This window comes from Pleurodeles waltl, chromosome 3_1 (assembly GCF_031143425.1).
Source record: "Pleurodeles waltl isolate 20211129_DDA chromosome 3_1, aPleWal1.hap1.20221129, whole genome shotgun sequence".
NCBI lineage: Eukaryota > Metazoa > Chordata > Amphibia > Caudata > Salamandridae > Pleurodeles > Pleurodeles waltl.
The window spans coordinates 920,554,192-921,707,624 of record NC_090440.1 but is presented as its reverse complement, the minus strand read 5'-3'; the positions used below and the strand labels follow the sequence as shown (position 1 = coordinate 921,707,624).

General features: G+C 45.7%; 1 protein-coding gene across 1 annotated transcript; it reads right to left on the bottom strand.

The window, feature by feature from the left end:
• Nucleotides 1–511,059: 511,059 nt before the first annotated feature.
• Nucleotides 511,060–1,142,623, bottom strand: LOC138284760 (uromodulin-like). Its single transcript, XM_069223898.1, has 9 exons — nucleotides 1,142,488–1,142,623; nucleotides 1,078,193–1,078,210; nucleotides 1,048,915–1,049,094; nucleotides 967,825–967,926; nucleotides 712,377–712,594; nucleotides 658,069–658,232; nucleotides 559,573–559,818; nucleotides 558,168–558,327; nucleotides 511,060–513,250 (listed from the first exon to the last, which is right to left on the bottom strand). The coding sequence occupies exons 1-9, from the start codon at nucleotides 1,142,549–1,142,551 to the stop codon at nucleotides 513,233–513,235; spliced, it is 1,170 nt and encodes a 389-aa protein (XP_069079999.1). The 5' UTR covers nucleotides 1,142,552–1,142,623; the 3' UTR covers nucleotides 511,060–513,232.
• Between the last annotated feature and the right edge of the window lie 10,810 nt (nucleotides 1,142,624–1,153,433).

The following is a 1,153,433-nucleotide window of genomic DNA, read 5'->3' as shown; positions in this document are numbered from 1 at the left end:
AGTGTGGGACATAAACAGTTAAAGGGTGTCACATCAAAATGCTTTCACATTGACTGATGCTTACACTAGCAGAAGCCGCGGCTTCCAAACAGCCGCGCAAAACAGCAGTCATAGGATCCTATGTGGCAGAAAAATATGCAACTGGCCTGTTTGTTCCGCCATGACACAGCGTCAAAACAGAAAGAGCACAACCATTGCGCTTGTGACAAAACAGTGCAAAAACTTTAATGTAATCAGGCATTCTCAGAGCTGGAGCTCTGCATAACCTCTCTCTAAACTCAGTGAAAGCTTTCATGCATTCTTCTTCTTTGAAGGGGACTGGATATGTAACTTCCTTATGTGTTAACTTCTACAGTGGTTTGGAAATTGCTGAAAAATTGGGGATTCATTGGTGACAAATGCTTACAATTCCCATAAGCAGTCAGACATTTCTCTGTGTAACTGGGGGATTCATTTGCATAATTGCTGCAACTCTCTTTCAGGACACTTTCCTTGCTCCTTTCTCAATTTGGTGATCCAAATTCTTCACTTCTTTTGGACAATATTGTAACTTAGCAGTGGAATCTTGTGTCCGTTCTCACCCAAATGATTCAATAAAGCTATGGTATCTTGTCTGCAAGCTTCACGTGTATTAGACCAACCATCACATCATCAATGTACTGCACTAAAGCATACTAAAATGGCATGTTCAAGGACTCTAAATTCTTCTTCAGGATCTGATTAAAAATTAATGAAGATTCAGAAAATCCCTGTGGAGTATGGCACCATGAATACACACAATTACTGAATCGGAATGAAAAGAGGAACTGACTGTGCTCATGCAAAGATACTGAGAAAAATGCCTGTGACAAATCGATAACTATAAACCATTCTGCTTTAAATTTAATCTGAAATAGAATTACTGCTGGATTTTGCACTACGGGACAACAGGATTCCACAATTTTGCTCACCTTTCTCAAATCCTGAACTATGCGATATTCCCCACTTGGCTTTTGCAGACCCATAATTGGCAAATTACATGGGCTGCTCATCAATTTCTTTAACACTCCTTGCTCAACAAAGTCTGCAATTACAAGGGCAATTCCTTCAATCACTTCTGGAATCATGTTACACTGAGGTGTTCTGGGGAAAACTACATTTGGCTTTACAGTAACTTTGACAGGTTCAACACCTCGAATAAGTCCAATATCTTTTCCAGAGAGATCCCAAACTTTCAGTGTTACTGTGTCTTGTAATTCATCAGGCAAATCTTTAACTGTCATAGCAGGAAACAAAGTAATGAGAGGATACATCTCATCAGTTTGACAGGAAGTCTCATTATCACTATGGGTCTAAATTGCTATCCTTTCATGTGTACAAGAGGTGGAATGTTTTCGTTTGCATAGTAAGTCTCTTCCTAGCAGACTCACTGGGCTCGAATCACAAACTACAAATCGATGCAGGCCCTCAAGGGTTCCTATTTTTAACTGGAATGAGATCTGTAATGGGGTTTACCAAATGCTGGTTTGTTTACCCTACAACCTGTACTGTTCTTCCTGAAAGGGGCACATTAAGGACTTCTGCAGATCTGACAGCAAAACAAATTGCTCCAGTGTCAACTAGGAATTAAACATCATGACCCATAACACTTGCATTCGCATAAGGACCATACTGATCTACCTCCAATGAGACAGCCAACACACATTCTTCTTCTTCTGAACTCTTGCTCATGCATTCTTCACTCATTTCATCAGCACTGAAATCAATCAATGGGTATTGTGTGATTAACTAATTTACATTTGCATTTGTTCACTGGATCGCATTCTGCTGAGGCACCATCACCTGTTGCTATGCCATCGAAGCTTGTTGAATCTGCATTTGCTGGGGGACATGGATTTGCTGTTGGGAAATTGTACTTGTTGTTGGGGAACCTGCATTTGGACTACTCCTGTAGGAACATTTGTGCTTGGATTTCAGGGCCTTTGAACTCTCTGATTTTGAAAATGGACTGTTGTCAACCATCCGTGCAACACCACCACCTTGCATGAAATGATTTGCATACCTAAATGGACACTCCCATTTCCAATGTACAACATTACCACACGCATGACAAGGAAGCATTTTCTTCATGTTGTGAATATCAGCACATTCACATTTGGATCTACTCGAATTCCACAACCTCTACTTCTGCACTGAGGAACCATATTGCCTTGCTGCTGTGTTCCCTGCATTCCTCCTATTTTCATAATTCCTTGTGGTCCCTGCTCACCTGCTGCTTAGGCAGACTTGATTTACATCACCATTGCCTTTTTTCAATCTTTTCTGCTTCAAATCAATCTCATCACTAAAATATTTTGCATATTGCAACACTTCATCAATCAGCTTTCCTTGCCAACAAATCAAATGATTCTGAATCATGGGCCAGATGTAGCAAGTCGGCAATTTGCGACTTGCAAATTGCGAGTCCCTGCGACTCGCAATTTGCAAGTTGCAAATTGCTATGCAGTACGGTGTCTCAGACACCGACTGCGACTCGCAATGGGGTCGCAATGACCCACCTCATGAATATTCATGAGGTGGGTCGCAAATTGCGGCCCCATTGCGAGTATAGGCACTCGCTAACATGGAGGCCTGCTGTCGTCAGCAGACCTCCATGTTTGCGACCTGCTTTTCAATAAAGCAGTTTTTTTTTTTTTGAAGTGTAGCCCGTTTTCCTAACAGGAAAACGAGCTGCACTTCAAAAAAACCGAAACCTTTTGTTTCGGTTTTTTTTCAGGGCAGGGAGTGGTCCCTTGGACCACTCCCTGCCCTGAAAAAATATTTTGGGGTCCAGTCACAAACTGGAAGGGGTCCCATGGGGACCCCTTCCAATTTGCGATTGGGTTACCATCCACTTGAAGTGGATGGTAACTGCGATGCCATTTGCGACCGCATATGCGGTCGCAAATGGTATTGCATCCCAATGCGACTCGCAAATAGGAAGGGAACACCCCTTCCTATTTGCGAGTCTGAAATGCATTTTGCGAGTCGGTAACGACTCGCAAAATGCATTTCTGCATTGGGATACGCGTTTAGCGAGTCGCAAACGGCAAATTTTGCCGTTTGCGACTCGCTAAACGTTTGCTACATCTGGCCCCAGATTACTAATTTCAGGCTTCAATCCTTGAACAAGTGTGATCACAAAATGAATCATGTCTCTTGTTTCAATAATTTCTGCATCATTGTATTGTCACAATGCTTTTTAGCAGTCTCTCATAATAAGCATGAACAGACTCCTTTGCCTCCTGGAATGTCCTGTCAATCCTCTGCCAGTCAATATCTGTGGGGAAAACACTAGTTTTCAGAAACTCAATCACCTTGTAATAGTTTTTCATCACCTCTTCAGATAGCAGACCTGTTACTGCACCTCTCGGCGGCTCACACGTTGACCAACCAACACTCCTCTTACACTTAACCCACAAATCTGCTGGAACCACAATCTCAAATAAAGTGTTCAAATCTTCTCACAGGCACTTTGTAAGCTTAAAAAACCTTTCCGTTTGCTGGTACCATTCCACTGGTTTGTCCCTCAACTTTGGATAATCATTTGTAAATGAAAATATGTCACTTCTGCTCCAAGGAACCCAAACAAAATTCCCTCGAGGAATTTCTCTCATTGGCATCATTTTTACAGCTCCTTCAGCCTGCTGTACATCATTTGAAGATGCAGACAGCTTTTTCTTCTGATCTATTTTCTTTGCCCATCTACCTTCCCATTCATCTAATGCTCCCCAAGTTTGAATGCATTGAATTAATTCCTTAGTGTGAATTTACATTCCAAGTGATCTCATGTTCGCAGTGTCTTTCACATTAAATTCTAATCTATAATTCTTCTTCAACTGTTTGGTTTTATTGATTTCGTATTTCCCAGACAAATTAGCTTCTAGAAGGGTAACATCCTTGCACATGAAGTGCAATTTATTTTAATTGTAAGAATCTAATCTGTCCAATTCAAGTGTTCCTTCAATCATCTAATTTAGCTCCAATTTTAATCTAGCCATATTCAATGTCTTTTCTCCCCCAGGAATGTTTGCTGAGATTGCTGCTCCACTCATATTGTCTAACCATTCAGTCAACTGTTGTGCTGACAACCCTTGCAAACTAATGTTATTCCCTCTATCTTTAGGCATAAACTGTGGTACTTTACATGGGGCTCTCATAGCTTGCCCTTGAGCCATCACAGATGATCCCATTGAGTGCAGAGGACATGTCACATCAATCAGTGGACCCACTCCATTGTGTGTCTGATTCGAGCCAAAAAAATTCATAGGGGACATTGCTGGACCAGTAGTGCTCAGTCTCTCCATTTCTGCATTAGTTCCGAAAGGTGCATTAATTGCTGATACTGGATTTGGAATCTGGGGCCCACTCTTGTTATTACCCTGGGCATATAATGGGACTACTGGACCTATGGTTACAGGAACTGTTAATGTTCCGGTCCGGACAAATTCAAGTGACTTTGCGGGAACATTAATCCTTTGTTTTGGCCAGTCCATACTGTATCAAAAGCTTGATGTGACTGATTCAGGGAAACTTTCTGTGATGTCATCACAGGGGAATACATAAGCATTGTCTGTCTCTGATTCCCAACTTGTACAGGTGTCTGCACATTAGGTGTGGACTCGAATTGAGTAATTCCCGCATTCTGAATTGGCTGTGGAATAACTGGATCTGTGACATTCTGAGCTTTGTCAACATTAGGGACTGTCTGATAGCACGCTGGCACCTGCAGCATTATCTGTAGGCACATTAAGAGTCATCTGCATCTGACTTTGTACAGCGCACCATATTCTGACTGACTGTTTGAACTGTATTATATGGTGGGGGTGATTCTGCAGAAACTGTGTTATAAATTCACCCTCTTAATCACTTTCAGTGTTTGCTACACTTTGACTTTCACCTGATTTCTGCTCTGTGCCTTCCTCAGATTTCTTTTTGGCTTTAGGCTTAACTTTTCCATCACCTTGCAGCGTGATTTCTAGGAACAACTTCACTACATGTAATGTATTGGCTCTTCACATTCTCTGCTGTGCATCCTATCTAGCGTCTGCTAGTGTCTTCTCTGCTTTCTTCATTCTCCTTTCAAATTTCTGATACTCTCCTTTTGTCTCGCAACTAATTTCCAAATAGCAAGTGCTTCACATTGTGCAGGTCTAGGAAGAGGTTTTGAGTCATACAACACCTTCCTCAAATTCTCCAAAATTCTCAAATTAAAAGTTCCATAACTAAGAAAAACTAAGGCACCTTCATTCTCAGTGAATTTGCACCATTGATATACCCAAAGACATGCTGAAACTCCTCTCTCTTCCAATACCTCGAATGCTGGTGCACTCTCAGATGGAGTAGGGTCACCGTCCCTAACTAGAATAAAAACATCCCCTCTCTACACGCTCCTTAAAGCTTTGAAAAACTTCATTTTTACACAAATGTAATCCTCAAATACAAATTCTACAAAACCAGGAAGTAATTTTCAATCCCACAAATCTTTTCATGAGCTGTTCTTGACATTAAGCAGCTCATTCTTGTCCACCAATCCACACATTATTATCAGATACAGCTTTATTAATCAATTTCAAGGCTGGGCCATCCTTATCACTAACACAAATTGGAACTAGCATGTGTGGGAACGGGCAAAAGCAAAAATATAAGAAAGACAAAAATAATTACACTGGTGTAAGTGCCTGACTGAAGAGGAATACAAGAAACCACATTCAGTTATACCTCTCCTCATGGGACAGCAGACAGTGATGATTCATCAAGCAGGACGGTCACCTTCTTCCAGCATCAGTTGAGAGCTGCATCCGCACAGTGCAGAAAATCTAGTTATACCTCTCCTCATGGAACAGCAGACAGCGATGATTCGTCAAGCAGGACGGTCACCTTCTTCCGGCATCAGTTGATAGATGCATCTGGGAAGTGCAGAACATGGGCTGCACATAGGACAATTCAGCTGTTGAGAATTAGTTGGGCCTATTAGTATTGAACCCGCGCAACAATTGGGGCAATTAAGATTATGATGAGAAAACTCATCTGGGAACTTAAAAAGTAGGAGGATGACAGGAGACTAAAGCAGACTCTGACAGGGTTCTGAACAGCATGGAATCAGGCATGGAACTAATTCAAAACTCTAAGGAGATCTCAAGTCAAACAGCTAACGAGAAGAATCTAAAGGGAACTGCCCTCTGTTTCAGAGTTTTGCACTAAGTAAATATGCTCAATTCTTGTGATTGGACCTTATGGTGGGCACACTCTGGGCATCAGTTTCAACATCCAATGGCTAGCGGTGGTGCCACTAAGTTTGCAACAATTCAGAATCCTCTCAGGGAAAGTCCATTCTTAATTCCATGACTTCACATAATTACACTGAAATATAACATTTTCTAATAATTTGTTACTTAAAATCCTTTCTCACGACACAATAAACTAAACTAATACTCTTTCACATGAGAACTACAAATTTCCTGTCTTGTTCAGCTGCTAGAACAAATACTGCAACATTATTAGTGATAAACATGCTCTTCTGCCTTCAGTATAATAGGACATTCCAACTTTACATTAGCATTATAAAAAATAATTCAGTTCCGAGGCGAAACAGAATAAACAAGCAATTTTCCATTACTGCTGCAAAATGAAACTTACAGGCCTAGTCAAGCTAAAAAAGCCTAAATGCACATTAATACAATTAAGACATTTAATACATTAATAAACCTTATTGTGCACCTTACAATTTGATTCAAATATGCAAAGCAAATTATTTAATTGCAAACATTATCTGTGTCATGTTAAGGCAACTTTTAAATACGCATTTATTTTTCTACACACATGTAACTTGCATTAATAAAATCCATTTAATTTCATACTCCCAGTTTTAATATCTTACATCTTAATAAAACACTCTTAACATTAATTCACAGTAATACTTCATTTAATATAAATGCAATACTCTCACGTTAAAACATGGTGCACAATATGAATGGTGGCCACATGGTTCATCAAATTTCAAACATGCACATTTTACAACTCACCTTATTTCCCTGTTAGGCCTTTGAATGCAGGTCAATTCATCACATATGCTACATTCTATGCCACTAATTTGTAAATACATTTTGATCTTTCTTACTCTCCATCCTAATAGACACCAAACAATATTTCATACATCATGAGGAATCACCAACCCCAATGCAGATTTGAAAAGCAAAGACCGTGGCCACACACCTCATAAGGATGGATGACTGAGCTTCTCTATCAGATATTTAAAATCAAAGGCCTCAAAAATACAAAGAACATTTTCAAAACAGCCTCTAAACATATCTCGCACAGCTTGAAAGCATTTAATTTTTTGCAATTAAATTTAAACAATTACGTGAAATTTCAACAGAAAAACAGCATTGTATCCAATAGCAGCACTGTACAACACCAATCAGCCTATACCAGTGCAGCACACTTTGATGTAGCTCTCGCTCCTTGTAGCAGTTCCCCTCCTTCACAATCGGCATGTGCACTTGCTCTGTAACAACACACATGTATGCAAAATGCAATGTTTTTCTTTAAATATCTTAAAAACTACTGAATGGATTTACACCAAATAACAAAAAGGGTGCTTTACCGACCAAGAACTACCTTTCTGCCAAATGTGGTGTAGTTCTGCCCAGCGGTTCGGGCTGTAGTTAACATGGGAAACACACTTTTTTTTTTACCTTGCCTCTTTTTTCTCAGCCCCTGCTTGATGGATCACCCTGAAACTTTTCATGCACAACAAGACCTTAGAGGAGACTTGTTTGGGAAGATTTCATGAAGATTTGTCAAACTATGCCAAATATGTAGCCTATCTCTAACTACCTACTGGTGACAACAAGTATATTTTATATATATATATATAGATATATATATATATATTTTTTTTTTCACTGAACCAAAACAAAGATTACAGGACCGTTATAATTAGGTTCTGAATTTACTTGTACAAAACCATAGAAATTCACCTGTTATAGTTAGAGTTATCTAAAGTAACTATAACTCGTGCCCTGATGTAACTATAACCTGCGCCCGCTCCAGGGGCTCTCAGTGCCAAAGGAGTGTCGCCCCCCTCTGGCTAAGTCAGGAGATGAAAGATAAAACAATATTTTATTATCATTTTATCTTTCATCTGCTGGCTCAGCCAGCAGTGTGTTCAGGGTGGGGCGGGGCTGTGATGTAGGAGGTGGTAGGCGAGAGTGCACTAAGTGCACGTGTGTTTGGCCAGCCATCTGAGGCTGGCCAAACACATGTGCGCACTTAGGCTTCTCCAACTCAGCTGTATACACATATGGGCTGGAGAATCAGCACAAACCCCAGCCTTGTGTCTGAGCAGTACTCTAAGCCACTCAGGCCAATTCTGACGCTGCTTACATGCTATGCTTAGCATGTAAGCAGCGCTAGGATTGCTAGGGAGCCTGTGCTGGTGACCCAGCGATTACTGGGTCACCAGAAGAAGGCCAGAGGAGCAACGCAGCAGGAGGAGAGAAAAAGGCATTTTTTTTCTTATTGTATTCTTTATTAGTCGCCCCATTCCCTCTCCCTTACCTCTCCCCTTGAGATTTGTGGCAGCCGCCACTGGCCCTCGCCACGCACAGGTATCTGATCAATAATTTTACTGCAGATGCTACTGTGACTTTATCAATGATGTTATCAAAGATATCATGAGCACTGTAATTTGTGGGATAGTTAGCAGTGCATGGCAGGGCAATTCCCATAGTTTGGCTGCTTGAACAGAGAAAGATGTACTACCTATGTTTTTTTTCTTGTATGGTGGGATTTTGAGGTGAAGTAAAAACCTGGAGCAGATGTTTCCTTTGTTGAATGTATTTGGAGATTTTATTCCTGATGAAAAGCGGTCCTGTTCCATGCATTGCTTTGTGGGTGATATAAAGCAGTTCGAAGGTGGATTTTCTGGCAACAAGTTACCAATGTAGGGCCCTCCAGGCAGGGTAGATGTGGGCTTATGGCTTTACATGTAGGAATAGTCTGGCAGCAGAGTACTGAATTTGGTGTAGTCTTTTCATAGCAGATAAAGATGATCCTTGGTAGAGGCCATTGGTGTAATTCAGTTTTGACAGTACTAGACAAATAGTAGCCTGGACCTTGTGTGGAAATCAAAGTGGGGGAACATGCGTCGCAGAGTTTTTAAAGTAATGAAGCGTGATCTTGCTAACTTGTCCACTTGAACACTGTGATCGGGCGGACCCGAACACATCCTCGGCACTGGCGGACACCAACGTGTCGGGTAGTCCCGACACGTCACTTCCACGTTCCCACGTTTCCGTGGGAACGCTCCCTGACCATGGACAGCGTTGCCTGGTTGCCGGGGAGACACAAGAAGGCTTCCGGGCCGCGGCGGTGAAAAGGAGGTGTGGCCGCGATATCGGGGAAGGAGAAGGAGCGAGAGGAGAGACGCCGAGAAACGGAACCCGAATAGAGGAACTGACGAGCATAGCCGATACCCTGAACAAGGACGTGCCGGAGGGAAAAGAGACTGTCGACGGAGGAGACCAGCTGACAGAACGCTAAGGTACGGTCTTTGTGGGATAATAGAGGAAATACACAGGTTAAGAGGGCACTGGGGAAGGGACCTGGAAAGGAGTAAGGGAGGGCTGGGAAGGGACAGTAAAGAGCACGTATATAGGCACAAGGGAATCATAACACGTGCACTCTAAGGCTATTATTTACGCTGCCCCAACACGCTACCAGCACAACACCACCCCTTTCTCCCCTTCCCCTTTTAGTTTTATAAAATCCAAACCCAGACGTAATTCCCCACTTACCTTAGCGTTTTCCTTCTTTTCCCGGTAAACCCCGCTGGAGCCATACGGGAGACCGAGGAGCCACCAAAGAAGAAAGAAGAATAAGACCTAATGAGAAGATTAGAAGAAGCTATCCAGAGACCTTAAAACCCTGTAAACAGAAGGAAAGACAATTTAAACCCAAACTCTTAAATAAACCACTTACCTGAGCACCATACCCTTTCGCTGTTGCTTTTATACCGTTCCGCCTGCCACAGACACTCATTGATAACTTGGAGTCCATGTTAATTCCAATGTTTTTTACTTCCTTAGGTACTTTAGGAGGTGGTCCCAGATCATCAGGCCAGGAGCAAATTAGGTCATAATTTTTCCAATCACCACATGTGAGTATTTTAGTTTTGGAAGCATTCAATTTGAGATGTAATCCACTGATCAACGGCTCCGAGGAAAACTGAAGATTTTTGAGTTTCCAATGTCGTTTGGGCTTTCAGTTTAAGGAGTATTACTCTGTCATCTGCATAGTCATAGCATGTGAGCTGAAATTTATTGATCATTGTCGGTAATTACTTCATATAGATGTTGAAAAGCATGGTGAAATGACAGAGCCTTGATGATAAACATGGCAAAAACCAAACAAGGAAACTGTTTGTCAGATCATGTAAAACTGCACATTCACCTAGTAAGCCTTGGTTATTTCGAGCATCATCGAGAACTGTGAGAAGTTCCCCCACATCTGCAAAGAAAAAAAAAAGATCAGATTCTTTCTCCTTCACAGATTCAAAAGCCCCTTATATAGTAGGAGCTAAAGAGGGAATCCATATCAAGGACGCCCTCCAACCAAACCAAGTCATTTTCAAAGAGCCCTTGATACGTCAGCACACACTCTCTCTCTCACTTTTTGAAGTATCCCTCTGTTGCTATGGACTACCATTCAGGATGGGTCTAGTCCGAGTACCCAATCTTGCGACAACCCAACTGCCTGTGTTTTATGCTTCAGCCAGGTCCAATGACCATGGATATTCACATAATTTCACTCACAATTGTGTGAAAAAATGTAAACATATATATAGGACGTGCCTCGCGTAAACGACCACCAGGAGCTAATTGGCTGCTACTTGCCAATTTGCTCTCTTTCTCATCATTGGCAACTTAGGGACACTCTAAAAGTAAGAAAGAGGTTGTGTGTTAACTTATCAAGGACTCTTTGAAAATGAACCAGTACAAAAGGGCCACGCCTTCACATACACAAATAAATAATAATTCTTCAAGGAGATAATACTTGTGACCTACTGTAGACAATCTCTACTTAAGCAATCATCAAAGTTATGAGTATGGAGAGTCAGTGGGTACACTACTGGCCCTTTGTACATGACAGCAAGAAGTAGACAGGGACATTGAGGCTATCAAAGGCTAGGGTGGCAACCTGTCTGTAACCTCAGACTCCATTAGCAAACTATGCAAAGATTAATATGAAGAGCTTCATCAAGCATACAGATCCTCATCAGTGGTCCAGATTGACATTTTTTTAAAGGGAATCAATAATGAACATCTAGAGGTTAAAGCATGGAGTCCGCCATCACTCTTGATGAAGTCAGGGAAGACCTAAAATCACTCACGTCTAGCAAAACTGTAGGGCCTGATAAGCTACCTTTAGAGTTTTATAGGGTATTCTTTCTGAAACTGGCAAAATACCCGATAGATATGTTTCTAGGTGTTCAGCAGGAGCCGCCCCCCGGATTAATGGAGAAGCTCAAATATTGTCATCTTCAGGAAGAAAGGGAAACTCCCCAGTGAAACCTGGGTCATACAGACTGATTTCATTAATCTATTCTAATGCCTTCTTATAATCTACATTTTTGTGATACGACTGGGGAGGATCATGACCAACTTACTCTCACCCTTGCAGCACAGTTTCAATCCCCACAGAGGGACTACAGAGCATATCAGGAGAGCAATAACGTTGTTTGATGTTGCAGAAGTGACGGGGAACCCTCTGGCCATGATTCTCCTTAATGAAGAAAAGGCCAGATTTAGCTAGATTTACTGGGGGTATCTTTGAGAAGTACTCAGACGTGAGAGGCTTGGGGAAGGCATGATCAAGGTCACTAAGACACTTTATCATAATCGTACTGTCCAACTTCAAATCATGGGTATAGAATCAGGAAGGATCACAATAACAAGAGGGACAAGACAGGGGTTTCCGTGCTCCCCTCTCCTGTTTGCATTGTATATTGACTCATTTATCACACAACTCTTAAAGAATTTGGCTATAACACCAGTTGGTATAAAGGGGCATGATACCAATGTCTTAGGGCATGCAGACAACATTGCCCTGCACCACAAAACAGGTAGAATAATTGTTTGGGGTAATATCAGGCTATCACTTTAACAAAGAGAAACCCATATTGATAGTACTAGCAACATTATAATGATGGATAGTAGAAGAATTGAGAACACAACCTATCTGGGAATTAAACTCACTGCTATGTAGAGAAAATAATCAAAATACTGTTATACTCAAGTACTGAGAAAAGCCAGGCAAGATCTCAGGATAATTAACGAGCTACACTTAACTTTAGCAGGCAGATGTAATGTTATTAAAATGACTCAACTGTCAAAGGTCATCTATTTGTTCAGCACTATACCTTTAGAACTGGAAACATTACAGCTCAAAAAGTTAGACTCAATCTGCTCCAATTTTATATGGCTGTATAAAAGGGCTTGACAGGCACTGAAGTATCTAGCGCTTCCCAGAAACAGAGGTGGTTGAGCTGTCTCTAACTTTAAATTATATTATTGGTCGACACTGCTGCAATATATGGGGATCCTCATCACAGACAGGGATGGAATCGTCCCATTCTGACTAGAACCACCATCTATATACGAACTGACTCTGGGTGATGATGCCTGGGGTTGTTTCGTAGGAAACATCACACACAGTTATTTCAAGAAGGTTTATTTCAAGATAGTTTGAGCAGCCTATAATGTCTGGAAGCAGGTCAAGGGTAAAACAGCATTCACAAGATATAATAGGTATACCCCATTGTGGAGATCTTCTTTATTCTCATCAATATTCCAGGATGGAGATGATAAAATCTTGGAACAAGCAGAGGGCATCAGACTTGGTGAACTTTACTGTCAGGGACGTCTATGTTCATTTGGCGACCTCCAGATAAAGCATGGCTTGGGCAGGAGAACTTTCTTTAAGCATTCACAGATAACGGATTTTATATTAAAACGTGGGAGTGGACAACTATAAGTGGAAAAAATACTACTTTTGGAGCTCATGATACAGAGAAATAATGTTGGGCAGATCTATAAAGCTTTGAGCGAGAGGACATTGGATGATCTAGAGTCTCATTTGGGTAGAGGGGAAGAAAGGCTGGGCATCCAAGTTATAGCTCTAGAGGAATCACTTCAGGCTGGCATGGAAGTTTTGCTCACAGCAAGCCTGAGGAGCCATTATTACAAGACTATCCTTAATCTGTACTACACCCTGGCAAAGCTGTGTAAATGGGGTAAAAGACTTGATGATAAATGTCATCGCTGTAGGGTGGGGGGGGGCGCAGACCTATTGCATATGTTATACAGATGCACAAAGCTTTAGGTGTTAAAAGAAGGAGTTAGGTCTTTCTTGAAGGTGGCTCTTGAAGAAGAAGTCAATATCATGCCATCTCTGATGTTATTAGGCATTGACCGAGGTATCTTAAATGACAAGGGAAAGCTCTGTTTTGCATTTATTGCCATGGCTGTAGCACATCTTCTCATAACAACAACTTGGTTATATAAGGAACTGCCTATGATACACCAATAGCTTTCTTGATTGTTAAGTATGTACAACTTGGAGAAGACCCATAACAATTGCAAGGGAAAGAGGGTAAAGGAACGTCGGGCCTGATATGGGCGCTAACAGCAATGTTTTTTAGAATAAATTGGGAATACGGGGTTGGCTCGCTTCAGGGGGGTCGGGTTGACTCCTGTTTAAGCTTAGAGCCCTGCTGTAATCACACAGGTCAAATGACTCAGGAACTAACATTCGATTTGCAGGGCACAGTACTGGGGAAGGATCAAATCTTTCTTCTTCCCTGATCAAGTCTAAAGTTTTGCGTCCAGCATATTGTCTTACTGTAATAGATAATTTAGGGCCAGATGTAGCAAACGTTTTGCGACTCGCAAACGGCAAAATTTGCCGTTTGCGAGTCGCAAAACGCGTATCCCAATGCAGAAATGCATTTTGCGAGTCGTTACCGACTCGCAAAATGCATTTCAGACTCGCAAATAGGAAGGGGTGTTCCCTTCCTATTTGCGAGTCGCATTGGGATGCAATACCATTTGCGACCGCATATGCGGTCGCAAATGGCATCGCAGTTACCATCCACTTCAAGTGGATGGTAACCCACCGCAAATTGGAAGGGGTCCCCATGGGACCCCTTCCAGTTTGTGACTGGAGCCCAAAATATTTTTTCAGGGCAGGGAGTGCCCTGAAAAAAACCGACACTAAAGGTTTCGGTTTTTTTGGAAGTGCAGCTCGTTTTCCCTTAGGGAAAACGGGCTACATTTCAAAAAAAAAAAACTGCTTTATTTAAAAGCAGGTCGCTAACATGGAGGTCTGCTGACGTCAGCAGGCCTCCATGTTAGCGAGTGCCTATACTCGCAATGGGGCCGCAATTTGCGACCCACCTCATGAATATTCATGAGGTGGGTCATTGCGACCCCATTGCGAGTTGCAGTCGGTGTCTGAGACACCGTACTGCATAGCAATTTGCGACTTGCAAATTGCGAGTCGCAGGGACTCGCAATTTGCAAGTCGCAAATTGCTTTTTTCCCACATCTGGCCCTTAGCCTCATGTCTGTGTGTTATGTAAGCAGAGAACATTGTTCCATATGACTAAAGGAAGATTAATTCATTTGTTTGGCATCAAAGCATTCCATGATGTGTGAAAATGTATACGGGAAATGTATATGGAATAATAGTGGACAAGTAGACAAGATTCTTTCTGAATGTGGATGGTTTCTTTTTGTCTTTTTCCTTCTTAATATAAAAAAATAAAAAATAAAAATGACACAGTCAACCATTGTCCCTTCTGAAAATCATGGAAGAAGGCATTGTTCGAATGTGGTTTGAGCACTAGATTGGCAATTGTTCACTAAAGAAGCTCTCAAACTCTTTCCAGCCACTAGTAGCATCTACAAAGAGCTCCTCAAGAGTCCATTGTCTCCCTCAAGCATCTCAACTTTTACATGCAGACGCTAAACTCTATGTTGAGAAGATTAAACATTTTTTTATCTATGCACTGAGGACATTAACTGCACTTGAAAGTCTCCTCACTAGCGACCATACAACGGGCAACAAAGACTCTAAAGGACTTACGGTCATCGATGACTCAACATCATATTAAATAGAACCCAAAGAAAATGGAGTTCACCTAGATATCCCACCTTTCCTTACAACGACACTCCACCTAGCTTAACCCAAATCTGCCCAATGGAAAACCCGGAATTGTCAAAATGTTAAATCAGGGCTTTATCCTCGACAATGACCTGAATTTGCAAGCTCACACTAGTGCCATTGTAAAAGGAGTCAAATACCAAATAAGACTATTTCTGGGCATCAAGTCACTCCCATCAACAGATGAATTTAAAAAAGGTTCTATGTAAACCGAACTACGCCACTCACTATTAATAGGCATACCTAGAATCCACCTGGCCCTTCTAGAAGCTGCCCTCAATGCAGCGACCTGACTGGTCTTTGATGTCAGAAGATCATTCCACATTACATTAAACATGATCAGCTTAAAGAGCTTCTCATTGAAAACAGGTGACTGTCCAACTCAGCATGACTATTTCATAAGGCCGTGAATGGGGATGCAGTGGACTACTCTCTCAGAAATTAACAACCTCTGGAGGCTCTAGTTCACGTAGGAAAAATTAACTGCCTTGAAATTCTCCTCTACTGCAAAATCAGAACTCTGAAGCAAGTTTTTCAGAAACTCAATCCCTCTAATTATTTGAAATAACCCATCTTATGCCATTTTAAGGAAAGAGTTGAAACCCCTACTCTTCAAGTGCAATTTGTTTTGCTATTTCACATATCCTGTAAATAAGAAGTGTTCCAGAGATCAACCTTAATTATACCCAGTTTTTCAGCTAGGTTTCATATCTGTTCCCTAAATTATATAAACAGAATTCCTACACAGTGCAGAGAACTGGCCTGTTTGACAACATACATGTGAAAGCATATTATGTATATTAAGTAGAATATAGAATGCAATAACAAATCAACTACCAGATCTCCTTGTAGTGCCCTGCCACCTCAGTTTCCATCTACCTATTTGTCTGGCTGTTTCCTCCACCACTTGTGGCGTGGACCAAGAATAAAGTACTGTTGACCTAGTTAATAATATCTCTCTCTGTCCTGGAAAAGAACAAGATCTTGCTCATACAGAAAAATGAAATAGGGCCTGGCATTCTCTGAAGTTCACGAAAGTTGGAGTGCATACATGCATTGAGGGAAATAGTGTATTACCTCATGCTGCTTTCTTGAAAAGATCTTTGAATAAATAGTATAGAAGAGGATCTTTGCATATCCATCAATACAAATAGCACATTAATGTAGAAGCACACACAGTTGCCAACTAGTTATTTAATCTTTGCACGTCATTATACAAACAGATGGGGCCCAAGTCACAAAGTAGTACATCTGCACTTATAGTACTGCTTGTAGTACAGATGCTCATTTAACTACTTTTAGAAATTCCCAAACATTCACTTTAGAAGGCCCAGAAAGTCACCCAAACCATAGCTTTTGAAACACACTTCTAGAACTATCATGTGACATTTCCTGCATGTGTCTATTTACCCAATGTGGAACTGTACACAGTGTGCAATTCACAGTATCAAATTGCACACTACAAATACATCATTTGTTCATCTATCTCTATGAGGAAAAAAAGTCACCATTGAGAAACTCCAAGGGAGGAACCTCCTCACAAGAAATTGGGTTTTGATTGAGGGGGGTGAAGACCCTTCTCAAGCAACAACCACAATATTTGTCAGAATGAACCACAAAAGCCACTAAATTAACCTATTCTTAAACGTCTGGTAGCTTGGCACAAAAGCAGTCAAGTCTAAATATTTATGCTGCACACAAGAAGTAATAAAGTGAAAACACAACACATGAAAATCCCCCACAAGTTTAGAAAAATAGAGTAACGTTTAATATATAAACGGACACCCAAGCAAATTAAATTTAACCAGTAGAATTGGAGATATGAATTGTTGAAGTTTTAAGTGAAAAATATCACCTAAGAGATCAAAGCACCCGACACAAGTATCTGGTCAAGTGAGACTGGGACAAATTCAAAGTTAAGGCTGAGCAGGCTGGAGCACGGTTTGGCTACATGAGGTGGAGTTTACCTCAAACTTGAAAGTCCATGGGAATGTGCATTTAGCAGGGTAAGGCAGCCGGTGCTGCCTGAGGAGGAGGTGTCGTTGTCAGAGAGTCGCTTTATGAAGTTGCGGTAAAGATTTCTACATTTGAACTTTGTCACTTTTTTGGAAGTCGAAAGTCTCTAGTAGGATAAAGCTGCAGGCTATAGCTGACAATGGCTCCCGAGGCCTCCTTCCCGAAGGTCCAGCTGAACATTACTTGCTGCTGCAGTGAAGAATGTAGCAGGAGCTACTGTGCAGTCAGGCTGACCGGCGATGCACCTCAGGCAGATCAGCGAGCAGGTAGGTCCCAGTCTCCTACTGGTTCTCAGGTTACTCTTCAATGATTTTGTTTCCAAGTCCCAAGTTTCAGGTTTTGGCTACAGGAGCGCACGCCTTTTTCAGGACTTCCCAGGGTCCAGAACGGGTTAGGCACCACCTGGGGGGTCAGGGCTCACTCCAGACAGATTCCCAGTGCAGGATTCAAGGCCTCTGGAACTTGATATGTCCCTGTAGCTCTTAGAGGAGGCCAGTCAACTAGCCCTTTGAGTTACTCTGGTAGCCCTGGGATCAAGTAGTAAAGCAGGCCTCAAGCAGCAGGGCAGTCCTCTGAGGGTACAAGGCAAGCTTCAAGCAGCAGGGTAGCCCTCTTCTAGCAACAGGACAGTCCTCTGAGGTACAATTCAGGCCTCAAGCAGCAGGGCAGTCATTTGAAGTACAAGGCAGTCCTTCTGGGGTTTTTCCGCAATCCAGGAGTATACTGAAGAGTTGATCTGAGGGCCCAATATTTAAACCTGGTGCCATTCTTTGAAGTCTGGGAAACTTCTAGACAATCCCCCATCTGGTTCTGGAAATGTCTTTCCTTTCCCCCTCCAGGTCCTACGTGGTATAGGGTTAGAAAAGGCTAGTGTCAAGTTCCTCTGTGAATGTGCTGTAGGCAGCCCTTTGAAATGTAAGTGCGGCAGTTAACAGTTCCAGGATGCACATCCTGGCATGAAGACCATTCTATAAACACTCAGTCGCCCTTTGTCTCACTCTCTGGGAGGAGAGTACATAAAGATTAACTGCCAACTATTCACAGTCATGTGACCCAGGACACATGCTTCAGACACCTTTAGGCCAAGAAAATTACAACTTTCCAAAAGCAATCAATCATGATTCGAGCCTGTTGGGAGTTGACGTATCTTTGGTGAAATTACATTGTCCTTTCTTTATACTGGAGTAACTTACTAGTGTTGTATGTGCCAGATGAAAAGGAGCAAGCAGTTCTGTTCTAGGAAAGCAACAATTATTGTGATTTAATCCGCTTTGACGCATTGTCCTGAGGATGGTCTCATAGACGGTTTGAGCCTTGAGAAACCAAAACATCTACCTTATACTCTCCATGACACAATTCTTCGCATGAGCTGCTGGAGTCCCTTAGGAGTGATTTTATGATTGTTTGAAAGACTGCATATAGGACTCAAACCTTTTGTGGTTGGAGAGTCAGGAGGGTTGGTGCTCTCCTTCTGTCCCTTGGATGTAAAGGGATTGTAGACAAGAGGGGTCACCAGTGCATTTGTATAGAAACACAAAACATCTCTTTGTTGCTTAGCTATGTTGATATATATGTTATTAGTGAATATATAAAAAATATTCATTTTACCAGAAACAAATTACACGCTGTTTGAAGATTTATTCATTTATGGAATTTAATCTGTGGTTAATTACAACATTAATAGTATTTAATATTGCTGAAATATTTGTATGCAAAGGATTCCTCCTTGAACATTGAGTGCTTTAAAGTTTAGATTACCCAGTTCTGTGGGGAATATTGGGTTACACTGTTTTTTGTAACAACTTTCTAAAAGTGGCATTTTCAGAATTGTTATTTAAAGTTTACTTTACCATTAAAGAGATTTAAATAACAATTCTTTTGAGACCAAACATGACATTTCCACTTGTTCTCAATCAAAAGTTAGCACTTATTATATATAATACAGTAACCCAATGTTATCCTATAGGTAGTGAAAATGAATTTGGGAGTTTTTCACTACCAGGACATGTAAAACTTGAAAATACATGCTGTACCTTTTAAATACCATATAACTTCCACTAAGGGCTGTTTAGGACCTACCATAGGGGTTAGTTATATGTATTAAAAAGGGAGGTTTGGGCCTGGCAAAAGGTTTATTTCGCCAGGTCGAATTGCCCGTTAAAACCTGTTCTTGGGGTGCAGTGGCAGACCTGAGACATGTTACAAAAGACTTATTTAGGGGGTGGCAAAATCAGTGCTGCAGGCACACTAAAAGAGTTTTTTTACAGGCTGTGAGGAACTGGTGGGCAGATTCAGTCAGTGTATCTTCCCTCCAGGGATGACTCTGGCAGTTGCAGGCAGCAAACACAGAGTGCAAAAACAAGGAACACACTACCCAATGTCAGGGTAAATCGAGTTGGCCTCTAACTTCATTGGGGCAGCAGAGATAGAGCAAAGGTGTAGGCCTGGAGGTCGTAGCTGCCAGATGAAAGTAGTGAGTTATATGACTAGTTGATGGGGCAATGCCGCCTTTGGTGTACAACTGCTGAGTTAAGAGGTACAAATGCGGCCTAGGCCACACAGAAGTCTCAGCGTGCCTTTAAAGGCACATGGGCAGCGTGGCAGTACAGTCCGTGTGTAGCAGTCAAAGGCCACAGTTGACAGTCTACACATCCGTGGAGCTGCAGTCCCAGAGGAGGTGCATTAACTCCTCGGGCCAGCAGAATGTCTATCTCTCACTCACTGAGGGTGTCTGAGTTGCGACAGGCTCTGTGTGGCAGTTCGCAGGTGACCGCCCATGTTTCTCGCGCCTCCGGCTAACAATCCACGGACCCACAGCAGGGTAATATCACACCAGGGTATCCCTCCAATACTCCTGACCGCTGCATCCCTACCAGATATATAGAAAGGCTGCACTGTCTGCTATTGCAATGCTGCACACAAGTAAAGAGGGTGCCCCTGAAGGAGACCAGTCACTGCCGTAACCCTGCAGATCGGTGATCCCTCGTCTCGCTGGTGTTGTGCGATTTATTGCAGATGCTTCTCCACGGCCAATAGATGTACCCCACTGCCAGAATGAATGGGTTCAGGCCATTGTTGCATTATTAGGCAGCCCTCAGCTTGGCAGAGCCATCCATGGGTGGCCCAGTCCAAAGTTTTGGAGCATCTTTGCCAAGAGTTAACAGGTGAGGAGCCGCGCTGCTTGCCACACCAGTTTGTCTGTGCTCCTAGGCCTCTTGTTCCCAGCAAGCGGGCATGACACACAACAAGGATCAGGTCACATAGCTGGCGTGATTACTCACTGCACAGCATCCCAGAGCAGATTATAATGCCAATAGAAGCTACAAGCTTGGTGACAGTCATTGGGAGGATGTCCTGCACAACCAGACCGCCCATCCAGGTCCAATTCAGATTACCTCGCTGAAGGCCTCACAGGGCTCCTTCAATCAGGGAGCCATGGTGCCACGCGAGCAGGCCAGTGCTTATGTTCCCTGGCAGCAAGTCTCAGCTGGGGTGGTTGCAGGGTGCAAGGGAGACTGAATGGGCAGGATGAAGAAGGATATTTATTACCGTCAGACACAGAGCTGTTCAGAAAGCGTCCGTTGCGGATGCCATCTTGGCCACACCTCTAACTTCAACCCTGATGACTCTGCCCCCCTCCCTGTTGCACACCTTGAACCCAGGTTATGGGATCCCAGAGAAAATAGCTTCAATTTCCATTACCGATTTACGATGTATATTCTAATTTGCAGGTAGGTGGGTGTAGAATCCCAAATGTGGATGACAGCTGTAAATTGTGTGCGTGTTGACGGGTTTGTGCTGTATGCCTGAAGAATGTGTGTGCTTCCAAAAGATTCAGTAAAATGATTTTAAAAAGAATATCATTTTGACATCCAAGAAAAGGCAACGTCAAGGAGGCAAGGCAGAGAAATGCTGGTGATGAAGGGAACGTTAATATAATAACAGTAGAGTTAATTTCTGCTGACATCACATGAGTTCCCAGGCCAAAAAGTACCCAAACCAGAAAGATGAGTGCTGATTACCAATTAGTTGAATCCATTACACAGAGAGAACATGGAGGCAAGGGGCCCGCCAAGGATGGATGGACAAGTAACATAACAAAGCCTGACTGTCTGGTTACAAACGGTCATGGAACAGGAGAGGAATATTTTAGATGAGGCAGATCTACCTGGAATCAGCCCCAGCCTAGACTACAGCAGCTGGTGAGTGTACGATGGGGTTCGAGCCATTTCAGCCCAATAGACATTGTGTGCCTAGATTGGATAATGGGGCATGCTATGAGTCCCCTTGTTACCGGTATGATCTACCCTCTTTTCACAATCAGCACTTATGCCAAAGTAGAATCATCCTTCCTCACCTAATAACTGCACTTCAGTATTAATTGACCACAAATCCTGTCCTTATTAGGTCCAAATTTGTAAGGTAACACCGACCTTTTCACAAATTCAGCACATAAGTTACCACACTCTGGTACATCTTCCTTCGTATCTCATGTCTAAATGATACATTTTGCACTTAGTGTGTGTTTGCAATGTTAATCCAACTTCTTCCCCTTAACTCCAAGCTCATTGAGACCAGTGGTATTCTTATGAAAGATATGAGGAAAATATTCAGAATGCTGTGCCTTCTCCTTCCAAACACTGCAGTAAGATGGAAGTATTTCACACTACTTTAGAATAATGTGCAGGCACTTTTTGCATTTTGACTAGAGCATGCTAAGCTCCTCCAGAAACATCAGAACAAGGGTGGTGGGGTAGTAAACTTTGCATTTTTGTTTTGTACCCACAAATATTCCGAATCTAAAGAAAAGCTAATCAGTGCAAAACAGTCAAAACAAAAATCCCAACAACACTGCACAGCATAAATAAACACACAAAAACTCCAGTCTTTGATAATACACTCAAAATGTTGTGTTTTTCGAACCAGGAGGCATCTGTGTAGAAGGCAGTCCTTAAGAAGTGTACAGACACATGCAGTGTTCTTTTGATTCTGTGTAGATTAGAATATCCAGGTCTAATAACAGTAGTAATCCTTAGGGCATCTCCACAACAATTCCACCACAGACCTGGGAAACAGCAACCTAAAGAAGCAGCAATGGTAGCACTTGGAAAGCAGTGTGCCAGTACCAATGACCTTAGTTAGAAGCCAATCAGGGCCCGCTCTTACAATGCGTTACCTATAACATGTCTCCATGAATCAACAAGGCAGATGATCTGGAAGGGAGAATGTGTAGAGATGCTCAAACTCTTGCACAGAGAGTTGAGGGTCAAAAAGGGATCAAAAGAAGAAGAGTATCAGTTATTCAAGAGACCTAAGCTGCCTCTGACCATAAAAAAAACTGGATGTCAGCCTTCTTAATATATGCCAGCTTATATATCATGAAAAGCACCCAGAGAAGTGCGTGGTGATTTTTAAGTACATGGATGTAATAAGGAAAGCGCAGATTAATGTTGGGGGATATGCGTGGGCCCAATGTGAGAACGACATCCTGGCTTGCATGTCATTGGATAATGAGACACAATGGGGGGAGATAGACTCTGTTTTATGGCAACATACAATACAATTTCAGGAAGACCATCTTGATGGTAAGTGGACTGCCGATAGTGTATTGGCCCTTTAAAGGGCACTAACCTCGGGATGGGTGGGAGCAACAAGTAAGATACAGGGTAGTCAGATGGGAGCCTGTTGGGGCTTTATTAAAGGCTTGTGCACAAGGGAATACTGCAAATTTTGTCATGAATGTTCCAAATACGCAGGGAGACAAGCCCTTGTCCATTGTTATGGAGCGAGGGGGCATGCAGGCACATATGCAGGGAATCGACAGCAGCAGCAGGGACCCGCAGGGCTTCAGCAGCATGGACAAACGTCAAGTTTCAGGGCAGGTTTGGGGACACAAGGACCCGGGGGTAAGAGTTCGTACATCAATTAAATTGGAAAGGCTCAATATTTGGAGGTAGCAATACATTCAAAAGGAGGATGCTGCTTTACTGAGGGAGGGGTTCAGCAGGGGATTCTGACTGGGGTAAGAAGGTCCCGAGGGGACATAGGTGGGCAAACAATCTTAAATCAGCGTGTACGCACAAGCAGGTGATGAGGGACAAGTTACATAAAGAGATACAAGAGGGCAAGATGGCTGGCCAGTTTGTTGACTGGCCCATGCCTGATTTGATTGTGTCCCCTATTGGTGTTGAATCCAAGAAAGAAAAGGGATAACTCAGGCTAATACAGCACCTATCATGGCCGGTTGGGAACCTCAATTAATGATTTTATTCTGGAGGAACAAGTCTCAGTGTCATACTCCTCGTGGATGTGGCACTCTCCCTGGTGGAAAAGGGGATTCTGACTGGGGTATAAAGGCCCGAGCGTCTGTAGGTGGGCAAACAATGTTAAATTGGTGAGTGTATTCAAGCAGGAGATGAGGGACAAGTTACATAAAGATACAAGAGGGCAGGATGGCTGGCCGTTTTTTGATTAGCCCATGATTAATTTGATTGTGTCCCCTATTGGTGTTGCACCCAAGAAAGAAAAGGGGCAAGTCAGGCTAATACAGCATCCATTGTGGTTGAGAACCTCAAATAATGATTTATTCTGGAGGAACAAGTCTCAGTGACATACTCCTCAGTGGATGTGGTGCTCTCCCCAATGGAAAAGGTGGGAAAATGGGCACTCATGGCCAAAAGGGACATCAAGTCTGCTTTCTGCTTGCTGCCACTACACACAGAAAATTTCCAGCTGTTGGGCATTCAGTTTGAAGCACAATTAATCTCTTGTGCCCTCTTTGAGTGTTTTAGTACACTCTTACAGTGGCTGTTCTCATGGATTACAGGACACAAATACTTCACACACTATCTGGATGATTTCTTTTTGTGGGTAACCCTGGTTCCAATGACTGCCAGTAGCTGCTGGTAAGTTGTCAGCAGCTCAATGGTGATAGAGGGGTGCTATAAACACCATAGAAGGTAGTTGGACCCAGTACTGTGCTGTCTTTCTTGGGAATTGAGATTGATTCAGAGGCTATTGAAGCATGCCTTCCAGCAGATAAGAAAATCACAATGCACTTGTTTTTGGATTCCATGTTGGCTAAGGCCAAGGTAACAGTTATGGAGGCACAGGTGTTGCTAGGGCATCTGAACTTTGCCTGTATAGTAGTGAGAGCAGGGATGACATTCTGTAGGCATACAGGAATGTCCCTGTCTGGTTTGCCGTTGTTACATCATGATGTGCAACTGACTGCAGGGGTGTGGGAGGACTTCTGAGTGTGGCATTTTTTCCTGGAATCATTCAAGGGTGTGCTAATGAGGGCACTTAAAGAAATTGGAATGGGATGCACAGATCTACTCAGACTCCACGGGAGGAACGAGCTTCTGTATGTATTGGCAGGGGGAAATGGTGCACAGAGGAATGGCCCCAGGCACGGAAACAAGGGGAAAAGGAGCTTTGCCTTTTTGAAATGTTTTCCACTGGTGGTGGTAGTGACCCTATGGGGGCGTTGTTGGCACAAAAGAAGGTTATGTTTCAGATTGATAACATGGAAGTGGTAGAAGCAGTGAACCAGCAGTCTGCAAGAGATGTGCAGGTGTTGAAGCTGCGGTCGGTCTTTGTGTTGAGGTGTGTGACGTACAATATTTTGTTTAGGGCAAAATATGTGCCAGGGGTGGACAATCACACTGCAGATGCTTTATCTCATTTTCAGTGGGAGAGATTCCATGGGCTGGCCACGGAGGCGGCAGGTCAGGACATGGATACCACAGGAGCTTTGGATAGTGGGTGACAGAGGATGCTCCAGTTGGTGGTAGGGTAATTGGCAGTATCTACGAGAACGTTATATGCACAGGCTTGGAAGAAATTTCTGGACAGCAGGGCTCAAAGGAGGCAGGAGGGATGGGCAAGGACAGAGGATTTAGGACAGTTCATTCTGTCATTAATTGAAAAAAGGCTGTCAAGGGTCACAATATCAGGGAAACTGGCTGGTATAGCACTCATGGGGAAGCTGTTTTGGGGTTACGCCCCATCAGCAGGTGAACTGAGTAGAAGGATGCTAGAGAGATGGGCAAGGAAAGCTGGCAGAAGGAGGCTAAAGAGGAGGCCAATGACCTGGGTCTTGTTTTGTGATGTAATGCGCAGTCTGCTGGCGATTTGTCAGGGGTTCGACGAATATGTGTTGTTTTTTATGTTGATGGTATGGATATTCTTTGGTGCATTTTATGTGCTGGAGTTGTTAGGCAGTCGGTGGAGTCGGGATTTGCTCTGGAAAGAGGTGAGTTGGAATGGCAAGGTGCTTAAAGTATCGTTGCACAGGTCAAAAACAGATCAGAAAGGGAAGGGTAAGTTGATGTTATTTCGCGAGTATCCTCTTGACATGTTTTGCCCGGTGTGGTGGGCCATATCACTCTGGGAATGGACCAAGGACTCAAGAGGGACAGTTTTCCAGCATGAGATTGGGTAGCCAGTGACATCATCTCAGCTGTTAGCCATTTTGTGCAAGGTGCTTCCCTATTTAGGGGTCAATGCTAGGGACACCTTCATTCTGAATAGGAATGGCAACATAGGCAGATAGGAGGGGTTGGAGTTCAGAGAACATAATGGGGTTGGGTAGGTGATCTTCTGAATGTTTCCGGTGGTATGTTCGGGTGGGTGACGGGGACTGTTGATTAATTATCACATTCTCAATTGCTGTTGCTGTGTTTCAGGATCGGTACCCGGCCCAGCGGCAGCCGGCTTATCCATATGGATTATTGGGCACTTATTCATGAAATGGGCAGAGAGGCAAGTGAGTCAAGAGTTACAGAACAAATTTGGGGCTCAAATACAGCCTTTTTCATGTGTAATGGCATAGCAAGGTGTGCATGCATTGGAGGGAACTGTTGGTCTGCCTGAAAAATTGTTAATAGGAGGAAAGTTGCCAGATGTATTCATTCTGCATGTTGACCACATGGTACTATAGAAAGGGTTAGCTCTCGTGAGGGCCATGAAGGAGGACTTAAGAGAGATAAAGAGAGAGTGGTCAGGGTGCTACATACTGTTGATGAAGTTTATTCTTAGAAGAGCATGGTGGGGGGCTATCAAGCTGACAGCGATTGATAAAACCAGGAGAAACAATAACAGAGAGATGAGAGTTTTTTGAAGGAAGCTCAGAGCTGGCAGGATTCGGCATGCCAATCTGCAGTACAACAATGCTGAGTTTCACCAGGGGATGGGGTTCACCTATCTCATTATGTTATAGTGCTATACCTTCTGCAACATAGGGAGGTGTTGGCTATCATGTTGAATAATCAGCAGTGAGTGTCGGGGGAGAAAAAGTCTAGGTAGGACCTTTTTTACTGGGTGGCAGTTGGCAGAGAAGTTGCCATGAGTTTTAGGAAATTGAATCCAGGCTGAAAAAGAATGGGTGGGCAGGCTCTTGCCTGGGTGAGGCAGGAAGTTAAAGGTTCAGTAGGAAGATAAGTTAGTTAGATGTTAAGATGTGCATGAAAGCATAAGAGGTCATAGGTCTCAATTGAAGAATATCAGCATAGGAGGAAGTGGAGACTTGCAGGTTTAGGTTTTGTGGGTAGGGAGGGACATTTAGGGGTGGGTGTAGTTTAACATAGGTGAACATCTTTGTATTGTGAGTTTTTTTATTTTGTAATGCAAAAGGTCTAGTGTATGTAAGTGAAGTGCACCTGTTTCAATAATGTGGCCTTTTCTACACAAAGTCAGCGTCAGCTGTTTGTGCTGTGCCCCCTCTCCACCAATGTCTATCTGCTCCAGGGCGTGTCAATGTAATGGGTTCACGGTTTGTGTGCCCCCTTGTTTTATATGGGAGGATTTGTATAATAAATCCGATACCAAAGGTGAAAGTACTCAAGCCAAATGCCTCATGCAGCTAGTGACATAGCCCTTAAGGTATAGTAGGGTTACAGTGGAGATTATAGTAAACAGGAAGATTGAGAATAACAAAACATATCAGAAACTAGACCGCTATACGCTACATGGTGAGAGTCCACTTTTGGATAGCTGTACACTTCCGGGGTACTTTAGAGAGCTGCAGTACAAAAGTCGACCAAACCATGTGTTTTTGTTCTAGCAAAGTGGTATGTATTTCCTTGGTGTTCTGCTCTCTATAGTTCACACCATCCGTCCTGTCTCGTCCACCTATGTTTTGGTTTTCCCTGTTGGTTCCTTGGGTTAATTTCTTCTTTGGTTTCTGCCATTCTTAATTGTATTATTTTTAGGAGTCTGCTCCTTTTGGTGTGCATTTCTTCCAGCAGCTGCTGTTTCCCAGTTCTGCTCATTCTGGAAAACAGTGAAAACACCACACAAAAAGATCCTACACCACGTCAGAAAAATAGAGTAAAATGTAATAAATAAAACAAGATCAAAACAGAAAAACTCCAATCAGTAGAAGCTGGGATATGAACTTTTAAATATGTTAGTGAAAATAACACCAATTCGGAATATCTGGTAGCACTGGACCAGGTCAAAGTCACACTTTCAGGCTGACCGCGACTTAGCGCAGGTTGGATACAGTCACCAGGTTAGGCCTGCTCAAGTTTTATCTTCTCAAGTTTGGATAAAGAGTAGAGTTCACATTGGGGAGTGCCATGAGGAGCCGTTAGTGCATTGCGGGAGGCTGCCAGTGTAGTGCGAGAAGCCGGCTGGCATTGCTGGAGGTTCACTGTGGCAATCCTTGCAAGCTGTCGATGCTGCAATGCAAAGAGCCTGTTTGTGGGTGTGAACAGCCCATAAGCTTGTTATTAACACCCATGAGCCACACCAAGGTGCCAGGACATGAGAGGCACCACTTGGGGTGTCAGAGACTTGCTACAGCTGGGTTCAGGGGCTGGTGCAGGATTTTGAGGACCTTTTCATGTGCCAAAGTATCAGATCAGGAGTCCAGCAGACTAACCCTTGGAGTCACCCTGGTTTCCTGGTTTTACATCCAGTTCTCCTTCTCCAGGCAAGAGTACAGTAGGCAGCAGGTAAGCACAGCAGGGCAGCAGTTCCTTTTGCGCAGCTGTCCGGCAGAGTGGCAGTCCTTGTAGCAGCACCGCAGTCCTTCTTTCCAGCAGAGTATTCACAGGTCCAGAACTGTACTGAAGAGTTGGTGTCTGAGGACCAGTATTTATACACAGTTGTGCCTTTGAAGTGGGCAGAGGCTTCTAGAGTCATGCCTTCGAAGTGCACAGTTGCCCTGACTTCCTGGCCCAGTTTCTACACCACCCACAGGGTGTATGCAGCCTTTTGTGGAGCCAGTCTATTCAAGTGTAACTGTGGCTGTGTCCAGTTCCTCCCTCCCATCACACCTAAGCTCCCCATTGTGTGTGGTTGTCTAGGAACAATAAACAAAGCCGAACTGTCAGCTACACCCAGTCAAGTGACACAGAGAGGGCTGCAAGCACCAAACAGCTAAGGCAAGAAAACGCCAATGTTCTAAAAGTGCATTTTCAAAATTGTAATTTCAAATCTAGCTTTACCATAAATTAGGGTTTTAATTTTCAATTCTAAAGACTCCAAACATGAACTGATTACCTGTTCCCATTTGGAAATTATGCTTATAATATGTAATAAGGTAACTCCAGTTCATCCTAAGGAAAATGGTAGGCCTTGCAGTAGTGAAAAATGAATTTAAGAGTTTTTCACTAACAGGAAGTGTAAAATTTGAAAGGTACATGTCCTGCTTTTTAAATACATTGCCCCCTGCACTCTTGGCTGTCCAGGGTCTGCCCTAGAGGTGACTTATATGTATTTGATAGGAAGATTGGGGCTGGCAAAAGATTTAGGACCTGACTACGAGTTTGGCGGTCGGACCATCATATTGGTGGCCCCAAAATGACCGCTGCACCGGTGGTCCCCAGACTGTTGTATTACGAGTTATACAGCCAGGGCCACCAACCGCCAAGCAAAAAAGTAAGCCCGCCAGCGGCACGGCGTTCTTATGTGGGCGGTATGACCTCTAGCACTGTCAACAATGTGGCCAACCAGCAAGCCTATTAAAATCACATAGCCACCATGGCAGTCTCCTGGCAGCGGTTAGCCAATGGCGGTCGACAACCGAGGTATGCGGTCAGCAAAGTAACAGACAACTGCACATTGAATGAATTCAAAAACAACACAGCTGACACACATTGCTTCAGTGGACACACTTGCAAAGCATCCTATAAAACACACCCTTTCACAGACTACAATTCTTTGCTTCTCCACTGGAAGAAAAAGAAGCCCAAGTACCTTTTTTCATATACTACATAGATTAGGCACCCCTTTTTTTACCATCCCATAGAACACCCTGCAAATACTTTCGTCCATTCACTCTCTATTGCACTTCCCCATTAAGTAAGTCCCTGTCACACATTTGTTTTTGTCCACCATGTCAGGTTCCAAAAATCCCTATTTCTGCAAAGATGAGTTGAGAGTCATGGTGGATGAAATCATAAGAGTAGAGACACAATTGTTTGGATCCCAAGTCCAGCACACTCCTCTCAGTAGGAAAATGGAAATGTGGGACAGGATCATCGACAGAGTGAATGCTGTAGGCACCACTCCGTGCACAAATGAGGACATTAGAAAGAGGTAGAACGACCTCAGGATCAAGGTGCATTCCGTGGTCTCCAGGCACCAGCTGCAGGTCAAGAAGACTGGTGGCAGCCCTCCTAATACCCCATTACAAGGGTTTCCTTGGGAGGAGAAGTTGTTGGCCATCCTGTATCCTGAGGCCCTGACAGGAATACCTGGGGGAGTAGAGTCTGGTAAGTTACAACACAAAAAATGTCACAAAAATGCAATGTCATGCATGCTCACAGCTCACCTTTTCCCACTGTCTTGTTCTTTTATTTTTCCATCATTCAATGCCCGGAGTTTCTGAGCTGTAACACTGTTAATGTGTATCATTGGACCCAACAGCACAGTTACCAAGGGCCATCACAAGCCATAAGTCCAAATAGTGCCTGTAAATCTCGCAATGTCAAAAACACATTCCAAGATCCATGGTATGCCCCAGAATGTAAATGTATGCTCAACCCTAAATACAACCTGCATACAGATATGTAATACACATCTGTTGTCAAGTTCACATCTCCAAGGAGGCTCTGTATCTGTAATTCCAACCCCCAGCACAGTGCCCATGTGCCCATATACCACTGTTTGTCAACTCTCAAATGAAGTTTACTCACCTGGGAGGATACCATTTGTCAAGTGTTGGGAAGTAGAGGGACTAACCTGACTGTAAAGCCCAATAGGTCCTGTTGTTGTAACCACAAACACGAGCCCAGTGGTCACTTGCTCCAATTACCCCTGTGTCTGCATTCTCAATTGAAGGTTACACACCTGGGAGGATAACATTTGTACAGTGTGTGTAGTAAAGGGAGTGAACATACTGCCTCTCTCATTATGACTCCAAACTCCAGCCCAGTGGTCACTTGTCCAAATACCCTTGTTTGCAACTCACTAGTGAAGTGTACTCACCTGGGAGTATACCTTGTGTCTATTGCTGGGAAGTAGAGAGAGATACCTGATTGCCAAGCCCAATAAGGCCTGTTGTTGTGACTCCAAACACCAGCCCAGTGGTCACCTGTCCAAATACCCTTGTTTACCAAGTCTTGATGTTTACTCACCTGGGAGTGACCAAGATATAAATCATGTTCAAATCAGAGGCGTGTCTGACAACCTAGCTACATCTTGACTTGCCAACCCAACATGAAACTATTGAGGCCAAGAAGGACACCTTACCCATTGTGTTCAACAAGGATTCCTAAGGCCTCAAGATGCATCACCAGATTGGTACTGGCAGAAGACATATTGACACAGCACTGTGCACATGATGAATCCAGTCACATATACAACAAACTCCTGGGTTTGTCTGCATCCCACTCAACTTGGCCTCCAAATGGTCAAAACCATATGTTGCCTCTCCACTGTGTTGGCCGCACTTGTGGTAAGATGTCATTTTCAGGCCATTTTCCAAAGTGCAAATGATCAGCAGATCTCATCAGCTGCTTGAGTCAAATAGTTTAGGCAAGCTTCACATATCATGTCAAATCACCCAATACCTTGGTTACTTGGCACAGTTGGATTACCTACAAATCACCTCGGTTCATGGTCTCTGCTTACTGTAATACAAAACCTTTGGCAGTAGATGTCACAAATCAACCAGTAACAATGTACGTCTCTCTTCAATGGGTGGATCTGCCGTTGGGCACACCGAGCCCACAGAAAAGACGACTACCACTACCCCCCTGGATGAAGCCCTCAGTGACTACAACACTCCTGGACTTGTGGAGGTGGAGAAAGGTTCTGTCCCATCTGGGCATCCTGGTCAGACGCAGCAGTGAGCCTCACTGTGCCCACATCACCGCCCAGCCGTGTTGCATCAACATCACAGGAAACCATTCACCCCCCAACCTGTGTACCTACCACAGTTTGCATCATCCTGGGCCCTCCCAGTCCTAGATCCTGAGGTGCAGCTCCACACTACGGACACTGTAGTTCCAGGACCCAATTCTTGAGGCCACCCTGTGGCAGGCTTGTAGGGGTAGGGTGCATGGGAGGGATGCTGTGGGCCAGCAGAGTGAAGACACTGGTGCTGCTGTTGGCCAGAACACAAGGAGTGATGGGCCAGGTGTCTACCGAACACCGGGATTTAAAGCAGCTACAGAGGCCCACAATTTCAACATGGCCTCCCTAAGAGGGATGCTGAGGGACATACACACAACTCTGAGCAGGGCTTTTGAAAACCAAACTTACCCTTCCTTTGGCTCATCAACAGCAGGCCCATCAACATCAGCACCTGCCACAGGAAGGGGGAGGGGAGGCCCTAGAAGAGGAACAACCAGCCACAGACCCCTGTCTCTGTAGCAACTGAGTCCCCAAACTCCGCAAGCGGTGACGTCCAGCATAGAATCTAGGAAGTGCGAATGGCAAGACACCCACCACTGCCAGCAAATAGCCCTCTTCCTTAAGGTCCTCCTTTTTGTGTTACACATTCACTCTGTGGACTGATCCTGAACCAAATTCCATTTCCAACAGGAAGAGTACTCCAGACTGTGGACTTTCAATGGTGTGGCATCTACCCAAATGAGTTCATTCACCATGACTGACCCCTTCACATTTCTTAATTTTTGATGATTTATGCCACATATATCTTCCGTTAGTCGCAGCTTCACAATAAAATCAACAATCACTGATTTTGATTGCATATTTAGCGATTTAGAGATGTCAGACCATGTGAACCACATGATGATGTTTCAAGGTACTTGTTCAAGATGGGATATGTTGCATGGTCACAGTGTCCAGCTCAGGATCACAACCATCCCACACAAACACTTATATACAAGTGTCTGGTCAAACTAAAAACTGTATTTCAGTGCACAGCACATAGTCTGCCAATATGTCTGAACTATAGGAAATCAGAACTTTTTGACCCATACTGAGTAAATGAACATATGTACAGGTACAGATCGCCAGACCACAGAAGGAAGGGATTTGCCAGACATTGTCCTATAAAATAGTCAAACATTGAAGTGGTTGATATCCCCAGCTTGAGCCTTATCACATACCACACAAAACGTATCCAACATCACACAATCCAAGATTCAGACAGATGGCAGTACAATAGTTTCTGATCATAGGGTCATCATAATCCAATGCTCATGCATCTGGTGCACACAAACATATGTCATTGTTTTGACACAGGCACTGTGGCCTACAATGATGAAACACAACTACAGCTATATACAAGTCATACAAAAAGAGTGTTTAGCAAATGTGAAGGGGAACTGACATGGTTGTGGTCTAGGACTACATATATATACACATGATGCATCAGGCTCACCACAGGAGAAGAAACAAGTCCAATGGGCACTTTTGAACTTCCACCAAACACTGTGCAAGCTGTCTTGGTACAAGTCTCCTACACCCAATCTCTGTGATCTACATTACCTGGAACAATCCATGTCCACTTTGTATGTCAGAACAGCGTCACATACCTGCCAAAGTCACAACTCTGAAAAGCCCACATGAAGATGTCATGGTGAAGGTAGCTGTACAAAGGACAGAACAAGGAATATAGGTTTTGAACCATACATATGACACAAGTCACATAGCAAGCACCTGGAGAACAAAGTACTTTGCAAGGAATCTGACAAAAACAAAGAAACATCATCTATGTGGTGATTTGCCAAAAGCTGACTCATCAATTAGCCTTTAGATGATTTTTACAGCGCATCAGCTCCCTAACTGTGTAAAAAACACTAAACTCCACACATTCTCACAACTACAGTGTAGTGTACAGTCACAGTCACAGTCAAGATATCACATGACATACTTACACTCATGAGAAGTAGCTGGATGAGATCTTCCTACAAGCCAGCTTCCTCCTCTTCACCACTATAATCTTCCTCTGCAGGGCGATGTAGAGCATACAGCATGCCACAGTGATCTGACACACTTTCCCGGGTGAGTAGAGAAGGGATCTGCCATTACTGTCCAGACTGAGAAATCTCACCTTCAGGAGCCCAAAAGCTTGCTCCACTGCCCGCAATGTTCTTCCATGGGCCTCACTGAAGCGGACTTCCCCTGGCGTAGTTTGATTCCTCAGGGGCATCAATAATCAAGGACGGTTTGGATATCCAGAGTCTCCTGTTAAGGAATGAGACATAAGTGCAACAATGAGTCACTGACTTCATGATTGTAGCACCTGACATTGCTCACACACAATCAGGATAGACATGACTTACTAACTAGCCAGGCACTCTCTGGTTGCAGTTTTGACATCAGCTGGGGTATGGTGTTGTTCTGCATAATAAAGTAATCAGGGCCTGATCCAGGAAAACTGCCACATACATTTGAGAGGTAAAGATCTGCCAAACAGACAACTTGCATGTTGATGGAATGGAAGTTCTTTCTGTTGAGATAGATTTGTTCAGTGGCCTGCGGTGAAACCAAGCCAACATGTGTGCCATCAATGGCCCCTACCACATGTAGGAGGCAAGTAAAACCAAAGAAGTCAGCCTTCACATTAGCTAAAACTTCACATCAGGGAACCTGATATAGCTGTCAATGTGGCTCAACATTTCTGAGAGGAAATCTCTCAACACCAGACTGAATATAGGTTGGAACATACCACCAGATAGGACCACAATACTGACATGACTTGAATAATGGGCGGTATGCAGTATGGATTCCTGATAGCTGGCATCAGATCTGGCTCCAACTGATTGCATACATTCCCCATTGTCGCACCCTCCCTCTCCCAGGGTACCTATGTGTGGAAATACATAATTTGGAACATTAGTCACTGTGTCCACAGCATGCATGCCAACAATATCATGTAACAAGTATTTCTGACTGACAATGCATGACACCCAGTACACATCACAGCTGACAACTACACAGGGTTCAAATGTGACACCCATGGTTGTCCACACGTGTCCACAACATGGATTCGGATAACACCCAACTATCTGCTACCCAATTGCCCCTTGAAATGTGACTGTTTTTGAATTGCCAAAAATACTGTTAGCAGAGGTGGACCCTGCGCTGCCGTCATATTACATCTGTACCCTGCAACACACTACACTGGTGGTTGTGTTGTCAGATCTACACAGCAAGACAGATTGGGGATGTTTGTGGTGATCCTAAACATATATTGTTGTTGTGATGCATTTACCAGGGCCATACAGTTTTTCAACCCGCCAAAATGGCGGATTCTTGACCTACCTGACTACACATCAGGGACTGCCCACGTCCGCTGGCAGAAGTCATCCCCACCTGTGGGTGGTACCAACTGCGGCGGACACAGCCATAGGCTTACGCTGTTGCCCGGGGTGGTCACTGCCCAATGGCTGTGTCCGTCGGCAGTGATGACCGCATACGTGGCGTACGTGTATGCCACCTTGTGCAAAATCAGTCACTTAATTCCTTACACTGCTGCCAGCAACACCTCCACCACTTAGCTGCTGTTTGCCACCTCTGGGAGCAATCATGCCACGTCCAACAGGTGAACAGCAGAGGAGCTGGAGAGGCTTGTGAGCGAGGTCCTTCCCCTGTATGGTCAGTTCTATGGCTCACCAGCAGAGCAGGTAAGTACCTCATATGCACATCGACTCTATTCAACACCATCCTTTCCCTCCTGACAGGATACAATGTGCCCCTGCGTGCCAGTTAGACTTCTTGTGTGTCTGTTGCTACAGTTTGTGTGGGATGTACATGTTGCAGGTACTCGAGACCATTACTATATGTTGTGTTCATTCACATTGTGTTGTGTGAGGTTCTTTGAGGCCCTAGATCCTCCTTGTGTTGGATGCACATTACTAGGCAATGATAATTTACTGCCATATAATAACATTTCTTTGTTTATGATGGTTGTAAATGTTAGACATGTATATGTACGACAGCATGAGCTGTGTATGCACCTTGTCTGCGTCATTTGAGGATCTTGTAAGCAATGTGTATTGTGTCACAGATCTTTCACCCCACATTTGACTTTGTCAAAATGTTGTCTTAAAGGCATATCATGACTCACTGTTCCCTTCATGTTGCCACATGAGCCACATTGCTGATGGCCACATGATTTACTGTCATGTATGGAAATGTGAGTGTCATGTAGGTTCTGGATGCTCAGTCCGCAGAGGCCAGGGCCTGTCAAACGTATCTCCCATTATGGGATATACTCCAGGATGTGGGAGTCACTGTGGCTTTGCAGCCATGGCACTGTGGCCATTCCCTGTAGACCTGTATATATTGCCATGTCACCAATATGAGGTTCTAGTGGCAAAACTTGCCCTGAAGGCCTCAGTCCATTGACTAGATCACAGATTGGTACTGAGGTAAATCCCTGAACTAGTTCATATGTGCATTTTTGCATCATTGTCAATGTGAGTTTTTGACTCATGTCGGGTCACTTACTACCACGGCTCTGTTGTCACCTTCACATAAGTCATATTTGTCCTGTACAAGCGCATTACACAAATGACAAACCCACAGTGCAGACAGTGGGTAGATTCTTGGGAGGCAATGACATGTGACTCAGTAGCTTGGTGACATAGCTGAAAATGAACAAAACCTAACTTTGTTGCATGCCATCTCTGTAGGTTAGCAACCTATGATCAAAGGTTTGTTCTGTGGCACAGGTAAATACCACAGAAACCCACCCTGAAGTGGCATGAGCCTGCATTTGGTAGGCCACATGTCCACCCATGCACAGGGAACACACTTTCTGACCCACCAGGCCAGCCCTTTCATTGTCACTCAAGTGTAAGGGTGAAGTCTGCACTATGGTAGTTGCCTGTAGGGACTGTATGCATTGACTCAATGTTGCAGCATGTAAATGTGTTTGTCCAGTCAGGCATAATGAGTTTACCCTTCAGAAGCCACATTGGTGTTTTGTATTTCATTGTCACTCACATCACAATACATGTTGCTGGAGCATGGGCTACCTGATGTCAGTAGGCTTGCATAGTCATTGTAGGCCATGAGCATGTTAGTGGGTTAGTCTGCAGATGACTCCAAAAGTCCCTGTACTTACTAACATACATGCTTTACACTTGTGGTGTATTGACAAATTGGCCATTTTGTGCTTGGTGTTTCTGATGTGTGTGACACAACCATTTGTGCAAAAACTTGTGTTTGAAATCATTGGATTTGTCTCTTGCATCCATACAGGCCAACTCTCATCAGAAGAAGGGGATTTGGAGAGCCACTGCTGGAAGGTGCGGACCCTGGGGGTCCATAGCTGGCAGAGCACCCACTGTTGGAAGAAGTGGAAGGACTTGAGATGCTGGGCCTGGAAATTTGCAGAGTTCCAGCTGGGTTGTCCTCCCAAAGTGGATGGGGCGCATGTCGAGACCTGACCCCCCAATGGCTCACATTCTGGTGGTGGCCTCCCCATAGGTGGATGGGTGTTTGAGGGGAGCACAGCATCCACAAGGGTGTGAGTACAGGGTATATTCCTGCCTGTCACATAACCAAGTTGATGTGCTATATTCTGCCATCTCCCCCGGACGACTGGCGATGGGCCATGTGTGACACACATGATAAGCAACTGTTTGTGTAGGTATGGTATTTGGTGCAAACTGATGTACCTTGACTATTAGCCCCGGGACCTAAGACACAACCAAGTACACTCCACCATGAAATTGCTCTCCAGGAACAACACATGGCTTTGTACATTGTTCAATCAAGTAATGCTTGTTGTTGTAGTGGGTCTAAATTCTATGCAACAGACCTCTACCCCTCAGTGTCACAGCCCAAAGAAAAAGAAGTGATGGATTACTATCCTCATCCATGTGTCTGATCAAGTGAGTAATTTGGCATCTGCCCCCCAGAGGCCACTTTGCCTTCAGAGTGTGACAAGTGCTGGTGCCTTACTACTGTCTGTCATGTGAAGGTGGCTGTTAGAAATTGGGTTTCTGGTTGGCTAGGTTATGCACCTAAGTCAGGCAGAACGCACCCCCACTAGTCAGGGCAAGGGAGTTACACATCCAAGATAACCCCTGCTCACCCCCATGGTAGCTTAGCACGAGCAGTCAGGCTTATCCCAGAGGCAATGTGTAAAGCGTTTGCCCAACACACACAACAACACATGACGCACTATCCCCACCACAAAGGAAACACAGCACCAAGTTATATAAAAATAAACTGCATTTTATACAACATTATTAGACCAATCACAACATGTCAGTAGTACCCTGCTACCCAAGCAGTTGTCAGAATGTTACACAATACTGTTGCTCCGCAGAAATCAGCAGTAGTCTCACATAACACACAGGTTACTCATTATTCTGCAACATAAGCAGCAGTCAGGAAAAACAATACTGTAAAAATGCACTTGTCATGAAAGTTCAATAAATGCCCATACCTGGTACATTAAAAACCATATGGCAAGTCATAAAAACATATCAGCATGTCATGCCCATAAAAGTATCATCAGCAAATATATGGCACATCATAAGAGAAAACAGGTTAACATACCAGTCCATAATGCCCATACCAGGAACATTAGAAAAGTGTGTCTGTCCTTATGATGTAAGAGACACCTCTAGTGCCATGAAGAATTGGGGGCCCCCCGCTCTCCTCTGTGCTAAATGGGGACATCGCTCGTGATTGGGGGTTGGGGGTGTCATGCACCCCCTCTGGTTTTTATATTGGGGCCCCTCCTGGGGCCTATGAACACTGGGGCCCTGCTGGACCACTACGGGCCCCTCCAAAAGGGAGGCAAAGCCAAAGCCCCTACGAGGAGCAAAAGAGGGGACCTTGTGGTGCGGGGGGCCTCCGGTGAGGCTTCCTCCCCGCCCACGATCTCCGTGGGAAGCCACAAGCCCAAAAGAATACCACGGGAGCGATCATGCTCCTAGCGCAGGGACCCCTCACTTCCCCAGTGTCCTGCTTACAGGGCGGTCCTGGGGTTCAAAGAAGACCTCCGATGAGATCTTCTTTCCTCCTAGTGCCACCGGTGTGCACTCGCCCACACCCGTTCTGGTGCACGAATGTCTCGGCTCCCTCCCAGGCTGCAGCGGTGATCTGGCAGTAATTGGGGGCTGGTTGGTGCCCTCGGGGCACTCCCCGGAGCACACTTTGCCCCGGGAGCACCGGGCACCGTTAGGAGCGCGTTTGCTCCAACCTTTGTTTAGCGTTGCCCCGGGGGCACAGCACTCTGCACAATTTTGATGCGCAAGGGCTTCTGAATATGCCCGGGTTGCGGCTGTGAATTCGGGACACAGAAAGCACAGAAGGCGTTCCCAGATGCCTACTGATAAAACAAAAGGCACTCTCAAGGCAGTCTAGCCAACAAAGACAAAACGCTCTCCAAGCGCTTACAGCCACATCATGAGGCTTCCCACACAGCGCTGTCCTTGCGCTGGGAAGTACAAAGCTGCAGAGGGCAGGAGCCACAGCACCCAGCCTTTGGGGGACACACAGATGGAGCACAAAACAGCAGAGCCCAGCAACAGGCCAGCATAAAGGGTTGCAGTCAGTGGCAGTTCCTCCAGGTGACCAAGCAGGTCACAGGTCAGCACAACAGCAGCAGTCCAAGGCAGTTCCTGGTGAGTCCTTCCAGCAGCATTCTGTGTCCTGTTACAAGCATGTTTCAGTTCCAAAGAGTTCCCAAATTGTGGGGGAAAATCCCCTGTACTTAAAATCAGTTTTGCAATGGTTTAACAAAGGAGGGGAAAGGACGTTCCAACTTGTTACAACTGGTTCTGGGAGTGTCCCCCTCCCACCTCCAGCACAGGCTCCAAACATCAGCTTGGGGTAAATGACCCCTTTGTGTGAGGCCAGGGCACAGCCTTTACAGATAAATGTGTGCCCCACCTCCCCCTTCTCTCAGCCCAGGAACACCATTCAAAATGCAGATGCACCTCTGTGACACCTTCACCCTCCCTGTGCACAAAGCCCAACTGTCACTCTGCCCAGACGGGGGTTGGAGTCAAGCGGCAAAACACTAGAGTCATAAGCACAGAGAAATGCTCACCAGTAAGCAGCATTTCTCACTATCATTACAGCCATACCAAACATGCCTACGCTACCCCTCAGAAATCAGACAATACCCCCTAGACATCAGGCAGGGCATTTCCAATGCAATCCTATGAGAAGGCAGCACTCACATCACTGAGAAATCAAATAGGCTGTTTGTCACTACCAAAGTGCTCAGAGTCCTACAGCCAACAAGAGGTCAGAAAAAATAGGAGGAAAGAGTCAAAAAATCTGGGGATGAACCTGCAAAAAGGACTTGGTCCAACAGTGGCCATCACGTTTGTGACAGAGTTCTTTGGGTGTGTTAGACTTGACATCCTTGGCATGGTCTCCTCTAACTTTTTGCCTCTGCTTCCCAGGTTGTTTCTGTGTGCTGGACTCTGATTTTGCTGTTTTGTTTGCCCTGGACACTTTACCACTGCTGACCAGTGCTAAAGTGTTAGTGTTCCTTGTATAAATTATATGTGTAAATTGGCTTATCCATGATTGGCATATTTGATTTACTAGTAGGTCCCTGTAAACATGCATGGCTCAGACCTGCCACTGAAGTGTCTGTGTGTGCAGTTTTAAACTGCTAATTCGACATGGCAAGTGTACCCTCTTGCCAGGCCTAAACCTTCCCTTTTTATACATGTAAGGCACCCCTTAGGTAGGCACTAGGTAGCCCAATGGGCAGGGTGTGGTGTATATTAAAGGTGGAACATGTACTGATGTTTTTACATGTTCTAACAGTGAAATACTGCCACATTCGGTTTTCATGGTTGCAAGGTTTATCTCTCTCATAGGTTAACATGGGGGCTGCCTAATTATTAAAGTTCAGATTCCCTTTGAGAGCAGATAGAAATGTAGGGTTTAGGGTCTCTGAACTCACAATTTAAAAATACATCTTTTGGTAAAGGTTATTTTTAGATTGTGTTTGAAAATGCCACTTTTAGAAAGTAGGCATTTTCTTGCTTTAACCATTCTGACTCGGCCTGTTTGTGGATTACCTGTCTGGGTCAGTTTGACAGTTGGGCTGTTAACTGAGGGTGATTCTCCTTTACCCTGACTAGAGTGAGGGTCCTTGCTTGTACAGGGGGGTAACCTGGCTGCCAACCAAAGACCCATTTCTAACAGGGTGCAGCTACAGATCAATACTTTACCTTAGTCAGTGAGGAACGTCCATTGACAAGATTTATGTACTATCACTGTTGCCAACATTCATTATGAGTAAATGCTAACATGCATCCCTTTCTCTTTTGACAAAATTTGTACACTGATGTTTACTTTGTAGTAATTTGCGAAAATGATGAAGTTCTATTATCTTCATGTACTTTAACCTGATTGGTTGCCCGTGTGGGAATCATTTGTAGGGTAACAAGTGTTTGAAATTAGTGATTTAAGGTAATGCAATGTAGAAAATTCTCTAGAAGGCTCTGCCTTACCCTTAGGCAGATGCCCTTTCACTTTTTCACTCTTGGGAGAACTGATTTGGCTTTACTTTCCTTTTGAGACTATTTTATATTAGTTTGTCTTGCTGTTACGACTTTGAATTGCTTTGAATATATTGACTGACTCATATATATATGGATTATCAATTTACAACCAATGTGATGATTTGAATTTGTAGCTTTGCTAATCCTTTAATAGACCTCAATGGTTTGAAATATAAAACTTCCTGTCTTCTTTGTTGAGCTTAATGTGCTTCATGGTATTGAATTGTATTGAAGTTGATGTTTGACCAATCATCAGTTGATTCAAACTTCTTGCGGCACCTAAACAGTTGCTGATCACAAGAGAAGTAGTTTCTGGTCAACTCTGTTTCCAATCAATACTGTTTAGCAGGAAGAAAGGGAATTGGCAGGAGTATGCACCTGCAAGGGATTAATCGCACGATGGTGTTTACAGCCTGAAAATGTGTAGCATAGGGTGCACAAAGTTCTGTATTACAGTTTAGGGATACATTTTCAATCCAAATGCTAGCTGGCTTGGCACCTACAGGTTGGCAATAGGAGAGTGCCAGGACATAGGTGCAATGAAATAAATGCATTGCTGACAAACAGGCACCATCACTAATGACACGGTGGAAACGACATGGACGATAGGAAGACTAATCACTGCAAAGTGCAAACAAAGAACATCTGAAAATCAGCAGTAGAATCAAAACTGGCCTCTTCATCAAACTCTTCCGTTGGAACTGTAGGAGCCTGAGCACAGCCATCTTTGTACGAGGCACGTATTTGCCTAAGGCCACCATCATTGTGAAGGCGACGAGCATTTGTCATATTCCTAGTATGTAGCACAAGCTATTTGTCAAGTAGTGGTTGTGCTATGTATACATTTATTGTAAAACACATTATCATACAGGAATGCAGAAAATAAGTAGGGTGCACCAAGTCAAGTACCCAGCAATTAAGTTCAAAGTTAGACAGTGGCAATGCAATTACTTGTTAGGAGGGTGTTCCTGTGTCTTTCCTATTAGTCAGATGTCTGTTATTAAGGAAGGGGTATCTGCAAGTAATGTCCCTAATAAATACAGGTTTCGATTGTGTTTACATAGTGACTGTTATATATACAATTGTGGAACAAACAGAGCTTGTACATATATATGTCCTAAATGGGAAAACGATTCCTCTCATCAGATTGCTTCTGCTCACTCGGACTGAACCAGATATCCCAAAGTGTTTCTATTTCGTGCCAATAATCTCAACTGAGAAAACGAATTAATGTCTATTTATCATTTCTCGAAATTTAACACACACTAGGGCCCTCATTCTGACCTTGGCGGGCGGCGGAGGCCGCCCGCCAAAGTCCCGCCGTCAGGTTACCGTTCCGCGGTCGAAAGACCGCGGCGGTAATTCTGACTTTCCCGCTGGGCTGGCGGGCGGTCGCCTTCAGACCGCCAGCCAGCCCAGCGGGAAAGAGGCTTCCACGATGAAGCCGGCTCGGAATCGAGCCGGCGGAGTGGAAGCTGTGCGACGGGTGCAGTTGCACCCGTCGCGTATTTCACTGTCTGCGCAGCAGACAGTGAAATACATGTAGGGGCCCTCTTACGGGGGCCCCTGCAATGCCCATGCCAGTGGCATGGGCACTGCAGGGGCCCCCAGGGGCCCCGCGACCCCCCCTACCGCCATCCGGATCTCGGCGGTCCGACCGCCGGGATCTGGATGGCGGTAGGGGGGGTCGGAATCCCCGCGGCGGTGCAGCAAGCTGCGCCGCCGCGGAGGATTCAATGGGGCCGCGGTACACTGGCGGGACCCCGCCAGTGGTGCCGGTCCGACCGCGGCTTTACCGCCGCGGTCGGAATCCCCATTGGAGCACCGCCGGCCTGTCGGCGGTGCTCCCGCGGTCCTCCGCCCTGGCGGTCAAAGACCGCCAGGGTCAGAATGACCACCTAACTCCTTTCCCTCTCACAGCCACACGCACAATCTCACTGCCCATCCATCCACTCACTACAAATCGAGTGATTGGCCAAGTAGATATTGTCAGTCTCCTTCCTGATGACGAAAACTCAGCAAAAGAGGAGTAAAAATGTACCAAGCCACTAAGGGCCTGATTTATGAAAAGCTAGCGCCGTCATTGTGTCATTTTTTGATGCAAAAGCATCGCAAACACAAAATATAATTGTATTTTGTACGTTTGCAATGCTTTTGCGTCAAAAGATGACGCAAAGGCAGCGCTAACTTTTCATAAATCGGGCCCTAAGTCTCTGTTTAAAGTGAACGGCCCTTATTCTGAGGTGCCTAGTAATCTTGATTTGGCTGGTAAAGGGAGTTACCAGACCCTCCGCAGCAGTGCTTAATTTGTAAATAAAAAGATGCTGGTGCCCAAAGCCCTACTCTTAAAGACGCGGCTGCTGCAGTTAAATGTGCGATCCCTGAATACTGAGGCAGCGTAATCCTGAAGCCATCTCGAGCCTCTTCCATCGATTTAATGCCACTCCCGCCCCTTCAGCTCACTCTTGCAGCTTTCTACTTTCCCCCTTTGTGACGCTTTTTCGTTTTTCTCTTCCTCCGTTCCTCCCATATGTGTCTTTTGCTCTCAGAAAATGCTTGAGGTGGAAGACTAAGCGCTGGCCCTAAAAAATAAGTGCAGTGCTCAGCACCGGAAACAACAAGCACAAATTAAGCACTGCTCTGGAGTTATCTGAGAGTATTTCAATTTGAGTCTATAGGTGTGCCAGAAAAACACCCAAAAACAACTGGATTCCTACATAAGTTGAAAAATATGATGTAAATGTATTCAGTGTAAGAGCTCAGTAGGGAACAACCACAGCATGCAGGTGCAGATCTTCAACAGCCATGATCCGTCAAGGACCATCAACAGCATGGTCCAAGCGAGACAAGGTAGTACATCAAATGTACAAAAAGCACATGAATCACAGAACAAAATACTTAATAAATTAAGTTAGTGAGTGATAAAAACTAGAATACGTAAAAACTCAACATCCCATAATTTGAAGTATTTCCTCCCTCAGGAGTGTCTGGAGAAACACTGGAGAAATTTGACCAATTTGTAATGGTCATGGGTGACATTGTGTCTGTGTCTGTGTGTGTGGGTGTACATGTGTGTGTGCATGCACATGTAATACAATAGTGAGTATACAAAAAGTGGTGGATAAAATGCTTGAATTAATTTCAGCCACTGGTAATTAATCAAGCCGCAATCCCAGTCCATCATTATTTTTCACATCATGCCACATCAGTTAGAACCCAGCCATATGCAGATCAGTCTTGACCCTGTTCCTGGAAACAGTCAATCCCAAACTGCCATGCCGAGTGCTCCCTAAACCAGAGCCCAAGCAACTCAGGGCCATTTTTACCAGCCATCAGCCAAGTATAGATTGCTTCAAGTGACACAAGGTGAAAAGGACCCAGGTCTGGGTGTACCCTTCCCACTGAGGTGTCATGGTGTGCAAAATAACAATGGACGGGAATGTGGCCCTGAGTACAGATCAGTGGCAGAGATTAATTCAAGCATGCCATTTATCACTTTTTGTATACTTTTTTCTTTAGTTTGTGTTTATTGAGGTTTACAAGCTATAGGTGAACAACTTACAGCAAGGAACATTGCCATTCCAAACCCCGTAGTATCATGCAGTCGCTGTCATGAGTGCCCATTTCTGACATTCATTTCAGTTACCTCACAGCAGCAATGTAGATCAGAGCAATGACATAAGTCACCAGAGCCACCAGAGTACTTTCTCCTCTAAATGTAAATTTTCAAAGCTCTTTTAACATGTAGCATAACTGGAATGGATTCTTGGGGCTCTGTTGTCATTACCAGCAATACTATTTCATGTGAGAAATGGACTGTTAGAACTGGGGTCTTTGGTTGGCAATAGGATTACCCCCTGTCCAAGCAAGGACCCTCACTTTAGTCAGGGCAAAGAAGAAACACACAGTACAAGGGGCTGCGACTAGGTCGATGAACCTTTTGACTCGCAATTAAGATGTTCTCACCATAATTACAGTACATAATCAATAAACAATACACAATAATCAATAATCATTAGTAATCAATGAATCAATAATCAATGGAGTCAGTAATTGACACACACCATGACCTTTGAGTCATGAATAATCACACCTTTAGTAAAAGTTTAGAATGTTTATTTCCCTATATTAACAATGCTAAGGTCATGTAAATTAATCTTAAAATCAGATGAAACTCATACAGAAACAACAATGGTTGTCCAAATCAGCGAAAAGAAACGCAATCTAATCAAAGCTTGAATGACAACACATTCTAAAGTTATGGTGCAAATCAGTAGCAAAGTCAGCTGCGTCAATGAAATGAAGTACATGAAATTCTGCAGAGAAATTCATCAAGCATTTGTCCCTGTTCTCATAATCTATTAGAAAGAATTTAGTAACACAAATTTGAAAAACGTCTAACTATGGTTCTATCAAAATAGCACAGTTGGTACCTAGAAAGAAAAAGCAAATATGCATAATAATCACAGTCTAGATATACCTATCCTCAGGGTGAATCAGCGAAGCAGAATCAGTCTTCGTCCTCAGGACATAATTCGATCAGCAAAGCATCAGGCTGCGGCATCAGAATTTTAAAAGGGCAAAGTCTTTAAGCATTAAAGTTAAGTACGTCTCTAGTCAAGATGCATGAGAAATATCGACGTTTCGGTCAGCAAGCAAGTGGGCAATGAATCTCTAAAAAGGCAAGGGCAGAATGAGACAGAATGTCCTCGAGTGTTCGTCCTCTTACTGTGCATTGTTGTTACATTAAAGTTACCTAAACTATCCCCTAATTCCTTATTGGTCAGTTAATCATATGTTCACACTCTGTCCAATAAAACGAATATCCTTCATCTATGAATTCTAATATTTCTCCGTTCTCATATTGTTGATTGGTTCGTTTTACGATGTCCTCATCATCCGGCTTGTAGGGTAACAATATTGTTGCAGCTTCTACTCTAGTCAGTATCTTCATTGTTCTTGTTCTGGGAAGTCAGTCTCACACACATTACACATAAAATGTTGTATTAGCAAGAACATCATCTCCTAGCAGTTGGTTCACACAAAAAGCTTTCGTTGTGAGCACATTTAAACAATACAATAGACATTCATAGTTTAACTTCTCTTGGTCAGCATTTTTCATTAAACGCTAAGAAATACAGCTTTTACATGAGGTCTGGCAAATAGGCCAAGACACTCTATAAGTTAATGCCTACAATTAATAAAGTCAAAGTTTAATTCATAACTTTCAGTATGACATATTACTACATTAGTCTAACATATGTTTGACATTTCATAATATTTAATCATTGATTAGTACATTTCGTTAACATTGGTGGCCATTTTTCGTGATCACATTTTCAAATGTGTGCATTATTTTTCTACGTTATTATTTTTTCTACACAAACTTATTATTCAAAATACATAAACACTCATTAATAATTTTTATTAAGACACCTGCGCTAGCACCTCCACTCACCCCCTTGGTAGCTTGTCACGAGCAGAAAGGCTTAACCCAGAAGCAATGTATAAAGTATTTGTACCAACACACATAGTAATGCAGTGTAAACACTACAAAATGGACACCACACCAGTTAAAGTTAAGAAAAATAGGTAATATTTATCTAAATGAAACAAGACCAAAACTACATAAATCCAGCTTACATAAGTCAAGATATGATCTTTTAAAAGAATAAGGCCCTCATTACAACCCTGGCGGTCGGTGTGAAAGCGGCGGTAATAACGCCAACAGGCGTGCGGTTAAAAAAATGGAATCACGACCATGGCAGAAACCGCCAACATAGACAGCCATTTTAACACTCCAACCGCTACGGCGGTAGAAACAAACACCGTGGCGGTAACCGCTGATAACGCGTCCTTTATGACAATTTATTACACATCAGGACTCCTTTTAGGTCAATGAATCTTTTGACCCAGTTGGGAGACACCTTAGGACGAGATAGCTAATCAATATGTCAATCAATACGTCAATAATGTCATCAATATTTATCACAACAATGCATTTCACTTTAGTCAAAGACATTAATCAATTCAGGACACTACCATGACCTTTCAGTCATGAATAACCACACCAGTTTAGTAGAATTTTATGAGATTTATTCCCTATTAATTACAATTCTAAAAGCAGGTCTGTTAATCTCAAAATCAAAACACTCAATATCATTGTCATAATTTGGCAACTTGAATGTAAGACTTCATCAAAGCAAGGTAAGCAATTAATAGGACATAACACAGCACCAACATAGGTCGATTTCAGCAGAGTGTCATCAATGCGTCAGTTCAAAAAAACATGGATTCTGTCGTTTGTCTATTTGCGTCAGTTTAGTGAACCCCTCTGAACTAACCCCTAATTAGCATTGGCATGTTGGGCTTCATGCAAAACAATTTAGAACACCAATTTGGAAAACATCTAGCTATGGTCTCTATCAAAAGTAAGCAGTTGGTACCTAGAAAGGAAAAGCAAACAGACGAATCACAATTTCATTGTCATAGTTACCCTCCAAGGTTTGGGTCAGCACTCAGGTTCAGTCTTCATCTTCAGGACATCAGTTGATTCATCATCAGTCAAAACTCAGCTCTCAGGAGGAAAAGGGGCACTTTCCTCATAAGGAGGTAAAGTTTGAAATGGGCAATCTAAGGAAGAGGATGGTTTAAGTAAAACCAATAAGTCACCAAACAGAGTGACAACGTTTCTGGATCAAATCGACAGCATTTCCCTAACCAAATCTAAATGGCTCCCCATGTTATAGGTTTTTATCCCTTTTTCGTTGTACATTTCCCTAAAACTTGATTGGACGGATGTTGCACCCCACTATTTTTAACCAGTTGAAAACAGATTATGTCATTAATCCTTTCACCTCACATTGATTCACAGGCAGTTTGTTGGTCCATATGATTGACGTCTTCAGAGGTAGCACGTCCGGTATGATTTCATTCTTCTGTAATTCTTTGCACATCTTTTGGTCAGTAGCTCAATTGTCTGTACCAGTTTGAGCGACCTTGTACATTACATTAATCTACATAGTTGCCTTTTAGCTAGTACATTTCTACAAGCAATATGAATTTCATGAGAACGGATCTATTATAGTTACATTCAGCTTCTAGTTCAAAGAAAACAAGAGGTTCTTTTGCAAGTCAGCACACTTCACGTTCAGGAAAAATACATTTAATATGAGAGCCAGGCAGCTAAACTTCGGCTCATGCTAACTTAAGGCCTACAAAATTTATTTAGCAAAACTTTAATAACATAATCATTAATAATTAGAATAAAACTATTCAACTACAATAATTCATAAACATTAGTCGTTTTCATTAGTCCAGGTATACATTCGCGGCCACTCCCCGTGGTCACATTTCAAGTGCATGTTTTAGCAAAATATACTAATACAGTTTCTATGCGGCATTATCACACAACAATTCATAAACATTTCATGTTAATATAGATTATATAAGCTACGCTCTCTCAGTTCCTCCTCTGATGACATTCGTCATCACACAAGCCTTCCCCTTTCAACCTTTCACTTTAAATTTTTCACCTTGCACATAATGCGCATTTCAACATCTTGGGCCAGATGTAGGAAGGCATTAGCGCCTTGCAAACAGCGAAAAACGCCGTTTGCGAGGCGCTCATGCCCTCACGCGATGCTGAAACACATATTGTGAGTCGGTACCGACTCGCAAAATGTGTTTCAGACCCACAAATAGGAAGGGGCGTTCCCTACCTATTTGCGAGTCGCACCGCGATGTAGGGTTGATTTGTGACTGCGAAAGTGGTCGCAAATCAACCTGCAGTTACCATCCACTTCAAGTGGATGGTAACTCATTCGCAAACGGGAAGGGGTCCCCATGGGACCCCTTACCCTTTGTGATAGCTCACAATAATGTTTTTTCAGAGCAGGCAGTGGTCCTACGGACCACTGCCTACTCTGAAAAAAACCGAAACTAAAAGGTTTCCTTATCTTTTTCTATTTGCAGCTTGTTTTCCTTTAAGAAAAACAGGCTGCAAAGAGAAGAAAAAAACTGCTTTATTTAAAAGCAGTCACGGACATGGTGGTCTGTTGTCTCCAGCAGGCCACCATCCCCGTGAGTGCCTAGACTCGCTATGGGGTCGCAAACTGCGACCCACCTCATAAATATTTATGAGATGGGTCTTTGCGACCCCATAGTGAGTCGCAGAAGGTGTCTGAGACACCTTTCTGCATACCAATTTGCGAGTTGCAAATTGCGAGTCGGAAGGACTCGCAATTTGCAACTCGCAAATTGGTTTCTACCTACATCTGACCCTTAGTCCTTTGTGTGAACTTTCCCAGATTTCATTAAACATTTTCTCCCTTTCATTTTCTTTGTTTCTGTTACTTCATTTTGTCCAATTTCTTTTAATTCTGTCATTAATTTTGCATAGTCCCTATAAGCCCAATAAACAGATCAAGACAATTAATAGACCCCCTAGTATTTTTGCAAGAACCCTGTTCCAAATATTGCTAAACCAGCTCCCTACTCTGGCAATTCCTTTCCCGACTTTTTCCCACACTCCAGGTTCATTCAGTTCCTTCAAATCTGCGCTATCTCTCTTTAGCTTAGTAAGCATACCTCTAATCATTTTGCTATTATCTGGAATAAATGAGCAGCAATGACGCTCATTAAGGATCTTACAGACTCCGCCGCTCTTTGCTAAAAGAATGTCTAAAGCAAGCCGATTTGGAAGAGTCATAGCTCTTTCCGCAGCAAGTTCAGTATCCATCAGGAGTATGGCCCCTGTAAAATTTGCCAACATGTTATCCACAATAGTAGACAACTTTTGAATCTTTATGGAGTTTAAAATAACCCCTACTGAAGGGATTATGGCTCCAAATATGTCACCAACGACAGCAGCTGCTGTCTCGTTTTTGTCTAGCATGTTGTAATTCAGACATTTTAGGTATTTGCTTTAAGTCATCAATCTGGTAAATCTTTGGGAAAACTATCCCCAAATAACATGTCCCATACCATCCCTTAGGGAGACAGTAATAAGCATTAAGCCCACAGATATAATAGATCCCAGGGATCGCTGGATCCTGTCCATTTAACATGAATGTCCATTTACTCTGAAACAAAAACACATGCCTGCATTCACTTGTCCCCACAAATAAAGTGTCATGATCTGATTTTGGACTATATACACAAAGCCTGCCTACATGTAATGCATCTATAGCTAATTTGCCCTGCGTCTTTATTGCAGTGTAAGCATAATCATTTGCGTATGCACGTTTCTCTAATCCCTTTTCTAGTCTCTCTTTCAATGCTTTGCGTCTATCATCAGTGTGATCTAAAAAACTTTTCTCTACAGGCGTTAGTAACCAAGTCAGATTGTTGCGGTGTGCATAAGCTGTCCCAAATGTCAGTGTTAGTTCAAAGAAACCTCTAACTAGTTTTATACTATGCTCCTTAGCTAATTTGTTCAGAAACTCAATCACAGGCACAAAGGAAAACACTACATCCAAATTAGAATAAAAATATTGCACATGTTCCTGATCATAAAATCTTGTTAGCAGCAAACTACAACTTATCCCGTAAGTTAATGGCAAGCTATGGTAAGTGACCCCTTGTTGTACTGATGAAGGAATCTTTGTGCACACATAACAGTTTCTTGCATCCATTGTATCAACATACTCATTCAGCAAGCGATAGAAGACATTAGTGGAAAGTTCCCCCTTTGAATTAGTTCCCTCATGCAAGGTTTTGTATCTTGCTCAAACTTTTCCCACGGTGTTAGTGTAGCGGTCTCAGGTTTTGCATTGTTAGTCGCTTTCTTATCCAACCTTAGCATTCCCACAATCACACCCACGATTAGTATTGCATATACAATACCTAAGATAGCACTTAACCAACCACACACTTTACCCTTTTTGCTACTACCTCTAGTGTAAGCCATGATCTGTAAAGAATCAGATAGCAAACAATAAACTTAAGGACAATTTAAAGCTCTTTTTTTTTTTTTTTTCTTAATGCAAAGTCTCTCTTTCTCTCTGCGTGTATTTACAGCGTTTCACTCACCCCAGGACCCTTTTGTCAAATCAGGTTTAGCAGCTTGTCATAATCGGGTTTCAAAGTCAATTCAGGTTATCAGTGTCACATCCGGTAATTTATTAGTCTCTTTTCTCAGCTTTTCAGCTTTCAATTTCAATTTCAATTTTAACACGGTTTCTTGCTCAAAGTGATTTCAGGTACCGTAGTATTGGCCTGACACCTCTCGATCAAAACAAAACGCTAAGAATTCTTGTTGTCCTTCAGATGTCGTTGCATATGCCCTTTCAGGACCTGCGTACCTTCTATTTGCAACTCTTTTTCTTTTCAGCCTGCGTTCACTTTGCAATTCTCCTTCACTTAGATCCTCTTTTCTGGTTGTATCAATTTCTTCCACTATTGTTTCACCTGGAATGACCTTTTCTCTTGCAGCTTGTTTCTTTGGCCAGTTGTCACCTTTATGCGTCTTCTTCCTGCTTGGCCTTTCAGGACGCTGAACAGCACCCTCCTCTTGTGCTATGGTGTTTTCTCTTGATGGACCTGCGACTGGCTCAGGAGATGTCGGTGTGCATTGACTTCCCCCTGCTCTTTCCCCCTCTTCTTCTTCTGGGTCTGTAACAGGTTCAAGCTCTAACTCGTATCCATCTACTTCTGGGAGAACCCCTCCTTGACTTAGTTCTCCTGCTACCTCTACTGAGAAAGGCTCATTGTCACCTCTCTCGAACTCGTTTACTGTTTGAGGGACTAGGCTGTCCTCAGTGGGCTCTCCTGCAGTCTCAGTTCCCCTTTGAATACTGTCTGGCCCTGAGACTTCCTTTTCTGGGATTATTGTTTCAGGCACTTCAAGTTCCTCATCAGTTGGACAGGTCACCTTCTTTGTGTGACTGGCATGTATCCAATTTGGAACACCCACGCATTTCACAGCAGTGGTTGTTGTCAGTATTACTTGATATGGCCCCTTCCAGCGCGGCTCCAAACATGACTTCCTTACGTGCTTCTTGACAACCACCCAGTCACCGGCTTGCAGGGTGTGACCTGGATCACTGATCGGTGGCAATGTGTTGGCCTCCACCTGGTGGGAAAAAGAGCGGACCACGTCAGCCAAACCCTTGCAGTAGTCCAACACCATACCATCCGTGATATTCACAAGAGCATTTGCAGGTACTGCGGGTAACCTCATAGCTCTGCCCATGAGTATCTCATGGGGGGACAGTCCTATCTTCTTATCAGGTGTGTTTCTCATTGACATCAGCACTAAAGGCAATGCATCTGGCCACTTCATATTGGTAGCTGCGCACATTTTTGCCATTCTCGACTTCAAGGTGCCATTCATCTGTTCTACTAGTCCTGATGCTTCTGGCGGTAGCTACAATGCAGCTTCTGTTCAATTTCTAATGCAGCACACAGGAGCTTTATCACCTCATTGTCAAAGTGCCTGCCCCTATCTGATTCTAAAGAGACTGGAAATCCGAACCTTGGTATTAATTCTCTAAGCAACAGCTTTGCTACTGTGAGACTGTTATTGCTACATGTAGGATAAGCTTCAATCCAGTGGCTGAAAACACACACAATCACCAACACGTACTTCAAGCCTCCACACATTGGCATCTCAATGAAATCCATCTGCATCTTGCTAAACGGACCTCCAGCTCTCCCTATGTGGCTCAAAGTCACCACAGTCCCTTTTACTGCATTCATCTGTTGACAGATGATGCACCTATGACAGGTAACCTCTGCGGCATGTCTGAATTTTGGATTGAACAAGTCAATTTTGAACAATCTGATCATTGCATCTCTCCCAAGATGCGCCTGCCCATGATAAAGACTGGCAAACTGTGACAAAAGACTGTTTAGCAAAACCAGCTTCCCCTCCTCTGAGACCCACAAGTTGTCAGCTCTTTGTACACATTGCATTCTCTGCCAGGAGCGTTTTTGCAAAGTTCAAGCATGTTTCATTTTCAGTTTGCGGTAACAATTCCCACTGATCCTTGAACGATATACAGTTCAATTAGCAAAATCTTGCAACTTGATCTGCATAGCCGTTTCCCATTGACACAAAGTCCTGTCACTTAACGTAAGCATTGCATTTCACCACGGCAATTTCAAGAGGTAACTGAATTGCATGCAACAAATCCTTAATTTGTTCGACATTTTTCACTGGTGAACCAGAAGAGGTCATGACACCCCTCTGTGACCACAAATGGCCAAAATCATGTACAATTGAGAATCCGTACCTGCTGTCAGTATAGATAGTGACTTTCAGATTTTCAGTTGCTTGGCATGCCTTAGTAAGGGCAATTAATTCAGCCACTTGTGCGGAATAAATTCTTTCGAGCCAGGAAGCTTCTATAATACCGGTGATTGTACACACAGCATAACTGGCTCTCAGTATTCCGACTGAGTCTCTCAAGCAGGAGCCATCAACAAACATGATGCAGTCATTTTCTTCTAACTGTATATCTTTAATGTCAGGTCTGGGTTTGGTACATAGTTCTGTTACCTCAAGACAGTCGTGCTCCACTTCCTCTGCATTGTTAATCTCAGTGTTTTCAACAGGAAGTAGAGTTGCCGGGTTCAACACAGTACATCTCTTCAAGGAAACATTAGGTGATCCTAGAATAATTGTCTCATATCGGGTAAGTCGGGCATTTGTCATATGCTGAGTTTTAGTTCGAGTCAACAGAATTTCAACTGAATGTGGAACCATTACTGTTAAGGGATGTCCCATCACTATGCCTTCACACTGCGTGAGGCTTTGACCAACTGCTGCAACCACGCGCAAACAACCCAGTAAGGCTGCTGCGACTGGGTCCAAAGTGGCTGAAAAATATGCTACAGGGCGGTTTGCACCTCCATGGAGCTGTGTTAAGACAGACAAAGAACAAGCATCAAGTTCATGACAAAACAGTAGAAAAGGCTTTGTTCAATCAGGCATACCTAAGGCTGGTGCCCTACACATGCATTCTCTCAGTTCCATGAATGACTCAAGCTCTTCCTCGGACAGAATTATGGTATACGGGTCATCCTTAGTTTCCTTGCCTGTCAGCTTTATCAATGGTTTAGAGATAATCGAAAAGTTGGGAATCCACTGACGACAGTAGCCCACCATTCCCAAAAACATCCTGACATCTCTCTTTGTTGCCGGGGGGTTCAGCTGCAGAATGGCCGTCACCCTTTCTTTTGATATTCTCCTAGCCCCTTTCTCAATCAAGTGCCCTAAGTATTTCATCTCCTTCTGACAGTACTGCAGCTTCTTTGGGGACACCTTATGTCCGTTCTTTCCCAAATGATTCAATAAGGCAATTGTGTCATATCTACAGTCGTCTTTTGTTCTGGACGCAATCAATAAGTCATCAATGTATTGCACCAGAGTTGAACTGAAAAGCAATTCTAACAACTCTAGGTCCTTCTTCAATATCTGATTAAAGATGGATGGTGATTCAGAAAACCCTTGAGGAATTCTGCACCAACTGTACACCTTATCCAAGAATTTGAAACTGAAGAGAAATTGGCTATCCTCATGAAGAGGCACCGAAAAGAATGCTTGAGACAGGTCTACAACTGTGAACCACTCTGCATCACACGGAACCTGAAACATGATTACTGCTGGATTTGGCACTATAGGGCAGCACTTTACCACAATATTGTTTATTTTCCTCAAGTCCTGCACAATTCGAACCTTCCCACAAGGCTTTTTCAGACCCATTATTGGTGAATTAAATGTGCTGCTCAATACCTCCTTCAAAACTCCTTGCTTTATAAAGTCCGCGATTATCTATGACTCCTGAATAAGGACATCTTGTGCCATGTGGTATTGCGGCACCTGGGGAAACACCGCATTTGGCTTAACCTGTACTTTAACCGGTTCTGCTCCTTTTATCAGTCCCACTTCCTTTCCTGTCAGGTCCCACACTTTCTCTGTCACCGTTCCCTGCAATTCAGCTGGTAAGTCAGTCACTGTAAGCATCGGGAATAAGGTTATCAAAGGGTAGTCTTCGTTTGTACTTTCCGGCTCTAACTCTGAAAACTGTCCATCATCCCCTTCATCATCACTGTTTGTTTGCACTTCAATTCCTTCATTAGAACAGGTAATCAAATATTTCGTCTTGCACAGTAAGGGCCTCATTACAACTATGGCGGGAGGCTACTGCCGCCCGCCAAGCTGTAACCACCGGGCGGCCGCCAATGCGGGCGCACTCCCGCGGTGCCCATTCGGACATCCCTGCTGGGCCGGCGGGCAGAAACTATGTTTCCGCCCGCCGGCCCAGCGGGGATGGGGGCCGCAACATGGGAGCTGGCTCCAAATGGAGCCGGCGGTGTTGCGGCCGTGCGACGGGTGCAGTTGCACCCGTCGCGGTTTTCACTGTCTGCATGGCATACAGTGAAAAGCCGCATGGGGCTCTGTCAGGGGGCCCCTGCACTGCCCATGCCAGTGGCATGGGCAGTGCAGGGGCCCCCAGGGGCCCCATATCTCCCCGTACCGCCAGCCTTTTCCTGGCGGTTCAGACCGCCAGAAAAAGGCTGGCGGTCGGGGACTCGTAATCCCCTGGGCAGCGCTGCAAGCAGCGCTGCCCTGGCGGATTAGGCACCGCCAGCCTGTTGGCGGTGCTCCCGTCGTTTTGGCCCTGCGGTTGTAATACCGCCAGGGTCATAATGACCACCATAGTCTCTTCCCAGTAGGGACACAGGACTAGAATCACAGACTACAAACTTATGCAGACCCTGAAAGTTTCCAATCTCAACCTGAACAGGATATGTAATCTGGTTCGTCAAATACTGATTTGCTACTCCTACCACTCTTATAGTATGCCCTCAGAGTGGCAGTTTCGGGACCTCTGCACTTCTGACTGTAGAGCGTGTAGCTCCTGTATCAACCAGGAAGGAAACCTTGTGACCCATCACCTTTCCCTCTACATAGGGTCCCCTCTGATCTACTTCTAGGGACGCCGCAAGCCTGCACTCCTCACTGTCTGAACTATCATCTGACCAGTCATCATTTGTTCCATCCTCACCACGCAATGGGAATTGCTGCACTGTGTTATTTGGACTCATCATTTGGCCTGTGACCTGCTGAGGAAGCATCGCCTGTTGCTGTCCCATTGGAGCTAATGGTAATTGCATTTGCTGTCTAGGTACCATGGAAACCAGCTGTTGTACCTGCTGCATCTGTGCCGGTTGAACACAGGGCATTTGTATTTGCTGCATGGGCTGCAACCCCTGCATCTGAATCATGTTATTTTGGAGGTTCTGATTTTGACCTCTCACTTTCGGACCCCTCACATTTTGAAATGTACAGATGTCAGTGCTTTGTTGAACGACACCATCCTGCACCATATTTGGGCATTCCCGCTTCCAACGCCCCACGCCCCGCACACGTGACATGGTGACATCTTTTTGATCTCCTGTGCATCATTTTGAACCACAACAGTATTCAAATCTGGACCACGATTCACAAAACCTCGACCTTGGCCTCTCGGTTGCATCTGAAACACACCATTTCCTTGCGGGTGCTGTTGTATCATCTGCTGAATCCCATTTCCCTGCATACCTGCCTGCGCTGCCTTAATCTGCATCACCATCACTTTCTCCTTCAACTTTCTCTGCTTCAGCTCAATCTCATCACTGCAGTATTTTGCATACTGCAACACCTCATCATTCGGCTTCACTTGCCAACAGATCAAATGATTCTTAATCATCTGGCTCACCTCTGGTCTCAGCCCTTCAACAAATCTGAATACAAGATGGTTCATGTCTTTCGGCTCAATAGTTTCAGTGCCACTGTAATGTTTGAACGCTTTCAACAATCTCTCATAGTAAGCATGAATAGATTCTTTAACCTCCTGTGAGGTTCGATCGATTTTCTGCCAATCAGTCAATTTCGGCGACACTTTCTGCTTCAAAAACTCAATCACTTTATGATAGTACTTCATCACCTCCTCAGACGTTGCTCCAGTTACCTTATCCCTGGCTGGATCCTGTGTCGGCCAGTCCACACCTCTCTTGCACTCAAGCCATAAGTCAGATAGTACAATGATCTCAAACAAAGTATTCAAGTCTTCCCAGAGACATTTCGCAAGCTTCACAAACCTATCTGTCTGCTGGTACCATTCTATTGGCTTTTCCCTTAATCTGGGATAAACATTTGTGAATGATAGAATCTCTTCTCTAGACCAGGGTACATGGACTAGAACCCCTAACTGTTTCCCTCATTGGTAGTATATTTACCGCCCCGGTGTCCGGCGAGGTTTTAGTCTGACTTGATCCCGGACTGTCACCTTTCTCCTTGTCTCTTTTCTTTGCCCATCTGCCTTCTCACTTTTCTAAGGCTCCCCAAATCTGCGCACTTTGCAGTATTTCTTTAAGATGCACTTTTATTCGGGCCGATCTCATGTGATCAAAATCTTCAGAGTCGAAGTCCAGTCTGTAGCTTCTCTTCAAATGTTTAGTGTTCTCAATATCAATATTGTATTTATCTGCCAGGTTCGCCAACCTCTGATGTACCTTGCCTACCTCCTTAGTGATTTTGGGGCACAGATACCTTAATTCTGCTTCTGTGTTTGATTCTAATCTGTTTACCTCTATTGTTCCTTCCACTAGTTCAGCAGCTTCCACACCCAGTCTTACAAAGTTCAGATATTCATCCCTTTCTGACTTATCCGTGGTTACCGCAGTATTTTGTGAAACATATGTTTTGTCTAACAATCTTTCAATTGTTGCACGGAAAAAACGTCCAGCAAAATATTCCCTGCATGCATCACTGGCGACTGTGAGGCATTCGTACCTATTGTCTGTGGGGTTCACAGACCTAGCCCTGCTTGTCTCATTGCTTCCAAAGGGGTTTCAATCGGACTATGGTCTAACAAGGACCTGAGTCCTTCAGCTGATTGCTCTCCTGGTGCCATTAATTGGGGAGTTCCGATGGACCCTCCTCTTATTGCCTCTTGGGTCATCACACCCTGATCACATGTGGCAGGTTTACCCTGCGCATACAGTGGTACAGGTGGACCAACAGTAATTGGTAATGATATGGCAGCTGGTGTCTGACCTGGTCCCAAACCTCGTGGAGCAGTAACTCCCAAAGCTTGACTCACTGTAGCTGGTGCAGGTACTAACGGGGATCCTGCTGCTGGACTATAACCCGGAATCAGCTGTTGCTGCGGCTGAGGAGCAATTGCGGAGTTGGCTCAATCTGCACTAACCTCGATTTTGTATACTGTATATTGGATCAGGCAGCACTATCAGACTCATAGTAGTTTCCAGTACTGGGACGTCTAGATAGATTATCTGTATCTGCGGTGGAGGTTGCAAATGTATCTGCATGTCTGGCGCAGTGGATACACTGACACCACTCTGTATCAAACCCGTATCACTAGTCTGCACTGTATCTGTAACTCCCTTGTCCTGTGTCTGGATCCCAGGACCCGCACTAGTGCTTGGGGCATTGTCATCTACTGCATAAGGTGGCGGGCGATCATGCAATAATTGATTAAGAAACTCTTCATCATCTGAATCATCTTCTTCTATCCAAGACCTCTTAGTCTCTTTAGGTTTATCAGAACCCTTGTCTGTCTTACAGGTAGCTTTCTTTCCCTGCGTCTCATCTCCCTGTGTTATTGCTGGAAACAATATGAGTCTGTCAACTATCCCCCTTCTCCACATTTTGCTCTCATTGTCCCATCTAGCCTCAGCTAAAGTCTTCTCTGCCTTTTTGATTCTCCTTTCAAATTTCTGCTGTCTTTGTCGTATGGCCATTAAATCCCAGACTGCTAATGCCTCATACTGGGCTGGCCTCGGAGGTGGCTTTTGTACACTTAACATCCACCTCAAATTCTCTAAAATTCTCATATTGAACGTTCCGTGTTCCGGAAGCGATAAACATCCCTCTTTTTCTGTAAATTTGCACCATTGTTTCATCCATAGGCAAGGCGCGACTCCCTTTTCCTCCAATACTAAATAAGCTGGAGTACCCTCAGGCGGTGTAGGCTCCCCTTCAATCGCCATAATGTATGCGTCTCCTTTCAGAGTGCTCCTAAAAGCTTTGATAAAATTCATCTTTGCGTCTTCTCTTTTGTTTGTATTTAATCAGGAAGTGACTTTAATTCCCAGGACACTCTTCACCCACCTTTCTCAACCTATTGCCTCTCACGGACGGCTGCCAATCCGTGCGCGACCCCTCTCGGCAACTGACCTATCCCAGCGCAGCACTACTGACGTGACACTCACACACTGCAGCTGACAAAGTCTTACGGCTTGTCCTTCTTACACTAGATTCACACCAAACTAATGCAAAATTACTGCGAGCACCATTAACAACAACAACCCAAATGTGCCGGTTTACTACAGGAAGGGTACACAATCGCTTCAGAACTTTACAGAGATTTCACTTGAAGCCTCGGCCGCTACTCTCTCCTTCTCAGCTCCCACACCCGCAAGCAGAATTCGACCAGCAAATCCTACTCTCAACTTGTCAATGGTTTGTCCTAGTGCACTTTTGAACTTGCCAAATCTCCATCGAAGTTTTCACACATACAATTTGACTCAAACTCGACTTGTCAACCACGCTCGATTGACCTATTAAACCGCACAAATTACAACATAAACCCAAGTGTCTCCTACACTGGTCAATAAACTCCAGAGTTTTGGACCACAATGGGTCCGTACATTAACTACCAACCACGTGGATAATTTTTTAGCACAAAGCGCCACACTCACATGAAGTACACCGACTTCCCTACTCTCATACTGCGGAGTACGCCCACTCCTACTAAAACAACATTTCCTGGCCTAAACGTACACAAACTTCACAAATCACCTGCAAAATGCATAAGCTGAGCAAGTGCAAATTCTACACCACACATGCTAAAACACCGAGAACATTCCCAACTCACTTAGGCAGGCTCCGAGATCCCGGGAAAGTCATGGGGAATTTAGAAACACATCATATCTCCAATTTGCATTATCTCAGAAAAACAATCTAAACAGTAATTCTCCGTCCTATGGCCCCAAAGGGCCAAACCGTCGCTCTGCTACCAGAACCGATAACGCGTCCTTTTATGATAATTTATTACACATCAGGACTTGTTTTAGGCCAATGAATCTTTTGACCCAGTTGGGAGACACCTTAGGATGAGATAGCTAATCAATATGTCAATCAATATGTCAATAATGTCATCAATATTTATCACAACAATGCATTTCACTTTAGTCAAAGACATTAATCAATTCAGGACACCACCATGACCTTTCAGTCATGAATAACCACACCAGTTTAGTAGATTTTTATTACATTTATTCCCTATTAATTACAATTCTAAAAGCAGGTCTGTTAATCTCAAAATCAAAACACTCAATATCATTGTCATAATTTGGCAACTTGAATAAGACTTCATCCATGCAAGGTAAGAAATTAATAGGACATAACACAGCACCAACATAGGTCGATTTCAGCAGAGTGTCATCAATGTGTCAGTTCAACAAAACATGGATTCAGTTGTTTGTCTATTTGGGTCAGTTTAGTGAACCCCTCTGAACTAACCTCTAATTAGCATAGGCATGTTGGGCTTCATGGAAAACAATTTAGAACACCAATTTGGAAAACATCTAGCTATGGTCTCTATCAAAAGTAAGCAGTTGGTACTGTTAGGGTTTGTGCACAGCAAAGAGCATGTCCCCTCTCACTGCACTAGTGGGTTCTGTAATAGCTCCCTTTTAAACTTACTATTGAAAGCCTTTCTTGTTATCTCACCTTCCCCCCCCCCAGGCTTCTGTGTATGTTGTTTAATGTGCTGTTTTGTTTACACATTGGGCCTTGTTCTTACCAAGGCTTCTTTAAAACACTCCTCCCTAGGCCATGTGTTAATTCAACTCATTTGCATAATAACTGAAACTCTGCACACCTTTCAAGAACATGTGCAGCATGTGAGGACCACACCCAGCTCTTTAAACCACACCCAGCTCTGCACACCTTTCAAGAACATGTGCAGCATGTGAGGACCACACCCAGCCCTGTCTATAAAAGGCAGCCCCCGAGCCTCACCCAGTGCTTGTGCTCGTCTACCTCCTGCTTACCTGAGACCAGATCCCTCGGCGCTGGCACTCCTGCTCTCTACAGACTTTCATTGGCTTCAATGGGTGCAGCTGCTGGCTCTTCCTTCCTCCGGTTTCCGGTTCCTCCTTGCCTCAGCCTCTCTCCTACAAGCAACCTGCAAAAGAGAAAGAAGACAAGGTTAGACTGATCAGTATCTCTTGCCAGCAGCAAGTAAGTGCAAAACTTTTTATTACCTGAAAGAACTTTGACAACAATTTCTGGATTCGTGTATAGACAATTTGAAACAAGATACCTTCCACGAACATTGTGATTCAAACTCTTTGTTACAAGAATACCTTGCGGAACTTTGTGAAGCAAACATTTTTTTTATGGAACTTTTAAGAATTGAACAGTGGAAACTATTAACAGCAAGACAAACAGTAAATCAAGGACTTGCACAAATTACATGCTGTATTTTGATGTAAAAGTACAGTATTTGTTTTATAATAGATTCTGGAAATATGGGAAAAGTGAGTCTGCTATTGGGAGTTTAGGCTTTAGTTATATTAAGATGAATGTTAGATATTGGTAATTCTGATAACGGTATTTGTTTAATGTTTTAGAAGCTTTACAGCAATAGAAAACACATCCCAGAGTAGTAACACATTCCAAACCTGGAAACTAGAGACCAGGATCCAAGAGGTACTTTTAGAAGAGAATTTCTAATAAATAAAGGGATAGTCAGGAACCCATTTAGGAATAGGTTGTACTTATCTGTTCTTTGTTTATGTTTTATTAGGCACCAGTTTCTACAGAAGTCAGAAAGGGCCGCAGATTTGTGCAGCACTTCAACAGTGGAAACGCAAGAACGGTGTTGTCTCTCTATTGTATTTTATCCACTTCCCCCCTTCCCTTGAGCTTCTGTTCTTAGTGCACTGTTTTAAAAACTAGTGTGCTGGAACAAACAGTTTCAGGGTGGGGTCGGATTGTCTTCAACCTCCATCAGAACTGAACAAGGACTCAGGTGAGCTGGGCTTTGACAGAAGCACAAGCCTTTAAAAAAAAAAATATTTCAGTTCTGGTGGACGATGAATACCGGGGAAGTAATAGAGGGCATTGACGTCACGGATATGGCGCAGGCCCCAAATGAGGACTTGGCTCATAATGAATCAGTGTCTGGCATCTTGCAACATATGCAAGAGGAAATAGAGAGATTAAAGATGGAGAATACCTCTTTAAAACAGGATTTAAGCAGGTATAAATTTAGGGGATCTCAGTGGAACACAGCTTTTACGCCTTTGTTTAAAACCTCCTCAGAGACAGGGGCGCCATCAAAACATACAACTTTGCCTCCCCCAGTTGAGGTTACTGTTAATGTTCCTAATGCTGTGCCCTTAGCAGCACCTGAACGTTTTCATGGAGATAGTAACAAATTCCATGTTTTTATCAATCAATGTCAATTACACTTCGTTTGTAAGCCACAACAATTCCCTACTGATGCTACGAAAGTGGCATTCGTCTTGTCTTATTTGGGTGGCACAGCAGCCAATTGGTCAATTCCTTTCGTGGAGAGAGATGATCCCATCCTCCATAATTGGAATCAATTTAAACGTACCATGACCAGCCTTTTTGCAAAACACACTTTCATGCAGGCAAGTGATAATGAGCTTTTAAATCTTAAACAAGGTAACAAGGATTTATTGACCTATCTTACTAGTTTTAATCGTTTACTCACCGAGACACAGTGGCCAGAAGAAAAGCGTGTCTCCCTTTTTTATAAAGGTTTGAGAGACGAGTTAAAAGACGCGCTCGCTCATATCGTTGATTTGCCAGAAAACTATTCGGACTTTGTAGATTTAGTTGTGAAATTAGAACATAGACTAGGAGAAAGAAAGGGAGATAAATACAAACTGGAATCACGGTTAACTTTTATTAGACACGAGAAGAAAGACCCAGATAATAAACTCCCTGAACCTGAGCCTATGCAAATAGGGACACTCAGAGGTCCACTCACATCAGAGGAAAAAGAAAGAAGGAGAAAACTTCAATTATGTTTATATTGTGGCAGGGCGGGTCACTTTGCCAGAGAATGTCCAGTAAAGCCTAAAACTCCACGAAAGGGTGCTGTTTCCTCCACCTCCTCAACTGAATCGGGAAACGATTAAGCTCGACAAGGGGAGAGGTTACTTGTTCGAGAAAACATCTTAATAAAACCTCTAATGCTGCAGCCTTCATGGTACCGCACATACCTAGACATTTCATAATTCAGGTAGTTTTAATTGTTACTACCCAAGTGAGGCATTCTCTCCCTGTCCTACTGGACTCAGGCGCGACAGGAAATTTTGTGGATAATAAGTTAGCTGAAAACTTAGGACTTCCTATGTGCCTAAAGCCTTGTCCAGAAGCAGTATGTGCAGTGGATGGGTCAGAATTGACCTCTGGATTAATCACAAAACAAACAAGTCCACTTGTTATGGTCTGTCAGAACGGGCACACAGAGGTGATTAGCTTTGATCTGATAGATACTCCTAATTTTGGTTTGATTCTCGGGGTACCCTGGTTAACAACTCATAACCCAAAAATTGATTGGGTGAATAGAACTGTTACTTTGGATTCCTCTTTCTGTAGAACCAATTGCTATCAAGAAGCAGGTAAAGAACAGAGCACAGTATTACACTGTGCTAGTCTTACACAAGATGAACCAAGTCTCCCTCCTGAATATTCTGACTTTAAAGACGTCTTTGATCCAGTAAAGGCTAGTGTGCTGCCCCCACATCGGTCTTATGACTGTCGTATAGATCTTATCCCAGGGGCCCCTTTACCTAATAACAGAGTATATGCTTTGACTGACGAAGAAACCAAATACTTAAGAACCTACCTAGATGACCTACTACAGTCTGGGTTCATCCGTCATTCCACATCTCCGGTGTCATCTCCACTCTTTTTTATCCCGAAGCCGGATAAATCCCTGCGCGCGTGTATCGATTATAGAGGACTAAATAAGGCTACAATAAAGAATAAATATCCTCTTCCTCTAATACCTGTGTTGTTGGATCAATTAAGACATTCTACTGTATACACTAAACTAGATCTGCGGGGAGCTTACCACCTGGTCCGAGTAAAAGAGGGGGATGAGTGGAAGACAGCTTTCAAGACAAAGTTTGGTTTATTTGAGTACACAGTAATGCCCTTTGGGTTATGTAATGCCCCTGCGGCCTTTCAGTTCTTTATAAATGAGGTCCTACACGAATTCCTGGACGTTTGTGTCATAGTATACATAGACGACATCCTCATTTACTCTAAGAACTCAGAAGAACATACCCAACATGTTCGTGCAGTATTATCAAAGTTAAAAGAAAATCATCTTTTTGCTAAGTTAGAAAAGTGTACTTTTAATGTCAGCAAGGTGGACTTTTTAGGATACTGCCTGTCACCTCAAGGAATAACTATGGATGTAAAGAAAATCAGTGCTATTGCTGATTGGCCAGAACCATCCTCTGTAAAAGATATTCAGAAATTTCTGGGTTTCGCCAATTTTTATAGGAGGTTTATTGCACATTTTGCAGACATTGCGGCCCCAATAACTACCTTGTTGCGGAAAGGGCAACGATTTCTTTGGACTGATGAGGCGGCACACGCCTTTCAACTCCTAAAACAAAAATTCACTTCAGCCCCAATTCTGAAACATCCTGATCCTGACTTGCCCTTTTTTGTTGAAGCGGATGCTTCACAAGTAGCTTTAGGAGGAGTTCTCTCTCAACGAGATGCAGTAGATGGCCAGTTACATCCTATAGCCTTCTATTCCAAAAAGTTATTACCAGCTGAACAAAATTACACTGTGGCTGAAAGGGAACTACTAGCTATCAAAGTAGCCTTTTCCGAATGGAGGCACCATTTAATGGGAGCCAAGTACCCAGTTACAATCTTTTCTGACCATAGGAACCTACAGTTTTTTGGATCACTTAAAGCACTAACACCACGTCAGATGCGCTGGTTAATTTTTTTTAGCACATTTGACTTTGTAATAACCTATAGACCAGGTGCACAACAAATTCAATCTGATGTGTTATCTAGATACGGACATACCTCAGACATGAAACAAGATAAAATCGGAGAACCCATTATTCTTCCCCAAAAGTTTTTGGCACCAGTACAACAGAAGGATTTCATCACAGATCTATATAATGCACACATGAAAATAGCATCTCAGGATTGGTTAAAGGATTCCCATAACACAATACAACGAGGTTTATTGTATCACGACAACATGCTGTTAGTGCCCACCTCTGAATTACAAACACAGGTGATAATGTGGCATCACGCCTCACCGTTGGCAGGTCATCCTGGTTGGGTAAAAACCCTGGAAAATGTGCAAAAACACTTTTGGTGGGACACTATAAGAAAGGACGTTAAGCAATTTGTCACTACCTGTCCAATTTGTGTAAGACATAAATCTTCTCATAAGGCCCCTGACGGCTTGTTAATACCAATGCCAACACCCAAACAACCTTGGCACACTGTGAGCGTAGACTTTATTGTAGGTTTACCACCTGTAAAATCTTTCACAACAGTGTTGGTTATAGTGGATTTTTTATCTAAAATGGCACATTTTGTTCCATTACGGAAATTACCCACGGCGGCAGAATTTGCCGATATTTTTATAAGGGAAATTGTGCGTTTACATGGTTTGCCAAGCAAAGTGGTGTCAGACCGAGGGAGCCAGTTCAACTCTAGATTTTGGAAAAAATTATGTGAAAAACTGAAAATAGATGTGGCATTATCCACTGCTTTCCACCCAGAGACAGATGGACAGACTGAGCGACTGAACCAAACCTTACTTCAAATGCTACGTTGTTTATTGGCTGATTATTCTAGTGAATGGTTGGAAGCTCTCCCTGTAGCGGAGTTTGTTTATAATAATACTGAGCATTCAGCTCTACTTTGCTCACCATTCTATTTCTTGCAGGGGTATCATCCAAGAGCTATACCCATTTTGTTAGAAGATTCCCTGTTACCTACAGTAACGGATAGACTAACGAGGTTAGGTGACATACAAGACAAAGCCAGGAAACATTTATTAAAGTACAAGGAAAGCATGAAAAGACAAGCAGACAAACACAGATCTGAGGCCCCAATGTATAAAATTGGTGACAAGGTATGGCTCTCCACAAAGAACCTAAACATAGAGGGATCCCGAAAGCTGCAACCACATTTCATTGGACCCTTTAGTATAACTGCCATAGTAAACCCGGTAACAGTAAAATTAGATTTACCAAAAGAATATCCAGTACATACTACATTCCATGTGTCCTTGCTTAAGCCGTACAACCCAAAAACCCGACCTGAACCACCACCTCCACCCATACCAATTAAGGGAAATCTAGAATATGAAGTGAAAAGCATAAAAGACTCAAAAAGAATTAGTGGACGTCTGTTTTATTTAGTAGAATGGAAAGGATATGATGAATCTGAGAATTCATGGGAACCAGCATCATATGTACATGCCCCACAGCTGATTAGATGGTTTTATTTAAAAAATCCAGGAAAACCCCGTCCTGTAGGAGGGCCTTTGAGGGGGGGGGCAACTGTTAGGGTTTGTGCACAGCAAAGAGCATGTCCCCTCTCACTGCACTAGTGGGTTCTGTAATAGCTCCCTTTTAAACTTACTATTGAAAGCCTTTCTTGTTATCTCACCTCCCCCCCCCTAGGCTTCTGTGTATGTTGTTTAATGTGCTGTTTTGTTTACACATTGGGCCTTGCTCTTACCAAGGCTTCTTTAAAACACTCCTCCCTAGGCCATGTGTTAATTCAACTCATTTGCATAATAACTGAAACTCTGCACACCTTTCAAGAACATGTGCAGCATGTGAGGACCACACCCAGCTCTTCAAACCACACCCAGCTCGGCACACCTTTCAAGAACATGTGCAGCATGTGAGTACCACACCCAGCCCTGTCTATAAAAGGCAGCCCCCGAGCCTCACCCAGTGCTTGTGCTCGTCTACCTCCCGCTTACCTGAGACCAGATCCCTCGGCGCTGGCACTCCTGCTCTCTACAGACTTTCATTGGCTTCAATGGATGCAGCTGCTGGCTCTTCCTTCCTCCGGTTTCCGGTTCCTCCTTGCCTCAGCCTCTCTCCTACAAGCAACCTACAAAAGAGAAAGAAGACAAGGTTAGACTGATCAGTATCTCTTGCCAGCAACAAGTAAGTGCAAAACTTGTTATTACCTGAAAGAACTTTGACAACAATTTCTGGATTCGTGTATAGACAATTTGAAACAAGATACCTTCCACGAACATTGTGATTCAAACTCTTTGTTACAAGAATACCTTGCGGAACTTTGTGAAGCAAACATTTTTTTTATGGAACTTTTAAGAATTGAACAGTGGAAACTATTAACAGCAAGACAAACAGTAAATCAAGGACTTGCACAAATTACATGCTGTATTTTGATGTAAAAGTACAGTATTTGTTTTATAATAGATTCTGGAAATATGGGAAAAGTGAGTCTGCTATTGGGAGTTTAGGCTTTAGTTACATTAAGATGAATGTTAGATATTGGTAATTCTGATAACGGTATTTGTTTAATGTTTTAGAAGCTTTACAGCAATAGAAAGCACATCCCAGAGTAGTAACACATTCCAAACCTGGAAATTAGAGACCAGGATCCAAGAGGTACTTTTAGAAGAGAATTTCTAATAAATAAAGGGATAGTCAGGAACCCATTTAGGAATAGGTTGTACTTATCTGTTCTTTGTTTATGTTTCATTAGGCACCAGTTTCTACAGAAGTCAGAAAGGGCCGCAGATTTGTGCAGCACTTCAACAGTGGAAACGCAAGAACGGTGTTGTCTCTCTATTGTATTTTATCCACTTCCCCCCTTCCCTTGAGCTTCTGTTCTTAGTGCACTGTTTTAAAAACTAGTGTGCTGGAACAAACAGTTTCAGGGTGGGGTCGGATTGTCTTCAACCTCCATCAGAACTGAACAAGGACTCAGGTGAGCTGGCCTTTGACAGAAGCACAAGCCTTAAAAAAAAAATATATTTCAGTTCTGGTGGACGATGAATACCAGGGAAGTAATAGAGGGCATTGACGTCACGAATATGGCGCAGGCCCCAAATGAGGACTTGGCTCATAATGAATCAGTGTCTGGCATCTTGCAACATATGCAAGAGGAAATAGAGAGATTAAAGATGGAGAATACCTCTTTAAAACAGGATTTAAGCAGGTATAAATTTAGGGGATCTCAGTGGAACACAGCTTTTACGCCTTTGTTTAAAACCTCCTCAGAGACAGGGGCGCCATCAAAACATACAACTTTGCCTCCCCCAGTTGAGGTTACTGTTAATGTTCCTAATGCTGTGCCCTTAGCAGCACCTGAACGTTTTCATGGAGATAGTAACAAATTCCATGTTTTTATCAATCAATGTCAATTACACTTCGTTTGTAAGCCACAACAATTCCCTACTGATGCTACGAAAGTGGCATTCGTCTTGTCTTATTTGGGTGGCACAGCAGCCAATTGGTCAATTCCTTTCGTGGAGAGAGATGATCCCATCCTCCATAATTGGAATCAATTTAAACGTACCATGACCAGCCTTTTTGCAAAACACACTTTCATGCAGGCAAGTGATAATGAGCTTTTAAATCTTAAACAAGGTAACAAGGATTTATTGACCTATCTTACTAGTTTTAATCGTTTACTCACCGAGACACAGTGGCCAGAAGAAAAGCGTGTCTCCCTTTTTTATAAAGGTTTGAGAGACGAGTTAAAAGACGCGCTCGCTCATATCGTTGATTTGCCAGAAAACTATTCGGACTTTGTAGATTTAGTTGTGAAATTAGAACATAGACTAGGAGAAAGAAAGGGAGATAAATACAAACTGGAATCACGGTTAACTTTTATTAGACACGAGAAGAAAGACCCAGATAATAAACTCCCTGAACCTGAGCCTATGCAAATAGGGACACTCAGAGGTCCACTCACATCAGAGGAAAAAGAAAGAAGGAGAAAACTTCAATTATGTTTATATTGTGGCAGGGCGGGTCACTTTGCCAGAGAATGTCCAGTAAAGCCTAAAACTCCACGAAAGGGTGCTGTTTCCTCCACCTCCTCAACTGAATCGGGAAACGATTAAGCTCGACAAGGGGAGAGGTTACTTGTTCGAGAAAACATCTTAATAAAACCTCTAATGCTGCAGCCTTCATGGTACCGCACATACCTAGACATTTCATAATTCAGGTAGTTTTAATTGTTACTACCCAAGTGAGGCATTCTCTCCCTGTCCTACTGGACTCAGGCGCGACAGGAAATTTTGTGGATAATAAGTTAGCTGAAAACTTAGGACTTCCTATGTGCCTAAAGCCTTGTCCAGAAGCAGTATGTGCAGTGGATGGGTCAGAATTGACCTCTGGATTAATCACAAAACAAACAAGTCCACTTGTTATGGTCTGTCAGAACGGGCACACAGAGGTGATTAGCTTTGATCTGATAGATACTCCTAATTTTGGTTTGATTCTCGGGGTACCCTGGTTAACAACTCATAACCCAAAAATTGATTGGGTGAATAGAACTGTTACTTTGGATTCCTCTTTTTGTAGAACCAATTGCTATCAAGAAGCAGGTAAAGAACAGAGCACAGTATTACACTGTGCTAGTCTTACACAAGATGAACCAAGTCTCCCTCCTGAATATTCTGACTTTAAAGACGTCTTTGATCCAGTAAAGGCTAGTGTGCTGCCCCCACATCGGTCTTATGACTGTCGTATAGATCTTATCCCAGGGGCCCCTTTACCTAATAACAGAGTATATGCTTTGACTGACGAAGAAACCAAATACTTAAGAACCTACCTAGATGACCTACTACAGTCTGGGTTCATCCGTCATTCCACATCTCCGGTGTCATCTCCACTCTTTTTTATCCCGAAGCCGGATAAATCCCTGCGCGCGTGTATCGATTATAGAGGACTAAATAAGGCTACAATAAAGAATAAATATCCTCTTCCTCTAATACCTGTGTTGTTGGATCAATTAAGACATTCTACTGTATACACTAAACTAGATCTGCGGGGAGCTTACCACCTGGTCCGAGTAAAAGAGGGGGATGAGTGGAAGACAGCTTTCAAGACAAAGTTTGGTTTATTTGAGTACACAGTAATGCCCTTTGGGTTATGTAATGCCCCTGCGGCCTTTCAGTTCTTTATAAATGAGGTCCTACACGAATTCCTGGACGTTTGTGTCATAGTATACATAGACGACATCCTCATTTACTCTAAGAACTCAGAAGAACATACCCAACCTGTTCGTGCAGTATTATCAAAGTTAAAAGAAAATCATCTTTTTGCTAAGTTAGAAAAGTGTACTTTTAATGTCAGCAAGGTGGACTTTTTAGGATACTGCCTGTCACCTCAAGGAATAACTATGGATGTAAAGAAAATCAGTGCTATTGCTGATTGGCCAGAACCATCCTCTGTAAAAGATATTCAGAAATTTCTGGGTTTCGCCAATTTTTATAGGAGGTTTATTGCACATTTTGCAGACATTGCGGCCCCAATAACTACCTTGTTGCGGAAAGGGCAACGATTTCTTTGGACTGATGAGGCGGCACACGCCTTTCAACTCCTAAAACAAAAATTCACTTCAGCCCCAATTCTGAAACATCCTGATCCTGACTTGCCCTTTTTTGTTGAAGCGGATGCTTCACAAGTAGCTTTAGGAGGAGTTCTCTCTCAACGAGATGCAGTAGATAGCCAGTTACATCCTATAGCCTTCTATTCCAAAAAGTTATTACCAGCTGAACAAAATTACACTGTGGCTGAAAGGGAACTACTAGCTATCAAAGTAGCCTTTTCCGAATGGAGGCACCATTTAATGGGAGCCAAGTACCCAGTTACAATCTTTTCTGACCATAGGAACCTACAGTTTTTTGGATCACTTAAAGCACTAACACCACGTCAGATGCGCTGGTTAATTTTTTTTAGCACATTTGACTTTGTAATAACCTATAGACCAGGTGCACAACAAATTCAATCTGATGTGTTATCTAGATACGGACATACCTCAGACATGAAACAAGATAAAATCGGAGAACCCATTATTCTTCCCCAAAAGTTTTTGGCACCAGTACAACAGAAGGATTTCATCACAGATCTATATAATGCACACATGAAAATAGCATCTCAGGATTGGTTAAAGGATTCCCATAACACAATACAACGAGGTTTATTGTATCACGACAACATGCTGTTAGTGCCCACCTCTGAATTACAAACACAGGTGATAATGTGGCATCACGCCTCACCGTTGGCAGGTCATCCTGGTTGGGTAAAAACCCTGGAAAATGTGCAAAAACACTTTTGGTGGGACACTATAAGAAAGGACGTTAAGCAATTTGTCACTACCTGTCCAATTTGTGCAAGACATAAATCTTCTCATAAGGCCCCTGACGGCTTGTTAATACCAATGCCAACACCCAAACAACCTTGGCACACTGTGAGCGTAGACTTTATTGTAGGTTTACCACCTGTAAAATCTTTCACAACAGTGTTGGTTATAGTGGATTTTTTATCTAAAATGGCACATTTTGTACCATTACGGAAATTACCCACGGCGGCAGAATTTGCCGATATTTTTATAAGGGAAATTGTGCGTTTACATGGTTTGCCAAGCAAAGTGGTGTCAGACCGAGGGAGCCAGTTCAACTCTAGATTTTGGAAAAAATTAGGTGAAAAACTGAAAATAGATGTGGCATTATCCACTGCTTTCCACCCAGAGACAGATGGACAGACTGAGCGACTGAACCAAACCTTACTTCAAACGCTACGTTGTTTATTGGCTGATTATTCTAGTGAATGGTTGGAAGCTCTCCCTGTAGCGGAGTTTGTTTATAATAATACTGAGCATTCAGCTCTACTTTGCTCACCATTCTATTTCTTGCAGGGGTATCATCCAAGAGCTATACCCATTTTGTTAGAAGATTCCCTGTTACCTACAGTAACGGATAGACTAACGAGGTTAGGTGACATACAAGACAAAGCCAGGAAACATTTATTAAAGTACAAGGAAAGCATGAAAAGACAAGCAGACAAACACAGATCTGAGGCCCCAATGTATAAAATTGGTGACAAGGTATGGCTCTCCACAAAGAACCTAAACATAGAGGGATCCCGAAAGCTGCAACCACGTTTCATTGGACCCTTTAGTATAACTGCCATAGTAAACCCGGTAACAGTAAAATTAGATTTACCAAAAGAATATCCAGTACATACTACATTCCATGTGTCCTTGCTTAAGCCGTACAACCCAAAAACCCGACCTGAACCACCACCTCCACCCATACCAATTAAGGGAAATCTAGAATATGAAGTGAAAAGCATAAAAGACTCAAAAAGAATTAGTGGACGTCTGTTTTATTTAGTAGAATGGAAAGGATATGATGAATCTGAGAATTCATGGGAACCAGCATCATATGTACATGCCCCACAGCTGATTAGATGGTTTTATTTAAAAAATCCAGGAAAACCCCGTCCTGTAGGAGGGCCTTTGAGGGGGGGGGGCAACTGTTAGGGTTTGTGCACAGCAAAGAGCATGTCCCCTCTCACTGCACTAGTGGGTTCTGTAATAGCTCCCTTTTAAACTTACTATTGAAAGCCTTTCTTGTTATCTCACCTTCCCCCCCCTAGGCTTCTGTGTATGTTGTTTAATGTGCTGTTTTGTTTACACATTGGGCCTTGCTCCTACCAAGGCTTCTTTAAAACACTCCTCCCTAGGCCATGTGTTAATTCAACTCATTTGCATAATAACTGAAACTCCGCACACCTTTCAAGAACATGTGCAGCATGTGAGGACCACACCCAGCTCTTCAAACCACACCCAGCTCGGCACACCTTTCAAGAACATGTGCAGCATGTGAGGACCACACCCAGCCCTGTCTATAAAAGGCAGCCCCCGAGCCTCACCCAGTGCTTGTGCTCGTCTACCTCCCGCTTACCTGAGACCAGATCCCTCAGCGCTGGCACTCCTGCTCTCTACAGACTTTCATTGGCTTCAATGGGTGCAGCTGCTGGCTCTTCCTTCCTCCGGTTTCCGGTTCCTCCTTGCCTCAGCCTCTCTCCTACAAGCAACCTACAAAAGAGAAAGAAGACAAGGTTAGACTGATCAGTATCTCTTGCCAGCAACAAGTAAGTGCAAAACTTTTTATTACCTGAAAGAACTTTGACAACAATTTCTGGATTCGTGTATAGACAATTTGAAACAAGATACCTTCCACGAACATTGTGATTCAAACTCTTTGTTACAAGAATACTTTGCGGAACTTTGTGAAGCAAACATTTTTTTTATGGAACTTTTAAGAATTGAACAGTGGAAACCATTAACAGCAAGACAAACAGTAAATCAAGGACTTGCACAAATTACATGCTGTATTTTGATGTAAAAGTACAGTATTTGTTTTAGAATAGATTCTGGAAATATGGGAAAAGTGAGTCTGCTATTGGGAGTTTAGGCTTTAGTTATATTAAGATGAATGTTAGATATTGGTAATTCTGATAACGGTATTTGTTTAATGTTTTAGAAGCTTTACAGCAATAGAAAGCACATCCCAGAGTAGTAACACATTCCAAACCTGGAAACTAGAGACCAGGATCCAAGAGGTACTTTTAGAAGAGAATTTCTAATAAATAAAGGGATAGTCAGGAAACCATTTAGGAATAGGTTGTACTTATCTGTTCGTTGTTTATGTTTCATTAGGCACCAGTTTCTACAGAAGTCAGAAAGGGCCGCAGATTTGTGCAGCACTTCAAAAGTGGAAACGCAAGAACGGTGTTGTCTCTCTATTTTATTTTATCCACTTCCCCCCTTCCCTTGAGCTTCTGTTCTTAGTGCACTGTTTTAAAAACTAGTGTGCTGGAACAAACAGTTTCAGGGTGGGGTCGGATTGTCTTCAACCTCCATCAGAACTGAACAAGGACTCAGGTGAGCTGGGCTTTGACAGATACCTAGAAAGGAAAATCAAACAGACGAATCACAATTTCATTGTCATAGTTACCCTCCAACGTTTGGGTCAGCACTCAGGTTCAGTCTTCGTCTTCAGGACATCAGTTGATTCATCATCAGTCAAAACTCAGCTCTCAGGAGGAAAAGGGGCACTTTCCTCATAATTAGGTAAAGTGTAAAATGGGCAATCTAAGGAAGAGGATGGTTTAAGTAAAACCAATAAGTCACCAAACAGAGTGACAACGTTTCTGGATCAAATCAACAGCATTTCCCTAACCAAATCTAAATGGCTCCCTGTGTCATAGGTTTTTATCCCTTTTTCGTTGTACATTCCCCTAAAACATGATTGGACGGATGTTGCAGCCCACTATTTTTAACCAATTGAAAACAGATTATGGGGGTCATTATGACCCTGGCGGATTTCCTCCGCCAGGGCCGCGGGACGCGGTGGCACCGCCGACAGGCCGGCGGTGCCCCGCGGGGCATTCTGACCGCGGCGGCTTAGCCGCTGTCAGTAAAGGGAAACCGGCGGTCTCCCGCCGGTTTCCCGCTGCCCCCAGGAATCCTCCAAGCTGGCGCAGCTTGCTGCGCCGGCTTGGGGATTCCGACTCCCCCTCCCGCCATCCAGTTCCTGGCGGTTCTCCCGCCGGGAACCGGATGGCGGGAGGGGGAGTCGCGGGGCCCCTGGGGGCCCCTGCAGTGCCCATGCCAATGGCATGGGCACTGCAGGGGCCCCCGTAAGAGGGCCCCTACAAGTATTTCACTGTCTGCTTGGCAGACCGTGAAATACTCGACGGGTGCAAATGCACCCGTCGCACCTTCCCACTCCGCCGGCTCGATTACGAGCCGGCATCCTCGTGGGAAGGTCTTTTTCCCCTGGGCTGGCGGGCGGCCTTTTGGCGGCCGCCCGCCAGCCCAGGGGAAAACTTGAAATACCCGCCGCGGTCTTTTGACCGCGGCGCAGTATTTTGGAGGGCGGAATTCTGGCGGGCGGCCTCCGCCGCCCGCCAGAATCAGAATCAGGCCCTATGTCATTAAACCTTTCACCTCACATTGATACACAGGCAGTTTATTGCTCCATATGATTGACGTCTTCAGAGATAGCACGTCCGATATGATTTCATCCTTCTGTAATTCTTTGCACAACTTTTGGTCAGTAGCTCCATTGTCTGTACCGGTTTGAGCGACCTTGTACATTACATTAATCTACACTGTTGCCTTTTAGCTAGTACATTTCTACAAGCAATATGAATTTCATGAGAACGGATCTATTATAGTTACATTCAGCTTCTAGTTCGAAGAAAACAAGAGGTCATGTCCTTTTGCAAGTCAGCACACTGACGTTCAGGAAAAATAAATTTAATATGAGAGCCAGGCAGCTAAGCTTCGGCTCATGCTAACTTAAGGCCTACAAAATGTATTTAGCAAAACTTTAATAACATAATCTTTAATAATTAGAATAAAACTATTCAACTACAATAATTCATAAACATTAGTCATTTTCATTAGTCCAGGTATACATTGGCGGCCACTCCCCGTGGTCGCATTTCAAGTGCACGTTTTAGCAAAATATACTAATACAGTTTCTATGCGGCATTATCACACAATAATTCATAAACATTTTATGTTAACATAGATCATATGAGCTATGCTCTCTCACCGCCAACAGACATGCGGAACACAATGTACTGCCCACTGTATTACAACAGGCCTATCCACCACCTTTTCCAGGGCGGTACCAACGCCATCAAAAGCACGGCGGAAATAGGACTTGGAACAGAAACCACTCACCTCTCGACACCCAACAAGAAACTTGGACGCCATGGAGCCCGAGTTACAGGTCCTGCCCATGTTTGTTTACCTCCTTCTCTACCAGGAGCAGCAAAGACGCTGTTGATGACCACGGTGAGTACTGCACGTAGCACACAGGGGAGGGGTGGAGGAAAGAGAGAGTGACACACACACACACTCAACACGCAACACCTCCAACCCAACCCTCACCCACAACAACATACACACAAATACATGCAGCAACATGACATTTACACCCTGTCACCCCCTGGAAGAACGCAAGGACAAAATTAAATGATTGTAATGAGTGTAATCATCGAAAAATCAGATAGGCCAAGATAACTTTAAATCATCAGTATATACAAATATGTACAGCAACTACACAAGTCCTGATAATGTTCCAATCATTGTCCGTGGACCAGTGGTCCCAAAATGCATGGGCGAAGCCCACACATGATACCTGACTCAAAACGGAGAGAACACAGCTGGGGCATCAGATCGAAAATAAACAGGCAACTCAGGGAGAGATGGAGGGGGCACACCTCAGCCGGATGAACGGACAACGACATTGCTCAAAGAAGGGGCTCCATGCCCACAGTTTGGTCCCGGGGAGTGCAGAGCCATGGTCTCCCAAGTCTCTCAAGTGGGTGGGTTGCTCACTGCTTTATCCTGGGGAGTGCAAAGCCACAGTCTCTCAAGCCTCTCAAGTGGGTGGGTTGCCCACTGATTGGTCCTGGGGAGTGCAAAGCCACAGTCTCTCAAATGTGTGGGTTGCCCACTGATTGGTCCTGGGGAGTGCAAAGCCACAGTCTCTCAAGTGGGTGGGTTGCCCACTGTTTGGTCCTGGGGAGTGCAAAGCCACAGTCTCTCAAGTTGTTGACATGTTCCACTGGTTCTTGAGGGGGGTTGGTGCTCAGAGTGCTTCATCCTGTCAAGTATTGGGGTAGTGGATGTTTTTCTTCACTGGTTCTGGAGGAGGTTTGGTGCCCAGAGTGCGTCATCCTGCCAAGGATTGTGTGAGTGGATGTTTTTCATCACTGGTTCTGGATGGGGCTTGGTGCCCAGAGTGCTTCATCCTGCCAAGGACTGTGTGAGTGGATGTTTTTCTCCACTGGTTCTGGAGGGGGCTTGGTGCCCACAGTGCTTCATCCTGCCAAGGATTGGTGTAGTGGATGTTTTTCTCCACTGGTTCTGGAGGGGGCTTGGTGGCCAGATTGCTTCATCCTACCAAGGATTGTGGTAGTGGATGTTTTTCTCCACTGGTTCTGGAGGGGCTTGGTGCCCAGAGTGCTTCATCCTGTGGTGTCCTGGGGTTGTGGATGCTTTCTCCACTGGTTCTGGAGGGGGCTTGGTGCCCAGAGTGCTTTACATGCAGTGTGGCAGGTCCCATTTCCTCACCTGGGTGTGTGTGCCACAAGATTGCCTGGGAACAGGCAGCATGATACTCCATGGAGGCAGAGACACACTCCACCCTGCTGCGACTTTGTCTGCCACCTGCTGGTACAAACAGTGCTGGGTGTCGTGCCTCATATGCGCTGTGCAGGGTCCAGGACATCTCCTGCAGCCTCGGACGGCTGTCCACTGGTAATGTTAGCCATGTCGGCTGTGATGGCACTGTCTGAGCACATTGCGGGGCTGGTGGCGGTGGTTGCGGCGGTGTCTGTGGCAGAGATTTTGCCAGTGGTGAATGTGCCAGCACCTGTGGAGGGAGACAGCAGGATGTCTCCTGCAGCCTCGGATGGCTGCCCACTGGGGATGATGCAGGGGACTGTTGCTGAGGCAGCAGATGTGCAGGTGGCGGTGCAGGTGGTGGTGCAGGTGGAGGTGTCCACCACCATACAGGTTGCTGTTCTGGTTGCCAGAAGGGGTGACTCTAGTCCTCAGCCGGAGGCTCCGTGCCCTGTCTTGACTTCCCCTTAGCCTTTTTTCCCTTTCCCACCTTGGATGTCTCTGCTGGTCCCTTGGCACTGACCCCTTTTGGCTTGGAGGAGGCCTCACTTGGTGGTTGGTGCGGCTTTTCCCTATGGCATGTGGGCACCTTCTTCACCTTGGCGGGTGTGGGAATGGGTTGATCCTTGGCCTCGCTAGGTGGCACACTGGCAGCCCTGATGGGTGCTGCCCGCGATGTGACCGGACTTGCTGAGTCCACAGTGCTGGAGGATTTGGTGGCTGAGGTGCTGGGCTGGGGCCTGGACATCCTCGCCCTAGGGGAAGGACAGGGGGAGGTGTAGGGAAGAGGTCAATGTTAGCCAGGAAACGTTTTTTAGACACACTGGGACAGGAAGATGGAGAGGGTTTGGGATGGAGGAAGAGGTAGTGGTTGTAGGAGGTGTATGTCTGCTGAATTTGGGTAAAGGTACATGGGCCGGAGGCTGTTGTGAGGTGGATGGCTGTTGGGTGGGTGTGTGTCTGTGTTTGTGCACTTTGGGAGGAGGGCTCACAGACACATTGGGAGAGGACACAGTGGACGTGTGCATGGTAGTGGGGGTGGTGAGTGCTCGTGAGCGGTGTGTGGTGATAGGTGTGCTGGTGATGGAGGTAGTGGCTAAGGATGTAGTACATGCAGGTGTGAGTGTAGATGAGACTGGGAGGGAGGAGGAAGACGTGGAGGAGGGGGACACAGTGGAGGCAGTGGATGTTGGTGTGTCTGCATGGGTCTGGTGCTTGTGTGAGTGCCGGTGGGATGTGTGGTGCTTATGTTTGCCATGCCCATTCTTGTGTGTTGATGAGTATGCATGCTGGTCTGAAGGTGTGCTTGGGATAGGCTGAGGTAGAGGGGATTGGGTCTGGGTAGTGGATGTTGGAGGGGGGAGGCTGGACACAGGAACAATGGCTGCCATCAGTGCTGAGGCCAGAGCCTGAAATGCTCTCTGTTGGGCCACCACGCCAGAATGAATGCCCTCCAGGTATGCATTTGTTTGCTGCAAATGCCCCTCAACACCCTGGATGGCATTCAAAATGGTTGATTGCCCAACAGTGAGGGATCTCGGGAGGTCAATAGCCTCCTCACTGAGGGCAGCAGGGCTGACTGGAGCAGGGCCTGAGGTGCCTGGGGTGAAGGAGATGCCCACCCTCCTGGGTGTGCAGGAACGGGAAACTCGATGAGGGGCTGCTGGGAAGGCGGTGCTGGTAGGGGGTGGCGGCTGTACCTGTTGTTGTGGCGGGCAGAGAGGTGCCTGCCTCCGCAAGGGAGCTCCCATCAGAGGAGGAGTTGCCGTCGCTAGTGTCTGCTCCTGTCCCCTTCGTGGAGCTCCCCTCGCCCTCCGTCCCACTGGTGCCTTCAGACTCCGTAAATTCACCCTCCTGGGCCATGTGGGTTACAGCTCCCTCCTGCTCCGGTGCCAATGCTCCTCCGACCAGATGATGCTAATGCACACAAGAACAGGGTGACAAAACAAAAAGGGGGGAAAGACACAAGAGACACATGGCAAATGTCTGCAACACCACTACCGTTGGTGGACACAACACACAGGGAGCAGCCCTATGCACTAGTGCATTCACTAACAGTGCAGGGAAAAAGCACATGCCCATGGGGGTGTAGGAAAGTACCATCTTGCTTGGCATGTTACCCCCATTTTTTACTTATATGTGTGTTTGTCTTTTCCTGTGTCACCGGGATCCTACTAGCCAGGACCCCAATCCTCATAAGTTGTGCCCTGTATGTGTTCCCTGTGTGGTGCCTAACTGTATCACTGAGGCTCTGCTAACCAGAACCTCAGTGGTTATGCTCTCTCTGATTTTAAAATTGTCACTGCAGGCTAGTGACTAATTTTACCAATTCTGATTGACACACTGGAACACCCTTATAATCCCCTAGTATATGGTACGTAGGTACCCAGGGTATTGGGGTTCCAGGAGATCCCTATGGGCTGCAGCATTTCTTTTGCCACCCATAGGGAATAGACAATTCTAACACAGGACTGCCGCAGCAGCCTGAGTGAAATAACGTCCACGTTATTTCACAGCCATTTTACACTGCACTTAAGTAACTTATAAGTCATCTATATGTCTAACCCTCACTTAGTGAAGGTTAGGTGCAAAGCTACTAAGTGTGAGGGCACCCTGGCACTAGCCAAGGTGCCCCCACATTGTGCAGGGCAATTTCCCTGGACTTTGTGAGCGCGGGGACACCATTACACGCGTGCACAACATATATGTCAATACCTATGTGTAGCTTCACAATGGTAACTCCGAACATGGCCATGTAACATGTCTAACATCATGGAATTGTCCCCCAATACCATTCTGGTATTGGGGTGACAATCCCATGCATTCCCGGGGCTCCAGCATGGACCCCAGGTACTACCAAACTAGCTCTCTGGGTTTTTTTCTGAAGCTACCGCTGCTGCCAACCCTCAGACAGGTTTCTGTCCCCCTGGGGCCTAGGCAGCCCAGTACCAGGAAGGCAGAACAAAGGATTTCCTCTGAGAGAGGGTGTCACACCCTCTCCCTTTGGAAATAGGTGTTAAAGGCCTGAGAGGAGTAGCCTTTCCTGGCCTCTGGAAATGCTTTGAAGGGCACAGATGGTGCCCTCCTTGCATAAACCAGTCTACACCGGTTCAGGGATCTCCCCGCCCCTGCTCTGTTGTGAATCTGGACAAAGGGAAGGGGAGTGACCACTCGCCTGTCCATCACCACCCCTGGGGTGGTGCCAAGAGCTCCTCCAGTGTGTCCCAGATCTCTGCCATCTTGAATGCAGAGGTGTGAGGGCACAATGGAGACCTCTGAGTGGCCAGTGCCAGCAGGTGACGTCAGAGACCTCTCCTAATAGGCCCTTACCTGGTTAGGTAGCCAATCCTCCTCTGAGGGCTATTTAGGGTCTCTCCTGTGGGCTTCTCTTCAGATAACGAATGCAAGAGCTCACCAGAGTTCCTCTGCACTTCTCTCTTTGACTTCTGCCAAGGATCGACCGCTGACTGCTCCAGGACGCCTGCAAAACCGCAACAAAGTAGCAAGAAGACTACCAGCAACATTGTAGCACCTAATCCTGCCGGCTTTCTCGACTGTTTCCTGGTAATGCATGCTCTGAGGGCTGTCTACCTTCACCCTGCACTGGAAGCCAGGAAGAAATCTCCGGTGGGTCGACGGAATCTTCCTCCTACTAACGCAGGCACCAAACTTCTGCATCACCGGTCCTCTGGGTCCCCTCTCATCTTGATGAGTGTGGTCCCTGGAACACAGGAGCTGGATCCAAGTGACCCCGACAGTCCAGTGGTCCTTCTGTCCAAATTTGGTGGCGGTAAGTCCTTGCCTCCCCACGCCAGACAGTAATCCTTTGTACTGAATTATCTGCAGCTCCTAGGGCTTCTGCGCAGTTTTGAAAGACTTCCTTTGTGCACAGCATAGCCCGAGTCCCCAGCACTCCGTCCTGCACCACTCGCTAAGTTGACCTCCAACTTCATGGGGCCCTCTTTTGTTGTGCTGAGATGACCGCCGTGCTCAGATTTCCTGAATGCCTGTTCAGGTACATCTGCGGGTGCTGCCTGCTTCTGCATGGGTTCTCTGTATTGCTCAGCTCCCTCTCTGTCTCCTCCTCCCAGGGGCGACCTCCTGGTTCTTCCTGGGCCCTGGCAGCACCCAAAACCTTCAACTGCGACTTTTGCAGCTAGCAAGGCTTGTTTGTGGTCCTTCTGCGTGAAAACAACTCTGCATCCTCCAGCACACCGTGCAGCATCTTCTGACAAAAGGAGAAGTTCCTGGCACCTTCCGTTGTTGTAGAATCTTTGGCTTCTTCCACCCAGAGGCAGCCCTTTTGCACCTTCATCCGGGGTTTAGTGGGCTCCTGCACCCCCCCTGGACACTTGCACGACTCTTGGACTTGGTCCCCTTCCTTTGCAGATCCTCAGGTCCAGAAATCCGTCTTCAGTGCTTTACAGTCAGTTGTTGTGTTTGCAGAATCCCCTATCTGGACTTTACTGTCTTTCTGGGGTAGTAGGGTAACTTTACTCCTACTTTATAGGGTCTTGGGGTGGGGTATCTTGGAAATCCTTAGTGTTTTCTTACACTCCCAGTGACTCTCTACACACTGCACTAGGCCTGGGGTCCATTCGTGGTTCGCATTCCACTTTTGGAGTATATGGTTTGTGTTGTCCCTTGGCCTATTGTCTCTTATTGCATTTCATTGTGTTCTACAGTGTTTGCACTACTTTTCTAAGTGTTTTACTTACCTAATTTTGGTGTGTGTGTATATTTTGTGTATATTACTTACCTCCTAAGAGAGTATATCCTCTGAGATACTTTTGGCATATTGTCACTAAAATAAAAAACCTTTATTTTTAGTAACTCTGAGTATTGTGTTTTCTTATGATATAGTGCTATATGATATAAGTGGTATAGTAGGAGCTTAGCATGTCTCCTAGTTCAGCCTAAGCTGCTCTGCTATAGCTACCTCTATCAGCCTAAGCTGCTAGAACACTACTAATCTACTAATAAGGGATAACTAGACCTGGCACAAGGTGTAAGTCCCACAAGGTACCCCCAGATAAGCCAGGCCAGCCTCCTACAGGGGGACTCAGCCTAGACCCATTTAATGCACAGCTGGAACCCATAGGAGCCTGACTAGGTGTAAAGGGCAACTACCACCTTTGGGGTTGGAGTGGTACTGAGCCTGCAAAGCAAATGGATGTACCTTGCCACGTCTGCCCTGGCCTAGGGGAACCCACATCCCACCTCCCCCACCCAGACTCCTGGTCAAGTGCGCAGAGTCAGCTGAATGAGACTGTACTCACCCCCTTGTGGCTGCTGTGATGCCCTCAAGCGCCCATACAACTCAGGATATGCCACCACCAGGATCCGGTACATCAGGGGGGTCATGATGCGACAGACACCCCTTCCACGTTGGGAAGCCATCCCCAGCTGGGCCCCCACCGTCTTCCTGCTCCCCCGGCGCAGATCCTCCCATCTTTTCCAGCAGTGGGTGCTACATCTATGGTAGACTCCCAGGGTCTGCACTTCCTTGGCGATGGCACGCCAAATACCCTTCTTCAGGTGGGCGCTGCCTTAGAGGAATAGTGAAGTAAATATGGATGTTACTCCCCCGTCCAGTTCTTCTCACTCATTGGCCACATACCTCCCACCCTGGCCCAGAAAAACATCTTCACATTCTGGCCTGTGCCCCCGTCTCTTCCATCCACGACACTCCATACAATCATGTGCCATACACCATGCACACAGTTTACTCACATGTTTGTCTGGAGGACCGTAGAGTACAGTGTACTGGGGGAGGACCCCATCCACCAGTTTGTCCAACTCCTCCGCAGTGAAGGCAGGGGCCCTTTCCCCAGACACTGTAGCCATTGTCGCTTCCAGACTCAGGTCACAGCGGCACTTGCAGTGTAGGTCCTCTCCAGTTGAAGGTCAGGTATCAAGTGAGGGAACTGATAGAAAATGGTGGTCACGTCCACGGCGGTGTGTACCATCACCGCCAACGTACATCGTCATTGGCTCCTGGAACCCATAGGGCCCAATGATAACCAATGCTGAATTGCGCAGCAGTCTTCGACCGCCTACCACAACGCTGCACAACGCCAGTGCAGTTACCTCATTTCCCCTTGTCCCTCCTTACAGGTCAGGCCGCCGCCATTTCAGGTAGCCACATGGCAAGCCAACTAACTGCGTCACAGCACTTTTGGCCAGAAATACGGACAGACAAAGGCATATAAAGATTATTTCAAGATTGTGCTAAAAAGCCTTGTGAAACCTATGTGGTGTATTACCCTCTGTTCACCCTTCTCCTCCATGGGGCACGTCTGCTGGGGCAGGTGATGAGATGGCAGCATCCGGTGTACAGACTCCTGGTGGACATGTCGAGAATGGAAGACAGACACATCATTATCACTTACAGACTTGATCGTGCCACAATCCAGGAACTGTTGCCCAGTTGGAGCCAGACCTGATGTCAGCTATCCGCCATCCCACAGGAATACCCCCTCTAGTGCAGGTTCTGTCAGTGCTCCATTTCCTGGCAAGTGGCTCCTTTCAAACAACAGTGGCCATGGCATCAGGGATGTCACAGCCAATGTTCTCTAACGTGTTGTCCAGAGTGTTATCTGCCCTGCTGAAACACATGCGCAGCTACATCGTGTTCCCTCAGGTGGAGGATTTGCCCACAGTGAAAGGTGACTTCTATGCCCTGGGAAATATCCCCAACATTATTGGTGCCATTGATGGTACACATGTGGCATTTGCCCCCCGTAGGAATGAACAGGCAAAAGCTACCATTCTATGAATGTGCACATGGTGTGTTTGGCAGACCAGTACATCTCCCATGTGAATGCCAAGTATCCTGGCTCTGTGCATGACGCTTACATTTTGAGGAATAGCAGCATCCCTTATGTGATGGGGAAACTTCAGAGGCACCGTGTGTGGCTAATAGGTGAGCCCAAGATCCAAACACAGTTTAAATAGGTGTCTGGGTATGGGAGATTCCCTAATGGTTGGAGGATGTCTAACAGTTGTTCCTCGATATTTGCGGGTGACTCTGGTTACCCCAACCTGTCATGGCTACTGACACCAGTGCGGAATCCCAGGACAAGGGCAGAGGAACGCTTCAATGAGGCACATGGGTGAACTAGGAGGATAATAGAGCACACCTTCAGCCTCCTGAAGGCCAGATTCCGGTGCCTCCATCTGACAGGTGGCTCCCTTTACTACTCACAGAGGAAGGTGTGCCAGATCATCGTGGCATGCTGTATGTTGCACAACCTGGCTTTGCAACGCCAGGTGCCTTTTCTGCAGGAGGATGGGCCTGATGCTGGTCTTGTGGCAGCTGTGGAACCTGTGGACAGTGAAGAAGAGGAGGCAGAAGAAGAAGATATAGACAACCGAAACAACATCATCATGCAATACGTCCAGTGAGACACATGTAAGAGGATGGCACTGCTTCTCACATCTCATACTACTGTAGGACATAGCATAAATCTGCCTTTTTACCTCTGTGTATGGACCCTGACATGTCACTTTTGCTTTCCATTTCACAGATCTGGATCCCACTTTGTGCTCTCTGATATGTTTACTGCTGCCCAACAACTGTGTAACATTGGTATGTGAACATGAACATTGACATTGCTATATTTCCGAAAGGTTGCAATTACACATTTGTAAAAGTACAGACTGACTCCAGATTGACTTGTGATTCAAGGGTGTTTATTTCTGTGCTAATAAGTGGAGGGGGGTGTGCAATGGGCTGGAGTGTTGTTGGAGGAATGTCCATGGTAGAGTTCAGTCTCTTGGTCTCATAAGTGCATTGTCCAAGGGGGCATAGGAAGGGGTGCAATGGCAGTTTAAGGTGGGCAGGGTGACAAAGTGGGACAGAAGGGTGACATCAGGAGAGTGTTATTTCCTGGCGGGGGTCTTGGCAATGTTCTCTGTCTTGTTCCTGGATCTCAGGGACCGTTTGTGGGGTGGTTCTCCTTCTGCAGGGGGTGGGGTGCTGGTGGTCTGTTGTTCCTGTTGCGGGCCTCCTGTCCACTAGCGCTGGTGGAGGTGGAGGGTTGTTCATCGTTCAGGCTAGTGTCAGGGGCCCGTTTGTGTGTCACTGTGTCCCTCATGGTGTTGGCCAGGTCTGGCGGCACCCTTGCAATGGTGACCAGGGTGGTGTTGATGGACTTCAAGTCCTCCCTGATCCCCAGGTAGTGTTCCTCCTGCAGCTGCTCCCATGATGTTGGAGAGTGCCTCGTGGAGAGTGGTTTCCCTGGGCCTGTCCTCCCCCTGTCACACAGCAGTCCTCCCATCTTCCCTGTTATCATGTGCCTCTATCCCCTGAACCGTGTGCCCCCTGCCACTGACCCCAGGTCCCTGATTGTCTTGGGTTGGTGGGTTTGCCTGGGGTCCCTGTAGTGGTGGACACCCTGCTGATTGATGTGTCCTGGGGACAGAGGGATGGGCCCGCTGACTGGGTGCTGTGCTGGTGTCTCCTCAGGGGGGAGGATCTGTCGTGGCTTGTGACTGTGGCAGGGGAACCGACTGTCCAGAGGTCCGTGATAGGCCGGGCTGGTCATCCAGATCCAGGCGTGCAGAGCTGCTGTTGTCACTGTGGGCCTCTTCTGTGGGGGGACTGGATATGTCTGACACCTCCTGTCCGGTGACGTTGGGTATGCGTCCTGTTGGGGTGTAAATGCATAGTTTTAGTATCGGTCAATGCTTGCCTGGTTGTGTTTGCCATTGTGTGATTAGTGTTTTGGGGACTGTGTGGGTGTCTGTACTGACATGCTTTGGCAATGGGTGTCCATGCTTCGGTGTTGCATGCAGGGCTTGGTATTGGGCTGGCTGGCTTGTGATAGTGGGGCATATGTGAGGTGTTGGAGTGATGGGGGTGAGGGGAAGGGTGGGGGTATGGGATGGCATACAGGTGGGATGGGGGAATATGGTAATTAAGATTTGACTTACCAGAGTCCAGTCCTCCTGCTACTCCTGCGAGGCCCTCAGGATGCAGAATTGCCAAGACTTGCTCCTCCCATGTTGTTAGTTGTGGGGGAGGAGGTGGGGGTCCACCGACACTCCTCTGTACAGCAATCTGGTGTCTAGATACCACGTAACGCACCTTCCCCCATAGGTCGTTGCACCTCTTCCTGATGTCATCCCGTGTTCTTGGATGCTGTCCCACTGCGTTGACCCTATCAACGATTCTGCTCCATAGCTCCATCTTCCTAGCAATGGAGGTGTGCTGCACCTGTGATCTGAAAGGCTGTGGCTCGACCAGGATGATTTCCTCCACCATGACCCTGAGCTCCTCAGAAAACTTGGGGTGTCTTTGAGGTGCCATGATGTGGTCTGGATAATGTGTGAGGTGATGTTTGTTGTGCTGTGTGAAATGTTGTGTTGGTGTGTGTTATTTGAGGTGCATGGATGTTGTATGAGTGATGGTGTGGTGTGCTTGTGGATGCTAGTGAAGTGTTGGCTATTCTCTCTCTGTGCTTCTTCACAAAAATGTTGTTGTAAGGGGTTGTGGGTAATGTGGGTGTGTGTTTTATAGTGGTGTGGGTGTGGTGTGTGTATGTGTATCAGGTGTGTGTATTTTGAATTGTCCAGTGTGGTTGTGTTTTGTAAATGTGTGTGTATTTTGAGCGCGGTGTTGTGTACCTCCAATAGATTACCGCGGTTGAAAGACCGCAGCGTTGATTCGTGGGTTGTGATAGTGTGGGCGTATTCTTGTTGACGTGATGGTGTGGGTTTTGCTATCGCCAGTTTATCACTGACCTTTGGTGTGGCGGACTTGTGTGGGTGTCTGTATTGTGGCAGATTACGAGATGTGGGTCGTAATACCTGTAGCGGATTTCCGCCACGGTACGTTGGAAGCCTTCAGCACGGCGATAAGCAGGATTTACCGCCAGGGTTGTAATGAGGGCCTAAGAGTCTTACTCCATAAAAAACAATGGAAAATGTTGATTTTACACAAAATACCTGGTTTGCGTCAAAAATAAAGCTTCACGTGTGAGCGTGCGTCAGAAAAGTCAGTGATGTGTTGATTTCTTACTTGCAAGTGAAGCCGTGCGTCATTTCTTCTCTGGTCGGGTGGGCGATGTGTCATTCTTCTCCCTCGCAAGCAGTGATGCATCGATTTTGGGACAGCTCGGATCTGCGTCGATTCGCGATGACTGTGACACCCAGGGATGATGCGTCAGAAATCCGGTCGCACGTGTTCCCAAACAATAGATAACAAGACATGCTTGGGGCGGTAATTACATAAACAACTCCCTCGAAAGCACAAAGTAGGAAAGAACCTAATGTAAATACCAGTGGCGGTGAAAATATTCCCAAACCTGTGTTTGCGTTTAAGAGGACCACCAACATAAAAGACATATTGGTACACACCCGACCTAAACCTACCATCATCCCCTCTAGACAGAGGACTTTATGGGATCTTCCCCCAGTGATGGGCCATTTTCCATGCGGAAATTGCAACGTCTGTTCACTCACCAAACGTACAGACACTTTACATCTTGGACCCTTCCTTACTTGGCAATTGAGGAAACACACTAATTGCAACACTCGGAATTGTGTGTATTTGATTACTTGCCCTTGTGAGCTACGATACGTAGGGATGACTACACGACCTGTTAAAATCAGGATAAATGAACACCGGAGTAATATCCGATGTGGACGTGCCACTACCAAACTCAGCATCCATTTCACCGAACTCAAGCATACACAAGATGACATGTGGTGGGTGGTGTTACAGACTTGTGACCTGACAGGCACACATCCACTTTTTGAACTTGAACAACGCTGGGTATACCGTTTGAACACCCACCGTCAGGGACTCAATGATGACATTCCCTGGTTCCATCTGTCAAAGTAGGCAGCAGCAAGGTTATTCTGACCACATAACCCCCCTTTATTGACCCCTATATGATAGATTCCCTATGACAACACCATTTATGTTAGTCTCTAAACACTGTTATCCCCGTCTTTTTCACCGCATAATTTACAAAGTGATCTGACTTAGTTATCGTAGGATTACCAAGATTCATATCACTGGCATAATTAATGATCTGATTCAGGTCCTGTCAACCACTGCAGACTCGGTTCCTTACCGACCCTCTGTGGCCACACACCATTCTAAGATGGCCGCCATAGACGAGTGGTTCTCACCACATCGTTTCCATAGTCCATCGTTTGTTTCTATACCTGTCCGCAACTCACGATGGGGTTGCTAAGACACCGATCACCTAATTAATCCATACGCGCCTAGTACGCGCTATATTTATACCCGCCGGTCCCCGGGCTCCGACCACATCCGGGAACGCGACCCCAGGGTAGGTGCTACTGAGGACATCGGCTACCTGAGAAGTAAGTGCCTCGACTTAGCCTCTCTTGCTGATTCTTTCGACTGTTTCAAGACGTACTCGGTCTTGATAGATGGTGCTCATATCTATCATTCTATGGGACGTTTTGTCTAGCCGAGCGATTGAAGGAGTAACTTATTTACCCCGCACTCGTATCTGACATGTTTTCAATTTTGGGCGAGTGAGACGCACTATTTAGAGAGGGGACACTTATAATGGACATTTCTTTTCTGTTGCTTCTTTCTCCTCGCATTTGCTAGTTACTTTTGACGTGTGTTACTCCGCGTGATTTATTTGAACGAACTAGCCTTTTGATCTGCCTGAATGTGGCTGTACCGGTCACCCTACTCCACATTTGATCCTGAGGGTGACGTACTATTATTATTTTTTGCTTAAATTTCCTTGTTTTTTTACATTGTCATTGGTGTGTTTCTATGGGATGTCTGCGTAGCCTGGTTACACTTGTGAGTTATAACTTTTTGATCTCCATTTCCACGTCGTGGTTTACTCATACCCAGCTACTCTGCTGAGTATTCCACAGACCACTGTTGAACTATAACATGCAGTCCTCCTCTCGGTATATGTTTTTCTAATAACCAGATTTTCGGTGAGCCAGGCAAGAGGCCAGCGTGATCCCATGGAGCCTGTTCTTTAAGTGAAGATGGTAAGCCTTCCTATGTTTTATTAGCATGGCTTGCTTTCACCCATCTGATCACTGAGTGTTGCACAGTTTGTCACGATTTTGACTTTATCACGAACCTATCACTCTCTAATACTGATGGAGTGATTGTGTACAGTGCTAATTTGAGCCTTTTTTTCCCCGTGTTTAGGGCGACTAATAGGAAAGAAAAGCCAGTCCGGTTTAATCTTAGTAAGTTACTGATGACGCCTTGACTGTGAGCGTTAGTCAGCAGGAGTATAGGTATATTGATTTTTTGAGAGTAATTTTATGATTTAGTAGGTCCCGAAGAAGCGTCACTGGATCCTGTGGGACCATCAGAGACGCGAAACATGTCGACCGCATACTAAGGAGGACTGGATTATTTCCACCATCCTCTACTTTTGAGTGTTTTGCGTGAGTGTCTGAGCATTACCTCTGATTCCACTCCCTGCATTCTTTTAACCTTGACCATTTCCCAATAGCAAGCAATAAATCATTGAGTGAGGGATCTGAGCCAATTTTATTTCTCTCTCTTGTGGATTTGTCCTCTCTCGGATCCATATTAGGTTCTGCGGCATCATCGAGTATATAAAAGATCTCCGGCACAGAGCCCCCCTCCGGGGGGTGCCCGTCAGACAGTGCAGCGCCGGTCTGACGAGGAGCTGTCCGATGATGAAGCATGACACCAATTAAGGTGTGTGAGGACCATTGCTCCTGATTTTCAGGACTCCTTTTCTTTTCTCTCTTTCTTCTTAAACTTATTTCAGAACTGTGTACTACTTTATATTAGCATAGTATTGGGAGAACGTACACTGGACCGCCCAATCCTCCCTTTCCCCCCTTTTTTATTGACCTAATGTAAATACCTACATCTTATCTATCTCTGGCGCTGATAGTGACGCCTTAGCAGGGTGGCACTGATAGCTGGAAACTAAACCATTGTCTAACTAAAAACAATGCAGCCATCTTGGAAAATATAATTATATAATTGCGCTAAAACAGAGCAAACTAAGGCCCTCATTCTGACCCTGGCGGTCTTTGACCGCCAGGGCGGAGGACCGCGGGAGCACCGCCGACAGGCCGGCGGTGCTCCAATGGGGATTCCGACCGCGGCGGTAAAGCCGCGGTCGGACCGGCACCACTGGCGGGCTCCCGCCAGTGTACCGCCGCCCCATTGAATCCTCCACGGCGGCGCAGCTTGCTGCACCGCCGCGGGGATTCCGACCCCCCCTACCGCCATCCAGATCCCGGCGGTCCGACCGCTGGGATCCGGATGGCGGTAGGGGGGGTCGCGGGGCCCCTGGGGCCCCTGCAGTGCCCATGCCACTGGCATGGGCATTGCAGGGGCCCCCGTAAGAGGGCCCCTACATGTATTTCACTGTCTGCTGCGCAGACAGTGAAATACGCGACAGGTGCAACTGCACCCGTCGCACAGCTTCCACTCCGCCGGCTCGATTCCGAGCCGGCTTCATCGTGGAAGCCTCTTTCCCGCTGGGCTGGCGGGCGGTCTGAAGGCGACCGCCCGCCAGCCCAGCGGGAAAGTCAGAATTACCGCCGCGGTCTTTCGACCGCGGAACGGTAATCTGACGGCGGGACTTTGGCGGGCGGCCTCCGCCGCCCGCCAAGGTCAGAATGAGGGCCTAAGTAGGGTAAACGTCACTGGGTGATGGGGACACAAGTCTATAAGCCTGCTTTCCATTAAAACAAGATAGGATTCACTACACCCTCCCAATTGCGGTAAAAACTTATCCTTAAAAATGTGCTTAAAAACATGTTACAAACTAGCTAAAAACATACAAAGAGACATAGGGCCTGATTCTAACTTTGGAGGACGGTGTTAAACCGTCCCAAAAGTGGCGGATATACCACCTACCGTATTACGAGTTCCATAGGATATAATGGACTCGTAATACGGTAGGTGGTATATCCGCCACTTTTGGGACGGTTTAACACCGTCCTCCAAAGTTAGAATCAGGCCCATAATGTTGATCATCACAAGCACAGCAGGCCAAAGTAAGGGCAAGAAATGCAAACTTTGAATTAGGTAAGATAAGCCAATCATCAAATCCATTTAACAATAGTCATGATCTTGAAGAGCATCTTCAAAGCCATTGAAGGGAAAGGACCTCAGGAAAGAGGCCACATCGTCAGATGTTAGATCGATGACAGGATAGGCAGATGGATCCATGGAGCAGTAGTGAGGGGCAGCCTCTTGTGCAGGTTCACCTGCAGGAGTGGCATTCTTCACAGTGCCAAAGAGAGCCAGTTCGTTCACCAATGGTGACTCACAAGTAGTCTCATGAAACAGCCTTAGTCTCAAGGGGCACGACCGCGAATGAACCCTCATCGGGGACACCAGCAGTTCTTGGTCCACAGGAGGCACTGGCAGAACAGCAAGACACACTGTAGGCAGGTGTTCGAAGAGACGCCCTACGCAGCGAAAGACTGGCTGCATGCACCATAGGACTGGTCTGAATGACAATGACCAGTCACGCTCCAACTCGTCCAGCATGCGTTCACTGCACAGTTGAGCTGGTGGTTGTGGCTCCATTATTCCTCTTAGCTGGAAAGGCTCAACCACTGGGAATCAGAACCAACAGCAGTAGTATTCTGCCTATTAACAGCAAAATTATAGGAAAGCCGCCAAACACACGTGAAAACAGTGAATGGGTGGCTGAAGGAATGACTCTGAAGATAGTCTGGAAGAGGGACACAAATCCAGACCCAACAGCCTTAAAGAAATGGACGATCCCCGCAGTGCTCAAATCATTGAAAATACTGGATACCAGCTCTCCAAAGTACTTGGGGAAGTTGGTATTTAATAGGGATTGCATCTAGGCTGATGATCTTGTTATCTGGAAAGCATACGTCTCTCTAGCCGGTCAACGCAACTTGTTTTTGAAACAGTAGCGCCTTTAGTCTGCTCAGCTTGTCATAATTTACATTAGCAGTATCAAGTGAGGCCACATTTCTGATACTTTTATCTCTCTTGTGAGGGGAATAAAACATGCCCTCAACACGTACTGACCTTGGAGAGTGAAATTGCGTAGGCAATTCCTGGTCGCATACCGCAACAGCTTTGGTTGCTCATCACCACATAACCACTTTGTAAGTACATGAAATGCTGGTCGAATCAAAGGAACGGGAGTACCCTTCAGAAAACAGGCCAAGTTTGAGATCACCGCAGTGCAAAGGTCGTGAAGGGACACCTGCTTGCAGATGAACGAATGACTAACAGTAGTCTCACATTCGCTTTCACTAAGAAAGACCTCTGTTTCACAGTTCAGACATTTGTATTCAAAGGGCAATTCCCACTCTTCTTTAATATAGCTATCGCCTAGCCACTCGTATCTGCCCACGGCATTTCGAAAAATGAAAAGTGAAAAGGGCAGATTTATAATGCCATATAGGAGCCATACTGTTGATGGACTCTCTGCAACCGTGACAGGCAACTTCTCTAACTTTTCTATGTGAAGCATAGTGAAACTCGCTTCCCTTTAGCCATTGCCTGTTGTTCCTTGGATAAATTAAAAGCAGTAAACAAGTCACTACCGTTAATATACTTCCACAGAACGCAGACGTTTTTTCAGAGTCTGTAATGTCCAACCTAACTGCATGATAGAACACAGCAGACTTTGCCCATGATATAAAAGGGACATGTCTGTCTGAATTATTTCAATCGCAGACAATACTGTGTTTGTCAGGGAATATATCCTGTTGGACAGAGTGTTCTTGCCGTTGTCAACAACTGCGAAAGCCTTCTCTAAGTTTTCTTTAGCTATCTGCCTTAAATGTGCAGCAGCTTCTATCTGAGAAAGCTTCCAGATCTCATTAAATATGGCATAGATGAATCTTTTAGAGCGTGGCTTTCTAGGACCTAACAAGAAGTCCTGCAAGTCTTTATCTTCTGAAAGAGTGTTAAGATGTTCCTTAACTATGGCTAACATGTTAGTCTGTACCCACTGTTGGCACAGCTTCCCCACACTGTATGTTGTAACTATACCCGTGTGTTGAGCCGAGGCAAAGCGAGGGTCTGGCCAGCTAATCTTGAAACCCCCTGAGGAATTTACAAAATGTGCCTGACACCCATTTGTGGCCATTGGCCATAGTAACCACCTGCAGGGACTAAAAATTCAAGAGCTATAGGTACCAGCCTGAACCTTCGCATCTAGATCTTCCTCAGTGACATTCAGGAAGGATTGCCAGTTATAGAATTTCGCTGGTGAGGGGATACTGGTCGCATTTAATTCCTTCATTTTCGCCAACCCCATACAGGATGTCTGCTGAATGGTATAATTTAAAAAGATGATTTGCACAGGAATGAGGCACACTCTAAATCAAGTTTCCCTACACTGTATTTGCCAATCTTGTATTCCTCATACACTCTTTAAATCAATAGTATTCTTCCAATATTCGTAACCTTCAACTGCAAGACAGGAAACAAAGGAATCTGAATAAATCAGTTTTGTATCAGCTAGCAAAATTTTCCTAATTTTTGAAGGTGGTAACTTTAAATAATATGACTCTGTATTTTTTGAGTCATGCCAAGAAAAATAGGTACATTTATCCACAAAATGTATGGGGCTCCCCACAGGTAGAGTTGAACAGTGTTCCTACTGTGTATAGTTAAATATTCATCCATGTCTAGTTGCACGGTGCAGGTGGTAATGTCCCCAGTTGTTATAGCAGAACATTTTCCCATAATTCTTTGTATTGGTGTACACATTATCACTTTCAAATACTGAATAGTTCTTCATTTCAGTTAACATTGAATCCACTGTCTGGACATCCCAATCATCAGATACAACACCTGGTGTAATTACATTAGTCATAGATATTTTGAAAACATATGGAATTTTAATGACCTCAGGAGGCCCGTATTTATGTTGAATGGAACTTTGTCCCACACAATCCCATTAGAAATTGGTACAGCTGAAATGTTCACAACGGACAAGTCTCCTAGGACCTTATGTGAGGAATGATATAGAGTTAAGACTTCATCCACAGGCTCAACAGAGGAGTGTTCAGGAAGGTAATGACCATTTATAAACAAAAACAGTCATGAAACCAATCCATAGAGACAATGCAAAAAATGTGAAGCAGAACCATAAATGGTTACATGGGTGAATTAAATAGTTATTTATGAGCCACAGATACAGGTTACGTGTCTTTGAAATATTTTCAATTGCAGGAGTTGATGAATCTGAAGAAAAGTCATCAATGAAAATGAAGTAACCAGAAGCAGTCTCTTCAAACGCAGTAGCAGGTGCATAACCAGTGGATGGATCAATTTTGTGTGGAGGCTCATGGTAGACGATGTCGTCAGTTTGTGTTGTGTTTGGTGTAGAAGACAGCCAAATCTTGAACAGGTGTTGTCATTGAAGAGGTAACTGGAATCAGCAAGAGCTCATTTTCTGCCCTCCCCACGGTTGAGGAGGTAGTTGTAGCATTGTTGGACATGCTTGTGTAATCAGAAGTGTTGTTATTTCTTCTTTGAAGCGGTATGTCCTGTTGGGTAGTGAGAGGGGCCTGGGAACTACCCAACGAACCTCTGGGTCTACTGTGCAGGATCAGACACATGGTGAAGTTTGACGTCATCAATGGAAATGAATCTGTTAGCTTTGGAGCCTGGCAGCGGTGGTAAGATGACAATTCTGGTACCTTATATTCCCAGGACTGGGATCGGTGCTCTGTAGGATGGACCGAATTCCTTCTTCACAGCGATCTTCTCACAAACCAAATCCCCAACTTTAGGAATCTAGCCATTAGAAGTTGTTGGTAAATCCCTTATTCCTAAGGTGGCAACACTGGTGGATGATTTATCATCACAAAATTGTTGGAGCTCCTATAAGACAGTGAGATGTCTATTTATGTCAAAAGGTGTATCTGCTGTCACCAAACCAGGGCCATCTAGATCTGGGACATACATAGGTATCTCAAAGAGAACCTCATAGGGAGTGTGTCCCCCCAAGGACCGTCTTGGCAGATTATTCAGTGCTCTCTGGACCCCATATAGGTGATGAAGCCAACTGCAGCCAGATCCTAATACTCTAGCTGTTAAGGACTGCTTTAGATTACGATTCCTCCTCTCCAGAATCAAATTTCCCTCAGGATGGTATCGTGAGGAGTAACGGGGTTCAACACCATTCGTCCCCATGGTGTCCCTGAATGCCCTAGAGGCAAAGGCAGGGCCCTGGTCTGAGTGGAATGCTGCAACCGCATATGTACTGATAAAGATCAGCAAGTCTTTTATACCAGTTCGAGTGTCAGCCGACTGCTGAGGCCATACCCACAGAAATCTAGAACAAGAATCTACAGCGACTAAGATGTATTTGTATGCACCATCAGGTTGAAGTGGACCGCAGTGGTCCAGGTACACACTTTGTAGTGGCCTGTTGGAAACTAAGAGGGATGTCTGCGGAGGGAGTTGGATGTTGGAGCCCTCAATGTGCTAGCAAATGTCACAACAAAGGAAGTCTAGACTTGACTACCAGAAGCATTTCCGTAAGAGTGTTACTGTGGCCGAAATACCAGCATGAGCAGATGCGACTGCCTCAAGTGCTGCTTTTATTAGATCTAATCTCTAGTCTCGGTTGAGCATAACTCGATCTCCAACCCCAGGGAGTGTTGCGTAGGCAATATTCTGAGGACTGATATGGTAACAGTATTTTGTAGTATATGCTTTTGGGAGAGGCTTGCCTTCAGTTGAAGCTTTCACAGCAGCCATAATTTAATTATCCAATCTCATCTGAGAACGAGTCACTGCAGCCACAGAAGCCGTAGCTACTGCAGATTTGGCCGCTTCAGCTGGCAAAGTGTTGTTGATAACGTGTACTCCTACACATTGGTAGTCCAATGTATGTACTGCATGGACACAAGGTAGTTTATCCTTGAGATCAGCCACCCTCCTCCACAGAGTTTTGTGTTTTATGGTGTTCCCTTTGGAGTTTCTAAAACCATTCAATCAGCAGTGATTAAGATAATCATTGCAGGACTGGACGCAGTAATATGAGTCACAGACAATCAAAGTCAGTAGGCCTGGCTCTGTGTGTTCTAGCGCTAAGGTAAGGGCTTTGAGCTCAGCCAGCTGAGCTGTGCAGTCCCCTAGGGTCTGCGTGAAGGTATTGTGAGGATGGAATAAACCATCCTTCATCACTCCACTCACAGCTGCGCAGGTGGGTGAGTATTGATGTTTGGTACCTACACCTGGTTGTGCTGAACCATCAGTATAAATGACAGCATGATATCTGTCAAGCGGCAGAATATTTAGAGGTGTTGGGTACTCCTGTTCGTATTGGAGAAATTCTTGTGTCTGAAGTTTTGGATCAAAAATGTAATCAACATCAGTGGCAGTCAGGGATGTTGCCCACTGAATCTAGCGTGAATGTAACGTTTTAGCGTTAGGAATGCTAGCTTTGGTGACGGCCTCTAAGGCTGGCACTGAGGTAATGACAGTGATGCGTTTCCCTTGGGCAAGTGGCCTCTCCTTAATGACAGCCATCTGAACTGCAGTTAGATTTTTTTCTTTGGGTGCAAATGTTCTGCATTGGAGTATAAATGTGATTTATATGCTATGGACACCATGGGGGTCATTCTGACCTTGGCGGTCTTTTCGCAAGACCGCCGAGTTACCGCCGCGGTGAAGACCGCCGACCGCGGCGGTATGCCGCTGTGCGCATTCTGACCGCTGGGAGCGTTCCGCCGGAAAACCGCCAGCAGCCACACTGGCGGTCGGCGGGAAAGTGGAGACTGGTCAACCTCCACCGCCACGCCAGCAGAACACCGCCCACAGAATTACGACCCACATTTCTGTGTGGCGGTCTTCTGTTGGCGGTCTTCTGTTGGCGGTCACCTCCCCATGGCTCCTGTCACCTCCCGGAGGACCAACGCACAAGGTAAGTTGATCGTCCGTGAGGGGAGGGGGTGGGGTGGTGTTGTGTGATGTGTGCGTGCATGGGGGTGTGCGTGTGAGTGTGTAGAGGGGGTGTGTGAGTGCGTGCATGCGGGCGGGGAGTGCTGCTGTGCCTATGGGCAATGTGTGTAGTTCGGCGGGTGCGCATGTCGGCATGTATGTGTGCGGGTATGTGTCCCCGTTGTGTATGTGTGTGTGTAGGGGGTGTGGATATGTGCATGTTGGGGGTGTGTGCATGTCGGGGTGCGTGTATGTGCATGTCGGGATGGGGGTGGGGAGGGGGTTCGTACCACCTCTGGGGGGTGGCAGGGGGGTGGAGGGTGTGGGGGGGAGGACTCGGGGGGGCAGTGGGGGGTGGGGGAGACCCCTATCAGTGCCAGGGAAGGAATTCCCTGGCCCCGATAGTGCCTGCCGCCATGGTTCGCATGGCGGTTCCCGAACGCCAGAAACCGCGGCGGTGAGCAGGGTCATGATACCGTTGGCGGTCTTGGGTCGACCGCCGGACCGGAGTGCGCAGACTCCAGCCCGTCGGTCATGACCGCCGTGGCTGTCGGAGTGGGGAAGTGGCGGTCGGTCGCGGCGGTGACCGCCGCGGTCAGAATGCCATTTTTAATACCGCCGGTCTGTTCGCGGTCCGACCGCCGCCTCTCCGCCGACCGCCAAGGTCAGAATGAGGGCCCATGTCTCCTTCATTAAAGGTGACATAAGTGAACCCAATGGCACCAGCAATTATTCTGATGGCCAAATTTGTTTTGTTGTCATGGGTGTGCAAGTGTTTTGCTTCTAGCATGTCCTGTTGCAACTCCCTAAGGATGAGTGTATGTTCAACTGTCCAGTGTCTGCTTGAAAAATCAGGGTGTATTAACCCATTAAGTAGCTTAATACGTTGGGCATAGTCAGGAATGTAAGTTCTGAGAATGTTAAAGAAACCAAGTAAAGACTGTAGTTTCTTGATTGTATTTGATGGCTGGAGTTGAGCAAATTTTTCTAGAAAGTGCAGGGCCAGGCTCTTGCCCTCGTTTGATAGCTCATATCCCAAGAACAATTCGCTGAGAAAGGCTATTTTTGTTTTCCTAAAATTTAATTTGTAACCAATGGCTGTGAATCCTAAAACGAACCGATCGACCCTGGCAAGATGAATGTTGAGGTTGTTATCTGGGAGACAGATGTCACCTACGTAGGACAATGCCTCGGGATCAATATCACGTAATATTGGTGTTACAAGGGCTGAGAACAGCCCTGGGCTGTTCTTATAGCCTTGGGGCAAATGACAAAAGCATTTTTGTGAGCTAAATGAGAACACACTCAGGTCCTGAATTCTATGTGCTAAATTCTTGCAGAAAAAAATGTTGTAAATATCCAATGTTGCTTTATATATTTTGTGCACTATGTTATCAATTAGTGCTGTGCTACGTGTATTTTGTATAGTGTATGTACATGTACGACTGTTTAAGTGTCTATAATCCAAGACTATTCTGTACAAATGGTCTGGTTTGCAACGGGGAATAATGGGTTATTCATTGCAGAGACCAAGGGCTCAATTGCACCCTGGTGCTCAAGCTGAGTGAGGATCTCCCTCACTGGAGCCTTTGCTTCATTTTTAACAGGATATTGTGGCTGAGGGTGGGGTGTAGACCTGATATGTATTGCATGACAAGGAGAATCCTTGTCCCAACCTACATGATTGTGGTATAATGCTGGTGCCTGCACTAAAGCCCAATTGACAGCGTAGCCTTGCTTTACCGCTTCTGGAACAAGATCAGAGAAAGAAGGCAAAATTACATCTTTCCCATGTGGGAACTTACTAACGTCCTCTGGTGGCCAGTCCCTCTTGGCCAGCAGGATATCATAACTAAGTTCATCTCAGAACATCACACCAATGGTGTGCTCTACGTCTCACTCAATTTGGATATTTAAATCATAAACCCTGTTAGATGGGAGGACGCCCATCCGCAGTCTCGACTGCAATGTAATTGCTAGTTACTGTTGCATCCAGATGATTTTAAAAGTAGGTACGTACCTAATGTGAATACCTACATCTTATCTATGCAGCCATCATGGAAAACATAAATAAATAATTGCGCTAAAACAGAGCAAACTAAGGGGGTGATTCTAATCCTGGCGGGCGGCGGAGGCCGCCCGCCAGAATTCCGCCCCCATAATACCGCTCATTATGAGTTTTTCCCTGGGCTGGCGGGCGGTCTCCAAAAGACCGCCCGCCAGCCCAGGGAAAAACTCCCTTCCCACGAGGATGCCGGCTCGTAATTGAGCCGGCGGAGTGGGAAGGTGCGACGGGTGCAGTAGCACCCGTCGCGTATTTCAGTGTCTGCAAGGCAGACACTGAAATACCTTGCGGGGCCCTCTTACGGGGGCCCCTGCCGTGCACATGCCATTGGCATGGGCACGGCAGGGGCCCCCAGGGGCCCCGCGACCCCCCCTACCGCCATCCTGTTCATGGCGGCTTTCCCGCCATGAACAGGATGGCGGTAGGGGGGGTCAGAATCCCCCATGGCGGCGCAGCAAGCTGCGCCGCCATGGGGGATTCTGAGGGCAGGGGTAAACCGGCGGGAGACCGCCGGTTTACCCTTTCTGACCGCGGCCAAAGCGCCGCGGTCAGAATGCCCTGCGGGGCACCGCCGGCCTGTCGGCGGTGCTCCCGCCGACCCTCGCCCCGGCGGTCGAAGACCGCCAGGGTTAGAATCAGGGCCTAAGTAGGGTAAAAGTCACTGGGTGACGGAGGCACAAGTCTACAAGCCAAAGGGCTAAGCTAACTCCTGCTTCCCATTAAAAAAAGATAGGATTCACTACAAACCTCAGTATCTGGTTTGATTCAAGGCTCTTGAGATCAGATCACGATATTAGTGGGCAGTTTTTTCTGGATCTTAAAAACTTTAAAAAAGATCCTTGGACTACTCCGGGAAGCTGCTAGAAAGACAGTAGTCCAGGCCTTAATTATGTGCAGGCTGGTGTATTGTAACGCTCTGCATTTGGGAGTCTCTCAGAATACTGCAGCTCATCTGTTGTTAAATTTGCCAAGACGCTCTCCTACAGGTCCTGCTCTTGTAAAATCGCACTGGCTGCCTTTAAAAGGCTTATGTTAAAGCCATGTGTTACTGTTATAGAATTCTTAACAATAAAGTCCATTGATAACGGCATCCTCTTGTCAAATCCTACTTCCCCAGAAGGAACTTAAGATCAGCAGGGGCTTCCCTACCCTTAGTCCTGGCCCCTTGACTTACCCCGGTAAAAAACAAATATTGTCCAGAGATTTTCATTTTTGATTTGTGTTTTTGTATCATTAGAGAAGAAATTTAGCTGGGGTAGACATTGCTAATCCGGGCCTATTTTTTCTGGAAGATGTTTTTAAAAAAGGGATATGTGTTGCAGTGCTGATGTGATATTTCAGGAACTGTGAGACCTAAATAATTCATTTTGGTGTCAAAACATATACTTTGGGGGTCCAGTAGTCTTATAGAGACAGACATAAACTCCTCAGGGCAAACCTTTCACCAGTTTCCAAAATGGCGGCTCTATAATGATTCCTACCACCCAGTATTGTTGCATCTATACTGATAAAAATTCTGCCCCACTTGTCAGCCTAAAAGGTTTTTTTCAAACTGCCTTTTTGGACACGCTTTGGTTCCCCTTCATTTTTAACCTGTTTTTGTCTCTTCGCTGTCACAGGCACTTGGCTCACCTACAGAAGTGAGGTATCATTTTTATCAGGAGACTGAGGGGAACGTTGGGTGGTAGGAAATTTGTGCCCATGCAGTGATCCCACGCAAAAATGTGGAAGAAATATATTTTTTTAGCACAATTTTAGGTTTGCTGAGGATCCTGGGTAAGAAAACACTGGGGGATCCACGTAGGTCACACCTCCCTGGACTCCCTCGGGTGTCTAGTTTTTAGAAATGTCTGGGTTTGGTAGATTTCCCTATATGGCTGCTGAGCCCAGGACCAAAAACGCAGGTGCCCCGCCCCGTAAAAACAGGTAGTTTTGTATTTGATAATTTTCATGTGTCCACGTAGAGTTTTGGGGCATTTCCTGACGCGGGCACTAGGTGTACCCACACAAGTGAGGTACCATTTGTATTGGGACACCTGGGGGAATGCTGGGTGGAAGGAAATTTGTGGTTCCTCTCAGATTCCAGAACTTTCTATCACCGAAATGTAAAGAAAAAGTGTTTTTTTGCCACATGTTGAGGTTTGCAAAGGATTCTGGGTAACATAACCTGGTGAGGGTCCCACAAGTTACTCCATACTGGTTTCCTCTAGGTGTCTAGTTTTTAGAAATGTCCAGGTTTGCTAGGCTTTCCTAGGTGTCGGATGAGCTAGAGGCCAAAATCCAAAGCTAGGCACTTTGCAAAAAACAGGTCAGTTTTCTTTGGGAAAATGTGATGTGTCCATGTTGTGTTATGGGGCATTTCATGTTCGTAGGCACTAGGCCTACCCACACAAGTGAATTATCAATTTTTATCGGGAGACTTGAGGGAATGCTGGTTGAAAGGAAATTAGTGGCTCCTCTCTGATTCCAGAACTTTTCATCATCGAAATGTGAGGAAAACTAATTTTTGCCAAATTTTAAGGTTTGCAAAGGATTCTGGGAACAGAACCTGATGAGAGCCCATAAGCCCCCCATCTTGGATTCCCCTATGTGTCTAATTTTCAAAAATGCACAGGTTTGGTAGGTTTCCCTAGGTGCCAGCTGAGATAGAGGCCAAAAGCCACAGCTAGGCACTTTGCAAAAAAAAGGTCTGTTTTCTCTGGGAAAATGTGATGTGTCCATTTTGTGTTTTGGAGCGTTTCCTGTCGCAGGCACTAGGCCTACCTACACAAGTGAGGTACCATTTTTATCGGGAGACTTGGGGAAATGCTGGGTGGAAAGAAATTTGTGGCTCCTCTTAGATTCCAGAACTTTCTGTCACGAAAACGTGAGGAAAAAGTATTTTTTGCCAAATTTTGAGGTTTGCAAAGGATTCTGGGTAGGAGAATCTGGTGAGAGCCCACATGTCGCCCCATTCTGAATTCCCCTGGGTGTCAGTTTTAAAAAATATACAGGTTTGCTAGGCTTCCCTAGGTGCCGGCTGAGCTAAAGGCCAACATCCACAGCTAGGCACTTTCCAAAAAACACATCAGATTTCAATGTAAAATTGTGATGTGTCCATGTTGGCTTTCCTGTTGAGGGCATTAGGCCTAACCACGCAAGTGAGGTACCATTTATATCGGGACTTGGGGTATTGTTCCTTGTCTTTCTCTACATTTTTTACTTCCAAATGTAAGACAGTGTTTAAAAGATGACTATTAGAGAAATGCCCTATAATTCACATACTAATATGGGGACCCCTGGAATTCGGAGATGTGCAAATAACCATGTCTTCTCAATACCTTATTGTAGTGAAAATAAGTATGTTTGACCACTGACTTTGTGTTTCACCACTGTGCATATTAGGTGTTCAATGTTCACCAGTTGCAGATTACATTTTTTATTCAGTTTAGCTGCCTATTGGCTTTATTGTGGCGTTAGACATTACATTTTGTATTCAGTTTAGCTGCCTAGTGGCTTTATCGTGGCGTTAGACATTGCAGTTGAGACATTGCAGATGAGCTGTGTTTTTCCACATGGTAAACTAAGCTTGTATTTTTCGTATTTTCTCTTACCAAACACAATAGCATGATAAGGAAGCGCATATTTTGTGTTTTTCTTTAGTGCAGAAAACAGTTTGACCTTTAAAGGTGTGTCTCAGAACGATGGCCAGCTTGCAACACATTACTGTCAAGGTTTACCTAAACAAGCCAGCATTTTTTAATAATTCACATCTGAGAGGGAAGGGCCTTTCAGAAGGCTTTTTCCCATTATTAAGGTGTCCCTGGGCAGCAGCGAGGGGAATTTTCAGAGACCTCAGTCAGGATTGGACGTCAAATGCCTGACACAGTCACTTGTCCTGTGAGGGTGGAAAACTCTTTCTCACAGTTGAACAGGGGTCATCAACTTGCTGGCATGAGAAAGATGAAGAGCAGTGGCAGGCCCTACGGTGATTAATTTTGACTTTATTCTTTGCTTTTCAATTATGCTATAATATAATCACATATATTTGCTGTGTACATTGCAGTTAGGAATCACTTTGATATATTTTCTTTTCATTGCTGTGACTATTTTTAAACGTGTGCCTCCAACCTACTAATCGCCTTTCTCAGGAACCTTGTGGTGAAGTAGTAATAAATGTCTTCTTTAAACTAAGAAGTGCATTCCAGAGATTTTTGTCAGCTCGGTCATTAGTGAAAGCAAAACTTGTTGACGTAGTTCTCAGTCTGAGAATGGAATTGGAGATTGGAAGTGCACGATTGAAAAGTGTAATTTTTTTTTGTTGTTTAGAGAATTAAAGGAAGCACCGCAAACCATGTTTGAAAATGCATGTGAAGTTAAACTGCCTTAGGGTGCTGTGACAAAAATGTTTTCTTGTTTATCAGGACTTTCTAAGTTTTGGGATGAGTGCTTGGATAAAACTAAAGTGTTTTCATATTTAGAAAAGGTGTTTTTTTAAAGGAATGATGTCTCTTTTGTTCTTGACAGGAGAGTTTCGATACTTTTGTCTGCTTACAGAAAAATACATGAAAGATGGAAACAGTAAAAACATGAAAATAAGAATTTACGGGAGCAAATTAGCCAGAACAAATTAGTGCAAGATAAAGCTGAAATTTACAAAGCTGCTACAGGAGAATCTGACGTTTTCCATTCCAGTAATGAAGAGGTTAAAAAGGTGGGGGCCAGTGTGAGCCTCATGAGCAGAGCGTAGTTCTCCGTGCGCAGAGCAGCCCACAGTTTTTGGCAGGAGTTGAAGTGCATTCTTTAAAAGATTTCACTGAGCAAGAAGTTGACGATGTTACCGGTATATATAGACCACTTTTACAGAGTACGATGTGAAAAATTAACTGTCGCAAAATGTGCAGTTTCTGGGAATTCAGTGGAAGCAAGAATATAGACTGATGTTGTTACAGGTAAAACAAAAGATTTTGGAGTTTGCTACTATTTGCACTAAGCAAGAGATACCGAGTTTCATAAGATTGTTTGATTTTTGGAAACAGTATAGTCCTCATCTGAGTAAAATCTTAACCCTTTGGTACAAAGTAACTAGGAAAAAACAAGAGTTTGAATGGAGTGAGGAACAGCTGTGTGCTTTTGATTTGGCAAATGAAATAATTCAATAGACTTCAGATTTGTGTGCAGTGCAAGAGGAAAACATTGATGTACATGTAAATGTTCAAGGACATTATGTAAACTGGAGTATGTGACAGAAACAGGGGAGGACAAGGGTGCCCCTGGGGCTTTGGACCAGAAAACGACTTGACTCTGAGAAGCACTGTACTCCTTTTGAAAAACAACTTTTGACTTGTTATTGGGCTCTAGTGAATACTGAGCAAATGACACTGGATTATAATGTAATTCTGAAACCTGAATTATCAGTCATGCAGTGGGTGATGAGTTCACTTAAATCTCTCCATATAGGACATGCACAAGAGGCTAGTATCATACACTGGATCTGGTACATACAAGACATGGCTCGAGTAGGACCGACAGGCACTGCAGCCCTACATGAACATGGGTCACAAGCCCCTTTACAGGAGGAGGAGAGAGTGCAGAAGGTACCACAGGTAAAAGAGTCACCAGTGAAATTGAGTGCACCATTTGAATTCTTGTCCCCTGAGGATAGAAAGCGTGTTTGTTTTACTAATGATTCATTGAAATACGTGGGTACTAAAAGACATTGGAAAGATGTGTCATACAACCCAGTTACTGAAAAGTCGTTGTCTACCACAGAAGATGGAAAAAGTAGCCAATATGCAGAGTTGTACACTGTGTGTGAGACTTTAAAGCAAGAGCTGCCTGAGACGTGTCATTTTTACACTGATTCTTGGTTCACTGCCAATAGATTAGGCTTTCCACATGGCATGCACATAACTGGTTCATTCGTTCAAAGGAAGTGAGGAGCAAAGAGTTGTGGCAGGAAATTTGGGAAATGTTAGAACAGACTAAAGTCATAGATGCTCATTGCCCCATTGACTCATTAGAACGCTGGTTCAATTCCCTTGCAGATGTTAAAGACAAAAGTGCAGAGGCAGAAGTGTCAACCCAGAATTCTGACTTGGTGGGGATGCCTAAGTGGGCTCACCAGAAATGTGGACCCTGGGGAGAAAAAGACACTTACAGGTGGGCAGACAGTAGAGAGATGCACATTCCCCTAGACTTGATATAAACTGTGATTTTGCAATGTCCTATTTGTCAGCACACACAACAGAGATCTGTCCCACAAAAGGTCAAAAATCAATTGGGGAGAGGAAAGCAACCAGGACAGATATGGCAAATTGATTACATTGAACCACTACTGATTAGTAGCGGGTGTCAATTCGCCTGAACCGTAGTGGACACATATTCTGAGAACTTGATTGCTGTCCCTTTCAAACGTGCTACCTAGAACAATACTATCAGAACTCTGAACTTGTTAATGTTATACTATGGAGTACCACTTCAGATCCAGAGTGACAATGGGTCACACGTTAAAGGCAATTTGGTGCAGGACTACTGTTCTCAGCACAATATTGAGTGGATATATCAAATATTCCTTATTATCCACAGGCCTCAGGACTGATTGACAGAATTAATGATTTACTGAAATCTCAATTGCGAAAATTATCTGATGAAACTTTGAAAAACTGGAGAGAGCACTTAAATGAAGCCCTCCAGATTCTGAACAATGGACCAGTAACAAATGCTGAAATTCCTTTAATGCAAATGTTAACTCCAGCTTTGTAAATACAACTACATGTGGCCACCAATACCAACACATACTGGGAGATAAGACCTGGAGCATTAGCTCCTTACAGAGCCACACCTGAATCTGCAGGTCTTGACTTACATGCTTCACAAGGTTACAGACTGAAACCCCTAGACATAGCGTTGTGTGAAACAGGTGTTGGATTACAGATTCCCCCAGAGCATTTTGGATTGATTGATTCCAGATCTGTTTTGGCCCTTAAAGGTATTCAGGTTTTAGGGGGAGTGATTGCTGCAGATTACCAAGTAGAAATCAAAGTTATTGTGATAAATAGTAAAGAATTTGATTTATTCATACAGATTGGAGACAGAATTGCCCAACTTGTCATAAGTGCAGTGAATGGATGTTTGGTAAGGAAGGAGTATGCCCCAGCCCTTCTGACAGTGCAAGGAAAGGGAAGCTGTGGTGCAGCAGACAAAAACCTCAGTGCTAAGGTGTGGGTTGAATCCCCAAATGGCCATCCAGAATATGCAGACATTATAGCAAAGGGCCCCAATAACGTCCTGCTGATTATAAAACAAGGAAAGGAAAAAGGAGAGCACATTTCAGATGACAAATGTTATTTGCAAGAAAAGTCATACTTGTTTCTTTTGCAGATCCTACTACGACTGGCCACTGACCATGAGTGTGCTGTGTGGCCTCCCTTCGGGCATTTGCGTTTGGGGTCGGGGGAGGGACCGCACCCACAACCTGAACCTGATTGATAACCTTTGTGCAATGTTCCTGCTGCTTTTAAAGTACAAAACCTATGGATCCATTTTGCGCAACTTGCGACTCCGGTTCAAGTTTTGCATGGGATCAATACAGAGTACCATGGAAGTTCTGGCAACTTGTTTGATTACTTTTTTCCACTGGAGCTATCCCATGGCTTGTTCTCATTGAGCAACATTGCCAGTTAGCTGTCTGTTATTTCGTGTGGAAGCCTGACTTTCACTTACATTTCAGCAAACCTTTCAGGTGGACCGTGTACCTTTTCATGCTACATCAACTTGCTATATTAGAGACACTATTCTGATTGGAAAGGTTATGAGATCAATATGTTAATCCACTTCCATTGCTTTACAGTGATTGCTTTTAGCATTACATTCTGTTGCTGTATACAATGCAAAACTTATTTGCTTATAATGTTTTTGTTTTTTCTTTGAAATAAGAGAAAAGTAAACAAACTTCATTGGTCAGAGGGTGGAAATGTAGTGAAAATATGTATGTTTGACCACTGACTTTGTGTTTCACCACTGTGTATATTAGTTGTTCAATGTTCACCAGTTGCAGATTACATTTTGTATTCAGTTTAGGTGCCTATTGGCTTTATTGTGGCGTTAGACATTACATTTTGTATTCAGTTTAGCTGCCTATTGGCTTTATCGTGGTGTTAGACATTGCAGTTGAGACATTGCAGATGAACTGTGTTTTTCCACATGGTAAACTAAGCTCGTGTTTTTCGTATTTCTCTTACCGAACACAATAGCATGATAAGGAAGCGCATATTTTGTGTTTTTCTTTAGTGCAGAAAACAGTTTGACCTTGAAAGGCGTGTCTTGGAACGATGGCCAGCTTGCAAAACATTCCTGTCAAGGTTTACCTAAACAAGCCAGCATTTTTAAATAATTCACATCTGAGAGGGATGGGCCTTTCAGAAGGCTTTTTCCCATGATTATTTAATCTATAAAAGGTGTCCCTGGGCAGCAGCGAGGGGAATTTTCTGAGACCTCAGTCAGGATTGGATGTCAAATGCCTGACACAGACACTTTCTCACAGTTGAAAAGGGGTCATCAACTTGCTGGCATGACAAAGATGAAGAGCAGTGGCAGGCCCTACGGTGATGAATTTTGACTTTATTCTTTGCTTTGCAATTATGCTATAATATAATCACATATATTTGCTGTGTACATTGCAGTTGGGAATCACTTTGATATATTTTCCTTTCATTGGTGTGACTATTTTTATACGTGTGCCTCCAACCTACTAATCTCCTTTCTCAGGAACCTCGTGGTAAAGTAATAATAAATGCCTTCTTTAAACTAAGAAGTGCATTCCAGAGATTTTTGTCAGCTCGGTCATTAGTGAAAACAAAACACTTATCTTGTGCCCAAATACAAAGGTTTCCTTGATACCTATTTTTCACTTTTTATATTTCACCAATTGAATTGCTGTATACCCGGTGTCTTATCCAGGTGTCTGGTTGACACCTGTTCGGTATAAGTCAATAAGGACGCTCAATGAAGGACCACACGCCAATTATAAATACAATTTAGCTTTACTAGAATTGCAGGTAAAATGTAGGCATTTAGCACATTAACAATAGTAGAATAAGAATAGCAATGAAAAGCATCTATTTATATATATAAGCAAAGAATTCATTGACAGATATAAGTTTTAATTAACTGTATACTAAAATGCATTGCACTACGATATTTAGGAAGCAGAATACAAATGAGTTGAATACTTCAGATAAGCTTTGATTTACTGCACACCAAAATGCATGTTTCAATTACTGCAGCAGGTTCTCACTACGATGTTCAGGAGGCAAAATATAAACAAACTGAATACTTCATTTAAGCTTTGATTTACTGCACACCAAAATGCATGTTTCAGTTATTGAAGCAATTCACACTAATAGGTTTAGAAAGCAAAATATAAACAAGCTGAATACTTCAGGTTATAAACACAGTGCAGGCATAAATAATCAGTCATAATAATAGAGCAGAGAAACAAAGGTATTTTATCCCTGTGTGGAAACTTAACTTAATCCACGACATGCTGGGGAGCCCTCTACCGCCTGCTTGGACCTCTCTCCGCCTCAAGCACCACGAGCAAACAGGGAGGCAGCGCTGGGCCATGGCAGCTTCCACAATTCCATCTGCAAGCTTCCAAATCCCTCACCCACACTTCAGTGCTTAAATAACTCAAAGCTTGGATTCTATCTCATTCTGGCATTTTCTAGTTATGTTATCAGTACTTGGCTGCTCTGCTGTGCTCCAGCCTTTGTTTTCATTCCATCTTCTCCCTGTACTCTCGTTCTCAAGGTTGAGACGGAGTCTTCTACACAAACAAGCGTGAAAATAATATCATGAACTTTTCCACGATGTTTGGGAGGGGGTTTCAACAGGCATTACGCTCATCTACACTGCTCAAGCTAATTAACCCTTCGCGTTACAATGTCTTCCGCATCTTTCCCTAATACTGAACACCCGGTATACACTGAAAACCTATTGCAAGGTGCAGCTAATTTTTTGGATCTGGGTACCTAGGGTTCTTGATGAACTTACAAGCCCTATATATCCCCACAACCAGAAGATTCCAGCAGATGTAACGGTACCTCTAGAATCCCTAGGATGTTGGGAAAAAGGACGCACATTTGGCATAGGTAGTTTATGTGGACAGTAATGAGGGCATAAACGCGAACTGCCACAAATAGCCACAAAAAGGCTTGGCACCTTAGAGGGAAAAGGCCTGGCAGCGCAGGGGTTAAAAGAGATAATGCAAAGCCAGGCAATGTTCAATACACTGATTCAAAATCAGAAAACCTGAAAACAATGTTTATAGACTTTGTCAAAATATGTGAAGAAAAATCAGAACTTTGCAAGTACTGGGGAAATGTTTTACATATGATAGCTCTAGTGAAAAACTTGGGCCCATATTTATACTTTTTGATGCAAAACTGTGCAAATGCAAAAAGTATAGCGCTGGCTGTATCATTCCAGAGTGAGAGCCGGGCGCCAAATTTATGGAATCTCAGAAGCTGGCGCAAAGGGTGGGCTAGCATCTGGGAAAATTACGTTAGCTGGGTGGGGGTGGCAGTATGGGGGAAGGGGGTTTTGCACCAAAGAATGATGCTAGGCTGGTTAGAGGCAAACAAAATGCCTTTAACTAGCCTAGTGTCATTTCCTGACACAAAACCATCCATACCACATCCTTACTCTGTTTCGCAAATTAGATTGCATAAACTACCTGAGATATGAGTCCTCGTAATTTGGAAAATAAAGAAGCTAGAGGGCAAAAAACCATACCTATACAGAAAATTCATCCAAAGACATTTTGTGGTGAAAGACAGTGAGGGTTCAACGCTGTGGCTCAAGATACGAAATTGGAATGGACAATCCAGAGATTGCAGAGAAAGCTCATTGTTGGTCAGACACGTAAAAGTGAATATGTTGCTCAAAGGCAGTTAGTCTACCATGAAGTTCTTTCTATTTGCAATGTTTTCAGAGAGATAACAAATTCAAAATTAATGGACCATCATGAAACTGTTCCTCACCACAAACTTGTGAGAGGGAGAGGGGAATGTTTTAATAAACATGTTGGCAGCCTTCTTCAATTCATGCAGCAGCAAGGAAAACTCTTTGAAATGACGGAGCCTTTGTGACTATACAACTTCGTGACCAAACAATGGCCCTCATTCTGACCTTGGCGGGCGGCGGAGGCCGCCCGCCAAAGTCCCGCCGTCAGGTTACCGTTCCGCGGTCGCCTTCAGACCGCCAGCCAGCCCAGCGGGAAAGAGGCTTCCACGATGAAGCCGGCTCGGAATCGAGCCGGCGGAGTGGAAGCTGTGCGACGGGTGCAGTTGCACCCGTCGCGTATTTCACTGTCTGCGCAGCAGACAGTGAAATACATGTAGGGGCCCTCTTACGGGGGCCCCTGCAATGCCCATGCCAGTGGCATGGGCACTGCAGGGGCCCCCAGGGGCCCAGCGACCCCCCCCTACCGCCATCCGGATCTCGGCGGTCCGACCGCCGGGATCTGGATGGCGGTAGGGGGGGTCGGAATCCCCGCGGCGGTGCAGCAAGCTGCGCCGCCGCGGAGGATTCAATGGGGCCGCGGTACACTGGCGGGACCCCGCCAGTGGTGCCGGTCCGACCGCGGCTTTACCGCCGCGGTCGGAATCCCCATTGGAGCACCGCCGGCCTGTCGGCGGTGCTCCCGCGGTCCTCCGCCCTGGCGGTCAAAGACCGCCAGGGTCAGAATGACCACCTCTGTCCCTTGATCTTCTACAACAAATGCGTTATTTGATGGAGTTGCTGCCAACAAACCAGTGAAGCCCAAACTTGTACAACAGTTCGGAAAAAAACTTTCACATGATGAATTTCAATTTGAAAAGATGTCCTCATTGAAAACTACTGTTGTTGAAGACTATGGCCCTCATTACAACATTGGCGGTAAATGCAGCTTACCGCCGTACAGAAGACCGGCAACACACTGCTGCTGCGGCGGAATTCCGCTACAGGTATTACGACCCAAAGGCCGGAATCCGCCAAAATCCAGACACCCACACAAGTCCGCCACACCAAAGGTCAGTGATAAACTGGCGAAAACAAAACCAACACCGTCACGCCAACAGGAATACGCCCACACTATCACGACCCACGAATCCACGCGGCGGTCTTTCAACCGCGGTATTCCATTGGCGGTACACACCGCCGCGCTCAAAATACACATACATTTACAAAACACAACCACATTGGACAATTCAAAATGCACACACCTGAAGCACATACACACACCACTCCCACACACCCAATACAATATAAAACACACACCCACTTCACCCACAACCCGGATGACAAAAATTGAGAAAGAAGCACAGAGAGAGACACCACTATCAACAATACTAGCATCCACAGCACACACCATCATCACTCACACAACATCCACGCACCTCAGACAACACACACAAACACATCCCCTCACACATCACAACACCCACCACCCTACACATCACCCACACCACATCATGGCACCACAAATACACCCCAGGTTCTCTGAGGAGGAGCTCATGGTCATGTTAGAGGAAATCGTCCGGGTAGAGCCACAGCTATTCGGATCACAGGTGCAGCACACCTCCATAGCTAGGAAGATGGAGCTATGGCGCAGAATCGTCAACAGGGTCAACGCAGTGGGACAGCACCAAGAACACGGGATGACATCAGGAAGAGGTGGAATGACCTACGGGGGAAGGTGCGTTCCGTGGTCTCAAGACACCAGATTGCAGTTCAGAGGACTGGCAGGGACCCCCACCTCCTCCCCCACAACTAACAACATGGGAGGAGCAGGTCTTGGCTATACTGCATCCTGAGGGCCTCACAGGAGTAGTAGGAGAAATGGACTCTGGTAAGTCAAATCTTAACTATTACATCCCCCACCCTACCTGCATGCTATCACAAACTTCACCCTCACCCCCATCACTCCAACACCTCACATATGCCCCACTATCACAACCCACACATCCCAATACCAAGCCCTGCATGCAACAACAAAGCATGGACACCCATCACCAAAGCATGTCCACTACAGACACCCACACAGACACAGACACCAAACCAAGTATCACACAAGGTCCTAGACAAGAATGCAAGCACTGGAGTACAGGGTCACCCACCCATTGCACACAATGGCACACATAGATGCAATAATCATGCCTTTACACCCCTGCAGGACCCCTACCCAACGTCACTGGACAGGAGGTTCCAGGCATGTCCACTCCCCCCACAGAAGAGGCCCACAGTGATAACAGCAGCTCTGTCCAACTGGATCAAGATGACCAGCACGGCCCATCTGGGATCTCAGGACAGTTGGTTCACCTCACACTGGCACATGCCACCACATAGCCTCTCCCCTCGGGAAACACCAGCACAGCACCCTCCCAGAGGGCCCATCCCTCTGTCCCCAGGACACATCAAGCAGCAGTGTGTCCACCACTACAGGGAACCCAGGCAAACCCACCACCCCAAGAAAATCAGGGACCTGGGGGCAGTGGGCACACGGTTCAGTGGACAAAGACACAGGATAACAGGGGAACTGGGAGGACAGCTGTGCGACAGGGGGAGGACAGGCCCAGGGAACCCACTCTCCATGAAGCCCTTTCCAACATCATGGGAGCGTACCATCATTCCCAGGAGACAATGGCAACGGTACTGGCCAAGTTTCAGGAGACCCAGCGGCTGCAGGAGGAACAGTATCTGGGGATCAGGGAGGAACTTAAGTCCATCAACACCACCCTGGTCACCATTGTACGGTTGCTGAAGGACCTTGTGGACACCAGGATGGACTATGTGGCACAACAAGGGGCCCCTGACACTAGCCTGGATGATGAACAGCTCACCACCTCCGCCGGCGCTAGTGGACAGGAGGCACTGCCAGAGGACCACAACACCAGCACCCCACCCCCTGCAGATGGAGAACCACCCCGCAGACAGTCCCTGAGATCCAGGACAAAGACAGAGAACAATGCCAAGACCCCCGGCAGGAAATGAGACCACCCTGAATGTCATCCTTCTGTCCCACTTTGTCACCCTGTCCATCCATCAACTGCCCTAGCGCCACTTCCTATGCCACTTTGGACAATGCACCTGTGCAACAAATAGACTGGACTCTGCCATGGACAATCCTCCACCATCACCCCTGCCCATTGTACAACCCCCTCCACTAATTTGTGCTGAAATAAACACCCTTGAATCACAAAACAATCTGGAGTCAGTCTGTGCTTTCTCAAATGTGTATTTGCAATAACTAAGGAAAATAGCAATGTCAATTGTATTGTCAACATACCTATGTCATACAGCTCTAGTCCATGAGGTAATATAGCAGAGGTCACACAGTGGGACCCACATCTGTGAAAGGGAAAGGCAAAGTGACAAGTCAGGGTCCATACACTGGGTGAAAGTGACAGACTTATGATAGGTCTAACAATTGTATGGGATGTGTGAGCCAGTGACATCTTCTTACCTGTGTCTCACTGGAAGTATTGCTGGATAACGTTGTTTCAGTTGTCGATATCCTCTTCTTCTGCCTCCTCTTCTTCACTGTCCACAGTCTCCACAGCTGCCACAAGACCTCCTTCTGGACCCTCCTCCTGCAGAAAAGGCACCTGCCTTCGCAAAGCCAGGTTGTGCAGCATACAGCAGGCAACGATGATCTGGCACACCTACTTTGGTGAGTAGTAGAGAGAACCACCTGTCAGATGGAGGCACCGGAACTTGGCCTTCAGGAGGCCGAAGGTCCTTTCTATCACTCTCCTAGTTCGCCCATGTGCCTCATTGTAGTGGTGCTCTGCCCCTATCCTGGGATTTCTCACTGGGGTCAGTAGCCATGACAGGTTGGGGTAACTAGAGTCACCTGAAAAATCGAGGGACAACTGTTAGACACACACTAACCCTTAGGAACAACCTCAGACCCAGACAACTATTCACAGGGTATAGGGTCCTTGTCCTCACCTATTAGCCACACACGGTGCCTCTGGAGTTGCCCCATCACATAAGGGATGCTGCTATGCCTCAGAATGTAATCGTCATGCACGGAGCCAGGAAACTTGGCATACACATGGGAGATGTACTGGTCGGCCAAACACACAATCTGCACATTCATTGAATGGTAGCTCTTCCGGTTTCTGTACACCTGTTCACTCCTGCGAGGGGGGTACCAAGGCCACATGTGTCCCATCAATGGCACCTATGATGTTGGGGATATGTCCCAGGGCATAGAAGTCACCTTTCACTGTGGGCAAATCCTCCATCTGAGGGAAAACAATGTAGCTACGCATGTGTTTCAGCAGGGCAGACAATACTCTGGACAACACGTTTGAGAACATAAGCTGGGACATCCCTGATGCAATGGCCACTGTAGTTTGAAAAAACCCACTTGCCAGGAAATGGAGTACTGTCAGGACCTGCACTAGAGGGGGTATTCCTGTGGGATGGCGGATAGCTGACATCAGGTCTGGCTCCAACTGGGCACACAGTTCATGTATTGGTGCACAATCAAGTCTGTAGGTGACTATTACGTGTCTCTCTTCCATTGTCGACAGGTCCACCAGCAGTCTGTACACCGGAGGATGCCCCCATCTCCTCACCTGCCCCAGCGGACGTGCCCTATGGATGAGAACAGTGAGCAGAGAGTCAGCTAACACTGAGATATTAAAAAAATGGTTATTGCACACATTTGTCAATCCACACTGTGCGTGTCACTGTGTGTATGCAAGGCCTAGATAGGTGTGACATATTTAAAAATAATGCCATGTGGCCCCCTGAAATGGCAGATGCCTGACCTGTAAGGTGGGAGAAGGGGTTATGAGGTAACTGCGTTGGCGTTGTGCTCCATTGTGGTAGGCGGTCGATGACCGCAGCACAATCCTGCATTGGTTAACATTGGACCCTATGGGTCCCAGGAGCCAATGACGATGTACGCCGGTAGTAACAGTACACACCGCCGCGGACGTGACCGCCATTTCTGTCTGTTCGCTCACTTGATACCTGACCTTGAACAGGAGAGGACCTACACTGCAAGTGCTCCTGTGACCTCAGCCTGAAAGTGACGATGGCTCATGTGTCTGGGGAAAGGGCCCCTGTCTTCACTTCGGATTAGTTGGAGAAGTTAATGGATGGGGTCCTCCCCCAGTACACGCTACTTTACGGTCTTCCAGACAAACAGGTGAGCACACTGTGAGCATGCTGTATAGGCAATGCCCGTTTGGAGTGGTGTGGATGGAAGATACAGGGGGACTGAGGCCTGCATGAGCGGACGGTGAGTGTATGTGCGTCAGGGCAAGGGTGGGAACGTGGGTCAATGGCTGTGACGGTCCGGACGATTAAAGATTTTCCTTTTCCCCCTGTACTATTCCTGTAGGTCAGCGTCCACCAGAAGAAGGATATTTGGCGTGCCATCGCCAAGGATGTCCGGACCCTGGGGGTCCACCACAGACGGAGCACCCACTGCTGTAAAAGATGGGAGGACATTCGCTGCTGGGGCAAGAAGAAGGCGGAGGCCCAGCTGGGGATGGCCTCCCAACGTGGGAGGGGTGCCTGTTTCACCATGACCCCCCTGATGTACTGGATCCTGGCGGTGGCCGATCCGGAGTTGGATGGGCGCTTGAGGGCATCACAGCAGCCACAAGGGGGTGAGTACAGTCACATCCATCTGACTCTGCGCGCATTAAGAGGTGTCTGGGTGGGGCAGGTAGGCTGTGGGTTCCACTAGACCAGGGCAAGTTTTGTAGGCAAGGTCCCTTTGTGAGGCAGGCTATATGGCACCCCAACCCCACCAGTAGTAAGAGCCAACTACACCAAGTCAAGCTAATGTGACTTCCATGTGTGCAGCAATCGGGCATAGGCCTTGTACCCCATGTCCCTGTGATCAATTAGGGAACTCTAAGTGCATGGCGTAATGCAGAGGGCTGCTGTGTCTGTAGTGTCCACCAACGGTAGTGGTATTGCATGCACTGAACATGTCTTTCTTCTGTCTTTCCTCCACTCTTTTTGTGGTCTCCCTGTTCTTGTGTGCATTAGCATCATCAGACGGAGGAGCAGTGGTACCGGAGTCTGAAGCCACCAGTGAAACGGAGGGCGAGGGGAGCTCCACGTCGGGGACCAGAGGTGACATCAGCAACAGCAACTCTTCCTCTGATGGGAGCTCCCTTGCGGTGGCGGGACACTCTGTGCCCCCGCGTTAACAGGTACAGCCGCCACCCCCCCCTACCAGCACCACCCTCCCAGCAGCCCCTCAGCGTGTGTCCCATGGCCGCTCACCTAGGAGGGTGGGTATCTCCTTCGCCCCAGGCTCCTCAGGCCCTGCCCCAGTCAGTCCTGCTGCCCTCAGTGAGGAGGCTATTGACCTCCTGAGATCCCTCACTGTTGGGCAGTCTACTATTCTGAATGCCATCCACAGTGTAGAGAGGCATTTGCAACAAACAAATGCATGCCTTTAGGGCATTCATTCTGGCCAGGCAGCCCAACAGAGAGCATTTCAGGCTCTGGCCTCAGCACTGATGGCAGCCATTGTCCCTGTGTCCAGCCTCCCCCTCCAACTTCCTCCACCCAGACCCAATCCCCTGTACCTCAGCCTATCCCAAGCACACCATCAGACCAGCATGCACACACCTCAACACACAAGAGTGGCTCAGGCAAACATAAGCTCCACACATCCCACAGGCACTCACACAAGCATCATACCCATGCAGACATACCAACATCCACTGCCTCCACTGTGTCGCCCTCCTCCACGTCTCCCTCCTCCCTCCTTGTCTCATCTCCACTCACACCTGCATGCACTACATCTTCAGCCACTACCTCCATAACCATCACGGCCATCACCACACACTGCTCACGTGCACTCACCACCCCCACTACCATTCACACATCCCCTGTGTCCTCTCCCAGTGTGACTGTGAGCCCTCCTCCCAAAGTACAGAAACTCAGCCACACACCCACCAAAAAGCCATCCACCTCACAGCAGCCTCCAGTCCATGCACCTTCACCCAAAGTCAGCAAACATACATCTCCTACAACCACTACCTCTTCCTCCACTCCCAAACCCACTCCATATACCCGTCCCAATGTGTCTAAAAAGCTTTTCCTGTCTTCTGTTGACCTCTTCCCTACACCATCTCCCCCCGTCCATCCTCTAGGGCCCACCTTTCCAGGTCCCAACCCAGCACCTCATCCACCACATCACCGGGCACAGTGGTGCCAGCAAATGCGGGCTTTTGGAGTGCGGCAAGCATCAGGGCTGCCAGTGTTCCACGGAGCGAGGGCAAGGTCATTCCGCCACCTCCAAAAGTCAAAAAGTTGTCCACATCCCAGAGGGAGAAGGCAAAAACACCTGCCACCAAGGGCTCAGGCAAAACAAAAGTGGATAGTGGAAAGACAGCTGCGCCACCATCCAAGGTGGGGAAGGGCCAGAAAATCAAGGGCAGGTCCACGTCGACGCCAACCTGCATGGCAGACAAGACTGCCACCAGCACCGCCACCTGCACCGCCACCAGCACCGCAGTCACTGAGCCCACCACCAGCACCGCAGTCACTGAGCCCGCCACCAGCACCGCCCCCACAAAGACCGGCACCAGCACCGCCACCACAAAGACCGGCACCAGCACCGCAGCCACAAAGACCGCCGCCAGCACCGATGCCACAGAGCCCGCCACCAGCACCTATGCCACAGAGCCCCCCACCAGCACTGACATAGCCGCCAGCACCAATGCCACTGAAATCGCCACCAGCGGCCCTGTGACATCCTGAGCCAGTGGCACTAACGCAGACATGGCTGCCATCCCCAGTGGTCAGTTGTATGAGGCTGGTGGTCATTTCCAGGAGTCTGGGCAGCTTGCATGTTGCACCACCGTCAGTGGAGTATCACATCCACTACCTCAGTCCTTGGCAGGATGAAGCACTATGGGCACAAAGCCCCCTCCAGAACCAGTGGAGAAAGGCATCCACTACCTCAGTCCTTGGCAGGCTGAAGCACTCTGGGCACAAAGCCCCCTCCAGAACCAGTGGAGTATCACATTCACTACCTCAGTCCTTGGCAGGATGAAGCACTCTGGGCACAAAGTCCCCTCCAGAAACAGTGGAGAAAGGCATCCACATGAGAGACTGTGGCTTGGCACTCCCCAGGATAAAGCAGTGGGCAAACCACCCACTGTAAAGACTTGTGAGACTGTGGCTTTGCACTCCCCGGGATAGAGCAGTGGGCAAACCACCCACTGTAAAGACTTGTGAGACTGTGGCTTTGCACTCCCCAGGATACAGCAGTGGGCAAACCACCCACTGTAAAGACTTGTGAGACTGTGGCTTTGCACTCCCCAGGATACAGCAGTGGGCATGGAACCCCCTCGTGGAGCTGGCGTTGTGCACTCATCCGGCTGAGGTGCCCCCCCCCTTCCCTTCCCCCTGAGGTGCCTGTTTCATTTCCATCTGATACCCCTGCAGTCTTCTCTCCATTTGAAGTCTGGTATTGAGTGTGGGCCTCGCCCATGCTTTTTGGGCCCAGTGGTCCACGGACTATGAATGGTGCACTATCCGGACATGTGGAGTTAGTGTACATAATTGTATATACTGTATTTAAAGTTCTGACTAATGGATTTTTATTTATTACACTCATTCAACTCATTTCCTTTTGTCTTTGCGTTCTTCCAGGGGGGGTGTAAATGTAATGTTGCAGCATGTATTTGTGTGTATGTTGTTGTGGGTGAGGGTGGGGATGCGGGTTTTGCGTGTTGCGTGTGTGTGTACCTCATTTTTCCCTCCCCCCTCCCCTGTGTTGTAGGTGCAGTACTCACTGTGGTCATTGCCGCCGTCTTTTGTGCTCCTGGTAGAGGAGCAGGAATACCATTGCAGGGAGTATTTGGACTTCTGGCTCCATGGCGTCACGCCGTGAGTGTTTTCCCTTCTAAGTCCTGTTTCCGCCGTGTTTTTGTTTGCGTTGGTTCCGCCCCAGAAAAGGTGGCGGATTGGCCTCTCATAATAGTGTGGGCGGTACATTGTCTTCCGCCGCAATGTTTGTTTCTACCGCCGTGGTGGTCGGAGTGTTAAAGTGGCTGTCCATGGTCGTGATTCCATTTTTTTTAACGCCAGCCTGTTGGCGGTCTACCGCCGCTTTAACACTGACCACCAGGGTTGTAATGAGGGCCAATGTGTCACAATTGCGAATGGTCAAGATTCTATCCATGCTAAACTTCGGAGAGGTCATTCAGAGTGTTCTACAAAAATCAGTGTGCACCTTGCAAGAACTGCACATTGTCTTTGACAGTGATCTTGAAGTATCTGTCAAAGAATGTGAGAGAATCAGATGAATCAAGTGGAACAATTGACCTTGCCTCCATCAAAAGTTCAACACTATACATGCACAACTTGATAAAGTCTGGTCATCAAATATGAACAAGATGAACTTTGAGATGTTAACTCGCCAAAACATTGCTGATGCTTCAGTGAACACTGAATTTCCAATTATTGCAAGTGGAATAATTGTCAATGAGGAGTTGGTGCCTGCAGAGATATATTCAAAAAGTATGGGCCATATTGTTCAAGAACTTAATAGCAAATTGGTGGAAGCTGATAGCAAATTGTTGGAAGCTGACTTTCGTATAGTGCCACATGCTGATTGGGCTGTTGAGTTACTGTACTGTCAAATGACACAGATGGTATTATTGTGCTACTTAGAATTGTTGCAATGTTCATAAGTCAAGGATTGTCAGTGAAGACTGCCAAATTAAGAGTTTGGCGCTTTGGCTGCAGCTAAAACACCAACACTCTGCCCGTCCCGCCTCTTTTCCACAGTCCGCCAGGCTGGAGGAGAGCACCTCCAGCACGGTGAATGCCGTAATACCGCTTGCGGTATTACGACACAGGAGACCGCTAGCATTTTTCTGGCAGTCTTGCATCCTGGCGACAGTAATACACTCGCACACATGTCCACATACCCGCACACATGCACTCACATACTCCCAAAAACAAATAAACACCCCCCACTCACCCACTCACTCGCGCCATACAACCCCATTTACACTAACATATATACACAAACACCAAAGTCACACACGCATTCACTCCCCCCGCCCCCCATCAAGCGCATACATACACTTATACACCCCTGTCGGATGATCCACTTACCTTGTCAGTCGAGGAGGTCGCTTGGGAGGGACAGGTCCCGGCGCTTCCACCCTCAGCAGAGCCCCGCCCCAATCAGGACAGCGGCACGCCATATTACGGGTCGTAAAACACCATGTGGCATCCTTTTGGCATGGAGGTGCCGGCAGTGGAACCACCTATTCACCGCCAACCGCCAGCACAACTGATGTTGGAATTCCACCCGATTTTGGGTGGAATTCCAAAATTGGTTGTAATAGGGCGGGCTTAAGACTGCCAGCACTGGTAGTCTTTTGGTGCCCCCTGCTTCGGCGGTCTTTCGTAATGAGGGCCTTATTCCTGCTTCATATTCTGTACGAGAAGCTTGACCCAGAGATACCCAGTGTACTTATCAAGGCACATATTCTTACGGGTGATGACATTATGAGCAAAACTGGAAACAAAGCTTGGAGCTTCAACTACGGAACCTGTTAACTTTCTAAAAGGATTTGCTCAGATAGAAGAAGAATGTGATTTTAAAGAAGTAGAAAAATACCGTGTGTGTGTGTGTGTGGAAAATGAGTTTTGACTGTCACACAGTTGACAATCTTTGTTACAGGGAGTTCAAGAGATCAGTCCCACCAAGTGGCCTTCCACCGACGTCACATGCTGTGCATGGACACATTAAAAAAGCATTCTACTTGATCAGAAGATGTGTAAATATTTTGGATCATGCATATGTAGAAAAAGATCTGTGTGAATTTTGTTGGGAAGGTATTGATGGGTTGCTAAAACTTAAAAAATTTCTAAAGCCTCTAGCCACAGAACATACATACATGTACTTGCAAAACCTGTGCCACAAAACAAATGTCTCTGTCAATATGCTCTTCTCAAATGTTCAACATTATGCAAAATGTACTGCGATCGATTGCTGATACAAATAAATAAAATGAACTATGAAAATGTGTCTAAAACAGGAGTGACAGACATTATTTGTTTCATATTCAGATCATAAACATTGTTTAGTGCGTACATAAAATGATTGAAAAAAATTACTATTTGCTTCATTTCTATATATGTCCGCCATTTTAGAAAATGGTAGACAGGATGCTCTGAGGAGTTATTTTCTGTCTTTATACAACTACTTGATCCCCAAAACCTATGTTTTGACAGCAAAATGAAGTATATTGGTCTCACGGTTCCTGAAATATTACATCATCACTCCAACACAAATGCCATTTTTAAAAATGTCATCCAGAAAAATTTGCCCTGGATCACAATGTCTGCCCAAACTAAATTACTTCTCCAATAATCCTGCAACATAAAAAACACAAATCAAAAAAGAAAATCTCTGGACAACAATTTTGTTACAGCGGTGTATCAGGGGGCCGGGATTACCTGTATTTCCATTGTTAAAAGGGCACACATCCGAGGATGCTCCTTTAGTTTCTTAGCCTTCGAGATGTGGAATTCGCTTCCTCTTTCAGTTCGCCAGGAAAAAACTGAGCTATCATTCTGGAAGAACATAAAAACCTGGCTTTTCAGATCAATCTGATTGAGTTGTCGTTTAGCACTATGGTGGTCATTCTGACCCTGGCGGTCTTTGACCGCCAGGGCGGAGGACCGCGGGAGCACCGCCGACAGGCCGGCGGTGCTCCAATGGGGATTCCGACCGCGGCGGTAAAGCCGCGGTCGGACCGGCACCACTGGCGGGGTCCCGCCAGTGTACCGCGGCCCCATTGAATCCTCCGCGGCGGCGCAGCTTGCTGCACCGCCGCGGGGATTCCGACCCCCCCTACCGCCATCCAGATCCCGGCGGTCGGACCGCCGAGATCCGGATGGCGGTAGGGGGGGTCGCGGGGCCCCTGGGGGCCCCTGCAGTGCCCATGCCACTGGCATGGGCATTGCAGGGGCCCCCGTAAGAGGGCCCCTACATGTATTTCACTGTCTGCTGCGCAGACAGTGAAATACGCGACGGGTGCAACTGCACCCGTCGCACAGCTTCCACTCCGCCGGCTCGATTCCGAGCCGGCTTCATCGTGGAAGCCTCTTTCCCGCTGGGCTGGCTGGCGGTCTGAAGGCGACCGCCCGCCAGCCCAGCGGGAAAGTCAGAATTACCGCCGCGGTCTTTCGACCGCGGAACGGTAACCTGACGGCGGGACTTTGGCGGGCGGCCTCCGCCGCCCGCCAAGGTCAGAATGAGGGCCTATATCTGTTCTATATCTCAGGAGTGAAACCGTAGCGCTGGGACACTTCTTTAGAAATAACAATGTACTTTATAAATAACTTTATTTTCATTATTATTATTATTATCTGCTATCAATACTGACTTGTTAAAACAAGGGGCTGATGTATCAAAAGGCATTACCCATTCTGTGTCTTTGGGTAATGTCATAATACCTTTAGCTAAGGATCTTAAGAAACAGTCATTTTACTAATCAGTGAAATACTTAAACACTGTCAAAAGATAAAATATGATTTTAATGTTCCCAGATTCTCTACAGTGTATATAATAATAAGAACAAACCTAAACCATGCTTCTAAACCATGCACCTTTAATCTAATAATCTAGGCACACAAAACTGGAGGAAACAAAATGAAGAATAAACAATATTTTAGTGACATTCTTAAACAACACGACTCAAGGAGAATAATCTTAGGCCAGCCTTTCTTTCTGCTAATTTATATAACAAAGTTACATTGTGTTGCTCCATTCAGAAAGAAATAAAAGTGACTAATTATCTCTCATATTCATTTATTTGAATGACATTTGATTTGTGGTTGTGCAGTTGTTCTTTGGTGCTTATATGTTTACACTGATGAGGACTGTTTCCCTTCCAGTCAGTTTTTGTCAGGTATCATAGGTTTAATGCTAAAACAGCAATGCCTAAAAATGCAATAAAGAAATAAACAAATAGGCCAGAGACTCAGGAGATCTTTGGAGTGCTCAGCTACTCCAATGAGAGTGTACCACAGCATTTCACATGCAGGGGCCCACCCTAATTTTACTGTGGTCTTGGAAGTGGTTGTGGTCCTTGCACAACATGTATACTAGAGAACCGTGGTGGCAGTAAGATGCTTAATTTGCTAGTCTCCTGTCTAAGCACTACTTGCACTCAGCAAGGAATACTTGAGACACATGGCAAGAGAGTACAAAAAGGGGTCCACAAAGAAAAGGCATGGGGTACTTGGAACATCGTTGCAGCCTGCATGAGGCTCTTATGGCCCACAGACACAGTGAGGATCTTAAGGTATAGAGACAGTGTGAGGAGCTTGAGTCATAAAGGGAGACAATGAAAGGAACTTTAGGCACATTAACATAATGTAGACATTGTAAGCAACAAACAACAAGGTGTGCTTGAATTAATATCATCTATTGGTAATCACTCACAGCCACATTTTTCTCACACTATGGCACTCTGGACAGAGACATACTATATGCAAATCAGCCTTGCTCCTGCTCCAATAGAAATAGAAACAGTCCAACCCAAACTAGGCTAGGTCACTGCTGCAAAGGAACATAAACAACCTCAAACTGATTTTGACATACTTATGTCTTGCTGGTAAGTTTTGGCCTGAGTCCTGTGGCACAGAGTAGAGAAAGCACCCCTAGAGATACCTGTTGGACCTACGATATCCACTGCAAAAAAGTGATAGCAGAAATGCTTGAGTGAATGTTAGCCACTGGCAGTCACTTGAGGCTGCATTCCATACCTGCATTCCAGTCAAAGGGGACCTAGCCTGACAGTTAGGGCTGGATTATTTTTTATTGGAGCAGGACCAAGGCTGATTTGCATATGATTGGCTCACGTTGGGCAACACAAATGATGGACTGATTACTACTCAAGTAATTATCAGTGTCTGTGACTAACTTGAACAGTCCAACCGTCACATTTTTGTTTTTCTCTGTGTGATATACTAAGAGTGACAAGTGTGCCCAGGAATGAACCCTGGGCTCACTCTGCCATGTGACGCAAGCACAAGGTCCATATAGGCTGAATCTATTCTGTAGTTACATGTGTCTGGAGTTGCTCGTGCTCCCGTTCTGAGGGGACCTAGCCTGACCGTTTAAGCTGACCTGTTCTTATTGGAGCATGACCAAGGCTGATTTGCACATAGCTGGTCTCTGCCTGAAGTAGAACGGAGGCTGCCAAAAAAGGATGCACTGGATTGTGGACCAGAGTAATTGCCAAGTGGCAGAGATGAACTCATGCAATCCACTTATTGCGGTTTTGTTTTTCTTTTCTAGAATATTGAATCACATGGATAGATAGCGTGAGTCAAAGAGACAATGCAATGATCTTGGGACACAGAGACAGATGGTGTAAGGACCTTGAGACACATGGAGAGATAGTCCCTAAAGCTTGGGGGACATCAGAAGGTAAAATGATCAGCATCTAGCACGGACAGCTAGTATGATAAACTGGATCTATAGAGACAGTGTGAGGGGCATGAGGCATTAGGGAAGACTGTGCGAAACTGAGACAAATATTGAGAGTATCTTACGGCACACGTGCAGGTAGTTTGAAGGGCTTGAGGCACACATGTAGACAGTGTTAGGAGCTTAAGGCACATTAAAAGAGAGTGTTATTTTGAGGAACATATAAAGCGTGAAGTGACCAGGGCAGCGTTAGAATCTTGAGTAACAGACAGAAAGTGATAGGAGATTTTGGCATATAGAGACTGTAAAGATCATGAGGCAGAAGGACAGACAGTACAACAAGCTTGAGCGATCTGACGAGGCAGCATGAAAAGCTTGGGCGTTCCAGGGCAGATAAGCTGAGGAACTTGAAAGATATGGATAGACAGTGTGAAAAGCCTGACAGATATATTGTGAGTAGAATGAGGCCAATTCATTGGCAGTGGGAGGATCTTAGAGTGACATTTGGAGACAGATAGCCTCATTACAAGTGTGGCGGTCTAGACCGCCAGGGAACCTCCAGCACTGTCAGGATCCATATTTCCGGTGGCATGGAGGTGGCGGAGATCATAATCTGCCAGAACAGTGCTGCATGCAGCGCTGCCCTGCGGATTATGACCTTGTTCTCCGCCAGCCTTTTCAATGCAGTTTCACCACCAAGAAAAGACTGGCAGAGAACAGGTGCAGGGGGTCACAGGGGTCCCCTGCACTGCCCACTCACTTGGCCCCCCTATCCAGCACCATAGCAGTGTTCACTGACTCTTTTGCAGACAGTGAACATACATTGCAAGGGTGCTGGTGCACCCTGCGAGCTACAGCATTGCTGCTGGCTCGATTACAAGCCGGAGACAATGCTGTAGCCTGTTTCCCGCTAGGCCAGAGGGTGGAAACTGGGCTTTCCACCCGCAGACCTAGTGGGACACTTTTAATGACTCAGGGAGAGAGGTCGCCACAAAGGCGACGGCCACCCTATCAGGAGTTTTGTGCACGAGCTTTCCCATCCATCAAACTCGTAAGAGGACCCACTGTAAGAATCTTAAGGTAGGTTGACAGATAGTGTAAGGAGATTGATATGCAAGACAGTTTTAGGATCCTTCAGATGGAAGCTTGAAGCACAGAGGTAAAGCTATGAGTCAGAAGCACAGAAATAGTGCAAAAAACTTGAGCAAATAATGTGAGGTGATTGAGGCACATAGGGGGCAGTGCTCTAATTACTTTAAACATGCTTTGCTAAGTGGCCTTCTATGAGTCAACATAAGGAAGCCCAAACAGATACAAGGAAGAGGAGCACGGCAAAAGGTGCAACTCATGAGTGATATAGGAAAAAAGTGCAAATTGGTCCTTTATCTACATGGCAAAGAAACTGAAAGTGGTCCCTGGTGCGATTAGGAGAGAAAACCAGGGAACTACATACAATCTACAAAGAATATTTGACCCTCCTAGCTTCTAAACAAAAATAAAAAAATTCAAATATCTGCATAAAATGCTCTTTTTAATTTAAACCATGCTCAAAAACATAAATCTTACATTTAATACAATCAAACAATTAACATATATCCATCAATTAAACTAACAGATGACAGGACAACATAAACCCAGACCAACCACGCATAAAACTAACAAAACAACATCTCAAGAAAGACATAGAACAACAAAAGGAACAATAATGGACTTATGTGAAAAACTGCATTGTTTGCTATTTATCTGGCCTCTTGGCACTATTGGCTGCTTTGGACACCCAAGTGATTCTCTATTGCTTGGTTATTTCGATTCAAGGAAGTTCTGCAGGGGGTTATCGTCTCCCATCTTCCATCAAACCTATGGAAGTGTGATTAGTGTGTAGGAGTAATTTTCAGTGTGGGCACATAAAAACATCAGCAGGATTTGGAAGTTCATGGCAAAATATAATCATTGATGATGGCTTGGCATACACAAGTGTTGGATCTGGACCTCTCCACAGGGTCTCCTCAAACTTTTTGCCTTTACTCCCTTCCTCGGCTTTTGGCACACTGTGCACTCCACCACTGCTATGCAGTGCTAAATTGCTTGTGCTTTCTCCATAAAACATGGTAAAAGTGGCCTACAAATGAATGGTATGTTTAACTTACTTGCAAATCTGTAGTGAACACTACTATCCATGCCTGTAAAGTAAATGCTACTAGTACACATGCAGCACTCATTGTGCCACCCACAGAAGTAGCCTTTAAAAACATACATCAGACCTACCTTAGCAGCCTGTAGTGAAGTTTTAAACTGTCATTTTGACCTGGCAAAATAAATTATTTGTCGGGCCTAATCCTTCCTATTTAATAGGTATGGGCAGAGTGCATTGTATTTAATAAGTAGGATGTGTACTTAAGCTTTACATGTCCTGGCAGTAAAAAAATGCCTCAAGTCATTTTTCACTGCTGTAAGGCCTATCTCTCCTGATGACTGACACTGTGTTACCCTATTACATTTAATAATTGCTAACTTTGGATTGGGAGCAGATAGAGATATGTTGTTTAGAGTTAAGCAAATTACCATTTTACATCCTTTTTAGTTGTAAAGTTGGATTTTAAGTCACAAATCTGAAAATGCCATTTTTAGAATGTTGGGGTTTTCTTGTCCTAGCCATATACACCTTCTGCCAGTTTTGTGGGTCACATGACTGGGAATGGCTCTGCTGTTGGGGTTTGTGTATTCCTCCCAGACAGTGACACGAAGGAGGCTAACTATAATCATGACGGGTCATCCTGCAAGGATAGCCTGGGGGGATCTTTATTCTATCCCACTTGTACTTCGAAGGGCTTGCCCACAGCACACAAAGAAACCTAAACACCAGTCTTATTCCACCCCAGTTGTCTTGGAGCCTTGATAAGGGGAAAAGGAAGAACTTTCCAGAACCAGATGTGGTGCTAGGACATGGAGTCCCCACACAAAAAAGCTGTCACAAGTATAAATATCGGACCTCCAGAGTCACTATTCACAACAATAATAGACCTGTGGACATTGCAGAAGAAGGGATGCCCTGCTGCCAGTGGAATGCTCTGCTGTATGAGGACTGTCTTGCTGTCTTGCAAGGAAGACTGGACCTGCTTGCCTTCATTTCAAGCTAAACCAGAGTGACTTCCAAGTGTCAGTTGGCTGACCTGCTGTGTAGATACAGGGCCACAAAAAGCTTCGGAGGCCTCATTACAACTGCCCTGCTGCAATTGGACCTGCTGCTTGGACCTGCAACTTGACCTACCTTAGCCCTGCTGGCCTCTTCTAGAGTGAGTTTCTGATCACAAAGAGGTGCCGCCTCAGATCCAGGACACTTGCCTGGCATCAGAGTGCTCTCTTCCTGAAGTGAAAATCTGAAATCATAAAGTTTGGACTCTCTGTGACCACAAAGGACCCTTTTGAACTGCATCTCTGCAACCCACAATGGTTGCCAATGTGAAGCTCCCTTGAAGCCCTGCTATTTGGGCTACAGTCACTGCTAGAGAAAAGCGGCAACCCGAGATCTGCACTTCGAACTACAGCAGCCACAGCCCATGGTGACCGCCCATATGAAGCTACAGCAATGACCATCTGCAATGCCCGACCAGCTCTTCGCTCTGCAGCAATGACAGTCCTCGCTGTCTGGCCTGCTCTACGCACTGTATCATGATCATCTGTAATCTTCTGGCTGCTCCTCGCAGCCTCCTGATCAGCATATGGAACTCTTCATGCTGGACTTTGAGAATGTAACCTTTTCACCTGGACAAATCTGGTTGCTGTATTTGGCCCATACTCCATCGTTGTCAGCCTGAACTTGTGACTTTTGCCTGGTCTAGCACAGCCAGTTGACCGCCAGTGGGTCTTTGTGCTTTTAGGCACTGTATTTATTTAAAACTTCAAAATAGAATATCTCTTGTTCTACTGATTGGATTTTTGTCATTCTGGTATAATTTGATTTATTAAAATGTACTCTCAAATCCTCAATTGGTTTGGGATTTTTCTTGTGATGTGTTTTCACTTTACTACTATTTGTGTGCTACATACATTCTTTGCAATTTGTCTCTTAAATCTAACTGCTCGGTGCCACGCTGCCAGAGGGCTAAACACAGGTTAATTTGTTTAATGAATTTCGTGGTTCACTGTGACAAGGACTGTGGGTGTTGCCTGGATTAAATTTACCTCCTCCTCATCAACCATTCAGCCATTTTCTTACAACAACCGTATGAGCTTTAGAGGCTACAAAAGCAGCTTCCCTAAAGTGTATCTGTCATTGGTATGGCAAGTGAAGGGCACCAGTGCCCAGGGGTTTGAGGGATCCATTGTACCCAAATTATGGTTAACTTGTACTACAAAACAGGGCAGCCAAAAAAACATGTTCCTCGATTGTGTTAGAGTCAATAGCACCCTTTTTATACCAAAGGGTTTGAGCTTCAGTCTAGTACAAACAGGTAGCCAATGGTGGTTACTCAGAACAGGTAAATTGGTGTCTGTTTGAATGGTTGCACGGGAGAGGATTGAACTGGTAGTCTAGAAGTCCAGACACAGCCTCCACCCATACTAATTCAGCTTATCACCAATCATACTGTACTGCGTCTCCATTCACACTCATGTCTCCTACAGTAAACCTGATTTTTAACACTTTTTAAATTGCAGATGACCTGGGCTTGAGCTCGAGAGGGGGGTGCAGGGGATTGGAGGATTTAGTTAGAGGATGGGGAGCTATAAGCTATAGGAAGGAGATTTGAGTGAGAGGTTGGTACAAGAGGAGCTCGTCCATTGTTTCAGCGCCCAGAGAGTGAAACGCAAACTTCTGCTTTTCCGCAGTAGCTACTTTGACACCTTCGAACTGTGGCCGCTCCACATACCTTTGAGAGACTCATATAGATCTAAAGATGTCATGGTTCCCTGTTACATTTCAAAACTCACTTACTCTAGCCCTCAGGGTTCCAAAGGCTTGGCAATAGCTTGTGTACAAGGAATTAGTACTGAAAAGAGCAGTAGGGCAGGTTGCACTAGATTCTAGTGATGTTTTTCAGCAACAGATTCCAACGATCGGACAAACCTAAAATGTTTCCGCCCTGTCCTAACTTATGGCGAAGACATTTTTGCTACTCTGTTAGAGAGTAACGAGTTATTTCTTTGGAAGTTACCTCCCTAAGTAGAAATTCTGAGTAGAGTGATATTACTTCACGTGCAGCAGTACCTCAGAAATTTCCAGACACAAGACACATTGTGAAAATTCTACCTGGAAATGGACCCGGCGGTGGGGAATTAACCTTTCTAATCAGTGTGGTTATTTCCCTTTACATGGAACAACAGTAAATTCGAAAGGTGGGTGGCTGTGTGTATCTGTGCGAGATTTGTTAGGAAGCTGAGTGGACACAACACAGGCTGCATTATTACACCACTCTCAAAAAGGAAAGGAATAACTAACTGCTTAGTGAAGTTAAAAAAAAGCGAACGAAACCCAAAGCACGTTACTCATATTCCTGCAGTTTTAGAGAAGATTTTTGTAAAACTGTTTTTTTTTTTAACCAAGAAAACGAAAATATTACTCAAGTGCACACATACATCACTTTGGAACGGTGATTTGACAGATCTGCATTTAACACAGATCAAAAAGCTCTTAGTTTTTCAATATTTATCGTTATTACTAGATCATCATTCAGTGTCCATTATACATACATTACCTTCTTCTAGTTGTCTCTGGTAGGTCCTCTATAATCACTTAATTCAGCCAGAATTTCATAATTGTCCTCAAAACCGTAATAGGTTCTGGATTTACCCACATTATTTTGAAATTATGTGCGCACCCCATACTTTCAAACACAACCTTCTCTGGTGCTATGAACATGTACATGCCCTCTTTCCCTTTCTTTCCCCTATGATAAATCCCTGCGCACAAAACGAAAGCATACTCCTGGGCAAGCCTACATCATTTGGCATCCTTAATGTAACAAATTGAGGGGTCATCAGTATTTCACAATCTAATAAATAGGACAATTAAAGAGGTCCTGGAGCACACCATGTCCTCACACCAAATGGTTTGTAGAAAGGTGCCCTCGCATATGTTATATTTTATGCATGTGGGTGTCTATACTTTACCTTTGTTTAAAGACTCTTCTTCTGAGTCGTAGTCTCTATTTAATCACTACTTCTCTTGAGTTCATGATTGCTGGTTCCAGACTAGGGCTTTGACTAAGACTGGGTTTGGTGGACTTGGTGTTCATCTGCAGGTTCGACAGAGTACTCTGCCTGCCAACCTCTCAGTCCGCCTGCCTCATCTAGAGATGGGCAGACCTTATGTGTTTCATCGACATAGCCCCCATTGCCTCCATCGATGGAACACTTTATCTGAGGGCCCAATGGAGAAGGGGCTGTCGGAGGAAGGACATTACAGAATCTGCCTTACTTAGGGTGGACGGTGTACCGCCTTATTTTTCCTGTTCCTAACCACCAGGAAAAACCTGGAGGTAAGGGACAGTGTAGTGGATTGTCCTAGCATAAACATTGTCACTTCTTCCAGTGTTACATCTTCCTCTCTAGTCAAGCTGTCTTACTCATTTACCTTTGGTAAGTTTAACTAGTCTAGTAGAATAGATTTTCCTCTTCCTTCGCTGAATATCTAGGCTTTTATAGTTATGAATAATAGATTGTAAAGACTTGTGCTATTTCTAAGTCTGTCATGGTTGTTTCTCATTACCTTTCCTTAGTTCACCCAACAATCTAGCCTATCCCTCCCCGGGACTCAACCAGGCCAGTGGGTGTCTGTTTTGACTCCGAGTTCATGCAGCTCTTTTTGTGTTCTCAGGGATTTCAAACTCACTTCATAGTCTACTTAATTTTTTTATTATTTTCCAATTATTTCTAGCTTCCTTAGGTCCGCATCCATCTTTATCTAGGGACTCTACCTGTTGCCATTGTAAAGCATAAGTATTAAGTATATTCACATTTCTCCTCCACCCATTAACATTGGACAGCTGTGTAGCGTCCATTTGAGTCTACCCATTTTTCTGGATCTGGAAGGGGGGTGCTTTTTTAACAATTGCTACTTCCTGTGTTAATCCTTTGTGTGTCACAGAAATGGATATCCCTCACCCAGGAAGTTACAGTCTGTCTTCATAAGATGTGTTTTTGTAACATTACCAAGTCCAGATCTTTAAGGACTGTATATTAGGTCCTCACACCCCTCTTGATCTTGTTACCCAGGCTGTTAATGTTCCAGGAAATGTTCTTAATTTTGTCTTCTCTGCCAATGACTTACATTTCTTACTTCCTCTGTATTGTTCAAAGTTGATTGGTCTATTTTTACCTTCCACACCCTTCCATGTTCAAGTTCCCTCCATCTGTGTCTTAAACAATAGGTTGTTAAAGTTTTAACTTGCCTCTTCCTTCCAAAAACTTCACCTACCCCACCCCCTTTTTCTTTATGTGAACTTCTAACTACGAGATTCTACAGATTTGGAAAACCAGATTTCAGAAGGTTCTTATTTGATATAATTCTTTTCTCTGACTGTTTTTAGGAAACTTTCCTGATCCCTTTAGTTCAGGAATCTATCAATAATGGGGGTTATGTTGAGTCTTTGTGGGCATGTTTATGGTCAGCGCCCCTTCAATCATCAAATAGATAGCTTGGCATTCTGGCAGGAACCTTGTCCCTATCCGCCCTTTCAATAATTCCTCATGGTGGTTTCCTTCCTTCCCTTCAGGCAGTCCTACAGAGCAGAAATTGTTTGTTCTCACTCTTCCTTCTACGTCTTCATTTCTTTCTTCTAAGGAACAGGTTGTTGTGTTCAACTGTCTCAGTTCCACTTGGATCATTTTTGTGCAGTCATCTATTTCTGAGATGCATTCTTCCATTTCAGTCGTCCAATCAACTATGTTGCATGAATTTTGCCATAACAATGTGATGTCTATTCACAATTGTCCAAACTGTATTTTAAGAGTGCCTTTGACCTGCAGTATGACTTCAGTTTCAGTGTTGCCAGGTGTTTGGTATACTTAGTGTTGCTCCATTAACAATGTTGTTTGAATATTTTGTATTGTTTCCTTCTCCACTAACTGCCCTCATGTAGTTATCCATTTTCCCTGATTAGGGATTGCTCCTGTTTTTCTCTTTGACATTGTCCTGTGGATTATGTGGATGGTGGTTATTGCCAGAGTTTGTATAGGTACAATTTATTTTCTGTAAGATTTCTCTAGTTTTCTATTTTCTTTAATCACTGTTAGGTTTAGAGGGTCTCTTTTTCCTTCTGTACTGGAGTATTTCTCTTCTCTTTCCAAACTGTCACCCTTTCACCTGGAGTGAATCAAGTTCTAGTTAGTCTGTTGGTCTGTTCAGCTCTTCATTTGAGTGTTTCCACTCTCTAATTCAGGCCTCCCATTCAGATGGAGGTATAGGCAATTTATTGTCTGTTGTACACTCTATCAGTTTTTACTTTGGGTTGTATCTTAGCCTTTTTGGAGTCAATTTGTGTGCTCTAATTTCAGTCTCATTTATTGGTTAAAGGGTTGGAGGGGGGTTCGTGGAGGACCAAGGCAATCTCAAGGAGAAGTACCTGTTGTCTGTTTTTTAATTCTGCGGTCAATGGTGTTTATGCCCCTGGTTGCATTTGGTTGCTTCCCCTCATCTTGACTCTTGTTGGTTCTCTAGGGTGGTTCTATAGGAGGCATCAACAAAAGGGTGCTCAGGCCCCAACACTCCTCAATTCCCCCTCACCTCACTTGGCTTCCCTCAGATATTATCAGGAAATTCAGACCTCCAAGTTCCCTTATTTGTCCTTTCCTTCTCTGGCACAGCCTTCTTCCTTCGCTCAATCTGCACAACTCACTGTGTTTTCTCTCATTCGGATGGCCCAGAATATTTCTGTCCTTTGGTTGGTCTCAGCACATCTGTGGCTCCACCTCTTGTCCTCAAGCTTCCATCTTTTCTCCTCCACCTGTCAGCTTTCCTAACACTCTCATCTGAGACCAGGGAGAGAGGGTGGCAAGCTCTGAGGGCCACTTCGTTGCTCACTGGCTCTCTCGTTCATCTTCACCTGCCTCTCTCAGCCAGCAGCATTCCAATCCACACCGGGTAGCTGTCTCACTCCGCCACCGAGCCCCCATACTGATTCACAGGCTCTCTCCATATTGGAGCCCATTTTGTCCCTTGTTAATCTATTTGCAGTGAAACGAGGGGTACTAATTCTGCCTTTGACCCCGAACCTCTTTTTTTATCATTTCTGCAACCACTGCCATGGCTCCTCTTTGTTCTAGTCTCACTTCACCTCAGTGTTTAGCTTTTCTCTCTGCAAAACAAACAATCTGTTCCCACCACTGGTAGCCGAAGACACTCCTCCTAAGATTCTTTCAGATGCTTAGGCCCTGATTTATACTTTTTTTGTGCCACATTTGCGTCATTTTTTTACTCAAAAGTGGCGCAAACTTACAAAATATAATTGTATTTTGTAAGTTTGCGTTGCTTTCGCATCAAAAAATGACACAAATGTGGTGCAAAAAAGTATAAAACAGGGCCTTAATGTTTAGAAGGACATTGACATTTTATTATGGAAAACTGTTCTGAGTACAAAAAAAGGAGTGTTTGCCATGTTGGCTGTTAGTTCACACACACAATCTTGGGAAAATTGCAGTTTATTTTTCAAATCATATACCCAGACACCTTGCCTAGCCTTTCCTGTGCCTTTGTGGGGGTCTACTTATTAAAGCTGAAGTAGAAAGGGTTGGACAGACTGTCCCTAATGGTGACATGAAATAGTGTTCAAGGCACACTTATATGGATAAAGTAGCGTACACGCTGTTATTTTGACGGATATGGTCTACTGGTATTGTGGAGGTATTTACTTGACTTCCATTGACTACGCACTAGACAGTTCTGCAAGAGACTGGTGAACGGATACCTTCGGAAATTTTGGAAACAATGTTTTTTTTTTACTTGTCTCAATCAGTGGAGCCTTGATTAAGTCAATGGGAGGAGTGGTCGCGTGACAAAACACGTGTTGACTGCTTTTTGGATGTGATTGAAGAAGGAAGCTGCATTAAACAAAAGATAACCTTTCATCTATGGATCTGTGGACTGAAATTCTTTAATATATATGAGTGCCTTGGACACTATTTTGTTTCAGTTTCCTTTTGGAATTTTGGTGGAGTGGGGTGTTTTCTTCCCCTCAAGAAGCACCGAAATATAATAATTGAATGTTGTCACTTGGGTGGGATATTCGTGAGTGCAGTTCCTTATTTCTAAAACACATGTTTTGTTTGCCTAATGGTGACATGGCTTGACGTTTTATCCCGGTCAGATAGCAAATTATAGCCCTGTGTCCAGCCTGTTGTAGCACAACATGATTTAAAGTAAACATACACATATTCTTTGAGGGACTCTGTTAACTTACACCCTCACTTAAATAGTGTTCTGTTATCAGATTGCACAGTCAGGTTTTTCTTAAGTTTTGAGCATGTGTAGAAACTCATTGTTTGGGTATCTTAAATGTTCATTGAACACCACTTGACAGCCTTTTATTAGTCAAAGTCTGCACAGACACTCTGCCACCATTGTGAGCTTCATGCTGGAGTGTAAATGGTTGTGGAGTTCTGGTCAGATGGGACAAAATGCAGCTGGAAAATATCTTCTCCACTAGGTTATCCGTACATAATAAAGACTAGCCCATAATATCATTTAAAGAATGTCTGGCCATTGAGTTAATACATGAAAATCTACATTCAACGGGATGATATTTTTTGAAAACACAGGCAGGACACCATGGGGTCTAGTCACTAAGGCACTTTGGAGTACATGAAGTAGTACACCTGTAATATAACCTCTTTTATGTACTCTTACATGCCTTTATGAATTGGCCCCAAAACATGTAAAATTGAAATGAAATGGGAATATTCAAATACAATTAGTGCAACTAGAAAGTACCCCTTTACACTTTTAATATTAGGGAGTCCTACTTTTTGGACAGCATTCACAAAGGGTTTTGAGATTACATTAAAAAATATGCCTTTAAAACTACTTCCTGTATTCATAAATGTTTTGTGCATCAATCCTATTATTTCCATCAGACTAAATTTCGGTTAATGATATTCTGACAAAACCATCCGAGGTACCTGGGTGGAGGGCCAAACAAAGAGAGGCACTGTCACTCATAAAGCATATACACGAAATAGACTGATAGAGAATTACATATTTTCATCAACATTATTTAATTAGGGACAGCATTTTGTAACTCTGAAGAAGATGAAATTGCCTTTTCTACATTTCTCTTGTGCTCTTCCTTTTCTCAGCAATAGGCTCATTCTCATTCCATGTATTAAAATATTTATATGTAGATTTGGTACCAAAGCTATATTTCCCTGCATTACCCTGACAGAGTTTTTAGCTGCAAAGGGAACAAATGACATATTGGCTTCTTTTGACTAGGCCTGGGTGAAATTTAAGCTTTGCCATTGTAATTTGCGTAATTTTGAATATTTCCCATTATGCTTGTTACATGCATAATTATGTCACTGTTATGGGCAAAATTATAGGAACAATGTAAACAACCAGAACGTGGGCAGCTGTCTTTTGCAGTGGTGTATTTTGCACTATTTTTTACAGCAAAATGCATCTTGCCTCAAAAATTAGCATGAGGACGCTTTTGACCCTGAAATAGAGTGATAAATTATAAGTTTTCAAATCACATAATTACATGTAGTTTCACCTAATTTTCCTGAAAGTTTGTGCAGATTAGCAAAAACGAATTATTCAAATTCTATGCACCCCTACTTTTTACCAGAAGGAATAGTGAACATTCTTCAGTCAATCAAATCAAAGATTGGTAGAGCACGGCAAATCACCCGTGAAGGCCTCAAGGCACTGGAGTTGCTGGTTGCTTTGTGGTGATCTGTTCATTTAAACAGCCAAGTGTCAAGAAGTTTCCTGAATTGCTGTAGAGATTTGGTGGTTCTGAGGTGCAGAGGAAGGTTGTTCAAAGCTTTGAACATTAGGTATGAGAAGGAGCATCCTCCACTGTTTCTTCAGCTAATCCGGAGGGTGTTTGCGAGGAAGAGTAAGAGGGAAAAAGATTGCAGGTGCCTGGTTAGTTGGTGGAATGTTAAGAGCTTGTTTATGCAGGCTGGTCCTTTGTTGTGTGGGCCTTTGTATGTGTGGGTCAAAATCTCAAACTTGCATTGCTTCTGGATCGGGAGAAAGTGTAGTTTTTTTACATGGGGTATGATGAGGTTGAGGATGAGTCTAGACACTGAGTTTTGTATTGTCTGTAGTCTGTTCAGGAGGTGTGCGATAATTCCTACATAAAGCGTATTCCTGTAGCCCAGCATGCTGGTGAGGAGGGTCTGAGTGATGGTCCTTCTGGTGTTGACTGGGAGCCATCTGAAGATCTTGTGGAGCATGCGCAGGGTGTGGAAGAGGCATATGAGACTGCGTTTACCTGTGTCTTCATGGAAAGCTTGCTGTGCAAGATGATGCCAAGGTTGCGGGTGTGGTCTGTCGGGGTGGGTGTTGGGCTGAGTTCAGCAGGTCACCATGAGTTGTTTCATGGGGAGGTGTTGTTCCCAAAGACGAGGACTTCCATCTTGTTGGTATTGAGCTTGAGACAGTTGTCCTTCATCCAGTCTGCAACGTTCATCATACATCTGTGGAAGTTAGCTCTGGTGGTGGAGAGGTCATCTGACAGCAAAATGATTATCTGGGTGTCATCGGCGTAGGAGATTATGCTGAGTCCGTGTGATCTGACAGTGCTGGCCGGGTGAGTCATGTGCATGTTGAAGAGAATGGGGCTGACAGAAGATCCTTGGGAGACGCAGCAGATGATATTTTTGGGTTCTGAGGTGAACGTTGGAAGGCTGATTCTCTGGAGTCCTCTGGTGAGATATGAAGTGATCCATTTGAGGGGGACTCTCCGGATTCTGATGTGGTGGAGTCTATTGATCAAGATGTGATGGGAGGCAGTGTTGAAGGCATTTGATAGGTCAAGGGGGGTGAGGGCTGCCATTTTGCTGGAGTCCAGAAGGGCCAGGATGACATCAATGGCTGCGATCAGGGCTGTCTCAGCACTGTAGTTGGCTTGGAATCCAGAATGTGAGGGGTCCAGGACGTTGTTGCAGTCCATGTGTTCAGTGAGTTGCTGGTTAATTGCCTTCTTAAGAACTTTTGCTGGAAAAGACAGTAGGGAGATGGGCAAGAATTTCTTCAGATCTGCTGGGTCGGTGGATGGTTTCTTCAGGAGGGCCCTTACTTCAGCGTGTTTCCAGTCCTCAGGGAATGAGGCCAAGTTGATGGAGGTGTTCAGGACTTTCTTGAGCTCATTGCCAACCATTTTGCTCCCAAGGTTGAAGACATTATGGGGAAATGGGTCAGTGGGTCCACCTGAGTGCACAGAGTTCATGATGGAGATTGTGGGTTGAGTTGTGAGAGGGTCTCAGTGGGTGATCAGGTGTTCATGGTTTGTGTTCATGGGTGTGACCAGGCTGATGCTGTTGGCACTACCGAATCAGGTGGAGTTTTTGAGAGGTTGTCTACTATAATTTTATGTTCTTACTTCTAACTTTCTCCTTATTCTGTAGTTCTGCCTCAATCCTGCAGTTTTTCTTCTGCAGAAGCCATCTTAAATACTAAAACATATTTGTTTTCCCCAGAAGGATAAGTGTTAGAAATGAGGTCTCTAGTTGGCAGTCAGTTTACACCCTGTCCAAGTAGGGACCCTCACTCTAGTCAGGGTAAGAGAGATACACAGCTCAGATAACCTCTACTCATTCTCTTGGTAGCTTGGCACAAGCAGTCAGGCTTCTCTCAGAGACAATTTGTAAAGTATTTGCACAAGCACATAGAGTAACACAGTGACAACACCACAAAAGGGCTCCACACTAGTTTAGCAAATTAGCCAATATTTATCTAAATCCAACAAGACCAAAACTACAAACATCCAAAATACACAAGCAAAGATATTAATTTTCCAAGTAAAAAGAGCCTTAGGGCCTGATTCTAACTTTGGAGGACGGTGTTAAACCGTCCCAAAAGTGGCGGATATACCACCTACCGTATTACGAGTCAATTATATCCTATGGAACTCGTAATACGGTAGGTGGTATATCCGCCACTTTTGGGACGGTTTAACACCGTCCTCCAAAGTTAGAATCAGGCCCTTAATCCATAAGAATCAATGGATGTGTTGTTTTAGCACAAAGTACCGGGTATGCACCAAAAATAAAGCCGCAGGGGTAAGGGTCCATCGGAAAAGCAAGCAATTTGTCAATTCCTTACTCACAAGTGAGGCCATGTGTCGATTCTTTCTCCGCTGGGTAAGCGATGCGTCAATTCTTTCCTCACAGGGAGGTGATGCTTCGGTTTCTGGACAAGCAGCCTCAGGTCCGTGCGGTGATGTTAAGCATTTTTTATGTGCAGGGACGATGCATGGAAAATCCAGATGCATGGCAGTGATGAATGCACACTGAGATGGAGATGGATTGATTTTGCCGCCACTGTGTCAATTTTTCAGCCACGGTGCTGGCGCTGTGTAGATTTTTCTGCAGCTCGGCTCCGTTGCGTGGATTTTCACTCAGGTTTTACCAGCTTTTCCTTCCAAGGGCCCAGAAACTGGAAAGGGCAACACTTGGCAGGTCAGGGGTCTCAGCAAGAGAACCAAGGTACTGGCAGATTAAGGTGGTCATTCTGACCTCGGCGGTAAAAGGCGCCTACCGCCGGTCAGAAATCCTCCATAATCCCGCCGCGGTCGCGGAAACCCGCCACGGTCATTCTGACCCGCAGAAGGCAAACCTCCGAAAATCCGACCGCCACAACAGACCGCCAGACCAGCGGTCGGCGGAAAGGTGGAGGTGACCAAACCTCCACCGCCACGCCAACAGAAATACGCCCATGCCATTACGACCCACGAATCCACGCGGCGGTCATTCAAACGCGGTATTCCATTGGCGGGACACACCGGCGCGGTCAGAATACACACAAACGAACAAAACTCACCCACATTGGACGATTTGAATCCCACACACCTGATACACATACACACACCACTCCCACACACACAATACAATATAAAACACCCACCCACATCACCCACAAACCCCTACGCTTAAAAATTCGTAAAGAAGACAAGAGCGAGACACCAGCATCCAAAACATTACAGCCACAGCCACTCAACACCATCACCCACACACTATCCACACACAAAACAACACACACCACCACACTCAACTCACTTAAATACACATACTCCACCCCACACATCATACACACCACCCCATGGCACCCCAAAGACAACCCCGCTTCACAGACGAAGAACTCAGGGTTATGGTGGAGGAAATCGTTCGGGTAGAGCCCCAGCTGTTCGGCACACAGATACAATACACCAGCATTGCCCGGAGGACGGAGCTATGGCAGAGGATTGTCGACAGGGTGAACGCAGTGGGACAGCACCCCAGAAATCGGGAAGACATCAGGAAGCGATGGAACGACCTACGGGGGAAGGTGCGTTCCATGGTATCCAGGCACAACATCGCCGTGCAGAAGACTGGCGGAGGACCCCCACCTCAACCCCCACAATTCACATCATGGGAGGAGGAAGTCTTGAACATCCTGCATCCTGACGGCCTCGCAGGAGTCGGCGGAGGAATGGATACTGGTAAGTTGAAGCTTCAATACTGCTTCCCCCCCACCTGCATGCCAAATCAGACCCCAACCCTCACCCCCATCCTCGAACCCCACCCTCACCCCCACCCCCATCCTCACCCCCACCCTCACCCCCACCACCATCCTCACCCCCACCACCATCCTCACCCCCACCCCCAGCACACCTATTCCCCGCCAATGTCTCACCATCACAACCCACACATCCCAAAACCTAGGCCTGCATGCGTCCACTAAGCATGGACACCCATCACCAAAGCATGCCCAATGCATATACACATCCCCCCCACAAGCCACCCTCACCAAAGCCCCCACACACGAATGCCAGCACTTGGGGACACGGGAACCCACAGATACACCCATATGCCACACATTGAAACTATAACCATACCTCTATACCCCTGCAGGACCCGACCGTCAACACACCGCGGCGGAGGGGCCAGAATTATCCACACCCCCCACCCAAGAGGCCGTCAGCGATGACAGCAGCTCTGTCGATCTGGACACCGATGACCAGCCCGGACCATCGGGGACCTCTGGACAGTCGGTTCCCCTCACACAGGCACAGGCCACTATAGACCCTAACCCCTCTGGGAACACCAGCACAGCTCCCACCCAGCGGGCCCATGCCTCTGTCTCCAGGGCGCGTCAATCTGCGGTGTGTCTACCACTACAGGGCACCCAGGATAACCCACCACCCCAACAACAACAGGGACCTGGGGGCAGTGGTAGTGGGCACACCGGCCAGGGGGCAGAGGCCCAGGGAAACAGGGCAACTCGGCGGGCAGCTGTGCGACAGGGGGGGAGGAGAGGCCCAGGGAACCCACTCTCCACGAGGTCCTCACCACCATCATGGGAGCATACAACCGCTCCCAGGAGACGATGGCGACGGTACTGGCCCGGTTCCAGGAGATCCAGGTGCTGCAGGAGGAACACTATCGGGGGTACAGGGAGGACATCAGAGCCATCAACACCACCCTGGTTACCATGGTAGGGCTGCTGCAGGACCTCGTAAACAGCAGGGCGGACACTGAACAACACCCAAGGGCCCCTGCCACTAGCCTGGACCAAGAACAGCCATCCACCTCCGCCGGCGCTAGTGGACAGGAGGCCCCCGCACAGCAGCAGCCCACCAGACCCCCACCTCCTGCAGGAGAAGAACCACCCCGCAAGAGGGCCCTGAGATCTCGCAAGACAGAGTAGGATGTCAAGACCCCCGCCAGCAATGGATACCACCTGATGTCATCCCACTGTCCCACATTGTCACCCTGTCCATCCTTGAACTGCCCATGCTCCATCTCTCCACAGGCCTCTGGACAATGCACCTGTGTGACTGTTACTCTGGACTCTGCCATGGACATTCCTTCACCATAGCCCCCACCCACTTGAAACCACCCATCCCATTTTGAGCACTTCAATAAACACCTATTTTGCACCAAAATATCAGGAGTCTGGCTGTGATTTCAATAGATTGTAATTGACATGACAGTGCAAATATGTCCTTGTACATGGTGAAGTCAACAAACAGCTGCCACAAAGCTGTAGTCCATGGGGAAACGAAGCACAGGACTCGTAGTGGGGACCCCAGATCTGAAATAGGGAGGGAAAAGCCAAAACTCAGTCATCATACACTGGGGCAAATAGACAGGCAGTAGAGATGCTGCAGAGTAGTTAACATTTACTAAATTATCTTTGAAATGTTACCTGTGTCCTATTGGAAGTACTGTTCAATGATTCTGTCCCTGTTGTCTGTTTCAGCCCCGTCGTCTTCCTCCTCGTCACTCTCCTCAGGTTCCACCGCTGCCACAACACCACCGTCTCGACCATCCTCCTGCAGGAAAGGCACCTGGCGGCGCAAAGCCAGGTTGTGAAGCATGCAGCAGGCCACGATGATGTGACACACCTTCTTAGGTGAGTACATTAGGGATCCACCGGTCATATGCAGGCACCTAAACCTGGCCTTTAGGAGGCCAAAGGTGCGTTCGATCACCCTCCTAGTACGCCCATGGGCCTCATTGTACCGTTCCTCTGCCCTGGTCCGGGGATTCCTTACTGGGGTCAGTAGCCACGACAGGTTGGGGTACCCAGAGTCCCCCACTAGCCATACACGGTGTCTCTGTAGCTGTTCCATCACGTAAGGGATGCTGCTATTCCTGAGGATGTAGGCGTCATGCACTGACCCTGGGAATTTGGCATTTACATGCGAGATGTACTGGTCAGCCAAACACACCACCTGGATGTTCATTGAATGGTAACTTTTTCTGTTCCTATACACCTGCTCCCTGTCTCTTGGGGGAACCAAAGCCACATGGGTCCCATCAATGGCACCAATTACGTTGGGAATATGTCCAAGGGCGTAGAAATCACCCTTCACTGTAGCCAATTCGCCCACCTCAGGGAAAATGATGTAGTTCCTCACGGATTTCATCAGGGCAGACAACACTCTGGATAACACCTTCGAAAACATGGGCTGAGACATCCCGGAAGCAATTCCCACGGTTGTCTGAAATGACCCACTTGCCAAGAAATGTAGTACTGACATGACCTGCACCAGAGGGGGAATCCCTGTGGGTTGGCGGATGGGGGACATCAGGTCGGGCTCCAGCTGGGCACACAGTTCATGGATAGTGGCACGGTTAAGACGGTAGGTCAGGATAATGTGGCGTTCTTCCATTGTCGACAGGTCCACCAGCGGTCGGTACACGGGAGGATTCATCCGTCTCCTCGCCCAACCCAGCGGACGGTGCCTAGGAAGGACAACATGGAGCACACAGTCAGGCAACCCACAGGTACGTACTCACAGCTAGCACAGTATACGATTCTCTATGCAGTGAATGGCGTGTCTGAGTGGCTATGCAAGGCCTAGGCCTGTGTGACGCAGTTGAAATTGAGCCATGTGGGCCCTGGAAATGGCGGCTGCCTGACCTGTGAAGTGTGACAATGGGATGTGAGGTCAATGCGCTGGTGTGGCACACCGCGGCGGGCGGCGGGCGAAGACCGCGGCGCGAAGCCGCATTGGTTAACATTGAAGCCTATGGGTTTCAGGAGCCAATGGCGAAGGGCGCCGGCGGTGGCGGGACGCACCGCCGCGGTACGCACCGCCGCGGACGTGACCGCCATTTTCTATCTACTTATCCACTTGCGACTTGAACTTTCACAGGAGAGGACCTATACTGCAAGTGTTGCTGTGACCTCGGTCTGGAAGGGACAATGGCTGCTGCGACTGGGGAAAGGGCCCCTGCCTTCACTGGAGAGGAGTTGGAGAAACTTGTGGATGGGGTCCTCCCCCAGTATGCGCTACTCTACGGTCCTCCAGACCAACAAGTGAGTTTAATTCAATATGGATTTGGGGCCACTGGCTGGCTTGGGGGCCTGGCGGGGATGGGGGGCATGTTGGGGCTGGCGGGGGGCCTGGCTGGGGGCCTGGCGGGGATGGGGGGCATGTTGGGCCTGGCGGGGGGCCTGGCGGGGATGGGGGGCATGTTGGGCATGGCGGGGGGCCTGGCGGGGGGCCTGGCGTGGATGGGGGGCATGTTGGGCATGGCGGGGGGCCTGGCGGGGATGGGGGGCATGTTGGGCATGGCGTGGGGCCTGGCGGGGATGGGGGGCATGTTGGGCATGGCGGGGGGCCTGGCGGGGATGGGGGGCATGTTGGGCATGGCGGGGGGCATGGCGGGGGGCCTGGCGGGGATGGGGGGCATGTTGGGCATGGCGGGGGGCCTGGCGGGGGGCCTGGCGGGGATGGGGGGCGTTGGGCCACTGGAAAGGAAAATGCTGAGTAACTTGAACGTGGTATTTCTCCCTCCCTGTACGTGTCACATAGGTCCGCGCCCATGAGAAGATCGGGATTTGGCGTGCCATCGCCAAGGAAGTCCGGGCCCTGGGGGTCCACCATCGACGGGGCACCCACTGCCGCAAGAGGTGGGAGGACATCCGCCGCGGGACCAAGAAGACCGCCGAGTCTCTGCTGGGGATGGCCTCCCAACGTAGGCGGGGTGCCTGCCGTCAACTGAGCCCCCTGATGTTCCGGATCCTGGCGGTGGCCTACCCTGATTTGGATGGGCGCGTGAGGGCAGCACAGCAGACACAAGGGGGTGAGTACAAGCATTATCTACTCTGTTGTCGCGCAGTGGAGGTGTCTGGGTGGGGGAGGAGGGCTGGGGGTCCCCCTAGGCCAGGGCGATATCTGTAGGCTGGGCACCCCCGTAAGCCCCTGTGTCCCCAGCCACCACCCTCAGTAGTTTGTCAGTACAGCCATCCCTGGGCCGTGTCATCCATGGGTGCAGTTGTCAACTCTAGGCGTGTAGGGCATGTTCCACGGAATGCGTAGCGTACCCCATGTGCGCAACTTAGTGCAGGGGGCATCTGTGTCTGTCATGTCCGCTAACTGTACCGGAGATCCATGTACTCAATATCCCTTTATTTCTCTCTCCCCCCCCCTTTTTGTTTGTCTTTCTGTGCTTGTGTGCATCAGCATCATCAGGCGGAGGAGAAGTGGCATCGGGGCAGGAGGGAGCTGCATCTCACATGGCCCAGGAGGGCCATGCCACAGAGTCTGACTGGACCAGTGAGACGGAGGGCGAGGGGAGCTCCACAACAGGGACGACTGGACCCTGCAGCGACACGGACACGTCCTCGGAAGGGAGCTCCCTTGCGTGGGTGGCACCATCCGTGCCCCCCGCCATAACAGGTACAGCCGCCACCCAGCGCACCATCTCCGCCCTCCCAGCAGCCCCTCAGCGTTCGCCCCGTGCCCTCTCTGCCAGGAAGCCGGGCATCTCCTTCGCCCCAGGCACCTCAGGCCCTGCCCCTGTTACCCCCGCTGCCCTCAGTGAGGAGGTCATTGACCTCCTCCGAACGCTCATTGTTGGGCAGACTACCCTTTTGAATGCCATCCAGGGGGTGGAGAGGGAGGTTCATCGCAGCAATGCGTACCTGGAGGGCATTCATTCGGGTCAGGCTGCCCATCAGCGATCGTTCCAGGCTCTGGCCTCAGCACTGACGGCAGCCATTGTCCCTGTCTCCTGCCTGCCTCTACTAACTCCCTCCTCCCAGTCTCCTGTTCCTCTGCCTGTCCCACCCACACCATCAGACCAGCCTGCACACACCTCAACACCCAAGAGAAGCTCATCCAAACATAAGCACCCCAGATCACGCAGACATTCACACACGCAACATTCCGATGCAGACATGCCAACAGTCACTACCACCTCTGTGACCCCCACCTCCTCGTCTCCCTCCTCCCTCCCTGTGACGTCTACACTCACACCTCCATTCACCTCACCATCAGCCAGTGTTTCCATCACCAGCACACCCTCCACTCCAGTCCGCACACGTGCAGTCACCACCCCCACTGCCATTTACACGTCCCCTGTGTCCTCTCCCACTGTGTCTGTCACCCCCTCTTCCACACCACACAAACGCAGCCACCCACCCACCCAACAGCCATCCACCTCACGACAGCCTATCCCTCCTGCACCTGCACCCAAAGACAGCAAACGTGACTCACCTACAACCACATCTTCTCCCTCCACTCCCATTCCCACTGTACCTACCACTCTCCATTGTCCCAAGAAGCTCTTCCTCGCCACTATTAACTTCTTTCCTGACCCTGAGCCCCCCCTCCTTCTCGTCGGGGTAAGAAGAGCACCTCAGCCACCACCAGCCCTGCAGCCCCCTTGACAAGGGTGCAGGGGTATTGGAGCCCGCCAGCCCGCATGTCTGGATCTTCGCCCAGCAGCAAGGGGACAGCCAGCCCACCCCCTGGGAAGAGGAGCAGAAGGCGGAAGGGGCGCCGCAGGAGCCTGCCTTCTACATCCCCCCCGGACACCACCCAGAGACAGTCACCAGCCACAGCTCCAAAGGGAGGAAAGGGCCACAGGCCGACGACTAAGGAGGGCAAGGGCAGCAAGTTGGAGAGGTCAGGCAGCAGGCCTGCTGCCCAGGAGGAGCCCACAACCCCCATAGCCGCTGCCCCGGGAGGAACCGGCACAGCTGCCCCGGGAGAGCCCACCAGCCCCATAGCCGCTGCCCAGGGAGGACCCAGCCCAGCTGGCCAGGAGGGCCCCACCACCCACAGCCCAGGTGGGCAGTGAAGGAGCACCATCCCCGCTGCCCAGGAGGGCACCACCAGGCATTTAGCAGTTGGCCATAGACCGTCCGCCGTCTCAAGAACCGCTGAACTGGGCCCTTCAAGGCAAGAACCGCTGAACTGGGCCCCGCCGTCTCAAGAACCGCTGAACTGGGCCCTTCAAGGCAAGAACCGCTGAACTGGGCCCTTCAAGGCAAGAACCGCTGAACTGGGCCCCGCCGTCTCAAGAACCGCTGAACTGGGCCCCGCCGTCTCAAGAACCGCTGAACTGGGCCCCGCCGTCTCAAGAACCGCTGAACTGGGCCCCGCCGTCTCAAGTACCGCTGAACTGGGCCCCGCCGTCTCAAGAACCGCTGAACTGGGCCCCGCCGTCTCAAGAACCGCTGAACTGGGCCCTTCAAGGCAAGAACCGCTGAACTGGGCCCTTCAAGGCAAGAACCGCTGAACTGGGCCCTTCAAGGCAAGAACCGCTGAACTGGGCCCCGCCGTCTCAAGAACCGCTGAACTGGGCCCTTCAAGGCAAGAACCGCTGAACTGGGCCCTTCAAGGCAAGAACCGCTGAACTGGGCCCTTCAAGGCAAGAACCGCTGAACTGGGCCCCGCCGTCTCAAGAACCGCTGAACTGGGCCCTTCAAGGCAAGAACCGCTGAACTGGGCCCTTCAAGGCAAGAACCGCTGAACTGGGCCCCGCCGTCTCATGAACCGCTGAACTGGGCCCTTCAGGGCAAGAACCGCTGGCCCTTTGGCAGACGTGGCAGGGCAGGATCTATCTGGGGCAGGGCTGCAGGATGTCCTCTGGCCAACTTGCCTCCTCCAGTGGCAGTGGGGTCTGTTATGGACTGTATGGACTGTGGCTTTGCTCTCCCCAGGATGGCCCAGTGGGCAGGCCACCCACTGTATGGACTGTTTGGACTGTGGCTTTGCTCTCCCCAGGATGGCCCAGTGGGCAGGCCACCCACTGTATGGACTGTATGGACTGTGGCTTTGCTCTCCCCAGGATGGCCCAGTGGGCAGGCCACCCACTGTATGGACTGTATGGACTGTGGCTTTGCTCTCCCCAGGATGGCCCAGTGGGCAGGCCACCCACTGTATGGACTGTTTGGACTGTGGCTTTGCTCTCCCCAGGATGGCCCAGTGGGCAGGCCACCCACTGTATGGACTGTATGGACTGTGGCTTTGCTCTCCCCAGGATGGCCCAGTGGGCAGGCCACCCACTGTATGGACTGTTTGGACTGTGGCTTTGCTCTCCCCAGGATGGCCCAGTGGGCAGGCCACCCACTGTATGGACTGTATGGACTGTGGCTTTGCTCTCCCCAGGATGGCCCAGTGGGCAGGCCACCCACTGTATGGACTGTATGGACTGTGGCTTTGCTCTCCCCAGGATGGCCCAGTGGGCAGGCCACCCACTGTATGGACTGTATGGACTGTGGCTTTGCTCTCCCCAGGATGGCCCAGTGTTCATGGAGTCCCCTCGTGGATCTGGCGTCGTGTACTCAAGTGGCTGAGGTGCCCCCCCTTCCCTTCCCCCTGAGGTGCCTGTCCTATTTTCTTTCTGATGCCCCTGCAGTGTTCTCTCCGTGGAGTTCTTGTCGTGGGACTGGGCCTTGCCCCTTTGCACAGGACCCCTGTGATCCACGGACAGTGGTTGGACTACATTTAGTAGCTGTATATATTTTGTACATAGTTTATTTATTTATTGGGATTAATGGCGTACATATTTCAATATATCTGCCCGTTTATGATCTCTTCTTTTGGTCTTTGCATTATTTCGGAGGGGGGTGGTTTGTGGGTTGTGACAGTGATCTGTGGGAATGCATTGATGTGTGTGTTGTAGTGGGTGTGGGTGGGTGGGTGTGTGCCGGTAATCTTTTCCCTCCCCTGTGTCGTAGGTGCAGTACTCACCGATGTCTTCCGCGCCGCCGGGCGTGCTCCTGGTATATGAGGAGGAATAGGAGTGCGGGGATGACCTGTAACTCTGGCTCCATACTGCCGGAATCTCGCGTGGAGTGCGTAGAGGTGAGCGTTTTCCCGTTCGTAGTCTGTTTCCGCCGTGTTCTTATCGGCGGTGCTCCCGCCCCGGAAAAGGTGGCAGATTGGTGGGTCGTAATAGGGTGGGCGGTACTTTGTCTGCCGCCGGGCTGTTGGCGGGAACCGCCGCGCTGTTTGTTTGTACCGCTGTGGCGGTCGGAGTGTTAAGTTGGCGGGCTGTGTTGGCGGTTCCCGCCAGGGTCAGAATTGCATATTTTAGACCGCCGGCCTGTTGGCGGCTTGGCCGCCGCTTTATCACCGACCGCCAGGGTCAGAATGAGGGCCTAAGTCTTTCATGTCCCCGAGGCTTCTTACCAGGAGGCAAACGGTCCAAACCCTTGGAGAAACTTCAGAAGCAGGATACACAGCAAAGCCCAGTCTGTCCTCTCTAAGGCAGAATCAGCAAATGCATGCCAACCCAGCAAAGCACACATAGCAAAAGGGCAGTACTCCTCCTCACAGCTCTTCAGATCTTCTTCTTGGCAGAGATATCTCTTGACTCAGAAGTGTTCTAAAAGTCTGGGGTAAACGGTCCAAAACCTATACTCATTTCTGCCTTTGAAGTAGCCAAACATCAAAGGAAAGTCTTTGTAGTGCAGAAGACCCTGCCTCTTCCTTGCCCTGCCCCAGACACGCTTTAGGGGGCTGGAGACTGTATTGTGTCACAGCCCTTTCAAATGCAGGTGTCAGCTCCTCTCTCCCACTCTAGCCCAGGAAGACTCATCTGGATATGCAGGACATACCTCAGTTCCCTTTGTGTCACTGTCTAGAGTGAATTCACAAATAGCACAACTGTCAGAATGACCCAGATGTGTATTCAGCAGCCAAGCAGAGGCACAGAATGGTTAAGCAAGAAAATGCCCACTTTCTAAAAGTGGCATTTTCAAACTGATAACCTAAAAAAACAACTTTACTAAAAGATGTAGTTTTAAATTGTCAGTTCAGGGAACCCAAACTCCATCTCTCAATATGCTCCCAATGGGAAATTACAATAGATATTTAAAGGCAATCCTCATGTTAACCTGTGGGAGGGATAGGGCATGCAATAGTGAAAAACAAATTTAGCAGTTTTTCACTATCAGTACATATAAAATACATCAGTACATGTCCTACCTCTTAAATAAACGGCCCCCTGCCCATGGGGCTGCCTTGGGCCTACCTCAGGGCTGACTTATGTGTAGCAAAAGGGAAGGTTTGGGCCTGGCAAGTGGGTACATTTGCCAGGTAGAATGGGCAGTTTAAAAATACACACACAGGCACTGCAGTTTGAGACATGTTTGCAAGGCTACTCATGTGGGTGGCACTATCAGTGCTGCAGACCCACTGGTAGCATTTGATTTACAGACCCTGGGCACACATGGTGCACTATACTAGGGACTTCCTAGTAAATCAAATATGCCAATAAGGGATAACCAATCACAATCACAATTTACACAGGGAGCAATTGCACTTTAGCACTGGTCAGAGGTGGTAAAGTATCCGGAGTACCAAAAACCAGCAAAACCAAAATCCAGCACACAATCAAAAATACAGGAAGCAGAGGCAAAAAGTCAGGGGAAACTACGTCAAGGATATCAAGTCTAACAATAAGGCACCACAAAAAATCTGTGCAGTCTTCCTTCCTGAATGACTCCAATGAACTGCTACATACTCGATAACGATTTGAATGCGAATAACATTAGCGGGTAATCTCAAGTGCCATGAACAAGCACCCGAAATACATCAAAGTCTTTATTGCAGTCATAAAAAAAAATTACGTTTTAAAAAAATGAAAAAATATTAAACATTTTCTTCATGAAAACGTTTTATGAAAAAAAATGGTTCCATGTAGTAATAAAACAAAGGAACAAAATGTCAGTTAAATAATCAAAATCATATAAGAAGGTTCAATTAAAGAATCCAAAAAAATCACAGTATAAAAAACGTCCAGTTAAAGAACCAAAACAAAAATATGCAAAGCCTATATTGTGCACCTGAAATGGCTTACATGTAGGACACCGCTATAAGCCAGGCCCTGCAGAACCCAGGTGCGGCCAAACGCTATGCACAATTGATGTTGATTGAACCCAGCGTGTTGGACACACTGCCAGGACCTGCAGACAACTGTTCATGTACATGATGGAAAGAAGGGATCAGTCAGCAGTGGAGGGTTGGGCTCAGACCCAGACCATAGACCAGGCCTTGGGGACCACAGAGTGTTGTCCAACAGGCAGTATTATTTTGATCTGTTTGAGCTAGTAACATGGAAGCTCATTCGCAAAGCATTTTCAGTACATAAGTAGAAACTCCAGTATGTACCTACACTTTGCATTCTTACAAATGATATCCACAAAGTTTGGGGCTTGCCTGAAACTCTCCTATCTCATCAGCAGAGTTCTCTGCTACCAGAAAGATGCAGATTCTACTTTTTTGGTGTAAATTTGTAGCTATGACTCATATGCACTTCCCGTTTGAATACAATAGGCATTATTTGACTTGCTAATAACTAAGAGGGTCATTATGACCCCTGCGGACAGCGTTAATATGGAGGAAAGTATTGCCAACAGGCTGGTGGTACTTTTCTCCAGATTAAGACATTGGCGGTTTGGCTAAAGCCAAACCGCCAATGTACCACACCGACTGCCATGGCGGTAACAACTGCCGGGCTCGAGACTTCACTCTTCAGCCCGGCGGCCATCACTTGCCCACCTGTGGGATTATGACCCCTCCTACCGCCATGGTTTTTGTCACAACCTTACCGCCACAAAAACCATGGCAGTAGGTACTATAAGTGACAGGGAATCCCTTCCCTGTCACTGAGAGGGGTGTTCCCCACCCCATTCCCCTCCCCTGCTTTCCTCCCCACCCCCCTTCTCCCCAGATCCCCCACTACATACATGCACCTTCATGCACAAACAAACACACGCATACACACACTCATACCCACACATCCACACACACTGACATACATACAAGCACACAACCATTCACACAACACAACACACACGCACTCACACAGCCATACAAGCACACACTCTTACAGCACGCATCATACACAAGCAGACACGCACGCACAGACATACACACACACACACACACAACACCCCCCACCTCCCTCCCCTGTCGGAGCACCTGACTTACCTGATGTCAGGGGGTCCTCTGGCAGGAGACGGGGCGCTGCTGCCAGCAGCAGCTTCCGCCAGCAGAACACCGCCAGGCCGTATCATGGGTCATGATACTGTCTGCGGCAGTCTACTGGTGTAATGCTGGTACTGGCAGCAGTGCCACCTTACCGCCATCTGCCGGCGTGACCACAGCTGGTATCCGCCAACCTTCTGGTGGAAATCCGGCTGTGGTCATAATAGGGCGGATGGCTGGTAGCAAAATGTAATGTGCCCCTCAGTAACTGTGTGAGGAATCTCCACAAACTTGTGCAATTTTTGGTGCACCAAGTATAGTTTCTGCATTCCAGGATTTGTTGTTCTTATCTGTCCAGTTGAGGGTGGGAGTGGGTGGAAATTCAAATCAGAAGAGCTTTCCATTTTAACCCCACAGGTGAGTGTGCGCTCTGCTGCAGCAAAAACCTGCAGGTGCATTTGAATGAAACTTGGCATAAAAGCTTACATTTCGTTAATTCCAGTAATAAAACATGAATTTTTAGTGAGATGCAATTGGTTTGATTAAGAGCTTGAATTAATTGTTTTTTCAAAACTCCAGAAGCAGGTGCGCTGGGAAAAATTATTCTAGAGTAACGTGGAGGCATGATGGCTATTATAGAAGAGAAGAGAAGAGAGAGAGGTTATCCAGCAAAGACTTTCAAAATACCTTTTTTATGTATAAGGCTGTGAGCAGCAAAAATTGGCTTCATGTGAGTAGTTGGCTATTAGTCCAATTTAGAATATGGCCAAAAAAAACGTAGAAAATTGCTTAAAAAGTCAAAGTTAAAGTGGCATTCTGATGAGGAGATAATTTTTACAACGATATTTAGGCCACAAAATTCTGGTAACATACTGTTCTGTTGTTTACCTGTTGGCAGGATTGTAGTGTATTCTCCTTGTGCCAAATGCTATCCTGGGTGGAGTTCCAAGTGTTGCCTACCTAATACATGAGGATGTTTGTGCAGTTTCAACTTTATTACTCTCTTCCTGCAGGTTTATTGTGTCATGAGAGCGACAGTGGCACTGCCAACTCTGTTATAGCTCTGGGTTACTATTCTTGATGGGTTTTTGCTGTGGTTTGGTGATGCACTACAGTGATGTGTTGTACTGATTAGCCTGGTGGTATGTCTTGCTGGTGGTTTTGTGGATCAGGATAAAGTCACTCTTTGGCATACCCTCTAGGAGAAAAGAATGGTACGGGAAAGTGGATGAGGAGGTAAATGCTGGCTTACAGGTAACCTGCATCATCATATCTAAGTTCCCTTCCTCCCTCCTGGAGGTGGGTCGTCTAAAATACAAATTGTTGCTTGGCAGGTAGTGTGTAGCTGGACCCGTCTTTTATGCGGGCAAATATGAAGACATGAGTTGTGGAGGAATTAAAGCAAAACACCTTATTTTTAAATAATTTAGGGTGCTTCACAAAGGGCACCAGGCCTAAGGGTCCAGTCTATCCTCCTGATCAGGGCACAAGTGCTAAAAAAAGAAGTGGGGGAAAGTGGGGGGACTAACCAAGCTAGACATTATGCAAGTGACATCATGGCTTGTGATATCACAGCATGTGACATCATGACGCATGACATCACAAGTGGCAACATAGGCTGTGACATCACAGGATGTGGTATTACAACCCATGGCCTGACATAACAAGAAATGACATCTGATCTAAAGACCTCACACTTATGTTTAGTAGGTCGGTAAGGAGTACATTTGAACAAATTACCAGATTTAACAAATAAGATTTTGCGTTGGGGTTGTACCAAAAAAGTGACACAACCCTGGTGCGAATTTTGGGCCTCAATTTCAACATATACATTTTTTAAATTTCTGCCACAAAGAAACTGACACAAGGAAAACGTGGCAATAAGTCTGTTATGCTTAATTTGTTGCAAAGGCTGCATTTAAAAAAATCTTATAGGGTTAAGTCACCTGCTGGAGGGAGCTTCGTATGCCCCATAAATCTCAGGGAATAATAATAATGGCAAGATAAGTCTGGTGCTTAACACATTTGCTGGAGAGATGTGTGTTGTGTCTAGTTCCAGTTTTGAATCAAAGTAGCATAGAGGGTTAACGTGTCTCCTGTAAGGCACATCATGACTGATTTTTATTTTATGTAGGTAGGTAAGTGCGCTACTGCTTTTAACATGGAAATCCTTTTGTTACTTGCAGATCATAAACTGTAATTATTCTAATATAATACAGTGAGCTATGAAGGACATGTGACTCCTACACCTTGTAATCCTCACTATCCTACGTAACACATCCTGTGCATACACATCTATACACTTATATGATTTATTGTCAATGTATAATGGGTACCTGTGATGTAAAGCGCTCTGATACACTGCATTGGGATAAGTAGCGGTGTAAAAAAAAAAAAAAAAAAAATACTGATATTTAAATTGCTATTTGTGTAAATACAGGGATAGATCAGCGTATCTTACATTCTTACTGTTCATGCATATCTCTTATATCGAAGGACTAATCAAAGTCAAAATCATGCCTCTCTTAAGTACCAGTGAAGTAGTCCGGCCATTACCTGTGCTCCTTCACCCAAGCTCTATTATGTTTCTTAGTCCCCCACCCTGGCCAAGAATGCATGTGGTGTTTAAGCCCCAGGCAGCAGAAATGTTGAAAATGTTCTGGCCTTCACTCATGCCATGCTGTCCGCCATGCTCACAATATCCTCGATCGTGAGATTAATAGGGGGAACATGACAAAGGTTGAGATAGCGTGGGGCAGGTGGTCTCTCATGTCTTATCTCAGACTGAAACCTGGAGGTGGCTGGTCTTCTTTGAGTAAGGGCAACTCTTATATCCAACTGGTAGTGAAAATGCCACAAATATCATCTGCATACTGCACCTTTGTGTCCTCCTCAGACTCCCTATGTGGAAAGGGCGGTTCCATCCACTCTGGGGCCCGCCCTGGAGAAGGGTCACTGTTCCGCTCCAGTGCATGTGGAAAAGACTACTTTATTGGAGCTTGTGATACAGTCGTCGACTTAACTGCACGCTCTAAAAATACTAGCTTCCTATTGAACAAAATGTTCTAACCCCAGTCACCCTTATCTAAACATTTCCTACCTTAATTTGAGCCCTCCTTTTCGCTTGCTTCAAGCCACAGTCACCATAAAAAAAATTACCATCTTCCCAAACCTCCCGACTCTATCCCCTAGCCTCTAAAAGGGTACCAGGGATGGGGTGGGCCATTCTGTGCATAGAGGGAACTGTTTCTTTCCCACGCATGCATGGTGAAAGCAGTGACGCAGCGGCGGCACACCCGCCCACGTCATCCACATACAGCGCCTTCATGCCCTACCCAAATTCCCTCAGCAAAGAAGGCGGTTCCCTCCCCTGCCCTCCTTACGATGTCTACAGTGTTCGGGTGTGCTGTAAAATGGAAGGTCACGCGATTGTGTTGTGAGATGGCTGGTACTGGGGTGCTCTGGCAGGGTTACTGTATTTCCCGCTGGACATGTTTGTAAGGAAGATAGTTGTTCTGTGAGACGTCTGACCTCTGGATGAGTTAGGGTTGTATTGCAAATGTGTGTGCCGTGAAGTGACTGGCCTCTGGTTACGATGGGGATGAATGTCAGGTAAGTGTAGTTTCAGATGATTGGTCTCAGGTGTACTAGACTATTTGTCGGGTAAGTACGCTATTGGCTGACTGTTAGTACGACAGTAAGGCACAGGCGCCATATATATAAAGGCCTTACTTTGCGGTCAGCAATAGCGTTAAAATTGGAGGCAAATGATGTGTACGCCTATTTTTATTCGTGTTTATTTAAGCTGAGTGCTATTAGCGCCACTCGTTCATGTTCTGCTCTCCATGCTAGCAACAGATATTGTGTGGTGTAAATGCGAACTGTGCATAACCTGGTGCAAAATCGGTGCAAAAATTGTACTCATTATTATTATTTTTACAATACACTCAATCCTAGGTTTACTAATGCTTCACCAATGCTGTGCAGCAACCACATTTGCTGTACTGCTTTGCATAAGGGGGAAGCAGCACAGAACCTTTTCTACTAAAATTGGCCTGCAGCTACTGTCATATTGTGCGCTGATGCTCTAACAAGGCTGTCTTGCTTGACATACAGGATTGCCCCTTGGTACAGAGATGAGTGTTTGCAGTCTAACATAGGATTTGCATTTGAAATATACCCTTTCGGTACAAATTCCTATGGCTAAGCTAAGACAGATAGATGCTATATCTTGGATATGGGTGGTGTGTCATGTAGTGGAGATTCATAGAGTATTGTAGAGTGAAGTGGCCTGGTATACAGTGGAGTGGCCTATCATACAGTAGAATTGAGTGTCACACAGTGGAGTGTCGTCGACTGTGCTGTGGAGTGGAGTGTTGTGGAGTGGAGTGTCCTCGAGCAGGGTGTTGAACAGTGGCATAGAATGGATTAGAGTGTTTTACAATGTACTGGGTGAGAGTCTTGTACCGTGGAGTGGCATACAATGGAGTAGTGTAGAATGGCATGTCGTACAGTGGACTGTGGGAGAGTGTTGCAAAGTGAAGTGCTGTGTTATATAGTGGAGTGGTGTGTTGAGGAGTGTCATACAGTGTAGTATAGTGGCATAGAGTGGATTGGCATAGAGTGGCATAGACTAGTAGAGTCTTGTAGAGTACAGTAGGGTGTCGTACAGTGGAGTAGCATAGAGTGGATTGTCATACTGTAGATTAGAGTAATTTGTCATGCTGTGGAGTAAATTGGAGTGGAGTTGAGTGGAGTGGCATAACACAATGCAGAGTAAAGTATAATAGAGTGCATTTGTGTGTTTTACAGTAGAGTGGCATGGAAAGGAGAACTCTAGAGTGGTGTCACGCAGAGTCAAGTAAAGTGTCAGAAACTGAAGTGATGTATTGTACAATAGAGTGGACCGCTGTGTCATGGAGTGTTGCAAAGCTGGAAAGTGTCATAGAGTGGAGCAGTGTTGCACAGTGGAGTGTACAGGCACAGGATGGAGTAAAGAGTTTTACAGTAGAGTGTATGGGGATAGAGTGTAGTAGAGTGTCGTAGAGTAGTACAGAATATGGTAGAGGTTTGTAGAGTAGCGTTATATAGAGTGAAAGAGTCTCATAGAGTAGAGCGGCGTAAAGTGGTGTGCCAAACAGTGGCATAGAGTGGGGTAAAGTATCGTACAGTCCTAATAGAAAAAGAAGCATGGCAGGCCACAAGCACAGAAACACAAACATTTCCAGGACCACCTGATCTGAATCCAGGACCACAGAGGAGATAAGTGTGCAAAATTGCAGGTGGCCAGTGAACAATGAAACATGCCCCAGTTACCCATACAGTGCTGACAATCACCGAGAACATGACCGGCCCTGGCAAAACAGAGAATCCCAGATAACGGACAAACTGAAAGGATCTAGCCAAGAAGGCAATTGCAAGTTCCCTTCGACATAGGGGCTCAGCGTCAAAGCCGGCCTTGTCATGACCCAATATAATTGGACATTCAGTCCTGTGAACATAAAGAAGCTGTCACAATGGGACAACTACAAGAGACAAGCACCCTTATTCCATTAGGAAAAAAGGACTCACCCAACAGTGGTCTACTCTCGCAGCAGGCCACCCCACATTGCAGTCCCAGTGATAATATTGCAAACATGGATCACCAGCGCCCTGCCCATGCGGACACCAAAATGGGATGCTAGGGACCGGAACCCGGCCCACAGATCAGAAACAGGAAGTACCACAATGGATACTGCCACAGAAGAAATGAAAACTGAGCACATGGCACCTCGTGCAGGAGAGGCAAAGGGGAGTCATGTAAATGCCATAAGCACACCAGATGAGAGGAGAAAGGCTCAGAGGGCCGTCCAGCAGTGCTTCATTTGACCTGGTGGTTGCTGGTGGGAGGCACTTATTTTTGAGGACCGGCACTTATTTTTCTGCACCAGACATTTACTGCGAACAAAAGACACACATGGGAAAATGGAGCAAAGAAAGATGGAAAAGAGTCACAAAGGGAGAAAGCGGAAAGCTGCAAGAGTGACCTGAAGGGGCAGAGAGTGGCTGTAAATGGACTAAAGATGCCTGAGATAGCTTTAGGATTACACTACCTCAGTATTTAGGGCTCGCACATTTAAATGCAGCAGTTGCCTGTTTCAAGGATTTCCTGCACTGGAGGGTGCACTTCTGTGGGCCTCCTGTCATCTTTAAGGCAGCCCTGCTTTGCAGACTGTCTTAAAAATATAAAAGGTATGCAAAGTCAACTTTGGAATTGAAGGTACTTCCAAAGTGTTAATCATCCTTATGTTTACATATGTCACCCCCAAGATCTCCCCTTGATGCCCCAGGAGTAGGGGGCCTTGTAACTATAAGCAGGGACCTTATAAAATATGTTTTTTATGTCCTGGTGAGGGACAAACTGCACCTTTTAATTTTTCCCCATTGCAGAAAGTCAGCTCCCTGGGCTAAAATGGAAATATTATTCTTAAGTGTATCAATGGCTAAGAAAAACATAAAAATGTCATAAGAGGACTCAAATGAATGGTAATGATAAAGGCAACAACTTGCCATTGTTGAATTTATCATAACATATACAGAGAATAAGTTATAAAACTTTCTTTTCTGTAAGCCAAATTCCAGCCTGCTCTTGGCCTCACCTGATTGGCCAGCCCTAACAGGATTAGCTTGGATGCTTTGATTAGGTGATATGTGGCCTGCTCTGAGCAGAGGTTATCTGGTAATGGTACAGTCAGGCCAGGAAGGGGCTGAGTGAAGCAAGCGGAGGCTTCAAAAGAATACTGTCAGAAAGGCATCCAACCAGGCCTGCCCTCTCACCCTGCACCCCACAGATAGCTTAAGAGAGGAATGTACAGATATCCAGGGAAGGAGCTGATGGAAATGAGGTGCACACAGAGGGATTGGTTTAGCCCGATCTTGCTCCTCTAGAAAGAGATCATCCATCTTGGGATGCTAAAGTACAGTTCTTTATGGAACAAGAAGATGCCACACTTGGAGGAAGTTGTCATACCTCTGGGTTGTGCCCTGCAGCCCATTGGACAAGAATCCCCAGGGACTGTCCCCCAAGATAATTGAATAAAAGTGGCTGATCTGTATTGGAATTCAGATCTTCCGCCTGAAACCACAAGAAGAAGAAGGACTGCCCTGCTAGAACGCAGGTCTGCAACCCAGAGGACTACACACTGAAGTGCCACTTCTGTTGCACACTGGAACAACAGCCCAGAGGACTTTGCCTTGCTTCAAAAAGGACTCAGGAGAAGTATCCCGGAAAGCAACAGGATAAAGGAGCTTCACTGCACCAACTTCCATGAAAAAGGCCCTAGAGTGGAGTACGCCTAGTGGACTTGCAAGGATTTGGCCAGGTGCATTGTGGGAATTATAGTCCCAAAGACCCATGGAGCAACTCAGAGATTCTGGAACCTTAGACTGGGGTTGTGGATCACGTTCTCACCAAGAAACCCTTCTGGATGTAAGTGTAAAGTGTGACATTGCAGGAGGCTGGAACTCTTGACTGTGACCCAGTCCAATGCAACCTTCCCTCTAAGCGCTATTGGCTTCTAAGTGCTAGTTACTTTTAATCTTAACAAAACCGTATCTCTGGTTTCTTATATTGGATTCTTTTCGCTTTGGTGTCATTTTAAAGATATAACTATTTACTTTTTAAAACAAAATTGGAGTGGGATATTTATTGTGTGTTGTATCTTACCTATTTACTGTATTGGTGTATTTAAATGCTTTACATACCTATCTCCTAAGTTACGCCAGGCTGCTCATTGCCAAGCTACCAGGGGATGAGCCATGGGCTACTTTGTGGGACCTTGACCAGGCATACTCTGTGTTGGTTGGGGGTGTACTGCCAGTGGTAGTTCTGACCTTACCTCTACCAGTACCCAGCCTCTAACAACCGTCATCACTGGGGAAGCTAAAAGAGAGCCCTTCCTGAACACAAATGGTCCCACCATGGATACCCCAGCCTATTGAACAAACATCAGCAAGCCTCACCATGGCAGTCACAGACAATTTTGTTATTATACTTGTAGGAGGCTGGCCTGGTTTGCAGTGGGTACCTTGGGTTCTTACACCTTACACCAGGTCCAGTTATCCCTTGTTAGTGAATGTAGTAGTGTTCTAGCAGCTTAGGCTGATAGAGGTAGCTATAACAGAGCAGCTTAGGCTGAACTAGGAGACATGCAAACCTCATGCAATACCACTTATAGTTTCACATTACTTATACACAAGTAAAGACAATACTCAGTGTTACCAAAAATAAAGGTATTTATTTGGGTGACACAGTACCAAAAATATCTTAGAGACAATACTCCTTCTGGAGGTAAGTATTATACACAATACAGTATATACACTAGACACCAAAATTAGACAAGTAAATAGTCATAGAACAATGCAAAAAGTAGGAAATCCTATAGAATGCAATGGGAGAAAATAGGTCTAGGGGCAACACAAACCATATACTAAAAAAGTGGAATGTGAATCACTAATTCCCCCCCTAGACAAGTTTAGTGTGTGCATAATCGCTGGGAGAGTAAGAATACAGTAAAGGTAAGTAAATAACCCCACCCCAGAGCCCAGAAAAGCAGGAGTAAAGTACTGCAAGTTTCCTTAGGACACACTACACCTCGTTTTTGGGATTTTGCAGCAGCCAACCAAGTCTGAAAAGACCAACTGCTGGATTATTGGACCTGAAGTCCTGCAAAGGAAGGGGACCAAGTCCAGAAGTCAAAGAAGTTCCAGGAAGGGCAGGAGCCCATGCCAACCTAGAAAAGGGTGCAAAATAAGAGTCCCCAGTTAGTCGAAGACTGCAGAAATGCACCCTAGGGTTTCTGCATGATGCAAAAGATGTCCCACGGCGTGAAGATTGTTGCAGGTGAGATTTCGTGTTGGAAGGCACCAACAAGCCTTGGCTACGGTAAAAGTGCATTTTGTATAAAAATGGCGCTGGATGGACCCAGGAGGGACCTGGGGGCCTCAACTCTATGTGAGGAGGAAGAGGGGGCTCTCAGCACTTTAGAGAGCTCTCAGGATGCCAGCCAGCACCCCCAGAAGTTGCAGGATCCGGGTTCAAAGGAGGTGCAAAACACAGTTGATGCAGCACAACAAAAGAAGGTCCCATGCCGCCGGAGAACAACTCAGCGAGTTGAGCGTCACAGGGTGGAGTGCTGGAGACCTGGGCCAGGCTGTGCATGAAGGAATTTTGAAAAGAGTGCACAGAGGCCTCCGGCGGCAAAGAAGACACAATACACAAGGGTACTGTTGTTCTCGGAGAAGGTAAGGTCTTACCTCGTCCAAATTGCATCAGCAGGACATAAGGACAGTCTATGTCGATGATGTCCACCCTCTGTGTCCTTAGGAGCACGCTCGTCTCCATGAGAGGAGTCCCAGGGTACCGGTCGTCGCCTTGGAAGGTGCCTGCTTGGAGCAGGGGAGTGATTCCGTCACTCCACTGGAGATTTATTTGGTTCTTCTGGTGCAGGATGAAGACAGGGCGTCCCCAGAGGGTACACACCATGGAAACTGTTGCAGTTGCTGGCTTGGAGCTGAGGTTTCTGAAGAAAAGTGTCTCTTGTAGACACTTTGTTGCAGTTAAGGCGTTTCTTGGAGCAGGCTGTGGTTGACCCGAGGTCAGAAGAGTCTGAAGTTGTTGCAGAGGATTCCTGAAGGAAACTTGCAAGCAGAATCTAAAGAGAACCCACATGAGAGACCCTAAATAGCTCTGAGAGGGGGATTAGCTACCTTATGAGGTATGGACCTGTCAGGAGGGGTCTCTGACGTCACCTGCTGGCACTGGCCACTCAGAGCCCCCCAGAGTGCCCCTACACCTTGCAAAGCAAGATGGCTGAGCTCTTGGACACACTGGAGGAGCTCTGGGCACCACCCCTGGGGTGGTGATGGACCGGGAAGTGGTCACTCCCCTTTCCTTTGTCCAGTTTCCCGCCAGAGCAGGGGAGAAAGGATCCCTGAACTGGTGTAAACTGGTTTATGCATGGAGGGCACCATCTGTGCTCTTCAAAGCATTTCCAGAGGCTGGGGGAGACTACCTCTCCCCAGCCTGTAACACCTATTTCCAAAGGGAAAGGGTGTAAAACCCTGTTCTCAGAGGAAATGCTTTGTTTTGCCTTCCTGTGGCTGGGCTGCCCAGACCTCAGGAGGGCAAAACCCTGCCTGTAGCTGCAGTGCAAGCCTCAGAGAGCTGGTTTGGTGGTACTGGGGGTCCATGGTGGAGCCCCCAGGATGCATGGAACTGGCTCCCCAATACCAGATTTGGAATGAGAGGACAATGCCATGATCTTTCTTAGACATGTTACATGGCCACATTGGGGGTTACCATTGTGAAGCTACATGGCCGGGCAAATGGCCCTGAACTATGTGGGGGCACCTTTGCTAGTGCAAGGGTGCTCTCACACTTAGTAACTTTGCACCTAACCTTTAGCAAGTGAAGGTTAGACATATAGGTGACTTATAAGTTACTCAAGTGCAGTGAAAATGGCTGTGAAATATTGTGTGCACTATTTCACTCGGGCTGCAGAGGCAATCCTCTGTAAGGGTTTGTCTTAGCTCCCTATGGATAGCAAAAGAAATGCTGCAGCCCATATGGTTCTCCAGGAGCCCCAATGCCCTTGGTACCTAGGTACCATATACTAGGGAATTATAAGGGGGTCCAGTATGCCAATTGAAATTGGTAAATGAAGTCACTGGCCTACAGTGACAAATTTAAAAGCAGAGAGAGCATAAGCACCGAGGTTCTGGTTAGCAGAGCCTCAGTGGCATAGTTAGGCACTACACAGGCATACACATTAGGCCACAAACTATGAGCACTGGGGTCCTGACCAGCAGGATCCCAGTGAGACAGGCAAAAACATACTGACATACATGTGAAAAATGGGGGTAACATGCCAAGGAAGATGGTACTTTCCTACAATACTCCAGAGAATTTGCTGGGTATATTGATATGGAATGGAATTCAGTCAATAGAATGCTTTTACAGTGTTGGGTCCAAATATGAAATCGATAGAACATGTATTGTTATAAATATTATCCCTAATGAATATTGGGTGCTGATACATTACCAGTCGAGACAGACCAAGACAAAAGAAAATGGAATTAATTTAACCTTGTAATTGACGGCATCGGAAGTGACAGTCTCTACATAGTATTGCACCATCAGAAGACCAGAGATTATTCCTAACTTGGAGGCCTTCTGACATAATATTATACAAAAAGTCTTACATTTGAATATAAATCGGCCTGCATTTCTTCTGAGCTGTCATTGTTTCACTGCTGGCTGATGGTGACAAGAACGAGGACACCACTGAAACCCCTGGAGCAGATAATGGAGACAATCAGGCCATGCCTCTGCCACTTGGGGATGGGCACATGGACCTCCATAAAATGAGAAGCAGTTGTGAAACAACATCAAAGCAGTCAACCAAGGTGCAACACATGAGTGGCCAAGGCTGTGTACTGCAGCTACAGGGAATGAATCGGATCCATGGGCTGATGAGTTGAGAACCAAGCACTGCACCAAGCTGGCAACTCATGTGCACACACACCACCACAATTGACCAAGTGGGAAAATATCCCTGAAAGAACCACAGTGAGTGACCTCATTATAGTCCACGTTTGATAGCATGCAGCAACTTACACTGCTGAGAAAATAGTTTGAAGGCTTCAAAGCAACAAAAACAAGCCAGAAAAGAGAACAGCTATGGAGAAACAGAGCCAGAGGAGAACTTCGAGGAGGCCCGCAAGTGCAATTTCCCAGTCAGTGAGACTATTTTTTTATTTATTTAGTTATTTATTCTTACAGAGCAGAATCAACCCCAGGGTATCAGCATGCTCTGCATAAAACAAGATGAATATATCTTTCAAATTTCATGTAATAAGAAACTTTTCAAAAGCTGTGTGATACAATAATAAGCAATAAATATAAAAATGAAAGATAGAAGAGGATAGGCGAGTTATGAACTAGGAAAGCAAACTGGAAATAAATATTAAATGTTTGACAGAAAAAAAGAAGTCGGAAGAAAAGAAATGAAAGTGGAGTTGAGGTATTACTAGAAATAAAGAGGTCTCAGATGCAGCAGTGGTTGAATAGGAAAAGATGTGTGTGAGAAGGTGCAGCTAGATTAAGGGACTGATAAAGAAGCAGTAGGGAAGTGGAAGCAATCCAAACTGGTGATCACCGTACATGGTGGGCAACAGAAAGTCTGTGGGACCACACACTGTCTGAGTCAAGGTTACACCACTCTCCATGACCATCAGAAAAATAGAAATATGCATCCAAAGCTGCACCATGAAGGACAATTTGCAGGGGAACAGCACCCACGACATGCACAGGCTTCTCATCACAGCATCGGTTGACAGAAAGCAGGACTGCTCCACAAACATGGTCGGCCAATGAAGGTCCTCAGTTCAGATGGGAACCACCAAACTAGGTATAGTAACATTCCATGGGAAAGCAAACCAGAATTGGAAATGGCCAAGAGGCTTGATGAACCGGCCACCATGTACAGTTTAGGATCACACCTCACGAGTTATGACAGCCCTACTGTTGGAGTACACATGGAGACACAGCAATCCTAAAACAAAAGTAGTGACAAGAACAATGTGAAGAGTACCATCCGTGTAGTAGTACACACTTGGAAAACAATGCAGGCCCCAATAAGCATCCTATATGGCCCACAAACATATGTGCAAGCTAATGATAGGAACTGCACCATTATGCACTACACACTCACATGGGTCAGCATGCCTCAAGTGTAGGTAGAAGTTCAAACTAAGACAGTGGCAGAGGTAGAAAGAGAGTAGCCATTGGCACTTCCCCAGAAGCAAAGGTAGGCAGGGAGGAGGGAGTAAACAGGACAGCAGGTGCTGACAAACACATTAACCAGCTAGACAGACCAGAGCTGCCCAAAGCACATGTGTAAAACTCCAAGATAGTGTCTCCAACTGTCTATAGGTGAACCAGTGCAGCTAAAAGGGAAAGTCCACAAGAGAAAGAAGTCAGTTAACCTATTTGAAAGGCAGCCTAGTCAAATGTGCATCTGTGAATTGAGGGAATCATCCTGGCAGTGGCATAACCAGTCCACTGCACACCATTGCCCAGTAGTCCAGTGATCTAGAGGTGTCCAGGAGGTGCACTGCACTGTGCACTCAAATGAACAGGGCTGTGGAACCGTCCCTCATCACCAAGTAGTGAACAAAGGCCTCACTGATTCCCCGATCTGCACCAGGCAGAGCATTAGTGGAAGGCATGGTGAACTGATATCATTTTGCACATCAAGCCCACCCCGTGAGATGATGACAAAAATAAAGAAATTGGAGCCCCAAATTCACCAGAAGGCAGGGTGCCCCCCCATGGATTGCCACACAAATAGACAACGGGCAGTTGGTCAAGCGGGCCAGCACCTTATGGTGGGATATAGGGAAGCCTGGCCTGTGAAGGGACTGGAGCAAAACATCCATATATAATAATTTAGAAAGCTTTGCAAATAGTGGCTGGCCTGAGGAGGTATATATGGGGAAGCAGACTTTCCTACAAGACTAAGGAATGGAATGAGGAATGTGATGAGAAAGTAATAGGTATAAATAATGATCTCAGTAACTGTTTTTGTATCCTAATACATGCATAACTTTACATACATGTACTTTAGTCAAATTATTTCATACAATTATATCCAAAGTAGGTATGTGGAGTACATGAAATGTTACTGTCCGTCCCTGAGGGATCATTTCAATTTTCAGGCCATTTTGCAGTTTCATGAGCAGCGTATCTTTTTCTGACAGTCATTGTTTACTATGACTGACTGTTCCCATTCTTCCTGGTCAACGTGGTGATTCAGGTCCTTTGGTGGTCATAGCCCTGTCCTGGTGTCCCTTTCCTACACCTGGTGCTACTCCTCCTCTTCCTAGATCTCCTGGTCTTGGTCCTTGTGGTTTTGTTCATCCTGGTTCAGATGGCTGTGGTTGTTCTACTCCTGGTGGTCTCCGTGCTCTCCTCCACCACCACCACCTTCTTCTCCTAGACCTCCCTGTCCTCCTGCTGCCTCTGTCGTTCTATTAATCCTCCATGACTTGGTCCTCCTGTCTCGTGTCCTCTGGCACCTCCTTCCAGATCTTCCCTGCTCTAGCCTCCCCTGCTCCACCTGGAGCCAGATTTATCAAATGATTGCATTGCCCTTGCGTGATGCAAGGTGAAGCAAGGGCAACCCAATCATTAAGTAAAATGTACCGGGCCACGCAAGGCCACCTTGCATGGCCCTGCATTGTTTGGTAAATCTGGAGTAAAGCAAGGCAGCACAAGTTACTCTGCGCCAGAAAGGTGCTACATAGGTGGAATGTGGGTATTCCCCCACATCAAGACATGCTTTTTGGTGCATTCCCAGATTTACCAAGACTGGTAAATCTGGGAAGGTGTCAAAATCATACACCTTCTAGATAGAGGCACACAAGGAGAAATACTTTCATCTCTTCTTATTGTTTCCTCTTTCCAAGTGTGCTGCATTCTGGAGTCAATGATAGTCAGCAAATGTGAGGCTCAGTATTACGATTCAGTTTTGGCTGCTGCAAGGCCTCTGCAGTAATTGTTTTTAAAACATTTGCTGAGGGCAATACGGGGGTGCCATCGTCCCATAGGAAGCTATCAAGGGTAGAGTTTTGTTTCTAAACCACTGTTGTGGGATGTCTTATGGGAAGTTTTGTAATTAGTACATGAAACAGGTAATAACAGCATTTTAAAAATGGCTGACCTAACGTTCAGGAAAAGAGGCAACACCGACCACACCGAACATCCTCTTTCAAGCAAGCCAGTACTGATTTAAGGTTTCACTCCCACACCATTGCAGCACCGGGGGCACAAATACACCTAGGCACCGAAAATCTCCTTAGGCAAGCTGCAACCTAGCTGCCCAACTGAAGCCCTGTGGGTAAGTATTTGCCAGGAACACTGTAGATTTGGATATATCAATATGAAGGCTCAGGATATTGCTAAATATGTGAAGATTTGCAGGATGAAGGGTCCGTGCATTCAGGGTCATTCAGGAAGAAGAGGACGTCATTGGCGCAGAATGTTATTCTATCAGAGGCTCGCTCCCAAAACTCAAAGCTGCCTTTCAAGTAGTTCTGGTGTTAGACATTAGTGTTGGCTGTGGATCTGGTATTTCTAGCCCTCCTGCTATTCCTTGTAATTCTGGCATTCCAGGTGGTAAGGGTCTCATGGTGGTCCTTCTCCTCCTCTTTCTCGTCCTTCTCTAAGTCATTCTCTTCCTGTCATCCTCCACCTCCTAGGACTGCTTGTCTCTCCGCTCCTTCTGATTCTGGTCCTCCTGGCCACATGGCTATGGTCATTCTGGTCCTTTTGGTCCTAGTCCTTCTTGTCATCCTGGTTTTGGTGCTCCCTGTCCTACTGGCTGTCCTGGTTTTCCTTTTCATCCTCCTCCTCTTCCGCCTTGTTCTTGTGTTCATTGTCCTGGTGTTTCTTTTTTTTATTGTTCAGACCTTGGTCATCCTGGCCCCCCTAGTTCTGATGCTGGTGTATTGTCTGTTTGCATTCATTCTCAGAATTTTAGAATTAGGAAGTCAGGGGAGGAGGAAAAGCCCAAATTACTTCCTGATAATCTTCGCAATTTGAGTTGTAGTCTTCATTGTCATGGTGCTGGATGTCTTCCCTGCCTGCCCTTTTTCAATTGACCACAGGGTGGGCTAGGTTTGTTGGGTGTTTTACAGTGTATATGTCTATAAATCCCTATTTATGGCATTCAGGAAGAGGAGGAGCCATAACTAGGCAGCTATGGGATATAAAGCTATTTCATATAAAGTTAGGATAGATTAAGTCCCGTTTAGGACAATGAAAACCTATCTTGGGAAAATAGGACTGTGAAGAGGAAGACTAGAATCTAGGGTAATGGGGCATGTTCACATGTAGATAGGTCATGCAGACATTCTGCATAGATAGAAGCATCTCTCCTTATGTACCTACGAGCAATCTTATGTTGGTCAAGAAATTCATTCTTGTAACAGATTTCAGAAAGAGCTTTAATTTTACAAAATACTATACATTCTCATAGTGGTTTACTTAAGGGGTTGGAATCTCATCCATGAGTGCTAATGTTCTTGTGAAGCATAACACCCTCTACGCTGTCCTCCTCCTCCCTCGTCCTACTGACAGGAAGTCCCAAATGTCTATGGTAACTTAGTTAAAGATATCTATTTAGTCATTGATTAAGCACAGATGCAGATCATTGTTGATTGCCCCGGTGGGTAGTTTGTAGGTTAAATAAGCTGTATGCCCACAGAGTTCACACTAGCAGCAGGTTTCCCCTGTAAATATACAGGCATAGCCTCTCAGTTCATGTTAGTTCAGCCCAACATTAATTGCGCAACAGATGTCAGATAGTTTATGAAGCACACGTCTACTCGTAAGTGCTTCCCATCACTATCAGGAACCACAAGGAACATGAAAGCTAGACACACTGCTTATGTAAAAAGATAGGTCTTTAGTTGTTTTCTAAAACTTTGTAATTGGCCCTTAATTGAATAGGGAGAGAGTTCCAGAGTTTGGCTGCCAGTAAAGCAACAGATCTACCACCAATCCTGGTTCTATAGATCTGAGGAGTGGCCAGGAGAAACTTATTATTAGACCTTAATTCTTGTGTTGTACAATAAGGGGTGATGAGTTGCCTGAGGATGTGTGCTCTTGGAGCATAATTTACTTTAGGAACAATACCTAGAGTTTTCAAATATATCCTTTTTTTACTGGTAACCAGTGCAGGCTGACCAGGGCCAAGTGAGCTGACTCAGATCTAGAGATATGTAACAACACTCTAGCTGTTGCATTTTGAATAAGCCTCCTGATAGCATACTCTGGACTACCAAGGAAGAGTGAATTTCCATAATCCAGCTGCAACAGGATAAGACCTTGAATTACAATTCCTTGTGTCTCCGCAGGGAGCCAACTAATCATCTTCCTAAGGGCTCTAAACAAGGCAAAACAAGACTCTCCTACCTTCCCGGCTTGAGATGCCATCGTAAGATCTTTATCTAGGAGAACTCATAGACTCTAAACTTCTTCTTTCAGGCACATGGGTCAGCTAAGTTGGTCCCATATGGAGGGGTTATTTTCAATCACCAGCACCTCGGTTTTATCACCATTTAATTTGAGACAACTCTTAGTCATCCAGCTGCGTACTTGATCCAGACAGGTGGACACATTCTCAGAAGTAGCCCTGGAATTAGGGGTCAAGGAGACAACAGTCTGGCTGTCGTCTGTATAAGACACAATTGAAACACCGGAGGAACAAATAATGTCTGCTAAGGGACAAACATAGACATTGAAAAGAGTGGGACTCAAGGATGAACCCTGATGTACACCACATGTGAGCATATAACTCACTGAAAAAAGCAGGGACCTTCTCTGCCCTGAAAACTTCTGTTATCCAAAAAGGATGACAGCCAGTTTAGTGCTCTACCCTTGGTTCCAAGCACTTCTAGCCTGTACATGAGGATGGAATGGGAGAGCATGAGCGCAGCTGAACCACCAAAATCAAATGTTTTCCTAATCTCTTCAGTGGCAGGTAGCAGAGCAGTCTCCGTATAGTGCCCAGGGTGAAAGCCTGTTTGATCTGATGAAAAAGGTTATGGGTTTCCAAGAAATTGTTCAAATACTTATCAACCAATTTCTCAATAATCTTACTAATGCCAAGCAGCAAATAGACAGGTCTATAATTCTCTGCTTTATCAAGGTCTAGGGAAGGTTTTTTTCAGCAAAGGACTGACAACTGCATGCTTCCAAAGACCCGGTACTTGTCCCTTTTCCACAGGCAGATTGTACAAGGTGGTCAGAGTGGTTGGGATAATATCACCTGCTTTTAACAAAATGTCAACCGGAGCTGCATCTGCCGGGGAGCCAGATTTAATAGTAGTGGCTACTTCCCTGACAGCATTGCAATTCAAATGAGGCAAGACTAATAGACTAAGAGAGGTTTGATTTTCTAAAAGACCATCTTCCGTGCCCTCAGAAAGAATTGTGTTTCCTCCCAAGGAATCATAAATGAGATTCACCTTATTGATGAAGAACTTGGTGAATTCCTCACAGTGTTTCTTTGAGGGAGAAGGGCCCATTCCTGCCGCTTTAGGTTTCAAGAAAGAATTTACAATTATGAAAATGTCTTTCTAGGCATTTGAAGATTGAGCGATCGTATTGGCAAAATCCACAATCCTGGCCTTCCTGATTGCATACTGATATGTTTTCAGAGCACATCAGGGTTGTCCGTCAGAGGTGCTGGTTGATCCGTCACCAACCTCACACCACTAGTCAGTATAGGTGATGTAGGACTACAGGCATTTGTGCCACTTCTCCCTTGGACACCAGTGTTAAAGAAAGTAATAGGTTGCTCAGTAAGCGCTTGTTTTCTGCAGTTTTGGCCTCTGGGGCGATGCACCAAGACCTTTCTGATGGTTTGGGTGCCAAGTCTGAGCAGGCAGGTGCTCACCTTAAGCATGTTTGGCCTCCCAGCTGGTGCAGGTACTCCTCATAGGTGAATTCAACTCACAAGCAGCAATAAGAGTCCTTTGTGGCCTGCTGTGGGAATGCCAGACAGCATGATGGTTCTCTGATGGCTAGTTTCTTCACACCGCTCAGTACGGGAACTGCAGTCGGAGACAGGTGAACCCCTCAAGACTTGGGTTGATACCAGTTTTTCTCCAAGAAATCAGCCATCTACTTCATGATGTTCCACATACGAGGAAGCCACAGGGCTTCATTTCCAGGACAGTCTCTCCTCCTGCAGAGCCAGGCACTCTCTTTTTCGCTCTGAGCTGACAGGCAGGCTTAAAGGCCCTAGGCAGACCCTAAACTTCACCAGCAAGTTACAGACTTCAGGTGATGTCCCTTCTCCTGTAGGAGACTGTTTGTCACACATGCATCAGCCCTGGTCACAAGGCAGACCTTTGAGTACTCTGTGAAGCATTCCTTTCTTTTAACAGGAAGAAATTGGAACTGGAACTAAGGGCCAGATGTAGCATGCATTTTGCATGGTGCAAACTGCGAAAATCGGTGTCCCCTTCCTATTTGCGACTCACATCGCTATGCTAAATTGCTTTGTGACCGCGAATGCGGTCGCAAAGCAATTAGCTGTTACCACCAGTGTCACACTGGTGGTAACCCATTCGCAAAAGGGAAGGGGTCCCCATGGGACCCCTTCCCCTTTGTGAATGTTGCCAAAAAGGGATTTTCAGAGCAGGCAGTGGTCCAATGGAACACTGCCTACTCTGAAAAACCGAAACCAAATGGTTTCGTTATTTTTTTTATTTTGCAACTCGTTTTCCTTTAAGGAAAACGGGCTGCAATTTTTTTTTTTAAAACTGCTTTGTTGATAAAGCAGTCACAGACATGGAGGTCTGCTGACTTCAGCAGGCCACCATCCCTGTGAGAGCAGGGACTCGCTATGGGGTTGCAAAATGCGACCCACCTCATTAATATTAATGAGGTGGGTCTTTGCGACCCCATAGCGACTCGCAGACGGTGTCTGAGACACCGTTCTGCATCCAAATTTCCGAATCGCAAATTTAGAACTTGCTACATGTGGCCCTAAGTGCGGTTGTTTGGATACCACTTTCATTGTCATTTTCCAGACAGGACGTGGATTAACACTCTAAGGTTTTGGAACCGGTTTGGGGTGGTTCCCTTTCAAATGCAATATTCTGGCTGTCGCTTAGACATGGCCTTTATGCAAGGTGACGGCTCTCACAGAACATAGCAATGATGCTGTCTTATTGGGTTGCACAGCTGCCAGTCATTAAAAAAAAAACTGGCTTGTTAGGTACAATGACAAACTGGGAATTCACCTAGCATCTGTCCTATTTGACACTTCTGCCCTTACAGGCTACTTATGTGGCTCACATGCCCCTGACTCTCTTCCTATCTTTCCTCACCAACTAGGATGGGATTCAATTGTCACAAAAAGGCATTGTGCTGGATTAATTGGCATGGCAGGTTGAGGCACAAAACAACTTTATAGCAGGTTACATGGCTGGCACAGGTGGCAACAGTATTTCTATACTGTGAGATGTCTGGAACCACTGCCATTTGATATCTTTTGAGATATTGTTGGAAGAGTTCAGGTTTGCTGAATCCAAGATTTTAAATATCTTCACTTGATCATGCCCTGGAATGGGTACTGCACAGAGCTAACACTAGACCACTAGGTAGGCGTGGGATCTCCCAAATCTATTGTTCAATTATAATGCATCCAATTATTTTGCAGTTCTCAATGGGTTGGATTTATAACGTAATATTGAACCCAAAAATATTTAGATACCCAAAACTTTTTTAAAAATGTTGAGAAAGCTAATGTTGACGTTCAGTACACTCAACAAAAAAATACTACACTATCCATTACAAAAATATTGGGGCAAACAAATAGAGAGAACATATAAACTCGAAAACAAAAAAGTAGAAACCACTAATACTGAGTCTACATTAATACCAATTTAACATTTTCTAATCAACGAAAACAAAAATGTTGCCAACCAAAATATTGATAAAATATATTTGAAAAATATCTATGCATATAAAAATAATATTATAACCAAATAAAGAATAATATAAATATATATATATATATATATTTATGCATATTAAGTAAACTAAAAAGCAACTGTCATATGAGATAAAAGAAAATTAAACTTAACAAAACATTTAGATATTAAATACTATGAAAAAATGATTACCTGCAATATTTTGTCCCATGATACCCTTTCAATCACAGCATCTTTCTCATGGTATTTTGTCAAATGATATTCTGGAACAAATTTAAGGCCAAACACCACATGCTTGCTGGGAAAATGGGGTTGGTGTTTTAAAGGATGAGGTTTGGATGGAGACCATGAGGGACCCCACAAACATGCAATCCCAGGACCCCTTCATGTTATTTAGTTTAGAATCCAATACAGGTACTATTACTATCCCATTCCATGCTGGAAAATGGGAAGACTCATTTATCAATTTGCCCAGTATGTAGGATGGATCTACATCTTTTTGTGCTTGTCTTCTCTCCCACACACTCAGTCACTTGGATTGGTTCTCCTCTCTTTCAGTTCCCTTTGTGCTAGTTTCCTCTTCCTCACCTTCGCTCCTGTATACAACACCCTCAGCTGCATATCACTGGGACCATGCACCAACTTCACTGACTAAATTGCGGACTTCGTCACACCCCTCATCCTCATCGCAAGCAGCTACATCTTCTTTAGAGAGTTGAATGCCCATCTGGAAGATTACATTGACTCCAACCTAGAAAATGCAGACAGCAGTACTTTCAAATCCACTCTGAGACGCTACCACTAACATATCTGGTACACCAAACTTATTTTCGTGGTAGACCATATTGATGTCAGCACCAGAAGCAAAGAAATCTGTGAATTCATGAAAGAATTCACCTCCCTGGCAGCCACCTACAATACAACCACTTTCTCACATGACTTCTGCAACAAACATTCTTAATTCTTCAGCAAGAAGAACTTCAACCCCCAACTAGACCAGGCAGACATCACCACACGGCTCCCTATCTCTTCCAAAGAACCCACGCTGTCCATATGGATCACCATCAACCTGTACTAAACTGCCACCACCATGAAGTGCATCAACTCAGGGGTCCCATAGTATCTGTGCCCCCTCTATGGCTATGCCAGAGGACTTCAACCCATCAGTGCCTTACTCACACCTATACTGAATGTCTCCATTGCATCTGCAACCTTTTCTGACACTTGGAAATACATCACAGTCTTCTACTTACTGAAGAAACCCTCAACTGGCCCTGCCACCCCCTGTCTACTACAGACCAATCTCCCTGCTAACGTAACTGGCTTAAGTCTTAAAGAAAATCATCAACAGACGCCTCACTGACTAACTCAGGGACCACCAAGTCCTTGGCACAACACAGTTCAGTTTCAGACACAAAGCACTGAAACAATTCTCATCACTGTCACAGATGGCATAATGCATGATCATGAACAGAGGCAACATGGCGGCCCACTGGATCTGCGTCTTCCTGGCTGGCATAACCCAGCCAGTCAGCTTATCTCCCTTCAGCTTGGATGCCCGCAACCTCATCTGTGGGGTTCTGCACATTTCCGCTCTGAGCCTGATCCTCTTCAATGCATACATGATACCTCTCCTAAGCAACATCCAGTCATATGACATTGGCATCCTTCCCTGCACTGATGGCACTTAACTTATTCTGTCTCTCCCGGACAAGTTGTCACCCAGTACTCCACACAAGTTCACGTGCTGCATGATCAGTATTGCCGAATGGATGAAAAATAATGTTTTTTAACTGAAGACCGACTAGACTGAAGTTGTCACTTTGGGAAGAGCATCTCACCATGGGACTCTATCCAGTGCTTAATTTGAGCCTGTTGTTGCCGGTGGGGCCACCAGCACTCATTTTTGGGGACCAGCACTTATTTTCCAGACACTCTCCAAGAGCAAGAGAGTGAAAAACATTTAAAGTGGAAAGACTGAGGAACACAGACAGAAAAATCATCACAAAGAGAGAGAGAGCAGGGACCTGTAAGAGTGAAATAAAGTGGCAGAAAAAGTCTGGAAGTGATTAAAGACATATGGAAAGTGTTTAATTCTATGGAGCCTTGGTATTCCGCTCACTGACCTTTAATAGAGCTGGCCATGGTCTTTAGATCAGAGCTTAGGGCACTGGCACTTATTCTATTACAATTAAGCACTGACTTCACCCTTAGCAGGCAGAACTAGTATTAACACCCATCCCCACCACCTCTGCCAGGAACCCAGGGATCGTCATCAACAGCAATATTGACATGACTGCCCAAGTCAGTGTAGTCACTGCCTCAAATTTTCAGACCCTAAAGATGCTGGAGAAAATGTTCAAAAGGCTCCCTATCAGCATAAAAAAAAACATCACTCACGCCCTTGTCACAAGCAAGCTGGAATATGGGAACACTGTCTACACAGGGATCAACAAACAACTCACCAGAAGACAGCAGACCAACCAGAATATGGCAGATGGAATCATGCACAACCTCCCACGCTACACAAACATCTCACATCAAGGAGCTTGCTTGGATGCTCATACACAAATAAATACAGTTCAAACTCCTCACTCACAGCTACAAAGCACTACACAACACAGACCCCCAACAATCACATCTCTTTTCAAAAACTCTTCAGACACTTCTGGTTTGCAGGACTCCTATTTGCTCACATCTAATGCATACTAAAAAGAAACTTGATCCAGCGCCTGAACATTCTCCTATGCCACTCCTAAGGTGTGGAATTACCTGCCTATATATACATCTGGTCCTCCCCTTCACTTCCTGAGTTCCACAAGAAACTAAAGACCTGGTTCTTCAAATAGTTCGTTAATGTCTAGAATTGCAGCATGTACTACTTTATCTGTTTGTGGAAAAATAAGTGTTTATAAAAATTATGATGCCTCTAAGTAGGAGTATCCACAACAAAATGCACAAAGAAGTCTGAGATCTCTGAACCTGGCTAGCTTTGGCCTTCCTGAAGTAGAAATCCGAAAATGATAAAGGGGCAGGCCCACCCTAGAGACTTCCTCATCTTTAACAACAGAAACTGCTGACTTACTCGTCATGCCTACCATCTACCAAAAAGCAGTGCTCAGGAAGAATTAATAATCAGACATTTGCTAAAAGATCCTCATTCAAATCCTAAGGGTAGCCCTGTCTTACTCTTACCAAACATTAATGTTTGGGTCTCCAAACCCCATCCACAGGAATGCAGTCAGTACACTTCTAGCGATTGCTTTTTATAAAATTCCATGAATTCACTCATATATTCATTAATCCAAGTTCCCAAAAGTTCTTTGTTTATCCGTTCCTAAAATTCTCTCGCATATCCATGATATTTAACCATCTCTCTTAATTGTCCATATGTCCATATGTCCTTCATTTACCCATCTTTCTTACTCGTACAGATGTCCGTCAACACGTGTTTCATCCGGGGAGTACCCCTGGACTTCTTCAGGACCTCCCAACGTGACACAGTCTAGAGTAATATAGCCTAAATCAAACTAGACAATACATTCCATGTTAGAATACCAACACTGCAATATTCAATCAACAATCAATAGTGGGAAATATACATCTTTCATAGTGGAAAATAATATATATTACATTGAAATATCTATCTTGCTACATCATTGTTGTCAAAATAATCTAGTCTCAAAGTACCCAACATAATAAATTCTATTAAATGTATTTTGAACAGCCATTCTCTGCCCCTCAATGTAAATAATCCAATTATATTGTTTGTAACCCTCCTAACTAGAGATTTAATTGACCTAAAACGATTCATATAGTGCCCTGGGAACCTTTTCTCTCCTAACTATAACGCCTGCAGCGAATCACATCTTTGTATTTCACTATAGCGCGAATCGGTTATAACTAAAAATATAACTAAAAATATATACCTTAGTATGCCTGTGAGTATAGAGTCTTGCTCTCTTTTCCTCACGACCCATTAATATTATTTTCTTTATTGTATTCCACTCACCTCCTTTCCTGTAATGATTCCATGTATGTTTTAGTATCTGCAACTCGCCACCTGTACAATAGTATCTGTCACAATATAACGTACCAGTTAGGTTATGGCCCCATGATATAATTGAACCACAATCCCCTTCTCAGTCCCAAACCTTATCCCACCTCCATGTACGCTGTGTATCATCAAGCTTCTGCGAGTACGCCAGGAGGTGAAAACCCCAATGGCCCAATTATCACAGAGTCTAACAACTAACAACTAACCCCGTAAGAGAAAACTGAGACTGCAACTTAGATGGGTTAGTTGTTAAATTTGGCAGTTTTTAATGGATGTTTGTTCTTTGTTCAAGGATTGTTTCTGAAGAGTTGGTGATAACATGAAGAAAGAATATCCCTAGCTGTTTGGGGTAAGAGATTTGGTATGGCAAAAATATACTGATAGAAACAAAATGATTTTTTGCTAGATAGGTATTTTTTGTGTGTTTTAGATATAAGGCGGTGTGAAGTTTAACTGAGGAGGACTGTGGCCTTAAGAATTGAAGTATATCAAATGTGAGTATGTTTGTATAGAGATGTACAGCACTATTATGTTTTTTGGTGTAGGGTCATTTTTAGAGTAATCATTGTTGTTTGGTTTGTTTTTAGTGGTCCCCTATCTCTTTAGTCCTGATGAATACCTGTACGTGAGCCCAGAATTCGCCCGAGAGCCAGAGGGGGTCGAAACGTCGACAATATTATTTGAGCCTGGATGTGTTTATTTAGGATAAAAGAGGGACCTTTGAATGGGGATTTACTACTCTTACAAGTGTATTAAAAGATTCAGGGGGTCATTCTGACCCTGGCGGCCGCCACCGACCACGGGAGCACCGCCAACAGGCTGGCGGTGCTCCCACGAGCATTCTGACCGCGGCGGTTCAGCCGCGGTCAGAAGCGGAAAGTCGGCGGTCTCCCGCCGACTTCCCGCTGCTCGGGGGAATCCTCCATGGCTGCGGAGCGCGCTCCGCAGCCATGGGGATTCTGACACCCCCTACCGCCATCCTGTTCCTGGCGGGTCTCCCGCCAGGAACAGGATGGCGGTAGGGGGTGCCGCGGGGCCCCTGGGGGCCCCTGCAGTGCCCATGCCAATGGCATGGGCACTGCAGGGGCCCCCGTAAGAGGGCCCCACTGTGTATTTCAGTGTCTGCAATGCAGACACTGAAATACGCGACGGGTGCAAACTGCACCCGTCGCACCCCTGCAACTACGCCGGCTCAATTCTGAGCCGGCGTCCTCGTTGCAGGGGCATTTCCTCTGGGCCGGCGGGCGCTCTTTTGGAGAGCGCCCGCCGGCCCAGAGGAAATGTCTGAATGGCCGCCGCGGTCTTATGACCGCGGTGCGGTCATTTGGCGGCTCCCTCCAGGCGGGCGGCGCCCGCCGCCCGCCGGGCTCAGAATGAGCCCCTCTATGTGTAAAAATTTTAACCAACAGGCTTTCCTACAAATTTGTGTTTTTACTTGTTAGGTGGGAGATTGATCTTCTTTTCTTTCTTTTTTGTACACGAGCACTTGCTTTTGACACTCTTTCTGCCCTTCTTATTTTTTTGATAGGGGTATCTGAGTTATATTAATTAATTTTGTATGTAAATAAAGGAAGTTTGTTTAATAATTGCTTTATGATGCTGCATGTATATATGAGTGTTTTTATGTTCGAGTCGGTCCAAGAGTGGGCACTGTAGTCTATTGACAATATTTTCTACCCAGCCCCTCTCTGGGGGTTTTGCAGGGTTAACCACTGTGGTTCATATATATATTAGAAAAAAACCGGAGTCATGCCCACCACCCCAATGGCCAGCACAGGGGACCAGGGTCCCCTGGACATGGCCAATGCACCCAGTGCCACGTAGGGGGGCCCATTTCAGGGCCCCCAATGACACATTAAAAAATAAAATAAAATACTTACCTGTACTTACCTGGGATGGGGTCCCCCATCCTCCGCTGTCCCTCTGGTGTGGGTGGGGGTGTCCCTGGGGCCAGGGGAGGGCACCTGTGGGCTTATTCCATGGTGTTCCACCATGGAAATAGGCCCACAGGTCCCCTAATGCCTGCCCTGACCCAGGCATTAAAAAATGAGGCAAAACAAGCTTTGCACCATTTTTTGACCCCTCCTCCCTCCTGTGCACCATTTTTGCACTGGAGTATAAATATGGCGTTAAGGGCATAGAGTCAATTTTTGAACAGGAACGCCTACCTTGCATCTCATTAAGGCATGGTAGGTTTCCACTTCCAAAGAATGACTTTAACTCCAAAAATTTGGCGCTAGTCTGGTCTAGCACCAAAGTATAAATATGTAGTTCGTTTTGCATCGAATTAGAGTAAAAAAAAAAGATGTTAATTCGGTGCATACAGAGTATAAATATTCCCCTTAGCGTGCACACTACTCCTACTCCCCCGGGTGATGAGGATGGACCTGCCCTCCAATCGGCAGACTGACCGAGGAGGAAGCGAAAAAACAATGACAATACAATAATTTTATTAGCATTTCATTTTTTTGCTGCCTTTCAGTAGGGGGACGACGCTCCTCCGCCATAACATAGGGGCAGCTCATGTAAAGGAGACCAATGGGACTGAAAAATTTAAAAAACTTTTTGGGCCTCATTTGTCTTTACCACTTTTTTGAAGTAGCTCTGAAGAATGGGTATTATGAATTTAGAGGGTCACCATTTCCCTTTTCCGATCTAATGAGAGCTTTTCTTCCACATTAGTTCAATCTTACAATGTTAATAATTTTTAGACGTGTAAAAATCATAATCAATTGTAATCCATGTTTGAAATATTAAGTTAGGAAATACTTAGAAAATCACTTCACAAGTATTTTTGCAGTTTTGAAAGTGACCCTGCAGACTATGCAAAATCAAAATTTTGAATCCTTTATCTTGATATTATTTTCTATAACTGGTGTAGGTGGCAGAAAGATTTTAACCTAAACCGAAGCCAGTATTTCAAAGCCTTCAGAGAGATATTTCTTATAAATGGCTTACAGCACAATATCTGGCAAAACGGATATTAAATAGGGGGTGAAATATGTGAATTTTTTGTAATTTTGCAAAATTTCAGGAAAATTACGTGAAATTATCTGAGATGAAAATCTGGAATTTAGCTTTCAGTTTTAGTGAAGAATGGGTCCTTGCATCCATTTTGGACTTGAGGACGTATTTCACACTAGAACTATAGCACAAAAACACAAGTGCTGCAAGCATCAGTCGTTCGAGTTCTGTTACTTCGCTTTTTCCCATGCTTCTTTAAAAGGATTTTTACCTGAATGGCCTAATAGAACTATTTCATGAGTTTCGAGTAATAAGCTTAACATGAAATTGTAGAAAGTACATGATATTAAACCAGCGAAACAAAAATTTCGCCCAGCTCTACCATAAAAAGTATATGTTTCCAACTAAATAATACCTTTCTTATGGCTAGTAAGCCCAACACCCATAATATAAAATATTTATGAGGTTGCCTGATGTAGAGAGCATGTGTATGGGAAACGTGGATTGAAAATCTGTTTGCAGAAACTTTGTACAGTGCGTGATGATTTTTGTTGTGCAACGCAGGTCTAGTAGAGAAAATAAAATTACATGCTCTAGAGTAGCAAGGTGCCACTGGCCCTAGTGCAAGCATGGACACATGGGGGGTGCCGCCCGCCAATGTTCCCCCTCCAAAATACCGCTCCGCGGTCAAAAAACCGCTGAGGGTATTTTGGGATTTGCCCTGGGCTGGCGGGCGGCCGCCAAAAGGCCGCCCGCCAGCCCAGGGCAAATCGACCTTCCCACGAGGACGCCGGCTCCGAATGGAGCCGGCGTAGTGGGAAGGTGCGACGGGTGCAGTTGCACCCATCGCGTATTTCAGTGTCTGCTTTGCAGACACTGAAATACTTTGCGGGGCCCTCTTACGGGGGCCCCACGGCACCCCCTACCGCCATCCTGTTCCTGGCGGGAGACCCGCCAGGAACAGCATGGCGGAAGGGGGTGTCAGAATCCCCATGGCTGCGGAGCGCGCTCCGCAGCCATGGAGGATTCTGTAGGGCAGTGGTAGTGGTAGACCGCCGGTTTACCCTTTCTGGCCGCGGCTGAACCGCCGCGGTCAGAATGCCCTTGGGAGCACCGCCAGCCTGTTGGCGGTGCTCCCGTGGTCGGTGACCCTGGCGGTCACCGGCCGCCAGGGTCAGAATGACCCCCATGGTCTCTTTGACTGCTGCTGGGGTAGTCAAATACATTATAGAGAACAGAGGTCCCTTTGCCATGCAATTGTCAATACAATTTACACACAGAGATACAACGAAGTGTGTGTGAACATATTCTAAAATTATTTCATTTATGAACAATCCCAAAAAAAAGAAAAACAAGAAAAAGATTAAAATGGACAAGGGACATCTCTCAGCAACTCTCGTGAAATACCGAATCCATAATTATCAAAAATTTTAACTAAGGATTTTCATTAATTTCTCATGAAATAATTAAACCAAGAAGTAGTCAACGTATCTGAACACAAAGAATAATTTTCAAAGCTAGCCATGATATCAATAATCCTCAGGCATAAAACAATAATGAAGTAGAATATAAGGCCTAGTATTTGTGTAGTGACATACCAATCTTCATAAGAACTGATGATCATTTGTCAAAGTGATTCAATGTCAAAGAAATAAGGATACAATTATCCATCTGAGGCATGTGAAATTGACACATTTAAATATAATATACTGTCTGATGAACAGTGTACCGCTACTCATACAAAGAATCAATCCTTAAATAACACATGAGGTAAGGTACATATAATTGTCGACGTTTCAGTCTCTTAGAGCAAGATGCATGAGACCAGGACTAAGTAAAAGTGCCTGAGTACCCAGTTGTGTACTATCCAAGTCGTAAGTATCTACTGTAGGGGTGGTAAGATATAGCATTTTTTCCTTTTTGTATCCCAGAAAGCTTGACTCACTATCATTATACTGTAATGAAAACCTCTTATAAATTTGAACGTTGAGATCACAATAACGATCTTTGGTAAAATGGTACCTAAATCTTATTGCCTCCTGGTAGAAGAGGTTAAGACTTGAAGGCCCATATTTAACAGTAAATGACGGAGCGCGACACTGCGTCAAAATTGGCAGTGCCGCGCTCCGCCATTTTCACAATGCAGGGATGCGGTCGCAAAGCAATTCGCTGTTACCACCAGTGTCACACTGGTGGTAACCCATTCGCAAAAGGGAAGGGGTCCCCATGGGACCCCTTCCCCTTTGTGAATGTTGCCAAAAAGGGTTTTTCAGAGCAGGCAGTGGTCCAATGGACCACTGCCTACTCTGAAAAACCGAAACCAAATGGTTTCGTTATTTTTTTTATTTTGCAACTCGTTTTCCTTTAAGGAAAACGGGCTGCAATTTTTTTTTTTTAAACTGCTTTGTTGATAAAGCAGTCACAGACATGGAGGTCTGCTGACTTCAGCAGGCCACCATCCCTGTGAGAGCAGGGACTCGCTATGGGGTTGCAAAATGCGACCCACCTCATTAATATTAATGAGGTGGGTCTTTGCGACCCCATAGCGACTCGCAGACGGTGTCTGAGACACCGTTCTGCATCCAAATTTCCGAATCGCAAATTTAGAACTTGCTACATGTGGCCCTAAGTGCGGTTGTTTGGATACCACTTTCATTGTCATTTTCCAGACAGGACGTGGATTAACACTCTAAGGTTTTGGAACCGGTTTGGGGTGGTTCCCTTTCAAATGCAATATTCTGGCTGTCGCTTAGACATGGCCTTTATGCAAGGTGACGGCTCTCACAGAACATAGCAATGATGCTGTCTTATTGGGTTGCACAGCTGCCAGTCATAAAAAAAAAAACTGGCTTGTTAGGTACAATGACAAACTGGGAATTCACCTAGCATCTGTCCTATTTGACACTTCTGCCCTTACAGGCTACTTATGTGGCTCACATGCCCCTGACTCTCTTCCTATCTTTCCTCACCAACTAGGATGGGATTCAATTGTCACAAAAAGGCATTGTGCTGGATTAATTGGCATGGCAGGTTGAGGCACAAAACAACTTTATAGCAGGTTACATGGCTGGCACAGGTGGCAACAGTATTTCTATACTGTGAGATGTCTGGAACCACTGCCATTTGATATCTTTTGAGATATTGTTGGAAGAGTTCAGGTTTGCTGAATCCAAGATTTTAAATATCTTCACTTGATCATGCCCTGGAATGGGTACTGCACAGAGCTAACACTAGACCACTAGGTAGGCGTGGGATCTCCCAAATCTATTGTTCAATTATAATGCATCCAATTATTTTGCAGTTCTCAATGGGTTGGATTTATAACGTAATATTGAACCCAAAAATATTTAGATACCCAAAACTTTTTAAAAATGTTGAGAAAGCTAATGTTGACGTTCAGTACACTCAACAAAAAAATACTACTCTATCCATTACAAAAATATTGGGGCAAACAAATAGAGAGAACATATAAACTCGAAAACAAAAAAGTAGAAACCACTAATACTGAGTCTACATTAATACCAATTTAACATTTTCTAATCAACGAAAACAAAAATGTTGCCAACCAAAATATTGATAAAATATATTTGAAAAATATCTATGCATATAAAAATAATATTATAACCAAATAAAGAATAATATAAATATATATATATATATATTTATGCATATTAAGTAAACTAAAAAGCAACTGTCATATGAGATAAAAGAAAATTAAACTTAACAAAACATTTAGATATTAAATACTATGAAAAAATGATTACCTGCAATATTTTGTCCCATGATACCCTTTCAATCACAGCATCTTTCTCATGGTATTTTGTCAAATGATATTCTGGAACAAATTTAAGGCCAAACACCACATGCTTGCTGGGAAAATGGGGTTGGTGTTTTAAAGGATGAGGTTTGGATGGAGACCATGAGGGACCCCACAAACATGCAATCCCAGGACCCCTTCATGTTATTTAGTTTAGAATCCAATACAGGTACTATTACTATCCCATTCCATGCTGGAAAATGGGAAGACTCATTTATCAATTTGCCCAGTATGTAGGATGGATCTACATCTTTTTGTGCTTGTCTTCTCTCCCACACACTCAGTCACTTGGATTGGTTCTCCTCTCTTTCAGTTCCCTTTGTGCTAGTTTCCTCTTCCTCACCTTCGCTCCTGTATACAACACCCTCAGCTGCATATCACTGGGACCATGCACCAACTTCACTGACTAAATTGCGGACTTCGTCACACCCCTCATCCTCATCGCAAGCAGCTACATCTTCTTTAGAGAGTTGAATGCCCATCTGGAAAATTACATTGACTCCAACCTAGAAAATGCAGACAGCAGTACTTTCAAATCCACTCTGAGACACTACCACTAACATATCTGGTACACCAAACTTATTTTCGTGGTACACCATATTGATGTCAGCACCAGAAGCAAAGAAATCTGTGAATTCATGAAAGAATTCACCTCCCTGGCAGCCACCTACAATACAACCACTTTCTCACATGACTTCTGCAACAAACATTCTTAATTCTTCAGCAAGAAGAACTTCAACCCCCAACTAGACCAGGCAGACATCACCACACGGCTCCCTATCTCTTCCAAAGAACCCACGCTGTCCATATGGATCACCCTCAACCTGTACTAAACTGCCACCACCATGAAGTGCATCAACTCAGTGGTCCCATAGTATCTGTGCCCCCTCTATGGCTATGCCAGAGGACTTCAACCCATCAGTGCCTTACTCACACCTATACTGAATGTCTCCATTGCATCTGCAACCTTTTCTGACACTTGGAAATACATCACAGTCTTCTACTTACTGAAGAAACCCTCAACTGGCCCTGCCACCCCCTGTCTACTACAGACCAATCTCCCTGCTAACGTAACTGGCTTAAGTCTTAAAGAAAATCATCAACAGACGCCTCACTGACTAACTCAGGGACCACCAAGTCCTTGGCACAACACAGTTTAGTTTCAGACACAAAGCACTGAAACAATTCTCATCACTGTCACAGATGGCATAATGCATGATCATGAACAGAGGCAACATGGCGGCCCACTGGATCTGCGTCTTCCTGGCTGGCATAACCCAGCCAGTCAGCTTATCTCCCTTCAGCTTGGATGCCCGCAACCTCATCTGTGGGGTTCTGCATATTTCCGCTCTGAGCCTGATCCTCTTCAATGCATACATGATACCTCTCCTAAGCAACATCCAGTCATATGACATTGGCATCCTTCCCTGCACTGATGGCACTTAACTTATTCTGTCTCTCCTGGACAAGTTGTCACCCAGTACTCCACACAAGTTCACGTGCTGCATGATCAGTATTGCCGAATGGATGAAAAATAATGTTTTTTAACTGAAGACCGACTAGACTGAAGTTGTCACTTTGGGAAGAGCATCTCACCATGGGACTCTATCCAGTGCTTAATTCGAGCCTGTGGTTGCCGGTGGGGCCACCAGCACTCATTTTTGGGGACCAGCACTTATTTTCCAGACACTCTCCAAGAGCAAGAGAGTGAAAAACATTTAAAGTGGAAAGACTGAGGAACACAGACAGAAAAATCATCACAAAGAGAGAGAGAGCAGGGACCTGTAAGAGTGAAATAAAGTGGCAGAAAAAGTCTGGAAGTGATTAAAGACATATGGAAAGTGTTTAATTCTATGGAGCCTTGGTATTCCGCTCACTGACCTTTAATAGAGCTGGCCATGGTCTTTAGATCAGAGCTTAGGGCACTGGCACTTATTCTATTACAATTAAGCACTGACTCCACCCTTAGCAGGCAGAACTAGTATTAACACCCATCCCCACCACCTCTGCCAGGAACCCAGGGATCGTCATCAACAGCAATATTGACATGACTGCCCAAGTCAGTGTAGTCACTGCCTCAAATTTTCAGACCCTAAAGATGCTGGAGAAAATGTTCAAAAGGCTCCCTATCAGCATAAAAAAACCCATCACTCACGCCCTTGTCACAAGCAAGCTGGAATATGGGAACACTGTCTACACAGGGATCAACAAACAACTCACCAGAAGACAGCAGACCAACCAGAATATGGCAGATGGAATCATGCACAACCTCCCACGCTACACAAACATCTCACATCAAGGAGCTTGCTTGGATGCTCATACACAAATAAATACAGTTCAAACTCCTCACTCACAGCTACAAAGCACTACACAACACAGACCCCCAACAATCACATCTCTTTTCAAAAACTCTTCAGACACTTCTGGTTTGCAGGACTCCTATTTGCTCACATCTAATGCATACTAAAAAGAAACTTGATCCAGCGCCTGAACATTCTCCTATGCCACTCCTAAGGTGTGGAATTACCTGCCTATATATACATCTGGTCCTCCCCTTCACTTCCTGAGTTCCACAAGAAACTAAAGACCTGGTTCTTCAAATAGTTCGTTAATGTCTAGAATTGCAGCATGTACTACTTTATCTGTTTGTGGAAAAATAAGTGTTTATAAAAATTATGATGCCTCTAAGTAGGAGTATCCACAACAAAATGCACAAAGAAGTCTGAGATCTCTGAACCTGGCTAGCTTTGGCCTTCCTGAAGTAGGAATCCGAAAATGATAAAGAGGCAGGCCCACCCTAGAGACTTCCTCATCTTTAACAACAGAAACTGCTGACTTACTCGTCATGCCTACCATCTACCAAAAAGCAGTGCTCAGGAAGAATTAATAATCAGACATTTGCTAAAAGATCCTCATTCAAATCCTAAGGGTAGCCCTGTCTTACTCTTACCAAACATTAATGTTTGGGTCTCCAAACCCCATCCACAGGAATGCAGTCAGTACACTTCTAGCGATTGCTTTTTATAAAATTCCATGAATTCACTCATATATTCATTAATCCAAGTTCCCAAAAGTTCTTTGTTTATCCGTTCCTAATATTCTCTCGCATATCCATGATATTTAACCATCTCTCTTAATTGTCCATATGTCCATATGTCCTTCATTTACCCATCTTTCTTACTCGTACAGATGTCCGTCAACACGTGTTTCATCCGGGGAGTACCCCTGGACTTCTTCAGGACCTCCCAACGTGACACAGTCTAGAGTAATATAGCCTAAATCAAACTAGACAATACATTCCATGTTAGAATACCAACACTGCAATATTCAATCAACAATCAATAGTGGGAAATATACATCTTTCATAGTGGAAAATAATATATATTACATTGAAATATCTATCTTGCTACATCATTGTTGTCAAAATAATCTAGTCTCAAAGTACCCAACATAATAAATTCTATTAAATGTATTTTGAACAGCCATTCTCTGCCCCTCAATGTAAATAATCCAATTATATTGTTTGTAACCCTCCTAACTAGAGATTTAATTGACCTAAAACGATTCATATAGTGCCCTGGGAACCTTTTCTCTCCTAACTATAACGCCTGCAGCGAATCACATCTTTGTATTTCACTATAGCGCGAATCGGTTATAACTAAAAATATAACTAAAAATATATACCTTAGTATGCCTGTGAGTATAGAGTCTTGCTCTCTTTTCCTCACGACCCATTAATATCATTTTCTTTATTGTATTCCACTCACCTCCTTTCCTGTAATGATTCCATGTATGTTTTAGTATCTGCAACTCGCCACCTGTACAATAGTATCTGTCACAATATAACGTACCAGTTAGGTTATAGCCCCATGATATAATTGAACCACAATCCCCTTCTCAGTCCCAAACCTTATCCCACCTCCATGTACGCTGTGTATCATCAAGCTTCTGCGAGTACGCCAGGAGGTGAAAACCCCAATGGCCCAATTATCACAGAGTCTAACAACTAACAACTAACCCCGTAAGAGAAAACTGAGACTGCAACTTAGATGGGTTAGTTGTTAAATTTGGCAGTTTTTAATGGATGTTTGTTCTTTGTTCAAGGATTGTTTCTGAAGAGTTGGTGATAACATGAAGAAAGAATATCCCTAGCTGTTTGGGGTAAGAGATTTGGTATGGCAAAAATATACTGATAGAAACAAAATGATTTTTTGCTAGATAGGTATTTTTTGTGTGTTTTAGATATAAGGCGGTGTGAAGTTTAACTGAGGAGGACTGTGGCCTTAAGAATTGAAGTATATCAAATGTGAGTATGTTTGTATAGAGATGTACAGCACTATTATGTTTTTTGGTGTAGGGTCATTTTTAGAGTAATCATTGTTGTTTGGTTTGTTTTTAGTGGTCCCCTATCTCTTTAGTCCTGATGAATACCTGTACGTGAGCCCAGAATTCGCCCGAGAGCCAGAGGGGGTCGAAACGTCGACAATATTATTTGAGCCTGGATGTGTTTATTTAGGATAAAAGAGGGACCTTTGAATGGGGATTTACTACTCTTACAAGTGTATTAAAAGATTCAGGGGGTCATTCTGACCCTGGCGGCCGCCACCGACCACGGGAGCACCGCCAACAGGCTGGCGGTGCTCCCACGAGCATTCTGACCGCGGCGGTTCAGCCGCGGTCAGAAGCGGAAAGTCGGCGGTCTCCCGCCGACTTCCCGCTGCTCGGGGGAATCCTCCATGGCTGCGGAGCGCGCTCCGCAGCCATGGGGATTCTGACACCCCCTACCGCCATCCTGTTCCTGGCGGGTCTCCCGCCAGGAACAGGATGGCGGTAGGGGGTGCCGCGGGGCCCCTGGGGGCCCCTGCAGTGCCCATGCCAATGGCATGGGCACTGCAGGGGCCCCCGTAGGAGGGCCCCACTGTGTATTTCAGTGTCTGCAATGCAGACACTGAAATACGCGACGGGTGCAAACTGCACCCATCGCACCCCTGCAACTACGCCGGCTCAATTCTGAGCCGGCGTCCTCGTTGCAGGGGCATTTCCTCTGGGCCGGCGGGCGCTCTTTTGGAGAGCGCCCGCCGGCCCAGAGGAAATGTCTGAATGGCCGCCGCGGTCTTATGACCGCGGTGCGGTCATTTGGCGGCTCCCTCCAGGCGGGCGGCGCCCGCCGGGCTCAGAATGAGCCCCTCTATGTGTAAAAATTTTAACCAACAGGCTTTCCTACAAATTTGTGTTTTTACTTGTTAGGTGGGAGATTGATCTTCTTTTCTTTCTTTTTTGTACACGAGCACTTGCTTTTGACACTCTTTCTGCCCTTCTTATTTTTTTGATAGGGGTATCTGAGTTATATTAATTAATTTTGTATGTAAATAAAGGAAGTTTGTTTAATAATTGCTTTATGATGCTGCATGTATATATGAGTGTTTTTATGTTCGAGTCGGTCCAAGAGTGGGCACTGTAGTCTATTGACAATATTTTCTACCCAGCCCCTCTCTGGGGGTTTTGCAGGGTTAACCACTGTGGTTCATATATATATTAGAAAAAAACAGGAGTCATGCCCACCACCCCAATGGCCAGCACAGGGGACCAGGGTCCCCTGGACATGGCCAATGCACCCAGTGCCACGTAGGGGGGCCCATTTCAGGGCCCCCAATGACACATTAAAAAATAAAATAAAATACTTACCTGTACTTACCTGGGATGGGGTCCCCCATCCTCCGCTGTCCCTCTGGTGTGGGTGGGGGTGTCCCTGGGGCCAGGGGAGGGCACCTGTGGGCTTATTCCATGCTGTTCCACCATGGAAATAGGCCCACAGGTCCCCTAATGCCTGCCCTGACCCAGGCATTAAAAAATGAGGCAAAACAAGCTTTGCACCATTTTTTGACCCCTCCTCCCTCCTGTGCACCATTTTTGCACTGGAGTATAAATATGGCGTTAAGGGCATAGAGTCAATTTTTGAACAGGAACGCCTACCTTGCATCTCATTAAGGCATGGTAGGTTTCCACTTCCAAAGAATGACTTTAACTCCAAAAATGTGGCGCTAGTCTGGTCTAGCACCAAAGTATAAATATGTAGTTCGTTTTGCATCGAATTAGAGTAAAAAAAAAGATGTTAATTCGGTGCATACAGAGTATAAATATTCCCCTTAGCGTGCACACTACTCCTACTCCCCCGGGTGATGAGGATGGACCTGCTCTCCAATCGGCAGACTGACCGAGGAGGAAGCGAAAAAACAATGACAATACAATAATTTTATTAGCATTTCATTTTTTTGCTGCCTTTCAGTAGGGGGACGACGCTCCTCCGCCATAACATAGGGGCAGCTCATGTAAAGGAGACCAATGGGACTGAAAAATTTAAAAAACTTTTTGGGCCTCATTTGTCTTTACCACTTTTTTGAAGTAGCTCTGAAGAATGGGTATTATGAATTTAGAGGGTCACCATTTCCCTTTTCCGATCTAATGAGAGCTTTTCTTCCACATTAGTTCAATCTTACAATGTTAATAATTTTTAGACGTGTAAAAATCATAATCAATTGTAATCCATGTTTGAAATATTAAGTTAGGAAATACTTAGAAAATCACTTCACAAATATTTTTGCAGTTTTGAATCTGACCCTGCAGACTATGCAAAATCAAAATTTTGAATCCTTTATCTTGATATTATTTTCTATAACTGGTGTAGGTGGCAGAAAGATTTTAACCTAAACCGAAGCCAGTATTTCAAAGCCTTCAGAGAGATATTTCTTATAAATGGCTTACAGCACAATATCTGGCAAAACGGATATTAAATAGGGGGTGAAATATGTGAATTTTTTGTAATTTTGCAAAATTTTACGAAAATTACGTGAAATTATCTGAGATGAAAATCTGGAATTTAGCTTTCAGTTTTAGTGAAGAATGGGTCCTTGCATCCATTTTGGACTTGAGGACGTATTTCACACTAGAACTATAGCACAAAAACACAAGTGCTGCAAGCATCAGTCGTTCGAGTTCTGTTACTTCGCTTTTTCCCATGCTTCTTTAAAAGGATTTTTACCTGAATGGCCTAATAGAACTATTTCATGAGTTTCGAGTAATAAGCTTAACATGAAATTGTAGAAAGTACATGATATTAAACCAGCGAAACAAAAATTTCGCCCAGCTCTACCATAAAAAGTATATGTTTCCAAGTAAATAATACCTTTCTTATGGCTAGTAAGCCCAACACCCATAATATAAAATATTTATGAGGTTGCCTGATGTAGAGAGCATGTGTATGGGAAACGTGGATTGAAAATCTGTTTGCAGAAACTTTGTACAGTGCGTGATGAGTTTTTTTGTGCAACGCAGGTCTAGTAGAGAAAATAAAATTACATGCTCTAGAGTAGCAAGGTGCCACTGGCCCTAGTGCAAGCATGGACACATGGGGGGTGCCGCCCGCCAATGTTCCCCCTCCAAAATACCGCTCCGCGGTCAAAAAACCGCTGAGGGTATTTTGGGATTTGCCCTGGGCTGGCGGGCGGCCGCCAAAAGGCCGCCCGCCAGCCCAGGGCAAATCGACCTTCCCACGAGGACGCCGGCTCCGAATGGAGCCGGCGTAGTGGGAAGGTGCGACGGGTGCAGTTGCACCCGTCGCGTATTTCAGTGTCTGCTTTGCAGACACTGAAATACTTTGCGGGGCCCTCTTACGGGGGCCCCACGGCACCCCCTACCGCCATCCTGTTCCTGGCGGGAGACCCGCCAGGAACAGCATGGCGGAAGGGGGTGTCAGAATCCCCATGGCTGCGGAGCGTGCTCCGCAGCCATGGAGGATTCTGTAGGGCAGTGGTAAACCGGCGGGAGACCGCCGGTTTACCCTTTCTGGCCGCGGCTGAACCGCCGCGGTCAGAATGCCCTTGGGAGCACCGCCAGCCTGTTGGCGGTGCTCCCGTGGTCGGTGACCCTGGCGGTCACCGGCCGCCAGGGTCAGAATGACCCCCATGGTCTCTTTGACTGCTGCTGGGGTAGTCAAATACATTATAGAGAACAGAGGTCCCTTTGCCATGCAATTGTCAATACAATTTACACACAGAGATACAACGAAGTGTGTGTGAACATATTCTAAAATTATTTCATTTATGAACAATCCCAAAAAAAAAAAAAACAAGAAAAAGATTAAAATGGACAAGGGACATCTTTCAGCAACTCTCGTGAAATACCGAATCCATAATTATCAAAAATTTTAACTAAGGATTTTCATTAATTTCTCATGAAATAATTAAACCAAGAAGTAGTCAACGTATCTGAACACAAAGAATAATTTTCAAAGCTAGCCATGATATCAATAATCCTCAGGCATAAAACAATAATGAAGTAGAATATAAGGCCTAGTATTTGTGTAGTGACATACCAATCTTCATAAGAACTGATGATCATTTGTCAAAGTGATTCAATGTCAAAGAAATAAGGATACAATTATCCATCTGAGGCATGTGAAATTGACACATTTAAATATAATATACTGTCTGATGAACAGTGTACCGCTACTCATACAAAGAATCAATCCTTAAATAACACATGAGGTAAGGTACATATAATTGTCGACGTTTCAGTCTCTTAGAGCAAGATGCATGAGACCAGGACTAAGTAAAAGTGCCTGAGTACCCAGTTGTGTACTATCCAAGTCGTAAGTATCTACTGTAGGGGTGGTAAGATATAGCATTTTTTCCTTTTTGTATCCCAGAAAGCTTGACTCACTATCATTATACTGTAATGAAAACCTCTTATAAATTTGAACGTTGAGATCACAATAACGATCTTTGGTAAAATGGTACCTAAATCTTATTGCCTCCTGGTAGAAGAGGTTAAGACTTGAAGGCCCATATTTAACAGTAAATGACGGAGCGCGACACTGCGTCAAAATTGGCAGTGCCGCGCTCCGCCATTTTCACAATGCAGGGATGCGCCGTATTTAATTGAATACGTGGCACCCCTGTGTTGTACCCTGCGCTCGTGCTAAATTGAGCTGCCTAGCACCAACACAGGCTTCCTTGCACCATTGTGCAAGAATGCCTGCGTTGAGGGGTTTGATTGTTTATGTGTGGGAAGGTGTCTCTTTTTGCACACAAACAGTCACTAATGGCGATTTGGCACTTCTGTGTGTGCTGCAGAATGCCAAAGCGTCATTTTGAAATGATTGTTTATGTGCAGGAAGGGACACCTTTCCACACATAAACAATCATGTCTGGCATTTTGCTCTTTTTGTGAGTGCTCCGGAATGCAGCACACATAGAAAAAGCAAAAATCGAGGAGAAATAAAAGTATTCCTCCTTGTTACGCCTTGCTAACGCCACCCCAGAGGCTTAAAGCCACCTCGTAAATAAGGCGCAGGGCATTGAACCACGAAAAGTCATGCTGCGGTGGCGCTAGGGGCTCATAAATATGCCCGAATGTATTTAAACCATTTTCTAATCATCTGAAATGCTCCAAGCATATGAATACCATAAAACGGCACAGATCGTTGTTAAATATATTCCCATATATGGAAGACCTTCTTTGCCCCCACTCTTTAAAGCTTTCGAAAGTGAAATACACTCTTAGGCACTTTATGGTATGAAGTTTGGTGTTTTTGATAAAAGCAGCAGCCAGAATTCTATCGCAAGCAGGTACTTGAAATTAGTATTTAGTTTACCAGAATGATCAATGGTCCAAGTAATCCGCTGTGAATTTAAGCTGACATCGTGGACTGTAATAGCAGAAACACATCTGTCAAGATTTTAAAATGACCTTTCCGTGAATGAGATTCACTCAGATTTTACCAAGTGTGCTGCAAGAAGAACTGAGTACTGAAAAAAGGTAGGCTAAGGGTCCAATTATATTTGATGAACACTTAAACATGTTAATTTAACACATGGCACAATATCACCATGTGCACCGTTCCCTTAAAAAAAACATCTTTAAAGAAATTTGGATCCTTTTATCCATCTATCGAGATATGGCATAGTTGTCTGGTAGAAAGTCTGTAGAAAGTTTGTTAGAAATGTGGTCTTTGGTTGGCAGTCAGGTTACCCCCTATCCAAGCAAGGACCCTCACTCTAGTCAGGGTAATTCACACACAATCCAAATTATCCTGTGCCATTCCTCTGGTAGCTTGGCTCTGAGCAATCAGACTTAACTTAGAAGGCAATGTGTAAAGTATTTGTGCAATAAATCATACAATACCACCATACAGCACCACAAAAATACACCACACAGTGTTTAGAAAAATATATAATATTTATCTGGTTAAATGCAGGTCAAAACGATCAAAGATGTAAAAAGTAAATGTAGAGATATCACTGAAAAGTGATATAAAGGCCCTCATTCTGACCTTGGCGGGCGGCGAAGGCCGCCCGCCAAAGTCCCGCCGTCAGGTTACCGTTCCGCGGTCGAAAGACCGCGGCGGTAATTCTGACTTTCCCGCTGGGCTGGCGGGCGGTCGCCTTCAGGCCGCCCGCCAGCCCAGCGGGAAAGAGGCTTCCACGATGAAGCCGGCTCGGAATCGAGCCGGCGGAGTGGAAGCTGTGCGACGGGTGCAGTTGCACCCGTCGCGTATTTCACTGTCTGCGCAGCAGACAGTGAAATACATGTAGGGGCCCTCTTACGGGGGCCCCTGCAATGCCCATGCCAGTGGCATGGGCACTGCAGGGGCCCCCAGGGGCCCCGCGACCCCCCTACCGCCATCCGGATCCCGGCGGTCGGACCGCCGGGATCTGGATGGCGGTAGGGGGGGTCGGAATCCCCTCGGCGGCGCAGCAAGCTGCGCCGCCTTGGAGGATTCAATGGGGCGGCGGTACACTGGCGGGAGCCCGCCAGTGGTGCCGGTCCGACCGCGGCTTTACCGCCGCGGTCGGAATCCCCATTGGAGCACCGCCGGCCTGTCGGCGGTGCTCCCGCGGTCCTCCGCCCTGGCGGTCTTTGACCGCCAGGGTCAGAATGACCGCCAAAGTGTCTTAAGTCTTTTTAAAGCAAACAAAGTTTCTTTCAAGCACAAAGTACCTGGTTCGCGTGACAAATCTCTGCAAAGGGCCGCAGAGAAGGAGAAGTGTGGAAACAAAGGAGTGTGTGTTGATTTCTCGGGCCGCACAAGGCGATGCGTTGTTTAGTTTCCACGCAGGGACGGCTGTGCGTCGATTTCCGGTGCTCGGTTGTGGATCCTCTTTGGGTTGCGGTGTTTTCAGACGCCCCGGGGACAGGGTGTGGATTTCCTGCCCTTGCTGGACGAAGTCACAGTCGATGCGTTGATCCAGTAGGAATTGCATCGAATTTTCTACCGCACGGCAGGCGCTGCTGTGATTCCTCTCTGGAAGTCAGGCTGCGTCGTTCCGGCTTGGCTATGCGTTGATCCAGTGGGCCGTGCATTGAATTTCCAGTCGCTACGCTGGCGCTGCGTCGTTCCGGCATGTGTTGAAATGTTCACCGCGTTGCAGGCTGTGCGTCGTTTCTGGTAGGCTGTGCATCGGATTTCGCTGCACAAGTAGTCCTTCTTGAAGAGATGAAGTCTTTTTGGTCCTGAGACTTCAGGGAACAGGAGGCAAGCTCTGTCCAAGCCCTTGAAGAGCACTTCTTCACCACAGCCAGAGAGCAGCAAGGCTGCCGGGCAACAGCAAGGCAGCAGTCCTTCACAGAAAGCAGTCAGGTGAGTCCTTTGGGCAGCCAGGCAGTTCTTCTTGGCAGGATGCAAGTTCTGGTTACAAGTTTCTTCTCCAGGAAGTGTCTGAGTTGGAAGGGGCAGAGACCCTGTTTCTATACCCAAATGTGCCTTTGAAGTGAGGGGATACTTCAAAGAGTGGCTTAGAAGTGCACCAGGTCCCCTTTCAGTTCAATCCTGTCTACCAGGGTCCCAGTAGGGGGTATGGTAGTCCTTTGTGTGAGAACAGGCCCTCCACCCTCCCAGCCTACAAAGACCCATTCAAAATGCAGATGTATGCAAATGAGACGGAGTATCCTGTGTTTGGGGTGTGTCTGAGTGAATGCACAAGGAGCTGTCAACTAAACCCAGCCAGACGTGGATTGTAAGGCACAGAAAGATTTAAGTGCAGAGAAATGCTCACTTTCTAAAAGTGGCATTTCTAGAATAGTAATATTAAATCCAACTTCACCAGTCAGCAGGATTTTATATCACCGTTCTGGCCATACTAAATATGACCTTCCTACTCCTTTCAGATCAGCAGCTACCACTCAAACAATGTATGAGGGCAGCCCCAATGTTAGCCTATGAAGGAAGCAGGCCTCACAGCAGTGTAAAAACGAATTTAGGAGTTTTACACTACCAGGACATGTAAACTACATAGGCACATGTCCTGCCTTTTGCCTACACAGCACCCTGCCCTACGGGTTACCTAGTGCATACCTTAGGGGTGTCTTATATGTAGAAAAAGGGGTGTTTTAGGCTTGGCAAGTACTTTTAAATGCCAAGTCGAATTGGCAGTGAAACTGCACACACAGGCCTTGCAACAGCAGGCCTGAGACAAGGTTAAGGGGCTACTTAAGTGGGTGGCACAATCCGTGCTGCGTGCCCACTAGTAGCATTTAATCTACAAGCCCTGGACACATATAGTGCACACTACTAGGGACTTATAAGTAAATTAAATAGTCCAATTGATTATGATCCAATGTTACCATGTTTAAAGGGAGAGAGCATATGCTGGCACTTTAGCACTGGTTAGCAGTGGTAAAGTGCGCGGTCTAAAAACCAGCAAAAACAGTGTCCAAAAAGTGGAGGGAGGCAGGCAAAAAGTTAGGGGTGACCACTCTACGGCTGTCAGGTCTAACAAAGTTCTTTACAATCATAAGGGAATTTGTTCATATCACCATATATTAGACATCTATAAGACCACACTTTCCGTCAGGAAATCTTAAAATTGAGATAAGGTTGCAATCCCATTTTGCTGTATGTGACATCTATTGTAAATTTTGTGGAAAATAGTGGTTTATGCTCCTGTCATATAAATCAACATTTTAAATGTGACATTATATATGTGATTGCGGATAGATTTTAAAAAGACATGTAGTAACATTTTGAAGCCAATTATTATTCATTTTAGAAGTAAAGCATTGGCATTTTTAATTAGTATAGTTAGTATACATGTTTTAAACAGCTGAGGTCATTTTTAAAGTGGTATTAAATGTAGGAGAATGAATTAAATCCACTATTGCATAGAGCCCTGTCATTGCAAGTGTCCCTCTTGGTTTGTTGATGTGTATGCAGGGAATTATTTTATGTATTTTTGTGATGGTTTAAAGGACTATTGGCTAAATAATCTTGTGTATTAAACCTGATAATCCAGAGTCACTTGGGTACCAAGGATGCCCTGGTGCAAGTAATGAAATTAGCCCCTTAGACTGCTTGCGTCATAGTAAAATAAATTTTTGCAGGGTTTAGTGAACCCCACTGCCACTGCACCTGCTGCACAAATTGTGGCTGTGCCAGTCACAGACCATGTTACTGAACAGGTAAGGTCAAGGTACCTGCTGCACATGGGATAGGGAAGAATGAAAGATTTCCTGGCTTCTGTATCGGAAAGTTTAAATTCTTTTAAGGACACAGAGGCGAGGAGTATTTTCAACTTTTTCTCTTTATTGCATTCCAGTGGACTTCAACATTAACAAAGACTACCTTTCCCAACAAACAACGGGAAAGAACTACAAAAAAGTCTCAGCCAATCAGAGGCAGTTCAATCCAACATAAGCAAACAACTCTTGAACCACTTACTCTTTCGTGAGTGTGACAGAAACATTTCCAACTTGGCTTTCAATCACCCTTAGTCGCATCAGAACCTGGAAAAAAAATGCATAATGTAACTATAGTGCTACGACAAATATACTCCTTATCATATTTTAGGCTAATAACAACATATATTACTTTACTACATGTGTACACAAAACAATTATTGCCATGTGTTTGACCTCAACATTTTCGAATCTTGGAGCAAAACAGTGATATCTCAAGCAGTTCTACTTACACCTTATGAAGTTTGTCAAATAAACCAACCGGAATGATAGCTTTCCTTGGAACCCTGGGATGGGGAGTCTCAGAAAACTGGGAAGGAATAATCCTTGCCTCCATGTTCTTAATAGAATTAAAACTTTCCATTATGAAAGCTAGGAATTTTTTCATTCAATGTCAGGACTGGAGACGAGGATTATACCTGTTCAAAGCTTGTCTGCCACCAAAGATCCCATACTTATTACCGGTTTGAAAGAAAATAATTTGAGCATGGAGTCCCAAAACCAGTCTGCCGTATTATGGATATTCTCTAATGTGGTCCAGAGAGAAAATGCTTTAAAAGACATTGCCCATCGCATGGAATGAGCTCCAAATTGTGACACGTCTATGCTTGCTTCTTGCATGACCCAGCAGACCCAGCGAGCTATGAGGGGAGAGGAGTCTGCTTTGAAAGGTTTCTTGAGAGCAATTAGCAATTGTCTTTCCTCAGGGGGCGGATTTGTCATATTTTCAAACTATTTGAGGCATCGAAACACATATCATTTGGGACACTTGTCAAAGGCCGGATAAGATAATACTTTGGAATTGGTTTTGCTCTCCTTGAGATGTGAAAAGTGACACCTGGGGGATCCAAAACTCAACCTGTAATGTCCAGCACTTGAACATTTGAAACCCTACAGCAAGAAACTAAGCATAGCAGCACTGCAAGTTTTGCAGAAAGTTCCTTTCTGGTAGGAATTTGTTCCGCTGCCAGCAATGGAAGAGATTCAAAACTGTGTTGACATCCCACAGGCATAAGTACCTGGGATTTGGGGGCAACGGCAAATGAATTCATCTCATTAGTTTACACACCAATGGAAGTTCCCCGACTGGAGAACCCTGTATTGGTAAATGGCCTGCAGAAATGGCTGACCAGTATGAATTGATTGTCTGGGAAGATTGACCTTATCAAGCTAGAGAGGCCAGAAAATTAATTATACGGACAACTTCGCACCCCATGGGATCTTCACCTTCTTGAATATACCAATGAACTCACTTCAACCATGCAGACTTGTATCCTTTAGAGTTTCCATCTGCTCATGCTGTGGCCAACATTGTCTGAGACTCTTGTGAAAGTCTTGGGACTCTCCAACTTTTCCAGAAATCCTCCAAGACATGAGAGGCATTCGTCCTTGCAGGATTAACAGGTGACAACTGCCCTGAGGATCTTGAAGGAGATCTGGAGTGTGGGGTAGAAGGATTGGAGAATCCCAAGAAAGTTCCAGAAGAACTGAAAACCAAACTTGAATCCTCCAGAGTGGACTGATCAGGACTACGATTGCCTGTTGTCTTCTCACCTGCGTGGACAACATCATAATCATCACAAAGGGGGGAAATGTGCAACCCCTCTCCTTAGACCAATCCTGCAAAAAGGCATCCGTCGCCGTTGGTAGCGGGACCATCATCCAGCTGAAGTATCTGGTCACCTGGTGATAAAGATGGAAGGCAAAGAGGTCCACTGAGAAAGGTCCTCACAGGTCGCCCAGTTTCTTTAAGACCTGAGGATCCAATTGCCACAGGCTCATGTTGGGCCACTCCCTTGAGCACCAATCCACTACCTTGTTGAAGGCTCCTGGAAGATATTCTGCCATGACTAAGATGTTGTTGGATAGGCAAAAGGCCCAGAAATCCTTGGACAGATCTGCCAAAACCTATATTCAACGGACCGATGATTTGTTGTCCAATTTGAAGAGAGCAACTCACCTTGTCTTTAGTCCAGCAGTGGACAGCGAATGAACCCGTCAAAAGTTCCAGACAGTTTATGTGGAGTAACTGCTCCTCGGCGGACCCTTTTCCTCCTGTGAATGAGTCCCCACAGTGTGCCCACCATCCAGACTTGCTGGTGTGGGACTCGATAACAATATCCTGGTCTGATCTGAAGAAGGCCGACCATTCACTGCCTCCATATGAGCCACCCACGGTTTCATCTTGGTTCTGACTTCTTCCATTATAGGAACCTGGTCTGAATACCATAGGCTTCTGAGGAGTTAGAAGATCTTGAGCCTCTGGAGGGCCCTGTAATGCAAATGGAAAATTGCCTGAATGGAAGAGGACAATAAACCCACCACCCAGGCTACGTGGCACAGCGAGGTCAAGGACCTGAACAGTTTTTTTCAACTCTCTCTGAATTTTTGACATTTTCCTGGACAGCAAACTTAGGGTCTTCTCCAATGAATTGATGATGAAACCTAGCAAGTTGGTTGTATGGTGCAACTTGAAGCTCAATCTGGGCGGACATTTGTTCATGAGAAGGAGATTGTCCAGATAAATGATCAGGCAATAGCCTTGCGCCCTGAGGGACTTTATTACGAAGCCGAATGGCAAGGTCTTGAATTTGTACACTTGACTCCAACACTTGAATTTCAAGAACCTGCAATAAGGCAGAAAAATCGGAACCATCAAGTATGCGTCTTTGAGGTCCAGATGCACCATCCAGTCTTCTGGCCACAGCAAGGCGTGTGAGGGTAGTGATATACCGGGGCAATCGCGTAGCAAATCCGCTACCCCTAGATGTCTAAGGGCTCCTGGTCCCTTGAAAACTCTAATGGGCGTGGATGTGAATGTTGGATGGGGGAACCATAGAACTTGATATGAAACCCTTAGACTGTTGTGGGACCCAAGCGTCAAAAGTGAGAGCCTCCCAATAGTGAAGAAACAGTGACAAGCGACCCCCTAGCACCTGTTTGGAAGAAAGGCGCACACTCACCTGACCGGGTTCCATGAAACTGCCCCTTGGAGGCGCCCGTGGCATTGTGGCCTCTCTGTCCTCTTCTGGAGGGAAATAACTCCCCTGAGTGGGACTGGTTCTGGCCTTTGTGGTAGCCTTGACCCCGAGGAGGGCCTTGGATGTAGAAGCAACTGTTTGAGCACCGTCTGCAACGACCGGCTTGACAAAAATTCAGGGATGGACGATCTTCTTTATGGAAGCTTGTGCCTTATCCAATGATGTGAAAGTTGCAACAAATTTTCCCAGTTCTTTAATAAAGGGCTCCATGAAAAGCCCTCATTGAGCCACCACACCAGCCTCTGTAGATCTTAGGTCTCCCAGCTTGGGGTCCTCCATGATCAGGAGGGAGCAACGTTGTTCTGTAGACAACACACAATTGCCATTACCCAAGAATATCACTGCCCGCTGTGTCCATCTAGATAGACCCTCTGGGTCAACTGCAGTACCTGAGGCCTTGGCCTCCTCCGCCAGCTCCAGTATTTTTGCCAGGGCCTCCATAATGTTCAGGAGCTTGTCCTGGCAGGATTTCAAGGATCTGTCAATCCCCTTTTTAGGGTTGCATATTTACTTTTGAAAAAAATGTGGCCATTCAGGGTTCTTTTTCTGGTGTTAGGACTACTTTGCCTGGCAGAAAGGGGTGCAGACATTTAGCTCGGTGGCAGGTCTGCACTTCTTTTTCCGGGACCTTCCTAAGGCGGCTTGCCTCATACTTGCCCACCTTTTCTGAGGAAAACCATTCCACTGACTGGGGATGGATTAAATCATCGGGATCCAGCATGTTAGAGAGATCCTCTGACCCTTGGGGGTTTGATGACACTGCAGGAGTAGGGGCAGGAGTCGGACGCCAAGGCTTGGGTTGGCCCGCCTCATCATTGGAGTCCCAGTGGGAATCCTCATCATCTTCATCAGCTAATGGGGAAAGAGGCCAAGTCATCTGGGGTACAAAGGGCATCCACCGTGATACCATGAATAATTAGGGCAGATCGTGCTAGGAAAGATCTTTTTAACTACTCGAAGGTGCTCAAGTCTACCCCGGAGTCCATCTTCCATTTAGGGGGGCATTGAGCAGACGGATCAGACCCTGAGAGGGAACCCCACCAATTATAGTTTTAGGGACACTGGGTAGGATTAAGTCAATTTCATCAGGCGCCTCTCAAGTGACTCAATGGCAGAAGTCACTGTCTGCTTGATAGAGGTGTCTATTGCCTCGTAAAACTTGTCATCCAGGGAAAGGCCTGAGATGGTTTCTTCTTCCTGGTAACCACCTTCCATATTTGCCTGCATGTAGATGTCATTGTGTGCAGAAAGGCTGACGCCAACAACATTTGACTGAGAGCAGCTCAGGTTAAGCCCAGAGGGTGTATAAACAGGCCTGGAGCAAACCAGGAAAGAGTTTTGTGCGCATGGGTAGCACTAGGAAGGGTGAGTAATATTTATGCAGCCCAAGGGATATCATTTTTTTCCCTGGATGAAACCAGTTACATTTTGTACGCGCAGGGCCTGAAGTATAAGTGGGGTCAAGCCCTGGGCACACATAGTAAATGTTATCCACCTGGGCCCGGCACCCAAGAAGTACCAAACGCGATCACGCTGCTAATTGCACTGTCAAGGATTGTTTAAGCAGTGCAATATCTACCAGAGTGACCGTTTGTCAGCGCTTGAAAGTTGATCAATACAGACCCCTTCAAAGGGCTTCGGCTTCCAAGGTAGCTTGGGGAAGGCACAGACTTCGCGGAAACGCACGCTTGTCAGTATCTTCTGATTAGAAATGGGAGCATCCCCCGAGTAGGCGAGATGCGAGAAGTGTGGCTTGACCTTGATCAATACACCCTACCAGGCGAAATGCCACACTGCTCTCGATTGCCCCCGAGAGGAGACAAAAAAATTCTGCTAATGGAGCACTGAAACGTGCTCCCACGGCGGGGCTCTGTAAACATGGGCATCATTTAGGGGGGGACAAGTGTTGCAGCTGCGGCCCCTGGCTTGCCCTTTGTGACCCCTGGCACTGCATTTGCGACACCTGGCCTCAGAGTTGGCAAAATCAGTGACAAGAACATAGGGGCAGCTCGTTCTTATGGACATCGATTGGGGCTCCAATTTCCTTATTGTTTCTAATGTTTTTACTACATTCATAGTTCATAATAGTATTCACTATTATTATAATAAAAAATGGCGTCTAATGAAGTGGAATGTGACCCTCCCTAGCAGCTGAGGTAAATACCAAATGTTTCTAAATGTATGTCATGTGCATGTGAGAGCACATTTATGTGAGAGAGTGTTTGCATGTGTGGCTGTGTATTTATGTGTAAGCATGTGTGTGAGTGAACGTGAAGGTCAAATGGTGTGTGATGTCAATTCCGCTAACTCTTAGCCTTTTGGTGAACTGACGTTCATGTCTGAAAACCAAAGTTTTATACACGCTTGCAAAACTGTAGTACATTGAGATTAAAGACTTATCTGCTGGAAGCAGGAAAGAGAGAGGAAGTGGATGAGAAGTCATTGGCTTATGTTGGACTGAACCTCCTCTGATCGGTTGAGACTTTTTTGTAGTTCTGTCCCATTGTTTGCTGGGAAAGGTACTCTTTGTTAATGTTAAAGTAGGCTGGAACGTAATAAAGGGAGAAAGTTGAGCATAATCCTTGTGCCCGGTCCTGACATAGAATTGGTATTATGGCAAGGGTCTCTCATGGAGTTTGTATCACTCCAGACACTCCATCCTTTCTCCTTTCACATTTTACAGCCACTGTGTATCACTCATAAGTCTGCTGTATTCCACTGGTCGACGGTCATCTAAATGCAACCTGACGTAACTGAGGTCAGTGATCTAAGGAAGGTACAGTGCCGTGAAAATGATTTTGAAAGTTCTAGAAGGGTTTGCAGCACCTCATTGGAGAAAATCTTCTTTTAGAACTTGATGGTTGGCCATTGCATGATACCACCAGAAAAGTCTTGAAGTGATGCAGGTACAACCACATCTACAAAATAGTGAATATGAGCCAAGAAAACACAGGCTATTTCTACAAAGCTGAGGGCGTGGGCCTATTCCAGTGCCTTTCTTTTAAGGTCTATTATTAGCAGACACATTTTCTGTGTAGCAGGCACACTGTATCTTTATCATTTTACTACGAAGTACCAACTACCCTCCCAGTAACTGCAATGCACTCGGCACACTATTTGTAGAGATTTTCAGTACCATGGTCACACTGTCATGTTAACGCACACCTACATGTTTATCACAGAACATTCACTACGATGATTCATGATCTGGATTTGGCAGATCCTAAAACTCTTAAAAAGCAAGAAGAACTTTCATACACTTAAGAAAAGAATAAGGATTAATGAATAAAAAGAGTTAACATGAGCCGTGTAGCTCTCACATCACAGTGAATGGTTGCAAACATCTGGGGCTCCAACGTAGCCTAAGGAGATCCACATACATTGTGATGGTCATGTGGGAAAATCAAAAGAGCTCTGTTAATAAATGGGAAGGAAAGTGCTGAGACACTAATGATGCAAAATCAGCAAGGAGAACTCACTGGGTAGGAAGCAAAAAACAACAGAAGTGTCTTGGAGGAGGCAATGGAATCAAGATGGCAGCTGATCTGTGAGCTAGCCTGAAGGTGTATGACCCTATGGTGATGAGGAGGTGCTTATGGGGACGGGAGTCGGCAGTCAAAGAGCTTTAACAGTAGAGGAGAAGTAACTATGGGCTTCACTGCATCAAAACGCACCTATAACATTCTAACCAAAGATCTCGCTGGTCTCACCATTGAAGTATTCGTATGGAGACACCATTGCAGTAACATTGGGATGGAAGAGAGAGAGAGAGACAGAAAGTGAGCGATTGAGAGAGAGGTAGAGAAATTGAGAGAAATAGATTGACAGAGACAGCGTGAGTGAGAGGGGGGAGAGAGCGAGAGAGGTTTTTTAGGCTTTGATGAATGATAAACGGAGAATGAGATATTCTAGAACAAAGTGAAAAAAAAATTGTTTGTGAATTAAAACGAGTGAGATCAGTTTTCAGTATGAACCTTAAAATTATGAAGTTGAAAAAATAATTAAAGTAGGGAAATGTCCACAGACACACCCAGAGTAGAACTCCCAACTCTCACTGGTAGAATCTGTGACCTTGCACATTAAGCTACAGGTGACCCTATACTGTGCTGTGCTGAGACATGCATATGACATGCAACCCACAGATCATGACAGCACAGAGACATAAATGTCCCATTACTACGAAGGATTGCCTATCAAAAGAAAACTAAGTAAAGAAACACACTGCCATGACATACTAGGACTTAAACCTTCCACCTTCTGAGTGACACCCAAATAGCTTTACCATCTGAGGAGATGTAACTCTGGTCTACCCTGCACCAAAACGTACCAATAACATTCCAACCAAAGATCTTGCTAGACTGAATTTGAAGTATTTGTATGGAGAGACCATTGCAATAATAGTCTCTCTCTCTCTTTCTTTTCCTTCCCATTATGGGATGGAAGAGAGAGTGAGAGAGACAGAAAGTAAGAGATTGAGAGTGACAGAGAGCAACATTTACTAACTAACCAGTGGCATAGATGTTTCTTATGGCAAATAATAAATCTGCAGTTTTTAAGGCCTAACAGCGAAAAGAATGTAGAAATGAAAATGTACACGTTTATATAGTGGTGGACATTTGTGCCTGTTAGTCATATTTTTATATCATGTTTAACATGGAAGCATTTTGCATTCAGAAACGTATGAATCAATAATGAATATTAACATGAGAGCATTGTCTTTTGGGAGAAACAGTAGAAATGAAATAGATTTTTGAGTATTTAGTGAACTGAATTAAACGCACTATGTTGAGTTAGGTTTAGAATAATAAATGCATGTCTAAAATTGCTTTGACGGGTGTGGCTTAGCAAGCCAACATGGTGGGGGCATTCTAGCGAGGCTCCGCAGCTTGCCCTGAATCCGGCACATCCTACCTGACCCCAGCGGCCCTGAAGACACAGGGACCATCATGAGGGTGCCACAGGCCGCTAGTGGACCGGACCCAGTCGGGGCCGGTGCTGAGGACCCGTATCGCTGTACCTGGGCGGCGCGTCATGCCTGCAGTGGGTCCGTATGACTTTAAGATGGCAGAGGCCGCATGAAGGCCCTAGTTCTCTGGGCCCTGCGAGCACTGGAACGGGGGGCACCCCCACTCCAGCATAGAAGACATCGAGAGGCCCAGCCGGGGCCGGTGAGGGGACCCGAATCGCCGCCCTTGCATGGTGCAAAGCACCTGCAGCGGGCACGCCTGACCCCAGGATGGCGGGCGCCGCGCGAGTGGCCCTGACACTGTAGGCTTCGCAACCACAGGAGAAAGCGGGGAGGGTTCCCCCAGCATAGAGGAGCCGGTGGGTGGCCCAGGCAGGGCCGGGACAGTGACCGGATAGCTGCACCTGAGCGGCACAATGTATCTGCATCAGGCCTGCCTGCTCCCAGGATTCGGGCGCTGCTTGAGGGGCCTTGCTGCTGTGAGGCCCGCAGTCACTGGAGCGGCAGGGGATGCTGGATGGGGCCTGCGGGACCGGTGACCGACGGAGTAGGCCTGGTCCTGAGAGGGACCGCAGCACCGCCTGGCTTGACTTGGCAGGCCCGCGTAACACGTAATAGGGCCGGATAGGCCTGAAGTGACGGCGTGGGAGACCCCCGGTGGTTGGCCCTGGAGGCGGAGGTGGACAGGTGAGGGGCGGACCGGCAAGGGGGACGTGGGGAGGGCTCAAGAGTGGGGGCAGGATGCCTGATGATACCCCTCGCCCGGGAAGGCGAGGGGTGGCCGAGGACAGACTTGGCAGATGGCGCCCTGGCAGAGGCCATTGAGGTGAAGATTGGGACCAGGGCCATAGAGATCCGACATCTGGCCCTGTTTACTCCCTGCCGCATAGGCAAGAGCCCCCCCTGGGTGGAGAACATGCAAACAGCCGTGGGCCGCAATTAACAGCAGCAGTCTGCCCAGGCTCAGACCAAAATGGACCAATATATGCTCCCTGCCCTGCAGAGGGGGGAGAAGTTTAGCAGTTTGCTTGCCCCTCGCACTGACAGCTCCCTGCCGGACCTTGAAACAGTCCTCAATGCAATCCAGGACTTGTGAGTGGCCGTGGAACATAAGGCTGGGCTGCGGATAGATCTCGCAGGACCTACGAGGTGTGACCGGAAGGGTGAATGAGGCGGAGAAGAGTATTTCAACAGCAGAAGGCGACCTGACCCTCCTTAAACGCCAGGTTTTGACCCTCACGACGTCAGTGGTGGACCTACAAGAAAGGGCAGAGGTTGCAGAGAACTGCGCTCAGCGCAACAACTTATGGCTGGTGGGCCTGCCAGAGGCCCTGGTTGCATCTGTCTTGGCAGTAGAACTTGAGGAGTGGTTCCGCGCATGGGTTCAGGCGGGAAAGCTGTCCGCCAACTTTGTCATAGAGTGTGCACATCATTCGTTGGCACCCTGGCCTCTGATTGGAGCTCCTCTCCGTCCCGGGATACTACGGATCCTAAATTTCAGGGACAGAGATGCGATCCTGTGGGAGGCTAGGACCCAGGCAGACCTACGACACCAAAACTCTACGGTCAGGACTACTACAAGGGGGTACAACAGAGGTGCAGATCCCGCCGCCACCTCCAGCTCGGCCCCACCCCCCCTGCTCCCATTTGTCGCCCTGCCTCCCGCCCCCAGCTGACCCCTCCTCCCTATTATGGCGGCCGCGCCGATGGCACACCGAAAGCGCGCCAAAGACAAGCCCGTCTGCGCCTGGACCGCACCCAGCGCCACAACCCCTGCCCCCCAGCACTCCCAAACCCCGCAGCACTGCTACGACCCCACCTCCCTCCACGCTCTCAACCCGGGGCGCTCCAGAACCTGCTTCCAAGCCAAACCTAAACGCACCCATGGACCCTTCGCATTCCTCACCTGCAAACTCACCTTCCACCGCGACTGCCAGCCCACCCGCCAATAACCACCTCAAATGCATCCTGATCAACGCACGCTCCGTCCACAAGCACGCCATTGAACTTTGGGACCTCCTGGACTCCACCGCACCGGACGTCACCTTCATCACTGAGACCTGGATGAACGCCTCCTCGGCCCCCGACATCGCCATAGCCATCCACGACGGCTACAAGATCACCAGGAGAGACCGCACCAACCAAGTCTGTGGAGGAATCGCCATCGTTTTCAAGGACTCCATCAACATCACCACCTCCGCCGAAGACACCCCCCTCGCCGCCGAACACATGCACTTCCAGATCCACACCGACCCCAGGACCACCCTCAGAGGAACTCTCATCTACAGACCCCCTGGACCATGTGCCCTCTTCAGCGAATAGATCGCAGAATTCATCTCCCCGCATGCCCTTGCCTCGACGGACTACATCCTCCTCGGTGACCTCAACTTCCACCTGGAGCAGAACAACGACCCCAACACCACCACCCTGCTCGACAACCTCGACAACCTCGGTCTCAAGCAACTGGTGAACACCCCCACCCACATCGCCGGACACACGCTCGACCCCATCTTCTCCACCAGCAACCACGTATCCTTCAGCCACTCCCCTGTAATACACTGGACTGACCACAGATGTGTCCACTTCACCTTCAGACGCAAGACTCTCCACCTCCGCACACAACCCATCCCACGCAGACATTGGAACAAAATCCCCACGGAACAGCTTCGCTCCACTCTCAGCGACAACCAACCCACCTTCTCCACCGACCCCAACGGCGCAGCCCTCAGCCTCACTCATTGGATCACCAACTGCGCGGACAAACTCGCACCTCTCGGACGCCTCCTAAGACAGACCAGCACCAGGAAACCTCAATGGTTCACAGACACCCTCAAGGAATCCCAAAAAACCTGCCGTACCCTTGAGAAAGCCTGACGCAAAGACCACACCGCAGAAAACATGTCTGCCCTCAAAAACGCCACCCGCAAACACCATCAGCTGATCCTCGCCACAAAAAGAACTTCCTTCACAGACAGACTGGACAAGAACACTCACAACAGCAAAGAACTCTTCAACATCGTCAAAGAGCTCTCCAATCCTAACGCCAACTCCAACTCCATCACGCCCTCACAAGACCTCTGCAACTCCCTCGCTACCTTCTTCCATCGTAAGATCACCGACCTATACGACAGCTTCGGACACCAGACCCAGCCAACCACCACAGAACCTACCACCCCAGCCATCACCCTCAACGCCTGGACTCACATCAGCGCGGAGGAGACCAAAGCTACCATGAACTCCATCCACTCCGGTGCCCCCTCGGACCCCTGACCACACTTCATCTTCAACAAAGCAGACAACATCATCGCCCGCATCTCCAGACCATCATCAACAGCTCATTTGCCTCTGCCGCCTTCCCCGAGAGCTGGAAACATGCGGAAGTCAACGCCCTCCTGAAGAAACCTACGGCGGACCCCAGCGACCTGAAAAACTTCCGCCCCATCTCGCTCCTCCCCTTCCCTGCCAAAGTCATAGAGAAGACCGTCAACAAGCAACTGACCAATTTCCTTGAAGACAACAACCTACTCGACCCCTCTCAGTCCGGATTCCGAGCCAATCACAGCACAGAAACCACCCTCATCTCAGTCACAGACGACATCAGAACTCTGATGGACAACGGAGAAACAGTCGCCCTCATCCTCCTCGACCTCTCGGCTGCCTTTGACACCGTCTGCCACCGAACCCTAACATCCCGCCTGCGCTCCACCGGTATCCAAGGACTGGCCCTGGACTGGATCACCTCTTTCCTCTCTAACTGCTCCCAAAGAGTCTACCTCCCTCCGTTCCGCTCAGACCCCACCGAGATAATCTGCGGCGTCCCACAAGGCTCCTCGCTCAGCCCGACTCTCTTCAATGTCTACATGAGCCCCCTCGCCGACATCGTACGCAAACACAACATCAACATCACCTCATACGCCGACGACACTGAGCTGATACTTTCCCTCACCAAGGACCCCACTGGCACCAAGACGAACCTGCAAGATGAAATGAAAGACGTTGCAGAATGGATGAAACTCCGCCGTCTGAAACTGAACTCAGAAATACTGAAGTCCTCACCCTCGGAAACACCCCGTCCGCCTGGGACGACTCTTGGTGGCCCACGGCCCTAGGCACCGCACCAACCCCCTCAGACCACGCACGCAACCTCGGATTCATCCTGGACCCGCTTCTCACCATGACCAAACAAGTCAAGGCCGTACCATCTTCCTGCTTCCTCACTCTCCGCATGCTCTGAAAGATCTTCCGCTGGATCCCCGCTGACACCAGAAAAACTGTGACCCATGCCCTCGTAACAAGCCGCCTGGACTACGGAAACACCCTATACGCAGGAACCACCGCTAAACTCCAGAAACGTCTGCAGAGAATACAAAACACCTCCGCCCGCCTCGTCCTCGACATACCCTGCAACAGCCACATCTCCGCCCACCTGAGACACCTGCACTGGCTTCCCATCAGCAAAAGAATCACCTTCCGGCTCCTCACCCACGCACACAAAGCCCTCCACAACAAGGGACCCGAATACCTCAACCGTCGCCTCAGTTTCTACACGTCCACCCGTCAACTTCGCACCGCCAACCTCGCACTCACCGCCGTCCCTCGCATCCGCCGCACCACGGCAGGTGGGAAATCCTTCTCCTACCTGGCGGCCAAGACATGGAACTTCCTCCCCGCCAACCTCAGGACCACCCAGGACCACCCTGCATTCCGGAGGCAGCTCAAGACCTGACTCTTCGAGCAGCAGGAACCCCCTTCCCCTAGCACCTTGAGACCCTCACAGGTGAGTAGCGCGCTTTATAAATGTTTTTGATTTGATTTGATTTGATTTGAAGAGGTTAAATAGAAACTTTGTATGTTGAACCTCTGCTATGTGCTACTTTTCCCTGCCCGCCTCAAAGTGTTGTTTCAATCCACTACCTATTTCTTCAACACTCTGGAGCAGGCCTGGGATTGTGTGGTGGAAAAGCGAGAATTGAGATTAGCGATGGGGGGAGGAGAAGCGGGGCTGGAGACAAAGGACCCTGGTGGGACTCCCCTTCCGGCGCAGGTGTGCAGGAAGAGCTCCAGGTCATGGTGGGCCCGGTCAGCGTTCAAGGGTAGGTGAGGGAGCACCCAGGATCACACAGCTCACGACCTGCAGGAGGAGCAGGTTCTAGATGCTGACTTGATAGTCACTCCAGCATTGTTTGCATCGACAGGGTCAACCCTGACCTCCCAGGAGTGAACTGGAGGATGCAGGGAGAATCTGTGTATGGAACTGGAGGGGTAGTGACTGGCGACTGTGGGGGCATACAGCCCAGCAGGAGCGGTGGCCCAGATAACTGCACCAATTAAGTCATATTATCAGTTGAGGTCAGGTAGCACATCCACAATTAGGGCACCACCAGAATATATGGACCCCCCACATTGGACTTGACTGTTTATTGCTCGCTAGCAAAGTGTTGGGGCAGGACGACGGATGCTTCAAGGGGCAAAGTGTCGGGTGGGGGGTGCTGGGGCAGAGGTTGGGTTGTGGCTTTGAGTTGTTTCTACTCTAGTTGCATTAACGTTTTCCTTTATAGGTTTGGTACATTTGCAGTGAGTACTCTGTGCAACCATGTGTGGTCCATGAGTGCCTTGAGGGGCCAGTGTGCAGGGTGAGGTGGATTGGTGGCGGGGCACTGGGTACACCAAGCTCTACCTAACAGACCAGCAACATGTTTAAACTACTATTCTGGAATGTCAACGGTCTGTTAGACCATATTAAGAGGTCTGCAGTGCAGCGCTACATTAAGAGGTATTTCGCGGATGTAGTCCTCATGCAGGAGGCCCACCTGGCTGGGACTCAATGTACATTTCTTGGGATGTTTGGATGTGAGCGGGTCTTCCACGCTCGGTTCTCTAGGGGCTCCTGCACCACAGGTCGCTGCCCCTGCTGGTGACCCAGGTGCAAACTGACCCTCAGGAAAGATACGTAGGGCGGGAGGGACGCCTGGCTGGGGGACAGATCAACATCATTTTCTGCTACGCATCCCGCAACTCCTTGGGTCCACATTTACCGACCGGTGTAGCTTGTTGGACTCCCTCCCGTAGGGCACCATGTCTGCTGGAGGGTACTTTAATGAGGTATCGGATCTGCTTTGGGACACCTCAGCCAACCCCCATCTCTGCAGACGGCCGGGTCATTGAAACTCATTACGTGGGCAGACTCACTAGGCCTGTACGACAGAGGCAGGTGTGGCACCCGCAAACAAGGGCATTTACGCATCAATCAGTGGCACACCACACAGTGGCGCGGATTGACCAGATATGGCTCTCACCAGTGGACCTCGTGGAGTTGACCTCTTTACAAATGCTGGTGCGCGGGATCTCTGATCACCTGCCGATCTTGATGCCCTGAGGGAATCCTTTGCAGACCCGGCGCCCGATGTGGTGCTTTAGTGTCTGGTACTTGAAAAACCCCAATTGTGTTGAATATCTTGAACAACAAATTAATCACTACTTCAAAGAAAACCTGGGTGCAGTGGCCTCGGTGGGGATCCTTTGTGCTGCTAGCAAGTCCTCCCTGAGAGGGGTCAGTAAGGGATACGTCAGACAGCAGGAGGGTAGGCAATCAAAGAGGGTGACTGACCTGGAGGGTGAATTTACGGTCCTTGTGGGTCTAGTTCAGTGGGTTGGGGACCAGAAGATGGAGGAATGGGTGGAGCTCTTGTGTGCAGAGACTCAGCAAGTGTCACTCACAGAGGGCAGGCAGTGCAGGCTGGCCTCGACCCAGAGGGTTTATGAATCAGGAGGCAAGGTGGGGAAACTGCTGTATTGGTTGGCGACCCAAGATGTTTCAGCCTGGGTGGTGCCCCTCATTAGGGACCGGACTGGCATAGCACGGTAGGGCCTAAAGGCAATGGTGCGCACCCTTGCCTCCTACTACAAGGACCTCTACACTCGAGTGCCCCAACCCCCGGCAGAGCGGGAAAATCCCATTCTGAAAGACATTCCACTCCCCTCTATTCCGGTGTCCTTAGCTGAGAAACCAGACTTGCCTCTGATGGATGAAGAGGTAGACTGTGCTATATTGGCCCTCTGGGCTGGGAAGACCCAGGGCCCAGATGGCTTCCCCATAGAATATTACCAGAGGTTTAATCGGCCCCTGGTTCCCCATCTTTTGAGCACCTATGAGGAGCCAGCTCATTGAGGTGCGTTCCCCCCGGGTCTGGACTGTGCCACCATTGTGGTCATACCAAAGAGTGACCTACCCTGCGACCAGTGCTCCTCATACCGACCCATCTCGCTGATTAATGCGGACATTAAGATCTTCGCAAAAGTGTTGGCCACTCGACTAGCCCATATGCTGTCCTTCCTTGTCCACCTGGACCAGTGTGGCATCAAGCCGGGTAGGCGCACGCGTCACTGCCTGAGACGGGTCCAGGTGGTACTCTCCCAGACGCATAGACTGAAGGGCAATTTGGCGCTCCTCCTAGTGGATTTCCACAAGGCCTTTAATACTTTGGTGTTGAACTCGGCCAAAAGTTCAGAGGGATGGTACACCTCCTCTATCGAGACCGTTGGCACAAGTACAAGTCAATGGAATCTTGTTGGACCCCTTCCTGAACAGCAGAGGAACGTGCTAGAGCTGTCCCCTTTCACCCCTTCTATTCACCCTGGCACGACTCCTTCGGGGGGACCCACTGATGGGGGGATAGTTGTGGGGGAGTGGCTGGGAGGACCGTGTATCCCTGTACAGGGACTACGTTCTGGATTTTTGTCTGGAGGCCTCGAGTCTCTGCCCCCGATGCCTTGAGCTCCTGAAGCTGTATGGCGAGACGTCAGACCTGCACCTGAACCCAGGGAAATCAGTGCAGGTGGAAGTGCGGGGACAGGCAGGGAAACAAATGGTGTCCCATCAGGAGTAATGTCTTCAAATATCTGGGAATCCACCTCTCGACAATCCAAGAACTGCCCTAGAAATTAAACTTCCAACCCCTTGTGCAGACATAGGCCGGTGGCGACGCCTCTCCCTGAATCCTGTGGCCTGCACCGCTCTTTTCAAGATGATCTGTCTCACCTGATACTTGTACGTCTTGACAAACTTCCCGTACTTGGTGCCTCGGGCCTGGTTCCGATCCCATACTTCCAAGCTTACCTCCTTTATATGGGTGGGAGAGCGACATAGGGTGGCCTTCAGCTCAGAGCGGAAATCTCCATATGAAGGAGGGATGGAAATTCCGGACGTATACATCTACTACCTTGCGGCCCAGATGGTCCCCATTAATGAATGGTTCAACAAGTTTGCCATGATCTGGCTTACCAGCCGGAGATCTGACGTGTGGGATTTGAGGGCCTCCTGGGACTGCTCTACGGCAGCCAGATTCCCTGCGCTGCCCCTCACTGTACACAGGTGGCGGTGAAGTGCTGGAGGGCGGCACTATGGTTGACAGGGTGGGAGCGACACCTCACTAAATTGACACTCTTATGGCAGGGTGTGTGGCTCCGACAGCCCCCTGACATAGAAGGGTTTGAACAATGGGACAATATCGGGATTACTTATCTGGGTGGCGTGACTAATACAGAGGGGCTTATGTCATTCCAACAGCTGAAGGACATTACGCACTGGCTAACAATCAGTTCTTCAATTTCCTCCAGCTGCGCCACGCCCTGGGAACCCACATGTGTCCGACTTTGTCCCTCCCTGATTACAGCCCTCTTGAGGCCAAACTCTTGATGGGTAGACTGGGAAGGGGTGCCATTACCCAGATTCACAGCTCACTACTCACTAACGCTAGCTATATAAACGCGTTTGAGGATGGTGCAGATTAACCACTTTCAAATGACATACCTCACTCTGCGGCACTCGTGAAACATGAGTTCTGGGACCTCTGTGGGGTGTGAGAGGTGTAGTCAGGTGGGGGCACATCTTTTACATGTTGCCTGGGAGTGACCGAAGGTGCGCCCCTTCTGTGAGGGGGCGGGGTGGGAAATTTCTACGGTACTGGGGCAGTTGATTGATTTGAATGTGAAGATGGCAATACTATGCCTTTTGGAGGAGTTGAAAGGGGCCCGAACAGAAAGACCATTCATTGGGCCGGCCTGCCTAGTGGGCAAACAAGACATTGAGCAACCATGGAAAAGTCCTGAGATGCTGTCTGTCGCGAAGTGGCGAGCAGGGATGGACTGGTGCTCTTAAGTAGAAAAAACAATTTATGAGGCGAGGGGCTGTCTTCGGAAGTACAAGGCGATCTGGAGGAAGTGAAGGCCACATCGTGGACTGAACTACTAAACAATGTATTTGCCCTCGGCCAGCGTAGCGGGTATTCGGTTACCAAATGCGAATCATGCATGGATCCATTCTATGTACTTGTGATCTACTGTACTCATTGTAATGTTGTTGACTTTTGTTCCCAATTTCAAAAAAGAAATAAACTTGGAATATAAAATTGCTTTGACATAATATGAATGGTGTTTTAGACAAACAATTTGCTTTGTACATTTGATTTGATTATTAAGATGCGCAAAAGGTTTTATTGATATATTAATTATATTAATGGGCATTAGGCCTCCTTAACATGACTAGGTCTGAAAGTTCATTTTGCAAGCAGTCATGAAAAACTTTATTCATTTATGTCATCCCCTCTGACCTGAATTCTTTTTCTCAGCAGAAAATGTAATGTTGAATATTCTATTGTATTCCAGGAGAAGAGAATGTTTCAAGTTTAGTTAATGTAACAATATTTGTTCTAGCTTTGGAAAATAGCAGGAAACTATTGCACTCATGTGAAAGAACATTAGCTTAATTTATTATTTACCGTGGGAAAGGAACTGTTAGTAACAAGTTATTACAAAATGTGATATTTTGGTGGAACCAAGTAACCGGAAGAAGATGACAACGTAGTTTTCCTGAGAAAATTTTGTAAAGTTGCAAACTTGGTGGTACCATCTGCAAGGATTGGATGCTGAAACTGACACCCATAGTATGCCCACCCAAAGGACCAATGAAATGGATTTTGGTAGTTGTAATTAATAAAGAACTTTGAAACTGAATTCAGTTTGTCTGGAGTCCCAATTCTGGTTAGTATTAGGAATGGCCCAGCTCTGAAATTGATTGTTAAAGCTGTATTTTGATGGTTTACTGAAGTCACTATCATCTGCTTGGAAATCCCATAATAATGTTCATATTGTATTGTTGCTAATTTATATAATTCTTTTGGAGTGTCTAACAGTATTGATGTTTAGTAGGTTGAATCTTTTCAGATGTTTTGGTCAGCCTAAGGTCTTCATGTATGTTTGATGTTTAGTAGGTTGAACCTTTTCAGATGTTTTAGTCAGCCTAAGGTCTTCATGTATGTTTGGTCTTGCCCACCATTAATTTGACATTGATTTTGGGATTCTAATAAAGCTTTGAAAATGTATTTAGATTGGAGTTTTGATTTAGCGGATAATTATTCATAGTGTCTAAAATGGTTTATGGTTTCATGTTATTGATTTATGATTGAATGTTTCTGACTACTATCTCCTTCACCAGGCCCAAAGATCTGGTCAACCTTGAAGGGTGAGCTTTGTGATGGTGTCTCACCCGTGCGCCAGTGGTTTCTCAACCCTTGGCGGGAAGAAGACTTCCGCGGTACGTGAGCAGTTTTTGGCAGCAGAGCTATGGTTATTGCCTTGTGAGGAGTAGAGTCAGGATTTTCCCACTTAGTGAGTTGTTCTTGGTGCAGTGTAAGGGTTAGTGAGATCTCACAGTTGGGTTACAAATGTACAGTATGTGTTTTGAGTAGGGTTTTGCACCTGTATTGCCTTGGCAAATCACAGTGAAGTGTGATGTATGAGTGAAACAGGGAGTTTGCATACTCCAAGGTCATTGATGTGGGTTTTGACGTACTCCAAGTAAGTGTGGTGCTTTATGTTAAAAAATTGTCCACTCTGTTGTTGTTGTTGGCAAGTCCTGCGAGGCCTAAGACTCCCGTGTAGTACTGTACAAGTGTATGGAGGAGCTTGGTTAATTTATTGTCTGCAGGTAAGGTGTTGGTCAATTGAGCGCTGTCTAAAACACCAGTAGATTCCCCTTGAGTGTAGGTGTTGTTGGTTGGTATTAGGTGAATCCTGGGTGCACATGGAGGATCTGTACTAATCAGAGTGTGGTTGGAGGGTCAAATCTTACTTGCGTTTGTAAGAAAGCCACAGCCAGAAGAGTATCTGTTTGTAAGAAAGGCCACAATCAAAATTTCCATAAGGCTTCCAAAGTGTTTGAGTCCTACCCGTAGTCAGCAGACAGGTTTTGTTTTTTGTGCTCGTTTTGGAGTGTGTCTTTTAGAAGCAATATTAATATGAAAAGTTTGCAATATATTGTGTGATGAAGCTGCATAGAAAACGTGTTAACATAGAAAAATAATGCACACGTTTGAAATGTGCCCACGGTTAGTGGCTACCAATGTATGCAAAAACTAATGAAAAGCTTGTTAATTCTGAATTGCTATGCAATAATGTTTTGAATTTGTATTAGCGTATCATAATTAGAGTTATGTATTAAGAAGTTGCTTATTAAAATTAGAAGGCCTTAGCTTAGCGAGGGACTGGGCCTAGCTGCCTGGTCTCATATTAAACTGCATTTTTCTAAACATGCAATGTGATGTTTTCTTGAAGGACATGAAGCTGTACTTTTCCAGAAGTTATGTGTGTAGCTGTAGTAAATTCTTTCTCATGAGAAAAGATTTGCTCAAGGAGACGATCTTGCTGAATGTAACAGTGTAATTCGTAACAGATGCAAGGTTAACTGTAGTAGGAGAAAACATTGGAGACACTGACTGGAGCGCAAACTGTAACTTTTCCTACATGACATTCCAACCGATGAAGACGTCAATATCATGGACCAATCCGCGACATGAGAACTGTGGTTTGTGGAAAGTTCTGGCAAGATGTGTGAAGAAATATTGGACAGAGATAACAATGCACCAATTATTATCCAATAGGGAGTTATGGGCTAATTAGGTGGTTTTGATTTAACGGAGACCCAAGAAGAAGAAGCGTTGAGAGAGGCGCAGAGACATTTAGACTCCACTTACTTCACAGAGACTTTTCACTCTTTTGCTTTGTCCTGATACTTTAAACCATCCTCTACCCATTCTTTGCTTGATGCTAACTTCTCCATATGAGGGAAGAGAGTTTATTCCTTAGCTATGCTATATTGAGACTTTGCCCCGTCCTAACTCTGCTGATGGTGAATCGACTGATATCCTGAGGACGAAGACTGACGCTGTTTGCTGATCTGTTGGATTGGTAACTATCTGATGCAAAATTGTAATTGCCTGTTTGCCTTTTCTTTCTTGGTACCAACTGCTATTTTTGATAGAGGCCATAGTTTAGATGTTTTCCAAATTCATGTTTTCTAAAATGTTTTGCATGAAGCCCAACATGCTAATGCTAATTTGAGGTTAGTTATTGCGTTCACAAATATCTTATGCAAATAGACAAATGACTGAGTTCTTGCTTTGTTGAATCATGTATTACTAAGAATTTGCTAAGTTGCTTCATATTAATGATGTGCCTAAATACTAAATGAATATTCTCTATGGATTGATTATTTGCGTTCTAATTGCTAATTAGAAGAGTCCTAATGAAGTTTAATGAATTTGAGATTAACAGAGATGACATTAGATTGTAATCAATAGGGAAATAAATATCCTAACACTTAACCAACTTGTTGTGGTTATTCGTGACTAAAAGGTCATGGTGTGTTCAATTTATTGATTCTTATTAAACGTTATTGATTAGCTTGTTGATTAGTCACTGAGAATATTGATTGGGTGATTGATCTATTGATTTGTGATGCCAAAAAGACATCTCGTACTGGGAAGTCCCCGAACATGGTCCAAAGGTTTGTCGACCTGAACACGTCTCCTTGTAAGTTTACTTATCAAGGCTCTGACGCGCACTAGCAGTTTTGGTAGCAGCGGTGATGGTTTGGCCCTTTGGAGCCCCAGTACAAAAGATCACGGTTTGATAACAGTTTTTAGTAGTAGTGTGGATGGTTTGTCCCTTTGGGGGCTCCAGTACAAGACTCTACGGTTTGACGGAGTGTTGCTAGGAAAGGTGTCGGTTTTTAGTAGAAATTGATGGGCGTGGTTTGGAAGTAAGCAAGGTGTATCGAGAAAATTGGGTTGGGAAAATTATTATTTTTCAATGATGCAAATTGGAGAGATGATGTGCCCCTAAGTCCCAAATGACTTTCCCGGAATCTCAGAGCTTGCTGAAGGAAGTTTGAGTATGTTCTTGGCGTTCCAGTGATAGTGTGAATGAAGTAGACTTTGCACTTGCACAGCTTATGCATATCGCAGGGGAATTGAGAAGTTCGTGAGGATTTTAGGCCAGATGATGATGTTTTAGTAGGAGTGTGCGTACTCCGCAGTATGAGAGTAGGGAAGTTGTCGACCTTCATGTGAGTGTGGCGCTAAGTGCTAAAAACAATTGTCCACGTGGTTGTTAAAGATGTACGGACCCTGTGTGGTCTAAGACTCCGGAGTATATTGATAAGTGTACGAGGCACTTGGTTTATTTTGTAATTTGTGCGGTTTAATAGGTCGATGGTGAAGTCGACAAGTTGAGTATGAGTCAAGGTGAGTGAATTAAAACTTCGATGGAGATTTGGTGAGTTCTAAAATGCACTAGAACAATAATCTATTGACAAGTCGAGAGTAAAATTTGAGGGTCACATTTTGCTTGCGAGTGCGGGATCTGAGAAGGAGAGAGTAGCGAGCGAGGCCAAGCGAAATCTCTGTAAAGTTCTGAAGCGATTGTGTTACTCTTTCCTGTAGTAAACTGGCAAATTTTGAGTTTTATTTGGTTGGTGCTCGCAATATATTGCATTAGTTTGTGTGAATCAAGAGTGGGGAGACAAGCTGCAAGACTTTGTCAGCCGCAGTGTGTGTGAGTGCGACGTCCTCTTGGAGCCGCGCTGGGATAGGTTGGTTAGTGAGAACGGACGCGCACGGATTGGCAGCCGTCCGTGAGAGGCAATTGGTTGAGAAGGTAGGCGAAGAGAGTTCTGGGAATTAAAGTCACTTCCTGATTTGATTGTGAACAAAATAAAAGACGTAAAAATGAAATTTTTCAAGTCTTTAAAGAGCGCCTTGAGGGGAGAGGTATATATTACCGTGGGAGTAGGGGAGTTTACACCGCCAGAGTATACACGGGCTTATGCTGTAATGGAGGAAAAGTGTGTCACGCCATGTCTTTGGCTAAAGCAATGGTGCAAAGTTACAGAGAAAGAGGGGTGCTTAGCGTTTCCGGAGTACGGAACGTTCATTTTGAGGATTTTGGAAAATTTGCGAAGGGTGCTAAATGAGCTACAGCCACCTCCGAGGCCAGCACAGTTTGAGGCACTAGCAATTTGGGAGCTGATGGCAATACTACAGCAGCAACAGAAATTTGAGAGGAGAATGAGGAAAGCAGAAAAGACACTTGCGGAGGCTAGGTGGGATAGTGCACAAAGAGTTTGGAGAAGAGAAACAATAGATGGAGTCAGGCTGTTTCCAGCAATAGCTCAAGAAGGTGAAGACAAAGGGGGAAAAACCACTTGTAAGACTGACAAAAGTCCTTCCAAAGACAAAAAGGCTAGGAAGCCCTGGTCAGAGGTAGATGACTCAGACGATGATGAGTTCCTTAATCAGTTATTGATTGATCGACCGCCGACATATGTGATAGATGACAATAGACCGAGTACTAGTACATGTCCTGCAGGTTCGACCCAAGAGAAGGTGACAACAGATCCGATACAGGTTAGTCCTGTCTCAACACCAGTTCCGGTGCAGAGTAGTTTTAGCGTGACCACTGCCCAGGGTATGCAATCTCAGTTGCAACCACCACAGGTTCAGAGACTTTACCCCACAAATCTGATGATGCCGACAGAGCCAATATATGGAAGACCAAAGTTGATTCAGACTGAGCCAACTTCACCTTTACTGCCACAGGTACAGCAGCATATGGTTCAGAATTATACTTCGGTCGGGGGGCCGCAATCAAACATGGCACCAGTGATGAGCCAGAATATGGGAGTTAGTCCTCCACAGGTTTTGGGGAACAGGCAGCCGCCAGCCGCCAGCTGCCATATCTTTGCCTATTACAGTTGGTCCACCAGTACGCAGGTGAAGGCTAGTGTATACGACCAAGGGGTAATGACTCAAGAGGTGACAAGAGGAGGATTCGTAAGAAGTTCCCTAGGAACGACTCGAGTAGAACCGACATTTGAGGGATCTAGGTCCCTGTTAGACTTCAGTCCGTTTGGGGCTCCTCCAGAGGCAATGAGACATACAGGTTCAAGACTGTTAACTCCACAGATCTCGAATGTGAATATGCCACAGACACCTTTAGCGCAGGCAGGGAATATCTCATTACAGGGTTTAACAGCACAGCAGCTGACTGACTGGCTAGACAAGCTTAATACTCCACAGACTGCTCCTGTACCCGCAGGGAGAACAGAAGGAGAAGAACACCTGAATTTTGTGAGGTTGGGCATGGAGGCAAATGAACTTGTTGAAGGGAGCATGGGAGTGAACAGGATAGATTCATACACAGAAGCAGAATTGAGATATTTGTGTCCAAAGATTACTAGAGAAGTGAGCAGGGTGCACCAGAGGTTGGCAAATTTGGCAGATAAGTACGGCATAGATTTAGAAAATAACAAACATCTGAAGAGAAGTTATAGGTTAGATTTTGAGCCCAAGGATTTTGAACACATGAGGTCTACTGGGATGAAGGCACACCTCAAGGAGATACTGCAGAGTGCACAAGTTTGGGGAGCTTTAGAAAAGTGGGAAGGCAGATGGGTGAAGAAAAGAGACAAGAGGAAAAGTGACTGCATAGAGCAGCCAGAAAGAGCGTTACCGAATACCGGTACGGTAAAGATGTTACCAATGAGAGAGACCGCCGGAGGGTTTCTTGTCCATGTATCATGGACTAGAGGTGATATTCTATCATTTATGAATGACTTTCCCAGGCTGAGGGAGAAGCCAATAGAGTGGTATCAGCAGACAGACAGGTTTGTGAAGCTTGCGAAATGTCTTTGGGAAGACCTGAATACTCTCTTTGAGATCATAGTTCCAGCTGATTTGTGGCTTGAGTGCAAGAGAAGCGTGGATTGGCCGACCGAGGAACCGGCAAGGGACAGGATCACAGGAGCACTGTCTCCTGAGGTAATGAAGTATTAGTATAAGGTGATTGAGTTTCTGAAATCTAGAGTTTTGCCGAAGAATATTGATTGGCAAAGGATTGATTGAACGGCTCAGGAAGCCAAGGAGTCAATACATGCCTATTATGAGAGGTTGTTGAAGGCATTCAAGCACTATAGTGGTACAGAGGTTGTTGAGGCGAAGGATATGAAACACCTTGTGCTTAGATTTGTTGAAGGGTTGAGACCTGAGATTAGCCAGATGATTAAGAGTCACTTGATTTGATGGCAAGCAAAGCCGATTGACGAGGTGTTGCAGTATGCAAAGTACTGTAGTGACGAAATTGAGTTAAAGCAGAGAAAGTTGAAGGAGAAAGCGATGGTGATGCAAATTAAGGCAGCACAGTCAGGGATTCAGGGAGGTTGCCTACAGCAGATGGTGTAACAGCCGCAAGGCAACTGGATGTTTCAGGTGCAAGTGAGAGGTAGAGGTCGAGGAGGTTTTGTGAACTCAAGTCCAGATTTGAACACTGTAGTGGTTCAAAACGATGTACAGGGAATGAAAAAGATGCTTGTCATGCTTGCGGGGTCGTTGGACAATGGAAGCAGGAGTGCCCGATGATGGTGTAGGAGGGCGTTGTTCAACAAAGCAATGATATCAGTTCATTCGAAAATGTGAGAGGACCGAGACTGAGGGGTCCAAATCCGAATTTCCAGAATAATGTAAATCAAAAGCAAGGCTTTCAATCCATGCAGCAGGTGTAAATGCTGCGTATGCAGCCGATGCAGTGACAGCAAATGCAACAGCAGGTTCCTATGGGACCTAGACAGCAAATGCAAGTGCCTTTAGCGCCAATGGAACAGCAATAGGTGATGCTTCCTCAACAGGTCACAGGTCAAAGAATGAGTCAAAACAACACAGTGCAACTGTACCCATTGCGTGGTGAGAATGGAATAAACTATGAATGGTCGGATGAGAGTTCAGATAGTGAAGGGTGTAGGCTTGCAGTGTCCTTAGAGGTAGATCAGAAAGGGCCCTATTTTCAGGGGAAGGGAATGGGTCACAAGGTTTCATTCTTGGTTGACACAGGAGCTACACGCTCTACAGTCAGAAGTGCAGAGGTTCCGAAACTGGCCCTTTCGGGACGGACAGTTAAAGTAGTGGGAGTAGCAAACCAACTCCTGACTAACCTGATCACAGATCCGGTTCAGATTGAGCTTGGCACTTTCCAAGTATTGCAAGTATTGCATAGATTTGTGGTTTGCGATTCAAGTCCTGTGTCCTTACTGGGAAGAGACTTAGGGCCAGATGTAGCAAAAAAATATTTTGAGACTTGCAAATTGTGAGTCATAGCGACTTGCAATTTGCAACTCGCAAAATATTATGCAGAAATGTGTCTCAGACACCTTCTGCGACTCGCTATGGGGTCGCAAAGACCCACCTCATGAATATTTATGAGGTGGGTCGCAATTTGCGACCCCATAGCGAGTCCCCGCACTCACAGGGATGGTGGCCTGCTGGAGACAGCAGACCTCCATGTCTGTGACTGTTTTTTTTAATAAAGCAGTTTTTTTTTTTTAATTGCAGCGCGTTAAAGGAAAACGAGTTGCAATTCAAAAAAATAATGAAACCATTTGGTTTCATTTTTTCAGAGTAGGCAGTGGTCCATTGGACCACTGCCTGCTCTGAAAAAATATTTTCAGCGACATTCACAAAGGGGAAGGGGTCCCATGGGGACCCCTTCCCGTTTGCGAATGCGTTACCTCCCACTTCAAGTGGATGGTAACTGCGAGTTGGTTTGTGACCGATTTCGCGGTCACAAAGCAACTCAGCATCGTGATGCGGTTGCAAATAGGAAGGGAACACCCCTTCCTATTTGCGAGTCGGAATCACATTTTGCGAGTCAGTACCGACTCGCAAAATGTGACTCTGCATCGCGATGGCCGTTTTGCATATCGCAAACTGCGTTTTTCGCAGTTTGTGACATGCAAAACGGTTGCTACATCTGGCCCTTACTGTGTAAGACGAGGTGTTCCATCACCTGTTCCAATGAGGGGATTGAGGTTCAGATGAATAGCGATGATGAAGGGGAGGAACAGGCTTCAGAGCCTGAAACTGAGACCACAGACGAGGAGTATCCTCTGATAAACTTATTCCCGATGTTCACGGTGGCTGATCTCCTGGCAGACTTGCAGGGAACAGTCCAAGAGAAGATGTGGGACTTAACAGGGAAAGAAGTAGGACTGATAAAAGGAGTAGAGCCAGGTAAAGTCAGCGTGAAGCCAAATGCTGCGTTCCCCCAGATTCTGCAGTATCATATGGCACATGATGTCCTTATAAAGGTTGCGCAATTAATTGCAGACTTTGTAAAACAGGCAGTCTTAAAGGAAGTGATGAGCAGTCCATGTAATTCACCGATAATGAGACTGAGAAAGCCTTGTGGGAAGGTTCGGATTGTCCAAGATTTGAGAAAAATCAAATACATATTGATGAAATGCTGCCCGGTGGTGCCAAATCCAGCTGTGACTATGTTTCAGATTCCATGCGATGCAGAATGGTTCACAGTAATTGATCTGTCCCAAGCGTTCTTTTCCATGCCTCTTCATGAGGACAGCCAATTTCTCTTCAGTTTTAAATTCCTGGACAAGGTTTACAGTTGGTGTTGAATTCCTCTAGGGTTTTCGGAATCGCCTTCCATATTTAATCAGATACTGAAGAAAGATTTGGAGTCATTGGAGCTGCCTTTTCAATTGACTCTAGTGTAGTACATTGATGATTTGTTGATCGCATCCAAGACAAGGGATGAGTGCAAGTATGATTCGATTGCCTTACTGAATCACCTGGGAAAGAAAGTTCACAAGGTGTCCCCAAAGAAATTGCAATATTGCCAGAAAGAGGTGAAGTACTTGGGTCATCAAATTGAGAAAGGGTCGAGGAAGTTATCCCGGGAAAGAGTAACTGCACTATTACAGATGAATCCACCAACAACACAGAGAGAAGTTAGGATGTTTTTAGGAATGGTGGGTTACTGTCGTCAGTGGATCCTGAATTTCTCAGTCATCTCCAAGCCATTGGTGAGACTGACGGTCAAAGAGGGGCCGGATGTCATAGTGTTGGGAGAGAGGGAAATGAAAGCGCTTACTGAGTTGAGGGAAAGCATATGCAGGGATCCAGCTTTCGGTATGCTTGACTACACAAAGCCTTTTGTTCTGTTTTGTCATGAACGCGATGCATGTTCTTTGTCTGTCTTGACACAGGTCCACGGAGGTGTAAACCGACCAGTAGCATATTTTTCAGCTACTTTGGACCCAGTTGCAGCAGCCTTACCAGGTTGTCTGCATGCAGTAGCAGCAGTTGGACAAATCCTCACATAGTATGAAGGTGTAGTGATGGGACATCATATAACAGTCATGGTCCCTCACTCAGTTGAAATACTCTTGACCCGTACTAAAACGCAGCACATGATGAATTCAAGATTGACTAAATAGGAAACGATTATATTGGGGTCACCAATTGTAACATTGAAAAGATGTACAGATTGAACCCGGCAACTTTGCTTCCAGGTGAAAATACAGAGGTTGAAAATGTCGAAGATGTAGAACATGATTGTCTTGAGGTAACCGAAATGTGCACCAAACCGAGGCCTCATATTAAAGATACCCGATTGGAAGAAAATGACCAAATTATCTTTGTCGATTGCTCATGTTTGAGAGACTCAGTAGGAGTGCTGGGAGCTGGATATGCTGTATGCACGATTTCTGGTATCCTGGAAGCATCTTGGCTTCAAGGAGTGTATTCTGCTCAAGTAGCTGAACTGGTAGCTCTTACTAGAGCTTGCCAAGCTTCTGCCCAGCTGAGAGTGACTATCTATACTGATAGTCGATACGGATTCAGAATTGTTCATGATTTTGGCCAGTTATGGTCATAGAGGGGTTATTTGACTTCTTCTGGTTCGCCAGTGAAAATGGTGACAGAATTAAGGAGTTGTTGTACGCGATTCAGTTACCTCATTAAATTGCCGTGGTGAAATGCAGCGCACACCTGAAGTCACAAGACTTTGTTTCAATGGGAAATGGATATGCAGATTAAGTTACAAGGTTTTGCGCATTGAACTGTGTATCGTTTAAGGATCAATGGGAATTGTTGCCTGAAAAAGAAAATGAGACATGCACGGGTTACGCATTAAGGGTGATTGATACACTAGAAGAATTGAGATTGTTGCAGGGTCGTGCCAGCAATGATGAGAAGTGTTCTTGGGTTAGGATGCAATGCGTACAAAGACTGGATGACTTGTGAGTCTCAGACGAAGGGAAAATGGTCTTGCCGAACAGTCTTTTGTCACAATTTGCAAGGTTTTACCATGGTCAAGCACATATTGGGAGAGATATCATGATCAGGTTGTTCAAAATTGACTTGTTTAACCCGAAATTCAGACAAGCTGCGGAAGTAATTTGCCATAGGAGTGTCATCTGCCAACAGATGAATGCGGGGAAAGGGACAGTGGTGAATTTGAGCCACATTGGGAGAGCTGGAGGTCCATTTAGCAGAATGCAATTAGATTTTATTGAGATGTCCTTGTGTGGAGGTTTGAGATATGTGCTGGTGATTGTATGAATCTTTAGTCATTAGATTGAAGCGTACCCTACACGCAGGAATGAGAGCCTCATAGTAGCGAAGCTGCTGCTTAGGGAATTCATACCACGTTTCGGGTTTCCGATCTCTTCAGAATCAGATTGGGGAAGTCACTTCAACAACGAGGTGGTTAAGTTGCTGTGTGCAGCACTGAACATTGAGCAGAAGTTGCATTGTAGTTACTGCCCTGAAGCATCAGGACTAGTGGAACAGATGAATGGTACCCTGAAGTCGAGAATGGCGAAAATGTGTGCAGCCATGAATTTGAAATGGCCCGATACATTACCTTTGGTGTTAATGTCAATGAGAAATACACCTAACAAGAAAACAGGACTGTCCCCTCGTGAGATTCTCATGGGTCAAGCTATGAGATTGCCCGCAGTGCCTGCGAATGCTCTTGTGAATATCATAGATGATATGGTGTTGGACTACTGCAAGGGTCTGGCTGATGTGGTCTGCTCTTTTTCTCACCAGGTGGAAGCTACCAACCTGCCACCGATAAATGATCCAGGACACAACCTGAGAGCTGGTGATTGGGTTGTCATCAAGAAACATGTAAGGAAGACGTGTTTGGAGCCACATTGGAAGGAACCATATCAAGTGATACTAACGACTACTGCTGCTGTGAAGTGTGCGGGAATCCCGAACTGGATCCACGCCAGTCATACGAAAAAGGTAACGTGTCTGACTGATGAGGAAGTTGAGTTGTTGAAAGTACCAACAACAGAGAAGGAAGTCTCAGGGCCGGAGAGTGATCGAAGGAGACAGAAGGAGAGCCCGGTGAGGATGGCTTGGTCACCCCAGTAAGAGACGAAGGAGAAGAGATCTAGAGGGGTGGCGGTGAGCCTATCTCAACTGGGGCAGCAGGAGAGCCTAGTCAGAGGGAGTTTCTCCCAGAAGCAGGCGATTATGAGAAAGAGCTAGAGCATTTGACAGACCCAGAAGGCGAAGGAGTCGAGGTGGAAGAGGGTCAGAGTGTCCAAACTCCTCCTGAGCAGATTGCAGGTAACTCAAGAGAAAACACCATAGAGCCAAGAGAGGGTGAAGGGTTGCAACAGGAAAGATCAAAGACCAGAGAGATGCTGAAAGGAGACAAGTGGCCAGAATTGCAAGTGTAAAAGGGAGAAGTGGTTGTCGAAGATGGAATAGAGGAAGAAGTTGATACAACAAGGAGAGAAGATCTAAGTGAAGGAGAGTTGCAAGGTGATTGCAAGTTGAAGAGAAAGAGAATAGCAAACAGAAGGTACGCGGGTCCTGAATGGGCGTATGCAACGACAGCTGAATGGCAACAAGAGTTCTTGGCGTTTTGCTTTGATCGAGAAATTCCAGGTCAATACTTTGGCACCTGAATCTGGCTGAAGAGACTGAATTGGTGTAAAGATCGAATTAAAGTTAAAATTTAGAAAAGAGACTGGGAATTTACTGGATGAGACTTTAAAACCTGAATTGACTTTGAACCCTGATTTTGACAAGCTGCTAACCTGAATTGACAAGGATCCTGGGAGTGAAACTGAAAGCTGTAAATAATTGCTGAAGGAAGACTTTCGCTTGTTGACTCTGCTGCGAGAAAAGAAAAAGAGGAGAAAATTCATTCTAACTATCCTCTGTTGTTGTTTGAATTAACCATTCTTCACTTTCTGATTCTTTACAGATCATGGCTAACACTAGGCAGGATAATAGAGGGAGTAGGCGTTGTAAATATTTGGGTGTTGGTTTAGGTGTTGTGTGTGTGATATTCATTATGGTTGTGGTTGTGGGTATGACACTAATGGATAAGAGTGGGGCTAACAATGCTACAATTCCTGAGACTACCACTGCACTAACAGCTTGGGAGAGGTTTGAGCTGGATACGAGATATTTGAATGAGGGAACTAATGCAAAAGGGGAACTTTCTACTAACGTTTTCTATCGCTTGCTGAGTGAGTATGTTGACACAATGGATGCGAAGGATTGCCTTGTGTGCACACAGATTCCTGTTTTGGTACAAGACGGGTTTACCTATCATAGCTTGCCACTAACTTATGAGATAAGTTGTAGCCTGTTACTAACAAGATTCTATAACCAGGAAGAGATTCAATATTTCTATTTGAATTATGACCTTGTGTTTTCTTATGTGCCTATAATTGAGGATTTGAGTGGGGTAGCTAGATACTATAGTATAAAGTTAGTTAAAGGATTCTTTGAGTCGATATTGACGATTAGTACATCTTATGCACACAACAATAATTTGACATGCTTGCTTACACCTGTACAGAAGAGCTTTGTAGATAACATAGAAGATAGAAGAAGGACATTAATGGGCAGATTAGAAAAATGATTGCAGCAGTGAGTTTTTGCTAGTAGTGAAGGGTATGGTGCAATTAGGGAACAAGGGAAGCTAGCTTTAGATGCTTTACACGTAGGGAAGATCTGCATATCTAGGCCAAAATCATATTATGACAATGTGTTTGTGGGAATGAGTGAATGCAAGCATGTGTTTTTGTTTCAGAATAAATGGACGTTCATGTTAAATGGACAGGATCCAGCGATCCCAGGGATCTATTACATATGTGGACTTAATGCTTATTACCGTCTTCCAAAGGGATGGTATGGGACATGTTATTTGGGGATAGTTTTCCCAAAGATATATCAACTTGACGATTTGAAAAGGTTTCCGAAATTGTCTGAATTACATCGTACTAGACAGAAGAGCAAAACTGCTGCTGGTGTAATAGGAGACATTATTGGGGCGATAATTCCCTCAGTGGGAGTTATCTTGACCTCCATAAAGATTCAGAAGTTGTCTACTATTGTGGATAACATGCTGACAAACTTTTCAGGGGCTATACCCCTGATGGATACTGAACTTGCTGCCGAGAGGGCTATGACTCTTCAAAACAGGCTTGCTTTAGACATTCTTTTAGTGAAAAATGGCAGAGTCTGTAGAATGCTTTGTGAGCGTCATTGTTGTGCATATATACCCAGATAATAGTAATGAGATTAGAAGTATGCTTACTAACTTGACTAGGGATACTACAGACTTGAAGGAGTTGAAAGAACCAGGTGTATGGGAGAAGGTTGGGGAAGGATTTGCTTCAGTGGGGAATTGGCTTAGTAACATTTGGCATGGGACATTGTCTAAAATAGCACAGGGGATATTGATTGTTATAGCTTGCCTATTTGGATTGTGAGTGGCATGTAAAATTAGCAAAATAATTAAATTGAAAATGGCGTAAAATAACAAGAGGAGGGAAGAAAAACAAAGGGAAAAATTGTTCAGGGAAAAGTCAAAGGGGAAGCCAATATGAGAGAAAATAGAGTTGAAAGAATTTTAGGATGTAAAATTTTTGGGGAACGTTTTGTGTGATGACAAGAGTCATTAGAGGAGGGATTGTTGGAGTGTCTTTTAGAAGCAATATTAATATGAAAAGCTTGCAATATATTGTGTGATGAAGCTGCATAAAAAACGTGTTAACATAGAAAAATAATGCCCACGTTTGAAATGTGCCCACGGGGAGTGGCTACCAATGTATATGAAAACTAATAAAAAGCTTTTTAATTCTGAATTGTTATGCAATAATGTTTTGAATTTGTATTAGCGTATCATAATTAGAGTTATGTATTAAGAAGTTGCTTATTAAAATTAGAAGGCCTTAGCTTAGCGAGGGTCTGGGCCTAGCTGCCTGGTCTCATATTAAACTGCATTTTTCTAAACATGCAATGTGATGTTTTCTTGAAGGACATGAAGCTGTACTTTTCCAGAATTTATGTGTGTAGCTGTAGTGAATTCTTTCTCATGAGAACAGATTTGCTCAAGGAGACGTTCTTTTTTTTATTATTTTTTTCCGTCCTCATTCATCCCAGGCACCAGGTCTTTTTCACTCTTGTGATCGACCTTCCTCCTTATCCTCGGAGGGAGCCTCCTTCTTTCTCTCTTAACCTGGCCATGACCCTTATTTATGGCCATGCAAGGCACGAAGGAAGGATAATCATCGGACTAATATCAAATGCTCCCCATGTGTTCCTCCAACCAAATTTTAAAGGGCATCCAAAATTTCCTTGATTTAGTAATCCCCATTATGGTATCCATTTTATAAACATATACTATTTGGTCCAACCACTCTTTATAGGATGGGATACACTTACCAACCCATTTCCTACAGATTTCTCTCCTAGCTAATAATATCGCATAAAACAACTTCTGTAAATCACTCCTCAAATTTTCTATCTGATCTAATCTACCGAAAATAACTAATAGCAGGGTAACCTTTACCTCAACCCCCAATACCTTCGATACCATGTACCTCACTGCCACCCAAAAAGATTGGATTACTGGACATTCCTTGAACATATGCACATCCGTAGCTTTTTCCATATCACACTTTTCGCATTTGAGCACCTCACCCTTCCCCATTTTTGACAGCTTATAAGGAGACAGGTATGCCCTGTGCAATACAAATATATGATTTCTTCTGAACGGGGCTGGTTTAACCACTTGGTATACGGTGCACATAGACACCTGCCAAATCTCACGGAGCTGCATTTCCGGGAAGAAATTACCCCATTGATTCTTGGCTAATTTAAATTCCCCATCTCCTACCTCTATTATCTCCCAATACCATGTTGCCACTACTTTCTTTGGAAGGGAATCTTCCATAATCTTCTCTTCTGTCTGATACTGCAAACCACATCTCACATTACCCTTCCGAATCCACCCTTTCAGTTGAAAGTACTTCAGCCTTGACAGAACTCCGCCTGTTTTTGCCCGCATTTCCTCCCAAGGTAGCAAGCCCTCTTCCTTAACTAACACACCCGAGTATTTGAACCATGCCTTCTTGATTGGAATAGCCAGAACATCCCTAAGACATTCAGGGGTACCTGGTGAGTCCCAAATAGGTGCCCGACTACTATAGTAGTCCATCTTGAACAAAGACCTTATATTGTGCCATAATTTTGCAGCATCCCTCAACACCTTTAGCCTTACTTTTTTGAAGAACTTGGGATCCCCAAATTTCAACAAGTAGTGGTTTGTGCCCCCCTTTACCTCTGCTAACATGGCATTAAACATACACCCCATCTCTGTGATATCTGGAGAGAAACCAAGGATCCTGACATTTTTAAGTTGAAACACCCAACCATATATCTGCAAATCAAGCAACGCTAATCCACCTTTTTCCCTTTTCCTATGCAACTTTTTCCATGTTATTATTACTCCTTTCTGTGCCCATATAAATGAATTTATCTCTTGTTGGATTTTAGCTATCGTTGTTTTGTCAAATTGCAAAGGAATTGCATTAAATATAAAACTTAGCTTGGGAAAAAATTTAATCTTCACCAAATTTGTTCTACCCAAAATTGACAAAGGTAGGTACATCCAGCTTTTCATCAAATTACAACAATCCCTGCGCACTATTCTCGTATTGCCCTCTGCAATTTTCTCAATGTCTTGGACTATCTGAATGCCCAGATACCTAATTTCACTTTTTATTAAAGAGCTCTCCGACCTCTGATTCCAAACCACAATAGCTGTCTTATCGGTGTTTATCTGATAGCCTGAAACTTGGCCGAAATCCTCTACTATTTCGAAAAGCGCTGGGAGTGTTACGCGTACATCAGATGTACACACTAATAAGTTGTCAGCAGAAAGGGAAACTTTTTTCTGCCAATCACCATACCTGAAGGATGGAATTCTCTGCTCTTGCCTAATTTTCCTGGCCAGAGGTTCAATGTACAGGTTAAACAATATCGGTGAAAGTGGGCAGACCTGTCTCCTTCCCCTGCCGATTTGAATGGGGGAAGTCAAAACCCCATTTATTAAGATCCTAGCTGTCGGCTTCGAATAAATTTGGGTCATCGTCCAACACATTTTTTCCCCAAAACCATATTCTTTCACAATAGTAGCTAGGAAGACCTAATTCACCCTATCGAAAGCCTTGGAGGCATCCAACATTTCTGCTGCTAAAGGTAGGTTAAATGTTGTTGCAATATCAATAGCCCCTATTAAACTAGCTGTCAATTCATGCATATGTCTTCCCTTCATAAACCCCTTCTGATCATTGTGAAGAAGGCCACCCACCACTTTGTTCATTCTCTCTGCCAGAACTTTAGCAAAAACCTTGTAGTCAGCATTCAATAGTGAAAGTGGTCTATAAGATGCACATCTGCACGGGCTTTTGCCTGGCTTCAAAACCACCGTTATAGTTGCATTGTTCCAAGATTCAGGGAGTTTCTCCCCCTTCTCGTAAATCTCTTCAAACAGGACTGACATAATTTGAACGATTGCATCCCCCAATATTTTGTAAAGTTCAATCGGAATACCATCCGGCCCGCCGATTTCCCGCCTTTGCTTGACTTGATAGCAGACTTGATCTCTTCCATCGTGATTTTCTGATTCATCATCTCCTCCCCTGTGTCTGTAATTTTTAGGAGTAAATCCGCATCTAACCATCTTCTCACCTCTTCATCAATAACAATGTCTTCCTTATATAAGTCAGAAAAGAAGCCCTGGAAAGCCTCCCTAATATCATTCTAGCTGGTCAGTCTCAGCCCCTTTTGATTAATAATCTCACTAATTTCGTTTTTTGTCTTATCGGTCTTGGTTTTCCAAGCCAACAGTTTACTTGAGTTCTCTCCATGTTCGAAGTGAGCTAGTTTACTGACCTCCCATCTTTTTTTTAACCTTGCCTGTAATAGCTCCTCCAATTGCATTTTCAGATGAGACCTCCCAGCTTCCAACTTTCCTAAAGGTTCTAAGCCACCCATCTCCAGGTGGTCGCACTCGTTCAATTTACCTTCCAATATACTCATTTCCATTCTGTACTTCTTATTTCTAGCAACCGTGAGGCTAGTTATTTTGCCTCTTAAAAATGCCTTAAATGCATCCCATACCATACTTATTGAGGCTGACCAAAGATTAAATTTAAAGAACTCTTCTGTCTCTATAAGCAATTGTAGTTGAACATCATTCTCCAACAATAGAGTTCGATCTAGTGTCCACCGCGTCATCTCTCTTTTAGTGATGATATTTATAGCTAGAACCACTGCCGAGTGATCCGAAAGATGGGCAGCCTTATATTCTATTTTATCGACCATGTCCACCAATCCCTGATTGATCAAAAAATAGTCTATTCTGGATGCATGGCCATATTTTTTATTCTTGAAAGAAAAAACCTTTTAAATGCTCGCTCTTACTCTCCAAATGTCATGCAATCCCAGTTCCCTCATTCTAGACTTCAAAAAGGTCTGTGATTTTAGCATAACTGTTGACCTTGCACTTTGTGACCTATCCAAGTCGTTATCCAACAACACATTAAAATCGCCTGCAATAATTACTGGGCTAGGAAATTCCAAGAGGTGCAAAAACATCTTACTCATTGGTTCTACATCGTCAGAGTTTGGGCCATAGAACCAGGCTACAGTTATCACTGTATTATAGACCTGTAGTTTAACAATGACCCAACGCCCCTTGTTATCTGCAACCACTTTCAACACTACAGCATTAAGTTGTGACTTAACAATTATGACCACCCCCCTAGTATTAAAAGTATTTTCGGTGGCCACCACGTGCCTAATCCACTGCTGTGCCCAAAACAGCTTTATGGATTCATTCCACATCAAATGAGTCTCCTGCAAAATGAAAATATGTGCTGGATTATCCCTCAAATATTGCAGAATTCTATTCCTTCTAACACTAATTCTCAACCCATTTACATTCCAAGTCATGACTTGCAGAAGGCAACTATCCCTGCCCGGAATCACACCATCTACACCCACCATTTTTACCCCATCTTTCCAACTGTAGTGTCTCCTGGTGCATCAAAGGCGAACAAGGTTTTCCTTTTTTTATTATTTTTGTTTTGGTTTTCACCCCCTATGATCCCCACCCGTGCTCCTTCCCCTGCCCACCCTGTAGCTTCATTCCCCTGCCCCCCCCCCGGGAACCCTTCCCTGACTTAGACTGGGCTGAATGATAATCCCCAGATTCGGAGCGATTCAAGAAAGCCTGACCAGAGGATCTCGAAGGGGGGAACCTGATCCTGATTAGTTAAAATGGTCCATATCTGGTTGTGTCTAACAGGTCAGATCGATCTTAAGATTGGCCATTTCTAATCGTATCTAACAAATCATCCACTGTCTTTAGATCCCTTAAATTATACATTTTGTTGTTATGCATCACCCGCAAGGAGGCTGGAAATTTAATTTGTGCTGATGCCCCCATCTTCTTAAATTCTTCGAGACGATTTCCTAGCTCCCACTGTCTGTTTAGGGTACTTCTTACCAGATCTGATCTTACGTCGAAGAAAAAATCTTTCCCCCTTAAAGTTTTTTGTTGTAATGCATTTAACAGGATCTCTCAATGGTTGGTTTGCCCACTGTACCATCCTGGGGAGTGCAAAGCCACAGTCTCTCAAGTCGATGCATGTCTCCACTGGTTCTGGAGGGGGACTGGTGCCCATAGTGCTTCATCCTGTGAAGGATTCAGGTAGTGGATGCAGTTCTCCACTGGTTCTGGAGGGGGACTGGTGCCCAGAGTGCTTCATCCTGTGAAGGATTCAGGTAGTGGATGCAGTTCTCCACTTGTTCTGGAGGGGAACTGGTGCCCAGAGTGCTTCATCCTGTGAAGGATTCAGGTAGTGGATGCAATTCTCCACTGGTTCTGGAGGGGAACTGGTGCCCAGAGTGCATCACGCTCCCCGTGACGGTCCCAGTTCTGTCACTGTCCCAGCTGCACATGGGCTAACGATGCTTGAGTTGGCGGTCTTTGCCCTGTTCAGTGGTGCTTTGCCATGGCGGTCTTTGCCCTGTTCAACGGTGCTTGACTTTGCAGTTTCTGACCTGTTCAGCGGTGCTTGCCATGGCGGTCTTTGCCCTGTTCAGCGGTGCTTGCCCTGTTCAGCGGTGCTTTGCCATGGCGGTCTTTGCCCTGTTTAGCGGTGCTTGACTTTGCAGTTTCTGACCTGTTCAGCGGTGCTTGCCATGGCGGTCTTTGTCCTGTTCAGCGGTGCTTTGCCATGGCGGTCTTTGCCCTGTTCAGCGGTGCTTGACTTTGCAGTTTCTGACCTGTTCAGCGGTTCTTGCCATGGTGGTCTTTGCCCTGTTCAACGGTGCTTGCCCTGTCCAGCGGTGCTTGCCATGGCGGTCTTTGCCCTGTTCAGCGGTGCTTGACTTTGCTGTCTCTGACCTGTGCAGTGGTGTGTGGAATGTCGGTCCCTCAGTGCCCAGTGGGGCTGTGGCTGCCAGGGCCCTCCAGGGCACTGACGCTGGCGGTGGTCTCCGGACCAGTGACAATTGTGCTGCCCTCCTGGGCACTGACTCTGGCGGTGGTCTCCGGACCAGTGAGTATTGTGCTGCCCTCCTGGGCACTGACTCTGGCGGTGGTCTCCTGACCAGTGACAATTGTGCTGCCCTCCTGAGCACTGACTCTGGTGGTGGTCTGCGGACCAGTGACGATTGTGCTGCCCTCCTGGGCACTGACTCTGGCGGTGGTCTCCTGACCAGTGACGATTGTGCTGCCCTCCTGGGCACTGACTCTGGCGGTGGTCTCCGGACCAGTGACGATTGTGTTGCCCTCCTGGGCACTGACTCTGGTGGTGGTCTCCTGATCAGTGACGACTGTGCTGCCCTCCTGGGCACTGACTCTGGTGATGGTCTCCGGACCAGTGACGATTGTGCTGGCGGTGGCGTCCTGGCCAGCGGGGAGGATGGCGGCCTTCTCCGCCGTGCTGCTCTTCCCAGATTTTGGAGACTTCTTCTGCCCCTTCACCACCTTGTGTGGAGTCAGAGCTGACTCGCCACTCCCCCCGGGACCCTTGTGAGCGGCTTTGCCGGCAGGACTCTTCACCCTCTCCCGTCGGGCACTGTCCAACTTCTGGTGCTTTACAGAGGGTGGACTGGCAGTGCTTTGGCTCTGTGTCACACTGGCTGCCCTGGTGCCCGGTGCACTCCATATACCTCTAACATGCACCACTGGAACCAGACTTTTTTTGGCTGAGGTGCTAATATGGGACCTATGAATTGGAGGGGGTGGTGGTGGGAAAGAGGTCAACGTTGCTCAGGAAAAGTTTCTGACGAACACTGGGATGGGTAGCTCAAGGGGGTCTGGGAGTGGAGGAAGAGGAGGTGGTTGTAGGAGGTGTAACTTTAGATGATTTGGGTGCAGGTGCATGTTCTGGAGGCTGTCGTGAGGTGGATGGATGTTGGGTGTGTGGGTGCCCGCGTTTGTGTACTTTGGGAGGGGGCGTCACAGACACACTGAGAGAGGACACAGGGGACGTGTAAATGGTAGTGGGGGTGGTGAGTGCAGGTGAGCGGGGTGTGGTGCTGGGTGTTCTGGTGCGAGTCCTAGTGGCTGTAGATGTAGTGCATGCAGGTGAGAGTGTAGACGACACTGGGAGGGAGGAGGGAGGTGACGAGGAGGGGGACACAGTGGAGTCAGTGGATGTTGCTGTGTCTGTATGTGGGTGATGCTTGTGTGAGTGCTTGTGGGATGTGTGGTGCCTATGTTTACCAGAGCCACTTTTGTGTGTTGAGGTGTGTGCAAGCTGGTCTGATGGTGTGGTTGGGATAGGCTGGGGTACAGGGGATTGGGTCTGGGTTAAGGAAGTTGGAGGGGGGAGGCTAGACACAGGGACAATGGCTGCCATCAGTGTTGAGGCCAGAGATTGCAGGGTTCGGTGAAGGGCAGGCTGACCAGAATGAATGCCCTCCAGGAATGCATTACGGTGTTGTAAATCCCTTTCTACACCCTGGATGGCATTCACGATGGTAGACTGCCCAATAGTGAGTGACCTGAGGAGGTCAATGGCCTCCTCACAGAGGGCAGCAGGGGTGACAAGGGCAGGGGCTGAGGTGCCTGGTGCGAAGGTGATGCCCACCCTCCTGGGTGAGCGGGCACGGAGAGAAGGCTGAGGGGCTGCTGGGAGGGTGGTGCTGGTAGGGGGGGGTGGCAGCTGTACCTGTAGAAGTGGGGGGCACAGATGGTGCCGCCACCACAAGGGAGCTCCCATCGGAGGACGAGTCCGTGTCGCTGTCTGCTGATCCGGTGACCGACGTGAAGCTCCCCTCGCCCTCCGTCCCACTGGTGTATTCGGAGTCAGTGGTGTGGCCCTCCATGGCCATGTGGGATGCAGCTCCTTTGTGCTCCGGTGCCACTGTCCCTCTGAATGATGATGCTGATGCACAAAAGAACAGGGAGAGCACAAAAAGGGGTGGGGAAACAGAAGAAAGACAGGTTGAGTGTATGGCTTACCGCTACCATTGGCGGACAATACAGACACAGCAGCCCCAGGCACTATGCCGTGCTCTTGGCCTCTACAGATGCAGTTCCTGGGATATGGCCTACATGGCTATGAGTGTCCTCTGTCCACATAGATGACACAGGGGCATGTATACCTGTACTTGGCACTCTACAGAGGTGGGGTGGAGTGGCACATGGCCTGCATTATGGAGGGTCCTAGCCTATGGAACTCGCCCTGGCCTAGGGAAACCCACTGCCTTCCTCCCCCACCCAGACCCCTCCACTGCACGCAAAGTCATCAGAATGTGAGTGTACTCACCCCCTTGTGTCTGCTGTGATGCCCTTAAGCGCCCATCCAACTCAGGGTGGGCCACTGCCAGGATCCGGAACATCAGGGTGGTCATGGTGCGACAGGCACCCCTCCCACGTTTGGAGGCCATCCCCAGCTGAGTCTCCGCCGTCTTCTTGCTCCAGTGGCGAATGTCCTCCCATCTTTTACGGCAGTGGGTGCTCCGTCTCTGGTGGACCCCCAGGGTCCGGACTTCCTTGGCGATGGCACGCCAAATATCCTTCTTCTGGTGGGCGCTGACCTACATGACATGTACAGGGGAAGAAGAGAAGTCATTAGCAACAGCACCGTCGAAGTGAGTGGTCCAAATCCCTGCCCTTGCCATGTGGCGCATGCATTCACACTCCTTCATGCTCGCATAACTCTGCCCCCTTCCTACTTACATCCAGCCCTCTCCACCCAGGCTTAGGCCATACAACTTGCACCCTATGTACTCACCTGAGTTGCTTGACTCTGTGGTCGCTGTTGTTCTTCCTAGGCACCGTCAGCTGGGACATGTGAGGAGATGGCGGTATCCTCCGGTGTACCGACCGCTGGTGGACCTGTTGACAATGGAGGAGCGACATTTAATCATCACCTACAGGTTTGACCGTGCCACAATCCAGGAACTGTGTACCCAGTTGGAGCCAGATCTGATATCACCAATCCGCCATCCCACAGGAATCCCCCCTCAAGTGCAGGTGCTGTCAGTACTCCATTTCCTTGCAAGTGGGTCATTTCAAACAACAGTGGCCATGGCATCAGGGATGTCCCAGCCTATGTTTTCCAACGTGTTGTCCAGAGTGTTGTCTGCCCTGCTGAAACATGTGAGGAGCTACATTGTTTTCCCTCAGGTAGAGGATTTGGCTACAGTTAAAGGTGACTTCTATGCCCTGGGACATATCCCTAACATCATAGGTGCCATTGATGGGACCCATGTGGCTTTGGTCCCCCACCGCAGGAGTGAACAGGTGTACAGGAACCGAAAGAGTTATCATTCAATGAATGTACAGATGGTATGTTTGGCAGACCAGTACATCTCACAGGTAAATGCTATGTTCCCTGGTTCAGTGCATGACGCCTACATCCTGCGGAATAGCAGCATCCCGTATGTGATGAATCAACTCCAGAGGCACCGTGTGTGGCTATTAGGGGACTCTGGTTACCCCAACCTGTCATGGCTATTGACCCCAGTGAGGAATCCCAGGACCAGGGCAGAGGAACGCTACAATGAGGCCCATGGGCGGACTAGGAGGGTGATCGAACTCACCTTCAGCCTCCTGAAGGCCAGGTTCAGGTACCTCCATATGACAGGTGGTTCCCTATTCTACTCACCAAAGAAGGTGTGCCAGATCATCATCGCCTGCTCTATGCTTCACAATCTTGCTTTGCGACGCCAGGTGCCTTTTCTGCAGGAGGATGGTCCAGATGACAGTGTTGTGGCAGCTGTGGAGCCTGTGGACAGTGATGAGGAGGAAGCAGAGGAAGAGGACATTGATAACAGCAATATTTCCAGTGACAAACAGGTGAGAACAAATTTTTTAACTATTACATTTACTTTCACACTTCTACCTCTATCTTGTCTGTCAATTTGAAGCAGTATATGCTAACTGAGTGGTACATTTCCATTACGGTTTCACAGGTGTGGTTACCAACGTGTGTCATCTGCTTGCATCCTTCATGGGCTTGTGATGTGTGACATAGGTATGTTGACATTACATTTTCGAACGGATTTTGTCATTGTCATAGCTAATACACATTTTATAAATCACCGACTGACTCCAGATTGTTTTGTGGTTCAAGGGTGTTTATTGAAGTGCTAATTATTGGAGGTGGTGGCTAAATAGTGATGGGTGATGGTGGAGGAATGTCCACGGCAGAGTCCAGTCTATTAGTCTCACAGGTGCACTGCCCATATGGGCATAGGAAGTGGAGTTGGAACAGTTCCAATCTGGACATGGTCACAAAGTGGGACAGTGGGATGACAATCAGGGTGGTCTCATTTCCTGGCGGGGGTCTTGCCATCTTGCTCTGTCCTGTTCCTGGATCTCAGGGAGCGCTTGCGGGATGGTTCTCCATCTGCAGGGGGTGGGGTGCTGGTGTGGTGGTCCTGTGGCGGGCCGTCCTGTCCACTAGCGCCGGCGGAGGTGGTGGGCAGTTCATCGTCCAGGCTAGTGTCAGGGGCCCCTTGGAGTGCAACGGTGTCCCTCATGGTCTTCTGTATATCCTTCAGCACCCCTACTATGGTGCCCAGTGCGGAGCTGATGGTTCTGAGCTCCTCCCTGAACCCCAAATACAGTTCATCCTGCATGCGCTGGATCTCCTGAAACTTGGCCAGGACCATCGCCATCGTCTCCTGGGAGTGGTGGTATGCTCCCATGATGGAGGAGAGGGCCTCGTGGAGAGTGGATTCCCTGGGCCTGTCTGCCCCCTGTCGCACAGCAGCCCTCCCAGTTCCCCTGTGTTCCTGTGCCTCCGTCCCCTTGACCGTGTGCCCACTGCCACTGCCCCCAGGTCCCTGTTGTTGTTGGGGTGGTGGGTTATCCTGGGTTCCCTGTAGTGGTGGACACACAGCTGATTGACGTGTCCTGGGAAGGGAGGTATGGGCCCGCTGGGTGGGTGCTGTGCTGGTGTTACCAGAGGGTGGAAGGTCAGTGTTGGGCTGTGCCTGTGCGAGGGGAACCGACTGTCCCGAGGCCCACGATGGTCCGGGCTGGTCATCTTGATCCAGTTGGCCAGAGCTGCTGTCATCACTGTGGGCCTCTTCTGTGGGTGGGGTAGAGATGTCTGGACCCTCCTGTCTGGTGACGTTCAGTAGTGGTCCTGCAGGGGTATAAAAGCATGATTATTGCATGTGTGTGTGTCATGGTGTGCAATGGGTGGGTGACCGTGTACCCCAGTGCTAGCATTCCTGTGTGGGGGCTTGTGTGATGATGGTTGAGGGGGGTGTTATGGGTATGTGCAGTGGACATGCTTTAGTGATGGGTGTCCATGCTTTGTTGTGTCATACAAGGCTTGGTGTTGGGATGTGTGGTTTGTGTTATTAGTACATTAGTGAGGAGTTAGAGTGATAGGGGAGGGGGTGAGGGTGGGGGTGTGTGATAGTATGCAGGTAGGGTGGGGGATATGATAGTTAAGATTAGACTTACCAGTGTCCATTCCTCCACCGACTCCTCTGAGGCCCTCTGGATGCATAATGGTCAAGACCTGCTCCTCCCATGTTGTTACTTGTGGGGGAGGAGGTGGGGGTCAGCCGCCAGTCCGCTGAATCGCGATGTTGTGCCTGGAGACCACGGAACGCACTTTCCCCCGTAGGTCGTTCCACCTCTTCCTGATGTCCTCCCGATTTCTTGGGTGCTGTCCCACTGCGTTGACCCTATTGACGATTCTTCGCCATAGCTCCATCTTCCTAGCTATAGAGGTGTGCTGCACCTGTGATCCAAATAGCTGTGGCTCTACCCGTACGATTTCCTCCACCATAACCCTGAGCTCCTCCTCCGAAAACCTGGGGTGTCTTTGGCGTGCCATGGGGTGGTATAGGTGATGTGTGGAGTGGTGTATGTGGTGATGAGTGTGGTGATGTGTAGTGGTGTGTGGTGTTTTGTGCGTGGATGTTGTGTGGGTGATGGTGTTGTGTGCCTCTGTGTGGTGGGGTTGTCTATTGCTGTGCTCTCTCTGTCGCCTTCGTCTCTATTTTTTGGTCGTAGGGGTTTGTGGGTGATGTGGGTGTGTGTTTTATATTGTGTTGGGTGTGTGGGAGTGTTGTTTGTATGTGTATCAGGTGTGTGTATTTTGAATTGTCCAATGTGGTGGTGTTTTGGAGATGTGTGTGTATTTTGAGTGCGGCGGTGTGTACGCCCAATGGAATACCGCGGTTGAAAGACCGCCGCGTGGATTCGTGTGTTGTAATAGCATGGGCGTGTTTCTGTTGGCGTGACGGTGGAGGATTTGTTTTCGCCAGTTTATCACTGACCTTTGATGTGGCGGAGTTGTGTGGGTGTCTGAATTTCGGCGGATTCCGAGATGTGGGTCATAATAGCTGTGGCGGAATTCCGCAGCTGCGGCGGTGTATTGGCGGTCTTCTGCGCGGCGGTAAGCGGCTTTTACCGCCGATGTTGAAATGACCCCCTTTTCACTGTAATTGCTAATACACTATTTCAAAATCACAGACAGACTCCAGATCATTTTGTGTTTTAGGTGTGTTTATTTCAATGCTCAATATTGGAGGGGGTAGTGGAATGGTGAGGGGTGATGGCGGAGGAGTGTCCATGGCAGAGTCCAGTCTATTAGTCTCACAGGTGCATTGCCCATATGGGCATTGGAAGTGGAGCTGGGGCAGTTTAATTATGGACAGGGTGACAAAGTGGGACAGTAGGATAGCAATCAGGGTGGTCTCATTTTTGGCGTGGGTCTTGGCATCGTGCTGTGTCTTTGTCCTGGATCTCAGGGACCGTTTGCGGGGTGGTTCTCCCTCTGCAGGGGGTGGGGTGCTGGTGTGGTGGTCCTGTGGTGGGGCGTCCTGTCCACTAGCGCCGGCCTACGTGGTGGGCAGTTCATCGTCCATGCTAGTGTCAGGGGCCCCTTGTAGTGCCACAGTGTCTCTCCTGGTGTTGAGTACTTCAGCACCCCTACGATGGTGCCCAGGGTGGAGCTGATGGTTCCGAGTTCCTCCCTGAAGCCCATATACTGTTCCTCCTGCATGCGCTGGGTCTCCTAAAACTTGGTCAGTACCGTTGACATCGTCTCCTGGTAGTGGTGGTAGGCTCCCATGATGGAGGAGAGGGCCTCATGGAGAGTGGGTTCCCTTGGCCTGTCCATCCCCTGTTGCACAGCAGCCCTCCCAGTTCCCCTGTGTTCCTGGGCCTCCGTCCCCTGGACCATGTGCCCACTACCACTGACTCCAGGTCCCTGTTGTTGTTGGGGTGGTGGGTTATCCTGGGTTCCCTGTAGTGGTGGACACACAGGTGATTGACGTGTCCTGGGAACGGAGGTATGGGCCCGCCGGGTGGGTGCTGTGCTGGTGTTTCCAGAGGGGGGAATGTCTTTGGTGGCCTGTGCCTGTGTGAGGGGAACCGACTGTCCCGAGGTCCTCGATGGTCCGGGCTGGTCATCTAGATCCAGTTGGACAGAGGTGCTGTCATCACTGTGGGCCTCTTCTGTTGATGGTGTGGACATGTGTGGACCCTCCTGTCCGGTGACGTTGGGTAGGGGTCCTGCAGGGGTATAAAGGGATGTTTATTAAATCTGTGTGTGTAATGGTGTGCAATGGGTGGGTGACCGTGTACCCCAGTGCTAGCATTCCTGTGTGGGAGCTTGTGTGATGATCGTTTAGGGGGGTGTATGGGTATGTGCAGTGGGCATGCTTTGGTGATGGGTGTCCATGCTTTGTTGTTGCATGCAGGGATTGGTGTTGGGATGTGTGGGTTGTGATGTTGGGACATATGTGAGGAGTTGGGGTGCTGGGGGTGAGGGTGGGGGTATGTGATAGCATGCAGGTAGGGTGGGAGATGTAATAGTAAAGCTTTGTCTTACCAGAGTCCACTCCTCCACCTACTCCTGGGAGGCCCTCAGGATGCAGAATCGCCAAGACCTGCTCCTCCCATGTTGTTAGTTGTGGGGGAGGAGGTGGGGGTCCGCCGCCAGTCCGCTGAACCGCCAGGTGGTGTCTTGAGACCACAGAACGCACCTTCTCCCGTAGGTCGTTCCACCTCTTCCTGATGTCCTCCAGATTTCTTGGATGCTGTCCCACTGCATTGACCCTGTCCACTATTCTTCGCCATAGCTCCATCTTCCTAGCTATGGAGGTGTGCTGCACCTGTGCTCCGAATAGCTGTGGCTCTACCCGGACGATTTCCTCCACCATGACCCTGAGCTCCTCCTCCGAGAACCTGGGGTGTCTTTGCCGTGCCATGGGGTGGTGTAGGTGAGGTGTGGGGTGGAGTGTGTTGTGATAAGTGTGGTGATATGTAGTGGTGTGTTGTGTGAGGTGCGTGGAAGTGCGTGGAAGTTGTGTGGGTGATGGTGTTGTGTGCCTGTGGATGCTGTTGTTCTTGCTGGTGGTGTCTCTCTCTGGCCTTCTTTTGGAATTTTTGGTAGTAGGGGTTTGTGGGTGATGTGGGTGTGTGTTTTATATTGTATTGGATGTGTAGGAGTGGTGTGGGTATGTGTATCAGGTGTGTGCATTTTGAATTGTCCAATGTGGCTGTGTTTTGTAAGAGTGTGTGTATTTTGAGTGCGGCGGTGTGTACCGCCAATGGAATACCGCGGTTGAAAGACCGCCACGTGGATTCGTGTGTCATGATAGTGTGAGAGTATTTCTGTTGGCGTGACGGTGGAGGTTTTGTTTTCGCCAGTTTATCACTGACCTTTGGTGTGGCGGACTTGTGTGGGTATCTGACTTTTGGCGGATTCCGAGATGTGGGTCATAATAGCTGTGGCGGAATTCCGCGGCCGCGGTGGTGTATTGGCAGTCTTCCGCACGGCGGTAAGCGCCTTTTACCACCAATGTTATAATGACCGCCATAATATTGCCTAGAATCAGTCAATTCAAGCTTTTGATACAGTATTATCTGGATAGAGTAAAGGATTAATGTTCGGCAAAGTCAGTCGAATTTCTCAGATCCAGAAGCCTTAACAGTTCCCGTAACCATAGGTCCAGTAGTCCAATTGTATGCCCAGGGTAATAACGAGAGTGGTCCCCAGATTCCAAATCCAGTATCAACAATAAATTCATCTTTTGGAACTAATGCAGAAATGAAGAGACGGAGCACTACTGTGCCAGCCGTGACTCCTCTGAATTATGAGACATAGTGGAGTTGGTTCACTAATTGATATGACGTAACCCATTTGCAATGGGATCATCTGTGATGGCTCAAGAGGAAGCTATGAGAGCCCCATGTAATGTTCCGCAGTTTATACCCTGAGATAGAGGAAATAATATTAGTTTACAAGGTTTGACAGTCCAAAAATTGACTTAATGGTTAGATAATTTGAGGGGAACTTCAGTTTTAGAAAATACGCCTGAGGGAGAAAAGACATTGAACCTGGCCAGATTAAAATTGGAATTAAATGAAATGACTGAGGGAACCCTTGAATTGGACAGATTTGATTCTTACAATGAGAATGAATTGAGCTTTATGTGCGAGGATGTTACTCTTAGAGCAGGACATATCTGGCAGAGAAATATGAAATCAAAATGGATAAATCCAAACAGTTGAAGAAGAGTTACAGATTAGAATTTGTCATATATTGCTAACATGAGATCACCTGGAATGAAAATTAACATTAAGGAGTTCATCATCTTTGTTAGCTTTATTTCGGTAAAACACAAATACCATAAAAGCACATCATAAAAATCACAATTTTGCAAAAAATAGACTGTGGATAAGAGTCCTTGCACGTAAAACATTTTCCCTTTAAAATGATGCCATATAAAATCGTCATAAAAAAAATATAAAATTTTCCATAATAAATATCATAGCACAAATATAATCCTAGTTAAAAACAACAGATAGGGTGAAATATAAATAGAAAGCATTCCCATTATATACTCCTATTAATGGGATGACTTTAACATTTTTGATCTAGCACGCCAAATTTCATCTAACTAGCTTGCTATGGCAAATGCCACCATGCCCTCGGTATTAGACCTAAAAATTCTAAGGGCAGTAAAACGATTCTGGAAGCCCATGATGCTACAAAGAGGTACAATCCATTTGATTTGTTGTTTGTCACAAGCAGGACAATGGAATAATACATGTGCACTACATTCAGGAAGGCCGCAGACCATCGGACAAAGATTGTCATAAAGCACATCTTTAGACCAAGTACAGGTGAAAGAACGTAACAGCAGCGAGCCTAGCCTGAATCTGATGTAAAGGGCACGGGCTCGAGGGAACGTAATCAGATCCATATATGGTTCAAACTCGTAGTTTCATTTGACTGATGTAAACTTATCTGTCAAACTACCTAAGGGGACCTCTGCTAGATTACCCCCTTTTAGCCACCGCCAATATACATCCTTTACAACATGTGCCGCATTTTTGGGTAAATCATTAGGGACCATCCAGAAATGGGCCAGCCCCAGTTTAGTCAGACTTGCCCTAAGGTACTTGCACCATGGGATTTTTTCCATATAGTTTCCACTAATCAAAGCTTTCAACCATGTCCTATACGGGCTAAGTGTATCCAAGGACCATATTCTGATCCAGTATAATATTGGTTTCAGCGCTGCTATATGTGCAATAGAATCTAGGTTTACATCCATGCGGACAGGCAACGTGGGGGAACTCGTGGGTATTCTGAGAATAGACTTTATAAAGGAGTTTTCAGCGATCTACAAATCATTTAGGTTACCATGTCCCCATAGCTCTGCTCCATAAAGAGCATTCCCTCTTGCTCGTAGCTTGTATATTTCCATTGCTGGAGTGATTGCGAACCTAGGGGACCTGTTTGCAAATCTCAGTACACCACCCAGGTTCTGCTTCAGCGACATATGTGCCCTTGTTATCTGTGCCTGCCATCTATGCGTATCCTCCAGTCTGACCCCAAATACACAAATTCCGCAACTCTCTCCAGCTCTACCCCTTCCGTAAAGATACTCTTTCTTACTTTGTGTTTGTTGTCACCAAAGATCATATACTTTGTTTTCATAGAATTAACTTCAAGGCCGTGGTCTTTACAGAAGGACGTACATTTTTGGAGTAAGTTTGCTAATCCGAAAGCAGTTTGGGATAACAATAATGTATCATCCGCAAAGAGCAGGCATGGTGTCTTCACCCCCCCTAGTTTGGGGGCATCGTTGTCACAAGCAAATAGATAAGGAATACAAGCGTTTATAAATATTAAGAAGAGGGTTGGGGCCAGGACACACCCTTGTCTCACTCCCCTTTCGATTGGGATCTCTCTTGTTACTTCCCCATTTACTCCCCATCTAACTTTAGCAAAGGTCTTATTATACAAGCTTTTGATTGTTTTTAATAGCGTACATGGGAGTCCTGCTCTGTCCAGTACCTCCCATAGCTTTTGGCGTAGGACCAGGTCAAATGCAGATCTAAGGTCCACAAAAGCTACGAATAGCTTCCCTCCTTCCAGATCAACAGACTTCCATTTAATCGTGAGGAATCTGAATATCTGATCAATTGTGCTAATTTTTCCCTAAAACCAGCTTGGAAGTCACTCAGGATTTGTGATTCTTGCATCCAGACCTTGATTCTCAGCAGAATCTGATGGCAGAATATTCTTTGGAGATTATCCAAAAGACTAATTGGCCTGTAATTTATTGGGTCAGATCTAGTTCCCTTTTTGTAAATAGGTATAATGATAGCACCCCTCCAGGTGCAAGGATAATTTCCAGTGGCCAAGACTGCATTTGATACTATATTTATGTATGGGACCCATATCTCTGGGTCAGATTTATACAAGTCAGCCGGAATACCATTGAGACCAGGAGCCTTTCCCGTTTTTTGGGCCATAATGGCCTTTCTTGTTTCAGATAGTGTAAATGGCATGAGGTTGTTCTCAGAAGGAGAGCCCATTTTGTACACCTCAGGAACATGAACTTCCTCTTCATAGAGTTTCGTGAAGTGATCAGCCCAAGTATCGGCGGGGATATGGCAGTCAAGTCTATGGTCCTGGTTTCGCCCCTTAGAAGCTACCAGAGACCAAAAGCGTTTTGTATGCTTTTCCCTGGCTGCTGTCAGTAGATTCTGCCAGGCAGCCATTTCCCAATTATTTTTGGCATGCTTTATTGCTAATGCATAATCTCGCCTGGCATTAATTATCAAGGTTTTATCTCTAGATTTGATCGCTTTGGTGAGGCCATTTTTAGCAATCCTGCATGTTTTGTCGAACCACCTGTGACAGAAGCGCACCGGGTGTTTGGCGTCGCTACCAATTTTTAGAAAAAGATCCCGTAAGGTAACAAATAAGGCCGAATGGAGATTCAAGATCTCATTTGGAGAATGGGAAGAAGGGGTTTCGACAAGCTGATGTGTTGATACTATATCGCGCATTGTCTTCTGCAATTTTGTTGACCTTTGGAAGCACTCCCATTTCAGGATACGTTTGTTAGAGGAGAGTGTAAGGGGCAGGGAAACTCTGTTGTTACAATGGGTATCCTCATTTTCTAGAATTAAGCCCTCGTAGGTGACTAAAATTGGGGCATGATCGCTAGCATACTGTGTTCCAACATATATATCATGTATACAGAACCAAATTCTTGGATCAATTACCACATAAACCAATGTACTACTGTACTGACCTCTGAAAAAGGTGTGCTTAGCAGGTGTGTCCGAGGGAAAATGGCCATTCGCAGGGCGAAGGCCATGGGTGATCATAAAGTGAATAAATTGGAGCACTCTACTATTTGACTTAACCTGTTTCTTTCCAGAGGAAAAAGGCAGGATATTCCATGCTCCATCTTCTAATTGAGTTACTTCTGAGAAAGCACAGTTTGGTTCAAGTGTTACATTTAGGTCCCCTACAATAAAAATAAGATGCAAGCTTATATGTTCTGAAACTAGAGCATTTAGTGCATAAAAAGTTTTAGACAATTTGTTTGGGGGACCTGGTCTATTGTAAATGTTAACGCAAAGTAGAAGAGAACCGCACTTCTGCTGTATGGATAAGGCCAGTATATCCTCTGAATCCACTTCAATTTCTTTAATTTTCCCCTTAACTGTGGGCTTCAGCCATATGATGAGCCCTCCAGCATTAAGGAGTTGATTCAGAGCATTCCAACATGAGGAGCAGTAGATAAATGAGAAGGCAGATGGGCAAAGAAAAGAGATCAGAAGAAAAAGCCGACTGCATCTTCAAATGAGGCACAGCAGGTTGAAGGAGCTGTAAAAATTATGCCAATGAGAGAAATTCGGAGAGGGAAGTTTGTTCATGTCCTTGGAGTAGAAGTGACATACTGTCATTTACAAATGATTACCCAAACCTGAGGGATGAACCAGTGGAGTGGTACCAGCAAACAAAGAGGTTTGTAAACCTTGCAAAAGTGTTTGTGGGAAGATTTGAATACTTTATTTGAGACTGTGGTTCCAGCAGGTTTGTGGGTTGAGTGTAAAAGGAGAGTTGATTGGCCAATGTGTGAGCCGCCAAGAGATCCAGTAGTGGTGAAACTGTATTACAAGGTGATTGAGTTTTTAAAAACTAGAATTTCCCCCAATGATACAGATTGGCAAAGAATTCACAGGACATCTCAGGAAGCAAAAGAGTCTGTTCATGCTTATTATGCGAGGCTGCTGTAAGCATTGAGGCAATGCAGTGGCACAGAAATTATTGCTCAGAGAGACATGATTCATTTTCTATTTAGATTTGTTCAAGGATTAATCCTAAAATTAGTAATTTGATCCGGAGTCATTTAATTTGCAAGCAAGGAAAGCTGATTGATGAAGTGCTGCAGCATACAAAATACTGTAGTGATGAGATTGATATGAACAAGAAAAGGTTGAAGTAAAATGTAAAGGTGATGCAAATCAAGTCAGCCCAAGCAGTGGATATTGGAAGCGGGTATTAAAAGCGGGAATGTCCCTATAGCAATGTAAATAATTTGGTGCAAGATGGTAGTGTTGCACAGATGATTGACAACATTCAATTTCAAAATCAGAGGGTTCAAAGGCCCTGAATTCCCCAGCAACAAGCACACTTTCCCCAACAGCAAATTAATCTCCCCCAGCAAATGCAAATACCACAAGCTCCGATGACTCAGCAACAGGGGATGGTTCCTCAGCAGAATGCAAACCAAAGTGTAAATACAAATGGAAATAAGTTCATAACACAATACCCATTGATTTACTTTGATGATGAAGCAAGTAAACAATGCATGAGTGAGAGTTCAGAAGAGGAAGAATGTGTGTTGGCTGCCTCATTGGAGGTAGATCAGCATGGTCCTTATGTGAATGCGAGTGTGATGGGTTATGATGTTTCATTCCTGGTTGACGCAGGAGCAACACGTTCCACTGTCAGATCTGCAAAAGTCCCAAATGTGCCCCTTTCAGGAAGAACAGTTCACGTTGTAGGAGGAGCATATCAGCACTTGGTAAATCCCATTATGGAGCCCATTCCACTTAAAACTGGGACTTTTGCGGGTCTGTACCGATTTGTAGATTACAATTCAAGTCGTGTGAGTCTGTTAGGAAGAGACTTACTATGTAAATTAAAATGTTCCATTACTTTTACACAAGAAGGGATAGAAAATAATACCAATAGCAATGATGAGCCTTCCAGTCAAATGGATGAGATATATCCTCTTGTTACGTTGTTTCCTGCAAAGACAGTTAAAGGCATGCCTGAAAAATAGCATGAGACATTAACTCTGAGAGTTTGGGATCGCTCTAGAAAAGATATTGGACTTATGCAAGGTGTTGATCCAGTCAAAGTAACGGTTAAGGAAAATGCAGTTTTCCCCAGAACATCACAGTATCATGACCCGTGAAGTGATTGAAGGTATTTCCCCAGTAATTGTGGCGTTTGTTGAGCAGGGTATATTAAAAGAAATGATGGGCAGCCAATGTAATTCACCAATTATGGGTTTGCGAAAGCCAAGTGGGAAATATCACATAGTTCAGGATTTGAGAAAAGTGAATGAATTTGTTGTATTCTATTGTCCCGTAGTGCCTAATCCAGCAGTGATTTTAGTTCAGATTCCATGTGATGCAGAATGGTTTACAGTTTTCAGTTCCTCTTTTGTTTCTGATTTGGCAACCGTGTGTATTCATTGTGTCGCACTCCGCAGGAGATTTCAGAATCACCATACGTTTTTATTCAGATCACAGAGAAGAATTTATGGTCTTTGAACGTGCTGTTTAGGTCTGCTTTGGTGCAGTATATTGATGATCTGATGGTTTCGTCCAATACGCCTGAGACTTGCAGACTAGATACCATAGCGTTGTTGGATCATTTTGGGTGAAAACAGACATAAGTTTTCCCCTGCTAAGTTACAGTACTGTCAGAAAGAAGAGAAGTATTTAGGTCACCAAATTGAGAAAGGTGCAAGGGACGTCCCCGAGTAAGAGTTGCAGCAATCAAGAAAATTAATCCCCCAGTTACAGAGAGAGAGGTCAGAATGTTTTTAGGCATGGTGAGCTATTGCCACCAATGGATCCCAAATTTTTCAGTAATTTCCAAACTGTTGCAGATGTGACACACAAAAAAGTCACGGATCCAGTCCCTTTTGATGAAGAATGCATGAAAGTGTTCACTGAGTTGAGAGATAGTTTGTGCAGAACTCAGGCCTTTGGATTGCATGACTACACAAAAGGTTTTACACTGTTTTGTCATGAACATTATGGTTGCGCTCTGACGGTTTTGATGCAGTCACATGGAGGAATGAATAGGGCAGTTCCACTACATTGGATCCTGTAGGTGCTGCTTTGCCCGACTGTTTGAAAGCCTTGGCTTCTGCTGGTGTAAGCATTAGCCAATGCAAAGGTATTGTGATAGAACATCCTTTAGCTGTCTTTGTCCCTTACTCAGTGGAAATACGTTCAACCCATTCTAAGACCCAGTATTTGATCAGTGCTCTTACTTGGATCTCCCAATGATTTGATTAAGAAGTGTTCGAGTTTGAACCCTGACACATTAATGCCTGTAAATGCTGATGAATCAGTTGATGTTGATGAAATGGAACATGACTGTCTTGATGTTGCTGAACTGTGCACCAAACCCAGACCTCATATTCAGGATACTCCTCTAGAGGAGAATGATCAAGTTGTCTTTGTTGATTGCTCCTGTTTAGGAGACAGTGTAGGCACTGCAGTTTCTACACTCTCAGAAGTAGTCAAAGCTTCATGGCTTCAAGGAGTCATTCCTGCCCAAGTAGCTGAATTGGTTGCTCTTACCAGAGCATGCTACATATCTGAGCAGCTCAAAGCGACAATATTCACACATAGTATGGATTTGGTGTTGTCCATGACTTTGGGCAGTTATGGCACCAGCAAGGTTTATTGACCTTGTCTGGATCACCCATTCAAAATGGTGAAAGAATTTAATAACTTGTTAAACGCTCTACACTTACCTGAGAAGATTGCCGTTGCCAAATGTATGGCCCACCAGAGATCAAATGATCATGCAATGTTGGGTAATGTCTATGCTGACCAAATTGCCAGATATTGTGCACTCCATTACGTCACCTTCTGTGAAGAGTGGAGTAATGAAAGTGTCACCAATGACACAAATCAAAATGTCTTGCTGTCAGTAGTTGATACTTGGGATGAAAATTAGAGGTTGCAGGAAGAAGCAACAGAGGAAGAACACAGAGGTTGAATTAAAGCAGGTTGTGCACAAAGAGTGGGAGATGATGTCTGGATTTCAAATGAAGGGAAAGTCGTTTTACCAGACTGTTTGTTGAACTCAATGGGTAGATATTATCATGGTCAGGTTCATCTCGACAAAGATGCAATGATTTTCACATTCAGGCAGACATGGTTTAATCCCAGATTTAGATTGGTTGCAGAAGCGTTTTGTCACAGATGTGTTACATGTAACATGTAACAAATTAATGTAGGGAAATGTACAGTGGTTAGTTTGAGCCACGTAGGTAGATCGGGACGGTCCATTTAACAAAATGCAACTTGACTTCATTGAGATGCCTGCCTGCATTTTATTGAATTATATGTTGGTTATTGTATGTGTCTTTTCCAAGTGGATCGAGGATTATCCAACACGTAGGATTGATAGTCTCACTGTAGCTAAACTGCTGGTCAGGGAACTAATTCCACACTTGGGATTCCTGACTTCTTTGAAGTCAGTTTGAGGAACTCATTTTAATAATGTGATTATAAAGTTGATGTGTGCAAGATTGAACATGGATCAAAAATTGCACCGCAGTTACAGACCAGAGGCATCTGGATTTGTGGAACAATTGGATGGAACATGAAAGCTTGATTGGCAATGGTTTGTGCCTCTACAGCATAGAAATGGCCTGATGCATTGCCAGTGTCCTGATGAGCATGTGTAGCACCCCTGATAGGAAGACAGCACTGTCTCCCCATGAGATAATAATGTGTCTCGCAATGAGACATCCAGCAGTACCTGCAAATGCAGTTTTAAACATAACAGATGACTCAGTGCTGGATTATTGCAAGGGTCTAGCTTATGTGATTCACTGTTTGTCTCATCAGGTTGAAGCAGCAACAGTGTAAATGACCCAGGAACAGTGTCACAGCCTGAAGGTTGGTGACTGGTTCATAGTGAAAAAGCAAGTGAGAAAGACTTGGCTGGAGCCAAGGTGGAAAGGTCCATATCAAATCATCATGGTGATGACGACAGCTGTGAAGTGTGCTGGTCTTCCAAACTGGATACACGCAGGTCACAGGCTCAAAGTCTCATGTCCTCTCAAAAACACTGAGGTGGTCTTTATGAACATAGCAGTAAACACTGTTGACTGCCATGGCGATGGTGAACAGAAAACCGCCAGTGGTGGTGAACAGAACACCGCCATATAATGATGGCAAGAACAGAAACCTCCAAAACTTCTGCTACCTCCAGCCACCGCCAGGGCCCTTGATGGCAGAAAGGCTGCACACCCCACCCCGCCACTGCCAAGCACACAAATCCCCCACCCTCCAAATAATAATGCACAAATAATCGCAGCGGATAGTGGATGATGAATGACCATTGGCGGTACGGACCGCCACGGCCAGCAAGTGGACCCAACAGCAAGAAATGCACACATTGGCAAGTTTGAAACCCACACACCTGACATACATCCACAACAATATAAAACACTCACATACACACCCCACAATCCTTTGCATCACCAATAGGACAACTGAGATTGCCACACAATCCACATACACTGAACCCAACATCACACAACACACACACCCATCCACACAACAGCACCCTCACCAATATCCATACAACACACCACCCACAACACACACCATGGCACCCCCTAAGCACCCACGCTTCACAGACAGGGAGCTAAGAATAATGGTGGCCGAAATACTCAAGGTTGAGCCACGAACATTCGGGGCACAGGTCCAGCACACACCCATCGCCAGGAAGATGGAGTTATGGCAGACTATAGTAAACAAGGTCAACCCAGTGGAAAACCATCCACGCACGAGGGATGACATCCGCAAGAGATGGAATGACCTGCGTGGGAAGGGGACGTCGATGTCATCCAGGCACAACATTGCGGTCCAGAAGACTGGGGGAGGACCCTACGTACACCCCCCCTGAATACACCGACTGGGAGGAAAAGGTACAGGCGATCCTGCACCCTGAGGGCCTCACTCGACTCATTGGAGGACTGGACTTGGGTAAGTCATCTACAGTTACTGCATATCCACCACAACTGTAATTCATGCACCACCCCACCCCTCCAACTACCATCAGGACCACTAACCCACCCAGGCCACAATCACTACATCCAGTCACCCTGCATGCTCCAAACCCACCAACAGGCCCACATCCCTCCCCCTGAGCACTTCCACCTACACCTGCAATGAATCACAATGGCAGCACTGCACCCACAATGCACCTCCACACCCCCATGCAAAATGTAATGGCAACCCCACAATAGGACTCTGCATGGCCCAACAGGGGAATAAGCAGCACAAAATAGGGCAGAGCTGTGCATCCTTATTCTAATTAGTACATGCAACATACATGTCCATTCCCCCCCACAGGCACCACCACCCATGTCACCCTGACGGAAAGGTCAAGGAGTGCCAGCACCCTAAATGGAGACAGAGGCCCCACCCAGGACACTTGAGAGGGAAGTGTGGACAGTGAGGAATACCCTGGTCTGTCACACAGTCCTGGACTGTCACCTTCCAGCAGCCCCACCCAGGACACCACTGACACCCCTACCACCCAGCCACCAACAACAGGTCTGGCCAAAGGGCCCCACACCAGTGTCTCCAGGCCACAGACTGGTGGACCACAAGTACAGAGGCCAGAGTCTCCACCTACTAACAGGCAGGATGATGATGGCCCCAGTGCAAGTGGGACTGCCAGACCTGTGCAGGGGACACAGGCACAGGGGGCTAGGCCCAGTGGGAGGGTATCAGTGGCCCAGGGGGGAGGCCAAAGGATGGATGCTGCAGCCCAGGAGGTGATCTCTGAGCACCTGGGGGCATACCACCATACACAAGACAGGATGGGCCAGATCCTGGCCACCCTGGAAGAGTCAAAGGCTGCAGATAGCCCAACATCAAGAGACCATGGAGAAGTGGAAACAACTGAATGCCACCATGGCCACAATTGCAGGGGTGCTGCAGCACCACTAACTAACCCATCCTGAGACCCCCTCAAACCTGGAAGCCCCTACCACTGCCCAGAACACAGACCTGCCCTCTACATCAGCAGCAGAAACAGGACTGGTGGCACTGGCAGAGGACACACAGGAGACCAGCACCCCTACCCGTGCAGCCCAGCACCAGACCCTCAAACGGTCCCTTAGACCCAGATATGGCACAAGAACACCTGCCAAGACCAATGCCCCCACTAAGAAATGACTCTGACATGAACTGTCTCCGAAGTGTGCCACTGTGCTACCGTCCTCACCCGCCAATAGCAACTCAACGAATTGCAAAGGACATATGGACCTATACCCACTGCCACCAATCGCTGAGCCCATGTCCCTAGTATGGACATCCACCATTAGCCCACTTCCGATCTCTGTAAAGCACACCAATGCATTTATGACACCAAATAAAACACTTGTACACCAATTTGTATGTCCCCTGTCATTATGTTGAATCAATTGTTAAAGTGAATGCACTTGCCAGTCAATTCCACATGCAATTCCACATGCATACCTTTATTGCAGGAATGGTAACCCACAAACATTGTCTGGAGAAAACCAAATTGTACACCTTGTATGTTTCCATGAAACATGTCACCGAATTCATCAGGTAACAGTGTCAATGAGCACAGACCCCACTTCCCAATAATGAATAAGTCAGACAGATATTATGCAGTGCAGACAACATCACCAGTGAACAGTACCTCATAGTCACTGGAAGTATAGTTGAATCAGCTGGTACCTGGAGTGAGTGGACATTTTCACCCTCTTCATCCTCACCATCACTCTCATCCCCTCTCAGAGGAAGCAGGTCTAGATGTACAGCACCCTTCTCCCCTAGTAGGGGGATAGCTTTCCTCACAGCCACGTTGTGCAGCATGCAGCAGGCCACCACTATTCTACACACCTTCTCAGGGCCATAGCACAGGGATCCCCCTATGAGATGTAGGCAACGGAATCTAGCCTTCAGAAGACCTATGGTGCACTCTATCACCCTCCTAGTACGTCCATGGGCCTCATTATAATTCCTCTCTGCATCTGTCCTGGGATGTTTCACAGGTGTCAGGAGCCATTGCATGTTGGGGTATCCAGAATCACCTGTAAAAGTGTTTGAAACAGGAATGTAACAAACTGCCATTACTTGCAGACTGCCTGCCTGTCAGCTAGGTACTGATCCAGTGTCATGCGCAAAGGAGATGATTAGGGGCAGGTCTCACAGTTCATCAGGTCCTTGTGTTATGTGGGAAATGAGTAGTATGCTGGGGTAGTGGTCACTAGTCAGGGGCATAGTCATGACTATCATTGTAGGTGCTGCGTGTAGGTGTGTAAGCTGGGTGAGAGTGTGTATGCACCAAGTATGTACATACATTCAGGTATTTACAAATTTCTCTCTTGTTTTGTCTCCCCACCCCTGTACTTTTGTGTTGTATGTGTACATCAGCATCATCTGGTGAGGGAGCAGTGGCACTGGTGAGTGGGGATGCAGCGGCCCACGGTTCCAAGGAGGCAGAGTCTACCGAAGCCAAGAGGACCAGTGGGTTGGAGGGCGAGGGGAGGACCACGGGGGAGGCAACTACCACTGGCGGTAGTGACTCTGATACCTCCCCCGATGACAGCTCCTGGTAGTGGCGGACCCTAGTGGGTCCACCCATTCTGTGTCATCTTCCGCTAGCCCTATACCATCACCACCCTCCTAGTTGCTCCCCACCCAGTTGCCCATGCCCGCTCACCCAGAAGGGTGGATATCTCCTTCGCCCCAGGCACCTCATCCCCTGCCCCAGTCAGCCCTGCTGCCCTCACAGAGGACCATCTCTGTAGGGCAGACAACCATCGTGAATGCCATCCAGGGGCTAGCATCCCAGATGCAGCAATGCAATGTATAACTGGAAGGCATTCACAGTGCTATATCTGGCCTACAGAGATCTTTTCAGGCTCTGGCCTCCTCTCTGACAGCAGCCAGTGTCCCTGGTCTTTCTGTCCCCCCTCCAACCACCTCTACCCCTTTCAGCACCCCACTCCCTTCACCCATCCCAAGCACACGTTCAGAAAGCCATGCACACACCTCAACACACACGAAGTACACAGACACCCAAGCACCACACTTCCCACCACAAGCATACACACAGCTAATATACAAAGGCACACACTACAACATCCACTTCCTCCGTGTGTCCACCTCTCCTGCCTCCCTGTCTGTCACCTCAACATGCACACCCACAAGCACTGCATCCTCAGTCACTGCTGCTGCCCCTTTCTTGTAGTCACCACAACATCAGACATCTAGTCATCCACCCCAGACACCACACCTGCACTCACCACAACAACATTGACTGACACATGCAGCACACTCACCAGACCTGCAGACACCCAGACAACATCCATTCACACTGGCAGCCTGTCTTGTCCCAATGTGCCCACCACCCTCCTCCCAAAACACTCAAACATTCCCAGATACCCACCCAATACACATCCACCACACCTCAGCATACTGTACAGGCACCTTCATCCACGTCCAGCACACCTACACCAGTTACAAGCACTTCCTCTACCTCCACTCCCACACCTTCCTCCATGTCCACCCCAACTGCCCCTAAAGAAACTTTGTCTGTCCTCTATTGACCTGTTTGAACGCACTGGCCCACCCTGTCTCATCCCTAAACGTGCCCACCTCCTTACCCTGTTCACTTCTTCCACGTCTAAGTCCGTCCCAGTCCGCCCTTTCCATTCCCGTGCCCCTTCCCCAGAGAGGAAGAAGCCCTGTGCTGCCACAGGTCCACTGCCACCGCCCGGTCCAAGCCCACTCACCCACCTTCCAAGAGCAAACCCAAACCCCCTCCACCTCCCAAATGGAAGCCCATGCCCCCCTCCCAGATGTAAGTCCCCACCCCCACCACTTCCTGCGCCTGTTCCCTGAGGTGCCTAGCTGCCCCATTGATGTCCCTTTATGGTGGAGTGCCATGTGCACATGTGGGGGTCAAGTTTGGGCCATTTGGGCCCTTCAGCCTGTTACACATGGACTGGCCAATGGCCTTATTTGGACATTGCATTTTTCGTTATTTATTAAAGTTTGTGTGCCCAGTGTTTCTGTTGGCACCATCTGGAGATGTGGTTCATCGTTTCATTGTGGGGGTGTGGTGTGCACATGTGTGTACTTTGGCCAGGTGGTATTGGCCTTGCGTTGGTTAAGTACCTCTTATCTGGTGTGTATGGCTTGTGATGGTGTAAGGGGTTGGGGGTGCGTTGCAGGGTGGGTGGAATATTGTGGGTGTGTAACTGTGCCCTTTCTTCCCTTGTTTAGTAGGTTGCGGTAATTACCGTTGTCGTCTTCGTCAGCGGTCACGTTTGTGGAGGTATATGGCAAGGAGCAGCACTGGCATGATTTCCAATTCTCTCTCCATGTCTGCTTTGGCGTGTTGTATGCGCCTACAGTTAGTGTTTTCTTCTATTTGGCTCGCCAAAGCGTGGCGGTGGTTTCCGTCCCGGAACTGACTGCGGTCTTGTGCTTCATTATTTATTGGGTGGGGTCTTTCCGTTGGCCTGTGGGCGGCATCTTTTGTCGCTGTCGGCACTACTATGCTGGCGGTGTGTGGATTTCACGCTTGTTGTTTCTAACGTACTTCATTATTTGGTGCCCGGACTGCCAGCCTATTGGCATTAGTTACCTCCACCGCCGGCGCTGAGGTGTTTACCACCATGTTCATAATGAGGGCCTGAGTCTGGTTCTGGAAGAGCGAATGCTGATGAAGAAGGTGTTCAGCTTGACCAAGCTGTGTGGAAGGAATCAGTGGCTGAAGCAGAAAACGTGTAAAGTGGTGAAGGCACAAGCGGTCTGCATGCAGAGAAAGGTGCAGATAAAGGTGCAGACAAAAGTGCAAGCAGCCTGCAAACAGACAAACGTACAATAATTAAAAGTCAAAGTCAAAATCAACTGATTCCTGCCAGTGCAGCAAATGTTGTGGAAGCAGTTGCATCTGGAAAAAGAACTGTGAAAGGAGACAAATGGCCTGCAGCTGCACATGAACTAGTTGCTGATAAACTCCTACCAATAACAGACTCAGTCGAAGAGTCAAATCAGAGTGAAGATGAAGATGGAGCTGTAAGGAGAATGAAAAAGAAAAGAGTGCCAAGTTGAAGATACTCTTACGAGATTATTGCCTTTTGTATTGACCATGAGCATTCAGCTGAATATTCTGGAACTTGAAATTGCATTTGAACTATGTTTTGAAATAACCTTGCCAATTGATCAACAAAGACATTACACTCTGGAAATAACAAAAAGTGATCAACAGACTGTGTTCTACTGAAAACAAATATTTGAGCTGATTTTGACAACTTTTTGCCGAGGTCAAGAAGTTTCTTGTAGATCAAGAACTACTGTAAATAGTGCAAAGAGACTTTGAGAATAAATTTAGTTTTGATTTTTTCTTATTTTTTCTTTTCTTTCCTTCTCTGATTCTACAGAAGCCATGAATCCTGGTCAGGGTAAACTCAGTAGGTGTAAATATGTGTCTATTGGTTTGATAATAGAGTGTGTAGTTGAATGCATTTTATTGATTGCTGGAAGGAATATTTAAATGAAAGGAGACGTTCAAAGCACAGCAATTCCAGTGCAGCGAATGACAAAATCTGAGCAGGATAAGTTTTATTAGGATGAGGGACTGCTACACTTAGATGAGACAACGGGAGATTCATTTTCCAATGTGTATTGTACTTTGCTGTATGAGTATGTGGACACAATGAATATGCATGATTTTTATGTGTGTACCCAAATTCCTTCATCAGTGCAGAAAGGAATCACTTGTCACAGTTTACCACTTACTTATGGGATTAGTTGCAGTCTATTATTAACATGTTTGTACAACCAAGAGTACATTCAATATTTGTATCCTAGTTTTGACGTAGTTTTCTCTTTTGTTCCCACTAATCAGCATTTGAGCAGCATTGCACAAGCTAGAAACATAGACATAGTAGGAGGTTTCTTTGAACCTACACTGACTTATGGCTCAGCGTATGTACACAGGAATAACCTGACATGTATTCTCACACAGGTAGAACAGGAGTTTATTAATCAGGTTGATGACCGAAGAAAAGCAATGAAAGAAAGGATAGACAAGGGTATAGTTAGCAAGAATAAGTTATTTTAGAACACATGTGATACACAAGGAAGTTTTGCTTTAGACTATCAATATATGGGGGGCTTTGTATATATAGGCTGCAATCAAAAGCTGACAATAGGTTTGTAGGTACGAGTAAATGTAGACATGTTTTTGTTTAAGAGTGTTTGGGATTTTATGCTAAATGGATAAGACCCCGCTGTATCTGGTGTTTATTACATCTGTGGTAAAAACGCTTATTACAAATTGCGAAAGGTTCATATGGTACATGCTATTTGAGAGTGGTTTTCCCGATACTTTACCAGGTGGACAACATTGACAATCCAGAGACACCTAAAATGAGATTTAAGAGAGGAACAAGTGGTTCAGAAATTACAGGAGATATTTTTGGAGCTATTATTCCACAGTGGGAGAGATCTTGAATGACAGAAAGATGAGGAAGTTATCAACGAATGTAGGTAAGATGTCAACTGATTTTTCAGGTGCAATGCTCCTAAAGTAAACAGAAATGGTTGCTGCAAGGTCTATGATTCTGCATAATTGCCTTGTGTTAGATATTCTTTTAGCAAAAGAGGGCGGAGTCTGCAGAGTATTGAAGTCATAGCACTGTTGTACTTACATTCCTAATAACAGCAAGGAGATAAGGAGATATTTATCTAATTTGACAAGTCTGAAAAATGACTTAAGTGACCTAAAAGAGACAACTGTTTCGAAAACAATAAGTTAAGGATTTTCCACAGTAGGATCTTGGTTTGGTTACTTGGGAAATGGTTTTGTGAAGAGGATCCTAAAACCTTTATTGATTGTGACACTGTGCATCATTTGTCCAGCTTGCAATTTCTGGAGAAAACAAAAGGGAAAGAATAAACAGAGGAGGGAAGAAATGGAATTAGAGAATATGAGAAACAGGTTTTATCAGACAATGAAAAGAATTTACAATTATCACAAACCTAGATCAATGTGTTATCAAACTACAAGGTTTAGATTTGTCTCATTGTGAAAGAGAAAAGTTATTTTGTGATGGCATAAATTGCCATCAGAGGAGGAACAGAGAGAGAGCAAAGTTTATTACCTAGCTAGTGGCATAGGTGTAGCAAATGGCAACTAATAAATTTGCAGTTTTAAAGGCCTATCAGAGAAAATAATGCAGAAATGAAAATGTACATGTTTAAATTGTGGTGGACATTTGGGCCTACTAGTCGTATTCTGATATCATGTTTAACATGGAAACATTTTGCACAAAAAAATGTGTGAATTAATAATAAATATTAACATGAGAGTATTGTTTTTAGGTAGAAACAGTAACAATTAAATGTATTTTTTAGTATTTAGTGAATTGAATTAAACACACTTATGTTGAATTATGTTTCGAACAATGAATGGCTGTTTAAAATTGCTTTGACATCACATGAATGGTGTTTTAGACAAACAATTTGCCTTACCTATTTGATTTGATTATTACGGTCACAAAAGATTTTATTGATGTATTAATGATATTAACAAGCATTAGGCTTCTTTAACATGACTAGGCCTGAAAATTCATTTTGCAAGCAGTCATGGAAAAATGTATTCATTTAATTCACCTCCTCTGACCTGAATTATTTTTCTAAGCAGCAAATGCAATGTTGCATGTTGTATTGTATTCCAGGAGAAGAGCATGTTTCAAGTTATTGTTAATGTAACAATATTTGTTCTGGCTGTAAAATGGAGCAGGAAACTATTGCACTCATGTGAAAGAATATTAGCTTAGTTTAAATGCGCCATGGGAAAGGAACTGTTAGTAGCAATTTATCAGAAAATTTAATATTTTGTTGGAACCCTGTAACCTGAGGAAGATGACAACTTATTTTTCCTGAGAAAATGTAATAAAGTTACGAACTTGGCGGTACCATCTGCAATGATTGGATGCTGAAACTGATGGCCCATAGTGTGCCCACACAATGGACCAATTGAATGGATTTTGGTTATTTTAATTAGTGAAGAACTATGAAACTGAAGTTAGTTAGCTGTCCATAACTCTGTCCACTTCTGTGCTAAGTCTGCTGTCCCATTGTCTCCTCTAAGTCCCCTGATGAATTTTCTTATCATAGTCCTAATTGCCCTATTGTGTTCTGTGCTTCAGAACTAATAAGGCCAACTAACTCTGAACTGCGGAGCTGTCCTATGTGCAGCTCATGTTCTGAACTGTTCTGCTGCTGTCAACCGACGCCAGAAGTCGGTGACCGCTTTGTCTGGATGAATCAACGAAGTATGCTGTCCCATGAGAAGAGGTAAAACTAAATGTGGTTTCTTGTTTTCCCTTTAGGTTAGTCACTTACATCATCATATTTTTCTAGTGAGTTGTTTAGTAGATTTTTTCCAAATTATTTTGTCTTCTTTTATCTTTGCTTTTGCCCACATGTGTTAGCCCATTCCTACACATGCAAGTCCAAATGCTGGTTAGTTTTAGGATTAGCCCAGCTCTGAAATTGATTGTTAAAACTGTATTTTGATGATTTACTGAAGCCACCATCATCTGTTTTGAAATCTGATAATAATGTTCATATTGTGTTATTGCTAATTTACATAATTCTTTTGGAGTGTCTAACAGTATTGATGTTTAGTAGGTTGACTCTTTTCAGATGTTTTGGGCAGCCTATGGTTTTCATTTATGTTTATAATTTAGTTTTGCGCACCATTTAGGTGACATTGGTTTTGGGATTGTAATAAAGCTATGAAACTTTATTAAGATTGGAGATTTGAATGGTAGACTGCCTAACAATGAGGGACCTGAGGAGGTCAATGGCCTCCTCACTGAGGGCAGTAGGGGTGACTGGGGCAGCGCCAGAGGTGCCTGGGGCGAAGGTGATGCCCACCCTCCTGGGTGAGCGGGCACGGGGCAAAGGCTAAGGGGCTGCTGGGAGGGCGGTGCTGTTAGTGGGGGTGGCGGCTGTACCTGTAGATGCGGGGGGCACAGATGTTGCCGCTCCACAAGGGAGCTCCCATCAGAGGACGAGTCTGTGTCACTGGTCTCAGATCCTGTCCCCGCCGTGGAGCTCCCCTCGCCCTCCGTCCCACTGGTGATCTCCGAGTCCGTAGTGTCGCCCTCCAGGGCCATGTGGGATGCAGCTCCCTCCTCTCCGGTGCCACTGCTCCTCCGCCTGATGATGCTAATGCACACAAGAACAGGAAGACCACAAAAAGGGGGTACGACAGAAGAAAGACATGTTGAGTGCATGCATTACTGCTACCGTTGGCGGGACACAACAGACACAAGCCCCCTGCACTACGCCGTACTCTTGGGCTCCACTGTTCAATCCCTGGGACATGGCCTACAAGGCTATGGACAACATCTGCACACATGAATGACACAGGGGCATGACTAGGTGTACTTGGCACTCTAGAGAGGTGGGGTGGGGTGCCACATGGCCTGCCTTCCGGTGGGACCTTGCCTACTAAACTCCCCCTGGCCTAGGGAAACCCACAGCCCACCTCCCCCACCCAGACACCTTTACTGCGCGCAAAATCAGCAGGATGAGAGTGTACTCACCCCCTTGTGGCTGCTGTGATGCCCTCAAGCGCCCATCCAACTCCGGGTACGCCACCGCCAGGATCCGGAACATCAGGGGGGTCATGTTGTGACGGGCACCCCTCCCACGTTGGGAGGCCATCCCCAGCTGAGCCTCTGCCGTCTTCTTGCTCCAGCGGTGAATGTCTACACGTCTTTTACGGCAGTGGGTGCTCCGTCTGTGGTAGAACCCCAGGGTCCGGACGTCCTTGGCGATGGCACGCCAAATATCTTTTTTCTGGTGGGCGCTGACCTACATGAATTGTACAGGGGGAAGATAAATATTATTACCAACTGCACCGTCACTGGCCCCCATCCCTACCCTTGCCATGAGGCACATGCATTCATCATTGATTCATGCACGCCTCATTCTCCCCCCCCATCTTTCATCAACCCCAATCCACACAGGCATAGCCCATACAGCTTGCTCCCAGTGTACTTACCTGTTTGTCTGGAGGACCGTAGAGTAGCGTGTACTGGGGAGGACCCCATCCACGAGTTTCTCCAACTCCTCTGATGTGAAGGTTGGGGCCCTTTCCCCAGACACTCGAGCCATTGTCTCTTCCAGACCGAGGTCACCGCAGCACTTGCAGTGTAGGTCCTCTCCTGTCGAAGATCAGGTATCGAGTGATTGAACAGATAGAAAATTACGGTCACGTCCGCGGCGGTGCGTATCGTCACCGCCGGCGTACATCGTCATTGGCTCCTGGGACCCATAGGGTCCAATGTGAACCAATGCAGCATTGCGCCGCGGTCTTCGACCACCTACCGCGACAGTGTACAACGCCAGCGCAGTTACCTCACATCCCATTGTCCCACTTTAGAGGTCAGGCAGACGCCATTTCAGGGGCCCACATGGCTTAATTTTTAACTGCGTCACACATACCTAGGCCTAGCCTCAACACACATACAGGCCACTTTTCGGATTAGGATTTGTGTTCCGTGTAAGCTGCGGGTACGTACCTATGAGTTGGTTGACTTTGTGCTCGTTGTTGTCCTTGATAGGCACCATCCGCTGGGACATGTGAGGAAATGGCGGCATCCTCAGGTGTACAGAATGCTGGTGGACCTGTCGACAATGGAGGAAAGACATGTGATCATCACCTACAGGCTTGACCGTGCCACAATCCATGAACTGTGTACCCAGCTGGAGCCAGACCTGATGTCAGCTATCCGCCATCCCACAGGAATCCCCCCTCAAGTGCAGGTGCTGTCAGTACTCCAGTTCCTTGCAAGTGGGTCATTTCAAACAACAGTGGCCATAGCATCAGGGATGTCCCAGCCTATGTTTTCCAACGTGTTGTCCAGAGTGTTGTTTGCCCTGCTGAAACACATGCGGAGCTACATCGTTTTCCCTCAGGTGGAGGATTTGCCCACAGTGAAAGGTGACTTCTATGCCCTGGGACATATCCCCAACATCATAGGTGCCATTGATGGGACACATGTGGCTTTGGTCCCCCCGCAGGAGTGAACAGGTGTACAGAAACCGGAAGAGCTGTCATTCCATGAATGTGCAGATGGTGTGTTTGGCCGACCAGTACATATCCCATGTGAATGACAAGTTTCCTGGCTCAGTGCATGACGCCTACATCCTGCGCAATAGCAGCAACCCTTACGTGATGGGTCAACTCCAGAGGCACTGTGTGTGGCTAATAGGTGAGCACCTAAAGCAAGACAGTGGGAATGGTTGTCTGGGTCTGGGGATATCCCTACAGGTTAGTGTGTGTCTATCAGTTGTCCCTCGCCAGTTGCAGGTGACTCTGGTTACCCCAACCTGTCATGGCTACTGACCCCAGTGAGGAATCCCAGGACAAGGGCAGTGGAACGCTACAAAGAGGTCCATGGGTGAACTCGGGGGATTATAGAACGGACCTTCGGCCTCCTGAAGGCCAGGTTCAGGTGCCTCCATATGACAGGTGGATCCCTATTCTACTCACCAAAGAAGGTGTGCCAGATCATCGTGGCCTGCTGTATGCTTCACAACTTGGCTTTGCGATGACAGGTGCCTTTTCTGCAGGAGGATGGTCCAGATGGTGGTGTTGTTGCAGCTGTGGAGCCTGTGGACAGTGAAGACAAGGAAGCAGAAGAAGAGGACATGGACAACAGGAACTCGGTGATCCTGCAATATTTCCAGTGAGCACAGGTAAGAGTACAGACCTGCCTACTACATGTACTTTAACACTACTATCTCTCTACTGTCTGTCGTTTTCACCCAGTGTATGGTCACTGGGTTTGTTACTTTCCCTTACGATTTCACAGATGTGGGTCCCACTGTGTGACATCTGCTTTGTTTCCTCAAGGACTAGAGCTGTGTGACATAGGTATGTTGACATTACAATTGAAAGAGCATTTGTCACTGTAATTGCTAATACACCATTTCGAAATCACAGACTGACTCCATATTGTTTTGTGCTTCAAGGTTGTTTATTTAAGTGCTCAATATTGGAGGGGGTTGTGAAATGGTGAGGCGTGATGGTGGAGGAATGTCCATGGCAGAGTCCAGTCTATTAGTCTCACAGGTGCATTGCCCAAATGGGTGTAGGAAGTGGAGCTGGTGCAGTTTGAGGATGGACAGGGTGACAAAGTGGGACAAAAATATGACATTCAGGGTAGTCTCATTTCTTGGCGGGGTCTTAGCATCGTTCTCTGTCTTTGTCCTGGATCTCAGGGACCGTTTGCGGGGTGGTTCTCCCTCTGCAGGGGGTGAGGTGCTGGTGTGGTGGTTCTGTGGCAGGGCATCCTGTCCACTAGTGCCGGCGGAGGTGTTGGGCCGTTCATCGTCCATGCTAGTGTCAGAAACCCCTTGTTGTGCCACAGTGTCCTCCTGGTGTTGAGTACTTCCTTCAGCACCCCTACGATGGTGCCAGGGTGGAATTGATGGTTCTGAGTTCCTCCCTGAAGCCCAAATACAGTTTTTCCTGCAGGCGCTGGGTCTCCTGAAACTTGGTCAGTACCGTTGACATCGTCTACTGGGAGTGGTGGTAGGCTCCCATGATGGAAGAGAGGGCCTTGTGGAGAGTGGGTTCCCTTGGCCTATCCTCCCCCTGTTGCACAGAAGCCCTCCCAGGTCCCCTGTGTTTCTGGGCCTCCGTCCCCTGGACCGTGTGCCCAACACCACTACCCCCAGGTCCCTGTTGTTGTTGGGGTGGTGGGTTAGCCTGGGTTCCCAGTAGTGGTGGACACACTTCTGCTTGACGTGTCCTGGGGACAGAGGTAAGGGCCCTCTGGGTGGGTACTGTGCTGTTGTTTCCAGAGGGAGGAAGCTCTGTAGTGGCCTGTGACTGGGTGAGGGGAACTGACTGTATAGAGGTCCCCGATGGGCCGGGCTGGTCATCCAGGTCCAGTTGGACAGAGGTGCTGTCATCACTGTGGGCCTCTTCTGTTGGTGGTGTGGACATGTCTGGAACCTCCTGTCCGGTGATGTTGGGTAGGGGTCCTGCTGGGGTATAAAAGGATGTTTATTACATCTGTGTGTGCCATGGTGTGCAATGGGTGGGTGACCGTGTACCCCAGTGCTTGCATTCCTGTGTGGGACCTTGTGTGATCACGGTTTAGGGGGGTGTATGGGTATGTGCAGTGGGCATGCTTTGGTGATGGGTGTCCATGCTTTTTTGTTGCAAGCAGGGCTTGGTGTTAGGATGGGTGGTTTGTGATATTGGGCCATTTGTGAGGAGTTGGAGTGATGGGGGTGAGTGTGAGGGTGGGGGTATGTGATGGCATGCAAGTAGGGTGGGGGATGTAATAGTGAAGCTTTGACTTACCAGAGTCTATTCCTCCATCTACTCCTGCAAGACCCTCAGGATGCAGAATCGCCAAGACCTGCTCCTCCTATGTTGTTAGTTGTGGGGGAGGAGGTGGGGGTCCGTCGCCAGTCCACTGAACCGCAAGGTGGTGTCTTGAGACTACGAAACGCACCTTCCCCGTAGGTCGTTCCACCTCTTCCTGATGACATCCCGATTTCTTGGGTGCTGTCCCACTGCGTTGACCCTGTCCACTATTCTTCGCCGTAGCTCCATCTTCCTAGCTATGGAGGTGTGCTGCACCTGTGATCCGAATAGCTGTGGCTCTACCCAGACGATTTCCTCCACCATGACTCTGAGCTCCTCCTCCGAGAACCTGGGGTGTCTTTGCCATGCCATGGGGTGGTGTGGTTGATGTGTGGGGTGGTGTGTGTGGTGATGAGTGTGCTGATATGTATTGGTGTGTTGTGTGAGGTGCGTGGAAGTTCTGTTGGTGATGGTATTTTGTGCCTGTCGATGCTTGGTAGTAGTTTGTGGTGTCTCTCTTTGGCCTTCTCTCTGTAATTGTGGTCGTAGGGGTTTGTGGGTGATGTGGGTGTGTGTTTTATTTTGTAGTGGGTGTGTGGGAGTGGGGTGTGCATGTGTATCAGGTTTGTGTATTTGTAATTGTCCAATGTGGCTGTGTTTTGTAAGAGTGTGTTTATTTTGAGCGCGGCGGTGTGTACCGCCAATGGAATACTGCGGTTGAAAGACCGCTGCGTGGATTCGTGTGTCGTGATAGTGTGGGCGTATTTCTGTTGGCGTGACGGTGGAGGTTTTGTTTTCGCCAGTTTATCACTGACCTTTGGTGTGGCAGACTTCTGTGGGTGTCTGAATTTTGACGGATTCCTTGCTGTGGGTCGTAATAGCTGTGGCGGATTTCCGCGGCGGTGTGTTGGCGGTCTTCTGCACGGCGGTAAGCGGCATTTACCGCCAAAGTTGTAATGACAGCCTAAGTCTTTTAAAGCTTCAAAGAGTGCGTGGAGAAGAGATTTCTTTATTCCATTTAGAGAGGTTATTCCATCTGAGGGTACACCAGCATTCGAAGTAATAGAAGAGAGAGGAATTTCAGGATGTCTTTGGGTAAATCAGTGGTGTAAATTAACTGAGAAGGAAGGCACCTTAGCTTTTCCTAGTTAGGGAACTTTTAATTAGAGAATTTTAGAGAATCTGAGGAGAGTGATGTACGGAACAAAGCCCCTTCCTAGGCCTGCACAATTTGAAGCACTTGCTATTTGGGAATTTCAAGACAGAAAGAGGATCAGAGATTCTAAATGAGAATGATGAAAGCAGAGAAGACGCTAGCAGAAGCGATAGGGGATGCAGAGCAGAGGATGTGGAGAGCAATTACATTACACGCAGTGAAGTTATTTCCAGCAATTATGCAGGAAGGTGATGGAAGTGATAAGCCCAAAGCCAAAAAGAAATCTGAGGAAGATACAGAACAGAAATTGGATGAAAATAAAAGAATAGCAGAAGTTCAGAGTGATTCAGATGCTGAGTTAATAACTCAGTTGTTGCAGAATCGCTCCCCAGAATAAAATGCAGTTGAGTCAGTAAATCAGAATTTAGTACTGAATGTTGCCACAGCTCCAATTGTAAAAATCCAGGTTCATATAATTCCAAACATGCCTATTGCACAGGTGCTAGCGATTTATCCAACATTTCCAAATGTTAACACAGTTCAGAATGTTCCAGTTCAACTTATACCACAGCCAATTCAGTCAAGTCAAACTTTTGGTACAGTATTAACTGGACAAAGTAAAGGATTAATGTTCCTGCAAAGCCAGACAAAGTTCTCAGGTCCAGAAGCCTTAACAGTTCCCGTAACCATAGGTCCAGTTGTCCCATAGTATGCTTAGGGTAATAACGAGAGTGGTCTCCAGATTCCAAATCCAATATTAACAATGAATGCACCTTTCGGAACTAATGCAGAAATGGAGAGACTGAGCACTACAGTGCCAGCCATGACTCCTATGAATTCATTTGGCTCAAACCAGACGCATATTGGAGTTGGTCCAATAATTTCTGTGACATGTTCCCATGCGCAAAGGAATCATCTGTGATGGCTCAGGAGCAAGCTATGAGAGCCCTATGTTATGTTCCGCAGTTTATACCCCAAGATAGAGGAAATAATATTAGTTTAGCAGGTTTGACAGCCCAACAGTTTCAGGAAATACGCCTGAGGGAAAAAAGACATTGAACATGGCCAGATTAAAATTAGAATTAAATGAAATGATTGAGGGAACCCTTGAATTGGACAGATTAGATTCCTACAATGAGAATGAATAGTGCTTCATGTGCAAGGATGTTACTCTTAGAGCAGGACATGTGTATGAGAAATGAGGTAATCTGGCAGAGGAATATGAAATTGAAATGGATAAATCCAAACAGTTGAAGAAGTGCTACAGATTAGAATTTGACTCAAGAGATATTGCTAACATAAGATCACCTGGTGTAGCCGGGTAGCTGCGGTGATGAAAGACGAGGAGGGAGCCTCACTGTTTGACAGGCCGCTTCCCCAGTTCCCCTGGGGGAGTTCAGACAGGCTGTTGCCTGGAAGTTTCTATGACTTCTGGGTTACAGGGGACAGAGTGAATGACGACGGAGAAGGAGGACGCCAGAAAGAGAGGGACAAAATCGCGACGGGAGGAGCACCTCAGGAGGACAGAGGAGAGGAGACCAGGACCTCCCCAAAGGCGACCGAGGTGAGGCGAGGTGGACCGGTGGGGATGAAGAAATGCGAGGGATAGAGAGAGGTGAAATACTCCCAAAAGGAAGAGCTGGACAACAGACTCACGCTCGCCGCCATGTTCCAAGAGGGACGTGACTGTCCAAGGTACTGTCCCCATTTGGGAAGAGGCCGTCTGGTAAAACCCACAGAAGTGCCATGAGAGAGAGAGAGAGGGAAGGGGGAGGAGAGCAAAACTAAAAAAGGGGCTGTAGAGAAGGGCACCAAGACACTACCTGTCACCTTCAATGGATCCAGTAATTGGAGAGCACAGAAGAGCTAAAAGTGAACACAGGTGAACACCTCTCACCTCCATTTCTCCCCTCACGAGCACTATACCCCTCCCTAACCCAAAGTAACAGGACAGAGATATGAAGATATCCCCACAACCACCAAGAACTCCACCTGGAAAGAAAGAAGAGAAGGTGTTAAAGGGGGGATGGGAACAGAAACAGAAACAGAGAAATCTCCATACAACCATAACAATTATACAAACAAGTTTCAAAAGAAGAACTAATAAAGATGCTTGTGATCCTTACACCCTTACGCCTTGTCATTTCCATTGAAGAGGAAATGGACAATCATTAATCAACTGTTCACACCTGGAATGAAATTCACATTAGGGAGTTGATTCAGAGCATTCCGTCATGGGGAGCATTTGATAAATGGGAAGGCAGATGGGCAAAGAAAAGAGATCGGAAGAAAAAGCCGACTGCATCTTCAAATGATACACAGCAGGTTGAAGGAGCTGTAAAAATTATGCGAATGAGAGAAATTCTGGGAAGGAAGCTTGTTCATCTCCCTTGGAGTAGAAGTAACATACTGTCATTTACAAATGATTACCTAAACGTGAGGGAGAAACCAGTGGAGTGGTACCAGCATACAAAGAGGTTTGTCAAGCGTGCAAAGTATTTGTGGGAAGATTTGAATACTTTATTTGAGATTGTGGTTCCAACAGATTTTTGGGTTGAGTGTAAGAGGAGTGTTAATTGGCTAACGCGTGAGCCGCCGAGAGATCCAGTAACAGGTGCACCGTCTGAGAAGGTGATGAAAAACTATTATAATGTGATTGAGTTTTTGAAAACTAGAGTTTCTCCAAAGACATTGATTGGCAAAGAATTGACAGTACATCTCAGGAAGCAAAAGAGTCTGTTCATGCTTAGTATAAGAGGCTTCAGAAAGCATTCAGACAATACAGTGGTACAGAAATTATTGAGCCAAGAAACATGATTCATTTTGTGTTTAGATTTGTTCAAGGATTGAAGCTTGAAATTAGTAATATGATCCGGAGTCATTTAATTTGTATGCAAGGAAAGCCGGTTGATGAAGTGCTGCAGTATGCAAAATACTGTAGTGATGCGATTGATATGCACTAGAAAAGGTTGAAGGAAAAGGTAATGGTGATGCAAATTAAGGGGGTCATTCTAACTTCGGCGGGCGGCGGAGGCCGCCCACCAAAGTTCCCCCGCCAGAATACCGCACCGCGGTCAAATGACCGCCGCGGTCATTCAGACTTTCCTGCTGGGCGGGCGGGCGACCTCCAAAAGGCCGCCCGCCCGCCCAGCGGGAAAGACCCAGCAACAATGAAGCCGGCTCCGAATGGAGCCGGCGGAGTTGCTGGTGTGCGACGGGTGCAGTTGCACCCGTCGCGATTTTCAGTGTCTGCTTTGCAGACACTGAAAATCTTAATGGGACCCTGTTAGGGGGCCCCTGCAGTGCCCATGCCAGTGGCATGGGCACTGCAGGGGCCCCCAGGGGCCCCACGACACCCATTCCCGCCATCCTGTTTCTGGCGGTGAAAACCGTCAGAAACAGGATGGCGGGAAGGGGGTCGGAATCCCCATGGCGGCGCTGCTTGCAGCGCCGCCGTGGAGGATTCCCTGGGGCAGCGGGAAACCGGCAGGAAACCGCCGGTGTCCCTTTTCTGACCGCGGCTTTACCGCCGCGGTCAGAACGGCCCCTGAAGCACCGCCAGCCTGTTGGCGGTGCTTCCGCAGCACTCTGCCCTGGCGGTTTACAACCGCCAGGGTCAGAATGACCGCCTAAGTCAGCTGAATCAGCGGGTATGCAGAGGTCGCAGGGTATGGTGAACTCAGGAGGAATGCAAGGGATGTAACAGCAGGGCAATATGGTGCCTCAGTTTAGAGGTAGAGGTCATGGAGTTTGAGTAGAGTAGAATGCAAATGTGGCTGATGTTCAGAACATGAAGAAGATGCTGCCTTGTCCTGCATGGAGCTGCGTCGGACATTGGAAGCGGGAGTGTCTCTATAGTAATGTAAATTATTTGGTGCAAGGTGGTGGTGTTGCACAGATGGTTGACAATACTCAATTTCAAAAACAGAGAGTTCAAAAGGCCCCGAATTCCAAGCATGAATGTCCCTTCGGGAGCAGTCCAAATGCAGGTTCCTCAACAAAAAGTACAATTTCCCCAATAGCAAATTCATGTCTCACAGTAAATGCAGATACCACAAGCTCCGACTGCACAGCAACAGGTGATGGCTCCTTAGCAGAACGCGAACCAAAGAGTAAATACAAATGAAAATATTTAATAACACAATACACATTGATCGATTTCAGTGATGATGAAGCAAGTGAAGAATGCATGAGTGACAGATCAGAAGAGGAAGCATGTGTGTTGGCTTCCTCACTGGAGGTAGATCAGCATAGTCTGTATGTGAATGCAAGTGTGATAGGTCATGATGTTTAATTCCTGGTTGACGCAGGAGCAACAAGTTCCACTGTCAGATCTACAGAAGTCCCAAATGTGCCCCTTGCAGGAAGAACAGCTCAGGTTGTAGGAGTAGCATATCAGCACTTGCTAAACCCAATTACAGAGCTCATTCTAGTTAAAATTGGGATTTTTAAGGGTCTGCACCAATTTGTAGTTTGCGATTAAAGTCCTGTGAGTCTGTTAGGAAGATACTTACTGACAAGACCATGTCCACTCACCTGAATTCCAGGTTGTGCAGGAGCAAAGAGAATAAAACCTCACCCTTAAACACTATTCTCTCGTATCTGAACTGAACAGGGAATGAGTGAATAGTCTTTGGGGGAAAGGATTAGGTAATAGGGATTTGAGAAGGGAAGAGAAACACAACACTGGTTCACAAAGGAGCGTCACTGTTGTTCTAAGAAAGTTGCCTCTGGGTTTGGTGCAGGAATTTCTAAGACCAAAAACAAATCAAAACAAAATAACTACAAATATCACAGAGTCTTTGAGCAAAATAAAAATAATTATTATCATTTGATTGAGCAATCACCGATTCTTTCAGCAAAATCACATCAATCATTATCACTTGAATGCTCAACTATTGAACACACTTTTGTAAGTCACAACAAAATCGGTATAAAATAAAACTTATGAATTTGTCTTTTGTTCTTAGTTTTCACACAATAGACTCGCTCCAAAAATTATCAGAATAAATGTCTAATTTCGCATAGATACCAAGCAATGCTTTCAGGAGTTCACAACACTTAACTTCAATGCTGCCTTTAAAAATACTTCTCAAGCTGTCTTTGGAAAATAGTCTTGTATCATGGGTTTCTCAGCATCGACAAATGTTTTTCATAATGCACCAAAAGATCATTAACCTCCAGAAGGTTGAAAACAGGGGAACGAGAGGGGGATTACTCATGAACCGACTTCTCCTGGAATGTTTTCAATTATTTGAGGGAGATGGAATACTGTTCGTAAATTCTCCAGCCGCTGTGAAAGTAATCCGCTCCAGAGAGGGAAGCTCCGATGAAGCCTCGCACTGAAATTATGACTCCAGAAAAGTCTCACGGAAACTCCATCTGAACCGGGAACACCTGCAAGCTAAGGAAGACTCAAAGCCAAGCACAGGAAACACCTTGTCAGTTCTATTTATATACTGGAGATGAGTCATCAATCACTTCTGATAATATATATGAAGGAATTCTGTTGAAGAGTCATCAGACACATGTTGGTGATGAGTCATCAAACACTTCTGATGATTCATATGAAGGAATTCGATGTCTCCATAAACCACTTGGCACACAGTTCACAAATGGGACAACACTTGCTTTTATCAATATAAACAAACATGCAATGTAGTTTTCCTCACAGGTTACAGGGAAGTGCTGTGCTGTAAACACATGCATGATATGTTTCATCGTTCTTCATAGATGCTGATTTATTTTGTGAGGGTGCAGCAAGAATGTGCATGTGTGAGTGTGAGTCCTAACACTTATTATGTAAATAAAAATGTTCCATTACTTGTACACAAGAAGGAATAGAAATTCAAACCAATAGCGATGATGCGACTTCCAATCAAATGGATGAGCTATATCGTCTCATTTCGTTGTTTCCTGCCATGAAAGTTAAAGACTTGCCTGAAGAATTGCAAGAGACATTAACTCGGAGAGTTTGGGATCTCTCTGGAAAAGATATTGGACTTATTCGTGGCGTTGATCTCGTCAAAGTAACTGTTAAGGCAAATGCAGTTTTCCCCAGAACACCACAGTCTCATATGACCCCAGAAGTGATTGATGGTATTACCCCAGTAATTGTGGAGTTTGTTGAGCAGGATGTATTAAAAGAAGTGATGGGCAGGGAATGTAATTCACCAATGGGTTTGCGAAAGCCAAGTGGGAAATATCGCATAGTTCAGGATTTGAGAAAGGGGAATGAAATTGTAGTATCCTGTTGTCCCTTAGTGCCAAATCCAGCAGTGATTTTATTTAAGATTTCATGTGCAGAAGAATGGTTTTCACAAGCATTTTTCTCAGTGCCTTTGCACGAGGATACTCTTTTGTTTTCCATTTGGCAACTATGTGTATTCATGGTGTCCTACTCCACAGGGGGTTTCGGAATCACCATAAATTTTTAATCAGATCCTGAAGAAGAATTTAGGGTCTTTGAACATGCCATTTAGGTCTGCTTTGGTGCAGTATATTGATGATCTGATGGTTCTGTCCAATACGCGTGAGACTTGCAGAAAAGATACCACAGCGTTGTTGAATCATTTGGGTGAAAAGGGACATAAAGTTTCCGCTGCTAAGTTACAGTACTGTGAGAAAGAAGTGAAGTATTTGGGTTACTGAATTGAGAAAGGTGCAAGAGTAAGAGTTGCAGCAATCAAGCAAATGAATCCCCCAGTTACACAGAGAGAGGTCAGAGGGGGTCATTCTGACCTCGGCGGTAAAAGGCTCTTACCGCCGGTCAGAAGACCGCCATACTACCGCCGCGGTAAACCGCCACGGTCATTCTGACCCACAACTGCCAAACCGCCGAAAACCCGACATCCACGGAAGGCCGCCTCATCAGCGGTCAGCGATAAACTGGAGATGACCAAACCTCCACCGTCACGCCAACACAAACACGCCCATGCCATTACGACCCACGAATCCACGCGGCGGTCTTACAACCGCGGTATTCCATTGGCGGTACACACCGCCGCGGTCAAAATACACACACCTATACAAAACACAGCCACATTGGACAATTCAAAATACACACACCTGATACACATACATACACCACTCCCACACACCCAATACAATACAATATAGAACACACACCCACATCACCCACAAACCCCCACAAATCGAAATTCAGAGACAAGGCGCAATACACAGAGAGAGAGCACAGGGAACGCAAACCACAACACACACAGGAACCCAACATCATCACCCACACCACATCTACGCACACATCACCACACACCACCATTCACATCACCACAAACACCACCCCACACCTCATCCACACCACCCCATGGCACCCCAAAGACACCCCAGGTTCTCGGACCAAGAACTCAGGGTCATGGTGGAGGAAATAATTAGGGTAGAGCCCCAGCTCTTCGGCACACAGGTGCAGCACACCACAATAGACAGGAAGGCGGAGCTATGGCAAAGGATCGTCAACAGGGTCAACGCTGTGGGACAGCATCCCAGAAATCGGGACGACATCTGAAAGCGGTGGAATGACCTACGGGGGAAGGTGCGGTCGATGGTGTCAAGACACAACATCGCTGTGCAGAAGACTGGCGGCGGACCCTCACCCACTCCACCCGAAATCACAGCATGGGAGCAAGAGGTCTTGAACATCCTGCATCCTGAGGGCCTCTCTGGAGTAGGCTGAGGAATGGACTCTGGTAAGTCTAATCTCAACTACTTCACCCCCCCCAACCACCAGCATGCCAACCCACACCCCCACCCTGACCCCCAACCCCCCAGCACACATCCTCCCTTCCAATGTCTCACCAGCACAACCCACCCAACACAACACCAATCCCTGAATGCCAACACAAACCATGGACACCCATCACCTAAGCATGACCACTGCACATACCCATCCCCCCCCCCCCAAACCACCCTCACAACTCCTCCCACAAGGGAATGCCAGCACTGGGGGCCAAGGGCACCCACAAATCGCACGCCATGGCACACACAGAAGCAATAACCATACTCTTTTACCCCTGCAGGGCCCGAACGCCAACACACCAGCCAGGAGGGTCCAGATTTGTCCATCCCACCCCCAGAACAGGCCCCCAGTGATGACAGCAGCTCTGTCGACCTAGAACCTGATGACCAGCCCGGACCATCGGGGACCTCTGGACAGTCGGTTCCCCACACACAGACACAGGCCACAGCAGACCCAACCCCCTCTGGGAATACCAGCACAGCTCCCACCCAGCGGGCCCATGCCTCCGTCTCCAGGACGCGTCAATCAGCGGTGTGTCTGGCACTACATGGCACCCAGACTGACCCACCACCCCAACAACAACAGGGACCTGGGGACAGTGGTAGTGGGCACACCGTCCAGGGGACAGAGGCCCGGGGAAACAGGGGAACTGGGAGGGCTGCTGTGCGAGAGAGGGGGGAACGGCCCAGGGAACCCACTCTCCAAGAGGCCCTCACCACCATCATGGGAGCCTACCACCACTCCCAGGAGACGATGGCGACGGTACTGGCCAGGTTCCAGGAAATCCAGGCACAGCAGGAGGAACGGTACATGGGGTTCAGAGACGAACTCAGGAACATCGGTTCCTAAATGGGGACCATCGTCCTGGCCCTCAACCAGATAGTCACCACATTGCGGGACCATGTGGCACTCCAAAGGGCCCCTGTCACTAGCCCGGACCACAAACAGCCTACCACCTCTGCCGGCGCTAGTGGACAGGAGGCCCCAACACAACGACAGGCCACCAGAACCCCACCTCCTGCTGAAGATCAACCACCCGCAAGCGGAACCTGAGATCACACAAGAAGACAGAGTAGGATGCCAAGACCACCGCCAGCATAAGATACCCCCTGATGTCATCCCACTGTCCCACATTGTCACCCTGTCAAACCATAAACAGCCCCTGCTCCATCCTTCCACAGGCATTTGGACAATGCACCTGTGAGACTGAGAACTGGACTCTGCCATGGGCATTACTCCACCCCCACCCATCACCGTTTAACTATCATGGACCTATATGCAGCACTTAAAATAAATCACCAATTGCACTTAAAAAATCAGGAGTCTGCTTGTATTCTTAACAAATGTATTACACATAACGGTGCAATACTGTTCACTTACATTGTGATGACAACATACCAATGTCAATAAGCATTAGTCCATGAGCAAACAAAGCAGAAGTCACACTGTGGGTCATACAGCTCTGAAAAGGGAAGGGAAAGTCAAAAATCAGTTAAAAGGAACTGGGGGGAAACACAGACAGTAGAGAGGCAGGAGACTGTAAGTAAATGTAAAATGGCGTGGGTGATTCTTACCTGTGTGCTACTGAAAATAATGTTGTATAACTGAGTCCCTGTTGTCCGTGTCGTCCCCGTCGTCTTCCTCCTCTTCACCCTCCACAGGCTCCACAGCTGCTACAACACCACCATCTGGACCATCCTCATGCAGGAAAGGCACCTGGTGTCGCAATGCAAGATTGTGAAGCATACAGCAGGCCACGATGATATGACACACCTTCTTTGGTGAGTACATTAGGGATCCACCTGTCATATGCAGGCACCTAAACCTGGCCTTCAGGAGGCCGAAGGTCCGTTCTATAATCCTCCTAGTTCGCCCATGGGCCTCATTGTACCGTTCCTCTGCCCTGGTCCGGGGATTCCTCACTGGGGTCAATAGCCAAGGCAGGTTAGGGTAACCAGAGTCACCTATTAGCCACACACGGTGTCTCTGTAGCTGTTCCATCAAATAAGGGATGCTGCTATTTCGCATGACATACGCGTCATGAACTGACCCAGGGAACTTGGCATTTAGATGGGAGATGTACTGGTCAGCCAAACAGACCACCTGGACATTCATAGAATGGTAATTTTTTCTATTTCTGTACACCTGCTCATTGTCTTTTGGGGGTACTAAAGCCACATGGGTCCCATCAATGGCCCCAATGATGTTGGGGATATGTCCAAGGGCATATAAATCACCCTTCACAGTGGCCAAATCACCCTACTCAGGGAAAACAATGTAGCTCCGCATGTATTTCATCAGGGCAGACAACACTCTGGACAAAACCTTTGAAAACATAGGCTGAGACATCCCTGATGACATGGCCACTGTTGTCTGAAAAGACCCACTTGCCAAAAAATGGAGTACTGACAGCACCTGCACCAGAGGGGGAATTCCTGTGGGTTGGCGGATGGGGGACATCAGGTCTGGCTCCAGATGGGCACACAGTTCATGTATAGTGGCTCGGTCAAGTCGGTATCGAAGAATAATATGTCGTTCTTCCATTGTCTACAGGTCCACCAGCGGTCGGTACACGGGAGGATTCATCCTTCTCCTCGCAAGTCCCAGCGGACGGTGCCTAGGAAGGACAACATGGAGTACAGAGTCAAGCAACCCACAGGTACGTTCACACAGCTTGCACAGTACACGAATCGCTATGCATTGAAAGGCTTGTATGAGTGGCAATGCAAGGCCTAGGCCTGTGTGACGCAGTAGTAATTAAGCCATGTGGGCCCTTGTAATGGCGGCTGCCTGACCTGAGAAGTGTGACAGTGGGATGTGAGGTCGGACGCGGGCGTGACTGCCATTTTCTATCTGCTTAATCACTCAAGACCTGATCATCCACAGGAGAGGACCTATACTGCAAGTGCTGCTGTGACCTGGGTCTGGAAGAGACAATGGCTGCTGCGACTGGGGAAAGGGCCCCTGCCTTCACTTCAGAAACTTGTGGATGGGGTCCTGCCCCAGTATGCGCTACTCTACGGTCCTCCAGACCAACAGGTAAGTACACTGGGTGCACGTTGAATGGGCTATGCCTGGTTGTGTATGGGGGATGTAAGATGGTGGGGTGGGGAGCGAATGAGGAGTGCAAGGCACGACAGATGCGGACATGTGCCACATGGCAAGGTGGGGAGGGGGGGGCAATCACACCTAACATGCAGAAAAATGTTGATTTTTCCTTTCCCACCCTGTACATGTCAAATAGGTCAGCGCCCATCAGAAAGTCAACATTTGGCGTGCCATCGCCAAGGAAGTCCGGGCCCTGGAGGTCCACAACAGACGGGGCACCCACTGCCGAAAGAGGTGGGAGGACATGCGCCGCGGGACCAGGAAGACCGCCGAGTCACTGCTGGGGATGGCCTCCCAACGTAGGAGGGGTGCCAGTCGTACCTTGACCCCCCTGATGTCCCGGATCCTGGCAGTGGCCTGCCCCGATTTGGATGGGCGCGTGAGGACATCACAGCAGACACAAGGGGGTGAGTACCAGCACATTCTGCTATATTTACGCGCAGTGGAGGTGTCTGGGTGGGGGAGGAGGGCTGTGGGTGACATTAGGCCAGGGCGCTTTCTGTAGTGTAGTCCCCTCCTTAAGGCATGGCCCTGTGCCCCCGCCCCCGCCCCCCACCTCTGTAGGGTGCCAAGTACAGCAATCCATGGTCCAGCATCACCCATGTGTGCATTTGTTGTCCATAGACCTGTAGGCCTAGTCACAAGTACTGAGTAGTGTACCTCGATTGCGCGGCGTAGTGCTGGAGGCTCCTGTGTCTGTCCTCTCCGCCAACGGTGTTGACAATGCATGCACTCAACCTGTCTTTATTTCTCCCCCCACCCTTTTTCTTTATCTTCTTGTGCATGTGTGCATTAGCATCATCAGGCGGAGGAGAATTGGCATCGGAGCACGAGGGAGCTGCAACTCACAAGGCCCCGGTGGGCCATGCTACAGACACCGAGGTCACCAGTGACACAGAGGGTGAGGGGAGCTCCACAACGGGGACCCGTGGTGACACCAGTGACACTGACACGTCCTCGGAAGGGAGCTCCCTAGCGGTGGCGGCAACATCCGTGCCCCCGCCACAACAGGTACAGCCGCCACCCAGCGCACCAGCTCCGCCCTCCCAGCAGCCCCTCAGCCTTCGCTCTGTGCCCGCTCGCCCAAGAAGGCGGGCATCTCCTTCGCCCCAGGCACCTCAGGCCCTGCCCCAGTTACCCCTGCTGCCCTCAGTGAGGAGGTCATTGACCTCCTCCAGACCATCATTGTTGGGCAGTCTACCCTTTTGAATGCCATCCAGGGGGTAGAGACGGAGGTGCATCGGAGCAATGCATACCTGGAGGGCATTCATTCGGGTCAGGCTGCCCATCAGCGATCGTTCAATGCTCTGGCCTCAGCACTGACGGAAGCCATTGTCCCTGTTTCCAGCCTCCCTCTTCTAACTGCCTCCACCCAGTCCCAGTCTCCTGTTCCTCAGCCTATCCCATCCACACCATCAGACCAGCCTGCACACACCTCAACACCCAAGGGCAGCTCATCCAGACATAAGCACCACAGATCCCACAAGCATTCACCCAAGCAACATCCAGATGCAGACATGCCAACAGTCACTACCACCTCTGTGTCCCCCTCCTCCTCATCTCCCTCCTCCCTCCCTGTGACGTCTCCACTCACACCTGCATGCACACCACCATCAGCCAGTACTTCCATCACCAGCACACCCTCCAGTACAGTCCGCACACGTGCAGTCACCACCCCCACTGCCATTTACACGTCCCTTGTGTCCTCTCCCACTGTGTCTGTCACCCCCTCTTCCAAAACACACAAACGCAGGCAGCCACCCACACAACAGCCAACCACCACACGACAGCCTACGTCACAAGCACCTGCACCCATAGACAGCACACCTGACTCTCCTACAACCACATCCTCTCCCTCCACTCCCATACCCACTGCACCTACCCTTCCCATTGCTCCTAAAAAACTTTTCCTCTCCAAACTTGACCTCTTTGCACCACCTGACCCACCCCCTCCATCTGGTAAGAGTCCGAAGAGCACCTCAGACACCACCAGCCCTGCATCAAGTCTGACCATTGTGCACGGGTTTTGGAGTCCACCCTTTCCCAGCACAGATACATCGGCCAGCAGCAAGGGGACAGCCAGCCCCCCCCCCCTGGAAAGACCAAGGCCCGCCGTGAGAAGGCTGACACGGCTGCCCCCAAGGACCAAAGTTGTGGCACTTCACCTGCCACAACATCAAGGGGAGGCAAGGGCCAGAGAGCCTCATCGAAGGAGGGCAAGGGCAGCAGGGCGGAGAAGTCAGCCAGCAGGGGCGCGGACCAGGAGGGCCCCACAAGCCCCATCCCGGGTGTGACGGAGGACACCCACGGGCCCAGGACTCCGTCACAGGAGGGTCCAGCAACAGCACGGTCGGAGGGCGACTAAGCAGGGAGTCCTGGCCAGGTCTGGCTCCATTGATAGACAAGAAAGGCACCGCTGAACAGGGCCCCGTCGTGAAGAAAGGCACCGCTGAACAGGGCCCCGCCGTAAAGAAAGGCACCGCTGAACAGGGCCCCGCCGTGAAGAAAGGCACCGCTGAACAGGGCCCCGCCGTGTCAAGCACCGCTCCGCTGGGCCCTTCCTGTCAAGCACCGCTCCGCTGGGCTGTTCCTGTCAAGCACTGCTCCGCTGGGCCCTTCCTGTCAAGCACCGCTCTGCTGGGCCCTTCCTGTCAAGCACCGCTCCGCTGGGCCCTTCCTGTCAAGCACCGCTCCGCTGGGCCCCGCCGTCTCAAGCACCGCTCCGCTGGGCCCTTCCTGTCAAGCACCGCTCCGCTGGGCCCTTCCTGTCAAGCACCGCTCCGCTGGGCCCTTCCTGTCAAGCACCGCTCCGCTGGGCCCCGCCGTGTCAAGCACCGCTCTGCTGGGCCCTTCCTGTCAAGCACCGCTCCGCTGGGCCCTTCCTGTCAAGCACCGCTCCGCTGGGCCCCGCCGTCTCAAGCACCGCTGGACCATTGACAGTGCCGGTTCTGTGTCGAGCTGGTGTTCACGCTGCACTCTGGGCACCCTGCCTCCTCCATGACCAGTGGAGTCTGTAATCCACTTGATGGACTGTGGCTTTGCACTCCCCAGGATGGCACAGTGGGCAATCCACCCACTGTAGAGACTTAAGAGACTGTGGCTTTGCACTCCCCAGGATGGCACAGTGGGCAATCCACCCACTGTAGAGACTTGAGAGACTGTGCCTTTGCACTCCCCAGGATGGCACAGTGGGCATGGTCGCCCCTTCGTGGATCTGGCGTCGTGGACTCCTGTGGCTGAGGTGCCCCCCCTTCCCTTCCCCCTGAGGTGCCTGTAGTTTTGTCATCTGATGCCCCAGCAGTGTTCTCTCCAACGGACTCAGGTCTCCTGTGTGGGCTGTGACCATGTGTTTGGTAGACATTGGCCCACGGACTGTGGATATTTGAAACACTGAGCATGACTAATTGACTATGTATATAGCTTTCGCACTGTTCATTATTTTTGCTTTGATATTTCATGACGATAATTTTCCATGACTTCAATGAACCTAATTTATACATAAATTTAAATTCACATTTTTATTATGTCTGTGCATTTTTCAGGGGTGTTTGGGGGGTGTCACTCAGTTGTTGCTCTGCATTGGTATGTTGATAGTTGGGGGGGGGGCGTATGTGTGTGCCCGTAACCTTTCCTCCTCCCCCCTCCCCTGTGTCGTAGATGCAGTACTCACCGTTGTCTTCTGCGCCAGAGTTCGTACTCATGGTAGATGAGCAGGTAGACAAGAGCAGGTAGGATGTTTAATTCGGGTTCCATGCTGTCCTCCGTCCTCGTGGAGTGTATAGAGGTGAGCGTTTTCCCGTTCGTAGTCTGTTTCCGCCGTGTTTTTATCGGCGGGGCTCCTGCCCCGGAAAAGGTGGCGGATTGGTGAGTTGTGATACTGTGGGCGGTACATTGTCTGCCACCTGCCTGTTGGCGGTGACCGCCGCGCTGTTTGTCTGTCCCACCGTGGCGGTCGGAGTGTTAAAGTGGCGAGCTGTGTTGGCGGTTCCTGCCAGGGTCAGAATTCCATTTTTTTGACCTCCTGCCTGTTGGCGGGTTGGCCGCCGCTTTATCACCGACCGCCAGGGTCAGAATGACCCCCAGAATGTTTTTAGGCATGGAGAGCTATTGCAGCCATTAGATCCTGAATTTTTCGGTAATTTTTAAAACATTACAGAGGTTGACAAACAAGGAAGTCACAGATCCAGTCCCCTTCAATGAGGAATGCATGAAAGCGTTCACTGAGCTCAGAGAGAGTTGGGCTGAGCTCTAGCCTTGGGAATGCCTGACTATACAAAAGGTTTTCCACCTTTTTTTCATGAATGTGATGGTTGTGCTCTTTCTGTTTTGACGCAGTACATGGAGGAATGAACAGGCTAGTGGCTTGAGACCCTAATGGATGAATAGTGGTGCTTTACAAGAATTGATTGATTGATTGATATTTTTTCACCACATTGGATCCTGTAGCTGCTGCATTGCCTGGCTGTTTGAAACCTGTGGCTTCTACTCGGGTAAGTATTAGCCAAAGGTATTGTGATGGGACAACCTTTAGCTGTCTTTGTCCCTCACTCAGTGGAAATTCTTTTGACCCATTCTAAGACCCAGTATTTGACCAATTCCCATCTTACTCGGTATGAATTATTGATTCTTGGATCTTTCTCAATGTTGTCATTAAGAAATATTCCAATTTAAACATACCAACAAATGAATGTAGGGAAATGTGCAGTGGTTAATATGAGCCACATAGGTAGATCGGGAGGTCTATTTAGAAGAGTGCAATATGACTTCATTGAGATGCCGCCCTTAATGGATTGAAGTATGTGGTGGTTATTGCGTCTGTCTTTTCCAAGTGGATTGAGGATTATCCAACATGTAGGATTGATAGTCTCACTGTACCTAAGCTGCTGATCAGGAAACTAATTCCACGCTATGGATTTCCGACTTCTTTAAAATCAGATTGAAGAACTCATTTTAATAATGAGATTATAAAGTTGTTGTGTGCAGCATTGAACATTGAGCAAAAACTGCACTGCAGTTACAGACCAGAGGCATCTGGATTGGTCGAAACAATTAAAGGAAAACTGAAAGCTCGGTTGGCAAAGGTCTATGCCTCTACAACGTTGAAATGGCCTGATGTATTGCCACTTGTCCTGATGATCATGTGTAGCACCCCTGACAGGAAGACAGGACTGTCCCCCCATGAGATAGTGATGGTCCACGCAATGAGACTACCAGCTGTACCTGCAAATGCACTTGTGAACATAACAGATTATTGCAAGGATCTAGCTGATGCGGTTTGCTCTTTGTCTCATCAGGTTGAAGCAGTAACAGTTCAAACAACCCAGGAACAGTGTCACAGCCTGAAGGCAGGTGACTGGGGCAAAGTGAAAAGGCATGTGAGAAATACTTCCCTGGAGCCAAGGTGGAAAGGTCCATATCAAATCATCCTGGTGACGATGAAAGCTGTGAAGTGTGCTGGTCTTCCAAACTGGATACACGCAAGCCAGACCCGCAGAGTTCCGTGTCCTCTCGAAAACACTGAGGTGGTCATTATGAACATGGCAGTAAACGCCGTCCTGATGGCGGTGGCGGTAACTACCGCAAACATGCTGGCGGTCCAGACCGCCAAATAATGAAGCACATGAGAAACAAGTAGCGGTCCATCCACACACCACCATCTTTGTAGTCCCGACGAGGACGGAGGAGGCCGCCCACAGGCCGGCGGAAAGGACCTACCCGCCCACCAAATATTGAAGCACAAGACCACCTGCAGTTATGAGGTGGGAACCACCACCCCGCAAAGCGTGGCGGAAACAAGCAAATAAAAGGAAACACTCATCGGAGGCACACACAACACACCGATGCAGACATGGAGAGAGAGTTGGAAATAATGCCAGTGCTGCTTCTTGCCATATACCTCCACGACCGTGACCACCGATGAAGATGAGGACGGTAAGTCCCGCAACCTAGTACACATGGGAAGAAAGGGCACAATTACACACCCACCCCACCCAAATTGCAATGCACTCCCAACCCCTCCCACCATCCCACACCATACACACCAGAACAAGATGTACTTACCTGACACAAGGCAACAAAGACCTGCACCAAAGTACACACATGTGCACACTACATCCCCACAGTGAAACGATGAACAACGTCACTATATTGTGCCAACCGCACTACTGGGCACTCAAAATTTATTAATAGCAACAAAGAAGAATACTGTCCAAATAAGGCCATTAGCCAGTCCATATGGAAATGCTGAAGTCCCAATGCAGGCCTGAACTTGACTCCCACATGTGCACACAGTACTCCACCGTAAAGGGGCAGCAATGCGGCAGCCAGGTACCTCAGGGAAGAGGGGCAGGGGGGTGGGGGTGGGGACTTACGTCTGGAAGGGGGGGCTTGGGCTTAGGTTTTGGAGGTGGAGGTGATTTGGGATTGCCCTTGGAAGGTGGTGGAGTGGGCTTGGACCGGGGAGTGGCAGAGGGACCTAGGGTAACACAGGGCTTCTTCCTCCCTGGGGAAGGAGCACAGGAATGGGAAGGGCGGACTGGGGTGGACTTGGACGTGGAAGGAGTGGACTGGGTGAGGAGTTGAGCATGTTTAGGGATGAGACAGCATGGGCCAGTGGGTTCGAACAGGTCAATACAGGAGAGGAAAAGCTTCTTAGGGGCAGTTGGGGGGATGTGGAGGCAGGTCTGGGAGTGGAGGTTGAGGGAGTGTTTTTACCAGGTGTAGGTGTGCAGGACGTGGATGCAAGTGCCAGTACAGTATGCTGATGTGTGGTGGATGTGTGTGGTGTGGATGTCTGCAAATGTTTGAGTGTTTTGGGAGGAGGGGGTGGACACAGTAGGAAAAGACAGGCTGCCAGTGTGAACGGATGTTGTCTGGGTGCCTGCAGGTCTGGTGAGTGTGCTGCAAGTGTCTGTCAATGTAGTTGTGGTGAGTGCAGGTGTGGTATCTGGGGTACATGTCTGGATGTCAGATGTTGCGGTGACTGCAGGAATGGGGCAGCAGCAGGGACTGAGGGTACAGTGCTTGTGGGTGTGCATGGTGAGGTGACAGACAAGGAGGTGGGGGAGGTTGACACAGTGGGGAAGGTGGATGTTTTTGTGTGTGTTTTGGTATGTTGAGTGTGTGCCTGGCTGTGGTGGGAAATGTGGTGCTTGTGTTTCTCTGTGTGCTTCTTGTGTGTTGATCTGTGTGTATGGCTGTCTGTATGTGTGCTTGGGATGGGTGAAGGGAGTGGGGTGCTGGAAGGGGTAGAGTTGGTGGGAGGGGGGACAGAAAGACCAGGGACACTGGCTGCCGTCAAAGAGGAGGCCCGAGCCTGAAAAGATCTCTGTAGGCCAGACATGGCACCGTGAATGCCTTCAAGGTATGCATTGCATTGCTGCATCTGGGATACTATCCCCTGGATGGCATTCACAATGGTTGCATGCCCTACAGAGATGGTTCTCAGGAGGTCAATAGCCTCCTTCATGAGGGCATCAGGGCTGACTGGGGCAGGGGATGAGGTGCCTGGGGTGAAGGAGACACCCACGCTCCTGGGTGAGCGGGCACAGGCAACTGGGTGGGGAGCAACTGGGAGGGCGGAGATGGCATGGGGTGGCAGAAGATGACATAGAATGGGTGTGCCCAGTAGGGTCCACCACCACCAGGTAGCTGCCATCGGAGGAGGTATCAGAGCCACTACTGCCAGTGGTAGTTGCTTCCCCTGTGGTACTCCCCTCGCCCTCCAACCCATTGGTCCCCTTGGCGTCCGCTGACTCTGCCTCCTTGGAACGGAGGGCTGCAGCATCCCCACTCGTCGGTGCCACTGCTCCCTCACCAGATGATGCTGATGTACACAAAGGACACAAGAGCACAGGGGTGGAGAGACAAAACATGGGAGAACTTTATGAATACATGAATATATGAACATCCCTGGTTCACGCACACTCAAGGTCACACACCTACACGCAGCACCTACAGCATTAGTCATGACTGTCCCCCTGACTAGTGGCCATTACCCCAGAATACACCACATTACCCACAGGAAACACGGTCCTGGTAAACTATGTGGAGTACACCAATGGGAGACCATGCCCAGCCAATGCAGTTACTAGTCAATGAGCCTACAAAGCATCCCAGAATACATGCAGAGGACCCCCATGGGCGTATTGGAACAGCCCAAACATGCCCTCACACCATCCCTGGATCTTTGAAGGGGGCAAGACTGCAGGGACACACCTGTCCAAGTGCCTGGCACTAGACAGCATACATACCACAGCACCCAAACACATCCATCAAAGTGGTATCACAACAGGGTTGGTACTCACACCCTTGTGGCTGCTGTGCTGCCTTCAAGGGCCCATCCAAATCCGGATAGGCCACCGCCAGAATGCAGGCCATTAGGTGGGTCAGGCTCCAACAGGCACCCTTTCCTCGTTGGGAGGCCTTCCCCAGCTGGGCTTCTCCGGTCTTCCTGGCCCAGCGCCTCAGGTCCTCCCACCACTTCCTGCAGTGGGTGCTCCACCGGTTGTAGACCCCTAGGGTCCGCACTTCCTTGCTGATGGCTTGCCACAGTCCTCTCTTCTGATGGCCGCTGACCTGCATGGGACACACAGAGCAAAGAAACAGACGTTATTATGTGAACTTTGAATACAGATGACATGTCGTTCCCTATGGAACGGCCATTGTTGAAAGCCATGTTATCAACTCACATACAGTACATGCCAGACAGTCTATGGCTGGGCAGTTACAAATCAAACCCACATGCATACAGTCATCTGCCACAATCACACACATCCAAGGATGACAGACGCCAACTTACCTGCTTCTCTGGTCGCCCATACAACTTGGCATACAGGGGTAGGACCCCTGTCCACCAGCTTCTCCAGCTCCTTTGTGGTAAAGGCTGGTGCCCGTTCCCCTGTGACCCGTGCCATCTCAGGGACCAGAGTCAGGACAGAGCAGCACACGCAATGGAGTACTGCCCTGCACGGGAATCAGGAGTCAAGTGTCAAGGGTCTGACGACCTGACGTACGTTCTGCGGTGGTGTGCTTTGTCACTGCCAGCGGTGATCATGATAGGCCCAGGTTACCCATTGACAACCATGTAATCCAATGATTGGGTGCACGGCGGTGAACACCGCCTTCTGCCATGATGACTATCGCCAGCAGAATGATGTCACTTCCACTCCCTCATACCTGGATGCAGGAGGCAGTCATCTTGCTAACACCATGTCACCATAGCCTGGACAGGGGCCTCATCCAGGGGCTCCTAATCTGCAACCATAGTCGTTTGCTGAAAAGAGTTTCTGATCCTCACATGCACCCATCTTTGGAAATGTGTCCACACTGGGATGCCATTACAACAGAGTTGACTCTACACACATATGCCTGACGGTGTACTTAATACCTAGCTTCTGTGTGTGTAACCTACGTGTCGCACATTAATTGACACAGTAACATCATGTGTTGCAGGTGTATGTGTGCCCTTAATATGTGTTCTTTCTTCCCCCATAGGTAGAGACCCATGTGGTGAGGGAGGGCCCCATCTGTGTACAGACCTCTGGTTGATTTGGAAACTATGGAGGAACATCACATCATTGTTACCTACAGACTCAATCGTGCTACAATCCATGACCTCTGTACTTTACTGGATCCTGTACTGAAACTGGCTATTCCGAATCAGCATGCCATCCCTACTGAAGTGCAAGTGCTATCTGTACTCCATTTTTTGGCTATGGGCTCATTTAAGGTGACAGTGGGCATGGGTGCAGAGGTATCACAGCCAATGTTTAGTCTCATCCTGTCAAAATTCCTGGATGAATTCGTCCAACACCTGCAGGCACATGTCCAGTTCCCCCCAAGGGCTGAACATCCTGCCATCAAATCTGGATTGTATGCCTTTGCCAAGATCCCACATGTGATGGGTGCCATTGATGGAACCCACGTTGCTCTCGTACCGCCAAGAGTGAATGAACAGGTGTACAGGAATCGGAAGAACTTCCACTCCATGTACTGCTGACCAGTACATATTACATGTAAATGCCAGGTTCCCAGGCTCAGTCCATGACTCCTTTGTCCTGAGAAACAGCAGTGTACCACACTTGATGGGACAAATACAAGGGGACAGAGGATGGCTCATAGGTGAGTGTATATGAGAATGATTCTATATATAGGTGACAGCCAGCCAATATGCATGTGAAGTCAGTTCATTATGGTCCTGTTTCGCCCACTTTTGCAGGTGATTCTGGCTACCCCAACTTGCAATGGCTCCTGACACCAGTGAGGAATCCCAGGACAGATGCATAGAGGAATTATAATGAGGCCCATGGATGTACTAGGAGGGTGATTGAGCGCACAATAGGTCTCCTGAAGGCTAGATTTAGTTGCCTCCATCTCTCTGGGGGATCCCTGAGCTAAGTCCCTGACAAGGTGTGTAAGCTAGTGGTGGCCTGCTGCATGCTGCACAACTTGGCTGTGAGGAAAGCTATCCCCCTTCTAGAAGAGGAGGGTGAGAGTGATGGTGAGGAAGAAGGGGGGAAGATCTTACCTCCAGGACCCAGCTGATTTGCCTATACTTTCAGTGACCCTAAGGTACTGTTCAATGATGCTGTTGTCTTCGCTGCATAGTTTCAGTCTGACTCTTGTAATTGGCAATGTGGTGCCTATAGTCATTGACACTGTTAACTGGAGACTGAAGTGGCATGTGCCAGGCAACCCAATATTGTGTACAGTGTGACTTACTTCAGACAGTACAGTGTGGGGGATCCCCTCCTGCAATAAAGGTATGAATATTAAATTGACTGCCTAATACATACACACTCACAATTGATATATCATTATGATGAGGGACATACGATTTGAGTGCATAGTTTTTTTTATTAAGTGACACAAATTACATATTTCGTTGGACAGTGATAGGGAGTGGGCTCATAGTGCATATCCATACTCAGGTGCATATGCTCAGCTGTTGGTGGCACTGGGTTTTGTTCCATGTGTCCATTGGTAGATGCAGTGTTGGTAGTGGCTAGTCAACAAGGGAGCATAGTGGCACACAAGGGGGACAGTTCAGGGCAGAGTCACTTCTTAGCAGTGGCCTTGGTCTTGGCTGATGTTCCAGTGGCATGTCTGGGTCCGAGGGCACGTTTGAGTGACTGGAGCTGGGCTGCAGGGCTAGGGGTGCTGGTCTCCCGTGTGTCCTCTGGCGGTGCCACCAGTCCAGTAGCTGCTGCAGATGTAGATGGCAGGGCAGTGTCCTGGCTAGTGGTAGGGGCTTGCAGGTGGATGGAGGTCTCAGGCTGGCTAGGGTAGTGGTGCTGAAGCACCCCTGCAATGGTGCCCATGGTGGCATTTAGCTGTTTCCATTGCTCCATGGCCTCTTGGTGGTGTGCTGTCTGCAGCCTCTGAATGTGCTCCGAGGTGGCCAGTATCTGGCTCATCCTTTCCTGGGTATGGTGGTATGCTCCCAGGACCTCAGAAATCACCTCCTGGCCTGCAGCATACATCCTTGGCTCCCCCCCTGGGCCACTGATGCCCTCCCACTTGCCCTTGCCCCATGTGCCTGTGTCTCCTGTACAGGTCTGGCAGTCCCACTTGCAGTTGGCCCTTCATCATCCTGCCTGTTGGTGGGTAGAGACTCTGGCCTCTGTACATGTGGTCTGCCAGTTTTTGACTGGGAGACACTGGTGTGGGGTCATTTGGCATGAGCTGATGTTGGTGGCTGGGTGGTAGGGCTGTCAGTGGCATCCTGGGTGAGGGTGCTGAAGGGTGACAGTCTAGGACTGTGTGACGGGCCAGGGTATTCCTCACTTTCCATACATCCCTCTCCAGTCTCCTGAGTGGGGCCTCTCTCTCCGTGTGCGGCGCTGACACTCCTTGGCCTTTCCTTCCGGTCGGCATGGGTGGTGGTGCCTATGGGGGGGAATGGAAATGTATGTGTCATGTACTATTTCGGAAATTGATGCACAGCTCTGCCCTATTTTGTTCTTTTATTCCCCTGTCGTAGCATGCAGGGTCCTTTCATGTACTTTATCTTTGCATTTTTTTGTGGGGGGTGGTGGTGCATTGTAGGTGTTGTAGTGCCACTGGGAATCTATGCAGGGGGAGGTGACTGTGCTTAGGGGGCAGGATGGGGGAATGTTTGTGGGATTGTGGGCATGCAGGGTAATTGGATGTGGGTGTTGTGGACTGGATAGGGATGGGGTCCAGGTGGTAGTGAGAGGGGTGGGGTGTTGCATGCATTATAGATGTGGTGACTGTTAAGGTATTATAGTTGACTTACCCGAGTCCAGTCCTCCAGTGAGTCCAGTGAGGCCCTCCAGATGCAGGATAGCCAGTACCTTCTCCTCCCAGTCAGTGTAGTTGGGGGTGTAGGTGGGGGTCCTTCACCAGTCTTTTGTACGGCGATGTTGTGCCTGGATGCCATAGACCTCACCTTCCCGCGCAGGTTGTTCCATCCCTTCCGGATGTCCTCCCTTGTGCGTGGATGCTTTCCCACTGCGTTGACCTTGTTGACAATCATCTGCCATAGCTCCATCTTCCTTACGATGGGTGTCTGCTGCACCTGTGCCCCGAATAGTTGTGGCTCAACCCTGAGTATTTCATCCACCATGGTCCTTAGCTCCCTATCTGTGAAGCGGGGTGGTTGGGGGGTGCCCAGTGTTGTGAGTGGTGTGTTGTGGGAGTATTGGTGAGGGTGTTGTTGTGCAGTTAAGTGTGTGGCTTATGAGGGTGTTTGGGGTTTGTGTGTGTTTTGGTGGTGTATTTGTGCGTGTGACTTTTGTTATTTTGGGTTCAGTGTATGCGTGTTGTGTCATCAATCTCAGTTGTGCTATTGGCGATGCAAAGGATTGTGGGGTGTGTGTGTGAGTTTTTTATAATGTTGTGGATGTGTGTCAGGTGTGTGGGTTTCCAAGTTGCCTTTGCATGTGTGTGCATTTGTTGTTGTTGGGTTCCATTGCTGGCCGTGGCGGTCCATACCGCCAATGTTCGTTCGGCATTCACTATCTGCCACGCTAATTTGTGCATCATTATTTGGTGGGCAGAGGATTTGTCTGCATGACGGTGGCGGGGTGGGGTGTACTGCCTTGGAGGTTGCAGGATTTTTGGAGGTTTGACAGTCTCCAGTTTTCTGCCACGGGAGGTCTTCTGTTCACCGTCGCCACGGCGGTCGGCGGTGATTGCCGCCATGTTCATAATGAGGGCCTGAGTCTGATTCTACAAGAGTGAATGCTGATAAAGAAGGTGTTTGACTTGACCAAGCTGTGAGGACAGAACCAGTGGCTAAAGCAGAAAATGTGCAAAGTAGTGAGGGCACAAGTGGTCTCCATGCAGATAAAAGTGCAGATAAAATCGCAGACAAAAGTGCATGCAGCCTGCAAACAGACAAAAGTGCAGGAGAACAGAGTCAAAGTCAAATTCAAAATCAACTAATTCCTGCCAGCGCAGCAAACATTGTGAAAGCAGTTGCGTCTGGAAAAAAGAACTGTGAAAGGAGACAAATGGCCTGCAGCTACAAATTAACTAGTTGCTGATAAACTCCCAACAATAACAGAAGCAGTCAGTCAAATCAGAGTGAAGATGAAGATGGTGCTGTAAGGAGAATGAAAAGGAAGAATGCTAAGTTGCAGATACTCTTCACCTGGATGGATCTACCTTGTCACAAATGAATAGGAGAACAAGTTTATTGCCTTTTGTTTTGACTGTGAGAATTCAGCTGAATATTCTGGAACTTGAAATTGCATTCGAACTGAGTTTTGAAATAACCATGCCAAGTGATCAACAAAGACATTACACTCTGGAAATAACAAAAAGAATTTGAAAAATCAATTGTTTTGATTTTTGCTCGTTTTTTCCTTTTGATATTTTCTCTTTTTCTTTCCTTCTCTAATTCTACAGAAGCCATGAATCCTGTTCAGGGTAAACACAATAGGTGTATATATGTGTGTATTGGATTGATAACAGAGTATATGGTTGCATGGATTTTATTGTTTGCTGAAATGAGTATTTCAATGAAAGTAGACGTTCAAAGCACAACAATTCCAGTACAGAGAATGACAACATCTGAGCAGGATAGGTTTTATAAGGATGAGGGATTGCTTCACTTAGATGAGACAAAGGGACATTAATTTTCCAATGTGTATTTTAGTTTGCTGTATGAGCATGTGGGCACAATGAATGTGAGTGATTGGTATGTATGTACCCAAATTCACTTATCACAGTTTACCACTAACTTATGGGATAAGTTGCAGTCTATTATTAACATGTTTGTACAATCAGGAGTACAATCAATGTTTTTGTTCTAATTTTGACGTGGTTTTCTCTTTTGTTCCCATTAATCAGCATTTGAGCAGCATTGCAAAAGCTAGAAACATTGACATAGTAGGAGGTTTCTTTGAACCGACACTGACGTTTGGCACAGCATATGCATACAGGAATACCCTGGCATTTATTCTCACACAGGTAGAAAAAGAGTTCATTAATCAGGTAGATGACAGAAGAAAAGCAATGAAAGAAATGAGAGACAAGGGTATAGTTAGCAAGAATAAGTCATTTCACAACACACTTGATACACAAGGACGCTTAGGTTTAGTCTATCAATATGTAGGGAAGCTTTGTATGTATAGGCCACAATCAAAAGCTGACAATAAGTTTGTATGTAAGAGTGAATTTGGACATGTGTTGTTGTTTAAGAGTGTATGGGATTTTATGCTCAATGGACAAGACCCTGCTGTACCTGGTGTTTATTACATCAGTGGTAAGAACGCTTATTAGAAATTGCCGAAAGGCTGTTAAGGTACATACTATTTGGGAATGGTCTTCCCGAAAATTTACAAGGTGGACAATATTGACAATCCAGAGACACCTAAAATGAGATTTAAGACAGGAGCAAGTAGTTCAGAAATTACAGGAGATATTTTTGGAGCTATTATTCCATCAGTGGGCGTGATCTTGGGTGACATAAAGATAAGGACATCATCAACGATTGTAGGTAAGATGTCAATTGATTTTTCAGGTGCAATGCTCCTAATGGAAACAGAAAAGGTTGCCCGAGGTCTATGATTCTTCAGAATTGCATTGGGTTACACATTATTTCAGCAAAATAGGGTGGAGTCTGCAGAGTTTTTTAAATCACAGCACTGTTGTACTTCCATTCCTAATAACAGCAACGAGATAAGGAGATACTTATCTAATTTGACAAGTCTGAAAAATGACTTAAGTGACCTAAAAGAGACAACTGTAGAAAAAAAAGGCAAAGAATAAACAGAGGAGGTAAGAAATGGAATTAGAGAATATGAGAAACAGGTATTATCAGACAATGAAGAGAATTGACAATTATCGCAAACCTAGATCAATGCGTTATCAAACTATAAGGTTTTGACTTGTCTCATTGTAAATGAGAATAGTTATTTTGTGATGGCATAGATTACCATCAGAGGAGGGACTGAGAGAGAGCAACACTTATTAACTATCTAGTGGCATAGACGTAGCATATGGCAACTAATAAACCTGCAGTGTTAAAGGCCTAACAGAGAAAATAATGTAGAAATGAAAATGTACATGTTTAAATTGTGGTGGACATTTGTGCCTATTAGTTGTATTTTGATATCAAGTTTAACATGGAAATATTTTGCATTCATAAATATGTGAATTAATAATGAATATTAACATGATTGTTTAAGGTAGAAACAGTAGAAATGAAATGTATTTTCAGTATTTAGTGAATTGTATTAAAAACACTTATGTTGAATTATGTTTAGAAAAATAAATGCCTGTTTAAAATTGCTTTGACATAACATGAATGGTGATTTAGACAAACAATTCGCTTTGCATATTTGATTTGATTATTCAGGTACACTAAAGGTATTATTGATGTATTAAATATATTACCAAGCATTAGGCTTCCTTAACATGACTAGGCCTGAAAGTTAATTTAGCAAGCAGTCATAAAACACGTTATTCGTTTATTTCAACCCCTCTGACCTGAATTATTTTTCTAAGCAGCAAATGTAATGTTAAAGTTCTATTGTATTCCAGGAGAAGAGCATGTTTCAAGTTTAGGTAATGTAACAATATTTGTTCTAGCTGTGAAATGGAGCAGGAAAGGAAACTATTGCACTTATGTGAAAGAATACTAGCTTAGTTTAAATGTAGAGTGGGAAAGGAACTTTTAGTAGCAATTTATTAGAAAATGAAATATTTAGGCGGAACCCTATAACCTGAGGAAGATGACAACGTATTTTTTCTGAGAAAACATAATGAAGTTGCAGGCTTGGTGGTACCATCTGCAATGATTGAATGCTGAAACTGATGCCCATAGTGTGCCCACCCAAAGGACCATTCAAATGGATTTTGGTTATTTTAATTATCGAAGAACTTTGAAACTGAGGTTAGTTCATCTGGAGACCCCCTCAGAGTTAGTTGACTCTTATCTTGATGCTGTCCAGAGCTCTGTCAACTTCTATCCTATGTCTGCTGTTCCATTCTCTCCTCTAAGTCCCTCATGAGTTTCCTCATCATAGTCTTCATTGCCCTATTTTGTTATGTGGTTCAGTACCAATAAGGCCAACTAACTCTGAACTGCTGAGCTCTCCTACGTGCAGCTTGTGTTCTGCACTGTACTGAAACTGCTGTCAACCAACACCATTAGATGGTGAGTGCTCTGTCTCGATGAATCAACGCTGTATGCTGTCCCATGAGGAGAGGTAGAACTAAATATGGATTCCCGTTTTCCCTTTAGCTTAGTCACCTACACCAGGTTTTTGCAAAGTCGTCCTGGAGAGCCGGGCCCATGCCAGGTGTTTAGCATATCCATATTTAGAAAAAAGTAGTTTCAGAAATCTATATTTTTCTAAATGTGGATATGCAAAAAATCTGGCATGGACCCAGCTCTCCAGGACCGACTTTGCAGAACCCTGACCTACACCATCATATTATTCTAGTGAGTTATTTAGTTCAATTTTTCCAAATTATTTTGTCTTCTTTTATTTTTGTGTTTGCCCTCATGTGTTAGCCCATTCCCACACATGCATTCTGGTTAGTATTAGGAATGGCCCAGCTCTGAAATTGATTGTTAAAACTGTATTTTGATGATTTATTCATGCCAACATCATCTGCCTCAAAATCTGATAATAATGTTCATATTGTGTTGTTGCTAATTTAAATAATTCTTTTGGAGTGTCTAACAGTATTGAGGTTTAGTAGGGTGAATCTTTTCAGACGTTTTGGTCAGCCTATGGTTTTCATGTATGTTTATCATTTAGTCTAGCGCACCATTTATGTGACATTGATTTTGGGATTGTAATAAAGCTTTGAAACTGTATTCGGTTTGGAGTTTTGATTTAGTGTTGAATTATTCATATCGTTTAAAATTGTTTATGATTTCATGTTATTGATTTATTATTGAATGTTTCTGACTACTATCTCCTTCACCAAGTCCAAAGATCTGGTCAACCCCGAAGGGAGAGTTTTGTGATGGTGTCTCACCCACGCGCCTTTTGTTTCTGAACCTGTGGCGGGAAGAAGACTTCTGCAGGCGCGTCAGAAAGAGAGAGGGAGAGAAATTGAGAGAAAAAGATTGGCAGAGAGAGCTTGAGAGAGAGAGGGAGAGAGAGAGGAGAGAGAGGTTTTTAGGCTTTGATGTATGATATATGTAGAATGAGATATTTTATGACAAAGTGAAAAGAAAAGTGTATTTATCAATTAAAACGAGTGAGACCAGCTTTCATTATGAACCTTAAACATTTGAAGTTGAAGAGAAATTAGAGGAGAGAAATGTCAACAGACTCATCTGAAGTAGAACTCTCACCTCTCAGTTTTTGGGTGTGCGACCTTCACTATTATGCCACTGGTGACTCCGCATGCACAATTTATGTTGCTGTGGCCACACTGACTAATGTTACAAATCATCTCTTGTTACACATAGGTACCCTGGGAGAGGGAGGATGCGACAACCTACTGTCTAACGTCCACTTCCAGACCTTCAGACCATAGAAGAACACCACATCATACATTTATATCATCTGAATGGGCAAACAATAGTAGGTTCCCCGGATGTGAGGATATAGCCAATGTGAAGGCTGACTTTCATGGTTTTCCCCATCTGCCATGTGTGGTGGGGGGCATTGATGGCACACTTGTTGGCTTGGTCCCACCGTAGGCCACTGAACAAGCCTATTACAACAGAAACAACTTCTATTCCATCAACATGCAAGTTGTCTGTTTGGTGAATCTCTACATCTCAAATGTGTGTGCCCGTTTTCCTGGATCAGCCCATGATTCCTTCACAAAGTGGCGTAGCACCATACCCCAGCTGATGTCACAACTGCACCCAGATAGGGCCTGACTGGTTGGTAAGTCACGTCTGGCCTGATTATGTCTGAGCAATGTCAGGTTCTACAATCATTAAGTGAATGATTCATTGTTGCACTTATGTCACATTCCTTAACAGGAGACTCAGCATATACAAACTATTCTTGGTGTTGACACCGCTGAGAAATCCAACTATGCCAGGAGACATCCGCTTCAGCGAGGCCCATGGAAGAACACAGTGGCCAGTGGATCAGGCTTTTGGGGTCCTGAAGGCCAGATTCTGCAGTCTGGACCGGTCCGGTGAAGCCCTCCTCTACTCACCCTGGAAAGTGTGTTAGATCACTGTGGCATGCTGCATGCTCCACAATATGAAGGAGTATCCCGTGCTTCCCGGAGGAGGGGGAGCCTGCAGTGTCACCAGGTGAGAATCCTGAAATGCCAAGTGAGGATGACACGGTGAAGAGGAAGGAGCTGACTTGCAAGAAGATCTCAATGACAGCTTCTGCTCATGAGTGTAAGTTTGGTATGGTATGTCATGACTGTGACTGTACAATGAACTGTAGTTATGAGAATGTGTGGAGTTGATCATTTTGGAAACAGCTAAGGAGCTGATACACTGCAATATTCAGCCTAAGGCTACTTGATGAGGTGGCTTTTGACACATCGCTACCTTGATGATGTTGCTTTATTTGTGCCAGTTTCTTTGCAATGTAATTTGTTTTCCAGATACTTACTATATGACTTGTGTCATAGGTATGGTTTCAAGCCTATACTCCTTGTTTTGTTCTCTGTACAGGTACCTTCACCATGACATTTTCATGTGGTTATTTGAAAGTTGTGACTTTGGTCAGGTATGTGATACGGTTCAGACATACAGAGTGGACATGGATTGTTCCAAGTAATGTAGGTCGCAGAGTTTGGGTGTATGAGACCTGTACCAAGACAGTTTGCACAGTGTTTGGGTGGAGGTTCAGAAGTGTCCATTGCACTTGTTTTGTGTACTGTGGTGGGCCTGATGTATAGTGTGTCAACATGTGATCATCAAATATATAGACCTAGTTTACGACCAAGTAATTGTCCTTCACATTGGCTAAACACTTTTTGTATGACCTGAATGTAGCTGTAGGTATGTTTCATCATTGTAGGCCATGGTGCCTGTGCCACAACACTGACATATGTTTGTGTTATGCCACCAGATGCATGGGTAATGGATTATGATGGTCTTGTGATCAGGGACTGTTGTACTGCCATCTGTCTGTATCTCGGACTACGTGTTGTTGAATTACTTTGGTGTGTGTTGTGGTAATGCTCAAGCTCATGACATCAACAACATCAATGGTTGCCTATTCTGCAGGACACTGTCTTACAAATCCCTTCCTTCCGTGGGCTGGAGGTCTGTAACTGTCAATATGTTCATTTACCCAGTAATCTTTCTTGATTTCCAATAGTTCAGACATATTGACAGCCTATGTGCTGAACAGTGTAATAACAGTTTTAGTTTGAGCAGACACTTGCATGTATGTGTTTGTGTGGGAGGGTTGTAATCCTAAACTGGACACTGTGTACATGCAACATATCCCATCTTAAAAAAGTAGCTTGGATCATCATTTTATGGTTCACATGGTATGATATATCTACATGGCTAAACATGAAAACAAAATCAGCAGAAAAAGATTCAGTGAAGGGTGATTTTATTGTGCAGCTATGACTAACTTAAAATATATGTGACATGACTCAATGAAAATTCAAATGTGAAGGGGTCAGTCATGGTGAATGAAATCATTGGAGTAGATGCACACCATTGGGAGTCTAAAGTCTAGAGTACTCCTCCTGTTGGAAATTGTAGGTGGTTTGGGATCAGTCCAGAGTGAAGGTGTAACACACAAAGGAGGCTCTTAAGGAAGAGGGTTATTACTGGCAGTGGTGGGTGTCTTGCCATCCGCACTTTCAGGATTCTTTGCCTGATGTCCCCGCTTTCATGGGGGGATCTACTGTTGCAGATGCAGGGGTGTCTGGGGCTTATTGTTTCTCTGCCAGGGCCTCCCTTTCAGTGGCTGGCACTGATGTCGATGGGCCAAAGAAAGGGGCAGACTGGTGTTGAAAAGCCCTGCTCAGGGTGGTGTGTATGTTCCGCAACAGCCCTGTTAGGAAGGCAGTGTTGGTATTGTGGGCCTCCATCTGTTCCCGCATGTCCCTCTGTAGCTACTTGATTTCCGGGAGTTCGGTCAACACCTGGCCCAGCACACCTTGGGACTCCTGATAGACCCCCAAGACGTGGCTGATGGTGTCCTGGCCAAGAGCAGCCTCAATAGCTTTTCCCCACTGGCCCACAGTATCCCTCCCATGCACCCTGCACACTAATGTACACCCACAGGCCTGTGCCCTTGCCATAGGGTGCCCTCTCCAACTTGGTCCTGGACCCTCATTGTCTGAAGTGTTGCACTGCAACTCAGGATCCAGGACTGGAGGGCACAAGATGGTAGACACTGTGCTAGAGACACAGGTTGGGGGGTGAATGGTTGCCTGGGTGTTGGGGCAACAGGGATGGGAGGTGACGTTGTGAGCACAGTGAGACTGACTGTTGCCGTCTGACCAGGTTGTCCAGATGGACCAGAACCATCCTCCATGTCCAGACGTCCAGGAGTGTCGTCATCACTGAGGGCTTCATTCAGGGGTTTAGTGGCAGTCTGTTCTGTGTCCTCTGAGGGCCCAGTGGCAGATCCACCTGTTGATGTAACACGTACTATATTACTGGTTCTATTGTGACATCTACCTCCAACGATGTACAGTTACAGTAAGCAGAGGCCTTGTACAAAGTTAAGCTGCAGTTAATCCATTAGTGGCAAGTAACCATGGTATTTGGTGTATTGACATGGCATGTGTGAAGCATGCCAAATCATTTTGACTCAAGCAGCTGCTGATCAGTTGCACTTGGGAAGATGGCCTGAAAATGACATCTTGCCACCAGCGCAGCCAACACAGTGGCTAGGCAAAATATGGCTTTGACCATTTGGAGGCCTAGTTGAGGGTGATAGAGGTAGACCCAGGACTTCTTTGTATATGTGACTGGAGTTATCATGTGCAAAGTGCGGTGCCAAAGGGTATGCTGCCAATACGAATCTGGTGATGTAGCTTGAGGCCTTAGGAATACTTGTTGTACACACTGGGTAAGGTGTCATATCTGTTCTCAATAATTTAATCTTGGGTTAGCTAGTCAGGATAGAGCTATGTAGACAGGCACGTCTCTGATTTGAGCATGATCTGTGCTTGATCACTCCCAGGTGAGTCCACTTCATTTTTTAGTTAAACAGGAGTCTCTGGCCAAAGGAACTCTGGGCTGGTGGTTAGAGTTACTGAAAAAGGGCCTGCTGGGAGTTGAAGTCAGGTCACTCTCTCTACTACACACTTGACCAATGTTATTCCCCCGGTGAGCACACTTAAGTTGAGAGTTTACTAACAGAGGTATTGGAGTAGGTGACCACTGTGCTGGTGGTTGGAGCTACTAGTTCAGTGCCTCCTGGGAGTTGCAGTCAGGTTAACCCCTTGTACTACACACACTATACAAATGTTATCTCCCCCGGTGAGTATACTTAATTTGAGAGTTGACAAACAAATGTATTGGGGCATGAGACCATTGTGCTGGTGGCTGGAGTTAAAGAAACAGGGCCTGCTGGCAGTTGCAGTCAGGTCAATCCCTGTACTGCACACACTTTGCAAATGTTATTCCCCCAGCTGAGTACAATTCATTTGTGAGTTAACAAATACATTTATTGGGGCATGTGACCACTGTGTTGGTGGTTGGAGCTACAGAAAGAGGACCTGCTGGGAGTTGCAGGCAGGCCACTCTCTCTCCTTACTAACAGTATACTAATGTTATTCTCCCAGGTGTGTCCATTTCAATTGAGAGTTAACAAACAGGGTACTTGGACAGAACACTGGGCTGGTGATTGGAGTTACTGGAACAGTACCTCCTGGATGTTGCAGTCAGGTCAATCTCTGTACTACACAGACTATTTAAATCGTGGGTATTACATATCTGTATGTAGACTGGATTTAGGGTTGTGCATACATTTACATGTTAAGGCATACCATGAGTCCTGGGATTATTTTTGTATATTGAAAGGCGTACAGGCACTATTTCGACAAATGGCATGTGATGGGCCTTGGTAGCTGTGATACTGGGTCCAACAATACAGATTGACACTGTTAACACCCATATACTCTGGGTATTGAATGTTGGTGGGGTACATGAACAAGACAGTCGCAAAAGCTGAGCTGTGAGCATGCATGACATTGCATTTTTGTGATAGTTTTTGTGTTGTAACTCCACTCTCCCAGGTATCCCTGTCAAGTCCTCAGAATGCAGGATGGCCAAGACCTTCGTTTCCCAAGGAAAGAGTTTCAATGGGGCACTAGGAGGGCCACCACCAGCCTTGCTGGCCTGCAGTTGGTGGCTGGAGACAAGGGAATGGACCTTTCCCCTGAGGTCATTTCACGTCTTCCTAATGTCCTCCTTTGTGCAGGGTGGTGCCTACAGCATTCACTCTGTCAACCATCCTGTCCCATATTTCCATTTTCCTCCTGAGAGGAGTGTGCAGGACTTGTGCTCCAATCAATTGTGGCTCTACTCTTATGATTTAATCCACCATGACTCTTAACTCATCTTCTGAATAATGAGGGTTTTTGAGCGTGACATGGAGGGAAACAAATACGGATGACAGGGACTTACTTAACAGGGGAAGTGTAATAGGTTGTGAATGGACAAAAGTGTTTGCAGGGTGTTCTATGGGATGGTGAAAATAAGGAAAGCCTAATCTATTTAGTTTATGAAAAAAAGATGCTTTGGCTTCTGTGTCTTGCAGTGGAAATGCAAGGATTGTTGTCTGTAAAGGGGCATGTTTTATAGTGTCCTTTGTAGGTGTGTCCTCTTGACTAATGTGTGTGAGCTGTGTTGTTTTGGAGTTCATCCAATGTGCATTTATCTGTTACTTTGCTGACCACGAACCTTTGTGGTCCTGACGGCCATTGGCTGACAACCACGGCGACTGTGTGATTGCAATAAGCTTGGTGGTTGGCCACGGCGCTGATGCAGCTGGTGGTCAGACCGCCTATATCCAGGCCACTGCACCACTGGCAGTCTGCCTTTTTTGCTTGGTGGTTGGCGGTCCTGCCTGTATAACTTGTATTAGGATGGTCTGAAAGTCCGCCAGCATGGTGGTCTTTTTAGGACCGCTAACATGGTGGTCTGGCGGTCCGACCACAAAACTCATATTAAGGCCCTAAATTTTCAAATCTTACGCCTCCGAATTCCAACATTTTCCCTACTGTTGCACAGAGTGGAGGCAGAACAGTACATTTTACCATTTGGAAGTTCAACGCTTTCCCTATTGTTGCTCAGATCCCAATTACAATATAGGCGGTCTGACCACTGAAACTCCAATACAGCGGTGGGGAGGACACCAGCAAGCCAGAGGCATCCCCACCACCTTATTGTGAGCTCCACACTATGTTGGCTGACGGAAACAGTGCTGCAGCATTGGCTTTGGCTCTTAGGGAGAGCCAAGGCCAATGCCACCGCACTGTTGGTACTGCCAGCACATTAGGAATGTACACTGTCACCATGGTAGACAGCGTGCATTCCGGGTGTGCTGACGGGGGGGCCTCTGCACTGCCCACAAATTGGCCGTAGGTAGTGCAGGGGCCCCACTGTGGCCCTGTCTCTGCCTTTCCACCAGCCTTTTCATGGCAGGGTTTCCACCAGTCGTGGCCGGTTTGACCACGACTTGCACTGCTGCCAACCTGTCGGGATCCATGATCCTGGCGGAGGCGGTGGTCTTGTGGCAGTCTGACCACCAGCATCATATTCCGGCGGTTGGACCACCAAGGATTCGGCAGTCGTACCCCCACCCTGGGTACGGCGGTCCTATGGACCACTGTACTCGTAATCAGGCTCTTAGACTGGAGTGGGAATAGTAATTTTAAAACCCTCCGAAGTCCAGTGCGTTCCTTACTGTTGCACAGACTGTGGTAGGAAAAACGAAATCTTACCCCACCAAAATCCAATGCTTTGTCTACTGTTGCTTAGACTGAGTGGGAATACTATGGAACCCTTCTGAAGTCTAACGCTTTCCCTACTGTTGCACAGACTGGAGTGGGTTTCATAAATTTAACCCCTTCAAAGTCCAACACCTTCTCTTCTGTTGCACAGACAGGAGTAGGAATAGTAAATTTAACTGCTCTGAAGTCCAACACTTTTTCTACTTTTGCACAAACTGGATTGGTAATAATATATTTAATTCCTCTGAAGTTCTATACTTTCTGTAGTGCTGCATACACTGGAGTGGGAATAGCGTATCTATTATTCCCAGACTCAAATACATTTCCTGATATTGTTTACATTTATTTATTATTAATAATATGTAAATACATGTTTAATGTTACAGTATTTGTTGATATTTTTATTTGTGTCTAAATCTTTATAATGTTATTGTACTTTTTTATTTCAATTGTTTAGTAATGTATATATTGTTTTTGAATTGAATTAACATTTTTTGTGTTTTATGTAACAAATAAATAAATGAAAAAAAATATATATATATATTCACAAACATGTATGTGTGTGTGTGTGTGTGTGTGTGTATATATTTATGTATATATATACATATACATATTTTCTGTATTACTGCATTACAATAATTAATCAAAGATATTATACAATGTTAAAAAGATTCATTGATAACTTTGTCATATCCATGTATAGGGATCAGGGGCTATCTATCTATCTCTCTATCGCTCTATCTATCTGTATATATCTAGATCTGAAACTAGTTATAAAAAAGAAGGCTGGGACTTATATATACCACACACACCACGTTCTTTGATTGCTATCACTGAAACTATTGCAGTGCTCAAGTCCTGAAGACCAGCATTCTTAGTCTTCAAGCCAGGAGAAAAACTCCATTTAATCACAGGAATGTGACTCAGCACCTACAACCAATACATTTTTTTCAGTTGGTGAACAAAATAACATTCATTATAAAACAATGTAATGCACAGACTCCCAGCGTAATTTTCTATACATGAGATCCTTTATTTCATGTCTCTTTCATTCTTTAATTTTGCTGCATCCAACACATTTTGTCCTGAAAGACTTCTTCATGGCTTAATAAATAGACATTGTTGTGGCATGATATCAATTGACTATTTCACCACCACACATCATGGGAACTGAGGGATATACTGTTTCTGTGTTCTCCAAAAATTACCCAACCATTAAAGTTTGATTGGGCGACCCTGTGATGGTAATCCAAAAATATTCAGAATCCAGTGGCACAAATTCCCAGCCAAAGTTATTCTATTCCTTATGTTCAAACCCTGGATCATGATCTAAAGAAAGGTACCTGTGCATAGTCGAGTATGGTGACTTGCGCATCTCATGAACATAAATGACTCAACTCCATTCCAGTTATTTGTGTTGATGCAGCACATGAGTCATCATACTCGGCTATGAACGGGTACTTTTCTTTAGATCACGACACAGGATTAATGTGAAACAATATTTTTTTCAGTATTTTTATACTTACCATTTTAAGTAGAGGAAAATGATTTTTTTTTTGTTAACAATATTTTTGACAGGATATTTTTGTTGCACGATATTGTTGGTTTTGATATTGTGTCAGTGATCCGTCTACTGCAGTTCATAAATGTTAGAACAAATTATTAGCTTTCTAGTAAGCAAAGGGAAAGAGGAGGGTTTGAGTGTTAGTGTACAAACCTGGACCCACGGCTCCCAAGGCCTTTTGCACTCATCTCTTTGGAGCATTAATTTATTAGCAGTAACCTCCGCTTGATGTAGTGACATGTTATTTCATACAGTAATGCAGAATGATATTATATTGACAGTATGATAAAAGCATTAGTTATTAGTTTTTCATGCTACCATACTATAGTTCATATGCTGATACCTTATTTTGTATGAAGAAACAAAATGACAAAAAAAACCTTGCAGTGCCCCAACCACCTCTTCATCGACCTTTCCAGCCAAAAAACTTAATCAACCAAAACCTACCAACTGAGCACCAAGACAAACTTCAAATAATGCATGACTAGTGTGGGCTATTAGATGAAAGAGAACTGCTTCAAGCTCATCACCGATAAACCGGAAGTGCTGATCTTCAGGAATAAGAGCTCACCTTGGGACTCCACCTTGGGGCCCCCCGAACTTGGATCCACACCTACCTCAACTGGCCATGCTAGGAACCTACGCCTCATCCTGGATACCACCGTCATCATGAAGCCCCGGGTCAACAATGTATTCTCCACATGCTTCCTCATCCTTCACATGTTACCTAAAATCTTGAAGTGGCTCCCACTGGATACCAGACATACCATTACACATTCCGTAACCACAAGGAGATTGGACTATGGTAACACACTCTGCCGGCATCCCAACCCATGTTCTTCACAGACTTAAAACCATCGAAAACCCGGTTGCTAGACTCCTCCTCGACCTTTGTGCCAATCCCACACCACTCCTCAGAGAGCTCCCCATCCAAAGGACCTGCCAGTCCAAACTTCTCACACATGCATTCAAGTTACCACACAAAACAAGACCTGCATACCTCAGTCACCGGCTCCACTTTCACCAACCCACCAGACAACTTCACTCAGCATCACTCTCACTCACACATACCATGCATCCACAGAAGTAAAACAGGAGGTTGATCATTCCCCTACCAAGCAGCCAAATCCCAAAATAACCTTCCCCAACACATCAGGGCCTCCTCCTCACTTCTTGTATTCCTCAAGAAGCTGAAGACATGGCTTTACAATTAGTCTTCTTGTGGGACCATCAAGGATGCCTGTACTTAGGCTCAGCCTCACCAAACCCCTAGTCTCACCTACTCAGCGCCTGGATACCCTCACGAGTGACAATCAGTGCTCTTCAAATCCACCTTACATTACATTACAGTGTGAATATGTAAGTTAACCTACAACAAAAAATGTGTAACACTGGACTAATATGAAGGCATCCCCAATTTACACAAACCACAGAAATGTGCTTAGCACATAACTTTTACAAAATGTTACCATTTGAGATTTGCTTGTCCAGCTTCTTTGTGGATCACCTTGTGAAAATGTATTTATTATCTCAAGTCCTCCTTTACTGGGGTGTTTAAATGTATACTTAAGTATTGATGGAGTTTTCCAGATTTTTGAATTTATATGTAGAAAAGATTTCTTTATTTTGTGAATACGATTGAGAGTTTACTGATGTGCTTGTTATCTGTTGTGTTTAGAAATGTAGAGGGAGGGCTTAGGTGTGGAATTTACTAGAAGTGTAAAGTGCCCGCTTAGATAGTGCTCGTACATTGGAAGGACGGCAGCGTATTATTCCAATTCAAACAAATATCATAATTTAATTCAAAGTCAGTGAGCTAGATTCTATTAAATATATCATAACAAGATTGGAAGATCATATGCATGTTTGATGCAATTGGAATCCACTAATATTCTTTACAGCCATGTATGACTAGTGTATGATCGTGGTTAGTGAATGTTCCCTATTTTGTATTTATTTGTTGTTCGTTTTGATAAAATTCTACAGTGCATTGATATTAGAAAGTGGACTATTATTATTAAGGGCAGGTAGGTCCCTACACTTAGTAATAGGGAAATGTCCTTAACAACGCATCCTTAAGGACACGGACATTTCCCAAGCAAGCATAACCACGCTTGCCTAAAGAACGCATGGCTTTTTCTGTACCTACGCATATGTGTGGTTACGGCACAGAAAAAGCCATGCGGTGTTCGGCAGAGGACACGGAGGAGGGAGGGTGGTAAATGGGGCTGGGGCAGGGTAGGGTGGTGGATGGATTAAGGGATTGGGGTGAGTTTTTTTTTTTTAAAGGGCAAGTGCAGGAGTGGGTGTTTGGGTATTGTTTTTAAGGGATTAGGGTGGGGGGGTGGGTATTTTTTATTTAGGACTTAGAGTGGGGAGCGGGTAGTTTATATTTAGAGGGGTAGGGGAAGGTTTAAGGAAGGGTGGGAGGAGGAAGAAGAGAAGAGAAGGATCAGGAGAGGACGCAGTGAAGTAAATTGTGTTGGGTCAGGATTTGTGGGTAGTTTTTAGCGGTGTGGGTGGATTTAGGGCTTAGGGCGGGTGGGGGGTGCCAGGTTACTTTAGTTTTTAGGAGCAGGTGTGGTGGGGTCGGCGTCTTTTTTTTTTAGGGATCAGGGTAATTTTGTTTTTAGGGGTGGGGGCCTGGGGTAGGGATAGTTTTTTTTTGGGCTTAGGATGGGTGGGGGATCAGGGTAGTTTACTTATTGGGGGGATGATTTTGGGGCTCAGGGCGAGTGGGGGGTGTCGGGTAGTTTCGTTTTTAGGGGTGGGAGTATTTTTTTTAGGCCTCAGGGTGGGTGGGGGTCGGGGTAGTTTACTTTTTAGGGGTGGGGGTCGGGTAGTTTTTTTTAGTGCTCGGGTGGGTAGGGGGCGTTGGGGTAGTTTAGTTTTATGGGACAGGAGTGTTTTTTTTTTTTTTTTTAGGGTTCAGGGCAAGTGGGGGGTCAGGGTAAGTTACATATTAGGGGTGGGGGCAGTTTCAAGCCTCAGGGCAGGTGGGGGGTTGCATGACAGAACCACGTATGACGTTTCACATGCATTCCCACACATGCCTTTACTAGGCATGCTTTTATAACGAAATTTGTTGCAAAAGCATGAGTGGTAAAGGCATGTATGGAAACGACCTGGTCGTGGTTCCGACCAGGTTGTTAAGGCATGCGATGTTCTGGCATGCGTGGTTCCATCATACAACCTATCACATTAGGTCCATTCAAGGTCTCAGTAAATTAATCCTTGCTCAACCCTTGGTAGCTTGGCCCGCGAGCAGTTAAGCTTAATTTAGGAGACAAGTGTGTGAAGTATTTAATATCAACAAAACAGTAAGTAAATAAAGCACAACATACAATAAAAATCCAACGGCAATTTATAACAATAGGAAATATTTGTATCCCTAAAATTACACCAAAATGACAGAAAGCCAATGTAGAGAACCGGAGTTATGAATTTTTGAAGATTAAATGTAAAAAGATACTTTCTAGTGCCTCAAAGCAAAAAGTGCCTACCGGGGACACCTGGTCATGCTTGACAGGGGCAAAGTCCATGTTTGAGGTGGATCACGATGAAGCCCAAGTCAGATACACTGACTGGTAGGCCTTGGTCAAAATGTAACCTTTGGACTTAGGGCTGATTACGAGTTTGCCACAGTACTGCCATGGCAGTGGTCCCAAGAACAAGGCTGAGCCGGCGGTCTCCTGCCTGCCATATTACGATGTATGTATCCTGACCCACGACTGGGTCAACGGAGTGGTCACCACCAGTGACATGGCAGGCTTCAATTTTGAGGGTGCATACTCCGTCACCGTCATGGCTACGGCTAGCCACCGAACTCATCATGAAAACACAGTTGTACTGGCGGTCTCCTTGCAGCGGTTTCCTGACAGTGGTAGGCAGTTATGGTACACTCTAAGTAAAGCCCCAGAACAGTGCTCATTGGATGGATTCAAAAACAACACATCTGACATCCATTGGCCAAGTGGACAGACCTGCAAATCACGCTATAGAAAACACACCATCCCAGACCATGATCCTGTGCCTCTTCACTGCAGCACAGCAAGACAAAGAACACATATTGTTATTTTATTTTTGTAAGATAAGGCAGCCCCCTTTTCTCCCATCCCATTTAAAACTTTCTACACACTTCTTTTCTTTCTTAATATCACTTGTCTTGTTTTTTTTATTCCTTGACACCCACTTTTTTAGTTTACAGTCATATAATGTTAAAAAAAATCCATGTTTTTCTGAGGCTGACTTGACCGTCATGGTGGATGAAATCATGAGAGTAGAGTCATAATTGTTTGGGGTCCAAGTCCATACTCCTCTCAGTAGGAAAATGGAAATGTGGCAAAGGATAGTCGACAGAATTAATGCTGTAGACACCACCTTGCACACAAAGGAGGAAATTAGGAAGAGGTGGAATGATCTGAGGGGGAAGGTGCATTCCCTGGCCTCCAAACAACACCTGGGGGACCAGAAGACTGGTGGTGGTCCTCCCAGCACTACATTACAACTCTTTACCTGGGAGGAAAAGGTCTTAGCCATCCTGCATCCTTAGGGCTTGACAAGAATAGCTGGAGGAGTCTGGTAAGTTACACCTCAATAACTGTCACAACACTTCAATATCATGTATGCTCTCATCTCAGCTTTTGCCATTGTGTTGTCTATCTAATTTCCTAACATGCAATGCCCAAAGTATCAGAGACGTTAGATTGTCAATGTGTATTATTGTATATAATATCATATGTATCCATCTCCATTACATACCATATGTTGGAACTGGGACTAGTAAGTGTGTTACTAATAAAATATCACCTCAGGATCCAAGGCATGTGTCAATATGTAAATGTATGGCCCAGCCTAACTGCAGTTTGGTAACAGGTATGTAAGACTAACCATTTGTCAAGTGTGGTGAAGTAGAGAGTGGCATGGCTACAATTACCATTAGGCTCTGTTTTTGTAACTCAAAACAAGAGGATAATGTGCTCTTGCCCATTTTCACTTGTTTGCCATTTCACAACTGATTTTTACATATCATGAAGTTTGACATTTGTCTAGTGTTGGGAGTTAAACAGTGAGATGACTATAACTACCATGAGGCACTGTTTCTGTAACTCAAAACAAGAGGCTATTGTGCTTTTGTCCATTTTCACTTGTTTGCCATGTCACAACTGATGTTCACTTATCATAGACTGAGCAATCCACATATAATGCTCTACTCAGAGACATGTCTGCCTACTTAGCTTGATGTTGTCCTGGTCTCCTCAACTGAAACTATTAATGTCATGAGTGTCACCTTACCAAGTGTGTACATCAGTTATTTGTAAGGCATTATGTTGCTTCAGCTGATTGGAAGTGACAGGTTACCCTTTGACTCTGCACTGCTCACATGATGACTAATGCTACATACACAACCAACTTGTGTGTTTGTCTGTATCGTACACAACTAGGCCTTGGAATGGTAAAATACTCATGTTACTGCTCCACTGTGTTGGCTTAACTGTTTGTTAGATGTCATGTTAATTCCTTAATCTAAAATGCAACTTATCAGCACATCTCATTAGCTGCTCAATATTAACAATTTTTTTCAACCTCTACAAATGCCTTGTCAACAAGTTCAATAACATGAAATATATCACAATAGGAAAATCTACAAATTAAGAATGTCCTAGGTCTCTACTTATTGTGATACAAAACATTTGAAAGTAGATTCCACACTTCTACCAATAACAATGTTCTCTTTTTCACAGGTCATTCTGGCACAGCACCTGGGCAGATATTGTCCACCAAACAGACTTCCGCTCCATTCCAGGATTAAGCCCTCAGTGATGATAACACTCCTGGGCATGTGGACATGGATGACGGACCTGGCATATCTGGTTAGCCTGGGAAGACAGCAACAGTTAGTCTCACTGTGCCCACACCATAACCCCCCCCCCAGCTGCAACAACATCTCAGCCAACACCATTCCCCCCACCCTGTGTACGTAGCACAGTTAGTCCAATCTTGTGCCCCCCAGTCCTGGAACCTGAAGTGCAAATCACCAGCCCTGGCAGAGAGGGACCAGGACCCAGTTCAAGAGTGCACCCTGGGCCAAGGGCATAGGCTCATGGGGGTAGTGTTTATGTGAGGGATACTGTGGACTGGCAGAGTGAGGCCACTGGGGCCACTCACAACCAAGTCTTGAATGTGTATCAGGATTCCCAAGATGTGATGGTCCAGGTCTTACCGAACTCTGGGAAATTAAGCAACTGCAGAGGGACATGTACCAACAGATGGAAGCCCATAACTCCAACATGGGCTCCCTAACAAGGGTGCTGACCGACATCAATGCAACCCAGAGCAGAGCTTTTCTACCACCATATACCTCTTCCTGTAATGCAACTACATCAAACCCATCTACATCTGTGGCAGCCACAAGAAGTGAGGCCCTGCCACAGGAAGAAACACCTTTAGACACCCCTGCCTCTGCAGCAGCAGAGTGCCCCTACCATCTAAGCGGGGTGTCCATGCAAAAATCCAGGAGGTGCAGATAGCAGAATACCCTCCACTGCTAGCAAGAGACCTCAACCATAATTTACTCCATTGTGTGTCACACATTCATTCTGTAGACTAATTCTGGCAAATCTCCATTTCTGATGGAAGGAGTAATCAGGACCTTGAATTTCAGATAATTTGGCATCTACATCTATGGCTTCATTCACCATGACTGACTACTTCCCTTTTCTTTTATGTTTGTTTTTGCACTAAGTATGTCTTCACCTTTACCACTTTAATTCACAAGTCACAAACTCATTGTGTGCTGTAGTAACTTTCACGTTTAGCAATGTAGATATGTAATACCATTTGAACCATACAATGACAAAACAAGCGCCTTGTGTACGCATGGATATGTTGCATGTACACAGTGTTTAGCTCAGGGTCACAACCATGTCACACTAAAAAGTACCTTCAAGTATCTTGTCTTATAATGTTTGTATTACATTGTTCCAATTTTAGGCAGACAAAATGTCAGAAACATAGTAAGTCACACATGACTCAAGTATACTGTGTAAGAGATCACATTTACAGGCACAGACCTCAAGAACATGGAAGGAGGGGATATCCCAGACATTGTCCTGTAAAATAGGCAAAAATTAAATTAGCCTATGTCATCAGCTGGAGCCATATCGCCTACTTCACAAAAGGAATCCTACATCATATAAAGGAAGACTCAGACCAATGGCAGTATAATAGTTTCTGATTACAGGATCATGGCAATCTGGTGCTTCTGCATCTGGTAGTATGTCACAACCAAATGTCAGTGATGTGCCACAAGAAATTTGGCCTACAATGATGAAACACACCAACAGCTACATACAGTTCATACAAAATGAGTAGTTATCCAACGTGAAGGGAAACTAACATGAATTGGGCCTGCAAATGCACATTGTCTGAGTACTCGATGACACACATAATGCATTATGGCCACCGCATGACAAGGACCAAGTCCAATTGAGTCTCCTTAACTTCCATCCTATCATTGTGCATGCTGTATTGGCACAGGTTTTGTACACCCAAAGTCTGTGACATACATTCCTAGGAACAATCCATGATCACTTCATATGTCCCAACAGCATCATATACATGCTAATGTCACAAACCTGAAATGTCCAAATGAAGATGCCATGGTGAAGGTACATAAAAACATCAAAACAAAGAGATTATCTATGAAACCATACATATGATACAATTGACATAGCAAACTTCTGGGGAACACAGTCCATGACAAAAAACTGACCTAAACAAAGCAACATTAACAAAATGAGAATGTTTCAAAACCATCCTCACCAAACACCCTTTGCCAGAATTAGCAAGAGCTTCAGCTTCCTGACATTTTCAATACTCCTCACATCATCACAAAAGAGTTGATTGAATAGTCGGAGTCATGACATCTCATAACATACTTATACTCATGAGGAGAAGCCGTCAATGAGATATTGTTGCCAATCAGCTCCTTCCTCTTCACCCCTATCATCATAAGTTTTCATTTCTGGATTCTCACCCGATGGCACTATAGACTCTCAATCCTCTGCAATGTAAGGGATATTCAGTTGCAGGGTGATGCTATGGAGCATGCAGTAGGCCAGGGTGATTTGACACACCTTCTCGGGTTAGTAGAGGATGGCTCTCCCAGCTTGTCCAGACAGCTAAATCTGTCCTTCACGAGCCTTCTCCACTGGCCACTGTGTTCTTCAATGGGCCTCTATGAAGCTGACTTCCCCTGGCGTAGTTGGATTCCTCAGCGGTGTTAACAACCAAGGAGGGTTGGGATATGCTGAGTCTCCTTTTTAATATATGTATTTTTGAAAATTGGCCTTGTGTTATTCTTTCGAGTGTGTGTCCACATTTATTGATACTGTGAGTACAACGAATGCTTAGCATATCTCCAAGATAAGCCCAAATGCTCACTCACACTACCACAAAAACAGAGCATTAGCCGGTCTGCTTTTTACCTCTGAATACCAAAATGGGGTTGTGTGGACTCATAGCACAGTGCACGTAATTTTCGTTCACTATACAGTGACCAGCCTCCTTCAAAGGTCATGTAGCATGCATGCATGTGGTCTTGCTAATTTTTAACCCTCTTTAGTGAACCTTGTAGCTGGGGTCTACTGTACATTTTAGTAATGTTATGTGATCAAAGCTATTGGACAAGTGTGTTCTGGCACATGCAATAAACCTATTTGTATTTGTCATTCTGCATCATCCCAGGCAAGCAGAGGAGACAGGGCCAGTATCTGTGGGGAAGCTGGCCACAGTATCTCCTGTCGTGACACAACAGACACAGAGGGACCCAGTGGCCCAGAGTTGACAGGAGTGCCACAAAGGATACAGATTCAACGTCTTCATCATCAGAGTCAAGCTCCAGTGGACACTCCCTAGTGGTGGCGGAACACACAGGACCAGTTTCTACACCATCCCTGTCTGCCACTCACACTACAATCTCTAGCCTTCCTGTTGCTCCCCACCAAGTTGATCGGTCCTGCTCTCTTAAAAGTGGATCTGTCTCCTTTGCTTCAGGCACCTCACCTCCGGCCCCTGTTACGCCTGCTGCCCTGAGTGAGTCCTGAGAAACATTTTTGTAGGTCAGACAGCATTACTGAATGCTATCCAGTTTCAGGGCAGCCATCTGCAACAGATGGTTGCCTACCTGGAAGGCATCCACAGTGCTATGCCTGCCCTACAGAGATCTTTCCAGGGTTTGGCCTCCTCCCTCACGGCAGCCTTCCACCCATCCCAAACTTTCACCCCATCTCCTGCCTCTTCCCCACCCAATTTCCATATTCCCATACATGTCTCAAGTACATTTACACAAAGGCACGCACACCTCAATAGCCCCAAGCAGCACATGAAAACAGAAAGACCACAAAACACAAACATGCAACCACTCACCAGACACTCATCCCCCTTGCCATCACCACCACCACTCCCAACATACCCCCAGACACCACACTCACATTTACACATCCAACATCTGCAACATAACCCCAGACACCACCCCCACAGACCCATTCACCATTCCCAGCATTCCCCCTGACACCACACCCACACCTACCGACCAATCCACCACCCCCAACGTACCCGGCACATACACATCACACACCACAAAAAAACCAAAATGCCCACAATCACCCACACAGCAGACACCTACAAAACACAAACATGATAATTCGGAGACACAAACAGCAGCACCAAAAACACACCGACCCACACTTGACACTTCCACTCCCTCAAACTCCCACACCCTAATCCCTTAAGGACATCCTACCTATTTTCTCAAGGAATGTTTGTTATTTGCCCTTGCCCTTACCCCTGTCAAAACCACCCTGCTCCCAAAGCCAAGGGGACCCCTTCCCCACCACAATCCATCCTTTCCACATCCAAATCCTCCCCTGTGAAACCTGATCCCCCACCACTAAACCCAGTCATACCCCACACAAAAACAAAAAAACCTCCCAAACCGAAGGACACCCCTCCCAAAGTCAGACCCATCCCTCCTAAACCCAAACCCACCCATCCCAAAACCAACCCCACCCCCTCCCAAGTGACATCATTGAGGTGCCTGGATTGCCCACTGAATGCCCCTTCCTGGGTATGTTCCCATGGCAGTGTAATGAAAGACCGCGGATTTCCGCTACAGGTATTACGACCCACAGGCCAGAATCCGCCACAACACGGACACCCACACAAGTCAGCCACACCAAAGGTCAGTGATAAACTGGCAATAACAAAACCGACACCGTCACGCCAAAAGGAATACGGCCACAGTATCATGACCCACGAATCAACGTGGCGGTCTTTCAACCACGGTAATCCATTGGTGGTACACACCACTGCGCTCAAAATACACACACACTTACAAAACACAAGCACGTTGGACAATTTGAAATACACACACCTGATACACATACACACACCACACCCACACACCCAATCCAATATAAAGCACACACCCACATCACACACAAACCAGAATTTTCAAAGCACGCCAGAGAGAGACACCACCTAAAACAACACCAGCATCCACAGACACACAACACCATCACTCACACAACATCCATGCACCTCAAACAACAGACACCAACACACCCCCTCACACATCACAACAGACACTACCTCACACATTACCCATACCACATCATGGCACCTCAACAACACCCCAGGTTTTCTGAGGAGGAGCTCAGGGTCATGGTGGAGGAAATTGTCTGGGTAGAGCCACAGCTATTCGGATCACAGGGCCATCCATTGCAAGGAAGATGGAGCTATGGCACAGAATTGTCGACAGGGTCAACACAGTGGGACAGCATCCAAGAACTAGGGATGACATCAGGAAGAGGTGGAACAACCTACAGGGGAAGGTGAGTTCCGTGGTCTCAAGACACCAGATTGCTGTACAGAGGACTGGCGGTGGACCCCCACCTCCTCCTCCACAACTAACAACATGGGAGGAGCAGGTATTGGCAATACTGCATCATGAGGGCCTCGCAGGAGTAGCAGGAGGACTGGACTCTGGTAAGGAAAATCTTTACTACCTTATCCCCCCACTCTCCCTGCATGCCATCACATACTCCCACCCTTACCCTAACACCCATCACCCCAAGATCCCACAGATACCCCTCTAACACAACCCACACATCCCAAAACTAAGCCCTGCATGTAACACCAATGCATGGACACCCATCACCCAAGCATGTCCACTACAGAGACTCACTCATGCCCCAAAATCACCAATCACACAAGGACCAAGCCAGTAATGCAAGCACTGCAGAAGAGGTTCAACCACCCATTGCACACAATGGCACACAGATACAATAATTATGAATTTACACCCCAACAGGACCCCTACCCAACGTCACCGGACAGGAGATGCCAGACATATCCAGTCCCCCCCAGAAGAGGCCCACAGTGATGACAGCAGCTCTGCACAACTGGATCAAGATGACCAGCCCGGCCCATCTGGGATCTCGGGACAGTCGGTTCCCCTGACACTGTCACAAGCCAACACAGAGCCTCCCCCCTCAGGAAACACCAGCACAGCACCCACCCAGCAGGCCCATCCCTCTGTCCCCAGGACACGTCAATCAGCAGTGTGTCCACCACTACAGGGAACCCAGGCAAACTCACCAACCCAAGAAAATCAGGGACCTGGGGGCAGTGGCAGTGGGCACACGGTTCAGAGGACAGAGGCACAGGATAACAGGGAAACTGGGAGGACTGCTGTGCGATAGCGGGAGGACAGGCAAAGGGAACCCACTCTCCACGAGGCACTCTCCAACATCACGGGAGCTTACCATCATTCCCAGGAGACGATGGCAACGGTACTGGCCAAGTTTCAGGAGACCCAGCGGCTGCAGGAGGAACACTACCTTGGGATCAGGGAGGACTTGAAGTCCATTAACACCACCCTGGTCACCATTGCAAGGGTGCTGGCATACCTTCTCAACACCAGGAGGGACACAGTGGCACAACAAGGGGCCCCTGACACTAGTCTGGACAATGAACAGCCCTCCACCTCTGCCGGCGCTAGTGGACAGGAGGCACCGCCACAAGAACAACAGGACACCAGCACCCCACCCCCTGCAGATGGAGAACCACCCCGCAAACGGTCCCTGAGATCCAGGAACAAGACAGAGAACAACGCCAAGACCCCCGCCAGGAAATGAGACCCCCCTGAATGTCACCCTTCTGTCCCACTATGTCACCCTGTCCATCCTTAAACTGCCATTGCTCCACTTCCTATGCCCCTTTGGACAATGCACATGTGAAACAAATAGACTGGACTCTGCCATGGACATTCCTCCACCATCACCCCAGCCAATTTTACAACCCCCTCCACTTATTAGCACAGGAATAAACACACTTCAATCACAAAACAATCTGGAGTCAGTCTGTGCTTTCGCAAATGTGTAATTGCAATAACTATGGAATATAGCAATATCAATTTACTTGTTCACAAACCAATTTAACACAGCTGTAGGACAGCAGTAAACATAGCAGATGGCACAAAGTGGGACCCACATCTGTGAAATGGAAAGTCAAGGTGACAAGTCAGGGTCCATACACCAAATGAAAATGACACACTTATGCTAGTTCCAACAATAGAATGAGATGTTGGAAGCAGTGGCATCTTCTTACCTGTGTCTCACTGGAAGTATTGCATGATGATGTTGTTTCGGTTGTCGATATCCTCTTCTTCTGCCTCCTCTTCTTCACTGTCCACAGGCTCCACAGCTGCCACAAGACCACCATCTGGCCCATCCTCCTGCAGAAAAGGCACCTGGAGTCGCAAAGCCAGGTTGTGCAGCATACAGCAGGCCATGATTATCTGGCACACCTTCTTCGGTGAGTAGTATAGGGAACCACCTGTCAGATGGAGGCACCGGAATCTGGCTTCCAGGAGGCCGAAGGTGCGTTCGATCACCCTCATAGTTCGCCCATGTGCTTCATTGTAGCATTCCTCTCCCCTTGTCCTGGGATTCCTCACTGGGGTCAGTAGCCATGACAGGTTGGGGTAACCAGAGTCACCTGCAAATGTCGAGGGACAACTGTTAGACACAAACTAACTTTTAGGGACAGCCCCATGCCCAGACACCTATGTCAACTGTATTGGGACCTTGGCCTCACCTATTAGCCACACACGGTGCCTCTGGAGTTGCCCCATCACATAAGGGATGCTGCTATTCCTCAAAATGTAAGCGTCATGCACAGAGCCAGGAACTTGGCATTCACATGGGAGATGTACTGGTCTGCCAAACACACCATCTGCACATTCATAGAATGGTAGCTCTTCCGGTTTCTGTACACCTGTTCATTTCTGTGGGGGGGGGTTACAAATTCCACATGTGTACCATCAATGGCAACAATGATGTTGGGGATATGTCCCAGGGCATAGAAAGTCACCTTTCACTGTGGCCAAATCCTCCACCTGAGGGAAAACGATGTAGCTGCGCATGTGTTTCAGCAGGGCAGACAACACTCTGGACAACATGTTAGAGAACATTGGCTGGGACATCCCTGATGCCATGGCCACTGTTGTTTGAAAAGACCCACTGGCCAGGAAATGGAGTACAGACAGGACCTGCACTAGAGGGGGGATTCCTGTGGTATGGTGGATAGCTGACATCAGGTCCGGCTCCAACTGGGCACAAAGTTCCTGGATTGTTGCACGATCAAGTCTGTATGTGACTAGGATGTGTCTCTCTTCCATTGTCGACAGGTCTACCAGGGGTCTGTACACCGGAGGATGCCGCATCTTATCACCTGCCACAGCGGACGTGCCCTATGGAGGAGAACAGTGAGCAGAGAGTCATCCAACACTGAGGTATCACAATGTCTTATTTTCAGAAACATTATTAATTTGCAATGTGCCAGTATCTGTCTATATTCCCAGCCTAGATAGGTGTGATGCAGTTAACCTCCATCCCATGTGGCCTCCTGAAATGGCGGGTGCCTGACCTGTAAGGTGGGACAAGGGGATGTGAGGTAACTGCGCTGGCGTTGTACACCGTCGCAGTGGGCGGTCGAAGACCGTGGTGCAATTCTGCATTGGTTAACATTGGGCCCTATGGGTGCCAGGAGCCAATGACGATGTACGCCGGCGGTGACGGTAAGCACCGCCGTGGACGTGACAGCCATTTTCTGTCTGTTCACTCACTTGATACATGACCTTCAACAGGAGAGGACCTTCACTGCAAGTGCTGCTGTGACCTCAGTCTGGAAGCGACGATGGCTCATGTGTCTGGGGAAAGGGCCCCTGCCTTCACTTCTGAGGAGTTGGAGAAACTAGTGGATGGGGTCCTCCCCCAGTACACACAACTGTACGGTCCTCCAGAAAAACAGGTGAGTACACTGTGAGCATGCTGCATGGTCAATGCCTGTTTTGGGTGGTGTGGATGGAAGATACATGGGGGGGCTGAGGCCTGCATGTGCGGATGGTGAGTGTAGGTGCATCAGGGCAAGTGTGGGAACTGGAGGGCAATGAGTATGACGGTCCGGACGGGTAAGTAATTTCCTTTCCCCCTGTACCTTTCCTCTAGGTCAGTGCCCACCAGAAGAAGGGTATTTGGAGTGCTATCGCCAAGGACGTCCGGACCCTGGGGGTCTACCACAGACGGAGCACCCACTGCCATAAAAGATGGGAGGACCTGCGCCGCTGGAGCAAGAAGACGGCGGAGGCCCAGCTGGGGATGGCCTCCCAACATGGGAGGGGTGCCCGTCGCACCATGACCCCCCTGATGTTCCGGATCCTGGCGGCGGCCTATCTGGAGTTGGATGGGCGCTTGAGGGCATCACAGCAGCCACAAGGGGGTGAGTACACTCTCATTCAGCTGACTCTGTGTGCATAACGAGGTGTCTGGTTGGGGAAGGTGGGCAGTGGGTTCCCCTAGGCCAGGGCGAAGTTGGTAGGCAAGGTCCCTTGTGAGGCAGGCTATGTGGCACCCCAACCCCACCAGTAGTAAGAGCCATCAACACCTAGTCAGGCTCCTGTGACTTCCAGGTATGCAGCAACTGGTCTTAGGCCTCGTACCCCATGGTCAGCTGAAATTTCTAGGAACTGTTAGTGCATGGCTTGGTGGCCAGGGCTGCTCCCTGTGTGTTGTGTCTGCCAACAGTAGTGGTGTTGCATGCACTGAACATGTCTTTCTTCTGTCTTTCCCGCCCATTTTTGTGGTCTCCCTGTTCTTGTGTGCAATAGCATCATCAGGCGGAGGAGCATTGGCACTGGAGCAGGAGGGGACACAGCAACCCACTTGGCCCTGGAGGGCGAAACAATGGAGTCTGAAGCCACCAGTGGGACGGAGGGCGAGGGGAGCTCCGTGGTGGGGACAGGAGCAGACGGCAGTGACAGCGACTCTTCCTGGCTAACATTGACCTCTTCCCTACATCTCCCCCCGTCCTTCCCTTAGGGCCAGGCTTTCCAGGTCCCAGCCCAGCACCTCAGCCACCAAATCCCCAGCCACAGTGGTTCCAGCAACTGCGGGGTGATCGAGTGCGCCACACATCAGGGCTGCCAGTGTGCCACGTAGTGAGGGCAAGGACATTCCGCCACCTGCCAAGGTGAAAAAGGTGCCCACATCCCAGAGGGAGAAGCCGAAAGTACCTGCCACCAAGGTCTCAGCAAAAACCAAAGGGGATAGTGGCAAGACAACTGCGGCACCATCAAAGCTGGTGAAGGGCCAAAAGCTGAAGAGCAGGCCAGGAGAGGGCATGGTGGCACCAACTGAGGGACCAGTGTCACACTTTCTGTCCCGATTACGCCAACCTGTACGCCGGCAAACACCGCTAGCTGCCCCGCCACCACAACCGCCACCTGCACCACCCCCGGCACGTCTACAGCCTCAGTGACAGTCCCCAGCCTCTTCCCCAGTGGGCAGCCGTCCGAGGCTGCAGGAAATGTCCTGCTGTGTCCCTCTGCAGGTCTTGACCCATGCACAACCGCCAGCACCCCCAAAAGCACCGCTGCAACAGACACTGCCACAAGCACCGCCGTGACAGACACCGCTGCAAGCACCGCCACGACAGACACCGCCGCAAGCTCTGCCACCTGCACTGCCCCCGGCACGTCTGCAGCCTCAGCGACAGTCCCCAGCGTCTTCCCCAGTGGGCAGCTGTCCGAGGCTGCAGGAAACGTCCTGCTGTGTCCCTCTGCAGGTGCTGACCCATGCACCACCGCCAGCACTGCCACCAGCACCGCCGCCAGCACCGCTGCAACAGACGTGTAGTTCGGGCTCCATGGCGCCCTGGTTCCTCGTTGGGTGTCGAGAGGTGAGTGTTTTCCTTTCTGTGTACTGTTTCCCCCGTGCTTTGGATAGGGTTGGTTCCGCCCCGGAAAAGGTGGCAGATAGGCCTCTTGTTATAGGGTGGGCGGTACTTTGTCTCCTGCCTGTCTGTTGGCGGTGACTGCTGCGCTGTTTGTTTCTACCGCCGTGCCGGTCGGAGTACTGAAGTGACTGTCTATGTTGGCGGTTTCCGCCACGGTCGTAATCACATTTTTTTTCCGCCGGCCTGTTTGCGGTATTACCGCCGCTTTAACACCGACTGCCAAGGTTGTAATGAGGGCCCTAGTGGCACTGCAGTGTGCTGGACTACACATTGCTATGTTGAACTGGCTATTGTCTTTTACATTATTACTTGTTTTAATTGTTTGGAATAAAAGACAATTGTTATTTTTATTACCCATTAAACCTGTCATTACTTTTCTACCATTTTGATGTTCATGGATACTTTGGAATGTATGACTACAGTTATGTTTATTTCACTCTGAGTGATGATCCATTTGATGTGGTTGGCATGATCTGACCTTGGACCCAGTGCTGGAGTCACCAAGGGTAAATGTTCATGGATGGATATGTGGGATGTAATCCAAATGAGACTGACATTGCATTGCAAGGTATTTCCTATGGTAAGTATTTCATGTCTTGGCCAATGATCATTTGGGTTGCATTTCTCCCTATGATGTAGGTTGGATATGTGTTTAATTTTTGCAAGCTAGTTATTGGTTTATCCACACACGGAGGGTGTTCAATTGTCACACTGTTATTTACATTTTAATGTGTCCATTTTCATGTGTTTACCTTACATCTACTTTATCTAAATGTGTGACAAATGTTGTTACTGCTGTGTTTGATTTCATGACTTGCACTTACACATTTCCCACATATGTATGGTGCTTGGTTGTGCCATTTGTTGTCCCTGATACACTTAAAGGCACAGGTCGTGTATAATAGAGGTTTTGAGGAATGTGCTAAGCGGTTGTTACCCAGGGCACCAGCCATTTAGGGGGCTTCCCTGGGAGAGACAAACATAATATACAGAGGGTCTTTACATTTTGACCTTTGAATGTTTCTCACACTGATTATTTTGCATCCCATTTACCTAACATTACCTTGAAATGTGGAGATATGTGAGCGTCCACTACAGAGCTTTAGCAGAGAAGGTATGTTCAGTTTCACGACACATCCCTACAGATGTATCTTTGATATCACAATAGGACTTAGCATGTGAGCAATGGGAGGATGTCACTCACATTAATAGGTGTGATATTGAAGGGGAGGTGTTGTTTTTTGACACAATTTAATACACACATCACCCTCCCTGATTTTGAGATGTGCACACATATCGACTTTTGTAGAATGTGCCTGTGCAGTGTCAGTGGCCTTGGCAAAGAAGGCATCATAGAGCTGTGATTGGGTCATATTTTGAGAAAAACTCCAAGCAGAGACCCACAAAATATGTTTGGCCCAGGACCACAAACCCCTTGCCTGGTCCATGGCGGGGGCATCTATTTGCTGTGGAGTTGATGATAACAGGTAAGTGTTTAGCTTACTGACAGATGCGTCTACAACAGTGTTGGTTTTGGGCATCATCAAGCAGTAAAGTAGTGGAGGTACATGTACGATCGGATCCATGGCGGCACAGGATGTATGAAGATGAGTACAGGTGTGTTTCTGCCATATATCCCTCCCTTTCCGCCAGCTCAGATGTAGTGGTTGGACCGCCACATTCACATCAGTGGGAAAGCACTTTGTAATTGCTCCAGCAGTAACACTGGCGGTCTGCCCCCACACAGATGCATTGGCCTACCCAGCCGCAATCTAAACTGCGGGGCCTATGTAACTGCATGCACCGCAATATAGCAGTTGGACCACCAACGGTGTGGTGGCGAATCTGACGCTGCCAACCAACACCGCCAAACTTGTAATCAGGCCCTTAGCCTTTTTTCTAGAGCTTTTTCTCTTGTCGATCAAAGACTCCTCTTCAGGTCAGCTTGCGATACAACGTCATCGGCTTGGCTCATCGTAAGGTCCTGGTCAACTTATGGAAGTCTCATCAAAGGGGAAAAGCTCCAGAGCTTCAGTGGGACAAACCTGAAATTCAGACTGGGTCGCGGTTCGACGTTGCCGGCTTGACTCTCGTTGACTGGTCGATCACCCTATGGAGCTTTTTTACAAAGTTGTTCCAAACTTCTGTATCTTCTTCTAGAAGTCCTTTTGGGGTTTTGCAGTGTCCACAAACTTGGTCTATAGTTTCAGAAGCTCTGAGTTGCTCCCTGGGGTTGGAATTACAATTCCCAGAATGCACCTGTTCAGAATCCTCAAAAGGTCACTGGACGCTGGTCAGCTAGGCTCTTCTTGCAGGACTTGATGCAAGGAACTCTTGGTAGCTTAGCTCCTTTTTACCTGTTGCTTACAGGGAGTCCACTCCTGGAGCTTTGGAAGCAAGGCAAAGTCCTTCTTGTGTTGAAGCTCAAAGTGTGCAGTTGGTGCAGTTCTTGTGGGTGCAGTCCTTCAGGTGCAGACGAGGGGTTCAGCAGGGCAATCCTTCTTCTTCAGTCTTTTCTTCCAGCAAGGATCTGAGTTGCTGGGCAGCTCTTCCATATTTATCCTTGCTCCTGGATTGGCAAGTAGGGAGGGTACCCCTGACCAATTGGGTGCAGGGTGCCACCCTTTAGGGTGACCACTTCGTGCAAAGTGTGGCAAAAATCAATCCCAGAAAGCAGCATTCTTCAAAATTTCAAGATGGAAAAAATCTCCCCTTGAAGATTAGGTCTGGCTGAGCCCACCCACTTGTGTGGCTTCATTTCTCTAACAAACTCCCTTCAGCCCCTCTCCTAATCTAATTACTCAGGCTCCCATTTGCTGGGAACGCAGGAAATGGGAAGGGGGTCTGGTTTCTGTCCCATGTGGCTTTTCCTCCTTTTTTAAAATGAGTTTGGCCACTCTACCCCCTTCCTGCTCCGCCATCTTCTGCAGCAGTTCACCTTCCACCAGAGGCTTTCTTTGTTTGATCCCAGGACACTTCACACCTCTTTAAGGTAGCTTGGCTTAGTCTGCCAGAGGCAAAAAAATGAGGAAAGGGCACTACAGGGTTGATTTTGCTAACTGTCAGAAAGAGTTCTAAAACTATTTCCCTGTACTAGTTATAATAAACCCAACTCTGGTAAGCTGTTGGATTTATTCTAACTAGTAATTTGATATCAAATGTGACATATTTAGGTCTTTCCTAGCGGACATGAGACTTTCTTATTTTTAAATAAAGTCTCCCAATGTTAGCTTGAGGAGCTAATGTACTACAAGGGGAAAAATGAAAGTGGTGTTTTTTCCCTTCCCAGGACTTATAAAACATCTTTAATACAGTCCCTGCTTATATTTACATTGCACCCAACCCTTGAAGCACCTAAGGGGTGACTTATATATAAAAATATGGTAGTTAAAGACTTTGGAAGTAGTTTAATGCCAAAGTCGGATTAGCAGTTAATTGTAATTTCAAAGCAGTCAGCAAAGCACAGTCCAGTCTTCAAAAGGACAATAGACATCAGATTAGTGCACTCTGGGGTACACTAACTTATTTGTGATTACTAACCCTAAATGGCCTACCATATACTAGGGACATACAGGTAGGTTACCAGAGCCAATTATAATTATGCTAAACGTGCATATACTATTTTAATCAGGTCACAGGCACTGGGCCTGGTTGGTAGGGCCCATGGCACATTCAGAGACAGAAAACACCAGTATCATTTAAAAATGGGGCAAAAAGTGAGGGTGCTTCTGCAATTAGACAAGTTTTCTCACAATTGATTAGATATTTTGTATTTGTACACCTATCACTGTAATTATCTTTGTCCAGCCATTTATTGTTCAATTGATCCATGTATAAATATATAGACACACGAAAACACTGAAAAAGAAAACTACCACGTAGACTTGTTTGTTTACGGTCCCCTTGTAGGCCATTTACCGCCGTAAACACTATCACTCAAGTTCGCAAGGGCTAACTAGGTCTCTCTTTCTTCTCTTTACTTGTATTACCCTGCACATCAATACTTTCCGCGAAATTAATATGCTGTGTTTTCAAGCACCAGTCAGGAGCTGCAGTCCTTCATGGAACCTGTGCATTGTAATGCATCGATCTGCTCCATGTCGATATTGATGAAGCAGAAATGAAGGTTTTACATTTATTAGCGCTTAAACGTAGATTGCAATAATCATGTGTGACTTTAACCGAACTAATAAAGATTGTACGGGGACAAAATGTGCCCTCAGAGTAGTTTGCCAACATTTATAAGTGTGCTTTATATAACGTGATGTATTAGAATTGCACGAATTTGCCATAATCGTAAACGTGTGCTTTGATTTGCTTGTTTGAAATGCTTTAGCTTAGCATAACTTTAGTGGAGGCTTCGGCCTAGTTGCCTGGTCTCACGATTTAGATGCTCGTATTTTTTCCAATGTGCTAATAAACGTGTATTTTTGCTTGAGGCTGTACTTTTCCACTGAGATCGTTCACATGCTTATCTTAAAGTTTCGTGCCAGCCTGGCATTTTTCTCTTTGCTCCAAGGTCGATCTGCAGGTGCGGACAATGGAAGCTCTGAAAGTGAGTTAATTGGTATAAAATGTTGCAACTTGCGTACCCGTCTCCAAGGATAATGTATGCTTAAGTAAAAGCTTGAGAACTGTTGTTTTTGATTGGATAATTTGAAGTCAACCTATGAACCCTCCAATGGAAGACCCTACTGGATTTGAACTGTTGTCTATTTAAACCAGGTGCACGAGAGGAAAGGGGCCATTATTGGACATCCCGCCATTTTGTAGACTTTGCAGCTATTATGGCCCACCTTGCTGCGACGCCATTTTGAAAGAGACTTTGATGCTTTCTCTAATCGAGAGAAAGAGACTTTATATGATTCTTGCCCTAGAGACTTTAACTTTGATCCCTTTGCATGAAGTAGTAGTTTTACTTTGCCGCCGTGAGGCAATTGCCCCGCCCACCCCTGCCCCTTTGCCCCGTCCCATGCTGATCGAGAAACGGTACCTGTGAGACGAAGACTTCCTTGAATGCTGAATGTAATTGGTAAATATGAAAGGAAATTGTACAATTGCATTGTGTTTCTTTTAGGTAACCAACTGCTGATTTTTGACAAGATCCCTAGTTAGGAGTTTTCTAAATTAATGTTGCTAAATTGTTTTTGCATGAAGTCCCACATGCCGATGCTAATTTGAGGTTAGATGAGGATTCCTTTTGTTGCACGATGCAATTTGAGACCTTGTTATGCTGACTAAATGTATGCAATTAGCTCATTACAGATTATACTATTAGTGATTTGCATTGCTATTATCGAATGTCTTGTTATTCAAATGCTGCATAGATTGCACCTGTTTCGCCGTTATGGACAGCTATTAATGTTCATTTATGTTTATCATTTGGTGTTGAGACATATCTATATTGTGCTAGCTTTGTTAATATAGGGAATTAAATTCACTAACTTCGAATAAACTGGTGTGGTTATTCCTGACTGAAAGGTCAGGGTTCGCCGAAATGTATTCTGGACTAATTGTCAAGTGTTATGTTGATCAGGGTATTGCTTATGTTTGTTATTGATTATTGATTTGATTAAATTGACCGATATAGAGTAAGGAGAGTCCCACTTAGCCAAAAGATTCATCGGCCTAAAGAGCGTCCAGGTACAGGTAAATTATTAGTACGGAACGCTCTATCAGTAGATGGTAGCAGAGGACGGTTTCGCCTTTTGGGACTCCGTACCGTTAAAGTACATGGTGTTGAATTAACGGTTACGCCTTTTGGGACCCCGTACTCTTAAAGTACATGGTGTTGAATTAACGGTTTCGACTTTTGAGACCCCACTCGAGAAGTTGAATTAGATTTTTCTTGGATAAAACTGATTGACAGAATGATGATGGGCTAGGTCCACCGCGACTTTCCCGGGATCTCGGAGCTTGCGAATGGAGAGAATGGAGGTGTGAGATCAGAGTTGGCGGAACTAGTGATGGTATGAGTGAAGTTAGGGTTTTGCGCTTGCATAGCTTATTGCCGCAGATTGTGTGAAAAGGTTGCGAGGAATTTTTTTCTTTTTAGAGGATAGCGGAGGTGCGACTCCGAGTGTAGAAGTAGAGAAGTCGTCGAACTTCATAGAAATAGCGGAGGTGCGACTCCGAGTGTGAGAGTAGGGAAGTCGTCGAACTTCATGTGCGTGTGGCGCTTCGTGCATAAAAAGGTCCACGTGGTTGTTGTTGTTGAGACGGGCCCTGCGAGGTCAAGAGACTCCGGAGTATGTTGTTTTATGTTGTGGTCTGGGCGGTTTAGTAGGTTGATCGGGCGTGGTCAACGAGTCGGTACGTGTGTTAAGGGAGTGAAAGGAACTTCGACTTCGGGCTCTGACAAAATTCTAAGTGCACTAGAATAGATCATTGACAAGTTGAGAGCAGTCTGCGGGTCAGATTTGCTTGCGAACGTGGGGACCGAGAAAGATGGAATAACTGCCGAGGCTAGTGAAAAATCCCTAAGGTCCTGAAGCGATTGTGTTACCCTTCCTGTAGTAAACCGACAGATCTGTTTTATTTTAGTAGCTCGCGATACATGCAAGAAGTTGTTACGAGAGGAGCTGAGTGAAGGAGGACAAGCCGCGAGGCTTTGTCAGCCGCAGTGTGTGTGAGTGTGACGTCACTAGGAGCTGCGCTGGGATAGGTTGGTTGGAGAGAAGGGTCGCGCACGGATTGGACGCAGTCCGTGGGGCTCGATTGGAAGGGGAAAGGCAAGCGAAGAGTGTTCCGGGAATTAAAGTCACCTATTGATTACAAACTTTGTGAAATAAAAGACGAGAAAATGAAATTTTTTAAAGCATTAAGGAGTGCGATGAAGGGGGAGTCTTACATTAAAGCGAGCGTAGGAGAAGAGACGCCACCTGAAGGTACACCAGCTTACATTGTAATGGAGGAAAAGGGGGTAGCTCCGTGCCTTTGGCTAAAGCAATGGCACAAGCTGACAGAGAAACATGGGAGCGTAGCGTTCCCGGTCCATGGGACATTCAATATAAGGATCCTAGAGAATTTGAGATTCGCGATGTACGACATGAAGGTACCTCCAAGGCCAGCACAGTTTGAGGCTCTAGCAATTTGGGAACTGATGGCTAGACAGCAACAGCAAAATAAGTTCGAGACCAGGATAAGGAAGGTAGAAAAGACACTAGCGGACGCTAGGTGGGATAATGCACAGAAGGTGTGGAGGTCAGATGTATTGCAGGGGATAAAATTGTTTACCGCAATTACTAAGGAAGAAGAGGAGACAGGTAAGAAAGCTACCTGTAAGACAAACAGAAGGTGTTCCAAGGATAGAGAGGACGAGGAAAAGTTGAGAAGAGAAGAGGAGTTAGAGGATGAGGAGTTAATAATGCAATTGCTGAACGACCGTCCACCACCTTATGCAGAGAGTGGACAAGGTCCAAGTACCAGTTCTGCCCCTCCGGCATCGGTACAGAACGGTGAAACTCAGAGTTCAGGAGCATCATCGGGATCTAAGGACCCGAGTTTACTGTTCACCCCGCAGATACCGCAGGTTAGGAGAATATATCCAGATGTGCCCATGTTGAAACCAGCAGAAAATTATCAGCCGCAGGTCCCAAGGTACTACAGCAGTGACAACAGTACGGGAATGATTCTAGATCCGACCGTAATGGGAGGACAGAATGGTCACAACCCGACAATGGCACAAGCTGAATCAACCCAGTTTTTGATGCCTCAAAAGCAGATGCAGGGGGGAAACGCACATGCTCAGATGACGGGGAGTCAAATGGGCATGCCGGCAATGATGACCCATAGTGTGGGAATGAACATGTCCCAGAACATGGGAAATGGACAGAACCCAGATGCGATATCCCTACCCATTACTGTAGGTCCACCAGTACCTTTGTACATGCAGCCAAATTCAGGTATGAGCAGTCAAGGATCAATGCTGCAGAATGGGACAGAAAGGAGGTGCATAGAAAACACTCCAGGGATAACTCCGATAGCGGCTCAGCCAACTGGATCTGGGTCCTTGATGGAGTTTAGTCCCATATGTGCTCAGTCAACACTGGTGAGGTCGAGTCCCCCACTGATGATACCGCTGTCATCGAACACTGAAAAGTTGCCGCAACCATCAATGGCAGTCGATGTGAATGCTACACTGATGGGGTTGAATGCGCAACAGCTGACACAGTGGTTCAACAGTCTAAATTCCACACAAAGTTCAGCCAGTGGGAAGGGAGAAGACTATCTGAATAGGGTCAGGTTGAACATGGAAGCACAAGAATTGGTGGAAGGGACTATGGGTGTGAATAGGTTGGAGTCCTACTCGGAAGAAGAGCTGAGATATCTATGTCCCAGAATTACGAAAGAAGTGAACAAGGTACATAGAAGCTTGCAGGAAATAGCTGACAAAAACGGGGTTGATATAGACAAGACGAAACACTTGAGCAGGAGCTATAGGTTGGATTTCGGGACCACAGATTTTGAACACATGAGGTCAGCAGGCATGAAGGCGCACCTTAGAGAATTGCTGCAGAGTGCACAAGTGTGGAGGTGCTTAGACAAGTGGGAAAGCAGGTGGGTAAAGAGAAAGGAAAAGAGGAGGGACAGTGCTACAGAACTCAACGAGAAAAGACCACAGAGTAGTGATGCAGTAACCATGTTACCAATGAGGGAGACAGCAGGGGGAAAATTAATACATGTACCATGGCACAGAAGCGACATTCAGTCTTTTACGGATGATTTTCCCAAACTGAGAGAGAAACCGATTGAATGGTATCAACAGACTGATAGGTTTGTGAAGCTTGCAAAATGTCTTTGGGAAGACCTGAACACTCTCTTTGAGATTGTGGTTCCAGCAGATTTGTGGGAGGATTGCAAAAGAGCTGTAGGTTGGCCGACAAGTGAACCAGAGAGAGACAGGGATACGGGTGCACCATCACCTATGGTGATGAGCTTGTACTATAAGGTTATTGAGCATTTGAAGACGAAGGTTGCCGCGAAAAATGTGGATTGGCAGAAGATCGATCGAACTGCCCAAGAGGCTAAAGAGTCGATTCATAGTTACTATGAGAGGTTGTTGAAGGCGTTCAAAAACTACAGTGGCACGGAGACAATAGAGGCGAAGGACATGCTTCATTTTGTGTTCAGATTTGTGGAAGGGCTGAGACCAGAGATAAGTCAGATGATAAAGTCGCATTTGATTTGTTGGCAATCGAAACCGATTGATGAGGTGTTAAATTATGCAAAATACTGTAGCGACGAAATTGAAGTGAAACAGAAAAAGTTGAAAGAGAAGGTGATGATGATGCAACTTAAAGCAGCTCAGACAGGTCTGCAAGGTTTGCAAGGGTTGCAAGGGTTCCAACAGCAGGTACCGCAACCGCAGACGCAGTTGCAGGGAAATATGATGTTTCAGCCACAGGCGAGAGGCAGAGGCAGAGGAGGTTTTGTGAATAATGGTTCGGATTTGAACACTGTTGTGACTCCGAATGGTGTGCAGGCATTGAAAAAGGTGATGCCGTGTCACGTGTGCGGAATTGTCGGACATTGGAAACGCGAGTGCCCGATGGTGGTGCAGGAAGGTGCAGGTGTTGGTCAGCAAAACAATGATGTCAATGCATTTCAGACAATGAGGGGACCGAAAATGAGAGGTCCAAACCCAAATTTTCAGACCATAAATCAGTTGCAGGGATTACAACCTATGCAGCCGCAGCAGATGCAGATGCCCCGTATGCAGATGACGCAAATGCAGCCAATGCAACAGCAGTTTCCCATGGTACCTAATCAGCAAATGCAAATACCTTTGGCACCAATGAGTCAGCAGCAAGTGATGGTTCCTCCACAGGTCTCGGGTCAGGTAATGAGTACAAATGGCACAGTACAACAGTTCCCATTACACAGTGAGAGTGGAATAAACAATGTATGGGAGAGTGAAAGTTCAGGAGAGGAAGGAGATTGTGTGCTTGCAGCATCCTTGGAAGTTGATCAGAAGGGTCCGTACGTGGAGGGAAGAGTAATGGGTCATCGTGTTTCATTCTTGGTTGACACAGGAGCCACACGTTCAACTGTTAAGAGCATTGAAGTACCAAATTTGCCACTCTCAGGGAGAACAGTTCAAGTGGTGGGAGTAGCAAACAAGCACCTGACGAACCCAATAACAGATCCGGTACCAGTCAGCATTGGTAACTATCAAGGGTTACATAAATTTGTGGTATGTGATTCAAGCCCGATAGCACTGTTAGGGAGAGACCTATTGTGCAAATTGGGATGTTCGATTATGTGTTCGAACGAGGGAATTAAAATTCAGACGAGCAGTGATGGGGAAGAAGAGGACAGTGTAGAAGGGGACGAGATGGAAACTGTCGATGAGGAGTATCCTCTGATTTGCCTTTTCCCGATGATAACTGAAGAAGATATTCCAGCTGAATTACGGGAAACAGTCGGAAAGGAAGTGTGGGATATGACAGGGAAAGAGGTGGGATTGATGAAAGGAGTGGAACCAGTGAAAGTGACTGTAAAACCCAATGCAATCTTTCCCCAGACCCCACAATACCACATGGCACAGGACACCCTCATGAAAGTCGCCCAACTCATTGACGAATTTGTAAAACAGGGGGTACTGAAAGAAGTGTTAAGCAGTCTATGTAATTCACCAATAATGGGACTAATAAAGCCAAGTGGAAAGGTCCGACTAGTGCAGGACTTGAGGAAAATAAATGACATCGTAATTAAATGTTGCCCTGTCGTGCCAAATCCAGCTGTGATAATGTTTCAAGTCCCTTGCGATGCCGAGTGGTTCTCCGTCATCGACTTGTCACAAGCATTCTTCTCGGTGCCTCTTCATGAGGATAGCCAATTTCTCTTTTGTTTCAAATTCTTAGACAGAGTTTACAGTTGGTGTCGAATTCCTCAAGGGTTCTCTGAGTCACCGTCAATCTTCAATCAGATTCTAAAGAAAGATTTGGAAGCATTAGAATTGCCATTCGAGTCAACCCTAGTACAGTACATTGATGACCTACTGATTGCATCAAAGACAGAAAGTGGCTGCACAGCCGATACCATTGCTCTACTGAACCATTTGGGAAGGAATGGACACAAGGTGTCTCCTTCCAAGTTGCAGTTCTGTCAGAAGAAAGTGAAATACTTGGGTCACCAGATAGAGAAAGGGTCACGGAGAATAATGAAGGAAAGAATTACAAGTGTACTTCAAATGAGTCCACCAAAGACAAGGAGGGAGGTGAGGAAGTTTTTGGGAATGGTGGGCTACTGTCGCCAGTGGATTCCCAACTTCTCAACTCTAGCAAAGCCTTTACTGAAACTGACCCAGAAGGATGCCTTGGATCAAATTGAGCTGAAAGGAGATGAGATGGATGCTTTTATTGAATTGAAAGAATGCATGTGCAGGGCTCCAGCTTTAGGTATGCCTGATTACACAAAGCCTTTCACATTGTTTTGTCATGAACGTGATGCATGTTCTTTGTCTGTCTTGACTCAAGCCCATGGTGGCATAAACAGACCAGTAGCGTATTTTTCAGCTACTTTGGATCCGGTCGCAGCAGCACTTCCAGGGTGTTTGCGCGCCGTAGCAGCAGTTGGTATCAGCCTCACTCAGAGTGAAGGAATAGTGATGGGACACCCAGTAACAGTCATGGTCCCTCACTCAGTTGAGATACTTTTGACCCGCTCCCGAACGCAACACATGACCGGAGCAAGACTCACAAGGTATGAAACGATAATTCTGGGCTCACCGAATGTGCAGCTGAAAAGGTGCACTACGTTGAATCCAGCAACCTTGCTTCCTGGTGGAAATGCTGAAATTGAGAACACTGAAGACGTCGAGCATGACTGCCTTCAGGTGACTGAATTTTGCACAAAACCTCGACCTGACATTAAGGATACTAAGCTTGATGAAAATGACCAAATTGTTTTTGTTGATGGTTCATGTCTAAGAGATGGGATGGGAATTTTGAAAGCAGGATATGCTGTATGTACTGTAACAGGTGTCTTGGAAGCGTCCTGGCTTCAAGGAGTCTATTCTGCACAAGTAGCAGAACTTGTAGCCCTTACAAGAGCATGTCAACTGTCTGCATTGATGAAAGTCACCATTTACACTGATAGTCAGTACGGGTTTGGGATTGTGCACGACTTTGGACAACTATGGTCACAGAGAGGTTTCCTGACTTCTTCAGGATCCCCAGTGAAAAACGGGGAGAGAATAAGGGAATTGTTACACGCCATTCAAATGCCAGCCGAAGTTGCAGTGGTAAAGTGTAGTGCTCATACAAAAGGACAGGATTATGTTTCTCTGGGAAATGCATATGCGGATCAAGTCGCAAGATTTTGTGCCTTGAACTGTATATTACTCAGGGATGAATGGAATTCGATAAATGAACCAGAACTCGAACAAGCTGAAGCATTTGCCTTGAAGGTCGTAGATACAATAGATGAACTAAAAGCATTACAGAATAACGTCAGGGAGGATGAAAGAGATTCCTGGATTAAATCACAATGTATAAAGAGACCAGATGAGTTATGGGTTTCAAATGAGGGAAAATGTGTTTTGCCAAATAGTCTCTTATCGCAGCTTGCGCGGTTCTATCATGGGCAGGCTCACCTAGGGAGAGATGCCATGATAAGATTGTTCAAAACTGATTGGTTTAACCCCAGATTTCGTCAAGCTGCAGAAGCAGTTTGCCATCGATGTGTCACTTGCCAGCAGATGAACCCAGGAAAGGGAACAGTTGTGAACGCGAGCCACATTGGCAGGGCCAGTGGCCCATTTAGTAGGATGCAGATAGACTTCATTGAGATGCCTGTGCATGGAGGTCTAAAGTATGTGTTGGTGATTGTGTGCATTTTTAGTCACTGGATTGAGGCATACCCCACACGTAGAAATGACAGCCTTACAGTTGCAAAGCTATTGTTGAGAGAGTTGATACCACGCTTCGGATTCCCGATCTCTTTAGAATCAGATAGGGGAAGTCACTTTAATAACGAGGTGATAAAGTTACTTTGCGAAGCGCTGAACATTGAGCAAAAACTGCATTGTAGCTATCGCCCTGAAGCATCAGGACTGGTGGAGCAGATGAATGGTACACTGAAATCAAGAATGGCAAAAATATGTGCATCGACAAATTTGAAATGGCCTGACGCATTGCCCTTGGTGTTAATGTCAATGAGAAACACCCCTGACAGAAAGACTGGATTGTCCCCGCACGAAATTATCATGGGCAGGGCCATGAGACTTCCTGCAGTTCCCGCAAACGCGCTTTTGAATATTACAGATGATATGGTGTTAGACTACTGCAAAGGTCTGGTTGACGTGGTCCGCTCTTTCTCTCACCAGGTGGAAGCAACCACCTTGCCACCGATACAAGGTCCAGGACACACACTGAAAGCAGGTGACTGGGTCGTGGTAAAGAAGCATGTGAGGAAGTCGTGTCTGGAACCCCGTTGGAAAGGCCCTTTCCAAGTGATCCTGACGACAACTACCGCTGTGAAGTGTGCGGGAGTTCCCAACTGGATTCACGCCAGTCACACAAAGAAAGTGTTGTGTCCCACAGATGAGGAAGTTGAAGCGCTGAAACTGCCAGTGCCTGATAAAACAGTGCTGAGCGCTGAGACAGAGCAAAACAGAACTGAAAGCGAACAGGCAGAAACAGGAGAGAGAGAAATATTCTCTGAGGACAAAGCAACAGACTCACTTGGGGAAGACCAAGGAGAAACCTCAGACAGCGACGAAGCAGCTGAAGGTGACAAAGAAACTGAAGCAGCTGAGGGTAGCAAAGAGCCTGAAGCAGCTGAGGGTGACAAAGAGCCTGAAGCAGCTGAAAGTGATAAAGAGCCTGACGAAAGTAAAGGTGACGAAAGGCTCGAGAGAGGTGAAGAAGCAGGAGAGCCTGATCAGAGGAGGGCTTTCCCAGAAGCAGACGATACAGAAAAAGAAAAAGAGAACGTGATTGATTACCCAGAAGGAGGGGATAAGGCAGAACAGAACGAAACTGTTCAAGCTTCCACAGAAAAGATTGCAGGTCCATCAAATGGACACGGTGCAAAGAGGAGACTAAGTATATCACCAATAAAACTAAGAACTAAAGAAAATTTGAACAACGGAGAAAGGCCAAAAGTGAAAGAGAAAAGAAAGGAAGTGTCTGTCGTGGTACCATCCTCAAGTGAAGGAAAAGACTTGGCCAAAGAGGAAAGTACCAGTGAGGCAGAATCGAAAAGAGAAGCAAAATTGAAAAGGAAAAGGATACCAAACAGGAGATATTCTGGTCCAGAATGGGCATATGTAGTCAATGACGATTGGACTGACGAATTTGTATCTCTTAGCCTCAAGAACGAAGAAGAAGAGATACCAATAGAAAAGAAAAGTTTTATGGACAGTGTTGATTGAAAGGGTGATAAATGACATTGCTTGCTATACAAACAACCAGTTAAGACATTGCTAAACCGGATGAGACACTTGCTGAACTGATAAAGACTGAGTTATTGCCGAATTGAGACAAATGCTGCTAACCGATAAGTGACTGGCCTCTTGAAGAAAACTGTGTGAACATTGCGCTCGTTCAGCTTTGTAACTGAATTGCTAAATAGTTTCTTTATAGGTGCTTCTAGCTCTCTGATTCTATACAGATCATGGCTACACAAAACAGTAGAATGAAATATTGTAAATATGCGTGTATAGGCTTGATAATTGCATGTGTACTAATAATAATGGCAATAGTGCTTGCAATGCATGGAAAGGGTGAGAATGAGAAAATTGATGCTTCTACTTTTGCTCCTGTTACTGTCACTGGACTAACCGCACTAAAAAGACTAGAATTAGATGAGAGACACTTGCATGATAAAAAGGAGCTTTCATATAATGTTTTCTATCGCTTGCTAACAGAATATGTTGAGACTATGGATGCGAAAGATTGTTATGTATGTACACAGATACCGACATCAGTAAAGGAAGGGGTGACTTATCACCACATGCCTCTTACATACGGGATTACATGTAGTATAGTAATGTCTAGATTTTATGGTCAAACTAACATACAGTATTTTTACTCGAATTATGATGTTACCTTTGCATATGTTCCTATAATAGCGCAGCTAAGCCAGATTGCTAAAGATTGGGATGCTAAAATAATGAGGGAATTTTTCGAGCCAATGCTACCTTTTGAAACGGCTCACGCTCATAGGGAAAACCTTACCTGCTCGCTCTCTGCAGTAGAAATAAGCTTTTTAGATCACACAGATGATAGAAGGGCACAAATGAATGCGAAATTAGAAAAGGAGCTAAGTAAGAGGACTTCAGTAGATCACTATGATTTTGCCGCAATAAAAACACAAGGGAGAATAGCTTTAGATGCTTGGCATGTAGGGAAATTTTGTATATATCGAGGTGAATCTTATTATGATAACATTTTCGTAGGAGCGAGTGAGTGTAAACATACGTTTATCTTTAAGGCCAAATGGACATTCATGATGAACGGACTTGACCCTGTCATACCAGGTGTATATTACATTTGTGGGTATAATGCCTATTATCGTCTTCCAAAGGGATGGTGGGGGAGATGTTATTTGGGTATAGTGTTCCCAAAGGTTTATCAGCTGGATGACCTATCGATGATTCAAAAGACGTCTGGATCCCATCGTATCCAGAAAAGAGAGACCGCAGCTGCTGTGGTAGGAGAAATATTTGGAGCCATGATTCCTTCATTGGGAGTTGTGTTGAATTCCATCAAAATAAGAAAGTTGTCTACTATAGTGGATAACATGTTGACAAAGTTTTCAGGTGCTATAATCCTGGTAGATGCTGAACTTGCAGCGGAAAGAGCTATGACTCTTCAAAATAGGCTTGCTTTAGACATTCTTTTAGCAAAGGATGGCGGCGTTTGCAAAATGCTTGGGAACTGTTGTTTTTGATTGGATAATTTGAAGTCAACCTATGAACCCTCCAATGGAAGACCCTACTGGATTTGAACTGTTGTCTATTTAAACCAGGTGCACGAGAGGAAAGGGGCCATTATTGGACATCCCGCCATTTTGTAGACTTTGCAGCTATTATGGCCCACCTTGCTGCGACGCCATTTTGAAAGAGACTTTGATGCTTTCTCTAATCGAGAGAAAGAGACTTTATATGATTCTTGCCCTAGAGACTTTAACTTTGATCCCTTTGCATGAAGTAGTAGTTTTACTTTGCCGCCGTGAGGCAATTGCCCCGCCCACCCCTGCCCCTTTGCCCCGTCCCATGCTGATCGAGAAACGGTACCTGTGAGACGAAGACTTCCTTGAATGCTGAATGTAATTGGTAAATATGAAAGGAAATTGTACAATTGCATTGTGTTTCTTTTAGGTAACCAACTGCTGATTTTTGACAAGATCCCTAGTTAGGAGTTTTCTAAATTAATGTTGCTAAATTGCTTTTGCATGAAGTCCCACATGCCGATGCTAATTTGAGGTTAGATGAGGATTCCTTTTGTTGCACAATGCAATTTGAGACCTTGTTATGCTGACTAAATGTATGCAATTAGCTCATTACAGATTATACTATTAGTGATTTGCATTGCTATTATCGAATGTCTTGTTATTCAAATGCTGCATAGATTGCACCTGTTTCGCCGTTATGGACAGCTATTAATGTTCATTTATGTTTATCATTTGGTGTTGAGACATATCTATATTGTGCTAGCTTTGTTAATATAGGGAATTAAATTCACTAACTTCGAATAAACTGGTGTGGTTATTCCTGACTGAAAGGTCAGGGTTCGCCAAAATGTATTCTGGACTAATTGTCAAGTGTTATGTTGATCAGGGTATTGCTTATGTTCGTTATTGATTATTGATTTGATTAAATTGACCGATATAGAGTAAGGAGAGTCCCACTTAGCCAAAAGATTCATCGGCCTAAAGAGCGTCCAGGTACAGGTAAATTATTAGTACGGAACGCTCTATCAATCTTCAGACCAATTCATTGGCTCCATAGTGCTTTACACCCCTAAACCAATACGTAAAAGGAAGCACAGATATACAATACGATAATACACACCATGGAAGACATCTAAACCAATGCACTTGGTAATGCCGATCAGAAAGGAGTTAACCTTTAGGGCGCCCTGATAGAAAAGTAACAATAAACAAAATGCATGTTAGAGTAATAAAACATTGGGTTCTTGCCTTTTTTGTGAGGCGGCTCAAGCTGCTAGAATTTTAAAACTTCTTTGTGCTTGGAGTACTAGCTTGACTTTAAGGAAGTGTCACCTGAGAAAGTTCATGGTGTGGTTATAAAGATATTCTTTCTTCTGTGTTTATGGGACCAACGTCCTTCCTCTCTTTCGCCCTTATTAGAAGAGTGTCTCAAAGTAGTACCTCTTGTCAGAACACCTTGTTCATTGCTTTCTTTTCAGGGTGTATTAGAAGGCATTAAAGTTGTGCTGGGGGACAACAAATATCATTGTCAGACCATTGATCCTGTTGTAACTACAGCCTGTCATAAATATGTATTGGCTCATTACTCGAAAATGTTGTCGAAGTGTAACTACAGGCTTTTCTCAGGGGAACAAATTATTTCTTAGAAGAGCATCAATCAGCCTCGGGCCTTATAGTGACATCTGAAGTGTTCTTCTAGATATCCAGCTCACCATCATAGAGGTTATTTTGGTTTTGCTGCTTTTTATACCGTGATCAAACTTAAGGCCTGATTTGTGAAAAGTTAGCGTCACCTTCACGTCATTTTTTGACGCAAAAGCGGTGCAAACGTACAAAATATAATTGTATTTTGGGCAGGTGTTAGGAGTCCTGTTGGCCTATTTCCATGGTGGGACACCATTGAATAAGCCCCCAGGTGCCCTCCCATGCCTTAGGGACAACCCAACCTACACCAGAGGGAGAGTGGAGGATGGGGGACTCGCATCCCAGATAAGTAGAAGTAAGTGTTTTTCTAAGTGCCACTGGGGGCCCTGAAATGAGCTCCTTACATTGCACCGGGTGCAATGACCATTCCCAGGGGACCCTGGTCCCCTGTGCTGGCCATTGGGGTGGTGGGCATGACTCCCGTCCTTTCTAAGACAGGAGTCATGTGGTATGGATGGTTTTACGTCAGAAAATGACTCTAGGCAGGTTAGAGTCCCTTTTTTTACTGTAACCTGAGTCCCTTTTTTTACTGTAACCTGCCTAACGTCATTTTTGGTGCAAAACCCCTTCTTCCATACCGCCAGCCCCACTTGACTGACGTCTTTTGTTTTTTACACTAGCCTACCCTCTGCAGCGGCTTGTACCATTCCATAAATATGGTGCCCGGCTAGTGCACAGAAATGGTGCAAGTCGGTGCTAAACCTTTTGGTGCAAAACTGCATTAGTGCAGTTTTGCACCAAAAAGTACAAATCAGGTCCTGGGTCTTAGCTACCGGGCAATTATTCAAGTGAAAGAAACAATATATTCTCAAATGTCACCTTCAGCTGTTATGCACAGTTTTGCTCACTAATCTTTTGTTTCTCAGTTCTCTTCTGAAACAGTGTGGCCCACTACCAGTACAAAGATGTGCTTTAACTTCTGGGTGTGTTGGGATGCTGATCTGATGGAGTCTGCAATTTCAGGCTAGCAAGTGCAGAACTTTAGATTTGATGAGTATAGGCCTGTGTCCATTGTCAGACGCAACATGGATGCATGCCTGGGACACACGCCAATGCTGCCACGTGTAACCAGGCATACAACATTGTGACCTTCCCCTCGGCCTCACCTTCCAAAGGGAAATATTTGCAACTCTCAGCTGTGGTACAGGCCTTTTTGATGCTCTTGCAGGTGGAGCTCTAAGGCAGCTGCCATCCCTCCACGTATGAATCTGTTGGCCCTGCACCCTAATAGCAACACAAACACAAGGATAGAAATAAATACTGTAGTAAGGAAACCACTACAATTGTAATTAACAAGTGAATTTATTGATCTTCAGCCACGTAGTTGAGGCTCCCTCGCCTGCTCTGTTGTCCTGGCTAGCCATCCTCCTAGTGCTCCTCAAAATGTCAGGATCCCTCAAGATTCTGCTGGACACCCCGGCAACAGAGTGGGCCAGGCACGTGGAGGAACTCTATACAACATATACCTAAAAGGACAAAGAGGGAAATTCTAAGGACGCTAGTGTTACCCTGAAACTGGGCCAATATCCCTCAAAATCATGGTATAGCCTTGCTATACCCTAGGTATGTTTAAAGTCAACCACTCTTTCAAGGCGGGTCTGCCTCCGTATAACTGCCTTTTTCCTACAGTGAATCCTGAAAAAACAACAAGCTTTTAATGACCTCTTCTGGACGGGAGAGGCACAAATTCCTGTTAAGGATGTTTTCGAAATTGATAGTCATTCCTAGAAAAACACCAGGGTGTGTAACCCTGGGGACATGACGTCAGTTCACGTTCACCTCACAGGGAGTCCGGCTTACTCCCAGGACCAGGCGCCACTTTTGAGCCCGACATCACTTAAGGCAAACATTGGGGGGAGGAGTCCATCCCACCTGAAAATGTTTTACATAAATCCAGTGCCTATTAGGGTTTTTCACATTAATTTGCCAAAAGGACCTGGATGCCTGCTAGGCCCTCTTCAAGTATTCCCGTACTATGGTGTTGTACCAACCAAGCTTAACCCTCCCCTGGAAGATTGGTGCTTCGCCCACCGCAAGATTTTAAGAAACAAATTATAAAATGATGCATTTCTCTGCACAATTCTCCTCGCTGCAATGCCAAGGTGATAGAAGTTGTGCAATGCAATTCCACATGACCTATCATTTAATGTGGTGTCTATTTTCACTTCTGCATTTCACTTGCTTTCTCTCCATTCTCCTTGTTTCAGGTAGATCATCTATCTTTAATGACTATCAACCTTCAATGAAGGAGCAGGGAAGGCATGGTTTGTCAGATATAATATCATAAATTATTTATTTACTGATAAGTGTCCATTTCCTTGGTATATATCAACAATGATCAGAATGATTCACAGTAAATCATTTTTTTTTCTCACATGTTACATATGTTATAATATGAGGCTTTATCATGATCACTTTTTCTGCACTGCGATGATGAGTAAACGATCTATGCGTTCCTTTTTGGTGGCTTTGATGCATACATTACGTCGAAATATCTCGGAAGAAGTTACGTTTTGCTGACAACAAAGCTCGGAAATAGGGGGAAGTATTGCACTCTGAAATTCCGAGCTTTGGTGTTAGCAAAATAAGCCCTAAATGGGAAATATTTGGATTTAATGTATGCACTCGATGCCAAAAAAATCGCACAGATCCCTCCTGTAGTGGCACAGCAAGGAAAGCGGGATCATAAAAATTCGGCCTATGGTTTGAATTTTTTTTAACAAATGTTCCACCAACATGTTTTTCACCTATCCACTGAGGGCTTTCTGAAGGCAAAGTCGGGGAAAGTCCTTTGCTCAATGCCCGAGAAGAGTTGCAGGTTTAGGACTAAAGTTTCACAACATGACAAAATATAATTTGGTCCTATAATTTCTTGCGGTCCTGTGAAGACCGCTGTAAACAGGATTTCCCATCATGCACACCCTACAAGTTCATACAATACACGAGTTAGACCAGTCTTACATATTAGGGACTGATGCCCAACACAGGTCAACGAGGGACAGATTCATGCCAGATGTAGGGATATCCAAATGGGTTTAATTCATATTCATTGGTTTAAGAGTGAATTGTTTTCAGAATCATTGATTATCCTGAACATCTGGCATGGATCACTGGAATGGGGTCTACTCAAAATACCGCTTTAATTCAGTTTTCAACACTGTAATTTTAATAAAATAAATGCAAAGAAAGACGAGCTATTCATTTTGGGGAAATAACCTTAATTCCCCAAACAAGAACTTATCTTAAAACTGTTGTGAAATACCACCCTTTAAAGTTGCGTAAACACAGGCCTGATTATGAGTTTGGCAGTCGGACTGCCATGCTGGCAGTCCGAAAAAGACCGCTGCGCCAGTGGTCCCTAGCACACCATATTATGGTGTATACAGGCAGAACTGCCGCCTGCCAAGCAAGAAGGCAGACTGCTGCGCTTATCTAGGCGGTCCGACCTCCAGCGCCCTAAGTTCCGTGACCAACTGCAGAGCCTATTACAAAAACACAGTTGCAGGAGCAGTTCCCTTGCGGCGGCAAGGCAATGCTGGCCGATGAACACGGTACCCGCTCAGCAATGCAACAGACAAGTTCCCATTGGATGAATTAAAAAACAACACACCTGACACACATTGGCCCAGTGTACACACCTGCAAAGGACACTATAATACACGCCCCAGACAACAATCCTTTGCATCTCCACTGGATAACGAAGAAAACTGACCGCCATTTTCTAATTTTCCCATTGATTAGGCCCCTTTTTTCACCATCCCATTTAACACACTGCACACACTTTTGTCCCTTCACTCCCTATTGCACTTCTCCAGTTAATTAAATCCCTGTCACCCGCTTTAGTTGTCCATCATGTCATGTTCCAAAAAATCCCCGGTTTCCTGAAGATGACTCAAGTTCATGGTGGAGGAAAAAATAAGAGTAGAGGCACAATTGTTTGAAGCAGAAGTCCAGCATACTCCCCTCAGTAGGAAAATGGAACTGTGGCAAAGGATCGTCGAGAGAGTGATTGATGTATGCACCACCCTGTGCACAAAGGAGGACATTAGGAAGAGGTGGAATGACCTCAGGGGCAAAGTCCATTCCCTGATTTCCAGGCAGCAGATGGAGGCCAACAAAACTGGCGGTGTCCCTCACAGCGCCCCATCAACACTCTTTCCCTGGGAGAAGAAAGTCTTGGCCATCCTGCATCCTGAGGGCTTGACAGGAATACCTTGGGGAGTGGAGTCTGTGAAGTTATAACACAAAAACTGTTGCAAGACTGCAATGTGCCACATGTTCACAGCTCAGCTTTTGCCACAGTGTTGTTCATGTACTTCACCAACATTCAATACCCAGAGTATCTGAGATGTAACACTGTCATTGTGTATTGTTGGACCCAACATCACAGCTACCAAGGGCCATAAAATGACATAAGTCAAAATGGTGCTTGTAAGTCTTACAGTGTCGAAAACACATCCCAGGACTCATGGTATGTCTCAACAGGTAAATGTATGCTCCAATTTTAATGCAGTCTGCTTACAGATATCTAATACCCACAATTTTCTGGTGTGCAGTAGAGGGAGTGACCTGATTGCACCTCCCAGGAGGGCATGTTCCAGTAATTCCATCCACTAGTCCAGTGTTCACTTGCCCCCATCCCCCTGTTTGTTAACTCTCAACTGAAGAATACTCACCTAGGAGGATACCATTTGCCAAGTGTGGGAGGTAGAGGAAGTAACAGGACTGCTAAGGCCAGCAGGCCCTGTTTATGTAACTACAGCCACAAGCATAGTGTTCTCTTGTCCAAATACCCCTGTTTGTTAGCTTCCAAATGAAGTGTACTCACCTGGGAGGATGCCACATGCCAAGTGTTGGAAGTAGAGGGAGTGACCTGACTGCTAGGGCCAGGAGGCCCTGTTTCTGTAACTGCAGCCACCAGCCCAGTGTTCACTTCTCCAAATACTCCTGTCTGTTAAATTTCAATTGAAGTGTACTCACATGTGAGTGAGCAATATACAGATCATGCACAACTTAGAGACATGTCTGTCAATCAAGCTCCATCTTGATCTGCTGTCCCAAGATTTAACTATTGAGGACAGGAATGACACATTACCAAGTGTGTACACAAAAGGCCTGATACACAAAGGTAAACAGAGACTTTTGGTCTAAGTTTAGACCAAAAGTTGAAGTTTACAACAAAGGTACATTACGAGGGGTAGCTTTACGTCCGCACTAGGGGTGGAATCTCTGCACTCCGTGCAGAATCTCCAACCCTGAGTATGGAGATTTCACTCTGCACCTGGAGTGTAATCTCTGCACCAGGAATGTAATCTCTGCACTTGAGGTGGATCTTTGTCCCGAGTGCGAAGATTCCGCTCTGAGTGCGTACATAAAGAGATACTACTCGTAACTTAACTTTGTGAATACCGAAAAGTAGTAAGCTGAGACTCAGGTCACAAATGTTCCTTAGGCCTTAAGCTGCAACACCAGATTGGTAGCGCCAGCAAACACAATGAGATAGCACTTCACACATGATGACTGTTGCTACATGTACAACAAAGTTCTGTGTTTGCCTGTCTCTCACTCAGCTAGGCCTCCAATTGGTCAAAGGCACATATTACTTCTCAACTGTATTGGCTTCACTGTTGGTAAGATGTAATTTTCGGTCCATCATCCAAAGTGCAACTGATCTGCACATCTCATGAGTTGCTTTAGTCTAATAATTTACCCATGTCCTGTCAAATACTCCAATACCATGTAACAAGGCACAAAAGGCTAACCTACCACTTAAGAATGTCCAATGTCTCTGTTTACTGTAACACAAAACCTTTGGCGGTAGATGTCACACTTCAACCAGTAACAATGTACTTCCTTTGTCAACAGGTCAAGCTGCCACTGGGTACACAGAGGCCACCCAACAGACTCGCACTACCCCCCGGATGAAGCCCTCAGTGATGACAACAGTCATGGACTTGTGGACATGGAGGACGGTCGTTGGCCCATCCAGACAACCTGGTCAGATGGCAACAGTGAGTCTTACTGTGGCCACAATGTCACTTCCCAGCCCTGTTGCATCAACATCCAGGGCAATGATGCAACCCCCAACCTGTGTACCTAGCACAGTATACACCATCTCTGCCCCCAGTCCTAGATCCTGAGGTACAACTTGACACTCATGATGCAGAGAGTCCAGGATCCAGCTAGAGAGGGCACCCTGTGCCGAGGGCACAGGCTCTTGGGGATAGGGTGCATTAGGGGGATGCTGTGGGCCAGCATAGTGAGGACACTGGGGCTGCTGTTGGGCAGGACACCATCAGCCACATCTTGGGGGTCTATTAGGAGTCCCAGAGAGTGATGGGCCAGGTGTTGACTGAACTTCAGACAATTAAGCAGCTACAGAGAGTCATGCTAGACAAAATGGATGCCCATAATGACAACATAGGCACCCTAATGTGACTGCTCAGGGAATCAACACCCCTCTAAGCAGGGCTTTCACCCCAGCATCTACCTCTTCCTGTGTGGCAACTACATCATGGCCAAGTATATCTGCAGCACCCACAGGAAGGGAGGCCCTTCCAGAGGCACAACCAGCCTCAGACACTCCTGCCTCTACAGCAGCTGATCCCTCCCTCGTAAGTGGGGACATCCAGCAAGGAATCCAGGAGGTGTGGATGGCAAGACACCCACCACTGCCAGCAATTGACCTCTTCCTTAACGTCCTCTTTTGTGTGCCACACATTCACTCTGTTGACCGACCCTGAACCATTTTCCATTTCCAAAGGGAGGAGTACTCTGGACTTTGGAATTCCAGTGGTGTGGCATCTACTCCAATGATTTCATCCACCATGGACTGACCCCATCACTTCACTTTTAGTTTCACTTATGTCTCAATTTTAACTTTATGCATGTGCACTCAAATAAATAACCAGCCACCAACTCATTGTCTGCTATCTTTAGTTTCACATTTAACTAACTTAACTGTAAATATGTAAGACCATGTGAACCATACAATGAAGATGCAAGCTACTTGTGTGAGCAGGGATATGTCCCCCTAGGAGTACAACCATTGCACACCAAAACATTAGTACAAGTGTCTTGTTGCAAAAGAGATCTGGTTACATTGTTCTGCACGTAGTCTGTCAAGATGTCAGTAACTTTGAAAGTGAGACATGACCATAGCAGACTGTGTAGGCCACAAAATACAATGGTACAGTCACCCTGAACATTGTAGAAATGGACATATCAGACAGTGTTCTGTTACATAGGCAAAAATTGGATATGGTTGGTGTCATCAGCTGGAGCCAGATCCCCTAGCTCTCAAAAGGAAGCCCACCTCAAGGGATGCATCACCCAGACAGATAGCAGTACAACAGTTCATGATCACAGGGTCATTACAATCCAGTGCTACTGCTTCTGGTGGTGAAACACAAACAAATGTCAGTGATGTGTCACAGGTACTTTGGCCAATAATGATGAAACACATTGACAGCTCTAAACAGTTCAGACAAAAGATTGTTTAACCAATGTGAAGGGAAACTGGCATTAATTTGGCCTACAACAAAATTTTCACTCACCACATGATGGCACACAAGATGCATCATGGTCACCATACAACAATGAACAAGTCCAACAGAGTCTTCTGCATATCCATCCTATCATGGTGCTAGCTGTCTTGACACAGGTCATCTACACCCAAAGTGTGTGATGCACAATGGACCTGCCAATGTCACAACTATGAAATCCACCATTGAAGATCTCATGGTGAAGATACCTGAACAAAGAACAAATCAAGGAGTGGAGTTATGAAGCATACATTTGACACAAGTCACATAGCAAAAGTCTGGACAACAAAGTAATTTAGAAAAATCAGACACAAACAAACAGCATCATCAAAACGTGATTGTGTCAAAAGCTTGCTTATCAATCACCCTTTGGCATATTTTGCATGAGCATCAGCTCCATAACTATTACTAAAAAGATACCTAACACATTATCACAACTACAGATCACTGAGCAGTCAAAGTCATGACATCTCATGCCATATTTACACTCATGAGAAGAAGCTGTCGATGACATCTTGTAGCAAGCCAGCTCCTTCCTCCTCATCACTATAGTCAACATTTGGCATTCCAGGATTCTTGCCCACTGGCACCTCATGCTCTCTCTCCTCTGTGATGTAAGGGATATTCCTCCGCAGAGCAATGTTATGGAGCATGCAGCGTGCCACGGTGATCTGACACACCTCCCCAGGTGAGTAGAGGAGAGCTCCCCCACTCTTGTCCAGAGAACAAAATCTGGCCTTCAGGAGCCCAAAAGCCTGCTCAACTGCTTACCATGTTCTTCCACCGCCCTCACTGAGGCAGACTTCCCCTGGCATAGCTAGATTCCTCAGCAGTGTTAACAACCAAGGATGGTTTGAGTATGCTGAGTCTTTTGTTTTGGAGTGAGACATGCATGCCATAATTAGTCACTCACTTCATGATTGTAGCATCTGACATTGCACACAGGACATCAGGGCAGATGTAACTTACCAACCAGTCAGGCCCTTTCTGGTTGCAGTTTATTCATCAGCTTGGGTATGGTGCTGTTCTGCATTGCAAAGGAATCATGGGCTGATCCAGGGAACCAGGAAGCAACGTTTGAGATGTATAGATCCGACAGGCAGACAACTTGCACATTGATAGAATGGACGTTTTTCCTATTTCTATAGACTTGTTCACTGGCCTGCGGTGGTACCAAGGGAATATGTGTGCCATCAATAGCTGCCACCACATGTGGGAGGCGAGCAAAACCATGGAAGTCAGCCTTCACATTGGCCAAATCCTCACATCTGGGGAATCTGATATAGCTGTCAGTGTTTCATCAGTGCTGCTAGTACACTACTTAATACACCACTGAACATGGGTTGGGACATGCCACTGGATATGGCCACTGTATGTTGGAGGGACACTGTGGCCAGGAAGTGTAATACTGTCATGAGTCTCATAATGAATGTTAGATTAATGTTTGAAGGCATTAGATCTGGCTCCAACTCACAACATAATTCCACAATAGTTTGCCGATTCAGATTAAACTGATGTTGAGACGTTCTTCCATGGTTTGAAGGTCTGGTAGTGGACAGTAGACTATAGCTTGTCGCATCCTTCCTCTCCCAGGGTACCTATTCATGACATCAAATGAGTTGGAACGTTAGTAAATGTGAACACACCACCATACATGATGCATAGGACAAAGGTCCATGTGACAAAGCAGAAATGACTGGAATGACATTACACCCATTACACATCAAAACTGTCTACTACTCAAGGGCCAAATGTGACCCCATAACTGTTTACACATGTGTCAACAACATGGATTTGGGCATCACTCAATTATCTGCTCCTCATGTACCACTCAAAATTTGATGGTCCTTTCTGACCACCCAAAATACCCTCACTGGAGGTGAACCAGGGATCTCAGTTTTCTGGCATCTCTGCCCAGCAACATACTACCCTGTTGATTGTGTATTAGAAACCAACACAACAATGCTGGGATGTAGGTGATGATCACACACATATATTTGTGTTGTGAAGCATTTTTCAGGACCCAAAACTGTATTTCCAACCCCCAGAATGGAGGATGCCTGACTTTCTTTACTGGGCATTAGGAACCGCTCGCGGCTGCAGGGGAAAGTCCTCCATGCGGTGGGTGGTTTTAACTGTGGCGTACATAGCTAAAGGCTAATGTTGTTGCCTGTGGCAGTCGCAGGCCAATGGCGGTGATGACCGCGTACGTAGCGTACATGTATGCCACATTTGCAAATTCACTCACTAGACTCCTAACACTGCTACCATCAACATCTCCACCACTTCAGCTGCTGTTTGCCACCTCTGGAAGCATTCAAGCTATGCCATTCAGGTGAAAGGGCCTCTGCCTTCTCTCCAGAGGAGCTGGAGAAGCTCGTGAAAGAGGTCCTTCCCCTGTATGATCAGCTCCATGGCTCACCACACGAGCAGCTAGGAACCTCATAGGTGTATGTGAGTCTGTTCAACACCATCCTTTCCCTCCTCACAGGCTACAATGTGCCTCAGTTCACCAGCTAGGTTTCTTGTGTGCCTTTTGCCACATTTTGTGTGGCATTAATGGGATGTACATGGGGCAGGTAGTGGAGAAAAGTACTCTATGTATTGCACATTAGCATTGTGTTGTGTGATGTGTGTTAAGGCCTAGATCATCCTAGTGTTGCATTCATATATCTAGGCAAGGAGACTTTACAGTCATACAATGACACATCTTTGGATACGATGGCTGTAAACATCAAACAACACATATGTGCATCACAGCATGAGTTGTGTATGCATACTGTTTGAGTCAGTTGAGGATCATGTAACCAATGTGTATTGTGCCACAGATCTTTCAGCCCACATCTGGCCACGCCTAACCGTTGTATGAGAAGCATATAACATCTCACAGTGCCCTTCAGAGTGCCACACATGCCACATTGATGATGGCCACATGATATACTGTCATGCACAGAAGTGATGGAAATGTGAGTTCCATGTAGGTTCTGTATACTCAGCCTGCAGAGACCATGGCCTGTAAAATGTATATCCCAGTATGGGACATAGTCCAGGGTGGGGTAGAGTTACTATGGCTATGCAACAGTGGCACAGTGCTTACTGTCCTGTAGACCTGCAGATCCTGGCATGTGGCCAAAAAGAGGCTACAGTGGCAAGACTTGGCCTGAATGCCTCAGTTCATTAACTAGATTAGGAACAAGTACTGAGGTGAATCCCTGAACTAGTACATATGTGCATTTTGCATCATTGTGAATGTGTGTCTGTTGGACTTTTTTGCTTATACAGTGTCATTCCCAGTCTTTATGCCTCCTGCCTCCTATTTGTTCTGACCTGTTGCCGTTGGCTTTTGAACTCTGAGCAGTTTACCACTGCTAACCAGTGCTAAAGTGCATTTGCTGTCTGTGTAAAATTGTATGTGATTGGTTTATCCATGATTGGGATATTTGATTTGCTAGTAAGTCCCTAGTAAAGTGCACTAGAGGTGCCAGGGCCTGAAAATCGAATGCTACTAGTGGGCCTGCAGCACTGGTTGTGCCACCCACATAAGTAGCTCTATAATCATGTCTCAGACCTGCCACTGCAGTGTCTGTTGGTGCAGTTTTAACTGTAAATTCGACTTGGCAAGTGTACCCACTTGCCAGGCCTAAACCTTCCCTTTTCTTACATGTAAGAGACCCCTAAGGTAGGCCCTAGGTAGCCCCAAGGGCAGGGTGCAGTGTATGGTTAAGGTAGGACATATAGGGGGTGATTCTAACTCTGGCGGGCGGCGGAGGCCGCCCGCCAGAGTTCCCCCCTCCAGAATACCGCACCGCGGTCGTAAGACCGCTGCGGTGATTCTGGGATTTCCACTGGGCTGGCGGGCGACCGCCAAAAGGCCGCCCGCCAGCCCAGTGGAAAACAACCTTCCCACGAGGACGCCGGCTCCGAATGGAGCCGGCGGAGTGGGAAGGTGTGACGGGTGCAGTTGCACCCGTCGCGAATTTCAGTGTCTGCTGAGCAGACACTGAAATTCTTTGTGGGGCCCTCTTACGGGGGCCCCTGCAGTGCCCATGCCTTTGGCATGGGCACTGCAGGGGCCCCCAGGGGCCCCACAACACCCCATACCGCCATCCTGTTCTGGCGGCAGAGCCGCCAGGAACAGGATGGCGGTATGGGGTGTCAGAATCCCCATGGCGGTGCAGCGAGCTGCGCCGCCATGGAGGATTCTTGTGGGCAGCGGAAAACCGGCGGGAGACCGCCGGTTTTCCACTTCTGACTGCGGCCAAACCGCCGCGGTCAGAATGCCCTGCGGGGCACCGCCAGCCTGTTGGCGGTGCTCCCGCCAACCCTGGCCCCGGCGGTCCATGACCGCCGGGGTCAGAATGACCCCCATAGTAATATGTTTTATATGTCCTGGCAGTGAAATATTGCTAAATTAATTTTTCACTGTTGCAAGGCCTGTCCCACTCATAGGTTAACATGGGGGCTACCTTTAAATCTGATTAAAGTGTAGATTCCCTTTGGGAGCGGATGGACATGTGGAGTTTGGGATCTCTGAGCTCACAATTTAAAAATACATCTTTTAGTAAAGTGGATTTTAAGATTGTGTGTTTGAAAATGCCACTTTTAGAAAGTGAGCATTTTCTTGCTTATACCATTTCTGTGACTCTGCCTGTTTGTGGATTCCCTGTCTGGGGTCAGTTTGACAGTTGGGCTGGTTGCACATCACACTAGACAGTGACACAAAGGGAGCTGGGGTGTAGCCTGCATATCCTGATGTGCATTCTGTGCTAGGAGGGAGGGGAGGAGTTGTCATTCACACCTGAAAGGGCTGTGCCTGCCCTCACACAATGCAGTCGCCAACCCCCTGGTGAGTGTCTGGGGCCTGGCCAGGGCAAGGCAGGATTCCACATTCAAAAGAGCCTTTACTTTGAAGTAGGTCTACTTCAAATGAGAAATTGGGTATAAGAAGGGCACCCAAAACCACAAACTTTAGAAACACTTCTGAAACCAAGAGGAACCTCTTCCTGGAGATGAGCTGAATAGCTGAGGAAGAAGAGCTGCCCTGCCTGTGACTGTGCTTTGTGGAGCTATCCTGCAGTTGCTGTTTCTGCCAGAGTAAGAGGGCAAAGACTGGACTTTGTGTGTCTTCCATCTTGAGAAGAAATCTCCAAGGGCTTGATCTAGAACTTGCCTCCTGTTGTTTGAAGTCTCAGGGACAGCAAAGACTTACTTCTCTCTGCCAGAACGTGGAGTCTCTGTATAGACTCCTACTCTGCCCTGTGGTTCCCATCCAGTTCGTGCGACCCTGAAAGGAGAAGCTGATAGCCTAAAGACAAGAAAATCCACGCACAGAGCACCGTGCGGGGAAAAGATTGACACAAATCCGATCTGCGGCTGAGAAAAACGATGCGCCGCCTGCTCCGCATCTGAGAAACGACGCTCACAGGAAACGCAACTGAAAAATCGCCGCATGGAGCAGGAGAAATTATGCGCAGCATCGCTGACGGAGGCTGGGAGATCACAACCTGCGCGGCGGGATTTTCGGATCATCGTGCGGCTGGATTTTCGACTCGCGTACCGCCGTGCGGAGTTATTTCTGACGCACACCCGCACGTGCAGGGTTATTTTTGACGCGCACCAGGTAAATTTTCACTCTAGCAGCGCTAGTGTGTATTTAAAACTACTTAAAGACTCTTTTTGATTTTTTATTGATAACTTGACTTGTGTATGGTGGATTTTTGTCGTTTTGGTCTTGTTTTGTTTAGATAAATATTTTCTATTTTGCTAAACCTGTGTTGTGTCATTTTGTAGTGTTTTCATTAAGTTACTGTGTGTGTTGGTAGAAATACTTTACACCTAGCACTCTGAAGTTAAGCCTACTGCTCTGCCAAGCTACCAAGGTGGTAAGCAGGGGTTAGCTGAGGGTGATACTCTTTTACCCTGACTAGAGTGAGGGTCCTTGCTTGAACAGGGGGTAACCTGACTGTCATCCAAAGACCCCATTTCTAACACTGTCAATGACTTATGACAGGTCCCTTACTCCCACTGCTCTGTTGTCACTTTTAAATAAGTCAGATTTGTCCAGTATGGGTGTGTTACAAAAGTGATAAACCTAGAGGGCAGATACTTTGTAGATTCCGGGGAGGGCATGACTTTTGACTCAGTACCTTGGTTACATGGAAAATATCGGCCCAAACACACCTTTGTATGTTGTATGCCATATCTGTGGGTTTGCCACATATGGTAAAAAGTGTGCTCTCTGCCATAAGTACATACCACACAAACCCACCCTGAAGTGGCATGAGTCTACAGTGGGTGTGTGTAGGAAAGTCATCCTTTTTGGCCCTGGTCAGCCCCAAACTTTTTGGACAGATACTGGTGGTTACTGACTCTTGGCTGTGCCCTGGGTACTGCTTACCAGTCCCAGGGCCAGTGCTCCGTGTAAAGTGGATATGCAAATTAGGCTAATTATAATTGGCTATATTAACCTACCGATAAGTCCCTAGTATATAGTAGGGCATGTAGGTTTACGGACCCCAGCATAGGTAGTGCACTGCTGAAGTGCCCAGTGTCATTTTAAAGACAGGCCTGCCTTGCTGGCTGCTTTTAAATTAAACTTACATGCATATTCGACTTTGGAATTAAAAGTAATTCCAAAGTCTTAAACTACCTTGTTTTTATATATAGGTCACCCCTAACGTGTGCCCTATGAGCCCCTAGGGTTGGGTACCATGTTACTATAAGTAGGGACCTTATAAAAATAGTTTTATAGGCCCTGGTGAGGTCAAACAGCCAAATCAGTCTTTCCCTTATTATAGTGAATGGCCTCAATAGGCTAGAATGGGGAGACTTTATTTTAATTTAGAAAGTCCCCTTAAGTGACAGATACCTCAGGTTTGGTATCAAATTAATTGCTATAATAAATCCCACAACTTACAATTGTTAGATCTACTATAACTTGTTCAGGTAAAGAGTTTTAAACTTTACCTAAAAAGCTGCCAACTTCAGTCATGTAGTGATTTCCTCTGATTGGCCAGGCTGCCTTGATGAGGTGTGATGTAGCCTGGGCTAAACACAAAGAGATGTGCCTGGGGGAGGAGAACTTCCCTATGCAGATGGAGAGGAGGAAGGGCTACCACATTGGTCTTCAAAGGAAGGGAAGGAAATTTGGAGCAACCCAGTACCTCCCACACATCCTAAAAACCCAAACAATTAGGTGTCCCCTTGATTAAATTAGGAGATGGCAGGGGAGGGGTGTGTTTAGGATTTGTAGCCACCCCAGTGGGTGGGCTCAGCCAGATGTAACCTCCAAAAATCATTTTCAGCCATGCTGGATTTTTGAGGAATGTTACTCCCTGGGATTGATTTTTGCCACACTTTCCAGGAAGTGGTCATCACAGGAGGAAGGACCCTGCACCTGATTGGAGAACCAGGACCCCCCTGTTTTTCACTCAGGAGCAAGGATAAAACTGGAAGACCTGCACCCACACTTCAGATCCCTACCAGATTCCAACAAGGAAGAACTACAGGAGAAGAAGGACTGCCCTGTTGGACCTCTGACCGTCAACTGGACACTGCACTATGGAGGACTGCACCATCTACACACTGGGGCTTCACCACAAGAAGGACTTTGCCTGGCTTCAACTTGTTCAAGAAGGGACTCCCTGTTTGCTACAGGTGAACATTTTCTAACCAGAGTCCCCTGCACTAACTCCTGAAGAAAATGACCAGCTGACCACTATCCAGAGGCCAAATTGGAGTTTGCACTAGGTGCATTTTGGGAGTTGTAGTCTGCACCCCTCAAGGACCATCTCAGAGCTTCTAGAACCTTGGGGTGAGCTGTGGACCTCAAAAGAACCTTAAAAGAACATCTGGGAGAAGAACCAGAAGTTTGGAGAAGTCTGGAGAACTTTTTGATAAAAGCTTCATAAAGGGACCGACCCGCCATAGCAACTGTAGCCGGCTTGCCTCAACTGCAACCGGCCTGACTTGCAGGTTCGTCCTGGTGAAGAAAATCTCAGAAAAAGGGACTAAGTCCGAACGTAAAAAGTTGACCAGGACCTCCCAGGCAGTGTACCCGAAGAGGGCTCCAAAGACCTCAGATCAAGATTCAGGTTTGCCCCGGTCGAAGGATTTTCATCTCGAAAAAATGACTAAGTCCGAAGGTAAAAATCACCAACGAGGGCTCCGGGACACATATCCGAGGAAGAGTTCCAGGAGGTCGGATTGGACTGGCGACTTTGTCCCGCTGTAGAAAATCTTCAAGAAAACATCTAAGTTTGAAGGTAAACTTTTGACTGAGGCCTCCCGTGGGCTGTAGCCGAGCAGGGCTCCATCGCGGTCGGCCTTAAACTTTGACTTTACCCCAGTCGAGGTGCGACCAGATGACCAGATTGGCGCTATTCATTTCTAAGCACTAAAAATAATTCATTCTTTAAAAATTCATATCTCCGGTTCCCTTTATCCGATTTTATTCATTTTGGTGTCATTTTAAAGCAAAAAATATTTGGATTTTTAAACTGTTTCCTGAGTTTTATTTTATTACTGTTTTATGGTGTTTGAATGCTATACGCTTTGACTCCTAAATTAAGCCTTGTCGCTCTTTGCCAAACTACCAAGGGTTGAGCTGGCTTTCATTTATTGAGAGCTAACTGGAGCTAAGTGGAGGTTAGTGGCCTATTGCTAAGTGTAGGTACTTACCTGCCCTTACCAATAACCCATTTTCCAACAGTATGCCACATTTTCACACATGTATGGGGAAGAGACTTTCAATGCCCACAATGGCAGTCCTTTCATTGTCACGCAAGTCTAAGGATGATGTCTGTACTGTGGAAGTTGCCTTTAAGGACTATGGGGGTCATTACAACCCTGGCGGACGGTGTTAAAGCGGCGGTAATACCGCAAACAGGCCAGCGGCAAAAAAAGGGAATTATGACCGCGGCGGAAACCGCCAACATAGACAGCCACTTTAACACCCCGACCACCACGGCGATACAGACAAGCAGCGCGGCGGTGACCGCCAACAGTCAGGCGGAAGACAAAGTACCACCCACAGAATTACAACAGGCCAATCCGCCACCTTTTCCGGGGCGGATACTCCGTGGATAAAAACACGGCGGAAACAGCTTTTGCAATGGGAAAACGCTCACCTTAACACACTCCACGAGGAAGGAGGGCACCATGGAGCCGGAACTCCAAATACTCCCTGCGCTTGTCTTCCTGCTCCTCTACGAACATCAGCAACGGCAGCGCCGAAGACAACAGTGAGTACGACATAGGGGAGGGGGAGGCAAAAGTCACGGACACAACCACGCAACACCCCCACTCCCACCCGACCCTCACCCACTACAACACACACACCAATGCATTTCCAAACATCCCAGTAACAACCTCCAAACCCCCCGGAAGAATGCAAAGACAAAACGAAATGAGTACAACCATTGTAATGTATCAAAATACAGTAAGCTCATATATACATAAATATATACACATTCCAAATATATACATCACGATTAGTAGTGCAGGTATGCACATTTCAATGTCCGTGGACCACTGGGCCCAAAATGCATGGGCGAGGCCCACACACGATACCTGTCCTGAAACGGAGAGAACACTGCAGGGGCATCAGATAGAAATACAACAGGCACCTCAGGGGGAAGGGAAGGGGTGGCACCTCAGCCGGATGACAGCACCACGCCAGATCCACGTCGGGGCTCCATGCCCATTGATGTATCCTGGGGAGTGCAAAGCCACAGTCTCACAAGTCTTTGCAGTGGGGGGTTTGCCCACTGTACCATCCTGGGGAGTGCAAAGCCACAGTCTCACAAGTCTTTTCAGTGGGTGGTTTGCCCACTGTACCATCCTGGGGAGTGCAAAGCCACAGTCTCACAAGTCTTTGCAGTGGGTGGTTTGCCCACTGTACCATCCTGGGGAGTGCAAAGCCACAGTCTCTCAAGTCTCTCCAGTGGGTGGTTTGCCTACTGTACCATCCTGGGGAGTGCAGAGCCACAGTCTCTCAAGTGGATAACAGTCTCCATTGGTTCTGGAGGGGACTGGTGCCCAGAGTGCATCATGCTGCCCGTGACGGTCCCAGTTCTGTCACTGCCCCTGCCGCTCATGGGAAAACGATGTTTGAGTTGGCGTTGCTTGCCCTGTTCAGCGGTGCTGTCCATTGCGGTCTTTGCTCTGTTCAGCGGTGCTTGCCCTGTTCAGCGGTGCTGTCCATGGCGGACTTTGCCCTGTTCAGCGGTGCTTGCCCTCTTCGGTGTGTTTGCCCTGTTCAGCGGTGCTTTCCATGGCGGTCTTTGCCCTGTTCAGCGGTGCTTGCCCTGTTCAGCGCTGCTTGACTTTGCTGTCTCTGACCTGTGAAGCAGTGTGCCATGGTGGTCCCTCATTGCCCAGCGAGGCTGTGGCTGCCGGGCCCTCCTGGCCACTGACTCTGGCGGTGGTCTCCTGACCAGTGACGATTGTGCTGCCCTCCTGGGCACTGACTCTGGCGGTGGTCTCCTGACCAGTGACGATTGTGCTGCCCTCCTGGGCACTGACTCCGGCGGTGGTCTCCTGACCAGTGACGATTGTGCTGCCCTCCTGGGCACTGACTCTGGCGGTGGTCTCCTGACCAGTGATGATTGGGCTGGCGGTGGTGTCTTGGGCAGCGGGGAGGATGGCGGCCTTCTCCGCCGTGCTGCTCTTCCCAGACTTTGGAGACTTCTTCTGCCCCTTCACCACCTTGGGAGGAGTCACAGCTGACTCAACACTCCCCCCGGGACCCTTGTGGGCGGCTTTGCCGGCAGGTGTCTTCCCCCTCTCCCGTCGGGCACTGTCCAACTTCTGGTGCTTCGCGGGGGTGGACTGGCAGTGCTTTGGCTCCATGTCACACTGGCTGCCCTGGTGCCCGGTGCACTCCACATACCTCTGACAAGCACCACTGGTACTGGAATCTTTTTGGCTGAGGTGCTACTATGGGACCTATGAATTGGAGGGGGGGGGTGATGGGATAGAGGTCATGGTTGCTCAGGAAAATTTTCTGACGAACACTGGGATGGGAGCTGGAGGGGGTCTGGGAGTGGAGGAAGAGGAGGTGGTTGTAGGAGGTATAACTTTTGATGCTTTGGGTGCAGGTGCATATTCTGGAGGCTGTCGTGAGGTGGATGGATGTTGTGTGTGTCCGCGTTTGTGTACTTTGGGAGGGGGCGTCACAGACACACTGGGAGAGGACACAGGGGACGTGTAAATGGTAGTGGGGGTGGTGAGTGCAGGTGAGCAGGTGTGGTGCTGGGTGTTCTGGTGAGAGTCCTAGTGGCTGTAGTGGTAGTGCATGCAGGTGGGAGTGTAGACGACACCGGGAGGGAGGAGGGAGACGACGAGGAGGGGGACACAGTGGAGGCAGTGGATGTTGCTGTGTCTGTATGTTTGTGATGCTTGTGTGAGTGCCTGTGGGATGTGTAGTGCCTATGTTTGCTTTAGCTGCCCTTATGTGTTGAGGTGTGTGCAGGCTGGTCTGATGGTGTGCTTGGGATAGGCAGAGGTACAGGGGATTGGGCCTGGGTGGAGGAAGTTGGAGGGGGGAGGCTAGACACAGGGACAATGGCTGCCATCAGTGCTGAGGCCAGAGATTGCAGGGTTCGATGATGGGCAGCCTGACCAGAATGAATGCCCTCCAGGAATGCATTAGTGTGTTGCAACTCCCTCTCTACACCCTGGATGGCATTCACAATGGTAGACTGCCCAACAGTGAGTGACCTGAGGAGGTCAATGGCCTCCTCAATGAGGGCAGCAGAGGTGACAGGGGCAGGGGCTGAGGTGCCTGGGGCGAAGGTGATGCCCACCCTCCTGGATGAGCGGGCACGGGGCGAAGGCTGAGGGGCTGCTGGGAGGGCGGTGCTGGTAGGGGGGGTGGCGGCTGTACCTGTAGAAGTGGGGGGCACAGATGGTGCTGCCACCACAAGGGAGCTCCCATCAGAGGACGAGTCCGTGTCTCTGTTTGCTGATCCGCTGACCGCTGTGAAGCTCACCTCGCCCCCCGTCCCACTGGTGTATTCTGAGTCTGTGGTGTGGCCCTCCATGGCCATGGGGGACCCAGCCCCCTCGTGCTCCGGTGCCCCTGTACCTCCGCCTGATGATGCTGATGCTCAAAAGAACAGGGAGAGCACAAAATGGGTGGGGAAACAGAAGAAAGACAGGTTGAGTGCATGGCTTACCGCTACCGTTGGCGGACAATAAAGACACAGCAGCCCCCTGCACTACGCCGTGCTCTTGGCTTCTACAGATGCAGTTCCTGGGATATGGCCTACATGGCTATGAGTGTCATCTGCCCACATAGATGACACAGGGGCATGTATACCTGTACTTGGCACTCTACAGAGGTGGGGTGGAGTGGCACATGGCCTGCATTACGGAGGGGCCTAGATTACGGAACTCGCCCTGGCCTAGGGAAACCCACAGCCCTCCTGCCTCACCCAGACCCCTCCACTGCGCGTAAAGTCATGAGAATGTGAGTGTACTCGCCCCCTTGTGTCTGCTGTGATGCCCTCATGCGCCCATCCAACTCAGGGTAGGCCACCGCCAGGATCCGGAACATCAGCGGGGTCATGGTGCGACGGGCACCCCTCCCACGTTGGGAGGCCACCCCCAGCTGAGCCTCCGCCGTCTTCTTGCTCCAGCGGCGAGTGTCCTCCCATCTTTTACGGCAGTGGGTGCTCCGTCTCTGGTGGACCCCCAGGGTCCGGACGTCCTTGGCGATGGCACGCCAAATATCCTTCTTCTGGTGGGCGCTGACCTACATGACATGTACAGGGGAAGAAGAGAAGTCATTACCAACTGCACCTTCGTAGTGAGTGGCCACATCCCTGCCCTTGTCATGTGGCGCATGCATTCACACTCCTTCATGCTCGCATAACATAGCCCCCTTACTACTTACATCCAGCCCTCTCCACCCAGGCATAGCCCATACAACTTGAACTCTATGTACTCACCTGTTGGTCTGGAGGACTGTAGAGTAGCGTGTACTGGGGGAGGACCCCGTCCACGAGCTTCTCCAACTCCTGTGCAGTGAAGGCAGAGGCCCTTTCCCCAGACGCACGTGCCATTGTCACAAACAGTTAGGAGCGCACCTGCCTGACATCCCAGCAATTAATCTGCCCCATTGCATCATGGTAGATGTAGTATCTTCAAAAAACGAACTCCATTAATTTTTAAATATTTCACCTTTAAGTAGGTACAGCCTTTACTGTGCATCTCTGGACACATGTGTTTCTGGGTTAGTCCCTTCTTCAGCAGAGAACATATTTGCGGGGTGCTGGGAATGCTGCCATAAATCCCCCGGTTTCAGTACCTCTTTCCTGGCATGCTGGTGCCTGCTCCAGAGCTCGTCAGCCCAGTAGCTCAAGGGAGCCTTTAAAGTCACAAACAGTTAGGAGCGCACCTGCCTGACATCCCAGCAATTAATCTGCCCCATTGCATCATGGTAGATGTAGTATCTTCAAAAAACGAACTCCATTAATTTTTAAATATTTCACCTTTAAGTAGGTACAGCCTTTACTGTGCATCTCTGGACACATGTGTTTCTGGGTTAGTCCCTTCTTCAGCAGAGAACATATTTGCGGGGTGCTGGGAATGCTGCCATAAATCCCCCGGTTTCAGTACCTCTTTCCTGGCATGCTGGTGCCTGCTCCAGAGCTCGTCAGCCCAGTAGCTCAAGGGAGCCTTTAAAGTCACAAACAGTTAGGAGCGCACCTGCCTGACATCCCAGCAATTAATCTGCCCCATTGCATCATGGTAGATGTAGTATCTTCAAAAAACGAACTCCATTAATTTTTAAATATTTCACCTTTAAGTAGGTACAGCCTTTACTGTGCATCTCTGGACACATGTGTTTCTGGGTTAGTCCCTTCTTCAGCAGAGAACATATTTGCGGGGTGCTGGGAATGCTGCCATAAATCCCCCGGTTTCAGTACCTCTTTCCTGGCATGCTGGTGCCTGCTCCAGAGCTCGTCAGCCCAGTAGCTCAAGGGAGCCTTTAAAGTCACAAACAGTTAGGAGCGCACCTGCCTGACATCCCAGCAATTAATCTGCCCCATTGCATCATGGTAGATGTAGTATCTTCAAAAAACGAACTCCATTAATTTTTAAATATTTCACCTTTAAGTAGGTACAGCCTTTACTGTGCATCTCTGGACACATGTGTTTCTGGGTTAGTCCCTTCTTCAGCAGAGAACATATTTGCGGGGTGCTGGGAATGCTGCCATAAATCCCCCGGTTTCAGTACCTCTTTCCTGGCATGCTGGTGCCTGCTCCAGAGCTCGTCAGCCCAGTAGCTCAAGGGAGCCTTTAAAGTCACAAACAGTTAGGAGCGCACCTGCCTGACATCCCAGCAATTAATCTGCCCCATTGCATCATGGTAGATGTAGTATCTTCAAAAAACGAACTCCATTAATTTTTAAATATTTCACCTTTAAGTAGGTACAGCCTTTACTGTGCATCTCTGGACACATGTGTTTCTGGGTTAGTCCCTTCTTCAGCAGAGAACATATTTGCGGGGTGCTGGGAATGCTGCCATAAATCCCCCGGTTTCAGTACCTCTTTCCTGGCATGCTGGTGCCTGCTCCAGAGCTCGTCAGCCCAGTAGCTCAAGGGAGCCTTTAAAGTCACAAACAGTTAGGAGCGCACCTGCCTGACATCCCAGCAATTAATCTGCCCCATTGCATCATGGTAGATGTAGTATCTTCAAAAAACGAACTCCATTAATTTTTAAATATTTCACCTTTAAGTAGGTACAGCCTTTACTGTGCATCTCTGGACACATGTGTTTCTGGGTTAGTCCCTTCTTCAGCAGAGAACATATTTGCGGGGTGCTGGGAATGCTGCCATAAATCCCCCGGTTTCAGTACCTCTTTCCTGGCATGCTGGTGCCTGCTCCAGAGCTCGTCAGCCCAGTAGCTCAAGGGAGCCTTTAAAGTCACAAACAGTTAGGAGCGCACCTGCCTGACATCCCAGCAATTAATCTGCCCCATTGCATCATGGTAGATGTAGTATCTTCAAAAAACGAACTCCATTAATTTTTAAATATTTCACCTTTAAGTAGGTACAGCCTTTACTGTGCATCTCTGGACACATGTGTTTCTGGGTTAGTCCCTTCTTCAGCAGAGAACATATTTGCGGGGTGCTGGGAATGCTGCCATAAATCCCCCGGTTTCAGTACCTCTTTCCTGGCATGCTGGTGCCTGCTCCAGAGCTCGTCAGCCCAGTAGCTCAAGGGAGCCTTTAAAGTCACAAACAGTTAGGAGCGCACCTGCCTGACATCCCAGCAATTAATCTGCCCCATTGCATCATGGTAGATGTAGTATCTTCAAAAAACGAACTCCATTAATTTTTAAATATTTCACCTTTAAGTAGGTACAGCCTTTACTGTGCATCTCTGGACACATGTGTTTCTGGGTTAGTCCCTTCTTCAGCAGAGAACATATTTGCGGGGTGCTGGGAATGCTGCCATAAATCCCCCGGTTTCAGTACCTCTTTCCTGGCATGCTGGTGCCTGCTCCAGAGCTCGTCAGCCCAGTAGCTCAAGGGAGCCTTTAAAGTCACAAACAGTTAGGAGCGCACCTGCCTGACATCCCAGCAATTAATCTGCCCCATTGCATCATGGTAGATGTAGTATCTTCAAAAAACGAACTCCATTAATTTTTAAATATTTCACCTTTAAGTAGGTACAGCCTTTACTGTGCATCTCTGGACACATGTGTTTCTGGGTTAGTCCCTTCTTCAGCAGAGAACATATTTGCGGGGTGCTGGGAATGCTGCCATAAATCCCCCGGTTTCAGTACCTCTTTCCTGGCATGCTGGTGCCTGCTCCAGAGCTCGTCAGCCCAGTAGCTCAAGGGAGCCTTTAAAGTCACAAACAGTTAGGAGCGCACCTGCCTGACATCTCAGCAATTAATCTGCCCCATTGCATCATGGTAGATGAAGTATCTTCAAAAAACGAACTCCATTAATTTTTAAATATTTCACCTTTAAGTAGGTACAGCCTTTACTGTGCATCTCTGGACACATGTGTTTCTGGGTTAGTCCCTTCTTCAGCAGAGAACATATTTGCGGGGTGCTGGGAATGCTGCCATAAATCCCCCGGTTTCAGTACCTCTTTCCTGGCATGCTGGTGCCTGCTCCAGAGCTCGTCAGCCCAGTAGCTCAAGGGAGCCTTTAAAGTCACAAACAGTGCCATTGTCTCTTCCAGACCGAGGTCACAGCAGCACTTGCAGTGTAGGTCCTCTCCTGTCGAAGATCAGGTATCGAGTGATTGAACAGATAGAAAATGGCGGTCACGTCTGCGGCGGTGACGTCCGCGGCGGTGTGTATCATCACCGCCGGCGCACTTCGTCATTGGCTCCTGGGACCCATAGGGTCCAATGTTAACCAATGCAGCATTACGCAGCGGTCTTCGACCGCCTACCGCGACGGTGTACAAAGCCAGCGCAGTTACCTCACATCCCATTGTCCCACTTTAGAGGTCAGGCAGCCGCCATTTCAGGGGCGCACATGGCTTCATTTACAACTGCATCACACATACCTAGGCCTGGACTCAACACACTTACAGACAACTTTTTGGATTATGTTTCATGTTCTGTGTAGCTGTGGGTACATACCTCTGAGTTGGTTGACTCTGTGGTCGCTGTTGTCCTTCCTAGGCACCGTCAGCTGGGACATGTGAGGAGATGGCGGAATCCTCCGGTGTACCGACCGCTGGTGGACCTGTTGACAATGGAGGAGCGACATTTAATCATCACCTACAGGTTTGACCGTGCCACAATCCAGGAAATGTGTACCCAGTTGGAGCCAGATCTGATATCACCAATGCGCCATACCACAGGAATCCCCCCTCAAGTGCAAGTGCTGTCAGTACTCCATTTCCTAGCAAGTGGGTCATTTCAAACAACAGTGGCCATAGCATCAGGGATGTCCCAGCCTATGTTTTCCAACGTGTTGTCCAGAGTGTTGTCTGCCCTGCTGAAACACGTGTGGAGCTACATCGTTTTCCCTCAGGTGGAGGATTTGGCTACAGTTAAAGGTGACTTCTATGCCCTGGGACATATCCCTAACATCATAGGTGCCATTGATGGGACCCATGTGGCTTTCGTCCCCCCCCCACCAGAAGTGAACAGGTGTACAGGAACCGGAAGAGTTATCATTCGATGAATGTACAGATGGTATGTTTGGCAGACCAGTACATCTCGCAGGTAAATGCTATGTTCCCTGGCTCAGTGCATGACGCCTACATCCTGCGGAATAGAAGCATCCCTTATGTGATGGGTCAACTTCAGAGGCACCGTGTGTGGCTATTAGGGGACTCTGGTTACCCCAACCTGTCATGGCTATTGGCCCCAGTGAGGAATCCCAGGACCAGGGCAGAGGAACGTTACAATGAGGCCCATGGGCGGACTAGGAGGGTGATCGAACGCACCTTCGGCCTCCTGAAGGCCAGGTTCAGGTGCCTCCATATGACAGGTGGTACGCTATTCTACTCACCAAGGAAGGTGTGCCAGATCATCATTGCCTGCTCTATGCTTCACAATCTTGCTTTGCGACGCCAGGTGCCTTTTCTGCAGGAGGATGGTCGTGATGACGGTGTTGTGCCAGCTGTGGAGCCTGTGGACAGTGATGAGGAGGAAGCAGGGGAAGAAGACATTGATAACAGGGACTCATACAGCAATATTTCCAGTGACACAGAGGTGAGAACATTTGTTTTACTATTACATTTACTTTCACACTTCTACCTCTATCCTGTCTGTCAATTTGAAGCAGTATTTGCTAACTGAGTGGTTCATTTCCATTACGGTTTCACAGGTGTGGTTACCAACGTGTGTCATCTGCTTGCATCCTTCATGGGCTTGTGATTTGTGACATAGGTATGTTGACATTACATTTTCAAACGGAGTTTGTCATTGTCATAGATAATACACATTTTCGAAATCACAGACTGACTCCAGATTGTTTTGTGGTTCAAGGGTGTTTATTGAAGTGCTAATTATTAGAGGGGGTGGCAAAATGGTGATGGGTGATGGTGGAGGAATGTCCATGTCAGAGTCCAGTCTATTAGTCTCACAGGTGCACTGCCCATATGGTCATAGGAAGTGGAGCTGGGACAGATCCAATATGGACAGGGTAACAAAGTGGGACAGTGGGATGACAATCAGGGTGGTCTCATTTCCTGGTGGGGGGTCTTGCCATCTTGCTCTGTCCTGTTCCTGGATCTCAGGGACCGCTTGCGGGGTGGTTCTCTGTCTGCAGGGGGTGGGGTGCCGGTGTGGTGGTCCTGTGGCGGGGCGTCCTGTCCACTAGCGCCGGCGGAGGTGGTGGGCAGTTCATTGTCCAGGCTAGTGTCAGGGGCCCCTTGGAGTGCCACGGTGTCCCTCATGGTCTTCTGTATGTCCTTCAGCACCCCTACGATGGTGCCCAGGGCGGAGCTCATGGTTCTGAGCTCACCCCTGAACCCCAAATACTGTTCGTCCTGCATGCGCTGGGTCTCCTAGAAATTGGCCAGGACCGTCACCATTGTCTCCTGGGAGTGGTGGTATGCTCCCATGATGGAGGAGAGGGCCTCGTGGAGTGTGGGTTCCCTAGGCCTGTCTGCCCCCTGTCGCACAGCAGCCCTCCCAGTTCCCCTGTGTTCCTGTGCCTCCGTCCCCTGGACCGGGTGCCCACTACCACTGCCCCCAGGTCCCTGTTGTTGTTGGGGTGGTGGGTTATCCTGGGTTCTCTGTAGTGGTGGACACACAGCTGATTGATGTGTCGTGGGTACGGAGGTATGGGCCCGCTGGGAGGGTGCTGTGCTGGTGTTTCCAGAGGGTGGAAGGTCAGTGTTGGGCTGTGCCTGTGCGAGGGGAACCGACTGTCCCGAGGCCCACGATGGTCCGGGCTGGTCATCTGGATCCAGTTGGACAGAGCTGCTGTCATCACTGTGGGCCTCTTCTGTGGGTGGGGTAAAGATGTCTGGACCCTCCTGTCTGGTGACGTTAGGTAGTGGTCCTGCAGGGGTATAAAAGCATGATTATTGCATGTGTGTGTCTCATGGTGTGCAATGGGTGGGTGAGCGTGTACCCCAGTGCTAGCATTCCTGTGTGGGGGCTTGTGTGATGATGGTTTGGGGGTGTTATGGGTATGTGCAGTTGCATTCTTTAGTGATGGGTGTCCATGCTTTGTTGTTGCATGCAGGGCTTGGTGTTGGGATGGGTGGTTTGTGTTATTAGTACATTAGTGAGGAGTTTGAGTGATAGGGGAGGGGGTGAGGGTGGGGGTGTGTGATAGCATGCAAGTAGGGTGGGGGATCTGATAGTTAAGATTTGACTTACCAGTGTCCATTCCTCCACCGACTCCTCCGAGGCCCTCTGGATGCATAATGGTCAAGACCTGCTCCTCCCATGTTGTTAGTTGTGGGGGAGGAGGTGAGGGTCCGCTGCCAGTCCGCTGAATCGCGATGTTGTGCCTGGAGACCACGGAACGCACCTTCCCCCGTAGGTCGTTCCACCTCTTCCTGATGTCCTCCCGATTTCTTGGGTGCTGTCCCACTGCGTTGACACTGTCGACTATTCTTCGCCATAGCTCCATCTTCCTAGCTATAGAGGTGTGCTGCACCTGTGATCTAAATAGCTGTGGCTCTACCCGTACGATTTCCTCCAACATAACACTGAGCTCCTCCTCCGAAAACCTGGGGTGTCTTTGGCGTGCCATGGGGTGGTGTAGGTGATGTGTGGGGTGGTGTATGTGGTGATGAGTGTGGTGATGTGTAGTGGTGTGTGGTGTTTTGTGCGTGGATGTTGTGTGGGTAATGGTGTTGTGTGCCTCTGTGTGGTGGGGCTGCCTATTGCTGTGCTCTCTCTCTGTCGCCTTCGTCTCTAATTTTGGGTCGTAGGGGTTTGTGGGTGATGTGGGTGTGTGTTTTAAATTGTGTTGGGTGTGTGGGAGTGGTGTTTGTATGTGTATCAGGTGTGTGTATTTTGAATTGTCCAATGTGGCGGTGTTTTGGAGATGTGTGTGTATTTTGAGCGCGGCAGTGTGTACCGCCAATGGAATACCGCGGTTGAAAGACCGCCGCGTGGATTCGTGGGTCATAATAGCATGGGTGTGTTTCTGTTGGCGTGGCGGTGGAGGATTTGTTATCGCCAGTTTATCACTGACCTTTGGTGTGGCGGACTTGTGTGGGTGTCTGAATTTCGGCGGATTCCGAGATGTGGGTCATAATAGCTGTGGCGGAATTCCGCGGCCGTGGCGGTGTATTGGCGGTCTTCTGCACGGCGGTAAGCGGCTTTTACCGCCAATGTTGTAATGACCCCCTATATGCAGTAAGTCAATGTTGCAGAATGTAAATGTGGCTGTCCAGTCAGGCCCAAAGAGTTTACCCTTCAGAAGGCCACAATGGTGTGTTGTGTTTCATTGCGGTGGCTCACATCACAGTACATGTTGCTTGAGCCTGGGCTACCTGATGTCAGGCGTTCTTAGTCATTGTAGGCCATGAGAAGGATATTGGGTTAGTCTGTAGAAGACTCCAAAAGTGTATAGTCATGTCCCTGTGTGCTTTACACTTGTGGTGTGTTGACATATTTAAAAATGTGTGCTTGGTGTTTCTGACATATGTCTGGCACAGCCATTTGGTAACAAATTTTGTTTGTAACCCTTTTGTTTGTCTCATGCATCCTACAGGTCAACCCCAGAAGAAGGGGAGTTGGAGAGCCATCACCCAGAAGGTGTGGACCCTGGGGTCCATAGCTGGCAGAACGCCTACTGTCGGAAGAAGTGGGAGGACCGGAGACGCAGGGCCCAGAAGATCGCAGAGGTCCAGGTGGGTTGTTCTCCCAATGTGAATAGGGTTCACTTTGGAGTCTGACCCCCCTAATTGCTGACATTCTGGCAGTGGCCTACCGCAAGCTTGATGGGCATTTGAGGGGAGCACAGCAGCTACAAGAGGGCAAGTCCAGGGCATATTCCTGCCTATTACATTGCCAAGTTGACGTGTTAGGTTCTGCCATCTTCCCCTGAAGATTGGGGAGGTGCCATGTGTGACACACAAAATGAGTGATTGTTTGTGTAGGTATAGAAGATAGGGCATGCTGATGTGCCTTGCTTATAAGCCCAGTGACCTAAGACACAACCGAGTACGGTGCGCATGGCTGAGTACAGTGATCAATCAGGTCATGTTGTTTGTTGTTATGGGTGTATTTGGTACACAGCAGTCCACCTATTCTTCAGTGTGACAGCCCAAACCACATGATATAATAGATCACTGTTCTCAGCCACGTGTCTGCTCAAGTGAGTAGATTGACATCTGTCCCCCAGAGGCTACTTGTCTTCAGTGTGTCACGAGTGCTGGTGCCTCACTACACTCTGCCATGTGAAGGTGACCATCATACATTTGATTGAACATACATTACTCTTTGTGTGCAGTCACAGAGCAATACTTTCCCTTGGTAAGTGATGAATGTCCATTGACATGAGTTTCGCAACATCACTGTTGCCATTATTCCTTGTGCCTACATGTTAGCATGTGTACCTTTCACTTTTGCCACATCATTTTCCCTTCCGTTTCATGCATGGTCTACCTGTCTTCATGGGATGACGTCTGAATTCCCTCACATATGTGTGCATGCTGACATGTGTTTTGAAATGGACATATGAAATAGGGCTACAGTTCATGTGGTGCCACAGACAAGAGTGTGTCACTATTGCTTGGTGCCTCACACATACCCTCGCCGATCATTGCATGTAATTTGACCGGTACACTTGCAGTAGCAATGAAGGTTGTGACAGGTAGGACTACAGTTTTTACCCACAATGTGCATTTCCATGCCATTAATGTAGAATCATGCAAGAAAGTGCTTTGCATGCGTGAAATGGGTAAGGTTTCTTACCTAAGTATTGACATGCATTCGGGAGTGACTTGCAGTAATGTGGGAACCATATGTGTTTGTGTACCAACCATTCATCCAACGGAATATGTGTTTGCCTGACAAAAAGAGTCAGTGAAATGGCTTCCTATTTAGCAACATCTTAAGGGTCTTCTGCAAGTACTTGAAAATTCCTGGGCTTCTTCAGCATTCAAAGGACTAGTCGCTTATAATGATTCAATTAGAGTGTGGTATTGTCAGGAGTACCAATCAAGAGAAGTGTTATCTCTGGGGATAGCTGATTCACTGTGGTGTAGATTTTGTAGCCATATCTCCCTGACATTTTTACCAACTTGCTTCCAGTGTACATTTCCTTGCAAGTTGTATTATCTATCTGAGCACCATTAGTACAACCTCCATGAGTCCATTTAGACAATGTACACATAGTGAAGTGACCATTGTTGATTTGTTTCCAGTGTGACATGGGTGTTTCCATGTCACCTAATTCAGGCTACTGTACTTCTGTCAGCATAATGGCTGGATTACTTGGCCATCATTTCTTCATGATGTGACATGGGTATATTAAGATTAGCTGGATCTTGTTGGGGATCTATGTAAATGAACTTGGCATTGCCCTACTATTGTATGACAACAGGTAACTGAGGAATGCTACATGAGGCAAATCATTGAAGGTAATAAGGTCTCCGACTTGATCAGTGGGTACTGTGATTATACAACTTCATCCATGCAATTGGAGTTGTCTGTGATTGAGAATTTCCTGTGGCCAACTGTTGACAGTTCATGTAGCATGCATACATATGGTGTTGTGAATGTTAGAGCCTTGTTGGAGCTTGTGACTGGGGAATACTGTACGTCATGGTAATGTTTGCTAAACACAGCTGTTGTTCAAGTGTGATCAGTAACATGTAGTGACCCTATTTGTCTTTGAAATTTCAGCATCATCCCAGGCAAATGGAGGAGACAGGGCGGAACCAAGTAGGGAAGCAGCTGGCCATGGTACCTCCAGTCATGATACAATCAACATGGAGGGACCCAGTGGCCCGGAGGGGAGTGCCACAGAGGACACAGGATCGATATCATCATCTTCTGATTCTTCCTCCAGTGGCCACTCCGTAGTGGTGGAGGACCCACCAGGACCTGCTCCTGTTCCATCCTTGTCCGCCATCCCCAGTTTCATCTCTACCCTCCCTGTTGCTCCCCACCCAGTTGGCTGTGCCCCTTCACCCAAGAGGATGGGCATCTCCTTTGCCCCTGGCACCTCACACCCTTTCCCCATAACCCCGGTTATCCTGAGTGAGGATCCTATTGACCTTCTGAGGAGAATCTCTTCGGGTCAGACTACCATTCTGAACTTCCATCGAGGTGCAGGGCAGCCAGCTCCAGCAGATGGTTGCATACATGGCAGGCATTCATAGTGCCATGTCTGGCCTACAGAGATCTTTTCAGGCTCTGGCCTCCTCACTGAAGGTCTCTATCCACCCCCCACAATCCTCCCCCAACCCCTACCTCTTCCCAATCCAAATTCCCTATTCCCCTACCTGTCCCAAGCACACAGACACATCTGCACCCGCCCACCTCAACACACACAAACAGCACACATAAACAAAAGCACCACAAGACACATCAGCACACAAGCACTCAAAAGTAACTCACACACACAACAACCACCATTGCCAAAGACAGTACCACCACCCCTCCACACCACACACCGCAAGCACCATACACATAGACACCACCACAACACCCAGTGACATATCCACCATACCTACCATACACCCAGACACCACCTCAACACCCACACACCCCAGATATCATACCCCCAGACACCACCCCAAAATCCACAGGCACAGCCACCACTCACACCATACCCCCAGACTCCACCCCAACACACAGACACTGCCAACACATCCACCATACCCCCAGACACTAACCTAATACCCACAAATACACCCACCACACCCACCATACCACCAGACACTACCCCAACAGCCACAAATACCTACAACACATCCACCACACCCCCAGACAACCCCTAAACACCAACAGAGACAGCCACCACTCCCACGTCACCCAGCACCCCACCTTCCAAACACCCACATTCACACAGGCAACGAACACCACCCAAACCCAAGCATACCTCAGACGTGCACACACCAGCATCAAACCTCACAGGTAAGATAACCACTCCCTCAACCTCCCAAACCACAATCCCTTCTGTAGACCCTACCCATTTTCCCAAGGAACGTTTCCTTTTTGACCTTGCCCTTACCTCTGTGATCACACCCCCTAAAACCAAGAGAACACCACCAACATCCCAACCCATCCCTTTAACATCCAAGTTCTCCCCGTCACACCTGCCTCCAACCCCTGCAAACATCCATACCCCTCCAACACCAAAGAAGAAGCCCATCCCTCCAAAGGAGAAGACCACCTCTCCTAAGAAGAAGCCCACCCCTTCCAAACCCAAACCCACCCAACCTAAATCTGACCCCACCCCACCCCACCCAAGAATGATCCCTGAGGTGCCTACATGCCCACTTGATGTCCCTTCCTGTGGAAGTTCTCCGGCAGTGATTGGAGTCAAGCTGGTGCACAATACTGTGGATGGACTAACCTATGGACTAGCCAATGGCCTTTGATCTTCATTGTTTTATCTCAATAAACTCAAGGTGTTTTTTTTTTACATTTGTTCTGCCATTACTTTTCCACCTTTTTGTTGTTCCTGAGTAATTTGTGTTATACGCCTACAGTTGTGTGTGTTACTTCTGATCCATTTCTTGTTGTTGGCAATATCTGACTTTGTGGGCAGTGCTGGTGTCACCCAGGACAAGGGTGGATGTTCTCTGGATGGATCTGTGGGTCATAATCCAATTAGGGTGTTATTGTATCATGTTTTGCTGGATGTGGTAAGTATTTAATCTTGGCTTGGCCAATGTCAGCATGAATTGTGCTAAATTTGTTCAACCTATGTAGATTGGACATTCGTCTCATGTCTGCAAGCTAGAGCTTTGCTTGTCTACACTTGGAGGTTGTTCACTTGTGCTAACTTCCTTCACACTAGACTGACGATGTGTCCATTTTGATGTGTACCTTCCAGCTACTTCATCTACATGTAGGATCCATGCTGTTGCTGTTGTATTTTCTTTCTTGACTTGCACTTACACATTTTGCAGATTGGCATATTACTTGGCTCTACTACTGGTTACCCTCTGAGATACATGAAGGGCCAGCTCCTGTTCAAATGGTGTTTTAGGGGCATGTGGAAAGTGAAATGTGTCCCAGGGCAGCATCCTTCTGGGAGTGTCCCTGATGCTGCCATCTCTTTTATGCATGCAGTGTTTACATTGTGAGCTTTGGATATTTGTCTCACGAATGTTGTGCATCTCATTGACCTTCCATTGTGCTGCAATGTGGGTGAGATGTGTGGGTCCATTACAGGGATGTTTCATGGAAGGAGTGTTTTGGTTAATTGACACATCCATACATATGTGTCTTCAATATTACAACAGTCCATGGAATGTGAACAATGTGTGTGCATGAGCTTAATTATGTGTGATGTTGATGTGGTGTTGCTGTTGTGTGACACAATGCTCTGAGCACTTTACTCTCCCTGAAACTGGGATGAGCAGACATGCGTTTTTGTGGAGTGACATGCCCAAAGGGGGCATCATGTGGCTGTGTATATGTCATTTATTGTGAATGACTCTGACCGGGGACACAATGAGGAGTGTACTTGATCCACATAGCAAAACCTCCATACCACGTGGATGGCGGTGCATCGATCTGTTGGTGAGTTTTGGAACACGGATAGGTGTGTGATCTTAACGTCAGTTGCATCCATGTCAGTGTGGATTTTGTGCTTTATCTATGAGCAACAGCAGTGGCAGGATTTGTGTGATCTGCACCATGGTGGCACAGACTACCATGGAGCGGCTACCTGCTGCTGAGGTCCCTCCTTTAATCTCTCTGTTTCTGCCAGCTGGAATTTGGTGGTTGGACCGCCACGGCTATGTTGGTGGAAAGCAACATCATAATGTGTTTGACAGAAACACTGGCTTCGACAGCCTCATTGGCCTATCTCACCACTGGTCTGCGCTGCTTGGCGGTGGCAGTGGGACCTGGTGGTCTTTCATCTATGTAACTGCAGACATTGTAATATAGTGGTCCAACCGCCAAGCCCCTGGTGTTCAGACTGCTGCCACCGCCATGGCAGTTAATGGACCGCTAAACTCGTAATCAGGCCCTACATGTTCTGTACCTAAGTATCACTTTCTGATTTTCATCAAGAACTCATATGTATTTGGAACACAAATGGGGAGATTAGGACTTCCTTACTCGCCTATCACATTAACATACCATAGAATCCCTCAAAATGCCAAGAATCACAACTAGAATACTTGCGCCAGTATTAGACCCAGGTGGGCACGATCACATCATGCATGTCAACAATTAGCTACAAATTATCACCATTATGGCAGGGTCTGCAACATACCAAAAGTGGGCACCATCATGGCTTGGATGCTCTAAATATGGCAGGCACTACTGCCATCAAATTAGCACTGTGGTAGCGATTGGCATTTTAATGTAATGGATGACCATAAAATGCCAGTATATATCAATAGTATGAAAGATTCTGGTTACACCAAGGGTGGGCATCTTGAAGACACAGATGACCACTGTGAGATAGAGCCCAATTTGCTGGTCATCTCCATTTTTTGACTAATGCTGCTGGTTGGTTGACTCTATTCACTGGGCCACTGCTACTCAGGCCCCAGTGCTTGTGTTCTGACCCCTAAAAATAGAGTGACATTGGTTAACTCCTAATTGGCATGTTTAACTTTCCTATAAGGCAATAGTCTATGGTGCAGAAGTACACCTGTGACATGGAAAGATTGTCCAACCTGTCAAAATAACTCTTTTCACAGGAGAAAACATTCCTTTGAAATATTATTGTCATTATGTAGGCCTCAAGATCGGGTGCATAGTATTTAAATGTGAAATAGTGGGTCATGTAGAAATATAGGCCCTCATTACAACCCTGGCAGTCGGTGATAAAGTGGCGGTAATACCGCCAACAGGCTGGCGGTAACTACCGCCAAATTATGACCATGGCAGTGATACCTCCCATAGACAGCCACTTTACTAAACTGACCTCCAGGGTGGAAATAACAGGCACCACGGTGGTAGCCGCCTACAGCCAGGCGGAAGTCAATGTTCCACCCACCATATTACAACAACACAATCCGCCACCATTTCCGGGGCGGTACCTACGACATCAAAAGCCTGGCGGAAACAGACCTCGGAAGGGAAAGGACTCACCAGACACAGAGAACAACCACGTCGCCATGGAGCCCGAGCTGCAGATCTTTCCAATGATCCTCTACGTCCTGCTCCACAACAACACCAACGATGGCGAAGACGACCACGCTGAGTCCAGCCACCTAGCACATAAGGGAGGGGAGAGGAAAGAGAGAGTGACACACATGCTCAACACACGGCCCCCCAACCCCATACACACAAACAGCTGCAGTAATAAAACATATTTACCCTGTACCCCTGAGGAATAATGCAAGGACAACAGGAATGTGATAAAGTGAGTCTAATAAGATTAACACATTAGAAAAATGAAAATGCTATGCAACTGATATATATATGTACAAATCAATGGACACTGCCCAGTCCTCATCGTGCGTGGGCCACAGGCCAAAGTCCAAGGCCCCACTTGTTACCTGCACCAACACGGAGAGAACACTGCAGGGGCACCCTTTGGAAAATAGGCAGGCACCTCAGGGGGACTGGGAACGGGGGGCACCTCAGCCGCAGATGAAAGAAGACCACTGGTTCTGGAGGGGACAACATGCCCCATGCTTGATCCTGGGGAGTGCAAAGCCACAGTCTCTCAAGTGGGTGACTTGCCTAATGCTACTGCTTGGACCTGGGGAGTGCAAGGCCACACTACTTGGTCCTGGGGAGTGCAAGGCCACAGTCTCTCAGGTGGGTGTCTGATCCACTGGTTCTGGAGGGGGCATTGTGCCCTGTGCTTTTCATCCTGGGGAGGCTGGGGTTGTTGGGTGTCTGACCCACTGGTTCTGGAGGGGGCATTGTGCCTTGTGCTCTTCATCCTGGGGAGGCTGGGGTTGGTGGGTGCCTTACCCACTGGTTCTGGAGGGGACATCGTGCCCTGTGCTCTTCATCCTGGGAGGGCAAGGTCACAGTCTCACAGGTGAGTGACACACCCACTGGATTTGCAGGTGGCAGGCTGCACAGCAGCCCATGGAGGCAGGACTACATACCGTCTGCCATTGGTGACGGTTGCACAGTGGTGGTGGTGCCGCAGCTGCTGGTGGTGGGGGAGGCTCCAGCCCATCCCCTGCAGCCTCAGGTGGCTGCCCACTGGTGGTGGTGGGGGGAGGCTCCAGCCCATCCCCTGCAGCCTCGGATGGCTGCCCGCTGGTGGTGGTGGTGGTGCTGCTGCTGCTGCTGGGGGTGGTGGTGGGGGGAGGCTCCAGCCCATCCCCTGCAGCCTTGGATGGCTGTCCACTGGTGGTGGTGGTGGTACTGCTGCTGGTGGTGGTGGTGGTGGGGGAAGGCTCCAGCCTACCCCCTGCAGCCTCAGACGGCTGCACAACCATGGTTGGTGGTGGGGGCTCCATCTGAGTCCCTGCACCAGGCCCCTTGTCCTTCATGCTAGCTGGTCCTGGCTCCTTGCCCTTCCTGGCAGCAGCTGGGGATGGATCCTTGCCCTTCCTGACAGCAGCTGGGGCTGGGTCCTTGCCCTTCCGGGTAGAAGCTGAGGCTGACTCCTTGCCCTTCCTGGAAGCAGCTGGGGCTGACTCCTTGCCCTTCCGAGCAGCAACTGGGGCTGGCTCCTTCAACCTCTGCACAGGTGCCCTGGATCCTTTCCCATCATGAGTGGGTGTGGAGACTACTGGGCCCGTGGACTGGGTGGCTGAGGTGCTTGCCTGGGTTTTTGCCACCATGGCCAGACATGAAGGATGGGTGGAGGGGGAGGGAAGAGGTCAATGGTTGGGACATTGGGGCGGGGAGAGAGAGAAGGTTTGGGAGTGGATGAAGAGGGAGTGGTTGTAGGTGGTGTCTGCTGCGTTTGGGTGCAGGTGCATGGGCTGGATGCTGTTGTTAGGTGGATGGATGTTGGGTGTCTGAGTTCTTGCGTTTGTGTACTTTAGGAGGGGGTGGGACAGACACAGTGGGAGAGGACACAGGGGACAGGTGCATGGCTATTGTGAAGGTGTCTGCCAGTGAGTTGTGTGTTCTGCTAGGTGGGGTGGTGTCGCTGGTCGTGGATGAGGATGTAGTGCATGCATGTGTGAGTGTTGTCGCAACTGGGAGGGAGGTAGAGAAGGAGGAGGATGAGGGGGAGACAGTGGAAATAGTGGATGTTGTTGTGTCTGCAACTGGATGGTGTTTGTGTGAGTGCCTGTGGGATGATGTGTGGTGCTTGTGTTTGCCTGTGACACTCTTGTGTGTTGTCTTGTGTGCATGCTCGTCGGCCTGTGTGCTTGGGATAGGTTGGGGTTGAGGCGAATGGGATTGGGAAGAGGAAGTTGAAGGGGGGAGGATGGAAATAGGGACAATGACTGCCATCAGAGAGGAGGCCAGAGCCTGGATTGATCTCTGTTGGGCCGCCAAGCCAGTGTGAATGCCCTCCAGGAATGCATCTGGGCTGCCAGCCCCTGGATGGCATTCACTATGGTTGACTGCCCTACAGAGATGGATCTCAGGAGGTCAATAGCTTCCTCACTCAGGGCAGCAGGGCTAACTGGGGCATGGTCTGAGGTGCCTGGGGTGAAGGAGATGCCCAACCTCCTTGGTGAGCAGGCACAGGCAACTCAACAGCTGTACCTGTAGCTGGGATGGCCACAGAGGTGTCCACCACCACCAGGGAGCTTCCATCAGAGGAGGTATCTGTGTCAAAACTGTCCCCTCCAGTCTCCGCTGTGGTGCTCCCATCGCCCTCCGTCCCACTGGTGCCGTGAGCCTTGGTGGACTCTGCCTCCTGGGTCCTGTGGGATGCAGCTCCCGCCGTTGCCAGTGCCTCTGCTCCTACGCCAGATGATGCTAATGCACATAAGGACAGGGTGACAAAACAAAAAGAGGGGGGGGGAGACAAAGGATACACTTGGTCAATGGCTACACCAACACAACTGTTGACGTACACAGAACACTCACACACAGAGAACAGCCCTACGCACTATGCATTGCACTACCAGTTATAATGCTAGCCACCAAGGCATGGGGAGGGGCACAAAGTGCCAAATGCAGCACACCTGGGACCCAAACTGCCCTGACCAGTTGTGGATGCCTACGAGCTAGGTAGCAGAATTATCACTTCAGAACCCTGACCAACATGGGACCTACTCTGCAATGTCAGGCCTGGCCTAGGGGCACCCACTGACCACATCCCCCATCCAGATACCACCTACCATGCATAAGTTGTAATGATGGGCACTGTACTCACCTCCTTGTGGCTGCTGTGATGCCCCCAAGCGCCCATCCAGCTCTGGATAGGCCACCGCCAGTATGCGGGCCATCAGGGGGGTCAGGGTTCGACGGACACCCCTTCCTCGTTGGGAGGCCATCCCCAGCTGGGCCTCCACCGTCTTCCATGCCCAGCGTCTCAGGTCCTCCCACTGTTTCCGACAGTGGGTTCTCCACCTGCCGTAGACCCCCAGGGTCTGCAAGTCCTTGGCGATGGCACGCCATATACCCTTCTTTTGATGGGCGCTGACCTGCAGAGGAAAAACACACACGAAATGGTATCAGTCTGACTGTCCGGCCTCTTACACTTATGGCCCACCATACCTGTTTCCCTCACCATTTACACACACATGGCCCAGCACATAAGCCGTATGCCTCCCAGGGGACATCTACCCAACCCCCTACATGAGGTCTTCACACACACCACTCCATGCATTCATGCCACATGCATCGTACCCACAGTGTACTCACCTGTTGGTCTGGAGGCCCATACAGCAGTCCGTACTGGGGTAGGACCCCATTCACCAGTCGCTCCAACTCTGCCAAGGTGAAGGCAGGGGCCCTTTCCCCAGTCACACAGGCCATGGTAGGTCCCAGACACAGGTCACAGCAGCACATGCAGTGTAGGTCCTCTCCTGTTGAAGGTCAGTTAGCAAGTGAGGAATCAGATAGAAAATGGCGGTCACGTCCGCGGCAGTGCATACCGTCACCGCCGGCGTACATCACCATTGGCAACTGTTCCCCATGGGGCCCATTGTTAGCCAATGAGGAGTTGCACAGCGGTTCCCGACCGCCTACAGCAACGGCGCACAACGTCAGTGCAATTACCTCACTTCCACCTGTCCCTCCACACAGGACAGGCGGATGCCATTTCAGGGGGGGCAGGCTCTGGATAATAACTGCGTCACAGTTAACAATTGGACATACAGGACAAATCCCACTTACCCATTACTTGTTTACATCATGCACTGTACTGTTGTGTCTCCAATGTACAGTTTGTGACCGGCTCCTCACTGTTTTGTCCCTTAGACTGCCACTGCTCCGTATGAATAGGTGATGGTGACATACCCCCGTGTACAGACCCCTGGTGGACAGGCACATTATCCTCACCTATAGACTTGACAGGGCAACAATCATATTGCTGTGTGCCCAACTGGAGCCTGACCTGACATCTGCTATCTGTCACCCCATTGGGATCCCCCCTCTTGTGCAATTCCTATCTGTGCTCTATTTCTTGGCAACCGGTTCTTTCCAAGTGACAGTGGGCTTGGCAGCAGGAATGTCAAGGCCAATGTTCTCAACAGTGCTGACAAGAGTGTTGTCTGCCCTGATTAAACACATGTGCAGCTACATTGTTTTCCCCCAAGTGGAGAATTTGGCCACAGCGAAAGCTGACTTCTATGCAATGGGACATATCCCCAACATAATTGGGGCGATTGATGGTACTCATATTGCATTTGTCCCCCCCCCAGCAAAATGAGCAGGTGTACAGAAATCGTAAGATATTCACTCCATGAATGTACAGATGGTGTGCTTGGCGGACTAGTACATCTCCCATGTCAATGCTAAGTATCCTGGGTCCCTGCATGATGCCTTTATCCTGAGGAATAGCAGCATCCCAAATGTAATGGGCCAACTACAGAGGCACCGGGTGTGGCTAATAGGTGAGTCCTGGTTTTCACTCAACATATGCTGATGTATGTGTATGGTGTGGGTCATATAGCATAGTGTGTGGCTAAATGTTGACCCTTGATATTTGCAGGTGACTCAGGTTACCCCAAACTATCATGGCTACTGACACCTGTGAGGAATGCCAGGACAAAGGCAGAAGAACGTTACAATGAGGCACATGGGAGAACAAGAAGGATAATCAAACATACCTTTGGCCTCCTGAAGGCCAGGTTTCAGTGCCTCCATCTAACTGGTGGATCCCTGTGCTACTCACCCAAGAAGGTCTGGCAGATAATCGTGGCATGCTGCATGTTGCACAACCTTGCCTTGAGACTCCATGTGCCTTTTCTGCAGGAGGAGGAGGCTGGAGATGGCTGTGTGGCAGCAGTGGACCATGTGGACAGTGAGGATGAGGAGGCAGAGGATGAGGATGAGGACAACAGAACAGCAGTGATCTGTCAATATTTCCAAAGACACACAGGTAGGACAGTGTTACATCTCATTTTATTGTCATTATTTAGATTATCTGGCACGCTGTCTTTTCCCACTTCTATGCCCACTCACTGTATCCTTTTGCAATTCATTTTTCAGATGTTGGTGCCCCACTATCGCTCCTGGTGTGATCACTGCAGGACACTACAGGTCTTTCCTATGTGAACATTACTATACAGTTGCATTGCAATGTTTGAACCTGGTCAAATGAACACATACTTAAAAAATCTTACGTACTTGTATTTTTTCAAGAGGTGTTTATTGAGGTGCTAAGAAGAAGAGGGGCAAGTGCAATGGGATGGGGGTGATGATGGAGGAAAGTTCAGGGTATTGTTCCAGTCTGTTTTATAGCACAAGTGCATTGACCATGGGGACATAGGAAGGGGAGCAATGGCAGTTCAGGGTGAACAGGGTGACAGAGTAGGACACAAGGGTGACAATAAGGAAAGTCTAATTTCCTGGCAGGGGTCTTTGCAATAGTCTCTGGATTCTGCCTGGATCGCAGGGAACATTTGCAGGGTTGATCTCCTTCCGCAGGGGCAAGGGTGCTGGTGGCCTGTTGGTCCTGTGGCGGGGCCTCCTGTCCACTAGCAGCAGCAGAGGTGGAAGGCAGTTCAGATGTCTGGCTAGTGGCAGGGGCCTGCTGTCGTGAGACAGCCTCCCTCATAATGTTGGCCATATCTGCCTGCACCCCTGCTATGGAGACTAGGGTGGTGTTGATGGCCTGCAAGTCCTCCCTGATTCCCTGGTACTGTCCCTAATGCAGCTGCCTGTTCTCCTGCAGCCGCCTGTTCTCCTGCACGTTGTCCACGATCTGGCACAGCATATTCTGGGAATGTTAGTAGGCTCCCAGGATCTCGGTCAGTGCCTCCTGGAGAGTCGGTTCCCTGGGCCTATCCTCCCCCTGGCGCACAGCACCCAGTTTCCCTGTTGGACTGTGCCTCTGTCCCCTGGACCGTGTGCCCACTGCCACTGACTCCAGGACCCTGAGTGTCTTGGGTATGAGGTGTACTCTGGGGTCCCTGTAGTGGTGGATACACTTCTGATTGACGTGTCCTGGGAAGAGAGGTACGCTGGGTGGTTGCATGTTGTGGTATTTCCAGATGAGGGAGGCTTTGTGGTGGTTTGTGACTGTGGCTGGGTAACCAGCTGTCCAGAGGTCCCTGATGCGCCAGGTTGGTCATCCAGATCCAGGTGACCAGAGTTGCTGCCATCACTCTAGGCCTCTTCAGTTGGAGGACTGGATAGCGCTGGCACCTCTTCTCCAGTGACATTGGCTGGGATTCCTGTGGGGATGTACATGTTGTGTTTTTTTTTCTGTGTGTGACATATTGTGCATCAGTGGGTTGCCCTCTTTGTTTGTATTTGTCCTGGCTGCTTTAACTTGTGCAGGTTGGCATATGGCGGGCTAGCTGATTCTCTCTAGTGTGCATGCTCTGGGGATAGGTGTCCATGCAGGGCTGTGAGTGATGTCCATGCATTGTTGGTGCATGCAGGGCTTGCCGTTGAGATGGGCGGGATGTGATGGTGGGATGTGTGGGAGGTGGTAGAGTGATGGGCGTGAGGGGGAGGGTATGTGATTGCATGCAGGTAGTGGGGTAGAAGTAGTATAGAGTTGACTTACCAGAATCCAGTCCTCCTGCTACTCCGGCCAGGCCCTCAGGATGCATGATTGCCAAGACTTGCTCCTCCCATGTTGTTAGTTGTGGGGGAGAAGGTCGGGGTCCACCGCCAGTCCTCTGGATAGCGAGTTGGTGTTTTGCTGCTATGGAACATACCTTCCCCCACAGGTCGTTCCACCTCTTCCTGATGTTTTCCCTTGTTCTGGGGTGCTGTCCCACGGCATTGAGCCTGTCCACGATCCTCTGACATAACTCCATCTTCCTAAGAATGGATATCTACTGCACCTGTGCTCCAAATAGCTGTGGCTCTACCCTGATGATTTCCTCTACCATGACTCTTAGCTCCTCCTCTGAGAATCTGGGGTATCTTTGTGGTGCCATGGTTGTTGTGTGAGGTGTGTAGGTGAGGGTGTGTAGGGTGATGTGTTGGGGTGTGTGATGTGGGGTGCATGACTGGGTTATAGGTATAGGTGGTGTGTGTCTCTGGTTTTGTCTGAAGTCGTGGTGTCTGTCTCTTGGCTTTTTTGCGTGTTCATAAAGGGTTGTGGGTAATGTGTGTGTTTGTTTTATAGTGGTGTGGGTGTGTGAGTGTGGTGTGTGTATGTGTGTCAGGTGTGTGTTATTCAAATTGACCAATGTAATGTTGTTTTATATGCGCTGTTGAATGTCCGCCGCGGTGATTCGTGGGTCATAATGTGATGGGCGTTGTTCTGTTGCTGTAACGGTGTGGGTTTTGATACCTCCAGTTTATCACTGACCTTTAGTGTGGCTGACTTTTGTCTGTGGCTGAATAGTGATGGATAGGTGTGTCATAATATGGTGAACAGATGTCTGTGGCGGCGGCGGTATGTTGGCGGCAGCCAGTGTGGCGGTAAGTGGGATTTACCACCAATGTCATAATGAGGGCCATAATTTTGCCATGTGCATACAGTGGCAAGCCCCCAAAAGCTAATTTCACTGAGGAAAGCTCCGACTGTCTTATGTGAAAAACTAGAGTTGAAATTTATATATTACTTTTGCTATCTGAAGTAACAAGATGGGGAAATGATTAAAACACTATTTTTAATATTTCTTAGAAATTTAAAGGGACGTGACTTTCTTCTTCTTGGAGGGAATACCTATCATAGAAGGCTGCTGTGAGTGGAGAGGGCATGGACATCAGACCGCCCTCAGCACTATAAAGCTCATCCCGACCACTGCTGCAATGAACACACATTTCTTCTTCATGGAGGCACCAGGAAGCTGCTGATAGTGGAGAGGGCATGGACAGCAGACCCCCTCAATGCTATAAAGTGTGACCTTGCCAGGTCTGTGCGGGAGGGGCATTTCATCTTCTTGGCGAGACTACCTGTCTGAGTATGCTGCTGTGAGTAGAGGGGGTGTGGACAGCAGAGCCCCTCAGAGCTATACAGCGCGACCTTGCCACTGCGCATGGCACGTGCAAGGGGTGCACCTGAGAAAAGGCTGGGACCAGGGTGGGACCATCAACAATCATGAGAGCCCACAGGACAGTGAACTGAAACACCCCTCTTGGCTGTACTTTTAAGGTACTGTTCGTGTGTGTTTGCTGTACCTTATCAGTCCCCTATCATTCCTGTGTTTTTACAACTTAAATGCTCTAACTTGAAGCTTTTGGAGCACTAGGGCCCGGGAAAGTTTCTACTCTCCGGGTCCGGGCTCAACAACCACCAGAGCTCGGGTGAGACACCATCACCAATCTCACCCACTGAGGTCGACTGAATCTTTCAATTTGGCGAAGACTGTAGTCATTCAATCACAATCAATTACATTATACCATCAACAATATTAGATACCATAAGCAATTTAACAGAAAATCAAAATCCAAACCGAATAAAGTTTTAAAGCTTTATTATAATCCCAAAATCAATGTCATGTAAATGGTACGCAAAATGAAGTTATAAACATACCTGAAAACCATTGGCTGACCGAGACACTTCAAAAGGATAATATAGATTAACAACAACACAATATGAACATTATTGTTTAAATTCAAAGAAGATGATGGTGACATCAGTAAATCATCAAAATACAATTCAACATTCAATTTCTGATTTCAGGTTTCAGAGCTGGACCATTCCTAACACTAACGCGAATTGGGACTTGCATGTGTAGGAACAGGTTAACACACACAGACAAAGCAAAATAAAAAATAATTTGAAAAACATCTAACTTTCAAAACTTACTAAAAAATATGCTGGTGTAAGTCACTAACTAATAAAATACGAAACCACATTTAGTTATTCCTCTCCTCGTGGGACAGCATACAGTGATGATTCATTAGGCAGGTCAGATGACAGCAGCATCAGGACAGTGCAAAACACAAGCTGCACATAGGACAGAATGAGCAGTTCAGAATTAGTTGGCCTTATTAGCACTGAACCCGTATTTGGGCAATTATGATTATGATGAGAGAACTCATCAGGGGCTTAGAGAAAAGAATGGAACAGCAGACTTAAGACCGAAGTGGATAAAGTTCTGGACAGCTTCAAGACAAGAGTGAGCTAACTCCAAGTTTCCAAGTTCTTCACTAATTAAAATACACACAATTAATTAATTGGTCCTTCAGGTGGGCACATTCTGGACATCAATTTCAGCATCCAGTCACTGCAGATGGCATAGCCAAATTTTGATACTTTCAAGAGTCTTCTCAGCAAAAGTGTGTTGTCATCATGTAACTTTACATATGACAAACAAAATATTAGATTCTCAAATTATTTGTTACTTGCAGTTCCTTTCTCATGGCACACAACAAGCTAAACTAATTCCTTTCACATGAGATCTTTAAATTTCATGTTCTGTTTGACAGCTGGAACAAATAATGTTACATTATTGCATCTGAAACATGTCTCTTGCCTACAATACAATTGGACATTCAACATTCACATTAGCAGCCTTGAGAAAGAACTCAGGTCAGAGGGGACAGAATAAACAAGTGATTTTCCATTATTGCTGCAAAATGAATTTCTTCTTCAGGCCTAGTCAAGATAAGGAAGCCTTAATACATATTAATACATTCAATACATTATTATACATATTGCGCGCCTTACAATTCATATATGCAAAGCAAATTATTTAATTGCAAACATTATTCATAACATGTTAGGACTAACTCTACATGAGCATTTATTTTCTGCATATACAGTACATATAATTGATATTAATGAAACACTTTTGGCCAAATATAAGTACGATTAATTCATATTAATTTTAACACTTCTATTATTAGTCTACATTTTAATAAAACATTCTTAACGTTAGCTCAGTTTAATACTGTCATTTAATAAAACACAAAGCTCCCATGTTAAAACAAGTGCATAGTAGGAATGGTGCCTACATAGCTCAAAAAAATTCAAAAGTGCACATTTTACGACTATGTTATTCTATCTGTTAGGGTTTTAAATGCAGGTTAATTCACCACCATATGCTAACTTATATCCCATTAATTTATTAATAAAACTTGAACTCTCTTAGTCCCTTCTCTGACAGCAATCTATGTAAATAACTTTTCTAATTTACAATGAGACAAAATCAAAACCTTGCAGTTTGACAACGCATAGGACTGTTTGAGATCATTGTCAATTCTCTTCACTGTCTGATATTACCTGTCTCTCATATTTTCCATTTCCATTTAGTCCTTCCTCTGATTATTCTTTGCGCTTTGCTTTCTCCAGAAATTGAATGCTTTGTAAAATCCAAGAGCACAAATTATGCATAGTGTCACAATCAATAAAGGTTGCAGGATCATCTTTACAAAACCATTTCCCAAGTTACCAAACCAAGATCCTACCTTACAGAATCCTTCACCTATTGTTTCCCAAACATGTGTCTCTTTTAAGTAATTTAAGTAATTTTTCAGACTTGTCAGGTTAAATAAGTATCTCCTTAACTCTTTGCTATTATTCAGGATAAATGTGCAGCAGTGTTGTGATTTCCAAAGCTCTGCAAACTCCACCCTCTTTTGCTACAAAAATGTCTAACGCAAGGCGATCCTGAAGAATCATAGACCTTGCAGCAACCATTTCTGTGTCCATTAGGAGACATCATATCTACAATCGTTGATAACTTCCTTATGTTTATATCATTGAAGATCACACCCACTGATGGAATAAAAGCTCCATAAATATCTCCTATAATTTCTGAACCACTTGCTCCTCTTTTAAATCTCTATTTAGGTCTCTCAATCCCTTCTGGATTGTCAATGTTGTCCACTTGGTAAATTTTCTGGAAAACCACTCCCAAATAGCTTGTACCATACCAGCCTTTTGGCAACTTGTAATAGGCGTTCTTACCACAGATATAATAAACACAGGTACAGCAGGGTCTTGTCCCTTTTGCATAAAATCCCATACACTCTAGAACAGAAACATTTCTACTCTCATTAGTGCCTATAAACTTATTGTCAGCTTTTGATTGTGGCCTATATATACAAAGTTTTCCTCCATGCTGCCAATCTAAAGCTAAGTGTCCCTGTGTATCCAGTGTGTTGTGAACTGGTTTCTTCTTACCAACTGTACCCTTATCTATCCTTTCTTTGATTGCCTTTCTTCTTTTATCTATTTGTTTAATGAACTCCTTTTCTACCTGTGTGAAAATGCAAGTTAAGTTATTTCTGCGTGCATATGCTGTGCGAAAGGTCAGTGTAGGCTCAAAGAAACCTTTAACTGTGTCTATGTTCCTAGCTTTTGCAATGCTGCCCAAATGCTGATTAATGGGAAGAAAAGAGAAAACTAAGTTAGAGTTGGAGTAAAAATACTCCATATACTCTTGATTGTACAAATATGTTAATAATAATAAACTGCAAATATGCCTCATGTTAGAGGTAAACTGTGTTAAGTGATACCTTCTTGTACTGACGAAGGAATTTGTGTACACACATAGCAATCACGCACATTCTTCGTGCCCACATATTGATATAGAAAACTATAATATACATTGCAAAATAAATCTGTCTTTGTGTCATCTAAATAAATCAATCCTTTATCCTTATAGAAATGATCCTGCTTAGATGTTGTCTTTCTCTGCATTGGAGTTGCTGTACTTTGCACCTCTCCTTTCATTAAAACATTCATTCCCGCAATTTATAAAATGCAAACAATCATACATATAGTTATCAAACCAATCACACATATTTGCATTTGCTGTGTTTGCCCTGCCCAGGATTCATGTCTTCTGTAGAATCAGAGGACAAAAAGAAAAAGGAAAACTATAAAAGCAAAGTGGGCAAAATCAAACACAAAACGGCTTTCAAAGTCTTTGCACTATTTACTGCATTTCTTGATCTTCAAGAAAGTTCTTCAAGATTCAATTAAAAAGCTGTCAAAAAGAGTTCAATATTCTTTTTGAATAAAACACAGTCTGATGATCGTTATGATTACTTCCAGAATGTAATGTCTTTGTTGATCAATTGGCAAGGTAATTTCAAAGGTCCGTTCAAATGAAATTTCAAGTTCCAGAATATTCAACTGAATTCTCACGGTCAAAACAAAAGGCCATAAACTCGCTCTCCCTTTCATTTGTGACAAGACAGATCTATTCCGGTGAAGAGTTTTTGTGACTTGGCACTATTTTCCTTTTCGTTCTCCTTACAGCACCATTTTCATCTTCACTCTGATTTGACTCTTTGACTGTTTCAGTTATTGATGGGAGTTTATCAGCAACCAATTAATGTGTCGCTGCAGGCCATTAGACTCCTATCACAGTTCTCTTTTCAGGTGCAACTGCTTTCACAACGTTTGCTGTACTGGCAGAAATCAGTTAACTTTAACTTTGACTCTGCTCTCCTGCACTTTTGTCGGTTTGCAGGATGCTTGCACTTATATCTGTGCCTTTATCTATACATAGACTGCTTGTACCTTCACCACTTTGCACATTTTCTGCTTCAGCCACTGGTCACGTCATCACAGCTTGGTCAAGTCTAACCCCTTCTTCATCTGCATTTGTTCTTGCAAGATCAGACTCTGTGTTTGTGGCTTGCATGTATCCAGTTCGGAAGACCAGCACACTTCACAGCTGTTGTCCTCACCAACATAGCTTGAAGCGGTCCCAAGCAGGTCCTCCTCACATGTTTTTTAACCAGCACTCATTCACCAGCCTTCAGGCTGTGGCACTCTTCTTGAGCTGGTTGAACTGTTGCTGCTTTAACCTGATGAGACACAGAGCGCACCACATCAGCCAGACCATTGCCATAATCCAGCACTAAGTCATCTGTTATGTTCACAAGTGAATTTGCAAGTACTGCTGGTAGTCTTATTGCACAACCCATCATAATTGCAAGGGGAGACCGTCCTGTCTTTCTGTCAGGAGTGCTATGCATGCTCATCAAGACAAGTGGCAATGCATCAGGCCATTTCAATACTGTAGAGGCACAAACCTTTTCTAATCATGTTTTCAGCATTCCATTCATTTGCCCCGCCAATCCAGATGCCTCTTGTCTGAAACTGCAGTGCAATTTTTGCTCAATGTTCAGTGCTGCACACAACAACTTTATGATCTCATTATTAAAATGAGTTCCTTGATCTGATTCCAAAGAAGTCGGGAATTCATACCTAGGTATTAGTTCCCTGAGCAGCAGTTTAGCTTCAGTAACACTATCATTCCTACGTGTTGGATAGCCCCCGCTCCAGTGGAAGAACACACACACAATGACTAATACATACTCCAATCGATTGCAGGCAGCCATCTCAATGAAATCAAGTTGCATTCTGTTAAATGGACCTTCCAAACAGCCTATGTGGCTCAATTTAACCATTGTGCGTTTCCCTACATTTGTTTGCTGGCATGTAACACATCTGTGACAAATCGCTTCTGCAACCAATCTAATCTGGGGTTTACCATGTCTGCTTAAAAGTGTGAATCATTGCATCTCTACCGAGATGAACAAACAATCTGGCAACACAATTTTACCTTCATTTGAAATTCAAACATCATCTCCTCTTTGAGCACAACCTGCTTTTATCCAACCTCGTGTCGTTCTTCTGTTCCTTCGTCCTGCAATCTCTTAATTCCATCCCAAGTATCAACCACTACCATCAAGAAATTTTGATTTGTCTCACTGCTGTCATTTTCATTACTCCACTTTTGTAGAAGGTGACGCAATGGAGTGCACAATATCTGGCAATTTGGTCGGCATTGCCCAACGATACATAGCCATTCAATCTTACATTTTACAACCACAATCTTCCCCTGTAACTGTAGAGCATTTAACAAATCATTAATTTTCTCACCATCTCAAATGGGTGATCCTGAAGAGGTAATGAAACCCCTCAGGTGCCACAACTGCCCGAAATCATGGACCACACCAAATCCATATTGACTATCTGTAAATATCTTCAATTTAAGCAGCTCTGATACTCAGCATGCTCTTGTAAAAGCAATCATTTTGGCTACTTCAGCAGAAACAACTCCTTGAAGCCATGAGGCTTCCACCACTCTTGAGAGGATGCAAAATGCATAGACTTCTCTCAGAATACCTTCACTGTCTCTTAAACAGGATCCATCAACAAAGACAACTTGGTCATTCTCTCTTAGTATCCTGAATATCAGGTCTGGGTTTGGTGCACAGTTCAGTGACATTGAGGCAGTCATGTTCCATCTCATTAACATCATTTGAATCATCAATATTTAAAGGCTAGTGTGGCAGGATTCAACACTGCACACCTCTTAACTGCTATATTTGGGGATTCCAGAATCAATAATTCATAACAGGTAAGACGGGCATTAGTCAAATATTGAGTTTTGGAACAGGTCAGAAGTATTTCAACTGACTGTGGGACTAGGCAGTTAAGGGGTGTCCCATCACAATGCCTTCACATTGACTGATGCTCACACCATCACTAGCCACAGCTTTCAAAAAACCTGGCAAAGCAGCAGCGAAAGGATCCAATGTGGCAGAAAAATAGGCCACTGGCCTGTTTATTCCTCCATGTGACTGCATCAAAACAGCAAAAGCACAACAATCACGTTCATGACAAAAGAGTGCAAAACCTTTTGTGTAATCAGGCATTGCCAAAGCTGGAGCTCTGCACAAAGTCTCTTTCAACTCAGTGAAAGCTTTCATGCATTCTTCATCTAAGGGGACTGGATCTGCGACTTCCTTGTGTGTCCATTTCTGCAACGGTTTAGAAATTACTGAAAACTTTGGGATCCATTGGTGGCACACCATGGCCAAAAACATTCTAACATCTCTCTGTGTAACTGGGGGATTCATTTGTATAATTGCTGCAACTCTCTCTCTGGATACTTTCCTTGCACTTTTCTCAATTTGGTGACGCAAATTCTTTCTGGCAATACTGTAACTTAGCAGGAGAAATCCTGTGTCCGTTTTCACCCAAATGATTTAGTGAAACTATGGTATCTTGTCTGCAAGAGTCACACGTATTGGATGCAACCACCAGGTCATCAATGTACTGCACTGAAGCAGACTGAAATAACATGTTCAAGGACTCTAAGTTCTTCTTCAGGATCCAATTAAAAATGGATGGAGAATCCGAAAACCCCTGTGTAGTACGACACCATGAATACACACAGTTGCCAAATTGGAAACAAAAGAACTGACTATTCTCATGCAATGGCACCGAGAAAAATGCTTGCAACAAATCGATCACTGAAAACTACTCTGCTTCACAAGGAATCTGAAATAAGGACACTGCTGGATTTGGCTCTACGGGACAACAGCATACTACAATTTTGGTCACCTTTCTAAAATCCTGAGCTATGCGATATTTCCCACTTGGCTTCGCAAACCCATAATTGGTGAATTACATGGGCCTTGCATCACTTCTTTTAGCAGTCCCTGCTCAACAAAATCTGCAATTACTGGGGTAATACCTTCGATCACTTCTGGGGTCATGTGATACTATGGTGTTCTGGGGAAAATTGCATTTGGTTTTACAGTCACTCTGACTGGTTCAGCACCTCGAATATATATCCTTTCCCGAGAGGATCCCAAACTTTCATCGATATTGTCTTCTTGCAATTCATCAGGCAAATCTTTAACTGTCATGGCAGGAAACAATGTAGTAAGAGGATACATCTAATCAGTTTGACTATAAGTTTCATAATCGCTATTGTTCTGAATTGCTATCCCTTCATTTGGCCAATCAATGCTCCACTTACACTCAACCTACAAATCTGCTGGGACCACAATCTCAAACAAAGTGTTCAGATCTTTCCACTAACACTTTGCACGTGATAACGCGTCCTACCTTTGATAATTTAACTTACACGGGGACTCGTTTTAGGCCCATGAACCTTTTGACCATGAATGGAGACTCTTTAGGATGAGATGTCTATTCAGCATTTCAATCAATAGATCAGTAACCTCAACAATGTTCACAATGGTGAATCAATTAAACTAATTAATAACATTCATTAGAATAAAAACATACCGCAACCTTTCAGCAATGAATAACCACACAAATTTGGTAAGATTTAGGATATTTATTCCCTATTTATTATACTCTACTAGCAGGTTTATAAGTCTCAATACCAGTAAACACATCAACAACGTCACAATGTGACAACTTGAATAAGACTCATGAACATTAGAACAAAGCACAACTTCAACATGAATCAACATTAGCAGAGTATCATAAGCACATTATTCAACAAAGCAAAGATTCAGTCATTTGTCTATTTGCGCCCGGTATTAGTGAACTCCCTAACTAACCTCTAATTGGCATTAGCATGTTGGGCTTCATGCAAAACAATTTAGCAACACGAATTTGGAAAACATCTAACTATGGCCTCTATGAAAATAGCAGTTGGTACCTAGAAAGAAAAGGCAAACAGACAATTACAATTTATCATCATATAGTTACCCTTCGTAATGGGTCGGCGTACAGAGTCAGTCTTCGTCCTCAGGACATCAGTCGATTCGCCATCAGCCAGGACAGAACAGCAAAGTCTCAGCAAGGTAGGGCAAAAGGCTTTTCCCTCACAAGGAGGAGAAGTAAGTATCAGGCAAGGCAAGAAGGTGAGGATGGTTTAAAGTATCAGACAGCTAAAGACAAAGTCTCTCAGAGTAGCCAGAATAGTGGCAAGTAATGTCGTTATATTAATCTTGTCGAACAAGTCTCTAATTTCCAATTGGGCAATATTTGGTGCATCGTTATCTCTGTCCAATGATCCATCACATACCTCACTAGAATTTTCACCAAAGGCACTTCTCACGTTGTTTATTGGTTCCTGTGATTGACATCTTCAATGGGTAGAATGTCAGGTAGGAAAAGTTACACTTGTCGCTCCAGTCAGTAGTTCCATTGTCTTGTACCAGTACAGGCGACCTGCATCTGTTGCAAATTACACTGTTGCATTGGGCAAAAATGTCTCCTTGAGCAAGTCGGGTCTCATGAGAAAGAATTTACTACGGTTACACACACATCTCTAGCTTCTGGAAAAGTACAGTTTCACGTCCTTCAGGAAGACAGCACATTGCTCGTTAGAAAAACACATTTAATATGAGACCAGGCAGCTAGGCCAAGACCCTTGCTAATTAAGGCCTAGTGATTAATTTAGCAAAATCTTAACATATAACTCTTAATGCTAATACAAAATCATACATTAGTACATTATTAATTCATCATTAGTTAATTTCATTAATCATCGTATACATTGGTGGCCACCCCCGTGGGCACATTTCAAACGTGTACATTAATATTATTCTACCACGTTTTCTATGCAGCTTCATCATACATTATTTTGAAAGCTTTTCATGTTTAATATTGATTATAAAAGCTACACTCCAACAATCCCTCCTCTGATGACTCTTGTCATCACACAAATCCTTTCTCTTCACAACTCAGTCATCTTCTCAGCTCTTTCATTTCTATTTCTTCCCCCATTTTGGTTACATCAACTTTTTCTCTGAACAATTTCTCCCTTTTCTTCTCTTCCCTCCTCTGATTATTTTTCGCTCTTTTCAATTTCATTCTTTTGCTAATTTTGCATGCCAACCATAGTCCAAACAAACAAGCCAAAGCCATTAATATTCCTTGTAATATTTTCCCCAATATTCCATGCCAAATATCACTAAACCAGCTTCCCACTTTAGCAATTCTCTTTCCAACCTTTTCCCAAACGCTTGGTTCTTTCAGTTCCTTCAAATCTGCACTATCTCTTGTTAGGTTAGTAAGCATACTTCTAATCTCATTACTATTATCTGGAATATATGCACAACAATGTCGCTCATTAAGCATCTTACAGACTACGCCATTTTTCGCTAAAAGAATGTCTAAAGCAAGCCTGTTTTGAAGAGCCATAGCCCTCTCCGCAGCAAGTTCAGTATTCATCAGGAGTATAGCTCCTGTAAAATTTGTCAGTATGTTATCCACAATAGTAGATAACTTTCCAATCTTTGTGGAGTTCAGGATAACTCCCACTGAAGGAATTATTGCTCCAAATATGTCTCCTACTACACCAGCAGCAGTCTCTCCCCTTTGTCTAGTACGATGTAATTCAGACAATTATGGAAACTTCTTTAAATCCTCTAGCCAACAGGCTGGCGGTCTTACTTTGTGGAATTATGACCATTGCGGTTACCGCCATGGTCATCCTCCAGTTCTCCGTTCCGCCTGCCAGGGCGGAGACGATCGCTGGGCTGGAGACCTGGGTCTCCAGCCCGGCGGCCGTCACTATACCGCCAGCGGTATTTGGACCCGGCTTACCGCCGTGGATTTCCAGTGGTTTGAACCACCATGAAATCCATGGCGGTAAGCACTATCAGTGCCAGGGAATTCCTTCCCTGGCACTGATAGGGGTCTCCCCCACCCCCCACCCGACTCCCTCCCCTACACCCCCCACCACACCTGCCACCCCCCAAAGGTGGCAGGGCCCCCCTCCCCACCCCGACCCCCAACATCACATCACCCATACCCACACGACACACACGCAGGCACCACCTACACACTTACACACGCCGACATACATGCCTACATCCACACAAACAGACAGACACGCACACCCACATTCAAACATACATGCACACATCCATACAGACATACCCACAGACATACACACACTCATTCCCATACATACAACAACCCCGCAAGCATACACACACTCACACACCCTCTCTACAAACACACACGCACACCTCCATGCACCCACACAACACCTCACACACCCCTCCCCTCACAGACGATCATCTTACCTGGTCCGACGATCCTCCGGGAGGGGACGGGAGCCATGGGGGCAGCTCCGCCGACACCACACCACCAACAGAACTCCGCCACGGCGAATCACAGGACGTGATTCGCTGGGCGGTGTTCTGTTGGCGTGGCGGTGGAGGTGGAGCAACCTCTTCCCCACCTCCTGCCAGTATGCCAACGGACATAATAGGCTGAGCGGCAAACCACCACCACTGGCGGTCTTCCGCAAGGCGGTCCCTCGGCGGTCTTCAAAAAAGACCGCCGAGGTCAAAATGACCCCCAAAGTCTTGTGATTTCACATGAGCGCTGCATTTCACCATGGCAACTTCACGAGGTAACTGAATCGCGTGCAACAACTCCTTAATTCTTTCACCATTTTCCACCGGGGAACCAGAAGAGGTCAGGAAACCCCTCTGGGACCATAGCTGGACCAAATCATGGACTATTCCAAATCCATACCTGCTGTCAGTATAGATAGTTACCTTCAATTTGTCAGCGGCATGGCATGCCCTAGTAAGAGCAACCAATTCAGCCACTTGAGCAGAGTATACTCTTCCAAGCCAAGATGCTTCTAGGATACCAGTGATTGTTCACACAGCGTATCCGACTCTCAATACTCCTACTGAGTCTCTCAGGCATGAGCCATCAACAAAAATAATGTAGTCATTCTCTTCCAATTGGGTATCTTTAATATCATGTCTCGGTTTGCTGCACAGTTCTGTTACCTCAAGACAATCATGCTCTTCCTCCTCAGCATCATCAACCTCTGTATTCTCATTTGGAAGCAAAGTTGCCGGGTTCAGCACTGTACATCTTTTTACAATTACATTCAGTGACCCCAATATAAGCGTTTCATATTTCGTCAATCTTGCATTTGTCATACTCTGTGTCTTGGTACGGGTTAACAAAATTTCAACTGAGTGTGGGACCATTACTGTTAAAGGATGTCCGATCACTATGCCTTCACATTGTGTAAGGCTTTGACCAACTGCTGCTACTGCACGTAGACAACCTGGTAAGGCTGCTGCAACTGGGTCCAATGTAGCTGAAAAATATGCTACTGGTCGGTTTGCACCTCCATGGAGCTGTGTCAAGACAGACAAGGAACAAGCATCACATTCATGGCAAAACAGGACAAAAGGCTTTGTGTAATCAGGCATACCTAAAGCTGGAGCCCTACACATACACTCCCTTAACTCAATGAATGCCTTCATCTCTTTCTCGGACATAGTTATGACATCTGGCCCATCCTTAACCTGCTTAACTGTCAGTCTCACCAATGGCTTGGAGATAACTGAGAAATTCGGGATTCACTGACGACAGTAGCCCCCCATCCCCAGAAACATTCTAACGTCTCTCCGGGATGTCAGGGGATTCATCTGCAATATGGCAGTCACTCTTTCCTTGGATATTTTCCTCGACCCTTTCTCAATTAGATGGCCTAGATATTTCACCTCTTTCTGACAGTACTGCAGCTTCTTTGGGGACACTTTATGCCCATTCTTTCCCAAGCGGTTCAGTAAGGCAATAGTATCATACTTGTAATCGTCTCTTGTCTTAGATGCAATTAGCAAATCATCAATGTACTGCACTTGAGTTGAAATAAAGGGCAATTCCAATGACTCCAAATCCTTCTTCAATATCTGATTAAAGATGGAAGGTGGATCCGAAAACCCTTGAGGAATTCGACACCAACTGTAAACCTTGTCCAGGAATTTGAAACTGGAGAGAAATTGGCTGTCCTCATGAAGAGGCACAGAAAAGAACGCTTGGGACAAATCTACAACTGTAAACCATTCTGCATCACATGGGACCTGGAACATAATCACAGCTGGATTTGGCACTACTGGGCAACATTTCACCACTTTGTCATTTATTTTTCTCAAATCTTGGACAATTCGAACTTTCCCACAAGGCTTTCTCAGTCCCATTATTGGTGAATTGCATGGACTGCTCATCACTTCTTTCAGGACCCCCTGCTTCACAAGGTCTGCTATTATCTGTGTTACCTGTATAGGGACATCTTACACCATATGGAATTGCGGTACTAGGGGAAACACAGCATTAGGCTTCACACTTACCTTAACTGGTTCTACTCCTTTTATCAGACCCACTTCCTTTCCTGTTAAGTCCCACACTTTCTCTTTGACTGCCCCGTGCAAAGCTGCTGGCAGATCAGTCACTGTAAACATCGGGTAAAAGCTTATCAAGGGGTACTCCTCATCTGTGGTCTCCGTCTCTGAGATCTGTCCGTCATCCCCTACATCATCACTGTTTGTCTGCACCTCAATCCCTTCATTAGAACAGGTGATAGAACACCTCGTCTTGCACAGTTAGGGCCAGATGTAGGAGAGCTTTAGCGACTCGCAAACGGCGGAAAACGCAGTTTGCGAGTCGCTAAAGCCCATCTGGTATGTAGAAATGCATTTTGCGAGTCGGAACCGACTCGCAAAATGCATTTCTGAGTCGCAAATAGGAAGGGGTGTTCCCTTCCTATTTGCGAGTCGCACTGGTATGCAATTCCATTTGCGACCGCGAAAGCGATCGCAAATGGACTTGCAGTTACCGTCCACTTGAAGTGGATGGTAACCCAGTCGCAAACGGGAAGGGGTCCCCATGGGACCCCTTCCCCTTTGTGTCTGGACTAAAAAATAATTTTTCAGAGCAGGCAGTGGTCCAATGGACCACTACCTGCCCTGAAAAATACCGAAACAAAAGGTTTCGGTTTATTTTTCATAGTGCAGCTCGTTTTCCTTTAAGGAAAACGGGTTGCACTTTGAAAAAAAAAAAATGCTTTATTTAAAAGCAGTCACGGACATGGAGGTCTGCTGTTCCCAGCAGGCCTCCATGTCCGTGAGTGCCCTGAATCGCTATGGGGCCGCAAATTGCGACCCACCTCATTAATATTAATGAGGTGGGTCTTAGCGACTCGCAGAAGGTGTCTGAGACACCTTTCTGCATCCCAAATTGCGACTTGCAATTTGCGAGTCGCAGGGACTCGCAAATTGCAAGTCGCAATTTGGGACTTTCCTACGTCTGGCCCTAAGTCTCTTCCCAGTAGGGACACAGGACTTGAGTCACAGACCACAAACCTGTGCAATCCCTGGAAGGTATCAATCTCAACCTGAACCAGATCTGTAATCGGGTTATTCAGGAGCTGGTTTGCCACTCCTACTACCTTTATGGTACGTCCCGAAAGAGGCAACTTCAGAACCTCTGCACTTCTGACTGTAGAGCGTGTAGCTCCTGTGTCAACCAAGAATGAGACCTTATGACCCATCACTTTCCCTTTTACATGAGGTCCACTCTGATCTACTTCTAGGGACGCTGCAAGCCTACACTCCTCAATATCTGAGCTGTCATCCGACCATTCATCGTTTATTCCAATCTCACCACGCAAGGGGAACTGTTGTACTGCATTATTTTGACTCATTCCTTGACCTGTGACCTATTGAGGAAGCATCACCTGTTGCTGTCCCATTGGTGCTAAGGGCAACTGCATTTGCTGTCTAGGTACCACGGGAATCTGTTGTTGCACTTGCTGCATCTGCACTGGTTGTACATGTGGCATCTGCACTTGTTGCATGGGTTGAAGATCCTGCATCTGAACCATGTTATTCTGAAAATTCGGATTTGAACCCCTCATTCTTGGTCCTTTAACATTTTGAAATGCATTGACATTATTGCTTTGTTGAACAACACCCTCCTGCACCATCATCGGACATTCCCGCTTCCAATGTCTAACGCCCCCGCAACCATGACACAGTAACACCTTCTTCATCCCTTGCACATCATTTTGAACTACTATAGTATTCAAATCTGGACCACGGTTCACAAAACCTCTTCGACCTCTGCCTCTCACTTGCGCCTGTAACATCCCATTTCCTTGCGGCTGTTGCACCATCTGCTGTATACCATTTCCCTCCATCCCTGCCTGTGCTGCCTTAATTTGCATCACCATCACCTTCTCTTTCAACTTTCTCTGTTTCAACTCAATCTTGTCACTACAGTATTTTGCAGACTGTAACACCTCATCAATCGGCTTCGCTTGCCAAAAGATCAAATGATTCTTAATCATCTGACTTATCTCAGGTCTCAGTCCTTCAACAAACCTGAACACTAGGTGATTCATGTCCTTCGGCTCTATGACCTCTGTACCACTGTAATGCTTGAATGCCTTTAACAACCTCTCATAGTAGGCATGTATCAACTCCTTGGCCTCCTCTGCCGTTCGATCAATCTTTTGCCAATCAATATTCTGCGGTGAAACTTTCTGCTTCAAAAACTCAATCATCTTATAGTAATACCTCATCACCTCGGGGGACTGTGCTCCTGTGACTATGTCCCTTGCCGGTTCTGCTGTCGGCCTATCAACACTTCTCTTACACTCAAGCCACAAATCAGCTGGAACTATGATCTCAAACAATGTGTTAAATTCTTCCCAAAGACACTTCGCAAGCTTCACAAACCTGCCTGTCTGCTGATACCACTCTACTGGCTTCTACCTCAGCCTGGGAAAGTCATTTGTGAATGACAAAATATCACCTCTAGACCCCGGTACATGGACTAGAACCTCTCCAGCAGTTTCTCTCATTGGCAACATCTTTATTGTAACCGTATCTGGCACTGCTTTTGCCTGCTGCTGTTCCGGGCAGTCACTTTTCCTTTTATCTCTCTTCTTTGCCCATCTGCCTTCCCACTTCTCTAATGCTCCCCAAACTTGTGCACTCTGTAGTATTTCTTTAAGGTGTGCCTTCATTCCAGTAGACCTCATGTGATCAAAATCCTTAGGTTCGAAGTCTAACCTGTAACTCCTCTTCAGAAGTTTGGTGTTATCTAAATCTATGTCGTATTTATCTGCCAAGTTCGCTAACCTCTGGTGCACCTTGCTCACCTCTTTGGTTATCTTTGGACACAGATACCTCAGTTCTGCTTCAGTATACGATTCTAGTCTGTTCACTCCCTTACTCCCTTCAACTAGCTCAGCTGCCTCCATACCCAACCTCACAAAGTTCAGGTATTCTTCTCTTTCTGACCACTCTGCTGTCGCAGGAGTAGTCTGTGGTGAATTCAGCTTCTCCAGCCATTCATTCAGTTGTTGCGCAGTTAAACCTTGCAACAAGATATTTCCAGCCTGTATTATAGGTGTTTTCGGCACATTCGCACTTTGAATCTGCGGGGTCAGCAGTCCCAAACCTGATAGCCTCATTGCATCTGGAGGAATCCCAATCGGACTGAAGTCTAACAGGGACCTGGATCTCTCTACAGTCTGTTCCATTGGGGTCATTCCTTGAGAGCTCCCTAGGAACCCTCCTCTTGCCATCTCTTGAGTCATTACTCCCTGGTCACATACACTGGGCTTTACCTGTGCATATAACGGTACTGGCGGACCAACTGTAATAGGTAAGGATATGGCGGCTGGTGCCTGTCTGTTTCCCAAACCCTGTGGAGGATTAACTCCCATAGTCTGATTCATTACGGGTGCTGTGACTGACTGCGATCCTGTGACCGAAGTGCGATTCGGCAACAATTGTTGCTGTGCCTGAGGCAGTAAAAGTGGAGTTGGCTCAATCGGCACTAACTTTGATCTTGTGTATGCTTGAACAGGCAGCACCATCAAGCTCGTAGTTGTTTCTAATATCGGGACATTAGGGTAGAGCCTCTGAACTGGTGGTGGCTGCAACTGTGTCTGCATCTCTGGAGCAGTAGACATACTGGCACTATTCTGTATCAGAGCTGGTGTTGCCACAGTATTTACCTGTACCTGGTTTGTTGTTCCCTGGTTTTGCGTCGAATTTACAGAACCTGCACTAGTACTTGGTCTATTGTCATCTATGGCATATGGTGGTGGTCAATCATGTAACAACTGATTAAGGACCTCATCTTCATCTGAGTCCTCTGCATCTGCCCAGGACTTCTTAGTCTCCTTTGTTTTTCCAGAGCCCTTATCCATCTTACAGGTGGCGTTACCCCTTGCGCTCATTTTCTTGAGTTATTGCTGGAAACATTTTAACTCCATCTATTATTTCCCTTCTCTACATCCTTTTGCTCATTTAACGCCTTCCTCAAATTCTCTAAAATCATTATAATGAACGATCCGTGCTCCGGAAAAGCTAAACACCCATCTTTCTCTGTTAATTTGCACCACTGCTTTAGCCAAAGACATGGCGCGACTCCCCTCTCCTCCATTACGGTATAAGCTGGCGTATTCTCGGGCGGTGTAGGCTCCCCCACACTTGCGGTAATGTACACATCTCCCCTCAAAGCACTCCTTAAAGCCTTGAAAACTTCATTTTTTGCATCTTTTATTTTGTTTACAATTGAATCAGGAAGTTACTTTAATTCCCAGAACTCTCTTTGCTCACCGTCTCAACCAATTGCCTCTCAATTTTGTCACAAAGCGCCACACTCACATGAAGTTCGCCGACTTCCCTACTCTCATACTGCGGAGTACGCACACTCCTACTAAAACATCTCCTGGCCTAAAATTCTCACAAACCTCACAATTCACCTGCGGTATGCATAAGCTGTGCAAGCGCAAACCTCTACGTCACTCACTCTTTATCACTAGAATGCCAAGAACATACCCAACTCACTTCGGCAGGCTCCGAGATTCCGGGAAAGTCATTTGGGACTTAGGGGCACGTCATCTCTCCAATTTGCATTATTCCAAAAACAATTTCAAAACAATGGTCCCTCGTCCTATGGCCCCAAAGAGCCTAAACCGTCCTCTTCTACCAGAACTGATAACGCGTCCCACCTTTGATAATTTAACTTACATGGGGGCTCGTTTTAGGCCAATGAACCTTTTGACCCTGATTGGAGACTCCTTAGGACGAGATGTCTATTCAGCATTTCAATCAATAGACCAGTAACCTCATCAATATTCAGAATGGCAAATCAATGAAACTAATAAATAACATTCATAAGAATTAAAACATACCGCGACCTTTCAGCAATGAATAACCACACAAATTTAGTGAGATTTAGGATATTTATTTCCTATTTGTTACACTCTACTAGCAAGTTTATTAGTCTCAATACCAGTAAACACATCAACAACGTTACAATGTGACAACTTGAATAAGACTTTATCAAAGCAAAGATCATGAACATTAGAACAAAGCACGACGTCAACATGAATCAACTTTAGCAGAGTATCATTAGCACATTATTCAACAAAGCAAAGATTCAGTAATTTGTCTATTTGCGCCCGGTATTAGTGAACTCCTTAACTAACCTCTAATTGGCATTAGCATGTTGGGCTTCATGCAAAACAATTTAGCAACACAAATTTGGAAAACATCTAACTATGGCCTCTATTAAAATAGCAGTGGGTACCTAGAAAGAAAAGGCAAACAGACAATTACAATTTATCATCATATAGTTACCCTCCATGATGGGTCGGCATACAGAGTCAGTCTTCGCCCTCAGGACATCAGTCGATTCGCCATCAGCCAGTACAGAACAGCAAAGTCTCAGCAAGGTAGGGCAAAAGGCTTTTCCCTCACAAGGAGGAGAAGTAAGTATCAGGCAAGGCAAGAAGGTGAGGATGGTTTAAAGTATCAGACAGCTAAAGACAAAGGGGGTCATTACGACCCTGGCGGCTGGCGGTAAGTTGGCGGTAACACCGCCAACAGGCTGGTGGTGTTCCGCCAGCAATTATGACTGTGGCGGAAAAGCCACGGCCATACCGCCGGCCCCTCCACTTTCCCGCCAGGATTCCGCCTGGCGGTCATAACCCCCAGGGCAGCGGTGCATGCACCGCTGCCCTGGGGATTATGAGTCCCCGACCGCCAGCCTGTCCGTGGCAGTACACACCGCCATTGAAAGGCTGGCAGTAAGGGGACTTGGGGTGCCCCTGGGGGCCCCTGCACTGCCCATGCACTTGCCATGGGCAGTGCAGGGGCCCCCAGGCATAGCCCCGTCGCGCATTTCACTGCCCGAATTTCGGGCAGTGAAATGCGCGACGGGTGCTACTGCACCCGCTGCACATCAGCATTGCCGCCGGCTCTATTATGAGCCGGCAGCAATGTTGATGTGACATTCCCGCTGGGCCAGCGGACGGTAAGACTGTTACCGTCCGCTGGGCCAGCGGAAATGTCATAATAGGGAGCCAGGAATCCCGCTGGCAATGGCGGTATTCTGTCTCCCGAGCCTCGGCGGTCTTTTTCAAAGACCGCCGAGGTCCTAATGACCCCCATAGTCTCTCAGAGTAGCCAGAATAATGACAAGTAATGGCATCAAAGTGGTAAGGAAGAATGCTGATTTCTTCTTGTGTCACGTCATTATATTAATCTTGTCGAACAAGTCTCTAATTTCCAATTGGGCAATATTTGGTGCATTGTTATCTCTGTCCAGTGATTCATCGCACACCTCATTAGAATTTTCACCTAAGACAGTTCTCACGTAGTTTATTGGTTCCTGTGATTGATGTCTTCAACGGGTAGAATGTCAGGTAGGAAAAGTTACACTTGTTGCTCCAGTCAGTAGTTCCATTGCCTTGTACCAGTACAGGCGACCTTGCAGCTGTTGCGAATTACACTGTTGCATTCGGCAAGAATGTCTCCTTGAGCAAGTCGGGTCTCATGAGAAAGAATTTACTACAGTTACACACACATCTCTAGCTTCTGGGAAAGTACTGTTTCGAGTCCTTCAGGAAGACAGCACATTGCTCATTAGAAAAACACATTTAATATGAGACCAGGCAGCTAGGCCCAGACCCTTGCTAACTAAGGCCTAGTGATTAATTTAGCAAAATCTTAACATATAACTCTTAATGCTGATACAAAATCATACATTAGTACATTAATAATTCATCATTAGTCAATTTAATTAATCATCGTATACATTGGTGGCCACTCCCCGTGGGCTCATTTCAAACACGTACATTAATATTATTCTACCAAGTTTTCTATGCAGCTTCATCATGCATTATTTTGCAAGCTTTTCATGTTTAATATTGATTATAAAGCTACACTCCAACACACGCTTGACAAACTTCTCTGTTTGCTGGTAGCATTCCACATGTTTCTCCCTCAACTTTGGGTAGTCATTCTAAATTACAGTATGTCACTTCTGCTCCACCCTCCAGGGATTTCCCTCATTGGCATAATTTTAACAGTTCCTTCAGCCTGCTGTACTGCATTTGAAGATGCAGTCAGCTTCTTCTTCTGACTCTTCTTTGCCCATCTGCCTTCCCATTTATCTAGTGCTCCCCATGTTTGAATGCTTTGAATCAACTCCTTAATGTGAATTTTCATTCCAGGTGATCTCATGTTTGCAAGTTGTTTCATATAAAATTTTAATTTGTAACTCTTCTTCAACTGTTTGGAGTAATTCATTTCGACTTCATATTTCTCAGCCAAATTAACTAATTTCGCATAAACCTGACCTGCTTGAAGAATAACATCCTTGCACATGAAGCGCAATTCATTTTCAATGTAAGACTCCAGTCTATTCAATTTAAGTGTTCCTTTAATCATTTTGTTTAATTCTAGTTTTAGGCTAGCCATGTTTGAAGTCTTTTCCTCCTCTGGCGTGTTTCCTGGAACTGATGCTCCATTCAAATGATCTACCCATTCAGTCAATTGCTGGGCTGTCAATCCTTGTAAACTAATGTTATTACTATTGTTTCAGGGCCCAAACTCTGGAACATTACATGGGGCTCTCATAACCTGCCCTTGAGCCGTCCCACATGATCCCACAGAGCACAGGGGACATGCAATTTCAACTAGTAGACCAATTCCATTATGTGTCTGGTTCAAACCAAAAGGGGGTCATGGCTGGCACAGTAGTGCTCAATATCTCGATTTCGGCATTAGTTCTGAAAGGTGAATTAACTGCTGATACTGGATTTGAATTCTGGAGACCACTTTCATTATTACCCTGGGCATATAACAGGACTACTGGACCTATGGTTACGGGGACTGCTAACGCTTCTAGTCCTTACAAATTTGACTAACTTTCCATGAACATTAATCCCTTACTTTGGCCAGTTAATACTGTACCATAAGCTTGATTTGACTGATTCAGGACAATATTCTGTGGTGTCATTACTGGGGAATACATTGCCATTGTCTGTCTCTGGTTCATAACTTGTGCAGGTGTCTGTACATTAGGTGTAGATGCAAACTGAGTCATTCCTGCATTCTGAATTTGCTTAGGCATAACTGGAACTGGAACATTTTGAACTGTATTAATATTTGGGACTGTTGAATAAATCGCTGGCACCTCTGCAACACTAGCAGTAGATATGTTTGGGACTATCTGAACCTGACTTTGTGCAACTGGAGCTGCAGCAACACTCGGGACTACATTCTGACTTATTGATTTGACTGCATTATATGGTGGGGACAATTATGCAACAAATGAGTGATAAATTCATCATCTGAATCACTCTTGACAGCTGCTACTCTTTTATTTCCATTCAATTTGTGTTTTTTATTTTCCTCAGATTTCTTTTGGGCTTAACACTCCCATCACCTTCCTGTTTAATTGCTGGAAATAACTTCACTGCATGTAATGTATCAGCTCTCCATATTCTCTGCTCTGTGTCCCACCTGGCTTCCACTAGTGTCTTCTCTGCTTTCCTCATTCTCCTTTCGAATTTCTGAGCTTTTTTTGTCTCAAAAATAATTTCCAAACAGCAAGTGCTTCAAACTGTACAGTTCTAGGAAGGGGCTTTGACTCATACAACACCCTCCTCAGATTCTCCAAAAAGCTCAGATTAAAGTTCCATAATTAGGAAAATGTAAGGTGCCTTACTTCTCAGTTATTTTGCACCATTGATTAATCCAAAGATATGCTGAAACTCCTCTCTCTTCCATTTCATTGAAAGATAGTGTACCCTCAGGTGGAGTAGACTCACCCTCCCTAAGTGGAATAAAAACATTTCCTCTGAACACATTCCTTAAAGCTTTGAAAAACTTCATTTTTACATAATTTGAATTCACAAACACAAGATCTGACACCAGGAAGTGATTTTCGATCCCACAATCCTATTCAAAAGCTCTTCTCAACCTATAGCAGCGTAAACTTGTCCACCAATCCGTGCACAGCTTTTCACACCAACCGACCCATCCCAGCATAGACCAAATTATGTCACAGTCACTCCGTTCAGCAGCTGTGACTCACTTCAGAGCAGTCTCTCACGTGAACCTAAATGCAAATATTGTGAGCACAAAACCTGCCTGTTCACTACGGGTAGGATTCACACACTTCAGAAGTGGTACTAAATTTCAACTGTGGAATTCGCACAAACAGCTACTCTTTCGGCTAAGGCTTTCTCACAAACGCAAGTGAGCTGTTACCCGAAAGCCTCACTCTGATTGATACAGATCCTCCATGTGCCCTTAGGATTCACCTAATATCAACCAACCACACACACACTCAAGGGAAAATACTACTAAAGGTATTGTCGACAGCGCTCAATCAACCAACACCTTACCTGTAGACAATAATTTAACCACGAGTCTGTATGTACTTGTATCACAATGCAGGAGTTTCAACAACCCTTACACTACACCTAGCACAACTCACAATGTGGGCAAATTCTGACTCTCCTCCTCATAAGACAACACAATAGCTCTGCAACCAAGACTGCTGGAGACCCAGAAAATTTCTACTTTTCGGGCTCAACAACCACCTGCACTCGGGTGACACCATCACCAATCTCACTGACTGAGGTCGACTGAATCTTTCGACTTGGCAAAGAGTGTAGTAGTCAGAATCATTCAATCACAATCAATTACATTTTTGCCATCAACAATATTGGACATTGTTAGACCTGGCATCTTTTGCGTAGTCTCCTCTGTCTTTTTTGCCTATACTTCCCATGTTCTGACTGTGTGCTGAACTCTGTTTTCACTGTTTTAGATACTCTGGGCACTTTACCATTGCTGAACAGTGCTAAAGTGCAAGTGCTCCTGTGTAAATTGTATGTGTCACTGGCTTCTCCATGACTGGCATATTTGATATACTAGTAGGTCCCTAGTAAAAGTGCACTAGAGGTGCCCAGGGCTTGTAAATCAAATGCTACTAGTAAGCCTGCAGCACTAGTTGTGCCACCCCCCCCCACATTAGTAGCCATGTAAACATGGCTCAGACCTGTCACTGCAGTGTCTGTGTGTCCACTTTTAAGCTGCCAATTCGACCTGGCAAGTGTACCACCTTGCTAGGCCCAAACTTTCCCCTTTCATACCTGTAAGGCACCCCTAAGGTACGCCCTAGGTAGCTCCATGGGCAGGGTGCAGTGAATATTAAAGGTGGGGCATGTACTGATGTGTTTTACATGTCCTAACAGTGAAATACTGCCAAATTTGGTTTTCAATGTTGCAAGGCCTATCCCTCTCATAGGTGAACATGGGGGCTGCCTTTATATATTGTTAAAGTGTTAGATTCCCTTTGAGAGCAGATAGAGATAGACATGTGGAGTTTGGGGTCTCTGAACTCACAATTTAAAAATACATCTTTTGGTAAAGTTGGTTTTTAAATTGTCTGTTTGAAAATGTCACATTTAGAAAGTGGGCATTTTCTTGCTCATATCATTCTGTGACTCTGCCTGCTTGTGTATTCTTTGTCTGGATCAGACTGACAGTTGGGCTGTTTGTGAATCCCCTCTAGACAGTGACACAAAGGGAGCTGGGATGTAGCCTGCATATCCTGATGAGCGATTTGGGCACGAGTGGAGAGAGGAGGGTCTCTTACACCTGATTGGGCTGTGCCTGCCCTCACACAATGCAGTCTCCAACCCCTTGGTGCACGTCTGGGGCCAGGCCTAGGCAAGGCAGGATCTTGTGAACAACAGAGACTTTCCTTTGAGGTTTGCCTACTTCAAAGGCAGAAAGGTGTATAAGTAGTGGACCCAAAACCCCAGATTTTTAGATTTGCTTCTGGAACCAAGAGGAACCTCAGCCAAGGAGAAGAGCTGAAGAGCTGAGGAGAAGTGCCGCCCTGCCTGTGACTGTGCTTTGTTGGGCTATCCTGCAGTTGCTGCTTCTGCCTGTGAAAGGGGACAAAGATTGGACTTTCTGGTATATTTCTGCTTGTGAAGAACCTCCAAGGACTGAGCTTGCCTTCTGTTTTGAAGTCTCCGGGCCATCAAAGACTTCCTCTGCCAGCACCTGGACTTTCTGCTGAGACTCCTGCCCTGCCAAGTGGTGCCCTATCCAGTCCCTGGGTCCTTGAAAGGTGAAGCTGGTTGAACAAGGATGGAAATCCACACACTGGGAGCCATGCGGGGAAGATTTTGATGCATCGCGGATGAAAAACAATGCGCCACCCGCTTTGGGGCGCTTTTAATGCATTGTCTGCATTGCGGCTAGAGAAACGAGGCAACACCCGCTTGCGGCTGCTTTAAACAACACAAACCCCACGCAGCATGGTTTTCCATCACCGTGCGACCAGGATTTCTCACACATCGTCGCTGGGCATCAAAGTCATCGTGACCCTGTCTGTATCCGAGGTGCCCTACCCAGAAATCAACGCATGCCTCTCTTGCGGGGGAGAAAAATGATGCATCGCCTACCTGACCGGAGAAAAAACGACACACGGTCTCACTTGCGAGTAAGGGATCGACGCATTGCTCTGACTTTTCCGAAACATGCTCACTGGTGCAGCTTTATTTTTGACGCAAACCAGGTACTTCGTGTAAAATCAATGTTTCCATTGTTTTCTATGGAGTAAGACTCTTTTTTTCTTTGAAAATTCATATCTTGACTTGTGTATGTTGGATTTTTGTCGTTTTGGTCTAGTTTGATTTAAATAAATAGTGCCTTTTGTTCTAAACTGGTGTGGTGTCCATTTTGTAGTGTTTTCACTGTGTTACTGTGTGTGTTGGTACAAATGCTTTACACATTGCCTTTAAGATAAACCTGACTGATTGTGCAAAGCTACCAAGTGGGTGATCAGGGGTTATCTAAGTGTGTATCTCCATTGCCCTGACTTGAGTGAGGGTCCCTACTTGAACAGAGTGCAAACTGATTGCCAACCAGAGATCCCATTTCTAACAGACATCATGAGCAATTTAACACTACTTCAAAACTCCAAACTGAATTAAGTTTCAAAGCTTTTTTACAATCCCAAAATCAGTGTCACATACATGGTGCGCAAAACTGAGTTATAAACATAGATGAAAACCACAGGCTGACCGAAACATCTGAAAAGATTTAGCCTACTAAACATCAACACTGTTAGACACTCCAAAATAATACAGACTAACAGAATATGAACATTATTATTGAAATTCAATGCAGATGATGGTGACATCAGTAAATCACCAAAATACAATTCAACATTCAATTTCAGATTTCAGGTTTCAAAGCCAGACCATTTCTAACACTAACCAGAATTAGGACTTTAATATGAGGGAACAGGCTGACACACAGACAAAGCAAAATAAAAGAAAGGCAAAAATAATTTGGATAAACATCTAACTAGGACTACTTAGTAAAAAAATATGGTGGTCTAAGTCACTAACTAAGAAAACATAAACCACATTTAGTTATACCTCGCCTCATAAGACAGAATACAGAGATGATTCATCAGGCAGGACAATCACTTTCTTCTAGTGTCAGATGACAGTAGCATCAGGACAGTGCAGAACATGAGCTGATCATAGGACAGAATCAACAGTTCAGAATTAGTTGGTGTTGTTAGCACTGAACCCACATTTGGGGAATTATGACTATGATGAGAAAACTCATCAGGGGCTTAGAGAAGAGAATGGAACAGCAGACTTAAGACAGAAGCGGACAGAGTTCTGGACAGCTTCAAGACAAGAGTGAACTAGCTCCAAGTTTCAAAGTTCTTCACTAATTAAAATACACACAATGAATTCACTGGTTCTCGAGGTGGGCACATTTTGGACGTCAATTTCAGCACCTAGTCACTGCAGATGGCACAGCCAAATTTTGATACTTTCAAGAGTCTACTCAGCAAAAGTGGGTTGTCATCGGGTAACTTTACATGTGACTAACAAAATATTACATTCTGTTATTATTTGTTAGATTTCGGCCCTGGGAACCCCATCCCCTGAAGCCCACTACAAGTCCATGGGGGTCCCCCGTTCCCATGCTGATCTCGGCCCTGGGGACCCCATCACCCAGGGCACGGCCATCTGTCCTGGGTACCCCACAGGGGAACCAGTGTGCAATGGGACCGAGGGGGAGCCTGAAGGCCCCAACAGTCCCAGCCGGCTCCCTTCATTGCTGTCACAGATAGGGAGGTGCTAAATATGCAGCTCCCTGTCTGTGAGAGCAATTGTTTCCTCTGTTTCCCTGCCCGCATATCTGTGGACATGGAAACAGAGGAAACTTCTGCTGTGTGACAGCTCTCACTTGCTGGAACTGGCGTGTTTGCTCTAACTTGGAAGGAGCTGTCAAAGCTTCCGCTAAGTCAGAGCAAACAGTTATGTCCAAGGGGTGGGCACCCCAGAACATAGCAGTAGCCGGCCCTGGGGGTGGTGGTCCCCAGGGCCACAGCCCGCCACACACACTTATCAGATCAATAATTTTAAGGCAGATGTTACAATGACATTATCAATGATGTTATCAAAGATGTCTTGACGTGCTGTAATTTATGGGGTAATTAGCAGTGCATGGCAAGGGCGTGAGTTATACTTACCTTAAGGCACAAGTTATAGTTACTTGAGATAACTCTATAACAGGTGTATTTCCTTGGCTTGGTGTGTTTAAAATCTGAGCCTAACTATAACATCCCTGTAACCTCTATTTTCTTAAGTGAATTTCTATTTTTTTTCAATTTTATTTCCTAACTATAAAGACCCTGTAACCTTTGGCTTTTTCAGTGAATTTTTATGTTTTTTAACATAAAGTAATTTTCATTACTATATGTAAATTAAACCAGGGCAATTTATATTAACCTTAGGGCACGAGTTATAGTTACTTGAGCTAATCATAACTATAACTGCTCAATTCCTATGGTGCGAGCAAATTCATATCCTAAATATGACATCTCTATAACCTTTGGGGGCAGATTTATGAAAAGAGGCACTGCATCTAGTGCAGCGCCAATTTTCTTGCGCCTCTTAGCGCCCCCCTAATGCAACCATATGTGCACGGTATTTAATACACAGTGTACCATGGCGGTAGTTAGGGAACTAGCGTCAGAATTTTTTTACGCTAGTTCAGCGCTTTGCAGGATTAGCATAAAAAATTCTCACACTAATGTTGCTAAGCACCCAGAGGCCCATTGAAACCAATGGGTGCCTTCTTTTAACACCTGCGCTGAGCAGGCTTTAAAAGTGCCAAAAAAATGAAACAAAGAAATCTCTTAGACTTCTTTGAGCCATGTTTTAGCTCCCACGACAGGGAAATGCCCCCTTTGCATATATTATGCCTGGCGCAGGCATAATGTAGCGCAAACGGTTACTTAGTAAATTTAGTGCAGCGAATTTGGCCTTGTTGGGCCACATTAACATAAAAAAAATGATGCTAATGTGGCGCATGGAGGAGTTAGGGCCTCGTAAATCTGCCCCTAGGTTTTTGAAATATATATATATATATATATATATATATATATATATATATATATATATATATATATATATCTACACACACACATATATATTTATATGAGACCGAAACGCGTCAGGGGATTCCTGTTTGTTTGTTTATGATCTCACTAATGTATTAAAAGTTAAGGTATTTTGGCACAACGACAGAGTGCGGTTTTCTCCTGCTAAAACAGAAAGAGAATCTTGTTTTTTGAAAATATGGTTGTCCTGCCTCAAACCAGCACCACTGGAGAATTAAGTGCGCCGTAACACGCAGATCAGGACATCTTTTCTTTCATATATATATATATATATATATATATATATATATATATATATATATATACACATATGTAACCTACTAGGTTTAGGTAATTATAGATAGGATCTATCTTCAAATGAATAAGCGTTTTTTGACTTGGTTATATCTTTGGCGCTGTTTGACAAATCTTCACAAAATTTTCCAAAACAGAGGGTGCTTAAGGAGCTTGATGTGCATAAAAACGTTTGGGGTGATCCGTCAAGTGGGGCAGAGAAAAAGGTAGGGTAAAAGACTTGTGTTTCCCATTTTAAATATACAAATACAGCCGAACTGCAGGATGGAATTACGTAGTTTGGCAGAAATGTAGCTTTTGGTTCAGAAAGAAGCCTTTTTGTTATTTGGAGTAAATCCATTAAGTAGTTTTAGAGAAATTAAAGGAAAAACAAATTTGTATATCCAGAGGCGCGGACACTTTGCAAAACCTCACGATTTTGTGCGGAGATCTGATTGGCTGCCAACACTTGAATGAGGAAGTGTTGGCAGCCATTTTGAGACTCGTCTGCCGGTGGCGGCTCCTGCAGAGAAAAAAAGACGCCCCACTTTCAGCAAACAGGAGATTATTAAATGCTCCCACTTGCTGAAAGCGGAGATTTCATCTCTTTCCCTGCCCGCAGACACACAACGTTACTGGAGACATTACCTCAGCATCCTTTAAGCATCGGTTGTGTAGGAGATGCACTATACATGTACCCAATGAGGTAGCATTTACTGATTAACCACTAGGCAATATTCTAGTTGTGTAGACATTCTGCAGGAAATGGTAGACTCTTCTTGGATAAATACGCAGGGCAAGATTAACTTCTTAGAAATAAAACCTCAATGGGAAGCATTTATAGATATAAACTGTTAGAAATGGGGTCTTTGGTTGGCAGTCAGGTTACCCCCTCTCCAAGCAAGGACCCCTACTGTAGTCAGGGTAAAGGAGAATCAGCCGGAGCTAACCCCCGCTCACTCCCTTGGTAGTTTGGCACAAGGAGGCAGGCTTAACTTCAGAGTGCTAGGTGTAAAGTATTTGTACCAAAACACACAGTAACTTAATGAAAAACACTAGAAATTGAAACAGCACAAGTTTAGAAAAAATAGAAAATATTTATCTAAACAAAAGAAGACCAAAATGACAAAAATCCACCATAAATAAGTCAAGTTCTTAAGCAAAAAGAGTCTTAACTCTTTTTGTAAACAGATAAAACACTGTTAGCGTTGAAAAGCAACTGGGTTGTGTCAAAATAACACGCACAAGCGAGTGTGCATCAAAAAAGGTAAGCGGTGTGTCGATTTCTCACCCACAAGCGAGCTCATGCGTTGTTTCTCCTTCTCCAGTCGGACCGGCATGTGGCATTTTTCCACCCAGCAAGGTTTGGTTTGCGTCGAAAATCCTGCTGCACGGTGATAGCAAAACCGCACTGTGTGGGTTGAGATGTTACCAGACTCCGTCAGTGATGCGGCGTGTTATTTCTACAGCCGCGTGCATCGATCTCCCAGACGCGCTGCAGACGCTGCGTCGATTTCAGCTGCAGAGCCGTTGGCACGTCGTTTCTTCAACCGCTTTCGGAGGTTGCATCGGAAATTTCCCCGCACGCCGGTCTGTGAGTGGATTTTCAGGCTTGGTCTGCCAGCTTCACCTGTCAAGGCCCCAGAAACTGGATAGGGCACCACTTGGCAGGACAGGAGTCTCAGCAGAGAGTCCAGGTGCGGGGAGGAGAAGTCTTTGATGGCCCTGAGACTTCAACAACAGGAGGCAAGCTCAGGACAAGCCCTTGGAGATTTCTTTACAAGCAGGAATGCACAACAAAGTCCAGTCTTGGTTCCCTTTCACCAGACAGAAGCAGCAACTGCAGGATAGCTCCACAAAGCACAGTCACAGGCAGGGCAGCACTTCTCCTCAGCTCTTCAGCTCTTCTCCAGGCAGAGGTTCCTCTTGATGTTCAGAAGTGATCTAAAGTCTGTGGTTTTGGGAGCCCTTCTTATACCCATTTTGGTCTTTGAAGTAGGCTTACTTCAAAGAAAAGTCTCTCTTGTTTGTGAAATACTTCCTTGCCCAGGCCAGGCCTCAGACACACACCAGGGGGTTGGAGACTGCATTGTGTGAGGGCAGGCACAGCCCTTTCAGGTGTGAGTGACCACTCCTATCCTCCCTCCTAGCGCAGATGGCTCATCAGGATATGCAGGCTATACCCCAGCTCCCTTTGAGTCACTGTCTAGAGAGAGGTGCAAACAGCCCAACTGTCAAACTGACCCAGGCAGGGAATCCACAAAAAGGCAGAGTCACAGAATGGTTTACGCAAGAACATGCTCACTGTCTAAATGACATTTTCAAACACACAAATCAACTTTACTAAAAGATGTATTTTTAAATTGTGAGCTCAGAGACCCCAAACTCCACATGTCTATCTGCTCCCAAGGGGATTCTACGTTTTAATAATATTTAAAGGCAGCCCCCACGTTTACCTATGAGAGGGATAGGCCTTGCAACAGTGAAAAACAAATTTAGCAGCATTTCACTGTTAGGACATATAAAACACATTAGTATATGTCCTACCTTAAACATACACTGCACCCTGCCCATGCGGCTACCTAGGGCCTACCCTAGGGGTGTCTTACATGTAAGAAAAGGGAAGGTTTAGGCCTGGCAAGTGGGTAGACTTGCCAAGTTGAATTGGCAGTTTAAAACTGCACACAGACACTGTAGAGGCAGGTCTGAGCCATGTTTACAGGGCTAGTAATGTGGGTGGCACTACCAGTGCTGCAGGCCCACTAGTAACATTTGATTTACAGGCCCTGGGCACCTCTAGTGCACTTTACTAGGGACTTACTAGTTAATCAAATATGCCAATCATAGATAAACCAATCGACAATACAATTTACACAGAGAGCATATGCCCTTTAGCACCGGTTAGCAGTGGTAAAGTGCTCAGAGTTCAAAAGCCAACAACAACAGATCAGAAAAAATAGGAGGCAGGAGGCATAAAGCTTGGGGATGACCCTGCATAAGGAAAAAAGTCCAACATAAACAAAGAAGGTACTCAATTTGAAGCTACACTTCTGTAAAGTACTCACCATCTGAATTTCTTGTGCATGGTGAAGGCAAAGCAAGTGTTTTTTCTCCGCATTTCGACCTTGAAACGTTATCTGTAAACCTTGATTGAGCTGGTTGCATTTCCATCACTCACGATCAAAGACCATGCATTGCTTGGGTGGTTATAGGGGAAAGGCCAAATCAATTCACTGCAAAAAAACAAAGGTTACAGGGGCGTTAAAATTAGGAAATAGAATTTAAACACAATAGAAATTCAATTAAAAAAAAAAAAGATTTGAGGGATGTTATAGTTAGGTTCTGAATTTACTAGTCAAAACCATAGAAAATCTGGAGTTATATGGCCCATGCCATGCACAGTTTTTTCAGCAAAAATTTTACTGCAAATGTTACATCGATATTATTAATGATGTTATCAAAGATGTCATTAGTGCCGTAATTTGTTAGTCGTTAGCACTGCATGGCGAGGGCATGAGTTATAATTACCTTAGTTACCATGAGTTATAGTTACTTGAGGTAACTCTAACTATAACTGGTGAATTTCTATAGTTTCGTAAGTTTAAAATGTGAGACTTACTATAACTTCCCTGTAACCTTTAGTTTTTTTAAGTGAAATTCTATGTTTTTTTTCAATTCTATTTCCTAACTTTACTGTCCCTGTAACCTTTTCAGTGAATTTCATTGGTTTTCTATTGTATAGTATTTTTCATTACAATAGGTTAATCCAACAACCGTCGTGCATGACCCTCGATCCTGTGCATCGGCGGTTGGCCACAGGGCCTGGGCTCGAGCCAAGCCCTGAGGCCAACCCCCTATAAGCACCCAACCTTTCACTGTGCACGGCCTTCACCAGTGTGCAGGGAAGGTTGCCCGCAAGGTCTGGCCTGCAGCAAGACCCTGCAGCCAACCCCCACTAACCACGCAACCCCATGCTGTGCATGGCCCTTTGGTTGTGTGTGGCTTGAGTTGGCTGTGGCCTCTATAGGTGTGAGAATAGATGTGAGAGGGTGTATCTGGTGGTGAAAGTGGCTGTCAGATTGCCTTTCTGGGTGTGAGAGTGTGGTCATCAGTGTTTTAGTGGGTGCATCAGTGTGTGCCCCGGTCTTTGAGTGGGTGTAAGAGGGTGTCAGTGGGTCTGCGAGTGGGTGTGTGACAGTCTAATTGGGTCTGTGAGTGGGTGCCTAACTGTCTGAGTGGGTCTGTGAGTGGGTGCATGCAGGTCTGACTGGGGCTGTGAGTGGATGAATGAGGGTTTGAGTGGGTCTGTGAGTGTGTGCGTGAGTGTCTGAATGGGTCTGTAAGTGGGTGCGTAAGTGTGTAAGTGGGAGTGTGAGTGGGAGAAAGATTGAAATAAATAGAGAGAGAGAGAGAGAAAGAGAAAGAGAATGAGAGGGACAGACATAGAGAGTTTTTTAGGCTTTGATATATACTTAGAACGAAATATTTCTGTAAAAATGAAAAACAAAAATGTATTTGCCATTTAAAAAGAGTAATATTACCTTTCAGGATGAGCCTTCGAGATTTGTAGTAAGCAAAAAAAAAGAGGGAAACAAGTTTGGCTTCACTTGAACCCTCTACCCTCACTGTGAATGTCTGTGACCTTCACACTGAGCTTTTTCTTTTATTTTATTCTTTTTTTTTCGCCCTTTACGGGCTTTCAGGGACTGCGGGGGAGTCCTCAAGGGCTCCCCCGTGGTTCCTACATATTGATGTACTTTTTCTTTCTTTCTTTTTTTTTACTTGAACAAAATGCCCTTTATGTAATATCTGGCACCACATGGGAAGCCTCAAGGTTTCCCTCACTGTGCCATTGCATCAGCAAGCAAGGAGCTGCTTTGACAGCAGCTCCCTGCTTGCTGAAGCTCTTCATCCCACTGTCAAAAAACAAAATGTTTGCTCTGGGTTTGCTGCAGCTGCAAAGCTTCAGCCAAGCCACAGCAAACAGCTATGTCCCAGGGGTGGGCACCCTGGGGCATAGCAGGAGCCGGCCCTGGAGGGGGGCAGTACCCAGGGCCATCTGTGGCTCCATGAGGGGGGCCACACAAGGTGGACCCCGGGGAGGTGGTGATCCCTGAGGATAAATTGGGTCCAAATCTGACCCCCATCACTTTTTATTACAGCCCTGGTGAGGTGGTGATCCCCGGGGCTGTGGGAGGCTGCATGCCCCCCTGCAAAGAAAATAAAGAATGCCCTGGGAAGGTGGTGATCCCCAGGGCGGCGGGGGGCGGGGGGCCACATCCTAAATATTTACAAAGCCCCGTGGAGTTGATGATCCCTGGGGTGCAGGAGAGGGCCAGGAGGCCCACCCAAATTATTGTACAAATGCCCCCTGGACTTGGATCTTCCGGGGGCTTAATAAACACAAAGCGCGAGAGTCCGCCCTTCTTTTGTTTTTTAATTTTTAAGGCAGATTCAAAGGCCGTAAAATATTTTAAAAATGTTTTTTAGCCCTGGGAGATCCCTTTGGGACCCACCACCAGAGCTATGGGGTCAGGGTGTTCGTACCCTGGCCCCTTTTCTTTATTTTTTGCTTTTTTTCTGGGACTCTGCTGAGAAAACTTCAACGGCTTCTGATGTTGAAGTGTTGTCAGTCAATCAGATCTCAGCACAAGATAGGGAGGGATCGCAAATTCTTTGCACCCCTAGATATACACATTTGTTTTCTCCTTAATTTCTTAAAAACTACTGAACAGAATTACACCAAAACAAAAAAGCACTCTTTCATGACCAGGACCTACCTTTCTGCCAAATTTGGTGTAGTTCCGTCCAGTAGTTTCAGCGCTACTGCTGTTCAAAATCCCTATAGACAAATGAATGAGGAAAATGTGTTTTGGGACCCTCTTTTCTATTGGCTCCACTGGATGGATCACCCCAAAAATTTCCAGACAGCAGCTGACCTGACTGGCAAATATGTTTGGAAAGTTTCGTGAAGATTCGTCATGCGGCGCCAAAGATTTAGAAGTAAAAAAATGCTTTTTTATGAAAAAACTAGGTCCGTCTGTAACTACCTAGTGGCGAAATTCAGATTTTAGAACTATTTCTAGCAACTATGACAAATGACTTAAGGTACCTATAACTCGTCCCCCCACCATGCACAGTTTTCTCATCAATAATTTTACTGCAAACGTTACAGTGATTTTAATAATGAAATCATAGAAGATGTCATGACTGATGTACTATCTGGGGTAATTAGCAGTGCATGGTGAAGGCGCAAGTTATAGTTACCTTAGGGCACGAGTTATGGTTGCTTCAAATTACACTAACTATAACAGCTGAACTTCCATGGTTTTGTGTGTGAAAAATCTGAACCTAACTATAATGCCCTTGTAAACTTTGTTTTTTTGTGAATTTATAAGGTTTTTTAATTCTATTTCCTAACTATAACTAATCATTGTTTTTTTCTGCGAATTTCCAGGTTTTTTTAACGTTACGTAAGATGCCCATCCAATGCACAGTGGGGGGCGTTGGAGGCAGGTCCTGGCCTGGCATTGTGGTGCCCCCACCCAAGCTTGCTGCTCCTGCTCCCGCCATCCATTGTCCAAGTTCAAGCCCCTGCTCCCCTTCTACAGCCCTGTGTGGCTGTTTTTGTGCCACTTCCCTTCACGTCAGTTAGCTTGCTGCCCCATCCACCTCCTCCCTATTCTCTGTTGTCTACATCCATGCGATCAGCCCCTTCCTCCTGCCCTGCCTGGTCTGATGTGCTGCTACTGTCCTCCATTTAGCTTGATGTCCCTGCCCACTCCCCCGCCATTCATTGCACAATTTTATGTCCCATGAATGCCCTCCTGCTTGACCTCTGTGCTTACTGTTCCTACTCTACTTCCCTTGCCCTACGATATCTTGATGCCCCTGCTCCCTCCTTTTTGCCTACCATGTTCCAAAATAATGCCACTGCTCCTCCTGTCTACTCTGAGCTGCCACTACCCCTCCCACCTGTCTAGCATGGTCACATGGCGGCTGCCTGTCCCTGCCACCTCTTACCTGCCTGTCGAAGTTCCATACCCCTAGCCCCTCCCTCCTGTCCTGCACAGTCTATTTTGATGCCACTCCCTTCTGCCCTCCATGCTGTGTTGTGCTGCAACTGCTCCTCCTACCTGGCCTGCATGGTCTGTTATGAACCCCCTTCCCCTGCCCTCTCTTGTCTGTGTCCAGTCCCTATCCCTCCCCTCTGTCTTCCATGGTTCTTTGTGCAAGCCCCTGTCTACTTTCTCTAGCCCAACATGGCTGTTGTGCTGCCAATACCTCTCCCGATTGCCATGCATGGTCTTCTGTGCTGTCACAGTCCTTCCTATGTGCCCTGTGTGGTCAGCTTACTGCCCCTGACCACCTCCCACGTTCCCTCTGTTGTCTGTGTGTATGCTCTTATAGTCTCACTGTTGCCCTCCAAGGTGTGTTGTGCATCCAGTGCCCATCCGGCCTGCCCTCCATGGTCAGCTAGCTGCTCCTGCCCCCTTACACCTGTCTTCTGTTTTCCTTGTGCAGGCCTCTATCCCTCCTGCCTTGTCTGGTCCGTTGTCGTACCCCTGCCCCCTCCCTCCTGCCTTTCCTGGTCTATTATGCTGCAACTGTCACTCCTGCCTATCAGGTTTGGTCAGCTTGCTACCCTTGCCTCTTTTCCCTCTGCTAGCTGATGTCCATGTGCATGGTCCTTTCCCCTCCCAATTGCTTTCCATGGTCTATTGTGCTTCACTGCTGTCCCTCTTGCCCTGTATGGTGTATTGTCCTGCTGCAACCCCTAACACATGCCCTATAAGGCCTCTGCCCATCTCCTTCCTGCCCTGTGTTATCTAAATCTGTGTCCCTAACTGTGAGAAAACAGGGCTGATTGCAGAGGCCCCATAACTTTTTGCCCCCATTTTCCTCTTTTTGCTGGTGTTTTCCTGACTTTGATGGTGCCCTGGGTACTGCTAACCAGTCCCAGGGCCTGTGCTCTGTGTAAAATGGATATGCAAATTAGGCTAATTATAATTGGCTAAGTTAACCTACCTATAAGTCCCTAGTATATGGTAGGGCATGTAGGTTTAGGGACCACAGCATAGGTGGTGCACACCTAGGTGCACTGCTGAGGTGCCCAGTGTCATTTTAAAAGCAAGCCTGCCTTGCTGGCTGCTTTTAAATTAAAGTTATATGCAAATTCGACTTTGGAATTAAAGGTACTTCCAAAGTCTTAAACTACCTTATTTTTACATATAAGTCACCCCTAAGGTGTGCCCTATGTGCCCCTAGGGCTGGGTGCCATGTAACTATAAGCAGGGACTTTATAAAAATAGATTTATAAGCCCTGGTGAGGTAAAAACAGCCAAATTCGTTTTTCCCTCATTGAAGTAAATGGCCTTCATAGGCTAGAATGGGCAGACTTTATTTTAAATTTTAAAGTCTCCTTAAATGTTACATACCAAGAATTTGGTATCAAATTAATTGTTGTAATAAATCCCACAACTTCCAGTTGTTGGATTTAATATAACTTGTTCAGGTAAAAAGTTTAGACTTTACCTAAAAAGTTGCCAATTTCAGCTCTGCATTGTTTTTGCTGCTGTGCTCTGATTGGCCAGCCTGCAGCAGCTTCTGCCAGGCTGCCTTGATGAGGTGTGAAGTGGCCAGGCTTCACACAAAGGAATGTGCTTGGGGGAGAGAATCTCCCCTCAGCAGATGGTGAGGCAGGAAGGGGGAGGGCTGCCAAACTGGTCTTCAAAGGCAGAGAAGGACATTTGCAGCACCCAGCAACACCCCCACATCCTGCAACCCCAGACAATTAGGTGCCCCCTTGATTAGATTAGGAGAGGGCAGGAGAGGGGTGTGTTTATGATTTTTAGCCACACCAGTGGGTGGGCTCAGCCAGATGTAACCTCCAAAAATCAGATTCATCCATGTTGGATTTTTAGAGACTGTTGCCTTCTGGGATGGATTTTTGCCACACTTCCCAGGAAGTGGTCATCACAGGGGGACGACCCTGTCCCTGATTGGAGAACCAGGGCCCCCCTGCTTTTCACCCAGGAGCAAGGATAAAACTGGCAGACCTGCACCCACACCTCAGATCCCCTCCAGAATTCAACAAGAAAAGAACTTAAGGAGAAGAAGGACTGCCCTGCTGGACCCCTGGCCTGCACCTGGAACCTGCACTCAGAAGGACTGCACCAGCTGCACACTTGGGCTTCACCACAAGAAGGACTTTGCCTGGCTTCAACTGGTTCAAGGAGGGACTCCCTGTTTGCTACAGGTGAAAAATTGCTAACCAGAGTCCCCTGCACCAACTCCTGAAGAAAGCGACCAGCTGACCACTGTCCAGTGGCCAAAAAGGAGTTTGCGCCAGGTGCATTCTGGGAGTTGAAGTCCGCACCCCCCAAGGACCATCACAGAACTTCTGGACCCTTGGGGTGAGCTGTGGACCCCAAAAGAACCTTAAAAGAACATCTGGGTGAAGCCCCAGAAGTTTGGAAAAGATTTGAGAATTTTTGGAAAAAAGCTCCAGAGAGGGACCGACCCGCCGCGGAAATTCTAGCCGGCTTGCCTCAACCGCGACCCGGCCTGACTTCGTGGTTCGTCCCGGTAAAGAAAAACATCCAAAAAAGAGACTAAGTCCGAACGTAAAAAGTTGACCGGGACCTCCCAGCCATCGTATCCGAGAAGGGCTCCATGGACGTCGGATCAAGATCCAGGTTTACCCCGGTCGAAGGATTTTCATCTCGAAAAAACGACTAAGTCCAAAGGTAAAAGTCTCCACCGAGGAAACCCACATCGCGTATCCGGACAAGGGCTCCAGGAGGTCGGATTCAACTGGCAGGTTCGTCCCGGTGAAGAAAAACTTCAAAATAAAGACTAAGTCAGAAGGTAACTTTTTAACCGAGGCCTCCCGCGACCTGTAGCCGAGCAGGGCTCCATCGCGGTCGGCCTGAAAGTTTGACTTTGCCCCGGTCGAGGTGCAACCAGATGACCCGATTGGCGCTTTTTGTTTCTAAGCGCTAGAAAAGTAATAATTCTTTAAAAATTCATATCTCCGGTTCCCCTGAACCGATTTTAATCGTTTTTGTGTCATTTTAAAGATAAAAATATAAACTATTTTTATAAATTGGTTTTGGATTTTTAAACTGTTTCCTGTGTTTTATTTAAATACTGTTTTGTGATATTTGAATGCTTTACACTTTGTCTCCTAAGTTAAGCCTTGACGCTCGTTGCCAAGCTACCAAGGGTTGAGCTGGGATTAATTTACTGAGACCTAACTGTACCTATGTGGAGGTTGGTGGCTTGTTGCTAGGTGTAGGTACCTACCTGCCCTACCAATAACCCATTTTCCAACACTAACCCATTCCTCCTGCCTTCCTTGATCCAATGTACCATAGTTGCCAACATTTTGAACTTGGTAAGAGGCAGATTTTGAAAAAGAAACCCAGGGAATTGATTTTCCCCATTGCCTTACATTGAAAAGAGGCAATTTTAGGCAGGAGACAGATAAAATAAAGCCCTGTTGGGCTGAAAAACATCAGGAGTCTCCTGACTGAATCGGGTCAGTTGGCATGTATTTTTGTACTGCCACTGCCTCTTCCTTCTGCCGTCAGTGGTCTGTTATATTGCCACAGCCTCTCTCACCTATCCAGGTGAGCAAACTGGCAGATCTTGACCAAAGACCCTTGGGTCCTAGGGACAGTTCAAGGTTACAAACTTGAGTTTTATAAATCACCTTTTCAGACCTCTCTTCCCCCTCAACTCCATTTTTCTGAAGGAGATAAAGAGGTTATATCCCTAGAAACTCAGTCTCTTCTCACCAAGCAAGACATTTGTCTTTCTTCCTATTATCCCAGAGGATTTATCAGCCTAATCTTCTTAGTGGACAAGAAAGGAGGAGGCTTGCGCCTCATATGAAATCTAAAAGAATTCAATGCCTGGGTAGTCTACAGGCATTTCATGATGGAGGGTATTCACCTACTAAGAGATATTCTTCAGGAGGGAGATTGGATGGTCCATTTGGATCTGAAAGATGCATATTTAACTATTCCAATCTTTCCTCCTCATCAATGCTTCCTCCAATTCCTTTAGTTCGATCAATGCTTTGAGTTTCAGGTTCTCCCTTTCGAACTGTTGCCCTCCCCGTGGTGCTTGCAGTGGTACTGATGAGACCAGCTGTGGTGTCACCCTTTGGTGGGGGGTGAGGTTGATTGTTTACCTCGACGATCTGATCCTCAAGGCACAGGATCCTTCAGTTCTGACCATGCATTTATCTTTTACTATTCAGCTGCTACAGAACCTGGGGTTTCTGATCAGTCAATCCAAATCTTGCATCCTTCCATCTCAGCAGATAGAGTTTCTAGGATTCCGGATAGACTCAGAAGTTGCACCTCCTTCTGACCAAACAATGTGTCACTCTGAGGAATTTAGCGAGGGTAGTGGGACTTCTGTCATCGTCTATCCAGCTATATTCTCGGGCCCCCTCCATTACAGAGCTCTTCAGAGACTCAAGATTTCTCATCTCTGGAGGGAGTTATCCTATTCAGAAAACATTCCCCTGTCAGAGGAGGCCAGGACAGAGATATCCTGGTGGCTTGACCACATGGTTGCGGGAATGGCAGAATGATTTTTTGCAACTCTCCGAATGTCATCCTTGAGTCGGATGCCAGCAGATGGGGTTAGGGAGCCCGGTGTGGGTCTCTGACCATTGGGCGGGGTTGTTGGTCAGAAGAAGAAGTTTGTCTTCACAAAAACTGCCTGGAGCTGTTAGCGGGCTCGTTTGCAATAAGGAGCCTTTCTCCCCTGCAAGCAGACTGTTGCATTTTGCTGAGGATGAACAACATCTCAGCAGTCAGAAATGTAAACAAGTTGGGTATTTATGAAATCACACCTTCTGGTGGAGATTGCCAAGGATTTTTGTCATTTTTGTCTTCAGCACCGGATATCGGTGATCACAAAGCATCTTCCGAGGCAAACAATTCAGTGGCGGATTGGAACTACAGATTTCTTCAGAATGGCAGCGGTTGGAAACTGCACCCAAGAGTTTTTCATTGAATCAATCAGCAATGGGGTCTTTGTTTGATGGACCTCTTTGCCTCCCGCCTGAATCACCAACTACACAGGTATTTCAGTTGGAGGCCAGGTCTGGAGGCGACAGTCCCTGATGCATTTCTTCAAGACTGGTCCAGTTTTTGGGGTTATGCATTCCCCCCTTTTGGTCTGATCCTGCGAGTTTTGGCACAAGTTCATCATCATCAAGCAAAGATAATCTTGGTTACCCCCCTTTGGGGATCTCAGTCCTGGTACCCCCTAGCTCTTGAACTCTTGTGCAATACCCCTGACTTGATCCCGGTTCTAAGCAACGGGTTATAGGATCCCTTGGGGAATCCTCACCCATTGATTTCAACAGGAAATTTATGTCTTGTAACTTGGAGAATTTCGGGAGACGTTGGCTCATGCCAGGCATTTCGTCTCAGAGTGCCTCCTACATTAACCAAGCATGGTCTTCTTGCACCCATAAACAATATTCCTCCGCTTGGAGACGATGGGTGCATTGGTGTTCAGAACGGAATTCGGATCCCTTTAAGGCCAATGTCATTATGGTAATCAACTTTCTGGCTTCCTTGGCAGCCTCCGGGCTTGCTTATAAGTTCATTAGCAACGTTTGTTCTGTGATTACAGTGGGCCATATGCCTGTTTCTGGATGCCCTGTTGGGGAGCACCTAGTGGTTTGTAAGCTTATGAGGGGCATTCATTTTTCTAATCAGCCCCATTCTCATTATTCGTCCCTTTGGGGTGTTAATGTGGTACTATCCTTTCTTCTTCGATGGCCAGAGAATAAGTACCTGTCTCGCAAGCAGTTATCAGCCAAATTAACCCTGCTTTTATGCCTTATATCCTGCAAAAGAGTGGCAGATGTCAGAGCCATAGACTTGGCATTCCCCTGATGGGGTTTCCTTTTCTATTTCCAGACGAACAAAGACTAATATTAGGTCAGTTTCCTATCCTGTATTTCCCCATAATTCCAAACTGTGTGTAGTCCAATGCTTGAAAGCTTATGAGGTGGCCACTAGTGAATTCAGGAGGGACTTTGTAGGACAGGTGTTGATTGCCCTTCAAAAAACATTTAACCCGGTGGTGTCCATCACCATGGCTAGATGGATTCGATGGCTGCTCTCTGAAGCAGGATTGGATGGCTCCACTTTTGGAGTGCATTCAGTTAGAGGAGCCATGGATTCTAAATCCTTTAACTTAGGGGTCAGATTGGAGGACATTATGAAGGCAGCAGATTGGTCGACGGAGTCAACGTTCAAGGCTTTTTACTATAAACCCATAGTGGATATTGCTTCTGTGGTGGTAAATGAACTTTGAACAAGCATAATCAGAGCCTCCGGGACTGACATAGAATGAAAAAGTTTCTAGCATACTCGTCAAGAATTTTCAATCTTATTAAGGATATGGAGGAGAGGATTATCCTGCCCTATAAAAGTTAAGTAATACTTTTTGTATATTAAATGACAATTTGTTTCCTACCCATTTATGACATGCATATTGGAATGTTGAATGTATTTTTTATAGAGTATTTGATTTCTTAAGTAGGTATTACGGGTTCTCTATGTGTTTGTTCTCTTTTTCGTAAGTTACAATCAGAAAAAGTTCTGAGGGCCTCGGATTCAATGGATTTGAATGTTGTTCTTCTTTGGCTAGAACTCTTTTATTGATGGAACTGATGTTCGAGTTCCTTTATTCGGATGAAGTAAATTTCTTTACTGAAATGTTTGTTCAAGGACTCTTTGGGCCTTTTTTTGATTTATAGTTTTTTATTCTTATGTTTTCAGAAGATTACTGTTGTGCCACTTTGCGCAAAGAAAGAGGAAGTGGCTTAGTAATGTCCCCTTATATACAATCCCTCTGTATGGTTGGTCATGTGACATTTGGTGGTTTGTAAGAAATGTTTTTAATTGTAAACTTTCTCTGATTGGCTGCTAGTAGGAAACTAAGCATAGAAAGAGAAGCGTAATCCTCGTCTCCATGTCCTTAATAGAATTGAAAATTCTATATGCGTAAGGTAGAAAATCTTTCACTGATGCTCACATAAAGTACTCCTGTACTTGGGCAAGTCTGCACTTTATAAAACTGCAAAAAAACTAAGAAATTAAGGCCCTCTTATAACAATGGTGGTAAAAACTGCCCATATTATGACCACAGCCGGATTTCCGCCAGAAGGATGGCGGAAATCTGGCTGTGGCCATGGCGGCGGATGGTTGTAAGGTGGCGCTGCTGCCATCAGCAGCGCCACGCCAGTAGACCGCCGCCAGCCGTATTATGACTCATGGTACGGCCTGGCAGTGTTCTGCTGACTACAGGTAAGTCGGGTCTCTGACAGGGGAGGGGTATGGTGTGTGTGTGTGGGGTGTGTGTGTATATGTCAAGGATGCATGTGTGTGTTGCGAGTGTGTATGCATGAAGGTGTGAGTGCGTGTGTGTTGTGTTTTGTGTCTGCGTGTCTTCGTGTATGTTTAAAAGTGTGTGCTAGTGTATGTGAGTGGATGTCTGCATGAGTGGATGTTTGTGGGAAAGTGTGTGTGTATGTATGTGTGTGTGTGTGTGTGTGTGTGTGTGTGTGTGTGTGTGTGTGTGTGTGTGTGTGAAGGGGGCATGAATGTAGGGAGAGGGTGGGTGGGGCTTTGGAGTGGCAGGGGGGTGACTGGAGGGGGAGGGGGAGGGAAAGGGGGAGCCCCCTATCAGTAACAGGGAAGGAATTCCCTGTCACTGATGGTGCCTACCGCCATGGTTTTCGTGAAGGTAAGGATACCATGGTGGTAGGCGGGGTCATAACCCCGGGGGTGGAACAGTGATGGCTGCCGGGCTGCAGATAGATATCTCCAGCCCGATGGCTGTCACCACCATGACGGTCGGAATGGTACTTTAGCAGGTTGGCTGAAGCCAACCCGCCAATGTCATAATAGGGCAGTAAGTACTGCCAGCCTGTTGGCGGTACTTACCGCCATATTACCACTGACCGCCGGGGTCATAATGACCCCCTAAGTGTTTTGCATAGTTCCGTAATTGGGCTATATGTGGGCTAAATTTGGGTGATATTTGTGCTACATTTGTGCTCTTTGTTCTCTGGTGGCCATCCTGGGAGACTTATTTGTTATGAGCTCCCTAATCTCTTCAGTTACAGTAGAAAATACGTTCAGCTTTCAGCTTCAATTCCATCAAGATAGCATTCAGATGTGTCACACTTTTGCCATAAATTCAGAATGTTAGCACTCTAGTTGCTAATAACCTGGGAGTTAACTGGAAGTCTGCTGCTGGTGTTGAAAGTGCATGTTTCAGTCTGCATGTCAGCATGCTTTAGTGAAATAGAAAAAGAAGATATTCGAGAACTCGCTTAAAACATGTCATAAGTTTTCTTTCTGCAACACTAACCATACTTTCGATGACACAATAAACCCCTCATTTTGTTCCTTTCTAAACTAAATGTTTTAATTTTTACTATATTGATTCAATCAAGGTGGTGGCGGGTGTGTCACAATTGTGTCATAAGTAGACTGTTAGTGCTCTAGTTGTTCTTTAGAACACTCTGGGAGGCTGTAGTAGAACACAAGGGAATCAACTGACAGACTTCTCCTATTGGACATTCATGTTTTTCTGAGAATGTCAGACTTCATTCTCATATAGCTGAGAAAGACAGTGTGAATGTAAATAAAATGTGCTCTAATTTTAGCTTCTGTAACACCTTCCATAACCTCTAATGAAAATCACAAGAAAACAGATTTCTATCAAACATGATTCATGAAATCCCAGCAGGGTTCAGACACCTTAGAACACACCACAATTCCTAACATTAGTATGGTGCTATCAACAAATGATTTATATTGTAACTAACATATTTTATCACACTTTATATGTTCTCCTTTTTATGACCCTCAAAACCTGCCATTCACTACAATGCATTTCAATGGGCTGCTATCATGTATTTTGGCCCCAAGATGGCTGCCATCCCTTTCTGGTTGAAGAGATGACAACCAATCAGATCTCACCATGAGATCTGTGTTGAGGCTCCGCCCTCATATAGAAATGTGGATTTTCTTTAATATCTTGGACACTACTGAACAGATTTACACCAATAACAAAAAGTGTGATCTCTGGACCAAAAGGTACATTTCTGGCAAATATGATGTAATTCTGCTCAGCAGCTCAGCCTGGAGGTGTGTCTAAAGACTCTATAGGAATTAACCTGGTAAGCACATTTTTTGACTCCCCCTTTTTCTCCCCCCCCCGCTTGATGGATCATCCCGTAACTCTCCATGCACAACAGGACCCTAGAGGGCACTTTTTTGGGGGAAAATTTTGTGAAGGTTCGTCAAACGGTGTCAAAGATATAGGCAAGTCAAAAAACCTTTTTCTATGGAAACTGTGTTCTATAGTTCCTAACTATAACTACCTACTGATGACTGCAAATAGGATATATATATATCTATATATATATATATATATATTCATTTTTGAAAAATTTAAAACATAGGATGTAAGGATTTGACCTGAGTTTCATTGGATAGCATGTAGTTTTTACGACACGCTTTGCTATACTTAAAATACGTTTTCTACTATTTTTTTAAAGTATTCATTTTCCCAGGGTCAGCAGTAATATTACTCAATGTATTTGATGTTGTGAATATCTTTTGAATTCTGCTGTTTTGAAACTTTGATTTTTAGTATTTATTTTCCCTTGAATGACTGTACCACAAATTTAAGCTAAAATCCTTTTTTTGTCATTACTAATCTGACCTCTGTTTACAAGATCCGCCATGTTGGTGGTCACATTGTTTTTACAATATGTAAAATATAATGTTTAAAGCATCATTTTTACTTTCAGTTATAGCGTTTTTCAATTTGTTTGGTCTAATCAACATTATAAGTTTAAAATTCACATAAAAGTAATTTTATAAAAAAATGTAAGTTATGGTATGTGTGGTGAAAGTGTACATAGTAGCCGTTTGTGAGATAAATGTAATTTCAATGTGAGGGAATGTAAAAATGTGGTAATGGTATGTGTGGTAAAATCTTCAATGTAAAACTGTGTGTGGTAAAGCCATGTGTTGTAATGTCATACAACCATTCAGACAGCTCAAACTGTGCCTGCAGAGGCAAATTCCCCAGCAACTTGCCCTCCCCCAACTATGACCTTAGTATGGGCCCTAGGGAGTACCTTACAGGACCATTTAATGGGGATCAATTTTGGAAAATTTGTTTTGGGAAACTTAGGACAACGCCAGGTGCCAAACTTTCCCCCGCTTATGGAGTGGCTCAATAAAATGGAACAGCTTATTGAATCACTTTCCATGTAACTTAACCAAGTTGAACTGGCTAGCTCAGGATCACACACCGACAACTCATTAACAATCCTGTTGGCTCACCATGCTCCGACCTCAGGTGTGGAAAGACCAAGGGCATAGTACCATCTGGACCATACTAGTGTTTCGACCCCAGTTTTTGTGTCTTGGGCCAATGTATCATATGGGTCATGCCGGCCCCCTCCTGAAGAGACCACCTCATACATGCATAAGGGTAGACTGTTAACAAATCATCACCTGGATGGGCAATCTTTCCGCAAATCGCAGCTGACCCAGCCAACAATTAATTTACCCCCCGCCGCCTGCCCATGTGTAGCCTTCCTCATCAGAGTCACTCCTTTACGAAGTGGTCAGGTGTTGACTTCTAAAGAGCTTGGGAATTAAGTCTTAGACTGTCTGGAATAAAATAGAGGATTCTAATTCAAAGACATTTTACTGACTCGAAGGGTTGGATATACTGGGCCAGGTCCCATTGTTTCATAGGGGAATATAAATTTGAACTCCCCATTAGTAGTACAGAGTATCTTGTCCAGTTCTCTGAGCTGCAGACGATGAGAAGCAGCATCACCGTGGTACCGCTGGGTTTCTTCTATAGGCCCCCTGCATTACTCCAGCAGCCGCATCACTATTGGCTTACTATCGTGATCAACATCAAAAATTAGGATGCACGGGGGAGTCTTTGTGGGCTTCTAATGCAGCATCATCAACTGCTCCACAGTACTGTTTGAGTGACCCGGCTCCGGTAGCCCTCTCGAACTGTTTTGATGTTCTCACAAATGTGGATCGACTTATGGAAGGTACCCATGTTGGCGATTGTACACTGTCGTATACATCCCATACTATTGTTAACCCTCTAACGTGCCCCAAGAGGAGTTCCTTTAAACTACTATTGCTGGATTAAATGATAAGGCTAATGAACCAGCCTGGCTGAATTCAATAGCCAGATATGATTTGGTTGTATTATAGGAATCTTGGGAATGGCCTGACAGCTTCTGTCCTGTTTTTGTGTGCTAATATTACCCAACAACTCCCTCCTTGCGTGGCAGACCCAAAAAGAGGGTCTCTGTGTCTGGGTCAATACTAATCTGAAAGTGAAAGTATCAGTGTTGGAGACTGCAAAGTCCAGGTTTTATGGCCTTGCTTATTAAGAGTGAACTCAGTAGCTTTTATTTTTACTTGATCAATTCTTATAATAATGATTTCCTAAATCCTGTGTGCAGTCATTTTAAATATCTGTTTGGTCTCTTAGCTGACTTAAAGCCTGTTGGATCTGGTATAATAAAACAACCTTACTACTTAGTTTGCGGGGATTTCAGTGCTAAATTGGAGATCTATTATAACTTCCAGGGATCAGATCTTCAGCTCACACAGCAGAGGAAACCCGATTGGAGAGGGGAGGAACAGGTGAGGTATTTGGTTGAACATGATCTTGTTAACCTAGTAGGGTTGCTCTCTTCAGACAGTACGCTGCCATCCTCCTTAAGGGGGCATGGACTGGCCTCAGGTATAGACTACATTTATTTAACATGTAATCTCTTAACATGGTTTTCACAGAGTGTTATTCTTGCCTTGGAATGGTGGTCATAATGTCTTATACCTTGAAGCATACTTCCCAGTGCACAAAGTGACTTCACCTGTGGATTTAATCTCCATTTGTAAGCATACTAGTGATGGCCTAAGGCTCATGTAGCATCTGAAAGATTCAGTGGCAACTCTAGCAAGGTTGTTGAGGTCCCACCTTGGGACCTTTATGTTTTGTCCCTTTTGACATGAAGGGTGCTGAAATGCTTTGCCACTTCAACTCTTTTCAATTTGAGCATTAGGCAGTTATGGCTACAGCCAGCAATGAGTGAGCAGGCGATCCCCGTTGGTTTGACAGCCACTGCTTCCTAGCCAACTGTAGGTTATTTAAGGCCCTCTCTGTCGATCCTAAAGATCCTGTTATGTCGTGGAAGGCCCATAAAGTCTATAAGCATGCTGCAAAAGCCAGGAAGAAGGATTTGAACCATAGGGATTGGGACTTATTGGAAAGTGTGGCCTCCTCCAAAATAGGAAATACTTTGGGAAATGGTAAACAGGATAAAACAAAGGGAAGTTCCTCCAAACCCCCTCTTAAGCTATAATGTCCCAGTACCTGAATTTGTTTAGCATTTTAAAAATATCTATCACCTAGTGGAGGTACACCTAAGAGTTAAACTGTCTGATCCACCCTCCTTGACTAATACCCTTCAGAAAGTTACCTCTGCTATCAGACAAAGCCCCAGTGGCAAAGCTCTGGGGCCGGTTGTGGTCTCCATGGACTTAATCAAGCATAATATTGAGATATGGGGCTCCTAATAATGAACATTTTTAATAACGCATTAAGCAGGTAGATCCACGAGTCCTGGTCCCCTTCCTCTATAGTCCAGATCTTTAAAAAAGGGGTTTCATATTCACCTACATGCTATCATCCCGTATCAGTTATAGACAGCTTGTGAAGGTCATTGGGCAGGTGATATTTAATTATTTGAAAACATGGATGAATTCTAACAACAAATTGTGCCCCAGTCCATTGGAGTTTCGCCAGGGACTGAGGACAGTTAATCATTAGCACATATACCATCATTAGCTAATATACCATTGCTAAGCGTGTTCCACTGTATCTGGCTTTTATGGATTTAACAACCGCCTTTGATTGCGTTAACAGAACAAAGCTCTGGTTGATTTCACTGGATTTAGAGGTAGAGGTGGCGATAGTGAACTTCTTACACTCCCTGCATGAGAACATGGCAGCTAGGGGCCGGCATGGCCTGGCAGGTGAATTGTCTGACTCAGTTCCTCTGGCCCCTGGGTTGCACTAATTTTGTATCTTGGTTCAACTTCTTTTTTTTTGTCTGCATCAATAACCTGTGACCAACCCTGCCTAAAGTCATTAGAGACATTCCTATGATCAAGCCTGCTTCTGTGCCAGCATTGCTTTACGCAGATGATGCAGTACTAATGACACAGACCCCAGGGGCCGGCCTTACGTATGTTGACAGAATCTTTCGTATCCTTCATGAGTGAACTGGACCTGGCCACGAGCTATGGAAAATAACATATTATGGCATGTGGACCAAGAAAGATACCTCTGTACAAATTAGGGGCCAGAGGGAAAACCACTGGGATGCGTGAATGATTTTAACTATTTGGGGATCACCTTTAGCAGTACAGGGTCTTGGGTCTCACAGATTAGAAATTTCTATCTAAAGCTAAACAAAGCAGCTGGTGCTTTATTTAATTTGCTGCAGAGTGTTGGAAAGGGAAGAGTTTTGCCCATCCGGAACATCTATACTGTTCTATGCATTCCTGCGGCTCCCTAAGGGGCTGGGGATTTGCGGATGCCCTGCAGATTGAAGAAAATTGCATTTGCAGGTGAATTTTGCCCCTACCCCCCTACAAGCTCTCATTTTATTTTACATTGGGAGATCTGTCTTAGGTACATCACACACTTGGCTACACGTGCACCACTTTTCTTATGGTTATTGTAAGGGTCAATACTGAGGCCAATGTGAACAAGAAATCATCTTCGATTGCTTGAATTTAGACAAGGGCCTATCAATCCCCTGGTTGGTCTGTGTATGCAAAACCTGTGAAGATCTGAATGTAGTACATATGTTCCACTCACAATAAGGAAATCAGATAAGAAGAAGTTGGAGTTTTTAGACTTATGCCATTCTCAGAGTTTAGGAAATGTGATTAGTAAGATGTTGTGTTGTATCTTGTAATACCCCTTTCATGTTTGGAGTGATCTTCATGGGGTTGTTTTAACTTGAAATATGTCTAAATCTCGTCTGTATTAGTGCATGTTTTATTGATACTTTAATGATGTATGTGTGCTTACGTATCTTTTATGGCCATTACTTTTTATTCTGATTTGAATACATATTTATGCCAAGTAACACTAGAGAGCTGCCTTTTCCTTGCCTGATGTTCCTGGAGGTGAATTTGCATTAGTCTGCCAGCAGCTGCCCCTTCCAGTGCTTGACCTTGATGAGGTGAAAAAAAGAGACAATGAATTATGCTTGCGAACAGGATGGGCTGCGTGTGCAGAATGTGATAAATATTAGCTCAGGAAGGGCAGTTGACGAGCTCCAACAACTTCATTAACTGGAAAGGGGAGATGTGAGGAAGGGAAAGTCTTTGTTCTTTAGGCCCTCAGTAGTCACTTGGGTCCAAGCCCAGTAGAAGGCAGAACCAGTCTCGGAACCAGTTTGGCATAGCTGAGCAGGAGGGGACTGCTCATTACCTTGAACAAAGCCCTGCTGACCACAGAGTCCCTTAAGGGGCAGAAGGCCTTGCCATCTTGGATTGCCCTTATAACGGTGCAATATGAGATAGTTTACAGCAAGACAAACAGAATGTGCTGCAAAAGATGGAAGGGTTGCCCTCCGGATCTTTTTCCTCCTTAGGGAGTATCCAGGAGTCACCCTGTCTAATTGATAGTGAAATCACCTCATCCACAGCACCTCAGAACACTTTCTGCAGAAGAAGGACTGCACCTCCTGTTTGAGACCTAGGAAGAGTCTTGAAGGGCTGAACCTGTTCCCACGTGTTCCCAGGACAAGTAAGTGGGTTGTGGGAGTCAGTTGGATGACCTTCTGTTTAAGTACAAGGGCATCACAAGAGGCCTTTTACTAAAAAAAATCAGTTGACCAGTTACAATTTGACTTGGACTGGTCCTGCTGATGGCCTCTGCTGGAGTAAGTCCGTACCCCCAAGTGCTATCCCTGAGGTCCAAGGACCTTTCTGTCCAACTGGACTTCTCCAAGAAACTTTGAAGAATTGTTTGGGGGCATATACTGCTAATGTTGTTATTAAGCATGCACACCAGGGTAATTAGCATTTCCATCAGATAAAGGGAGCAATTATGCTACTAAATATATGCCCTGTTTATTCAGCCCTGCTCCCCGGTTTGCAGGATCCTTCAGTAGAGATGCACCTCCCCCTACGGTGCTGCAACAGAGCTCCGGAGCGGAAGGGGCCGGAGCTGACCTTGATTTCTTACACTGCCTGTAGTGTTGAGACTGCACTTGTGGCATTAAGAAAATATATGCGTTGTGGCAGTCTTTCCCACCACCAGAGAACCTGCTTGAGAACATTTATACTGCCTGGTGTTGTCAGAGTGGTCCAGAGAAGCAGCCAGTTGCTAGCCACTGTGTTTGCTTTGGAGAGCAACGTCCTAGAGTGAGTTTCACTGAACAACAGTTGTGGGGGCCTGTGATCACTCTCCCACTATTCGTCTGTGGGCGAACAGGCTGTCAGGGTCGACACACCATGTGACACCTCTGGGTGTGTCCTACATATCATGGGTGGCCTATGCCTGGCCCAACTCACTCCACTGCGTGTAATATAGAAAAAAACTCTGCACACTAAGGGCCCTGACACTTGATTTTGTGCATGGACATCCACAAAGACTTGCTGTGCACTGCCGTCTAGGTCTGCACTTATAGTTTTTAACAACCCACAACAAATATTAGAACTAAACTGCCTTGGATGAGTCTGAATGGGAGAAATATTCATAGCATGTCAGTGACTGCACAACACTGTATGTGCCTATGTACATAGTATGATTACAGTGCTGTGGGTTGCTGACCCATTAGTATGCTAGCACACTAAAAGAACTATTGATTCTAATACGACTGCAGAAACAAAAGACAGCTGCTGTGGGAGAGCAATCAGTCTATAAGTGGCTAGTAATTGTTGGCGCATCAGACCTTATTAAGTAAACTTACAAGGGAGACACGAATAGGCCGATGGACCTTTTGACTGCACTTCGAGTAGTTCCCACCGTGTAACCGCGTACCAATACAAATCAATAACCATAAAAATCAGTGATGTCAATAATCAATGGGAGTCAGTAATTTCCACACACCATAACCTCACGGCGATGAATAACCACACCTTTATATAAAAGTTGGAATGTTTATTTCCCTATGTTAACAATGCTAATGTCACGTAACTTATCCTCAAAATCAAATGAAAAACTTACAGAAACAACACTGGCTTACCAAAGGGGCAAAAGAATCGCAATCTAATCAAAGCTTGAGCCACTACACATTCTAATGTTACAGTACAAATTAACAGCAAGAATAACTGCACAAACGAAATAAGATACATTTAGAATTCAGCAAAGAAAAGACATCAAAGGTTATTACATGTAGTGAGCATAATCAGTGAGAACCCTAACTAGTATCTGATTATAATAACATGTTTGGACTTCATGCAAAAGAACTTAGTCAACACAAATTTGGAAAACATCTAGCTATGGGTCTATCAAAAGTAGCAGTTGGTACCTAGAAACAAAAGCAGATAGACATAACCATCAATAATATTGTCAATTACCTGTCCTCAATATGGTTCAGCAAGCTGTGATAGTCTTCATCAATAGGACATCAGTTCGGTCCGCAAGGTATCAGGATTCAGCACTAAAGTTCAGGGAAAGGAAAGTCTCTTCAAGCAATAAGTTAAGCCAGTCTCTTCTCTGGACAGTTAAGAAAATAATGGCAGCATGGCAAATGGAAAATAGACAAATGGCTCAGTGCAGTCCGGCTAAGTTAGATTTCCTAAAACTACTTCCCACATCCTCATTGGTCAATGAATCACATATTTACACTTAGTCCAATGAAACTAAAACACTTAGGGGGTCATTCCAACCCTGGCGGTCGGTGTTAAAGCGGCGGCCAACCCGGCAACAGGCAGGCGGTAAAAAAAATGGAATTCTGACCCTTGCGGGAACCGCCAACACAGACCGCCATTTTAACACTACGACCGCCACGGCGGGACAAACAAACAGCGCGGCGGTCACCGCCAACAGACAGGTGGCAGACAATGTACCGCCCACCCTATCACAACTTACCAATCCGCCACCTTTTCCGGGGCGGGAGCCCCGCCGATAAAAACACAGCGGAAACAGATCACGAATGGGAAAACGCTCACCTCTATACACTCCACGAGGAATTTGGACAGCATGGAACCAGAACTACACATCCTACCAGCTATTGTCTACCTGCTCCTCTACCAGGAGCACGAACGCCGGTGCAGAAGACAACGGTGAGTACTGCACTTACAACACAGGGGAGGGGAGAGGAGAAAAGATTACGGGCACACACATACGCGACCCCCCCCCCAACTACCTACACACCAATGCAGAGCAACAACTCAGAGTGACACCCCCCAAACCCCCCGGAAGAATGCAAAGACAAAAAAATATGATATCGAAATCCAAATATATTGTAAGGCTAAGTAAATAAGTAATTCGAACATCCTATAACTATATACACATATGTAAATGGTCCCGTCAAAATTGGCTTACAGTCATCGTACGTGGGCCAATGGTCCTCCACACATGGGCAAAGCCCACACCGGAGACCCGAATCCATCGGAGAGAACACTGCAGGGGCATCAGATAGCAAAACTACAGGCACCTCAGGGGGAAGGGAAGGGGGGACACCTCAGCCAGATGAGTCCACAACGCCAGATCCACGAGGGGCCTCCATGGCCACTGTTCAATCCTGGGGAGTGCAAAGCCACAGTCTCTCAAATCTCTGCAGTGGGTGGCCTGCCCACTGTGCCATCCTGGGGAGTGCAAAGCCACAGTCTCTCATGTCCCTACAGTGGGTGGCCTGCTCACTTTGCCATCCTGGGGAGTGCAAAGCCACAGTCTCTCAAGTCCCTACAGTGGGTGGCCTGCCCATTGTGCCATCCTGGGGAGTGCAAAGCCACAGTTTCTCATGTCCATACAGTGGGTGGCCTGCCCACTGTGCCATCCTGGGGAGTGCAAAGCCACAGTCTCTCAAGTCCCTACAGTGGGTGGCCTGCACACTGTGCCATCCTGGGGAGTGCAAAGCCACAGTCTCTCAAGTCCCTACAGTGGGTGGCTTGCCCACTGTGCCATCCTGGGGAGTGCAAAGCCACAGTCTCTCAAGTGGATGACATACTCCACTGGTACTGGAGGAGTCTTGGTGCCCAGAGTGTATCGTGCAGCCCTGCCCGACACTGATCCGGGCCTGCCCCTTTTGCCAATGGGCCAGCGGTGCTTGAGATGAAGGGCCCAGTGGAGCGGTGCTTGAGAGGAAGGGCCCAGCGGTGCATGAGATGAAGGGCCCAGCGGAGCGGTGCTTGAGATGAAGGGCCCAGCGGAGCGGTGCTTGAGAGGAAGGGCCCAGCGGAGCGGTGCAGAGACAGCGGTGCCCAGCGGAGCGGTGCTTGAGATGAAGGGCCCAGCAGAGCGGTGCTTGAGAGGAAGGGCCCAGAGGAGCGGTGCAGAGACGGCGGTGCCCAGCGGAGCGGTGCTTGAGATGAAGGTCCCAGCAGAGCGGTGCTTGAGAGGAAGGGCCCAGCGGAGCAGTGCAGAGACGGGGGTGCCCAGCGGAGCGCTGCTTGAGATGAAGGGCCCAGCGGAGCGGTGCTTGCGAGGAAGGGCCCAGCGGAGCGGTGCTTGAGAGGAAGGGCCCAGCAGAGCGGTGCTTGAGATGAAGGGCCCAGCGGAGCGGTGCTTGAGACGGCGGTGCCCTGTTCAGCGGTTCTTGAGACGGCGGTGCCCTGTTCAGTGGTTCTTGAGACGGCGGGGCCCTGTTCAGCGGTTCTTGAGACGGCGGGGCCCTGTTCAGCGGTTCTTGAGACGGCGGGCCCTGTTCAGCGGTGCTGGTCTTGATGGGCCCTGTTCAGCGGTGCTGGTCTTGATGGGCCCTGTTCAGCGGTGCTGGTCTTGATGGGCCCTGTTCAGCGGTTCTTGAGACGGCGGGGCCCTGTTCAGCGGTTCTTGAGACGGCGGGCCCTATTCAGCGGTTCTTGAGACGGCGGGGCCCTGTTCAGCGCTGCTGGTCTTGATGGGCCCTGTTCAGCGGTGCTGGTCTTGATGGGCCCTGTTCAGCGGTTCTTGAGACGGCGGGGCCCTGTTCAGCGGTTCTTCACATGTGTCTCCAGGGCACCAGATCGGGACAATAGATGGTGTTCACTCGCCATCCGACTTTTCGCTTGCGGGGCCCTCCTGTGCTGGTGTCCCGTGCCCGTGGGTGTCCTCCTTCACCCCAGGAATGGGGCAGGTTGGGCCCTTCTGGGCTGCTCGCCTGCTGCCGGACTTGTCGGCCGTGCTGCCCTTGCCATCCTTGCGTGAGTCTCTGTGGCCCTTGCCTCCCTTTGTAGATGTGCCAGGTGGCACCCCACTTCCTGACGGTGCCAGGGTGGTGGCTGTGAAGGCTGCCGCCTCTGTCCTATCGTGCCGGGGCTTCCCTTTTTTTGATTTTTTCCGAGGGGGTGGGCTGGCTGTCCCTTTGCTGCTGGCCGATGTGGCTGCCCTCGAAGGTGGTGGACTCCAATTGTAGGTCCAGGGGTTGTGGTGGCTGAGGTGCTGATTGGACTTTTACGAGATGGAGGGGGTGGGTCAGGTGATGGAAAGAGGTTAATTTTTGAGAGGAAAAACATTTTAGGGGCAATGGGAAGGGTAGGTGGAGTGGGTATGGGAGTGGAGGAAGAGGATGTGGTTGTAGGAGAGTCAAGTCTGGTGTCTTTGGGTGCAGGTGCTTGTGCTGGAGGCTGTCGTGAGGTGGATGGCTGTTGGGTGGGTGGCTGCCTGCGTTTGTGTGGTTTGGATAAGGGGGTGACAGACCCAGTGGGACAGGACACAGGGGACGTGTAAATGGCAGTGGGGATGGTGACTGCACGTGTGCTTGAGTGTTCTGGTGGGTGTGCTGGTGATGGGCGTAGTGGCTGAAGATGTTGTGCATGCAAGTGTGAGTGGAGACGTCACAGGGAGGGAGGAGGGAGACGAGGAGGAGGGGAACACAGAGGAGGCAGTGGATGTTGGCATGTCTGCATGTGGATGTTGCTTGTGTGAATGCTTGTGGGGTGTGTGGTGCTTATGTTTGGATGAGCTGCCCTTGGGTGTTGTGGTGTGTGCAGGCTGGTCTGTAGGTGTGTCTGGGATAGGCAGAGGAACAGGGGTGTGGGACTGGGTAGAGGGAGTTGGAGGAGGGAGGCTGGAGACAGGGACAATGGCTGCCGTCAGTGCTGAGGCCAGAGCGTTGAACGATCGCTGATGGGCAGCCTGACCCTAATGAATGCCCTCCAGGTATGCATTGTTCCGATGCACCTCCCTTTCCACCCCCTGGATGGCATTCAAAAGGGTAGACTGGCCAACAATGAGGGTCCGGAGGAGGTCAATGACCTCCTCACTGAGGGCAGCAGGGGTAACTGGGGCAGGGCCTGAGGTGCCTGGGGCGAAGGAGATGCCCGCCTTGGTGTGCGAGCGGGCACGGGGCGAACGCTGAGGGGCTGCTTGGAGGGCGGAGCTGGTGCGCTGGGTGGCGGCTGTACCTGTTGTTGCGGTGGGCACGGATGTTGCCGCCACCACAAGGGAGCTCCCTTCCGAGGACGTGTCGGTGTCGCTGATGTCTCCACGTGTCCCCATTGTGGAGCCCCCCTCGCCCTCCGTCTCACTGGTGAAATCAGAGTCCGTTGCATGGCCCTCCGGGGCCATGTGAGATGCAGCTCCCTCGTGCTCCAATGCCACTTCTCCTCCGCCAGATGATGCTAATCCATACAGGAACAGGAAGAGCAGATAAAAAAAGGGGGGGGGGGAGAAATAAAGACATGTTGAGTGCATGCATTGGCAACACAGTTGGCGGAGAGGACAGACACAGAAGCCCCCTGCACTATGCCGCGCACTTGGGGTACACTACTCAATCAGTGAGACCTGGCCTACAAGGCAAAGGACGACAACTGCACACATAGGTGACACAGGCCCATGGATAGCTGTACTTGGCACCCTACAGAGGTGGGGGGCGGGGGCACAGGGCCATGCCTTACGGAGGGGACTAGCCTACAGAAAGCGCCCTGGCCTAGGGATACCCACATCCCTCCTCCCCCACCCAGACACCTCCACTGCGCGCTAAGATAGCAGAATGTGCTTGTACTCACCCCCTTGTGTCTGCTGTGATGTTCTCACGCGCCCATCCAAATCTGGGTAGGCCACCGCCAGGATCCGGGACATCAGGGGGGTCAATTGACGAGTGGCACCCCTCCTACGTTGGGAGGCCATCCCCAGCAGAGCCTCCGCGGTCTTTCTGCTCCCACGGCGGATGTCCTCCCACCTCTTGCGGCAGTGGGTGCCCTGTCTGTGGTGGACCCCAGGGCCCGGACGTCCTTGGCGATGGCACGCCAAATGTCTATTTTCTGATGGGCGCTAACCTATGTGACATGTACAGGGAGAGAAAAAAAAATTCTACATTTTCTGCATGCTCGATGTGAGTGCCCCCCCTCCCCACCCTTGCCATGTGGCACATGCTCTCATCAGTTGTTAGATGCATGCCTCATTCGCTCCCCTCTGCACCATCGTTCATTCACCCCACTCAACCCAGGCATTGCCCACAAAGCATGGTCCCAGTGTACTAACCTGTTGGTCTGGAGGACCGTAGAGTAGTGCATACTGGGGGAGGACCCCATCCACAAGTTTCTCCAATTCTTCAGAAGTGAAGGCAGGGGCCCTTTCCCCAGTCGCAGCAGCCATTGTCTCTTCCAGACCGAGGTCACAGCAGCACTTGCAGTATAGGTCCTCTCCTGTGGATGTCAGGTCTCGAGTGATTAAGCAGATAGAAAATGGCGGTCACGCCCGCGGCGGTGCGTACCGCGGCGATGCGTCCCGCGACCACCTGCGCACTTCTTCATTGGCTCCTGAAACCCATTGGGTTCAATGTTAACCAATGCGGCTTTGCCCCGCGGTCTTCGACCGCCTACCACCATGGTGTGCCACGCCAGCGCATTGACCTCACATCCCATTGTCACACTTCACAGGTCAGGCAGCTGCCATTTCAAGGGCCCACATGGCTTAATTTCTGCTGCGTCACACAGGCCTAGGCCTTGCATTGCCACTCATACAAGCCATTCACTGCATGGAGAATCATGTACTGTGCAAGCTGTGGGAACATACCTGTGGGTTGCTTGACTCTGTGCTCCATGTTGTCCTTCCTAGGCACCGTCCGCTGGGACTTGCGAGGAGATGGAGGAATGTTCCCGTGTACAGACCGCTGGTGGACCTGTCGACAATGGAAGAACGACATGTCATACTGACATACAGTCTTGACCGAGCCACTATACAGGAACTGTGTGCCCAGCTGGAGCCAGACCTGATGTCACCCATCCGCCAACCCACAGGGATCCCCCCTCTAGTGCAGGTTCTGTCAGTACTCCATTTTTTGGCAAGTGGGTCATTTCAATCAACAGTGGCCATTTCATCAGGGATGTCCCAGCCTATGTTTTCAAAGGTGTTGTCCAGAGTGTTGTCTGCCCTGATGAAATACATGCGGAGCTACATTGTTTTCCCTGAGGTGGGCGATTTGGCTACAGTGAAGGGTGATTTCAATGCCCTTGGACATATCCCCAACATCATTGGTGCCATTGATGGGACCCATGTGGCTTTGGTTCCCCCCAGAGAAAGTGAACAGGTGTACAGGAACAGGAAAAGTTCTCATTCGATCAATGTCCAGGTGGTCTGTTTGGCTGACCAGTACATCTCCCATGTAAATGCCAAGTTCCCTGGGTCAGTGCATGACGCTTACATCATGCAAAATAGCAGCATCCCTTACGTGATGGAACAGCTACTGAGACACCGTGTGTGGCTAATTGGTGACTCTGGTTACCCCAACCTGTCGTGGCTACTAACCCCAGTGAGGAATCCCCATACCAGGGCAGAGGAATGGTACAATGAGGCCCATGGGCGTACTAGGAGGGTGATCGAGCGGACCTTTGGCCTCCTGAAGGCCAGGTTTAGGTGCCTGCATATGACAGGTGGATCCCTAATGTACTCACCGAAGAAGGTGTGCCATATCATCGTGGCCTGCTGTATGCTTCACAACCTGGCTTTGCGACGGCAGGTGCCTTTTCTGCAGGAGGATGGTCCAGATGGTGGTGTTGTAGCAGCGGTGGAACCTGTGGGGAGTGAAGAGGAGGAAGACGACGGGGACGACACAGACAACAGGGACAGAGTGATACTACAGTATTTTCAATAACACACAGGTAAGAATCAACACCTGCATATTACAATTACTTACAGTCTCCTGCCTCTCTACTGTCTGTCCTATTCCCCCAGTGTATGTTAACTGAGTTGTGACTTTCCCTTCCAATTTCAGAGATGTGGGCCCCACTGCGTGACCTCTGCTTTGTTTCCCCATGGACTACAGCTGTGTGACAGTGGTATGTTGTCATCACAATGTAACTGAACATTTTGGCACCGTTATGTCTAATACATTAGTTCAAAATACAAGCAGACTCCAGATTATTTTTGTGCAATAAGTGATTTTATTAAAGTGCTGAATTTAGGGACATGGTTGAAACTCAGTGATGGGTGATGGTGGAGGAATGTCCATGGCAGAGTCCAGATTTTCAGTCTCACAGGTGCATTGTCCATATGCCTGTGGAAGGATGGAGCAGGGGCAGTTTAAGGTTGGACAGGGTGACAATGTGGGACAGTGGGATGACATCAGGGGGTATCCTTTGCTGGCGGGGGTCTTGGCATCCTACTCTGTCTTCTTTCGTGATCTCAGGCCCCGCTTGCGGGATGGTTCATCTTCTGCAGGGGGTGGGGTTCTGGTGGCCTGTTGTTGTGTGGGGGCCTCCTGTCCACTAGCGCCAGCGGAGGTGGTAGCCTGTTCTTGGTCGATGCTAGTGACAGGATCCCTTTGTGGTGCCACATGGTCCCGCAATGTGGTGACAATCTGGGTGAGTGCCCCAACGATGGTGCCCATTGCGGAACTGATGCTTCGGAGCTCTTCCCTGAACCCCATGTTCTGTTGCTCCTGCATGACCTGGATCTCCTGGAACCTGGCCAGTACCGTCGCCATCGTCTCCTGGGAGTGGTGGTATGCTCCCATGATGGAGGAGAGGGCCTCGTGGAGAGTGGGTTCCCTTGGCCTGTCCGCCCCCTGTCGCACAGCAGCCCTCCCAGTTCCCCTGTTTCCCTGGGCCTCTGTCCCCTGGACCGTGTGCCCACTACCACTGCCCCCAGGTCCCTGTTGTTGTTGGGGTGGTGGGTTAACCTGGGTGCCCTGTAGTGGTGGACAAACCGCTGATTTACGTGTCCTAGAGACAGAGGCATGGGCCCGCTGGGTGGAAGCTGTGCTGGTGTTCCCAGAGGGTGTTAGGTCTGCTGTGGCCTGTGGCTGTGTGAGGGGAACCGACTGTCCCAAGGTCCCCGATGGTCCGGGCTGGTCATCTGGGTCCAGGGAGACAGAGCTGCTGTCATCACTGGTGGCCTCTTCTGGGGGTGGGATGGACATTTCTGGACCCTCCTGGGCGGTGTGGTGGCGTTCGGGTCCTGCAGGGGTATGGAAGTATGGTTATTGCTTCAGTGTGTGCCATATCGTACAATGGGTGGGTGCCTGTGTACCCCAGGGCTGGCATTCCTGTGTGGGGGCTTTTGTGGGGGTGGCTTGTGGGGGAGATGTGTATGTGCAGTGGGCATGCTTTGGTGATGGGTGTCCATTCTTTGTGGACGCATGCAGGGCTAGGTGTTGGGATGTGTGGATTGTGATGGTGAGCCATTTGCAAGGATTTGGGGTGATGGGGTGGGGGTGAGGGTGGAGGTATGATTTGGGATGCAGGTGGGGTGGGGGGGATGAAGTAGTGAAGATGAGACTTACCAGAGTCCATTCCTCCAGCTACTCCTGCGAGGCCTTCAGGATGCAGGATGTGCAAGACTTGCTCCTCCCATGCTGTAAATTCTGGGGGAGTAGGTGGGGGTCCGCCACCAGTCTTCTGCACCGCGATGTTGTGCCTTGATACCATGGAACGCACCTTCCCCCGTAGGTCGTTCCACCGCTTCCTGATGTCGTACCGATTTTGTGGATGCTGTCCGACAGCGTTGACCCTGTCCACTATTCTTTGCCATAGCCCCATCTTCCTGGCAATGGTGGTGTGCTACACCTGTGTCCCGAAGAGCTGGGGCTCTACCCGAACTATTTCCTCCACCATGACCAGGAGTTCAGCATCTGAAAACCGGGGGTGTCTTTGGGGTGCCATGGGGTGGTGTGGATGAGGTGTGGGTTGGTGTATGTGTTGTAGTGTGTGGTGATTGTGGTGATGTGTGGTATTTTGTGCATGGATATTGTGTGGGTGATGGTGTGGTTTGCCTCTGTGTGATGGTGTTCTCTATTCTGTGCTGTCTCTCTCTGGCTTTCTGTCAGTTTATTTGGTCGTAGGGGTTTGTGGGTGATGTGGGTGTGTGTTTTATATTGTATTGGGTGTGTGGGAGTGCTGTGTGTATCAGGTGTGTGTATTTTAAATTGTCAAATGTGGCTGTGTTTTGTAAGAGTGTGTGTATTTTGACCGCGGCGGTGTGTACCGCCAATGGAATACCGCGGTTGAAAGACCGCGTGGATTCGTGGGTCGGAATGGAATGGGCGTTTTTCTGTTGGCGTGACGGTGGAGGTTTGGTCATCGCCAGTTTTACGCTGGCCGTTGGTGTGGCGGACTTTTGTGGATGTCGGGTTTTTGGCGGTTTGCCAGTTGCGGGTCAGAATGACCGTGGCGGTTTACCGCGGCGCGGCGGTGGTATGGCGGTCTTCTGACCAGCGGTAAGCGCCTTTTACCGCCGAGGTAGGAATGACCCCCTTAATCTAAAGTTTAATTACTACATGGTTCACATGTGGATGATTGGCTCCTCTTCTCCCGCTCTCGTCATTCGGCTCATCAGGTATCAACATTGTTGCAGCTTATACTCCTGTCAGTGCATCCATTGACTTTTCCTGGGAAGGTCCGTCACTTGCAAGAACATCATTTTCTAGCAGGCAGTTTCTCATGAGAAAGACTTGAAGCTACGAGCACTTGGTCGGCACAATGGAAAATCACAATTTAATTCTCTAAACAGCCATTTTTATAATTCGCCTAAGAAATGCAGCTTGACATGAGGCCGTGCAACTAGGCCCAAGACCTCCCTAAGTTAAGGTCTACGATTAATAAAGCTAACACTTAATGCATAACCCTTAATATGACATATTACTACATTAATCAAACATGACTCAACATTTTACATTATTTATAAGCTATTAATAAGTACACTTTGTGAACATTGGCCGGTACTCTGATGGGCGCACCTTCAAATGCGTGCATTATTTTTCTCTACGTTAATTCATTTTCTATGCAAATTCAACACTCAGAATACATGAATATATATTAATACATTTCAGCGTTAACAATCCCTTCTTTGATGACTAAATGTGTCATCACACTAAATCTTCCCACACAAATTTTTGCTTCAGCTAAAATTCTGTCATCTTTATCTCATTTAACCATCGTTCCCTTTTTGAATTCTCCCTAAACAAATTTTCCCTTTTTATTTCTTCCCTCCTCTGTTCATTTTTCATTTTCTTCAATTTAATCCTCCTACACAATTTACACATTCCCCATGCTCCAATTATGTAACTCACAATAATCATTATCCCTTGCATGATTTTCAATATTATCCCTTTCCCAATGTTGCTGAGCCAATTTCCCACTGAAACAAATCCTTTGCCAACTTTCTCCCAAACACCTGGTTCTTTCAACTCTTTGAAATCAGTACTTTCATTAGTCAGATTAGTAAGCACGCTTCTAAATACTTTACTATTATGAGGAATAAATGAGCAGCAATGCCTAGAATTAAGCATTTTGCAAACTACGCCATCTTTTGCTAAAAGAATGTTTAACGCTAGGCGGTTCTAAAGAGTCATAGATTGTTCTGCAGCTAATTCTGTATCTCTCAGGATCATGGCTCCTGAAAAGTTTGTCAACATGTTATCCACAATAGTAGACAACTTCCGAATCTTTATTCAATTCAGAACAACTCCTACTGAAGGAATCATTGCTCCAAATATATCTCCGACTATAGTAGAGGGAGACTCTCTCCTTTCTCTAATGTGATGTAATTCAGTCATTTTCAGAAATCTTTTTAAGTCCTCAAGTCGGAATATCTTTAGGAAAACAATCCCCAAATAACAAGTGTCATACCATCCTCGTGGAAGACAGTAATAAGCATTAGTTCCACAAACGTAATATATACCATGAATCGCTGGATCCTGTCCATTTAACATAAATGTCCATTTACTCTGAAACAAAAACACATGTCCACATTCACTCGTTCCCACAAACAAAGTGTCAGTACTAGATCTAGGTCTCTACACACAAAGCTTTCCTATGTGTTGTGCATCTAAAGCTAATTTCCCTTGTGTCTTTATTTTGCTAAAAGCATAATCAGTTCTAAAAGTCTTTTTCTCCAAACCATTTTCTAACTTCTCCTTTAATGCCTTTCTCCTGTCATCTGTGTGATCTAAACAGCTATTTTCTAATGGTGTAAGCAAGCATTTCAGGTTGTTTCTGTGTACATAAGCTGTCCCAAAAGTTAATGTAGGTTCAAAGAAAATCCTCACTAAAACTATGTCATTGTCCTTAGCTACTCTACTCAGGTATCTAAGTATGGGGACAAATGAAAACACAACATCATGGTTTGAATAGAAATATTGAATCTACTCCTGATTATAGAATCTTGTTAGTAACAGACTACAACTTTTCCCATAAGTAAGGGGCAAACTATGAGATAGGTAACTCCCTCTTCGACTGATGAAAGAATCTGCGTACGTACATAACAATTCTGCGCATCCATCGTCTCAATATACTCACTCAATAAGCGATAGAAGACATTAGAAGAAAGTTCCCCTTGTGCATTTCCTACATGCAGATAGTTCTCATCTAACCTAAACTTCTCCATCGCTGTTAATGCAGTAGTTGTCTCTAAAGCTGAAGTATGGTTGGCTTTACCTTGTCAAGAACAGTCATACCCACAATTAATATCACGCACAATATCACACACACAATTGCCATGCCAACACACATGTATTTACAGCATCAATGCTTCCTACCTTGTTGGCTAACGTTACTCATGATCTGTAAAAAATCAGAAAGTAGAAGAGAAAAATTTAGAAACTATGCAGCAAAAATCAAAAACAAAAATCTTCAATCTTCTTTCAGCAGTTATTCACAGCTTTCCGTCCCACTTCCAGAATCCCTTTTCAAAAATCGGTTTAGCAGCTTGTTAAATCAGGCTATTTTTGTCAAATCAGGTTTTTCAAAAGTCTTTTCCTGTTACTTTCAACAGTCTCTCTTTCTTTGTACTATCTCAATTTGTTTCAACAGTTCAGTTCGTTAGCTTACTTCAAGCGCCAAAATATTGACCTGGATGTCTCGGTCAAAACAAAAACACAAAAATTCTCTCTGCCATTCACTTGTCGTTGCATACGCCCATTCATGACCTGCGTACCTTCGACTTGCTATTCTCTTTCTTTTCAACTTTTGGTCTCCATTCAATTCTCCTTCACTCAAGTCTTCTTTCTTTGTCGTATCTACTCCTTCCTCTATGATTGTCACAACAACTGCTTCTTTTCTCTTTGCTTGTGACACAGCCACTTATCTCCGTTCACTGGACCTTTGGTCAATGCTTTTCAGTGTTGAACTTGAAACTTCTTCTTGCTCTGCATGATTTTCTCTTGACGGCCCTCAACTGGTTCAGGGGAGGTCAGTCCACATTGGCTTTGATCCACCTCAACTCCTTCCCTCTCGGGGTCTGGTGTTTGCTCTGCTTGTCTCTGAAAATCATCTACTTCTGGGAGAGTCCTCCTCTGACTAGACTCTCCTGCTGCCTCAATTGAGATTGGCTCACTGTCACCATCCTGGAGGTCTTCTCCTGCGTCTCTCACAGGAGTGACTGAACCGTCCTCAACTTGCTCAGATCCGGTCTCAGTTCCTCTTTCTTCCCCTTCCGGCTCTGAGGCTTGTCTGGTCATTGTTGGTACTATCAACAACTCCTCTTCATTGTCCAAAGGACATGCCACTTTTCTTGTGTGACTTGCATGTATCCAGTCTGGAACTCCAGTGCACTTCACAACTGTGGTAGAGATCAGAACTACCTGGAAAGGGCCTTTCCACCGAGGTTCTAAACATGTGTTCCTCACGTGTTTCCAGACCACAACCCAGTCACTGGCTCTCAGGTTGTGTCCTGGATCGTGGATCGAGGGCAGTGTGGTGGCTTCCACCTGCTTCGAGAAAGAGCGAACTACATCAGCCAGACCTCTGCAGTAGTCCAACACCATATCATCTGTTATGTTCACAAGAGCATTTGCAGGAACCGCTGGCAACCTCATTGCTCTGCCCATGAGGATCTCGTGCGATGACAATCCTGTCTTCCTGTTAAGTGTGTTTCTCATTTTCATCAAAACTAGAGGCGGTGCGTCAGGCCATTTCAGATTAGTGGATGCACACATTTTTGCCATTCTTGATTTCAAGGTGCCATTCATCTGTTCCACTAGTCCTGATGCTTCAGGGCGGTAACTACCATGCAACTTCTGCTCAATGTTTAAGGCTGCACATAGCAATTTAATTACTTCATCGTTGAAGTGACTTCCTGTATCTGATTCCAAAGAGAAGCCCAAAAGGTGGTATCAGTTCCCTAAGCAGTAGTGTCGCTACTGTGAGGCTGTCATTTCTCCGTGTACGGTAAGCTTCAATCCAATGACTAAAGATGCAAAAAATCACTAACACATATCTCCAGTCTCCACGCACAGGCATCTCAATAAAATCCATGTGCATTCTGCTAAATGGACATCCTGCTCTTCCATTGTGGCTCAAATTAACCACGGTCTCTTTTCCTACGTTAATTTGTTGACAAATGACACAGCGATGGCAAACTGCTTCAGCAACTTGTCCAAACCTCGGATTGAACCAATTCTGATAAACAATCGAATCATTGCATCCCTCCCAACATGTGCTTGATCATGATAGTTCCTAGCCATTTGAGATAACAAGCTGTTCGACAGAACCAACTGACCCTCTTCTGAAACCCACAATTCATCCTGTCGCTGTACACATTTCATTTTGCACCATGATCATTTTTCCTCCTTATCAACATTTTTCTGCAGTGTTCTCAGTTCTTCCAACATATCTATTATATGCAATGTAAAACTGGAAGATTGTTTCATCTTCTTCAGGTAACAATTCCCACTTAACTTTGAACGATATACTGGTCAATGCTCAAAACCTTGCGACTTGATCCTCATCTCCATTTTCAATTGACACAAAATCTTGTGATTTCAGATGTGCACTGCATTTCACCACAGCAATCTTTTCAGGCATTTGGTTAGCTTGCAACAACTCTTTAATTCTCTCACCATTTATCACTGGTGAAGCAGAAGAGGTCATGAAACCTCTCTGTGACCACAACTGGCCAAAGTCATGGACTATTCCAAATCCATACTGGCTATCTGTATAGATGGTAACTTTAAGCTGAGCAGAAACATGGCACGCTATAGTAAGGGCTACCAGTTCCGCTACTTGTGCAGAATATACTCCTTGAAGTCAAGACACTTCCAGTATACCAGAAATGGTGAACACAGCATATCCTGCTCTCAGTACTCCTATATTTTCTCTTAGACAGGAATCACCAACAAAGATAATTTGGTCATTTTCTTCCAATCGGGTGTCTCTAATGACAGGTCTCGGTTTTGTGCAGAGATCAGTTACTTCAAGACAATCATGCTCAATGTCTTACAATTTTAAAATTTCAATATTTTCATTTGGAAGTAAGGTTGCCGGGTTAAGCACTGTATATCTTTTCAATGACAGATTAGGTGACCCTACAATGCTCGTCTCATAGTGAGTCAATCTGGCACCTGTCAGGTACTTAGTTTTTTGTCCAGGTAAGTAAAACTTCAACTGAGTGAGGGACCATTATGGTTAAAAGATGTCCCATCACAATGCCTTCACACTGTGTGAGGCTCTGTCCAACCGCTGCAACTACATGCAAACAGCCTGGTAAAGCTTTTGCGACTGGGTCCAAAGTAGCTGAAAAACATACTACTGGACGGTTTACACCTCCATGGACCTGCTCAAGACAGACAAAGAACATGTATCACACTTATGACAAAACAATGTGAAAGGCTTTAGGCCCTCTTTATGACATTGGGAGTAAATACGGAATACCGCTGCGCTGACTGCCGCCAGCATACCGCTGCAGATAAAAACATCTGTCTGCCAGATTATGATACATACATACAAAACCGACAGAAAACAGCCACAACCACAAATCCTCCGGACCCACTGAACGTGATAACCTGTTGGTACTACCACCCATACCGTTACGCCACCAATACAGCGCCATCCAAATAATGACCCAGCAATCATCACTGCGGACATTCAAAGGCGGTAAACCATTGGCAGTGCACACCGCTGCAGCAGAAATGGCCACCCAAATACAAAACAAGACAACATTGGCCAGAACAAAAAACCTACACTTGACACAAATACACACACCCCACACACCCACCAACAGCACTATAAAACACCCCCATCACCCACAATCCTTTGCAAACACGAGAAGACGGCCATACTTTTCAACGCCAATCCTAAAAAGAACTGGACACACATATCACAACTACCTATTCATCCGACACGCACCACACACCACACACCCCACCACTTCACACTTCACCCTCTGCACAACATGCACACACCACACAACACCCATGTCCCCACAAAGGCACCCCCGTTTCACTGATGAGGAGTTGCAGGTCATGGTCGAGGAAATAGCCAGGGTAGAGCCACAGCTGTTTGGAGCACAGGTCCAGCAGATTTACATTGCCAGGAAGATGGAGCTATGGTGGAGGATTGTGAACAGGGTGAATGCTGTGGGACTACATCCACACACAAGGGATGACATAAGGAAGAGGTGGAATGACCTACTGGGGAAGGTGCGTTTCATTGCAGCAAGGCACCAGCTTGCCATCAGGAGGACTGGCGGCGGACTCCCTACCTCCTCCCCCACAGCTGACAGCATGGGAGGAGCAAGTCTTGGCAATCTCGCATCCTGAGGGACTCACTGGAGTAGCTGGAGGACTGGACACTGGTGAGTCAACATTTACTACCTATCAGCCCCCATACCTGCATGTCACCGCGACCCCGACGCCCATCACCCCACTCCATCCAACACAGTGTACTACCACAATTACCAAAATGAAATGCCGAGCCCTGCATGCCAAACCCACTGCATGCACATCCCTTCCAGCCTTGCATGTACACCCACCACCAATGCATGCACAGCATGGAGAACTAACAATCCCACAATCCATCTCCATACACAACCAAAGGTAACAGGGCAACAGCAATAACATTGGGGAAGCTAGTGATGCGGAATATGCCACAGACATGTAGCATACTACACCACTTACACCCCCACTGGTGCCCCAGCCAATGTCAGCGGCAAGGAGGTACCATGGCTACACAGTCCCTCACCAGAAGATGACCACAGTGATGACAGCAACTCAGGAGCTCTTGATCTGGATGAAATCCCTGGCCCATCTGGGACCACTGGTCAGCTGGAAATCCCATCCCACACCTAGTCCACTACAGAGCCTCCCCCTTCAGAATCCAACACCACAGCAGCTACCCAACATCCCCATACCTCTGTCCCCTGGACAATTCAATCTGTAGTGTGCCCACCTGTATAGGGACCTGAGTCCACACCTCACAGACAAGACATTGAGGGTCCTGGGGTCAGTGGGAGTGGGCACACTGTTCAGAGGACACAGGCACAAAGGGCCAGGGACGGTCGCAGGACAGTTGTACACCAGGGGGAGGACAGGCCCAAGGAACCGACTGCCCAGGAGGCACTCACTAATGTCATGGGAGCATACGAACAATCCCAGGACAAGATGGGTCTGGTGTTAAACATCATGCAGGAGAACCAGAGGCTGCAGGGGGAACACCACCAGGAGACCAAGCAAGAATTGCAGGCCCTGAATACCACCATGGTCTCCATTGCAAGGGTGCTGGGTGACATGGCTAACATCAGGAGGGAATACACAGCACACCAGCGGGACCCTTCCACTAGCTAGTGTACTGACCAGTCCTCCACATCTTCTGCAGCTAGTGGACAGGAGGCCCTGCCACAGGACCCACAGGCCACCAGCACCCCTCCCCCTGCAGAAGGTTAACCACTCCGCAAACGTTCCCTGCAACCCAGACAGACACCAAGACAAAGACCATCACCAGGAAATGTGCCCCTTCCGAATGTCTCCTTTGTGTTCTACTGTGTCACCTTGTCCACTATGAACTGCCATTGCTCTCCTTCTTATGGCCCCTGTGCAAGAAACAGACTGGCCAACTACAATGGACTTTTCCCAACCATCACCCCACTTTATTGCACTTTGCATCGTATACCAGAATAAATAATAAACACCCTTGGACACAATTTGAGTAATATTGCTTTATTCTAAGTAAGTTTACAATGTATTAAACTGTTTTGAACTGCATGGTCCTGTGCAAATGTCCAGTAATATGTTGATCCATCCTACATATGTGTCTCAGCAGTCTATACACATCACAGCATCACACTGCTGTAACCACACCAACATCTGCAATATGGGAAATCATATGTGAAAGTCAGTTGGGATGTAAAGGCGGTGACTGGCATAATGCTACAGCCACACAGCACAACACTTAAATGGAGAAATGTGCAGTTCAACAGTCTTACCTGAGTGTCATTGGAAGTACTGCTGTATCATATGTGACCTGTTGTCCACATCCTCCTCCTCTTCCTCCTACTCACTGTCCTCACTGTCCACTGCTGCCACGGGTGCATTGTCACCCCTCTCCTCCTGCAGATAGGGCACATGGCGCCTGAGGGCCAAGTTGTGCAACATGCAGCATACAACAACAATCCTGCTGACCGTCTCAGGGTAGTAGCATAGGGATCCACCTGTCAGATGGGGGCACCTGATCCTGGCCTGCAGGAGACTGAAAGTCAGTTAAACTTCCTCCTGGTAAGCCCATGAACATCATTGTACTTATTCTCAGGCCCTGTTCTCTGATTTTTAACAGGGGTCAGGAGCCAGGACAGGTTTGGGTAGCCAGGATCACCTGCAAGAAGTGAGGGACACACATTAGCCTTGCACAATGGCAGGTGGTATGACTCCTGAAGGCATGCACTGACATACAATGGGTGGGGACTCGGGCTCACCTATAAGTCACTCTCTGTGCATCTGTAGTTGTGCCATCAGCTGTGGGACGCTGCTATTCATCAGGACAAAGGCATCATGCACCAACCCAGGATACTTGGCAGTGACGTGGGAGATGTACTGGTCAGCAAGGCACACCATCTGGACATTGAGTGAGTGGAAACTCTTCCTATTCCTGTACACTTGTTCATTGGCCCAGGGGGGGACTAAGGCAATATGGTTCCCGTCAATGGCCCCAATAATATGTGGTATATGTTTCATTACATAGAATCCAGCCTTCACAGTGGGCAATTCATCTACCTGGGGGAATGCGATGCAGCTGCACATGTGTTTGACCAAGGATGCCAAAACCCTTGCAAGCACAATTGAGAATATTGGCTGTGACATTCCTGCAGCCAAGCCCACTCTCACCTGGAAAGAGCCAGTTGCCAGGAAATGGAGCACTGGTAGTACCTGTACAAGACGGGGATCACTGTGGTGCAATGGATAGCATGTAGCAGATCAGTCTCCAATTGTGCACACAGCTCTGTGATTGTGGCCCTGTCCAGATGATAGGTGAGTATGATGTGATTGTCCTCCATTGTAGCCAAATCCAAAAGGGATCTGTACACAGGTTCTTGCCTCCTCCTTCTATTCCTCTGAGGTGGTTAGTACCTAAGGGACCCAAAAGTAGAAAGGAGCATCAACAGGAACTATGGACACAGAGCATGTTTGTATGTTGGGCACTAGAATTGTCTAGGTCTGTACATTCGACAACAGTGACGCACTTTTAAATCAGTACATGTACACTAGCAGTAGAAAATGGCAACCGCCTGTCCTGTATGCAGGGACAGGTGGAAGTGACCTCACTCCGCCGGCGTTAGGCGTCCTGGCGGCAGGCGGTCTGCACCGCTGTGCAATTCCTCATGGGCCTCTATGGAGTATAGGAACCAATAATGATCAACGCCGGTGGTGACAGTGTTCACTGCCGCAGCCATGACCGCCGTTTTCTTTCTGCCACTTCACTTGATTCCTGACTTTCCACAGGACCAAAAATCCACTGCCTGTGCTGCTGTGACGTGTGTCTGGAACCTGCCATGGCCCGTGCAACAGGGGAATGGCCCCAGCCTTCATGTCGGCGGAGTTGGAGAGGCTCGTGGATGGGCGGTTGTATGAGCCTCAAGACCAACAGATGAGTACAGTAAGGGTACGTTGCATGCGAAGTGGCTGCATGGAGATGTGTGTGTGCTAGCAGTGTGTAACTTGGCGGGTATGGCTGGTGGCAGTGTTTGTGCAGTGGTATGGGTCATGTGTGTGCTTGATGAGGGGCAAATGCAGCATGTGAGACATTTCTTTGACAGGCTGGATTGTATGGTTAATGGTGCCCTTCTGTCTGTGTTTCCTCTGCAGGTCAGTGCCCATCAGAAGAAGGGGTTGTGGCGTGCCATCATCAAGGATGTGCGGACCCTGGGGGTCCATAGCCAGCGGAGCACCCACTGCAGTAAACAGTGGGAGGACTTGAGACGCTGTGCCTGGAAGAACACGGAGGCCAGCTGCGGATGGCCGCCCAACGAGGTAGGGGTGCCCATCAGAGCCTGAGCCCCCTGATGGCCTGCATACTGGTGGTGGCCTACCCAGAGCTGGATGGGCACTTGAGGGCATTACATCATCCACAAGGGAGTGAGTACAGTGTGTGTGAGACAACCATCTGTTGTCTGACTTGGGATTTTGTTGCAGGGTTTTAGTCAGTGGAGGCCCCAATATGCCAGATTAGGCATTGCAGCGTGGTCCAGCTTAGGTATTTGGGGTGTAATGCATATTTTGGATGGCTAGGTAGCAGGCTTTCCATGTCAGACAGGGCTTAGTTAGTTCCAATTGATGTGCAAATCGCAGTGTCTGTCTCCTACCTGCTGTGGTACCTAGCCAATGGTATGCCAGTATGGTCCATACTGTCCATTCTTAGTCCCTGTGAGTGATGGTGATGTGTATGCCATCTGTGCTGTTGTTGCTTTGATTGACCCTGGGCTCCCTTTCTTCCCCCCTCTCCTTTTGTCATCCTGTCCATGTGTGCATTAACATCATCTGGCGAAGGAGAAGGAGCACCGGCGAGTGAGGGAGCTGAACCCTCGGGACCCAGGAGGCATAGTCCACCGACGCCAAGGGGACCAGTGGGGCAGAGGGCGAGGGGAACACCACGGGGCAGACAGGAGCTGATTCAACTGACTCTGATACCTCCTCTGATGGGTGCTCCTTGGTGGAGGCAGACCCCTGTGGGACTACCCCAGCTACAAGTTCAACCGCCACCACTGTACCAGCACCACCCTCCCAGTAGCCCTCCACTGAGTTGCCTGTGCCCGCTCAAACAGGAGGTTGGGCGTCTCCTTTGCCCCAGGAACCTCAAGCCCTGCCCCAGTCAGCTCTGCTGCCCTCAGTGAGGAGGCTATTGACCTCCTGAGATCCAGCTTTATAGGGCAGTCAACCATAGTGAGTGCCATCCAGGGGCTGGCATCCCAGATGCAGCAATGCAATGCCTTCCTGGAGGACATTCACAGTGGCTTGGCGGCACTACAGAGATCATTTCAGGCTCTGGCCTCCACCCTGATGGTAGCCAGTGTTTCTGTTTCTTCTGTTCCCCCTCCAACTACTGAATCCGGCCCCCCCGCCCCCTGTCCCAAGCCCACTCCTCCACCCTCAAAACAGAAGGGTAAAACGCCGTGCCCTCCCAAACCAAAAGCCAAACCCAAAGAGACCCCTCCCAAGGCCAAACCCAAGGAGCCCCCTCCAAAACCAAAACCCAAGGAGCCCCCTCCCAAACCAAAACCCAAGGAGCCCCCTCCCAAAAAGAAGCCCCCCACCCCCTCCCTACCTACTGGGGTGCCTGCCTATTTGCAACATGATGCCACTGCACAGTGGAGTCCCGATGTTGTCAGGAGTCAAGTTGGGGCTTGGACTTTGCCTTGTGGGCTTATTCAAACTTTGGACTGGCCGCTTGCCCTGCATGTGAATATGCATTGATGTATACATTTTTGATTTGGGCTCTTCATCCAACAGGGTTAGAGTGGTTGGAACAGAGGTATGTGTCCTGTCTTTTTTTGCTCCTGTGTTCTGTTACTGTTGTTTAATTCTGCAGATGGTTCAGGGTGTGTGTATGGTGTGTGTTGTGCGTGTGTGTGTCATTCTCCTCTCCCTCCCTCCCTTGTGTGCTAGGCGGCTGTACTCACTGTTGTTGTCTTTGTCGGCATCAGTGATCCAACACGGCCATGCGTGGTACAGCATCGGGAAGACTTGCAGTTCTGGTTCCATGTCAGCCGCTGACTCCTCTGTGTCCCTATAGGTGAGTGTCTCCTTTTATATGATGTGTTTCCACCAGGTTTTTGCTGGCGTTGCTATCGCCCTGCCTGCAGATTGCTACCTCCGTGTTCAGTGTTCGTACTGCACTGGCGGTTGGTGTGGTACATTGGCTGTCTATGGGAGGGATCCCCGCCATGGTCATTATTTTGCAGTAATTACCGCCGGCCTGGTGACGTTACTACCGCCATCACTGGCGTGGCAGTTACCTGACCGCCAAGGTAATAATGACTACCTTAGTGTAGTTAGAAATACCCAAAGCCGGAGCTTTGCACAGACTTTCAGAAAACGCTTGCATGCAAGCCTGGTCTAACACTAGGCGTTCAGTAACTTCCTTGTGAGTCAGCCTCTGCAAGGGCCTGGAAATGACTGAAAAGTCTGGAATCCATTGGCGACAGTAGCCTATCATCCATAAAAACAACCTGACATCTCTCTGTGTGGTCGGGGGACTCATTTGCAATGTGGCTGTGACCCTTTCACTGGATATTTTCCTTATTCCTTTCTCATTCTGGTGACCCAAGTATTTCACCTCTCTCTGACAGTACTACAATTTAAGTTTAAGTGGAGACACTTTGTGACCATTCTTACCCAAATGGTTCAGTAAGGCAATTGCGTCATACTTGAACTCTTCCTTCGTTTTGCATGCAATCAATAAATCATCAATGTACTGTACCAATGTCGATTGGAAAGGCATTTTTCCAATGACTCCAAATTATTTTTCAAGATCTGATTGAATATGGAAGGTTACTCATAAAACCCTTGAGGAATTCAACACCAACAGTAAACTTGGTCTAAAAATCTGAAACAAAAGAGGAATTGATTATCCTCACAAAGAGGCACAGAAAAGAAAGCATGTGACAAGTCTATGACAATGAACCATTCAGCATCACAAGGAATCTGAAACATTATCACAGCTGGATTTGGCACCACAGGGCAACATTTGATGACAATATAATTTATTTTTCTCAAGTCCTGGACAAATGGAACTTTCCCACTGGGCTTTTTCAATCCCATTATCCGTGAATTACATGGGCTGCTCAACACTTCTTTCAAGACCCCTTGGTTTACAAATTCTGCAATTATGTGAGCAGCCTTTATAAGGATGTCCTGTGGCATGTGGTACTGGGGAATCTGGAGAAAAATTGCATTCAGCTTCACAGGAACTTTAAGGGGCTCAACTCCCTTTATCAGATCAATCTCTTTCCTTGTCAAATCCCCTACTTTCTCTTTAACTGTTCCCTGTAAATCAGGAGGAAGCTTCTAAATTGTGAACACTGGAAAGAAATTAATCAGGGGGTACTCCTCATTTATAGTCTCACACTCGGTCTCTGGAACTGGGTCATCCTCATCATCACTATTCATCTGTATCTTGATTCCGTCATTTGAACAAGTAATCGAGCACCTGGTTTTGCACAGCAAGTCTCTTCCCAGTAGGGATACTGGACTTGAGTCACAGACTACGAATTTGTGCAACCCTTTAAAGTTGCCAATTTTAACCTGAACTAGTTCTGTAATTGGGTTGGTCAAATACTGATTCGCTACTCCTACAATCTGGACTGTCTCTCCTGAAAGGGGCAGTTCGGGACTTCTTCAGTTCTTACTGTAGAGTGTGTAGCTCCTGTGTCAACCAAGAATGAAACTTTGTGACCCATGACTTTTCCCTTCACATATGGGCCTTTCTGATCTACATCTAAGGAAGCTGCAAACACACATTCCTCCTCATCCGAACTCTTGCTCACCCATCATTGTTTATTCCATTCTCACTGTGTAACGGGAATTGGTGTATAGTGTTATTACTCTGGTTAGACCTCTGAACTGTGACCTGTTGAGGAAGCATCACCTGCTGCTGTTCCACTGGGGCTTGAGGTATTTGAATTTGCTGTCTAGGTACCATTTGAACCTGCTGTTGCATTGGTGGAAAATGTGTCATTTGTACACACGGCATTTTCACCGGCTGCATGGGTTGAAAATTCTGCATTTGATTCACATTATTATGAAAATTTGGATTATGACCTCTCATTCTCAGTCCTCTCATGTTTTGGAACAAATTGATGCACCTGTTTGCTGAACAACACCTTCCTGTACCATCATCGGACACTCCCGCTTCAAATGTCTGATTGCTCCGCAAGTGTGACAAGGCAACACTCTCTCCATTCCCTGCACATCATTCTGAACCACTGCAGTACCCAAATCGGGACTACGGTTTCCATTTCCTCCGTGACCTCTACCTCTCATCTGAATTTGAAACCCCACATATCCTTGCTGCTGCTGTGGAAAATTTCCTTGCATCCCTGTTTGTGCTGCTTTAATCTGCATCACCATAGCCTTTTCTTTCAACTTTCTTTGCTTCAACTCAATCTCATCACTATATTACTTAGCATACTGCAACACCTCATCAATCGGCTTTGCTAGCCAGCAAATCAAATGACTCTTAATCATCTGGCTAATTTCAAGTCTCAATCCTTTCACAAATCTGAACACAAAATGAATCATGTCTGTTGACTCAATTGTCTCTGCACCACTGTAATGCTTACAATCTCTCATAATACGCATGTATCGACTCCTTTGCTTTCTGAACTGTCCTGTCTATTCTCTGCCAGTCAATGTTTTTGGGCAAAATTCTCATTTTCAGAAATTCAATCACTCTGTAGTAATATTTCATTACTGCAGGAGATAGAGCACCTGTAGTAGGGTCTCTCTCTGCTTCTTTTGTCGGCCAATCTATACTCCTCTTACACTCCATCTATAGATCAGCGGTCTCTAAGAGAGTGTTCAAGTCTTCCCACAAGCACTTTGCAAGTTTTACAAACCTGTCTGTCTGCTGGTGCCATTCTACTGGCTTCTCTCTCAACCTGGGATAGTCATTTGTAAAAGACAGAGGCGGTCATTACAACATTGGCGGTAAAAGCCACTTACCGCCGTGCAGAAGACCGCCAACACACCGCCGCGGCCGCGGAGATCTGCCACAGCTATCATGACCCACAACACGGAATCCGCCAATATTCAAACACCCACACAAGTCCACCACACCAAAGGTCAGTGATAAACTGGCGAAAACAAAACCTCCACCGTCACGCCAACAGAAATACGCCCACACCATCACAACCCACGAATCCACGTGGCGGTCTTACAACCACGGTATTCCATTGGCGGTACACACCGCTGCGCTCAAAATACACACACATCTTCAAAACACAGCCACATTGGACAAATCGAAATACACACACCTGATACACATATACACACACCATTCCCACACACCCAATACAATATAAAACACACACCCAAATCACCCACAAACCCCTATGACCACAATTACTGAGAGAAGGCCAGAGAGAGACACCACCATCAACAATACAAGCATCCCCAGGCACACAACACCATCAACCACATAACTTCCACGCACCGCACACTACACACCACTACATATCAGCACACTTATCACCCCACACACCACCCCACACATCACCTACAGCACCCCATGGCACGGCAAAGACACCCCAGAGTCTCGGAGGAGGAGCTCAGGGTCATGGTGGAGGAAATTGTCCGGTTAGAGCCACAGCTATTCGGAGCACAGGTGCAGCACACCTCCATTGCAAGGAAGATGGAGCTATGGCAAACAATAGTGGACAGGGTCAATGCAGTGGGACAGCACCCAAGAAATCGGGAGGACATCAGGAAGAGGTGGAACGACCTACGGGGGAAGGTGCGTTCCGTGGTCTCAAGACACCAACTTGCGGTTCAGCGTACTGAAGGCGGACCCCCACCTCCTCCCCCACAACTAACAACATGGGAGTAGCAGGTCTTGGGGATTCTGCATCCTGAGGGCCTCGCAGGAGTAGGTGGAGGAATGAACTCTGGTAAGTCAAATCTTAACTATTACATCTCCCACCCTACCTGCATGCCAGCACATACCCCCATCACTCTAACTCCTCACAAATGTCCCAACATCACAAACCACACATCCTAACACCAAGCCCTGCATGCAACAACAAAGCATGGACACCCATCACTAAAGCATGGCCACTGCACATACCCATACACCCCCCTAAACCATCATCACACAAGGTCCCACACAGGAATGCAAGCACTGGGGTACACGGTCACCCACCCATTGCACACCATGCCACACACAGATGTAATAAACATCCTTTTATACCCCTGCAGGACCCCTACCCAATGTCACCGGACAGGAGGGTCCACACATGTCCACACCACCAACAGAAGTGGCCCACAGTGATGACAGCACCTCTGTCCAACTGGATCTAGATGACCAGCCCGGCCCATCGGGACCTCTGGACAGTCGGTTCTACTCACACTGGCACAGGCCACCACAGAGCTTTCCCCCTTTGGAAACCCCAGCACAGCGCCCACCCAGCGGGCCCATACCTCCATCCACAGGACAAGTCAATCAGCAGTGTGTCCACCACTACAGGGAACCCAGGCTAACCTACCACCCCAACAACAACAGGGACCTGGGGGCAGTGGTAGTGGGCACACGGTCCAGGGGACGGAGGCCCAGGAACACAGGGGAACTGAGAGGGCTGCTGTGCGACAGGGGGAGGACAGGCCAAGGGAACCCACTCTCCACAAGACCCTCTCCAACATCATGGGAGCCTACCACCACTCCCAGGAGACAATGGCAACGGTACTGGCCAAGTTTCAGGAGACCCAGCGTCTGCAGGAGGAACAGTATTTGGGCTTCAGGGAGGAACTCAGATCCATCAATTCGACCCTGGGCACCATCGTAGGGGTGCTGAACGATTTACTCAACACCAGGAGGGACACTGTGGCACTACAAGGGGCCCCTGACACTAGCCTGGATGATGAACTGCCCACCACCTTGGCCGGCGCTAGTGGACAGGAGGCACCGCCACAGGACCACCACTCCAGCACCCCACCCCCTGCAGACGGAGAACCACCTCGCAAATGGTCCCTGAGATCCAGGACAAAGACAGAGAACGATGCCAAGACCCCCGCCAAGAAATGAGACCACCTTGAATGTTATCCTTCTGTCCCACTTTGTCACCCTGTCCATCCTTAAACTGCCCCAGCTCCACTTCCTATGCCCATTTGGGCAATGTACCTGTGAGACTAATAGACTGGACTCTGCCATGGACATTCCTCCGCCATCACCCCTTACCATTTTGCTACCCCCTCCAATATTGAGCACTAAAATGAACACCCTTAAAGCACAAAACAATCTGGAGTCAGTCTGTGATTTCGAAATAGTGTATTAGCAATTACTGTGGCAAAAAGCTCTTCCATTTGTAATGTCAACATACCAATGTCACACAGCTGTAGTCCATGATGAATCAAAGCAGAAGTCTCACTGTGGGACACACATCTGTGAAATCGTAAGGGAAAGTGACAACTCAGTGACCATACACTGGGTGAAAACGACAGACAGTAAAGAGGTATTAGTGTTAAAGTACATGTAGTAGGCAGGTTTGTATTCTTACCTGTGTTTCACTGGAAATATTGCTGGATCACTGAGTCCCTGTTGTCCATGTCTTCTTCTTCTGCTTCCTCATCTTCACTGTCCACAGGCTCCACAGCTGCAACAACACCGCCATCTGGACCATCCTCCTGCAGAAAAGGCACTTGTCGTCGCACAGCCAAGTTGTGAAGCATACAGCAGACCACGATGATCTGGCACACCTTCTTTTGTGAGTAGAATAGGGATCCACCGGTCATATGGAGGCACCTGAACCTGGCCTTCAGGAGGCCGAAGGTCCGTTCGCTCACCCTCCTAGTTCGCCCATGGGCCTCATTGTAGCGTTCCTCTGCCCTTGTCCTGGGATTCCTCCCTGGGGTCAGTAGCCATGACAGGTTGGGGTAACCAGAGTCACCTGCAAATGGCGAGGGACAACTGTTAGACACACACTAACCTGTAGGGATATCCCCAGACCCAGACAACCATTCCCGCTGTCTTGCTTCCAGGTGCTCACCTAATAGCCACACACGGTGCCTCTGGAGTTGACCGATCACATAAGGGATGCTGCTATTCCGCAGGATGTAGGCATCATGCACTGAGCCAGGGAACTTGGCATTCACATGGGAGATGTACTGGTCGGCCAAACATACCATCTGTACATTCATCGAATGATAACTCTTCCGGTTTCTGTACACCTTTTCACTCCTGTAGGGGGGGGGGACCAAAGCCACATGGGTCCCATCAATGGCACCTATGATGTTGGGGATATGTCCCAGGGCATAGAAATCACCTTCCAATGTAGGCAAATCCTCCACCTGAGGGAAAACGATGTAGCTCCGCATGTATTTCAGCAGGGCAGACAACACTCTGGACAACACGTTGGAAAACATAGGCTGAGACATCCCTGATGCTATGGCTACTGTTGTTTGAAATGACCCAATTGCAAGGAAATGGAGCACTGACAGCACCTGCACTTGAGGGGGGATTCCTGTGGGATGGCGGATAGCTGACATCAGGTGTGGCTCCTGCTGGGTACACAGTTCCTGGATTGTGGCACGGTCAAGCCTGTAGGTGATGATCACATGTCTTTCCTCCATTGTCGACAGGTGCACCAACGGTCGGTACCCCGGAGGATGCCGCCATCTCCTCACATGTCCCAGCAGACGGTGCCTGTGAAGGACAACAGCGAGCACAGAGTCAACCAACTCAGAGGCACGTACCCACAGCTTACACAGAACACGAATCCTAATCCAAAAAGTGGCCTGTATGTGTGTTGAGTCTAGGCCAAGGTATGTGTGACGCAGTTAAAAATGAAGCCATGTGGGCCCCTGAAATGGCGGCTGCCTGACCTGTAAAGTGGGACAATAGGATGTGAGGTAACTGCACTGGCGTTGTACACCGTCGGGGTAGGCAGTCGAAGACCGTGGCACAATGCTGCATTGGTTAACATTGGACCCTATTGGTCCCAGGAGGCAATGACGATGTACGCCGGCGGTGATGGTAAGCACCGCCGCGGACGTGACCGCCATTTTCTATCTGTTCAATCACTCGATATCTGATCTTCGACAGGAGAGGACCTACACTGCAAGTGCTGCTGTGACTTTGGTCTGCAAGAGACAATGGCTCGAGTGTCTGGGGAAAGGGCCCCTGCCTTCACATCGGAGGAGTTGGAGAAACTCGTGGATGGGGTCCTCCCCCAGTACACACTACTGTACGGTCCTCCAGACAAACAGGTAAGCACTCTGGGAGCATGCTGTATGGGCTATGCCTATGTGGAGAGAGGTGGATGTAAGAAGGAAGGGGGTAGAGTGTGGCGTGCATGAAACGACGGTGAGTGCATGTGCCACATGCCAAGGGTAGGGATGGGGGCCAATAACTGTGACGGTGCAGTTGTTAATAAGTTTCTCTTTCCCCTGTACAAATCATGTAGGTCAGCGCCCACCAGAAAAAATATATTTGGCGTGCCATCGCCAAGGACGTCCGGACCCTGGGGTCTACCTCAGACGGAGTACCCACTGCCAGAAAAGATGGGAGGACATTCGCCGCTGGAGCAAGAAGACGGCGGAGGCCCAGCTGGGGATGGACACCCAATGTGGGACGGGTGCCCGTCGCACCATGACCCCCCGATGTTCAGGATCCTGGTTGTGGCGTACCTGGAGTTGGATTTGTGCTTGAGAGCATCACAGCACCCACAAGGGGGTGAGTGCACTCTCATCCTGCTGATTTAGCGCGCAGTGGAGGTGTCTGGGTGGGGGAGGTGGGCTGTGGGTTTCCCTAGGCCAGGGCGAGTTTAATAGACAAGGTCCCTCCGTAAGGAAGGCCATGTGGCACCCCACCTCTGTAGAGTGCCAACTACACCTAGTCATGCCCCTGAGTCATCCATGTGTGCAGATGTCGTCCATAGCCTAGTAGGCCATTTCCCTGGAATTGAACAGTGGAGCCCAAGAGCGCGGCGTAGTGTAGGTGGCTTCTGTGTCTGTCGTGTCCGCCAACAGTAGCGGTAATGCATGCGCTCAACATGTCTTTCTTCTGTCGTCGTCCCCCTTTTTGTGGTCTCCCTGTTCTTGTGTGCATTAGCATCATCAGGCGGAGGAGCAGTGGCACCGGAGCACGAGGGAGCTGCATCCCACATGGCCCTGGAGAACGAAACTACAGACTTGGAGTTCACCAGTGGGACGGAGGGCGAGGGGAGCTCCACGGCGGGGACAGGAGCTGACACCAGCGACATGGTGCTCCCTTGTGGTGGCGGCAACATCTGTGCCCCCGCATCTGCAGGTACAGCCACCACCCCCCCTACCAGCACCGCCCTCTGAGCAGCCCCTCAGCCTTTGCTCTGTGCCCGCTCACCCAGGAGGGTGGGCATCACCTTCGCCACAGGCACCTCAGGCCCTGCCCCAGTCACCCCTGCTGCCCTCAGTGAGGAGGCCATTGACCTCCTCAGGTCCCTCACTGTTGGGCAGTCTACCATTTTGAATGCCATCCAGGGTGTAGAAAGGCAGTTGCAAAAAAGGGCATTCATTCTGGTCAGGTGGCCCTTCAGCGAGCTTTTCAGACTCTGGCCTCAGCACTGATGGCACCCATTGTCCCTGTCTCTAACCTTCCCCCTCCAACTTCCTCCAGCCAGACCCACTCCCCTGTACCCCAGCCTATCCCAAGCACACCTTCAGACCAGCATGCACACACGTCAACACACAAGGGAAGCTCTGGCAAACATAAGCACCACACATCCCACAGGCACTCACGCAAGCATCCCACACATGCAGACACACCAACATCCACTACCTCCACTGTGTCCCCCTCCTCCTCATCTCCCTCCTCCCTCCCAGTCTCGTCTCCACTCACACCTGCATGCACTACATCAACAGCCACTACTGCCATCACCAGCATACACACCACCACACCCCGCTCACGTGCAGTCACCACCCCCACTACCATTCACACATCCCCTGTGTCCTCTCCCTGTGTGTCTGTGACGACCCCTCCCAAGATACACAAATGCAGGCACACACCCACCCAACAGCCATCCACCTCACGACAGCCTCCAGCGCATGCACCTTCACCCAAAGTCAGCAAACAAACACCTCCTACAACCACAACCTCTTCCTCTACTCCTAAACCCCCTCCAGCTACCCGTCCCAGTATCTCCCAAAAACTTTTCCTGTCCAACCTTGACCTCTTTCCCACCCCTCCCCCACCCCGTCTGTCTCCTAGATCCCAAACTAGCACCTCAGCCACAACATCCCCGGGACCAGTGGTGCCTGTAGTCACCGGAATCTGAGTGCACCGGCCATCCAGGGCAGTCAGTGTGGCACAGAGCCACAGCACAGACAGTCCCCCACCTGTGAAGCATCAAAGGTTGGCCAGTGCCCGGCGGGAGAGGGGGAAGACTCCAGCCACCAAAGCCGCTCCCAGGGCTCCCGGTGGGAGTGTGGAGTCAGCTCCAACACCTTCCAAGGTGGGGAAGGGACACAAGAAACCAGGAAAGTCTGGGAAGAGCAGCACGGCAGAGGAGACCGCCATCATCCCCGCTGCCCAGGAGGCCACAGCTGTCATCCCCGCTGGCCAGGAGGGCACAACCATCATCCCCGCTGCCCAGGAGGCCACAGCCATCATCCCCACTGCCCAAGAGGCCACCACCATCATCCCCGCTGGGCCAGAGAGGACCGCCAGCAGAAACCCCGCTGGGCCAGAGAGGACCGCCAGCACAAGCCCCGCTGGGCTAGAGAGGACCACCAGCACAAGCCCCGCTGGGCTAGAGAGAACCGCCAGCACAAGCCCTGCTGGGCCAGAGAGGACCGCCAGCACAAGCCCCACTGGGCCAGAGAGGACCCCCAGCACAAGCCCCGCTGGGCCAGAGAGGGCCGCCAGCACAAGCCCCGCTGGGCTAGAGAGGACCGCCAGCACAAGCCCCACTGAGCTAGAGAGGACCACCAGCACAAGCCCCGCTGGGCCAGAAAGGACCGCCAGCACAAGCCCGCTGGGCTAGAGAGGACCACCAGCAGCTGAGTCACTGCAAAGGAGGCCGCCGCTCCAAGCACCGGTGAATAGGGCATCGCCGCCTCAAGCACTGCTGAACAGGGCACCGCTGCCTCAAGCACCGCTGAACAGGGGACCTCCACCTCAAGCACCGCTGAACAGGGCACCGCCGCCTCAAGAACCGCTGAACAGGGCACCACCGCTCCAAGCACCACTGAACAGGGCACCGCCGCCTCAAGCACAGCTGAACAGGGCACCGCCGCCTCAAGCACCGCTGAACAGGGCACCGCTGCCTCAAGCAACACTGAACAGGGCACCGCTGCCTCAAGCACCGCTGAACAGGGCACCGCCGCCTCAAGTACCGCTGAACAGGGCACCGCCGCCTCAAGCACCGCTGAACAGGGCACCGCCACCTCAAGCACTGCTGAACAGGGCACCGCCGCCTCAAGAACCGCTGAACAGGGCACCGCCCCCTCAAGCATCGCTGAACAGGGCACCGCCACCTCAAGAACCGCTGAACAGGGCACCGCCCCCTCAAGCACCGCTGAACAGGCACCGCCGCCTCAAGCACCGCTGAATAGGGCACCGCCGCCTCAAGCACCGCTGAACAGGGCACCGCCGCCTCAAGCACCGCTGAACAGGGCACCGCCGCCTCAAGAACCGCTGAACAGGGCACCGCCACCTCAAGCACCGCTGAACAGGGCACCGCCGCCTCAAGAACCGCTGAACAGGGCACCGCCCCCTCAAGCACTGCTGAACAGGGCACCGCCGCCTCAAGCACCGCTGAACAGAGCACCGCCACCTCAAGCACCGCTGAACAGGGCACCGCCCCCTCAAGCACCGCTGAACAGGGCACCGCCGCCTCAAGAACCGCTGAACAGGGCACCGCCGCTCCAAGCAAGCTGAACAGGGCACCGCCGCCTCAAGCACAACTGAACAGGGCACCGCCGCCTCAAGCACCGCTGAACAAGGCACCGCCGCCTCAAGCACCACTGAACAGGGCACCGCCGCCTCAAGCACCGCTGAACAGGGCACCGCCGCCTCAAGTACCGCAGAACAGGGCACCGCCGCCTCAAGTACCGCAGAACAGGGCACCGCCGCCTCAAGCACCGCTGAACAGGGCACCGCCGCCTCAAGTACCGCAGAACATGGCACCGCCGCCTCAAGAACCGTTGAACAGGGCACCGCCGCCTCAAGCACCGCTGAACAGGGCACTGCCGCCTCAAGCACCGCTGAACAGGGCACCGCCGCCTCAAGCACTGCTGAACAGGGCACCGCCACCTCAAGCACCGCTGAAAAGGGCACCGCCGCCACAAGAACTGCTGAACAGGGCACCGCTGCTCCAAGCACCGCTGAACAGGGCACCGCCGCTCCAAGCACCGCTGAACAGGGCACCGCCGCCACAAGAACTGCTGAACAGGGCACCGCTGCTCCAAGCACCGCTGAACAGGGCACCGCCGCTCCAAGCACTGCTGAACAGGGCACCGCCGCCTCAAGCACCACTGAACAGGGCACCGCTGCCTCAAGCACCGCTGAACAGGGCACCGCCGCCTCAAGCACCGCTGAACAGGACACCGCCACCTCAAGCACCGCTGAACAGGGCACCGCCGCCTCAAGAACCGCTGAACAGGGTACCGCCGCTCCAAGCACCGCTGAACAGGGCACCGCCGCTCCAAGCACCGCTGAACAGGGCATTGCCGCCTCAAGCACCGCTGAACAGGGCACCGCCGCCTCAAGCACCGCTGAACAGGGCACCGCCGCCTCAAGCACCGCTGAACAGGGCACCGCCGCCTCAAGCACCACTGAACAGGGCACCGCCGCCTCAAGCACCGCTGAACAGGGTACCGCCGCTTCAAGCACCGCTGAACAGGGCACTTCCGCCTCAAGCACTGCTGGCCCATGAGCGCCAAGGGCACTGACTCTACTGAGTCCGTCACGGACAGGATGAAGCACTCTGGGCACAAAGCCCCCTCCAGAACCAGTGGAGAGATACATCCACTACCTTTGTCCTTAGCAGGATGAAGCACTCTGGGCACAAAGCCCCCTCCAGAACCAGTGGAGAGATACATCCATCACCTATGTCCTTAGAAGGATGAAGCACTCTGGCACAAAGGCCCCTCCAGAACCAGTGGAGAGATACATCCACTACCTCTGTCCTCAGCAGGATGAACCACTCTGGGCACAAATCCCCCTCCAGAACCAGTGGAGAAATACATCCACTACCTCAGTCCTTGGCAGGATGAAGCACTCTGGGCACAATGCCTCCTCCAGAACCAGTGGAGACTGTTATCCACTTGAGAGACTGTGGCTTTGTACTCCCCAGGATTTAACAGTGGGCAACCCACCCACTGTTGAGACTTAAGAGACTGTGGCTTTGCACTCCCTAGGATTGAACAATGGGCAACCCACCCACTGTAGAGACTTGAGAGACTGTGGCTTTGCACTCCCCAGGATGGAACAGTGGGCAACCCAATCACTGTAGAGACTTGAGAGACTGTGGCTTTGCACTCCCCAGGATTGAACAGTGGGCAACCCACCCACTGTAGATACTTGAAAGACTGTGGCTTTGCACTCCCCAGGACTGAACAGTGGGCAACCCACCCACTGTATAGACTTGAGAGACTGTGGCTTTGCACTCCCCAGGATTGAACAGTGGACATGTGGCTGTCTCGTGGATTTGGCGTCGTGCACTCAACCGGCTGAGGTGCCCCCCCTTTACCTCCCCCTGAGGTGCCTGTTTTCTTGCTCTCTGATGCCCCTGCAGTGTTCTCTCCGTCATGGTTGGGGATCTTGTGTGGGCCTCGCTCATACCGTGTGGGCCCAGTGTTCAACGGACTTAATTGGAGAACTGCCTGGACTACTATGCTTGGTGCATATTTTGTTTATGGTGTATATATATATATTTTTGCCTACTTGATTTTTATATATTACAATGGTTCCACTAATTTCCTTTTGTCTTTGCATTCTTCCGTGGGGGTTGGGGGTGTGACTATCATGTATTAATATGTATTTGTGTGTGTGTTGTAGTGGGTGAGAGTGGGGGTGGGGGTGTTGCGTGTGTGTGTGTCCCTGTTTGTTCCCTTCCCCTCCCCTGTGTCATAGGTGCAGTACTCACCGTGGTCTTCGCCACCGGCGTTCGTGCTCCTGGTAGAGGAGCAGGAAGACTATCGCAGGGAGAATTTGGAGTTACGGCTCCATGGTGTCCTAGTTCCTCGTGGGGTGTGTAGAGGTGAGCGTTTTCCCTTCGGAATCCTGTTTCCGCTGTGTATTTATCCACGCTGAATCCGCCCCGGAAAAGGTGGCGGATTGGCCTGTTGTGATACTGTGGGCGCTACTTTGTCTTCAGCCTGTCTGTGGGCGGTGACCGCCGCGCTGTTTGTCTGTACCGCCGTGGCGGTCAGAATGTTAAAGTGGCTGTCTTGGTTGGCAGTTTCCGCCACGGTCGTAATTGCAATTGTTTTACCGCTGGCCTGTTGGTGGTCTTACCGCCGCTTTAACACCGACCGCCAGAGTTGTAATGACCACCAGAATGTCACTTCTTCTCCAAGGGACATGAACAAAATCCAACCCTGGAATCTCTCTCATGGTTAAAATTTTCACTGGATCTTTGTACTGCTGCACATTTGCAATAAGCTACACAGAATCCCTTTTTCTTTTATCCCTCTTCTTCACCCATCTGTCTTCCCACGTGTCTAATGCTCCCGATGTCTGGGCACTTTGAAGTAACTCCCTAAGGTGTGCCTTCATTACTGCAGATCTCATGTGTTCAGTCTTTTGTGTCAAAATCTCCTTTTCAAAAGCTTTGTTTTCTCTATTTCTATGCCGTACTTCTGTGCCAGGTCTGCTAGCTTTTGATGTACATCGCTCACTTCCCTCGTAACCTTCGGGTACAAATATCTAAATTCTGCTTCTGTGTAGCACTCTAATCTGTTCACACCCATGGTTCCATCAATGAGCTCACCTGCTTCCATTCCTAGTCTTGTGTAGTTCAGGTACTCCTCTCCCCTAGGCGCACTCTGTGGGGTATCTAGCTTGTCTAACCATTCAGTCAATTGCTGGGCAGTCAAACCTTGTAACAAAATGTTGCCGGCCTGGGCATGTGGCATTGGTTGCACAACTGCATCTGGAGACTGCGGTGTCAGTAACTTCAAGCTCTGACTAACTTTCAACCCTATGACAGTATCGGAGGAACTCCAAATGGACTAAGGTCTAGCAATGATCTTGATACGTCAAAGGTCTGTCCCGTGGGAGAGACTACTCGGATATTCTCATTAAGTCCTCCCCTCACTGTATTCTGACTCAGAACTCCTTGTCCACTTGCACTGTTATTCTCTTGTGCAAACAAAGGTACAATTGGACCAATGGTAATATGTATAGATGGTCTGACACTTGAGTCCTGTGGATGTATAATGCCTGTGTTCTGGCTCATCAGAGCAGGCATACCTGACTGTGTCCCTATTATTGGTGTGTGCTTTGGCATTGCTTGTGACTGCACTTGAGGCATTAAAAGTGGAGTTGGTTCTGTCTGAACCAATATTGGTTTTGGTAAAACGTGTCCTGCTGGCACTATTAGGTTTGTGGCAGTTTCCACAATAGGTACATCAGGGTTAATTCTCAGGACATTCGACTGTGGCACCTGGGTTTGTGCTACTGGAGTAGTAGGTACATTAAGACTGCTCTGCATTGGGCTCTGTGTCATGCTAGGATTAATCTGCACTGGACTCGTCCCATTAACCTGTGTCGGAGCTGAAGGATTCACACTAGTGCTTGGACCACTCTCTTGTACTGCATATGGTGGGGGATGATTCCTCAAAAACTGCAAAATAAACTCATCATCGTCTGATTCTTCCTCAAATGTCAAAGATCTCAAAGCCTCTTTGAATCTCTGCTCCCTACTCTTGGAAGGACTTCTGTTTGTTTTTCTGATGGCTTTCCTTCCTTCTCTCTCACTGTCCTGTGTAATCGCAGGAAACAACTTAATCCCCTGTAAAGACTCGGTTCTCCAAAATCTCTGATCACTGTTCCATCTAGCCTCCGCTAGGGTCTTTGCTGCCTTTCTCATTCTCTCAAATTTCTGTTGCTGTCTGGCTACTAATTCCCAGATTGCCAATGCCTCGAACTGTGCTGGTCTCGGAGGGGGTTTCAGATCACACAGCACCCTCCTCAGATTCTCTAAGCTCCTTAAATTAAATGTTCAGTGGGCAGGAAACGCTAAACACCCATCCTTTTCTGTCACTTTGCACCACTGTTTTAGCCAAAGACATGGCGCAGCAGCTTATTCTTCGATTACAATGTAAGCTGGTGTACCTTCTAGCGGTGCAATATCCACTATACTCATTGTAATGTATGTATCTCCCCTTAAAGCACTCTTTACAGCTTTGAAAAATGTCACTTCTGTGATCTTAATTTTATTCTAAATCAAATCAGGAAGTGACTTTTAATACCAGAATTCTCTTCACCAACCTTCTCAACCAATTGTGCTTCACAGATGGCTGCCGATATGTACACGACCCTTCTCACTAACCAACCTATCCCAGCGCGGCTCCACTGACATCACACTCACACGTACTGCAGCTGACAAAGTCTTGTGACTTGTCCTCCAAAACTTAGATTCACACAAAACGAATGCAATTTATTGCGAACACAAAACAAGAATTAAAACACAATTTGTCCATTTACTACAGGAAAGGTAACACAGTCGCTTCAGAAACTTTACAGATTTTTCACTGACGGCGTTTCACTCTAGCTGCTACTCCTTGATTTGCAAGCAAAATTCGACCCGCAAACTTCACTCTCAACTGATCAGTGGGTCTGTCCTGGCGCACATAGGACTTGCCAGATCTCAATTGAAAAATTCTTTCACTCGCTTTGACTCACACTCTGACTTGTCGACCATGCCTGATTGACATATTAAACCCAAAAATTACAACAAAAACCAAGTGTCTCATTCACTTTTCAATATACTCCGGAGTCTTAGCCCACAAAGGCTCCGTATAACAACCACTTCGACACTTTTTTAGCACAAAGCGCCACACATATGTGAAGTTCGACGACTTACCTACTCTCACACTTCGAAGTACGCACACTCCTTCTAGAACTTCATTTGGAGTACTCAAACTCCCTAACCCTCACAAACATCACAATTCACCTTTGATTTGCATAAGCTGTGCAAGCGCGAAACCTACCTCACACCGTCACTAGAACACCGAGAACATCCTCAAACCACCATTGGCAAGCTCCAAGATTCTGGGAAAGTTATTTTAAGTACTTAGGGGCACATTTTCTCTCCACTTTGAATCATTGAATCTAAATAATCCAAACTTTCACCAATTTTCCCCAAATCTGCGAATTACTCTGCTCTTTGCAGGAAACTAACTCTTACCCTACTACCATCTCTGGGAACACCTGTAATTTCTTGGTTATTATCTCTAGGACCAAATATTCTACTACCTTTCTCCGGACTGTACGATGGGTGCTTAGGGAGATGAACCATATACCGGGCTTTTCAGGTGGGCTTTTAAGGAGACAAACCATCAATCTCTGCTACCATCTCTGTCAGCACGTCAGACCTTATTAAGTAAACTTACAAGGGAGACGCAAATAGGCCGATGGACTTTTTGACTGCGCTTCGAGTAGTTCCCACCATTTAACCCCAGACCAATACAAATCAATAACCAAAACAATCAATGACATAAATAATCAATGGGAGTCAGTCATTTCCACACGGCCATGAACTACCACACCTTTATATAAAATTTAGAATGTTTATTTCCCTATATTAACAATGCTAATGTCATGTAACTTAGTCTCAAAATCAAATGATAAACATACAGAAACAACACTGGCTGACCAAAGCGGCGAAAGAATCGCAATCTAATCAAAGCTTGAGCCACTAAACATTCTGAGGTTACAGTACAAATTAATAGCAAGAATAACTGCACAAACGAAATAACATACATTTAGAATTCAGCAAAGAAAAGACATCAACTTTTATTATCTGTAGCGAGCATAATAAATGAGAACCCTAACTAGCATCTGATTAGAATAGTATGTTTGGACTCCATGCAAAAGAATTTAGTCAACACAAATTTGGAAAACATCTAACTATGGGTCTATCAAAAGTAGCAGTTGGTACCTAGAAACAAAAGCAGATAGACATAACCATCAATAATATTGTCATATACCTGTCCTCAATATGGTTCAGCAAGCTGTGACAGTCTTCGTCAATAGGACATCAGTTCGGTCAGCAAGGCATCAGGTTTCAGCATTAAGGTTCAAGAAAAGCAAAGTCTCTTCAAGCAATAAAGTAAAGCCTGTCTCTTCTCGGGAAAGTCAAGAAAATAATGGTGTTATGGCAAACAGAAAAGGGACAAATGGTGTCTTCATCTCCTCTCAGTGTAGTCCGGCTAAGTTAGATTTCCTAACAAAACTTCCACATCCTCATTGGTCAAGGAATCACATGTTTACACTTAGTCCAATGAAACTAAAAACCTTAATCCAAAGTTTTACTACAGACATGGTTCACATGTCGATGATTGGCTCCTCTTCTCCAGCTCTCGTCATTCGGCTCGTCAGGTATCAATATTGGTGCAGCTTATACTCCACTCAGTGCATCCATTGTCTTTTGCTCGGAAGATCAGTCTTACACATAACTCCAGTATACATTGTTTCACTAGCAAGTACATCATCTTCTAGCAAGCAGTTTCTCATGAGAAAGACTTTAAGCTACGAGCACTTGGTCAGCACGTAGAAAACCACAATTTAATTCTCTAAACAGCCATTTTTATAAGTCGCCTAAGAAATGCAGCTTGACATGAGGCCGTGCAACTAGGCCCAAGACCTCACTAGGTTGAGACCTATGATTAATAAAGCTGATACATAATGCATAACCCTTAATATGACATATTACTACATTAATCAAACATGAGCTCAACATTTTATATTAATTAGCTATTAATAAGTACACTTCGTGAACATTAGCAGCCACTCTGGTGGGCGCACCTTCAAATGCGTGCATTCTTTTTTTCCACGTTAATTCATTTTCTATGCAAATTCAACACTCAGAATACATGAATATTCATTAATACATTTCAGTGCTAACATAATTGAGTAACGGACCTTCAACATGGTGAAAGATAAGATCGCAAAGATGCCAGTTGTACAGGCCACCTTTGATATATTCATCAAGCTGCAGAGGGGTCACAAAGAGTAGCAGCACAGGATAAAGCATAACCAACACTGGTGGACGTACTCAAGGTAGTTCAAGATACGAGAATCTCGCTGGAATACACGTTGGATGCAGATACAGTCAATATGAGCTTAGTGAGGGTAGATCCATGTAACATCACAGACCGAGTGTCCGTGTAGAATAACAGGCAGCTGACATGGCAAAAGATATCTTAGCATAAAAAATAAACTAGTGGAGGAATTGCCACACAGAACGAAAATATTAGAGAACCATGTCAAAGATATGGCAGGCAGAACAGGTTTAACCATCAAAACATTGTGTGCCTGGTAGGCCTCTGAGAAAATGGAAGGAGAGTGCTTTGAACTCTATCTAGACGACAAGATCTTGGGCACACTGAAACCTAAAGGTCTGTCCCACTATTTCTTCACATGAAAGGGTGCACAGAATCCACAAAAATAAAGTACAATATTTCACTAAGGGAAGTCATGCATGGGATTGGCTAGAGAATCAAAGCTGTGCCATGGAACAAAGAATTTGTACCCCTCAATGACCGAGACCAACACGCTCATGCGATGAAGAGTTGGCCACTCACTGTTGTGTGGAACCACACCAACCTGTGAGGTCAGAGGTAGAGATGACTAGGCAGAGAGGTCACTGCATGTGTTTGCCACGTGAGGGGCCCTAAGCTATAAACATAAACTTACCAGTTGAGCAGGCTATACAATGCCCCCCACACACCTTCCACACAATTACACCTGTGGACCCAACTGCTAGCACCAGGCTACTTTGCAGGGTCACACAATCTGGATGATAGGGTCCACTTAAGTATGTGGCATGACTCTTGTGCACTCTTGTTTTTCAGTTGTGTCTCTTTCTATTATTGTATTATTTCTTTTTGTTTCTAACTAATGTAGATGATGCCAAGTTTTTCTGGAACCTCAGGAATGTTAAGACCCCCTACTTACGAGTGGCAATGTTGTTGTTGGGGACTTTAACTATTCTCTGAAAGGCACATTGAACCGGACACCACTGTGTTGCATATATAAACAGAAAATGTTCCTCTCATTGCTGACCTCGCTTTTACTGGCTTTAGGACTCTGGTCACTTCACCACTGCAAACCAGTGGTAAACTGCATTTGCTGTCTTCTTAAAATATGGTAACATTGGCATATTTAATTTACTTATAGGTCCCTAATAAAGTACACTACCTGTTCCCAGGGCCTGTAAACTAAGTGCTACTGGTGGGCCTGCAGCACTGATTGTGCCACCCACCTCAATAGCCCTTTAAACATGACTCATGCCTGTCATTGTAGAGCCTGTGTTTGCAGTTTTAACTGGCAAGTTAATCCTCCTGCCAGGCCCAAACCTTCCTTTTTAAAATATATGTCATCCGTACGGTAGGCCCTGGACAGCCCAAAGGGCAAGGTGCTGTGTATTAAAAAAAGGTGGGCATGCACTTTTAAGTTTTACATGCCCAGGTAGTGAAAAACCTTTACATTTGTTTTTCACTACTGCAAAGCCTATCTCTCCTTTACGTTAACATTGGGATTGCCTTATTACATTTGATAAGCGTAATTTCCAATTGGGAAGAGATCGAACCCTAAAGTTTGGTGTCTCTGGAATCACAATTAAAAATTACAATTTAAAATTGTAATTCTGAAAATGCCACTTTTAGAAAGTTGCCATTTTCTTACTTTAATTCATCTAGTGCCTTCATCCTGTTTCTGAATACACGTTTGGGTGGGTGACAGCTGGGCTTTTCTATGTTACCTTCATGGAGCTTAGGTGTGACTGAGTGGCCATCTACATGTTGATGGGCCATCTTGAGCAGGGTGGGAGGGAGGAGCTGACACTTTCTCCTGAAAAGGCTGTGTCCTGATCCCACACAAACGGCTGCATAACCCCTTGTAGTGTGTCTGTACTGAGGGCAGAAAGGGCAGGAACTCTCTGCATTTCAAAGACCTCTCTTTCAAAGGCACCACTGGGTATTAGAACTGGACTTCTGACCCAACAAATAAGTACACTTCTGGACTTGTGGATACTGTGCCAGGAAGAAGAACTGCTCTGCTTCTGAAAGGATTGTCACTCTGCTGGACTCCTGCTCTGCTGACCTGCTGCTTTCCTTGTGTGGTAGTTAGAAGGACTGGACATGAATCTCTCCAGCCCAGAATTAGACATCATGCTGTTGGATTCCTGGCTGTTGGCTAGCCTTCCATCACAAATGCTACAGCTCCTGGACCTATCTTCAACCAGATCTCAACCCCCAAGAGATGCCCCTCTAGTGTTGGACCATTGAAAGTGGTTATGTCTCTCCTGAAATCAAGCTTTTGAGCTCTTCGCTGCCGCAAGTTTATCTCTTCACACAGTAAGCATGACCATGAGGCTTCAATCTGAGCGTCTGTGATGCCTGGACGACTCTTGACGCCTGTGGACCACCACCAGCGACTCTTTCCTTACTCCTGGCAAACTTCTTTCCCACCAATGGGACTCTTAGCCCAACTTTAAGAAGGTAAAACTTCAGCAGGACTTTTCTGAGACAGCATCCAACCAATGTTTCATAGTGGTCCTCCTGTACTTTTGGATTTACCCTGGTCTAGCATGACCAGATAGCCCCGGTTGGGGCTGTATGTTTCTAAGTAGTACAACAAGATTAATATCTGGAGTTCTACTTATTGGAGTTTTGTCGTTTAGGTCTTGTTTCATCCATGAAATTAAGCTATATATTTTCTAACCCGGTGTGGTGTCTTTGTGTGGTGTTTTCCCTCTTTTACTGGTTTAAGTGTTGAATGAATGCTTCACACATTTCCTCCTAAGTTAAGCCTGTATGCTCTATGCCACGCTACCAGGGGTGAACATAGGTTAATTTATGGTGTGTAACTGACTTACTCTCACTAGGATTGTGGCCCCTACATGGACAGAATGCATACCTATGCCAACTACAGAACCACTTTCTAATAATGGATAACCTACATTTAGGGGAGGGAACCCAAAATCAAAGCGAATACACACATTATGTGATTCCTAGCAGAACATATTCTAGGATAGATTCTATGCTGGTAATCAGAATGCATGCACAATACCTGTCAAATGAGAAACATTTAGGAAAAGCCCTTTTGGATCGCTCTCGGGTATGTGCAGAGTATAAGGTCAACACATATCAGGGGACTATCCCTAGGTGGATATTGCTGGTGAGGACCACAAATGATACAGACTTCCTTTACATATTGGGTATGGTGATAACAAAGTATTTGTCCCTGAACAAAAACTCTGCCAGTAGAAAATGGATAGAATGGGACACACTAAAAGTCATTATAAGAGGCAATGCAAGCACCTGTATTATATTCATGATTAAAACATTAGATGTCCTGCCGTCGGACAAGAAAAAATAACTGTCTCAGCAACAAAATGCAGTTATGGGAGACCACCAGGCTGGACTGGGCTTGAAAGATTTGCGCACGGTGCTACTAGAAAATTGCATAGGGAAGGAGGCAAATCCTGCAGATTCTTGGCCTGGCACCTAATACAATCACACTCACCAAAATGCTTAACAGCCATCAGGGTTGCAAAGGTAAGCCTTATACACAACAAAGAAGGTATAAATTAGGTATTTTATGTCAAATACAAACATTTACATAAGAACACACACATTGCCCAAGACTGTCACATATGTTACATTGATCGGCACAGGGGCTTTATAAATTAACACAAGAGCAAAGGGAACAACTGAAGGCCACAATCACGCTAGAAGAAATAAACCAAGTCATTACAGAGCTAAATACTAACAAAACCCCAGGTCTAGATGGCTTCTTGGCTAAGTGGTACCAAATGTATCATAGCCAATTGGCTAATAGATCACTGCAAGTTCACCAAGAAGTTTTATTTGTTGGTATTTTAACATGGTCTATCAGAGAAGCATTAATAATTATTATGGGGAATCTGAGGAAAGACCCACCAGATTATAAAGCTCATCATCTGGATAATAAAGTACTGGGCAAGATGCTATCTAAGAGATTAAATACTATTGTGGGCAACTTGGTAGCTAAAGACCAACTTGGCTTTAAGCCAGGCAGACGGACGCTATTCAGTATCTGAAGGCTATAACACATTATTGGGGAGAAAAGAGCTGTGTGGTGCAATTGACCTTGTTGTCTTTAGACACCGAAAAGGTCTTCAACACTATCTCATGGCACTTTAGAGGGGCACATGTAATAGATTTTCTTTGTCTTCACTGCAGTTTGCATTGGCATTCAAACCACTGTCATGCAAACTAAGGGGGCTAATTTAGGAGCCTCTAGCACCTACTTGTGCCACATTAGCATAATTTGTTTAATGCTAATATGGCCCAACAAGGCCATAATCGCTGCGCAAAAGTGCATTGTGCCACTTTGTAACCTTTTGTGCTACATTATGCCTGAGCCAGGCATAATGTATGCAAAGGGGGCGTTACCTCATTAGGGGGGGCTGAAAAAATGGTGCAAAGAAATCCAAGAGATTTCTTTGCATAATTCTTTTCAGCTCTTTTAATGCCTGCTCAGAGCAGGCGCTAAAAGGAGGCATACTATTGTTTTCAATGGGCCTCAATGGGCTCTGCAGGATTAGCGTCAAATGTTTTAACGCTAATCCTGCAAAGCTCCAAACTAGCGTAACATTTTTTTACACTAGTTCCCCTAATTACCACCACGGTGCACCATATCTCAGATACGGTAAGGAAGGAGCTCAGGCAAACCAAGAGGTGAGCGAATAGCCCAAATGGCAGCCCATTGGACCCTTCATGTGGAGACAGCCAAACCCTTCTGAAAACCATCCTGAAGGAATTGAAGGACCGAAGAGGCAGGACAAGAAGCCAGGTCTGAAGAATAACTCCTACACCACTGAACAAAGGAGACTAATGATGACCTTAAACCTTTCTGGTGGAACATTTCCCAGAGTTCTGAATGGAAACAGCCATAGGAGCAGAAAGACCATGTGCTATCAAACCCCTCCTCTCAAGAGCCAAACCGTCAGACACATCCAGCAGCAAGTAGATGGGGGAAGAATGGGTGTCCGAAGAGGACAAGGATGGATTGGGAGAATCCACTCTGGCGCAGCCACCATCAGACGCAACAGAAGAGTCCAACCCATCCGAGGCCAAAAGGGCGCCACCAGAATGAGGGAAACTGACACCCTCCAAAGCCTGGCCAAGAGCAGAGGAAGAAGAGGAAATGGAGGAAAGACATAGAGTAGCAGTTGTGGCCCAGGGTGGGACAAATCATCAATCCCCCAATAACCCTGTTCCGGGGACTAGGAAACAAATCGAGGAAGGAGGGAATTGGCCGTGGATGCAAAGAGGTCGACCTGAGGCGTGCCGAACCGGTGGCAAATCTGGGTGAAAATATCTGGGGCAGACAGAATTCGAGGGAAGAAGGAAAAACGCAGCTGAGACTGTCTGCCCGACCATTGTCCCTCCCCAAATAGAAGTGGCTGAGAGGGAGAGAAGCTGAGACCCCGCCCACCTCCCCACCTGAAATGCAAGCAAGGCCAGTGCCCGAGAACCCATCCCGGACTGCCTGTTGATATAGGACTTGGCTAAAGTGTTGTATGTCCACACCAGTCCTACCTGGCCCTGAAGCAAGGGATTAAAATGTAGCAGAGCCAGCAAGACAGCCTTCAATTCCCTCTCCCGAGGACACCACCGTCCCTGAAAGGAAAGGTTGCCTAGAGTAGCTTCCCAACCCAGCACAATGGCATCCGTGGTAACCACCATGGGAGGAGGCAGTGCCAGAGGAAAGCCCCTGGCTAAATGAAGGGGATCGAGCCACCACTGCAGCAAGTGCTAGATGCCTCAGGAGAGAGGCACCAGAAAGTCCTGCAGATGCAGACAAGGCACCCAATGTGACAGCAGATGACGAACCAGAGGACCCAAGTGCAGCAGAGCCCACAGGACGACAAAGACACAGGATGCCTGAAAAAAAAAATTTACAAACCAGAATGCAGCCGTAGACAAAACCAGGGAACAGCAAAGGGAGCCTGCCATGTGACACTGAAGAAGTAACTAATCTCGAGCAGGCACCAGATCCCTTGTGCCCAGAGCCAGGAGAAGATCACTCAACTGCTGTGCTCGGTCCGGAGGAAGGCTGACGAAACCCACTGCCACCTGGAAACGGGCCCCGATGAACTTCAGATCCTGTGTGGGAGTCAGATGTGACTTTGCCTCGTTGATAAGCAGGCCAAAAGCCTCCAGAGTCTTGCGCACCAGCCCAATCTGAGATTGGAGGATGGACAGCACAGGATGATGGAGAAGCCAATTGTCCAGGTACAGAAGAATCATCACCCGAAACCATGAAGATAAGCCACCAGAGGGGCCATCAGCTTGGTGAACACCCTGGCAGAACAAGCCAGGCCGAAGGGGAGGACCCGAAACTGCCAGTGGACACCTCCCACACAAAAGCGAAGGAACTGCTGATGGGACAGAGCAATGGGAATGTGGAGGTAAGCATCCCTCAAGTACAAGTAGGCCAGCCATTCGCCCAGCCAAATAAGGGAAATAATGCACTGTAGAGAGTCCATCTTGAAGTTAGGTTTCCTCAAAAAGAGGTTCAAATGTTTGAGATTGAAAATGAGCCTGACCTTCCCTGCAGGTTTCGGGACTAGGAAGACTGGAGGGTAGCACCCCTTCCCTTGCTGCCCCACCGGCACAGGTACCACAGCCCGTTTTATGACAAGGTATGCAATCTTTTGGGACAGCAGGGGAAGGCCTGGAACAAAGTAGAGGGATAACCATCTAACATGACCTGTAGAACCCAGGTGTCTGAAACATGCGTTTGCCAGGTGTGAAGAACAAAGGCTAGACGAGCCCCCCACTGGATGGGAGGAATAGTTAGGAATGCTTCCCGTCTTTTGGAACACAGGAGGCTAAGGTTTAGAAAAGGAGCAAGCAGGAAAGGAGGCAGACTTCTGTGGCCTGAACTGAAACCGTCCAGAGAAACCCCTTGTGTGCTTATTAGGAGGAACCTTCCTAGAGGAAGCAGACCAGGAGCGAGAACGAAAAACCTGGGCATGCTTCTGATTCTTAAAGGCTTTGTGGAGCATCTGCTCCAGATACTTACAAAAAAGATGGCTGCCAGAAAAAGGCATATGTAACATCTCTGACTTTTGAGCAGAGTCCACAGTCCAATCTCGGAGATAGACGTGGAGGCGGGCTGAAATGGTAGAGGCCATGGCCGAAGCAGAAGCTTTCAAGACATTACAGGAAACATCTGCCAGGAATTTAGCTTGAGTCTCCATGGAAGAAAAAAGAGAGGAGCATTCCACCCACCCTGAATTGCATCTGTCAAAGAATGGAAATATTTAACCAGGGTCTGAGAGGCATAAACAGCATAAATAGCAGCTGAAGGGCAAGGTTTAAACCAGAAAAAAAATGTCTTCAAAGAAGCTTCTACTCAACGATCAGCCAAACCTGAGAGGGGGACATCTTACGACATGATAGAAGGATGGGCAGCCAGGTGAAAAAGCAGGGGGATCAATTTTCAGGGAGGAAGGGAATTCAAGATCGCCTTTGGGCAGAGGATAAAGATGCAATAAAAATATAGGCAGCTCAGCCCTTTCAGGATCCCGCCATTAATGAAGGAGAGGATCTAATACCTCTCTTGTTGACAGCCAAACAAGTCGGTGGACAGGAATGATACTGCTCAAAAAGGCCCGAGCTGGGACCAGGAACATCATCTTCCTTGGGTATACTGAGGTTCTCCCCAAGATTCCTGAACAAGCCCAACAGATCAGACTTCTGAAGGAACTTGGAGTGGGGCACAGACTCAGACATCGGAGACACAATGTCCTCAACATACTCTGGAGAAGGCCAGGAAGAGGAAGAAGAGGAAGAAGACACCATCAAAGAATGAACTGAAGAGGTTGGAGAAGAGGGAGAGTAGCAAGAGCCACCCAAGTCTTTGGACATCAAAAAAGCCTGAGAGAGGGAGGACAGCATCAGAAAGACCCATACTCTGGGATGACCCAGGCAGAGAATCTGCAGACCTGTGGCATTTACTCCCATTCTGAGAGGCACTGGAACAATTATGGTGCTTAGCTGACCCCTTCCTGTGTTTCATGATGAACTGACACCAAGAAGCAGCAGGGCCCAGAAACTAAAGAACCAAATTATGTTAATTAATTAATTAATGTATTTATTTTTTTGAATGTACATTTGCGAAAAATGAACCAGTGGCGGCCAAGCCCAAGAATCAAGGGCTAAAGCACACAAAGGGAGCCTCCAAAAGCACAGTCCCAGGCAGAAAACGCCACACAGAGACTGAGCAGCCCAAACCAGCCTAGGAGGTGCAGTAATGACCCTCCTGCCAGTTGAACAATGAGACATCCGTCCAGCTGGCCCCCAATTGCCAGGAACAGTGCACGTGAACCACCCGCAGCAGAAACAGGTGCCGTGCAACCCGGCAGCATGATACACCTCGATCGTAAGGAGGAGACAACAAGCCTCAGAACTAACTTGCGCACAAACGGAAGGAAGTGCGCGGTGGAAAAAAGAAAGCAGAGGCAAATACCACAGCAGCCCCCTAGTCCCAGACGAGGAGGACACGCGAAGCTCAGGGCATTCAAACATCCCAAGGGCATTCAATGAAAAGGCCTCACCCCAGGAAGGCCCAGCAAACCCAAGTACGGGTGAAAGAGGCCAGGGAGAAACCACAATCGTAGGTACAGTGCCCAGCACAGCACCCAAGCAAGGAAGCAAAACAATAAAGTAAAACAGCCAACCCCAAGAGGCCCAGCCTCCCATGGCTTACCTTTTGACTGGAAACAGCATTAGCAGAAGGAAAAAACAGAATGTCTTCTGGGCTCTATGCCCTTTTGTAACCAGATCTGGTAAAGGGTGATTGGAGGGTGGGGGAGCAGGCTTATCATTTGATTTTGAGACTAAGTTATGTGACATTAGCATCGTTAATATAGGGAAATAAGCATTCTAACTTTTACATAAAGGTGTGGTTATTCATGGCTGCGAGTTCATGGTGTGTGGAGATTACTGACTCCTATTGATTATTGATGTCATCGATTGTTATTAATATTGATTTGTATTGGTATGGGGTTACATGGTGGGGACTACTCAAAGCGCAGTCAAAAGGTCCATCGGCCTATTCACATCTCCTTGTAAGTTTACTTAATTAAGATCCGACGCACTAACACTAGTCTGTTCATCACAACGTGAGGAACCTGCTTTGTCTGACAGGCCTATGAGCACTGAGGACAAGCCTGGGGTCTCTCTTACCCGCTCTATCCTTGCTTCTGATATGATTTGGGCAGAATGTCCACACTGATGTCCAAGCAGGCTGCCTATCTTTAACATTCCAGAACTTGACAGGGCTTGCACAGCATGTCTAATGAATTGTGAATGTTTAAGAGGAGCAGAAAGTAAAAGTGATGTGACACTTATGCATTGCATCAATGGAGTTCTGCAGAAGCCACCTGCCCTGTGCTGCGTCTTTTGCATTGTTAGTAGCACAGGCCTGGATTTGAAATGGAAATAAACTGACATGTATATCATTTTTTGTTTACTTTTCTGCTGCTCAGAGCTACAAACAAAGCTTCTTTTTCTGTCAGTGCTGGTCAGGGTGCATCCTAGCACCCCCTATGCACCAGCCACCACTGTATGCTTCGCTACTAATACTCCTAATGTTCTTCAATTTGCTTTGGTTATTGCTCATTCCTTAGGCAAGCATGAAAGTAGCACGTTTGATCTGATGAACAATAATTGAAGGCCAAACGGTGTCCATTTTCCAGTGAAGAGGTAGTGGATTTGCTCTTTTATGGCAAGGCAGGGAGGCCAATACTATGCATAGTTGCTTTAATGCCCTTAAATGAAACTCAGAATTAGAACATATAACATTCTAGAACTTCTTTGAACATGCATATAAGCCTAGAACAGTCTTCCTACTTTGTTGATGCTCATACACAGATAAGTACATTCCTTAAGATTATAATATTTGGCATGTATGAGAATGATTACAGCCAAACTAAGGGGTTAACAGTATTAATACAAATATTAACCCCTTGGATGCCCTGGACCTAATGGTTACATCTGGGCAGCACCGCTCAGCTGCCCAGGATGCAACCATTGTGTCCTTGTATGGGCCCTCTGGGGAAGCGCTAGCACTCCCCCCAATGGTCTGGCACCACCCTCCCATGGGCAAGGATGGAAAGGGAATCGCTTCCCCTTCCACACCCACCCCTTTACCCCCCCAGTGATGTCTGATGTCATGAGCGTGTGATCGCACCCTGACCTCATCAGAGGCCACCCCCAGCTGAGCCTCAGCTTCCAGAGTGGATCGGAAAGAGAAATGCAAGCATTTCTCTTTCCCATCACGTGCTGGAGCGGGAGAGGCATCAAAGGTAAGGAAAGGCTTTTCCTTTCCTTTGATGTCTCTCTGAGTATATCTGCAGCCTGATTGTAAAGCGATCGGGCTTCAGAAATGGCCACTTTAATGCCTATTTTAATTAGGCCGATCTGCCCCCAAGCGGGGTAGGGACCACTAGGCACCAGGGTTTTTTTTTGTTTTTTTTTACAGATGGGGAGCGACCCCTTAGGCATGGGTCACTCCCCTGGGGATCATTTTTATTTTAGGCCATTTCTGACCCCATTGGGGCAGATCAGACTATTTTTGTAAGGTCCATCTGCCCCCGAGGGGGGCAGAAATCCCACCTGAGACCAGGGAACATTTTCTTTAAAAAAAAAGAGGGTGGGGCAATGACCATACCCCCACCCTAAATAAATGGGGACAAAGTTGGTCTGCCCACCGATGGGCAGATAGGGCAATTACCCTCGATCCACTCCCCGGGGGCAGAAAGTCTACTAGATGCCAGGGAATTAAAAAAAAAGAAAATTGTGGGGTGGTGGCTACCAACCAGCCTGAAGGGGGTAACAGTCTTTCAGTTCTCCCCCCACACTAAAACATCTTATCCCATGGCAAGCAAGAGGACATTTGATTATTTTGGGTTTTGGTTTTACATTTGGGACATGAGAGCTTTTCTGACTCTCAAAATCGTCCCACTTGGAATGGTGAGAACTGCACTTTTTGGACTTTGGGACGCTGCCATGTAGAAAAATCTACCAGACCTACACACACCTGAAAACTAAACATATGGGTGAGTCCAGGGTGGTGTGCTTCACATGCACCCGACCATTTTCTTACCCACAATGCCCTGCAAACCTCCAACTTTGCTGGAAATCACACATTTTTCCCACATTTTTGTGATGGAACCTTCCGCAATCTGCAGGAATCCCCAAAATTTCTACCACCCAGCATTGTTGCATCTATATCCCCCTCATTTTCAACATGTTTTTGGCTCTTCCCTGTCACAGGCACTTGGCCCACCTACACAAGCGAGGTATCACTTTTACCGGGAGACTGAGGGGAACGTTGGGTGGTGAGAAATGTGTACCGATCCGGTGATACCACACAGAAATGTGGGGAAAAATATGATTTTGTAGCTAAATTTGAGGTTTGCTGAGGACTCTGGGTAAGAAAACACTGGGGGATCCACACGTCACACCTCCCTGGACTCCCTCAGGTGTCTAGTATTCAGAAATGTTTGGGTTTGGTAAGTTTCCCTAGATGGCTGCTCAGCCCAGGCCCAAAAACAAAGGTGCCCCCCCTCAAAAACAGCTAGTTTTATATTTGATAATTTTGATGTGTCCACATAGTGTTTTTGGACATTTCCTGTTGCGGGACTATGCCTACCTACACAAGTGGGGTACCATTTTTATCAGTGGACCTGGGGGAACACTGGTTAGAAGGAAGTTTGTGGCTCCCTTCAGACTCCAGAACTTTGCAGCACGAAAATGGGAGGAAAAAGTATTTTTTTGCCAAATTATGAGATTTGCTAAGGATTCTGGGTAACAGAACCTGGTGAGAGCACCACAAGTTACCACTTGGTGGGTTCCCCTTGGTGCCTAGTTTTCAGAAATGTCCAGGTTTGCTAGGTTTCTCTAGATTCCGGCTGAGCTAGAGGCAAAAATCCACAGCCAAGCACTTTGCAAAAAACAGGTCAGTTTTCTGTGGGAAAATGTGATGTGTCCATGTTGTGTTTTGGCGCATTTCCTGTTGCGGGCAATACGCCTACCCACACAAGTGAGGTAGCACTTGTATTGGGAGACTCGGGGAAATGCTGGGTGGAAGGAAATTTGTGGTTCCTCTCAGATTCCAGAACTTTTTTTCACCAAAATGTGAGGAAAAAGTGTTTTTTTGCCAAATGTTGAGGTTTGCTAAGGATTCTGGGTAACAGAACCTGGTGAGAGCCCCACAAGTCACCCCATCCTGGATTCCCCTAGGAATCTAGTTTTGAAAAATGCACAGGTTTGGTAAGTTTCCCTGGTGCCCTGGTGCCGGCTGAGCTAGAGGCCAAAATCCAAAAGCTATGCACTTTCCAAAAAACAAGCCAGATTTCAATGTAAAACGTGTCCATGTTGCGTTACCTGTCCCGGGCATTAGGCCTACCCATGCAAGTGAGGTACCATTTTTATTGGGAGACTTGAGGGAACACAGAATAGAATAACAAGTGTTATTGCCCCTTGTCTTTCTCTACATTTTTTTCCTTTCAAATGTAAGACAGTGTGTAAAAAAGGCGTCTATTTGAGAAATGCCCTGTAATTCACATGCTAGTATGGGGACCCAGGAATTCAGAGATGTGCAAATAACCACTACTTCTCAAAACCTTATCTTGTGCCCATTTTGGAAATACAAAGGTTTCCTTGATACCTGTTTTTCACTCTTTATATTTCACAAAATGAACTGCTGTATATCCGGTATACAATGAAAACTATTGCAAGGTGCAGCTGCTTTACTGGCTCTGGGTACCTAGAGTTCTTGATGAACCTACAAGCCCCATATATCCCTACAACCAGAAGAGTCCAGCAGACGTAATGGTATATTGCTTTGCAGGAAAAGGTTACAGAGTAAAATGTGGAAAAAAATGGCTGTTTTTTTACCTCAATTTCAATTTTTTTTTATTTCAGCTGTTATTTTCTGTGGATAAACCTTATAGGATCTATACAAATGACCCCTTGCTGAATTCAGAATTTTGTCTACGTTTAATAAATGCTTAGCTGTCTGGGATCCAGCATTGGGTTCACACCCATTTCTGTCACTAACTGAAAGGAGGCTAAAAGCAGAAAAATAGTAAAAATGGGGAAAGTCCCAGTAAAATGCCAAAATTATGTTGAAAAATGTGGTTTTCTGATTCAAGTCTGCCTGTCCCTGAAAGCTGGGAAGATGGTGATCTTAGCACCGCAAACCCTTTGTTGATGGTATTTTTCAGGGAAAACAACAACAAGCCTTCTTCTGCAGCCCTTTTTTCCCATTTTTTTAAAAAAACGAGGTTTTCACTGTATTTTGGCTAATTTCTTGGTCTCCTCCAAGGGGAACCCGCAAACTCTAGAAACCTCTAGAATCTCTAGGATGTTGGAAAAAAGGATGCAAATTTGGCGTGAGTAGCTTATGTGGACAAAAAGTTATGAGGACCTAAGCGCGAACTGCCCCAAATAGCCAAAAAACGGCCTGGCACCTGAGGGGGAAAAGGCCTGGCAGCAAAGGGGATACAGGCTTAGGCTGCGGGTAATAGATACAATTATTAACATTCCTTTTAGGAAACATTTAGTGGCAGATACTAAAGTAAATAGATAAGTAGGTTGTAGTTTACTGTTTTTTCGTTAGACCGCATTTGGATTTGGTGAAGCACCGCATTTTCCGATCAAGTATATCTCTGGAACTGTTTTTTTCCTTTGTTCAGCGTGGTGCCGGCAGTCAGTGCAGGGATGAAACATAGCACGAGCCACAATGCATTACTCAAGTTACGGGCTATTCAGGCTTTCATATGCTTGTGGTACTTCGCTCACTTTACTGGATTGGGAAGCTACCTATCATTAACAGGAGTGTAGGGGAATCCATACTTTGGGAAGTTGCGCATATCAAATGTGGCGGTTGACATTTCACAGTACAGCTGTTTTGGGCATCGCATGAGAGGGAGTGTTTATTATCATAAGGAAAGAGAATTTATTTGTTGAAGCACTATGGAGCCAGCAGAGGAAAAGGTATCATATGTAAAGGTTAGGAGTTATCTAGGCAGGATTTTCGTGGATTTGGCAGAAAGTTTAGATAAAATATTAGGTGAGTGTGTGGAGAGGCACTTTATAAAGAGAGGAAAATCTAAGGATGTGTTTGTTGGAGGATGAAAAGTATTCTGGCCAGTGGAGGAGGTGGAATTGAAAGCAGGTAACTCAGGTGTGTTTGGCCAAAAGAGATCACAAAAGAGGAAGCACATTGAGATGCATGGGGATAAGGTTTTGGGCGTAAGGCTTCAGAGTTGGGTCATGCAATAAAAGCAAAGGGAGAGATTCACAATGCACTGGCATCTGATGAAACATCAAGTAATGGTGATGTGGAATTAAGGTGTTCATCTGATTTAGATGGAACAGAGAAGGAATGTGAGGAACCTAAAAAACGTAAGGTAGATCTGAATAAAATTAATTTTTAGGATAATAATTTTGTGGATCCACTAGGAGAAGAGGTGTTTAATCCCATTTTGATTCAACATCCTTTGTCATCACAGTGGACACTGGCTGAGCATGTACGTTGGTATATATCTTATTTGATATGGCGGGAAATATCTAAGGAGATTTGGACACTATTTACGTCGAATGTCTAAGACCTACATTGGAGTTTTTGCTGGTTTTAAGACTCTGGGCACTCTACCACTGCTGACCAGTGCTAGACTGTAAATGCTCTCTGTCTATATTGTATTGGAGATTGGAGTATCAATGGTTGGCATATTTGGTTCACTAGTAAGTCCCTAGTATCGTGCACCTTCTGTCCCCAGGGCCTGTAAGTCAAATGCTACTAGTGGGCCGACAGGACTGATTGTGCCACCCCCATGAGCAGCCCTGTAAACATGTCTCAGGCCTACAATTGCAGTGCCTGTGTGTGCGGTTTTACACTGCCATATCGACCTGGCAAATGCACCCACTTGCCAGGTCCAAACCTTCCCTTTTACTACACATCAATCACCCCTAAAGGAGGCCCTAGGAAGACTCATGGGCAAGGTGCAGTGTATTTGAAAGGTAGGACATGTACTGGTATGTTTTACATGTCCAGATAGTGAAATACAGCTACATTCTGTTTTCACTATTGCAAGGCCCATCTGTCCCACAGGGTAACATTGGGATTGCCTTGCAATACCTTTTAAGTGTAATGTCTCATTGGAAACAGATAGAGATATGGAGTCTCTGAACTCACAATTTAAAAATACATCTTTTGGTGAAGCTAGTTTTTGAAATATAGATTTTAAATTGCCACCTTAAGAAAGTGGGCATTTTCTTGATTGCCTATTTCGTGCCTCTGCCTGTCTGTGGAATTTGTTAGGATGACATTTGGGCTGTTTGTGCATTCACTCTAGACAGTCACGCAAAGGGAGCTGAGGTGTGCCCTGCATATCCTGAATGGTCTTCCTGAGCTAGAGTGGTTGGAGGAGCTGTGCCTGTCCTCTCACAAAGCAGTCTAAAACCCCATTGAGTGTGTCTGTGGCCAGGGCAGGGAAAGGCAGGGTCTTGTGCACTACAAAGGCTTCTCTTTGAAGTATGCCTACTTCAAAGACAGAAATGGTTATACGTACTGGACCTCTGACACCACAGAGTTAGAACACCTCTGGACTGAGGACATTCTGCCAGGAAGAAGAGCTGGGTGCTGTAGGAGGGGCTACCACTCTATCTGTTTTTTTGCTCTGCTGGCCTGCTGCTTGCTGCTTCTGGCCTGGGAGTGAAAGGACTGGACTTGGCTTTCCACATCCTGCTTTTCAAAGTTCAGCAAGGTTTAGAACTGAGCTTGCCTCCTATTAAGAGGTCTCAGGTCCATCAAAGACTTCAACTGCCAGCGCCTGGGCTCTTCTGCTGAGAGTCCTGACTTGCCATGTGGTGCCAAATCCAGTTCATGTGCCGTTGGAACTGAGCTCCGATGCAACCAAGAAGAAACTAAACACATCAACTCCAGAGTGACTTTGAACCAGCATTGCTGTCTGACTCCGCACTGTTGCCTGCACCAGAGCCTTGGTCTGCTCTGAGTGCAACAACCGCGACAAACAACACAGGCCCGACGCAGCACCTCTCAAGTCCTGCCACAGCGTGAGTCCAGAGTGCTGCGTCATCGACACCCGTGACACTTAATCCGCCACAGCACCTTTGGCCGCTTGGTGTGATCACTACACTGCAAAGTCGACACCTCGCATCTTGATCAGCTGGTTTCATCGACCCCACCTTGTCATAAGGAACTGACGCCTTCACCACTGATGCCGCATCACCTCCTCTGTACCCATAAGGAACTGACGCCTCACCTCCCCTGCCAATCAGTAAGGAACCAATGGATATCCTCCCTGGTAGCAGTAAGGAACCAACACTGCACTAGCTCCAGCGATGCCTTATCTCCCCGGCTCTGTGCAACGTCTTTGCTTCCTCATTGTTATCTAAGTTACTGTGCCCGGGATCCGTGCAACTCCAGGACCGGCCCGCATTTTCTTGTGAGTGGCATCGGACTATTGGAAGCGACTCTTTCAAAATGTCCCAGTTGGAGCTATTGTGTTTCTATTGCTATACTAAAATTTAAGCTTTGAAAATTCATATCTTTATTTCTTTATGTTGGATTTTTGTCATTTTGGTCTTGTTTTACTCAATTAAATATTGCCTGTTTTTCTAAACTTGTGTGGTGTTTTCATTGTGTTACTGTATGTTGTACAAATACTTTACACATTGCCTCTGAGGTAAGCCTGACTGCTTCAGCCAAGCTACCAAGGGAGTGAGCAGGCGTTATCTTAGCTGTGTGGCTCCTTTACCATGACTAGAGTGAGGGTCCCTACTTGGACAGGGTGCTAACCACTGCCAACTAGAGACCCCATTTCAAACACCAGGATAGGCTTTAGACCAGTGGTTCCTAACCTTTTGACTTCTGTGGACCCCCACTTTATCATTATTGGAACCCAGGGACCCCCACTGAATCATTATTGGAATCCAGGGACCCCCCGCTTAGTCATTAATGAAAGCTGGAGACCAAATATACTAATATTATTTAAATTTCAAAGTAGTCGTGGACCCCCTGAAGAGGTGTCGCAGACCCCCAGGGGTCCTCGGAGCACAGGTTGGGAACCACTGCTTTAGACATCTTAGGTCCATTAACAAAGGTGTTTGACTTTTGTGAGGAGGCACACATTAATAATACAGGGGTAGATGAGGTAGAGATGTGCCAAAGGATTCAAAGGGCTATACACTTATAAGGAAATACAAATGCTGCTCTAAGTATGGAGCGAAGGAAGAGCATATTTAATGAAAATTGACCTGAAATTGTCAGAATTGGCCAGCAGAGACTATGGAGTACAAAGTAACGGTATGCTTTTCCGTGAAAAGTTTGTAAAGGATATGTCCAGGTGTGTGGGCACCTTTAATTCAAGTCAGAAGGTGCAAAAAGACATCATAAAGGTTTTTAGAGAGGCCAGGAGAATGCGGGGTTGATTCCTCAGCCATGGACAAGGTATCACTCGTGGAACATTTACACAAGGTTTTAGACCCTATGCATATGGGTATAAGTCGGAGCAAAATAGTTTTTATCCACAAAGACAGACAGCAAGGGCTCGAGGAAGTGGGAGTTAGAGGGGATCAAGAGGTGGAGCAGGTATGTTTAAATCAAGACCCTTTATGTAACTATGTAAACCTGGGTAGCAGACTAGCTCAGTTTGTGTCATGATGTAAGGAAATTACAAAGGATCCATGGGTGTGGAGGACAGTGCAGGGATATCAAACAGATTTTTTAGGGACACCAGTACAGGACAGATGCCCAAAAGTATTAAGATTTTCAAAGGCCCTAGAAAAGTTGGTAACACTGGTAGTAAAGGCACTTCAAGAGAAAGGGGCAATAGAAAAAGCAAAATTCTGTCCAGGATGTTTTGCAAACAATATTTTTCTAGTAGAATATAAGGACAAAAGTATGTGGCTGGTCATAGATCTTAAATAATTGAACAATTGGGTGTGTTACTATCACTTCAAAATGGAAGGTATACATATGTTGCGAGATCTTATTAGGAAAGGAGATTGGTTAACTAGGCTGGATTTGAAGGATGATTACTTGACGATTCCAGTATGTCTAAAACAAAGGGACTTCCTTCAGTTTCAGTGACAGGAAGTGCGTTGGAGATTCGAAAGTCTACTGTTCGGCCTGAACTCAACACCCTGGTATTTTACAAAGGTGATGAGGCACGCAATGGCTTGGTTAAGTTCAAGAGGGATATGTCTGATAGATTAACTGGATGATATTCTGTTCATGGCAGGGACGAAGGAGTTAGCATTGGAGCGGACAGACTTAGCAAAATCAAGAAGCCTTAGGTTTTGTTGAAAACAGGGAGAAGATGTGTTTGATGCCTGGTCAGGAGATGATCTTTTAAGGTTTTCGGATATGGATCTCAGAGGGTGTGTTGAGGTTACCAATGGAGAAAAGTGAAGAAGATTAGCATGAAGCTGAGGAGGACTGAACATGCAGAATAGATTTCATTATGTCAGTTGGCGAGGATACTGGGATTACTGTTGTAATCAAATCAGACAATCTTCCCAGCACCTTTCCATTACAGGGCGCTATAGAGGTTGAATGGGTTATCACTTGCCAGTGGGAGCAAAGTATTCTCAGAAGGTGGAGTTGAATCAGGAAACAATGTAGAAGGTGAATTGGTGGTTGATGATTTCAGAAGCCTTGAATGTCAGGCAATTTTTGGAGAGATTCAAGAAGTGGTGATCAAATCGGACGCAAGTCTTCAAGTCTGGGGTGCCAAATGTGGTTCTGTAACAACAGTGGGGCATGGGTCTGTCAATGAGAGTAGAATGCGTATCTACTGCCTAGAGTTGCTGCCAGGATCTTTTGCAATAAAGACCTTTGTGAAGAATCAAGTAAAGTGCTGTGCAATGTTTAAAATAGACAATGTCTCAGCAGTGAGGTTTGTCAACAAGTTGGGGGGGACAAGATCAAGAGCGCTGATAGAAATGGCAAAGGAATTCTGGAATTATTGTTTAGGTCACAACATAATATGGTTTAGATGCAGCATATTCCAGGAATGTGCAATATGGTAGTGGATTTAATTTCAAGGAATTAGAAGGATTCTTGTGACTGGAGGTTGAACAGGGAGGACTTCTCAGATTTGAATAGGAGATGGAGTGGATCTGTTTGCAAACAGGTTAAATGCACAACTAAAAAGATTTTACAATTGGAGTCTAGACCCAGAGGTGAGTGCTGTAGATGTATTTCTACACATTGATTCAGAGGGTGCTTATGAAGTTCAGGAGAGAGAGAGCATAGATGTTGCTGATAACTCAGTTTTGGCAGTCGCAGGATTTTCTTTTCTGCATCAGCCAGGGGGAGAAAAAAACAATAAAAACTGATATAAGTGTTCAGGATTCATGTATCCTGACCCCATAGGAGAGATGAAGGGGTCCTTAAGCGACCCCTCCTGAGCAAAAATTGCCCATTTCTGTTCAGCTGATCTGCGGATCCACCACAGTGTTCACCTTGGCCCCCCTATAAACTTACAGAGGATCAGTGGATCCAAAAAACAATGAAAAAAAACTCACACACCAAAACCTGCTGGGTTGGGTGCACGGAGGCCAGGCCCTGCAGCCAACCCTCACTGCGCACGATCAAAGGCTGTGCACAGCAGTGGTTGTATTAGCATGCAGTAATTTGATATTACTTTACATTTTAAAAAGCCGTGCAAACTCACTTAAAGAAACAAAGGTTACAGGGACATTATAGTTAGCTTAACGTTTTACCCACACAAAACCATAGAAATTCAGCAGCTATAGTTATAATTATAGCTATACTTACCTGAAGAAACAATAACTCATGCTGATACATAACTTTAGGCCACAAGTTATAGTTTTTTTAACATAAATATAATTATAAGTATAAATCAAACTGCTGAATTTCTATGGTTTTGTATGGGTAAAAAGTCAAGCTAACTATACCATCCCTGTAACCTTTGTTTTTCTCAGTGAAAAACCTATATATATATATATATATATATATATATATATTTATATTTATATATATATGTTAATATTGAAAACTTCGATGTTGGTGTACTCAATGATGCAGTCATATATAAAAACGAAGTCACATCACTGTTACCAAATTCACCCATCATGAACCCCTGACTCCAAAATATGTGGTCAGGCAGACTCTGAGACCTAGGTCTGAGGTGACTAAGTTACAGGTCACAGGTGGGGCAGCACGAGATCAATCCCACAGATAGGCGCAGCAACATCACAATGGTCGCATGAGATTGGCCAAAGTAAAACACACATGACTGGGGGGGGGGGGTGCACATTCCCAGAACACCATAAAGTCAGATGCCACATGAAGTTAGGAACACTCAGCCGATCACAACACAGCACGCACAGTATGACACAACAATCCTACGCCCCTCAGGCCGGACATCTGGACACATACCCACTGGCCACTGGCCCTCATTGTGTCCACAAAAAAGTTGAGGCCCACCTGCATTTGTTATCAGGACCTTATTTATGACTCCAAGACAGCAGCCCATATTCCTTACCCAAAAAGGAATACTGAAATTGTTTTATGGTGCTTAGAGAAATGTATAAAGCACTGCTCAGATTGATTGTACTTTGAGACAATCTTTAGACACCGTTTCTGTAACTTTTTTCCCGGTCGTAGTGTTAAACGAAACCAACTGTTCCTGTTTTGCCAAGCGCCTTTTGTCTTTTGTTTTTTCAAGGTAAATTCACATTAGAGCAACATTTATATATACAAATATGCGCCTCTTGTCTTTTGTTTTTTCAAGGTAAATTCACATTAGAGCAACATTTATATATGCAAATATATATATACATATATAAATGTTGCTCTAATGTGAATTTACCTTGAAAAAACAAAAGACAAGAGGCGCTTGGCAAAACAGGAACAGTTGGTTTTATATATATATATATATATATATATATATATATATATATATATATATATATACATATATATATATATACATATATATATATATATATATATATATATATATATATATATATATGTATATATATATATATATATGGATATATATATATATATATATATATAGATATATATATATGCAGATATATCCAACAATACAGTTGTAGCGACAACAGAGCACCTTCGCTAAATATGTAACCAACTTCTTCACAAGAAGATGCTGTACACCTTAACTCTGTAGCATCAAAGGCACTTTATTAGACATTAGCATGCTGCGGCAAAACCTTTATTCCGGACTCGTTTCAGCTCAAATAGTGAGCCTTGTTCACAGGTAGGCAGTTCGTTTCATTTGAAAGGTAACCGCATGTTCTTATAGGACCACCTTAGTGTGACGTGATCTTAGAGTCATACCTTCATCAAAAGCACATTAAAGAAACAAATGCTAATTTCTTTTTTGTTTAAATGTCATTAAAGTATAATTTTCCATATAAATACCACTTTGCAGTCACAAACACGTCAGGAATAAAGGTTTTGCTGCAGCATGCTGATGTCTAATAAAGCACCTTTGATGCTACAATGCTAAGGCATATGGCGTCTTTTTGTGAAGGAGAAGTTGGTTGCATATTTAGCAAGGGTGCTCTGTCCTCGCTATTCCTGGGCCACCCTGATAGGGTCCAATGCTCCTTTCAGCTGAGAACTGTGTTGGACATAATTGAAAAAGAATGTTATTCTCCTGCATCCACTAAATATCAAAGGAGGCACAGGTTTTCCCAACCAGAGCTAACAGAGGAACAATGCAAGGGCGGTGAATGGGGGATATGGCAACCCCTTTTCAGTGGTTCTTGGTGTCATTGAACGCAGCAGAAGATACAGATTGTTGGAAATGGCCCTTTCTGCAGGGTTATCCCTAAAAGGTTTTGTCTTTTTCCTCCTATTGTTCTGATGCTCTTATTGGTGGCTTTAGGACCCTGGGCACTTTACCACTGCTGATCAATTCTAAACTGCATGTGCTCGCTCCCCAAAAACTTGGTATAAATCGTTTACACCTATGTACCTTATTTCATTTACCTGCAAGTCCCTTGCAAAGTGGTTTACCAAATACCCAGGGCCAGTAAATTAAATGCTACTCATGGGCCTGCAGCGCTGATTGCACCTCCCACTTAAGTAGCCTTTCAAGCTTGTCTCAGGACTGCAACTGCAGTGCCTGAATGCACAGTTTACTGCCACACTGACTTGGCAAATCAAACTACTTGACAAGGCCTGAACTCCCTTTTTACTACACCTTAATACACCTAAGTCACCCCTAAGGTGGGCCTCTCCAGACAGCAATCCATCCGGGACGGTTAGTTGTGACAGGGCTGCATCTGCATTCATCTAGATACTGATAGTCTTCCTGGGTTGGGAGAGACAGAGGGCATTCACATTTTCCACTTGAATGGGCTGTGTGCTGCCCTCACCCAAAGGGTTTGGTTATTCCCTACTGATGTCTCGAGCCAGAGTAGGGGAAAAGGGAAATTCTTGGAACTGGTCAGATCTGGCTGGAACCATCTCCCACCTCCTAGAAGCTGAGCACCTGGAGTACAAGTACGGGGGCTCTCGCCCCATAAGTTTTGGGAACTGGGACTGAACCTTTGTCAAAGGGACTGCTGGATTGCTCAAAGGACTCATCTAGACTGCAGGTTACCCTGCTACCTGTTGCTGCTGGGTAGCATAAAGGACTCTCTGTATTGCTTTTCTGCTTGTTGTTCTGCTGCCAACTGCTCCCTGACTCTGTTCTGCAAGGGTATTGTGTGCTACCAGGCGGGACCTCTATCAGAGTTGCTGGAATAGTTGTGCTGAACTGTGGCCTGCTGGGCTTCAAGGAGAACTTCCATTTGGTTAATTGGGACCCTGGTGTGCCGGCCTGTCTGTCAATTGCACCTCTTCTGCTCAAGTGTTTTCCAGGGAGCGTTGTCTTATGCTCCATGTCTTTCATCCAGTGCATGGTGAGGAGCGCTTCATTTCCTAGTTGCTGGCCCCCTTGTGTTAGGAGAGCACATTATCTTTCCCGAGCTCGTGGTGAGCATTTTTCAACTGTTTGCGCATGGGGAGCGCTACTCCTTTGCTTTCCTTAAGAGCGTAGTGAGCGCTTTTCTATTTCCAGGTGAGGGTTGAGTGCTTAACTCAGGAGTGTGCATGGGGCTCTTGAGGGAAGAGGGCAGCAGTGTGTCCCAGCACGCAATAAGGTTATTCAGAGATTTGCGTTTCTACAGGGCCATGGCACATTACACATGCTAACCTTTGGGGATTGGTGTATTTTAGCCACTACGCACTGCATTCTATGTGTTTTGCTAAGTTATATAGTGATTGTTATGTCCTCTGGATCAGAGGTACAACGTGACACATAAGTTCCTGTGTTATGTTACAAACAACTGTATTTCCTGGCATACAAATTCAGTGATGTTAGGGGAGTAACTGATGATTCATGTACTCATGTGGTACTGCTGGTGATGATACTTATGGTTTATTACTTCAAGCCCTACTGGGGTTTTGGGGGTCGTTCTGATGCCTGCTCAGTACAACATTTATGAATCATGTCATGGGTGACTACTGTGTGACCCAGGACTACAGATACCATAATTTAGTAATGGTGTTATATATACACTTTTTATGATCCATGACATTTTGGATTGCAACTATATGTATATAATAATATTCTATACATATTTTTATACATCTTGGTGTGGAGTCTCCCTTGTAGCGTACTTATTGTTTCACTGGTGTGTGTGTGTTGCGCAAACACTTTACACATGACCTCTGAGGATAAGCCTGACTGCTTTATGCCAAGCTACCAGGGGGTGAGCACAGGTTATCTTTAGTGTGTTACTTCCTCATCCTGACTAGCGTAGTGGGTTCTGTCTGGCTGAGGTGCATAACCTAGCCAACCAGAAATCATGCTCTTGTTATTTAGCTTAGTTAACCTACATGTAGCAAACAGCCTCCATCCATTTAATCTCCTTGGATTTTTTGCTGTGGGAATACCTTGTTTTGGACCCTTTTGTGCGAGTGAGTCTCACTTACAGTAAATTATGTGAAGATGGACTGAGAGTGCTAACTGCCTTTGTCGGCCTTTTAAGGAGTCCAGAAAGAGCACAGGTTCAACATCAGGAGCAGTGCAAAATCATGCTCAAAAAATGAGAAATACGTTTGTGGAACAGTGGCTAGAACTCACTGCTGAGAGTAATACAACACAAGGATAGATTAAATCAGCCCAGCAGGCCAGAGAAATCAGAGCGAGAAGCCTTGTCCCATGTGACGGTTCAGGTGGGATAACTGAGCACATAGTGCTCTGCTACTAATGCTACTGATGCTACTAATTCTGAAAGTCCTCTCAGGGAGGCCCAGGCCATTAGGAGTCACTGGAATTCATTTTATATGGGGACAGGGCATGCAATTGAATCCCGGAGAAACGCTTTGTCCCTGAGAATCCCATCACTCAGGGACCAACAATCCGATGCTGTAAACAAAAAGAAACAAAAGGGAGAACCTGAGTGGTGCCAACCTCCCAGTGGATTGGGTTGCTGTGGGCCAGAGTGCCTGATGCCCAAGCTAGGGACTAGGCCAGGTGCTCCTCCCATCTTTGTTTCCCGTGGCTAGAGGGGGGAGCATCCAGCATCAAGACTCCTGCCTGTGTGGGTGGGAAGAACACCACAAACTGCTCCTGCTCACACTGGTTGTCAGCAAGCAGGAGAACAAAATGCTCCAGCCCCTATGTGGCATTCAGAAATTGGTGCCACTGTATGGGGAGCTGGCAGGGGGCACTGGGACTGTGGATGCCTGAGCGGGACCGAAGCACTCGTTTTCAAGAAAAAAGAAAAAGAGAAGCCTTTTGAGGGGTGAAGCTGCCCATAGATATGCAGATCTCGGGCTACAGCAGTGGCCCGGAATTCTATAGAACACTCAAAAAGTAGCATCATGCTTCTTGTGGTGTCTCAGGAAGGGCAGGGACATCACCAACATTTGCAATTAGTGTTTGGGGGTCTGCCAAAGTGCAGGAGCCTCCTTCCCCAGCAAATGATCCCAAAATATTTCCATAAGTCTTTCAGGGGGTTATATTGATGCCCCTTTGTAGGGAAAGCGGAGTATGTAGTGTGGAGGGTTAGTCCCCGCTATGTAATACTCTCAAAATATCCCAAAGATGGTCCTTGGATTCACACTAGTAGATCCCTAGCTCACTCCTGGTAGTGTGGAAACTTTGTATCTTAATTTAGAAACCAAACTTAACAGAATTGAATTAGTATAACCGGAGTTATACATTTTAGAAGCAATACTAATTCACAGCAGAACTAGCATGTAAACACTGCATAGAGGTCTATTGGAGAAATATCACTGGTGGCAAAGATGCACTTAGAAAGCGAGCTGCGTGGAACTCTTATAGGGTTAAGGTTGTGCAGTACCTAGGACTAGATAACAAACAGTCAGTGCACTTTTACTTGGCCAATGGCATCCAGGTGCAGAGTTTTCCTGTTTTTTTGTGGTGCTGAAAGGGACTTGCGTTGAAGTCAATGGTAGGAAGACACCAGTGACAAACAATCACTTGGGGGTCGATTTGCAGGGAAACCCTTGCAAGGGTTAAGGTTTTGCAGGTCCTGGGACTATGTCACAGCAGTCAGTTCACTTCTACCTGGTCTGTGGGTCTGGGTGCAGAGTTGTCGTGGCTGTCCATGGTGCTGAATAGGACTTGTTGGTGCTGACTTTACCGCTTGCACAATGATGCTGACAAAGGGATGCCAGAGCTCAGCTTGGGCCGCGTTGCAGATGTCAGCGCTATGTAGATGTAACCACATGCTTGTTGTATCAGAAAAATAGTAAGTTTAAGAGAGTCAGTTAGAAGTAGTGAAGGATTTGAGGCCTTCACAAGCAATAAATTCATTACCTGCCAATTATTGGAAGCCAAGTACCCCTCAGTAACGTCTGACTCTCTCAGGGTATTGAAGCAGGGCAGTTCAAGGCATCTCAGGGGAGGTGGTGGGGATTACTTTACTCAGTTGACTGGTACACAACAACAACACTCACTCAACAAAGCATTGCCCAGTCAGTGCTTTTACTTACAAAAATAGAAATTACTGTATTACAATATACTATTGAATACTACATAATAATTGACAACTATCTACAGTGAGGCAATGGAAATGCTTATGGTGACAGCCTTCTGATAGTTTGTTTCCCGAGCAAGAGTTGAAACCTAACACCACAGTACTCTCACATATACTAGGCACAATATATGGTGTTATTATCAAAAGGTAAGCCTGATGAGTTCGCCAGGCTGCTACCACATTAACAAAAAGTAGAAATTTGTCAACAATAATCTTTATTGTCACGATTATCATTGGCGATACACCATTATCAATTAAATTCAGTGCATGCAGGAGTCTTTTTTCTACCTTTATAATTCTGCCATCAGGAGTCAATGCACTGAAGAGCCTAACCTATGGGTGAGAGTATGCGCTGTATAAATACTGTTTTGTTAGTGTGAGAGAACAGGGCTGATTGCAAAGGACCCCTAGGCCCGTATTTATACTTTTTTTAGCGCCACATTTGCGCCGCTTTTTGATGCAAAACGGCGCAAACCTACAAAATACAATGGTATTTTGCAAGTTTGCGCCGTTTTTGCGTCAGAAAACGACGCAAACACGGCTCAAAAAAAGTATAAATACAGGCCCTAATGTTTTGTCCCCATTTTTCACTTTTTGCTGGTGTTTTCCTGACTCTGATGGTGCCCTGGGTACTGCTAACCAGTCCCAGGGCCTGTGCTCTGTGTAAACTCAGCATGAAAATTAGGCTAATTATAATTGGCTATGTCAACCTACCTATAAGTCCCTAGTATATGGTAGGGCATGTATGTTTAGGGACCCCAGCATAGGTAGTGCACCCATAGGCTCACTGCTGAGGTGCCCAGTGTCATTTCAAAGGCAGGCCTGCCTTGCTGGCTGCTTTTAAATTAAAGTTACATGCAAATTAGACTTTGGAATTAAAAGTAGTCCCCTAAGGTGTGCCCTATGTTCCCCTAGGGCTGGGTGCCATGTAACTATAAACAGGGACCTTATAAAAATAGTTTTATAAGCCCTGGTGAGGTAAAACAGCCAAATCAAATTCGTTTTTCCCTCATTGTAGTGAATGGCCCCATAGGTTAGAATGGGGAGACTTTATTTTAATTTTAAAAGTCCCCTTAAGTAACTTGTGCAGGTAAAGAGTGTTAAACTTTACCTGAAAAGTTGCCAACTTCAGCCCTACAGGGTTTTTGCTGCTGTGCTCTGATTGGCCAGCCTCTGGCCTTGATGAGGTGTGAAGTGGCCTGACTCCACACAAAGAGATGTGCCTGAGGGAGGAGATCTCCCCTCAGCAGACGGTGAAGCAGGAAGGGGGGTGCTGCCAAACTGGTCTTCAAAGGCAGAGATGGACATTTGGAGCAACTCAGCAAAACTCACATCCTGCAAACCCAGACAATTAGGTGCCCCCTTGATTAGATTAGGAGAGGGCAGGAGAGGGGTGTGTTTAGTATTTTAAGCCACACCAGTGGGCGGGCTCAGCCAGATGTAACCTCCAAAAATCACTTTCAGCCATGATGGATTTTTGAGGAATGTTGCTCCCTGGGATTGATTTTTGCCACACTGCAAAGGAAGTGGTCATCACAGGGGGAAGGACGCTGCCCCTGATTGGAGAACCAGGACCTGGGAGTTGTAGTCCACACCCCCAAGGAGAATCTCAGAGCTTCTGGAACCTTGGGGTGAGCTGTGGATCTCAAAAGAACCTTAAAAGAACATCTGGAAGAAGATCCAGAAGTTTGGAGAACTTTTGAAGCTCCATAGAGGGACCAACCTGCTGCGGCAACTCTAGCCGGCTTGCCTCAACCGCGACCCGGCCTGACTTGCAGGTTCGTCCTGGTGAAGAAAATCTCCAAAAAAGAGAGTAAGTCAAAACGTAGGAAGTCGACCGTGACCTTCCAGCCAGGCTCCAAAGACGTCAGATCAAATTCCAGGTTTGTCCCGGTCAAAGGATTTTCATCTTGAAAAAACGACTAAGTCCAAAGGTAAAAATCTCCACCGAGGGGTCCTGCGACGCGTATCCGAAGAAGAGTTCCAGGAGGTCGGATTGGACTAGCAGGGAGGACTGCACCAGCTGCACACTTGGGCTTCACCACTAAAAGGACTTTACCTGTCTTCTACTGCTTCAAGAAGGGACTCCCTGTTTGCTACAGATACAAAGGAGCTGCCCAGAGTCCCCTGCATCAAGTCCTGCAAGCAGAGCCCAACTGACCAGCGTCCAGTGGCCATTTGAGGATTCTGACCATGTGCATTCTAGGAATTGTAGTCCCAACTCCCAAGGATCAACACAGAGCTTCTGGAAACATGGATCAAGTTGTGGACACTTCAAGGACACAAAAAGGACCTCTGGAAGAAGATCCAGAAGTTCGGAGACGTTTGGAGCAACTCCATAAGTTGAAGAGGTACATTGTGGGAGTTGTAGTCCCAGACCCCAAGAGGCACAACAGAGCCTCTGAACCCTTGGCTGGTGCTGGGGACCACTTTCATGAATCAAACACTTCTGAAAGTAAGTGTGACAGTGTTACCTCGTGGGTGGCCTGAACTCTGGACTTTGTTCCTTTCCATTGTGACCTTTTTTAACCCATTGAAAGCTAGTTGCTTCTATGTACTAGAAAGCATTAATTCTTAAAAAATTAATATCTCCGGTTCCCCTTATCCAATTTTATTCGTTTGTGTGTCATTTTAAAGCTAAAAATATTTCCTATTGTTATAAATTGAATTTGGATTTTTAAACTGTTTTTGTATTTATTATGTTTTAATTAATTACTGTTTTGTGATATTTGAATGCTTTACGTTTTGTCTCCTAAGTTAAGCCTTGTTGCTCGTTGCCAAGCTACCAAGGGTTGAGCTGGGTTTAATTTACTGAGACCTAACTGGACCTAAGTGGAGGTTAGTGGCCTATTGCTAGGTGTAGGTACATACCTGCCCTTACCAAAAACCCATTTTCCAGCAGTTAGCCATAACATGACAACTGATATAGGTGGTCTCTTGTTTGTGGAAAAAAGGTATGGCTATTAAGATAGTTTTTTCAGAACTTTAATTTTACTTTTTCATCAAGCATAGGCAGTGTCATCAATAGCATATACATCAGGTTGGAAGCACCTCACACAGTGAATATCTGAAGGGTTAAGGAAAAAACGTAGACTGGAACATTCAGGGACACATTGGGGGTCATTATGATCTCGGCGGTCTTGGAAAAAGACCGCCGAGGCCGCGGGAGACAGAATACCACCATTGCTGGCGGTATTCCTGTCTCCTTATTATGACATTTCAGCTGGGCCAGCGGACGGTAACAGTGTTACCGTCCCCTGGCCCAGCAGAAATGTCACATCAACATTGCAGCCGGCTCGTAATAGAGCCGGCGGCAATGCTGATGTGCAGCAGGTGCAGTAGCACCCGTCGCGCATTTCACTGCCCGAAATTCTGGGTCTATGCCTGGGGGCCCCTGCACTGCCCATGCCAAGTGCATGGGCAGTGCAGGGGCCCCTAGGAGCACCCCAAGTCCCCTTACCGCCAGCCTTTCAATGGCGGTGTTTACCGCCACGGACAGGCTGGCGGTCGGGGACTCATAGTCCCCAGGGCAGTGGTGCTTGCACCGCTGCCCTGGGGATTATGACCGCCAGGCGGAATCCTGGCGGTATATTGGAGGGGCCGGCGGTATGGCTGTGGCAATTGCGCTACGGTCCTAATTGCTGGTGGAACACCGCCAGCCTGTTGGCGGTGTTACCGCCACCTTACCGCCGGCTGCCAGGGTCGTAATGACCCCCATTATGTTATATCATAAGAGAAGGCACTTACACTGACAACACAGGAGGCAAGTCTCCTCAGGAAGGCAAGCATAGGAAACAGTGGGGAAGGTAGGCTGGCAGGCATACATCGAGAGACTTATTGTAGCGTAGCTGGTGATGAATCTTCTTCTGGGGATTCAGCCTTTTGTGTGAGCAAGTAGTCCCACAATGCTAGACAGATTTCCTTGGGCCAGGACGTGGGGTTTTGCAGCAATGCAAATACCTCGTTGGTACGATCATAAAAGACCAAGTCCTGTAGCCAGTCAGTTTTAGTGGGGACTCTACTGTTACCCCAGTATATTGTGATCCGGCACCTAGCCAGTAGTAACGCCATTGCAAAAAAACACCTTATACTCACTGGTAAAGGCTTAACAGATCCTAGCAATATAATAATAGGGTCCGGATCAATAGTAAGCTCCACCATGACAGAGAGGGTGACTAAAATTTGCCACCAGTTCGTCTGAATAATGGAGCAGTTCCATGTGAGATTCGAGAAGTCTGCATGTGTGGCATCACATTTCAGACATTGGTGTGATTGTGAGGGGTCTATTCTTGCTAAATGTTGTGGTGTTGTGTATGCATGGTGTAGGAATTTATAATGCAGCAACTGATGGATAGGCGCAAGCTTTGTCTGAGAGCAGCAGAAGCTCCGAACCTTATCTGATATGGACTGGCCAAGGTCATGCTTCCAGAACGACTGTGCCCCACCCCCACCCATTGGTTTCAGCATGAGGAAGGATCGTGCCCCACCCGCACCCATCGGTTCCAGCAAGAGGCAGGAGTGGTAGAGTCAGGATACACGCCGTGAACCATCAGCCGACTCGATCAGCATGGTCGGGTGGGAGATGTCCAACGTCTTCGGGTATGAAGGCAATCGGTCCTAGAGTGTACCCTGGAGTTGTCTTAAGAGAAAATGGTCCATTTGGGTAGGAGCTCCTGTGTGTGTGAGGATGTTGTGACTAATAACCTGCCCAACGGGAAAAAGGTCTCCAAGGGTATCAAGGCGGTGTATCTCAAGTGTGCACTGTATAAGCCATTCTTGCTTCAAAGGTAACCATGGGTTATTCTTAAGTGGCATGGTAGGGGAATACAGTCTGTCTGCTTCCAGGTATCTCTGTAGTCTTGTCTAAACCCAAGTAGTGGTGGCTAACATGATGATGTCTGCAGGATCTTAAGGTATGCCTGATGGCACTATGGAGGACAGGAGGACACTCCCTGCTCTGTCTTGTTCTGGCCTGAGGTAGGGGAGGTGTGAATCTGGGTGGTATCAATAATGCACAAAGTGGCACTGTGCCACTAGAAAATAGAGGTGGAAATCCGGTACTCCCAGGCCTCCGTGCTCATAGGGAAGTGTTAGAGTCTCCCAGCAAATGCCGGGGCTGCGGCCAGTCTAAACCAGTCTGATTATTAAGCTGCACAAAGTGGGGAAGAAGGTGTTAGTGAGTGGTATGGGGATATGTAGAAACAGATATAAAAACACGGAGCACTACCTTTTTGATAATGGTGAAGCGCCAAGCAAAGAATAGTGGCAGCCTAATCCAGTGCTCCACCTGTAGGGTTAGTTTGTGACTAGCCGGACCATAGTTGAGGTGGCTCACCATCTCTCTCTGCCTGTGGAGAATAATGCCCAAGTACTTGGTGGAGTCATCACACCACATTAGAGGGTAATCCGTGGCACTGGGTGCAGTGGCATCTATGAGAGGGAAAAGTTTGGACTTGTCGAGAGTCCAGGCAGGCTGCCAAATCTAATAATTGCACAGATAAGAGGGGTTTGGTTGTCGTCAGGGCCCCAAACTTTCCACTGAATGTCATCTGCATACATGGAGATAAGTAACGGACCAGTGTGGAACTGCATTCCTCTGTGCAGAGGGTGTTCCTGGAATTGGCGAACCCGGGGATCCTGAGCTATGATAATAAGCAGTGGTGATACAGGGCAACCATGGTGGGTACCCCTGGTGATCGGAAAATAGTCTGCGAGAGTGCCATTCACCCGAAATTTAGCCACTGGGTTGGTGTACAGGAGTTTAATAAGGCCCTGAAAGCCACTAGGCAGGCTAATGTGATAGTTGATCGGATAAGTCATAAAATTCCATATGTGGCAGTCTATGATCCCTAGATTTTGCATGGATATTCAATTTATGTGGTTTCCGTCTAATTGTTCCCACCACCATACACGACTAGATGTTGGAATCTACCTGCACCAATACAGGTCTGTTAATCATTAAGGGCAGTATTATAAATATCTATTTATATTGATGTGCAATAGTCATTCATAGCGTCTGAAGTGTGCCTCACATAGATGGTGGGGTGTGCCCATCTCACTAAATCATTTCATCTCTGTAAGAACACAGGCTTTAAGTTCTCTTCTCCATTTTCTATAGACCTCCAGGTACAGGCGCTGAGATATTTAAGCCACCTGGTTCCGCATCATTTCATAGCCATAGAGACTCGCCTTTGTAATGGACTTTGACATGAGCAAAGCTGCACAATTTCCCCTCACTCAATTTTTAGACTAAAGCTTCCTAAAATGACTGTATCAGGACATTGAAGCAGGGATGGAGGTAATTGGTACACCGGCATGAGCAAGTTGCAATTAGGGAATAGAAACAACTTATCTAGATCAACAGATAGTAGAAACGGAGCTGCACATACAGAAAAGACGTGAAAGTGTGTGTTAACTTACAAGAGGCGTGTAGCTAGGGATAGCTTTATTGACAGGCTCACGCTGTAACGGACAGACGATGAGAAGGCCACAATCTTCTAACAGACCTGTACTTTTTCATTGAGGGCAAGAGAGGTGTTTGCTCTCCTTACAAAATATCCTGAAAATGTACACGACGTCATTTGAGTTAGATTGCTGTGTACAGTGTCCTCCTACAATTGAACGCGCATTAAGAAGGCTGATTTGTATACATTTCCCTGGTCAGTAACCCATAGTTGGGGGAATAATTAGAGAAGAGGGCAAGCAGACAAGAAAAGAGGATTTGGGAGGATAGGGCAATGCCTTGTAGCACACACGGTATGTATTCATATTTGAAATGTATGTAAAACTGACGCTGTTGCATTTATAATTCTTAATGTTGATGTAAAATATATCCTAAGGTGTTCTACTTCATTGATTATTATAGCATGTCTGCCGCAGTACGCTATGTAGATGCACCAGTTCTGCTATGGTGCACTACTGCAGTAGTAGAATGGTTAGTTTAGGCTGGAGATTATATAAGTTACAATACTTTAAAGTCTAATTACCAGAAATCAGGCAGTTCGGCAGCAGTGACTTGTAGGATGTAAAACCTCTTGTTTCAAAGAAGGAAAAAATGAACATTCCCTCTTGCTCCAAATATCAGGACTAAAACAATATCACCCATTTTGAACATGCTTTGCAAAAAGGTAGCTGCCCACACTGCACAACTCAAAAAAAAAAGTCAGAGGCCATGCCTTCAGACAGATGTTCCACATTGTGGTTGTTTACACTGGTGGCTATTATATCCTGTGGTCACTGGATTGAATTCATCACCCACATTCATTAATAAGACTCATTTATGCATTGATGTCCTTTATTTATTTTTGTTAGGCCACCCATACTTACGTCTGCGGACACCTCGTTTCTATCCAATAGAAAGCCTAAAGTACAACCTTGGAATTAGATGAATGGAATTCACTTAGGGCCAGATGTACTGATCTGTTTGCGATTTCCTAATTGTGGATTTTTGTGATTCGCAATTAAGAAATTGCAAACAGCGATGTACTAATGTATATCAAACACATTTAGCTGTCCCCAGTGGGCCACAAATGGCCCCACCTCATCATCCTTAAAGAAAACAGGATGCATTTCAAAAATAAAAATGAAACGTTTCTGTTTCATTTTTCAAGGGTAGGCAGTGGTCTGTGGGATCCCTGTCTGCTCTTGAAATCATTTTGGCTACTGTAGGAAAGTACCCTCTTTTTGCCATTGTTACCCCCATTTTCTGCCTGATGTCAGTGTGCTTGACTGTGTTCACTGGGACCCTGCTAACCAGGACCCCAGTGATTATGCTCTCTCTCCTCTAAATTTTGTCACTGCATACAGGTAACCCAGTATTTCACCCAAAATTGGCATACTGGTGCCCCCTTATAAGTTCCTAGTATATGGTATATAGGTACCCAGGGCATTGGGGTTCCAGGGGAACCCTATGGGTTGCAGCATTTCTTTTGCCACCCATAGGGAGCCCATGCAAAGGCTTCTGCAGGAGTGCCATTGCAGCCTGCGTGAAAAGGTACATGCACCCTTTCACTGCAATTTACACTGCACCAGGTCACTTCCAAGTCACCCCTATAGCAGGCCCCTATAGCAGGCCCTTCAACCCTGAGGGTGGGGTGCAGAGTACCTGTGTGTAAGGGCACCCCTGCATTAGCAGAGGTGCTCCCACGACCTCCAGGACCATTTTCCCAGAATTTGCGAGCGCAGGGATGCCATTTTACATGTGTACTGGACATAGGTCACTTTCTATGTCCAGCTACAAAATGATAACTTCAAATATAGACATGTTTGTTATCAAACATGTTAGAATCATACAACCAATGCTTTGGTTGTATGATTCCATGCACTCTGGGGGCTTCTTAGAGGACCCCCAGTATTGCCATTCCAGCCTTCTGAGGTTTTCCAGGCAGCCCCAGCTGCTGCCACCTCTCAGACAGGTTTTTTCTGCCCTCCTGTTGCTTGATCAGCTCAAGCCCAGGAAAGGAGAACAAAGGATTTCCTTTGGGAGAGGAGTGTTACACCCTCTCCCTTTGGAAATAGGTGTTACAGGCTTGGGAGGGATAGCCTCCCCAAGCCTCTGGAAATGCTTTGAAGGGCACAGACGGTGCCCTCCTTGCATAATCCAGTCTACACCAGTTCAGGGACCCCCAGTCCCGGCTCTGATGTGAAACTGGGCAAAGGAAAGGGGAGTGACCACTCCCCTGTCCATCGCCACCACAGTGGTGGTGCTCAGAGCTCCTCCAGAAGTCCCTGGGTTTTGCCACTTTGGATTCCAAGTTAGCAGGGCACTCTGGGAGCATCTGAGTGGCCAGTGCCAGCAGGTGATGTCAGAGCCCTCCCCTGATAGGTGCTTACCTGTTTAGCTGACCAATCCCCCTTTCAGGGCTATTTAAGGTCTCTCTCTTGGGTGGTTCTACAGATTCAGATTGCAAGATTCCAGCAGGAATCCTCTGCATGCTTTACTTCACTTTCTTACTGAACAAACTGCACCTGGACCCTACAGGAACTCTACAAACTGCAACAAAGAAGTAAAGACGACTTCGGCAAAATTGTGTCTTCAGCTCCTGCCAGCAACTGCAACTGTTTCCCGGTCATGCATCCTCAGAGGACAGCATGTCTTGAGCCTGCACCAGAATAATGAAGTAATCTCCCTTGGAGTGAAGGAGTCACTCCCCTGCTTCGGCAGGCACCTCTCTGCAACAACGACCTATTGTGTGGGACCCCTCTCCTGACAAGCTGCGTGGATCTTGCATCACGGCTAGTAGACTGAAGTGGTCCCAACGGTCCTGACGTCCAACTGTCCAACTTTAGTGGAGGTAAAAGCCTACTCACGCAAGACAGTACCCCCATGCACCGCATGTTTTGCAGTTACCATGGATTGTTGGCATCCTTCCACGAAGTTCTTTGTGCACCGTGCAGGTCCGGCCCCCAGCACTCCTTCCTGTGACGCACAGCTTCCTGCGTGGTTCTCTGGCGGCGTGGGACCCTTTGTTGTAGTGCTGTGTGGGACTCGTTTTGCACCTTCTTTGTCCCTATGCTGTGGGACTCCTGAGCACGCTGCCTGGTCTTGTGAGGGCTCTCTGAGTTGCTGAGAGCCGTCTCTGTCTCCCCCCCCACCAGGTCCCTCCCGGTCCTGGGCAGCGCCATTTTCCACAAACTGTGAGATTTGCATTTGCCAAGGCTTGTTGGCCGAATCCAGTGACACAAACCAGACTGCAATTATCTATCCGGTGTGGGACATCTTCACCACCAGCTAGGAGCCTGCATCTGTCTTCTTGGATGCAGTACCTTCATCTGGGTTAGCAGAGGCTCCTGTTCTCCCTGGACTCTTCAGTGCTTCTTGGACTTGGCCCCTTTCTTCCACAGGTCTTCAGGTCCAGGAATCCATCGGTAGTGTCTTGCAGTCTCTTATGGTTCTTGCAATATCTTCTTTCTTGTGTTCTTGGAAAGTTACTGTGATTTACTCCTTCTTTCCTGTGCTCCGGAGTGGGTCCTATTAATTACCTTTGGTGTTTTCTAGTACTCTCAGCACCCCTCTACACACTACACTTGCCTAGGTGGGAAACCGACATTCCCATTCCACTTTCTTAGTATATGGTTTGTGTTCCCCCAGGCCCATTTCTAACTATTGTGATTTTCACTATTTGCACTGTTTTCTAACTGTTTTTACAGCTATTTCTGCTTTCTAGTGTATATCATTTGTGTAGTACTCACCTCCTAAGGGACTATAGTATTGTGTCACCAAAATAAAATCCCTTTATTTTTGTAACACTGAATATTTTATTTCATGTGTGTGAGTACTATGTGACTACAGTGGTATTGCATGAGCTTTGCATGTCTCCTAGTTAGGCCTTGGCTGCTCATCGACACTACCCCTAGAGATCCTGGCTTCTAGACACTGTCTACATTTCACTAATAAGGGATAACTGGACCTGGTACAAGGTATAAGTACCTTAGGTACCTACTACAAACCAGGCCAGCCTCCTACATCTACCATTCAGATAGGAAAAGGGGTGCCCTGGGGACCCCTTCGCGTTTGTAACTGACTTACCACCTACTTGAAGTAGGTGGTAAACTATGATTGTTTTGCGGCCACATTCCGTTCGCAAAACAATCGTTCATTCCCCTGCAACTTGCTAACAGGAAAGATGCCCTTGGCACGCCCCTTCCAAATGGTGACTAGCAAACCTTTTTTTGCAACTCAGTAATAGGTTACGACTCACAAAATAGGTTTTGTACGTCCCAGGGGCAGATTTAGTGATCATAAACGGGCCAGATCTCCGATTGTGATCACTAAAAATAGTCATACATCTGGCCCGTCATCCCTATTTTGCAATTCTGTAATAGGTTAGCGAATTGCAAAATATGGTTTGTACATTCCAAAATGGTTTTTAGCGGTCAGATACAGCCCAATTCTGAGGAAACAAGCATTCTAAGGACCGGTTTCAGGGCATCACCCTTCATCAGCCAGGCTAGCTTAAATCCAGTGGCACAGTGAGCCCTGGACCCACTTCTGGACATACCTAGTGCACTTATGGTGACAAAAACAAACAAGCACAAATGACGGACGGAATGCGGAACCAATCAAACATTCAACCCCAATCACAGATCAGGGTTTAATCCATCAATTCTTTTGCTCACCATGCTGGTCCCAGGATGCTTGTTTCTGGTTCAGGGAGGACCTGGCCTGGCAGTTCGGGCTGGACTGAATTGCATATGGCTGGGTCCAAACTGGAATGGCATGGCAAGCAAATAAACTGATGGATTAAACCCAGATCTGTGACTTGGGTGAATATTTGAATTGTTCTGCGTTCCGTCCATCATCTGTTATTTTTGCATTTGTTGCCACAAATGGGAAGGGTATGCCCAGACGTGGGTCTCGTGCTTGCTATGCCACCATATTCAAGCTAGCCTGACTGACGAAGGGTGATATGCTGAAACCGGTCCCAGGATGCTTGTTTCTGGTTCAGGGAGGACCTGGCCTGGCAGTTCGGGCTGGACTGTTCCCATGGGGAACAGGGTCAAGACTGATTTGCATATGACTGGGTCCAAACTGGAATGGCATGGCAAGTAAAAAAACTGATGGATTAAACCCAGATCTGTGACTGGGGCTGAATGTTTGAATTATTCTGCATTCTGTCCATCATCTGTTGTTTTTGCATTTGTTGCCCCAAGTGGGAAGGGTATGCCCAGACATGGGTCCCGTGTTTGCTATGCCACCAGATTCAAGCTAGCTTGGCTGATGAACGGTGATACCCTGAAACTGGTCCCAGGGTGTTTGTTTCTGGTTTAGGGAGGAGCTGGCCTGGCAATTCAGGCTGGACTGTTCCCATGGGGAACAGGGTCAGACTGATTTGGATATGGCGGGGTCCAAACTGGAATGGAATGGCAAGCAAAAAAACTGATAGATTATACCCAGATCTGTGACTGGGGGTGAATGTTTTGATTTGTTCTGCATTCTGTCCATCATCTTTTGTTTTTATATACATTCTTGGACACTGTTTAATATAATTCACTTAGAAACATTACTAGAATGAAAAGTATTCACCTTTATTCCCACAGTATCAGTAATTCTGGTTGAGGCATTCCCTCCAAAATGATTTCATTGAGATTCACTGGAAATATGCCCTTTCTGTGGTTGACTCGACAACAACAATGTTAGGTAACGTCGAGTGGTTGGACCAGATGAAAGTTTTTACCTTTGGGCTTAAATACAGTTCTGAATGTTAAACATCTTCGGTAGGAGGAACTTGAAAGCTGTTGCTGGGCAGGGCTCAATGACAGAGAGGAATTCTTCATTGCTTCATGAGACAGGGAATATTCCTTTCCTCCTCAGGTTTCAGGCACATCCCCACTTTGTGGTTGGTCAAGCAGAGTATTTTAAAGGATAAACCGATCATTGATTGGCGGTGAGGCTTAGACACTCTTTGTTTTTTTTTTAAATCACTGTATTGACAATTTAGCATTAATAATCCATGGTGGTCCAAATCCTCCAGCGCCCCTAAGGCAGATTTTAGTAGTGGGATGCATTATTTTCCTGGGAGTGTGCTAAGTGACAACAAACACATCTCAGAATTTTGCGCGCTAACAAATCACAATGGGCAGCCAATACATTAAAAGAAGCAGAAATGTATATGCATTTGGAGTATATTTCGCACACCAGTTCCATGTCGCTATAGATGAGTTACCCAAACATCTTCCGCAGGCAGCAACATGCCCATAAGACAAAGAAACATTAAAATAAGTTTGAAGTGTTGACCTCTACAACAATACTATACTTCAATCGGGGATAAGAGTACTATTACATTCAACATTTTCATAGGTTTTACCTCAGCACATTATACAACAGCAAAGACAGAGGTTGACAATATTTATAAGACGTGATATATCTTAATGGTCAGCTGTTAACTATAAACAGATACAGTATTCTTAGCAGATCCATCCCAGGTATTCGTTTATTTTAGGTTTTTCATATTGTGCAGACCTGATTGCTTGATACAGAAGTGCCAAGTAGAGTAAAGCACAACACGTGTGCAGTAACAATCTCCATTAAGAATCTGGATAGTAGTAGGAAGTATACATCGTAGCGATAGATTGAAAATGTTAATCTTAAATCACAATACCCTTAGAGAGCCTGAAGAAAATATCCTGAACACATTCATTCCCCAGTGATTTGGTAAGATAGAAAATATGTAGTGCACTCTGTGAAGCACCATACACCCTAAATGTACAGTACAGAATATTAACGTTATAACTGCTTACTTTCTATATAGGCGAAATAAATCCATCAAACAGGCAATGCAGAGTTTCACCTGATATTTCTTTAGAGATCTCTAGATCATCTTTTCATGTCACATGTGTCTTATTTTTCAAAAACTGTCATCTAGATCGTTTCACTGCTTTTTCCTCTTGCTTTTACAGAATTGAAAACAAATTATTAAACTACCCACAGTTTTACCACAATATCCATATTCTAAATGTATCTACAAATGTATCTAATATAAATTGTTACTGACCCGGAATATTTCTAAATATAGACATTGTGATGAAACATGGAATACATGAAAAAATGACTAAATAATCTATTAATGTGTAGAATATATTGTGTTCCTGAAACACAAAGCTGATTGGTTGAATTCTTGATACAGCCTCAGCAACTGCTAATCGGTTGTATTCTAGTTTAACTTTTTATTGCCCACGAGGCCACTTCAGAGAGGGACCGAAAATATGCAAATCAGGCTTTGGCATGCTCTAATCAGAACTCTCTAATCAGAATACTCCAGTTCAGACTGCCTGGTCATGACCTCTCTAGTTGAGAACACAAGAACCCCAGACTGTTTTTGACTTCACTGGGCCTCATCAGAGAGGCCTAGCTTGAGTACTGTTGCACAGTGAGAATGGCAGCCACATGTTGGCAAACATATCATGCTTAGGGTGTTCCAATGAAATACAAGCATTGTTTGTATAATGCTTGCTAAAGTCTTGGTCACTGACAATCAGGCTGCAACAAGTCTATTTTCTTTGTTTGCCATCTAGCTCACTCCAGAGAGGAACCAGATATATGCAGATCATATTTTTCCTGCTCCAAAAGAAACAGTACCACTTAAACTTCCAGGCCAAGTCTCCCCTAGATAGGAATGCAAGGGACCGAAGACTACTTCAAAGAAGATGTGTGCTCTGGCAGTTCACACTTCCTGTTCCTATTGGAGCATAATAAAGCCTGACTTGCATAATATTTGTCCCTGTCTAGAGTGGCACAGCGATATTTTTGCACTTATTCATAAACTTTTCAGTAAGGTGTAAGTACCTTTCAGTAGATTTATTTATTTTCAGGCTTTATGAAGTGGGTGAAAAATGTAGCTACTCATCTGTTGGCAGTAGCTATGATGTAAGGATGAGGATGTGTAAATAAGTTTCAAGTGAAAAAAACAATTATCCATTTCATGTATTCAACTAACCACTTTTGAAAGTAGTCAGTTGTTTTGTTGCAGTCTATTACATTCACTTGATTGCTACATTTCCAGTGCTTGAAAGCTTTCTAGAATTCAGTAATACCAACCATTTTCATGAGGGGGATTTTCACACTCAGTGAATGTGGCTCATGTCATTTTTTAAGCCAGAGAAGTTTGGGCCAGTCTCATGTAAAGTGTGATACTGGTTCATGTTTTGGAGTATCTCTAGAGAATGCAGACTAGATGTCTTCATGAAGTGTGGCGTTTCCAGACAAAGTGTAGTTTTGCTCTGCAATATCAGGTTACAATCAAATTCCAGCATTTAATTTCTCAAGAGGTTGATGCACACTGCAAGGAAATAAAAAAGAAAAGGCGCTGAAACATTTTTTTCAGATCAAATCTAAACATTTTAACTCTCCTGTATCCAGAAAATCCAAATCCCATATTACAACAAGAACCTTTTCAATTTCCCATTAGATCTGGCACTCCACCTGCACGGGAAAGGCTCTTCTTCAGTATCCCCACACCATGCAGTTTTTGCCTCAATAATTTTACTGCAAATGTTACATTGATATTAACAATTATGTTATCAAAAATGCCATTAGTGATGTAATATGTGAGGTAATTAGCAGTGCATGGTGTGGACACACATTATAGTTACCTCAGTGCACAAGTTATGGTTACTGAGATAAATATAACTGGTGAATTTCTATGGTTTTGTGCACAGAAACTTTTGGTTTTGTAAGTTAATTTCTACGTTTTTAAAAAATCTATTGCCTAACTGTAACGTCCCTTTAGCCTTTGTTTTTCAGTGAATTTCTATTTTTTTAAACATTAATTACTTTATGTTAATCCTACTACAACCAAACACAGCCTTTGGCCCTGCGACCAAGCACTCAACCCTGCACAGCTTTTGGCCAGGCCCAGCTGCCAAAATCCTACTAAGCAGTCACCCCCACACCACACACAGCTTTGGGAAACAAAAGAAAAGGGGTCAGGGTAGGAATATCCCAAGCCCCCTAGCCTTGGTGCTGGGGTCCTCCTGGGAATCCGTTAGGGCAAAAAGAAAAAATGTTTGCAGTGAAATTGTGGCAGATTTGTGAATCTGTGACAAACATTTTAAGGAAAAACAAGTGCAGTCCCCTCACTTGTAATCAAAAAAGCCCCCGGGTGGACCAGATCCAAGGGGTATCAGGGTAATTGTAAAATTGCTTGAGGGGGTACATGGGGCCCCCCTCTAAGGGCTTCTTTTTGCCCCTGGTACCATCACCTCCCTGGGGATTTAAAAGTGGGATAGGGGTAGCGCAGACCCTGCTCCATTGAACTCAGTGAGCCCCAGATACCACCACCTCCCCAGGTGTTTATTCAATAAAGGAAGGGTCATGCAGACCCCCCTTCTAGGGCTTAAATATGCCCTAGGGACCACCACCTACCGGGGGCAAAATAAAGACTAGTGAGGGGGCATCAGAGTCCTCCAAAATCCTGGGGACCATCACCTCTCTGGGGCCAAATACCTAATTTAAACTGGTACCTGGGGCACAGCCACATCCTGCTGGGTGCCCTGACCCCACTCAGGGCACCCACTTTACCATAATAGGGACCAAGGGAGGAGCCTCAATGCCCCAGTGGTCCCAGCTGGATCCCTGCCTCCTGCTGGAGCCGGCACTGCTCCCACACGCAAGGAACTGCTAAATATGTAGCTCCCTGTGTGAGGGAACAATCTTTCACTTGTTTCCCTACCTACATGACAGCGGGCAGGGGAACAGATGAAAACTCCACTACCAGCAAGAAGGGAGCAGTGTGACAGCTCCTGCTTGCTGGGAGCGGAGTTCATTTGTTTTTGCTTGGTGGGAGCTGTCACAGCTCCTGAAAAGCAAAAGCAAACAGCTATCTCCCGAGGATGGGCACCTCAGGAGATAGCAGGAACCAGCCCTGGGGGGTGGTGGTCCAAAGGGCCACTAAAGACTCCAGGAGGGGGGCACTTACCCTCCCCGGGGAGGTGGTAGTTTCTGGGGCCATACATGGCCCAGGAGGGGGGGGCAGTCCATGTCATGTTTGGCCCTGCAAAGGTGGTGATCCCCAGGGCCTGGGCGGTCCCCACAGCCCCCCTGCAAAAGTGCATGTTTAGCCCCAGGAAATGGTGGTCCCTGTGGCATTGAAAAGCCAGAGGAGGTGGCTCTGTGCGGCCCCGTAAATTGTTTTAAAAAGCCCTGGGAAGTGGTGGACCCTGGGCTTATACAAGCCCAATGGAGGGGGGGTCTGCGCAGCCCGTATCCAATATTATAATAAAGCCCCAGGAAAGTGGTGGTCCCCCGCGGCTTGAAAGAGCCATGGAAGGGGGTCCCCGTGTGCCCCCTCCTTGTTTTATTACAGCCTTCATGCGCCCAGGTCCCAAAATGGCTGCCAACATTTCCTGGTTGAAGTGTTGGCAGACCATCAGATATCAGCATGTGGATTGCTGGAGCCGCAGAATATCCGCATCCCTATATATCTATATTTCTTTTTCCTTTAATATCTCAAAAACTACTGAACTGATTTGCACCAAAAGGCACGCTTTCTGGACAAAGAGCTAGCTTTCTGCAAAATTTGGAGTAATTCCGTCCAGCGGTTCGGGCTGCAGTCGTGTTCAAAATCCCTATGGGAAAAATGGACAGGGATAATGCATTTTGGGACCCCCCTTGTTCTGGGCCCCCGCTTGACAGATCACCCTGAAACTTTCAAGGCAGCAGCTGAATTGACTGTCATAATCATTTGAAAATTTCATGAAGATTCGGCAAACAACGCCAAAGTTATTGGCCAAATGAAAAGTGTTTTTCCTATAGAAACTAGGTCCTAACTATTACTACCTACTGGTGCCCGCCAGTACGTAATATATATTATATTATATGGATTTTATATAGATATATGAAGATATAGATATTATCTGCTGCCGGTCACCAGAAGGTAGTTATAGTTAGGAACATGTTTTTTTGAATTGCCTATAGCTTTGGCACCGTTTGACGAAACTTCACAAAATTTTCCAAAAAAGTGTGGCAGTGATTCTTGTTGCACCCTGAAAGTTTTGTCGGTGATCCATCAAGCGATGGCACAGAAAAAGGGGAGGAGTTCAAAGAACGTGTGTTTCCAATGTTAATTCCTATAGGAGTTTTGAACAGGAGTATTGCCTGAACCGCTAGACAGAATTCCACCAAATTTGGCAGAAAGGTAGCTGTCGGTACACAGATTACGCTTTTTGTGATTTTGTGTAAATCTGTTCAGTAGTTTTTGAGATATTAAAAGGGAAATACATTTTTATATCTAGGGCTTGGGATCCATTGCAACATTTTTCTGACGATCACGTCTTATTCGCGAATGCTCACACCAACAGGAAGGCTGTGATAGGCTGCCCGCAACTTGACCAGAAAGTTGCAGCTACCATTTTAGTAACGGGACACGGTCCCGGGGACTGAAAAATAAAATTAAAAGTGGCGTAAGGGTTAGGGTGGAGGTACCATGACCACAGGACTGTGATATAGGGGTCTTTGAGGGTGAAATTATGACCTTATAATTTTTTTTTTTTCATGATGGGCGATTTTCGTGAATACGCTGTGACACTCAGTGCAGCCACTTGTGTAAAGTCACAACAAATTCACAAATATCAGCAAAAAAATTAAAATAAAACATTCGCAGATTAATTCATACACTAAATCATTCACTCATAGAAGTACTCAGACACTCATGCACCCACTCAAAGACCCACTCAGAGAGTCATACACCCACTCACAGACCCACTCAGACCCTCATGCACCCACTCACAACCCCACTCGGCCTCTCACACACCCACTCACAGACACACTTAGAGACTCCCACACCCACTCACAGATCCACTCAGGGACTAACACACTCACTTAGAGATCTACTCAGAGACTTACACATCCAATCAGACAATCATGCATCCACTCACAGACCCGTCAGAAACTCACACACTCACTCACAGACACACTCAGAGACTCATGTACCCACTCACAGAACTACTCAGACACTCAGACACCCACTCACTGACCCACTCAGAGACTCATGCACCCACTCACAGACCCACTCAGAGACTCACACACTCACTCCAGACCCACTCAGAGACTCACACTTCCACTCACAGACCCACTGAGACATTTATCCACACACTCTTAGACCCACAGAGTCAGATTCACACACCCACTCAGAGACATACAGACACTCACACACGCACTCACAGAGACTCTCACACCCACTCTTGTACCCAGAGACACCCTCTGACACCTATTCTCACATCCTGATGGACACTATCACACTCACTCTCACACCCGCATAGACCATCACACACCCACTCACAAACCCAGACAGACACTCTCACACCAACTCTAACACCCAGAACATCGTCTCACACCTATTCTCACACCCAGAGAGACAGGCTTTGCAGCCAAACCCTGCTGCACACTGCCAAAGGCATGCGTGCAGCTGGGTGGTTATACGGGGTTGGCCGCAGGGTCTGGTCTGGTCTATATTATTATAGATATATATGTAGATGTGAAAAGATATATAGAAATATCTCAGCAGTAAATTGATACAAACGTTTTCCAGTTGCTTAGGTAACAAGATCTGCCACATGCAATTAATAAACTTTTATTGCATTTTTAATATGTCGAAATAACCTATTTTTGAATGGTCTACAGTAAGCTACAGCTTCCTATTGATATGAGCAGAATAAATGGGCATCCTTGTCAGAATGCCGCTCATGTCTCCCTCTCCAGCTGTTGGCTGCACTTAAACTCCTTGTGACTCTACCTCCGCCGTTCCTGGCTCCCCTTTTAGTTCTGGTATGTCCTGCAGCTTATCAACCCCTGCCCTTCTATCTAGCCCTTTCAGACTGATAAACTACATGATGTACTGGAGATGAGGTACTGGCATCCTTTTAGATTTTAGTGCTTGGCTAACACAGAAGGTCATGGTTAGTCTACTACTGAAGCTCCAGATGTTCCTGCAGCTCTTCAGTTAAGTATCCACATCTTCTGTCTTCCCTCCAGCTTTTGGATCCTGTCCTCTCCCGTAGCACCACTTCAGATATCAGCCTCTCTACAGTTATTGGATCGCCTGCAATAAAAGGCTCCATCTCCTGCTTATAGTTTCAATGCAGCTCCTGGGATGAGGGGTCCCTTTAGCTCCTGATGTCCTTGTGGCTCTTACAGGGAGGACCACCAACAGGGGACATCACATGTGACAGCATCAGGTACAGCATATTTCCACACTGACAAGGATTAGCCTGCAACCACATACTGTCATCACATTCAAGCTCTCTGAGGGTCCCTCCCAGCTATGTGGTCTTCATTATGTTATATCCCTGTGGTATTCTTGTTTTTTTCATACGTTCCTCCAAAACCTCATCATTTCCTCTCCCCTGCCTCAGGTTCCCAAATCGCCATCTTTTATATCTATTTGGACCATATCTTGTCAAGAGGGCACCCACTCACCTTGTATACTGTGGCTTTCGCCTGCATGCATTATTTCATGTTATTGACCAAGTTGGCCCAATTCAGTATCCAGTTGTACCAGACAAAACCCCATTTTGATTGCAATATCCCTCGGGTAGTGATAGGTATCCAAACATTCTGCATCATGCAAGGTCCAAGGTTCCCATGTCTAGTTCCCACTTAGTTTTCAATTTGTCTGGGGGAGTTCACAATATGTCACAAGTGTTCAGCATATTAGTAAGATCGCATGTTTGTGTAAGGACAATGCCAAGGACGGAACCTCCAATAGAGTCTCTTCTGCCACATTCGCCAATAAATCTGTGTAGAATTTCAGTGTCTGTTTTACTTGTGGGTACCTCAGGAATTGCTCATTGACCACTTCATACCTTGTCTGCGGTTTTGCAAATGGTACTATCCCAACATCTTTCCATCACATCTCCCCAACCTTGGTCAGCCTATCGTGGCCCACTGGTGGTACTCTTTCAGGCCCTGCATCTTAGCAGTTCTATCGGCCTCCATAATAGAGTATCTAGCGTCAACCTCGACCCTCATCCCATTGCTCTCATTGCTGCTCTCCACACCTTGAGGATCTTGGCAGCTGGAGTCAGGAGTCCTTGGGTATCTCCCCATCGATACAGTAGAGTAGGCCAAGGTAGCTCACATTGCCCATCACCTTCTGTTTGCCATCATCACCATCTCCATTTAAGATGCAAAGGGCCATTCGTTTGTCACCAGCAGCTGGGTCACCCAGTAGTCATATTTTAGATTTGGGAAAGCAATTCCTCCCCAGAGGGTCCTCAGTTCAGGATCATCGATGACCTACCATCTCATAGGGGCATAGGTGAGGTAGACTACTCTGCCTTGAAGAAGCCATCCAGAAGGTTGTGTAAGTGTTTTGGATTAAGTAGAGGAATTTCTGGTGTGTGATCATTTTGCATGGTTCTGCCCTGCTTAATAGAGTTGTAGGAGGTTTTCTCCTGTGGACTACATCTTTCTTGAATTTCTCACGTACCCTTCCCAAGTTGTGTCAATGGACTTTTGTGGGTTAATGGTTACATATGTGCCTAAATATCGGAATCCCTCAGGGGTTTGCAGCACCGGGATCTCGCCTCCCTCTGGTCCCTCGAAGAGGGTTATTGCGTATATCACCAATTTTCATGAAATAATATGAATGCCCATGTTTTCCCAACTATGGTGAGGACCTTCAGCATCCTATGGAGGGAACCATCCAGATCCATCAAATAAATGAGAATGTCATCCGCATTATATCCCTCCATGTGGGGGTCCTGTTGATCCTTATCAGTGCATCTCTCCTCACCCACTTAACCATCAGCTCAAGGGTGACCGCGAATATGAGTGGGAATAGTAGGTACCCCTGTCTAGTTCCCCACCCCAGTATAAAGCCTCCAGAGCCAATGGCATTAACCTTAACGTTGGTTATTGGATCAGTATTAGATAGCTGCACCCAAGCCAGAAACTCAGTGCCTTTCCAGCTAGTTAAATGCCTTTCCATCATCAGGCGAGTGCAAAATAGCCAGTTACTGGATCACTTGACAACTCTCCAGGCATCCAAAGAGTATTTTTATGTTATGTTGTGTGGTTCTTTGAGGCACAAACCAGTACTGGTCTTGGCTGACCAATCTGTGGATGACTGTGCTCCGGCGATTTGCCAGTTGCTTGGCCAATACCTCAAACTCTGTATTAAGCAGGGAGCTCAGCCTATCTGATGAGCAGTCAACCCTTAGTTTACCACATTCGTGGGTGACCACAATTTTCACTGTCCTGAGATCATCGGGGAGACATCCCACTCCTTTGGCAAACCCATTCAGTCCCTGGGTCTTGCTACTCCTCATTTGCATGATTGCCTCTACCAACTACCTTTCCTCTATCTCCTGCTTTCATTGCGTATTCTTCTCCCAATCAAGACATGGGATATGGATGTTGTAGGAAGTTGGCTCTGTATGTGCTATTTCAAAGTAAGGAATAGCATGCACAGAGTCCAAGGGTTCCCCTTAGAGGTAAGATAGTGGCAAAAAGAGATAATACTAATGCTCTATTTTGTGGTAGTGTGGTCGAGCAGTAGGCTTATCCAAGGAGTAGTGTTAAGCATTTGTTGTACATACACATAGACAATAAATGAGGTACACACACTCAGAGACAAATCCAGCCAATAGGTTTTTATATAGAAAAATATCTTTTCTTAGTTTATTTTAAGAACCACAGGTTCAAATTCTACATGTAATATCTCATTCGAAAGGTATTGCAGGTAAGTACTTTAGGAACTTCAAATCATCAAAATTGCATGTATACTTTTCAAGTTATTCACAAATAGCTGTTTTAAAAGTGGACACTTAGTGCAATTTTCACAGTTCCTAGGGGAGGTAAGTATTTGTTAGATTAACCAGGTAAGTAAGACACTTACAGGGCTTAGTTCTTGGTCCAAGGTAGCCCACCGTTGGGGGTTCAGAGCAACCCCAAAGTCAACACACCAGCAGCTCAGGGCCGGTCAGGTGCAGAGTTCAAAGTGGAGCCCAAAACACATAGGCTAGAATGGAGAGAAGGGGGTGCCCCGGTTCCGGTCTGCTTGCAGGTAAGTACCCGCGTCTTCGGAGGGCAGACCAGGGGGGTTTTGTAGGGCACCGGGGGGGACACAAGCCCACACAGAAATTTCACCCTCAGCAGCGCGGGGGCGGCCGGGTGCAGTGTAGAAACAAGCGTCGGGTTTGTAATGGAAGTCAATGGGAGATCTAGGGATCTCTTCAGCGCTGCAGGCAGGCAAGGGGGGGGTTCCTCGGGGAAACCTCCACTTGTTCAAGGGAGAGGGACTCCTGGGGGTCACTCCTCCAGTGAAAGTCCGGTCCTTCAGGTCCTGGGGGCTGCGGGTGCAGGGTCTCTCCCAGGTGTCGGGACTTAGGATTCAAAGAGTCGCGGTCAGGGGAAGCCTCGGGATTCCCTCTGCAGGCGGCGCTGTGGGGGCTCAGGGGGGACAGGTTTTTGTACTCACAGTCTTAGAGTAGTCCTGGGGTCCCTCCTGAGGTATTGGATCGCCACCAGCCGAGTCGGGGTCGCCGGGTGCAGTGTTGCAAGTCTCACGCTTCTTGCGGGGAGCTTGCAGGGTTCTTTAAAGCTGCTGGAAACAAAGTTGCAGCTTTTCTTGGAGCAGGTCCGCTGTCCTCGGGAGTTTCTTGTCTTTTCGAAGCAGGGGCAGTCCTCAGAGGATGTCGAGGTCGCTGGTCCCTTTGGAAGGCGTCGCTGGAGCAGGATCTTTGGAAGGCAGGAGACAGGCCGGTGAGTTTCTGGAGCCAAGGCAGTTGTCGTCTTCTGGTCTTCCTCTGCAGGGGTTTTCAGCTAGGCAGTCCTTCTTCTTGTAGTTGCAGGAATCTAATTTTCTAGGGTTCAGGGTAGCCCTTAAATACTAAATTTAAGGGCGTGTTTAGGTCTGGGGGGTTAGTAGCCAATGGCTACTAGCCCTGAGGGTGGGTACACCCTCTTTGTGCCTCCTCCCAAGGGGAGGGGGTCACAATCCTAACCCTATTGGGGGAATCCTCCATCTGCAAGATGGAGGATTTCTAAAAGTTAGAGTCACTTCAGCTCAGGACACCTTAGGGGCTGTCCTGACTGGCCAGTGACTCCTCCTTGTTTTTCTCATTATTTTCTCCGGCCTTGCCGCCAAAAGTGGGGCCTGGCCGGAGGGGGCGGGCAACTCCACTAGCTGGAGTGTCCTGCTGGGTTGGCACAAAGGAGGTGAGCCTTTGAGGCTCACCGCCAGGTGTGACAATTCCTGCCTGGGGGAGGTGTTAGCATCTCCACCCAGTGCAGGCTTTGTTACTGGCCTCAGAGTGACAAAGGCACTCTCCCCATGGGGCCAGCAACATGTCTCGGTTTGTGGCAGGCTGCTAGAACTAGTCAGCCTACACAGATAGTCGGTTAAGTTTCAGGGGGCACCTCTAAGGTGCCCTCTGGGGTGTATTTTACAATAAAATGTACACTGGCATCAGTGTGCATTTATTGTGCTGAGAAGTTTGATACCAAACTTCCCAGTTTTCAGTGTAGCCATTATGGTGCTGTGGAGTTCGTGTTTGACAAACTCCCAGACCATATACTCTTATGGCTACCCTGCACTTACAAAGTCTAAGGTTTTGTTTAGACACTGTAGGGGTACCATGCTCATGCACTGGTACCCTCACCTATGGTATAGTGCACCCTGCCTTAGGGCTGTAAGGCCTGCTAGAGGGGTGTCTTACCTATACTGCATAGGCAGTGAGAGGCTGGCATGGCACCCTGAGGGGAGTGCCATGTCGACTTACTCGTTTTGTCCTCACTAGCACACACAAGCTGGCAAGCAGGGTGTCTGTGCTGAGCGAGAGGTCTCCAGGGTGGCATAAGACATGCTGCAGCCCTTAGAGACCTTCCTTGGCATCAGGGCCCTTGGTACTAGAAGTACCAGTTACAAGGGACTTATCTGGATGCCAGGGTCTGCCAATTGTGGATACAAAAGTACAGGTTAGGGAAAGAACACTGGTGCTGGGACCTGGTTAGCAGGCCTCAGCACACTTTCAATTGTAAACATAGCATCAGCAAAGGCAAAAAGTCAGGGGGCAACCATGCCAAGGAGGCATTTCCTTACACAACCCCCCCCCAAACGAAAGAGGATGAGACTAACCTTTCCCAAGAGAGTCTTCATTTTCTAAGTGGAAGAACCTGGAAAGGCCATCTGCATTGGCATGGGCAGTCCCAGGTCTGTGTTCCACGATAAAGTCCATTCCCTGTAGGGAGATGGACCACCTCAACAGTTTAGGATTTTCACCTTTCATTTGCATCAGCCATTTGAGAGGTCTGTGGTCAGTTTGAACTAGGAAGTGAGTCCCAAAGAGGTATGGTCTCAGCTTCTTCAGGGACCAAACCACAGCAAAGGCCTCCCTCTCAATGGCACTCCAACGCTGCTCCCTGGGGAGTAACCTCCTGCTAATGAAAGCAACAGGCTGGTCAAGGCCATCATCATTTGTTTGGGACAAAACTGCCCCTATCCCATGTTCAGAGGCATCAGTCTGCACAATGAACTGCTTAGAATAATCTGGAGCTTTTAGAACTGGTGCTGAGCACATTGCTTGTTTCAGGGTGTCAAAGGCCTGTTGGCATTCCACAGTCCAGTTCACTTTCTTGGGCATTTTCTTGGAGGTGAGTTCAGTGAGGGCTGTCACAATGGATCCATATCCCTTCACAAACCTCCTGTAATACCCAGTCAAGCCAAGGAATGCCCTGACTTGAGTCTGGGTTTTTGGAGCTGCCCAGTCCAGAATAGTCTGGATCTTGGGTTGGAGTGGCTGAACTTGGCCTCCACCTACAAGGTGTCCCAAGTAAACCACAGTTCCCTGCCCTATCTGGCATTTGGATGCCTTGATAGAGAGGCCTGCAGATTGCAGAGCCTTCAAAACCTTCTTCAGGTGGACCAGGTGATCCTGCCAGGTGGAGCTAAAGACAGCAATATCATCAAGATAAGCTGTGCTAAAGGACTCCAAGCCAGCAAGGACTTGATTCACCAACCTTTGGAAGGTGGCAGGGGCATTCTTTAAACCAAAGGGCATAACAGTAAACTGATAATGCCCATCAGGTGTGGAGAATGCTGTTTTCTCTTTTGCTCCAGGTGCCATTTTTATTTGCCAGTACCCTGCTGTCAAGTCAAAGGTACTTAAGAATTTGGCAGCACCTAATTTGTCTATGAGCTCATCAGCTCTTGGAATTGGATGAGCATCTGTCTTGGTGACAGAATTGAGCCCTCTGTAGTCCACACAAAACCTCATCTCTTTCTTTCCATCTTTGGTGTGAGGTTTGGGGACTAAGACCACTGGGCTAGCCCAGGGGCTGTCAGAGCGCTCAATTACTCCCAATTCCAGCATCTTGTGGACTTCCACCTTGATGCTTTCCTTAACATGGTCAGACGTCTAAAGATTTTGTTCTTGACAGGCATGCTGTCTCCTGTGTCCACATCATGGGTACACAGGTGTGTCTGACCAGGGGTTAAGGAGAAGAGTTCAGGAAACTGTTGTAGGACTCTCCTACAATCAGCTTGCTGTTGGCCAGAGAGGGTGTCTGAGTAGATCACTCCATCTACTGTGCCATCTTTTGGGTCTGATGATAGAAGATCAGGGAGAGGTTCACTCTCTGCCTCCTGATCCTCATCTGTTACCATCAACAGATTGACATCAGCCCTGTCATGGAAGAGCTTAAGGCGGTTCATATGGATCACCCTCTTGGGGCTCCTGCTTGTGCCCAGGTCCACCAGGTAGGTGACCTGACTCTTCCTTTCTAGTACTGGGTAAGGGCCACTCCATTTGTCCTGGAGTGCCCTGGGAGCCACAGGCTCCAGAACCCAGACTTTCTGCCCTGGTTGGAACTCAACCAGTGCAGCCTTTTGGTCATACCAAAACTTCTGGAGCTGTTGGCTGGCCTCAAGGTTTTTGGTTGCCTTTTCCATGTACTCTGCCATTCTAGAGCGAAGGCCAAGTACATAGTCCACTATGTCCTGTTTAGGCTCATGGAGAGGTCTCTCCCAGCCTTCTTTAACAAGGGCAAGTGGTCCCCTTACAGGATGACCAAACAGAAGTTCAAAGGGTGAGAATCCTACTCCCTTCTGTGGCACCTCTCTGTAAGCGAAAAGCAGACATGGCAAGAGGACATCCCATCTCCTTTTGAGTTTTTCTGGGAGCCCCATGATCATGCCTTTTAGTGTCTTGTTGAATCTCTCAACCAAGCCATTAGTTTGTGGATGGTATGGTGTAGTGAATTTATAAGTCACTCCACACTCATTCCACATGTGTTTTAGGTATGCTGACATGAAGTTGGTACCTCTGTCAGACACCACCTCCTTAGGGAAACCCACTCTGGTAAAGATACCAATGAGGGCCTTGGCTACTGCAGGGGCAGTAGTCGACCTAAGGGGAATAGCTTCAGGATACCTGGTAGCATGATCCACTACTACCAGGATATACATATTTCCTGAGGCTGTGGGAGGTTCTAGTGGACCAACTATGTCCACACCCACTCTTTCAAAGGGAACCCCCACCACTGGAAGTGGAATGAGGGGGGCCTTTGGATGTCCACCTGTCTTACCACTGGCTTGACAGGTGGGGCAGGAGAGGCAAAACTCCTTAACCATGTTGGACATATTGGGCCAGTAGAAGTGGTTGACTAACCTCTCCCATGTCTTGGTTTGTCCCAGATGTCCAGCAAGGGGAATGTCATGGGCCAATGTTAGGATGAACTTCCTGAACAGCTGAGGCACTACCACTCTCCTAGTGGCACCAGGTTTGGGGTCTCTGGCCTCAGTGTACAGGAGTCCATCTTCCCAATAGACCCTATGCGTTCCATTTTTCTTGCCTTTGGACTCTTCAGCAGCTTGCTGCCTAAGGCCTTCAAGAGAGGGACAGGTTTCTTGTCCCTTACACAGCTCCTCCCTTGAGGGTCCACCTGGGCCTAAGAGCTCAACCTGATAAGGTTCAAGCTCCAAAGGCTCAGTTCCCTCAGAGGGCAGAACTTCTTCCTGAGAAGAGAGGTTCCCTTTCTTTTGCTGTGTTGTAGTTGGTTTCCCAACTGACTTTCCTGTTCTCTTGGTAGGCTGGGCCATTCTTCCAGACTCCAGCTCTACTTGTTCACCCTGTGCCTTGCATTGTGCTCTTGTTTTCACACACACCAGTTCAGGGATACCCAGCATTGCTGCATGGGTTTTTAGTTCTACCTCAGCCCATGCTGAGGACTCCAGGTCATTTCCAAGCAGACAGTCCACTGGGATATTTGAGGAGACCACCACCTGTTTCAGGCCATTGACCCCTCCCCATTCTAAAGTAACCATTGCCATGGGATGTACTTTTCTCTGATTGTCAGCGTTGGTGACTGTGTAAGTTTTTCCAGTCAGGTATTGGCCAGGGGAAACCAGTTTCTCTGTCACCATGGTGACACTGGCACCTGTATCCCTCAGGCCCTCTATTCTAGTCCCATTAATTAAGAGTTGCTGTCTGTATTTTTGCATGTTAGGCGGCCAGACAGCTAGTGTGGCTAAATCCACCCCACCCTCAGAAACTAGAATAGCTTCAGTGTGGACCCTGATTTGCTCTGGGCACACTGTTGATCCCACTTGGAGACTAGCCATACCAGTGTTACCTGGATGGGAGTTTGGAGTGGAACCTTTCTTGGGACAGGCCTTGTCTCCAGTTTGGTGTCCATGCTGTTTACAGCTATGACACCAGGCCTTTTTGGGATCAAAGTTTTTACCCTTGTACCCATTGTTTTGTGAAGAGGCTCTGGGCCCACCCTCCTGTGCAGGTTTTTGGGGGCCTGTAGAAGACTCTTTACTATTTTTAGCTTTGGCTGTCTCATCACCCTTCCCCTGGGGAGTCTTTGTGACCCCTTTCTTTTGGTCACCCCCTGTTGAAGTCTTGGACACCCTTGTCTTGACCCAATGGTCCGCCTTCTTTCCCAATTCTTGGGGAGAAATTGGTCCTAGGTCTACCAGATGCTGATGCAGTTTATCATTGAAACAATTACTTAACAGGTGTTCTTTCACAAATAAATTGTACAGCCCATCATAATTACTTACACCACTGCCTTGAATCCAACCATCTAGTGTTTTCACTGAGTAGTCAACAAAGTCAACCCAGGTCTGGCTCGAGGATTTTTGAGCCCCCCTGAACCTAATCCTGTACTCCTCAGTGGAGAATCCAAAGCCCTCAATCAGGGTACCCTTCATGAGGTCATAAGATTCTGCATCTTTTCCAGAGAGTGTGAGGAGTCTATCCCTACACTTTCCAGTGAACATTTCCCAAAGGAGAGCACCCCAGTGAGATCTGTTCACTTTTCTGGTTACACAAGCCCTCTCAAAAGCTGTGAACCACTTGGTGATGTCATCACCATCTTCAAATTTTGTCACAATCCCTTTGGGGATTTTTAACATGTCAGGAGAATCTCTGACCCTATTTATATTGCTGCCACCATTGATGGGTCCTAGGCCCATCTCTTGTCTTTCCCTTTCTATGGCTAGGAGCTGTCTCTCTAAAGCCAATCTTTTGGCCATCCTGGCTAACAGGAGGTCATCTTCACTGAGAGCATCCTCAGTGATTTCAGAAATGTGGGACCCTCCTGTGAGGGACTCACTATTTCTGACTAACACAGTTGGAGACAGGACTTGAGGGGTCCTGTTCTCCCTATTTAGGACTGGAGGAGGGACATTGGCCTCCAAGTCACTAATTTCTTCCTCTGTGATGTCATCATCAGAGGGGTTGGCTTTTTCAAACTCTGCCAACAGCTCCTGGAGCTGAATTTTGGTAGGTCTGGAGCCAATGATTATTTTTTTGATATTACAGAGAGACCTTAGCTCCCTCATCTTAAGATGGAGGTAAGGTGTGGTGTCGAGTTCCACCACATTCATCTCTGTATCAGACATTATTTTGCTAAAAGTTGGAAGACTTTTTAAAGAATCTAAAACTGTTTCTAGAATCTAATTTCAAACCTTTAACAAACTTTTAAACTCTAAAAGACAATGCTAAACAGGGACTTAACACACAAGGCCCTAGCAGGACTTTTAAGAATTTTGAAAAATTTCAAATTGCAAAAAATCAATTTCTAATGACAATTTTGGAATTTGTCGTGTGATCAGGTATTGGCTGAGTAGTCCAGCAAATGCAAAGTCTTGTACCCCACCGCTGATCCACCAATGTAGGAAGTTGGCTCTGTATGTGCTATTTCAAAGTAAGGAATAGCATGCACAGAGTCCAAGGGTTCCCCTTAGAGGTAAGATAGTGGCAAAAAGAGATAATACTAATGCTCTATTTTGTGGTAGTGTGGTCGAGCAGTAGGCTTATCCAAGGAGTAGTGTTAAGCATTTGTTGTACATACACATAGACAATAAATGAGGTACACACACTCAGAGACAAATCCAGCCAATAGGTTTTTATATAGAAAAATATCTTTTCTTAGTTTATTTTAAGAACCACAGGTTCAAATTCTACATGTAATATCTCATTCGAAAGGTATTGCAGGTAAGTACTTTAGGAACTTCAAATCATCAAAATTGCATGTATACTTTTCAAGTTATTCACAAATAGCTGTTTTAAAAGTGGACACAGTGCAATTTTCACAGTTCCTAGGGGAGGTAAGTATTTGTTAGGTTAACCAGGTAAGTAAGACACTTACAGGGCTTAGTTCTTGGTCCAAGGTAGCCCACCGTTGGGGGTTCAGAGCAACCCCAAAGTCACCACACCAGCAGCTCAGGGCCGGTCAGGTGCAGAGTTCAAAGTGGTGCCCAAAACACATAGGCTAGAATGGAGAGAAGGGGGTGCCCCGGTTCCGGTCTGCTTGCAGGTAAGTACCCCCGTCTTCGGAGGGCAGACCAGGGGGGTTTTGTAGGGCACCGGGGGGGACACAAGCCCACACAGAAATTTCACCCTCAGCAGCGCGGGGGCGGCCGGGTGCAGTGTAGAAACAAGCGTTGGGTTTGTAATGGAAGTCAATGGGAGATCTAGGGATCTCTTCAGCGCTGCAGGCAGGCAAGGGGGGGGTTCCTCGGGGAAACCTCCACTTGGTCAAGGGAGAGGGACTCCTGGGGGTCACTCCTCCAGTGAAAGTCCGGTCCTTCAGGTCCTGGGGGCTGCGGGTGCAGGGTCTCTCCCAGGTGTCGGGACTTAGGATTCAAAGAGTCGCGGTCAGGGGAAGCCTCGGGATTCCCTCTGCAGGCGGCGCTGTGGGGGCTCAGGGGGGACAGGTTTTTGTACTCACAGTCTTAGAGTAGTCCTGGGGTCCCTCCTGAGGTATTGGATCGCCACCAGCCGAGTCGGGGTCGCCGGGTGCAGTGTTGCAAGTCTCACGCTTCTTGCGGGGAGCTTGCAGGGTTCTTTAAAGCTGCTGGAAACAAAGTTGCAGCTTTTCTTGGAGCAGGTCCGCTGTCCTCGGGAGTTTCTTGTCTTTTCGAAGCAGGGGCAGTCCTCAGAGGATGTCGAGGTCGCTGGTCCCTTTGGAAGGCGTCGCTGGAGCAGGATCTTTGGAAGGCAGGAGACAGGCCGGTGAGTTTCTGGAGCCAAGGCAGTTGTCGTCTTCTGGTCTTCCTCTGCAGGGGTTTTCAGCTAGGCAGTCCTTCTTCTTGTAGTTGCAGGAATCTAATTTTCTAGGGTTCAGGGTAGCCCTTAAATACTAAATTTAAGGGCGTGTTTAGGTCTGGGGGGTTAGTAGCCAATGGCTACTAGCCCTGAGGGTGGGTACACCCTCTTTGTGCCTCCTCCCAAGGGGAGGGGGTCACAATCCTAACCCTATTGGGGGAATCCTCCATCTGCAAGATGGAGGATTTCTAAAAGTTAGAGTCACTTCAGCTCAGGACACCTTAGGGGCTGTCCTGACTGGCCAGTGACTCCTCCTTGTTTTTCTCATTATTTTCTCCGGCCTTGCCGCCAAAAGTGGGGCCTGGCCGGAGGGGGCGGGCAACTCCACTAGCTGGAGTGTCCTGCTGGGTTGGCACAAAGGAGGTGAGCCTTTGAGGCTCACCGCCAGGTGTGACAATTCCTGCCTGGGGGAGGTGTTAGCATCTCCACCCAGTGCAGGCTTTGTTACTGGCCTCAGAGTGACAAAGGCACTCTCCCCATGGGGCCAGCAACATGTCTCGGTTTGTGGCAGGCTGCTAGAACTAGTCAGCCTACACAGATAGTCGGTTAAGTTTCAGGGGGCACCTCTAAGGTGCCCTCTGGGGTGTATTTTACAATAAAATGTACACTGGCATCAGTGTGCATTTATTGTGCTGAGAAGTTTGATACCAAACTTCCCAGTTTTCAGTGTAGCCATTATGGTGCTGTGGAGTTCGTGTTTGACAAACTCCCAGACCATATACTCTTATGGCTACCCTGCACTTACAATGTCTAAGGTTTTGTTTAGACACTGTAGGGGTACCATGCTCATGCACTGGTACCCTCACCTATGGTATAGTGCACCCTGCCTTAGGGCTGTAAGGCCTGCTAGAGGGGTGTCTTACCTATACTGCATAGGCAGTGAGAGGCTGGCATGGCACCCTGAGGGGAGTGCCATGTCGACTTACTCGTTTTGTCCTCACTAGCACACACAAGCTGGCAAGCAGGGTGTCTGTGCTGAGCGAGAGGTCTCCAGGGTGGCATAAGACATGCTGCAGCCCTTAGAGACCTTCCTTGGCATCAGGGCCCTTGGTACTAGAAGTACCAGTTACAAGGGACTTATCTGGATGCCAGGGTCTGCCAATTGTGGATACAAAAGTACAGGTTAGGGAAAGAACACTGGTGCTGGGGCCTGGTTAGCAGGCCTCAGCACACTTTCAATTGTAAACATAGCATCAGCAAAGGCAAAAAGTCAGGGGGCAACCATGCCAAGGAGGCATTTCCTTACAGATGTCTTTAATGAACTCTTGCATCCCCTCTGGGTCTATTTCCAGTTTGGAGTTGTGTACCAACTCCCCTGTGTTCCTGCCAATATTGTGCACCCACCTTTGACCCACTTCCCTGTTTGCCAGATATCCACCATCTTCCCTGTCATGTTGCCAAATTCATAAATTTGGTGTTGTTGGGGCCAATATTGCTTTTGCTCTTCATCCTTTACCAATTTTCACTATTGTTCTCTAGTCAGCTCAATTTTTCCCACTAGTGAGGGCTCAAGGACCTCCAAATATTCTGCTACCAGTCTCCCCAGCTCTGTTTTTGAGTCTTCAACCTCTTTATGTGTCTTGAGCTTCTTACCCTGTACCTGGGAGATTAATTGTCCACTTGTGGTGGCTTTGTAAGCTTCCCATAGTACCATGTCAGTAGTCATCAAGCCCTCATTCTCTTTATAGTAAAGGTTCATGGCCTCCGTAATATGGTGTCATGAGTCCCAGCTGGTGAGTTCCCATGGATCCAAATTGCAGTGCGGCTAAGTGATATTTCCAAAAACTACTCCCCAAAACCCCATTGGTCAAGGGATCGTATATTAACACTTTGTCCAATAATATTAAAACATCTGATTAGTGATTTCTAGTATTACACAGTTCACATGTTGCAGATTGGTCAGTTAGCAATGTCCTCATCATCTAGCTCGTCAGGTAACATTATTGTTGCAGCTCTCTCTTGCTCTAGTCAGTACTGTTATTGTTCTCTCCTGAGAAAGTCAGTGTCACAGTATCACACATGTTCCATTAACATTGTTTCGACTAACAGGAACAACATCTTCTAGCAAGCAGTTCTCATGAGAAAACTTTCAGCTATTACATATTTGGTCAGCCAGTAGAAATTTAAAGTTTAATTCTTTTAGGCAGACATTATTTTAGACACGTTTGCAAAAATACAGTTTGACATGAGGTCATGCAACTAGGCCAAGACCTCTGCTAAGTAAAAGGCTTTCAATTAATAAAGCTAGCACATAATGCATAACCCTAAATATGATGTATTACTACATTTATAAAACATATTCTCAATATTTCATATTAATAATGCCATTTATAAACACTTCGTGAATCTTGGCGGCCACTCTTCGTGATTATATTTTCAAATGCGTACATTATTTTCCCTACGTTATTAAATTTTCTATGCAATTTCAACACTCAGTATACATGAATCTTCATTAATAATTTTTGTTAAGACTCTTGCATTAGCAATCCCTCCTCTGATGACTAAATGTGTCATCACACTAAGGGCCAGATGTAGCAAAAGAAAATTTTGCGAGTTGCAAATTGCGAGTCATACCAACTCGCAATTTGCAACTCGCAAAATTGTATGCAGAAAGGTGTCTCAGACACCTTCTGCGACTTGCTATGGGGCCGCAAAGACCCACCTCATGATTATTATTGAGGTGGGTCGCAAATTGCGACCCCATAGCAAGTCCCTGCACTCACAGGGATGGTGGCCTGCTGGAGACAGCAGACCTCCATGTCTTTCACTGCTTTTTTAATAAAGCAGTTATTTTTTTTTAATTGCAGCCCGTTTTCCTTAAAGGAAAACGAGTTGCAATTCAAAAAAATAATGAAACCATTTGGTTTCATTTTTTCAGAGTAGGCAGTGGTCCTTTGGACCACTGCCTGCTCTGAAAAAATATTTTCAGCGACATTCACAAAGGGGAAGGGGTCCCATGTGGACCCCTTCCCGTTTGCGAATGAGTTACCACCCACTTCAAGTGGGTGTTAACTGCGAATTGCTTTGCGACCGCTTTCGCGAGTCGCAAATAGGAAGGGAACACCCCTTCCTATTTGCGAGTCGGATTCACATTTTGCGAGTCGGTACTGACTCGCAAAATATGAATCAGCATCGCAATGGCGTTTTTCGCAGTTTGTGACATGCAAACCGGTTCCTACATCTGGCCCTAAATCTTCCCTTACAAATGTTTGCATCAGCTAAAATTCTGTCATTTCGATCCCTTCATACTTTTGTTTCCCCTTTGAATTTTCTCTAAATCATTGTTCTTTTTTCTTTTCTTCCCTTCTCTGATTATTCCTTGTCCTTTTCAATTTAATTCTTTTGCATAGTTTGTATATTCCCCATATTCCAAGTAAGCAAATCATAACAATTAATATTCCTTGTATTATTTTCAATAGTATCCCATTCCAAATGTTGCTGAGCCAAATTCCCACTGAAGCAAAACCTTAGCCAACATTCTCCCAAACACCTGGTTCTTTTTACTCTTTCAAATCAGCACTTTCATTAGTCAGATTAGTAAGTAAGCTTCTAATTTCTTCACTATTATCAGGAATGTATGAACAACAGTGTCTAGATTTAAGCGTTTTGCAAACCCTGTCATTTTTCGCTAAAAGAATGTCTAAAGCAAGCCTGTCTTGAAGAGTCATAGCTCTTTCAGCAGCTAGTTCAGTATCCATCAGGAGTATAGCCCCTGAAAAATGTGTCAGCTTGTTATCCACAATAGTAGACAACTTTCAAATCTTTACCGAATTCAGAACAACTCCTATTGAAGGAATTATTGCTCCAAATATATCCCCCACTATACTAGAAGGAGACTCCCTCCGCTGTCTAACATGAATTAATTCAGTCAATTTTGGATTTTTTTTTAAAAATCATCCAGTTGATGCTTTAATCCAGTGGCTAAAAATGCACACAATCACCAACACGTATCTCAAACCTCCACACACAGGCATCTCAATAAAATCCAATTGCATTCTGCTAAATGGACCTCCTGCTCTTCCAATGTGGCTCAAATTAACCACTGTCCCTTTCACCATGTTCATTTGCTGACAAATGACGCAACAGTGGCAAACTGCTTCAGAAACTTGTCTAAACTTTGGACTGAACGAATCATGTTTGAACAACCGAATCATGGCATCCCTCCAAATATGTTCTTGAACATGATAATATCTAGCCATTTGAGACAATAGACTATTAGGCAAAACCATGTTACCCTCTTCTGAAACCCACAATTCATCTTGTCTTTGCACACACAACATTTTGCCACATTAACGTTTTTCCTCCGTGCTAACATTATTTTGCAACATTTTCAGCTCTTCCATTGTATTGATTACTTTCAATGCATAACTTGAACATGTTTCACCCTCTGCTTCTGGTAACAGTTCCCATTTTTCTTTGAACGATATACAGTTCAATGCGAAAAACCATGCAACTTGATCCGCACATCCATTACCCGTTGATACAAAGTCCTGTGACTTCAGATGTGCACTGCATTTCACCACTACAATTTCTTCAGGCATTTGGATAGCATCTAACAATTCCTTAATTGTCTCACCATTTCTCACTGGTGACCCGGAAGAGGTCATGAAACCTCTCTGCAACAACCACTGGCCAAAATCATGAACTATTCCAAATTCATATTGGCTGTCTGTATAGATGGTAACCTTCAGCTGAGCAGAAACATGGCATGCTCTAGTAAGGGCTGCCAGTTCCGCTACTTGGGCAGAATACACTCCTTGAAGCCAGGATGCTTCCAGGATACCAGAAATTGTGCATATGGCATATCCTGCTCTCAGTATCCCTGTACAGTCTCTCAGACAAGAACCATCAACTTGGTCATTTTCTTCCAGTTGAGTATCTCTAATGTCAGGTCTTGGTTTTGTACACAGATCAGTTAACTCAAGACAATCATGCTCAATGCTTCTAACTTTTCAATTTCAACATTTTCATTTGGAAGCAAAGTTGCCGGGTTTAGTACTGTACATCTTTTCAATGACACATTTGGTGATCCTAAAATACCTGTCTCGTAACGGGTCAATCTTGCACCTGTAAAATAGTGGGTCTCGGTGTGGGTAAGGAGAACTTCAACTGAGTGAGGGACCATAACTGTCAGAGGGTGTCCTATCACTATACCTTCACACTGAGTGAGGCTCTGTCTAACCGCTGCAACTGAACGCAAACAACCTGGTAAGGATGCTGCGACGGGGTCCAAAGTAGCTGAAAAATATGCTAATGGGTGATTTACACCTCCATGGACCTGTGCCAAGACAGACAAAGGACATGCATCACGTTCATGACAAAACAATTTGAAAGATTTCGTGTAGTCAGGCATACCTACAGCTGGAGCTCTGCACATGCATTCTCTCAACTCTGTAAATACTTTCATTCCATCCTGGTCTAACACTATGAGATCAGTGACCTCTTTATGAGTCAGCTTTTGCAATGGTATCGCAATAACTGAAAAATTGGGAATCCATTGGTGGCAATCACCTACCATCCCTAGAAACTTTCTGACATCTCTCTGTGTGGTCAGGGATTCATCTGTAATATGGTCGGAAGTCTCTCCCTGGAGATTTTCCTTAATCCTTTCTCAATGTGATGACCTAAATATTTTACTTCTTTCTGACAGTACTGCAATTTCAGTGGGGACACTTTATATCCGTTCTCTCCCAAATGATTCAACATGGCAATTGAGTCATACTTACACTTGTCCCTTATTCTGGAAGCAATCTGCAAATCATCAATATACTGTACCAAGGTCGATTGGAAAGGCAATTCCAATGACTCCAAATTCTTTTTCAAGATCTGATTTAATATAGAAGGTGATTTCGAAAACCCTTGAGTAATTCGACACCAACAGTAGACTCGGTCTAAGAATTTAAAACAAAAGAGAAACTGGCTGTCCTCATGAAGAGGCACAGAAAAGAAGGCTTGTGACAGGTCAATGACATTGAACCACTCAGCATGGCACGGAATCTGAAACATTATGACAGTTGGATTTGGCACAATGGGACAACATTTGATCACAATGTCATTTATCTTTCTCAAATCTTGGACAATTCGAACTTTCTCACCAGGCTTTTTCAGTCCCATTATCTGTGAATTACATGGGCTGCTCAATACTTCTTTCAGAACTCCTTGATTCACAAATTCTGCAATTATTTGGGCAACCTTCAAGAGAACATATTGTGGCATGTGGTACTGGGAAATCTGAGGGAAAACTGCATTTGGCTTCACACTAACTTTAACTGACTCAATTCCTTTTATCAGACCTACTTCCTTTCCTGTCAGATCCCACACCTTTTCTTTAACTGTTCCCTGTAAATCATGGTGAAGCTCTTTCACCAGGAACATCGGAAAGAAATTAATTAGAGGGTATTCCTCATTCACCATCTCACATTCTGTCTCTTGGGTTTGGTCCTCTTCATCATTGCTATTTGTCTCTATCTCAATTCCATCAGTTGAACAGGTAATCGAGCACCTGGTTTTACACAGCAAGTCTCTTCCCAATAGGGATGCTGAACTTGAATCACAGACTGTGAATCTATGCATTCCCTGAAAGTTGCCAATTTTAACCTGGACTAGTTCTGTAATCGGGTTGGCCAAATATTGATTAGCTACTCCTATAACCTGGACTTTCCTGAAAGGGGCAATTTAGGAACCTCTGCACTCCTAATTGTAGAGTGTGTAGCTCCTGTGTCAACTAAGAATGAAACCCTGTGACCCATGACTTTTCCCTTCACGTAGGGACCTCTCTGATCTGCTTCTAAGGAAGCTGCAAGCATACATCCCTCCTCTGAACTTTCGCTCACCCAATCATCGTTTATTATAATCTCATTGTGTAACAGGCGTTGATGTACTGCATTATTTTGACCTAAACTGTGACCTGTTGAGGAAGCATCGCCTGCTGCTGTTCCATTGGGGCTTGAGGTACTTGGATTTGCTGTCTAGGTACCATGGGAACCTGCTGTTGCATTGGCTGCAACTGTGTCATCTGTACACATGGCATATGCACCTACTGCATGGGTTGAAAACATTGCATCTGATTTGCATTCATTTGGAAATTTGGGTTTGGCCCTTGCATTCTCGTTCCTCTCATGTTCTAAAATAAATTGACATAATTACTTTGCTGAACAACACCTTCCTGCACCAACATCGGGCATTCACGTTTCCAAAGTCTGACAGCTCCGCAAGCATGATATGACAACAATTTCTTAATTCCCTGCACATCCTTTTCAACCCTTACAGTACCCAAGCCTGGACCGCGATTCTTATTTCCTCTTCAACCTCTACTTCTCATCTGGGACCTAAACACCATATTTCTCTGCTGCTGTGGCTATTGTGGAAAGTTTCCCTGCATCCCTGTCTAAGCAGCTCAAATTTGCATCACCATCGCCTTTTCTTTCAGGTTTTTCTGCTTCATTTCAATGTTATCACTACAGTATTTTGCATTCTGCAAAATCTCATCAATCAGCTTTGCCTGCCAGCAAATTAAATGACTCTTAATCATCTGGATAATTTGGGATTTCAATCCTTCCACAAATCTGAACACAAAATGAATCATGTCCTTCGCCTCAATTGTCTCTGTACCACTGTAATGCTTGAACGCCCACAACAATCTCTCCTAATTCTCTGCCAATCAATGTTTTTGTCACCTTGTAATAATATTTCATTACCTCAGAAGAGTGTGCACCGGTAAGTTTCTCTCTCTCTGGTTCGCTTGTTTTACACTCTATCCATAGATCAGCTGGAACCACTATCTCTAAGAGATTGTTCAAATCTTCCCAAAGGCATTTTGCAAGTTTCACAAACCTGTCTGTCTGCTAGTATCATTCTACTGGCTTCTCTCTCAATCTGGGGTAATCATTCGTAAACAACAAAATATCACCTCTGCTCCAAGGTACATGAAAAAATACCCTCCCGGGATCTCCCTCATTGGTAACATTTTTATTGGGTCCCTGTCCCGCTGCAGATTTGCAGTCGGCTCTGCAGAATCTCCTTTCTTCTTATCTCTTTTTGCTACCCATCTGCCTTCCCACTTATCTAATGCTCCCCAAAGATGAGCACTCTGAAGTAATTTCTTAAGGTGCACTTTCATTCCAGCAGATCTTATGTGTTCAAAATCTTTTGCCTCAGAATCTAACCTATAACTTCTTTTCAAATGTTTTGTTTTCTCTGTTTCTATGCCATACTTCTCTGCCAAGTCTGCTAAATTGTGATGCACTTTGCTCACTTCCCTCATAATCTTCGGACACAGATATCTCAATTCTGCTTTGGTGTATGACTCTAACCTCTTCACACCCATGTTTCCCTCAATGAGCTCACCTGCTTCCATGCTCAGGCTAGTGTAATTCAAGTACTCCTCTCCCTTAGGAGCACTATGTGGGGTATTCAGTTTGTCCAACCATTAAGTCAATTGCTGAGCAGTCAAACCTTGCAACTAAATGTTGCTAGTCTGGACTGATGGCACCTGTGATGCAACTGCATTCAAGGTCTGCGGTGTTAGTAATTTCAAACTCAACCCTCCCATAGCATCCAAAGGAACTCCAATTGGACTAAGATATAACAAAGATCTGGACTATCAAAGGTCTGTCCCACAAGAGTGACTACTCTGGTGTTCTCAGTAAGTCCTCCCCCTATTGCATTCTGTGTCATTACACTTTGATCACATACACTGGGTTTCATCTGTGCATACGATGGTACGACTGGACCAACAGTGATAGGCAGAGATATGGCATCTGGGGTTGGTCTGGTACCTAGGTTCTGTGGAAGAGTAACTCCCATATTCTGATTCATCATTGATGACATATCTGACTGGTCCCTGTCACTGGAGTGCATCTTGGCATTACCTGTGGCTGCATTTGAGGCAGTAAAAGTGGAGTTGGCTCTGTCTGAACCAACATCGGTCTCGGCTAAGTCTGTCCTGTTGGCACCATCAGGTTGGTGGCAGTTTCTACAATGGGCACATCAGGGTAAATTCTCTGAACTTGTGGCAGTTGCATCTGGTTCTGCATTACCGGAGAGGTGGGTACATTAAGGCTACTCTGAATCAGAATCTATTTTGGGCTAGGATTAGCTTGCACCAGGCTCATTGTTGCATTAACCTGCGTCAGACCTGCAGGATCAGCACTGGTACTTGGACCACGTGCATGTGCTGCATATGGTGGTGGATGATTTCTCAATAACTCATCATCGTCTGACTCTTCCTCCACTATCGAGGATTTTCTAGCCTCCATACTCTCAGAAAGGCTTCTATTTGTCTTACGGGTAACTTTCCTTCCTTCCGTTTCACTGTCCTGAGTAATTGCTGGGGATAACTTAATCCCTGCAGTGTCTCTGTTCTCCAAAATTTCTGGTCTTCGTCCCATCTAGCCTTTCTCATTCTCCTCTCAAATTTCTGTTGCTGTAGTTGTTGGGCTACTACTTCCCAAATCGATAATGCCTTGAACTGTGCTGGTCTCGGAGGGGGTTTCAAATCATACAGCACCCTCCTCAAATTTTCTAAACTCCTCAAATTGAATGTTCTGTTGACAGGAAATGCTAAACTCCCATGTTTCTCTGTCACTTTGCACCATTGCTTTAGCCAAAGACATGGCGCTACACCTTTTTCTTCCATTACGATGTAAGCTGGTGTACCTTCTGGGGGTTAACCTCCCCTACACTCGTTGTAATGTACATATCTCCCCTCAAGGCACTCTTTAAAGTCTTGAAAAATGTCATCTTTTCGCCTTTTGTTTTGCTCAAAATCAAATCAGGAAGTAACTTTTATTCCGAGAATTCTCTTCACCCACCTTCTCAACCAATTGCGCCTCACAGACGGCTGCCAATCCGAGCGCGACCCTTCTCACTAACCAACCTATCTCAGCGCGGCTCCAATGACATCACACTCATGCGTACTGTGGCTGACAAAGTCTTGTGGCTTGTCCTACCAAACTCAGATTCACACAAAATTAATGCAAAATATTGTGAGCACTAAACCAAAATAAAAACCAAATTTGCCAGTTTACTACAGGAAAGGTAACACAATCGCTTTAGAAGCTTTATGGATTTTTTCACTGACAGTCGTTCCCGCTCTTATAGCTACTCTCTCTTTATCAGCTTTCCAGATTCACAAGCAGAATTCGACCAGCAAATTTTACTCTCAAATGATCAGTGGGTCTGTCCTGGTACATATAGGACTCGCCAGAACTTAGTCCAAATTTTCATTCACTCCCTTTGACTCTCTGACTCGTCGACCACGCCCGATCGATCTTTTAAACCAGACAAATTACAACATGAACCCAGTGCCTCGTACACTTTTCAATATACTCCGGAGTCTTAGACCACGCAGGGTCTGTACAGCAACAACGACGTGGACAATTTTTTAGCACAAAGCACCACACACATGAAGTTCGATGACTTCCCTACTCTCACACTGCGGAGTTCGCACACTTCTACTACAACTTCATTTGGAGTACGCAAACTTCCTAAACCCTCACAAACATCACAGTTCACCTGTGGTTAGCGTAAGATGTACAAGCGCAAAACCTACTTAATTCACACTATCAATAGAATGTCGAGAACATCCTCAAACAACCATTAGCAAGCTCTCTCCAATTTTTATCATTGAAAAATCAATCCAAACCTACTCTGAATATCTATGATGGGCTCTAAAGGAGACAAATCATCAAGCTGCTACTATCTCCATTTCTCAGTATCACGAGGGGACAAACCATCAGTCCACTACTATCCTCGTTTCTTAATACCACCAGTCTATTACTATCTTCATGAGTATCTGCAGCTTGTCAATACCAAAGCCGGGCTTCTACGATAGGCTCCCAAGGGGACAAACCATCAGTCTGCTACCATCTTCTGATAGCGCGTCTGAGCCTTAATAAGTAAACTTACAAGGGGATGTGAATAGGTCGATGAGCCTTTTGACCAGCGCTTGAGATCTTCCCTCCATATAGACCCTTAACATCACAAATCAATAATCAAATGTAAATTCTTAGCATCAATTATCAACAATAATCAATAACATTAGTAATCAATAGGAGTCAGTAATTAACCCACCATGACCTTTCAGTCATGAATAACCACACCTTTGGTTAAAAGTTAGAATATTTATTTCCCTATATTAACAATGCTAGAGTCACGTAAAGTAATCTAAAAATCAAATGATAGACATACATTTCTTATACGGTGATCAGAACGTTTCTCTTTGTGTCAGGCAAACAGCCGATCTGATGAGTCATCTGCTGGCTTTCAACAATTTGCCCATAAGTTGGCTGGAAGCCAGTCTGTAAAACACAGGTGAATTTGTCATGCCTTTGCTTTTATCGTTCTGCATTTCCACCTGAGCCTCTTTCAGCTCTTCTCTTGTAAGTGGTAATTCCAATTCCTGTCTCGCCTTGGGGGACACTAACAGGAGCCTGGCCTTTCTGAAATATATTTTCACTTGCACCAAATCTAGGGTCTATGACTAGCTATACAATTTATGGAGGTGTTTCCAAAAGATGCCATTTACAGCATTTTGTTTTATGTGCATCAGCCTGTTGTCCCAAGTCACTAGTAAAATACTTGCCCTGGTTGCCACCTTCATACGAACCACCCAAACATCCTTCCAGATACATCCCCTGCTCTATGAAGTCTTTGGTGATATGACCAGTAAGAATATTTGCCTAATCTATTATATAAATATTCGAGTGAGTGCTTGATGTCAAGCAGTTCATGGATGTCTCCCAGCTTTTGTGGTGCCTGCTGTTCAAGCTCTTTTATCCTGCTCTCCCCTTCCGCCCTGTAAGGGAGTACATGGGTATTAAGCAGTTGTTTCCTCTGAAATTCAATATTTAGACAACTGCTTCCTGGAGTACTGTGCAGGAGGTGCCACATGCCCTAGCACAACTTCCAGTTCAACCAGGAAGAGATCTTCTAAACCCTGGTGTGAACAGTCACACACATCACGGAGCAGAGCCTTGCGTTTCCAAGCAGTGTACCTCACCAAAGTACTATGGACTGGGGAGAGGATAATGTACTTTCTCCTTGCTGGGGTGAGAGGAAGAGTGTAATACAGGACTCATCCACCAGGTTGTGGTCATTCATGAGCAAACAAAAGACCAAACAGCCTTGCCAGCCATGTTACACGTGTTTTCTGCCTAGATCCCATTCAGTAACGGGTCAATAGTAAAGCATTAGTCATTGCAGAAAATGCTTCTTGTCATGACAAATTCAGTGAGAAGTCTATAGATCTGCAACAAAAGATCCCTTACCAGAACTGGGAGAGGATAGAGCCAAACACCAGTACCTCTTCAGCTGTCTTCAGTTTCACAAAGCTATACATGCCTCCAGAATCACTCCAGGCATTATTAGTCAGATATGGAAAGATTTTGCACTTCAATATTACCGACTCATGTTTCTGGGAACAGCTAGCCTGTCACAAAGACTGCAGCAACAGCGCTCATACAACACCCACTGATCAGATTACCCATCCAATCCCACTGTTTGCATGCTCCCCTGGTTGGAAGTGCATCTCCTGCTATTGAGCAACATCAGTGTTCTTTTAATAGAGTACGACCGCCATTGAGCATTCATGGAGATAATGCTAATTGGTTGGCGCCAGATGGCCCATTACAAAAAGGACGTGTTCTACAGGTAAAGTTATGCAGTCCAATCTAGAATGACAGATGTGAGGACCTAGGGCAAACAACAATGGATACAATGGATATTTATTGTGGCAAAGGGAGTGGCGGGGCACAGTCACAAGTGGAACCCCAGAGTCATAGCCTAGGTGGACACTATAAATTGCAGTAAGTAAGATGTAGGGAAACTAATTTTAAGTGACTTGAACAAACACAAATCTTTAAACTTAAAGCTACATTTTTTTCTCAAACCTGGGCAACCTCAAATAGCAGTAAGGGTGTGGAGTTCAAGGAGAAAATGGACTGATGCTGGAGGTGGTCGGGGAGCTAAAAGAGGGAGAGTGTGCATGTCACGCAGCATGTCCGATTGCCAATCTGTGATCATGGAGTGATCATGGTAAGAAACATGAAGGTGTCTGCAGAGTGAAAAGTAGGAGCTCCAGAGGTGGGAAACAGGCAGACCCGTGCAAAGAACCAAAACCGCTCCGAAGCTGACTGAGCCATTAGACATATATTGTGAAAATATGCTCTGCGATCAGCCGCGTAGGAGCTCCTGTCATGCTCTGCTGCTAGGTACAGGCTCAGAGGGAAAGACGCACGTCGGGAATCAGACTCGTTATGGCCGCGCTGCGTCTCTGAGCGCGGAAAAGAGTTTGAGGCCACCAAGCTCCACGAGGGGGCTCCTGCTCCCCCCTTTTTTCTCTGCCAAGAAAGGATTGGAATGGATTGGAACGCTGCCCCTTCGCCTCGTCCCCGCCGTATTTGGAAATTCGACATTGCTCTGACACTGCTTCTGACGTCGAAGAAGCTCTGCAGGTGCCTGATTTGACTGTTCTGCCCTGAGAAGAGGAGAGACGAGATCGGTTCTCTTTAAAAGAAAGGGAGGTGAGGCGGGGGCTACGGATTACAATAGACTTTGCCAGTGGGGGCAGTCTCGTTTTGTTCCTGTTTTTTAAAACTCTGTATTTTGACCAGTTTATACTGCTTTGGTCACTGTCTAGTGCCCGCTTGGTGCAGTACACTGTGAGTTTTGGAAATTGCTTGTTAAAAGACACCCCCTGGTGTAACTTTAGTGCAAGTCTGGCACGTGGCCAGTATTTTTCATCCAAACTCAGAGTCAGTTGCACAGGGAGGGAGAGAAAGGGGGCTGGGTGTCGTTTGTCAGGGCAAGGGCAAGGAGCAACGTTATATAATGCCCCAATCTCCACATTATTTTTAGGGAAAGGGATACCCTGCCTCTAGGGCTCCTAAAACAACATGTACTGTTAAAGCAAAGCGCCCAGCCCCATCCGACAATCATCTGAATATGGATTTACCTTCAAATATCACCATTCCGCTGACCACTGACTTAGCTCTTAGCACTATTTCTCCTCGCAACTTACCGCCCTCTATGACTTGTACGGTGGATCAGAATCTTGGCTCCGACTGTCTGTTCGAAGAGGATAGAAACCCAGACCCGGACTTGGACTTAAATTTGCAATTGGTTAACAAAGTTTGTCCACCTCTTAACCAATTAACCTCCAGTTGTAACTCGGAAGTTAATCACAGTCAAGCTCTGGATATGGGCGCAGCACCCAAGCTACTGTATCCCTTGTTTGGTGGAGGGTGAAGGGTCAAAAAGCTGTTGCTCCCCCCCTGACTATTGACTCTATCTCTGCTCCCCAGGCAAACAGCTCCCTACTTGATTTATCTCGCGAGCCAATATGTGTATCAGGGATCAGTACTGCAATCAGGCCCCCTCCGAACTCCTCTGTCAATGGACCCTCTGAGCTGGCCCAAGATCAGTTGAATTTACAAGCGGGCTTTTCCTCTCAGGCACTTAGAGACAAGGCAAGCACTGATATCCCCTCAAAAAACCTGCTCCTTCAGATCTTAACTGAGTTAAAAGCTTTGAAAATTTCGCAAGATGAAGCAAACCAGAGAACGGAATCGCAATTAAATTTAATTTGTAGTAATATACAGCAACTTAACTCATGTATCAAGGAGGTTGAACAGCGAGTGTCCGATCTGGAGGATGTCCATGTCACTTTGGAACCGTCAGTGGCAAAATGTCAGCAGATCTGTTAGACTTACAGATTCGGCTAGATGATGCGGAGAATCGCTCACGCAGATCTAATTTGAGATTTACAGGAATCCCTGAAGGGCGTGAAAATGGGCAGACTGCCACAAACTTAGGAGCATATTTATATTCTGTTTGCACCGAATTAGCGTCATTTTTTTTTACACTAATTTGGTGCAAAACTAACTCCATATTTATACTTTGGTGCTAGACCCGTCTAGCACCAAATTTATGGAGTTAAAGTCATTTTTTGGAATTGGAGACCTGCCTTGCCTTAATGAGATGCAAGGTAGGCATTCCCGTGCAAAAAAATGACTCAATGGCCTTAACGCCATATTTAGGGGCATATTTATACTCTGCAGCATATTTATACTCTGTTTGCACCGAATTAGTGTCATTTTTTTACTCTAATTCAGTGCAAAACTAACTCCATATTTATACTTTGGTGCTAGACCTGTCTAGCACCAAGGCCCTGATTTATACTTTTTTTGCGCCGCATTAACATAATTTTTTAATGCAAAAGTGGCACAAACTTACAAAATGTGGGCCCTTATTTATACTTTTTGCTGCAAAACTGCACTAACTCAGTTTTCCATTAAAATGTTTAGCACCGGCTTGCACCATTTTTGTGCACCAGCTAGGCACCATATTTATTGAATGGTGCAAGCCGGTGCAAAGCGTAGGCTAGAGTAAAAAAAAAAGACTTTATTCGGGTGGGGTTGGCAGTATAGAAGAAGAGGGTTTAACACCAAAAAATGACTTTAGGCAGGTTAGAGTAAAAAAATAATTACTCTAACCAGATTAGCGTCATTTTATGGTGCTAAACCTACCATGCCACATGACTCCTGCTTTAGAAAAGGCAGGAGTCACACCCACCACCCCAATGGCCAGCACAGAGGACAAGGGTCCCCTGGGCACGGCCATTGCACCCTGTGCCATGTATGGGGCCCATTCCAGGTCCCCAAATGGCACTTTCAAAAATAAAATGCAATCTTACCTGTACTTACCTGGGATGGGGTTCCCCATCCTCTGCAGTCCTTCTGGTGTGGGTGCCCCTCGGGACTGGGGAGGGCACCTGTGGGCTTATTCCATGGTGTTCCACCATGGAAATAGGCCCACAGGTCCCCTAACACCTGCCCTGACCCAGGTTTTAAAAAATGGGGCAAAGCAATCTTTTCCCCATTTTTTGACCCCTCCTCCCTCCCTTGCACCATTTTTGCATGGGAGTATAAATATGGAGTTAAGGTCATAGAGTCATTTTTTGCACGGGAACGCCTACCTTGCAGCTCATTAAGGCAAAGTAGGCTTCCACTTCCAAAAAATGACTTTAACTCCATAAATTTGCCGCTAAACGGGTCTAGCACCAAAGTATAAATATGGAGTTAGTTTTGCACCGAATTAGAGTAAAACAAGTGACGCTAATTCAGTGCAAACAGAGTATAAATATGCCCCTTAGCATAAAAAAATGACACTAATATGGTTAGTCATTAATTTTGACTCTAACCTGCCTAAGGTTTTTTTTTTTTTTTACGCTAGCCTACCCTTTGCACCGGCTTGCACCATTCTATAAATATTGTGCCCAGCTGGTGCTAAAAAATGGTGCAAGCCGGTGCAACACTTTTTGGTGCAAAACTGCGTTAGTGCAGTTTTGCACCAAAAAGTATAAATAAGGCCCTTAATCACTGTTCTTATCCTACATCATGTTCTTTTAGAACCAGAGGATAAACATTTAGATTTTACTCATAATGCGGGCCCATCGGGTCCCTGCAGTACAGCCACCCAATGCAAATTATCCTCAAACTATTCTTGTAAACTTTGGCGACTTTCGTGTCAAGGAACGCATCCTTCAACAAGCGATTAAGAGTAAAATACACCAGATCCCTGGCGACTATGCCTTCAAAGTTTTCTCAGATATGTCGGTGGTGGCTGCGCATCGGAGGAGAGAACTGAAGGGGATGATTCCGGCATTTCAAAATGCCAGTGCTCCAGCAGGACTTGCACAGCAATCCAAACTCAAAGTGTTTTTTCAAGGACATTCTAATCTAGTTCATACAGTTAATGCTGCGAAGACTTTGTTGCATTCAATTCAAAAGCAGTCAGGGTAGAGGAGGGAGGGAGGAAGAGGGGGGAAATATGAATAAGAAAGGGGGAGAGGTTGGGCACATTATGCACTAAGAGGGGTAATTTTGCTTGAGAACGGTGGATTTCACAGAGTGTAAACATAATGCGTTATCATGGCACTTATATTCCAGTCCCTTTGTAGTCTATGGCATACGGGGCCATGCCAAGGCACCAGATTAGGGAAGGATGGGGTCAGGGGGTGGTCCCGGATTGCCCAGACGGGAGGGCTCCAGGTGTCGGCTACCTAAGGGATAGGATGAGGGCTTGGGGGGTGGTGGGAGGGGTGGCAAGGGGTACAGGATCCTTTTTTTCCATACTAAAATGTAGCTATGCGCAATGCAGAATGATCAAGGTTACAATGTGGGTGATATTATTTGGACCCGGCCAAGGCTCAAATTCTCTGGTGGGTTCAGATCACTTACTTCTTTGGCGATCGTTTTTTAAGAATTCAATGGCAAGGTTAAACTCCTCACTAAGAATAGTTTCCTGGAATGTCAATGGGCTAAATTATCGGAGGAAAAGGTCTGCAATTGAAGAGAGGGTAATTGCTCTAAATCCCTCTGTTATTTTATTACAAGAAACTGATATTCCAGCTAAAAAAGTAACAAGCTTCCACATGTTTAAAAGATTTGTCGATTTTAAGGTGGTTGCCGCAGCCCCAGCTGCTCACGGAGGCATGGCGGTCTTTTTAGCTAGAGGCCTCGGTGCTCGGCACTTGATTTTCTTTGCGACCCTGAAGGGCGATGCTGCTGGGTGCACTGCTTAATTGCCAAAGAAAGATTTATTTTGGTTAGTTTTTATGCACCCTTGATAGATGACCCGGCCCCTTATGTGGCACTGTTTTAATCCCTTTTGCAACTTTCAGGTAAAATTACTATGGGTGGGGATTTTAACTTTCTTCAGGATCCAGTCATGGACACCACTGTTAGGGGTAAGAAGCAACACAAACCTAGAGTTGCCAAAATCTTTAAAGACTATGCCAAAGTGCTGATGCTCTGTGACCCTTGGAGAATGAGTGCCCCAAATGAGAGAGAGAATACGTGCATCTCAAGCAGGTTTAAAAGTGTCTCCCACATTGATTTTTTTCTGATATCCAAAATATTGCTCTTTAAGAACCAGTCGGTGAGGCTTATCTGACCATGCCGCCCTGGTCCTGGAATTGCGTCTTTTATCAGAATTCTCCATGCCTCAGCCTACAAAGTGGGTGTTTAACCAGCAACTCCTTCAAGAGGAGAGATGGGTACAGGTCTCTAAGGTCGAAATAAGTACATTTTTTCAAAGGCAATCAGGGATCTTCAACTCCAGCGATGGTTTGGGATGCGTATAAGGCCTTTTTCAGGGGCTTGGTAATCGCTAAGGAGGCAGCAGATAAATCTTCTCATAGACAACAAGCCAGGGCTCTGGTAGAAGCAGTGCAGAGGTGTTTAACTATTTACCTTCACGCCCCCACAGAAAGCAATAGACAGTCTTTTGAATTAGCTAAACAGGCACTGGCCAACAATCTTTTTAAGAAGGTTGACATAGGATATCAGACCTATAGACAAAAGATATATGAAGAGAGTAATTTTACAGGCAAATTTTTGGCCTGGCAAGCTCGAGATCGAATTGCTAGCAATGTGATACATGCATTGAGGTGCCTTGTCACTGGGGTTAGGCATACTGACCCTGGAGTTGTGGATAAAATCATGCTAGAACATTATAGGCGAATTTACAGCCAAATTCAGGATATTGACATTAAGACCATTAAGGATTTCTTGGGGAAATTGGATATTCCTAGTCTCACAGAAGAAGACAGTGATGCTCTGATACAGCCATTTATGAAGTAAGAACTCCTTGAGGTTGTCAAGAACCTTCCCATGGGAAAGACTTGTTGACCTGATGGCTTTCCGGCTGAATTTTATAAAGGTTTCATCAAGGTATTTATCGACGATTTTTTGTCTTTAATTAATGGCTTGTTTAAGGGCGAGCAGATCCCCAATTCTTGGTACTTAGGGAATGTGGTTAGCTTTCCCAAAAAGAATAAGGAAAAGGAAGACCCTAATGCATATCGTTCAATTTCTTTGCTAATTACGGACTATAAGATTATCACGAAACTTCTGGCTAACAGGCTTAACGGGGTTGTCAATAAACTAGTGCACCCCGATCAGAACAGGTTTATTGCTGGTCCACAACTTGCAACCAATACGCACTATTTAGCCGAGGCTCTTGATTATTTCGCTTCTAATAAAATTTCTGCCATCATTCTTTTATTTGAAGCGGAAAAAGCATTTGATTTTGTTGTGTGGTACACACTGTTTGCAATATTGTCCAGCTACAAGGTGCCCTCTCAGGTCTCTGCATTAATTCAAAGGCAGTATCTAAATTCTGAAGCCAATATCATAATTAATTCCGCTTGTGTTGGTCAACTTCAAGTTTGATGTGGGACCCGGCAAGGGTGCCCCTATCCCCTATTCTCTTTGCTCTCTTCATTGAGCCTTTAGCGATTAAAATCAGACAAAATAATCGGATTCATCCCCCGTTGAAGTCAATGGAGAAGATCAAACTTTATGCTGATGATATTATTATGTTTTTAGATGAAGGGCGATCCTCCCAGGAAGCGGCTTTTAAGGTGTTTGCCAAATTTGAGCAAATTGGTGGCTACAAGATTAATATGAGTAAGGCCGATATTATTCTGTGTGGTACTTCTTCTATTAGACTGCTCCCCGAATTAAAGCACTTTGTGAATACTAGGCCAAAGAGATACCTTGGGATTAACTTTTCAGCCGACATAGGAGACCTGTAATATCTTAACTACACTCCTTTGCTCTGAAAACCCAGGCCCTGTTTGCACGCTGGGGGCCTCTCCCCCTCTCTATACTAGGCCGACTTGCACTGATCAAAATGTCTATATTACCATTATTCAACTTTCTGTTTTCGGCCATCCCTTGTGTATTAACATCAATTTTTTTCAAGAAACTGGAGTCTATGTTTTGCCCATTCATTTGGCAAAATCAGAAGGCACGGGCTGCATTAAGTATATTATACACTGATAGAGAAAAGGGGGGTTTAGCACTACCCAGTTTTAAAGATTATTACTTCGTCTTTTTCGCACATTATTGCACTAATTTTAAAGCTAATCAACCTATAGGCTGCTTATTTACTAAAGACTTTCGTTAATTAATATGCAGGGAGCACGATATTCTGAATCTTGCACTATTGGTGAAATCTCCAAAAGAAGTTTGCTATAAGATTCTTAAATGGGTCTTTAAAAGAAAATCAGATTTTTTTAGAACATATTCAATCCCATATTTGCATTTTCTTACTCCTCTCACACAGTTTACGCTACGTTCTGGCTCTCAGCTCAATTCAGATTTAGTAAGGAGATGGGATCATGCAGGATTTAGTAAAATTGGGGATTTTCGCATCAATGACAATTGGGAAACCCTCTTAAACATTCGGATGGTCGTCCAAAATGATTTTCTCCTGGTGGGATCCTATAGTACTATGCTTCATAGTTTAAGGGATCTGAACATCGATTTAATTATTAATACACAGGCGTTAGTTGCCGAACTGGTCGACCCTCCTGGGATAAGGCGTGCGGGTGCATGGAGAAGGTTAATCCTAGAGCAGGATAAGGCCAATCTTGGGGCAAAGGCGGTGAGAAAATGGGCCCGCCAGGAGGGTCTCGACCTGTCAAGGGAATTCTGGGAGAGGCTCAATCATTTCAACTTCACAGTACTTAGAGGTGCGAATTGGCATCGGATGATATTTTTCAGTAAATGGCTATTATATCGAACCCCGCAAGCCTTATCCCGCACGGTGCCTAGCTGTCCTGATCTTTGTTTTTGCTGTAAGGCAGCAGGGGTGGCTGGTTGGATACATGTGATTGGTACATGTCGACTTATACGGGAATACTGGGATGGAATATTCAAGATATTAACAACTATTGCTCAGGTCTTTATAACTCCCAGTATTTGGTTGATGTGTTTGGGCTTCAGCCCCGAGGCAAAGCTCCCACCCAGGTGGAAAAAACTCATTTTTATTGCCACTGTGATTGCCAGATATCTTCTGTTAAGAAACTGGCGATCTGATTTAACTCCCTCCCCACAAGAATGGCTGAGTAAAATGGTGCAAGTCAGAAATCAGGCAATGAGATATGCTAGGTGAGTGGGCTGTGGTAAAACATTTTCTCTGATTTTGGGGCGAATTATTTTTAGACAATCATGTGTAATCTTTTTCAGGTTAAGCCGGATTCTATTCATTTAAAGTTATCTTTTTGGAAACTATTGGGAACGTTATTTAAGATAAAGTATGGAATTGTAATGTTTTTTGTTAACTTGGTGAAACCTGATAAAAATTCAATTAAAAAAAAAAAGAAAATATGTTCTAACATAACATACAATAACAAAGTACAGAACCCTGAAATTGCTTAAAATTCATACCATCTGCAAAGAGCAACCATAAAAAATAACAGGAGCAATGAATAGTCAGTTGTACATGGGCCTTTATTTCAGATGGCTGGTTCTTAACGGGAGAGGGAGACGTATTTCTGACCTATACAAGAGACTCCACTACCTAGGTTGGTCCCTTTCTGTCTGACTGTTGGAGATGGGACCCAGCAGTTAAGTTGATGAACGAGGATACAGAGTGTTGTATTTTATCATTGACTGCTCATCCTCTTCTGTGGCAGACGTGCCCATTGATGAGGCATCATCAGGTTCTAAGAACTCAGATGCCTTCCTATCTGTCGCCAGTGATAAACATATGAGCTGGGTCATGCACAAAAAGCGTAAATGTTCACTGATGCAGCCTATAGTGTAGTGTAGAAATGCATTTTTCTTCACAGTGACGTCATTAAACCAGTCATCAGAGAAGCGTAACTATCGGTAATCAGACAGAAAAGGGCCTTCATGTTTCGTGTTCTCCCTTTCTCTAGACAGGCTGTAAACATTGTTTTTATGTCTTAAGATTTGCTGTGCATTCAATTCCGCAGTTGAATGCCAGCCGCTGTCTTCCAAGGGCACTTGTTTACTTTTCTTTCTCTGACTTCAAAGTGAAAGGATTCATGTGACAATCTTGCTGGATAGTTGGGGTACAAAAGAGTTTTTTTCAAGTACACCACAACATTTCGATGAATTGTGTGAGTATTTCAGAATATAACAGAATTATGAACTCACAAATGAAGCACATTTTTTGTTTATTCTGAAGCGTGTTGGAAACAAATACTTTAATATGATCAAAATGAATCATTAAACTAGGTAATGCAGTTTCCACACATTTTTGTCTGTGCACTTTATAGTTTTATTAGTAAAACTCTGTGTCTGTGCAAATGTACCAGTCATTTCAATTGAAAATGTATTGTCTGTAATGGCAGTGTGCTACTACACTATGAATAATCCACTCTATGCCACCCCACTACACTTTGCACCACTCCACGCCACTGCACTCTACCCTGCACCATTCCACACCATTGCATTCTGCACCACTCCACTCTACACCACTTCACGCTATGCCTTTATGCACTTTTCGCCACTCTTCTCTATATCACTGCAGTCTTTGCTAATGTACTCTACAGCACTCCAGTCTAGGCCACACCAATCTACTCTGCACAACTCTACTCTATGCTACTCCACTCTGCGCCACTGCACTCTATGCCACTGCACTGTATGGCACTGCACCACTCTACCCACTGCACTCTATGCCACTCAACTCTACTCTGCACTATTCTACACCACTGCACTCTATGCCACTTGCTCTACTCTGTACTCTATGACACTGCAGTCTATGCCACTCGACCTTACTCTGTGCCACTGCGCTCGGCATCACTCAGTTCTACGACACTCCACTCTGCACTATTCTACACCATTCTACTCTACATTACTGCACTCTATGCCACTCTACTCTAATCTGTAGCACTCACTTCTGCACCCCTCTACCCTACAACACTGCATTGTATTCCACTGAATTCAATGCAACTGTACTCCATGTCAATGTACTCTGAAACACACTATATAAAATGCACTCTACACCAGTCCACTCCACGCTATGCCACTCCAGTGTAAGCCACTCTATGTGACTCCACAATATGCCACTGCAATACTCAACAATCTCTGCCAATCCACTCTACAACACTCTACTTCACTCTTCTCCATTCCACCCTACCTTTCCAGTCTACACGACTCCACACCACTCTTCTCCATGCCACTAACTTCTAGCCATGCTGAACAGCAGCCACGCTGGTATAAAACATGGATAGAACGCAATGGCAAAGCTGATAGCACATCCATAGGCGAGACCTATTAGCTTTGCCAATGATTGTTATTAAATAGTTTCTTGGCAACACTCAGTACAAACTATGTTATTTATCAGGGAGAAGAGTACAACTGCTGGAACATGGTATGGTGACTAGGAACCAGATGACATTCACACTTGAAGTAGGAGTGGTGTGTGAATAGGGTCAGATACACCCCACTTCAAGTCCCACTTAATCTGAAGAGCCAAAGCTGAGTGGGGTCTGACTTGGATCTCAGAGCCCCACCACGAGTCGAGCAATCAACATATCTTCCATGTAACTCATGCAACAAACTTCCAATAAAAATAATACAAGTTCTTTTACAATAGAATTTCAATGCCTCAGCAAGCTGTAAACATAGTATGTATATCTAGCAGTATTTAATGAGTATGTTTCCCCATCGTTTGATGTTCTGAAGTGTAGGTAAACAAGATTTGTATCCATTCGAATACAGTATTACAAAGCTGACCTCTGCTTTACAAGCACAATCCTGCTTCATATTTAGCAGAACAATAAAAAATTGAAAAAGTGGTGTACTTGACAAAAGCAATGCCAAACCTTTTCATTTGCAGCCAATGGCTGTCTTCAGTTTCAAGCATCCACTCTGTCTGTCTGTTAGGCCTGACAGACTCTCTGCAATGCCAGTATATGTTACCAGGACACAATGGAAGCAGGACCATGAGAACTCAAGCCTGCATATTGCATTTGCTTACAGCAAGTGACACTGACATCTAGTCACACTGCGTGCAGATGCCCTGCTCAGGCGCCAACTTTCAGCTCCCTAAGCCTGTTGATTTCTCAACAGATCAAATGCTGTGGTAGGGTAAGTGAGGTTTATCAATCTCAGCCCATCCTTTGAAGAGCTGAGGAAAACGGGGGTATGGAAATCTTCTCTGATGACTGCTAATCAGCTGTGGACTGTGTAAGGATGAACCCTAATGCACAAGAAGCTGAAATTAACTGTAAGCTAGCTGTTCGTCATCAGTGGGGTGGGCCCCTCAGTTCTAAATCTTTGAAGGCTATAAAATCATCAGCCAAAAACTCTGTCTGATGGCTGGGGCAGTGCTGCAGGCACATGAAATGTGACTGCCTGGCCCTTCCTGCTTAGAGCAAGAGTGCTTGAACAGACCTAACAAACTACTGTTATTGGCACTGAGAGTGTCCTGCAAAAGATGAGCTGATAATAGGGTTGGCGGATCCTCAACACCCTTTACAAGAGGCTGCATAAGTGTCATCTTTAGACAGTCCTAGTACTTTGCCAACCGCACCTTACATGCTTGGATTTTTTTACTCTAAGGCTACAATGCTGAAAGGGGAAACTATAGGATGGTGAATGTAACATACTTGGTGTATACGGCAATGGTCCACATAAAAGCTATGCAAAAAACAATCCCCTTTTCTGAGAAACTAGTGACTGGTTGAGATACAAAACAAGGGCAAGATTTGCTTTTCTTATCTCAACGTGAACAGTTGTATGTGTGGTTTTGTGATTTATGTGTAGAATGGCGTAGCAGGTGCAAGAGCCCAAGAACAGAAAGGCCTAAGGGTATGGGGCCCTCTGCACCCAAACTTTGTCTGCCTTTTGCCACTCAGTCACAAGCAAGAAAGTCCACTGCCTTTCTTTCATAGGGCCATGGCACCCATGCTATGCCACTGCACACATTCATCAATTTACTCACATAATCTCTGTTTTAATTCGTGCAGATGCCGATGTAACATTGTTACCAGTTAGCATACGTTTTATGAAAATATTCTTAAGTGAGAATATACTGAGAAACAGTTTTGCTCTTTTTTTCACCGTATTCAAAACAACTTCAGAAAAATTGCACTAAATTTAAAAATGTTCCATGCACATCTGGGCTAATGATTAAGGGCCATATGTACGAACACATTTTCCTATTGACAGAATGGGAAAAACCCTTTGCTACATCTGGCCCTAAGTGCCTAAACAGTTACATTAATATTTTTGTGCAAACAGAGGAGTGAAAAACAATTTTGCCACTTGCACACATTATTCATAAATGATAGGCGACATGGTCTCAAATCCCTGCTTCATCACTTGGCCTCTCATTTTGAGTTGTAGAGCAACGCGAGGCACAGGAAAATCTCACGCTTTAGCTGTTACCTTGTGTTAACTTCGCCTCCTTACTGTGCAAATACAAGTTAAACGTCACCTAAAGTCGAATTACTGTGTGGTACTACTTTCTCCAGTTGTATAACCATACTGAATTCCCAAATCTGTGGGGTGTAATGTATACAGTTAGCACCAGATGTTAGGCATATAGTAAATGTATGCAGTTGGGATGGGAGGTTAGAAGAGTGTGCGGAGAAGGGAAAGGTGTTTTCTGGCAAGAGAAAGCAATGTATGCTCACCTGTCACCACACAAAATGAGGAATGAGACTCCAAGTGATTTAACCGTGATTAATTGTTGCATGGTAAAACTAGATCTGGTCACGCCACACCCAGAAAAGAAGGATGTAGAAGAACTGACCCACTTGTAATCAGGCAGAGACGAATTGAGCTCCGTGTGACTCGTAATGACTCTGAGGGCCTTGGCCAGATGGTGTTATCTTGGAGAACTCAGTTTATCACATTGTGCCTCAATACCTTGTTTTACTTTTGTCTTCTTTATATCATAACAGTATCCATTGCATTTATTTTAAGTACTGCTTTGTAGGAATTAAGCATTGAGCTCTGCAAAGAGATATTGTTCTGCTTTGGAGGTGAATAGCTCAATCTGGATGATTTGAACAGTCTTGTCCAGTGCACTATCCCTTTAACTACCTCTTTTCTATCATTCATCTAGGTTCACTTGCCGCGTCTACCTATACTGTTTCCAATGAGTTCACTTATGGCAAGTTTACAGGAACAAAGGTTGTGCCTTAGGGTTCAACTCCCCACCATCGAGCCTCGCCTGAACCGTCTGAAATTTGGAAGTTAAAGCCTGCTAAAGCCCCTCACCACCCTGCCGTCGCACTTGCATCCATCAATTATATTCCTGAACTCACAAACATTCCGGATCTCTCATCTTTGTTTATCTGCATGCACACCCATGCCTTACTTCTCTCGAGTGCACTGTCTAACGCTCTTGCACATAACTATGAATTTCTATGGGTTCGAGGCACGAAGACAGGGCCGGCTTTAAGGTGCTGCGACCGGTGCAGCTGCACTGGTGCTGACCTGGAGAAAGTGTGCACTGACCTCAGGGGGGTCACTGTGTTCATCAATTAACTACAATTTAAACGCACCTGCCACAGAGTTCCTTGCACAAGCAGCTTTCAGGCAGCAATAAACATTTCAAGATAACTCTTGTGACTGATGTTCCTGCTAGAGAGAACAGGATTTTTTTCTAGTGCAGTTTTGACTCTTCATAATTGGGTTTTTAAGAGGGTTAGTATGCCTGCTGCAAAGAAGAGATCTGTATTTTATGTGGATAAATGAATGAATTAGTATAGTCAGCCTTTATAAGGGCTATTAATCAAATGAAATGTATGTGGGAGAGGGGTGATGGGTAGATGTAGATCATATTTTCAGGGTAGCAGTGAGGGAATCTGAGGAGGTGGTCATGGGGGTGGCAAGAAAAAAAAGATCGTCACACCGGGCGCCACCAGCGCTATTGCGAACCTGCACGAAGAGCTGCCCTATCTCAGTCTCAATGGAGAGCCAATAGCCTCTTTTGAGCTTCAGTTGTTTAAAGTACATTTACATAACATGGAAATTTAATGAATAATGCATGAACTTGAGATAGCACAAGGTGGAAAAAAACAGAGAGCCAATCCCTGGTCACTGTTTCTGTCTTCCGCGGGCTGCATTTAATGCATTATTTTAGAAAACGTTTGAATTATATCTGTTAGCTTTAGACACCTCTTATGCAAAAAAACAAAACAAAAAATAGAATGCGCTCAGCTCTGCACTGAACCTTTGCATCTCTTAATGATACAGTTGCAGAACTCTGAAACAGTGAGCAGTGTTTGACTTTCTCTGCCTATGAGCTGTACTGTCTGCAACTCATGCACTAACTGGGAGAAATTAATTACATGCACATTAGACAGTGCAAACACATAAAAACCGGCTCTCAGCCAGCGCATCTATACATGGTGGAGCTGTGGGGATGTATTATTAAACAGATGCGCTGGCACAGAGCAGGCTATGGAAATGTTCTTAAGACATTGCTGTGGTTAAAGCGCATATACTTTGGAAATTCTTTGAGATAGTGCATGAGCTGCAGACAGTAAAGCTTGGAAACAGGAAGAGGCAACAACAGCTCACAGTTTTTCAAGAGAAGATGAGGAAGTTATTTCCATATTAAATGTTTTGCATCATGAGTAAATGAGGGATATACTCCCAATTAACACTTCTGGATTTCTTTCCTCCTCCACCCCTCAATAACTCCAGTCAATCTAACTAACAAACTCTCATATCCGCGGCTCAAATTAACTTATAATAATACTAAAACTGTACTCATATTTCCCGATACTAATCCATCACTAATTCTTTTTGGGTCCCGGAGTAGCATGCTACTCGCCGAAAAGCGCTTCGACGCTTCAAGGGTAGTAAGCGCTATATAAATACTATTACAATACAATACAATACAATATCGACATTAACATCTAATCACGCAAACATACTAACTGTGAATTATTCATGTCTAGATTGACCAAAGCTAATGTAGACCTGTTATTTAACATGACTAGCATCTGGTTGCCACCTTGTTTCATATTATGTGTATTTCTTTATTTCTACATGTTTCTTGTGTGTTACATGTTCGAACAAGCTGTTTCAGTACCCCTGCAGAGTACAGGCCGATCCAATATATCTCTTTATGTTGCAGATAAATGTAAAAATGAAGGTCCCTTAGAGAAGCTTTATTTGTTTAGGAGCTTGAAAAACTAACGAGTTAGTCTTATATCAGTATACATTAACCTGATCGGTTTGTTTCATGGGAACCACGAGTAGGTGTATTAAATGTTAGATTTGTGTGATTTAGGCAATTGCAATGTAGTGGTGCGCTCAGAAGCCGTTTCCAGAATGCTTGCAGAGATTAGAGCAGAGTGGGTGCTTGTTTTATGAGAGAACAAACTTTACTTAATGTTTTCTTTAAGACGACTTTATATAGTCTGTTCTCTTTCCTACAGGACTGATTGGTTTTGAACTTCATATACATTAAATGTATTAATGTATTCATTACCGATTTATACTAATTTGATGATTTAGAATCTATACATTTTTAACCCTGAATGAAGGTTTATGGTTTGAGAACGTAGCCACCTCTGCCTTCGTTGTGGAGGCTAGCATGCTTCACAATATTTAAATGTATTGATTCGATTACCTGCCTCGGTTGTGGACTTTGATTTATCACATTGAGCATCATGGGCCATGAATTTGCACTAAGAAAGAGCTACAACAAATTATATGCAGTCTTAAAAGAGGAGCCTAGTTATGCTTTGTGTCAGCGAACCCTCATGGTGCAGCCCCATCTCATTTCTTTTACACAAATTATGGTTTTGGTCAGTTAAATTCCTTCCCTGCATCAACCCCCATCACTTACCTTGCAGGAGTCTGGTGTCGTTTTCGGGCACAGGGATACATCGCAGAGCAGGTACACCTCAGACTGATCTTGAAAGGCAAAGGTCACCATCTGAAACATAACGTCCAGGGAATCGCCGTTGTGAATGATCTGTATGTCCACGTCGTGCGTCACTGGGCAGCTGTGAAGAGAAGAACGGCACGGAGTTAGAGATGGAATGCTACTTTTAATGCCAGAGTCACCGCTGCAGACTTCCTGACTCGGGAGGTGGATGTGTGTGTGTGGGGGAGGGAGGTGGGTGCCTGGTCCTCCCACGGCAATGGATGGAATGCAGAGTCCACGACCGAGTGAGACAATGCTCCGAGGACTGACTCTCTTAGCCACTCAGTGAAAGAGTGTTCCAAGGTGCGAGACTGAACTACTGATTAACACTGCGCTCCACAGTTAGTCTTGGTAGTCAGTGAGACTATATCCGAAGGTGCGTGACTCAACCCAAAAAATTAAACCGTTCCAAGTTGCGAGACTCACCTCAACCAGTAGGGATCTGCTCTGGGCTGTAAAGCTCATCACAAGTGAGACGGAGCTGCAATGTGTGAAACTCAAACTCAAAGAGCGCATTATGGGGAATATTTCTACTGAACCTCTTGTCCCACCGACCCATTACCTGACAAGCTATACATTCTCCGTGAAATTGAGGCCAAAATGGAACTTCACTTCTGTTTACGAATTTATAACTGACTAGCTGATTTCTTCAAGGGCCTTCTTCTCCTTAGAGAGAAGCAAACTTAGACCCAAGGATAGCAAACGTATTTTTTTTTATTTATGCAATATAAAAACATGGTTTAAAGCTGTATATGTGTAGAATATCTTCTGTACTGCCAAGAATACCGGGTGAAATTCCTGCTTTTCCTAAATAATTCCCTCTCAGCTCTAAATGTTGCATGTGTCAGGGTCTCTGTGTACCGTATTTTATCATCTGCGGACAGGGATAAGTTTAGGGATGTGCAGACATCCTTGAGACCTCGAGCCGCCTTTTCCTGGTGGCCGAGCTGGGCTCACTTCATCAGTCAGTCGTGTATGTGTATTTCCACTTACATTCCTACTTCGTTCTCACGTTTTTTTAGTAACTATGGGCTTCATTCAGGTCAGTATGCGTGCTTTTAAAAGTGAAAGATGGGCGCAAGACAAATTACCTCAGTAACTCATTCATTCACTCACTATCACAGGGCATGTGTTTCCAATTTACGTGACCTCTTTTCTTCAAATAAAGGAAGTGCAGGTCCTTAAGCTTATCTGATGTTCAGCTTTCACTTTCAAGACATCTGAGAATATTTCATTTCTGCCGTTTTGTTTACTTACTTCGTTTGTGATTCTAATTTAACTTTATCATCTGTCAACTATTGTCACTTGTGTAATGGCCACTTACCCGTCTGAAATTAACAGCACACCGGGTTCAGCGGGGTTGTTGGTGGGGGAGGCAACGCACTTGTCTGCTCTCAATCTGAACGTGTCTCCATCCTGGAAAGTAGTGGAGATGCCAATGTAGAGCGGGTCTCCCACCGTCAGTGTTTTATCCACTGTGTACGGATCAGTGTAGGAATTAGACACGTAGGCAGCCATGGTGGCGAGGAAGATGCCCAAGCCACTCGCCAAGGGCAGATATACATCATCTCTGCACATACAAAAAATATTTAGAGGTAAGCTACGAACAGCAAATATAATGTACATATTAACGACTGCTTTATCGAGTGATTGACTAATTGAGTCGAAATGTTATTATTTAATTTTAAAGAGAAAACCTTACACGAACCAAGACTATGCACATGCAATGTGAGTGATGAGGATGAATAGTGTCGGTGTGAAGAGATTTCTAGAAAGGTTTTGTTAGGTGTTTTAATAGAATTGAAAACGGCGACAGGCGCATAAAGAACATAACACATTTCAATGTTACGTAGCGTTTACGATGTCTGTAACTGCACAGCTTCCAGGCGCTGAACCAGCGTCCACCAACCATAACAGGTGGTCAGCAAGAACGTGACAGGCGAAAATGTTAAAAGACCCCTTACCCCAGGGGAGTGCTTGCTGCGTAGAGCATCATGACGCAGTGCACAACACGGAGTACTAAGCCTGCTTTCTGAAACTCGATGAGGAACATAGTAAGAACATTCGGCTCTGGCATTTACAAGCAGTCTTCCATTTGGAGTGACTGCTGTATCAATAATTATCTCAAAACCTGCAACCAGTACCAGCAAACTGCATTTCTGAACGTAAAATGAAAAACAGACATACACAACTAGATAAGCAGAGCTGCCTACTTGTTATCAGCTAACCAGGGATGAAAAAAAAACCTGAAAGTTGGAGAGAGGTTATTTATTTTTCCACTTCCAAAAGATCAAAAGCGGCGAGGCACTTAAATAACTTAATGTTCTCCCTACAATGATACATGCGCTACTAGAGTGGTATCCATTGATTCATATGTTAACTATACTCGAGAGGACACCCAAGTGATGACATATCAGGGGGAAAAAGATGAGGCTTGGGTATTGGAAGCTAGAAGTGGTGTCAAACCCTCAATTAGAACCTACACCGTAAATATTCCCAACTTTGGCCTGTAACAGCCATGCATGCTTTGAAGCACTTCAGTAAGGTATAGGGGAGGGGGTGGCTGACGTTGGCCCTACTGAAACGACCTTGTGATGAAAAAAAACAAATCTACTCTTCGGCATGAAGCTCTGGTGTGGACTCCAGAAGCGTTCCAGAATTTTGATAGCTTGGAAGAAAAGTGCTGGGAGCCCACTGTCGGATTCTGCAAACCTACATTATTCAACCAAATGTAGTTTAGTTAAGTGAATCTCCTGAGAGCGGTGTAACCTGCTAAATTACCTTGCACAGTTGGATAATGCTAAGTCACCTTCTGTAGAAAGTGACTGCTTAGCTGACTCGTGAGAAGTGAGCAGTTGTGATGCTTGTATTGCAGTTGCCAAAATATGAGCTAAATGAACTTGTGGCCAAGGGACTTTCTGCCACAGTGGGGTCTTCAAAAGGCACTGGTTCCTCATTTCACAAGTGTGAACAAAAACAGCATAAAATAATAGTGCCTAGCCTTTCTTTATAGATCTAAGAAAGATGCAAGCATGTTCACCTAATAATGTACAGTCGCTGGTGGTTAAATATGGTCTAATTTATTAGGAATGGATTTGTAAATCTTTTCAATTGAAAGTACTGTATGCCGGAGTCTTGGTATAAAGGTACGCTGTGTAACAATAGATTGTGTAGGCCAAAAACTATAATCCTCCTTTGTATAACCGAGTTTAAGGTTGCGCTTTTTGGAGCCAATGAAAATGCAAGTCCGATTCATTTCCAAATGTTATAATCACTTGATCATTACATTAAAGTAGAAACCAATCAGAAAGCCTTTAACTTCTAGTTTATTTAGCTGCTAGCTAATTTGACATGTGATAAATAAAAGGTAAGGAAAATAATCGACATGAACGTACTTGGTAGAGACGAGAGAGGATGCAAAGAGGAAAGACAAAGGTGGGATATCTAATCTAGTGAGAAAAGAAAATGAAAGTGAGTAAACAAGTAGATAAACAAAAAAGAATTAGGTAAACAAAATAGGACTGGACAAAAGAAGATCTACATTGAAGGCCTTGGCGTCTTAGATATTAAAGTCCGCCTTGGAAGTGAGGCAAGAAGGCAACTGCTTTTCGGCACCCAGACCATACTCCCTACAAACGGACCTTCTTCTCTTTGTGTAGCTTATCTTCGCTCATCCAATATACAGGCAGCGTGCCACGGTCTTTATCCTCTAGACTCTGTCAGTCCATTTTTAGTTATTTTCTCAAAGTGTGCCTCTCTGTAAGGCCTGTAATTTCTTCTCCCAAGTTCGTGGCCGTTAACATCTGTTTTCTAAATTTCTGTGTTTCTATAAAAAACAAAGCTACAGTTCTAGTCACGTGTTTTCTTGGTTATTGAGTGGCTTGGGCATCACATGCTTCTGCTTCATAACCTGAAAGCAGTCCTATAGGGCCCATGTAGATAGTTTAATCATCCTTTACACAGTGTGGAATACTATGGGTAGTATTTTCAGTTAGGTGATTGTAGCCTTTGCAAGGTTGATTCTCAGTATTCCGTATTATTTCTCTCGGGTAGAAGTTTCTAGTATTTTTGCTCTAGATGGAACTAAAGTTGTGTGGAAGTTTGGCTGTTTCAGTGGTGTGAGGTATGTAGACGAATGCCATGATGATCTATCGTGTAATTTCATAATATATTGTTCATAGCTTTTCTCATCTTTTTAGCCAATATTTGTAGTTGTATCTGCAGTCTCTCTCTTATCTCTTCTAATTTACTCACAGTAGGAATGGCTGGTTTTAGGGTCGAGTGCGCACAACCGCTCTGGACCATGTTGTAATCTCTCTGTGGGCTTCTATCTACGCCCATGTCACGCCCGTCACTTTCATTAGTTCGTGGGTTTGCCTTTTTTAAATCTATTGGTTCCATTAGTGAAAGGCATGCATACGCCATGCCTTTTCCGGTGTTTCAGCCCTCCTCATGTGCACCAGTAAACTACTGAAAACATTCAAAGGCTCCGTGTTTTCAGCTGTTTTCTGGACCACTTTATCTTTTCATTTCCTGCACGGCGCGATCTTCCTGGGCAGAAGTCGATCGCTTTGCATGACATCTACTCTGTTACATTGATAATTGCACTTTTGGTGGTTAGATGGATAATTGCACTTTTGTCGGTAGCATGGATAATTGCACTTTTGCCAATAAGGTTTCACTGCAAGCGTACTTCTGTTTCCTTTTTTGGGTCTCCTTCATGCTCATGGCGACCATCGGCTCACATATGTGAAAATAATTTACTTTTCATTATTAGTTTATGTGGCAAGAAAAGTCCGATCAGGAGTTTACAACGCTAAGAGCTCTAACGTGAGCAAACACGAGACCCGTTGCATTCCAAATGGCTGTTTTTCTGGGAAACATTTTACCCCTCTCAGTTTGCTTCTTACAAAAGAGTTGAATCTCAAGAGCACTCGGTTATTTACAACATCCGATCAAATATATTTTTCTGAGGTATTCTTTTGGGTGTAGATCTCATGGCATTTTTCTCAAATTCTGTGACACTGCTTGTGAATGCACAATATGTGTCCAAAAAGGCCATCTGTGTCTACTGTAATAGGAACAGTAAGCTGATGCAGAAATATCTCTGGCATAGTTTACGGCCTACTTTAGGCACTGTAGAAGAACAGCATTTCCCTACCCTTTAGCTATGGAAGCAATGGGTTTTACTGGGGAGCCTTAACTTTTAACAATTCTAGAAATGTATTTTATCTGCTCCGTTTAGCGTTAAAACCAGTTCCTCTTAAGAAGTGTGAAGAGAACTCACAATTTGCAAGTCACAAAATTGGATGCAGAATGGTGTCTCAGACACCTTCTGCGACTCGCTATGGGGTCGCAAAGACCCAACTCATCAATATTCATGAGGTGGGTTGCATTTTGCGACCCCATAGCGAGTCCCTGCACTCACAGGGATGGTGGCCTGCTGTAGTCAGCAGACCTCTATGTCTGTGACTGCTTTATAAATAAAGCAGGTTTTTTTTCATTTTGCAGCCCGTTTTCCTTAAAGGAAAACGAGTTGCAAAATGAAAAGTAAACCAAAACCATTTGGTTTCGTTTTTTTCAGAGTAGGGAGTGGTCCATAGGACCACTGCCTGCTCTGAAAAAATATTTTTTTCGACATTCACAAAGGGGAAGGGGTCCAATAGGGACCCCTTCCCTTTTGCGAATGAGTTACCACCAGTGTGACACTGGTGGTAACTGCGAGTTGGTTTGCGACCGCATTCGCGGTCACAAAGCAACTCTGAATTGCGATGCGGTCGCAAATAGGAAGGGAACACCACTTGCTATTTGCGAGTCGCATTCCCAAATTGCGAGTCGGTACCGACTCGCAATTTGGGAATGAGCATCGCGTTCGGCCGTTTGCATGTCGCAAACTGCGATTTTTGCAGTTTGCGACATGCAAACGGCTTACTACATCTGGCCCTTAGCTTCTTTAGCGCCCAGACCACAACAAAAGCTTCACGATCTATGGCACTCTACCTACGTTCCCTAAGAAGTAACCTCCTGCTAATGAAGGCTACAGGTTGATCTAGGCCCTCTTTATTAAGCTGTGAGAGTACTGCTCCAGTACCATGCTCTGAGGCATCTGTTTGAACAACAAACTCCTTGGAATAGTCAGGTGCCTTCAGCACAGGTGCTGTGCACATGGCAGCCTTCAGGGCATCAAAAGGCGTCTGGCAAGACTCAGTCCAGATCAAATCAAATCAAATCAAAAACATTTATAAAGCGCGCTACTCACCCGTGAGGGTCTCAAGGCGCTAGGGGGTTACTGCTGTTCAAAGAGCCAGGTCTTTAGTTGCCTCCGGAATGCGAGGTGGTCCTGGGTGGTCCTGAGGTTGGTGGGGAGGGAATTCCATGTCTTGGCCGCCAGGTAGTAGAAGGATTTCCCACCTGCCGTGGTGCGGCAGATGCGAGGGACGGCGGCGAGGTTGGCGGAGCGAAGTTGACGGGTGGGCGTGTAGAAACTGAGGCGACGGATGATGATAATCGGGTCCCTTGTTGTGGAGGGCTTTGTGTGCGTGGGTGAGGAGCCGGAAGGTGATCCTTTTGTTGACGGGAAGCCAGTGTAGGTGTCTCAGGTAGGCAGAGATGTGGCTGTTGCTGGGTATGTCGAGGATGAGGCGGGCGGAGGCGTTTTGTATTCGCTGCAGACGTTTCTGGAGTTTAGCGGTGGTTCCTGCGTATAGGGTGTTTCCGTAGTCCAGGCAGCTTGTGACGAGGGCGTGGGTCACAGTCTTTCTGGTGTTGGCGGGGATCCAACGGAAGATCTTTCAGAGCATGCAGAGGGTGAGGAAGCAGGAAGATGATACGGCGTTGACTTGTTTGGTCATGGTGAGAAGTGGGTCCAGGATGAATCCGAGGCTGCTTTTTGGAGGTCAACTCAGTCAAGAGAGCAACAATTGTGCCATACCCATTGACAAACCTCCTATAATATCCTGTGAGACCTAAAATGTCTCTCACTTCAGTCTGGGTCTTGGGAGGCTCCCAAGCCAGAATGGTATCAATCTTTGGCTGTAGGGGTGCCACCTGGCCACTCCCCACCTGGTGTCCCAAGTACACCACAGAACCCTGCCCCATTTGGCACTTGCTAGCCTTAATAGTGAGGCCTGACCTTTGCAGGGCCTCCAACACTTTGCAGAGGTGTTGCAAATGTTCCTGCCTTGTGGAACTGTAGACAGCAATGTCATCCAAACTCATGCCAACCATGATAACGTGCGGACTGAGTATATGGATGTAGTACGGTCCACTGAACAAGAATACCTTAAATACTGACTCCAGAGAGTTGTGAGGTCCAGCATTGAGGATGTGTATAGAAGGCAAGGAGAAGTTGGCTTCAAGGGGATGCAAGGCTGCGGTGCGAGGTCATGCCTCATCGTAGAAGATCCCTCTAACGAGGGCTTGCGATGTGTCATGCAGCCAAGATGATGCATCAGCCCCAAGGAGCTACATACCTGCAGTACGAGGCCCTGGTGCTGGCAAAATCCATGCAACTGACACGATGCATCGGTTCTGCTACGTTGCGCTGCACAGTAGAGGACATGGGTAGGTTCTGCGTGATCCACAAATGGGCTGGCAGAGCACCATCAGGCCCACATTCAAGGGTCCAGGACTGGGGTAGTAACACTTGGCAGAATAGGACTCATGGATGGCTGACTCCAAGTGCTGGCTTCAGGGTTGTTAGAGCCTTCTGTCCCTGAGGCTCTACTCAGAAGGCCAGCAAACTAGCCCTTAAAGTCACTCTGGTGTTACTGGTTTCAGTCAATCCAGGTCCAGTCCTTCCCTCCTGGGCAGAAGGGAAGCAGATCAGCACAAGGGGGTAGGGTATAAGTCCTTCAGAGCAGCAGTCCAGCAGAGTGACAGTCCTTTCAGCAGCACAGCAGTCCTTCTTCCTACAGAGTCCACAGATCCAGACCTGTACTGGAGAGTTGGGGTCTGAGGTCCAACTTTTATACCTGGTGCCCACTTTGAAGTGGATGAAGTTTCAAGAGGTTTCCACACCTGAGGTGTCAGGCATCCACTTCCTCCTTTTCCTTGCTTTAGCCTGTGTGGAGTCACAATAGTCTAGTGATGTGCAATCGTGGTAAGTGACAGCTCCTTCCCCTCTTTAACTCAGAATGGCCCATACTGCTGACACGTATTTTCCCTTTGTCTCACTTTCTGGGAGCAGTGCAAATAAAAAAACAACAAGTACCACCTACACCTAGTCATGTGACCCAGGAACACACTGCAGACACCAAATGGTTAGGATAAGAAAATGGCAACCTGCTAAAAGTGTCATTTTCAGTATTGTGAATGAAAATCCAACTTTACCATTAAAGAATGCTTTAATTGCTATTCTTTAGACACCAAACCGGAACTGTTGACCTGCTCCCAGTTGGAAGCTACAACTTATTAAATGTAATAAGGTAACTCCAATGTTAACCTATGGGAGAGGTAAGCTTTGCAGTAGTGAAAAACAATTTTAGGATTTTTTCACTACCAGGACATGTAAAACGTCAAATTACATGTTTTACTTTTTAAATAAACTGCACTCTGCACTTTAGACTGTTCAGGATGGGCGTACCCTTGGGATGACCTATATGTATTAAAAAGGAAGGTTTGGACCCTGCAAAAGGTTTCTTTTGCCATGTAGAAACAGCACTTTAAAACTACACACATAGGCTGCAATTGCATGCCTGAGGAATGTTTAAAGGTCTACTTAAGTGGGGTCCAGAATCAGTGCTGCAGGCTCACTAGTAGGATTAAATTTAGAGGCACCATATAAAGGCAGTACCACTTTAATAGGGACTTACAAGTAAATTAGGGGGAATATTTATAATCCCCTAGCGCCATCTTGTGCCACATTAGCGTCAATATTTTTGACATTAATGTGGCCCAATGAGGCCTAAATCCTGCGCCGTATTTACAGAGTGGTGCAGTGCATGCATTGCACCACTCTGTAATCCTTTGCGCTTCATTATGCCTGCGCCAGGAATAATGCATGCAAAGGGGGCTTTCCCCTGTTAAGGGGGGGCGAAAAAATGGTGCAAGGAAATCTATGAGATTCCCTTGCACCATTTTTTACAGCACTTTTTAAAGCCTGCTCAGAGCAGGCTTTGCAAGGGGGCTTCCATTATTTAGAATGGGCCCCTATGTACTCTGCAGGAGTAGCGCAAACATTTTGGCACTACTCCTGCAGAGAACATCAATAGTGTCACATTGAATGACACTATTGCCCCCTACCCTGCACCATGGTGCGCCGTATTTTAAATATGGCACATACATGGTGGCAGTAGGGGGGTGCAGGGAAAGTGGTGCTGCACTCAGTGCAGCACCACGGGCCAGATGTAGAAAAGGTTTTTACCCATTCTGTGTCTATGGGAAAAAGTGTTCGTACATATGGCCCCACTTTCCATAAATCTGCCCCTAATTGTGGTAATAAGCAATTCTACCATGTTTTAAGGAGAGAGCACAAGATCTTTAGACAAGGTGTGCAGAGCTTGAGTGAAGAGCTCTTCTTGGAGTATAGCCTCTCAATCTTTCTTGTATCTGCACCTGAAACTTGCCTTGCAAAGCATTGAACACACTACGCATGACTTTAAAAATGATCATCTGCTTTAATTGAAGCCAGTGCGAATATTTCAAGGCCTCAGATGTTGAAGATCTCTGGGGGCCGTTTAGTGCGAGTTTGGCTGCTGCTAACTGAATTCTAAGTTATCTATTAACCAAATAATCAGGAGCTCCAAGCAAGATGGCATTTGGCATTACATAAGAATAACACTGCTTTAATATTATTTTTATTGCAGGTGTTCATGTGCTTCTTGAATGGGTTGTTCTGCCTCATTGCATCATTCATTGCACCATCCACAAAAAAGCCTTTACTGTATGACTGGGTTACACCTAAAAATGAAAGTAAAGCCACTAAGCAACTTAGTGAGTCTTCAGCAGAGTTATTGTGTTATCAAATACAGTAGCAATATTTGTTACAAGGGTTGTCCTTGAGACTCAGATGTTCCACAGAACTCGCCTGACAAGTGCAAGGACTAATACTGGGTGCAAACAATATTAGTGCCTGATTTTACACTTAATATATGTTAGACTTTTAATCCTTGGCATGGTCTCCCTTATCTTTTTGCCTCTGTTTCCCAGGTTGTTGATGTGTGCCGGACTCTGTTTTTGCTGTTTTTGTTACTCTGGGCACTTTACCACTGCTAACCAGTGCTAAAGTGCAAGTGCTCCTATACAAAATGTGTATGTAATTGGCTTATCCATGATTGGCATATTTGAATTACTAGTACGTCCCTAGTAAAGTGCACTCGCGGTACCCAGTGCCTGTAAATCAAATGTTACTAGTGGGCCTGCAGCACTGGCTGTGCCACCCACATAAGTAGCTCTGTAATCATGTCTCAGACCTGCCACTGCAGTGTCTGTGTGTTCAGTTTTAACTGTAAATTCGACTTAGCAAGTGTACCCACTTGCCAGGTCTAAACCTTCCCTTTTCTTACATGTAAGATGCCCCTAAGGTAGGCCCTAGGTAGCCCCAAGGGCAGGGTGCAGTGTATGGTTAAGGTAGGGCATATAGTAATGTTTTTTACATGTCTGACAGTGAAATATTGCTAAATTCGTTTTTCACAGTTGCAAGGCCTGTCACTCTCATAGGTTAACATGGGGTCTACCTTTAAATCTGATTAAAGTGTAGATTCTCTTTGGGTGCGGATGGACTTGTGGAGTTTGGGGTCTCTGAGCTCACAATTTAAAAATACATCTTTTAGTAAAGTTGATTTTAAGATTGTGAGTTTGAAAATGCCACTTTTAGAAAGTGAGCATTTTCCTGTTTCTGTGACTCTGCCTGTTTGTGGATTCCCTGTCTGGGTCAGTTTGACAGTTGGGCTGGTTGCACCTCTGACTAGACAGTGACACAAAGGGAGCTGGGGTGTAGTCTGCATTTCCTGATGAGCCACCTGTGCTAGGAGAGAGGGGAGGAGTGGTCACTCACACCTGAAAGAGCTGTGCCTGCCCTCACGCAATGCAGTCTCCAAGCCCCTGGTGTGTGTCTGGGGCCTGACCTGGGCAAGGCAGGATTTCACAAACAAGATAGACTTTGCTTTGAAGTAGGCCTACTTCAAAGGGCTAATGGGTATAAGAAGGGCACCCAAAACCACAGACTTTAGAACAATACTGGAAACCAAGAGGAACCTCTGCCTGGAGAAGAGCTGAGGAAGAAGCGCCGCCCTGCCTGTGACTGTGTTTTGTGGAGCTATCCTGCAGTTGTTGCTTCTGCCTGTGCTAGAGGACAAAGACTGGACTTTGTGTTGCCTTCCTTTTTGTGAAGAACTCTCCAAGGGCTTGATTTAGAGCTTGCCTCCTGTTGTTTGAAGTCTCAGGGACAGCAAAGACTTCTCTCTGCCAGCACCTGGAGCCTCTGCTGAGACTCCTACTCTGCCAAGTGGTGCCCATCCAGTTCCTGGGACCCTGAAAGGAGAAGATGGCAGCCCAAGAGTGAGAAATCCACTCACCGACCGCCATGCAGGGAAAAGATTGACGCAACTCCGATCTGCGACCGGAGGATCGCAGCCCGTGGCTGGAGAAACGACACGCAGCATCGCTGACGGAGGCTGGTCAGATCGCAATCCGCGCTGTGTGGTTTTCGGATCATCGTGCAGCAGGATTTCTGACGCAAACATCACTGATCATGCAAAAATGACGCAAGGCCTGCCCGGACCCGAGACTGAGGTTCGAATCGACGCATCGCTCTCCTGCGGAGAGAAGAAACGATGCATGCTGAGTCGCAAGGTCTCGCTCGTGAGTGATATTGATGCAACGCAAGCCCTTTTTGACATCCACTCACCCGTGTGGGGTTATTTTTGATGCACTCACGTACATTTTAACAGTGTTAGCGTTGTGTTTAAAACTACATGAAGACTCTTTTTGGCTTTTAATTGATAACTTGACTTGTGTATTGTGGGTTTTTGTTGTTTTGGTCTTGTTTTGTTTAGATAAATCTTTTCTATTTTTTTCAACCTGTGTTGTGTAATTTTTTAGTGTTTTCCTTAAGTTATTGTGTGTGTTGGTACAAATACTTTACACCTAGCGCTCTGAGGTTAAGCCTGCTGCGCGTGCCAAGCTACCAAGGGGGTGATCAGGGGTTAGCTGAGGGTGATTCTCTTTTACCCTGACTAGAGTGAAGGTCCTTGCTTGGAGAGGGGGTAACCTGACTGCCAACCAAAGACCCCATTTTTAACAGTATAACACTTGGAATGAGGCCATGTCTAATACTGTCATTTGATTTTACCTATAAGCATTCTAATCAAGCTTCACTTCTAACTAAGTTATGTGTTCTCCCAAATGCACATTCACTCATTTAATTTATCTGACTTTCTTGTGACATAAAACTTCAATTATTACATATTTTTGAGTTTATAGAGTGAATCACTGTGGGCCTTATGATTACCACCTGTTGTTCTACATGTGACATATTTACGATGTGTTTTCCCCATTCAATGTGCCATTTGGGAGCTACAAAATTTTACTAACATTAAACTAAGTCGCCCCTCCCATCCTCTAATCCTTCTCAGGACTTGTACGATTTACATCATGAAGCCCTTATTCACTGAAAATAATGTATACTACCTGCAGCATTTACATAACACCTTGAAAAATACCCATCCACAAGATAACACTAAATTATTCACTACTTCCAAAAACAAAAACATATTGGAGCACACCATATCTTAAATGTAACAAATATAGCTATAAGGGATGGTAGACAAGGTCAATGACATCAGTTACATCAGGTCAGTTACATTCTTAAATGAACTACTTCAATGTAAAAATAAAATAAGGAAATATGGGTGTGAATTTTAAAAATTATTACTGTCTTTACTAGTTAATATTTACAATAATGACATATATCACAAGTCCATATTCACAAAACATATTCTAATATATATACAAGAATATACATAAAACAACATAATAATTCATATCACTTTTTATTTCGAAAATTATGTCAGATCCCTAATGATCAAACTTTTAGAGTTTCCAGACCAATAGATGTATGTTTCAGCCTAGATGTACGTTTCAGCCAAAACGTGTTTCGTCCTCTCTCAGGACTTTCTAAAGGCTTGTTTTCATCTTTGGTCCATTATGGTTCTAAAAAACACAAAACTCACAGGTTTCTTCCAAGGTTGCTACAACAAAATTCCAAAGTGGCAAAATTCCAATTCTATGTTCCCATGGCAGAATCTCCAAGGTAGAAAGCAAAGTATACTTAAAGTATCTCGCCAGCAAACGTCAGCGTTGTTATCTGTACATCCAAAACCTCTAGTACTTCTTCATCCTGCTCAACAGTCTCCGTACATCTGATGTATTTCCATGTTATTCACTACTTCCCCCTAAGTTGCTGTCCTGAAGAATATTTTAACACCACGCCACTTTGAGGAGTCGAAACCCGTCAACACAAGCTTTTCTGGCACACTGGTTGACTTTCAATGTACAAAGCATATATTGTTATTGTACATGCCTGTAGACCATAAATAACAAAGGTAACTAAACCTAGTCTTCTTTACAATAGATGATACAACAACCATAGCCCTTTTCTAGGCCAAGATCTTTGAGTTACTTGTATAAATGTGTAGAAAAATTGCCATCATCCAGTCTTCTAGGATAAATTCAATTTATTTTGTAACTGCCAGTGGTACACTAGTGATAAATGCACTAATAATTAAGTTTATATATAGGTAGAGAGGAAACTTACAGTAATAACTCATAAGACTAATACTACTTGCCTGATTTCTCTGTGATAAAAGAGTAATCTCCCAGTCAATGCACATGGGTGGACTCCATAATTTCTCAGACGAGGAAAAGGGGGGCTCTGTTACAGCCTCAATTTAAAACCACAAGGCCTTTTTTATAGATTATGATCATCGGTTAGGGAAGTCGCATCTTGACACTAATGTTCCTGCAAATTCCTCTACAAACAGGTTTAACCTCACCCCTTCTTTGCATGTGTCTGTTTCAGCGGTAGCTGGAGCTGAAGCAAACACTAATGTCTAGCACCCTAAGAGCCTCCCCCTCCAAGCTCATGTGCCTATCAACATGAGCCCTCCACCTCACAAGGACTCTCCTGTCAAGGTATCCTCATCAAAGGCACAGAATTTGCCCACTGGTATTAGTGCTAGTATGACAGTATTCCTGGAGTGAAAGCTGAATTCAAATGCAGGTGGTAGAACCTATTGTTCAAAAAGTAGTGAAAAGTCTAGGGTGCCTGTTTGTGAAGTGCATCACCAATCTGACTTTTTTAAAAATACACATCCCAAATTAATTAATTCTGTCTTTATGGACGCAGTGTAAGATAGGGGTTTCATGTGAGGATCAGTATCCAGTGGAAACAAAAGCAAAAAGAGGATGAAAGTTCATCTGTAAGTGCCATCTTTAGCAATATTAGCTACCTACGACTGTTTACACCATTACCCTTGATAGAGGTCAAATTTTACTAATACACCAGTGGCATAGAAGTTAGCATATGGTGACTTATAAACCTTTAGTTTGAAGTCTAACAGAGAAATTAACATGGAAATGTAAAATGTGCACATTTGAATTCTGGTGGACAATGTGGCCGCCACTCGTATTTTGACATCACTTTTAACATGAAGACATTGCGCATTTATATTTGAGTAAGCTACTGACATGAGTTAATGCTGAGTGTTATTATTAGATGAATATTAAAATTTAAATATTAAATGATCATGAATTATTCATACCTATTCTGATTTAAATGGCATTTATTTCCATGAGTTACATGTGTTCCGAAAAAAAAAGCACATTTAAAAGTGTTCCAAAATGTCGTAAATAGTGTTTGCAGTAAAATAATTTGCTTTGCATATTTGATTTTAGTTGTAAAGTCTGCAATAGCATTTACGTGCGTTAATTATAATGATGTGTATTAAAGCTGATGTGATTTTGAATGTTCTATTGTATTGAAGAAGAACATGTTTCAGTGTTAACTATGTAACAATATTTGTTCTGGCTGTCAAACAAGACAGGAAACATAATTTTCATGTGAGAAATGTTTAGTCCATCGTGTGTGCCATTAGAGAAGATGCTGATGTAATAATTAGCTAGAAAATGTAATATTTTGTCGGAACTGTATGAAATCATTGAAATGACTAGGGGCCAGATGTAGGTAGCTTGCAAGTTGCAATTTACTATGCAGAAAGGTGTCTCAGACACCTTCTGCGAGTCTCTATGGGGTCGCAAAGACCCACCTCATTAATATTAATGAGGTGGGTCGCAATTTGCGACCCCATAGCGACTCAGGGCACTCACGGGGATGGAGGCCTGCTGGGAACAGCAGACCTCCATGTCCGTGACTGCTTTTAAATAAAGCAGTATTTTTTTTCAAAGTGCAACCTGTTTTCCTTAAAGGAAAACGAGCTGCACTTTGAAAAATAAACCAAAACCTTTTGTTTTGGTATTTTTCAGGGCAGGTAGTGGTCCATTGGACCACTGCCTGCTCTGAAAAATTAATTTTGGGTCCAGTCACAAAGGGGAAGGGGTCCCATGGGGACCCCTTCCCGTTTGCGATTGGGTTACAATCCACTTCAAGTGGATGGTAACTACGAGTCCATTTGCGACCACTTACGCAGTCGCAAATGGAATTGCATACCACTGCGACTCGCAAATAGGAAGGGAACACCCCTTCCTATTTGCGACTCGGAAATGCATTTTGCGAGTCGTTTCGACTCGCAAAATGCATTTCTACATTTCTACAATTGTACATTTGCGAGTCGCAAATTTGTTGCTACATCTGGCCCTAAATGTTTTCTCTGAGAAAATCCGGAACAGTTGCAAACTTTATGGTGTCAGCGGCATCCATTGGATGCTGAATCTTGTGCGTATGATGAGCCCTCTTGAAGGACCAACCAAAGGACCATAGATAATTCTATTTAGGGACAGACTTTGAAACTTCAAGCTAGTCTGTCTACTCACTCTGCTAGAGCCAGTCTGGATGCGCTGATGATCCCTGATGGGGTGCTGCTCTCTGCCTCTTCTAAATCCCTTTACCCTTTATCTTCTGATGAATAAAGTCATACTTTAATTGCCCCACTTGTTTATGCTGTTCTAATATACCCAACTAAGGGGCATATTTATACTCCGTTTGCGCCGAATTTGCGTCATTTTTTTCAACGCAAATTCGACGCAAAACTAACTCCATATTTATACTTCGGCGTTAGACGCGTCTAGCGCCAAAGTTCATGGAGGTAGCGTCATTTTTTTGCATGAACACCTTCCTTGCGTTAATGAGATGCAAGGTAGGCGTTCCCGTCTAAAAAAATGACTCCCAGGCATGTGCGTGGTATTTATACTCCCGGACAGAAATGACGCCCGGGAGTGGGCGGGGCAAAAAACCCAGCATTTGCGCCTGAATTTAACGCCTGGGTCAGGGCAGGCGTTAAGGGACCTGTGGGCTCAGAATGAGCCCAGAGGTGCCCTCCCATGCCCCCAGGGACACCCCCTGCCACCCTTGCCCACCCCAGGAGGACACCCAAGGATGGAGGGACCCATCCCAGGGACATTAAGGTAAGTTCCGGTAAGTATTTTTGTAAAAAAAAAATTGTGGCATAGGGGGGCCTGATTTGTGCCCCCCTACATGCCACTATGCCCAATGACCATGCCCAGGGGACATAAGTCCCCTGGGCATGGCCATTGGGCAAGGGGGCATGACTCCTGTCTTTGCTAAGACAGGAGTCATTTCAATGGGGGATGGGCGTCGTAAAAAAATGGCGCAAATCGGGTTAAGGCGATTTTTTTGCCTCAACCTGACTTGCCCCATTTTGAGACGCCCATACGCCATTTTCCCCTACGCCGGCGCTGCCTGGTGTACGTGTTTTTTTTTCACGCACACCAGGCAGCGCCGGTCGGCTAACGCCATTCTATAAATACGGCGCCCGCATGGCGCTTCAGAATGGCGTTAGACGGCGCTAATTTTTTTGACGCTAAACTGCGTTAGCGCAGTTTAGCGTCAAAAAGTATAAATACGGGCCTAAATCTGAACTGCTGACTCTTCCTATGTGCAGCCTGTGTTCTACACTGTCATGGTGCTGCTGTCTACTGAGAAAGTGAATGGTCTGTTGGTGAAACGTTCCTGAGGGGAGGTATAATTAAATGTGGTTTCTTGTTTCCTTTTCATCTTAGATAATTACACCAGCATATTTTTATAGTGTGTTGCCCTAGTTGGATGACACATGCAAATACAAATTTGTGGTAGAGATAAGGATGGCCCAGCCCAGAAATTAATTTTAAGGTTGTATTTTGATGATTACTGATGTTAACAACATCTGCTTGGAAATCTGAAATTAATGTGCATATTGTGGTTTTGGCGATCTATGTCATTCTTGTGTAGTGTCTAACAGTGTTGATGTTTAGTAGACTTAGAGCCTGATTACGAGTCTGACGGTCTCAAAACCACCAGACTCGCGGTGGCGGTCAGACTGCACCGGCTGTGGCGGACCAACCGCCACATTACGACCCTGGCAGCCCGACCGCCAGGTGACCTCCACCTCTGCCAAGTTCTCTGATCCTGACATGTGGTCTTGGTTGTGATCGGCCAGGACGGCACTGAATTCACCGCCGACCTACTCATTACAACCTTGTTCTCCGCCAGCCTTTTCATGGCAGTTTGATCGCCATGAAAAGGCTGGTGGAGAACAAGTGCAGGGGGCCACAGGCAGGCACCGGCACTGCCCATGACCATGGCATGCACAGTGCAGGGATCCTACTGCCCAGGACCCTTGAAATGCACACTGTCTGCAGAGCAGGCAGTGAGTATTTCAAGTGTGCTGGTGCACCCTCTGTGTGGCAGCATTTCCGCCGGCTCAATTAAGAGCTGTGAAGAATGTTGTTGCGCCTTTCCTACTGGGCCAACGTTTCCGACCATCAGCCCTGTGGGAAAGTTGTAATGGGGTCAATGGGGAGACTGCCAGCATTGTGGCAGTCTTGTTGGGAGTTTGGGTGTCCGATATTTCCGACGCCAAAAACGTAATGACCCCCTTAATCTCTTTAGATGTTTTGGTCAGCCAATGGTTTTCATGTGTATTTATAACGTAGTTTTGGGCACCATATACATTACCTTGTTTTTGGTATTGTAATAAAGCTTTGTAATTGTATTTAGTTTGGAGTTTGATTTAGTGTTTAAATTGTTGTCTAGAAGTGTTGTGGTTCTTATGTTATTGATCTGTGTTAAATTATTCTGACTACTACATTCAAAGATCCAGATGTCTTCTGAAGGTAAGACAAGGTATGGTGTCCCACCAGTGCATTTGAGGTTTTAGAACCTGAGGTGGGAAGAAGACGTCCGCGGACACGGTAGCACCTTGCTTTCCTAAAAATGTACAAAAGCAATATGCATCAATATCCTTTGTGGAGAAAAATTGTTTCTATTTTCCAATATTTGGCATAAAAACTGATAGAGGAAGCAGTACAAAGATCTCTAGCTCTGTTCACTATTTTGCCTATTGACTTTCGTGTGCTGATAGTAGGGCAGGTTCAGGCAGATGCTGGATCCTGCGAGTCATTACAAAACTCTGCCATGGAATCACGTAGCTGAGACTTGTTTTCTGGTCCTCTGCTGCCCTTTGAATATCTCATGGCTACTGCACTCTTCACTCCCCGCTGTGGAGTAAAAGTGCTCTGCCTGGCAGCATTACAAGTATTTGCAATTAAAGAAAGGATGAAGACAAACACCCAAGCAATATCCACAAGACTATTTTTGCATAGGAGTCTTCTACATGGTGGATGGAAATTTACATTAGAAATTTTGAGAGCAAAACAGTTTCTCCTCTGGTCCAAAAGGCCCAGAACATTGCTGATTATTTTAAAGACATTTTTAATTTGGGGGCACTTCAGTCATGGTGAATATATATTTTTTGGTTTGTCCTGATTTTCCAGAAGCCACCATTGACCAGTGGTTGTGACTTCCAATGCATGAGCGTATTTAGAGATTGATAGACCTACTTCGGTTCTTCTTGTGTTGGAAGGCAAAAGAGACATGAAATGCTGCATGGATTTTTGCACTCAAGAGTAAGGCCCTCTGGTAGGTTATTTCTTGGACAATTATTAAGATTAAATACGTTTCCTTTTTACTTTAGGAGTGTTAATTTGGCAAATGCATTGTTATTAATTATGAATACAATACACATACACTACAAGAACCACTGTTTTCATTGCTGTACAAAGACTACCAGGGATGGGATTGTGAGGCTGCTCATGTGCAGCTGGAGTATTAATGATTTCTCTAGTTTGGGTTGGTCGGTGGATTTCCTTGTGGCAAGTAAAATGACTGTTCTGTTAATACATTTGAGAGCTTTCAAAGTAAACTGCAACATTGTTTGGTAATTTGTAAGATTTCGGTTGTTAGGCCTTGCACTATCTGTCTTCAGTAGCTACTTGCAAAACATCCAAACATTTAAGGTGGGGTTACCAACTCATCTGTCAGGATATGCCTTATCAATATGCAGTCCACACGATTAATGAAATAACTCCTGAAGCAGCATAAACCCTCTGGCACGAAGGACCTAACCACAGTAATAGATTTTCTCAACTCAGCTCGAATTGCAATATTATCAAAAAAGGAGCCTTAAAGATTAATACATAAATAATTCCCGTAAACTGTGGATTATTTTGAGATAACAGATATTCTGGGGTAAAGGTGAACCATGTGTACTGATTTTTCGGCACCAAGCTGTGAGGCTTTTAAAGTACGGTTGTGGGCTTTTTTGGAGAGTCATGATGTATTGTAATTATTGTCTTGTCGTATGTTTATGGTATATATTTTGATTCAGGTAATGTCAATATGTAATTTTTTAACAATATTTGTACTTGTTTTAATTACAGCCCTGATGACGTCCTTTTTGGAAGAAACACATTGTCTGGGCTGGATTGTGTAGTTTATAGAAAATCAATAAAACTTACTTTTAATACGACTCCATGATTCCCGTTTAATGATGGATTAAAAGAAGGTCCATTTTTTGGTTTCACATGGATAAGCACTGGAAATATTGAATGTTTATGGGAACAATTTATGTATTGATCTTTCGCACTCACTTTGAGGTAATGATGTTGCTGCTTGAGAGAAGTGATTACTGAAGTGGGTTGAGCACTGTATCATCTACTTGGTGCCATCATTTAGGGCCTACATTGCCCTAATCTCGAATTGCCATTCAACTATCAGCTTTAAGCATGTTTTGGAAATGCAACCTATTTTTTCTTTATCAGCATATCAGTTTCTTATTTTGTTTTCTCAAATAGTTTTTCCATTTTGGATAAATAAACTCAGTTTTAGGAATTTAGTTCCTGGAAGAAACATCATTTTTGGATCCAAAATACCAGTTTTAATTTTTAGTAAATATGTGGTCTTCAAACATCAGCTTGTTACTTTAATCAAGTACTCTAATTTACAAATTTCTCACCTGGATAGAATAAGCTTCAAATGTCCATGTTTTACCATTAAATGCACGGACGCTACCCTAATGCCAAGGATGACTAAATATGGCTAAATTGCTCGCCATTATTATTAATGATAATAATAATAATATTGGTCAGCGGTACCACTGTGCTAAGGCTGGACACCATTAAGCCAGGATGCTCACAAGATGTCAGTTATGTCCCTATGATGCCAAGGGCTCCCACCATTATGTCAGAGATGTCCAACAGTAGGTCAGTCAAGCTCACAATATGTTAGTACCGGTAAGCACAACTAGTCAATATTGCCCAAAATATGTCACTAATGGCTCTTATTATGACAGGGTCACAACTAGGCCAAGAATGGACACAAATGTGTCTGAGATGAAAACGATGTCAAAGAAAGCAATATATAGTTTGGAGGTATTTGACACCAGGTACACACCCAGGAAGCAAAACTATTTGTCAGGAGAAACACAATGCAATCCAAAATGAAGATACACACACACACACACACAAATCTGCACAGATGCATGAGCAATGAAGGATGCATACACCCTGTAACACTGAGGAGGATCTCAGCTAGGAATCCAAACCCTGCTGTCCTTAGCACCTGGGCTGATCATTCACCCACCTCACACACTTTCTCTCTGTCTCCTGCTGGCCCACATTTAAGTGACTCTGCTTCTAATCCAGCTCTAACCACAGCTGACACTCCTCTCACCTGACCCATTGTTCACACACTTGGTGTGCCTGATAGAAAGAGACATTTTAAGGAATGGGCAAAGTGCAGGCTTTCAGGGGGCGCCCTGTTAGAGCCAGTTCTGTTCTGCGGAAAGTCTTGCCCTGATGACCTTCAATAATTTTTAAACAGCTTGTTTTAAATACAGCTTTACTTTAATTCATTTTTGATGTGGGTGATGTGAGATAGTTTCAGAGAAATGTTGTGATTATGTTTAATGCAACAGCCATGAAAAGCTTTATAGGACCTCACATATGAGAAGTGGGAGGGTGGCACAGAGATTATTTTCAGTTACATTTCTGAGCAGTTGCTATATTACAGTACTGGAACACACATCACAATCCCTGAATATCAGACAAATTAAGAATTTGACTAGTATGCCCGTGCACTGTCAGTGACCTGGCTAATGAGGCCATGAAAGAACTGAAACTGGATCAAAGCTGTTTTCAAGAGCGAGGGACCACGAAAATATGCTTGGCTCAAGGCCCCCACAATCTTTAAGATGTCCCTGCTGATAGACTGAGGCCTTCAGCGTGTCCACTCTCCCTGGTAATTCACTAGATTGACAGCATATGCAAGCATTCATTGTGTTGGCCCGACAGACCAATACAGTGTGTGGTTCTTAGCATGAGGCCCTTCCTTTAGTTTGGGTGGCTGTCACTCTAAAAGTCTTGAGATGACTAGTGATATCTCCTGAAATTTGCAAATCGCTCTGAATGATGTACTGGGCTGATCTTTCTTTTTACTTAAAGGAAATGTGGATGGCAATTGCCACATGACTTGAAAACCTGGGAATGTGGATCCCCAACACCTAGCATCAGCATCTGCCTCTACCTTTATATCTAAAATAAAGGGGAAATTGGTCAGTAAACAACTTCAAATATATATAGACATTAATAAACATCTTGAAACTAGTCAAGCTAGATTTAGACCTGGTTTTAGAACACAGTATGTAGTCAAATCAGCAATGCACTGTCAAGTGTGGTTGGGGGGGTGGAGGTTCAGGAGTGATAATCCTCCTGGACTTAGTGCTTAATTTGAGCTGGTGGTTGCCGATCGAGATCACCAGCACTCATTTTTGGGGACCAGCGCTTATACCGAGTACAAGAGAGGGAAAACAAACAAGCAGAAAGACAGAGGAAGGGAAAGATGGAAAAAACAGTTACAAAGAGAGACAGCAGGAACATGCAACAGTAACATAAAGGGGCAAAGGGTGTCTGCAAGTAGACTAAAAAGGCCTGATGTGGGTTCCGGACTATGCAGCCTTGGTTCTTGGAGTGCCAGTACTGCAGCGGACTTCTGAGCACAGCTTTGGCTACCAGCACTTGTTCTTCTACAAATTAAGCAGTGACCGATCCTATCCACTTCTTTGAACACCATTGACTATTCAGTACTTCTAAATTACCTTAAATACCTAGAGATTAAGGACTCTGCCTTGGCTTGGCTTAAAGCCTTCCCAACAGACAGATTCCAAGGAACATGCATGGCTCAGTTTACCACACCTGCTGCACCACTTCAATGGGAATTCCAGCCAGATCCGGCCCTATAACCCAAGCTCTTTAACCTTGGTATCCAACCACAGGCAAGACTCCTGCCAAAGTTAAAGTTCTCTTATCTTTATGCAATGACACAGAAATAGTAATAACCTAAAAGAGAACCTCTCTGATCCCAATCTTTGGGTTTAAGAGGTGCCATCATCAGTGGCTTTGTAGATGGAACAAAGTTTCCTTAAATGTAATCTAGAAAATCCAAATTCCTGCTGATCTTCAACATGGTAAATTGATGGGAAACTTTCACTGGCCATCAAGTCTGAGAGATGGAGATTGTTCAAAGAAGCCCTCAGCTATTCACAATTTAGGGGTCATCCTTGACTCAAAGCTAAATATAGAAAAACAAATTGATATGCTATCAAAGTCTTGCCTGTTCTGTATGCGCACCAAGCATCAAATACTGTAATTTCTCACTTTTTTCAGAAGGTTATTGTGGCTAACACCTTTCTTCAAGCAAAACCGGATTTCGGCAATTAGGCCAATCTGGGTTTAGCTTGATATTTACTAAACAGATTACAAAAGATCCAGCATGCAGTGGTTAGAGCCATCTTGAATATCATAAAATGTGACTCTGGGGGTCATTACGACCCTGACGGTCGGCGTTAATATGGAGGAAAGTACTGCCAACAGGCTGGTGGTACTTTTGTCCATATTATGATATTGGTGGTTTGGCTGAAGCCAAACCGCCAATGTACCACACCGACCGCCACAGCGGTAATGACTGCCGGGCTGGAGACTTCACTCTCCAGCTCCTCGGCTGTCACTTGCCCGCCTGCGGGTTCATGACCCCGCCTACCGCCATGGTTTTCGTGGCATCCTTACCACCACGAAAACCATGGCGGGAAGCACTATCAGTGAAAGGGAATCCCTTTCCTGTCACTGATAGGGGTCTTCTCCACCCCTCCCCAGGTTTCACAACACCCCCTCTTCCTCTCCAGACCCCCCCTTATACACGCCCCTCCCTGCACACACGCATACACACACCCATTCCAACATTCTTCCACAAATGCATACATCCATTCACAGACACATCCATACACACTTACATACATACACGTAGACACGCATTCACACAACTCAACATACATGCACTCACACCCCCAAACATGCACACACATACAACACACAACACCCACCCGTATAGAGGCATGCACAGACATTCACACACATCCCCACACACACAACATCCCTACCCCTCTCCCCTGTCGGAGCACCCGACTTACCTGTCGTCAGGGGATCCTCTGGCAGGAGACGGGACGGGGCGCTGCTGCCAGCAGAAGCGTCCGCCAGCAGAACACTGCCAGGCCGTATTATTCTCATATTATGTCCGGCAGCGGTCTTCTGGCGTAGCGCATCTGCTGGCAGCAGCGCCACGTTACTGCCATCCACTGGCATGGCCACAGCCGGATTTCCGCCATCCTTCTGGTGGAAACCTGGCTGTGGTTATAATCCGGCAGACGGCTGGTAGCCGCGGGGACGACCATCACCGAGGCGGTATGCGGTGTTTACCACCGGGGTCATAATGACCCCCTCTGTCTCTGACCAACTGAAGTACTTTCACAGGCTCCCAGTGTAAAAATGGGTTCAATATAAAGCTGCATGTATCAGGTTTAAAAAAATTCAGATCACAGCCCCTCATTATTAATCAGGAATTAAAAAAATATACCACCTCAAGGAACTTGAGTTCCTCTTCTGCAAACATCTTTAAAAAAATCCTGTTGTAAATATCTGAAATGGGATGGTAGGTCATTAAGCAGCAGGGAGCTAAACTCTGGGACCAAATACTACCTGACATTAGAGCTAAATCTACTCTTCCATCTTTTAGTTAAAAATTAAGAACTCATCTTTTCACTTCTTAGGCTCATGCATAACATTGCCTTTGATGCAACTGGTCAGGGCCATGAGACTCTTCAGTATTAATGTGCACTGTTACGAATGGGGTTTCTGGTTGGCTGGGGTATGCAACTAAGCCAGATAGAACCCACCATTCTAGTCAGGGCAAGTAATTGACACACTAAAGATAACATGTGCTCACCGCCTGGTAGCTTGCAACACAACAGTCAGGCTTATCGCCAGAGGTCATGTGAAAAACGTTTGCACAACACACACACACCAGTGACACAATAAATACACCACAAAAGAAACTCCACACTATGGGCCAGATGTAGCAAAGGGTTTTTCACATTCTGTGTCAATGGGAAAATGTGTTCGAACATATGGCTTTATATGTATAAAAATATGAAGTTCTTTATTAATAAGTCCTAGATCAAAATGCCATAAATCAGTCATTATTATGCCAAATAGGCAATTGTCAAACCATCCTAGTTAGTGCAATAAGATAAAAATGTATAGGTTGCACATGGCATGGCAAACACCCTCTCTGTGCATCCAAGGCAGATCCTGTAATATGCTCATTATCCTGACAAGGCAGAAACAACACACTTTGACATCAGATCATGAAACGCAGCACAAAATCGGAGGGCATAGGGTGCACCAGTTAGATATGACTGTTGCAATACATCAAGAAAACAAACATTACCGTGTCCCTGAAATAGTACTCGTTATCCTGGCCCCTATAAGGCCTACAACGACATACATACATCTCAGAACACAAAATGTAGCATATAATGAATAGGGCACGGGAATATCATTATCTTCAAGTTATCATCAGTGTCTGTACTTTAAAACGTGGCACTCGTTACAATGATCGAAGCAAGATAAAAATGATATAGGTTACATGAGTAGTGCAAGTAATGTAGGTTTGTCAGAGAAAGGCATATGACTTATATGCAACCGTTTAGTACAGAAACAATGCATAGTGCAAGTAATTTCAGTTGGTTAAAAGACAAACATATGCATGACTATATGGGAATACAGGTAAGAAAAGCGTCCTCCCCTCTATTACGGGAGTTCTGCTAATGCAAAATGTAATGGTCCCAGTTGGGCATCGGCTGCAGAATCTTGGGATGTGGCCACTTTAGAATGAGGGAGTAAAGTGCGCTTTCCTCCTGGACTCCCCGCAGAGGCCTCTTCTCTATACAAGTCACATATCCAAAGTAAAGTGTGCCTGGAGCCATCCGGTGCCAATCGGAATGCTATTCCCCAGGGCAACCGTAGCCGACCATAGCATGGGGGGGCTACATCGGATTCCAGGAATGCCCCACAGGTCCTTCTGGACGAGGAGCCAGAGGTAGCACCAGTTGCAGGCTACTCGCTGAGCAGATGCGGGGACTACACAGGACTAAGGGTCCCAGCACAATACCTTCCTTTTAGTAAGCAGAGCCCGTTGCTGCTGGGAGGAGCTCCAAACGTGGCTTTCCGGTGAGGTGTCCTCTAATCAGCATGGTGACATTCCACCATTGGTTAATTTCTTCTCTCACTGACAGGGCCTTGCTGGAGGGGTTCTCTTGGGGTGGAGGCACTGCTACAGGCAGAAGAAATGTGCCTCAGAATGGCACGACTCCCAAACAGGTTGTCCGTCATGGTCCTCTCAAAATTCAGGGAGCAGCTGGCAACAGGGCAGCACACAGAAGAGCAATCCAGTGAGACCTTTATGCTACTCAGCATCAGCAGGTAGCTAGGGCAACCACAGAAGAATAGTCCTGATGAGTCCCTTGTGAAGTCCAGCAGTCCTTCCGGAAGAGGTTAGTGCCAGTCCCACAAGTGCTCTACCAATCGTGGGGTGAGAGCCCCTGTATGTATATTTCATGTGACCAGCTTCTAGGAGGTAGGAGAAGAGGAGAAGGTTCCAGCCAGATCTGATTAGTTCCAAGAGTTTCCATTCTACCCTACTCTTGGTCCAGACATCAATAGGGGGTAAATCAGCTCTTAGTGTCAGGGCAAGACACAGCCTATTCACGTGTAAAGCGTGAACGACGCTCCCTCTCTCCCAGCTCAGGAAGACCATCAGTATGTAGATAAGTGGTCTCCAAACTTTTTAATGCTGCGCCCCCCAGTTGAAAAATAAAAATCCTTGCCCCCCCTCTCAGAATTCTTCACAATTATTTTATAAAGATTGCAATGTTTAAATATGGCTAGACCTATTTAAACATTGCAGTTAAGTACTGTTACCTTTATAACAATGCAATAACATGCCTCTGCTTAAAATAAAGCCCTGTTATCTGTAAAATGTTTATTTCGGCCAGAGCCTGGCGCCCCCCCTGGGATCACTTGAGGCCCGCTAGGGGGGCCCGCCCCCCAGTTTGAAGACCTCTGATGTAGATGAATGCAGATGTAACCCTGTCACACCTAACCCTCCCTGACGGATGGCTGTCTGGAGAGTATGCACATAGTGGAGCTGTCACTCTGCCCCAGTTGTGAACTGGAGTAAGGCTGCAAAGCACTATGAAATGCCCACTTTCTCAAAGTGATATTTCTAAAATAGTAATGTAAAATCCACCTACACCAATAAGCAGGATTTTTTACTACCATTCGAAACATACCAAACATGCCCACGCTACTCCTCACAGATCAGAAATTACCACTTAGACATCAGTAAGGAAATTCCGAATGCAAAACCTATGAGAGAAGAAGCATTCACAGCAGTGAAAAATGAAAGAAGCTGTTTGTCATTGTAAAAGACATGTAAAACATAAAAGTAAATGTCTTACCTTTTAGATACAGAGCACCCTGCCCACAGGGCTATCTAGGGCCTACCTTAGTGGTAACTTAGGTGTAGTAGAAAGGGAGTTTAGGCCTTGGCAAGTATTTTGACTTGCTACATCAATGTGGCAGTAAACTCTGCACGCAGGCCCTGCAGTGGCAGGCCTGAGGCAAGTTTGAAAGGCTTCTTCTGTGGGTGGCGCAAGCAGCGCCCACTAGTAGCATTTAATTTAGAGATCTGGGTACCTGGTATACCACTTTACAAGGGACTTAAGGGTAAATTAAATAAGCCAAACAGGTGTAAAGTAATTATACCAAGTTTTATGGGAGAGAGCACATGCACTTTAGCACTGATTAGCACTAGAGTTCTAAAGCCAACAAAAGAAGTTCAGCAGAATAGGAGGAGAAATGCAAAACATTTGGGGATAACCCAGCAGTAAAGGCCATTTCCAACATACATTATATGAAAAATCATAAATAATACCCCATAAAGAAAGAGAGAAAGAAAGAAAGAAAGAAAGAAAGAAAGAATGAAACAGACAAACAAAGAAACTTAAGGGAGGTTCCTAAGTGGCACAAAAGCTGGAAACACAAACATGATGCAGCATTAGTCTGTGTATGGAGTAGGAGATCATTGTCGAGCACTCTTCCAAATAATTTTACTGTGGATACAGATGCTGACACCTGTCCCAGACTGACTGGCCAGAGACCCTTCTCCCAGCGTTGTTTGCACTTACCTTCTAAATCTCAGTTGTGTTGGCCCTGAGCTTTAGAAAGTTGTGCCCATTCATTGTTGGGTAGCAGCCAAATAATCAATACATTTCATAAGAAAATCATAGGGCTGATTGGCTAACTGAACAATGAGCAGCAAATCATCCGTACATGACAGTGTTTTGAACTCAAAGGATTTTATATGATTGAGGGAAGGTCACACATAGATAATAAATAACATAGGTGATAGGAGAAACCGGAGAAACCACAGATTGAGCTACAGGTCTCTTGGATCTGTATAGGGAAGCAAGAGTGTTCTTCTAGGAAGGGCTAAAACCATTTCAAGGTACTGCCCTCAATTCTAGCAGTCTCTGTCTCTGTACTACATGGAAAATAATAATAACACACATCAGCAATGTCCTAAATCATCACTTCTGTTGCACCGTCATCTAAGATAAATGAAGGCAACATTCGCTTAAAGTAGTGCTACAATTGGTGTATGATCCGAGACTGGAAAACGTAATATAGATAAGGGTCTGGCCAACTAGTTGTGCGATTTTACCATAAAAATTGTGACATAAATCAATCCAAGAATATCGAAAGTGAGAGTTACTTTGAAACTACTTGAACTTCTATAATGTAGTGTACTGCAACATGCTTTATGGTCCTTCCCCCGAGGGCCGGTCGCAGGACGTAATGGTTAAGTCCATGGCGCCACACGGGCGCTGCCATGGACGTAATCATTACGTCCATGGCGGGGAAGGGGTTAAAGAAGATTCTGAGCATGTGTGGTGTTTATTTTGTCTTCCACACCCGGACCTAACTGGACTCCTTCTGTCAATACCGGCTCAGTCCGCGTACCCCCCATGCTCCTGGTCCCACCACGGGACCGCCAAACTCATGGGGAGGTAGCCACCACCATAGCGGTGACGTTCCCCCCAAGCGTATTACAATGTTTCCGTTGGGCTGACTGACAGGAACATTTAAATACACTTTCCAGCTGGGCTGACTGGCGGGAACAGTGTTGGGATATTTGCCTCAGCTCCCTTAAGTGAAAGCAGACAGTGTGCATTCCGATGGTACTGAGGAGGGGGGACACCTAGCACTTCCTTTCTGTCAGCCTTATCATGGTGGGCTCCCTGCCATGAAAAGACTGGTGGAAAAAGGGGTTGTAATCAGCCAGGCAACACTGAGTTCAACGCCGCCATAGCTGGTCACAAACCCAACCGCCGTCATGCTATATGGAACCATGTTCCTGGCAGGAACGGCAGATGCTTTACTCATTTCCTTAACAAGCAACCAACTTCCTTTCCACCTGCTCCAACTGTACCCGCCAAAACATGTGCTCTTCAAAATGTGATCTGCATTAAACATGTGCCACAATCAGGTGGATAATTGCTCATTCTTTCACAAGCAATCAACTGCCAAAAAGCAAATGTGCACATTTGCTTATTTATGGATGCTTGTGAGTCTGAGGCCTTGCTTGGCTTTCTACCTATTGCTCTGCTCACCTGTTTCCAGTCAAGTCAAGTTCCTTGTCCTCCAGTCTGCTTCCAGTGAAATTCCAGTGCAAGTCAAGTTCCTTGCCCTTGAGCCTGCCTGCAGTTGAATTCCAGTGTCCCTTGTTCTCTGACCAGCCTCCAGTCAAAATCCAGCATTTCTTGTCCTCTGGACAGTAGAGTTCCAGTGATCATCACCCTCCGGCCAGCTTCCTGCGGAGTCCCAGCTCTCTTATTACATCTTCTGCCTATGACCCAATATTTCCTGTAAAAGAGAGAAAATAAGAAAGGTGAAAAAACCCAGTTTGGGTTCTTCTGAAATTTTCAAGCAACTAACTTCGAGGTAAAGAAAGATTAATCACTTAAATGAAACAAAACAGAGCTCTGTCTTGCAAATAATTGATGACAATAAATACTAGGGTGAGAATCCAAGACACCGCTAAACAGACATTAAGGAAAGACATATTTCAGGTAACAAGTTTTCCCCTGAGAATTAGGAGATTGGAAATAGAGTAAGTTTATCAAAACGATTATTGGTAAGAGATTACGCCAGAACACAAAGAAGCCCTTTAGTCAAGTTGATTGTTTTTGAGTTTGGACATTGCTTCAGAGACTCTAAAAGTATTGTAAAAAGAGGAAGAGACTTGTTCAGCCTTATAGAAACGTATGCACAATGTGTGAACAATAACTGCAATAGTTTATGGAAATTCAGTGTATTAATGAAGTAATTATTTTGCAGCCCAGAATCCTAAAAACCAAGAACCCAATATTTTGAGAAATCAGAAGTCCTGATGCTCAGCACAGCACGCGGTCCAGGGTCCAGCCGTCTGAATCTGCAGTCCACGAAGCAGAAGCTGGTATTTTCTCTTTTCCTCTTCCCAAAATCTCCTTGCGAGAGGGCAATGTACTCTTCATCGCAGTCCCATTAGTCCTTACTGAGATTGGGAAATTGTCATTCCCCCATCAGAACACCTGAAGTTTAGTGGTCTCATGACTGCCAAATCTATAATTAGGCCCTAGGTAAAATTTGAGAACTCACCTAACGTCCAATGAATGCACAGGTGTTTCTGCTGGAGAAGTTGGGTTGATGAAAAATACTGGTAATGAATTAGTCTGATTGAGATGGAATTCTGATACAACCTTAGGTAAGAAAGTAGGATGTGTTCTTAGAAGTTATACTATTGCTACGTCAAACAGTGTAAGGCTCTACTGCTGACAGAGCAGCTGACTCTTCTTGCATAAGTGATGAAATGAAATGAAGAAATTTAATTTTTGTGTGCAAATGTCCCAAGGTGTCAAGGCGCTAAAGGCTAGTCTTAAAAGCTAGTCCTGAGGTACAGCTTGCGTGAAGACAGGCTCAAGTTATGCAATTAGTGTGTATCTGCTTACAGAGTAAAGAGGCAGAGTATTAAAGCCTTTCTAAAGGGAATATTGCAAGTAAGGTGACAAGGAGGAGAATTTCAGAGCTTAGCTGCCGCCACTAGAAAAGCTCTGCCACCCCATTTTTTCAACGAAATCTTGGGAAAACAACAGATTACCAGATTATGTTCTGCCGAGCCAAGATTTCTGATGGGAGTGTACGGCTGGAATATTGTTTTGATTCATCCAGGGCTCACATTATACAGGGCCTTATGAAAAATGCACAGTGCCTTAAGCATATTGAGCTTCTTCATCGGTAACTAATTAAGGTCAACTAAACCTTTAGGGACCGACTGATGGTTAGGGATGTCAAGGGTCAATCTTGTTGCTGCATCTTGCACCATTTGAAGCTTGGTTTGTGCTGTCTTGTTAATTTCAAGAGAAAATGCATTGCAATAATTAAGCCTGGATGAGATAAGCACTAGGGCAACCTGTTTGCATACAGAAAGAGGAATGAACAGAAAAACGTTTTGCAGAGTTCTAATAATCCAGATGCAGGTAGCAACCATACGGTTGACCTGAAGATTCAATGACATATCACTATCCAGGTTTACTCATAGATTTTTGGTATCAATGGAATCAGAAGAAACGTGTAAAGACATTTTCCTGACCAACTGATCAAAAGGGTATTGCCCACAGATTTTGGTTTCCACACTCTTGAGGCATTATTGTGGCATTTTGCATTAGTTCCTATTGCAAAGAGGTCTATTTATGGAATGCTCCACTCTTGGAATATGTCTATTAATACTTCTCCTAATGCCTCTTTGTGATTTTCCTGAAAACACCTGCATAACAGTTCCTCTTGACAATTATTTATTTCTTTGCGATGAATCGCTTGAATTGACAACTCTCTTGCTAGTAACCAAGACCAAATCTCCTGGGATTCCAGTGACAGAATTCTGGATCTAGTTCCCCCTTGTTTGTTGAGGTGTTATCCCTTTGCACCAAGATTCTGTTTTTCTTTAGTGATGGTAAGCCTGCTTTGAGTGCCAGATGGACTGCCTTCTTTTCTAGGACATTTATGTGGTAAAGATGTTTTTTTTCAGATCACATGCCCTAAATGGTCAGGTTCTGAAAGTGAGCTCCCCAACCTTTTAGAGATGCATCTGTGACAATCGTTTGGCTTGGTAATTTTTGATGAAAAGGTATTCCTTGTAGAACGTTCTTTTTGCAATACCACCATTTCAGAAATTGTTTTGCCAGTAGAGACAGAGTTAAATTGTCCTCCCAGTTGTCTTTCCATTGTGACTATCAATCCTCCAGGCATTGCTATAAAGGTCTCATGTGGAGACGTGCATTGGAAATTAGATAGATGCAGGAGGGCATGGACTCCAACAGGGAAGAGATCTGATGAGCTGCTGGAAAGGTCTTGAGTAGTAATTGATGGTATTTCTGTAAATAGAAGATTCTCTCTCCTATGCAAGATAGACTTCTTCTTTTTGCACATTTAGAGGTATGCCTAAATAATCAATTATTTGGACTGTAGATGTTGATTTTTCCAAACTGATGTGCAACCCTACGTGTTGTAACAAATAAGTTGTTGCACTGAAATCCTATAGAGTCTGATACGCAGTCTGCACCTTGATTAACCAGTCTTCAAAGTATGGGTAAATGTAGATTATTTTCTATTGGAGGTGGGCAGCATTACCTGATGGAAAAAGTTATTTAGCTGATTTTAGTCTAAATGGGAAAACCATGTATTTGCACTGGATCTTACTGCACTATGAATCTGAGAGATCTTCTGTGTTTCAGTGTTATATAAATGTGGAAATACATATCTTGTAGATCCACAGAACACACCCAGTTTCCCTTTATTAAATAAGCATAAATTTGATGTAGGGCCAACATTCTGAATTTCTCTTTTGTGGCCCACTTGTTTGCTTGTCCTAGACCAAAAATAGGTATGAATATTTGCTTTGGACCTTTCTCTGGTACCACAAAATGTATGGCATAGATACCTCTTCCACTTTGAGAAAGAGGAATGGGTTTTGTTGCATGTTTTTGAAAGAGAGGTTGTACCTTGTGAATTAACTGGTGTTTTGGTGCTAGTTTTGGAGGGGTTGAGGGAGGTGGTGATTGGAGCTGAAGAGCATAGCTAGATTGAATGGTCTTAATTACCCATTTGTCTGTGGTAATTGTTCTCCACTCTGTTGAGTGGTTTGTGGCACTCCCACTGGAGTGGGCAATAGATATGATCTGTGCATTTGCTGTTGCTGATGATGTTGTCCTTTTTCTCCACTATTTTAGTGCTGGTATTGAGAAAGTTGGTGTGACAGGTGACCTTGGGAGTAACAGGACTGTGAGAAATTGGGTTGTTAGTTGAGGAGGGGTGAGTCCTTGCTCAAGCAATAGCCACAATCTCCTTCAGGATGAACTACTAAATTACTAAATTAACCCTTGCTGAACCATCGGGTAGCTTGGCATAGGCAGTGAGACTTCCAGGTGCTGGGCTTCAAGTGGTTGGAGCATTTTCTGTCCTTGGGTTTCTGATCAGGAGGCCAGCCAAGTAGCCCTTAGAGTCACACTGGTGTTCCTGGTTCTCAGTAGATGCAGGTCCAGTGCTTCTCACCCAGACAGGAAGGCAGGAGGTTAAAAGAGTAGAAGTTTTTTTGAGTCTTCCACAGGTCCAGAGGTGTACTGAAGTGTTGGGTCAGAGGATGCAATATTTATACCTGGTGCACTTTGAAGTAGGAGAAGGTTCTGGAGGTTTCCACCCACAGAGGTGCTTTGAATCTCCTACCTCCTTGCCATGGGCCCGGCTTGTCTGGGGTCACAAAAGACTAGTGTCAAAGCATTTGTGAATGGCCTGAGGCAGAGCGTTTGCGATGAGCAAGTGTGGCAGGTGATAGCTCCTCCCCTTCCTCAAGTCAGAGTTGGCCCATCCTGCCACCACCTATTCCCCCTTTGTCTCACTGTCTGGGTGCAATACACAAAAGCCAACTGTCAGCTACACCTAGTCATCTGACCCAGGTAGCAAATGCTTAGGACGAGAAAATGCCAACTTCTAAATGTGACATTCTCAGCATTTTGACTTAAAATCTGACTTTACCATTAAAGATGGTTTTAAGTTACAGTTCTTTACACATCAAACATGGAATTCCTAATTGGTCCCAATTAAAAGTTATTACTATTTAAATCTAATAAGGAAACATAATGTTATTCTATGGAAGATGTAGGCCTTGGAGCAGTGAACCATGAATTTAGGAGTTTGTCACTACTAGCATGCATAAAAATACATGCCCAACTTTTTAAACACACTGCACCCTGCACTATGGGCTGTTTAGCACCTATATTAGAGGTGACTTATATGTATTAAAAAGGAAAGGCGGAAGAATGCCTTTTTCTGACTGTGGACCCTATGACTGAATCAGGTTTGGGCTCTTGCCTTAGCTATATTGTATCATTTTTTTCTTCCTGATATTTTTGATGCACCTGGACGTTGCTGTCTTTAACCTTGCTAGTGTTAAACATTTATATTCGGCCAGTTCCTTAAAGCCAGAGACCAGAGGTAGACTTGGTCTTGGATAGGGTCTGGTTTGTGTGTTTCCAGAAGGATAGCTACCGGCATTTGAGATGCTTCCATTTGAATGTTCAGTTTTATTGCTACCTTTATTAAAACATTACCAGGGACATTCTACCTGAAGAAGCCTTAGGAGACACTGGCGTGTGAGAAGTAAAAGAGTCCATAGATTGAGAACTTGAGGCTATGGGAGTAAAAGACAGAGACCATCTTCTCTCTATTGTCTTGGACCACACTGAGGTGACCTTTGAGGAGAAGGTGATTCTGGCTTTTTTATGCCCGTGCCAGGAGACATGGATGATGCTCTTGGTACTATTGTGGGAGGACGTGGAGGCAGTAAAGAAACTGGAGACACTGCATGCTTTGGTCATAGAACTAGTGGTATTAACTGTTCTTGTGCAGGGACATCTGCAGACATTATGATAATCTCGCAGCTGACTTCCTCAATGGCAGCTGTCTTGATGGAGAGCTCAATTTCTTGATCTTGACTTCAACATCTTAGAGTGATGCTGTTTCAGCATCAAATGGTGTGGTGTTGAATGGCTCAATGTTATAGCTCGGGACGTGGGAGCAGAGATCATGGTCATAGGTGTTGATGGTACTATAGGAGCCTGTTCCTGGGGTATTGATGCCGACTGTGCTGTCGACCTTCCCGATGGGGAGCACATCAATTCTGATGGTTTTGACGGTGATCAATGCCCTCTATAGTGGCAACAGTGTCTTGAGTGATGATGATTATGTTTTCTTCTCCCATCTCTACAGATCTGTCTCTTTGACAGCCTTTTTGACGAGAGGCACATTTTTCAGAAGAGGGAGCCCCCTCTTTCCTTTGCTGGTTTTTCATTTTTTCCTCTGCTCTGTGGTCTTTAAGATTCCCTCTGAGCTTGATTCCTTCTCTATTTTTGACAGAACATTTTTACATTTTTTGGCAAAACCAGCAGACTTTTACTGAGTGTGCAGGTGGTAGGCACCCAATGGAAACAGAAGGAGGCTGATGCTGCTTTGTTTCTTCCACATGAAGGGTATATCACAAAAAGAGATGGCTTTTTTAGTGAAAAAATACCTTCAATCAGTTGAAAGAGCGATGGAACAGGCAGGAAACCCTAAAGAGAACATTTTTAAAATAAATTAGGGTGTTACACCATAAGTGCTCTACCTCCAACTAAAGATTGACTTATATACACATATAGATGAAGTGGTTCGGGGTCTCAGCACAAAGATGGCAATATTCTACATTAATGACCATTAGTGAGGATCCTACAATGCAGAATTTCAATTTCACTAGATCTCCATATACACTGTGTAATTATAAATGAATGTATGGTTCTGAACATCACTGATATCATCAAGCATGTGTTAGAGATTCCGGGCATTATTGTTCCATCAGATCTATTTGATAAGAATTTGAGGTTTTGAGGAAACATTTTCATACAATGTATACATATGATTTAAACTATTTGCAGCAATGAGCCACAATCACTACCTGGATTAATTTTAATCTCAATTATGATTGTATATCTATAATCCAACTGTTTTTGCCCGAGACATTGTTAGACCTGTTATTCTTAGGGTGGTCTTCCCCAAACATTTTGCTTGCTTGCCTCATTATTTAGGCTGTTTCTTTTTGTTGGTCTTAAGACTCTGAGCACTTTACCATTGCTGACCAGTGCTACATTGCATGTGCTTCTCCCATAAACATGGTAACATTGGTGCATACACAATTGGCATATTTAATTTACTTGTACGTCCCTTGTAAAGTGGTATATCACATGCCAGGGCCTGTAAATTAAATGCTACAAGTGGGCCTGCAGCAGTGATTGTGTCACCCACTGAGGTAGCCCTTTAACCTGTCTTAGGCCTGCCACTACAGAGCCTGTTTGTGCAGTTTGACTGCCACTTCAATTTGGCAAGTAACACCCCTGCCAAACCTTATACTCCCCTTTTATTACATATACGTCATCCCTACGGTAGGTCTAGAAAGCCCATGGAGCAGGGTGGTATGCAACTAAAAGGTAGAACATGTGCTTTTGAGTTTTACATATCCTGGTAGTAAAACATTCCCAAGGTCGGTTTTCACTACTGTGAGGTGCACCCCTCTAATCACGTAACACTGGTAATTCCTTTTTATACTTTTAAGCTGTATTTACTAATTGATAAGGAGTAGTTATGTCATGTTTCATAACATTGGAATGGTAATGATAAATACTCTTTACTGGTAAAGTCGGATTAAACATTATTATTTTAGAAATGTCACTTTCAGCAAATGGGCATTTCTCTGCTCTTCCAGCTCTGTGTGCCTGAAACACGTCTCCAATACATGTCTGTGGTGAGTGACAGCTACACTTTGTGTATTCCCACTGAATAGCCACAAACACAGACAGGTTAGGTGTGTCTGAGTGCTCATCTGCATTAATCTGCATTTGGATGGCTCTTCCTGGGCAGGAAGGCCGGAAGTGGCTGACACACCTGAATATGCAATGCCTATCCCCACACATAGGGCCAATTACCCCCTACTGATAGTTTGGAGCCAGGGCTGAAGAAGAAAGGATACTTGTGCACTTTCTCTGAAATCACCCTCACTTCAACAGTACATTTGGGTATAAGTGCTAGGTCTCTGATCCAACCAGTAAGACTGCTGATGCGTGATTTATTTACTCGTTATCCAGTTTCAATATAACACAGAAACTATACAATGATGACTTATTCTTGCTGCCAATTCTTAATGATGATCTTTTTAATACATTTTTGTAATTAATATTTTGTATTTGGGATTTTAAATCGAGTTCTGACTGGGGAAGAAGGTGGGGAATGGAGGATTTCCCCCTAGGTCAATTTTGCTTATTACGAGCACTTAACGGGGGGGGGGGAAGGGTCGGTTAGAGCCCAAGACCAGATTCAAAGGTGTCAGCCATACTTGAATGACCGTTTGAGAAAGGGGACGCCGGACCAGTGTTTCTTTCTGGTTCCACGCCCCCTTTTACCACATGTGCCGGCAGATAGCATTTAAGAGGGATGGGCCATGGACGCACAGCAGACATGTGCAGCAGGTGCGCCCCTGGTGTGCCAAAGGCAAGCCTATCTGCGCCCGTCCACACCTTGGCAGATCCAGGGGCCAGAAATAATGTCAGAAATACTGCTAGCCCTAAGGATAATAATATCTCAATACAATATACAAGCGCACAGCTTAGGAGCTATATGCCCAAAACATGTTGCAAGATTAGGGAGGGGGCTCCTCTTCGTCTATTTGAAGGATGGAGCTGCAGGTATTGTACTTGGGACCACATGTCGTATCTGAATATTGACAGTGTAGCTTGTCCCCTGGGAACACTTAAGAGTGATCCATGTGGGAGAGAGGGAATGGTTGCTCACAACACTCTAAGAAGTGGACCAATTAATGCACGTTCAGTAATTAAGCACAGCTTGGAGATAAGGGAAGTAATTCTAGATTCTAAGTTGCACTGTTTATTTCTGACGGAGACCTGGGCCTGAGCAGATTTTGACCTGGACTTCGTTACAGCCTTGCCTATGGTTCTATGATGTGGAGAGACTAGATAGGCAAGATAGGAGAGGAGGTGGTGTGGCGATCATTTAAAAGTAGTTTGTGCTGTTGGATGGATCTATTAAAGTATAGTTCAGACACCTGCGAAGGTGGCTATTTCAAGCTCAAGCAAGGAAACATGTTAAGGATGGAAGGGTTCTTGGTGTATCATCCACCGGGTTCCAAGAAAAAATTCCTGGAGAACTGGGCCCAAATTACTGACCCTCTTACTTCCATTGATCATAGTTTAATCCTAGATTTTAATTTCCATATAGAGGATAGGGAAGATAGTGACACTCTTACCCTCCTGGGCTTCATGACCTGCTTTGGTTGGACTCAAGTGGTTACCTCAAACACTCATATAGCAGGTCATGTATTGGATGGGATTTTCCCCTCACAGGAATTTGTTACAGTAGGGGAATTAAGTCAGTTGGATTGGACAGATCATGGCTTGGTTCCCTTTGAAGTAAGATATAGGAGACAAAAAGGACCCCACACAAACTTTTACCACTTATAGCAGAAATTGGGCCATAGAAAGAGAGGAATTCATTCTAGCCCCAGAGAGGCACCAGGGGATGCTTGAGGGAACATCAGGGTCACAAATGGTGGATTTTGATAGAGTTAGGGAAGCAATAGAGGCAGTGGCCCCTTTGAGGGAAGTCAAGTTCAAGAATGAGAAAAAAATTTCCGCCCCATGATATACCGAAGGGATTGAGGCGCTCCAGAGGTCATGTAGAAGACAGGAAAGAAAATAGAAGCGTGATCCTGAGCTTCTAGAAAGAGCGAAGCTCAGGGAACTATGGGGCAAATACAAATACGTTAATAAAAGCGCTCAGTCATGCTACTATTCCCAGAAAATCAGAAATGCAGGCAAGTAGTAAAGGCCCTAGACACCCCTACGGGAGTTAGAAACCTTGCAGACTTTCTGTGATAGGGCTGCCTAGTTTTTCCAAGATGATCTTAAAAATTAATTCTGAGTTCCCAACCCCCCCCACCTAGCGCCAGAGGAGCAGAATACTGGTGCAAATGACGAAGTGGCTAGGGGCCCAACCTTGTTAAAGTTTGCACCTTTAGCAACTAATAAAATCAAGTCCCTTCTATTTGGGATCGACTCTGCGTCTCCAAGTGATTCTTGCCCCCCTACCCATCCTCCCCAGAGTGCTGCAAATGGTTATTGATGCCATTGCGATGCCATTAGAGAAAATGTACACAGGAGTATTGGAATCAGGGGTGTTTCCTGTGATTTGGAAAGAAACTGTTATGCCTAAAAAAAACAGGAGGAGATTTAGGGGACCTTAAAAATGTACGTCCAATTGCTTTCCTACCTACGCTAACTAACATTTTAGAAAAACACATCATCCAAGAACTTGCCACCTTCCTGCTGGATCATGTTTGTCTGGATAGTTCCCAACACAGATTCCGGAAAAATCACCATTAGAAAACAGATACATCAGGGAGGTAGCGCTATTTTAATCCTGATGGATTTGTCGGTGGCATTTGACACTATTTTGCCAAATATTGACACACCGTCTCTATCAGGCAGATTTAAGGGGTTTAGCCTTGAGCATTTTGGAGACTTTCCTTTGAGACAGATCATTATCAGATAAGTGTGGGGGCTTTAGCTCTGCAACTTTCCAACTCCCTTGTGGGGTCCCCCAGGGATCATCTTTAAGCCCGACCCTTTTTAATATGTTACCCCCCTTGCAAAATTGGTTCGATCTTTTGACTTCCAGCTGTCCTCATATGCCGATGACACCCAAATAATTGTCTCCTTTAAAGAGAGGTGCGTATTACAGCCGACAGATTCCAAGCCTGCATTAGAGAAGTCAATAAGTGGATGCGTCAAAATTGGCTAAAAATTAATGGTGACAAATTGAGGCTATTAGATTTGGTGCAAAAACCTCTATTTGGAACCTAACCTGGTGGCCTGAGATATGTGGAACTCAACCCATACCTATACCCACAGCTAAGAACCTTGTGGCTATTTGCGACTCAGCTTTATCTTTTGATGCCCAGGTTATTAGTCACTAACACCTGTTCATGGATGATCAAAATTTTAAAGAAAGTGTTGCCATTTATTCCACAGGAACTTAGAGTAACTGTGGTTCTAGCCCTTATTATGTCCAGACTAGACTATTGTAATGCCCTATATTTTAATATTAAACAACTATCCCTAAACTAACTGCAGCTTATTCAAAACTCCGCCGCCGACTGTTTCTTGGATTATCCAAGTTTACATCTACCAAGGCGGGTACGAGGGAGCTGCACTGGCTTCCAATTAGGAAACAAATTATTTTTAAGGCACTATGTTTGACTCACAAGGCCCTTCATTCACAAGGCTCAGGATACCTGAGAACAGCAATCAACTGGTACACTCCCAGCCATCCACTGAGATCATCCGATCTTAAGATGGTACGGATGTTGAGGAGCAAAACAGTAAAATGGGGAGACAGGGCCTTTTCAATAGTTGCTGTTAAGTTATGGAACTCACTTCCACTAAAAATTTGAAGTATTTCACCCCTTCTTCCTTTTCTCAAGCAACTCAAGACTTGGTTGTTTTCACTTTAGATCCTAGAACTGCATTGGCTTTTCTTACCTGCCCAGTGCTTTCATACCACTGGTCTGAATGCTCTATACAAGAAACATAAATTTAAATACCAAATTAGACACTTCTGGACCTACAACTTTACTCTGTCAGAAGAACTGCTGTGCTGCTCCAAGGACTGTTACTCTGCTGGACTGCTGACCTGGAAAGACTGCTTTTCTGCTGTGTTGGCCTGCTGCCTGCTACTCTCTGACCTTGCTGCGAGAGAGGTGGGCTCTGCCTTGCCCCCCAAAGTGATCTCCAATGGCTTGTTGGCTTGCTTGTTGCTAGAAACTAAGGGATATCAAAGTCTCTACCCCTGTTCCTGTACCTGGTTCACCTGAAGTGGATACTTGCACTAGCGAAAGTGATGCATCTCCTGCCTTCTGGAAGCAGCAACTGATGCATCAACCCTGCTGCTGGAGTAAAATTGGTGGATTGCACTTAGGGCCAGAGCAGCACCTTCGGAACCGCCACATCAATGACGCATTCCTTGCCTGTTGGAAGCAGCACCTGACGCATCAGTATCCATGCAGCACTGAAACCATCGTAGAGCCAGCATCGCTGAAGGTTGATCGACGCATCCCTTCAAGCATCAGCTTTGAAATCAACACATCATGTCTTCGACTTTCGTCTTCAGAACCCAGTGCATCAACGTGTGAAAAATCAACACATCCCGTGACTATAGAAGTGATATCAATACATCGACCGAAGCATCAACCCCTGCATCCCATGCTTGTGACCAAGAACAAGGTACTCTGTCACCGGGCCTGCAAGGCTCCTGTACCTGGCCTGCACTCCATTTCAGTGAGCTTGAACGGTTGACTTTGCCTCTGGTCAGCACAACTTCAAGTAACAATTAAAGCACCATTTGCTTTTAAGTACAAGAACTCATTTTAATCTTTAAAAATTCATAACTTGACTTGTACTTATTGGACTTTTGTTGTTTTCGTCCTAAGTTATTTATAAAATCATAATCTATTTTTCTATCCTGGTGTGGAGTCTTATTTGGTGTTTTCTTGTGTGAGTGTGTTTGTGTGTGTGTGTTGCACAAATACTTTACACATTGCATCTTTAGATAAGACTGACTGCTCTGTGCCAAGCTCCCAAGGGTCAGCACAGATTAATTTAGGTTATGTATCGGACTTATCCTGAGAATTGTGGTCCCTACTTGGACAGGGTGTTTATCTCTGCCAACTGTAGACCCCATTTCTAACACTAGCTAACTACACACACTATTGCTTGGTAAAGTGAGATTATAGTATCTTGGGGACTTTTATTCCATCCACAAATCTGCTTCCTGATCATTTGTTTATATCTCATCTGTCCTTCAGTGCTGTAGGGTGATCTTGGAGGGGGCTAAAAGTGCTATACAAATGACTAAGAACAAGGGCAAAGAGGGAAGGGGGTTCATCCCTATTTACACATGACAGAGCATGGGCCACAAGGACCTCAAAGAAAGATCTGCACTTGTACAGAGAGGTGAGAACACCAGGGTAATATGAGCCAAGGCATGTGTGATCAGTCTTGTTCCCATCACGACAATCGCCTGCCATTCTGGATCTCACTTTTCCCTGCACAGTGTGTCAGTATGTCTAGGATTTTAAGCATGACTTGACTAGCACTCAGCTGAACAGAGATCATCCAGTTTAGGGAGCTTTCCGGAGTGTGAAATTAGTTTGAGGATTAAAATTCTGTTAAACATTCCTCTCACATCCTTGAAGAGTATATTTCAAGGTTGCATAAGTTTTGCCTGTGTCATCCTCTGTGATTCCAGCTCTAATTGTTATGTACAGCAGCAGGCAATATTCTGGCCTTAAAGGGATGCTTAGTTTCTGCTCATGTCACTCTCTGGATTACTGAGCCTTGCCTCCTTTGATTTTACTTTTTTTGACATAGCGATATGTAATCCCTCTGCCAGGATTGTGGAATGTAGATAAATCTAACAAAGGAAATCCATAAAATGGTAATGGTATATACAGTCAGTAGCAAACATTAGATCTTAGCTACTCGCAAACATTTTCCCAAGGGCCAAAGATTATGGTCTGTGGAGTGACCAAGGTTGCATTGATGCCCGTAGCTGGAGATCAGATGTGATGGGGAGCAAGGTGGGCATAGGATGAGCGTCTCATATGCATGGTTCGGACTGTTAGTCATGGAATTATTTTGAGGGTTTCATTCCACAATGCCATCTAAATTAAGACCCCAGTCTCTAGACAAGACATAGATTTATCAATACGGTGTTATGCTATGTCTGAGTTGCTATCCCTCTACCTCACCTCTAAGCCTTCTCTGCTTGAAATCACTAATTTTGGAAAGTCAAGTGTACTAAGGAAGTAATTTGATTATTGAATGGGAATTAAATAATAGAACTTTAGGCCTCACAATCGCTTTATGCCTTAAGTCTCTTATCTAACAATCCCACGACTGGTGTTTATAAGCGTCTGCACACCAAATGCTGAGGATGCACAGTCTTGAATCCACCTCATGCCTCTTTAATCCACTACAGGACAGCCTCTGACCCTTTATCTGACTCTTGCAGGTCCCCAATTGCTCCCCTTGAAATATTTTTTCTGTCTTTTTCTTCCTCCTTATTCCCCCTTTTTGTTTTTTCTCTGACTTGAGCTCTTTAAATGTCTTATGAGAAACAATAAGTGTTGATCCCTAAAAATAAAAAGTCCTTGATAAAGGTTCCCAAACAAGATGTGCACTTTACTGAGATAAGCAGATACATACACCCACCTGCACCAATATAATTGGTACAATGGGAATGTTTTAGCCATGGGAATAGGAGAAGTGCTGTTTGTTTCTGGCTTTACCACTTTCTCAAAATGTTCTGGTTGTGAAATCTATATTAAAATTACGGGCAGGTTCAACAGCACCGTGGCATGTTTTTGCTGAGAGTAGCCTACGAGGTTCAGCATCAAAAGCAGTCACACAACAGTTGTTGCGTAATGGGCAAGATGGAAACTGTGGAACCAGAAAACACCGTTTTTAGTAATCCTGGCCTCTATTTGTAAAACATTGTTTGCTAATGGGCAATTAATTTTTTAACAGATTTCTGTGCTCCATTTTCATGTACAGAGATAGGAAAAACTTAAATCAAAGTAAACACTTGTTGAAATTATGTGATACCAAAAATTGTGGTTTAACTCAACAAACACATGATTTATGCTTAAAAGGGAGAGAACAGGGGCAGATTTACAAAGTTGTCACGCAGTGCAGCACAGCAACCAAAGTTGCTGTGCTGCATTGTTGAGAGGGCAAGAGCAGGGCAGTGCCATATCTACTAAGATATGGCAATGTCCTGCTCTCTCCCTACCTTTGCACAATCGTGCAAAGCTGTATGTGTCACATCTAGCATGGGCTTTATACAGGAATGGCATCTTCCAGTGCAAAATACAATGTCTAGACAGCCTTTGAAAACTTTTCACGTTTTGGGTGTGTTCTGTCCTGTGCAGCACACATGCGTGATCAGAAAAGTTTAGTGAAATAAAGTCATTTCTCCAAGGCAAAGTAACCCTTAAAGAGGTGTTATTTTACATGCAAAACTTGGTCCACTATTGTTAGTAGGTTGGGCTTTGCATCAGAAACTGTAGGTAATTGTATGAGAACATCCAAGAACTACCCAAGGAATAACCCCTGAAGCTAAGTAAAGTGAAGCAGTGCAAAGCGGTGCATTCTATTAGTTTGAGGAAACATTAACACTGGAAATAAATTCCAATAAACATTTTGCACCTATTTGCGTCACATTTGTGATGCAAACCTGGTGCCAAATGTTAATAAATCTTCCTCCTAGTCTCATAGTATGCTCATTAAAATGTGGTGTATTGAGAAAGATGTGGACTTTGAAACAAGGAGTCTTGCACTATGGTGTTGGTACCAGTGCTTAATTTGTAAATAAAAAGGTGCCAGTGCCCAAAGCCCTCCTCCTAAACATGCGCATTGCTGCAATTAAATGTGTGAACATGGAATACTGAGGCGGCCTAATCCTGAAGCCATCTCAGGCCTCTTCAATCCATATGAAGCCACTCCCTTTCCTTTTAGCTCACTCTTGCAGCTTTCTACTTTTTCCCTTTGTGACGCTTTTTCGTTTTTCCCTTCATCCGTCTTTCCCATATGTCTTTTGCTCGCAGCAAATGCTTGAGGCAGAAGAATACGCCCCGGCCCTCAAAAATAAGTGCCAGTGCTCAGCACCGGAAACAACAAGCACAAATTAAGCAGTGGTTGGTACTCCTGCTTCACCAAATTGTTTGATCATGTTCAAATCATGTCCTTCCTATCCCTGTCCCCTTAATTGACACAATGTAATAGAGGTGGGAAAGTCACTGTCAGCTCAGGTTTGCGCAAGATGTTTGGCTGAGTTCAAGGTACTCTTAGAATTCTTGAGCCAAAATAATGAGTCTTCATGTGGCTTCGGTCTGCCACCCAACCTCTAATCTCATGCCCCAAGATTTAAACACAAATCATTAACATCTGATATAAAATGAAACGCAGAAAGGGACAGGTATCTAGTGGCTAAATAGAACAATGTTATATCTGAAAACTTGGGATCTGCTTCTCGGCTTTACCAAATTGTATGATTCTTGTCATTTGTTTTATTTCACCTTCCATCCTTTTGCTCTGTTACAATATATGTGAGCACCTTAAAGGACATGAGTTCAGGAAATGTTCTGTACAAAAACTGCTCTTGTTTTTTATTTATTTTAATGGACTATTATATTGTTCCATGTATTAAAACACCTCAGGCCACATAGAGGGTGCACCTGAAATTTGACTTACTTCTTGTTTTACTAATGGCATTGACGTTTGAGAGGGAGTTAGGGCATGAATGTTTCTGCATTCATGTTAGAAAACTTTAAATTCTAAAAGATGCCACTCAATACAGTAATGTAAGCTGATGTATTAAGGTAAAACACTTCCACATGTTAGAAAAATACACTATTTTGAACTGTGAAGATACTTTATCATATTTTTGTTTGTTATTCAGTCGGCCTGATTCAAAAAGGTAAACTTACACGTTTTTGTAAGATTACTCTTTTTCATTATTCATAAAACGGTGATTTCATAATAACTTTACACCAGCGGAGACTCTGCAGTTGGGGCGGAGAACTCAGCACATAAATAGATAGTTACAGGCCTATATTTTGTGGAGTGCTCCGTCCTGACTGTGCAGTTTCTGCAGTCGTAAAGTTACTATTCAATTGCAGTTTTGTGAATACTAAAAACATGTAAGTTTACGTTTGTGAAGCTAGCCCAATGTTTTTAAACATGATGGTGTCCCTGAAGATAAATGGTAGTGGACACTTTCAGTGCTACTTTCCCTTAAGTTAATGTGTAAGTAATGCTTGTCCATTTGTTAACATCTTTCTCAATGTTGGTGTTCAGTCAAGTAAACAACTGCTATTTGCTGTTGTTTACTAGGTGGCCACATGTAGAGGTCAGGTGTGAATCAGTAGTGCTGCAGTGCATAACTGTACACAGTAAAGGTAGCATAACACTGTAGCCTGTGTTGGGACTGAGCATACAGGATACAGGCACTCGGCAGGGGGTTGAGGGCAGTGAGCGGTAAACAAGCACTAGGCTGTAGGTGCTGCGTGATGCACGCAGGCAGTTGGCATTAGGCTGGTCCAGGATGTGCGCACCTTGGCCCCCGGCCCACCCACTTTCACTTTGCCCCGCTGCGTCCAAACCACAAACCTCTGTTTCTGCAGTCCTACTTCTACTTTTCAACTTCAGAATCTGGGGCAGAATAGTGTGAAGATGCATAAGGCAGTCACCAACAGGCGATAAAGAACTCAATGCTACATTTCCAAGCGCTCTTTAATCACTTTTAAATTACCTTGAAGTGTCAGGCAGTCCCGGCTCGCGCCTGTAAGGACTTGAAAGCTGAGACAGGTACAACATGCGATCAGGACGAGAAAAAGCACCACAATCTCTCAGAAGGAGGAAGAAAAAACTGCAAATCTCACAGGCTGCAAAAAGTACTAAGGCAAAACTGATTTGGGAGAACCAGTCCTTAATCTCTCCAGTGTACCGAATGTTTGAGAAATCCACAAATATACCGCATAAATGTGACCTCTTAGAGGACTCCGTTAGGGCTATCCTCTTCATTTCAGAGGACACAAACACCCTTCTAGCCCCAATTTCTTCAACTATAAGTGGAAAAAGTACTCTTCAAGGCATAAGCTACAATACTGGTTCCTGCAAGGGGTCTGTGGACAAAGCACAAAATCCAGAGATGGTAGAAAACAAAGGGAATAGGGTGACTATTTGGGGAATGATAGCCAATCTGGGACTACTTTCACTAAGGTCACAGTCACCACAAAACTCTCCCAGTCTGCCCTCACCCCTAACAGCCCCTAAGTTGTTACTGAGAAATGGTACACCACTGCAAATAGAGGCCAGGGTAAACAATCACACAGGACAAAATAGCTTGGACATGCAGCTGATCCAGAAGGATGAAGACCAAACACACCATGCAGTGACTGGTCAACTGGAGCAGCAACAGTTGAGCCCTAAAGGCTCACCCCAGCTTATCTCCAATCCACCAAATCCACATACTGAACAAATAGTGGGTGACCTGTGTCATGGGGCAACAAACCCAACCAGGTCAGAATGGTGGATAAACTATACACAGCTACAAGAGAGGACCAAGTCCTACTGTCAGAGAACTCCGCGACCAACTAATAATTCAGTCACTAAGCCTAAACCTAAACTGGCGAAGGTAGAAATCGGGTTTCACGCACAGTTACCCACAGTACACAAGAGCCCAGGAAATAACAATAAGCCATATCAAAAGCAAGGCCCTTCAGGTAAAATACAGGGAGTGCAGAATTATTAGGCAAATGAGTATTTTGACCACATCATCCTCTTCATGCATGTTGTCTTACTCCAAGCTGTATAGGCTCGAAAGCCTACTACCAATTAAGCATATTAGGTGATGTGCATCTCTGTAATGAGAAGGGGTGTGGTCTAATGACATCAACACCCTATATCAGGTGTGCATAATTATTAGGCAACTTCCTTTCCTTTGGCAAAATGGGTCAAAAGAAGGACTTGACAGGCTCAGAAAAGTCAAAAATAGAGAGATATCTTGCAGAGGGATGCAGCACTCTTAAAATTGCAAAGCTTCTGAAGCGTGATCATCGAACAATCAAGCGTTTCATTCAAAATAGTCAACAGGGTCGCAAGAAACGTGTGGAAAAACCAAGGCGCAAAATAACTGCCCATGAACTGAGAAAAGTCAAGCGTGCAGCTGCCACGATGCCACTTGCCACCAGTTTGGCCATATTTCAGAGCTGCAACATCACTGGAGTGCCCAAAAGCACAAGGTGTGCAATACTCAGAGACATGGCCAAGGTAAGAAAGGCTGAAAGACGACCACCACTGAACAAGACACACAAGCTGAAACGTCAAGACTGGGCCAAGAAATATCTCAAGACTGATTTTTCTAAGGTTTTATGGACTGTTGAAATGAGAGTGAGTCTTGATGGGCCAGATGGATGGGCCTGTGGCTGGATTAGTAAAGGGCAGAGAGCTCCAGTCCCACTCAGACTCCAGCAAGGTGGAGGTGGAGTACTGGTTTGGGCTGGTATCATCAAAGATGAGCTTGTGGGGCCTTTTCGGGTTGAGGATGGAGTCAAGCTCAACTCCCAGTCCTACTGCCAGTTCCTGGAAGACACCTTCTTCAAGCAGTGGTACAGGAAGAAGTCTGCATCCTTCAAGAAAAACATGATTTTCATGCAGGACAATGCTCCATCACACGCGTCCAAGTACTCCACAGCGTGGCTGGCAAGAAAGGGTATAAAAGAAGGAAATCTAATGACATGGCCTCCTTGTTCACCTGATCTGAACCCCATTGAGAACCTGTGGTCCATCATCAAATGTGAGATTTACAAGGAGGGAAAACAGTACACCTCTCTGAACAGTGTCTGGGAGGCTGTGGTTGCTGCTGCACGCAATGTTGATGGTGAACAGATCAAAACACTGACCGAATCCATGGATGGCAGGCTTTTGAGTGTCCTTGCAAAGAAAGGTGGCTATATTGGTCACTGATTTGTTTTTGTTTTGTTTTTGAATGTCAGAAATGTATATTTGTGAATGTTGAGATGTTATATTGGTTTCACTGGTAATAATAAATAATTGAAATGGGTATATATTTGTTTTTTGTTAAGTTGCCTAATAATTATGAACAGTAATAGTCACCTGCACACACAGATATCCCCCTAACATAGCTAAAACTAAAAACAAACTAAAAACTACTTCCAAAAATATTCAGCTTTGATATTTATGAGTTTTTTGGGTTCATTGAGAACATGGTTGTTGTTCAATAATAAAATTAATCCTCAAAAATACAACTTGCCTAATAATTCTGCACTCCCTGTAGATTATGGGGCTGTGTGGGATATCTTTTCCAAAACGTCACAACTGACACTAGATGCCCTGACATATCAGTCAACCAAAATGGAAGTCCATGTGGACCTGCTTAGCATTATAGCAAAATCAGTGTCTGGAATCGACCAGAAGTTGACCGACAAAAATAACCTGATTTCCGGGGTACAAAACTACACAGCAGCAACTAACATCGATTGCACCCATTTACCACTAACCAACAAGCCTGCAACAAGCCCAGAGGCTCTTACCACCTTAATAGAAGACTTAAAGCTAAATTTGGATATTCCTTGTTACAATAAAGACTCAACTCCACCAGTGCAATCACCACAGCAATGTAGCAGTCCTTGTGACTCTAGCAGTACAAGAAATATTAGGGGCAGAAGTCGATCACCAACTTACAAAGCCAACTGAGAAGGAAGGTGATGCTGCTATAGAGGGCATCATCACATGGAAGGCCTCCCTCTATAACCTCCACTCATTCCCTCCAGAGCAGCTAAATGAACCAATGACAAAAAACATAGCATAAACAATGTAAGGCCAGAAATTAAACTAAAGGCAGTCTAATAGCCATCACTTGTACCACTGCAAATAAACTAGCTGACAATGTAATTTAGCCCAGGGTAGAGCCAACGCAAGAGCTAAGCCACAACTGTTAGGGCCAACAAAAGAGAATGAGGTCCTACCATTAATTTCATAAAAAAGATGCGAAAAATAGCTCAAAGTTGTGCCGCTTCAGACGAATATGTGGTCCTCATCCCAGGGCAAACCTCAGCCCCTGCAGCTTCCAGTCCCCTAGCAGACCCCGCCTTGCCGGGTGAGAGCCAAAGGAAGGAGGTCCAACCTCATCAACATGCTACGGCTACCAACAGGGGCAGTCTAGAAGTCTCTACAAACAACACAGCCTAAGCTCATCCTCTATCCTCACAAAGAAAGACTGCCTGTAGGGCCATGAGAAGCATGCCAGTCCATCGGTACCCTGTAGCTGTTACATACCTATTGACCAAGCCACCAGACCCTCCTCAGATCCAAAAACAACCTGTTTTAGGGCCAACTAGCCTTGGCTAAAATATCAGGGCTCAATCACCCGTCCCATTAGCCGAGGGCAATCAGACAGTTTTCACCCCAGAGTACCAGTCCGGGGCGTGACACAATATACTTAATCGTGGAAACATCTTAATACTTCTACAAACAGTCCCATCACGTGTGAAGATGTCAACGATAGATGTTGAATCTATTGAATTCCTGCCACCAATGGAAGACAAGAGGCTTTCCTTTGTGACCTAGGCCTCTAATTGGCTAGCTAGGAATGTCTTCCATGAGAAACTTTCTTGACTGAGGAATCAGGATACGCATGCCTCATGAAGCAGGCTAGCTCGAGGCACTTATCACCCACAATGAATCCACTCCTAAGAAAGGTACAAAAGGCAACAAACAACCGTTCTCAATCCTTAGGAACCCTAGTGGCAAAAGGGTCTTTTCTTCTTCCTCTTCCTTGCTGCAGCAGAACTTGTCCTCCCCAACACGCAATCACAGCCCCGGTCAGCCAAGCATGGGTTGGCTAAAAGCAGCCTTACATGGCAGCAGACAATCCTGACACACTAAGGGACCCCCCACCCAATCACTTCTAGTATAGAACTCAACCAAATCTCCGAAATTGTGCTCATGGAATATCAGTGTTGCATGTACCAAAAGTCAAAATGAACACTTGATTAACCTTATGAGTGAATACCAAATCATTCTTTTACAAGAAACACGGGCAACAAAGCCATTAACAACAGAAGGATTTGCCAGCTACTTCATCCCAGCACAAAAAATAAAGAGGTTTGGCCACCAAAGGGGGGTACTGGCAATCTTTATAGCCACAGCTCTCAAAATGTACAGTGAACAGGTGGAAGCAGACATTCACAACATCCTGGTAGTCAAGCTTCAGAAGTGCCACAAAGAGGCCAAGAAACCTCTTCTACTAATTAATCTCTACATTCATCCAGATGCACGATCCAGGAAGTTGATGCCCTCCAAACTGGTAAATATCTTATTAGACTGCCTACAAGATTCAACGTTCCCAGAAATCTTAATCACAGGGGACTTCAATATGAACCTGCTGTGGCCTCTCACCCGAGATGAACACACATTACAACAGGATATTCTATGGGCTGTCCCTAGCCAGCCTGGTGGAGTCAAACATAAGGGACCCAGGGATGTAAAACCTGCAGCATTGGTAAAAGACCTTGAATCTCTTGGGCTCTGAGAACTGAACGGCATGTTCCAGGAAGACATTCCATCAGCGCAGTCTTACTACTCAGCTGGCACACACTCCACAATCGACTGTATGGCAGTAACTCTAACTCCAAACCCCTTAATTTAATCTTATCTGATTAACAAAATGGACAAAAGCGACCAGTGGCAACAAATTTAAGAAATCACCACCCAGTGCCCTCTCCACCAGCTGGTACATTCCTTGCAAGGAAGTCCTGCCACAGCAAATTAAAGGAAGCTACCTGGTCGAAAGGCACAACAGAGTCAATTGGGTCTTCCGCTTCTACCCCTGTAAGGCTTTGATTTAACAAAAGCAACTTCGATCTGATGGAAAAGTGGACACTTTTCACAGATAAACTCCTGGCTACTTTCCCTTCAAAAAACAGTATAGCACTCGCCAAGCTAAAGAGCAGATACAAGACTTAAAAAAATATATATATATCTGCCTTATGCTGCATCATAAAGAAGAATCGCAACAGAATTCTGAGATTAGCTAGGAGGCATCCAGGGAATCTCGAGATTCAGGCTAAATTGAAGCTCATAAACAAAACACACTGGAGAACAGTCTGAGAGGAGAAAATTACAACAAAACACGACCTCTGGGCAAAAGCACTCCACCTCAATAAGAAGAAAGACGCAAGGTTTCTGGGAAATGGCCAACAACTTGAACAGGGCTCCAACAGCAATTGCGAGTCCAACCTAACGAAAACAGTCTGGGATGACTTCTTATCTAAACACTTTAGCCAACCTCCAGAGGCTGCAGTGCTAGATTACCCCAACCTCCACATCCGCCCTGAGCCCTAAAAATAAAGTACCCCAACCCCCCAGGCCCCTAAAAAGGAAACTACCCCAACAACCCCCACCCGCCCTGAGCCCTAAAACCTTCAACAAATTGCTATACTACCCCGACCCCCATCTGCCCTGAGCCCCCAAAAAATATTCCTACCCCACCACTCCCACCCCTAAAAACAGAAATACCCCAACCCCCACCCGCCCTGAACCCTAAAAAACCTACCTAACAACCCCACCCCGGCCCCATAAAACTAAACTACCCCGACACCCCCACCAACCCTGAGCCCTAAAAAAAAACTATCCTGACCCCTCACCCCCGTTCATAAAAATGTAACTACTCAACTCCACACCCGCCATGAGCCCTAAGAAAAAAACCGACACCAACACCCAGGTCCTGCCCCTGAATACTAAAAGACCCCTAGACCCTCCACCGCCCTAAGCCCTAAATCTCCTCAACTGCTAAAACCTACCCACCAGCCGTGCCCAAACACCACTTACCTCACTGCGTCCTCTCCCGATCCCTCCTCCTCTTCTCTCCTCCCTCCTCTCGCCTTTCCTTAAACCTTTCCCACACCCCTTTAAAAATAAACTACCCGCCCCCACCCTAAGCCCTAAATAAAAAAATGCCCAAATACCCCCACTTCAGCCCCTAAAAGAAAAATAGCCCTGCTCCCCACCCTAAAATCTAAAACAAAAATACCCAAACCACCCCACCCCTTTAAAAAGAAAATAGCCCACTCCTGAACCCCCACCAACCCCAAGTCCTTCCTCCACCCCCCCACTCCTGCCTCAGCCCCCTTTACCCCACCGTGTCCTCTACCAATCCACTCTGGCTTTTTCGCTGCCTTAACCACGCATATGTATAGTTTGGCACATGCATGGTTAGGTACAGAAAAAGCCATGTATTGTTCAGGCAAACGTGGTTACACTTGTCTGCTGAACAACACGTCGTTAAGGACCTTTCACGATACCTGTAGCCATAGTAGGGGATGTTCCACTCCCACAAAACATCCCATAAACCCAGACGACTCCATGCCCAGATTCTCTGAAGAACAAATCTGTAAATCCATCCAAAAGAGCAGACAATATGGGGCCCAAGGTCCGAGTGGAATACTAAGTGCATTGTACAGGACAAACCTGGCCTTCTGGGCGGACGGACGGTCGCCAGTTGTTAATAGTGCCCTCCATAATCATGGAAAGGCTACATAGTCCACCTCAGCTTCAAAGGGGGAGATAGTTCCCGTGTGGAAAACTATTGCCTCATCATGCTAAGAGATACCAAGGCAAAACAGTTTCCAGGTCTTCTTTTAACCGATCTCTTGCTTCTGGGCAGAAAAAGTACACATCATTCCTCAGAACATACAAGCGACTGGCATGGCAACCAACGTTCTATCGCTGTCAGTAATTTTGAACAAACAACTGAAAAAGCAACCTCTTTACCTTTGCTTTGTGGATTTCAAGTCGGCATTCGACTGTGTGCAGCACTGCCTCCATTTCCAAAAAGTGGCTCACTGGTGATGACGCAGAAAAAGAAGGTCCGACATATATTCATGTATACCAAGTAATCAAGACATATAATGAATTGTGATTTTAGTAAAGAAAAATATATACGAGGGAAATTGTGCCCTCGGGGTAGTTCGCCATCATTGTAAACGAGCTTTATTAATCGTGAAGTATTGAAAATGTAGTAATCCATCATAATTGCAAATGTATGCTATGATTTCTTGTTTGAAAACTGTTTTGCTTAGCTTAAATTTGGTACAGGCATTGGCCTAGTTGCCTGGTCTCAAAATTCTAACTGCATGATATTTTTCCCTCGAACTAATGAAACATATATTCTTGCTTGAAGTTGTATTTTTCCAGTAGAAACTGGCTGGTACACTTATCTCCAAGGTTTCGTGCTAGGCCGGTTACATCCCTTTTGATACAAGGTCAGTCTCTGCAGGTGCGGACAATGAAGATACAGATACCAAAATAATTGGCAGACCATGATACAACTTGTGTTCCAAGGCTCCAAGGCTAATGTATGCACAAATAAGTTCTAGTAAAAGGCAATTTTTCATTGGACAATTTGAAGCCAACCTATGAACCCTCCAATGGAAGACCCTGCAGAATTTGGAATGTTTCTTACTTAAACCCACCGGACAAAGAGAAGTCAGCCATTTTCCTCGATGCCAGTTTGAAGCCTGATGCCAGACTCCATTTTGGACGACACCCTGATGCCCTTTTCTCTATCTGAGAGAAAGAGACTTTAAGAATTCTCACCCTAGAGACTTTAACTTTGATTTGCCCCGTCTTGCCCATGCAATAACTTTGCCCCATTCTCCTTGCCGCTGCAAGGGAGCTTGCCCTTAACTTTGCTCCTTTGAAATTTGCCCCATGCTGACCAACCGGTACCTGAAGGACGAAGACTTTTCTTGAATGCTGATTGTATTTGGTAAATATGAAAGGATAAATGTATAATGCATTGTGTTTTTTTCCTTTTAGGTACCAACTGCTATTTTGATAGGGTCCTAGCTAGAAGTTTTCCAAATTTGTGTTGACTAAATTCGTTTTGCATGAAGTCCCACATGCCAATGCTAATTAGAGGTTAGTCGAGGTTTTCATTCAATGTATCATGAAGAATTGAAATCTTGTTATGCTGACCGAATGTATGCAATTAGTCAAATACAGTTAGTCACATTGGTGATTTGCATTGCTATAACAGAGTGTATTATTATCCAGATTTTACGTAGATTGCGTTTCTTCCGCCGATATGGACAGCTAGTATGTTCATATACATATATCAATTGGTTTTGAGGCACATATATATCGTGCTAGCTTTGTTAATATAGGGAAATAAATTCACTAACTTTTAATAAACTGGTGTGGTTATTCATGACTGAAAGGTCATGGTGCGCCGAAATACCAACTGTTATTGATTTCTGATGTGTTATATTGACCTATTAATCGAGTATTGATTACCGATTACAACAGTTATTGATTATTGATCTGAGTGACTCGACTATTGAGGATGAGGAGAGCCCGACTCGGTTAAAAGATTCACCGACCTCCAACGTGTCCAGATACAGGTAATTTATAAAGGGCTGGACGCGTTATCAGTAGATGGTAGCAGAGATTGATGGTTTAGCCCTTTGGGACCCCATCCAAACAATAGACAGAGTCAGGTTAGAATTTTCTTTGATAAAACAAGTTGGAGAGATGATGATGCCCTAAGTCCCCAATGACTTTCCCGGGATCTCGGAGCTTGCGAATGAGGAACATGGAGGTATGAGAATGGTCTCAGCATTTCCAGTGACGTATGAGTGAAGTTAGGGTTTCGCGCTTGCACAGCTTATCGCCGCAGATTAATTGAGAAGTTTGTGAGGATTTAAGGAGTTAAAAGATATTAGAGGAGTGTTCCTCCAAAGGTGTGAGAGTAGGGAAGTCGTTGAACTTCACGTGTGTGTAGCGCTTTGAGCATAAAAAAAAAAATTGTCCACGTGGTTGTCGATGTTGAGATGGGCCCTGCGAGGTCAAGAGACTCCGGAGTATGTTGAAAAGTGTATGTGACACTTGTTTGATGTTGTGATCTGGTCGGTTTAATAGGTTGATCGGGCGTGGTCAACAAGTCGGTATGAATGTTGCAGAGTGAAAGAAAATTTCGACTTTGAGATTTGACGAATTCTAAAGTGCACTAGAATAGTTCATTGATCAGTTGAGAGTAAAGTTTGCGGGTCAAATTTTGCTTGCGAAAGTGGGAAACCGAGAAAGATGGAATAACTGCCGAGGCTAGTGAAAAATCCCTAAGGTTTCTGAAGCGATTGTATTACCTTTCCTGTAGTAAACCGACAGATCTGTTTTATTCTTTTGGAAGTGCTTGCGTTATATTGCAGAAATCAGTTTATGAGTGAAGCCAAATGAAAAGAGGACAAGCCGCGGGACTTTGTCAGCCGCAGTGTGTGAGTGTGACGTCACTAGGAGCCGCGCTGGGATAGGTCGGTTGGTGAGAAGAGTCGCGCACGGATTGGACGCAGTCCGTGAAGCGCAATTGGAAGGGGAAAGGCAAGCGAAGAGTATTCCGGGAATTAAAGTCACTTATTGATTACATATTTTAGAAAAACAAAAGACGGAAAGATGAAATTTTTCAAAGCATTTAAGAGTGCCATGAGGGGAGATGTTTATATTAAAGCAAATGTAGGAGAAGAAACACCGCCTGAGGGTACACCAGCTTACATCGTAATTGAAGAAAAGGGTGTAGCGCCATGTCTATGGCTAAAGCAATGGTGCAAATTAACAGAAAAACATGGAAGTGTAGCGTTCCCTATCCATGGGTCATTTAACCTAAGGGTTTTAGAAAATCTGAGATTTGCGCTATACGACATGAAAGTACCTCCAAGGCCAGCACAGTTTGAGGCATTAGTGATTTGGGAGTTAATAGCTAGAAACCAACAACAAAAGAAATTTGAGACAAGAATAAGGAAAGTAGAAAAGACACTAGCGGATGCTAGATGGGACAGCACACAAAAGGTTTGGAGATCAGACGTATTGCAGGGAATTAAATTGTTTCCAGCGATTACTGATGAAGCGGAGACGGAAGGAAGGAAAGCCACCTGTAAGACAAACAGGAGTCAGTCCAGAGAGGGAGAGGGCAATAGAAATTCGAAAAGGGGAGACGAGTCAGATGATGAGGAGTTCATTATACAATTGCTGAATGATCGCCCACCACCGTACGTGGAAAGCGAAAAAGGCTCAAGTATTAGTACTGCCCCTCCAGAACCAATACAGGGTAATGTAACACCAAACTTGAGAATATCTCAAAGGCCGAGCGGCTCTGATATGCCTTTCTCACCACGAATACCACGTATTCAGAGAATGTACCCAGACGTGCTGTAAAGAAATGGCTCCCTGTTGCAGTTACCCCCCACTTTTTGCCTGATACTGATGCTGACTTGACTGAGAAGTGTGCTGGGACCCTGCTAACCAGGCCCCAGCACCAGTGTTCTTTCACCTAAAATGTACCATTGTTTCCACAATTGGCACACCCTGGCATCCAGATAAGTCCCTTGTAACTGGTACCTCTGGTACCAAGGGCCCTGATGCCAGGGAAGGTCTCTAAGGGCTGTAGCATGTATTATGCCACCCTAGAGACCCCTCACTCAGCACAGACACACTGCTTACAAGCCTGTGTGTGCTGGTGAGAACAAAATAAGTAAGTCGACATGGCACTCCCCTCAGGGTGCCATGCCAGCCTCTCACTGCCTATGCAGTATAGGTAAGACACCCCTCTAGCAGGCCTTACAGCCCTAAGGCAGGGTGCACTATACCATAGGTGAGGGTACCAGTGCATGAGCACTGTGCCCCTACAGTGTCTAAGCAAAACCTTAGACATTGTAAGTGCAGGGTAGCCATAAGAGTATATGGTCTGGGAGTCTGTTTTACACGAACTCCACAGCACCATAATGGCTACACTGAAAACTGGGAAGTTTGGTATCAAACTTCTCAGCACAATAAATGCACACTGATGCCAGTGTACATTTTATTGTAAAATACACCACCGAGGGCACCTTAGAGGTGCCCCCTGAAACTTAACCGACTGTCTGTGTAGGCTGACTAGTTCCAGCAGCCTGCCACACCAGAGACATGTTGCTGGCCCCATGGGGAGAGTGCCTTTGTCACTCTGAGGCCAGTAACAAAGCCTGCACTGGGTGGAGATGCTAACACCTCCCCCAGGCAGGAGCTGTGACACCTGGCGGTGAGCCTCAAAGGCTCACCCCTTTGTCACAGCCCAGCAGGGCACTCCAGCTTAGTGGAGTTGCCCGCCCCCTCCGGCCACGGCCCCCACTTTTGGCGGCAAGGCTGGAGGGAACAAAGAAAGCAACAAGGAGGAGTCACTGGCCAGTCAGGACAGCCCCTAAGGTGTCCTGAGCTGAAGTGACTCTAACTTTTAGAAATCCTCCATCTTGCAGATGGAGGATTCCCCCAATAGGGTTAGGATTGTGACCCCCTCCCCTTGGGAGGAGGCACAAAGAGGGTGTACCCACCCTCAGGGCTAGTAGCCATTGGCTACTAACCCCCCAGACCTAAACACGCCCTTAAATTTAGTATTTAAGGGCTACCCTGAACCCTAGAAAATTAGATTCCTGCAACTACAAGAAGAAGGACTGCCTAGCTGAAAAACCCCTGCAGAGGAAGACCAGAAGACGACAACTGCCTTGGCTCCAGAAACTCACCGGCCTGTCTCCTGCCTTCCAAAGATCCTGCTCCAGCGACGCCTTCCAAAGGGACCAGCGACCTCGACATCCTCTGAGGACTGCCCCTGCTTCGAAAAGACAAGAAACTCCCGAGGACAGCGGACCTGCTCCAAGAAAAGCTGCAACTTTGTTTCCAGCAGCTTTAAAGAACCCTGCAAGCTCCCCGCAAGAAGCGTGAGACTTGCAACACTGCACCCGGCGACCCCGACTCGGCTGGTGGCGATCCAACACCTCAGGAGGGACCCCAGGACTACTCTAAGACTGTGAGTACAAAAACCTGTCCCCCCTGAGCCCCCACAGCGCCGCCTGCAGAGGGAATCCCGAGGCTTCCCCTGACCGCGACTCTTTGAATCCTAAGTCCCGACACCTGGGAGAGACCCTGCACCCGCAGCCCCCAGGACCTGAAGGACCGGACTTTCACTGGAGAAGTGACCCCCAGGAGTCCCTCTCCCTTGCCCAAGTGGAGGTTTCCCCGAGGAACCCCCCCCTTGCCTGCCTGCAGCGCTGAAGAGATCCCGAGATCTCTCATAGACTAACATTGCGAACCCGACGCTTGTTTTTACACTGCACCCGGCCGCCCCCGCGCTGCTGAGGGTGAAATTTCTGTGTGGGCTTGTGTCCCCCCCGGTGCCCTACAAAACCCCCCTGGTCTGCCCTCCGAAGACGCGGGTACTTACCTGCAAGCAGACCGGAACCGGGGCACCCCCTTCTCTCCATTCTAGCCTATGTGTTTTGGGCACCACTTTGAACTCTGCACCTGACCGGCCCTGAGCTGCTGGTGTGGTGACTTTGGGGTTGCTCTGAACCCCCAACGGTGGGCTACCTTGGACCAAGAACTAAGCCCTGTAAGTGTCTTACTTACCTGGTTAACCTAACAAATACTTACCTCCCCTAGGAACTGTGAAAATTGCACTGTGTCCACTTTTAAAACAGCTATTTGTGAATAACTTGAAAAGTATACATGCAATTTTGATGATTTGAAGTTCCTAAAGTACTTACCTGCAATACCTTTCGAATGAGATATTACATGTAGAATTTGAACCTGTGGTTCTTAAAATAAACTAAGAAAAGATATTTTTCTATATAAAAACCTATTGGCTGGATTTGTCTCTGAGTGTGTGTACCTCATTTATTGTCTATGTGTATGTACAACAAATGCTTAACACTACTCCTTGGATAAGCCTACTGCTCGACCACACTACCACAAAATAGAGCATTAGTATTATCTCTTTTTGCCACTATCTTACCTCTAAGGGGAACCCTTGGACTCTGTGCATACTATTCCTTACTTTGAAATAGTGCATACAGAGCCAACTTCCTACATTGGTGGATCAGCGGTGGGGTACAAGACTTTGCATTTGCTGGACTACTCAGCCAATACCTGATCACACGACAAATTCCAAAATTGTCATTAGAAATTCATTTTTGCAATTTGAAATTTTTCTAAATTCTTAAAAGTCCTGCTAGGGCCTTGTGTGTTAAGTCCCTGTTTAGCATTGTCTTTTAGAGTTTAAAAGTTTGTTAAAAGTTTGAAATTAGATTCTAGAAACAGTGTTAGATTCTTTAAAAAGTCTTCCAACTTTTAGCAAAATAATGTCTGATACAGAGATGAATGTGGTGGAACTCGACACCACACCTTACCTCCATCTTAAGATGAGGGAGCTAAGGTCTCTCTGTAATATCAAAAAAATAACCATTGGCTCCAGACCTACCAAAATTCAGCTCCAGGAGCTGTTGGCAGAGTTTGAAAAAGCCAACCCCTCTGATGATGACATCACAGAGGAAGAAATTAGTGACTTGGAGGCCAATGTCCCTCCTCCAGTCCTAAATAGGGAGAACAGGACCCCTCAAGTCCTGTCTCCAACTGTGTTAGTCAGAAATGGTGAGTCTCTCACAGGAGGGTCCCACATTTCTGAAATCACTGAGGATGCTCTCAGTGAAGATGACCCCCTGTTAGCCAGGATGGTCAAAAGATTGGCTTTGGAAAAGCAGCTCCTAGCCATAGAAAGGGAAAGAAAAGAGATGGGCCTAGGTCCCATCGATGGTGGCAGCAACTTAAATAGGGTCAGAGATTCTCCTGACATCCTAAAAATCCCCAAAGGGATTGTAACAAAATATGAAGATGGTGATGACATCACCAAATGGTTCACAGCTTTTGAGAGGGCTTGTGTAACCAGAAAAGTAAACAGATCTCACTGGGGTGCTCTCCTTTGGGAAATGTTCACTGGAAAGTGTAGGGATAGACTCCTCACACTCTCTGGAAAAGATGCAGAATCTTATGACCTCATGAAGGGTACCCTGATTGAGGGCTTTGGATTCTCCACTGAGGAGTATAGAATTAGATTCAGGGGGGCTCAAAAATCCTCGAGCCAGACCTGGGTTGACTTTGTAGACTACTCAGTAAAAACACTAGATGGTTGGTTAACTGGAAATGAAGTGTGTGACTATGTTGGGCTTTATAATTTGTTTATGAAAGAACACATTTTAAGTAACTGCTTCAATGAAAAGTTGCATCAGTATCTGGTAGACCTAGGTCCAATTTCTCCCCAAGAATTGGGAAAGAAGGCAGACCACTGGGTCAAGACTAGGGTAACCAAAACTTCCACTGGGGGTGACCAAAAGAAAGGGGTTACAAAAACTCCCCAGGAGAAAGTGGGTGACACTAGAAACAAAGAAAAAGAGTCCTCTGTAGGCCCCCAAAAACCAGAACAGGTGGGTGGGCCCCAAGACACAACCCAAAACAAAGGTGGGTACCAGGGTAAGAACTGGGATGCCACTAAGGCATGGTGCCACAACTGTAAACAGTCTGGGCACCACACCAAGGACACTTCTTGTCCCAAAAACAAACCCCAGAACAAGATTCCAGGGGTAACCAGTGTAGCCATGGGAGATGACTCCTCAGATGAGGAGGTCTTCATAGCCTTCCACTGGAAACAGGGCCCAACAGGTGAGTTGGAGATTCCAGAGGGAAGTAGACACTTCTACCACCTACTGGTGAATGGAATCCCAACCACTGCCCTGAGAGACACTTGTGCCAGTCACACTATTGTGCATGACAGGCTGGTGCTCTCAAACCAGTACATCCCAGGTGAGACTGCCAGGGTAAGAGTTAGCCTAGACAGGGTCACTAAGAGGCCTGTGGCTTTAGTACCCATAGAAGTGGGTGGCACTCTTAGCTGGAGAAGGGTAGTAGTCAGTACAGACCTCCCCCTTGATTGTCTCCTTGGAAATGACTACCCAGAGGTTAGTCAGAGCCCAAGAGAGGGACTGGTCCAGTGCCAGTCCTCTCCCAAGGATTCTGGAAGTCCTGCCTCTGCAGTAAATGCAAGTAGGCCCCAGAAGAAAAAGAAAAGGAAACAGAGTAGGAAAGGTGGACAACCTTTAGCCAAGGTTCCAGCAAGCCAAGGAGATTCTGCTCCAGTAGGGGAGAACTCCAAAAATGGCTCTGATAAAGTCCAACCTGACCCACAAGAAGTCCTGGCTAGTCAGGCAACTGTTAAGCCTGAGTGGGTGGCTCCTCAGCTAACAGAAGAAAGAGTGGAAGAAGGGTGTTTACTACAAGATGTGGTGACCCCCCACTCTAATACAGCAGACAGGCACCCTGAACCCAAAGAAGCCTGTAACTTAGCCCCTTCCCTTGTAGGTGAAGAGCTAAAGGTGTGGTTCTGGGCACTGACAGCTGTCAGTGGCCTCTGCTGGGTGTTAGCCTTTATGGCTGCACTATCCTTGGCCTGGTGGTCTGACCCCATGCCAAATAACAAGTTAGGCCCCCTGACCCTGTTGGTCATGGTGGGGTTACTCCAGCTCTGGGTAACCTCTTTGGGTAAGCTAGGGGTGACCCTGGCTAAGATAAGATTAGCAGAGGTGGATACCTCTGACCTCAAAATAGAGAGAATGGGTGAAGACATAAAAAGCACAGACAAGAGGCAGTTCAGACTAGGTCCTATCACTGTGGAAGTGGGTCAGTTCCCCAGAGGGAATGACCTGAACAGGAGGATGTAAGGCAGAGTAGGCCCTGTAACAAACCAGCCATTTCCTCTACTCTTCCTCGCCTGACAGACTAGGAAGACTCTTCCAGCGTTGGCTGAGTCTCCTGGCCTGTGGGCTGGGGGGGGCTTGTGTAAAGAAATGGCTCTCTGTTGCAGTTACCCCCCACTTTTTGCCTGATACTGATGCTGACTTGACTGAGAAGTGTGCTGGGACCCTGCTAACCAGGCCCCAGCACCAGTGTTCTTTCACCTAAAATGTACCATTGTTTCCACAATTGGCACACCCTGGCATCCAGATAAGTCCCTTGTAACTGGTACCTCTGGTACCAAGGGCCCTGATGCCAGGGAAGGTCTCTAAGGGCTGTAGCATGTATTATGCCACCCTAGAGACCCCTCACTCAGCACAGACACACTGCTTACAAGCCTGTGTGTGCTGGTGAGAACAAAATAAGTAAGTCGACATGGCACTCCCCTCAGGGTGCCATGCCAGCCTCTCACTGCCTATGCAGTATAGGTAAGACACCCCTCTAGCAGGCCTTACAGCCCTAAGGCAGGGTGCACTATACCATAGGTGAGGGTACCAGTGCATGAGCACTGTGCCCCTACAGTGTCTAAGCAAAACCTTAGACATTGTAAGTGCAGGGTAGCCATAAGAGTATATGGTCTGGGAGTCTGTTTTACACGAACTCCACAGCACCATAATGGCTACACTGAAAACTGGGAAGTTTGGTATCAAACTTCTCAGCACAATAAATGCACACTGATGCCAGTGTACATTTTATTGTAAAATACACCACCGAGGGCACCTTGGAGGTGCCCCTGAAACTTAACCGACTGTCTGTGTAGGCTGACTAGTTCCAGCAGCCTGCCACACCAGAGACATGTTGCTGGCCCCATGGGGAGAGTGCCTTTGTCACTCTGAGGCCAGTAACAAAGCCTGCACTGGGTGGAGATGCTAACACCTCCCCCAGGCAGGAGCTGTGACACCTGGCGGTGAGCCTCAAAGGCTCACCCCTTTGTCACAGCCCAGCAGGGCACTCCAGCTTAGTGGAGTTGCCCGCCCCCTCCGGCCACGGCCCCCACTTTTGGCGGCAAGGCTGGAGGGAACAAAGAAAGCAACAAGGAGGAGTCACTGGCCAGTCAGGACAGCCCCTAAGGTGTCCTGAGCTGAAGTGACTCTAACTTTTAGAAATCCTCCATCTTGCAGATGGAGGATTCCCCCAATAGGGTTAGGATTGTGACCCCCTCCCCTTGGGAGGAGGCACAAAGAGGGAGTACCCACCCTCAGGGCTAGTAGCCATTGGCTACTAACCCCCCAGACCTAAACACGCCCTTAAATTTAGTATTTAAGGGCTACCCTGAACCCTAGAAAATTAGATTCCTGCAACTACAAGAAGAAGGACTGCCTAGCTGAAAAACCCCTGCAGAGGAAGACCAGAAGACGACAACTGCCTTGGCTCCAGAAACTCACCGGCCTGTCTCCTGCCTTCCAAAGATCCTGCTCCAGCGACGCCTTCCAAAGGGACCAGCGACCTCGACATCCTCTGAGGACTGCCCCTGCTTCGAAAAGACAAGAAACTCCCGAGGACAGCGGACCTGCTCCAAGAAAAGCTGCAACTTTGTTTCCAGCAGCTTTAAAGAACCCTGCAAGCTCCCCGCAAGAAGCGTGAGACTTGCAACACTGCACCCGGCGACCCCGACTCGGCTGGTGGCGATCCAACACCTCAGGAGGGACCCCAGGACTACTCTAAGACTGTGAGTACAAAAACCTGTCCCCCCTGAGCCCCCACAGCGCCGCCTGCAGAGGGAATCCCGAGGCTTCCCCTGACCGCGACTCTTTGAATCCTAAGTCCCGACACCTGGGAGAGACCCTGCACCCGCAGCCCCCAGGACCTGAAGGACCGGACTTTCACTGGAGAAGTGACCCCCAGGAGTCCCTCTCCCTTGCCCAAGTGGAGGTTTCCCCGAGGAACCCCCCCCTTGCCTGCCTGCAGCGCTGAAGAGATCCCGAGATCTCTCATAGACTAACATTGCGAACCCGACGCTTGTTTTTACACTGCACCCGGCCGCCCCCGCGCTGCTGAGGGTGAAATTTCTGTGTGGGCTTGTGTCCCCCCCGGTGCCCTACAAAACCCCCCTGGTCTGCCCTCCGAAGACGCGGGTACTTACCTGCAAGCAGACCGGAACCGGGGCACCCCCTTCTCTCCATTCTAGCCTATGTGTTTTGGGCACCACTTTGAACTCTGCACCTGACCGGCCCTGAGCTGCTGGTGTGGTGACTTTGGGGTTGCTCTGAACCCCCAACGGTGGGCTACCTTGGACCAAGAACTAAGCCCTGTAAGTGTCTTACTTACCTGGTTAACCTAACAAATACTTACCTCCCCTAGGAACTGTGAAAATTGCACTGTGTCCACTTTTAAAACAGCTATTTGTGAATAACTTGAAAAGTATACATGCAATTTTGATGATTTGAAGTTCCTAAAGTACTTACCTGCAATACCTTTCGAATGAGATATTACATGTAGAATTTGAACCTGTGGTTCTTAAAATAAACTAAGAAAAGATATTTTTCTATATAAAAACCTATTGGCTGGATTTGTCTCTGAGTGTGTGTACCTCATTTATTGTCTATGTGTATGTACAACAAATGCTTAACACTACTCCTTGGATAAGCCTACTGCTCGACCACACTACCACAAAATAGAGCATTAGTATTATCTCTTTTTGCCACTATCTTACCTCTAAGGGGAACCCTTGGACTCTGTGCATACTATTCCTTACTTTGAAATAGTGCATACAGAGCCAACTTCCTACACGTGCCAACATTGAAACCTGCTGATAACTATCAGCCACAGGTTCAAAGGCACTGTTGTGATGAGCATAATGTGGGAATGGCTTCCGATTCAATGGCGCAGGGAGGACAAAACTATCAGAGACCGACACTGATTCAAGCTGAATCAACACAGTTCTCGATGCCCCAAAAGCAAACACAAGAAGCGCGAGTAGTAGAAAGCCAGTTAGGTATGCCAGCAATGATGAACCACAATGTTGGGATTAACATGCCACAGAATTCGGGAAACAGACAGAATCCAGACGCGATATCTCTACCTATCACTGTAGGTCCACCAGTACCACTGTACATACAGGCAAATTCAAGCACCAGCAACCAAGGGTTAACGATACAAAATGGGACAGGGAGAAGATGCATAGAGACCACTCCAGAGACAACTCCGATAGCGCCACTGCCAAATGGATCTGGGTCCTTGTCGGAATTTAGTCCAATTCCAATTTGCGCTCCGTCAACAGTGGTAAGGTCACTTCCACCACTATTAGTACCGTTAACCTCACAGACTGAAACATTACAGAAACCGTCAGTGGCAGTTGATGTAACCGCTACATTGATGGGACTGAACGCGCAACAGTTAACACAATGGTTCAACAGCCTGAACTCCCCACAGAGTACATCAAGTGGGAAGGGAGAAGAATACCTGAATAAAATAAGGTTGGGTATGGAGGCAGATGAACTGGTTGAGGGAACAATGGGTTTGAACAGATTAGAATCATACACAGAGGAAGAACTAAGATACATGTGCCCTAGGATTACAAGAGAAGTGAGCAACATACATAAGAAATTACAAGAAATTGCAGACAGAAACGAGATCGATATAGGTAAGACCAAACACCTAAGCAGAAGTTACAGGTTAGACTTTGAGACAAAAGATTTTGAACACATGAGATCCGCAGGGATGAAAACACACCTTAAAGAGATACTGCAGAGTGCACAGGTTTGGAGATGTTTAGACAAGTGGGAAAGCAGGTGGGTCAAGAAAAAGGATAAAAAGAAGGAAAATACTTCCGAACGAAGTGAGAAAAAACAACAAAATGACGATCTGATAACCATGCTACCAATGAGAGAGACAGCAGGGGGAAAACTTGTGCATGTACCGTGGCACAGGTGCGATATTCAATCCTTTACGGATGACTTTCCCAAATTAAGAGAGAAGCTGATTGAGTGGTATCAACAAACGGATAGGTTTGTGAAACTCGCGAAGTGTCTCTGGGAAGACCTGAATACCTTATTTGAAATTGTGGTTCCGGCAGATCTGTGGGAAGATTGTAAAAGGGCTGTAGGTTGGCCGACGAGTGAACCAGAGAGAGATAGGGACACAGGTGCGCCATCACCTACGGTAATGAGCTTGTACCACAAGGTGATCGAGCACTTGAAAACCAAGGTTGCGTCGAAAAATGTGGATTGGCAAAGGATTGACAGGACCGCCCAAGATGTTAAAGAATCTATACACGCGTACTATGAGAGGTTGTTGAAAGCGTTTAAAAATTATAGTGGCACGGAAACGATTGAGCCAAAAGACATGCTCCATTTTGTGTTCAGGTTTGTGGAAGGGCTGAGACCCGAAGTTAGCCAGATGATTAAATCGCATTTGATTTGTTGGCAGTCAAAGTCGATTGATGAAGTGTTGAATTATGCAAAATACTGCAGTGATGAGATTGAGACAAAGCAGAAAAGATTGAAGGAAAAGGTGATGGTGATGCAGCTCAGAGCAGCTCAGACAGGTTTACAAGGTTTGCAAGGTTTTCAACAACAGATGCCGCAGCAGCAGCAACAGGGAAATGCTATGTTTCAGCCACAGATGAGAGGCAGAGGCCGAGGAGGGTTTGTGAATAATGGTCCTGATTTGAATACCGTTATGATTCCAAATGGTATACAGGCAATGAAGAAGGTGATGCCATGTCACACGTGCGGAATCGTCGGGCATTGGAAACGGGAGTGCCCAATGATGGTGCAGGAAGGTGTAGTTCAGCAAAACAATGATGTCAATGCATTTCAGACTATGAGAGGACCGAAACTGAGAGGTCCGAACCCAAATCTTCAAAACAATATGAACCAGATGCAGGGTCTACAACCCATGCAACCGCAACAGGTGCAAATGCCTAGTGTGCAAATGACACAATTGCAGCCAATGCAACAGCAGTTTCCTATGGTACCTAATCAGCAAATGCAAATACCCTTAGCACCAATGAATCAGCAACAAGCAATGCTTCCTCAACAGGTCACGGGTCAGGGAATGAGTCAAAATGACACAGTACACCAATTCCCACTACACAGCGAGAATGGAATAAACGATGCATGGGAGAATGAAAGTTCAGATGAGGAGGGAAATTGTGTGCTTGCAGCATCTTTGGAAGTTGATCAAAAGGGTCCGTATGTGGAGGGAAGAGTCATGGGTCATCGCGTTTCATTCTTGGTTGACACAGGAGCTACACGTTACACTGTTAGGAGCATTGAAGTACCAAATTTGCCACTTTCAGGGAGAACAGTTCAAGTAGTAGGAGTAGCAAACAGGTACCTGACGAACCCGATCACAGATCCAGTACAAGTCAGAATTGGTAACTATCAAGGGTCACATAATTTTGTGGTATGTGACTCAAGCCCGATATCACTGTTAGGGAGAGACCTATTGTGCAAATTGGGATGTTCGATTATGTGTTCGAACGACGGAATTAGGATTCAGACGAGCAGTGATGAGGAAGAAGAGGACAGTGTAGAAGGGGATGAGATGGAGACTGTCGATGAAGAGTATCCTCTGATTACCCTCTTTCCGATGATCACTGAAGCAGATATTCCAGCTGAATTACAGGAAACGGTCGGAAAAGAAGTGTGGGATATGACAGGAAAAGAGGTGGGATTGGTGAAAGGAGTGGAACCAGTGAAAGTGACTGTAAAACCCAATGTAACCTTTCCCCAGACCCCACAGTACCATATGGCACAAGACACCCTCATGAAAGTCGCCCAACTAATTGATGAGTTTGTAAAGCAGGGAGTACTGAAAGAAGTGTTAAGCAGTCCATGTAATTCACCAATTATGGGACTAATAAAGCCAAGTGGAAAGGTCCGAATTGTGCAGGACTTGAGGAAAATAAATGACATAATAATTAAATGCTGCCCTGTAGTACCAAATCCAGCTGTGATAATGTTTCAAGTCCCTTGTGATGCCAAGTGGTTCTCAGTCATCGACTTGTCACAAGCATTCTTTTCGGTGCCTCTTCATGAGGACAGCCAATTTCTCTTTTGTTTCAAATTCCTAGATAGGGTTTACAGTTGGTGTCGAATTCCTCAAGGGTTTTCGGAGTCACCGTCAATTTTTAATCAGATTCTAAAGAAAGACTTGGAAGCGTTAGAATTGCCATTTGGATCAACCCTGGTACAGTACATTGATGACTTACTGATTGCATCCAAGACAGAAAGTGACTGCACAGCCGACACCATTGCCCTATTGAACCATTTGGGAAGGAATGGACACAAGGTGTCTCCTTCAAAATTACAGTTCTGTCAGAAGAAAGTGAAATATTTGGGTCACCAAATAGAGAAAGGGTCACGGAGAATAATGAAGGAAAGTGTACTTCAAATGAGTCCCCCAAAGATGAGGAGGGAGGTGAGAAAGTTTTTGGGAATGGTGAGTTACTGTCGCCAATGGATTCCCAACTTCTCAACCCTAGCAAAACCTTTACTGAAACTGACCCAGAAGGATGCATTGGATGAAATTGAACTGAAAGGAGAAGAGATGGATGCTTTTATTGAATTGAAAGAATGCATGTGCAGGGCTCCAGCTTTAGGTATGCCTGACTACACAAAGCCTTTCACATTGTTTTGTCATGAACGTGATGCATGTTCCTTGTCTGTCTTGACCCAAGCCCATGGTGGCGTGAACAGACCAGTAGCATATTTTTCAGCTACTTTGGATCCGGTCGCAGCAGCACTGCCAGGGTGTTTGCGCGCCGTAGCAGCAGTTGGTATCAGCCTCACTCAGAGTGAAGGAATAGTGATGGACACCCTTTAACAGTCATGGTCCCTCACTCAGTTGAGATACTTTTGACACATTCCCGAACACAGCACATGACTGGTGCTAGACTCACAAGGTACGAAACAATAATTCTGGGGTCACCTAATGTGCAGCTGAAAAGGTGCACTACGTTGAATCCAGCAACTTTGTTTCCCAGTGAAAATGCTGAAATTGAGAACGCTGAAGACATCGAGCATGACTGTCTTCAGGTGACTGAATTTTGCACCAAACCAAGACCTGATATCAAAGATACCCGTTTGGAAGAAAATGATCAAGTTATTTTTGTTGATGGTTCATGTTTAAGAGATGCACTGGGAATATTGAAAGCAGGATATGCTGTATGCACTGTAACAGGTGTTCTGGAAGCATCTTGGCTTCAAGGAGTTTACTCTGCACAGGTAGCAGAATTGGTAGCCCTTACCAGAGCGTGCCAACTCTCTGCATTAATGAAAGTTACCATTTACACTGACAGCCAGTACGGGTTTGGAATAGTGCATGATTTCGGACAACTGTGGTCACAGAGAGGTTTCATGACCTCTTCAGGATCGCCAGTGAAAAACGGTGAAAGAATAAGAGAATTGTTAAATGCCATTCAATTGCCAGGGGAAGTAGCAGTGGTAAAATGCAGTGCACACTCGAAGGGACAAGACTATGTGTCCCTGGGAAATGGATATGCGGATCAAGTCGCAAGGTTTTGCGCATTGAACTGTATATTGCTTAGGGATGAATGGAATTTGATAAGTGAACCAGAACTCGAACCAAGCGAAATATTTGCTCTGAAGGTGATAGATACGATGGACGAATTGAAATCCCTACAGAATGATGTCAGTGAAGATGAAAAACTCTCGTGGACCAAATTACAATGTGTAAAGAGGCTAGATGAATTATGGGTTTCAAGTGAAGGAAAATTCGTTCTTCCAAATAGCCTTTTGACACAGATAGCTAGATTTTACCATGGACAAGCTCATCTTGGGAGGGATGCCATGATTAGGCTATTTAAAACTGATTGGTTTAACCCCAAATTCCGCCAAGTTGCTGAAGCAGTTTGCCACCGTTGCGTCATTTGCCAACAGATGAACGCAGGGAAGGGAACCGTAGTAAATATGAGCCACATTGGAAGAGCAGGGGGTCCATTCAGCAGGATGCAAATGGACTTCATTGAGATGCCTGTGCATGGAGGCTTGAAGTATGTGTTGGTGGTTGTGTGCATTTTTAGTCACTGGATTGAAGCATACCCTACACGCAGAAATGACAGTCTCACAGTTGCAAAACTACTCTTGAGAGAGCTAATACCACGTTTCGGATTCCCGATCTCTTTAGAATCAGATAGGGGAAGTCACTTCAATAATGAAGTAATAAAATTGCTTTGTGCAGCACTGAACATTGAGCAAAAGCTGCATTGTAGCTACCACCCTGAAGCATCAGGTCTAGTGGAGCAAATGAATGGTACATTGAAATCGAGAATGGCGAAAATATGTGCATCGACAAACTTGAAATGGCCTGACGCATTGCCTTTGGTACTAATGTCAATGAGAAACACCCCTGACAGAAAGACTGGACTGTCCCCACACGAGATTCTCATGGGCAGAGCTATGAGACTTCCAGCAGTTCCCGCAAATGCGCTTTTGAATATTACAGATGATATGGTGTTAGACTACTGCAAAGGTCTAGCTGATGTGGTTCGATCTTTCTCTCACCAGGTGGAGGCAACCACATTGCCACCGATCCAAGGTCCAGGACACGCCCTGAAAGCAGGTGACTGGGTCGTGATAAAGAAACACGTGAGGAAGTTGTGTTTGGAACCCCGTTGGAAAGGACCTTTCCAAGTGATTCTGACGACTACCACCGCTGTGAAGTGTGCGGGAGTTCCCAACTGGATCACGCCAGTCACACAAAGAGGGTGTTGTGTCCCACAGATGAGGAAGTTGAAGCACTGAAGTTACCAGTACCTGAGAACAAAGTATCAAGCGCTGAGACAGAGCGAAAAAGAACCAGAAGCGAACAGGCAGAATTAGAGGAGGGAGAAATATTCTCTGAGGACGAAGCAACTGATTCACTTGGGGAAGACCAAGGAGGAGCCTCAGACAGCGACGAAGCAGCTGAAGGTGACAAAGAACCTGAAGCAGCTGAAGGTGACAAAGAACCTGAAGCAGCTGAAAGTGACAAAGAGCCTGAAGAAAGTAACGGTGACAAAGGGCTCGAAAGAGGTGAAGAAGCAGGAGAGCCTGATCAGAGGAGGGCTTTCCCAGAAGCAGACGATACAGAGAAAGAAAAGGAAAACCTGATTGACTCCCCAGAAGGAGGGGACAAGGCAGAACAGAACGAAGCTGCTCAAACCCCTTCAGAAGAGATTGCAGGTCCATCAAGTGGACACAGTGCAAAGAGAAGACCAAGCATATCGCCAGTAAAACTAAGAACTAGAGAAACTTTGAACGACAGTGAAGGGCCAAGGGTGAAAGAGAAAAGAAAGGAAGTGCCTGTTGTAGTACCAACGCCAAGTTAAGCAAAGGACTTGGCCAAAGAGGAAAGCACTAGTGAGAAAGAATCATAGAGAGATGCAAAATTGAAAAGAAAAAGGATACCGAGCAGGAGGTATTCCGGTCCGGAGTGGGCGTACGTAGCCAATAACGATTGGTCAGACAAATTCGTATCCCTCAGTCTTGAAAACGAAGAGACAGAACTTCATTTTGGAAGTAAAAACTTTATGGACTCTGTTGATTGAAACCATTGATCACCTGATTGACTTTTCAACCGGCTAAGACATTGCTAGCTTGATTGACTTTGAAACCGATTTTGAGACAACGCTGCTAACCGATAAGAGACTAAGCTGCTAAAGAAACTGTGTGAACATTGAACTCGTTCAGCTTTGTAAATACCTGCAACTTTTAGGAAAAAAAAAAAAAAAGCTTTGATAAAGTGTCTTCAACTTTCTGATTCTATACAGATCATGACTAGCTTCACTACACAGGGGCGTAAAATGAAGTATTGTAAATACATGTGTATAGGCTTAATAACCGCATGCGTACTAATAATTGTAGCAATAGTTCTTGGAATGCATGGTAAGAGTGAGAGTGAGACGAATGATGCTTCTACTTCTAAACCTATTATCGTTACTGAACTAACAGCTCTGAAGAGACTTGAGCAAGACGAGAGACACTTGCATGATAAGAAGGAACTTTCATCTAACGTTTTCTATCGCTTACTGAGTGAGTATGTTGAGACCATGGATGCGAAAGATTGTTATGTGTGTACACAAATACCTACCTCAGTAGTGGAAGGGGTAACGTATCACAGCATGCCTCTTACGTATGGAATTACATGTAGTATAGTAGCTTCCAGATTTTTTGCTCAAAAAGATATTCATTATTTCTATACCAATTACGATGTTACTTTTGCATATGTCCCCATAATAGGGCACCTAAGTAAGATAGCTCGAGATTGGTCTGCCAAATTAATGAGGGAATTTTTCGAACCGATGTCCCCTTTCCACACAGCTCACGCACATAGAGAGAACCTTACATGCTTGCTTTCACCAGTAGAAATAGAATTTTTAGACCGCACTGATGATATGAAGAATGAAATGAAGGAGAAATTAGAGAAGGAATTACACGAACGGACGTCTGTAGATAATTATGCTTTTGCTGCAATAAAGACACAAGGGAAAATAGCTTTAGATACATTGCATGTAGGAAGATTTTGTATACAGAGATTTCCATCATATTATGACACAGTTTTCGTGGGAACGAGTGAATGTAAACACATGTACGCATTTCAACAAAAATGGACATTCATGCTGAATGGACAAGACCCAGTTATTCCTGGAGTATATTATATTTGTGGACTCAACGCCTATTATCGTCTTCCTAAAGGATGGTATGGGAGGTGTTATTTGGGAATAGTGTTCCCAAAAGTTTACCAACTAGACGACTTAAAGAAATTTCCAAAGCTGTCTGAATCACATCGTGTTCAGAAAAGAGAGACAGCTTCTGGTGTGGTAGGAGACATATTTGGAGCATTGATTCCTTCAGTAGGAGTCATATTGAATTCAATTAAAATACGAAAGTTGTCTACTATTGTGGATAACATGCTGACAAAGTTTTCAGGAGCTATAATCCTGATGGATGCTGAACTCGCTGCAGAAAGAGCTATGACTCTTCAAAACCGGCTTGCCTTAGACATTCTTTTAGCAAAGGATGGCGGCGTTTGCAAAATGCTTGGTACTCGTCACTGTTGCTCATATATTCCAGACAGCAGTGGAAAAATTAGAACGATGCTTACAAATTTAACTAAAGAAAGTGTAGATTTAAAGGAATTGAAAGAACCCGGAGTTTGGGAGAAAGTTGGAAAAGGATTTGCTTCTGTGGGAAATTGGCTCAGCAACGCTTGGAACGGATTACTACTGAAAATAGTAAAGGGAATATTAATAGTATTAATTTGTTTATTAGGCCCATGGGGAATATGGAAAACTATTAAAATACTAAAAGCAAGGAACAAAAGAAAGAGAGAAGAGAAAATAGAGAACAAAATGGTGGAAATATATAGGGAGAAGTCAAAAGGGACTAAAAGAAAAAGGGAATTGACTGAAGTGCCAAATTACTATACAGAATTTTAATGGGATAAAATTTGTGGGAAGATTTGATGTGATGACATAATTAGTCATCAGAGGAGGGATTGATAACGCAGAAAAAGAAGGTCCGACATATATTCATGTATACCAAGTAATCAAGACATATAATGAATTGTGATTTTAGTAAAGAAAAATATATACGAGGGAAATTGTGCCCTCGGGGTAGTTCGCCATCATTGTAAACGAGCTTTATTAATCGTGAAGTATTGAAAATGTAGTAATCCATCATAATTGCAAATGTATGCTATGATTTCTTGTTTGAAAACTGTTTTGCTTAGCTTAAATTTGGTACAGGGTTTGGCCTAGTTGCCTGGTCTCAAAATTCTAACTGCATGATATTTTTCCCTCGAACTAATGAAACATATATTCTTGCTTGAAGTTGTATTTTTCCAGTAGAAACTGGCTGGTACACTTATCTCCAAGGTTTCGTGCTAGGCCGGTTACATCCCTTTTGATACAAGGTCAGTCTCTGCAGGTGCGGACAATGAAGGTACAGATACCAAAATAATTGGCAGACCATGATACAACTTGTGTTCCAAGGCTCCAAGGCTAATGTATGCACAAATAAGTTCTAGTAAAAGGCAATTTTTCATTGGACAATTTGAAGCCAACCTATGAACCCTCCAATGGAAGACCCTGCAGAATTTGGAATGTTTCTTACTTAAACCCACCGGACAAAGAGAAGTCAGCCATTTTCCTCGATGCCAGTTTGAAGCCTGATGCCAGACCCCATTTTGGACGACACCCTGATGCCCTTTTCTCTATCTGAGAGAAAGAGACTTTAAGAATTCTCACCCTAGAGACTTTAACTTTGATTTGCCCCGTCTTGCCCATGCAATAACTTTGCCCCAAACTCCTTGCCGCTGCAAGGGAGCTTGCCCTTAACTTTGCTCCTTTGAAATTTGCCCCATGCTGACCAACCGGTACCTGAAGGACGAAGACTTTTCTTGAATGCTGATTGTATTTGGTAAATATGAAAGGATAAATGTATTATGCATTGTGTTTTTTTCCTTTTAGGTACCAACTGCTATTTTGATAGGGTCCTAGCTAGAAGTTTTCCAAATTTGTGTTGACTAAATTCGTTTTGCATGAAGTCCCACATGCCAATGCTAATTAGAGGTTAGTCGAGGTTTTCATTCAATCTATCATGAAGAATTGAAATCTTGTTATGCTGACCGAATGTATGCAATTAGTCAAATACAGTTAGTCACATTGGTGATTTGCATTGCTATAACAGAGTGTATTATTGTCCAGATTTTACGTAGATTGCGTTTCTTCCGCCGATATGGACAGCTAGTAATGTTCATATACATATATCAATTGGTTTTGAGGCACATATATATCGTGCTAGCTTTGTTAATATAGGGAAATAAATTCACTAACTTTTAATAAACTGGTGTGGTTATTCATGACAGAAAGGTCATGGTGCGCCGAAATACCAACCGTTATTGATTTCTGATGTGTTATATTGACCTATTAATCGAGTATTGATTACCGATTACAACAGTTATTGATTATTGATCTGAGTGACTCGACTATTGAGGATGAGGAGAGCCCGACTCGGTTAAAAGATTCACCGACCTCCAACGTGTCCAGATACAGGTAATTTATAAAGGGCTGGACGCGTTATCACTGGCCATTCCAGCACGTCTTCCAAAAGCAATACAGTTGTTATATTCGGACACGTAGACGAGAGTGAGCACTGGCAATGGCTCCTTTATGTGCAGGAAATTAGAAACTTTCCAGGGATTATAGCAAGGTTGTGTATTGGCTCCAGACTTGTTTAACCTTTTTCTGCGAATCTGACCCCACCCCTGGGCGATGTAATGCACACCCACCAAAACTAGAATGCATGCACATCTCAAATCTCTTGCACGCAGGGCTAAGCCAAACTAAAATCGTCTTGGAACGTCTCATTGACAAGTTATCTCACCTCTGAATCGCTCACGGCATGCTGATAAATGAGAAGAACACCAAGGCTATGAAAATGAGCAACAAAATACAGAAAACCTACAAGTGGTACCTGCAAGTCTAGCATCTGGAGTTGGTTAAAACCTAGAGATATCTTGGAGTGCTATTTGATGACAAGGGCTCCTTCTTCCAGCATAGGCAGGACCCACAGAGGAAGGGTAATGTGCTACTCCTTGCATTCCGTACTGTGCAGAAATCATTAGACGGCCCTAGTTATCCGCCACTGTTAAAAGTAATACCAGCTAGATTATCATTGAGTATAAGCTATCGGAGTGAGGCATTATGAGATAGAGATGCAACATCTTTAAATGGGATCTTCACGAAAATATTCAGAACACTTTTCCGTCTCCCCATCACACTTATCCAGCCCAAATAAGGCTTGAGTTTGTCCTACTGATCAAACGTATTGCAAGGAAAGGAGACTACATTAAAGTATGGAAAATAATAAAATCAACCAGGGAAGACCCACTTTGTCAGGCCCTCTGGCAACAAGCACAAGTGCGCCTTCCAGCCAGTATTTAGACCTGGCGTTAGACGATCTTACACTATGGGAGAGACATTTGCTCCTAGAGTCATTTAAAAAAGCGATCAATAGTGAGATGAAAAAAAATTCTATTACAACAGATACAGAGGCTCTCAAAGTCAGATCCCACGCATGGATGATTAGAAACAAATACAAAATTCTCAAGCCCAGCCCTATCTATAGGCTGGGTGGTCAAGGTAGCTAAAAGATCTCTATGTCAGGCATTGTCTCGGCCTCCTCCCAGGTCTCGCTCGCACCGCACCTTGGCTTCGGGACACAAAAAGGTTGGCTGTAGACTGTGCAGATCTGGGGAGGAGAACATTTTCCACATAACTTGTCTTTGCCCTGGCTTGCTGAACAAGAGTAAGGGTCTGCTTAAGGCACCCTTCAATCAGCAAGGAATCGGCTCATGCTGGTAAGCAGTGACTGCATGCTTCGAGGCAACAGATACCTGTTTGAACTGTAATTTTACTACAATTGTAAAGCTTGCGACAATAAAGCTGAAATCCTGCCACACTATGCAGTTTTAGATCATTTTATTAAAAATGTTAGCTTCTCAGTGGTCACAGATAATTACCGCTATTATAATGACTTGAACTTTTTTAACACTGTTTTGGCATCGTTCATGGAATGTAACAGATTTTTACAAAATGTAACTTATGCCACGGTTTTCATTCACTATGCAAAAACTAGTGATGAATCTAAAGATCAGGCGGGTCCACTGAACCGCACAATAAGTATGCCTGCATTAAATTGAATACCCCACATACCTCCAAAAGAGCTTGGATTTGTTATGTAGGTAGCAATCTCTCTGCTCCTAACAGCACTTGCCAAGAAAAAGAACACACACAGACATCCAACAGAGCACATAAAACAGAACATCTCATATCAATATTGCTCAAAGATGCGAGCAACATCTTGCCAAGACACTCTCAAAGTACCACACAAAACGATTCTGCCCAAGGACGTGAAGCAATTGGTAAGACCTCAGACAGACCAACAAGCATTGGTAAAGCCAATACGTTTCACCTATGCAAAATCTATTGGCTATGTCAATGTTTTTTTAACATGGTGCACAGCAGTTGACCTGCTGTATAAACATGACTTAAACTACAAAAAAAAGCACTATGACGTGGCCAGCTTTGACCACGTCATAGCATTTATTGTTTACTTTAAATCATGTTCAACAGCAGCACAACTGTTGGGCAACATGTAAAAAAAATTGACAAAGCATAGGAGAAACCTATTGGCATTGCCAATGCTTGTTAATTAAGCAAGAGACTTGTAAAAGCATAGGTCTGTGTGCAAAGATGCATATTGTGCAACTAGATCTAGTATAAACTATATGTAGTTAACTGGTCAAGAGGGTTCTCCTCCAGGGATGCGTGGTGAGCCCTCTACAATGGTTGCATGATGTTTACTTCTGCTAGTGGCATCTGGATTTATGTGAATTGATAGCTTTTTCTGCATAAGCATCTGCTTACTGCACTTGCCACATAATTCATCATCTGCTGCATAATTTTCAAATTTGGTCAATTTTTTTTTCTAGTTCGAACGGATAACAAGCTGCAGAAAAAGCACACACATCATGGTGCTGTAGGATGCTGGCCTGGCTTATAATGGGTACCTGATGGTATTTACAACTTGTGCCAGGTCTAGTTATCCCTTATTAGTAGATTAGTAGTGTTCTAGCAGCTTAGGCTGATAGAGGTAGCTATAGCAGAGCAGCTTAGGCTGAACTAGGAGACATGCAAAGCTCCTGCTATACCACTTATATCATATAGCACTATATCATAAGAAACACAATACTCAGAGTTACTAAAAATAAAGGTACTTTATTTTAGTGACAATATGCAAAAAGTGTCTCAGAGGATATACTCCCTTAGGAGGTAAGTAAAATACACAAAATATACACACAAACCAAAATCAGGTAAGTAAAACACTTAGAAAAGTAGTGCAAACATTGTAGAACACAGTAGAATGCAATGGGAGACAATAGGCCTAGGGGCAACACAAACCATATACTCCAAAAGTGGAATGCGAACCACAAATGGACCCCAGGCCTAGTGTAGTGTGTAAAGGGTCGCTGGGCATGTCAGAAAACACTAAGGGTGTCCAAGATACCCCCCCCAATACCCTGAAAAGTAGGAGTAAAGTTACCCTACTACTCCAGAAAGACAGGAAAGGTGAGATAGGGGATTCTGCAAAGACAACAACTGACTGTAAAGCACTGAAGACGGATTCCTGGACCTGAGGACCTGCAAAGGAAGGGGACCAAGTCCAAGAGTCACGCAAGTGTCCGGGGGCAGGAGCTCACTAATTCCGGATGACAGTGCAAAAGGGCTGCCTCCGGGTGGAAAAAGCCAAAGATTCTGTAACAACGGAAGGTGCCAGGAACTTGTCCTTTGGTCAGAAGATGTCCCACGGCGTTCTGGAGGATGCAGGGTTGTTTCCATGCAGAAAGACCACAAACAAGCCTTGCTAGCTGCAAGAGTTGCATTTGAAGATAATGGGTGCTGCCAGGGCCCAGGAAGGACCAGGCGGTCGCCCCTTGGAGGAAGAGACAGAGGGGGCACTCAGCAACAGAGGGAGCCCACGCAGAAGCAGGCAGCACCCACAGAAGCACTTGAACAGGCATTCAAGAAATCTGAGCATGGCTGTCATCTCAGTACAACAAAAGAGAGTCCCACAAAGTCAGAGGTCAACTCAGCGAGTTGGGCAATGCAGGATGGAGTGCTGGGGACCTGGGCTGTGCTGTGCATGAAGGAAGTCTTGCAAAAGTGCACAGAAGCCCTAGTAGCTGCAGATCACGCAGTACACAGGATTACTGTCTGGTGTGGGAAGGCAAGGACTTACCTCCACCAAATGTGGACAGAAGGACCACTGGACTGTCGGGGTCACTTGGATCTAGCTCTTGTGTTCCAGGGACCACGCTCGTCAAGTTGAGAGGGGACCCAGCGGACCGGTGATGCAGAAGTTTGGTGCCTGTGTTAGCAGGGGGAAGATTATGTCGACCTATGGGAGATTTCTTCTTGGCTTCCAGTGCAGGGTGAAGGCAGACAGCCCTCAGAGCATGCACCACCAGGAAACAGTCGAGAAAGCCGGCAGGATTAGGCGCTACAATGTTGCTGGTAGTCTTCTTGCTACTTTGTTGCGGTTTTGCAGGCATCCTGGAGCAGTCAGCGGCTGATCCTTGGCAGAAGTCAAAGAGAGAAGTGCAGAGGAACTCTGGTGAGCTCTTGCAATTCGTTATCTGAAGAGGAACCCACAAGAGAGACCCTAAAGAGCCCTCAGAGGAGGATTGGCTACCTAACCAGGTAAGAGCCTATCAGGAGAGGTCTCTGACGTCACCTGTGGCACTGGCCACTCAGAGGTCTCCATTGTGCCCTCACACCTCTGCATTCAAGATGGCAGAGGTCTGTGACACACTGGAGGAGCTCTGGGCACCACCCCTGGGGTGGTGATGGACAAGGGAGTGGTCACTCCGCTTTCCTTTGTCCAGTTTCATGCCAGAGCAGGGGCTGGGGGTCCCTGAACCAGTGTAGACTGGTTTATGCAAGGAGGGCACCATCTGTGCCCTTTAAAGCAGTCCAAGAGGCAAGGAGAGGCTACTCCTCTCAGGCCCTTAACACCTATTTCCAAAGGGAGAGGGTGTAACACCCTGTCTCAGAGGAAATCCTTTGTTCTGCCTTCCTGGGACTGGGATGCCCAAACCCCAGGAGGTCATAAACCTGTCTGAGGGTTGACAGCAGCGGTAGCTGCAGAGAAACCCCCAGAAAGCTAGTTTGGCAGTACCCGGGGTCCATGCTAGAGCCCCAGGGATGCATGGGATTGTCACCCCAATACCAGATTTGGCTTGGGGGGACAATTCCATGATCTTAGACATGTTACATGGCCATGTTCAGAGTTACCATTGTGAAGCTACACATAGGTATTGACCTATATGTAGTTCACACGTGTAATGGTGTCCCCGCACTCACAAAGTCCGGGAAATGGCCCTGAAGAATGTGGGGGACACCTTGGCTACTGCCAGGGTGCCCTCACACTTAGTAACTTTGCACCTAATCTTCACTAAGTGAGGGTTAGACATATAGGTGACTTGTAAGTTACTTAAGTGCAGTGTAAAATGGCCGTGAAATAAAGTGGATGTTATTTCACCCAGGCTGCAGTGGCAGTCCTGTGTAAGAACTGTCTGAGCTCCCTATAGGTGGCAAAAGAAATGCTGTAACCCATAGGGATCTCCTGGAACCCCATTACCCTGGGTACCTAGGTACCATATACTAGGGAATTATAAGGTTGTTCCAGTGTGCCAATCAGAGTTGGTGAAAATAGTCACTAGCCTGCAGTGACAATTTTAAAAGCAGAGAGAGCATAAACACTGAGATTCTGGTTAGCAGAGTCTCAGTGATACAGTTAGGCACCACACAGGGAACACATATAGGCCACAACTATGAGCACTGGGGTTCTGGCTAGCAGGATCCCAGTGACACAGGCAAAAACAAACTGACACACAAGTAAAAATGGGGGTAACATGCCTGGCAAGATGGTACTTTCCTACAGGTGCACAGCGGAAACCCCTTTGGAAAAGTTATTGCAAAGGCCGCCCCCAAAGGGTGCATAGGGGGTGGCACCATAATGGCTGCCTGGACCCATAAGGACCAGTTTCAATGGACACCACGGGGTCTCTGGCCCGTAGGTGGAGAGACGTGCCAAGGAAGTGAGGCGTGAAAGTCGTGGGTTAATGGGGGCTGTGTAGTATTCAAACACCCTAGTGAGGAGTCAGGGGGATCATTGTGAGTGGGGGACAATGTTTGGGGGTTATAAAGCACGCTGTCCCCTCTGACGGTCAGTACGGCAATCGGGGACAGTGCACAGTGGTGCAAGGATGACAGGGAAAACCCTCCCACCCACTCCAGGATGGCAGCATCTTGTCGTAATGCTCTAGTAAAAAGGGGAAAAAATTGATAGAAAAAGAGGTTTTACCAATTTTTAAGGTAAGCACCCCTAGTAAGGTAGGGTACTAAGGAAAGGCCACTCACCTGGGGATGCCTTATGGCACGGTGAAAGGGGTCAGCAAAGGGAGTAAGTGTAACACAGCACTCGTAGCCCAGACCCACCGGACGGATGGCAGGGCACAGAAATACGCAAGGTAGTGAGTTGGACCTAAATGAAAAACAAGAGGCTACCCCCTCAGAAAACATGGTAAAACAAACAGTATTTTGTGAACCCCCTCTAAAGCGGCATATAGGATTGCCTACAGAGGAAACTGTCAGAGAGATATGACAAGCAGAGGCCATGACTAGAAAGAAATGTAACAGCAGGGTATGATGACCAAAGGCTGATCATTCACAATTGATTTATGATTTTGTGACTTTCCTGGAGGAGCTATGGAGATGCCGGCAGGATATAACAAGCGGTATGGCACTGCACGTAAAAAGGCTATAATGGAAGGCTGTATTAACCCAGATTTGGCAAGTACAATTAACGCGCAGTAGAACAGAACAATTTTTTCATAATAAGTGCCTGTCTAAGTTTGAACACTACATGGATAATATATACCTTGGACAGGCAAAGAATCTGTTCATCAAATTCGGATTAGGAATTTTGCCATTGAACTCTCTAGAAGGGAAAAAGGCAGCTGTGTGAACAGTTCCTGCCCCTACTGCCCAATGGAAATCGAGTCTTTGGCCCACTTCCTTTTTTTTTTGCCCAAAGTATTCAAAGCGTAGGAGGAAATGGATCATCCCGCTATGTCAGCTCCTTGGGATCAGGAACTATAGGAGTCACTATGTGTATTATCAAGTGACATTAGTGGAAAGGTAGTGTTTGCCGTCGCCAGATTTCTGCGATGTGCCTGGATTGTGAGATCTAAGAGTTGGTCTTCCAATTTGTAGAACGCAACCTTTTATTATGGCCACTGGTTAGTATGCGGTAGCAATAGTGCTTAAGTCTGACCCATTTGTCAATAGGGTAGCCCTTAACCCATAGAATGAGTATTATTACAAAGGAGGGTTTTATAAGGACTCTGCCTGTGCCCGAATGGCCATTGTCTTTAAGAACCAAAGTATGAATTGCTGTGACAATGTCCATTCCAAATGAGTATTTCCTCACTTTTTGGTGATTTTACGATTGTAATTTATTAATGATTTTTTGTATTATGAAAATATTTGTAATATATTATGTATTTTTTAGCCATTGTAGGATGTTGCTTTTATGGCTAACAGCCCTAATAAAGCTGATGATGATGATGACTTTGTGACATCGATTTATGATACTTGTGATTGATTTATGACCATATAACATAATTATGATCTCTCTGTAGAGTATGAATAACAAGGTTAAATTGGCAATCATGCATGCTTTGAATGAATAATTGCAGCCTATTTTATATTCCACAAAAAGGTTTGCGGTACATGTGTGTATGTTGTACAGGGAGTGCAGAATTATTAGGCAAGTTGTATTTTTGAGGATTAATTTTATTATTGAACAACAACCATGTTCTCAATGAACCCAAAAAACTCATTAATATCAAAGCTGAATATTATTGGAAGTAGTTTTTAGTTTGTTTTTAGTTTTAGCTATGTTAGGGGGATATCTGTGTGTGCAGGTGACTATTACTGTGCATAATTATTAGGCAACTTAAAAAAAAACAAATATATACCCATTTCAATTATTTATTATTACCAGTGAAACCAATATAACATCTCAACATTCACAAATATACATTTCTGACATTCAAAAACAAAACAAAAACAAATCAGTGACCAATATAGCCACCTTTCTTTGCAAGGACACTCAAAAGCCTGCCATCCATGGATTCTGTCAGTGTTTTGATCTGTTCACAATCAACATTGCGTGCAGCAGCAACCACAGCCTCCCAGACACTGTTCAGAGAGGTGTACTGTTTTCCCTCCTTGTAAATCTCACATTTGATGATGGACCACAGGTTCTCAATGGGGTTCAGATCAGGTGAACAAGGAGGCCATGTCATTAGATTTCCTTCTTTTATACCCTTTCTTGCCAGCCACGCTGTGGAGTACTTGGACGCGTGTGATGGAGCATTGTCCTGCATGAAAATCATGTTTTTCTTGAAGGATGCAGACTTCTTCCTGTACCACTGCTTGAAGAAGGTGTCTTCCAGGAACTGGCAGTAGGACTGGGAGTTGAGCTTGACTCCACCCTCAACCCGAAAAGGCCCCACAAGCTCATCTTTGATGATACCAGCCCAAACCAGTACTCCACCTCCACCTTGCTGGCGTCTGAGTCGGACTGGAGCTCTCTGCCCTTTACCAATCCAGCCACGGGCCCATCCATCTGGCCAATCAAGACTCACTCTCATTTCATCAGTCCATAAAACCTTAGAAAAATCAGTCTTGAGATATTTCTTGGCCCAGTCTTGACGTTTCAGCTTGTGTGTCTTGTTCAGTGGTGGTCGTCTTTCAGCCTTTCTTACCTTGGCCATGTCTCTGAGTATTGCACACCTTGTGCTTTTGGGCACTCCAGTGATGTTGCAGCTCTGAAATATGGCCAAACTGGTGGCAAGTGGCATCGTGGCAGCTGCACGCTTGACTTTTCTCAGTTCATGGGCAGTTATTTTGCGCCTTGGTTTTTCCATACGCTTCTTGCAACCCTGTTGACTATTTTGAATGAAACGCTTGATTGTTCGATGATCACGCTTCAGAAGCTTTGCAATTTTAAGAGTGCTGCATCCCTCTGCAAGATATCTCACTATTTTTGACTTTTCTGAGCCTGTCAAGTCCTTCTTTTGACCCATTTTGCCAACGAAAGGAAGTTGCCTAATAATTATGCACACCTGATATAGGGTGTTGATGTCATTAGACCACACCCCTTCTCATTACAGAGATGCACATCACCTAATATGCTTAATTGGTAGTAGGCTTTCGAGCCTATACAGCTTGGAGTGAAACATGCATAAAGAGGATGATGTGGTCAAAATACTCATTTGCCTAATAATTCTGCACTCCCTGTATAGTCACTAGGTGACAAATGTTTTGGGTTTATTGGTAGGGGACTGGAGTGAGACAAGTGCAGGAGTTAATGGTTCACTTTTTCAGCCATTGCTGACTAATGTGTAAAGGTCTTTGTGTGGTACACAATGAGGTGAAACGTTTGATCCAGACATTATTACCGTACGCCAAACTGGCAAAACAGTAAAACAGTACTTTTTTGTTTATGTACCTCCCCATCTTCTCCTGTGATTAAAGACATTCCCTGCACCCTGTTTCAGTTGCAAGTGATGGTTCTAGCACTCACACAGCGTGCAGACCCTATGCATCTGGTGCTAATCACCCCAGCCTGTGAGGGAAGCACATTGATTTCACACTCTGTTTTTTTCTCTAAGGAAGGGAGAGTATGGGAACTTTTCCGGGCTCGTGAAGCACACTGGCTCCCCGAACTTGATTAGAAACCATGTGCTCTCCCTGTTGACATAAAATAGACAGAGAACTGAGACATTACATATGTGTTTTTCTTGCGAAGTTGAATGCGCAGAGTTCTGTCCTAAGCCATATGCTTCCGTTGTAGCTGGTGAAAGTTACAAGATGTCTAACAAGCACTGTAAAAGTAAATGGTATGCAGCCTTTGCCAAAAGGAAACAAGCATGTAAACGGTATGCAGCTTTAACCAAAGGAAAAAAGTTCAAACCCACCAAAGCGGATGGGAATAAGTAGTTAGGCCTTTGGACACTGATGATAGAGCGTTACGACCTAATAAATTACCTGCATCTGAACGCTCTTAGGCCGATGAATCTTTTGACCAAGTGGGGCTCTCTTCATCCGAGAGAAATCAATTCGATCAAATCAATAATCAATAACGTACATAGGCAATACCCTGATTAACATAACATTTCACAATTAATCCAGAATACATTTCGGCGAACCATGACCTTTCGGTCATGAATAACCACACCAGTTTATTCAAAGTTAATGAATTTATTTCCCTATATTAACAAAGCTAGCACAATATAAACGTGTCTCAACACCCAATGATATATGTATATGAACATTAATAGCTGTCCATAACGACGAAACAGATGCAATCTATGCAGCATTTGAATAACAATGCATTCGATAATAGCAATGCAAACCACTAAAACTATAATCTGTAATGAGCTAATTGCATACATTGGTCAGCATAACAAGGTCTCAAATTGCATCGTGCGACAGATGAATCCTCATCTAACCTCAAATTAGCATCTGCATGTGGGACTTCATGCAAAAACAATTTAGCAACCTTAATTTGTAAAACTCCTAACTAGGGCTCTTATCAAAAATCAGCAGTTGGTTACCTAAAAAGAACACAATGCAATTGTACAATTTCCTTTCATATTTACCAAATTCAATCAGCATTCAAGGAAGTCTTCGTCTCACAGGTACCGGATTCGATCAGCATGGGACGGGACAAAAGGGGCAGGGTGGACGGTGCAATTGCCTCTCAGCGGCAAAAGGACAAAACTATTACTTCATGCAAAGGGACGAATCAAAGTTAAAGTGTCTAGGGCGAGAATTACTTAAAGTCTCTTTCTCTCGATTAGAGAAAGCATCAAAGTTTCTTTCAAAATGGCGTCGCAGCAAGATGGGCCATAATAGCTGAATGGCTGGCAAATGGCTGGTGAAGTTCGTAATGGCTAATAATGGCTAATAATGGCTGCTTTCTTCTCGTGCACCAGGGTTTTATAGACAACAGTTCAAATCCAGTAGGGTCTTCCATTGGAGGGTTCATAGGTTGGCTTCAAATTGTCCAATCAAAAACTACAGTTCACAAGCTTCTACCTAAGCATACATTATCCTTGGAGTCGGGAACGCAAGTTGCAACATATTTTACCAATTAACTCACTTTCAGAGCGTCCATTGTCTGCACCTGCAGATTGACCTTGGAGCAAAGAAGAAGATGCCAGGCTGGCACGAAACCTTAAAGATAAGCATGTGAACGATCCCACTGGAAAAGTACAGCTTCAAGCAAGAATACACTTTTATTAGCACGTTGGAAAAAATACGAGCATCTAAACCGTGAGACAGGCAACTAGGCCAAAGCCTCCACTAAAGTTATGCTAAGCTAAAACATTTCTAACAAGCAAATCATAGCACACGTTTACGATTATGTCAGATTCGTACAATTCTAATACATCACGTTATATAAAGCACGCTTATAAATGTTGGCAAACTACTCTGAGGGCACATTTGTCCCCGTACAATCTTTATTCGTTCGGTTAAAATCACACTTGATTATTTCAGTACTACGTTTATGCGCTAATAAATGTAAAACCTTCATTTCTGCGTCATCAATCCCTCCTCTGATGACTACTTGTCATCACACAAAACCATTCCCACAAATTTTATTCCATTAAAATTCTGTCAGTTCTCTTTGCCTTTTAGTTCCCCTTGTTCTTGCTTTGTATTCTTCTGCCATTCTTTTCATCATTTTCTCTTCCTTCCTTCTCTTAATTTTTGCCATGATCACTAATATTCCCCTTTTTATTCCCCAAATTCCAAAGATACAAATCAGTACTATTAATATTCCCTGTATTATTTTTAGTAATATTCCATTCCAAATGCCACCAAGCCAATTTCCCACTGAAGCAATTCCCTTTCCAACCTTCTCCCACACTCCTGGTTCTTTCAATTCCTTCAAGTCTGCACTCTCTTTTGTTAGATTTGCAAGCATTGTTTTAATTTTCACACTGTTGTCTGGAATATACGTACAACAGTGACGCGCACCAAGCATTTTGCAAACGCCGCCATCCTTTGCTAAAAGAATGTCTAGGGCAAGCCTGTTTTGAAGAGTCATAGCTCTTTCTGCTGCAAGTTCAGCATCTATCAGGATTATAGCACCTGAAAACTTTGTCAACATGTTATCCACTATAGTAGACAACTTTCTTATTTTGATGGAATTCAACACAACTCCCAATGAAGGAATCATGGCTCCAAATATATCTCCTACCACAGCAGCTGCGGTCTCTCTTTTCTGGATACGATGAGATCCAGGCGTCTTTGGAATCACCGATAGGTCATCCAGTTGATAAACCTTTGGGAACACTATACCCAAATAACATCTCCCCCACCATCCCTTTGGAAGACGATAATAGGCATTATGCCCACAAATGTAATATACACCCGGTATGACAGGGTCAAGTCCGTTCAGCATGAATGTCCATTTGGCCTTAAAGATAAACGTATGTTTACATTCACTCGCTCCTACGAAAATGTTGTCATAATAAGATTCACCTCGATATATACAAAACTTCCCTACATGCCAAGCGTCTAAAGCTATTCTCCCTTGTGTTTTTATTGCGGCAAAATCATAATGATCTACTGAAGTCCTCTTACTTAGCTCTTTTTCTAATTTCGAATTCATTTGTGCCCTTCTATCATCTGTGCGATCTAAAAAGCTTATTTCTACTGCAGTGAGCGAGCAGGTAAGATTTTCCCTATGTTCGTGAGCTGTTTCAAAAGGTTGCATTGGCTCGAAAAATTCCCTCATTATTTTAGCATCCCAATCTTTAGCAATCTGGCTTAGCTGCGCTATTATAGGAACATATGCAAAGGTAACATCATAATTTGAGTAAAAATACTGTATGTTGGTTTGACCATAAAATCTAGAAGTTACTATACTACATGTAATCCCATATGTAAGAGGCATGTGGTGGTAAGTCACCCCTTCCTTTACCGATGTCGGTATCTGTGTACACACATAACAATCTTTCGCATCCATAGTCTCAACATATTCTGTTAGCAAGCGATAGAAAACATTATACGAAAGTTCCTTCTTATCATGCAAGTGTCTCTCATCTAATTCTAGTCTTTTCAATGCGGTTAGGTCAGTGACAGTAACAGGAGCAAAAGTGGAAGCATCAATTTTCTCATTCTCACCCTTACCACGCGTTGCAAGCACTATTGCCACTATTATTAGTACACATGCAGCTATCAAGCCTATACACGCATATTTACAATATTTCATTCTACTGTTTTGTGTCATGATCTGTATAGAATCAGAGAGCTAGAAGCACTTATATAAAAACGATTTAGCAATTAGTTACAAAGCTGAACGAGCGCAATGCAATGTTCACACAGTTTTCTTCAGGACCCCAGTCACTTATCGGTTAGCAGCATTTGTCTCAATTCGGCAATTGTTCTTTCAATTCGGCAATAACTCAGCCTCTTTTTTTTTTTTTTTTTTTTCAGTTAGCAACGCTGTCTCAAATCGGGTTTAAGAGTCAATCAGGTTCTCAAAGTCCTATCAAGTTAACAAATGTCTCATCCGGTTTAGCAATGTCTCAGCTGGTTGTATCACGTTAGATTATAGCAAGCAATGTCATTTATCAGTTTTTTTTTTTTTCAATCAATAGTGTCCATAAAACTTTTCTTTTCTATTGGTATCTCTTCTTCTTCGTTCTCGAGGCTAAGAGATACAAATTCGTCAGTCCAATCGTCATTGACTACATATGCCCATTCTGGACCGGAATATCTCCTGTTTGGTATCCTTTTCCTTTTTAATTTTGCATCTCTCTTTGATTCTGCCTCACTGGTACTTTCCTCTTTGGCAAAGTCTTTTTCTTCACTTGTTGTTGGTAACACGACAGACACTTCCTTTCTTTTCTCTTTCACTTTTGGCCCTTCACCGTCGTTCAACTTTTCTCTAGTCCTTAATTTTACTGGTGATATACTTGGTCTTTTCTTTGCACTGTGTCCACTTGATGGACCTGCGATCTCTCCTGAAGAAGTTTGAACAGTTTCGTTCTGTTCTGCCTTGTCCCCTCCTTCTGGGGAGTCAATCAGGTTTTCCTTTTCTTTCTCTGTACCGTCTGCTTCTGGGAAAGCCCTCCTCTGATCAGGCTCTCCTGCTTTCTCACCTCTTTCGAGCCCTTTGTCACCGTTACTTTCGTCAGGCTCTTTGTCACTTTCAGCTGCTTCAGGCTCTTGGTTACCTTCAGCTGCTTCAGGCTCTTTGTTACCTTCAGCTTCTTCGTCACTGTCTGAGGTTTCTCCTTGGTCTTCCCCAAGTGAATCTGTTGCTTCGTCCTCAGAGAATATCTCTCTCTCCTCTATTTCTGCCTGTTCGCTTCTAGTTCTGTTTTGCTCTGTCTCAGCGCTTGGCACTTTGTTATCAGGAACTGGCAGTTTCAGCGCTTCAACTTCCTCATCTGTGGGACACAACACTTTCTTTGTATGACTGGCGTGAATCCAGTTGGGAACTCCCGCACACTTCACAGCGGTAGTTGTCGTCAGGATCACTTGGAAAGGGCCTTTCCAACGGGGTTCCAGACACGACTTCCTCACGTGCTTCTTTACCACGACCCAGTCACCTGCTTTCAGTGTGTGTCCTGGACCTTGGATCGGTGGCAAGGTGGTTGCTTCCACCTGGTGAGAGAAAGAGCGAACCACGTCAGCCAGACCTTTGCAGTAGTCTAACACCATATCATCTGTAATATTCAAGAGCGCGTTTGCGGGAACTGCAGGAAGTCTCATGGCCCTGCCCATGAGAATTTCGTACGGGGACAATCCAGTCTTTCTGTCAGGGGTGTTTCTCATTGACATTAACACCAAAGGCAATGCGTCAGGCCATTTCAAATTTGTCGATGCACATATTTTCGCCATTCTCGATTTCAGTGTACCGTTCATTTGCTCCACCAGTCCTGAGGCTTCAGGGCGATAGCTACAATGCAGTTTTTGCTCAATGTTCAGCGCTGCGCAAAGTAACTTTATCACCTCGTTATTGAAGTGACTTCCTCTATCTGATTCTAAAGAGATCGGGAATCCGAAACGTGGTATTAACTCCCTCAACAATAGTTTTGCAACTGTAAGGCTGTCATTTCTACGTGTGGGGTATGCTTCAATCCAGTGACTAAAAATGCACACAATCACCAACACATACTTCAGACCTCCATGCACAGGCATCTCAATAAAGTCCATCTGCATTCGGCTGAACGGGCCACCTGCCCTACCGATGTGGCTCACGTTCACAACCGTTCCCTTTCCTGGGTTCATTTGCTGACAAATGACACATCGGTGGCAGACTGCTTCTGCAACTTGACGGAATCTGGGGTTAAACCAATCAGTTTTGAACAATCTTATCATGGCATCTCTCCCTAGGTGAGCCTGCCCATGATAGAACCGCGCAAGCTGCGATAAGAGACAATTTGGTAAGACAAATTTTCCCTCATTTGAAACCCATATCTCATCTGGTCTTTTTGTACATTGTGCCTTAATCCAGGAAACTCTTTCATCCTCCCTGACGCTATTCTGTAATGCTTTTAGTTCATCCATTGTATCCACGACCTTCAAGGCAAATGCTTCAGCTGGTTCGAGCTCTGGCTCATTTATCGAATTCCATTCATCCCTGAGCAATATACAGTTCAAGGCACAAAATCTTGCGACTTGATCCGCATATGCGTTTCCCAGGGAAACATAGTCCTGTCCTTTTGTATGAGCACTACACTTTACCACTGCAATTTCGGCTGGCATTTGAATGGCATGTAACAATTCCCTTATTCTCTCCCCGTTTTTCACTGGGGACCCTGAAGAAGTCAGGAAACCTCTCTGTGACCATAGTTGCCCAAAGTCGTGCACAATTCCAAACCCGTACTGACTATCAGTGTAAATGGTAACCTTCATCAATGTAGACAGTTGGCATGCTCTTGTAAGAGCTACAAGCTCTGCTACTTGTGCGGAATATACTCCTTGAAGCCAGGACGCTTCCAAGACACCTATTACAGTACATACAGCATATCCTGCTTTCAATATTCCCAATGCATCTCTTAAACATGACCCATCAACAAAAACAATTTGGTCATTTTCATCAAGCTTAGTATCCTTAATGTCAGGTCGGGGTTCTGTGCAAAATTCAGTCACCTGAAGGCAGTCATGCTCGACGTCTTCAGCGTTCTCAATTTCAGCATTTTCACCAGGAAGCAAGGTTGCTGGATTCAACGTAGTGCACCTTTTCAGCTGCACATTCGGTGAGCCCAGAATTATTGTTTCATACCTTGTGAGTCTTGCTCCAGTCATGTGTTGCGTTCGGGAGCGGGTCAAAAGTATCTCAACTGAGTGAGGGACCATGATTGTTAATGGATGTCCCATCACTATTCCTTCACTCTGAGTGAGGCTGATACCAACTGCTACTACAGCGCGCAAACACCCAGGAAGTGCTGCTGCGACCGGATCCAAAGTAGCTGAAAAATACGCTACTGGTCTGTTTATGCCACCATGGGCTTGGGTCAAGACAGACAAAGAACATGCATCACGTTCATGACAAAACAATGTGAAAGGCTTTGTGTAATCAGGCATACCTAAAGCTGGAGCCCTACACATGCATTCCTTCAATTCAATAAAAGCATCCATCTCATCTCCTTTCAGCTCAATTTCATCCAAAGCATCCTTCTGGGTCAGTTTCAGTAAAGGCTTTGCTAGAGTTGAGAAGTTGGGAATCCACTGGCGACAGTAGCTCACCGTCCCCAAAAACTTCCTCACCTCTCTCCTCGTCTTTGGTGGACTCATTTGAAGTACACTTGTTATTCTTTCCTTCATTATTCTCCGTGACCCTTTCTCTATCTGGTGACCCAAGTATTTCACTTTCTTCTGACAGAACTGCAACTTTGAAGGAGACACCTTGTGTCCATTCCTTCCCAGATGGTTCAGTAGAGCAATGGTGTCGGCTGTGCAGCCACTTTCTGTCTTAGATGCAATCAGAAAGTCATCAATGTACTGTACTAGAGTAGACTCGAATGGCAATTCTAACGCTTCCAAGTCTTTCTTTAGAATCTGATTGAAAATTGACGGTGACTCGGAAAACCCTTGAGGAATTCGACACCAACTGTAAACTCTGTCTAAGAATTTGAAACAAAAGAGAAATTGGCTGTCCTCATGAAGAGGCACCGAAAAGAATGCTTGTGACAAGTCGATGACTGAGAACCACTCAGCATCGCAAGGGATTTGAAACATTATCACGGCTGGATTCGGTACTACGGGGCAGCATTTGATTATGATGTCATTTATTTTCCTCAAATCCTGCACAATTCGGACCTTTCCACTCGGTTTTATTAGTCCCATGATTGGTGAATTACATGGACTGCTTAACACTTCTTTCAATACTCCCTGTTTTACAAACTCGTCAATGAGTTGGGCGACTTTCATGAGGGTGTCTTGTGCCATGTGGTATTGTGGGGTCTGGGGAAAGGTTACATTGGGTTTTACAGTCACTTTCACTGGTTCCACTCCTTTCACCAATCCCACCTCTTTTCCTGTCATATCCCACACTTCCTTTCCGACTGTTTCCCGTAATTCAGCTGGAATATCTTCTTCAGTTATCATCGGAAGAAGGTTAATCAGAGGATATTCTTCATCGACAGTTTCCATCTCATCCCCTTCTACACTGTCCTCTTCTTCCCCATCACTGCTCATCTGAATTCTAATTCCATTGTGTGAACACATAATCGAACATCCCAATTTGCACAATAGGTCTCTCCCTAACAGTGCTATCGGGCTTGAGTCACATACCACAAAATTATGTAACCCTTGATAGTTACCAATGCTGACTGGTACTGGATCTGTGATTGGGTTCGTCAGGTGCCTGTTTGCTACTCCCACCACTTGAACTGTCCTCCCTGAGAGTGGCAAATTTGGTACTTCAATGCTCCTAACAGTTGAACGTGTGGCTCCTGTGTCAACCAAGAATGAGACACGATGACCCATGACTCTTCCCTCTACATATGGACCCTTTTGATCAACTTCCAAGGATGCTGCAAGCACACAATTTCCCTCCTCATCTGAACTTTCACTCTCCCATACATTGTTTATTCCATTCTCACTGTGTAATGGGAACTGTTGTACTGTGCCATTTGTACTCATCACCTGACTCGAGACCTGTGGAGGAAGCATCACTTGCTGCTGACTCACTGGTGCCAAGGGTATTTGCATTTGCTGATTAGGTACCATGGGTTACTGCTGTTGCATTGGCTGCATTTGCGTCATCTGCATACGGGGCATCTGCATCTGCTGCGGCTGCATAGGCTGTAATCCCTGCAGCTGATTTATGGTCTGAAGATTTGGGTTTGGACCTCTCATTTTCGGTCCCCTCATTGTCTGGAATGCATTGACATCATTGTTTTGCTGACCAACACCTGCACCTTCCTGCACCACCATCGGGCACTCGCGTTTCCAATGTCCGACGATTCCGCACACGTGACACAGCATCACCTTTTTCATTGCCTGCACACCATTTGGAACCACAACAGTGTTCAAATCCGGACCATTACTCCCAAAACCTCCTCTGCCTCTCGCCTGTGGCTGAAACACCATATTTCCCTGCGGTTGCGGCTGCGGTATCTGCTGTTGGAACCCTTGCAACCCTTGCAAACCTTGCAGACCTGTCTGAGCTGCCTTAAGTTGCATCACCATCACTTTTTCTTTCAACCTTTTCTGTTTCACCTCAATTTCGTCGCTACAGTATTTCGCATAATTCAACACCTCATCAATCGGTTTCGACTGCCAACAAATCAAATGCGACTTTATCATCTGACCTATCTCTGGTCTCAGCCCTTCCACAAATCTAAACACAAAATGAAGCATGTCCTTCGCCTCTATTGTTTCCGTGCCACTGTAGTTCTTAAACGCCTTCAACAACCTCTCGTAGTAACCATGAATCGACTCTTTAGCCTCTTGGGCAGTTCGATCAATCTTCTGCCAATCCACATTTTTCGCGGCAACCTTCGTCTTTAAATGCTCAATCACCTTATAGTACAAGCTCATTACCATAGGTGATGGTGCACCCGTATCCCTGTCTCTTTCTGGTTCACTTGTCGGCCAACCTACAGCCCTTTTGCAGTCTTCCCACAAATCTGCCGGAACCACAATCTCAAAGAGGGTGTTCAGGTCTTCCCAAAGACATTTTGCAAGCTTTACAAACCTATCAGTCTGTTGATACCATTTAATCGGCTTCTCTCTCAGTTTGGGAAAATCATCCGTGAAAGACTGAATGTCGCTTCTGTGCCACGGTACATGTATTAATTTTCCCCCTGCTGTCTCCCTCATTGGTAACATGGTTATTGCATCACTACTCTGTGGTCTTTTCTCGTTGTGCTCTGGGACACTGTCTTTCCTCTTTTCCTTTTTCTTTGCCCACCTGCTTTCCCATTTGTCTAAGCACCTCCACACTTGTGCACTCTGCAACAATTCTCTAAGGTGCGTTTTCATGCCTGCTGACCTCATGTGTTCAAAGTCTGTGGACCTGAAATCCAATCTATAGCTCCTGCTCAAGTGTTTTGTCTTGTCTATGTCAATCCCGTTTTTGTCAGCTATTTCTTGCAAGCTTCTATGTACCTTGTTCACTTCTCTCGTTATCCTGGGACATAGATACCTCAGCTCTTCTTCTGAATAGGACTCTAACCTATTCACACCCATAGTCCCTTTCACCAATTCTTCTGCTTCCATGTTCAACCTGATCCTATTCAGATAGTCCTCTTCTCCCTTCCCACTGGCTGAGCTTTGTGTGGAATTTAGACTGTTGAACCACTGTGTCAGCTGTTGCGCATTCAACCCCATCAGTGTAGCATTCACATCAACTGCCATTGATGGTTGCAGCAACTTTTCAGTGTGCGATGATAGCGGTATCATCAATGGGGGACTCGACCTCACCACTGTTGACTGAGCACATATGGGACTAAACTCCATCAAGGACCCAGATCCAGTTGGCAGAGCCGCTATCGGAGTTGTCTCTGGAGTGTGTTCTATGCACCTCCTTTCCGTCCCATTCTGCACCATTGATCCTTGACCGCTCATACCTGAGTTAGGCTGAACGTACAAAGGTACCGGTGGACCTACAGTAATGGGTAGGGATATCGCATCTGGGTTCTGTCCATTCCCCATGTTCTGAGGCATGTTCATTCCTACACTATGGGTCATCATTGCCGGCATGCCTGTCTGACTCCCTGTCATCTGAGCATGTGCGGTTCCCCCCTGCATCTGCTTTTGAGGCATCAAAAACTGAGTTGATTCAGCTTGTGCCAATGTTGGGTTGCGACCATTCTGTACTCCCATTACGGTTGGATCTAGAATCATTCCCGTACTGTTGTCACTGCTGTAGTACCTTGGGACCTGCGGCTGATAATTTTCTGCTGTTTTCAATGTAGGCACATCTGGATATATTCTCCTGACCTGCGGTATCTGCGGGGTGAACAGTAAACTCGGGTCCTTAGATCCCGATGGCGTTTCTGAACTCTGAGTTTCATTATTCTGTACCGGTGCCGGAGGGGCAGAACTGGTACTTGGACCTTGTCCATTCTCTGCATAAGGCGGTGGACGGTCGTTCAGCAACTGCATGATGAACTCCTCATCATCTGACTCATCTTCTCTATCTTTGGAACACCTCCTGTTTGTCTTACAGGTAGCTTTCTTGCCTGTCGCCTCTTCTTCCTTAGTAATTGCGGGAAACAATTTTATCCCCTGCAATATATCTGACCTCCACACCTTCTGTGCATTATCCCACCTAGCGTCCGCTAGTGTCTTTTCTGCCTTTCTTATCCTGGTCTCGAACTTCTTTTGCTGTTGCTGTCTAGCCATTAGTTCCCAAATCGCTAGAGCCTCAAACTGTGCTGGCCTTGGAGGTACCTTCATGTCGTACATCGCGAATCTCAAATTCTCTAGGATCCTTATATTGAATGTCCCATGGATCGGGAACGCTACGCTCCCATGTTTCTCTGTCAGCTTGTGCCATTGCTTTAACCAAAGGCACGGAGCTACCCCCCTTTCCTCCATTACAATGTAAGCTGGTGTACCTTCGGGTGGCGTCTCCTCTCCTACGCTCGCTTTAATGTAAGACTCCCCCTTCATCGCACTCTTTAATGCTTTCAAAAATGTCATTTTCTCGTCTTTTATTTCACAAAGTTTGTAATCAATAGGTGACTTTAATTCCCGGAATACTCTTCGCTTGCCTTTCCCCTTCCAATCGAGCCCCACGGACTGCGTCCAATCCGTGCGCGACCCTTCTCACCAACCAACCTATCCCAGCGCGGCTCCTAGTGACGTCACACTCACACACACTGCGGCTGACAAAGCCTCGCGGCTTGTCCTCCTTCACTCAGCTCCTCTCGTAACAACTTCTAGCATATATCGCGAGCAACCAAAATAATAATAAAACAGATCTGTCGGTTTACTACAGGAAGGGTAACACAATCGCTTCAGGACCTTAAGGATTTTTCACTAGCCTCGGCAGTTATTCCATCTTTCTCGGTCCCCACTTTCGCAAGCAAATCTGACCCGCAGACCTACTCTCAACTTGTCAATGATCTATTCTAGTGCACTTAGAATTTGTCAAAGCCCGAAGTCGAAGTTTTCTTTCACTCCCTTAACACACGTACCGACTCGTTGACCACGCCCGGTCAACCTATTAAACCGCCCAGACCACAACATAAAACAAGTGTCTCATACACTTTTCAACATACTCCGGAGTCTCTTGACCTCGCAGGGCCCGTCTCAACAACAACAACCACGTGGACCTTTTTCTGCACAAAGCGCCACATGCACATGAAGTTCGACGACTTCCCTACTCTCACACTCGGAGTCGCACCTCCGCTATTTTCTATGAAGTTCGACGACTTCCCTACTCCTACACTCGGAGTCGCACCTCCGCTATTCTCTAAAAACCTCGCAACCTTTTCAAACAATCTGCGGCAATAAGCTGTGCAAGCGCAAAATCCTAACTTCACTCATACCATCACTAGTACCGGCAACGCCGATTCCACACCTCCATTCTCTCCATTCGCAAGCTCCGAGATCCCGGGAAAGTCGCGGGGGACTTAGCCCATCATCATTTTCTCAATCTGTTTTACCCAAGAAAAAATCTAATTCAACTTCTTGAGTGGGGTCCCAAAGGGCGAAACCGTTAATTCAACACCATTTACCTCTCGAATGGGGTCCCAAAGGGCGAAACCGTCCTCTGCTACCATCTACTGATAGAGCGTTACGACCTAATAAATTACCTGCATCTGAACGCTCTTAGGCCGATGAATCTTTTGACCAAGTGGGGCTCTCTTCATCCGAGAGAAATCAATTCGATCAAATCAATAATCAATAACGTACATAGGCAATACCCTGATCAACATAACATTTCACAATTAATCCAGAATACATTTCGGCGAACCATGACCTTTCGGTCATGAATAACCACACCAGTTTATTCAAAGTTAATGAATTTATTTCCCTATATTAACAAAGCTAGCACAATATAAACGTGTCTCAACACCCAATGATATATGTATATGAACATTAATAGCTGTCCATAACGACGAAACAGATGCAATCTATGCAGCATTTGAATAACAATGCATTCGATAATAGCAATGCAAACCACTAAAACTATAATCTGTAATGAGCTAATTGCATACATTGGTCAGCATAACAAGGTCTCAAATTGCATTGTGCGACAGATGAATCCTCATCTAACCTCAAATTAGCATCTGCATGTGGGACTTCATGCAAAAACAATTTAGCTACATTAATTTGTAAAACTCCGAACTAGGGCTCTTATCAAAAATCAGCAGTTGGTTACCTAAAAAGAACACAATGCAATTGTACAATTTCCTTTCATATTTACCAAATTCAATCAGCATTCAAGGAAGTCTTCGTCTCACAGGTACCGGATTCGATCAGCATGGGACGGGACAAAAGGGGCAGGGTGGACGGGGCAATTGCCTCTCAGCGGCAAAAGGACAAAACTATTACTTCATGCAAAGGGACGAATCAAAGTTAAAGTCTCTAGGGCGAGAATTACTTAAAGTCTCTTTCTCTCGATTAGAGAAAGCATCAAAGTTTCTTTCAAAATGGCATCGCAGCAAGATGGGCCATAATAGCTGAATGGCTGGCAAATGGCTGGTGAAGTTCGTAATGGCTAATAATGGCTAATAATGGCTGCTTTCTTCTCGTGCACCAGGGTTTTATAGACAACAGTTCAAATCCAGTAGGGTCTTCCATTGGAGGGTTCATAGGTTGGCTTCAAATTGTCCAATCAAAAACTACAGTTCACAAGCTTCTACCTAAGCATACATTATCCTTGGAGTCGGGAACGCAAGTTGCAACATATTTTACCAATTAACTCACTTTCAGAGCGTCCATTGTCTGCACCTGCAGATTGACCTTGGAGCAAAGAAGAAGATGCCAGGCTGGCACGAAACCTTAAAGATAAGCATGTGAACGATCCCACTGGAAAAGTACAGCTTCAAGCAAGAATACACTTTTATTAGCACGTTGGAAAAAATACGAGCATCTAAACCGTGAGACAGGCAACTAGGCCAAAGCCTCCACTAAAGTTATGCTAAGCTAAAACATTTCTAACAAGCAAATCATAGCACACGTTTACGATTATGTCAGATTCGTACAATTCTAATACATCACGTTATATAAAGCACGCTTATAAATGTTGGCAAACTACTCTGAGGGCACATTTGTCCCCGTACAATCTTTATTCGTTCGGTTAAAATCACACTTGATTATTGCAGTACTACGTTTATGCGCTAATAAATGTAAAACCTTCATTTCTGCGTCATCACTGATAACAACAGGCAATAGAAATGGATGAAAAGTAAGCGGTACGCACACAGACCAATAATAGGTGAAGGCAGAATGTAAGGCCCCTTGGCGATATATTAAACACAACCGATTTCGCAAGCACTGTGCAGGATGAAACCTAAAAATGACACCCCATATTTAATTGAATATGATACTACCACCAGCCAGAATTTATAAGGCAAAACAGGAACAAGACATCATCACAACATGCCTCGCTCTCTGGGGTGGGAAAAATCTGAATCAGGTGCCGTGGCACTCCGATGAAACCCAGAGTGCTACAAGGCAACAGCTTCCACAGGCTAAGCTACCCAAATGCCAGTAACATTAAATAAGCATTTGCAATGCAAGGGATCTCGCATATTTCGCCAAAAAAAAAAAAAAAAAAAAAAACACAAGTGAAAACTGTGAAAAGACGACAACCCAAAAAAATAAAGTTAGCTTCAAAACATAAAACTTTGCAATTTTATACCTGCCGGGCACGTTTTGCCAGTAACAAACTTTCTGTTTGCGGGGCACTCGAAGTTTGAACAAAATAGTACCTCGATCATGTTTAGAGAAGCGGAAGGAGACCAATTAAATTGAAATCAATTAGTGCTTGATCCCTGCTCCACACTGAGGAACGGAAAGATGCCAGAGAAGCCTTGGCGAATTACGAGGCTGTAAAGAACAGTGCCACGCAAACCACCAAATGAGGAGCGACAGGTGGGCTCCAAGCCCTTTACTGATCACAACAGCCTCTCGCATACGAGATGAATGCGCAAGTGCATGCACTCGTAGGCTCGACTCCAAAAAGGATCTAACAGGAGAGTCTGATGAAGGAATCAAAGCAGTTTTGCGGTAAAAGGGAGTACAGGATAAAAGCCAAAGGGAGTACAAGGTAAACGGCATAGAAAATGAAAAATCAACAAATTATTAAGGGTCCATAAGTGAAAGTACTTAATTTTAGAATTCAGCGCTTTTCACATGCACCTACCTGGCAATAGGATGCAGGACCGTCTGCAGGCTCGTCTGCATTGTCAAATTGTAGGTACACGAGAAGGGGAGCTTCAGAATACTGCTTATTATAACACCACTTGAAGTGGCCGGAGGAACATACAGGATGTTTGAGTAGGTTATCGTCTTATCAACAGCATTTATCTAGGACGGTAAATATAGACGTTTAACAGAAGAAAATAAATTACAAATAATTGTTACGAAAAATGTCTTCCAGCCTCCTACATCTCAAGTTTTCAATTGTAACGTTATTAACAGTTTAGCGTGCAATATACCGATTCAAAATACAGTTTTAATAGTAAAAGTCACAAAACCCAACCTTCACATCATCAATACACAAGTGAAGGTGGGGAGGTGAGTCAAAATAACTCGCCTTTGCAATTACTAAAATAGTTTAAATTTACATTCAAGGCAATTTGAAAGGACAGCATAGTAGGGCTGTGATTTGCTGTAGTTTAATTCAGCAAAATTAAAGCAAGATTATGTGAGATTACCAAAATTACCCAAGAAGCATATGGCTGGATTTAGTGCTATTTTCTTAGCGCAAAATGCATGCTTGTTAAGAAAATAGCTCTAATAGCTCTAAATGCAACAGAACATGTGCAGCTGCAGACAGCAGCTGCCTGTGCCTTCTTTCTGTGCTCTTGGGTAGGCAGTTCTGCCCCCAAATTACTCTAAATTTAACTAATAGGGGTAATTGCATAATTTTGAGTAATTTCACGTCACATGAGTAAGGTGAATGTATCAAATTTTACTCTGGTAATCCGCTTTAGTTAGACATTTGCTGAGGCCTACAACATAGCTAAAAATATTAAAACTAAATCACCTGATGAAAAAAAAACGCTATGACGCAGATAGCATTGGCCAAGTCATGATGCTTTTGTTACTTCTGGTGCTGCTGGAGGGAGAGCAGGAAACAACGTAGACAAAGGGATTGCATGTAGGTGACAACATACACAATGAAGGGTTTGCTATAAATGAGCTTTGATACGGCCTCCGCAGTCTGAGTAATGAGCTTTTTATTGTGGGGTGGGAAGTAACACTGAGGGAGGGAGGCTAGATGGGGTGGGAGGCAAGTGACCACACAGATGAAGGAGGGGAGCAAAGCAAAACAGAGGGAGGGAGTGGAAGGCAACACAGAGTGACAGGCAAAATGGATGGGGGGTTGGAGGCCACACAGAGGGTTCAACATGGGGGATGTTACTCAGCAACACAGAGGGAAAGGGGTTCAGGATAAAACACAGAGTGGGAGAGGAAGCATCAAGGACAGTGAGGGTGTGCAGGAGGTGGTGTGAGCAAGCAGACTGACAGTAGGGGGTTGAGGGGTCGGGAGCAAGCAAATGCACAACAAAGGGTAGGAGGGAGGTGTGGGGCAAGCAGATGTACAACAGAGGGTGGAAGGAGATGCTGGGGCCTAAATATATGGTCAACAGAGGATGGAAGGGAGGACCTGGAAGCAAGCCCATGGACAACAGGGGTGGGAGGGATGTGCTGGGGCAAGCAGATGAGCAATGGAGGACGGCAGGGAGGGGAGGCTGGAGGCAAGCAGATGGACAATGGAGGGTTGTCAAGCATTGTAGGAGGCTGACTCCCTATATAGTATAAGAAAATAACATGCAGTGTGCAGAGAGTCTAAGCAACCCCACCTTGGTATCCAGAGGTAAAGATAAGACCACCTAATACTCTGTTTTTGTGGTAGTGTGGGCGAGCAGTTAGGCTAATCCAGTAGATGTGATAAGCATTTGTTGTGTGCGCAGTATCAATAAACGAAGACACACACTCGGAGGAATAATTAGAGACCAATTTACAAAAAATAATATAGATTTTTATAAAACTTTTAGGACCAAGATCACCAATATACGGTAAGTACTTTTTTACTTAGGATTTTTCAAAGTTCCAAAAATATATGCTTTTCTGTCCCTAATTACACACCATAGGAATCATAAGGAAAAACTTTAAAAATGCATATAAAATCAGACAGTGCTCTCACACATGTCTCCTTCTATGGGAAGGGGTCACATCCCTAACCCTGATTGGCTATTTTTCTACCATCCAAGATGAAAGAAAATGAAACAGAGTGGTCACCTTGCCTGCCACCCTTGAGTGGGGGTGCAGGCTGAGGGTGACCACTCCCCCTACTCTTCCTCCGTTTCCAGCCGGTTTTCCCACCTAAAGTAGGGGTAAAACCATTGGCCTGCCATCTGATGCTAGCAGCAAAGTTGGAGGTCAAATTTTAAGGGTGGAAAACCCTTTGAAGCTGACTGCAGATGCAAGGTGCCTGCCTCGGGGAGGAGGTGTAACACCTCCACCCAGGTAAGGCTTTGTGTTTTGATTCCTGAGAGCAAAAGGCTCTCACTCCAGGAGTCTAGAATCAGTTCTGGTAGTGGCAGGCTTGTTAGAACTAGTCAACAACCATGCCAGGGCTGTTAGGTTTTGCAGGGGGTACCCCTAAGAGGCCATCTGGGGACATTTTATAATGAAGCCCACACTGGCATCAGGGGGTATTTATTATTCTTAGTTGTTTGTTACCAATTACCTCATGGTTCAGTGAAGCCATCATGTAGCTGGGAAACTTGTAAAGCCCAGAGTCCAGCACATGCATTTGCTATGGCTTCCCTGTACACTTACTATGCCTAAGAATTTGCAAAGACACAGTAGGGGCATAGCTGCTCTTGCATATATGCTCTCACGTGCATTATTGTGCACCCTGCCTTAGGGCTGGAAGGCCTGCCAGAGGAGTGACCTACCTATACTGCATGCAGTGTTAGTGGGCAGGGCACCCAAGGTGAGTGCCATGTTGAGTTTGTATTTTTGGGGATACCTTGTCATGCACTTGCAATGGCACTCTGCATGAGGCTGGTGTAGGGGCCTCTCAGAGTGACACAATTGGTGCTGCAGCTCTAAGGCACCATCTTCAGTACCCATGCTCTAAATCAGTGGTTCCCAACCTGTGGTCCTGGGACCCCTGGGGGTCCGCAAAGCCTTCTCAGGGGGTCCGCGACTGCTTAGAAAATAAAAAAAATATTAATAAATATTGACAATTTAGGTCCCAAGCATCCAGTAATGACTCAGTGGGGGATCCCTGGATTCCAATGATGATTCGGTGGGGGTCCCTGGGTTCCATTAATGATAAAGTGGGGGTCCACAGAAGTCAAAAGGTTGGGAACCACTGCTCTAGATATCACAGATACATTTACTAAGTACTTACAAGAGTGGCTGAACTGCCAAACATAAGTACAGTTTTGGGGAAAGAGATCTGGCTCTCAGTTTAATAGGGGCCTAAGGTACTTGCAGTTTGAAACCACATAATTCCAGGCAAAAAAGTGGGGGGTGACCATGTCAAAAGAAGCCCTTTCTCACAAAGTGTGAGGAGCATGGAGCAAGGAAAATTACATGGGGGATACAGCATGTAAACATGCACTGTCTTAGAGTTCTCCAACACAATGTAACAAGTAGCACCTAAAAAATGACCAGTGGAAGGACACAAGTAATGTGTCAATGCTCCAGGGGAGGGGCAAACACACAAAGAGGAAGGATGTCTACTGCATCTGACCAATATGAAGCATGCCAATAAAAATGACGATAAAGCCAACCAAAGGTAAGCAATGGGTGGCCTCTAAGACAACTGTTAAAAAACAAAAGGTATTGAAATAGACAGTGCATGTGCTTTCTTAAGCGAGACCTAAAAAGTAAAATTGATTTTTGGTAGGAGACCAGAATGCCATTTCCTTTGCTTCTCACTGGTTCCTAAAAAGGTGTTGTATTATAGCCTGGGTTTCCCGAATCTATGCCATTCTGAACAATCAATGGCGATAATGGACCAATGCTACAATGATATAACCAGGGATTCAATAACCGTCTGGTTGAATTTCCTAGACAGATTTGCAGTTGGGCTTCTCACAAATAGATCACAAAAGAGTTATCAAAACCAGGGATGTGCGAAAAAAATAAAAATATATATCTTTCAATACGCATGATTAAACTAAGAAGAGAACAGAATAGACTCCTAAGACTATACAACAAAAATTCAACAAACTGTTATATTAAGGCGGACCAACATTTTTTTAAACAATACATATCGAAAACAAATATGGGAATATAAACATCAGGAAAATCAAGATTTTTGTGCAAAGGCCCTATTCTTAAGCAAAAATCAAATTCACAGGGTTTCCGGAAAATGGTGAATGACCTGAATAAAGCTCCAATGACCCTGTCCAGCTCTAAGATCCCAGAATCCGTCTGATTACCTAATTCACCACTTGTGCGGAGAAAAGAGAGCCATCAAAAATCTAGAAAAGGAATCAAATGCGCCAAACACAGAAGTAGGCAAATTAAGTCCCCTTACCCTGCAAAAGGGATCTGGAAAAATAATAATTACAAGTTACAGTTATGAATTTCATAAAAAACAGCAGAAGCGGGGGTGTCCCAGGCCAAAATGGGATCCCTAATGCACTGTTTAAAATGAATCCAGCTTTATGGGGTGAAAAACTGGCCTCGACTGCTCACTGTACAGCGCTAGGAAGCATTCCAAAATCTTGGAGGGGGGCCATAATCCAGCAGCATTATTCCCCCGAATCAGATAGGTTTTGTAAAGGACCCCGGTACCGCTACAAACATTCTAACTCTATCCATGGTTATTGACAAATGCAAACAAAAAAATCAACCTTTGTATCTGTGCTTTGTTGACTTCAAATCAGCCTTTGATTTGGTACAACAATCTCTATTATGGGAGAAACTAGCCTCCTGGGGAATACTTGAGATTCTGCTAAAAGTTATTCAACAGTTATACACAGATACATGGGTAAGAGTTAAGATAGGGGACGGATCCTTCCTTTCTAGGGAGATCGAGACAAACCAAGGTCTGAAACAGGGTTGTGTGTTGGCACCATTTCTTTTGAATCTCTTTCTATCAGACCTGACTGTGAAGTTAAATAAGGTGAACGCGCACTCCCCAAAGCTTGGCAATATGCTTATTTCAAACTTGCTATATGCCGACGATGTAGTAATCCTGAGTCAAACCAAAGTAGGGCTACGGTGGCTCATCGTCTAGCTATTTGAATATGCCGAGCAGAATGGAATGGAAATGAATCCGAAAAAAAACAAAGAAATGGAAATCAGTAAAAAACTTTCTAAAGCCAAAAATTGGTATACACGAGGAGGATCTTTGGAACAAGTAAATCAGTATAGATACTTGGGCGTGCTATTTGATGAACAGGGTTTCTTTTTTCCTGCAGGAACAGGACCTATACAGAAAATGAAATGTTTTTGCACTTTAAAAAAACTGCTTAGCGGGCCTAGCTACTGTCCTTTGCATCAAGTCGTTGCAGCAAAGCTAAATTTGACTTTAGTAAATGGAAGTGAAGCCCTGCGAGGACAAGATGCCATCATCTTAAATACAATCATTGGGAAAGTTTTTAGGTCCCTATTCCAGCTACCAGGCATACTTCCCAAGCACAAATTAGGCTGGAGTTTGGTTATCTAAACCAGTGTATAGCTAGAAAAGCCGGCTACATCAAAACCTGGAAACATTTACAACTAACAAAAGAAAATCAGCTGTGCCAGGCACTCTGGAAGGAGATCAGTTTAAACCCTAAAACCAAATCCAGACAATACTTAGATCAGGCATTAGATGACCTGGAAGTACGGGAATTATGAAGTTCAAACCTCTCCTATTATGCCTTTAAAAAAATCCTAAACCAAGTAGCAAAGAAAGGATCAGTAATTATGGATAAGAGCCTATTAGCAACCAGTTCGCACTCCTTGATGGTACTAAATGAATACAAACTCTTGAAATATCAGCCATATTTGGAGGCTGGGTGGTCAAAAGCGGACAAGGATATTTTAATCAAATATCGATTTGGCATTATCCCTGGTGGCGCCCATCTACTGCCATATGAACGCCCTGCAACAATTCCTCGGTGCAGGCTGTGCGGCCATGGACCGGAAGATCTAATCCACTTGATTTGTATTTGCAACGTTCTACAAAACGAGCGTAAGTCCCTGTTAAAGGCAGCATTTAATCAAAGAAGAATACGGTCCTGCAGACAAGCTGTGATGGCCTGCTTCAGGCCCGCGGACTTTGCTCTGAACACTAGATTTACCAAGTTTTTACATTTAATATCAATTCTTTTTTAATTATAGGCTTCTTATTGATATAAATATGTATTTTTTAGCTGTATTCTTAGATAATTTACTAGAACTTAGCTCTCACAGTATGAGGGTTTGGTAAAAATGTATCCACCTCTAAACAGGAGGTTATCATTAGCAAATACATTCAAACAACATTATTTTATGCAACAGATATTAGGGATGTCATGGTTAGAGGTTGTCTCTATATATTGTTAATGAATGTGTATTGTGTATTGTTTTTTATTAATTACACATCAATAAAAAAAAGCTTGAACCTAATACTGATGATTTATAAAAGAATCAGTGAGGACTGTGAAGACTGTGACATGGAGCATCTGTGAAGCTCTGCTAATTGTGTTGCAGGGAGTCTTGGTGCAGGACCTTTGGAAAATGGCATGCCCCCATGCCTGTGGTTCTTTATATCAATCTTAATATCAAGACATAATAATTTCCTTCAAGGGAATTAACCCAACATTATGTTAGAACGACATTAGGTATATCTAGGTGCTCTCTAGAATAGAGTTTGAATTGCTCTTTCTTTGCTTTTACCATCATTTCAATCTCAATTTACTCAATCCAAAATCCAAAGTCAATCGTACTGTTACATGAACACTTCCAAGCGTCTTCTCATAACTTCATTATGTAGGAGGCTGGCCTGGTTTGCAGTGGGTACCTTTAGGCTGTCTAGGGGTATCTGTAGCAGAGCAGCCAAGGCTGAACAAAGAGACGTGTCAGGCTCCTGCAATACTACTATTGTTACACAGTACTTATACACAATAAAAGACAATACTCAGTGTTACCAAAAATAAAGGTACTTTATTTTAGTGACACAAGACCAAAAACATCTTAGAGGCAATACTCCTTCTGGAGGTAAGTATTATACACAATATATACACTAGTAACCAAAATCAGGTACGTAAACAGTCATAGAAAAGTGCAAACAGTTGAAAATCCAAGAGAATTGCCATGGGCCTACGGGCAACACAAACCATATACTAAATAGTGGAATACGAATGTCGAATTCCCCCCTAGGCAAGTGTAGTGTGTAGAGGGGTACTGGGAGTGTAGGAAAATACCAAAGGTAAGTAAAGTAACCCACCCCAGAGCCCTGGAAAGCAGGAGTAAAGTACAGCAAGTTTCCTCAGAACACTACAAGTCGTGATGAAGAGTTATGCAAGAAACAAGCAAGAATGCAATCAACAAATTATGGATTCCTGGACCTGAAGACCTGTGGAGAGAGGAGAACAAGTCCAGATGTTGAAGAAGTGCGCTTTTTAAATTCTTTTATTTTGGAGCGTTTTCAAATACTGTGAATTTTACTGTTTTTAGTATATTTTGACTGGGAAGGGTAGGGTCTGTTAGAGCCCACCTTCTCCAGTCTTCAGACTCCAAGGTTAGCGTTTCAGCTACCTTGGGTCTTGTGTTCCGGGTTCCGGGGTTTCCAAAACCCAGCACCTATTTATTTCCTTGTGATGCGGCCGCGGAGCGTGCGCACCGATGGCACGTCTAGGGAAAGCCCGTCAGCGCCCCTCCACGCCCGACCAGGCCCCGGGGCCAGTAATTATGCCCCTCAACAGCCTTCTCCTGATCGCATCTCATATTCGTCCATTACCCTGCACACGCTTGCAGGTAGGCCTTGCCTACATAAGATGCCATGGGATACTGTTACAGAGTGGAACTGTAAACTATGCAAGTGGACTCCTCAGTCCCTTAATGAGATAAAAATCTCTGATGGCCTTTGATAAAAAGTAAGCACATAAAAAGCACAATAATGGCGGGAAACACATTAACTTATGCGTTGATAAACGCCCGCTCTTTAATTAAGCATAAAACAGAAATTGCAGACTTAATTGATCATCATAAACCGGATTGCTTATTTGTTACGGAAACCTGGGCAAAAAATGACTCTAGCCCAGATTTTATTGAAGCTACACCAGAAGGATATGCTCACTATAGACAGGATAGAGCAGCAGGCAGGGGAGGAGGACTAGCTATTATCTGTAAGTCTTATCTTACTTGCGAATGGAATGGAGTCACTTCCATGTCTGAGACATGTGAAGGAATATACTTCAAAATATGGCAAAACAGTACTCTTTTACTTGAAGGACTGTTGGTTTATCGACCACCTGGTCCATATCTGAACTTTACTCAACATTGGCCTAGTTTAATAGAACCTTTCATTATGACATCTAGAGCCATAATTGTAGGTGATTTCAACTTACATTTTGACGACACTGAGAGTCCTCACATTGTAGAATTTCTAAGTTTTATGACTGCCTTAGATTGGGAGCTAAAAGTTAGTTCACCCACTTATATAGCTGGCCATCTGTTGGATGGAATTTTTACTCGCACTGGAGACCAGCTACAACTTACTAATACCCCTATAAGTTGGACAGATCATTTTTTACTTGTGTTTAATTTTCTTAAAACTCAGGCATATCAGCAATCGGGCCTTAAAAGAAAACCGATTAGACATTGGAATCACATTAAGAAAGAACAGCTAAAACCTGCTCTGGAAGAAGGCTGGATAGTTACCAAAAATCTATCCTTGTCAGCTATAGATAGCTTTAATCAGGGGATTAGCATTGCCATGGATCAATTAGCTCCCCTTAAGCCCTCCGTCCCACGTGCTATTAAAAAACAGAGTCATCCTTGGGTTTCTAAAGATCTTAAGATGCTTCAGAGCAAATATCGCCATCAAGAACGGCGTTGGAAGCTTAATCCTAATCTTGATGAGAGAGATGTTTTAAAAACCTATAAAGAAGCAAGTTTTAAAGCCAAATTTGAATACTTTAATCAAAAGATTAAAGAGGCTCCCAACACCCCTAGAGAACTATTTAAGGTAGTCAATACTCTGACCAATCCCATCCCTCCATCGGAACTAGGAAATTCCCAAGAGTTTGTAATAAGGTTGCAATGTTTTTAAAAAATAAAATATTACATATTCATTCCAGTTTTAAGTCTTTGAAAGCAATGGACTATCCTCTTGAGATGGAGGATAGTAGATCAAATACATACCGTGTCTTGTTAACTAATTTTCAGCCTCTTACCCCGGTGAAAATTACAAAAACTCATGTTACAGATTAAATCAGGCTCCCTTAGGGATCCATGTCCTCTGCATGTCTTACAATTGGTGCCAGATTTGGTTACGACAGCTCTTACCCCAATTTTTCAAGAGGTACTTACCTCTGGCATCTTTCCCTCTGTTTGGAAAGAGGCTACAGTGATTCCACCAACGAAGAAATTGAAGGGAGCTAAACACGACCTGAATCATTTACGTCCCATCTCCCTTCTCCCCTTTCAGACTAAGATCTTCGAGAATATATTATTCAAGAACTTGCCAACTTTCTTATTACCTCAGGAGAATTAGATCCCTCCCAACATGGCTTCAGGCAGGCACATAGCACTGAATCGGCGCTTATCACCACCTCTGACAGGATCTGTCGTATGGTGGATGAGGGACATGGTGCTATATTAGTTTTACTAGATTTATCTATGGCCTTTGATACCATCTCACCTCAGATTTTGATGTCCCGCCTTTATCAGGCTGGAATCAGAGATGTGGCTTTGAGCACCCTCAAATCCTTTCTAAAATATAGATTGATTAGAGTAAGTTGTGGGAACTTCACTTCTCCAGCGTATCAACTATCTTGTGGTGTCCCTCAGGGCTCCTCACTTAGTCCCACACTTTTTAATTTGTATGTTGCATCCTTAGCCAAACTAATTAGGACCTTTGGTTTTATGCCTACTTCCTACGCGGATGATACACAATTGATCATCCCTACATCTAAGAATTGGGAGGAAGTGGCTGATCGCTTTAGGAAATGCATGCAAGAAGTCAATAGATGGATGGATTTAAACTGGCTTAAATGAAATAGCGATAAAACGGAAATTCTTTGCTTTGGATCAGCCAAAGGACTGTGGAACACCTGTTGGTGGCCGTCAGAATGTGGAAGGTTACCAGCCCCTACTGATACCACTAGAAATCTGGGAGTGCTTTTTGATAATACTCTTTCCTTTAGGATGCATGTCAATCATGTGGTTAGAACTTGTTTCTGGACACAGAAAATTTTGAAAAAGATTCTCCCTCACCTTCCAAGGGAATGGGGAGTCACAGTTATGTTAACATTGGTCATGACAAAATTGGATTACTGTAACTCTTTAATGCTTAACTTGGACAAGACATCACTTAAGAAGTTTCAGCTTATCCAGAATACAGCTGCCCGCCTTATACTTGATCTTCCGTGCTTAGCTTCTGCTAGTGACAGTCTGAAATGATAGCACTGGTAACCAGTAGCAAATCGAATCAGGTTTCAAACCTTATGTTTGACTTATAAGGCTGTACATGGAAGCGGTCCTATCTTTCCTCTAAGCTAAATTGGTATAAGCCTAACCGTCAACTTAGATCTTCAAGATCCTATTTGATCCAGGTCCCTAGGACTCGCAAAGTTAGATGTGGAGATAAGGCCTTTACAGTGGAAGCAGTTAAATGCTGGAATTCTCTTCTGCTATTTATAAGAAAGAAACAAAATTTCATGACTTTCAGGAGGCTTATTAAAACCTGGTTGTTCCCCCGCTAATCTCTTTTGACACTCACCTCCCCCCTCTCGAGCGCTTCGATGCCTCGGCCGGAACGGGCTATACAAATACCAAAATACAAATACAAGAGTCCAGGAAGAACAGGAGCCCTCGGACAGTCTGGAAGAAGGTGCAAAAGTGGATTCCCCAGTTGGAAGAAAAGTACAGAAATGCACCAAAGAAGATAGCTGTGGGGTCCTGCTTGGTGCAAGAGATGTCCCACGTCAAGTTGTTGGATGCAGGCTGTTTGCGTCGCTGGATTCCGCCAACAAGCCTTGGTTAAAGCAAGTACACGGTTTGCGTCAACGAGGAGCTGCCTGGACCCAGGAGGGACCTGGGGGTCTCAACTTGGACTGAGGAGACAGAGGAGGCTCTCAGCACTTCAGAGAGCCCTCAGAAGATCAGGCAGCACCCATGTGAGTCCCAGAACACGGGGACAAAGGCGATGCAAAGTACGGTCATTGCAGCACTACACTGGAGCATCCCACGCTGCCGGAGAACAGCTCAGATAGCTGTGCATCACAGGATGGAGTGCTGGGGACCTGGGCTACACAGTGCATGAAGAACTTTTGGAAGAAGTGCACAGACCCCAAGGAGCTGCAGAAGATGCAGTGCACAGGGGTACTGTCGAAGCATGGGGAGGCAAGCTCTTACCTCCACCAAATTTGGATCTCTGGACCTTTGGACAGTCTTGGTAACTTCGGTCCACCACCTGTGTTCCAGGGATCACACTCGTTGACAGGAGAGGAGTCCACGAGTACCGGTTGTCATTGCAGAGAGGTGCCTGCTGAAGAAGTGAAGTGACTGTCACTCCACAGGAGATTCCTTTGGTTCTTCTGGTGCAGGGTGATGACAGGCAGTCCTTAGAGCTTGCACACCTTGGAAAATGTTGCAATTGCTGGCTGGAGCTGAAGTTGCAGGTCACAGGAGTCTTCCTGGATACTTTAGTGCAGTTACAGCAGTTCATGGAGCAGTCTGCGGTTGATCCTACAGTCAGAACTGAAGCAGAAGATGCAGAGCAGTCCTAGAGGAAGCTTGCAAACTGAATCTGAGGAAACACCCTGAGAAGAGACCCTAAATAGCCTTGAGAGGGGGATTGGCTACCTACCCAGGTATGCACTTATCAGGAGGGGTCTCTGATGTCACCTGTTGGCACTGGCCACTCAGAGGTCTCCAGAGGGTCCCCACACCTTTGAATCCAAGATGGCTAATGCCAGGGACACTCTGGAGGAGCTCTGGGCACCACCCCGGGGGTGGTGATGGACAGGGGAGTGGTCATTCCCCTTTCCTTTGTCCAGTTTGATGCCAGAGCAGGGACTGGGGGTCCCTGAACCGGCGTGGACTGGATTATGCAAGGAGGGCACTGTGTGTGCCCTTCAAAGCATTTCCAGAGGCTCTGGGAGAATACCCCTCTCATGCCTCTAACACATATTTCCAATGGGAGAGGGTGTAACACCCCTCTCCTAAAGGAAATGTATTGTTCTGCCTTCCTGGGGATTGAGCTGTTCCATCCCCAGGAGGGCAGAAACCTTTCCGTGAGGTGGCAGCAGCTGGGGCTGCAGTGGAAACCTCAGAGAACTTGTTTCGCAGTACTGAAGGGTCCATGTTGTAGCCCTCAGGGTGCATGGGATTGCCCCCCCATACCATATTTGGATTGTGGGGGTCAATTCCATGATCTTAGACACCTCACATGGCCATATTCTGAGTTACCGTTGTGAAACTACATATATGTATTGACATATTTGTAGTGCATGCTTATAATGGTATCCCACACTCATGAAGTCCAGGGAATTGGCCCTGGATGATGTGGGGGCACCGCTGCTAGTGCAAGGGTGCCCTCACACACAGTAACTTTGCATCTAGCCTTCAGTAATTGACGGTTAGACATATAGGTGATTTATAAGTTACTTAGTGCAGTGAAAAATGGTTGTGAAATAGTGTATGCACTATTTCACTCAGGCTCCAGTGGCAGTCCTGAAGAAAGGTTTGTATGAGCACCTTATTGGTGGCAAAAGAAATTCTTCAGCCCATAAGGATCTCCTGGAACCCCAATGCCCTGGGTACCTAGGTACCATATATTAGGGACTTATAAGGGGGGGTCCAGTGTGCAAATCAGAATTGGAATATGGAGTCACTAGACTATAGTGACAAATTTGGTATGTAGAGAGAGCATAAGCACTGGAGTTCTGGTTAGCAGAACTTCGGTGACAGTCAAGCATACTGTCAAAACATATAGGCCACAAACTTTGAGCACTGGGGTCCTGGCTAGCAGGGTCCCAGTGAGACAAGCAAACCATTCTGACAAACAGGCAGAAACTGGGGCTAACATGCCAAGAAAGATGGTACTTTCCTACACATTTTTCATCATCATACTGTTAATAAAAGCACCTTACCAACAGAATTCTCTTTTCATCTTTGAATAAAAAGGACATGCATTTTCGGTGCGGATTAGTTGCAAATAGAGGATATTTTGCAAATAGAGAATTAAGGACCAGATGTGGATTAGTTGCAAACGGAGGATATTTTGCACACAGGGAACTATGGGCCAGGTGCAAAATACTTTTCCAGTCACAAACAGCCAGATTCACAGAACCAGGCCATTTCCAACAGAAACAAATGCTTTCTGATGTACAAAAAGCAACATTTGATTCAGTAACATGTTACTGAATTGCAATTTGCATTTGCTATTCAGTATTTGCAAAGAGCATGTTTTGAACGTTCCTTCCAAATATCGAATCGGTACGTTGCCACAGTTTCAAAGGTGGCAGTAACCTGTTAACAAATGGGAAGGGGTCCCTTTGGGAGTCATTCCCCTTGGGGAAATGTAAAAAAATATTTTTAAGAGCAGGCTCTGGTACCAAAGGTCACTGCCTAACGACTGCTTAATCTTAAAAAATGAAACTTAAATATTTCCTTTTTTTTCCTTTTAGGATTAAATATGATTATTGACATTTTATCTTGTACAACTATTTCACCAACAACCAATGGCCGGTGGATAAAAAAAATAAAAAAAAACTTGTAACCAAATACAATGCCTCCTCGTACCACAGGTATACTTTGCGCTACGTCCTGTTTCTCCTTCTCCCCCTTCACACTGGCCCTTTCCAACTCATGTCACAGCTGTCCCTCTCGCCAGGGCTGTAGATAAGCACGTCAAGCACAGCACTTGTAGGTAGCGCAGGCACGTCAGCTCCCTGAACTCATCTGAGAGGTAAGAGATACAAGGCCCCCATACCTTACCAAGCTAGGATAGGGATCCCATGACCATTGCTGTCAGTTTTTCCATCCCCAGTATGTCCTACAACTTGTGTAGCCAGTCTGTATGTGAGGGAACCATCTCCGAATCCCATCAAGCTAAAAGTAAGTGTTTGGCAGCGCAGATCGCCAGTGTAATGGCCCTACTCTTCGGAGCCTGGAGAGGGTTATGTCTGTGGGTTTGATAGCCCTAGTAAAACATAGCTAGGGAAATGAGGCACAACTGTGTCATACAATCTGTCTATAGAGTCCAGTATGTTCTCCCAGAAGGTAGCTAAATGTGGACTCTGCCGTAGAATATGTGTGAGTGTACCCCTCTGTCCACACCCCACCAGCAACCATCTGTGGTGCCCGTCCGCCAACCGGCTACTTGTGCCGGTGTGTAGTATCAATAGTGCGCTTTTTTCAAGAGGAATTCCTTGGTAGTCATATTAAAGGCCGTTACGTGCGCTCGATGTAGACCATCCCGGCATTCCTTATCTGTGAAGGCCCGACTACATTTGATCTCCCACCTCTGACTCACAGGCGTCAGGGGTAGGTTTGGTGGCACCAGTATGAAGCCATAGATATCTGAGATAAGTTTCTTATCTTGCGAGCGCATCAAAAACCAGCGCTCGAAGGGAAGGAGGGGTCTAGCCACATGAGGTCTGACTGTCGGGGACAAGACCCAGTGCCTGATCGCCAAATACTGCCAGTAAGCTTCTTGTGGGAGACCGTAAGTCCCTCTAAGTTGGGGAAACTCCATGATCCCCTGCTCATCGAACAGGTCCCCAACTCTTTTAAACTTGAAGTTCTGCAAAGATTGGTAGGCCGACCCCTTGAGGGCAGGGGGGAAGTCCGGGTTGCCAATAACTGGTGTTTGTGGGGATATGGGTGAGGACAGGGCCCTACCCGTTTGTACATTGTCCCATACCTCCATAGTTGCTTGCAGGACCGGAGACACATATACACTCCTCGGTGGCATGCCCTTGGCAGCCAGGGGACCTTCCAAATACTTAACCCGCGACTGCCTGGTCGATAAAACACCGGTGTTTTTCAGCGCTTGTACGAGACCATTAAACCAGGTATCTCAGTTGGGCAGCTTTATAGTACCCCATTAAATATGGAACTCCCAGCCACCACTCTGACTGCAGTAGGTAGGCCTGCTCCTTTGACATTCTCGCCTTCTTGCCCACCCAGATGAAGTCCCATATCAACCTCTGCATAGCATCTAATAGACCCGGCGGGTTTGTAGTGCTAGGACCTGCATGATGAACAGCACTGTGGGCAAGAGAGTCATTTTCACCACTGAGATACGTCCCAGCCACGAAAGGCCGAACCCCCTACACCGGGCCAGAGCCTCCCACGCCTTGCCAAGCAGCACGGTATAGTTACATTCCGCTACAGCAACTGGTGTGCGGTGTACCTGCAAGCCTAAATATTGTATTTCTTGCGGGGCCCAAACAAATGGCATGAGGGGTCTCAAGTCCTCCACGTCCCTCTCCGGCACCCTCAAGTTAAGAATAGAGCATTTAGACAGATTAGTTTTAAAGCCCGCCACCTTTCCAAACGCTCCCAGTTCATCCACCACTGTTACAAGAGAGGTCCTCGGTTCCGTCAGATAAAGCAGCACATCATCGGCATACAGTGCAATTTTATGTGATCTGCCCTCCTTTGGAATACCTTTAATGTCCTGGTTTTGCCGAATATGTTCAGCGAAGGGCTCCATATACAGAGCATACAAAAACGGCGATAGAGGGCAGCCCTGCCTAGTCCCCCTGGCAATTGAGAAAATCTCTGAGAGTCCACCATTTACACTCACCCTGGCCTGGGGGAGACGATAGTTACTCTGCACCCATTCACAGAATCTCTGCTGCAGACCACAACGAGGAAGTAACGAAAATAAAAAACTCCAATGAACCCAGTCTGATCTGGGTCTATCAGGCCTTGCATATAGGGGCCCAGCCTGTGCGCTAATATGCCAGAGAAAAGTTTAGCATCTACACATTCAAAATGTGCTTGGGCGATAGGACACACACAGAGTTGGGTCTTTGCCAGGCTTCGGGATAACCGTAATAGTGCCCGTGCGCATTGACTGGAGCATCAATCCGACAGAAGCGAAACCGCTGAACAGCCGCACCAGCACTGGAGCAAGGAACTCACCAAAATTTCTGTGAAATTCTGTCCCAAACACGTCCTGCCCTGGTGCCTTACCCGCGCGGAGCTGCCGGATGGCCTCCAGGACCTCCGTGGGGGTAATATCCTTATGTAACCCATTGGCTAGCAGTTTAGGTATTTGGAACAAGGGTGTCTCATCTAAGTATCTCGCTATTGCCCTCTCATCTAGGAGCTCTGTGCTATATAGTGAGGCATAGAAAGCCTCAAATTCTTTCAGGATCAGCTCCTCATCTGAAGTGGTTGCTCCCCCGCTCGTCTGTATTGAGTTTATCCATCGATGTGCCATCTGTGCGTGCAACCGGTGCACCAAGAGACACCCTGCCTTATTGCCCCCCACATCGTACATATGTTTTGGTGCGTAAGAGAGCGTATTCCGTTCCATCCATATCAATTGCTTTCAACTGTTTACGCGTCACCATCAGCTGGCGCTTCACTCTCTGCGCACCCACAGCCCTGTGTTGCCCTTCCAGCTCTTGTATCCTCTAACTGCCCCCTCTTTTCCCTTCTAAGTGTGTTGGCCTGAGCTGCAATAGCTATACACTGACCTCTGACTACCGCATTCATTGCCTCCCAGACCGTCTCCACTGCATCGTTAATGCTTAAATATGATGTAATTGTATCCCTTATTTCTTGTTGTATTTCCTCACCAGCCAGGAGCTTGGTGTTTAGCCCCCATAGCCGGAGTATTCTACCACGGCCCAGTAGTGTGAGGATTACTGTTATCGGAGCATGTTCGGGCAGAGACGCCACCCCAATCCCTGAGTGAGTGATTGCGTGCAGTAGGGCCGAGGAGGCCAGAAAGAGATCAAAGTCTCGCATAGGTCTGGTGCGTGGCTGAAAAAAACGTATATGCCTGAAGGGTCGGATTTTGTGCACGCCAAACATCCGTCAAACCACCCTTCTCCATTCACTTTCAGAAACCCACAGAGTACGCCCCCGCCTGTCCACTTCGCTGTGCTGATCTATCTACATGGGTGTCAGGGACTAAGTTGAAATCCCCCCCTATAAGGATATCCGCATCCGTAGTGGCCAAAGCCCGCTCAATCTCTGCCTATAATCCTAGTAGCTGGGAAATGTGTAGCTAGCAGGATTGCCACTCCTACCCATCTCCCCGGCCCGAAGAGTAGTATTGTCTATCAAACCATTGTGTTCTCAGCTTCTTCCAATCTGATCTCAGCAAGTGTAACTCTTGGAGCAAACATATGTCCCCTTTGGCTTCCCTCAGCATCGCTACCAAAGCCCGCCTCTGCACTGGGGAATTGAAACCCCTGACGTTAAGGCTTAGTACTTTAACCAACATGCATGTTTCAAGAGATAGTGCCCCGTGGGCCTATGAAGGACCCTCTTATTACCAAATGTTCCTGCTACTTATGCTGCCACGCATGTCATTAGAAAATAAGGGACAGGATTTATAAGCAACCTAACAACTAGCCAGCTTAAGAAAACACAATAAACACAACTCGTTCCCCGCCTGGAAACTATATAGAAACCCCCGGGGGATACACCTGGGAGTACCAAGTCTTATCTGTCCCAGCCATCATCTTCCGTCATTGGAGCTCTGTCCTCTTCCCTTATTCATTGTTATTGCAGCTTTCACGCGTCACCCCTCATCAGTCTGTTGTCCACACTCAGGACTCTTGTTTTTAGGTGGGGTGGTCTTGTGTGGTGTCGTTATGGTCTCCTCTCTAGCTGGCACCAACAGGGCGCTAGATTCCTTGTCCTGTCTCTGGTGGACCCTCCCGATATCGCAACCTACAGAGCAAGTCCTCTTGTTCTTTCTTGCTCTCCTTCTCCGATAGTTTGGGGGTTTCTTCTTCCGTTGTCGAGCTGCATGCCTTTGTTTACCTTGGGTCACTCACGAGGAGTCCTCCAAATCCCCAGCAGGGATGTCATTCGAACCCAAAATCCATGTCCGGGAGGGCTTCAGCCTCTGCCAGCGTACGTATAATTTGCAGTTCGTTCCGCCAAACAAATTGGAGACGGAAAGGGTAGCCCCATTTGTAGCGGATTCCTTTTCCTTGAAGCAGGACCTTGAAAGGCCGCAGGCCACACTGGTGCTGCAGTGTCTGTGATGAGAGATCTTGAAACAGATATAACTTATGGCCCTCAAAGTCCATGGCATTCATGTCTCAGACCGCTGTCAGAATTTGCTCCTTCTGCTTACAGTAATGAAGGCATGTGAGTATATCTTGTGACTGGCCTGGGGACTAGGAGGGGCATCCAGTCCGGTGTGTGCGATACAGTATTAAATCTTGGTCATCGAGCGCCGGCTCCACATGTTTGAACAAATGGATTACAAAGCCCTCCAAGGGACCCACTATGGCTTGTGCTGTAACTCCTCTTATGCGAATGTTGGATCGCTGGGACCTATTCTCCAAGTCCTCGAGCCTATACTGCAGGTCCCGATTGCTGTCCTGTAAAGCGATGATCTCCTGCCTGTGGTGGTCCAGTTCCGCCTCCTGCCTATCACATGTGCGTGCCACTGTATCCACACTTTGGACCAGCTTCGCCACCTCTCCCTTCAGTTCCTTGACAGTTCTGGTGAGCTCCTGCCTGAGGGCAGCAAGGCCCTCTCGGAGTGCCCCAAATAGCTGCTCCATAAAGGCTTTCATCACTGGGTTGGCATCCTCTTCTACCATCCCGCCACCGCTGCCTCCTCCGGAATCCGCTCCCACCTTGCGAGCAGAGTCCTGTTTCTTCACCGGGGTTTTAGCATAGAGGTCTCTCAGGCTACTGTCCTTCTTGCTCTGCTTTTGGGTCATCATCGTCTCTTGCTTAGGCCAGGCTCTCATCCGACCATGTTGGGCACCTGTCCTATATTGGCCCGAGCCACATCATCAGTGCCAAGGCTCCAGCACCGTTCCCCGGTCCACCAATGCTCAACTGCCGACTGCGGTCTCTCCCCTACCAACTGCCAACCAGGGGTGCACAGCTCTCGTGTGTGTGCTCAGCAATGGTAGCCCAAAGAAGAAGGGCCTCCCTCCACTAGTGAGCCAGGTCTCGGAGAGCACCGCTGCTTTCTTCACCTGCCGGTCAGCCCCACCCTCTGCTCACACCTCCTTGTACTTTGCGCTCTCTGTATGCCTCCTACTTCCAGTTGCCTGCTCACTTTATGGCCCAACTATCCCGCCAGCCCGGCAGCCACAATCTCCAGGGCTGCACCATCTCCCAGGGGCACCCTGAAGGCCCCCGGCTCTCAGTTTGCCACCTCTCATCAAGGTGTAGTCCGTCCCACCGACTCCGCACTCTGCTGCACGTGCTGCTCTTTTGGTTCCAATCGGGTGGCAGAGGCGCAGTCCCCTCCAGACACTCACCACCTTGGGCCCGATCTCCACTTCCCCCCTTGTCTCGTCCGGTGTATGCAGGGCCTATCCCACCGATTCGCCGGGTAAAGGTGTGGCTCCTCTTGGCCTGAGTCCATCTGTCTCTCGTCTTGCTTGGGCTATCTGCGCTCCAGGGCCACGGCCGCCATCTTGTTTATGGCGCTGCAGTTCCGTCGCGGCCCACCAGGCCCTCCACCTCTCTCCTAAGGGGCACAAAGTACAGCATCAGCATCTCAGAGTCTCCCGCCGCCCCTGCTGAAACCGCGGGATTTGCCCGTCTCTGTGGCTGCTTTTGGCCTGCAGCTGATGACAGAGATCCGCAATGGCGCTCCTACACTGCTGCCATCTCGGCTCTGCCACCTTTTTTCTTTTTAAATGCATCCTGTTTTTCTTTTAGGAAAAAATTGAAAGTCATCGAAAAGATGGTGGTCTGCTGACGCCAAGCAGGCCACCGTTACCTATGATGGCAGCAAATTCTAGTGGGTCTCAAATTGTGACCTACCTTCTTAATATGCAAAAGACAAGTCTATTTACGACCCATTATGAATCACTAATGAAACTCAAAAGAGTTTTATACATAAGAAATAGTGATTTCCCAATTGCGATTCACAGTAAATCACAATTAGGAAATAGTTATTCCTAATCTTTGTATTTTTATCAGTTTGGTCTGAATGCTTCAACTAGTTTCAGCCTCCAATTGGTTGCCACTGCTCATGTTAACAGAAAATTCAACATAATGTTTACACAATATTTTACACCAATCGTGTTCTTCCCTGTGTACAGTAATAAAGTATATGGCAACAGGTAAACAGTGGTGCTTGTCATTGCATGTGGCAGAAGGCAACTAGGAAGGGTGCAAGGATGCTCTTAGAAATACATTTTTTGCCACTGAAGCATATTCCATCCAGTTTTTTTGGGCCCTTTTTATATGGTGTTATGGTTGCTGTGTCATGCCTTATCGAATCTATTAGAGGTAGAGTGTCTCTACTGAGGCTCATCTGCCCCTGAGAGTGCAGAAGCTGCTTGTGGGATGATAGTGTATTCTGATAGGCCAACCCACTACACCACTTGGGCCTTCAGTAAGCTCTAAGCTTTCACATTACCAGAACTTGGGACCATTGTGTTGACCATTAGTTGTTTTTGGTTTTGCTTGTACCAAGAAAGGCAAAACAGTCCTTAAGCAGACACCTGCCTGAAGTGCTGTCCTATGCATTAGCCTATGCTATGTCCTACCCAACAAGGAGCCTCCTCAAGGCCTCCTCAGAATGCATTCCACCAGAGTAAAGGTTGCTTCTTTAGTGTTGTGCAGGTGTGTTCCTGTTGTGGCTATCTGTCAGCTGCTATGTTGGCGTGCATCCATATTTACACCAGGCATTACTGCCTTGACTCTGAAATCTGCAGAAATGTTCATTTCACCATGAATGTACTTTAATACTTATATTTTGTGATCACCTCAGACCCATTCACTTGAAGGTACTGCTTTGGAAATGATTGACAAAGTGCAAGATGCATGGATAGAAGCATCCATCACCAAAACTAATAGTTATCTCCAGTAACAATACTCCTAGTGGACACTCTATCTACCCACAGATTCGTCTCTTACCTATTCACCTCCAGAATTTAAGGGTGGTCGTGCATATTTCTTTAATAAATTTCAAAGTGAGTTTAATTCTATATATTGCCAGCAGTCTATCAATCTTGTTGCTCTCATCTACAACTATGAGAAAGTGGAAAAAGGGACAGGCATTCAGTGGTCGACCCGCAGCCATGTAGTGCCACCTGTTAGTGCCGAGGCGCTTGTGCAAGAGTTTCCAGCTCCAGACTGGTGCCTAAGGGAAATCACCAGATGAGAAATCTATAGATAGACAAGATGTCCACCAGAAGCACTGGCCCCAAGGGTGAATAGCTTTTTCACCATCTTGCCGCAGACAGTCATGCCCTGGTTCACTGAGAATCGAGGAGAGTTTAGAGGAGGTAGACCTGTCACAGTCGAAGTCCAATGCACAGGGAAAGTATGTATACACATGTGCAGAATTATTTTTTCTATTTTCATTCGTACTGTGGATGTTTTCTGCAGCATTTGGTCACTCACATGAAATAAGTAAATATATAGTTTGTTTTATAAACGAAGAGTGAACATGATAGCAAATCTTTTTGCTCTCATGTCAGAACAGCCTCCAGAGAACTGTATGCTGAAAAGAAGGATAAAGTGAGGAGTCTCTCGTGCCACCAAGTCTGTGACACTCTCTTGTGCTCCGAGGACCTTATTCCCCAAGGTAAACTTATACTTTTGTTGTAAATTCACTATTTTTTGCTATTCACAAACTACAAATGTAGATCTACTCTGTGGCGTAACGAAACTTGATGGGGTACCTGGAAGGGGGATCCCCTCTCCCCTGGACCCAGTCAGGGGACTGCAGCCCTGACACAATGTACTGTACTGAGGGGGCATCCTGGAGCTCGGGGCCCCCCGCCTTTGTTACACCATTGAATTGACCTATCTTTAAGATTGTGCAGAACTCAGCAAATTAAAAGATAGAACAGTATCTGCCTTTGTAAAAACACTGCACGTAAAACTACATTTGTGGTTTGTGAACAGCAAAATAATAGTAAACTTACACCAAAAGTGTAAGTCTATCTTTGTGAATAAGGCCTCTCGTCTCTAAGTCTCTACCACTTTTCTCTTCAATATCATGTCTTTTCTATATCTCATATCTGTCTCAAAACTCTTTATTTTTCTTTCTCTCTTGAGACGATCTTTCTCTAACTCTTTTTTCTTTCTTTCACTCCTTTTTGCTTTCTTTCTCTTTCTTTCTCTGTCCGGTTATAGCACTGGACTTTTTCCATCTCAGCTGCCAGGTGTAGGAAAGGTGTACGGGGAGGGTTGAAAGGGTTAAGTTCATAACTGTAAGCAAAGTAACATTCAAAGATGATATCTGAAGTCAAATACATCATTTTATTGAATGATTCAAGCTGATTTTTTGAGATCAAGTAGATTTGCTTTACTTTGCCTCCAAAGCTGATATCAAAAATTGCCTCACATAACACAGCGTAATATACCTGACATAACATAAATTGGGGCAAAATTAAAAACCCAATATTAGTTCACTAACCTTACGGAATGTTTCAAATAGGTATGTTGGGTCCAGAAACTCTAGAAACACTAAAGTTTCCGGTCCAGTGAGGACCTGGCTTGGCAGTTCGGGCTGGACTGTTCCCATGAGGAACAGGGTCAAGACTGTTTTGCATATGGCAGGGTCCAAACTGGGGTGGCATGGTGAACAAAAGAATGATGGATTAAACCCAGGTCTGTGACTGGGGGTGTGTGTTTGCATTGTTCAGCACTCCGTCCATCATCCTTTTGTGTTGCTAAAGTTGCCCTCAGTGGGAAGGGTATGCCCAGACGTGGGTCCCTTGCTCACTGTGCCACTGGATTCAAACTAGCCTGGCTGATGAAGGGTGAAACACTGAAACTGGTCCCAGGATGCTTGTTTCCGGTCCAGTGAGGACCTGGCTTTGCAGTTTGGGCTGGACTGTTCCCATGAGAAACAGGGTCAAGACTGATTTGCATATGGCTGGGTCCAAACTGGGGTGGCATGGTGAGCAAAAGAAAGATGGATTAAACCCAGATCTGTGACTGGGGGTGAGTGTTTGCATTGTTCAGCACTCCGTCCATCATCCTTTTGTGTTGCTAAAGGTCCAAAAACTCATCAATGAATATCCTACATTGGTACGGCAGCATGAACATCAAGTGGTCAACCAAAATATGGACAGGAAAGTATGCATAGATTTTCTATATCTAGCTCCACATCTACATACTTTGACAATATATCACATTATCAAGGTATGGGATGTAGTGTTAAGAATAGCAAATCTATAATTCCTTCTGTGCACACACGTCTTCTATATTTTGATTTTAGATATTTTTATCATGATTTGTGACCCCTCGATACTGCTTTTGGAATATTTCACACTACAACCTCCTATTTTTATATGCAGCAGTTAAATCAATTAATATAATTGCAATCCATTTAATGAATATTGCAGATTGATATGGTGGGGCTAAATCATTGCATACTGTATATGAAATAATTGTACTTGAGATTATAGAACCCATTCACAGGAGTTTCAGAAGGATTCAACTTTTTGGGGAAAATCCAAAATTCACACTGAGGGCCTGATTCTAACTTTGGAGGACGGTGTTAAACCGTCCCAAAGTGGCGGATATACCACCTACCGTATTACGAGTCCATTATATCCTATGGAACTCGTAATACGGTAGGTGGTATATCCGCCACTTTTGGGACGGTTTAACACCGTCCTCCAAAGTTAGAATCAGGCCCTGAGTGTCTAAAAGGCTCACAGTTTAATCAATCACCTAGACCTGAAGTTATTTCAAACTGAAGCAGTCCTGAACAATATGCTTCTACAGGTGTGTCTTATGTTTGTTTGGGCGTTGATTATCTAAGATGCACATAATTCCGAGGGACGGCTTGGAGATTTCCAACAGTCCATGGTAATCTTAAATCAGTCAGTGAAAATAATGAAAAATAACAAGGTTATAGTTGTTCTGAAAAGTTTTGATTATTATATGTGAGGGCAGGCAGTTTCAAAAAGCGGGGACAGGATCAAAACAAGGGGACAGTTTCACAGCTCTCTGAATAGAGGTACTAGCAAAAATAGGACCGTTATCAGCATAGCATAGCACTAGCGCACACACCCAGGGTTTATATCTTAAGAACTTGGAGGTTTTCTAGAAATTGCCCAATGGTCAGGACAAAGAAATTTAAAAGACACATGCAGAAATCGACATTACTTCTGATCTTCAGCTTGTTTGTAAGTGTTTATAGGGTTTAAACAATTTGAACAGGGTGAACCAGGAATAATATTCTTATCAGCACATTACAAATATACATTAATATCTAATCTACCATGCATGTTCTTTAGATAAATAAGACAATGATGAGAGGTGGGAGAGTAACAGGATGAGAAAGGAAGGAGACTGAAAAGGGAGATAAGAGCAAAGAAAAATGTAAGAATAGCGAAAAGCGAAAAATATTGGCTTTAACAATGTCGGCTTCCCAGTTTTCAACTCTTCCACCACACTTGGAGAGCAAGATCCAATGTATTGTGCAGCTGAGCAGTCTACCTGCATCTATATATTCACATAATTGTTAATAGACACTTGGGGTCAGATTTAGATTGTGGCAGATGGGGGATACTCTGTCACAAATGTTACAGATATCCTATCCTCTGTATTAAGATACCATTACATCCTATGGAGCATTACATCCGCCAAGCTCTAACTCTTGGACATCTTACTCTTAATGAACCTGATTTAAATTACCAATCTTAGACTTGAAATATAAGCTGCACATTAGATGCTGTATTTCTCCCTTTGGACCTATAGCAAAGCTCCTCCCACTTGATTACTACAGAAAACCTCAGCACTCAGGATAGAGCAGATAAACGTACGTGAACTGTAGTCAAGTCTAAAACTGGAAGAAAGGCAGGGCCGGCTTTAGCGCTGGTGGCACCTGGTGCAACAATCTTTTTTGGCTCCTCTTCTCCTATGACCTCCATCTCGAATTGTCTCACTGCCACCCTCCAACATTGTCCCTCATCTCTCTATAGATCCTCTTTCACATCCATTTCATTTGTTTTAAAGTGCTGGTAATGGCTGACTTTATTAATCCACTCAGTTCTCCACATAAAATACAGATCTATTCTTTGCAGCAGGCATATTAACCCTCCTTATGGTGAGTAAAACTGCCTCTAGACAAAACTTCTATCTCTCTCTCTAGTAGGAACATTATTCACAAGATTTATCTTGACATTTTTATTGCTACCTGAAAGCTGGACACAAAAGGAACTGTGCAACAGGAGCATTTAAATTGTTAAGTTATTGCACAACACAGCACCCCCCCTCCCTGAGGTCAGTGACCCCTTTCCAGGTCAGCGCCCAGTGCCACCGCACTGGTTGCATGCCCTAAAGCCAGCCCAGAGAAAAGGCTCTATATATCCTCAATATTTCTTCAGCTGATTATTCAGTTTACAGAACAGACTCTCTTTGGCCACTGTCATTTTTAACATTTAGCGTCCATTCAACAAAGGCTGGACTCTGATTCATCTTCCTTTTCCTGAGAAAACAGATCTTTGCTGTTGCTATGGAAGTAATATCAATCCATTGCTTGGTGTGGGTATTAGGTCCTACAATGTCCTGCATGTCATGCATTAGAACCAGTGTCATGGAAGGTATTATGGATAAATTGCTTCTTTCCAACAGCAATTTCCATACTGAGGACCAAAAGGTTTGCATGACTGGACATGACCATTAGTATGTGGTGACTCCCTTGAGGGTTGGCCTCATTGCCAGCATCTAGATGTGGGGCTTAAGTTTGCATTATGATGTTTTCCGGGTGACCAATGCCAATCAGGTAGGATTTTGTAAAGGCTTGTTTTCAGTCTAGCTACCCTATTATTTTTGTCATGTGTTTCCGTCCAGTCTTCTGCTGCATATTACTTTTGCATGTGCTGTTCCCATTTGGCCTTAAAAAAGGTGCACATTGGTTTGAGGTATAATTCGCCAATCAAGGGTTCATGAAGTCCAGTTATTAGCTTCTTAAAGCTGCTTCATTTGTTGAGCTAGTTATGTAGTATAGAGACTGGAATATTGTGAGGCATCCTACATAGCCTCTGTATGAGACATTGTTTCAGTTGTTGATATCTCCAGTGTCGGTTTCTATCCATGCCAAATTCTGTGCATAGCTGAGGGGACACTTTAAAATATGGCCTTTGGTGAACAAGTGATCTTTTAGTACAATGGCCTTAGAGCGAGGTGAATTTACGCCATTGAAAAAGCTGGTTATTGGAAAGCAGATCAGCATTGTTCTACATAAATGCCCAAGAGTGTAGGAAGCTCTGTAGACCAGGTTTTTGTGTGTGTCTCCAGACACTGATCGATCCATGGAGAACAGGATTATTTGGATCACTCGTAGCCTTTTGGCTTCTATAGAATATTTGTGGACCAGAAGAGCAATTTTGTATCTGCTTCTCTATTGGGATGCAGTTGGTCATTTCTAGTTCCAATATAAAATAATACACTAGTTGTGTCAAATGATGTGCTGCGCAGTAGAGTTCTAAACTCGGTGAGTGCTGCCCTGTGATATCATTTCTATCTAAAGTTTCACTGTCGCTTAAAGGCATGTTTCCCCTGGCATAACATGATAGCATGATCAAAGTTTATAATGAGGTTAAGAAGGAATATTTAAAGGAATCGTGACAAAAACATCACTAAATCTAGGGGGTCACAACCATACCCCATGAGGAAAATTGTAACTGGTTGTATCGCTTGAAATCTAAGTTCATTCGGTCAAGATTTCCTTGGGTTATGCCAGGGGTGTCCGTCACAAGGAATCTTAAATATTTGAATTTGTTAGGGATCCATTTAAATGTAAGCCATTGAAGGAGCTTTCTGTTGTCACGTCTATCAAAGGCATAGCTTCACTTTTTGTCCAATTTATTTTGTACCAAAGGAAGCCTCAGAATGTTGTGATAGTGTTCATTAGAATGGGCAATGACATGCTTTGGATACAGACAGTCAGAAAGCATGATCTTGTGCTCAAAATCCACATTGAGGATTCCTGAAATACTTGAGCTTGCCTGATTGCAATTGCCAAGGGCTCAAGAATAGAAGGGGTAATAGTGAGCTTTCCTGCCTAGTATCCCTTTTAATTAGGGGTGTGCAAAATTTGCCCAATTTGCTTTTGCATAATTCCACAAGATTTCGGCAGAATTATGATTAGGCAAAATGCAAATCCATTATGTTTAACTACATTCTAGAGCGAAATGCTTCCTCACATCAATCATCGGCACAAGAACATATTTAACAAAAGTATACAAAAAGTGATGGATGGAATGTTTAAAATAATCTCAGTCATTGAAAATTACTCAGGCCGCATGCCAGTTCATCATTATTTTGCACACCATGCCAGTTCAGGTTGGACCTGGCTATATGCTAATCAGCCTTGACTCTGCTCCAGTGGGAACCGTCCAACTTTGACTGCCAGGCCAGGTCCTCCCGGACCTGGAAAACATGCAACCCAGGACCGGTTTTGCCCTAGTTAGAGCGCATAAGCCAGGTGTAGCTTGGCTTCAGTGACACTGTGCATGCGAGCCACCTCTGGGAATATCCATCCTACATAGGTATTATATTGTTTCTTTCTACAGCTTATTTCCTCTGATTGCTTGCTATGACAGAAAGCCTTTTCCCACTCTGCTCCTAAAATCCTTCTTGAAAAATGTACCTTGACTGACTCCCACTTGATTCCTCACCTTTCTTTTTTCAGAGTGATTCTCTTCTTACCTTCATCCTCTGCATGCCTTCTATTTCTGAGTATACCCTTGTCTCAATCTCATGCTTGACTGTCCTAACCTTTAATGTCATTCTGCAGTTGGTTGATAGCTCATTTAATAGATTGCAACCTCTCCTACTTAAAACCCTATCAGGGTACCATAGGTAGGTGTTACACAGCAATTGAATCTCTGTTTTCAGAGTTACAGAATTGCCCTTCATCTTTTTACATCTCTGCATGGAGCCTCTCACCACAATGCCACATATATATGATGTCTCAGTAGCCCAAAGAAACGGGGGAGAAGTTGCCGAATGCTCATTGTGCTTTAGGTATTCACTGAAGTGTTTGCATAGTATTGTTTTCTCTTCAGCCGGCCTGTAGTGCGAAGTATTCATTCTCCATGTTTTGGCCTTTGAAAGGATATTGTTCGTATCTATCAGTAAGGATGTGAGTGCATGGCATGACAGAATCCCATGTCATTATCACAGTGGCAGACCTTAAGTGTCATTGCGTTATACCTCTGGAAGTAATAAATAGTTTTTTCAGTTCCTTGGACACACGAAAATACAGTGGTGGTCATTCTAACCCTGGCGGTCTTTGACCGCCAGGGCGGAGGACCGCGGGAGCACCGCCGACAGGCCGGCGGTGCTCCAATGGGGATTCCGACCGCGGCGGTAAAGCCGCGGTCGGACCGGCACCACTGGCGGGGTCCCGCCAGTGTACCGCGGCCCCATTGAATCCTCCGCGGCGGCGCAGCTTGCTGCACCGCCGCGGGGATTCCGACCCCCCCTACCGCCATCCAGATCCCGGCGGTCGGACCGCCGAGATCCGAATGGCGGTAGGGGGGGTCGCGGGGCCCCTGGGGGCCCCTGCAGTGCCCATGCCACTGGCATGGGCATTGCAGGGGCCCCCGTAAGAGGGCCCCTACAAGTATTTCACTGTCTGCTGCGCAGACAGTGAAATACGCGACGGGTGCAACTGCACCCGTCGCACAGCTTCCACTCCGCCGGCTCGATTCCGAGCCGGCTTCCTCGTGGAAGCCTCTTTCACGCTGGGCTGGCTGGCGGTCTGAAGGCGACCGCCCGCCAGCCCAGCGGGAAAGTCAGAATTACCGCCGCGGTCTTTCGACCGCGGAACGGTAACCTGACGGCGGGACTTTGGCGGGCGGCCTCCGCCGCCCGCCAAGGTCAGAATGAGGGCCAGTGTGTTTTCTGCCTGATGGATGAAACGGGCGCCAGTGGTCTAGGAGAGTATGATCTGCCACCAGACCTTTCAGGAGGCCTAGGTCAGTGGAGCTGGAGTTGCCAAGACCTGGATGGCCAGGTGTGTCTAAACAGGGTAAACTGTTAGATTCTAAGACCCTCCTACTATTAGTGTAGCAGATATAAATTCAGTAAAGAATCTTTTCAGTTTTGAGAAAAAGTCTTGTTTCGGAATATTGGGGGCATAAATGAAACATACAGCAAATGTTCAGTTCTATGCTTTTAGTTTAGTAAAAACATGCCTCCCATTGGGATTTGACCATGTGTTTAAAAACCCTAACAGGGAAATGCTTATAGATAAGGATTGCCACACCACTTTTCCTGCACAGGGTAGAATTCCGTTTCTATTGATCATTTGGGCAGACCTCTGTCATGCGTAGATCACCTTCCCTACCTAGTCTCTCTTTAGTTTATCTGATTCGGTCTCGGATAGTTGAGTCTCTCTTGCAGGAGTACGTCTGGCCTCTTGCTAGCGAGGTATGTTAGCACTTTTTTTTTTTACATCCGATATAGTTCAATAAACCATTTATGCTCATTGACAAAAAGGGAAAGAGCCATGGTTCAGGATATAGCGAATAAAATGTCTCCTCCAAATGTACATGTAGCCACTGCAACAACAGAGGCCTAATGTCCTCATAACAAGAAGATCTGACGCGCTCCTTTTTTCCTAAAGAGGGGAGATGGGCACTAAAAATTAACAGGTGTGAAAAAATGTTAAAGCGATCGTTTATCAACATTGTGCTCTATACTTTGTGAGAATGTGAATCCTTGTTACTGAAGGAAGAACGAAGCCTTTTATCACCACAGACGGTTGTATGGATCTTTGATTAGTCCTAGTGGTTCATCAGAGCTTTAGACAGGCGGACTGATTTGAACGTGCCATCAAAGCCACTTTTAGAGATCGGACTAGTGGCAGTAGATTGCATTTGTAGGAATCTGCTGAGGGTGAGCGGAAGGCCAACCATTGCAGGGCCAGTCAACCGTGAGGAGAAACACGATTCCTAGTATTGCCCCTGCCGTAAATGAGAAGCACCTGTGGATAAAATCGAGCCATCACCAAAAGTGGTGATGTGTGGCTGCCTGTCATCTAGCTATGCGAGTCTTGCATTCATTTCCATTTTTGTTCGGTTCTCCACAAACTGTTGCAGTTTGTCTGGGTCATAGCATTTTCTAATTTTGACATCTATGGTAAACTATCAGGGTTGCTGGATCTATCAGTCTGCAGCGGATATCTTTATCTTTGAGCAGGGGGTGTGGCGCCAATTTATTTCGGGTGATATATCAGTGACAATAGAGATTTTAAGACCGTTATAGATATAGTATGTTTTTTGAACATTTGGAGCATTTATTAAATACGCTAGTGCTGCAAGAGGCAGGCTCCCATAGTCCTGGGAGAAAGTATGATTGCGCTGTCATTGCTGAGTTAGCCTGTATTCCATTTGGAATACCAGGACAGCCTGAAGCCAATGAAACAAGCATTTGCAAAGCAATAGGTCTCGCGTTTGCTCGAGTTAGAGCTATTAGCCCTGTAAGTTCCTAACTGGACTTTTCTTGCCACATAAATTGAAAATGAAAAGTAAAACAGTTGACATAAGCAAGTCATTTCAAAGCGACACGCCGCCATGAGCGTGAGCGCCAGAGTTCTTGGCTCCCTGCGTGAATGTCTATAAAGGGGCGACCACACACTGTAACAGGAGGAGGCCTGAAGTAGTGTGATAGGCAACAAAAATGTCCACTTAGTGAACTCTCCTGGAAGGGAACTCAGCACACACAGGAGGGATATTTGGCAAAATGCACTAATAAAAAGGAAGCATTTAAAACAATCACAACAAAGAATGAATAGCAAGAGTGGGTGTGGTTAAAATCCCACAGGGGGATTACAACAGGCCGGAGCACTTGCACGCTCGACCCTAAATAGCAGCTTTGGAAGGGAAAAAACAAGAATTTGGCCATTTTGTCTTCTTCAGCTTTCAGAAAGCCAAAAATCCAGTTATTCCTCCTTGACCTATACTCCACTTTTCATTTTGAGTTCATGACACCAATCTGGAGTTCATCTATCCAAAGTCTTATTGTGTTGTGTCTTAAATGCTACCAGTTCATTGTGAATTGTTTTAAGTTCTTTGTTCATGTCTTCAGTAACAAGTTCCACTATAGTAATCAAGGTCTTCATACTTTTGAATTCTGACATTAGGGAGTCCAACGTGACAAACAACATATTTGCAGGATGTAGATGTTGGTCCCTTTTCTTGCCTCCACCCTTTAGATCCTCAAAGAAAGACAATTGCCTGGCAGGCAAATATTTCAACATTTAGAGCAGTGGATGAGATGTACTTGCTAAATCATGGGTGTTCCAAAACAGCTATGACTGCCAAAAAGAGATGTGTTGCGGGTAATTGCAGAAGATGCAGGTTATAGCACTGAAAATAAGAGGAAGCAATATATAGAGGTGATCTATATTGGGCAGAAAAGGAGCAGTCTTGATACTAGTAGAGACTCCCACCAGGTATTGCCTTCATTCTGTTTGTGGGCAAAATCACTTCTACCTCTTAGCACCTCACAATCTTTGGCTGTCTCCATTGGGCCGAATTTCATCATCAGGCACTCCTCAGCCCTATCTAAGATGGCAAATTTCATGTGATATGAGAAGAGGGGCTTCACAGTTATTAGATTGTGTGTGTGGTTACCATGACATTCCAGTGTGCTGCACTTCGTGTGTATATATCCAGGTGCTGGAGATGGCACCAAAATGAACACTCTGACACAGCTAATACTTTCTGACCAATGGCATGCAGTCATCCGGTCTTTTAACTGGATACCTTTGCTCATGTGATAAGGGAAAACCACTAACATGAAAAGAGGAGGGGTTCACTTACCAATCCCTCTCTCAGAGTCTGATTCTGTGGGCTAAACCAAATTCCACAAGTCCCACAACATAACATCCCTCCCCACCGGATAGGAAAAGGAAAACACAAGAATTCCCATGGTCACAGTGAAGAAATAGGGCGTAGGCCAGAAGAAACGAAAGAACACAACAAAAAACAAGCATTTGCAATGAAACTGGTCTAACATTTGCTCGAGTTAGAGGTCTTAGCGTTGTAAACTCCTAACTGGACTTTTCTTGCCACACAAATTACAAGAAAAAAAACACAGCGTGATAGCGCTATGTAAAATGCAGTGCGATCGCACTGAAATTGAAAACGGAAAAAACGAGCGCGATTGCGCTATGTAAACCCCAGTGCAATCACGGTGCATGGAAAATAAAAAGTTAAAGTAGTCTGGAAACCATGCTGAAAACATCAAGCCTCGAATGGTTTCAGTAGTTTACCGGTGCTGTGTAGGTGGGCTAAACACCGGAAAAGGCATGACATATGCATGCCTTTCACAAATGAAAGGAAGCGGATTTTAAAGAAGCAAGCCCACGAACCAATTAAAGTGACTGACGTGACATGGGCATGGTTAGAAGCCTAAAGATAGATTACAGCATGGGACGGAGTGCTTTGCGCTCGCCCATAAAAAATAAAGAAACAAAAACAAAAAAGAAAACATGAATGAGACAAAAACAGAGTATAGAAGAGGACAAAACTGAAACGTGACATTAGCACAAAAGTGCACTCAGGTATATCCACTGACAATGATCATCTAGTGTAATCCTGCAGCCTCTTTGGGATAGCTGGACGTTGCCTGAGATCATATCTGGAGGCTCCTTTACTTTGGCTGGTGTTGTTATTTTGGGGCTGTCTTTCTGCAGATCTGGAGTTGATGTCTTCTTCACCCAATGTTTGTGGTGGTTGTCCTTGTTCAGCTACATCAGGATGACTTTGCAGACTTCCAGGCACATTGATATCAATCTGGGGCAACTCCTCAGGTCTATCAATGTACTGCTTGGGATTCCTTTCCCATGGGGCTGGCTAATTCTCACCTGCTTGAGAGATGGAGGGCTAGTAGTGCTTAAAGAAAACAATGTTTCGCGTTATTGTCTCCTCACCTCATGTGGCAGTGATCATTGTCCCTCGTATCCTGGCACTCCTCCATGCATGTGGTTCAAAAGGTAAGCAAAATTTGCTCCCCAGGTGTCGATATCTGACCAAAACCGCATTACCGATTCTCAACTGGCCGTTGCATGCTCTTTGTTTGGAGGACATTAGGTCTTTCTTTTCTTTTCATCCACTCAGGGCGTCAGACACTGCCTTCTGAATAGCAGAAGACATGTTCACATGGGTTATGGTATCCATGAGTTGGCGGCTGATGCACAGCTTATTTGGATCAACTTCCGTGGTGGTGTGGGGAGTGAGCCTGTACTCCCTTAGGAAAACATGTAGTGCACAGTCAAAATTGTGACTGTCAGCTAGCTCAATGTGAAGTACCTTGTTAATAGTTCTCATGAAGCGTTCCGCCTCGCCATTTGCCATGGGTCACCTGGGGGTGGTCTTCGGTGGCGGAGGCCTCTGGATTTCAGGTACTCTGAAACCTCCTAATTGGAGAAAGGAAGGCTGATGTCTGTCCGGAGTTCACGCCGGAGGCCATGGGTGGCCATGATCTTCCCCAATCAAAGGCTGATCTGGTGGGTGGTCAGAGGTTCTACAATCTTCACCTTTGGGTATTTGAAAAAATCATCGATCACCACTAACATGTGTCTGTCATCAAGAAGGCAGACAAAATCTATGCTGGCTGAATGCCATGGAATGGGAGTGATGGTCGGAATAATGATGGGGGCCATTGGCTCAGCAGGGCCAGCTGCTTGACACATAGAGCATCAGCTAACAGTACTCTCCACCATGCTGTCGAAACTGGGAAACTACACTTTGCACTGGAGTCTGGCTTTTGTCTTGACACCGCCTTGGTGAGAAGAGTGTGCCAGGTCCAATATCTGCTGTTGAAGTTGTTACGTGATTACTAGGCGAGGCCCTTGCAACAAACGCCCTTCCAGTGATGCAGCTAATTCATTGCAAATATGTTGCAGAGACAGCAAAGTTTGTCTGGCTTCAGTGGTTGTGAAAAGACAGGTCCTTCTTCTTCTTGTCCCAATCACCTGACTCCACTGCAGACAGCACCAGCAGAAGACACTCATCCTCTTGTGTTGCTTCTATAACCTCTGACAGGGAGACGGGCAGTGGCTGCGACCTCTCGACCACTAATCTTACATACTCCTTCACTTCTTCTGATTTGGATTCTTCTTAGACTGTAGCAGGTGTCACATACTGGGACAGATATCCTGGTGAGTTTTGGGTTCCTGGCCAGTAGACCGCAGATAAGTCATATTCTTGCAATTGAAGAATCCACTTTTCGATTTTTTGTTGTGGTTTGTAGGAAGAACCAGTGAAAAGTGGAAGGAGTGACTTATGGTTGGTGTGAATTGTGAAATGGTGTCTATAGAGATACAGGTTGAAGTCACAAATTCCCCAATGTATTGCGATAGCCTCTTTCTCAATGTGGGAGTATCACAGTTTGGTTTCACTCAGCGCACGGCTAGCATAAGCTATAGAAGCCCACTCATCATTATCCTGTTTCTCACACTGCACCACTCCGAGGCCTGTGGGACTTGCGTCGACTGAAAATTCAGACTCACAACGTGGGTCAAAATATGTCAGCAAGGTGTGCTCCGAGAGTGCTTGTTTGGTGGCTCGGAAGGCATCTTCTTGAGATAGGACCCACTCCCACATGGCATTGACCTTGGTCAGTTTACAAAGGGGGACTGTGAGGTTTGGAATACAAATTTTCACAGTAGGTTACCATCCCAAAGAAACTTCAAACCCCTGTGACATTGATGGGAGCGGGGGCTAATTGGATGTCCCTGACTCCGGCGGTATCAGACATGACTGCACTCTCCGAGAAGTGGCATCCAAGAAACGGATCTCTTTTTGGAGAAAAGCACACTTCTCCTTGTGAAGGGTGAGTCCCTTATTCAGAAGGTGTTGAAACGTCCCTCGTAGTCTTTCAAGATGTTCTTCTAGTGATGGGCCATGCACAAGGATGTCATTGTTGACATTGATGATGCCAGGAAAGCCTGCCAGGACCCCCGGATAGTGCCCTGAAACACTTCTGCAGCACTGGACACCCTGAAACTGAGACACTTATAATTTCTTAAACCCACATGAGTAACCTGCTCGGAGGTCCAGTTTTGAAGAACCACCTGGATCCGCTCACTTCTGCCACCAGGTCATCAACAGTGGGTGTTAGGTGCCTTTCTTGCCGTATCACTGAATTGGGGAAGCACGTGCCCAAGCACATCCGAACCTTCTTGGGTTTCCTCCCGACCACAATTGGTGACACTATGGGTGTTGGACCGCCAACCTTCTCAATGATGTCTGCCACCTCTAGTTTTCTGAGTTCTTCATCAACCTTCGGGCGAAGGTGGAATACTACTCAGCTATGACGAAGTGCGACAGGCTGAATTGATTCAGCTAAATGAAGGTAAACCATGCAACCCTTGAGACATCCAATTCCTTTGAATAGTTTTACAAACTCACCAGGGCATCAATGGCTGACAGGTATACACTGAATGCAAATGTGACCAGTCAGAGTAATTTCGCTGTCTTGCAGCTCAACAGCATTCTTGAGCCCCCATGGGTGATGTCCACTTTGTCTCTGGTTGTGCAATCCTCATGGACGATGTTGTTTGTGAAGACACCGGCTAGGGGCAATGGGGTGGTAGAGCCAAATGCATACTCTTGGGCCGTGATGGGGCGTAGTGCCAGCTGGCATGGGATAGTCTGGAGCACGGTTTGTTTCATGATATTGATTAAGGCACCAGTGTCAATTAATGCAGAGAGGGGATGACCAGCTACTGTGACAGTGCACATGGGAAACGTGGCGTCTTAGGGGTTCATCAGGTTACATGGCATGTATGATATGTACTGCACCTTCAGCATCATTGTCAACCTTGTCCTCCTCCTTCCCCGGGCTCACCCGGACTGGCGGACCTTAGAAAAGGGATTTCACTTGCTACCTGAGATGCACCTTTTTCCTTGTGCTGGACAGGCACCTTGGTGTGGGTATTGGCCTCCGCACCAGTGACAAGCCTCTTGAGCTGTTGGAGTTTTAGAGCATTTTGTTTTGGCGGTGTTACTGAAGGCTTTAGCATTGATGGGCTCACTCTTCACTGCCCATTGCAGGGCTGCCTCCATGGGTGCAGCACATGCCTTGGAAAGCACTTTGGAAAGACCGAGAGTTAGTATGTTCGTCATGGATATCCCTTGGATGTCGATGAACTTTGTAGATGAACAGCATTGGGTGAATTGTGCTTGGAATTCATCCTTGAAATTTGATAGTGTACACATGCTGGCCAACTCCTTGAGATGGGCATAAAAAGCATAGACGGATTCTTTAGGTTGTTGTCTACCTTGTCCTAGCAGGAAACACTCCAAGTGAGGGCTGGAAAGTAGTTCAAAACAGGCTGTCACTTTATTCTTTAAGGTGACGAAGGTGAAAGGCAGTCCTGCCTCTGTTAATGATTTGTCAATTTTATGTATTGCAGCACCTCCCAGGTGGAGAAGCATGGGACATCTTCTCTTGTTTTCTAGGGCCACAGAGTCAAAATACATTTCTAAACAATCCACCCACTCTTTTCATTTAGCCGCTTAAGATGATGGAGGTCCTATGCACACAAAAAATTCAAGTGTGGGTATGAAGGCCACCGGTGTTTGGGATTAGGGCCGAACAAGGTTAATGAGAGTCTGCTGGAACGTCCTTCTAGATCTGTAGCAAAACATTGTGTGTAAAGAAGGTTCTGAGGTGATGTGGGAGACGTACTGTCCTCCTCCTCCTCCTCCTCAAGGGCAGTCACATGTCCCACCTTACACCCGACCTTTAGGGATGAGGTAAACAGCTGCAAGTGGGGATCAGGGTCATCAACAAGGGAGAAAGTCTTATATTGCAGTGGCAGCAGGTAAGTCAGGGCTGTCTGGTCTGCAGTGAGTGTGGTGGCAGGAGCACCGCAACCAAATTGGCACAGCAGGAAAGGCGGGTGCCTAGAAAAAGTTCCAGGGGTGCAATGTACCTTCTTTTCTGGCATGGAAGGCTGGGCAGGCTTGAGTGACTCCTGTCCAGTGTGGCATCCAATGGTGAAAACACAACTGCTGCTGAATCTTGCAGGTTCGGCGGCATGTTGAAATGAGCTGACAGCCTGGCTGGGCCTCAGTGGCTGAGGTGTCGCATGATCTGCTGGGCCTCAGAAGCTGGGGTTTCGCGTGAGCTAAGCAGACATCTGAGTGGCAGTTGAGCACGTAGGTGCGTTTGGAGCTTCTCCCTTATAGACCGTGCTTTCCCAGGTGTAGTCACCGGTCCTGTAGGTGAGTGGAGAGAGGCTATGACAAGTGCATAGGAGGACGCGTGCCATAAATGCGTTGGCTGCGGGGTAGGGCCACACAAGCAGGGGCTTTGTTGGTAGCAATTGCAAACAGAGGCAGGAGGCAAGGAAACAAGAAGGGTGAACATGGGTATCAGTAGCCCCCTTTGCCAGTTGTTAGATTGTGTGTGCGGCTACCATGGCATTCCAGTGAGCCACACCATGCATGTATATATCGAGGTGCTGGAGACGGCGCCAAAATAAACACTCAGACTCTGCAAATACTTTCTGACCACTCACTGGAAGTCACCCTGCCTTTTTATTGAATACTTTTGCTCATGTGATAGGGGAAAACCACTAACATGAAAAGAGGAGGAAGTCCTTTGCAAATCCCCCTCTTGGAGTCTGATACTGTGGGCTAAACCAAATCCCACAAGTCCCACGACAGAACAACAGTACCTCAGGCTGGCAAAGCTGTAGGACCATGCGGTATATACCATAAGTTTAATTGCAATACATTTGCTGTCCTATTTGAAATTGGGTTGCTGGATGACTAGGGTGTGGGCCCTGGCCAAGCAACAAACACAGTCCTAGTCAGGGTAAGGACGAAGCAAACCCCAAATTAACCTGTGCTCAACCCCCTGGTAGCTTGGCACAGAGCAGCCAGCCTTAACTGAAAAATGATGTGTAAAGTATTTGTGCAACACTACAAACAGTAAAACAGTGAAAACACCACACAAAAAATATCCCACACCAACTTAGAAAAGTAGAGAAAATACAATTCATAAAACAAGACTAAAATGGCAAAAATCGAATCAGTATAACTGGAATTATGAATTTTTTAAGAATAAACTGTAGAATAGTGCCTAAAAGCTGGCTATCTTGTCACACTGGACTAAGTAAAAGTCAAACATTCAAGCCAGCCTTAATGGAGCGTGGGTTGGATTCAGTCCTAGATTAGTCCCGGTGAAGGTTTACCTTCTCAAGTTTGGCGCTAACAGTCTCAGAAAGCCAGGAGAGCATCACTGGTGTTGGTCGGAATAGTGCAAAGAGCGGCTGGGCCTTTGTGGACAGGTAGGCTGGAGCTTCACATGGGTGGTCCTCCACAGTAATCAATGCTTGCTGTGCAAGAAGGTGTGCTGGTGGCAGCTCACGCTGAATTTCAGTGAGAGCAGCATGGTTTTGGCATGAACTGTCCTATTCGCGAGCAACACAAAAGCTTGAATTGAGAGCCAGCTGAGTGACATCATGGGTTGAGGACCTGAGGGGCACCACTTGGGGGTCAGAAACTCACAGAAGATGAGTCCAAAGCTATTGGGAAGCCTTTTATGTCCATGAGGCTCAGATCAGGAGGCCAGCAGCCTAGCCCTTTAAGTCACTCTGTGGTCCTGGGTTCAAAATGTGTTGTCGGTACAGTTTTCTCCCCCAGGCAAGATGGCAGTAGGCAGTAGGTCAGCATGGCAGCAGGTCTTTCAGAGTAGCAGTCCAGCACAGTGACCATGCTTTCAGCATCACAGGAGGCCTTCTTCCTGGCAGAGTATCTACAGGTCCAGAAGTGAACTGAAGTGGAGGTATCTGGGGCCCTTCTTCTATAAACTGGTGCCCTGGCTCTGGAATGTGGGAGAAGCTTTTAGACAGTGTCTTTGAAGTGCATGGAATTCCCTACCTCCCCTGCCCTGGCTACAAGCTGGATGAAGTGACAATACAGGGTTGTTAAACCATTTGTGTAGAGATAGGACAGAGCGGATTGAAGTGCTAGTGAGGCTGGGCCCAGCTTGTCCCTACCATCCTGCCAGTGATGGCCCATCCTTTCACACTTAAGCTTCCACTGTGTGTGGTTGTATAAGAGGAAACACAAAGCCCAGCTGCCAACTACACTCAGTCATGTGACCAAAGACAGGCAGCAGGCACCAAATAGCTGAGGCAGGAAAATGCTAACTTTCTAAAAGTGGCCTTTTTATAACTGCAATTTAAAATATGACTTCACCATGTGTTAGGATTTTAAATTAGGATTCCAGAGACATCGAACAGGAAAGAATTATCTTTTCCTATTTGGAAATTACACTTATAAAATGTAATAAAACAACTCCTGTGTTATCCTATGCAAGAGATATGCCTTGCAGTAGCAACGCATTTAAGAGTTTTTCACTACCAGGACATGTAAACTTTAAAAGTTCAATTCCCAACCTTTGAATGCACTGCACTCTGCCCTCTGGGCTGTCTAGGACTTAACGTACAGATGACTTATATGTATAAAAAGAGAAGGTTTGGGACTGATGAAAGGTTTATTTTACCAGGTCGAGTTAGCAGTTTAAACATCACACACATGCTCTGTAGTGGCAGGCCTGAGACATATTTAAACAGCTACTTATGTGGGTGACACAATCAGTGCTGCAGACACACTAGCAGCATTTAATTTACAGGCCCGGGAACATGTAGTGCCACATTTTGAGGGACTTATAAATAAATTAAATATGCCAATTGGATATAAGTCAGTTCTACCATGTTTTAAGGAGAGAGCACAATCATTTTTAATTGCAGTAAGTCTTGCCCTCAAGGCTTGAAGTAGCATCATGGCATGGTGGAAGATGGGGCAAAGGACAGGGGAAGGGACTGATGCAAGGGGTAGCACTGGAAAGGGATATGGAGTTACAGAGTATAAATTGGGGGCCAAGGAGGGGAAGTGGACTTGTTCAAGTAGAGTCTTTCAAGCATCATGGCTGCCACGAGGTGACAGTCAACCTGCTGATTGTCACTGCAGCAGAAATATTATTTTAGTGTTGTGAAAAGTCCCTTAAGATGTCCCTAAGCTACTGCATAAATTCAATTACTGTTTTTTGTGCTACTAATGTGCGATACTATTTGTAACATATGTCATCTGAGTGGTTGTGTGAGTGTCTGAGTCTGTGTGTGACTGGCTGTGTAAGTGTCTATATGGGTTGGTGACTGGATATGTGAGTGGCTGTATGGGTAAATACAGGGGTGTGGGAGTGGCTGCATCGGGGAGTGAGTGGCTGTATGAGTGGCTGTATTGGAATGGTAGTGGGTGTATGAGTGGATGTATGGGTGAGTGAGTGGCGGAATGAGTGCCTGCGTGGCTGTGTGAGTGGCTCTATGGGTGGGTGTGTGACTGTCTAGATGGGTCAGTGACTGGGTGTATGAGTGGCTGTATGGGTGACTGGGTGCTTGATGGGGGTTTGGTTGATGAGTTTGTGTGTGAGGGGCTTTATGGGAGAATTATGTTTGTGGGAGTTTCTGTATGGGTGAGTGAGTGGGTGTATGGATGTGTGAATCTGTAAGTAACTGGTTATGTGGCTGTGTGACTGGGTATTTGATTAGTTGCATGGGCGAGTGTTTAGCTGTATTCAAAGGTTGTGCGTGCGAGTGAATAGCTGTTGGAGTGGTTGTATGTTTTAAGAAGTGGGTGGTTAAGAAAATGTATGGGTAAGTGTATCGTTATGTGAGTTGTGGTATAGGTGAGTGAGTGATGGGGTGAGTAGCTGAATGGGCTAGTGAGTGGATGTGTAAATGCCTGTATACGTGAGTATGTGGACGAGAGTGCTTCTATAGTTGAGTGAGTAGGTCTATGAGTGGTTGTTTATGTCTGTGAATGGATATCTGAGTAGGTGTGAGTAGGTAGAGGAGAGATGCATGGGGTGTGAGTAGGTGTGTGAGTGCTTCTGTGAATGATGTAATCAGTGATGTCATTTGAGATGTCATCAGTGATGTCACTGACTATGTCATGAGTGAAGTGATGTAATATGTGAGGTCATAAGCAGTGCATTGCAGGGGTGTGAGTTATAGTTAGGTCAGGTAACTATAACTTATGAATTTCTATGGATTTGTATTAGTGAAATCTGAGCCTAACTATAACTATAACGTTTGTGTAACCTTTGTTTTTTCAGTCAACTTCAAAGTTTTGTTTTATTCTAGTCCCTAACTGTAAAGTACCCTTAATGTTTTTTTTTCACTGAATATCTAAGGTTTTTAAATACTAATTCCTAACAATAACATTATTGTAACCTTTGTTTATTTATGTAAATTTCAAGTCATACTCCATGTGAAATAAAATGATTTTTACAAGTAATGGGGTAAGTTCAAAAATGGGTCGGGCCACGTTAGCCTTTAGTCCTTGTGTATTGTAATTCCTTTACTCATACATCCTTTACACCCACAAATGCACAGCAGAAATACAACTGTCAATGTTCTTTGGAAATCTGCAACATGCTTGAATGATTTGTGAGGCACGTGAAGTCAGGGTGGCCAAGGAGCGAACTCTGCCTCCCCATGCACATTAAATGGCAATTGTGTGAGGGAATGTAATTAATCTGCTGCATATTTTGTGCCCTCTAGTCTCACTTTACATTGGGGCCCCTAGAGCGAGGGTTATGTCAGCGTGTTCACTAGAGTTAACCCCTTGCCTGCCATGGACGTAATGGTTACGTCCGTGGCAGCGCCGCTCAGGCACCACGGACGTAACCATTACGTCCAGGTACCGGCCCGGGAGAAGTGCTAGTGCTTCCCCCAAAGGCTGATGGGTCAGTGTTGGATGGGGAATCGTTTCCCCATCCACCTCCAAACCGCTCCAACCGTCCAATGATGTCAGCGCACGATCGTGCGCTGACATCATCAAGGGATGCAAGATGCGCGGAAAGCCATTTGCTTTCAGCGCGTCTATGGAGGAGGATGTAAGTTTTTCCTCCGGGCGGGAGGGGGGGTTACAGAAAAAGAGGCAATGGGGGAAAGGAAAACCCTTTTCCGATGCGATGGGGCAGCAGGAGTGCCCACTAGACACCAGGGAATTAGTGTGTGTGCGTATGTTTGTGTATGCAGTGTGGGGGAGCGACCCCCTTAGGCAAGGGTAGCTCCCTTGGGGGGCCATTATATTTAACACCGTTTATATTTTTAGGCCGATCTGCCCCCGAAAACCACTAGAAACCAGGGATTGTTTTTGCGGCTGTTTTTTTGTGTGTTGGGGGGCAGCCTGTTGGGCAGGGGTTGCCCCCAAGGGGCAAAAAGCACTATTGGATCAGCCTATTGTTTTTAGGCCCATCTGCTCCCAATGGGGGCAGAATCCACTTAGCACCAGGAATCATGTGTGTGTGTGTGCTTTGTGTGGGGGGTGGCCCCTTGGGCAAGGGTCGACCCCCAAGGGGGCAATATAATCTATGCTATTTCTGCCCCCTTGAGGCGAGATTGGCTTAGGGATTTTTTTTGTTTTCTTTCTTTTGTTTTTTTCTGTGTTTGGGGGGCGCCCCTTGGACAAGGGTCACCCCCAAGGGGCAAAAAGCACTATTGGGCAGTTCTGCCGCCCTTGGGGGCAGATTGGCCTATTTTTTTTAGGTCCATCTGCCCCCCAGGGGGGCAGAATCCACTTAGCGCCAGGGATCATGTGTGTGTGTGCTTTGTGTAGGGGTGTGGCCCCTTGGGCAAGGGTCGCACCCCAAAGGGGGCTAAATAATATATGCCATTTCTGCCCCCCATGGGGGCAGATTGGCCAATTTAGTTTAGGCCCTTCTGACCCCGGGGGGGGCAGAAACCATGAAGATGCCAGGTATTTTTTTGTTTTCTTTCTTTTGTTTTTTTCTGTATTTGGGGGGCGCCCCCTTGGGCAAGGGTCACTCCTAAGGGGCAAAAAGCACTACTGGGCAGATCACCCATTTTTTTTAGGCCGATCTGCCCCCAAGGGGGGCAGAATCCACTTAGCGCCAGGGATCATATGTGTGTGTGTGTGTGCTTTGTGTGAGGGGGTTGCCCCTTGGGCAAGGGTCACCCCCAAAAGGGGGGCAATATATTCTATGCCATTTCTGCCCTCCTTGGGGGCATATTGGCCTATTTTTTTTAGGCCAATCTGCCCCCAAGTAGAGAACACTAGACGCCAGGAAAATGTGTAAATGGTTAATGGCGGGGTGTTTGTCAACTGGCGAAGTATTTGCATTTATGATAATAACCGTTTATTCCTCCTTTTGGTTCTAGTTCAAAGCTTTTGCTTCCTTTGCTGTGGCTTGTTGGGGTTTTGGCAGTGGTTGTCCTGCGGTTTGCGTAGTTGCATGTTTTAGGTGAAATAAATAAATAATAAATAAATTTAAATAAATAATAAATAAATTTACTCCAAAGGAGTATTGTTGCCATGCATGAATGACATGTTTGTAGGTGGTGTACTGAATGCAGAATTGTGTGTGAAATTGTCCTTAGATTTATGCACAATGAAATTTGTGTTGTCTTATGTCTAATTTGCTTTTTTTTTTCATTTTAGTGAGATATCATTGGTGATTATTGTGGCTGTGCAGAGTAGTTGCTGGTGAGTCAAGCTTTTTCAGGCAAGTTTTTGAGTTTATAACTTTTAGTGATAAAGCTACACTTTGTTTATTACTTATCTTACACAGTGCTGGTTGTTGGTGGTGCATTTGTCTAATTACTTTTTGTAGGAAGGATCATGGCTAGCCGCAGGATGACTGCTCAGCAGGTTGTTGGTGTGCTTTTTGAGTCATCTTCTGACCATGATTATGAGACTGACAATGCATCTGAGGCAGAGGAGGAAGTGCAAGCTTCTGGAAGTGAATTGTCTGTCAGAGAGGAATCATCTGATGATGAAGCCACTCTCAATGCTGATGAAGGGCCTGTTTTAGATGAGGAAACTGATGTGCCAGTGGTGCATTAGCCAGCGGCTGAAAGGCTTCCCATTGGAACACCTGACACGTGGGTTGCACCAAACATGGAGCAGCCACAGTTGCCTGCGTTTACTGGTTTCCCAAGGTGTCAAGTTAATACGGAGAACTTTTTGCCTGTCAACTTCTTTGAGTTGTTTATTGACAATATATTTTTGTAAGAGATTGTTGAGCAGACTAATTTGTATGCAGAGCAGTATTTGAGGGACAACGCTGCCAGACTTAGGCCACACTCTAGAGATAGCCGGTGGATTCCCACAAATCTGCAAGAGTTGAAAAAGTTCTTGGGTTTAACTTTTTTGATGGGGCTGATAAGTAAGCCATCACTGTCTTCATATTGGTCTACTAGTCCCTTGATGGCAATAGCTATATTTCCTGCAATCATGAGTCGTAATCAGCATGAGCTTCTTCTTCGGATGTTGCATTTTGTAGATAATGCTTTAGCCTTGCCACGAGATCACTCTGATTCTGACCGTCTTTTTAAGATTAGACCTGTCCATGATCATTTGGTAGATCGGTTTTCAGAGATCTATGTTCCAGGCAAAGAAATGTCTGTAGATGAGTCTTTGGTCCTGTTCAAGGGTCGTTTTGTTTTTGGGCAGTTCATTCCTAGCAAGAGGGCACGGTATGGAATTTAATTGTATATGCTGTCTGAAAGTAGTACAGGATATATTTATAATTTCTGGGTCTACACTGGTAGGGACTCCAGTATTGACCCCCCTGGTTGTCCACCCACTTTTGGAGTTAGTGAGAAAATTGTGTGGGAACTTGGCAGACAACTGTTTAACAAAGGTCACCATTTATATGTAGATAACTTCTACTCTGGAGTTCAGTTGTTCAAGGATTTGTTCAGAGTGGACATTGTTGCTTGTGGCACAATCCGCTGTAATCAGAAAGGCTATCCAAGAGAGCTTGTCTGTAGAAAACTTGAGAAGGAACAGTGCAGTGCCTTGCAGAATGATGAGCTGCTAGCTCTGAAATTTGTAGACAGGATGGATGTCTACATGCTAACTACCATCCATGATGAAAGTACTTCACCTGTGGCTGTTTGGGGTCAAGTTGCTGAAGTGCGCAAACCTGTGTTCATTTTAGACTACAATAAGCACATGGGTGGTGTTCATAGAGTAGATCAGATGTTGGAACCTTACACTGCTGCTCGTAAATCTTATGTTTGGTATAAGAAATTAGTGGTTCACCTGTTCCACTTGGCTACTTTTAATGATTTTGTTGTGTTCAAGGAAAGTTCTCCAGAGTCAAGGATGACATTTGTGAAATTTCAGGAGTCTATCATAGTGAGTCTTGTTGTGCTGGAACAGGCAAGAGTTCCTAGAGAAGCAGTAGTAGAGGATGTGGCTAAATTGCAAGATTGTCACTTTGCTGAGCACATTCCTTCCACGACCCAACAAAAACTTTCATGCTAAGAGTTGTAGAGTCTGTGCTCGAAGAGGTATCAGGAAAGAGACTTGGATGTACTGTCCTGATTGCCCTTCAAAGCTTGGACTGTGGGTGGGTGGCTGTTTCAGGAGCTACCACACACAGAAGGAGTATTGGGAAATACCATGAGTGCAAACTGCTGTTTTATATTTTCATATGTTCAGTTTCACTGTTGGCATTACTGTCATGTATTCAGTTAGAGCTTTTGTGTTTGTAGTTTTGCACTTATTTATTTTTTGCACAGCGTTACCGTCCGCTGGCCCAGCGGAAATGGCACATCAACATTGCCGCCGGCTCGTAATAGAGCCAGCGGCAATGTTGATGTGCAGCGGGTGCAATAGCACCCATCGCGCATTTCACTGCCCGAAATTCGGGCAGTGAAATGCGCGACCGGGTTACGCCTGGGGGCCCCTGCACAGCCCATGCCAAGTGCATGGGCAGTGCAGGGGCCCCCAGGGGCCCCGTGCGTCCCCTTACCGCCAGCCTTTCCATGGCGGTGTCTACCGCCACGGACAGGCTGGCGGTTGGGGACTCATAATCCCCAGGGCAGCGGTGCTTGCACCGCTGCCCTGGGGATTATGACCGCCAGGCGGAAACCTGGCGGGTAAATGGAGGGGCCGGCGGTATGGCCATGGCTTTTGCGCCACGGTCATACTTGCTGGCCGGACACCGCCAGCCTGTTGGCGGTGTTCCCGCCAGCAAACCGCCAGCCGCCAGGGTCGGAATGACCCCCTGAGTCTGGTGTGCAAAGCCTTTTTGTGGTTACATACCCTGTGATTCTCAGAATTTTTGACTGTCAACGGGCTTTTTACAATGTTCAAAAAATCCTTCACGAGTCAGAAGTATCTTTTGTGACCCTTTCTGAAAAATAAATAGGAGGGTGCATCAACGGGGCATACCTCTCCTTCTTCTGAGTTGCAAAAGTATGTACTGTGGTTTGTGGCCGACTAAAGCAAACAGTAGAGAAAGTAGTGCGATTATCTGGGGTTAGCTTCAGAAAACTTCAGTGGCACATGTATGTGGAATTGAAAAAGACACCTTGAACTGCCAGACACAGACAACGGATCCCCCGCAGTGAATAATACATCTCCGCATTGGCCTTGGGCCACCTGGCCCTAATCCGAACATGCTTCGATGCACCTGAATGGAGACCTGTGGCATGATGAGGTAGGAGCTCGGCGGAAGGCGGAGTGCACTTACATCATGTTTCCCTGACGAAAACAAGCAGCCATGTGGCCATAGACAAGACAAGCATGCAAGCTTCTGACGAGAAGCTACAGGCCACGCGTCCGTTAAAACACCTCAGCTTGACGCACCAGATGGTTTCTTACCTGTAAACCATGCCAGGAAAATCAGAAGAAAAACCAGCATACAGCAGAACATGAGCGAAGTATATTGCTAAAGAGAGTTGTGCAGATCACTGCAGTGCGTCTCTGAGAACAAAAACAAGTGCAGAGCACATGTGAAAAACATCTTTCACAGGCCAAGGGAAATCGGGGAAATGGCTTCCAACCTGTTGAGATGCTAGACTTGAAGAAGAATGATGTTGATTTTTTGAAGGCAGCCATGACGAAATAAACTTACATAGTTTAAATGCACAAATGGAACAAAAAACAAACAAACAATGCATTTTGCGCTGTGCTGAAACGGAACAAAACAAACTAACAGACAAAGGCAAAAGATTTTGCAACAACTCAAGCACTGTGCCCGCAAAACCTAAAAAGAGCCTTCATAGGGTGTGACAATCACTCACGCTGCACTACGATGCACTTCAAATTGCTGTTAAACACTGACCCAGGCCCTACTCTTGTTCACTACAATAATACTTGTAGCTTTATAGTCAAATAGAAAAAGCTGCGTTTTATGATGTGTTAATTGCCTTGTGATTGCCATTGTTGGCTTGGTCACATCCACAGAGATGTGCCCAGGATGACACGATCTGAAGAAGTTGCTAAAACCTTGATTAAGACCCATGTCTCCAAGGTCCAAAGTCTACAATTTAGTTCCTGAACCACGTCTCCTCAATATACTTGTTTGTGGCTTTTTGTAAATGTCCAGGATATTAGCAACAAGGGGTTAATCTTACAATTAAATGCTCAATTGCCTCACTTATTATTATTGGCTATAAACTGCTTGTTTTCTGTAGCATTCTAGTCATATACCTCGAGGCATCTGTCTTAATGCAGAAGCATGGAGGCAGGAAAATAAAGTCTTATCTAAGTGATTGATAATTCACATTGAATATTGAAAGTTTTCTTTAAAAAATGTAATTAAACGAAAAACACCTATTGAGTGCCGTTCACACTTACTCAGGGACTCCGTTCCACTAAATACAATGTATCCCCTATTGTAAAAACCATCCAGTTCTCTTCGCTTGGCTGCAGTTGATGGACCGTGGACTGCACCTGTCCGGGTCAGGAATTTCATCTTCCCATGGGGATTCCTGGTCTATAACATGGTATTATCAGTGCTTGATATGTAAAATAATGAGTGTGGGTGCTCCAAGCTCTGCTCAGAAGCCTGCAGTCAGAGCAATTACATGTTGGCACACAAAATACCAAGGCTGGTAGTCTTCAATCCACCCAAAAGCCTCCTTAATCCACTACTGGGCACTCCCTGACTCTTTATCTCACTCTTGCAGGTTCCTGCTTTCTACCTTTGTGCCCTTTTTCCACTTTTTTAGGTCGAGCATAGCAGCACACAAGTGTAGATTTTCCGTCATGCTGGTATCTGTGTGGGCTTTTTAAAATGCTCACCTCCTGCCCATCACTTTCACTCATTCATAGGCTTGTTTTAAATAATCCTTTGGTGACATTGGTAAATATTCTATGTTTGAACCGCCTTGCGACGGTTTTGTTGCCGCCTTGGGGGCCGACCCTGTTACATGGATAATTGCATGTTTGCTGATATGTTTGACTGCGAGTGAACTTCTTTTTCCTTTTATGTCTCTCCTTCATGCTCATGGTGGCCGTGCTAGCGTAGGTGTCTTTATTAAAATGTATTAATGAATGTTTATGTATTTTGAATAGTGATTTTTTTGTAGAAAATGAAATAACATAGAAAAATAATGCACGCATTTGAAAATGTGAACTCGAAGAATGGGCATCAGTGTTCACGAAATGTACTAATTAATGATTTATACTTATGAAATATTGAAAATGCATTAGATTAATGCAGGATTATGTCATATTAATAGTTATGAAGTATGCTTTAGCTTTATTAATTGCAGGCCTTAACTTAGCTAGTGTCTTGGCCTACTTTGCCAGGCCTCATGCAAAAGCTGTATTTCTTAGCGTTTTATAAAAATGTTGACAGAGTGAATTAACTGTGAAATGTCCATTGTCTTGCTAAATGTGCTTAACAGAAACGTTTCGGGAGAACCGACTGCTAGGAGATGATGTTCCTGCTAGTGTAACATTTTATGTGTAATATGTGTGAGACTGACTTTCCCAGAACAAGAACAATGAAGATACTGACTGGAGCGGAAGCTGCAACAATATTGTTACCTGACGGGCCAGATGATGACAACATCGTAAGGTGGACCAATCAACTGTATGTGAACAGTGAAATATTAGAATTCATAGATTTGTTATAGAAATATTGTTGGATAAAGTGTGAACATACGATTAACTGACCAATAGGGAATTAGGGGATAGTTTAGGTGACTTTGATATAACAACACTGCAGAAGAGAGAGACTTCAGACTTGAGAGGTGAAGAAGACACTTTAGGAGAGGGAGAGATTTTACAGATTTAAGGAGAGAGACATACATTCCGACATTGGGCTCATATCTGACTGAGAGCCTGATCCCTTGCTGATCGACTGATGACCTGAGGACGAAGACTGATTCTGCTTTGCTGACCCATGCAGAGGATAGGTATACAGTGATAAGCTGTGACTGCTATGCATATTTTGCTTTTTCTTTCTAGGTACCAACTGCGCTGTTTTGATAAATCCATTGCTAGATGTTTTTCCAAGTTTATGTTACTAAATTGTTTTTCATGGAGCCCAACATGCTGATGCTAATCTGACATTAGTAAGGGCCCTCATAAATGACTGGCGATCACGGGGACTAATGCTTTATTATGAATTATTTTGCTGAATTCCATGTATGTTTTAACTTGGTCACAGCTGACTCTGCTATTGATTTGCACTGTAACTTTAGAATGTGTTGTAGTCCAAGCTTTAAACAGATTGTGTTTCTTCTGCCGCTTTGGACAACCAGTGTTATTTTTATACGTGTTTCATTTGGTATTGAGATTAATCTACATGACCTTAGCAATTTTAATATAGGGAAATAAACTTACTAAACTTTTACTAAAGGTGTGATTATTCATGGCTGAAAGGTCATGGTGCGTGATGATTACTGACTCCATTGATTACTGATTTTATTGATTACTAATGATTGTTGATTATTGTGTAATGATTATTGATTATGTACTGGAGCTATGGTAAGAACTTCTTAATTGCTAGTCAAAGGGTTCATCGACCTATTCGCACCCCCTTGTAAGTATACTTATTAACGTCTGACCCGCTAACAGCCGTGGAGCTTTGAATTGACTTGCTCATGTCAACTGTTTTACTTTACATTTTCAATTTATGTGGCTAGAAAAGTCCAGTTAGGAATTTGCAGTGCTAATAGCTTTAACTCGAGCAAACAAGAGACCTATTGCATTGCAAATGCTTGTGCTTTGTTTCTTCGGTGCAGCTGTCTTTGAAATGTTTTAGTCACAAATCAAAATGCCCGTCACACCTAATTACTTTGCTAACATTTTGTCATGTCAGAGCTTCAGAACGACCAGGTCAAATCTATAAGAGTGGTAGAATAGTCCATGAAAAGGACTATGTAGAAGAAAGTTAATAGATTTGCTTATTAAAGGAGCGTGTCCATTGTTCTGAATGGATGTTGAAATGTTAACTTGCTGCTGTGGTTGTGCATGAACCAGGTTTATGCAAATGGCTGCACAGCCATTTTGGAATGTTAGTGGGTCATTGGTTAAAATACAAGCTATAATTTGGATGGCAGGCCTGCCTCAGAAATCATTGACCTCTGGGTACAGCATTACTGTTATAAAGTACATTGGTCACCAAGGAACATTTTTGTCTGACTGCCATTTGTTCTGTCACCCAGGAGCCATTTGTCCTGTACCATCTTCTGGTCCTTCGTCCCGCTGCTCTTGACCTCTGTGACTTTATTTTCATACTCTATTGGTCAGTTCTAGAAAAAAGGAGCTCTATGTCTGGCTTGTGTGGAGGTCCTGATTTCATGCAGTGAAGGAGTGAAGGGACTAGGGTGCCCTGTATGAGTCTTCCTATTTCCACAGCTTTCTTCCAGCCAGAGATAGAGGTGAAAGAAACTTTGCATCTTACTATGTAGCTATCCCCCTGCCACTCCCTACTCACTATATTCACTGTTTCTGGATTCTGGTACTGTTCTTTGTATGTGAGAGAAGCTTGCATTGCACCGGAGACAATACTTGACCTCTGTGTTTGAGAAAACATTAACTGCTGCTACTTACACAAGTACTGTTCTTTGCAGGGTAGAGAAGCTAGCACATCTCCAAAGACAATACCTTCTCTGCGTGTTTGTGATCGTACAAACTGCTGCAACCTGTGCAAGTACTGTTCTTTATATGTGAAAGAAGCTTGCACTGTGCCAGAGACAATACTTGCTCTGTGTTTTGAGAACGCATAAACTGCTGCAACCTGTGCAAGTACTGCTCTTTGTATGTGAGCAGAGCTTTAAGTGGGATGAAGAAACTGGAGGTTCTCTCAAAGGGGCATGGCCGATGTAATAAAGGAGTGGCTTAAAAACAAATAAGTTAAAACTCTGTGCTTAGCATAGTGTGCTGCCCAACTGATATTTTGCTACTTCTTTCTGTTGTGCATCCAGATATATAATACAACAAGTAACATTACACCTGCAACAAGCAAGGACCATTGACTTTGTCAATGGTTGCTATTTGCATAAGATGAAAAGGTAACAGCTTCTTTGTATAAAATATTTCAAATGCTTTAGTTCTGAAATGATGGAACTGTGAAAGAACTGTAACAAGTTTCTTTGAGGTTACATGAAAGCCAGTGAAGGGCGGTACTGCTGCAGAGTTAAGAATTTTCTTTCACCCCGAGGGTGAGGGCAAAAAAGGAGACCCCCGATAGGGGTCTGAGCCCCTGCTTTTTATAACTGGTGGTGCTGAGCAACGGCAGGGCTCGGCCTACTTAAAGCCCTGTATGTGAGAGAAGCTTGCACTGGGCCAGAGAAAATACCTGGTCTGTGTGTTGAGACTGCTGCTATCCGTTCAATTACTGTTCTTTACAGGTGAAGGAAACACTGCACCAGAGGCAATAACTGCTTTGTGTGTTTAAGAATGCATGAACTGCTGCTATCTGTGCAAGTACTGTTATTTGTGTGTGACGGAAGCTTGCACGGTCCCTGAGACAGTATGTGCTCTGTGTGTTGAGAACACACAAACTGCTGCTAGCTGTGCTATTACGGTTATGTCTGTGAAGGAAGCTTGCACTGCTCCTGCATATGCTGTACCTGAGGTGGGAGTGTTGTCTGAGTGTGGTGTCATTTGTGTGTTGCACTACTGCTGCTGCATCCACCTTCCCTGCACTTGCTCTTTGTTTTAGGAAACCTTGACCAGGAGGACCTTTGTTGTGGTTAGTGAGGCTTAGTAAGAATCTTTCTGCGCACTTTGAGTGTTTGAGCTTCTGTTCAGCTGTTTGAGCGTCTGTTCAGCTGTTGATTGTTGGCACACCAGGCACTTTGCTCAAGTAATTTAGACCTAGCAGTCCCCTATTTTCTGTCTTGACAACCTGCTCCCACCAGCTGTACTCAGACCATGCTAAAGGACGCCAGCAATATGAGTCTCTTCGTGCAGCTTCAGGTAACTCAGGTCTCCCTGAACACTGATGCAAGCTCCCTGCTTGCTTAATAAAATCCTGAGTATGACTGTAGATGTTCCTGGAATGCATCTGTCATGTTTCATTTCTTTTTAGGTCGCGCGCGCATGTGCTTTGACCTGTTATAAGAATTGTGGACTTTTAACCACGTCCACTGCACACCCATTACTTTCATTTATTTGTGGGCTTGCCTTTCAAAAATCCTTTATCATCATTGGTAAATGCTTTATTTTTGTCCCTCCTTGGAGCAGTTTTGTACCATCTTGCAGACTACCCCTGTTACATGGATAACTGCACGATTGCCAATGCTTTTGCCTGCGAGTGAGCTTCTTTTTCTTTTTGTGTTTCTCCTTTGCACTCATGGTGGCCATGGCACTTTGAATCGGCTCGCTTATGTCAACTGTTTTACTTTTCATTTTCAATTTATATGGCAAGAAAAGTCCAGCTAGGAATTTACAATGTTAATAGCTCCAACTCAAGCAAATGCGAGACTCATTGCATTACACATGCTTGTTATTTCTCCATCTTTCTCCTTTGTCTGTTTTTGATTTTCTTGCTCACAGGAAATGTCTGATTAAGAAATATAAATGTGCTCCCCAAAAATGAGTGCTGGCAGCCCCCACCACCAGCCAGCAGCTCAAGTTAAGCACTGGTTATTACAGTTAGTCCCCTGTACATGGTGGGCTAGGTGAGAGGGATGTCAGGGCTCCAGAGAGAGTTCATAGGTGTCTAACCGGAGAAAGAAAGAGGTGTCTGTGACACATAGGTCTCATAGAGGGAGATTTTGGAAGGCATTACAGTTACTCGGGCAGAGTCAGAGGGTGCTCTAGGGCAGTTACTATGAGGTACGGCACAAGAATATGAAGATACAAATATCTGTTGAAATTAGTCAAGGAATGCAAATGTCTGATAAGAATCCCTCTTTCAACTTGGAGGATCCTATTATTAAAGACAAATATACACCTGTATTTTAACAAATATGTATATTTACTGCTGCACCTAAGTGTAACTCTTCACTAGTTTCGTATTCACCATTTCTAAGTGTAGATGTGCAAGTAGGTGTAGACGTACATGCCTCCATGCCCTCAAATCAGGAAGTGAAGCCTAATACAACAGCTTTTAAGAGTATAAAGGTAATAATTGAAACTTTGCATACGGAGGAATGGTCTTACTCTTTTCTGGATGTGTGTTTGTGTTACAATTTCCCATTAACTCCCTTCTTAAATTTCCTTAAACCCCTCCCATTTTGTAAGAAGTATCCCCTATTTTCGAGCCATTTCCCCATGTCCATCCCACCTTTACGACCAAAACCTATACCTGATTGTGCAGAGATCTCTGCCACTGTAGTTTGTGGATTACATTTTGCAGTATGCGAGTTGTACTAATAGTTTGCATACTACACAATGCAGACTGCGAATGAGCCCCATGGTTTTCTGCCTTTGGCAGCGCATGTGCACCTTTTGCCTTCACTGGTTAGTCTCCGAGATTGGAAGAGCCTACACCTCTACAAGGTTCTTGGTTGGACTGAGCACCTCCTGAGTTTAACCTCGGCTGCTACGAGGCATTACGTTGTAGGTTGCACGTGGTCGCATTTACCCTAGATAAGGAAGTTTGCTGTGTCATTAAAAACAGTTATGCTCTTCGTTGATGTGCGATTTACGCAGTCTGACCCCACAGCAGCAGCTGTGAATTATAGAACTGGGAGCTGCTAGTGAGCGCTCAGCAGCTGCTTGATCCCAGTTCCAGTAGCACTGTGGATTTATGTAGCATTTATTATTAAATACTGCTGCAAAAGCACAACGGGGAGTTCATAACATTCCTTCACAGAGCGCTCCAGGTACTGGAATATCAAATAAATATCAGTCTTGACCTTTGTAAAACAACAGTCACTTTCACTACCGGGGAAGCCTGTAGTAATCACGGTGCACCTCATCTTACCGCTCTCTCGTTTCCGCACCATCCTGCCAGTGGTGCGGCTTGAGCTTTGATCCAGCTTTCATTTCCCACCACTTCCCGATAAGAAAAGGAGTTGCAGTTAGGATCAGTATAATGCATGTCTGGGATGCTGTACATGAACCGCTCCAGCAGGCACTTCTTGAGAGACACAGCCATCTCTGAACTTGAACATTCAATAGTGGGGACGATGTCACTGCGACCTGCAACAAAACAGAACCCGTTGATTATTAGCCGAATGCAGGCACGGAGACTTGGCGCTCAGCATGTTTAGACCACTATAAGACAAATCCTTATCGACGCGCAGACAAACATAGAAATACAATGATGACAAGAGGTCCACTGCTTTATTTATTTGTAACCTTTAGGCTAAGACCCCAGAGCAGACCAGGACTTGGGGCGGAAGCGTATGTTTGCTGTGTTTTGAGAATGGCAAAAACGTATTTTCCATTAGTCATTATCACTCCTTTTCTTCAGCTGCAGAATGGTGCTGAAGATAGCTCCGAAATACAAGGAAAATGTAGGTGTTACGGGTCACCTCATGACAGCTGCTTCTTGCGGGTAATTATTACAGATCTTTGTTACTGAGCGTAAAAAATATCTGAACACCCGATTACCTGACTTTCGGGATGCCCCTTGCAGTTACTTTAAAAACATCCTCATGTGTGGGTTAGTGTTAAAAAATACAGACTTACAAGACAGACTAGAGCTTTCCAGGTGCAAATTGTGGGATGTTTAAACCCACAGGACCTTGTCTGCCCTGGGGGAACTCCATCCCCCAAACTACAGCGTGTCAGGAGGCGCACCAGCAACTGATGATGGCCTGAGAAGGCAGAGCTTACACTATGAGTGCTAAAAAGCACTGTTGCACCACTGCAGCACGGGACGCACCTTGGCGAAGTCTGGGCCAAGGGCAGTCCCATCCTGCACCCATCAGTGACAGGAAGAGGCAAGGCAAGTGTTGTAAAGTGCCCCTTTTGGATGGTCACTTTATGCTCTTAGCTGCTGTGGTTTTTGACCTGTAGTGTACTGAGGCCTGCTAACCAGGCCCCAGTACCAATGCTCTTTCCCTTAATGTAAATGTCCAATTACATAGGCCAATTGGCAAGCACCCCGCCACCCCTGTAAGTTCCCTGTATATGGTACCCAGGTGGAGGGTGGTAAAGAGGGTACCAGGGCGCCAGCACTGATTGTGGCATCCTGAGTACCCAAGTAAAAGAGAGACTGCAGAGCTGCCATCAGCTTGCACAAGCAGCCTGCTGCTGGAGTGAAACTCTGCCCACACCAGGTGCAGGCAGAGCGCCTGTTACTGCCCATGCACAGGTCAGTCACCCACTAAGGCAGGCCCCCTCTTGACTAGGGGGCAGGGTGCACTGTTCCATGAGTGAGGACATATGTGTAGGAGCACATATGCCCCCATGCTGGCATTTAAACTGCAATGCTGGCCCGAGTAACCGGCGGTCCATTGGATAACATAGGCTGGCATCTGACCGCTGCTCAGATGCCCAGCTCTGCAATGGCCCAGCCAAATCCCAATGTGTTTGGTGTCAAACCCTGTGCTTTTTAACCCTGAACATGATGCCCATGTCCAAGATTAAAAAGCAGATGCCCAGGTGACACCCTTAGAGGGTGCCCACCGAGTTTACCCAGTCCTGTACTGTTTTGGTGGGCTCTCCTGAGCAGCTGCCACCACAGACAGAAGTCTGACCTCTTGCCGGTGGTGCTGGTGCCTTGGCAGGACGTAAGACAAATGGCCTGGGCAGGAAGGAGGTCACACCTCCTCCCTCCCAGACTGGCTAGTGAGAAAGGCATCAGGGCGGTGAGCCTCAAAGGCTTCACCCACCTTTGATGTACAAGTAGTTGACCCCCCAGAGGAGAACAAAGCCAGGCGAGAAATTAGCTATGTAGGAAGCTTGCACCTCCCTCAAACTAGCCACACCTTTGAGGGTGGGCTAGGAGTTCTGCACTGCCAAGGAAGAGTTCTGCCATCTTGGCAGACCCCTAGAATAGTGTGTTCTGAGTACAAAGTGATGTACTCCCCACAGGAAGTCGTCACTGTAGGGATGGACTAGCCGCAGGGACAGTAGCCGATTGGCCACTGTCCCTCACACCCTTAAACACCCCCTGAACCAGGATTTAAGGGGTTCCTCTGGTACCAGAACTTAGATTTTACCTGGACAAGAAGAGAGAAGCACAAAGAGATGCCAGCAACAGGACTTGGACTCCAGCCCCAGTGCGAAGAAGAGGACACAGAGTGACCTACGGAGACAGTAGTGGAACCGTGTACCCGGTGTGTGCTAATGGTGAAAACTCATTGGTCCCAACCAGAGGGACCCCTGTGGACACTGAAACCATAAAGAAGACTCTCCTGACAGGTGGCACCAGTCCCCTGCAAATTTCAGGAGTAAAGAAGTGCTGAGGATGGAGAAAAGTGACTTGACAGGATCTGAGTGCTGAGCCTAAAGAAGCTCGGTGTCCAGTATCTAGGGAGTCGGAGTGAGGCCTGTGTCAGCTTTCAAGCCTCTACTCCTCAGCAAATGACCTCCAGCTACCAGAAAGCTTGTGGACAACCCATGCAGCTACCAAGGCTTGTTGGATGCCTGCACAGAAACCGATGGCCACACGATGTTTACCGACTCCAGAACACCCCCAGCATAGGGTTGGATGTCACCAGTGACCCCACATCCTGTGGGTTTTCAGCCTGAAGGAAGTGACCGACTGGAGCAGCAAAGCAGCTTTGGCACGACCAGCCAGGTGATGGATAGCTAGGAGCTACCTCTGGACCAACAGACACCGGACAAGGTGGTAAAGATCCAAGTGTGGATTTCTGGTCCTGGTCCCCCAAAGACCTCTACATCTGAAGGGTAGAGTGTGAGTCCACCCCCTAGTCCTGTTTTGCAACGGAGTGCAAAATGCACCAACCAGTGCGGACCGCCAAGGACAGCCAAGTCACCACTGCAACCAGACTCCTTGGGCAAGGTAACAAAAGTTTGACTGTTGACTCTTGGTCTCGGTCCCCACAGAACCTTAAGTTCCCGTGGGTTCACTGGAACTCACCCTAGAAGTGCCCGAGTACACCCTGCTATTTTCCCCGCTGACTTCAGTGCAAGCCATTTAAATCTGCAAAGTACTGTATTTTCCAAAGACTTAAAAATTCAGAACTCTAATTGTACAAAAGCTACAAAGTTTGTTTTGGTGTCTAAATTACTCAATTAAGATTAAAATTGAATCTATTTTTCTAAATTAGTGTCAGATTTCTGATGAATCATGACATTTACTTATCGTCCATGTTGGTAATGTGAAATACTTCACACATGTTCCTCTAAGTAGCCTGATTTCTCTTTGCCACACTACCAGGACTGAGCTAGGGTTTGTTGAGAGTAAATCTGAGGTCCACTACTTGGTATGGTCGGGCCGGCTTTAGGGCGGTGTGAGCGGTGTGGTTGCACCAGGTGCTGACCTGGATTGGGGGGCGATGACCTTAGGAGGCACTGTGTTTAGCAATAACTTAGAAACTTGCAATTTAAATGCACTTCCTGAAAAGTTTCTTTGGCGTCCAGCCTTTTGGAAGCATGTAAAATGTCAAGATACCTCTTGTGATTAATGTTCCTGCTAGGAAGAGAGATTAGTGTTTTGAATAGTGGCAGCATTGACTCTCCATAAAGTAGCACAGAGGGGTAATATTCCTGCTGCAAAGAACAGAAATATATTTTATGTGGGTAGCTGAGTGGATTAGCAAAGCCAGCCATCACAAGTGTTTTAAAACAAATGAATGTATTTGAAAATGGGGATATGGAGAGATGAGTGGCACATTTACTTAGTGGTAGTGAGGGAATACACGGTGGATGGTAATGGGGTAGGGGTGCCAAAAAAGACTGTCGCGCAGGGCACCACCAGCACTAAAGCTGGACCTGGATATTGTGTTGGTATTCCATGGTAAGACTACCCTTACTACAGCGGGGCCACCCCCTTTGGCCCTTTGATCATCCTGAAGTGGCACCTGCACTTTACTAACCAGTCCAACACAAAGGTACTGTTTCCCACAAGCTCCTCTTTCATTCTATTGGTATATCAATTACATTAAGATGCTGGGACTAATTTGGGGAGGCAGAAAGCAGCAGAACTTGGTACCAGAATCTTGCCGGGTGCTACCCTGGATGGGTTTATCAAGAGAGCAGTGGGACTAGTAAACAAAAAAAGTGACTTGGTGGAACGTTGACTTTCTTTGACCCTCTATCGCACTGGTCCTGCACTGGGAAAGGCCAGCTTGGAGCTTGGGGAGGACAGGAGCACTGAGGAATGGGCCCTCGGCTAAGAAGTCCAAAGGCTCCCAATATTTGTGTGACAAGCTTAATGCACTGATAAGGGAAAGCCTAGAACCCATTTGCCAGAGACTGGGTTTGATTGAGTCCACAATAAGGCATATGAAGGATGCAGTGAGTGACCAACAGGATATATCTAATCCATCTAAAGTGCCATCCACCAACAAGGTTAACCTTCCCAAGATGCCTTATACTGTGCAATTCTCCATTGCAAACAGTAACCCTCCATCGGATGATCAAGGAGGGGTTTACCAGCATCGACCAAGTCATGATGAGGGCGTTGTTGATGAAGGTGGGGGGCAAGAGATGTATCATGTTTACCCAGGGTTCCAGTGTAGGCGCGTGCACTAGACTCTTTGAATTTGCCCCCAGAATCTTGCCCCTATGTTGGTATATTGTCCAATGTGCCTTGTCTAGCTTAGGGAGCAGAGGAATCCTTTGCACAATTGAGGAACAAAACGCTACACTCGTTTCGCACCCATGATGATCTCCCCTATCAAGATGCTTGGCACATATTGCTTTTAGGAAAGTCATATGGGTGGGGCCACTACCTAAACTATACAGGAGGGACTGTATTTGGAATTTCAGGGATCCTGCCCCAGTCTACCACCTACTCACCCATCACCCAGATCAGAACCACTTAGTTTGTAATATTTCTCTTCATCCCCTGAGTTATTTTTCATCAGCACCTGAGGGGCAGGAGTGGGTCTGCATTGCACTCTGTAGATAACTCTAATTTAAGCAGTGTGCGGAGAGCAGGACCTTGTTAACTGGGAAATATTGCACCACCTAAACCTTCCTCTTCTTTAACCAAGGTAGATTGACTCACTCCATCCCAGAAGGGACCTGTTAATGGTGAGATTAACACGGAGGTAGCAAGTCTGATTAGGGCAAGCAAAAGTGGTTCGATAGAGAATTCTGGGTCCCTAGGGTGTGGTGTCCCAGAGTATGCCATTAAATCCCAGGTAGGGGACATAAGATCTATAAACTCTTTAACTAGTCCCAGACTAGACCATCAAATTGTACTTTCTGGATCCGCAGTATGCCCATAGGGGGAAGGTGCGGAGGCCCCACTGCATGACTTAGCACATCCACTACTGGTGACACTCGTGTTAAGATGGAACATTGCAGGATTTAGGAGAAAACTGGGGTATATTGATTGGGGTCGTTTTGTTGACTCAAATGACATATTTCTGTTTCAGGAAACAATGGCACTAGACCACATAAATAGGTGTGTTGTTAAAAGCTCCAGTGCTCCAGCAATCAAGTCTAGTGTGGGAAGCCCTGCAGGAGGTATAGTAGTGTTGATGAGAGCCACTCTATTTTATTCAATAATGCCCCTTTACTTGGATTCCTCTAACATCCTAGCCCTGATTTTTACGAGGAATCTGCAACCCCTCTTGATTATCTATATATACAATAGGACCATTGGCAGGAATCCAGAATGCTCCAGCTGCTGGCCAGAGTCATAGAGGAGTATGTTTGTACCTATCATGTGCTTATAGGGGGGGTCTTTTTCTCACCTTCGAGCTGAGTAATTTGGATAGCGATTTATATAGAGATGAAAGTTTGATGTGGGGTATTCCAGATGTTAGCCCCTCTATAAAGTAGCTCCAGTCAAGAGCTTCTGTGCAGGTTGTGGCCCTTACAATCTCTCATAGTATACAGGCTTGGTATGGGAGCTCACCATCGAACAAACTACTCGCTCCAACTTTTAGGCAAGGTCGTTACCAAAACCAAATTAATTATATCCTCCTGGACGTAAGATTGTGGATCATGATGGTTGATATGGTTGTAATAGACATAGAGTATGGTGATCATAACCCTTTGTCATTAAAGTTGACAGTTTCAATGACCCTTCCATGCCCCACACCTGTAGACCATGTAGATGGACAATTGGTAGCCACAAACAACAGGAAGAATCTGAGGTGGGAAACAGTAGCCTCCTCTCTGAAGGACCTCGGGATCCTCTACTCAACTTTGGCTACTCATATGGAGAGTATACATGCCAAATGGGGGGAAAATGATTTGTTCTTTGCTGAACATCACATGTTGTTCTCTAAGCTAAGGAGTGTCTTAACTAGAGAGGTTGGGGGGCATACAAAGCAGCCAAAGGGATGGTTTAATGACCAGTCCAAAATGGCGAAGGCACACCTCTTGTCGGCTTTAAAAAAGAGAGACATTCAAATTATAAGTGTCTATAGGGCGAACTATCAGACTAGCCTAAAAGCAGCAAAAGCAGCTTGGGAGGATGACATGTGGGCTGATCTGCTAGACTCTGTTGTGAATAAGGACTAGAAGAAGTTCTGGTCTATGGTTAAAAGAAGCAAAGGAAAGTCAGGCTATCCCACAGAGTCATCTATTTTGCCAAGCAAGTGGGTGGCACATTTTAAGAGCTTGTATGCCTCCAACCCAGCACCTGCGAGACAACGCAGGACTGAGAATATGCACAGTACAAAGAGTCAGATCCATGCTATGATAATTTTTTCCCTTCAGGAAACTGAATATGTGGTGGTCTCATTTAAACCTGGTAAAGCCCGGGGCTTGACAAAATTCCAGTTGATGTCTTTAATGCTGAACCTGGGGTTTGGTGCCTTACATCATTGTCCTCTCAAATGCCATTGTGGCAGAAGGAGCAATTCCTTCATCTTGTAAAGGGGTGGAGATTGTTCCAAACAGATCCTTGAGCGCCTATTGGGGTGGTGCGAGAGAGAACAAGCAGATCTTGGCAGGGCCCCAGGCTGGATTTAGGCATAAGGGCAGTGCTGTTGACCAGTTTTCCCAGTTCATCTTGGTTAAGTGGAATGGTAGTCGACCTGGCCAGGGGTGACCTCTATGTGGCTTTCATTGATTTGCCTGCCGCATTAGACCTGTTGCCCAGAGGGACCCTGTAGGAGATGCTCTCGGGGATGGGGATTCCTTTGTCCTCTTTCATCTACTTGGATTATTGCATGAGGGGATCTTTGCTAGAGGAAGGTGTGGAGCAAAAGGAGAATTTACAGGGGCTTTCCCAGTTAGCCAAGGTGTCATACAGGACTGTGTGCTTGTCCCTACCCTTTTCTTCTTCTACATCAACAACTGCATTGCTTATTTGACTGCTTGTGCCAATGATTCCCATATGCTGGCAGGAGTCAAAATACCGGCCCTCCTCTTTGCGGACGATACATTTCTGCTGTCCAAAACTGGGAAGTCTGCAAACACTAATCAACAATTTCAAACAGTTTTGCAGTGATTTCAGTGTTGAAATAAACATGACATTTGCTAAGAAGGGCAAGGCGAGTGGGGTCATCAAGGTGGGGGTCAAAAGTGCCCAAAAGGTCCAGAAATGTAACTACCTGGTATCAGGTTAGATGAATCAGGACTCTGAGACCTGCATATCTTAGAGAGTACCCAAATCACAAAGCAGCGGGCTGGAGCCATACGTAAGTTGGCCGAAAAGGTCCCATGGTCCCTGTATAGCTGGCAGTGGAAATCTATAAGGCCCAAGCAAGGGGGCTGCTTATTATGGGGCATAATTATGGGGGCACTGCAATGTTAGTCCCCTGAGTTCAGCAGAAAACAACTTTATCAGAAGTCTGGTGAGCCTAGGGAAGGGCACGCCTCTTGTCCCTCTCCTTTTGGACCTGGGGATCCAGGAGATCTCATCTGTGGTGGCACTGAGACCCTTATTGTACTGGATAAGAATTTGGATCACTGATGAATTGCGCCTTTTAGCAGAGGGTGTGCAGGATATCATCTCGCCTAATGGTGGGGGTAAAACCAAGTGGCAAGAGGCACTCAAGAAGGGGTGGAGAGTGCTGAGTTTGGGTAAATTCTGGACTGAGCCGTAATCCATCTAGAGGGGATACTGCCCTAGTTAAAAAGTCGATGAAAAAGAAGGCTATTGGATGCAGGGCCCCTCATCCTCACAAAAGAGTTTAACAAGTGCACTCCTCCTTCTAAAATCAGTGTGCAAGGCCAAAGAATGCCTGGATTTTATCTGCCCTAGACAGGATTGGTCCCTGTACCTCCAGTTTAGGTAGGTCACTTTCATGAACGCTCTTACTATAAAAACAGTATTCAGTATAACTTGTGTGGAGTTGGTTAGTAATTAATGGAGGAAGTTGCAGCAGTGTCCTGCACAGCACCAGACCCTCTTTCGGGTGGTGAGAGTATATTAATATTAAAGCTACTGTAGTTAGCATTGAAACAGATTAAACCTTCTGCCTCAGAGAAAAGAAACATCATCATATTTACCGAAATAGAGACATCACATACTTGGTGACCTTAATGACATCACAGGAAGTGACATCATATGACCCTGATTTCTTCGAGGAAGGCACATCATTTGGCCCTAACAACACAACAATTGTGGTTTATATTATTTTGTTTCAAGGGGGTGCTCCATGAAAAAAAGCTGAAGACCTGGCATTTCAGGTAACCAATCTGCCCCAGGCAGGACTAGGCACACGCACCTGCTTCACGCCAAAATACCCTTGCATGATAGCATATGTGAAAAACTGGATTTTTGAGGTGGATGGTAACCTTCACAAGTAATGATGTCACTGTTCTATTTAGTTCTAGTAAAGATTTCAATAATTTACACCTGGGCTCAACCCTTGGGAGCTATGGCAATAATTTAAGAAACTGTCTAAATTATTTAGAAGTACCAAAACAGTTAAAACCTTAAAAGCACAACACAACAAAAATCTCACTCCAATTTATAAAAAGAGAATATTTTAATGAGCAAAACTACACCCACACTACCAAAATCCAATAAGGGGAACTGTAAATGTTAGTTAAAAAACATAGCACCAAAAAGTGAGAAGCGCCAACTGCAGGCATCTGGTTGCACTAGACTGAGACAACAGTAATGTTTGAGTCCTACCGTGAAAGTACGTGGGTCAGATACATAGACCAGATTAGCCCTAATCAGAAAGTTATCTTCACACTTGGTAAGTTTTCAGAAAGGTAGATTTCTCAGTGGAGTAAGGCTGCAGGCTGGATCTGAAACTGGGCTAGCCGACAACGGGTTGGCAAAGGGTGAGGTCTCAGTAAAGTTGTTGATGAAGGCGGGAAAAGCTCAGAGAGGGAAAAGTCCAAAGTTCATGCCCAGGAAGTTGTTGACGTCGAAGAGATACTGCTCACTGTCAGGCCCATGGACGATTTCTACCTTCAGACTAAGGCCCATATTTGTACCTTTTTAGCAATGCATTTGCATCATTTTTGACACAAAAGCAGCACAAACTTACAAAACACAATTATATTTTGTAAGTTCGTGCCAATTTTGCGTAAAAAATTATGCAAACACAAAGCTAAAAAATTATAAATATGGGCCTTAGACTCTTTTCTGGAAGTCGGATTCGTTCAGCAGGACAAGGCTGTGTGCTGGAGCCAAAGAGGTTTTGATGTCATGTGATGCAGGTAGGCATTGGCCATGCTGAAACAAATTTGGTGCTCCAGAGAAGAACATAACGGAAGCTATGGCAAAGTTAGGCTCACCAACGATGCACCTTCGGCAGATTGGTTTGGCAGATAGGTCCCAGTCTTCTGTCAGCTTCCCAAGCGAAAAAGTCTTGAAAGTTTTGGGTTTAAGCAGGAGGAGGACACTTTGACACCAGCCAAGGGTTCCAGGATCTTAGGGACAGTACTCCACTCCAACAGAAGCCACCTGCAGGGTTCAGGGCAGGTCCAGTTGAATGTGGTTGGTTGGGCTCCTTCAAGAAGATGACTTCCTACAACTTTTGTGCTCTTGTAGCTGAACAGTATGCCAGCAAACTGAATTTTTGAGTGCACTTCTTTTTTCCTGGGTACGAATGGGAGCATGGCCAGCTCTTAGCGCTCTCCTCACATTTCTTAACAACAGGTGCAGTCCTTCTTCTGTCTTCCACAAGTCCAGTAGTGTTCTGATGAAGGCATCCATAATGCCAGATTTATGCTTGGCAATAGCTTGTGAGCAGGGCGACTCCTGGTCTCTCACTTACCAACAGGGAAAATGTTCACAGGCACGACCTTATCCACATTTGGAGCAGTTCTTGTTGGCCTCACGGTAAACAATGCCACTCAGCACTTCTTATCAAAATCCAAAAAGGCATAATTTTTCATCCAGTGTAGAGATCCCTGTGCCTCACCAGAGGCGTAGACAGGAAAATAAGCAACCCATCCTCTGTGGTCATGGAAAACCTGTCCTGGGGCAGCTACTCTTCCACTGAGTTTGCAGACCTGCAGGCTAGAAGGACAAAAGATAGGGCACACCCAGGCGTGAGCTACCTCTATCTCTCACTGTATGCCTTTTTGAAGTTAAATAAGTTCCGGGGCACTGCCCCAGTGGTCATCGAGTCAGAGGAAACAGGGCACCTTCCCATACCCATGACCACCTTCTCAGTTCTGGGAGCTGGAGCTAGTGACACCCAATCTATGAGGTATTCAGCTCCTGGGTGAAAGTTGGAAGTGCATGCAAAATAGCTTCTAGAGGCTTTAGGCAGGCTGATGGTGACTTTTGAAAAGCAACCTTTTGTAAAATATTTAGTACAAATCCGACTCCAAGTCCAATAATTAACTTTTTAGCAGGTTCTTAGGCAGAGGCTACTTTATTAACTGTGATAATGCATCCCATTGATTTTCCATGGAACATAATCCTGCTACAGTGAAAATAGCTTTAAGTGCATTGTCACTGTAAGGATATCCCACCTGAAGACCTAAAGACTGTAGTGCAATCACTTGTCCTCTCGATACTTGACTATTGCAATGCCATAATCACCAGCACCCAGAAAAGAAACCGTGGGCCTCTAAGAACAACTCTTAATGCAGCCTCTAGACTCCTTACAGACATGAAAAGATTTGACAACATCTTTCCAGCTTTCAAGTCTCAATTGGCTCCCAATATAAGTAAGATGCATATTTCAAGACAGCCTGTATCACCCACAAAGCCCATCACAGTGCAAAAACTCAATATTTAGAAAAAACAAACTATTAAGAGCAGAGTGGAAAATGGATATTAAGAAACTCCAACTCACTTCTTCTCATTCCTCCCAAACGGAAAAAAAAAATCCCAGAACTTCCTTTCTCAGGTGAGGCAACATGGATTTGGAAGCTACTTCCTAAAGACCTCTGTTGTATTCCTTCCTATGCTTATTTCAAATGGAACCTCAAATCACTTTTGCTGAGCAAATACTTTAACCTGCTCCCCCTGAGCATGCTACACCAAAAGGAACCTTTGGTACAGTTGCCAGACACAACTCAATATTTATCCTGCACTAATGCCTCTGACGGATAATGTTATATTATTTAATACTTTTTAGCATAATATATAATTTTGTTCTGTTTTTTTCATTTTCAGTGGATATACTACGTCAACCTTGAATCCTTGTATTAATGCCATGGTTTCTGCTCACATGTCCGTAAAGTGATCTGATACCCTCTGGTCTGGCCAGCGCTATATACAACTCTAAAATAAATAAATAGAGGGTTCCAGAGGTATAGATTGACACAATAAATGTGAATCTCAGTACTTATAGTCACAACTGCAAACAAGCAGTGGTAACCGTAAAGAGTTGTGCTCAGGTTCTCCAGCAGGGAGAAGGCTAGAGGGGGCCGCTAAGGAGTACTTGGACAGCTACCTGGTTACCAAAGTGTTCTCCGCTCCAGTTCTGAACTTTACATCATGACCACCACAGATTTTACCTGAGTTGTCCTGATGCTGATGACGCAGGAAATGGAGTATGCTCAAGAATGCTCTGATACTCTTCAGTCCACAGTGGAGGTCCCTCAAAGTCCTCTTTGAGCCGCCAGTAGAGGGGCAGCTGCTGCTGATCTACTGGTCTCCATCCACAGCGGGTCCAGCAGTATCCTTTGGTGGAGGTCAGTGTCCCTCTTGCGTGACCAATCTGGACTCAAATGACACTCCCGGGTCGGGCAGACCCGGGTGCAAATTTTGGCCATTAAGGATTGGTCACTTGGGGTGCCCTGCAGCAGTCAGCTGCGATTCTTGGGAAGTGGCTACTGACTTTCCAAGTTGGGCTACTTCAGCTTTGTGTCAAGATTCTGCCATCCTGCCACCAGATGTCACCCACAAGGGCCCTTTTACAAACCTGCCTTTATGGTAGTATGAGTCAATAAACACATCAATACTTACAACGGGGTGGCACGGTCCGAGTCATGGTCAGCCACGGCGGCAGTATGTTCAGCACCACCGTGCTTATGACAAGTCCCTTTTCTGCCAGCCTTTTCATGGCTGGGTCCCCACCATGAAAAGGCTGGTGGAAAGGCAGTGCTGGGGCCCACCAGGGGACCCATGCACTGCCCATGACCATGTCATGGGCAGTGAGGGTGCTGGGGGCACCCTCTGTGTGACTGCATTGGCCTTGGCTCCATGAGTAGCTGAGGCCAATGGCGCAGCACTGATTCCATTGGGCTGGCTGGCAGAAACCTCCTAATACAGTACAGAGGTTTCCACTGGTGAGCCCAGTGGAAACATTGTAATTGGGCCAGGGGAGACCACCAAGGGCCACCAATGAGGCCCTGAATTTTGGTTCACCTTTTAGTCCCTGATGCATTATGGTCCTTGTAGCTCCCTCTGTCTTCAGACCCTTTATAGGTCACATCTTGGTGGTGGTTTCCTAGTCAGTAGCTTGGTTTCTGGATCCTATGGTAATTCTGACACCTTTATATTTGCATTCTGGACCCGTCTCTATGTTTGCGGTGATCCATACCCCACTGCAAGTTTTTCTATTCCCTTGCTTGTGTCTCCTAGTTTTCTTGGTCTTTTCACTTACAAGCCTCAGCTGAACCTTCCCTTCATTTGTGGTTCCAAGAATCCCTGCACCTTGTTATGTTTTTGCACCTGGCTTTCTCCCTGAATGTATGCTCCTTGCCTGAGCCTCCAGCTATTTCAGCCCTGTGAGTGCACAGTGCAGTCACTCACAACTGACTTCTTTTGAGTCTCCTTATGCACTGTTGTGTTCCTGCAGTTTTTGTTACAGGCTTGCTCTTTGGTTTGGTTCCCCCTAGTCACAGAAACCATTTTCCTGTTTTTGACTATTTGTAGCATCTGTTTCTCTCCCTTGTTTTTCTTCATCGCTGTTCCAGCATTAGACATTTATCGCAGTCTTCTGTCTGCATTGTCTTGGTTTGCCCTGTTATATGCACATGTTGTCTGCATATGTCTGTCTTGCCTTGTTTGAGTGCAGATGTTTTCTAGCCTTGTTTTAACTATTTCCAGTCCTGTTCTTGACCCTGATTCCAGTGCTGCTTTTCCCTGACCCCAGTTTCTGTTTTGGTGTTCCTTGTTCAGTTCCCCGTTGCTCTGTCTTGTATTTTTATCCAGATTGTCATTGTTTCTGAGGGTTAGATTCTAAGACTTGTGCCTTTGGCACAGAGAAGCACCCAGTGCACCTTCTCCATAGGAGCTGCTCGAATTTCTAAGGATCAGACAATTCATCATTTATGATAGCTTGTCTGTTGTTTCCCTGCTTTACCATTCTGTTGTTAGTACCACACACAAACGCAGTGTCCAGTCTTGTCCCAGCCTCATCCATCTAGTCCTCTGACCAATCACCCTGCTAGTTCCCTGCTAGACCCCTGACACTTTGATGGCCTTGCTTCTGGCCACTTATTTGGTGTGGGGCTTGAAAGTGACTTTTACTCAAGCTAGAAGTCACAGGTGCAGTACTCACTTCGCTAGCCCAAGCTGCATCAGGTGCATGCCAGCAGATAGTACAGGCCCCTTTTTCCAAGTTCATGGGGTCAGCAGGGCAGTCCTTCCATGGTCCTTTCTCTAGTTTTGTAGTGATCTGAAGCTCAGGTGCCAGAGGTGCACATTTATGCCCTGAAAGTGCCCTGGTGGAGTGATGTGGTAACTAGCCAATGAGCTACAAGGAGACCTCCTGCTATGAAATGACTTCCTACATTAGGATTGGGATTGCTGGATTTGTGGTGTCTAGCAAGTCAAGAGTGCTGCCCAATCCCAAGACACCTGAACGCTTCCTTGGATGTCAGGAGCTTTGTAGCCCACCCTAGAGGTGTGGCTACCTGTGGGATACACGTTAATGGAAAAACTGGTTTGGTCACTGGTCTCTCCTCTCTGTTGCCACTACCAGCCTGTCTACCTGAACAAAGGGGCAGCCCTTCAGGAGTGTGATCACCATTTGCCCTCCAAAGGCAGCCTAACCTTTGAAAATTGCTTTTTGGGCAAACGCCTTGAGTGGCTTCCTGCAACAGGGCGGTAACATCTCTGCCTGTAGCAGGCTTCTTTTGATCCTGAGCCTGGGAGTTGTTCACAACTCTCCACAGGTGGGCAGACAGCTGTCCGGTGGCCAATAGCTGTGTGAGGCCATTGGAGAAACTCAGCAAGAGAGTGGCAATTTTCTCAAAGTTGTCTTTGCTTAACAGTGACATTAAATTCAACCTGGGCATCAAATCAGCTTTACTATCATCATTAAGTTGATAGTTTGAAGTATCTATTTTATTACTCCCATTCACAAATTAGCCTGGCTGAGGGTCCAGCCAGTAACTTTGTGTTAGCCAATGGAGCTACTAAGTCTTCCACAAATAAAACAATTGGGAAGTTTTGCTGTTAGGGCATATTAAAGATATATGTCCTACTTATTAAAATACAGCTCCCTGCCTTAGGGTTCAGTAGGCCTTCCTTAGGGGAGACATGCAGACAATGTAAAGTGAGTTGGGGACCATTGTTGTAAAGGGCAAAGTTAAACTAGTAGTTTTTAAACTGTTCTTGCAGGCGGCAGTGGCAGGCTGGGAGTCATTGTGTACTTTGTCACATACAGGGGGGCACAACTAGTGCTGCAGCTTTGGGTGGACACTATGGGGGTCATTACGATCGGCGCTGACGGTCAACAGAAAACCGCCAGCTCGCAGAGCCCCTCGCTGGCCACATAAAGAACATCCAGCTGGGCCGGTGGGTGGAAACAGCGTTTCCATCCGCCGGCCCAGCTGGATGCAGGGCCTGAACATTGACAGCCTGCGGCAATATAGCAGTGCAGCGGGTGCAGCAGCACCTGTCGCGCATTTCACTGCCCGTAAATCAGGCAGTGAACTGCGCGATGGGGCTGTGCATGGGGGCCCCTGTGTCACTCATTCCAACAGCCTTTCCCCGGCGGTTTAATGGCTGGTGGAACCTGACTCATTATCCGGCGGGCAGCACTGCTTGCAGCGCTTCCCAGTCGGATCAGGAACGCTGCCACCGGCAGGCTACCTTGTGGCAGAAGCCTGGTGGTGGCGGTGTTTCATACGTGGCAGTTCAGCCACGTTCATTATATGGCGGTCGGGACCGCCATGCCGGTGGCGGAATGTATCGCCACCGCCGGCATGGCGGCCCAGACCGCCATGTTCGGAATGACCGCCTGTGTCTTACATGCCCTGATTACCATATACTTGGGAATTATAAGTAAGTCAGTCTATGCCAAGTTGGGATAGTCAATTCCACATACCTTTTGTAATGGGTTATAACACTGGCACTGAGATCTGGTTGGCAGGCCTCAGTGCAGTCTCAGAGTCAAATAACCAGCATTATCAGTCCAAAACTGTGAAAGTGATCACACTAAAAGAGGCATTTCCTTACATATAGCCTATGCACTCAGGTTTATAACAGCATGTTGGGACTGAAAATGTCTCTGCATGCTAATGGATGTGCACCCTTGCTCTGAGTGTCTACACTGTACTGATGTCTGGATTCCTAATGCTGATCTTTTGTTGCCGTAGGTGGACACAGATTATAAATGTGTGCCATGACATAGCCTGCATCCAGATTGCAGTCTTGCTGGACTAGGAAGGGTGCCCTAAGCGATACCCTCACAGTGGTGGAAGGCTAATGCCTTCACCAGGAGTTAAGCAGCATTAGGGTGATGGTGACAGGATACCATGTAGTGATCGGAAGGAGTGAACATGTCCTTTTTAGTGGGCCTGGGAGGAATAATAAGTCCACTAGCAGGATTGATGGAATTTGATAACTCCACATTACATTCGTAATGTGGCGTTCCTGGCAAATTCTGCCAGTTGGAGCATGGAGGAATTATTCTGCCATTATCACCTTGTGATGTTTACAAGAATTTGAGGCTTTCCAACGCTCGCTTGCAAGTAAGATTTGCTGGCCCCTGATGCGATTTATGGTCAACACAGAACCTTCCGGTGCCAATTGAAAATGTGAGTGGAATTGAGCAGGCAGAAAGGGCTTCCATCTGAGTAAATTTGCTGCCACTCAAGTAGATTTTCTACTCGAGCTGCAGCAAAATCAACTTGAATGGCAATGCACTCCTATGCAATGCATGGTTCAGTTTGTGTTGATTTTCAGTGCTACTGACACTACTGGCACTAAAATTGCACCACAAGCTGCATATTTTCCACCCGAATTCTGTGGAATCTCACAGTTTTTCTGCAACTCTGCAGAATTCCGCAGAGTGGAACTGCACAAGTTCCGCCCACCCCTACTTTTTAATCAAAAGGGCAATGCAGTACTGTGCAGTGCGTGCATGTTAAATGCATGTGCTTGGTGTATGTGTGCCTACAAGTGGTATAACACATGAAGTGTGTAGTGCTGTGCAGTGTGTATGTTGTATAGATGCACTGTTTATGTATGTTTGCCTGTGGATGGTACAATTCTTGGCAGACTATGTGTTCCATTTTGGGAGACCCAGGGCTGCATGGTGATACCTGAAGTGAGGACCCCAGACAGTTTTGTATATTGCTGCATTCCTGTAAGCTGGATGGGACACACTGGAAAGGGGAGATCTAAACTTTCCCCTGTAGACTTCAAAGGGTGCTCTTTGATTCTGAGAGGGGGTCACAAGGAAAGGACATGGGTACATCTTGGGAAGGAGGTGGGGCTGATAAGGGATTCATAAAGAGTAAGGTGGACGCCCTGGACTACCCATTTGATACACTTATCACACTTATCACTGTGTGTGACATCCACCTGTGAACTTTAGTCACTGTCACTCCCATGGCCTGTGTTATGGGACTATAAGATATGAAATCCCTCCTTCTCTGACGGACTGCTTTCAAGAGGAACAAAGGGCAGAGAAGTGAGTACTTCAAAACATAGCAAACCCCCAACATAAACTTCAGACTATAAATAACATTTGATGACTGGAATTGGACTATAAGAAGCGGAGCTTGAGACCACAAAATTTGAAAGCTCTGCAAGACATCTGCCTGTGACCAAGACTGAGGGCCCAGGTCTGCTAGTCTCCCTGTTGGATGATGGGACATCACTCAGGGAATCCAAGCCTGGAGAAATAGTGCCTGTATGCTTGCCAAGACCAGTGTGAGGAAGAGGAGAGCATTGGAGGGAGCAAGATCCAGTGGGAAGCACTGTTGAGTGGATTCCCTTTGGAAGGCAGGAGGAGACAGCTGCTGCATCGATTGGGTCATTTCCCATGTGCAGGGCTGCAACACTGCATAGTTAGGAGCAGGTGAACCCATATGGCAGCAGGGGCCACCATGAGAAGATTGCTGTGCTGTGAGGGCTGTAACCATTGCGCAGTGGTGAGGCACAACCCCGTATGCCAGGAAAGGTCATCGTCAAGGAAATCGCATTGCATATAGAGCCAAAGCCCATATGCAGTGAGGATACAGTGACATTTGGAATCCCGTTTGGGCCCGGAGCCCCTCCTTGCCTGCTCTTATTAATCAGCCTGGTAATATGAGCAACAGAGAAAGATAAAGCTTTAGCTTCCTTTCGGCGTTCGCATTCTGTATTCATTTCTTCTCCTGGATAGTGAACCCCCACTGACCCTCCCATACGGAGCACAGCTTCTTTACACTCTTTAAAGCGATTAAAATGCTGAGTTAAACAGTCGCTCCAAGACAACTCAGAAATATCCGTACTATTCAGAATTGTAGGAGCTTTATTTAAGTTACTAACCATTTTCCAAAACCCAGTGAATTACTTTTTTTTACTCAGGAATAAGGCCTTTGCCCAAAAATCCCGCTTATTCTGTCACTTATATTCCCATATTTGCTTCTGAACTATTAATGGTTTTCACGTCATTTTGGATGTGAAGATCAGTTGGGTGCTTCTTAGCAAGTCTTAAAAGTCTGTTCCGCTTCCTTCTCAATAAAGCCGTAAAAGCTGAGATTTTTATTTTACTTTTATTTATTACCTTTTTTAAATATATGACACTGATGGCATTTTTGAGGGTTTCCAGAGAAAAACCTGATTGCAAACATGTCTAGGAAAGGTGATCATAAGATTATTGGATCATCAGTTGACTCACATCTACATTGATTAAGCAGTGCCATTGAGTTTGCACCTATAATATCCATTGAGCCTTCACGCCACAGACATTTTTTATAATTAATAGTAGTAATGCTTCTGGGAAGTGTGCTGCAGGTTTACACCTAAGGAAACTATAATTAACCCCTTCCCCACCAGGGACGTAATGGTTACGTCCATGGCAGCGCCCGTGTGGCGCCATGGACGTAACCATTACGTCCTGGGACTGGCAGTCGGGGGAAGCGCTAGCGCTTCCCCCGAGGGCCGCCCCCCAACACCCCCAGGCCAGGGCTGAAAGGGGAATCCCTTCCCCTTTCACGCCCGCCCCCCGCTGGCCCCCCCCCCCCATGACGTCAGCGCGCGATCGCGCGCTGATTTCATGAAAGGGGAAAGACGCGCTGGAAGCCATTTGCTTTCAGCGCGTCAAGGGAGAAGGTGAGTATTTCACCTTCGTGCGGGTGGGGGTGCTCTGAGAGAGGCATCGAGGGAAAGGAAAGGGTTTTCCTTTCCCTCGATGTCTCTTTGAGCATTCCTGCTGCCCGATCGCGATGCGATCGGGCAGCAGGAATGCCCACTAGACACCAGGGATTTCGCTATGTGTGTGTGTGTGTGTGTTTATTGGTGTGGGGGAGCGACCCCTTGGGCAAGGGTCGCTCCCCTTTGGGGGCAAATGTATTTTACGTCGTTTCTGCCCCCCTGGGGGCAGATTGGCCCTATTTTTAGGCCGATCTGCCCCCAAGGGGGGCAGAAAGCCACTAGACACCAGGGATTTTATTGTTGATTTTTATTTTTTGTGTTGGGGGGCGGCCCCTTGGGCAAGGGTCGCCCCCAGGGGCCTTCATGTATTTTTGGGCAGTTCTGCCCCCCTTGGGGGCAGAGAGGCCTATTTTTTTTAGGCCTTTCTGCCCCCAAGGGGGGGCAGAATCCCAATAGCGCCAGAAATAGTATGTATGTATGTGTGCTTTGTGTTGGGGGGTGGCCCCTTGGGCAAGGGTCGCTCCCCTCGGGGGCGCAATGCATTTATTGTCGTTTCTGCCCCCCTTGGGGGCAGATTGGCCCTATTTTTAGGCCGATCTGCCCCCAAGGGGGGCAGAAAGCCACTAGACACCAGGGATTTTATTGTTGATTTTTATTTTTTGTGTTGGGGGGCGGCCCCTTGGGCAAGGGTCGCCCCCAGGGGCCTTCATGTATTTTTGGGCAGTTCTGCCCCCCTTGGGGGCAGAGAGGCCTATTTTTTTTAGGCCTTTCTGCCCCCAAGGGGGGGCAGAATCCCAATAGCGCCAGAAATAGTATGTATGTATGTGTGCTTTGTGTTGGGGGGTGGCCCCTTGGGCAAGGGTCGCTCCCCTCGGGGGCGCAATGTATTTATTGTCGTTTCTGCCCCCCTTGGGGGCAGATTGGCCCTATTTTTAGGCCGATCTGCCCCCAAGGGGGGCAGAAAGCCACTAGACACCAGGGATTTTATTGTTGATTTTTATTTTTTGTGTTGGGGGGCGGCCCCTTGGGCAAGGGTCGCCCCCAGGGGCCCACATGTATTTTTGGGCAGTTCTGCCCCCCTTGGGGGCAGAGAGGCCTATTTTTTTTAGGCCTTTCTGCCCCCAAGGGGGGCAGAATCCCCATAGCGCCAGGGATACTATATGTGTGTGTGTGTGTGCTTTGTGTGGGGGTGTGGCCCCTTGGGCAAGGCTCGCCTCCCCCAAAGGGTGCAATGTAATCTGGGCGATTTCTGCCCCCTCCCCTTGGGGGTAGATTGGCCTATTTTTTTTTAGGCCCATCTTCCCCCAAGCAGAGAAGACTAGACACAAGGGAAAATGAAAACATGGTTAGTGGCGGAGTGTTTGTCAACTGGCGAAGTATTTGCTTTTATGATAATAACAGTTTTTCTCCTTTTTGTTCTAGTTCAAAGCTTTTGCTGACTTTGCTGTGGCTTGTTGCAGTTTTGGCAGTAGTTGTCCTGTGGTTTGCGTAGCAATGTATTTATTGTCGTTTCTGCCCCCCTTGGGGGCAGATTGGCCCTATTTTTAGGCCGATCTGCCCCCAAGGGGGGCAGAAAGCCACTAGACACCAGGGATTTTATTGTTGATTTTTATTTTTTGTGTTGGGGGGCGGCCCCTTGGGCAAGGGTCGCCCCCAGGGGCCCACATGTATTTTTGGGCAGTTCTGCCCCCCTTGGGGGCAGAAAGGCCTATTTTTTTTAGGCCTTTCTGCCCCCAAGGGGGGCAGAATCCCAATAGTGCCAGAAAGATATGTTTGTATGTGTGCTTTGTGTTGGGGGGTGGCCCCTTGGGCAAGGGTCGCTCCCCCCGGGGGCGCAATGTATTTATTGTCGTTTCTGCCCCCCTTGGGGGCAGATTGGCCCTATGTTTAGGCCGATCTGCCCCCAAGGGGGGCAGAAAGCCACTAGACACCAGGGATTTTATTGTTGATTTTTATTTTTTGTGTTGGGGGGCGGCCCCTTGGGCAAGGGTCGCCCCCAGGGGCCCTCATGTATTTTTGGGCAGTTCTGCCCCCCTTGGGGGCAGAGAGGCCTATTTTTTTTAGGCCTTTCTGCCCCCAAGGGGGGCAGAATCCCCATAGCGCCAGGGATACTATATGTGTGTGTGTGTGTGCTTTGTGTGGGGGTGTGGCCCCTTGGGCAAGGGTCGCCTCCCCCAAAGGGTGCAATGTAATCTGGGCGATTTCTGCCCCCTCCCCTTGGGGGTAGATTGGCCTATTTTTTTTTAGGCCCATCTTCCCCCAAGCAGAGAAGACTAGACACAAGGGAAAATGAAAAATGGTTAGTGGCGGAGTGTTTGTCAACTGGCGAAGTATTTGCTTTTATGATAATAACAGTTTTTCTCCTTTTTGTTCTAGTTCAAAGCTTTTGCTGACTTTGCTGTGGCTTGTTGCAGTTTGGGCAGTAGTTGTCCTGCGGTTTGCGTAGTTGCATGTTTTAGGTAAGTAAATAAATTTACTCCAAGTGAGTATTGTTGCAATGCATGAATGACATGTTTGTAGGTGGTGTACTGAATGCAGGATTGTGTGTGAAATTGTCCTTAGAGTTATGCACAATGATTATTGTGTTGTCTTATGTCTAATTTGCTTTTTTTTTTCTCTTTTTAGTGGGATATCGTTGGTGATTGCTGTGGCTGTGCAGAGTAGTTGCTGGTGAGTCAAGCTTTTTCAGGCAAGTGAGCAGTATAGTTTTTGAGTTTATAATTCTTAGTGATAAACCTATACTTTGTTACTTATCTTACACAGTGCTGGTTGTTGGTGGTGTATTTGTCCAGTTAATTTTTGTAGGAAGGATCATGGCCAGCCGTAGGATGACCGCTCAGCAGGTTGTTAGTGTGCTTTTTGAGTCATCTTCTGACCATGAATATGAGACTGACTCTGCATCTGAGGCAGAGGAGGAAGTGCAGGATTCTGGAAGTGAATTTTCTGTCAGAGATGAATCATCTGATGATGAAGCCACTCTCAGTGCTGATGAAGGGCCTGTTTTAGAGGAGGACAGTGATGTGCCAATGGTGCAGGAGCCAGCGGCTGAAAGGCTTCCCATTGGAAGACCTGACGCATGGGTTGCACCAAACATGGAGCAGCCACAGTTGCCTGCGTTTACTGGTTTTCCAGGGTGTCGAGTTAATACGGAAAACTTTTTGCCCGTCAACTTTTTTGAGTTGTTTATGGACGATATATTTTTGGAAGAGATTGTTGAGCAGACTAATTTGTATGCAGAGCAGTTTTTGAGGGACAACGCTGCCAGACTTAGGCCACACTCTAGAGCTAGCCGGTGGATTCCCACAAATCTGGAAGAGTTGAAAAAGTTCTTGGGTTTAACTTTTTTGATGGGGCTGATAAGGAAGCCGTCGCTGTCTTCATATTGGTCTACTAGTCCCTTGATGGCAACTGCTATATTTCCTGCCATCATGAGTCGTAACCGGTATGAGCTTCTTCTTCGGATGTTGCATTTTGTAGATAATGCTTTAGCCTTGCCACGAGATCATCCTGATTCTGACCGTCTTTTTAAGATTAGACCTGTCCTTGATCATTTGGTAGATCGGTTTTCAGAGATCTATGTTCCAGGGAAAGAAATATCTGTAGATGAGTCTTTGGTCCTGTTCAAGGGTCGTTTGGTTTTTAGGCAGTACATTCCTAGCAAGAGGGCACGGTATGGAATTAAATTGTATATGCTGTCAGAAAGTAGTACAGGATATGTTTATAATTTCCGGGTCTACACTGGTAGGGATTCCAATATTCACCCCCCTGGTTGTCCTCCCACTTTTGGAGTTAGTGAGAAAATTGTGTGGGAACTTGGTAGACGACTGTTTAACAAAGGTCACCATTTATATGTAGATAACTTCTACACTGGAGTTCGGTTGTTCAAGGAGTTGTTCAGAGTGGACACTGTTGCTTGTGGCACAATCCGCTCTAATCGGAAAGGCTATCCAAAAGAGCTTGTCTGTAAAAAACTTGAGAAGGGACAGTGCAGTGTCTTGCGGAATGATGAGCTGCTAGCTCTGAAATTTGTAGACAAGAGGGATGTATACATGCTAAGCACCATCCATGATGAGAGTACTTCACCTGTGGCTGTTTGGGGTCAGGTTGCCGAAGTGCGCAAACCTGTGTGCATCTTAGACTATAATAAGCACATGGGTGGTGTTCATAGAGTAGATCAGAGGTTAGAACCTTACACTGCTGCTCGTTAGTCTTATGTGTGGTATAAGAAATTAGCGCTTCACTTGTTCCACTTGGCAACTTTTAATGCTTTTGTTGTGTTTAAGGATAGTTCTCCAGAGTCAAGGATGACATTTGTGAAATTTCAGGAGTCTATCATAGCTAGCCTTGTTGTGCTGGAACAGGCAAGAGTTCCTAGAGAAGCAGTGGTGGAGGATGTGGCTAGATTGAAAGATCGTCACTTTGCTGAGCACATTCCTCCCACGGCCAAAAAAAACTTTCCTGCTAAGAGATGTAGAGTCTGTGCTCGAAGAGGTATCAGGAAGGAGACTAGGATGTACTGCCCTGATTGTCCTTCAAAGCCTGGGCTGTGTGTGGGTGGCTGTTTCAGGAGCTACCACACACAGAAGAATTATTGGGAAATTCCGTGAGCGTAAACTGGTGTTTTATATTTTTATATGTTCGGTTTCACGGTTGGCATTAGTCATGTATTCAGTTAGAGCTTTTGTGTTTGTAGTTTTGTACTCATTTATGATTAGTGGTTTCTTTGTTGTTTAAAAACAAAAAAAAGGGGATGGCATGTGTAGAGTGGCGCTTGGCTGGCGGCGTGGGTGGGGTGGCGCTTGGCTGGCGGTGTGTGTGGGGTGGCGCTTGGCTGGCGGTGTGTGTGGCGTGGCGCTTGGCTGGCGGTGTGTGTGGGGTGGCGCTTGGCTGGCGGTGTGTGTGGGGTGGCGCTGGGCTGGAGGTGTGTGTGGGGTGGCGCTTGGCTGGTGGTGTGGGTGGGGTGGCGCTTGGCTGGCGGTGTGTGTGGGGTGGCGCTTGGCTGGCGGTGTGTGTGGGGTGGCGCTGGACTGGCGGTGTGTGTGGGGTGGCGCTTGGCTGGTGGTGTGGGTGGGGTGGAGCTTGGCTGGCAGTGCCGGCCAAACGCCAGTCCACACACTCATCAGCTGGTGTGATTGCTGTATCAGGCATGTGGGCGTATGAAAGTGATGGGCCCTTGACTGGCGCTGTCTGTGGATGCGAGTCTTGTAATGTGCTGGGCCCGTGGCTGGCGGCGTGAATGGTCTAGTGCATGTCATGTATGAAAGGTGTGTGAATGGACTGTAAAGCGGTTGGTGCCTTGTCGTGGCTTTACAGCTCACGAGCTGTGAGTCATTGGTTCAGTTTTTTGGCCTTTCAGTTATTACCAGTGCATTTCACTTTTGTGAAATCTCTTGTTAATAAAATTTGATCTACTGAACCATCACTCACCCTCGTGCCAAATCCAACCAGTATGTGTGGTACAAATGACAAAACCTGCTCCGCTGTAATCAGGCGTCGCAGCACACTTGAGACACGCTAGGTGCCTCGGGTGGGACCCCGATGATGAAGCATGCCACCAACTTGGTTGGTGGGTGAGGGGTCTTCTTCACATAACCTAAGTGTGTTTCTTTTCACAATTTTAGTGTTTGGCACATCACGGACGTATGTGCACACATCAAAGTGATATATTCCAAAAATACCTGTGTTTGGGGGGGAGGGCCCACCTATGTTTTTGGTCCTGGGTGTGGCCGTCATGTAGGGAAACCTACAAAACCCAGAAACTTTTTAAAACTAGGCACCCCAAGGAGTCTAGGGAGGTGTGGCTTGCGTGGCTCCCCCAACATTTTCTTACCCAGACTCCTCTGTAAACCTCAAAATTTGCATAAAAAAGCATATTTTCCTGATTTTTCTTAGTAGGATCACCGCTCCAGCACAAAATTCCTACTCCCCAGTTTTTCCCTCAGTCTCCCAAGTAAAATGACACCTCACTTATGTGGGTCCCCAAAGCAGAGTCCGTCTAAAGATGTATAAAAGAATATGCCCTTATAAACTTGCTGTGCTATCCCTTCTATCCCTTCAGGTTTTCGGCCTTATTCTGTTGCAGGCACCTGGCCCACCCACACAAGTGAGGTATCATTTTTATCGGGAGACTTGGGGGAACGCTGGGTGGAAGGAAATTTGTGGCTCCTCTCAGATTCCAGAACTTTCTGCAACAGAAATGTGAGGAACATGTGTTTTTTTAGCCAAATTTTGAGGTTTGCAAAGGATTCTGGGTAACAGAACCTGGTCCGGGCCCCGCAAGTCACCCCTCCTTGGATTCCCCTAGGTCTCTAGTTTTCAGAAATGCACAGGTTTGGTAGGTTTCCCTAGGTGCCGTCTGAGCTACAGGCCAAAATCCACAGGTAGGCACTGTTTTCTTTCAAAAAATGGGATGTGTCCACGTTGCGCTTTGGGGTGTTTCCTGTCGCGGGCGCTAGACCTACCCACGCAAGTGAGGTATCATTTTTATCGGGAGACTTGGGGGAACGCTGGGTGGAAGGAAATTTGTGGCTCCTCTCCGATTCCAGAACTTTCTGCCACAGAAATGTGAGGAACATGTGTTTTTTTAGCCAAATTTTGAGGTTTGCAAAGGATTCTGGGTAACAATACCTGGTCCGAGCCCCGCAAGTCACCCCTCCTTGGATTCCCCTAGGTCTCTAGTTTTCAGAAATGCACAGGTTTGGTAGGTTTCCCTAGGTGCCGGCTGAGCTAGAGGCCAAAATCTACAGGTAGGCACTTCGCAAAAAACACCTCTGTTTTCTTCCAAAATTTTGGATGTGTCCACGTTGCGCTTTGGGGTGTTTCCTGTCGCGGGCGCTAGGCCTACCCACGCAAGTGAGGTATAATTTTTATCGGGAGACTTGGGGGAACGTTGGGTGGAAGGAAATTTGTGGCTCCTCTCAGATTCCAGAACTTTCTGCCACAGAAATGTGAGGAACATGTGTTTTTTTAGCCAAATTTTGAGGTTTGCAAAGGATTCTGGGTAACAGAACCTGGTCCGAGCCCCGCAAGTCACCCCTCCTTGGATTCCCCTAGGTCTCTAGTTTTCAGAAATGCACAGGTTTGGTAGGTTTCCCTAGGTGCCAGGTGAGCTAGAGGCCAAAATCTACAGGTAGGCACTTCGCAAAAAACACCTCTGTTTTCTTCCAAAATTTTGGATGTGTCCACGTTGCGCTTTGGGGTGTTTCCTGTCGCGGGCGCTAGGCCTACCCACGCAAGTGAGGTATCATTTTTATCGGGAGACTTGGGGGAACGCTGGGTGGAAGGAAATTTGTGGCTCCTCTCAGATTCCAGAACTTTCTGCCACAGAAATGTGAGGAACATGTGTCTTTTTAGCCAAATTTTGAGGTTTGCAAAGGATTCTGGGTAACAGAACCTGGTCCGAGCCCCGCAAGTCACCCCTCCTTGGATTCCCCTAGGTCTCTAGTTTTCAGAAATGCACATGTTTGGTAGGTTTCCCTAGGTGCCGGCTGAGCTAGAGGCCAAAATCTACAGGTAGGCACTTCGCAAAAAACACCTCTGTTTTCTTCCAAAATTTTGGATGTGTCCACGTTGCGCTTTGGGGTGTTTCCTGTCGCGGGCGCTAGGCCTACCCACGCAAGTGAGGTATCATTTTTATCAGGAGACTTGGGGGAACGCTGGGTGGAAGGAAATTTGTGGCTCCTCTCAGATTCCAGAACTTTCTGCCACAGAAATGTGAGGAACATGTGTTTTTTTAGCCAAATTTTGAGGTTTGCAAAGGATTCTGGGTAACAGAACATGGTCCGAGCCCCGCAAGTCACCCCTCCTTGGATTCCCCTAGGTCTCTAGTTTTCAGAAATGCACAGGGTTGGTAGGTTTCCCTAGGTGCCGGCTGAGCTAGAGGCCAAAATCTAAATCTACAGGTAGGCACTTCGCAAAAAACACCTCTGTTTTCTTCCAAAATTTTGGATGTGTCCACGTTGCGCTTTGGGGTGTTTCCTGTCGCGGGCGCTAGGCCTACCCACGCAAGTGAGGTATCATTTTTATCGGGAGACTTGGGGGAACGCTGGGTGGAAGGAAATTTGTGGCTCCTCTCAGATTCCAGAACTTTCTGCCACAGAAATGTGAGGAACATGTGTTTCTGTTAGCCAAATTTTGAGGTTTGCAAAGGATTCTGGGTAACAGAACCTGGTCCGAGCCCTGCAAGTCACCCCTCCTTGGATTCCCCTAGGTCTCTAGTTTTCAGAAATGCACATGTTTGGTAGGTTTCCCTAGGTGCCGGCTGAGCTAGAGGTCAAAATCAAAATCTACAGGTAGGCACTTCGCAAAAAACACCTCTGTTTTCTTCCAAAATTTTGGATGTGTCCACGTTGCGCTTTGGGGTGTTTCCTGTCGCGGGCGCTAGGCCTACCCACGCAAGTGAGGTATCATTTTTATCGGGAGACTTGGGGGAACGCTGGGTGGAAGGAAATTTGTGGCTCCTCTCAGATTCCAGAACTTTCTGCCACAGAAATGTGAGGAACATGTGTTTTTTAAGCCAAATTTTGAGGTTTGCAAAGGATTCTGGGTAACAGAACCTGGTCCGAGCCCCGCAAGTCACCCCTCCTTGGATTCCCCTAGGTCTCTAGTTTTCAGAAATGCACAGGTTTGGTAGGTTTCCCTAGGTGCCGGCTGAGCTAGAGGCCAAAATCTACAGGTAGGCACTTCGCAAAAAACACCTCTGTTTTCTTCCAAAATTTTGGATGTGTCCACGTTGCGCTTTGGGGTGTTTCCTGTCGCGGGCGCTAGGCCTACCCACGCAAGTGAGGTATCATTTTTATCGGGAGACTTGGGGGAACGCTGGGTGGAAGGAAATTTGTGGCTCCTCTCAGATTCCAGAACTTTCTGCCACAGAAATGTGAGGAACATGTGTTTCTGTTAGCCAAATTTTGAGGTTTGCAAAGGATTCTGGGTAACAGAACCTGGTCCGAGCCCCGCAAGTCACCCCTCCTTGGATTCCCCTAGGTCTCTAGTTTTCAGAAATGCACAGGTTTGGTAGGTTTCCCTAGGTGCCGGCTGAGCTAGAGGTCAAAATCTAAATCTACAGGTAGGCACTTCGCAAAAAACACCTCTGTTTTCTTCCAAAATTTTGGATGTGTCCACGTTGCGCTTTGGGGTGTTTCCTGTCGCGGGCGCTAGGCCTACCCACGCAAGTGAGGTATCATTTTTATCGGGAGACTTGGGGGAACGCTGGGTGGAAGGAAATTTGTGGCTCCTCTCAGATTCCAGAACTTTCTGCCACAGAAATGTGAGGAACATGTGTCTTTTAAGCCAAATTTTGAGGTTTGCAAAGGATTCTGGGTAACAGAACCTGGTCCGAGCCCCGCAAGTCACCCCTCCTTGGATTCCCCTAGGTCTCTAGTTTTCAGAAATGCACATGTTTGGTAGGTTTCCCTAGGTGCCGGCTGAGCTAGAGGCCAAAATCTACAGGTAGGCACTTCGCAAAAAACACCTCTGTTTTCTTCCAAAATTTTGGATGTGTCCACGTTGCGCTTTGGGGTGTTTCCTGTCGCGGGCGCTAGGCCTACCCACGCAAGTGAGGTATCATTTTTATCAGGAGACTTGGGGGAACGCTGGGTGGAAGGAAATTTGTGGCTCCTCTCAGATTCCAGAACTTTCTGCCACAGAAATGTGAGGAACATGTGTTTTTTTAGCCAAATTTTGAGGTTTGCAAAGGATTCTGGGTAACAGAACATGGTCCGAGCCCCGCAAGTCACCCCTCCTTGGATTCCCCTAGGTCTCTAGTTTTCAGAAATGCACAGGTTTGGTAGGTTTCCCTAGGTGCCGGCTGAGCTAGAGGCCAAAATCTACAGGTAGGCACTTCGCAAAAAACACCTCTGTTTTCTTCCAAAATTTTGGATGTGTCCACGTTGCGCTTTGGGGTGTTTCCTGTCGCGGGCGCTAGGCCTACCCACGCAAGTGAGGTATCATTTTTATCGGGAGACTTGGGGGAACGCTGGGTGGAAGGAAATTTGTGGCTCCTCTCAGATTCCAGAACTTTCTGCCACAGAAATGTGAGGAACATGTGTTTCTGTTAGCCAAATTTTGAGGTTTGCAAAGGATTCTGGGTAACAGAACCTGGTCCGAGCCCTGCAAGTCACCCCTCCTTGGATTCCCCTAGGTCTCTAGTTTTCAGAAATGCACATGTTTGGTAGGTTTCCCTAGGTGCCGGCTGAGCTAGAGGTCAAAATCAAAATCTACAGGTAGGCACTTCGCAAAAAACACCTCTGTTTTCTTCCAAAATTTTGGATGTGTCCACGTTGCGCTTTGGGGTGTTTCCTGTCGCGGGCGCTAGGCCTACCCACGCAAGTGAGGTATCATTTTTATCGGGAGACTTGGGGGAACGCTGGGTGGAAGGAAATTTGTGGCTCCTCTCAGATTCCAGAACTTTCTGCCACAGAAATGTGAGGAACATGTGTTTTTTAAGCCAAATTTTGAGGTTTGCAAAGGATTCTGGGTAACAGAACCTGGTCCGAGCCCCGCAAGTCACCCCTCCTTGGATTCCCCTAGGTCTCTAGTTTTCAGAAATGCACAGGTTTGGTAGGTTTCCCTAGGTGCCGGCTGAGCTAGAGGCCAAAATCTACAGGTAGGCACTTCGCAAAAAACACCTCTGTTTTCTTCCAAAATTTTGGATGTGTCCACGTTGCGCTTTGGGGTGTTTCCTGTCGCGGGCGCTAGGCCTACCCACGCAAGTGAGGTATCATTTTTATCGGGAGACTTGGGGGAACGCTGGGTGGAAGGAAATTTGTGGCTCCTCTCAGATTCCAGAACTTTCTGCCACAGAAATGTGAGGAACATGTGTTTCTGTTAGCCAAATTTTGAGGTTTGCAAAGGATTCTGGGTAACAGAACCTGGTCCGAGCCCCGCAAGTCACCCCTCCTTGGATTCCCCTAGGTCTCTAGTTTTCAGAAATGCACAGGTTTGGTAGGTTTCCCTAGGTGCCGGCTGAGCTAGAGGTCAAAATCTAAATCTACAGGTAGGCACTTCGCAAAAAACACCTCTGTTTTCTTCCAAAATTTTGGATGTGTCCACGTTGCGCTTTGGGGTGTTTCCTGTCGCGGGCGCTAGGCCTACCCACGCAAGTGAGGTATCATTTTTATCGGGAGACTTGGGGGAACGCTGGGTGGAAGGAAATTTGTGGCTCCTCTCAGATTCCAGAACTTTCTGCCACAGAAATGTGAGGAACATGTGTCTTTTAAGCCAAATTTTGAGGTTTGCAAAGGATTCTGGGTAACAGAACCTGGTCCGAGCCCCGCAAGTCACCCCTCCTTGGATTCCCCTAGGTCTCTAGTTTTCAGAAATGCACATGTTTGGTAGGTTTCCCTAGGTGCCGGCTGAGCTAGAGGCCAAAATCTACAGGTAGGCACTTCGCAAAAAACACCTCTGTTTTCTTCCAAAATTTTGGATGTGTCCACGTTGCGCTTTGGGGTGTTTCCTGTCGCGGGCGCTAGGCCTACCCACGCAAGTGAGGTATCATTTTTATCAGGAGACTTGGGGGAACGCTGGGTGGAAGGAAATTTGTGGCTCCTCTCAGATTCCAGAACTTTCTGCCACAGAAATGTGAGGAACATGTGTTTTTTTAGCCAAATTTTGAGGTTTGCAAAGGATTCTGGGTAACAGAACATGGTCCGAGCCCCGCAAGTCACCCCTCCTTGGATTCCCCTAGGTCTCTAGTTTTCAGAAATGCACAGGTTTGGTAGGTTTCCCTAGGTGCCGGCTGAGCTAGAGGCCAAAATCTACAGGTAGGCACTTCGCAAAAAACACCTCTGTTTTCTTCCAAAATTTTGGATGTGTCCACGTTGCGCTTTGGGGTGTTTCCTGTCGCGGGCGCTAGGCCTACCCACGCAAGTGAGGTATCATTTTTATCGGGAGACTTGGGGGAACGCTGGGTGGAAGGAAATTTGTGGCTCCTCTCAGATTCCAGAACTTTCTGCCACAGAAATGTGAGGAACATGTGTCTTTTAAGCCAAATTTTGAGGTTTGCAAAGGATTCTGGGTAACAGAACCTGGTCCGAGCCCCGCAAGTCACCCCTCCTTGGATTCCCCTAGGTCTCTAGTTTTCAGAAATGCACATGTTTGGTAGGTTTCCCTAGGTGCCGGCTGAGCTAGAGGCCAAAATCTACAGGTAGGCACTTCGCAAAAAACACCTCTGTTTTCTTCCAAAATTTTGGATGTGTCCACGTTGCGCTTTGGGGTGTTTCCTGTCGCGGGCGCTAGGCCTACCCACGCAAGTGAGGTATCATTTTTATCAGGAGACTTGGGGGAACGCTGGGTGGAAGGAAATTTGTGGCTCCTCTCAGATTCCAGAACTTTCTGCCACAGAAATGTGAGGAACATGTGTTTTTTTAGCCAAATTTTGAGGTTTGCAAAGGATTCTGGGTAACAGAACATGGTCCGAGCCCCGCAAGTCACCCCTCCTTGGATTCCCCTAGGTCTCTAGTTTTCAGAAATGCACAGGTTTGGTAGGTTTCCCTAGGTGCCGGCTGAGCTAGAGGCCAAAATCTACAGGTAGGCACTTCGCAAAAAACACCTCTGTTTTCTTCCAAAATTTTGGATGTGTCCACGTTGCGCTTTGGGGTGTTTCCTGTCGCGGGCGCTAGGCCTACCCACGCAAGTGAGGTATCATTTTTATCGGGAGACTTGGGGGAACGCTGGGTGGAAGGAAATTTGTGGCTCCTCTCAGATTCCAGAACTTTCTGCCACAGAAATGTGAGGAACATGTGTTTCTGTTAGCCAAATTTTGAGGTTTGCAAAGGATTCTGGGTAACAGAACCTGGTCCGAGCCCCGCAAGTCACCCCTCCTTGGATTCCCCTAGGTCTCTAGTTTTCAGAAATGCACAGGTTTGGTAGGTTTCCCTAGGTGCCGGCTGAGCTAGAGGTCAAAATCTAAATCTACAGGTAGGCACTTCGCAAAAAACACCTCTGTTTTCTTCCAAAATTTTGGATGTGTCCACGTTGCGCTTTGGGGTGTTTCCTGTCGCGGGCGCTAGGCCTACCCACGCAAGTGAGGTATCATTTTTATCGGGAGACTTGGGGGAACGCTGGGTGGAAGGAAATTTGTGGCTCCTCTCAGATTCCAGAACTTTCTGCCACAGAAATGTGAGGAACATGTGTTTTTTTAGCCAAATTTTGAGGTTTGCAAAGGATTCTGGGTAACAGAACCTGGTCCGAGCCCCGCAAGTCACCCCTCCTTGGATTCCCCTAGGTCTCTAGTTTTCAGAAATGCACAGGTTTGGTAGGTTTCCCTAGGTGCCGGCTGAGCTAGAGGCCAAAATCTACAGGTAGGCACTTCGCAAAAAACACCTCTGTTTTCTTCCAAAATTTTGGATGTGTCCACGTTGCGCTTTGGGGTGTTTCCTGTCGCGGGCGCTAGGCCTACCCACGCAAGTGAGGTATCATTTTTATCGGGAGACTTGGGGGAACGCTGGGTGGAAGGAAATTTGTGGCTCCTCTCAGATTCCAGAACTTTCTGCCACAGAAATGTGAGGAACATGTGTTTCTGTTAGCCAAATTTTGAGGTTTGCAAAGGATTCTGGGTAACAGAACCTGGTCCGAGCCCCGCAAGTCACCCCTCCTTGGATTCCCCTAGGTCTCTAGTTTTCAGAAATGCACAGGTTTGGTAGGTTTCCCTAGGTGCCGGCTGAGCTAGAGGCCAAAATCTAAATCTACAGGTAGGCACTTCGCAAAAAACACCTCTGTTTTCTTCCAAAATTTTGGATGTGTCCACGTTGCACTTTGGGGTGTTTCCTGTCGCGGGCGCTAGGCCTACCCACGCAAGTGAGGTATCATTTTTATCGGGAGACTTGGGGGAACGCTGGGTGGAAGGAAATTTGTGGCTCCTCTCAGATTCCAGAACTTTCTGCCACAGAAATGTGAGGAACATGTGTTTTTTTAGCCAAATTTTGAGGTTTGCAAAGGATTCTGGGTAACAGAACCTGGTCCGAGCCCCGCAAGTCACCCCTCCTTGGATTCCCCTAGGTCTCTAGTTTTCAGAAATGCACAGGTTTGGTAGGTTTCCCTAGGTGCCGGCTGAGCTAGAGGCCAAAATCTACAGGTAGGCACTTCGCAAAAAACACCTCTGTTTTCTTCCAAAATTTTGGATGTGTCCACGTTGCGCTTTGGGGTGTTTCCTGTTGCGGGCGCTAGGCCTACTCACGCAAGTGAGGTATCATTTTTATCGGGAGACTTGGGGGAACGCTGGGTGGAAGGAAATTTGTGGCTCCCCTCAGATTCCAGAACTTTCTGCCACAGAAATGTGAGGAACATGTGTTTTTTTAGCCAAATTTTGAGGTTTGCAAAGGATTCTGGGTAACAGAACCTGGTCCGAGCCCCGCAAGTCACCCCTCCTTGGATTCCCCTAGGTCTCTAGTTTTCAGAAATGCACAGGTTTGGTAGGTTTCCCTAGATGTCGGCTGAGCTAGAGGCCAAAATCTACAGGTAGGCACTTCGCAAAAAACACCTCTGTTTTCTTCCAAAATTTAGGATGTGTCCACGTTGCGCTTTGGGGTGTTTCCTGTCGCGGGCGCTAGGCCTACCCACGCAAGTGAGGTATCATTTTTATCGGGAGACTTGGGGGAACACTGGGTGGAAGGAAATTTGTGGCTCCTCTCAGATTCCAGAACTTTCTGCCACAGAAATGTGAGGAACATGTGTTTTTTTAGCCAAATTTTGAGGTTTGCAAAGGATTCTGGGTAATAGAACCTGGTCCGAGCCCCGCAAGTCACCCCTCCTTGGATTCCCCTAGGTCTCTAGTTTTCAGAAATGCACAGGTTTGGTAGGTTTCCCTAGGTGCCGGCTGAGCTAGAGGCCAAAATCTACAGGTAGGCACTTCGCAAAAAACACCTCTGTTTTCTTCCAAAATTTTGGATGTGTCCACGTTGCGCTTTGGGGTGTCTCCTGTCGCGGGCGCTAGGCCTTCCCACGCAAGTGAGGTATCATTTTTATTGGGAGACTTGGGGGAACGCTGGGTGGAAGGAAATTTGTGGCTCCTCTCAGATTCCAGAACTTTCTGCCACAGAAATGTGAGGAACATGTGTTTTTTTAGCCAAATTTTGAGATTTGCAAAGGATTTTGGGTAACAGAACCTGGTCCGAGCCCCGCAAGTCACCCCTCCTTGGATTCCCCTAGGTCTCTAGTTTTCAGAAATGCACAGGTTTGGTAGGTTTCCCTAGGTGCCAGGTGAGCTAGAGGCCAAAATCTACAGGTAGGCACTTCGCAAAAAACACCTCTGTTTTCTTCCAAAATTTTGGATGTGTCCACGTTGCGCTTTGGGGTGTTTCCTGTCGCGGGCACTAGGTCTACCCACGCAAGTGAGGTATAATTTTTATCGGGAGACTTGGGGGAACGCTGGGTGGAAGGAAATTTGTGGCTCCCCTCAGATTCCAGAACTTTCTGCCACAGAAATGTGAGGAACATGTGTTTTTTTAGCCAAATTTTGAGGTTTGCAAAGGATTCTGGGTAACAGAACCTGGTCCGAGCCCCGCAAGTCGCCCCTCCTTGGTTTCCCCTAGGTCTCTAGTTTTCAGAAATGCACAGGTTTGGTAGGTTTCCCTAGGTGCCAGGTGAGCTAGAGGCCAAAATCTACAGGTAGGCACTTCGCAAAAAACACCTCTGTTTTCTTCCAAAATTTTGGATGTGTCCACGTTGCGCTTTGGGGTGTCTCCTGTCGCGGGCGCTAGGCCTTCCCACGCAAGTGAGGTATCATTTTTATTGGGAGACTTGGGGGAACGCTGGGTGGAAGGAAATTTGTGGCTCCTCTCAGATTCCAGAACTTTCTGCCACAGAAATGTGAGGAACATGTGTTTTTTTAGCCAAATTTTGAGATTTGCAAAGGATTTTGGGTAACAGAACCTGGTCCGAGCCCCGCAAGTCACCCCTCCTTGGATTCCCCTAGGTCTCTAGTTTTCAGAAATGCACAGGTTTGGTAGGTTTCCCTAGGTGCCGGCTGAGCTAGAGGCCAAAATCTACAGGTAGGCACTTCGCAAAAAACACCTCTGTTTTCTTCCAAAATTTTGGATGTGTCCACGTTGCGCTTTGGGGTGTTTCCTGTCGCGGGCGCTAGGCCTACCCACGCAAGTGAGGTATAATTTTTATCGGGAGACTTGGGGGAACGCTGGGTGGAAGGAAATTTGTGGCTCCTCTCAGATTCCAGAACTTTCTGCCACAGAAATGTGAGGAACATGTGTTTTTTTAGCCAAATTTTGAGGTTTGCAAAGGATTCTGGGTAACAGAACCTGGTCCGAGCCCCGCAAGTCGCCCCTCCTTGGATTCCCCTAGGTCTCTAGTTTTCAGAAATGCACAGGTTTGGTAGGTTTCCCTAGGTGCCAGGTGAGCTAGAGGCCAAAATCTACAGGTAGGCACTTCGCAAAAAACACCTCTGTTTTCTTCCAAAATTTTGGATGTGTCCACGTTGCGCTTTGGGGTGTTTCCTGTCGCGGGCACTAGGTCTACCCACGCAAGTGAGGTATCATTTTTATCGGGAGACTTGGGGGAACGCTGGGTGGAAGGAAATTTGTGGCTCCTCTCAGATTCCAGAACTTTCTGCTACAGAAATGTGAGGAACATGTGTTTTTTTAGCCACATTTTGAGGTTTGCAAAGGATTCTGGGTAACAGAACCTGGTCCGAGCCCCGCAAGTCACCCCTCCTTGGATTCCCCTAGGTCTATAGTTTTCAGAAATGCACAGGTTTGGTAGGTTTCCCTAGGTGCCGGCTGAGCTAGAGGCCAAAATCTACAGGTAGGCAGTTCGCAAAAAACACCTCTGTTTTCTTCCAAAATTTTGGATGTGTCCACGTTGCGCTTTGGGGTGTTTCCTGTCGCGGGCGCTAGGCCTACCCACGCAAGTGAGGTATCATTTTTATCGGGAGACTTGGGGGAACGCTGGGTGGAAGGAAATTTGTGGCTCCTCTCAGATTCCAGAACTTTCTGCTACAGAAATGTGAGGAACATGTGTTTTTTTAGCCACATTTTGAGGTTTGCAAAGGATTCTGGGTAACAGAACCTGGTCCGAGCCCCGCAAGTCACCCCTCCTTGGATTCCCCTAGGTCTCTAGTTTTCAGAAATGCACAGGTTTGGTAGGTTTCCCTAGGTGCCGGCTGAGCTAGAGGCCAAAATCTACAGGTAGGCAGTTCGCAAAAAACACCTCTGTTTTCTTCCAAAATTTTGGATGTGTCCACGTTGCGCTTTGGGGTGTTTCCTGTCGCGGGCGCTAGGCCTACCCACGCAAGTGAGGTATCATTTTTATCGGGAGACTTGGGGGAACGCTGGGTGGAAGGAAATTTGTGGCTCCTCTCAGATTCCAGAACTTTCTGCCACAGAAATGTGAGGAACATGTGTCTTTTTAGCCAAATTTTGAGGTTTACAAAGGATTCTGGGTAACAGAACCTGGTCCGAGCCCCGCAAGTCACCCCTCCTTGGATTCCCATAGGTCTCTAGTTTTCAGAAATGCACATGTTTGGTAGGTTTCCCTAGGTGCCGGCTGAGCTAGAGGCCAAAATCTACAGGTAGGCACTTCGCAAAAAACACTTCTGTTTTCTTCAAAAATTTTGGATGTGTCCACGTTGCGCTTTGGGGTGTTTCCTGTCGCGGGCGCTAGGCCTACCCACGCAAGTGAGGTATCATTTTTATCAGGAGTCTTGGGGGAACGCTGGGTGGAAGGAAATTTGTGGCTCCTCTCAGATTCCAGAACTTTCTGCCACAGAAATGTGAGGAACATGTGTTTTTTTAGCCAAATTTTGAGGTTTGCAAAGGATTCTGGGTAACAGAACATGGTCCGAGCCCCGCAAGTCACCCCTCCTTGGATTCCCCTAGGTCTCTAGTTTTCAGAAATGCACAGGTTTGGTACGTTTCCCTAGGTGCCGGCTGAGCTAGAGGCCAAAATCTACAGGTAGGCACTTCGCAAAAAACACCTCTGTTTTCTTCCAAAATTTTGGATGTGTCCACGTTGCGCTTTGGGGTGTTTCCTGTCGCGGGCGCTAGCCTACCCACGCAAGTGAGGTATCATTTTTATCGGGAGACTTGGGGGAACGCTGGGTGGAAGGAAATTTGTGGCTCCTCTCAGATTCCAGAACTTTCTGCCACAGAAATGTGAGGAACATGTGTTTCTGTTAGCCAAATTTTGAGGTTTGCAAAGGATTCTGGGTAACAGAACCTGGTCCGAGCCCCGCAAGTCACCCCTCCTTGGATTCCCCTAGGTCTCTAGTTTTCAGAAATGCACAGGTTTGGTAGGTTTCCCTAGGTGCCGGCTGAGCTAGAGGCCAAAATCTAAATCTACAGGTAGGCACTTCGCAAAAAACACCTCTGTTTTCTTCCAAAATTTTGGATGTGTCCACGTTGCGCTTTGGGGTGTTTCCTGTCGCGGGCGCTAGGCCTACCCACGCAAGTGAGGTATCATTTTTATCGGGAGACTTGGGGGAACGCTGGGTGGAAGGAAATTTGTGGCTCCTCTCAGATTCCAGAACTTTCTGCCACAGAAATGTGAGGAACATGTGTTTTTTTAGCCAAATTTTGAGGTTTGCAAAGGATTCTGGGTAACAGAACCTGGTCCGAGCCCCGCAAGTCACCCCTCCTTGGATTCCCCTAGGTCTCTAGTTTTCAGAAATGCACAGGTTTGGTAGGTTTCCCTAGGTGCCGGCTGAGCTAGAGGCCAAAATCTACAGGTAGGCACTTCGCAAAAAACACCTCTGTTTTCTTCCAAAATTTTGGATGTGTCCACGTTGCGCTTTGGGGTGTTTCCTGTCGCGGGCGCTAGGCCTACTCACGCAAGTGAGGTATCATTTTTATCGGGAGACTTGGGGGAACGCTGGGTGGAAGGAAATTTGTGGCTCCCCTCAGATTCCAGAACTTTCTGCCACAGAAATGTGAGGAACATGTGTTTTTTTAGCCAAATTTTGAGGTTTGCAAAGGATTCTGGGTAACAGAACCTGGTCCGAGCCCCGCAAGTCACCCCTCCTTGGATTCCCCTAGGTCTCTAGTTTTCAGAAATGCACAGGTTTGGTAGGTTTCCCTAGATGCCGGCTGAGCTAGAGGCCAAAATCTACAGGTAGGCACTTCGCAAAAAACACTTCTGTTTTCTTCAAAAATTTTGGATGTGTCCACGTTGCGCTTTGGGGTGTTTCCTGTCGCGGACGCTAGGCCTACCCACGCAAGTGAGGTATCATTTTTATCGGGAGACTTGGGGGAACGCTGGGTGGAAGGAAATTTGTGGCTCCTCTCAGATTCCAGAACTTTCTGCCACAGAAATGTGAGGAACATGTGTCTTTTTAGCCAAATTTTGAGGTTTACAAAGGATTCTGGGTAACAGAACCTGGTCCGAGCCCCGCAAGTCACCCCTCCTTGGATTCCCATAGGTCTCTAGTTTTCAGAAATGCACATGTTTGGTAGGTTTCCCTAGGTGCCGGCTGAGCTAGAGGCCAAAATCTACAGGTAGGCACTTCGCAAAAAACACTTCTGTTTTCTTCAAAAATTTTGGATGTGTCCACGTTGCGCTTTGGGGTGTTTCCTGTCGCGGGCGCTAGGCCTACCCACGCAAGTGAGGTATCATTTTTATCAGGAGACTTGGGGGAACGCTGGGTGGAAGGAAATTTGTGGCTCCTCTCAGATTCCAGAACTTTCTGCCACAGAAATGTGAGGAACATGTGTTTTTTTAGCCAAATTTTGAGGTTTGCAAAGGATTCTGGGTAACAGAACATGGTCCGAGCCCCGCAAGTCACCCCTCCTTGGATTCCCCTAGGTCTCTAGTTTTCAGAAATGCACAGGTTTGGTACGTTTCCCTAGGTGCCGGCTGAGCTAGAGGCCAAAATCTACAGGTAGGCACTTCGCAAAAAACACCTCTGTTTTCTTCCAAAATTTTGGATGTGTCCACGTTGCGCTTTGGGGTGTTTCCTGTCGCGGGCGCTAGCCTACCCACGCAAGTGAGGTATCATTTTTATCGGGAGACTTGGGGGAACGCTGGGTGGAAGGAAATTTGAGGCTCCTCTCAGATTCCAGAACTTTCTGCCACAGAAATGTGAGGAACATGTGTTTCTGTTAGCCAAATTTTGAGGTTTGCAAAGGATTCTGGGTAACAGAACCTGGTCCGAGCCCCGCAAGTCACCCCTCCTTGGATTCCCCTAGGTCTCTAGTTTTCAGAAATGCACAGGTTTGGTAGGTTTCCCTAGGTGCCGGCTGAGCTAGAGGCCAAAATCTAAATCTACAGGTAGGCACTTCGCAAAAAACACCTCTGTTTTCTTCCAAAATTTTGGATGTGTCCACGTTGCGCTTTGGGGTGTTTCCTGTCGCGGGCGCTAGGCCTACCCACGCAAGTGAGGTATCATTTTTATCGGGAGACTTGGGGGAACGCTGGGTGGAAGGAAATTTGTGGCTCCTCTCAGATTCCAGAACTTTCTGCCACAGAAATGTGAGGAACATGTGTTTTTTTAGCCAAATTTTGAGGTTTGCAAAGGATTCTGGGTAACAGAACCTGGTCCGAGCCCCGCAAGTCACCCCTCCTTGGATTCCCCTAGGTCTCTAGTTTTCAGAAATGCACAGGTTTGGTAGGTTTCCCTAGGTGCCGGCTGAGCTAGAGGCCAAAATCTACAGGTAGGCACTTCGCAAAAAAACACCTCTGTTTTCTTCCAAAATTTTGGATGTGTCCACGTTGCGCTTTGGGGTGTTTCCTGTCGCGGGCGCTAGGCCTACTCACGCAAGTGAGGTATCATTTTTATCGGGAGACTTGGGGGAACGCTGGGTGGAAGGAAATTTGTGGCTCCCCTCAGATTCCAGAACTTTCTGCCACAGAAATGTGAGGAACATGTGTTTTTTTAGCCAAATTTTGAGGTTTGCAAAGGATTCTGGGTAACAGAACCTGGTCCGAGCCCCGCAAGTCACCCCTCCTTGGATTCCCCTAGGTCTCTAGTTTTCAGAAATGCACAGGTTTGGTAGGTTTCCCTAGATGCCGGCTGAGCTAGAGGCCAAAATCTACAGGTAGGCACTTCGCAAAAAACACCTCTGTTTTCTTCCAAAATTTAGGATGTGTCCACGTTGCGCTTTGGGGTGTTTCCTGTCGCCAGCGCTAGGCCTACCCACGCAAGTGAGGTATCATTTTTATCGGGAGACTTGGGGGAACACTGGGTGGAAGGAAATTTGTGGCTCCTCTCAGATTCCAGAACTTTCTGCCACAGAAATGTGAGGAACATGTGTTTTTTTAGCAAAATTTTGAGGTTTGCAAAGGATTCTGGGTAATAGAACCTGGTCCGAGCCCCGCAAGTCACCCCTCCTTGGATTCCCCTAGGTCTCTAGTTTTCAGAAATGCACAGGTTTGGTAGGTTTCCCTAGGTGCCGGCTGAGCTAGAGGCCAAAATCTACAGGTAGGCACTTCGCAAAAAACACCTCTGTTTTCTTCCAAAATTTTGGATGTGTCCACGTTGCGCTTTGGGGTGTCTCCTGTCGCCAGCGCTAGGCCTACCCACGCAAGTGAGGTATCATTTTTATCGGGAGACTTGGGGGAACACTGGGTGGAAGGAAATTTGTGGCTCCTCTCAGATTCCAGAACTTTCTGCCACAGAAATGTGAGGAACATGTGTTTTTTTAGCAAAATTTTGAGGTTTGCAAAGGATTCTGGGTAATAGAACCTGGTCCGAGCCCCGCAAGTCACCCCTCCTTGGATTCCCCTAGGTCTCTAGTTTTCAGAAATGCACAGGTTTGGTAGGTTTCCCTAGATGCCGGCTGAGCTAGAGGCCAAAATCTACAGGTAGGCACTTCGCAAAAAACACCTCTGTTTTCTTCCAAAATTTAGGATGTGTCCACGTTGCGCTTTGGGGTGTTTCCTGTCGCCAGCGCTAGGCCTACCCACGGAAGTGAGGTATCATTTTTATCGGGAGACTTGGGGGAACGCTGGGTGGAAGGAAATTTGTGGCTCCTCTCAGATTCCAGAACTTTCTGCCACAGAAATGTGAGGAACATTTGTTTTTTTAGCCAAATTTTGAGGTTTGCAAAGGATTCTGGGTAACAGAACCTGGTCCGAGCCCCGCAAGTCACCCCTCCTTGGATTCCCCTAGGTCAATAGTTTTCAGAAATGCACAGGTTTGGTAGGTTTCCCTAGGTGCCGGCTGAGCTAGAGGCCAAAATCTACAGGTAGGCACTTCACAAAAAACACCTCCGTTTTCTTCCAAAATTTAGGATGTGTCCACGTTGCGCTTTGGGGTGTTTCCTGTCGCGGGCGCTAGGCCTACCCACGCAAGTGAGGTATCATTTTTATCGGGAGACTTGGGGGAACGCTGGGTGGAAGGAAATTTGTGGCTCCTCTCAGATTCCAGAACTTTCTGCCACAGAAATGTGAGGAACATGTGTTTTTTAAGCCAAATTTTGAGGTTTGCAAAGGATTCTGGGTAACAGAACCTGGTCCGAGCCCCGCAAGTCACCCCTCCTTGGATTCCCCTAGGTCTCTAGTTTTCAGAAATGCACAGGTTTGGTACGTTTCCCTAGGTGCCGGCTGAGCTAGAGGCCAAAATCTACAGGTAGGCACTTCGCAAAAAACACCTCTGTTTTCTTCCAAAATTTAGGATGTGTCCACGTTGCGCTTTGGGGTGTTTCCTGTCGCGGGCGCTAGGCCTACCCACGCAAGTGAGGTATCATTTTTATCGGGAGACTTGGGGGAACGCTGGGTGGAAGGAAATTTGTGGCTCCTCTCAGATTCCAGAACTTTCTGCCACAGAAATGTGAGGAACATGTGTTTTTTTAGCCAAATTTTGAGGTTTGCATAGGATTCTGGGTAACAGAACCTGGTCCGAGCCCCGCAAGTCACCCCATCTTGGATTCCCCTAGGTCTCTAGTTTTCAGAAATGCACAGGTTTGGTAGGTTTCCCTAGGTGCCGGCTGAGCTAGAGGCCAAAATCTACAGGTAGGCACTTCGCAAAAATCACCTCTGTTTTCTTCCAAAATTTAGGATGTGTCCACGTTGCGCTTTGGGGTGTTTCCTGTCGCGGGCGCTAGGCCTACCCACGGAAGTGAGGTATCATTTTTATCGGAAGACTTGGGGGAACGCTGGGTGGAAGGAAATTTGTGGCTCCTCTCAGATTCCAGAACTTTCTGCCACAGAAATGTGAGGAACATTTGTTTTTTTAGCCAAATTTTGAGGTTTGCAAAGGATTCTGGGTAACAGAACCTGGTCCGAGCCCCGCAAGTCACCCCTCCTTGGATTCCCCTAGGTCTCTAGTTTTCAGAAATGCACAGGTTTGGTAGGTTTCCCTAGGTGCCGGCTGAGCTAGAGGCCAAAATCTACAGGTAGGCACTTCGCAAAAAACACCTCCGTTTTCTTCCAAAATTTAGGATGTGTCCACGTTGCGCTTTGGGGTGTTTCCTGTCGCGGGCGCTAGGCCTACCCACGGAAGTGAGGTATCATTTTTATCGGGAGACTTGGGGGAACGCTGGGTGGAAGGAAATTTGTGGCTCCTCTCAGATTCCAGAACTTTCTGCCACAGAAATGTGAGGAACATGTGTTTTTTTAGCCAAATTTTTAGGTTTGCAAAGGATTCTGGGTAACAGAACCTGGTCCGAGCCCCGCAAGTCACCCCTCCTTGGATTCCCCTAGGTCTCTAGTTTTCAGAAATGCACAGGTTTGGTAGGTTTCCCTAGATGCCGGCTGAGCTAGAGGCCAAAATCTACAGGTAGGCACTTCGCAAAAAACACCTCTGTTTTCTTCCAAAATTTTGGATGTGTCCACGTTGCGCTTTGGGGTGTTTCCTGTCGCGGGCGCTAGGCCTACCCACGCAAGTGAGGTATCATTTTTATCGGGAGACTTGGGGGAACGCTGGGTGGAAGGAAATTTGTGGCTCCTCTCAGATTCCAGAACTTTCTGCCACAGAAATGTGAGGAACATGTGTTTTTTTAGCCAAATTTTGAGGTTTGCAAAGGATTCTGGGTAACAGAACCTGGTCCGAGCCCCGCAAGTCACCCCTCCTTGGATTCCCCTAGGTCTCTAGTTTTCAGAAATGCACAGGTTTGGTAGGTTTCCCTAGATGCCGGCTGAGCTAGAGGCCAAAATCTACAGGTAGGCACTTCGCAAAAAACACCTCTGTTTTCTTCCAAAATTTAGGATGTGTCCACGTTGCGCTTTGGGGTGTTTCCTGTCGCGGGCGCTAGGCCTACCCACGCAAGTGAGGTATCATTTTTATCGGGAGACTTGGGGGAACACTGGGTGGAGGAAATTTGTGGCTCCTCTCAGATTCCAGAACTTTCTGCCACAGAAATGTGAGGAACATGTGTTTTTTTAGCCAAATTTTGAGGTTTGCAAAGGATTCTGGGTAATAGAACCTGGTCCGAGCCCCGCAAGTCACCCCTCCTTGGATTCCCCTAGGTCTCTAGTTTTCAGAAATGCACAGGTTTGGTAGGTTTCCCTAGGTGCCGGCTGAGCTAGAGGTCAAAATCTACAGGTAGGCACTTCGCAAAAAACACCTCTGTTTTCTTCCAAAATTTTGGATGTGTCCACGTTGCGCGTTGGGGTGTCTCCTGTCGCGGGCGCTAGGCCTTCCCACGCAAGTGAGGTATCATTTTTATTGGGAGACTTGGGGGAACGCTGGGTGGAAGGAAATTTGTGGCTCCTCTCAGATTCCAGAACTTTCTGCCACAGAAATGTGAGGAACATGTGTTTTTTTAGCCAAATTTTGAGGTTTGCATAGGATTCTGGGTAACAGAACCTGGTCCGAGCCCCGCAAGTCACCCCATCTTGGATTCCCCTAGGTCTCTAGTTTTCAGAAATGCACAGGTTTGGTAGGTTTCCCTAGGTGCCGGCTGAGCTAGAGGCCAAAATCTACAGGTAGGCACTTCGCAAAAAACACCTCTGTTTTCTTCCAAAATTTAGGATGTGTCCACGTTGCGCTTTGGGGTGTTTCCTGTCGCGGGCGCTAGGCCTACCCACGGAAGTGAGGTATCATTTTTATCGGGAGACTTGGGGGAACGCTGGGTGGAAGGAAATTTGTGGCTCCTCTCAGATTCCAGAACTTTCTGCCACAGAAATGTGAGGAACATTTGTTTTTTTAGCCAAATTTTGAGGTTTGCAAAGGATTCTGGGTAACAGAACCTGGTCCGAGCCCCGCAAGTCACCCCTCCTTGGATTCCCCTAGGTCTCTAGTTTTCAGAAATGCACAGGTTTGGTAGGTTTCCCTAGGTGCCGGCTGAGCTAGAGGCCAAAATCTACAGGTAGGCACTTCGCAAAAAACACCTCCGTTTTCTTCCAAAATTTAGGATGTGTCCACGTTGCGCTTTGGGGTGTTTCCTGTCGCGGGCGCAAGGCCTACCCACGGAAGTGAGGTATCATTTTTATCGGGAGACTTGGGGGAACGCTGGGTGGAAGGAAATTTGTGGCTCCTCTCAGATTCCAGAACTTTCTGCCACAGAAATGTGAGGAACATGTGTTTTTTTAGCCAAATTTTTAGGTTTGCAAAGGATTCTGGGTAACAGAACCTGGTCCGAGCCCTGCAAGTCACCCCTCCTTGGATTCCCCTAGGTCTCTAATTTTCAGAAATGCACAGGTTTGGTAGGTTTCCCTAGATACCGGCTGAGCTAGAGGCCAAAATCTACAGGTAGGCACTTCGCAAAAAACACCTCTGTTTTCTTCCAAAATTTTGGATGTGTCCACGTTGCGCTTTGGGGTGTTTCCTGTTGCGGGCGCTAGGCCTACCCACGCAAGTGAGGTATCATTTTTATCGGGAGACTTGGGGGAACGCTGGGTGGAAGGAAATTTGTGGCTCCTCTCAGATTCCAGAACTTTCTGCCACAGAAATGTGAGGAACATGTGTTTTTTTAGCCAAATTTTGAGGTTTGCAAAGGATTCTGGGTAACAGAACCTGGTCCGAGCCCCGCAAGTCACCCCTCCTTGGATTCCCCTAGGTCTCTAGTTTTCAGAAATGCACAGGTTTGGTAGGTTTCCCTAGGTGCCGGCTGAGCTAGAGGCCAAAATCTACAGGTAGGCAGTTCGCAAAAAACACCTCTGTTTTCTTCCAAAATTTAGTATGTGTCCCCGTTGCGCTTTGGGGTGTTTCCTGTCGCGGGCGCTAGGCCTACCCACGCAAGTGAGGTATCATTTTTATCGGGAGACTTGGGGGAACGCTGGGTGGAAGGAAATTTGTGGCTCCTCTCAGATTCCAGAACTTTCTGCCACAGAAATGTGAGGAACATGTGTTTTTTTAGCCAAATTTTTAGGTTTGCAAAGGATTCTGGGTAACAGAACCTGGTCCGAGCCCCGCAAATCACCCCTCCTTGGATTCCCCTAGGTCTCTAATTTTCAGAAATGCACAGGTTTGGTAGGTTTCCCTAGATGCCGGCTGAGCTAGAGGCCAAAATCTACAGGTAGGCACTTCGCAAAAAACACCTCTGTTTTCTTCCAAAATTTTGGATGTGTCCACGTTGCGCTTTGGGGTGTTTCCTGTCGCGGGCGCTAGGCCTACCCACGCAAGTGAGGTATCATTTTTATCGGGAGACTTGGGGGAACGCTGGGTGGAAGGAAATTTGTGGCTCCTCTCAGATTCCAGAACTTTCTGCCACAGAAATGTGAGGAACATGTGTTTCTGTTAGCCAAATTTTGAGGTTTGCAAAGGATTCTGGGTAACAGAACCTGGTCCGAGCCCCGCAAGTCACCCCTCCTTGGATTCCCCTAGGTCTCTAGTTTTCAGAAATGCACAGGTTTGGTAGGTTTCCCTAGGTGCCGGCTGAGCTAGAGGCCAAAATCTAAATCTACAGGTAGGCACTTCGCAAAAAACACCTCTGTTTTCTTCCAAAATTTTGGATGTGTCCACGTTGCACTTTGGGGTGTTTCCTGTCGCGGGCGCTAGGCCTACCCACGCAAGTGAGGTATCATTTTTATCGGGAGACTTGGGGGAACGCTGGGTGGAAGGAAATTTGTGGCTCCTCTCAGATTCCAGAACTTTCTGCCACAGAAATGTGAGGAACATGTGTTTTTTTTAGCCAAATTTTGAGGTTTGCAAAGGATTCTGGGTAACAGAACCTGGTCCGAGCCCCGCAAGTCACCCCTCCTTGGATTCCCCTAGGTCTCTAGTTTTCAGAAATGCACAGGTTTGGTAGGTTTCCCTAGGTGCCGGCTGAGCTAGAGGCCAAAATCTACAGGTAGGCACTTCGCAAAAAACACCTCTGTTTTCTTCCAAAATTTTGGATGTGTCCACGTTGCGCTTTGGGGTGTTTCCTGTTGCGGGCGCTAGGCCTACTCACGCAAGTGAGGTATCATTTTTATCGGGAGACTTGGGGGAACGCTGGGTGGAAGGAAATTTGTGGCTCCCCTCAGATTCCAGAACTTTCTGCCACAGAAATGTGAGGAACATGTGTTTTTTTAGCCAAATTTTGAGGTTTGCAAAGGATTCTGGGTAACAGAACCTGGTCCGAGCCCCGCAAGTCACCCCTCCTTGGATTCCCCTAGGTCTCTAGTTTTCAGAAATGCACAGGTTTGGTAGGTTTCCCTAGATGTCGGCTGAGCTAGAGGCCAAAATCTACAGGTAGGCACTTCGCAAAAAACACCTCTGTTTTCTTCCAAAATTTAGGATGTGTCCACGTTGCGCTTTGGGGTGTTTCCTGTCGCGGGCGCTAGGCCTACCCACGCAAGTGAGGTATCATTTTTATCGGGAGACTTGGGGGAACACTGGGTGGAAGGAAATTTGTGGCTCCTCTCAGATTCCAGAACTTTCTGCCACAGAAATGTGAGGAACATGTGTTTTTTTAGCCAAATTTTGAGGTTTGCAAAGGATTCTGGGTAATAGAACCTGGTCCGAGCCCCGCAAGTCACCCCTCCTTGGATTCCCCTAGGTCTCTAGTTTTCAGAAATGCACAGGTTTGGTAGGTTTCCCTAGGTGCCGGCTGAGCTAGAGGCCAAAATCTACAGGTAGGCACTTCGCAAAAAACACCTCTGTTTTCTTCCAAAATTTTGGATGTGTCCACGTTGCGCTTTGGGGTGTCTCCTGTCGCGGGCGCTAGGCCTTCCCACGCAAGTGAGGTATCATTTTTATTGGGAGACTTGGGGGAACGCTGGGTGGAAGGAAATTTGTGGCTCCTCTCAGATTCCAGAACTTTCTGCCACAGAAATGTGAGGAACATGTGTTTTTTTAGCCAAATTTTGAGATTTGCAAAGGATTTTGGGTAACAGAACCTGGTCCGAGCCCCGCAAGTCACCCCTCCTTGGATTCCCCTAGGTCTCTAGTTTTCAGAAATGCACAGGTTTGGTAGGTTTCCCTAGGTGCCAGGTGAGCTAGAGGCCAAAATCTACAGGTAGGCACTTCGCAAAAAACACCTCTGTTTTCTTCCAAAATTTTGGATGTGTCCACGTTGCGCTTTGGGGTGTTTCCTGTCGCGGGCACTAGGTCTACCCACGCAAGTGAGGTATAATTTTTATCGGGAGACTTGGGGGAACGCTGGGTGGAAGGAAATTTGTGGCTCCCCTCAGATTCCAGAACTTTCTGCCACAGAAATGTGAGGAACATGTGTTTTTTTAGCCAAATTTTGAGGTTTGCAAAGGATTCTGGGTAACAGAACCTGGTCCGAGCCCCGCAAGTCGCCCCTCCTTGGTTTCCCCTAGGTCTCTAGTTTTCAGAAATGCACAGGTTTGGTAGGTTTCCCTAGGTGCCAGGTGAGCTAGAGGCCAAAATCTACAGGTAGGCACTTCGCAAAAAACACCTCTGTTTTCTTCCAAAATTTTGGATGTGTCCACGTTGCGCTTTGGGGTGTCTCCTGTCGCGGGCGCTAGGCCTTCCCACGCAAGTGAGGTATCATTTTTATTGGGAGACTTGGGGGAACGCTGGGTGGAAGGAAATTTGTGGCTCCTCTCAGATTCCAGAACTTTCTGCCACAGAAATGTGAGGAACATGTGTTTTTTTAGCCAAATTTTGAGATTTGCAAAGGATTTTGGGTAACAGAACCTGGTCCGAGCCCCGCAAGTCACCCCTCCTTGGATTCCCCTAGGTCTCTAGTTTTCAGAAATGCACAGGTTTGGTAGGTTTCCCTAGGTGCCGGCTGAGCTAGAGGCCAAAATCTACAGGTAGGCACTTCGCAAAAAACACCTCTGTTTTCTTCCAAAATTTTGGATGTGTCCACGTTGCGCTTTGGGGTGTTTCCTGTCGGGGGCGCTAGGCCTACCCACGCAAGTGAGGTATAATTTTTATCGGGAGACTTGGGGGAACGCTGGGTGGAAGGAAATTTGTGGCTCCTCTCAGATTCCAGAACTTTCTGCCACAGAAATGTGAGGAACATGTGTTTTTTTAGCCAAATTTTGAGGTTTGCAAAGGATTCTGGGTAACAGAACCTGGTCCGAGCCCCGCAAGTCGCCCCTCCTTGGATTCCCCTAGGTCTCTAGTTTTCAGAAATGCACAGGTTTGGTAGGTTTCCCTAGGTGCCAGGTGAGCTAGAGGCCAAAATCTACAGGTAGGCACTTCGCAAAAAACACCTCTGTTTTCTTCCAAAATTTTGGATGTGTCCACGTTGCGCTTTGGGGTGTTTCCTGTCGCGGGCACTAGGTCTACCCACGCAAGTGAGGTATCATTTTTATCGGGAGACTTGGGGGAACGCTGGGTGGAAGGAAATTTGTGGCTCCTCTCAGATTCCAGAACTTTCTGCTACAGAAATGTGAGGAACATGTGTTTTTTTAGCCACATTTTGAGGTTTGCAAAGGATTCTGGGTAACAGAACCTGGTCCGAGCCCCGCAAGTCACCCCTCCTTGGATTCCCCTAGGTCTATAGTTTTCAGAAATGCACAGGTTTGGTAGGTTTCCCTAGGTGCCGGCTGAGCTAGAGGCCAAAATCTACAGGTAGGCAGTTCGCAAAAAACACCTCTGTTTTCTTCCAAAATTTTGGATGTGTCCACGTTGCGCTTTGGGGTGTTTCCTGTCGCGGGCGCTAGGCCTACCCACGCAAGTGAGGTATCATTTTTATCGGGAGACTTGGGGGAACGCTGGGTGGAAGGAAATTTGTGGCTCCTCTCAGATTCCAGAACTTTCTGCTACAGAAATGTGAGGAACATGTGTTTTTTTAGCCACATTTTGAGGTTTGCAAAGGATTCTGGGTAACAGAACCTGGTCCGAGCCCCGCAAGTCACCCCTCCTTGGATTCCCCTAGGTCTCTAGTTTTCAGAAATGCACAGGTTTGGTAGGTTTCCCTAGGTGCCGGCTGAGCTAGAGGCCAAAATCTACAGGTAGGCAGTTCGCAAAAAACACCTCTGTTTTCTTCCAAAATTTTGGATGTGTCCACGTTGCGCTTTGGGGTGTTTCCTGTCGCGGGCGCTAGGCCTACCCACGCAAGTGAGGTATCATTTTTATCGGGAGACTTGGGGGAACGCTGGGTGGAAGGAAATTTGTGGCTCCTCTCAGATTCCAGAACTTTCTGCCACAGAAATGTGAGGAACATGTGTCTTTTTAGCCAAATTTTGAGGTTTACAAAGGATTCTGGGTAACAGAACCTGGTCCGAGCCCCGCAAGTCACCCCTCCTTGGATTCCCATAGGTCTCTAGTTTTCAGAAATGCACATGTTTGGTAGGTTTCCCTAGGTGCCGGCTGAGCTAGAGGCCAAAATCTACAGGTAGGCACTTCGCAAAAAACACTTCTGTTTTCTTCAAAAATTTTGGATGTGTCCACGTTGCGCTTTGGGGTGTTTCCTGTCGCGGGCGCTAGGCCTACCCACGCAAGTGAGGTATCATTTTTATCAGGAGTCTTGGGGGAACGCTGGGTGGAAGGAAATTTGTGGCTCCTCTCAGATTCCAGAACTTTCTGCCACAGAAATGTGAGGAACATGTGTTTTTTTAGCCAAATTTTGAGGTTTGCAAAGGATTCTGGGTAACAGAACATGGTCCGAGCCCCGCAAGTCACCCCTCCTTGGATTCCCCTAGGTCTCTAGTTTTCAGAAATGCACAGGTTTGGTACGTTTCCCTAGGTGCCGGCTGAGCTAGAGGCCAAAATCTACAGGTAGGCACTTCGCAAAAAACACCTCTGTTTTCTTCCAAAATTTTGGATGTGTCCACGTTGCGCTTTGGGGTGTTTCCTGTCGCGGGCGCTAGCCTACCCACGCAAGTGAGGTATCATTTTTATCGGGAGACTTGGGGGAACGCTGGGTGGAAGGAAATTTGTGGCTCCTCTCAGATTCCAGAACTTTCTGCCACAGAAATGTGAGGAACATGTGTTTCTGTTAGCCAAATTTTGAGGTTTGCAAAGGATTCTGGGTAACAGAACCTGGTCCGAGCCCCGCAAGTCACCCCTCCTTGGATTCCCCTAGGTCTCTAGTTTTCAGAAATGCACAGGTTTGGTAGGTTTCCCTAGGTGCCGGCTGAGCTAGAGGCCAAAATCTAAATCTACAGGTAGGCACTTCGCAAAAAACACCTCTGTTTTCTTCCAAAATTTTGGATGTGTCCACGTTGCGCTTTGGGGTGTTTCCTGTCGCGGGCGCTAGGCCTACCCACGCAAGTGAGGTATCATTTTTATCGGGAGACTTGGGGGAACGCTGGGTGGAAGGAAATTTGTGGCTCCTCTCAGATTCCAGAACTTTCTGCCACAGAAATGTGAGGAACATGTGTTTTTTTAGCCAAATTTTGAGGTTTGCAAAGGATTCTGGGTAACAGAACCTGGTCCGAGCCCCGCAAGTCACCCCTCCTTGGATTCCCCTAGGTCTCTAGTTTTCAGAAATGCACAGGTTTGGTAGGTTTCCCTAGGTGCCGGCTGAGCTAGAGGCCAAAATCTACAGGTAGGCACTTCGCAAAAAACACCTCTGTTTTCTTCCAAAATTTTGGATGTGTCCACGTTGCGCTTTGGGGTGTTTCCTGTCGCGGGCGCTAGGCCTACTCACGCAAGTGAGGTATCATTTTTATCGGGAGACTTGGGGGAACGCTGGGTGGAAGGAAATTTGTGGCTCCCCTCAGATTCCAGAACTTTCTGCCACAGAAATGTGAGGAACATGTGTTTTTTTAGCCAAATTTTGAGGTTTGCAAAGGATTCTGGGTAACAGAACCTGGTCCGAGCCCCGCAAGTCACCCCTCCTTGGATTCCCCTAGGTCTCTAGTTTTCAGAAATGCACAGGTTTGGTAGGTTTCCCTAGATGCCGGCTGAGCTAGAGGCCAAAATCTACAGGTAGGCACTTCGCAAAAAACACTTCTGTTTTCTTCAAAAATTTTGGATGTGTCCACGTTGCGCTTTGGGGTGTTTCCTGTCGCGGACGCTAGGCCTACCCACGCAAGTGAGGTATCATTTTTATCGGGAGACTTGGGGGAACGCTGGGTGGAAGGAAATTTGTGGCTCCTCTCAGATTCCAGAACTTTCTGCCACAGAAATGTGAGGAACATGTGTCTTTTTAGCCAAATTTTGAGGTTTACAAAGGATTCTGGGTAACAGAACCTGGTCCGAGCCCCGCAAGTCACCCCTCCTTGGATTCCCATAGGTCTCTAGTTTTCAGAAATGCACATGTTTGGTAGGTTTCCCTAGGTGCCGGCTGAGCTAGAGGCCAAAATCTACAGGTAGGCACTTCGCAAAAAACACTTCTGTTTTCTTCAAAAATTTTGGATGTGTCCACGTTGCGCTTTGGGGTGTTTCCTGTCGCGGACGCTAGGCCTACCCACGCAAGTGAGGTATCATTTTTATCGGGAGACTTGGGGGAACGCTGGGTGGAAGGAAATTTGTGGCTCCTCTCAGATTACAGAACTTTCTGCCACAGAAATGTGAGGAACATGTGTCTTTTTAGCCAAATTTTGAGGTTTACAAAGGATTCTGGGTAACAGAACCTGGTCCGAGCCCCGCAAGTCACCCCTCCTTGGATTCCCATAGGTCTCTAGTTTTCAGAAATGCACATGTTTGGTAGGTTTCCCTAGGTGCCGGCTGAGCTAGAGGCCAAAATCTACAGGTAGGCACTTCGCAAAAAACACTTCTGTTTTCTTCAAAAATTTTGGATGTGTCCACGTTGCGCTTTGGGGTGTTTCCTGTCGCGGGCGCTAGGCCTACCCACGCAAGTGAGGTATCATTTTTATCAGGAGACTTGGGGGAACGCTGGGTGGAAGGAAATTTGTGGCTCCTCTCAGATTCCAGAACTTTCTGCCACAGAAATGTGAGGAACATGTGTTTTTTTAGCCAAATTTTGAGGTTTGCAAAGGATTCTGGGTAACAGAACATGGTCCGAGCCCCGCAAGTCACCCCTCCTTGGATTCCCCTAGGTCTCTAGTTTTCAGAAATGCACAGGTTTGGTACGTTTCCCTAGGTGCCGGCTGAGCTAGAGGCCAAAATCTACAGGTAGGCACTTCGCAAAAAACACCTCTGTTTTCTTCCAAAATTTTGGATGTGTCCACGTTGCGCTTTGGGGTGTTTCCTGTCGCGGGCGCTAGCCTACCCACGCAAGTGAGGTATCATTTTTATCGGGAGACTTGGGGGAACGCTGGGTGGAAGGAAATTTGAGGCTCCTCTCAGATTCCAGAACTTTCTGCCACAGAAATGTGAGGAACATGTGTTTCTGTTAGCCAAATTTTGAGGTTTGCAAAGGATTCTGGGTAACAGAACCTGGTCCGAGCCCCGCAAGTCACCCCTCCTTGGATTCCCCTAGGTCTCTAGTTTTCAGAAATGCACAGGTTTGGTAGGTTTCCCTAGGTGCCGGCTGAGCTAGAGGCCAAAATCTAAATCTACAGGTAGGCACTTCGCAAAAAACACCTCTGTTTTCTTCCAAAATTTTGGATGTGTCCACGTTGCGCTTTGGGGTGTTTCCTGTCGCGGGCGCTAGGCCTACCCACGCAAGTGAGGTATCATTTTTATCGGGAGACTTGGGGGAACGCTGGGTGGAAGGAAATTTGTGGCTCCTCTCAGATTCCAGAACTTTCTGCCACAGAAATGTGAGGAACATGTGTTTTTTTTAGCCAAATTTTGAGGTTTGCAAAGGATTCTGGGTAACAGAACCTGGTCCGAGCCCCGCAAGTCACCCCTCCTTGGATTCCCCTAGGTCTCTAGTTTTCAGAAATGCACAGGTTTGGTAGGTTTCCTAGGTGCCGGCTGAGCTAGAGGCCAAAATCTACAGGTAGGCACTTCGCAAAAAACACCTCTGTTTTCTTCCAAAATTTTGGATGTGTCCACGTTGCGCTTTGGGGTGTTTCCTGTCGCGGGCGCTAGGCCTACTCACGCAAGTGAGGTATCATTTTTATCGGGAGACTTGGGGGAACGCTGGGTGGAAGGAAATTTGTGGCTCCCCTCAGATTCCAGAACTTTCTGCCACAGAAATGTGAGGAACATGTGTTTTTTTAGCCAAATTTTGAGGTTTGCAAAGGATTCTGGGTAACAGAACCTGGTCCGAGCCCCGCAAGTCACCCCCTCCTTGGATTCCCCTAGGTCTCTAGTTTTCAGAAATGCACAGGTTTGGTAGGTTTCCCTAGATGCCGGCTGAGCTAGAGGCCAAAATCTACAGGTAGGCACTTCGCAAAAAACACCTCTGTTTTCTTCCAAAATTTAGGATGTGTCCACGTTGCGCTTTGGGGTGTTTCCTGTCGCCAGCGCTAGGCCTACCCACGCAAAGTGAGGTATCATTTTTATCGGGAGACTTGGGGGAACACTGGGTGGAAGGAAATTTGTGGCTCCTCTCAGATTCCAGAACTTTCTGCCACAGAAATGTGAGGAACATGTGTTTTTTTAGCAAAATTTTGAGGTTTGCAAAGGATTCTGGGTAATAGAACCTGGTCCCGAGCCCCGCAAGTCACCCCTCCTTGGATTCCCCTAGGTCTCTAGTTTTCAGAAATGCACAGGTTTGGTAGGTTTCCCTAGGTGCCGGCTGAGCTAGAGGCCAAAATCTACAGGTAGGCACTTCGCAAAAAACACCTCTGTTTTCTTCCAAAATTTTGGATGTGTCCACGTTGCGCTTTGGGGGTGTCTCCTGTCGCGGGCGCTAGGCCTTCCCACGCAAGTGAGGAATCATTTTATTGGGAGACTTTGGGGGAACGCTGGGTGGAAGGAAATGTGTGGCTCCTCTCAGATTCCAGAACTTTCTGCCACAGAAATGTGAGGAACATGTGTTTTTTTAGCCAAATTTTGAGATTTGCAAAGGATTCTGGGTAACAGAACCTGGTCCGAGCCCGCAAGTCACCCCTCCTTGGATTCCCCTAGGTCTCTAGTTTTCAGAAATGCACAGGTTTGGTAGGTTTCCCTAGGTGCCGGCTGAGCTAGAGGCCAAAATCTACAGGTAGGCACTTCGCAAAAAACACCTCTGTTTTCTTCCAAAATTTTGGATGTGTCCACGTTGCGCTTTGGGGTGTTTCCTGTCGCGGGCGCTAGGCCTACCCACGCAAGTGAGGTATAATTTTTATCGGGAGACTTGGGGGAACGCTGGGTGGAAGGAAATTTGTGGCTCCTCTCAGATTCCAGAACTTTCTGCCACAGAAATGTGAGGAACATGTGTTTTTTTAGCCAAATTTTGAGGTTTGCAAAGGATTCTGGGTAACAGAACCTGGTCCGAGCCCAGCAAGTCACCCCTCCTTGGATTCCCCTAGGTCTCTAGTTTTCAGAAATGCACAGGTTTGGTAGGTTTCCCTAGGTGCCGGCTGAGCTAGAGGCCAAAATCTACAGGTAGGCACTTCGCAAAAAACACCTCTGTTTTCTTCCAAAATTTTGGATGTGTCCACGTTGCGCTTTGGGGTGTTTCCTGTCGCGGGCGCTAGGCCTACTCATGCAAGTGAGGTATCATTTTTATCGGGAGACTTGGGGGAACGCTGGGTGGAAGGAAATTTGTGGCTCCCCTCAGATTCCAGAACTTTCTGCCACAGAAATGTGAGGAACATGTGTTTTTTTTAGCCAAATTTTGAGGTTTGCAAAGGATTCTGGGTAACAGAACCTGGTCCAAGCCCTGCAAGTCACCCCTCCTTGGATTCCCCTAGGTCTCTAGTTTTCAGAAATGCACAGGTTTGGTAGGTTTCCCTAGATGCCGGCTGAGCTAGAGGCCAAAATCTACAGGTAGGCACTTCGCAAAAAACACTTCTGTTTTCTTCAAAAATTTTGGATGTGTCCACGTTGCGCTTTGGGGTGTTTCCTGTCGCGGACGCTAGGCCTACCCACGCAAGTGAGGTATCATTTTTATCGGGAGACTTGGGGGAACGCTGGGTGGAAGGAAATTTGTGGCTCCTCTCAGATTCCAGAACTTTCTGCCACAGAAATGTGAGGAACATGTGTCTTTTTAGCCAAATTTTGAGGTTTACAAAGGATTCTGGGTAACAGAACCTGGTCCGAGCCCCGCAAGTCACCCCTCCTTGGATTCCCATAGGTCTCTAGTTTTCAGAAATGCACATGTTTGGTAGGTTTCCCTAGGTGCCGGCTGAGCTAGAGGCCAAAATCTACAGGTAGGCACTTCGCAAAAAACACTTCTGTTTTCTTCAAAAATTTTGGATGTGTCCACGTTGCGCTTTGGGGTGTTTCCTGTCGCGGACGCTAGGCCTACCCACGCAAGTGAGGTATCATTTTTATCGGGAGACTTGGGGGAACGCTGGGTGGAAGGAAATTTGTGGCTCCTCTCAGATTCCAGAACTTTCTGCCACAGAAATGTGAGGAACATGTGTCTTTTTAGCCAAATTTTGAGGTTTACAAAGGATTCTGGGTAACAGAACCTGGTCCGAGCCCCGCAAGTCACCCCTCCTTGGATTCCCATAGGTCTCTAGTTTTCAGAAATGCACATGTTTGGTAGGTTTCCCTAGGTGCCGGCTGAGCTAGAGGCCAAAATCTACAGGTAGGCACTTCGCAAAAAACACTTCTGTTTTCTTCAAAAATTTTGGATGTGTCCACGTTGCGCTTTGGGGTGTTTCCTGTCGCGGGCGCTAGGCCTACCCACGCAAGTGAGGTATCATTTTTATCAGGAGACTTGGGGGAACGCTGGGTGGAAGGAAATTTGTGGCTCCTCTCAGATTCCAGAACTTTCTGCCACAGAAATGTGAGGAACATGTGTTTTTTTAGCCAAATTTTGAGGTTTGCAAAGGATTCTGGGTAACAGAACATGGTCCGAGCCCCGCAAGTCACCCCTCCTTGGATTCCCCTAGGTCTCTAGTTTTCAGAAATGCACAGGTTTGGTACGTTTCCCTAGGTGCCGGCTGAGCTAGAGGCCAAAATCTACAGGTAGGCACTTCGCAAAAAACACCTCTGTTTTCTTCCAAAATTTTGGATGTGTCCACGTTGCGCTTTGGGGTGTTTCCTGTCGCGGGCGCTAGCCTACCCACGCAAGTGAGGTATCATTTTTATCGGGAGACTTGGGGGAACGCTGGGTGGAAGGAAATTTGAGGCTCCTCTCAGATTCCAGAACTTTCTGCCACAGAAATGTGAGGAACATGTGTTTCTGTTAGCCAAATTTTGAGGTTTGCAAAGGATTCTGGGTAACAGAACCTGGTCCGAGCCCCGCAAGTCACCCCTCCTTGGATTCCCCTAGGTCTCTAGTTTTCAGAAATGCACAGGTTTGGTAGGTTTCCCTAGGTGCCGGCTGAGCTAGAGGCCAAAATCTAAATCTACAGGTAGGCACTTCGCAAAAAACACCTCTGTTTTCTTCCAAAATTTTGGATGTGTCCACGTTGCGCTTTGGGGTGTTTCCTGTCGCGGGCGCTAGGCCTACCCACGCAAGTGAGGTATCATTTTTATCGGGAGACTTGGGGGAACGCTGGGTGGAAGGAAATTTGTGGCTCCTCTCAGATTCCAGAACTTTCTGCCACAGAAATGTGAGGAACATGTGTTTTTTTAGCCAAATTTTGAGGTTTGCAAAGGATTCTGGGTAACAGAACCTGGTCCGAGCCCCGCAAGTCACCCCTCCTTGGATTCCCCTAGGTCTCTAGTTTTCAGAAATGCACAGGTTTGGTAGGTTTCCCTAGGTGCCGGCTGAGCTAGAGGCCAAAATCTACAGGTAGGCACTTCGCAAAAAACACCTCTGTTTTCTTCCAAAATTTTGGATGTGTCCACGTTGCGCTTTGGGGTGTTTCCTGTCGCGGGCGCTAGGCCTACTCACGCAAGTGAGGTATCATTTTTATCGGGAGACTTGGGGGAACGCTGGGTGGAAGGAAATTTGTGGCTCCCCTCAGATTCCAGAACTTTCTGCCACAGAAATGTGAGGAACATGTGTTTTTTTAGCCAAATTTTGAGGTTTGCAAAGGATTCTGGGTAACAGAACCTGGTCCGAGCCCCGCAAGTCACCCCTCCTTGGATTCCCCTAGGTCTCTAGTTTTCAGAAATGCACAGGTTTGGTAGGTTTCCCTAGATGCCGGCTGAGCTAGAGGCCAAAATCTACAGGTAGGCACTTCGCAAAAAACACCTCTGTTTTCTTCCAAAATTTAGGATGTGTCCACGTTGCGCTTTGGGGTGTTTCCTGTCGCCAGCGCTAGGCCTACCCACGCAAGTGAGGTATCATTTTTATCGGGAGACTTGGGGGAACACTGGGTGGAAGGAAATTTGTGGCTCCTCTCAGATTCCAGAACTTTCTGCCACAGAAATGTGAGGAACATGTGTTTTTTTAGCAAAATTTTGAGGTTTGCAAAGGATTCTGGGTAATAGAACCTGGTCCGAGCCCCGCAAGTCACCCCTCCTTGGATTCCCCTAGGTCTCTAGTTTTCAGAAATGCACAGGTTTGGTAGGTTTCCCTAGGTGCCGGCTGAGCTAGAGGCCAAAATCTACAGGTAGGCACTTCGCAAAAAACACCTCTGTTTTCTTCCAAAATTTTGGATGTGTCCACGTTGCGCTTTGGGGTGTCTCCTGTCGCGGGCGCTAGGCCTTCCCACGCAAGTGAGGAATCATTTTTATTGGGAGACTTGGGGGAACGCTGGGTGGAAGGAAATGTGTGGCTCCTCTCAGATTCCAGAACTTTCTGCCACAGAAATGTGAGGAACATGTGTTTTTTTAGCCAAATTTTGAGATTTGCAAAGGATTCTGGGTAACAGAACCTGGTCCGAGCCCGCAAGTCACCCCTCCTTGGATTCCCCTAGGTCTCTAGTTTTCAGAAATGCACAGGTTTGGTAGGTTTCCCTAGGTGCCGGCTGAGCTAGAGGCCAAAATCTACAGGTAGGCACTTCGCAAAAAACACCTCTGTTTTCTTCCAAAATTTTGGATGTGTCCACGTTGCGCTTTGGGGTGTTTCCTGTCGCGGGCGCTAGGCCTACCCACGCAAGTGAGGTATAATTTTTATCGGGAGACTTGGGGGAACGCTGGGTGGAAGGAAATTTGTGGCTCCTCTCAGATTCCAGAACTTTCTGCCACAGAAATGTGAGGAACATGTGTTTTTTTAGCCAAATTTTGAGGTTTGCAAAGGATTCTGGGTAACAGAACCTGGTCCGAGCCCAGCAAGTCACCCCTCCTTGGATTCCCCTAGGTCTCTAGTTTTCAGAAATGCACAGGTTTGGTAGGTTTCCCTAGGTGCCGGCTGAGCTAGAGGCCAAAATCTACAGGTAGGCACTTCGCAAAAAACACCTCTGTTTTCTTCCAAAATTTTGGATGTGTCCACGTTGCGCTTTGGGGTGTTTCCTGTCGCGGGCGCTAGGCCTACTCATGCAAGTGAGGTATCATTTTTATCGGGAGACTTGGGGGAACGCTGGGTGGAAGGAAATTTGTGGCTCCCCTCAGATTCCAGAACTTTCTGCCACAGAAATGTGAGGAACATGTGTTTTTTTAGCCAAATTTTGAGGTTTGCAAAGGATTCTGGGTAACAGAACCTGGTCCAAGCCCTGCAAGTCACCCCTCCTTGGATTCCCCTAGGTCTCTAGTTTTCAGAAATGCACAGGTTTGGTAGGTTTCCCTAGATGCCGGCTGAGCTAGAGGCCAAAATCTACAGGTAGGCACTTCGCAAAAAACACCTCTGTTTTCTTCCAAAATTTAGGATGTGTCCACGTTGCGCTTTGGGGTGTTTCCTGTCGCGGGCGCTAGGCCTACCCACGCAAGTGAGGTATCATTTTTAATCGGGAGACTTGGGGGAACACTGGGTGGAGGAAATTTGTGGCTCCTCTCAGATTCCAGAACTTTCTGCCACAGAAATGTGAGGAACATGTGTTTTTTTAGCCGAATTTTGAGGTTTGCAAAGGATTCTGGGTAATAGAACCTGGTCCGAGCCCCGCAAGTCACCCCTCCTTGGATTCCCCTAGGTCTCTAGTTTTCAGAAATGCACAGGTTTGGTAGGTTTCCCTAGGTGCCGGCTGAGCTAGAGGCCAAAATCTACAGGTAGGCACTTCGCAAAAAACACCTCTGTTTTCTTCCAAAATTTTGGATGTGTCCACGTTGCGCTTTGGGGTGTCTCCTGTCGCGGGCGCTAGGCCTTCCCACGCAAGTGAGGTATCATTTTTATTGGGAGACTTGGGGGAACGCTGGGTGGAAGGAAATTTGTGGCTCCTCTCAGATTCCAGAACTTTCTGCCACAGAAATGTGAGGAACATGTGTTTTTTTAGCCAAATTTTGAGATTTGCAAAGGATTCTGGGTAACAGAACCTGGTCCGAGCCCCGCAAGTCACCCCTCCTTGGATTCCCCTAGGTCTCTAGTTTTCAGAAATGCACAGGTTTGGTAGGTTTCCCTAGGTGCCGGCTGAGCTAGAGGCCAAAATCTACAGGTAGGCACTTCGCAAAAAACACCTCTGTTTTCTTCCAAAATTTAGGATGTGTCCACGTTGCGCTTTGGGGTGTTTCCTGTCGCGGGCGCTAGGCCTACCCACGGAAGTGAGGTATCATTTTTATCGGGAGACTTGGGGGAACGCTGGGTGGAAGGAAATTTGTGGCTCCTCTCAGATTCCAGAACTTTCTGCCACAGAAATGTGAGGAACATTTGTTTTTTTAGCCAAATTTTGAGGTTTGCAAAGGATTCTGGGTAACAGAACCTGGTCCGAGCCCCGCAAGTCACCCCTCCTTGGATTCCCCTAGGTCAATAGTTTTCAGAAATGCACAGGTTTGGTAGGTTTCCCTAGGTGCCGGCTGAGCTAGAGGCCAAAATCTACAGGTAGGCACTTCACAAAAAACACCTCCGTTTTCTTCCAAAATTTAGGATGTGTCCACGTTGCGCTTTGGGGTGTTTCCTGTCGCGGGCGCTAGGCCTACCCACGCAAGTGAGGTATCATTTTTATCGGGAGACTTGGGGGAACGCTGGGTGGAAGGAAATTTGTGGCTCCTCTCAGATTCCAGAACTTTCTGCCACAGAAATGTGAGGAACATGTGTTTTTTAAGCCAAATTTTGAGGTTTGCAAAGGATTCTGGGTAACAGAACCTGGTCCGAGCCCCGCAAGTCACCCCTCCTTGGATTCCCCTAGGTCTCTAGTTTTCAGAAATGCACAGGTTTGGTACGTTTCCCTAGGTGCCGGCTGAGCTAGAGGCCAAAATCTACAGGTAGGCACTTCGCAAAAAACACCTCTGTTTTCTTCCAAAATTTAGGATGTGTCCACGTTGCGCTTTGGGGTGTTTCCTGTCGCGGGCGCTAGGCCTACCCACGCAAGTGAGGTATCATTTTTATCGGGAGACTTGGGGGAACGCTGGGTGGAAGGAAATTTGTGGCTCCTCTCAGATTCCAGAACTTTCTGCCACAGAAATGTGAGGAACATGTGTTTTTTTAGCCAAATTTTGAGGTTTGCATAGGATTCTGGGTAACAGAACCTGGTCCGAGCCCCGCAAGTCACCCCATCTTGGATTCCCCTAGGTCTCTAGTTTTCAGAAATGCACAGGTTTGGTAGGTTTCCCTAGGTGCCGGCTGAGCTAGAGGCCAAAATCTACAGGTAGGCACTTCGCAAAAATCACCTCTGTTTTCTTCCAAAATTTAGGATGTGTCCACGTTGCGCTTTGGGGTGTTTCCTGTCGCGGGCGCTAGGCCTACCCACGGAAGTGAGGTATCATTTTTATCGGAAGACTTGGGGGAACGCTGGGTGGAAGGAAATTTGTGGCTCCTCTCAGATTCCAGAACTTTCTGCCACAGAAATGTGAGGAACATTTGTTTTTTTAGCCAAATTTTGAGGTTTGCAAAGGATTCTGGGTAACAGAACCTGGTCCGAGCCCCGCAAGTCACCCCTCCTTGGATTCCCCTAGGTCTCTAGTTTTCAGAAATGCACAGGTTTGGTAGGTTTCCCTAGGTGCCGGCTGAGCTAGAGGCCAAAATCTACAGGTAGGCACTTCGCAAAAAACACCTCCGTTTTCTTCCAAAATTTAGGATGTGTCCACGTTGCGCTTTGGGGTGTTTCCTGTCGCGGGCGCTAGGCCTACCCACGGAAGTGAGGTATCATTTTTATCGGGAGACTTGGGGGAACGCTGGGTGGAAGGAAATTTGTGGCTCCTCTCAGATTCCAGAACTTTCTGCCACAGAAATGTGAGGAACATGTGTTTTTTTAGCCAAATTTTTAGGTTTGCAAAGGATTCTGGGTAACAGAACCTGGTCCGAGCCCCGCAAGTCACCCCTCCTTGGATTCCCCTAGGTCTCTAGTTTTCAGAAATGCACAGGTTTGGTAGGTTTCCCTAGATGCCGGCTGAGCTAGAGGCCAAAATCTACAGGTAGGCACTTCGCAAAAAACACCTCTGTTTTCTTCCAAAATTTTGGATGTGTCCACGTTGCGCTTTGGGGTGTTTCCTGTCGCGGGCGCTAGGCCTACCCACGCAAGTGAGGTATCATTTTTATCGGGAGACTTGGGGGAACGCTGGGTGGAAGGAAATTTGTGGCTCCTCTCAGATTCCAGAACTTTCTGCCACAGAAATGTGAGGAACATGTGTTTTTTTAGCCAAATTTTGAGGTTTGCAAAGGATTCTGGGTAACAGAACCTGGTCCGAGCCCCGCAAGTCACCCCTCCTTGGATTCCCCTAGGTCTCTAGTTTTCAGAAATGCACAGGTTTGGTAGGTTTCCCTAGATGCCGGCTGAGCTAGAGGCCAAAATCTACAGGTAGGCACTTCGCAAAAAACACCTCTGTTTTCTTCCAAAATTTAGGATGTGTCCACGTTGCGCTTTGGGGTGTTTCCTGTCGCGGGCGCTAGGCCTACCCACGCAAGTGAGGTATCATTTTTATCGGGAGACTTGGGGGAACACTGGGTGGAGGAAATTTGTGGCTCCTCTCAGATTCCAGAACTTTCTGCCACAGAAATGTGAGGAACATGTGTTTTTTTAGCCAAATTTTGAGGTTTGCAAAGGATTCTGGGTAATAGAACCTGGTCCGAGCCCCGCAAGTCACCCCTCCTTGGATTCCCCTAGGTCTCTAGTTTTCAGAAATGCACAGGTTTGGTAGGTTTCCCTAGGTGCCGGCTGAGCTAGAGGTCAAAATCTACAGGTAGGCACTTCGCAAAAAACACCTCTGTTTTCTTCCAAAATTTTGGATGTGTCCACGTTGCGCGTTGGGGTGTCTCCTGTCGCGGGCGCTAGGCCTTCCCACGCAAGTGAGGTATCATTTTTATTGGGAGACTTGGGGGAACGCTGGGTGGAAGGAAATTTGTGGCTCCTCTCAGATTCCAGAACTTTCTGCCACAGAAATGTGAGGAACATGTGTTTTTTTAGCCAAATTTTGAGGTTTGCATAGGATTCTGGGTAACAGAACCTGGTCCGAGCCCCGCAAGTCACCCCATCTTGGATTCCCCTAGGTCTCTAGTTTTCAGAAATGCACAGGTTTGGTAGGTTTCCCTAGGTGCCGGCTGAGCTAGAGGCCAAAATCTACAGGTAGGCACTTCGCAAAAAACACCTCTGTTTTCTTCCAAAATTTAGGATGTGTCCACGTTGCGCTTTGGGGTGTTTCCTGTCGCGGGCGCTAGGCCTACCCACGGAAGTGAGGTATCATTTTTATCGGGAGACTTGGGGGAACGCTGGGTGGAAGGAAATTTGTGGCTCCTCTCAGATTCCAGAACTTTCTGCCACAGAAATGTGAGGAACATTTGTTTTTTTAGCCAAATTTTGAGGTTTGCAAAGGATTCTGGGTAACAGAACCTGGTCCGAGCCCCGCAAGTCACCCCTCCTTGGATTCCCCTAGGTCTCTAGTTTTCAGAAATGCACAGGTTTGGTAGGTTTCCCTAGGTGCCGGCTGAGCTAGAGGCCAAAATCTACAGGTAGGCACTTCGCAAAAAACACCTCCGTTTTCTTCCAAAATTTAGGATGTGTCCACGTTGCGCTTTGGGGTGTTTCCTGTCGCGGGCGCAAGGCCTACCCACGGAAGTGAGGTATCATTTTTATCGGGAGACTTGGGGGAACGCTGGGTGGAAGGAAATTTGTGGCTCCTCTCAGATTCCAGAACTTTCTGCCACAGAAATGTGAGGAACATGTGTTTTTTTAGCCAAATTTTTAGGTTTGCAAAGGATTCTGGGTAACAGAACCTGGTCCGAGCCCTGCAAGTCACCCCTCCTTGGATTCCCCTAGGTCTCTAATTTTCAGAAATGCACAGGTTTGGTAGGTTTCCCTAGATACCGGCTGAGCTAGAGGCCAAAATCTACAGGTAGGCACTTCGCAAAAAACACCTCTGTTTTCTTCCAAAATTTTGGATGTGTCCACGTTGCGCTTTGGGGTGTTTCCTGTTGCGGGCGCTAGGCCTACCCACGCAAGTGAGGTATCATTTTTATCGGGAGACTTGGGGGAACGCTGGGTGGAAGGAAATTTGTGGCTCCTCTCAGATTCCAGAACTTTCTGCCACAGAAATGTGAGGAACATGTGTTTTTTTAGCCAAATTTTGAGGTTTGCAAAGGATTCTGGGTAACAGAACCTGGTCCGAGCCCCGCAAGTCACCCCTCCTTGGATTCCCCTAGGTCTCTAGTTTTCAGAAATGCACAGGTTTGGTAGGTTTCCCTAGGTGCCGGCTGAGCTAGAGGCCAAAATCTACAGGTAGGCAGTTCGCAAAAAACACCTCTGTTTTCTTCCAAAATTTAGTATGTGTCCCCGTTGCGCTTTGGGGTGTTTCCTGTCGCGGGCGCTAGGCCTACCCACGCAAGTGAGGTATCATTTTTATCGGGAGACTTGGGGGAACGCTGGGTGGAAGGAAATTTGTGGCTCCTCTCAGATTCCAGAACTTTCTGCCACAGAAATGTGAGGAACATGTGTTTTTTTAGCCAAATTTTTAGGTTTGCAAAGGATTCTGGGTAACAGAACCTGGTCCGAGCCCCGCAAATCACCCCTCCTTGGATTCCCCTAGGTCTCTAATTTTCAGAAATGCACAGGTTTGGTAGGTTTCCCTAGATGCCGGCTGAGCTAGAGGCCAAAATCTACAGGTAGGCACTTCGCAAAAAACACCTCTGTTTTCTTCCAAAATTTTGGATGTGTCCACGTTGCGCTTTGGGGTGTTTCCTGTTGCGGGCGCTAGGCCTACCCACGCAAGTGAGGTATCATTTTTATCGGGAGACTTGGGGGAACGCTGGGTGGAAGGAAATTTGTGGCTCCTCTCAGATTCCAGAACTTTCTGCCACAGAAATGTGAGGAACATGTGTTTTTTTAGCCAAATTTTGAGGTTTGCAAAGGATTCTGGGTAACAGAACCTGGTCCGAGCCCCGCAAGTCACCCCTCCTTGGATTCCCCTAGGTCTCTAGTTTTCAGAAATGCACAGGTTTGGTAGGTTTCCCTAGGTGCCGGCTGAGCTAGAGGCCAAAATCTACAGGTAGGCAGTTCGCAAAAAACACCTCTGTTTTCTTCCAAAATTTAGTATGTGTCCCCGTTGCGCTTTGGGGTGTTTCCTGTCGCGGGCGCTAGGCCTACCCACGCAAGTGAGGTATCATTTTTATCGGGAGACTTGGGGGAACGCTGGGTGGAAGGAAATTTGTGGCTCCTCTCAGATTCCAGAACTTTCTGCCACAGAAATGTGAGGAACATGTGTTTTTTTATCCAAATTTTGAGGTTTGCAAAGGATTCTGGGTAACAGAACCTGGTCCGAGCCCCGCAAGTCACCCCTCCTTGGATTCCCCTAGGTCTCTAGTTTTCAGAAATGCACAGGTTTGGTAGGTTTCCCTAGGTGCCGGCTGAGCTAGAGGCCAAAATCTACAGGTAGGCACTTCGCAAAAAACACCTCTGTTTTCTTCCAAAATTTTGGATGTGTCCACGTTGCGCTTTGGGGTGTCTCCTGTCGCGGGCGCTAGGCCTTCCCACGCAAGTGAGGTATCATTTTTATTGGGAAACTTGGGGGAACGCTGGGTGGAAGGAAATTTGTGGCTCCTCTCAGATTCCAGAACTTTCTGCCACAGAAATGTGAGGAACATGTGTTTTTTTAGCCAAATTTTGAGATTTGCAAAGGATTTTGGGTAACAGAACGTGGTCCGAGCCCCGCAAGTCACCCCTCCTTGGATTCCCCTAGGTCTCTAGTTTTCAGAAATGCACAGGTTTGGTAGGTTTCCCTAGGTGCCGGCTGAGCTAGAGGCCAAAATCTACAGGTAGGCACTTCGCAAAAAACACCTCTGTTTTCTTCCAAAATTTTGGATGTGTCCACGTTGCGCTTTGGGGTGTTTCCTGTCGCGGGCGCTAGGCCTACCCACGCAAGTGAGGTATAATTTTTATCGGGAGACTTGGGGGAACGCTGGGTGGAAGGAAATTTGTGGCTCCTCTCAGATTCCAGAACTTTCTGCCACAGAAATGTGAGGAACATGTGTTTTTTTAGCCAAATTTTGAGGTTTGCAAAGGATTCTGGGTAACAGAACCTGGTCCGAGCCCCGCAAGTCACCCCTCCTTGGATTCCCCTAGGTCTCTAGTTTTCAGAAATGCACAGGTTTGGTAGGTTTCCCTAGGTGCCAGGTGATCTAGAGGCCAAAATCTACAGGTAGGCACTTCGCAAAAAACACCTCTGTTTTCTTCCAAAATTTTGGATGTGTCCACGTTGCGCTTTGGGGTGTTTCCTGTCGCGGGCGCTAGGTCTACCCACGCAAGTGAGGTATCATTTTTATCGGGAGACTTGGGGGAACGCTGGGTGGAAGGAAATTTGTGGCTCCTCTCAGATTCCAGAACTTTCTGCTACAGAAATGTGAGGAACATGTGTTTTTTTAGCCACATTTTGAGGTTTGCAAAGGATTCTGGGTAACAGAACCTGGTCCGAGCCCCGCAAGTCACCCCTCCTTGGATTCCCCTAGGTCTCTAGTTTTCAGAAATGCACAGGTTTGGTAGGTTTCCCTAGGTGCCGGCTGAGCTAGAGGCCAAAATCTACAGGTAGGCACTTCGCAAAAAACACCTCTGTTTTCTTCCAAAATTTTGGATGTGTCCACGTTGCGCTTTGGGGTGTTTCCTGTCGCGGGCGCTAGGCCTACCCACGCAAGTGAGGTATCATTTTTATCGGGAGACTTGGGGGAACGCTGGGTGGAAGGAAATTTGTGGCTCCTCTCAGATTCCAGAACTTTCTGCCACAGAAATTTGAGGAACATGTGTCTTTTTAGCCAAATTTTGAGGTTTGCAAAGGATTCTGGGTAACAGAACCTGGTCCGAGCCCCGCAAGTCACCCCTCCTTGGATTCCCCTAGGTCTCTAGTTTTCAGAAATGCACAGGTTTGGTAGGTTTCCCTAGATGCCGGCTGAGCTAGAGGCCAAAATCTACAGGTAGGCACTTCGCAAAAAACACCTCTGTTTTCTTCCAAAATTTTGGATGTGTCCACGTTGCGCTTTGGGGTGTTTCCTGTCGCCGGCGCTAGGCCTACCCACGCAAGTGAGGTATCATTTTTATCGGGAGACTTGGGGGAACACTGGGTGGAAGGAAATTTGTGGCTCCTCTCAGATTCCAGAACTTTCTGCCACAGAAATGTGAGGAACATGTGTTTTTTTAGCAAAATTTTGAGGTTTGCAAAGGATTCTGGGTAATAGAACCTGGTCCGAGCCCCGCAAGTCACCCCTCCTTGGATTCCCCTAGGTCTCTAGTTTTCAGAAATGCACAGGTTTGGTAGGTTTCCCTAGGTGCCGGCTGAGCTAGAGGCCAAAATCTACAGGTAGGCACTTCGCAAAAAACACCTCTGTTTTCTTCCAAAATTTTGGATGTGTCCACGTTGCGCTTTGGGGTGTCTCCTGTCGCGGGCGCTAGGCCTTCCCACGCAAGTGAGGAATCATTTTTATTGGGAGACTTGGGGGAACGCTGGGTGGAAGGAAATGTGTGGCTCCTCTCAGATTCCAGAACTTTCTGCCACAGAAATGTGAGGAACATGTGTTTTTTTAGCCAAATTTTGAGATTTGCAAAGGATTCTGGGTAACAGAACCTGGTCCGAGCCCCGCAAGTCACCCCTCCTTGGATTCCCCTAGGTCTCTAGTTTTCAGAAATGCACAGGTTTGGTAGGTTTCCCTAGGTGCCGGCTGAGCTAGAGGCCAAAATCTACAGGTAGGCACTTCGCAAAAAACACCTCTGTTTTCTTCCAAAATTTTGGATGTGTCCACGTTGCGCTTTGGGGTGTCTCCTGTCGCGGGCGCTAGGCCTTCCCACGCAAGTGAGGAATCATTTTTATTGGGAGACTTGGGGGAACGCTGGGTGGAAGGAAATGTGTGGCTCCTCTCAGATTCCAGAACTTTCTGCCACAGAAATGTGAGGAACATGTGTTTTTTTAGCCAAATTTTGAGATTTGCAAAGGATTCTGGGTAACAGAACCTGGTCCGAGCCCCGCAAGTCACCCCTCCTTGGATTCCCCTAGGTCTCTAGTTTTCAGAAATGCACAGGTTTGGTAGGTTTCCCTAGGTGCCGGCTGAGCTAGAGGCCAAAATCTACAGGTAGGCACTTCGCAAAAAACACCTCTGTTTTCTTCCAAAATTTTGGATGTGTCCACGTTGCGCTTTGGGGTGTTTCCTGTCGCGGGCGCTAGGCCTACCCACGCAAGTGAGGTATCATTTTTATCGGGAGACTTGGGGGAACGCTGGGTGGAAGGAAATTTGTGGCTCCTCTCAGATTCCAGAACTTTCTGCCACAGAAATGTGAGGAACATGTGTTTTTTTAGCCAAATTTTGAGGTTTGCAAAGGATTCTGGGTAACAGAACCTGGTCCGAGCCCAGCAAGTCACCCCTCCTTGGATTCCCCTAGGTCTCTAGTTTTCAGAAATGCACAGGTTTGGTAGGTTTCCCTAGGTGCCGGCTGAGCTAGAGGCCAAAATCTACAGGTAGGCACTTCGCAAAAAACACCTCTGTTTTCTTCCAAAATTTTGGATGTGTCCACGTTGCGCTTTGGGGTGTTTCCTGTCGCGGGCGCTAGGCCTACTCATGCAAGTGAGGTATCATTTTTATCGGGAGACTTGGGGGAACGCTGGGTGGAAGGAAATTTGTGGCTCCCCTCAGATTCCAGAACTTTCTGCCACAGAAATGTGAGGAACATGTGTTTTTTTAGCCAAATTTTGAGGTTTGCAAAGGATTCTGGGTAACAGAACCTGGTCCAAGCCCTGCAAGTCACCCCTCCTTGGATTCCCCTAGGTCTCTAGTTTTCAGAAATGCACAGGTTTGGTAGGTTTCCCTAGATGCCGGCTGAGCTAGAGGCCAAAATCTACAGGTAGGCACTTCGCAAAAAACACCTCTGTTTTCTTCCAAAATTTAGGATGTGTCCACGTTGCGCTTTGGGGTGTTTCCTGTCGCGGGCGCTAGGCCTACCCACGCAAGTGAGGTATCATTTTTATCGGGAGACTTGGGGGAACACTGGGTGGAGGAAATTTGTGGCTCCTCTCAGATTCCAGAACTTTCTGCCACAGAAATGTGAGGAACATGTGTTTTTTTAGCCAAATTTTGAGGTTTGCAAAGGATTCTGGGTAATAGAACCTGGTCCAAGCCCCGCAAGTCACCCCTCCTTGGATTCCCCTAGGTCTCTAGTTTTCAGAAATGCACAGGTTTGGTAGGTTTCCCTAGGTGCCGGCTGAGCTAGAGGCCAAAATCTACAGGTAGGCACTTCGCAAAAAACACCTCTGTTTTCTTCCAAAATTTGGGATGTGTCCACGTTGCGCTTTGGGGTGTCTCCTGTCGCGGGCGCTAGGCCTTCCCACGCAAGTGAGGTATCATTTTTATTGGGAGACTTGGGGGAACGCTGGGTGGAAGGAAATTTGTGGCTCCTCTCAGATTCCAGAACTTTCTGCCACAGAAATGTGAGGAACATGTGTTTTTTTAGCCAAATTTTGAGATTTGCAAAGGATTCTGGGTAACAGAACCTGGTCCGAGCCCCGCAAGTCACCCCTCCTTGGATTCCCCTAGGTCTCTAGTTTTCAGAAATGCACAGGTTTGGTAGGTTTCCCTAGGTGCCGGCTGAGCTAGAGGCCAAAATCTACAGGTAGGCACTTCGCAAAAAACACCTCTGTTTTCTTCCAAAATTTAGGATGTGTCCACGTTGCGCTTTGGGGTGTTTCCTGTCGCGGGCGCTAGGCCTACCCACGCAAGTGAGGTATCATTTTTATCGGGAGACTTGGGGGAACACTGGGTGGAGGAAATTTGTGGCTCCTCTCAGATTCCAGAACTTTCTGCCACAGAAATGTGAGGAACATGTGTTTTTTTAGCCAAATTTTGAGGTTTGCAAAGGATTCTGGGTAATAGAACCTGGTCCGAGCCCCGCAAGTCACCCCTCCTTGGATTCCCCTAGGTCTCTAGTTTTCAGAAATGCACAGGTTTGGTAGGTTTCCCTAGGTGCCGGCTGAGCTAGAGGCCAAAATCTACAGGTAGGCACTTCGCAAAAAACACCTCTGTTTTCTTCCAAAATTTTGGATGTGTCCACGTTGCGCTTTGGGGTGTCTCCTGTCGCGGGCGCTAGGCCTTCCCACGCAAGTGAGGTATCATTTTTATTGGGAGACTTGGGGGAACGCTGGGTGGAAGGAAATTTGTGGCTCCTCTCAGATTCCAGAACTTTCTGCCACAGAAATGTGAGGAACATGTGTTTTTTTAGCCAAATTTTGAGATTTGCAAAGGATTCTGGGTAACAGAACCTGGTCCGAGCCCCGCAAGTCACCCCTCCTTGGATTCCCCTAGGTCTCTAGTTTTCAGAAATGCACAGGTTTGGTAGGTTTCCCTAGGTGCCGGCTGAGCTAGAGGCCAAAATCTACAGGTAGGCACTTCGCAAAAAACACCTCTGTTTTCTTCCAAAATTTAGGATGTGTCCACGTTGCGCTTTGGGGTGTTTCCTGTCGCGGGCGCTAGGCCTACCCACGGAAGTGAGGTATCATTTTTATCGGGAGACTTGGGGGAACGCTGGGTGGAAGGAAATTTGTGGCTCCTCTCAGATTCCAGAACTTTCTGCCACAGAAATGTGAGGAACATTTGTTTTTTTAGCCAAATTTTGAGGTTTGCAAAGGATTCTGGGTAACAGAACCTGGTCCGAGCCCCGCAAGTCACCCCTCCTTGGATTCCCCTAGGTCTCTAGTTTTCAGAAATGCACAGGTTTGGTAGGTTTCCCTAGGTGCCGGCTGAGCTAGAGGCCAAAATCTACAGGTAGGCACTTCACAAAAAACACCTCCGTTTTCTTCCAAAATTTAGGATGTGTCCACGTTGCGCTTTGGGGTGTTTCCTGTCGCGGGCGCTAGGCCTACCCACGCAAGTGAGGTATCATTTTTATCGGGAGACTTGGGGGAACGCTGGGTGGAAGGAAATTTGTGGCTCCTCTCAGATTCCAGAACTTTCTGCCACAGAAATGTGAGGAACATGTGTTTTTTTAGCCAAATTTTGAGGTTTGCAAAGGATTCTGGGTAACAGAACCTGGTCCGAGCCCCGCAAGTCACCCCTCCTTGGATTCCCCTAGGTCTCTAGTTTTCAGAAATGCACAGGTTTGGTACGTTTCCCTAGGTGCCGGCTGAGCTAGAGGCCAAAATCTACAGGTAGGCACTTCGCAAAAAACACCTCTGTTTTCTTCCAAAATTTAGGATGTGTCCACGTTGCGCTTTGGGGTGTTTCCTGTCGCGGGCGCTAGGCCTACCCACGCAAGTGAGGTATCATTTTTATCGGGAGACTTGGGGGAACGCTAGGTGGAAGGAAATTTGTGGCTCCTCTCAGATTCCAGAACTTTCTGCCACAGAAATGTGAGGAACATGTGTTTTTTTAGCCAAATTTTGAGGTTTGCATAGGATTCTGGGTAACAGAACCTGGTCCGAGCCCCGCAAGTCACCCCATCTTGGATTCCCCTAGGTCTCTAGTTTTCAGAAATGCACAGGTTTGGTAGGTTTCCCTAGGTGCCGGCTGAGCTAGAGGCCAAAATCTACAGGTAGGCACTTCGCAAAAAACACCTCTGTTTTCTTCCAAAATTTAGGATGTGTCCACGTTGCGCTTTGGGGTGTTTCCTGTCGCGGGCGCTAGGCCTACCCACGGAAGTGAGGTATCATTTTTATCGGAAGACTTGGGGGAACGCTGGGTGGAAGGAAATTTGTGGCTCCTCTCAGATTCCAGAACTTTCTGCCACAGAAATGTGAGGAACATTTGTTTTTTTAGCCAAATTTTGAGGTTTGCAAAGGATTCTGGGTAACAGAACCTGGTCCGAGCCCCGCAAGTCACCCCTCCTTGGATTCCCCTAGGTCTCTAGTTTTCAGAAATGCACAGGTTTGGTAGGTTTCCCTAGGTGCCGGCTGAGCTAGAGGCCAAAATCTACAGGTAGGCACTTCGCAAAAAACACCTCCGTTTTCTTCCAAAATTTAGGATGTGTCCACGTTGCGCTTTGGGGTGTTTCCTGTCGCGGGCGCTAGGCCTACCCACGGAAGTGAGGTATCATTTTTATCGGGAGACTTGGGGGAACGCTGGGTGGAAGGAAATTTGTGGCTCCTCTCAGATTCCAGAACTTTCTGCCACAGAAATGTGAGGAACATGTGTTTTTTTAGCCAAATTTTTAGGTTTGCAAAGGATTCTGGGTAACAGAACCTGGTCCGAGCCCCGCAAGTCACCCCTCCTTGGATTCCCCTAGGTCTCTAGTTTTCAGAAATGCACAGGTTTGGTAGGTTTCCCTAGATGCCGGCTGAGCTAGAGGCCAAAATCTACAGGTAGGCACTTCGCAAAAAACACCTCTGTTTTCTTCCAAAATTTTGGATGTGTCCACGTTGCGCTTTGGGGTGTTTCCTGTCGCGGGCGCTAGGCCTACCCACGCAAGTGAGGTATCATTTTTATCGGGAGACTTGGGGGAACGCTGGGTGGAAGGAAATTTGTGGCTCCTCTCAGATTCCAGAACTTTCTGCCACAGAAATGTGAGGAACATGTGTTTTTTTAGCCAAATTTTGAGGTTTGCAAAGGATTCTGGGTAACAGAACCTGGTCCGAGCCCCGCAAGTCACCCCTCCTTGGATTCCCCTAGGTCTCTAGTTTTCAGAAATGCACAGGTTTGGTAGGTTTCCCTAGATGCCGGCTGAGCTAGAGGCCAAAATCTACAGGTAGGCACTTCGCAAAAAACACCTCTGTTTTCTTCCAAAATTTAGGATGTGTCCACGTTGCGCTTTGGGGTGTTTCCTGTCGCGGGCGCTAGGCCTACCCACGCAAGTGAGGTATCATTTTTATCGGGAGACTTGGGGGAACACTGGGTGGAGGAAATTTGTGGCTCCTCTCAGATTCCAGAACTTTCTGCCACAGAAATGTGAGGAACATGTGTTTTTTTAGCCAAATTTTGAGGTTTGCAAAGGATTCTGGGTAATAGAACCTGGTCCGAGCCCCGCAAGTCACCCCTCCTTGGATTCCCCTAGGTCTCTAGTTTTCAGAAATGCACAGGTTTGGTAGGTTTCCCTAGGTGCCGGCTGAGCTAGAGGCCAAAATCTACAGGTAGGCACTTCGCAAAAAACACCTCTGTTTTCTTCCAAAATTTTGGATGTGTCCACGTTGCGCTTTGGGGTGTTTCCTGTCGCGGGCGCTAGGCCTACCCACGCAAGTGAGGTATCATTTTTATCGGGAGACTTGGGGGAACGCTGGGTGGAAGGAAATTTGTGGCTCCTCTCAGATTCCAGAACTTTCTGCCACAGAAATGTGAGGAACATGTGTTTTTTTAGCCAAATTTTGAGGTTTGCATAGGATTCTGGGTAACAGAACCTGGTCCGAGCCCCGCAAGTCACCCCATCTTGGATTCCCCTAGGTCTCTAGTTTTCAGAAATGCACAGGTTTGGTAGGTTTCCCTAGGTGCCGGCTGAGCTAGAGGCCAAAATCTACAGGTAGGCACTTCGCAAAAAACACCTCTGTTTTCTTCCAAAATTTAGGATGTGTCCACGTTGCGCTTTGGGGTGTTTCCTGTCGCGGGCGCTAGGCCTACCCACGGAAGTGAGGTATCATTTTTATCGGGAGACTTGGGGGAACGCTGGGTGGAAGGAAATTTGTGGCTCCTCTCAGATTCCAGAACTTTCTGCCACAGAAATGTGAGGAACATTTGTTTTTTTAGCCAAATTTTGAGGTTTGCAAAGGATTCTGGGTAACAGAACCTGGTCCGAGCCCCGCAAGTCACCCCTCCTTGGATTCCCCTAGGTCTCTAGTTTTCAGAAATGCACAGGTTTGGTAGGTTTCCCTAGGTGCCGGCTGAGCTAGAGGCCAAAATCTACAGGTAGGCACTTCGCAAAAAACACCTCCGTTTTCTTCCAAAATTTAGGATGTGTCCACGTTGCGCTTTGGGGTGTTTCCTGTCGCGGGCGCTAGGCCTACCCACGGAAGTGAGGTATCATTTTTATCGGGAGACTTGGGGGAACGCTGGGTGGAAGGAAATTTGTGGCTCCTCTCAGATTCCAGAACTTTCTGCCACAGAAATGTGAGGAACATGTGTTTTTTTAGCCCAATTTTTAGGTTTTGCAAAGGATTCTGGGTAACAGAACCTGGTCCGAGCCCCGCAAGTCACCCCTCCTTGGATTCCCCTAGGTCTCTAATTTTCAGAAATGCACAGGTTTGGTAGGTTTCCCTAGATGCCGGCTGAGCTAGAGGCCAAAATCTACAGGTAGGCACTTCGCAAAAAACACCTCTGTTTTCTTCCAAAATTTTGGATGTGTCCACGTTGCGCTTTGGGGTGTTTCCTGTTGCGGGCGCTAGGCCTACCCACGCAAGTGAGGTATCATTTTTATCGGGAGACTTGGGGGAACGCTGGGTGGAAGGAAATTTGTGGCTCCTCTCAGATTCCAGAACTTTCTGCCACAGAAATGTGAGGAACATGTGTTTTTTTAGCCAAATTTTGAGGTTTGCAAAGGATTCTGGGTAACAGAACCTGGTCCGAGCCCCGCAAGTCACCCCTCCTTGGATTCCCCTAGGTCTCTAGTTTTCAGAAATGCACAGGTTTGGTAGGTTTCCCTAGGTGCCGGCTGAGCTAGAGGCCAAAATCTACAGGTAGGCAGTTCGCAAAAAACACCTCTGTTTTCTTCCAAAATTTAGTATGTGTCCCCGTTGCGCTTTGGGGTGTTTCCTGTCGCGGGCGCTAGGCCTACCCACGCAAGTGAGGTATCATTTTTATCGGGAGACTTGGGGGAACGCTGGGTGGAAGGAAATTTGTGGCTCCTCTCAGATTCCAGAACTTTCTGCCACAGAAATGTGAGGAACATGTGTTTTTTTATCCAAATTTTGAGGTTTGCAAAGGATTCTGGGTAACAGAACCTGGTCCGAGCCCCGCAAGTCACCCCTCCTTGGATTCCCCTAGGTCTCTAGTTTTCAGAAATGCACAGGTTTGGTAGGTTTCCCTAGGTGCCGGCTGAGCTAGAGGCCAAAATCTACAGGTAGGCACTTCGCAAAAAACACCTCTGTTTTCTTCCAAAATTTTGGATGTGTCCACGTTGCGCTTTGGGGTGTCTCCTGTCGCGGGCGCTAGGCCTTCCCACGCAAGTGAGGTATCATTTTTATTGGGAAACTTGGGGGAACGCTGGGTGGAAGGAAATTTGTGGCTCCTCTCAGATTCCAGAACTTTCTGCCACAGAAATGTGAGGAACATGTGTTTTTTTAGCCAAATTTTGAGATTTGCAAAGGATTTTGGGTAACAGAACCTGGTCCGAGCCCCGCAAGTCACCCCTCCTTGGATTCCCCTAGGTCTCTAGTTTTCAGAAATGCACAGGTTTGGTAGGTTTCCCTAGGTGCCGGCTGAGCTAGAGGCCAAAATCTACAGGTAGGCACTTCGCAAAAAACACCTCTGTTTTCTTCCAAAATTTTGGATGTGTCCACGTTGCGCTTTGGGGTGTCTCCTGTCGCGGGCGCTAGGCCTTCCCACGCAAGTGAGGTATCATTTTTATTGGGAGACTTGGGGGAACGCTGGGTGGAAGGAAATTTGTGGCTCCTCTCAGATTCCAGAACTTTCTGCCACAGAAATGTGAGGAACATGTGTTTTTTTAGCCAAATTTTGAGATTTGCAAAGGATTCTGGGTAACAGAACCTGGTCCGAGCCCCGCAAGTCACCCCTCCTTGGATTCCCCTAGGTCTCTAGTTTTCAGAAATGCACAGGTTTGGTAGGTTTCCCTAGGTGCCGGCTGAGCTAGAGGCCAAAATCTACAGGTAGGCACTTCGCAAAAAACACCTCTGTTTTCTTCCAAAATTTAGGATGTGTCCACGTTGCGCTTTGGGGTGTTTCCTGTCGCGGGCGCTAGGCCTACCCACGGAAGTGAGGTATCATTTTTATCGGGAGACTTGGGGGAACGCTGGGTGGAAGGAAATTTGTGGCTCCTCTCAGATTCCAGAACTTTCTGCCACAGAAATGTGAGGAACATTTGTTTTTTTAGCCAAATTTTGAGGTTTGCAAAGGATTCTGGGTAACAGAACCTGGTCCGAGCCCCGCAAGTCACCCCTCCTTGGATTCCCCTAGGTCTCTAGTTTTCAGAAATGCACAGGTTTGGTAGGTTTCCCTAGGTGCCGGCTGAGCTAGAGGCCAAAATCTACAGGTAGGCACTTCACAAAAAACACCTCCGTTTTCTTCCAAAATTTAGGATGTGTCCACGTTGCGCTTTGGGGTGTTTCCTGTCGCGGGCGCTAGGCCTACCCACGCAAGTGAGGTATCATTTTTATCGGGAGACTTGGGGGAACGCTGGGTGGAAGGAAATTTGTGGCTCCTCTCAGATTCCAGAACTTTCTGCCACAGAAATGTGAGGAACATGTGTTTTTTTAGCCAAATTTTGAGGTTTGCAAAGAATTCTGGGTAACAGAACCTGGTCCGAGCACCGCAAGTCACCCCTCCTTGGATTCCCCTAGGTCTCTAGTTTTCAGAAATGCACAGGTTTGGTACGTTTCCCTAGGTGCCGGCTGAGCTAGAGGCCAAAATCTACAGGTAGGCACTTCGCAAAAAACACCTCTGTTTTCTTCCAAAATTTAGGATGTGTCCACGTTGCGCTTTGGGGTGTTTCCTGTCGCGGGCGCTAGGCCTACCCACGCAAGTGAGGTACCATTTTTATCGGGAGACTTGGGGGAACGCTGGGTGGAAGGAAATTTGTGGCTCCTCTCAGATTCCAGAACTTTCTGCCACAGAAATGTGAGGAACATGTGTTTTTTTAGCCAAATTTTGAGGTTTGCATAGGATTCTGGGTAACAGAACCTGGTCCGAGCCCCGCAAGTCACCCCATCTTGGATTCCCCTAGGTCTCTAGTTTTCAGAAATGCACAGGTTTGGTAGGTTTCCCTAGGTGCCGGCTGAGCTAGAGGCCAAAATCTACAGGTAGGCACTTCGCAAAAAACACCTCTGTTTTCTTCCAAAATTTAGGATGTGTCCACGTTGCGCTTTGGGGTGTTTCCTGTCGCGGGCGCTAGGCCTACCCACGGAAGTGAGGTATCATTTTTATCGGGAGACTTGGGGGAACGCTGGGTGGAAGGAAATTTGTGGCTCCTCTCAGATTCCAGAACTTTCTGCCACAGAAATGTGAGGAACATTTGTTTTTTTAGCCAAATTTTGAGGTTTGCAAAGGATTCTGGGTAACAGAACCTGGTCCGAGCCCCGCAAGTCACCCCTCCTTGGATTCCCCTAGGTCTCTAGTTTTCAGAAATGCACAGGTTTGGTAGGTTTCCCTAGGTGCCGGCTGAGCTAGAGGCCAAAATCTACAGGTAGGCACTTCGCAAAAAACACCTCCGTTTTCTTCCAAAATTTAGGATGTGTCCACGTTGCGCTTTGGGGTGTTTCCTGTCGCGGGCGCTAGGCCTACCCACGGAAGTGAGGTATCATTTTTATCGGGAGACTTGGGGGAACGCTGGGTGGAAGGAAATTTGTGGCTCCTCTCAGATTCCAGAACTTTCTGCCACAGAAATGTGAGGAACATGTGTTTTTTTAGCCAAATTTTTAGGTTTGCAAAGGATTCTGGGTAACAGAACCTGGTCCGAGCCCCGCAAGTCACCCCTCCTTGGATTCCCCTAGGTCTCTAATTTTCAGAAATGCACAGGTTTGGTAGGTTTCCCTAGATGCCGGCTGAGCTAGAGGCCAAAATCTACAGGTAGGCACTTCGCAAAAAACACCTCTGTTTTCTTCCAAAATTTTGGATGTGTCCACGTTGCGCTTTGGGGTGTTTCCTGTTGCGGGCGCTAGGCCTACCCACGCAAGTGAGGTATCATTTTTATTGGGAGACTTGGGGGAACGCTGGGTGGAAGGAAATTTGTGGCTCCTCTCAGATTCCAGAACTTTCTGCCACAGAAATGTGAGGAACATGTGTTTTTTTAGCCAAATTTTGAGGTTTGCAAAGGATTCTGGGTAACAGAACCTGGTCCGAGCCCCGCAAGTCACCCCTCCTTGGATTCCCCTAGGTCTCTAGTTTTCAGAAATGCACAGGTTTGGTAGGTTTCCCTAGGTGCCGGCTGAGCTAGAGGCCAAAATCTACAGGTAGGCAGTTTGCAAAAAACACCTCTGTTTTCTTCCAAAATTTAGTATGTGTCCCCGTTGCGCTTTGGGGTGTTTCCTGTCGCGGGCGCTAGGCCTACCCACGCAAGTGAGGTATCATTTTTATCGGGAGACTTGGGGGAACGCTGGGTGGAAGGAAATTTGTGGCTCCTCTCAGATTCCAGAACTTTCTGCCACAGAAATGTGAGGAACATGTGTTTTTTTATCCAAATTTTGAGGTTTGCAAAGGATTCTGGGTAACAGAACCTGGTCCGAGCCCCGCAAGTCACCCCTCCTTGGATTCCCCTAGGTCTCTAGTTTTCAGAAATGCACAGGTTTGGTAGGTTTCCCTAGGTGCCGGCTGAGCTAGAGGCCAAAATCTACAGGTAGGCACTTCGCAAAAAACACCTCTGTTTTCTTCCAAAATTTTGGATGTGTCCACGTTGCGCTTTGGGGTGTCTCCTGTCGCGGGCGCTAGGCCTTCCCACGCAAGTGAGGTATCATTTTTATTGGGAAACTTGGGGGAACGCTGGGTGGAAGGAAATTTGTGGCTCCTCTCAGATTCCAGAACTTTCTGCCACAGAAATGTGAGGAACATGTGTTTTTTTAGCCAAATTTTGAGATTTGCAAAGGATTTTGGGTAACAGAACCTGGTCCGAGCCCCGCAAGTCACCCCTCCTTGGATTCCCCTAGGTCTCTAGTTTTCAGAAATGCACAGGTTTGGTAGGTTTCCCTAGGTGCCGGCTGAGCTAGAGGCCAAAATCTACAGGTAGGCACTTCGCAAAAAACACCTCTGTTTTCTTCCAAAATTTTGGATGTGTCCACGTTGCGCTTTGGGGTGTTTCCTGTCGCGGGCGCTAGGCCTACCCACGCAAGTGAGGTATAATTTTTATCGGGAGACTTGGGGGAACGCTGGGTGGAAGGAAATTTGTGGCTCCTCTCAGATTCCAGAACTTTCTGCCACAGAAATGTGAGGAATATGTGTTTTTTTAGCCAAATTTTGAGGTTTGCAAAGGATTCTGGGTAACAGAACCTGGTCCGAGCCCCGCAAGTCACCCCTCCTTGGATTCCCCTAGGTCTCTAGTTTTCAGAAATGCACAGGTTTGGTAGGTTTCCCTAGGTGCCAGGTGATCTAGAGGCCAAAATCTACAGGTAGGCACTTCGCAAAAAACACCTCTGTTTTCTTCCAAAATTTTGGATGTGTCCACGTTGCGCTTTGGGGTGTTTCCTGTCGCGGGCGCTAGGTCTACCCACGCAAGTGAGGTATCATTTTTATCGGGAGACTTGGGGGAACGCTGGGTGGAAGGAAATTTGTGGCTCCTCTCAGATTCCAGAACTTTCTGCTACAGAAATGTGAGGAACATGTGTTTTTTTAGCCACATTTTGAGGTTTGCAAAGGATTCTGGGTAACAGAACCTGGTCCGAGCCCCGCAAGTCACCCCTCCTTGGATTCCCCTAGGTCTCTAGTTTTCAGAAATGCACAGGTTTGGTAGGTTTCCCTAGGTGCCGGCTGAGCTAGAGGCCAAAATCTACAGGTAGGCACTTCGCAAAAAACACCTCTGTTTTCTTCCAAAATTTTGGATGTGTCCACGTTGCGCTTTGGGGTGTTTCCTGTCGCGGGCGCTAGGCCTACCCACGCAAGTGAGGTATCATTTTTATCGGGAGACTTGGGGGAACGCTGGGTGGAAGGAAATTTGTGGCTCCTCTCAGATTCCAGAACTTTCTGCCACAGAAATTTGAGGAACATGTGTCTTTTTAGCCAAATTTTGAGGTTTGCAAAGGATTCTGGGTAACAGAACCTGGTCCGAGCCCCGCAAGTCACCCCTCCTTGGATTCCCCTAGGTCTCTAGTTTTCAGAAATGCACATGTTTGGTAGGTTTCCCTAGGTGCCGGCTGAGCTAGAGGCCAAAATCTACAGGTAGGCACTTCGCAAAAAACACCTCTGTTTTCTTCCAAAATTTTGGATGTGTCCACGTTGCGCTTTGGGGTGTTTCCTGTCGCGGGCGCTAGGCCTACCCACGCAAGTGAGGTATCATTTTTATCAGGAGACTTGGGGGAACGCTGGGTGGAAGGAAATTTGTGGCTCCTCTCAGATTCCAGAACTTTCTGCCACAGAAATGTGAGGAACATGTGTTTTTTTAGCCAAATTTTGAGGTTTGCAAAGGATTCCGGGGAACAGAACATGGTCCGAGCCCCGCAAGTCACCCCTCCTTGGATTCCCCTAGGTCTCTAGTTTTCAGAAATGCACAGGTTTGGTACGTTTCCCTAGGTGCCGGCTGAGCTAGAGGCCAAAATCTACAGGTAGGCACTTCGCAAAAAACACCTCTGTTTTCTTCCAAAATTTTGGATGTGTCCACGTTGCGCTTTGGGGTGATTCCTGTCGCGGGCGCTAGGCCTACCCACGCAAGTGAGGTATAATTTTTATCGGGAGACTTGGGGGAACGCTGGGTGGAAGGAAATTTGTGGCTCCTCTCAGATTCCAGAACTTTCTGCCACAGAAATGTGAGGAACATGTGTTTCTGTTAGCCAAATTTTGAGGTTTGCAAAGGATTCTGGGTAACAGAACCTGGTCCGAGCCCCGCAAATCACCCCTCCTTGGATTCCCCTAGGTCTCTAGTTTTCAGAAATGCACAGGTTTGGTAGGTTTCCCTAGGTGCCGGCTGAGCTAGAGGCCAAAATCTAAATCTACAGGTAGGCACTTCGCAAAAAACACCTCTGTTTTCTTCCAAAATTTTGGATGTGTCCACGTTGCGCTTTGGGGTGTTTCCTGTCGCGGGCGCTAGGCCTACCCACGCAAGTGAGGTATCATTTTTATCGGGAGACTTGGGGGAACGCTGGGTGGAAGGAAATTTGTGGCTCCTCTCAGATTCCAGAACTTTCTGCCACAGAAATGTGAGGAACATGTGTTTTTTTAGCCAAATTTTGAGGTTTGCAAAGGATTCTGGGTAACAGAACCTGGTCCGAGCCCCGCAAGTCACCCCTCCTTGGATTCCACTAGGTCTCTAGTTTTCAGAAATGCACAGGTTTGGTAGGTTTCCCTAGGTGCCGGCTGAGCTAGAGGCCAAAATCTAAATCTACAGGTAGGCACTTCGCAAAAAACACCTCTGTTTTCTTCCAAAATTTTGGATGTGTCCACGTTGCGCTTTGGGGTGTTTCCTGTCGCGGGCGCTAGGCCTACCCACGCAAGTGAGGTATCATTTTTATCGGGAGACTTGGGGGAACGCTGGGTGGAAGGAAATTTGTAGCTCCTCTCAGATTCCAGAACTTTCTGCCACAGAAATGTGAGGAACATGTGTTTTTTTAGCCAAATTTTGAGGTTTGCAAAGGATTCTGGGTAACAGAACCTGGTCCGAGCCCCGCAAGTCACCCCTCTTTGGATTCCCCTAGGTCTCTAGTTTTCAGAAATGCACAGGTTTGGTAGGTTTCCCTAGGTGCCGGCTGAGCTAGAGGCCAAAATCTACAGGTAGGCACTTCGCAAAAAACACCTCTGTTTTCTTCCAAAATTTTGGATGTGTCCACGTTGCGCTTTGGGGTGTTTCCTGTCGCGGGCGCTAGGCCTACTCACGCAAGTGAGGTATCATTTTTATCGGGAGACTTGGGGGAATGCTGGGTGGAAGGAAATTTGTGGCTCCCCTCAGATTCCAGAACTTTCTGCCACAGAAATGTGAGGAACATGTGTTTTTTTAGCCAAATTTTGAGGTTTGCAAAGGATTCTGGGTAACAGAACCTGGTCCGAGCCCCGCAAGTCACCCCTCCTTGGATTCCCCTAGGTCTCTAGTTTTCAGAAATGCACAGGTTTGGTAGGTTTCCCTAGATGCCGGCTGAGCTAGAGGCCAAAATCTACAGGTAGGCACTTCGCAAAAAACACCTCTGTTTTCTTCCAAAATTTAGGATGTGTCCACGTTGCGCTTTGGGGTGTTTCCTGTCGCGGGCGCTAGGCCTACCCACGCAAGTGAGGTATCATTTTTATCTGGAGACTTGGGGGAACACTGGGTGGAAGGAAATTTGTGGCTCCTCTCAGATTCCAGAACTTTCTGCCACAGAAATGTGAGGAACATGTGTTTTTTTAGCAAAATTTTGAGGTTTGCAAAGGATTCTGGGTAATAGAACCTGGTCCGAGCCCCGCAAGTCACCCCTCCTTGGATTCCCCTAGGTCTCTAGTTTTCAGAAATGCACAGGTTTGGTAGGTTTCCCTAGGTGCCGGCTGAGCTAGAGGCCAAAATCTAAATCTACAGGTAGGCACTTCGCAAAAAACACCTCTGTTTTCTTCCAAAATTTTGAATGTGTCCACGTTGCGCTTTGGGGTGTTTCCTGTCGCGGGCGCTAGGCCTACCCACGCAAGTGAGGTATCATTTTTATCGGGAGACTTGGGGGAACGTTGGGTGGAAGGAAATTTGTGGCTCCTCTCAGATTCCAGAACTTTCTGCCACAGAAATATGAGGAACATGTGTTTTTTTAGCCAAATTTTGAGGTTTGCAAAGGATTCTGGGTAACAGAACCTGGTCCGAGCCCAGCAAGTCACCCCTCCTTGGATTCCCCTAGGTCTCTAGTTTTCAGAAATGCACAGGTTTGGTAGGTTTCCCTAGGTGCCGGCTGAGCTAGAGGCCAAAATCTACAGGTAGGCAGTTCGCAAAAAACACCTCTGTTTTCTTCCAAAATTTAGGATGTGTCCACGTTGCGCTTTGGGGTGTTTCCTGTCGCGGGCGCTAGGCCTACCCACGCAAGTGAGGTATCATTTTTATCGGGAGACTTGGGGGAACGCTGGGTGGAAGGAAATTTGTGGCTCCTCTCAGATTCCAGAACTTTCTGCCACAGAAATGTGAGGAACATGTGTTTTTTTATCCAAATTTTGAGGTTTGCAAAGGATTCTGGGTAACAGAACCTGGTCCGAGCCCCGCAAGTCACCCCTCCTTAGATTCCCCTAGGTCTCTAGTTTTCAGAAATGCACAGGTTTGGTAGGTTTCCCTAGGTGCCGGCTGAGCTAGAGGCCAAAATCTACAGGTAGGCACTTCGCAAAAAACACCTCTGTTTTCTTCCAAAATGTTGGATGTGTCCACGTTGCGCTTTGGGGTGTCTCCTGTCGCGGGCGCTAGGCCTTCCCACGCAAGTGAGGTATCATTTTTATTGGGAGACTTGGGGGAACGCTGGGTGGAAGGAAATTTGTGGCTCCTCTCAGATTCCAGAACTTTCTGCCACAGAAATGTGAGGAACATGTGTTTTTTTAGCCAAATTTTGAGGTTTGCAAAGGATTCTGGGTAACAGAACCTGGTCCGAGCCCCGCAAGTCACCCCTCCTTGGATTCCCCTAGGTCTCTAGTTTTCAGAAATGCACAGGTTTGGTAGGTTTCCCTAGATGCCGGCTGAGCTAGAGGCCAAAATCTACAGGTAGGCACTTCGCAAAAAACACCTCTGTTTTCTTCCAAAATTTAGGATGTGTCCACGTTGCGCTTTGGGGTGTTTCCTGTCGCGGGCGCTAGGCCTACCCACGCAAGTGAGGTATCATTTTTATCGGGAGACTTAGGGGAACACTGGGTGGAAGGAAATTTGTGGCTCCTCTCAGATTCCAGAACTTTCTGCCACAGAAATGTGAGGAACATGTGTTTTTTTAGCAAAATTTTGAGGTTTGCAAAGGATTCTGGGTAATAGAACCTGGTCCGAGCCCTGCAAGTCACCCCTCCTTGGATTCCCCTAGGTCTCTAGTTTTCAGAAATGCACAGGTTTGGTAGGTTTCCCTAGGTGCCGGCTGAGCTAGAGGCCAAAATCTAAATCTACAGGTAGGCACTTCGCAAAAAACACCTCTGTTTTCTTCCAAAATTTTGAATGTGTCCACGTTGCGCTTTGGGGTGTTTCCTGTCGCGGGCGCTAGGCCTACCCACGCAAGTGAGGTATCATTTTTATCGGGAGACTTGGGGGAACGTTGGGTGGAAGGAAATTTGTGGCTCCTCTCAGATTCCAGAACTTTCTGCCACAGAAATGTGAGGAACATGTGTTTTTTTAGCCAAATTTTGAGGTTTGCAAAGGATTCTGGGTAACAGAACCTGGTCCGAGCCCAGCAAGTCACCCCTCCTTGGATTCCCCTAGGTCTCTAGTTTTCAGAAATGCACAGGTTTGGTAGGTTTCCCTAGGTGCCGGCTGAGCTAGAGGCCAAAATCTACAGGTAGGCAGTTCGCAAAAAACACCTCTGTTTTCTTCCAAAATTTAGGATGTGTCCACGTTGCGCTTTGGGGTGTTTCCTGTCGCGGGCGCTAGGCCTACCCACGCAAGTGAGGTATCATTTTTATCGGGAGACTTGGGGGAACGCTGGGTGGAAGGAAATTTGTGGCTCCTCTCAGATTCCAGAACTTTCTGCCACAGAAATGTGAGGAACATGTGTTTTTTTATCCAAATTTTGAGGTTTGCAAAGGATTCTGGGTAACAGAACCTGGTCCGAGCCCCGCAAGTCACCCCTCCTTAGATTCCCCTAGGTCTCTAGTTTTCAGAAATGCACAGGTTTGGTAGGTTTCCCTAGGTGCCGGCTGAGCTAGAGGCCAAAATCTACAGGTAGGCACTTCGCAAAAAACACCTCTGTTTTCTTCCAAAATGTTGGATGTGTCCACGTTGCGCTTTGGGGTGTCTCCTGTCGCGGGCGCTAGGCCTTCCCACGCAAGTGAGGTATCATTTTTATTGGGAGACTTGGGGGAACGCTGGGTGGAAGGAAATTTGTGGCTCCTCTCAGATTCCAGAACTTTCTGCCACAGAAATGTGAGGAACATGTGTTTTTTTAGCCAAATTTTGAGATTTGCAAAGGATTTTGGGTAACAGAACCTGGTCCGAGCCCCGCAAGTCACCCCTCCTTGGATTCCCCTAGGTCTCTAGTTTTCAGAAATGCACAGGTTTGGTAGGTTTCCCTAGGTGCCGGCTGAGCTAGAGGCCAAAATCTACAGGTAGGCACTTCGCAAAAAACACCTCTGTTTTCTTCCAAAATTTTGGATGTGTCCACGTTGCGCTTTGGGGTGTTTCCTGTCGCGGGCGCTAGGTCTACCCACGCAAGTGAGGTATCATTTTTATCGGGAGACTTGGGGGAACGCTGGGTGGAAGGAAATTTGTGGCTCCTCTCAGATTCCAGAACTTTCTGCTACAGAAATGTGAGGAACATGTGTTTTTTTAGCCACATTTTGAGGTTTGCAAAGGATTCTGGGTAACAGAACCTGGTCCGAGCCCCGCAAGTCACCCCTCCTTGGATTCCCCTAGGTCTCTAGTTTTCAGAAATGCACAGGTTTGGTAGGTTTCCCTAGGTGCCAGGTGAGCTAGAGGCCAGAATCTACAGGTAGGCACTTCGCAAAAAACACCTCTGTTTTCTTCCAAAATTTTGGATGTGTCCACGTTGCGCTTTGGGGTGTTTCCTGTCGCGGGCGCTAGGTCTACCCACGCAAGTGAGGTATCATTTTTATCGGGAGACTTGGGGGAACGCTGGGTGGAAGGAAATTTGTGGCTCCTCTCAGATTCCAGAACTTTCTGCTACAGAAATGTGAGGAACATGTGTTTTTTTAGCCACATTTTGAGGTTTGCAAAGGATTCTGGGTAACAGAACCTGGTCCGAGCCCCGCAAGTCACCCCTCCTTGGATTCCCCTAGGTCTCTAGTTTTCAGAAATGCACAGGTTTGGTAGGTTTCCCTAGGTGCCAGGTGAGCTAGAGGCCAGAATCTACAGGTAGGCACTTCGCAAAAAACACCTCTGTTTTCTTCCAAAATTTTGGATGTGTCCACGTTGCGCTTTGGGGTGTTTCCTGTCGCGGGCGCTAGGTCTACCCACGCAAGTGAGGTATCATTTTTATCGGGAGACTTGGGGGAACGCTGGGTGGAAGGAAATTTGTGGCTCCTCTCAGATTCCAGAACTTTCTGCTACAGAAATGTGAGGAACATGTGTTTTTTTAGCCACATTTTGAGGTTTGCAAAGGATTCTGGGTAACAGAACCTGGTCCCAGCCCCGCAAGTCACCCCTCCTTGGATTCCCCTAGGTCTCTAGTTTTCAGAAATGCACAGGTTTGGTAGGTTTCCCTAGGTGACGGCTGAGCTAGAGGCCAAAATCTACAGGTAGGCAGTTCGCAAAAAACACCTCTGTTTTCTTCCAAAATTTTGGATGTGTCCACGTTGCGCTTTGGGGTGTTTCCTGTCGCGGGCGCTAGGCCTACCCACGCAAGTGAGGTATAATTTTTATCGGAAGACTTGGGGGAACGCTGGGTGGAAGGAAATTTGTGGCTCCTCTCAGATTCCAGAACTTTCTGCCACAGAAATGTGAGGAACATGTGTCTTTTTAGCCAAATTTTGAGGTTTGCAAAGGATTCTGGGTAACAGAACCTGGTCCGAGCCCCGCAAGTCACCCCTCCTTGGATTCCCCTAGGTCTCTAGTTTTCAGAAATGCACATGTTTGGTAGGTTTCCCTAGGTGCCGGCTGAGCTAGAGGCCAAAATCTACAGGTAGGCACTTCGCAAAAAACACCTCTGTTTTCTTCCAAAATTTTGGATGTGTCCACGTTGCGCTTTGTGGTGTTTCCTGTCGCGGGCGCTAGGCCTACCCACGCAAGTGAGGTATCATTTTTATCAGGAGACTTGGGGGAACGCTGGGTGGAAGGAAATTTGTGGCTCCTCTCAGATTCCAGAACTTTCTGCCACAGAAATGTGAGGAACATGTGTTTTTTTAGCCAAATTTTGAGGTTTGCAAAGGATTCTGGGTAACAGAACATGGTCCGAGCCCCGCAAGTCACCCCTCCTTGGATTCCCCTAGGTCTCTAGTTTTCAGAAATGCACAGGTTTGGTACGTTTCCCTAGGTGCCGGCTGAGCTAGAGGCCAAAATCTACAGGTAGGCACTTCGCAAAAAACACCTCTGTTTTCTTCCAAAATTTTGGATGTGTCCACGTTGCGCTTTGGGGTGTTTCCTGTCGCGGGCGCTAGGCCTACCCATGCAAGTGAGGTATCATTTTTATCGGGAGACTTGGGGGAACGCTGGGTGGAAGGAAATTTGTGGCTCCTCTCAGATTCCAGAACTTTCTGCCACAGAAATGTGAGGAACATGTGTTTCTGTTAGCCAAATTTTGAGGTTTGCAAAGGATTCTGGGTAACACAACCTGGTCCGAGCCCCGCAAGTCACCCCTCCTTGGATTCCCCTAGGTCTCTAGTTTTCAGAAATGCACAGGTTTGGTAGGTTTCCCTAGGTGCCGGCTGAGCTAGAGGCCAAAATCTACAGGTAGGCACTTCGCAAAAAACACCTCTGTTTTCTTCCAAAATTTTGGATGTGTCCACGTTGCGCTTTGGGGTGTCTCCTGTCGCGGGCGCTAGGCCTTCCCACGCAAGTGAGGTATCATTTTTATTGGGAGACTTGGGGGAACGCTGGGTGGAAGGAAATTTGTGGCTCCTCTCAGATTCCAGAACTTTCTGCCACAGAAATGTGAGGAACATGTGTTTTTTTAGCCAAATTTTGAGATTTGCAAAGGATTTTGGGTAACAGAACCTGGTCCGAGCCCCGCAAGTCACCCCTCCTTGGATTCCCCTAGGTCTCTAGTTTTCAGAAATGCACAGGTTTGGTAGGTTTCCCTAGGTGCCGGCTGAGCTAGAGGCCAAAATCTACAGGTAGGCACTTCGCAAAAAACACCTCTGTTTTCTTCCAAAATTTTGGATGTGTCCACGTTGCGCTTTGGGGTGTTTCCTGTCGCGGGCGCTAGGTCTACCCACGCAAGTGAGGTATCATTTTTATCGGGAGACTTGGGGGAACGCTGGGTGGAAGGAAATTTGTGGCTCCTCTCAGATTCCAGAACTTTCTGCTACAGAAATGTGAGGAACATGTGTTTTTTTAGCCACATTTTGAGGTTTGCAAAGGATTCTGGGTAACAGAACCTGGTCCGAGCCCCGCAAGTCACCCCTCCTTGGATTCCCCTAGGTCTCTAGTTTTCAGAAATGCACAGGTTTGGTAGGTTTCCCTAGGTGCCAGGTGAGCTAGAGGCCAGAATCTACAGGTAGGCACTTCGCAAAAAACACCTCTGTTTTCTTCCAAAATTTTGGATGTGTCCACGTTGCGCTTTGGGGTGTTTCCTGTCGCGGGCGCTAGGTCTACCCACGCAAGTGAGGTATCATTTTTATCGGGAGACTTGGGGGAACGCTGGGTGGAAGGAAATTTGTGGCTCCTCTCAGATTCCAGAACTTTCTGCTACAGAAATGTGAGGAACATGTGTTTTTTTAGCCACATTTTGAGGTTTGCAAAGGATTCTGGGTAACAGAACCTGGTCCGAGCCCCGCAAGTCACCCCTCCTTGGATTCCCCTAGGTCTCTAGTTTTCAGAAATGCACAGGTTTGGTAGGTTTCCCTAGGTGCCAGGTGAGCTAGAGGCCAGAATCTACAGGTAGGCACTTCGCAAAAAACACCTCTGTTTTCTTCCAAAATTTTGGATGTGTCCACGTTGCGCTTTGGGGTGTTTCCTGTCGCGGGCGCTAGGTCTACCCACGCAAGTGAGGTATCATTTTTATCGGGAGACTTGGGGGAACGCTGGGTGGAAGGAAATTTGTGGCTCCTCTCAGATTCCAGAACTTTCTGCTACAGAAATGTGAGGAACATGTGTTTTTTTAGCCACATTTTGAGGTTTGCAAAGGATTCTGGGTAACAGAACCTGGTCCCAGCCCCGCAAGTCACCCCTCCTTGGATTCCCCTAGGTCTCTAGTTTTCAGAAATGCACAGGTTTGGTAGGTTTCCCTAGGTGACGGCTGAGCTAGAGGCCAAAATCTACAGGTAGGCAGTTCGCAAAAAACACCTCTGTTTTCTTCCAAAATTTTGGATGTGTCCACGTTGCGCTTTGGGGTGTTTCCTGTCGCGGGCGCTAGGCCTACCCACGCAAGTGAGGTATAATTTTTATCGGGAGACTTGGGGGAACGCTGGGTGGAAGGAAATTTGTGGCTCCTCTCAGATTCCAGAACTTTCTGCCACAGAAATGTGAGGAACATGTGTCTTTTTAGCCAAATTTTGAGGTTTGCAAAGGATTCTGGGTAACAGAACCTGGTCCGAGCCCCGCAAGTCACCCCTCCTTGGATTCCCCTAGGTCTCTAGTTTTCAGAAATGCACATGTTTGGTAGGTTTCCCTAGGTGCCGGCTGAGCTAGAGGCCAAAATCTACAGGTAGGCACTTCGCAAAAAACACCTCTGTTTTCTTCCAAAATTTTGGATGTGTCCACGTTGCGCTTTGTGGTGTTTCCTGTCGCGGGCGCTAGGCCTACCCACGCAAGTGAGGTATCATTTTTATCAGGAGACTTGGGGGAACGCTGGGTAGAAGGAAATTTGTGGCTCCTCTCAGATTCCAGAACTTTCTGCCACAGAAATGTGAGGAACATGTGTTTTTTTAGCCAAATTTTGAGGTTTGCAAAGGATTCTGGGTAACAGAACATGGTCCGAGCCCCGCAAGTCACCCCTCCTTGGATTCCCCTAGGTCTCTAGTTTTCAGAAATGCACAGGTTTGGTACGTTTCCCTAGGTGCCGGCTGAGCTAGAGGCCAAAATCTACAGGTAGGCACTTCGCAAAAAACACCTCTGTTTTCTTCCAAAATTTTGGATGTGTCCACGTTGCGCTTTGGGGTGTTTCCTGTCGCGGGCGCTAGGCCTACCCATGCAAGTGAGGTATCATTTTTATCGGGAGACTTGGGGGAACGCTGGGTGGAAGGAAATTTGTGGCTCCTCTCAGATTCCAGAACTTTCTGCCACAGAAATGTGAGGAACATGTGTTTCTGTTAGCCAAATTTTGAGGTTTGCAAAGGATTCTGGGTAACACAACCTGGTCCGAGCCCCGCAAGTCACCCCTCCTTGGATTCCCCTAGGTCTCTAGTTTTCAGAAATGCACAGGTTTGGTAGGTTTCCCTAGGTGCCGGCTGAGCTAGAGGCCAAAATCTACAGGTAGGCACTTCGCAAAAAACACCTCTGTTTTCTTCCAAAATTTTGGATGTGTCCACGTTGCGCTTTGGGGTGTCTCCTGTCGCGGGCGCTAGGCCTTCCCACGCAAGTGAGGTATCATTTTTATTGGGAGACTTGGGGGAACGCTGGGTGGAAGGAAATTTGTGGCTCCTCTCAGATTCCAGAACTTTCTGCCACAGAAATGTGAGGAACATGTGTTTTTTTAGCCAAATTTTGAGATTTGCAAAGGATTTTGGGTAACAGAACCTGGTCCGAGCCCCGCAAGTCACCCCTCCTTGGATTCCCCTAGGTCTCTAGTTTTCAGAAATGCACAGGTTTGGTAGGTTTCCCTAGGTGCCGGCTGAGCTAGAGGCCAAAATCTACAGGTAGGCACTTCGCAAAAAACACCTCTGTTTTCTTCCAAAATTTTGGATGTGTCCACGTTGCGCTTTGGGGTGTTTCCTGTCGCGGGCGCTAGGCCTACCCACGCAAGTGAGGTATAATTTTTATCGGGAGACTTGGGGGAACGCTGGGTGGAAGGAAATTTGTGGCTCCTCTCAGATTCCAGAACTTTCTGCCACAGAAATGTGAGGAACATGTGTTTTTTTAGCCAAATTTTGAGGTTTGCAAAGGATTCTGGGTAACAGAACCTGGTCCGAGCCCCGCAAGTCACCCCTCCTTGGATTCCCCTAGGTCTCTAGTTTTCAGAAATGCACAGGTTTGGTAGGTTTCCCTAGGTGCCAGGTGATCTAGAGGCCAAAATCTACAGGTAGGCACTTCGCAAAAAACACCTCTGTTTTCTTCCAAAATTTTGGATGTGTCCACGTTGCGCTTTGGGGTGTTTCCTGTCGCGGGCGCTAGGTCTACCCACGCAAGTGAGGTATCATTTTTATCGGGAGACTTGGGGGAACGCTGGGTGGAAGGAAATTTGTGGCTCCTCTCAGATTCCAGAACTTTCTGCTACAGAAATGTGAGGAACATGTGTTTTTTTAGCCACATTTTGAGGTTTGCAAAGGATTCTGGGTAACAGAACCTGGTCCGAGCCCCGCAAGTCACCCCTCCTTGGATTCCCCTAGGTCTCTAGTTTTCAGAAATGCACAGGTTTGGTAGGTTTCCCTAGGTGCCGGCTGAGCTAGAGGCCAAAATCTACAGGTAGGCAGTTCGCAAAAAACACCTCTGTTTTCTTCCAAAATTTTGGATGTGTCCACGTTGCGCTTTGGGGTGTTTCCTGTCGCGGGCGCTAGGCCTACCCACGCAAGTGAGGTATCATTTTTATCGGGAGACTTGGGGGAACGCTGGGTGGAAGGAAATTTGTGGCTCCTCTCAGATTCCAGAACTTTCTGCCACAGAAATGTGAGGAACATGTGTCTTTTTAGCCAAATTTTGAGGTTTGCAAAGGATTCTGGGTAACAGAACCTGGTCCGAGCCCCGCAAGTCACCCCTCCTTGGATTCCCCTAGGTCTCTAGTTTTCAGAAATGCACATGTTTGGTAGGTTTCCCTAGGTGCCGGCTGAGCTAGAGGCCAAAATCTACAGGTAGGCACTTCGCAAAAAACACCTCTGTTTTCTTCCAAAATTTTGGATGTGTCCACGTTGCGCTTTGGGGTGTTTCCTGTCGCGGGCGCTAGGCCTACCCACGCAAGTGAGGTATCATTTTTATCAGGAGACTTGGGGGAACGCTGGGTGGAAGGAAATTTGTGGCTCCTCTCAGATTCCAGAACTTTCTGCCACAGAAATGTGAGGAACATGTGTTTTTTTAGCCAAATTTTGAGGTTTGCAAAGGATTCTGGGTAACAGAACATGGTCCGAGCCCCGCAAGTCACCCCTCCTTGGATTCCCCTAGGTCTCTAGTTTTCAGAAATGCACAGGTTTGGTACGTTTCCCTAGGTGCCGGCTGAGCTAGAGGCCAAAATCTACAGGTAGGCACTTCGCAAAAAACACCTCTGTTTTCTTCCAAAATTTTGGATGTGTCCACGTTGCGCTTTGGGGTGTTTCCTGTCGCGGGCGCTAGGCCTACCCACGCAAGTGAGGTATCATTTTTATCGGGAGACTTGGGGGAACGCTGGGTGGAAGGAAATTTGTGGCTCCTCTCAGATTCCAGAACTTTCTGCCACAGAAATGTGAGGAACATGTGTTTTTTTAGCCAAATTTTGAGGTTTGCAAAGGATTCTGGGTAACAGAACCTGGTCCGAGCCCCGCAAGTCACCCCTCCTTGGATTCCCCTAGGTCTCTAGTTTTCAGAAATGCACAGGTTTGGTAGGTTTCCCTAGGTGCCGGCTGAGCTAGAGGCCAAAATCTAAATCTACAGGTAGGCACTTCGCAAAAAACACCTCTGTTTTCTTCCAAAATTTTGGATGTGTCCACGTTGCGCTTTGGGGTGTTTCCTGTCGCGGGCGCTAGGCCTACCCACGCAAGTGAGGTATCATTTTTATCGGGAGACTTGGGGGAACGCTGGGTGGAAGGAAATTTGTAGCTCCTCTCAGATTCCAGAACTTTCTGCCACAGAAATGTGAGGAACATGTGTTTTTTTAGCCAAATTTTGAGGTTTGCAAAGGATTCTGGGTAACAGAACCTGGTCCGAGCACCGCAAGTCACCCCTCCTTGGATTCCCCTAGGTCTCTAGTTTTCAGAAATGCACAGGTTTGGTAGGTTTCCCTAGGTGCCGGCTGAGCTAGAGGCCAAAATCTACAGGTAGGCACTTCGCAAAAAACACCTCTGTTTTCTTCCAAAATTTTGGATGTGTCCACGTTGCGCTTTGGGGTGTTTCCTGTCGCGGGCGCTAGGCCTACTCACGCAAGTGAGGTATCATTTTTATCGGGAGACTTGGGGGAACGCTGGGTGGAAGGAAATTTGTGGCTCCCCTCAGATTCCAGAACTTTCTGCCACAGAAATGTGAGGAACATGTGTTTTTTTAGCCAAATTTTGAGGTTTGCAAAGGATTCTGGGTAACAGAACCTGGTCCGAGCCCCGCAAGTCACCCCTCCTTGGATTCCCCTAGGTCTCTAGTTTTCAGAAATGCACAGGTTTGGTAGGTTTCCCTAGATGCCGGCTGAGCTAGAGGCCAAAATCTACAGGTAGGCACTTCGCAAAAAACACCTCTGTTTTCTTCCAAAATTTAGGATGTGTCCACGTTGCGCTTTGGGGTGTTTCCTGTCGCGGGCGCTAGGCCTACCCACGGAAGTGAGGTATCATTTTTATTGGGAGACTTGGGGGAACGCTGGGTGGAAGGAAATGTGTGGCTCCTCTCAGATTCCAGAACTTTCTGCCACAGAAATGTGAGGAACATGTGTTTTTTTAGCCAAATTTTGAGATTTGCAAAGGATTCTGGGTAACAGAACCTGGTCCGAGCCCCGCAAGTCACCCCTCCTTGGATTCCCCTAGGTCTCTAGTTTTCAGAAACGCACAGGTTTGGTAGGTTTCCCTAGGTGCCAGGTGATCTAGAGGCCAAAATCTACAGGTAGGCACTTCGCAAAAAACACCTCTGTTTTCTTCCAAAATTTTGGATGTGTCCACGTTGCGCTTTGGGGTGTTTCCTGTCGCGGGCGCTAGGTCTACCCACGCAAGTGAGGTATCATTTTTATCGGGAGACTTGGGGGAACGCTGGGTGGAAGGAAATTTGTGGCTCCTCTCAGATTCCAGAACTTTCTGCTACAGAAATGTGAGGAACATGTGTTTTTTTAGCCACATTTTGAGGTTTGCAAAGGATTCTGGGTAACAGAACCTGGTCCGAGCCCCGCAAGTCACCCCTCCTTGGATTCCCCTAGGTCTCTAGTTTTCAGAAATGCACAGGTTTGGTAGGTTTCCCTAGGTGCCGGCTGAGCTAGAGGCCAAAATCTACAGGTAGGCACTTCGCAAAAAACACCTCTGTTTTCTTCCAAAATTTTGGATGTGTCCACGTTGCGCTTTGGGGTGTTTCCTGTCGCGGGCGCTAGGCCTACCCATGCAAGTGAGGTATCATTTTTATCGGGAGACTTGGGGGAACGCTGGGTGGAAGGAAATTTGTGGCTCCTCTCAGATTCCAGAACTTTCTGCCACAGAAATGTGAGGAACATGTGTTTCTGTTAGCCAAATTTTGAGGTTTGCAAAGGATTCTGGGTAACAGAACCTGGTCCGAGCCCCGCAAGTCACCCCTCCTTGGATTCCCCTAGGTCTCTAGTTTTCAGAAATGCACAGGTTTGGTAGGTTTCCCTAGGTGCCGGCTGAGCTAGAGGCCAAAATCTAAATCTACAGGTAGGCACTTCGCAAAAAACACCTCTGTTTTCTTCCAAAATTTTGGATGTGTCCACGTTGCGCTTTGGGGTGTTTCCTGTCGCGGGCGCTAGGCCTACCCACGCAAGTGAGGTATCATTTTTATCGGGAGACTTGGGGGAACGCTGGGTGGAAGGAAATTTGTGGCTCCTCTCAGATTCCAGAACTTTCTGCCACAGAAATGTGGGGAACATGTGTTTTTTTAGCCAAATTTTGAGGTTTGCAAAGGATTCTGGGTAACAGAACCTGGTCCGAGCCCCGCAAGTCACCCCTCCTTGGATTCCCCTGGGTCTCTAGTTTTCAGAAATGCACAGGTTTGGTAGGTTTCCCTAGGTGCCGGCTGAGCTAGAGGCCAAAATCTAAATCTACAGGTAGGCACTTCGCAAAAAACACCTCTGTTTTCTTCCAAAATTTTGGATGTGTCCACGTTGCGCTTTGGGGTGTTTCCTGTCGCGGGCGCTAGGCCTACCCACGCAAGTGAGGTATCATTTTTATCGGGAGACTTGGGGGAACGCTGGGTGGAAGGAAATTTGTAGCTCCTCTCAGATTCCAGAACTTTCTGCCACAGAAATGTGAGGAACATGTGTTTTTTTAGCCAAATTTTGAGGTTTGCAAAGGATTCTGGGTAACAGAACCTGGTCCGAGCCCCGCAAGTCACCCTCCTTGGATTCCCCTAGGTCTCTAGTTTTCAGAAATGCACAGGTTTGGTAGGTTTCCCTAGGTGCCGGCTGAGCTAGAGGCCAAAATCTACAGGTAGGCACTTCGCAAAAAACACCTCTGTTTTCTTCCAAAATTTTGGATGTGTCCACGTTGCGCTTTGGGGTGTTTCCTGTCGCGGGCGCTAGGCCTACTCACGCAAGTGAGGTATCATTTTTATCGGGAGACTTGGGGGAACGCTGGGTGGAAGGAAATTTGTGGCTCCCCTCAGATTCCTGAACTTTCTGCCACAGAAATGTGAGGAACATGTGTTTTTTTAGCCAAATTTTGAGGTTTGCAAAGGATTCTGGGTAACAGAACCTGGTCCGAGCCCCGCAAGTCACCCCTCCTTGGATTCCCCTAGGTCTCTAGTTTTCAGAAATGCACAGGTTTGGTAGGTTTCCCTAGATGCCGGCTGAGCTAGAGGCCAAAATCTACAGGTAGGCACTTCGCAAAAAACACCTCTGTTTTCTTCCAAAATTTAGGATGTGTCCACGTTGCGCTTTGGGGTGTTTCCTGTCGCGGGCGCTAGGCCTACCCACGCAAGTGAGGTATCATTTTTATCGGGAGACTTGGGGGAACACTGGGTGGAAGGAAATTTGTGGCTCCTCTCAGATTCCAGAACTTTCTGCCACAGAAATGTGAGGAACATGTGTTTTTTTAGCAAAATTTTGAGGTTTGCAAAGGATTCTGGGTAATAGAACCTGGTCCGAGCCCCGCAAGTCACCCCTCCTTGGATTCCCCTAGGTCTCTAGTTTTCAGAAATGCACAGGTTTGGTAGGTTTCCCTAGGTGCCGGCTGAGCTAGAGGCCAAAATCTACAGGTAGGCACTTCGCAAAAAACACCTCTGTTTTCTTCCAAAATTTTGGATGTGTCCACGTTGCGCTTTGGGGTGTCTCCTGTCGCGGGCGCTAGGCCTTCCCACGCAAGTGAGGTATCATTTTTATTGGGAGACTTGGGGGAACGCTGGGTGGAAGGAAATGTGTGGCTCCTCTCAGATTCCAGAACTTTCTGCCACAGAAATGTGAGGAACATGTGTTTTTTTAGCCAAATTTTGAGATTTGCAAAGGATTCTGGGTAACAGAACCTGGTCCGAGCCCCGCAAGTCACCCCTCCTTGGATTCCCCTAGGTCTCTAGTTTTCAGAAATGCACAGGTTTGGTAGGTTTCCCTAGGTGCCGGCTGAGTTAGAGGCCAAAATCTAAATCTACAGGTAGGCACTTCGCAAAAAACACCTCTGTTTTCTTCCAAAATTTTGGATGTGTCCACGTTGCGCTTTGGGGTGTTTCCTGTCGCGGGCGCTAGGCCTACCCACGCAAGTGAGGTATCATTTTTATCGGGAGACTTGGGGGAACGCTGGGTGGAAGGAAATTTGTGGCTCCTCTCAGATTCCAGAACTTTCTGCCACAGAAATGTGAGGAACATGTGTTTTTTTAGCCAAATTTTGAGGTTTGCAAAGGATTCTGGGTAACAGAACCTGGTCCGAGCCCAGCAAGTCACCCCTCCTTGGATTCCCCTAGGTCTCTAGTTTTCAGAAATGCACAGGTTTGGTAGGTTTCCCTAGGTGCCGGCTGAGCTAGAGGCCAAAATCTACAGGTAGGCACTTCGCAAAAAACACCTCTGTTTTCTTCCAAAATTTTGGATGTGTCCACGTTGCGCTTTGGGGTGTTTCCTGTCGCGGGCGCTAGGCCTACTCACGCAAGTGAGGTATCATTTTTATCGGGAGACTTGGGGGAACGCTGGGTGGAAGGAAATTTGTGGCTCCCCTCAGATTCCAGAACTTTCTGCCACAGAAATGTGAGGAACATGTGTTTTTTTAGCCAAATTTTGAGGTTTGCAAAGGATTCTGGGTAACAGAACCTGGTCCAAGCCCCGCAAGTCACCCCTCCTTGGATTCCCCTAGGTCTCTAGTTTTCAGAAATGCACAGGTTTGGTAGGTTTCCCTAGATGCCGGCTGAGCTAGAGGCCAAAATCTACAGGTAGGCACTTCGCAAAAAACACCTCTGTTTTCTTCCAAAATTTAGGATGTGTCCACGTTGCGCTTTGGGGTGTTTCCTGTCGCGGGCGCTAGGCCTACCCACGCAAGTGAGGTATCATTTTTATTGGGAGACTTGGGGGAACGCTGGGTGGAAGGAAATTTGTGGCTCCTCTCAGATTCCAGAACTTTCTGCCACAGAAATGTGAGGAACATGTGTTTTTTTATCCAAATTTTGAGGTTTGCAAAGGATTCTGGGTAACAGAACCTGGTCCGAGCCCCGCAAGTCACCCTCCTTGGATTCCCCTAGGTCTCTAGTTTTCAGAAATGCACAGGTTTGGTAGGTTTCCCTAGGTGCCGGCTGAGCTAGAGGCCAAAATCTACAGGTAGGCACTTCGCAAAAAACACCTCTGTTTTCTTCCAAAATTTTGGATGTGTCCACGTTGCGCTTTGGGGTGTTTCCTGTCGCGGGCGCTAGGCCTACTCACGCAAGTGAGGTATCATTTTTATCGGGAGACTTGGGGGAACGCTGGGTGGAAGGAAATTTGTGGCTCCCCTCAGATTCCTGAACTTTCTGCCACAGAAATGTGAGGAACATGTGTTTTTTTAGCCAAATTTTGAGGTTTGCAAAGGATTCTGGGTAACAGAACCTGGTCCGAGCCCCGCAAGTCACCCCTCCTTGGATTCCCCTAGGTCTCTAGTTTTCAGAAATGCACAGGTTTGGTAGGTTTCCCTAGATGCCGGCTGAGCTAGAGGCCAAAATCTACAGGTAGGCACTTCGCAAAAAACACCTCTGTTTTCTTCCAAAATTTAGGATGTGTCCACGTTGCGCTTTGGGGTGTCTCCTGTCGCGGGCGCTAGGCCTACCCACGCAAGTGAGGTATCATTTTTATCGGGAGACTTGGGGGAACACTGGGTGGAAGGAAATTTGTGGCTCCTCTCAGATTCCAGAACTTTCTGCCACAGAAATGTGAGGAACATGTGTTTTTTTAGCAAAATTTTGAGGTTTGCAAAGGATTCTGGGTAATAGAACCTGGTCCGAGCCCCGCAAGTCACCCCTCCTTGGATTCCCCTAGGTCTCTAGTTTTCAGAAATGCACAGGTTTGGTAGGTTTCCCTAGGTGCCGGCTGAGCTAGAGGCCAAAATCTACAGGTAGGCACTTCGCAAAAAACACCTCTGTTTTCTTCCAAAATTTTGGATGTGTCCACGTTGCGCTTTGGGGTGTCTCCTGTCGCGGGCGCTAGGCCTTCCCACGCAAGTGAGGTATCATTTTTATTGGGAGACTTGGGGGAACGCTGGGTGGAAGGAAATGTGTGGCTCCTCTCAGATTCCAGAACTTTCTGCCACAGAAATGTGAGGAACATGTGTTTTTTTAGCCAAATTTTGAGATTTGCAAAGGATTCTGGGTAACAGAACCTGGTCCGAGCCCCGCAAGTCACCCCTCCTTGGATTCCCCTAGGTCTCTAGTTTTCAGAAATGCACAGGTTTGGTAGGTTTCCCTAGGTGCCGGCTGAGTTAGAGGCCAAAATCTAAATCTACAGGTAGGCACTTCGCAAAAAACACCTCTGTTTTCTTCCAAAATTTTGGATGTGTCCACGTTGCGCTTTGGGGTGTTTCCTGTCGCGGGCGCTAGGCCTACCCACGCAAGTGAGGTATCATTTTTATCGGGAGACTTGGGGGAACGCTGGGTGGAAGGAAATTCGTGGCTCCTCTCAGATTCCAGAACTTTCTGCCACAGAAATGTGAGGAACATGTGTTTTTTTAGCCAAATTTTGAGGTTTGCAAAGGATTCTGGGTAACAGAACCTGGTCCGAGCCCAGCAAGTCACCCCTCCTTGGATTCCCCTAGGTCTCTAGTTTTCAGAAATGCACAGGTTTGGTAGGTTTCCCTAGGTGCCGGCTGAGCTAGAGGCCAAAATCTACAGGTAGGCACTTCGCAAAAAACACCTCTGTTTTCTTCCAAAATTTTGGATGTGTCCACGTTGCGCTTTGGGGTGTTTCCTGTCGCGGGCGCTAGGCCTACTCACGCAAGTGAGGTATCATTTTTATCGGGAGACTTGGGGGAACGCTGGGTGGAAGGAAATTTGTGGCTCCCCTCAGATTCCAGAACTTTCTGCCACAGAAATGTGAGGAACATGTGTTTTTTTAGCCAAATTTTGAGGTTTGCAAAGGATTCTGGGTAACAGAACCTGGTCCAAGCCCCGCAAGTCACCCCTCCTTGGATTCCCCTAGGTCTCTAGTTTTCAGAAATGCACAGGTTTGGTAGGTTTCCCTAGATGCCGGCTGAGCTAGAGGCCAAAATCTACAGGTAGGCACTTCGCAAAAAACACCTCTGTTTTCTTCCAAAATTTAGGATGTGTCCACGTTGCGCTTTGGGGTGTTTCCTGTCGCGGGCGCTAGGCCTACCCACGCAAGTGAGGTATCATTTTTATTGGGAGACTTGGGGGAACGCTGGGTGGAAGGAAATTTGTGGCTCCTCTCAGATTCCAGAACTTTCTGCCACAGAAATGTGAGGAACATGTGTTTTTTTATCCAAATTTTGAGGTTTGCAAAGGATTCTGGGTAACAGAACCTGGTCCGAGCCCCGCAAGTCACCCCATCTTGGATTCCCCTAGGTCTCTAGTTTTCAGAATTGCACAGGTTTGGTAGGTTTCCCTAGGTGCCGGCTGAGCTAGAGGCCAAAATCTACAGGTAGGCACTTCGCAAAAAACACCTCTGTTTTCTTCCAAAATTTAGGATGTGTCCACGTTGCGCTTTGGGGTGTTTCCTGTCGCGGGCGCTAGGTCTACCCACGCAAGTGAGGTATCATTTTTATCGGGAGACTTGGGGGAACGCTGGGTGGAAGGAAATTTGTGGCTCCTCTCAGATTCCAGAACTTTCTGCTACAGAAATGTGAGGAACATGTGTTTTTTTAGCCACATTTTGAGGTTTGCAAAGGATTCTGGGTAACAGAACCTGGTCCGAGCCCCGCAAGTCACCCCTCCTTGGATTCCCCTAGGTCTCTAGTTTTCAGAAATGCACAGGTTTGGTAGGTTTCCCTAGGTGACGGCTGAGCTAGAGGCCAAAATCTACAGGTAGGCAGTTCGCAAAAAACACCTCTGTTTTCTTCCAAAATTTTGGATGTGTCCACGTTGCGCTTTGGGGTGTTTCCTGTCGCGGGCGCTAGGCCTACCCACGCAAGTGAGGTATCATTTTTATCGGGAGACTTGGTGGAACGCTGGGTGGAAGGAAATTTGTGGCTCCTCTCAGATTCCAGAACTTTCTGCCACAGAAATGTGAGGAACATGTGTCTTTTTAGCCAAATTTTGAGGTTTGCAAAGGATTCTGGGTAACAGAACCTGGTCCGAGCCCCGCAAGTCACCCCTCCTTGGATTCCCCTAGGTCTCTAGTTTTCAGAAATGCACATGTTTGGTAGGTTTCCCTAGGTGCCGGCTGAGCTAGAGGCCAAAATCTACAGGTAGGCACTTCGCAAAAAACACCTCTGTTTTCTTCCAAAATTTTGGATGTGTCCACGTTGCGCTTTGGGGTGTTTCCTGTCGCGGGCGCTAGGCCTACCCACGCAAGTGAGGTATCATTTTTATCGGGAGACTTGGGGGAACGCTGGGTGGAAGGAAATTTGTGGCTCCTCTCAGATTCCAGAACTTTCTGCCACAGAAATGTGGGGAACATGTGTTTTTTTAGCCAAATTTTGAGGTTTGCAAAGGATTCTGGGTAACAGAACCTGGTCCGAGCCCCGCAAGTCACCCCTCCTTGGATTCCCCTGGGTCTCTAGTTTTCAGAAATGCACAGGTTTGGTAGGTTTCCCTAGGTGCCGGCTGAGCTAGAGGCCAAAATCTAAATCTACAGGTAGGCACTTCGCAAAAAACACCTCTGTTTTCTTCCAAAATTTTGGATGTGTCCACGTTGCGCTTTGGGGTGTTTCCTGTCGCGGGCGCTAGGCCTACCCACGCAAGTGAGGTATCATTTTTATCGGGAGACTTGGGGGAACGCTGGGTGGAAGGAAATTTGTAGCTCCTCTCAGATTCCAGAACTTTCTGCCACAGAAATGTGAGGAACATGTGTTTTTTTAGCCAAATTTTGAGGTTTGCAAAGGATTCTGGGTAACAGAACCTGGTCCGAGCCCCGCAAGTCACCCTCCTTGGATTCCCCTAGGTCTCTAGTTTTCAGAAATGCACAGGTTTGGTAGGTTTCCCTAGGTGCCGGCTGAGCTAGAGGCCAAAATCTACAGGTAGGCACTTCGCAAAAAACACCTCTGTTTTCTTCCAAAATTTTGGATGTGTCCACGTTGCGCTTTGGGGTGTTTCCTGTCGTGGGCGCTAGGCCTACTCACGCAAGTGAGGTATCATTTTTATCGGGAGACTTGGGGGAACGCTGGGTGGAAGGAAATTTGTGGCTCCCCTCAGATTCCAGAACTTTCTGCCACAGAAATGTGAGGAACATGTGTTTTTTTAGCCAAATTTTGAGGTTTGCAAAGGATTCTGGGTAACAGAACCTGGTCCGAGCCCCGCAAGTCACCCCTCCTTGGATTCCCCTAGGTCTCTAGTTTTCAGAAATGCACAGGTTTGGTAGGTTTCCCTAGATGCCGGCTGAGCTAGAGGCCAAAATCTACAGGTAGGCACTTCGCAAAAAACACCTCTGTTTTCTTCCAAAATTTAGGATGTGTCCACGTTGCGCTTTGGGGTGTTTCCTGTCGCGGGCGCTAGGCCTACCCACGCAAGTGAGGTATCATTTTTATCGGGAGACTTGGGGGAACACTGGGTGGAAGGAAATTTGTGGCTCCTCTCAGATTCCAGAACTTTCTGCCACAGAAATGTGAGGAACATGTGTTTTTTTAGCAAAATTTTGAGGTTTGCAAAGGATTCTGGGTAATAGAACCTGGTCCGAGCCCCGCAAGTCACCCCTCCTTGGATTCCCCTAGGTCTCTAGTTTTCAGAAATGCACAGGTTTGGTAGGTTTCCCTAGGTGCCGGCTGAGCTAGAGGCCAAAATCTACAGGTAGGCACTTCGCAAAAAACACCTCTGTTTTCTTCCAAAATTTTGGATGTGTCCACGTTGCGCTTTGGGGTGTCTCCTGTCGCGGGCGCTAGGCCTTCCCACGCAAGTGAGGTATCATTTTTATTGGGAGACTTGGGGGAACGCTGGGTGGAAGGAAATGTGTGGCTCCTCTCAGATTCCAGAACTTTCTGCCACAGAAATGTGAGGAACATGTGTTTTTTTAGCCAAATTTTGAGATTTGCAAAGGATTCTGGGTAACAGAACCTGGTCCGAGCCCCGCAAGTCACCCCTCCTTGGATTCCCCTAGGTCTCTAGTTTTCAGAAATGCACAGGTTTGGTAGGTTTCCCTAGGTGCCGGCTGAGTTAGAGGCCAAAATCTAAATCTACAGGTAGGCACTTCGCAAAAAACACCTCTGTTTTCTTCCAAAATTTTGGATGTGTCCACGTTGCGCTTTGGGGTGTTTCCTGTCGCGGGCGCTAGGCCTACCCACGCAAGTGAGGTATCATTTTTATCGGGAGACTTGGGGGAACGCTGGGTGGAAGGAAATTTGTGGCTCCTCTCAGATTCCAGAACTTTCTGCCACAGAAATGTGAGGAACATGTGTTTTTTTAGCCAAATTTTGAGGTTTGCAAAGGATTCTGGGTAACAGAACCTGGTCCGAGCCCCGCAAGTCACCCCTCCTTGGATTCCCCTGGGTCTCTAGTTTTCAGAAATGCACAGGTTTGGTAGGTTTCCCTAGGTGCCGGCTGAGCTAGAGGCCAAAATCTAAATCTACAGGTAGGCACTTCGCAAAAAACACCTCTGTTTTCTTCCAAAATTTTGGATGTGTCCACGTTGCGCTTTGGGGTGTTTCCTGTCGCGGGCGCTAGGCCTACCCACGCAAGTGAGGTATCATTTTTATCGGGAGACTTGGGGGAACGCTGGGTGGAAGGAAATTTGTAGCTCCTCTCAGATTCCAGAACTTTCTGCCACAGAAATGTGAGGAACATGTGTTTTTTTAGCCAAATTTTGAGGTTTGCAAAGGATTCTGGGTAACAGAACCTGGTCCGAGCCCCGCAAGTCACCCTCCTTGGATTCCCCTAGGTCTCTAGTTTTCAGAAATGCACAGGTTTGGTAGGTTTCCCTAGGTGCCGGCTGAGCTAGAGGCCAAAATCTACAGGTAGGCACTTCGCAAAAAACACCTCTGTTTTCTTCCAAAATTTTGGATGTGTCCACGTTGCGCTTTGGGGTGTTTCCTGTCGCGGGCGCTAGGCCTACTCACGCAAGTGAGGTATCATTTTTATCGGGAGACTTGGGGGAACGCTGGGTGGAAGGAAATTTGTGGCTCCCCTCAGATTCCAGAACTTTCTGCCACAGAAATGTGAGGAACATGTGTTTTTTTAGCCAAATTTTGAGGTTTGCAAAGGATTCTGGGTAACAGAACCTGGTCCGAGCCCCGCAAGTCACCCCTCCTTGGATTCCCCTAGGTCTCTAGTTTTCAGAAATGCACAGGTTTGGTAGGTTTCCCTAGATGCCGGCTGAGCTAGAGGCCAAAATCTACAGGTAGGCACTTCGCAAAAAACACCTCTGTTTTCTTCCAAAATTTAGGATGTGTCAACGTTGCGCTTTGGGGTGTTTCCTGTCGCGGGCGCTAGGCCTACCCACGCAAGTGAGGTATCATTTTTATCGGGAGACTTGGGGGAACACTGGGTGGAAGGAAATTTGTGGCTCCTCTCAGATTCCAGAACTTTCTGCCACAGAAATGTGAGGAACATGTGTTTTTTTAGCAAAATTTTGAGGTTTGCAAAGGATTCTGGGTAATAGAACCTGGTCCGAGCCCCGCAAGTCACCCCTCCTTGGATTCCCCTAGGTCTCTAGTTTTCAGAAATGCACAGGTTTGGTAGGTTTCCCTAGGTGCCGGCTGAGCTAGAGGCCAAAATCTACAGGTAGGCACTTCGCAAAAAACACCTCTGTTTTCTTCCAAAATTTTGGATGTGTCCACGTTGCGCTTTGGGGTGTCTCCTGTCGCGGGCGCTAGGCCTTCCCACGCAAGTGAGGTATCATTTTTATTGGGAGACTTGGGGGAACGCTGGGTGGAAGGAAATGTGTGGCTCCTCTCAGATTCCAGAACTTTCTGCCACAGAAATGTGAGGAACATGTGTTTTTTTAGCCAAATTTTGAGATTTGCAAAGGATTCTGGGTAACAGAACCTGGTCCGAGCCCCGCAAGTCACCCCTCCTTGGATTCCCCTAGGTCTCTAGTTTTCAGAAATGCACAGGTTTGGTAGGTTTCCCTAGGTGCCGGCTGAGTTAGAGGCCAAAATCTAAATCTACAGGTAGGCACTTCGCAAAAAACACCTCTGTTTTCTTCCAAAATTTTGGATGTGTCCACGTTGCGCTTTGGGGTGTTTCCTGTCGCGGGCGCTAGGCCTACCCACGCAAGTGAGGTATCATTTTTATCGGGAGACTTGGGGGAACGCTGGGTGGAAGGAAATTTGTGGCTCCTCTCAGATTCCAGAACTTTCTGCCACAGAAATGTGAGGAACATGTGTTTTTTTAGCCAAATTTTGAGGTTTGCAAAGGATTCTGGGTAACAGAACCTGGTCCGAGCCCAGCAAGTCACCCCTCCTTGGATTCCCCTAGGTCTCTAGTTTTCAGAAATGCACAGGTTTGGTAGGTTTCCCTAGGTGCCGGCTGAGCTAGAGGCCAAAATCTACAGGTAGGCACTTCGCAAAAAACACCTCTGTTTTCTTCCAAAATTTTGGATGTGTCCACGTTGCGCTTTGGGGTGTTTCCTGTCGCGGGCGCTAGGCCTACCCACGCAAGTGAGGTATCATTTTTATTGGGAGACTTGGGGGAACGCTGGGTGGAAGGAAATTTGTGGCTCCTCTCAGATTCCAGAACTTTCTGCCACAGAAATGTGAGGAACATGTGTTTTTTTATCCAAATTTTGAGGTTTGCAAAGGATTCTGGGTAACAGAACCTGGTCCGAGCCCCGCAAGTCACCCCATCTTGGATTCCCCTAGGTCTCTAGTTTTCAGAAATGCACAGGTTTGGTAGGTTTCCCTAGGTGCCGGCTGAGCTAGAGGCCAAAATCTACAGGTAGGCACTTCGCAAAAAACACCTCTGTTTTCTTCCAAAATTTAGGATGTGTCCACGTTGCGCTTTGGGGTGTTTCCTGTCGCGGGCGCTAGGTCTACCCACGCAAGTGAGGTATCATTTTTATCGGGAGACTTGGGGGAACGCTGGGTGGAAGGAAATTTGTGGCTCCTCTCAGATTCCAGAACTTTCTGCTACAGAAATGTGAGGAACATGTGTTTTTTTAGCCACATTTTGAGGTTTGCAAAGGATTCTGGGTAACAGAACCTGGTCCGAGCCCCGCAAGTCACCCCTCCTTGGATTCCCCTAGGTCTCTAGTTTTCAGAAATGCACAGGTTTGGTAGGTTTCCCTAGGTGCCGGCTGAGCTAGAGGCCAAAATCTACAGGTAGGCACTTCGCAAAAAACACCTCTGTTTTCTTCCAAAATTTTGGATGTGTCCACGTTGCGCTTTGGGGTGTTTCCTGTCGCGGGCGCTAGGCCTACCCACGCAAGTGAGGTATCATTTTTATCGGGAGACTTGGGGGAACGCTGGGTGGAAGGAAATTTGTGGCTCCTCTCAGATTCCAGAACTTTCTGCCACAGAAATGTGAGGAACATGTGTTTTTTTAGCCAAATTTTGAGGTTTGCAAAGGATTCTGGGTAACAGAACATGGTCCGAGCCCCGCAAGTCACCCCTCCTTGGATTCCCCTAGGTCTCTAGTTTTCAGAAATGCACAGGTTTGGTACGTTTCCCTAGGTGCCGGCTGAGCTAGAGGCCAAAATCTACAGGTAGGCACTTCGCAAAAAACACCTCTGTTTTCTTCCAAAATTTTGGATGTGTCCACGTTGCGCTTTGGGGTGTTTCCTGTCGCGGGCGCTAGGCCTACCCATGCAAGTGAGGTATCATTTTTATCGGGAGACTTGGGGGAACGCTGGGCGGAAGGAAATTTGTGGCTCCTCTCAGATTCCAGAACTTTCTGCCACAGAAATGTGAGGAACATGTGTTTCTGTTAGCCAAATTTTGAGGTTTGCAAAGGATTCTGGGTAACAGAACCTGGTCCGAGCCCCGCAAGTCACCCCTCCTTGGATTCCCCTAGGTCTCTAGTTTTCAGAAATGCACAGGTTTGGTAGGTTTCCCTAGGTGCCGGCTGAGCTAGAGGCCAAAATCTAAATCTACAGGTAGGCACTTCGCAAAAAACACCTCTGTTTTCTTCCAAAATTTTGGATGTGTCCACGTTGCGCTTTGGGGTGTTTCCTGTCGCGGGCGCTAGGCCTACCCACGCAAGTGAGGTATCATTTTTATCGGGAGACTTGGGGGAACGCTGGGTGGAAGGAAATTTGTAGCTCCTCTCAGATTCCAGAACTTTCTGCCACAGAAATGTGAGGAACATGTGTTTTTTTAGCCAAATTTTGAGGTTTGCAAAGGATTCTGGGTAACAGAACCTGGTCCGAGCCCTGCAAGTCACCCCTCCTTGGATTCCCCTAGGTCTCTAGTTTTCAGAAATGCACAGGTTTGGTAGGTTTCCCTAGGTGCCGGCTGAGCTAGAGGCCAAAATCTACAGGTAGGCACTTCGCAAAAAACACCTCTGTTTTCTTCCAATATTTTGGATGTGTCCACGTTGCGCTTTGGGGTGTTTCCTGTCGCGGGCGCTAGGCCTACTCACGCAAGTGAGGTATCATTTTTATCGGGAGACTTGGGGGAACGCTGGGTGGAAGGAAATTTGTGGCTCCCCTCAGATTCCTGAACTTTCTGCCACAGAAATGTGAGGAACATGTGTTTTTTTAGCCAAATTTTGAGGTTTGCAAAGGATTCTGGGTAACAGAACCTGGTCCGAGCCCCGCAAGTCACCCCTCCTTGGATTCCCCTAGGTCTCTAGTTTTCAGAAATGCACAGGTTTGGTAGGTTTCCCTAGATGCCGGCTGAGCTAGAGGCCAAAATCTACAGGTAGGCACTTCGCAAAAAACACCTCTGTTTTCTTCCAAAATTTAGGATGTGTCCACGTTGCGCTTTGGGGTGTTTCCTGTCGCGGGCGCTAGGCCTACCCACGCAAGTGAGGTATCATTTTTATCGGGAGACTTGGGGGAACACTGGGTGGAAGGAAATTTGTTGCTCCTCTCAGATTCCAGAACTTTCTGCCACAGAAATGTGAGGAACATGTGTTTTTTTAGCAAAATTTTGAGGTTTGCAAAGGATTCTGGGTAATAGAACCTGGTCCGAGCCCCGCAAGTCACCCCTCCTTGGATTCCCCTAGGTCTCTAGTTTTCAGAAATGCACAGGTTTGGTAGGTTTCCCTAGGTGCCGGCTGAGCTAGAGGCCAAAATCTACAGGTAGGCACTTCGCAAAAAACACCTCTGTTTTCTTCCAAAATTTTGGATGTGTCCACGTTGCGCTTTGGGGTGTCTCCTGTCACGGGCGCTAGGCCTTCCCACGCAAGTGAGGTATCATTTTTATTGGGAGACTTGGGGGAACGCTGGGTGGAAGGAAATGTGTGGCTCCTCTCAGATTCCAGAACTTTCTGCCACAGAAATGTGAGGAACATGTGTTTTTTTAGCCAAATTTTGAGATTTGCAAAGGATTCTGGGTAACAGAACCTGGTCCGAGCCCCGCAAGTCACCCCTCCTTGGATTCCCCTAGGTCTCTAGTTTTCAGAAATGCACAGGTTTGGTAGGTTTCCCTAGGTGCCGGCTGAGCTAGAGGCCAAAATCTAAATCTACAGGTAGGCACTTCGCAAAAAACACCTCTGTTTTCTTCCAAAATTTTGGATGTGTCCACGTTGCGCTTTGGGGTGTTTCCTGTCGCGGGCGCTAGGCCTACCCACGCAAGTGAGGTATCATTTTTATCGGGAGACTTGGGGGAACGCTGGGTGGAAGGAAATTTGTGGCTCCTCTCAGATTCCAGAACTTTCTGCCACAGAAATGTGAGGAACATGTGTTTTTTTAGCCAAATTTTGAGGTTTGCAAAGGATTCTGGGTAACAGAACCTGGTCCGAGCCCAGCAAGTCACCCCTCCTTGGATTCCCCTAGGTCTCTAGTTTTCAGAAATGCACAGGTTTGGTAGGTTTCCCTAGGTGCCGGCTGAGCTAGAGGCCAAAATCTACAGGTAGGCACTTCGCAAAAAACACCTCTGTTTTCTTCCAAAATTTTGGATGTGTCCACGTTGCGCTTTGGGGTGTTTCCTGTCGCGGGCGCTAGGCCTACTCACGCAAGTGAGGTATCATTTTTATCGGGAGACTTGGGGGAACGCTGGGTGGAAGGAAATTTGTGGCTCCCCTCAGATTCCAGAACTTTCTGCCACAGAAATGTGAGGAACATGTGTTTTTTTAGCCAAATTTTGAGGTTTGCAAAGGATTCTGGGTAACAGAACCTGGTCCAAGCCCCGCAAGTCACCCCTCCTTGGATTCCCCTAGGTCTCTAGTTTTCAGAAATGCACAGGTTTGGTAGGTTTCCCTAGATGCCGGCTGAGCTAGAGGCCAAAATCTACAGGTAGGCACTTCGCAAAAAACACCTCTGTTTTCTTCCAAAATTTAGGATGTGTCCACGTTGCGCTTTGGGGTGTTTCCTGTCGCGGGCGCTAGGCCTACCCACGCAAGTGAGGTATCATTTTTATCGGGAGACTTGGGGGAACACTGGGTGGAGGAAATTTGTGGCTCCTCTCAGATTCCAGAACTTTCTGCCACAGAAATGTGAGGAACATGTGTTTTTTTAGCCAAATTTTGAGGTTTGCAAAGGATTCTGGGTAATAGAACCTGGTCCGAGCCCCGCAAGTCACCCCTCCTTGGATTCCCCTAGGTCTCTAGTTTTCAGAAATGCACAAGTTTGGTAGGTTTCCCTAGGTGCCGGCTGAGCTAGAGGCCAAAATCTACAGGTAGGCACTTCGCAAAAAACACCTCTGTTTTCTTCCAAAATTTTGGATGTGTCCACGTTGCGTTTTGGGGTGTCTCCTGTCGCGGGCGCTAGGCCTTCCCACGCAAGTGAGGTATCATTTTTATTGGGAGACTTGGGGGAACGCTGGGTGGAAGGAAATTTGTGGCTCCTCTCAGATTCCAGAACTTTCTGCCACAGAAATGTGAGGAACATGTGTTTTTTTATCCAAATTTTGAGGTTTGCAAAGGATTCTGGGTAACAGAACCTGGTCCGAGCCCCGCAAGTCACCCCATCTTGGATTCCCCTAGGTCTCTAGTTTTCAGAAATGCACAGGTTTGGTAGGTTTCCCTAGGTGCCGGCTGAGCTAGAGGCCAAAATCTACAGGTAGGCACTTCGCAAAAAACACCTCTGTTTTCTTCCAAAATTTAGGATGTGTCCACGTTGCGCTTTGGGGTGTTTCCTGTCGCGGGCGCTAGGCCTACCCACGCAAGTGAGGTATCATTTTTATCGGGAGACTTGGGGGAACACTGGGTGGAGGAAATTTGTGGCTCCTCTCAGATTCCAGAACTTTCTGCCACAGAAATGTGAGGAACATGTGTTTTTTTAGCCAAATTTTGAGGTTTGCAAAGGATTCTGGGTAATAGAACCTGGTCCGAGCCCCGCAAGTCACCCCTCCTTGGATTCCCCTAGGTCTCTAGTTTTCAGAAATGCACAGGTTTGGTAGGTTTCCCTAGGTGCCGGCTGAGCTAGAGGCCAAAATCTACAGGTAGGCACTTCGCAAAAAACACCTCTGTTTTCTTCCAAAATTTTGGATGTGTCCACGTTGCGCTTTGGGGTGTCTCCTGTCGCGGGCGCTAGGCCTTCCCACGCAAGTGAGGTATCATTTTTATTGGGAGACTTGGGGGAACGCTGGGTGGAAGGAAATTTGTGGCTCCTCTCAGATTCCAGAACTTTCTGCCACAGAAATGTGAGGAACATGTGTTTTTTTAGCCAAATTTTGAGATTTGCAAAGGATTCTGGGTAACAGAACCTGGTCCGAGCCCCGCAAGTCACCCCTCCTTGGATTCCCCTAGGTCTCTAGTTTTCAGAAATGCACAGGTTTGGTAGGTTTCCCTAGGTGCCGGCTGAGCTAGAGTCCAAAATCTACAGGTAGGCACTTCGCAAAAAACACCTCAGTTTTCTTCCAAAATTTAGGATGTGTCCACGTTGCGCTTTGGGGTGTTTCCTGTCGCGGGCGCTAGGCCTACCCACGCAAGTGAGGTATCATTTTTATCGGGAGACTTGGGGGAACGCTGGGTGGAAGGAAATTTGTGGCTCCTCTCAGATTCCAGAACTTTCTGCCACAGAAATGTGAGGAACATGTGTTTTTTTAGCCAAATTTTGAGGTTTGCAAAGGATTCTGGGTAACAGAACCTGGTCCGAGCCCCGCAAGTCACCCCTCCTTGGATTCCCCTAGGTCTCTAGTTTTCAGAAATGCACAGGTTTGGTAGGTTTCCCTAGGTGCCGGCTGAGCTAGAGGCCAAAATCTACAGGTAGGCACTTCGCAAAAAACACCTCTGTTTTCTTCCAAAATTTAGGATATGTCCACGTTGCGCTTTGGGGTGTTTCCTGTCGCGGGCGCTAGGCCTACCCACGCAAGTGAGGTATCATTTTTATCGGGAGACTTGGGGGAACGCTGGGTGGAAGGAAATTTGTGGCTCCTCTCAGATTCCAGAACTTTCGGCCACAGAAATGTGAGGAACATGTGTTTTTTTAGCCAAATTTTGAGGTTTGCAAAGGATTCTGGGTAACAGAACCTGGTCCGAGCCCCGCTAGTCACCCCATCTTGGATTCCCCTAGGTCTCTAGTTTTCAGAAATGCACAGGTTTGGTAGGTTTCCCTAGGTGCCGGCTGAGCTAGAGGCCAAAATCTACAGGTAGGCACTTCGCAAAAAACACCTCTGTTTTCTTCCAAAATTTAGGATGTGTCCACGTTGCGCTTTGGGGTGTTTCCTGTCGCGGGCGCTAGGCCTACCCACGGAAGTGAGGTATCATTTTTATCGGGAGACTTGGGGGAACGCTGGGTGGAAGGAAATTTGTGGCTCCTCTCAGATTCCAGAACTTTCTGCCACAGAAATGTGAGGAACATTTGTTTTTTTAGCCAAATTTTGAGGTTTGCAAAGGATTCTGGGTAACAGAACCTGGTCCGAGCCCCGCAAGTCACCCCTCCTTGGATTCCCCTAGGTCTCTAGTTTTCAGAAATGCACAGGTTTGGTAGGTTTCCCTAGGTGCCGGCTGAGCTAGAGGCCAAAATCTACAGGTAGGCACTTCGCAAAAAACACCTCCGTTTTCTTCCAAAATTTAGGATGTGTCCACGTTGCGCTTTGGGGTGTTTCCTGTCGCGGGCGCTAGGCCTACCCACGGAAGTGAGGTATAATTTTTATCGGGAGACTTGGGGGAACGCTGGGTGGAAGGAAATTTGTGGCTCCTCTCAGATTCCAGAACTTTCTGCCACAGAAATGTGAGGAACATGTGTTTTTTTAGCCAAATTTTGAGGTTTGCAAAGGATTCTGGGTAACAGAACCTGGTCCGAGCCCCGCAAGTCACCCCTCCTTGGATTCCCCTAGGTCTCTAGTTTTCAGAAATGCCTCAGGTTTGGTAGGTTTCCCTAGATGCCGGCTGAGCTAGAGGCCAAAATCTACAGGTAGGCACTTCGCAAAAAACACCTCTGTTTTCTTCCAAAATTTTTGATGTGTCCACGTTGCGCTTTGGGGTGTTTCCTGTCGCGGGCGCTAGGCCTACCCACGCAAGTGAGGTATCATTTTTATCGGGAGACTTGGGGGAACGCTGGGTGGAAGGAAATTTGTGGCTCCTCTCAGATTCCAGAACTTTCTGCCACAGAAATGTGAGGAACATGTGTTTTTTTAGCCAAATTTTGAGGTTTGCAAAGGATTCTGGGTAACAGAACCTGGTCCGAGCCCCGCAAGTCACCCCTCCTTGGATTCCCCTAGGTCTCTAGTTTTCAGAAATGCACAGGTTTGGTAGGTTTCCCTAGGTGCCGGCTGAGCTAGAGGCCAAAATCTACAGGTAGGCAGTTCGCAAAAAACACCTCTGTTTTCTTCCAAAATTTAGGATGTGTCCACGTTGCGCTTTGGGGTGTTTCCTGTCGCGGGCGCTAGGCCTACCCACGCAAGTGAGGTATCATTTTTATCGGGAGACTTGGGGGAACGCTGGATGGAAGGAAATTTGTGGCTCCTCTCAGATTCCAGAACTTTCTGCCACAGAAATGTGAGGAACATGTGTTTTTTTATCCAAATTTTGAGGTTTGCAAAGGATTCTGGGTAACAGAACCTGGTCCGAGCCCCGCAAGTCACCCCATCTTGGATTCCCCTAGGTCTCTAGTTTTCAGAAATGCACAGGTTTGGTAGGTTTCCCTAGGTGCCGGCTGAGCTAGAGGCCAAAATCTACAGGTAGGCACTTCGCAAAAAACACCTCTGTTTTCTTCCAAAATTTTGGATGTGTCCACGTTGCGCTTTGGGGTGTTTCCTGTCGCGGGCGCTAGGCCTACCCACGCAAGTGAGGTATCATTTTTATCGGGAGACTTGGGGGAACGCTGGGTGGAAGGAAATTTGTGGCTCCTCTCAGATTCCAGAACTTTCTGCCACAGAAATGTGAGGAACATGTGTCTTTTAGCCAAATTTTGAGGTTTGCAAAGGATTCTGGGTAACAGAACCTGGTCCGAGCCCCGCAAGTCACCCCATCTTGGATTCCCCTAGGTCTCTAGTTTTCAGAAATGCACAGGTTTGGTAGGTTTCCCTAGGTGCCGGCTGAGCTAGAGGCCAAAATCTACAGGTAGGCACTTCGCAAAAAACACCTCTGTTTTCTTCCAAAATTTTGGATGTGTCCACGTTGCGCTTTGGGGTGTTTCCTGTCGCGGGCGCTAGGCCTACCCTCGCAAGTGAGGTATCATTTTTATCGGGAGACTTGGGGGAACGCTGGGTGGAAGGAAATTTGTGGCTCCTCTCAGATTCCAGAACTTTCTGCCACAGAAATGTGAGGAACATGTGTTTTTTTAGCCAAATTTTGAGGTTTGCAAAGGATTCTGGGTAACAGAACCTGGTCCGAGCCCTGCAAGTCACCCCTCCTTGGATTCCCCTAGGTCTCTAGTTTTCAGAAATGCACAGGTTTGGTAGGTTTCCCTGGGTGCCGGCTGAGCTAGAGGCCAAAATCTACAGGTAGGCACTTCGCAAAAAACACCTCTGTTTTCTTCCAAAATTTTGGATGTGTCCTCGTTGCGCTTTGGGGTGTTTCCTGACGCGGGCGCTAGGCCTACCCACGCAAGTGAGGTATCATTTTTATCGGGAGACTTGGGGGAACATAGATTAGCAAAACAAGTGCTATTGCCCCTTGTCTTTCTCTACATTTTTTCCTTCCAAATATAGGAGAGTGTGTAAAAAAAGACATCTATTTGAGAAATTCCCTATAATTCACATGCTAGTATGGTCACCCCGGAATTCAGAAATGTGCAAATAACCACTGCTCCTCAGCACCTTATCTTGTGCCCTTTTTGGAAATGCAAAGGTTTTCTTGATAGCTATTTTTTACTCTTTATATTTCAGCAAATGAATTGCTGTATACCCGGTATAGAATGAAAACGCACTGCAGGGTGCAGCTCATTTATTGTCTCTGGGTTCCTCGGGTTCTTGATGAACCTACAAGCCCTATATATCCCCGCAACCAGAGGAGTCCAGCAGACGTAACGGTATATTGCTTTCCATAATCTGACATTGCAGGGAAAAATTACTGAGTAAAACGTAGAGAAAAATTGATGGTTTTTTCACCTCAATTTCAATATTTTTCTTTTTCAGCTGTTATTTTCTGTAGGAAACCCTTGTAGGATCTACACAAATGACCCCTTGCTGAATTCAGAATTTTGTCTACTTTTCAGAAATGGTTAGGTTTCTGGGATCCAGCATTGGTTTCATGCCCATTCCTGTCACTGACTGGAAGGAGGCTGAAAGCACAAAAAAATGCAAAAATGGGGTATGCCCCAGTAAAATGCCAAAATTGTGTTGAAAAATTGGGTTGTCTGATTCAAGTCTGCCTGTTCCTGAAAGCTAGGAAGCTGCTGAGTTTAGCACTGCAAACCCTTTGTTGATGCCATTTTCAGGGGGAAATCCACAAGCCTTCTTCTGCAGCCACTTTTTCCAATTTTTTTGAAAAAAACGAAATTTTCACTGTATTTTGGCCAATTTCTTGGCCTCCTTCAAGGGAACCCACAAAGTCTGGGTACCTCTAGAATCCCTAGGATGTTGGAAAAAAAGGACGCAAATTTGGCTTGGTTAGCTTATGTGGACAAAAAGTTATGAGGGACTAAGCGCGAACTGCCCCAAATAGGCAAAAAAAAGGCCTGGCACAGGAGGGGGAAAAGGCCTGGCAGCGAAGGGGTTAATCTCCATTCTTTGATACCTTATATCTGTCCTTACAATATGATAATCAGTTACTACATTTAGTAATGGCAAGGAAGTCACAGTGTAATCAAATAGAGATTGGTTTCCGGAGGCACAGCAAGTTACTGAAGGGGGGATATCTTGTAGATACCGCCCGTTCAGGATTCCTAATGCCTCCAGATTCTTAACAAAAGTGGCCACCTTAGCATCTTTTGTACTGGTAGCTATGGTCCTCAATGATTGCTGAGGGACAGACCACATATAATCCTGTTGCACAATCTGTTGCTCTCTTTCCCAGGATTGCAATAGTTTCATATTGAAATTCTCTGTTATTAAGAGCTCTGGAGCAGCAGATTCTTGCAAGTATTTTAAATATATTTCTGCCAATTTAGAAGCCATATGTTTCCTAGAATGGGCATCTGGATGAATGTAGATGATATTAAGCAATAGAGGTCTCCCTGTCTTTTTATGGCAATTTAGCAACTTTATTACCAAAAAGTCAATATTTTCCCCTTTAGTTGTATGCAGGACATTTTTAACCCTGCTGCAATAAAAGTCGCCAATCCCCCGTTTGGACGACCAAACCTTTTCACCTTATATGCAGGGGAAAAAAAGCCCAGATAACCTTCAATGGTAAATGGCTTTGTTGCCCATGTCTCTTGTAGTAAAATAATCTGAAAATCCTTTAAAATGGAAGTTAAATCTTTTAACTGGTTGTTGATGCTAATTCCATTCATATTTCCACAAACAAATTGTTAGTGAATTTTGTCAGGAATTTGCTCTATCCGTTTGTAATATTTTAGTATGTAGCTGTCAGGGGCTCCTATATTTATGAAGAGCAGCTGATAGCCATCCTAAATTTAATTGGCCAGAATGATGTCTGTTATTTAATGTATAATTCATTGGATGGTAAATAGCTGGAGTGGAATTTCCAATTGCAGTTCTAAGAATTGAGTAGGGTTGTTGAAAATCTCCCTTTCTGTTTAGTCTTGGAGACCCTTTGTGAACTTCTGGGGGGGTCTCGATAATCAATCTGCTGGGGAGTTGTCAGCACAATTCCCCATTTTTGAAAGGAACCTTTCTCATTTAAAACCTTGCTGACAAACTGAGACGAAGCCCAAATCACCCAGGTAAATTCTCAGTTAATATTTACCACCTCTAAAATTCTATAGAGTCAATATCTGTAGTCTGAATATACTCTAGGGATGGTATTACTCGTAAAAGTTTTAGGGCCTGATTTATGATAAGTTAGTGCCGCCGTTATGTCATTTTCTGATGCAAAAGTGGCGCAAACATACAAAATATAATTATTTGCTCAGGAGACACTAGAACAGAAGTCTATGGCCCCCGCCATCTTATCAGACTTCCAGTTGATATCGGAAGAAGATGTCAGCAGATATCTCTCAACCCTTAAATCAGGATCTCCTCTAGATCCAGCCCTCCTCAAGTACTGATTCTGAGTGCGCCAATGATGGTTCCTATTATTACAGATCTTATTAATCTTTCATTGTCCTCTGGCGTAGTGCCAGAGCAGTGGAAACATGCAATTATTAAACCACTCTTAAAGAAACCTAACCTTGATCCAGTACTGCCTAGCAACTATAGGCCCATTTCACTGTTGCCTGTTTTGTCCAAGATAGTTGGACAATAATATCCTACATACCACTCAAATGGGCTTCAGACCATTACATGGTACTGAGACTGCACTGATTGCGGTTACGGAAGAGGCCAGAAGGCGCCGAGAACAAGGACTGGAGACAGCTATTATCCTCCTAGACCTGAGCACCGCTTTTGATACAGTGCAACATGACATTTTAATTGATAGGCTACAAAAGATTGGAATATCTGAGCTGTCTTTAGACTGGATCATCTCCTTTATCAAGAATAGAAAATTTCAAGTTCTAGATAGATCTTATTTTTCAGAGTGTGTTAACAATAGCTATGGAGTCCCACAGGGGTCGTCCCTTAGCCCCACTCTTTAATATTTACATGCGACCCCTGGCAGAAATAGTTGAACCTTTTGGACTAGCCTTAGTGTCGTATGCAGATGACACACAGCTAGTTGTATCTCTTGCTAATGACTCCCGTACTAAAGGCACATCACTTGTCCCCTGCCTCCAAGCTGTGGTGGCATGGATGTCTAGAAGTAAGCTAAAACTTAATGATGATAAGACGGAGGTGATGATACTCGGACAACACACAAAGCCTATTCCCAATCCATCAATCATGGAGGGCCTGGGATCCTTACCCCCTCCCCCCCCCCAAAAAGACTTTTTAAAAGTCTGGGTGTATGGCTTGATCCACAACTATCCATGGTTCATCAAGCCAACAAAATAGCTGCTACTTCCTTTGGCATCCTCAGGCTTCTAAGGAGGGTCTTCACAATCCTACCTTTCCTAGCGAAAATAATTATTATACAGGCACTGATTAGTTCACGACCGGACAATGGAAATGCATTGTTCCTTGGTGCACCAGGATATGTAATTAAAAGATTGCAGATAGTTCAGAATGCTTCTGCACATCTGCTGTTGAACAGCCCTAAACATGAATATACAAGAGCAGGAATCTCCTTGCTTCATTGGCTTCCTGTGGCCAAGAGGATACAATTCAAGACACTGTGCCATATGCATAGAGCACTACATATCAGAGGTCCAGTAATGTTGAGGACTATAGCCTCCTATTCACCTAACAGACCTCTTAGATCTTCATCAGCCTGCCTTGCAGTGACCCCAAAAGTGAGGAAAGCTAGATGGGGTGGAAGATCTTTAGCATACCAAGGGGCAAAGCTGTGGAATTCCTTACCTCTGGGCCTACGAGTAATCAGCCATGAACCGAATTTTCGCAAGGCTTTCAAGACTTGGCTATTTAAAACGTAACTCCCTCTTCTCTCTTTTTTGCTACTGTTTTAGCTTCAAGTGCTGGGAAACCTTCGGGTAGCCATGTACTATATAAATCCATATAACATAACATAACATATTTTGGAAGTTTGTGCCACTTTTACGTCAAAAAATGATGCAAAGGCAGCGCTAGCTTTTAATAAATCTGGCCATTAATATATTACCATGATTCAGTGTATCATGCGGGCCCTGAGTCTGGTATCGTGGAGAAAAGATTATTTTATTTCCACCCACGAGGGAGGTAAAATGAGAACCCCCAGTAGGTGCATTCTAGATATCTTCAAAGGATTGGCCAGGCTGGTCTGTTTTTGAATTTTGTGAGGAAAACTCCCTGCCGGTTGTCGCCAGATGATTTAAAGTGGCCCAAACATCTGACCTAATTGCCGTACTAGGCTTAAAAAGGGCCCTGGATAGTCATCCGATCCATGTAACCCTGGCACTGCAGTGGCCACTTGTTCGATGAAAGGACTCATTCCTTTAATCACGGTGACCTCTACCGTGGGGACTGTTTGTACAAGTGGATTTTCTACTAATATCAAACTAGATTTCTTCACTTGACCCTCATCAATTGTAAGTTCAATATCAGCCCCTTGATTTGTACCTTTCTTATTCTCTACCAGGCCTTCATGAATCTTACATTTTCTGGGACCGGGATATTCCATAACTGCTGAGTCCCCTAAGCATCGAGCAAGCTCGTGGCAAACTACAGGGCCATAACTTTCTTTTTGAGTGTCAAATAATGGGAAAAACGTGGTAGTCAAAGCACTTCTTTTATTGTTTGTATCTGTCCTTGAGCTACTTACTTTCCTATTACTTGTGACAGAGGTGTTTGTAGTACTTGTCACACCATCAAGGATAGCAAATGAAACACCCTTTGTGTTTTTCCTAGCTTTTCGTTGTTGTTCCTTTGCCTTTTAGTAACAGGCTCAGCTGATAATTTCGATGGTATTTTCACTTGATTAATTGGGAACAATGGTAGTGGTGATATTAATGGGGATAAAGTCTGTCTGATTGACCCTAGAGTACTGTCACCAATCTCTTTTGGTAGTGGCTCTATAACTCCTGCATATTGGTGACATTGGTCATCATCATTAACACTCTTTACTATAGTACCCGCTGTCTCCCCATTGCCCTTAACACTGTCCATCGAAAATCCAACATTCAAACAAGCACTAGCTCCTTGTTGATGATTAGGATATATCACATTTTCATCATTTTTTAAACTACCAAAATTAGCCTTAAAGTCATCCATCAATAAGTTTATTACCTTTGGAAGAGTAACAAGTTTATTGACTATTGGACCACAGGTACAATTGTGCTCTATTGTTTCTGTGTAATTCTGTGTTCGTTTGATCAGAGCATTTAAGTCTGCCAATTTTTGGTCAATCCCCGATGCTGATTGAGCCATAATGTTTAGTAAGTCCACATTCACATCCATTTTTGAAGACTGGTAAGACAAAGCATCAAAATTGCGATGTCTAAAGGAAATGTCCCACACTTTGCCTTGCTCTAAATTCCCGGAGGTGCTCTGTAGAGCCTGAGAGCATTGACTGCTTCACACCTGGCTAGTGCAGTCCGATAGTTTAGCTGGAACTGGAACACTGCTTCTGAAAGCTCTTTGACCTTGGGATAATGAACTTATGTGATTATCCAAAATGGTGGCCTGCTCTGCCTGTCCGTAACCTCAGGATCAGATGAGTCACTAACTTTAATAACTTAAGGCAGACATTTATCTAAACTAGAGTAGGGGACATTCTGGCAAACGCTACCTGGGCCCGCACTGTTGATGGCATGACGGGTAATTGGCAGTTTTATATTACTGTATCTTTGACCACCCTCCAACGACCCTTTGTTTGTTATCGTCTTTGCAGTTTCTGTAGCCTTCTTTATTATAACATTCACCTCTAAGGGAATCAAACCTCTGTTTTCCATGGGGCCTTTAAGCATATCACCTAATGAGAAAGAGGTAGCAGTAGGGGATAGAGATGGAGATCTTAAAGTATGTAGCTCTAAGTCACTGATTGAGTCCCAGACATTTTCTTTTTCTTCCAGTGATTTAGAGGCACTTCTGAGCGCACTTTTGTTGAGATGAAAAACGTTACGAAATTCATGTGATTTACAGGCTTTTATTTGTAACGTTAATGCGACCCCGATACAGCTAATCCGAAGCGCGTAGTCTTCGCAACTGTCTTTTTTCAATCTCCACTCAAACCCCGTTGCCTAGCGATGCTCGTGCCCAGTGTAAACACACTGTGCGCGAAGCACTGTGCGCGAGCATCGCAACAACTTTTAACCTCGTCCCCTTCCACTTCCAATCCACTTTGACCCCCAGTTTTATAATCAAAATGACTTTCACTTATTATTGGGTATTTAGATGATGTATAGTCCCCTGGACTTTAGAAATTGAAGAATCGATAACGTACCAGCTGTGCCTGTCGACTCACCCCACGCCACATCCGATCCATTATTGCCCCCCTTTTCACATACAAAGCCACTTTCACTTTTTTGTTGTTGATATAGGCTGTAGAAGGGCTGCTTGATCTTTAGCAGTAGAAAAAAATTGCCTCTACAGGGTTCTTCAAAAAATAATATTTAAATGGAGCTTTCGTGATTTTCCAAACATACACGCAATAGGGGAAATCAAAGTCTGACACTCATCCTCATTGTTTTTAAACCGCATGCTCTTTACTGATAACAAGGTTGGGGATTTCTGTTTCCTCTTGATTCTCTTTACTAGTGGGTGGACTGTCCTTTCCTTCCCTGAAAGCATCTTCCTGGGTGGGGGATATTGCTTCTGTGGAAATTGTATTACAGGCTTTGTTAAGTGATTAATTACTGGAATGCAATGTCACAAACCAGCAGCTGAGGGGCACGAGCGCACACTGAAGGGTGGTAAAAAGGGGGTAATAGGGTGTAAAAGGTGTAGGGGGTTATCCCCACTGTGACCTCCTGGTCGCAAGCTGCACCCATTACGACAAGCTGCTTCCGCAACCTCGGACACTCGTCATAAGCCACACTGCACTTGACCCCCTTAAAGCCCCTTTCATACCCACAACCAGTTCCTAATGTTCGTGCACTGCCTAGTCCTCACCAACCTCACCCTTGCCCCTGGTAGGTCGATGCCAATATGGAGGCAATATGGTGTCAATCGGCAGTCTTGCGTCGCTGGAAGCTAGAGGGAAGCCAGAGGTAAGCTGGGGGAAGGAAGGATGAAGGGGGATCCAATGCGAGCCCCACTATGGGGCCCTGTAGAGCTCAATGATGTGAGCAGGTGAACCTGGCACCCCGGCAACCCGGCATACCTCTTTTGCACCTCCTCTGCACCTCCCTTCGAGCACCTCCCTCGGCGACCGCCAGACCCTGGAGTCCTCGCTGCCTTCACTGTGCAGTACACCCGGGGCTCTCGGTGCTCTAGCCTCGGGCCTGTGATTTTTCCCCACCCCACACCTCCTCCTAAACGGCACAGAGGCAAACTTCCTTGGTCCTCGATGCTCAGTCCCCCATACCCCGTGCAACATCCTCGGCAGACTTCCGGAACTGCAGGCAAACCTTCACCTCCTCAGCCGGGGGGGTTACTGCCCCGTGGCCCACCCGGTGGTCAGGCGGCTGGCAGCTCGACACAGCAGCGGGAATCTTGGAAACCTTGTATTGGGCCTTGGGTCGGGCATCGCTGCCTCAGGCCTTGCGGCCCTCACTGTCTCCCGACAACCCTAACACACACGGAAGCACAGTGCCTCACTGCATACAGTGTCAACAGGTGTTCTTCAATGTGATATTGATGTCATCTCACCCACATCAGAACATACCAGAACTTTTTTGATAAGAAACACAACATCTTAAGTTTCTCATTCATCTTGTTAGGGCGAACAGCGTCCAATAGTATAATCCAGATGATTTTTCTCTGCAGTAATTTCTTATTATTATCAATGCTTTGATCACACACAACAATTTCTAAAACCTGAAATTTCAACTGACTGATGTTGTGGCTTTTTTCCCTCCAGTGTGCCAGCACGCTGGATTTTTTGTTATCAATCCGTATGTTGCTTCTATATTCTGTAATCCTTTAGTCTTCCTTTCATTTTTTCACACAGTTAATAAGCCACATGGTTATTTTATACTGCAAATAACACTGTCACTGTTGCAATCACCAGTAAACTTCAAGGGAACATTGCAACCTTTTTGTGGGTGAATCACAACATTTCTTTGTGCCAACACCTTCATTTTTAGAAACGTTTTTAATGGAGTTCAAAATGTATTTCTATAGTTTGAGAGCCACATTAATACTGAGAGTTAAGTGCAGAAGGGGTACTTGGCCCAGTTGTCCAGGCTCCATAGTAGGCCAGAGCCCTGGGACATCAGGATTAAAAGACCTCAAATCCCACAATTGGGCCTAGTAACTCCTGCTTGCCCCATGGCCCTCGGGACAGGGTTGTGAGATAGCACAGCAATCATTAGGACACATATATACAGTACATGCTCAGACCTCTGATAGAAGATTCAACCCTCATTTTAGAGACCTCTGTCTGACTCAGACCAGTGATCTAAAAACAATATCTGATGTTACACAGAACTTTACATCTTACTGACAGGACATACCTACAGACTAAGGTGTCAAACAGAGAATGATCTATTAAGTTGTGAACCTTATAGTACCAGGCTTTAGACAAAGAAACTAAACATCAGTTTACACATATCATACAAAAACTGACAAGAGAGCTGTCCCTAAGATATAGAAATCTTCCAGACTCAATTGTCTAGCAGTAAAGATATTCAGTTGCAGAAATCTGACAATCCAAGTGCAGTCAGAAGAGAGATAAACTTTAGTTTACTAATCTGGACGAATTTCAAGCAATCATGGAAATAAAGTGCTAAATATCTCTCTAAAGGCCGGGTTGCCAATCACAAGGTTGAATGCCAAACTTTTAGAGACATGAAAAAGAATTCACGCTGAAACAGATTCATTTCCAAAAAGCTCCAGGAAAGTACCATTGTGATTTGGCACATCTGTATAGCTTCCATCGATAAGCGTTACAGCCTTTCATCATGCTCATTACAGCATGCAGAGAACAGGGAACAGCAACTCTACCAACTCCATTCAGAAACAACAGGGCCAGTGTTGGTCGCACCAAGCATCTAGCCATCCTAGGTAAGGGCCTGATGAAAGGTGAGGCCCTGGGCAAAATCCACATTTGTCCATGCAATAAAACAACTAGGATGCAAAGAAGAAGTGATAAAGAAACTAGGTGATTGAAGGAGGGGTGATAACTGAAGGCAGAGTAATGGGTGTGAGGAAAGATTGTTTGGAGAGAGGTTTAAGAGAGATGGTGGATGAACTGGTGAAAGTGGGAATAGGTAAAGGGGTGAAGTAAAGGGAAGGATGAGGAGATGAAAGGTGATGGAGCGAAAAAGTAAATGGTGTGCTTTGCTGAAAAATGTAGTGATAAAGAGGAGGAGTTTGGACACAACATCTAGTTTTTAATATTGCCATACATGAATATCATCGCTGGAATGTTGTAATGTTAAAAATATAATTGACAAGAATATTGAAATTAAGAATATCATTTTTACTGATGTTTTTAATATTGTTCTTAAATATATTGCTCGCATAAAGATAAATAATATTGTTTTTATTCATATTTTTGGCATTTAAGATTTGTTTTATTTTTTATGTTGGAATGTTAATAATGTTTTGTATTTTGTTTCTCAAATTAATTTAATATCTTTCTAAAGATAATTTTGAAGTTTATTTTTATTTCAAATTTGTTTTTAATTTGTAGTAGTGTAAGTTTAGAGGGGAAAAGGGCATGGAGGCTTTAATTAATTATATACATTTTTATTTAAGTATTTTAAAACTTTAAAAAATGTAGTAATACATTCTGTAAATTTTAAATCTAGAAAGTTTTGTAATTTGTTGTAATTCATTGCTTTTTTAATATCTTTTTAAAATAAGATTATTCTATTGTTAATTACCACTTGTTATTAAAAGTTGTATGTTACATTTTTGTTGTAAATTTGTAATTATTTAAAAACTATTTATTTTTCAATCAATTAATATTTGTTTTATATATACATTACATTTGGGATTGATTTATAATATTTAAGAAATTTTCAATTTAAAATCGAAAAGTGCATTTTATGGTAATGTATATTTTATTTTAATTTCATATTTTCTACATTTAGGATATTTTTATGTTTAGATTTTTAATATTTGTTTATTATTTTGTATTTAATAAGTAAATAGTAATTTATCAACTGTGTGATTGTTACATATATAATATATTTATTTTGCAACATAGTTACATAATTGTAAGTATATGTTACAATGTTCATATTGGGGTGGGTATTGAATTTATTATTTTTTACTTATCCGAAACTGGCTCAGACTTGAGAGTGAATAATACATCAGACCTCATTAGTGACTAACACCTTCCGCTGAATGGCTTAGATTGGAGAGGGAAAAGTAAATCTGACCTCTTTAATGTCCAACACCTTCTCCAAACTGGCTTACATTAGAATGGAAATATTACATTTGACCTCTTTAGTGTACAACACTGTCCCCAAAATGGTTTTGAATGGAATGGCAATAGCAAATCTCACTCTTTTGGTGGCCAATACCTTCCCCAAAATGGTTTAGATGAATGTGTTACTTACCTTTGTTATTGATCTTTCTGATGAAGACTCTATCTAGCAGCTGATCCCTCACTTTCTGAATATTCTTCAGGTGTCAGACGTAGGGCCTCATTAACAGTTTGGTGGTCCCACCTGCCCCATTACAATGTTCCTACTGATCTGACTGGCTGGAACATTGCAATAGAGCTTTCTCACCCGCCAGAGTGTCAGAAAAGGTGCTATAAGATATCACTTGGTTCCCTTAAAGGAGCTGAGTGCTATCTCGTAGCACTGAGGGTGCCGACCATGGGCATTGCAGTCCCCTGTGTCCCTTAGCACACTCTCACTGCCAGCCTTTCCATGCTGGTCAGACCACCATGAAAAGGCTGACAGTGAGGGCAGTTGTAATCAGCCAGGCGGCACTGAGTTCAGTGGCGCCCAGGCTGAGTAGAACTCTGACCCTAGCAAGGGCCGTCTGCCAGGGTTGTAGTTGGGTGGTTAGACCGCCTGGAGTGCAGCGATCCGACCATCAATGGGAACTGGATATTTTTCAGCAGTACCTCTGTGTGTCAGAAGGAGGTGCTTTGCTGCTCCACACTGATGCTGTTCCTCTCTGGAAATGATGTTTGGGGCCGATACATGTACCACTTCCGATTGCTGATGTTGGTTGTGCTTTTGATACTGTCTGGGCCCCCAGTTACAGAGTTCAAGAGCAAATTAGTTGACAGTGTGCAGATTCTGCACTTGAAAATCTTAAAAATGGATAGAGTTCAAACACAGAGCACAGAGGATCAATGAGGAATCTGCAGCTAAATAGAGTCTCTACCAGAAACAGCGTTACCAAAGATAAGTAACTTGTTCTTCTGATAGAGACTTCTAGTCTCAAATCCCACAAATACATTCTAAAGTAATACCTTTTCGAAGGTGGGTCTGTGGAGGGGCTCAAACCAGGAAGTCCTGCAGGATCAAGTGGCAAAATACTGCTATTGGCAAGCCTAACTGTTCAGACAGTAATGCTTCATGAACTTAAGGAGAGATGCCCACATAGCCGCCTTGCAAATATCTAAGACAGGGACACCACAAGCCAACTCAGTGGTACCAACTTTTGTCCTGGTAGAATAAGCATGCAGACCTTGTAGAGGCTGCTTCTTTTCCAGTACATAGCAGATCTTAATGCATAACTCAATCCAGATATGGTTCTCTTCTGCACTGCCTTGCCTTTCATCACACAAGCGATCCCCACAAAGAGCTGTGGTCTTTGGTACAGTCTATGTAGAAACTAAGCGCTCTCAGGAGGTTAAAGGGATGAAGACTCTCCTCCTCTTTAGAGGGGGAAGGCAGAGCATAGAACGCTAGCAGGGTGATAGTTTTACCGATGTGGAAAGGCATCACAATTTTTAGCAAGAAGGATGCCCGTGTGTTCTGAACCAATTTGTCTGGGAAGAAGGAAGTGTGTGGCAGATAGCAGAGGTGATGGCAATGAGGAACGCAGTCTGGATATTAAGGAGCCATGAAGGACAGCTGTAGAGTAGCTTGAACGGACTGCACATTAGACAAGTCAAGACCAGATTAAAGTCCCATAGTGGCATGACAAAAGGAGAAGGGGGGAACATGTTGCAGTCCTTTCAAAAATCATATTACAATTGGTGACTTAAATGACAAGGGCTTGATCTGGCAATTTTAAGAAGACCAAAAGGACTGAAAGATAACCCATAACTGTGTCCCAAAAAAGGCTTGCCAGTTAAGAAATAGGGTGAATAACAGAATGTGAGACAATTGGTCTGAAGGTGGTCAATCTGGTATGTGCTGCAGCAAGCCACAAATTTATCCAAACAGGAGTAGACATTTTCTGTTGAGGGACACCTGGCTGCCAAAATGACATCAACCACCTCTGGAGGCTGTTCGATGTTGTTCAGCTGTCACTGCCCAATCTTCACCCCTGAAGAGGAGATTGCAAAGCTTGTCCTCCCGGAGGAGCTGTATGATTGGAGGACATATGCTTAAGCACAGGAGTTCAGGACACCATACTCTCCAGGCCCAATCCAAAGCCATTAGGATGACTTGAGCCCAGTCTGTCCTCATCTTCTTCAGACCTCAAGGAAGGAGTAGTATTGGAGGAAGCATACAGGAGTCCTGAGTTATACTTGAGGCAGAACGTGTCAGGGAGCTAGAGACCCCCTCAGAAACTCCAACAAGCAGAAACACTGACATTGAGCATTTTAAGAGGTGGCAAACATATTGAGCCAATGTCCTTCTCATTCACAGAAGAGACCTTGCTCCACTTCCAGGTGTAGCTTTCATACGTGACCCACAATGCGTCAATGGCTAAGCTTATCTGGCCTGGCATTCAGTGATTCTGCCAGATGATTCATCACCACAAAAATTCCATGATGGTCCAACCACTTCTAGAGGCACAAGGCCTCCAGTCCCAGGGTCCGGGATCCCATCCAGTTTGTTGCAATATCACATGGCAGTGGTGTTGCCAGTGAGCACCAGCCTCCCCTTGATGGATGGCAGGAAGGTTTTCAATACCAAGCGGAAGGTCCTCTACTCCAGAAGGTTGATGTATTCTGGGACTTCACTGGAGACTGGAGGCCTCTGATCTCTGCCTCCCCTAGGTGGGCGCCTCAACCCAAATAGGATGCATCAATCACCACTATCAGCTTTGGGGGGGGAGAAGAGGAGTCTGCCACTGACCCAATCGTGGTGCAGTAACCACCACTGCAGATCTTTTGCATTCTCTGATGAAAATCTGAATGTGGTCAGAGAGGTCTTCTTGACGTTGAGCCCACTGGGACTTCAGATCCCACTGCAGGACTGCATATGCCAACTGGTGTGCTTGTCCTGCAGGAAGCGATTGGTCATCATTCCCAGCAGCCTTATAGTCGACCTCTCTGAAATCCATGACTGAGACTGAAAGATCAGGATCATAGCTTGAAAGTCCTGTACTCTCTTTCCCCAGGGAAAGACACAAAACAGAACCATGTCCAGAATGGCTCCGATAAAGGTGAGTGTCTGAAAAAGAATCAGATACAACTTCAGCATGTTCATTGGGGAGAACAAGGATGACAGAAGAGTCGCCGTAGTCTGGAGGTGGTTAACAACTGTCTGGGGTAAACCTCTCTTCAACAGCCAGTCGTCAAGGAAGGGGAAGACTGGCATCCCTGAACTTCTGAAGAAGTTCTGCTGTCATCTCCATCAATTTTATGAACATCCGAGAAGCAATGCCGAGACCAAAAGGGAGCACAGCAAACTGAAAATGCTTTTTTTACACCATAAACTGTGTAGTAGCTCTGACGGACCAGGAGGACAGGTGCAGGTCCACCACTACTTTCTAGAAACCAAGAAGAAAGGAGGTCCAAAATGCTTATCCTTGCCAAGATCTTGTCTGCCCTCGCCCCTTGATACTCGGCCCTTACCTTCAGACTTTACAGAAATTTTTATAAATATTTGCTTGAGAAGGTGAAGTTCAGCAGGGCGAGGCTGCAGCTGGTGTCTGAAGAGGGAGCCATTAGATAAAGTTGCAATGAAGATTTCCTCGTTTGGACTTAGGGGCTCATTTAGAGTTTGGCAGTCCCAACCCGGGATCACCAAACCCGCAGAGAGGACGCCAACGACATGGCAGCGGCATCCTCCCTATCCTATTACAAGGTTTCCGCCAGGCTGACCTGGCTGACCGTTAGAAACTCTGAAATAAAGCATTCCTGCTGGTCTGACTGGGGGGAACAGTGCTACAAGATAGCACTCGGCTCCCTTAAAGGACCCGAGTGTTATCTCATAGCACAGAGGGGGCCGACCAGCATCCTCAGAATGAGCACTGCCTATAAAGCAGACAGTGTGAATTTCCGATGGTGCTGGGCAGGAGGGCCATTGGCAGTGCAGGGGCACCCCAAGGCCCCTGCACTTGTTCTTCTCCACCCTTTTCATGGTGGGGAAACCGTCATGAGAAGGCTGGCCGAGAACAAGGTTGTAATCAACAGGGCAGCACTGGCAGATTGCAAGCAAATCCTCTGTCACCCCATCGGGATCATGGATCAACTAGGCTTGGACTGCCAGCCTTGTGATAAGGCCTATAGTCTGTCAAAAATCGACTGTGGGGCAAAGCTGGAGGCTGTAGCTGACAAGATTTCCACAAGGCTGTATACCTCTTTGGAGAAGAACCACTGAACAGGATTTGTTGCCACAGAGAAGAACTGCAGCAAAATCAAGCTGACCAGCGAAGGTCCTTTGGCACATAGTCAAGCAGGATGGTGCCTGTCTTTTCTCAGTTCTCAGAGCAGTTTTTAGCCTAAATGTTTCTAAATTCCAAGTTTTGGATTTTCCCTATTTGGGCACATTTAGCATGACCACCAAGGGTCTTGAACTGGTGGGGTACTACTGGGGGGTGGGGGGAAAGGGTGGTTAGGACTCACTTAGTCCAGGTGCACTCAAGAAGCAGGGCACACCACTGAGAGGCTCCAGATACCAAAGCAGTGCTTCCATGTGCAGCAAAGTATTTGGTGGATGTCACAACAGGTCACAGCAGCTCTGAATATTCTTCTGCAGGTCCAGAAAGTGAACTGAAGAGTGGGTGTGAGGGTCCTATTTTTATATCTGGTGCCTTTGTTAGAGTTGGAAATGTTTCTGGACAATTCCCTTTGAAGTCTTGCAGTTTCCTGCCTCACTTGCCCTGGCCCATGGCTGTCTGCATGGACAATGCAGTGGTGTCAAGTCATTTGTGTGAAGGCAGAGCACAGCCAATTCGTTTACAAGTAGGGTTGCGCCCAGCTCTTCCCCCCAACCCATGCTGCCAGTTGATGGCCCATCCAGATACAGCAAATCACTCTATTGTGTGGCTGTCTTGAAGGGATAAACTAAGTCCATCTGCCAATTACGCCCAGTCATGTCATCCACAAACAGACTGGAGGCCCCAAATAGCTAGGGCCAGAAAATGATAACCTTCTGAAAATGCAAAGTGCAATTCTGAAAATTAAATCTTACTTTACTTTTAAAAAGGGTTTTAAATTATAATTTCTCAGACACCAAACATGAAATGTTTACCTGTTCCTAATAAAAAAATAGCACATATTAAATGTAATAAGGCAACTCAATGTTATTCTATGAGAGAGGTAGGGCTCACAGTAGTGAAAACACATTTAGGAGTTAGTTTTTCACTACCAAGCCAAGTACATGTCCAACCTTTTAATTAAAATGCTTCCTGCTCTTTGAGCTGCCTAGGGCCAACTTTATGGGCAACATACGTAATAAACGAGGAGTTTAAGGCTTGGCAAGGGGTTTGTTTTGCCATGTTGAATTAGCAGTTTAAAACTGCATTTAGGCTGAAATGGCAGACCTGAGACATGTTATAGGGGGCCAAGTAAGTGGGTGGAACTATGGGTACTCCTGGCCCAATGGTTACATTTAAGTAACAGACCCTGGGTATATGGCATACCACTTTACTAGGGACTTATAAGTAAATTAAATATGCCAATCAAGTGTAAGCCAATTTTCCATGTTCAAAGGAGAAAGCACAAGCACTTTAGCACTGGTTAGCAGTGGTGAAGTACACAAAGTACTAAGGCCAGCAAAAACTAATTCAGAAAAAATAGGAGGGGTGAAGACAAAATGTTTGTGGGTAACCGTGCAGAGAGAGCCAAGTCCAACACACACAGTAGAAAAATTCATAAAAAATATTGAGGTAAGAGTCTCAAAAAGATGAGAGGGAACTCTGGACCAGTGTCTGGTGGAGTGGAAAGAAAGAAACTGATGTCAGTGCTTGGTAATGGTGCTTATAAAAGTCCTGCATGTAATTTCTAGGCCTGGGCGAAACGTGCAGAGTTTCACTTTGCAGAATTCCGTGGTGTTACCAAAAACTCTACAAGATTCCATGGACTTCAGCAAGCATCAGAACTTTGGTATGTCACGCTGCTCGCACTGATTTTTTGCGCCAAGAGCTTATCCCATGCTATAAAATCAGCAAGAATGGCTCCACGAGGTGCTCCAGAGGGTTCTGCTTCTGGAGTAGATTTTCTATTTGAGCAGCAGCATTCTCAATGCAAGTGGCAGCTTTCTCATCGCAAGCGGTAATGATCTGCCATGACCGCCCACGTTGAGAAATCGCACTGGGACTCATCCTAGTGCTCGATTTTCCCACTTGCCAACTTAACATTGGTGAGTCACACATGAGAAAAACTCTGCAGGCATGGCGGTTGGGGGAACTCCAAGCTTCAGGCGGAGTAGGCAAAACTCCATGAACTCTGCCAGTGGAGCGGAGTTTGCCGTCCACCCCTAGTAATTTCAAGAGAGTAACAGTGTCAGTGTAGAGCCACAAGTCCCCACCTTCTGGCATACACAGGTACTGCTGATATGTTTCCAGATCCAGACTGAATCCTGGGGAATATTCAAAACGGAGGAATCTGTAGCTAGAAGTCACTATCAGAATGGAGTGGCAATAGCAAATATTGCTCTTTTAGTGTTCCACGCCTTCCACAAAATGGCTTAGTTTGAAGTTAGGATAGTAAATCTGACTCCTTTAGTATCCAGCAGCCTCCCCTAAATGGCTTAGAGATGGAATAGTAAATCTGATCACTTTAGAGCCCAGCACCTTCCACAAAGAGATGGGAATGAGAACAGCAAATATGGCTCCTTTAGTGTCCAATACCTTCCACAAAATGTGTATAATGGAGTGTGATTAGTATATCTGGAACTTTTAGTGCCCTACACCTTCCCCAAATCGGCTTAGATTGGGGTAGGAATAGTACATTTGACCCCTTTAGCGTCTGGACCCTTCTTCAAAATGGCTCGCATTAGTGTTGAAATTGTAAACATGCACTTTTTAGTACCTCATACCTTCCCCGAAAAGGTTTATATTCTAGTGGGAATAGTCCATATGACCCCCTTAGTTTCCAATATCTTCCCCAAAATGCCTTACATTGGATTGGTAATAGTAAAGGAGGTCCCTTTAAGATCCCACACTTTCTTTAAAATGGCTTACATTGAAGTGGGAATAGAGTATGTGACCACTTTGGTATCCAATATCTTCCATAAAGTGATTTACATTAGAATGTGAATTTGTGTATACGACCTGATGCAAACTAGAAAAGATTGGAATAGGAATCGTAAATGTGAGTCATGTAGCCCCCAAAACCTTCTCCTAAATATTATATACTATTGCTGGAATAGTAAATTTGTTGTTTCTTGTGTTTAGTAAGTTTCACACTATATATGATAAAATACTTTTAATGGTATATTTTATTATATCAGTGTGATTGTTAAGGGCCAGTGTAAATATGTTGTATATGAACTAGAAAAATGAAGTGTTATGTTTTAGTGTTTACAGTTTAGGGTGACGTGTAATGTATGGTTTAGATAAAAAGAAAGAAGTTAGTTTTATGATTGAATAGATTTAATTTTTGTATTGTTTGCTTTTCTTGAATGTACATTTACATTCACAGTTTTTGTGATATATAATTACTAACATCACAAAAACTGTTATTACAAATTACTTTATTTAACATTGAATTACACATGTTTTTCAATCACAAAGTATTTTTTGTTAGCACGCTTTTTTTCATATACATGTTTTTACATGTGAACGTACAATGAAAATTGTCACTTCAAATACTAATTATAATATATTTCTCATACTGATCAACATTATATATTCCCACAGAAGTATTTAATATATATTTTACATATAACTTTATATTTACTTTTTGCATTTTTTAACAACATTAATTTTAAAAAATATAAAAAATGTATTTCATTTTTAAGTAAGTTTTTATATAGCCATTCATTTCTATAGGAACGTTGTCTGTTTTTTAACATTTTCATTAAGCTGCCATTTTTTACAGCTATCTGTATTTGTTTCATGTCCTTATCGCACCTCATACAGTAACATCTTCACCTTGTGTCTGTGCCCTAAGGTAACTATAGCTTGCGCTATCAGCATGCACTGCTAATTACTCCACAAATTACAGCATTCGTGACATGCACGGGTGCACGAGTTATAGTTACCTTAGGGCATGAGTTATAGCTACTTGAGATAGCTATATCTATAACTGGTGAATTTCTATGGCTTGATACGTTTAAAATGTGAGCCTGTAATGTCCCTGTAACCTTTGTTTTTTTAAGTGAATTTCTATGTTTTTGTTTAACGTAAAGTAATTTTCATTACTATACGTTAATCCAACCAGAGTCGCGCACAGTGTTCGGCCGTGCACAGCAGCAGTTGGCCTGCGGCCAGACCCAGCAGCCAACCCCCTAACCAGCCAACCCCACGCTGCGCACAGCCCTTTGGCCGTGGGCGGCAGGAGTTGGCCACGGCCTGTCTCTCTGGGTGTGAGAATAGGTGTGAGAGGGTGTATTTGGGGGTGAGAGTGCCTGTGAGAGTGTCTATATAGGTGTGAGAGTGGGTGCATCAGTGTCTTAGTGGGTGCATCAATTTCTGTGTGGGCCTGTGAGTGGGAGCATAAGAGTTTCAGTGGGTCTTTAAGTGGGTGTGTGAGAGACTGAGTGGGTCTGTGAACGTGTGTGTGAGTGGGTCTGTGAGTAGATGTGTGAGGGTCTGAGTGGGGTGTGAGTGGGTGCACGAGGATGTGAGTGGGTCTGTGAGTGGGTCTGTGAGTGTCTGAGAGGGTCTATGAGTATGTGCATAAGGGGCTGAGTGGGTGCGTGAAAGAAATTGAAAAAAGAAATTGAGAGAGTGAGAGAGTGAGAGAGAAAGAGAGTGAGATGCAAGAGATAGAGAGATAGAGAGATTTTAGGCTTTGGTGAATTATATACTTAGAATGAGATATTTCTGGACAAATTGAAAAGAAAAATGCATTTGTCAGTTAAAAAGAGTGAGATCACCTTTCATTATGAACCTTAACCTTTTGTGAAGCTGAAAACAAATTAAAGTAAGGAAACGATCATACACTCACCTGGATTAGAACCTTTACCGTTCAGGGCGAGGGTCTGTGTCCTTAACCATTATGCCACAGGTGACTCCCTGCTGTATTTCTTGGAGTAATGGAGAGACCATTGCAATGACTATCTCTCTCTTGCTCTCTTCTATTCCCATTATGGGGTGGAAGAGAGACAGAGAGTGACAGGACCGCAAGGGAGCCTCCAGGCCCCACGGTCCTAGCCTGCTCCCCATGCCCTGTGGGAGCCAGCATTTTACTCTCAAGCAGGGAGCTGCTTTAAATAGCAGCTCCCGTCATGTGTACGCATTGTTTTCATGTGTCTTCCCCGCACGCATATTTGCATGCAGGGGTGATAGATGAAAAATCAGCTTTCTGCGAGGGAGAGCTGTTTGACAGCTCTCTTTTGCAGAAAGCAGAGTTTGTTTGCTTCTGCTTGGTGGGAGATGTCAGCCTGTGTGCCCCCCCCACATTGGAACAGAATGGGAGGCGGTAGTCACTGGGGCTGCAGGGAGGGGCCCCTTGCATTGAAATAAAATGTGGGCCCCAGGAAAGTGGTGATCCCTGGGGTTGCGGGGGACCACACAGCCCCACACATTTAAATAGAATATGTACCCGAGGGAGGTGGTGGTTCCTGGGGCTGTGGGGAAGGCTGGGCAGCCTCCCTGCATTTGATGTATAATGAGTGCCCAGGAAGGTGGTGGTCCCCTGGGCTGCTCGAGGGCAGAGAGGCCCCCGTATTTGTTTTGTGATAAGTGCCTAGGGGAGGTGGTGGTCCCCATGGCTTGAGGAGGCCAGATAGACCCCGTATTCAAAATATAAATTTGCCCAGAATCTGGCACACTCAGGGGCTGCAGTTAAAGCAAGCACGGAAGCCCATGCTGTTGTTCTTAAAGTTCAGCTGATTCACAGGTTCGCCGCGACTCCGACAAGAATTTTAAAACAAATGCATCTCTGGAGCTAAGGGGTCAAGGTGTCTCTACCCTGGCCCCTTTTCTTATTATTTTACTTTTTTTCGGGGAAATAGCGGAAACAAAGTCCCAATGTGACTGCCAACACTTCCTTGTAGACGTTTTGGCAGTCAATCAGATCTCAGCATGAAATCTGGAGTGGTTGCGAATCCTTCTCGTCCCTAAACATACAAATTTGGATTTCCTTTAATATCTCAAAAACTACTGGACAGATTTACACCAAATAAAAAGGGCTCTTTCTGGGCCAAGACCTACCTTCCTGCCAAATTTGATGTAATTCCGTCCAGTGGTTTGGTCGCTATCGTTGTTCAAAATCCCTATGGGAATTAACATGGTAAGTGCTCCTTTTTGAACCCCTGCCTTTTTTCTCAGCCCCTGCTTGACGGATCACCCTGAAACTTTCCAGACAGCAGATGACATGACTGTAATTGTTGTTGTTGCTTTATATATATAATATATATTTATTTATACATGTAAAACAAATTAATCCTTCAGCGATGTAACACCAAAGGAAAAAGCTGCACTCCACGTGCCATCATCTTTTCAAAATGTTTTTATTTGGCTATGCCTTTCAACCCAAAAGGGTCTCCGTCATGGCCTAAATTTGGGCAATTGTGCCCAATCCACCATAAACATATATACACTGACCTTAAAAAAACATAGAAAAACACATATGCTCTCTCTCCACCTTTTTGACCAACTACATACATAAATTGTGCAAAAACGTTTGGTCCAAAAAGAAAGGAAAATGTCAATATGATTTGAACAAACACTGATGACAACAAATAGCTAATATATCTAAAAAAATGTACATACACATATCCCACAAGATACTACTCTTTTTACAATATCAGCATTACTTAATTTTGAAATTTGAACCTCCTTTCAAAATGCAGGCCTAGTGGCCATTCCTTTTCTATATAATGATTAAACATGTTGTCCATATCATATTACTCATGCCACTTTGTCACTTAGCATTATCTCATACACAAATCAATACATAGGGGGTCATTATGACCCCAGCGGTTGGTGATAATGTGGCGGTAGTACCGGCAACAGGCTGGCGGTACATACCGCCACATTATGACATTGGCAGGTTGGCTGAAGCCAACCCACCAATATACCACTCTGACCGTTATTGTACTGCCGGCGGCATTTTGACCCTGCCTACTGCCATGGTTTTCGTGGCGTTTATAACACCACGAAAACCATGGCAGTAGGCTCTACCAGTGACAGGGAACTCCTTCCCTGGCACTGGTAGGAGGCCCTCTCACCCCCCAAAGACTTCCCAGACAGCCCCCACTCCTCCCTCCATCCACGCTCCCCCCTTCCAATCATCCACCTCCCCATACATGCACACTCACAGACACGCACCACACATACACACACGCACTCACACAGGCATACACGCATTTATACACGTATTCATCCATTCATTCTCGCACACATCCGTAGACACATTCACACTGACATGCAGATGCGCACTCACATTACCATTCATACACATTTTCTCACACATGCATACATTCATGCAAACAACACTACACACACATTCGCATTCATTCACACATCCCCCCACACACACACAACACCCTCCACCCCACTCCCCTGTCGGAAACCCGACTTACCTGCATCCAGGGGGTCTTCCGGCAAGGGACGGGATGGGGCGCTGCTACCGCCAGCAGCGCCCACCAGCAGAACACCGCCAGGCCATATTATTTGTCATAATACGGCTGGCGGCAGTCTACTGTCCTGGCGCGGCTGGTGGTAGAAACGCCACCTTAACACCATCCGCCAGTATGGCCACAGCCGGATTTCCACCCTTCTTGTGGCAGAAATGCGGCTGTGGTCATAATTTGGCAGACGGATGTTAGCCGCAGCCACGGTCTCATGGCAGTCTGCTACCCACGAATCTGGTGGGCTGACGGTCAGCATGCCAAACTCATAGTGAGGCCCATTATATTGTTGATTCTTGCATTGTTTTCAAAACTTTAAAGGTTTTCCTGTTTCTTTCTCTCTAAGTTTTGATCTGTGGATCTCCTCTATGTTTACCCACTACTATTTTCTGCTTTCTCACAAATCTTGTAAAGCCAGCTTCTATTACATTAGATTGTCTAATTTTGTTTCCAATGCTTCACGTGCTCCCTATATTTTTTCTGGTTTGATGTCAGATATTAAGAACCTCGATTTTGTCCTAGCAGTCAGAGACTGCACCATTTTTCAATGCTGCTCTCTGTGAGGTTTGTCTGGACGTCTCCTATAGGCCCCATAGCTGTCCTTTCACTTTTTGCTTAGTTATGCCCTTGATTTTGCCCATGAGTCATATATTATAATCTCTCTTCCTCAACTGATGGGTATCCATTTTCTGTTAGAAGATCACCTACTTCCTCCCTCAGGTGGATCGACATTTGTTCTGTGTTAAATCCTGAAGTGTGCTTTCTTTTTTATCAAGCCCTGTGCATTCCACGGACTCTAATACTATGGGTGTCAAACCTTTTCCTGTTTTATTCTTGTTTTTCCTAGGCTGTGCCATAAGAAAAATCTCAATGAAGAAATTATTTTCCATTTCTTTTGCCGTTACTGGCTAACAAAAGCCTACTCTGCTATGACTGATTTTTGCGTGCCTAGGATTTATGTATATCTATGAGTACTATTTAGTTTTTACTTTTAACAGTTTCACAAATTTCTTAAAATTAAGGCAAGCCTTTACCGTTCTTTCTACTTCTTCTGTCTCCAAGCTGGTCCTCTTTTCCACTCCTGATTCTGGCACTCCTTAGTACATACCTCCCGCTCAGTTCTTACTCATGCTGCTCATCCAACCTGACGGCATTTAGACATTGTACTTGTCTTGCTTGCCATGCTGTGGTTCAAAGAGTGTCAGACACCTTTGTCGAAGGCTTCTCCACATGTGTTTGGAGCTTCAGATATTTAGGATCTTGTCCTTGCACCCTTCCAAATGTAAGATCTCTCTACAGTATAGAAGGATGCAGCATGCATGCTCTGTCTCTGACTATGGCACCTGGGAAAGAGATTTGTGCTCTTGCTTGGTGCCCCCACCTGAGGTCTCTGCCAAATAATGATGCTGAAGACCACAGCCTCTTCTAACTCGTTGTTTGGGCACATTTACTTAAGTCATATTCACTCTTCAAAAAAAACAGATTTTTAACTCAGTGTCTTGCCTATAGTGCGAGACAAACATCTTTAGCTATAATTCACAATTCCTATGGTGATAGCTCCCGACCAATAATATAGTTGACGACCATGTTTTCCCTTTTAACTGTATTTTGTAATATATTCACATCATTGTTAGATGGATTTGGTTCCTGTTGGTTGTGGTTCCCTGCTGCTGTTTGACAGATAGGGTAAGACCCTTGTAAAGTTATCATTTAGCATTTTAGGGGTGAGGGGTATGGGTAGGTATAGTTATTGTCGGGTAGTGTGTTAGTTTTCAGATGATGTTTAGTTTGTGTTAGAATGTATTTTGGTGTTGTGTAGTGAAATGCAGTAGTCCTTAAAGTAGCTTGTGTAGTGTAGCTTATTATGATAGTGACTGTGGTTATGTGAATAAAGTCTGTTAAAGCCTCACTTTAATGTTTGCTTTATATTCGCAGTATATGTTATGTGAGGGTGGATATGTGTTTTTTACAGGTTTTACAAAGTGGAGGATTCTCCCCATTTTCGATGCACTTTATATTTTCAGAATTTAAATTGTTTCAGTTATATTTTACTCAACATTAATATTTAGTTTCCTTTTATCCTTCGGTTTTTCCTGAACGTTTTCAAATGCTTTTTTTAACATTATTTTTATTGATCGGTCTTACTGTATATTGTAGTATGAACATGTGTAGTATTTACTGATTACTAAGAATAGTTGGCCTGATTCACAAAGGTTAATGTACACTTTTGTGTATGTTTATGATATTTTGCAATTCATAAAGGAATTTTACGAGTAGTATCTACGACTGCTGGGTCTCCTCACTAATGGAGGACACTCTACACACATAAGGATAGGCTGTCTGAAAGATAACACTCATATTATTGTTTTGTGAATTGAAACAAAATGTAAACTTACAAAGGTGCTTGGTCCAAGTACCTATTTAAAACTATTGGGAGACAGAAATATCGGAAATTAAATATTGTGACACACACAAATTGTGCCACACAAATATCATTGACATGAATATTGTTTTTTGACCTATGTAATATTGTTTTAAATAATATCAATGTTTTTAATATAATTTTCAATATTACAGTGGATAGAAATATTATTTTGTTAAAGTATTTAAATATGTTTTTGGTGCTATATTAATTTTATGTTACAATTGTTTATTTAAGTGTTACCATTGTAAAAATAAGTTTGAATTTTAAGTGACTTAGATTTTGTATTTAATTTAATAGTAATTTATAAAAGTGTTGCCAGTTGATGAGTTTATGGGAGATAGGATGGGAAATTATTAGGTATTTATTGACTATGAATCCTTTTAACACATTATTTAATTATTTGATTGATATTTATTTTGTAAATTATGTATTATTGATTCATTTTCATTATACGTTAACTGGGGGCTGTTAGGTTTGTAGGGCTACAGGGTAGGAAGTTAATTCAGTTACTAATTATTGATTAATTAATTAATTATGGAAAATAAATATATACATTATGGTATACTTTTTTATTTTAATTATATTTTAGCTGTGGGCTCCTGGGTTTGTAGGGGGTTAGGCTGCAAAGTTAAATAAGCAATAATTAACAATTAATTATTAATTTTTATTTATTTATTTAATTTAAAATATGTAAGTAATGGAAACCTTATGTTTTTATTTATATTTTAGGTGTAAGCTGCTAGGTTTGTAGGGGTATAGAGTGGGAAGTTAATAACAGAATAGCAATTATTATTAATAATAATTATTTCATTGAATAGTAATTATGTAAATTGATCTTTTTAGATTTTTTTATTAGTATCTCTCCCTCTCTCTCGCTGTATTTCTCTCTCTCTCCCTCTATCTATATATATATATATATATATAAAAACAAGACCCTTTTAGGGTTAGAGTGACGCATTAATTATGCAAAATACAAGCGAGAACTCTGGGTAGTTCCCAAATTTAGGTGGAAAGCAGCTCCAATAAGGAGCACTCTACAATACCAGCGACACTCTAGGTTTGCTCACCTCAAATGTCTGTTTATCTAGCAAAGTTTTTAAGCATAGGATCAGCATAGTGCTCTCCATGCCGAGCTAGATAGAGACAAAGGGCCTGATTACAACTTTGGAGGAGGTGTTAATCCGTCCCAAAAGTGACGGTAAAGTGACGGATATACCACCAGCCATGTTACGAGTCCATTATATCCTATGGAACTCGTAACACGGCTGGTGGTATATCCGTCACATTTGGGACGGATTAACACCTCCTCAAAAGTTGTAATCAGGCCCAAAGTCTTTTGCCATTTGTACAGCAAAATCTTTAAGCATAGGATTGACACAGTGTCATCCTCGCCGACCTGTAAAATGGCAAAAGCCATTTACCACTCCGGGCACAGTATTACAGCTTTGGACTGGTCAAATACCATCCAAGCCAACCTGAAATGTGTAAAGCAACCCCTGACACGAGTTTTGCTCTCATTAGAGCTCTTCAGAGGGGTTTAGCTTTGTCCAGACACAAGGGAGCACCCAGTTTTAACCAAAACAAGACCCTTTCGGGGTTAGAGTGACACATTAATTATGCAAAATACAAGCGAGAACTCTGGGTAGTTCCCAAATTTAGGTTGAGAGCAGCTCCAATAAGGAGCACTCTACAACACCCAAAACAAGCCATTGCCTTATCCTTGAGATGAAAATTAAAATCCTGCATGAGAGCATTTTGCCAGATGTGGTTCAAAGATGTTTGCAAGGTCAGGTGGAAACGTCGACCTACGCCCTGGGGAATGTACACTAGGACTTCAGAAAACATAAAATTACACATGACTTTTAAGAAGTATTGAGCCTTGCAGTGGCTGGTACACTGAATAGTCTTGGGTAGGTGTACTTGCAAGGGGAGGAGATTAGGTGACCCTAAAGCCACATAAAGAACAAGTACAGTTATTTTGAAAGACGTTCCTCAAACTCAGAGAGCATTGTGATGACTTACCCCCGTTTTGTAGACTCAATAATTGTTCTTTTGAGTAAACCAAAGTTGGAGACTTTCCTCACGGTGAAGGACCAGCGGTTCTGGCACAGGGCATGGTCCGGGCACAGAGAGGCGCAGGTGAGTTTGCTGTAGGTGCACCCTTGGCGCAACAGCGGTGCACCCAGTGCGCAAGTCCGCTGAATGTCTGCACACTCATGAAGCTTATATAGCCATCTCAGATGTGGAGAGAGTGACTAGCCACTGCCTTTACAAAACCAGGAAGTGGGTAGCACTAATTCTTCCTCCGCAGCAATCGGCTACTACCAAGCCTTGGTGGACCGATGAGAAAGTAAATTATCAGGAGTCTCACTCCATTAGGCTAAAATGCGGGGCAAAGCAATATAAGAAAAACCAACACAAGATTTAAAAACATGTTTGTGTGCTCGAGTTGTATCTCAGAATAAGGAAAGCAAAAGCCACAATGTCCTAGTGAAGTTCAGTCATGTTCTGTTCCTTACATGCATGTGCTTGCAAATTAACGACCCACTTTCACATGCTCACTTAAACTCCATCTTGTCCTTATGCTAAATTAATGTCTTTGAGTGGCTGGTGATCAGTTTTACCAGTAACCCAGATTCCCAAAATAAACCATCTGAATGTACATGTTGTGTTTGCCCGCGCATCTGCGAGTGCTTTCCCCTGTATAATAGAAAGAATATTTTTGCCTCACTAAGGGCCAGATGTAGGAAGGTTCCCTTTTGCGAGGTGCAAATTGCGAGTCCCAGCGACTCGCAATTTGCACCTCGCAAAAGGGAATGCAGAAAGGTGTCTCAGACACCTTCTGCGACTCGCTATGGGGTCGCAAAGACCCACCTCATAAATATTTATGAGGTGGGTTGCAGTTTGTGACCCCATAGCGAGTCTAGGCACTCACGGGGATGGTGGCCTGCTGGAGACAGCAGACCTCTATGTCCGTGACTGCTTTGCAATAAAGCAGTTTTTTTTTTCTCTTTGCAGCCCGTTTTCCTTAAAGGAAAACGAGCTGCAAATAGAAAAAATACCGAAACCTTTTAGTTTCGTTTTTTTTCAGAGTAGGCAGTGGTCCATAGTACCACTGCCTGCTCTGAAAAAATATTCTTGTGAGCATTCACAAAGAGGAAGGGGTCCCATGGGGACCCCTTCCCGTTTGCAAATGAGTTACCATCCACTTCAAGCGGATGGTAACTGCAAGTTGATTTGCGACCGCTTTCGCGGTCACAAATCAACTTACATCGCGGTGCGACTTGCAAATAGGAAGGGAACACCCCTTCCTATTTGCGAGTCTGAAACACATTTTGCGAGTCGGTACCGATTCCCAATATGTGTTTCTGCACTGCGTGAGGGCATTAGCGCCTCGCAAACGGCGTTTTTTGCCGTTTGCGAGGCGCTAATGCCTACCTACATCTGGCCCTAAGAGCTCTTGAGGTAAATGCAGCTAATGTTTTCACATCCCTTATGACTCTACACCAAGACAGGGTTTAATCCATTATTGCCGGATTCTGTAATAATCACAGTATCTAACTCTAGCTAAAAAAATAAAGTAATTTAGGAACATCTCCTAAATCTTAATTCACGTTTCTGAATTTGTTCTCGCACTCCTCATCTCAAGTGAATTCATCCCATTTCTTCGGCTCATTCATACGTACACACAATATAACCTGCAAACGTATTTATGACCTTATTGGAACATTTGTCCATTCCTAAAAAGGTGAGTATTTCCTTCTTGCAATTTGGCTCCAGAACCTGGCCATCAGTATCCACTTACCCCTTTCAGGCCTGTATTCCATCAGGCTCACAAACCTTCTTGCTCTTACACATTCAGTACATATTTGTTGCTAATTTACTTGTTAACTCGGCTATCAAATCAATGTAATGATGCCACCCGCTTCAGCCCAATTACAAACTCTTCTACAGATTGACAATCTGTATTGGCCAACACTCGGGTACTTTTCTTAAAATACACTGACTTTAGCCTAATATTGTAAGGCATTGTTTTACCAGACATTTCAAATTCATTAAAATGTGTTCATCCACCTGTTACAACCCATTCTTCATAAATCTCCTAGCCCTCGGTCCCCAAGCAATGATCAACAAAGATGTTTCCCAGTCCGCAGTCATATTGGCCCTATGCACGCTGGTGCGTTGATTAATCACATTTTAACATGTACTCCATATTTGGTTCATCCGGAATGCTGAGGGAAAATGGTGATGCAACTTTCACTGTGGTGCCCTGTAGTAATCAAGCTCTGTGGTAAGTGCTATGAAACAGAAGTCTGCTTAATAGCTTTTTATGATTTTAAATAGCAAAAGAATGGGGATGTAAACCTTCCCGACATCAAATCCTACATGTTATCAATATATAGCCGCTCAAAGTGTACTACATATCTTTATTTGATCGTCAAATTTCCTTTGAAGCATGCACTTTTGTTAATATTAAACACTGATTTGTAGGCCAATTTTTGTCCCAGATCCATTCAATCATGTCATAATGTAAAGTTATAATGAAACCGACCTGTAGGCAAAACACAGAGTAGGCGTACACCAGTGGGTGAAACTGTCTGCAGCAGTTTCACCCACTAAAGATACATAGGGTGCTTTTCACTGATGTTTCCCAATGTCTTTAACGCTTGGCTCACTCCAGGTATACGGGGCATTTGGGTTTAGCCTGGCTTACCTGTATGCATTCCTGAATTCACTCCCTGTACCCCTCATTACTCGGATTTGACTTCCTGTTTCCCTCATTGCTTGTTGTGCGCATAACATTTGCTTTTCCAATTGAACACCATTATTATGTAATGACTCCAGGTTGAAATTCTGAACCTCGTAATCTCCTAATATGGGGCCATATGTACGAAAGCATTTTCCCATAAACACAGAATGGGTAAAATCCTTTGACACATCTGGCCCATGGTCACATTGAATTGGGTTTACCATACTGTGGTTGTGAAAAAAGGCCTCTTTTTTACATGGTTAGCCCGAACTTTTTGCCTGCTGTATGATGTAGCCTAGAAGTTGTTAGTGCCCAGGGCCCCTGCTAACCAGGTTCCCTGGGTCAGAGCGCTTTCCCTAAACTGTTGCAATGCATAGGCACAATTGGAGACACCTTTAGCTGCTTCCATAAGTCCCTAGTAAATGGTACTTATGTACCAAGGGCAGGAGGTACTAAGGGTAGGCCCCTGAGGGCAACAGCACTGACTGTGACACCCTTTAGGGCCATGCATCCAGATGCACCTAGCACTGCCATTGCAGGCTGAGTATCCTGATGCAAACCTAAAATGCAAACTCGACATGACACACTGCCTGTGCGCCCTGTCCGCTACACACTGCATGCAATATAGATAAATCATCCCTCTGGCAGGCCTACCAACTTAAGGCAGGATGAACTATATTGTATGTGAGGGCATAGCTGCTTGAGCAATATGCCCCCACTGTGTCCTTGCCAAACCTGGGACATAGTGAGTGAACAGCGCAGCCATTTTAATACATGTGCTGGACACTGGTGAATACTAGTTTCACAGCTACATGATGGCCACTCTGAACTCTGCGTTGTTTAATATCAAACAACTCATAATGATAAATCCAAACTGGTACCAGTGTTGGGTTTATTTTAAAATGTACCCAGGGGTCACCTTAGAGGTGCCCCCTGCAAAAGGTAATTGCCATGGCATGGTCGCTGGCAGCTCACATCTAGTCTGCCACCTCTAGACACAAATTTGCACCCCGGGGGTGAGGGTCTCTGCCCTCTGCCCTCTGGGATGTAGAACAAAACCCTTCCTGGGTAGAGGTGCTAAAACCCCCTTCCTCAGGAATATGCACAGCCCTGGCGGCAAGGGTCAAAGGGCTTACCGCCATTGAAACTCAACCTCCAGGCATGCTGCTAGCAGCAGATGGTAGCCCCCATTGCAAACCCCCACTTTTGGTGGGAGCAACACCAGGAAACTCAAACCAAGGACAAGAGGAGTGGCCCTACCTGGCATGCGCAATCCCTAAAACGTTGCATGCGAGGTGGACTCTCCATTTTATTTTCCTCCATTTTGAAGGAAAGGAAAATAGCCAATGAGGTGTAGAAAAGTGACCCCTGCCCACAGGAAGTGGTCTCTTAGTGGGTGTAGCCACCTTAAGCACCTCAAGGTAGATGACCCATTGGTCACTACAAGGTTGCTCCTGAAATGCCCACTAAATACTATATTTAGTGAGCATCCCTAGACCAAGAAATCAGATCCAACAGTCAGAAGATGACCTGCACCAAGAAGATCCAAGGCACGAGAACTGGGACCTGCTGCATCAAAGAAACGGCACCAAATCCTGCCTGCTGTACCCAGTACCCAACAATCGCAGCTGAGGAGCTGCTGAACAACTGGAAAAACGTAATGAACTCCAAAGGACCTGCAGGCTTTGCAAATTGCCAGAGAACCCCCTCTAGAGTGGAGGTACTGCTCTAAACTCACAAAGAACCAAAAAGCCATTGAATTCCACTTCACTGACTAGATGCTAACTCCAGAACTGGACAGCGCAGCCAGACCAAACCTCACACCAACAACCATGATGGGAAACCCTGCCAGTGTGCCGAGTTTGGTTTCACTGCATCCTCTAGCAGCTGAACCATGTCAATACCCTTGGTATTGGTCCACTGACTTAGGACTCCAAGAAAAACAGTCGACATGGGGCTGAAAAAGGGCCAGGAGGAAGCCCCACTCGAGAGACTTCAGAAATAACCCAGACCTCCCACCAGATTGCCCCCATTGTCCTGCAAACAATCCCTTAACCAACCTACCTCTTGAGGGCATCTGGGCACACAGCTCCTGGAATACAGATTCGCTCTGCACCCTGCCACCCTGTGCCTTGCGCTGAAGAACCTGCTGTGCCATAGGGGTCCCCCACCCCTTGCGACCTCAACACTATAAGGGGACCCCCAGGATTCATCTTTAAACTTACCTGTGCACTGCTTTTTCAAGTGGTCCCTTGCAGTGGCCCTGTACCAGCTCCATAGATGTTTGCCCGCTGCTCCCGCCGGAACCGGAAGCTGCCCAAACTTCTCTAGCTGGCACAGTGTGCCCACTGATGACCTCGCCCAACCTGCAAAAGAAGAACTTGGTAAACCAACTGTGTGATTTTATATGTATTTTTAAAGGTTGTCCTCCATTGATTCCTATGCTTAATACGTACCAAACAACTATTTTTATTAAACTTCAAAAATCCATCTCTGAAAAAGTACTTGACCAATTCTGATGATGTTGGTCTTAAAATTTATATAAAATTCTGAAGTATTTTTATAAATTGGTCTTGAGTTATTCCTTTGAGTGTGTGAGTTGCAAGATTGATGCTGTGAGAACAACAAATGATTTGCACTTCTCCAAGATTGGCCTAACTGCTTAACCAAGATACGATAAAAATTAGAGCATTAGGTGGTCTAGTTTATACCCCTGTAAACCAACGTGTGGTTGCCTGGACTCCCTGCACAGTGTGCCTAGCTTTGCACACTACATAGAGAGCCAGCCTTCTACAGTGGTGTTTTGTCAGGGCCTATTCATGCTTTGCTGATCCAGGCTTCCCACTTATGAAAGATGTCTGCCCAAGTGTGAGCACTTTTTGATACAGCATTTTGACATCAAATTCTGCCTCACCTGACAATGCAAATGATGCACCGCAGCAACTTGCCAACTTTTTGCGTAGCACTGCCTCCTAGCATTCTTCAATTGGCTTCACTAGCAGATTGAAACTCCTAACCAAAGTGAGTTGCCATTGTCTTTGTTCATGGCTGATTATTCTCTGAAAAGGTTGTCTCCTACCTTCTGACCCTTGTTCAGAAAGTATTGTGCCACACGTTTTTTCAGCCCCACTCTCTAAGGTTTTTCCACTTGTTTCCTTCAGCAACATCTTCTGTGTCTCACAATTTCATGTTTCATTTGTAATATTGATGGATAAGCATTCTTTGCTAGTAACATCCTACAATGATGTTATGATGTTACATAAGTATTTTGTGGCCTGGGTTGACTGAGGTCCCCACAACTCTCTGCTCTTGCAGCCAACGCATCAGCTCTCACAATTGATTACCACTTAGCACATGGCAATGAACATATCACATCTGAAAAAGGGGGAGGCAGAATAATATAAAGTGAATTCACTCTGCTTCCAATTAATTATATATAAATAAATCAGGTGGGAGTAAATGGAATCTCGCAAGTGGTATTTACAGATTTGTGACCTTGTAGGTGAAAATCATTGTTTTAAAATGACTCCCACCCACTGTTGTTTCTTTAATGGCATGCTTCGTCTTCGAGTCCCCACACAGATACACATAAGTATCTGGTTGGACTCAACCTTGAAAAGTTCGAGGGTGCTCTTAATTATATTTTTTGGGGGATTTATATCTAAAATTGCCTCGGGTGACCAAACTAAATTACTCAAATTGTAGTCATTTTAATTGCTTCTCTGGCAATATTAAAAAAAAGAGATGATGTTTCTGAAGTGATTATGAGCTCAAACATCAATAGTCTGCATGTTTCAGCCTTCAAGAGCGCTGTTAACTGTTTGGTTGGCTTTCTTCAGGACAAACCTGTTCTAAGATCCTTACTTGTGATCCAACCACAGATATTCTTATTTTAATTTGTTGGGGTTTTTTGCATCCTAAATAGTACCACAACACCCACAAGCACATATCTGTAATTGCAAGCCACACTTATTTATTACCAATCCCCCATAGGGTACTTCCCCAGTTTTTTAATTGGTTCCTGTGGTTGAAAAAAATGTGCTGTCTTCAGCATTTTCACCATAGTAACCTCACTCCATATTCACTGTGGTGTATTTCTGAGGACTGAAAGCCAAATTACTTATAGCTGTTGAAAAATTGCATGTCTACACACTCATGCACTAAATAAAAACAGTGCTCTCAGAGCTGTTTCTCCTTTTTTATGTCCATATGTTGATTTTTTTATTGTGAGTGCTGCAGTTCTCATGCAGGTTTTTTTTCATGCAAAAGTCATCATGCTACAAAGCCTCACACACATACTGTGTTATTCCCTATGGCAAGCCCCATAAGGACAATGTTAGGGGGATTGGTCTCATAGACCCATACTAGGAGAAACAACATATGGGTAGACCCAGTTAGTCTATGTGTAAAAGAAAATTGAGACGATGGGGGAAAAAGCATACTAAGGGCCTCATTAAGAGTTTGGTGGTCCCACCGCGGGACCGCCAAACTTGCGGGCAGGACGCCACCACCATTGTGTCCCCCTCTGCCCTATTACAATGTTCCCACCGGTCTGACTGGCGGGAACATTTCAATAGAGCATTCCCACCAGTCAGACTGGCATGAACAGTGCTATGAGATAGCGCTCGGCCCCCTAAATGAGGGTACTGCTATCTCGTAGCACAGAGGGGGCAACCAGCACCCTCGGAATGAGCACTGTCTGCAAAGCCCCCTGTGGCCCCCAGCACACCCTCACTGCCAGCCTTTCCATGCTGGTCAGACCGCCATGGAAAGGCTGGCGGTGAGGGGAGTTGTAATCAGCCAGGTGGCGCTGAGTTCAGTGCCGCCCTGGCTGAGTACAACTCTGACTGCCATTACACCGTCGAAAACCATGTTCCCGGCGGGGATGGTGGTCCCCTGGCAGGTCCGTCCGCTAGGGTTGTAATTGGGCGGTTGGGATGCCTGGAGTGCGGCGGTCCGTCCTTCAGTGAGAGTGTGGTGGTCCTCGGACCGCCACACTTGTAATGAGGCCCTAAGACTTCTCCTTTGCCAAGGAACCTACTTCATCAGAGGGCCAGACCCATCTTCTCACCTCAACACCTCCCCTATTCCATGCATCTTAGTTGTCTGTGGCGGGTAAGTGCCTTTTTCTCTCTTGGTGGCCATTGTCTTCCACATCACATGATCAGTGTCATATGATATGCACAATGACAAGGCCAGTGTTTTTTGCATCACATAAACACTGTCGCGCAGTATGCACAACTACGTAGATGCTCTCCTTGACCACCCAGGCATGCCATTTTCCATCCGCATCATTATTTGTCTTAGAAACCTGCTCTCGGGTCCATCATATACTTAAAGCCTAGGAGGATATATTTGTTAATCATGGTTGTTTGTTCTTATTTCCGTAGCCTATTGTAGCACGATGGAGGACTCTCTCTTTCGTAAACATGTGTTTTGTGTGTGCTTACCAATGTGTTGATAGTCTGTAAGTACCATAACATTGTACCTTCAAACAGGCAAACTGTAATCATTAGATGTCATATTTTCTTTTGTTATGTATTAACTACCTCATGATTTAATGCAATCCAAGTTATGTCATCAATCATACCTTGGATGTGAGTTTAAAAGCGATAAATCGATTGCTGTTCCCTCTCAAATAGCACTCTCTCTGGGTTTCTTACACTGTCAGTTAATTGTTCAAGTAGTACCCAGTTCAGGACGGCTGGTGTATGGCCATTTGTGACATAGAGATTTGTCATCCTTGTCGAGGCCTTTTCACATCCTAGGTGACGCTTCAATTCAGCTCTTAACCTTTCCACATGTCATCTCTATGTACTTTATTTTCAAGTACACTTAGCCATGTAAATTAAGAATGCTGAATTGTAATGTGTGTGTCTACGTAGTGTGTAAGGGTGCTTTGGACCTAAATTGCACTTGATTCATAGATTGCACACACTGCAGTGACTGCACGGGCATTGTCTTACTACCTTTGGGAGGTCCCAGAGGGAGAATGTCAGGTTAGACTTCAAATCACTTTTTTTATTCTTGTGTGTACAAGTGCACCTTTTAGGCTTATCCCCAGCTTATGTGAGAACATGGGTCTGTCAAAATGTAGAGACGCTATATTCAGGCAGTGACAATTCTTCCTTATCATTTTTTACACTTCCCATGTCAAACAGGATTACTTCAGAAGCTATTCCAGCATCAATGGATGATCATTTAACTCCTTTAGAAGTCATCCCTCATCATCAGACGTCATCAAGCTCTTAAAGTTATCCGCAGTGATTAGAAACTTGAGCCTGATGATTTTGAGGATGACTTGAAAATAGCTATCCTATTACTTTACTGGGTGGAATTGTTTCTGATGACATGAGGATTATTTCAACATTTTTTGCAGAATACCTCACAAAATTAGATTGTTCCTGATGATCTAAGGATGATTATCTGGTTACTTCGGTAGCACCACTATGTTCAAGTAAATTAAACTATTCTCAAAGATAAGAAGATGAAGTGCATATTACTTCTAGCACTGTCCACTACTTAGTTATCATTTTTGTTAGAAATGTTGAACCTTTTGATTGATTTCAAAATTAATAACTTCTTACTGCATAAAAAGCACCATTTAGATATTGCACAAATTTGGTATTATATGCAAATAAGTATACTATGTCCTTCAGAGGATTGTGTGTAAGTTAAATCAATGGTCAATGTTTATAAAAGTGAACGGACAGTATTAAATAGTTCAATGCATAATATTACTAATGAAACATACAGTGCATTCAATGCAGGGCCCCAAGAACTAGGCAGCAGTGGAGTTGCACTGGAGGCCTGCCTGAGCAGCTGCAGAGAGCCTCAAGTGGGGTGAATTCAAGGCTCAGACTTATCAGCACTCACACTGTCCTCACCGCACTTAACAAAGCCTGTGTGGTTAGAAAAGCTGTTACGAAGGTGATATTGGGAATGTGTACACTGTGAAGTGAACTTTGATATCCACTGTGGAGTGACTGTCAGTGTTCATTATGTTGTGAATGACAACTCCTTCCTCAGTGAGTTCCTTTCTGCTGCAGACAAACAGATGTATGTCTGTGTTGATAATGAATGTACTTGTATTGTTCAGTTGTATTTATTCAGGGACTGTGATTGACAGCAAGTTACTTATGGGTACAGGGTTTACATCTTTTTCTCTAGCATGGGCACAAGTCGTGAAAGGTGCCATCTTTATAACTTGAGAATATTACAATTAGAACATCACGTTTTTGCAATGCACCAATGCAGGGATGCTCCATAACTTCTGCGGGAAGGGGGGCAGGTGGGCCACACAAACACACATATACACTCACACCTATGCATTTCTGCACATGCATGCACACACACCAATTCACAACACTCACAACAAATTCATACATTTATACGTGCATGCACGCTTGCACCAAACATTTAAAAAAAATACCTGCCCTGCAGCTCCCTGGAGGAAATCATTGGAGGCTTCAGGAAGGTTGGGGCTGCTGGTTTCCCTCACTCGTCAGAGTGGAATGGGGTCAGTGAGACTGCTGCCTCCACCCCACTCTGTGATGAGGTGTCGCTGATTGACAAGGCTTAGTCCAGGTCTGAAGCAATCAATGACGCTCCCTTTCTTCATGTGGGGGGGGGGCTTGAGGTGCTTTGCAAGGCTGAAAAGATCACTCCCACATGAGCTCTTATTCAGACCAGTAAAGTTCAGCTCAGGCAGCCAGAAGTCCGTGCATTTAGCGCATGTCTGGCTCTTGGCTACTTGACCTAAACAAGAAGAGTGTCCACCAGGCTGACGTTTCCTCAGCATGAGAGAGACTCTTCTTCTCTGAAAAAGGTGAGGTGGCATGGCCCCTTTGCCTCTATGGATGGGCTGATGCTACTCCAATGTAGTCTATATGATAGAAGGTGTGAACAGTGAACTCTAGCCTCTCTATGTCTACTTTTCTTCTCTTCCTCCGCTTTTCATTTGCATCATGTTGCGGGCAGGACGCCACCACCATTGTGTCCCCCTCTGCCCTATTACAATGTTCCCACCGGTCTGACTGGCGGGAACATTTCAATAGAGCATTCCCACCAGTCAGACTGGCATGAACAGTGCTATGAGATAGCGCTCGGCCCCCTAAATGAGGGTACTGCTATCTCGTAGCACAGAGGGGGCAACCAGCACCCTCGGAATGAGCACTGTCTGCAAAGCCCCCTGTGGCCCCCAGCACACCCTCACTGCCAGCCTTTCCATGCTGGTCAGACCGCCATGGAAAGGCTGGCGGTGAGGGGAGTTGTAATCAGCCAGGTGGCGCTGAGTTCAGTGCCGCCCTGGCTGAGTACAACTCTGACTGCCATTACACCGTCGAAAACCATGTTCCCGGCGGGGATGGTGGTCCCCTGGCAGGTCCGTCCGCTAGGGTTGTAATTGGGCGGTTGGGATGCCTGGAGTGCGGCGGTCCGTCCTTCAGTGAGAGTGTGGTGGTCCTCGGACCGCCACACTTGTAATGAGGCCCTAAGACTTCTCCTTTGCCAAGGAACCTACTTCATCAGAGGGCCAGACCCATCTTCTCACCTCAACACTTCCCCTATTCCATGCATCTTAGTTGTCTGTGGCGGGTAAGTGCCTTTTTCTCTCTTGGTGGCCATTGTCTTCCACATCACATGATCAGTGTCATATGATATGCACAATGACAAGGCCAGTGTTTTTTGCATCACATAAACACTGTCGCGCAGTATGCACAACTACGTAGATGCACTCCTTGACCACCCAGGCATGCCATTTTCCATCCGCATCATTATTTGTCTTAGAAACCTGCTCTCGGGTCCCACATATACTTAAAGCCTAGGAGGATATATTTGTTAATCATGGTTGTTTGTTCTTATTTCCGTAGCCTATTGTAGCACGATGGAGGACTCTCTCTTTCGTAAACATGTGTTTTGTGTGTGCTTACCAATGTGTTGATAGTCTGTAAGTACCATAACATTGTACCTTCAAACAGGCAAACTGTAATCATTAGATGTCATATTTTCTTTTGTTATGTATTAACTACCTCATGATTTAATGCAATCCAAGTTATGTCATCAATCATACCTTGGATGTGAGTTTAAAAGCGATAAATCGATTGCTGTTCCCTCTCAAATAGCACTCTCTCTGGGTTTCTTACACTGTCAGTTAATTGTTCAAGTAGTACCCAGTTCAGGACGGCTGGTGTATGGCCATTTGTGACATAGAGATTTGTCATCCTTGTCGAGGCCTTTTCACATCCTAGGTGACGCTTCAATTCAGCTCTTAACCTTTCCACATGTCATCTCTATGTACTTTATTTTCAAGTACACTTAGCCATGTAAATTAAGAATGCTGAATTGTAATGTGTGTGTCTACGTAGTGTGTAAGGGTGCTTTGGACCTAAATTGCACTTGATTCATAGATTGCACACACTGCAGTGACTGCACAGGCATTGTCTTACTACCTTTGGGAGGTCCCAGAGGGAGAATGTCAGGTTAGACTTCAAATCACTTTTTTTATTCTTGTGTTCCAGTGCACCTTTTAGGCTTATCCCCAGCTTATGTGAGAACATGGGTCTGTCAAAATGTAGAGACGCTATATTCAGGCAGTGACAATTCTTCCTTATCATTTTTTACACTTCCCATGTCAAACAGGATTACTTCAGAAGCTATTCCAGCATCAATGGATGATCATTCAACTCCTTTAGAAGTCATCCCTCATCATCAGACGTCATCAAGCTCTTAAAGTTATCCGCAGTGATTAGAAACTTGAGCCTGATGATTTTGAGGATGACTTGAAAATAGCTATCCTATTACTTTACTGGGTGGAATTGTTTCTGATGACATGAGGATTATTTCAACATTTTTTGCAGAATACCTCACAAAATTAGATTGTTCCTGATGATCTAAGGATGATTATCTGGTTACTTCGGTAGCACCACTATGTTCAAGTAAATTAAACTATTCTCAAAGATAAGAAGATGAAGTGCATATTACTTCTAGCACTGTCCACTACTTAGTTATCATTTTTGTTAGAAATGTTGAACCTTTTGATTGATTTCAAAATTAATAACTTCTTACTGCATAAAAAGCACCATTTAGATATTGCACAAATTTGGTATTATATGCAAATAAGTATACTATGTCCTTCAGAGGATTGTGTGTAAGTTAAATCAATGGTCAATGTTTATAAAAGTGAACGGACAGTATTAAATAGTTCAATGCATAATATTACTAATGAAACATACAGTGCATTCAATGCAGGGCCCCAAGAACTAGGCAGCAGTGGAGTTGCACTGGAGGCCTGCCTGAGCAGCTGCAGAGGGCCTCAAGTGGGGTGAATTCAAGGCTCAGACTTATCAGCACTCACACTGTCCTCACCGCACTTAACAAAGCCTGTGTGGTTAGAAAAGCTGTTACGAAGGTGATATTGGGAATGTGTACACTGTGAAGTGAACTTTGATATCCACTGTGGAGTGACTGTCAGTGTTCATTATGTTGTGAATGACAACTCCTTCCTCAGTGAGTTCCTTTCTGCTGCAGACAAACAGATGTATGTCTGTGTTGATAATGAATGTACTTGTATTGTTCAGTTGTATTTATTCAGGGACTGTGATTGACAGCAAGTTACTTATGGGTACAGGGTTTACATCTTTTTCTCTAGCATGGGCACAAGTCGTGAAAGGTGCCATCTTTATAACTTGAGAATATTACAATTAGAACATCACGTTTTTGCAATGCACCAATGCAGGGATGCTCCATAACTTCTGCGGGAAGGGGGGCAGGTGGGCCACACAAACACACATATACACTCACACCTATGCATTTCTGCACATGCATGCACACACACCAATTCACAACACTCACAACAAATTCATACATTTATACGTGCATGCACGCTTGCACCAAACATTTAAAAAAAATACCTGCCCTGCAGCTCCCTGGAGGAAATCCTTGGAGGCTTCAGGAAGGTTGGGGCTGCTGGTTTCCCTCACTCGTCAGAGTGGAATGGGGTCAGTGAGACTGCTGCCCCCACCCCACTCTGTGATGAGGTGTCGCTGATTGACAGGGCTTAGTCCAGGTCTGAAGCAATCAATGACGCTCCCTTTCTTCATGTGGGGGGGGGGGCTTGAGGTGCTTTGCAAGGCTGAAAAGATCACTCCCACATGAGCTCTTATTCAGACCAGTAAAGTTCAGCTCAGGCAGCCAGAAGTCTGTGCATTTAGCGCATGTCTGGCTCTTGGCTACTTGACCTAAACAAGAAGAGTGTCCACCAGGCTGACGTTTCCTCAGCATTAGAGAGACTCTTCTTCTCTGAAAAAGGTGAGGTGGCATGGCCCCTTTGCCTCTATGGATGGGCTGATGCTACTCCAATGTAGTCTATATGATAGAAGGTGTGAACAGTGAACTCTAGCCTCTCTATGTCTACTTTTCTTCTCTTCCTCCGCTTTTCATTTGCATCATGTTCCTTTTTTGCTCTCCAATCTCTGCTTTCCCCAGTTCTCTTCACTCTTCCTAATCCTTAATTATCTTATCTGTCTGATCTTCACATCCATCTTTCCTCCTACTACGTGCATCTTTCATGGTTTACACCGCTGTCTGCTTCCTTCTTTCTTTCTCATTGCTCTTCCATACTTCAACAGTTGAGAAAGTGTCTGCACATTGTAATCCATGCCTGATATAATAGTGCAATGATGGTTCATGCACTGTGAGACTGTTTTAAATTTTGAGTAATACTGAAATCACCCCCAGAAATGTGTGTTCTGGACTCTACTGCCCAGCCCAATTCTCACTCAGACTCCTGGCAAAATGTAGCATACAGACCTCTCCAGACAGAGGACACAGCAACTGAAAGCACCCCCAACCCTCCTCTCTGGGCCTACTAGATCACTAAACTGCAGGCTTCGGCCAGCAAAGGCCAGAAAGCTCAGAAAAGCTCACTCATGATGATGCTGCTGCTTTGCAATGGTCACATCTAGGCCACAAAGTAATAGGTTGGGCAGAATCTCATGTGGTTGCTGCCCAACTCAGCCATAATCATGTGACCTTCTACCAGTTTTTCTACTACTACCCTCATTTTGGTCGACATATATGTACTTTATTGAGTAAATTGTGTGTTCCTGACTGGGTTTGAATGTTCTAAAATATGAAACACGCAATGGCAAAGACAGTAGATCTGATAATGACCACCAGCCTTTTGGCTTTGTCAGTATTTTTATTTTATCATGTTTTTTGCAAAACTTTATTGTTGGGTAACCTGTTAGGCACATTTTAATCTAAAAAAATAAATAAATAATTGACTAAAATATACTTTGTCAAGAAGCACACTTTGCTATGGTAGTATCTGGCTCTAAAGGGAATTATTTCTGTGTGAATTTGCTTTATGAGAAAGGGAGGAATGCTGTCACAGCCAGTGAAGTTAGCCAGTGACTGAAGTGGGCTGATCCACTGTTCCGTGATGTATGCTATAATGAATGAATGAGACTTTAACAGACCAATGGGTAAAGAGGACTGTCTTAAAGCCTCAATACCTAAGTACACTATAGATTGTAGTAAAATCAAAATGTCTTATCTAACACCAATCCTAAAAATAGAGCTATGAGTCAGGGATGCTCCCTTCTTTGTGCTGAGAGTATATTGTGATAGCAGGAAGTCTTATTAGATCCATATACGCTGTCATGGCTGCAAATGAGCCCACAGTGAAGTTAGGGGACTTTATAGTGAAGCGTCTTACTTAAAAGTTCAAAAACAGATCTTCGCGATAGATGGTTGTCTAATGAGATTTTCGAAGACTCTTCCTCAGCTATATCAGCAGTTTTCTGAGGGATTTTCAAGTTTCAGAACCACTAAAATGTATACTGTTGACATAAATTAAAAGCACAGGAAATAAAATAAAATGAGTTTGAGATAAAAAATCATATTGTGGCTTCTGAGCAGAGGTTTTTATGAATTTTCCATTGACAAAAAGTGGTTACAAGTTGTGCGCCATATGCTTGCAAATACTCTTTGCTAACCAACCTACACTCTATTAGGTTGGTTCACTAAATTCAGAATCATCGTGGGTCGCAATTTGACACACCTCATTAATATGCATGAGGCAGGTTGCAATTGCGACCCATTATGATTGGCTTGAGATGAAGGCATGATGGGCTGCTAGGGTCAGCAGACCACCATGTCTGTGACTACTTTTAAATTAACAATACAACAAAAAGAATGAGCTTGCTAACATATCATTCAAGATCAAAAACAGTTCTGCTGTAATCAGGCATCCTAGCACACTTAAGATGCACTCGGCATCTTAGCTGGAAACCCCATGATGGAGCATGCCACTAATTAACTTGGTGGGTGAGGGTTCTTTTTAAAAACTATTTTTTTTTTCAGTGGTTGCAGTCAATTGACATGAAAGATGCTTGAACGACATGTTAACAAGCTTCTTCTTTTTGTTGTGATATACGAAGTAAGCGAAGTTGGATGGGCTTTCTCTTCTCACTCTCCTTGTTGTTTAGAGTGCTCTAAAATGAAGCATTTTTTTAAGTGCACCTTGTTTTCCTAAAAGGAAAATGGGACACACATAAAACAAAATAAAAAGTTAAACATATTTAGGAGTAGGCAGTGGAACCGCTGCCTACTCCTAAAACACATGTTTTTAACAATCCCAAAGGGGAAGAGGTCCCCTAGAGACCACTTTCAGTTTGTGAATCAAATAAAGCTAATTTGAATTTGGTGGAAATATGCTAATATTTCGCAACCAGAAAACATTAGTACATCTCTTAAAGATAACCCATTTGGAAGGGATGCCCTTAAAATGTCCCTTCCAAATAGCATTTCCCTAATGTTTACTTAACCCATTTAACAATTCAGAAAACCTTTTGGATCAGTACTTGGCTTAGGTAAATTACAAAAAGTGTTTAACTGATCACAAACCCTCATATTTCCTGAATTTGAGGGCTTGCGACCATTAAACTATTTTGTAAATCAGGCCCCAGAAAACACTATGGGCCAGATGAATAAAGCCCTTTTGCATTTCTTAACGGTCAAATTGTTATTTCGTACTGTTAAGAAATGTAAAATGGCCTTTTCTGATGTCCAAAGGCCTTTAGGAAATCGCAAATAGGGATTACCTATTTGCAATTCCTATTCTAATGCATAAAGCATTTCCTAAATGTGATTTGGGCATTAAGGAAATGCAATTACCATTGACTTGAAGTTGATGGTAACCATGTGTAATTTAAGAAAAGCACCCCAAAATGCTTTTTTGGAATTGCAATAGAGCAAATACCTGCCTACTGGGCATATGTGTGCTATACATGTGCACTACTATTTTTGGGGTGCACCAAGGAGGGCCTGTTGCCCACTGCTATGCTTAATTTTGCATTTCCCAAATAGCGATTTCCTAGTAGGAAATAATTATTTGGGAAATTCAAAACACACCCATTGACATAAATACAAGGGGATTTCTTATTTGCGATTTCCTAATAGCAATTCTTACTTTTTAGGACTCGCTATTTGGAAATCGGTATCTCTGTACATAGCATTTTGCAATTCCTAAATAGCGATTTCTATGAAGTCATTTTTTAGGAAATGCCAAATTGCATTTTAGCACATCTGGTCCTATGTGATTTAAGTACCATAAATGTTCAAAATTTGATTACTGTGGATGATGATGGGGAACAGAGTTAGTCGAGTGAAAGAGTCTTAAGACCAAAGGGGGTGATGGTAAAGCAGGCAATAACTTTTTTTCCATACAATACTTTTTTATGTTTTAAAAGTTGTAAATGACAGCTGTTTGTGTTGGAGGGATCTAAATTCGTGACCTTTGTATTACTAGATATCTATATGAGTATTTACCACACTGAGTAAATTCCCTGATGTCAGAAAAGTAGGTGGACTGACAGAAGGGAGCAGGCTGTTGGGACAGCCTAATGAGTATGACAATGCAACAGAACAGACAGTGAGAGAGGATTATCACTGAAGATAGGTATGACTAGGTTGAGTATATGGTTCCTGGAAGAGGGTAGGACTGGAGAGTGTTAGATTGAAAGACTGGTGGCAGAGCATGGCGGTTTGACAGAAGTGGACAGGGGATGAGTGACACTGGATAGATGTGTGGGAGAACTGTTAATAGAACGTAGCTGGGGTAGGTCACAGTAGAAGTAAATTATGAGGAAAGGAAAGAGTTGACATTGCTTGGCGGAAGAAGGTGCCTCAAATAGGAAAGGATTGTGAATTCAAGGCATAAGCATAAAAGGCAGCCAGGGGATGGGCCACAGATGGGAATAAGGAATAGGTACAAAGGATGTGATATAGCTGATGTTTGACACAGAGGAGTAGAGACATGTGACAAATTGGAGGTGCAGTGTACAGTTGACAAGAAAGGACGCAGGATGCATGATGGGAATTTTTTGACATAGGTCGGAGGGATGGATGTGGGGATGGTGAATGCAGATTTGGATAACAGGAAAGGGTACAAGAAAGGCAGGCTTAAAGGAGGGGACAAAAATGCTTTAAACTGAAGTGGTTTTGTTGTCAAGGCAGGACCACAGAATGGTCACTAACTGAAACATATCCTGAAATCCTGAAAGGCTTGGTACAGTTTCTGTAGTAAGCTGAATTGAATTCTACTGCAAGTGTACCTTTTCTGGTTTGCTATTCTGTCTTCAGTATACACATAGTACAGTGACAGCTAAAGGTATCCTATGGTGATCCATGAATTGCTAAGGGAATACCTGTCTATCCTTCTAAACTCAGTCTGTGACTGATTGAGCAAGGATAGTGGTGGGGTGAATGACTTCTCACAAGCCAGTCAGAAAGGTCTAACTAATCACAGACTTCTCATACAATAATTCTAAGTTGTTTTTTCCAGACAATCACAAACGTTCTCTGTGGTTATACCCTTCTGATTGGATGCCAGATATCAATTCTGAGTAACAAAGGGCAGAGTATGCCTCCATAGAACAGTTTGGGAGTGCTCTTCTTGTTTGCTCTGTTCAGACTAGGAATTCACTCTTCTTAGGAGACAGCCCTTGTGTGAGAAAACAGGGCTGATTGCAGAGGCCCCCTAACTTTTTGCCCCCATTTTTCACTTTTTGGTGGTGTTTTCCTGACTCTGATGGTGCCCTGGGTACTGCTAACCAGTCCCAGGGCCTGTGCTCTGTGTAAAATCAATATGCAAATTAGGCTAATTATAATTGGCTAAGTTAACCTACCTATAAGTCCCTAGTATATGGTAGGGCATGTAGGTTTAGGGACCACAGCATAGGTAGTACACCCATAGGTGCACTGCTGAGGTGCCCAGTGTCATTTTTAGGGCAGGCCTGCCTTGCTGGCTGCTTTTAAATTAAAGTTATATGCAAATTCGACTTTGGAATTAAAAGTAGTTCCAAAGTCTTAAACTACCCTATTTTTACATTTAAGTCACCCCTAAGGTGTGCCTATGTGCCCATAGGGCTGGGTGCCATGTAACTATAAGCAGGGACCTTATAAAAATAGTTTTATAAGCCCTGGTGAGGTAAAAACAGCCAAATTCGTTTTTCCCTCATTGTAGTAAATGGCCTTCATAGGCTAGAATGGGGAGACTTTATTTTAATTTTTAAAGTCCCCTTAAATGATGGATACCAAGGGTTTGGTGTCAAATTAATTGTTGTAATAAATCCCACAACTTCCAGTTGTTGGATTTAATATAACTTGTTCAGGTAAAGAGTTTTAAACTTTACCTGAAAAGTTGCCAATTTCAGCCCTGCATTGTTTTTTCTGCTGTGCTCTGATTGGCCAGCCGCTAGCAGCCTGGCCAGGCCGCCTTGATGAGGTGTGAAGTGGCCGGGCTTCACACAAAGGAATGGGCCTGTGGGAGGGAATCTCCCCTCAGCAGATGGTGAGGCAGGAAGGAGGAGGGCTGCCAAACTGGTCTTCAAAGGCAGAGAAGGACATTGGAACAACCAGCAACACCCCCACATCCTGCAACCCCAGACAACTAGGTGCCTCCTTGATTAGATTAGGAGAGGGCAGGAGAGGGGTGTGTTTATGATTTTTAGCCACACCAGTGGGTGGGCTCAGCCAGATGTAACCTCCAAAAATCAGATTCAGCCATGATGGATTTTTGGAGAATGTTGCCTCCTGGGATTGATTTTTGCCACACTTCCCAGGAAGTGGTCATCACAGGGGGAAGGACCCTGCACATGATTGGAGAACCAGGACCCCCCTGTTTTTCACCCAGGAGCAAGGATAAAACTGGCAGACCTGCACCCACACCTCAGTTCCCTACCACATCCAACAAGGAAGAACTACAGAAGAAGAAGGACTGCCCTGCTGGACCCCTGGCCTGCACCTGGAACCTGCACTCAGAAGGACTGCACCCGCTGCACACCTGGGCTTCACCACAAGAAGGACTTTGCCTGGCTTCAACTGGTTCAAGGAGGGACTCCCTGTTTGCTACAGGTGAAAAATTGCTAACCAGAGTTCCCTGCACCAACTCCTGAAGAAAGCGACCAGCTGACCACTGTCCAGTGGCCAAAAAGGAGTTTGCGCCAGGTGCATTCTGGGAGTGGTAGTCCGCAGCCCCAAGGACCATCTCAGAACTTCTGGACCCTTAGGGTGATCTGTGGACCTCAAAAGAACTTTAAAAGGACATCTGGGAGAAGCCCCAGAAGTTTGGAGAAGTTTGGAGAACTTTTGAAAAAAAAGCTCCATTGAGGGACCGACCCGCTGCGGCAACTCTAGCCGGCTTGCCTCAACCGCGACCCGGCCTGATTTGCTGGTTCGTCCCGGTAAAGAAGATCTCAAAAAAAGAGACTAAGGCCCTGATTACGACCCTGGCGGTATAGAACCGCCAGGGCCGCGGCACGCGGGAGCACCGCCGACAGGCTGGCGGTGCCCCGCAGGGCATTCTGACCGCGGCGGTAACGGCGCGGTCAGAACAGGAAAACTGGCGGTCTCCCGCCAGTTTCCCGTGGCCCGTTTGAATCCTCCAAGGCGGCGCAGCTTGCTGCGCCGCCGAGGGGATTCTGACAAGCCATACCGCCATCCTGTTCCTGGCGGTTCGGCCGCCAGGAACAGGATGGCGGTATGGCTTGTCGTGGGGCCCCTGGGGGCCCCTGCAGTGCCCATGCCAATGGCATGGGCACTGCAGGGGCCCTCGTAAGAGGGCCCCACTTTGTATTTCACTGTCTGCATTGCAGACAGTGAAATACGCGACGGGTGCCACTGCACCCGTCACACCTTCCCACTCCGCCGGCTCGATTACGAGCCGGCGTCCTCGTGGGAAGGTAGTTTTCCCCTGGGCTGGCGGGCGGCCTTTTGGCGGTCGCCCGCCAGCCCAGGGGAAAACTCTGAATACCCGCCGCGGTCTTCCGACCGCGGTGCGGTATTCACGACGCGCAACTTTGGCGGGCGGCCTCCGCCGCCCGCCAAAGTTGCAATGAGGGCCTAAGTCCGAAGGTAAAAAGTTGACCGAGACCTCCCAGCCAGCGTATCCGAGGAGGGCTCCAGGGACGTCGGATCAAGATCCAGATTTACCCCGGTCAAAGGATTTTCACCTCGAAAAAACGACTAAGTCCGAAGGTAAAAATCTCCACCGAGGATTCCCGCGACGCGTATCTGGAGAAGGGCTCCAGGAGGTCGGATTGGACTGGCAGGTTCGTCCCGCTGAAGAAAATCTTTGAAAAAGAGAATAAGGGCCTCATTACAACATTGGCGGCCGCCAATGCGGCCGCACTCCAGCGGTGCCCATTTGGAGAGCCCCGCTGGGCCGGCGGGCGGAAACCAAGTTTCCGCCCGCCGGCCCAGCGGGGATGTGGGCCGCAACATGGGAGCCGGCTCCAAATGGAGCCGGCAGTGTTGCGGCCGTGCGACGGGTGCAGTTGCACCCGTCGCGCTTTTCACTGTCTGCACAGCAGACAGTGAAAAGCCGCATGGGGCCCTGTCAGCCTTCAGACCGCCTTTCAGAAAAAGGCTGGCGGTCAGGGACTCGTAATCCCTGACCGCCGCCGGGGCCATTGTGGCGTAGGTGGCGGGGAATTACATCCGCCGGGGCCATTGTGGCGTAAAACGCCGGGAGGCACCGCCAGCCTGTTGGTGGGGCTCCCGTCGTTTTGGCCCTGCGGTTGTAATACCGCCAGGGTCATAATGACCACCTAAGTGTGAAGGTAAACTTTTAACCGAGGCCTAAACTTTGACTTTGCCCCGGTCGAGGTGCAACCAGATGACCCGATTGGCGCTTTTTGTTTCTAGGCGCTAAAAAAACTATAATTCTTTAAAAAAATCATATCTCCGGTTCCCCTTATCCGATTTTATTCGTTTTGGTGTCATTTTAAAGATAAAAATATAATCTATTTTTATAAATTGGTTTTGGACTTTTAAACTGTTTCCTGTGTTTTATTTAACTGTTTTGTGATATTTGAATGCTTTACACTCTGTCTCCTAAATTAAGCCTTGACGCTCGTTGCCAAGCTACCAAGGGTTGAGCTGGGTTTAATTTACTGAGACCTAACTGGACCTTAGTGGAGGTTAGTGGCCTATTGCTAAGTGTAGGTACCTACCTGCCCTTGCCAATAACCCATTTTCCAACACCTTTAAACAGTGATTTGTGCTTTTTTTGTAGCTGTGATCTGCACTGCAAACGAAATTGAAAAAGCATTTGCAATGCAATAAGTCTCACATTTGTAAGAGTTAGGGCTATTGGCATTGTAAATGCCAATGGCTTTTACCCATGTGTTTTTCTTTGGAGTGGAGTGGATGTATGTGGTTTGGAATGGATTTATGGGGGTTAAATTGGAATTGTTAGTTGTGGAATTGTGTGGTGTGTAGTGTATTTGTGTAGTGGAATTATGTGGCATGGTGAATACAGAGGGATGAGAGCTGCATTGATTTTAGATCTTTAGTGCAGTAACTAAATAGTCTAATTTTGCCTGAGACAGTTCTTGTGTCTTGATTGTCTTTTTACAACTGTGAATATGATTTGTTTGATTTAACTAACTGCTAGAGAAAGTTACAAGTTGTCTACTAATTAATTGGTCCTCATTGGGGAGTTAACAGTGGTTCACCATGACAGTTTTTCTTCACTACGACAAAGAAATATGCATCGGAGGTCCATTGCCTCTGAAGTGGAGTGAGTGGAAAAAAATAAGGGCCAGATGTAGCAAAGGTTTAGCGACTCGCAAATGGCGAAAAACACTGTTTGCGAGTCGCTAAAGCCACTTTGCTATGTTGAAATGCATTTTGCGAGTCGGAACCGACTCGCAAAATGCATTTCCGAGTCGCAAATAGGAAGGGGTGTTCCCTTCCTATTTGCGAGTCGCAATGGTATGCATTTTCATTTGCGACCGCGATTGCGGTTGAAAATGAAAGCGCAGTTACCATCCACTTGAAGTGGATGGTAACCCAGGCGCAAACGGGAAGGGGTCCCCATGGGACCCCTTCCCCTTTGTGTCTGGCACTAAAAATAATTTTTCAGGGCAGGCAGTGGTCCAATGGACCACTACCAGCCCTGAAAAATACCGAAACAAAAGGTTTCGGTTTATTTTTCAAAGTGCAGCTTCCTTTAAGGAAAACGGGTTGCACTTTGAAAAAAAAACTGCTTTATTTAAAAGCAGTCACGGACATGGTGGTCTGCTGTTCCCAGCAGACCACCATCCACGTGAGTGCCCTGAATCGCTATGGGGTCGCAAATTGCGAACCACCTCATTAATATTAATGAGGTGGGTCTTTGCGACCCCATAGCGACTCGCAGAAGGTGTCTGAGACACCTTTCTGCGTTCCAAGTTGCAATTTGCGAGTCGCTGGGACTCTCAAATTGCAATTTGCAATTTGGAATAATGCTACATCTGGCCCTAAGTTCCTTAACAAATGGGCCCAGTGCAGTCAGCGGGGAAAAAGTACATGTTTCTGCTGCATCATACTTCATTCAGAGCCAGGCCGCACCACACAACAGTGAAAGGGAAGGGGACCAAGCGCCGGAGCCCGGCAGAGTTAGACAGACTTGTGCCACAGTGCAATAAAAGAAAGAGGATACTACGCTTTGATACATAGAAACTTGTCCATGTTACAAACTTACAAAATGGCTCACAAAATGGACTCTCTGTAATAAAGAAAAGAAACATAGTGGCTAAATGTGGACTTTTCTTTCAAATAAAAAAAACAGACCACATTAAAAAGAACACTTTAAAATGTTTATGCAAGATTCCACCAAACATTACACAATAGAAAAAGCTAGGAAGGGCAAATTTGGTGCGGAAAAAATCATGCATGCAGATGACATCTAGCTAATTTCTCTAACTGGGGTTTGAGCAAGCACAGAATCTTACTGGAAATAAAAAGAGGACTAACAATCTCAATTGCACCACTAAATATTATAAACTTATCTGCCTTCATCTCGCAATAATGTGTAATGTCACTGATACACATGTAAAGTGCTCCAGGTCAAGCTTGAGCTATATAAAAATGCAAAAAATGTGAACAGGAGGAAAGGGGGGTAAGCAGTAATTAAACTGATGGCTCCTGATCAACGCATGTACTAATTTGTTTTCTTTATGATAATCCAAGCATTTTTTTAAAAATGGAATACAATGGCTGGAATCACTGTAACTGTGCAGCCTTTGCATCACAAATGACATAGCTTTAATCATATGAAAATAGGGCAACATTTCTTCTCCTCCATTGTCTTCCTTTATATCCCTGTGTTGAACTACTACTAGGAAAGTGCACACAGTTTCCAAGTGCTACAGAATAAATTGTGTCCTGGTTTCCTTAAGGATCACACACCTTGGCATTTGCTACTCATCCAGTCAGCTCTCTCCGCGATGTAAGCGTAATTCTCGTCCCCATGCTGGCAGTGGCCCTGTCTGGGGCTTTGTTTGTTATAGCCCATATGCTTCTGCGGAGGCATGCTAATGCGGGGCAGTTCAAACTGTTGAAGGAGTAGGCTTTGGCCGTGCTGCTGTAAAGCACTTGGTAAGCGCTTGCAGCCTTGAACTCTGGCTCGTGTGCAGCTCGGTGGATGCCTTAAAGATCAATAGTGATGTCTCTGGCGCTGCAGCAACCTGCCAATTTTAAAGGAGGGGGGCATTTTGTTGTAACCTTAACCAATTGTCCTAATGGGAAAGACAGCCCGCAAACGCTTATATTACTCTTTGTAGCGCTTTTGTTTATCAGTTTTAAACCAGGTTTATCACTTACCCCCGCTTTTTTAAGCATGTTGATGTTGGTTAGTTATTGATGTTAAAGTTCAATTCTTGTGCAGATGGATGTATTTATAACAACAGTTATTTTAAAGATAATTGTAGCTTGCTCACGTCGAATATTTAAGATGAAAGCACAGAGGAATCATGTATGTAAACAAAGAGAAGGTGGACAGATGTACTGCCTGTCCCTGCCATGGCTGCTGGTCAGGACAGCCCAGCCAGTTTGGAAGACTGATATGAGCAGTGCACCAAATCATAACCTGTGCAATCGATACTACATGGTTGGTTTCAGGACGGTTATGAGAATCAATATTGTATCATGGCATCCAGGAGGGCTTTGCACTATGTATTCAAAGTGGGAAACAGAACCCGGACTCCTACATTTTACATGGAGCTGCTAGGCATGAAGGTAGGGAGGTAAAGAGCATATTCAGAAAAAATTTGACATAAAAGTATAACGCCAAATTGAAACTTGTCAGGTGTGTCACAAAACAGAAAAGAGATATACGTGCAGCCACAGCGGTTGGCATGCAACACGGCTGTAAATTAAAAGTGAAAGCGTTTATTCCATTGCCGACAGTGAGTGGAAGTCATTTTAGGCAGCCTACTCTATTTTGGCTGTGGGCGCCATGGAAAAAAAAAGTAAGAGCTGCAAAAAAGTTGTGCACATTCAACTGAAAAGGGAGCCGGAAAAACTAGTTTCTGGCGAACACTTAAAAACGCACCGGGTGGAACCATGCAGAAGTGAGTCCCTGCTCTCTAGGTGTTCATACCCAACTTAAAGGAGGGACAAAAAAGAATGATTAGCCACCAGAAAGCATGCCATCTATTGGACAATCCAAGTTACCAATAATAACCCAGTAGGTGGGCTGGAAGCCCATACAGTGAATACAGCATGTCTTGCAGACAGCGCATGGGCACTGCCTAGGCTAGACCTAAAAAGGTGGAATTTTTAACTTCCACAGTATATCAAAAAAGATTTCCCCATTACGAAAGATCGGCTGTATGTGATTTCATAGAAAATCGATTTCATGAAATACCACTACTGAGAAACTATTTCATCTAAACTGTTTAATGGAAATTATCAGAATGAATGGTATTTGCCATTTTGTAGAAACCAAGTCATAGAATACTTTTTGTTGGAAATTGGCTTTGGCATGCTTACTTTTTAAGATGTAAATGCAGTGGTTGCAGGACTTACTTCTAGAAACCGTTTTGTGAGATTTTAGCGCAGTAATTTAGGGGACATTATTTCAGATTTATATATTTTACACTGTCAAATAATTATGTTGGATGCTTTTATTTCACTGACCCCTCACCCCATCTATTCTTGACCCCTTATACACCCTAAACAACACCCACTCCTGTCCCCTGAGAACACCATCCCAAGCCTATACTACCTCCAGCCCTGAACCCTTAAAGCCTTTCTACTTTTACACTCCACCACCCTGAATCCAAAAACCCCCACTGCTTTCAAACAGCACCCATCCATGATCCCTAAAAAAACTCTTACTATCCTTATAGTCTACTGACCCGTGAACCCTAAAAGTCTTTCTACTTCTAAAGTCCGCCCATCCCTGAATCCTTTAAACCCCTCATCACCCTAAACTCTACCTAATTTTTAATGCTAAAAAACTCTTCACCACCCATAACCCCTACCCATCACTGAAATTTCAAACCCTCAGCACCCCTAAACTCGACCCATTCCTGAACCCTAAAGTCCCTTTCTACTCATTCTTTACCACACAAAACCCTGGGGATCCCTAAAAATTAACCATTCTTGAACCCAAAACATGTCACTAGTTTTAAACTCCAAACAATTTTAATGTAAGTTTGGATTTTTCCTTAAAATTATTGTTCCTTGAAAGTGCTTCCTCTAATTTTCAGTATATTTGTATTTCCTTAATATTGAGGTTCCTTAAATTGTTTTTCCTAGATTATGTTTCCTCAAATGTGGTTTCACATTGGAGATTTTCATTATTCATTTTTCCTTTATTTCTCATGAATCACTTAAGATCATCACCTAGAACCACAAACCACTTTTTAGAATAGCAAATGTTTACAACCTGTCTCCTTTTAATGGACAAGGTGGACAATTGTTCAATGTAACTAAAGCGTTGTGTGGCAGTGCATTGTCATTTACAGAAAACAGAACACATTTTTCAATGAAATGGCCACTAAAATTGCACAGACAAAACTGAGAAAACTACATAGCACACAAATAAAAATGTGTGGAAATACAGTGTTTGTGAATATTTATCTTTTTTTGCATCACCGAGTAATTGTATTGATTTCATTTTGATCCTATTAAAATCTTTTGCCAGTACAGTTCAGCATAACAAAAAAGCTTCAAAAAAGCTGGATGCATATTGTTCATTTACAGGTATTTACATTTTGTTGTGCATTGCAAAAAAATAGCATGCTACATAGTCATGTAATTCCGTTTTAAAAACTCTTCTCACTTTGCAGCCAGAGTAAGAAAAGTAAACATCACTCTCCATGTTGAAAGAATAATGGTGCTTGACATTTGACCTGCCTTTAGATCCCCAGCAAATGTGACAAGTTAAGCACAACATTTAAAGCCAGCTTTATTTACTGTTCTGACTTTTGTGACCCACCAAAAATCAGCTTGCAACCCACAGTTTGGTACACACTGTCTTAAAGTCATATATCCCCATCTTGAAATCATCATGCAGTGATGCAGCCAGATTCCACCTTAGGGGTAATACATCGCCCTCATTATGTGAATATCGACCCTCAAAGTCCCATTCTACATTTATATTGTGGTCATCCTTGAGTGATTATAGCCTCATTTTTAAGTCATATCAAGATTATTCTGCAGTAATATAGCCCCATCCTGAAATACTCATAGGATCATCCTGAAGTAATACGGCTTAATCCTGAAATCATCATGAGATCATCCTGCAATAGTATAAGATCTTCACTTTTTCCAATGAAGTAATCTGTAACCCATTTTGCAGTAATACAGCCTACTCCTGAAATCAGCATGATATCATCCTGCAGTATTACAAGATCATCACATGTTTTCCACTGAAGTAACCAGAAACTAATTCTAGAGTAGTTTCTGTAATTACCCTAGAGTCATCTCTTTTAAATATTTCACCCTATATGCATACTTCAGGATGGCTTTTGATAAGTTTCCCAGATAATTACAGGAATAGTTCAGTTAAAGTCATCTGATAATTTCAGAATTATACCATGATGATATTCCTTTTTGACTTAGGTTGGTTGAATGTGACAATGCATGTGGTGATGCAAATCAATGTATTTCCCTGTATCGTTATCTCTGTAGTTTTCATGGGTGGGCCCCTATTCTCATTTCTTGCTCCTTTTTGTGATGTTTATATGATGTTTTCTGGGTAAACTCTTGCTCCTAGTTTATTGACAAGATCTTCAACTTGTCACTTAAAGTCCTCTATCCTTCTACAAATGCTGCACAACCTCAGAAACTGTCCATAGGGGAGATTTTCTCTCAGTGTTCTGCGATGAAAGCTATCAAATTTCAGCAAGCTCTTTCTAGCCATTGTTTTTTTATATGAATTGGTATATAGAACCCCTGAACCAGGAAAGATTTTCACATCAAAAAAGGTAAATTCTCCATTGCTGACTTTGTAAGTAAATCTCAGAAACTTATTTTGGTTGTTTAACCAGGGGAAAAAAGGAGACAGAGATTCCTCATTACCTTCAGAAATTAGAAGGATATTATCGATCCCGCTATACTGGGGGCAAAGGTACGCGAAATCAATGTACCAGGGGTATGCTTGAATGTGTGCCTTCAAATTCAAAGAAGTTCCTAGTTAGTACAACCTTTGCACACTGCAAAATAATGAGGTGGGATGGTCTGTATGTCCATGTCTCCTGGAAGAACACTTCTTCAAATACCTGTGGAGTATCTTCCCGAGGTAGCTCGTGTACAAACTACATATATTGAGACCTACTTACAGATTGTTCTCTGGGTCAAATTCAACTTACTTTAACATAATCAGAAGGTCTTTAGTATCTTTTATGTATGTTGGTGTTTTTTGGACAATGGGTCTCAGGAACGTGTCACAAAGTTGTAATAGTAGTTCCAAGACAGTTTTCTTGCCTGATACTATTGGACAACCTGGCGGTGGTAGCCTATTTTTGTGTATTTTTTGGGGTACTTGTTTCTTTTATTTCAAGAAATCCTGTCATTGAGATAACCACACCGCTGCCTCCTCTTCCTCCTACATATCCTTAATATCTTCATCAGTTCTGGCGTAGGATTGGTATCAAACTTGAGGTAGTTTCTCTTGTCTTTAAGAATACATAGACATTGCTTTTGCTGTTTTTTGGTTCTTGGGGCTCTTTACTACTGCTGACCGCTGCTAAAGTGCAAGTGCTCCCTGTATACATTGTGATTATGATTGGTTATTTCTGATTGACATATTTGATTTAATAGTAAGTCCCTAGTAAAGTACACTAGAGGTGCCACCCACATTAGTAGCCCTGTAAACATGTCTCAGACCTGCCACTGCAGTGTCTGTGTGTGCAGTTTTGCACTGCCAATTCAACTTGGCAAGTGTACCCACTTGCCAGGCCTAATGACACGCCACCAGCTTCACAGCAGAAATCAACGCTCCACTAGCATTGTGGCGGGAAGATCGATGCACGCAGCTGGAGAAACGACACGCAACACCCACTGACGGAGGCTGATAATGTCGCAACCCACATAGTGTGGTTTAGATGCTGCCTTGTGGCAGGATTATCGACGCAAACCTTGCTGGGCACGGAAAAATGACATGAAGCTTGCCCGTACCGGAGTGCTTGCCCGGATCGACGCATCGATCTCCTGTGGAGAGGAAAAATGACGCACGCCGACCCGACCAGAGAAGGAGAAACAACACACGGTCTCGCTTGCTTGTGAGAAATCGATGCATCGCTAACCTTTTTCGACGCACACTCGCCCGTGCTTGTTATTTTTATGCTATCCAGGTACTTTTCAATGCTAACAGTGTTTTTACTGTTTAGAAATGGATTTAAGACTCTTTTGCTTTTGACCCCATTTCTAACAGGAGTTATCATCTGGCATGGTTGGAATTTCACTCTTTTGAGGGGATTGAGGAGCAGTGGTGGAGTCAGGATCATGGAGCACTTATGGCACAAGTGATACATTTTGAGTTGTTTTTGATTCCAAAAAGTTTGCCACCTGCAACGATCAGGTGTAAGTTGGAGGGGGTATCATTTTATAGTAAGCTGTTTTTTGGTTTTAATCTAGCTAAGGACAACATTCTCAGTAGGAAGTTAAAAGGATGGGGGAAGGAAAGGTCAGGGCAAGGTAGTGGGGTTGAGGAAGGGCATCACTTTTGAATTACTATTAGATTTGGTGCACATGCTGCCTGTTTGCTGTAAGGACGGACACAAGGTGGTGCTATTTAGGTTGTGCATGATATGGATATTTTTTGGGGCCTTCTATGTGTCTGAATTCTTGGAAGTGGGCAAGGCTGTTGGCGTAAAGCGTGGAGAGACACGATTGGAGGATGACCAGTTGGGCATTTGGCTGAGGAGGTCCAAGACAGACTGGCCTGGAAGGGGGAAATGGATTTGGCTGAGCAAAGGAGGGAATGGCGAGGTGTGCACAGTCAGGGAGTGGTGCAGTTTTCAGGCATGGATGGTATCCACAAATTAGGGCATATTCTGTCACGTGAATGGAGAGAACCTTACTGCGTTCGAGTTGTTGGCAGTTGTGAGGATGGCGTTGCGGAGGAATGGGTGTCAGGCAGGTAACTTTGGGACTCACTCATTCCAGATTGGGGACAACTGCAGCTGCTCGTCTTAGGTGGGATTGGCAACAGATTAGGTGGATTTGCAAGTGGCTCTCGAAGTGTTGTGAACGACATGTGCGGGCATGGGAGAGTCTGGCTTTTTTGTGAGAGGGATGGTGTGTACCGGGAGGGCTATGTTGTCCGCTCTACTGAAATCAGTTTCTTTTTGGAGGATGTGTGAGTGGCCCGGAGAGGTCCAAGGTGGTCACGTGGATGGTGGGACACTGCTTTGTACAATGGCCAGCGAAGTATGCAGAGAAACAGATTTATGGGTGCACCCTTGGATTGCCAGGAAGTTGCTATGAGGTTTTGTGGTGGGGGAAGAGTGGGAAGGGATTGGGACATTTGCTACCTTTTTTTAAATATATGATAACCAATTGGGGTTGTTCTGATGTTTTGGTTCTTCACCTGGGAGTTAATGATCTGGTACGCCTATCCGAGCTCACCCTAATGCAACACATGCAAAGGTACCTTTCCTTGCTTCGGCAGAGGATGGCTTGGATTTGTTTAGTTTGGACTGAATTTGTACCTCAGAGGAAATGGAGGGGAGCCATGAAACATGGGGCTTTTTGAAGGGCACATGACATCAAAGTTTTGGCACATGAAGGGATCATAGAGGAAGAGGCAGTACTTTTCAGTGATGATGAGGTGCATGTTTCAGAAATGGGCAATGCATATTACATTATGGAATTACATGATACGTTAGGTAAGCTGTGGGGTAGAAAAGGGGTTTTCAGTCTTGCAGTGGATTCGCTGGGGCTTCTAGCTATGTGGCAGTAACTGGGGGGATGGAGAGTCAGATGCAGGCCTGTCCACCCTTCCGGAGGGGGGGAAGAAGCAGGTGAAGGATGTAATTGTCTGGGATGGAAGGAGAGTGTGGATAGTATGTGAATGGAAGGTAAAAGTGGGGAACGAAAGTGAAAGGTGGGGATTTTAAAGGGGCAGTGTGGAATGAAAGCTGCAAAGTTGAATGTTAAAGTTATTCAAACATTTGATGTAATTTACAATCCTGTCCTAATAAATGGCCTTTTACACTGTGCTAGACTGTAGTGGTGACTGTGTCACGATGCAGGGCCCCATGGAGAGCAGAGGTGCAACCTAGTGTTCACTTGGGATATTTTGTGATGCTGGAAGCATCAGAGGGACAAGATTGGTGGTGGGGGAAGCAGGGGAGGGTTCAGGGTGAGGGGCATATATAGAGGAGTTAGTTGAGGGGTCGGCTTCTACAGCGCGTCTCGCTTTTGCACGGGAAGTTTGGATACCCACACATCCTACATGCTTTGAATATTTATGGTGCATGGTCACAGAATGGGGTCTTTTTGTATAAGTCTTGACAGTTTTAGGGCAGGTTGCACAAGGTGGGCAGTAGCTGGAAGGGGGGGAGAGTCAGATGCAGCCCTGTCCACCCTTTCGGGGTGGGGGGAGAAGCAGTTGAAGGATGGAAGGAGAGTGTGGATAGTAGGTGAATGGAAGGTGGGAGCTGGGTGAAGTGGGGAACGAAAGTGAAAGGTGAGGATTTTAAAAGGGCGGTGCGGAATGGAAGCTGCAAAGGTAAATGTTAAAGTTATTCAAATGTTTGATGTTACTTGCAAGCCTGTCCTAATAAATGGCTTTTTACAGTGTGCTGGACTGTAGTGATGTTGTGTCATGAGGAATCAGGCACCCGCTGCGTCAGTGTACAGTTCAATTGTTTTGTTAATTAAAAAGACTTGCATTCTTCAGTAGGTGTGAGGAATCAGCACATGAAGAGCCGCTGCCACATCTTGCTTATCAAAGCCATCCACCAAGCATAACATAAATTCTACCCACAAGTTGCCCTTCCAAATGAATTCTGCAGGAAATGTGCCAGAGGATAGAACAGGAACTAGGACAGACAGCAGTTTTGCTTGATACAATATATGATGCAACTTCTTTTTGAGTAAAAACACTGAAATATATATACACATTTGGTGTCATTTAATAAGATTCATCATATCAAGACAATGCATCCAAAGATGCACGCATGTAAACTCCTACTGAAATGAATCTTTATAAAACAGAAACGGCAGTATGATTTTGTTGGGTTTTATGTTATGTTTAAATTACTAACAAACTGAATACCTCGAAAAATTCAACTTTGCTTGGGCAAGGGTCGCTCCCCATAGGGGCACATTACTGTTGGCCATATCTGCCCCCCTTGGGGGCAGATCGGCCTATTTTTGGAAGGCCCATCTGCCCCCATGGGGGGCAGAAAGCCCACCAGAGACCAGAGAAGATTTTTTTTCAAAATAAGAGGGTACGGGTATGGCCATACCCCCATCCCAAAAAATTTGGGCCAAAACTGTTCTTTCCATCAGTGGGCAGATTGGGCAATTACCCCCAATCCACACCCCAGGGGGGGCAGAAAGTCTATTAGAAACCAGGGAATTTTAAAAAACACAAAAATTGTGGTGTGGTGGCTACCAACCAGTACGGGACTAGTAATGCCCCCACCCCAACTGAAGGGGGTAACAGTCCTTCAACTCTCCCTCGCACACTAAAACATCTTATCCCACGGCAAGCAAGAGGACATTTGATTAGTTTGGGTTTTGGTTTTAAATTTGGGCCATGAGAGCTTGGTAACTCTCAAAATGGTCCCACTTGTAATGGTGAGGGCTGCACTTTTTTTACTTTGGGGTGCTGCCATGTAGCAAAATCCACAAGACTGAGACACATCTGAAAACTAAACATCTGGCTGATTCCAGGGTGGTGTGCATCACATGCACCCTGCACCATCTTCACCCGCTGCTTTTTTTCTGCATAATTATGGATTTGCCACATAATCCATCATATGCTGCATAATCTTCAGCTTTCAACAACAAAATTGTTTCTAGCTCAAAGGATCAAAAGTTACTAAAAATTTTGTGATGTGTTTGCATGCAGTGGAAGGCCCTTGTCTAAGGTTATCAAGTCATCTTTCAGTTGGTTATTTCTGTATTTTGTTGTCAAACTGGTACTTATACTGTAAAATCTTTGCCCGAACAGTATTTCCATGTGTAAAAATATGATAAAATAATGAGGTAGTACTATAAAAATATGCTGCATTATGTTGCTTAATTTGCCTTTACTTGCATAATTTAGGGCTAATTTAGAGTTTGGTGGAAGGGGTTAGTCCGTCACAAACGTGATAAATATCACGTCCGACATATTATGATTTCATTCTATCTTATAGAAATTGTAATACGACGGACGGGACATCCATCACATTTGTGACAGAGTAACCCATCCGGCAAACTCTAAATCAGACTCTTAGTCGACCCTACCACATAACTTGGTGCTCTTCTGCAACATAATTCCAGTGGCCCTGCTCATGCCCCACTCATTAAATGTAACTGTTTGCAGGAGGCACTTAGTTGTCACCAAAACTGTGTAAGAACTTCTAACATGCAGGTTACGAAAAGGCCTCTACAAAAATGCTGGAATCCTCCAGGCTCTACATTTAGCATTGGAACACATGACCTGTATGTTACATGCAGTACTATTCTGCGGCAACATTAACCCCCTAAAATGGTTGTGATATTTCAGTCCTGTGGCCAGTTTGTATTCAGATCTCCATAGCAGGAGCTTTAACCACCTGAGCTAGTTTGCCAATAAGTTACAGACTTGAATTTTGTAGTGGTTATCTTTGGATTTTACTTTGCACAAAAGTACCGAGCTTTCAACTGTTATTGAGAGTAGCCGAATTTAATATGATAGTTGAAATAGTTAGGGACGAAATTTGACAGAGGTGTGTTTTCTTCAAAAATTGCCCTTTAAACCATACTGTAAGCAGCCACAGGAGTTTTATTGTTTACTATGTGTTCAGTACATTCCTTGGTAGAGATATCTGGGACAAGGTGAAGGATGTGTCTCATCTCTTTCCTGGACTCCCGAGATTAAGGGATGAAATACAATATGGGTGAGGGGTTTGAAAAGCAACAGTTTCAAGGATGGCCGTATCTTGTGGTATCGAGAGTGTGGATGTGACAAACAAAATGCTCCTTCAGCACTGGTGTGTAGAGATAGTTGCTTTGGTGGTAGCATGGCCTTTGAAATTAATGAAAAACTCTTACAGAGCACACTCTATGGGATGATCTTTGGGAGTGTCTCCACTCTCCCCAGAGACACATGAAATTTAGAAAGCCTGTGAAAACAAGGCTCCATCCTTATTTCCTTTCTTGTCTTTGGATTATGATCAGTGTGTTGTATGGCACAAACTGCTCTCTGTAACTCCGAGATACATGAAATTGTACAGTTTAAAAGAGAGCAAGGATGAATGGGCCACACGTTGATTTAGCCAAGATTGAAATGAAACTAAAATACAATTTGTTAGGCAGTATGTGGAATTAGTGGTTAGCTATGACTACAAAGACTGTAGGCCACACACTATGTCCCTCACCCAGCACAATGGATTTCTTTAGGAATATGCATGCCACTTCAAACAAAAAAAAACTATTTTGCTACTCAGTTGTTTAAACAGATGAGAATCTCAGAAACAAGTCTAATGGTAACCTCCTTTTTGATTTATTTTGTGCCTTTTCTTTCTGGAGTTTGAGATGCCCAAAACTAATGGATGTAATAATGGGTAGAGGTAGCACTAGTGTGTGCCCAATGCTCTGTTATTGTATGTGTTGTCCATCACTGTAGCATGGGGGTCACACATATGTCTGATTGATACATTGATGTTTTTCTTAAAAAAAACATTCATGCAATTATGCCTTTTTTAAGACGCAAAGGAATAAAGCGGGCCATAAAGCGTTTTTGTTGTTTGACAATCCTGCCACTTGTTCATAGAGTTATCTACTTGTTACTGCTGGTGCATTTCAACTGTGAAGTACAGGGTTTGGGGTTTTTCACTTCCCTTGTACCCTGGTTAGTGAGCTGGGATTTGTGTATGTCTGGGAAGAAAGAGAAACCTAGCACTTGTGTAACGTACCATTCTCTCCATCATTCCCATGATACACTTTGAGCAGACTTGACACCTACTTACTGGGTTTCATTCATTCCATGCAGAACACCTATGGCAAAGCCAATGCCATAGCTAATACTCAACTAGCAACAGTCTAAGGGTTTGGTTTGATGTACAAGGCTAATGAGACTACCAAGACTTTCACATTAATCCACTTTCTGTAATATCAACACTGAGTCCCTAAAATCAATGTAAAGCCACATTGGATGATTGCTTTGGCCATGTTTATCCTAGAAACAATAAATAACTTTCTATATCATTATGAATCACTTAAGGAAGTAGAGCAGATTCAATTAAATTGCATATCAGTCCAAATTGTAAACCATGCCTTCGTGGAATATGTGAAAGATGAAGGCAGTAGTTAAGTAGGAAAGGTCTGCACACAAATGACCGGGATGGCATAGGAACATTATTTTCACAGTGATGCAATTAATGGTGGTATGCATAATTAGACATCACATACAGAGACTAGTACAAGAGCCTCCATAATGATTGTTGTATGCAGCAAACTTTGAGTCAATATGCATCTTTTCACCTTTATCGTCAAATAAATGTTAGAAGGGTCAAACATCGCTAATTTTGCTAGATCCAACACGTACCTTTCATTGCCAAACACAGATGAAAAATTTAGAGGAAACATTGCAAATTACATATGAATAAATGGGATCTAAAGAAAAAACAAATTACCTCTGACCTGCCCATCATACAAATTTGTGAAGAACCCCTTATTTTCTCTCATTTCTCCAAGATGGAAGATTCTATGGCCTCCCTACTTGGGGCAATTCTTCCTCAAACTCTGCTGTGTCTCCTTTACCTTTAACAACTTGGAAAGTATCCACCAAACATCTTAAAAAAGATCCACCTTCACCTACAAAAACTCTTCCTTCTGTATTTGTGGATCTTCTATTGGAAGAGATTTGCGCTTTGCACCCATACATGGAGGAGACAATGCTAAATTGCAACTTCTCAGTGACAGGTGGTCTCAAATGAAGGAAACACTTTCCACAGCTGAGCAACATACTACATCTTTCAGATCAACTACCCTCACAGTGAAAATCCTTCCAGATCAAGTTTACTCTCTTCAGAAACAAGTTGAAGACCTTGAAAACAGAAATAGGGGAAAAGAACTTATGTTTTTATGGTTTACCTGAAGGCACTGAGCTTCCCAATTTTTTAAAATCCTGTCTCCCTAAAATACTGAACATGTCGGAAGGAACACTTAATATCTAACGTGCTCACAGATTTGAGCATCAACCTTTTGTTGCTTCTACCTCCCAATGACCAAGAGGCGTTACCTTCTATTTTATGGAATATACTGACCTACTTAACATTTCTTAAGCGGCCATATCAATGAAACTTATTTCATGGTCAGATAAGGTTCTGTATTGTTCTCAAGACTATGCCAAAAGTACTGCAGACAGACGCAGAGACTTCCTCTGTATGCGACTAGCACTTCATTCCCTTGGTGCTAGATTTGGCAAGTTCCATCATTGCTTATTTATAGTAACTTATAAAAATAAATCAACCACCTAAGGGGATCCCTCCAGATTGAAGAACTTTAGCAACACCTGCAACATAGAGAATATGGATACGTCTGTAGCATCAAAATCTTAATGTATTTAACTTCAAGTACTAACTTTGATGATCTTAGTTATTTAATTACAAGATTCATGTGTTCTGTTGATACCTGGTTATAATATTTTCTGTGCTTTAGAACTCTCACAGTAGGTGTTGCTCTACTATTTTTTTCCATTTCAGGTACTATTCTCTTATTTGTGACTGTCATAGTTCCACGGTTTATGTGCCTCACTCCTTCTTGTCCCCTTCCCCTTGGACTCTGGACATGTCATCTGTTCCATGTGGTCTCACTCCTTTCTCTTGTCCTTTTGGGAAATGTTTTATTCTCTCTTTATTACCTTATTAGTGTTCTTTTTCCTTTTCCATTGTAGACCACCAATTTCCTTACCAATGTTCTCTTTCCTTTTCTTATTGTCCTTTTTTAATTAATTCCCCCTTTAGCCTCTTAATTTTCCTTTTGCTGTCTTTTACACTCTTCTTGAATACACTTGCTGTTATATGGTTAGTACCTAGTTTCCTATGTGTTATGTCTGGTCTGACCTTTTCCATTGTAATTCTTTCATATCTTTGAAACTTGTCTCCTTGAATGGCAGAGGTTTAAATTCCCCAATTGAGCAACAGCATGTTTTGACACACTTATCAAAACTTGGGGTCAGAAAGAACAACACTTGCACATCTCAGAAATAAGATCTTTGAATATGAAGAGGGGTTGGGTGGGTGAAGTTCTTCCTTTCACTGGGAGATAGTAAAAGAAACAGAGATATAACCCTTTGCCATAAATCACTTTGTACTCAATTGACATCCCAAGAGTCTGTCAATAATGGTCCATGAGTATGTACCAAGATATTAATTGATAAAGTTGAAGTTTCTCCATTTAATGTTTATGGCCCCACAACTACTGATTGTCAATTTTGGTCTCACCTTGCCCAACAACTCATGCAATATCCAGATGATAACTTTATTTTTGTGATTGACTGCAATCAAATTGTCATCTCATGTATTCGATCAAAACTCTACAGCCACATAAACACTAAATAAAGCTCAAAACCTTTTTGTTCAAGCTCTGAAACAGAGGAATAGATGCATGGAGGCTTTGTAATCCCGCTCTAAGAGAGTATGGATATTCTATTCCCATTCACCTCATTCAATCAAGAAACGACCATCATTTTATGTCACATAATATATCCCAAAAAACAGCGTTTTGCAGTTCCACCATGAAAATTGTTATTATTATTATTTTTAATTTGGGGGGAACAACAAGGGAACCTTCAGACCCGCCATGGTCCCAGCCACCTCCTGAGTCCTGCAGGAGCCACCTACAACCCTACACTGGACTAGCACAGTGCCATCCGCGCCAAGCTAGCTAGATGTGGATGGCACTGTGCTAATCTACTACATAAAAACTTTGCTAAAAAAATACATTTGAGGTGCACAAATTTAGAATGTCACTGGTGTTGTAGGGTACTCTCTACCTAAACTGAGGAACTACGCAGAGTTCTCTGCTTCTTTATTTGCAAAATGTATGTGGCATTCTAAGTCTGAAAGGGTTTTGTTTTGCTATATTCATATAAATGTGTGTGTGTGTGTGTAAATATATATATATATATATATATATATATATATATATATATATATATATATATATTACCATTCATTTCTCCCCTCCAGGAGCCTCTCTTGCCCGAGACTGGTTGAAAATTCCAATCCAAGACGGAGAAAAAAGGTGGCACCACCAAGATAAGATCCAAAATCCTTATTATTCCATTTATTAAATTCTAAAGTGTCGGTGCTCATAAACATGGTAACGCGTTTCAGCCGTAGCCTTCAACAGGCCATAGAGTTCATTGTGATAAAGTGTCCTTTTAGATACAGAAAAAGAAGCCCTCCTACTTCACACCCATGCTACACACATATATATATATATATATATATATATATATATATATATATATATATATATATATATATACATATATATATATATATATATCTATATAAAACAGAGTGCAGTTATAGTTAGAGTGACCAGAGATAGGATTTTTTTGTCCCTTTATCACTTTGTACCCACTTGATGAATTGACAAATGTGCATGAAACTTTGCAGACATGCTGCCACTATGAGGACTGACAGTTTTGCAGCTTTGGTCAAGGGGGAGCAGAAAAAAGGGGTGTCCCAAAACAGGCTTCAAGTACAATGCATTTTCCATTTACTTTTGTATTTCGCATAGCGCAAAAAACATAATCTGGATTTTTGTGAAATTTGGCAGCACTACATATTAGGGGGTGCAGATGATTTTGTAAATGTGCAGCAGCTAAGAGGAGTAAGTAAATGTAAGTTATAAGGTTTTTTAACGTACTGCTAACTTGTAGCACAAAACTACTACAAGTAGCAAGGAAGCTCAAAAAATAAACTAGACTGCATATGTAAAGTTTCAGATTTACTACATGAACAACTGAAAAACTCTGGGAGCCATCATGCCATGTCCTGCAGGTAATAGGGCCCGTGTCTTCACCCTGGAACAGCTGGAGAGGCTAGTGGAGAAAGTCCTACCCCTGTATGAACAGCTATATGGGCCACCAGAGGAGGAAGTGAGTCCAATGCCCTAGCCATGTGTGATAGGTGTTGTGTGACGTTGCATGGGGCATGTGAACTTGTGAGGATGTAGATGCATGCAGATGGCATAATGTAAAGCAGTGTGAGCAGAGAGGATGGGTATGAATGTCTACTTGCTGTGACTCATGTGTACTGACCACTCCCATTGGTATGGTGCATGTGTACATGACTTTTTCCTTTTGTCTGTGTCATCCATGCAGGTCAACGTCCATCAGAAGAAGGGGATTTGGCATGCCATTGTCAAGCAAGTGTGGACTCTGACGGTCCATAGCTGGTGGAGCACCCATTGTAGAAAGCGGCGGGGGGACCTGAGACACTGGGCGCTGAAGATCGCTGAGGCCCAGCTGGGGATGTCCTCTTAAAGAGGGAGGGGTGCCTGTCAGACCCTGACCCCTCCCAATGGCCCACATTTTGGCAGTGTCTACCCTGAGGTGGATGGGTTTTTGAGGCCAGCACAGCAGCCACAAGGGGATAAGTACTGACTGTATCCTTGTACTTGGTTCAGGTAGTATGGTGTTTGCTGTCACACTTTAGCAGCTGTGACAGTGTAGTAGGTGCTACATGTATATTGACTAGTGGGAATACATAATACCCACATTGCCTGACTAATAGATAGAGATCTGGCATAGGGATTGACCTTGTGTAAGTTTAGATCACCTGTGTCAAGGTATACCTATGATTGCATGTGGAGATGCACAATTAACATTGCCACACGTGTGACTCCACCCAGCCATATAGATGTATGTAAGCTGCTGTTTCATCCTACCCATCCAGTATTTCCAGGTCCATACATGTGATTATGTGACTATGTAGCTCTAAGGTGTCAGACCACTCCCATCTGTGTAGATCACATGTATGAGCCACTGAGTGCATGACTTATTTGGTACAATTCCTAGTTACCTTATGTCATGGTTCTGGTATTGACTCCATGTGAGACTGGCATCTCAACCAGTCAACTGATATGGCCAGTATAGGACTGTACATAAGGGTTTGTGGAGGTGTCGCCACAGTCCCTTCATTATCATGCTATGGGGTATGTTAAAGTTGTAACAGAGTGACATCCAACTATGGCTGTCTCATTGATAATATTTGACTTTACCATACATTTCCATGCCGTTGAACTGTAGGTGATCCACTGTTATCCCAATGCCCTTGTTTCAGAGGAGGTAAGTGTTTAGACTGTCCTACCCTTTGACAATGTGCAATGTCCGCCATATGAGTACCAATGGTCTAACAATACTAGTGCAACACATGGTATTACCCGCGTACATCATGTAACAATGGTTACTCATGTGTATATTGCTTTTTCTGTGGGATATGTGTGTTGTCTAGACTTAGGTACAGTTATTCACATGTCAGGAATGGTGTGTGTGATGTTGGTTTACTTATGTTGTCATGTCGTGGAACTGTATCAGCATGTCAGGTGGAATGTCATGTGCACTATAATCATTTAGCCGGTGGACCTTTGTTTAGTTGTTCTTACACTGCTCTCTGTGATTGTCAGTGGATGTCTCATCTGTGCTATACGGGCCACAGTAGCTGTAAATGCATGTATGATGTGATGTAGTGTATCTGTGTATATTGACTGCAGATATTCATCTAAAATTTGGGACAAATAGGCCCTCATTACAACATTGGCAGTAAATGTCGCTTACCGCCGTGCAGAAGACCGCCAGCACACCGCCACGGCTGTGGAATTCCGCCACAGCTATTATGACCCAGAGCACAGAATCCGCCAAAATTCAGACACCCACACCAAAGGTCAGTGATAAACTGGCGAACACAAAACCTCCACTGTCACCCCAACAGAAATACGGCCACACTATCACGACACACGAATCCACATGGTGGTCTTTCAACCGCGGTATTCCATTGGTGGTACACACCGCCGTGCTCAAAATACACACACATTTACAAAACACAACCACATTGGACAATTCAAAATACACACACATGATACACCTACACACACCACTCCCACACACCCAATACAATATAAAACACACACCCACATCACCCACAAACCCCTACGACCACAAGTACCGAGAGAAGGCCAGAGAGAGACCCTACAAAACAACTACCAAGCATCCACAGGCACCCAATACCATCACCCACATTACTTCCACGCACCTCACACAACACACCACTAAATAGCACCCCACTTATCACTACACACACCACCCCACACATCACCCACACCACCCCATGGCACGGCAAAGACACCCCAGGTTCTCTGAGGAGGAGCTCAGGGTCATGGTGGAGGAAATCGTCCGGGTAGAGCCACAGCTATTTGGATCACAGGTTCAGCCCACCTCCATTGCTAGGAAGATGGAGCTATGGCGAAGAATAGTGGACAGGGTCAATGCAGTGGGACAGCACCCAAGAAATAGGGATGAGGAAGAGGTGGAACGACCTATGGGGGAAGGTGCGTTCTGTGGTCTCAAGACACCACCTTGCGGTTCAGCGGACTGGCAGCGGACCCTCACCTCCTCCCCCACAACTAACAATATGGGAGGAGCAGGTCTTGGCGATTCTGCATCCTGAGGGCCTCGCAGGAGTAGATGGAGGAATGGGCTCTGGTAAGTCAAAGCTTTACTATTACATCCCCCACCCTACCTGCATGCCATCACATACCCCCACCCTCACCCCCATCACTCCTACTCCTCACAAAGGTCCCACTATCACAACCCGTCCATCCCAACACCAAGCCCTGCATGCAACAACAAAGCATGGACACCCATCACCAAAGCATGGCCACTGCACATACCCATACACCCCCCTAAACCACCATCACACAAGGTCCCACACAGGAATACAAGCACTGTGGTACACGGACACCCACCTATTGCACACCATGCCACACACAGATGTAATAAACATCCTTTTATACCCCTGCAGGACCCCTACCCAACGTCACCAGACAGGAGGGTCCACACATGTCCACACCACCAACAGAAGAGGCCCACAGTGATGACAGCAGCTCTGTCCAACTGGATCTAGATGACCAGCCCGGCCCATCGGGGACCTCTGGACAGTCAGTTCCCCTCACACAGTCACGGGCCACTACAGACCTTCCCCCTCTGGAAACACCAGCACCGGACCCACCCAGCGGGCCCATACCTCTGTCCCCAGGACACATCAAGCAGCAGTGTGTCCACCACTACAGGGAACCCAGGCTAACCCACCACCCCAACAACAACAGGGACCTGGGGGCAGTGGTAGTGGGCACACGGTCCAGGGGACGGAGGCCCAGGAACATGGGGGAACTGGGAGGGCTATTGTGCGACAGGGGGAGGACAGGCCAAGGGAACCCACTCTCCACGAGGTCCTCTCCTCCATCATGGGAGCCTACCACCACTCCCAGGAGACGATGGCAATGGTACTGGCCAAGTTTCAGGAGACCCAGCACCTGCAGAAGGAACAGTATTTAGGCTTCAGGGAAGAGCTCAGAGCCATCAATTCCACCCTGGGCACCATCGTAGGTCTGCTGAAGGAACTACTCAACACCAGGAGGGACACTGTGGCACAACAAGGGGCCCCTGACACTAGCATGGACGATGAACTGGCCACCACCTCCGCTGGCACTAGTCACAGGACCACCACACCAGCACCCCACCCCCTGCAGAGGGAGAACCACCCCGCAAACGGTCCCTGAGATCCAGGACAAAGACAGAGAACGATGCCAAGACCCCCGCCAAGAAATGAGACCACCCTGATTGTCATCCTTCTGTCCCACCTTGTCGCCCTGTCCCTCCTCAAACTGCCCCAGCTCCACTTCCTATGCCCATTTGGGCAAAGCACCTGTGAGACTAATAGACTGGACTCTGCCATGGACATTCCTCCACCATCACCCCTCACCATTTTACAACCCCTCCAATATTGAGCACTTAAATAAACACCCTTGAAGCACAAAACAATCTGGAGTAAGTCTGTGATTTCGAAATAGTGTATTAGCAATTACAGTGGCAAAATGCTCTTTCAATTGTAATGTCAACATACCTATGTCACACAGCTCTAGTCCATGAGGAAACAAAGCAGATGTCACACCATGGGACACACATCTGTGAAATCGAAAGGGAAAGTGACAACTCAGTGACCATACACTGCGTGAAAACGACAGACAGTAGAGAGGTAGTAGTGTTAAAGTACATGTAGTAGGCAGGTTTGTATTCTTACCTGTGTCTCACTGGAAATATTGCAGGATCACAGAGTTCCTGTTGTCCATGTCCTCTTCTTCTGCTTCCTCGTATTCACTGTCCACAGGCTCCACAGCTGCCACAACACTGCCATCTGGACCATCCTCCTGCATAAAAGGCACCTGTCATCGCAAAGCTAAGTTGTGAAGCATACAGCAGGCCACGATGATCTGGCACACCTTCTTTGGTGAATAGAATAGGGATCCACCTGTCATATGGAGGCACCTGAACCTGGCCTTCAGGAGGCTGAAGGTCCGCTCTATTATCCGCCGAGTTCGCCCATGGGCCTCATTATAGCGTTCCTCTGCTCTTGTCCTGGGATTCCTCACTGGGCTCAGTAGCCATGACAGGTTGGGGTAACCAGAGTCACCTGCAAATGGCAAGGGACAACTGTTAGACACACACTAACCTGTAGGGATATCCCCAGACCCAGACAACCATTCCCACTGACTTGCTTCCTGGTGCTCACCTAATAGCCACACATGGTGCCTCTGGAGTTGACCCATCACATAAGGGATGCTGCTATTCCGCAGGATGTAGGCGTCATGCACTGAGCCAGGGAACTTGGCATTCACATGGGAGATGTACCAGTCTGCCAAACACACCATCTGCACATTCATGGAATGATAACTCTTCCGGTTTGTGTACACTTGTTCACTCCTGCGGGGGGGGTACCAAAGCCACATGGGTCCCATCAGTGGCACCTATGATGTTGGGGATATGTCCCAGGGCATAGAAGTCTCCTTTCAGTGTATGCAAATCCTCCACCTGAGGGAAAACGATGTAGCTCCGCATGTGTTTCAGCAGGGCAGACAACACTCTGGACAACACATTGGAAAACATAAGCTGGGACATCCCTGATGCTATGGCCACTGTTGTTTGAAATGACCCACTTGCAAGGAAATGGAGTACTGACAGCACCTGGACTTGACGGGGATTCCTGTGGGATGGCGGATAGCTGACATCAGGTCTGGCTCCAGCTGGGAACACAGTTCCTGGGTTGTGGCACGGTCAAGCCTGTAGGTGATGATCACATGTCTTTCCTCCATTGTCGACAGGTCCACCAGCGGTCTGTACACCGGAGGATGCCGCCATCGCCTCACATGTCCCAGCGGACAGTGCATATGAAGGACACCAGCGAGCACAGAGTCAAACAACTCAGAGGTATGTACCCACAGCTTACACATAACACGAATCATAATCCGAAAATTGGCCTGTATGTGTGTTGAGGCTGGGACTAGGTATGTGTGACGCAGTTAAAAATTAAGCCATGTGGGCCCCTGAAATGGCGGCTGCCTGACCTGTAAAGTGGGACAATGGGATGTGAGGTAAGTGCGCTGGCGTTGTACACCGTCGCAGTAGGCGGTCGAAGACCACGGAGCAATGTTGCATTGGTTAACATTGGACCCTATGGGTCCCAGTCGCCAATGACGATGTACGCCGGCAGTGATGGTACGCACCGCCGTGGACGTGACCGCCATTTTCTATCTGTTCAATCACTCAATACCTGATCTTCGACAGGAGAGGACCTACACTGCATGTGCTGCTGTGACCTCGGTCTGGAAGAGACAATGGCTCGTGCGTCTGGGGAAAGGGCCCCTGCCTTCACATCGGAGGAGTTGGAGAAACTCATGGATGGGGTCCTCCCCCAGTACACACTACTCTACTGTCCTCCAGACAAACAGGTAAATACACTGCGAGCATGCTGTATGGGCTATGCCTGTGTGGAGTGGGGCGGATGAAAGATGGGGGGGGGATTGAGGCGTGCATGAAACGACGGTGAGTGCATGTGCATCATGTCAAGGGTAGGGATGGGGGCCAATGACTGTGACGGTGCATTTGGTAATAACTTTTATTTTCCCCCTGTACAATTCATGTAGGTCAGTGCCCACCAGAAAAAAGATATTTGGCGTGCCATCGCCAAGGACGTCCGACAGATAGAGCACCCACTGCCGTAAGAGATGGGAGGACATTCGCCGCAGGAGCAAGAAGACAGCGGAGGCCCAGCTGGGGATGGCCTCCCAACGTGGGAGGAGTGCCCGTCGCACCATGACCCCTCTGATGTTCAGGATCCTGGTGGTGGCGTACCCGGAGTTAGATGGGCACTTGGGGGCATCACAGCAGCCACAAGGGGGTTAGTACACTCTCATTCTGCTGATTTTGCACGCAGTGGAGGTGTCTGGGTGGGGGAGGTGGGCTGTGGTTTTCCCTAGGCCAGGGTGAGTTTAGTAGGCAAGGTCCCCTAGTTCTGGCAGACCCTGTGGCACCCCACCCCACCTGTGTACATTGCCAAGTACACCCACCCAGGCTCCTGTGTCATCCATGTCTGCAGATGTCGTCCATAGCCTTGTGGGCCATGTCCCAGGGATTGAACAGTAGAGCCCAAGTGCGCGGTGTAGTGCAGGGGGCTTCTGTGTCTGTCGTGTCCGCCAACGGTAGCGGTAATGCATGCACTCAACATGTCTTTCTTTTGTCCCCCCCCCCTTTTTGTGGTCTCCCTGTTCTTGTGTGCATTAGCATCATCTGGCGGAGGAGCAGTGGCACCGGAGTAGGAGGGAGCTGCATCCCACATGGCCCTGGAGGGCGAGACAACGGACTCGGAGTTCACCAGTGAGACGGAGGGCGAGGGGAGCTCCACAGCGGGAACAGGAGCTGACACCAGTGACAACAGACTTGTCCTCTGATGGGAGCTCCCTTGTGGTGGCGGCAACATCTGTGTCCCCGCATCTACAGGTACAGCCGCCAGCCTCCCTACCAGCACCGCCCTCCCAGCAACCCCTCAGCGTTTGCCCCGTGCCCGCTCACCCAGGAGGGTGAGCATCACCTTCGCCCCAGGCACCTCAGCCCCTGCCCCAGTCACCCCTGCTGCCCTCAGTGTGGAGGCCATTGACCTCTTCAGGTCCCTCATTGTTGGGCAGTCTACCATTTTGAATGCCATCCAGGGTGTAGAGAGGCAGTTGCAACAAACAAATGCATTCCTGGAGGGCATTCATTCTGGTCAGGCGGCACTTCAGGAAGCTTTTCAGACTGTCCTCAGCACTGATGGGAGCCATTGTCCCTGTGTCTATCCTCCCCCCTCCAGCTTCCTCTACCCAGACCCAATCCCCTCTACCTCAGCCTATCCCAAGCACACCTTCAGAACAGCATGCACACACGTCAACACACAAGGGAAGCTCAGGCAAACATAAGCACCACACATCCCACAGGCACTCACGCAAGCATCATAACACATGCAGACACACCAACATCCACTGCCTCCACTGTGTCCCCCTCCTCCTCGTCTCCCTCCTCCCTCCCAGTCTCGTCTACACTCACACCTGCATGCACTACATCTACAGCCACTACTGCCATCACCAGCACACCCACTACCACAACCCGCTCACTTGCAGTCACCACCCCCACTGCCATTCACACATCCCCTGTGTCCTCTCCCAGTGTGTCTGTGACGCCACCTCCCAAGATACACAAACGCAGGCACACACACACCCAAGAGCCATCCACCTCACGGCAGCCTCCAGCGCATGCACCTTCACCCAAAGTCACCAAACGAACACCTACAACCACAACCTCTTCCTCCACTCCCAAACCCCCTCCAGCTACCCGTCCCAGTGTTGCCAAAAAATGTTTCCTGTCCAACCTTGACCTCTTTCCCACACCTCCCCCACCTCATCCGTCTCCTAGGGCCCGACTCTCCAGGTCCCAACCTAGCACCTCAGCCACAACATCTCCGGGACCAGTGGTGCCTGAAGTCACTGGAATCTGGAGGTCACCGACCACCAGGGCAGCCAGTGTGGCACGGAGCCACAGCACAGACAGTCCCCCACCAGTGAAGCATCAAAAGTTGGCCAGTGCCCGGCGGGAGAGGGGGAAGACTCCAGCCACCATATCCGCTCCCAGGGGTACAGGTGGGAGTGTGGAGTCAGCAGCCACACCTTCCAAGGTGGGGAAGGGCCACAAGAAAGTCAGCAGGTCTGGGAAGAGCAGCACGGCGGAGAAGAGCGCCATCATCCCCCTGCCCAGGAGGCCACCGCCATCATCTCCGCTGCCCAGGAGGCCACCGCCATCATCCCCGCTTCCCAGGAGGCCACCGCCATCATCCCCGCTGCCCAGGAGGCCACCGCCAGCACCTGCCCTGCTGCCCAAGAGGCCACCTCCACCAGTCCCGCTGGCCAGGAGGTTACCGCCATCATCCCCGCTTCCCAGGAGGCCACTGCCATCATCACCGCCGCCCAGGAGGCCACCGCCAGCACCTGCCCTGCTGCCCAAGAGGCCACCGCCACCAGCCCTGCTGCCCAGGACAGGACCGCCAGCACCATCCCCGCTGGGCCAGACAGGACCGCCAGCACCAGCACCGCTGGCCCAGAGAGGACCGCCAGCACCAGCCCAGCTGGGCCAGAGAGGACCGCCAGCACCAGCCCCGCTGGGCCAGAGAGGACCCCCAGCACCAGCCCCGCTGGGCCAGAGAGGACCGCCAGCCCCGCTGGGCCAGACAGGACCACCAGCACAAGCCCCGCTGGCCCAGACAGGACCACCAGCACCAGCCCGCTGGGCCATGAAGGACCGCCAGCAGCTGAGTCACTGCAAAGGACCCCGCGACAACAAGCACCGCTGAACAGGGCACCGCCGCAACAAGCACCGCTGAACAGGGCACCGCCGCCACAAGCACCGCTGAACAGGTCACCGCCGCCACAAGCACAGCTGAACAGGGCTCCGCCGCCACATGCACCTGTGGCCCATGAGCGCCAAGGGCACTGATGCTACTGACTCCGTCATGAGCAGGATGAAGCACTCTTAGCTCCAAGCCCCCTCCAGAACCAGTGGAGAGATACATCCACTACCTCAGTCCTTGGCAGGATGAAGCACTCTGGGCACAAGGCCCCCTCCAGAACCAGTGGAGAGATCCATCCACTACCTCAGTCCTTGGCAGGATGAAGCACTCTGGGCACCAAGCCCCCTCCAGAACCAGTGGAGACTGTCATCCACTTGAGAGACTGTGGCTTTGCACTCCCCAGGATTGAACAGTGGGCAAACCACCCACTGTAGAGACTTAAGAGACTGTGGCTTTGCACTCCCCAGGATAAAGCAGTGGGCAAACCACCCACTGTAGAGACTTGAGAGACTGTGGCTTTGGACTCCTCAGGATTGAACAGTGGGCATGTGGCCCCCTCGTGGATTTGGCTTTGTGCACTCAACCTGCTGAGGTGCCCCCCCTTTCCCTCCCCCTGAGGTGCCTTTTTTATTGCTATCTGGTGCCCCTGCAGTGTTCTCTACTTCATGGTCGGGGATCTTGTGTGGGCCTCGCCCATACCGTGTGGGCCCTGTGTTCCACGTACTTCAATGGAGCACTACCTGGACTACTATTCTTGGTGTATATTTTGTTAATAGTGTATAAATGTATATTTGTGCGTACTGCATTTTAATATATTACAATGGTTACACTCATTTTCTTTGGTCTTTGCAGTCTTCGGGGGGGTTGAGGTGTGTAACTATAATGTATCATGATGTATTAGTGTGTGTGTTGTCCTGGGTGAGGGTGGGGGTGTTGCGTGTTGCCTGTGTGTGTCCCTGTTTTTTCCCTCCCCTGTGTTGTGGGTCCAGTACTCACCGTGGTCTTCGCCTACGGCGTTCGTGCTCCTGGTAAAGGAGCAAAAAGCAAAAAGATAAGGGCTGGCAGGATCTGCAGCTCTGGTTCCATAGCGTCCTGGTTCCTCGTTGGGTGTGTAGAGGTGAGCGTTTTCCCTTCGAAGTCCTGTTTCTGCTGTGTTTTTGTCCGCGGTGAATCCGCCCCGGAAAAAGTGGTGGATTGGTAGGTTGTGATACTGTGGGCAGTACTTTGTCCTCCGCCTGTCTGTTGGCGGTGACCGCCAAGCTGTTTGTTTGTACCACCATGGCGGTCAGAGTGTTAAAGTGGCTGTCTTTGTTGGCCGTTTCCGCCACGGTCGTAATTCCAAATTCTTTACCGCCGACCTGTTGGCGGTCTTACCGCCCCTTTAACACCGTCCGCCAGGATTGTAATGACCACCATAGTGACATAGCTGTTCTCCAGACATGGATTTTTAACATCAGATAGCACCTGTATGGGACTGCCAAATGTTGTGTCTTCATCAGAGATTGTATCCATTTTGGCATATATGTACAGAGGGTTCAGCCAGGCATGTGATTGGAATGGCAGGTGCTGTGACGTCTGTGAATATAGTTGTCTCTACTTGCATGGGCATGACGTACGGACGTGGACTGGTCTGGTGTTGAATCAGAACATGTATAATATGGTGTGATCATTCGACTGCTTTCCTAAAGGTGACAGGAGTATGGAGAGCAATGACCAGGATTAGGCAAGATTTTCACCTTTAACCAGGGCATGATGAGCATGCTGATATAGCTTTACAGGTGATTTGATGGAATGCTCCAGTTGTGCTACCTTACATGGATTATGATGTTGGTGAGAGAGATGACATTAAGGGGTGGATAGAAGTAACATGTTGGTGCATTATGTAGGTTATGTGATTTTCTATGTCGAATTGCCTAGCCAAGAGATGTATACTTTCAGTTGTGCATGTTGTAATGTGTGTATGTGAACAGTGTGATGACAATCTCTCTCCCTCTCTATCTCTCTTTCCCTCTCTCCCTCTCTCTCTCTATTTCTGTGCATTAGCATCAGCAGGTAAGGGAGACGGTGCACAGAGGAATGGGGATGCTGCTGGCCACAGGACCTGGGGTGCTGATACCACCGACAGCGAGGGACCCAGTGGCCCAGAGGGCAAGGAGAGTGCCACGGGGAGACAGAATCATCATCCTCAGAATCCTCCTCCAGTAGACACTCCCTGGCAGTGGAAGACCCAAGTGGGACCACCCCAGCCCCATCTTTGTCTGCCACCACCCTTACTATCACTGCCTTCCTTGTAGCTCCCCACCTAGTAGTCTGTGACCGCTCACCCAGGAGGGTGGGTGTCTCCTTTACTGCAGGCACCTCTGCCCCAGCCCCTGTCAGCCCCTCTGCCCTCAGTGAGGAGGCTATTGACCTCCTGAGGTCAATTGCTGTGGGTCAGTCGACCATCGTGAATGCCCTCCTGGAGGGCATTCACAGTGCACTGACTGGCCTAGAGAGGTTCTTTCAGGCTCTGGCATCCACACTGATGGCAGCCAGTCACCTTTTATCTTCCGTCCCCTCTTCACATTCCTTTTCCCAGTCCCAGACCCCCTCTTCCCTGATCTAGCCAAAGCACACAAACTGACAAGCATACATCCTTCTCAACATCCAAGGGTACCGCAGACAAACACAAGCACCACAAGACCCACCACCAGCATGCACACATACAACACCTACCTGCTGACACACCAACACTCACTACCTGCACTGACTCCTGGACTGACTCCCCCACCATCCCCCTACCACCCCGCCATCACCGACATGACACCAGACACACCTGCAGACACAACACCAACATTCACGGATCCAGCCACAAATCCTATCCTAGCAGACCCTCAGACATCCACCCTAGTCACCACATCCGCAGACACCACAACCACAAGCATGCCTACATGCAGCATATCCTCCATGCTTGCAATCACCACACCAACAGATAGTCACCCATCCACCACGGCATCTCCCAGCACCTCCATCCCCCTGGTCCCAAGACACATAAACACCTACACTCACCCACTCAACAGACACCCAGCACACACAAGCATACCTCACACACACATGCACCCAAGATATCCACCAAAACACCTCTCATAACCACTCTCTCTCGCTCCAGTTGAGCTTTTTCCCTATTCCTCTCCCACCCTGTGTGACCTCCAAACTCTCTGTGCCCCTCCCTAAGTCCAGTCCTTCCACCTCCAAGACCTCCCCAGCACCCCTTCTAGTACCCATGCCCCTCCCCCGCCAAGCCTATGGAGCCTATTCACTACAGTGGGGAAAAAAATCATTTATCTATTTTTCCCTCACCAGGGCTTAGAAAACATATTTTATGAAGTCCATGCTTATTTTTACACTGCCCCCAACCCTGGGGCACTTATGAATTACCTTAGGGGTGACATGTGTAAAAATAAGGTAGCTTAGGACTTTGGAAGTATTTTTAATTCCAAAGTCGAATTTGGAGTTAACTTTAACTTAAAAGCAGCCAGCAAGGCAGGCCTGCCTTTAGAATGCCCCTGGGCACCACAGTAGTGCACCTATGGGTGGGTTACCTATGCTGGGCTCCCTAAACCTACATGCCCTACCATATACTAGGGCCTTTTAGGTACGTTGACATAGCCAATTATAATTAGTCTAATATGCATAATTATTTTAATCAGAGCAGAGACCTTGGGACTGTTTATCCGGGCCCAGGGCACCATCAGACTCAGAAAGACACACACAGAAGTGACCAATTGGGGCATAAAGTTAGGGGATTTCTGCAATCAGCCCAGTTTTTCCACATGAATGAATTGAACAAACTCAGTGGTTGAATTCTGCTTCACAGAAACCTAATTTCAGTGAGATAATGGCATTTAAATCTGAAAAACAAAAGATAAGAATATACTAACAAATTGTACAAATGGAAGGATGGACTAAACTAAAGTTTTCTCCTCAAACATTTTACTGCAAATGTCACAATGATATTATGAATGATGTTATCGAAGATGTCATTAGTGATGTAATTTGTGGGGTAATTATCAGTACATGGCAAGGCCGCGAGTTATAGTTACCTTAGGGCACAAGTTATAGTTAATTGAAATAACTATAAACTACTGAATTTCTATGGTTTTGTGTGTGTAAATTCTGAACCTAACTATAATTTCCTTGTAACCTTTGGTGTTTTAAGTGAATTTCTATGTTTTTTAATTCTATTTCCTAACTATAATGTCCCTGTAACCTTTGTTTTTTCAGTAAATTCAGATGAATTAATATGATTGAGGATCCTAATACAGATTGCTTCAGAGAGGGGCTTCTGTTCCCATTAATATGATCATTCTTGAATCCATTCATGTCAGGGTCAGTTCTTGTTTGCCACCCCTTTCCCTGCCTTCAGATGCTTAATGCCACAGTAACATAGTTATTTTGAATTAGCTTTATGTTTTTACCAAAAGTGTTTAGCTATGGGGTAGGTGAAATCGCCATTTTGATGGGACGTAGTTGTTGGAGAATCCTGGGTTTTATCCTATTTATTATGCTCCCCACATAGCTTTTATTGCAGATGCATTGCAATACATAAATCACACAGCTTGTTTCATATGGGAGATCTTCCTTTATATTTTGTTGTTTCTTGTTATATAAATCATAAGTTGTTTTATTTATTCCATGTTCACATGCCCTGTAATTTGTACATTTCTAAAATCCAAGTTGCCTTAACCATTTTTTGCTTGGCATTTTCACAGGCAGCATATGGCTTTGCTTTGATATATCTCTAAGGGGGGCAACCTTTCTATGTGTTATCTTCAGATATTCCATAAGGATCTCCTTCAGGTTTTCATCCAATCTTAACATTTTCCAGTTTATTTGAATTATTCTTTTCAGTTCTCGATGTTCAGTGTTGTAATCCATGATCATATGAATTTCATCATTTATTTTGGCTTCTTTAGTCCAGATTATTAGTAGTTCCTCCCTTAGTCTTGCTCTAGCTCTGTCCATAGCATTTTGAAGGACATCTATGGGATAGCCTCTTAATTGAAACTGCATATACATTTATTTTGCTTGCTCCTCAAAATCTGCAGTTTCTAAGCAGTTTTGTCTACCTCGTATCATCTCTCCAAAAGGGACACTCTACTTTAGGGTCCTAGGTTGCCCACTGTTTGCATGCACTATACTGTTGCATGAAGTCACTTTTAAATGAATTGTGCTGCATATTTTCATGTTTCTGATGCAAATCCAATATTTAGAAAGTCAATTCAATCTACACTGATAGTTTGGGTGAATTTTAAATTGTATTAATTGTTGTTCAAGGACAGGATAAAACTTTCCAAACACTTATTTTCACCTTTCAGACAATAAATAAATTGTTTATAAACCTTGTCCATAATTTTACATGATCCAATAAGTTCTGATTCTTTTCAGGCCACACCACCTCTGCTTCCCAGTACCCCATCAGCAGGTTTGCTTCTGTTGGGGCAAAAGATGTCCCCATTGCTGTTCCTTTCTTTTGTAGGTAACAGGTTCTACTAAACAAGAAAACATTATGGTTCAGACAAAATTCTCACATCTCCAATAAAATTGACCTTGCTCTCAGAAAGTATATATATATATATATATATATATATATATATATATATATGTGTGTGTGTATGTGCATATTTATATATATGTATATATATGTGTGTGTATATATATATATATATATATATATATATATATATATATATATATATATATATATATATACATATCTGTTTCTCAGCCAACAGCTCATAACCAAACACTCGCGGACTCCACCTTCATTCAAATACATTTATTTCACCACAGAAATCAGGAAAATCTCAGCAAGGCAGAAGCATTTTGGCTATCTCAGTCCTTCTCAAAAGTTACAGGGAGGTTAAAGTTAGGCTTACACCACATTTTAAACGTACAAAACCATAGAAATTCACCAGTTATAGTTGGAGTTATCTCAAGTAATTATAACTTGTGCCCTAAGGTAACTATCACTCATGCCCCAGCAATGCACAGTTTTTTCATAAAAAATGTTACTACAGATATAACATTGATATTATCAATGATGTCATCAAAGATGTCATGAGTGCTGTAATTTGTGGAGTAATTAGCAGGGGGTGGTGGTGATCCCCCGGGCTCAGGGGTTTGAAACGGACCCCACTTCACTTTTTTATTATAGCCCTGGGGAGGTGGTGGTCCCCGGGGCTGCAGGGGGGGTACGTTGCCCCACTCACACAATATGATGAATGCTCCAGGAAGGTGGTGGTCCGCAGGGCTGTGGGGGCAGGCGACTCCCCTCATCCCATAAACTTGAAGCCCTGGAAGAATGGTAGTTCCTAGTGCTGCGGGGGAGGCCGATAGGCCACGGATCTACCACAAATTATGGCAACAATTTAAAAAAAAAGCTTTTTAGCCCTAGCGGGTCCCTTTGGAATCCCACCACAAGAGCTAAGGAGTCAGGGTGACAGTACCCTGGCCCCTTTTCCTTATTTTTTCCCTTTTTTCTAGGATTCAGCTCTAGCCAAGTCCCAAGATTGCTGCCAACACTTCCTTGATGATGTCTTGGCAGCCAATCAGATCTCAGCACGAGATCGGGAGGGTTTGCGAAGCGTTCGCGCCCCTATATCTACAAATTTGGATCTCCTTTAATTTCTCAACAGCTATAAAAAAGATTTACACCAAATAACAAAAAGGGCTCTTTCTAGGCTAAGAGCTACCTTTCTGCCAAATTTGGTGTAGTTCCATTAGTGGTATCTGCACTATCACTGTTCAAAATCCCTATGGAAAAATGAATGGGGAAAACACGTTTTGGGACTGCCCTTTTTTTCAGCCTCCCCCTGATGGATCACCCCAAAACTTTCCAGACAGCAGCTGAAGCAAGGTTCTATTTTCTTGGAAAATGTTGTGAAGATTCATCAAATGGCACCAAGGTTATTAGCAGAACAAAAAATGATCTTTCTATAGGAACTAGATCCTAACTATAACTACCTAGTGGCGACCATAAGGAGTTGCTTTTGCTCATTCCAGGTTGGCCTGGGTGGAATTTTACCAGTCTAAAGCTGTAATACTATGCCTAGGGTGGTGAAAAGCTTTTGTCATTTTACAGCTCGGCAAGGATGGCACTGGGCCAATCCTATGCTTAAAGATTTTGCTATACAAATGGCAAAAGACTTTGTCGCTTTTTAGCTCAGCGGGGATGGCACTGTGCCATCCTTTGCTTAAAAACTTTGCTAGAAAAACAGACATTTTAGAGTGTTGCTGGTGTTGCAGAGTGCTTCTTACTGGAGCTGCTCTCCACATAAACTTGGGAAATACCCAGAGTTCTCTCATCTTTGTGCCGCCCAGCACCCTCTGCAGCCCTGGGGACCACCACCTACCCAAGGCACTGATTCAAAATAATGCAGGGGGGACGTCCGGGCCTCCTGCATCCCTGGGGACTGCCACCTCCCTGGGGCTTCACAGAAATCTATAATGGGGGGGCATATTTCCACCCTCCCCCGCAGCCCTGGAGACCACCACCTCCCCGGGGCTCTTTAACATTGGCATGGGCAACGCCCCCTCAAGGTGCCTGTAAGCACAGAAGTCACTTTATGAAACAGACGGATTACAGGCTCAGGTTGATTGTCTGCGTATTATGTTTATTTCTTGGATATGCTTTGATTAAGGTGGTTACTAGATTTTAAGGTTCTTTTGTCTTTGTCTTCTTTTCTTTCCTCTGTAGGGGATGTCTCTGCTCCTCTCCTGTCGCTTCCTGCCTGTCCTAGAGTGCATCGGTGTAAAGAGAGAAAAACCCAGTTTTCAGGTAAGTGGATTACTGTAGTATGGGACGGGTTTACCAGGGAATGGAGTGAGTGTGGAAGTGAGGTAGGGATCACATCGGTGTCACAATTATCAAGCATGCATAAGTGCTCGTGACAGTGCGTTCTTTCTGTCTTCTTTACGCCCCCCCTTTCTCTATAAGATTAGGTCTTTTGATTGCGCCCTCACCCTCCCCCTTTCCCCTTTTCCACCAATAGGAGATTTTGACACCAAATAAGCCCGTACCTTGTGCAGCCATGTCCCCTGAGGAACGTGGCAGGGTTGCTGGCAGTCAGGCTTCTATCTTCCTTCTTTCAATATCGCTCTAGGTCCTCCTTTGTCACCTCTGCTCTTTCTGTCCTCTTGCTGCCTCACGTTGCCTCTCTCCTCCTCTTTCTCCTTCTTGGTGTCTCTTCTTCTCTAATTGTCGTAGTGTGTCTCCTCCTCCTGCTTCTGAGGCTCTCCTGGTTCCTCTCACCGTCCCTCATCTCCTTGCTCTCTCTCCTCCTCTGCTCCGTGCATGCTGTCTGTCTCTCCTCTTCTGTTTTCGCGTGTGTCTGAATGACCCCGGAAGTGTTCCGAGGTTTCCAATTCCTCCCTGGGGGCACCTTCCAGTATCGTCTTTTGTGGTTGCTCCGGCAACTGTTGTTGCCTGCGGCAATCGCGTAACAGCTTCCCTGTTACAGTGCCATTGATAGCCCTGGGGATCGCCACCCCTTATGGCCAGCTTCTGTCATGTCCCGGGGTGCCCACCACATGGGACATAACTGTTTGCTCTGACTTGGTGGAAGCTCTGACAGCTCCCACTAAATTAGAGCAAACACTCCACAAGAGTAATCAAGACCTGTCTAAGAAAAAAAATAATAGTCAGGCTGGGCCCTGGGGGCTGAGATTGGTCCTGGGGAGGAGGTACGCACACCATCCTCCCAAAAATATAATTAATAATTAGGCTGAACCCCAGGGGATGGGGTCTCAGGGGGCCGAGATCAGTCCTGGGGAGAGAGGCCAAGTGGCCTCCCCGCCAAAAAATAATAATTAGGCTGGGACCCAGGAAATGGGGTCCTTTCGTCTGAGATTGGCCCTGGGGAAGGGGGCCAAACAGCCTGACAGTGGCAGAGATAGCAATCAGCAAGGGCGGAGCTGCATGCAGTGCTGCACTGCTGATTACAACCTCATTTTCCGCCAACCTTTTCATGGTGGTTTTACTGAAAAGGCTGAGAGAGAACAGGTACATGGGGCCACAGAAGGGCCCAGGTGCTGCCCATGCACTTGGCATGGGCAGTGCAGGGTTCGTCCTGCCCAGCACTATTGCAATGTTTAATGTTCACAATCTGCAGACCAACATCTAGTTTCCTGACATATTTGGTGTAATTCCGTTCAGCGGTTTTTGCTGTGGCCCATCTTAACAAAGTCCATTGAAAATGCATGGGGATTATGAATTTTGGAATTTGAAAGCAAGTACAACACTCACTTTAGCTGATGTCTTGAAAGTTTCGGGCTGACCCATCAAGTGGGGGACGATAAAAAGAGGGGTCCCAAAACACTTTTTCCCCATTGTGTGTCTATGAGGATTTTTCATTCTTTAGACACGGCTACAGCCCGAACTGCTTAACAGAATTACACCAATTTTGGCAAGAAAGTAGATCTTATTCTGCAGATTGTGCTTTCTGTGATCTGGCATAAATCTGTTCAGTAGATTCTGAGTTATTTAAGGTTTAAAAATATAGATATATAGGGACGCGGATTGTCCACGGACCCAGAACCAAGGGAAAAGCAAGGCCCGACTGGCTTGCTGCAACTTGAAAGAAAAGTTGCTGCTGCTATTTTGTTTGTCACATCGGCTGGGAGGTGGGAAAAATACAGTGCAAAAACTCCTATAAGGCCCAGGGAACCCATTTCCCTGGGGCCCTCTGCTTTTAAAAGATGAGGGAGGCACACAACCCCGTCCCAGAGCCCCTTTCAATTCTGGGAATGCATCCACCAGGGCCATCCATTTTTAAAAGGGGGAGGAAGGCCATGTGGCCTCCCTCCCTAAGCCTTATTAGGCCCAAAGAAACCGACCCCGCGGGGGACCTCAATTCATCATGAAGGGGAGGGGAGCTGCGTAGTTGCCCTTCAGAAGCCTAATTAGGCCCCAGGGACCCTATTCCCAAGGGCAGTGTTACATTAGTAAGAGAAGGATACTGCATGGTCCCCTCCCTGAGCCTTACTAGGCCTTAGGGAAACCCATCCTCTGGGACCGTATTTTAATTAAAAGGGGAGTGGTCCAAGCCTTAATAGGCCCCACGTACATCTTCCTCTGGGGCCAAGTAATTAATAAAGAGATGGTAAATGTGTCCCCCTCCCTGAGCCTAGTTGTGCCCCTGGGACCCCACCCCTGGGGCCAAAATATAAATAAAGGCTGTTTTTGGCCCTAGGGACTCCATATTCCCAGGCCCAATTAAATTATTCAGGGGAGTGTGTCATAAGGCCCCCTCCCTCAGCCATGTTCAACCCTAGGGATTCCGTCCACAGGGCATAATTTACTTATTTAGGGGTAGGGTTCACAACCCCCCCTGAGCTGTTTTTAGGCCCAGGGAGTCCACCTTTAGTGCCCTATGTATTTGAAAAGAGTAGGCGGTTCGTGACCACCCCCTTACCTAGGGCTGCTACTAAAATTAAAAGGTGGACGCATGTGGTCCCTCTCGCCAAGCCATTATAGGCCCCAGGATTGAGCATTCCCTAAGGGGAGAGGGACATGTGGCCCCTCTTCCTGTTTCACTATAGGCCCCAGAGAGACTACCCCGGGGCTCAAATTTACCAAAAAATGGGAGTGGGCACGCACAGTCCCCCTTCTCAAGCCATTATAGTCCCTAGGGAGCCTACGCCTGGCCCGAAAATCCCCAAACAAGTGGAGGGGCCCACATGGCCCCCTTTCCATACCATTATGGGCTAAGAGAGCCCACCCCTGGGTTTGCACAATGAGAGGAGGGAGCGAGGCTCCCCTTGCCAGCCAATATAGGCCCCTGTTACCTCACCCCAAAGCTAAAATCCTTTAAAAAAGGGGAGAGATACTGCACAGCCCCCATTGAACCATTATCAGCCTTGTAGGGCCATATTCGGTAAGGTGAGGGGGCCACACACACCCCTCCATTGGCTAATGTAGGCCCTGTGGATCCCATCCCTGGGCCACATTCGATAAGCAGAGGAGGCATGCGACCCCCCTCCCCAAGCCATATAGACTCTGGGGAGCCCAGCCCTGGGCTGAAATTAACCAAAAAAGGAGAGGGGAACCACATGGCCCCCTAATCCCCCAGCCATTATAGACCCCGGGAAGCACACCCACAGGGCCACATTTAATAAGTGGAGAAGGGCAAAAAGTCCTCCTCCCCCCTGCCATTATAGGCCATGGAGAGTCCATCCCCAGGGCCAAAATCCTTTAAAAAGGGGGAAAGTGCAGTGTAGTACTCATCCATGTGCTGTTATGGCCCCAGGAAGCCCACCCCCAGAGCCATATTCCATAAGGTGATGAGAGCTGGGTTTCCTGCTCCCGAGCCATTATAGACCCTGGGGATCCCACCTATGGGGCCACAATTCACCATATAAAGGGATAGAGGAGACACTTCCCACCTCCCCAAGCCATAATGGGCTCTCGGGAGCCGACCCTCAGGCCACAATTTACCCAAAAGGGGGAGGTGCCGTGCAGGAGTTTTGAAAATGCTCCTGCCAGGTGACTGCAAATACAATTTTGATACCACTGCGTCCAGGGATGGGCTGCCAGGGATACCAGGGAAACAGCTAGTAAACAGCCCTATGGGATGGTGTTCCTGTCATCATTTCAGGGCTAATTTACTGAAAAAGCCAAATGTTACAGGGAGACATTATAGAAAGGGCCTAATTTCCAAGAAAAATAATTTTTTGGCTTGGCTAAATCTTTGGCGCTGTTTGACAAATCTTTACGACATTTTCACATAAAAGTGTGCCCCAGGGCCTTGTTGTGCATGTAAAGTTTTGGGGTGATCCATCAAGCAGGGGCTTGGGGGGTCAAAAAAAGTAGGATCCCATTCACCTGAATGGGGGTGAAAGTGCCTACTCTCGCCCTCAGGGATCACTAGCTTACCATCTGGACCTTTCTCCCAGCCCAAAGCTATGAGGACCTCATCATCTGAAGAGTCCTCCTCTATGGCTACACTGAACAGTCCAGTGGTAACCACCTTTTTTGGGACAGGATGCATCTCCTCTGAAGTGACCAGACCTTGTTGTCCAAGAGCTTTTCTAACCCTGGGTCCCCCTGCCTCTGCTTGTCAGTGTGGGAGTGGGATTTACTCCCTTCCTTCTTAGGGTTCTGGGGTACAGCAGGAGTCTCTGTGGTGGGCTTACCACCTCCCTCCTCAGGTTTTTGGTGACCTGACCCGCCCTTCTTGGAATCTCACCCCCAGGACTTAACAGCCCCTCTGGTTCTCAACCACTTATTTGCTACCTTCCCCAGCTCTCTTGGTCTGGTCGGTTTTAGAGTCTACTAGATGCTGGCATAACCTCTCTGAGATACAATTGGTCAAGATGTACACCCTCATGATCAAATTGTATAGCCCCTCATAAGTACTTACTTTGCTTCCTTGTTTCCAGCCCTCTAGTGCCTTAGCTGAGGTGTCCACAAAGTCAATCCAAGACTGGGTACTGTCCTAAATGTTTTCCTGTATGGCTCTGGAGTGAGACAAAACTTCTGGATGAGCCACTTTTTCATATTGAGATAGGACTCTGTCTCATCCTCCACTAGGGTCAGGAGCCTATTCCTCCCTGAAACTGGAATCAACTCCATTAGGGGGAACCCCCAGTACTGAGGATTACCCCTTTTCATCTTGAGAGTCCACTCAAAGGCTGTCAGCCAGTTGTCTATGTCATCCAACTCTTGATAAATTGGAACAACCCCCTCGGGTAGTCTGGGGCAAAACCCACCACCCCTGGACACCTCAAATTCTATGTCTCTGCCATCATCTCTTTGTTCACTCTTTACCCACTTCTTCTTTTCTAGGGCCAACTTCTCTGCTTCTAAAGCTATGTAGGCTTCCGGGGCCTCGAGTTCCCTTTCCCTGAGGACCAGTTCTGCTTCTTCTTTTCCTGATACCACAGACCCTCCCTTCCCACTAGCTCTGGATGGGGTCCTATCTAATGGGCAGGTGATCATCCCCTTTCTCCCAGAGAGGACATCTCCCCCCTCCCTTCCTATCTCTAAAGCTTTCTCTGACTCCACCTGCACTGCATAAGCTTCAAGGGGCTGAATCATTATATTCTTCCTAAAGTTGTTAGAAGCAGGCAATCCCCTCCTTCTACAGAACACGCTAATCTCATCTGCAGTGAGTGTGGGTAGGCTAGCCAGATCAAGCTCCATGGTATCCATAGGTTTTTGTGTCACTTAAAAAAAACTTTGGCACCAATTGATTAGAACAATTTGGAAAAATAAAAAATGAAGTAATTCTAAAATGAGTCTAAAAATGAAAAATACCTTTGCTGTAGGTCAATTGAGAGGATTTTTCCAAAAATGTTTGAAAGTGGATTATTGGTAAGGGCAGGTAAGTACCCACACTTAGCAATAGGCCACTAACCCCCACTGGGTCTAGCCAGGTCTCAATAAATTAATCCCAGGTCAACCCTTGGTAGCCTGGCAACAAGCATTTAGGCTTAATTTAGGAGACTGGTGTGCCATGCATTTAAAAATCACAAAACAGTAAATAAGTAACACTCAAAAAACAATAAAAATCTGACACTAATTTATAAAAATATGTTATATTTTTTACCTTTAAAAATGACACTAAAATGACAAAAGTCCAAAAAAGGGAACCAGAGATATGAATTTTTAAAGATAATTTTTTTTTAGTGCATAGAAACTAAAAGTGCAAATTTAGACATCTGGTTGCACTCGACCAGGGCAAAGTCAAAATTTGAGGCCGACCGCAATGGAGCACTGCTCTGCTACTGTAAGCGGGAGGCCTCGTCAATATTTTAACCTTAGGACTTTCTTGAAGATTTTCTGGAACGGGACAAAGTCACAAGTTGAATCTCATCTCCATGGAGCCCTCTTCGGATATGCATCGCAGGAGACCTCAGTCAAAGATTCTACGTTCAAATTTAGACGATTTTCATCTGGGACCAACTTGAAATTGAAGCCGACTACCATGGAGCACTACTCTGATCTACTGCCCTGGAAGCCTCAATCTGCTTTTTATGTTGGGACTTAGAACTTTTTTGGAGCTTTTTCTCTCCAGAGTGGGGCGACCCTCCACAGCAATCCAATTTCAAGTCGGCATTATTAGATTGCCTTCCCACGAGCCCCTGGAGAAATCCTGGAAATCTGATGCTCCAGAGCTTTTCAGCAGGATAGACCTGCAAGTCAGGCCAGGTCTCGGTTGACGAAAGCCAGCTTGACTCCCAACATTAGGTCGGTCCACCTATGGAGATTTTTTCCAAAGATGCTCCAAACTTCTCCAGACTTCTGGATCTTCTTTCAGAAGGTCTTAGAAGCGAAGGTCCTTTAGGATGCCACAACTCACCCCAAGTTTCCAGATGCTCTGAGTAGCTCCTTGAGGTTTAGGACACCAGCACCCAGAATGCACCCGGCTCAAATCAAAAAATGACTACTGGTCAGCTGGTCAGTTTCTTCAAGGCTTGATGCATTAGACTCTGGTCAGCTATTTTCCACCTGTAAAAAACAGTGAGTCCCTTCTTGAAGCAGTAGAAGACAGGCAAAGTGCTTTTAGTGGTGAAGTCCAAGGTGGTCATAATGAACACGGCGGTCAAAACACTGACTGCCGGCGTCCCCGGATCCCTGCAGGCCGCATAAAGAACATATTTTATGAATTTAAGAGTACACTGTTCCTATCTAGAAAATTTATTAGGGTGAAAAAATATATATATATATACAGGAGCAAGAACCCTCATGCATCACAATGGATGAATGGCTTCATCATTGGGACAGCTCCTCGTTAGGCTGGTACTGCAATGCCTAACGGGCTCCCCCCATGGGGGAGCTCTTAACCGGGGTGCTCAAATAGTCGCACATCTAAAAGTATTTGTTTAGATAGGGTGCCCAATTCTAAGAACCCAAATATAAATGGAGTGAATAGAACAAATTAAAATTGGTTCATCATCAACAAATATCACTCATAATTTAATCAGTTTTATGTGATGAAGACCAAAATTAAAAACAAGACAGAGAGTCGGGGTGATGAATAATGGTCACCCACTCTCAAAAAACGAGGATAGACACTATACGGTATCACTCTATAGCAGGTCTACATGTTTCGCGTCGAAGTGGTCCAGCCGGATCCTATGACGCTTCTTCAGGACCAAAAGGAAATCTACTCCAAAATGCCAGAACTAATATTCAACAATGTCTAAGAATAAGTAGTCACTTACTTAGTTCTACTCGTACAAAAAAGGTCGCCCTAAGTGGATAAAACATAACCCATAATCAGATTGTGTCATTCAAAATGCAAGGTTAGTGCATGTGTGAAGTTAGTATAGATTACGGTGTCTCACACTAGTGAAAAAATATAAAAAAATATATAAAAGTCAGCTTACCATCCCCAATTTCAGGATAGTGCTTAAAGGATCACGGTCAGGAAAAAGAACTAATATTCTGTTGATGCATAATCAAGAAAGGTTAGCATAATAAGCAGTTCTCAAATATCATTGGCTCACAAATCGCCAAATCTAGTCACTGCTCAGCATGGCAACCGTTATCAGTATTAATATGGCTTTAATCTCAGCAAAGAGAACCATCATTCATAGAAGATTATCATGAGTGAGTGCTGATGGAGAAATCAGTGATCATCTCAAAACTTCAGTCATAATGTTATGGTTAAAGGGATTTATCGTTGATGGAGAAGTCAGTGATCATCTCAAAACTTCAGTCATAATTGTATGGTTAGAGGGACTTGACGTGAGTGATTGTTTTTGAAACCTCTTGCCGTCGATCTGGTATCAGTCAATAGTACCAAGGTTAGGGCCAATGTAGGACTGAACATTATCTAGTCTTACATGTAATCAGCGTTCAGAAAGAGTGGATAAATGTTATGACACTCATCCGAGTCAGATATGTAATTTGTAAAGGGCAATTAAACGTTCAAAAGTGAATGCTCGTAGTATGTCGCTGGTTAACTGAGTCAATACGCATTGTTGCAAGGTGCAAAAATCGGCAACAGAAAAATGGAAAAAAAGAGTGAGGATAGACGAGAAAGAGGTACAGGAAAGGACTTACTTCTCATTCCTTGGCAGTAGGCTGATTAACCTACCCTCGAGACCCGTGCCCTAATCGGACAGAGGTCCAACGTTCTGCCGGGGTTTTTTACGAGGAAACCCGATGTGCGAACCCGGAAATAGTTGCCGGTTCGCATCTAGTAAAAAGGGAAAACGGACTACGGCCCGTAGTTTTAAGAAAGATAATGGCCTGAATAAGGGACTACCGATACGGAGTCGTTTTTATGAGCCTAGAATTGCAAATGTACGATACAGTTGATCGAAAAATTCTTTTAGGTGAAAAAAGTGGGCGTACATAAAACTGGAAAAGCACACGATATATATAACGCAATTATACATGCGTGTATATTATGATGTAATTAACAGGACTAGCAAGACATGGAAAATGTGAGAACCCCCAAGGAGACATTCAGATATTTGCCAAATACAGGGAAAATGCAAAAATTAAATAAAAATAGAGACAGAAATAAAAAGAATTACTGTTAGCTAATGATAGCTATCGATACCAGATCAGAATCATGCGAAGTTAATGAGGAATACTCGATGTATTATTCAGCTTTTTTGTACGAGTAGAACTAAGTAAGTGACTACTTATTCTTAGACATTGTTGAATATTAGTTCTGGCATTTTGGAGTAGATTTCCTTTTGGTCCTGAAGAAGCGTCATAGGATCCTGCTGGACCACTTCGACGCGAAACATGTAGACCTGCTATAGAGTGATACCGTATAGTGTCTATCCTCGTTTTTTGAGAGTGGGTGACCATTATTCATCACCCCGACTCTCTGTCTTGTTTTTAATCTTGGTCTTCATCACATAAAACTGATTAAATTATGAGTGATATTTGTTGATGATGAACCAATTTTAATTTGTTCTATTCACTCCATTTATATTTGGGTTCTTCGAATTGGGCACCCTATCTAAACAAATACTTTTGGATGTGCGACTATTTGAGCACCCCGGTTAAGAGCTCCCCCATGGGGGGAGCCCGTTAGGCATTGCAGTACCAGCCTAACGAGGAGCTGTCCCAATGACAAAGCCAGTCATCCATTGTGATGCATGAGGGTTCTTGCTCCTGTATATATATATTTTTTTTTCACCCTAATAAATTTTCTAGATAGGAACAGTGTACTCTTAAATTCATAACGTTTACATTGGGAGGCTGTACACTGGACCTGTAATCTCCCGGTCCCTCTTCTGTTGATCCGCATAAAGAACATGCCTGGCCGGGACATTGACGGCAGCTCCACATGGAGCTGCCGCCAATGCCTCTGTGCGGCGGATGCCTGCGCGATGGGGCACTGCACAGGGGCCCCTGCACTGCCCATGCCAACTTCAGGGCCCCCCAGGGGTGCCCCGGTGTACCCCTTCCACCAGCCTTTCCCTGGAGGGGAAACCCGCCAGGGAAAGGCTGGAGGCTGAGGAATCATTATCCGAGGGGCAGCACCGGTGCCCTGTCGGATAATGATTCCGACCGCTAATGGTGAGGTGAGGGCTGCCGATGGCGGCCCTCATGGTGTTCTTTATGTGGCGGTGTGGCCCGCCATGCCAGCTACTTCATAATGACCACCCAAGTGTGCAGCTGGTGCAATCCTTCAGAGTGCAGTGTCCAGGTGCAGGTCAGGGGTCCAGCAGGGCAGTCCTTCTTCTTCTTCTCTTGTTCTTTAGGGATGTGAGGTCGGGTACAGCCCTGTCAGTTTAATCCTTGCTCCTGGGGGTATAAAGCAAGGGGAGGCTCTGTCCAATCACATGCAGGCTACCACCCTCTTGAGTGACCACTTCCTGGGAAGTGTGGCAAATATCAATCCCAGGGAGCAACATTCTCCCAAAATCCAAGATGGCAAAAATTCAGTCTCTGAAGTTAAGTCTGGCTGAGCCCACCCACTGGTGTGGCTAAGTTTCACTTAAAACACCCCTTCCTTAATCTAATCAGGGGGCACCTGTCTGTCTGGGTTTGCAGGAAAAGGGAGAGGTACAGTTGCTGATCCAAATGTCCTTTCCTCCTTTGAAGACCAGTTTGGCTGCTCTCCCCCATCCTGTTTCACCATCTGCTGAGGGACATCTCCTTCCTCCAGATGCTTCCTTTGTGTCAGCCCAGGTCACTTCACACCTTATCAAGGCAGCCTGGCTCAGGCTGCCAGAGGTTGACCAATCAGAGAAGGGCACTACAGAGCTGAAACTGGTAACTTTTAGAAAGAGTTCTAAAACTCTATCTAGGTACAAATTATATTAAATTCAACAGTGACAATTTGTTGGATTTATCATAACTTTTAATTTGATTTTAAACATGCCATATGTTTCTCCCTCCTATAGAAAATAAAAATGTATTATTGTAAAATAAAGTGTCTCTATGTTAGCCTATGGAGCCCATTCAATATAATGGGGAAAACTAATTTAGCTATTTGTCCCTCACCAGGGCTTAGAAATGATCTTTTATTAACATCCCTGCTTATGTTTACACTGCACCCAACCCTGGGGGCACTTAGGGCATAGCTTAGGGGGGACATATGTAAAAATAAAAGACTTAGTTAAAGACTTTGGAAATACTTTTAATTCTAAAGTCGAATTTGGGGTTAACTTTAACTTAAAAGCAGCAAGGGGGGCAGCCCTGTCTTTAGAATGAGACTGGGTACCACAGCAGTGCACCTATGAGTGTCCTACCTATGCTGGGATCCATAAACCTCCATGCCCTACCATATAGTATGGTCTTATAGGCAGGTTGACATAGCCAAATATAATTACCCTTACTTGCATAATCATTTTAATCAGAGCACATGCCCTGGGTCAGTTTAGCAGTGCCCAGGGCACCATCAGAGTCAGAAAAACAAAACACCACCATAAGTGAACAATTGGGGTTAAAGGTTAGGGAGATTCTGCAATCAGCACAGTTTTTCCACATGCATAAATTGAACAAACTGACTGGTTGAATTCTGCCTCACAGAAACCTAATTTCAGTGAGACAATTACATTTGAATCTGAAAAACAAAAGATAAGAATGTGCACATAAATTATATAAATGGAAGGTGTAGGAACGTCCTCCTTTTTGCCCTGGTCACCCCAAAACTCTTCCGACAGATACTGGTAGTTACTGACTCTTGGCAGTCCCAGGGCTAGTGCTCTGTGTAAAGTGGATGTGCAAATTGGGGTAAGTATAATTGGCAATATTAACCTACCTGTAAGTCCCTAGTATATTGTAGGGCATGCAGGTTGAGGGACCCCAGTATAGGTAGTGCACCCATAGGTGTACTGCTGATGTGCCCAGTGTCATTTTAAAGCAGGCCTGCCTTGCTGGTTGCTTTTAAATTAAAGTTACATGCAAATTCGACTTTGGAATTAAAACTACTTCCAAAGTCTTCAACTACCTTATTTGTACATATAAGTCACCCCTAAGATGTGCCCTCAGTGCCCCTAGGGTTGGATGCGATGTAACTATGAGCAGGGGCCTTATAAAATAGTTTTATAAACCCTGGTGAGGTAAAACAGCCAAATTCATGTTTCCCTCATTGTGGTGAATGGCCTTTATAGGCTAGAATTGGGAGACTTTATTTTAATTCATAAAGTCCCCTTAAGTTTCAGATGACTCAGGTTTGGTATCAAATTAATTGTTATGCTAAATTCCACAACTTACAATTGATTTCATATAACTTGCTCAGGTGAAGAGTTTTAAACTCTCCCTAAAAGGTTGCCAACTTTATCCCTGTAGTGCTCTGCTCTGATTGGCCAGCATCTGGCAGCCTGGCCAGGCTGCCTTGATGAGGTGTGAAGTAGCCTTGGCTAAACACAAAGAGATGTGCCTGAGGGTGGAGAACTTCCCTCAGCAGATGGAAAAGCAGGAAGGGCTGCCAAACTGGTCTTCAAAGGCAGGGAAGGACATTTGGAGCAACCCAGCACATCCCTCACATCCTGCAAACCAAGACAATTAGGTGCTCCCTTGGTTAGATTAGGAGCAGGCAGGACAGGGATGTGTTTAGGATTTTTAGCCACACCAGTGGGTGGGCTCAGTCAGATGTAACCTCCAAAAATCAGTTTCAGCCATGATGGATTTTTGAGGAATGTTGCTCTCTGGGATTGATTTTTGCCACACTTCCCAGGAAGTGGTCATCACAGGGGAAGGACCCTGCACCTGATTGGAGAACCATGACCCCCTGTTTGTCACCCAGGAGCAAGGATAAAATTGGCAAAGCTGCACCCCACCTCAGATCCCTACAAGGAACAATAGAAGAAGAAGGACTGCCCTGCTGGGCCCCTGACCTGCACCTGGACTCTGCACTCTTAAGGACTGCACCAGCTGCACACTTGGGCTTTACCACAAGAAGGACTTTGCTTGGCTTCAACTGGTTCAAGGGGAGACTCCCTGTTTGCTACAGGTGAAAAAATGCTAACCAGACTCCCCTGCACCAACTCCTGAAGAAACTGACCAGCTGACCACTGTCTAGTGGCCAATTTGGAGTTTGAGCCAGGTGCATTCTGGGAGTTGTAGTCTGCACCCCTCAAGGAGCATCTCAGAGCTTCTGGAACCTTGGGGTGAACTGTGGACCTCAAAAGAACCTTAAAAGAGCATATGGAAGAAGAGCCAGAAGTTTGGAGAAGTTTTGCGAAAAGCTCCATGAAAGGACTGACCCACCATGGCAACTCTAGCCGGCTTGCCTCAACCGCAACTTGGCCTGACTTGCAGGTTCATCCCGGTGAAGAAAATCTCAGAAAAAGTGACTAAGTCCAAACGCAGGAAGTTGACCGGGATCTCACAGGCAGTGTATCCCAAGAGGGCTCTAAGGACGTCGGATCAAGATTCAGAATTGTCCCAGGCGAAGGATTTTTATCTAAAAAAATCATCTAAGTCCGAACATAGAAATCTCCACTGAGGGCTCCCGCGATGCGTATCCGAGGAAGAGTTGCAGGAGGTCGGATTGGACTGGCGACTTGGTCTCGCTGAAGAAAATCTTCAAGAAAACGACTTAAGTCCGAAGGTAAACTTTTGACCGAGGCCTCCCGCGGGCTGTAGCCGAGCAGGGCTCCATTGCGGTCTGCCTTAAACTTTGACTTTACCCCGGTCGAGGTGCGACCAGATCAACAGATTGGCACTATTAGTTTCTAAGCGCTAAAAAGCATTAATTCTTTAAAAAGTCATATCTCCGGTTCCCTTTATCCGATTTTATTCATTTTAGTGTAATTTTAAAGCAAAACATATTTCCTGTTTTTATAAATTGGTTTTGGATTTTTAAACTGTTTCCTGTGTTTTATTTAATTACTGTTTTGTGATACTTGAATGCTTTATGCTTTGTCTCCTAAGTTAAGCCTTGTCGCTCGTTGCTAAGCTACCAAGGGTTGAGCTGGGGTTTGAGACCTAACTGAACCTAGTGGGGGTTAATGGCCTATTGCTAAGTATAGATACTTACCTGCCCTTACCAATATTCAATTTTCCAATGTTTTTGGTATGCAGTGGTGGGATTGTGTACTTGTGTTCAGTATCACATGACAGTTTTAAGTAAAGCAAATTAAAAATCCTTTAAATTGTCCTAGTGCAAAAATTGTTTTTAATTTTTAATTTGGATTAATTTCAATTATGGAATTTTTGTGATTTTTCTAAATTCTTGTTTCCAATTTTTGCAAAAAGTTTTTGTTGACACAAAACTAGGGAACCATGGAGCTTGATCTGGCTATCCTACCCACACTGACAGTAGTCCTGCTTAGGGTGTTGTGTACTGAGAGGGTGTTGCCTACAGTCACTAACCTCAGGAAGCATGTCATGATTAAATGCCTGGCAGCATGTGCTGAGGCCCAAGAAGTAGGCACATAGGCAGCTCCAGAAGAGGAAGAAGGGAAGGATTCTAGCTCCAACCACTCAGGAAAGGGAGGGCATCTGAGCCTCGGTGCGGATGAGGAAGACCGGTCCTCACTGCACACAGTCACTAGGGCCATACCCAATGCTAGTTGGGGGAAGGGGGTTCCTTCAGAAGGAGAGAACCTGTTCTTTAGGAAAAGAGAGCTGGAGGCCCAGCTAGCATTTATAGCTTTGCAGGCATCGAAGTTGGTCCTAGAAAAGAAAAAGTTGGCAAGGGAAGAGAAAAGAGATGGTAGCAGTGACAGAGAAGCTGAGATGTCAGTGGGTGGGGGGGTTTTGCCCGAGATTACCCAAGGGGGTGGTTCCTGCCTAGGTAGAGGGGGATGCCATAGACAAGTGGCTGGGGACCTTTGAGAGGGCACTCAAGATGAGGAGAGTTGAGACTCAGTACTGGGGTTCACTTCTTTGGGAGTTGGTCCCCAACTCTGGGAGGGATAGGCTTCTGACCTTAAGTGGGGAGGAGGCAGATTCATACCGTAGCATGAAGAGGTGCTTAACTAAAATGTTTGGTCTGACCCCAGAGCAGTATAGGCTCATGTTTAGGGACACACGAAGACAAGCACCCAGTCCTGGGTTGATTTTGTGGACATCTTGGTTAAGCCACTAGAGGGCTGGATACAGGGCAACAGGGTAAGTACCTTTGAGGGGATTTACAATTAGATTATGAGGGAGCACCTTCTGACTAATTGTGGCCAAGAGAAGCTCCGCCAGTATCATCTAGTTGACTCTAAGTTGACCAACCCCAGAGAGCTGGGGGAGGCAGAAGATGACTGGTTAAGAACTAGGGTTAACCAGAAACCCCTAAGGGGTGATCAGAAAAAGGGAGGACATGGTTCTTCTCAGGGGAAGAACCAAGGGAAAGATGATAAAAAGTCCAAAGAATCCTCACAGGAGCCCCCAAAAATGGCTCAGGGCGGGGGAGCCCTGAGCCATGCCACTTCTAAGGGGAAGGGATATCAGGGGAAGCGGTATGATTCTGTTAAGGCAGGAAAATTTCAGGAGCTTGCTAAGGCCGGCAAGTGCTTTGAGTGTCAGCACCCTGGACACAAAAGAGGGGATGCTATCTTCTCCAAGAAGCCCCCCACTGGTGGGCAGTCCTATGGGATTGCTAGTGTAGGGATGGGGGTGGAAGTTGGCCTAGGCTTGGGATTAGAGTACACAGAGGTAACCTTAATGTCCGTGGGTGGGGTGGACATGCAACTATGGCCACCTTACCTCTCAGCATGGAGAGGTATAGGCATAGGCCTAAAGACAATGGGACTGAGGTGGAAGCTCTGAGAGATACAGGAGCCAGTGTGACAATGGTCACAGAGAAGCTGATTTATCTAGAACAGGTCTTACCTGGTGTCTTCCACCAAGTAACATATGCAGATAGAAGAACCAAACTCCATCCCATGGCCATGGTGAGCCTGGAATGGGGAAGTGTGACTGGCCCTAAGAAGGTAGCTGTAGCTCCTGCCCTCCCAGTAGAGTGTCTTCTGGGAAATGATCTGGAAGCATCTGAATGGTCAGAGGTGGAAAGAAGGGTCCATGCACAGATTCTGGACCTCCCTGAATGGGTAGGTGCTGTGACAAGGTCACAAGCAGCACAACAGGGAAGTGCTGGACACTTGGACCGTGGAACAATGGGCCAAACCTCCAAGAAAAAGAGAAAGGGCACTGGGTCTGGCTTGCCAGCCCCAACAAGTACAAAGAGGTAGGAGGAATCCTAACCTGAGGGGGAGGATCTGACCTCTGAGGGAGGACCCCTTCCCCTGCAAGCTCTGCCTGACTTGACAGAACTGCAAGGGGCAGGTGGGCTCACCAGAGAAGATTTGTGCCAGGGACAAAGAGAGTGTCCCACTCTTGAGGGCCTAAGGCAGACTGCTGCCAGGCAAGAACAAGGGGATACCAGTGGAACCCACAAGGTTTATTGGGAGGATAAAGTTCTCTACACCGAGGGAAGGGACCCCAAACCAGGGGCAACCAGGAGAGTAGTGGTCGCCCAGAAGTATAGAGAATTCCTCCTGACTTTAAGCCATGATATTACCTTAGCTGGACATTTGGGACAGATCAAGACCTGGAACAGGCTGGTCAACTATTTTTATTGGTCCCAAATGTAAGAGAAAGTCGGGGAGATTTGCAGCTCCTGTGTCACCTGCCACGCCAGTGGCAAGGCAGGGGGCAAGCCGAAGGCTCCTTTGATACCACTGCCAGTGGTTGGGACTCCCTTTGAGAGGGTGGGGATTGACATTGCTGGTCCTCTAGACCCACCAACTGCCTCAGGCAACAGGTACATTTTGGTGGTTGTGGACCATGCCACCAGGTACCCTAAGGCAATACCCCTCAGGACAGTCACTGCTCCCACAGTGGCTAGGGCCCTACTTGGTGTGTTCACCAGAGTGGGATTCCCAAAGCAGTTGGTCTCAGACAGGGGCACACATTTTATGTCTGCCTATCTGAAAGCAATGTGGGATGAGTTTGGTGCTACTTATAAGTTCACCACCCCTTATCATCCACAGGCCAATGGTCTGGTGGAAAGATTTAATAAGATCCTGAAGGGGCATGATCATTGGTTTGTCTGACAAAATCAGGAGGAGATGGGATGTTCTCCTCCCATGTCTGCTGTTTGCCTACAGAGAGGTGCCACAGAAAGGAGTTGGATTCAGCCCCTTTCAGTAAATGTTTGAGCACCCTGTAAGAGGCTCATTATGCTTGGTGTGAGAGTCTTGGGAGAAGAATCTCAAAAAAGCCAAGTAGAATATGCTGGAGTAAGTGCTGAGCCTGTGGTCACGCATGGCTGAGTATATGAAGAAGGCAAGTAGCAACCTGGAGGCCAGCCAAGAACCTGAGCCTTGGCATGACCAGAAGGCCAGCATGCCTGAGTATCACCCAGCTTGGCTGGTGTGAGTTTTGGAGCCTTTGGCTCCTAGGGCACTTCAGGCCAAATAGACTGGGCCCTATCCAATTTTGGAGAAAAAGGGTGAGGTCACCTACCTGGTGGACCTTGGCACCCACAGGAATCGTCATAGGATGCTGCATGTCAACAGATTGAAACCCCACCAGGACAGGGCAGACATGACCATGTAGATGGTCACAGATGAAGGTAAGGAGGAGGAGAGTGAACCTCTGCCAGACCTCCTTTCCACAAATGCACAAGATGGGTCACTGGAGAGATGGGTCCCAAGTTGAGAGCCCAGCAGCAGAGAGACTGCAAACAAGTTTTGGAGCAGTTTGCTGGTCTGCTTTCCTTGACCCTTGAACTCACCAATTGGTGTGTCCATGACATTGACACTGGTGACAGCTTACCTGCCAAAAACAAGCTTTACAGGCGGTCTGACCAGGTCACGGCCAACATCAAAGCTGAAGTGGCTAAGATGTTGAAGCTCAAGGTAATTGAGCCCTCTGTTAGTCCTTGGGCCAGTCCAGTGGTACTGATACCAAAGCCAATCCCCAAGGTGGATAAAATAGAATTAAGATTCTGTGTAAACTACAGAGGTCTAAATACAGTCACTAAGACTGATGCTCACCCCATACCTAGGGCTGATGAGCTCATTGATAGGTTGGGGGCTGCCAAATTCCTGAGCACATTTGATCTGATCTCAGGATACTGGCACATTGCCTTAAGCCCAGGAGCTAAGGAGAGGTCAGCATTTTCCACACCAGAGGGCCACTTTCAGTTCAAGGTGATGCATTTTGGCCTGAAAAATGCTCGTGCCACCTTCCAGCGGTTGGTGAATTCGCTGTCTGGGTTCGAATCTTTCAGTGCAACTTTTCTGGATGAAATAGTTGTATTCAGTCCCACCTGGGAGGACCGCCTGGTCCACCTGAAGGAAGTGCTTTCGGCCCTTCTTCAGGCAGGCCTGACTATTAAGGCAAGCAAGTGCCAGATAGGGCAAGGTTCAGTTGTGTACCTCGGCCACTTTGTTGGTGGAAGCCATGTACAACCTCTCCAGCCAAAGATCCAGACTATCCTGGATTGGGAGGCTCCTAAAACCCAGACTCAGGTCAGGGCCTTACTTGTCCTGACTGGGTACTACAGGAGGTTTGTTCAGAATTGTGGGACCTTAGTGGCCCCTCTGAATGAGCTTACCTCAAAAAAACAGCCCAAGAAAGTCATTTAGACCCCAGAGTGTCAAAAAGCCTTTGACACTCTGATGCAGGCTATGGGGGTCATTACAACATTGGCGGTAAAAGCCGCTTACCGCCATGCAGAAGACCGCCAACACACTGCCGCGTAATTCCGCCACGGTCATTATGACCCACAGCTCGGAATCTGCCAAAATCCAGACACCCACACAAGTCCGCCACACCAAAGGTCAGTGATAAACTGGCGATAACAAATCTCCACCGTCACACCAACAGGAATACGCCCATACTATCACGACCCACGAATGCACGCGGCGGTCTTTCAACCGCGGTATTCCATTGGCGGCACACACCGCTGCGCTCAAAATACACACACATTTACCAAACACAACCACATTGGACAATTCCAAATACACACACCTGATGCAGATACACACACCACTCCCACACATCCAATACAATATAAAACACACACCCACATCACCCACAAACCCCTACGACAAAAATCCCAAAAGAAGGCCAGAGAGAGACACTACAATCCACAAACAAGCATCCACAGGCACACAACACCATCACCCACATAACATCCACGCACCTCACACTACACACCACTAAATATCATCCCACATATCACACCACACTTTCCCCACACATCACCCACACCACCCCATGGCATGGCAAAGACACCCCAGGTTCTCAGAGGAAGAGCTCAGGGTCATGGTGGAGGAAATCATCCGGGTAGAGCCACAGCTATTCGGATCACAGGTGCAGCACACCTCCATTGCTAGGAAGATGGAGCTATGGCGCAGAATAGTGGACAGGGTCAATGCAGTGGGACAGCACCCAAGAAATAGGGATGACATCAGGAAGAGGTGGAACGACCTACGGGGGAAGGTGTGTTCTGTGGTATCCAGACACCACCTTGCGGTACAGAGGACTGGCCCCCACAACTAACATCATGGGAGGAGCAAGTCTTGGCGATTCTGCATCCTGAGGGCCTCGAAGGAGTAGATGGAGGAATGGACTCAGGTAAGTCAAACCTTAACTACCTTATTCCCCACCCTACCTGCATGCTATCACATACCCCCACCCTCGCCCTCACCCCATCACTCCAACTCCTCACACATGTCCCACTATCACAAACCACACATCCCAACACCAAGCCCTGCATGCAACACCAAAGCATTGACACCCATCACCAATGCATGGCCACGGCACATACCCATACACCCCCCTAAACCATTATCACACAAGGTCCCACACAGGAATGCAATAACTGAGGTACACGGTCACCCACCCATTGCACACCATGGTGCACACAGATGCAATAATCATGCTTTTACACCCCTGCAGGACCCCTACCCAACGTCACCGCACAGGAGGGTCCACACATGTCCACGCCACCAACAGAAGAGGCCCACAGTGATGACAGCACCTCTGTCCAACTGGATCTAGATGACCAGCCCGGACCATCTGGGACCTCAGGACAGTCGGTTCCCCTCACACAGTCACAGGCCACCACAGAGCTTCCCCCCTCTGGAAACACCAGCACAGCACCCACCCAGCGGGCCCATACCTCTGTCCCCAGGACACGTCAATCAGCAGTGTGTCCACCACTACAGGGAACCCAGGCTAACCCACCACCCCAACAACAACAGGGACCTTGGGGCAGTGGTAGTGGGCACACCGTTCAGGGGACAGAGGCCCAGGAACACAGGGGAACTGGGAGGGCTGCTGTACGACAGGAGGAGGACAGGCCCAGGGAACCCACTCCCCACGAGGCCCTCTCCAACATCATTGGAGCATACCATCATTCCCAGGAGACGATGGCAATGGTACTGGCCAAGTTTCAGGAGACCCAGCGGCTGCAGGAGGAACAGCATTTGGGCTTCAGGGAGGAACTCAGATCCATCAATTCCACCCTGGGCACTATCGTAGGGGTGTTGAAGGAAGTCCTCAACACCAGGAGGGACACTGTGGCACAACAAGGAGCACCTGACACTAGCCTGGACGATGAACTGCCCACCACCTCCGCCGGTGCTAGTGGACAGGAGGCACCACCACAGGACCACCACACCAGCACCCGAACCCCCTGCAGATGGAGAACCACCCCGCAAACGGTCCCTGAGATCCAGGACAAAGACAGAGAACGATGCCAAGACCCCCGCCAAGAAATGAGACCGCCCTGAATGTCATTCTTTTGTCCGACCTTGTCACCCTGTCCATCCTCAAACTGCCCCAGCTCCAATTCCTATGCCCCTTTGGACAATGCACCTGTGAAACAAATAGACTGGACTCTGCCATGGACATTCCTCCACCATCACCCCTCACCATTTTACAGCATTCTCCAATATTGAGCACTAAAATAAACACCCTTAAAGCGCAAAACAATCTGGAGTCTGTCTGTGATTTCAAAATAGTGTATTAGCAATTACAGTGACAAAATGCTCTTTCAATTGTAATGTCAACATACCTATGTCACACAGCTCTAGTCCATGAGGAAACAAAGCAGATGTCACACAGTGGGACCGACATCTGTGAAATCATAAGGGAAAGTGAAAACTCAGTGACCATACACTGGGTGAAAAGGACAGACAGTAGAGAGGTAGTAGTGTTAAATTGCATGTAGTAGGCAGGTTTGTCTTCTTACCTGTGTCTCACTGGAAGTATTGCAGGATAACCGAGTTCCTGTTGTCGATGTCCTCTTCTTCTGCTTCCTCGTCTTCATTGTCCACAGGCTCCACAGCTGCCACAACACCTCCATCTGGACCATTCTCCTGCAGAAAAGGCACCTGTCGTCGCAAAGCTAAGTTGTGAAGCATACAGCAGGCCATGATGATCTGGCATACCTTCTTTGGTGAGTAGAATAGGGAACCACCTGTCACATGGTGGCACCTGAACCTGGCCTTCAGGAGGCCGAAGGTCCTCTCTATCATCCTCCTAGTTCGCCCATTGGCCTCATTGTAGCGTTCCTCTGCCCTTGTCCTGGGATTCCTCACTGGGGTTAGTAGCCATGACAGGTTGGGGTAACCAGAGTCACCTGAAAAAGGCGAGGGACAACTGTTAGACACACACTAACGTGTAGGGTTATCCCCAGACCCAGACAACTATTCCCACTGATTTGGTTCCAGGTGCTCACCTAATAGCCACACACGGTGCCTCTGGAGTTGCCCCATCACATAAGGGATGCTGCTATTCCGCAGGATGTAAGCGTCATGCACTGAGCCAGGGAATTTCGCCATTGACATGGTAGGTGTACTGGTCTGCCATACACACCATCTGCACATTCATCGAATGATAACTCTTCCGGTTTCTGTACACCTGTTCACTCCTGCTGGGGGGACCAAGGCCTCATGTGTCCCATCAATGGCACCTATGATGTTGGGGATATGTCCCAGGGCATAGAAGTCACCTTTTACTGTAGGCAAATCCTCCACCTGAGGAAAAACGATGTAGCTCCACATGTGTTTCATCAGGGCAGACAACACTCTGGACAACACGTTGGAAAACATAGGCTGGGACATCCCTGATGATATGGCCACTGTTGTTTGAAAAGACCCACTTGCAAGGAAATAGAGTACTGACAGCACCTGCATTTGAGGGGGGATTCCTGTGGGATGGCGGATAGCTGACATCAGGTCTGGCTCCAACTGGGCGCACAGTTCCAGGATTGTGGCACGATCAAGCCTGTAGGTGATGATTACATGTCTTTCCTCCATTGTCGACAGGTCCACCAGCGGTCTGTACACCGGAGGATGCCGCCATCTCCTCACATGTCCCAGCGGACGGTGCCTATGAAGGACAACAGCGAGCACAGAGTCAACCAACTCAGAGGTACGTACACACAGCTTACACAGAACACGATTCATAATCTGAAATTAGCATGTATGAGTGTTGAGGCAATGCCTAGGTATGTGTAACTCAGCTACAAATAGAACCATGTGGGCCCCTGAAATGGCGGCTGCCTGACCTGTAAAGTTGGACATTGGGATATGAGGTAACTGCGCTGGCGTTGTACACCGTCGCTGTAGGTGGTCGAAGACCGCGGCACAATTCTGCATTGGTTAACATTGGACCCTATGGGTCCCAGGAGCCAATGACCATGTACGCCAGCGGTGACGGTACGCACCGCCACCGACGTGACCGCCATTTTCTATCTGTTTAATCACTCAATACCTGATCTTCGACAGGAGAGGTCCTACACTGCAAGTGCTGCTGTGACCTCAGTCTGGAAGAGACAATGGCTTGTGCATCTGGGGAAAGGGCCCCTGCCTTCACATCGGAGGAGTTGGAGAAACTTGTGGATGGGGTCCTCCCCCAGTACACGCTGCTTTACAGTCCTCCAGACAAACAGTTAAGTACACTGGGAACATGCTGTATGGGCTAAGCCTGTGTGGAGTGGGGTGGATGAAAGATGGCGGGGAGAATGAGGCGTGCATGAAATGACGGTGAGAGCATCTGCCACATGGCAAAGGTAGGGAAGCGGGCCAATGACTGTGACGGTGCAGTTGGTAATAACTTCTATTTTTCCCCTGTACAATTCCTGTAGGTCAGCGCCCACCAGAAGAAGGATATTTGGCGTGCCATCGCCAAGGACGTCTGGACCCTGGGGGTCTATCACAGACGGAGCACCCACTGCCGTAAGAAATGTGAGGACATTCGCTGCTGGAGCAAGAAGATGGCGGAGGCCCAGCTTGGGATGGCCTCACAACGTTGGAGGGGTGCCCGTCGCACCATGACCCCCCTGATGTTCAGGATCCTGGCGGTGGCGTACCCGGAGTTGGATGGGCACTTGAGGGCATCACAGCAGCAACAAGGGGGTGAGTACACTCTCATTCTGCTGATTCTGTGCGCAGTGGAGGCGTCTGGGTGGGGGAGGTGGGCTGTGTGTTCCCCTAGGCCAGGGCGAGTGTGCTAGTTAGGTCCCCTTTTTCAGGCAGGCCCTGTGGCACCCCACCCCACCTGGGTACAGTGCCAACTACACCTAGTCAGGCTCCTGTGACATCCATGTGTGCAGATGTCGGCCATAGCCTTGTAGGCCATGTCCCAGGGATTGCATAGTGGACCCCAAGTGCGCGGCGTGGTGCAGGGGGCTTCTGTGTCTGTCGTGTCCGCCAACGGTAGCGGTAATGCATGCACTCAACATGTCTTTCTTCTGTCGTCCCCCCCCCTTTTTGTGGTCTCCCTGTTCTTGTGTGCATTAGCACCATCAGGCTGAGGACAGCGGCACCAGAGCAGGAGGGAGCTGCATCCCACATGGACCTGGAGGGCGACACTACGGAGTCTGATTTCACTAGTGGGACGGAGGGCGAGGGGAGCTCCGCGGCGGGACAGGAGCTGACACCAGTGATACGGACTCGTCCTCTGATGGGAGCTCCCTTGTGGTAGCGGGCCCATCTGTGCCCCCCCCATCTACAGGTACAGCCGCCACCCCCCCTTCCAGCACCGCCCTCCCAGCAGTCCCTCAGCCTTTGCCCCGTGCCCGCTCACCCAGGAGGGTGGGCATCTCCTTCGCCCCAGGCACCTTAGGCCCTGCCCCAGTCACCCCTGCTGCCCTCAGCGAGGAGGCGATTGACCTCCTCAGGTCCCTCACTGTTGGGCAGTCTACCATTTTGGATGCCATCCAGGGTGTAGAGAGACAGTTGCAACAAACCAATGCATTCCTGGAGGGCATTCATTCTGGTCAGGCAGCCCTTCAGCGAGCTTTTCAGACTCTGGCCTCAGCACTGATTGCAGCCATTGTCCCAGTCTGTAGCCTCCCCCCTCCAACTTCCTCCACCCAGACCCACACCCCTGTGCCTCAGCCTACCCCAAGCACACCATCAGACCAGCATGCACACACCCCAACACACAAAGGAAGCTCAGGTAAAAATAAGCACCACACATCCCACAGGCAGTCACGCAAACATCACACACATGCAGACATAGCAACATCCACTGCCTCCACTGTGTCCCCCTCCTCCTCGTCTCCCTCCTCCCTCCCAGTCTCCACTCACACCTGCATGCACTACATCTACAGCCACTACTTCCATCACCAGCACACACACCACCACACCCCGCTCACGTGCAGTCACCCCCACACTACCATTCACACATCCCCTGTGTCCTCTCCCAGTGTGTCTGTAATGCCACCTCCCAAGGTACACAAACGCAGGCACACACTCACACAACAGCCATCCACCTCACGACAGCCTCCAGCTCATGCACCTTCACCCAAAGTCACCAAACGTACACCTCCTACAACCACAACCTCTTCCTCCACTCCCAAACCCCCTCTAGCTACCCGTCCCAGTGTTCCCAAGAAACTTTTCCTGTCCACCCTTGACCTCTATCCCTCACCACCCCCACCCCGTCAGTCTCCTAGGGCCCGACTCTCCAGGTCCCAACCTAGCACCTCAGCCACGACATCGGCGGGATCAGTGGTGCCAGTAGTCACCGGATTCTGGAGTGCACCAGGCAGCAGGGCATCCAGTGTGGCAAGGAGCCACAGCACGGACAGTCCCCCACCTATCAAGCATAAAAAGTTGGACAGTGCCCGGCGGGAGAGGGGGAAGACACCAGCCACCAAAGCTGCTCCCAGGGGTACAGGTCGGAGTGTGGAGTCAGCTGCGACACCTTCCAAGGTGGGAAAGGGGCACAAGAAACCAGTCTTGGAAGATCGGCACAGCGGAGAAGCCCGCCATCAGCCTTGCTGCCCAGGAGGCGACCACCATCAGCCCCACTGCCCAGGAGGCGGCCGCCATCAGCACCGCCAGCAGCAGCCCACAGGCCCAGACAGGACTGCCAGCACCAGCCCCGCTGGCCAGGAGGCGACCGCCAGCAGCAGCCCCGCTGGCCAGGAGGCGACCGCCAGCAGCAGCCCCGCAGGCCCAGACAGGACCGCCAGCACCAGCCCCGCTGGCCCAGACAGGACCGCCAGCACCAGCCCCGCTGGCCAGAGGCGACCACCAGCAGCAGCCCCGCAGGCCCAGACAGGACCGCCAGCAGCAGCCCCGCTGGCCCAGACAGGACCGCCAGCACCAACCCCGCTGGCCAGGAGGCGACCGCCAGCAGCAACCCGCAGGCCCAGACAGGACCGCCAGCACCAGCCCGCAGCAGCCCACAGGCCCAGACAGGACTGCCAGCACCAGCCCCGCTGGCCCAGACAGGACCGCCAGCACCAGCCCCGCTGGCCAGGAGGCGACCGCCAGCAGCAGCCCCACTGACCCAGACAGGACCGCTAGCACCAGCCCCGCTGGCCAGGAGGCGACAGCCAGCAGCAGCCCCACAGGCCCAGACAGGACTGCCAGCAGCAGCCCTGCAGGACCGCCAGAAGCTGAGTCGCTGCCGAGGACACCACCGCCACAAGCACCTCTGCAAAGGACACCGCCGCCACAAGCACCGCTGCAAAGGACACCGCCACCACAAGCACCGCTGGCAAGGACACCGCCGCCACAAGCACTGCTGAACAGGACACCGCCGGCACAAGCACCGCTGGCCCATGAGCACCAAGAGCACTGACGCTACTGAGTCAGCCACGAGCAGGATGAAGCAGTCTGGGCACAAAGCCCCCTCCAGAACCAGTGGAGAAAGGCATTCACTACCTCTGTCCTTGGCAGGATGAAGCACTCTGGGCACAAAGCCCCCTCCAGAACCAGTGGAGATTTACATCCACTACCTCTGTCCTTGGCAGGATGAAGCACTCTGGGCACAAAGCCCCCTCCAGAACCAGTGGAGAAAGGCATCCACTACCTCAGTCCTTGGCAGGATGAAGCACTCTGGGGACAAAGCCCCCTCCAGAACCAGTGGTGAATGTTATCCACTTGAGAGACTGTGGCTTTGCACTCCCCAGGATTGAACAGTGGGCAAACCACCCACTGTAGAGACTTGAGAGACTGTGGCGTTGCACTCCCCAATCCCCAGGACTGAACAGTGGGCAAACCACCCATTGTAGAGACTTGAGAGACTGTGGCTTTGCACTCCCCAGGATTGAACAGTGGGCAAACCACTCACTGTAGAGACTTGAGAGACTGTGGCTTTGCACTCCCCAGGATTGAACAGTGGGCATGTGCCCCCCTCGTGGATTTGGCGTCGTGCACTCAACCGGCTGAGATGCCCCACCTTCCCTTCCCCCTGAGGTGCCTTTTTTTGTTTCTATCTGATGCCCCTGCAGGTTCTCTCCATCATGTCCGGGTACCTTGTGTGGGCCTTGACCATGTAGTGTGGGCCCAGTGTTCCACGGACTAAAATGGAGCAATACCTGGACTTCTATTATTGGTGTATATATTTGTTAATAGTGTATATATATATTTGCATACTGGATTTTAATAGATTACAATGGTTACACTCATTTCCTTTTGTCTTTGCATTCTTCTGGGGGTGTTGGGGGGGGTGTAACTGTAATGTATCAACATGTACTTGTGTGTGTGTTGTAGTGGGTGAGGGTGGGGCTGGGGGTGTTGCGTGTGTGTCCCTGTTTTTCCCTCCCCCTCCCTAGTGTCGTAGGTGCAGCACTCACCATGGTCTTTGCCGCTGGCGTTGGTGCTCCTGGTAGAGGAGCAAGAAGATAATGGCTGGGAAAATGTGAAGCTCTCGCTCCATGGTGTCCTGGTTCTTCGTGGGGTGTGTAGAGGTGAGCGTTTTCCCTTCGAAGTCCAGTTTCCGGTGTGTTTTTGTTCATGGTGAATCCGCCCCGGAAAAGGTGGCGGATTGGTAGGTTGTGATACTGTGGGCGGTACATTGTCCTCCGCCTGTCTGTTGGCAGTGACCGCTGTGCTGTTTGTTTGTACCGCCGTGGCGGTCGGAGTGTTATAGTGGCTGTCTTTGTTGGCGGTTTCCGCCACGGTTGTAATTCCAATTTCATTACCGACGGCCTGTTGGCGGTCTTACCGCCGCTTTAACACCGACCGCCAGGGTTGTGATGACCACCTATGTGTTCAGCACCAGTGTCACTGGCCCCTGACTATAGCAAAGAGTTTATAGTGCAAACAGATGCTTCAAGAAGAAGGGATTGGGGCAATGTTAGCACAAGTTAATGATGATGGCCAAGATCAGCCAGTTGCCTTCATCAGCAGGCGACTACTCCCCAGAGAGAAAAGATGGAATGCCATTGAGAGGGAGGCCTTTGCTGTGGTCTGGTCCCTGAAGAAGTTGAGGTCATACCTGTTTGGCACTCACTTCTGTGTACAAACTGACCACAGACCTCTCAGATGGTTGATGCAAATGAGGGGGGAAAACCCAAAACTGTTAAGGTGGTCCATTTACCTACAGGGGATGGACTTCACAGTGGAGCATAGACCTTGGACTGCCCATGCCAATGCAGACAACAAGTGGAGGGGCCCACATGGCTTCCTTTCCAAACCATTATGGGCTAAGGAAAGCCCACCCCTGTGTTTATATTTAAAAAAGAAAGTAGGGAGTTAGGCTTCCATTCCCGAGCCAATATAGGCACCTGGTACCTCACCCCGAAGCTAAATTCTTTGTAAAAAGGGGAGGGATACTGCACAGCCCCCCTTGAGCCATTATCAGCCTTGTAGAGCCTACCCCAGGCCATATTCGGTAAGGTGAGGGGCCATGCACAACCATCCATTAGCTAATATAGTCCCCTGGGGCCACATTCAATAAGCAGAGGAGGCATGCGGCCCCCTCGCCAAGTCATATAGACCCCGGGGAGCCTCCCCCTGGGCCAAAATTAACAAAAATTCGAGAGGGACACCACATGATCCCCTAATAATGGAGCCATTATAGAACTCAGGAAGCACACACCCCAGAGCCACATTTAATGAGTGGAGAAGGGCACAAAGCCCTCCACCCTCCTGCCATTATAGGTCATGGAGAGCCCAACCCCAAGGCCAAAATCCTTTAAAAAAGGGGAAAGTGCAGTGCAGCACTCCTCCGTGTGCTATAATAGGCCTCAGGAAGCCCACCCCCAGGGCTATATTCCATAAGGAGAAGAGAGTGGCGTTCCCCCCTCCCTGAGCCATTATAGACCCTGAGGAGCCCACCTACGGGGCCACAATTCACCAAATAAAGGGATAGAGGCGACCCGGCCCACCTCCCCGAGCCATCATGAACTCTGGGGAGCCAACCCCCAGGCCGCAATTTATCAAAAAGGGGGAGGGGCTGCACAGGAGTTTTGAAAATGCTCTTGCCAGGTGGCCCCAAACACAGGTTTGATACTGCTGTGTCCAGGGGTGAGCTGCCAGCGATACAGCTATCAAACAGGCCCCATGGGATGGTGTTCCCGGGGTCATTTCAGGGCTCAGTTGGGGGTACATGGTCCTGTGAGAGCATAGCTCTTATAATGAAAATTAACATGAAATGTTTATGAACTAATGCCTAATAATGGTGCATAGAAAATGTATTAATGTATTTTTACTAAACGTGTGTTTGAAATGTGCCCACGGGGAGTGGCCACGAATATATATGATGATTAATGAAATTGATTAATAATGAAGAATTAATGTATTAATGTATGACTTTGAACTAGTATTAGGGATTATATGTTAAGGTTTTGCTAATTAATTATTAGGCCTTAGTTAGCCTGAGTTGAGGCCTAGCTGCCCGGTTTCATATTAAATGTGTTTTTCTAACGTGCAGTGTGCTGACTTACTGAAGGACATTTACTCGTACTTTTCCAAAAGCTAGAGGATGTATGTAACCGTAGTGGATCTGTTCTCATGAAACTCGACTTGCTCAAGGAGACATTTTTCCCGAATCCAACAGTGTAAACTTGCAACAGGTACAAGGTCGCCTAAACCGGTATAGACAATGGGACTACTGTCTGGGGATGTGAGAGGACCACAAGAACATGAAATCATACCGGACATTCTGCCCACTGGAGACGTCAATCACAGGAACCAATAAACTACGTGAGAACTGTTCTGAGGTAACGATTTTGATGGTACGACTGGTAGACCATTGGATGGAGATAGTGGTGTGCCAAACCTGCCCAATTGGAAATTAGGGGACTGAACAACAGAAAAGGGATAGAAATCCTTTGACACAAGGAGAAGGAGGAGACCATTGCGAACCAACCTTGCTATTACCCAGCCACTTTGTCACTTTGCTTAAAGACTTTGCTGTTTGATTCTTTGAATCATTCTTGTCCTACTTTGCCTAGCCCATTTTATACTTTACCTCCTTATGAGGGAAGTACCCCTATTGCCCTGTCTTGCTGAACTTTGCTGAGTTTCCTGGCTGATGACAAATCAACTGATGTCCTGAGGACGAAGACTGACTCTGTATGCTGACCCATTACGGAGGGTAACTATATAATGACAAAATTGAAATTGTTTGTTTGCCTTTCCTTTCTAGGTACCAACTGCTTCTTTTGACAGAGACCTTAGTTAGATGTTTTCCAAACTGATGTTGCTAAATTGTTTTGCATGAAGCCCAACATGCTGATGCTAATTCGAGGTTAGTTAAGGAGTTCACTGAATGAAGCAAATAGACAAATGACTGGATCTGTGCTTTGTTTAATAATGCACTAATGATACTCTGATAAAGTTAATCTATGTTGACGTCGTGCTATGTGCTAATGTTTATGATCTTTGCTTTGATGAAGTCTTATTCGAGTTACCATATTTTGACTTTGCTAATGAGTTTTCTGGTATTGAGACTAATAAACTTGCTAATAGAATTGTGATCAATAGGGAATAAATATCATAAATCATACTAAATTCTGTGTGGTTATTCATGACTGAAAGGTCATGGTGTGTCTCAAGATTATTGACGTCATTCGTTTAACCTGATTGATTTGCTATTGTGATTATTGACGAGGATATTGATCTATTGATTTACATGTTGAGTAGCTATCTCGTTCTAAGGAGACTTCAATCAGGGTCAAAAGATCCATCGGCCTAAAACGAGTCCCAGAGTGAGTAAATTATCTAGATTGGGACGCGTTAGCAGTCCTCTCCTCTTTTTTAGTGAATTTTGACCCCCGGGGTGGGCTCCACAGAGCCCTTAATGGCTTAAGGAGGAGGGACACCTCCCCGTCTCCCATGTTTGATATTTCGGTCCCTGAATGATGAGGTTCCTGTGGCTGAATGAGGCTCGAAGAGTGGTGGTCACACACACCCTTCTAACATTAATGAATATGGCACCAGAAATGAGGTCATCAGGGCTGAATATGGCTCAGGGGAGGCCACGTGGCCCTCCTCCTCATATTAATGACTTGGGCCCTGTGGGTGGGGTTCCAGGGCCAAATACTGCTTGCGGAAGAGGGGTGCATGCATTTTTATTTTTGCCCAGGATGGGTCCCTCTTCTCCCCCGCTGGGTCCCGCCATAGGGCCTATGGGGCCAGGGTATCCCTATCCTCTGCCCTTATGTGTATATTTTTTTATACAAGTTCAGTATAGGAGACTAAGGGCCTGATTTAGTATTCGGCGGAGTGGTTACTCCGTCATAATGGTGACAAATATCCTGTTGACCGAAATATAAATCCCATTATATCCTATGGGATTTATATTTAGCCAGATGGGATATACGTCACCTTTGTGATGGGTTGAACCCTCCGCCAAACTCTAAATCAGGCCTTAGGGCTCTGAGTCCTGTAATGGCTGCCAGCAACAAATTTCTCATGTAATTGGCAGGCAATTAGAGCGCTCGCTCCTGCTGGAGTCTGACTCCACTGGAGTGAAATGGCCCAAGGGAATTAAAGCTCCCTGGGCCAATCAAAACACTCTAGGCCTCATTACAAGGCTGGCGGTCTTAAGATTGCCAGCCTCGCAGTGGCGGTCAGGACCTCTGCTGCCGTGGTGGTAACTATAACTCGGGCACTAAGCTAACTATAACTCACGCCTTCCCCATGCACAGCTACTTACTTCACATATGATATTATTGATGAGATCTTGTATTGCATCTTTAATATTATCAATGCAACATTTGCAATAAAATTGTTCATAACAAAACTGTACATGGCAAGGGCGCGAGTTATAGTTACCATAAGGTGTGAGTTATCGTTGCTTGAAAGAACTCCATCTATAACTGCTGAATTTCTATGGTTTTGTATGAGTAAATTCGGACCCTAACTATGACGTCCTTGTAACCTTTGATTTTTTTCAGTGAATCTATATATATATAAATAAATATATATATATTAACAGAAGCCTCTCTTTTCCCGAGGCTCGTTGAAAGTCCCTATCCAAGAAGAGAGAAATGAGGCGGCACCACCAGGATAAGATTCATAATCATCATTTCTTCATTTATTATATAGTGCTAGGTGCATGTAAAAATAGCAACGCGTTCCGGCCTTAGCCTTCAACAATATATGTCTAAATATATCTAACTATATATGTGTGTGTATATATATATATATATATACATATATATATATATATATATATATATATATATTCATATATATATATATATATATATATATATATATATATATATATATATTCATATATATATATATATATAAATTCACTGAAAAAAACAAAGGTGACAGGGACGTTATAGTTAGGGCCTAATTTCCATAGAAAAAGCATTTTTTTTCTTGGATAAATCTTTGGCGTTGTTTGACAAATCTTCATAACATTTTCACAAACAAGTGCGCCGAAGGGCCTTGTTGTGCATGGAAAGTTTCGGGGTGATCCGTTAAGCGGGGGCCAAGAAAAAGGAGTGGTCAAAAAAAGTGCATTTCCCATGTTAATTCCCTTTGACCGTTTAGACGCCCTCAGCCTGAACCGCTGGCCAGAATTACACTAAATTTGGCAAAAAGGTGGCTTTTAGTCTGCAGGTCACCCTTTTTTTATTTGGTGTAAATCTCTTCAGTAGTTTTTGAGATATTAAAAATAAAAAAAAGTGTATATCTAGGACCGCGGATCCAGTGCAATCTCCGACTGAGATCTGATTGGTTGCCAACAGTTTTAAACAAGAAGTGGTTGGCAGCCATTTTGGGACTCAGCTTCAACTGAGTCCCCAAAAAAAAAAAAAAAAAGTGAAAAAAAGAAAAGGGGGCAGTATACCTTAGCCTTGGTGCAGTGGCCCCCGTAGGAAACTCTCCCAAGGCTTAAAAACATTTTTTTTTAAATCACAGGGAAATCTGCTGCTGAATCCATGGAGTTATTTGTGATTTAAAAATAAAAAACACAGGTGGTCATTACGACCCTGGCGGATTACTTCCGCCAGGGCCGCGGGACGCGGTGGCACCGCCGACAGGCCGGCGGTGCCCCGCGGGGCATTCTGACCGCGGCGGCCTAGCCGCGGTCAGAGAAGGGAAACCGGCGGTCTCCCGCCGGTTTCCCGCTGCCCCCAAGGAATCCTCCAAGCTGGCGCAGCTTGCTGCGCCGGCTTGGGGATTCCGACTCCCCCTCCCGCCATCCAGTTCCTGGCGGTTCTCCCGCCGGGAACCGGATGGCGGGAGGGGGAGTCGCGGGGCCCCTGGGGGCCCCTGCAGTGCCCATGCCAACGGCATGGGCACTGCAGGGGCCCCCGTAAGAGGGCCCCAAAATGTATTTCACTGTCTGCCTTGCAGACAGTGAAATACGCGACGGGTGCAACAGCACCCGTCGCACCTTCCCACTCCGCCGGCTCTATTACGAGCCGGCATCCTCGTGGGAAGGGAGTTTTTCCCTGGGCTGGCGGGCGGTCTTTTGGAGACCGCCCGCCAGCCCAGGGAAAAACTCATAATACCCTCCGCGGTCTTCTGACCGCGGAGCGGTATTATGGAGGGCGGAATTCTGGCGGGCGGCCTCCGCCGCCCGCCGGAATCGTAATCAGGCCCACAGTCTCTTTCATTAAAAAATGCTTTTGTCCCCGGGTGGGCCAGGTCCCGATGGCATTGCGGGCCAATAAATGGAGGGAGGCGCATGAGCCCCTCTCCTAGGGCTTACTAAAGCCCCAAGACCACCACCTCCCTGGGGCTAGTTTAAAAATAAATAGTGGGCGGTACGCCCCGAGGACTGCCACCTCCCCAGGGTAAATAGATTACAGTATGTAGGGGGGCTGCATGGCACCCCTCCGGTGACCACCACCTCCACGCGGTAATAGATTAAAGTATGCATGGGGGGCACACACAGCACCCACATGCCCCTGGGCCCAGCACCTCCCAAGGGTCAATAGATCAAAATATACTGGGGGGCCTGTGTGGCACCCCCTCACTGGGGATCTGCCACCACCCTGGGGCAAATAGATTAAAGTATGTGGGAGCCGTGTGGCACCCCAGCACCCCAGAGACCACCACCTCCCTGAGGCAAATATATTAAAGTATGCAGGGGGTGCATGCAACCCCTCACACCTCCGGGACCACCACCTCCCAGGGCAAACAGATTAAAGTATGTTTGGGGCCTGCACAGCACCCACTGCACCCCTGGGACTGCCACCTCCCCAGGGCAAATAGATTAAAGTATGAGGGGGCCCATGAGGTACCCCTGCACCCCGGGGACTTCCATCTCCCCAGGGGAAATAAATTTAAGTATGCAGGGGGTTCCACATGATATCCCAGCTCCCCGAGGACCACCACCTCCCCGGGGCAAATATTTTAAAGTATTCAGGGGCCCGTGTGGAACCCCCACGCCCTGGAGTCTACCAACCCCCCAGGGCAAATAGTTTAAAGTATACAGGTGGCCCATGTGCTATCCCCACACCCTGGGGAACACCACCTACCAGGGGCAAATAGATTAAAGTATGTGAGGGGCCCGTGCAGCCCCCTGCCCCTTAGGGACCACCACCTCCACAGGGCTATTTTTTAAAAAGGGGAACACATGGTCCCCTGCACCACTGGGGCTATCACCTCCTAGGGGCAACATTTAATACAAATATATAGAGAGGTCCTGCAGAATCCCCATGCCCCAGGAACCACCACCTCCCAGAGGGTATTTTTAGATAGTATGCAGTGGGGCCGAGTGGCCCTCCGTGCCTGGGGACCACCACCTCTCCTAAAGCTGGAAAATAAGTTACAGAGGGAGTCCATCATGGACCCCTGGCCCACACGGTTTTGTCACTTTCTCTATCTCGCTCTCTCTCTCTTCCATCCAATATTGGGATGGAAGAGAGAGAGAGAGAGAAAGAGATTTTACTGCAGTAGTCTCTCCATACAATGACTTAAAGGTGTCACACCAGCAACATGTTTGGTTGGAATGTTATAGTTACCTTTTGATGCATAACAGAACAGAGTCACCTCTGGCCTACTGGTAAAGCACTTTGAACTGTCAATTGGTTGAATGTTCACACTCTGGTATCTCATGACGGTGTGACTGTTTATTTACTCTTGTTTTGAATGTTAAACATTCCTAGTAATGGAACATTTACATGTTTCTACAATCACCATCACTGGATTGAATATCATAGAGATGTCTGGACATTGCATACTAAGGAGTCACCTGTGGCTTTGTGGTTAAGGTCTCAGTCCTTCACTCAGAAGGATGTGGGTTCCAGTGTAGGTATGTTAGTTGTCATTTCTCTGCTTTACTTTCTTTTAAACTTCAAATATTTAAGGTTTATACAGAAAGGTGATCTCACTCTTTTTACTTGTCAAATACATTTTTTTTTCAATTTGTCATAACATTTTTCATTGTAAGTGGCACGGGGTTGGGTTCCAACTTCTGCTGCGCACGGCCAAAGGCTGTGTTTATTATGAGGTTGGGAGGTTATAGGGTTTTTTTTTCAGGGTCTGTTGGAAAAATTTATAGTAATTAAAAATTACTGTACATTAAAAAAAACAGAAAAATGCACTGAAAAAAACAAAGGTTACAGGGTTGTCATAGCTGGAAAATAGAATTTAAAAAAAACATAGAAATTCACTCAAAAAACAAAAGGTTACAAGGACATTATAGGTACGCTCACATGTTAAACGTACAAAACCATAGATCCCCCAGGGATTCTACCAGTTCCAAAAAGCATTTTTTTTTTTAATTCCCACGAAACCATGGAAGATTCGCAAATCCTGGGAAAAAAAAAAGAAAAAAAAACAATCACGATTTACTGCGCTTGTTTTACTTTCAGCTCAAGGTGGGCCAGGTCCCAGGGGCATACTTAGATGTAAGAAAAGGAGAGGGTGCACATGCGAACCCCCTCCCAAAGGCCATTTTGAGCCCACCACGTCCCCGGCATGGCCAAATTAATAGTGGGAGGGAGAGCGCGTGGCTCCTCTCCAGGGCCATTTTTGACCCCAGGGATCACCACCTCCTGGGGCTGGCCCTATGCAAAATGAAGAAGGTGGATCACATTAACCCCTTCGCTGCCAGGCCTTTTCCCCCTCAGGTGCCAAGCCTTTTTTTGTCTATTTGGGGCAGTACGTGTTTAGGCCCTCATAACTTTTTGTCCACATAAGCTACCCACGCCAAATTTGCGTCCTTTTTTTCCAATATCCTAGGGATTCTAGAGGTACCAGGAGTTTGTGGGTTCCCCTGGAAGAGACCAATAAGTTAGCCAAAATACAACAAAAATTTCATTTTAAAAGTGGGAAAAAAGGGCTGCAGAAGAAGACTTGTATTTTTTCCCTGAAAAAGGCATCAACAAAGTGGTTATGGTGCTAAAATCACCATCTTCCCAGCTTTCAGGAACAGGCAGACTTGAATCAGAAAACCAAATTTTTCAACACAATTTTGGCATTCTACTGGGACATACCCTATTTTCACTATTTTTTGTGCTTTTAGCCTCCTTCCAGTTAGTGACAGAAATGGGTATGAAACTAATGCTGGATCCTAGAAAGCTAAACATTTCGGAGAAGTAGACACAATTCTGAATTTGGCAAGGGGTCATTTGTGTAGATCCTACAAGGTTTTCCTACAGAAAATAACAGCTGAAATAAAACAAATATTAAAATTGAGGTGAAAAAAACAGCCTTTTTTCTGCACGTTTTACTCCTGCGATGTCAGATTTTTTAAAGTAATATACCGTTACGTCTGCTAGACTCTTCTGATTGTGGCCATATACTGTATAGGGCTTTTATGTTCCTCAAGAACCCTAGGTACCCACAGCCAATAAATGAGTTGCACCTTGCAATAGGTTTTCATTCTATACGGGTATACAGCAATTCATTTGCAGAAATATAAAGGCTGAAAAATAGGTATCAAGAAAACATTTGCATTTCCAGAATGGGCACAAGATAAGGTGTTGAGAAGCAGTGGTTATTTGCACATCTCTGAATTCTGGGGTCCCCATACTAGTATGTGAATTACAGGGCATTTCTCAAATAGACGTCTTTTTTACAGACTGTCTTACATTTGAGAGAAATAAATGTAGCGAAAGACAAGGGGCAATAACACTTGTTCTGCTATTCTGTGTTCCCCCAAGTCTCCCAATAAAAATGGTACGTTACTTGCGTTGGTAGGCCTAAAGCCCCTGACAGGAAACGCTACATGGGCACATCACATTTTTACATTGAAAACTGACGTGTTTTTGGCAAAGTGCCTAGCTCTGGATTTTGATCTCTAGCTCAGCCGATTCCTAGGAAAACCTACCAAACCTGTGCATTTTTGAAAAGTAGACACTTAGGGGAATCCAGGATGGGGTAGCTTGTGTGGCTCTCACCAGGTTCTGTTACCCAGAATCCTTTGCAAATCTGAAGATTGGGCCAAAAAAACACTTTTTCCTCACATTTCGGTGACAGAAAGTTCTGGATTCGGAGAGAAGCCACACATTTCCTTCCACCCAGTGTTCCCCCAAGTCTTCCATGGACACATCACATTTTCCCAAAGAAAACAGACTTGTTTTTTTGTAAAGTGCCTAACTGTGGATTTTGGCTTCTAGCTCATCCAACACCTTAGGAAACCTACCAAACCTGTGCATTCTTTAAAACTAGAGACCTAGGGCAATCTAAGATGGGGTGGCTTGTGGGGCTCTCACCAAGTTCAGTTACCCAGAATCCTTTGCAAACCTCAAAGTGGCCCAAAAACACTTTTTCCTCACATTTCGGCGACAGAAAGTTCTGGAATCTGAGAAGAGCCACAAATTTCCTCCCACCCTGGGTTCCCCCAAGTCTCCGGAAAAAGATGGTGCCTCACTTGTGTGGGTAGGCCTAGAGCCCATACAGGAAATGCCCCAAAACATGAACACATCACATTTTCCCAAAGAAAACTGAGCTGTTTTTTGCTAAGTGCCAAGCTGTGGATTTTGGCTTCTAGCTCAGCTGGCATCTAGGGACACCTACCAAACCTGTGCAGTTTTGAAAACTAGACACCCAGGGGAATCCATGATGGGGTGACTTGTGGGGCTCTCACCAGGTTCTGTTACCCAAAATACTTTGCAAACCTCAAAATTTGGCCAAAAAACACTTTTTCCTCACATTTCGGTGACAGAACGTTCTGGAATCTGAGAGGAACCACAAATGTCCTTCCATCCAGCATTCCTCCAAGTCTCTTGATAAAAATGGTACCTCACTTTTGTGGGTACGCCTAGTACCCACTAAAGGAAATGCCCCAAAACACTATCTGTACACAATCAAAATTATCAAATACAAAACTACCTGTTTTATGGGGGGGGCACCTGTGTTTTTGGTCCTGGGCTCAGCAGCCATACAGGGAAACCTACCAAACCCAGACATGTCTGAAAACTAGGCACCCGAGGAAGTCCAGGGAGGTGTGACTTATGTTGATCCCCCAGAATCCTCAGCAAACCTCAAATTTAGCTCAAAAATAAATTTTTTTCCACATTTCTGTGTGGGATCACCGCACCGGGAAAGAATTCCTATCACCCAATGTTCCCCTCAGTCTCCCGGTAAAAATTATACCTCACTTATGTAGGTGGGCCAAGTGCCTGTGACAGGGAAGAGCCAAAAACATGTTGAAATTGAGGGGGAACCAAAGCGGGTCCAAAAGGGCAGTTTGAGAAAAAACAAATTTAGGCTGACAAGTGGGGCAGAATGTTTATCAGTATACATGAGACAATACTGGGTGGTAGGAATTTTGTGGATTCCTGCAGATTCTGGAAGGTTCCTTCACAAAAATGTGGGAAAAAAGTATGATTTCCCAGCAAAGTTGGAGGTTTGCCAGGCATTGTGGATAAGAAAATGGTGCGGTGCATGTGAAGCACACCACCCTGGACTCACCCAGATGTTTAGTTTTCAGATGTGTCTAGGTCTTGTGGATTTTTCTACATGGCCGTGTCCCAAAGCCCAAAAAGTGCAGCTCTCACCATTCCAAGTAGCACGATTTTGAGAGTTGGCCAAACTCTATTGGGCCAAATGTAAAAACAAAACCCAAAATAATCAAATGTCCTCTTGCTTGCCCTGGGATAAGATGATTTAGTGTGCGGGGAAGAGCTGAAAGACTGTTACCTTCTTCAGTTGGGGTGGGGGCATAACCATGCCCATTCTGGCTGGTAGCCACCACCCCACTATTTGTTTTCATTCCCTGGCATCTAGTAGGTTTTCTGCCCCCCCAGGGAGTGAATTGGGGGTAATTGCCCCATCTGTCCACCTGTGGGCAGAACAACTTTGGCCCCATTTTTTGGAGTGGTAGTATGGCCATTCAGCCACCCTCTTTTTTTGAAGAAAAAAAACTTCTCTGGTCTCTGTTGTGCTTTCTGCCCCCCTTGGGGGCAGATGGGCCTTCTAAAAATAGGTTGAACTGCCCCCAAGGGGGGGCATATATGGCCAACAGTAATGTGCCTCCATGGGAAGCGACCCTTGCCTAAGGGGCTGTCCACCAAACAAAACACACATGTACACACACACACCAATCCCTGGTGCCTAAGTGGTTTATGCCCCCCTGGGGGCAGATCAGCCTAATAGAAATAGGGCGATCTGCCCACAAGGGGAGCAGAAATGGCCTAAAATTAATTCCCCCCCCTAGGGGAGCAACCTTTGCCTAAGGGGTCAGACCCCTTGCGTGAAATCAGTGCAAAAAAACAAAAAACAGGACCAGTGGTTTCTGCCCCCATGGCCTAATGAAAATAGGCCGCTCTGCCCCCAAGAGGGGCAGAAACGACCTAAAAAAATGTGGCCCCTAGGGGAATGACCCTTGCCTAATGGGTTGCTCCCCTTGTGTGAAATTGACACAAAAAATAAAAATCCTTGGTGTCTAGTGGTGTCTGCCCCCCTTAGGGGCAAATGGGCCTAATACAAATAGGCCGATCTGCCCCCATGGGGGGTAGAAATGGCCTAATGGCAATATGCCCCCAGGAGACCGAACCTTGCCTAAGGGGTCACTCCCCACATATAAAAAATTAAAATAAACAAAAAAAAAAGATCCCTGGTGTCTAGGGGTTTCTGCCCCCCCTTGGGGGCAGATCGGCCTAATTACAATAGGCTGATCTGCCTCCAAGGGGGGCAGAAGTGGCCTAAAACAAATTTGCCCCCCCAGGGGAGCGACCCTTGCCTGAGTGGTCGCTCCCCTCAGGTGAAACTGCCATAAAAATAAAAATCCATGGTGTCTAGTGGTTTCTGCCCCCCTTGGTGGCAGATTGGCCTAATAAAAATAGGCTGATCTGACCCAAGGGGGGCAAAAATGGCCCAAAAACATCCCCCACCCCAGGGGAGCGCTCGCCACGTGTAAAACACAAAATAAACAACAACAAAAATTCCCTGTTGCCTAGGGGTTTCTGCCCCCCGTGGGGGCAGATCGGCCTAATTATAATAGGCCGATCTAGCCCCGGGGGGGGGGGGGGTAGAAAATGCCTACAAATATTTCCCCCCCTGGGGAGCGGCCCTTGCACAAGGGGCTGCTTCCCTAATGCATAAAATAGAAAAATAAAAAAATCCCTGGTGTCTAGTGGGAATTTCTGCTGCCCGATCGCATCGTGATCAGGTAGCAGAAATGCTGAGAGAGATATGAAAGGAGAGGAAAGGCCTTCCCTTTCCTTTCATGCCTCTCTCGTCCCCTCCACATGATCAGAGGAGAAATGCTTTTGCATTTCTCCTCCGATCCGCGCTGGAAGCCTCTGATGACGTCAGCACGCGATTGCACACTAATGTCATCAGATGCCACTGGGGTGGTCAGGAGGGGCGGGGGTGGAAGGAGAATGATTCCCCTTCCATCCTGGCCCAGGGGAGGGGGGTTCCAGGCCCATAGCAGGACGAGCTGGTCTCGTCCCTGGCACCAGAGTGCTGTGGCCGAGGGCGAGACCAGCTCTTCCTGGGCACCCGAGGGGTTAAGGGCCCTGGGAACCGCCACCACCCCAGGATTGGCTCCCTATCTAACCAGGTGCCCAACCTCGGGAGATAGCAGTTTGCTTTCGCTTGGTGGAGTTTTGAGAGCTCCTGCCAAGGGACAGCAAATTGTAAGTCCAATATCAGCAGACGGGAGTAGGAAAACTGCTCCTTGCACACTGGGAGTGGACTTTTATCTGTTTTCCTGCCTGCTGTAAAGCGAGCAGAAAGACAGATGTAAGGAATGCTCCCACACACAGGGATCAGCATTTTTAGCTGGTTCCAGTGTGCGGGAGCAATGCTGGCTCCCACTGGATGCAGGGAACTGGCAGGGGCATAGAGGCTCCTTCTGCGGTCCCCAGGACCTCTGTTCATGCAGAGGAATATGAGCACATTTCCACCAACGAAAGAAAGACTTACTACATGTAATTAGGAGTCTCGCAAAGACTCCCTCTATGTTAACAAAACTACTGGATTTGCGAGGCAGCAACACTGAGCGCATGAGAGTGAGTCTGATACTGCGTCTTGTGACAGCTGTCAGCCTAACCCTTCGGGCCAGCTAGCAGCACTTCACCAGTACCCAAGAGTAAAGGTGATTTGTGGTATCCATTCGCATGACATCTAGATTTTTCAGGGAGATCATGGTGGAACAGATCATACCCCTTTCACTCATTCACATATGCTTCATATATACAAAGGGAAAAAAGAAGCAGGACTAGGTTCAATATGTTTTATTGAATCAAATGCATTTTGTGTAAAAATGCATGTATTGCAATTATAAGGATGATAAAACATAATAAATGCAAGCCAGTGACAAGGAAAGTGAAATATAGGAAAAGTCCCACCATACTGTCACAGCAATGGTTCTGGAATCCCTACCTGCACTACTAAGATTCAATACAACAGCATAGCAGTGTAATCCCTAGTCTGTCCATCATGCCCCATAGAAGAAACCCTTCTCCCATACCTGTGATTTTAGGTGAAGAAGAGGTCTGTTATTCTTCTGAGAATCCTCCCACATGGAGGGGGAGAATGCATCAGGTCTCAGCAGAAACTACAAAGGCAACGTGCAGCATACGATGGCAACTGGTTGGAATTCCCCTCCATCGTGTAGGGGCAGTGAGGTGTTTTATAATAAAACATCTGGTGTTCTGAGAAAAATGCCCTGACGTGACAACACGTATATTTCTGTGTGTGACAGTTGGGGACATGATGAATGCTTTGTGCCGACAAAAACTTGTAACTTATCACATTCAGACTTGAATGAAGCACAGAATGAAAATGTTGTGCTGCGAAAATAATAACAGAATTCTGTGTGAAAGGACAAGCTGAGAAAATAAAAATGTCTCCACTAAAATAAAGCTTTTGGTAAAATAATAGGAAAAATAAAAATGCATGTCTTGGAGCAAAAGGGCATAAGCTGCAGACCTAGGCTAAAATAACATGCCTGTGTAATAGCTGAATTAACCTCACAACAGGAGGAAGTATCCTTGTTTGGTGGAGAATCAACTCTGTATAGTCTTGTCATTTTCTCTACATGAGGATTCATGGTAATCCATATTTCTTTATGTAGACACTGGAGAAACAATCACATTGTTAAATTACAGACACACAAAGTTACTGAAAACATTACCTAAGGGATCTTTACGCAGCTGTAGTGTGGAATATGCATTATACATTTACCCGAGGTAGCAATTACTAATTAACCAGTAGAAAGTACTCTACCTGGGTAGACTTTTTGCAGAAAATTGTGGCCTCTTCTTTGATAAATAATCAGGTCAGGATGCTTTCTGTCACCAATGCTCATTTCACAGAAATAAAACCTCAGCGTTAAGCACTTACAAATATAAACAAAGCTGGTTCCCCAGTTGAAGCTCTTCTTCCATAATTACAAATTATTCTAACTTTTCTCTATAGTTCCACCTTGAAACATTATCTGACACCCTTGATGGAGGTGAAAGCATCACTGCTCCTTCGGAACTCAAAAGCTTCTGTAATGACCGTGATGAGTGGGTTTTTTCTTGTCATCTCCCGTTGAGAGAAGAGCTTGTCAGTCTCCCTTTTAACTAAATCAAGTATGCAAATGCTCAAAATGACCATTTGGCGGAAGGCCATGCGTGGCAAAAGATTGGATGCCTACGGCCAATTTCTGGTGTGAAGGGCCAAAGGCCCTGTTTGGCGTGGGGCTAGTTGCATACAGTGAGGTAGCAGCATGTGGGGGTTGGCACATGGCCTGGCTGCAGGCCGGGCCCTGTGGCCAGCCCCCTCCACGCACAGCCAAAGACTGTGTGCAGCAGGGGGCTGGCTGCATGTGGTGGTTAGCCGCAGACCCTGCAGCCAACCCCTGCTGCGTTAAAAAAACATTTAAATTTACTGAAACAAACAATAGCTACACGGATGTTATAGTTAGGAATTATCATTTAAAAAACCTTAAAAATTCACTGAAAACACCAAAAGTGACAATGACAAAATCAGCTGTTATACTTAGAGTTATTTCAAGTAATTATAACTTGTGCCCTATGGTAACTATAACTCGTGCCCTCGCCATACACTGATGCTTACCCCACACTTTACATTCACTTCTTCTATAACATCATTTGTAATATAACTGCAACATTTGCAAAAAAATATTGATGAGAAAACTGTGAATGGCTGGGGCATGAGTTGTAATTACCTTTGGACACAAGTTTTGGTTTCTTGAGATAGGTTTATCTATATCTGTTGAATTTCTACAGTTTTGTGTGTGTAAAATCTGAACCTAACTATAATCCCTGTTTTCAGTTTTTATTTATATACACACACATATACACACACATACAAGTATATATGTATACAAACACACTCACACACACACACATATATATATATATATATATATATATATATATATATATATATATATATATGTACATTCCAACCTTTCTGCCATATTTGATGTAATTCCATTCAGTGGTTCGGGCTGTAGTGAGGCTGTATGTATATATAAGTTTATATATAAATATATATATATATTACCTACTCGTGGTTGCCAGTAGGTACTTCTAGTTAGAGCCATGTTTCCATAGAAAAAGCATTTTTCAAAGTTTTTTACGTGCATATATCTTTGGCACTGTTTGATGCATCTTCACAAACATTTCCAAAAAAAGTTTTTGCTACAATCTTGTTGCACATGTGAGGTTTCGGGGTGATCCATGAAGAGGGGGATGTGAAAAAGTGGGAGTCAATAAAAGTGTGTTTCAGATTATAATTACCATAGGGATTTTGAACACAACTATAGCCCAAACTGCTGGACAGAATTACATCAAATTTGTCAGAAAGGTAGTTTCTGGTTCAGAAAAAAGCCTTTTTGTTGTTTGGTATAAATCTGTTAAGTAGTTTTTGAGATATTAAAAGAAAAAGAAATTTAGATAGCTGGAGGTGCGAAAGCTCCGCGAACCCTCCAAATCTTGCGCTGAGTTCTGATTGACTGCCAACACTTTACCAAGGAAGTCATGTTGGAGCACAACTTCAGCTGAGTCCCCGAAAGAAAGATGTAAATAAAAAATGTTTAAAAAAGGGGGCCATGGCAGAGACACCCAGACTCCCTATCCTTGGACCCCTCCAGAACTAAAAAACATTTTTTTTCTAATTTTCATGGCGGGTCTGTCTGTCTGGCTCCAGTGCTTGCTAGATCTAAAGCCCTGGGCTGGGCCATGTCCCGGGATCAATCCTATTGTAATGCGGGGGCCTACCACCCCCCCCCCCACTGCCCCAGGGAGGGCCCTGGGGCAAAGAAAATGATGTGTGCGGGAGGCCACCCATCCCCCACAGCCCCGGGAACCACCACCTCCCAGGGCCTTTAAAGAATTGCAATGTGGTTCATCCCCCTCCGTAGCCCAAGGGATTGCACCCTCCCCGGGGCTTAAATAAAACGTAATGCACGGTGGTCACACAGCCCTCTCCCCTACTGCCCTGGGGAACGCCACTTCCCCAGGGCTTGAAACAAGTATGACCTGGGGTGTGCAACTCCTCCACTGCCCAGGGGACTGCCACCTCCCAGGGGCTTAAATCAAATTTGATGTGGGAGGGCTGCGCCGCTCCCTGCTGCTGCAGGTACTACCACCTCCCTGGGGCACTGAATACTTATAATGAGATATTTCGACACAATTTGAAAAGTAAAATAAATTTGTTGTTTGAAAAGTGTAAGATCACCTTTCAGTATGATTTTTAAACATTTAACACTTAAAAACAAATAGGGAAATAAGTCCAGCTACACTCAAACCCTGAACTTTCAGTGTAAAGGTCTTTGATTTTCACACTGAGCTATTCACTTTGTAAGCCCTTTATGGACTATCTGGGAACTTCAGCCAAGTTACAGCAAATGGCTATGTCCCAGGGGTGGGCACCCAGGGACATAGCAGGAGTCAGCCCTGGGGGTTGGTGGTCCCCAGGGCCATCAATGTCTTCACGAAGGGGGCATTTTTCACTGCAGGGTGGTGGTCCTCAGGCACAGGGAGATGCATAGCCCCGCACTCATTTTTTATAATTCACCCAAGGGAGGTGGTCGTCCCTGGGGCTGTAGGGGGAGTAGGAGGCCCCCCTATTAAAAAGAAAAAAAGTACCCCCAGGACCTGGCCCACACTTGTTCTTCTTTTTTTGTTTATAAGGATTTGTGACCTTGTCGCGAATTTATGGTGAACATTTAAAAAATATATATTTTTAGCCCTGGGAGGGGAATCCTTTTGGGACCCCAGCACTAGAGCTAAGGGGTCGAGGTGTTTTTTATTGTTTTTTTGGAGGACGCGGCTTCGTCCCAAGATAGCTGACAACACTTAAATGGCTTCATTGTTGAAGTGTTGTCAGCCAATCAGATCTCAGCAAGAGAACGGGAGTGGTTGCAAATCCTTCACATCCCTAGATATACAAATTTGGATTTCTTTAAATTTCTCATAAAATACTGGACCGGTATACACCAAAGCAAAAAAAGGTCACTTTCTGGACCAGGACCTAACTTTCAGCTACATTTGGTGTAATTCTGTCTAGTAGTTTCGGCGCTATCGCGGAGCTATAGATAGCCTTGTGTACCAAAAGAACAGGGGAGCCTTGAGGCCCCCTCCGCGGTCCTGTCAATCTCTCTCTCTCTCTTTCTCTTCCATCTCATTACGGGATGGAAGAGAGAGAGAGAGAGAGAAAGAGAGATTGTCATTGCAATGGTCTCTCCATGAAATGACTTCACAGAGTCAGACTAGCAAGATGGTTGGTACGAATGTTATAGTTATGTTTGGATGCAGCGCAGATAGAGTCAATTCTGGCCTAATGTTCAAGGTCTTGTGCTGTCATTCCGTAGATTCAAGGTTCAAATCCTACTATCAGTTGTCAGTGTGTGTTTTTTTATTTTCTAGTGTTTTCACTGTTAAACATTCCTAGTGATGGAACACTGAAGTCTTTTCCCCCTCAAAATCTGTGGGTTGAATGTCATAGCTAAGTCTGGACACTGCACACTAAGGCGTCACCTCTGGCCTAGTGGTTAAGGTCTCAGACATGCACTCTAAAGGTTAAGGGTTCTAAGGTAACTATAGCTTGTGCCCTTGCCATGCATTGCTAATTACCCAACAGATGACAGTACCCATGACATCTTTGATAATATCAATGTAATATTTGCAGTAAAAGTTTAGACGAAAAAGCTGTGTATGGCGGGGTATCAAGTTTTAGTTACCTTAGGGCACGAGTTACAGTGACTTGAGATAGCTCTAACTATAACCGGTGGATTTCTATGGTTTGTTCATTTAAAATGTAAGCCTTACTATAACACCCTTGAAACCTTGGTATGTAAATCGATCATAATGTATGCGCTGTTTATGATACATCACTCATAACATGTTAAATTACATCATTGATGACATCTCATTTGATATCTCAAAAGACATCACTGATGACATTATCCATGATACTGATGTTTACATTACTCAACAACCCCTAATAAAATTACCAATTTTTTTTTTTTTAAAGGGGGTCTATGGCCATATAGAGCATAGCATCGCTGCCCGCTGAGGGATGGTTATGTGGATTGGCCAATGACGTTACAGCCAACCCCTTCTGGATATAAGCTAAATCCCATGCACTCCAAGAATTAGCTACACATAAAGGTTGAGTGCAGGCACTAACTCCTGCTGCAAAGAGTTGAAGACTGCATGAATTATGGATTCGTTGTTCCCACACATTTTAATGCAGGTCTCCGGGCAAAACCAAGCCCTGCAGCCAACCACCAGTGCAAATGACCAAAGGTCATGCAGAGTAAGGATTTGTGCCAGTGGTAAGCTGAGCTAATATCCAGGCTCCACAGTCAAAACTTGCTCCCATGGACGAAGGCTGTACACAATTGGGGTTTGTTTTCTGTGGAGAGTTGGGGGGAGAACAAGACTGAAGGTCATGTTTTACTGCACACAGTTGAAGGCTGTGAGCAGAAGGTTTAAGTCACACGTAGACAGTGTGGCTGTAGACCAGGCCCTGAGGCCAACTCTTCATGTACACAGCTGATGGCTCTGTGCAATGGCCATTAACCACTGGTGCAGAGCCGTTCAACTGACCTGGCTGAAGGACAACCTCATCAGCAATCCCTCACTGTAAATGGACATAGGTTGAGCATATTGCAGGTTGGTTGCTCAATTAGGTTTTGGCCCAGAACCTGACAAAATTCTGACTTCAGCAAGGGGTCATTTGTGTAGATCCTACACGTGTTTCCTACAGAAAATAACAGCTGAAATAAAAAAATATTGAAATTGAGGTGAAAAAAAACAGCAATTTTTCTCCACGTTTTACTCTGTAACTTTTTCCTGCAATGTCAGATTTTTTAAAGCATATACCGTTACGTCAGCTGGACTCTTCTGGTTGTGGGGATATATAGGGCTTGTAGGTTCATCAAGAACTCTAGGTAACCAGAGCCAATAAATGAGCTGCACCTTGCAATGGGTTTTTATTCGATACCGCGTATACAGCAATTCATTTGCTGAAATATAAAAAGTGAAAAATAGGTATCAAGAAAACCTTTGTATTTCCAAAATGGCCACAAGATAAGGTGTTGAGAAGCTGTGGTTATTTGCACATCTCTGAATTCCGGGGTGCCTATACTAGCATGTGAATTACAGGGCATTTTTCAAATAGACGTCTTTTTTACACACTGCCTTACATTTTGAAGGAAAAAATGTGGAAAAAGACAAAGGGCAATAACACTTGTTTTGCTATTCTGTGTTCCCCCAAGTCTCCCGATAAAAATGGTGCCTGACTTGTGTGGGTAGGCCTAGCGCCCACGAAAGGAAATGGCCCAAAACACAACATGGACACATCACATTTTTTCACAGAAAACAGAGGTATTTTTTACAAAGTGCCTATCTGTGGATTTTGTCCTCTAGCTCAGCCGGCACCTGGGGAAACCTAGCAAACCAGCGCATTTTTGAAAACTCGACACCTACCGGAATCCAAGATGGGGTGACATGTGGGGCTGTAACAGGTTCTGTTACCCAGAATCCTATGCAAACCTCAAAATTTGACCAAAAAAACACTTTTTCCTCTCATTTCGGTGACAGAAAGTTCTGGAATCTGAGAGGAGCCACAAATTTCCTCTCACCCAGCATTCCCCCAAGTCTCCCGATAAAAATGGTACCTCACTTGTGTGGGTAGGCCTAGCGCCCACGAAAGGAAATGGCCCAAAACACTACGTGGACACATCACATTTTTTCACAGAAAACAGTGCCTACCTGTGGATTTTGGCCTCTAGCTCAGCCGGCACCTGGGGAAACCTAGCAAACGAGCACATTTTTGAAAACTAGAAGCCTATGGGAATCCAAGATGGGGTGGCTTGTGGGGCTCTGACCAGGTTCTGTTACCCAGAATCCTTTGCAAACCTCAAAATGTGGCCAAAAAAACACTTTTTCCTCTTATTTCGGTAATTGAAAGTTCTGGAATCTGAGAGGAGCCACAAATTTCCTTCCAACCAGTGTTCCCCCAAGTCTCCCGATAAAAATGGTACCTCACTTGTGTGGGTAGGCCTAGCGCCAACAAAAGGAAATGGCCCAAAACACAACGTGGACACATCACATTTTTTCACAGAAAACAGAGGTGTTTTTTGCAAAGTGCCTGCATGTGGATTTTGGCCTCTAGCTCAGCTGGCCCCAGGGGGGGCAGAAATGGCCTAAAATAAATTTGTCCCCCCCAACCCCTGGGGAGCGACCCTTGCCTACGGGGTCGCTCCCCCTGCGTGACATTGGCGCAAAAAAAAGATCCCTGGTGCCTAGTGGTTTCAGATTGACCTAAAATCGGCCGATCTGCCCCCGAGAGGGGCAGAAATGGTCTAAATACAATTTGCCCCACAGGGGAGCGACCCTTGCCTAATGGGTCACTCCCCATCTCTAAAAAAACAAACAAACAAAAAAAACACAAAAAAAATTTGCCCTGACGCCTAGAGGTTTCTGCCCCCGGGCGTGCAGAAATGGCCTAAAATCAATTTGTGCCCCTGCCTCCCCCAGCCCCCGGGGAGCGACCCTTGCCTACAGGGTCGCTCCCCTTTCGTGACATTGGCGCAAAAAAAAAAGATCCCCAGTGCCTAGTGGTCTCTGCCCCCCTTGGGAGGGGCCGAAATGGTCTAAATACAATTTGCCCCCCAGGGGAGCAACCCTTACCTAATGGGTCGCTCCCCATCTCTAAAAAGACAAACAAACAAAAAAAAATCTGCCCTGGCGCCTAGCGGTTTCTGCCCCCCCTGCGGGCAGATCGGCCTAATAACAATAGGCCGATCTGCCCCCGGGGGGCAGAAATGGCCTAAAATAAATTTGCAACCCTTCCTTCCCCACCCCCCTGGGGAGCGACCCTTGCCTACGGGGTCGCTCCCCTTGAGTGACATTGGTGCAAAAAAAAAAAAGATCCCTGGTGCCTAGTGGTTTCTGCCCCCCTTGGGGGAAGATTGACCTACAATCGGCCAATCTGCCCCCGAGGGGGGCAGAAATGGTCAAAATACAATTTGCCCCCCTGGGGAGCAACCCTTGCCTACGGGGTCGCTCCCCTTGCGTGACGGCGTAAAAAAAAAGATGCCTAGTGGTTTCTGCCCTCCTTGGGAGCAGATTGACCTAAAATCAGCCGATCTGCCCTCAAAGCGGGCAGAAATGGCCTAAATACAATTTGCCTCTCCAGGGGAGCGACCCTTGCCTAAGGGGTCACTCCCCATCTGTAAAACAACAACAACAACAAAAAATCCCTGGTGCCTAGTGGTTTCTGCTCCCCTTGGGGGCAGATCGGCCTAATTAAAATAGGCTGATCTGCCCCCCAAGGGGGCAGAAATGGCCTAAAATAAATTTGCCCCCCAGGGGAATGACCCTTGCCTAAGGGGTCGCTCCCCTTGCGTGAAATTCACACAAAAAAAAACTCCCTTGTGTCTAATGGTTTCTGTCCCCCTTGGGGGCAGATTGGCCTCATAAAAATAGACCAATCTGCCCCCATGGGGGCAGAAATGGCCTAAATATAATTTGCCCCCTATGGGAGCGACCCTTGCCTAAGGGGGCGCTCCCCACCTCTAAAATCAAAAAGAAAACAAAAACAAAACAAAACAAAAAAATATATATCCCTGGTGCCTGGGGGTTTCTGCCCCCCCCCCCGGGGGCAGATCAGCCTAATAATAGGTCACTCCCCTCATGCCAGTTTCATTTAAAAAATAAATCCCTGGTGTCTAGAGGGCATTTCAAAAGCCGGATTGCTTTGCAATCCGGCTTTTGAAATGCAGAGAGAGACTTCAAAGGGAAGGAAATTCCTTTCCTTCCCTTTGAAGCCTCTCTGGCCTCCCCCACGTGATCGGAAGAGAAATGCTTTGCATTTCTCTTCCGATGTGATGGGAGGAGGCCTCTGTGACAATCAGCGTGCGATCGCGCGCTGACGTCACGGGGGTGGGAGGGATGGTCAGGGGTGGAAGGGGAAGATCTTCACCTTCCATCCCTGCCTTGTGGTTCGTGCGGGGGAACCCCACAGAGGGAGCGCTAGCGCTCCCTCTGGGCTCTGTGCACAGGACGTAATGGTTAACTATGCACAAATATTTAGTGGGACTCATTTAAAGGTTAGCATACTCTAATTGCACCACTATGATTGACTAAAATACATTCTCAGGAATATGACCAAACAATTAGTCAATAAACACTCAAAAGGCCATTCCTTTCAAAACGGTGCTCATTATGTACTTAATAGGGAACAAACAAATAATGAAATTGCAGATGGCGTAGTGTTCATGATGATGGAAAATATTTGCAGTTTGCATAAAAGCACAGTTACTTCAAGTCGTGTAGTCCTAATTTTAGTGAATAGAAATACTCCATGCAATTCATAATAGTAATCCTAGTGTGAGTTGTAATCACATGATAACCTTGGATGTTGAGTCGACGTTTTGAACCAACCTTATTTACACAGTCCTCAGCAGGACTATGCCATCTGTCCTTGTGTCTGCAATAATAAAGAAGGGGGCACTTATGACCTAATCTCTAAACTAATTAATAGCAAACACTATAGGAGGATATTTAAATAGTGACCTACCTCCTAAATTAATTGTAGGTCTTACAATGGCTGGTATCTTTATGCATTGCACACCTGTCCTGACGTACCCATAAATGATACAAGAAGCCATGTCAGTAGTGTTATCTATCCTGAGTATTTGTTCAACCATGCCTTTTGATAGTATGGCACTTACTGATAGGGTACCAAGTTGCCCTTATGAATAAGGTTGGGTCAAAATATCAACGTTACATTTAAAGTTGTCGTGTGAGAACTCATGCTAGGATTGTTCCTACTATGCATAAGATTTTCTCTTTTTCATTAAAACTGGATGTACAAGTCTTGATGTTACTGTGACTTTATGGCAAACTGTAAATATTTTCCATCACCATGATCCCTGCACCATCTCCCCCTTGATTATTTATTTGTTGCCTGTTAAGAATATAATAAACTTCATTTTGGAAAGTGTGGCCTTTCGAGTCTTTATTGGCAGTCCTTTGATCATCTTCCCAACAATGTATTTGATTCAGTCCCAGAAGTGCGAACAAAGATGGTTGCCCTTAGGGTATTGTCCACGTTAAATAAAACTGATGGCCCACTTTTGTTATCGTTTGTTTTTTTTTAGATTTTTTGTTGATAAGATTATTTATTTGGAACTTTTTTCTTTTTTTTTAGGAACTTTTTTGTTAAACGTTTTAAAATGTTTTTGTTCAGGTAAACCTTTTTCAAAACTTTATTTATATAATGTTTTAATTCTTCATTTATTTAACTTTGATAAAAGTCCATGTGACTTTTTTTTAGGTGGATATCCACTGACTAGGAGATAATGCCTTTGTTCATCTCCCCTGAACAGATGACCTTCATGCGCTGGTTGCAGTTGGTTGAGAAGTACTGAAGAGATAGAAAGAGAGAGGGAGAGAGAGAGAGAGAGAGAGAGAGAGAGAGAGCGAAAGAGAGAGAGAGAGAGAGAGAGAGAGAGAGAGAGAGAGAGAGAGAGAGAGAGAGAGAGATCTTCCTCCTTTGCCAGTTGTTGGTGGATGTCTGGGGCATGTTTTCTTCTTAGCCTACTTCATTCTGCTGCCTCTACCTCTCCAACTTTAGGTATTCAATTGATTGCATGAAGATGTTTTATCAAGCTGCCAGTGCCAAATGAGAACTTGCCTGTATGTCCTCTCTGGGACACTTAGAGAAAACTCCGACCACCAAAGCCACGTGGAGGAGGCAGCAAGGGTCCCACCGTGGAAAGGCTGGCAGAAACAGGTGTCGTGATAAGCAAGGCGGGGCTGAATTCAGCGATGCCGTGGCTGACCATGAGTCTGCCCGTTGTCAGCCCGTCGGGAACCATGTTCCTGGAAGTGACCGGTCCCATGGCGTTCCGACCACCAGTGTCGTAATGTGGCAGTCAGACCGCCTGGAGTGAGGCAGTCCGACCGTCACCGACCGCCAGACTCGTAATCAGGCCCTTAGTCACACAATGTTTATGGGCATTAACTTTTTATTGCCCTGCAGGGTGAGTAAAAAAATCCTACATCAAAGGTGACCTCTCTGGGTGATGTGCAGCAGTCCTAGATATGTTAGCCTCATTCAGAATATAATTATCCTGCAAGGGCTTATCAGAAGATTGTTTGTGTGATGCTGTACCGATTTCTGGACTTTATCTGCTCTCTTGAGAGTCCATAATGAAGACAGACAAATATTCCTTCTGTCACTATGAACAGACAATGGCAAAACAGATCCCTTAGGGGGACGTCCCATTGTTTCTATTGGATGGGGTTTGTTTACTTTTTACATAATGCGGATTGTTTAATCAATCAGGTGGTTTCATTCATTTTTTTTGTGGGGAGGTTTTAAAGGATCTGCGGACCCTTGGTGACTCCCACAGAAACAATGCTACAGTGTTACAGTAGTCTCTCATGATTAGGAAGCGAGGACATCCTTTCAGGAATACACAACTGCAAAATCATAGTTGCAGATTGTGCAGCTTTTTACAAAGTTGAGTTTGATAAAAAAAAAAGCTAATTTTCATTGTTTGAGGCCAGTGGCTTACTAAGAGCAACTTAAAATCCCTTACTGCACTAGACTGTACATTGAACCAGTAACGTGGAACCAGGTTATTGCCTTGGAACCACGATTAATCTGTGGACCCTTTGCACATGAAAATAATTATTGTCTTTATTATGCATGTAAAACACTCATTGCTAATGAAGATCCATAGCAAATAACTAATAGGATGATCAGCACAGAGGACATCCATGGGAAGCGGCTCAGGATAGCAGTGAAGATCAGGTCAAAGGTGCCAGTTCTCCACCCAAGCCTTGAAGAAAGGCATGACCATTATTAAATATGTCATATGTATGTTATGGGGCAAGGAACTCAGCTGGGGAGGTTTTGGAAAATATTCATTCAAAACATCATTGATGCACAAGCACCTTAATGTTTGCCATTAGAAGCCAAAAGGAAGCAAAACTGTGACGAGGTGGCATCTACATCTCCCTCCACTTTACAGCACTCTATTACTCCTCGTAACTCATTGCCAGAGGACATTTTATAGCAGTCAAAGAAAAAAGTGATGTATATGTCTTGTGCTCCTTGTCTGATCACTAGAGAATAAAGTGCACAAGGATGAAGAAGAGAAGCCCTGTTACATCAGCAGGAATGGAGAATATATATGTTTTTTATATCATCTGAGTTCCTATTCAACTATTACAAACAAAATAAACTACTTAAACAATAGATAAAAATGTATGTTGTTTGTTCAGTATGCCAATGAGTCTGCATAGGAGAGCAGTGGGATGGGTCGTACAGTTTGACCTCTCGGCAGGCGTTGTCGCCCACCCACAGTGGATGTCCATCCCCCATTGTCCCCAGTCTTCAGTCATGTGGAGAGTCTTGCCTGTGGCTAGGCCTGACCCTCACCCTCCGTGGGTGGCAGCAACTTGAATTCTATCTGTAAATATGCACAAAACATATCATGGACACAACAGCTGTTTTCAGAAACACCTACTCTTTATAAATAAGTTTTTTCATAATAAAGACTTTTCATTGTCTTTTTTCAGGCCACTGGTACGCCACGGTTCCAAGATAAAACCAAGTTTTACAAGATGGTTTCCCATAGTTTCCTTAATGGTTCGGCGGATCCTACAAAATACAAAAATATAATAATACAGTGTTCTTTCAATACCTTATGCAATTACACTTAGGTACGTACCTTTTCTACAGCAAGGCTCAGTGCATCATCCTCCATGGGAGTTCAGCCCTGCTGTGTCACAGCCTTGGTTGTGAGCTGGGGGGTTAGCCACAGGTGTCAAAGGATCTAATCTTTGGCAAGCTTCAAGCACCTATACCAGGTCTGTGTATCTGAAACTGGATCCTCAGACCCCAAAAGGATAAGTTGCCCTTCAGTTCAGTCTTGGTATTTGTATGGGAAGCTTGCTTGTTCCAAAGACCCAAAGTGGTTCCACTGTACAAGGAGGGGGGTCCTGCTGGATCCATTAAAAAATCATTTCTGTTTTATTTCTCTATAAGGGGGGTCCCAACATGGGCCAGGGGGAGAAGGTGTGCCTAACCTGCCCACTTATGTGCCATTATATTTTTGAGTATTTTCTGAATTCTTGACCTGCAGAGGCCTATGGATCCAGATTAGTGAACTATCCTTCAACTAACAGTCCAGATGTCGCTTCAACCCGACCAGCTTTTTAAATGCTGCTTTCTTGAAAAACTACTGACTGGATTACACTGATACAACAAAATTACAATCCATGAGTAAAGTTTTACATTTGTGCCAAATTTGTAAAGTTCCATTCAGCCATTTGTTGTAACAAAGATGAAATAATCCTAAAGGAATTAAGTTCAGAAATTGCATTTTTAGGACCCCCTTTTTCTTGACCCCAACTTTACCAAAGTGAATGTACTATTTTTTCAGAACTTTTCACGCAGATTTGTGAAACAGTAACAACATTATAAGGAAAACAAAAACTGTCTTCCTTAAATAAATTCAGACACATCTTTTCAACCATAGCTCCAGCACACTGATGCCATTGCTGTCAGTGTAATATTAACCTCAAGAGGGTGCCTAAGAAAAAAGGGGGCCATTACAAAAGTGTGATTTCCTATAATAATTTCTATAGGAAAGCTTCTTCTTTGTTACAGAATTAGACCTTTACTCAGAAAGCATGCTTTTTCTTATTTGGTGAAAATGTATTCAGCCATTTTTGAGAAATTAGAATTTAAATAGGTGCCTGGTGTGAGCATGACAGGGTTAAAGCTGGTAAAAATTTAGAGATATCTAGACCATTGTTTTCCACATATGCTGTGATTGACCCTCTCCAAGTGGATAGGTGGATTCTGTTGGCTGGGCACAACAAAGAGAATATGTTTTGGCAGCCATTACATGATTCAGGTACTCCATCCCTGAGTTCTGAAAAACATGAAATGCCCAATAAAGGGACAGGGTAGGCATACCTCATCCACCATGGTCATGGGGGCTTAAAGAGATCCCTTGACAGAGTAAAAAAAAAAAGGTTATGGTTATCACGGTAAAGTGCTTGGTACCATGGTACCCAGCAAAACACCTCCTGTGATACAGTGATATCTACAAAACATTTTTTTGAAATGAGAACAGTTTGGTCATGTGGCCAACTTTCATTGTGTAGGCCATAGCTGTGCTCAGTTGGAGTTAGCTGCCTGCATTGGGTTGGCCACCGAGTCAACCCACTACTGCTCATAACAGAAGGATGTGTGCAGCGAGGGTTTGAGAGCCTATAGGATGATTGGACATCCACACGGAGTTGAGTTCTATTGCGTGGTTGGAGGGCCCTGCATCCAGCACCCTGTGGTGCATAGCTGAACGTCAGGCCCTGTGCACAACACCTGTAGAAAATATGGTTGAAGGTCATGTGTAGCAAGGGGTGGGTGCCGGTGAGTGACTGAGTGTAGGGCCTAGCCAGAGGCAAAGCCCTGAGCCCACACCCCACCTGTGAATGACCAATGGCCTTGCATACTGGGGGTTAGGTGCCCACTGGGTTGGGTACAGTGTCTGGCCAGAGGCTGATAACATCTCAAATAACATCATTGATGATGTCACTGATGTCATCTCAAATTACAACATCCTTTATACTGCTGTTCACAGTACTCCATAAGTCCGTTTTATCATTTTTTTAAAAAGGTGTTAGTAAAAGACCTATGCTGGCATATTGTGGCAAGGGCAAATGTTGCTCCCCTAATTGAGGGGGATAGGTCCTCAAATCAGCCAATTATGGTATTAAATTAGCTGTATAGAGATTTTAAAAATGGGGCACACATCCTTGTTTTAGACCCCTGTTGGTGCAGATTTACTTTGAAATTGAGGAACCACTACCCAATTTAATACAGACCCACATATCAGTGTGTAGCAATTGAAGTGCTTTAAATAGGGTTTACAGAATGCCCCAGTGTTTCAGTTTATCCCACAAAGTGTTGTGAGTGACTATCAAAAGCAACAGTGTAACCCAAAAAACAGGCAAATAAAGCACAATTCTGCTTTTCAAGCCTAAGGCACTGTTATTGTCTAAAGTTTCACAGCCTTTCCTGAAGCCTGTCAGGAATTGTGTCAAATATTCAAGCTAGCAGCCCAGTCTTTAAGTTCAGGATCTTTAGAAATGCCTTTCCCTCAACATCCAGGGGTGCTATATTTCTATAATTCTGCTGCTTGTTGGTTGGCCCCTTCTTATAGATGGGCTGTAGTACTGAGCCACACCAATTGTCAGGGATAGTGCCATTTGACCAGTTCTTTGATTTGTCACCATCAGCTGCTGCATAGCTGATGATATTCTGTTTAGCTGAGCCATTACCTTCACCAGTTGCTACTATTAAGATTTCCTTGTCTCTACCAGGGATCTACTCCGGACCTCAGGCGCTGCACAGAATGCTCATTTTCTTATGCTTTACCCTTTGACTGGGAATGTTCCCTCTACCTTTGTGCTATCTGAGTGGCAATAGATACCTAAGGCCTCATTACGAGGCTTGCGGTCACAAGACCACCAGCCTGGTAATGACGGTCAGACCACTGGGGATGTGGTGGTCCAACCGCCACATTACAGGTTTGGCAGTCAAACTGCCAACCAACTGCCATTTCCGCCAGGATCCATGATCGTGATGGGGTGACAACAATCTTGGTTGTAATCAGCCAGGGCGACGCTGAACTCAGCGCATCCCTGCTGATTACAACCTTGTTCTCCGCCAACCTTCTCATGGTGGTTTCCCCACATTGGAAAGGCTGGTGAAGAACAAGTGAAGGGGCACTCATGCCCAGCACCATCGGAATGACCACTGTCTGCATTGCAGACAGTGCACATTCTGAGGGTGCTGGTCGGCCCCCTCTGTGCTATGAGATAGCACTTGGCTCCTTTAAGGGAGCCGGGCGCTATCTCGTAGCACTGTTCCCGCTGATCAGACCGTCAGGAATGCTTTATTTCAAGGTCTCCGCCTGTCAGCCATGTCAGGCTGCCAGAAACCTTGTAATAGGGCATGGGGACTCCACCGCCATGGCCGTGGTTTCCTCCCACTGATTTTTGTGGTCCTGCATTGGGACCTCAAAACTCGTAAAGAGCACCCTAAGGCTCTGCCTCGCACTGGATGTCTATCCCCCAGTCTAAAATAATGTTCCTCTGGAACATCATAAGGGCAGCTGTATCCGCTTCATAGCAAGTAATTATTGTCTAAGCTTGATGCCTTTCGCTTGCTAGCATTTTTCTTCGAGAAAGGCGACATTCTCTGTGTCATGTGATTTACTATTTGGAAGGATGGGGATAAAAGCAAACACTCGAAGAGTCGTTCCCATATTTAAGGTATAATGCATGCTTTCACTATGATCGCAGGGCTCGAGTAATAATGATAGATTATGCTGTTACCTTCCCAGTGGCATTGAAACTGGAGGTGGCCCCCCTTGCAAAGAGCATAGAGGGCCCCCCCCGACTCGCTCAGGCCAGGAGTTGAGCTGAGGGGGCTCCTGGTACTCAGGGCCCCCCTGCTTCGTGGGGCTGCAGTGGCCTTTGTTGCACCCCTATCCCCACCCTGATGAGTATTCTCATGCCCATCATTCGGACTCAGTAGTTGAAAAATGATATTCTTGTTCTGATGCATGTTCCGTTAGTGATGCCTCATGTAACTACTGCATTATCAGTTGCCCAGTGAGCATGGCTTCTGATGTCCCTTTAAGGGCCTTTGTCTTGAATTTATGATGGAGGATGCATAAATGGGGGCTGCGAATGCTTGATTATTGTACCATACAGAGTGAGGTGCTATTTCATTCTGGCCCTTCATTCTGCAACTCATCAACTAATGATGATTGTCCACGCTGGTCTGTACTAGGTCACATTGTGTTTCTGCATTCTTCTGCCTCGCAGATGGGTTCAGTGGCACACCAGATGATTCCGTTTGAGGGTTTTCTGTGTTCACTATTTGTTCAGCTTCCTCAGTTCTTCCTTTATTCAAAATAGCCTTAGACGTCTTGGAGTCTTAATCCCTAATTAAACTAGATTCCCCTTGCCTTATCTCCGGTGACTGTCTAAACTCAGAGACTCTTGTTTTACTGGTGGTTATTTTTGTTGGTAATTATCTCTCTATGGCACTTTCTGGCTTAGGCTCTTGAACTAAGTGTTAGGCCTCTTTTCCAGAACAATTATTGTCTGTCTGCATAGTGGGGTCCGCTTGTTGTTTATCTTTCTGTGTATTGATTGCGAAAAAGTGAGAAATATTTCCATGTGCCATACTTTTGTCAACTACAAAAGTGTAATTACCCGTGTAAGTTACTACAAAAGTATGTTACTAAAAAAGGCAGTCTGTGAATATCTCTTTGTATTCGGTTTTGCAGTACTACTGTATTGCTACAAAACTTGCTACAAATTTCCATGTGTGAATCAGGCCCAATGAATGGAAATAGTATGGGTCCTGGATGCAAGTGTGGTTGTGCATGTTAAAAGGTATATGCTGCACGATTTGCAAGTCAGTAAAGTTTGGTGTGCAAATAGTACTTCATGTTAAAGAAGCACACCTGATGTGGGTTACAGAGTCATGTTTCAAAGTAAGTTTGTCACTTTAAGCTAAAGCGTTTTGCAAAAAATCAATGAGAAAAGTTAACACTTCCGTTGACAACTGATTTTGCTCTAGTGGATTTCTGGGCACATGTCCATGTTAAATAGTTGAAATACAGTTGCTAGACAAATTCTTTGTAACAAGCACTTTTATAAACTGTGGGTGTTTATTTACAGTACTTCATTGAAGATTTTGAGGCATTGCAGATTGTTGAAAAATGTTAGGGTGACCAAGTCAGACAAGCTTAACTCACATGGGGGTTGTAAACATGTCACTAAGGTTTTATGCCATTATGCTTATCTCAGGAATGTGTGTGGTGTATTTTACCAGACTATGGAGGGACCTCCACAAGGCTTGGGAAATCGTATCTTATCCGTGTCAAATGTATACCTGTCATCCTCTTGACTTAAAATTATGAGTCATGTGAAGTCTTTATGAGGGTGATCCTGGTAAAATGAATAGAATACAGCCTTTTTGCAGGATGGTCAAGGTTTAAGAATTGGGTTACCCCATTAAAGTGTTTAGAGGTTTGCTAGGATGTTGAATACAAGTAAAAGGAGGTTAGGATCCACCAAATGTGGGTCACCTGACAGATATGCTATGCGTTCAGCATGTGGTCAAAGGTTATGTCCACTGACACTCAATTAGGGATAGAAAATTGGACACAGGTGTAGCTTCTTTAATTACTTACTATTGTTTGTGTGCAATCAGTAGTATAAAAAATGGCTAGACCTTTGGACTTTCTCAATTTTTGTTCATTACATTTGTGAGCTGTTTCCAAGCTGCAACTGTTTCCAATCTGATATTGCTAAATGCACCACAACATGCAAAAATGAAAGACCATTATACCCGGACTTTAAGGCCTTTAACATTATACTCGGGCAAATTATTAGAAATATACATGCACATTAATAGAGGAAAGGTAGTGGTACAAATGGTTTTGTTTTGCGATCACTGAGTCGTCTTAATTCTGTCTATATGGACATCTTTCACTTGTCAACTGTTAGAGTAAACGTGCATAGAAAAGGGAAACTGGAACTTACTCGCATGTAGATATGTGGTTGGATCACAAGTGCATTCCGCAATCCCTGCATTGTTAGTGCACACCTCATCACTAGCACACGCAGGTTCACAATTCAGAACATCTGGAAAAAAAGAACACAATAGATCAAACATTTGGAGTCACTGTGGATATTCGGACCGCTTAATGACAACACTGCTAAACAAACAAAAACAGTCCATGCATGAAGCCTGTGCAGTCTTCCCTCATGCCTTTTCTCAATGCTTCTCATAAGGGCTTCTGTTCTTTAATGGCACAGTGCAGCCTCCCTCAGCACGGCAATCTTGTGTACGATGGGAAAGTGCCAGCACTTTCAACAGTAGCTGTCATATCTTGAATGAGGCAGCAATAACATTTCACGAGCATTTCCCGGCAGGACCAGTATAGCTTTAATATCTGATACAGGAGGGATCTAGTTGAAAGGAATAGCAGAGCACTCGTCAGAGACTATTTCTGTTATAGCAGGAATATCTCAAACATGAGGTGCTGTACACAGAACAAGGATTTTAGGGTTCACTTGAGACCAGGTTAAAAAAAATCAGGATTTAAGGAAGGGGGCAGCACACTGTGCTGTTGAATTTTTACTCTACACATATTTACAGTGCATATGTGTACGTGGTATTTTTCATATTTACAGTGGTACCCACACGGTGAGAAATGAGTTTGCCAGCATTTTTTTGAGGACACAGCCGTGCTGTTACGCTTTGGATTACACGGTACCATCTTTTTCCTGCATTGCTGTAATCCCATTAATGACCCAATGCCAGACCCTCTCTTTCAGGTTACTAAACCTGAATGCCACAAGTCTGTGACTAAAATGCACCATATGCCAATTTACAGCATTCTTTTTTGTGATTAGTGTATTCGGTGTGATCAAGACCTATCCACAGTACTTTAATCCAGCGGGTACGTATGAACCTATCTACCCATTAATACACAAGTCTCTCAGATCTATGTCCATTCTTCTGTTCCCCAGTTGGGTCACAGCTGCAAAACCTCAGGGTATCTTCGTTCCAGGATCGGATTGAGAACACAATTAGGCACGGGCACTCCCAAAAATAGTGGCCCACATTTATGAATTATTATTTTTTGTAGTTTTATATAGTGTGAACTCCGCCGAAAGGCATTGAGGCAGTTTGCATGAGAGCTAGTTACATTGCACAAGATCAAATTCATTTTTATTTTAGGGAGGGAGATGAAGTGATTTGCCCAGAATCACAGGATGTTGTGCTCCAACGGCTGCAGCTTTGAGTAGAAGGATACACCCTATGTATTTATTTCACTGGGAAATGTGGCCTCACAGCGAGGGCTCACAGAAAGGCCTATGCCACCCTACTCCTCTACCAAGGTCTAAAAGACACTGGGCTCGAGATCACAACACCTTGCCACTAGCGAGTACATTTCTCTTACTCACTCCCCCCAACCCACTTTAGCCTCAGGCTGATGGCCTGGCAGGGGAGAGCTAGTGACACAAAGCAGTGGAACCTCAGTGGTGCCCCAATGGAGGACAAATACCGAGTTACGCTGCTTTACTCCATGTTTTGGCACAAAGCATCAAGGGAGCATTACTTGGGTGTAACCAGGACAGATTAGCTCAAGCACCCATAATTTTGAAGGGAATCTTGATTAACTAAGAGAGACAGACCGGACTTTGCATTAAAAATAATGCCTCATTAAAGCAGCTGCTAACATGGAGACATATGTTTATTTCTGCACACATTTCAGACATTGAATGTGTGCTGCACTGTACAGCACATGTGCAAAACGTGTAATGATTCCGAATTTGTTTAGGCGTAAGATTTGTTACTGGAAGGATATGCTTCCTTACAAAACCTATATGTTAGACAGCACACACTCACCTCTGCACCATAGTGCAAAGGTTGACTGTGGTGCTAGGCAGCCTGTTTGTGCACAAGTACAGTGTGCAGCAGCAGGCTATTTTGAAGATCTATATGTCCGCGCTGCTTTCTCACTCTTGCTCAACTTGGTGCAGAAACCTTTGATCCTGCGTTGAGCTGAAAAATAAATCTGCCCTTAACGTGCATGCCTAGCGCGCACAACTTCAATACTCACAGGTAGTTAGAGGCAAGTAAATGGAAATATAATCTTTCTGTGTCATTTCTATCTCCTTCCTTCACCTCATATCTTCTACCTTAGCCCTCTCTCTTAACCTCTGTGTACCTTCATCCTTTCTCTTTATCCATTTGCCTACCCTGCCTCCATCAATTTTCCCCATATTTCTCACTCAACCTCACCCCTTCCATATATCTCATATGACCCTACCCTTCTGTGCATCACATTTTGTGCCTACATCTATATCAATCATTCTCTCCAACCTCAATTCTCTCTCTAACTCATTCTTTGGCAGTACTTCAGTGCAATTTTCTATTTGACTTTCATGAAGTGACAACACTTGTCATATAAGCTTATCTCCATCTCTATGTCACCTCTTTATCTTTCACTCCATGTCTCTACTACTTTACCTCTTTCTATGCTCCCTCCAGCTCTTTTCTACCCCACCACTCCCCCTCACATCTTTCTCTGTTATTTTTCTATGTCACATTATCATCACTACCTCACCTTCAGTCCTCATGCCCCTTTCCTCTCTTTCCCACCACTCTCTTCACATGACCTATTTTTCTACACTTCTTTCAATTTTGTTCTCTCTCTTGCATTTCCTGGATTTTCCTCTAGTCGCTCTATATCTATCTGCCACTTCCTTTACCTCTCTCTAAATCACATCTTTTTCCACATTGCCTCTCTCTATCTACCTCATCCCTTGGAGTACTGTATGCCTCTGCCTCCCTACATTTTCTTTTCCCTGTCTCTCTCTCCGCCAAACTCTAAAACCTTACCTATTATCTGCCACTTTTTTCTGCCTACATCTTCCTCTTTCTAGTTCTCCTTATCTTTCCTTCTGGATACCTCACATCTCTCTATTTACCTTACCTCTTACTCTTGTTCATATATCTTTTTACATTATCTCTACCCTCTTCTCACTATACTTCATGCACCGTGTTATATTGTTCTCTTCAAGTCTCCGTCCCTTTCTTGTATCCTGCCTTGTTTCATGTATCTTACTCAGCAAGGCCACAGGTAAGTGTCCACCCATAGAAATGCACACACACATAAAAAAGAAAAGAGGGACGTGGCAGGGGAAGGGAAGCTAGTAGAAAGTTAATATGGAAAGAAGAGGAGCTTCATAGCAGTGATCTGATTTTTACTGCTGCAGCAGGAATGTCAGGAGTGAAGGGGATGCATTTTTTATTACAAATATTTGGCAACTAAAGTTCAATTTCAAGCGATGTGTGCATATGTCTTATTTTAATGTTGCACACTTATACACTAAACACCTAACAATTCACCCTTGGTGTGTTTTTCCAACAATGTGAGCAATAAGTTAGGCACTGAATTCCACATTAAATGTTGTTATTGCAAGTAACAAAACATATATCCAAACTCAAATGGAAATGGCTTTATAAATGCATGCTCAAGTTTCTGTCTGAAATATTGGGCTGGTGGACACCAGGCAGCTTGGGCTTTTGGCTGCTTTTGCATGCCCCACTTATGGAGATATACTATAAAAATGAACACTGTTTAGCATCATGAGGGAATGAATGAGCTAGAAGGAATAAAACATTCAAAGCTGCTCCAAACAGGGGGTCCAAACTATATCTTGCCCAGTGCCCCACAAATCCTACCATGTCCTTGGTCTTATTTGGGGAAAACAGTCTGATGCTACGTAAATTCAATTTTTCCATTTAAGGTTTGATTGATCCTTTAAATTAGTCCCATTGTTCCATGTAGGACAGAGATGTTATAAGATGCTTAGTGCTTAAAGTTTAAGAAGTCTATGAAAAGCTTCTGAAATCAATTGTTCATTATGATTTCGCTTAGAAATCTCTCCACAAGAAACACTTCTCTCAAGCAACTATCATAGCTACCTTCTTCCACAAATGTAACTTTTTACTATGTTCCTCTGCGGAACCTTCCACTGGACAACTATTTCACTAATAACGTCTTCCAGGAATCTTAAGGGCCCTCATTAGGGGGAAATGGTGGATATGCATCTGTAGCAAACTAGAACACAATAGGGTAACCCAATCCTCTCACAAGAGATGGGTAAATAGTGTGAACTCCTGAAGAAATCATTTAAATTATTTTTTGTTATCAGATTGATTATTCAGGATCCAGTCAAGACAAATCAATTTATGAATATTATTTATGTAGAAAGGCTTTTGAGGGCATAGAAAAAAATAGAAACGTATTCTGTGCTACAGAATAAAAGTCAGTAGTTTTAATAATGACAGGACAACATGAATATATACATTCTATACAATGGAGTACAAATAAATAAACAAAAGGTCACACATATATACAAAATCCACCAGTTAACACTTATGAGTGACTTTAATGGAGAATAGAAGAAACAGGTCCTTTCGACCTGAATAAAAGTCCAACTCTTTGCCGAGAAACATTTTCCACAGTAATCAATACCCTACCAACAATAAGAAATCTGCTTTTCTTAGAGGAATTATGGATCGCTGATATAATATCAATCCAAAAAATATTGAAACCCCCAAATATTGGAAATTAAATATGGAGAACAAAAATATTGTCTCTGTATACATACTCATAATAAATCACAAATATCGAGCACACAAATATAATTGTCAAGACACCGATTTTTACATATATTGATAACAAAAAAATCAGAAACACAAATAACGTCACCTACAAATAACCATATAACATTTCAAAATATCAATTACATCTATATTGACCACAAAATTATAGTTAACATAACTAATAAATCGGTAAAAAAATACACCAAAAAACTTTAACATAAAGCAATTACTTCAAATAAACTCTACACTTTTAATAAACATCTGTAATTAAATACAAACACATTACATTAACCAAAAATTAAACCTTCACAAATACAAACAATAAAAAACAAACAAAAATGCATTTTACTGTGTATACACAAATAAATCCATCTGCAAATAAAACAATCTATATATTATAATACAAAAAGAAAACATAAGTAAGCGTTTATCAAGCAAGCACAAAATTGATCAAAATAAATCAAACTGTACTAAATCAACCACCAATAAAATAACACTCCAAACAACTTTAACCAATAAAATCACACAAACAGTTAAACAAACAATATAGAAGGTACACTAATTAAAACAACCAAATACTCCAAAAAAATGACAAACACTGCAAGAGGAGGAAACTCTGCTGGATTCTCCCAAAAAGCAATTTAAAAATAAAGCATACAACTCCACAGCTACATAAGTAAATATATATCCATGCAGCTGCATAATCAAGTAAGCAATACTTATATTTCAACAAATAATGAACTGTTAATAAACTAATAAATATAAATGAACAAATAAATAGTAACACACTCCGGTGGTCATTCTGACCTCGGCGGTAAAAGGCGCTTACCGCCGGTCAGAAGACCGCCATAACACCGCTGCGGCTGCGGTTAACCGCCACGGTCATTCTGACCCGCAACTGGCAAACCGCCAAAAACCCGACATCCACAAAAATCCGCCACACCAAAGGTCAGCGAAAAACTGGCGATGACCAAACCTCCACCGTCACACCAACAGAAAAACGCCCATGCCATTTCGACCCACGAATCCACGCGGCGGTCTTTCAACCGCGGTATCCCATTGGCGGTACACACCGCCACGGTCAAAATACACACACACTTACAAAACACAACCACATTGGACAATTTGAAACACACACACCTGAGACACATACAAACAACACTCCCACACACCCAATACAATATAAAACACACACCCACATCACCCACAAACCCCTTCGAAAAAAAAATCCGACAGAAAGCCAGAGATAGACAGCACTGCTTAGACAACACTATCACGCAGAGGCAAACCACACCATCGCCCACACAATATCCACGCACAAGACACCACACATCACCACACTCACCACACTCATCAACACATACACCACCCCACACCTCATCCACATCACCCTATGGCACCCCAAAGACACCCCCGGTTCTCAGACGCCGAACTCCGGGTCATGGTGGAGGAAATAGTTTGGGTAGAGCCCCAGCTCTTCGGGACACAGGTGCAGCACACCACCATTGCCAGGAAGATGGAGCTATGGCAAAGGATAGTGGACAGGGTCAACGCTGTGGGACAGCATCCACGAAATCGGGATGACATCAGGAAGCGCTGGAACGACCTACAGGGGAAGGTGCGTTTCATGGTATCAAGGCACAACATCACGGTGCAGAAGAATGGCGGCGGACCCCCACCTACTCCCCCAGAATTTACAGCATGGGAGGAGGAAGTCTTGCACATCCTGCATCCTGAAGGCCTCGCAGGAGTATCTGGAGGAATGGACTCTGGTAAGTCAAATCTTAACTACTTCTTCCCACCCCCACCCCACCTGCATCCCAAATCATACCCCCACCCTCACCCCCACCCCCATCACACCTAGTCCCTGCAAATGGCTCACCATCACAACCCACCCATCCCAACACCAAGACCTGCATGCGTCCACAAAGCATGGACACCCATCACCAAAGCATGCCCACTGCACATACACATCTCCCCCACAAGCCACCCTCACAAATGCCCACACACAGGAATGCCAGCCCTGGGGTACACGGGCACCCACCCATTGACCAATTTGGCACACACTGAAGAAATAACCATACCTCTATACCCCTGCAGGACCCGAACGCCACCACACCGCCCAGGAGGGTCCAGAAATGTCCATCCCACCCCCTGAAGAGGCCACCAGTGATGACAGCAGCTCTGTCTCCCTGGACCCAGATGACCAGCCCGGACCATCGGGGACCTCTGGACAGTCGGTTCCCCTCACACAGCCACAGGCCACAGCAGACCCAACCTCCTCTGGGAACTCCAGCACAGCTCCCACCCAGCGGGCCCATGCCTCTGTCTCCAGGACACGTCAATCAGCGGTGTGTCCACCACTACAGGGCACCCAGGTGAACCCACCACCCCTACAACAACAGGGACCTGGGGGCAGTGGTAGTGGGCACACGGTCCAGGGGACAGAGGCCCAGGGAAAAAGGGGAACTGGGAGGGCTGTTGTGCGACAGGGGGGGGACAGGCCAAGGGAACCCACTCTCCAAGAGGCCCTCTCCTCCATCATGGGAGCATACCACCACTCCCAGGAGACGATGGCGACGGTACTGGCCAGGTTCCAGGAGATCCAGGTCATGCAGGAGCAACAGTACATGGGGTTCAGGGAAGAACTTAGAACCATCAGTTCCGCAATGGGCACCATCGTAGGGGCACTCAACCAGATTGTCACCACATTGCAGGAACATGTGGCACCACAAAGGGCCCCTGTCACTAGCATGGACCAAGAACAGGCAACCACCTCCGCCAGCGCTAGTGGACAGGAGGCCCCCACACAACAACAGGCCACCAGAACCCCACCTCCTGCAGAAGAAGAACCACCCGCAAGTGGGGCCTGAGATCTTGTAAGAAGACAGAGTAGGATGTCAAGACCCCCGCCAGCAAAGGATACCCCCTGATGTCATCCCACTGTCCCACATTGTCACCCTGTCCAACCTTGAACTGCCCCTGCTCCACCTTCCACAGGCATATGGACAATGCACCTGTGAGACTGAAAAGCTGGACTCTGCCATGGACATTCCTCCACCATCACCGATTTCCCACCATGTCCCTAAATTCTAATTTAATAAAAACACTTATTGCACAAAAACAATCTGGAGTCTGCCTGTATTGTGAACAAATGTGTTGAACATAATGCTGCCAAAATGTCCAGTTACACAGTGATGAAAACATACCACTGTCATACAGCTGTAGTCCATGGGGAAACAAAGCACAGGTCACGCAGTGGGGGCCACATCCCTGAAATTGGAAGGGAAAGTCACAACTCAGTTTACATACACTGGGGGAATAGGTCAGACAGTAGAGAGGCAGGAGACTGTAAATAACTGTAAAATGCCGGTGATGATTCTTACCTGTGTGTTATTGAAAATACTGTAGTATCACTCTTTCCCTGTTGTCTGTGTCGTCCCCGTCGTCTTCCTCCTCTTTACTCTCCACAGGTTCCACCGCTGCTACAACACCTCCATCTGGACCATCCTCCTGCAGGAAAGGCACCTGGCGTCGCAAAGCCAGGTTGTGAAGCATACAGCAGGCCACGATGATATGACACACCTTCTTTGGTGAGTACATTAGGGATCCACCTGTCATATGCAGGCACCTAAACCTGGCCTTCAGGAGGCCGAAGGTCCGCTCAATCACCCTCCTAGTACGCCCATGGGCCTCATTGTACCGTTCCTCTGCCCTTGTCCTGGGATTCCTTACTGGGGTCAGTAGCCACGACAGGTTGGGGTAACCAGAGTCACCTATTAGCCACACACGGTGTCTCTGTAGCTCTTCCATCACATAAGGGATGCTGCTATTTCGCATGATGTACGCGTCATGCACTGACCCAGGGAACTTGGCATTTACATGGGAGATGTACTGGTCAGCCAAACAGACCACCTGGACATTCATCGAATGATAACTTTTTCTGTTCCTGTACACCTGTTCACTTCCTCTGGGGGGTACCAAAGCCACATGGGTCCCATCAATGGCACCAATGATGTTGGGAATATGTCCAAGGGCATAGAAATCACCCTTCACTGTAGCCAAATCCTCCACCTCAGGGAAAACAATGTAGCTCCGCATGTATTTCATCATGGCAGACAACACTCTGGAAAAAACCTTAGAAAACATAGGCTGAGACATCCCAGATGAAATGGCCACTGTTGTTTGGAATGATCCATTAGCCAAAAAATTGAGTACTGACATAACCTGCACTAGAGGGGGAATCCCTGTGGGTTGGCGGATGGGTGACATCAGGTCTGGCTCCAGCTGGGCACACAGTTCCTGTATAGTGGCACGGTCAAGTCTGTAGGTGAGTATGACATGTCGTTCTTCCATTGTCGACAGGTCCACCAGCGGTCTGTACACGGGAACAGCCCTCCATCTCCTCACAAGTCCCTGTGGACGGTGCCTAGGAAGGACAACATGGAGCACAGAGTCAATCAACCCACAGGTACGTTCACACAGCTTGCAGTGTACACGATTCTCTATGCATTGAATGGCATGTATGAGTGGCAATGCAAGGCCTAGGCCTGTGTGACGCAGTAGAAATTAAGCCATGTGGGCCTTTGAAATGGCGGCTGCCTGACCTGTGAAGTGTGACAATGTGATGTGAGCTCATTGTGCTGGCGTAGCACACCGTGGCGGTAGGCGGTCGAAGACCGCGGTGCAAAGCCGCATTGGTTAAGATTAAACCCTATGGGTTTCAGGAGCCAATGAGGATGTGCGCCGGCGGTCGCGGTACGCACCGCCGCGGGTGTGACCGCCATTTTCTATCTGCTTAATCACTCAAGACCTGATCATCCACAGGAGAGGACCTATACTGCAAGTGCTGCTGTGACCTCGGTCTGAAAGTGACAATGGCTGCTGCGACTGGGGAAAGGGCCCCTGCCTTCATTTCAGAAGAGTTGGAGAAACTCGTGGATGGGGTCCTCCCCCAGTATGCGCTACTCTACGGTCCTCCAGACCAACAGGTGAGTACATTGGGACCATGCTTAGTGGGCAATGCCTGGGTTGAGTGGGGTGAATGAACAATGGTGGTGAGGGGAGCGAATGAGGAATGCATCGCACGACAGATGAGAGCATGTGCCACATGGCAAGGTTGGGGAGGGGGGGCCACTCACATCGACCATGCAGAAAAGTGATGATGTTTCTTTTCCCACCCTGTACATGTCACATAGGTCAGCGCCCATCAGAAGATCGACATTTGGCGTGCCATCGCCAAGGACGTCCGGGCCTGGGGGTCCACAACAGACGGGGCACCCACTGCCGCAAAAGGTGGGAGGACATCCGCCGCGGGAGCAGAAAGACCGCCGAGGCTCTGCTGGGGATGGCCTCCCAACCTAGGAGGGGTGCCAGTCGGACTTTGACCCCCCTGATGTCCCGGATCCTGGCGGTGGCCTACCCCGATTTGGATGGGCGCATGAGGACATCACAGCAGACACAAGGGGGTGAGTACCAGCACATTCAGCTATCTTTGCACGCAGTGGAGGTGCCTGGGTGGGGGAGGAGGGCTGAGGGTATCCCTAGGCCAGGGCGATTTCTGTAGGCTAGGCCCCTCCGTGAGGCATGGCCCTGTGCCCCCGCCCCCCACCTCTGTAGGGTGCCTAGTACAGCTACTCATGGCCCTGTGTCATCTACGTGTGCAGTTGTCGTCCATAGGCTTGTAGGCCATGTCCCAGTGATTGAGTAGTGTACCCCAAATGCGCTGCGTAGTGCAGTGGGCTTCTGTGTCTGTCCTCTCCGCCAACGGTGTCGCCAATGCATGCACTCAACATGTCTTTCTTTCTTCTCCCCCCCCCTTTTTTTTGGTCTTCCTGTTCATGTGTGCATTAGCATCATCAGGCGGAGGAGAAGTGGCATCGGAGGGCCATGCAACCGGCTCCGAGTACACCAGTGAGACGGAGGGCGAGGGGAGCTCCACAACGGGGACCCGTTGAGACGTCAGCGACACCGACACGTCCTAGGAAGGGAGCTCCCTTGTGGTGGCGGCAACATCCGTGCCCACCGCTACAACAGGTACAGCCGCCACCCAGCGCACCAGCCCCGCCCTCCCAGCAGCCCCTCAGCGTTCGCCCCGTGCCCGCTCGGCCAGGAAGCCGGCCATCTCCTTCGCCCCAGGCACCTCAGGCCCTGCCCCAGTTACCCCTGCTGCCCTCAGTGCGGAGATCTTTGACCTCCTCCAGATGCTCATTGTTGGGCAGTCTACTCTTTTGAATGCCATCCAGGGGGTAGAAAGGGGTAGAAAGGGAGGTGCATCGGAGCAATGCATACCTGGAGGGCATTCATTCGTCCATCAGCGATCGTTCAATGCTCTGGCCTCAGCACTGACGGCAGCCATTGTCCCTGTCTCCAGCCTGCCTCCTCCAACTCCCTCCATCCAGTCCCAATCCCCTGTTCCTCTGCCTATCCCAGCCACACCTACAGACCAGCCTGCACACACACCAACACCCAAGGGCAGCTCATCCAGACATAAGCACCACAGATCACACAAGCATTCACCCAAGCAACATCCACATGCAGACATGCCAACAGCCACTGCCTCCTCTGTGTCCCCCTCCTCCTCGTCTCCCTCCTCCCTCCCTGTGACGTCTCCACTCACACCTGCATGCACACCACCATCAGCCAGTACGTCCATCACCAGCACACCCTCCAGAACACTCCGCACACGTGCAGTCACCACCCCCACTGCCATTTACACGTCCCCTGTGTCCTCTCCCACTGTGTCTGTCACCCCCTCTTCCAAAACACACAAACGCAGGCAGCCACCCACCCAACAGCCAACCACCTCACGACAGCCTCCGTCACAAGCACCTGCACCCAAAGACAGCACACTTGACTCTCCTACAACCACATCCGCTTCCTCCACTCCCATACCCACTACACCAACCCGTCCCTGTCTTTCTAAATTGATTTTCCTTTCCAACCTTGACCTCTTTCCAACAACTGACCCACCCGCTCCATCTCGTAAGAGTCCAATCAGCACCTCAGCCACCACAAGCCCTGCATCTACTAGGACCATAGTTCAGGGCTATTGGAGTCCACCAGCTCCTAGGGCAGGAACATCGGCCAGCAGCAAGGGGACAGCCAGCCCACCCCCTGGGAAGAGAACCAAAAAAGTGAAGGGCCGGCGCGACAGGCCTGAGACGGCTGCCCCCAAGGACACTAGCCTTGCCCCGTCACCTGGCACTTCCACAAAGGGAGGCAAGGGCCCCAGAGATTCTGCGAAGGAGGGCAAGGGCAGCAGGGCGGACAAGTCCGGCAGCAGGCCAGCTGCCCAGGAGGGGCCCACCAGCCCCATTTGGGGTGTGACGGAGGACACCCACGGGCCCAGGACTCCAGCACAGGAGGAGCAAGCGAAAGGTCGGAGGGCGACTGAGCGGGAAATATTGGCCAGATCTGGTTCCCTAGGAACACAAGACAAGCACCGCTGAGCAGGGCCCGCCGTGAGGAGCACCGCTGAACAGGGCCCACCGTGAGGAGCACCGCTGAACAGGGCCCCGGCAAGACAAGCACCGCTGAACAGGGCCCGCCGTGAGAAGCACCGCTGAACAGGGCCCCGCCAAGACAAGCACCGCTGGACAGGGCCCGCCGTGAGAAGCACCGCTGAACAGGGCCCCGCCAAGACAAGCACCGCTGAACAGGGCCGGCCGTGAGAAGCACCGCTGAACAGGGCCCCGCCAAGACAAGCACCGCTGGACAGGGCCCGCCGTGAGAAGCACCGCTGAACAGGGCCCGCCGTGTGAAGCACCGCTGAACAGGGCCCCGGCAAGACAAGCACCGCTGAACAGGGCCCGCCGTGAGAAGCACCGCTGAACAGGGCCCCGGCAAGACAAGCACCGCTGAACAGGGCCCGCCGTGAGGAGCACCGCTGAACAGGTCCCGCCGTGAGGAGCACCGCTGAACAGGGCCCCGGCAAGATAAGCACCGCTCCGCTGGGCCCACCGTGTGGAACACCGCTGAACAGGGCCCCGGCAAGATAAGCACCGCTCTGCTGGGCCCTTCATCTCAAGCACCGCTCCGCTGGGCCCTTCATCTCAAGCACCGCTCCGCTGGGCCCTTCCTCTCAAGCACCGCTCCGCTGGGCCCTTCATCTCAAGCACCGCTCCGCTGGGCCCTTCATCTCAAGCACCACTCCGCTGGGCCCTTCATCTCAAGCACCGCTCCGCTGGGCCCTTCCTGTCAAGCACCGCTCCGCTGGGCCCTTCATCTCAAGCACCGCTCCGCTGGGCCCTTCCTGTCAAGCACCGCTCCGCTGGGCCCTTCCTGTCAAGCACCTCTCCTCTGGGCCCTTCATCTCAAGCACCGCTCCGCTGGGCCCTTCATCTCAAGCACCGCTCCGCTGGGCCCTTCCTGTCAAGCACCGCTCCGCTGGGCCCTTCCTGTCAAGCACCGCTCCGCTGGGCCCTTCATCTCAAGCACCGCTCCGCTGGGCCCTTCATCTCAAGCACTGCTCCGCTGGGCCCTTCCTGTCAAGCACCGCTCCGCTGGGCCCTTCATCTCAAGCACCGCTCCGCTGGGCCCTTCCTGTCAAGCACTGCTCCGCTGGGCCCTTCCTGTCAAGCACCGCTCCGCTGGGCCCTTCATCTCAAGCACCGCTCCGCTGGGCCCTTCATCTCAAGCACCGCTCTGCTGGGCCCTTCCTGTCAAGCACCGCTCTGCCGGGCCCTTCATCTCAAGAACCGCTCCGCTGGGCCCTTCATCTCAAGCACCGCTCCCCTGGGCCCTTCCTGTCAAGCACCGCTCCGCTGGGCCCTTCATCTCAAGCACCGCTCCGCTGGGCCCTTCCTGTCAAGCACCGCTCCGCTGGGCCCTTCCTGTCAAGCAGCGCTCCGCTGGGCCCTTCATCTCAAGCACCGCTCTGCTGGGCCCTTCATCTCAAGCACCGCTGGCCCATTGGCAGGGCCGGATCTGTGTTGGGCAGGGCTTCACGAAGCACTCTGGGCACCATGCCTCCTCCATAACCAGTGGAGTCTGTAATCCACCTGATGGACTGTGGCTTTGCACTTCCCAGGATGTAACATTGGTCAACCCACCCACTGTTTAGACTTGAGAGACTGTGGCTTTGCACCCCCCAGGATGGCACAGTGGGCAATCCACCCACTGTAGAGACTTGAGAGACTGTGGCTTTGCACTCCCCAGGATTGAACAGTGGGCAAACCACCCACTGTAGAGACTTGAGAGACTGTGGCTTTGCACTCCCCAGGATGGCACAGTGGGCAATCCACCCACTGTAGAGATTTGAGAGACTGTGGCTTTGCACTCCCCAGGATGGCACAGTGGGCAATCCACCCACTGTAGAGACTTGAGAGACTGTGGCTTTGCACTCCCCAGGATACATCAATGGGCATGGAGCCCTTTCTCATTACTTCAGATGTCCTATAATATACTTAAATTTTAATGATCATTTTATTTTGTCTTTGCATTATTCCGTGGGTTTTGTGAGGTGTCACTCTGACTTGTTGCTCTGCAGTGGTGTGTAGGTATTTGGGGGGGGCGTGGTGGGGGTTGTATCGCGTATGTGTGTGCTCATAACCTTTCCTCCTCCCCCCTCCCCTGTGTCGTAGGTGCATTACTCACCGGGAGGATGTGGAGTTCGGGTTCCATGCTGTCCATATTCCTCGTGGAGTGTATAGAGGTGAGCGTTTTCCCGTTCGTAGTCTGTTTCCGCCGTGTTTTTATCGGTGGGCTCCCGCCCCGGAAAAGGTGGCGGATTGGTGAGTTGTGATAGGGTGGGCGGTACATTGTCTGCCACCTGCCTGTTGGCAGTGACCGCCGCGCTGTTTGTTTGTCCCGCCGTGGCGGTCGGAGTGTTAAAGTGGCGGCCTGTGTTGGCGGTTCCCGCCAGGGTCAGAATTCAATTTTTTTTACTGCCTGCCTGTTGTCGGGTTGGCCGCCGCTCTATCACCGACCGCCAGGGTTGGAATGACCCCCTCCATGACTTATCGTTTTTACATAGACTACCTGAAAGAAAAAAACTACTTCTAAATCAACAAACTGCCAGAAAATATTAACTATGACAAAGCACCAGGAGCATATAATAAAGTATATCTAAGTAATGAACTAGAAACTCACCAAACAGCAACTGAAAAAAAATGGAATTCCCTAAACCTCGGCAAACTAGCAACAAAATACCATTTCTAATTAATCTAACTTTGTTTCCTCATTGAACAGAAAAGCAAACACCTTCTCCGTGTTAAAAGAGCTCAAAGAAAAAGGTGAAAAAACATGCAAAACATCTCAACAAAACATACAAGTAAGTAAAAAAAACTGCATTTTTAAACATATTAATAACAAACATGCAAAAGTTAAACTATAATATATATTTATTTATACTATTAAACTGCTTACAGATACAGTGGGAGAAGCCACCAAGTTTATTACTTCTCAGAAAGGTAAGCAATAATTAAATCAAATGGGCTATACCTACAGCCAAGAAAGTGCATCAACAGAAACTATAAACTGGAAATGTACTAGATATTAGTCTAATGCATGCTATGGAAGGCCTGCTGCGAAAGATAATGTTTTAATTAACGCAAAGGAGCACAACCACTCCCCAGATGTGACAGAAACAGAACTCAGAGAAATCTTTCAAGAAAGAAGGCAGGCAAGCACCATCTCCCAGGAAACCACAACCAATATCCTTAAAGACATGGTATCGAACGTCCCTGAACACATAACAGGCCAACTACCACCTATCCCCACTATAAAACATCTGATTGCACGCACTAAAAAAGCCACTCCACTTGCTACAGAAGATACTAAGACATATACAAACCTGACCATTTAACAATTACACATAATGAGGAACCCTTCCTTTTACATGACAATCTAAATAATGAAAAATTAATCCTAATCTTCTCTACTTTAAACAACTTAATGAAATTTAGCCAATGTCAAACCTGGATGATGGATGGTCCTTCAAAATGTGTCCCAAGCCATTCACTCAGATATACACCATACTTAGTGGAAATCAGCACACCAATATTTAATATACGCATCACTCCCAAATAATCAAAGCAGCACCTACTATGAACTCCTAACAACAAACAAATGACTACTAACCCCCCACAATAGTCACAGACTTTATACAAGCCATGGTTTAAACATTTCTAAAAATATAGCCCCACACAGTCATAAAAGGCTGTTCCTGTCACTTTAATCAAAGTTTATGGTGACACCTCCAAAACTCTATACTAATGTCCATATTTATGGGCAACTGGCTGAAAAGTACAAGGTAATAAACAAATTGTTCGGAAGCAGAGTGAGGTTAAACTTTGAATTAAAGTTTATTCTTGCTAAAAATAGGAGCCCACAGCGTAACGACCTCTTCCTGTGCCCTCCGAGTGAAAACTGTCAATTTCACATTCGGAACGCACAGGGAGTTAAACACCACGAGCCAGAACACATATTCAAACAATAACAAACATGAAAGATAACAACAGGAAATTCTTAACATGCACGTGCACGTGTACATGACCTCATACGAACCCTGACTGTGTATTACATTACATCTTCTTTCCCTTTTGCAAACAAAACATTCTGTTGTATAGCACATTAGTACAGAAAGAAATCTTTGTATCTTGACGGTACAGAAACATTACGTGATGTCCTGCAAGCTTCATCATGAGAGTGAATACTTTCTTTGACAACCTGTGAAGACTCTGCAACAGAGCGATTAAATTCTGAATCACAAGAACTTGAGTCTAAAATTTCTACACCATGCTCTAATGAATGAAAAGCTTCCGAACCATTCAGTACATCAACACCTTGCTTATGATTAAAAAACAGATGAGATGTATCTTGTAAACCATCTTCCTGGATGTTTTTGTTATCCAAAATCTTTCTTGCTTGTTCATAAGACAGTTTAACTACACATCTTTTACTCCACCACCCCTTTTTATCCAATAATAAGGACCCTTTAGATACCTTCAGTATGCGTACTGGTGACGAATAAATAGAAGATCCTTTTTTAACTCTAACAGGACTTTTGATTAAAACCCAATCACCCACTGTAAAACTCTGTTCTTTTACACGATGCGTGGCATCAAAATGACTTTTCTGCAAATTTTGTTTGGTTGTTGCATTAATTCTCATTCTATTTGAATCTAAACAAGAATAACATTTTGGTTGCCCTGCTAAGTTTTTAATCCAATCAGGACAGACTACAGTCCTAGGATCCCTTTTCCGTAACAGCCTAAACGGAGAAACCCCTGTAGTGGAATGCGGGGTGATCAAATAAGACCAAACCTTTTTATTCAGAAAATTTTCCACCGAAGTATTAATAGCAAGCGCAGTTTGTATCCCCTCCTTCAAAAATCTGTTCATTCTTTCTACCAGACCATTTGAAGAAGGGGAATACAATGCAACTCTGAGATGTTTAATGTTATGTGAATCTAAAAAGTTTTTCATTTGAGTTGAAGTGAAATGTGAGCCATTATCTGTAACCAATTCTTTTGGTGCCCCTTCAATATTAAAAATCCTGTGTAAAAACTTTATCACAGAGGCTGTGTTGGGCGTATAAGTGAACTCAAAATAAACCCATTTAGAATAGTAGTCAACCATTACCATAAGAAATCTTTGTTCATGGGGTAACAAATCAAAAGGACCTGCAATATCCAATGCAATTTTGTTCCAAGACTCAACAGGGACCGGAACGCAATGTAATGGTGTCTGTGAAGTTTTCCAGTGTTTATCAGATAACAAGCAAGTTTCACATTTGTCAATCCATTGAGACACCATCTTATCCATTGAAGGCCACCAAAAATATTCTTTTAAGATTCTACAAGTTCCTCCAATACCTAGGTGCCCTTGATGAGCAGACTCAATTAAACTACTGCGTAAAGATGCTGGTGGAATACAAAGGTCAGCACGCATCAAAACTCCTTCTACTAATGAAAGTTCAGCTGAAATTTGGGCAAAGGGTTTTAAAGAGTCAGGCAAAGAGTGTTCTTTTGGCCACCCTTCTCTTACATAACTTATTGCTTTCTGCAAAACTGCATCCTTTTGAGATGCATCCATCCAATCTTTATATTGAATACTACCCACAGAGTCCAAAACATCCTCAATGATTGCCACAACTGCTTCTGTTTCATCATTATCATCATCTAAACCAACACTTTGTAGTGGCATTCGGGACAGGCAGTCCGCCCTGACATTTCGACCTCCAGAAATATACTTAATTTCAAAATTGAACTCTTGTAGCCGAGAAAGTAACCTAACCAATCTGGAAGACGCTTTACCAGTTCCATTTCCATTTAACAAATGTAATAACGGTTTATGGTCTGTAAAGATTTCAAATCGAGTACCCCATATAAAAGTTTTGAACTTTTCAACAGCCCAAGAACACGCAAGAGCTTCTCTTTCAATTGTACTATAGTGAGATTCTGCCAGCTTTAAACTCCTGGAAGCAAATCTGATGGTACGTTCCTGTCCTGACACCCACTGACAAAGGACAGCACCCAACCCTTTTTGACTAGCATCAACCGTGATGGTACATTTATGACCCGAAATATATGATGATAAAACTGGTGCCTTTACAATCAATTGTTTGATATCATTGAAAGCTTGATCGCAAGAACTGTCCCAAACAAAAGATATGCCCTTTTTAAGCAAAGACCGTAGAGGTTGTACTACCTGAGCATATCCTGGAACAAATCGTGAATAATATTCTGTCATGCCCAGAAATGACCTAAGTGTATCTTTATCTTTTGGCGGATCAACTTCAGTGATGGCTTGAGTAAGTGATACCTTAGGTTTAATGCCTTCTGAAGAAATGGAATGACCTAAATAATCCAACTTATTAGTTAGAAATTTACACTTTTTAAGTCCTAAAGTGATACCAACTTTTTTGAACAAGTTCAAAACTTTTCTTAGAATGACAAGATGTTCAGCAATAGAGTTTGAAAAAATGAGTACATCATCTTGGTAAGCCTGCACTCCCTCAATTCCTTTCAATATGTAATCCATAAATTTTTGAAAGACACTGGCAGCAGAAGCCAACCCAAAAGGCAATCTCAAAAACTTATATGCTCCAAATGGAGTCACAAACGTAGTGAGATCAGTTGACTCTGGTACTAAAGGTATTTGGTGATATGCTGATTTAAGATCCAATAAACTAAAATATTTTGCAGTACCAATATTTGTAAGAAGATCTTGAATCTTTGGTAAAGGGTGACAATCAACTAAGATATTCTTGTTAAGAGATCTCAGGTCAGCGCACAAACGAATCTCGCCACCCTTTTTGCGCACAAGAACAATAGGACTGACCCACTCAGAAGCATCAGTGGTAGTAATTATACCTTCACGGCTCAAATCATCCAAATTTTTTTTTAGATCCTCTCTCACACTTAACGGAACAGCTCTGACCTTATGAGCTACAGGAATAACATTCTGCTTCAATTTTATCACATGCTCAAACTTGTCTATTTTTCCAATTTTAGAGTTAAAAACATCTTGAAAATCATCTAGCAGTGATTTTAAAGCACAATCATCAATAGTATCACCAATGTAAGAAATCTGAGTGTCATTGACTTGTACAGGTTTTTCAGAACCGGGAACAAGTTTCAAACCCATCTTAGCTAAGTCTTGCCAGCCCAAAATATTTTTGCCTTTGACAGCTACATAAATTTTAGACGTAATTTGTCTACCCAAACATGACAAGGTTTCAATGAAAAATCCTAACATATCGATATCATTGTCCCCATATGCCTTTGGAGAAATATCAGTTTTATGCAAATGAAACTTATCAGACCATTGAGCGTAATAAAGCTGATCCGAGATAATAGAGACTGGTGCACCAGAATCAGCCATCATACTCAATGTGTAGCAATTAGCAATGATAACTTCACAAAAAGGACCTTTATACTTGAAACCTGGTTGAATAGAAACAGCAGACTCAACGGTTAAAACCATCTTATCAAAATCATTTTGCAGAGTGACGATGTCATCATGCATTTGAACACTACTAACTTGAAGTACACTCTTACCTCTACACACAGATTGAAAATGACCTATTTTGTGACACTTAATACATTTTTTTCCTAAAGCCGGACACTTAGGACTGTTGCCTACATGCGAAGTAGAACCACATCTGAAACATATTAAATTTGTTTTTTTATATACCGGTTTGACAAAGTTATTTTTGAGCGCAAGCGCATTAATTGAATCAGAACCTTGGATGGAATTAATCACACAGTTACTAGAAGACACAGAAGAAATACATTTTGATGAAACCATTGCTCTTTCAATGCTTTTCGCCATATCAATTACTTCAGAAAGAAGAGGATCCCTGCAACTTAAAATCCTCTCTTGTATTTTCTTAGAGAAACAACTGTACACAAATTGATCTCTGATGTAGGTATCTAGCGCTGAACCAAAATTACAATTTGCAGCCAAATTTCTCAGAGCTGAAATGTACTCCTCCACAGTCTCGTCCACTTCTTGTTTCCTTTTCATGAAATTGAAACGCTCCAGCATCACGTTTGGCTCTTCCAGAAATTTTTTATTTAACCTTTCTACTGCTTCCGTATACACAGACCAATTATCTCCATCTCCAGATGTAGGTGTCACAACAGGTAAGTTATCAAAAATTTGTTGACCTTCTGTGCCAAGAAAACCAAACAATACTGCCAGTTTTCTTTTAGGAGTATAATTTTCAGCATCAATAGCGATTAAATAATTTTCAAATGAGCGATACCAAATTCTCCATGGTATTTTAGGTTTCCCAGGTAGAGGTAAAAATGAAGGAAGTTGAGTAACTTGTTGAGAAGAAGCCATAACTACAAATATATAAATATTTATAAAATCTGGTTTAAAAAAAAAAAAAAATGTAATGACTTCTTTAAAAAATGAAAATTGAGACTTCTTCTTAATACTGGATCCAGCACAAAATGGCAATAAACATAAGCGTCACCAAAAAAAACGCTTAAAAATGGAAAAGACTCGCATTTGTCGATTTCTTGACATTTAAAATTAGTCTAAACCACTTCACCAAATGAATACTCCCTCATCCAATATGGCCGCTAAAGTTGCCTCACGATGTAGAGGGGAGTAAATCCCCTAATCCAGACAAATATATTGAAAATCACCTCACTCGAGTCTGCAATAAATCAACCGAATCACAGGCTCCAACAAAGGTGGACAAAATCCTTGAAGCAAATGAAGTGAATCAACACCGTAGAGGAACAAAGGGCTGGTGGGCTCCTGAACATTACCAAGTACCTCGCTCGTCGCCAGATGAAAAGTACAAGGTAATAAACAAATTGTTCGGAAGCAGAGTGAGGTTAAACTTTGAATTAAAGTTTATTCTTGCTAAAAATAGGAGCCCACAGCGTAACGACCTCTTCCTGTGCCCTCCGAGTGAAAACTGTCAATTTCACATTCGGAACGCACAGGGAGTTAAACACCACGAGCCAGAACACATATTCAAACAATAACAAACATGAAAGATAACAACAGGAAATTCTTAACATGCACGTGCACGTGTACATGACCTCATACGAACCCTGACTGTGTATTACATTACACTGGCGTAGTGCAGCATAGCAATTCCTCTTGCTGTGCTGCCCTGTGCCAATGTGAAATTATAGGAATGCACCGTATTTATAATATACAGTGCATTATTGTCCTTTCACTCTGCATGGCACACAATTTACTACCTAGTGCCTTAGTACAAGGGTGTCTGAATTGCATGCAGGATTGTTTTTGTGCAGGACGGATCACCTTCCTGCACAAAAACAATCCTGAAAGGCATTTTCCCCAAGAGGAAAAAACAGTGAGAAATATTTCTCATTGTTACGACACCCCTGGGAGGCATACGTTCTTGGTCCTGCCCAGGTTTACATCATTAAGGAAATCTGAGGCAGTATCAAAATCCATGGGTGGTGCGTGGGAAAACCCACTGCAACACCCATGGAATGCCCCCTGGTGCAGACTAAGGCAATGCAGCAACTTGTGCTGCTTTGCCTTACACCATATCTATGAGGCCATGAATAACCACACAAAGTGGCTTTGCACCGCCTCATAGATATGGTTGAAATGCTTGCGCTACCGGAGCATAAACAAAATTGATGCTCCAGCAGTGCAAGCCTCTCGTAATCATACCCCTAAATGTACAATACTCCAGTAACAACCAACTCACCTTCAAAATAAAAGAAATGATAGCACACGTCTATGTCTCTGTCACAGAGGTAGCCAACAGCCATAACTTACTAACAGAAAGCCTTTCTACCAATAAAATGAAAACAAACTTAGGGTCTGATTTAGATCTTGGGGAAGTGATCACGCCTATTTTTTGTCAGAAAATCTGACTGCCGACTACACGGCCTGCCCACTCTATTTAGATGCTTGCAGGCTCATAGACCAAAGTCCCTCATGGACCAGCCGTCCCCATCAGAATTTGTAATCATCATCAACGGCGCCATAGGCAAAAGCAGCTCACGGCAGGGCCTCAGCCACTTTTACAGCTGGGCCAATCACAATGATCCTTCCCGCCGACGTAACTGTGAGGGAAAACCTCCACACATGAGTTGGCAGGTTGGAAGCAACATGAGGCTGAAACTTACCTTTTTTTCTCCTTTTCACTTCCGTACAAGTTCTCCCTTTGCTACTGCTGTTTCACCACGATGCAAATAAACCCCATTGTCACCAAATTCGAAAGTAAGTGACTTTTTTACCTGCTACCATTAGAAGTATCTGATTACATTAGCTCTGGCTTCATGCAGTTTAAATTCATACTTAGATGCAATAGTATAATAATGTGCAATGCATTTGTGCGTAATATTGTAGTGTTTGAAATTAAAGAAAAAAACATGTGTATTTGTTTTACATTTACAAATGTGGCCCATGCTGTCGGTATGTCAATGGACACTTGCAAAAAAAGTCACATTAATCTCAATGTCAAAATGTGTCCATACATGTGTGTTTAATCATTTTCCTCCAAATTAGATACATATGCATTACACATTATTGGAACAACATAAATTACATTAGAATTTGAAATTGCACTAGACAAGGCTAAAAGTTTTTTTGCAATAAATTCAATATAAATGTTACTTCTAAACATGAAACATCTCTTATATGTATTAATGTCCCAATTTCCCTTGTCTAAGGCGTTTTCTTTATATCATTAAATTTTCTTTCCCTATAAAAAGTGTAAATTTATAATGCATGTGTGTTTATCTTCAACATGTATCCTTTGAAAAAAACTGTCCCCCAATTAACACGTTTTGAAATTTAAACATATTTAATTTTGGTGTAAGTGTCCATTATCATGAGAAATGATTACACTAATATTACCATGTACATTACAAATATTTGTCACTAATGTATGTACTGTACTGCTTAATGTTATTAAAATTATCGTTGTTTGATCACTGTCGTAACTTAAAGTAAGTTTAGGTTAGTCACATTTTTATAATTAATTTTGTTACCAATAAAAGACTTGTAAAGAACAAGTAATGTCAGGACTAACTGAAAAGAATAATAATTTACTTTTGGAATGAGATAACCTCTCAAAATACTTGTAATGGCAAAGAAAGTATTCACAAGTAACCAACGCTAGTATTCACAAATAACTGATGTTTAGTATCCAATCAAGGCTTTTTTGGTCCTCAACTTGCCTCCTAATCACACTGCCAAGGGCCAACCTCTTCAGGAAGGAGCATCTACCTGGCACTTAGCAGGCACCTCAAGGATGCTTCTTGGGAGGAGTGGGTTAATGTTTAAAAGGGGCCAGGGACAGGTAAGAGATAGACTTGGGTGGAGGAGAGAAGGGGTATAATAGATGGGAGAGAATTAGGTTTGAGAGTTAGAGGGAGCTGGAGTAGGTAATGTGTGTGTGTCTGTTTGTTTTGCAGGTGCACGTGATCTGGTGTTTGTGGACTATGTTGGGATGTGTGGTTTTGAAATGTGTGTGGTGTTCAGGTGCGTGTGTGCATTTCTGTTTGGTGGGTGTTGTAGGTGATGTTTTATGTGTGTGTTATATGTTTGGATGCATGTGCTCTTCGGGTGGGTAGTGGGGTTGTGGTGCATGTGTCTGTTTGTGTTGCAGATGCATGTGTGTCTTGCATCTGTTTGGATGTGTGTGGGTTTGTATTTGTCTTGGTTTCAGGTGACTGTGAGCATGTCTGTTTGGTGGTTGTGGTCTTGTGTGCAGGTGTCTGTGTGTGTATGACTGTGTTTGTTTGGATGAGTGTACTATTGAGGTGGATGTTGTGGTTGTGGCGCATAAGGGTGTGCCTATGTGGTTCTAGTGGTGCTTGTGTCTGTGGTGGTGAGTATTGTGGTTATGAGTGTGGTGGTGTTGCTTGTGGGTATTATGCCTTTGGGTGTAGTTGCCAGTAGTGTGTGTATGTTGAATGGGTGCATGCTTGCGTTTCTTTGCGTGTTTGTGTGGGTGTGCTGCTTGTGTCTATGTGAGTGGGTGCTTGCAATGAAGTGAGTGTGCTTGGGAGGGATTGAGGTGGGGCTTGGGATGTGGGATGAGGAAGGGAGCAGATTAGGGGCTCAGGGTTGGGCCAGTTAGGGGACAGCAGTCAGTGCAGCGGCTATCTTTGCAAGCAATCTCTGCATGCCAGACATTGAACTATGAATGGCATCCAGGAATGCAGCCATTTCTTATATTTGGGAACTAAGTCCCTGGATGCCATTTACAATTGTTGTCTGGCTTACAGAGATGCTGCGTAAGAGGTTGATAGTCTCTGCACTCAGTGCAGCTGGGGGGGTCATGGGCCAAGGCAAACCCCAGCCCTTTTAGGGGAGTTTGGCCAACTGGGGGGGAGCATACTAAACCCTCCTCTTATGATTCAGTCTCAATACCATCTGCTGTACAGTAAATCGTACAATTCATTATGCACAAAAGTAACTAGTGTTTGATTTCCATCTGACCAATTTTAACTGGACTATCTGCTGGAACCTGGTTAACAATTACTAATCCCTACAACTTCTCTTCCTGACAAGGCTAGGTCTGGAACTTCCACAGATTGGACTGTAGAACAAGTAGTCCCTGAATCAATTATAATTAAACAGGATGGCCACTGACTTCTATATCAACATATAGGCCACTCTGGTCTACCTCTAGGACTGTTCCAAGTTGGCAAGCCTACTTCCCCTTCAAGCACTGTCATTGTGAACTACTCCATGCTGAATTATCATTCAAAAACAATGGTTTCTGTTGATAACCTGCAGTATAATGCATATTTATTTTCTGATGTTTTGCTGCACCACTGGGGCTCAAGACATCAGCATTTAAAATGTTCTCTGATTCTGTACAGACTTCTCTGAGTTTGACACAGTGGGTACCATGAGTATTGCATTTTTCTGTAACCGTGGAACAACCTCACATAGAAATTTATTTGGATTTTGGCTGCATTCATACTTCCCGTGCCTGATCCTCAAACAGGTGTGATAAGCAGTGTTTCTTTTCTTCTTTTCAGTCACATTCATACTATCATTATTCCACAATACTCTTTCACCACTTTGCATCTGCATCACACCATTTCCCATTTGCACATCTTTCATTTGATTAATTCCATTCAACTCAGGCTGAACACAACTCACATTTGAACGTATTGGCTTCTGGGATCTTCTCCTAAATTGCCTTGTCTGGGCAATCATCAACTTCACTTTAAACATTTTCTGCTTCTATTCAAAGTAGTAACTACTATAGTTTGTCAGCTTCTGGATCTCATCTATGCACTCTGTTGTATATGGTTACCAAGCCATTGCCTCAAACTCATCACAAAATCCAAAACAAAACCACTGACACCATCTTTCTCTGGATCATCAACTCCACTGAGTTTCTTGAAAATCCCTTTAGTGCAAAGCATGCACCAAATCTTTCAGTTTCTGTGAATTTTTCAGGCTTATCACGCAAATTTCCTTTATGACACTCTTTTCTTCAAATTCCCAAATGCTGAAATTATTAGCCACTTCAACAAAAGAAGCATTATTAGGAGCAACACAGGCATTTCTTTCAATTGCCCATCCAAATACAGCTTTATACTCAGCCCATAAACCACTGGGGATGCAATCATGAATAATGAATTCGAATCAGTCCACAGCACTTGTGATATGTTGGCCAACCTGTGAGCTTGTGCACCTCTTTGTACCACTTCTCTGGTTCCATTCACAATTTTGGAAAATGTGTAGAAAAAGCATTCAAATCGCCCTTTGTATATGGCAAAATCACAAGATTGCCTCCATGTACTTCCGTCAATGGAAATTCTAAAACTGCTTCTGCTCCAGCTTCTAAATCAGTTGCTATACCCCATGCCCTACCTTCACTTTAATTTTACATGCTATCTCTTCCATATTTTGTGGTATTTCTTCAATTCTTGTAACTTTTTCTTGTTTTTTTACAGTTAAATCCTTAATATGAGCTCCCAGAGTGATTAAGCCAATTTCCTTAATCTTATTGCAAGTCAAATCCGTTTTATAACTGTCTTTCTCAGTTTTCATTCCACTGATGTTCACATTGCACTCCCCAGCTCACCAGCTATTACCTCTAATTTATCATGTCCTTTGTTTGCAGATCTAGCTGCTTCTTTGATCAAAGGTCTCATTTCAACAACATTGTATGTTGACAACCTATTTAAATCTACAAAACTCCGTAATATTTCTCCAAATTTGAGTTTAAAATTCCAATGTTAATAGCTCTAGGACATTCTCCAACCACTACTGTACTAGCAGATGTTCATGAAATTCAGAAATAGGGGTACATGTATAGAACCCAAAGTCCGTCATCATTTTGTATGCAGGCCTTCCCTCAGCTGCTATTTTCTGACCCTCAGTAGCAGATACAACAGAAATCTTAGGACCTGGTTTACATTTTGGCAGAGGGAATACTCCGTCACAAATGTGATGGATATCCCATCCACCTTATTATGACCTCCATAGGATATTATGGGATTGTAATAAGGCAGACTGGATATCCGTCACATTTGTGACAGAGTATTCCCTCCGCCAAGATCTAAATCAGGCCCTGAATCTTTTTCAACACATTCTACATTATTTTTGTATAAAATTATCTGAAAATCACAATAAACAAACCAGTGAACAACAACCAATCTCAGCACAGCTCTGTCAAATGGCCAACATATGACAGCGCAGCTTTGTCAGCAAGCAGCCAAACACAGCGTGGCTTTGTGGTGAAAGCTCACAAATCCATGCACGGCAATCTGACTTATCACCCAATAACAGCAGAACCTCCGTGAAGAAGGAAAGCAATTACAAAACCATTCCAACTCAATATAAACTAAATAAATCTTTGTCTGTTCAACCAATATAGCATCAGCAAGTTAAAGTAAAACAAGTCAAATCACTCTTTCAAAAAAAGAAGAACAACAACCCTTCTCAGTACAGATCACAAACTCAATTCACACTAAACAGATCCCTGTCCGGCTGTAATCCACCCTGGTTAATGTATTCAGACCTATGAACTTAGGCGCAAAATACACCAACTCAAATTAGACAAACAATACTGAAAAGAAAGCTCTGTTAATTCAGAAGTCCCTGTCTCTGTATGGGGCACTTCCAGCTACACTCTACGTTATGCAGACAAGTAAAATTACAATATTTTGGATCTTGGATTTCAACAAATTCAATAACCCAACTGAAAATAAAATAAATTCATAAATATGAATAGTACAACAATTAACAATTCAGTGATCATTCCACCAATTGAACCCACAATCAGCATTATATATCCAAACATTTCACAGAAAGTAAAACAATCCATTTCTCAAATTGGGAACTCATCATGCATCAGAAATACACTCACTATTCACAAATCAGTTTGCCCAAATCGTTCAGGAACACACTGCAAGTCAGATCTCCCAGAAGTGTCCAGCACCAGAATCTACAAAGTTCCAGGAAAACCCACTGCTCTCTCACAGTAGACATTAGGGACCTACGGATCATTTTGGGGACCCTTTAGGAAGAAGAGGTGCTCTTTAATGTGCAACCATTTTCTGACACCAATTTGTGGGACTTGAACCCCAAATTTCAGGACATCCCAAAAAATTAATTCATTTACCCCAAAAATCACCTCAGATTAATTCACCCGAGTTGATCTTGTACAAAAAGACCCCCCCCCCCCATCAATGTAGCAGAGTAGCAAAAATCTGAAATTTGGGCCACACATTAACTGAATTCCAGATCAAAGGAATTAAAGAGATGTATTACAAAAATATAAAAACCAAGTGATACAGAATAAATGTCATGAAGGCTCAAATGCATGTTGTACAGAGTAGTCAAAATCAGAAATAATTCTAAGTTTCAAAATGAGCAGCAAAATCAAAGGGAAATTGAGCAGCATACCTAGTTGAAAAGGAAAGTCTCTGGTTAGTCCTCAAATCAATACTCTAGACAATACTCTAGACGAATCAAGTCTAAACTTGGAACATGCATTCACATTGAACTCATTTTGTCAAAAACAATATAAGATAGAGAATCCTGTAAGGAATCAATCATAAGCAAATAATTTCCCATAACGACAGAAAATACTGTTGAGACTCAGCCTCAAAGAAAAACATAGACAACAACCAGTATGTAAAGTTATCAAATCAACCAAAAAAGTGTAATTACATAAGCACAGAAATTTATTTTAGACCAGTTATTTGATCAAATGAGTTATATTTTATCTGCACAGAAGCCCAAGTGTGAGAAACCAAAACACAAACCAAAAAGGAAAGTGAACAGTTTAAGTGATGAAAATAATGTAATGGTTTTCAGAAAGCCTGTGACATTATGCATATATATATATATATATGCAGCCTGTCACCGGCCCCTCCTTGCCTGTGATACAGTGGCACTCTGTCAACTCCTCATGAAATCCAAATACGGCAGCAATATGAAATACATTTGTGTTCTTTTCACGGTGCAGCAAAATTAAAACACATACACGGCCTATGCATTTCGGCAATTTTCCTTCGACTGGGCCTCCCAAGTCCCTATAAATATGCATATACATACACATACATTACACTGGCATGTATTGCCAGTGTATAGTTTTAAAATCAATGTCTATCTGTCGTTGATGACGTATCGACCCTACACAAGATATGAAGGTCTCATCAGGACTGAATTTAATTTACCCTGAGGGAGTAATGGAAACATTCAAAATTATCATATAGACCTTGTGAAGGTTGGACGAAGGTTGAAAATTAGGGAATACATACTGGTTGCAGAGAGGGGCACAGTCTGTATGTACCAAATCGATCCCCAGAAGGTGACATGTAAAGGATGTGTAGGATATGTGGAATTGATAGCAGCCATTATAGTGATAGTACTATCTGGGATAGTGGATTAAAAGTAAAGGCTGCTTACCCCGAGTATAGAAGGCACCAATATGCTAGAATCAATAAAATTATACTCATGGGCGAATGCCTAAGAGCAGGCATAAAAATGAAGAGTCAGAACACTATAAAGTATGGAAAACAACTTAGTAATATGGCTCAAAGGATACACTGACTTGTGAATTCAGCCAGGGGCCCCGAATATGAGCTAACTGTCTAATCGGAGACTAAGAAAATACTACCAGGGCACAAGTTAGGGGTATACACGGGTACAGAGCGTTCACCCACTATTTTCACAAGGTGGATGCTGTCCACCCTGCCAAGTAGTTGTGTCGCACTGTGATATGCTGAACTCATCCTGGTGTAATGTTTTAACACCGCGATGCATTCAGCAGGGCGTGCACGTTGTCTGCTTTCCTTCTCAGCAGCAACGTACAGGCGGCAGTGAGGGGACTTTTTCATTTTAATTTCGAGCTGGGGCCACACAAAGGCCTAAGTTAAGTGGCTGTTACGCCTACTTTTGTTGTCGCTGGAGATATCTGGAGCCTCACACACTCCTGCAAATGCAGTGGATGGGAAACAAAGGATCACAGATTGTTGTCACTTCACAAGAACTTAAGAGAGGCATGATTTTGACTTTGGGCAGTCCCTGGATATAAGAGATATGCATGCACTGTAAGAATGTTAGATATGCTGGTCTGTTCCTGCATGTACATAAATAGTGATTCAAATATCACAATTATGTTTTATTTATTTCATAGCGCTACTTATCACAAAGCAGGGTGTCAAAGCGCTTTACATCACATGTACACAATATATATTAACAAGAAATAATATACATGTAAATCTATGTACAGGATATGTTACATAGGATAGTGAGAGTTACAAGATGTAGGAGTCACATGTCCTTCATAGCTCACTATGCTATATTAGAAGAATTACAATTTATGAACTTCAATAAAAAAACGATCTCCATGTTAAATGCAATAGCTCACTTACCAATCTACCTAAAATAAAAATCTGTCATGATGTGTTTTGCAGGAGGTATGTTAACTCTCTGTGGTACTTTGCTTCAAATTGGGACTAGACATGACACTCATCTCTCAGCAACTGTGTTACCCACCAGAGTTATCTTACTATTATTATTTTCAGAGATTTATGTGGCATACGAACCTCTCTGCAGCAGGTGCCTTAACCCCATAAGTTTATTTTTTTTAATGCAGTTGTTGCAACCAATTAAGTTGAACAGATTTATTGCTAAGTTTCTCCTGGCTTCAATTGCTTTGTGCTAGAGATTTAAAAAAATCAAATTTTGAAATCGAGGCCCATATTTTGCATTGGAGTTGTGTCGCTTTTTTGGCACAACCCCAAAGCAAAATCTCATTTGTTAAATCTGGTAATTCACTCAAATGTACTTCTAATAGGCCTGCCAAACATCCGTGTGAGGTCTTAAGATCAGATGTCACTTCTTGTGATGTCACTTCCTGTGAGGTTATTGGTTGTAATGCCACTTCCTGTGATGTCACGTCCAGTGATGCCACGTGTGACGTCATGCGCCATGATGCCACATGCTGTGATATCAGGCGCCATGATGTCACTTGTATAAGTCTTACTTGATAAGTTCCCCCACTTTTTTTTAGGGCTTGTGCCCTGGATACTGCCCACTCATCTTCGAAATAGATGTTGGCTTCTGCTCGCATAGCATCCTTATGGAGGGGCCGTGGCAATGTCCATGGGTGTAGAGAGGTGGGGCAGTACCAGAGAGGCTGTACTTGCGCCCCTATTGAGACACTTTGGCCCATATTTATACTTCTTTAGCACCACATTTGCGTTATTTTTTTACGCAAAAGCGGTGCAAACTTACAAAATATAATTGTATTTTGTAAGTTCGTGCCACTTTTAAGTCAAAAAATTATGCAAATGCGGCGCTAAAAATGTAGAAATATGGGCCTTTGTATCATTAGTAGGAGCACACAATAAGATTCCTGTATATAAAGAAACTTTAAGCCAATGTCTCCCAAGGGGTGACAATCATTACATCTACCTCAGCCTAATGAAGAACTCTTTAGCGGGGAGTCGTGGTAGGCAAAATAAAAGTGATGCATTTGCACCAGCACAGAGAAACTCTATATCAGTAATGGGAGGACACATGAGTCGGGGAAGCTTGTAACAAGAATCCTGCATATGAAGAAACTTAGCCAATATCTCCCAAGGGGGAACAATTATCACATTGAATACAAATGCCCAGACTAACGCAGAGCCCTTTAAAAGCACATTGCCATTGCTTGTGTAAGGCATGTTTTCTTCTGTAACTCAAAACATTTGGTGAGAAATACCTGTCAATTCCATTCACCATTAATTACAAAACAAAAAAGAAACACGCCAATTGATGAAATGTGATGCACTTCAATGTTTTTAATATGTAATATATCAAAGCTCAATAATACTGAGTAACCACTTTCAGCATTTAACAGTTCAATGTATATATCTTACGTCTCCCTCCAGTAGATCCAGGATATGTGTGCACAGCCCAGGAAACAGTTAACATATGCTGAGAAGACATTAGAACAAAAAGTAATGAGCCCCCACAAATCTCCTTCTGTGGGTACTGTTGTGCAACCCCGACAGCTAGCGTTGCTCACAAAATGTTCTCTATGGGGCTAATCATCTCCGATATATCTCCTCAGATAGAAAAAGGAGCAAAGTCCTTTGATCCACCCTATGATATTATCTTCAATGGCAATTATGTATGTTGGACAAAGTGCTGTTGCTGTGGGGCGTCCTATTTCTCAGAACCCATTACCAAGAAGGTGAATATAAAAATTTTAAACATAAGTAGATCTGGCTGAATGTGTACAATAATTACTATGCCTCCCACTTGAAAAACATTTTCTTTCATTGGTGGAGGTTCAGCCGGTTCTTTTTGGTACAACCCTCTCCAATGGAGACCGGTTATCTTTAGTACAGAAGGATAACATATAAGCTAAATGAGAAGTAGGTCTTGGCACCTGTGAAGGTGTGTCCTTATATTGAGCAAGGTTTTTTAGTGCTATGCAAATAATTTGCAATATCATGGTGATCATTATGAGTTCGGGGGTCGGTATTTACTTCCCTCCGAACTTCTGACGGGGAGTTTACTGCCACACAGGATACCTCCTCGCCAGCCCCATTAAGAGTTTCCCGCTAGGCTGGCAGGTGGAAACTTTGGTTTCCGCCCACCAACCTAGGGGGAAACAGGCTACAGCATTGTCACCGGCTCAAAATCGAGCCGGTGGCATTGTTGTAGCCTGCAGGGTGCACCAGCACCTTAGCAATGTTCACTGTCTGCAAAGTGAGGGTGGTGGGCAGGGTGCACCCTGCACCACCCATGTCAAGTGCATGGGCAGTGCCTGGGCCCCCCTGTGGCACCCTGCACCTGTTCTCCGCCAGCCTTTTCATGGTGGTGTTGAATGAGGTCATAATCCCCAGGGCAGCACTGCTTGCAGCGCTGCCCTGGCGGATTAGGACCTTTGCCACCTCCAGACCGCTGGGATTCAAGATCCTGGCAGAGCTGGTGGTCTGATTGCCAGCGTTTGAATGTGGCAGTCGGACTGCTGCATTGGCGGTGGTCCAGACTGCCACTGCGAAAGTGGTGGTCGTAAGACTGCCTCACTCGTAATGAGGCCCTATATATTTCTTGTGGAACGTGCTTTACCTGAAATGCTATCTACCTGCTGAAACTAGTCAACTAATCATAGATGTGGGTCATCAAAGTGACAGATAGATTCTGTAAGAAGCCCATATGTACTTGTTTTGAATGCCATTACAGACAGGAAGAACAAACTTGAAATGTCCTGCAGTGGACTTTCTGCAAATTCTGGCATTTCCTGATTCTCTCCGGGAGTGTCGAACACGTGTCCACCTCAGTGGGGTAAGATGGGAAAGGGAAAGACATACAAACAAGTTTTTGCTGTTCCATGACTGATGTTGACCTCTGGACTGGTATGCTGTCTGTCTTTGATAAATGGTGTGTGAGTTCTGAATAAGGAGGGTAAGTATTGGATAGCCAGAATCTGTGTCGGTTGAAATACTAGAACACTTTTTATGAATGCTGTAAATATCTTACCTTTCTCAAAGATGGAGGGAATGATATTGAGACCCAGCATTTATTAGGATGCCAGTACTGATCCAGAGGTCTCCAGAGCACAGGGAGACTAGTAAAGGAGCAGCAACAAATTCACACACATACACACACAAACAATGATTGTTAAACAAAAGAGACAAAGCCACAAGAAAAGGGGCAACAACTGTACAGACAGGTAACCTTGAAACAAACACAGAACAATAGTATTAGGATGCAAAGCCAAGTGGACAAACTATGTGGGAATCTAAATCTAATTTAACTATGAGATGTTACAAGGCACAGCGCTATGTTTGCAATGGTGTTAAATATGTTCTTCTTGTCATAACCTAAAGTGATTCCCACACTTGGAAATTGACACCCCCACAGTTTATAACAATCTAGCTGTCCTTATGTGCCATTGTCCCATCTTGCATTGCTTTCAACCCTGGTTCTGTCTGCAAGGTAATTCTGCTATTCTGTCAGAGAAATAATGATGCAGTGACTATCTCTCCTCCTGTGCATGGCACCACATAAGTGCTGCATGCTTCTGGGCTGAATTCCCAACCGTCAATTCCTATTCAGTCCAACTGGGTGGCAAGAGTAGGTCAACTGTTTCTACAGCCATTGAAATTTAAATTTTGGCACAAGTGTTGTGAAGATTTCATCAGTAGATCCAAAATCAAGACCAAAATGCCAAGGTTGTCTTCAGTTTTGTTTTGACACCATAAATGTTCGTAGTTTCTGCTCCCAGACTAATGGGTGTCCCCGATGACAGGAAATATTGACTGGTGCCACTAGGTTCTTATATACAGGTTCCTTATCTGATCACCACCTACAAAAGCATATTTAAGGTGGACTGATCATCCATTGCTCTCAGCAAATAGCCGTGGGCACCGGAGCATTGGAGTCCAGTGGACTGTGATTACACTCTGGGCATTGGAAATCAACCAAAGTGGATTTCTTAGAAACTGAGTTGTTGGTTGACTGGGGAATAAGCCATGGTCAAGCAGCAACCACAATCCTAGTCAGGGTAAGGCACAAGCAAATCCTAAATTAACCAGTGCTCACCCTCTGGTAGCTTGGCACAGAGCACTCAGGTTTAACTTAGAGGCAATGTGTAAAATATTTGTGCAGCAATTCAAATAGTAAAACAGTGAACACACTATACAAAAAATAGATCTGAATGTAATAAATAAAACATGATCAAAATGATAAAACTTCATAAAGTAGTACTGGAGATATTGCATTTAAATGGTTTAAGTAAAAATAGCAATTTGTTGGGGAAAAGACCACCCTAAGGTTGTCAGGTCTAACATGTGCCCCCCCCCCCAGATGAAAGTGGAGGGAGAAACCCAACCCCTTGGGAGCTCTCTTCACTAAGGTGGAAGACCTTGGAGGGACTATCAGCATTGGTGTGGTCTTACCCTAGATGGTGTTACACTGTAAAGTCCATTCCCTTTAGGGAAATGGACCAAGTCAAGTTTTGGATTTTCACCCCACATCTGCATGAGCCATCTGAGGGGACTGTGGTCTGTCTGAACTTAGAAGTGATTCTCAAACACATATGGTCTCAACTTATTCAGTGCCCAAACCATAGCAAAAGCTTCTCTCACAAATGTACTCCACTTCTGTTCCCATGGAAGTTGTCTCCTGATAATGAAGGCTACTGGTTGGCCTAGACCCTCTTCATTCATCTGTACTAAGACACACCCCCATGCCATGCTCTGAAGTGACTGTCTCCATGATAAATTCCTTGGAATAACCAGGAGCCTTGACTGCAGGTGCTGTACAGATGGCCTACTTGAGGGTATCAAAAGTTTTCTAGCAAACTTCTGTCCAGATTACCAATCTGGGCTTCTCCTTTGAAGTCAGCTCTTTTAAGCTGCAACAATGAGCCATATTACCTAATACATTTTTTGTAGTATCCTGTGATGCTAGAAAGGCTCTTCCCTTTGTCTTACTTTTAGGTGGTTGCCAGGCCATGATAGTCTCATTTTGTCCTAGAAGGGCTGCACCATTCCCACACCTCCCAGGTGACCCAGGTACACCACAAAACTCTTCCTTATCTGCCACTTACTGGCTTTGATAGTCAGGCCTATTGCAGGGCCTGAGGCACCTCATGGAGGTGGTGCAGGTGGTTCTCCCAGCTGAAACTGTAGACAGTGATGTCACCCAGGTAGGCAACACAAAAAGCCTCCTTACCAGCTAGGACCCTGTTAACCAACCTCCGGAAGGTGGCAGAGGCATTCATCAAGCCAAAGGAGAGCACCCAAAATTGGAAGTGGCCCTCTGGGGTTGAGACTGCTGACCTCCTATTGGCCCACCTCAGTCGGAGCAAGTTGCCAGTACCCTGATGTCTAAACAAAGGTACGGAGGAATTTGGCAGTACCCAGCCTGTCGATGACCTCATCGACAGGCTGGGGGATGCAATGTGCTTCAGACTTGGTAATGGAATTGAGTCCTCGGTAGTCCACACAGAACCAAAGTTCTGGAGTGGCAGCTTTTGGTACGAATACCACAGGGCAGGACCAGGGACTATTGGAGGGCACACTCACCCCTAACACCAGCATCTGGGAGACCTCCTCCTTGATACTGGCACTCTCCGTATCTGACAACCTGTAAATTTTGTTTTTCACAGGTAAGCTGCATCCAGTGTCGATATCATGGGTTCATATGTGTGAGAGTCCAGGGGTCAGGAGGAACAGAGAGGCAAACTGCCCCACAACCAGTGTTTCGTGAGCTCTCATTACCCTAATGAGGCTGCAGGATTTGGGCAGCAGCGTCACCTGAATTGTGAGGAACTGAATCCAATCCCACACCATGTGTCAACTGTCAGCCTAATCCATTTCCGGTTAACTAGCAGCGCCTCATCTCTGCCCAAGAGCAAGGAGGATTTGTGGCAACCGGGTGCATGACAAAATTACTTCTCAGGGAAATCGTGCTTTATCAGAACTCAGACTTTTCTCTCAGTTGCATTAGTCTCACATATGCAAAGACAAACCGAGGCAGACAATGGTTCAATGAGATTTATTGAAACAACTGTGTTGTAGATAAAATGGCATGAAATGCAATGATTAGAATGATGAAACATAATAGAAGCAAAATGATGACAAGAAAAGTAAAACACAGGAAAAGTCTCACCATACTGTCACTATGAGTAATATATGCGGTTCCTACCTAACCTATGATAGAGCACTAATACGTCCTTTAGGATTCTCCCCTGGGAAGACATCATCCCCCATTCCTGAGCAAGGAAGCCTATTGTCTTTAGAGACACCATCCCCATGAAGGCCAAGGAAACCGGTAGTCCCAGCAAGCAGCTGCAGCAGTCAATAAGCATGCGATTCTGGTCATCTGGCTGGAATTTCCCTCTAACATGCATGGGACAGAGAAGTGTTTTTATCATAAAATGTCCCCAAGTAACGATGTGTGTGTTTCTGTGAACATTGGAGATGCTTCGTGCCACTTGTGCTGGCAAGCCTAATATTAAAAATATAAAAGCAACTAAAATGCTATTCTTTAAAACATATATGCATAAATGTCAATAATGACAAGCTAAAACAAACTTGACCATGTGAAATATTGGAAGGGGTCAATTTAGCATATTAGCAGTGGTGCCAAAAAGACCAACTTTAAAAGTCAATGTAATTTTTAAAATCTAGAATAAGAGCTGGGACAATTGAAAAGAGGGAATGTTCCACTTTAGCAGGTGGTAATGTGACCAAATCGATGCCAATGAAAACCAAAGAGCTCTCATGTTCTAAAGCCTAAGCTCCAGCTGAGGCAGCAGCATTTCATATTGTGCCCAATGTTGAGTCAACAGTTGCATGATCCATGAGGGCCAGCTCATAGACTGGTTCCTGTAGCAAACGCACCCTCAGTGTGCATGTCTGGTAATGAGCCCTCAGCAAGAACATCAACAGATCAGCTTCCAATGAAAGCAAGTACAGCGTAGAAAGACAAACTTTCAGTGCACATTTGAAAAGGCACCGGAGGTATCAAAACATGGGCTGCACATAATCCAAAACCAGTCTAAATGACAGAGACCAGTTGCACTCCAGTTCTTCGAAGAGTGGTGCTCCAAAATGCTGCATCATGCGTTCTCGACACAGTTGCGCTGGTAGAAGCACTTTTAGTCGTCTTTGTTATAAAGGGACAGCCATTGTGAATAAAAAATAGCAACAGCAAGATGCCACCTATTATTGCCAAAGTAATTGAAAATCCCCTGAAAATACTCTAAAATATTGAGGGTATCGATGAAGGTATTAAGCCAAATAGAGGGGAGAAGGTGTAAACGAAGAAATGTGCACTCCTAGTAGTACTGGATGCATTAAATATTCATCCCACAAGCTCACCAAAGTGTCTTGGAAAGTTTGTATTTAAAAGGGATTGTATTACTGCAGATGACCTCACCACTTTGAGCGCGTAGGTCTCGCATGCAGATGTCAGCACCACATGTTTTTGAAAGACTAAAGCCTTTAGTCTGGTCAACTTGTCAAAATTCACACTTGAAGTAGCAATGTGAGGCCAAATATCTGATAACTTTATCTGTTGTGTAGGAGGAAAAAGAACATTCCCACAGCAGGTGACAATTTGGGAGACCGAATTGACGTAAGCAATTATGGCTCACATTCCACAAAAGCTCTCACCATTAAGAAGCACATAGCTTCCATCAGTGAGCACCTGGAACTCAGGTCTAATCAAGGGGACTGGAGCTCCTTTCAGAGACCTCTTTCATGCCATTGAAACATTTGTGCGAAAATGGAAGCTCCCATACCACATGGATGTAACTATCTTCTAGCCATTCATACCTGCCTACTGGAATGTGTTTCAAGCAGGACGTGAATTGCAACTTTGAAATAGGCAGATTAATAATCCTGTGTATTAACCATTCAGCAGTTGTTATTTCAGTCACAGTAAAAGGCAGCTTTTTTAATTTCTCAATGTTTAGCATAATATAAGTTGCTTCCTTCATAGCCATTATTTGTTGCTGTCACATCAAATTAAATGTAGAAAATATATCCAGCGCACTGACATGTTGCCAGGGAACACAACCTGAATTTAGTGTTTGTAGTGTCCAACCTAACTGCATGATAGACGTTAGCTGACTCAGTCCAAGAATGACATGTCACTTTGTACTATGTCAAGTGCTGAAGAACCGATGTTGTTTAAAGTGTATATGCGGTCAGACAAGGTGTTAATTCCATTATCTACAACGGCTAATGCTTTCTGTAAATTTTCCTGATCTATTTGCCTTAACTGGGCAGTGGCTTCTTGTTGGAAAAGCTTCCAAATTTCATTGTGGACAGCATGTAAGAAGTGCTCTTTACATTCCCTTCTAACCGGAACGTTGTCTTCTAACAGGAACTTTTTAATCACTGTTGGCATCATTTTCCTACACTGTATGTTGTTACTATACCTGAATGTTCTGATGACACGTAGCAAGGGTCAGGCCTGTTTGTTCTAAAAACCCCTTTGGAGTTTACAAAACTTGCATGACAACCATTTGCGTCTACTGGCCACAATAACCACTGGCCATCCCGTAGAGTTTACAAAATGTGCATGGCCAGCATATATGTCTACTGCCACAAACACCACCCACCAGGACATGAAAGTGATATGTTAAATGTTAAATGTTCCATTTTGGACCCACTCATTGAGTTGATCTTCATTTGCATTGATGTATTTTTGCCATTTGTAAAATGTAGCAAGGGCATGGATACTGGGCTGATTCAAGTCCTTAATTTTTGTCAAGCCTCAACAACTTGTCTGTTGTACAGTGTTATTTAAAAATATCATTTGAACAGGTATCAGGAATGCTCCAAATAAAGCTTCCTTTCCACTTATTTACCAATTTCTAGTTCCCCATACACTTTTCAAATCAATCTACTTCAGCCAATATTCATAGCTTTCTATAGCCAACTGGGAAACAAAGGAATCAGAATAAATAATTTTGGTGTCAGTTAATAAGATATTGCATTTTGATCACTGGCAATTAAAAATAATACAACTTAGCATTTTTAGCACTGTGCCAAGAAAAATACGCAAACTTTTCAGAATATGTTTTTGAACTCCCTATCGGTGGAGTTGGACACTGTTCCCATTGTGTGTAATTAAAAAGAGCCTTTGGGGTGATTGCTCTGTGGATGTAATAATGTCCATAATAATTATAACAAAACATATCTCCATATTTTTGTTTTGATTGATAAACATCTTTACTTTCAAATACAGTAAAATACTCTAATTCAGATAGCATAGAATCAACTGTTTTTGCATTTCAATTATCAGAAACAACTTCAGGTGTTACTACATCATTCATTGAAAGTTTAAATACATAAGGAATTTGAATAACTGCCATCGGACCATATTGATCAAAGGGTACTGTATCCCAAACAATCCCATCAGGAATTGGTATAGCTGAAATGTCCACTAGGGACAAGTCTCTGAGGACCTTGTGGGAGGAAAAATGTGATTTTAGAAACTCATACACTACTTCAACTGTAGAGCGTTCAGGAGGGTAATGACAATGTATTAGTAGGAAACAAACGATGACAAACCCAATCCAAAGAAGAAAGGCAGGTACAGTTAATAAGAGCCACAGATAGTTCCAAGAGGAAATTAAATAGTTAATTTTGAGCCAATTTATCAGCTTACATGCTCTTGACAGTCTTGTTGCAGAAGAGGCAGATGAGTTAGTGAAAGAGTCAATGACGTCGACAAAGTATCCAGAAGGAGTTTGTGCAAAAGCTGGTGCTGTAATTAGAGAGGAGAACTGACAGAAGTCTCCCTGGGTGATTCATAGTAGACTATTCCATCAGTTAGTACTGAATTTGAGTAGAATCCCTCAATATTGTTGACATTGTTTGTTGCAGAAGAAGTTACCAGGACTAATGAACAGTAAGAGAGGTGTCAGTGTTGCTGCTCTAAACCTGTGAAGGAACATCCTGGTCTGTAGTGAGAGGGATTTGGGTACTACTCAGGAGTCCTCTAGGTCTGCTCTTCAGGATCGGCCATATGGTCTAGCTTGACATTGTTGATGGAGACAAAGTGATTTTCTTTAGAACCAGGCAGCGATGGTAGAATAACAGTTCTGGTACTGTATATTCCCAGGACTGGAACCGGTGCACGATAAGAAGGACAAAACTCCTTTTTCACATCAACTTTTTCATGCACTAGATCCCCAGCCTGTAGGTGCTATAGGTGCATCCCCTATTCCCAAGGAGGTGGCACTGGCAAATGTGTTGTCCTCACCGAACTTTTGAAAGTCCTGAAAGACAGTGACACATTAATTTATGTCAAAAGGTGTATCTGCCATCCCTGTGCCAGGACCATCAATATCTGGAACATAAATGCGTGTTCCAAATAGGCATTCGTTGGGGTACGCCCTCACAGGGACCTTCTGGCCTGATTTTTAGGTGCTCTCTGAAGTCCAAACAGGTGATTAAACCAACTACGACCTGTGCCTAATACTCTAGCTATTAAGGATAGATTTAAATCCCGGTTTCTTCACTCCACAACACTATTTTCCTCGGGATGATATAGAGACGAATAATACAGTTAGACCCCTAACAAAGCCATGGTGTCCCTGAATGCCCTTCCAGCGAAAGCATGGCCCTGGTCCACGTGGAAAGCGGCGACTTCATATGTACCTATAAAGACTTGCAAATCTTTAATAACAGTTGGAGCGTCAGAGGAGCATTCTGACCATACCTGTAGAAATCTGGAGCATGAGCCAACAGTGACTAAGATATATTTGTGTGCGCTATCCAGTGTCAGGGGACCACAATGGTCAAAGTACACACATTGAAAAGGTTTGTTGGAAATTAGAGGGGGGTGTCTGCTGTGGGCATTTGACTGTGGACCCTTTGATTTGCTGACAGATGTCACAGCAAAGGACATACTCGTTGGTCTGTTTGTCTAGACCTGGCCACCAGTGTCATGGTTGTAACAAGGAAATAGTAGCCACCACACCAGCATGGGCAGAAGCGACTCCATCATGTGCTGCTCTAATCAACTCTGGTCTTTGATCTTGGTTGGGGATCACACAATCACCCACCCCTGGTATTATTACTATGGCTGTATTGAGACTAGATTTGCAGTGGGAATATTTAGCAAGATATGCCTTTGATATGAGCTTGCCTTCAGCCAAACCATTCACAGCTGCCAGTCTTTCATCATTCAACCTCGTTGGTGACTGAGTTATTGCAGCAACAGAAGCCGTAGCTACTGCTGGCTTGGCTGCTTCATCAGTCAAGTTATTGCCAGTAACATGTATTCCAACACGTTGATGCCACAATTTATGAACTACATGGAATGGTGTAGCGTTTCTTTCAGATCCGCTACTTTCCCCTAAAGAAGTCTGTGTTTGATGGTGTTGCCTTTTGAATCACTGAACCCTTTCTGGCGCCAGTAATGCAGATATTCATTGATTGACTAGACACAGTAATACAAATCACAGATGATTACGGTTAACTGTTGTGGATCCGTGTGTTCCAATGCCATCAACAGAGCCTTGAGCTCTGCTAATTGTGTAGTGCAGTCCCCTAAGGTCTGCGTGTAAGTGTGTTTTGGATGGAATTCAACATCTTTCATGTAGCCACTCATAATTGCACAGGCAGCGGAGTATTGATGTTTAGTGCCTGCTGCGGACTGGGCTGAGCCATCCGTGTATATTATTATTTGATATAGTTCAATAGGCAATGTGTTTGCTGGAACTGGGTATTAATGTTCAGATTGTAGGAATTCTTGAGTTTATCATTTTGGATCAAAATCATAGTCGACATCAGTGGCCATCAGAAACGTTGTCCATTTAATCCAACATGAATGAAGCGCCTTGGCATTAGGAACTTTGGCTTTGGTGACAGCCTCAAGGGCTGGGATCAGAGATGTGACAATAATGCATTTCCCCTGGGTGAGAGGTCTCTCTTTAATGACAGCCATCTGAACAGCAGTCAGAATGTTTTCTGTGTGTCATCTGACAGGCCGTTTGCTATTAGATGGAGTGTTGATGCATGTCTGACATTCTCGGGAATGACTATGGCGTTAGCTATATAATGAAATGGGTAAAGAGATGGAACACCAAATGGAGAGAAAGTCCATTTATGAGGTCTAGCTTACACAACCTACAGCCTAGTTAGGTGCTACCTTTTCAGATGAGGAGGATTATCCCAAAGACCACGGATGTCTCTGTATAATGGTCCTTAGGGTACCTGTCGTGTGTGATACAGAGATACTCAGGGGATCTGTAAATTAGTGCCAAAACACCATTGCTGCTGGTTTAGGGATGACAGCATTTTTGTTTGTAGGTGACTAGGCCAATCCTACAAGGTACAATTGTCAGCCCAACCCTCCCAGCTCCCAAGCAGTAGCTCACCAAAAACTCAAATAGTAAAAGGTGATATGTGGCAGCCTTTACGCATAGACTCAAGAATGCAACATCTCAGGGGAGTCATGGTTAAATGGAAATTACCCTTTTCTCACATGAGCAATAAGTCTCAGTCACACACAGGCAATGAAGGAGATGCAGTGAATTTTTCATTAGGTTTTATTAACAAGACTGCAATCTACTGTAAATTGCATGGGCTGCAATGATTAGGATAATGAACAATGCAAGAAACAGAATGGTAAAAAAAAGAGTCGTCAATACAAAGACCCCCACCATCTTCCAATCACATGAAATGTGAAATAGGCTCTAATGCTCTAGCCTGATGAACCTAATCTCTAATCTAAAGAGACCTAGGTGTTATTCAACCTAATCTGCATGTACCGTGTCCATGGGAAATGGCCCCCAACCCTTGTTTCCTTGGAATGAGGTCTCTAGATCAGACTCCATGGGGAAACGAAGGCTGGGTCTGCATCAAGGAGATGTGTAGTATAGATAGCGTTGATGGCATCTGGTAGGAATCCCTCTGAAAACCTTGTCTGCGGGAGATGCATTTATACAGATCTTGTAGGACCCGACGCAGGTATGTTCCCAAACAATAGATAAGAAGGCATGCTTGGGTTGGTAGTAATTACATAAACAATTCCCTCCAAAAGTACAGTATGTTCCTGTCACGCATAAGTGTGAAAGGACATGATGTGAATACCTACGTATATTACTTGTTTTTGATGATAATGGTGACGCCTTCGCAGAGTGGCACTGATAATATGAAATCAAAACATGTTCCTAACTATAAATATAGCAGCCATCTCAGAAGAAATAATTAAAAAAATGTGCTAAAACAGAGCAGGCTTAGTAAGTTAAAAGTCACTAGGTGACAAGGCACAGGCCTGTATCAGTATATTGATATCTATCAGGCATTTTTATATTAGCTCTATTTCTAAAAATATAGCAGTTTTGAGGGGTCTCCAAATGCGGAGATTCTCCCCTTTCTTTTTTAGGTATTTGTTTTTGTTTATCCCAGCTTTTTTTAGAACTCTCAGGCGTTTGCTTGGTAGAATCCTTATTGGATTTATTCTGTAATTGTGGTTTAACAGATCTGGCTCCCAGACTATCTCCACCAATACTAGAGTAGGTCTCTGCAATAATCTTTGGCAGCACACATTATTCATCCTGTACAGGAAGGTCCCGCAGCCGCATGCGAACTGCTAGTGCAACTGCTTCCCCTTTAAGATTACTTAATATAATTGAAGATACTGTGGCAAAATTGTCCATTAATGGCATCCCCAAATCCAGGGCCCGGGCAGCCCCGTTTTTATCTTGAATTTGTTTTAACACTTCCGGAATATTGGCAAGTGTCAGTGTACCATGTGCAGTAGTATAGAGTGTGTCAAATACCATGCCCCAAGTGTTTCAGGAACCATCCAAAATGGCAAGCACATAGTGAGTATTCTATGTTTATCTGAAGGTCTCGTATGTGGAAAAACTGTTTCCAGCGCATTTATTTTTTGAGCTAATGAAAACGAAATCTCCTCCCACTTGGCAGGTACATTACCCATGATCGAATGTACAGTTGCAGGGTTAATGCCTAGTGTGACTGCCTGGGGTTGCGCTGGGGCAGCTCGTACTGTGTTAGCATTTAATGTTTGCATTACGAACTGTACTAACAGTGTATTTTGCTGTAAGCTCAGCATACAAGCAGCGAGCCTCAGCTACGGCCAAGGTGGCTGCATCAGGATATGGTGTTTATGTGACCAATAAAGGTCAGGTAGGACCATCATTGCTCAGAGGACCTAACCTAACATATAATATTGTGTGTGGTAGGGCGCCATCAAGCCAGTTATTATGGTCTTAAAAAGATAGAGGTATCTGCATACACTATGCATTGTGCAGGTATGTTTGCAGGTGTGTAGCCATGAAATGTATTAGTGCTCTCATCAACTGCTGGTAAGGTGACCCAAGTGTAGAATAGTTATGTTCTATAGGCTGGATGAGCATCAACTACAAATGTTACAGGACCCCCGGGCTGTGAGGCCACTTGCTATCAATTGGGCAATGAGGGGAGGTTGCATGATTACTGCAATTACCACCCATTGTGAGTTTGCCATGGTGGATATACCTTTTCAGAGATAAGGGCACCAAATGGGGACAGATTCTTTTTAAGGCTCAAGCTTGTACAACCTACATCGTCAGATAGGTGCTACCTTCCTAGCTGAGGATGAAATCCTCAATACCACCATTGTCTCCGTATATATAGCATTGAATTGCCTTTAGCATATAGTAAGACAGAGATACTCAGGAGGATCCAAAAATCGGTGCCTGGCCAAACATTGGCAGCATCATGTCGGATGGGGTCTCATTTTCCTAACCGGGCTGCTGGATTTGGGCAGCAGCACCACCTGAATTGTGGGGATCTGAGTCCAATCCTACCCCATGTGACAACTGTTTGCCTAATCCGTTTCCGGCCAACTAGTAGGGCCTCATCTCTGCCCAAGAACAGGGGTGATTTGTGGTAACCGGGTGCATGACAAGATGACTTCTCAGGGAAACTCTGGAGTATCAGATCTCAGCCTTTTCTCTCAGTTGCATTAGTCTCACCCATGCAAAGACAAACAGAGGCAGAAAATGGTTCAATAAGATTTATTGAAACAACTGCGTCTTACATAAAATAGCATGACATGCAATGGTTAGAATGATCAAACATAATAGAAGCAAAATGGTGACAAGAAAAGTGAAAAACAGGAAAAGTCATACCATACTGTCACATGCATAATATATGCAGTTGCTACCTAAGTTATGTAAGAGCACAGCATGATAAGTCCTAATCCACCCTTCAGGATTCCCCCCTGGGAAGACATCATCCTCCATACCTGAGCAAGGAAGACTGTGGTCTTTAGAGACACCATCCTCATGAAGGGCAGGGAACTGGTAGTCTCAGCAAGCAAATGTAGGAAAGTCAATCAGCATGTGGTTGTGGTCGTCTATTGTGGTAGAGGTGAATCTCCCTCTAATATGCGTGGGGCAGAGAAGTGTTTTTATAATAAAACTACTGATGTTCTAAGAAAATGTCCCCAGGCAAGGATGTTTGAGTTTCTGTATACATTGGAGATGCAGTGTATCACTTGTGCCGGCAACCCTACCTCGCTGCAGCCTTGAAGAAAGCACAAAGTGAAAAGAATGTCTTGCTAAGAAATGCAATGCTTTCCTAGGCAACTAGGAAACAACTAGATAAAGAAAATAAAACAACACCTTGAATTTGGCCTAATCTAAAATAATAAAAATGAAGCAGAATAAAATGTAATTGGGCTATCGGGCACAAGCGGCAGGCCTGGAATAACTAAAATGGCTATACAACACTGGTAACATTTGCTCTGCTACTCTGAGGTTATAGTGAATCCTAGTTTGTTTTAACGGGATAACAGAAGTTAGCTTAGCCGTAGGCTTGTAAACTCATGCCCCATCACCTATTGACTTTTAACCTATTTAGCTTGCTCTGTCTTAGTCCATTTAATTATTTATTTCCTTTAAGATGGCGGCCTTGTTTATAGTTAAGCCTCTTGTTATTAGTCCTATTATCAGTGTCACTGCGCCAAGGCGTCAAGATCAAGCACGAAAGACAAACAAACAGGAGGTGTTCACACTTAGGGATTTTCCCTCTCTATACTTTCGAGGGATTGTTGATATTAATTGTCATCCCAAGCATGTCTGTTATCTATTGTTTTGAATTACACCTACGTCAGGGGACCTTGTAGATCTATATAAATGCATCACACTTTAGACAGATAATCAGAGGGATTCCGACCAGAGGGCATCGCCACCATCGCTGATACCGATGCTGCAGTCGTCTTGACGCTGACCCAGTCTTCGTTTCCCTACGGAGTCTGAGATAGAGACCTCATTCCAAGGTAACGAGGGTTGGGGGCTCCTCTCAGAGACACGGCTTTGGCAGATTAGGTTTAGCAAACCCAGCTCTCCTTTAGGTAGGAGGTTAGGCCTATTCTCATTAGGGTATTAGGGCATATTCCATCTCATATATATATATATATATATATATATATATATATATATATATATTTCTTTCATATATTGCAAAAATGGTGGGGGTCATTATAACCATGACTCTCTTCTTCATAATACTGTTGCTTGGTATATTCATTATCCTAATCATTTCAGTTCATGCAACTTATCGCAAATTGCAGTTATGTTAAATAAAAAGCTATTATAACTTTACTGCATCTGTGTCATTGCCTTTGTTTGTATGAGACATAATATATCTGTGATAAAAGGGTAATTTCCGCTTAACCACGACAACCCTGAGATATCTTACTTTGAGTCCATGCGTAAGCGACTGCCACAAATCACCTTTTACTATTGTGTTTCTGGTGAGGTACTGCTAGTGAGCCGGTAAGGTTTGGACAACAGTCGCAACTAGTTGTGGAAAAAAACGTAGTCACCTACAAACAAAAGTACTGTAATCCTGAGACCAGCAGTCTTGCTCAGAGCAAGAGTCCAAACTACGACATGGCGCCACAAACGATGGTGTTTAGGCACTAATTTACGGTTACCCTGACTATCACTGTCTCACAGACAACAGGTACCCTAAGTACCATTATACGGAGACGTCTGTGGTCTTTGGGAGAATCCTCCTCAGCTGAACAGGTAACACCTAATTAAGCTGTAGACATGCACTTACACAACATTTATTAGCGCATGGCCTTACAGAAGAGGGCGGGGATGTAACGCTGATAATAGAGGCAACTGAAGCATACCAAACAGAAACATTTTACTGTTGGGTTACCTTTCCTGAGGCTGACCAACGAACGCATACATTTCACACATATGAAATTGCAAACATACCTGTACGATACGAAGCATACCAGTGTCATGAAATATCGCTCACATATCAAGAGCATCAGAACTGGTTTGAAGGCGCCCTACCACATGTACTACGACAAGTGAGGATAGGTCCTTTAAGTAATGAGGGACCTACATGGCCTATGTTTGCCACATGTACACCTCACCCAGGCATACAGACAATGCCGATTGCAGAATTACGAGTATTATATAATGAATTAGTGGCATTATATAGACGATTGGTTCAGTTCGTAATGCGGACATTGAACACTACACCAGCGCGTCCAGCAAAGCCAGCACCTGGTGATTATCAATTGGCTACTGGGATTAATCCACAAACAGTGCATACTATTATGGGTAAAGTGCCCACAGAACGGGAAAAAATACCGTTCTGGATTGCCCAGAAAACAAATCAGCTGGAAGCTGTGTTCCCCCATACGGGGCCGCAGGAGAAACATAGACTGCTCACTATGTGCTTGCCGTTTGGGATGGTTCACTCAGTGGATGACTGTGCCACATGGGGTACAGTCTTTGCTGCCATTTATACTACTACACATGGTACCCCGACACTTGCCAATTTACCGGAAGTGTTAAAACAAATACAAAATGAACATGGGGCTGCACCGGCCTTGGATCTGGGGATGAAATTAATGTGTAACTTTGACGCCGTCTCCTCGATAATACTGAGTAATATTAAAGGGGAAGCGGTAGCACTGGCAATATGCCAGCTTCTCCGGGAAACTCCAAATCTGGAACACGAGAGACAGCTAAAGAAAATAATTTCTGATACCTATACTAGTAAAGGACAGGATAGTTTGGGAGCCAAACCTAAAAAATTGGAATTACCATGTACCACCCATAAGGAAGGTACAAAGCAGCCACAAGAGGGCTCTAAAAAGCGCTGGGACAAACAAAAAGATTTCAAAGAAAGGAGAAATAAGAGAGCTGATTCTCCACATCCGGAGTACTCCGAAAGGAGGTATAATCTCAGGAATAGGGAAAACATTAGAACTCCAGACAGATATACTGATTCACGTCCTTCTCGTTCCTTTCAGGATGCACCGTATAGACGTAGCGAGAGAGGGGGCCATCAAGATCGACGTCCGGAATACACGAAAGAAAAGAAAGACTCGCCACAGTCTACCATTAAAAAAGAAGAAAAGACTCCTCAGCAAAAGCCACAGTTTAAAAAGAAGAAAGTGGCAGCACTGACAGTTAAAAAAGCCAGTAGTATTGAGAACACTGTTGAGGAACAAGAAGTGGGCCGTGACTCTGTTGGACAGCGCGGCAGAGGTCACGATATGTCGCCAGAGTCTGAAAGATCATCTGGATGCGACAGCAACTAGCGATTACATCGCAGTTGAGACGGCGGGTGGCCGCGTTCTCCCACCCGATAGGGTTTATGATTTAAAAATTCAGATAGAGGGAGACGTGGAAGGAATTATTAGTGTAATATTTTGGGATGAACTTACTAGTGATATCCTATTGGCTGAGAGAGACTGGCCCCCTGAACACGTCCGCAAGCTCCCGCAGGGGGAAGGTGGCATTTTGCCTTCTTTCTCCGATCTTGTTCCGGAGGCAGATAAAAAAGCCTATGCTGTTGAATGGGCTTTAGCGCAGGCACCTGCATTATACCGTAATCATGTAGGTTGGGACAAGGACTCGCCTTGTCATGTTATTCCAGTTAGGTCTACACCCCACCCGCAACCATAATACCCTGTTAAGCATGAAGCAAAAGCTCCGGTGACGGAGATACTGTCACAACTTGAGTATCAGGGAGTGATTGAGCCCTGTACATCGGCAATGAATAATCCATTATTTCCCGTTGCAAAACCAGATCATTCATATAGAATAGTGGTTGATTATAGACACTTAAATAGTCATACTCGCACATATGCTATACAAAATTCACACAGCAGAGCACTGATCAACAATATAGTGCGTAAAAAATACAAAACTACATTGGATATATCTAATGGGTTTTTATGCCAGAATTTAGCACGTGAAAGTAGGGACCTAAGTGCATTTTCATTTGGCAATCAGAAACGCTTTTGTCGTTTACCTCAAGGCTATATAAATAGCCCAGGACTATTTTCAGCCCGTGTGACATCAATTTTGCATGGGCTTGTTTCCGAGGCATTGTCCTATGTGGATGATATCTATCTCACTGAAAACGCCCTCGACATTCATCTTGCGAGGGTCGATCGGATCATTTTGGGATTTGCAGACCTCGGTTATAAATTTAATTTTAGGAAAAGCAAGATAGCCTTTCTTAGTGTATTGTTCCTGGGATATGAGCTATCAAACGAGGGGAAGAGCCTGGCCCCGCACTTCCTAGAAAAGTGTGCTCAACTACAACCTCCGGACACGCTTAAGAAATTACAGTCATTACTGGGTTTCTTTAATTTTGGCAGAACATACATTCCAGATTATGTAGAACGCATCAAACCCCTTTATGACTTAATTCAGCCCAATTTTTCTAGCAGACGATGGACGATTGCACACACACACATCCTGAGGAACATACAACGGGATATGCTGGAAGCTAGACACTTATACACATGTGACAATAAAACAAATTTGTTCATCAAAATAATTGCTGGTGCCCTTGGATTTACTTATGTCACCTTTAATGAGGGTGACACAGTGCCGATAGCATATAAATCACACTTATATTCAAATGCTGAAAAACGTTTTGCACCTACAGAAAAGATTCTGACAGCAGTTCAGATGGCCGTCATAAAGGAGAGGCCACTTGCCCAGGGGAAACGCATTATTGTTGTCTCCCCGGTGCCGGCCTTAGAAGCTGTCACTAAAGCAAGTGTTCCAAATGCTAAGGCATTACATCTGCGTTGGATTCAATGGGCAACGTCTCTGACCGCCACTGATGTTGATTATGTGTTTGACCCAAGACTCCAGACACAAGAATTTCTCCAGTATGAACAGGAGTACCCCGCTCCTCTACATATCTTGCCAATAGACAGTTATAATACCATCATTTATACTGACGGTCGGCACAACCGGCTGTAGGTACTAAACATCAATACTCGGCAGCTTGCGCAGCCGTGTGCGGGATAATGGAAGACGGAGTTTCCCATCCTCACAATACCTACACGCAGACTTTGGGGGACTGCACAGCCCAGTTGGCCGAGCTTAAGGCTCTTCTTCTGGCGCTCAAGCATATTGAGCCAGGAATTCAGACTTTGATCGTCTGTGATTTATATTACTGCGTCCAGTCATACAATGATTATCTCAATCATTGGAAACTGAACAGGTTTAGAGATTCTGAAGGGAACACCATTAAACACAAAATGTTGTGGGGAAGGGTGGCTGATCTTAAGGATAAACTACCATGTGTCCATGTAGTTCATACATTAGGACACCAACGTGTGGGAATACACGTTGCCGGCAATACATTGGCTGATGAAGCAGCCAAAGCATCAGTAGCTATGGCTACTGTGGCTGCGGTGACTCGTTCTCGGACGAGGTTGGATAATGAAATACTGATTGACGTTAAAGCTACGGGTGCAGGCAAGACCCTTCCGAAAGGATACCCTAAGAAATATACATACCATATCAGTGCACAGAATGTTGCTTATGCAACAATTCCTGGGGTAGGTGATCGAGTAATCCCCAATAAAGACCAGAGATTAGAGCTGATTACAGCCGCACACGAGGGTGTCGCTTCTGCACATGCTGGGATACAGGCCACTATAACGATTCTACAACAACGCTACTGGTGGCCTGGTCTATGCAGGAGGACTAAACAGTATGTCCTTTGCTGTGACATTTGTCAGCAGATTAAGGGCTTGAATATCAAACGCCCTCCGCAGACGTCCCTCTTAGTGTCAGACAAGCCACTTCAATGTGTGTACCTGGACCATTGTGGTCCCTTACAGCCTCATGGTGCATACAAATACATTTTAGTGGCTGTGGATTCCTGTTCTAGATTCTTGTGGGTATGGTCACAGCGGTCGGCTGACGCCCGGACTGTTATAAAAGATTTTCTGATCTTTATCGGTACATATGCGGTTGCAGCATTCCATTCGGACCAGGGCCCTGCATTTGCCTCTAAAGCTTTCAGGGACACCATGAGAACGATGGGTGTTGAACTCCATTACTCCTCACCATACCATCCCGAGGGAAATTCGGTCGTGGAGAGGCGGAATCATGATCTAAAGCAGTCCTTAACAGATCGAGTATTAGGTTCAGGCCGCAGTTGATTACATCACCTATATGGGGCCCAGAGAGCACTGAATAATCTGCCAAGACTGTCCTTGGGGGAAAGTCTCCATATGAGGTTCTCTTTGGGATACCCATGTATGTCCCCGATCTTGATGCCCCTGGTATGGTGGCAGCCGAAACACCATTTGACATAAAAGAACGTCTCACTGTTTTACAGGAGCTTCAACAATTTTGTGATGATAAATCATCTGCAAGTGCTGCCACCTTAGGAATAAGGGAATTGGCAAAAACTTCGACTGGCTGGATTCCTAACGTTGGGGATCTGGTTCGTGAGAAGATCGTTGTGAAAAAAGAGTTCGGTCCATCATACAGAGCACCTGTACTGGTCTTGGGAATAAAAGGCACCAGGACTGTCATCCTTCCACCATTGTCTGGTTCTAAATCGAATAGATTCATCTCCATTGATGACATCAAGTTACACCATGTGGCCGATGCTTCACAGTAGACCAGGAGGTCCCTTGGGTGGTTCCTGATCCCCTCTCACTACCCAACAGGACATCCATCTACATAGTGGGATGAACATCTCTGCTACTGACTATGCAACTATGTCCACTGCTGTTCCAGACACTTCCTCGACCATGGGGTGGACGGAACATGAACTTTTGTTAGTTCCAGTCACTACTTCAGTGGCCACTCCGCTTCAAGATTTGGCTGTGTTTTACACAAATACTTCCACGACTAATGATGTTGTCTATCAAGACCCTCCACGAGCGGTGGATCAGACTGCAGCAGATCCTGTGTTTGCAGAGACTTCCTCTGGCTATTTCGTAGACATTGATGATTTTTCTTCGGATTCATCCTCAACTGCGACTGACAAACTTTCGAGAAGTAGCAAACTGTATCAATGGCTTAAAAATAACTATTTGATCTACCCATGGAACTATCTATGGTTCTGTTTGACATTTACTGCATTATTTTTATGGATTGTTTTTGTGGCTGTTTTCTTTTTGCTGATTATTGGTCACTTTATTGCTGATCGCTCCTCTGTGGAGCATGTTGATAAAATTTTAACACCACATCATTCTTCCCATAAGGTCCGACGAGACTTGTCCCCTTTGAATATCACTGCTATACCAATTACCGATGGGATTGTGTGGGACAAAGTTCCATTCGATATATATGGGCCTACAGAGATTATTCAAATACCATATGTGTTCAAAATTTCAATGTCTGATGTTATTACACCTAATGTTGTCTCTGATGACTGGGATGTCCAAACAGTTGATTCCATGCTCACTGAAATTAAGGACTATTCCACTTTTGGTAGTGATGATGTATATGATTATACAATGAATTATGGGGAAATGTTCTGCTATAATAATTGGGGACATCACTACCTACACCGTGCAAAAAGATATAGGCCTCTCTTGAACTACACACAATGGGAACACTGTTCAACACCGCAGGTGGGGAGTCCAAAGTATTACAGCGATAAATTTACATACTTTTCTGGGCATGATACAAAGAAAGCAGAGTCGTATTATTTTAAAATACCTCCGGCACAAATTAGAAAACTTTTGCTAACAGATACGAAATTGATTTATTCAGATCCCTTTTGTTTCCCGGCTCTTGATTGAGGGTTACGAATATTGGAAAGATACTATTGATTTGAAAGGTGTATGGGGGACACAAGATTGGCAGATACAGGGTAGTGAGGCTTTGTTTCGAGCATGCCTGATTCCTGTGCAAATGATTTTATTAAATGACACTATTGAGCAGACATCATGTCGAGGGTTAGCTAAAATTAAAGATCTGAACACTCCCAGTATCCCTACTCCGACAAAATTTAGAGATTGGCAACACTTTCTTAATGTCTCAGAAGACAGGCTAGATGCAATGGTTAAGGCTGGTGCCTATAATTCTTCACTTTCCCGTCCCGGCGGATGGTTGGTATGGCCCACCGACACTGATGAGTGTCAAAAGCGTTTCTTGAACTCTTCAGGGGGTTTTTCCATTCACAGGCCTGACCCTCGTTTTCTATCAGGTCAACATACAGGTATAATTACAACATACAGTGTGGGTAAGCTGTGCCAGCAATGGGTGCAGACAAACACTTTAGCAGCAGTTAAGCAACACCTGAACACTCTTTCTGACAGTGTAGATTTACAGGATTTCCTGTTAGGTCCTAGGAAACAACGCTCGAAACGGTTCTTATATGCTATGTATAATGAAATTTGGAAACTTTCCCAAATTGAGGCTGCTGCACGTTTAAGGCAACTAGATAAGGAGAATTTAGAAAAAACTTTAGCTGTTGTCGACAATGGCATGAACACGCTGTCCAACAGGATTTATTCACTTTCAAATATAGTGTTGTCTGCTATTGATATCACTCAGACTGACTTGTCCCGGTTATATCATGGGCAAACACAGCTACGTTCCATCATGCAGCTGGGTTGGACATTACAGACACTGAAAAGTGGCCACAGTCCATGGAAGTCCATTAATGGGAGTGAACTATTCACTGCTTTTAATTTTTCCTGGGAACAAGAGACAATGGCTAAAAGGGAGGCTCGTTTCACCCTGCCTCAAGTAGAAAAATTAGATAAGTTGCCCTTCACGGTAGCAGAGAGTCCTTCAACTATCTGGCTCTTACATGGCATTATTAATTTACCGATTTCGACCTTTCGTTTCTCGAGCTGCCTGAAACATCTTGCGGTGGGACGATATGAGCAGCTAGGAGATAGCTTTATTAAGGAAGAGTGGGAATTGCCCTTTGACTATAAATGTCTGAACGGTGAACATGAGGTCTTTCTTAGCGGAAGTGAATGTGAGACTGCTGTTCGTCATTCTATGATATGCAAACAGGTGTCTCTTCACGGTTTTTGCAATTCGTGGGTCGCAAATTTGGCCTATTTTCTGAAGGGTACTCGCGTCCCCTTGATTCGTCCGGTGTTTCATGTACTTTCCAATGGAAGTTATGTTCTACTGAACGATGAAAGCTGTTGCGGCTTGCGACCTGGAATTGCCTACGCAATCTCAGTCACGAAGGTCGTTACGTGTTGTGGACATGTTTTGTTTCCCCCCACACGAGAGATAAAAGTATCTGAAATGTGGCCCCACATAGATACTATTAATGTGAACTATGACAAGTTGAGTAGACTAAAGGCGCTATTGTTTCAGAAACAGGTCGCCTTGACATCCGCAAAAGAGACGTATGCTTTCCAGATAGCGAGATCATCAGCTGAGATACAATCCCTTTTGAATACTGATTTCCCCACTTTGGAGAACTGGTATCCAGAATATTCAATGCTTCAAGCACAATGGGGATTGTTCATTTCTTTAAGGCTGTCGGGTCTGGTTTCGTGTCCATCTTCCAGACTGTCTTTGGAGCCATCCCATCAGCCATCCATTCTCTCTTTTCCAGTGTGTTTAGTGGCTTTCCAATTATTTTGGCTTTAATTGGCGGACTGCTACTGCTATTTCTTCTGATTCGCGGTGGTTGTTTCTTTCCAGCAACACAGAGCATAGGAGCCGCTCCCGTCAACACCACTGTGCCATGAACGCATGGTTCGGATCGTCGGTACACCTTTGCTGATGGAACTGGAGTTTGATTGGTCGTTGTCATTCCGGCCTCTACTCTGGTGTGTACAACCGGTCTTCCGCTGCATATGGTGTCTCTTTGAGCATCTGCCTATCGTCTGTCTTGCTGTTGCACAGACATCTCCTGTGGACCACGAAATGCTGATGTCCCCGATGAGGGTTCATACACGGTCATGCCCCTTGAGACTGAGGTTGCTCCGCGAGGCCACCTATGAGCCTTCCGTTATAAGATCTAACATGGATGAGGACACTGCAGTGATTATCAATGCACCGGTGAATGTGGCTCACTTCTGCTCTGTGGATCCGTTTGTCTGTCCAGCAATAGATTTCACTTCAGATGATGTTGACTCGTTTTTGAGGTCCTTGTCTGGTGACTTCGATGACATTCTTCAAGATCCTGCGCATAACACTTCATTTGATGAATTTGCTTACCATTTCCCGGTTCCAAAATATGCAAATATACTAAATGTTTGCTGTACTTGTCATAGTTGATATTAACATCTCTGAATGTATTTTTAAACAAATTTGTTTTGACATATTTTTTACACACAGCAATTGTTTTCTTATTAGCTACATGCATTAGCTTGTTTTTTGTTTTGCCTTTGGCTTTTAGTTCAGAAGCAGCTTTTTTAGCGTTTTTGGTTCCTGTACCTTCATCATACCTGTTACGGCAATGGGGAGGGTGTAGTGAATCCTAGTTTGTTTTAACGGGATAACAGGAGTTAGCTTAGCCGTAGGCTTGTAAACTCGTGCCCCCGTCACATAGTGACTTTTAACCTACTTAACTTGCTCTGTCTTAGTCCATTTAATTATTTATTTCCTTTAAGATGGTGGCCTTGTTTATAGTTAGGCCACTTGTTATGAGTCTTATTATCAGTGTCACTGCACCAAGGCGTCAAGATCAAGCACGAAAGACAAACAAACAGTAGGTGTTCACACTTAGGGATTTTCCCTCTCTATACTTTCGAGGGATTGTTGATATTAATTGTCGTCCCAAGCATGTCTGTTATCTATTGTTTTGAATTACACCTACGTCAGGGGACCTTGTAGATCTGTATAAATACATCACACTTTAGACAGATAATCAGAGGGATTCCGACCAGAGGGCATCGCCACCATCGCTGATACCGATGCTGCAGTCGTCTTGACGCTGACCCAGTCTTCGTTTCCCTACGGAGTGTGAGATAGAGACCTCATTCCAAGGTAACGAGGGTTGGGGGCTCCTCTCAGGTACACAGCTTTGGCAGATTAGGTTTAGCAAACCCAGCTCTCCTTTAGGTAGGAGGTTAGGCCTATTCTCATTAGGGTATTAGGGCATATTCCATCTCATATATATATATATATTTCTTCCACATATTGCAAAAAAGGTAGGGGTCTTTATAACCATGACTCTCTTCTTCACAATACTGTTGCTTGGTATATTTTATTATCCTAATCATTTCAGTTCATGCAACTTATCGCAAATTGCAGTTATGTTAAATAAAAAACTATTATAACTTTAATGCATCTGTGTCATTGCCTTTGTTTGTATGAGACATAATATATCTGTGAGAAAAGGGTAATTTCCGTTTAACCACGACAACCCTGAGATATCTTACTTTGAGTCCATGCGTAAGCGACTGCCACAAATCACCTTTTACTATTGTGTTTCTGGTGAGGTACTGCTAGTGAGCCGGTAAGGTTTGGACAACAGTCGCAACTAGTTGTTGGAAAAGACTTAGGGGGTCATTTTAACCCCTAAAATGACGGGGGCACCGCCAACAGGCTGGCGGTGCCCCGCTGGGCATTCTGACCGTGGCGGTTTGACCGCGGTCAGAAGTGGAAATCCAGCGGTCTCCCGCTGGTTTTCCGCTGCCCATTTGAATCCTCCATGGCGGCGCAGCGAGCTGCGCCGCCATGGGGATTCTGACAGCCCATACCGCCATCCTGTTCCTGGCGGTTCGCCCGCCAGGAACAGGATGGCGGTATGGGTTGTCTTGGGGCCCCTGGGGGCCCCTGCAGTGCCCATGCCAATGGCATGGGCACTGCAGGGGCCCCCATAAGAGGGCCCCACAAAGAATTTCACTGTCTGCATTGCAGACAGTGAAATTCGCGACGGGTGCCACTGCACCCGTCGCACCTTCCCACTCCGCCGGCTCCATTCGGAGCCGGCGTCCTCGTGGGAAGGTAGTTTTGCACTGGGCTGGCGGGCGGCCTTTTGGCGGTCGCCCGCCAGCCCAGTGCAAAACCCAAAATACCCTCAGCGGTCTTTCGACCGCGGAGCGGTATTTTGGAGGGGGAAGTCTGGCGGGCGGCCTCCGCCGCCCGCCAGACTTAGAATCACCCCCTTAGTCACCTACAAACGAAAGTACTATAATCCTGAGACCAGCAGTCTTGCTCAGAGCAAGAGTCCAAACTACGACAATGTCAGGGAAGAAGAGAGGTTGGCACCTTCCACTGACCAATCATACTCCTGGGCAGAGAGGTCAGGCAGAGGCTCCCTCTCCTCCTCCATACCATCATCTGCACATGAGGAGCATGCACACTTCAGACCTCCCGAAGTGAGTTTTAAGGTGATTTACATGGGACAGCCTTAAGTGGTTCCTAGGGGTCTGGAGGTCAACCATGTAGATGGGCTCCCCTTTTGCTCCTTTATTTCATATGGGTCAGTCCAGCAATCCTGGAGAGCTCTTAGCTCTACTTGCTCCACGACTCATACATTCTCACCAGGATGAAACTCCACTAGAGAGGCCTTTTGGTTGTACTAAAGGTTCATCACTTCTTGACTAGCGTCAGAGTTACTTTTTGCCTTTTCCGGAACCACATCTTGATCCTGGGGAGGGGCATTCTTTGGAGCTTGCTCCTACCTCTCCCTGACAAAGCTCTGAGGTCCCCTAACAGGGTGGCCACCGATGAGTTCAGAGGGACGAAACCTGACTCCTTAAGAGTGGCACCTCAATATAGGCAAAGAGAAGAAATGGAAGGAGGACATCTCACTTACGCCTCATGGGCTCAGATAAGCCCATAATCATGCCCTTTAAGGTCTTATTGAATCTCTTCACAAGACCATTGATTTGGGGATGATAGAGGGTGGGGAACTTGTAGGTTACCCCAAACTAATTCCACATTGACTTCATGCACACTTACATGAAGTTAGTGCCTCTGTTGCTACCTCCTTGGGGAACCCCATCTGGTAAAGATCCCCATGAGAGCTCTAGCCACCACTGGTACAGTCACTGACCTCAGTGGGTGGCATGGTCCACTAAGACAAGGACAAATGTTTTGCCAAGGATGTCTTGGGGTCCAAGGGTCCAATCATGCCTACCCTTTCAAAGGGGGTGCCAATGACTGATAATAGGGTCAAGGGAGAGTTGTACTTTTCCCTGACTTCTCACTGGCCTGCAGTTGGCACAGGACATACAGAATGCATCTGAGGCTGCCTTCATCCAGGGCCAATAAAAGTGGGCAACAAGCCTGGCAACGTTCCTCAGTTGCCCTAGATGTCCTGCCAGAGGTATGTTGTGAGCTAAACCCATAGGAAGGCCATGCTCCACTGGGGAACCACCAGCACATGGGCTGCTCCAGTTCCAGGAGCCTTAGGCTCACCGTATAGGAGGTTATTCTCCCAATAGATAAGATGATCCCCAGAGGCTTCATCTGCTGCCTGGGCCTCAGCTTGCCGCCTCAAACTCTCTAGAGTGTGACACTCTTTCTGCAACTTGCAGAATTCCTCCCTGGTGGGCTGATCCTCAACTGGCCAGCCAGCAAGCTCAGTCAAGCCATCTAGGGCTACAGTGTTCTCCCTAGTTAGATCGGATGTCTCCTCCTCAGGGGCCCCATCAAATTTGACTGTGCGAACGTCCGGTGCTGGTCTCCCAAGCCCCTCTCCTTCTTGGTAGCTGACTGGGCCATTTTGCTAGGCTCCAGATGCCCTTGTCTCCCTTCACAGGCAGCCATGGACCATGGGGTCATACAGACTCACTCAAGCAATTCCAACATCTCTAAGTATAATCTCTACCTCCCTCCAGGCACTGTGCTCCGGGTTGTTACCTAACACACAATCTACAGGCATGGCAGGGCTCACAGCTACCTTCAAAGATCCAGAGACCACTTCACTCATAGGCAACCAGAGCCACCGGTAGAAGACTGTAGGAAAGTAGCCGCTTTCAAGCATGGTTACCCCCACTTTTTACCTCTTTGTCAGTGTGTTTGACTGTGTTCACCGGTATCCAGCTAACCAGGACACCAGTGATTATGCTCTCTCCTTGTAAACTTGGTTGCTGGAACCTTTTTCACCTCACATCAGGTGTTTTGGTGCCCTCATGTAAGTCCCTAGTAGATGGTACCTAGGTACACAGGGCATTGGGGTGCCAGGGGATCCCTACGGGCTGCAACATGTATTATGACACCCATACGGAGCCCATGCAAACTGATCTGCGGGCCTGCCATTGCAGCCTGCATGAAAGGGTGCATGCACCCTTTCAATACCAGGTCACTGCACCAGGTCACTGTAAGTTACCCCTATGGCAGGCCCTTCTAGCCCAGACGGCAGGGTTCAAGTACCTGTGCGTGAGGGCCCCCCTGCACTAGCAGAGGTGTCCCCATGAACTCCAGCTCCATTTTCCTGGACTTCATGAGTGTGGGGATGCATTTTATGTGTGTTCTGTACATAGGTCATTACCCATGTCCGGCTACATAAAGGCAACTCTGAACCTAGGCATGTGTGGTATCAAACATGTCAGAATCATACCCAATACTGTTGCAAATATTGTAAGTATGATTCCATGCACTCTGGGGGCTGCTTAGAGGACCCACATCATTGCTACCACTGCCTTACAGGGTTTTCCAGGCAGCCCAAGCTGCTGCCACCCCTCAGACAGGTTTCTGCTCTCCTGCTGCTTAATGCGATCAAGTCCAGGAAGGCAGAACAAAGGATTTTGTTTGGGAGAGGAAGGTAACAACCTCTCCCTCTGGAAGTAGGTGTGACTGGCTTGGGAGGCGTAGCCTCCTCAAGCCACTGGTATGCTTTGAAAGGCACATTTGGTGCCCGCCATGCATAAACCAGTCTACACCCATTCAGGGACGTGAAATTCGACAATGGAAAGGAGAGTGACCACGCCTCTGTCCATTACCACCCCAGGGGTGGTACTCAGAGCTCTTCCAGAGGGTCCCTGGGTTCTTCCATCTTGTTTCCAAGGTGGGCAGGTAACTCTGGGAGGCTCTGAGTGGCCAGGCCAGGCAGGTGACGTCAGAGCCCACTCCTGACAGGTGCGTACCTGGCTAGGTGACCAATCCCCCTTTCAGGGTTATTTAGGGTCTCTCTCTTGGGTGAGTCCTCAGATTCGGCTTGCAAGACTCCAGCAGGATTCCTCGGCAACCTCCACTTTGACTTCTGGCCACTGGAACTGTGACTGGACCCTCGAGGAGCTGACAACACTGCAATCCACAAAGAAGTCTCTTCTGCAACTTTCTTTCCACTCCTGCCAGCTTTGCAACATTTACCCGGCTTTGCATCCTCAGAAGACAGCAACTCTTCAGCCTGCACAAGAAGAAGACGGAATCTCCCTTGGAGTGAAGGAGTCACTCCCCTGCATCTGCAGGCACATGCTGCAATGACGACCAGCTGTGTGGATCTCCCCTCATCTTGAGCTGCATGGATCCTGCATCATGGGTGGTGGTCTGCTGTAGTCTGCGTGGTCCTCTCTGCCAACTGTCCAACTTTGGTGGAGGTAAACCCTTGCCTTGCCACGCAGGAGAGTACCCCATGCAGCGTGTCTCTTGCAGCTGCCAACGTTTGTTTGCATCTCCTCCAAAGGATCTTCAGGTGAGGTGTAGCTCTAGTCCCCAGAACTCCTTCCTGTGATGCACAGCCCTCTGTGTGGTTCTTCTGTGGCGTGAGATCCCTTTCTGTAGTGCTGAGTGGGATCCTTATGTGACTTCTGCATCCCCATCTCGTGGGACTCCTGTGGGTGCTGCCTCTGCTCCTATGAATTCTCTGCGATGCTGAGGGTCACCTGTAACTCTCCTTTCTGGGTTGAGTCCTCTTGGGCCTTGCTGGTCCCTGGCAGCACCACTTTTCTGCTAATCACGAGTTTGCCTTTGCCAAGGCTTGTTGGTGGAATTCTTGCACCGACGCCCATCTGAAATCTTTACTCCAGGTTGGGACATATTCTGCATCCATCAGGAACTCTTCTCTGGCTCCAGGGCTGCAGTGTTGACCTGTTCTTCGTCACTGTTGACCAACTCCTGCAAGTACGGCTTGCTGGGCAGTAGCTCCTACTCCTCCTGGACTCCACTGACACTTTTGGACTTGGTCCCTTCACTCCACAGGTCTTCTTCTCCAGGAATCCACCAATGGTTTATTGCAGTCTTGGTGTCTTCTTTTCCTTCTTTTTGTGTGGTTGGGGAAATTCCAGTGATTTACTCCTGCTTTCCTGGTTGCTGTGGGGGTACTGTATTACTGACCTCTGTGGTTTTCTAGTACTCCCAGCTCACCTCTACACGTCACATTTACCTATGTGGGGGTCCTGCTTACACATTCCATTTATTTAGTATATGGTTTGGGCTCCCCCAAGGGTCACTATTGATTGTCTACATTTGCTCTGTTTTCTAAACTTTTCCATTTCTGATTACTAGTGTACATATTTAGTGTGTTTACTTACCTCCTAAGGGAGTATTGCCTTTTTAGTAATTTTGGTATTGTGTCACTAGAATAAAGTACCTTTATTTTTGTAACACTGTGTGGTTTCTTTAATGTGAATAAGTGCTGTGTGACTACAGTGGTATTGCATGAGCTTTGCATGTCTCCTAGATAAACCTTGGCTGCTCATCCACAGCTACCTTTAGAGAGCCTGGCTTCTAGACGCTGCCTACACTTCACTAAGAGGGTATACCTGGACCTGGTATAAGGTGTAAGTACCTTAGATACCAACCACACACCAGTCCAGCTCCCTACATTGATGCTCCTGATTGTCAGTATGTATGTCTTGGTGGAATGTATTTGGTAGGACCTGCACTACAAACACCAGTTCCTAGTAGTCATGCTGCTCCTGTGTCTGGCAGAGCCTACACCCATTGCCCAATGATGGTGATGCACTGCTGGTACTTGGAAGTATTGGCAGGCATGTAAGCAACATCTTTTCATCCCCCAGGGACACTAGGTTTACCTCTGTCTGTTCCCCTAAGCTAACTGGGACTCCTCCTCATGAGTACTACACTCATCAAGCCAGGTGTCTGGCCACCAGTGGGAGGGCTGTGACCTCTTGGAACATCTGGAGTCACCCTTGGAGTGTCCATACTTGAAGCACTCCATACACTGGGATACCAACCGCCCTGTCTGCTTAGCAAATAACCCCTTCTGTTTATAGTCAGACTGGGACTGGTTACCACTACTCCCTTGAGAATTATTTTGGGGGCTTTAGAGAGCTCCTCATTTTTAAAACATTTTCTCCCTCTCTTTCTTCTGGTTGGAACCCTGACCACCTCTGTGGGAGCCCCCCAACACCTTTTTGGACACTCTGGTACTGGCCCAGAGTTCCACCTTCTCAGCCCGCTTCCTGGGGTCAGCCAGTTTATTGTCAACTAGGTACTGTCGCAAATCTGTAAAACATACACTGAGTGTGTGCTCTCTCATGATTAAATTGTACAACCCAACATAATAATTCACATTTCTGCCTCATACCTAACCATTTAGTGCCTTGCTAGAGTAATCCACAAAATCTTCCCAGGATTGATAGGTGAGCTTCTGGCTGTCTCTGAACCTTTGGTGGTACTTTTCAGGGGTCAGCCTGAAATTGGCAAGTAAAACAGTCTTCATGGGGGGTGTACTTGGTTTGGCCCCCAACCTCTAGTGTCAGAAGTCAGTCCCTCCCCAGAGTAGGCATGAATTTCCACACGACACTCCACCAATGCTCTATGTCATCTCCTATCACATATCACATAACCATGCACTATATCCTTTGGTATACAGCCTTTTTTTCTCTTTCAGGTACTGGGGCTACACTGCCACCATCATTGCTGCAATCTGCTGCCCTGGCCTTGATATCCAGCTCCTTCAGACTCAGGTCATGAGCCAGGAGAAATGTCTTCTCTGCTTAGACTCTCTTCCTTTTTCTCATCTGCCTCCATTTTTCATTTAGCCATCTGCAGCTTGAATTCTCTATCTTCCATTCTCTGCCAGTTCCTCTAGGGCAGGGGTCTTCAAACTGGGGGGTGGGCCCCCTAGGGGGGCCTCAAGTATTTCCATGGGGGTGCCAACCTCTGGCCACAAGAAGCATTATACTGATAACAGGGTTTTTTTTCAATCTAAAAAAATGAGCAGTGGCAAACTGCTTTGTAATGGGCCATCACTAACACGTTTTGTCATTTATATCCAAGCTGGGAGTATGTGTTAAAAGGGAAGGGACTTCAAATTCTTATCAAATCCCCCACCCTCACGTCTAATAATCACACTGTGGATACTTTTACACCTTAGTAAGACCTGTCTGAATAGAATAGTATGTATGCCATCATGTATTTCATTGCATTTTTGAAACAGTAGCAGAACTACAATGTTTAAATAAGTGTGGACATATTTAAACATTGCCAATTTGAGAGATATGTTTTTCCGTGGTGCCAGGCATTAAAAGGTTTGAAGACCACTGCTCTAGGGAGAGGCTGCAGGAAGACATACTGCTCCCTGACCTGGCAGGCACCTCCAATTCAGGGGTCAACTCCTGACATCTACTAGAGGTAGTTCCTCTCAAGGGTTCTCCTCAGGTCCCTCCACCTCACCATTCTCTCCGGTGGTGACACCCAGTCTAGAGTGAGCTCCTGCCCAGGCCCTGAGCACTTTTTGCAATTTAACCTTATTGGTGAAGCTCTTGGCAGGAAGTCCAAACTGTTTGCAGAAATCCTTGCGCTGGGACACAGTGTAGACTTCCATGTTGGCCAGCTCAAATTTTATTTTTACAGGTGAGGATGGAGATCCAGCAGACAGAGGCATGACTTTGGAAAAAAATCAAAAATGACAACCAGAGACAATTTAAACTTCAAATTGGTCTTAAGTATGGAATTGTAGTGTACACCAAATCACTTTATGGCACTGCACAAACACAAGTCCTGTCCTCACCGCTGATCACAAATGTTAAAAATTGGGTTGTTGGTTGACTGGGGTGTAAGCTCCCGTCAAACAGCAACCACAAACCTAGTCAGGGTAAGACACAAGCAAATCCTAAATTAACCTGTGCTTACCTTCTGGTAGCTTGGCAAGGAGCAGTTAGGCTTAACTTAGAGGCAATGTCCAAAGTATTTCCACAACATTTCAAACAGTAAAACAGTGAAATCATCACTAATAAAGATTCCACACTGGGTTAGAATATTAGATCTGAATTTAATGAGGAAAACAAGTCCAAGATGACAAAAATCCCATACGCAGAACTTGAGATACTGAGTTTCAAATATTTAAGTAGAAATACCACAGAGGCAAGAAGAACTATTGGAGATATATGGTCATGCCAGACAGGGACAAAGTCAAACGTTCAGGCCAAACACAATGGAGCGTAGGCCAGCTACAGGGATCCAGATAGACCCGCTGTTGGAAAGTGGATTATTAGTAAGGGCAGGAAAGTACCTACACTTAGCAACAGGCCATTAACCTCCACTTAGGTCCAGTTAGATCTCAATAAATTAAACCCAGCTCAACCCTTGGTAGCTTGGCAACCAGCGACGAGGCTTAACTTAGGAGACAAGTGTGTAAATAATTTAAAAATCACAAAACAATAAATAACTAAAACACAAAACAATAAAAATTCAAAACCAATTTATAGGAAAAGAGCATATTTATATCTTTAAAATGATACCAAAATGAATACAATTGGACAAGGGGAACCGGACATATATTTTTTTTAAGAATTACTGTTTTTTAGCACATAGAAATGAGTAGCAGCACTCTAGTCATCTGGTCGCTCCTCGACCGGGGCAATGTCAAAGTTTAAGGCCGACTGCGATTTAGCCGTGCTCGGGTACAGCAAGCGGAGTCCTCGGTCAAAAGTTTACCTTCGGACTTAGTCGGTTTCTTGAAGATTTTCTTCAGTGGGGTGAAGTCACCAGTCCGATCCGACCTCCTTGGAGCCCTTCCTCGGATATGCGTTTCAGGAGCCCTCTGTGAAGATTTCTACTTTCGGATTTAGAGGATTTTTCAAGATGAAAATCCGTCGACTAGACCAAACCTGAATCTTGATCCGATGTCCCTGGAGTCCTCTTGGGATACACTGCTCGGGAGGTCCTGGTCAACTTTTGACGTTCAGACATAGGCCCTCATTACAACCCTGGCGGTCGGTGGTAAAGCAGCGGTAAGACCGCAAACAGGCCGGCGGTAAAAAAAATGGAATCACGACCATGGCGGTTACCGCCACGGTCATCCGCCACTTCACCATTCCGACTGCCATGACTGTGATGACCGCTGGGCTGGAGATTTCGGTCTCCAGCCCGGTGGCCGTCACTAGACCGCCGACGGTATCAGGACCCTGCATACCGCCATGGATTTTGGGTGGTTGGGAACCACCATGAGATCCATGGCGGTAGGCACTATCAGTGCCAGGGAATTCCTTCCCTGGCACTGATAGGGGTCTCCCCCACCCCCTGTTACCTTCCACGAGTCCTCCCCCCACACCCCCTTGCCACCCCCCAAAGGTGGCACAACCCCTCTCTCCACCCCCACCCCCAACATGCACATATACATACCCCTACACGCACACATCCCCAACATGCACATACACGCACCCCTACACGCACACATACCCCACGACAACACATACCCGCACACATACAAACAGACATGCACACCGACCGACCCACACACATTTCCCATACACACAACACCCCTGCATGCATACACGCTCTCACACACCCCCTCTACACACTCCCACGCACTCCCCCAAGCAACACACAACAGCCCTCAACCACCTCCCCTAATGGACGATAAACGTACCTTGTCCGTTGATCCTCCGGGAGGGGACGGGACCCATGGGGGCTGCCCCGCCGCCAGCACACTGTCACCAGAACACCGCTACACCGAATCATGGGACATGATTCGGTGGGCGGTGTTCTGTTGATGGGGCGGTGGAGGTTAAGCAGCCTCCACTTTCCTGCCGACCGCCAGTATGTCTGCTGGCGGCTTTCTGTATGGAAGAGGACGGAGGGCTGCCAGCGGTATTAATACGCTGTGCGGAACACCGCCACCACTGGCGGTCTTCAGCACAGCGGTACCTCGGCGGTCTTGTGAAAAGACCGCTGAGGTAGTAATGAGTGCCATAGTCACTTTTTTGGAGATTTTCTTCAGCTGGGTTGCAGTTGAGGCAAGAAAGCTAGAATTTCTACGGCAGGTTGTTCCCTCTATGGAGCTTTTTCCAAAAAGTTCTCCAGTCTTCTCCACAATTCTGGATCTTCTTCCAGAAGGTCTTATACGGTTCTTTTAGAGTCCATAGCTCACCCCAAGGTTCCAGGAGCTCTGAGTTGCCCCTTGAGGGGTGCGGACTACATCTCCCAGAATGCACCTGGCTCAAACTCCAAAATGGCCACTGGACAGTAGTCAGCTGGTCAGTTTCTTCAGGAGTTGGTGCAGGGGACTCTGGTCAGCAATTTTCCACCTGTAGCAAACAGGGAGTCCCTCCTTGAACCAGTTGAAGCCAGGCAAAGCCCTTCTTGTGGTGGAGCCCAAGTATGCAGCTGGTGCAGTCCTTCAGAGTGCAGTGTCCAGGTGCAGGTCAGGGGTCCAGCAGGGTAGTTCTTCTTCTCCTGATGTTCTTCCTTGTACAAATCTGATAGAGATCTGAGGTGGGTGCAGCTCTGCCATATTTATCCAGGCTCCTGGGTGAAAAACAGGGGGGTCCTGGTTCTCCAATCAAATGCAGGGTCCTTCCCCCTGTGATGACCACTTCCTGGGAAGTGTGACAAAAATCAATCCCAGGGAGCAACATTCTTTAAAATTCCATTATGGCTGAAACTGATTTTTGGAGGTTACAGCTGGCTGAGCCCACCCACTGGTGTGGTTAAAAATCCTAAACACACCCCTCTCCTGCCCTCTCCTAATCTAATCAAGAGGGTGCCTAATTGTCTGGGGTTGCAGGATGTGAGGGAGGTACTGGGTTGCTCCAAATGTCCTTCCCTGCCTTTGAAGACCAGTTTGGCAGCCCTCCCCCTTCCTGCTTCCCCATCTGCTGGGGTAGTTCTCCTCCCCCAGGCATATTATTTGTGTCCAGCTCAGGCCACTTAATACCTCATCAGACTCTGGCCAATCAGAGAAGGACACTACAGAGCTGAAGTTGGTAACTTAGATTGAGTTTAAAACTCTTTGCCTGAACTATTTATATTACATCCAACAATTGTAAGTTGAGGGATTTATTATAACAATTATTTTGATACCAAAATTTATGTATCTGACACTTAAGGGCACTTTGCTAATTAAAATAAAGCCTCTCCATTTGAGCCTATGGAGGCTATTCACTACAGTGAGGGAAAACACATTTGGCTGTTTTACCTCACCAGGGCAAATAACACTATTTTAATAGGTCCCTGCTTATAGTTACATGACACCCAACCCTAGGGGACATAGGGTACACCTTAGGGGTGACTTATATGTAAAAATAAGGTAGTTGAAGACTTTGGAAGTACTTTTAATTCCAAAGTCGAATTTGCGTATACCTTTAGTTTGAAAGCAGCCAGCAAGGCAGGTCTGCCTTTAAAATGAGACTGGGCACCTCAGTAGTGCACCTATTGGTGCACCACCTGTGCTGGGATCCCTAAACCTACATGCCCTCTCATATACTAGGGACTTATAGGTAGGTTGATATAGCCAGGTATAATTAGCCTAATTTGCATACTCATTTTACACAGAGCACAGGCCCTGGGACTAGTTAGCAGGACCCAAGGCACCATCAGAGTCAGGAAAACACCACCAAAAAATGGAAAATGGGAGCAAAAAGATAGGGGGCCTTTGAAATCAGCCCTGTTTTCTCACACCCACTGAACCAAAGCACCTTAAATCTTGGTTGCGAAGTGTTGCGTAGATCTGTGCCGAAGAAGAGTGCTACAGCCAAGGCAAGGCTGCGGTACAAGGTCTTGTTGCATCAATGGGGAGGATCTTGTCGATGGGACTTGCGGTGCGAAGGCTGATGTCGAGGATGCATTGCGCAGTTGAGATGTTGTGTTGGTGCAGATGAGTGGTGAAGCTGCAATGTTGAGTTTCATTGTGAACATTGAGGCTGCTGTCAACGTGAGATAATAGGAGCTTGTGCCAGGAAAAATGCTGCACAGTGGTGATTCTTAAGGTGATGCGTTAAACCCAAGATGCGGGATTTGCCTGCGATGCAAGTCTGCTGAAATGGGTCCAGTCCATTCAACAGCTGCAATGTGTTGGTTCTGCTTGAAGATGAGCAGCTCAGCTAAGCAAATTCTTCTGTTCTGTTTGGGGATGCGTTGCTAAGCAGAAAGGATGCATTGGTACTGCTGGCAAGCAACTTAAGCCCACCTCCATGGGTCCAGGACTGAGGTGACATTCACAACTGGCAGGGTCCAGGTGCAGAAGCAGGGTGATTGGAAGTCTTTTACTTTAGATCAGGATGCCAGCCAACTAGCTCTTGGGGTCAATCTGGGGTTCTGGGGTGTGAGAAAGTAGCCTCTTTCTAGCATAGTTACCCCCACTTTTGGCCTGTTTGTGAGTGTGTGTCAGTGTGTTTTTATTGTGTTACTGGGATCCTGCTAGCCAGGATCCCAGTGCTCATAGATAAATACCAATATGTCAGTATGTTTTGCCTGTCTCACTGGCTACTGCTAGCCAGGACCCCAGTGCTCATAGTTTGTGGCCTAATGTGTATGCCTGTGTAGTGCCTAGCTGTGTCACTGAGGCTCTGCTAACCAGACCTTCAGTGCTTCTGCTCTCTCTCCTTTTGAATATGTCACTCTAGGCCAGTGACTTCATTTACCAATTTCAATTGGCATACTGGACCCCCCTTATAAGTCCCTAGTATATGGTACCTAGGTACCCATGGCATTGGGGTTCCAGGAGATCCATATGGGCTGCAGCATTTCTTTTGCCACCCATAGGGAGCTCAGACAAACCCTTACACAGGACTGCCATTGCAGCCTGCGTGAAATAGTACACACAATATTTCACAGCCATTTTCACTGCACTTAAGTAACTTACAAGTCACCTTATGTCTAACCTTCACTTGCTGAAGGGTAGGTGCAAAGTTACTAAGTGTGACGGCACCCTATGCACTAGCAAAGGTAACCCCACATAGTTCAGGGCCATTTCCCAGGACTTTTTGAGTGTGGGGACGCCATTACACGTGTGCACTACATATAGGTCAATACCAATATGAAGCTTCACAATGGTAACTCTGAATATGGCCATGTAACATGTCTAAGATCATGGAATTGTCCCCCCATTCCAAATCTGTTATTGGGGAGTCAATTCCATGCATCCTGGGGGCTCCACCATGGACCCCAATACTGCCAAACCCGCTCTCTGAGGCTTGCACTGCAGCTACACCTGCTGCCACCTCACAGACAGGGTTCTGCCCTCCTGGGGTCAGGGCAGCCCAGTCCCAGGAAGGCAGAATAAAGCATTTCCTCTGAGAGTAGGGTATTACACCCTCTCCCTTTGGAAATAGGTGTTACAGGCTGGGAAGGGTAGCCTCCCCAGCCTATCGGAGTGCTTTGAAGGGCACAGATGGTGCCCTTCTTGCATAAACCAGTCTACACCGTTTCAGGGATCCCTTCTCCCCTGTTCTGGCGGGAAACTGGACAAAGGAAAGGGGAGTGACCACTCCCTTGTCCATCACCACCCCAGGGGTGGTGCCCAGAGCTCCTCCATTGTGTCCCAGACTTCAACCATCTTGCTTTGCAAGGTGTGGGGGCACTCGGGAGGGCTCTGAGTGGCCAGTGCCTGCAGGTGACGTCAGAGACCCCTCCTGATAGGTCCATACCTGATAAGGTAGCCAATCCCCCTCTCAGGGCTATTTAAGGTCTCTCCTGTGGGTTCTCTTCAGATTCTGCTTGCAAATTTCCTTCAGGAATCCTCTGCAACAACTTCAGACTCTTCTGACCTCTGATCAACCGCAGCCTTCTCCAAGAAACGCTGTAACTGCAACAAAGTGTCTACAAGAGACACTTTTCTTCAGCAACCTCAGCTCCAAGTCAGTAACTGCAACAGTTTCCTGAGTGTGCACACTCTGGGGACTCCCTGTCTTCATCCTGCACCAGAAGAACCGAAGAAATCTCCCTGCTCCAAGCAGGCACCTTCCAAAGTGAGGACAAGTTCCCTGGGACTCCTTTCACGGTGACAAGCTTGCTCCTAAGGACACAGAGGGTGGACATCATAGACATAGACTGTCCTGAGGTCCTGCTGACACAATTTGGAGGAGGTAAGACCTTGCCTTCCCCGAGAACGATGGTACCCATGTGTATTGTTTCTTCTTTGCCTCCTGAGGCCTCTGTGCACTCTTTGCAAAAATCCTTCATGCACAGCCTGGCCCAGATTCCCAGAACTCTACCCTGTGACGCTCAACTCGCTGAGTTGTTCTCCGGCAGCGTGAGACCTTCTTTTGTTGTGCTGCATCAACTGTGTTTTGCACATCCTTTGAACCCGGATCCTGTTGCTTCCGGGGGTGTTGGCTGGCATCCTGAGGGCTTCTTAAGATGCTGAGAGCCCCCTCTTCCTCCTCACACAGAGTTGAGGCCCCCAGGTTCCTCCTGGGTCCATCCAGTGCCATTTTGACAAAAAATGCACTTTTGTCGTAGCCAAGGCTTGTTGGTGCCTTCCAACACGAAATCTCATCTGCAACAATTGTCACGCCGTGGGACAACTTTTGCATCACACAAAAACCCACTGGCGTCTTCCTAGAGTGCATTTCTGCACTCTTTTACTAACCAGGGACTCTTCTCTTGCACCTTCTTCTGGGTTGGCAGGGGCTCCTGTACTAACCGGAACTTCTTTTGACTTCTGGACTTTGTCACCTTTCTTTGCAGATCTTCAGGTCCAATAATCCAGCAGTTGTTCTTTGCAGACTTGGTTGGCTGCTGCAAAATCCCCAAAACGAGATGTAGTGTGTCCTAAGGAAACTTGCAGTACTTTACTCCTGCTTTTCTGGGCTCTGGGGTGGGGTAATTTACTTACCTTTACTGTATTCTCACTTTCCCAGCGATTCTGCACACACTACACTTGTCTAGGGGGGAATTTGAGATTTACATTCCACTTTTTTAGTATATGGTTTGTGTTGCCCCTAGACCTATTTTCTCCCATTGCATTGTATAGGATTTCCTACTGTTTGGATTGTTCTATGACTATTTACTTGTCTAATTTTGGTTTCTAGTGTATATATTGTGTATAATACTTACCTCCAGAAGGAGTATTGTCTCTAAGATATTTTTGGAACTGTGTCATCCAAATAAATACCTTTATTTTTGGTAACACTGAGTATTGTCTTTACTTGTTTGTAAGTACAGTGTAACTATGGGCCATATGTACGAACACTTTTTCCCATAGAGACAGAATGGATAAAACCTTTGATACATCTGGCCCTATAAGTGGTATTGCATGAGCTTTGCATGTCCTCTAGTTTAGCCTAAGCTGCTCTGCTATAGCTACCTCTATCAGCCTAAGCTTCTAGAACACTACTACATTTCACTAAGAAGTGATAACTGGACCTGGTATAAAGTGGAAGTACCCAAGGTACCCACTACAAACCAGGCCAGGCTCCTACATGGGGTCAAGTGATGCAGATCCAGTCCTTCTCTCCCAGGCTGAGGGCAGCATTCAGCAAGTCGGCACAGCAGAGCAGGAGTCCAGCAGAGTAGCAGTGCAGCAAAGTGGCAATCCTTGTAGCAAAATAGCAGTCCTTCTTCCTGGCAGAGTATCCCCAGGTCTAGAAGTGTACTGAAGTGTTGGTGTCTGAAGTCTAGTACTTAGGATCTCTGCCCCAAGTATGGACGTAAAGATACTACTTGTAAATGCCCTTTGTAAATTCCCCAAATCGTAAACTTAGATGTTTGGTCTAAACTAATACCAAACATCTAAGTTTACCTTGGTGAATCAGACCCATTCAGAATAAGCCTGGCTGCAGCATTTTGAAATAGCTGTAGTCGAGGCAACAGGATCTGAGGGGCACCTAAATCGAGTATGTTGTCCTCATCCAACCTGGATTGTATACAATCCCCTTGGGAGTGTCCAGGCACATATATTTTAAGAGCTTTCTCACGGATTTCAAAAGTCTTAAGCAGGTAGCTGCCATGGCCTTAAAGTGAGGTTTAAAGGAGAGGGAAGAGTCCATCATGACCCCCAGATTTCCGACAAATGTGGAGGGGGTGGGGGTCTAGCCCTAGGTCAGAAACCCAGAGGCACAAAGCGTCAAGAGGGGAGGAGGACCAAAACATCAAAATTGTCATTTTATCGGAATTGACTTGTAGCCAGCTGTTATACATGCACTGAGCAATGGATGTAAGACAACCCTGAAAGCCCCCAATTACAGTGTTATCAAGTTGGTAGAAGGATAACCATTAGTTGAGTATTGTCAGCATAAGAGATGATGTTCATACCTCAACTCTGCACAACTAAAGCTAGTGGGGCCTGATTGATGTTAAGGAGAGTTGGGCTTAGGGATGAACACCGGAGTAAATTGCTCTAGACTGGGAAGAAAGGGCAAGAGGAAGCCTGCCTGTTGTCTGTCTGCTAAAAAGGATCAGAGCCATTTCAAAGCATGGCCAGTGATGCCCGCCTGCTCCAGCCTTTGTAAAAGGATCAAGTGAGGCACAGTATTGAAGGCGGTGGCCAGATCTAGAAAGATGAACACCGCCTTCTGCCCTGAGCCGAGGTTGCCTCTGATATATTCGGTAACTCCTAGAAGGGCTAGTTCTGTACTGAGGCCAAACTTGGAATATAATATTTCCTCTTTTGAGTAGAAAAATAAAGAGAGGTCTTCTGCCAGAGACTGAGATGCAGGCATTTTGGACTTGTGTGAATTAAAGCCCTTCTATTTTCAAAACTAAAAAACTGACTGAGGATTGACCTTATTAGCGGTTTCTGTTGTGCAAACTGCATTGTGAGTGTATAACCTTAAACCACTGCCTTGAGTAACTTTGTGTAACTTTGGGGGCTCAACCTCGCTACTTTGTGGGAGTCAACTGCTAAAGGGGGATACTTTCTCATTCAGATGGAGTGTATTGGTACTATATATGACGCCAGTGGTAAACAGCCTAATTTGCCGCGGGTGATGCACTTGTCCCTACCTGCCATGAGTAACAGAACTGGTCCTGGCAGGAGAGGATCCTGATTCTGTACTAGAGGTCCTTTCATAATTCAATTATTTTAATCACAAAAAATATTTGTTCTTGCCCTGTGACGTCAAGATTGTCCTTAATATATGTGAATGCCTGGGCCATGGCCTGAAGAAGATTGAAATCACCACAAATTGACCTCATAATCAGTCACAACTCCGAAGGAATGAGGATAAAATGGTGACTGGAGAACACTAATAATCTTCCATTCCTCTCTAAGGAAATGGATGGGCTGGACCCTTACAAATAATTCACCAGACAACACAATCTCCCCAGCTGAATATGTGGTTTGAAGAAGAAAAGAGAAACACAATGGATAAACAGTTCATTTCTTGGGAGGCATGGCAGATCTGGAGATCTGGATTGGGTTTTGCTTCATTATACGGGCTATGATAGCACAGTTTGCTTCTCAGGCATGTATATATTATGGAAATTTGTCCTCTGGCCAGAAGCTTCACCAAACTTTTTCTGAATCCCAGTGGCGCTCCGGGGTCTTATCTGCTGCTACAAGGGTGAAAGTGCCACATCACCTCAGGAAGTACTGGGAGACCACACACATTTCTTTACTTGGTAGCACTGAGGATTGTTTGTGGGAGTGACATGTAGATTCAAGAGACAAAACTGACTATTGACAGAATTTTATAATATGACATGTGGAACTGGCTTGCACTTAAGTGACAGGTATGTAATGCACTGTATATATTATACTTTTATAAGAGATTGAAAACACCTGCGTGGTTTGGTAAGGGGTCACTTAATCATGGGACACTGTAATGACAAGTAATATAAGACTGATTGTATTACTTGCATACGCTTTCGCTAGCCTAAGTCAAATGGTAACCTCTGTTTTAACGAAACATGTAGTGGCTGGCCAGAACATTGTGAATCGAAGATAGAGAATATAAAGAAGAACTGGAAGAAGGACTGCTGAGATAATTGTTGTTTGTAGTTGTGTGAGTGCAAATTCTTAAAAGAACTAGCTGTTTGTTAGGTCGAGCCTCGACAGCCGGCAATCGGTGTCTGGAAAACCTGTTGTTAGGGATGTAGGCCTTTTTGTCCCGCCTGCCACTGCCTGCCACTTACAATAGGTTGAAGGCAGTGATGCTCTTGTTGTGCTGCCTTCTAAGTGGTTTGGCAGCCGATACTTCACTTCCTGTACTTGGTCGAGGAGCACCGGCCAAGTACAGTTTACTTATGCCTCACATGTTTTTCTGTTGTTTGGACTGACTATTTGTCTTTCTTTACTGCCTCTCGTGTTTGTCAGCACTCATGTTCATGTTCGTTTTTCGTGTTTGCCTATCACTGTATCCTTACTTTACATAGTCAGTAATAACAAGTATCTTTGTACCTGTGTTTTGTACTTTTTTCTTACTATTTAAAACATGAATTTGGCCTAGGAGTTAATCCTCAGGCTCTCCCCCGCACACCGGGAGAGCCGATACTGCAATATTCACTACACGCAGGAAACCTTGGCCCATGATGCTTTGCAAGCATTCGTTTTACAAAACATTTGTGCCCATAACTCAGCCTGTGGTGGTTCTAGGCCAATCACACTATCCCCAAAACATTTACAACGATGTACTGTTTCTGTACAAGCAATTTTGTGGGTCACACTAGGAGACCTTCCACCACTATATGTTTATTTAAACTTTCTTGTAGCTGAAACTTTTGTTTTTGCAGCTGTCAGGAGTTTGTGTCATTAGGGCCTTGTTAGTATCTTTATTATTCTGCAAACATGTTATGCACTATGCAGCTCCTGATACTGTTCCTGATATTCCCCATGTTGATAAAATAATTATTCCTAAGTAGTATTGACATAGCTCCTTCTGTGCTGCGGACGTAATGGTTACGTCATGCGGCACAGTGCTGCTGTGCCCAGGACGTAACCATTACGTCCTGGGCACACAGCCCAGAGGGAGCGCTAGTTATTTCCTTCCCTTTGAAGTCTCGCTCTGCGTTTTGGCAGCCGGATTGAAAGCAATCCGGCTGTCAAAACGCCCACTAGACACCAGGGATTTTATTTACAAAATGAAATTGACATAAGTGAGCGACCCCTTGGGCAAGGGTCGCTCCCAGGGGGGGCATTTTTTTTTACGGCGCGGCAGAAACCTCTAGGCACCAGGGATCTTTTTTTTTTGTTTTGTTTTTGTTTAGTTTTTAGTTTTAGAGGTGGGGAGCGACCCCTTAGGCAAGGGTCGCTCCCATAGGGGGCAAATTATATTTAGGTCATTTCTGCCTGCTTTGGGGGCAGATTGGCTGATTTTCGGTCAATCTGCCCCCAAGGGGGGCAGAAACCACTAGGCACCAGGGATCTTTTTTTTTGCACCATCACGCAAGGGGAGCGACCCCGTAGGCCAGGGTCGCTCCCCGGGGGGGGTTGGGGGGCATATTTATTTTAAGCCATTTCTGCCCCCCCGGGCAGATCGGCCTATTGTTATTAGGCCGATCTGCCCCCGGGGGGCAGAAACCTCTAGGCGCCAGGGCAATTTTTTTTTTGTTTGTTTTGTTTTTTAGAGATGGGGAGGGACCCCTTAGGCAATGGTGCTCCCCTGGAGGGGCAAATTGTATTTAGGCCATTTTTGCCCGCTTTGGGGGCAGATCGGCCAATTTTAGGTCAATCTGCCCCCAAGGGGGGCAGAAACCACTAGGCACCAGGGATCTTTTTTTTTGCGCCGTCACGCAAGGGGAGCGACCTTGTAGGCAAGGGTCGCTCCCCGGGGGGGAGGGGGCCAATTGTATTTAGGCCATTTTTTCCCGCTTTGGGGGCAGATCAGCCGATTTTAGGTCAATCTGCCCCCAAGGGGGGCAGAAACCACTAGGCACCAGGGATATTTTTTTTGCGCCGTCACGCAAGGGGAGTGACACCGAAGGCAACGGTCGCTCCCCAGGGGGGGTGGGGGCCGGCTGAGCTAGAGGCCAAAATCCACAGGTAGGCACTTTGCAAAAAACACCTCTGTTTTCTGTGAAAAAATGTGATGTGTCCACGTTGTGTTTTGGGCCATTTCCTTTCTTGGGCACTAGGCCTACCCACACAAGTGAGGTACCATTTTTATCGGGAGACTTGGGGGAAAGCTGGGTGGAAGGAAATTTGTGGCTCACCTCAGATTCCAGAACTTTCTGTCACCGAAATGTGAGGAAAATTTGTTTTTTTAGCCTAATTTTGAGGTTTGCAAAGGATTCTGGGTAACAGAACCTGGTCAGAGCCCCACAAGTCACCCCATCTTGGATTCCCCTAGGTCTCTAGTTTTATAAAGTGCACAGGTTTGGTAGGTTTCCCAAGGTGCCGGCTGAGCTAGAGGCCAAAATCTACAGGTAGGCACTTTGCAAAAATCACCTCTGTTTTCTGTCAAAAAATGGCATGTGTCCACGTTGTGTTTTGGGGCATTTCTTGTCGCGGGCGCTAGGTTTATCCACACAAGTGAGGTATCATTTCTATCGGGAGACTTGGGGGAAACCTGGGTGGAAGGAAATGTGTGTCTCCTCTCAGATTCCAGAACTTTCTGTCACCAAAATGTGAGGAAAATGTGTTTTTTTAGCCAAATGTTGAGGTTTGCAAAGGATTCTGGGTAACAGAACCTGGTCAGAGCCCCACAAGTCACCCCATCTTGGATTCCCCTAGGTGTCTAGTTTTTAAAAATGCACAGGTTTGGTAGGTTTCCCTAGGTGCCGGCTGAGCTAGGGGCCAAAATCTGCAGGTAGGCACTTTGCAAAAAACACCTCTGTTTTCTGTAAAAAAAAATGGGATGTGTCCACGTTGTGTTTTGGGCCATTTCCTTTCGTGGGTACTAGGCAACCCACACAAGTGAGGTACCATTTTTATCGAGAGATTTGGGGAAGGCTGGGTGGAAGGAAATTTGTGGCTCCTCTCAGATTCCAGAACTTTCTGTCACCGAAATGTGAGGAAAATGTGTTTTTTTAGCCAAATTTTGAGGTTTGCAAAGAATTCTGGGTAACAGGACCTGGTCAGAGCCCCACAAGTCACCCCATCTTGGATTCCCCTAGGTCTCTAGTTTTCAAAAATATGCTGGTTTGGTAAGTTTCCCTAGGTGCCGGCTGAGCTAGAGGCCAGAATCTACAGGTAGGCACTTTGCAAAAAAGACCTCTGTTTTCTGTCAAAAAATGGGATGTGTCCACGTTGTGTGTTGGGGCATTTCCTGTTGCGGGTGCTAGGCCTACCCACACAAGTGAGGTATAATTTTCATCGGGAGACTTAGGGGAACATAGAATAGCAAAACAAGTGTTATTGTCCCTTGTCGTTCTCTACAGTTTTTCCTTCCAAGTATAAGAGAGAGTGTAAAAAGACGTCTATTTGAGAAATGCCCTGTAATTCACATGCTAAAATGGGCACCCCGGAATTCAGAGATGTGCAAATAACCACTGCTCCTCAACACCTTATCTTGTGCCCATTTTGGAAATACAAAGGTTTTCTTGATAGCTATTTTTTACTCTCCATATTTGAGCAAATGAATTGCTGTATACCCGGTATAAAATGAAAACCCACTGCAGGGTGCAGGTCATTTATTGGCTCTGGGTACCTAGAGTTCTTGATGAACCTACAAGCCCTATATATCCCCGCAACCAAAAGAGTCCAGCAGACATAACAGTATATTGCTTTCAAAAATCTGACATTGCAGGAAAAAGTAACAGAGTAAAACGTAGAGAAACATTGCAGATTTTTTCACCTCAATTTCAATAATTCTTTTTTTCAGTTGTTATTTTCTGTAGGAAACCCTTGTAGGAGCTACACAAATTACCCCTTGCTGAATTCAGAATGTTGTCTACTTGTCAGAAATGTTTCGGTTTCTGGGATCCAGAATTGGTTTCATGCCCATTTCTGTCACTGACTGGAAGGAGGCTGAAAGCACAAACAATCGTAAAAATGGGGTATGTCCCAATAAAATGCCAAAATTGTGTTGAACAATTGGGTTTTCTGATTCAAGTCTGCCTGTTCCTAAAAGCTGGGAAGCTGGTGACTTTAGCACCGTAAACCCTTTGTTGATGCCATTTTCAGGGGAAAAAACACAAGCCTTCTTCTGCAGCCCCTTTTTCCAATTTTTTTTAAGAAAACGAAATTTTCACTGTATTTTGGGTAATTTCTTGGCCTCCTTCTGGGGAACCCACAAAGTCTGGGTACCGCTAGAATCCCTAGGATGTTGGAAAAAAAGGACGCAAATTTGGTGTGGGTAGCTTATGTGAACAAAAAGTTATGAGGGCCTAAGCGCGAACTGCCCCAAATAGCCAAAAAAAGGCTCGGCACAGGAGGGGGAAAAGTCCTGGCAGTGAAGGGGTTAATTGGTTTAACAGGGATATCTAGCCACCACCACTGTTACTGCACCTTTTGTCAATGAATGAAGGAACACAATTTATTTCCTATAAAGGTTTAATGTATTTGGGGAATTTAGCCCATAATGCTGAGCAGGCATTTGTTTTACAACACATTTGTGCCCATAATTCAGCCTGTGGTGGTCCTTGGGCAATGGGACCTCCTCCCCCACCCAAAACATTTAGAATAATGTGTACTTTCTGTTCAGGTAATCTTGTGGGTCACACTAGGTGAGAAGGGGCCAATATCATAACCTTTTTCAACATGCAACGTACATTTAAATTATCTCCTAACTGGATCTTTTGTTTTTACAGCTGAGAGAAGTTTGTGTGATAAGGGCCTTGTTAGTATTCTGTTAATTCTTCCTGGACTGCAGTCTCTTCCACCACTCAGGACATCTTTAAATTCTCTCATAGCTGAAACATTTGTTTTTACAGCTGAGAGGAGTTTGTGACAACTATGCCTGGCCTGTAGGTGTAATATACAATATGTAATGCACTATACTCAGCACTATGACATGAAAACAAATTGCTCCAAGTCACTACTGAGTTCATTGGTTTGACAGGGACATCTAGCTACCACCAGTGGTACTGCACCTTCTGCTAATGAACGAACACACATTATGGGCCAGATGTAGCAAAGGTTTTTACCCATTCTGTGTCTAAGGGAAAATGTGTTTGTACATATGGCCCTATGTCCGATAAACGTTTAATGTATTCACGGAAATACAGCCCATAATGCTTTGCAAGCATTCGGTTCACAACTCATTTGTGCCCATAACTTGGCCTGCGGTGGTCCTAGGGAAACTTATCCACTTCCGATACATTTAGAATGATGTGCTCTTTCTGTTCAGGCAATCTTGTGGGTCACACTAGGTGAGAGGGGGCCCAAACATCATAACCTATTCTACCACTCAATGCGTTTTCATAGTTAAATTTTTTCTTTTTTTCATGTTGTTGAGGGGAGTTTTTGTTATAAGTTTTTTGTTGATATTAGTATTTTGACAGTCATGCTTGGCCTGCAAATGTGTAATACACCACATGCCACAATTACTCAAACAGATAATTGTCTCTAAGGCATTATTAATTCAGTATTCCTGTTCTCATTGGCTCTTCTTCCTCTCTCCTCTGTTTAACATTACTCTTTTCTCCCCTAGCCTCTTTTTAGTCTTCGCTTCTCCCTTTCTAAAATAATCATTTTGATTTGCTCCTTCTCTCCGTCTCTCATCTCCTTCTCTTTCTGTAAGAACACCCTCACTCTCCTCTCCTGCCCACCTCTTGTTCCACCATTCCATGTCTTGATCATCATCTAGGTGTCTGCTTATAAACCCATTCTTTTCTCTCTCTTCCTACTTCTCTTGTGTTTCTCCTCTGGTTTCCTTCCTTGAACTCCCCTTCTCTTCGGTCCCTCCTTCTGCTCCCTCTTCCTCTGCCGGCTGCAGTTCCACAGTCCTGAGGCCTCCACTGGCCAGATCCCACCGCCCACCAGTCCCTGGCCAGGGATAGGGAGGGAGCAGTACAAGACTCCTGCACAGCACCTGCATCACCGGTCCACGTGCTCGAGCAGGAAGCAGTCTGTTCAAAGGGAAATGGGCAGTACTGACACACACGTCATACTCTCACGTGGCCCTCAGTAAAGGTTTGACATCATTTTAACCAATGCTTAATTTAAAACACTTATTCGTTACGTTTTCATTCGTTTTTTTATGCGTTCCAACTGTCATTACATTTAAGTCCCTCTTCTTTCCCTTTGGTATTAATCGGTTTTTTTGGCGTTGGTAAACAACCGCACTGGAAGAGACGGAGTAATGAAAAAGGAGGAGAAAGAAGTGGAGCCGAAACAGAGTCAACCAGCTCTGAGGACTCAGTCGGCCTCGGACTGACAGAACACATTGGGTGCCCAGTAACTGTAATATAAGCTCTTGGTGTAGGGCAAATAAGAGAAAAGGAAGATATGTGTGAAATGACATACGAAAACCAACTCTGGTGTTAAATGGGGCGGGAGGGGGTAAAGCAGAAGAGCAAGGAAATAGAGTGGGTCAGGCTTACCAGTAGCAAGTCTAATACATTTCCTACTATGTGAAAATGACACCATGTTCTTGGGGAGGGTCCGAGTATTTTAATATGTGCCGCACAGGTCAGTGCATTTGAATGGACAACTTGCCTTTTGGATCCTCATTTTATTAGCAAGGAACTCTCACAGTTTTTAACAGGATATGAACTAGCGCTCCCAAAGAGCGTGCAGAAGTAACTAATGTTTTTTATGGGCTTAAAGTGGCGCTTAAGTGATACCCCACCAACAAAGCACATTATACAAAGTCAAGTCTATTGGTTCTGAAATGCGTGTTATTTCATGTATGTATTTGCTTTACAAAAACAAACAGTGGAGACTCACCCGAGCAGCAGGATACGTTTGAATACCAGAAGAGTCCCACGGGACAGCACGGGGTTGTACTTAGATCACACTCAAATGGAAGGCAGGGGATGGCACCGATATTACAGTAACACCCGATTTCAGGAATACACTGCCCATTACAAGTGGGGTCTGGACACAAGGGCAGTGAGCTGTTTCCGCCTGCAAGAAGAGGGAAGAAGGAAAACGGAGGAGTTAAATGGGTTCCCAATACAATTATACCGCGCGAAACCTGATCAATAACACGTCATTGCGCACATTTCTCACCCACGGGGTTTATTTTTTATAAACATTTTGCAGAGGTGCAACATTAGCTTCGAGGGGCACTCAAGAGTGGGAAACATTCCATGTCCATTATAGGAACAACAATACGACAATAGCACACTATCAAACACCCAGATAACAACCACACAAAGATGTAATTAAACAGCTACTGAAAAAGAAGGGGAACTGGGACTGAATTTCAAACCCCGGTCACAAAGTGATAGTCCTTCGCCACTCTCTCAGCAGCCGATTTGTTATGGAACAATTGTTTTTTCCTTCATCAATTAGCTGGTCTCTTAAAATGCAGAGGAGACTGTACAAAGGAACCGAATGTTCAATTTGTCCACCTTCGACTGGAGCATTTACCTCTTTCATTCTTTCTTTGGACTGTTGAGCATCTTCATCTTCCATTTCACTTCAACTCCTCTTCAGTTTTCAACTCTTCCGTCCCTTGGACTACAACACCTCAGGCTGACGGCTTGCGGTGTGAGAGGGTGGGCTTGGAGCACTTAGGATGCTCGAGATCAGCTGCTCTTGACATTCACGCATTACGCAAACCATCACTATGAACTCATACAGGAATCACTGGGGCTTATTTCACAAGTGGTGTTTGTTTAAAGATGTCTTCCTTTATCGATTGATCCTTTCCAGGTTGTGTTATTCCAGACAGATGGATTTTTACCAGGGTGTCTCCACTCTTTCCTCTCATTGGGCAGCCATGCAAGTACGAAATATACAAGGATATGTCTCTGAAATCTAATTTTTTTGTTTCAAGACTTTTGAATGGTTTCAGACTTAAAACCCAGTTATTTCAAATATGAATCCTTCTTGGGATCTTTCCACAGTTTTGACGGGTCTTCAGTCAGAATCTTTCGAGCATCTACAAACGTCAGATATTGTCTGGGTATCAGCTAAAACAGCTTTTCTGGTGGCATATACCTCTGTGAAGAGGTTGGGCGTGAAATGTCACAATTCCCTTACCTAATATTCTTCCCAGATAAGGTAGTCCTCATTGTAGATTATAAATTTGTTCTAAAGATTCATTCTTCCTTCCACATTTCACAGGAGGTGGTATTATCATTTTCTTCCAGAAAACGATGGTGTTCCTACTCAACTGGACGGTAATGGAGAGTTGTCTATCTATCTAAGCAGAAGTAAGGTGTTGGGAACGCCCAACTTGCTTCTTGTGTCTCGTGGGTCGGCAAATAAATGGAGCAAGAATGTTGAACACAAACAAAAAAATATATGGGTTCACCAGGTAATTTCTCAAGCATCCACATCAGAGAGGTAGGACCTCCCTTCTAATATCCAGGGAAGGTCAACCAGAGGAGATGCAGCTTCTTGGGCACAAGCAGGCGGGGCATCTCTCCGCGAAATCGGTAGAGCTGTGACCTGGTCATTCCGCCAGACGTTTGTTAACATAACTGATTAGAATTGTCATTTCTTTTAACTGCACAGTTTTAAATACAGAAATAATGCAATTGTTGAATTAGTATTTTTTTTTTGCATCATATGTGTCGATGCATTTTTTGAAAGATGTGGTCTTTATAAACAAAACATACTACAAACTGAACTGTTGTCATTTGCTAATATTACTACTCACTAAATGGCCAATGTTTTATCAACAGCTGTAGAATAGCATTTTAATTAGCCCTGCTAGGATTCAAACACAAACCAAGCAATTCAAGTGCAAATGCTTGCATCACGCACATAATCTATTGAAATACTTCGTAGGATCTCTGCAGCAAGTTCTGATTAGGCAGCACACAATTTGGCTGTGAGACAGGCTCAAAAGTGAATAGTGCTGGTTTCTCTGCGGAAAAGCCGTAAAATCTATGTTGTGCCTAAGGCCTTCTGTGCTTGAAAAGTTTTAGCACACCTCGAAAGACAGAGAAATGTTAAATTGGTTGCAAAGAATTGTATAGATGCAGCACATTGCACTCACTTTACTGTTTTAATAATGTGTTTGGTACATCTTTTGTTTATTTCTCGGTGACTTTCCAGGACATCTGATTGCTTCTCATCACTTCTCATGTAACACAGAGATCTGCCACATGCTGGTACTGTTATTCAATCATGGCAAAGTGATTGGTGGTTGATCACAACGTTTAGGTGCGACACGTAGTGAATACACAAAAGCAACATATTATTTGTAAATTATTCAAAGCTTAAAATTATGAGCCTCAGTTTCAACCAGGTAAAATAGTAACTTAATCTGGTTTCAACTAGTAACCTTGTTTTTAAGATGTTTCAGCAGGAGAATACGGACAGATAATGCCAGCAAGAGCTACCCTATTTGCAGGGAGTAATGGGAGTCTTTTGGATTATACTCTGGTGACTTCAGGCATGCTCATTTATAACAATAGTGCAATTTGATAGTGACCATCGGCCACAAAGTTCAGCATTTCACAAGGATATGAACCATCCTGCTATACTGGGAACACTAGGGGAATTAGAGGAAACTACTACCCTAACACAATTAAATGGGAAAAACAAAATAACTGTGGAAAACAAAGCAGGTTGTTGCTGCATTAAAACTCAATATACTTATGCAATAATACCAGATACAGCAGAAACCATGACAAGCATCTGTTGAAGTGATTTGTTATCTGATTCTGTGAACACTTTACACAATACCACTACTTTCACCAGAAAATATAGGAGTCGAAGATACAATAAGATCAGCGTACAAAGGGGTGCTGGTACTACCTGACTCGAGACACTTGAGACATTTGATGGAAAATCAACAAAATGTCTCTGAAAATAGGTTTCAGGGACATAAGGAATTGACAGGCGCTTTAAGGGACATAAATAAGGGCCATAAAAAGGGGCTATGGATTCAAAACAAGAATATATCTGAATCAATGGAAGGGAATATTTAGATGTTAGATGGGCACCAGTCAGTGGCAGCTCCTCCGCTATGGCGGAGGAGTGTCGCCCCCCTACCAGCAGCAAAAGCTGTAAACCTTTCACAACAAAGAAATAATAAACCATGTTTATTATCCCTTTGTTGTGAAAGGGGCAGGGCTATGGGGTGACGAGCAGTGGGGGGAGTGTACTGCGCACTCCTCCCAGTGTGCATGTATGTTTGGCCGGCCGTCTCGGGCTGACCAAACATACACGCGCAGTGTGCTCTCTCCAGCCCAGCACTGTGTTGCCAGGCTGGCAAGAGCAGACACAGGCTCCTAGTCTGCCTGAGAGTGCCCTGGCTGAGCTCTCCCAGCCAATCCTGATGTTGTATTGAGCAGCGTCTGGATTGGCCACAGGGCAGGCTCGGAGCCTGTGCCTGCACTGCAAGATGGAGGAGCGGCGGCGCGGCGGAGCAGAGATAAGTAAAACATTTTTTAAAAGTTTAATAAAATTCCTTTCCCCCTCATACCCTCTCTCCGCGTGCCGCCCCACCCCCTTAACCCTGGCGAGCCGTGACTGGCACGGATGGATGATATAGAAGAAATACTGGGCGTGAATAACAAAACTAGAAGGCAGCACAAATAAGCATGAGATAAACTCCATTCAAAAGAATAGATTTACTTTGTGAACTCATCTTAATAATTCAGAAGCATCATGGTGATCAGGAATTTCATCAAACATCTACATTATAAAGGTTTGTTAGGAAGGGGTTCTCATATTTTGAAAGCTGCTCGTCCATCTGTACCTCCTATTCCAAAATCAGATCACAATAAACATATTAAATCAGATCCAATCTTCTGGACTTGGTGATACTGTGTCACCATCATTTATTTGCGCTTAATGATATGTTAATATGTAACTTGCGTAACCATTGCTCACTTGCTTTACACATCAGTTAATAATTATTTCACCTATTATTTGATATATTATATATTATTCTACATGTTGCTTTATATGTAGATTCAGCAAACTTGAATGAAGCACATGTTTTTATTTAACTTTAGTTAGCATGTATGCTTCTTAACATTATTGTGGATAGGCCTAGGCGCCTTAGTTTATTTTTAAATGAACATTGTATTTCCTCATGCTGTGTGTTTCAGGCACCACAGCCACCATGTTCTCATATAAAGATGTTATTTTTTGTTAGCTTACAGTTGAAAGGTCACAGAGTAGCCATTAAGTAGTTGGACAGTTATTTTCAGCACCTGCACGGAATGGAAACTGAGGAAGTGAATTCGCCTTTGTGAGATATCTTGAAGATCCATGAGAAGGAGGCAGACACAAGAACGGAGGTGGAAACCTGTAGAATAATGAAATCTCATGCTTTAACTGCATGAAGCTTGTTATTTAGTAAGATCACCTACCCCTGTCCACCTTTGTCGACCACGTCTTTTTCCTCTCTTGAGACCAGTGTTCCTTATTTTCTGGCTCATAGTGGTACTCTCGAGAGCAAGCACATTCCTCCTCATTCTAATTAGATCTTTCATTTGATTCTTCCTTTGATGATACATTTGCAGACATCTGCTGCTTCTGAATTTCCCGACCTGCCCACAGCCTTAGCTTAGCATTAGGGAGCTAAATCCCTTTGTGAATAGCAAATAATCGCAAACTTACACAAAAATGTGAGTGTACCTTTGTGAATCTGGCCCTGTATATTTTCCACCTAAGAATCCAGATCCATAGCTAGTATAAATGCCTGCTCTCATTCAAAGGTTCAGAGTAATTGTAGTTTGTAAGTTTGCACCGCTTTTGCGTCAAAAAACAGCGCAAATGTGGTGCTGAAAAAGTATAAGTATGGGCCTTATTTGTTAGCGAACCAAACTAACTCCCCCTCAGGAGCACCTCATTAACCCCTTAGCTGCTGGGCCTCCGCACCTCACCCCCCCATTGCAAAGTTATTTTTTGGCTATTTGGGGTAGTTCACGTTTAGGCCTTCATAACTTTTTGTCCACATAAGCTATCCACGCCAAATTTTCATCCTTTTTTTCCAACATCCTAGAGATTCTAAAGTTACCCAGAGTTTGTGGGTTCCCCCGGATGAGGCCAAGGAATCAGCCAAAATACAGCTAAAAGTTTGTTTTTTACAGAAAAATGGGGCAAAGGGCCACTGAAGAAAGCATGTGTTTTCTTCCATGAAAATGGCATCAACAAAGGGTTAGCAGTGCTAAATTCACCATCTTCCCAGCTTTCAGGAACAGGCAGACTTGAATCAGAAAACCACGTTTTTCAACTCAATTTTGGCATTTTACTGGGACATACCCCATTTGTAAAAATGTTTGTGCTTTCAGCCTCCTACCTGTTAGTGACAGAAATGGTTGTGAAACCAATGCTGGATCCTGGACAGCTAACCATTTCTGAAAAGTAGACAAAATTCTGAATTGAACAAGGGGTAGTGTGTAGATCCTTCAAGGTTTTTCTACAGAAAGTAACGAAATTGAGGTGAAAGAAGAGCCATTTCCAACCACGTTTTCTTCTGTAACTTTTTCCAGCTAGGCCAGATTTTTGAAAGCAATATACCATTACGTCTGCTGGAGTCTTTTGGTTGTGGGGATATATAGGGCTTGTAGGTTTATCAAGAACCATAGGTACCCAGAGCCAATAAATGAGCTGCACCTTTCAATGGGTTTTCATCGAATACTGGGTACAGCAATTCATTTGGTGAAATATAAAGACTGAAAAATAGGTATCAAGGAAACCTTTGCATTTCCAAAATGGGCACACAATAAGGTGTTGAGAAACAGTGGTTATATGCACATCTCTGAATTCTGGGGTCCCCATACTAGCCTGTGAATAACAGGGCATTTCTCAAATAGACTTCTTTTTTACACACTGTCTTACATGTGGAAGGAAAAAATGTAGAGAAAGACAAGGGGCAATAATACTTGTTCTGCTATTCTGTATTTCCCCAAGTCTTCCTATAAAAATGGTACCTCACTTGTGTGGGGTAGGTCTAATTCCCCCACCAGGAAACACAACATGGACCCATCACATTGTTTAATTGAAATCTGATGTGTTTTTTGGAAAGTGCCTAGCTGTGGTCTTTGGCCTCTAGCTCAGCCGGCACCTAGGGAAACCTACCAAACCTGTGCATTTTTTTAAATCTAGACACCTAGGGAAATCCAGGATGGGGTGACTTGTGGGGCTCACACCAGGTTCTGTTACCCAGAATCCTATGTAAACCTCAAAATCTGACAAATAAAATACTTTTCCCTCACATTTCGGTGCTGCAAAGTTCTGGAATCTGAGAGGAGCCGCAAACTTCCTTCCACCCAGCATTCCCCCAAGTGTTTCAATAAAAATGGTATCTCACTTGTGTGGGTAAGCCTGGTGCGCCCAACAGGAAATTCCCCAAAACACAACGTGGACACATCACATTTTTTCAATGAAAACAGAAGTGTTTTTTGCAAAGTGCCTAGCTGTGGATTTTGGCTTTCAGCTCAGCCGGCACAGAGGGAAACCTAGAAAACCTATATATTTTTGGAAAATGGACACTTAGGTAAATTCAGAATTGGGTGACATGTGGGGCTCTCACCAGGTTCTGTTACCCAGAATCGTTTGCAAACCTCAAAATCTGGCAAAAAAACACTTTTTCCTCAGATTTTGGTGCTGCAAAGTTCTGGAATCTGAGAGGAGCCATAAACTTTCTTCCACCCAGCATTCGCTCAGGTCTCCCGATAAAAACGGTATCTCACTTGTGTGGGTAGGCCTAGTGCCCGCAACAGGAAATGCCCGAAAACACAAGGTGGACACATCACATTTTCCCAAAGAAAACAAACCTTTTTTTTGCAAAGTGCCTAGCTGTGGTCTTTGGCCACTAAACCTAGCAAACCTATACATTTTTGAAAACTAGCCATCTGGGGGAATTCAGAATGGGGTGACTTGTGGGGCTCTCACCAGGTTCTGTGACCCAAAATCCTTTGCAAACCTCAAACTTTGGCCAAAAAAAGATTTTTCCTCACAATTCGAAGATGCAAAGTTCTGGAATCTGAGAAGAGCCTCAAATTTCCTTCCACCCAGCATTTCCCTAAGTCTCCCGGTAAAAACTGTACCTCACTTGTGTTGGTAGGCCTAGTGCCCATGACAGGAAACACCCCAAAACACAACATGGACAAATCAAATTTTTACATTGAAAACTGATGTGTTTTTTTTTAAAGTGCCTAACTGTGGATTTTGGTCTGTAGCTCAGCGAAACCTAGGAAATCCTATCAAACCTGTGTATTTTTTAAAACTAGATACCTAGAGGAACCCAAGATGGGGTTACTTGTGGTGCTCTCACCAGGTTCTGTTACCCAAAATCATTCGCAAACCTCAATATTTTGCAAAAAAAACACTTTTTACTCACATTTCTGTGATAGAAAGATCTGGAATCTGATAAGAGACACACATTTCCTTCCACCCAGCATTCCTGCAAGTCTCTCAATAAAAATTGTACCTCACTTCTGTGGGTAGGCCTAGTGCCCGTGTCAGGAATATATAATACAATGGTCAATGTTGGTCCTTACATGAGGGCAACTGTTGACCCTCAGGTGATCCATTCCTGACACAGACACTTAGTACAGGCACTCAAGTGGGGTAGCGGTGTTATCAGAACAGGTGAGAAAACACTGGGTACTAGGAATTGTGTGAGTCCCAGCATATTCCTACAGTTTGTGTGACAGAAATGCAAGAAAAAAATGAGTTTTTATTCAACATTTCACCGTTGCAGGTTATTCTGGGTAAGAAAACCTTGGGGAATCCACACAAGTCACACCTCTGTGGACTCCCCCAGATGTCTAGTTTCCAGAAATGTCTGGGTTTGGTAGGTTTCCCTATATGACCGCCGAGCCCAGGACCAAAAAAGCAGGTACCTGCCTTACAAAACAAGGTTGTTTTGTGATAGATCATTTTGATGTCTCCACAATACGATTTGGGCGGTGGAATTTGGGACTGAACTAAATTGGGGAGCTCCCAAGAGAGCACTCTCTCTGTGCTTGCTGCCGCATGCACCTGCTCTGTGGGATGGGCTAACCCACTATTGTCCTGCTGCACAGACTGTGCGTGCGAAGGGACAGCAGGACTGTCCTTATCACCTCCCTCATAATCACTGGAAGAGGAGTTATCGAATGGGACTCCTCCAACTGAAAAATCACTCCCAGAGTCTGTGCCATTGTCCTATCCCTCAGATGCTGTCTCAGTATCTGCTGTCTCAGTCTCTGATCCTACGTCAGAGCTGTCCTCTATAACCCGAGTTAGGGCTTGCGCAGCAATCATCCGAGATGCCATCTCTGCTACTGGCTAAACTGTCACTCTAAAACACTAGCCTACGAAGACAGTCACAAAATTGCTGCTGAGTGTGTGTGTGATACCTGCAACAGCAGAGGTCACCTTACCTTCGCTTCTTCCCTCAATAAGCATGTTCTCTCAAGACATTCAACAAAACAAAAAAGACACACTATTACTTCACCTTGTCACATACCAATCGTCACAGTCTTTAGTGCCTCTAGTGCCCAGTCCAACAATCATTATTGGTTCTCCCACTTCCATTACCTCCTCCTCCGATTCCCTCACTACGATCCAGAAAAAGTCAATTTCATCTCTCCATAGCCCCCCTCGCACATACATTTAATTTGTATTATAGCGCAGGTAATGGCTGGCTTTACTAATCCACCCAGCTATTCACATATAATACAGTTTTGATCCTCGCAGTAGGCATATAAACCTTCTGCGCTACTTTATGGCATCAAAACTGCCACTAGACAAAAGCCAGATCCTTTTCTAGCAGAAACATAATCACAAGAGTTACTTGACTTTTCTATTGCTGCCTAAAAGCTACAGTTGAAATGCGTCAGTTGAAGCATGTGCATTGCTTTGAAGACGCAAGCTGAAACTGCAAGAAAACTGGTGGCAAATATAGATATATCTATATCTACATATATATATCTATATCTATATATATATATATATATATATATATATATATACATCCCAGCCCCCAGGGAAACCACACACGCATTGACAAAAGTGATGGCTATATATATATATATATAAATAGATCTATCTATAGACATATCTATATTTAGATATATATTGCTACATAGATATATCTATAGATAGATCTATATATAGATATATATGTAAATATTTATATATAGATCTTTTTTTTTAACAGCTGTATGATTACCTTGTGGGCCATAGTGGCCCCAGGGAAACCATACAGCTGTTAAAAAAATGATTGCCCCCACAGGGTGTTGCCCTGCTCATTTCTTTTTTTACACCCCTGTGGGGGCGCGATTGGGTGCGATCACCCCCCTCCCCAGGGGTAAACCTGCCTCTCACAAAATAATTTGCCTCCGGGGGGAATGGCCCGTTTTCCAAGAGGGCCGACCCCCCCAAATGAAATCCCTAGTGTCTAGTGAGGGTTTCCTGGCAAAGCTGCGATTGAGGGTCAGGAAACCCATTCAGGAAGGTCTTGTTTGAAAGGGGAAAATCTCCCCTTTCAAACGAGGCCTTACCGAACATCGGGAAGGCCTGTGTGGGCCTGTTTTCCCCACCGGAGCAGGAAGAGGCCAAAAACAAACAGTGAGGTCGATGTCACTAAGGGGCGGGTGGGGGCCGAGGGGAGACACAGAAGATCTTCTGTATCTCCCGGGGTTTTTTCAATAAAAAAAAAACTCCTCCTGTGAAACGCATCTAAGGATTTTTTTATCCCCCTCGCTCTTGTCGGCCACTGGTTGTGACATGCACCAGAGAGGTAGTGCGGGCGTCGGCCTCTGGCCGACGCTCGCACTGAAGAGGTTAAATGCCAGTGTGTGACTAGCCTGCAGCGTACCATTCTGGATGCGCCCACTATATCGCTGAAATAAGAAGCAATGTGCTTCCTGGAAACGTGGGTAAAATGCTTTTACTTGGCTTCACTGATACAGCAATAGTTGGCCAATGCAACTCCTTTCCTAATAATGCCTTAAATGACAAATAAAACGGGCCAAGTGAATACAAGATCAAACACTGGCCATTGCTCTGATGCAAAGAGATTGTTTTCAGTTGCCACCAGAAATAGTCATCTACCCAAAATTACTGCTTCCCTTATTTGAATCCTCCTAACAATGTGTGCGAGCCCCTGCACTGCTCTCGAGTAAATACGGGCCTTTGCACTTCATAAACTCTAAAAACAATTAAGAAACCAATTTACCCAGGACCTGAAAACTGTGTAAAATTAAGAGCTTCCCAAGGGTGCACACCAAACAAAACACACTGAAGTTCTATAGATACCATTTTCCTTTACATAGTAAAGGTGATGGGTCTATTTAGGAGTGCTGGAAGAAAAGAAGGACGATTTTGGTAGGGTGGTCATCGGAAGACAGCACCTCCACATTGCACTTAGTAAGGACAGAGTTGAGGAATGCTGGACAAGGAGGTAATTCAAATTGTTAGCTGTTCATTCCTTAATTAAGGTATTTCTTGTATACATCTATAAATTGTTTAAACAATTCTTATGTTCATTAAATGTATTACATTTCAGTATTTTATAGTTCATTTCCAATTAATTTTTCTAACTAATTAACACGATAATAATTAATTTGCTCAATTATTGTGTTATTTTTTAATTTTGATATATTAATGTGATAATTAATTATATTTTTATTTGAAGAAACTGTAAGTTGTGCCCCCGCCATGTAATGCTTATGACCTCACATGTTACATCATTCATAAAATGTTCTATGACATAATTCTAATGTTAATAATATATAATAATGATAATAACATCACCTATGACATCTGAAATGAGATTATGAGATCATTGATTATAATACTCTACATAATGCATGGTGGGGGCGTGAGTTATAATTTCTTGAATTAACCATAACTGGTAAATTCTAGTGGTTTGCTGAGTTTAAAATTGTACTTTTTATGGACAATTTTACCTAAATATAACATATATATATATATATATATATATATATATATATATATATATATATATATATATATATATAATATATATATATATATATATATATATTCACCAAAACAAGAAAGAAAAAAGTAAAGATCGCACGCTCAGGATTCAGGGCAAGTGAAAACAGTGTTTAATCAAAGCACAACGCGTTTCGGCTGACACAGCAGCCTTGGTCACGTGATATTCACCACCAATCAACCATAGCTAAATACCATTAGTTCATAGACATAAAAGTAAGACAAACAACAGTTACAAGGTACAGGATAAGAACCTAAGAGTACAACCTTAAATAACATTACATTATACCAGGATTTTAGTGACTGGTGGAATCTATACCAGTACACATAATTGTCAAATATATAAATAAATAAATACATATAAATATATAAATATACAAATATATAATTATACAACCATGTGACCATATAGAATAAATATGTAAAGGGATAAAATGTCATATAGAGGCAGAAGGTAAAACACCAAAATAGAACACCGGGCTAATGTATTATGTATTATCATAAAATATTATCACTTAAAGGCCCAACGGTGAACTATAATCACCCAATGCAAAGGATAAATCAAATAATTATTCCTAACCTGCAATGGTTATGATATTGATACCCCTATATCGCTTTTTACATAATTAATATTAATACACCAGACCAATAGTATAACAGAAATCCTTATGATATTTTCTTATCTTATAACCTGCACTGCCAACACCCAATAACGTGCAATACGACGAGAGCGGTGGCAGGTAGACATCAGCATTAATTTCAGCCGACCCTATGAATCTGAAAAAGATATATACACATATTGAATAAATGACCATAGTTACCCCAATCTAATCAACTCCTAAAACCATATCATAAACGGTATATTAATTCTGAAAAAAGAAAAACTGATAAAACATCTCTTATTTAATATTCAGAAAAAAATATTCAGAAAAAATATTCAGAAAAAAATATATATTAATACATTCTAATAGTACATTCATCTTTTCATAAATAAAATGATAGTCATCACTACCCGAATTCTACCCTATTCTAGTAGTATTTTACTCATCATACAAATGGGTATTCAGTTCTTCCCCAGTATTCAATCCTTTAGGTGTCTTGGTCTCTAGATCTAAAATATATTTTGACTCTTTCTTCCTCAATATTAGTTCCCTATTACCCCCTCTATGGGATGAAGGGACATGTTCAATACCAAAATAGGACAACTGGGTCAAATCAGAACTATGTTTCTCTCTAAAGTGCCTTGCTACTGGGTAGTGATCATCAACTGAAGTTATGGCACGCATGTGTTCCAAGATCCGTTTTTTGACACTATGTTTGGTACTTCCAACGTACCATCTTTTACAGGGACATTCCAATATGTAGATCACAAAAGGGGTACTGCATGTTATAAACTGATTAATTAGCCTGTTTTTACCAGGTTTACACAGTGCATACTGTTTACGCATAACACTATTACGGCATGCTTTGCAATGCCCACAAGGAAAAAAACCTTGAAGGCCATGGTCTCTAAGTTGAGATATGGTAGTGATATCATTAGATCTTAACATATCCTGTAAGCTGCGTCCTCTTCTGTACGTAATCTGAGGTCTGTTTAATATCGAATCCCCAATGACGGGGTCACTCTTCAGTATCTTCCAATTTTTTGTGATGATATTCTTAATTTGTTTTGTATCATCACTAAAAGTCATAATCAGTCTGGTATCGTCATTGTCATCCAACTTCTGTTTGGGAATATTATCAAATAAAATATCAGTTCTTTTTGTTCCCTTGATTTTATCGATTGCTTTTTTAATAACCCAATCAGGGTATCCCCGCTGTTTAAACCTCTTAATCATCTCTTTTTGCTCAATTGCAAAAGCTTCATCAGTGCTGCTAACTCTTTTGGCTCTTAGCAGTTCTTCATAGGGGATACTCCACTTTAAATTTTCTGGGTGGCCACTCGAAGCGTGTAATAAGCTGTTGCCTGCTGTGCACTTACGGAAGAGCTCAGTATTGACCTTGTTACGATCAATCTTTATCAGTGTGTCCAAAAATTCAATAGAGAGCCTACTCATTTTGTGCGTCAGTCCTATATTCAGATCATTATTATTTAATTTGTCAACAAAATGGGAAGCTTCTTCCTCGGATCCTTTCCAAATAATGAAAAGATCATCAATATATCTTAGCCATAAGATTGCCTGACTAGTTTCTGGATATTTATCTTCATCTTAAAAAATATTCTCTTCCCACCAGCCTAAGAAGAGACAGGCAAAACTTGGAGCAAAACAAGTGCCCATCGCAGTTCCGAGGATCTGCTGATAAAGGACCCCATTGAACAAAAAGAAATTATTAGTCAGACAGTATCTTATCATATCTACTACCATTTCAGTGTGTGCCAGGTATTTAAGTGATCTGGCATCTAGAAAATGTCTGCAAGCTGTAATGCCCCTATCATGGTCGATGATAGTATACAGGGAGTTAACATCTAAAGTTAGTAACAAAAAATCATCTTCCCAAACAATTCCTTCGAGTTTACCCAAAAAGTCCTTAGTATCACGGACATAGGATGGAAGATTGACAACAAATTCCCTCAGAAAATGATCGACATATTTGGAAACATTTTCTAATGCACTACCACATGAGGATACTATAGGTCTTCCTGGTGGATTAGTTCTATCTTTATGAATCTTGGGAAGAATGTACAACACCGGTAGTTTGGGAAAATCTCTCTTAAGAAAACAATACTCTTCCCACAGTAGTAAGCCTTTATCTTTCCATTCCATAGGTAAATGCCAAATCCCCACAATACTGTTGGTATAACTTTCTTTAGTGGAAACCTTGTAGAAATGTGTGTTATTAAGTTGGCACATAACTTCCTTAATGTATTTTTGTTTATCCATAAGTACTATATTGCCGCCCTTATCTGCAGGACAGACAATAGTGTCTGTATCGCTTGCCAAAGTTGTAATAAAATCTTTTTGGGATTGTGTTAAATTGTAATTACATTTGGATTTAAACCATGTTCTATGTCGGAATTGGATCAAATCTTTTACCACCACATCATAAAATGTATCAATATTGTCATGAGTCATGATAGGAAAGAATGTAGATCTTGGCTTAAATCCAGTGGGGACAGACACATCATACGTAATATTTAAATCATCAAGGATTTGATAAACATTCCTAGTTGTGATAGAATCTACAACATTGTTCTCCAGTTCATACAGTGCAATCAGAGAGTCCATATCACTGATATTAAGAACATCATGGGAAACATCCCTCTGGGGGCCTTCAACCCTCACATCGGGGGAGTTTTTTTGTTTAAACCATTTTCTCAATTTCAGTTTTCTAATAAATTTAAAAAAGTCAATCCTTGTCTCAGCATAGTTAAAACGTTCTACAGGGCAGAAAGAGAGGCCTAAACATAGTGTAAATTTATCACTGTCAGATAACACAAAGTTAGATAAGTTCACGATAGTTTTATTCACCATGTTTTCATCCATTATGTTAGTATGTTGGAGCTTCTTGTTATTTTTCCCACTTGCCCCATATCGAAATTTGTTCTTATTGTGATTTCTGACTCTCTCTCGCCTCTTCTGATTCCGCCTCGTCTTCCTCTTCGGCCTGATGTCCTGCCTTTGTAATCGGAGCTCTGTCCATGCTGGTTCTTGGATACTTGCCTGCCGCGTCGCAGCAGGCGATACTCGTCTAAAAAAGTTGCTGGTTTGTTGGTGACTTCTTCCATAGATTTCTCACTCTCAGTTGAACTGGGAGTATCAGATTCTCTTGCACTTTCCACATCAGTTTCCAGGGAAGATTGCCTCTCCTCCATAGGGAGACACGCAAGGGATGATTTGTATAGATAATCGTACTTCCTATTGAAAGTGAGAATTCTTCCGCTTTCATAGTCCCCTATGTCTCTATGTAGTTTCTGTTGTTTCTTGATTTTGATTTCCTCCTCATATTTCTTTAATCTAATAGTCATAGTCTCCATACATTTTAGTATCACTTCCTTTTCAGAACGTGAGTCCAAATCATCTTTTAATTTCTTAATATCACCTAATAGGGTTTTCCGGTCCTGCCATGCATATTTTATAAGTATCTGAAGCATATGTCTGGAGATTGAAGCTGAGTTTTCTGCCCATTCCTTTAACGTCTCTGGATTGGGTGTCTCATATGATGGTGTGATAAAAATACGTAGGCCTCTTGGAACCATCTGTTGATCCACGTAATTTTGCAAAGATGTACCCTCCCACCATTTAGATATTTCAGCTTTACTCAATTTCTCCAATTTCTTTAATGTAGCATTCAAATCATTGTTACTTTCCTGATAATGCAGAATTGGACTCTTCCTAATTACGTCTTTAGAAAATAATGTCTGTGCTGCCAACCGCCTCTCGTTCTCTATGTCATCATCCATTATGCAAAATTACTGCAATGGATCAGATTAGAACTGAAAACCAAAAGCCGTGAATCCCCTAGGAAAATTCCTAGTTCCCCTTGCCTGGGTGAGCCAGAAAATAATATTATTAAAACTAAAATAGCTGCATTAAGGGCCCAATATAAACTGTGGCAGGGCTATAATATAAAATATACGAGAGGAAAAACCACCTTTGTTGATTTCAAAACACTAAGAAAGAAGCGAGGAGAGTCACATACCTTGGAAATGTATATCTCTCAGTCCTTCCAAATCTGTCCGATACCAATTGCAAAATGAGATCACAACTGTTCAGCAGTCTGCACTTGTCGATGTAAGCGGTCAGACAAAAAATGAAAAGTGAGGCTCCAAGGATGAAAAAAGAAACGGGTCTTTTGTATTATGTTCCGTTTAATATTCCTCCATATGCAGCTGTTGTAAGAGTATAGCTGCAGAGACCATTAATGACGGAGAAACCCAGTTGAAATAGCGTTGTGTCAACTACGGCAATAAATTATACTGGAGCTCCACGTTGAAGACGCTACCACATAAGAAGCGGAATGAAAGAGCTGAAGAAACAAAGTACGGTATTCTTCCAATAATCGGCAAGTCACCACAGGGCGCCGCCCAGCCACAAAGTAAGCAGTAAAGTAATTCAAATGGACGCAGAAAGAAATGCCGAGTCTTTTCACCGAGCGCCGAAGTCGGAAATAGTACTGGCGCTTCAGACGAAAAAATCAATATGAATGCAGCATGTATTTTCTGGCGGCCGGCCACGGAGTTCAACGTAATAAACAAACTTCAAATACTCGAAGTGAACTCATGTGGCCCGAGAGGGGTGGTGCGAAAACCGGCACAAGCAAGCCGGTAATTATGATTCACCAAAACAAGAAAGAAAAAAGTAAAGATCGCACGCTCAGGATTCAGGGCAAGTGAAAACAATGTTTAATCAAAGCACAATGCGTTTCGGCTGACACAGCAGCCTTGGTCACGTGATATTCACCACCAATCAACCATAGCTAAATACCATTAGTTCATAGACATAAAAGTAAGACAAACAACAGTTACAAGGTACAGGATAAGAACCTAAGAGTACAACCTTAAATAACATTACATTATACCAGGATTTTAGTGACTGGTGGAATCTATACCAGTACACATAATTGTCAAATATATAAATAAATAAATACATATAAATATATAAATATATAAATATACAAATATATAATTATACAACCATGTGACCATACAGAATAAATATGTAAAGGGATAAAATGTCATATAGAGGCAGAAGGTAAAACACCAAAATAGAACACCGGGCTAATGTATTATGTATTATCATAAAATATTATCACTTAAAGGCCCAACGGTGAACTATAATCACCCAATGCAAAGGATAAATCAAATAATTATTCCTAACCTGCAATGGTTATGATATTGATACCCCTATATCGCTTTTTACATAATTAATATTAATACACCAGACCAATAGTATAACAGAAATCCTTATGATATTTTCTTATCTTATAACCTGCACTGCCAACACCCAATAACGTGCAATACGACGAGAGCGGTGGCAGGTAGACATCAGCATTAATTTCAGCCGACCCAATGAATCTGAAAAAGATATATACACATATTGAATAAATGACCATAGTTACCCCAATCTAATCAACTCCTAAAACCATATCATAAACGATATATTAATTCTGAAAAAAGAAAAACTGATAAAACATCTCTTATTTAATATTCAGAAAAAAATATTCAGAAAAAAATATTCAGAAAAAAATATATATTAATACATTCTAATAGTACATTCATCTTTTCATAAATAAAATGATAGTCATCACTACCCGAATTCTACCCTATTCTAGTAGTATTTTACTCATCATACAAATGGGTATTCAGTTCTTCCCCAGTATTCAATCCTTTAGGTGTCTTGGTCTCTAGATCTAAAATATATTTTGACTCTTTCTTCCTCAATATTAGTTCCCTATTAGCCCCTCTATGGGATGAAGGGACATGTTCAATACCAAAATAGGACAACTGGGTCCAATCAGAACTATGTTTCTCTCTAAAGTGCCTTGCTACTGGGTAGTGATCATCAACTGAAGTTATGGCACGCATGTGTTCCAAGATCCGTTTTTTGACACTATGTTTGGTACTTCCAAAGTACCATCTTTTACAGGGACATTCCAATATGTAGATCACAAAAGGGGTACTGCATGTTATAAACTGATTAATTAGCCTGTTTTTACCAGGTTTACACAGTGCATACTGTTTACGCATAACACTATTACGGCATGCTTTGCAATGCCCACAAGGAAAAAAACCTTGAAGGCCATGGTCTCTAAGTTGAGATATGGTAGTGATATCATTAGATCTTAACATATCCTGTAAACTGCGTCCTCTTCTGTACGTAATCTGAGGTCTGTTTAATATCGAATCCCCAATGACGGGGTCACTCTTCAGTATCTTCCAATTTTTTGTGATGATATTCTTAATTTGTTTTGTATCATCACTATCATCACTATCATCATCATCATCGATTGCTTTTTTAATAACCCAATAAGAGTTAGCAGCACTGATGAAGCTTTTGCAATTGAGCAAAAAGAGATGATTATGAGGTTTAAACAGCGGGGATACCCTGATTGGGTTATTAAAAAAGCAATCGATAAAATCAAGGGAACAAAAAGAACTGATATTTTATTTGATAATATTCCCAAACAGAAGTTGGATGACAATGACGATACCAGACTGATTATGACTTTTAGTGATGATACAAAACAAATTAAGAATATCATCACAAAAAATTGGAAGATACTGAAGAGTGACCCCGTCATTGGGGATTCGATATTAAACAGACCTCAGATTACGTACAGAAGAGGACGCAGCTTACAGGATATGTTAAGATCTAATGATATCACTACCATATCTCAACTTAGAGACCATGGCCTTCAAGGTTTTTTTCCTTGTGGGCATTGCAAAGCATGCCGTAATAGTGTTATGCGTAAACAGTATGCACTGTGTAAACCTGGTAAAAACAGGCTAATTAATCAGTTTATAACATGCAGTACCCCTTTTGTGATCTACATATTGGAATGTCCCTGTAAAAGATGGTACGTTGGAAGTACCAAACATAGGGGGTTATTCTAACTTTGGAGGAGGTGTTAATCCGTCCCAAAAGTGACGGAAAAGTGACGGATTTACCACCAGCCGTATTACGAGTCCATTATATCCTATGGAACTCGTAATACGGCTGGTGGTATATCCGTCACTTTACCGTCACTTTTGGGACGGATTAACACTCCTCCAAAGTTAGAATAACCCCCATAGTGTCAAAAAACGGATCTTGGAACACATGCGTGCCATAACTTCAGTTGATGATCACTACCCAGTAGCAAGGCACTTTAGAGAGAAACATAGTTCTGATTGGACCCAGTTGTCCTATTTTGGTATTGAACATGTCCCTTCATCCCATAGAGGGGATAATAGGGAACTAATATTGAGGAAGAAAGAGTCAAAATATATTTTAGATCTAGAGACCAAGACACCTAAAGGATTGAATACTGGGGAAGAACTGAATACCCATTTGTATGATGAGTAAAATACTACTAGAATAGGGTAGAATTCGGGTAGTGATGACTATCATTTTATTTATGAAAAGATGAATGTACTATTAGAATGTATTAATATATATTTTTTTCTGAATATTTTTTTCTGAATATTTTTTTCTGAATATTAAATAAGAGATGTTTTATCAGTTTTTCTTTTTTCAGAATTAATATAGCGTTTATGATATGGTTTTAGGAGTTGATTAGATTGGGGTAACTATGGTCATTTATTCAATATGTGTATATATCTTTTTCAGATTCATTGGGGCGGCTGAAATTAATGCTGAGGTCTACCTGCCACCGCTCTCGTCGTATTGCACGTTATTGGGTGTTGGCAGTGCAGGTTATAAGATAAGAAAATATCATACGGATTTCTGTTATACTAGAGGTCTGGTGTATTAATATTAATTATGTAAAAAGCGATATAGGGGTATCAATATCATAACCATTGCAGGTTAGGAATAATTATTTGATTTATCCTTTGCATTGGGTGATTATAGTTCACCGTTGGGCCTTTAAGTGATAATATTTTATGATAATACATAATACATTAGCCCGGTGTTCTATTTTGGTGTTTTACCTTCTGCCTCTATATGACATTTTATCCCTTTACATATTTATTCTATATGGTCACATGGTTGTATAATTATATATTTGTATATTTATATATTTATATATTTATATGTATTTATTTATTTATATATTTGACAATTATGTGTACTGGTATAGATTCCACCAGTCACTAAAATCCTGGTATAATGTAATGTTATTTAAGGTTGTACTCTTAGGTTCTTATCCTGTACCTTGTAACTGTTGTTTGTCTTACTTTTATGTCTATGAACTAATGGTATTTAGCTATGGTTGATTGGTGGTGAAAATCACGTGACCAAGGCTGCTGTGTCAGCCGAAACGCGTTGTGCTTTGATTAAACACTGTTTTCACTTGCCCTGAATCCTGAGCGTGCGATCTTTACTTTTTTCTTTCTTGTTTTGGTGAATCATAATTACCGGCTTGCTCGTGCCGGTTTTCGCACCACCCCTCTCGGGCCACATGAGTTCACTTCGAGTATTTGAAGTTTGTTTATATATATATATATATATATATATATATATATATATATATTACCTAAGGCAGCTGCCAGTAGGTTGTTAAGGTTAGGACCTAGTTTCCGTAGGAGAATTTGTTTTTTCTTTGCCAATAACTTTGGAGCCAACTGAAGAATCATAGAATCATCGATACGTTTTCAAAACTCATACTTCACTGGGTTCAGTTGCTGTCTTGAACCTTTTGGAGTGATTCATCAAGGGGGGGGCTGAGAAAAAAGGGTGTCCCAAAACACCTTTTCCCCATTCATTTTCCCAAAGGAATTTTGAACACGACTACAGCCCGAAGCGCTGGACAGAACTGAAAGCTAACTCATGGTCCAGAAAACACGCTTTTCTGTCATTTGGTGTAAATCCATTCAGTGGCTTTAGAGATATTAAAGGGGAAAAAATATGGATACCTAGGCACTCAGATCATTTGTGAATTCAGCTGTTACGATGCTGATATCTGATTTGCAGCCAACACTTCAACGAGGAAGTGTTTGCAGCCATCTTGGGACTCGGATTCAGCCGAATCCCACAATAAAAGTACAAATCAAGAAAAGGGGCCATGGTAGGGCCACTCTGAGCCCCTAGCCTTGGTCAAGGGGTCCCTTACGGGCCCTGCCAGGGCTAAACAGCATTTAAAAATTCACAGATTTTTCTAAGATTTTTTTTTTTAAAAGGGAGGTTTCCCGCCCCCAGGTGGACCAGGTCCGGGGGGCATTGGAGGCTTAAAACAGGAAGGGAACACACAGGCCCCCCTCCTGCAACTTATATTAGTCCAGGGGACCTCCTCCTCTTGGGGGCGATGATGTTAAACTATGCAGGGGTCCGGGTGGCACCCCTGTGCCCCGAGGACCACCACCACCCCGGGACAAAATGTTTATTTGTAATGGGGAGGCCCATATGGCATTCCCCACAGCCCAGGCGACTGCCACTTTCTGGGGGCTGAATATGAAATTTATGAGGGGTGACCCGATGACTCCCCACAGCCCCAGCGACCACCACCTCCCTGGGGCTAAAATAACATGATGAAGGGGGTCCATTGTGGATCCCCGGCCCTGGGAACCACCACCTACCGAGAGCCAAATGAAAGATTTGAGAGGGGCCACACAGCCCCCATTAAGGAGTCAGTAATGGCCCTGGGGACCACCACCCCCCAGGGCCGGCTCCTACTATGTCAAAGGGTACACATCCTGGGTGATAGCTGTTTGCTCTGACTTGGCAAGTCTGAGCAAACACCCTGCTTCCAGTGGGCAAAAGCTGTGAAAGTGCTCTAGCCCACTGGAAGTAGAGGTTTAATTTCTTTCCTTGCTCCTAGAGATGCAGGCAGGGAAAGAGATGAACAATTGCTCTGACACACAGGGAGCTGCATCTCCCTGTGTGCAAGAGCAATGCTGGCTCCCGCAGGAGGCGGGGATCCTGCTGTGACCTTGGGGGCCTTGATGATCCCCTGGCAGTCCCACTGCACACTGAGTGCCCTAAGGGGCATCCACAAGGCATGGCCTGGCCCCAGGGGATGGTGTCCCTGGGGCTAAAACCGGCCCAGAGAGGGGGGGCGCACAGCCCCCTTCCTCTGTTTATTTATGGCTGGGTCCTGAGGGAAAATTGGCTCACGCAGGGGTGCTGTACAGACCCCCCCCCATTAAATGAGACTGGGAACCAGAAAATAGGGTCCCTGAGACCAAAATTGGACTGGGGAGGGGACCGCGCAGACCCCTCCCCTAGAGTCCATGGGTCTTCCTTTAAATTGTTACAAGTATGCAAATGTGCAAATCACCTGAAAAGTCTGCCCACTTGACACCACACTGTCCACCTTAGTAGTATGCAGAGGTCTTCCTGCTATTTGCCAGGATGATGTTCAGCTTACCAAGAGGTACCCCAGTGTGTTTGATGCTGAGGAATATGAGGTCTTCTCCACAAAACAAAGAGGCACTTATGTCAAACAGATAAGAGGAAGGACCCCTGTTTGGTGGAGATTTATGTCTTTGTAGTCTTGTTGGCCTCTCTATAGCAGGATTTTGGAGAAAGACGCACAAGGAACAATCACATTGCTAAACACACACAAGGCCACCTCACTCTTAGACATTTCATCATGGTCCATTATGCAGCTGTATTGTAGAATACACACCGGATATTTACCCAATGAGATAGCACTTACTAACTAACTAGTAGAACGTACAGTTGGGTAGACATTCTGTGCAAAACTGTGGACTTTTGTTGGATAAATGGGCAGGTGTGGATCCTTTGTGGCTGAGTCACTCACACAGCTACTGACACACCCACACAGACACTCACAGACCCACTCAGGCCCACGCACCCACTTACAGACCATCTGAGAGACTCATGCACTCATTCACAGACCCACTTAGAAACTCATGCACTCACAGACATATTCAAAGACTCATGCACTCACTCACAGACCCACTCAGAAACTCATGCACTTACTCACAGATGCACTCATAGAGTCATGCACCCACTCATAGGCCCACTTGGACACTCATGCATCCACTCACAGACCCACTCAGAGATTCACGCACCCACTCACAGACCCACTCAAAGACTCACGCACCCACTCACAGTCCCACTCAGAAACTCATGCACTCACTCACAGACCCATTCAGAGACTCATGCACCCACTCAGAGACTCAAGCCAGGCCCTGCAGCCAACCCCCTCCATGCACAGCCGAGGGCCATGCCCAGCGGTGTCTGAATTAACATATAGTAATTAAAATTACTTTACATTAAAAAAAAAACATAGAAATTCACTGAAAAAAACAAAGGGTACAGGGACGTTATAGTTAGGAAATAGAATTAAAAAATTTAGAAATTCACTTAAAAAAACACAGGTTACAGGGGCGTTATAGTTAGGTTCTGAATTTGCTGGTACAAATCTTTGAAATTCAGCAGTTAGAGTTATTTCAAGTAACTATAATTCGCACCCAAGGGTAACTATAACTCGCACCATCGCCTTACACTGCTAATTACCCCAGATAATACACCACTCATGACAACTTCTATAACATTACTAAAAATATAAATGAAGCATTAGCAGTCACATTAATGAAGAAAAAACTGTGCATGGTGAGGGCGTGAGTTATAGTTACCTTACCCCACACGCACATCTGTTGTCCTGGTAAAAACTGAATACAAACCTTACAAAAAGGAACACAAGATCACAAAATGAGAATTCACCTTGTGGTTGGAGAAACATTGCTGCAGGGTTTTTTTTCAAGTTGGCAAGTAATGGGTTATTTTCCTGGCAATCCAAGGGTGGCCAGGGTTTGCCAAGAGATAAACTGCCCACTCACCTGATTAGCCACAGTCCACCGGACTTATCCTTGATGAGGGGCTTAGACCTTTTGAGTCTGGACAAATTTGAACTCACATACAGGGGTGAAGCATTACCAGACCAGCCCCTAGTTACTCGTGCTTGCAGCTGCCCTTAGGACTACTGGGGCACTGTTAACTCCTTCCAGGTTCTTGCCATAAACACTCCCAGGGAATTGCCATGAATCAGGCTCTTGGGGTTCCCACAAATAATTGCTTTTTTGCACCAAAAATCCCTTGGATTGCCACATAGCTCTGCAAAGCTGAGGAAGCATCCACTGTTGACTCTGAGCCCCCTCCTTATTGCCCTTTCCTATTTTACCCTCTCTGTTACTTTCAGCCTGCTGCTTCAAGGGTCTCCCACATGTCTAACATGAATATGTGAGTGACCACATCAGATAAGTGTTCCCTGTCCTGTGCAAAGTACCCTTTCATATGTGAATTAATTAGGCTAAGCCTTATGAAACTGAAGCCTCTTTGTTCTGTAAATGTAGGCTTCCGACCTGGCACCATTCCAGGTGTGGGATTATCTTGGACCATATCAGTTTGCAAGAGCCCATGCACTTACCTATGTCAACCATTGTCTCCTTCATAGCCTGAGGCAGTGGACAGCAACCTATGGATGTTATCTCGTTTTACCAGTATGTTAGGATGCCTAGGTTCACCATCAAATGTCTGCCCTAGTTTGATTAACAGGTTCTCCTACCACATGCCCAGAAACCCCATCCACACTATACTGGTGTCTGAGAAACTCTGCACCCAGTTCCGCATCTTTTCCTTCTGTGCTGCCTTTACGAGGAAGGGATGTCTGATGATCCTAACCTTTACCCCCAGTAGGAAATAAAGGACAGGCATAGGATAGGCATCTTACACATCTGTTTAATGGCACAGTCAACCTTACGGTGCAGACTTCACAATCCACTAAATCGTTTATCCCCATTCTGAAAGGGGTACAAGGTACATGAGGCCCCGAGTCCGATGTACAGCTTTTAGAGGTAGGATTCCCACCTGCCCAAATTCTTGAGCCCAATCATTTACAAGTCCTCGGTTTGTAATTCTGTAAAACACTCCCATGTGGTGATTTGGTGCACCCAGAGTAACTCTCCCTCGTCACTTTGGCTTAATTAATCACCTTTTGTGTTTCAGCTTGCACTTTGCAGAGAACAAGGCGCTGTTGGCCACTCGTTAGGCCTTTAAGTCTATTTTTTAAGTATTCTTTTGTAAAAACGTCCTTACAGGTGATGACGCAGAAAAGAAGGTCTAACATATATTCATATATCATATAAGCAAAATCGTATAAGGTAGTGTGATTTTAGCAAAGAAAAATAATGTCCGTGGGAATTGTGCCCACGGGGTAGTTCGCCATTATTATAAACGAGCTTAATTAATCATGAAGAATTGACGAATGTAGTAATCAGTCATAATTGCAAATGTATTCTATGATTTTCTTGTTGAGACTGTTTTATGCTTAGCTTAAATTTAGCAAAGGCTTTGGCCTAGCTGCCTGGTCTCAAATTTAACTGTGTGGTTTTCACTTGTATTAACAAAGACATATTATTTTGCTTTAAGGTTGTATTTTTCCATTAGAGATGACTAATACACTTATACCAAGGTTTCGTGCTAGGATAGTTTCATCCCTTTTGAAGCAAGGTCAGTTTCTGCAGGTGCGGCAATAAAAGCACTGATACCGAAATAATTGGCAAACTTTGTTGCAACTTGTGTTCCAAAGCTCCAAGGACACCTTATGCAAAAATGAGTACTAGGAGAAAGACACTATTCATTGGTCAAGTTGAAGCCACCCTATGAAACCTCCAATGGAAGACCCTGAAGAATTTGGAATGTTTCTTACTTAAACCCACCGGACAAAGATAAGTCAGCCATTTTTCCTTGATGCCATTTTGAAGCAAGATTCAAGAAGCCATTTTGGAACGAGCCCTTTGATACCTTCCTCTGTCACAGAGATAGAGACTTTAAGGGGAAACATCCTTTATGCCGACTTTTTTATAACGAAGTCCTGATAAACGAAAGCGGAACAACGTTTTCTTTAACCACGACTTCGTTATTTTCTGCCTTAACCACGCATGTCCTGAACAACAAACATGCATGGTTAAGGTACAAACAAGGGAGTCGGCTGAGGAGGACGACGCAGATGAGGCAACGACTCAGGTAAGTGGGGGGTTTTAGGTTTTGGGGTGGGGTTGGGGGGTGGGGCGTTTTTGGTTTTGGGGAGGGGGTGGGGGGTCGGGGTTTTAGGTTTTGGGGTGGGGTTGGGGGGGTGGGGCGTTTTAGGTTTTGGGGAGGGGGTGGGGGGTCAGGGTTTTAGGTTTTGGGGTGGGGTTGGGGGGTGGGGCGTTTTTGGTTTTGGGGAGGGGGTGGGGGGTCGGGGTTTTAGGTTTTGGGGTGGGGTTGGGGAGGTGGGGCGTTTTTGGTTTTGGGGAGGGGGTGGGGGGTCGGGGTTTTAGGTTTTGGGGTGGGGTTGGGATGGTGGGGTGAGGCATGCAGGATCAATGGGTGCCTATTACTAATGACTTTACCAGGAATGCCTTTACAACGAAATTTCGTTGTTAAGGCATTCGTGGTAAAGGCATTAGTAATAACAACAAGGTCGGTGTTCTGACCTCGTTGTTTAGACACCCGTTGTTTTGTCAGTCGGCATTCCGTTGTACAACCAGACTTTACGAATTCTCACCCTAGAGACTTTAACTTTAATTTTGCCCCGTCTTGCCCATGCAGTAACTTTGCCCCATTCTCCTTGCTGCAGCAAGGAAACTTGCCTTAACTTTGCCCCCTTGAAATCGGCCCCATGCTGATCGAACCGATACCTGAAGGACGAAGACTTTTCTTGAATGCTGATTGTATTTGGTAATTATGAAAGGATAATTGTATTATGCATTGTGTTTTCCTTCCTAGGTACCAACTGCTTATTTTGACAGGGCCCAAGCTAGAAGTTTTCTAAATTTGTGTTGACTAATTTTTTTTTGCATGAAGCCCCACATGCCAATGCTAATTAGAGGCTAGTTGAGGTATTCATCTGATGCACCATGCTAAAATTTAAATCTTGTTATGGTGACCGATGTATGCAATTAGTCAAATTCAGTTGCTTATATTAGTGATTTGCATTGCTATAACCGAGTGTATTATAATCCAGATTTTGCGTAGATTGCGTTTCTTCCGCAGCTATGGACAACTAGTAATGTTTGTATACATATATCATTTGATTTTGAGACTTATATACATTGTGTTAGCTTTGTTAATATAGGGAAATAAACTCATTAACTTTTAATAAACTGGTGTGGTTATTCATGACTGAAAGGTCATGGTGTGACAATTACTGATTGTTATTGATTCTTAATGTATTGTTGATTATAATTAGTTATCGATGATTGATTTGAGTTATCCGACTATTCTTGGATGAGGAGAGCCCAACTAGGTTAAAAGGTCCACCGACCTCCAGCGTGTCCAAGTACAAGAAATTTATAAGGACTGGACGCGCTATCACAGGCCAGTCCTTAATTGCTCATGCTTGCAGCTGCTCTTAGGACTACCAGCAGTAAATAATGTATTGAGTACCATGTAAAAAAAACACAACCAACTCCGTGTTTAATTCACCACAATGAAACTGGAGTATATGTATGGAATGGTTTTCTTGAGAGCCTAGTCTTAATCCCAGTAACTAGCACTAACCAATACTCACAGGATTCACCAATGGTCCTGGGTTCCGAATCAGTGTGATGCTTTAACTGCTCATCAGGGATAGTAAGCACTATATGATACAATCACAAGACAATACCTACCATGCTAGGCAATCAGACCTGGACCCACCGTAGGATCCAACAGCAACCATCTCTAGTGATCTGACCTGATGCTGCGTGAGTAAGATGCACTCCAAGACACACATCTCTGCCAACTTTCTCTGAATGCTCCACCTAGGAAAGTTCTTGAGTACCAAAAAGATTAACTGTACGAACCTTATAGTTCCTACAAATGTCATGAAACTATCTATTCAAAAGCTATGTCATGGGAGTGACTAACTGTGGCTTGGTTAGCCAAAAGGCTGCTATAATGTTCCTAGGAGTATCTACTAATCATGAGTATGGGTACATCCACCCTCAAGATGTTGACTGATGCTTTCCTCAGTTTACCTTTAGTCCTCTACCTCAGCAATTTGTGGTGTTGTCTTGCTGGCTGATGTGCAAAGTGAGTATTGAAATGTACATTGTAGCGAAAATTCGTACTGTCTTCATCTGTAATGAAACACAGTCTGGGTTTAATAAGATCCAAATCTAATTTAGTGTTTTCAACTGCACTAAGACCATGAAAGAGGAGGCAGCCAGGTCTGCCTGAAATGCCCTCCCGCTGCCCACTATACTTAGGAAGTAACCCAGGGGTCTGCCAGAGTCTGCAAGCAAACTCTCCCCACTGAACTCTGGGCCTGGTTTAGAGTTTGACAGACAGGTTACTCCATCACAAACGTGATGGATATCCTGTCCGCTGAATTACGAGTTCCATAGGATATAATGGAATCACAATACGGTGGACGGGATATCTGTCATGTTTGTGACAGAGTAACCCCATCCTTCAAACTCTAAATCCGGCCCGATATGTCCCTGCCCACTCACTTGTCACGACCTCAGCAGGCACAATCTATTGTACGTCACATCACAAATTATACCCAGCTGACCTGCATTCATGGTTTATGCATGCTGTTTTGTGATGCAGAGTACACATAAACAATGGCTTTTAACTGTATAATTAAATATAACCAAACCGCAATGCTTAAATCTGTGCCTTGAGATACAATCACAGTAACTAGGGGCCTGGTTTAGATAAAGAAATAATGGTATTTAGATTTCAGTGGATGGGATATCCGTCATCGTTGTAACGAAGTAACCCCTCAGCTAATATCTAAATCAGACCCTTGGTCCTTTGAGTATTGCTGCTGGTGTTTCCTTCTGTGGAATGAAAGCTCTGAAGCATTATGCAGCTTTTTTACTTTAGTTGTACTGTAGTATTGTAATAATGTGCAATTTGTCCTCTGCATTGTAGGACTCAATATGTGAATATCGATTTATTAGTACAATTCATGCAAATTACAAGTTTTATTAGGGTACATTTATTTTCACTGGCATGGCATTCACATGGGACATTAACTTTACATTAAACAAACACCCCAGAGATTCCCTGTAAAATAGCAGCTAAAGTGAAATTTTGGTTACTAAACCAAATTGAAAATAATATCTCAATCGACCAGTAATCATTAGCTGAACAATCCATAACTCAAGCCCCTGCCTTGCAAACCATAAATTATACCCCAAATGCAGTTCTCATGACCTCGACCATAATGGAACAAATGACATCTCAAATGACACAGATGACATCAATGGTTACATTACATATCATCTACAAATGGACATAGTTGATGACCTCGCTACCAATGGAGTATCATTTGTTTGGCTATGCTATCATGTAATGATGTTTTTCTGTTAAATTCTGTCATTTATTAGATAACACTTTTGGGAGTCGCATTTGAGATATTAATTATGGTTTGCCTAGCCTGGGTGCAAGCTGTGGTTTGTTCAGTTAACTTCAACTGGCCAATTTCCCCGTTTAAGTTGCCAGACCTCCCCCATAAGGCTTCTGCTGTATAGTTATCAGCAGCCTGGCAGCTAGCAATATTATCCATATGATAAAAAAGTAACACTCACCATAGCAGGTCACTGCTCCTGTGGAGAAGAGAGATAAACAATATTAATATTGACCGCCGTTTCCATGGCTAGGTTAATGGAAAAGAGCATTGAAAATAATAACTAACATGTAATGGTGGAATACTTCAGCAATATCAGCCAGTGACTTCTCCAACATCTTGGTTGGTCTGACTGGCTAACAATTGAATGAAGAGAGGCTTTATGTCTACTTGCCAGGGGCTAAAAGCAAATCACAATACCTACACTCATGACTCAATTTCGCTTGTCTCTGCTACTACGGAGTTATGTGTTATTTATTGGTGTATGAAGTCTTGTATTTTCGCAGACTTTTGCAGAAATTGTGCACATTTATGTAAATGGCATGAAGTCTGTTTTGCTTGGTATGCTGAACTGCAAAGACAGCTTGTGCTTAAAACTCTTGTGAGTTACCAACAGATTAGTTCAAGCAGATAATATCTCTCCGCTTGGCATTTTCTAATCAACCCAGTCTCTTGTGAGTAAAAAACGAAAAAAGCAAGATCGTGTAACTGAGAAATGTATCCATTTTGCAAAACTACACGTAATTTGTAATTCACACATTTCACAAATGCAATAAAAAATTCACCTGGGCCTTCTTTGCACACATTTTGCCCCATTCTAATTTTTCTTAACTACTTCAATAGAATGTTTGTTTTAAGAAGTCTGAAAACAGTTGCCCACGATACTGTCTTAACAGTGTGGCGTGCAGACGGGCATTTTATTACCGGTGTACATTCGTTTTGTCAGTCATTATGGCTCTCGGGTTACTCTCTTCCTCCGTCAGTGGTGGTGGGACAAGTAGTCATAAATGATAAAATGGGCTAAGGTTGTCAGTCCCTACCTAACTAGAGCATTGCAGATCAATAACTAATAACGCTTTCCTTCCTGGGCTGCAGAAACTCTACAGACCACGGAGAGCCAGTGGTTGTGCTAAAGAGCCGATAAAAACACGTCCAAATGCATGAAACAATAGTTGTTCTTGGTTTTTACTTATTTATCAGCGAATGCACCACTCTAATTACATGTTGATTGTTGAAAAACACTTTTCCCTATTGAAACACTTCAAATAGAGTCACTAACAAAAATGATTGGAGGCCCTTTGTTAGACCTGGTTACTGTGGTCCCAGGGCATTCGGAAATTACTCTGCTACTATTGTGAAATTGAAGTACTTTACCACTGGTGTCTTGAGCCTACCGTACAATGGGACTCCAAATGGGTTTTCCACTACTTCCCTTTAGCACTTGACTCTCAATGATTAACACTCCTCGGCAATCCAAGGCTTGCTGAAGAGGTAATGAGGATTAGGCACTCAGAACATAATAAAATGCAACAATATTGCCCTATAACTGAGTGCCCACTCAGTGGTTTTCTTCTATAAATAGAAAAGTAAATTAAGACCTTTAAACAAAACACTAGGCACCCAAAAAAAAGATAAACAAAGAAAACTAGAACTTTTTAGATCATCCCAAGCCAGAGAGCTGGTCCTAAATGTTACTATAGTAACTTTGCACTAGAACATTCCTTAACATTGGAGTCTATGTCCAATGCAAGTCTGTAGAGGTGTTCATGAACATTTCTGGACTTCACAAACACGGAACCAAGCAGTGTTCGCGAGTACAAAACCAAGGCTCACAGATCATTGATCGATTACTTTAAAGAGGACAGTTAACACAGAACGGTCACAAGCATGGTCCATGTCAGTCAAAAGCTAAATGAGAATTTCATCTCTTTAGTCACAGCGCTGTATGCGTCCTGCTGCACTTCAGATCAAACCATTTACTTTGCTGAAATTTATGCCACTGCTGACGGTTGAAATGTTTTAAAAAGTTTTTGATCATTTTCCTAACCTAACTTTATGACCAAAAGGGGTAGATAAACCCTTCCCAAGCCTGGAAAACTAAATGGTAGCAAAATAGGTTAAGGGGGCACTGTCCAGTGCTTACTGCCTGGGAGCAGTTCACAGGGGTCTGCTAGCCCAACAGCTTCAGTGGGGTTGTTTACCTTGAATACCCAATCCAGAAGATCTAGACAATCAAATATCGAGGACAAAATATTGAATGTATTAAAAAGTAATTCTAGATGTCCTATACATATATGTATCTTCGAAATCCTTAGATATAGCGTTAGGAATAGTAAATCTATGCTTTCATGTTTGCATTACCTTTCAAAGTCAAAGAAGTCTTTATTCGGCCAATTATGGCCATAAAAGATAAAAGGCACCAAACAAATATACAATAAAAACATGGAACAAAAAAAAAACAATCATAATAAAGTAAATAAAAGCCATGCATAAAATGTTTAATTTCACAGCAACTGCAGAGACCTGAATCAATTATTTACACATAGCAGCAGATACATAAGAGAAAAGCGAAAGACCTACAGCCAGGAAACATCCTGAACAACTAGGTCTAAACCACTACTTGCCTGAACCACTACTGCTAAACAACTAAAAAGTCTCTACAACTAAGTACTGAACAACTACTGTCTAAACACCAATTGTGCCTGAATAACAATTGCCTGAACAACTAATTTTAAGGTAAGGTTTTATTTTTGTTTTTTATGGTTTATTAGTTGTTTAATATAATATATATATACATATATATATATGTATATATATATATATATATATATATATATATATATATATATATATATATATTAGTTGTTCAGGCAATTGTTATTTGGGCACAATTGTTGTTTAGACAGTAGTTGTTCAGTACTTAGTTGTAGAGACTTTTTAGTTGTTTAGCAGTAGTGGTTTAGGCTATAGTTGTTGAGGACCTAGTTGTTCTGTCACATATTCCCTACAGCCATAACATATAGGACATAAAAAGAGGGAGCAGCGTAGGAATACTACATAGATTTTGCGCACAGATATCACTAAATAGATGACAGACAAATCTCAGGATAAGCAATTGCCCCTCCTTTGGTGTTTTAAGGGCTGCCTTAAGGAAATAACTCAACCTCGCACAGATGATGGGGGTATTCAACAATAGAAGGAGATAAAGGGCTACTCGACAACTAAGATGACCCAATGACATTAAAAGGGGTATTATAAAGCATCTACGCTGGTAGTTAAAAAAGTTGCAAAAAACATAAAATGTAAAAGTGACTGCTTCGCGGTGTCATCCCAGTGACAAGGTGGACCAGGACTCCCCAATGGATCAATTTGCTTGCCAAAGCACTAGAGCCTCCAGACCGTTCCGGCCCTAAATTGAAAAAGAAAAGGTCTCTCTCCACGGGTAAGATCTACAGAAAAATAAAAAACTGTCTCTGCAACAACAAAAAAACTATTTTTCATTAACTCACTTTGAAGCCTTCTTTCATCACAGGACTGCAAAAATAGCTGCTTAACTCTCCCTTCTTGATACTCTAGGGTGTTGTGAATGGATCTGACAGCCCTAATGCCTGAAGTGTTTTGGAGATATTACTTAAACATGAGATTAGATGTCCCTTATCTGGATTAAAACAATCATTAACAATGTCTCTACAGAAACACACCTGGGGATTAGTCCATATATTAATCCACAACAGCAAAGGTGCCAACTGCACACTGCCTTTTATTATAACACCGTCGTAGCTTCACATGAACAATAGAGCTAGAGGCAGTTGGGTGTAAAATTAATAGTCTCCAACATATGCGATTTTCCTCATATTGAAGAGGGGAACTGTGATGGCACCCCAGACCCTCGCCCCGTAAGTGGCTGCCGCAACACTCTGGGCATTAAATACAGTTAAATGGAGACGAACAGTGCCTTTCCCTTTAAAACTAGAAAGATTAAAACAGGAAGGCCTACTTAGCTTAAAACGTGCCTTGATCACCTGAGACTGCCAGGATCCTGTAGCATAAAAAGTGACCCCTAAATAACTAAAATCGCACATACTACAAAGAGAATGCCCCTTCACAATAATTTTACGGATATTTGATTTGCCCGGCCCACATGCCATAATCTGAGACATCCCTTAATTAGTTACCTGGTCAAGATTGCTCATAAAGCTGACGAAGCGGTCCACTGGCAACCTCAAAGCATGAGTTCTTGCCAGTAGGACCGCATCCTCCGCATAGAGCAACGTGGACACCTGAATACTGGCTAATCTAGGGGTGTCACCTGAGTAGCAGTCAAGTGAGAACAGAGACCATTCATGTAAATGGTAAAAATAAAAGAGCCAAAATAGAGCCTTGGCGCGCTACTCGCCGAAGGCAAAATTCTGAGGACATTTCACCACTTGTGCTCAGATGAACTTTGGCCGCTAGGTCAGTGTGCAGGTTATGGAGGAAATTCACCAGAGGTAGCTCCACACCTAGGTCCAGCAACATCGTCCATAACTTGGAACTATTTACAGAATCGAACACAGTTGATAGGTCCATAAAGGCCAAATATATGGGCCAACGCTTAATAAAAGTATATTTATTTATTACTAAATTCAGCTTTAAGCATTGCTCTACCGTACCTAGACCGGGGCGGAACCCAAATTGAAAGGGAGGTAGAATATTACGCTCTTGCACTGGAAACATCACTAACAACGCTGTCAATGCGACTCTGTGCATTGACCATGCTGCTATTACTACGCAAATGCCATTACTACACATGCGTTTAGCATGCATGCCTTTACCACGCATATGTATAGTAGCAGCAGAGAGAGCAGTCTGGCCAGGACAGGAAGGAGCAGCGACTAGAAGAGAGAGGTAAATGGGGTGGAGTTTAGGGGGGGGTCGGGGTGGTTTTTAGGACAGGGTGGGGTAGGTTTTATGCTTTAGGGTGGGGGGTCAGGGGTCAGGGATCAGGGTAGTTTTTAGTACAGTATAGGTTTTAGGGTTTGGGGAGGGGGGTTGGGGTAGTTTTTAGGACAGGGTAGGGTAGGTTTTAGGGTGGGGGTTGGGGTCGTTTTTAGGACAAGGTAGGGTAGGTTTTAGGGTGGGGGTTGGGGTAGCATTTAGGACAGGGTAGGTTAGGTTTTAGGACAGGGTAGGCTTTAGGGTAAGGCCGGGGGGTCAGGGGGGTTGGGGGAGTTTTTAGGACAGGGCAGGGTAGGTTTTAGGAAAGGATAGGGTAGCTTTGAGGGTTTAGGTTGAAGGCAGAGGGGGTCAGGGTAGTGTTTAGGCCAGGGAGGAGTAGGGTTTAGTGTTCAGGGTGGAGGTGGGGGGTCGGGTAGTTTTTAGGGCAGGGTGGGGTAGTTTTTAGGACAGAGGGTAGGTTTTAGGACAGGGCAGGGTAGCTTTTAGGGTTTATGGTGGGGCCAGGGGTTCAGGGTAGTTTTTAGGACAGGTCAGGGTAGTTTTTTGAGTTTGGGGCTGGCGGTCAGGGTAGTTTTTAGGACAAGGTGGGGTAGTTTTTAGGACAGGGTAGATTTTAGGGTTTAGGATGGGGTGGGGTGTTGAGGTAGTTTTTAGGACAGGGCAGGGTAGCTGTTAGGGTTTAGAGCGGGAGGGGTAGTTTTTAGGACGGGTCTGGGTAGGTTTTGTAGTCAGTGCAGGTAGCTTTTAGGGTTTAGGGTGGGCACAGGGTAGTTTGTAGGACAGGGCAGGGTAGGTTTTAGGGGTTAGGGCCGTGGTGGGGGCTGGGGTAGTTTTTAGGAAAGGGTGTGGTAATTTTTAGAACAGGGTAGGTTTTAGGGATTAGGGCACGGTGGGGGTAGTTTTTAGGACAGGGCAGGGTAGGTTTTAAGACAGGGCAGGGTAGGGCAGGGCGGTTAAGGCTCAGGGCAGAGGGTGGAAGGAGCAGTTTTAAGGCCTGGACAGGTGGATTATGGTGTCAGGTGTAGGGGGCATGGCTGGGGGGAATTTACCATGCATGTTCTTTTACCAAACATGATTTTACAATGAAATTTGTTGTAAAGGCATGCGTGGTAAAGATGCGGTCATTGTACAGACCATGTTGTAAAGGCATGTGTAATATACGCATGCATTGTTCCATCACACATCCCATTGCGCCCATGCAGCCAGGTGATTTTTAGTCATCCTGCCTATGATTTTAAATGAACTATCAATGAGACAGATAGACCTGTAACACTTGGGTGTCATATGGTCTTTCTTTTTGAAAATGGGCACAATAGAAGATAGAGACCAAGAGCATGCGATGTGCATGTTCAAAGAAGAATTAAAGACATTCGTAATTCAGGGCCTCATAGATGTATATTACATTTGATAAGATCCATTGGGATTCCATTTGGGTTCTGTTGTACAGCTAGCTCAACAGCTAGGATACAGTAAAAGATAGCACATTAAGTACTTTAGTATGCAAGGTTTCAGCCATCTCTACATTCTCTTCTGAGTGATAAATAGCCGTAAAATGGGAGATCAAATCAGAATCTAAAATATTACATTGCAGCAAAGGTCCTTCAGGGGCTCTCCTTAGCCTAAGTTTCTTAAATAGACTCCAAAAGGTCTTACTATTTTTTCCCACCGATGCTGATTCCTGGAGTTCCAAATCCCTCTTATGGAAGGCCTCCTTCTTAAGTTTAAGATTAATCGTATATGCCAGGCAAGCAGCCTGAACCTCGGTCTGTACTCTCAGGATGGTAGTCAATACATCTCTTAATTTCCGGCTTGTGGCCGAGCAGTGCCCACCAAACCATCAGGGATCCCCACTATCCGTCTTAAATGGTTTAAGGACGAACTGCTTAACAGCCTGATTCAAGCTGTCGAAATAGATTAGCACTGCTTCTACATGCTCTTCTGCCAGGCATTTTAAAAACAACCTCCAATGCTGTTTCAGAAGTCCAGACAGCACAGGTAAATGATCTTTGAGCAGCCAAATAAGTCTACGGCCATCAGTAAGGGTGTTGTGTATGAAAAATAGCATTAGTAGGTGTTATCCACTTACAAGGAAGCAGACACCCTAAAGTAAGTAGGGTATTATTGTCACCCCAATCAGTCTGCACAGCCTCCCCACTAATAAACCGATGGAGGAGGTTCCTGGTAACAAATATATAATCAATGGTTGACGCCCGACCATGTACTCTAAACATTGGGAGTTAAGGCTCGTCCCCTCCAAGGGTGTCCATTAGACTAATTAGATTGTGTGTAGCTAAATATCTGTCATGACTGGATTCCTCATTACCAACCAATTTAGCATTGAAATCTCCACCCATCAGATAGGGGGGCTGCAGGCTAAATACACCCTCAGAGGATTCCAACTTAGAAAAAAAATTAAACAGCTGCTCATAATAAACACATGTGGGGTTAACTAAATCATTATTATTGAAATTAATTAGATAAAAAACAAAACAAGTGTTGCTGTCCATTAATTTTAGAGTTAAAAGGCAGGTGTCAATAACTGTAACTTCTACTTGGAGATTTAAGATGAACAAATCCCAAGGCCTCCTATGACTCTAGCACGTGAGGAAGTGATATCTAGACTAAAGTAATAAGCAAACTGTAGGAGGCTGGCCTGGCTTATAGTGGGTACCTGATGGTACTTACACCTTGTGCCAGGTCCAGTTCTACCTTATTAGTAGATTAGTAGTGTTCTAGCAGCTTAGGCTGATAGAGGTAGCTATAGCAGAGCAGCTTAGGCTGAACCAGGAGACATGCAAAGCTCCTACTATTAGGCGCTACAATGTCTCTGGTAGTCTTCTTGCTACTTTGTTGCAGTTTTGCAGGCATCCTGGAGCAGTCAGCAGTCGATACTTGGCAAAAGTCAAAGAGAGAGGTACAGAGGAACTCTGATGAATTCTTGCAAGTCGTTATCTGAGGAAAAGCTCCATAGGATAGACCCTAAATAGCCCTCAGAGGAGGATTGGCCACCTAGTGAGGTAAGCACCTATCAAGAGGGGTCTCTGACGTCACCTACTGGCACTGGCCACTCAGAGGTCTCCATTGTGCCCTCACACCTCTGGATTCAAGATGGCAGAGGTCTGGGACACACTGGAGGAGCTCTGGGCACCACCCCTGGCGTGGTCATGGACATGGGAGTGGTCACTCCCCTTTCCTTTGTCCAGTTTCGCACCAGAGCAGGGGCTGGGGGTTCCCTGAACTGGTGTAGACTTGCTTATGCAAGTAGGGCACCATCTGTGCTCTTCAAAGCATTTCCAGAGGCTGGGAGAGGCTACTCCTCCCCAGCCCTTAACACCTATTTCCAAAGAAAGAGGGTGTAACACCCTTTCTCAGAGGAAATCCTTTGTTCTGCCTTCCTGGGACTGGGCTGCCCAGACCCCAGGAGGGCACAACCCTGTCTGTGGGGTGGCTGCAGCAGTAGCTGAAGTGAAAACCCCAGAGAGCTGGTTTGGCAGTACCCGGGGTCCATGGTGGAGCCCTGGGGATGCATGAAATTGGCACCCCAACACCAGATTTGGCATGGGGGGGACAATTCTATGATCTTAGACACATTACATGGCCATATTCGGAGCTACCATTGTGAAGCTACATATAGGTATTGACCTATATATAATGCGCACGTTTAATGGTGTCCCTGCACACACAAGGTCTGGGGAAATTGCCCTGAACTATGTGGGGGCACCTTGGCTAGTGCCAGGGTGCCCTCACACTTAGTAACTTTGCACCCAACCTTCACTAAGTAAGGGTTAGACATAGAGGTGACTTATAAGTTACTTAAGAGCAGTGTAAAATGGCTGTGAAATAACGTGGACGTTATTTCACTCGGAATGCAGTGGCAGTCCTGTGTAAGATTTGTTTGAGCTCCCTAGGGGTGGCAAAAGAAATGCTGCAGCACACAGGGATCTCCTGGAACCCCAATACCCTTGGTACCTAGGTACCATTTACAAGGGAATTATAAGTGTGTTCTAGTGTGCCAATTAGAATTGGTGAAAATGGTCACTAGCCTATAGTGACCATTTTAAAGGCAGAGAGAGCATAAGCACAGAGGCTCTGAGTAGCAGAGCCCCAGTGACACAGTTAGTCACTAAACAGGTACACACATTCAGGCTACAAACTATGAGCACTGAGGTCCTGGTTTGTAGGATCCCAGTGAGACAGGCAAAAACAAACTGACATACAAGTAAAAATGGGGGTAACATGCCAGGCAGGATGGTACTTTCCTACACAAACCCCTTACAAAAAGTTGGATAGTGGTCCATGTTTCCTGCAAGGCCACTATATCATACTTGCTAATAAAGGCACACCACTCAGGGTTAGTGAACTTCCCTCTAAGACCCACAACATTCCAGGTAAGCAGCAAAAATATTTGATCACCCTCAAGGCCTTTGCAATCTACCTTTGCTAGAAGGGAGAACTGATTTATATCCTGAACAGGTGATTGATCTGCCTCAGTCAGGAGTCAATCATTACATACAAGAACCTCAAACCTGTTGACTGTAGGGATAGACAAAGAAGCAGGGCTGGCTTTGTGAAGAACCTACAGACCCTGGGATAGAGACCTTACTTGGATGTTTAGGAGGGTGTATAACACTTGAATTAGGAATGGTGGTACACTGGAAGCCCAAGGGAATGCTTGGTTGAGCAGCAAATAAACTAAAATGATTATTAGTTCCTTGAGCATGCTGATTCAGAGAGTTATTGAAGAACTCCAGTGAAACCAAAAAGATGGAGCTCCTCAAAACAGGATACATATGAGATCCGAAAATCAGCTTATGAACTAAAAATGGAAACCTAATGTTCACAATCACACAATCTCCCCATGGGTCAGCAGTACCAGGACCAATCCAAGCACATCTTCGCACCATTAAAATGTCTTTGGCATGGAAGAATGGAAGTCCTTTGTGCTGGACCAGCCAATGCAAAATCTTATTAAACAGTTCACCATAAAGTTCAGTCTGTCCCCTACATAGTGGGTGACCCCGGTAGGTACAACTAGATAGAGGCAGACAGCTGGGGGCAGATTTAGCACTACTTTAATAAATGTAGAGACTGAATGCCCCACCACCAAATCTTTCCCTTGAGGACTTACACTATTGGACCCCTCCTCTTTAGAACTTGCAATTCTTGTGGGTGGTTCTCGGGTAGTAACTCTCTGTTCTCGTTTTAAGGTTTGACTCAAAGGAAGCTGCTCTGCAGGTAAAGTCTCCCTGGAGAGTACTGAGTCTACAGGTGCAGTAGAAGGGTTTGATGGCATCGAATTGGGCTGATTATTTGATTGACCCATAATGCTGTCACAAACTGTAGGGGACCGACAAGATCACAGCAAAAATTACATTAATTTAGCTTCCAAGGCATCTAAGCGCAGGGTTATGGGAGAAAGATCAGCTTTAAACCATGCCCTGAGTTGCTCAAATTGGCCTTTAATTAAACGTGACAAACTGTCCTGGGCCATATGAAAAATATCTCCAGCTCCACAAGGAGATACACTTGGCGTGCAAAGCCTAGCTCCCAAATCTCTGTGCGATGATGGAGCCAACAGTGCATTAGTAGCACTACTGATAGCCTGCTTATGATAAGCGCCTTGTTTAAATTTTCCAGAAGGAACAGGACTAGAGGTACCGCTTCCTAAAAGAGCGGTACAGGGAGACTTCAGAGGATTAGAAGGTGCTGGAGCTTGACAATCTAAATTATTGGGAGCAGCATTCGCTGGTGTGGGGCTATGTCCCACAGGGAAAAAAAGTTGATACACCATGCCCCTCCTCCTGGGTAAGTCCAAGTGCTGAACCTAAAGACAACCTTCTTTCCATGAGAGCGATTTTGGTGTTTATAACACTCACAGAGTGCTCAAGCATGCTATCAACAGAGATGCCTTTGGCTGGGGTGTGGGGACATGACTGCTGTTTGCTATTTTCTTTTTCACCATGATGGGAAAAATGTAGCCAAGCTAAGCTGAATATTAAGGAGCAACAAAAGCAAGTCAAACTCCTCAACGCAGACCACCTTGCACGATGGTGTAAGGATGCCTGCGTTGGGGCTAGGCAGCTCAGTTTAGTGCCAGCGCAGTGGGAAACGTAGGGGGGCACCTTAGACTAATAAATATGGCGCATCCTTGTGTTTCTAAAGTGACGCAGTGCTGCACCGCCAATTTTGGTGTACTACCGTGTTGCGCCATTTTCTGTTAAATATGGGCCTGTGTGTTTTGACCCAGATCATCTTGACGGGCTCCTTTTGCTTCCCTCCTATGTGTTCTCCAGCAGATTTGCTTTCTTTGCCCTCGCTATGGAATTGCAGAAGATCGGCGTTGATATTTATCTGGTGCAGGTGATCTTCGGAGTAGTGCAGCTAACATTGCGGAGCTTGGGCTTTATCGGCATGTGCTCGCTAGGGTACTGCTTCACCCAGGCATTCACTCTCATTTTAGCTGGTCTGCTTGTCTTGTCTAGTTTGTCTGTTCCCAAAAGTAAGCTTATTGTATAACTCATTTTGAAACTCATCATCCAGACCTCTTTCCTGCTTTACAACTCTTCCAGAGTGCAGACACCCTTTTTTTTAATGTTCTTCTGATACGAAAGTCGAATCAGGGCCTCCGAGTTTTCAGTTTACGTCTATGTATTTTTTTATGTTTGCAGTTTGGTTGTTATGTGTACGGGGCGTAACTTCAAGGGAGTGCTTGGGTTGTTACACCCCCCCATAAATGTATTTTCTGCTAAATAGTTGAATGCAGGTGCTTTCAGTCAGGTATGTTGATGTGTCTGTTGGATTTCACCAGGAATTTTAACATCCACACAGACAAAAAAGCACACATACACTGTTTTGAAAGTCTTAACAAATGTTGGTTAGTTTACAAAATATTGTTGTCCTTCGCTTAGGACCCTACAAATCTGCATTCCTCTTTCTTTCCACTGCCCCTTAAGCCCCTCTCATGGACCCTGCTTGTCCTATAATGTATGCTAACATTATGGGCCTGATTACAACTTTGGAGGAGGTGTTAATCCGTCCCAAATGTGACGGATATACCACCAGCCGTATTACGAGTTCCATAGGATATAATGGACTCATAATATGGCTGGTGGTATATCTGTCACTTTACCGTCACTTTTGGGACGGATTAACACCTCCTCCAAAGTTGTAATCAGGCCCTAAGTGTCTGCATGATTGTTGGAAAACCTGAGTCTCACCCACCAATCTTACTGATCAAGCTACGCCCCTGTATGTGTAAACATAAATACAAGTTATCGCTCCCTTAGTGAACGGCATATTCTGTGTATCTACAGTGTTGTTATTTTGAATTATGTGTGTTATTACGTAAAAAGGAAAAAATAAATTAGCAAGGCTTGTGATTAGGTCATCTCTAACTCTTGAGAGTGCCTTTCTCTGCCTACAAGTGCAGATGAATCCACGGCCTTGTAGTGTCTTTATGTGCAACCATCTTTGGGCTGTTTGTGCTCTGACATCTTAATGGATGGATCTTTGATGCGCTGCCATCTGCAGTGTCTGGGTGTGTTTCTTTCGCTTAGGCGAGCGTGAGACCAGGTATGACAGCTTAAGTGTGACGTAATAAAGTTGTGACATACACTACCTTAATAGATCGACTCAAATCTTTGGACTCAGACAGGGGTAAAAGAACATCCAATTAGACAATATGAGCCAGTAAACATCAAATATAACATCAAATATATCATGTGGAGTCAGTAATTTATACACACCATGACCTATGTGGCCATGAATCACCACACCAATTTAGTAAAGTTTAAACATTTATTGCTCTCAAATTAACAATGTTAAAGTCATGCAGATCATGCGCAAAATCAAATGTTAGAAGTACAAAAACAACACAGGTTGAATAAAGTGTCTGAAGAATCTCAGTCTAACTAAAGCATTTATCATTAGACACTCCAAAAGAACAATGCTGAATAATAACAGAATTAAGTAATAATTAGAAACAGTTTACATTTAGTTTATGAAGATGAATGAATCACAATCATTTAAAAGACAATCATATTTGGATCAGGCATCCGTAGCTATTACAATAATTTGATAAGCGTGTTTGGGATTCATGCAAAAATAAAAATAAGACAAAAATTAATTTGGAAAACACCTAACTATGACGCTAACCAAAATAAGTGGTTGAATTTTCTAAAGGAGAAAAACCTGTAAGAATTACAAATGCACATTGGTTATACCTCATCTAAATGAGACAGCAGACGTCAGAATCTTCATCAGTAGAGCACTGAAGCTTCAGGTCTTCATTAGTCAGCATCATGTATCAGGAACATGATTGGGGCAACAGTTCAGTAACAATAGGGCCTAAAGTATCTGAACTAATAGAATCCTAGGCAAAGACTGAAATACATCTAACTCAGCACAGAACTAGAACAATAACGAACTGGAACTGCCTTACATCACCTAAAACATTGCTATATTAAAGTCCTAAAAGTAGCTAACTAACCTTTTATTGGACAATACTATAGGGTGAGAGTGTTAATAGCCAATCAGGTCTAACTTGAGTCTCCAAAGTATCTTTTCTTCTTAGACTGTGATTTGGATTGGTTTATGTTGTCACGCCTCTCTCGTCTCTGTTCAGCAGCTTCCATACGATATTACAATTATAAAAAGCACCATGACATTGAGCACTGAGGGCCATTGTTAAAACGTACTAATATTATTTTGAGGAAATATGAACAAAACATAATTTTGCCACTGTGCAAGTCACACAGGATGTTTAATGAAATAAGCTTGCAAACATTTCGGTGAAGTAAGCAACATTTAAAACACTGTGCTTCTAGAAAATGCTAAAACGTAGGCCTTTTTGCTAATGCTAATACACAAAGAAAATAAAAGTTTTAATTATTAGTTCAAACCATTAGTTTTGTAATACTTTAATAATTCATCTTCTTTAGTACATATAATTATGATTAATCAAAATACTTTTTCACTCGACATTAATATTTCACATAAAACACGTTGTGGTGGACACCATGTCAGTCACCTTTAAAGCTACACCTTTATTTTTCTAACACACATTTTCAGTTAGGCCTTTAATTACACATTCTTTCACACTATTTTAGTAATTATTTTTTATTTATACTGTTTGCTCTCTAACACTTGTGATTGAGAGTGGAGAGATGTCCAGCGTATATGATTGCAGCCACCTTTGATAAGTGGGACTGCAGTCATATCAGGTGCCTTTTTGCACCACTTCTTATATACCTGGAAGTGCAGCCATATTGAGTTCCTGAAATTGCTCTTGTCTTTAATTTCAGACAGTGCAGCCACTCATTCTAGTGCCTTCAATTACTGCTATCTCTACTGTATGGCAAGGTTTGGCTTTTCACATGCTTCTCCATTTCACTGAAACTGAATGTTACTGTATAGATAGGTTTGTATGTGCTAACCCTGTGAGCACTGGAACTTTCTGGGTATATATGAATGTATGTACCAGTGTTTGTCTAAACCTAGTTCGGAAATTGGTGCCTGTGAATGGGTCAGAAACGCAGATTACATATGCTTTCCCAGTACTTAATTTAAACTGGTCTTTGCAGATGGGGACCACCAGCACTTATTTTTGAGGACTGTTACCTATTTTTCTTTATCACACTTTCATCTAAAACAGAGAGAGAAAAACCCCAAAAGGGGAAAACAAGAGTATTGGAAATGTCCCTTTCTGCAAGGTCATCCTCAGATTGTTTGCCTTCCTCCTCCTCGTTTTCAGACCTTTTTTTGTTCTCTTTAGCACTATGTACCCTTTACCACTGCTAATCAGTGCTAAAGTGCTTGTGCTCTCGTCTTAAAATGTGGTGATATTGGCTTATCCACAATTGGCATATTTAATTTACTTGTAAGTAATGTGCACTATAAATGTCTAGGGCCTGTAAATTAAATGCTACTAGTGAACCTGCAGCACTGATTGTGCCACCCACTACAGTAGCTGTTAGAAATGGGTCTCTGGTTGGCAGTCAGTTTGCACTCTGTCCAAGCAGGGACCCTCACTCTAGTCAAGGTAAGGGAGATACACAACTAGGATAACCTCTGTTTACCCCCAGGGTAGCTTGACACAAGCAGTCAGGCTTAACTCAGAGGCAATGAGTACAGTATTTGTACCAACACACACATTAGCACAGTGGAAACACCAAAAAAGCACTCAACATCAGGTCACAGAGTCGCACAGACCCCCAGGTACAGTACCTTTGATAACAAAGAAACAAGCTGGAGCACGGAGTCGGGGAAGTGAGGCATCACTGGATCTGGTGCGGCCTCGGTCCCTTACTGCAGAGCAGAGGAGGTGATGCCACGTCGGTGCGCAGCATTGGTTTCTTACGCTCCGGAAGAGTCAATGTATCTGGTGGGTCAAGAAGCTGTGGGCAACCTTTCCGTGTCGCGATCACGACACGGGGCTGCAGACACCATGGTAGAGTTGTGTGTCAAGAACATTGTTGACACGGCATTTGGAATTCACAAAGTAGCGGGACATCAGCGGGGCTGCAGCGACATCAGGCCGGTGGAGTCCATCATGGTTGTCGCAGTCCAGGGGAGACCACGGCTTTGGTTGCAGGCAGCATCGCAGAGTCAGGCAGCGGTGTCGGTACTGATGTCATCCAGAACTGGTGCCACTGTTTTTTCTTGTTTTTCAACCAGCTTTCACTCCCATGGGTCCTGAGACCGGAATAGGCACCACCCGGTGAGTTAGGGTCCCCAGCAAGTGAACTCAGAGGCTGGTATGGAAGTATTTGCTGTCCCTGAGACTTCTTAACAGGAGGCAAGCTCAGTCCAAGCCCTTGGAGAAACTTCACAAGCAGGATTTCAGAAGGCAAAGTCCAGTCCTTTGCCTCTTAGGTAGAAGCAGCAGCAGCAGGTCAGCACAGCAAAGCAACAGGCAGAGTGGCAGGTCCTCCTCAAGCATCAAGCTCTTCTCCTTGGCAGAGGTTATACTTGATCAAAAAGTCATCTAAAAGTCTGGAGTTTTGGGTCCACTACTTCTACTAATTTCTGCCTTTGAAGTAGGCAAACTTCAAAGGAAAGTTTGTGTTTTTCACAAGATCCTTCCTTGCCCCAACACAAGGACAACTCTGTCCACAAGGACAGCAGCCCACAGTGGCCACTGACAGCTGAGAGCCAGGCCTCCGTCTATCCAGGGCTCTCTAACCTCTGTAGTTTCTCAGAGTGGGGGGCAGTAGCCCCAGGTGACTGGGACCCTTCGTCCACTCTATCCCATCAGTTCAGGGGTGGTATCCCAAGACTGGTATTCCAGCCCAGGGTCTGTACGCTGAGGCTGGAGAGCAGCCAAGAGTGAGTCCTTCTTCCCCCGACCTCCTCTTCAGGGCTCTGTACCCTCCTTTTGGGGGTAGTACCCCTAGACTCCAGAACTGTCAGGGCTCTGTTGCCAGCTGACCTGCACAATTCTCCCACCAGTGCAGGGCCATTATCCTGTAGCTAGTCTCCCAACCCAGGGGCTGTACCCTTGGATTGATCTGGGGTCAGAGGTGAGTCTTTCCGTCCCCTGCCCCCCTTCCAGAGTTCTGCACCACCCTCCATCACGGAGAGTGCCGCCAGAAGATAACACGGTAGGGACACTGTTTGCAGTTGCTCCTCCCTCTGGCTCAGGGGGAATACCCTGAACCTGGCCCTTTAACCTAGGGTCCGTACCCTGAGGCTAGATCTGTGCCTGGCAACCCAGGACTGGAGTATTCCTACTACCACCCAACAGAAACACCCTCTTCAGGTATTGCGCAAGAGTCTGTCTGGTGCTGGTCTTCTGACCCTTGCCCATCTGGTAGAGCATGAAGCCCCAGAGAACAGAAGAGGTAACACCAGGGTCATTCCTGGGGTGCCCTGACCTCAGAGCTGACCCCTGACCCTCCAGGTTCTCCACACTTGGCTGAGCAGGAAGCCCTCCCAGAACAGAAGTGGTGTCACCAGTGTCATTCCTGGGGAGCTCTGACCTTAGAGCTGACCCCTGACCCTCCTGGTTCTCCACTGGGGACTGCAACTCCCTCACAACCCTTTGTCTGGCCTTCTGCCTCCTCCACTCTGGAGTGACACCAAGGGCCAGATGTATCAACAGATTTAGCATTTGTAAACAGTGCATATTGGTAGATTTCACCATTTGCGAATGCAGAATCGCCTTTCACAATGTATGAAAGGCATTCGCAGTGCAAATATAAGGAATCGCTAAAATAGCGATTCCTTGCAACTGCGACATGAAATTGGGGGTCGCATTCTGCGTATCGCTAATAGCGACATGAATTTACGAATGGCATTCTGCGAATCTCAAATTGCGATCTGGATTTGCAGATCGCAGAATGCGATTTGCAAATTGATGTCGCTATTTGCGATATGCAGAATGCGAATCGCAAATTCCATTGCACAATGCAATGCATCAACAAATCGCAAATAGCGAATATTCGCAGAAGGGCCTTTTGCACGTGCAATTTACCACAAAGTGAAATCAGGTGGTAAACAGGTGCAACCTATATAAAGAGGCCCAGAATGACTCAGCTTATTTTCCACAGTGGCTGCATTCTATGTGATGGTGAGGAGGATGAGGATCCTGGAAGGTTTGAGGAGAGGGAGGAGGAGACAGGAGTGCTTTTTTAGAGTGTGCATTACCCTTTTTGACCAGACTGAGGAGGAGCTATATGATAATTACAGGTTAAGCTCAGCCATGAAACTTGACCTGATAGCTGATCTACAACCCATACTGCAGCACAACACACACAGGACCAATAGTATACCCACCCATGTGCAGGTATTATGCTCCCTAAAGCTATTAGCCTCAGGGAGCTATCAAGGGGTCATAGCAGCAGCTAGAGGGGTCTCACAGAGTGCTCTCTCACGATTTGTCAATGCATTTCTCAATGCTATGCTGAGCAAAATTCAACAGCACACAAGATTCCCCAACACCCCACAGGAATTACTACAGACAAAATGTGATTTCTAACAGATTGCCCAATGAACACATGTAATAGGTGCCATTGATGGGACACATGTAGCTATCTGGCCACCATCGGCCCCAGAGTATGTTTATCGGAAATATAAAAGTATACATTCCAAGAACATACAAGTAATTAGCAGTGCCTCCAACATTATAACTGATCTTGTGGCCAGATACCCAGGTAGCACACATGACTCCTACGTCTTTTGGCATAGTGGAATATATACAAGACTACTTGCTGGGGAGTTTGGCGAAGGATACCTACTGGGTAATGTAATAGTTGACAATGCTGCATTGATATATATGTGATGTCATGGATAACAATTACTCTTTTTACTCTCCTGTCATTCCTGGAGACAGTGCCTACGCTGTGCGGTCATCATACTGACACCCTGAGTCCTACAACGTCAGCCGAGAGATATAATGCTGCTCACAGGACAACCCGCAGCGTTGTTGAGAGGACCTTTGGCCTGCTGAAGAGCCGCTTCAGATGCCTACACAAGAGTGGTGGTGCACTACAATACAGCCCTGAAACAACACGCAAAATCGTGGCTACTTGTGCCCTGTTGCAAAACATTGCTACAACAAGGGGCATACCTGTAGAACTCACCGAGCCGGACTCAGATGAGGATGATGATCCCTTCCCACCCCTTCACCCAGCAGACAGAAGCAGTGCAGCAGAGGGCAGACAAAGACATGCTGAGATCACGCGCAACTATTTCTGATGTAAGTAATGACAATACCACATCTATTTTATGTATTGCTGTAGGTAGCATCTTTATTGCCTTGACTTCAGGTAATATATGTGTGATTAAGACATAGCTATGCACTATATACAAATAGGTGTGAGTAACACTGTCACAGTATTAGCATCATAGTATAACTGCTTTGATACACGCTAAGCAAGTCCCCTGTACCCCTCGACATTACTTCCTACGTCCACCCACTCCACTTGAGTGCTCAGTGACCTAGTTGGCACCTCTTGTTGCGGGTTCAAAGACAGTACTGTGTGCCTAGGATCCATCACAGGGGCTGTGATACTGCTGAAGCTAGAGAGCTCCTCACTATCCCCACCACCCAGTTTGCTGTTTGTAGCACTCCGTGCTATCTGCATTGTCTCCAAAACATTGGTTATTTGCACCAATCCTTGTGCAATGTCCCGACTGCAATGTGCCATCTCCACTTGTATGCTCACAGCACGTCGTGATATCAAGGCAGTTGGGGTAGTGAGCTGATTGACAGATCTTCAGAACCCATCCAACCTGCCCATCAATTGGTGATGGCGCCTACGGTGGCTGATATGTTCCTGCTGCATCACAGTGCACAGTTCCCTAATGGTGTTTGCCATCTCCTTTGCGTTTTCAGCTGCTTTATGCTGTCCTTCATGCAGCTTGCACATGTTTTCATTAAGAGACTCAAACTGCTTGTGCATTGATCCCATGTTTTCATTGAGAGACTCAAACTGCTTTTGCAGTGATCCCATGTTTTCATTGAGTGCATACACCATGTTGTCATTGTGAGACTCAAACTGCCTGTGCATTGTACTCATGTTATGATTGATTAACACCAACTGCCTGCGCGTTGACCTCATGTATTTACATTGCAGGCGGTGCACTTTCAGCATGGAAGCCTCAAGGCTGCCAAACAGTGATGGGCCCTCAGCTTCCTCTGTGCACTGTCTGCCTGCTTTGTGACGCCTCCTGAGGGGAATGGGCTGACGCTGGGGCAGGGACTCCTGTCTGTCAGTGCTTCTAGCCTCTGGTGTGTGTACTTCATCTGGGATTTCATCAGAGTCCAGGTTATGCTCAGGGAGAGGTAGCACTCTTGTCCTGCGTCTTGTTGGTGCATGTATGAAGGACTCACTGGTGTTTCAGTAGGACTGTGGTTGAGTTTTCCTACCCCCATATTTCCACCTTCTGCTGCATCAGGGCCCGGAACATCTGCAACAACAATATGCAACATGCCATTTTTGATTAGCACTCAAATAGTTGCATAATAATATTAAATGTACACTGGCATAGTATCATTAAGAGTCTTTTGTGTTTTTTCTCTATTTGGTTTAACACTATCTTGATATATATGTGGTATTTGCACTTTAGGGGTGTGGACTACCACTCCCATAAGGCATTGTTGTGTTGGATGTAAGATGTGGCATGGACTACGTATCACACTGCATAGTGACAAAAGCTATTTTCTAAGGGGCATTTGTACATGCACATATGGGGAGACACACCATTACTGCCCTTACCTTTGCTGGTGCTGGGTGTGCCTCAGGTGTCAATGTCAGTGACACCACTGACCGATTCAGGAAGCACTGTGGACTCCACCATGCCTTCCATTGTTGTGGACAGTACCTGGGTGGGTGGTCCTCCTCCGCTGCTCCTTGCCTCCTTTAGCCTGCTGGCTATCCTCTCTTCGGCACGTGAACGCAAGTCGTACCATTGATTGCGTATCTCCTCGTCCGAGCGCTGTGCAACACCCACTGCGCATATCTTGGTCTGGATGTCTGACCACAGTTTCCTCTTCTCACTTTCCAGTACCTGTAGTGAGTTTTCCCCAAAAAGTTTGTCGTGGTTCCTGACCCCCTCCTCGGTGAGCACCTCCAATTCCAGCTCACTGAATTTGAGCTTGCGCTTCCTGTCTCCTTTCTCCTTCACATTCCCATCAGTAGCCATGATCCTGTTTGGTCCTGGCTGGCTCTCAAGGCTGCCTCCCTGGTGCTTGGCTGGGTCTCTCTGCCTGCTCCTGTGAGTGGGGTTTGTGGAAACAGCATGGGCTGACTCACTTCCTGGTTGTGATGCTATCAGGCTGTTCCAGGTTGCCGTTTTCGCAATTTGCGATTTGCAAATACTGATTCGCTATTTTTTGCAATTCGGTATTTGCAACTCGCAAATTGCGATTGTGAATTTTAAGAAATCGCTATTACTGACTAGCAGTTTTCATACATCCGATTTTGCATTTCTAAAATAGCGATTTCTTAAAATTCGCTATTTTAGAAATGCTAACCGGGAGCTTGATACATCTGGCCCCAAGATTGGTAGGATGCTGGTGACAGCTGCCCCCCAAGTCATCATGACACTATGGGGTCCACCTCAACAGATGGCCTCCCAGTACAGGCTAGGCTTCCCCCTGGTGTTCTCTCATGGAACCCTCCACTACAAGTTTCCTGGGGTCAGACAACTCACACTCCGCCTGGTATTGACATACGTTTGGAAAACAGGGACTGACCATATGCCTTCCAGCAATCACATCACACAGCCACTCACATGTGTTAACCAACCTACCTTCTACCTCACCATCCAGTGCCTTGAAAATGTACCCCACATCACGCTCCTGAAACTGGTGAGAAGGTATCTAACTGTCCCTGACACTCAACCCACACTCTTCTGGGGTGTCTCTCAATACTTCACTGTCAGGACTTCTACCCAGGGGGAACCTCTCTCCCTGTCACTCTCACCTAGTCAGTAGAGTCCCTCCCACCACTACGTATATGACTCCCAATGCCAGCTCCCCAATTCACCTCGGGACCCTGTGCACCACTGGAGCTACCTCATAAACCTAAACATCCTGGTTTATGTCATGCCCCTCCTTCAAGTTGGACACCACATCTCTGGGCATGTGCACTTCTCCTACAGTATTAGATGTAACAATTTTGCTGCCACAATCTGTGCTGGACCTAGTCCTCGTGGTTCTCAGGTCAAGCTTCATCAGACTGCGCTCCTGAACTAAAAGAGCTTTCTCCTTCTCCAGGGCCAGTATCATTTCCGCAAAAGCTTTTTCTCTCTCCTGTTTTAACCTGAGCTTTAGCTTCTCCAACTCAAGCTTCCTGGCTCCCCACCTATTCTCCAACTCCTCTGGAGACAGGCCTGGTGAGGAAACACTGCTGCCAACTCTGGAGGGAGCTCCTCTGCCATTTAGGCTAGCCCCCTGCCCTACAGACGCCCCAGTTTCAGATGTTGCTCCTTCTCCTCAAACAACATTATTCCCCTCCTCTGTGTGCCCACCAGCCTTCCTGGCTGTCAACCATGCCCTCAGCGCCTTTTGCAGTTCCTCCTGCCTATTGAAGCCTTTAAAAGAACACTTGAAGTTTCTGCAGAACTTATGAGGCTGAGGCACCATATAGGTTTCAAACCCCTCCTGTTCAAACACCAAATCTGCAGCTACTGCTAATGGCTCACCAGACTGAGACATGATTGTGGTCCAAACTCAAGAGTTGCGGGAAAAAAAAACACAGAAAGAGAAAAACAGTATGCTGGTATGTAATGGTCTGCGCTGAAACAGTAGTGTACACCAATCACTGTATGTCAAGTACAAATACAAGTCCTATCCTCACCCCTGATCACCAATGTTAGAAATGGGGTCTGTGGTTGGGAGTCAGTTTGCACTGTGTCCAAGCAGTAACCCCCACTCTAGGCAGGGTGAGGGCGATACACATCTAGGATAACCCCTCCTGACCCCCTTGATAGCTTGGCACAAGCAGTCAGGCTTATCTTAGAGGTAATGTGTAAAGTATTTGTACCAACACACACAGTAACACAGTGGAAACACCACAAAAGCACTCAACACCACTTTAGAAAAATAACCAATATTTATCTGAGTAAAACGAGACCAAAATGACAAAAATCCAACATACACCAGCAAAGTTATACATCTTCAATTATTAAACTTCAATATCACGCTTAGAAGCACAAATGCTTCAATTTAGTGTTATCACAGCATCCTGACAGAGTAGTTTCCAGCAATCTGATGCCAATGGCGCCAGTCACAGAGTCGTACGGACCCCCAGGTACAGTAGCTTTGGTAATTAAGAAACAAGCCAGTGCACAAAGTCTGGGAAGCACGGAGGCACTGTGTCCTGTGCAGCGTCTGTTCCTTACTTAAGAGCAGGGTAGGCAATGCAGGATCGGTGCGAAGCGTTGGTTCCTTAAGCTCTGGTGGAGTTAATGTATCCAGTGGTTCAAGACGCTGTGGGTGACCTCTGGGGGTTGCGATTATGCCACAGGGTTGCAAGTGCTGCAGCGGAGTCGGGTGTCCGGAACATCAATGACACAGCACTCAGAATTTATGAAGTTATGGGACATTATCAGGCCTGCAGAGTATGTCACATCGTCGCACTCCAGTGGGGACCACAGCTTCAGGCGGTGTTGCAGAGTCAGGCAGCGGCATCAGTCGTGGCATCATCCGGAGTCGGTGCCACTGGTTTTTCTTGTATTTCAACCAGCTTTCACTCCCTGGGGTCCAGAGACTGGAATCGGCACCACCTTGTGAGTTAGGGTCCACAGCAAGTAAACCCAGAGGCTGGTAGGTGAAGTCTTTGTTGTCCCTGAGACTTCTTAACAGGAGGCAAGCTCAGTCCAAGCCCTTTGAGAAACTTCACAAACAGGATTTCAGAAAGCAAAGTTTAGTCCTTTCCCTCTGAGGGAAAAGCAGCAGCAGCAGGCCAGCATAGCAAAGCAACAGACAGAGTGGTAGGTCTTCCTCAAGCATCAAGCTCTTCTTCTTGGCAGAGGTTCCTATTGATCCAGAAGTAATCTAGAAGTCTGGATTTTTGGGCCCACTACTTATACTCATTTCTACCTTTGAAGTAGGCAAACCTCAAAGGAAAGTCTCTGTTGTTCACAAGATCCTGCATTGTCCAGATCTGGCCCTAGACACACACCAGGGGGTTGGAGACAGGCATATCCCTTTCAGGTGCACATGTCAGCTTCTCCCTTCCCACGTTTACCCAGGAGACTTGTCAGGATACGCAGAACACTCCTCAGCTCCCTTTGTGTCAATGTCTAGGGGGAATTCACAAACAGCTCATCTGTCAGTCTGACTAAGAGGTGGATTCCACAAGCAGGCAGAGGCACAGAATGGTTAAGCAAGAAAATGTCCTCTTTCTAAAAGTTACATTTTCAAACAGACAATCTGAGAACCTACTTTACCAAAAGATGCATTTTTAAATTGTGAGTTCAGAGACCCCAAACTCCAGCTCAGTGTCTGCTCCCAAGGGGAATCTACACTTAAAAAACATTAAAAGGCAGTCCCTGTATTACCCTATGGGAGTCATAGGCCTTGCAATAATGAGAACCGAATTTGGCAGTATTTCATTATCAGGACATGTAAAACACACCAGCACATGTCCTACCTTTTAAATACATGGCACCCTGCCCATGGGACTGCCTAGGGCCTACCTTAGGGGTGACGTACATGTAGTAAAAGGGAAGATTTGGGCCTGGCAAGTGGGTACACTTGCCAGGTCAAATTGGCAGTGCAAGACTGTACACATAGACACTGCAGTGGCAGGTCTGGACCATGGTTACAGTGCTACTCATGTGGGTGGCACAATCACTGCTGCCGGCCTACTAGTAGCATTTGATTTACAAGCCCTGGGTACCCATAGTGCACTTTACTAGGGACTTACCAGTAAATCAAATATGTCAATCATAGATAAGCCAATCACCAATACAATTTAGACAGACAGCATATGCACTTTAGCACTGGGTAGCAGTGGTAAACTGCCCAGAGTCATAAAGCCAACAAAGACAGGTCAGAAAAATAGGAGGAAGGAGGCAAAAATGGTTGAGGATGACCCTGCAAGAAGGGCCAGGTCCAACAGTAGCCCTGTAAACATGCCCAATGCCTGCCACTGCAGAGCATGTGTGTGCAGTTTTAAACCGTCATTTCAACCTGGCAAGTATACCCATTTGCAAAGCCCAAACCTTCCTTTTTGTTACATATAAGTCACCACTAAGATAGACCCTATTTAGTCTCAAAGGCAGGGTGCATTGTATTTAAAATGTTAAGCTTGCACTTTCAACTTTAACATGTCCTGGTAGTGAAAAACTATTAAATGTGTTTTTCACTGCTGCAAGGCCTATCTCTCCCATAGGTTAACATTGGGGTTACCTTGAAGCAGCCTCTACGTGTAACTTGCAATTAGGAAAATAGAGAAATTTTGAGTTGGTGTCTCTGGACTCACAATTTAAAATCACAACTTATGGTGAAGTCGGATTTTGAATTATCAGTCTGAAAATGCCACTTTTCTTACTTTAGCAATTGTGTGCCTCTGCCTGTTCTGAATACACATCTGGGGTTGGTGACAGCTGGGCTTTGTGCATTCCCTCTAGACAATTACTCACAAAGGGAACATAGGTGTGACTTAATAGGCCTTAATAGGCCATTAGCTGGCTTAAAGGGGGGCAGAGCTTAGCACTGCATCACTTACAGCTGAACAGGGCTGTACCTCTCTCCACACAAAGAGCTGCATAATGCCCTGTAAAGTGTCTGGATCCAGGGCAGGAAGGACTCGGACCTTGTGATCTTCAAATGCCTCTTTGTGGTCTCTCCCACTTCAAAGGAATAATTAGGTAGAAGTACTGGACCCCAAACCCCACCAAATGAAAACTCTACTCGAACCAAGGACATTCTGCAAGGAAAAAGGACTGATGTCATTATCGGAGGGACTGCCACTCTTAACTGCATTGCTGTGTTGGCCTACTGCTTGCTGTGAGCTGCACTGTAGGAAGGACTACCACTTATCTACTTGCTTTGCTATGTTGGCCTGCTGCCTGCTGCTTCTTTCCTGCAGTGAGAAGGACTGAACCTGTTCTCTGCATCCTTGAACCCAAGATTCTCCAAGGGCTTGTTGTTTTGCCCTCTGTTCTCCTGCGGTCTCAGGGACCTCAAAGACCGCCTACAACTCTCCTGGGGCTACTGGACTCTGCCATCTGTAATTCCTACTCTTGCCTGAGGTGTCCCCCACCCTCCAGTCCTGGGCCACAGAAGTGTGCTCTGTATTTGATTTCTGAAAAAATGACACATCATGCCCTCAACGTCAACACTTTGTTCCATCAAAGGTACTCTTTAAGTGGGCCCTGCATGGGTTCTCTAGCCAGCCTACACTCCATCACGGTTGGCCTGGATTTTGGATTTGCACTGGTCACTCGCGACCTCAAGTAACCTTTTGACTACTTGTGAATTCTAAGCATTGGTTTCACATTTAATCTTTAACAATTAATATCTCGACTTCTAGTTATTGGATTTTTTGTTGTTTTGGTTTTGTTTTACTCAGATCAATATTCTCTATTTTTCTAACCTGGTGGGGAGTGCTTTTTGTGGTGTCTTCATTGTGTTACAGTGTGTTTTTCACAAATACTTTACACATTGCCTCTTAAGTTAAGCCTGACTGCTCTGTGCCAATCTGCTATTTAGGGTGTATCTGACTAGGGGTTGTGGTCCCTACTTGTACAGGGTGCATACCCCTGCCTACTAGAGACCCAATTTCTCACAAAGAGGAAGCGAAAGATCGAAAAATAGTGACAAAAGAAGAAAGTAGTAACAAAAAAGAACAAGCATGAGTGAAGATAAGAGGGTGTCTGATGGTGGATGAAATAGGCATGTTGTTGAATCAAGAGTATGCATCATTGGTATGTGGCACCCCTGATATTCATAGTGTCACCTTCATTCTTTTGAGCAAATCTTTGGGCACCAGTACTTACTGCTTTACAAATTAAGCACTGCAGAGGACGCTGGCAGCAGGTACCAAATTGTCTTGGAATCCCTCTTGGCTACCTCCTGCTTCCTTGTCTCTGTGAGGGTTTTTGACTTTGATTCCAGAAACTAAGTCAGAAGGTAAAACTTTTCACTGTATTTCACCGGAACTCCATCACGGTCGGCCTTAACGTTTGACTTTGAGCTGGTCTAGCATGACCACATACCCGTGGTTGGCACGTTTCTCTTTTTGGGACAGGAAACTTATAAAAAACTCCAACTGATTTTTCTCAGTTGGGATCTATTTGCTCATTAACATTTTCTTTACTTTTATAAATTTGAGAGTGTTTTTTCATTGTGTTTTATTTTCTGCTTTTGAACTGTTTTAGTACTGATAAATGCTTTATATACTACTCGAAAATTAAGCCTGTCTGCTCTGTGCTACAGCAAACAAGGATTGAGCTCAGACAGTGGTATAAGAAAGGACCCACAGCCCCCAGACTTCAACCCCTTCCTCAGGTAAGTAAGTCCAAGGCGTGCCCCCCTCTATGTACTTTGCAGGGTGGCCATCCCAAGTTTTGTTACACCGCTGAGCTCAGGCATAAATTGTTGTGACCTAACTGGACCTGGTAAAGAATAGTGCCATTGTTACCTTTACGTAATAATCCACTTTCTCATAGTGACCACTTTAGGACTTATCTCAATGTCTTAATTTAGCCTTGCTGATTTATGGGTGAGAAGCATGGTCATTTTTTTAATTATCATATTAGCTTGGAACTTTTAATTATAGGTTTTAGCTACTTTGCATTCTTCTAATTACTTGTAAATGTTGTGTGTATTTTCTCACTAGTAGGAGACTAGTTTAAATGGAAAATGTCTCTATGGAACTCTGAAACTGAACATGTGGTACGACCACATGTCCTAGGTTCAGATAATTTTATAAAGTGTATGGATAATACATTGAGCAGATATCTCACTAGACTCTTGTACACAAGGGAACTTGCTGTGAAGCATTGCACAAAGGAGAGAGAACTCCTTTTTACAAAGATGTGGAGCATTTCTGCCCTCCTTGTGCTGCCTCACTGAGTGCTACCAACCAACAATGCAGGTACCCTTGCGTAACGATGCAGGGGTGTCTGTGTTACAGCCTCAGGCAGGATAGTTTTTGTGCAGGAAGTGAGACCTTCCTGCACAACAACAATCCGTGTAGGGGTAGTCCTCTCTGGATGTGAGCTGCGGAATGCAGCATGTATGGAAATAGGAAGTAACAATGGGAAATTAAGATATTTCTCCTTGTTTTGCCTCTGTCAGGTAGAGGCACAGTTTTGACACAAACCCAGGTTAGCAAGTCCTTGTAAATATGGATTTGTGTTAAAAGTAATCCATACGTGGAGGCATGGGAACTGCCATGCTCACCCATGTGACGCCTACCTGATGCAAAGTAACACAAGGGTGCGTTGCTGTATTTTCTATTAACTAAACAACTAAAAAAGCACGCAAAGTGGCTTTGCGTAGTTTAATTAATGCAAAACTGTTTTTGCATTGTGGTTGCACCAGAAAAGTGACGCAACCCTGATGCAAAATCAGAGTAAATCTGGGCAACCATTTTTACTTGACAGTCTTCCAAGCGTATTTCGCATAATGGTGCAAGGTGAAAGGGTGACTCCGTTGGCACTTGGCTGCGCTAGGCTGCCAAAAGGAAGCCAACAGAGGGGGAAAGGACAGGAATATGCCGAATTGGATAAATACCATGCATCCCTGCCTTTTCCCTGTGACACAGGGCAGCGCAGCAAGGTGACTTGCTGCGCTGCCCTGCAGGAAAAAAGCCTATAAATATGGGTCTGTGTCAGGATAAAATATTGTCCGTAAAGCTTTGTGACCACTCCATGTGCTAGAGACGGTATGGAAAAAAAACGATAATAAATACATTGTCAGGGTTAATTTTTCTAATCAGGTTCAGGAGGGGCCGGGAGGCACCTCTTGGTGGCTGAAGTCAACGAGGTTCAACATCCCCAAGAGCACATCGTTTTTGCATTATCATCATGTGGATTTAGTTGCAGAGGCTAAACAGGGGAGGGAGGTTCGAGAGTAGCAGGTTGCACTTTGCGGTCACTACCAGAGAGCCGGAAAGCCAAGTCCATTGGCTGCAGTGTGCCTATTCTTTGTGGTCACTAGATGGCCCTAGTGCACCATGGTGTGTAAACTTCCTTCCTCAAGTAAGGTTCTTGCAGAAGAGAGCTAAAGGCAATGTTTCCTTTTAATAAAAAAGTAAGAATAAGTGAACATTCTTGTTTTGCTCTTTTAGGGAATTAATGTTGAGTGACCAATACTGTCCTTTCCTAAATTGGTATGTGTATAAAGCTTAATATTTTCATGAGCCATGGTCTGCACAGCACCCTAAAGGATATCATGTTGCCTAATACAAGTGAGGCAAACGTAGATGTCGTTTCGTGGTGATATTTTCGGGTTAATGATTTACAAAAAGATGCAAAAAAGTAGGTTCTGCGCACAATGACGAGGTCGGTGGAGGGGGCACAGGGCTTATGTCTTAGAACAATATTCATCGTTGAGATGCCTGAGCTACAGGAGCTGTAGTGGACATGGACGTCCTTCAGGGGCCGCAGCTGTGACCTCTGACTTGACCCTTGTGACCTCTGACACTACCTTTGCGAACCCTGGCCTCAGAGGTGGCAACATTAGTGCCAGGAACACTGGGGCAACTGGCCCTATAGACTTTGGTTGGAGATCCACTTTCCTTGTTTTCAGTCATTTTTTGTTACTCTTGTAGTAAATAACATAATATTATTCACTAATAGTGTAATAAAAATAGAGTACAGCTAGCTGGAATATGACCCTATCGGGCAGCTGAGGTAAGTAAAAAAAGCTTTTAAATATATGTTGTGCGTTTCCTTGCTGCTGAGAGTGTGCTTATGTAAGAGGAAATGTGTGTATATGTGTAAGCGTGTGTGTGAGTGAAAGTAAAGGTCAAATGGGCGTGTGATGTCACTTCTGCTACCCCTAGTATTTTAGTGAAATTACGTCTATGGTAGTGGCACATGGGAAGGAAAAGAAGAGGTCGAATGGCAGACAGAACGAGGAATATGGAGGAAAAATTAGAAAGTGTGGTAGAGGGTGATCTGGAAAGGATGTGGTAGGATGGTAGAAAGAAAAGGGGAGCAACAGAATGAGAGAAAGTATAGAGACAGAGATAACGAAAGAAGCAAAGTGACGGAATGTGAGAATGTGGAGGGAATTCCAGGAAGCGGGATTGTGACAGAATAAGAAAATTTATGAGAGGCATTGGATGCAATGAAAGGAGGGGAAGAAAGAAAAAGCGACAGAAGGCGGTGTACTAAAATCGATAGAACGATTTGGAGATGTAGGAGAAAGTGGAGACAGAAACAGATACAACAACCATTGGCAAAGCCAATAGCTTTGCCTATGCAAGATCCATTGGCTTTGTCAATGTTTTTGTAGCCATGTTGTACAGCTGTGTGGCTGCTGTGCAGCACGGCTGGAAGAAATAAAAAAGCACTTTGACGTGGTCAATGTTATTCCTGCCATACAGCTTTTTTTTTTTACTTTCAACCATGCTGCACAGCATTCACGCTGTACAATATGGCTTACAAAAACTGACAAAGCCAATAGATTTTGAATAGGTAAGACGTGTTGGTTTTATCAATGCTTGTTTTTCTGGTATGCGGTGGTGGAGGGTGGGGTAGAAATGACAGACGCAAGGTGGTGCCACAGGGCAAGCAGCGAGGGGGCGTCGGACAGGGCAAGCAATGATGGGGAACAGGGTGAGGGAAGGGGTGAACAGGTCAAGCAACTTACCAGAAGGGGGAAAGGTGATGGGGCAAGCAACAACAACTGGGCAACAATGTGGGATACTGAAGGGGACTAGGCAAGCAACAATGGGGGAAAAGCACAAGGCAGGAGAAGCAACGACAGTGATAGAGGGTAAAGGGAAATACAGGAGGAGGGAGGGGAAGGGGGCAATGCTGGCTTGCACAGAAGTCATACTGTTCTACAACATGGCAGAAAAAAAAGATAAAGCCCAATAGCTCAACTGTTTTGTCTCTGTAAATATTTTTTTAAGCCATGCTATTTAGCAGCACAGCAGCAGTGCAGCATAGTTGAAAGTAACCAAAAATAAAAAAAAGCACTATGACCCAGCAAGCCAGGATCAGGAGATTCAGGAGGTTTAGACCTAGGAGAACCATGAACCAAGATGATAAGGACTACATGGACCTGGGTGACCACTCCACTGAATATAGGGGGAACAGGAAAAGAGGAATAAGGACTGGGGACAAGGAGAAAGAGTATCTGGGGAAGACAACAAGAAGTTCCAGGAGATGACCAGGAAGCTGTAAAGTTACCATAGACAGGAGGTCCTGGTCCATCACAACTAGGAAAGGCTAGGATGGTCAGCCGTGAGCCAGAACAAGGTATTGAAGAACAATAAGGAGCAGCAGGTAAAAATAAGGACAAGATTGAGGAGGACTATGAAGATCAGAAAGAAGAGGACAATGGCCAGTAGGTCCATGATATGCAGGATAGAGATTAGAAAGATCAGGGGCCAGGACACAGAGCTCCAGACTGATTGAAGGAAACAGAACACAGAGGACTAAGACGATCAGGACTAGCAGGGGGACGAAAAGGCTACAAGGGCCATGCAGATCAGGACCTAGGAGACCAGGGCCCGGAGTAAAATGTGAGGAGGATCAGATGTCACAAGGCCAACCATGACCAGGAAAACCAAGGAGACTAGACAAGTGTGGCCTAAAGGACCATGCCAAATTGACCAATGCTTAGAAGGATCCTAACGAGCCCCATCAGGATCTAGAGATCCAGAACTAATGATACAGTACCAAGAGGACCAAGAGGGCAAGGAATAGATCCACAAGGACAATAGGGATGACAAGAACAAGGAGAGCCAGGCCTCGGAAGACCAGGACATGAAGTGACCAGATGGGCCAGGAGACAGCAGGAGCATTCACTGATATATCAGGTTTAGAAGGTATTGGGTGAGGGGGACCAGGACAAAGTGACCAGGGCCAAGAGAACCAGAAAGGAAAAGGATAGGAGGGTCTGGGCCAGGAGAACCAGGTCACAGAGGACCAGGGTGATCAGACAAGGGACCCAGGCAACCACAGTCATAAGGATAGGCTGTAAGAGAAGCACTTGAAATAGGACCAAGGGGACCAGGAACATCAGGGCGTTGACAACCACAGTCTGGTACACTGGGACCAGGAGGACCAGGATGAAGTGTAAAAAGAGTATCAGAACAAAGGAGCCCAGGACCAGATGATCACAGCCAGGAGGACTAGGCCAGGGGGCTAGGAACAGGACAGCAAAGAGACTGAGGAAGAGGAAGGTCAGGACTAGGAGGACCACAACAAGGAGGTCCATGACCAGAGTGTGCAGGACCATGGAGACAAAGAGCAAGACAACAGGTCCGGGAGGATCAGAACCAGAACAATGAGGGCTAGGAAGATCAGTAGAAGGATTAGTATACCCAGTAGGACTAGGGTGAGGAAGAGGCAGTACCAAGAAGACCAGGAGGACCGCAGTCAGGAGGACCAAGACCAGAGCAAGTACAATTAGATGGATCAGGACCAAGAAGACCAGGTAGCGGACATAGAGTATCCGGGGGTCAGGAACTCAGACTGGTGCCGGGAGTACCAAGTGTAGCAAAAAGGTCTTAGAGTAACAAGACCATATTGAGAGAATCGGGAGGACCTGGACAGTCAGAACCAGAAAGGAGTGGACCTGGACACAAGGAGGATGAGGGCAAAATGACGAGATCCAGGAGAACCCAAATAAAGCCAGGACGAAGAGGGCCAGGACATAGAATACCAGGACCTTTGCAAACAGTACTAGAAGGACAAAGAAGACAAGGAACAGGGAAGGAGAACCAGGAAAATCCAAATCAGGAAGATTAGAAAAAAGATGGCCAGGCCTACAAGGACCACGACACATGAGGCCAGGTGAACCAATGGAGCCAGCAGGACCAGGCTTGGGGGGTCACAGGAAATGAATAAACAGAGTGAGGAGGATCAAAAGGACAAGCACGGGTCAGGAGAAGTTGGGCCTGGAATCACAAAGGTGACCAGGAGGACTGGACCAAAAAGACTAAGCGTACAAAGCCCTGAACAATGAGTACTAAGGCCATATGGATCAAGTCCAGTGGGCACACAATTAGCAGGAGAAGAACTGTGAGGACAAGGAATATAAAGACCAGGGCTGGGTAGACTAGAACCAGGGTGACGGAGACTCAGGGCCTGATTCAAAAAGGTAAACTTACACTTCAGTGTATGTCTATGATTTTTTGTAATTCATAAAGCAATTTATTTACAAGTTGTTATCTTTACAACTGCTTGCCCTTTTATGTGCAGAGTCTTCACCATGAGTGTGGCGACTCCGCAGTCATAAAGATACTACCCTTAAAATTGCTTTATAAATCGCAAAAGTGTAAGTTTACCTTTAAGTTTACCTTTGTGAATCAGGCCCTAAAAGGACAGAGTCTGGATGATCAGGAGCAGAGGTTTAAACAACCAGGGCCAGAATGACAGGATCTAACAGAACCTAGGCAAAGAGTATCAGTGGGACCACAACCAAGAGGGCTAGGAAGATCAAGACAGAGAGAGCCAGGATGACTGAGAACTGAGTGAGTTGGAAAAGGAAGACTAGAGGAATCAGAACCAGGATGGTTGAGAGAAGGACCAGGTTGACCTGAACAAGGAGGTTCTGGACTCAAAGGATATGCTAGTACTGAACCAGAAGGACATGGAGCAGCAGGGTTTGAAGGACCAGAGCTAGAGGAATGATGATCAAATGCAGGAGTATCCCAATGATTCAGGCACTTAAGAGTAGGTGTATTGGGGCCATTAGTATCAGGGACCAAGGTAAGGAGGATTAGGTGACCTAGAAGGTTCAGAATAAGTGGGACCAGCTGCGTGGCCAGGGCGGAGACCAACAAGGATGCATCTGTGCTAAGCTCCATGCACCAGGTTACTGCTGAGCCAAAGATGACACATTTTTGCCCAAAATACAAGTCTCATGGCAAGCAATAGGATCCCAGCAGTGGGGTAGCAGAAAATGAACGGCAGCACCAACAAATACACCACATTGGATACTGTTCTTCGAAAAAGCATACACCATGGGATGTCTGAATGCAAGATAGCTGACAGACATGAAACAGCCTGTATCACAAGTCTAAGAGACCAGAGCCCTAAGTGTGCAAGAGAGTGAGGGAGTCCATGGCCCAGGTAGAGCAAGATAGGTGAGCTCACCAGCCTAGAATTACCTATAAGATGACTCACTGCTTTACGAGTGACAAAAAGGACCAGGGACACCATATGACTGCGTGGAATGCCAGAGATTGGGAGGTGGGTGGTTTTCCAATCCCATTGTGCACTGGTGTAGTCATGCAAAGCATGCCAAACAATATGGGAGTGGGGAGCACATAAAAGCTAACATGTCAGATTTGGTGGCCTCCTGATTATGCTGCAATATGAGCACCTTCCGGGCCCTTAATTCACACCAAGCCTAATGGAAGATTAGGGCTAATCCCCAATACACAGAGGACAGCTATGCAATATACATACCATCCTGGCCCTCAAGTCACACCAAAGCAAGATGAGCACTATGGCCTGTCCTCTTTAAGAGGAAGATGACTCCTCTATTATGAGGAAGTCTATCCACAACTTTATCACCTAGAGGCCTGTCTAGCCCTAAACACACAGATTATAGCAGAGGCCCAAAGTGAGATCACCTGCCCGGGCCAACCTGTATTCTAACGGTACATATAATAGCTGGTAACAGGGCAAGATGTTTAAGACACCATCTATCAAAGAAATGTTACAATCCCAAAAGTCTGAGAACTACACCATCCATTTTAGGACATTCTCATTCCTCTCGCCTCATCCCTACTTCTCATCCCTATTTCTCATATATCATCCCTGCTTCTCTTCCATCATCCCTACTTCTCATTCATCACACATCATCCTTACTTCTCATCCATCATCCCTACTTCTCATTCATCATACATCATCCCGACTTCTCATCCATCATCCCTACTTCTCATCCATCATACATCTTTCTTACTTCTCATCCATCATCCCTACTTCTCACCCATCATACATCATCCCTACTTTTCATCCATCATCAAGGATGAAGGATGGGAAGTAGGAATGATGGAAGAGAAGTAGGGATGATGGAAGATAATTAGGGATGAGAAGCAGGGGTGATGGGAAAGAAGTAGGGATGAGAAGTAGGAATGATGGAAGAGAAGTAAGGATGATGGATGAGAAGCAGGGATGATGGATGAGAAGTAACGACAATGGATGAGCAGTAGGGATGATGTATGATGAATGAGAAGTAGGGATGATGGCAGAGAAGTAGGGATGATAGATGAAAAATAGGGATGTGAAGGAGGGATGAGAAGTAGGGATAATGGATGATGGATGAGAAGTAGGGATGATGTATGATGGATGAGAAGTAGGGTTGATGGATGAGAAGTAAGAATGATGAATGATGGATGAGAAGTAGGGATGATGTATGATGGATGAGAAGTAGGGGTGATGGATGATGGATGAGAAGTAGGGATGATGGATGAGAAGTAGGGATAATTGAAGAGAAGCAGCAGTGATGTATGAGATGTGGAGATGATATATGATGGATGAGAAGTAAGGATGATAGATGAGAAGGAGGGATGATGGAAGAGAATCAGCAATGATGGATGAGAAGTAGGGATGATGGATGATGAATGGGAAGTAGGGATGATGGATGAGAAGCATGTATGAGAAGTAGGAATGAGGAGTGAGGAATTAGGATGTCCTAAAACAGATGCTGGAGACAACTTTCAAGCTCAAACTAGCTCCCATACCCCTGGAAAAATATGATCAACAGAAACTGCAGCTCTCCAGGCCACAGCCATGAAAGAAGACATTTATATCCTTTAGCCAGATTTTAGTAAGTATTTAATTTCCTTGAGAGAAGATATTACAGTAAAAAGTACAGAAATAGACCACTCTGTAAAAAGGTCTGAGTCCTCACTCAATCAAGTTGAAGATAGTTTGTCAGAACCTAAGTACAAACAGGATGAACACAGCCTCAGAATCAAAGACTTACAACAACACCAACAGCCATCTATGAAAATTTGGACAATATTGAAAATCGTACATGGCACAATAATCTGTATCTATGGGTCATCAGCAAAGAGGTTTGTAACCAAGACTTAGGCCCTCATTCCAACCCTGGCGGTTTGAAACCGCCAGGGCGGAGGGCAGCGGAAGCACCGCCAACAGGCTGGCGGTGCTTCCTGGGCTATTCTGACCGCGGCGGTAAAGCCACGGTCAGAAAAGGGGAACCGGCGGTTTTCCGCCGGTTTTCCCCTGGCCCAGGGAATCCTCCATGGCGGCGCTGCTTGCAGCGCCGCCATGGGGATTCCGACCCCCTTCCCGCCATCCTGTTTCTGGCGGTTTACACCGCCAGAACCAGGATGGTGGGAACGGGTGTAATGGGGCCCCTGGGGGCCCCTGCACTGCCCATGCCACTGGCATGGGCAGTGCAGGGGCCCCCTAACAGGGCCCCACAAAGATTTTCACTGTCTGCTTAGCAGACAGTGAAAATCGCGACGGGTGCCACTGCACCCGTCGCACCCCTGTTACTCCGCCGGCTCCATTCGGAGCCGGCTTCATGGTTGCAGGGGCTTTCCCGCAGGGCCGGCTGGCGCTCTTTTGGAGGTCGCCTGCCGGCCCAGCGGGAAAGTTGGAGTGGCTGCCGCTGTCTTTTGACCGCGGTGCGGTCATTCGGCGGTGACCGCATGGCGGGCGGCGACCGCCGCCCGCCGCGGTCAGAATGACCGCCTTAGAGTCTCAAGATTTCTAACCAAGAATTAGGGCCTGATTTAGATCTTGGTGGAGCAGAATACTCTATCATGACGAACATCTTGTGCGCTGTATTATTATCCATTATATCCTATGGCCATCATAACACAGCGGACTGAATATCGGTCACATTTGTGACAGAGTTATCCCCTCCACTGAGATCTAAATCAGGCCTTTGAGTCACATTCAACACATCGCCCCCGGTGCGATCGAAAACCCCACAACCCGAAGAGGATCCATGACCGAGCACTGGAAATCGACGCAAAGCCTTCCCTACGTGAAAAATAAACGACGCATCGCTGTGTGCGGCCCGAAAAATCGACACACACCTCCCTGTTTTCCACGCATCTCCTCCTCTGTGGTTCTTTGCCGAGATTTTGAATGCAAACCAGGTACTTTGTGCTTGCAAGAGACATTTATTGCTTTTAAGAGACTAAAGAGACTTAATATCATTTTTACAGTGATATTTCAACATATGCTTATTTCATTTTAATCGTTTTGACTTGCATCTTATCAGATAAATATTATATATTTTTCGAATTACTGTGTGGTGTATTTTTGTGGTGTTCTACTGTGTTATTGCATGATTTATTGCACAAATACTTTACACATTGCCTTCTAAGTTAAGCCTGACTGCTCAGTGCCAAGCTGTCTGAGGGTGGGCACAGGACATTTTCGATTGTGTGTGACTTACACTGACTAGAGTGAGGGTCCTTGCTTGGACAGGGGGTAACCTGACCGCCAGCCAAATACCCCATTTCTAACAATCCCCAATCCTGAAATCATATGAAAGAAATTAAAGACATGAAGGGTAACAGATATGCCTCTAATGAAGAAATACTAGAAAACGTTATCCCACATTCATCCGCACTTTTTTGGAAGACTGCTACTAGATCACCAAAGTCAAGACGACTATCCCTCGGTGTACACTCCTCCTACCCGACATGAAAATTTAGAAGAACTGGAAGATGATATAACACTGGAAGAAATACAAGAGACAATTCCATTCATGCCTATTGTAAGGGCCCAGATTGCTTCCCAGGCTTTTACAAAGCATGCAAAAGCATACTGGAAGACACCCCTGAAGAGAGTATTTAGTTTGTTCTTAATATCATTATCAGTTACAGACTCTGTGTTGGTTTCTCAACTAACACTGTTATTCAAACCAGATAAAAAACATACGGACTTCTGGCCACACCACCCAGTTGCACTTCTGGACTGTGATGTGAAGCTATTTGCCTCCATTCTGGTTAGCAGGCACCACACAATTTGGCCCAAGATGATATCCATTCAGCAATAGGACTTCATTAAAGGAGACAAGTTCAGGACAACACAGGGTTTTCCATCTAACACAGATGGCTAAAAAGAAAAGGCTTCCAGCACTCCTCTCTCTTGATGTATAGTGTGCTTTCGAGGGCGTCAAATGGTCATTCCTATTCAAGATACTAGCTAAAACTTCAGTAGGAGTGAAGATAAAAACGTACATTCACCCATTCTTTCACAGCTACTCTACCAAAACCAAAATAATTGGTGAGGTCTTGCCTACCATCCCAATATCCAAGGGAACAAGGTTGGGGTGTCCTCATCCTAAGGGATGTAATTGCGCTTTCAATGGACCTGCAAAATCAGCAGATTTTATGAAATCTGGACATAAATGACATTAAGGTTGGGGAGTATTAACATAAGCAGGCCCTATTAGCAGATTATATTTTATGTTTCTGTGTCTAACCAGAATCCTCACTACAAGCTCTTCAAAATTAACTCGACAATTTCAAAATCAGCTACACATAAACTCAGGGCTGGGGGTGGCAAATTCACCTCACAATACAAACAAGGGTATCATTCACTGTAACGTTCACCCCTCAACCAGGCAATTTTTACAAACATGTCTTTTTTCACATAGTCCAAGCAGCCCAAATATGCCTAGCATTGAACTGAAATCAGAACACTGACAATTAAACATGGATACAATCTGAGCAACAGTATTCTAGGACCCCACTCCAATTTTTATTATGGCTCCCTTCCAGAGCTCACTTGGGGTTACATACCCTTCTTCAGTTCTCATCAACCCTACTAGAAAACTGCAAGCAGTGATTCACTACAAGGAGTCCATGACTTCCCCGTCCCCACTGACACCCATCATACACAACCCAGACATCCTGCCAGGTATGTCAGATCCTAAATTCCATACATGGAACTTGGGTACCCCACACAAATATGGGTGAGTTCTTTGAAGATGGAGAACTATTATCCAATGAGGTTATGAGAGATCACTTTGATCTACCCAGAACAGAGGATTCCCACATCTCACAGCTGACACACTGGGCATCTAATAAGGGCCTCTGTAGAGAACAAATGCAGCTACAGTACCTATTCCCAAACAAGATCAGGGAAAGGGAATTACTTGATTATATAAACAGATTCAAAATCTCAGACCACAACCCAAACATAAATACATTCTATATTGGGAGAAGAAATTAGAGACAGAAATTCCAGAGGACTCATGGATGGCAAACTGAAGGCAATCAATGAAATACCCTTCCTGTGTTCAATATGGAGAACATGTCTATAAACTCATAATAAAAACGTATCTTTTACCTGCCAGGATAAAAGCGATATTTGGGGGCTCAGGCTTATGTTGAAAGGCCTGCAGAGAGAGGGGAGTGCTCATCCACTATGCATATTAAAACATTCTGAAGTGAGGTCCTATCCTATGTAAAGGCTATAACAGAGACAACCCTGCCTCTCCAGCCATTAATGATATTATTCAGAGAACCAGGAGAGAATAGTGTTTTCTCTGTGACAATATCCTTGGGAAAATTGAGTTCTCCTTTACTTCTGGCAGTGCATTTGTCTGTCGCCCGGATGTGGAAGTGAATGGCAGCTCCTCCTCTGAATGTGTGGTTGGGTAAGGTGTGAGGTATGTTTGCTATGGAGAAGCTATTGGTCTTAGACCATGACAAAGTATACACATTTGACGGGGTTTGGTAACTGTTCATAACACACACGAAAAGAACCCTATTAAGAAGCAAAGGCCTGGCAGTCCTATTAGACATACATAGACAAACTCAGCTATGCTACTTCCATTCACCTAAAGAGATAATCATGATTCTGCATGATGAATATGACTGTTGCCTTCCACCTAGTTTAACTACAAGACTCAATGATAAAGTGGTCACACCAGGCAAAACATCAGAGCTGTGCCACCCCATGGTCATATTGATAGAAGTTATGAGCTCAAGGGCTCTACATTTGATGAATGCCTGTCCCATTACCGTTGTTTACTTTGAAGAATGTATGAGTGCCTATATCTGTGCTTGTAAAATAAAAATAAAGTTGTTAGAAAAAGGATAAGTGGGACCTAGAATAGGGTTAGGAGGACCAGGAACCTTAAACAAGGGAACCAGGATCTGGAGTATCTAGTAGAACAGGAGGGCCAGGACTAGGTCTGGGAGTAATTTTAATTACACCTGACTAATCAGAGTAATTTACTCTTGTGACAAAGAATTACCAAACAATTATGCGATTACGCCTGCTCACCTAAGCAAGCGTAATTTGTGGGAAAAATGCCACGACAGGAGCACAGCGACAAGTGGCTTATGGCTGCTGCTGCTCGAGTTCTGTTGCATTTACTGTTATTTTCTTGGCATAAAATACATCCTCTGGTCCATTTTGGACACAAGATTGCATTCTGTGGTAAGAAAATAGAGCTAAATGCACAGCTACACTCCTTGTGTATTTCTGCATAATCTCTCATCATTTAGCTGTAACTCCGCTACAGAAAATTGCAGAAGTTACTCTCACCCCTAACTAGGGCCAAAGGTAAAAGGGCAAAGCTGATGAAGATCAGGAGGATTAAGGCAACTAGAGCCACACCAGTGCCAAGCCCAAGAGGACCAAATAAGGGGACCAGGACCAGTGGATGCAGTACCAGATGGACTACAAGGATGGAACACAGCCAGGAGGATTAGGATGGCCCAAACCAGGAGGACTAGGAGATCCAGATTTAAGACGAAAGGACAGATGGTTGAGGATCCAGAAGACTAGCAAGTCCAGGTGGAATGGGCAGTAGGTTAAGGGCAGAGGAGAACAAGGCGAGGATGACCAGAAAGGACCAGTACAAAGAAGGACTGGAACCAGGACATGTCAGAAAGGAGCAGGGCTAGGAAAACCATGACCAGGGTGGCCTAAAACCAGAAGAACCAGACTCATAAAACAGGTACCAGGGTGACCAGGGCCAGAAAGAAGACTAGGAGGATCAGAATAAACTAGAAAACCAGAACTTAAAACAGGACCTGGAGGATCGCCAAAGCCAGGAGGAATAGAAGGCCAGGAAGAAAAGGAAGAAGTTAGGCATGCTTCTTTTGAAGTCAAACCTTTGAGACCCCACATTTTCAGCCCACTTAGAGCACTGACTATAAGTGTATGGTGAAAACCCCACATTTTCAGCCCACTTAGAGCACTGACTATAAGTGTATGGTGAAAAACCACAGCACGCAAAATGGATAAAAAGCCAGAACTGTCACACTATAAACTTGAATGGCAGCAGATGCTGTCTGAAGGTGGCACAGTGGTCTGAGGGTGGATCAGAAGCAGTGGTACTGCAAATTGACGGATGGCAGAAAAGGTTTGGGACACTAGGGGGGCGAAGTCAACCAAAATGATTAATAACTAACAAAAGGTGTTAAAGGCCTGTGGCAGTCAGCAAAGGATAGCTAAAGATCTGAATAAGGCTTTGACAAGCAGAAGAGGGAGTCAGGGAAGCTGAAATAGTTTGGTTCAGAAGGCTCACAGAGTAAATCTGAGTAACAAGTGACTCTGCTGGCCATCTGTGTTTACACTGAGAACCAAGGTCAGCAGTGGTAGCTTCAGTACTAGACAACTGTTCTGCAAAGCTCTGAGGGCAAGTTGAAGCATGGTGGAGGTAAGCATTTGGCAGCAGAGTTTGACGTCCAGCAAAGAGGATTTGAATTTCAAGACTGTCAGTGAAACGCCTAGTTGGCAGAGGAATGTGAAGATGAATTTTGGGCTTTAAGGCTGAGAGAAGGTTTGGAGGGCTGTTGTGCCAGCTGAGATCAGGCAGAAGTGGTCTTCAGGCCAACTGAGGGGCTCTGTGTGTTAAAAGGAAACATCAGAGAGTCAGACAAAGTATTCTGAAGTCAAAGGTGACACTGTGGGAGCTATAATATGGGCAACAGTTGGGTTCAGTGGTTTGCAAGGGCTGACAAAGGGATGAATGAAGTCTTGAGGGGCAGCAAGTACAGGGGTCAAGGGAGACAGGAGAGAGTGAAAGTTGACAAAAGTGAGTACTTGAAGGCAACAGGGTTATATAAAGGTTAAGAAGGTGCTGGAGGGAGCTTTAAATAGCAAGATAATCAAAGGGCATCCAGCCAAGAGACTGTCCACTAAGAGTAAGGGTGGTTCACACAGATAGGTGGAGAGTCTGAATTTTAACTGGGGGAGAGGTGGTTTAAGCACTGTTATATAGGTTCTGATTGCTGAAAAAGTAGCTGCCTGAATGTTGTGCTGCTGATAGAGAGGACTGGGTGGGCTCTTAAATCAAGAGCCAAACTTGCAGAATGACTGGACAGTCTCTAAGGGCCACTGGAGGGATATACGGTTTAGCAAAGAGAGAGCTTGGAGCGTTTGGATAATTCTGAGGGCCTGTGTGGACTAGGAAGGAATTCCAAAGCCAGTAGCACTGAATAAGAATTGTGGACCTGCAAGAGGATTCCTAGAGCCACTGGCCTATTGGCTTTGGGGGGCAGTGGAAGTGGGGACACTGAATACCTCTCTCCTTTGGAGCTGTGAGCTCCAGAAGAGAGATGTGTTCTGGGCACGTGGGTTATCATAAGAAATAAAAGCCTCTTAGTGGCAGCGGGCTAAAACCAGACAGAGTTATGGTCTGAGGGAAAGTGGTGGAGGTCTGGAAGAGACAGTTGAGTCTTTGCCCTGGAGCTTGATGGTCATGAGAGGAAGGGGTGGCAGAGAGCTTGTCTGACGTTGGTGGGTATTTTAAAGGCCACCTGAAAGGTACTGGGCTGATAAAAAATAGGATATGCTCTGAAACTTAGCAGAGAAGCTCGGAGGGTATACACAAGCTAAAGGTAATCATAATCATAGCCTATGAATAGGGGGTCTTTAACAGAATTTTATAGAAAGAGGCATGGAAGAGATTGTGATAGAGTTGCGCAAATGGAATGGGTGTATTAGGGTAGTTTGAATGAGTGCTGTGGTTCTGGGCTAAACTTTGATGCACTGATATGGGCTGTTTAATAAAGAAATGTAGACAATGTTGGTATGGGAAAGTACCCTGCATAGCATACCGAAGGGCACCCCTCCCTTTACTGCCCAACTGCATGTGAAACTGATATTCTGACTTTTTGTGGCCCACTGCCACACTAATTTAGCATATACACAGAGTCCTAGGCTTGCCCATGGAAATGCAATTTCCAGAAACTGTACTGTTACCTAGAGGGTGCACCAAACATGGGGCCTGATTACAACTTTGGAGGATGGTGTTAATCCGTCCCAAATGTGACGGATATCCTGTCCACCGTATTACGAGTTCCATAGCATATAATCGGCTCGTAATACGGTAGGTGGTATATCTGTCACATTTGGGACGGATTTACACCGTCCTCCAAAGTTGTAATCAGGCCCATGGCCTTACAACACACATGGTACTACTGTCCATGTCCTGTGTTGATCACATGAAATAATGATGGCAGTGTACTGTAATTTGTGAATGATTAGTTTTGACAACACTTTTATTCTGTGCCAAGGAAGAGTGAAACAACTAACATCAGTTGAGTAAAGTTCCATTTTAATTTGTCTTCCAGACCCTTGTGATGACATTCCAATTGTGTGTTTGTTAAGTGCGTTTATGTCTGGTAGATGTGCAGCGCATGTGCAGTAGTAAGATTATTGAGGTCTGAAGTATCAAAGGGTTTTATCTATTCTGGGTCTATGGAGCAATGTGTTGATAAATGAGGGCCTTTGTATGTCGAGAGGCTGAGTGCTGGGACTACTGTGATGGAGTCTAGATTGCCCATGTTTTAGCATAGCACAGGATGGCTTATGGATAAGCTTCCCCAGGTAGCCAAAGTATATTCACTGCATTCCTGTGACTTGAAATCTAGAAACTGAAATGATGAAGGAAGGATACATGACTAGCCTTGGAAATGTATTGAGCTCCTTTTTATACATTTACAACTTGGGGTGATCTTCCCTCAAATGTTTTGTCTCTACCCTTCTGCTTGCTGAATTAGTTTTTTCTGGCTTTAGGACTTGTACACACTCCCTAAAACATGGTAATATTGGCTTACACCTGATTGGTATATTTAACTTACTTATAAGTCCCAGGTAAAATGGTATACCATACTATATACCCAGGGTTGGCAAATTAAATAATACTAGTGGGCCTGCATTACATATTATGCCATCCACTTAAATAGCCCCTTAACATGTCTCAGCCGTGCCATTGCAGCCTCCATGTATAAACTGCCAATTTGACCTGGCAAACTAAGCTCCTTGCTGGACCTAACACTCACTTTTTAATACATATAACTCTCTAACACTCCCTTTTAATACATATAAGTCACCCCTATGGTATCCCCTTAACAGCCCATAGGGCACGGTGTAATATATTTAAAAAGATGGACATGTACTTTCCAGTTTGACATGTCCTAGTAGTAAAAAACTAAAAAAAACATTTTTCACTACAGTCAAACCTTTCTCTCACATGAGATAACATTGGGTCACCTCATTCCATTTAATAAGTAATAACATTTGTCTGGGAGAAGGTAGAAATTACACGATTGGTGTCTAAAGATTTGTAATTTAAAATCTCCCTTAATGTTAAAGTCGTTTTTTAAATCACAGTCCTGAAAATACTACTTTTAGAAAGTTGACATTTTCTTGTCCTAAACATTTAGTGCCTGCAGTCTGTATCACATGACTAGGTGTAGATGTAATTGCCAATGTGTATTCCTCACAGACAGCCCACAATAGTGGGTGTTGGTAGGATGGGTAATTCAAGCAAGATGGGGAGTGGAACTGTGCAAAGCCCCACTTGCATTTCAATGAGTCTGCCACAGTACACACACAAATAGATTCACATCAGCCTACTGTGCACCCAGACATCCTGGGACCAGGGCAGGGAGGCAGACACTTTTCTGGGACTAAAACTCCAGACGTGTCTCCCCCTGCTACCAGGTATGAAACTAGAACCTTCAAACCCACTCTTCAGTACACTCCTGGGCCTGTGGACACTACAGAAGGAGGACTGCCCTCCTGCCAGGGTACTGCCCTGCTGCTTTAGGCCTGCCCTGCTGTCTGAGAAGGAAGACTCGACCTACTCCCTTCATCCCAGGCTATCTGAGTGACTCCAAGGGCTAGTTAGCTAGCACCCTGTTCTGAGTTACATGGTCACAACAAGCTCCAGAGTCCTCTCAGCAACTGGCCAGCTGCCCTGCTTCACAGGACTCGCATGTACCTTCAACTGTACCTGCTTGAGCCCTACAGCGCTCTGCTTGAGTGAGCTCCTGATTCCCTTGAGGTGCCTCCCAGGTTCTGTAGCCTTGGATGACATCAGAATGCACTCCTTCTGACTTGAAAAGCTGAAATCCTGAAGTTTGAACTCTGTGCATTTCACATTCCACATGCAAGATAGATGTTACAGAACACCAGTCATGAAAATTCTTCAAATGTTTGAAATAAGCCCTGTGAGTGAAAGGATGTGAGGATTGAATAGGAAGGTCTAAAATATTTGCAATACCTTTCTTTAGCAGCCCAATCCTTTCAATCGCCATACTGAAAGGGGCAAATTTTGAAGAAGAAGTAACGGCTGAGATAGAACTGGAGAAGGAAAGAGAGGAGTTCTCCATGGTGAAGAAAGAGCCATAGATAAAGGGAGAAAAAAACATGACATCGTCTGCCAGAATTAAACTATCAGAATTACTTCTGCTGCATCCCTCTGAATTCTTAGAACATGTTGAGAAACTAGAGGAAAATGACGGATGATATTAAGAAGAAGAGGGATCAAGGAATTTCCCTCCTCATACAAATTATGTTGGAAATCGAGAATAGAACTTCTCCAGATTTTAATTGAGAGGAGAGATGATGAGATCTGCTTCTTGTTTCCCAAATTTGTACCATAATCCATTAAAAACAATTCTGGTAGATTCTTAGATGTTAAACGTTTCTGGTTCAAAGACTCTGTCACAAAATTCTCCTTGCCTCTGATATACTTGCCAATTAAAGATAGCATATTTTATTCTGTACAAGCTGCTATTCTCATCACCATTGAACTCAGATATGTGGACAATGCTTCTATGTTTCTGTTGACATATGACGTCTCAACTAGATTGTCTGTTCTGATCAAGGCATGTTGATGTAAAAAAAAGTTACAGAAAGATAATACTACCTGGGGGTCAGGACTCTCCACCTGCCAGTCATTTCTCTCCAGTTCAATTATTGATGATGTTCCATTGAAGACCGTTTCCCTTGAGTCATCAGATTCAAAAGGGTTTCACTCCAATCTAGAAAACTTGTATCTGCTGTTACTATGAAAGGAGGAGAAGATGCGAGGGACAGTCCTTCTCTAGAGATTCGTTTTTCAGGCGTCACAGAAACTGCAGAGAGATGTGACTCATCACTAAAATTAATTTCTTGAACTCTATCAATGATAGTCTCCAGTTTTTTAGGAGGTGACCAAAGTGAGATGTTGGATGGGGCTTGGCTAAAGGAACCAAGAACACATATAATATCATATGCCCTTGAACATTTAACCGTGCTCTTGCCAATGCTTGACTCTAAGCCATTAGGGAGGCTGGTGCTTTCCTAAGTCTTTCTCAATGAAGATATATTATTTCCAAGTCTGCTCCGAAATAAGCTTCTATGAAAATTTGACCCTGACAGGGAATCACATGACATTTCAGGAGGCTCACCGGGAGACAATGCTTGGTAAGACAGTTCATCCTTTGATCCCTCTAGAGCCACATCCTCTGAAGGAACTGCCTTGGGCCAGTAATCCAGAAACTAAAAGGACTTGATGATGTAACAAGGAGATCAAGGGGGACATAATTTCTTTGAAGACTCTCGAACAGATTTGATCCCAAAGGGCAAGACCTGGAACTGATAATGTTTCCCAAAGATGACAAATCTCAGAAATGTCTGATAAGGCACAACAATGGGGATATGAAAGTATGTATCCCTCAGATTCGATTTTGTCAAGATTCCCTCTGGCTGGCTAAATTAGAGGTAGGATCTTCCATAGAGTGTCCATCTTATAGTGAATTCATTTTATCCTTTTATAGAAACATCTTAAGTCTATGATCATTCTGAATCCTCCAGTAGCTTTTGGGACTAGGAATATCCTTGAGTAGATTCACGTGTTCTGCTGATATTTGGAAACACACAATATGGCTTGTTTCAGAAGAAAAGAATGAATTGCAGTGTTCATGCCTGCTAACTTCAATGGACCTTGAGGAGTTGGCATTAAAATGGTCTTGAGAGATGGAGGAACAGTTAGGAACTGGATCCTGTAGTTTTTCTTTATTACCATCAGAACCAATGGGTCTTTCCCGGTCTGGTAGATTGTTCTATCCTTCCTTGAACTGTCACTCTGGGCCGCCTTTGGCATAGTCACGAACACTGAAAATCATTCAAAGAAACAAGCCTTTTCTTTTGTTATAGTGGATTCTTAAATTCCCTTCCTCTTTGCTTCCCTTACCTTTAATTTGATTGCCTACTAGATGGTTGTTTGAATTAAGACAGACACATTCTGCCCAGATGAATATGAAGAAGAATGAGTCTGATGGAAAGAGGAAGAGTGTTTCTTTTCCTTGAATATTCTGTGTAGTTTCTCTTCTAGTTCAGAACAACCGAGTTTTCCTTTCAAAATGTAGACACAATGCTGTCTTCTTTCCAGCTGAATCAGTTGCTAGAGTAGAAGAAATTTAAGGAAAGTGGTGCTGTACCCAGTGCAGCACCACTTTCCCTTTTGCCCTTAGCACCCCCCTAACGCCACCATGTGTGCGCCTATATAAGATACGGTGCACCATGGCGGTAGCTACAGAACTAACGTCAACGTTTTTGACACTAGTTCAGGGCTTTGCAGAATTATCGTAAAAAATGTTGACGCTAATCCTGCAAAGCCCATGTAGGACCATTGTAAACAATGGTGTGCCTCCTTTTAATGCCTGCTCTGAGCAGATGTTAAAAGTGCTTAAAAAAATGATGCTAAGAAATCGCTTATATTTCCTTGCGCTATTTCCCCCCCCCCCCCCAAACAGGGGAATGACACCTTTGCATACATTATGACGGCACAGGCATAATGTAGCACAAAGGTTTGCAAAGTGGCGCAATGCCTTGTTGGGCCATATTAGCGTAAAAAATTACACTAATGTGGCACAAGGAGAGGCTAGGCGCTCTTAAATCTGCCCCTCAATTTCCTTTGGCTGCTACTATAGCCCCCTCTGTGCCTGCTCCAACACCATCAAAGGAGGTATCTGAAAGAATTTCAGTTTATCTCTTCAAATTGTCTAAAGGTGCCATACATTCAAATCCTCCTTGAACAGATTAAAAAAGTTCTTCAAAGTCCGATGTTAGGTTCTGATTAGTGTATGCTGTGTAAATATTAGCTCTCATGGCACGATTGGACCGAACCTCTTTCTAATTTAGAGCAAAGTCTACTATTTTGTATATAAAACATGTTCTTCACAATTAAAGCTCTCCCCACTAAGCTTGGAATATCTTATCCTTTTCTTATAACAGATAAAATCTGTACATGAAGCAGGGAACTACAGTCTTGTCAGGATCCTATCTTGCACAAAGAATCACATCTAGAGCATGTTGATAATGTGCTGGAGTGGGAGAACTAGCCTAAAAAAACTGATTAAGGACTGGTTCAGTAGAAGTAGAGGGGACCTCTTAATTTGAAAGCCCCATATTACAGCAAAATCTTGAAAGGATTTCGAGTAGAAGCTCCTTGTTGATGTATTTCACCTCTTGTTCATTCAAGGGAATTAACTTTTCTTCTTGAGATACAGATGAAATGTCAGATAAGTTGTTCTTCTTTCTATTTGCCTCTTTAAATTTAAATGAGGCAAGATTTTCCCTGGAGAATTCTTCTAACTTTGTCTTCAAAGCCTTCATGCTGGTGTAATATTTGCCTCCACCTCTCTTTCTGTGGGGTGAGGAATATCTGCAGATGAATTTAAAAGGAATCCTGACTGGAAGGCTCAAAATGTATGGATTTCTATTTGTGTTTCTCTATATTTGCCCCTGCAAATGTAAACACATCTGTAAGGTACCTCAGAGGTGTGATGACCAGGAAGTAGAGTCTTGAACAGAGGCCTACTGTGCTGCACTTAGTCCTGATAGAGTGTAAAATTTTAGCACTGTCCCTTGTGTCACTAAAGTCATTAGACTGTGACAAGTTTAAGTTTATAAATGGAAACAAGAGAAAAACTAACGTATAAGGCTGCACTGATGCATTTTAAATGTGAAATTTGCTTCTATTTCAAGGTTCTCCGTAGGTGCCTTTTTAATTAAAGCATATGTTAGAAGGTTGAAGTTGATGTTAAAATGTAATTTAGACTTTAAACTTGTAGCATTTGTAGAAACAAATTTGAATTTATTGCGTTCAATGAAAGATTAACGATTGAAAATATATGCAAGAGAGAAAAAATCAGTTCTAACAAGTATTAAACTAAGTGTGTTTATATTTTTCTTGTGTTAGCAAAACTGTGCCCTCCAGAGCTTGCATTTTGCAGTCATGTAGAAATATTGAATTATTTTTTCACAACGTGAAGTCTTCTTTCAGATTTCGTTATCAAAGTCCCATTTGTAAAAAGTCTATAGTTTAACTGTAGAAGAACTATATCAATTTGTTAATGAGAATGTTAAAGTGCAGGAACATAGACTAAGATTGTATACATTTGATACCAACCTGTTTGAAAACATACAGGAAAAGAGATGTTCCCATGACAGACTTGGGAAAATGATGAACTGTTGCAACCTGGATTCTGGTGATCAATTTTAATTGGATGATGCCCCTTCACAGTAATATAAACTGACACATTTGACAAAATGGAATGCTTTATGTGAATTAACATTGCGGTGAATATTCAAACTTTACGTAAAGCAGTCCTGTCTTGATCAGAGACAGACACTTTCCTGATGCTTGCAGATGCCTTGCTGACCTGATGCTTGCTGATGAAGATTCCCTGAATGCTGTATCCCTTAGAGAAGTATCTTCCTCTGGGCCATTTGCCACTGCCTTTTTAAAATGCCCTTTTAGTTTAGAAACTCCACCATGCTGACGCTTTTGTTTTTCCTTTATTTAGTTAGTGACTTATAGACCAAGTTAGTCTTTTTCAAAATTACTTTTGTCCTTTTGTATTTTTGTATTTTGGCTCCATGTGTTCTTCCCCACGCATGTGTTTCCCTAATTTTGTTAGCTGTAGGGTTGACCTGTGCCAAGCTAAAGATTATTGCTAAATTTTGAATTGACTAATGATTATGCAATCTGAGCACCATGTGATTTCTGTATCACAGATATTTCTATTGACTTTCTGTATCATTCTTCTTGAACGCTGAGTTTTACTGATTTTAGTACACCTGAATTTATTGAATTGCCTTGGGCAACCCTTGGTGATTATGCATCTCTATAATTTGGTTTTGCTCATTGTCTACATGACTTTGAGCTTGTTTTTGTAATAAAGCTTTTACATTTATTCATGATTGGAATTTTCCTTCCATGGCCACATTGGTCATGGTGTCACAATTACTGGGGTGGTGATGAAGAAACTGTTGATGGTTCACCACACATCTTTCTGGGTCCAAAGGTCCTTCAAGCTCACTGCACATTTGATTCCTGAGAAGGATGAAAAATGCATCCTCAGTTCTGATAGCAGACTGGTGATTTTATCACATAAAAGGGGGAACCATATTTTTGTTTAGTGTTAGGGAGTTAGGATTTACTTCATGTCATTGTTTATTCCCAAATTTGCCCACCCTGTAATTCATCCCATGGTACGTTCCTGCATTGTGACGACTAGTGACGTGTTGCATGAGTATAGAGTTTTGCACTTGCAATGCTTTTTGCTTGAAGATTGCAGTGAAGTGTGATTTTGTAAAGTGCTTTGTGTACTCAAAGTGATTGTGGCGCTCTGTGCTCACAAATGTCTGCGGTTGTTGTTGTTGCTCGTCGAGGCCTACGATCCAGGGATAACGCACAAGTGTAGAAGACACTTGGTTAATTTATTGTCTGCAGTGAGGTACTTGTCATGAGACGTCATTGACAGTGCCAATAGTTTTCCTTGAGTGAGTGTGAATTGTTGGTTGGTATTTAGTGAATCCGAAAGGCCTACTATATGAAAAAGGAGTGAAAATTGCTGGTCAAGTTCCACTCATTGTGTAACTGTGAAAGCCAGCCTCGGAAATGCAGCCCATACAGCTTCTGAAGTGTTTGAGTTCCTACCCATAGTGCGCAGACAGGTTGTTGTGAAGTGACTGCAGCTGCTGAAAGAAATAAGTGTGATACCATTCTGTGAGGCGCTGGTATAGGTCAGTTAGTGTGAAGCTGCGCTGGTATTGGTGGACCGTACTGTGTTGCTATTGGTTGAGAACAGCCTGCGAAAAGGATTGTGGGATTGAATTTACTTCCTGATTCAATTGAAAATTGTTGTGGTTAATTGAATTTGCTCAAAAATGAAAATTTTAAAAGTATTAAGAAGTGCGCTAAGGGGAGATGTGTTTATTCTAGTTAGAGAGGGTGAAGAAGTCCTCCTGAGGGAACCCCAGCTTATGAAGTGTCAGAAACAAACGGAGTTTCAGCATGCATATGGCTTGGACCATGGTATAAACTAACCAAGAAAGAGAGTTCACTAGCTTTTCCTCCTTATATAACCTTTAATTTGAGAGTGTTAGACAATTTGTGAATTAAAGCCCCCTCTAAGATCCACACAATTCAAAGTGCTTGATAACTGGGAACTTGCTGCAAGGCAGAAAGCAATGGCAAAATTTGAGAATAGAATGCAGAAAGCAGCTAAGACATTAGCGGACGCTAGATGGGATTTGTAGGAGGAGGGCCTGGTTTGTAGTGGGTACCTAAGGTACTTACACCTTTTACTAGGTCCAGTTATCCCTTATTCGTGAAATGTAGGAAGTGTCTAGAAGACAGGCTCCCTAGGAGTAGTGTGGATGAGCAGCCAAGGCCTAACTAGGAGACATGCAAAGCTCATGCAATACCACTGTAGTCACACAGTACTCACACACATGAAAGAAAATGTTCAGCATTACAAAAAATAAAGGTACTTTATTTTGGTGACACAAATGCCAAAAACACCAAAGAGACTAAACTTCCTTAGGAGGTAAGTAATACACAAATTATATACACTAGTATGCAGAAATACTGTAAAAAACAGTTTAAAAACAGTGCAAATAGTGAAAATCACAATGGTTAGAAATGGGCCTGAGAGAACAAAAACCATACTAAGAAAGTAGAATGCGAACGTCGGTTTCCCACCTAGGCAAGTGTAGTGTGTAGAGGTGCTCTGGGAGGATTAGAAACCACCAAAGAAAGTAATAGAACCAACCTCAAAGCCCAGGAAAGCAGGAGTAAATCATAGTAACTTTCCTAGAACACACAAGAACTCGAAAAAGAAGTTATTGCAAGAACAAGAAGATACTGCAAGACGCCAACTATGGATTCCTGAACCTGAAGACCTGTAGAAGAAGGGGACCAAGTCCAAGAAGCCCGGAAGAGTCCAGGGAGAACAGGAGCCCCTGCTAACCCGGATAAAGGTGCACAAGAAGAACCACCGGTGAAGAACAAAAGTCAGTACGGTACCCAAGAAGATGGATGTGGGTTCCTGATTGGTGCAGATGATGTCCCACGCTGGATGGATGACTGCAGTCTGGTTTGCATTGCTGGGTTCCTCCAACAAGCCATGGCATACGCAAAGCTTGGGGTTAGTGGAAAATGGCACTGCCCGGGACCAGGAGGGACCTGGTGGACTCTGCCCAGGAGGGGGAATCATAGGAGGCTCTCAGCAACTCAGAGAGCCCTCAGAAGACTAGACAGCATGCACAGGAGTCCCACAGCATGGGGACGAAGAAGGTGCAAAAGGAGGCCCATGCAGCACTAAAAAGAGGGTCCCATGCCGCTGGAGAACCACGCAGGAAGCTGTGCATCGCAGGAAGGAGAGCTGGGGGCTGGAGCTGCAAAGTGCATGAAGAACTTTGTGGAAGGATGCCAACAAGTCTTGGCAACTGCAAAACACGCAGTGCATGGGGGTATTGTCTTGCGTCGGAAGGCAAGCTCTTACCTCCATCAAAGTTGAACAGTTGGACGTCATGACCTTTGGGACCAATTCAGTCCAACACCTGTGATGCAGGATCCATGCAGCTCATCAGGAGGGGGGGTCCCACACAACCAGTCGTCATTACAGGGAGGTGCCTGCTGAAGCAGGGGAGTGACTCTTTAACTCCAAGAGAGATTCCTTTGTTCTTTTGGTGCAGGCTGAAGACAGGCTTTCCTCTGAGGATGCACGACAGGGAAACAGTTGCAGTTGCTGGCAGGAGATGAAGATACAATGTTGCAGAAGTCGTCTTTGCTTCTTTGTTGCAGTTGAGTTCCTGGAGGGTCCAGATGCAGTTTGTTCAGTAAGAAGGTGAAATAAAGGATGTAGAGGATTCCTGATGGAGTCTTGCAATCCGAATCTGAAGAACCACCCAAGAGAGAGACCCTAAATAGCTCTGAAAGGGGGATTGGTCACTTAAACAGTTAAGCAGCACCTATCAGGGGAGGGCTCTGACATCACCTGCTGGCACTGGCCACTCAGATGCTCCCAGAGTTCCCTTCCAACTTGGAATCCAAGATGGCAAAACCCAGGGACCCTCTGGAGGAGCTCTGAGCACCACCCCTGAGGTGGTGATGGACAGGGGAGTGGTCACTCCTCTTTCCTTTGTCCAGTTTCACACCGGAGCAGGGACTGGGATCCCTGAACTGATATAGACTGGATTATGCAATGAGGGCACCAAATGTGCCTTTCAAAGCATTTCCAGTGACTTGGGGAGGCTACCCCTCCCAAGCCTGTAACACCTATTTCCAAAGGGAGAGGGTGCAACATCCCTCTCCCAAAGGAAATCCTTTGTTCTGCCTTTCTGGGCTTGAGCTGCTCAAGCAACAGGAGGACAGAAACCTGTCTGAGAGTTGGCAGCAGCTGGGGCTGCATGGAAAACCTCAGAAGGCTGGAATGGCAGTTCTGAGGGACCTCTCAGGAGCCCCCAGAGTGCATGGAATCATGCTACCAATGTTTGCAAAAGCCTTGGGGTATGATTCCAACATGTTTGATACCAAACATGCCTATGTTCGGAGTTACCATTATGTAGCTGGACATAAGTAATGACCTATGACCAGTACATGTGTAAAATGGCATTCCAGCCCTCACGAAGTCTGGGAAAATAGTCCTGGAGATCGTGGGCGCACCTCTGCTAGTGCAGGGATGCTCTCACACAGAGGTGCTCTGCAACCTGCCCTCAGTGCTGGATGTCCTGCTATAGGGGTGACTTATAAGTGATCTGGTGCAGTGCCAATGGCAGTGAAAGGGTGCATGCACCTTTTTCTTACGCATGCTGCAATGGCAGTCCTGCAGAAGCCTTTGCATGGGCTCCCTATAGGTGGCAAATGAAATGCTGCAGCCCATAGGGATCCCCTGGAACCCCAATGCCCTGGTAACTAGGTATAATATACTAGGGACTTACAAGGGGGCACCAGTATCCTAATTCTGGGTTAAATACCGATTACTAGTATGCAACAACCATCATTTAAGGGAGAGAGCATAACGTCTGGGGTCCTGATTAGCAGGATCACAGTAGACACAGTCAAACACACTGACAAACAGGCCAAAAGTGGGGGTAACCAAGCTAGAAAGAGGCTACTTTCCTACAGGATGCAGAACAAAAAAGGTGGAGAGCAGAGATATTAGATGGTGAGGTAGCACTAAAGATGATACAAACTTGTGCCTATCACCATGGTACAGACTCTGAGACAGCATCCATTTCTGAATACCCCACTGATACTTCTGAAGTTTATGAAGACACCCAACTATTTTGTTAAGCACTAGCTTTCCATGAGATACCGACTAGGGTTCTCAACAATTCTACCATTGCTGACCGAGTTCAGTACAATCCTTGTACGAGGGTCTCTGTTAGAAATGGGGTTTTTGGTTGGCGGTCAGGGTGCCCTCTGTCCAAGCAAGAACCCTCACTCTAGTCAGGGTACGTCACACACAATCCAAAATCAGCCTGTGCCCACCCTCTGGTAGTTTGGCACGAGCAGTCAGGCTTAACTTAGAAGGCAATGTGTAAAGCATTTGTGCAATAAGTCATACAATACCATAATATAGCACTACAAAAATACACCACACAGTGTTTAGAAAAATATATAATATTTATCTGGGTATATGCAGGTCAAAACGATCAAAGATGCAATATGAATTTGTAAAGATATCACTGAAAAGTGATATAAAGTGTCTTAAGTCTTTAAAAAGCAAACAGAGTCTCTTTCAAGCACAAAGTACCTGGTTTCTGGTGGAAAATCTCCGCAAAGGGCCGCAGAAGAAGAGATACGTTGAAAAATAGTGTGTGCGTCGTTATTTTTCACGCGGGGAAGTCGTGCGTCGTTTTCCGGCGCGCGGACAGTCTCTTTCTGTGGATCGCGGGGATAACCAGATGTCCCGGGTCTGTGCGTGGATTCTCCTCCTTGTTTTCCTGCTACGCGTCGTTCTGCGGGGCTGCGCATCGAAGTTTCGCTCTCACGGCAGGCGTCGCGTTGATTTCCCATCTGGAGGTCGGGCGGCGTTGTCCTTGCGAGGCCATGCGTCGAAGTTCCGGTCGTCCCGAAGGCGTCGCGTCAATCAGCGTCGGTGTGCGGTGTTTTTCTCGCCGCGGAACAAGATGTGCGTCGAAAATTTCGGCGCACAAAGCGTCCAAGTGAAAAAGAGAAGTCGTTTTGGTCCTGAGACTTCAGGGAACAGGAGGCAAGCTCTAGCCAAGCCCTTGGAGAGCACTTTCACAGCCAGACAAGAGTTCAGCAAGGCAGCAGGGCAACAGCAAGGCAGAAGTCCTTTGTAGAAAGCAGTCAGGTGAGTCCTAAAGCAGCCAGGCAGTTCTTCTTGGCAGGATGCAGGTTCTGGTTCAGGTTTCTTCTCCAGCAAGTGTCTGATGAGGTAGGGCAGAGGCCCTGTTTTATACCCAAATGTGCCTTTGAAGTGGGGGAGACTTCAAAGAGTGGCTAAGAAGTGCACCAGGTCCCCTTTCAGTTCAATCCTGTCTGCCAGGGTCCCAGTAGGGGGTGTGGCAGTCCTTTGTGTGAGAGCAGGCCCTCCACCCTCCCAGCCCAGGAAGACCCATTCAAAATGCAGATGTATGCAAGTGAGGCTGAGTACCCTGAGTTTGGGGTGTGTCTGAGTGAATGCACAAGGAGCTGTCAACTAAGCCCAGCCAGACGTGGATTGTAAGGCACAGAAAGATTTAAGTGCAAAGAAATGCTCACTTTCTAAAAGTGGCATTTCTAGAATAGTAATATTAAATCCAACTTCACCAGTCAGCAGGATTTTATATTACCATTCTGGCAGTACGAAATATGACCTTCCTACTCCTTTCAGATCAGCAGCTACCACTTCAATAGTGTATGAGGGCAGCCCCAATGTTAGCCTATAAAGGGAGCAGGCCCAAGGTTAAGGGGCTACTGAAGTGGGTGGCACAACCAGTGCTGCAGTCCCACTTGTAGCATTTAACCTACAGGCCCTAGGCACATATAGTGCACTCTACTATGGACTTATAAGTAAATTAAATAGCCAATCATGGATAAACCAATCAATAGTACAATTTACACAGAGAGCATATGCACTTTAGCACTGGTTAGCAGTGGTAAAGTGCCCAGAGGTCAAAAGCCAACAACAACAGGTCAGAAAAAATAGGAGGAAGGAGGCAAAAGGTTTGGGGATGACCCTGTCAAAAAAGCCAGGTCCAACAGTCTCCCTCTTTAAAAGATATTAAAAGAATTGTTTTTTTGCCTACTGCCCCTTTACCCTCTTTCCTTTCCTTTCTCTCTGCCTTTTTCTTCTTCTATCAAGGGACACAAATGAGTTCAATTCATCATTTCTCGTCCCTCTTTCCACTATGGCTCCCTTTCAGCTTCTGTTTGTTTTGAAGTTTGGAATGTTACCTCTTGAATGTTTCATGTTCAATGGTTAGGCTACTGGGCACTTGAGTGTTGACCTGAGAAGATGTGCTGGACTTTCTGATAACCCAAAAAATAAGTTTTCAAAAAAGTATCCTGTTCAACATTATTAAAGAGCTCATAGCAGGATTCACAACTGTGTCCTGCATGTTACCTTTAGTTTGCTGCTGCAACCTCTGAATGTACAAAACTATCACTACCTTTAATGATGAACATAAGGAGGAATTTTACGACTGCCTGCAAAGTTGTCTACAAGATACTCCTGCTGCAGCTTTCAGTCACCAGAAGGATTTTAGAAATTGTTTAGTTTTGCCACCTCTGGCTCGGTTTTCACTATCTGCTTGCATTTCAAGGTGCCTGCTACATCTATGACAGGTTCCTTTGAATCGGGCTTGAAGCCTGTGCATGCAGAGTGTCTGCCTCCTTTTGCGGCTGCTGTCCCTACATTGCACAAGCTTAGTACAGACTCCATGTCCTCCTCTAGCCACAGTCTCCTTTGAGCAGTGAGACTCCAAGAAGAATCCCAACTCATCCCTTCAGTACAGGGATCTGCAACTGCTCATCCATCATCCTCACTATACCACACAATGATCTCCCAGACCAAGCCGTCTCTCCCTTTATATGCAGAATGGAACCCACCAAATACAGCCACAGAATCAGGGGCATAAACAGTGCAGAAGGACTGCAAAGAGAGTAACATAAACGAATAACTCGACCATTCAGGTAATGTGAAAACCTGTTACATTATAAACCAATAAAAATCCAATATACAAACTATAATAATATTCCCAGCATTGATTTTTCCAGCAGCGATAGAAAAGCTCCTGGCAGGGGTGTGCTCCTGCAAGGCTTGTCTGACTTCGCTGGCATGGCTGTGGAGTGACAGGAGAAGAGATGTGCATGGCCAGACACACTTCTTCAACCTAGTGACATAGTCGGACTGCACTCAGCTTAGACATGCAGCTCATGCTGCTGTAGCTCTGAATGCCACAACGTCTGCTGTTTCAGTGTGCTAGGGCCTGCGATTGTGAACACTGTGCAGGGCAATTGCTGCAATGTCCACCCTCACCACTAAGCTACACACAACTGCTCCAAGCATGCGCTGTGGTGAAGGCTAAAGAGACTTGTTTACTAACCCAAAGAAAATGTTAATATCCACCAAAGGGAGTGCACTGATCCAAAAGAAATGAATTACAGCCATCAAGCCAATGTCTGCAGAGGGACCAACCAAACTCCATTTTCTGTACATACACACACCACTCTTTGTGTATATACAAAGCAGAGGTTTTTGACTTACATCATATCTAAAAGAAACAACATTTAATGTCCACCATAAACCTGAATCAAATGGTCTGATAGCTAGAAAGACTATGTGAGAATTGGCAGAAAAACTAGGATCTCCTAATGTCCAGCACATAAAGGGCAAAGATTGCAGTTGAGGGATTGGAGTTTTTGTTTCTAAGACAGCACATTGATATGAAGATACTTGCAAGTTATTTTAATACTTTAAAGATATTAAAGAATTTTACATTCCATCACCGGAAATTACACCTGACTTTGAAAACATTTTTGGATGTAAACTTACATTTATGGCTGATAACATCTTCATTTATGCCTGTCAGGAGATCGGAGAAGATTCCTGACAGACGTTCTTGGTCTTGTTACTGTGTAATTATCATCGACCAGGGTGTAAATGGTAATGAAAATGGCCCAAAGGTTACTCCAGCAAAAATAATGGAGTTATTTTCGTTCCAGTGTGGGAATGGAAATTGATTTCTTACAAACTTAAAGGGGTAGAACTAGAGGGGATTTCTACAAAGGGAAAAATGTTTTTCTAGTGGAAGAAAAACAAAGGAAAAAAAGTCTCCATTTGCACATCACCCTGCATTCAGCCATTGCATAATTCCATAATTGAGCAATATTATTACCCCCTAACACGTCTTCTTTCTGCAAATACTAATTGTGTGAGGTTGTGCCACACTAAACAGAAAGGGTTTACCTATCTTAGCTAAATATTAGACAATATGAACGCTTCCCGGGATCCTAGCCTAGGTGCTTCTAAAAACCTCAGAGGCAAAATCAACCACCTTAACTGCCAATGTATGTTTAATGTTCATATTGTTTATGTTCTTCTTAATGTAGGTCCTGCCTTAGATGGCCCTTGCTACGAGTTATTTGTGCTACGGTAATAGTTGCTGTTGATAGTAGCTAGATCATTCCGTAATGGTACTGACTATAATGCTGTTATAAGGTAACCTTTAAATGAACCACACAATAGTTGAACTATGTCTTGCTCAGGATCCCAAAGACGAACAATGGCTAGAGAGACTGAGTCAGGGATAGACATTGGCAGAGGTAGAGAGTTTACAGACTCCATGTCCTCCTCTAGCCACAGTCTCCTTTGAGCAGTGAGACTCCAAGAAGAATCCCAACTCATCCCTTCAGTACAGGGATCTGCAACTGCTCATCCATCATCCTCACTATACCACACAATGATCTCCCAGACCAAGCCGTCTCTCCCTTTATATGCAGAATGGAACCCACCAAATACAGCCACAGAATCAGGGGCATAAACAGTGCAGAAGGACTGCAAAGAGAGTAACATAAACGAATAACTCGACCATTCAGGTAATGTGAAAACCTGTTACATTATAAACCAAGAAAAATCCAATATACAAACTATAATAATATTCCCAGCATTGATTTTTCCAGCAGCGATAGAAAAGCTCCTGGCAGGGGTGTGCTCCTGCAAGGCTTGTCTGACTTCGCTGGCATGGCTGTGGAGTGACAGGAGAAGAGATGTGCATGGCCAGACACACTTCTTCAACCTAGTGACATAGTCGGACTGCACTCAGCTTAGACATGCAGCTCATGCTGCTGTAGCTCTGAATGCCACAACGTCTGCTGTTTCAGTGTGCTAGGGCCTGCGATTGTGAACACTGTGCAGGGCAATTGCTGCAATGTCCACCCTCACCACTAAGCTACACACAACTGCTCCAAGCATGCGCTGTGGTGAAGGCTAAAGAGACTTGTTTACTAACCCAAAGAAAATGTTAATATCCACCAAAGGGAGTGCACTGATCCAAAAGAAATGAATTACAGCCATCAAGCCAATGTCTGCAGAGGGACCAACCAAACTCCATTTTCTGTACATACACACACCACTCTTTGTGTATATACAAAGCAGAGGTTTTTGACTTACATCATATCTAAAAGAAACAACATTTAATGTCCACCATAAACCTGAATCAAATGGTCTGATAGCTAGAAAGACTATGTGAGAATTGGCAGAAAAACTAGGATCTCCTAATGTCCAGCACATAAAGGGCAAAGATTGCAGTTGAGGGATTGGAGTTTTTGTTTCTAAGACAGCACATTGATATGAAGATACTTGCAAGTTATTTTAATACTTTAAAGATATTAAAGAATTTTACATTCCATCACCGGAAATTACACCTGACTTTGAAAACATTTTTGGATGTAAACTTACATTTATGGCTGATAACATCTTCATTTATGCCTGTCAGGAGATCGGAGAAGATTCCTGACAGACGTTCTTGGTCTTGTTACTGTGTAATTATCATCGACCAGGGTGTAAATGGTAATGAAAATGGCCCAAAGGTTACTCCAGCAAAAATAATGGAGTTATTTTCGTTCCAGTGTGGGAATGGAAATTGATTTCTTACAAACTTAAAGGGGTAGAACTAGAGGGGATTTCTACAAAGGGAAAAATGTTTTTCTAGTGGAAGAAAAGCAAAGGAAAAAAAGTCTCCATTTGCACATCACCCTGCATTCAGCCATTGCATAATTCCATAATTGAGCAATATTATTACCCCCTAACACGTCTTCTTTCTGCAAATACTAATTGTGTGAGGTTGTGCCACACTAAACAGAAAGGGTTTACCTATCTTAGCTAAATATTAGACAATATGAACGCTTCCCGGGATCCTAGCCTAGGTGCTTCTAAAAACCTCAGAGGCAAAATCAACCACCTTAACTGCCAATGTATGTTTAATGTTCATATTGTTTATGTTCTTCTTAATGTAGGTCCTGCCTTAGATGGCCCTTGCTACGAGTTATTTGTGCTACGGTAATAGTTGCTGTTGATAGTAGCTAGATCATTCCGTAATGGTACTGACTATAATGCTGTTATAAGGTAACCTTTAAATGAACCACACAATAGTTGAACTATGTCTTGCTCAGGATCCCAAAGACGAACAATGGCTAGAGAGACTGAGTCAGGGATAGACATTGGCAGAGGTAGAGAAGTTTAGAGAGAGAGAAATAGCATAGACAGAGGCCACATAGAGAGAAAGTTTACATTCACAGGGGGCCACTTGGAAGGTGGGGGCCACGGGCAATTGCCCAATTTGACTCTGCCTTAAAACTTCTCTGATCCGCTATCCTCCTGGGGTTCGTGAGTGCAGCCGTTGCGTGATCCTAAAATTGTGTGGTCTCACAAGATCTCAGAGTGGTTTGTGATGTTTTGTTGCCATATATACTGGCAGGTAAAGGTAGTGTTAGCTGATTCCTACATTGAAATGTCTCTTTCAGTAAGACTTAGTCCACCCCTGGAGTTAGCATCACTCTACGATACTGAAAAATTCATAGGACGTAATGCCAACATCAAAAGATGGTTTGCCTCCTCCCTAGCAACAATGAAATTATGTATCTTCAGAAAATGGAAGACAACCCTGTCCCCACACACGAGGAATTCAAGGACATTTGGGGTTTTTTCTTCGAGATAAAAGATGCATTCTTTCTTATTATGAGCGTCACCTCAGCAAAATAGTGATGAACACAAAGGTCCATTCAGACAATAATAGAAGCATTTATTGAAGTAGTCACTTGTATTCTGCCATGTAGTGGGTCAGCCCCACACCTGATTTCATAGAATCTGCATCAGACTCACTCTCTCTACTTTGCTGTTTAATACAAATGTGAATTGTCTGTTTTTATCTATTAAGGGTGTAAATCTCCAGGTTTATGCGGTGTAGCCTAACTAGAAGAAAGTTTGCAGAGTTATAGTTATATTTTAGACACTGATTTATGGGAGATTACTTAACACCCAAGTCAGGTTTAATATCACAAACAATATATAATTGTGCCTACCCTTTACACCCACAACAACTTTAGAAACTGAGTTATTTAACAGGAACTTTGCAAAACATATATTGTAAATTGTGTAATGTTGTTCACTTGTTACTGTACATTATCTTTAAGAAACCTAATACAAATATTTAAACAGAAGTTTCTCTTTCTCCGGCTTTCCTGGTGGTTATCAATAGAATAGAGCCACAGAAATGTTCAAAGAGGTACCACCTTTGTCGTGGTTCACCACCTCCTGACTCACCACCTTCTGAGTGAAGAGATGGGTGGGCTGCTGTGCCAAAAGCCCCACTATACTCATGCTGCAGAAAATGACTGAGCAAGTAGGGGTAGCAGCTTTACAAGCAAGAGGCAGAGATTCAGCACCAAAGATGTTACATAAGCTGCTCCTGAGGAAGACCAATAAGAGCCTTAAGAAGAGGACCTCAGAAGACGTTTCGTGCATAGGACATACCTATCTCGGTATAAGAACACCTACACAGAAAATTGCCTTTTCCCTGCCCAGTATCACAGGAAGAAGAAAACTTTTTTTTGTTACATTCTCACAAGAAAAAACTCAAAGGTTCTTTCAGGAGATTGGAAGGATGCAGACCATCTTGATTTTCTCTAGATTTTTGAGCAAATATTTGGTACAGTCCTTGACCGGCCCCTCAGCGAATCAGCAGTTGAAGCCCCTATTGTGTCCATGAGAAACCGGAGTGAAAGTCTATGACAGGGATTGGGTCTTCCAGATACCGCTTGTACAGACCGTTTCTTCCTGGATGGTCCAAAACCACAGAGGATACCCTAAACCTCGGTCCTTCTTAAGGGCAAGGAAGACTAATTTTCTATAAGTATGCAGACAGGTTTGTAGGTGTTTAATGACAGGTGCACAGCTCCTTGCAGGGAATACAGACTTCAGATGAAGTCACCTCTCCTACAGGAGACTGGCTGCTTAGGAGATACCAGTCCTGTTTGCACAGCAGTGCTCTCAGTACTCTGTAGAACACCTCCTTCTTTGGTCACAGAGGACTTGAAATTGGAACAAAATGGGGTGATTTGAGTCTCACTTTCATACACAACTTCTAAACGGAGACAGCAGATTCACTGTACAAAGCCTTTGTGTAGAGAGAAATATCTCATAGGAGGTAACACTAGGGCTGCCTCCATCGGGACATACCCCCCAAAAGAGGGTACCTGGCTGTAATTAGCCCAAATAAATTATATGAGAAAGACAAAAGGTGAGGTGTCACCTAGGGACTACTTCACCTTTTACAACAGTCTTTAGTCACACCTCACCAGTACCATCCACCACATGTCAATGTTCAGGAAGACTAATCAGCAGCTCCTTGCAAATCAAAAGACTCATAGAATATCTGCAGGCAGCCATGTCTCTGCTCCTCACTTTGGTGTCTGAATATCATCTCGGCAGCTACAGAAAGGCAAGCTATGCACTTCCACTGTCTGAGAGCACCATTCCCACCCTCCATCTTCTTCTAGGCCAGGCCTGGCCAGGGGAATCTAAAATGGATCCCACTGGTCTCCCTTACTCTGGCTCACTCGCACATCATGCATTTGTAAATTGGGTACACAAACAAATACTCTCAACACACACTCAAGATGTTAGTGCCACGGTCTGGGCAAACACACAGAAGAGGAACTTTACACCGGTGGGCCAGTAAGCCTCACTCAGAGTGATCCAGATGCATTACATTACAGACAGTACCCGGGGTGCACAATGGGTGTGTGTGTCAGTTTTCTGTGCTTCTGTGATACTGTTGTATTACAGAAGGGGCTGCAGATGCTTGTGAAGTCCCTTATGTAATAATGATAGCATAGGCACAAATTTAGCACAGATGCTACCATGGGAGAACTTTCCCTTACTTGCATATTGGTGTGGCCCCACGGAATTGAGAGAACCACTTCCTCTGTGCCTGTACCGTTTATGGATGCAGATCAGAGGCAAAGAGATTGTCTGGAGGTTCTCCGACTGTCTACCTGCACAGGAACTCTGCCCCTCTTTGAACTGCAGGCAGATGCCACCTGTACTATGAAGAACAGAAGCAGCCGCTCTGTCTTTCTCTAATGTACCGCTTCAAGGAAGCCATGATTTTGCTTCTACCTTTGGGGAACACGTTATCAGTAATAGGGCTCACTGTCCCTATTAAAGACCAGCAAACAAATCTGAAGTTGTGGTGCAGCGCAAACAGGGACTGTGTACCCTATTTGTAATATGGCCGCAGTTGGGCACTCGGAGCAGGAATACACGACTGTATGTCATGCAAGGAACATTTCTGCTCCAACGCCATTGAATCCACCCATCCAGATTCCCAGTCACTACAACATGGCTGGAAGTCGTGTGCCATAAAGAGTGTCCTGCTTAAAAACAGCTGGGACATTAAACCACCTTTGATTTTTCATGGTTCCTCTAGTGTGCCTAAAAACGCACCAATTGCCAAGTCTATGTTTGAGTAGAAACCAATGTGGCCTGTCACAGGACAGCTTTTCCTGTCTACTAACATCCATAGCGCTCTTCAGCTATCTAGGCAAATGAAATATGTAAATAGATATGAAACTAAGTTAGAGTTCTGACGTCATAGCAATTTAGGTACGGTAATAATGCAGTGGGACTTAATGCAAGCAGGAAAAAATGTTTCCTTTGCTGCCACGTCGTTTTTAAAATGGAAATGAATAGATATGAACCCTGATGCCATAGTACTTAGCCAAGGCCTGGTAATTTTTTAACCAAAATTCCAGTTCCTCCTGAAGTAGGGCACGTGAGGCTGTGCAAAGACGACTGCCCTCTTCATCCCTACTATTACTTTGTTAATGGACTGTGTAAGCTGAGCAGGTACCTGCTTCTCGGAGGAGGGCGGCCAGGAGGACCCCCCACAGCAGACTCATCTCTTGGCGCCTCATTTTCACAATCAACTTCTCCCCTCCTGGTATTGTACTTGTGACGAGCAGCTCCTGAGAACGATAAACGACTGACTTCTGTCCTGAGCTCACTCAGGTTATTTACTAGAGGGCGGGGCGGGCAGGAGAGGAGGGTGGGGAGGAGTGACAGCGTGGAGGGAGAATAGAGACAGGGACAGGGCGAGTCTGACAGAGAGAGAAGAACACCAGGGTCGGACTGGCCTATAAAGCAATCAGGCAGTGTGGACCGAGTTTTTTAGTGGTTCGTGGGTCGATATTATAGCCAGATGGGAACGTTTTTAGTGTTTATTTCCTTAATATCGTCACGCAAGAATTGCCTGCAACAGACACCAATGCACGCAGTGTCCCATACCTTGTAAAATGCCTATACAGTGTGACGTTATTAGTCCCAAAGTGGCCTTGTTTGCAAATGTGGCCACTGTAATCGCTATCTTCTTCATTATTCGGGTCACTTTTATTTTGGAGCCCGGACTGTTCCGGGCTATTTTTTGTCCCAGGTCGACCATGAGGCACACTGAAGGGAAGAGACTCGAGATCTAAGCTAGAGGGAGATAATTACATAGAGAGGGGATGAGCCACGGAGGGTGAGGTTACTGACATGGAGAAAGACAAATCAAGGGAGAGAGAAATAGCGAGGAGAACACAGCCTAGCCAGGAAGAGAGGCACGCTCTGAGTAGGGCGGGCCTAGAGAGTGAGAGGGGGAGAGAAGTGTTCCGAGGAGGGGCAACTGATGAAGAGGAAGATACAGTAAGGGGCCTCTGACGGAAATACACTCGCATTGAAGATGGAAGAGATTAACAGAGAGAGACACACAGCTGAGGGGAAAGAGGCCGACATGAACAGTCACGGGCGAGAGTGACGCGGAGGTAGGGAGAGAGACTGACAAGGCAGAAGACAATACAGGAGGGAGATAGACTCTCGTAGAGAGAGACGCCCTGAGCGGGTAGAGGCTGACAGGGGGATACAGGGATACGTACACACCGAGGTAGAGAGAGCCTGATAGGGAGATACAGAAGCGGAGGTTAGACTGCCAGAGAGACACAATGAAGAGGCACTACCAGGAAAAGAGACACATTAAGTGGCAAGACTGGCATGGAGAAAGGCGCTCGTTGACGGGTCGACATGGAGAAAGACAGGGTGGGAGAGACACCGATGTGAAACAGAAATTGATATGGAAAAAAGACACACGAGGAAACAAAAAGGTACCAGGAAGAGAGAGACTGAGGTGGAGACAGATTCACAGGAGGGTCGGATTGGGAAGACAGACAGTCGGGTACTGGGTGAAGGGCCTCACCTATATGGTGTAACAACATTATTTTAGATTTTGTTTCAATGTATGTTGTTGTCCTTTTTATGTATAATGATAATTCCAGTATGATATTTGGAGCTGGGAATTTAAGGAGTGTGACTGCTATCCTCATTGTAGGTGTGAATATATCCAAATAAAGCTCTTCAATGCACTTACCTGATGTGTTTCTTTTTCGTATGAACATTTTAACACTTATCAAGGATGCAATATGAATGTTAATGAACATGGGACCTGCCAGTCTTCACTTATCATCTTATCCTCTGGCAGCAGACTTTTATAAACCAAATTGCATTGATTTTTAGGAAGAAGAACAGACACAATTTACAGTACAGGGAAAGGTGCAATTACGTTTCGACAATGCAGCATCTGAGAAAGATAAATATACTATGATGCTTCAGTTGTCTAGTAGGCCTGAATAATCCCACGATTTATTCCATATCCCATAATACTTTTGAGGGCAGCGTCTTGCAGCGCAAATGTGCTTCTACACTTTTTCACATCTGTCCTTTGCTATTCTCTAAGCAGGAATTGATGGAGGGGTCGGCGAAATCCAGTTTTGTGCAATATCACGCTTTGCTGCTAGTGTTCCAATGCTTAATAGCTTTCCTCCATGTAAGTCCTCCAAAATGCCTAGAATTACTATCTTGGCAGAAGTGTCAACTGCCACCCGCCCCCCAATAGCCAAGGACCACTCTGTTAATGTGTCAGTCCAATAGTTAACAATTACTGGGCAGAGCCACCCCATTACTGGACAGAGCCATCCCATGTAGAAAATCACCGCACATCATCACAGTGGAAAGAAACACTTGGGCTTTGGAAGCCTGCCAGCCCTCCACCACAATCTAGGGGAAGATATCTGGAGTGTAGGTAATTAAGCTGGAATAGGTGCAGCCTTGAGGAAATTGCTAATTCCATAGGGGCCATTTTAGCATCGCCAGTCACTTTCACCAAATCGGCCTACCAGGTCTCCCATCACTCTTTCTATCTTTTAAGCAGGTCCAGGGTGTTTATACCTGGGAAACTGAATAGATGTGAAATACCTCCAGGCCCAGTCGGACCTTGAGTGATTTGGGGTTCAAGAGGGCTAAATTCAGGAGGACATTCTAAGTCTTGACGATGGCATGCCTCTGTGGCAAATCTATTCATATTTATATAACTGTGATCGATGCAAGTCAAACTCCACCTGCAGGCTTCGATTTCAAAACTGCTTCATGGGTGCAGCCTGGAAAACACTGCCCAGTTTGGAAATACCTAGGAGGTCCCAAGTCCGAACCAACTCAATTGTACATTATGGAAGACCCACCAGTCTTTCCAGAGAGGAGTCTCTAGGGATAGTTTTTATCCAAGTGGGTCCTTCAGAGTGCAGATCTCCAGCCTAAAATAACTGCCAAAGTGGTGTCTTGGAGCCTTTAAGCGCGTGGGTGCCACACAATACAGCCAGGACCTTTCTAGCCACACAAGGGAAATCTTGTGTTGGAATGCTGGGTCTTCATGATCGCCATACTGCCAGTCACCAAGGACTAGTATTTGCGACACCCAATGTTGTAGCTGAAGATCGGACTATTCCTGCACGCCATTGGACACAATTATCAAATGTTGGGTGTGGCAGTCAGTTTGCCCACAGAAAGGAACACTCTTTGGCTCGCAGTTTAGTAAACCAGCTCCTAAGTATAAATTGTGGAAAACATTTCATTATATACTCGGCAAGACCAGCTTTTTTAAAAGGACTGTCCTGCCCAGCAGAGTGAGCAGAAGCGTGTGCCATCGGTCAACATTTGCATAGATTTAGCTTAATAGTGAAGAGAGATTCAGGGTCCAAGCAGAATCTGGTAACAGCGGCATTTGTATGCCCAAATGTTTAAGGTGTGGTCTGTGAATCTGGAGTTGAATTTGCCAGACTAGAAGTAATGTGAACCAGTTGACCTGAATGCCCGAGGATTTACCAAAGAACTGAAGTACTCCAAAGTAGTCTTGGTTCCATATTTTGTGGGCACCCCATGAATAAGAGCACACAGTGTGCGTGTAGTGCTATGCGGCTCTCCAGCCCTCACTCCCACTGAAAACCCAGATTCGCTTGTCTCCCCTGATCCACACTGCCAGGGGAACCATCGGAAGGGCAAACAGGAGGAGGGTCTGGTGGCTCATGTTTTGAGCTCATCCTTGTCCTAGCCAAGATCGTCTTTAAATTTTGCTTACAAGGTTGAAACAAATCGAGGTAGTAAACATGAGACACAAGAATGTGTCTGTATAATTCTAGATATAGTTAAAGAAATTAGTTAAGATCTTGGCAAACCTTTACTGCATGTGAGACAAACCATAGTCTTTATGTGTTTTTGTACTACATATTTCACTGAAGCATTTGGACTTGTACTGATTATTACCACTTCATCAGCCTTGTTGCTCTGCTTTGTCTGTCAACCTAGAACAAGAAGAAACAATACATACATATACAAGCTATTTGGACTGTAAAGATTGAATTGAATTAAAACCTTGGCTTTAGCTCTATTTTGCTCTAAAAACGTAACCATTGTTCGTTTGGAACACTCAGCGTGCCCAAACACACGTGCACCCCAGAGTGTTACCTCTGCCTCGCTGGGACAATTGCCCTTAACTACTACATATGACACCATCAATAAAGCAAAATACAATGATATTAGAAGACAGATGTGAACTATGGAGTAGAACACCATCCGCAATGATGTTTGACCAAGTTGGGAGATTAAAGAGGTAGAAGAGACTATTTGGGATACTCTGTTAATTTGAACAGATTCTTTTTAAACACATTGTAAGTCACGGAATTTTATGCACGGGTACTACCAGTCTCTGGATGATATATAATACAAAATTACTTTCTCATCTATTGTATACATCCAATAAGTAACGGGGAGTGGAATTGGAGGGAAAAGTGAGTGGCTAGTGTTTATTTTTTCACTTCGATTTCTTTTTCCATGTTGCAAAGTTGATCACTAACATGTGGATGAAACAATGATTGTTTCAAAAGGGAAAGCAAAATTGTAGATACCTCAGAAGAATTCTGCTTTCCAGTGAGGATGTGAATTAAGGAGAGTTTGCTGGTACCGGCATTTTGTGGGATTGTGACGGCCGGGGGAGGTGAGTTTGGACTCGCCACTGAGTTTGAGAGTTCCAGAGATAGGTTGTGTGTTCCAGATCTTTTGAGAGTTTCTGAGAAGGTATCGGTTCGGGAGAGGCAGGAAGGACAGAGATTGCACATTTTTGACTTTATGTATTGTGTAAAGTTAAGTTCCACAGGGTCGTAAGTTGGCGGGAGCTTGTTCATGTAATGTTAATGCTCCCAGAGTGGTGAATGAGGATATGTATTGAAGTGTGCAGTGCGCGTTAGTAATACATTCATTCTTGTACTGCCTTAAACAAATTGTATGTATCTTGAAGCATCCATAGTGCATGTTTCTAACAGATCATTTACAACTTCTGAAGACATTTGAGAGTTTGCAGGAATTATGCTGTTTTAAGTACCAGAAAGGTTGTGAGTTTTAAAGAGGTTTTCGGGACCAGAGCGGTTTTGAATTTTGCAAATGATGCAAGTTTTCAGGGGTTGCAGGTTTCGGAGAGGCTGATTTATAAACTGTTTTATGACCTGTATGCACGGAGGGAGAGTTTCAGGTGCCTCTTATTACCCTCAGGCCATCTAGTGAGTATTGAAATACACATTGTTTGGATGACTGCTTAAAAGCATTTCTGTAAAACATTAAAAATGTTGTCCTCAAACAGGTTCCTGACATGATGGTGACAGCAGCACTTTCGTTTGAGTAGGCAACGCCTATTTTCAATCTGCACCATCGTACCACTGTTGAGGAATTTCCAATGAGATGGGAGTTATTGTCATTAAACAGTTGGATCTGGCCTTTGTTAGACCTGACAGCCTTAGGGTGGTCCCCCCTAACTTTTTGCCTGCCTCCTTCCACTTTTTGGACACTGTTTTTGCTGGTTTTTAGACTCTGCGCATTTTACCACTGCTAACCAGTGCTAAAGTGCATATGCTCTCTCCCTTTAAACATGGTAACCTTGGATCATACCCAATTGGACAATTTAATTTACTTATAAGTCCCTAGTAGTGTGCACTGTAGGTGCCTAGGGCCTGTAGATTAAATGCTACTAGTGTGCCACCCACTTAATTAGCCCCTTAACCTTGTCTCAGGTCTGCAATTGCAAGGCCTGTGTGTGCAGTTTCACTGTCACCTCGACTTGGCATTTAAAAGTACTTGCCAAGCCTAAAACTCCCCTTTTTCTACATATAAGTCTAATGTGTGCCCTAGGTAACCCCTAGAGCAGGGTGCTGTGTGGGTAAAAGGCAGGACATGTACCTGTGTAGTTTACATGTCCTGGTAATGTAAAACTCTTAAGTTCGTTTTTACACTAGTGTGAGGCCTGTTCCCTTCATAGGCTAACATTGGGGCTGCCCTCATACATTATTGAAGTGGTAGCTGCTGATCTGAAAGGATTAGGAAGGTCATATTTAGTATGGCCAGAATGGTAATACAAAATCCTGCTGACTGGTGAAGTTGGATTTAATATTACTATTTTAGAAATGCCACTTTTAGAAAGTGAGCATTTCTCTGCACTTAAATCTTTCTGTGCCTTACAATCCACGTCTGGCTGGGTTTAGTTGACAGCTCCTTGTGCATTCACTCAGACACACCCCAAACACAGGGTACTCAGCCTCACTTGCATACATCTGCATTTTGAATGGGTCTTGCTGGGCTGGGCGGGTGAAGGGCCTGCTCTCACACAAAGGACTGCCACACCCCCTACTGGGAACCTGGCAGACAGGATTGTACTGAGAGGGGACCTGGTGCACTTCTAAGCCACTCTTTGAAGTCTCCCCCACTTCAAAGGCACATTTGGGTATAAAACAGGGCCTCTGCCCTACCACCTCAGACACTTCCTGGAGAAGAAACTTGTAACCAGAACCTGCTTCCTGCCAAGAACAACTGCCTGGATGCCCAAAGGACTTACCTCACTGCTTTCTCTGAAGGACTGCTGCCTTGCTGTTGCCCTGCTGCCTTGTTGTTCCCTGGCTGTGGTGAAGAAGTGCTCTCCAAGGGCTTGGATAGAGCTTGCCTCCTGTTCCCTGAAGTCTCAGTACCAAAAAGACTTCTCTCTTGCAAGTGGACTCCTTGTGCGGCAAAAATTTGACGCACAGCTTGCTCCGCAGTGAAAAATTCACAGCACGCCGACCCGGGACGCCGTCACTCGACTTCGCAAGGAAAAGATCGACGCGGCGCCTGCGGTGCGACCGGAACTTCGACGCACGGCCCGCCTGGACAACGCCGCCCGACTTCCAGAGGGGAAATCGACGCAGCACCTGCCATGAGAAAGAAAATTCCACGCATCACCCACTGGAACGACGCGCAGCCGGACAACAAGCCCAGGATTCAACACACAGTCCCTGGGGCGTCTGAAAACCCAGCGACCCACAGAGGAGACCTGTCCGCGCGCCGCAAATCGATGCAACGTCTTCCCTGCATGAAAAATAAAGTCAGTGTGTGAATGGGCGAAACCGACGCACACACCATTTTTCCACGCATCTCCTCTGCGGCCCTTTGCGGAGACTTTTCACTCCAAACCAGGTACTTTGGGGCATATTTATACTCCGTTTGCGCCGAAATTGCGTCGTTTTTTTTGACGCAATTTCGACGCAAAACTAACGCAAACTAACGCCATATTTATACTATGGCGTTAGAGGCGAATAGCGCCAAAGTTCCCGGAATGTGCGTCATTTTTTAGCGTGAACCCCTTCCTTGCGTTAATGATATGCAAGGGAGGCGTTCCCGTCTAAAAAATGACTCCCAGGCCTTTACGTGGTATTTATACTCCCGGGCAAAAGAGACGCCCGGGAGTGGGCGTTGCTAAAAACGGCGCATTTGCGCCGCTTTTTAACGCCTGGGTCAGGCATGGCGTTAAGGGACAAGTGGGCTCAAAATGAGCCCAGAGTGCCCTCCCCTGCCCCCAGGGACCCCCCCCTGCCACCCTTGCCCACCCCAGGAGGACACCCAAGGCTGGAGGGACCCACCCCAGGTAAGTTCAGGTAAGTATTTTTTTTTTTTATTTTAATAATTTTTTGTGGCATAGGGGGGCCTGATTTGTGCCCCCCTACATGCCACTATGCCCAATGACCATGCCCAGGGGACAGAAGTCCCCTGGGCATGGCCATTGGGCAAGGGGGCATGACTCCTATCTTTACAATGATAGGAGTCATGTTGATGGGGGATGGGCGTCGAAAAAAAATGGCGCAAGTCGGGTTAAGACGATTTTTTCGACGTAACCTGACTTGCCCCATTTTAAGACGCCCATGCGCCATTTTCCCCCTACGCCGGCGCTGTCTGGTCTACGTGGTTTTTTCCCACGCAAACCAGGCAGCGCCGGTCTGATTGCGCCGTCTAACGCCATTCCATAAATACGGCGCCCGCATGGCGCTTCAGAATGGCGTTAGACGGCGCAAAACTTTTTGACGCTAAACTGCGTTAGCGCAGTTTAGCGTCAAAAAGTATAAATATGGGCCTTTGTGCTTGAAAGAGACTTTGTTGCTTTTTAAAAACTTAAGACACTTTGGGGGTCATTCCAACTTCGGCGGGCGGCGGAGGCCGCCCGCCAAAGTTCCCCCACCAGAAGACCGCACCGCGGTCAAATGACCGCAGCGGTCATTCTGACTTTCCCGCTGGGCGGGTGGGCGACCGCCAAAAGGCCGCCCGCCCGCCCAGCAGGAAAGACCCAGCAACTATGAAGCCGGCTCCGAATGGAGCCGGCGGAGTTGCTGGGGTGCCACGGGTGCAGTGGCACCCGTCGCGATTTTCAGTGTCTGCTAAGCAGACACTGAAAATCATTATGGGGCCCTGTGAGGGGCCCCCTGCACTGCCCATGCCAGTGGCATGGGCAGTGCAGGGGCCCCCAGGGGCCCCACGACACCCGTTCCCGCCATCCTGTTCCTGGCGGTAAGAACCGCCAGGAACAGGATGGCGGGAAGGGGGTCGGAATCCCCATGGCGGTGCTGCTTGCAGCGCCGCCATGGAGGATTCCTATGGCCAGGGGAAAACCGGCGGGAAACCGCCGGTTTCCCTTTTCTGACCGTGGCGGTAAAGCCTGTTGTCGGTGCTTCCGCGGTCGTTGGCCCTGGCGGTCCATGACCGCCAGGGTCAGAATGACCCCCTTTATATCACTTCCCAGTGATATCTTTACAATTTCTTATTGCATCTTTTATCGTTTTGACCTGCAAATATCCAGATATTATATATTTTTCTAAACACTGTGTGGTGTATTTTTGTGGTGCTATATTGTGTTATTGCATGATTTATTGCACAAATACTTTACACATTGCCTTCTAAGTTCAGCCTGACTGCTCAGTGCTAAGCTACCAGAGGGTGGGCACAGGATAATTTGGATTGTGTGTGTGACTTACCCTGACTAGAGTGAGGGTCCTTGCTTGGACAGGGGCTAACCTGACTGCCAACCAAAGACCCCATTTCTAACATTGGTGATCAGCGGTGAGGATAGGACTTGTATTTGTGCAGTGACATACCATAGCTAAGTATTTCACTACCTACCCACAGTTGAAGGTCAACTTGATTTTTATATTCTTTCTGCAATTTCATTTTTCCTGACAATTTTTTGACCAAAATTCTCACTCAACATATCTCAGGCTGGGTCTCAAGCAGGAGATTTTGACCTAGCCCTGCTGGAGACATACACTGTCAAACAGCTGAAAAGGTTCTGCAGGGAGATGGGAGTACCCACCCAAGGTGCCTCCAGAATGGAGGAATTTCAAAAGGCGCTGAGGGCCTGGGCAGAAGCCCATTCAGAGGAGGGTGCTGAGGAGGAAGGGTAGCCAGAAGATTGCCCCCCAGAGGATTTTGTGCCATCAGTGGATGTTACCACTGCAACTGTGCCCCCTGCAAAACCAGGGAGCAGTGTCTCTGATCAAAGCCTGACCGCAGAGGAAAGGAGAGGGGAGAGAGAGTTTCAGTTGCAAATGGCAAGGCTAAAAATTGAGGCTCAACAGGAGGAAAGGAGGGCAGAGAGAGAAGCCAAGCAAGCTGAGGCTGAAAGAGCAGCCAAACAGATTGATGCTGAAAGAGCTGAAGCTGCAGCTGAGAGATCCTTGGCTGAAAAGAAACCATTGTTGGCTCATGAACTGAGTCTCAAGGAGCTGGAGATCAAGGCAAGACAGTCTGAGTCCAGCAGTAATGGTGGCAGCATACAGACAGGACCTGCTGGAGAAAAGAAGGTTCGTATACCCAAAAATGTGGTGCCCAGTTTTGTGGTGGGAGATGACATAGATAAGTGGCTAGCTGCTTATGAAGTTGCACTAGAGGCTCATGAGGTTCCTGAAGGGCAATGGGGTACAGCTATGTGGAGTTATGTACCAGTACTGGGGAGGGACACACTTCTCACAGTGGATCCTAAGGATCGAAACACATACCCACTTCAGAAAGCCATTTTACTTGCCAAGTATGGGCTGACCCCTGAGGGATACCGTCAGAGGTTCAGGGACAGCACCAAACTATCCAAAAAAACATGGGTAGCTCTATTTGACTTTTCCAGTAAGGCACTGAATCGATGGGTGGGGGGCAGCAAAGTAGATGATTACAAAGGGTTATATGACTTGATTCTGAGAGAGCATATGCTCAGTGTTACTTTTACAGAGTTGCGCCAGCACTTGGTAGATAGTAAGCTGACTGACCCCAGGAAGCTTGCTGAGGAGGCGGACCTCTGGGTTAGCACCAGAGTGTCCAAAAAGGTATCTGGGGAGGGATTCCCACAAAGGTGGTCAGGGTTCCCACAAGAAGAAAGAGGGGGGAGAAAAACTTAAAGATAAGGAGTTCGCAAAAGGCCCCCAAAAGAATTCCCAAGGTGGGGGGTCACCATTCCTCTCCTAGGTTTGCAAAGAAGCCAGGGTATTTTGATAAAACATTAGGGAAGTTCATCCCCAAATGCTAAGAGTGCTACCAGTATGGACACTCTAAGGGCGACTCCCACTGCCTCAAGAGGGCACAGTCCACCACTGGACAGACACCTGGGTTGGCTAGTGTAGCGCTCGGGGGGGGGGGAGACAGTCCCAGTTAGCTTTGGGGAGCAGGCAGAGGTTTCCCTAGTGTCCTTGGGAGAAAGAGAGATGGTGCCTAAAGCCCACATGCCAGAAAATACTTCAAAGTATCGGCAGTGGGTCACCATTGATGGGCAAAGGGTGGAGGCTCTGCGTAACACAGGAGCCAGTATGACTACTGTCAAGAGTCAGCTGGTGTCAACAGAGCAGATAGTCCCTAATACATTCCACCAGGTCATTGTCCTGACAATCGTGAGAGTCACCTACCGGTGGCTCTGGTTACCTTTGATTGAGGGGGGGTCTCTGGTACTCTGAAAGTAGCTGAGTCCTGCCATGCCTGTAGATTGTCTGTTAGGCAATGATCCTGAGCATACTGCTTGGAAAGAGGTAGAACTCAGATCCCACCTGGAGATGTTAGGTTTGCCTGAGTGGGTCTGCATGACCACACGGTCCATGGCTGCCCGGGAAGGGAATA

Bases quoted from the DNA above. Each gene is read 5' to 3' on its own strand.
- LOC138284760 (XM_069223898.1), bottom strand. From the start codon at position 1,142,551: ATGAGGCGCCAAGAGATGAGTCTGCTGTGGGGGGTCCTCCTGGCCGCC. The intron at 658,233-712,376 runs GTAAGATGAGGT...TTACCGTCCTAG, and splicing joins GGTGCGGAAACGAGAGAGCG to ATAAATGCTGTTGATAAGAC. The intron at 559,819-658,068 runs GTAGGTGCATGT...TTGTATGTGCAG, and splicing joins GTCCTGCATCCTATTGCCAG to AGATGATGTATATCTGCCCT.